Source organism: Rhinatrema bivittatum, chromosome 17, assembly GCF_901001135.1.
Source record: "Rhinatrema bivittatum chromosome 17, aRhiBiv1.1, whole genome shotgun sequence".
Classification (NCBI taxonomy): domain Eukaryota; kingdom Metazoa; phylum Chordata; class Amphibia; order Gymnophiona; family Rhinatrematidae; genus Rhinatrema; species Rhinatrema bivittatum.
The window spans coordinates 54,992,985-56,146,417 of NC_042631.1; the positions used below are offsets into that span (position 1 = coordinate 54,992,985).

Below are 1,153,433 nucleotides of genomic sequence, written 5' to 3' on the forward strand. Positions count from 1 at the left end.
TAGGCTTTGGAGTTTTCCGACCGCTCCTTGCATCGAGCTAAGAAGTGGCCCTTGCCACCACAGTACAAACAAAGACCCAGGCTGCGACGCCTTCGCTTTTCTTCATCCGTCAACGGTGTACGACCAATCTGCATCGGTTTCTCGGCAGAAGGTCCAGCAGAAGTCGTTCCTTGACTCGTTGGTGTTGTCAGGGGTCTAGAGAAGGTGGGCGCTAAAAATATGGGGTGACGTAGCAGACGTCCCTCCTTAGCTCGCTGCTGGAGACGTCAGTCTATTCGTCCAGCCAAGTCAATTACTCCGTTCAGGCTATATGGGATATCACGAGCGGCCAACTCATCCTTGATACTCCCTGCCAAGCCCTCTAAGAAAATTTCGCACAAAGAATCATCGCGCCAGCCCACTTCCATGGCGAGAGTGCGGAACTCAATGGCATAGTCTGCCAGGGACCGGGATCCCTGTCTCAGCTGTAACAGCTCTGACGATGCGGTGGGCAGGTGAGCGGGCTCATCAAATGCTTGTTTGAACTGGGTGACGAACTGCTGTAAGTCGTGCAACAGAGGATCTTGCCGTTCCCACATTGGTGAGGCCCAATTCAAGGCCTTCCCATCAAGCAGGGATAGAATATAGGCCACTTTCATGGAGTCAGATGAAAATTGCCCAGGAAGTAAGGAAAACCTGATGTAGCATTGATTCAGGAATCCTCTGCAGGCTTTAGCGTCACCCGAGTAGCGAGAAGGGGCAGGAAGCTGCGTGGGTGTAGTTATGTTCACCACTGGGACTGGAGGTGGCACCTGCGGAACCTCCGCTGGACTGGCATCTAAACGATTCGCCAGATGTTCCACAGTGGCGGCGAGAACATCCAAGCAATGTTGCTGCTGCTGAAGTCTCTGAGCCATTCCGGGGATGGCCTGCAAGCCAGGCATGTCCGCCGGGTCCATGGCCTAGCAAACTGTTATTGCTGGTGGACTCTTGGGCCGGTCCAATGGAGCTGAGGCTCCACAGAAGAGGAAAGGCCGGGAGGCGGCACAAGACTGGATGACCAAGCGAAGTCTTCACCCTGGAGATCCGAGATCCCCCCAGGAGTAGCCTGTGAGGATCCGGACCGCTGGGACTTATGAGATGGCAGCGAGGAACGAAGCGAGAAGATCTTCACCCTGGAAGTCCTCAGTCCCCCCAGGAGGAGCCCGTGAGGACCAGGACCGCTGGGACATAGGAGGCAGGCAGCGAAGAGAAGTCAAGATCATCCAGAAGTTGAGATGGGCAGCAGACACAGAGAATCAGGAGCAAGCCAGAGTCAGGAGCCAGAGAAACAATCAGAGGAAGCAGGTTCAGGAACAGCAGGAGCGGAATCCAGGAACAGCAGGAGCGGAATCTAGGAACAGCAGGAGCAACTATCTACTCACACGGAGAAACCTCGTTGCAAGGCGATTAGCAGAAGGCAGACGCCGGCTTAAATACCCTGCCGGCGTCTGACGTAATTTTGGCGGCTGTCCAGCACTTCTGGGTGCTGGATCTTTAAATGCTGCTCCTTCGTGCGTGCGCATTGCTTGGCGGGGGCGGGGGCAGGATCGGGCCTCGGCGGCGTCTCCCTTGTGGAGACGCCGCTGCAATGCGGCCTAACAGGCCCAAACCATGGTGGGTCCCGGCACGGTTCTGAGGGCGGCAGATGCGGTAAGGACCCGGTCGCTGGCCTAGTGACCGGGACTGCAACAATCACTAAGTTATTAGATATTCAACTTCACCTATCCTCTGTCTATCACCCACAATCAGATGGGCATACAGAGTGAACAAGACACTACAGCAGTATTTTTTTTGTTTTTGTAGCTACCATTAAACAAACTGGGTGCTTTTTTTACTACCAATGGCAGAATTTGCTTACAATAACTCAACCTCGGGCTTGGTGTAATACGATGTTAGTTTTTGGGTACTTGCCAGGTTCTTATGGCCTGGATTGACCACTGTTGGAAACAGGATGCTGGGCTTGATGAACCCTTGGTCTGACCCAGTATGACATGTTCTTATGTCGCGCTAGGGAGATAACGTTCCTGGATGGAATAAATGATAGCTTTATGGAGCAATTGGTTCAGGAACCAACGAGAGAGGGAGCAATTTTAGATCTAATTCTCAGTGGAGCACAGGACTTGGTGAGAGAGGTAACGGTGGTGGGGCTGCTTGGCAATAGTGATCATAATCTGATCAAATTTGATTTAATGACTGGAAGAGGAACAGTGTGCAAATCCAAGGCTCTCGTGCTAAACTTTCAAAAGGGAAACTTTGATAAAATGAGAAAAATTGTTAGAAAAAAACTGAAAGGAGCAGCTACAAAAATTAAAATTCTAGAAGCACAGTCCAGATGTATTCCACACATTAAGAAAGGTGGAAAGAAGGCAAAATGATTACTGGCATGGTTAAAAGGGGAGGTGAAAGAAGCTATTTTAGCCAAAAGATCTTCATTCAAAAATTGGAAGAAGGATCCAACAGAAGAAAATAGGATAAAGCATAAACATTGGCAAGTTAAATGTAAGACATTGATAAGACAGGCTAAGAGAGAATTTGAAAAGAAGTTGGCTGTAGAGGCAAAAACTAACAATAAAAACTTTTTTAAATATATCCGAAGCAGAAAGCCTGTGAGGGAGTCAGTTGGACCGTTAGATGATCGAGGGGTTAAAGGGGCACTTAGAGAAGATAAGGCCATCGTGGAAAGATTAAATGATTTCTTTGCTTCGGTGTTTACTGAAGAGGATGTTGGGGAGGTACCCGTAATAGAGAAGATTTTCATGGGTAATGATTCAGATGGACTGAATCAAATCACGATGAACCTAGAAGATGTGGTAGGCCTGATTGACAAACTGAAGAGTAGTAAATCACCAGGACCGGATGTTATACACCCCAGAGTTATGAAAGAACTAAAAAATGAAATTTCAGACCTATTAGTAAAAATTTATAACGTATCATTAAAATCATCCATTGTACCTGAAGACTGGAGGATAGCAAATGTAACCCCAATATTTAAAAAGGGCTCCAGGGGCGATCCGGGAAACTACAGACCGGTTAGCCTGACTTCATTGCCAGGAAAAATAGTGGAAAGTGTTCTAAACATCAAAATCACAGAACATATAGAAAGACATGGTTTAATGGAACAAAGTCAGCTTGGCTTTACCCAGGGCAAGACTTGCCTCACAAATCTGCTTCACTTTTTTGAAGGAGTTAATAAACATGTGGATAAAGGTGAACCGGTAGATATAGTATACTTGGATTTTCAGAAGGCGTTTGACAAAGTTCCTCATGAGAGGCTTCTAGCAAAAGTAAAAAGTCATGGGATAGGTGGCGATGTCCTTTCATGGATTGCAAACTGGCTAAAAGACAGGAAACAGAGAGTAGGATTAAATGGACAATTTTCTCAGTGAAAGGGAGTTGACAGCGGAGTGCCTCAGGGATCTGTATTGGGACCCTTACTTTTCAATATATTTATAAATGATCTGGAAAGAAATACGACGAGTGAGATAATCAAATTTGCAGATGACACAAAATTGTTCAGAGTAGTTAAATCACAAGCAGATTGTGATAAATTGCAGGAAGACCTTGTGAGACTGGAAAATTGGGCATCCAAATGGCAGATGAAATTTAATGTGGATAAGTGCAAGGTGATGCATATAGGGAAAAATAACCCATGCTATAATTACACAATGTTGGGTTCCATATTAGGTGCTACAACCCAAGAAAGAGATCTAGGTGTCATAGTGGATAACACATTGAAATTGTCGGTTCAGTGTGCTGCTGCAGTCAAAAAAGCAAACAGAATGTTGGGAATTATTAGAAAGGGAATGGTGAATAAAACGGAAAATGTCATAATGCCTCTGTATCGCTCCATGGTGAGACCGCACCTTGAATACTGTGTACAATTCTGGTCGCCGCATCTCAAAAAAGATATAATTGCGATTGAGAAGGTAAAGAGAAGGGCTACCAAAATGATAAGGGGAATGGAACAACTTCCCTACGAGGAAAGACTAAAGAGGTTAGGACTTTTCAGCTTGGAGAAGAGACGACTGAGGGGGGATATGATAGAGGTGTTTAAAATCATGAGAGGTCTAGAACGGGTAGATGTGAATCGGTTATTTACTCTTTCGGATCGTAGAAAGACCAGGGGGCACTCCATGAAGTTAGCATGGGACACATTTAAAACTAATCGGAGAAAGTTCTTATAGAAGCATAGAAATGACGGCAGAAGAAGACCAATCGGTCCATCCAGTCTGCCCAGCAAGCTTCACACTTCTTTTTTTTCTCATACTTATCTGTTTCTCTTGGCTCTTAGTAAGCTTAGGTTCTATTTCCCTTTCACCCCCACTATTAATGTAGAGAGCAGTGATGGAGCTGCTTCCAAGTGAAATATTAAGTTTGATTAGTTGGGTAAGCGGCAGCCTAGCTCTCTGCCGTTGAAGCAGAGAGCAATGCTGGATATGCATCGAAAGTGAAGTATGCCTTGAAAGTCACATTAACTATCATCAAATATTGAAAAGCCTAATAATTGGTAATTGAATAAGCCTAATAATTGGTAATACCTATAGCCCATAAACCCATCCCTGTTTTGTTTTGTTTTTTTGTTTGTTTTTTTTCTTTTTTTTAATTGGGAGATGGCAGCCCTCCATCCTTCCACTCCGTGAAGGTGGAACACCAACCACTGGCCACTGGCATCCCGCTCCGTGAATGCCTCTGTGGCTACTGCCGCTCCGTGCAGTGTTTTGCTGCCTACTCTTTATACGCATCCTCTAGACCTGATGGATCCACAGTGTTTATCCCACGCCCCTTTGAAGTGCTTCACAGTTTTGGACTTCACCACTTCCTCCGGAAGGGCATTCCAGGCATCCACCACTCTCTCCGTGAAGAAATACTTCCTGACATTGGTTCTTAGTCTTCCCTCCTGGAGCCTCAGCTCGTGACCTCTGGTTCTGATGATTTTTTTCTGATGGAAAAGGTTTGTCGTTGTCTTAGGATCGTTAAAGCCTTTCAAGTATCTGGAAGTCTGAATCATATCACCCCTGCTCCTCCTTTCCTCCAGGGTGTACATATTTAGATTCTTCAATCTTTCCTTGTATGTCATTCGATGAAGACCCTCCACCTTTCTGGTCGCCCTTCTCTGTACCGCTTCCATCTTGTCGCTGTCTCTTTGTAGATACGGTCTCCAGAACTGAACACAGTACTCCACGTGAGGTCTCACCAAGGACCTGTACAAGGGGATAATCACTTCCCTTTTCTTACTCGATATGCCTCTCTCTATGCAGCCCAGCATTCTTCTGGCTTTTGCTATCGCCTTGTCGCATTGTTTCGCACACTTCATATCATTAGACACTATAACCCCAAGGTCTCTCTCCTGCCCCGTGCAGATCAGCCTTCCCCCCCCCCCCCCCCCCCCATCGAATACAGTTCATTCAGATTTCCACTCCCCATATGCATGACTTAGCTCTTCTTGGCATTGAATCTCAGCTGCCATATCTTCAACCACTCTTCCAGTTTCCTTAAATCCCGTCTCATTCTCTCCACTCCTTCCGGCATGTCCACTTTGTTGCAGATCTTAGTGTCGTCCGCAAAAAGACAAACCTTACCTTCTATCCCATCCGCAATGTCGCTCACAAAGATATTGAACAGGACCGGTCCCAACACCGATCCTTGCGGTACACCACTTAAAACCGCTCTCTCTTCAGAGAAATTTCCATTTACCATCACACATAGTCTTCTGTCCGTCAACCAGTTTGCAATCCAGGTCACCAACTCGGCACTCACTCCTAAGCTTCTCATTTTATTCATCAGTCTCCTGTGCGGAACCGTATCAAAAGCTTTGCTGAAATCCAAGTAGATGACATCGAGCGCTCTTCCTCGATCCAATTCCTTGGTTACCCAGTCAAAAAAGTCAATCAGATTTGTCTGACAGGATCTTCCCCTGGTTAATCCATGCTGCCTCTGACCAGCAATTCTCTGGACTGTAGATAGTTCAATATTCTCTCTTTCAACAGTGACTCCATTACTTTTCCCACCACCGAAGTGAGGCTAACCGGTCTGTAGTTACCAGCCTCCTCTCTGTTCCCACTCTTGTGAAGTGGAACCACCACCGCTCTTCTCCAATCACTCGGCACCACTCCCGTTTCTAGGGATCTATTGAACAGGTCACACATCGGACCCGCCAGCACATCTCTGAGCTCCCTCAGTATCCTTGGATGAATCCCATCAGGTCCCATGGCTTTGTCCACTTTCAGCTTCTTTAGCTCTTCCCATACATTTTCTACTATAAAAGGGTTTTCGTCTGTTCCACTTCCTTCCAGTTTCTAGTTGTGTAGAGATGGTCCTTCTCCAGGGTCTTCTTTAGTGAACACAGAACTGAAGTATTCGTTTAATATATCTGCCATTTCTTCGTTTTTCTCCACGCATTGATCATTTCCAATTTTCAATTTCACTATACCACTTTGAACTTTTCTCTTTTCACTGATGTATCTGAAAAATGTTTTGTTACCATTCTTTATCTCCTTGGCAATCCTCTCTTTTTTACTCAACGCACAATTAAACTCTGGAATTTGTTACCAGAGGATGTGGTCAGTGCAGTTAGTATAGCTGTGTTTAAAAAAGGATTGGATAAGTTCTTGGAGGAGAAGTCCATTACCTGCTATTAAGTTCACTTAGAGAATAGCCACTGACATTAGCAATGGTAACATGGAATAGACTTAGTTTTTGGGTACTTGCCAGGTTCTTATGGCCTGGATTGGCCACTGTTGGAAACAGGATGCTGGGCTTGATGGACCCTTGGTCTGACCCAGTGTGGCATTTTCTTATGTTCTTATGAACAACTCCCCTATGAGGAAAGACTAAAGAGGTTAGGACTTTTCAGCTTGGAGAAGAGATGACTGAGGGGGGATATGATAGAGGTGTTTAAAATCATGAGAGGTCTAGAACGGGTAGATGTGAATCGGTTATTTACTCTTTCAGATAGTAGAAAGACTAGGGGGCACTCCATGAAGTTTGCATGGGGCACATTTAAAACTAATCGGAGAAAGTTCTTTTTTACTCAACGCACAATTAAACTCTGGAATTTGTTGCCAGATGATGTGGTTAGTGCAGTTAGTATAGCTGTGTTTAAAAAAGGATTGGATAAGTTCTTGGAGGAAAAGTCCATTAACTGCTATTAAGTTCACCTAGAGAATAGTCACTGCCATTAGCCATGGTAACATGGAATAGATTTAGTTTTTGGGTACTTGCCAGGTTCTTGTGGCCTGGATTGGCCACTGTTGGAAACAGGATGCTGGGCTTGATGGACCCTTGGTCTGACCAAGTATGGCATTTTCTTATGTTCTTAACTCAAGATATTCAGCCAACAGGTTCTCTCCTTTGGATTCATGCAGAAGAAACTCAATAGTCAAAAGTCCCCAAAGCCATTCAATGGGTTTAAGAATTAACGGAACTATATAAACATGTCCAGCATAACCAGGAGTATTCTAACAACTTTCAGAAGAAATTTGTGGATCATTGTCATCCAGAAGCCTCTCAGTTCACTGTGGGAGACAAGGTGTGGGGCTTCACAAGACATATCAAGAATTCTTTTGTGGATTATAAACTGGTTAAAAGACAGGAAACAGAGTAAGATTAAATGGTCAATTATCTCAGTGGAAAAGGGTAAACAGAAGCTTTGCCTCAGGGATTTGTACTTGGACCAGTGCTTTTTAATATATTTATCAATGATCTGGAAATGAATATGATGAGTGAGGTTATCAAATTTATGGATGATACAAAATTATTAAGAGTAGTTAAATCACAAGGGGATTGTGATAAATTACAGGAGGACCTTGCAAGATTGGAAGATTACGCAACCAAATGGCAGATGAAATTTAATGTGGACTAGTGCAAGTTACCATGTATTATAGTTTCTTGTACATTGTCTTGCTATTTCGTGCATGATACCCTGCATTTTATCTCTCTTCAAATCTACATTTAATTTGTTTTCTTATAGCTGTTTATGATACTCCATTATATAGTCCCTGTTATTTATACATACTTATCCCATGTTTTCTTTGTTTCATTGTTTGCTATTGTTCTATGTAAGGGCCACGCCCATCAGTTCTTAGTTGTATGTAAACCGATACGATGTGCAAACGGCTATCGGTATAGAAGAAACTCCAAATAAATTAAAAAAAAAAAAAAGTTGATGCATATAGGAAAAATAACTCAAGCTGTAGTTACACAATGTTAGGTTTCATTTTATGAGTACCCACCCAGGAAAAAGATCTGGGCATCAAGGTGGATAATAGATTGACAACGTCGGCTCAGTGTGCTGTGGGTGGTTTGAAACTATTGCACCAAAGACAAAAAAAACCCAGCAAGAATAAAACACTGTCTATTGGAGATTGTTTTTTTAGTTAAATCATTCAGCCATATACAAAACAGATACAACAGAACAGAAATCTGAAATCTCTATTGAGAAAAAAATAATCCAGCCACACACAAGAACAGATTTAAAACAACAGTGAGAAAAGCAATATATCTTGGGAAAATACAGAAGAAAGTTAAATTACTTTAGACTTTTAAACTTCGCAGAAACAAGACTCAGGTAAAATGCTCAGCCTCTCAGCCAGGCCACCATGTGTTGCCAGTAAATGTAGTTAAGGCTAGTAGAATAACTGAATTTAAGAAAAAGGTTTGGCCAAATTTCTAGAGGACTAGTCCATAAATAATTATTAGTTGGATAGAATTTAGTTCCTCCACCTCTCAATTCTTGGGGAGGGCTGTCTTTCATATTTGAATTTTCTGGGTACTTCCAGGTGACTTGGACTGGTCACTGTTGAACACTGAGTGCTGGACAATGAATTACTAGTCTGATCCAGCATAGCATTTCTTATGTTCTCATTACTTTGATGATATTTGAATAGCATATTTTTTATTTATCAGCCTTTTTGAATAGCTATTAGCCATTACCTCCTTTCCTCATATTCATTGATTCAAAATAAATATTGTTGGTCTCATGCAGAGTTTGCACTGACATATTTTTGTTGTGTTTGAGAATTTAAACATTATCTTAAAACAGTATGAAGATAATAAATACTTTTTCATTCAAATATGTTTTTACAGAATCAAGATATTGAAGTTGTGTCTACAGCTTGTACATAGTGAAGAGTTTGAATTCACAATATATATTCTGATATTAATGAACGCTTTTCCTGTAATAATGGATTTCATACCAGCATTACGTAAAGTATACCATGAAGAGCTACATCTTCTCAACTACATCTTCATTGCTTTATATATACTCGAAGTAATACTAAAGGTACAGTATAGAATCATGAAGGCTGATGCTAATATTTTTTTTCAGGCTGCAAGTAAATCAGTAAAATCAGATACTGTACTGGAAAGACATAGAGCCAGACTGCAGAGAATACCTCACAGCAGCTAAGAAGAAGGGGCATCATTCATAGAGTTCATGAGGAAAAGAGGTTCTGGGATGTGGGGTTATGGGAAGACTTTGAAATGGGGGAGACTTGGAAGTAATCTAGATAAAATTTACCATACTGAGTCAGACCAAAGCTCTATCAATAAATTAAAGGATCTATTGGTAAATTCCAACAGTGGCCAATCCAGGTCACAAGTACTTGGCAGGATCTCAAGGGGAAAGTAGATTCCATGCTGCTTTCCCCAGGGATAAGAAGTAGATTTCTGCAATTCTACCCTAATAATGGTTTATGGACTCTTTCTAAAGGAACTTGTCCAAACCTTTTTTAAAAGCAGCTACACTAACAGCTTTCACCACCTCTGGCAATGAAATCCAGAGATAATCATGCATTGGGTAAAAAATATTTTCTCTTAGTTTTAAATATATCACCTAGCAACATAATTGAATGTCCCTTAGTCTTTGTACTCTTTGAAAGAATAAAACAACTGATTAACATTTATTCGTTCCACTCTACTCATTATTTTATAGAGCTCTAGCATATCTCCCCTTAGCCATCTCTTCTCCAGGCTGAAGTCCTAGTCTCTTTAGCCTTTCCTTATAGATCCTTATAGAGCCTTTTCTAAATCTGCTATATCTGTTTTGAGATGTTATGACCAAACTGCACACAATACTCAAATGAGCTCACACCATGGAGCTATACAGAGGTATTATGATATTCTTGTGTTTTATTCTCCATTCCTTTCCTAATAATTTCTAGCGTTCTATTTGCTTTCTTGGCTGCTGCTGCAAACTGAGCAAGATTGCAACATATTATCAATGATGACACCTAGATAGGTTTCTAAATGGTAACTCCTATTATGGAACCAAAGTAACATAGTAATTGTGGCAGAAAAGGACCAAATTGTCCATTCTGTCTGCCCAGCATGCTTCTTAAGATAATGTCTGCTGTACTGTGCAGGTTATTCCAGGACAAGCAGGATGCTAGTCCTCACATATGGGTGACGTCACTGACGGAGCCCTAGTGTGGGAAAACTTTCTGTCAAAGTTTCTAGAAACTTTTGACTGGCCCTGTGAGGCCACTGAGCATGCCCAGCATGCCATGACATTCTCTGCCACAGGGGTCTCTCTTCAGCCTTTGTTTTTCTGCGCTTCTGTAGGCATCGCAGGTTAGGAGCCTTTGTGAGTTCCCTTACAAATTTGTGTGACTAAAAGTCATATATTTTCTCAGAAATTCTCCCACATGGGATCTCTCTTGGTTTTCCACCGGCTGCTGAGTAAAATCTGTGTCTCCTTTTACTCTCTGAGTAAAACTATTTTTTTCTCTCAGAATTCTCTTTTGTCATCGATGGCTATCGATACAAAATGGCCACGGGATTTAAAAAATGTCCCATTTGTAACCGTACAATGTCGATTACGGACCCACACCTCGAGTGTGTGATGTGTCTGGGTGAAAAACACGAAGTCAATTCCTGACCAAAGTGTGCAGAGATGACGGTGAAAGGGAGGAAGGCCTGCCAGGAGAAGATGGAGCATCTGTTCCATCTGCAACTTCTACCATCTCCCGCGACTTTGACGAAATCATCTCCGGCCGGGGTCTCCAAGCGTGCACTTTTCAAAAAAGCGCCATCTGGAAGGATCGGGGGATCACCCGTCGATGCCGTCGTCGATAGCATCGGTTCAATCAGTCGCTGAACACCGCTCAAAACATCAACATCGACACCGACGTCCATCGGCATCGGAATCACCTCTCTCCCCAGGAGAATCGAGCGCAAAGCGGCCACGGACCCAGGAAACACCCGTTCCTTCAATGCCTGGGCCTGCTCAACAAGAGACGCCGATTGCTCCACCTCCACAGGGCTCTGTGGATGATATGCCAGCGAGGCCTCCGCCACTGCTTACAACTGCTCTGCCCTCACCAGTTGTAACACTGGAATTGTCTGATTTTATCAGACAAACGGTCCTTCAGGCACTCAAGGAACAACAGCTTACTCCAATGCCTTCACCGATGCCGGTGCCTTCAGCACCGATGCCGGTAACCATACTGATGCCGGTGATCACACCGATGATGGCGTCATCACCGATGTCGGTGCCTACACCGAAGTCGGTGTCCGCATCAAAGCTAATCCCTCCGACACCGATCTTTGCACCAATACTGATGGTTCCATCGACACCGATACCGTCAACATTTTTGAAACCTCTGCTGGGGCAACCATCGGTGCCATCACCGATGCCAACCCCTATGCCGTCAATACCGATGCCAACTGGGGACCTGGAACGACCAGAAATGGCACTTTTTAAACTTCTTATGAACTTCTTATGAACAGATTGGAAAAAGTAGAAAAAATGACACCTGGGATGATACCCACTCAGATACATCATCTGAAGATTTTATGTCGGAGCCCTCACCTCCAGATCAAGCTTTCCCATAGAACTAATGAGCATAGAACTAATGAGCATAGAACTAATGAGCTTTCCCATAGAACTAATGAGCAAGAAAAAAGGCATTTCATATCCTCCGTATCTTCCCCAGCTTATATTATATACCTTTTCTCAAATTAACTATTTTATGTTTATTTATGTTTATTTATGTTTTCTCAAATTAACTATGTTCAATGTAAACCGCTAAATGTTCAATGTAAACCGCTAAATGAAGCGATAGTTACGGTTCCTTAGCGATAGTTTTGGTTCCTTGTAAACCGGGGTGATATGTATACTATACAGGAACCCCGGTATATAAATTCTTTAAATAAATAAATAAATAAAATCAAAGGAAAAAGTCTCCTCCAGAGGATTTATCCTTTACCAGCTTCATTCAGGATATGGCAGATACCATACCCTTCAAATTGGTTATGGAAGAGGACACCAGACAACAAACATTGGAGGTACTCCAATTTGTTGGCCCTCCAAAGTAGGTCTTGGCCATACCTATTCATGAGGTCCTCCTAGATCTTCAACATCGACTCTGGGAGCACCCATGTTCTATAACTGCTGTAAATAAACAAATGGACACTACGTATCTAGTACAATCTGTGCCTGGATATCAAAAATCACAGCTCCCTCATCACTCAGTAGTAGTGGAATCTGCTCAAAAGAAGTCAAAGGGAATACGTCCACATTCTTCAACCCCCCCAGGGAAAGATCATAGATTTTTAGACTCCCTGGGTAGGAAAATATATCAAGGAGCAATCTTAAATACCAGAATTTCCTCCTACCAACTTTACATGACTCAGTATCAGAGGAATCTCTGGAAACAGATGCAGGACTTCACTACATCTTTACCACAGCAATACCAGGAAGCAGCCCAGAACATCATCCATAAAGGACTTGAAGCTGGGAAGCATGAGGTCAGAGCTGCTTATGATAGCTTCGAAACAGCTTCCAGGACAGCAGCTTCAGGGATTGCTGCTAGGCGTTGGGCATGGCTTAAGGCCTCTGATCTTAGACCTGAAGTCCAAGATAAACTGGTCGATTTGCCATGTACTGGAGACAACCTATTCAGTTCAAAGGTCCAAGACGCTGTGGCACAACTGAAAGAGCATTCAGAAACCCTGCCACAACTATCCCTAGTTCCACAGGAACCTACTGCACAGCCATCCCGCCATCCTACACGACGTGAACCCAGACGTCCATTCTACCGACAGAGACGCTACTACCCTCCAGCATTGAGGGGCAGGTCTACTAGGCCGCAACAACATTCTCAGTCCAAGCAGACAAGAACTGCTCGGGAAGTGATTATCCCCTTGTACAGGTCCTTGGTGAGGCCTCACCTGGAGTACTGTGTTCAGTTCTGGAGACCATATCTACAAAGAGACAGAGAAAAGATGGAAGTGGTACAGAGAAGGGCGACCAGAAAGGTGGAGGGTCTTCATCGGATGTCATACGAGGAGAGATTGAAAAATCTAAATATGTACACCCTGGAGGAAAGGAGTAGCAGGGGTGATATTATTCAGACCTTCAGATACTTGAAAAACTTTAACGATCCAAAGACAACGACAAACCTTTTCCGTCAGAAAAAAATCAGCAGAACCAGAGGTCATGAGCTGAGGCTCCAGGGAGGAAGACTAAGAACCAATGTCAGGAAGTATTTCTTCACGGAGAGAGTGGTGGATGCCTGGAATGCCCTTCCGGAGGAAGTGGTGAAGTCCAAAACTGAGAAGGACTTCAAAGGGGCGTGGGATAAACATTGTGGATCCATCAGGTCTAGAGGACGTGTATAAAGAGGAGGCAGCAAAACACTGCACGGAGTGGCAGTAACCACAGAGGCATTCACGGAGGGGATGCCAGTGGCCAGTGGTTGGTGTTCCACCTTCACAGAGCGGAAGGATGGAGGGCTGCCATCTCCAAAAACAGGGGTGGGTAACAGTATGTAAAATTAACAGAGAGTAATGCATATCCAGCATAGCTCTCTGCTTCAACGGCAGGGGAGAAGAAAAACTAATAGTTCACGCTTATCCAGCATAGCTCTCTGCTTCAACGGCAGGGGAGAAGAAAAACTGATACTCAACGCATATCCACCATAGCTCTCTGCTTCAACGGCAGGGGAGAAGAAAAACTGATACTCAACGCATATCCACCATAGCTCTCTGCTTCAACGGCAGGGGAGAAGAAAAACAACCAATAAGGACTGAATAGTCCTTATTGGTTGTCTGGGTAAACAAATAAGTATGGATGTAGCTTGCTTGTTGCGGTGGTTACTACCCCTAACTAATCAAGCTTGATATTTCACTTGGATGCAGCTCCATCACTGCTCTCTGCATTAATGGTGGGGGTGAAAGGGAAATAGAACCCAGGGTTGCTAAGAGCCAAGAGAAACAGATAAGTATGAAAGGAAAGAAGTGTGAAGCTTGCTGGGCAGACTGGATGGGCCGATTGGTCTTCTTCTGCCATCATTTCTATGTTTCTATGTTTCTCTGGATCTTCAAGACGCTTACACTCACATTCCAATATTCCCTCCTCATCGCAGGTATCTACGCTTCATGGTAGGTCATTAACATTTCCAGTACAGAGTACTGCCTTTCAGACTTGCCTCTGCTCCCAGAGTATTCACCAAATGTCTGGCAGTAATAGCAGCACACTTATACAAAGAAAGTGTCCTTGTCTTTCCATATCTAGACTACTGGCTCATCAGAAGTCACTTTCAACGAGGAGCGCTGGCTTCTCTCAGTCGAAAAATGATTCTACTTCACTTCATGGGTTTTCTCATCAATTATCAAAAGTCCCATCTCATTCCATCTCATCTTCTTCAATTCATAGGAGCAGAATTGAACACCATCCTTTCAAAGGCCTTTCTACCAGAGGATTGAGCAGCTACACTTTCCCTGTTGGCATACTTGATCTGTTCACAGAAACAAGCAATGGCTCATCAGTTTCTAACTTTACTAGGCCACATGGCTTCCACAGTTCATGTCACTCCCATGGCACGATTCGCTGTGAGGATAACCCAATGGACTTTAAGATCACAATGGATCCAAGCCATTCAACCACTGCATTCTCCAATTCAAGTAACCCACCAGCTACAGCATTCTTTACTCTGGTGGGTGAACAAGGACAACTTGGGCAAGGGTCTACCCTTCCAACAATCAGTCCCTCAAATAACTAACTACAGATGCATCCACCTTGGGCTGGGAGCTCACATAGACAATCTCCAAACCCAGGGTACTTGGACAAAACTCGAAGCAACATTTCAAATCAATTTTCTGGAACTTCGAGCTATACGTGATGCTCTACATGCATTCAAGGACTGCCTTTCACAAAAGACTGTTCTTATCCAAACAGACAACACAGTAGCCATGTGGTACATCAACAAACAGGGAGGTACAGGCTCGTATCTCTTTTGTCAAGAAGCTGCACAGATTTGGGGCTGGGCCCTGAACCACTCCATATCCCTTCGAGCCACTTATCTGGCAGGCATTCACAATGTAGTGGCGGATCGACTCAGTCATCAGTTCCAACCACACGAATGGTCCCTGGATCCAATAGTGACCAGGATTTTTCAGCATTGGGGACAACCAACAGTAGATCTCTTTGCATCACATCTGAATCACAAAGTAGACAAATTCTGTTCTCTACACAAATGAAAGAATCAGCCAGCCAAGGATGCCTTTGCTCGCCCTTGGAACTCAGGCCTTCTCTATGCATATCCTCCGATACCACTCATAACCAAAACTCTAGTGAAGCTTCAACAAGACAGGGGGACCATGATCCTCATAGCCCCGTATTGGCCTCGACAAGTATGGTTTCCCACACTTCTAGCTCTCTCAGTCATGGATCCAATTCGTCTGGGACTAGCTCCCAATCTCATAACTCAGGATCAGGGTCAGTTGCACCATCTCAGCCTTCAATCCCTGTCCCTAATGGCATGGATGTTGAAAGCTTGATCTTTCAACCACTCAATCTTTCAGCTCATGTATCTCAAGTGCTTATAGCTTCACGTAAACCTTCAACATGAAAGAACTATTCTTCGAAATGGAAAAGGTTTACTTTGTGGTGCAGGCAAAAGAGTATTGATCCTTTCACCTGCCCCACAACTTCTCTACTAGAATACTTATATCATCTTTCGGACTCTGGTCTCCAGACTTCATCTGTAAGGGTACATATAAGTGCAATCTCAGCTTACCATAACAAGATAGGAAATGCACCAATATCCATACAACCTCTAGTCAGCAGGTTTATGAGAGTTTTAACTCAACTTAAACCACCAATTCGGCCACCAGTCACAGAATGGGACCTGAATCTGGTCTTAACAAGACTCATGCGTTCTCCTTTTGAACCCATGAATTCCTGTGATGTTAAATTTCTCACATGGAAGACTATCTTCCTCATAGCCATTACATCAGCTAGAAGGGTTAGTGAGTTACAAGCACGTGTCACGTACTCACCCTACACAAAATTCCTACATGACAGAGTGGTTCTCCGTATACATCCAAAATTCCTTCCCAAGGTAGTTATGGAATTCCACTTGAATCAATCCATAGTTCTACCCACATTCTTTCCAAGGCCTCATTCACACCAAGGGGAACGGGCCTTACATACCTTGGACTGCAAATATGCGCTGGCTTTTTACTTAGACCACACTGCAGTCCATAGGACATCCACACAACTCTTTGTATCTTATGATCCAAACAAACCAGGAAAAGCAGTGGGTAAACATACTCTATCCAACTAGTTAGCAGATTGCATACAGTTTTGCTATAAAAAAGCAGGCCTTCCTCTCCAAGGGCGAGTAAAGGCGCATTCAGTAAGAGCAATGTCATCCTCAGTAGCACACTATCGTTCAGTGCCAATTCTTGACATATGTAAAGTAGCATCATGGAGTTCACTTCACACCTTTGCAGCTCATTACTGTTTGGACAAGCAAGGATGACAAGATTCAGCCTACGGACAATCTGTCTTAAAGAACTTGTTTCCAGTTTAATCCCAACTCCTTCTACATCCAACCTGCTGTAATCTTCGGCTGCCTCATTTTCACCAACAATACTTCACTCATGCTTCACTACAAAATGACTCAGCCTCTAGCTTGCTATTCACCCATATGTGAGGACTAGCATTCTGCTTGTCCTGGGATAAAGCAAAATTGCTTACCTTGTAATAGGTGTTATCCCAGGACAGCAGATGTTATCCTCATGAAACCCACCCACCACCCCATGGAGTTAGGTCCGATACATCTTAATATTTTATTTTTTTGCTAAAGCTTATTGCTACATACGAGACTGAAGAGAGACCCCTGTGGCAGAGAATATCATGGCATGCTGAGAATGCTCAGTGGCCTCACAGGGCCAGTCAAAAGTTTCTAGAAACTTTGACAGAAAGTTTTTCCGCAGTAGGGCTCCGTCAGTGACGTCACCCATATGTGAGGACTACATCCTACTGTCCTGGGATAACACCTATTACAAGGTAAGCAATTTTGCTTTACCCCAAGTTTCTTTTTATGATAGTCTGTGCAGTTATCACCAGACCTTATGATAAGGGTATTAATATTTACAATCAAAACCAAGCAACTGTCAAACCTATAAAAAATGACTGATAGCAACATTTTTACTGGATGAGGAGCCTTCTTGAAAATTCAGATAATGCTACTTGACTTACTTTGCTTTTGGACTTGGCTACAGAAGCAGTCCTGTGCTTTTTCCCTTATGTCTGCATATCAATACCCCACACCATAAAAGTCAGGGCCTATGTTGGTTGTCATCTGAATCCAATTCCCCTTCCCCCTACCCACACTGTCAAAGAGGAGAATGATGTAACAGTTGTATCAAAAGTATCAAGCCTTATTGGTTGAGGGTAATAATCTCCATGCTTCTGCTAAGGTTAGTAACTGTCACACCAAGCAGATTATCCCTGTGCACCCTTTAATTTATTTTTGTTTTCTAGCCTTTATTGTTTATTCCATGCCCCTTTGAATTCTTTGACTGTTTCTGTCTTTGTCACCTTCTCCGGAAGGGCTTTCCAGACATCCACCACCCTCTCCATGAAGAAATATTCCCTGATGTTGGTTCTGAGGTGTCCACCCTGTAGTTTCATTTTGTGACTGATAGTTCTACTGTTTCCTTTCAGTGGAAATGGTTTAAAGTTTTTACATCATTAAAACTTTTCAAGTATCTGAAGGTCTATATAATATCTCCCCTGTACTTCTTCTCTTCTAGGTTATACATATTATTTAGGTCCTTCAGCCTCTCCTCATAAGTCATTTGATGGAGACCTAACACATTTTTGGTTGCCCTTCTCTGGACTGCCTCCATCCTGTCTATTCTTTTTGAGATACAATCTCCAGAACTTAACACAGTACTCCAAGTGAGGCCTCAGCATGGATCTATCAAAGGGGATTATCACTTCCTTTTCTTACTGGTTATTCTTCTCTCTATGCAGCCTAGCATTCTCACAAGACAAGCAGGATGGTAGTCCTCACATATTGGTGACGTCAGTGGACGGAGCCCTGTTATGGAAAACTTTTCTGTCAAAGTTTCTATAAAGCTTTTACTTACACTGGCACACTGAGTTCACTGAGCATGCTCAGCCTGCAATTATCCCTGTGACCACAGGTGTCTCCCCTCAGTCTTCTTTTTTCCGCTCTGCAGTAAGCATAGCTGTTAGGAGCTCTGTGAGAAATTCTCACAATTTTTCCTAACGGAAACACTTAAACTTTTACTTCACAAATGCTTTTTCCCTGCACGGGTCTCCCTTCGCGTACATTTAATCGATACTCGGTGAGTACTATGCCCTGTTTTTCGGTCGGTTCTTGTCACCTCACTACGGTTTCCCCAGCCTACCAACTGAATTACGGCCTTCCCTCTCCCTATGTTTTCACAGTTAGTCCCACATAGCCTGCGACTGTCCTCATGTGACCCTCTGCCTGGTTATTAGCATTAGTGGGATAGGGACTTCCACGGTTACTGTTGCTGCCAGGGCCTCTGTCAAATTCATACCTCAGGACCTTCGTGCAGTCGATTCCCCCATCGCTACTGTTGGTACCCACATCCAGGCCGTCCTGCCTTTTTTGATGCCATCAACACCCCTCCCCCCGCGGTCCATCGATGCCATCGAACCCCGCATCGATTCTTTCAGTGCCATCAATGTTTTCATCCAAGGCACTGATTTTTCCATCGATGTCATCGATGCCCGGGTGGATGCCATCGATGCACACCTTGGCGTCATCAGTGCCATCAATGCCTGGGTCATTGCCATCGATGCCCAGGTCAGTTCCATCGATACCCAGGTCGATTCCATCAATGCCATCATCGATTCCATTGATGCCATTGATGCCCAGGTCAGTTCCATTGATGCCATCGTTGATTCCATTAATGCCTGTGTCGGTGCCATCAATGCCGTCAATGCCCGTCTCCAGCCATCGATGCCGTCGACACCCACGTCATTTCCATCGGTGTCCTTGTTGTTCCTATCGATGCAGCCATTGATTCTGTTGATGTCTGTATCCATTTCCCGATGCCTTCTATGTTTATTTGATTCTTTGATGCCACATCGTTTCCATCGATACCTACGCCGATGCCGTCGGTGCCTCCGTCACTGTTATCGTTGCTCTGCCCGGGCCATCCACCTTTTTCATCTATATTTTTGACGATACCCTCGAGGCCGCTTCTATGCCACCATCAATACTGACATAGCACCTACACGTAATGCCCTTGCCTAAACACAGTGCTCCATGCTTTGGGTTCTTAACTAAAGCCCCGTATCAGCCTATGACACTACATAGCGCCAGGAGCAGTGCAGGCATGCTGACAGTCCGTCATCATTCGCCATCCAAGACAGCGAGGGCATCCTCTTCGGTGCTGGGGAAAGACTGGGCCGAGCACCATGGCACTCATTGTCACCGGCACGGTTACCGTCCGCCACCAATGCCATCCAAGACATCGGTACTATCCTTCTCGGTGCTGGAGAATTCCCGGACCAAGCAACATCACCACTGCCACCGCCACTGTTCCACACAGTGCTGGCAGTCCTCGGTGCTCCAGAAAGACCGACCGAGTTCCGAGGAATTCTGCACTGGTGTCACAATACATTGAGCCGCTGCAAAGAGGGCCGGATTCATGAGTCATAATGGCTCCCCTGTACCTGAGGCATTCCCCACCGACACCGATGCGGGGTTCTGACCCTCCACAAATTACTGTGGTAGTGCCAGACATGCTCAGCCTGTCTCCTCTGTACCTGCACTACCATACCAGGTTACAGAGTTGAGTCGGACGTTTACGTCCTTCAGGCTGTCCCTCGATGCCTCCTGAAATCCACGGAGCCATCGATCTTCATCGGCTCATCCTTCTGCGATTCACGATGGATGGTAAGTACTCTAATCCCGCTTCAGCGACAATACCATTGAGACCTGTTCTCTAAATCGGGCCATATGGTTCGAAAGGTTCTAGGTCTTCTTGTCTTCCAAGAACCGTATTAGTGTCACATATCGCTATTGCCAGCTATGTCGGACACAATACCAAGAGAACCTCTCTACCAATCATTTGGGATTGCATCAGGACATCCTCCCGTTTTCAGCAACGGGACTCTGCACTGATTAATACTCTGGCTTCTAGTTCCTAATTAAGGACTGAAATCCCAGATGCATTCTCTGATCTGCTAAACAGAAGATCCAGCAAACACTGCCTCAATTGCAAATCCACCTCAAGGCCTGGCGACAGTTCTCGACATTTTCTTGTACAGCACACAGAAATGCGGGTAAGACTTTTACTGCTCACGTTCCCGTGGGAGATTACATGATATCCAGATTACATCAGCCCCGCCAGTTGGACACCTCCTGGTCTCTCAACTTGCTGGATATCAGAGCGACCATCCCACTTGGTACCAAGGTTCAGGGTACAGTCCCCCGGACGCTACAAAGCGCAGGGGGGGGGGGGGAGTTTTAATCTCACTATTCTTTCTTTCAACAGAAAGTAGTTACTCTCTGCCCATCCTGGACCTCAGAAATATCAACTTTCTTCAGAAGGGACAGGTAAAATGGTGTCTCTCGTCACCATACTTCCATACCGCAGTAAGTAGGTTGCCTCTCTCCTCTAATCTTTCTATGTGCTTCATGGTGAGTCAACAATACTACAATCCCAAGCTCTGCCGTTTGCTCCAGCTTCGGCAACTTAGGTATTTCATGAAATCACTAGCAGTGACTGCTGTTTCTCTATGGAGTAAAACATCATTCACGCTTTTCCTTGCATGGACAGCTGCATAACAGTCAATCCAAGCAAGGAGCTCTATCTATCATGACTCACTATAAATCTACTACCTGGGATTGCTGTTAACTACCATAAATCCCATATAGAACACTTCTGGACACCGCAGTCACAACGCACTTCCTGTCCAACAACCGCGCAGACATTCTGACAAATTCCTATATGTCTCTGTGTGCATACAACATAACCTCAGCCCCTCAATTCTTTCATTGCTGGGCCATGGGATTTTTTCACCATGCACTTTACTCATAGGTCCAGATTTGCTATGAGTAAGATTCAGTAAAATTTCAATTATCAGTGGATCTAAGCTGTTCAACCACTTTCGTCCCTGATCTATATTGCAGATCTAAAGCCAAAACCTAAGCTGGTCCTGCTCATGCTCGCATTTACTCAGGGTTGCAGAGTTCAAACTAACATCTTCTCAACCCAATATGTGTCTGTTCCGCTTCATACAGAGTTCACATCAACTTCCTGGAGCTTCGAGCCATGAGTTATGCCTTTATGCCTTATAATACTGCCTCTGCAACAAACCGTTGTGCAAACAGACAGACAGCATAGTGACAATGTGGTATTTCCAACACACATGCACATACAACCTCTTAGCTGCTCTGCTAGGAAGCTGCGCAGCGCTACCTTTGGCCCTTGCTCACTCCATGCATCTCTGGGCCACTTATCTAACAGACTTACTGAACGCACTAGCAGACCTTCTCCATATAGGTTTCCATCCTCTCGGATGGTCTCGGACTACATGTGTAGCGAGGAAAATCTTCTAGCACTGAGGTCAACAGACCTTGCCCTCTGCGTCTGAATTGAACCATATGGTAGACAGATTCTACTCCCTACACATGTCTCGAATGCATTCCCATGGATGCCTTTGCTGCAACAAAGGCCTCTTATATGTGTCTCTTTCAATGCCTCTCATAGCCAGCACTCTTATTATGCTGCACCGGGATGGGGTTCACTGTTTCTCAGACGCACATCCTGGCCGAGACCAGTATGCTTTCCCATACTTCTCAATCTATCATACCAGTAACCAATTCGCCTTCTCACAGGTCAGTCTCATATCATGGACTCACTGATGTACTCAGGTACTGGTAGCATCACAAAAACCTTCCACACATAAATCTTACCATTCAAAATGGCATGATTTACCACATGGCGCATACAAAAGGGTATTATCCCCTTTTTTTCTACACCACTCTTTTCTCTTACTCCCTCGGATTCTGCTCCCCAGACGTCCTCCACATGGGTACACCTCGGTTCCAATTGGCATACCACTTGGGAGTGGGGATACCCGATTAACGGTAAACCCCTTCTGTCAGCTTACCATTGGTTATCCACTGATTAAACCGCCTCTATTTTTACTGGTTACGGAATGGGGCCTATATTTAGTGCTTACAAGACTCATACGTTCCCCATTTGAGCCTTTCCATTCCTCTCACTTAACAGTCTGGCATGGGAAATTCCCTCGTAGTCATCACTTCTGCCAACAGGGTCAGTGAGTTCTAGGGATGTGAATCGTGTCCTCGATCGTCTTAACGATCGATTTCGGCTGGGAGGGGGAGGGAATCGTATTGTTGCCGTTTGGGGGGGTAAAATATCGTGAAAAATCGTGAAAAATCGAAAAATCGAAAAATCGCAAAACCGGCACATTAAAACCCCCTAAAACCCACCCCCGACCCTTTAAATTAAATCCCCCACCCTCCCGAACCCCCCCCAAATGACTTAAATAACCTGCGGGTCCAGCGGCGGTCCGGAACGGCAGCGGTCCGGAACGGGCTCCTGCTCCTGAATCTTGTTGTCTTCAGCCGGCGCCATTTTCCAAAATGGCGTCGAAAAATGGCGGCGGCCATAGACGAACACGATTGGACGGCAGGAGGTCCTTCTAGACCCCCGCTGGACTTTTGGCAAGTCTCGTGGGGGTCAGGAGGCCCCCCACAAGCTGGCCAAAAGTTCCTGGAGGTCCAGCGGGGGTCAGGGAGCGATTTCCCGCCGCGAATCGTTTTCGTACGGAAAATGGCGCCGGCCATACGCGTATGGCTGGCGCCATTTTCTGTACGGAAAATGGCGCCGGCAGGAGATCGACTGCAGGAGGTCGTTCAGCGAGGGTTCCGGCGCCTCGCTGAACAACCTCCTGCAGTCGATCTCCTGCCGGCGCCATTTTCCGTACGAAAACGATTCGTGGCGGGAAATCGCTCCCTGACCCCCGCTGGACCTCCAGGAACTTTTGGCCAGCTTGTGGGGGGCCTCCTGACCCCCACGAGACTTGCCAAAAGTCCAGCGGGGGGCCGGAAGGACCTCCTGCCGTCCAATCGTGTTCGTCTATGGCCGCCGCCATTTTTCGGCGCCATTTTGGAAAATGGCGCCGGCTGAAGACAACAAGATTCAGGAGCAGGAGCCCGTTCCGGACCGCTGCCGTTCCGGACCGCCGCTGGACCCGCAGGTTATTTAAGTCATTGGGGGGGGGGGGGTTCGGGAGGGTGGGGGATTTAATTTAAAGGGTCGGGGGTGGGTTTTAGGGGGTTTTAGTGTGCCGGCTCACGATTCTAACGATTTATAACGATAAATCGTTAGAATCTCTATTGTATTGTGTTCCATAACGGTTTAAGACGATATTAAAATTATCGGACGATAATTTTAATCGTCCTAAAACGATTCACATCCCTAGTGAGTTCCACACCTTGTTACATACTCACCCGTCCCTGCGTTCCTCCATGACCGAGTGGTCTTACATATTCAACTTCATATCCTTCTTAAAGTAGACGCAGCATCTCACCTTACTCAGAATATACTCTGCCCACTTTTTCCCAACACCTCTCTCTCACCAGGGCGAGAGGGTTTTCCACTCCTTGGACTGTAAAAGTGCACTTGCATTCTATCTAGACCACACTACACTCCATAGGAATTACACCTAACTCTTTCCTTCTGTGGCAAAAGCCAAGCTGCGAGTTCCAGTGGGCAAACAGCCCTTTTCCTCCTAATTGACGGTCTGTATCTCTTTTTCCTATCAACAAGCAGGCATTTCACTACAACACCATGTGTAACCACACTCTGTTAGGGCCATACCAGCCTCTAAAGCTCACCTTCGGCCGGTGCCGCTTGTACATATTTGTAAGGCTGCGACCTGGAGCTCTCTCCATACCTTTGCAGCCCATTATTGCTTAGATAAGACTGGCCGGCATGCTTCCATGTTTGGCCACTCCATCTACTCATCTTCTTTTCAGTTTAACTACCCAAGATCCTTCCACCAACCCGTTAAGGGTTTCAGGATGCCCTCCGTTCCAAATTCCAACCCCGTCATTGCGCCTTTCGCGCGTCTTAGGTGCATTTGGTGCACTCTCGGCATCCTCAGCTCGGTACTCACCCATATGTGAGGACTACCATCCTGCTTGTCCTGTGAGAAAGCAAATGTTGCTTACCTGTAACAGGTGTTCTCACAGGACAGCAGGATGTTAGTTCTCACGAAACCCACCCACCACCCCGCGGAGTTGGGTCTACATACGTTTTATTATTTTAGTTTCGCTTGCGCTTTTGCTATAAGACAAGACTGAGGGGAGACACCTGTGGTCACAGGGATAATTGCAGGCTGAGCATGCTCAGTGCGCTCAGTGTGCCAGTGTCAGTCAAAGCTTTATAGAAACTTTGACAGAAAAGTTTTCCGTAACAGGGCTCCGTCCACTGACATCACCCATGTGTGAGGACTAACACCCTGCTGTCCTGTAAGAACACCTGTTACAGGTAAGCAACATTTACTTTCCTCTGGCTTTAGGTATCACCTTGTCACATTGCTTCACCATCTTCAGATCAATATTGTTTTGCTATAATTTGGATTCATCTTTCCTAAGTGCATTACTTTGCACTTGTCCACATTAAATTTTGTTTGCTATTTGCATGCCCAGTCTCCCACTTTTACAAGGCCATCTATCTGGAATAGCATCCCATCAAATCTTAGAGTGGAGCCTTGCCTGTTAACTTTTAGAAAAAGACTTAAAACCTGGCTCTTTCACCAAGCCTTCGCTGACCCACCAGACAATCACTAGTTGTCCTTCATACTTACCCGTTATGGCAATTATACTCACGAATGGACTCTGACTCTTCCAGGTTAAAGCACCATTAAGCTTTAACCCGTATGCTCTATGGTATCACTTTATATTTATTTCCTGCCTTATCTTCTTTCCAGCTTGTAGCAAGCTTCCAAGTTCTCTTACCCTGTTGATTGTAACTTTGACTCATTCCTACCTATTGTTTACCTTTCGTTTACTTGAATTGTTACCCCAGTTATATTCTTGTTAATTGTAAACCGATCCGATATGGTTATTTACTATGAAGGTCGGTATATAAAACTGTTAAATAAATACATAAATAAATCTTGCTTTTCCATTTCCAGATCATATATATAAAAAAATAGTGGTCCCAAAACAGAACCCTGGGGCACTCCACTATTCACCTTTCTCCACTGAGAAAATGTACCATTTAGCCCTAGTCTCTGTTTTTTATCTTTTAATCAATTGGTAATCCACAACAGGACACTACCCACTATTCCATCACTTTTTAATTACCTAAGAAGTCTCTCATGAGGGGCTTTGTCAAATGCTTTCTGGAAATCCAGATACACTGTATCAACTGGCTAACCTTTATCCACATGTTTATTTACACCCTCAAAAAAAAATTAGCATTTTAACTATTTGTTAACAGAGTTTTCTTCTTTAAGAACATAAGAACATAAGAAATTGCCATGCTGGGTGAGACCAAGGGTCCATCAAGCCTAGCATCCTGTTTCCAACAGAGGCCAAAACCAGGCCACAAGAACCTGGCAATTACCCAAACACTAAGAAGATCCCATGCTACTGATACAATTAATAGCAGTGGCTATTCCCTAAGTAAAATTGATTAATAGCCATTAATGGACTTCTCCTCCAAGAACTTATCCAAACGTTTTTGAACCCAGCTACACTAACTGCACTAACTGTTGCGGTCCCGGTCGCTAGGCTAGCGACCGGGTCCTTACCTTTCCACCGGCTCCTCCGGGACCGCCGTGATCTGCCAGTCCTGAGGCCTACCCGGCCGCATGGCAGCAGCTCTCCCCACGTGGAGACGCCGCCGAAGGCCGAATCGGACTCCTCCCCCTGCCAGGGAACGCGCGCGCGGTAATGCCTCTTAAAGGTCCAGCACCCGGAAGTGCTGAACCACCCCGTTCCTGACGTCAGACGCCTGCTGCCTATTTAAACCGGCGTCTGACTCTCCTGCTTTGCCTTTGCAACGAGGTCACTCTCCTGAGTGCTTAGTTGCTTCAGCTCCGGTTCCTGCTTGTTCCAGCCGTGCCTTGCTTCCAGCTCTGGTTCCTGCTAGTCCCAGCCATGCCTTGCTTCCAGCTTCGGTTCCTGCTTGTTCCAGCCGTGCCTTGCTTCCAGCTCTGGTTCCTGCTAGTTTCAGCTGTGCCTTGACTCCAGTGCAGGTTCCAGGTTTTCCTTGTCTTCAGCCAGCCACGACCTACGGACTTCCTCACGATTCTCCTTGTCTTCAGCCCGCCACGACCTACGGACTTCCTCACGATTCTCCTTGTCTTCAGCCAGCCACGACCTATGGACTTCCTCACGATTCTCCTTGTCTTCAGCCCGCCACGACCTACGGACTTCCTCACGATTCTCCTTGTCTTCAGCCAGCCACGACCAACGGACTTCTTTACCATTCTTCTATCTTCTGCAGCCTCGACCTACGGACACCACTAGATCTCCTAAGTCCCAGCGACCCGGAACCCTACGGGCTCCTCCTGGGGGGGATCTCGGGTTTCCAGGGAGAAGGCTTATTCGACTCGCTGCAGCTTGTGTCCGCCTCCCGGCTCTTTAACAACCAATAGACTTTGCCTCTATTCAGCCGGCCCAAGGGTTCACTGTTCACTCTCTCCATAACAGTTTGCAAAGGCCATGGACCCGGCGGACTCCTCTCCCATGCAAGCCATTCCCGGTATGGCCCAGAGAATCCAGCAACAGCAGCAATGCTTGGAGGTGTTGGCGGCGACTGTAGATCGTCTAGCAAGCCGCTTAGACGCTAATCCTCCAGAGGTGGTACAACCCCGACCTCCACCGGCGCCTCCGAACCCCGTACAGACTCAACTTCCGGCTCCTACACGCTACTCTGGAGATGCCAAATCATGTAGGGCGTTCCTGAACCAATGCTTCATCCGCTTCACCTTGTTACCAGGACAGTTTCCTTCCGATGCTGTTAAGGTGGCGTATATCTTGTCACTACTCGATGGGAGGGCCATGCTTTGGGCTTCACCCATGTGGGAGAATCAGGACGCCATGCTTCACAATTTACAGGATTTCGTGGCACACTTCAAACAAACTTTTGATGAACCAGCCCGTACGACTACTGCTACTACCGAGATTCTTCAGCTAAGGCAGGGATCCCATTCTTTGGCGGATTACGCCATTGAATTCCGCACTCTGGCTATGGAACTCGGGTGGCAGGATGCCTGTTTGCGAGGTATTTTTCTAGAAGGCCTCGCAGGTCGTATTAAGGACGAACTAATGGCCCGAGATATTCCTTCCACGCTGAATGAGGTGATTGACTTGGCGGGGAGGATTGACCGACGTCTGCAACAGTGGGCCAAGGAAGGTCGAGTTCCTCGTTGGCCAGTTTCTCTGGCACCATCCTTCTCCTGGTCTCTGACCACACCTCACAAGACACAATCAGCTTCCAGCAACTCTTCGGAAGAGGCCATGCAACTTGGTCGGGCGCCTTTGACCGAAGAAGAAAAGAATCGACGCCGCACCCACGGCCTTTGCCTGTATTGCGGTACTAAGGGTCATTTCTTGGGTCAATGTCCTGCGAGACCGGGAAATGGTCGAGTCTAGGGAGAGAAGAGGAGATTTCCCTAGGCTGTATTAACGCTGCTCCTCAATGTACGGTTCCGGTAACTTTGGAATATCCCGGTGGCTCCTTCCGGACACTAGCCTTCATTGATTCCGGAGCCGGTGGGAATTTTATCCTGCAAGAACTAGTACACCAATTAGGACTGCCTACCAAGCGCCGGGTGCCCCCGCTTCGGGTTACTTCCATCCGGGGAACCCCACTACCCGGTTACATTTCCGAGACCACTATGCCTCTCACCTTACGAACTGGCACGCTTCATACTGAGACAATCTCCTTTTTGTTACTCGAGAAGTCAGTACATCCTGTGGTCTTAGGACTTCCCTGGTTGCAGCAACATGCTCCTGTGATCCATTGGGATACTCTCCAAATTGCCCAGTAGAGTCCGTATTGTTTCCAGAACTGTTTGGACTCTTTTCCAAAGCCCGAAGTGCTGCTCTCTCACTCAGCTTTAGAACTCCCTTTTGCCTATCAGGAGTTCTCTGACGTGTTCTCTAAGCAAAAAGCGGAACTCCTCCCGTGCCATCGGCCGTTTGACTGTGCCATTGACTTACTCCCAGGATCCACCCCTCCACGGGGCAGAGTTTATCCTCTCTCACTGCCAGAGACCCGCGCTATGTCGGAGTACATTGCTGAAAACCTTGCTAAGGGGTTCATTCGCCCGTCACACTCTCCTGCCGGGGCGGGTTTCTTCTTTGTAGCCAAAAAGGATGGCTCCCTTAGGCCATGCATTGACTATCGGGGGTTAAATTCCATCACTAAGAAGGATCGGTATCCTTTACCCTTGATTCCGGAACTGCTCAATAGATTACAAGGGGCCAAAGTCTTTACAAAACTGGATCTGCGTGGGGCATACAACCTGGTTCGTATTCGTCTGGGAGACGAGTGGAAGACAGCATTCAACACTCGTGACGGACATTACGAATATTTGGTAATGCCCTTTGGCTTATGTAATGCTCCTGCTGTCTTCCAGAATCTGATGAATGAGGTTCTCCGGGAGATGCTTCATTCTTTTGTCATAGTATACCTTGATGACGTCTTGATCTATTCTCAGGATCTCCCTACACATCGCCAACACGTCAAGCGGGTGTTACAAGTCCTTAGAGACAATCAATTATACGCTAAGCTTGAAAAATGTCAGTTTGAATGTGAGACACTTCCGTTCTTGGGATACATTGTTTCATCTTCTGGCTTCCATATGGACCCGGAAAAGGTTGCAGCCATTATCAAGTGGCCTCGTCCGTCTGGCTTGAAGGCCGTACAGTGTTTCCTTGGTTTTGCCAATTTTTATAGGCATTTTATACCTCATTATTCCCGAAGAGTAGCGCCTCTTACCGCACTCACTCGCAAGGGAGCCAACACTCACGATTGGTCTACTGCTGCCTCCGCAGCTTTCGAGGATTTAAAACAAGCATTCTTGACTGCGTCTTGCCTACGTCATCCGGACCCATGCCGACCTTTCATTGTGGAGGTCGATGCTTCGAATCTAGCTGTCGGAGCAGTCCTCAGTCAACATGATACTTCAGGCAAGTTAATGCCGTGTTCTTACTTCTCCAAGAAATTCTCGCCTGCCGAATGTAATTACGGCATCGGTGACAAAGAACTGTTAGCCATCAAACTTGCCTTCGAGGAATGGCGGCAATGGCTAGAAGGAGCTAACCATCCGGTGACCGTGTACACCGACCATAAGAACTTATTGTATCTAGCTCAAGCTCAGCGACTGAACCCTCGACAAGCAAGATGGTCACTTTTTTTTAGTCGCTTCAATTTTATCCTTAAGTACCGACCTGCAGAGAAGAATGTACGGGCAGATGCCTTGTCTTGTACTACCCAGCTGGAAGAAGAAGGTTCTCCACAACCCATCCTGGATCCAGCATGTGTCCAATTAACAACGTCCTCACTTGACCCCTCTATTAAGACGCTAGTTCCGAAGCAGCTCCGAAAGAAAGTGTTGGCTTGGGGACACGATTCCCTGTCCAGAGGACACGCCGGCAGATACAGAACTTTGGATCTCATAAATTGCTTTTATTGGTGGCCTGGTCTTCGACGGGATGTCTCCCTGTACATTAACTCCTGTCCTACCTGTGCCCTGCAAAAATCACTACCTGGTCCTCAGAGGGGTTTAATGCAGCCATTACCCATGCCTACGGAACCCTGGACACATATTGCCATGGACTTTATGGTGGAACTGCCGCCCTCCCAGGGCAAGACTGTGGTATGGGTCACGGTGGACCATTTTTCTAAAATGGCTCACTTCGTGCCCTTACCCAAGCTACCTTCTGCTTCTGAATTAGCTACGCTGTTCACACACCACGTCTTCCGCCTCCATGGCCTACCTCAAGATATCGTGTCTGACAGGGGCCCTCAATTCACGGCAAGATACTGGAGGGCGCTATGCAAGAAATTCAAGGTCCAGCTGAGTTTTTCTACTGCTTTTCACCCGCAAAGTAACGGTCAAACTGAACGCATGAATTGCTCTTTGAAGTTGTTCCTGCGAGCATTCATCAACCACAAACAGGACAATTGGGTGGATCTTCTACCTTGGGCAGAATTTGCTTACAATAATCAAATACATACAGCGACTGGGAAGTCGCCTTTCCAAATTGTGTATGGCAAACAACTCAGGCCACCATTGCCTTTGCCGGTACCCACGTCCTCACCAGCCGCCCAGGTTACAGCTGAACAACTGAATAAACTCTGGACTTCTACTCAAAACCGTCTGCAGAAAGCGGCACGTACTGCTAAACGATACTATGATCAACATCGGAAACCTGCATTTTCCTTTCTCCCTAGCGATCATGTGTGGCTTAGTACAAAAAACATTCATTTGAGACATCCGTCTAAAAAGCTGTCACCCAAGTTTTGCGGTCCCTTCCGTATAGCAGAGAGAGTAGGCCTAGTCTCCTATCGCCTACGGCTTCCTACCACTCTACGTATTCATGATGTCTTCCACGTCTCCCTGTTAAAACCAGTGATTCTGTCCAGGTTTCATCCCAAACCACTCGAAGATTTATTTATTTATTTATTTAACAGTTTTATATACCGAAGTTCTAGCAACAAAGTTACTAATCAATTCGGTTTACATTGTAACAATAAAATTGACAGAATGTAGAATAATGTGGCACCATTCCCACGGCTGAGGATCCCACTTTTCAGGTACGGGAGGTTCTGGACGCTAGATTCGCCAACAGGCATTGGGAGTACTTGCTGGCATGGGAGGGCTGTGGGAACGAAGACAATACATGGGAACCTGCTCGCAATATCTTGGACAAGACTCTCCTGCAGCAGTACCATCTGGACCATCCTGACAGACCAAGTCCTTTGAAAAGGGGGCGTAAAAGGGGGAAACTGTTGCGGTCCCGGTCGCTAGGCTAGCGACCGGGTCCTTACCTCTCCACCGGCTCCTCCAGGACCGCCGCGATCCACCAGTCCTGAGGCCTACCCGGCCGCATGGCAGCAGCTCTCCCCACGTGGAGACGCTGCCGAAGGCCGAATCGGACTCCTCCCCCTGCCTGGGAACGCGCGCGAGGTAATGCCTCTTAAAGGTCCAGCACCCGGAAGTGCTGAACCACCCCGTTCCTGACGTCAGACGCCGGCTGCCTATTTAAACCGGCGTCTGACTTTCCTGCTTTGCCTTTGCAACGAGGTCGCTCTCCTGAGTGCTTAGTTGCTTCAGCTCCGGTTCCTGCTTGTTCCAGCCGTGACTTGCTTCCAGCTCTGGTTCCTGCTAGTCCCAGCCGTGCCTTGCTTCCAGCTTCGGTTCCTGCTTGTTCCAGCCGTGCCTTGCTTCCAGCTCTGGTTCCTGCTAGTTACAGCTGTGCCTTGACTCCAGTGCAGGTTCCAGGTTTTCCTTGTCTTCAGCCAGCCACGACCTACGGACTTCCTCACGATTCTCCTTGTCTTCAGCCAGCCACGACCAACGGACTTCTTCACCATTCTTCTATCTTCTGCAGCCTCGACCTACGGACACCACTAGATCTCCTAAGTCCCAGCGACCCGGATCCCTACGGGCTCCTCCTGGGGGGATCTCGGGTTTCCAGGGTGAAGGCTTATTCGACTCGCTGCAGCTTGTGTCCGCCTCCCGGCTCTTTAACAACCAATAGACTTTGCCTCTATTCAGCCGGCCCAAGGGTTCACTGTTCACTCTCTCCATAACACTAACCACATCCTCTGGCAACAAATTCCAGAGCTTTATTGTGCGTTGAGTGAAAAATAATTTTCTCCGATTAGTCTTAAATGTGCTACTTGCTAACTGCATGGAATGCCCCCTAGTCCTTCTATTATTCGAAAGTGAAAATAACCGAGTCACATCTACTCGTTCAAGACCTCTCATGATCTTAAAGACCTCTATCATATCCCCCCTCAGCCGTCTCTTCTCCAAGCTGAACAGCCCTAATCTCTTCAGCCTATCCTCATAGGGAAGCTGTTCCATCCCCTTTATCATTTTGGTTGCCCTTCTCTGTACCTTCTCCATCGCAACTATATCTTTTTTGAGATGCGGTGACCAGAATTGTACACAGTATTCAAGGTGTGGTCTCACCATGGAGCGATATAGAGGCATTATGACATTTTCCGTTCTATTAACCATTCCCTTCCTAATAATTCCTAACATTCTATTTGCTTTTTTGACTGCTGCAGCACACTGAGCTGACGATTTTAAAGTATTATCCACTATGATGCCTAGATCTTTTTCCTGGGTGGTAGCTCCTAATATGGAACCTAACATCGTGTAACTACAGCAACGGTTATTTTTCCCTATATGCAACACCTTGCACTTGTCCACATTAAATTTCATCTGCCATTTGGATGCCCAATCTTCAAGTCTTGCAAGGTCCTCCTGCAATGTATCACAGTCTGCTTGTGATTTAACTACTCTAAATAATTTTGTATCATCTGCAAATATGATAACCTCACTCGTCGTATTCCTTTCCAGATCATTTATATATATATTGAAAAGCACCGGTCCAAGTACAGATCCCTGAGGCACTCCACTGTTTACCCTTTTCCACTGAGAAAATTGACCATTTAATCCTACTCTCTGTTTCCTGTCTTTTAACCAGCTTGTAATCCATGAAAGGACATCACCTCCTATCCCATGACTTTTTAATTTACGTAGAAGCCTCTCATGAGGGACTTTGTCAAAGCCTTCTGAAAATCCAAATACACTACATCTACCGGTTCACCTTTATCCACATGTTTATTAACCCCTTCAAAAAAATGAAGCAGATTTGTTAGGCAAGACTTCCCTTGGATAAATCCATGTTGACTATGTTCCATTAAATCATGTCTTTCTATATGCTTTACAATTTTGTTCTTGAGAATAGTTTCCACTATTTTTCCCGGCACTGAAGTCAGGCTCACTGGTCTATAGTTACCTGGATCGCCCCTGGAGCCTTTTTTAAATATTGGGGTTACATTGGCCACCCTCCAGTCTTCAGGTACAATGGATGATTTTAATGATAGGTTACAAATTTTAACTAATAGATCAGAAATTTCATTTTTTAGTTCCTTCAGAACCCTTGGATGCATACCATCCGGTCCAGGTGATTTGCTACTCTTTAGTTTGTCAATCTGGCCTACTACATCTTCCAGGTTCACAGTGATTTCGTTCAGTTCGTGTGACTCATCACCCCTGAAAACCATCTCCGGAAGTGGTATCTCCCCAACATCCTCATTTGTAAACACGGAGGCAAAGAATTCATTTAGTATTTCTGCAATGGCCTTATCTTCCCTAAGAGCCCCTTTAACTCCTCTGTCATCTAATGGTCCAACCGACTCCCTCACATGTTTCTTGCTTTGGATATATTTTAAAAAGTTTTTATTATGAGTTTTTGCCTCTATGGCCAATTTCATTTCAAATTCTCTCTTCGCCTGTCTTATCAATGTTTTACACTTAGCTTGACAATGCTTGTGTTTTATCCTATTTTCTTCAGATGGATCCTTCTTCCAGTTTTTGAAGGATGTTTTTTTGGCTAAAATAGCCTCTTTCACCTCACCTTTTAACCATGACGGTAATCGTTTTTTCTTCCTTCCACCTTTCTTAATGCGCGGAATACATATGGACTGCGCCTCTAGGATTGTATTTCATTATAATAAGGATGTTGATGTTTACTATTACTGTGCAAGAAAAGTCCTTAGTTCAAAAGGAATTAAGGCTTGCAAAAGTTTTTTTTTTTCCTTTTTGTTTTGGCAGTCAAGTGTTTAAAATTTGTAATAGTTTTTGGATATAGGTTTGATAATAGTACACTGGCTAGATGTGTTCTGTTCATGACATTCATACTAGTGATGTAAAAAAAGAAAAAAAGAACTCTGTCTCCAAATGCTGAATGAGGGGATACAACCAATAGGGTCTAGACTGGTGTAGCAGAAGTAAAGGAAAGGAAATTAACAGGTAAAAAATAATTTCTCCTTAGATAATCCAAAGCAAGGACAGATAAAAACTGCCATTGTGTAGCTTGCAGCAACAAGCACACACCTCAGCCTCAAATAACTCACAGTATTGAGCCTGCAATAAATCCATTGATCCAGAGTCCAAAAATCTTCTGTCTGAGACTGAAACAACTTCAAAATCACATTCAAAGGCAGTAGTAAATTTACCAGCGGTCTTTATTCCATTTGGCTATTGAAAATGAAGTGGTAGCCTTTTTGAAGCTTCTGTGATTTAGTCCTACCTTGGAGAGCCACTCTTCTTTAACTCTGGATCCCTCTAGCTTATTGCCTGAATGGTCTTCAGCAGATGGGATCAAACTTGAGCTATAGTAGCCCTTCAACAAGTAATTTTTCACCAGAATTTTTTAAATTACTGTATCATACTGTTCAGGCCCTTTAAAAACAGGGAAAGACTGGGGATTTATATGTTCAGACTAGCCCATTCTCCACAGAACAGATGCAAGGTCCTCAGAGAAGACTCCAAAAGAAATAAAGGTTTGTTTCAGAATTAACAGATTTTTATTCACTAGCATTATTACCAGCTCCCTTCATGAGAGATTAGGAGGAATATGCTGGAATTTGTTACAAAGCTCTCAAAGAGGTAGAAATATATTCTCAAGGGAATAAAGAGGTTTTAATAAGGCTATTTCATAAGGAGACAATGACAACCTTGATTTACCATGTTACTAATGCCTTACAGCTCTCAGAAAGCAAGGAAGAAGAGCTTCCTGAATGACACCCAGTTATGAAAGGCATGCTCAAAGCTTCCACTAAATTCCCAGTGCACCAGGAAATAGAATCTATGGTGATGTCAGGATGGCATTTAAGAGTTTAAACAACTTATTGCCCTTGGAACCACAAGACCAGAGCTGGTAGAAGCACAAGGCAGATTAGGCAGTAGGGATGTGCAGCAGGGACAGATTCATCCCATTCGGTATTCGTATTCGTGGGGAGCCAAATCCGTTGCATCTGTTCTCGGGGGACCCAGATCCGTTCATTAGTAATGTATGTTTTCATTTCCCAAAAAAACCCCCATCCCAACCCTTTAAATTTAATTAACTACAACCCCCCACCCTCCTGACCCCCCCAAGACTTACCAAAAGTCCCTGGTGGTCCAGCGGGGGTCCTGGCGTGATCTCCTGCACTAGGGCTGTTGGCTGCCGGTATTCAAATTGGAGCCGATAGCCTTTGCCCTCACTATGTCACAGGGGCTACCGGTGCCATGGGTCGACCCCTGTCACATGGTAGGAGCACAAGATGGCGCCGGCCATCCATTGCTCCTATCATATGACAGGGGCCGACCCAAGGCACCGGTAGCCTCTGTGACATAGTGAGGGCAAAGGCTATCGGTGCCATTTTGAATACCAGCAGCTGACAGCCCGAGTGTAGGAGATCGCTCCAGGATCCCCGCTGGACCACGAAAATAACAAATAGGGACATATACGTTGCGGATTGCCAATATGTCAAAAACGAATGAACACACCTATTAGGCAGCCACCTAGAAAGCCACAAGTGTGTGTGTGTGGTGGGGGGGGGGGGTGGAGGGGGAAACAGCTACAGCATGGCCTTTCCTTCCCACCTATGTGACCTAGACAAGAAAGCACCACACCATGGTTCCACATGGGCAGGAAGGAGAGTCCATGCCATTGGCAGAAGAGGAAGAAGAACAACAGCAGTATAGGTCCTGGACCATGCAGCAGCGAGGAGCAGGAGTAGGAAGAGCAGCAGCATGGCCCAAGACTGGAACAAAAAGCAGCAAACACACAGTGCAGCCCTGCCCACTCCAGAAAGATTAACATCAGTTCCTGTCCCTGCTAATCTGTAGAAAGAGGAACAGATGAGGGCACAGGAGGCAGAGAAATATCAGTCCCTTCAGACCTGAAAAAAAGAGGAAAATCACCCTGGGCTGTGAGGGCTGAATGAGGAGACTGTTGTGCTCTTGGTCCGCTGCTTCTGACAAAGTAGTGGTGTGTTTGTGTGTGTGTGTGTGTGTATGTGTGTGTGTGTGTGTGTATGTATGAGGGCATGTGTGTTTATGTATGATAGAGGAAGGGCATGTTTGGGTATATATGTATGAGAGAGAGCAAATGTGTGTGTATGTATGTATGAGAGAGAGCAAATGTGAATGCATGTATGAGAGAATGAGGGCATATGTGTGTATGTGTGTGAGAGGGGGCCTTTGTGTGTGTATGTATGAGAGAGACGACATGTGAGTGTGTGTGTATGTATATGTAAAAGATAGGGCATGTCTGTGTATGTGTGTATGAGAAAGATGGCATGTATGTGCATGTATGTATGAGAGAGAGGGCATGTGTATGTGAATGTATGAGAGAGAGTAAGCATGTGTGTATATATGAGAGGTAGAAAACAATTTATGAGTAACAACCCCTCTCCTCTCCCCCTGCTAATCCACGACAATCTCACGGCATCTGTAAATCAAAAAATCCCATGTATAAATAGCAGGGAGATTTTTATCCTTATTAATTTTAATTATTGGGTGCTATATGATGTCTGATGTTTTTAAATAGTTTATTGGTATTTGAAAAATGAATGACAAATTACTTGGATGTTGTTCTATTTGTCAGCTGTACTCTTTTTATTAGTATGATTTTACTCATATTTTTTTATTTTATTGTTTGTTTTCTTTTTTGGGAATGGTGATATTTCTGTTTTTCCATTGTTGCATTGCATACTAGAGATGTGCATTCGTTTGCAACAAAATAGGAAATATAGATGATATTTCCTATTTCGTCGCATTTCGGGGGTCTCTGAAATGATAGGAAAACCCATGACATTTCGTGTGGTTTTCTTATCGTTTTTTGGGGGGGAGAAAAGGCACATAAACCCCCCCCCAACCCACCCTAACCCTTCAAATTTCATTGATTGCAAGCCCCCACCCTCCTGACCCCCCAATACATGCCCGACCCTCCCCCCCCCCCAAGACTTACCGAAAGTCCCTGGTTGTCCAGCAGGGTCCCGGTAGCGATCTCCCCCTCTCAGACCATCGGCTGCCACTAATCAAAATGGCGCTGATAGCCCTTTGCCCTTACCATGTGACAAGGGCTATCAGTGCCATTGGCTGGCCCCTGTCACATGGTAGGAGCAATGGATGGCCCACGCCATTTCTTAAGATGGCGTTGGCCATCCATTGCTCCTATCATGTGACAGAGGCCAGCCAATGGCACCTATTGATCATTGCCACATCAACGCAGCATGTCAATGCACCCCCCATGAAGAGACGTCTGTGCATCAGCCAGTGTGCTGAGCCATTGACGTATGTGCAAGCGCATCGACATGCTGACATTCATGTCAGCGCATGGACACACAGCCACGCACGCCGGCACATGGATGCACAACCGTGCATGCCGATGCAGCGATTGTGTCGGCGCATTGGCACATTCCATGGGCACATCGAGAACAGATCCGTTCCCCGACATGCCATGGTATCCAACAGTGCATCAACGTGTCCACGATTCTCAAAATCCCTGACACATCAGTCGGCACATCGATGCCTCCATAGGCACAACGACACATCCGCGGGCGCAAGAAATTTAATACTGTCTTAAAAAAAAAAAGAAGCTCACTCTAAGAGTTGACATCCAGCCTCTATTAAAAAAAAAAAAAAAAAAAAAGAGTTTGGGACCACCCGCCAACTCGTCCCAACACCGACGCATCCACCAGTACACATTAACCCACCAGACCACTAAAGTGTCCGCACTTACATGCCCGCGGGCAGGCCGAACCTTAACGCAGACACGCGTGAACCGTGAGATAGATGCAATACCAGCGCAAGCCCAGCAGGCTCCGAGACTACCACATTTAAAAAAAAAACATTTGGCAGTCATTTGTCAGGGCACAAATCCCCACAAATCCTGGCACCCCTGGGAGTCGACTGCGAGGAGGAATCACCTAGGGAAGCAATGGACTTCCCTGAACATTCGATTTCTACAAGTCCAGACAGCGACGGGTGCTCCCATTCATCCATGGGCACTACCTCCAGATGGTACCTCCAGATGGCATGGCCCTTTTTAAAATAAAGAAATAAATAAACGACGAGAAAAATAAATAAATAAATAAATCAGGCCTTTCCGGAGAATTTACATTTCTGATATTTTTTCTAAACCACCAACCTTAACGACTAGAGATGTGAATCGTGTCCTCGATCGTCTTAACGATCGATTTCGGCTGGGAGGGGGAGGGAATCGTATTGTTGCCGTTTGGGTGTGTAAAGTATCGTGAAAATCGTTAAAATTGTGAGCCGGCACACTAAAACCCCCTAAAACCCACCCCCGACCCTTTAAATTAAATCCCCCACCCTCCCGAACCCCCCCCAAATGTCTTAAATTACCTGGGGGTCCAGCGGCACACTAAAACACGGCACACTAAAACCCCCTAAAACCCACCCCGACCCTTTAAATTAAATCCCCCACCCTCCCGAACCCCTCCCCCAAATGCCTTAAATTATGCGGCGGTCAGTAGCTTAAATTACCTCCGTAGCCTTAAATTACCTCCGTAGCGGCGGTCCGTAGCTAAATCGGGGGAAGGGGAGAGCAGGAAAACCGGCACAATAAATCGTGTAGTCTTCAGCCGGCGCCATTTTGCAAAATGGCCGCCGCAAAATGGCGGCGGCCATAGACCAAAACGATTCGACGCAGGAGGTCATTCCGGACCCCCGCTGGACTTTTGGCAAGTCTTGTGGGGGTCAGGAGGCCCCCCCAAGCTGGCCAAAAGTTCCTGGGGGTCCAGCGGGGGTCCGAGAGTGATTTCCTGCCGCGAATCGTTTTCCATACGGAAAATGGCGCCGGCCATACGCGTATGGCCGGCGCCATTGTCCATATGGAAAATGGCGCCGGCAGGAGATCGACTGCAGGAGGTCGTTCAGCGGGGTCCGGACCCCCGCTGAATGACCTCCTGCAGTCGATCTCCTGCCGGTGCCATTTTCCGTACGGAAAACGATTCGTGGCAGGAAATCGCTCTCGGACCCCCGCTGATTCTAGAAGTGGAGTAAGGGAAGAATATTTCAATGGGAGAAAATGAAGGGACTGCTTGTGGGATTTGGATGTTTAGTTTGTTCTACAATATATGGGGATGAGATAATTATTATGAACAGTTATGAAGGAGGAGTGATGATGCATTTGAACCAACAGGGAGAGGAGATTTTTATACAGGAAACTTGAATATAAAAGTGATTGAAAAAGAAAAAAAAATTATATTCCAGACATATTCGAAGGGTGAGAGTAGTCTATGGGTACAGAGTCAATCAAACTGATTGACAGGTGAGATAAGGATGGCAGCAGCCAATCAGCATTCACTTCTGGCCTAAGCCCTGCCCACTCCCCACCCACTCCCCATAGAAGTGAATGGGGGCGTAACCACACCCCTTTATGCCTTCTCCCACCCTTGACCACACCCACCACATTTTTCAAAATCTAGCACCTTATCCTTCCCATTCCACTACTTTAATACTCCCATTCACATATCCTTGACCATGCCCCCTCCTGCCCCTGGCCACATACCGTTTCCCTGATCCCGCCCCTAACTCTGCCCCAGGCCCCACCCATGCTCCTCCCCCAATGTAAGTGAATGAGGAGCCCTTCCCATGCCCCACCCCCAAACCAACCCCCCTATGATGTCACTGGTGGCCCCATCCACACCCCCTCTCCCAAGCCACACACCCCTATGATGTCATGGGTATGGTATCACCGGAAGTCCACCCCGTCACCACTCCCCAAAAACACACCCCCTAGAACATCATCAGAAAGGGTCCTGTCACTCTTTTAATGATGACAGAATTAATGGACTCTGGCTGTTTTGTATGATCTCACCGGAAGTACAATACAAAATACAAAATCCCCCAAAAACCCACCCCTAGAACGTCAGCAGAAATGTCCCTGACACTTTTTAATGATGACAGAGGCATAAGCATTCTTTTTTTTAGCCGGAAGCATGCTTTTTTTCTAGCCCCGCTGATTTTAAAAGTTACAAGCGTTGAGGTGGCAGGAAGCTGTGTCTCATTCTGTACACAGAGACAGGGAGAATCTCCCCCACTCCCCTTACCTCCTCCCCTCACTGTAGATACGCATGCCTCAACTCTCCTGTCCAGCCCGAGTGAAACCTGAGCAGAGGATAATTAACAGCAGTGGGGGGTGTTGGGTGCTATTAGTTGCAAAGGTAAAACACAAGGATTTAGTTTTCTTTTAAAAAACACGTGAGAACAATCTCCAGGCAGAAGTGTTGTAACTGTTCCTGAAAAAAGCTTTAGCTTTGTGATCCTGAAAAAAAAAGAATGGATGTGTATAAGACCCCTAAACGGCTGGAAATGGAAAGTGAGCAGCAGCCAAAACTAAAGAGGTGCCATAAACAAAGAGACCTTCTGAAAGATGTTGAAGGATAAGTTGATACTCCAGTGCACAAATCGTACTCTTGCAGTAAGAGAAGCAGAGACCAAATGTCAAAGCCAGAATTTGATGAACTCCCGTTGGGACAAAAGCTTTTTGATTTGTAGGATCCAGACTTGGTCAATGAAAATGCTATGGACTCTGAAGATAAAGAGCTGCACCAAGCCGTATTAGATGCCGATGTAGATTATTTGTTGGAAAAGCTTGAGTGTAAGGTAAGAAAAAAATCTCTTTCCTTGTACTTATGCATTTTAGGGGTGGTGTGTTTGGGAGCTATCTATAATAGAGAGTTTGTTTAGAAGAGGTTTTAATTTAATGTTTACATTATGCTTTATAGGAAAATGAAGGATCTTTACAAACAGAAGAATATGGGGACACACCAGATATAAAAATGAACTAAATGTGTTGTTTCTGCCCAAACAACAAAGAACCACCCAGACTCAGAAGGTGATCAAAAAAAAAAAAATCAAACCTGAAGATATGCACGATTTCTGTTGGTGGAGCTGTATAGGATTTCCAAAACCCCCGCCGGTACACGGACTTTTTCAAAAAACATTTAGATCAATCGTAAGGGTGGCTGTGTACAAAGTGTCTGGCCAGCATATGCCACGATGACTGCGATTGGTACCTTATTGAAGAACCAGTCAGGATGACCATAGTTGTGTTTAGTGAACTGCCTCTGACACCCAGGAAAAGTTAAGGACCGCTTGTAACAGGTTGTGCCTAGAACGTGTTTTGAATCTTATTGTATTAGCAGCATATAAAAGAGGCATATTAAACAATGACGATCTAAATCTGGTCATATACATAGCATTAAAATGGCTTAAAATCCTGTTCAAAAACTAAGCAACAAGCTTAGACCTACAAATGAGATTTTAATGATAAAATATATAAATGCCATCATCTATGGGCAAAAGCACCAGTCCTTTTTAAAAAATGTATAGTAAAACAGCCTTTGTTTGCTAATAATGCTTTTCTTGTCTGTATTTTCAGACGTGTGTATTGATAATGAAATACTTTGTGATATTTAATAAAATGTTGCCATGTGTATAATAAAAACAACTAATACATATATATCAGAGTTAACAAAATGTGTCAATCGTGATTTAAGTAACTATGGAAGTTTTTGGGGGACTGCAAAGGGGGGATATCTTATAGTTTTATTAAGTCTCATTGATAACAATGCACAGACTAGAATGTTTGATACAGCAACTATTTCATTAACTAAGGAATGAGCATTGCAATGACCTAAGTGTGGGGGAAGTTGTCTGGACCTAAGATCTGTAAATGGTTTATCTAATCAGGACGAGGCAATGTGTAATCTTTTGGAAGAAAAAAGAGATCTGGATGACAAGCCATTCAAGAGAGAAAGGCCTTTCCCACAAGGGGGGTGGTGGAGCTGCTGTAGACAATACAGTATGTTCATCACATAACAGTTTAGGGCAGACAGTTTTGTGTTATAATTCACAATATTTTTTTAGGATTGCTGTGTGGGTGGGATGAAGGAATACACAGAGGGGTAAACATTAAAGCACTGAAAAGCTCATCAGTCTGCATTTTGTAAATTGCCCCCAAGACCTAAAGAGGCAACCATAACACACTGCCTTTCATGAATAAAAGGATGTGGATATTGTAATGACGTAGGTGTGAGTAGATGTCTGGACTCATGATCTAATCAGGGAGAAACAATGGTCAGGAACCATTAAATCACAGAAGGTTCAACAGACTGTAGTTTTGTGAAATGGCTTCAGATCTAAAGAGATATTGATAATACACACAAAAGGCCTGTAAATGATAATCTAATCAAGAGAACTATAAGGGGTGTTTCTGGGGAGGGGGGGGAGTTGTAGCAGATATCCATCACATGACAGAGAGAGGCCAGGTAGCTTTTATGTTACAATAAACAAGTTTTAAGGATTGTGGTGGTTACACCTTTATGATGGTGATAAAAGGTATAGCCAGTGACCAGAAAAGGTTTAGCAGTTTGTAAGGCCTGAAGAGTTTGAAACAGAAATGGATTCTTCAAACAAAGAAAGGCAGAAGTCTGTGTTAATTAATAAAATGTCAGTTACTAAACGGAGGCAACAAAGAAAACTGAAAGGTGAGTTAATAGTTTTATTGTATCTTTTTTTTAGATATGATTTTAAAAAACAATGGTAAAAAAGTGTTTGTTTTATTAGAACAAGAAAATATTGCAAAAACAGATACAGAGTTGAGCCAGACCAACAACTAGCATGCAGCAAGGCCTCAGAGCAAAAAACAAAACCCAAAGACATTTCTGACAATAATATAAATGAAGGTAAAAAACAGTTTTTCCTTAATGTCTATGCCCCAAATGTCTCTCTTTTTCCTTCAGAACAAACAGCAATGCAGAGAGCTATGTTACAAAGACATAAAAAAACATGTGTGACCCAGTGGGGTTTTTTTTTGTAATTTTTAAAATGTGAAAATGATGCAAATGAACCTATTTCCAAAAGAAAGAGAAAAGAGTCTGAAAAGTTTGAAACAGAAATGGATTCTTCAAACTTATTATTAGAACAAGACCAACAACCGTCTTGCAGCAATGCCTCAGAGCAAAAAACAGAACCCCAAGACATTTCTGACAATAATACAAATGAAGGTAAGAAACAGTTTTTATAACTGTATGGGGTAAACCTTCAATTAGTTCACAGCTGAGTAAAAGAAAATGTATTACCATGTTTTGTTTTGTTTTTTTACATAACAGACCATGAGCAGCATATGCCAAAGAAATCTATCAAAAGACCATACCAAAAGCCAAGAGATAAACAAAAGAGTAAGAATTTATACTGTTAGGGGCGGATTTTAAATGCCCTGTTCGCATAAATCCGGCCGGATTTATGCGCACAGGGCCCTCGCGCGCCGGCGCGCCTATTTTGCATAGGCCGCCAGCACGCGCAGAGCCCTGGGACACACGTAAGTCCCGGGGCTTTGTAAAAGGGGCGGGGAGGGGGCCTGTCAGGGACGTTCCCGAAATGATGCGGTGTTTCGGGGGCATGGTGCGGCGTTTCGGGGGCGGGCCCGCGGGCATGGCGCAGGCCCAGGGGCATGGTCGAGGCCTCCGTACCAGCCCCCTGGTCGGGTGATGGCGCACCAGCAGCCCACTGGCGCGCACAGATTTACATCTGCTTTTAGCAGGCGTAAATCTGCCAACAAAGGTAAGGGGGGGTTAGATAGGGCCGGGGGGGGGGGGGGGGGGTGGGTTAGGTAGGGGAAGGGAGGGGAAGGTGGGGGGAGGGCGAAAGAAAGTTCCCTCCGAGGCCGCTCCGAAATCGGAGCAGCCTCGGAGGGAACAGGCAGCGCGCGCTGGGCTCGGCGCACGCAGGTTGCACAAATGTGCACCCCCTTGTGCGCGCCGACCCCAGATTTTATAAGATACGCGCGGCTATGCGCGTATCTTATAAAATCCAGCGTCCTTTTGTTCGCGCCTGGTATGCGAACAAAAGTACGCGATCGCGCAAATTTTTAAAATCTACCCCTTATAGTTTAACAAAATTCTTCTTAAAATATTGTAAAATCAATAAAAAGTATGACACCCCCATGTTAATTTTTATTATTTTTAATTTTTAGACCGTGAAAAGGTTACAAAAATTTCTATTTCCGAAAGAAAAGAAAACGAGAATCTCAGAGACAGCAGCAGACCTGTGCACAGATAGGAAGTAGAGAAAGAATGTGAAAGCATGGCCTTAGATAATTGTACCAATGACAATGTTTCAGGGGGGATGGTAAATAATTGTATATCAGGGACCTCTGAAAATGCATCTGCAGAAAATGTGAGAAGGTGGAGCCGTGATTTAGAAACATGTAATGGTGTGCTTTATTCAAAGGAATTTTGTTTTATTAATTTAGATAGATTAGATTCATTCATAGATGCACAAAACATTGTGAGACAAGGCATACAGCATGTTCTAAATGAAATAAGCCATAGCATTTCCCCACATGGTTATATACAGGTACATTTACATTCTACAGGTTTTCATAATTTTTGTATTCGGGAAAGTTAAACCTTCAGGATCTGAATGCTGATGATTTCTTAGATCAAGTTAGTAAACTCCTGCAGAGTTATAGAGAGATAGAGTTTAGTGAGACATTCCGCATAGTCATTCTTGTTATAAGGATCGGGGGAGGGGCACGATGGGTTTTAAAGTCTATTCTATACAGCCAAATCATACATAAAAAGAGAATGCATTTAATAGACTTGAATAACACAGGTAACGCCCTATGCTTTGCAGGGAGCCTTGCAGCTCTCTTGTCACCAATAAAGCTCACAGATGCAGAGCTATTAGACCATGCTAAAAAACTGCACGTGGAGCTAGGGTGGTCAGAAAATAAAAAGATCATAAGAACATAAGAAAATGCCATACTGGGTCAGACCAAGGGTCAATCAAGCCCAGCATCCTGTTTCCAACAGTGGCCAATCCAGGCCATAAGAACCTGGCAAGTACCCAAAAACTAAGTCTATTAGTACCCAAAAACCAGATGATGTCTCAACATTTGAACAACATTTAGGTATATACATAAGGGTTGTGCTTTATACAAAATAATGGGGTTGCTTTAAGACAAAGAACAGATCTGAATTCCAGAAAACTGTTTTTATGTTGCTACATGATGACCATTTTTATGGAATCTTAGATGTAAAAAAGCTCTATGGGGAGCAAAACTTCTGTAAATTTTGCCAGAAGCCGTAAAGTCACGACATAATTGCACATTATGGTGCCATCTCTGCTTAACAGCAACATGTATAGACAATGTTGGTGCACAACAGAAATGTCCTAAATGCAGACTGTATTGCCATTCTCAAGAGTGTTTAGAAAGACATATGGTTCTGGCTTTAAAAAAAGAAGTAGAGTGCTTGCTTAAAATACTGTGTGAAAAATGTGAAGTGTATGTGGATAAGAGACATAAATGCCGGGGAAGACAATGTAAGCTGTGTTCTGAACCTTTGACCACTGGCGACAGGAATTTGTGTTTTATGCCCCCTATTGATCATGCACAAATATCTGAAAAATATATATTTTATGATTATGAATGTGTACAGGAAACAGACTTTCATGTTCCAAATTATATATATGCAACAGATTTAAACAACACAAGAAACTGGGAGTTCAAAGGTCTTGAGAGTATTTCTGAGTTTGTTAAGATTTTTTGTGACAAAAAGTTCAAAGAATAGACCTTCATAGCACTTAATTCTAAAGGCTATGTGGTTATTTTGTAGTTAGAGAGCTGTTAAAGAAAAAGATGGATGTGTACTTGTTAGCTCAGGGTGCTAAGCTCTTACAAATCATGATAGAACCCCTGGGTATATGGTTTAAAGACTCTTTAAATTTCCTGCCCATGAAGCTTAGCAAGCTACCACAAGCCCTGGGATTTCAAGGATGTAAGGGCTATTTCACACATTTTTTTAACACTAGGGTTAATCAAAATTATGTGGAGCCTCTGCCCGGTGTTTAGTATTATGGAGATGGGTATATGATGCCTGGAGAAAGAGAGGAATTTTAAAGTGGTATAGGGACCTTTGATTTACAAAAGGAGCTCACCTATAATTGCCAACAGGATGTGAACATTCTGAGACAGGCATGTATCTTATACAGAACTGAAATCATGGCTTTGACAGAGAGAGAGGTGATTATAGAACAGGATGGCGGATCTAAAACTGTGAAAAGATGTATAGATCCCTTCCAATATATAACACTGGCATCTGTGTGCATGACTATGTACAGGTTTATGTTTTTAGAACCCAAGACCATGGCACTCGTCCCTCCAGACAACTATCACAGACACACAAAGTGATATTCAACACCCTCTATCCAGTGGCTGATGTATACAGAGGCTGCAGAGCAAATACAGATCACCCATGCTCTAAAGGGGGGTGAAAAGCAGGTGGGTTGTTGCGACGCATGAGACGCATTGAAAGGAGAGACGTCAGACAGGATTCTTAGGGAGCCATCATCCTCTCATCTGTGCCTGAGGATGTTGTCTTTATTATCTCGAGTTACAGAATTCTACAGCATCTACTATACAGAATATGATTGGTTAATATGTCCTACGTGCTGGTACATGTTATCTGCGTGCTATGAGCATGCCTACGTTACTATGGCTACAATCTCTCATGCTGTGCCAGTTTCAGGGAAAAGCAAGCAAGTATTCTGTATCTAGGGCAATGGTTGTTTTTACTAAGAGCAAGGTCTTCTGTTTAAACGAGAGCTTAAGAAATACAGACACACACAGACTCAGTGTCTGTTCAAATAAGTAAATAAACAAAATACTGAGAATTGTTTATGCAAACAGATTCAGCGAGAAGTGCTGATGTAGGCCTTTCAGTGAGAAGTGCTGATGCAGGCCTTGGTTCCTTCGTGGCTTGCCAACCAAAGAGAAAAGGCCTGCAGCTCTACATCTCACCTTTTACTTTTAAATTTAAAGGAAATCCTTACGTAGTGATTTAGGTAAAAGTATGTAGCAAGGATGGGTAAGCAATGAATACAACAACAGCAGCATATTAAAATAACAATACAAAGTAATACAATGAGAATTGTATTTCTGAGACCTGCCAAGTCAGATGTTATGAAATTGTGCATGTGTTCAGTGATGGTTGCATTAAGGAAGGAGTGTTTTCTAGACATGTTGTGGTGCAGAATGAATGTTTGATTGCAATATGGGTATTTCCCTACCTTGAGCCCTGTGATACTGTCATTATTATATTCCAACAAAAAACAGCATTCTCTTGTACCCTACTACCCAAATGCATTACTGTGTAATTGACTGGTGAATTTATAAAGACCCCTCTGTAAGTCCACGGGTAAGTAGTCCATCCTGATAGGTTAAATAGAACTGCATGCATCAATAGTCCTTCTCTGGAATGGGTTGGCATGTGCATGTAAACCCAGCAATCTGTTTGGTTCAATAGTTGTAATAAAGTCTGTGCATCGGTAATGTACATATTGGATTGCCATAGTCCTTGTTCAGAGATTGCCATGGCAGGAGGGAGAATGCAGAATAAGAAGATGCACATCACAATTGTCAATGAATTGGCATTCAAGCAAGAGAATGCAGCAAGCAAAAAGTTCTCTGGAGTTATTTCAAGTCCCTGCTGTTCCAGGAGCTGTGTGGATTGGGGGTTGTGAAGACTCAGGAAGAAGTTTGGAATCGGATTCTGCAGGCCTTGTTGCCATGCCATCTCTCCACAGCTTAGCAAAACGACTCGGAACCCAGACTGGACCTGATGAAGCTAACACAGCAGCATATCCTCGTCCCCATGTTAACAAGGGGACAGGGCCATGCCAAACAGGGTTAGGTAACATTCTATACAAAACTGATGGTTGTGGATTGCTAATCCTGTTCCCAAAATGATTGTCCACAGCTGTGGCCTGATTGGAATGTGATATATTTAAATGATTTAAGGTAAACAGTACTAGGGGCATTTCCTGCTTTTTGTTTGTGTTTGTCAAGGGCTGTCTTAAGGGTGAGGTTGGCTCGCTCCACGATAGCCTGTCAGTGAGTGGAGTTGTAAGGGATGCCAAATATGTGTTTGATGTTTTGTCAACAATGGAACATCAAAAGTTAGCGAAGGAATGGCTGCTGTAAGCGGGGGCCATTATCAGTTTTTAAAACAGAAGGCAATCCCATGACCGAAAAGGTTTTTATACAGTGATTGATAACATGCTTGGTGACTCCCCCTTTTTGGGGGGTGGCCCATAGAAAATGCGAGAAGGTGTCAATGGTTACATGTAAAAATTTCCAGGGGGCAAAAGGAGGATAGTGAGTAACATCCATTTGCCAGATTTCATTAGCATGTAAGTGGCTCCTAATGTGAGCAATGTAAAGTTGGTGTGTGCAACCTTAGAGGGCTGATTGCAGTATCTAAGCAAGGGAAACACATCTAGAGCAAAACAAACGCAAGGAGAAAATTAGGCAAAAAGTATCAACAGTGCAGTTCCTAATAATGGCTGCAGGATGTCCTCTGTGGCAAAGGCATGGAAAAGGCTTAATGGGATGATTTCTGAAAATTAATGGTGTATTTAGTCAAATTCAAATTAATTAATGAGAATATTTCATCATGACTATAACTCTACTATTACTAATCTTATATAATGTTTTCCCACTTTATTATTAAAAACAATGAAGAAACAACTTAAGTGTATAGACAATTACATAAAAAAAAACATATATTTCACTCACAGCATGCTTCAGGTGTCAGGACATACGCATAGCACAAAAGACAAAAGACAGAAGACAAACAATGAACACATATTTTTGAGCTAAAAAAAAATTAAACCAAAAAGTGGTTGGAAAGTGTTTGAAAAAAAATGTTTGGATAATGTAAAAAAAAATGTTTGGATCGATCCAGTAGAATACAAAAATCAGAATTCTGTTTAAAAATGAAAAAAAATAAGCTGCAAAGTGTTCATCTTCACATCTCTCATGGCGGGAAGGCTGTCAATCTGGAAAATGTTAAAATCTGGCACACAGGAAAAAATTAGAATTAATTCTACCTACAATTTAATAAAATCAATTTGGATTTGCAAGAAAAAAAGCTTGGGAGGGATTGCTTTAGATGTAGCAACCTCTATCAGTAAAAAAAATAAAAGTTCAGAATTCTGAATAAAATTTAGAAAAATAAAAATAAAACTGAAGTTTCCTTAAGACAGGAGGGCCGTAGACCTGAAAGGTAAAAACTAGTATACAACAGAAATATTAAAATAACCTGGAACAATAAATTCAATCAATAATACTCTGAGCTTAAATTCAATGTGCAATACTAAATACTAAATAATCAGAATAATGAGAACTTAAATATGCTCCGTTTAAACAAAAGTAACTCTTTTCTTCCTTTTTTTTTTCTTTCTGTTCACTCAGCACTGAACTGACAGAAGCACTTCTGTAAAAGCAGTGCTCTGCCTGCTACCACACGCTATAAATTGCCCTTTCAGATTTTAGTAGCTCAGATTCTAAATTTTTACACTAGTAAATGTCTTTGTCAGTAACCTCAATTCAGTATTAAAGAAGTTTGAAAATATTAATGTAATAAATGTTCAGCATTGGTACCGTATAACATTAACTTACTTAAACTAAAAATCCTTATACTAACAATGTGCCAGCAAATGATACCATAACTAGATGACGTCAACCAGAAATGATAACACTGGCAAGGATTTGCTGGTCTCTGGTAAACAGATTCTATCTTAACTTACTTTGTCCTAAAGCGAATATTGCAGTAAAAATGCAAATTATGTGCACTGGCAAACACATAATTTTTATTCACTGTAAAAGAAATTAAACTTTCTTGCTAAATTATAGAGATGTGCATCATTTTTTGTGTTCGTGTCGTTCTTCGTTTTCTCACAGGACAAGCAGGATGGTTGTCCTCACAAATGGGTGACATCGAGGATGGAGCCCAACCACGGAAAACTTCTGTCAAAGTTTCAGGAACTTTGACTGGCCCCTACTGGGCATGCCCAGCACGGCACTAACCTTGCAGCCAGCAGGGGTCTCCCTTCAGTCTTCTTTTTTCCGCGCAGCAGTAGCCACGCGGTAGAAGAGCTCTTAACAACGTTCCTGACAGGAATTTTGAATAACTAATTCTGAGAAAAATTTGCCCCTCAGGGGTCTCCCTTCGACGAATTTTTCGGTCCGCGGAACTTTGGTAAGTTTTTTGCCGTCGTTTGGTCGACTTCCGTCGAGTTTGGACCTTGAGGCCCGTTGGCATTCGACAGTCCCGCGGCTAAATTTTTGGCTTTTCGCCATGGCGTCGGGGTTCCATCGGTGTCCGGACTGTACCCGAACTATGTCAATCACAGACCCTCATAGAGTCTGTGTTTTGTGTTTAGGGAGTGAGCATGATGTTCTGACTTGCACCAAATGTGCCCTAATGACACCAAAGGGTCGCAAAGCCAGAATGGAGAAGATGGGGCTCCTCTTCCAAGCTCGTACCCCAACGCCATCGATTGCATCGACGTCATCGGAACCGGCACCGTCGAGGTCTCATCATCATCGACAACCCTTCGGTGACCGTCCACCATCGATGACTTCGCGGCCATCGACTCCCGTTCCTTCCCCTGATGATCGAGGGGATCGGAAAGAAAAACATCGCCTTCGACGTCATAAGTCTCGGCCTGTCGAGGAATCGACGTCATCGACCTCAGCACTGACCGAGCCACCGCCAAAAAAGTCTCAATCAGAAGTGGCACCGTCCACTACTGTTTCGCAGTTGCCTCACCCTCAGGGTGAGGCAACCCTCACCCCCTCAGGGTTTGGGATCCGCGATCCCACCGGTGACGGTGGTCCCTCCGGCTCAGCCTCAGCCTCCCTCTCCCGTCGAGCTGGGTCTTGTTACCCCTGGTCTCCGGGCAGAACTGGACCGGCTGGTCCAGGAGGCCATCGACAAAGCGATGCTACGGTTCCAGACTCCTCCGGCACCGACTCCGGCACCGAGAGTGGAACCGGTCACCGAGCCGATTGCAGCAGCACTGGCACCGCTGCTACACTGGATGGAGGCGCTCATGACAGCCCTTCCACCAGTGATACCTCAGTCACCGACACCGGTAAGACCGCTGTCACCGACAGGTTTATCATCAAGCGGAGAAACACCGTATCGAATTCCCCCTTCGGGAATTGTTCAATCGATGCCAGGTCGTCCCTCGCCACCGATTTCTTCTTCGGGGGCGATACGCACCTCTGCTCCACCGAGGTTTCCGATGCCGACACCGATTCCATCGAGACCGATACCGGTTCCCTCGATGCCTACACCGGCACCGATACCGGCACTGATTCCATCGAGGATTTTCTCGATGCCTCCGGTGATTCCAATCGATATTTCGGAACCTCAACCTGGGCCTTCAGGTGTTCAGCCCCCTTGAGGTCCTGCAGGTCATCATCCAGATCCCTATGATACTTGGGGTGATGATACCTCTACTAACACCGATGATTTGCCTTCACCTCCCTCTCCTGCGGAGAGTAGAAAGCGTTCTCCCCCTGAGGACCTCTCTTTCATAAATTTTGTGAAGGAAAAGTCAGAGTTTGTCCCATTCCAACTTCAATCCGAACAAGATGACAGGCACCAGATGATGGAATTGCTCCAATTTTTGGATGCCCCGAAAGTCATCACTTCTATTCCCATTCACCAGGTTTTTCTAGACCTTCTTAAAAAGAATTGGGAATCTCCCAGATCTGTTTCCCCGGTCAACAAAAAAGCTGACTCTACATATCTTGTACAGTCAGCACCTGGTTTTCAAAAACCTCAGTGAGACCATCATTCTGTAGTCGTAGAATCAGCTCAAAAGAAAGCTAAGAGACTAAAGCCACACTCTTCCATACCTCCTACTAAGGAAAACAAATTCCTGGATAGTATAGGTAGGAAGGTATATCATGGAGCTATGCTGATTTCCAGAATAGCTTCTTATCAACTTTATATGACTCAATATAATAGGGTCATCCTGAAACAGATGCAGGAATACACTGATGCCTTGCCTGAACAGTTCCAGCCACAGCTTCAATCCCTTCTAAATAAAGGGTTTGAAGCTGGGAAGCATGAAATACGAACAGCCTATGACATCTTTGATGCTTCCACTAGAATTTCTGCTACGGCCATCTCTGCCAGACGTTGGGCTTGGCTTAAATCCTCCGACCTTCGTCCAGAAGTTCAGGACAGGCTCTCTGATTTACCCTGCCTAGGGGATAATTTGTTTGGTGAGCAAATTCAACAAATTGTTGCTGAATTGAAGGATCATCATGAGACACTTAAACAGCTCTCATCCATTCCTCCTGACTTGCCTTCTAAACAGCCCTTTAGAAAGGACTCCAAGAAGTCTTTCTTTAGGCCACGAAAGTATTATTCCCCATCAACCAAGCCTAGGCCTACACGGTCTTACCATAAGACTCAGCCTCGCCAGATTTGTAAACAAAAGCCTGCAGCAGCTCCACAACCGGGCCCTGCGGCGGGTTTTTGACTTTCACTTAGAGAGCAGTTGCCAAACCCCTCTTCCAGCTATACCGGTAGGAGGACGGCTGTGCCACTTCCTAGAAAAGTGGCATCAAATCACCACAGATCAATGGGTGATAGCAATTATTGCACAGGGTTACCACCTCAACTTCCTATCCCTTCCTGCCGACTCCCCACCTTTGCAGGCGTGGAGACTCACCGATCACTCTGTTCTTTTAGAGCAGGAAGTTTCTCTTCTCCTACAGTCAAACACTATAGAACCCGTTCCTCCCTTACAACAAGGACTCGGGTTCTATTCTAGGTACTTCCTGATACCAAAAAAGTCAGGGGGACTTCGTCCAATCCTGGACCTACGGGCCCTCAACAAATACCTTTTCAAGGAAAAGTTCAAGATGGTAACCCTGGGCTCGCTGCTCCCTCTGCTGCAAAGAGGGGATTGGCTATGCTCTCTAGACCTGAAAGATGCATATACCCACATTGCAATCACAGAATCTCATCGCAAATACCTACGTTTTCTAGTAGGCCGAAACCACTACCAATACAGAGTACTACCTTTCGGCCTGGCATCCGCACCACGAGTCTTTACCAAATGCCTCGTGGTGGTAGCAGCATTCCTCAGGAAGGAAGGTGTCCACGTCTACCCCTACCTCGACGATTGGTTAATCAGGGCCCCAACCCAGCAAATAGCTCGGTCCTCCCTGACCCTAACAATTCATACTTTGCTCTCTCTAGGATTTCTTGTCAATTACGAGAAATCCTACTTGGTCCCATCTCAGACCTTATCTTTCATTGGGGCAGACTTGGACACCTTACAAACAAAAGCCTTCCTCCCTCATCAACGGGCCAAGACTCTAGTGTCCCTAGCTCGCCAGCTGCGGTCTCAACACACAGCCACGGCTCGCCAATTCCTCATTCTACTAGGACATAAGGCCTCTTCAGTTCAAGTAACTCCCATGGCCCGTCTGGCCATGAGAGTCACACAATGGACTCTAAGATTACAATGGACTCAAGCTCTTCAGCCTCTGTCCTCCATTGTTACAATCACCGACGCACTCCGTCTGTCTCTTGCCTGGTGGACAAATCAATCCAACCTCCTACAGGGCTTGTCCTTTCTTCCACCAGATCCCCAGATAATCCTCACCACCGACGCTTCCAACATCGGGTGGGGAGCCCATCTACACAATCTGCAAACTCAAGGATACTGGTCACTAGAGGAAGCCAAACACCAGATAAATTTCCTGGAGCTGCGAGCAATCCGCTATGCTCTCAGGACCTTTCAAGATTGCCTATCGAACCACGCAATCTTAATTCAAACAGACAACCAGGTGGCCATGTGGTACATAAACAAGCAGGGAGGCACAGGCTCCTTACTTCTGTGTCAGGAAGCTGCGCAGATTTGGGCAGAAGCCTTCTCCCGCTCCATGTACCTCAAAGCCACCTACCTCCCGGGAGTGGACAATGTATTGGCAGACCAGCTGAGCCGTGTCTTCCAACCACACGAGTGGTCACTCAATCCCTTTGTAGCGACCTCTCTATTTCACAAGTGGGGTTATCCCCACATAGACCTCTTTGCGTCCCCTCAGAACCACAAAGTGGACAATTACTGCTCTCTCATTCGGAGCCAGCACTCTCGGCCGAGGGATGCATTCTCCCTCACGTGGACAACCGGTCTGCTTTATGCATTCCCTCCACTTCCTCTTCTGTCGAAGACTCTCGTGAAGCTGCGTCAGGACAGAGGAACTATGATCCTGATAGCGCCGCACTGGCCACACCAAGTGTGGTTTCCCATACTACAGGATCTCTCCATCCGCAGACACATTCCTCTGGGAACGGACCCGCATCTGCTCACTCAAAATGACGGATGCCTCCTCCATCCCAACCTCCGAGCCTTGTCACTGACGGCATGGATGTTGAAAGGTTAGTCCTTCAGCCATTTAACCTTTCGGATTCAGTTTCTCGTGTCCTGATCGCTTCACGAAAGCCTTCCACAAGAAAATCTTACTCATACAAATGGAAACGGTACACATCATGGTGCACTTCTCAGTCCCTTGAACCCCTTTCCTGTCCACTCTCTAAATTCTTGGACTATTTATGGCATCTATCAGAATCAGGTCTAAAGACCTCTTCCATTAGAATGCATGTCAGTGCGGTAGCCGCCTTCCATAAAGGTATCGGGGGTGTCCCTATCTCAGTACAACCCCTGGTAACCCATTTTCTTAAAGGCTTGCTCCATTTGAAGCCACCTTTACGTCCTCCGGCCCCATCTTGGGACCTTAATCTGGTTCTTGGTCGCCTTATGAAACCACCTTTCGAACCTCTGCACTCCTGTGACCTAAAATATCTCACATGGAAAGTGTTATTCCTTTTGGCTATCACTTCAGCTCGCAGGGTTAGTGAATTACAGGCCCTAGTTACCTATCCGCCTTACACTAAACTCCTGCAGGACCGGGCGGTGCTCCGCACTCACCCTAAATTTTTACCTAAGGTAGTTTCGGACTTTCATATCAATCAATCCATCATACTACCTATCTTCTTTCCCAGGCCCCACTCCAACTCAGGGGAACAGACTCTGCATACCCTAGACTGTAAACGAGCTCTAGCTTTTTATCTAGACCGTACAGTTTCTCACAGGAAGAGCACTCAATTATTCATCTCTTTTCATCCTAACAAGTTAGGACAACCTGTGGGTAAGCAGGCTCTTTCCTCCTGGTTGGTGGACTGCATTTCCTTCTGCTATCAGCAAGCTGGCATTCCTTTCCAAGACCGTGTTAAGGCACACTCTGTGAGGGCCATGGCGACTTCAGTAGCACACCTTCGATCGGTGCCGCTTCCTGACATCTGCAAAGCTGCAAGCTGGAGTTCCCTCCATACCTTTGCAGCCCACTATTGTTTGGATAAAGCTGGAAGACAAGATTCCATCTTCGGCCAATCTGTCTTGCGTAACCTTTTTCCAACTTGATGTACCAACACCCTTCCACCTCCCGGTAGGGTGCGGATGTCCTTACCAAATTCCTCCCCAGTTGTTGTGCCTGTTGCATGCCGTTGGGTACATTTGGTGCAAGTCAGGACATCCTTAGCTCGGTACTCACCCATTTGTGAGGACAACCATCCTGCTTGTCCTGTGAGAAAGCAAATGTTGCTTACCTGATGTAACAGGTGTTCTCACAGGACAGCAGGATGTTAGTCCTCACGAAACCCGCCCACCACCCCGCGGTGTTGGGTTTGTTTTTATTTATCTTTTCGGCACTGCCTGTAGCTTTGAAACAAGACTGAAGGGAGACCCCTGCTGGCTGCAGGGTTAGTGCCGTGCTGGGCATGCCCAGTAGGGGCCAGTCAAAGTTCCTGAAACTTTGACAGAAGTTTTCCGTGGTTGGGCTCCATCCTCGATGTCACCCATTTGTGAGGACTAACATCCTGCTGTCCTGTGAGAACACTTGTTACATCAGGTAAGCAACATTTGCTTTTCGGCTGCCATGGAAAATGTCGTTTTTTTTCGGTTCGGGTCTTTTTTTTCACGAAAAATCAATTTTTAGTTAGTGCGCACTAACACCCCGTTAGTGCGCGCTAACTCCCATTAGTGCGTGCTAACTCCCTGTTAGCGCGCACTAACAAAAACCGTTAGATTTTGTTACTTTTTGTTAGTTTTTGTTAGTGCGCACTAATGGGAGTTAGCGTGCACTAACGGGGAGTTAGCGCGCACTGACTCCCGTTAGTGCGCACTAATCGGAAAAATGAATTTTTGCGAAAAAACAGGAAAATCCTGATTTTTTTCGGGCTCCCTGAAACATGCCGAATTGGACAATTTCGTTGCAATTTTCCAATTCGGCAAAAACGAATGCACATCTCTACTAAATTATGGCTATTACTATTAAGATTCTTAATCTCTTTAAATTCTTCAGAAATCAGTTTCTAAACTTAACGGATTAATTCATTGAATGAAGTTCTCTCCTCTGTTTATTTGAGAAACGCTGTGCTGCATTCCGGGGAAGGGAGAACTTTTGAAAAAAAAACAAAAAACTGAACTTAGTGCTGCTTATAACTTTCCTGTATCTGTGATAAAATAAATGTAAATGCAGAATGCTTTATGAAAAAACAATTTACCAACTTAAAGCTAACAGCCAGGAATGAAACAGGAATTCTGGGAAAGGGAAATGGAAAAAAATAATAAAGGACAGATTACACATGCATATAAAATAAGTATCTCAATTATTGATTTGCATCATTAATGCAAGCATTACATTTGCTTCATGCTTTACATAAACTGCCTGTTCTGTTTAAACCAAACGAAACTTAAGTTGTTGTTTTTTTCTTTCAGCTCACTAGAGAAAGCATGTCTCAGCATTCACCCACACTGGCTCAACCCCCCTTCTTCTCTCTCTAGCCACTGGTTTTTTGCTGTTAACTCTTAATTGACTGAGCATTTTCAAGTTCTAAACTTTTAACACTAGTAAGTAGTTTGTCAATATCAAACAATGCCTGAAATTAAATCTAATTGTTCTCACAATGCCATAGTACAAGGCAGAAAGCAAAACAGTAGGAAGAAAGTGGAAAAAAATAAAAAGAAATTATCTCATTTCAGAACTCTGCCAAACATCCACTCTGTTAAAAAACAACTCAGAAATTAAATCTAAACATAGCAAATAAACTAGTATCACTTCTGAATAAACATTCATTAAGTATGCTGGACAATTTGAAAAAGAAAATATTTTACTTCTATAAGAGACAGGCTTCCTTGTGCTATAGCTTATGCAAGGGTTAAATTCTGAGTCCTGACTCTCCCAAGGGGGATGGGAGCGTAGAACTGATATTGCCGCTTGGGAATCTGATCCTGTACTCATATTATGCTTTGTGTGTTATTATAAAATAATGCAAATATTATGTTAGAGATTTTTCTGTCTTTTTATGCTTAATAAACTGCTGCAATTGTTGTAGAACTGAAGCTGAAAAAACTTCCATTCTCATACAGCTTGTAAACACATTCCGCTCCGTCCACACAATTCATTCATGCAGAAATACTTCACAAATTAATATGAAGGCCATTCTTGGGACATTAAACATTATCAAACTAGCTTTAAGATACTGCAAAACACTTGAAATGTAGGGACTAATAAACTGCATTATCAACTTGAAAATCCAAACAATGGCATCTGCAAAAAGGCATATTGATTCGGTATATATGACAATCAATTATCACATGAAAAACTGCATCTGGGTAAGGCATAACAAAACACAGATACAAAGAGAAAATCAGACAAAAAGAGTAAGGATGTTATGTTCATTTTCAGAGCACTGCGATACTCTGAGATTTCAAAGGAATCATTACCTGCTTTTTGCAGAGAGTTCAAATCATTATCTGTGGACTGTACACTTACAGAGAATTCAAAGAAGGCCGGCAGTTAACCTTAATTTACTATAGAAGACACTCGCAGTCTTTATACTTCTCAATAATACTCTTTATGATAGTAAAACAAAGAAAAATTCAGAAGAAGAATTTCAGGAAAGATAGTTTTCCTGGGAGTAACTTTCTGCTCTGTAATACATTCTGCTTCTAGTTTTTTTTTTTTCTTCTGTTACTGAGAGAATTGCATTCCTACGGTTGGGGTAATGTTGCTCACTCAGCATCTCTGTGCATGAAAGAATCAGTTCCTTTGAATGCTTCCCTTCCCGGGGCATTGCATTGTTGTTCAAAATGACCAGGTTGTTTGCAATTGAAACATCCCTTTTGCCTTTTGAAATTGACCTGTGTGCAACGCAGCTGCCAAAGCGTCCATTTGAAATGCCTGAGTAGTAATGTCCATGCAAGCCTTTAACATGTCTGCTAAGGTGTAGTGTATTGTACTGACTATGGATTGCAGAGCTTTCCCACAGTCCACATTTGCACTGTCAAAGGCTAATTTCTTTAGGAGGTCAGCGCTCGCCTCTGGGCTGTCTACCTGATGCTGAATGGCTTCTCACAGCCGTTCTATAAATTGTATGTAAGATTCTGTAGCTGCCTGACGAGTCATTGTAAATGATTTTGTGGCTGTACCAGAATCAGGAACCTTCTTAAAGGCTTTTGTCACACAGCGATTGATCGCTGGAAAGGCAGCAGCAGGCGTCCCCACTGCTTGCTGTTCCAGCGTTGCAAATTGCCCCACCCCGTAAAGTTGATCAGGGATATACGCTCCTCCCGAGGCATTGCCAGCCATGAGGGCTTCCCTTTGATATTCTGAGTCCCAGACCACATACTGAGCAGGGGTAAGGATCATACATGCCAAATCTTTCCAATCTTGGGGAATTAATTTATAGCCATTCGCAATTCCCTCTAACAGCCCACGAGAATAGGTGGAATGAATATCTGTTTCTGTTAAGATAGTGTAAGGTAGTGCTGACCACTGATACTGAATCCCACCCTGGGCATTAGGTACCTCCGTGATGGGAAATGCTTGAAGCCCTTCCAATAATTCCTCCCCTTTGAGATTTTCTTTCACCTGTTCTTGTTGAAACCCCATGCAGACCGCACCACATAAATCATTACTGGGAGCGGTGTTTTGAGATGGAATCTTATCTGGACAAGTCGGTGATGAGGGGGTTGGAGGGGGAGGTGGAGGAAAGTTAGTTTCTTGTATTTCAGGCTCTTGGATTTCAGGCTCTTTGATGACCTGGGATGTTTCCCCAGAGGCAGACTCTGAGGATGCCACCGGAGCCTCAGGTGGGGACGGTGTCTTGTGAGTGTGTGGCCCCAGATATTCTATGGCTTCTGTGCATTTTTGCCAAAGCAAGAGATGTTGTAGTGAGGCACGCAGGGATGTGTGCAAAGCATTCCCTAAGTTAACCCAGTCCTGGATCTCAAAAGAACAAGCTTTTTGATATCACGGACACCTGTTGTTTATTTCTTTCAACAGATTTTTTATTTCTCACAGGACAAGCAGGATGGTAGTCCTCACAAATAGGGTGACATCGAGGATGGAGCCCTGTACGGAAAACTTTTCTGTCAAAGTTTCAACAAGCTTTGACTGACACTGGCACACTGGGTGCACTGAGCATGCCCAGCCTGCAATTATCCCTGTGAGCCACAGGTGTCTCCCTCAGTCTTCTTTTTTCCGCTCTGCAGTCAGCATAGCGGTTGGAGCTCTGTGAGGATTTTTTTAACTAATTACCTCATGGAAACACTTAACTTTTCACTTCAAAAAACACTTTTCCCTGCACAGGTCTCCCTCCGCGTACGTTTTTACGACGCTCGGTGAGTACTAATTCTTATTTTTCGGTCGGTTTCTGTCACTATCTTAAGGCTGTTAACTGACTGAAGCCTTCCCTTCCCCCATTTTTCAGTTAACTTTAAACAGCTTGCGAGTATCTCTGTGACACTCTGCTTGTTTATGCTAGTGGGGTAGGGATTTTTTCCTTAACTTTAGGACCTCTGTAGCTTCAAGTCCTTCGTTCCCTGGTACCCTCACGCAGTCGATACCCTATCGCTACACCGGGACCCTCCTAAACCGCCCTGGGCTTTTATATGTCATCAGCGCCCCTCCCCCCACGGTGCCCTGATGCCTTTATCCATGTTTTTTGCTTTTCAGTGCTACCAGGCTTTTTCCTCCTACGCACTGTTTTTTTTCCTTGGGCTTCCTCGGTGCCGTCCCCTACCCGGATGCATGCCATTGACGCACACGCTGTTAGTCACTGCCATGCATACTCGGGTCGCCGCCACCGCTGCCCGAGACACTTTTTAACGATCCCAGGGTCACTTCATCGATGCCACCCCCCCTTTTGGGGATGCCATCGATGCCCCATCCTCCCCACCGATGTCCAGCCCTTTTCCATCGGTGGGCATCGGTGCCACATCGATTCGTCGGTGGGCATCGATGCCGGATGGTCCCCATCGGTGGACATCGGTGCCGGATGGCTTGTCTGTCGATGGCATTGGTGCCGGATGGCCGTCCGTCGATGGCATCGGTGCCAGGTCCTTTTGCATCGATGGACACCGATGCCCAGGTGTTTCATCCATGGGCATCTATGTTAGAATGCATCCATCGAGGGCAGTCGATGCCAGGCTGCTCCCATCGGTGAAATTCGATGCCCAGGTGGGTCCCATCGGTGGGTATCCATGCCGGCTCGATTCCGTGGATGGGCGTTGATGCCAATGCCAGCCTTATGGCTGGCATCGATGCCCATGCCGATTCCAGGACTGGCGTTGATGCCGGGATGGAATTCATCGACTGGGAGATCCATGCCATCAATTCCATACGTGTCCATATCGATGCCACCGACACACGTGTCTGGGGCACCGATGCCATGTACACTTGGAAATCTGAGTCTGTCCAAATCGATACCGTCAACGTCTGTGGCCCTATAGTTGATGCCCGTGGCCATGCCACAAACGGCATAAATGCCCGCCTCCATGCATCGATGCCCTCGACACCTCCGTTTTCCTTCGGTGTCCTTGACGCCCTATTGATTCGACTTCGACTCAGTCGATGCCGGTATCTTTTTCAATAACGGCAATGTTTTTTGATTATTCGATTCCACATCGTTTCAAAGATACCTATGCCACTGCTGTCAGTGCCCGTCACTGTCATCATTCTCCTGGCCAGTCATCAACGATTTTTCATACCCATTTTGATGATATCCTCGAAGCCCCTTAGGTTGCCTTCAATATCGTCAATACCGACATAGCACCGCCACATAATACCCTCGCCTCCTCACATTGCTCCACGCTTTGGGTTCTTTTTTAAGCCCCGTATTAGCTTAAGACACTCCATTGTGTCAGGAGCAGAGCAGGCGTGCTGACAGTTCGTCATCGATCGCCTTCCAGGACGACGAGGGCTTCCATCTCGGCGCTGGGGAAAGACCGGGCCGAGCACCGTGGCACCCATCATCGCCAACATCGTGATCGTCCGCCGCTGACGCCATCCAGCACATCGGTGCCATCCTTCTCCAGGCTGGACAACGCTCGGGCAGAGCGACATCACCACTGCCATCAGCACTGTTCCTACAGTTTTGGCAGTCCTTGGTGATCCAGAACTTCCGGATCCAGGTCTGACAGCTTCTGCATTGGCGTCACGACACATCGAGCCGCTGTGACGAGGGAAGGGAACATGAGTTCCGTTAGGGCTCCTCTGTTCCTGGCGTGCCCCACCGTCAAGTGGTGTGGGACTATGGCCATCTGTTACACTTAGCAGTCTAAACGCCACTCACGCCTGGCCTGTCTCCTCTGTACCTGTGCCACCATACCGGGTTTCAGAGCGAGATGGACGTTTACGTCCCCGGCCTTACCCTCGAGGACTCCGGAGACCGTCGGAGTCAACAATCTTCACTGGCTCGTCTTGCGGCGATCCACGTCGGATGGTAAGTACCCGCTTCGGCGGCATTCCCATAGAGTTGTGTTCTCCCATTCGGACCGTGGTTCGAAAAGTTCTGGGTCATGTGCCTTTTAGAACTGTATTAGTGTCACATATCGCTATGTTAGCCACAATATCAGGAGAACCCCTCTATCTTCTTGGGATTGCAGCAGGGCTTCTTCTCTTGTCAGTAACAAGTCCCTGTGCCGACCAATGCTCTGACTCTTGGTTCCCTCCCAACCAAGGTCCAGCTGCATTGGCTGATCTGCTAAACATGAGATTCAGCAACCATTGCCCCATGTACAAGTCCACCTTGAGGCCTGGCCACAGGTCTCAGTGTCTCCTTGTACAGCATACAGAAATGCGGGTACCACTTACCGCTCACACACCTGCAGGAGCCTACATGATATCCTCCATTGGGACACCTCCTGGTCTCCCATCTGGTCAGATATCAGAGCGGCCACCCCACCTTGTACCAAAGTCCCGGTACACTCCCCCAGGCGCTACGAAGTGCAGAGGGGAGAAGGGAGGGGGGTTGGGGAGTTTTAATTGCACTATTCTTTCTTTTAACAGAAAATAGTTACTCTCCGCACATCCTGGACCTAAGAAAATCCAACTTTCTTTAGACGTCACAGGTACAATGGTATCTTTGGTTACCATCACTCCATACTGCAGTAAGTACATTATTTTAATGTTTCTATGTGCTTTATGGTGAGTCAACATTACAACCCCAAGCTCTGCCGCCGGCACCAGCTTCGGTAAGTGAACTGTCTCTTGCATCACTGTTGGTGAATGCTGTTTTCTCTGCGGAGTGTAACATCATTCACTTTCCTTGCATAGACTACTGCTAACCACTTTCAGTACATGCAAGGAGCTCTCACTTTTTTCAGGACTCACTATACATTTACTAACTGGGATTACTGTCACTGCCATAAATCCCTTCTGTAACACTTCTGGACACCACAGTCTTAAGACCCTCTTGTCCAGCATGCGCACAGACATTCTGATACATTGTTATATGTCCCTGCGCATATTTTCCATAACCTCAGCCTTTCAACTTTTCATGGTTGGGCTATGGGGTTTCTTCCCACTATGCATTTTTCTCATAATTCAAAACTGCTATGGGTTATATTCAGTGACATTCTATACTCAATGGACCTAAGTGGTTTCATTGCTTTCGTCCCTGATTCTTATCCCAGTTCGAACTAGGACCTAGTCTCCTTCGACTCATGCTCGCAATTCCTTAGGGTTATAAAGTTTCTCCTGAAAGCTGTCAACCCATTATGCATCTATTGCACTCCAGCATAGTTTCTCATAAACTTCCTGGACGTTGCACCCATGAGTTATGCCCTTATGCCTTCCAATACTGCTTTTGCAACAATTCTTTGTGCATACAGACAGACAGCATAGGGACAATGTGCTTTCCAACTCATAAGCACGCATTACCTCTTAGCTGCTCTGCTACACAGCTGCGCAGCTCTACCCTTGGCCCTTGTTCACTTCATGTGTCCTTGGGCCACATATCTAAGAGATTTAATGAACGCTCTATCAGACCTTCTCCACGTAGGTTCTATCCTCTCGAATGGTCTCAATTACATGTGTACAGGGCAAATCTTTTAACGCTGAGTTTAACTAAACTTTCCTCGGCGTCTGCATCATTCCATACGATGCACAGGTTCTGCTCCCTGCACATGTTTCCCTATGCGTTCCCTTAGATGCCTTTTCTTCCATCAAAGGCCTCTTCAATATATCTCTTCTGCTGCCTCTCGTAGCCAGCATTCTTCTAATGTTGAACTGGGATGGGGTTCAGTATTCTTTTCCCCACTCCCTGACTGAGATCAGTATGCTTTCCCATACTTCTCAATCCATCATATCAGTAACCTTTTATTCTCTCACCAGTCAGTCCCAAATCATAGACTTACTGATGTTCTTAGGTTCTGGTAGCGTCACAAAACCTTCTAAACATAAATCTTGCCGTTTAATATGGCAGGCTTTACCTCCTGACGCTAAAAAAAAAAAAAAAAAAAAAAAAAAGAGGTATTACCCCTTTTACTTTTCCACCATTTTTTCTTAATCCCTCGGATTCTGTTCTCCAGACATCCTCCACATAGATACACCTTTCTCTTAGGAGGTGTATCGTTTTGGGAGTTGGGTTCCCGTTTTCGGTAATCCTCTCTGAGTCGGCTTACCATGGATTATCCACTGATCAAGCCGCCTCTATTTCTCTAATCACGGAATGAACATATATATTCTCCTTATAAGTCTCATACATTCTACGTTTGAGCCTTTCCATTCCTCTCTTCCACAGTTTGGCAAGGGAACTTCTTTCCCTCTTAATGTCATTCCTGCCAGCAGGGTCCGTGAGTTATGCACTCTTTCCATACTCACCTGACTCCGTTCCTCTGCCACTGAGTAGTTCTACGCATTCAACTTTCTATCCTTTTCAGGTAGATGTTGTATCTCCTTTCCTCAGGAAATACTCTATTAATTTTTCCTAACCTCTCTCTCTCGCCCTAGGGAGAGACTGGGTTTTCCACATTCCTGGACAGTAATGCTGCGCTTACATTCTATCTACATTGCACTGCATTCCATGTGAATTCCACTTGACTCTTTCCTTCATGCAAGGGTCAAGCTGCTACTTCCAGTGGCCACACAGACCTAATCCTTCTGATTAAGTGGTCTATATTTCCTTTCCTACCAACAAGCAGACATTTCACTACAACACTGTGGGTATCCACATACTGTTGTGTCCGTCTTAGCCTTAACAGCTTCCCTTTGGTTACTGCTGCTTGTACTTTTTTATCAGGTTGCAGCCTGGAGTCCTCTCCATACCTTCGCAGCCTATTATTGCTTACATTTGACTAGCCGGCATGCTCCATGTTTGGCCAGTCCGCCTACTCTTACTTTTTTCAATTCACTACCCAACATCCTTCCACGAACCCATTATGGTGTTGCGGATGCCCTCCGTTCCCATTTCCACCTCAGTCGTTACGCCTTTGCGCATCTGCGGTGTATCTGGTGCATTCCCGGGCATCCTCAGCTCGGTACTCACCCATTTGTGAGGACTACCATCCTGCTTGTCCTGTGAGAAAGCAAATGTTGCTTACCTGATGTAACAGGTGTTCTCACAGGACAGAAGGATGTTAGTCCTCACGAAACCCGCCCGCCACCCCGCGGAGTTGGGTCTGTATACTTTTATTTTAGTTTCGCTTGCGCTTTTTAGCTATAAGACGAGACTGAGGGAGACACCTGTGGCTCACAGGGATAATTGCAGGCTGGGCATGCTCAGTGCACCCAGTGTGCCAGTGTCAGTCAAAGCTTGTTGAAACTTTGACAGAAAAGTTTTCCGTACAGGGCTCCATCCTCGATGTCACCCTATTTGTGAGGACTAACATCCTGCTGTCCTGTGAGAACACCTGTTAAATCAGGTAAGCAACATTTGCTTTATCCCAGGACAAGCAGGATGCTAGTCCTCATATATGGGTGACATCAGTAATGGAGCCCTAGTGCGGGAAAAATTTCTGTCAAAGTTTCTAGAAACTTTTGACTGGCAGCCTGGGGCTACTGAGCATGCCCGGCATGTCATGATATTCCCTGCCACAGGGGTCTCACTTCAGTCTTCGTTTTTCCTCGCTGCCATCGACATCGCAGTCATAGGAGCCCTGTGAGGTTTTCCTCACAACTTTGACAAAAAAGTCACTATTTTCTGAAAAATATTTGCCCCATTTCGGGTCTCACTGTGATTGTCACTGGACGGTGACAGGAAATTTCTTTTCCGATTCACAATTTTCAAGTTTTTCCATTGACGGCTGTCGATACAGATATGGCCTCAGGCTTCAAAAAATGCCCGGCCTGTAACCGTACAATGTCCATAATGGACCCCCATCTGGAATGTGTTTGGTGCCTTGGAGAACAACATGAGATCGCTTCGTGTCAAAAATGCCAAGAGATGACGCCAAAAGGCAGAAAACTCAGGCAAGAAAAAATGGCACAGCTTTTTCAAATTCAATCAATGCCTTCCCCGACGACTTTCACAAAATCATCTCCGGTGGGAGTCACGAAGAAAATACTTATAAAAAAACGACTTCCGGAGGGTTCCGGCGATGCCTCTTCACCAGCACCCTCCACATCATCGACAAGGTCAGTCACTGAGTCGAAACCCAAACATAAGCACCGACGGCATCGTTCCATCCCGCCGCTTCCACCACCGGAAGAGCCACTCGCTAAGCGACAAAAAACGGCTTCGGTTCCGGCAACTTCCGCATCCTTGATTCCGGCATCGGCACCATCGACGTCAACACTGTCATCGACTTCTATTCCTGATTTGACTACCTTGATCAAACAAATTGTCACCGGTGCTTTGAAGGAGCAAATTCCGGCGCAATCGCCGATGCCGACACCCATGTCGATGCCGGCGGAAATGCTGATGCTGGAGGTTTCATCGATACCGGCTTCACAACCGATGCCGACTATTACGTTGATGCCAGCATATATGCCGATGCCAGCGGCATCATCGATGCCATCGATTCCGCTGATGTCAACATCGATGCCGATGACCACATCAATGATGAAGCCTGTCCAGGCACTAACTCCATCGGTACCATCGGTGCCTACACCTCTCTCGATGCTGTCGATGTCATCTCGACCTATATCATCGATACCATCCACCAGTACATCGACGATTCCTATCTCGATGTTTTCTTTTCTGCCATCGACCATGCCATCTACTACACAGTCGATGTCTCTTTATACAAAGGCACCATCCATACCTCCTTTACAAAGGATATCTACTTCCATGCACAAGTCACCGGGAAAATTTAAGCATTCTTTGCCAAAATCTTCCACTGCAGCTACTGAAACTACAAGCTCAGAATCAGCACTGCATAACCTTCTCACCAAGAGATACCAAGAGCTTTTGGCCTCCTTATCTACCATTCCAGGGCAAGAGGAGGAGGAAGAGGATATTTCACCTGACCCATCTGACCCATTACAGGGACCTTCTGGTGTACCTCCACCCCAAAAGCCTACGCCTGCTCCATATCAAACTCCAAGTTCTGATACTTGGTCTGACACTGCATCTGATCCCTCTTCAGAGGATTTTATGTCTGACCCCTCCCCACCTCAGTCCAGAAAGCAGTCACCTTCAGAAGACCTATCAGTTTCATCCTTTAAACAGGAAATGTCGGAGTCTATACCTTTTCTATTACAAGCTGAAAAGGATGAGAGACAACAGACCCTGGAAATACTTCAGTTTGTAGATCCACCTAAGCACAATCTGGCCATTCCTATCCATGAAGTGCTACTACAACTCCAACAGAGAATTTGGGAGCATCCCTGCACAACTCCTGCAGTGAATAAAAGGGTAGACTCTACCTATCTCGTACAACCAGCACCAGGGTATGAAAAAAATCAACTTCCTCACAATTCCCTTGTAGTGGAATCTGCACAAAAGAAATCTCGGAGAACCAGAACCCATGCCTCAATTCCTCCAGGAAAGGACAATAGGTTCTTAGATCAGATGGGTAGAAAGATATATCAAGGAGCTATGCTAAACTAAAAAATGTCAGCATACCAACTTTACATGACTCAACACCAGAGAAATCTCTGGAAGCAGATTGAAGAATTTGTACCATCTCTGCCTACACAACACCAAGAGGCAGCACAAAATATCATTCAGAAGGGTTTGGAAGCAGGGAAGCACGAGGTCAGAGCTGCCTACGATGCCTTTGAAACATCTCGCCCTACCAACGCTGAGCCCCCGCGCCGACCACGTGGGAGCCCCAGCTCACTCGGCGACCCGCCCACCGCCTACCGGAGTCCAATCGCAGTCGCCCAGCAGCAGAAGTTTAAACCCCAGGCACGTCCTCGGCGTCTCGCGCCGAGCGTCTCGCGCCTAAGGAGCGCGACAAAGGGGCCTGCCCCTTTGAGCGCCCCTTAGAGCAGCCCCATCTGGCAGCCCAGTAGGATATATGACAGTTTACAGGCAGCGCCAACCCCTTTGCAACTGTCTTCGTGCTTGCATTACATCAGTCCCGGAACTATCAGCCTATCTACCAGATGACCAGCCCAAACGAAAGCTGGACAACAACATGAATACCGGTAAAGTTGTCAAGCAGGCTGAATGTAAGAAATATTGAAGGAGATTTTTATTTATTTATTTAACACTTTTCTATACCGACCTTCATGGTAGAGACCATATCAGGTCGGTTCACATCGAACAGGGGAACTGAACCAAGAACAGTAACCAAAAACAAAAGGTTGAACATGAAAAAGCAAAGTTACATTTAACAGGGAAATTAAACTTGGAGGCATAGACTGCTGGAAGGAAGGAAAGGCTAGAGATAGCGGAGACATTATTAGTATAAACAGAGCAGTCAGGAGGCTCTTATTCTGGTCTTAGGGGTAAAATGGAAATCCATTGCTCCTAAAGGAAGTTCTGTCGACTATTGTGTGTCATGGGTATCTGAGAAGGCTTGGCGGAAAAGCCAGGTCTTAAGTTTTTTCTTGAATGTTGGTAGGCAGGGCTCCATTCTGAGGACAGCTGGGATGTCGTTCCAGATAGTTGGGCCTGCTGTTGAAAAGGATCGGTCTTTAGTTGAGATGAGGCGTGTAGCTTTTGTAGGTGGGGTCTGTAGGGTTCCTTTATATATTTCTCTAGTCGGTCTGTTGGTGAGGTGGAGATTGAGGGGGAATTCGAGGTCCAGATGCAAGTGATTGTAGATGACTTTGTGGATTAAAGTGAGTGATTTGTGGAGGATTCTGTACTTCACTGGGAGCCAGTGTAGGTTACGTAGGATGGGAGATATGTGTTCTCCCCGGTTGGTGTTAGTCAAGATTCTTGCGGCAGCGTTCTGTATCAACTGTAGCGGCTTGGTGGTAGAGCTGGGGAGTCCCAAGAGGAGTGCACTGCAGTAGTCGATTTTAGCAAATATCAAGGCTTGCAGAACTGTTCTGAAGTCGTGGAAAAAAAGTAGGGGTTTGAGTCTTTTTAGGACTTGAAGCCTGTAGAAACAATCTTTGGTTGTGGTGTTGATCATTTTCTTGAGGTTTAAGCGGTTGTCTAGTGTAGCCGTGTAGCCAATACCGTCCCACTTGGCTAAATTTGTACACCACTTTAGCCCTCCGAACCACTCCCTTCCTCCCTCCCCACACATTATTTAGGATAACAACGTATATTTCAAATCACAAGACTGGCATTGCTAAACTGGATAAGTTTCTTAGCTAGATTGATTTGTTTTCTGCATTATTCTGCATTGTCTTGGTGCCTTATTGGTGTCTTTGCTTTCATACCGGTACTCTTACCGGATTTACAACTGTGTTGGACCTCATTTGCTTTTCTGTATTTGCTCCCATCCCTGTACTCCTCTATCCCTGCTACTAGTCTTACGCTATTGTGCCACAATGCCTCCTTTCATTGGACACTGTGCCATAACATATCAAACAGTAATACACCCTCATAGCCCCCCTTTATCCATGCAAACCACACACCACACAACCCCTCACAAAAACAGAAGACTCATACCTATACGCACCTTCACTCACACTCAAGCTATCAGTCTATCACTCATCTCGATCATCCTTTTTAATGCACAATCTCTCCAAAAGAAAACCCATTTGCTTCAAGACATTCTCACTGATTACAATCCTGAATTATGCGCGATCACCGAAACCTGGTTCAAACAACATGACACTCCCCTTATCAACCAGTTACCCATTGATATATATGATATTTTCTCTATCCCAACGAAGAAGAAGAGAGGAGGCGGCTTACTCCTGGCTGTAAAAAAGGACCTCCGACTTTTGTCCCATAAATGTGACATCCCCCATCAATATGAAATTGGCTTATTCAAATCTAAATTACTCCAACTCTGTCTTATATATACACCCCCTGGGCTACTAGAGAAAGATTCTTCACCCCTTATTGAATTCTTTGCAAACTCACTTTCACCAGACCTACCCACAATCCTCCTAGGAGATTTCAACTTACACGTCGATGCCTCACCTCAAACACCTGCCTGTGAAGCGTTCCTGGCCTCACTTGAAGCTATGGGCTTCCAACAGCTAGTAAACTCCCCCACACACAAGGCTGGCCACACCCTTGACTTGATTTTTATCAACTCCCCCTTCAGCGTGAACAGTCCCCCTCTATGTACAACTGTACCCTGGTCTGATCATTCCTTGATCGAGACCAAGCTTTCACTCCCCCAAAGCCCCTTGTCCACACCCCAGCAGCCCATTTCCTTCAATTTTCGCAAATCCTGTGATGTAGAAACCATCACGTTAGCTTGTTCAGACTTAGACAAACAAATTGATCTATCATCCACAGATAATGCATTCTCCTCCTGGGTTAACTGCACACGCAGCATTGCCAATGAGCACTGCCCCCCTGATAACAAAATCCATCAACCCATACAGAAAATATAAGAAACCCTGGTACACTCCTTTCCTCAGAAATCTCAAAATCCAACTCAGAGCCACGGAAAGATCGTGGCGTAAACACCAATCCCCCGCAACCAAAACCCTCTACTACCAACGCATGCATGATTACAGAAATTCTATCCAACTTTCCAAACGTGAATACTACGCCAATAAAATAAATGGTCTGCAATACAACCCCAAGGCTTTGTTCACCATGGTTGCTAACCTTACTTCTCCCATACACACACAACAATCGACTATATCCTCCACAAATCGTTGCAATGAATTAGCGCAATTTTTTAAAAACAAAGTATCTTCCATCACAGCACAGTTCTCACACAACAACCTCAATATCTTTCTTCCCATTATCAACTCCCCTAGCTCCCTCTCTTCATTTGAGTCCTCATCCTCCCTGGAAGTAGAGAACATACTTAAGAAAATGAAACCCTCCACACATCCCTCCGAAACGATCCCCTCTAAACTCCTACTTTCTATTCACAATGTGATCGCCAAACCCCTCTCGAATATCCTTAACTGCTCCCTAGAACATGGCATTGTCCCGGACTTTCTGAAACAAGCCATAGTAAAACCCCTACTCAAAAAAGCCAACCTTGACCCCACCATCCTCTCTAATTACAGACCAGTGTCCAACCTACCCCTCCTAGCTAAAGTTATTGAAAAGCTAGTGAACTCACGCCTTTCCGATCATCTTGAGCAGAATAACATCCTCCCTCCTACCCAATATGGTTTCAGGAAGCACTTAAGTACTGAAACACTTCTCCTCTCCCTACACGATACCCTTATCAAAGGAACCGACTCAGGGTCATCCTACCTTATTGCGTTACTTGACATATCAGCTGCGTTTGACACTGTTAATCATGATGTCCTACTCAACATACTTAGAAATATTGGGATTACTGGCAAAGCCATTGATTGGATTCAATCATATCTTCAAAATCGTACTTACACTGTCACTATGGACAATAACCAATCTGATCCCATCAGTCTCCCCCAAGGTGTTCCCCAGGGGTCCTCTCTCTCTGCTACTCTTTTTAATATATACATGCTTCCCCTCACTACGCTTCTTACTAATCTACACATTAAACATTTTATTTATGCTGATGATGTACAAATCATCTTCCCTTTCTCAGACACCATCCAAACCGCTCTACACAGCTGGGAATCCTGTCTTTCCTCTATCAACCAACTCCTAAAGGTCATGCATCTAGCTCTTAATTCAAACAAAACTGAGCTTTTAATCATATCCAATAAGCAACCGCTCCCAGACATCCCTCCTGCCTACTCTGCCACCAACTTCCCATCACACACTCGCAACCTAGGAGTCATTATTGATAATCACCTCTCATTCAAACCATTCATCAAATCCATCTTAAAGGATTGCTACTTTAAACTGCAAACAATAAAGAAACTCAGACCCTTACTTCATTTCAATGATTTCCGCACTGTCCTCCAAGCTATTATTTTATCTAAGATTGACTATTGTAATGCGCTCTTACTTGGCATTCCTGCAACACACACTAGACCCCTCCAACTCTTACAGAATGCCGCCGCTCGGATATTGACAAACACAAAGAAAAGAGATCACATCACCCCCACACTTATTCAATTACACTGGCTCCCTATACAGTCACGAATTCTTTATAAAACTCTCTCGATCATACACAAGAGTCTAATTAACTCCAACCTCAACTGGATTAACCCCCCCTTCTTACCCCGTACCTCCAAGAGACCCACCCGTCTTGCACTCCAAGGAACACTCCATGCCCAATCTATCAAACCTTTTATAACTCTCCTCCACCATGAACAGAGCTTTTTCCCTTGCCGGCCCAACCATATGGAACTCACTGCCACATGATATTCGCATTGAGACCTATACCCCAGCCTTCAAAAAGAAACTGAAAACATGGCTCTTCCAGCAAGCTTACTCCATCTCACCCCCCATTACTTAACTGCCCCTTACTAATTGTTTATCTGATATCCTGGTATGAACGCCTTTTTGCCTGATGATTTTGTACTGTGCAATAATCTGTATATAGGTTCTGTTAGAGCTCAATCCCTTAGCATATACCCTTAGCATTTCCTCTTTGATGTTTGTATTTAATGTAAGAGCTCCTTCCAAAAAATTTTTTTTTTTTTTTTTTTTTTTTATATATGTTACCTAGCTACTATATTATCTGTTTTTTGTAAGGGCTCCGCCCAATGGTTTTTTGTTCACTGTAAACCGATGCGATGTGCGAACGGACATCGGTATATAAGAAATGTTAAATAAATAAATAAATAAAATCTTCAAGGACAGCAGCATCAGGCATTAGTGCCAGAAGATGGGCCTGGCTCAAGGCCTCTGATTTAAGACCAGAAGTCCAGGACAAACTGGTTGACCTTCCGTGCCAGGGAGATAATCTGTTGGCACCAAGGTGCAGGATGCTGTTGCTCAGTTACGAGAGCACTCAGAAACCCTGAAGCAACTGTCAACTCTCCCCTCATGATCCTGCAATGCATACAAGTCGCAGACCCCCACATAGGGAGACAAAACGTCCCTTTCTACAGACCAAAACGATATTATCCTCCCACATCTAGACCAAGACCTCCTAGATCTCAACAAAGATCTCAGCAGAGACAGCAGCGGTCTACTAGGCCCCAACCAGCTCCTCAGACAGGACCTGCCTCAGGCTTTTGAGATTCAATTCAGAGAACAGGGCCTATACTCCAATCCCCAAACCACCTTACCAGTTGGCGGAAGGATATCCCAATTCTACAAAAAGTGGACATCAATAACATCCGATCACTGGGTCCTCTCAATAATAAATCAAGGCTATCGCCTCAATTTCACATCACTCCCTCAGGAGTCTCCACCGAATTATTCCCATCTCAATTACAAACAGAATTATCTGCTCTTCTAAAAGCCAAGGCTGTGGAGCATGTGCCACACAGCCAGAAGGGCAGAGGATTCTATTCCCGATATTTCCTCATTCCAAAGAAAACCGGAGGCCTACGTCCCATCCTAGATCTCAGAAATCTCAACAAATTTAAAAAAAAAGAAAAGTTCAGGATGGTTTCTCTAGGCATCATGCTTCCACTTCTGCAAGAGAGAGATTGGCTTTGTTCTCTGGATCTTCAAGATGCTTATACACACATTCCTATATTCCCTCCTCATCGCAAGTATCTGCGTTTCACAGTAGGACACGAGCATTTCCAATACAGAGTGTTGCCATTCAGCCTCGCCTCAGCTCCCAGAGTATTCACCAAGTGCCTAGCAGTGATAGCAGCACACTTACACAAACATGGTGTTCATGTCTTCCCCTATCTGGACGATTGGCTCATCAGAAGTCAATCACAGCAAGGAGCAGTAATTTCTCTACATCACACAATTGCTGTACTTCACAAAATGGGATTCCTAATCAATTATCAAAAATCCCACACTACTCCTTCTCATCTACTCCAATTCATAGGAGCAGAATTGAACATCATTACTGCAAACGCTTTCCTACCCGAAGATCGTGCAGATACACTGTCCCTGTTGGCACACTCAATTTACTCACGACAACAAGCGACAGCACATCAGTTTCTCACCTTACTAGGCCATATGGCCTCCACAGTTCATGTCACTCCCATGGCAAGGCTCGCCATGCGAGTAACCCAATGGACTCTAATATCACAATGGATCCAAGCCATTCAACATTACATTATCCAATTCAAGTAACCCACCAACTACGCTCATCACTACGATGGTGGACAACCAAGGACAACTTACGCAAGGGCCTACCTTCCAAAAACCAGTCCCTCAGATAACTTTAACTACAGATGCATCCACCTTGGGTGGGGAGCTCACATAGACACTCTCCAAACTCAAGGGACTTGGACACAACTCGAAGCAACATTTCAAATCAATTTTCTAGAACTTCGAGCTATACGTTATGCGCTGCATGCGTTCAAGGACTGCCTTTCACACAAAACTGTTCTGATCCAAACGGACAACACAGTAGCCATGTGGTACATCAACAAACAAGGAGGTACGGGTTCATATTTCCTTTGCCAAGAAGCTGCACAGATTTGGGCCTGGGCCTTGAATCACTCAATGTTACTACAAGCCACTTACCTGGCAGGAGTTCCCAATGTACTAGCAGATCGACTCAGTCGTCAGTTCCAACCACACGAGTGGTCCCTGGATCCCTCCGTAGCGACCAGGATATTTCAATGTTGGGGACAACTGACAATAGACCTCTTTGCGTCACATCTGAATCACAAAGTGGACAATTTCTGTTCTCTACACAAACAGAAGAACCAGCCAGCCAAGGACGCTTTTGCTCGCCCTTGGAATTCAGGACTACTATCCGCATATCTTCCAATACCGCTCATAACAAAAACTCTAGTGAAGCTTCAGCAGGACAAGGGAACCATGATACTCATAGCCCCATACTGGCCTCGACAAGTATGGTTCCCCACACTTCTAGATCTCTCAGTCAGCGATCTAATTCATCTGGGAGTAGCTCCCACTCTCATAACTCAAGATCAGGGTCGGTTGCGACATCCCAACCTTCAATCCCTATCCTTGACAGCATGGATGTTGAAAGCTTGATCTTACAACCATTCAGTCTTTCCACCAATGTTTCTCAAGTGCTTATAGCTTCACGTAAACTTTCCACACGACAGAATTATTCCCTCAAATGGAAGATTTACTTTGTAGTGCAAACAGAACCATATTGATCCTTTTACTTGCCCCACTACTTCTCTTTTAGACTACTTATACAGACTCTGGTCTTCAGAATTCATCCATCAGAGTACATTTGAGTGCAATCTCAGCTTACCATAATAAGATGGGAGATGCACCCATATCCACACAACCTCTTGTCAGCAGATTTATGAGAGGTCTAATTTACCTTAAACCACTGATTCGGCCTCCAGTCACCGAATGGGATCTAAATTTGGTTTTAACAGAATTAATGCGTTCGCCTTTCAAACCCATACATTCCTGTGAATTGAAATTTCTCACATGGAAGACTATCTTCCTCATAGCCATTACATCAGCTAGAGGAGTTAGTGAGTTACAAGCACTTGTCACATATGTACCTTATACAAAGTTCCTCCATGACAGAGTGGTACTCCGTACACACCCAAAATTCCTTCCCGAGGTAGTTACGGAATTCCACTTGAATCAATCCATAGTTTTACCCACATTCTTTCCAAGGCCTCATTCTCACCAAGGGGAAAGAGCTTTACACACTTTGGACTGTAAGCGTGCATTGTCCTTTTATTTGGACCACACTTCAGCCCTCAGAAAATCCAATCAACTCTTTGTTTCCTATGATCCAAATAAACCAGGTAAAGCAGTGGGTAAACATACTCTATCCAACTGGCTAGCAGATTGCATACAGTTTTGCTATGAAAAAGCAGGCCTTCCTCTCCAAGGGTGAATAAAGGCACATTCAGTAAGAGCAATGTCAACCTCAGTAGCACACTTTCATTCAGTGCCAATTCTTGATATATATAAAGCAGCAACATGGAGTTCTCTTCATACCTTTGCAGCTCATTACTGTCTGGACAAGCAAGGGCGACAGGATTCAGCCTATGGACAATCTGTCTTAAAGAACTTGTTTCCAGTTTAATCCCAACTCCTTCTACAACCAATCTGCTGTGATCTTCGGCTGACTCATTTCCTCAATAACACATCACTGCTACCTTCATGGACAATGACTCACTCTCTAGCTTGCTAATCACCCATATGTGAGGACTAGCATCCTGCTTGTCCTGGGATAAAGCAAAATTGCTTACCTTGTAATAGGTGTTATCCCAGGACAGCAGGATGTAGTCCTCACAGAACCCACCCGCCACCCTGCGGAGTTGGGTATGTTACCTTTATTATTTTAATTTTGCTAAAGCTTATTGCTACATACGAGACTGAAGTGAGACCCCTGTGGCAGGGAATATCATGGCATGCCGGGCATGCTCAGTAGCCCCAGGCTGCCAGTCAAAAGTTTCTAGAAACTTTGACAGAAGTTTTTCCTGCACTACGGCTCCGTTACTGACATCACCCATATGTGAGGACTACATCCTGCTGTCCTGGGATAACACCTATTACAAGGTAAGCAATTTTGCTATCTCCTAGTCTGACATTAATAGCCTCTCCTTTGTTAATCAAGAAATGATTTCTTACTGTTTGCACTAACTCTTGTGCATGACACGTCTGCTGAGCTGACTGTTGCCCCCTCATACTCATGAATGTGGGAGCAAACTTGCTGAAATATACTTACATCTGCGGGAGCAGGTTTTCTGAAGAGGTGCACTTGAGTACTCCAGCTTGAGTGAGTAGGGGTCTTTCACATCTCGGGGTCACCAGATGTTGCTACACTTAGACTTTAATTTTAATCTGAGTATTGTTTTAGATTGATAACTAGAAATGTGTTTTTAGATAGATAGCCATTATATGATTTATTTTTATTATTGTGAACTGACTGTTATTTTGGAAATGGAATTATGTATGGAAATGTTTGCGTCATCATGATCCTATTGATCTGTATAGACGTTTTTTTCTGTTAACCGTCTTGATTTCTTTTTGAGGAAAGTCGGTATATAAAAATATGTAAATAATAAATAAAATAAATAAATGTTGCGACGCATGAGACGCATTGAAAGGAGAGACGTCAGACAGGATTCTTAGGGAGCCATCATCCTCTCATCTGTGCCTGAGGATGTTGTCTTTATTATCTCGAGTTACAGAATTCTACAGCGTCTATTATACAGCATATGATTGGTTAATACGCCCTACGTGCTGGTACATGTTATCTGCGTGCTATGAGCATGCCTACGTTACTATGGCTACAATCTCTCATGCTGTGCCGGTTTCAGGGAAAAGCAAGCAAGTATTCTGTATCTAGGGCAAAGGTTGTTTGTACTAAGAGCAAGGTCTGTCTGTTTAAACAAGAGCTTAAGAAATACAGACACAAGCTGACTCAGTGTCTGTTCAAATAAGTAAATAAACAAAATACTGAGAATTGTTTATGCAAACAGATTCAGTGAGAAGTGCTGATGTAGGCCTTTCAGTGAGAAGTGCTGATGCAGGCCTTGGTTCCTTCGTGGCTTGCCAACCAAAGAGAAAAGGCCTGCATCTCTACAGTGGGTCCCTATTTTCTTGATGGTTATGCACTTATTGATGGGGTACCAACAGCTTTTGAATTTAAATACTGTTTTTTCCAAGGTTGTCCGAGCTGTTATGATAAAGACCAGAACCCCTTAACGGCTACAACCTTTGGTATTCTCAATTACAAAACACAAATCAAAGCAGATTTCCTGAAAAGAAGAGGGTTTAAGGTCATTAGCTTGTGGGAACATGAATGGAAGAGAATGGTGAAAGAAAATATCAGAGGTTGTGCAGACTTTCTGGTTAAATCTGACCTACCGCAGTTGTTAGTACCCAGAGATGCCCTCTTTGGTGGTAGAACCAATGCTGTTTGTTAGGGATGTGAATCGTTTTTCGACGATTAAAATTATCGTCCGATAATTTTAATATCGTCTTAAAACCGTTATGGAACACAATACAATAGAGATTCTAATGATTTATCGTTATAAATCGTTAGAATCGTGAGCCGGCACACTAAAACCCCCTAAAAACCAACCCCCGACCCTTTAAATTAAATCTCCCACCCTCCCGAACCCCCCCCCAAATGACTTAAATAACCTGGGTGTCCAGCGGTGGTCCGGAACGGCAGCGGTCCGGAATGGGCTCCTGCTATTGAATCTTGTTGTCTTCAGCCGGCGCCATTTTCCAAAATGGCGCCGAAAAATGGCGGCGGCCATAGACCAACACGATTCCACGGCAGGAGGTCCTTCCGGACCCCCGCTGGACTTTTGGCAAGTCTTGTGGGGGTCAGGAGGGCCCCCCCCAAGCTGGCCAAAAGTTCCTGGAGGTCCAGCGGGGGTCAGGGAGCGATTTCCCGCCGCAAATCGTTTTCCGTACGGAAAATGGCGCCGGCAGGAGATCGACTGCCAGGAGGTCGTTCAGCGAGGGTTTCCGGCGCCTCGCTGAATGACCTCCTGCAGTCGATCTCCTGCCGGCGCCATTTTCCGTACGGAAAACGATTCGCGGCGGGAAATCGCTCCCTGACCCCCGCTGGACCTCCAGGAACTTTTGGCCAGCTTGGGGGGGGCCTCCTGACCCCCACAAGACTTGCCAAAAGTCCAGCTGGGGTCCGGAAGGACCTCCTGCCGTGGAATCGTGTTGGTCTATGGCCGCTGCCATTTTTCGGCGCCATTTTGGAAAATGGCGCCGGCTGAAGACAACAAGATTCAATAGCAGGAGCCCGTTCCGGACCGCTGCCGTTCCGGACCGCCGCTGGACACCCAGGTTATTTAAGTCATTTGGGGGGGGGGTTCGGGAGGGTGGGAGATTTAATTTAAAGGGTCGGGGTGGGTTTTAGGGGGTTTAATGTGCCGGCTCACGATTTTACGATTTTTCACGATATTTTACCCCCCCAAACGGCAACAATACGATTCCCTCCCCCTCCCAGCCGAAATCGATCGTTAAGACGATCGAGGACACGATTCACATCTCTACTGTTTGTGTCTACTATAAAGCCAGGCCTGATAAAAAAAATACATTACTATGATTTTACCAGTCTGTACCCCTTTGTCAATAAAACCAAGGAATACCCGGTTGGCCACCCGCAAATAATTTATGACAGCTTTGGTCCCCTCTCAGACTATTTTGGGCTTGTTAAAGCCAAAGGGATAGATTTTCAAAGGGTTCCATGTGTAATAGATGTGTGTAACCCTCGAAAACCTACCCGGGTGCGTGCCGAGCCTATTTTGCATAGGCTTGGTGGCGCGCGCAAGCCCCGGGATGCGTGTATGTCCCGGGGCTTTCAAAAATGGGCGGTTTGAGGGCAGGGCCGAGGGCAGGGTAGCAGTTCAGGGATGGTCCGAGGGCAGTCCTGAGTCCTCCGGCACAGCGGCCATGCCAAATCGGGTGTACATGCCGGCAGCTGGCCAGCGCACGCAAGTTAGCCTGCCAGAGGGGTAACTCAGCAAAATAAGGTAGGGGGGGATTTAAGTAGGGCTGGGGGTGGGTTAGATAGGGGAAGGGAGGGAAAGTGGGGGGGGGGGGGGGGAGCTAAAAACGGTTCCCTCCAAGGGAACCATTTTTTTGGAGGGAACGGGGAAAGCCATCGGGGCTCCTCTTGGGCTCGGTGCATGCAAGGTGCACAAGTGTGCACCCCCTTGTGCGTGCCGACCCTGGATTTTATAACATGCGTGCAAGCAGCGCGCGCATGTTATAAAATCGGGTGTACATTTGTGCGTGCTGCGTAGTGCGCACAAATGTACCCCGAGAGCATAGGATTTAAAATCGGCCCCAAAGTGTATCTACCACGAAAGATCTTTTTCCCTGTATTTCCGGTCCATGTGAGTGGTAAGCTCATGTTCCCGCTGGTCCGCACATGCGCTGACAATAGTCTGCAGGATATGTGCAACCACATGGACGAGGAGAGAGCCCTCCGTAGGGACTTGGTGTCACTGTGGAGATGAATGAGGCTGTTGCAAAAGGGTATATGGTTGCTGAAATATGTGAAATATGGCACTTTGAATATAAATCTGTCAGGTCTGTTTTCTGAATACATAAAAATGCATCTCCGTCAAAAACAGGAGGCCTCTGGTTACCCTCAGTGGTGTGACCGATGTAGAAAAACAAATACTTATACAGATCGTCAGGATCTCTCACAATACTTGTAACAAGTAGGTTTATTCTTTGGCCAAACTTCCCCCACAAAGGGGTAGATATTCAAAGGGTTATGCGCGTATGTCTCGGGGGCTTTCGAAAATGGGCAGATCGGGGGCGGGGCCGGGGACGTGGTATGGGGGCAGGGCGGGGGTCAGGGTGTGGAGGCAGGGCCGGGTGCGGTTTCCACGTCCTTCAGCACAGTGACCGTGCTGGAAGTTTTGCTCGCCGGCAGCTGGCCAGCGCACCTAACTCCATCAAATAAGGTAGGGAGGGATTTAGGTAGGGCCAGGGGGTGGGTTAGATAGGGGAAGGGAGGGGAAGGTGGGAGGGTAAAAGGAAAGTTCCCTCCAAGGCCGCTTCGATTTCGGAGTGCCTCGGAGGGAACAGAGGAAGCCTGTGTGGCTCGGCGCACGCAAGTTACACAATTGCGCACCCCCTTGCACGTGCTGATCCTGGATTTTATAACATTCGTGCGGCAGCGCGTGCCTCCACACCCTGACCCCGCCCTGCCCCATACCACGTCCCCGGCCCCGCCCCCGATCTGCCCATATATAAAATCGTGTGTAGATTTGTTCGCGGCCGGGTTTGCGCGAACAAATTACGCCCCGATGCACGTTTGAAGATCTGCCCCAAAGAGTTTAAGAAAAGCTGGGCAATTTGGTGCGTTGCAGGGTTTATACTAATCTGTTCAGGCCTTAAAAACTATACTCTTTCCTTTTTGTAAAAATCAGATATAAACATGTTTTGTTTTTCTACATTGGTACACCATGAGGGTAACCAGAGGCCTCCTGTTTTTTGATGGAGATGCCTGGGCAGAGTTAGGGGCGGGGTCAGGGGTGTGAGGGGTGTGCCAGGGGCAGGAGGGGGGCTGGATCGAGGACGGGAGGAGGCATGAGGGGGCATGACCATGCCCATCCACTTCTATGGGGAGTGGGTGGGGCATGGGTGGGGCTTAGACTGGACGTGAACAGTGATTGGCTGCTGTCATCCTTATCTCACATGTCAATCAGTTTGATTGACCGAGGACCCATAGACTACTGGTGGGATATGGAAAGGACTGTTATGCTTTAAAGATCTGGAAGGTGTGTGCTGAAGGGATAGGTCATTTTGAAAAAAAAGGGACTTGAATATTTTATGTCCCTGAGACCCTTTTGTTATGGGAATGGCTACGCTCATTGATGAAGAAGAGCGTAAAATACCCGGATGAGCTTAGTGGGAGTTATAATCCAGGGTGCAGCCGCGGCATTTTAGCCATCATTTTTGAACAATTGAAGCAGCCAGTAATGGTGTTATGAACGCAGTGGAGGTGAACCTTTTAAGAAGCGGTGATGGTAAGCTCTGTGCGGAATTGGTATCTTTCTCTTTTGAATGGAATTATGATACCATTAAAGTATCTATGATTGTATGTTTTTGTAAACTTGTCGAGTCATTAATCATGCCTGGATTAAAGAAATAGGAGGTAAAAATTGAATAAAAGCCAGAATTGTGAAAAAATATGTTCTATGTAAGTATAAGATGTTTAAGAACATGTGGGGATTAAGGGGTTATATGTGAACAGTTTTTTTGAATATGCATATTACTCTTTTTTTTTTAATTTAATCTTTATTGAATTTCCAAATTTACAATAACAAAAAAAATTCTTGTCTTGAAGTAATTTAAGTGCACTTTTTAATTGAGCTATTAAAGACATAAGAAAAAAAGGAAATAAATGTATAAACATTTTCAATTCAGGCGAATTTCTCATTCTTGTTCCATTGTATGCACTTCACATTATAGAGGGAATACTGTGGGGGCGTAAGGAAATACAGAGGAGTCAAATCTATAAACAATTTAAACTTAAACAATGGTCATCCAAGAGTATATTCATAATTATTAACCCTCATTAGATGTTACAACTGTTATTGGATATTTAGAGCTCAAGAATTCTCTCAACTGTGGGTATATCGAAGAAATATAAGTAGACCCACGCCAACCAATAACACACAAGGGTATTTCACAATAAAACTAGCACCCATAGCTAAGGACTTCGGGCTTCATCTGAAGAAAAGCTTTCCGCCTCACTTGGGGTAGCCTTGGCCAGGTCAGGGAAAATCCTAACCAAGTCTCCACAGAAAGGTACCCTTAACGTCTTGTAGTATTTACGCATTATTAATTTATATCTTCTTCTGCCAATAAAGTTACTAAAAGAGTCTCTCTTCCAGTAACCTCTACTTCTGATGCTTCCAGGTACTGTCTCAAGTTATCCATATTATCCAAACACATAATTCTAGGTGTACTTTGCCTCTGAGACAGGTGTAATATCTTCTTTATCACAGGAATTTTTCCTGGGGAATTTCCAAAATTTCTCCCAAGATATTTCTTTTATCGTTCCCAGGCATTGTTCATCTTTAATCATCGGAAAATTTAGAATACGAAGGTTCAAATGTCTTATAGAGTTTTCGAGAAACTCCATTTTACGCAATGTAGCTAGCCTTTCTCTAGAGAAAGCAGTTGAGACTTCTTTTAAGTCTTTACCTCCGATTCAGTTCTTGGATAACCATCCTTGTTCCTGTTATATATGCTGGTGATCATGGGCTACAACATCCAATTTGGACGAAGACACCCCAAGTAACTTGTGAGATTGCTCCTGCGCTTTATATCCATTCCAGCATTAGCTCCCAAGGAGTCTAAAGTCCCAATTGCAGATTTTTTAATCCGATAAGCGATCTGACCTCACCCCCTCAGCTCTAGAAGTCGAATCCATCATCCAGCTGCCACCATCTTTACTTCCTCCTTCTCCGGCAGCTCCTTCAGCCTTATAGGGGTTGATGTCATTGCTACCCCGGAGCCAAACTCCCTCGGCTCCCTCCGTCAGGTCCACTCCAAGCCGAGTTTCCTGGTTGGGCCAGCAGCTCCAGGAGTCTCCAGGGAGGAAGCTAGAGCTGCAAGTTTCTCAGGTTAGGCGGGCTTAAGGTTATTTCTCCCAGCGAGAAGGGTTCTCTCCAACCCCCTCCGCCCGCGGGAGGCGCAGCCTGCCCCATTGGTGTCGCATATTCACGGATTAGCTTCTGATCGGAAGGTAAGGAAGGTTCAGAGGGATCTACCTTCACTCTACCTTTTCTTTTATGAGGCATTCTTCCAAAAATCAGCAATATTTAGCAGGAGAAATCAGAAATGATCAGAGCGTCCGTGAACTGCTGCCTCTCGGTCGGGCCATCTTAGGTTACATCCCCTGCATATTATTCTTTTGTATTTTAAAGATGCGAGAAAAACATTGCTGAATATCCCCCTGATGAAGCCGTTTGGGAGATGAAAAATTGAGGCCTCCGTGTTGGTGTATATGAATGTGTGGAGATTTATGAAACATCTTTGAGAAATGTACATTTATGAGAATATCGAATTGGGGAATTTCCATTTATGAAAATATCTTGTGGAATGAGAAATATGTATTGTGTGATAACATCAGGAGTGTGAATTTATGGAACTGCATATATAAAGAAGAATATTGTATGTATCGAAGAAGAATTAGTTCTGGGAACTGGAAACATCTTGAATAATCTTTTGAGAAGTTAAATAATAGGTTCCAGAGTGATGGACTCTTGCAAGAATTGTGTGCGGAATGATTTTAGAAGTGTTTTATGTTTCAGCAAGAAAATGCTCTGCTATTTGAATATTTAGAAAAATTGTGTGTAAGGAAAATTTGAGAAATAAAAGACAAATAATATTAAAGGAATTGTTACAGATCCTCATATATGATTAAAATATTGTATTTGGGGGGATTATTTGGTATAAATAAGTGATCTGTCTTTTGCTGATTATACTATCTATCTCTCTCTCTCTATATATATACATTCCTAAAGGACCGAATCTACAGGTAACCTCAAACCAATCTACACTCTGAATTACTCTCCTTCTAACCTGTTCAATCTGAGCCTACTCATCACCTACAAGCAGTCCCATCAATGGCCACTCAAGCCTCACTGTTTTCATCGAGGCTCTTTGAGGACATTCAGAATATGACCTTCTAAAGCCTAGATGTTACCCTGACAACACATGTTAATCGAACCCAGATGGCCACCACTACCCTGGGCCTGAAAAATCCTTCACTACTCTGGATCCTGGAGCATCGTCATTGTATGCCGCGTCCTGCGAAACCGCAGGTTTTCAACTACACTTCGCCCCATGACCTAATGGAGTTCATCCTTTCATCCTTCTCCTGTCACTCTCCCTTCCAGCATGCACAGAGACTTCGAGTGCGGATTACCCAGATTGGCACATCCGGCAATCTAACTTCTATGAATGCGTCTTTTACATTTTGGGGCTCCACCTAGATCACATGGTCTATCATCCACATTAGGATATACAAAGTACTTTACTCATTCAGAACGGCAGGCCCCTGACCCACCCTTCAGGCATTCAGGCACACCCTCCACTTATTGAGCCTTATGGTTCCCATACATTACTCTGCCATTGGGGGATGGTCAGCTTCCTGCTCTATGATCGGGTGGATCCATCCTTCTCACCCTGCTGACCTACTCAAAATCAACTTCACAATATTTACAAAAAAAAAACCCCCAAAAAACTAACTAAATAAATAAAGATGGATTGAAGTATAATACCCTCGACGGCGAATTTGCGTCAAGCACTGAACATGAAAGATTTTTTCATGTTTGGAGTCTTCCCAATCCCACCTTTTCTGAACCAAGCAGAACATTATACTCCACTGCCGACATTTGCTTAAATTTCTCATACACTGAGGAGAGCTCTACTACCTCCCATAGCCCTCCTTCACCATGGAGTCTACCACTATAGCGCGGTCCTACTTCTACCACTCTACCGTCGACCCGGCGCCCATGGTACACCTTCCCTATTCAGTTCTCAGGGATACCATTGATCCCTCTGGAAACAACCCATGCCTCTTCACCAAAGCGAGGATTTTCTACCCCACCCTCTCTGCTCCTCTTCTTAATTTCTCAATGCATGTTTTTCTGCATGGCTCAGATCCCAACTCAGGGTTTCTCCTGGCTTGAAATTCTTCTATTCTCATACCAGGGCACCCTTTACTCAATTGATTTCCCAAATGAATGGGATGCGCTGCACCTCCACATGATCAGCATGAGCCCACTTGCCTTCCTGCCGGAGCATCTCCCATTTTTCTCAGCATCTTTTTGCATGACCTACTGGAACAAACTCGGGTATACCTCTGTTCATACCCGCTTTCCTCTTAATCTGGGGCCAATCTCTTGCCCCCCGCTCACCTCCATGCTCACGTTCAGAGTCCGGCATCTATGGTCCCATCCCGAAGACCTTACCCCTGTAGTATATACATTAGGAGCTGAAGAAAATTCTTGCTGCCACCCACCAAAGCATTATACATTTATCATCTCATGTTCCTTCCCTGAAAATCGTCTGTTTCTCGGTTGCCATGTCCTCCACCAGGCGAATCAGCAAGCTATGGTTCCTAATATACCTGCCTCCCTTCCTGAGGCCAAACCTTTTGGTTTCCACATCAACCATTCCATCGCCCTCTCTGTTTCTTTCCAAAACCTCAGACCTATCAAAGCGAACTTAGGCTCCATATGCTAGATTGCACCCCAGTACTCACTTTTCAGCAATGTACCAATCTCTTTCCTACAGAACCTCACAGTTCTTAGTCTCTCTTTAATCCAAATGCCACAGCGCTATTTATCTTCAAGTGCACACTCTAGTCTGGAATCTCGAACTACATGCTTTTTCCCATTATTATAAGGGCACACAGGCTTTGTCTGCAGCCCCCAAAGTGCACCGGGTCATTGATGTTGGCTACTTAGCTTCATCATCTCCATAAACCCTAATTTGGCTGTTGCCACACAGCCTAAAATCCTTGCTACATCCATTCGCCCCTCGCTACTAATTGGACGCACAGATGGCGAATGACGCACACAAGACAACCACAACTCTTGGGGAGCATGTGTCTCACCCCACAGTGTCAACAAGAAATAACTGTCCGCAACTTTCTCTGTGTCTTGAGTGCTCTTCCTAGTTTTTTTCCATTATGGTCACATGATATGGGTTATATGCACTCAATACTTCAGCTGGGGATTCCCAAGAGCATGTCTAATTCATGCTGCTTATCTACGGGGAAAAGAGCAGGTTTGCTCACTGTAAACAGTGTTTTCCGAAGACAGCAGATGAATTAGCCATGCTGACCCTCTGCCCTCCCCAACAGTTTTTCTCTATTTAACTTTACAATGTGTCTTGCTTTGTAATGGACTGAAGAGATCTGAGGTAGCGCAGGAACATACAAGTGGGCACACCTCACTGACAAACACCTGTTTAGCTTTGAGAGCTTCGCCATCTAGTGGCATGGAAGATGTTCCCAGACAGTATGGCTAATAGGGATGTGAATCGTGTGATCGATCATCTTAACGATCGATTTTGGCTGGGGGGAGGGGAGGAAAATCTGATCGTCATGGTTTTTTTTGTTAAAAAATCGTCAAATCGTAAATCGGCGGGAAAACTGGCACACCAAAACAACCCTAAAACCCACCCCGATCCTTTAAAACAAATCCCCCACCCTCCCAAACCCCCCCAAAATGTTTTAAATTACCTGGGGTCCAGTGGGGGGGGGGGGGGGGGGGGGGTCCCGGCGTGATCTCCCGCTCTCGGGCCATGGCTGCGTTAATAGAAATGGCACCAGTGGCCCTTGCCCTTACCATATGACAGGGCAAAGGTAGCGCCGGCGCCATTTTGGTTCCTGTCACCCGACATCACGCGTGCAGGAGATCGCTCCCGGACCCCCACTCGACCCCCCAGGGACTTTTGGCCAGCTTGGGGGGGCCTCCTGACCCCCACAAGACTTGCCAAAAGTCCAGCGGGGATCCGGGAGCGACCTCCTGCAATCCTGCCGTATTGGCAATATTCAAAATGGCGCCGGCGCTACCTTTGCCCTAACTATGTCATACCCCCCTGCCCCGATTTACGATTTTTGGATGATAAATTGGTGGAATTGCTATTGTATCGCGGCTCTAACGATTTTTGACAATTTAAAATATATCTGACGATTGTTTTAAATAGTCAAAAACGATTCACATCCCTAATGGCTAATTCATCTGCTATCTATGGAAAACACAGTTTATGGTGAGCAAACTTGCTCACCTGGCTAAGTTACTTATCTGGCCAGCACTGAATATCAGGCTCTAAGTTCGCAAGCATAGAAAAATCCATATTTGTCCCCTGTTGTACTTCAGTTGTATCAACATTAGAGTCAGAAATTCTCTTCTTTGTTAAAAATATATTTATTTAAGGATGGGAACCCCAAAGAGGGAATCAATAACACTCAGATACATATTTTTGAAAAGTCTACAATGAAAACATAGATGAAATTCTTGGAAAATTAAGAAAACAAAGATTTAATTGACACATCTGATTCTCAATAGTTTCCATACACCTGTTTCTTATCTCTAAATAAAGAAATTTCACTGATTTAATTTCCTTTAGACCTTCATCCACCTTTTAATCCTTTCACATATTAGCAAGTTCAGACTCCTGCTTTCCCAGCAAGAGCTGTAATGGATTAATTTAATTTAACCACATCTTTTGAGTACTATTTAGAGATTTATCCAAAAGAATCAAAACTGCCCAAGTAGTGTTACCATTGGGTATAATCAAGTGAGGTCGAGACTTCTGCTCTGGTAGCTCCAAGGACAGACTAGAGTCCACCACTACAGCAATTTCCAAGTGCTCTAACCTTTTGATGGAACCAAATTCTCATGGCTTCCTTCAAGCACTGATGACACCAAACTTCCATTCCCAGTGAAATAACCCAGATCATCATCATAATGTGTCAGGGACACAGTAGCTCTCTTGAGTGCTGCTGGTTCCTACAACCTTTTCTTTCACTGACAGGGCCTAGCTTCCCCACCAGCGGTGTTTTTCAGTCGTGCCCAGTCCCATCGCTCTTCTTGTAACTGGCGGGGGATGTGCAACCCGGGCCAGCTTTTCTGGCTCCATCTTAAATTTAAAAAACCCCTTTCTCTGCTGCACCAAAGAAAAAAAAAGCATGGTGGGCTGAGTTAGATCTGTGGGCCATAATTTGAGAACCCTTTCTCTAAGGCACCAAAAGAGTTTCAGAGCAGCAGAAGCATTACAGTTAAAAACTCCAAACCATAGGTGCAGAACAAAGCAGCAAGAAGAATGGCATTTACACCCAAAGAACAAAAAGAGGAGCAAATTAGTACCAATTGTGGCATATAAATGTCGCAAGGGACTATTAGAGATGCAGCAACTGTAATCAGAATCAGTAAGCATTAGGGATGTGCTTGTCTTTTTAAATGAATCTAGCTATTCATTTCTGAGGATCATAACCACTAAAAAAACAACAAAATCTACTTTATTCATCCACTTTGTCCTTTTTTTTGGTATTTACTTTTGAATAAGTAAACCCCAGTGCAAACAACCTCTTCTCACCATCTATTAAGCCCCTCCCCCCCCATCATCCCTACATAGGATCACACTCTCCAGTCAGCTGTTAAGCCCCCCAATCCATCATACTGTTATGCTTGGTGGCTCTCAGGATGGCTCAGTGAGCTGCTGTGCTGACCCCAACACCACCAGCTCCACTGTGCGGCCTGCTTGCCACCCGATACTGACTGCCACCATGAGCAATAGGGAACACCACAGTACTATGTCTGGCTCCCTCTGGGTGCATTTGCATCTTATCACTGGTTTTTTAAAGGGCCTGTAGTGTGAAAGCAACCACAGTGCCCTTTGATGACATCACTGGCACCCCACTACTTAAGGTTCCTTCTATGGTGTTGCATGCTGCCTTTGTTTCTATGTTCCAGCACTCCTGTCTTGTTCCAGGGTTCCTACATTTTGGCATTCCTGTGTTCCATTGCTCCTGCCTTGTTCTTGTACCCTTGCCTTGCCCTTGTGCAGTATAACCTCAGCCTTGTCAATACTTTTGTCCATCTTGTCTTTCTTTGTCAAAACTGAGATGAAGGCAGCAGTCCAGCAGCAAGAGGGGGGCTTCCCAGTCTTTTGCATCGAGTGTCACATGTATGATTTTTTACCCACCGGTGAGAAGTTGTACATGTGCATGCGATGCAAAGAGCTCCTGGCTCTCAGAGAACGAGTCCTATCTCTGGAAGCTAGAGTGGCAGACCTGGAGGAGCTGAGGCAGACAGAGAGGTATATAGATGAGACCTTTCAGGAACATAGTAGTCAAGTCCAACTTCAGACTGGCAGCCCTGGTGCTGCCTTGGAGGAAGAAGGTCTCGTAATGGGAGAGCACCGACTAGGTGTAGCAGGAAAGGATCCTGTAGCAAGGACCTGCTCTCTAGGTGATGCATTGTCCTTTCACAACTGAGGATATCTCCCCAAGGCCTACCTGCCCAGGAGGGAAGGGTTAGGTCGGCCGTCATAGTTTGGTGATTCGATTATTAGGAATGTAGATAGCTGGGTGGCTGGTGGGCGTGAGGATCGCCTGGTAACATGCCTACCTGGTGCGAAGGTGGCGGACCTCACGCGTCACCTAGATAGGATTTTTAGACAGTGCTGGGGAGGAGCCGGCTGTCGTGGTACACTTGGGCACCAACGACATAGGAAAAATGTGGGAGGGAGGTTCTGGAAGCCAAATTTAGGCTCTTAGGTAGAAGATTAAATCCAGATAACCTCCAAGGTAGCATTTCTCTGAAATACTCCCTGTTCCACGTGCAGGTCACCAGAGGCAGGCAGAGCTCCGGAAGTCTCAATGCGTGGATGAGACGATGGTGCAAGGAAGAGGGATTCAGTTTTGTTTAGGAACTGGGGAACCTTTTGGGGAAGGGGGAGTCTCTTCCGAAGGGATGGGCTCCACCTTAACCAGGGTGGAAATAGACTGCTGGTGCTAACCTTTAAAAAGGAGATAGAGCAGCTTTTAAACTAGAACAAAGGGGAAAGCCAAGTCGCTCAGCAGCGCATGGTTCGGAGAGAGGTATCTTTAAAGGATACTAATGATGCATTAGAATTAGGGCATCCCGACAGTGAGGTTCCAATAATTAGAAAAGTAGTCCAAGTGCCTGTAACTAAAAACTCACCTGAGCTAAAAAATTCTAACTTATCCCTATCAATTAGAAAGCAGAATGAAAATACAAACAAAAAACAAACTTTGAAATGTTTGTATGCTAATGCCAGAAGTCTAAGAAGTAAGATGGGAGAATTAGAATGTATAGCAGTAAATGATGACATAGACTTAATTGGCATCTCAGAGACATGGTGGAAAGAGGATAACCAATGGGACAGTGCTATACCGGGGTACAAATTATATCGCAATGACAGAGAGGAGCAGTCGGGAGGAGGTGTGGCGCTTTAAGTCCGGGATGGCATAGAGTCCAACAGGATAAACATCCTGCATGAGACTAAATACAAAATTGAATCTTTATGGGTAGAAATCCCTTGTGTGTCAGGGAAGACTACAGTGATAGGGGTATACTACCGTCCACCTGGTCAAGATGGTGAGATGGACAGTGAAATGCTAAGAGAAATTAGGGAAGCTAACCAAATTGGTAGTGCAGTATAATGGGAGACCTTCAATTATCCCATATAGACTGGGTAAATGTATCATCGGGTCACGCTAGAGAGATAACGTTCCTGGATGGAATAAATGATAGCTTTATGGAGCAATTGGTTTAGGAACCGACGAGAGAGGGAGCAATTTTAGATCTAATTCTCAGTGGAGCACAGGACTTGGTGAGAGAGGTAACGGTGGTGGGGCCACTTGGCAATAGTGATCATAATATGATCAAATTTGATTTAATGACTGGAAAAGTAACAGTGTGCAAATCCAAGGCTCTCGTGCTAAAACTTTCAAAGGGAAACTTTGATAAAATGAGAAAAATTGTTAGAAAAAAACTGAAAGGAGCAGCTACAAAAGTAAAAAATGTCCAAGAGGCGTGGTCATTGTTAAAGAATACCATTCTAGAAGCACAGTCCAGATGTATTCCACACATTAAGAAAGGTGGAAAGAAGGCAAAACGATTACCGGCATGGTTAAAAGGGGAGGTGAAAGAAGCTATTTTAGCCAAAAGATCTTCATTCAAAAATTGTAAGAAGGATCCAACAGAAGAAAATAGGATAAAGCATAAACATTGGCAAGTTAAATGTAAGACATTGATAAGACAGGCTAAGAGAGAATTTGAAAAGAAGTTGGCTGTAGAGGCAAAAACTCACAGTAAAAACTTTTTAAAATATATCCGAAGCAGAAAGCCTGTGAGGGAGTCAGTTGGGACCGTTAGATGATCGAGGGGTTAAGGGGCACTTAGAGAAGATAAGGCCATCGCGGAAAGATTAAATGATTTCTTTGCTTCGGTGTTTACTGAAGAGGATGTTGGGGGAGGTACCCATAATGAAGAAGGTTTTCATGGTAATGATTCAGATGGACTGAATCAAATCACGGTGAACCTAGAAGATGTGGTAGGCCTGATTTACAAACTGAAGAGTAGTAAATCACCTGGACCGGATGGTATACACCCCAGAGTTCTGAAGGAACTAAAAAATGAAATTTCAGACCTATTAGTAAAAATTTGTAACTTATCATTCAAATCATCCATTGTACCTGAAGACTGGAGGATAGCAAATGTAACCCCAATATTTAAAAAGGGCTCCAGGGGCGATCCAGGAAACTACAGACCGGTTAGCCTGACTTCAGTGCCAGGAAAAATAGTGGAAAGTGTTCTAAACATCAAAATCACAGAACATATAGAAAGACATGGTTTAATGGAACAAAGTCAGCATGGCTTTACCCAGGGCAAGTCTTGCCTCACAAATCTGCTTCACTTTTTTGAAGGAGTTAATAAAAATGTGGATAAAGGTGAACCGGTAGATATAGTATACTTGGATTTTCTGAAGGCGTTTGACAAAGTTCCTCATGAGAGGCTTCTAGGAAAAGTAAAAAGTCATGGGATAGGTGGCGATGTCCTTTCATGGATTGCAAACTGGCTAAAAGACAGGAAACAGAGAGTAGGATTAAATGGGCAATTTTCTCAGTGGAAGGGAGTGGACAGTGGAGTGCCCTCAGGGATCTGTATTGGGACCCTTACTGTTCAATATATTTATAAATGATCTGGAAGAAATACGACGAGTGAGATAATCAAATTTGCAGATGACACAAAATTGTTCAGAGTAGTTAAATCACAAGCAGATTGAGATAAATTGCAGGAAGACCTTGTGAGACTGGAAAATTGGGCATCCAAATGGCAGATGAAATTTAATGTGGATAAGTGCAAGGTGATGCATATAGGGAAAAATAACCCATGCTATAATTACACAATGTTGGGTTCCATATTAGGTGCTACAACCGCAGTGTGCTGCGGCAGTCAAAAAGCAAACAGAATGTTGGGAATTATTAGAAAAGGAATGATGAATAAAACGGAAAATGTCATAATGCCTCTGTATTGCTCCATGGTGAGACCGCACCTTGAATACTGTGTACAATTCTGGTCGCCGCATCTAAAAAAAGATATAATTGCGATGGAGAAGGTACAGAGAAGGGCTACCAAAATGATAAGGGAATGGACAACTCCCCTATGAGGAAAGACTAAAGAGGTTAGGACTTTTCAGCTTGGAGAAGAGACGACTGAGGGGGGATATGATAGAGGTGTTTAAAATCATGAGAGGTCTAGAACGGGTAGATGTGAATCGGTTATTTACTCTTTCGGATAGTAGAAAGACTAGGGGACACTCCATGAAGTTAGCATGGGGCACATTTAAAACTAATCGGAGAAAGTTCTTTTTTACTCAACGCACAATTAAACTCTGGAATTTGTTGCCAGAGAATGTGGTTCGTGCAGTTAGTATAGCTGTGTTTAAAAAAGGATTGGATAAGTTCTTGGAGGAGAAGTCCATTACCTGCTATTAAGTTCACTTAGAGAATAGCCACTGCCATTAGCAATGGTTACATGGAATAGACTTAGTTTTTGGGTACTTGCCAGGTTCTTATGGCCTGGATTGGCCACTGTTGGAAACAGGTTGCTGGGCTTGATGGACCCTTGGTCTGACCCAGTATGGCATTTTCTTATGTTCTTATGTTTGTCTCTCCTTGGCTTGATCTCTCAGTACTGACTCTTGTTTTGGATAATGACTTCCTTGATTGCTGCCTGGACCTGACCTTGTGCCTTGAATCTGACTACAACTTGTCTGCTGCTGGCCCTGAGCTATGGCCAGTCATCAGTATCTCCTGTTTGCCACCAGCCTTGACCTTGCTATGTCATCAGATTCTCCACACTAAATACCTTGCAGTTCTTTCTCCCTTCTTTTCACTAGTTTCATTAGAATTGTTAAAAAGAAATCACTATTTTGGAGCACATAATAGCCTGTAATACTTCTCTAATAGATTTTAATGGAAAATTTAATGGAAAATTGTGTATGGATAATTGCCAGGTTCTTGTGGCCTGGTTTTGGCCTCTGTTGGAAACAGGTTGCTGGGCTTGATGGACCCTTGGTCTGACCCAGCACGGCAATTTCTTATGTTCTTAGTGACACAAATAAATGAAAAACATTTTTTTGTATTGAAACTAATGAACTGAATGTGGGCTCCAATGAACTGAATGAACAAACAGAAATTATTTTTTTTGTTCTGCACATCCCTAACAATATAGGAGCAATGTGGTTGTAGGACTCTGCCTGCTGTTTGCTAAAGATATCAGCATCCTGAGGGTAGGTAATATCATGGAGTGTGAGTATGTGTGAATGGGTTTATGGATGTCCTGTCAGCTTGAGAGATGCGGTCAGATCAGTATGTGACATGTCATGAGTGTTATTATAACTGCAGGGTTTGCAGTTCAGTCTCTGAACATGTAATGGGTAGGGATGTGAATCGTTTTTTGACGATTTAAAATATCGTCCGATATATTTTAAATCGTCAAAAGTCGTTAGAGGCGATATATAATAGGAATTCCCCCGATTTATCATCAAAAATCATAAATCGGGGGAAGGGGGAGGGGAAGGGGGAGGGCGGAAAAACCGGCACACTAAAACAACCCTAAAACCCACCCCGACCCTTTAAAATAAATCCCCCACCCTCCCGAACCCCCCCCAAATGCTTTACATTACCTGGGGTCCAGTGGGGAGATCCCGGTGTGATCTTCCACTCTCGGGCCACGTCTGCGTTTAATGGCGCCGGCGCTATTTAGGTTCCTGTCCCCCGGCGTCAAGAGTGCAGAAGATTGCTCCCAGACCCCCGCTGGACCCCCAGGGACTTTTGGCCAGCTTGGGGGGGCCTCCTGACCCCCACAAGACTTTGCAAAAGTCCAGCGGGGGTCCGGAATGACCTCCTGCAGTCGAATCGTGTTTGCCGTATGGCCGGCGCCATTTTGCACAAATGGTTTTCCCGGCACACTAAAACACGATTTAAACGATATTTACAAACCTAAAACCGCGACGATCCGATTCCCTCCCCCCCCCCCCCCCAGCCAAAATCGATCGTTAAGACGATCGATGACACGATTCACATCTCTAGTAATGGGTACTGAGAAGTTACATCACGGTCCAACTACCTCTTGTGTTTTGCAATTTTTATTTTTATTTATTTATTTATTTTTAATTTTTATATACCGATGTTCTTGTATGAAATACAAATCACTCCGGTTTACATAAAACAGAGAAATGCCCAAAAAGGGGAAGGGCTTTACATAGAACAATAGAACAAAGTACAAATTAAACAAAGTATAATATAGTATAAAATAGTATAAATAGTGTAAATAGTATAAATACAAGGAACGATTGAACTCAAAATCATAGTGCAGTCAAAAAATTATAATAGTGCAACTCCATGAGGTGTCCCATAATTTGGGTTTATTATCGCATCTAGGCAGCATTAAGTGTCTGGGAAGGCTTGGCGGAAAAGCCAGGTTTTTAGCTTTTTTTTGAACTCCTGATGACCTGGTTCTAGTCTTAGATCTGGAGGGAGCGCGTTCCATTGGTGGGGGCCTGCTGAAGATAGTGGTCATTTGCTCATTGATGATTTTATCGGCAGGGCATGCAGTGTGCCTTTGTATGCGCTTCTAATTGGTCTGGCAGATGTGTGAGGTTGGAGTTGTGTGCTTAACATGATAGGAACAAATTTGTGTGTTGCTTTGTGAACGATAGTGAGCACTTTATAGAGGATCCTGTGTTTAATAGGAAGCCAATGAAGGTTGCGAAGGATTGGAGTGATATGTTCTCTTTTGTTAGAGTTTGTGAGGATTCTGGCGGCGGCGTTCTGTACTATCTGTAGGGTTTGATAGTATTTGTGGGGAGACCGAGAAGAAGGGAGTTACAATAATCGAGCTTAGATAATATGATGGATTGGAGTACTAGCTGGAATTCAGTGAAGTAAAGGAGGGGGTTTTAGTTTTCTGAGGACTTGCAGTTTGTAAAAGCAGTCCTTTGTGGTAGTGTTTATAAACTTTTTTAGGTTTAGATTGTTGTCTAGCCAGGCTCCAAGATCTCTGATGTCAGGTGAGAACATGGTATTTGAGTTTATTGATTGAGAGGAGCTTGAAGGGATGGTGAGGGGGTCATAGGAGATAATGAGCATTTCAGTTTTATTGGCATTCAGTACTAAGTTGAGGCTAGAGAGTAAGTCTTTAATTGGCTGAAGGCAATCATTCCAGTAGGTGATAGTTTTTTGAAGGGATTCTGTAATCGGGAGGAGGATTTGTATGTCATCCGCATAGAGGTAGTGGGTGAGCTTGAGGTTTGCGAGTAGGTGGCAGAGAGGGAGGAGGTAGATATTGAAGAGGGTGGGTGAAAGTGAAGATCCTTGAGGGACTCCTTGATCTGTAAGGACTGGATGAGATTCCTTGTTGTTTATCCTGACTTTATAGAATCTGTTGCTCAAGAAGGACTAAAACCAGTTGAGAGCTGAGCCTTTGATGCCTATATTGGCTAGTTGGTCTATGAGTATAGTGTGTTTTACCGTGTCAAAAGCTGCAGACATATCTAGAAGAACAAGCAGGTAGGATTGTTTTTTCTCCAGGTTAACGAGGATGGTGTCCGTGAGTGATAGTAAGAGCGATTTGGTGTTTAGGAATTTACGGAAGCCGTACTGAGCTGGGGACAGAATGTTATGATCTTCCAGATATTCTGACAGTTGCTTGTTGACAATTTTCTCCATCAATTTGGCAATGAGAGGTAAGTTTGCGATTGGTCGAAAGTTCGCTGGGTCCGATGGAGAGGCGTTTGGTTTTTTTAGCAGCGGTTTGAGGATTGCCAATTTTAACTGGTTAGGTACTAGGCTTTGAGCGAGCGATGTGTTAATAATATCAGAAATTGGTTTTGAGATGGTGTTAGGGATGGCGATGAGCAGATTTGTCGGTAATGGGTCTGATGGGTGGGAGGATGGTTTGAGTTTCTTGAGGATATTTTCTATCTCCAGTGAGGTGGTGGGTTCGAATGAGTCGAGACTAGTGTTTTGTTGAGGCAGGGTTATGAGATGGTGTGTTGGGGGGATGCTGTTGGTTGTGAGGGAATAGGTAAGGTTGGTGATTTTTGTCTTGAAATAATTGGCGAGTTCGTTGGCTTTGTTGAGTGCTTGGTTGTCTGGAATAGTGGGAGGAGATGGTTTGGTTAGTGAAGAGACGTAGGAGAAAAGTGCCTTTGAGTCAAAAATGAAGTTGTGGATTTTTTTTGCATAGAAGTCTTTCTTTGTTCTAAGGATGGCGTTCCTGTAAGTATTGAGAAGGGATTTGTAGATAGCGTGTGACGAAGTGGTCGGATTTTTTCTCCAGCTTTGTTCTTTCTTTCTTAGTGTTTGCTTGAGGGATTTAAGTTCAGGGGTAAACCAAGGTTTTCTATTGTCCAATGTGGGTTGTATGGTTTTTGTTGAGGTTGGGCAGATTTGATCCGCAATTTTATTGTTGAGTTTAATCCATGAGGTGGTTGCTGTGGTTACGTCTGTGAGGTCTAGTTGATTAAGTGCCTCGGATATCTTTTCACTGAGTAGGTCTAGTGAACATGTTTTCCTGAAATGGATGGTGGATTTGGTAGAGATTTGAGGTGGTGGATTGTTGATCTTAAGGGTTGTATAGATGACCCTGTGGTCTGACCAGGGAACTGGAGAGCAGGTGGGACTGGAGTAGATGTTACAGCTGTCGTTAATGAAGATGAGGTCCAATGTATGGTCTGCCTTGTGGGTGGGGCTGTTGACAATTTGAGTGAAACCCAAGTGACTGAGTGAAGAGAGAACTGTTACGCAGTTGATGGATTGAGGAGAAGCATCCACATGCAGGTTAAAGTCTCCAAGGATTATTGTGGGTTTGTCGGCGTTAATATGTTTGGCTATGAGCTCAATCAAAGGAGAGGGGTCTGTTTCTAAGGTTCCTGGTGGGGCGTAGATGAAGGCTAATTGAAGTTGTTCAGATTTGAAGAGGGAGAATTCTAGTTTGGTAGAGGTGTTAGTATGTTGCAAAGTTATGCCTAGTCTTTTTTTTGCTGCCAGGAGGAGTCCTCCACCTCTTTTTTTGGGTCTGGGGACTGAGAAGAAGTTGTAAGATTGTGTGGGAAGTTGGTTTGTTAGTACAGTATCAGTATGTTTTAACCATTTTTCTGTGATTGCACAGATGCCAGGGTTGACTTCTATAAGATAATCATTGAGGATGTGCGTTTTTTTTGGAGAGCGACTGAGCATTGAATAGGGTTAGAGTAAACAGAGAGAGACCTAGAATTTGTGTAATTGGCGATATCATTATTGGGATTAGCCTTTGTTGTTGTGCAATGTGATGATATGCAGGTTTAGTGTGCATTCTGAGTTTGTTCCAGATTGTGGGTATGGTGCAAAGGTGCATCTTTGTAGCGCAGTTGATGGGAAATATGTTGCTAGGGAGTAGAGATTAGGGATGTGCATTCATATTGACCGCATATGTAAAACGCTACTCATATTTTTTTTTAACTTAAAAAAAGGATTCGACATATACGATCGGATTTCCCACATATCCAACATAGCTATGTTGGATATGTTGGAAATCGCGATTGTTGAGCCAAAATAAAAATTTAAACCCCATCACCCTCCTTAATCCCCTCCCCAGACTTACCACAACTCCCTGGTGATCGAGCGAGGAGTGAGGACGCCATTTCTGCAATCCTTGGCGAGAAGCATGTGACGTCGCGCCACGTCGAGTGACGCGGCGCCACGTGATTCCCGGCGAGTTCGCGCCGGAAGGCTCGTTCGGCCCAAAAGGAACTTTTGGCCAGCTTGGGGGGGTCAGAAGGTCCCCCCAAGCTGGCCAAAAGTTCTTTTTGGGCCGAACGAGCCTTCCGGCGCGAACTCGCCGGGAATCACGTGGCGCCGCGTCACTCCGACGCGGCGTCACGTGATTCCCGGCGAATTCGCGCCGGAAGGCTCGTTCGGCCCAAAAAGAACTTTTGGCCAGCTTGGGGGGACCTCCTGACCCCCCCAAGCTGGCCAAAAGTTCCTTTTGGGCCGAACGAGCCTTCCGGCGCGAACTCGCCGGGAATCACATGACGTCGGCGCCACGTGATTCCCGGCGAGTTCGCGCCGGAAGGCTCGTTCGGCCCAAAAAGAACTTTTGGCCAGCTTGGGGGGGCCTCCTGACCCCCCCAAGCTGGCCAAAAGTTCTTTTTGGGTCGAACGAGCCTTCCGGCGCGAACTCGCCGGGAATCACGTGACGCCGGCGTCACTCGACGTGCCGCCGACGTCACATGCTTCTCGCCAAGGATTGCAGAAATGACGTCCTCACTCCTCGCTCGATCACCAGGGAGTTGTGGTAAGTCTGGGGGGGGGGGGGGGATTAAGGAGGGTGAGGGGGTTTAAATTTTTTTTTTGCACATATGGACATATACCCAACTCATTTAATTTTTTTTATGTCCATATTGACCGCAAATGGGACCCCCTGTGGACATATGGACATATGGACATAAACTTTTGCTCTGCACATCCCTAGTAGAGATACTGCTGTAAGTGCTGGAGTGGCTGGATGAATGCTGGATGCTGGAGTGGCTGGACGAATGCTGGAGTGGCTGGATGAATGCTGGATGCTGGAGTGGCTGGACGAATGCTGGAGTGGCTGGATGAATGCTGGATGCTGGAGTGGCTGGACGAATGCTGGAGTGACTGGATGAGTGCTGGAGTGGCTGGACAAATGCTGGAGTGGCTGGACGAATGCTGGAGTGGCTGGATGAATGCTGGATGCTGGGGTGGCTGGACAAATTTGTTGTATGTGTTGTGTAATATCACTGGTGGTTGTGTGACTGTGTATTTTGCTTGGCTTCTTTATTGTAAACCTCTGCTAAAATTTACAATAAAAACTATTTTGGAAAAATAAAAAGAATAGTGCAGTGGCAGACTAGGTTGACTGTCTGGGTGAAGTGTATGACAGACTATGCAATACATTGCTCATAGTAGCAGGAGCTCCATCTGGTAATCTGTGGGGCTAATTCCACATAAACCAAGGTAGGCCCGAAAAGACACCATTGACCGCTTTGTGAAATACATATAAATTGATTTCTTCTCCATGCAGGATGCCTGTCTGCATAGTGAGCAAAACGGTGGCATTTATGACACATCCAGTTAGGGGTTCCCCATGAATGGAAGAGATCATAAGTGCAGTGTCCATCAGGACAGTCGGAATACCATACTGATGCACCAAAGACTTGTAAAAGAAACTCTCCAATGCTGTTATCAAGGAAGGCTTTTGTATCCTGAGTGACCCCCGAATAATAGATGTACTGGTATAGAATTTGTGAAGAGGTACATGGTCAACCTAGAGTGGCCTCTCCCACCAGACCTGGAGTTTCCTGGCTTGGCCAGGCAGCACTTTGTAAAGTGTCCAGGTGCTGCACAATATGGGCACAAATTGAGGCAATGGCACCTCTGCTTCTCTTCAGTAGACAACTTGAGGCAGTCTACCAGTATAACCTCCACTGGTGTTGTTCCTGGTTCTGGAGGTGACCTGTATACCATGGATCACTGGAAACTAGGGGTGAGACAAATGTGGTGATGAACTAAACCCCTCTCTGAAGCCCGTTCTTGGAATTGGAGTTCCAGGCATATGGATAAACTGATTAACCCCTCCAGAGTTTTCAGCAAGTACTAGCCAGCCAGCTCATCCTTAATATTTTTTGGGACCCCTTCCTTAGAGATTGCAATTAGACTGTCATTGTTCAATTGGAGTTCAGAGGCCAGCATGCAGAAATGAATTGCATAGTCCCCAATAGACCAGGCTCCTTGTTGGATCTGAAGGAATCTGGATACCATGAAAGCTGTGAGTCTGGCTCATCAAAAATCTAGTGGAATTGATGCAGAAAGCTAGTCAGATTCCCTATGAGTAGATCATCTCTCTCCCAAAGAGTTGAAGGCCAGGATAGAGTGAATCCACCCAACAAGGACAAGATGTGAATAACTTTGACCTAATCAGAAAGAAACAAGGATTCAAATTGCTTCCAGCATTGATTCAAGAAGCCTCTACATTTAGTAGGATCACCATCATACTTTGAAGGCAGAGGAAGATGAAGATGTTGAGTAGTGGGCCATACAGGGGGCACTGGAGCAGGAATCAGAGGAGCAGAATGGGCAGTCATACCCTGAAGATAACCAGACATCATATTTAATTGGTTTTGCTGCTGTTATAATTGCTGCACTAATCCAGCAATGGCAGAGGCCTAGGGCAAGGCTGCAGAGCTCATGCTTTCAGCAAACTGGGTGACATGGGAGTGAGCCCTTTATACTGTGGCGTAGTTGACACAGCATCATAGGTGAAACTTTGAGGCCTATGCCTACAGCTGGCAAATGCCCTGAAGCGGGACAGACTGGAGCTTCACCTATACCAGCCACCTGCTCCACAGGTTGAGCCCTTAGGTTCTGGTGGCTGGCAGGATTTAGGCAGGTCCCTAGGGTGGGAGAGAGAGCAAGACTCCAAGGGCATACCAGGGTCAAGATAAACATCAAGTTGGAGGTACTGGGACAGGCCTTGTGTCAGGACAGGTGGTAAGCAGGTGTAGTTAGGGGCAAGGCAAGAGGTCAGGACCAGGAAGCAGGAAATCATAGTCAGATCCAAAGCAAGAGGTCAGTATCAAAATGTCAGGCCAATGATGATAGATAGAGATGTGAATCGGAACCGGAATCGGTTCCGGTTCCGATTCACATGTGGGTTTTTTTCCATCGGGCCCGATCGCATTTTGTTTATCGGCTGCGCCCCAGCCGATAAACAAAAAACCACCCCGACCCTTTAAAAGTTACCCTTAGCTTCCCCCACCCTCCCGACCCGCCCAAATCTTTTTACAGGTACCTAGTGGTCCAGTGGGGGTCCCGGGAGCGATCTCCTGCGATCTCCCACTCCAGGCCATGCTCCCGGGCCGTCGGCTGCCACTAATCAAAATGGCGCCGATGGCCCTTTGCCCTTACCATGTGACAGGGTATCCGTGCCATTGGCCGGATCCTTTCACATGGTAGGAGCACTGCTTGGCCAGTGCCATCTTGTGCTCCTACCATGTGACAGGGGCTGACCAATGGCACCGGTAGCCCCTGTGACATAGTAAGGGCAAAGGCTATCGGCGCCATTTTGAATACTGGCAGCCGACGGTCCGAGTGCAGGAGGTCGCTCCCTGACTCCTGCTGGACTTTTGGCAAGTCTTGTGGGGTCAGGAGGGTCCCCCAAGCCTTACCAAAAGCTCCTGGTGGTCCAGCGGGGGTCTGGGAGCGATCTCCTGCACTCGGGCCATCGGCTGCCAGTAATCAAAATGGTGCCGATAGCCTTTGCCCTTACTATGTCACAGGGGCTACCGGTGCCATTGGAGCCGGCCATCCAGTGCTCCTACCATGTGACAGGATCCGGACAATGGCACGGATACCCTGTCACATGGTAAGGGCAAAGGGCCATCGGCACCATTTTGATTAGTGGCAGCCGAAGGCCCGGGAGCCGGAGGACGGCCTGGAGCGGGAGATCGCGGGAGATCGCTCCCAGGACCCCCACTGGACCACCAGGTACCTGTAAAAAAGTTTTTTTTGGGGGGGAAGCTAAGGGGTTACCTTTAAAGGGTCAGGGTGGGTTTAGGAGTTATTTTTGTGTGCCGTTTTTCCTGCCCTCCCCCAAAACGATAAGGGAACCCCCACGATCAATATCGTGGGGTTTTCCTATCGTTTTGGGGGAGCCCCCGATTTCTGACGATTTTGAAAATATTGACGATATTTTCAGTCGTCCGAAGGCCGATTCACATCCCTAATGATAGAAGATACACAGGAGACATGGGAATAGTCAGTCTGGACAAGGCAAGACTGGATGAGACAGATAAGGGCAAGGCAAGACTTTATGATACAGGTTGGGCAAAGCAAGACAGAATGATGCAGATTGGTCAAGGCAAGGCTGGAACAAACAGGAGTCAGGAGCACAGGAATAGTCATTAGCATTACGCACTACTTTTTAGGCAGGAGACCCATTGCTGAGGCAGTGAGTGACAGCATGTGAGGCCCTTAAGTATCCGGTGCCAGGTGATGACATCTGAGGGCACCATGGGGCTTTTCCTACCATGTGCCCTTTAAGAATTCAGGTGTGCTGCGCATGCATGCCTAAGGGAGATCCAGGAGAAGACTGAAGCAGAGTTGTGTTTGTGACATTGTGGACCCTTGGTCGCAATGGAGATGACTCCGCCCACGGGGAGGGGCCCCGTGGGGAACCACTGCAATTGGCTGACACAGATAGCAGACACAGTATGGATAGAGTTTTTATTGTACTGCTGTAGATAGATGGTGAAAGCAGGAAGGTAAGGCACTGAGCCATGAAGTGCCAGTATGTTCAATAGGCTCAGAAGTATAGTCTCACTAAGATGTTCATGATAGGCAGGAGCCCACAGTGCGGGTAACGCCAAGGCTGATGGGTGGAGTTGGAGCGTTGGATTGTAGAGGTACTCACAGAATGAAGGCGTCTTCCTGGTGGTAGAATGGTGGGACCGAAGGTCCGTGGTGCAGGATATAAAGGTGGATAGGCTCTCGAGGTGCAAGTACACAATGGTCCAATATCCTGAAAAGTAGAATAAGAGAAAGTCCCCCGAGGAGTGGATATCTTAGTTAGAGAGAAACCCCGAAGGGAAGTTGGAAGCGAGAGACCCCTCAGGAGTGGGTGTCTAGAGCTTCTACTGGACCGAGACCCTTGGAGTGAAAGCGGCGTCTAAGCGTGCAGCTTAGAGCAGTCAGAGAAGTGAAGCGAAGTCTTTGCTAACTCAAGGGGGTAGTGGAGGCGGAGGCTAGATATACCTGGAGGTACTGACGTCATGCGGTGGGGCCGCCCCCGAGGTTCCCACCATGACGTGTATTTGAGTGTAGGAGATGTGCGCACTCACGCCCTAGGAGGCGACGGGAGTGAGCATGGCGGATGGGGATGCCTATGCTGGTTTGGAAATGCCGAGACCCTCGGCACTCAGCACCAGAGGCAGCCATCTTGCCCAGAGAGAAAAGGGGAGAAAAAGAGGTAAGGCAGAGCGGTCGCAGCCCTCTGCGACCGACGGACGCAACAGTACCCCCCTTCAAAGGGTCTCCTCAAGACCTCTTCCAGGTGGTTTGGGCTTGCGTCGGTGTGCCAGGTGGAACTGATGTACCATCTCCTTGTCTGTATTATTAGCCAGTGGTTCCCAGGAGTTTTCCTCTGAGCCATATTCTCCCAATAGATGACCTACTCCCATGTCTTGCCTCTTTTATGTACATCGAGGATGTCGTCTACGGCATATTCAATGTCATCTTCTGTATCCAGGCTGGTAGGCTCTGGATCTTTCCTGGAGAACTCGGAGAGTATCACTGGCTTTAGTAGAGATACATGAAAGGCATTGTGTATCTTCATTGATGGAGGCAGTTTTAGACTGTATGTTGGATTTACTAATTGCCGAAGGATGGCGAAAGGTCCCATAAAGCAAGGAGCAAATCTTGCAAAAGGAAGCTTAAATCGGAGGTACTTGATGCTTAATCAAACCTTGACTCCAGGCTGAAACTGGGGTGCCTTTTGATGATGAGCATCATAGGTTCTCTTTGCCTTTTGTCCTGCTTTAAGGAGGAGCTCCTTCATCTGTCTCCAAAGTTGGTATCATTCTGCTGCGGTAGCCTGGGCAGCAGGAGAGGCTACTGACAATGGTATTGGCAGCAGAGGTAATGGTTGTCTCCTGTAGACAAGCTGGAAAGGGGAAGACCCTGTTGAAGAAGCAAGATGTGAATTGATGGCAAATTCTGCCCAAGGCAGTAATTCAGCCCAGTCATTCTGTCTAGAGTTGACATAAGATCGCAGAAATTGATTCAGCATCTTATTCATCCTCTCAGTCTGACAGTTAGACTGAGGATGGTAGGCAGAGGTTAAGTCCAAGGCGATGTCAAATTTTTGACATAATGCTCTCCAAATCTTTGCAGTAAATTGCACTCCCCTGTCGGATATTATATGTTTAGGCATCCCATGAAAAGTGTGCCATTTTAGAGAAACGGTCGACCGTAACCCATATGGTGTTACTGCCGTTGGATGATGGCAGGTCCACACAAAATCGGTAGTGATATGGGTCCATGGTTCATCCGGTGATGGTAGAGGCTGTAATTGGCCCCAAGGAAGCCCAGGTGGTGGCTTTTGCTTGGCACAGACAGCGCAGGAACCCACGTACGCTTGTACGTCCTTCTTCATGGTTGGCCACCCATAGATCTTTGCAACATTGCTAAGGTATGACTCTGTCCTGGATGGCCTGCCAGACGGGAATCATGTACCCATTTCAACAGTCTTTTTCTTAAACTTCTGGCCACCACCATCTTCCCGGCAGGTACCGTGTGGGTGGCTGTGAGAACCACTCTTTTGGGATCGATGATATGACAGGATTCATCCGGCACATCCTGAGGTGAGAAGGAGCGTGATAGGGCATCAGCCCGGGTGTTCTTCTCTCCCGGACAGTACTTCAGAAGGAAGTCGAATCTGTTGAAAAACAGAGACCATCTTGCTTGACGGTGGTTGAGTCGCTGAGCATGTCGAAAGTACTCTATATTCTTGTGATCGGTGTAGACTACTATTTGGTGTTGTGCGCTTTCTAGCCAGAGATGCCACTCTTCAAAAGTCAGCTTGACCGTGAGAAGCTCCTTGTCTCCTATCCCACAGTTTCTCTCAGCAGGCGAGAATCACCTAGAAAAGAAGGAGCAAGAATGGAGCACATTGGATTCACTGTACTGACTTAGAACTGCCCCCACACCAACATCGGATGTGTCGACCTCCACGATGAAAGGATGGTGTGGGTCAGGGTGGTGGAGACACGACTTCTTTTGAAAATCCTCTTTGAACATCAGGAAGGCTGAGATAGCTTCTGGAGACCAATTGGCAGGGTTGGCTCCCTTCTTGGTCATAGCAGTTAGAGGGACGGTCAATGATGAGCAGTTTTTAATAAAGGATCGGTAGTAATTGGTGAATCCCAAGAAGTGACGCAATGCCTTCAGGCCTGTGGGTTGAGGCCAGCCCGGATACTCTCAAGTTTCTTGGGGTCCATCTGAAAACCATTCTTAGAAACAATGTATCCAAGGAAGGGTACAGCTTCTTTGTGAAATTCGCACATCTCAAGCTTTGCGTAAAGATGGTAGTACTACACATTGATACATTAAGTCCCGTAAGATGTCGATCATCATATTTTGAAAGACTGCAGGTGCGTTACTTAAACCGAAGGGCATGACGAGGTATTCAAAGTGTCCATCACGGGTGTTAAAAGCAGTTTTCCATTCATCTCTTTCTCGAATACGCACCAAGTTGTAAGCTCCTTTTAGGTCCAATTTGGAGAATATTTTGGCACCTTGAAGCCTATCAAACTGTTCAGAAATTAAGGGCAGGGCGTACCTGTCCTTGATGGTAATCTCATTCAGTCCCCTTTAGTCGATGCAGGGGCGTAAGGTATCATCCTTCTTCCCTACAAAAAAGAAGCCTGCACCAGCAGGAGATTTGGAAGGTCTGATAAATCCCTTTTATAGATTTTCTTGTATGTAGGTAGACACAGCTTTGGTCTCAGTTACTGAAAAAGGGTAAACTCTTCCTTTGGGAGGTTCTGAATTTGGCTTCAAATTATGGCACAATTGAACTCTCTGGGCCGGACTTTAAAAGGGTTACACACATAAGGTACGCGCGTAACCCTTTTAAAACCCCCTGCGCACGCCAAGCCTATTTTGCATAGGCTTCTGGTGCGCGCAAAGCCCTGGGACGCCCGTAAGTCCCGGGACTTTCCTGGGGAGACGTGTTGGGGGCGTGTTGCAATCCGTGCATCATCGGGGGGGTGTTAGGGGTGTGATGCGGCCAGCGCGTCATCCGGGGGCTGTGCCGCGGATGTGGTTTCGGCCCGGGGGCATTCCGGGGGCATGGCCACAGCCTCCAGGCCAGCCCCTGGACCGGAACATGGTGCACGGCAGCCGGTCTGGTGCATGCAAAGTTACACCTGCCTCGAGCAGGCATAACTTTTGCGACAGAGGTAGTGGGGGGTTTAGATAGGGCCAGGGGGGTGGGTTAGTTGGGGAAGGGAGGGGGAAGGTGGGGGGAGGCGGAAGGAAAGTTCCCTCCGAGGCCGCTCTGATTTCAGAGCGGCCTCGGAGGGAACGAGCAGCGCGCGCAGGGCTCGGCGCGCGCAAGTTGCACAAATGTACACCCCCTTGCGCACGCCGACCCCAGATTTTATAAGATACACGCGGCTACACGCTTATCTTATAAAATCCAGCATACTTTTGTTTGCGCCTGGTGCGCGAACAAAAGTACGTGCGCACGTAGATTTATAAAATCTACCCCTCTGTGTGGCGGAAGAACATCAGCTGCTTGCTTTGAGAAAACATCCTGGAAGGAGGCGTATTGTGGAGGTAAGCCAGTTAATGATGGGGTAGTGAGCATAGGGATGTGAATCGTTTTTTGATGATTTAAAATATCGTCTGATATATTTTAAATTGTCAAAAATCGTTAGAAGCGATATACAATAGGAATTCCCCCGATTTATCGTCAAAAATCGTAAATCGGGGGAAGGGGGAGGGGAAGGGTGAGGGCGGGAAAACCGGCACACTAAAACAACCCTAAAACCCACCCCGACCCTTTAAAATAAATCCCCCACCCTCCCAAACCTCCCCAAAATGTCTTAAATTACCTGGGGTCCAGTGGGGGGGTCCCGGTGTGATCTTCCACTCTCGGGCCACGGGTGCGTTAATAGAAATGGCGCCTGCGCTACCTTTGCCCTGTGACAGGGCAAAGGTAGCGCCGGCGCCATTTTGGCTCCTGTCCCCCGACGTCACGAGCGCAGGAGATGGCTCCCAGACCCCCGATGGACCCCCAGGGACTTTTGGCCAGCTTGGGGGGGCCTCCTGACCCCCACAAGACTTGCCAAAAGTCCAGCGGGGGTCCGGAAGTGACCTCCTGCACTCGAATCGTATTGCTGTATTGCAAAATGGTGCCGGCCATACGGCCGGCGCCATTTTGCAATACAAAATACAATACAATGCAAATACAAAATACAAAATGGCATACTGCATACTAGGGATGTGAATCGTGTCCTCGATCGTCTTAACGATCGATTTCGGCTGGGAGGGGGAGGGAATCGTATTGTTGCCGTTTGGGGGGGTAAAATATCGTGAAAAATCGTTAAAAATCGTTAAAAATCGAAAAATCGAAAAATCGAAAAACCGGCACATTAAAACCCCCTAAAACCCACCCCCGACCCTTTAAATTAAATCCCCCACCCTCCCGAACCCCCCCCAAATAACTTAAATAACCTGCGGGTCCAGCGGCGGTCCGGAACGGCAGCGGTCCGGAACGGGCTCCTGCTCCTGAATCTTGTCGTCTTCAGCCGGCGCCATTTTCCAAAATGGCGCCGAAAAATGGCGGCGGCCATAGACGAAAAAGATTGGACGGCAGGAGGTCCTTCCGGACCCCAGCTGGACTTTTGGCAAGTCTCGTGGGGGTCAGGAGGCCCCCCACAAGCTGGCCAAAAGTTCCTGGAGGTCCAGCGGGGGTCAGGGAGCGATTTCCCGCCGCGAATCGTTTTCGTACGGAAAATGGCGCCGGCAGGAGATCGCCTGCAGGAGGTCGTTCAGCGAGGCGCCGGAACCCTCGCTGAACGACCTCCTGCAGTCGATCTCCTGCCGGCGCCATTTTCCGTACTAAAACGATTCGCGGCGGGAAATCGCTCCCTGACCCCCGCTGGACCTCCAGGAACTTTTGGCCAGCTTGTGGGGGGGCCTCCTGACCCCCACGAGACTTGCCAAAAGTCCAGCGGGGGTCCAGAAGGACCTCCTGCCGTCCAATCTTTTTCGTCTATGGCCGCCGCCATTTTTCGGCGCCATTTTGGAAAATGGCGCCGGCTGAAGACGACAAGATTCAGGAGCAGGAGCCCGTTCCGGACCGCTGCCGTTCCGGACCGCCGCTGGACCCGCAGGTTATTTAAGTTATTGGGGGGGGGGTTCGGGAGGGTGGGGGATTTAATTTAAAGGGTCGGGGGTGGGTTTTAGGGGGTTTTAGTGTGCCGGCTCACGATTCTAACGATTTATAACGATAAATCGTTAGAATCTGTATTGTATTGTGTTCCATAACGGTTTAAGACGATATTAAAATTATCGGACGATAATTTTAATCGTCCTAAAACGATTCACATCCCTGCTGCATACTGCATTGATTAATTAACCCTCTGCACATCTTGGCTTCACCCGTAAAGCGGATAGGTGTGGATAAAGGTACAGTGGTATTGAGGGTTACCACTGGAAACAGCAATTCCAGATTGAAGGCAGTAGCTAGGCTCTCCAAAGACTTGTTGTTCTGTGATCCGCTGGACTAGGCCAGGGATGGCCTGCAGGAATGCGAGCTGAGCCAAGTCCATGGAGTTAGCAATCTGTTGTGTTTGTGGCATTTTGGACCCTTGGTCGCAATGGAGATGACTCCGCCTATGGGGAGGGGTCCGTGGGGAACCACTGCCATTGTCTGACACAGATAGCAGACAAAGTATGGATAGAGTCTTTATTGTACTGCTGTAGATAGATGGTGAAAGCAGGAAGGTAAGGCACTGATCCACGAAGTGCCAGTACGTTCAACAGACTCAAAAGTATAGTCTCTCCCAGATGTTCACGATAGGCAGGAGCCCGCAGTGTGGGTAACGCCGTGGCTGGTGGATGGGGTTGGAGCGCCAGATCATAGAGGTACTCACAGAATGAAGGTGTCTTCCTGGTGGTAGAATGGTGGGACTGAAGGTTTGTGGTGCAGGATAGGCCATCGAGGAGTGTGTACCCAATGGTCCAATATCCTGAAAAGTAGAATAAGAGAAAGACTCCCGAGGAGCGGTTGTCTTAGTGAGGAATCCCGAAGGGAAGTTGGAAGCGAGAGACCCCCGAGGAGCGGGTGTCTAGAGCTTCTACTGGAGTGAGGCCCTTGGAGTGAAAGCGGCATCTAAGCGTGCAGCTTAGAGCAGTCAGAGTAACGAAGCGAAGTCTTTGCTAACTCAAGGTGGTAGCAGAGGCAGAGGCTAGATATACCCGGAGCTGCTGACGTCATGCGGTGGGGTTGCCCCCAAGGTTCCCGCCATGATGTGTATTTGAGCGTAGGAGATGTGCCCCATGACGTGTATTTGAGCGTAGGAGATGTGCACGCTCACGCCCTAGGAGGCCACGGGAGGGAGCATGGCCCATGCTGGTTTGGAAATGCCGAGACCCTCGGCACTCAGCACTGGAGGCAGCCATCTTGCCCAGAGAGAGAGAAAGGGGAGAAAAAGAGGTAAGGCAGAGCAGTCGTAGCCGTCTGGGACTGAAGGACGCAAAAAGCAGGATGTCATGCGAGTGGCATCAAAGCCGTGAGCAGAGTGTGGCCTTGCTGGGTCATGTGGTCCATTGTGGGAGAGGGCTGCTGATATCTGGGATGAGTGCAGTGGTTCACAGGGATGTCCAGTGAACCACCAGACATAACAAGACCCAAGCCTTGCCTAATTACATCAAAGAGAACTGGAGCATGGCTTCATCTGACCTTCTTTGTCACCAGTGGGAGCTAGATTCTTTCTTGTGAGAGAAAAGACAGTTTCCTAAGACCCTGCATAGATTATTGGGTCTCAATGCCGTTACTAGAAGGAACCACTATCCATTTCCCCTCATTTCGGAGTTATTTGATAGAATCCAGAGCACCTAGATCCTCGGGTGCACCTATGACCTCATCCAGATACATGAGGGGGTTGAGTGAAAGATGGTATTCTATACTCACAATGTGCGCTATGAGTCCTGGTAATGCCCTTTGTTTGTGCAGTGCCCCAGCAGTCTTCTAGCGTATGTTAAACAAAATCTTCCGGGATCTCTTGCAGTCATGTGTACTCATCTATCTGGACAATATCCTTATTTTCTCTCACTCACTTTCCTAGCACTGAGTACATATGAAAACAGTAGGGATGTGAATCGTTTTAGGACGATTAAAATTATCGTCCGATAATTTTAATATCGTCTTAAACCGTTATGGAACACAATACAATAGAGATTCTAACGATTTATCGTTATAAATCGTTAGAATCGTGAGCCGGCACACTAAAACCCCCTAAAACCCACCCCCGACCCTTTAAATTAAATCCCCCACCCTCCCGAACCCCCCCCCCCCAATGACTTAAATAACCTGTGGGTCCAGCAGCGGTCCGGAACGGCAGCGGTCCGGAACGGACTCCTGCTACTGAATCTTGTTGTCTTCAGCCGGCGCCATTTTCCAAAATGGCGCCGAAAAATGGCGGTGGCCATAGACGAACACGATTGGACGGCAGGAGGTCCTTCCGGACCCCCGCTGGACTTTTGGCAAGTCTTGTGGGGGTCAGGAGGCCCCCCCCAAGCTGGCCAAAAGTTCCTGGAGGTCCAGCGGGGGTCAGGGAGCGATTTCCCGCCGCGAATCGTTTTCGTACGGAAAATGGCGCCGGCAGGAGATCGACTGCAGGAGGTCGTTCAGCGAGGGTTCCGGCGCCTCGCTGAACGGCCTCCTGCAGTCGATCTCCTGCCGGCACCATTTTCCGTACGAAAACGATTCGCGGCGGGAAATCGCTCCCTGACCCCCGCTGGACCTCCAGGAACTTTTGGCCAGCTTGGGGGGGGCCTCCTGACCCCCACAAGACTTGCCAAAAGTCCAGCGGGGGTCCGGAAGGACCTCCTGCCGTCCAATCGTGTTCGTCTATGGCCGCCGCCATTTTTCGGCGCCATTTTGGAAAATGGCGCCGGCTGAAGACAACAAGATTCAGTAGCAGGAGCCCGTTCCGGACCGCTGCCGTTCCGGACCGCCGCTGGACCCGCAGGTTATTTAAGTCATTTGGGGGGGGGGGTTCGGGAGGGTGGGGGATTTAATTTAAAGGGTCGGGGGTGGGTTTTAGGGGGTTTTAATGTGCCGGTTTTGCGATTTTACGTTTTTTTTATTTTTCACGATTTTTCACGATTTTTCACGATATTTTACCCCCCCAAACGGCAACAATACGATTCCCTCCCCCTCCCAGCCGAAATTGATCGTTAAGACGATCAAGGACACGATTCACATCCCTAGAAAACAGTACTGCAATGGCTCAGAGTCATTTCAATGCCAAGTTTCAGAAGTGCTTATTTGAGCAATCTCAACTACCCTTTCAAAGATATATTTTCTCCCACTGGGGCCTTCGGATAGACTCAGACAAGATGAACATTATACAAGATTGGCCTAGACCAGTAGGCCTCAAAGCCCTCCAAAGATTCTTAGGATTCACAAATTACTGCTAACAATTTATACATAACTTCTCATCCATAGTGACACCTCTGACACAAGGAATTGGCCAGAAAGTGCTATTCAAGCTTTTGATCAATTTAAGGCCTCATTCCCCAAGGTTTTCTGGCTATAGTATCCAGATCACCAGAAACCCTTCATCGTGCAAATAGATACCTCCTCCACTAGTGTAGGAGCCATTCTGTCCCAACACATTGACAATGGGGTGTTCATTCCAAGCTTCTTCTACTCCGAGAAATTCACACCTTCAGAAAAGAATTACACTATTGGAGACTGAGAGTTACTGGCCATAAAACTCACCCTTGAGAAGTGAAGACATCTCCTGAAGGGAGCTGCCCATCCCATCACTGTTTGTAATGACCATAACAATCTCCAATACTTTCAATAAGGTTGAATCCATGGTAGGCAAGATGGTCGCTATTTTTCAACCGTTTTAACTTCTTGCTCAAATATCAACCTGCTGAGAAAAATCTATGAGCTGACACTCTCTCTCACTAATTTGAGTCATCCGATATACAAGAGTCTCCATGATATATCCTCAGTCCAGTTAAAATACATTAACTACTGTTCCACTACCCCAGGATAAACTGTGGTACCTAAGCATCTCTGGGAGAAGATTTTTCAGTGAGCCCAGGACAGATTCCTGGAAAACTCCAGACTTACTGTCCCTGCATTACTGGTGGCCTGAATGTCCAACAGTATGTCCAACAGAATGTCCAACATGCTGTTGGACATTCAAGATGTCCAACAGTATGTTGAGTCCTGCCCTAACTGTGTTGAGTCCTGCCCTAACTGTGCCACAAACAAACGGCTGAGGGGGGATATGATAGAGGTGTTTAAAATCATGAGAGGTCTAGAATGGGTAGATGTAAATTGGTTATTTATGCTTTCGGATAATAGAAAGACTAGGGGGCACTCCATGAAGTTAGCATGAGGCACATTTAAAACTAATCGGAGAAAGTTCTTTTTCACTCAGTGCACAATTAAACTCTGGAATGTGTTGCCAGAGGATGTGGTTAGTGCAGTTAGTATAGCTGTGTTTAAAAAAGCATTGGATAAGTTCTTGGAGGAGAAGTCCATTACCTGCTATTAATTAAGTTGACTTAGAAAATAGCCACTGCTATTACTAGCAATGGTAACATGGAATAGACTTAGTTTTTGGGTACTTGCCAGATTCTTATGGCCTGGATTGGCCACTGTTGGAAACAGGATGCTGGGCTTGATGGACCCTTGGTCTGACCCAGTATGGCATGTTCTTATGTTCTTAATCTTTTGAGTTTTACAGCCATTGCTAGCTCTCTAGAAGCCATGGTCCCATATAACCATAGATTTCATAACTGACCTTCTGCCCTCCAATGGCTGCACACTAATCTGAATCAAGATGAACCTCTTTTCCAAAAAGACTCAATTCATGCCCCTTCCAGGTTTACCCAAAGCACTGGAACTTGCCTGCCAATTCTTCTTAAATGTGTTTCATCTCCACGGATTACCTGGACATTTATTTATCTATTTGTTTATTTATTTATTTAGGTGTTTTATATACCATTGTTCCAAAAGAAGATCACAATAGTTTACAGCAAAAGCAATGCCCTGCTCAAAGCCAAACCCCCTATGATGTCACATGTATGACATCACTGGATGTCCAACCCATCACCACACCCCCCCAAAAACATGCCTCCTAGAATGTCATCAGAAAGGGCCCTGTCATTTTTTAATGATGACAGAATTAATGGTCTCTGGCTGTTTTTTATGATCTCACTGGAAGTACAAATCAAAACCCACCCACCCTCCAGACATGCGTCCCCTAGAACATCAGCAGAAATGTCCCGGACGCTTTTTAATGATGACAGAGCCAGAAGTATGCTTTTGTTTCTAGCTCCTCTGTTTTGAAAGTTACTAGCTGTGAGGTGGCAGGAAGTTGTGTCTCATTCTATACACAGAGACATGGAGAATCTCCCCCCCCTTTCCCTCCTCCCCTTGCTATAGATATGCATGCCCCAACCACCCCTATCCTGGCAGAGTGAAATCTGAGCAGAGAATAATTAACATTTGGGTGTTGGAAGTTATGGGACTTCAAAAGTGAATAAAACAAGGATTTAGTTTTCTTTTAAAAAACAGGCCTCTATGTTTATAGCCAATACAAAAGAACCATGCACTGGGAGATCTTAAATAAAATGTATTATGAACCAGGCGCTGTAGATAGTTTTGCTGGCTTATATTCTCTTTTTCAGGCTGCTAAAACATGTAAGAACATAAGAACATGCCATACTGGGTCAGACCAAGGGTCCATCAAGCCCAGCATCCTGTTTCCAACAGTGGCCAATCCATGCCATAAGAACCTGGCAAGTACCCAAAAACTAAGTCTATTCCATGTTACCGTTGCTAGTAATAGCAGTGGCTATTTTCTAAGTCAACTTAATTAATAGCAGGTAATGGACTTCTCCTCCAAGAACTTATCCAATCCTTTTTTAAACACAGCTATACTAACTGCACTAACCACAGCCTCTGGCAACAAATTCCAAAGTTTAATTGTGCATTGAGTAAAAAAGAACTTTCTCTGATTAGTTTTAAATGTGCCACATGCTAACTTCATGAAGTACCCCCTAGTCTTTCTATTATCCGAAAGAGAAAATAACCGATTCACATCTACCCATTCTAGACCTCTCATGATTTTAAAGACCTCTATCATATTCCCCCTCAGCCGTCTCTTCTCCAAGCTGAAAAGTCCTAACCTCTTTAGTATTTCCTCATAGGGGAGCTGTTCCATTCCCCTTATCATTTTGGTAGCCCTTCTCTGTACCTTTTCCATCGCAATTATATCTTTTTTGAGATGTGGCGACCAGAATTGGTGCGGTCTCACCATGGAGGGATACCGAGGCATTATGACATTTTCCGTTTTATTCACCATTCCCTTTCCAATAATTCCCAACATTCTGTTTGCTTTTTTGACTGCCGCAGCACATTCAACCGACGATTTCAATGTGTTATCCACTATGACGCCTAGATCTTTCTTGGGTTGTAGCACTTAATATGGAACCTAACATTGTGTAACTATAGCATGGGTTATTTTTCCCTATATGCATCACCTTGCACTTATCCACGTTAAATTTCATCTGCCATTTTGATGCCCAGTTTTCCAGTCTTACAAGGTCTTCCTGCAATTTATCACAATCTGCTTGTGATTTAACTACTCTGAACAATTTTGTATCATCTGCAAATTTGATTATCTCACTCGTCGTATTTCTTTCCAGATCATATTGAAAAGTAAGGGTCCCAATACAGATCCCTGAGGCACTCCACTGCCCACTCCCTTCCCTGAGAAAATTGTCCATTTAATCCTACTCTCTGTTTCCTGTCTTTTAGGACAGGAAACAGAGAGTAATCAGACAGTGACCAAAAAACAAGTGACTGATTGGCTTACAGTTCAAGATGCTTATTCGCTACACAAACCTGCTAGGGTACATTTTAAAGGAAATAAAACCATAGTATCTGATGTGGATGCGCAATGGCAAGCTGATCTGGTTGACCTGACCATCTTGTCTGGTTATAACAGTGGCTACAAATACATTTTGACGGTAATAGATTTTTTGTCAAAATGGGTTGTGAGCCTAAAAATAAAAACAGGTCATGAAGTGGCCAAGGCATTTGAAAATATATTTAAAGGCAGCCGTGTTCCCAATAAAATGCAAACAGACAGGGGTAAAGAGTTTTTAAATAGCTCTGTGAAGAATTTGTTAAAAAACAGAGGCGTTCATCATTTTGTGACCAACAACGATGTTAAGGCAGCGGTTGTGGAGAGATTTAATGGGACTTTAAAATCCAAAATGTGGTGATACTTTATGGCGCACAAGCACTTTTAGATATGAAGATGTGCTTCAGGCTTTTGTGAATAGTTATAACCACAACTTTCACAGAACAATCCAGGCCCGCCCCATGTAATAGCCTCAAACTATCTGCGGTTCTGGAAAGTAATCTATGACAATAACAATTAACATGAACCTGCTAAGCCTTTTTTTTTTTTATAAAGGGGGATATGTTAGAATGTTGAAAACTAAAGGGAAATTTGAAAAAAGTTATGAACAAATATGGACAGATGAGATATTTATAATAACCGGCATCTGAAATAGGGGGCAGAAATCAGTATACAAGATACAAGATTATGGTGAGGAAGCCATTAAAGATTCTTTTTATCCTGAAGAATTACTGAAAGTCACCCCACAATATGATAGAATATACAGCATTGATAAGGTTCTAAAGGTAAAAGGGGGAGGTAAGAACAAGCAGTGTTTTCTGAAATGGCAAGGGTGGCCTGAAAAATTTAACAGTTGGATAAAAGCATCAGCGATTCAAGACGTTTGATTTGAAAAGGCCTTGTACCATAAAAAAGACCAAAAATAAATGAATGAAGGGGGATTTTACATAACACTGCCTAGTAATGCCTCTGTGAGAATATTTCCAGAAAACACCAGCTCTAATTTCACCACACAATTAGCCAGGCCTTTGGACCTACAGGGACTGTGGGGAGTGGGTCTAGTGGAAATACAGTACCCACATGCATGGGATAATATTAAAGAAGAGAGGGAATATGATAGAGGTGTTTAAAATCATGAGAGGTCTAGAACGGGTAGATGTGAATCGGTTATATTACTCTTTCAGATAACAGAAAGACTAAGGGAGCATGTGGCACATTTAAAACTAATCAGAGAAAGATCTTTTTCACTCAACGCACAATTAAACTCTGGAATTTGTTGGTTGGTTAGTGCAGTTAGTATAGCTGTGTTTAAAAAAGGATTGGATAAGTTCTTGGAGGAGAAGTCCATTACCTGCTATTAATTAAGTTGACTTAGAATATAGCCACTGCTATTAGTAGCAACAGTAACATGGAATAGACTTCGTTTTTGGGTACTTGCCAGGTTCTTATGGCCTGGATTGGCCACTGTTGGAAACAGGATCCTGGGCTTGATGGACCCTTGGTCTGACCCAGTATGGCATGTTCTTATGTTCTTATGTTCTTAAGACCATAAGTATGTTATCACCAAGGATGAAGGAAGCATGAAGCATCACTTTGTTGTATGAAGAGGGTATTTTGCAACCATTCAAAACTTTGTGGACCAAATGAACCATGACATGAACAGTTTCCTTAAACCCATCACCAAAGATGTTATGGGCCATGTCACAACAGCCGTTCTGAATAAAATGAACAATAACGCAGAGCAGGAAGGGTCAGAATTAGTGGTTATTAGAAGAGTTGTTAAAAGAAAGAGAACCAATCAACAAGGGACTCCTGAACCTTTTAAAACAAGCCCAAACGTGTCAAGCCTCAAAAGTCTAACTGCAAGGTGAAGAAGAGAAACATCTCCATCAAGAAGCAAGATACATTCTATAACACTATGGCTTTTGTACATCAGGGGATTGAAGAATGCTTGAAATCAGAATTGGATCTGTTTCAACTGGCCCCCACACAAACCAGCAAAGAAAAAAGTATTTATGTGACGATTCTGCCATTATCTGCCTAGTCAGAAACAGCCCCTTTAGATTTTTATATAGCCGGACATGGCAAGGATTACCTGGATTTGAACAACACGTTGCTGTACCTGACCTGTAAAATTGTGAAAGAAGATGGGGCCGATCTTGACGTAGGGGTCAAAATAGCTCTCTTGAATTATCCAATAGCCTCTATTTTTAGTCAGCTGGATATCACTCTCAGGGACAGACTCATTAGTCAGAGCGACAACTGTTACCCTTACAGAGCCCTCATAGAACTGCTTCTCAATTATGGTGAGGGACCTCTCAAAACAAGTTTACAAACAGTCTGTTTTATAAAGACATAGCCGGAAACCACAAAGTGAGAGAATTGGGGCCCTGGTAATACCGGTTTTAGCGAAAGAGAGGTTTTTTTTTACAGCAGTTAGCCATAAAGTAGAGCTTCTAGGACATTTACATAGCAATCTGTTTTTTCAAGAAAAGCTGCTCATAAATGGCTTGGATGTAAAAATTTAACCAACAGGGAACAAAGATACATTCTGCTTAATGAACGGAGATGCTGATAAGAACTACAATCTCCTTATTTTATCTGCAGCCCTCTTTGTAAGGAGAATGAGTGTCCCCAGTAGTGTGCTTGGAGCATGCAGAAGCTCTGCTGAGAGCTAATGCCAAGTACGCTGTGGACCATGTAGGTCTGAAAGTCTTTAGCATACCTGCTGGCACCTGTGTGACTAACCGGGAAAACCTCTTTTTGGGGCAGCTACCCAACTTATCGTATTGGGCTTTGTGGATAATGATACTTTTAGCGGTAATTACTCTAAAAACCCCTTCAATTTTAAACATTACGATATTAACGTTGCTGCACTGTATGTGGATGGTGAGCAAGTCCCTTGGAAACCTCTCCAACCGGATTTCGATAATGGATGTTGTGTCAGGCGACAGGTAAACATTTGAAAGACAGTGCTCTGTTGATTGATTGTCACGAGTTTTACCAAGGTTATACCTTACTGGCCTTTGACCTATCACCCGACCAAGAGTGCATGGACCACTACTCTTTGATTAGAACTAGTAATCTGCGGGCTGAAATCCGTTTTGCCAAAGCTTTGCCACACATGGTGAATATGGTGTCTTTGACAACATGATAGAAATTAACCACAGAAGGAACGTCCTTTTTTATTATCTATGATGATGAACACCGTACAGATCTTCCATATTTTAAAAAAGGATCGATATGTTACAAAATCTTTTGTAGATGCCCTGCCCAGTGACTGGCAGTCTGATGTACAAATAGAAAGGAAACCTGCAAGCTTGGTGGTAAATACCCACCCCCATGACCTTCCTGGAGAACACTGGTTAGCAATTTATGTGACTGAAAATGGCATAGGAGAATTTTTTGATTCCTCTGGGCAACAGCCTGATAGCTTATTCTTCCCTAACAGTATTATGAACTTTTTCAATAAACATTGTGAGGATGTTTTATACAGCAGCAAACAATTGCAACACCCATCATCTACAACTTGCAGTTACCACTGTGTGTTTTTCCTACATCAGTACTGTAAAGGGCAGTCTTTTGAAAATATTTTAAAATTGTATTCTGAAGAACCATTGCAAAATGAAAAAATGGTTTTACAACTTGTAAAAAACAGCAAACAGAGAACATATTGTATGTCTAGATCTTTTCGCTGTCTGTTCCATAACCCCCAGATGTATGTACCATACCAAGAATGTTGTACTAATCCTAAATAAAAGCACCCCTCTTGAGGGTTTTTTGAAAAATGAACCAAATATCCATAGTCTATTTTTAAAGGTATTTTTTATTGAAAAGATATAATTATACATTCAACCATTTATATGTGTCACTTTATGCCTTTCACAGGGAAGGTGGTCTTTGCACTTTACAGTCTTTGTGGACATTTCAGCAGTTGTCACAGAAAGATTTTCCTTGAGTCTTACCCTGTTGGCTGGATTAACCATGACTGTGGAGGGCATGTTTAATTCTGCCAGGGTTTGCATGAACTCTCCCCAGCCTTGGGTATCCTCCGCTGTGAAAAAGCACGGGTCTGTGTAGCTCCACGAATCAGGTCTAATAGGTTAGAGCCACTTACTCTCCCAGGATGCAATGTCCTTATTCTTTGACAGTTTATTGAGCAGTACTTCTGAATTTTTTCTATAGCACATGCTGATGCTATTTAACACTTCCTGTGGGATGGGGTCTGGGGGGGCAATTGTGCTCGAGAAATGCAGAGGTTGCTGTATCATCCTGCAAGGGTAAATACAGATATATTCTTTCTTTTTCCATTTCACCATGTCTGTTAAGCACCAGATAGTGCTGTAGCACTTCTGAATAATGTTTGGCTTTCTCATATTCAGACATACCAGAACTTTGAAGTATACCTTTGATTTCTTCATCGAATTTTTGAGCCGCGGTGGTTCTAATATTTTCCTCAAGAACTGAAGGACTTCTAAAACGGTCAAGTTGTTGACTAGGCACTAAATACATTTTTTCTGTGTACTGCATTAGTGCTTAGCTCAAAAGACCTGAGATGAGTGGTAATACAAAATCTAACAGAGGCCCGATAAACCCCCCGACTGCTTCACCAGCTTCTTTTTCTTTATAAGTGTCACCCTTTTATCACCCAGAATCCTTATGGCTTAATGTTTCCTTTTCAAGATGTTTATCTGCTGTTGTGATAAAGAAATATTACCTGCGATCTCCACTATGGCCCCCAGTAAATCATTAGAAGCGGCATTTAGGATAGCTTTTCTCCACTGCAGAGAAGCTTGAACTAAAAGTATTAAAAGGGCTAGGTTCCACTTTAAGGGGCAGATTTTAAAACCTGCGTGCAGGCACAGATTTGTTCGCACAACCCGGCACGAACAAATCTACGCCCAATTTTATAACATGCGCACGCAAGGGGGTGCACAATTGTGCGACTTGCGTGTGCCGAGCTGTGCAGCCTGCCTCTGTTCCCTTTGAGGCCGCTCTGAAATCGAAGCAGCCTCGGAGAGAACTTTCCTTCCACCACCCCCCCAATACCTTCATCTCCCTTCCCCACCTAACCCACCCCCCAGCCCTACCCAGAACCCCCCCTTACCTTTGTTGAAGAAGTTACGCGCGCCGGCCAACGGCCGACCGGCGATCCCGGGCACAGCGGCAAATGGCCACTGTGCCTGGAGGCTCGGGCCATGCCCCACCCCCCGGACCGCACACGCCCCGCCCCTTTTTGCAAGCCCCGGGACATACGCACATCCCTGGGCTTGCGCGCGCTGCCGAGCCTATGCAAGATAGACTCAACGCAGGGAGGGGCAGATTTTCGGGGGTTACGTACGTATCTTACGCGTGTAACCCTTTGAAAATCTGCCCCTAAGTGAGCAGACATGGTCTCTGGGACACACAAAACAAATATGTGGGGGGAGAATATATATTCACTTCTTTTTATGGGGGGGCTGTGTTTTTTTCACAATATACCATGGTCCAGTCTGGTGGAAAGATGTTTGTCCTCAGTCTGTAACTCTCAGGGGTCGTAGCATTTAAATCCATGATAAGATATCCATTTGGCTTTCTGGTGGCATCCTCAAAAGAAGTGTGACTTACCAGAGTACATGTCTGGCTAAAACAGCGATTTGTAACGTCTCTAGGATTCTTAAAGAATACCATATATTTGGTACTTAAAGCTATAGTTCTGCTTGTTTTGCCTTGACAGAAAACATGTTGTACAATATTTATTTATTTATTTATTTTTTATTTAAAACGTTTTTATATACCGCGAAATGGCCAGGATCTGGCCGTCTATAATACTGGCCGTCTATAATACTCAGATTTCTGTGATGTACATATTGTGTGAAGGCTTTCTTGATTTAATCAATTTTACAAGCAGATGCCATCAAATCATCTACAATAACCATATTTATTTTATTGGTTGGAAACGATTGATCATCATTAAAAGTATCAGGCAAAGAATCCATAAAGGTAATAAAAGGATATTTACACAACATTTCTTTATACAAAGGTTGCCAGCAACTATAACACCATACAATATTGTTAGGCATGTCAGTCAATACATGCCCTGCATGATCTAATAGCTTTTTAACAAAGAAGCTTTTGCCGCTATTTGATGGTCCAGCTAAAATACACAAAAAGGGGTGCCTCCAGCACACATCCACAAAATCAATATCTATAGGGCAGCGTGTTAAACCCCTCTTTTATCACCCTTTTATCTTATACAACCCTTTGTGTTTTCTTAAGAGGCCAGTCTCTATTGACCAGTTCTTTTTGTTTCTTATGATCCCAGATTGTTGTACCTGTATCTTTTTAGGACTCTTGTCCACAGCCTCAGTCTTATAGTCAAAGACGAGATCTTTCAAATTAGCGAAATTGATCTTTATACAATTTTCTACATTTAGCCTAATCTCTTTCACTTTCATACAGGTCTTTCCACTGGACAGTTTGTAGCTGTATGTTTTGGGCCAGCAGATACAAACTCTGATATGCTCATCTGCGGGTATCTCGCTCGTTAGCTGACCTAAATAATCTCCCAAAGGGGGTCACTGTCACCCTCACGACTCACAAATATAACAGAGTCTGTATAGTGGTACAGATAACGTTCTTGCAAACTGTAAAGCAAGTTGTACAGTTCTAAATGAGCATAAGCAGTTGTGAAGCAGGCAATGAAGATGTTTGTATTACCTGACAACACGCTGTGGTCTTTTCAGTGCTTCCATGTCGCACTGGCTGTTTCATCATCAATAAAGTCGCATGATGAAACCTCATATTCAGGTGAAAACAAATACTTATACACATTGGGGTAGATTTTAAAAGAAGCGCGATCAGCCTACTTTTGCTTGCGCATCAGACTCAAGCAAAAGTACGCTGGATTTTAGTAGATACGCGCGGAGCCGCGCGTATCCACTAAAATCCTGGATCGGCGCGCGCAAGGCTATCGATTTTGTATAGCCTGCGCGCGCCGAGCCGCGCTGCCTCCCCCCGTTCCCTCCAAGGCCGCTCCGAAATCGGAGCGGCCTCGGAGGGAACTTTCCTTTGCCCTCCCCTCACCTTACCCTCCCTTCCCCTACCTAACCCACCCACCCGGCCCTGTCTACACCCCCCCCTTACCTTTGTCGGGGGATTTACGCCTCCCGGAGGGAGACGTAAATCCCCGCGCGCCAGCGGGCCTGCTGCGCGCCGGGCCGCGACCTGGGGGCGGGTACAGAGGGCGCGGCCACGCCCCGGGCCGTAGCCACGCCCCGTACCCGCCCCCAAAACGCTGCCGACACGCCCCCGCAACGCCGCGCGCTCCGGCCCCGCCCCCGACACGCCCCCCTCCGAGAACCCCGGGACGTACGCGAGTCCCGGGGCTCTGCGCGCGCCGGGAGGCCTATGTAAAATAGGCTTCCCGGCGCGCAGGGCCCTGCTCGCCTAAATCCGCCCGGTTTTGGGCGGATTTAGGCGAGCAGGGCTCTGAAAATCTACCCCATTGTCAGGATCTCTCCCAATACTTGTAACAGGTAGGTTTGTTCTTTGGCCAAACTTCCCCCACAAAGAGTTTAAAAAAGCTTAGCAATTTGGCGCTTTGCAGGGTTTATACTAACCTGTTCTAGCCTTAAAAGTACACCTTCTTTTTTGTAAAAATCAGATATATACATGTTTTGTTTTTCTACATCATAAGAACATAAGAACATGCCATACTGGGTCAGACCAAGGGTCCATCAAGCCCAGCATCCTGTCTCCAACAGAGGCCAAACCAGCCATAAGAACCTGGCAAGTACCCAAAAACTAAATCTATTCCATGTTACCGTACACCACTGAGGGTAACCAGAGGCCTCCTGGTTTTGTTGGAGATACATTTTTATGTATTCAGAAAACAGATAATCAGATTAACATTTAAAATGTCATATTTCACATGTTTCAGCAACCACATACCCTTTTGCAACAACCACATCCATCTTCACAGCGCACCAAGTCCCTACAAGGGCTCTCTCTTCATCTGAGTGAGTGCACAGCAGATCCTGCTGACTGTTGTCAGCACATGTATGACACAGCAAGAACATGAGCTTACCATCCACATGGACTGGTAATACAGGGAAAAAGATCTTTTGTGGTGGGTACACTTTGGCTTTAACAAACCCAAAATAGTCTGAGAGGGGACAAAACTGTCATAAATGATTTGCACGTGGCAACTGGATATTCCTTAGTTTTATTGATAAATGGGTATAGACTGGTAAAATCATAGTAATGTATTTTTTCACCGGGCCTGGCTTTACAGTACAAGCAAACAGCATTGGTTCTACCACCAAAGAGGGCATCTCTGGGCACTAATGGCTGCGGTAGGTCAGATTTAACCAGAAAGTCTGCACAACCTCTGATATTTTCTTTCACCATTCTCTTCCATTCATGTTCCCACAAGCTTATGACCTTAAACACTCTTCTTTTCAGGAAATCGGCTTTGATTTGTGCTTTGTAATTGAGAAAACCAAATGTTTTAGCCATTAAAGGGTTCTGGTCTTTATCATTATAACAGCTCAGACAACCATGAAAAAACAGAATTAAATTTGCTGTAACGATCCTGCTCATGGAACCCATCCTGCGAGCAGGCTTTCACTTACCCTGGCACCACCGTTGCTGCCGCTTCCTGCGGCCCGGCTGTCGATGTCATTTCTTCGCAGCAGGAGGGGCCGCTGATGTCTTTTCTTCTTTGCAGCTTGTGAGCCGGCGCTGCTGCCTCCGGGTTTGCAGTGCTGAGCTGCCGCCAGGACCTCTCCATCTGTGTGGCAGGAAGCCACCAATGAATTCTTCTTTGGGGCCCAGTGGTCCTCTGGGAGTCCTCTTCATGGCCTGTGCCACTTGGGCTCCGCAGTTGACATCATCTTGCAGCCTAGAGTCCGCTCCTGACGCCTGCCTGCTCCCTCCTCCATCTGTGCGGCAGGGATGCTGCTGTCCATGGTCCTACTTCTTCCCTGGGTCCTCTTCTAGGCGCCAGCATGCACCTCTTCAATCTATTTAAAGGGCCTGTGGCAGAAAAACCCCACGGCCCCACCAGATGTCTTCATTCTTCAACTTCATGCTTCAGCCCTATAAAAGGTCTCAGTTCCTGTTCCTCAGGGCCTTCGGATCCGGGTCCCATGGTCATCCTTGTTCATCCTCGCTGGATGAAAGTCCTCCGTGATCTTCACTTGTCTAGATGGCTCTTCATTCCATGTTCCTAGTCTCCTCATCCTGATGTTCCTGGCCTTGTCTTCATCGGAGCTCCTTTGTCGCCTGTTCCATGTCCTGATGTTATGTGGTTCCATTCCTGAGTCCTGATATTCCAGATGTTCTGTGTTCCTTATGTCTTGGTCCTGATGCCTGTGTCTTCGCCTCTGCAACCAGTTCCCAGTTTCCTGCGTCCACCTTTCCTGGCGTGTCACCATCGTGATCCGTGACCAGCCCATGGGGGGCTGTGTAAGGCGCTTTGTGGTACAAGGCCTTCTTCTCATCTGCAGCGCAAGTCTCCAGAAAACCCTAGTTTATAATGTTGCGAGTTCTGAGTTCTGAATTCCAAGTCTTGGATCCTGAGTCTTGAATCCTGTCCCGGTCCTCGGAGTTCCTTGCCTGCTTTCGTCCATGCCCAAGACTCTTCCAGAATCTGCTCCACTCCAGCATGGTCCGCAACCAGCCACAGGCGGCTGTGTAGGATGCGCCCTGGTGCAGGCCTCTACTGAATCTTTGACATGCTCCAGTCTCAAGTTCCACTACTTCACCTGAAGTCTGCTTCATGCTCAGCGTGGTCTGTGACCAGCCATGGGCAGCTGTGTAGTATATGCTGCAATGGAGTTCTCACCCAGTACTTTTGCCTGAGTCCTGAAACCTTGCCTGAGTAACCTACATTCTTGTCCGGGTCTTCTGAGTAACCTGAATCCTCGTCCGAGTCTTCTGAGTAACCTGCATCCTTGTCTGAGTCCTTCCAAGATCCAAGTCTTCATATGAGTCTTCCGAGTAACCTGATTCCTCGTCTGAGTCTTCCGAGTAACCTGAGTCTTCATCTGAGTCCTTCCAAGTTCCAAGTCTTCATCTTGTTCCTGCCCTCAGCCTCCGTCTGGCCTCATGCATTCATCTTTCCCAAGTGGTGGGTCCGAAAGGGCTTTTGAGTGGCCAGAGGGCTACTCCTGAGACCAGCATTGCATTGCTGGGTCTCCTTGGTGCTTGTAGGTCCAACGGTGGGCTGATCCTGCTAGGTGCCTGTTCAGAGTTCCTTGCTTTAGTTCCAGTCCTGCTTTGTTCCTGCTCCACCCGTGCTTGCATGTTCTCACCTCCTATGGTGTGGCTCAGGGCTCCTCTCTGAGTCATGCCATGGTTCAGAGGCTCACGCTCTCCCATGAGCTAGTGGCCATGCCAGTATCAGGACCTGTAGGTTGCAGTCACAACATTCAAAAGCTGTTTGTACCCCATCAATAAGTGCATAACCATCAAGAAAATAGGGACCCACCCACTTTTCATCCCCTCCCCCCCCTTTAAAGCATGGGTGATCTGTATTTCCTCTGCGGCCTCTGTATACATCAGCCACTGGATAGAAGGTGTTGAACATCTCTTTGGGATCTTGGGTTCTAAAAACATAAACCTGTACATAGCCATGTACACAGATGCCAGTGATATATATTGGAAGGGATCTATACATCTTTTCACTGTTTTAGATCTGCCACCCTGCTCTACAACTGCCTCTCTCTCTGTCATTGCCATGATTTCAGATCTGTATAAGATACATGCCTGCCTCAGAATGTTCACATCCTGCTGGCAATAATAGGCAAACTCATTTTGTAAATCAAAGGTGTTATATTGATTGTTCCTGTACCACTTTAAAAATTCCTCTCTTGCTCCAGGCATAATATTCCCACCTCCATAATGCTCAAAACCAGGCATAGGTCCCACATAATTTTGATTAGCCCGGGTATTAAAAAAAAAGTGAGAAATAGCCCTTACAGCCTTGAAACCCCAGGGCTTGAGGAAGCTTGCTAAGCTTCATGGGCAGGAAATTTAAAGAGTCTTTAAACCGTATACCCAGGGGTTCGATCATGATTTGTAAGAGCTTATCATCCTGAGCTAACAAGCATACATCCATCTTTTCCTTTAGCAGCTAACTACAAAATAGCCATCATAGCTTTTAGAAACATGTGCTATGAAGGTGTATCCTTTGAACTTTTTGTCACAAAAAATTTTAACAAACTCAGAAATACTCTCAAGACTTTTGAACTCCCAGTTTCTTGTGTTGTTTAAATCTGTTGCATATATATAATTGGGAACATGAAAGCCTGTTTCCTGCACACATTCACAATCATAAAATATGTATTTGTCAGATATTTGTGCTTGATCAATAGGAGGCATAAAACACAAATGCTTGTCGCCAGCATTCAAGGGTTCAGAGCACAACTTACATTGTTTGCCCCTGCATTTATGCCTCTTGTCTACATACACCACATTTTTCACACAGTATTTTAAACAAGCACTCAACTTCTTTTTTTAAAGCCAGAACTATATGTCTTTCTAAAAATTCTTTAGAACGGCAATACAGTCTGCATTAGGACATTTCTGATGTGCACCAACATTGTCTATACATGTTGCTGTTAAGCAGAGATAGCGCCATAATGCACAATTATGATCATGACTATACGGCTTCTTGAAAAATTTACAGAGTTTTGCTCACCATAGAACTTTTTTACAACTAAGATTCCATAAAAATGGTCATCGTGTAGCAACATAGAAACCGTTTTATGGAATTCAGGCCTGTCATTTGTCTTAAAGCAACCCCATTCTTTTGTATAAAGCACAACCCTTTTGTTTACACCTAAATGTTGTTCAAATGTTGAGACATCATCTAGCATGATCTTTTTATGCTCTGTCCACCCTAGCTCTGCGTGTAGTTTTTTAGCATGGTCTAACAGCTCTGCATCTGTGAGCTTTATTGGTGACATGAGAGCTGCAAGGCTCCCTGCAAAGCATAGAGCGTTACCTGTGTTATTCAAGTCTATTAAATAGTAGGGATGTGAATCGTTTTTTGATGATTTAAAACAATCGTCAGATATATTTTAAATCGTCAAAAATCGTTAGAGCCGCGATACAATAGCAATTCCCCCGGCGCCATTTTGCCCTCACTATGTTGACATAGTGAGGGCAAAAGTAGCGCCGGCGCCATTTTGAATATTGGCAATACGGCCCGCATGCAGGAGGTCGCTCCCGGACCTCCGCTGGACTTTTGGCAAGTTTTGTGGGGGTCAGGAGGCCCCCCCAAGCTGGCCAAAAGTCCCTATTAAATAGCTTCTCTTTTTATGCACGATTTGGCTGTATAGAATAGACCTTAAAACCCTGCATGCCCCTCCCGCCCTGTTCCATATAATAAGAAAGATAATATGGAATGTCTCACCAATCTGTATCTCTCTATAACTCTGCATGAGTTTACTAACTTGATCTAAGAAATCATCAGCGGTCAGATCCTGAGGGTTTAACTTTCCTGAATACAAAGAATTATGAAAACCTGTAGAATGTAAATGCACCTGAACAGTAGATGAAACTCTATTGCTTATTTTATTTAGAACATGACTTAAGCCTTGCCTCACAATTGGGCCGATACAGTAAACATTGCGGGAGAGCGGGCGAATGCCCGCTCTCCCGGCGCGCGCACAGGCCACTCTCCTGTGCACACGATTCTGTATTCAAATGAGGTCCCGTGGCAAAATGAGGCGCTAGGGACACTAGCGCATCCCTAGCGCCTCTTTTTGGACAGGAGCGGTGGCTGTCAGTGGGTTTGACAGCCGACGCTCAATTTTGCCGGCATTGGTTCTCAAACCCGCTGACAGTCACGGGTTCGGAAACCGGACGCCTGCAAAATTGAGCGTCTGGTTTTCAACCCGCGAGCGGCGGGCCAATTTCAATTTTTTTTTAACTTTTTTTTTTGGGACCTCCGACTTATTATCGCCATGATAGTAAGTCGGAGGGAGCACAGAAAAGCAGTTTTTACTGCTTTTCTGTGCACTTTCCCGGTGCCCGGAGAAATTAACACCTACCTTTGGGTAGGCGCTAATTTCTGAAAGTAAAATGTGCGGCTTGGCTGCACATTTTGCTTTTTGAATCGTGCAGGAATACCTAAAAGGGCCATCAACATGCATTTGCATGTTGCAGGCGCTATTAGGTTCGGGAGGGGGGGGGGTTGGAAGTGCGTTTTCGATGCGCTATTAGCCCTTACTGTACTGTATCGCCCTGATTGAAACATAGAAATGAAACATAGAAATGACGGCAGAAGAAGACCAAACGGCCCATCCAGTCTGCCCAGCAAGCTTCACACATTTTTTCTCTCATACTTATCTGTTTCTCTTAGCTCTTGGTTCTATTTCCCTTCCACCCCCACCATTAATGTAGAGAGCAGTGATGGAGCTACATCCAAGTGAAATATCTAGCTTGATTAGTTAGGGGTAGTAGGGGTAGTAACCACCGCAATAAGCAAGCTACACCCATGCTTGTTTTACCCAGACTATGTTATACAGCCCTTATTGGTTGTTTTTCTTCTCCCCTGCCATTGAAGCAGGGAGCTATGCTGGATATGCGTGAAGTATCAGTTTTTTTTTTCTCCCCTGCCATTGAAGCAGAGAGCTATGCTGGATATGCGTGAAGAATCCTTTTTTCTTCTCTCCTGCCGTTGAAGCAGAGAGCTATGCTGGAAATGCGTGATGTATCAGTCTTCTCCCATGCCGTTGAAGCAGAGAGCCATGCTGGATATGCATCGAAAGTGAAGTATCAGGCACATTTGGTTTGGGGTAGTAACCGCCGTAACAAGCCAGCTACTCCCCGCTTTGTGAGGGCGAATCCTTTTTTCTTCTCCCCTGCCGTTGAAGCTATGCTGGATATGCGTGAAGCATCAGTTTTTCTTTTCCCCTGCTGTTGAAGCAGAGAGCTATGCTGGAAATGCGTGATGTATCAGCCTTTCTCCCATGCCGTTGAAGCAGAGAGCCATGCTGGATATGCATCGAAAGTTGAAGCAGAGAGCCATGCTGGATATGCATCGAAAGTGAAGTATCAGGCACATTTGGTTTGGGGTAGTAACCGCCGTAACAAGCCAGCTACTCCCCGCTTTGTGAGTGCGAACCCTTTTTTCTTCTCCCCTGCCGTTGAAGCAGAGAGCTCTGCTGGATGTGTGAAGTATCAGTTTTTTTTCTTCTCCCCTGCCGTTGAAGCAGAGAACTATGCTGTATATGCATTGAAAGTGAAGTATCAGGCTTATTTGGTTTGGGGTAGTAACCGCCGTAACAAGCCAGCTACTCCCCTCTTTGTGAGTGCAAATCCTTTTTTCCACGTTTCCTCTTGCTGTTGAAGCTTAGAGCGATGTTGGAGTCACAGTAAGCATGTATATGTTTATTGAATAAGGGTATTGTCTCCAGGCAGTAGCCATCATTCTGGCGAGTCACCCACTCTTCATTGGCGGCCTCTTGACTTTATGGATCCACAGTGTTTATCCCACGCCTCTTTGAAGTCCTTCACAGTTCTGGTCTTCACCACATCCTCCGGAAGGGCATTCCAGGCATCCACCACCCTCTCCATGAAGAAATACTTCCTGACATTGGTTCTGAATCTTCCTCCCTGGAGCTTCAAATCGTGACCCCTGGTTCTGCTGATTTTTTTCCTACGGAAAAGGTTTGTCGTTGTCTTTGGATCATTAAAACCTTTCAAGTATCTGAAAGTCTGTATCATATCACCTCTGCTCCTCCTTTTCTCCAGGGTGTACAAATTTAGATTCTTCAATCTCTCCTCGTACGTCATCCGATGAAGATCCTCCACCTTCCTGGTCGCCCTTCTCTGTACCGCTTCCATCTTGTCTTTGTCTTTTTGTAGATACGGTCTCCAGAACTGAACACAGTACTCCAGGTGAGGCCTCACCAAGGACCTGTACAAGGGGATAATCACTTCCCTTTTCTTACTCGATATTCCTCTCTCTATGCAGCCCAGCATTCTTCTGGCTTTTGCTATCGCCTTGTCGCATTGTTTCGCAGACTTCATATCATTAGACACTATCACCCCAAGGTCCCTCTCCTGCTCCGTGCACATCAGCCTTTCCCCCCCCCCCCCCCCCCCCCCCATCAAATACAGTTCATTCGGATTTCCACTCCCCATATGCATGACTTTGCACTTCTTGGCATTGAATCTCAGCTGCCATATCTTCGACCACTCTTCCAGTTTCCTTAAATCCCGTCTCATTCTCTCCACTCCTTCCGGCGTGTCCACTCTGTTGCAGATCTTAGTGTCATCCGCATAGATTGTCTTGCACATCTATGAATGAGGTTATTCTCTCTATATTAATAAAATGAAATTCCTCTGAATAAAGTACGCCATTAAATTTTTCTAAATCACAGCTCCACCTTTTCACAAATTGAACAAAATTAACCGGTTCATTTTTTGAAGATGCATTTTCAGAGGTGCCTGATATTGAATTAGGGGTAGATTTTAAGAGGTACGCATGGGCATACATGTGCGCGCGCTACCTGAAGCACACACATGTATGCCTGATTTTATAACTTGCGCATACAGGCACACGCAAGTTATAAAATCAGGGGTCAGCACGCACAAGGGGGTGCACAGTTGTGCACCTTGTGCGTGCCGAGCCACGCTGCCTTCCCCAATTCCCTCCCAGGCCGCTCTAAAATCCCTTCCACCTAGCATGACCTTCCCACCCCTTCCCATAACCTTTCCCCTCCTAGCCCTACTCTAACCCCCCCTGACCTTTGTCTTACCTTTTGCGCCTGCCTCTGGGCAGGTGCAAGTTGTGCGCAGCGGCAGCCTGCCGGCACATGATCCTCCAACACAGCGGCAAATGGACACTATGTCAGAGGCCTCTGGCCTCGCCCCAGCTCCACCCCTGGACCAACCCGCCCCACCCCTGCTCTGCCCCTGGACCACCCTGCCCTGCTCACACCCTACCCCCGGACCACCCCTTTTTGCAAGCCCCAGGACTTACACATGTCCCAGGGCTTTGCGCGCGCGTCGTCGGGGCTTTTTGAAATAGGCCTGGTATGCGTAACCCCCCTATGCGCGTAAATCCTCTGGATTTACATGCTTAGAGCATTTAAAATCCAGTCCTTAATTACCACCCCCCCCGAAACATCATAATCAGTACAATTATCTAAGGCCATGCTTTCACATTCTTTACTGTGTCACTGTGCACTGGTCCACTGTCTCTGAAGTTCTCACTGTCTTTTCTTTTAGAAATAGACCCTTTTGTAGCATTTTCATGGTCTAAAAATTAAAAATAATAATACAAAATTAACATGGAGGGGGGTCATACTTTTTATTGATTTTACAATATTTGAAGAATAATTTTGCAAAACTTTAACAGCATAAATTCTTACTATTTTGTTTATCTCTTGGTTTTTGGTATGGTCTTTTGTCAGATTTATTTGGCATATGCTGCTCTTGGTGGTGCCAAGAGAGAGCTTGGGGCCTGTGCTGTTTGTTAACATTGAAATTCCAGAGATATATATCTATTATGTGAATCTAAAACATGTGAGACATGAGTGTAATGTATATAATTGATTAAAATTGTCCACCACAAACAACATGGTAGTTATCAGATATAGATTTATTTATTTATTTATTTTATTTGCAATTTTTGTATACCGACATTCGTTCGGGGAACATCATATCGGTTTCCATATAACATAAAAGTAGCCAACTGGGCTTTACAATGAACTGATAGGAGAACTGGGTATCAGGGAAGGTGGGGGGAAGAAAACAAGGGTAAGCTGTACAAATTAACAAGAGATATAGTAGGGATGTATATATACAGGGAGGGCAATATGTACAGGAGACTTATTTATGAAGGCTTTATTCAAGAGTTTCAAAACAACACAGTTCAAGAAGATTAACAAGCGATGAATCCCCAACATGGACCCATGTTTCCCCCAGAGGCTGTGACAGAAGGTACTGAAGGGCAGACAGCTCAAGCTACAGCACAATCAAAAATAAATATATGGTCTTAAAAAATGGAAACAGTTTGGGCACACTAAAGAGATTGGAAACATACTGTCATGCCTGTCAGTCGCAGCCATCTGCGACCGCGAGTACTCACTGCTTGCACCTCGCTCCTGCCCTTCCCGGGTCTGCTCGCTGCGTGGGCCTGTCTACACTGCCCCATTCTTTGGGCCTCCTCGCGGCGGCATGGACACCGCTACTTCCTACTTCGATGTCGGGCCTTCCTAGGCATGTGTGCGCGTAACAGGCCCCGCCTTTGAAGCCGCTTCGGCAGGAACCTCGGGGGCATCCCTGATTGATGATGTCATCGGACTCATGTACTTAAGCTCCTCTTTCACCCCCAACAAACCGACTTGGCAACAAGTTCTGTACGAGTCCTCAACTCTTGCCTTGTGTTCCTGAGATGCCACTACTTGTCTAGCTCCTGGACCCTGTCTGGCACCCGCTCCTCGTGGGTCACTGTGCTCTCCTACAGGGACCTGCTCCCCTGGCCTACACCACTCCTTGGGCTGCCTCCGCACCTCTTGGGTCCTATCCAGACACCAGCTTCTACCACTCAGGTCTCCCTTGGAACTACTGCGGCAACTAAAATTAAAACTAAAACTACTGCGGCCTTTAAAATCTCAGCTTACCCACGACAGCCCCAGCGCCGACCACGAGGCTGCTCCGCCCGAATCCGCGCCTCTTCTTCGCCTCCTTCCTCGCCGGAACCAATCGGAAACTTCAGCCGCACAGCCAATCGGGGGACAGCCCCTTTGGCTTAAAGCGACGAGCGGCAAAAGAAAAAATCCTTTTTCCACTGCAGGGGAGCTTCGGGACCGCTGAGGGCCTGCGCATTCGGCGCCGAGACCTGCCGGGGTAAGGCCTTTAAAATCTCAGCTTACCCACGACAGCCCCAGCGCCGACCACGAGGCTGCTCCGCCCGAATCCGCGCCTCTTCTCCGCCTCCTTCCTCGCCGGAACCAATCGGAAACTTCAGCCACACAGCCAATCGGGGGACAGCCCCTTTGGCTTAAAGCGACGAGCGGCAAAAGAAAAAATCCTTTTTCCACTGCAGGGGAGCTTCGGGACCACTGAGGGCCTGCGCATTCGGTGCCGAGACCTGCCGGGGTAAGGCCTTTAAAATCTCAGCTTACCCACGACAGCCCCAGCGCCGACCACGAGGCTGCTCCGCCCGAATCTGCGCCTCTTCTCCGCCTCCTTCCTCGCCGGAACCAATCGGAAACTTCAGCCGCACAGCCAATCGGGGGACAGCTCCTTTGGCTTAAAGCGACGAGCGGCAAAAGAAAAAATCCTTTTTCCACTGCAGGGGAGCTTCGGGACCACTGAGGGCCTGCGCATTCGGCGCCGAGACCTGCCGGGGTAAGGCCTTTAAAATCTCAGCTTACCCACGACAGCCCCAGCACCGACCACGAGGCTGCTCCGCCCGAATCCGCGCCTCTTCTCCGCCTCCTTCCTCGCCGGAACCAATCGGAAACTTCAGCCGCACAGCCAATCGGGGGACAGCCCCTTTGGCTTAAAGCGACGAACGGCAACTAGGCGTCGTGCGCCGGGCGTCGCGCGCCGAAGGAGCGCGACAAAGGGGCCTGCCCCTTTGTGTGCCCCTTCGTGTGCACCTTCTCAGAGTCTTACCAGCATACTGAATATCTGACAGCACTCAGAGATTAAACAACCTCAGACAACGACCATGCTACACTCTACATACAATCAACCTCAAACTACTACCTCTCAAACAACTCAAAAACTGCAAACAACTACCACTCACAACTAAGCTTCCAAGCATCCACAAACAACAACCACTCTGCTGTTAGGCAACCTCAAAACAACGACCTCTCAGCACTCTACATTCAAGCAACAGCAAAACAACGACCTCTCAGCACTCTACATTCAAGCAACAGCAAAACAACGACCTCTCAGCACTCTACATTCAAGCAACAGCAAAACAACAACCTCTCAGCACTCTACATTCAAGCAACAGCAAAACAACGACCTCTCAGCACTCTACATTCAAGCAACAGCAAAACAACAACCTCTCAGCACTCTACATTCAAGCAACAGCAAAACAACAACCTCTGACAGCAACCCAGACATCTACTCCAACAACCTCAGACATTAAACACCCAAATCTCAACAATCAAACAACTCCATTATTAAACACAGTCAAACAGCCAAACCGCACTTCACCACCCACTCAACAGTAGTTGAACTCTCTTTTGACCAACACTTTTATCATGACATACTCCCACATTCCAGTGCTTAAATACTCAAACTTCACCACCAATATAAGGATGACAAAGAATATCAATTCTTATTACAAAACCCTAATACCAATAATGACGTCACCCATTACGCAAATTATAGGTTTAATGACGTTTTCCATACTACTACTAAACACACAATCACTACTAAAAAAGATTAATCTTTTAGACGACATACTCAACGATGAATCACCGGACATATGCGCTATCACGGAGACCTGGATCAAGAGCACTGATGTCGCAGTAATTAACCAGCTTCCATCAGATGTATATGACTTGTTCTCTATACCGAGACCTAAAAAGAAAGGAGGGGGACTTCTACTGGCAGCTAAAAAGAAATTCAACCTCTCCCTACAAAACACCACCCCACCTCATAAGATAGAAATTGGTCTCTTTAAATCCAAAAGCCTGCACATTTGCTTAATTTATGCACCCCCTGGTATACTAGAAAAGAATCCATCAACACTTACGGAATACATTACAAAACACATTGACATCAATATGCCAGCCATCATACTCGGAGATCTTAATCTCCATTTTGACCGATCCCCCCTCACACCTGCATGTGATGCCACACTTGCGACCCTTAACGCTATCGGATTTAAACAAATTGTATCAGGTACAACACACAAGGCTGGTCATACTCTGGATGTGATATTTACTAACTCTCTCATACAACCTGACCACCCCCAATGCACACCTATACCATGGTCAGACCACTACCGAGTAGACACGCACTGCTCCATTAACTGCAACCCGCAAGCAACACACGCAAAGAAAAGAACCATTGAATACAGAAAAAAATGCCAAATAGACGATATTATCGAAGCCATTACAGAAGATATCCATAAATTAGACCTCTCTGATGCCAATACTGCGTGCACCTCTTGGCATCAACTCACCAGCAGCATTTCTGATCGACTCTGTCCACTACTAACGAAAGAAATCAGCACAGATAAAAAAGATAAAAAACCATGGTACAACACAGACCTTAGAATGATGAAACGAGAACTACGTAAACTGGAAAAGAAATGGCGTAGAAAGCAAGATCAAACACATCTACAGAAATTTAAATCCCTTCTCCAAAAATATCATAAAACAACAGATGAAGCTAAGAAAAATTACTACACAACAAAAATTCATCAGTTTCTGTTCAACCCGCATGCTTTATTCCAATATGTTGCTAACATTATTACCCCACCTTCAAACAGCAATCCAGAAAATGATGATAAAAACAAATGTGAGAAGCTAGCTACCTACTTTTATGAAAAGGTCTCTAATATCATGGCACGCTTTACTGCACATGCTCCACCGGTATCCCTTCTACCCAGAAGCACCATTATCACCTCACCATCACTCATTAATTTTGAAATCACAACCACTTCAGAAATTGAAACCATTCTAAAAAAGATAAAACCTGCATTGCACCCTATAGATTTTATGCCTACTAAAACACTCCTCTCCATCCCCACGAGGATTGCCCCTCCCATCTCCAACATCATCAACAAATCTATATCGACTGGTATTTTTCCTATGCAACTTAAGCATTCAATTATAAAGCCGACTCTCAAAAAACCAGACCTGGATCCATCTGAACCGGCCAATTATCGTCCTGTCTCGAACCTCCCATTCTTGTCAAAAATCATGGAAAAAGTGATAAACAAACAACTCACGGACTATCTAGATGATAACCGATTATTATTTCTGTCACAATACGGTTTTCGTAAGTTCCATAGTACTGAAACGCTGCTGGTATCCCTCTCAGACTCTATTCTAAAAACACTAGATTCTGGTCATTCATACATTCTTGCCCTACTCGATATTTCTTCGGCATTTGACACGGTCAATCATAATATCCTTCTAGCCCTCCTCTCTCAAATCGGCATCACTGGCACTGCACTAAACTGGATCCAATCTTTTCTGACAGTCAGGACATACAGTGTCAAGTTGGGATCCCAAATATCTAAACCAAGAAATCTGCTACAAGGTGTACCACAAGGCTCCTCGCTATCGTCAACACTGTTTAACATTTACTTAGCACCTCTCTGTCGAGTCCTAGCAAAACTAAAACTCCACCACTTCATATATGCCGATGACGTACAGATTCTTATCCCTATTAATGATTCCCTCACTAATGCTCTGAAAACCTGGGAATCAGCCCTGGCTGAAATAAAAAAGCTTCTCACAGAAAACTTCTTAGCTATAAACACTACCAAAACTGAACTCATCATCATCACGCCACACAATAACATCCCCTCCAACACATCCCACCACTCTACTTCAGTTCTTCCCCTACTACAGTAAGTCCGAGGTCTTGGCGTCATTATTGACAACCATTTCACTTTAAAGAAATTCATCTCAGCTACAATAAAAAATGGATTTTTCAAACTTCACACACTAAAAAGAATTAAACCTCTTCTACATCCACAAGATTTCCGGACGGTATTGCAAGCTACCATACTACCAAAAATTGACTACTGTAACGCAATACTCTTGGGTCTCCCTAAAAGCTCAATTCAACCTTTACAGATGTTACAGAATGCAGCAGCTCGATTAATCACCAATACCCATCTCCATGATCACATAACACCTGCTCTCATGTTCTTGCATTGGCTCCCAGTAGCTTCTAGAATTACCTTTAAAGTTCTCTCCCTCATACATAAGTCGATCTATAATCAAGAGATGCAATGGTTCTCGGAGCAGTTTGTGTTCCATACCTCCAAGAGACCCATAAGACACATCCATCAAGCTAAATTGGCAGCCCCCCCAACAAAAAACATCAAACACGTGACCACAAGAGACCGTTCTATCTCCATAGCGGGAATCAACTTATGGAACAAGATGCCCACTGACCTACGTCTGGAGCCCTGCCATAAGAAATTCAAACAAGGACTCAAAACGTGGTTATTTGAACTAGCATTCACACAATGATATCCATTTAACTGAAATGCCATTCTTTTTTCTACCCTCTCTCCCTTGCTCCGTTTCCCACCCTAACCTCATTCCCTCCTCAATCTCCTTCTTCACCTTACCTGCCCACCCTTACCCATCATGATATTAATTAGCTTTAAATAACAGAAATGTCTTCGGTGCAATATAGAAATTGTATCCACTCTCAGAACCGGTATTGTTTTAGATACTATTTAGTTTTTGTGTTGGTTTGTTAAGGTTTAATAGTTACATCAATATTTTAATTGTATGTTATACTTTATTGGATGGTCCACAGTCTGTTCAGCCTGTTTTCCGTCAAAACTGTTATATGGAATTTAGTTTATTTAATACCTATTAATAATGTCAATGTAAAGCCTGTTGCTAAGTTATTGTTAAATGTAAACCACGGTGATGTATTTCTTTACGTACTGCGGTATATAAAAACCCTTAAATAAATAAATAAATAAATAAATAAACGAGTGAGTCTCTCGGCAGGCTTTCCCTGCTCCTTGGGGTTGCGCCTGTGTTCAACAAGACTGTCCGTGCTCTCCCACTACTCGGGCCGTACTCACCACTCTAGAGAATAACTTTGGCATCCCCTGTTCCATGTGGCCTGCTTCGGGGTGTATAACTTAATAGAAACATAGAAATGATGGCAGAAGAAGACCAAACAGCCCATCCAGTCTGCCCAGCAAGCTTCACACTTTTTTTTTTCTCATACTTATCTGTTTTTCTTGGCTCTTAGTAACCTTTTGGTTCTATTTCCCTTCCACCCCCACCATTAATGTAGAGAGTAGCGTTGGAACTGCATGTAAGTGAAATATCTAGCTTAATTAGTTAGGGGTAGTAACCGCCGCAATAAGCAAGCTACACCCATGCTTATTTGTTTACCCAGACTATGTAATTCAGTCCTTGTTGGTTGTTGTCTGTATATAGATCCACTTTTCTTCATTCCCCCTGCCGTTGAAGCAGAGAGCTATGCTGGATATGCATGAAGTATCGGTCTTTCTCCCCTGCCGTTGAAGCAGAGAGCTATGCTGGATATGAGTGAAGTATCAGTCTTTCTCCCCTGCTGTTGAAGCAGAGAGCTATGCTGGATATGCGTGAAGTATCGGTCTTTCTCCCCTGCCGTTGAAGCAGAGAGCTATGCTGGATATGAGTGAAGTATCAGTCTTTCTCCCCTGCTGTTGAAGCAGAGAGCTATGCTGGATATGCATTGAAAGAGAAGTATCAGGCTTATTTGGTTTGGGGTAGTAACCGCCTTAACAAGCAAGCTACTCCCCACTTGTTTGTGAATGCGAATCCTTTTTTCCCCACATTTCCTCTTGCCGTTGAAGCTTAGAGCAATGTTTGAGTCGCATTAACCGTGTGTATGTTTATTGAATAAGGGTATTATCTCCAGGGAGTAGCCTTTATTCCCACGAGACATCCACTCTTCATTCACGTCCTCTGCCAGCTATCCTGCTCCTCGGGCCTGCTTCTCTACTGGTCAGCCGGTTCTTCTCTGATCTCCGGGTGCCTGTCTACATGAGCTGCTGAGACCGGGCTCAAGCTTCCCTGCCTTATGGGTTGGCCTGTGCTCTCCTGTCTACGCCCACTATGCTGCAGCTCCACCCCTCGGGACTGTCTTCCTGGAGAACCTTCTGCACGGCTATTCCTGCGCCTACCACTCCGTGGTCTGCCTGGCACCTCCCTCTCTCTTTAGGGCCTCACTCCAAGTACTGTTACAGTCTGTCACCCTACGGGGGTTACCTCCTAGTCTCTGGGGATCTCCCCACTACTGTGCCCAGGGCTTCCCGCTATTCTTATACTTCGCCTCCTAACAGTGCGGACCTGTGGGGCTCCTCCCCACAGGCTGTATCAACTTGCACCTTGGGCCAAATGGCCACATACCCACAAATCATAACACATACTGAGCAGCAACATGTACTTTTTATAAAGCATTCATGTAACTTGGTAAAGAAGCTCTAACCAATATTCACATCATTGAAGGATTTTAAAACAAAACAAAATTGTGCGCCAAAAGGGGCAGCCAATCAAAAACTGGATAGGAAGTAGCCAATCAGAAATGAGGGTTACAAGATTGTACAGCCATTACTGTGTGGGTAGAGGGAGGGGGTGATAGAGCCAATCAGAGGCAGTGGGAGAGTAGCCAATCAAAAACAAGGGTTGCAAAGCTGTATAGCCAGTACTGCATGTGGGGGTAATAAAGTGAAAATGTTTTTAGATGTAAAAAAAAGGAAAATCATAGAAAGAAGGACCACTTGATTTCCATTTTTTTAAGACCTTGTGTTTATTTTTGTTTCTGTTGTTGCTTGAGCTGTCTGCCCTTCAATCCTTCTTGTCCCAGCCTCCGGGTGACAAATGGGACCATGCCAGGGAACTCACCACTATGTTAATCTTCTTGAACTGTGCTGTTTTGAAGCTCATGAATAAAGCCTGTATCTATGTTTGATAACTTCCTTGTTGTGTTGAACACTTATAATCCATTGCATGCATTATACTCATTTCTTGGATCCCCTTGGATGTGTGTTCTCCCCAACCTGTTTTAACCTAAAACATGTTCCATTTTTACTATTGCAGGAGGCCAGAGTAGAGAACAGGCAGGACCAAATGGCATACAAAGGGTACACAGGTGCATCCTCCAGCTGTCTGACACCTCACATGAAGAGGAGGAGATGGAGGAAGGGGCACCTATGAGGGAAAAGCAAAAGCAGCTATCTGCCAGGAAGAAGGAACCACAAGAAGAGGTGTAGGAAGAGCCAGAGAAGGATCTGGAGAAGGTGGAAGAGTATTGAGTTGGGCCAGTTTCACCACCAGCTGAGCTAGCTGGCAGCCTGATGGAGAGCAGCTCCAGAAGAAGAATCAAGTGTGCAGGCCAGTCCAGCAGAGAGGCTTCTCATTGAGCTGAATTCCTGGATCCTGGAGGACCTGTCTATGATCCAGCCAGAGCTCCATGGTCTCCAAGTAGTCATCTGGGAAGAAGGCCAGGAAAGGTAATACAGGGCCTTTGCAGAGCAATGGAAGCATTGTGGAGGGGACTGCTGTACCACATGCCCCCTCACATACAGCTCTCAGCATCTGTTCCTGTCATCCATCTACCAGCCCCATCACAGCCAGCAATCTAGATGGTTCTTCACTATCTGCCAGACATTTCTGCAGCCACCTTCCTGAGCTGACTGGTCCTGTGCTCTCTGAGGGCAGTATTAGCAGTGAGTGGAATCCACTGAAGAGAGGCTCTCACCTAGGGAAGCCCATGGCCCCTTCACATGGCCCACCCAAGCCTAAAAGAGGTCCAAAAGGACAGTAAATGTCTTTATGTATAGCACTGTTCAATGCAATTGTAAATAAATGCACTTTCACCAACTAAAATATCTTCATATCAGAGTGTTCCTTTCCTCTATAGTCTGTCTTTGACTGTAATGATGTATCTATTCCAATTCTTCCTGACTGAGCTCTTGTGCTTCCTCATCATCTGCATTCTCATCCAGTCCCTCTAGAGGAGGCATGCATCTGATTTTCGCCAAGTTATATAGCATACAGCAGGCTAGGAATATCTCACAGACTTTTTATGGGTTGTAGAGGAGGCATTTCCCCATTCTGTCCAGACAGCAGAAGCATTTTTTAGTAGGCTGAAGGTTCTCTATTACTGCTTTGGTCATCCATTGTGCACTTCACAGCACTCTGTGATGTGGCCACAGGGATCATAAGCCAGATTTTGAATGGATAGCCTCTGTCACATGTAAGGAAGAAGCCAGAGGAGAACAATAGGATAGACTTTTGTTAGGATTTAGTTAGGGTGTGGACTCTGGGCCGAGATGAGAGATGGTCCCGCCCATAGGGAGGAGCCCCGTGAGCCTCACCATCAGGAAGAGAGGTCTCAGTGACGTCAGACACAGTATCAGTCTAGAGTCTTTATTAAAGAGAAAGTAGCATTGGTAGTGGTCTGCAAAGCGGGGTACACCAGAGGAATCCTTGGGAGAACAGGAGGTAAGCTGCGGAGTGGGGTACTCACAGAAAGAGTAGCGAAGGTTCCAGGGAAGCCCCGGGGAACAGGGCAGGCAGAAGTCCCAAGTGGTAGGCCCTCTGAGGAGCAGATAGCCAAGATGAGGAGAGGACCCCCGAGGAGTGGGTACCCTAGATGTCTATGCCTGGAAGCAGGAACTGGAACGCAGGTTCTCTGAGAGCGGTGAATTTAGCAAGAATGGTTCCCTTTGCCAAGTCGTTGGTAGGCAGGGCCAGCTGGCTTAAATGTCCTGGAGGGATGACGTCATCTGGAGGGGACGCCCTGGCTTTAAGATTGGCCCATGCGCGAACACGCCTAAGGACTTCTGATGACAAGATGGCAGTCGGCGACATCTGTGCCACCGCAGGAAGTCTGGGAGTGGTATACAGGCCGTTGGCAACTGACGGAGGCTGCCAATCTACCCCACGGGGTCAGGGAAGCAAAGAAAGAGGTGAGCAAGAGTGGCTGCAGCCATCTGTGACTGACGGATGTAACAGTACCCCTCTTCTTAGGGCCCCTCCCCAGGGGTTTCGGCTTCCTTGGATGTGAAGTATGGAAGTTTTTGATCAATTCCTTGTCAAGAATGTTTACAGCAGGCTCCCAGCTATTTTCTTCGGGGCCAAATCCTTCCCATGAGATCAGATATTCCCAACGCTTCCTTACATCCAAGATGTCCTCAAGCTGATAGGTGATATCTTCTTCTGAAACTAGTGGTTGGGGTTCTGGAGTTTTCTTGGATAATTCTGATAGGATGAGTGGTTTTAACAGTGAAATGTGGAAGGCATTATGAATTTTGAGCGAAGTGGGTAGATGAAGGCTGTAAGTGACCTGGCCCAGCAGGCGGAGCACGGAAAAGGGCCCGATGTATCTGGGAGATAAGCGAGCTGAAGGTAACTTTAAATGAATAAAGCAGGTGCTGAGCCACACCTTGTCTCCAGGGTTCAGCAGAGGAGCTGCCCGATGATGGGTATCATAGAACTTCTTTGATTTCAAGGCAGCTTGTTGCAGAAGCTGTCTGGTATGTTCCCAGAGTTGATGTAGTTCTTGAGCAGAGGCTTGCGCTGCTGGCGAAGGTACAGACAAGGGTATCGGAAGAGGAGGCAGAGGCTGGCATCCATACACTACTTGAAAGGGTGATGATCTGGTAGTCGCAGACTGATGGGAGTTCAAGGCAAACTCGGCCCACGGCAATAAGTCGGATCAGTCATTCTGCCGAGAGTTTACGTAGGCCTGAAGAAACTGCTTCAGGGTGCAATTAGTCCTTTCCATGTGTCCATTGTCCTGAGGGTGATAGGCCGATGTGAGGTCCAGGGTAATGTCAAATTTTTTACAAAGCGACCTCCAAAATTTAGCCGTGAACTGGACACCCCTATCTGAGAGGATGTGTCTCGGGAGTCCATTAAGATGGAAGATGTGGCAAATGAATAGTTTGGCTAGCCTTGGGGCAGAAGGAAGGCCGGGTAGTACCTCAAAATAATCCATTTTCGAAAAGCGGTCCATGGTGACCCAAATGGTGTTATTGCCACTGGAAGGGGGTAGGTCCACAATAAAATCTGTGGAGATGTGTGTCCATGGCTCACTATGTGCTGGAAGTGGTTGTAGGAGGCCCCAGGGACAGCCTGCCGGTGTCTTTTGATGGGCACAAGTGGGACATGATTCCACATTTGCTTGAGTATCCTTCATGGTTGACCATCAGTAGAACCTCTGGAGTGTTGTGAGCATTCTGGCTTATCCAGGATGACCAGCAAGTAAGGAATCATGCACCCAGCAGAAAATCTTCCTACGAAGAGATTGGGGAACCACCTTCTTCCCGAAAGGCACTGTATGTGTGGCAGCGAGGAGTACTTTAGTCGAGTCGATGATGTGCCGGGAAACATCTGGGACATCAACGGTGAACGAGCAAGCGAGGGCATGTGCTCGGACGTTCTTATCAGCAGGTCGATATTGAAGTAAAAAATTAAATCGAGTAAAAAAAAAAGCTTCTGCCCACCCTGGAAAGGCCCGCTGTTTTTATACCTTATGATTGGAGCCTGTGTGTTATTTTCCCCATCCATTCTAAACTGAAAGTGGCCAGCTTCCAGCCCAAGTGAGTCAGGGTCATAAGACCTCGACTCAGCAGTAGACAGACAACACCTAATCTGAAAACATTTAAAACGCAAAATACATTGCAAAACAACTTCTGCAATAAGAAGTTTACTTTTTTTCACCAGTGCCTATGTGCTATTCTGTATGGAATGAAATGGAGTCATTCCTGCTGATACAAAATGGAGTCTACATGATCATCAATTTTTTATTGCTCTTACAGTGGAACAGGCCTGCAAGGCTGGACAGGCAAGATGAGGTCTTGGCTGGACTGGCAGGAAAACCTTGAGTAGGCTGTAAGGCAAGATAAAAGGTAAGAGCAGGTCCAGAGGCCACAAGGCAAGACAAGAGTGGCTAGGTCAAAGAACCCATGGTGACTCCATGAAGAAGCATTGAGATAATGGCAAGACTGAATAAAATAGAGCTGAGGCTTGAGCATGGTATAACCAGTGAGGAAATACTTGGTAAGGCTATAGGCAAGGCCCATTGAGGACTCCTGCTGGTAGTAAGGCATCATTGCAGATAGCATAAGGGTACAGTGAGGTTGCACAGCAGGAAAAACTATAACAGTTTGATGATAAGAATAAATCATATTTAAACAAGTTCATGTTCAGAGCTTAGGTGTTAGATATTCACATGGTTATCCAAAATCACTTCAACTAGATTCAGCTTTGATGTATTTTAATATTATTAGCGAAGCAGAGCAATCCTGTTTCTTTATCTTTTAATTAGTCTAAGCCAATGTAGTTTATTCTCCAGTTGATAAATAAAGTTTTTAATTTGCCATTGCAGTGAGTTTCTTTAATATAGGTTTTCTGGTCCATTATCACAATATAGTCAGTGCTGAACCATTACAGTCCATAGATTGTCCATATGTTATAAGAAAAATGAATAGCTATCTTGGATTAAATTATGAAATAATAAAAATATTGGAATGAAAAGTGTCCAGTTTTCTAATTATAATAGTTTACAAAGATCATGATTAAATAAAATTCAATGTTTGGTTACTTTACAATATTGCATAATATAAGAAAAATATTTAAGCCAATTTAAATTAAATTTTCATTATGTTTGGAGAAACATGTATATTAAATAATCATTCTTATTAATAGATTGATAATAAATTAAAAAATAAATAATATTGGAAAGAGTTTTCAAAATATTTTCAAGTATAACACCATATAATATAATATAAACTTGCATACTGATAAATATTTAAAAATAATTTGCTAATATGTTACTATGTAGAATAATTACACATGTATGCATTTTTCAACTTTGTGCAACCTAGATCATGACAAGAGCACATTTAAAATAAAAGTAGGGCTCAATTCTAACTAAAAGCTGTATTTAAATCAGCATTTTTTTCTTTTTTTCTCTGCTTAGGAAACAATTTAACAGGAATTTAGCCTAGACTACTCTTATCTTTATACAATGTCATCAGGAACAGCTAATAAAACAGCCACATCTTAGTTTCACATATCAAAATCTTTAAAGCAAAAGAATTCAGTGTATCAAAATAAATCTCACTGTGAACATAAAGGGGTAAATTTTTAAACATGCACTACACCTCCGCCACCAGCTCCGCCCTGCCCCGCCCCATGGACCGCCCCTCCCCACCCTTTTTGCAAGGCCTAGCTCTTGTGCGCATAATAGGGTAACACGTGCAGCCAGGCCCCTTCTAAAATTCGTGCAGTGCGTACAAGGCCCGGCCGCACATGTAACCCCCTTATTTTATGACCGCGGGTGATTTAAAATTTGCTTGAAAGCTTTCAAATCAATTATTGTCAAATTATGCTTTGAATGCTGTAACTATATTAGATTGGTATAAAACATGGAGTAGATGTTATGGGAGTCTCTGTTTAGTGGACCCTTGGGCCGACCTGCTGGAGACTGGGAAAGGTTGTCAATGTCTCTAATGAATAGCAGGCCGGGAGGCAGATGTTCAGGCAGGACATAGATGCCCTTTACCCTGGAAGCTGGTACTCCCCCCGGAGGAGCCCGTAGGTGCCCAACCGCTGGGACTTAGGTCGCTTCACCCTTGGAAGCCGAAGCCCCCCCAGGAGGAGCCCGTTGGGGCCCGGCTGCTGGGACTTAGGCGGGTTGTGGATCAGGACAGGTAACTGGAACCAGACTAGGACAGTAGCAATACTGTAACTGGGTTCGGGTTCTGGAACTAGGCAGGAACTGTAGCAGGATTCTGGTACTGGAACCAGGCAGGAACTGTAGCAGAATTCGGGTACTGGAACCAGGCAAGAATTTAGCAGGATTTGGGTACTGGAACCAGGCAGGAACTGTAGCAGGATTCGGGTACTGGAACCAGGCAAGAACTGTGGCAGGCAGGCTGGGACCAAGCAGGTACTATAGCAGGCAAGCAGGAACCAACCAGGTACTGTAGCAGGCAGGCAGGAACCAAGCAGGTACTGTAGCATGCAGGCAGGAACCAGGCAGGTACTGTAGCAGGAACGGAGTGACGAAGCAAGGCGAGTCACTCCGGGGCACAGAGCAACAGGAAACCGGGAGGCTAACCCGTTGCAAGGCAAAGACTGGATGACCACGGCCGGCTTATCAAGGCCACGGCGTCTGACATCAGGAGTTGGGCGGAGTCACCACTGGCGGGAAACGGCCTAGAAAAGCACCCAAGAGGCGCGCGCGTGCGCCTAGGAGCTGGGCATCCATGGGAGACCTCACAGCGGTGCAGCCCCAGCGGGGACGCCGCCAAACAGGCTGCAAACCAGGCCTCTGGAAGCGGGAGCAGGTCCGGGAGCCCGGAGGTAAGGGCCTGGCTGCGCTGCTTGCGGCCAGAACCACAACAGTACCTCCCCTCTTATGCCCCCTCTTAGCCGGTCCAGGTTTACTTGGATGGTCCAGATGGAACTGCCGTAATAAGTCCTTGTCGAGGATGTTACGGGCCGGTTCCCAAGAATTATCCTCGGGTCCGCAATCCTCCCAGGCAAGCAAGTATTCCCTTTGGCATTGATGAAACCGGACATCCAAAACTTCACGCACTTGATACGTGACCTCGTCCGGTACTGAAGGATCCGATGGCTCAGGAGCCCAGGAGTGGTACCTGAATAACACAAGGGGCTTCAGCAATGACACATGGAACATGTCATGTATGCGCATGGTGGAGCGTAAGCGCAGGCGGTAGGAGACTGCTCCCACTCGTTCGGCGACTTGAAAAGGCCCACAGAATTTCGGAGCTAGTCTTCTAGACGGAATACGTAGCTGTAGATTTCTGGTGCTAAGCCAGACACGGTCTCCTGAGAGGAAGATGGGTGCTGGCTGACGATGCTTATCTGCCCACTTCTTGGTGGACAGGTTGGCTTTACAGATCTTTTCCTGGGTAGAGATCCACAAGGAACAAAGCTGACAAGCTGAGAGTTGCACTGCCGGGAATGCACTAGGTTCAGGCGAAGGTAGGGGTGGATGAAGTTGCTTCCCATAAACAACGAGGAACGGCGAACTTCCAGTAGCAGCATGCATGTGATTATTATACGAGAACTCCACCCATGGGAGTAGCTTAGCCCAATTATCTTGTCGTTCGTTCACGAAGGCACAAAGAAAAGTCTTCAAGGTTCGATTGGTTCATTCCGTTTGCCCATTACTTTGAGGATGGAACGCTGACGAAAAACTAAGTTGCACATTGAAGCGTTTGCATAGGGCTTTCCAATAACGAGCTGTAAACAGTGGTCCTCGATCGGAGACTATATCCTGCGGGTAGGGATGTGCAGAGCAAAATTTTATGTTCATATTTTTTATGTCCGAAAGGGGGTCCCACTTGCGGCCAATATGGACATAAAAAAAATCCAATGAGTTGGGTATATGTACATATGTGCAAAAAAAAAAATTAAACCCCCTCACCCTCCTTAATCCCCCCCCCAGACTTACCACAACTCCCTGGTGATCGAGCGAGGAGTGAGGACGTCATTTCTGCAATCCTTGGCGAGAAGCATGTGACGTCGGTGGCACGTCGAGTGACGCGGCGTCACGTGATTCCCGGCTCGTTCGCGCCGGACGGCTCGTTCGGCCCAAAAAGAACTTTTGGCCAGCTTGGGGGGGCCTCCTGACCCCCTCAAGCTGGCCAAAAGTTCTTTTTGGGCCGAACGAGCCGTCCGGCGCGAACTTGCCGGGAATCACGTGACGTCGGCGTCACGTGATTCCCGGCTTGTTCGTGCCGAACGAGCCATCCGGCGCGAACTTGCCGGGAATCACGTGACGTCGCGTCTGAGTGACGCGGCGCCACGTGATTCCCGGCTCGTTCGCGCCGGACGGCTCGTTCGGCCCAAAAAGAACTTTTGGCCAGCTTGAGGGGGTCAGGAGGCCCCCCCAAGCTGGCCAAAAGTTCTTTTTGGGCCGAACGAGCCGTCCGGCGCGAACGAGCCGGGAATCACGTGACGCCGGCGTCACTCGACGTGCCGCCGACGTCACATGCTTCTCGCCAAGGATTGCAGAAATGGCGTCCTCACTCCTCGCTCCATCACCAGGGAGTTGTGGTAAGTCGGGGGGGGGGGGGGATTAAGGAGGGTGAGGGGGTTTATATTTTTATTTTGGCTCAACAATCGCGATTTCCCACATATCGAACATATCTATGTTCGATATGTGGGAAATCCGATCGTTTATGTCGAATCAATTTTTTAAGTAAAAAAAAAATATGAGTTGCGTTTTACTAATGCGGTCAATCCGAATGCACACCCCTACCTGCGGGAGACCGTGAAGTCTAAAGATATGCTGGGTGAACAGGCCGGCCAGGTCAGGTGCAGAAGGTAGCTTAGGTAAAGGCACAAAGTGTGCCATCTTGGAAAATCGGTCCACGGTTACCCAAATGACCGAATTACCTCCTGAGGCAAGAAGGTCCATGTTGAAATCGGTGGAGATGTGTGTCCAAGGCTCCACCGGGATGGGCAATGGTTGCAACAGGTCCCTGGACTTCCCGATGAGCGGCTTTTGAACAGCACAGGTAGGGCATGAGCCCACAAAAGCTTGAACGTCCTGTCTCACCGTTGGCCACCAGTAGAACCGTTTTAACAAGTCTAAAGTCCCTTTCCAGCCAGCATGGTCCCCATGAGCCCAAGCGAGAACTGCTCTCCAGGAGCGACGTGGAATGACGGTCTTCCCTTGGGAGGACACTGAGGTTGCAGCAAGACTTACTTTCTCAGGGTCGAAGATATATTGGGGTATATCAGGAGTCTCTTCGACCTCAGAGGAGTGCGAGAGCACGTCAGCTCGAATGTTCTTCGAGCCGGGTTGGTAGCATAACATAAAGTCAAACCGGTCAAAAAACAGTGACCACCGGGCTTGTCTTGGATTCAAGCATTGGGCTTGCTTCAAAAATGCTAGGTTTTTGTGATCAGTGTAAATCATAACCGGATGGCTGGCTCCTTCGAACCACTGTCTCCATTCCTCCAGGGCAAGTTTCACGGCTAGCAACTCTTTGTCACCAACACAGTAGTTGCTCTCTGCTGGGGAGAATTTCCTTGAGAAATATGAACAGGGCAACAGCTGTCCAGAATCAGAGTACGGCCCCCACGCTCACATTGGAGGCATCAACTTCCTCCACGAAGGGCCGGCTGGGATCCGGATGGCGAAGGCAGGTGTCTAACAGGAAGGCTTCTTTAAGAGCCTCAAAAGCTTGACAGGCAGAAGCAGGCCAATCCACCGCGTTAGCCCCCTTTCGGGTGAGGGCAGTTAACGGTGCCACGATACGAGAATAATTGGGAATAAAGTGACGGTAAAAATTGGAAAAGCCGAGGAAGCGTTGCAACGCTTTAAGACCTCCTGGCCGGGGCCAATTCTTAATAGCTGCCACTTTCTCAGGATCCATTCGAAAGCCAGCTGCAGAGACTATGTAGCCTAGGAATGGCAGGGACGTCTTCTCAAAGCTACATTTTCCCAGCTTCTCGTACAGACCATGCTCCCTAAGTATCTGGAGCACTTGACGGACATGCTGACGGTGTGACAACAGATCCTGGGAGTAGATTAACACATCGTCGAGGTAAACAATTACGCAGGTGTTCAGAAGGTCCCGCAACACCTCATTCATCAGGTGCTGGAACACCGCTGGGGCATTACATAAGATGAAAGGCATCACGAGGTACTCGTAATGCCCGTCTCGGGTATTAAACATGGTTTTCCACTTATCTCAGGGACGGATTCTGACTAAACTGTACGCTCCTCGCAAGTCCAACTTTGTGAAAATCTTTGGTTCTTGAAGCCGATCAAGGAGCTCCGGGATTAACGGGAGCGGGTAGCAGTCTCACTTGGTAATAGAATTTAGGCCTCGATAGTCTATGCACGGCCTCAGTGAGCCGTCTTTCTTGCTGACAAAAAAGAAACCTGCCCCTGCAGGCGACTTGGATGGGCGGATAAAGCCCTTGGCCAGATTCTCCGCAATGTACTCAGACATGGCCCGGGTTTCAGGTATGGATAAGGGATAAACCCTTCCTCGGGAGGGCATAGTACCAGGTAGTAAGTCTATAGCACAGTCATACGGACGATGCTGTGGAAGGATCTCCGCCTTGGTCTTGGAGAACACATCCGTAAAGTCCTCATAAGGTGCAGGAGGACCCACGGCAGAGTGCATCAAGGGAAGTGCGGGAGTCTTAGGCACTTTCATACAATTAGCTAGACAAAAAGGACTCAATTTGACAATCTGTAGTGTATCCCACTGAATCGTGGGCGAGTGTTTCTGTAACCACAACAACCCTAGCACCACAGGGTGGACAGCCTTCTCCAATACTAGGAAGGCTATCTCCTCCGAATGGATCGCCCCGGTGCGGACCGTAATGGGTGCTGTGGACCTCTGGACAGGTCCTGGAAGAAGCTTCCCCTGGATAGAAGTAATTCATAATGGGACCTCCCGTCTATGCGTAGGGATACGCAACTGGGAGACTAAGTCCTGCAGGATGAAATTACCTCCGGCTCCAGAATCCAGGAATGCCATCGTCTCAAAGGAGCCTCCGGGATATTCCAAGGTAACAGGGACAGTACATTGAGGAGCTGTAGCACAGCCTAGGAGGAGCTCCTCCTGACCTCCTAGGCTTTTGGCGTTTTCCACACGCTCCGGGCAGCATGCCAAGAAGTGGCCCTTCTGGCCACAGTACAAACACAACTTCAATGAACGGCGACGTTGCCTTTCTTCGGCAGAAAGCGGGGCTCGTCCCAGCTGCATAGGTTCACAGGTGGGAGCGTCTGGACGAGAAATCTTGGGCAAGGGCACAGGGCTTGGCCCACGAGCCTGACTATAGTGAGAGGAGCATTGCTCCTTGGCCCTTTGTTGTAGGCGGCGGTCAGTGCGAGCAGCCATCTCAATCAAGGCGTTGAGGTCCTCCGGCAGATCTCGAGCAGCAATTTCATCCTTTATGCATCCAGAGAGACCTTCCAGGAAGATGACCTTAAGACTACTATCTTGCCAACCTACTTCTTGGGCTAAAGTCTGAAAGTCCATTGCATAATCTGCCAAGGAGCGAGCCCCCTGACGAAGTTGCAGCAGGTCAGACGTAGCTGTGGCTACTCGGGCGGGCTCAAAGGCCTGGCGAAAGTTCGTGATGAATTGTTGTAAGTCCGTTAGCGAAGAATCATTGTTTTCCCAAAGGGGAGAAGCCCAGATTAAGGCTTTCCCATCAAGCAGGGACAGGATATATGCCACTTTCACCGCATCCGAGGGAAACTGCCGAGGCAACAAGGAGAACCGTATAAAACATCGGTTCAAGAAGCCGTGGCAGGTCCTTAAATCACCAGCGTAATGAGAGGGTGCCGGTAGCTGAGTCACAGAGGAGCTGTGACCCTCGGGGGCCCTGCCAGTGGAAGGCAAGGACTCCAGGCGCAAGGATAGCCGTTCCACCGTGGCTGCCAAGGTATCTATGCAGCTCTGGTGCTGTAGCATCTGCCGGGCCATCCCGGGCAGATCCGAGGGAGCGGGTGCATCCGCCGAGTCCATGGCCTTGCAATCTGTTATAGGAGTCTCTTTAGTGGACCCTTGGGCCGACCTGCTGGAGACTGGGAAAGGTGGTCAATGTCTCTAATGAATAGCAGGCCGGGAGGCAGATGTTCAGGCAGGACGTAGATGCTCTTCACCCTGGAAGCCGAAGCCCCCCCGGGAGGAGCCTGTAGGGGCCCAGCCGCTGGGACTTAGGCAGGTTGTGGATCAGGACAGGTAACTGGAACCAGACTAGGACAGTAGCAATACTGTAACTGGGTTCAGGTTCTGGAACCAGGCAAGAACTGTAGCAGGATTCGGGTACTGGAACCAGGCAGGAACTGTAGCAGAATTCGAGTACTGGAACCAGGCAAGAACTGTAGCAGAATTCGGGTACTGGAACCAGGCAAGTATTGTAGCAGGATTCGGGTACTGGAACCAGGCAGGAACTGTAGCAGGATTCGGGTACTGGAACCAGGCAGGAAATGTAGCAGGCAGGCTGGGACCAAGCAGGTACTATAGCAGGCAAGCAGGAACCAAGCAGGTACTGTAGCAGGCAGGCAGGAACCAGTCAGGTACTGTAGCAGGAACGGAGCGACGAAGCAAGGTGAGTCACTCTGGGGCACAGCGCAACAGGAAACCGGGAGGCTAACCCGTTGCAAGGCAAAGACTGGATGACCACGGCCGGCTTATCAAGGCTGCGGCGTCTGGCAGGAAACGGCCTAGAAAAGCGCCCAAGTGGCGCGTGCGTGCCTAGGAGCCGGGCATCCATGGGAGACCTCACAGCGGCGCAGCCCCAGCGGGGATGCCGCCAAACAGGCCGCAAACCAGGCCTTTGGAAGCAGGAGCAGGTCCGGGAGCCCGGAGGTAAGGGCCTGGCTGCGGTGCTCGCGGCCAGAACCGCAACAGTAGATCTGTCCTTCAGCAATTTGCCTTCATCATAAGCTTTTTACATATTCCTCACATCATATATTATAGAAACATGTATTTATTTATTTATTTATTTGTTTGTTTGTTTGTTTAACTGCTTTTCTATACCGACATTAAGGTACACATCATATTGGTTTACATAATAACAAAAAGGTAGAAAATACAAATAACGGGGTGGGGGGTGGAGAACCAAAAGGGGGCTCAATAACAGCAAGCCTCAAAAATTAAAGAGATAGGAGAGAGGTGAGATAGATGGTAACAAGGTTAACTAAAATACAAATATACAAGTGTTACAAGATTATTTATTTTACAGGGTTGCATGTGATTTTATAAAGATTTATGGCGATTATTGGAATTACCAAGGTGATTACAAGGATAAGGAATAAATGGGATTTACATGGAAAGAAGAATTACAGGATTACGCAGGAAAACTGCTAGCTGCTGGCAGAGGGGACGGGATGACAGGAAGGGGAGATGACGGGATGCCAGGGGTCAAGAATATTAATCCAGGAATGCCTGGTGAAAAAGCCAGGTCTTTAGCAATTTTCTAAATTTAAAAGGGCAGGGTTCCAGACGGAGATTGGGAGGAAGAGCATTCCAATGAGTAGGGCCAGCAATTGAGAAGGTGTGGTCCCTTGTAGCTGAGAGACGGGCTTTTTTGAGTGGGGGGACTAGAAGTGTGCATTTGTGGTTCGTTCTGGTGGGGCGGGAGGATTGTGTGAGTTGAAATGGTTCATTAAGCCAAGAAGAATTGTGATTGTATATAGCTTTGTGTATAATGGTAAGGGTTTTGAACAGGATGTGGGAGGAAATGGGGAGCCAGTGTAGGTCTTTAAGGATGGGGTTTATTTTATATGGTCTGATTTGCGTGCATTACTGATTATCCTTGCTGTGGCATTTTGAAGTATCTGGAGAGGTCTGATGGTGGAGAAGGGAAGGCCAAGGTACAAGGAGTTGCAATAATCTAACATAGAAATGATGGCAGAAGAAATTCAAACGGCCCATCCAGTCTGCCCAGCAAGTTTCGCACTTTTTTTTTCTCATAGTTGTCTGTTTCTCTTGGCTCTTAGTAACCTTTTGGTTCTATTTCCCTTCTACCCCCACCATTAATGTAGAGAGCAGTGTTGGAACTGCATCTAAGTGAAATATCTAGCTTAATTAGTTAGGGGTAGTAACCACCGCAATAAGCAAGCTACAGCCATGCTTATTTGTTTACCCAGACTATGTAATTCAGTCCTTGTTGGTTGTTGTCTGTATATAGATCCACTTTTCTTCATTCCCCTTGCCATTGAAGCAGAGAGCTATGCTGGATATGCGCGAAGTATCAGACTTTCTCCCCTGCCGCCCTTATTCAATAAACATACACACGGTTAATGCGACTCCAACATTGCTCTAAGGTTCAACGGCAAGAGGAAATGTGGAAAAAAGGATTTGCACTCACAAAAAAGCGGGGAGTAGCTTGCTTGTTATGGCGGATACTACCCCAAACCAAATAAGCCTGATACTTCACTTTCAATGCATATCCAGCATAGCTCCCTGCTTCAACGGCAGGGGAGAAAGACTGATACTTCACGCATATCCAGCATAGCTCTCTGCTTCAACGGCAGGGGTTAAAGAGCGATACTTCACGCATATCCAGCATAGCTCTCTGCTTCAACGGCAGGGGAGAAAGTCTGCTACTTCACTTTCAATGCATATCCAGCATAACTCTCTGCTTCAACGGCAGGGGGAATGAAGAAAAGTTGATCTATATACAGACAACAACCAACAAGGACTGAATTACATAGTCTGGGTAAACAATTAATTGATTAATATGTCTTCTGTGCTAGCCTCCTGTTCAATACTTATAAAAATGTTATGTTTTAGATGATGAGAAGCCACTGGTCCCTGTTACACAGCTTGGGTGCAAAACACAGCCATGTTGGTGTTCCTTGTTCATTAAGTGAATTGTATTTTGAAAAACTTTTTTTGTTGCTTGTAATTAAATAAAATTGGTGGAGTCATGTATTGAACAGTGCTTTTATTAATTTAGTGAGCCACACATTCTTCTTTTCTGTATTAATATTTAAAATTTACATGACCATATTAGTCATCACATTATTATTATCTTTGTGGTTTTTACAAGATCCATTATTCCCTTCATATGCTAGGAAAAATGTTAGCTTAGCAAAAATGGTATGCAGGATGTATAAGAAAAGATCAAACTTTCATTTTGTGTGTATATTTTTCTTGTTTCTATTTCCTTTAGAGTTTATTAGTTAATGAGCTTTGTAACTCATAAATTCTCTTGAATGCATTCAGTGCATGGGAATATAAAGCAGCTCATAAAAACAGAGTTAGAATCCTAACATAATTATTAACAGGCAATGAGAGTTCAAACTGAATTATGAATTTATAATATTATATTTTTGATAATGCAGGGAGCAAGTTGTACTTTTCCTTTGGCATTCCAGGAATTCCTGAAATGAGATAAGGTATTTCTTCAGCAGCCATTTTAAAAGCAAGCATTTCAGAGTTATGAATATTAACCACAGCTTTAGCTAATGACTGAAACTATGTGTTGTGGTCCCGACCACTTCCCTTCTGTTATTGCCCAAGCCCGCCTACCTCCGCTTCAGGAATCACCGCATTCCGCCCGCTCCGGACTCCGGGGGCTTCTCTCACTCCATGTGGGGCCGCCATTACGTGCCTGCTTCCCGTCAGTCTCGCACGCGCGCGAGGACGTCCGTCTTGAACGCCCAGCTCCCGGAAGCCTGGCCCCGGCCGCGCCGCTGACGTCACACCCAAGTCCCGATATAACCGGCGCTCAAACTCTCTCTCTTCACCTTGCAACGAGGTTCACAACTCCTTGGTTGTTCTTAGTTGCGTTCCTGGTGATCTTCACGTTGCCTGCTTCTGACTCCGGTTTGCTTCTGACCTCGCTTCAGCCTGCTGCCTGCCTCTGACTCCGGTTTGCTTCTGACTTCCGCTTCAGCCTGCTGCCTGCTTCCGACTCCGGTTTGCCTCTGACTCCGCTTCAGCCTGCTGCCTGCCTCCGACTCCGGTTTGCCTCTGACTCCGCTTCAGCCTACAGCCTGCTTCAGACTCCGGTTCGCTACAGACTCCGCAGCCGCCCGCTGCCCTGCCTTCAGCCGGCCCTCGGCCCTGTGCAGCCGGTCCCCTGCCTTCCGGGTACCTTGGACTTCCTATCCTTTCTGCTTGCTCTGGTCCCGGCCTACGCCTATCTCAGCCTCTGGACTTTCTGTCTCACTTCCAAGTCCCAAGGACCCGGGACCCTACGGGCTCCTCCCGGGGGGTCCCTGGTTCCTGGGTGAACTCCTCCAGCTTGTGGCTCCGCCTCCCGGCCTACCCTCCCTCCCTAGGTAGGTCGGCCCAAGGGTCCACTATCTCTCCAGCAGTGTCCAACTGCAACAGTTTGCAAGGCCATGGACTCGGCGGAGGCCCCAGGCCTGCAGGCCATCCCGGGGATGGCACAATGCCTCCAGCAGCAACAGCACTGTATCGACACGCTTGCTGCTACCATGGAACAGCTGGTCTCCCGCCTGGAGGCTTCTCCTCTGGAACTGCCTCCAGCCCCTCCTCCGGCTCCAGCACCCAGTTCGGCTTCAGAGACTCAGCTACCCACGCTGACCCGGTATGCCGGGGATATCAAGACATGCCGTGGCTTTTTGAATCAGTGCTACGTGCGTTTTGCCCTTCTGCCCGCACAGTTTCCCTCAGACGCAGTTAAAGTAGCATATATATTCTCGCTACTGGATGGTAAGGCTCTTGACTGGGCTTCACCCATGTGGGAGCGTCAGGACTCCTTGTTACAGAATCTGCAGGAATTTGTCCTCAACTTTCGCCTCGCTTTTGATGATCCTGCACGCCAGACCACCGCGGCCTCGGAGCTCTTGCACCTCAGGCAAGGGACACGCTCAGTGGCCGATTACACCATAGACTTTCGCACGCTGGCCATGGAAGTTGGCTGGCGGGATGATTGCCTTAGGGGAATCTTCCTGGAGGGGCTTGCCAGCCGCATCAAAGATGAGTTAGCAGGCCGGGACCTCCCGGAGAACTTAAATGACTTAATTGACATCGCCGGCAGGGTGGATCGCTGCCTTCAGCAGCGGGATAAGGAGACCCGCTCCTACCGTAAAACATCACCGCAGTCGTCCACTGCCACCAGAACCCCGGCACCTAAGGCTCTTCCAACCTCTGCCAACAGTGGAGAACCCATGCAATTGGGTAGATCTCCACTAACTCCCGAAGAAAGGAGGAGGTGCCGCTCGCAGGGCCTCTGTCTCTACTGCGGAGGCAAGGGGCACTTCCTCGCCAATTGCCCAGAACATCCGGGAAACAACCATGCCTAGGTTATACTGAGGAGCTACACCTAGGCTCTACAGGATCAACTCCTCTATGTACCTTGCCAGTGACTCTTAAATACCCCGGTGGGGAACTCCAGATCCGGGCTTTCATCGACTCTAGTGCTGAGGGGAATTTCATTGTGGCCGATCTGCTGAATCAGCTGTCTCTCCCCACGCAATGAAAAGTTCCTCTGCTACGGATTTCCTCTATCTGGGGCACACTGCTCCCTGGTACCATCACATGCTCCATAGCCCCTTTGACTCTCCAGACAGGCTTGTTCCATTTGGAAGAAATCTCCCTGCTAGTCTTGGAGCGAGCTGTGCACCCCCTGGTTCTTGGACTACCGTGGTTACGACAGCATTCACCCGTGATTCAATGGGATAACTTTCAGCTAACCCAATGGAGTCCCTTTTGTTTTGAACATTGTTTACGCCTCCCACGTCCACTGAAAACCTTGCACCTCTGCTCCTCTCTCCTGCTGCCCGAGCCATATCGAGACTTCGCCGACGTCTTCTCCAAAGAAATGGCTGAAATACTTCCTCAACACCGGCCTTTTGATTGCCCGATTGACTTGCTACCGGGCACCACGCCTCCCCGTGTCCGGGTGTATCCTTTGTCTTTGCCAGAGACTGCTGCCATGTCCCAGTATGTGACTGAGAACCTTGCCAAAGGCTTCATTCGTCCCTCTCGTTCACCTGCCGGAGCCGACTTCTTTGTGGCCAAGAAGGACGGCTCCCTCCGTCCATGTATAGACTATCGTGGCTTGAATGCCATCACCAAGCGAGACCGCTATCCGCTTCCCCTGATCCCTGAGCTTTTGGATTGCCTTCAGGGAGCACGCATCTTCACCAAGCTCGACCTCCGAGGGGCCTATAACCTCGTCCGTATTCGCCCCGGGGATGAGTGGAAGACGGCCTTTAATACCAGGGATGGGCATTACGAGTACCTAGTAATGCCCTTTGGACTCTGCAATGCCCCCGCCGTCTTCCAGAATCTCATGAAAGAGGTCCTACGCGACATGCTCCACTCTCATGTGATTGTCTATCTTGATGACGTGCTCATCTTCTCCAGAGATCTGGATACTCACTGTCACCACGTCACACAAGTTCTGCAAGCTCTCCGAGACAATCATCTCTACGCCAAGCTAGAAAAATGAGTTTTCAAAGCTGAGGCCCTGCCCTTCCTGGGGTACATCATCTCCTCCACAGGCTTCCGGATGGACCCCGAAAAAGTTTCCGCCATAACAAGATGGCCTCAACCCAAGGGTCTCAAGGCCCTTAAGAGATTCTTGGGCTTCGCTAACTTTTATAGATATTTTATTCCACAGTACTCGCATCGGGTTGCTCCCCTTACTGCCCTGACCCGCAAGGGAGCCGATGCCAAGAACTGGCCTGACGCTGTGGTCGCAGCCTTCACCGACTTGAAAGAGGCGTTTCTCACGGACACCTGTCTCCGTCACTCCGATCCAGCCAGGCCTTTCATCGTCGAGGTCGACGCCTCCAGCATAGCCGTCGGGGCGGTCCTCAGTCAACACTCCGAGTCCGGACAACTCTTGCCATGCTCTTACTTGTCCAGGAAGTTCTCCCCCGCCGAGACAAATTATTCCATCGGCGACAAAGAGCTGTTGGCAATCAAACTCGCGTTTGAAGAATGGAGACAGTGGCTCGAGGGGGCCAGACACACGACCACCGTATATACGGATCACAAGAACTTAGAGTTTTTGTCCCAGGCTCAACGGTTAAACCCTCGCCAAGCCTGCTGGGCCCTGTTCTTTAGCCACTTTGATTTTGTCTTACAGTACCGGCCGGCGGCTAAGAATCTCCGAGCTGATGCTCTCTCACGGACCTCCTTATCTGAAGAAGACCAAGAACCTCCACAGTACATTCTGGATCCTAGTAGAGTTCGCCTGTCCGCCCTGACGGTCCTCTCCCAAGATAGGACCGTGGTTCCCCGACGAGACCGTTTAAAGACACTATGCTGGGCTCATGACTCCCTCACTGGAGGGCACGCAGGACGCGAGAGAACCTTGGAACTCCTTAACCGCTTTTACTGGTGGCCCAACATGCGACAGGATATTCGCATCTATGTTAGTTCCTGTCCCACCTGTGCCCGTCAAAAGCCCAGTCCTGGACCCCCGTGCGGTCTCCTACAGCCTCTGCCAGTTCACACAGAGCCCTGGACCCATCTCGCTACAGACTTTATGGTGGACTTGCCTCCATCTCGCGGTCTACCGTCATCCGCTTCTCTAAGATGGTGCACCTTGTTCCATTGACTAAGTTACTCTCTGCACCCGAACTAGCTCTCCTCTTCGCCCAGCATATTTTCAGGTTACACGGCCTCCCGCAAGACATAGTTTCCGACTGAGCGCCCCAGTTTGTCGCACGCTACTGGAGGACTCTCTGTAAATGCTTCAAGGTGAAGCTCAGCTTTTCCACGGCTTTCCACCTGCAGAGTAACGGACAGTCCGAAAGGATGAATCGGTCTCTGAAAACCTACCTTCGAGCCTTCACCAATGAAAAGCAAGACAACTGCTCTGAACTACTGCCCTGGGCCGAGTTTGCCTATAACAATCAAGCTCATGCTGCCACCGGACTTTCACCGTTCCAGCTAGTCTACGGGAAACAGCTGAGACCTCCATTTCCCATCGCTACTCCCAGCGCCTCTCCAGCCGCCCAGTTAACAGCTCGTCAGCTACAGACCTTGTGGCAAAAAACCCAGAACAAACTGATCTGCTCAGCCTCTTCCGCCAAACAGGCGGCTGATCGCCACCGACGACCGGCTCCTCCCTATCAGCCAGGAGACCGGGTTTGGCTTAGCACCAAAAACATTCGTCTCCGCCTCCCCTCACTAAGATTTGCGCCCAGGTTCTGTGGGCCATTCCGGATCGCTGAGAGAGTGGGCTCAGTTTCATACCGACTGAGATTGCCGTCCTCTCTTCGAGTCCACAATGTTTTCCACGTATCCCTGCTAAAGCCCGTAGTCCTCTCTCGCTATCACCGAAAACCTCCGGATCCTTCACCTACTACCATCGACGATGATCCAACTTACCAGGTATGCGAGCTCCTGGATGTTCGCTTCTACAACCGGAGGTGGGAGTATCTGCTTGCATGGGAGGGTTGCGGCGATGAGGACAACACCTGGGAGCCCAGCCGCAACATCCTGGACAAATCCTTGTTGCAACAGTTCCACCGTGACCACCCGGAGAAACCCGGTCCTTTCAAGAGGGGTCGTAAAGGGGGGGGGGGGGGGGTACTGTTGCGGTCCCGACCGCTTCACTTCTGTTAGGGCCCAAGCCCGCCTACCTCTGCTTCAGGGATCATCGCATTACGCCCGCTCCGGACCCCGGGGGCTTCTCTCACTCCACGTGGCGGCCGCCATTAAATGCCTGCTTCCCGTCAGTCTCGCGCGCGCGCGAGGACGTCCGTCTTGAACGCCCAGCTCCCGGAAGCCTGGCCCCGCCCGCGCTGCTGACGTCACGCCCAAGTCCCGATATAACCGGCGCTCAAACTCTCTCTCTTCGCCTTGCAACGAGGTTCACAACTCCGTAGTTGTTCTTAGTTGCGTTCCTGGTGATCTTCACGTTGCCTGCTTCTGACTCCGGTTTGCTTCTGACTTCGCTTCAGCCTGCTGCCTGCCTCTGACTCCAGTTTGCTTCTGACTTCCGCTTCAGCCTGCTGCCTGCCTCTGACTCCTGTTTGCCGCTGACTCCGCTTCAGCCTGCTGCCTGCCTCCGACTCCGGTTTGCCTCTGACTCCGCTTCAGCCTACAACCTGCTTCAGACTCCGGTTCGCTACAGACTCTGCAGCCGCCCGCTGCCCTACCTTCAGCTGGCCTTCGGCCCTGTGCAGCCGGTCCCCTGCCTTCCGGGTACCTTGGACTTCCTATCCTTTCTGCTTGCTCTGGTCCCGGCCTACGCCTATCTCAGCCTCTGGACTTTCTGTCTCAGTTCCAAGTCCCGAGGACCCGGGACCCTACGGGCTCCTCCCAGGGGGTCCCTGGTTCCTGGGTGAACTCCTCCAGCTTGTGGCTCCGCCTTCCGGCCTACCCTGCCTCCCTAGGTAGGTTGGCCCAAGGGTCCACTATCTCTCCAGCAGTGTCCAACTGCAACAACTATGAACATACATTTGAACAGCTTTAAAGCCTGGAGATAAAGCAGAGACAGTTTATCTAAACGTCATAGTGATGGCTTCAGCCAGAGATAGATCTAGAGAAAGTCAGACAAAGAAGTAAAATATGAATACTTAAAGAACACAAAAAAAAACAAACAATATCTTAGGAATAATAGAAAAAAACAAAACAAAAACACTTTAAGCATATTGATAGATAAATCTAAAGCAGAGAGCAATTAGGAGGTTAACCAAACATTTCATTATTAAAAATCTACAGTATAGAGAAGGAGAAGAAAACAAGATAGTAAGCCAGAGCTGCATTTACACACAGACCATACTAAGGGGGTTATTTTCTAAAGCTAGCGCATGCAAAACGTCCATTTTTGCGTGTGATAGCTAGATCGGGGAGGAGTAGCCACCGGAAGGGGAGGAGTCGGGGCGGCACCAGGGCGGATGCTGCGAAGACAGCTTGGATGGCGAAAAGGTAAGGAGCCTTTTCGCTTCCAATTTCGAGCCCAATAGCACCACCTTTTACGATGGTGCTATTGGGTGTGAAAGCCGGCAGTGATCACACCGCAGAGGTGCAATCGCTTCCAGCTATTGCAGGCCCCCCCCCCCCTGCTCCGTGCAATTCACTACGCCGCGGTGTCTTTGAAAATCTAGGCCTAAGTATCTTAGACCTGGATTTATTGAAATGCAATAAATAAAAGGGGTGTGTTTTATGATAATAGGCAGTTTATTGCAATTTGTGCTAATACCTATGTTAAGTGTGAGACCATGGTTAGTAGTTTTCCTGAAGAGGCAACCTAGCTGTCAGGGCCTGTGTGTGTGAGAGAGAGAGAGCACCTAGCCATAATGCCCTCATCCTAGGTAGGTATTTATATTATTTATATCTCAATAGGAGGTCCACCATGTAACTTGAGGTGAGGTTTAGGTATTAGGGCCAGATTTTCAAAGGGGTATATGTGCAAGATACGCGCGTACTCCCTGAAAACCTGACTGAAGTACCCCCTGCACGCGCCGAGCCTATGTTGAGTAGGCTCGGCGGCATGCGCAAGCACCGGGACGCGCGTAAGTCCCGGGGCTTTCCTGGGGGGCATGTCGGGGATGTGTCATTTGGGGGCGGGGCTGTGGGCGTGGTTCCAGCCCGGGGCATTTCGGGGGCATGGCCGAGGCCTCCGAAATTGCTCCCGGGTCTGGGAATTGCGCGCCGGTGGCTGGCCCGGCGCGCGCAAGTTACACTTGCTTCAGGCAGGCGTAACTTGTACAACAAGAGGTGGTGGGGTTTACATAGGGCTGGGGGGGGGGGGGACGGTGGTGGGAGGCGGAAGGAAAGTTCCCTCCAAGGCCGCTCTGATTTTGGAGCGGCCTCGGAGGAAATGGAGGCAGGCTGCGCGGCTCAGCGCACACAGGCTGCCAATTTTGGGCAGCCTTGCGCGATCCGACCCCGGATTTTAATGGATACGCGTGGCTATGCGCGTATCTATTAAAACCCTGTGTACTCTTGTTTGCGCCTGGTGCGCGAACAAAAGTACACACGGGCGCAGATTTATAAAATCTACCCCTTAGTGTAGGGGTTAGGAGCCAATTTGACATTCAAAGGGACCTTCGGAGTGAGGAATAGCAGACTAAGTGGACCTAGTGTCCGCGAGGTCAAAGTAATGTGGGCCCAGGCCCACTCGATTAGCAGGTCTCGGTAAAAGGCAGGGGAGGGGGGGGGATAGCGAGCGCGCGGAGTTAATGTAATCGTTAAGGGAAGCAGCGTATTGGGGGGAGGGGTAGCGTCATGCCTGTGAGGGGAGCGTGGCGGACAGGGATTGGTGGGACGTATAGTGGGGGTTTGGAAGGTGGAGAATGATTGGCGAAGGAGATTTGAATCCAAATTTAGGTGGGGTGGATCGACGCGGTGAGGCAGTCGGCGGTTTGCGCGGCGGCGAGGCAAGGCTAAAAACTTGCTTTACTTGCTTGTATTGCTAGTTTTGTAGTCCGGGCTCGGCGGTTTTCCAGTTTTTGGCATGGCCAGGTCGTGGGAGCAGGCGGAGGTCGAGCGCGGTGGAGAGATGACAGCAGCGATAGACTCCGAGGAGGCAGCGTGGGTGCCGGGTGAAGGAGCGGCGGTGGAGTCAGACTGGGAGGCGGGCCCGGAGCGGGTGAGCGGCGTTGTTAGTCTTGGTTGGGGCGGGACCGGCGGCGAAGAGGAAGTGGGTGCTGGGAGAGCGATTCCTGACGTCAGTAGAGGGATTGCCGAGGTGCCGTTCATGTCGGCTTCATTTGATTTGCTTAGGGCTGGCAGGGGGAGGTCCGTGAGAGCTAGCAGGCCGCGGGGAAAAGGGCGGAGTGGCCAGCGGAGAGGGGTAGCATCAGCAGAGGGGGAAGTGGAGCCGATTGCAGTTTCAGGCCGTGGGGGCGTGCGGCGAGGGACAGGGGTTGCTGCCAGGAACGCTCAAGCTGACACGGGAGTCGGCGGGGGAGGGGTGGCGGAGTTGGCAAGCCATGCAGGAGGAGATCGGGGGAGCGAGGACATACAGGAAGGCTTGCAGTTCAGTGTTCCTTTTAGGGGAAGGAGGGGTAGAAGGGTGTCCCTGGAGTGTTTGGAAGGTGCAGGTCTAAGGAGAGCTCGGGGAGTGGGCGTGGCTCGGAGGGGACGTTTGGCAGCTATTGGGGATAGAATGACTTACAGACCTTTGGTTCGGGAGCAGGTGGAAGATTTCTCGGGGGATGTAGGGTTTTTAGGTGCTAGACAAGGATACGAGGTGGGCTCGAGGACTGTGAGGAGCAGGGGGGGACAGGAGAGTTTGGCGGGCATGTCTCGAGGTGTAGCGCAGCGTGGCTATAATAACTTACCTGTGATTTTTCAAGGTTGGGAGGTGGGGAAAGTAGCAGGGGCAGACCTCTGGGGGAATTTCAGGAGTGGAGAAATTGGGAGATGGAGGGGCCTGGGTTGGTGGGGGAGTGGGACTTCTTGTCTGGTACGGGGCCTTCTCCCTCTTCTGCTGCGGTGTCTTCGCAGGTGGATCGGGCAGTGGATGATGGAGCTCTGCCGGGTCCCTCGTGACAGGAGGCATGGCAGAGCGTGGCCCCTGCAGAGGTTCGGCCTGGACAGCGAGAGAGGGTAAATGTGACAGGAGCGGTGGCTGTGGAGTCTGACCCGGCAGGTGAGTATGTAATTTTTCCACGGCTTGATCGGGGAGATGTTCCTCAGCCAAAGGGTGCAGGATTGAGCGGAGAAAGATCGGATGGGAGAGAGGGTTTGGGGCAGGAGTTAGAGGTACAGAAGAGCAAGGATGAAGAAAGGGGGAGTAGTGGAAAAGGGGAGTTATCCAGGTCGGGAAAGTCTAAAAAGAAAAGGAAAAGGGAGAGATCTACTTCGTCGGATTCTTCTTCTTCCTCCTCTTCATCTTCGTCGTCCTCTAGCTCGTCCGAGGCGGGAGCATCGGGAAAAGGTGGAGTAGTGGGGGTGGAACAGTGCATGGAGCCCCGGCATTGGTGGCTCTTACAGAATTGTGGGAAGAGGTTCCGAAGTCAATACGTAAGCGTATTTGGCGTCGGCAATTTATAGATATTTTTCAGCTTTTAGAAGGTAGGCGTGGGAGGCGCAAGGAGAAGAAGAAGCGGGGGAAGAGTGAACGTTTCCCGGGCGCGCAGCAAAAAGTAGCACGCAATATTCATAATTGGATGAGAGCTTTCCTGCGGTTAGCAAGTATAGTCGGGAAAAAGGATCCCACACAGTATGGGTCATTGTTGGCTTATGCAGATGCCATTTTAGCGGCCAGTACAACATATGATGGGTGGTCATGGTTGAATTATGATGAGCGCTTCCGCGACCGGATGGAGGAGAATACATTTATGTCATGGGGTACTCAGGATGTCGGTTTATGGTTAACACAGATGGCTTCCAAGGTGTCGGTAGGAGGGGCGGGGCAGGGCCTGATTTCTGGAGGAGGCTCGGGGCGGTCCTTTCGGAAGGAACCCCCAAGCGGGGGTACAGGGAAAGGCGGCTCGGGGCGTAGCGACGTATGTTGGCGATTTAATCGCTCCAACTGTAACTTCCCTGATTGCAAATTCCGTCATGCCTGTTCCAATTGTAGAGTGGCCCACCCCGTCATACGATGCCTCAAGCATCAAAGCGAGGGTCTCCCCTCGACTCAGGCCACAAAAGGACTGGGTAAACCGGGGGTGTGATCTGGCGATGACACCGGTTAGGATTGCTGCCATGCTGCCCTGGTTAAGAATTTACCAGAATAGGGGGATGGCAGATTTACTAATTCAAGGTTTTATGAGTGGTTTCCGCATCCCTTTTTTTTGGGGGGGGGGAAGTAGGGGGGGAGGTGATAATTGCCCATCGGTGCGGCGTTTAGTGGGAGTGGTACAGGGTAAACTGCAGGAGGAGATCGCCTTGGGTAGGATTGCTGGTCCGTTCAAAACAGCTCCTTTAAAGAATTTGGTATTGTCTCCGTTAGCGGTGATTCCTAAGCGAGAGGTAGGCAAATTTAGATTGATTCATAATTTGTCTTTTCCCGAGGGTAAGTCGGTGAATGATGGGATTCCTAGAGAGCAGGGTACGGTCCGATATGCATCCTTCGATTCGGCAGTTCGTGTAGTGCGGAGCTGTGGTCCGAAAGCTTTGATGGCTAAAGCAGATATTGAGGCGGCTTTTCGTTTGTTACCTGTACATCCAGAAAGTTTTCATTTGTTTGGATTCCGTTTTCAACAAAAGTTCTACTTTGCTAAGTGTATGCCTATGGGTTGCTCTATAGCGTGCGCTTATTTCGAAGCGTTCAGTTCGTTTGTGCATTGGGTGGTGCAGAAGAGAGCAGTGGGGCGGATTTTCAGAGCCCTGCTCACGTAAATCCGCCCAAAACCGGGCGGATTTACGCGAGCAGGGCCCTGCGCGCCGGTAAGCCTATTTTACATAGGCCTACCGGCGCGCGCAGAGCCCCGGGATTCGCGTAAGTCCCGGGGTTTTCGGAGGGAGCGTGTCGGGGGGCGGGCCCGAACCGCGCGGCGTTTTCGGGGCGTGTCGGGAGTGTTCCGGGGGCGGGCCCGGGGGCGTGGCTACGACCCGGGGGCGTGGCCGCGCCCTCCGGACCCGCCCCCAGGTTGCGTCCCGGCGCGCAGGAGGCCCGCTGACGCGCGGGGATTTACGCCTCCCTCTGGGAGGCGTAAATCCCCCGACAAAGGTAAGGGGGGGCTTAGACAGGGCCGGGTGGGTGGGTTAGGTAGGGGAAGGGAGGGGAAGGTGAGGGGAGGGCAAAAGGAAGTTCCCTCCGAGGCCGCTCCGATTTCGGAGCGGCCTCGGAGGGAACGGGGGTAGGCTGCGCGGCTCGGCGCGCGCCGGCTATACAAAATCGATAGCCTTGCGCGCGCCGATCCAGGTTTTTAGCAGATACGCGCGGCTCCGCGCATATCTACTAAAATCCAGCGTACTTTTGTTTGCGCCTGGAGCGCAAACAAAAGTAGGCTATTCGCGCTCCTTTTAAAATCCGCCCCAAAGTCTGCAAACTTGGTGCATTATCTGGATGACTTCCTGTTTGTCGGTGGAGCGGAGTCAGGGGAGTGTGAGAAATTGTTGGGGCTTTTTCAAGAGGTGGCGAGGGAATTTGGTATTCCTCTTTCAGCAGGTAAGACTGAAGGGCCAAGCACGAAACTGATTTTTCTAGGGATTGATTTGGATTCGGTGGCTATGGTATCACGCTTGCCGGAGGACAAAGTGGAGCGATTACGGAATTTGGTTCGTGAGGCATTAACTAGGCATAAGTTGACTCTGCGGGAATTGCAATCTTTAGTGGGCAGTCTTAACTTTGCCTGTCGGGTAATTCCTATGGGTCGGGTATTCTTACGAAGACTGTCATATGCTATGTCCGGAATTAGAAAGGGTCATCATCGTGTTCGAGTATCGAGATTGATGCGAGAGGATTTGCAAATTTGGGATAAATTCTTGGTAGGTTTTAATGGTGTGGCGTTTTGGCAATCCGATCCGTCGTCTAATCATGATTTAGAGCTGTTCACTGACGCAGCGGGTTCACTAGGATTCGGAACTTATTTCCAGGGGTCTTGGTGTGCGGCAAGATGGCCGGAGACATGGGTAGTAGCCGGGGTTACAAAAAACATTACGTTCTTGGAACTGTTTCCAATTGTGGTAGCTGTGCATATTTGGGGTTCGCGGTTATGAGGTAAGAGAGTTGTGTTTTGGTGTGATAACATGGGGGTAGTCAAGGTCATTAATAAGAGGTCTGAGATGTTGCGTGATTTGATCTTGTGTTGTATGTCCTTAAATGTGACAATATGGGCTCGACACGTGCCGGGGGTTTCTAACGGTGTGGCTGACTCTCTTTCTCGTTTCAAGTGGGACGTATTTCGAGAATTGGCTCCGGAGGCGGAGCTCTGTGGAACACCAGTGCCGTCTTCCCTTTGGAGATTTGGTTCCCAGAAGCCTGGAACATGCTGCGAGCTTCATTAGCGCCGTCTACATGGACAGGTTATGTGGGGGGGCCCCGAAGAGTGACGGCATTTCTATCTTCCTTGGGCTGGCGGGGAGGTCCGATTTCTGATGTTGCGTTGGTGCGCTTTATTGAACAAGCTAGAGCGGACGGGTACTCGAGGGCGACGGTGGGTCGGCAATTGGCGGGATTTTCCTTTTTTATGAGGGCTCATGGATGGGGCTTTCCTTCAGGGCGGTTCATAGTGCGCCGGTTATTAACCGGTTGGTATAGAGGGGTGGGGCAAAGGTTGGATCATCGTCTGCCAATTATGCATGATATTTTGATCCAGTTATGGGGAGCTTTGTTGTCAGTTTGTTCATCCGCTTATGAAACGAGGTTATTTCGTCTCGCTTTTGTTTTCGCCTTTTTTGGCGCTTTCAGAATAAGTGAACTAGTGGTCCGAGCAGCAAACAGCAGGGATTACCCGGGCCTTCTAGCAAGGAATGTAATCGTGACTAATAGATCGGTGGTAATTTATATTCCATGATCCAAGACGGATCAGAAGGGACGAGGACTGTCAGTGGTACTGGCTGCTGTTCCGGGGTTGGTAACCTGCCCTGTTAGCAATGCAGCGAGTTACTGTCAATTGCGATCAGGAGGGGCGGCTCAGTTTTTGGTGCACGAGAATCTTCGTCCATTGACTAAGTATCAGTTTGTGATGGTGCTTCGTCGAGTTTTGTTGGGGGTTGGTTTAGATGGGCGTTGTTTCGGGACGCATTCTTTTAGAATTGGGGCAGCTACATCCGCGGCTAGCGCGGGATTGTCAGGGGGAGTGATTCAGAGAATTGGCCGATGGCGGTCGGGCGCGTACCGGAGTTATATCCGCCCTGAGGTTGGGCGTGAATGAATGGTGCCTAATCTCTGTTTCTTTTAGGTGCGGTGCATGATGATATGACGGTGTGGATCATCGGACATTCTTTTACTCATTGGGCACACAAACATGCTTGCGGTTGACCATACGGTCCCCACTTGGATTTACAAAGCAGAGGGGTGCGAGTGCACTGGTTGGGGCGGAGAGGCATGCTGTGGGACGAACTGATTCCGTGTGTGCAGAAGGAGTGTAAACGTCTCAGCACACCTCGTGTTTTGGTGATCCATTTGGGGGGCAACGACTGGGGACGGATGGCTGGTAGGCAATTTATCAGCATAGTCCATAAGGACTTGATGACGGTTTCGATAATATTGCCTACCACCATCTTTTGTTGGTCGGACATAATAGTCAGACCTGCTGAATGGGAAAACATTATGTGGCGTAGAAGCAGGTCCAAAGCGAACCAACAAATTGGATCTTGGTTGGCACGGTTGGGGGGTCGTCACATTCGTCATGACTGGTCCTGGGGTAAGGTAACAGGATTATTTGGCAACGATGGAGTTCATCTTTCCTTTTTAGGCATGGACCTGTTTCTAAATTCCATTCAGGAGGTTCTGGAGGCATTATTTCCGAGATAAACGGGGCCGCATCTTTGGGGGTCACAGGACATCTGATGCCTGTGTCTTTGGCGCTTGGTCCGAACTGGAAGAGTTTAAAGTTATGGTTTGTGTTAAAAGGATTTCAGCAATATGCAAATGATGGTTGACAACTGGGGCTGTTGTCGGGGAGTGGTCCCTTGCTGGAAAGAGGCGGGGACCACTGGGCCAGACCCCTTGCAGGTTGGCGGCGGGGGTCCACCCAGGTTGGCTCCTTGCAGGAGGGCGGCGCGAGCCGGAACTTGGAGTGTGAGGCCAAATCTTTGAGCCGAGTGGCTGGTAAAGGCTATCCTGCCGGAAGGTGGTGGATAGATTGGGGGAGTGGAAATGGCTGAAATCTGAAATCATTATTGTATTGTACATGCATAAGGCTCGGACCATTTATGATTAAAGCTGCGGCCTTTGTTTTACTCAAACTTAATGTCTTTGTAGTCATTTCAATGTACAGGGTGGTTGCGAGTGAGTGAGGTCCTGGCTGCCCATATTATAGCAGACTAAGTGGACCTAGTGTCCGCGAGGTCAAAGTAATGTGGGCCCAGGCCCACTCGATGAGCAGGTCTCGGTAAAAGGCAGGGGGGGGGGATAGCGAGCGCGCAGAGTTAATGTAATCGTTAAGGGAAGCAGCGTATTGGGGGGGAGGGGTAGCGTCGTGCCTGTGAGGGGAGCGTGGCGGACAGGGATTGGTGGGACGTATAGTGGGGGTTTGGAAGGTGGAGAATGATTGGCGAAGGAGATTTGAATCCAAATTTAGGCGGGGTGGATCGACGCGGTGAGGCAGTCGGTGGTTTGCGCGGCGGCGAGGCAAGGCTAAAAACTTGCTTCCCTCCCACCCACCCTTTAAATGTGTTTGCTATGTTTGCGGGAATTGTGGTTGTATGTTTGTCGCAGCGGGGCGCTTGGTCCGAACCGGAAGAGTTTAAAGTTATGGTTTGTGTTAAAAGGATTTCAGCAATATGCAAATGATGGTTGACAACTGGGGCTGTTGTCAGGGAGTGGTCCCTTGCTGGAAAGAGGCGGGGACCACTGGGCCAGACCCCTTGCAGGTTGGCGGCGGGGGTCCACCCAGGTTGGCTCCTTGCAGGAGGGCGGCGGGAGCCGGAACTTGGAGTGTGAGGCCAAATCTTCGAGTCGAGTGGCTGGTAAAGGCTATCCTGCCGGAAGGTGGTGGATAGATTGGGGGAGTGGAAATGGCTGAAATCTGAAATCATTATTGTATTGTCTATGCATAAGGCTCGGACCATTTATGATTAAAGCTGCGGCCTTTGTTTTACCCAAACTTAATGTCTTTGTAGTCATTTCAATGTACAGGGTGGTTGCGAGTGAGTGAGGTCCTGGCTGCCCATATTAACTCACCCAAAGATGAGATTTACTCTGAAGGTAAAGTCTTGCATCACAAATCTGCTTCACTTTTTTGAAGGAGTTAATAAACATGAGGATAAAGGTGAACCGGTAGATATAGTATACTTGGATTTTCAGAAGGCGTTTGACAAAGTTCCTCATGAGAGGCTTCTAGGAAAAGTAAAAAGTCATGGGATAGGTGGCGATGTCCTTTCGTGGATTGCAAACTGGCTAAAAGACAGGAAACAGAGAGTAGGATTAAATGGGCAATTTTCTCAGTGGAAGGGAGTGAACAGTGGAGTGCCTCAGGGATCTGTATTGGGACCCTTACTGTACAATATATTTATAAATGATCTGGAAAGAAATACGACGAGTGAGATAATCAAATTTGCAGATGACACAAAATTGTTCAGAGTAGTTAAATCACAAGCAGATTGTGATAAATTGCAGGAAGACCTTGTGAGACTGGAAAATTGGGCATCCAAATGGCAGATGAAATTTAATGTGGATAAGTGCAAGGTGATGCATATAGGGAAAAATAACCCATGCTATAATTACTAGAGATGTGAATCGTGTCCTCGATCGTCTTAACGATCGATTTCGGCTGGGAGGGGGAGGGAATCGTATTGTTGCCGTTTGGGGGGGTAAAATATCATGAAAAATCGTGAAAAATCGTGAAAAATCGAAAAAACGTAAAATCGCAAAACCGGCACATTAAAACCCCCTAAAACCCACCCCCGACCCTTTAAATTAAATTCCCCACCCCCCAAATGACTTAAATAACCTGCGGGTCCAGTGGCGGTCCGGAACGGCAGCGGTCCGGAACGGGCTCCTGCTACTGAATCTTGTTGTCTTCAGCCGGCGCCATTTTCCAAAATGGCGCCGAAAAATGGCGGCGGCCATAGACGAACACGATTGGACGGCAGGAGGTCCTTCCGGACCCCCGCTGGACTTTTGGCAAGTCTTGTGGGGGTCAGGAGGCCCCCCCCAAGCTGGCCAAAAGTTCCTGGAGGTCCAGCGGGGGTCAGGGAGCGATTTCCCGCCGCGAATCGTTTTTGTACGGAAAATGGCGCCGGCAGGAGATCGACTGCAGGAGGTCGTTCAGCGAGGGTTCCGGCGCCTCGCTGAACGACCTCCTGCAGTCGATCTCCTGCCGGCGCCATTTTCCGTACGAAAACGATTCGCGACGGGAAATCGCTCCCTGACCCCCGCTGGACCTCCAGGAACTTTTGACCAGCTTGGGGGGGGCCTCCTGACCCCCACAAGACTTGCCAAAAGTCCAGCGGGGGTCCGGAAGGACCTCCTGCCGTCCAATCGTGTTCGTCTATGGCCGCCGCCATTTTTCGGCGCCATTTTGGAAAATGGCGCCGGCTGAAGACAACAAGATTCAGTAGCAGGAGCCCGTTCCGGACCGCTGCCGTTCCGGACCGCCGCTGGACCCGCAGGTTATTTAAGTCATTTGGGGGGGGGGTTCGGGAGGGTGGGGGATTTAATTTAAAGGGTCGGGGGTGGGTTTTAGGGGGTTTTAGTGTGCCGGCTCACGATTCTAACGATTTATAACGATAAATCGTTAGAATCTCTATTGTATTATGTTCCATAATGGTTTAAGACGATATTAAAATTATCGGACGATAATTTTAATCGTCCTAAAACGATTCACATCCCTAATAATTACACGATGCTGGGTTCCATATTAGGTGCTACAACCCAAGAAAGAGATCTAGGTGTCATAGTGGATAACACATTGAAATCGTCGGTTCAGTGTGCTGCGGCAGTCAAAAAAGCAAACAGAATGTTGGGAATTATTAGAAAAGGAATGATGAATAAAACGGAAAATGTCATAATGCCTCTGTATCGCTCCATGGTGAGACCGCACCTTGAATACTGTGTACAATTCTGGTCGCCGCATCTCAAAAAAGATATAATTGCGATGGAGAAGGTACAGAGAAGGGCTACCAAAATGATAAGGGGAATGGAACAACTCCCCTATGAGGAAAGACTAAAGAGGTTAGGACTTTTCAGCTTGGAGAAGAGACGACTGAGGGGGGATATGATAGAGGTGTTTAAAATCATGAGAGGTCTAGAACGGGTAGATGTGAATCGGTTATTTACTCTTTCGGATAGTAGAAAGACTAGGGGACACTCCATGAAGTTAGCATGGGGCACATTTAAAACTAATCGGAGAAAGTTCTTTTTTACTCAACGCACAATTAAACTCTGGAATTTGTTGCCAGAGAATGTGGTTCGTGCAGTTAGTATAGCTGTGTTTAAAAAAGGATTGGATAAGTTCTTGGAGGAGAAGTCCATTACCTGCTATTAAGTTCACTTAGAGAATAGCCACTGCCATTAGCAATGGTTACATGGAATAGACTTAGTTTTTGGGTACTTGCCAGGTTCTTATGGCCTGGATTGGCCACTGTTGGAAACAGGATGCTGGGCTTGATGGACCCTTGGTCTGACCCAGTATGACATTTTCTTATGTTCTTATGTTCTTAATGTCCACAAGAGAGCACTATTCTGTTCGTACGTCTCATTTTAAATGTCAAAGTGGCCTCTAAGCTCTACACTAATACCTACACCTCACTTCGAGTTACAAGGTGGGCCTCCTATAGAGATATAAATACCTACCTAGGATGAGGGCATTATGGCTAGGTGCTCTCTCTCTCTCTCTTGAAATAATATTAGCAGATTATTTTGCTTTTAGTCCTGTGCTAGAAGCATATAAAGAAAAGCAATGGATTTTCAATTATGACAAACAGGGCAGAAGCAGCAGCAGCAGCAGCATTTTCTTTCTAAGTATTTTACATGTAATAATGTTTTTGTAAAACACCAAAAAAGGAAATTGAAAGGAAAAACATAGAGGACTAACATAACATAGCAGTTTTGTCTTTCCTTGTTGTTTATAAATATCCACTAATACAGATAAAAGAATAACAGAGAAAGAAGTAAAATCTAAACAGAAGTCTGCTTTCTTTCTTACTAAGCATAGAATTAAAAATACTCCATAGTTTAAACCAGTCAGTATAAAAATAAACATATCGAAGTCTAAAAGGAAGGAACATTTTTATTTGAGTATGTTCACCCAGAGATAGGGGAACAACTTTAAACATTGAAGCAAAATTTGTTTAAAAGCAAGAGGTTGGAGAACAAGCAAGCAGAGCTCCCGAAAATCATCTCTTCATATTTGTTTTTTTCTGGAAAAATATCAATGCCACATACCAAAAGGAAGGTGAAGGTGAGGGATGGAACCTCGACCCCCCGACAGCCAACATTGAGACAGACGATGATTAGAGAATTCTACCCCGCAGTGGGGGCTTCTCCAGGAGAGTCGGCTGCAGTGTCAGAGCAGGAGCAAACCTCTGAACCGCTCGACGAGACATCTGTGAGCCCTGGAGCACCAGAGACTCCCTCCCCCCCAGCCTATGTCAGAGCACTTGGGCCTACAGATCCCTTGGGACTGAAATTGTCCTAGATGGAGGAAGTGATCTAGGGAGGCCCGGCTGCCGGGGCGTTTGGGCAAACTCAAGGCAAGAGAGTTTTATCCGCCTTGAGGAAAATGAACATCGGGACTTTAAGTGGAACGGGCAGTTTGCTGCAGCAGTCCAAGGAAGGGAGAAGTCAAACGGATATCAGCAGATTGGAGAATTTGATACAGAGAACACCGGTAAATATATCAGAAATAACTAGGGATGTGAATCGTTTTTTGACGATTTAAAAAATTTGTCTGATATTTTTTAAATCGTCAAAAATCGTTAGAGTGCGCGATACAATAGAAATTCCCCCAATTTATCGTGAAAAATCATTAATGGGTTAGTGTCCACTAACGGGAGTTATTTGGGGGGAGGGCGGGAAAACCAGCACACCAAAACAACCCCCAAACCCACCCCGACCCTTTAAAACTAAACCCTTACCTTCCCCTACCCTCCCAAAACCCCCCGAAACATTTTACGAGTACCTGGTGGTCCAGTGGAAGCCCCGGGACCGATCTCCTGCTCTCGGGCCATCGGCGCCATTTTGGCTGCCACTAATAAAAATGGCGTCGATGGCCCTATAAAAAATACCCCCCACCGACCCTTTAAAAATGACCCCTTTGCTTCCCCCACCCTCCCAAACCCCCCCAAAACCGTTTTAAAATTACCTGGTGGTCCAGGGGGGGCGCGGGGAGCGATCTCCCGCTCTCGGGCCGTCGGCTGCCACTAATCAAAATGGCGCCGATGGCCCTTTGCCCTTACCATGTGACAGGGTATCCGTGCCATTGGCCGGATCCTGTCACATGGTAGGAGCACTGGATGGCCGGTGCCATCTTCTGCTCCTACCATGTGACAGGGGCTGACCAATGGCACCGGTAGCCCCTGTGACATAGTAAGGGCAAAGGCTATCAGCTCCATTTTGAATACTGGCAGCCGACGGTCCGAGTGCAGGTGGTCGATCCTGGACCCCTGCTGGACCACCAGGGGCTTTTTGGCAAGTCTTGGGGGACCCTCCTGACCCCCACAAGACTTGCCAAAAGTCCAGCGGAGGTCCGGGAGCGACCTCCTGCACTCAAACCGTCGGCTGCCAGTATTCAAAATGGCGCCAATAGCCTTTGCCTGTACTATGTCACAGGGGCTACTGGTGCCATAGGTCAGCCCCTGTCACATGGTAGGAGCACAAGATGGCACCGGACATCCAATGCTCCTACCATGTGACAGGATCCGGCCAATGACACGGATACCCTGTCACATGGTAAGGGCAAAGGGCCATCGGCGCCATTTTGATTAGTGGCAGCTGACGGCCCGGGAGCGGGAGGACGGCCTGAAGCAGGAGATCGCTCCCGGGACCCCCACTGGACCACCAGGTACCTGTAAAAGGTTTTGGGGGGGTCGGGAGGGTGGGGGAAGCTAAGGGGTTAGCTTTAAAGGGTCGGCGTGGGTTTTTTGTTTATCAGCTGGGGCGCAGCTGATAAACAAAACCGCGATCGGGCCCGATGGAAAAAAACCCACATGTGAATCGGAACCGGAATCCGAACCAATTCCGGTTCCGATTCACATCTCTAGAAATAGCTTTGTTAAAAAAGCCTGATATAGTGACTCTAGATGTTTTATGGAATGCAGTGTCAGTGTTTGAAAAAGCTATAATTTCTCTGACTCATGCAATTCAAGGCTTCCAAGAACAATCTAGTGTAGTTAATCCGGTGGTTTTGGCTAAGAACATAAGAACATAAGAAAATGCCATACTGGGTCAGACCAAGGGTCCCTCAAGCCCAGCATCCTGTTTCCAACAGTGGCCAATCCAGGCCATAAGAACCTGGCAAGTACCCAAAAACTAAGTCTATTCCATATTACCATTGCTAATGGCAGTGGCTATTCTCTAAGTGAACTTAATAGCAGGTAATGGACTTCTCCTCCAAGAACTTATCCAATCCTTTTTTAAACACAGCTATACTAACTGCACTAACCACATCCTCTGGCAACAAATTCCAGAGTTTAATTGTGCCTTGAGTAAAAAAGAACTTTCTCCGATTAGTTTTAAATGTGCCCCATGCTAACTTCATGGAGTGCCCCCTAGTCTTTCTACTAGCCATCTCTTCTCCAAGCTGAAAAGTCCTAACCTCTTTAGTCTTTCCTCATAGGGGAGCTGTTCCATTCCCCTTATCATTTTGGTAGCCCTTCTCTGTACCTTCTCCATCACAATTGTATCTTTTTTGAGATGCGGCGACCAGAATTGTACACAGTATTAAAGGTGCGGTCTCACCATGGAGCGATACAGAGGCATTATGACATTTTCCGTTTTATTCACCATTCCCTTTCTAATAATTCCCAACATTCTGTTTGCTTTTTTGACTGCCGCAGCACACTGAACTGATGATTTCAATGTGTTATCCACTATGACACCTAGATCTCTTTCTTGGGTTGTAGCACCGAATATGGAATCCAACATTGTGTAATTATAGCATGGGTTATTTTTCCCTATATGCATCACCTTGCACTTATCCACATTAAATTTCATCTGCCATTTGGATGCCCAATTTTCCAGTCTCACAAGGTCTTCCTGCAATTTATCACAATCTGATTGTGATTTAACTACTCTGAACAATTTTGTGTCATCTCCAAATTTGATTATGGCACTCGTCGTATTTCTTTCCAGATCATTTATAAATATATTGAAAAGTAAGGGTCCCAATACAGATCCCTGAGGCACTCCACTGCCACTCCCTTCCACTGAGAAAATTGTCCATTTAATCCTACTCTCTGTTTCCTGTCTTTTAGCCAGTTTGCAATCCACGAAAAGACATCGCCACCTATCCCATGACTTTTTACTTTTCCTAGAAGCCTCTCATGAGGAACTTTGTCAAACGCCTTCTGACAATCCAAGTATACTACATCTACCGGTTCACCTTTATCCACATTTTTATTAACTCCTTCAAAAAAGTGAAGCAGATTTGTGAGGCAAGACTTGCCCTGGGTAAAGCCATGCTGACTTTGTTCCATTACCATGTCTTTCTATATGTTCTGTGATTTTGATGTTTAGAACACTTTCCACTATTTTTCCTGGCACTGAGGTCAGGCTAACCGGTCTGTAGTTTCCCGGATCGCCTCTGGAGCCCTTTTTAAATATTGGGGTTAGATTTGCTATCCTCCAGTCTTCAGCTACAATTCTAATTCTAATAAGATACAGGAATTAGACTCTCAGGTTGCACAGATGAAGGAAATACAAGCTGGCCTAATTCAGTGGGATTTAAAGACAGATAAATGATTTGAAAATTTGGAAAACAATCTCAGATATAATAATCTGAGAATTATGAATTTCCCAAAGTATAAACTTATATCTCTCAAGGAGCAGTTAAATAAATATCTGCGGGAGGTGTTGTCCTTTTCTTTGGCTAATTTACCTACAATTTTGAAAGCCTATTTCCTACCAGAAACAACCACGAGAGGAGTAAGGAATGAGAACGGAGAAGCCTCTCTGCAGAATCTGAAGTCACCATCCCCACTTGAGGATTTGTCTGGGTTCTTTGAGACCTCTCAGGAAGAACCAATTGAGAGACGAGGAATATTACTGGTGAAATTTTTGATACCAGCTGAAAGGGACAGCGTCCTGAAAAGTTTCTTCAGAAATAGAAATAAACTATACTTGGGAGAAAGAATCTGGATTTATCCGGACATTATAAGACCAACTCAACTACGTAGAAAGACATTTTTGAATCTCTGTCCTAGAGTCCGCTCATTAGGAGCATTAATATTAATAAAATTTTCTTGTAAATGTATTCTAACAATAGATAATACAAGATATGTTTTCATGGAGCCAGAGCAATTAGAAATGCTTTTGAATTCTAAAAGTGAATCTTCCGAGAACCTGTCTAAAAACCCAGGTATTTAATTATTAATCCCACCACTTCCTGTAGCGCTGTGGATGGAAGAGAGCACCAGGGGGCGCTCTCTGTGCAGGATGAGATGTGTGCCCCTGTGGTGAAACGTCCTTACCCTGAGCCTCGACCGGACCTGCACACTTCCTTGAGGCCACCAACGCAATGGTGGTCTCTGAATCGTGTGTACATGTGCGCACACTACTCGACGTGTGCAGCCTACATGGGCGCACGCTACCCGGTGCGTGCACATGTACACCCGATTTTATAACATGCGTTCGCAGGTGCACATGCATGTTATAAAATCCTGGGTCGGTGAGTGCAAGGGGTGCACAATTGTGCACCTTGAGCACGCTGAGCCACGCTGCCTTCCCCCATTCCCTCCCAGGCCGCTCTGAAATTGGAGCGGCCTGAGATGGAACTTCCCTTCTCCCTAGCCTGACCTTCCCACCCCCTCCCCTAACCTTTTCTCCCTAGCCCTACTCTAACCCCCCAGACCTTTATTTAACCTTTTGTGCCTGCCTGTGGGCAGGTGCAAATTGTGCGTGCCACCCGACTGCCGAAGCGCAATCCCCGGCACAGCAGCAAATATGGCCGCTTTGCCGGGAGGCTGACCCGCTCCCGCCCCGCCCATGCCCCGTCCCTTTAGTAAAGCCCCGGGGTTTACACATGTCCAAGGGCTTTATGCTCGTCGCCGGGCCTTTTGAAAATAGGCCCGGAGCGCGTAAGGCCAGTTACACGCATAAATCCTCTGCATTTACGCGCCTAACCTTTTGAAAATCCGGCCCTTATTGTTTACCTCTAGAAGAAACAAAACATTCTTGATTACCAATTAATATAGAATCTAGTATTCCCTAGATGCCTGGGCCATGAATGAAATCTGAGAGAGAAACTAAGTCCTTCAGAGATAAAAGTATTGGGGATGAAGACACTTGTTCCTTTAAGGAGCTTATCTGCAAGGAACTCCATTATCTGCTTATGACTCATTGTTATGTCTCCAGGTGAAAATGTAGAGCTAACAGAATGTCTCTCATTGTTGAGAGGCTGTGCTGGAAATGATTCAGGGACAAAAGCTGTTCTTTTTCTGACAGCTAATGGTTTCAGATGTGGGGACTTCTGGGGTATGGATTGAGGTGCCCTTGCACAGTAATGCATGTAAATTTTTTAATTATTTTTTAATTTAGATTTTTCTATTCCACTTTTCAGGCACTTAAAAGTATACAACAAAGTGGATTATATTCAGGTACTATAGGTATTTCCCAATCCCCACAGGGTTTACAATCTAATTTTGTACCTGAGGCAATGGAGGGTAAATTGACTTATGTATTTATTTATTTAGAACTTTTATATACTGGCATTAGTATGCAAACATCATGCCGGTTTACATCATAACTAACAGACTGAAAATACAATTAACAGGGCAGGGTAAAACAGGGCGCATAAATACAAGTGCAGACAGTGAGGAGGAAGAGAGCAAACATCAACTTTGAACGGTGACAGGAAGGCAAACGAGAGTCTATATACAATTAGGTACTATTTACAGGATATACAATTTAAGTACTACTTACAGGATTAAAGGAGAGGAAGAAGATGGAGTCAGTTATTCTGGGTAGGCCTGTTGGAAGAGCCAAGTCTTTAGTTTGACACAGTAATACATGTAAATATAATGAACATGCTGTAAGTGATACTTTTACCTCATAAGTCTGTACTTTGAATGTCCTTTTTAATGTAAAAACAGTTATAAATGCATAATTTTTAATTGTGTGTGGGGAGGAAGGGGCCAGGGGTACATAGCTGTACAGATTACCTCTGATGCCTACAGACCAGGGCAGCAATGCAAATACTACAGGGCTTCATCCTGGAGGAACAGATGAAGCCCTGGTCTTCCCTGGAGTAGTTAGGCACAGCAGAATTTGTAGTACTCAGTCAATGGGAAAGCACTGGAATGGTGGCGGGGCATGGAGAAGTGCAGGCAAACTACAGTCACAAAAAGGAATGGGGTGAGCCAAGAGGAAGTGCCTGTGCAATTTTGGGGAGGCTTCTGTAGGCTGGTCTTTCTTTCTGAAACAGTTATCTAGTTGTAGAATCTGTGAATCTCCTGGAGTGGGGATGCCAAGAAGGGTAGGGGTACGAATGAGAAAGGGAGAGGCCTGCTGCAGGCTGTGGAAGGGCTGGCAGCAAGCAAAAACTTTTTACATAATGCTGTGGTAGTACTGGAATGGGGGAGCTCACTGTATAAGAATGGTGGAATGTATATGTCTGAGAGAGACAGACAGAGACAGAGAAAGAGAGACAGAGAGAGAGATTGTGCATGTGTGTGTGTGTCTTTGTCCTTGACACAGAAAGACACCCAAATGTACTCTTTCTCTGTGACACACCCATACACTGAGAGCAAGAGTGTGTGTGTGGGTGTCTTCATGTCACAAAAAGAGAGACACTCACCTCCCCCCCGCCCCCTGTCAGACACAAGGTAGGTGTCTGAAAGAGTGTGTGTGTAGTGTCTGTATCTGAGAGACTGTATAAGTCTCTTATACTAGCTGGCAGTGTGATTGTCACATAACTTGGCAACTGGTTCAAGAGCTGATTTGTCGGCAAGAGACTTTAATACCAGACCATGAATCCAAGTTATATATGAGAGATATAACTATGCTTGGAAACAGATAGCAACTGCAGCTCTGTTTGTTCATCCCTTGTCTAGGGTGTGTTCTACTAAGTTATTTAGAAAAAATGTGAAATTTATGTTGCAGATTTTTTGCCTCAGTTTTGAAGTTAGTTAGGTGTCCTTTTTGGAACTGTTAAAACACATCCTGCAGGGAAAGTACACAAGGGAGTCAGACAGTACCACGTGGGCCAGTTTTGAAAAATTTCCCATAGGCTAATATTTTCCTGCAATATGCCCTGGTCTACACTGCCAGTTGGGCCATAAGAACATAACATAAAAACATAAGATATGCCATACTAGGTCAGACCAAGTGTCCATCAAGCCCAGTATCCTGTTCCCAACAGTAGCCACTGGCCAGTCCAAGTCACAAGTACCTGGCAAGTACCCAAATATCAATAAGCAAGGTAGTATTGATTATTAATTACAATCAGAACAGTTTATGGATTTATCTTCTAGGAATGTATTCAAACCTTTTTTTAATCCCAGTTACACTAACTGCTGTAACCACATCCTCTGGCAATGAATTCCAGAGCTTAACTAAGAACATAAGAACATGCCATACTGGGTCAGACCAAGAGTCCATCAAGCCCAGCATCCTGTTTCCAACAGTGGCCAATCCAGGCCATAAGAGCCTGGCAAGTACCCAAAAACTAAGTCTATTTCATATTACCATTGCTAGTAATAGCAGTGGCTATTTTCTAAGTCAACTTAATTAATAGCAGGTAATGGACTTCTCCTCCAAGAACCTATCCAATCCTTTTTTAAACACAGCTATACTAACTGAACTAACCACGTCCTCTGGCAACAAATTCCAGAGTTTAATTGTGCATTGAGTGAAGAAAAACTTTCTCCAATTAGTTTTAAATATGCCACATGCTAACTTCATAGAGTGCCCCCTAGTCTTTCTATTATCTGAAAGAATAAACAACTGATTCACATCTACCCATTCTAGAGCTCTCACGATTTTAAACACCTCTATCATATCCCCCCTCAGCCTTCTCTTCTCCAAGCTGAAAAATCATAACCTCTTTAGTCTTTCCTCATAGGGGAGCTGTTCCATTCCCCTTATCATTTTGGTCGCCCTTCTTTGTACCTTCTCCATCGCAATTATATCTTTTTTGAGACGCGGCAAAAAAGTGAAGCAGATTTGTGAGGCAAGACTTGCCTTGGGTAAAGCCATGCTGACTTTGTTCCATTAAACCATGTCTTTCTGTATGTTCTGTGATTTTGATGGTTAGAACACTTTCCACTATTTTTCCTGGCACTGAAGTCAGGCTAACCGGTCTGTAGTTTCGCGGATCGCCCCTGGAGCCCTTTTTAAATATTGGAGTTACATTAGCTATCCTCCAGTCTTCAGGTACAATGGATGATTTTAATGATAGTTTATACATTTTTACTAATAGGTCTGAAATTTCATTTTTGAGTTCCTTCAGAACCCTGAGGTGAATACCATCCGGTCCAGGTGATTTACTACTCTTCAGTTTATCAATCAGGCCTATCACATCTTCTAGGTTCACCGTGATTTGGTTCAGTCCATCTGAATCATTACCCATGAAAACCTTCTCCGGAATGGGTATCTCCCCAACATACTCTTTAGTAAACACCAAAGCAAAAAAATCATTTAATCTTTTTGTGATGGCCTTATCTTCTCTAAGTGCTCCTTTAACCCCTCAATCATCTAACGGTCGAACTGACTTCATCACAGGTTTTCTGCTTCAGATATATTTTAAAAAGTTTTTACGGTGAGTTTTTGCCTATACAGCCAACTTCTTTTCACATTCTCTCTTAGCCTGTCCAGTAGCATAGCCAGAATTGATTTTTTGGGTGGGCCCAAGGTTAACATGGGTGGGCTGTAGGCATGCAAGACTACTAGTTGTTTTCTTACTGATAAATAATGCCATATACTGCACCCTAGAATGGCTTTCTAAGTAATTTGTAACAGCCATTATGAATCATGTATGAAACTTTAAAATAATTTACTTCAATTATTTCAAGCATTAAAAATTCCTTATTAATCAGAATTTATTTTATATTTATTGCAGTTTATAAATGCACAAGTATAGAAAACAATCAGATCCAATCATTTAATAAAATAAAAATTAATGTATTCTTTCATGAACCATCTTTGCAGAAAACCAAAAATCTTCATAAATACAATAAAATATAATTAATCATCAGAACAGGTGCAGCACAGAGCTAGGACAATTCACATTACAACTAATATGAAAAAAAATGTCAAATTCTGGTGTCACCTCAGCAAAAAATAACCCTCCACTGCTATTTTGTGAAGTAACACAAACTCTTGCAAAGAAAGAGGCATCTAAAACCTTGCCATACAGTCACAGCACTGACTCTCAAGATTCAAATAACAGCAACCTTATGAAAAAGCAGCAATGCAAATACTACACCAGACCCTAGAAAATTAATACATCATTTACTGGAATAACAGAACAAGCTGGACTACTACTGCAGATAAACTATATGCTAGAAATACTGCATTTCTGTCACAAACAGGCAAAACTGAGACCGACCCTTACCTAATATAGAAATAAGAGACTATAAATTAGAAACAGAAACATTCAGATAAAACCAAAATAGAAAGCCTAAGAAACTAAAATGTCTGAACAGTGGAATACTTAAGAAAGAGCAAAATACAAAAATATAATAAATACACATTCCCAAAGATGATATATTTAAATTGCTCGTAATAATAAGGCTAAAGTACCACAGATTATCAACAAAACAAATCACTGAGAATTACGTTTTTTGAATCATTAAGTAGACCTCTTACATAGGCGTAGATGTGAATGCTATTCAGCATAACATTTTACACCAGTAGTATAATCATGGGTCAGAAATGAATTTTATATGCTTAATGAATCCAAAGTGAAAAGAATTCAAAGTTGATGTAGCATGACATTTCTCATTGTATTCATTGTTGTAGAATTTCTTAACGCATCATAGGATTGACAACATTCAATTTCTTAAGATAATGTAGGAATGTGAGGAAACGTATTACTTCCATGTTGGTGAAAATGCCGCGAAAATCATCTCACATACATTCGGCCCCTTGATGAAGGCAGGCGCCAAAACACGGTCAGTGTCGGGCTAGTATACCTCGAGCCTTGTAACATCTTTAACTCTCAGGCATTTCTTCACATGCAAAAAAAGCTAAGTAGCTACATTATCTTAAGAAATTGAATGTTGTCAATACTATGATGCGTTAAGAAATTCTGCAACAATGAATACAATGGGAAATGTCATGCTACATCAACTTTGAATTTTTTTCACTTTGGATTTACTAAGCATATAAAATTCTTTTCTGACCCATGATTAGACTTCTGGTGTAAAACGTTATGCTGAATAGCATTCACATCTACACCTATGTATGAGGTCTACTTAATGATTCAAAAAAACGTAATTCACTGTGATTTGTGGTACTTTAGCCTTCTTATTATTACGATTTTATACTCTACTACCTGTCCATAAATTTTGAGAGAGCGGTTGTGTTGCTTATATTTAAATTGCTAACATCTCAAAATAATTTTTTTTTTTTTACCTTTGTTGTCTGATCTTTGTGTTTTTCTAATCAGTTGGTCCTGGTCTCTTTTTCCCATTTTTCCCTTGTTGCTCATTTCCTAATTCATTTTCAGTGTCTTTCTTCTATTACTATTTTCTTCCCTTCCACACCCACACACACACATACATGCTTTCTCTCACAGACTCCCCCTCACATACTCACGCTCTCACTCTCATATGCTCTCCCCCCACACACACACAAGCTCACATTCTCTGCAGACATACATACAAGCTCTCACTTTCTCACCCCTTCCCAGGCTTATATTCTTATTCACACACAGATGCACATCCAGGCACCTATACTCACCAACACACATAAACCCAGACTCTCATTCTCACCCACAAACCCATGCTCCCAGTCTCACCCACACATACACATATTCAAGCTCCCAGTCTCACCCATACATACACACATTTAAGGTCCCATTCTCACCCACATATACACATATTCAAACACCCATTCTTACCCACATATTTAAGCTTCCATTCTCACCCACACACACAAACCCAGACTCTCATTCTCACCCATATATACACACATTCAAGCTCCCATTCTCACCCACATATTCAAGCTCCCATTCTCACCCTCACACAAACCCAAGCTCCCATTCTCATCCATATATACACACATTCAAGCTCCCATTCTCACCCACACACAAACCCAGGCTCCCATTCTCACTCCCACACACACCCAGGCTCCAATTTTCACCCACACACACACACTCAGGCTCCCATTCTCAGCCACACATACACATTCAAGCGCGTGTACAGCTTCCGCTTCCTCCCCCCAAAGCAAGAAGATCAGTTGGCCTCTCCTGCTGCCACCGGCCTCCTGCTATCTTCGGGCCATACAGCCTACCGATCTTCCTGCTTGGGGGGGGCAAGGGGGAGGAAGTGGAAATTGTGCGCTGTGCTTCCGCTCCCGCTCCCCCGCTCCAAACAGGAAGTTCGGTGGGCCGTACGGCTCGAAGATAGCAGGAGGCTGGTGGCAGCAGGAGAGACCAGCTGATCTTCCTGCTTTGGGGGGAGGAAGCGGAAACTGTGCACGGCGCTTCCGCTCCCCCCCCCAAACAGGAAGATCGGTCGGCCATACGGCCACAGCACTGCTTCCCCATGTGTGCCGTGATGGCGTGCCAGGCATAGGTCCTCCTGTTCGCTGTCATGGGGATGGGATCCCGTGACAGCCTTGCAGTTCCAGTGCCAGTTGGGTGGGCCTGGGTCTAAATTGGGTGGGCAGCTGCCCACCCAGGCCCACCCGTGGCTACGCCACTGAGCCTGTCTTATCAATGTCTTACATTTAACTTGCCAATGCTTATGCATTATCCTATTTTCTTCTGTTGGATCCTTCTTCCAATTTTTGAATGAAGATCTTTTGGCTAAAATAGCTTCTTTTACCTCCCCTTTTAACCATGCCAGTAATTGTTTTGCCTTCTTTCACCTTTTTTAATGTGTGGAATACATCTGGACTGCACTTCTAGGATTGTATTTTTTTAACAATGACCACACCTCTTGCACACTTTTTACCTTTGTAGCTGCTCCTTTCAGTTTTTTTCTTACAATTTTTCTCATTTTATCAAAGTTTCCCTTTTGAAAGTTTAGCACGAGAGCCGTGGATTTTCTTACTGTCCCCCTTCCAGTCATTAATTCAAATTTGATCATATTATGATCACTATTGCCAAGCGAGCCCACCACCGTTATCTCTCTCACCAAATCCTGTCCTCCACTGAGAATTAGATCTAAAATTGCTCCCTATCTTGTCGGTTGCTGGACCAATTGCTCCATAAAAATGTAATTTATTCCATCCAGGAACTTTATATCTCTAGCATGTACCGATAATACATTTACCCAGTCAATATTGCACGCGTTGGACGATTAACCCCGACAGCCTCAGAAGGGAAGTTCATTTGTTTTTAAATATATACGCTTAAAAAACCAAAAAAATTCTTTTGAACATTGAAAACTAATATATTGGATGCTAGCTGATTCGGACCAATGATTAAAAGTGACCCAATTGAAGTGCATGAAATACAAGTTTTAACTTGTGAGCACGATGGGTGGTATTGATGGTCCTTAAATTTACAGTCTAAATACATATAAGCACTGTTTACATACAGCTTTATAAATTGAAAAATCTTTCAGTACCACGTTTCTTATCTAGATTGTGCTAATCGTGAGATTATATAGTAAGAGAATTTTTGGATTTGGTACTTGAAGTCTCCCATTATTACCGCACTACCAATTTGGTTAGCTTCCCTAATTTATCTTAGCATTGCACTATCAGTCTCACCATCTTGACCGGGTGGATGGTAGTATACTCCTATCACTATAGTCTTCCCCGACACACATGGGATTTATATACATAAAGATTCAATTGTGCATTTAGTCTGATGCAGGATGTTTATCCTGTTGAATTCTATGCCATCCCGGACATAAAGCGCCACACCGCCTCCCGGGTGCTCCTCTCTGTCATTGCGATATAGTTTGTATCCCGGTATAACACTATCCCATTGGTTGTCCTCCTTCCACCATGTCTCTGAAATGCCAATTAAGTCTATGTCATCATTCACTGCTATACATTCTAATTCTCCCATCTTACTTCTTAGACTTCTGGCATTAGCATACAAACATTTCAAAGCTTGTTTTTTGTTTGTATTTTCATTCTGCTTTTTAATTGATAGGGATAAGTCTGAATTTTTTAGTTCAGCTGAGTTTTTAGTTACAGGCACTTGGACTACTTTTCGTATAATAGGAACCTCACTGTCGGGATGCCCTAATTCTAATGCATCATTAGTATCCTTTGAAGATATCTCTCTCCGAACCATGCGCTGCTGAGCGACTGTCGGCTTTCCCCTTTGTTCTAGTTTAAAAGCTGCTCTATCTCCTTTTTACAGGTTAGTGCCAGCAGTCTGGTTCCACCCTGGTTAAGGTGGAGCCCATCCCTTCGGAAGAGACTCCCCCTTCCCCAAAAGCACTGAGTGAAAAGAATTGTCTTCGATTTGTTTTAAATTAGTTACTTGCTAACTTCATAGAGTGCCTCCTGGTCCTTCTATTATCTGAGAGAGTAAAAAGTGATTTACATTAACTTGTTCAAGTCCTTTCGAGATTTTGTAGACTTCTATCATATCCCCCCCTCAGTCTTCTCTTCTCCAAATTGAACAGCCCTAACTTCTTTAGCCTTTCCTCATAGAGCAGCTGTTCCATGCCCCTTATCATTTTGGTTGCCCTTCTCTGCACATTCTCTTGTGCAGCTATATCCTTTTTGAGATGCGGTGAGCAGAACTGCACACAGTATTCAAGGTTCAGTCTCACCATGGAGCAATACAGAGGCATTATGACATCTTCAATTTTATTTTCCATTCCCTTCTTCAACAAACACAGTACTGCTGCTTCCTTGCCTGAGAAGTCATTCCCAGGGCCACAACACTTCAATGCTGAGTTCTGCCGTGTGCCAAAAACCGTCAGTTGGACCACAATTCTAGAAACACACTGCTGCTGCCTCCTAGACCTGTGCCATTCCCAGGTCCACAACACTAATGCTGAGTTCTTCTGTGTCCCCAACCCTGCTAGTTGGGCCACACTACAACAAAGACACTTCTGCTGTCTCCCAGGCCTGAGAATTAATTCCAAGGGTTGCAACAAACTAATAATGAGTCCTGCTGTGTCCCCATCACTGCCAGTTCAGCCACACTTTAACAAACATACTGCTGATGCTTGCCAGGACTGAGAAGTCATTCTGAGGGTTGCAGCACACCAATCCTGATTCCTGCTCTGTCCTTAAAGCCTTCAGTTCAGCAAAACTTCAAGAAACACTCTGCTGCTGCTCCTGGCCCAAGAAGCCATTCCCCGGGCCATAACACAGCAATGCTTTCTGTGTCCCCAAAACCTCCAGTTGGGCCACACTTCCAGAAACACACTGCTGCTATCTCCTAGGCCGAAGAATAATTTCCCATGGCCACAACACACCAATGCTGAATCCTGCTGTGTCCCCAATACTACCACTTCAGTCAGGCTTTAACAAGCACACTGCTGCTACTTCCCAGGCCTGAGAAGCCATTCTGATGACTATAACACAGCATTGCTGAGTCCTGATTTGTCTCCAACACCGCCAGTTGGGCCACATTTCCAGAAACACACTGCTGATACCTCCTAGGCCTGATAAGACTTTCCCAGGGTCACAAAACACCAATACTAAGTCCTACTGTGTCCCCCAACCCTGCCAGTTGAGCACATTTTAACAAACACACTGCTTCTGCTTCCCATGCCTAAGAAGCCATTCTAAGAGCTACAGCACAACAGTCCTGAGTCCTACTATGTCTTTGACACTGCCAGTTGAGCCACATTTTAACAAATACACTCCTGATGCTTCCTAGGCCTGAGAAGCCATTCTGAGAGCCAACAACACACCATTGCTGAGTCCTGCTGTGTCCTCAACACTGCAAGTTCAGCAAGACTAAGAAACTCACTGCTGCTGCCTCCTGCCCCAAGGAGCCATTCCCAGGGCCACAAGACAACAATGCTGAGATCTGCTGTATCCCCAACACCACCAGTTAGGCCACACTTTAACAAACAAACTGATGCTGCCTCCTGCCCCAAGGAGCCATTCCCAGGGCCACAACACACCAATGCTAAATCCTGCTGTGTCCCCAATACTGCCAGTTAGGCCAGACTAACAGACATACTGCTTCTGCCTCCCAGGCCTGAGAAGCCATTTCCAGAACTGCAATACATCAGTGCTGAGTCCTGCTCTGTCCCCTCCTCCACCAGTTGGGCCTTACTTCCAGAAAAACACTGCTGCTACCTCCTAGGCCCAAGAAGCCATTCCCAGGGCCACAACACACCAGTGCTGAGTCCTGCTCTGTCCCCTTCACTATCAGTTGAACACATTTTAACAAACACAGTGCTGCTGCCACCCAGGCCCAATAAACCATTCCAAGGGCTGTAGCACACCAATCCTGAGTCCTGAAGTGTCCTCAAACCACCAATTGAGCACATTTTAGCAAACACACCGCTGCTGCTTTCCAGGCATGAGAAGCCACTCGGGTTGCAGCTCACCAATCCTATGTCCTGTTGTGTCCTCAACACTGCCAGTTGAGTCACATTTTAACAAACACACTACTGCTGCTTCTCAGGCCTGAGAAGCCATTCTGAGGGCCAAAAACACACCATTGTTGAGTCCTGCTGTGTCCTCAACACAGCAAGTTCAGCAAGACTTTAAGAAACTCACTGCTGCTGCCTCCTGCAAGGAGCCATTCCCAGGGCCACAAGACAACAATGCTGAGATCTGCTGTATCCCCAACACCATCAGTTAGGCCACACTTTAACAAACAAACTGTTGCGGCCTCCTGCCCAAAGGAGCCATTCCCAGGGCCACAACACATCAATGCTAAATCCTGCTGTGTCCCCAATACTGTCAGTTAGGCCAGACTAACAGACATACTGCTGCTTCCTCCCAGGCCTGAGAAGCCATTTCCAGAACTGCAACACACCAGTGCTGAGGCCTGCTCTGTCCCCAGCACTACCAGAAACACACTGCTGCTGCCTCCTAGGCCCAAGAAGCCTTTCCCAGGGCCACAACACACCAGTGCTGAGTCCTGCTCTGTCCCCTTCACTATCAGTTGAGCACATTTTAACAAACACAGTGCTGCTGCCTCCTAGGCCCAAGAAACCATTCCAAGGGCTGTAGTACACCAATCCTGAGTCCTGAAGTGTCCTCAAACCACCAATTGATCACATTTTAGCAAACACACCACTGCTGCTTTCCAGGCATGAAAAGCCACTCCGAGGGTTGCAGCTCAACAATTCTATGTCCTGTTGTGCCCTCAACACTGCCTGTTGAGTCACATTTTAACAAACACACTACTGCTGCTTCTCAGGCCTGAGAAGTCATTTTGAGGGACACAAACACCAATGCTGAGTCCTGCTGTGTCCCTAACACTGCCAATTGGGCCACACTTCTAAAAACACACCACTGCTATCTCCTAGATCCAAGAAACCTTTCCAGGGGCCACAACACACCAATACTGAGTTAGGCCACACTTTAAAAAACACACTGCTTCTGTTTCTCAGTCCTGAGAAGCCATTCTGAGGGCAGCAGCACACCAATCCTGAGTCATAATGTGTCCCCAACACAACCAATTGGGCCACATGCATTTTGCTTCCTCATACCATGTCTCCAAAAACACCACTCAGGCCTCCTGCTTGCCTTGTCTATTATACCACCACTGGAACCAACATGCACTGACATATTTTGCCTTGCCCTGTTTACCACCACTGGGTCCAAAATGTACTGACAATTTGCTGCCTTGCCCTATATACCTTTGTTGGGGTCTGACCAATCCTACTGCCTGCTGAGAAGTCCCCATCAGTAATACTGGAGTCTGTCATATCCTCCTGACATCCACATCAACAACACTGAGGTCTTTCATATCCTGCTCCCTCCTGACATATCCCCATCAACAACACTGGGGTCTGACTCAGCCTGCTGCCTCTTGACATGAACTCATCAACAACATTATTTTGCTTCCAGACACATCCCCATCAACAACATTGGGATATGACTGAACCTGCTTCCTCCTGACATGACCCCATTAACAACACTAAGGTCTTTCACATCCTTCTGCCTTCTGACATGACTTCATCAACAACACTGGGGTCTCGATCAGCCTGTTGCTTCCTGACATGTTCCCATCATCAACACTGGTGACTGACTCAGCCTACTGCCTCCTGACATTTACCTTCCAATAACATTGGGGTCTTTCACATCCTGCTGCCTCCTGATACATCCCCATCAACAAGAGCCTTCACTCCTCTTTCTACCTCCTGACTCATCGCCATCAACAACACTGGGTCAGAATCAGCTTGCTTCCTTCTGATATGTCCCCATCAACAACAATGGGGCTTCATTTCTTCTTCTGCCTCCTGACATACTCAAAAGCATTAAGCAACACTGGGGTCAGAATCAGCTTACATATCCTCAGCAACAACACTGGGGCTTCACTCCTTCTCCTACCTCCTGATATGTCCCCATCAACAACACTGGGGTCAAACTTGGCTTACTTCCTTCTGACATGTCCCCATCAACAATACTGAGGGCTTCATTCATCCTCCTACCTCCTGAAACATCCCCAACAACAACACTGGGGTCGGACTCAGCTTATCTCCTTCTGACATGTCTCCATCAACAACATTGGGGCTTCACTCCTCCTCTTACCTTTCCATCAACAACACTGGGTCCTAATACTACAGGGGTCTGACACACATTCAGAAGCAGCCTTATACTACCATGCCCCAACACTATCCAGCAACAGCCTTACACTACTGTATCCCAACACCAATGGTGCAGGGGTCTGGCAGGGTATACAGCAACAGCATTACATTGCCATACACAAACACAAGAGTATAATACATCCTTATTCTTCCTACCATGCTATAAGCACCATTGCAGGGTCATGACTCCACTGAGTTCCTGTGCCTGTTTATCCCCAAACTCCACCGGAGCATCATGACTCCACTGTCTGTCTCTCCCCAATCACTATCACAGAGGCATGACTCCACTGAGTCCACTGCCTGCTTTTCCACAATCTCTATCACCATCAAAGCATAACTCAGCTGAGTTTATCTGCCTCAAGCAGGGTCATGACTCCACTGAGTTCCTCTACCTGTCATGTCATTGTTAAAAAAATACCATCCTAGAAGCACAGTCCAGATGTATTCCACACATTAAAAAAGGTGGAAGGAAGGCAAATCTCCTAGGAGATTTCAATTTACACGAGGATACCTCACCACAAACACCTGCCTGTGAAGCTTTCCTGGCTTCGCTTGAAGCTATGGGCTTCCAACAGATAGTAAACTCCCCCACACACAAGGCTGGCCACACCCTTGACTTAATTTTTATAAACTCGCCCATCAGCGTGAACAGTCCTCCCCTATGTACATCAGTACCCTGGTCTGATCACTCCTTGATCGAGGCCAAACTATCACTCCCCCAAAGCTCCTTGTCCACGCCCCGTCAGCCCATTTCCATCAAATTTCGCAAATCCTGTGATATAGAAACCATCTCATTAGCATGCTCAGACTTAGACAAACAGATTGATCTATCATCCCCAGATAATGCATTCTCCTCCTGGGTTAACTGCACACGCAGCATTGCCAATGAGCACTGCCCCCTGATAACAAAAACTATCAACCCCTACAGAAAAAATAGGAAACCCTGGTACACTCCTTTCCTCAGAAATCTCAAAATCCAACTCAGAGCCACGGAAAGGTCATGGTGCAAACTCCAATCCCCCGCAACCAAAACTCTCTACTATCAACGCATGCATGATTATAGAAACTCTATCCAACATTCCAAACGGGAATACTACGCCAATAAAATAAATGGTCTGCAATACAACCCCAAGGCTCTTTTCACTATGGTTGCTAACCTGACTTCTCCCATACACACGCAACAATCAGCTATATCCTCCACAAACCGTTGCAACGAATTAGCGCAATTTTTTAAAAACAAAGTATCATCCATCACAGCACAGTTTTCGCACAACAACCTCAATATCTCTCTTCCCAGCATCAACTCCCCTAGCTCCCTTTCTTCATTTGAGTCATCATCCTCCCTGGAAGTAGAGAACATACTTAAGAAAATGAAACCTTCCACTCACCTCTCTGAAACTATCCCCTCTAAACGTCTACTTTCTATACACAATGTGATCGCTAAACCCCTCTCAAATATTCTTAACTGTTCCCTAGAGCATGGCATTGTCCCGAATTTTCTGAAACAAGCCATAGTGAAACCACTACTCAAAAAATCCAACCTTGACCCCACCACCCTTTCTAACTACAGACCGGTGTCCAACCTACCCCTCCTAGCTAAAGTTCTTGAAAAGCTAGTGAACTCACGCCTACGGGATCACCTTGAACAGAATAACATCTTCCCTCCTACTCAATATGGTTTCAGGAAGCATCTAAGTACTGAAACATTGCTCCTCTCCCTACACGATACCCTTATCAAAGGAACCGACTCAGGATCATCCTACCTTATCGCATTACTTGACATCTCAGCTGCTTTTGACACAGTTAATCACGATGTCCTACTCAACATATTCAGAAATATTGGGATCACTGGCAAGGCCATTGATTGGATTCAATCATATCTCCAAAATCGTACTTTCACTGTCACTATGGACAATAATGAATCCGATCCCATCAGTCTCCCCCAAGGTGTTCCCCAAGGTTCCTCACTCTCATCTACCCTGTTTAATATATACATGCTTCCCCTTACTATGCTTCTCACTAATCTACACATTAAGCATTTTATCTATGCTGATGATGTACAAATCATTTTCCCTTTCTCGGACACCATCCAAACTGCTCTACACAGCTGGGAATCCTGTCTTTCCTCTATCAACCAGCTCCTAAAGGACATGCACCTAGCTCTTAACTCCAACAAAACTGAGCTTTTAATCATATCTAATAAGCAACCGCTCCCAGACATCCCTCCTGCCTACTCTGCTACCAACTTCCCATCACACACTCGCAACCTAGGAGTTATTATTGATAATCACCTCTCTTTCAAACCATTCATCAATTCCATCATAAAGGATTGCTACTTTAAACTGCAAACAATAAAGAAACTCAGACCCTTGCTACATTTCAATGATTTCCGTACAGTCCTTCAAGCTATTATTTTATCGAAGATTGACTATTGTAATGCGCTCTTACTTGGCATTCCTGCAATACACACTAGACCACTCCAACTCCTACAAAATGCCGCCGCCCGAATATTGTCCAACACAAAGAAAAGGGATCACATCACCCCTACACTTATTGAACTACACTGGCTCCCTATACAGTCACGAATTCTTCATAAAACCCTCTCGATCATACACAAGAGTCTATTAAATTCCAACCTCAACTGGCTTAACCCCCCCCCCCTCTTACCCCGTACCTCCATGAGACCTACACGCCCAGCACTCCAAGGAACACTCCATGCCCAATCTATCAAATCTTTTAAGCTCTCCTCCACTATTAACAGAGCCTTTTCTCTTGCCGGCCCCACTATATGGAACTCACTGCCCCATGATATTCGCATTGAGACCTATACCCCCGCCTTCAAAAAGAAACTTAAAACCTGGCTCTTCCAGCAAGCTTACTCCATCACACCCCCTATTACATAAATCCCCCCTATGAATGTTACCCTACCAATGTTACTCTGATATCCTGGTATGAACGCCTTTATGCCTGCCGATTTTGTACTGTGCACTAATCTGTATATAGTTATTGTTATAGTTCAATCCCATAGCATATACCCATAGCATCTAATCATTGATGGGTGTTTTATGTAAGGGCTCCTCCCAAAAATTATTTATATGTTGCCTAGTTCACTATGTTATCTGTTATATGTAAGGGCTCTGCCCAATGGCTTTTTGTTCACTGTAAACCGATGCGATGTGCGAACGGTCATCGGTATAAAAGAAACGTTAAATAAATAAATAAATAAATAAAACGATTACCGGCATGGTTAAAAGGTGAGGTGAAAGAAGCTATTTTAGCCAAAAGAGCTTCGTTCAAAAATTGGAAGAAGGATCCAACAGAAGAAAATAGGATTTATTTATTTATTTAAAGGCTTTTATATACTGATAGCCGTTTGCACATCGTATCGGTTTACAAAGAACATTGTGCTTATAATATGAAGCATAACAGTTACATGGAACAATTTGGTAACATATAGGGATAACTTAAATAAGAGGTATTTAAATCAATCAGATTATAAACTATGTACAACGTATCGGTTTACACAGAACCTTGAACTTATAATATGAAGCATAACAGTTACAAGGAACAGGTTGGTAGCATAAAAAAGCATAAAAAAGAGGTAATTAAGCCTCTTTTTTATGCATAAAAAAGAGATAGCATAAAAAAGAGGTAATTAAACCAATCAGTTTGTAAACTAGGTACAAGTATATAGACTGGTCATGTTGGGGGGCCAGAGATATAATCTAATTAAAAGCTAATTACATGAAAGTAGGGAGGTGGAAGTGTAAGATTAACATGTAAAAAAATAAAAATATACAGGAAGATCAATGGGAGGAGGTGGTAGAGAGATTTGACAGAGATTCGCAGGAGGGAATAAGGAGGGTGGTGTTAGTCGAAGGCTTGCTTGAAGAGCCATGTTTTTAAATTTTTTTTTTAATTTCTGTGTGCATGGCTCTATGCGGAGATCGGGGGGCATTGTGTTCCACATTGAAGGACCTGCAATGGAGAATGCTCGGTCCCTTGTGGAGGTGTTGTGCTCCGCGGCCGTGGCACCCCACGACCGCGTTCCCCTACCTGCCTCTCAGCACCATGAAAGCCCCGGGGGAGGGTTCCGACTCGGGCCCGTGCTGCCCGCTGCAGGGGAAGCTGTTCTGCTTCCCTCAGCGGCGTCTCTACTCCACCGGGGAGATCAAGATGGCCGCCGCCATGAGATCCAAGATGGCCACCGTCAGCTCATTTGCATTTAAAGGGGCCTGGTCCCTTTAACTAGACTCACCTGTTTCCAATGATCCAGAGCAGAGGAAGTATATAGGGAGGCTTCCTCTGCTCATTCCTTGACTTGGCAACGTCTCCTGTGAGCTTTGTCCAGTCTGCTTGCTTCGGTGAGTTCTTCGAGCTTGGCTTCTGCTTTGTCTTCCTGGTTCCTGACTTCGGATTGGCTTACGGTGATTCTCTGGTTCCTGACTTCGGATTGGCTTACGGTGATTCTCTGGTTCCTGACTTTGGATTGGCAAGCGGTGATTCTCTGGTGCACGACTTTGGACTGGTGAGCGACGACCCTCTGGCACTCGACCTAGGACTCCCTCAAGACTCCGTCTCCAAGGGCCCACCTAAGTCCCAGCAGCCCGGGTCCCTACGGGCTCCTCCCGGGGGGACCGCGGGCTTCCAGGGCGAAGCTCCAGTTGGCCTTTGCACCATTGCTCTGACCTCCAAAGGTCCACCTAAGTCCCAGCGGCCGGGTCCCTACAGGCTCCTCCCGGGGGGACCGCAGACCACCAGTGGTGAAGACACAGCGTCTCATCTCGTCTCTTCATCGCCTCTGTATTCGCCTCAGCCTCCAGTGCCAAGGGTCAGCTGGTCCCGGCTCCTGTTCTGCCTCGCCACCCGACAAGAGAGCCTACGGATCCTCCAAAAGGTATACCACCCTCTTGTCAGCCAAGGGTCCACAAGCCTGAGCATAACAGATTGCCAAGTCCATGGACCCGGCGGAGGCTTCCGCCCACCAGGCCATTCCGGGAATGGCCCAGCACCTAAAGGATCAGCAACAGACCCTCGATGCCTTAGTTTCGGCTGTGCAGAGCCTCACCCAATGCCTCGAGGCATTAGGGTCCATGAATCCTACGCTACCCTCTCCGCCTGGGGCTCAAGGAGGCCGCCCTACTCAGCCGCATGCTGTCCCAGACCCCAGGCCCGACCTGGGGCAAGGAGTCCCCACGCAACTCCCGGCACCCTCTCGATATGCCAGAGAAGCAAAGTTGTGCCGGAGATTCCTCAGCCAGTGCCAGATCCGGTTTTCTTTACTGCCTGCGCAGTTTCCCAGCGACCGAGTCAAGACGAATTATATTATGTCTCTACTCGACGGGAAGCCCCTGATCTGGGCCTCTCATCTGTGGGAGAGAAGAGACCCTGTCTTCGAAGACTTGACTCTGTTTCTGTCCACCTTCCGACAGATATTTGATGAGCCGATCCGTAAGCCCACAGCCGTTTTGGAATTACTTCGGTTGCGACAGGGAACTCGGACTGTGGCCGAATACGCAACCGAATTCCGCACCCTAGCCGCAGAGTTAAATTGGAGGGAAGATTGCCTCCATGGGATCTTCTTAGAGGGGCTATCCTCATGCCTGCAGAATGAACTGGCCGCGAAAGAACTGCTGGATGACCTTGATGGTGTAATAGAACTAGCCAACCGTGTGGACCGTCGTATGCGGTTACGCCTTCCTGAGGTAAAGGCAGCGAGGAAGTTCCCGACCCCTCCTAGGAGCGCCTCAACCGTTCCTCAAGCCCCCGCTGAGGAACCCATGGAATTGGGTCGCAGGAGAGTCTCTTCACAGGAGCGGCAACGCTGAAAGAGAGAAGGACTTTGCTTTTACTGCGGCAGGGCAGGCCATCGAATAGCTGCCTGTCCAGCACGTCCGGAAAACTCTCGGGCCTAGGACCTGAAGGAGGTCTCGTCCTGGTTCGTACTGCACCCGCACCTCCTCTGACGTTGCCGGTGGCGTTATCCTCGACAGATGGGGAGTTCCACACGCTAGGTCTAATGGACTCCGGCGCCGGTGGCAATTTTATAATGAAGGGCCTGGTGGAATACCTTAAGATTCCACAAGTGCGCCTCTCTGCCCCCATGGTCATTTCCTAGATTCAAGGGAAGCCACTTCCAGAACGGGTGACACACGCCACGATACCCGTCCAGCTGCAAGATGGGGTCCTGCATCAAGAACAGATGTCGTTCTATGTCCTGGAGTACTCCATCCATCCAATCGTCTTGGGCCTTCCTTGGCTCCAGGAGCATGAACCCCAGTTCAATTGGAAGACTTTGCAGCTGGCTCGTTGGGGACCAAACTGCCACGGCAATTGCCTATGCTCTGTGATTCCAGCATCCTGCTCCATAGTGTCCACCACTCTTCCTGGCCTACCAGTTCCTTATGCCGCATACGCGGACGTTTTCTTGAAGCAACGGGCAGAGATACTTCCACCCCATTGAGCGTTCGATTGTGCCATCCAACTCCTCCCTGGCACGGAACGCCCTCGGGGCCGCACTTACGCCCTCTCTCCCACAGAGACGCAAGCCATGAGTGAATATATCAAGGAGAATTTGGAGAAGGGATTCATTCGGAAGTCTAAATCCCCGGCCGGGGCGGGCTTCTTCTTCGTCGTGAAGAAGGACGGGAGCCTTCGCCCCTGTATCGACTACCGGGGTTTAAATGCCATTACGGTCAAGGATCTTTACCCCTTGCCCCTCATCTCGGAGCTCTTTGACCGGCTACAGGGTGCAAGGATCTTTTCCAAATTAGACCTCCGAGGGGCCTACAACCTCATCCGAATTAAGGAAGGAGATGAGTGGAAGACGGCCTTCAATACCCGAGACGGCCACTACGAGTATTTAGTGATGCCGTTCGGACTCTGCAACGCTCCCGCGGTGTTCCAGAACACCATGAATGAGATATTCCGGGATCTCCTGTACAAGTGCGTAGTGGTGTATCTGGATGACATTTTAGTATTCTCGAATTCTCTGTCTGCACACCGGCAACACGTCATCCAGGTCTTGCAACGTCTCCGGGAACACCAGTTATACGCAAAATTAGAAAAGTGCCTCTTTGAGAAGGAGTCCCTTCCCTTCCTGGGATACATCATCTCCAACGAAGGCTTCTGTATGGACCCTCAGAAGCTGCAAGCCATTCGAGAATGGCCCCAGCCATCTGGGCTGAAGGCACTCCAAAGGTTTTTGGGGTTTGCCAATTATTATCGATCGTTCATTCCTCACTATGGGGCGGATTTTCAGAGCCCTGCTCGCGTAAATCCGCCCAAAACCGGGCGGATTTACGCGAGCAGGGCCCTGTGCGCCGGGAAGCCTATTTTACATAGGCCTCCCGGCGCGCGCAGAGCCCCGGGACTCGCGTAAGTCCCGGGGTTCTCGGAGGGGGGCGTGTCGGGGGGCGGGCCCGGTCGTCGCGGCGTTCCGGGGGCGTGTCGGCAGCGTTTTGGGGGCGGGTACGGGGGCGTGGCTACGGCCCGGGGGCGTGGCCGCGCCCTCCGTACCCGCCCCCAGGTCGCGGCCCGGCGCGCAGCAGGCCCGCTGGCGCGCGGGGATTTACGTCTCCCTCCGGGAGGCGTAAATCCCCCGACAAAGGTAAGGGGGGGGGTGTAGACAGGGCCGGGTGGGTGGGTTAGGTAGGGGAAGGGAGGGTAAGGTGAGGGGAGGGCAAAGGAAAGTTCCCTCCGAGGCCGCTCCGATTTCGGAGCGGCCTTGGAGGGAACGGGGGGAGGCAGCTCGGCTCGGCGCGCGCAGGCTATACAAAATCGATAGCCTTGCGCGCGCCGATCCAGGATTTTAGTGGATACGCGCGGCTCCGCGCGTATCTACTAAAATCCAGCGTACTTTTGCTTGAGTCTGATGCGCAAGCAAAAGTAGGCTGATCGCGCTTCTTTTAAAATCTACCCCTATGCGTCTGTAGTGGCACCGATGACTGCTCTAACCCGAAAAGGCGCGGACCCTAAGAAATGGCCTCCGGAAGCGGAGACCGCCTTTCATCGACTCAAGGAATTGTTCCTGCAACAACCGTGCCTTTGGCACCCAGATCCTCAGCGCCCATTCATCATCGAAGTAGACGCCTCCTTGGAAGGTATAGGCGCCGTCTTGAGCCAAGTGTCGGAGGCTCACAAACTTCGTCCGTGTGCCTTCCTTTCACGCCAGTTCTCCCCAGCAGAGAGGAACAACGCCATAGGCGATAAGGAGTTGTTGGCAATCAAAGTCGCTCTCGAGGAATGGCGCCCTTGGCTGGAGGGGGCACAGCATCAGTTCACTGTCTATACGGATCATAAGAACCTCAAATACCTGCACCGAGCACAACGGCTGAACCCACGGCAAGCACGCTGGGCCCTGTTTTTCACCCGGTTTAATTTTGTGCTCTGCTACAGACCGGCGGAGAAGAACATCAAGGCTGATGCTCTATCCCGGGTATTTGAATCTACTGAAGGCTCAGAGGAACCGCGATACATCATCGAGCCGTCCCGCCTCCTTTTATCTGCTACCACGACTATCCCTCCAGGGAAAACCTTAGTTCCTCCGGGCTTGCGGAAACAAGTATTGGCATGGGCCCACGACTCCCGCTGTTCTGGTCACCCATGGCAATCCCGGACACTTCAGATCCTGCGCCGCTATTACTGGTGGCCAAAGGTAAATAAGGATGTCCGGGCCTATGTAGAGTCCTGCCAGACCTGTGCCCGCCACAAGAGAATCTTCGGGTCCACCCCAGGCTTTCTTCAACCATTACCCGCGCCTTCTGAACCGTGGAGCTACGTGGCGACGGACTTCGTGGTGGACCTGCCACTATCCAGTGGCAACACGGTAATTTGGGTGGTAGTCGATCGTTTTAGCAAGATGGCGCACTTCGTACCCTTGCCAGGATTGCCATCAGCACCCCAGCTGGCCCAGCTGTTCGTCCAGCACATCTTCAGGCTTCACGGCCTACCTAAAGGCATTTTGTCTGATCGAGGGCCTCAATTTACGGCCAACTTCTGGAGGGCTCTCTGCCAGAAGTTCGAGGTCACGCTAGATTATACATCCGGCTACCATCCACAAACTAACGGTCTCGCAGAGAGAACAAACCAGACCTTGAAGCAATTCCTTCGCTTATATGTGAACGAAAAACAGGATGACTGGGCTAGTCTGCTACCGTGGGCCGAATTCGCCCTGAATTCCCACATCTCTGCGGCTATGGGGTCCTCCCCGTTTCAGATTGTTTATGGGAGACAGCCACGACCGCCTATGCCTGTCCCTACTACGGTACCGTCTCCCGCAGCCCAGCTCTCGGCTGAAGAACTGCACCAGCTATGGATATCCACGCAGCGTGCCCTGGTCAAGGCCGGCCAGGCAGCTAAGAAGTACGCTGATCAGCGCAGAAGACCGTACCCGCCTCTCCGCCCGGGCCAAAAGGTTTGGCTAAGCACACAATTTATCCGCTTAAAGCTGCCATCGTCACGACTGGCTCCGCGATTCATCGGGCCATTCCCCATCATCCGGCAGGTGGGTGCAGTCTCTTACCAGCTTCGTCTCCCTCCGTCTCTTAAGATACATAATACCTTCCATGTCTCTCTCTTGAAGCCCCTGGTGTTGTCATGGCCCTCCAGCACGCCTCTTACGCCCCAACCTGTCGCCTCCGAAGATGACCTCACCTATCAGGTCCGGGAGGTACTAGATGTGAGGAAGCATCGAAAGAAGTGGGAGTACCTGTTAGCATGGGAAGGCTTTGGCCCCGAGGAGAACTCCTGGGAGCCCCTGGCTAACATCCTGGATCAGAGTCTATTGGATCAGTTCCACCGAGACCACCCGTCCAAACCCAGGCCTCCAGGGAGACGCCCTAAAGTGGGGGGTACTGTTGTGCTCCGCGGCCGTGGCACCCCACGACCGCGTTCCCCTACCTGCCTCTCAGCACCATGAAAGCCCCGGGGAAGGGCTCCGACTCGGGCCCGTGCTGCCCGCTGCAGGGGAAGCCGTCCTGCTTCCCTCAGCGGCGTCTCTACTCCACCGGGGAGATCAAGATGGCCGCCACCATGAGATCCAAGATGGCCGCCATCAACTCATTTGCATTTAAAGGGGCCTGGTCCCTTTAACTAGACTCACCTGTTTCCAATGATCCAGAGCAGAGGAAGTATATAGGGAGGCTTCCTCTGCTCATTCCTTGACTTGGCAACATCTCCTGTGAGCTTTGTCCAGTCTGCTTGCTTCGGTGAGTTCTTCGAGCTTGGCTTCTGCTTTGTATTCCTGGTTCCTGACTTCGGATTGGCTTACGGTGATTCTCTGGTTCCTGACTTCGGATTGGCTTACGGTGATTCTCTGGTTCCTGACTTTGGATTGGCAAGCGGTGATTCTCTGGTGCACGACTTTGGACTGGTGAGCGACGACCCTCTGGCACTCGACCTAGGACTCCCTCAAGACTCCGTCTCCAAGGGCCCACCTAAGTCCCAGCGGCCCGGGTCCCTACGGGCTCCTCCCGGGGGGACCGCGGGCTTCCAGGGCGAAGCTCCAGTTGGCCTTTGCACCGTTGCTCTGACCTCCATAGGTCCACCTAAGTCCCAGAGGTCGGGTCCCTACGGGCTCCTCCCGGGGGGACCGCAGACCACCAGTGGTGAAGACACAGTGCCTCATCTCATCTCTTCATCGCCTCTGTATTCGCCTCAGCCTCCAGTGCCAAGGGTCAGCTGATCCCGGCTCCTGTTCTGCCTCGCCACCCGACAAGAGAGCCTACGGATCCTCCGAAAGGTACACCACCCTCTTGTCGGCCAAGGGTCCACAAGCCTGAGCATAACAGGAGGAGAGGTGTGTGAGATTGGGAGAAGGTATATATAAGGTTCCTTGGTAAGCTGATCTGGTGGGTCTGTTAGAATTATGAAAGCGGAGAGAGTTGTGTAGCCATTGTATGTTTTCATTGAACAGAGTCTTATGTATGAGGGATGAGAAGGATAATGCATAAGCGTTGGCAAGTTAAATGTAAGACATTGATAAGACAGGCTAAGAGATAATTTGAAAAGAAGTTGGCCGTAGAGGCAAAAGCTCATTGTAAAAACCTTTTAAAATATATCCAAAGCAGAAAGCCTATGAGGGAGTCAGTTGGACCGTTAGATGATCGAGGGGTTAAAGGGGCACTAAGAGAAGATAAGGCCATGAAGGAAAGATTAAACAATTTCTTTGCTTCAGTGTTTATTGAAGAGGATGTTGGGGAGATACCTGTACTGGAGAAGGTTTTCATGGGTAATGATTCAGATGGACTGAACCAAATAACGGTATACCTAGAAGATGTGGTAGGCCTGATTGACAAACTGAAGAGTAGTAAATTGTTGGAGCTTGTGTAGGCCTCGAGCTCAGGACGCTCAAGGCTTTGGCAATTCTGTTGCACTGACGATGGGATGGATCGCAACTGGGAGCTCTCCAGCATGGAACGAGGAGAGTGTGTGCCCTTGCAGTGAGAACGGTCCATGTCTGGGAGTCAGGAGCCTCGAATCCTCCACCGACCTGCATGCCCATGAGACCACCAACGCAATGGTGGTCTCTGAGTGGTCCTCTAACTATTCCAAGCCCTTTCGGACCTGCCACAGAGTGCAGCAGGGGCGGCAGACCAGACAGAGGTCATTGTGGAAGAAGGCCAAAGGCAGTGGAGCTTGGAACGAAGACACTGGAGCTTGGAATGAAGACACTGATGAGAAGCTGAGATGAAGACAGGAAACAGAGAGGGATGATTAAGACCCTCATGCGCCATACACAGCACGTGGGGCTGGTCATGGACAGCACTGTCCCCTTCGCACCCTACACAGCTGGACGGCTGGTTGCAGACCACGAGGAAGAGCGGGACAGGCTCAGGAAGTCTCTTAGCGCAGGATTGCAATAATCCCTTGGATCCTCCGGAGTCAGGACTTGGAAAGACGGAATTTGGAAGCTCGGATTAAAAGCAGGGAATCTCCGGAGGCACGGGTCCTACAGAACCTGGAGCATTAGGACCAGATACATTATGGAAGTTGGGACATCACGGAACATCAGGAGCATCAGGACATCACAGAACATCAGGAACATCATGGAACTTGGGACATCACGGAACATCAGGGAGATCAGGACATCACGGAACATCAGGGCAGAGACCAAGAAGATACAGGAAGTCTATGGCTGAAGATCTGGATGCCTGGTTAGGAGCTGGAGATGAGAAGTCCTTGGGAGGACTAGCCCCTTGCCAAAGCAAGTTGGAACTGACTGAAGAGCCCTTTTATAGGGCTGGAAGAAGGCAACTCCCTGGGAGGAGTTCAGGTGGACCACACCTGGCTGGCCCTTTATATGTAGGGAGAAGCCGCGAACCCACCCATTAGGAAGGAAGGGGCAGGACCCTGGACAGCAGTCATGCTGCCGTTGTGAGGAGAGGAGACAGAGCAGGCCTCAGGGCAGGCCCGTCGAGGGAGCGGCAGCGTCCAAGCCACAAGAAGGGCTCCAGGAGCAGCTTCTCTGCCACAGAAGGACCAAGGATGAGAGCCCCTCTCCCCGGAGGGAGCAAGGGATGTCGGCAGCCTCCGGCCACGTTAGGGAGGCCCGGCGAGGCTCCTGCCGCACCGGCAAGATGGCAGCCACGGAGTCGGGCCGGCAGGGAAGTCCCAGGCTGCTGCGGCCTCTGGCCGCGAAGGTAAGAGCCTGCTCGCGGCCCTGCCATGAGCAGGATCGCAACAGTAAATCACCTGGACTGGATTATATACACCCCAGAGTTCTGAAGGAACTAAAAAATGAAATTTCAGACCTATTAGTAAAAATTTGTAACCTATCATTAAAATCATCCATTGTACCTGAAGACTGGAGAGTGGCTATTGTAACACCAATATTTAAAAAGGGCTCCAGGGGCGATCCGGGAAACTACAGACCAGTTAGCCTGGCTTCAGTGCCAGGAAAAATAGTGGAAAATCACAGAACATATAGAAAGACATGGTTTAATAGAACAAAGTCAGCATGGCTTTACCCAAGGCAAGTCTTGCCTCACAAATCTGCTTCACTTTTTTGAAGGAGATAATAAACATGTAGATAAAGGTGAACCGGTAGATGTAGTATATTTGGATTTTCAGAAGGTGTTTGACAAAGTTTCTTATGAGAGGCTTCTAGGAAAAGTAAAAAGTCATGGGATAGGTAGCGAAGTCCTTTCGTGGATTACAAACTGGCTAAAAGACAGGAAACAGAGAGTAGGATTAAATGGACAATTTTCTCAGTGGAAAGGAGTGGGCAGTGGAGTGCCTCAGGGATCTGTATTGGGACCCTTAGTTTTCAATATATTTATAAATAATCTGGAAAGAAATATGATGAGTGAGGTAATCAAATTTGCAGATGATACAAAATTATTCAGAGTAGTTAAACCACAAGCAGATTGTGATAAATTGCAGGAAGACCTTGTGAGACTGGAAAATTGGGCATCGAAATGGCAGATGAAATTTAATGTGGATAATTGCAAGGTGATGCATATAGGGAAAAATAACCCATGCTATAGTTACACAATGTTAGGTTCCATATTAGGAGCTACCACTCAAGAAAGAGATCTAGGCATCATAGTGGAAAACATATTGAAATTGTATGTTCAGTGTGCTGCGGCAGTCAAAAAAAACAAACAGAATGTTGGGAATTATTAGAAAGGGAATGGTGAATAAAATTGAAAATGTCATAATGCCTCTGTATCGCTCCATTGTGAGACTGCACCTTGAATACTGTGTACAATTCTGGTCTCCGTATCTCAAATAGATATTGTTGCGATGGAGAAAGTACAGAGAAGGGCGACCAAAATGATAAAGGGGATGGAACAGCTCCCCTATGAAGAAAGACTAAAGAGGTTAGGACTTTTCAGCTTGGAGAAGAGACAGCTCAGGAGGCATATGATAGAGGTGTTTAAAATCATGAGATGTCTAGAATGGGTAAATGTGAATCCGTTATTTACTCTTTCAGATAATAGAAGGACTAGGATGCACTCCATGAAGTTAGCATGTGGCACATTTAAAACAAATCGGAGAAAGTTCTTTTTCACTCAATGCACAATTAAACTCTGGAATTTGTTGCCAGAGGATGTGGTTAGTGCAGTTAGTGTAGCTGGGTTTCAAATTAAGTTGACTTAGAAAATAGCCACTGCTATTACTAGCAGCAGTAATATGGGATAGTTTTTGGGAACTTGCCAGGTTCTTAAGGCCTGGATTGGCCACTGTTGGAGTCAGGATGCTGGGCTTGATGGACCCTTGGTCTGACCCAGTATGGCATGTTCTTATGTTCTTATGTTCCAAGCACCACTGCAGGGTCATGACTCCACTGAATTCCACTGCCTGCTTTTCCCCAGTTGCCACAACATAGGCATGACAGCATTTAGTTCCTTTGTGTCCTTTTCCCAAAAACCACCACTGAGGCCTTGTCTAATGTACCCTTCATAAGCCTGTCTTGCTTCAAAATAGCCACTGTGTGCCTTGACATTTCTAGCTGCAGAATGCTATGCTCCAACCATAACCACAGTAACCTGATTCTTCCTGCTTTGTCATGCCCTACTCTACCATACCCACTGAGGCCTAACATATCCTGCAAAAGCCTTTCTTACTCCAGATATAACCACTGTGTCCTCACACTTCAAACTGCAGAATACTATGCACCAACCATAACCACTGTAGCTTGACACTTCCAGCTGCAGAATGCCATGCTCCAACCACCATATCAAAAATGTCTTAGAGAAGCTCAGGATTCTTAATAGTTTCCAATTATCTTTGCAGTTCCTAAGAATGCTACATTTTCTATCTGCATAGGTATTTTATAAATGCTCCATGGACCTGACATATACAACAGCACAGCTTTAGTGATGTTACAGCTACACATCTCACTGTGATGTGATGCTCCTACCATTCCAGTTTTTAAAAATTATTAACCAACACCACTTCATCTGCCACTGCTCCTAGCCATTCTTGTCACATTACAATGCCTGCTTGTTCCACTCTTCTGTGCATGTGTAAGAACTGGCAAATTCCTTTGAGGGCATCTCTGCTTCTATCATTCCAGTTCTTAAGATAAAGCAGCCATTCCAAGCCAGTCTTTGTAGCTTCACCACTGCTCTAGCTGTGCACAAGGTTCTTGCCAAATCCCCTTTCCTAACAATACTTGCCCACTTTTTATCTTGCCCTAGCCATACATTGCTTTGCATACTTACAGAAACATTCCTCTGTCACTGTACCTACTGGCATACTCCAGCCACACTTTGAGCTCTTCTTGCCAATCTGGGGTGCTGCTGTGTACCTCTCCTATGCTTTTGAAATCTTAATACCACTCTTTTTGATTCTTTTTGGTCCCTTTGGTTTGTGGCTCCGGGCTGGAAGGTGGAAGGGTTGGAAGGCTGGAAGGCTGGAAGGTGGACCCTTGGGCCGGCCAGGCGAAGCAGCAGCTCCGAAGGAGGAATGAAGGCCGGTAGGCGGTACACAGCTGGACGGATGAGCTGGATTTCACCCTGGAGGTCCGAGATCCCCCCAGGAGGAGCCCGTAGGGATCCAGACTGCTGGGACCCAGGAGCGTGGCAGTAGAGAGACGTTTGGACGGTCAGGCAGTCAAGGCAGGCAGCAAACACAGAGAGTCAAGGCGAGCCAAGGTCTGGGACTGGGGTAGCAAGCCGAAGAAGCAGGAACAGGAACAGCAGGGGCGGACCAGGAACGAACCAGGGTCAGCAGGATCAGCAGGTTCAGGATCAGGATCAGCAGGATCAGCAGCAGGAACAGCAACTAGCACTCCACTAATGGAGAGACCTCGTTGCAAGGCAGAGAATAGGGGGCAGACGCCGGCTTAAGTATCCTGCCGGCGTCTGACGTCAGCCAGAGGTCGGTCCAGCACTTCCACCCCGGGCTTCGCGCACACGCGTTGCCTAGTGGGGGCGGAGCTGGAATCGAGCCTCGGTGGTGTCTCCCTCGTGGAGACGCCACTGCCATGCGACCAGGCAGGCCCCAGTGTTTGCGGGTCCCGGCGCGGCCTGGGGGGCAGTGAACAAGGTAAGGACCCGGTCGCTAACCTAGAGACCGGGATTGCAACAGTACCCCCTCCTTTACGCCCCCTCTTCAAAGGACCAGGCTTGTCAGGATGCTCCAAATGGAATTGCCGCAGGAGAGATTTGTCCAGAATGTTGCGGGCAGGGTCCCAAGTGTTGTCTTCATCCCCACAACCTTCCCAGGCTAACAAATTCTCCCATCGTCGGTTGACGAAGCGGATGTCCAGCACATCTCGTACTTGAAATGTGGGGTCTCGGCCGTAGGGGTGGAGGCTGCTTTTGGTGGACTACGGTGAAACCTAGAGAAGCGCACTGGTTTCAGGAGGGATACATGAAACACGTTGTGAATGCGCAACGTGGTGGGCAAACGCAAGCGGCAGGAAACCAACCCTACCCTCTCTGCTACTCGGAATGGTCCACAGTACTTGGGTGCTAGCTTCTTAGAAGGTAGTCTCAGGTGGATGTTTTTTGCAGTGAGCCAAACTCGATCTCCAGGTAGGAATGTCGGAGCCGGCCTACGATGACGATCGGTGTACTTCTTCGCGGTATGCGCGGCCCTTGTAAGTCTTTGTTGTATAGATGTCCAGAGCCCCCGCAGTTGTTGGGCGGTCAACTGAGCCGCAGGAGAGGTTACTGGCACCGGTACTGGTAAGGGTGGCTTAGGTTGCTTTCCGTAAACAACCTAGAAGGGAGACTTCCCCGTAGCTGCATGTACTTGATTATTGTAGGCGAACTCAGCCCAAGGTAGTAATTCTGCCCAATTATCTTGTCTATCGTTGGTAAAGGTCATCAGAAATGTCTTTATTTATTTATTTATTTATTTCGGATTTTTATATACCGACATTCTCAATACAAGTATCGAATCAGGTCGGTTTACAAAGAACAAAACTGTCGCAATAAAGGCATTACATTAAACAGCGTTTCTTAACATATGAGTAACATATAACATATCATATAAAAATAAATAAATAATACAAATTAAATATTACATAGACTATAATAATAATAATAACTCGTCAACAGGACGTGGATAAATACAAAGGATGTTTAAGGCATGAGTATATATCTTGAATAATTAGAAGGGTAGTCTAAATTGTGATATGTGGGTACATAGACCTTGTTGCTGTGCAAAGTCCGAGTTATGCATGAGTAAAAGGAGACTGATGAATCAGAGAAGGAGTCTTAAACAGGTGTGTAGTTCAGATCTGACGTGGTTAGACCTTAAGCGAGTATGGCTGATCGAGGATCTGATGTTGGACTATTTTTCTCTTTGACCGGTGTCGGAGTGATCTTGTGATTCTGTGTAGGCTTGCCTGAAAAGCCACGTTTTTAGGTTTTTCTTTAGAGAACGATTCATTCGTTCCGTTTGTCCGTTGCTTTGGGGATGGAATGCGGTAGAGAAGCTGAGTTGCACCTCAAATTTTTTACACAAGGCTTTGCAGTACCGGGCCGTAAATTGCGGGCCCTGGTCGGAGACGATGTCGTGAGGAAGTCCATGGATCTGGAATATGTGTTGCGTGAATAGCAAGGCTAGTTCTGGTGTGGAGGGTAATTTGGCTAGAGGCACGAAGTGAGCCATTTTGGAGAAACGGTCCATGGTGACCCAAACAACCGTCTTGCCTTGGGAAGGTGGCAGATCAACCACAAAGTCCGTGGCTATGTGTGTCCAGGGTTCTGCTGGAATGAGTAGTGGTTGCAACAAGCCCCTGAAAGGGCCCACTAATGGTTTCTGCTTGGCGCAAGTAGGACATGAACTTACATAGAGGGAAACATCTTGTCGGACGCCAGGCCACCAATAGAAGCAGTTTACTAGGTCTAGTGTTCTTTCCCTTCCAGCATGTCCTCCAGACAACGAGTCATGTGCCCAACTTAGAACCTTTCTGCGAAGCCTCCTTGGCACTATTGTCTTGGTTGTTGGGTCCACAGTTGTGGATGCTAAGAGGATGTGTGCGGGATCCACGATGTACTGCAGCCCCTCCTCCTCCTCCGCTTGTGAGGTACGAGACAGGGCGTCAGCTCAAATGTTCTTAGCTGCGGGACGATATTGCAGGGTGAAGTCAAATTGACTGAAGAAGAGGGACCACCTGGCCTGTTGGGGATTCAGCCGTTGTGCGTGAGCCAGAAATTCTAAGTTTTTATGTTCCGTATCTACAGTGATGGGGTAATTGGCTCCCTCAAGCCACTGCCTCCACTCCTCGAAGGCAAATTTTATTGCTAAGAGTTCCTTGTCCCCAATGCTGTAGTTGCATTCCGCCAAGGAGAATTTTCTGGAGAAGTAGGAGCATGGCACCAGTCTGCCGGAAGCTGAGTGTTGGCTGAGAACAGCTCCGACAGTGATGCTGGATGCATCTACTTCCACGACAAAGGAGCGATGTAGGCAGGGGTGATGTAGGCAGGGATCTTCCAGAAATGCCTGCTTTAGCTCCTCAAAGGCTCGACAGGCTGTCTCGGGCCAAGACTTGGTATCTGCTCCCTTATGGGTTAACGCGGTGAGGGGAGCTACCTTCTGTGAGTACTGGGGAATGAAGTGCCTGTAAAAGTTGGCGAACCCGAGGAATCGTGGCAAGGCTTTCAGCCCAGTGGGACGGGGCCAAGTAGTGATTGCTGAAACCTTCTCAGGGTCCATCCGAAAACCAGTCGAGGAGACTATGTAACCTAAGAAGGGTAGTGATTCACATTCGAACTGGCACTTTTCCAGTTTGGCGTATAAATGGTGTCTTTCAAAACCTGTAGTACTCTTCGGACGTGCTGGCGGTGTGTCTCCAGGTCTCGAGAGTAAATCAGGACATCGTCTAAGTATACTATAACAAATGAATGTAGCATTTCTCGAAGGACCACATTCATGAGGTTTTGAAACACGGCGGGAGCATTACACAGTCCGAACGGCATTACCAAGTACTCGCAATGTCCATCGCAAGTGTTGAATGCCATCTTCCACTCGTCCCCTGGACGGATACGGACTAAATTGTATGCTCCTCATAGGTCAAGTTTCGTAAAGACCTTCGCTCCCTGTAGTCTATCCAGCAGCTCAGGTATCAAGGGGAGGGGATACCGATCCCTCTTGGTGATGGCATTCAAACCCCTGTAATCGATGCATGGCCTAAGTGTGCCATCCTTTTTTGCCACGAAGAAGAATCCTGCGCCGGCAGGGGAGCATGATGGGCGAATGAATCCTTTAGCGAGGTTTTCTGCAATATAGTCAGACATTGTGCGAGTTTCAGGCAGCGACAAGGGGTATACCCTACCGCGCAGAGGGGTGGTGCCAGGGAGAAGATCTATTGCACAGTCAAAGGGCCGGTGGTGCAGTAAGATTTCTGCCTTTTGTTTAGAGAAGACTTTGGAATAGTCCAGATACGGCGTTGGGAGAGAGAGCGCAGTGTGGAGCACAGAGACTTTAGGCAAGCGAGGTAACTGGAGACAGTTCTGGAAACAGTAAGAACTCCACTGACCAATCTGAAGAGAGTCCCAACGGATCACGGGAGCGTGTTGCTGAAACCAAGGCAGTCCCAGGACTACTGGATGCACCGCTTTTTCCAAAATCAGAAAGGAAATCTGCTTGGAGTGGAGTATTCCATTTCGTAAGGTCAGGGGTTTCGTGACCTCCGTCATATTGCCCGGTAAGGCTGTCCCTTGAATGGACATTATGTGTAGAGGCGGATCTCGAGGGGCAATGGGTAGACACAGCTGTTGTACCAGGTCCCTCAGTATGAAATTGCCTCCTGCCCCCGAATCCAGGAACGCGAAGGTGTGGAAGAACCCTCCCGGATACTCCAGCGTGATAGGAACCGTACCTTGAGGAGCAGCATTAGCACAGCCTAGGAGGAGCTCTTCCTTCCTCCCTAGACTCTGACGTTTTCCGGATGCTCTGTGCAATTAGCCAAGAAATGGCCTTTGTTGCCGCAATACAGGCAGAGGCCCAGGGTGCGGCGCCTTCGTCTTTCACCCTCGGTTAGGGGTGTTCGTCCAATTTGCATCGGTTCTTCTGCGGACGAATTGCTGGCTGTCGCTCGCTGAGTCATAGGAGTAGACAGAGGTTTAGCGAAAGCTGGTGCCAGGGAAATCGGACGACGTGGTGCACTTCCCTCTTTGATTCGTTGCTGAAGCCGGCGATCTATCCTCCCGGCCAAGTCAATCACCCCGTTCAAGGTATCTGGGATGTCTCGAGCAGTCAGTTCATCTTTAATGCGTCCTGCCAGACCCTCTAGGAAAATGCCACGCAAGCAGTCATCTCGCCATCCCAGTTCCGTGGCCAGAGTACGGAATTCTATGGCGTAATCTGCCAGGGACCGAGGTCCTTGCTTCAACTGTAAGATCTCCGATGTGGCCGTGGATTGGCGAGCAGGTTATCGAAGGCTTGTTTAAATTGAGTGATGAACTACTGTAGGTCCTGCAACAATAGGTCCTGTCACTCCCACATGGGAGAGGCCCAGAGCAAGGCCTTCCCATCTAGTAGGGAGAGGATGTACGCCACTTTTACAGAGTCAGAAGGGAATTGCCCAGGCAGTAACGAGAACCGGATATAACATTGGTTCAAGAACCCTCTGCACGCCTTGGCGTCTCCTGTATAGCGGGTTGGAGCCAGAAGCTGGGTGGGCGTGGAGATAGTGAGTGCCGGTACCGGAGGAGGAGGCTGTGCAGCCTCTGGTGGGTTGGCGTCCAGGCGGTTAGCCAGGCATTCGACAGAGGCTGGCAATACATCTAGGCAGTGTTGTTGGTGCTGGAGTCTCTGGATCATTCCAGGTATGGCCTGCAGGCCAGTCAAGTCCGCCGGGTCCATGGCCTTGCAAACTGTTGTGGCTCCGGGCTGGAAGGTGGACCCTTGGGCTGGCCAGGTGGAGCAGCAGCTCCGAAGGAGGAATGAAATCCGGTAGGCGGTACACAGCTGGACGGACGAGCTGGATTTCACCCTGGAGGTCCGAGATCCCCCCAGGAGGAGCCCGTAGGAATCCGGACCGCTGGGACTTAGGAGCGTGGCAGTAGAGACGTTTGGACGGTCAGGCAGTCGAGGCAGGCAGCAAGCACGGAGAGTCAAGGCGAGCCGAGGTCCGGGACCGGGGTAGCAAGCCGAAGAAGCAGGAACAGGAACAGCAGGGGCGGACCAGGAACGAACCAGGGTCAGCAGGATCAGCAGGATCAGGAGCAAGATCAGCAGGATCAGCAGCAGGAACAGCAACTAGCACTCCACTAATGGAGAGACCTCGTTGCAAGGCAGAGAATAGGGGTCAGACGCTGGCTTAAGTATCCTGCCGGCGTCTGACGTCAGCCAGAGGGTGGTCCAGCACTTCTGGGTGCTGGACCTTTAAAACCCCAGGCTTCGCGCACGCGTTGCCTAGCGGGGGCGGAGCTGGAATCGGGCCTCGGCGGCGTCTCCCTCGTGGAGACACCGCTGCCATGTGACCGGGCAGGCCCTGGTGTTTGCGGGTCCTGGCGTGGCCTGGGGGGCAGCGAACAAGGTAAGGACCCGGTCGCTAACCTAGCGACCGGGACTGCAACACCTTGGGATGTTTCCTGCCATGTTTTCTGCTTCATTCTACCCTCTGAGTACCTTAGGGGGCTGATGCCACTTCCGGTGCCTTTGCCTCCCTAGATGTCATTGGGTGTTCATGTCACTGTTCCTGGCATCCTATTTTTCAACCATGGGATGTTCTTCCTCCTCTTGTTGCTTCTTTACTCCTCTTGTGGTATTTTGGAGAACTCCTACCAATGCTGAAAGGAGCCAGGCTACCCCTTTGCTCCTTTGTAGAACATTAGGCTACTTTATGCCATTTTTTTTTACTCTACTTTATAGCAGTCTAAGTACCTTGCAGATCTTTCTCCCTTCTGATGATTTCTTCTCACAAGTTTCATTAGAATTAATAAGAATAGACTTCAAAACTTCCCTCATAGCTTTTAATGGCAGACAAATAAACTAATGAAATGAATAAACACATTCTTAAACAAATTTTTCTTTTTAGTATTGAAACTAATGGTCCCAAATGAAATGAATGAATGAACTGAAACACATTTTTTTCTAGGGATGTGAATCGTTTTTTAACGATTAAAATTATCGTCCGATAATTTTAATATCGTCTTAAATCGTTATAGAACACAATACAATAGAAATTCTAACGATTTATCGTTAAAAATCGTTAAATCGTGTTAGTGCGCACTAACAGAAAATGATACAAATTGACACTTTCCAGGTCAGTTAGGAATGAATATGTATTCCTATTGGCTGGCTGCCCTCTTATCTATTGATGTTACCAAGGTTCCCACTGAGGTGATGGTTGGGGGGATGGGAAATGGAAACTGTTGGTAGTTGACATAAAAAGTAATGTGATCAGTCAATATGACTAGAACTTGTGCCCTATTCCTGATACCAGGGGTGTTGTGATCTTCCTGCACTCAGTTCCCTATCCCTGATACCAGGGGTGTTGTGATCTTCCTGCACTCAGTGCCCTAACCCTGACACCAGGGGTGTTGTGATCTTCCTGCACACAGTGCCCTAACCCTGATACCAGGGGTGTTGTGATCTTCCTGCATGCAGTGCCCTATCCTGCCTGCATTACTAGTGAGAGGCTGGCTTCACAGACAGGGGGGAGCTGCCTGACCCTCACTCCTGACTTCCCCCATGTCCCAGCTAGTGAATGGTGTGTGGGTGAGGGGGGGGGGGGAGGATGGTGAAGTCTGAGACAGCTCCCTCCCTGCATTACTAGTGAGAGGCTGGCTTCACAGACAGGGGGGAGCTTCCTGACCCTCAGTCCTCCCCTCCCCCATGCCCCAGCCAGTGAATGGTGTGTGGGTGAGGGGGGGGGGGGGGGGGGGAGGATGGTGAGGCTGAAACAGCTCCTTCCCTGCATTACTAGTGAGAGGCTGGCTTCACAGACAGGGGGGAGCTGCCTGACCCTCACTCCTCCGGGGTATTGTGATCTTCCTGCACACAGTGCCCTATCCCTGATACCAGGGGTGTTGTGATCTTCCTGCACACAGTGCCCTATTCCTGATACCGGGGGTGTTGTGATCTTCCTGCACGCAGTGCCCTATTCCTGATACCGGGGGTGTTGTGATCTTCCTGCATGCAGTGCCCTATCCCTGATACCGGGATGTGTGCAAGAAGATCACAACACCCCCGGTATCAGGAATAGGGCACTGTGTGCAAGAAGATCACAACACCCCCGGTATCAGGAATAGGGCACTGCGTGCAGGAAGATCACAACACCCCCGGTATCAGGAATAGGGCACTGTGTGCAGGAAGATCACAACACCCCTGGTATTAGGGATAGGGCACTGTGTGCAGGAAGATCACAACACTCCTGGTATTAATAGGGATAGGGCACTGTGTACATGAAGATCACAACACCCCTGGTGCCAGGGTTAGGGCACTGTGTGCAGGAAGATCACAACACCCCTGGTATCAGGGTTAGGGCACAAGTTCTAGTCACATTGACTGATCACATTACTTTTTTTGTCAAGCTACCAACTGTTTCCATTTCCCATCCCCCATATATTGTCAGTGGGAACCTTGGTAACATGAATAAATAAGACGGCAGCCAATAGGAATACATATTCATTCCTAAACTGACCTTAACTGACCTGAAAAGTGTCAAATTGTATCATTTTCTGTTAGTGCGCACTAACTCCCGTTAGTGTGCACTAATCGGAAAAAACGATTTTTAACGATTTTTTAACTAAAAAATCGTGCCTAACACGATTTTCTTCTCCTGCCAGACGATTTCTATCGTTAAGACGATATGGAACACGATTCACATCCCTATTTTTTTCTTCTGCACATCCCTACAAATTATTCAGTTAGATAAATTGATTAGATTCCCCTGACAAGACCTAACTCTGGTAAAAACCATGCTACCTTGAATCCTGTAATCAATTTGATTCCCGAAACTGCACTATCCTCTGTTGTAGCAGGGTTTTTTTTTAGAAAAGAATTCCAGTGTTTCAGGAATTTTACTGAGAACTAAAACAAAAATCTGCTTATAATTTTTAGTGAAAGTATAATATGATATTTAACTGTGCTTTTTTTTCTCAATAAATTAAATACAATCTGTTTTTTTTCCCTAGGCTTTGGCTATGGGAAAGGCTTATATCTTTCATCACTGGAACCAATTTGATATTTTTATTGTATTAATTGGAATCACAGAGATCACCATGGCTCACTTTTTGGATATGCTTGACACACCTATGCTCCTAATAAGAATTAGCAGAATATTACGTTTTTTTCGTCTTTTAAGAGTCTTGCGTCTTTTCAAGGTAACTATATTCAAATAAAAAAGTGTTTCATTTTGGATCTGTAAAATCAATTAACATAATAATTCTTCATTTTAAAACACAGAATATTCAGAGGCTTGGTTGCTACATTTTATTTATTGCAATCACTAGATAAAAACCTGTTAGAGCTCAGTTTTACAAATTTGTTTGGGTCTTCTACAAAATATAATTTTAGATATTCAGCCTCCATTCTTGAAGAATCCTAAGATCCATGAACCAGGGACACCTAAACACAAATGCCTCAAGGTCTGAGTTTTTACACAAAAGCACATTTTCATGGAAATAAGAATGTAAAGAAGATGTGAAAGGATATAAGAGCTTGATCGGATAATGTCACCAGAAATCTGGCACTAATGGTCTGCTTACGTATAGACCAATTAGACCTCTGATGCATTGAATATATTATTTGGTATTCAGTTTTCTAAAGTAGCATTTTTAATGATATTTAGTTCACCTAAATAATATTTATTTATTTGGTTTTTTTTTAATTTAAACTTTTATTATTACATCAAAATAATCAAGGAATCCAAGAATAAACTTCACAACTTAGCAATAAAATAAATAATAATATACGATTTCTGGATATCTAGCCCACATCTAGGAGGGGAGAAAGAAACATTTTGGACATGCCAATATATCTTTAGCAATCCATTCAGAAAACAGTATATCAATTACTAATCGGAGTTTTATCCCTTAAGAAACGTTCCAAATGTAAAGGATCAGTAAATATAAATTTATTATTTTGAAATACTATCTGACATTTGCATGGGAATTTTAGGAAAAAATTAGCTCCTATATCCAGAGCTGATTACTTATAAGTTAAAAATTGTTTTCTACATGCCTGAGTTACTCGAGACACATCAGGAAAGACCTGAATTTTTTGTCCACAAAAATTCATATCTTTCACTTGAAAGTATTTGGAAAAAAATTGGTCCTTCTCTTGTTTTAAAGAAAATTGTATAAGCAATGTTGCTCTGGATAAGATATTGTCCATTGAGTCTTCTAAAAAAGTAGAGACTCCTGGACTTTCCAACAAATCTATACCCCCATCTTGTGTCGACAATATTTTCCTTCTAGGTAAATAATATATCTTAGAAATTGTTGGGATTTTCTCTATATCAAAGGATAAAATCTCTACTCCATATTTTTTATACAATTCAAAAGCTGACATCAACCTGGAGAAAGGAAAATTTAATAACCTAAGATTATATGAACTTACTTCATTTTCAAGCAATTCAATCCTATTATGCAGTATAGTGTTATCCTTGATGAAGGATATATTTGAAGCCTGCAAATTAGTGACTAATGGATTCAAGTTCATCACTACTTGTTCGATTTTATTTGTTCTACTTTCCAAGTCTACAAACTTCTCTCTGGTTTCTACAGAGAAAGTATGTATCTTAGAAATAGAAGTAGAAAGTTTTTTTTTTTATCAATTCTAACATTCAATTTCCATAAATCTATTAAAGATACATTCATAGGTTCAACCTCTGTATCTACCTCTTAACATAAGATCATATGCCATACTGGGTCAGACCAAGGGTCCATCAAGCCCAGCATCCTGTTTCCAACAATGGCCAATCCAGGCCATAAGAACCTGGCAAGTACCCAAAAACTAAGTCTATTCCATGTTACCGTTGCTAATAATATCACTTAGCCTGCCACCCCATGTAGCTGTGTTATCTACACCAGCTTTCAGGTAGGAAATGGATGGTTTTATCCACCAGGCAGTGCTCGATGCTCTCTGACACCTACAGCCACCGGTACCGGCCACCATTGCTAACCAGGCTGGATACACTCATGAGTGCCCTTCCAATGCAATCCGGGCCACTGATGCCAAAGCAACCCACGTAACCTCTGAAAGCCCTGATTCCCATTCCCGGGTCTTCAGACAATGAAGGCACGGATTCCAGTCCCATTTCACCGATGCCTGAACCGATGCCTGGTCCATCAGGGCTCTCGGGACTGAGAGGCCCACATTTTCCATCGATGCTTCCGGTGCCACCGAAACCTGCATCGATGCCATCACACCATCCATCGAGGCCATCGAAGGATCCATCGGTGTCAATACGTCCTAGAGCACCAACTTTCTTCCCTTCTTCAAGATATCGACTAGAGACCTTTTCTGACACATGGGAAGATGTGGACACCGACACTTCCACAGAGGATATTTTGTCGGAACCATCTCCTCTGGAGAAAAGGAGAAAATCTCCCCCAGAAGATCTCTCCTTTGCCAATTTTGTTAGGGAGATGTCAGAGACAATTCCCTTTGATCTCATTACAGAGGAGGACACAAGGCACAAAACATTGGAAGTTCTCCAAATTGTTGATGCTCCAAAGGAAGTTGTAGCAATCCCAGTACATGAGGTACTAGTAGATCTACAGCATCGTCTCTGGGAGCATCCTTGTGCTGTTCAGCCAGTGAATAAAAGGACAGATGCAACTTATTTTGTCCAAAATATCCCTGGATTCCAAAAATCACAACTACTCCATTAGTCAGAGATAGTTGAATCTGCACAAAAGAAATTCAGAAGACTGCATAAAGATCAGAAATTCCTGGTCATATTAGGTTGCAAAATGTTTCAAGGGTCCATGCTGGTGTCACGAATAGCTGAATACCAACTTTACATGACACAGTATCAGAGGAATCTGTGGAAACAGGTTCAAAAAGTAGTCAACTCTCTTCCTCAACAACAGCAAGATACCCTCAATGCCATATTACATAAAGGCCTTGAGGCTGGTAAGCATAAAGTTCTTGCTGCTTACGACTCCTTTGAAAACATATAGTATTGTTTTATATGTTTATTCAAAACAATTTATGTATTCACCATCTATCTAAACAATTATAAACTCACTAGCATACACACACACCCCATACATACTAATTAAAAACAAACAGAATGCATAGAGCATTGCACAATATTTTTTTACATACAAAATATCTAATACAAAATTTCCTATAAATTAATTTTTATTACATTCAATTATTATTTATTACGAACTCTTGCTTATGTATATTCTTCACGTTATGTCATAGAGTACTTATTTCCTTCATAGTCATAATTTATTCTTCTTCTATGTTACCAAGTCCCAAAGATATCTTTGTTTCATCCTCTTTCATGAGGGCTTCCTCAGGGACCAATCCAAAATTCTATCACTGCGCTATTTCTTCAAATTGTATCCTAGTAACGACGCAATATGACTTTCTCAATTCCAATCCATTACTCTATACCTGCATACATAATCGATTGCTTACGACAACGATCCTCAAATATCACAACTATTCGTTTTCTTCAATTCAATTGAATTCAATATTTGTTACCGGAACTGATGTACTACTCCATGGTTTTTATGAACGACGGAGTAGTACATCAGTTCCGGTAACAAATAATGAATTCAATTGAATGGAAGAATATGAATATTTGTGATATTTGAGGATCGTTGTCGTAAGTAATTGATTATGTATGAAGATACAGAGTAACGGATTAGAGTTGAGAAAGTCATATTGCGGTGGTACTAGGATACAATTTGAAGAAATAGCGTGGTGATAGAATTTTGGATTGGTCCCTGAGGAAGCCCTCATGAAAGAGGATGAAACAAAGATATCTTTGGGACTTGGTACCTTAGAAAAAGAATAAATTATGACTATGAAGGAAATAAGTACTCTATGACATAACATGAAGAATATACATAAGTATACATAAGTAAGAGATTGTAATAAATAATAATTGAATGTAATAAAAATTAATTTATAGGGAATTTTGTATTAGATATTTTGTATGTTAAAAAATATTGTGCAATGCTCTATGCGTTCTATTTGTTTTTAATTAGTATGTATGGGATGTGTGTGTGTGCTAATGAGTTTTTAAATGTTTAGATAGATGGTGAATACATACATTGTTTTGAATAAACATATAAAACAATACTATATGTTTTCTGTGTGTGTGTTGCAGATTTAGATAGAGAAAGTTTTGTAATTATGCCCTCTGTATTGTGATATGACTCCTTTGAGACAGCTTCTCTTATGTCAGCGACAGGAATCAGTGCCAAGAGATGGGCCTGGCTAAAAGCCTCTGACCTGAGACCTGAAATCCAGGACACACTTGCTGATTTACCATGCACTGGTGAAAATCTATTTGGTGACAAGATACAAGACACAGTGGCTCAATTGAAAGACCACAATGAAACCCTGCGCCAATTATCAACAGTGACTACTGAGGTCCCTTCCTTTGCTAGAAGATCATCCAGAAGAGACCCTAAAAAACCATTTTATCGCCCACGCAGATACTACCCACCTATATCTCGCGTGAGGACAGCTAGGCCATCTCAGAGAGGGCATCCTAGACAGCCTAAAACATCCAGATCTCAGCCTCCACCACAAACAGGCCAAGCATCTGGATTTTGAAACCTTTCCAGAGAACAGCAGCCCCTTCACAAATCCAAAACCAGATTAACCAGTAGGAGGTCGAATTCATCACTTCATAACCAATTGGCTCAACATTACCACAGACCAATGGGTTATTTCCATCATAACCCAGGGACACCGTCTAAACTTTCTCACGGTACCCCTGGATTCATCGCCCAATCCACTGTGGATGCAGAAAGATCACACAACTCTTCTAGAGTCAGAACTGTCCACCCTTCTGAGGGCCAGGGCCGTGGAACCTGTTCCCCGAGCACAGCAGGGCATAAGAACATAAGAACATAAGAAATTGCCATGCTGGGTCAGACCAAGGGGCCATCAAGCCCAGCATCCTGTTTCCAACAGAGGCTAAACCAGGCCACAAGAACCTGGCAATTACCCAAACACTAAGAAGATCCCATGCTACTGATGCAATTAATGGCAGTGGCTCTTCCCTACGTAAACTTGATTAATAACCGTTAATGGACTTCTCCTCCAAGAGCTTATCCAAACCTTTTTTGAAACCAGCTACACTAACTGTACTAACCCCATCCTCTGGCATCAAATTCCAGAGCTTTATTGTGCGTTGAGTGAAAAAGAATTTTCTCCGATTAGTCTTAAATGTGCTACTTGCTAACTTCATGAAAGGCCCCCTAGTCCTTCTATTATTCGAAAGTGTAAATAACCGATTCACATCTACTTGTTCAAGACCTCTCATGATCTTAAAGACCTCTATCATATCCCCCCTCAGCCGTCTCTTCTCCAAGCTGAACAGCCCTAACTTCTTCAGCCTTTCCTCATAGGGGAGCTGTTCCATCCCCTTTATCATTTTGGTTGCCCTTCTCTGTACCTTCTCCATCGCAACTATATCTTTTTTGAGATGCGGCGACCAGAATTGTACACAGTATTCCAGGTGTGGTCTCACCATGGAGCGATATAGAGGCATTATGACATTTTCCGTTTTATTAACCATTCTTTTCCTAATAATTCCTAACATTCTGTTTGCTTTTTTGACTGCTGCAGCACATTGAGCTGACAATTTTAAAGTATTATCCACTATGATGCCTAGATCTTTTTCCTGGGTGGTAGCTCCTAATATGGAACTTAACATCATGTAACTACAGCAAAGGTTATTTTTTCCTATATGCAACACCTTGCACTTGTCCACATTAAATTTCATATGCCATTTGGATGCCCAATCTTCCAGTCTTGCAAGGTCCTCCTGTAATGTTGTTATGGATGTTGCTAGGGAGTTAGCAATCTGTTACGAATTGGCTCCTGTAGAAGGAGGAGTTAGCAATCTGTTATGCCTCGATCCCTAAGGAGGAAGGAGTTAGCAATCTGTTATGCTCTACTCCTCAAGAAGGGAGGAGTTAGCAATCTGTTATGAATTGGCTCCTGTGGAAGGAGGAGTTAGCAATCTGATATGCTCAGCTCCTGTAGAGGGAGTAGTTAGTAATCTGTAAAGGTATAGACTGCAGAGTTGCAATCTGTTATGAATCTGTTGCTGAAGACTCCTGATGGGGAAGGAGAAGCAATCTGTTACCTGCGGAGCGCTTGGAGAGGGCACTTGGCTGTAAAGGAATGTAGATAGGTGGATCCTTGGGCTGATGGCAGATGACTGCGCCTCCAGGAGGATATCCTGAGAGGGGCCACTGGCTAGGCTTGGGTATGGAGACAGACACAGATAGTTCTTTTATTAGACAGGTCCATTACCTGCTATTAAGTTCACTTAGAGAATAGCCACTGCCATTAGCAATGGTAACATGGAATAGACTTAGTTTTTGGGTACTTGCCAGGTTCTTATGGCCTGGATTGGCCACTGTTGGAAACAGGATGCTGGGCTTGATGGACCCTTGGTCTGACCCAGTATGGCATTTTCTTATGTTCTTAGGTTATTAGACACTTAAAAATAACTAGAGTGGGACTTAGTGTTATTGTAGAAAAGTGTTGGGAACAATCAATACACATACAATAACCCAGAGCTTTTCACACGATGTGAATATTTAGCGACGCTGCACCACCAAAAATATTTAGGCAATGACCTTCATAATAGGCTTCCTCGTTAGGGCTTTCGCCTATTCAACTCGGCCTTATGCATAATCATAGGTCATGATGTTGAAGATATTTTTTTCAAGAAAGTTTTCTTTTGCAAATTAAAAGTAATAAAGTCAATGACTATTTCAAACTCTGACTGGCATTATTCCATATATGTAATCCATCATTTAAATGGTTAGACTTATCTTGAATTGTTGCCCTTTTTCAGTCCAAAACCATGATAGTGTTCACAGTGCTGACCCGACACGGAGCCGTGTTTCGGACTGCTATCACCATCTCCCAGTCCTTCATCAAGGGTAATAGTTCTGCGTCGAAAAAATTCATTAATCAATTTTACTGGTTAATCTAACAAGTTCAACCATGATTTCAGTGGACATAAAGTTATATCAGAGCTGACCGTATCTCAAAAAGTACTTACACAGTTGTCGAACTATTCAAACATGGCGCTTCAGCGTTTTTTGCCCATTTCCGGGGAAGCCTCCCGGAACCCTCCATATGGTGGAAAAATGACGTAATATGGCTCCTCCTATCTGTCAAGCTTCCTACGTGATTTACCGTATACCACATTATATAAGAGTATACCATTCTATAGAGGCATTAAGCCCTGCTGGGATCACAGTATTTAATCTAAATATCCACTGCTGTTCTTTTTTATTGAGGACTTTGTTAATATCTCCTCCGCGAGGATGACTCAAAATTTTTTCTAGGATTCTCCAGCGCAATGAATCAAAAGAATGTTGAAACTCTTTACAATGCATAACTACGGGAGTGGTCAATTTTTCCGTAGTGATACAGCTCCGATGTTCTATGAGGCGTGTGCGGATCATCCTTTTAGTTCTACCCACATAACAAAGTCTGCACGGACATTCGATGAGATAGACAACGTGGGTGGACCGACAATCAGTATAATGATGTGCTATATGTTTATACCCTTTAGCATTTATCCAGGTTTCCCCGATGATGGCTTGCTTACAAACTGAGCAACCAGTGCATGGCCAGGTGCCATATGGCAACACATCTTCAATTGGTTCCTGCAAAAATGAATGCATTACCATATCTCCAATATTGCGTCCTCTGCTGTACGCAATGATAGGATGCTCTTCAAACAAAGCATTATGGGGGCGAAGAACAGCCCAATGTTGTTTAATTGAACGTGCAATGGATCCAGACCTGTCAGAGAAAGGAATCGTACAAACTAGTGGCGATTGGTTATCACTCTGTTTATCCAATAATAACCAGCATCGTTGGGCATTTGTAGCTCTTTTCCATGCTGTCTTAATATATCGAATAGGATAACCTCGTTGTAAAAGTCTTTTGGCCAAAAGTTCTGCTTGTAACTGAAACTGCCCTATAGTACTGCAGATTCGCTTCAACCGCAGGAACTGGGCAATCGGCAGATTTTTTAACAGGTGGTGAGGGTGAAAGCTGGAAAAATGCAGCAGGGTATTACGTTCACAAGATTTGCGATACAGGGTGGTGGTTAACTTGTCCCTGTTCTTGGAAATATGTATATCTAGAAAATCTATTCGCTCAGAATGAAATGTCATTGTGAACTGCAGGTTACTATCTAGCGTATTGATCCAACTATGGAATTGTACTAACATATCTTGATTGCCGTACCACAAGAAAAACACATCGTCAATATATCGGGTCCAGTACTTGACATTTTGAAATTCCATGGCATCATATAGAAATGACTCCTCGAATTGTGCCACATAGAGATTTGCCAAACTGGGGGCCATAGTGGCCCCCATCGCTGTACCATGTATCTGCTTATACCACGTGTGTTGAAACATAAAAAAATTGTTGCAGAGAGCTATTTCTGTTAACAACATCAAGAACGTGGTAGGAATACGATGTGGCCGAACCCGTTTATTCAAGGTAGTCTCAATGATGTTCAAGGCTGCCCGCTGGGGGATACTTGTGTATAATGCTTGGATATCCATCGTGACTAGTAATGTGTCTTGCACATCGTCCATCTCATCCAACTTCACAAGCATGTGTTTTGTGTCCTTGCAAAAGGATTTAGATTTTGATACAAAGGGCTGTAACACTACATCAACAAATGAAGATAAGGGCTCCAGGAGGGAACCAATGGTGGTCACAATTGGACGTCCAGGTGGGTCCACTATATCTTTATGCACTTTGGGGACCATGTAAATTGTGGGAGCCATAGGATGTTCGACAACTAAATATCTTGCTTCACGCGGGGTAAGACAACCCAGGTTAAGATATTCATTAACTAGTGCCGTAATCTGCGCGTGTAGTTCAATGGTTGGATCTTCCCTCAAAATTTCGTACTTAGTAGAGTCTTGTACATGCTGTATCGGCCTTTTTTATTATAATCGATTGGTCTGCTGTCAAAGACTTCATAGCTTGAAATTCCCCTTTCGTGAGATTGAATTTGGGTGGAATATTGATTTCTTCTATTTGGGCAACATCAAACAAAACTAATTCCATGTATGTTTTAATAAATGGATCAACTGGGCCAGCTGGCATCCAGTTGGAACGTGGATGAACGATAGAACAATCTACTTTGGGGGGATTGAGCGAGAAAAACACCATAAGTTGTAGTTTCCGAAAAAATCTATACAACGCTAATCTAGGTTATTAGAACCACCAGAGGTGGCAGTAGTGAGCTGATTTCCCGGCAGGGCTGAAGTCCCTCAGGAATTGGAACAGCGATCCCAGAGTTGCTGAGCTGTAGAGAAACTTATAGATAGTGAGTAGACAGGGTATGCTGTGTTCATAGCCAGAACTGGATGACAAAACTCACATAAGGTCTTTAAGGAAGCTCAGTAGCTGGAAAGGGTTAGGCCCTCGAGGAGCGAGTACCTGGTTCCAGGGAAAGCTCTGAGAGAGCGATGGTAACTCACAAATGTCTGTATCTGCGATAGCTTCTAGGCAGTAGAGAATCTTCAGAGTGTTCAGGAACATGGGCCCTCGAGGAGCGAGTATCGGTTCCTATCTGCAATCTGAAATAAAGAAAAGAGAGCGAGGCCCCCGAGGAGCGGTACCCCTGGTAAGTCCAAGGAGGCAGAGTAGCTTGGACAGCTGAAGCGAGTCCTTGCTAACTCAATTTGTTAGCGAATACTGAGACCTTTTATATTGGAAGTGGATGACGTCATCTCAGGGGGACGCTCCAGAGGTTCGCGCCCTTGCTGGTATATCAATAGGAGTGCGCGCGCTCGCCCTACGTCATCAGGCAACATGGTGGATCCGCAGCGTTGTGCCGGTCCGGGAATACCGGAGGGAGATGGCAAGAAGATGCCGTGGCAGCTAACCGTCCATCAGACCCGGAGGGAGATCATTTATATATATATCTATTGAAAAGCACCGGTCCAAGTACAGATCCCTGAGGCACTCCACTGTTTACCCTTTTCCACTGAGAAAATTGACCATTTAATCCTACTTTCTGTTTCCTGTCTTTTAACCAGTTTGTAATCCACGAAAGGACATCGCCTCCTATCCCATGACTTTTTAGTTTTCTTAGAAGCCTCTCATGAGGGACTTTGTCAAATGCCTTCTGAAAATCAAATACACTACATCTACTGGTTCACTTTTATCCACATGTTTATTAACCCCTTCAAAAATCCACATGTTTATTAATCCCTTGTTTTTTGTAATTTCTCTCTTCTCTTTACCGCTAATGTTATAATACCCCAGTTCCCTGTAAACTGATGTGATATGATACTTTTTCATGAATGTCGGTATATAAAAGAGTTAAATAAATAAAAAGTTAAGCAGATTTGTTAGGCAAGACTTCTCTTGGGTAAATCCATGTTGACTGTGTTCCATTAAGCCATGTCTTTCTATATGCTTTACAATTTTGATCTTGAGAATAGTTTCCACTATTTTTCCCGGCTCTGAAGTCAGGCTCACTGGTCTATAGTTACCCGGATCGCCCCTGGAGCCTTTTTTAAATATTGGGGTTATTTGGCCATCCTCCAGTCTTCAGGTACAATGGATGATTTTAATGATAGGTTGCAAATGTTAACTAATAGATCAGAAATTTCATTTTTGAGTTCCTTTAGTACCCTAGGATGCATACCATCTGGTCCAGGTGATTTGCTACTCTTTAGTTTGTTGATCTGGCCCACTACATACAAACCCTAAGACCTTTAAAACCATTTTCTTAACCCTTATGACTTCAGAACTGTATTACAGCAACACATATTCTCTACCATCGACTACTGCAACTCCCTACTGATTGGAATACCATCTTCCATCCTCAAACCTCTACAGATTTTGCAAAATTCTGCAGCCAGAATTCTGACAGGAACAAGGAGAAATGATCACATAACGCCCATATTAATTTCACTATACTGGCTTCCAATTAAGGCACGAATTGAACACAAAGCCTTGACCATCATACATAAAATACTAAACAATGACCATCAGGGATTAACTGGCTTAAACATTTCCCCCCAAAATCCTCAAAGAAACCTACGCTCAAACAACTCAGAACGCTTAAATGTCCCCCCCATAAGAGATGCTAACTTGACAACAACCAGAGAAAGAGCTTTTTGCATTGCCTGCCCTAAAATTTCGAACTCCCTCCCAAAAGATCTGAGAACACAACCTAACCTCAAAACTTTCAAAAAAGACCTAAAGACATGGCTGTTCTGCAAAGTCTACAGTGACAGTCAAACTTCTCATCATCCTAACACCCAAAGGAACTTCCAACCAAATCCACAAAATAACTTGACTTCAACCAGCTCCAAATAAACCCACCTCACTCATAAATGATTCTCTTCTGGACTTTAATTGTTTAATCTTTTGTTTAATATGCATCCTGTTATTCCTTTTTTCACAATTGTTAAAAGAAGTACTATCTGAATCTTGTAAACCGTTATGATGGCTTCATTGAATGACGGTATCTAAAACTCAACAAATAAATAAATACATCTTCCAGGTTCACAGTGATTTCGTTCAGTTCGTCTGACTGATCACCCCTGAAAACCATCTCCGGAACTGGTATCTCCCCAACATCCTCATTAGTAAACACGGAAGCAAAGAATTCATTTAGTCTTTCTGCAATGGCCTTATCTTCCCTAAGAGCCCCTTTAACCCCTCTGTCATCTAATGGTCCAACAGACTCCCTCACAGGTTTCTTGCTTCGTATATATTTTAAAAAGTTGTTATTATGAGTTTTTGCCTCTATGGCCAACTTTATTTCAAATTCTCTCTTGCTATATCCTCGTTCCAAAGAAATCAGGCAGCCTCCACCCCATCTTAGACCTCTGCAATCTCAACAAATTTCTACAGAAAGAAAAATTCAGGCACCATGCTTCCCCTTCTGCAAAAAGTAGATTGGCTCTGTTCTCTGGATCTTAAAGATGCGTATGCTCACATTCCAATCTTCCCACATCACCGCAAGTATTTGCGGTTCCTAGTGGGACATCAACACTTTCAGTACTGGGTTCTGCTTTTCGGACTGGCCTCGGCACTCCATGTATTTACAAAATGCCTAGCAGTTGCTGCGGCCTATCTACACAGGAAAAGCATACATGTCTTTCCTTACCTCGACGACTGGCTAATCAAGAGCCAATACAAGCAAGGAGCTCTCATTGATCTCAAGCTCACTACCCATCTGCTACACTCATTGGGATTTCTCATCAACTACCAAAAAACCCACCTAATTCCAACTCACCTCCTAACCTTCATCGGAGCAGACTTGGACACCACAGTAGCAAAGGCCTTCCTGCCCAATGACCACGCAGACACATTCTCCAAGCTAGCTACGTCTCTGCGCTCAAAACACACAGCGTAAGCCCATCAATTCCTAACGTTGCTGGACCACATGGCTTCCACGGTCCTCGTCACTCCTATGGGCAGGCTAGCCATGAGAATTAGGGATGTGAATCGTGTCCTCGATCGTCTTAACGATCGATTTCGGCTGGGAGGGGGAGGGAATCGTATTGTTGCCGTTTGGGGGGGTAAAATATCGTGAAAAATCGTGAAAAATCGTGAAAAATCAAAAAAACGTAAAATCGCAAAACCGGCACATTAAAACCCCCTAAAACCCACCCCCGACCCTTTAAATTAAATCCCCCACCCAAATGACTTAAATAACCTGCGGGTCCAGCGGCGGTCCGGAACGGCAGCGGCTGGGAACGGGCTCCTGCTACTGAATCTTGTTGTCTTCAGCCGGCGCCATTTTCCAAAATGGCGCCGAAAAATGGCGGCGGCCATAGACGAACACGATTGGACGGCAGGAGGTCCTTCCGGACCCCCGCTGGACTTTTGGCAAGTCTTGTGGGGGTCAGGAGGCCCCCCCCCAAGCTGGCCAAAAGTTCCTGGAGGTCCAGCGGGGGTCAGGGAGCGATTTCCCGCCGCGAATCGTTTTCGTACGGAAAATGGCGCCGGCAGGAGATCGACTGCAGGAGGTCGTTTAGCGAGGCGCCGGAACCCTCGCTGAACGACCTCCTGCAGTCGATCTCCTGCCGGCGCCATTTTCCGTACGAAAACGATTCGCGGCGGGAAATCGCTCCCTGACCCCCGCTGGACCTCCAGGAACTTTTGGCCAGCTTGGGGGGGCCTCCTGACCCCCACAAGACTTGCCAAAAGTCCAGCGGGGGTCCGGAAGGACCTCCTGCCGTCCAATCGTGTTCGTCTATGGCCGCCGCCATTTTTCGGCGCCATTTTGGAAAATGGCGCCGGCTGAAGACAACAAGATTCAGTAGCAGGAGCCCGTTCCGGACCGCTGCCGTTCCGGACCGCCGCTGGACCCGCAGGTTATTTAAGTCATTGGGGTGGGGGATTTAATTTAAAGGGTCGGGGGTGGGTTTTAGGGGGTTTTAGTGTGCCGGCTCACGATTCTAACGATTTATAACGATAAATTGTTAGAATCTCTATTGTATTGTGTTCCATAACGGTTTAAGACGATATTAAAATTATCGGACGATAATTTTAATCGTCCTAAAACGATTCACATCCCTAATGAGAATAACTATTTGTACTTTGAAATTTCAATGGCTCCAAGTCAGTCAATCGCTTTCATCTCAGATTCAAATAACCCATCAGTTAAGTTTATCACTTCTCTGGTGGACGAACAAGAACAACTTGCCCCGATAACAGCGCAACCCCTTGTGAGTAGATTTATGAGGGGTCTATTACAACTTAGCCCCCCTTAGGGCCACCAGTCAGTCACTGAATGGGACCTAAATGGAGTACTTAAACGGCTCATGTGCTCACCGTTTGAGCCTATAGACTCCTGTGATGTTAAATTTCTTACATGGAAAGTTCTCTTCCTAGTAGCCATTACTGTTACGGCTATGGCTGCTGTGCAACCGCCTCACCACCAGGGGTCCCTCTAGTGCTGGCTCTCCTGGCAGGCCCAGTCCATCTCCCCTGTCCACTCTATGTTCTGGGCTTTCCCTTATAACCCTGCCTGACAGTTCCCTCGGTGCTTCGGCATCGAGCTCGCCTGGGCTCCCTGCTCTAGCCTTCCTTCCTTGCTTGCTTGCTGTGCGTTTGGTCCCTGGACCTTGCCTTGCCTTGCGCGGCCTTCGGGCCTTATCCCTTGCCTTGCCTTGCGCGGCCTTCGGGCCTCATTCCTTGCCTTGCCTTGCGCGGCCTTTGGGCCTTATTCCTTGCCTTGCCTTGCGCGGCCTTCGGGCCTTCTGCCTTGCCCTGCTTACTGTGTGTGGCCTACGGGCCTTCTGACCTGCCTTGCCCTGCTTACTGTGTGTGGCCTACGGGCCTTCTGACCTGCCTTGCCCTGCTTACTGTGTGTGGCCTACGGGCCTTCTGTGTGTGTGTGGCCTACGGGCCTTCTGACCTGCCTTGCCCTGCTTACTGTGTGTGGCCTACGGGCCTTCTGTGTGTGTGTGGCCTACGGGCCTTCTGACCTGCCTTGCCCTGCTTACTGTGTGTGGCCTACGGGCCTTCTGTGTGTGTGTGGCCTACGGGCCTTCTGACCTGCCTTGCCGTTTACTGTGTGTGGCCTACGGGCCTTCTGTGTGTGTGTGGCCTACGGGCCTTCTGACCTGCCTTGCTCTGCCGCCTGCCCTGACCCTGCCTGAACCCAGACACTGCTATTTGCTGCCTGCCCTGACCCAGCCTGGACCCCGACACTGCTACTAGCCGCCTGCCTTGACTCAGCCTGGACCCAGACACCGTTTCTAGCCATTCCTGTCTCTCTCCACCTGGAGCCACCCTTCTGGGTGGTGTTCACTACCCCTGAACACAGCCTAGCGTAACAGTATGCCGAAGCCACCAATTTCCAGGGGAAGAGATAGGTCTTGGTACTACCGGTGAGCCAATTTTTCTTTTACCTCTACTCACATTATGCCTCAGCCTCCAAGTTTTTATGTCTGTGCCTGTTGCCAGACTTTGAACTATCTCAGTTACAAGAACTGTCTTGCATGTCAACTCTCAGACCAAGAGCACTGGGTTTGCAGCAGTTGTCATAAGAGGAACGTCTCGGTCTATCAGGAATGTTTAAATTGTCTAACTCCAAAACCAGGGTGGTGGAAATGCTCCTGTGTTCCGTGTCTGTTACCACCAGGCAAACCCTGCCCCTGTTGTTCTGCTCTAGGACCAGCTGTTCCATTAGAAAAAACAATCAGCTCTCCTAACTAGTATTCTGCTTCTGGCTCAACTAAAACAGACATTTTAGCTGGCAGTTTGTGGAAAGAAAAACCCAGGACTTACCTGACCAAGAAGGCTTCTGTGATACCAGTGCTAGACCCTCAGGAACAGGTTTCTCTAAAACAGAGAGAGCTGATTAACTCTAGCAGGGCTCTGCTTCCCACAGCTGCTGTTGAGACAATAACGAGCACTTTCCCTAGACGTCCTAGAACTGCCTGTGCCTTCTCTAAACTGCTCCTCCAGAAACAAAATAAGGAGCCTCAGAGTTTGGCTCGAGGTATCAAGCCCACAGCAGTGCAATCTGTGTCTTCCATGTGCACTGCTTCTAACCTTGCTGCTCTGCCATCTGAGCCTGCTGCATCGCCCCAAGAGGGGTCTGAGCCTGCTGCATCAACCCAAGAGGGGTCCGAGCCTGCTGCATCGCCCCAAGAGGGGTCCGAGCCTGCTGCATCGCCCCATGAGGGGTCCGAGCCTACTGCATCACCCCAAGAGGGGTCCAAGCCTGCTGCATCGCCCCGAGAGGGGTCCGAGCCTGCTGCATCACCCCAAGAGGGGTCCAAGCCTGCTGCATCGCCCCAAGAGGGGTCCGAGCCTGCTGCATCACCCCAAGAGGGGTCCGAGCCTGCTGTTTCACCCCGAGGAGGATCCAAGCCTGCTGCATCACCCCAAGAGGGGTTTGAGCCTGCTGCATCACCCCGAGAGGGGTCCGAGCCTGCTGCATCACCCCGAGTAGGGTCCAAGCTTGCTGCATTACACCGAGAGGGGTCCAAGCCTGCTGTTTCGCCCCAAGAGGGGTCCGGGCCTTCTGCACTACCCCGAGAAGAGCCTGAGTCTGCCGAACCGGCTCTGCTGCCATTCCCGGAGGGGTCCGAACCGGCTCTGCTGCCGCCCCCGGAGGGGCTCGAACCGGCCCTGCTGCCGCCCCCGGAGGGGCTCGAACCGGTCCTGCTGTCGTCCCCGGGGGGGTCCGAACCGGTCCTACTAACAAACTTTCTAACTCAGCCTTCTGAGCCTGCTGAACCGGCCCTGCTACCGCCCCCGGAAGGGCTCGAACCGGCCCTGCTGCCGTCCCCGGAGGGGTCCGAATCTGTTCTGCTGCCGTCCCCGGAGGGGTCCGAATCGGGCCTGCCAACAGGCTCTGTTACTCAACCATCTGAGCCTGCTGTACCGGTCCAGCTGCCACCCCCGGAGGGGCCCATACCGGACCTGAAGTCGTCCCCGGAGGGGTCCAAACCGGTTCTGCTGTTGCCGACCCTGGAGGGGTCCGTACCGGTCCTGATGTCGACCCTGGAGGGGTCCTGACCGGCCCTGCTGTCGTCTCAGGAGGGGTTAGCACCTGTCCTGTCACCTCAAGAGGGGTTACGGACTATTTCGCTGCTCCAGTTGGGGTTTGTGTTCCCCTTGTCACCCCAGGAGGGGTTATGGGAATCTGCACCGCTTCTGCTACCCCAGGAGGGGTCTAACCCTGCCACCTTGTCCCAGGAGGGGTTATGGACTATTTTGCTGCCCCAGGTTGGGGTTGTGTCTGCCTTATCACCCCAGGAGGGGTTATGGACTGACTTACTGCCTCGGGAAGGAGTTGAACCTGCCGCATCGCCCCCGGAGGGGTCTCACGTTATTATTGAGTACCTCCTGCAAAGATGGGACCCAGGAGGAGGGGGAGGCCTTGAGGAGGGGGTACTGTTACGGCTATGGCTGCTGTGCAACCGCCTCACCACCAGGGGTCCCTCTAGTGCTGGCTCTCCTGGCAGGCCCAGTCCATCTCCCCTGTCCACTCTATGTTCTGGGCTTTCCCTTATAACCCTGCCTGACAGTTCCCTCGGTGCTTCGGCATCGAGCTCGCCTGGGCTCCCTGCTCTAGCCTTCCTTCCTTGCTTGCTGTGCGTTTGGTCCCTGGACCTTGCCTTGCATTGCGCGGCCTTCGGGCCTCATTCCTTGCCTTGCCTTGCGCGGCCTTTGGGCCTTATTCCTTGCCTTGCCTTGCGTGGCCTTCGGGCCTTCTGCCTTGCCCTGCTTACTGTGTGTGGCCTACGGGCCTTCTGACCTGCCTTGCCCTGCTTACTGTGTGTGGCCTACGGGCCTTCTGACCTGCCTTGCCCTGCTTACTGTGTGTGGCCTACGGGCCTTCTGTGTGTGTGTGGCCTACGGGCCTTCTGACCTGCCTTGCCCTGCTTACTGTGTGTGGCCTACGGGCCTTCTGTGTGTGTGTGGCCTACGGGCCTTCTGACCTGCCTTGCCCTGCTTACTGTGTGTGGCCTACGGGCCTTCTGTGTGTGTGTGGCCTACGGGCCTTCTGACCTGCCTTGCCCTGCTTACTGTGTGTGGCCTACGGGCCTTCTGTGTGTGTGTGGCCTACGGGCCTTCTGACCTGCCTTGCCCTGCTTACTGTGTGTGGCCTACGGGCCTTCTGTGTGTGTGTGGCCTACGGGCCTTCTGACCTGCCTTGCCGTTTACTGTGTGTGGCCTACGGGCCTTCTGTGTGTGTGTGGCCTACGGGCCTTCTGACCTGCCTTGCTCTGCCGCCTGCCCTGACCCTGCCTGAACCCAGACACTGCTATTTGCTGCCTGCCCTGACCCAGCCTGGACCCCGACACTGCTACTAGCCGCCTGCCTTGACTCAGCCTGGACCCAGACACCGTTTCTAGCCATTCCTGTCTCTCTCCACCTGGAGCCACCCTTCTGGGTGGTGTTCACTACCCCTGAACACAGCCTAGCGTAACAGTATGCCGAAGCCACCAATTTCCAGGGGAAGAGATAGGTCTTGGTACTACCGGTGAGCCAATTTTTCTTTTACCTCTACTCACATTATGCCTCAGCCTCCAAGTTTTTATGTCTGTGCCTGTTGCCAGACTTTGAACTATCTCAGTTACAAGAACTGTCTTGCATGTCAACTCTCAGACCAAGAGCACTGGGTTTGCAGCAGTTGTCATAAGAGGAACGTCTCGGTCTATCAGGAATGTTTAAATTGTCTAACTCCAAAACCAGGGTGGTGGAAATGCTCCTGTGTTCCGTGTCTGTTACCACCAGGCAAACCCTGCCCCTGTTGTTCTGCTCTAGGACCAGCTGTTCCATTAGAAAAAACAATCAGCTCTCCTAACTAGTATTCTGCTTCTGGCTCAACTAAAACAGACATTTTAGCTGGCAGTTTGTGGAAAGAAAAACCCAGGACTTACCTGACCAAGAAGGCTTCTGTGATACCAGTGCTAGACCCTCAGGAACAGGTTTCTCTAAAACAGAGAGAGCTGATTAACTCTAGCAGGGCTCTGCTTCCCACAGCTGCTGTTGAGACAATAACGAGCACTTTCCCTAGACGTCCTAGAACTGCCTGTGCCTTCTCTAAACTGCTCCTCCAGAAACAAAATAAGGAGCCTCAGAGTTTGGCTCGAGGTATCAAGCCCACAGCAGTGCAATCTGTGTCTTCCATGTGCACTGCTTCTAACCTTGCTGCTCTGCCATCTGAGCCTGCTGCATCGCCCCAAGAGGGGTCTGAGCCTGCTGCATCAACCCAAGAGGGGTCCGAGCCTGCTGCATCGCCCCAAGAGGGGTCCGAGCCTGCTGCATCGCCCCATGAGGGGTCCGAGCCTACTGCATCACCCCAAGAGGGGTCCAAGCCTGCTGCATCGCCCCGAGAGGGGTCCGAGCCTGCTGCATCACCCCAAGAGGGGTCCAAGCCTGCTGCATCGCCCCAAGAGGGGTCCGAGCCTGCTGCATCACCCCAAGAGGGGTCCGAGCCTGCTGTTTCACCCCGAGGAGGATCCAAGCCTGCTGCATCACCCCAAGAGGGGTTTGAGCCTGCTGCATCACCCCGAGAGGGGTCCGAGCCTGCTGCATCACCCCGAGTAGGGTCCAAGCTTGCTGCATTACACCGAGAGGGGTCCAAGCCTGCTGTTTCGCCCCAAGAGGGGTCCGGGCCTTCTGCACTACCCCGAGAAGAGCCTGAGTCTGCCGAACCGGCTCTGCTGCCATTCCCGGAGGGGTCCGAACCGGCTCTGCTGCCGCCCCCGGAGGGGCTCGAACCGGCCCTGCTGCCGCCCCCGGAGGGGCTCGAACCGGTCCTGCTGTCGTCCCCGGGGGGGTCCGAACCGGTCCTACTAACAAACTTTCTAACTCAGCCTTCTGAGCCTGCTGAACCGGCCCTGCTACCGCCCCCGGAAGGGCTCGAACCGGCCCTGCTGCCGTCCCCGGAGGGGTCCGAATCTGTTCTGCTGCCGTCCCCGGAGGGGTCCGAATCGGGCCTGCCAACAGGCTCTGTTACTCAACCATCTGAGCCTGCTGTACCGGTCCAGCTGCCACCCCCGGAGGGGCCCATACCGGACCTGAAGTCGTCCCCGGAGGGGTCCAAACCGGTTCTGCTGTTGCCGACCCTGGAGGGGTCCGTACCGGTCCTGATGTCGACCCTGGAGGGGTCCTGACCGGCCCTGCTGTCGTCTCAGGAGGGGTTAGCACCTGTCCTGTCACCTCAAGAGGGGTTACGGACTATTTCGCTGCTCCAGTTGGGGTTTGTGTTCCCCTTGTCACCCCAGGAGGGGTTATGGGAATCTGCACCGCTTCTGCTACCCCAGGAGGGGTCTAACCCTGCCACCTTGTCCCAGGAGGGGTTATGGACTATTTTGCTGCCCCAGGTTGGGGTTGTGTCTGCCTTATCACCCCAGGAGGGGTTATGGACTGACTTACTGCCTCGGGAAGGAGTTGAACCTGCCGCATCGCCCCCGGAGGGGTCTCACGTTATTATTGAGTACCTCCTGCAAAGATGGGACCCAGGAGGAGGGGGAGGCCTTGAGGAGGGGGTACTGTTACGGCTATGGCTGCTGTGCAACCGCCTCACCACCAGGGGTCCCTCTAGTGCTGGCTCTCCTGGCAGGCCCAGTCCATCTCCCCTGTCCACTCTATGTTCTGGGCTTTCCCTTATAACCCTGCCTGACAGTTCCCTCGGTGCTTCGGCATCGAGCTCGCCTGGGCTCCCTGCTCTAGCCTTCCTTCCTTGCTTGCTGTGCGTTTGGTCCCTGGACCTTGCCTTGCATTGCGCGGCCTTCGGGCCTCATTCCTTGCCTTGCCTTGCGCGGCCTTTGGGCCTTATTCCTTGCCTTGCCTTGCGTGGCCTTCGGGCCTTCTGCCTTGCCCTGCTTACTGTGTGTGGCCTACGGGCCTTCTGACCTGCCTTGCCCTGCTTACTGTGTGTGGCCTACGGGCCTTCTGACCTGCCTTGCCCTGCTTACTGTGTGTGGCCTACGGGCCTTCTGTGTGTGTGTGGCCTACGGGCCTTCTGACCTGCCTTGCCCTGCTTACTGTGTGTGGCCTACGGGCCTTCTGTGTGTGTGTGGCCTACGGGCCTTCTGACCTGCCTTGCCCTGCTTACTGTGTGTGGCCTACGGGCCTTCTGTGTGTGTGTGGCCTACGGGCCTTCTGACCTGCCTTGCCGCTTACTGTGTGTGGCCTACGGGCCTTCTGTGTGTGTGTGGCCTACGGGCCTTCTGACCTGCCTTGCCGCTTACTGTGTGTGGCCTATGGGCCTTCTGTGTGTGTGTGGCCTACGGGTCTTCTGTGTGTGTGTGGCCTACGGGCCTTCTGACCTGCCTTGCTCTGCCGCCTGCCCTGACCCAGCCTGAACCCAGACACTGCTATTTGCTGCCTGCCCTGACCCAGCCTGGACCCCAACACTGCTACTAGCCGCCTGCCCTGACCCAGCCTTGACCCAGACACTGCTACTTGCCGCCTGCCTTGACCCAGCCTGGACCCAGACACCGTTTCTAGCCATTCCTGTCTCTCTCCACCTGGAGCCACCCTTCTGGGTGGTGTTCACTACCCCTGAACACAGCCTAGCGTAACAATTACATCTGCTAGAAGGGTTAGTGAGTTACAAACACTTGTCACATACTCACCCTATACAAGGTTCCTACATGACTGAGTGGTCCTATGTACTCACCCTAAATTCCTTCCCAAGGTGGTGCAGCACATTACTGCCTAGACAAGGAAGGATGTCAAGACTCTGCCTTTGACCAGTCCATCTTGAAGAACTTATTTCCAGTATAATCCCAACTCCTTCCACATCCATTTGCTGTGATTTTCAGGCTGCCTCATTTTTCTCAACAGTACACCAGTTGTTGTGCCTGCTGCACAAGTTGTACGCTGTTGGTACAAAACAAATATGAGTCAGCCTATAGCTTGCTAATCACCCACATGTGAGGACTACCATCCTGCTTGTCCTGGGAGAAGGCAGAGTTACTTACCTGTAACAGGTGTTCTCCCAGGACAGCAGGATGTCCACCCGCCACCCCATGGAGTTGGGTCTGAAACATTTTATTACTTAATTTTTCACTCGCACCTTTTGCTACAAACGAGACTGAAGAGAGACCCCTGTGGCTTGAGGGATCATGGCATGCTGGGCATGCTCAGTGTGCCAGTCAAAAGTTCTAGAAACTTTGACAGAAAAGTTTTCCATGATAGGGCTCCGTCCAGTAACGTCACCCACTTGTGTGAGGACTACATCCTGCTGTCCTGTGTGAACACTCTGCTTTCCAGTCCAGCTTTCAAATACATTATAATAAATACATATAAAATCTGTAAACAAGATCACAATTGCTTAAAAGTTTAAAAAGTTAAACCAAAAGTCATTCTAAAAGACATAATCCAAAATAAAATTAGTAAAAAGCTTGCTTAAAAAATGTTAATAATGCAGATTTAAACAATTTTAGGCATCCAATTACCCTCTCTTCCAAAGGAAGTGAATTCTAAAAGCTGAGTGCTGTAATGGAGAAAGGATGTTCTCGAGTTGCATGAATAGTGAGAGGAATATCAAGCAGTGTTCTTTGCGAAGAGCTTAGAACTTTTATTGTCTCATATATCCGGAGTATTGTATTTGCCCATTGCAGCATTTTTAAAGTTAAGCAACTTTTACTTAATTCTCCAATGAACAAGCAACCAGTGGAGACTGACAAGAGCGGTTAAGATATGGTCATTTCCACTTGTGCCAGTAATTGATCTCACTGCAGCTTTCTACAACAATTGCAATGGTTTAACTGAAGAATCAGGGAAGTCAATTCGCTGTGAAGTGCAATAATCCAGTGCAGTCAGTAAAAATGCCTCCACTACTGTCTGAAAATTATGAGGGAGTAAAAGTGGCTTCAAATCCCTTAATAAACACAGTTTATAAAAACTGTCGTGAACCACAATTCTAATCTGCAGTATACAATTTAATTTGGAGTTGATAAGCACTACTACTGAGCAGCACACACTCTTTGAGATGTAGATAGGAATCCCTTCAATTTGAGTGATCAAAGGAACCTCTATTTTGTCTGAGGACAAGCAGGATGGTAGTCTTCCCACATGGGTGACATCATTATTTTATTTATTTATTTAAAGTCTCTTTTATACCGATATCCGTTCACACATCGCATCGGTTTACAAAAAACAAAAACTTTTGGGCGGAGCCCTTACATATAACCAAAAAAGTACATTAAACAGGGGAGGGAAAACTAGATATATAAATATAAGTATAAATATAAATATACCAACTATATACACAGATCGGTGAGTTCAAGGTCAAAATCGGCAGGCAAATTCTTAGTCATAGATCGATAAGGCATTCTTAGTCATAGATCGAGGTGTAAGTATTAAAGGGGGGTTCTAAGTAGTGGGGGGTGATATAGAGTAGGCTTGCCGGAAAAGCCAGGTTTTCAGCTTTTTTTTTAATTTGGGTGTGTATGTCTCTAGGCGTATATCATGGGGTAGGGAGTTCCATAAATTGGGGCCGGCGAGAGAAAAAGCTCTGCTAATAGTGGAGGAGAGTTTAAAAGATTTGATGGGTTGGGCACGTAGGGTTCCTTGAAGGGCAGGGCGTGTGGGTCTGTTGGAGGTGCGGGGGAGGAGGGGGGGGGTTGATCCAGTTGAGGTTGGTGTTTAACAGAATTTTATGGATGATGGAGAGTGCTTTATAAAGAATTCGTGAGTGTATTGGGAGCCAATGTAATTCTATGAGTGTGGGGGTAATATGGTCTCTTTTTTTTGTGTTTGACAGTATCCTAGCGGCGGCGTTTTGCAAAAGTTGTAACGGCTTAGTATGTATTGCAGGGAGGCTGAGAAAGAGTGCGTTACAATAGTCTATTTTAGACAATATAATAGACTGGAGAACTGTGCGGAAGTCAGAGAAGTGAAGCAGGGGTCTGAGTTTTTTTATCGTTTGCAGCTTAAAATAGCATTCCTTTAGGATGGATTTAATGAATGGTTTAAAGGTAAGATGATTGTCAATAAGGACACCTAGGTTGCGAGTGTGCGGGGGGAAAGTGGTAGATGAGTATGCAAATGGAATGTCTGGGAGCGGATGCCTGTTGGATATGATTAATAGTTCCGTCTTGTTGGGATTTAGAGCTAGATGCATGTCATTGAGGAGTTGGTTGATGGAGGAGAGACAGGATTCCCAGTTTTGTAGAGCAGTTTGTAGAGAGTCAGAGAAAGGGAAAATGAGTTGCACATCGTCAGCATATATGAAATGCTTGATGTGAAGGTTAGTGAGAAGCGTGGTAAGGGGAAGCATGTATATATTAAAGAGGGTAGAAGAAAGGGATGACCCTTGGGGTACACCTTGTGGGAGACTGATGGGGTCAGATTCATTGTTATCCACTAAAACAGTAAAGAATCGATTTTGGAGGTACGATTGTATCCAGGTGAGGGCATTGCCAGTAATCCCAATACTCCTTAAGATGTTGAGGAGGACATCGTGATTGACTGTATCAAACGCAGCAGAGATGTCAAGCATGGCAATCAGGTAAGAGGATCCTGAGTCGGTTCCTCTGATGAGTGTATCGTGTAGGGAGAGCAGTAGAGTTTCAGTACTTAAATGCTTCCTGAAACCGTGTTGTGTGGATGGGAGAATATTGTTCTGTTCCAGATGATCAGATAGGCGTGAATTAACTAGTTTTTCCAGGACTTTAGCTAGGAGGGGTAGATTGGAGACAGGTCTTTAATTAGATAGGGTGGCGGGGTCAAGATTGGTTTTTTTGAGTAGCGGTTTCACTACTGCTTGTTTGAGAAAATTAGGGACTGTGCCATGCTCTAAGGAGCAGTTAAGAATATTCGAGAAAGGTTTGGCAATCACCTTAGGTATAGATAGTAATAGTTTAGAAGGAATAGTTTCAGAGGGATGTGACGAGGGTTTCATTTTTTTTAGGATGTTCTCAACTTCCAGGGAGGAAGAGGAATCAAAAGTGGAGAGGGAGACTGGAGAGTTGATAGTGGGGAGACAGATTTTGAAGTTATTGTGAGAGAATTGTGCTGTGATGGAGGATACCTTATTTTTAAAAAATTGTGCAAGCTCATTGCACCGATTTTTTGAGGAAATTGTAGGTTGTTGTGTGAGGGAGGGCGAGGTTAGATCAGCAACCATGGAGAAGAGGGCCTTGGGGTTGTGTTGCAGACCATGTATTTTTTTGGCGTAATATTCTCGTTTAGTTTGGAGTATGGACTTTCTATATTCATGCATACGTTGGTAGGATAATGTTTTGGTTGCAGGGGATTGGTGCTTGCGCCAGGACCTTTCTGCAGCTCTGAGATGAGTTTTAAAATCCATGAGGTCAGGCGTGTACCAGGGTTTTCTATTTCTGCGGTTCGGGTTTACAGTTTTCGTTATTAAAGGGCAGTGTTTATTGGCAATGCTAAGGGTGCACTCAACCCAGGTGGAGAAGGCGTTATCTGTGGATGAAAGATCAATATGATTGCCTATATCCGAGCATGTTTGTGTGATGGTGTCTATATTGCAGGATTTGCGAAAATTGAAAGCTATGGGCTGACAGGGCAGGGTAGTAGAACTTTGGGGGAGGGTGAGTCTAGTTTGAATCAGGGAGTGATCAGACCAGGGTACTGCCATGCATGATGGGGGGTTGCTTATGTTGAAGTGGGAGTTGATAAAAATCAAATCAAGGGTGTGGCCAGCTTTATGTGTGGGCGAGTTCACAATTTGGTGGAAACCCATGGCTTCAAGTGAGGACATGAATGCTTCGCAGGCCGGGGATTGAGGGATGGTATCAACGTGTAAGTTAAAGTCTCCTAGGAGAATCGTGGGTACGTCGGGGGATAGCGAGTTAGCAAAGAATTCAATAAGGGGGGATGAGTCTTTCTCTAGGAGACCTGGGGGTGTATAAATGAGACAAAGTTGGAGTGATTTTGATTTGAAGAAGCCAATTTCATACTGATTAGGGATGTCGCATTTCTGGGCCAAGAGTTGAAAGTCCTTTTTTACAGCCAGGAGTATGCCACCTCCTTTCTTCTTTTTCTGAGGGATTGAGAACACATTGTAGTTGTCTAGGGGTAGTTGGTTGATGAGGGGAGTGTCATGCTGTTTGAACCAGGTTTCCGTGACAGAGCATATTTCAGGTTTGGAGTCAGTGAGAATGTCGTGTAAGAGATGAGTTTTCTTTTGGAGTGATTGTGCGTTGAAAAGAATAATGGAGATGAGTGAGAGACTGATGGCTTGTGTGCGTGTGAGTGTGTGTATTGGGATAAGCCTTCTTTTGTTGTGAGTGGTCTTGTGGTGTGTGTTCTGATGTGTGAATGCGAGGGGAAATTTAGGGTGGCGTCCTGGCTGGTATGATAATGAACAATCGTCGATTAAAGGAGGCATTGTAGAGCTGCAGTGTAATGCAGGAAAAAAATTTTTGGGCGTGTGTGAGAAAGCTGCAAATTACAGAAAACCAAAAAAAAATGCAACTTTACAGGCAGAATGATGTATGGATCGGGTTGTACAGGAATTATATAGAGAAAACAGAGAAAATAACATTTAGGGTGCCTGGGGATCAAAGTAGGTTAGGAGCAGCTGACTGGGTTACCAAAACAGTAAGTCTAGCAAGATGCGGGGTTTTCTATTGGGGGGTCTTAGTTGGAGCGCATAGGTGAGGTACCTAACCTATGTAGGTGGAGGTGAGGAAGGGAAGGTTCAAATTACATATTGCAGGCAGGTTACAATGCTGCGTACACTCAAATGCAGGGTATAGACAAAGTATGGTACACTTCAAAAACAGCGTTGGATTGAGGTTACAATCAAAATACAGGGAGCACTCGGTTGTAGAGTACAATCAAATGCAGTGTGGCAGTTCAACCATTATATATCGCTAACCATGTGGCAACATGTTCGTGGTAGGTCAGAAAAGGGTTCTTACCCCGAGTGGGTGGTGCCGCCCGCACGAACCCCAATAGAGGGTGATGAGATGTAGTTTGGGGCCTGGAAAGGCGGAGCGTTGCAAATACAGATGCGAAGACCGTTGAGTTGTAAATACTTTTGCTGACAGATACAGTGCTTACGCAGGGGTTTATCTGTGGGCACTCAAGGGTACAGGTCGGTGCTCCTTCGGGGCTGCAACGAAGGGGCGAGACAAAGGGGCAAGCCCCTTTGACGCACTCCTTCGGCGCGCGACGCTCGGCGTGCGGCGCCTGGACACACTAAAATTTAAAGGTACTACTAGACTACGTGTGATTGGCTGCCTTGCAGCGGTCGGCTGATTGGCTCCATCATCTGATGGAGCCCCAATGCGGAAAACTTATGTCAGAGTTTCTAGAACTTTGACTATGCACACTAAGCATGCCCAGCTTAGTCCATGTGTCCATGCAGGTTCCCTCTTCAGTCTCTTCTTTTCCACGGATCTGTAAGCCTCATGCTCTGATTGAGCTCACTTTGGCTGTTTCTGGCCTAGTGGAAAACTTATTTTTTTCATTTTTTTTTTGTGTGGTTTTCAGTATTTTTTCATTTCTGGGTCCCTCTTGGTGCCTCTCCGTAGTGTTCTAGTCAGGGTTTTTGGAGTTTCTGGTAAATTTCCTTTCGTGGTTGATTACCCCTATGGCAGCGGTGCCCCGGTGTCCACTGACCATTGACAGCTGCTGCCATCATTTAGTGTCTACTGCCCCTTTTCTTTCCATCATGACCAAATTCGGTTTTAGTCGATGTCCCCGGTGCTTAAGGACCATGTCCATTTCAGATAATCATGAGATATGTGTTCTCTGCCTGGGGCAGAGGATGCTGGGTTCATCATCTTTGGTCTAGGCACCAGGGAAAGACCGAGCTGAGCATCAAGGGAAGCCTAAGAAGCATCGGCATGGTGCTGGGTGCAGGGATGCACTGGCTTTTCGTACAATGCCCTGAAGTGATCCTCCGGCGAGGAGGGCCCATCTAGGATTGTCACTTCTGCACCCAAATGACCCAATAGGGATATCAGCTTTGACTCGACAAGATGGATCAGCTCTTCGAGATGAGGAAGTCTGCGCCATCAGCATTGGCATTGGTGGCATCAGCATCGATAGACCTTGGATCCACATCAATGGACAGCAAGCTATTACATAAGTGGGACCGTCGGTTCCATCAGTGCCATTGGCAGATAGGGGCACCGGAGATTGACTGCTGTTGAACTCCTCTGGGTCGAGGATGCTGGGTTCATCATCTTTGGCCTCGGCACCAGGGAAAGACTGGACTGAGCATTGAGGGAAGCCTAAGAAGCATCGGCATGGTGCTGGGTGCGGGAATGCACTGGCTTTTCGTACAATGCCCTAAAGTGATCCTCCGGTGAGGAGGGCCCATCTTCTATCAGTGCCTGGGTTCCGCGATGGTTTCCACCAGTCCTGGTGCCAGTCACTGATCCACTTTGGGGGTTTGAAGAAGATCTAGCCACCCCTCTTTCCTCCCAGTCGGTCTTGGCATCAGCAATGTTTGAGGAGGAGAAGGCATGTTGTATCCAGCTGGTGGTGGATCAGGCACTGCAGGGCATTGGGCTTGTGGCACAGACAGCACTAGAGCCAATGCTGTCTCTCATCCTATCACTGCTGGAGAAGCTCAATGTGTTCATTGGTGCGTTATTAACCCTGCTGGTGCCACTTCATGGGTTGGTGCCTGGTGGGGGTAATCCCTCTATCAATATGGTGGTCATTGTTGGTTCCTTCAAGGAAGAAACTTCACCGAGGCCAGCAGAGATGCCCAGGCCTGTAGTCCCCCATCCAGTTCTACCAGTGCCTGCAACTCTGGATGAAAGTTGAGCACCTAGGTCCCCATCCCTTATAGCATACAGTGAGGATGAGGGTCCCTATGTCCCCTAGGGGATGATCTGATGGAGTCCTCCTCCAAGGGCTCTGATGGTCTCCTGTCAGACCCTTCTCCTCCAGATGAGCAAAGGAAGTCCCTGCCTGAGGACTTCACCTTCGCAGGGTGATGGTGAAGGCTAACCCATTTCAACTTTTAGCAGAGGAGGATAACAGGCACAAAATGCTTGAGATCCTCCAGTTCATGGAGCCTCCTAAGGATCTCATGGTGGTTCTTAAGGAGTTGCTGCTGAGGATATGGGAACAGCCCCTTACAGTGCCTCCCATTTATTTATTTATACACTTTATATACCATTGTTCCATGTATAGATCAGAATGGTTTACAAAGTGACAGTCATATTAATGACTCAACAAACAAACATTGATTGGTTATAGAGGTGGTATTCATAGACAGGCATTAATATCTATCAAGTGAGATTATCTAGTATGTATTAATAATTGATATAATAGTTAAGGCAGTGAGAATGGCAAAAATAAAATGAAATGTGTTGCGTGTCCCGTCTGTGGTAGGCCTGCGACCGGGCCTACTCACCCTTGCAGCTCTGCTCCCAGACCCGGACCATCCTCGCTCATGGCTGTGGGCAGCTGCCTATACCCCCGAGTGCCTGCTGCCTCCTCTGCTGTTCCTGACTTCTCCACGAACTTCCTCAGCTCCCGGCAGTTCTCCCTGTGTGGGCTGCGGGGAGACGCCGTCGTTCGGCCTCCTGCGGGCTTTGGCTTAGGTGCACGCATGTGTGTGTCTCACACCTTTAAAGAGGCCGTGGTGGGAAACAAGCCTGTGGCTCCAGATGATGACATCATCATTGGGCCCTGCTATATAAGATAGGACCTGCCACTAGTTCTTCACCTTGGCAACAGGTCTCTATGTTTGCTCGTGTGCTCGTTGCCCATCATTCCTGGTTCCTGATCTTGACTCCGTTCCTGGTACCTGTTCCTGACCCTTACCTTGGTCCCTTCCTTGTCTTGCTGGACTGACACTTTTGGCTTTGACCCTTGCTATGTTGGACCATGCTCAGGATTGATTCTCTGGCTTTGACCCTTGCTACACTGGACCATGCTCAGGATTGACTCTCTGGATTTGACCCTTGCTATGTTGGACCATGCTCAGGATTGACTCTCTGGCTTTGACCCTTGCTACAATGGACCACTCTCAGGATTGATCCTCTGGCTTTGACCCTTGCTATGTTGGACCTCGCTCTGGACTGACCCTCTGGCTTTGATTCTTGTTCCTTTGGAATCTGTATCTTGTCTTGCTCAGCTGCCTGCCCTGACAACAGCCTGCCTTGACTACGCCTTTGGTACCTCCCTGGACTTGGCCTATCAGGCTTCGGTCTACTATTAACTGGGCACCACCTGTCTCTGCCCTGTTCCTTTTGACGCCCGTGTCTCTGGATTCCTGCCTCATCCAGACCTACGCCAGTCTCTTGATACCTCTGCTGGTCCTCGGCTATCCTTGCATCTCATCTATTGGGAGTCATCACACGGAGGCCCGCCTAAGACCAGCCAGCCCCGGCACCCAAGGGCTCAACCTGCAGGGAACGAGGGTTGGTATTGGCAAAGCTCCAGTTGGCCTCTGTCTCCTAGTTAGCTCTGCCTCCTGACGGTGGGGACCCATGGGTCTTTTCCTACGGGTTGCGTCAACCCCACCTCGGGCCAAGGGTCCACCACCAGTGCAACAGGTTGCCAAGGCCATGGACTCGGTGGAGCCTTCCGCCCTCCAGGCCATTCTGGGCCTGGATCTGAAAATCTAGGAACAGCAGTTTTCCATACAGGGCTCCATCCTGTGATGTCACCCATATGTGAGGACTAACATCCTGCTGTCCTGTGAGAACTAGGGATGTGAATTGGGCTTTGGACGATTGAAAATATCGTCGATATTTTCAAAATCATCAAAAGTCAGGGGCTCCCCCAAAACGATAGAAAAACCCCACGATATTGTTCATGGAGGTTCTCTTATTGTTTTGGGGAAGGGCAGGAAAAACGGCACACAAAAATAACCCCTAAACCCACCCCGACCCTTTAAAACTAATCCCTTAGCTTCCCCCACCCTCCCGACCCCGCAAAAACTTTTTACAGGTACCTGGTGGTCCAGTGGGGGTCCCGGGAGCGATCTCCCGCTCCCGGGCCGTCGGTTGCCACTAATCAAAATGGCACCGATGGCCCTTTGCCCTTACCATGTGACAGGGTATCCGTGCCATTGGCCGGCCCCTGTCACATGGTAGGAGCACTGGATGGCCCACACCATTTTTAAAGATGGCGCCGGCCATCCAGTGCTCCCTCCATGTGACAGGGGCCAGCCAATGGCAAGGATACCCTGTCACATGGTAAGGGCAAAGGCCATCGGCGCCATTTTTATTAGTGGCAGCCGACGGCCCGAGAGTGGGAGATCGCTCCCGGGACCCCTACTGGACCACCAGGTACCTGTAAAATGTTTTTGGGGGGGTCGGGAGGGTGGGGGAAGCTAAAAGATTAGTTTTAAAGGGTCAGGGTGGGTTTTTTGTTTATCAGCTCGGGCGCAGCCAATAAACAAAACTGTGATCGGGCCGGACGAAAAAAACAACACGATGTGAATCCGAACCGGAATCCGAACCGATTCCGGTTCCGATTCACATCTCTAGTGAGAACACCTGTTACAGGTAAGCAACACTTACTTTCTCCATTGTGTACGGCAGTCAACCTTGGCTTCCATTGCTAATTCCACTGTCGGTGTCCTCACCGGCAGCTCAGGCCACTGCAGATGCCTTCCAAGCGCTTTGGACCCAGAAAAATCAACATCTCTGACAGGCTGCGGCACGTGCTAAGAAATCTGCTGACGCCCACCATCGACCGGCTCCAGAGTTCCAGCCAGGCCAAAAGGTCTGGCTAAGCACCCATTACATTCGACTTAAACTTCCTTCACAGAGGTTTGCACCAAGGATTATTGGCCCATTCTCCGTCACCCGGCATATTGGGCCAATTATTTATTTATTTTATTTATTTATTTAGGTTTTTTATATACCGGCATTCGAGACAACAGTCACATCATGCTGGTTCACATAAAACAGGGGTGCGAAATAAACTTAAACTTGAACTATGGTGCGGAAAAGGCAGTTACATGTAACAGGGAGAATAGAACTTGGCGAAAGAAGGAAAAGAAAGGACAAGATTAGTTAAATATGGCTAACGAATGTTGTTAGAGGTAAATAACAATGATGTTGATGGTGATGTCTGTTGATTGTGAGGAGTTAATTATGTACCAATGTCGGTTACCACCGAGCTTAGGAATACATAATTCCTTTCATGTGTCTTTACTCAAACGTTCGTGGCCTTCTCGTAAGGCTCCTGCACTAGGGATGTGAATCGTGTCCTCGATCGTCTTAACGATCGATTTCGGCTGGGAGGGGGAGGGAATCGAATTGTTGCCGTTTGGGGGGGGTAAAATATCGTGAAAAATCGTGAAAAATCAAAAAAACGTAAAATCGCAAAACCGGCACATTAAAACCCCCTAAAACCCACCCCCGACCCTTTAAATTAAATCCCCCACCCCCAAATGACTTAAATAACCTGCGGGTCCAGCGGCGGTCCGGAACGGCAGCGGTCCGGAACGGGCTCCTGCTACTGAATCTTGTTGTCTTCAGCCGGCGCCATTTTCCAAAATGGCGCCGAAAAATGGCGGCGGCCATAGACGAACACGATTGGACGGCAGGAGGTCCTTCCGGACCCCCGCTGGACTTTTGGCAAGTCTTGTGGGGGTCAGGAGGCCCCCCCCCAAGCTGGCCAAAAGTTCCTGGAGGTCCAGCGGGGGTCAGGGAGCGATTTCCCGCCGCGAATCGTTTTCGTACGGAAAATGGCGCCGGCAGGAGATCGACTGCAGGAGGTCGTTCAGCGAGGCGCCGGAACCCTCGCTGAACGACCTCCTGCAGTCGATCTCCTGCCGGCGCCATTTTCCGTACGAAAACGATTCGCGGCGGGAAATCGCTCCCTGACCCCCGCTGGACCTCCAGGAACTTTTAGCCAGCTTGGGGGGGCCTCCTGACCCCCACAAGACTTGCCAAAAGTCCAGCGGGGGTCCGGAAGGACCTCCTGCCGTCCAATCGTGTTCGTCTATGGCCGCCGCCATTTTTCGGCGCCATTTTGGAAAATGGCGCCGGCTGAAGACAACAAGATTCAGTAGCAGGAGCCCATTCCGGACCGCTGCCGTTCCGGACCGCCGCTGGACCCGCAGGTTATTTAAGTCATTGGGGGGGGGGGTTCGGGAGGGTGGGGGATTTAATTTAAAGGGTCGGGGGTGGGTTTTAGGGGGTTTTAGTGTGCCGGCTCACGATTCTAACGATTTATAACGATAAATCGTTAGAATCTCTATTGTATTGTGTTCCATAATGGTTTAAGACGATATTAAAATTATCGGACGATAATTTTAATCGTCCTAAAATGATTCACATCCCTATCCTGCACCTTCCCAGCTTACCATGGAAACCGATACAACGTATCAAGTACAAAAAGTCCATGACTGCTGAAGAAGAGGCCGTCGTTGGAAGTGACTTCACTCCTGGGAAGGTTACGGCCCTGAGGAGAACTCCTGGGAGCCTGCAAGTAACATCCTGGACAAGGAACACCTCCTCAGATTCCATTGTGCCCATCCGGGCAAATCCAAGCCTCCAAGAGGGGGTGTAAAGGGGGGAGGGGGGGGATACTGTTGCATGTCCCGTCTGCAGGAGGCCCGTGACTGGGCCTACTCACCCTTGCAGCTCTGCTCCCAGACCCGGACCATCCTCACTCATGGCTGTGGGCAGCATCCGATGCCCCCGAGCGCCTGCTGCCTCCTCTGCTGTTCCTGGCTCCTCCGCGGACCTCCTCAGCTCCCGGTGACTCTCTCTGCATGGGCCGTGGGGAGACGCCGTCGTCCAGTCTCCTGCGGGCCTCGGCTTAGGTGCACATACACGTGTCTCTCGCAACTTTAAAGGGGCTGTGGTGGGAAACAAGCTCGCGGCCCCAGATGATGACATCATCAGGCCCTGGTATATAAGGCAGGGCCCACCAATAGTTTCTTCCCTTGGCAACAGGTCTCCAAGTTTGCTCGTGTGCTCATTGCCCATCGTTCCTGGTTCCTGATCCTGACTTTGTTCCTGGTTCCTCATCCTGACTCTGTTCCTGGTACCTGTTCCTGACCCGTTCCTTGGTCCTTCCTTGTCTCGCTGGACTGACTCTTTTGACTTTTATCCTTGCTACATTGTACCACGCTCAGGATTGAACCTCTGGCTTTGACCTCTGCTATGTTGTCCACGCTCAGGATTGATTCTCTGGCTTTGACCCTTGCTACATTGGACCTCGCTCTAGACTGACCCTCTGACCCATTTTCTTGTTCTATTGGACTCTGTACCTTGTCTTGCTCAGCTGCCTGCCCTGACAACAGCCTGTCTTGTCTACTCCTTCGATATTTCCCTGAACTTGGCCTATCAGGCTTTGGCCTACTATTACCTGGGTGCCACCTGTCTCTGCCCGGTTCCTTTTGGCACCCAGGTCTCTGGATCCCTGCCTCATCCAGACTTACGCCAGTCCCTTGATACCTCTGCTGGTCCTCGGCTACCCTTGCATCTCATCTACTGAAGTCGTCACATGGAGGCCCGCCTAAGGCTAGTCGGCCCCGGCTCCCAAGGGCTCAACCTTCGGGGAAAGAGGGCTGGTATTGGTGAAGCTCCAGTTGGCTTCCGTCTCCTAGTCAGCTCCGCCTCCCCACAGTTGGGACCCATGGGACTTGCCCTACTGGTTGCGTCAACTCTACCTTGGGCCAAGGGTCTACCACCAGTGCAAGAAAATGATAGTCTTCACATCTTAGAGGGTTGTTTTGAGAATCTTACATTCTCTTGTTTGGTTTATTCATCATAGTTCGAATATTATATTTTGTCCTTTTAAGTTAGATTATAAGTGTTTTTGAATATCCATATTTTTAGGTCACAATTAAATTTCTTTCTGTCTGGTAAAATACGTAGCATTTCAGGCATAGAACATAAGAACATAAGAAAATGCTTACTGGGTCAGACCAAGGGTCCATCAAGCCCAGCATCCTGCTTCCAACAGTGGCCAATCCAGGCCATAAGAACCTGGCAAGTACCCAAAAACTAAGTCTATTCCATGTTACCATTGCTAATAGCAGTGGCTATTCTCTAGGTGAACTTAATAGCAGGTAATGGACTTCTCCTCCAAGAACTTATCCAATCCTTTTTTAAACACAGCTATACTAACTGCACTAACCACATCCTCTGGCAAAAAATTCCAGAGTTTAATTGTGCGTTGAGTAAAAAAGAACTTTCTCCGATTAGTTTTAAATGTGCCCCATGCTAACTTCATGGAGTGCCCCCTAGTCTTTCTACTATCCGAAAGAGTAAATAACCGATTCACATCTACCCGTTCTAGACCTCTCATGATTTTAAACACCTCTATCATATCCCCCCTCAGTCGTCTCTTCTCCAAGCTGAAAAGTCCTAACCTCTTTAGTCTTTCCTCATAAGGGAGTTGTTCCATTCCCCTTATCATTTTGGTAGCCCTTCTCTGTACCTTCTCCATCGCAATTATATCTTTTTTGAGATGCGGCGACCAGAATTGTACACAGTATTCAAGGTGCGGTCTCACCATGGAGCGATACAGAGGCATTATGACATTTTCCGTTTTATTCACCATTCCCTTTCTAATAATTCCCAACATTCTGTTTGCTTTTTTGACTGCCGCAGCACACTGAACCGACGATTTCAATGTGTTATCCACTATGACACCTAGATCTCTTTCTTGGGTTGTAGCATCTAATATGGAACCCAACATTGTGTAATTATAGCATGGGTTATTTTTCCCTATATGCATCACCTTGCACTTATCCATATTAAATTTCATCTGCCATTTGAATGCCCAATTTTCCAGTCTCACAAGGTCTTCCTGCAATTTATCACAATCTGCTTGTGAATTAACTACTCTGAACAATTTTGTGTCATCTGCAAATTTGAGTATCTCACTCGTCATATTTCTTTCCAGATCATTTATAAATATATTGAAAAGTAAGGGTCCCAATACAGATCCCTGAGGCACTCCACTGTCCACTCCCTTCCACTGAGAAAATTGTCCATTTAATCCTACTCTCTGATTCCTGTCTTGTAGCCAGTTTGCAATCCACGAAAGGACATCACCACCTATCCCATGACTTTTTACTTTTCCTAGAAGCCTCTCATGAGGAACTTTGTCAAATGCCTTCTGAAAATCCAAGTATACTATATCTACCGGTTCACCTTTATCCACATGTTTATTAACTCCTTCAAAAAAGTGAAGCAGATTTGTGAGGCAAGACTTGGCCTGGGTAAAGCCATGCTTTGTTCCATTAAACCATGTCTTTCTATATGTTCTGTGATTTTGATGTTTAGAACACTTTCCACTATTTTTCCTGGCACTGAAGTCAGGCTAACCGGTCTGTAGTTTCCCGGATCGCCCCTGGAGCCCTTTTTAAATATTGGGGTTACATTTGCTATCCTCCAGTCTTCAGGCACAATGGATGATTTTAATGATAAGTTACAAATTTTTACTAATAGGTCTGAAATTTCATTTTTTAGTTCCTTCAGAACTCTGGGGTGTATACCATCCGGTCCGGGTGATTTACTACTCTTCAGTTTGTCAATCAGGCCTACCACATCTTCTAGGCTCACCGTGATTTGATTCAGTCCATCTGAATCATTACAGATGAAAACCTTCTCCATTACGGGTACCTCCCCAACATCCTCTTCAGTAAACACCGAAGCAAAGAAATCATTTAATCTTTCCGCGATGGCCTTATCTTCTCTAAGTGCCCCTTTAATCCCTCGATCATCTAACGGTCCAACTGACTCCCTCATAGGCTTTCTGCTTTGGATATGTTTTAAAAAGTTTTTACTGTGAGTTTTTGCCTCTACAGCCAACTTCTTTTCAAATTCTCTCTTAGCCTGTCTTGTCAATGTCTTACATTTAACTTACCAATGTTTATGCTTTATCCTATTTTCTTCTGTTGGATCCTTCTTCCAATTTTTGAATGAAGATCTTTTGGCTAAAATAGCTTCTTTCACCTCCCCTTTTAATCATGCCGGTAATCGTTTTGTCTTCTTTCCACCTTGCTTAATGTGTGGAATACATCTGGACTGTGCTTCATGAATGGTATTTTTTAACAATGACCACGCCTCTTGGACATTTTTTACTTTTGTAGCTGCTCCTTTCAGTTTTTTTCTAACAATTTTTCTCATTTTATCAAAGTTTCCCTTTTGAAAGTTTAGCACGAGAGCCTTGGATTTGCACACTGTTCATCTTCCAGTCATTAAATCAAATTTGATCATATTATGATCACTATTGCCAAGCGGTCCCACCACCGTTACCTCTCTCACCTAGTCCTGTGCTCCACTGAGAATTAGATCTAAAATTGCTCCCTCTCTTGTCGGTGCCTGAACCATTTGCTCCATAAAGCTATCATTTATTCCATCCAGGAACGTTATCTCTCTAGCGTGACCCGATGATATATTTACCCAGTCAATATTGGGGTAATTGAAGTCTCCCATTATTACTGCACTACCAATTTGGTTAGCTTCCCTAATTTCTTAGCATTTCGCTGTCCGTCTCACCATCTTGACCAGGTGGACGGTAGTATACCCCTATCACTATAGTCTTCCCCGACACACAAGGGATTTCTACCCATAAAGATTCAATTTTGTATTTAGTCTCATGCAGGATGTTTATCCTGTTGGACTCTATGCCATCCCGGACATAAAGCGCCACACCTCCTCCCGAGTGCTCCTCTCTGTCATTGCGATATAATTTGTACCCCGGTATAGCACTGTCCCATTGGTTATCCTCTTTCCACCATGTCTCTGAGATGCCAATTAAGTCTATGTCATCATTCACTGCTATACATTCTAATTCTCCCATCTTACTTCTTAGACTTCTGGCATTAGCATACAAACATTTCAAAGTTTGTTTTTTGTTTGTATTTTCATTCTGCTTTTTAATTGATAGGGATAAGTTAGAATTTTTTTGTTCAGGTGAGTTTTTAGTTACAGGCACTTGGACTACTTTTCTAATTATTGGAACCTCACTGTCGGGATGCCCTAATTCTAATGCATCATTAGTATCCTTTAAAGATACCTCTCTCCGAACCATGCGCTGCTGAGCGACTGTCGGCTTTCCCCTTTGTTCTAGTTTAAAAGCTGCTCTATCTCCTTTAAAAAAGCTGCTCTATCTCCATTTTAGAGTTCCAGAGCTTTGGACCTGATATGGAAAATACACTATCTCTTATTATTATTAAGAAGGAAGACCACATTTGGCCCTGAAGGGGAACCAAGATGGTGGCCTGATGCTGGCTGTTGTAGCTGCTCCTATTTTTTCCTCCATCTTTACTTTGACTATGCCACCTAAACAAAAGGAGAAGGTCTGGGTTTCCCCCCCCCAAAATTCCCCTCCCAGTCAGCAGCTGATTCCATTGTACTTGCTGGCTGGACCAGCACTGATCGGGACTGCCAGCTCCATTGCAGGATCAGGTGAGGGAGCACCTGACATGCTGGGAGAGTGTTATGTTTTAACTTGGATTGTGGGCTCTTGGGTCATGGAGAGAGTTGACTCCACCCACAGGGAGGAGCCTTGTGGGAACTCTCCAAGACAGGTGGGATCTCATGTGTGATGGACACAGGAGTCAGAGAATATTTACTCTACAGCAAGAGGAACCCGAGGAGCGGGTTTTGTAACTCAGTCCAGGAGTAAGAAGAACTGGAGTGGATTCTCTGGTAGTGGTCCACAGAGCAAGGTAACCCAGGGAATCCTTGCTTCTTGTGCGTGGTAGCTCTGGTAGTGGTCCACAGTGCAGGATAGGCCAGAGACAGATGATGATAACTGGTACAAGACAGCATGAATTAAGTAGTGGTCCACAGAGCGGGGTAACCCGGTATACCTTGTGTGTTGTACCTCTGGTAGTGGTCCGCAGCATGGGGTAGGCTGGAAAGAGGTGTTGGCAACTGACACAGGATGGCGTGGATCTGGTAGTGGTCTGCAGAGCGGGGTAACCCTGGGATCCACACAGCAGAATAGATGAGGTAATGTAGAGTAGGTCGTGTACTCACTATGCAGTAGAGAATTCGTAGTAGCAGCAGCGGAGATGCGATGCAGGAGGAAATCACTTAGCTGGTGAAGGTGAGACAGGCAGAAGAGGCTCTCTGAGGATTGAATAGCCCTGAGTGCAGCAAGGCTCCCGAGGAGCGGGTACCTGAGTCACTCAGACTGGAACGCAGGAACAGTGATGTGAAGTATCTCAGAGCATAGGAATTAAGCAAGATGGAATCCTTGCTAACTCGTAGGTAGGAAAGTCCAGTGGGTTTAAATACACGTAGGCAGTGACATCATGTGGAGGGGACGCCCCTGAGGTTCCCGTCATGACGTGCACAAGAAGGAGACAGGCGTGCGCGCGCATGCCCTAGGTCACGCCAATTACAAGATGGCGACTGGGATCGCCCTCGCCATCCCGGGAACGCCAGGGAGGTCGGCGTGCAGAGGCAGAGGTGGCCATCTTGGCCAAAATCGGAGCTGCTGGGCAAAATGAGGTGAGCAGCAAAGGTCGCAGCCATCTGCGACTGGGCATAACAGAGAGGGATCTCTCAGCCCCAAGGATCATCAGCTTTCTCCTGCAGAGAAACCAGCTACCCCATCTCCTTCAGAGGTGCACAGCGATGACGTTTTGCTGCTTCCTCCATCAGTGGGGGCTTCAGGTTGAGTGGTTCGGAGCAGTTCTGTTTATTGTTGCCGCTTGGAGAGATTGGTGGGGAGAGCCTTGTGGGCCATTCATCTCCCTTACCGGTTCAAGGTGATCCTGTGCCTGCAGGTTTGCAAGGACTGTCCGGCGCTCCAGCACTGAATTCTCTGGTGAGTCTTCTTGTTTGTTCTGCAAGCCTTCAGAGGTCATTTTGGTCTTGGAAGATCTCTTAAGGATTCCAACAGTAAAATTGACCTTTAACTTCTAAATTTGAGCCCTTAAAGACTGAATGTGATTTCCAACTTTTGGATATCCAGGGAAAGGTGTTTAACGCTGAAAAGAAGATCCAGGATTTACAAGCCCTTAATATGTAGTTGTTAAAGACTTGAGTTCCCTGTTTCGACATATGGAAATTTTGGAAAATCATGCTTGGCATCTCAATCTTTGATTCCTCAATTTTCCTAAAGTTTTTGGAGAGTCACCACTTACTACATTAAATAAATATTTTACGGATATATTGTTGTTTGACTCTGGGAAGACTCCTTCTATTAATAAAGCTGTTTTTTTGTCCTCACATGAACCCTCAGAACCCTCAACAGGTTTCCTTTAATGTTATAGATAATTTATCACAATTTCTTGAAAGCTCTGGAGTTGAAGTGACTAAGCATTTGACTTTACTAGTTTCTTTCATTTATGATCAAAATCTTAACAAAGTAATGAGAAGATTTTTTAAGCAACTTTCTTCTCATTTTCTGGGTCAGACAAACCGTATATTTCCTGATTTTTGCTTGTTCTACCCAGGAACGGTGAAGATGTTTTATTGCCTTACGTTCTCAAGTTACTTCAATGGGTTATTCCTTTGTCTAATGTTATCCAATGTAGATGTATTGTTAAGAATCGTAATAATTGTTTTGAATTTTTTCTTCCAGATCAGCTTAGGTCCTTCTTAGAGTTTGGAAGTATACCACCATTATCTGACGGCTCTTAGTAGGAAGTTATATATAGATCTATTTATTAGAGCGCTGTGTACATGCTAAGTCAATTTCCTTTGGATTATTTCCTATATTCTCCCTTGTATTTGGGTTTCCATCTCTTTTTTCTTAAAGGGTATCTTAGAATATGATATATGTTTTTCCTTTCTTTTTGTATTATTATTGAATTACATATTCTATGTATCTATTTTCCATATGCAATGCATAGGCTTTGTATATAACTAAACACTTAATAAATTAAAAATTAAAATGATAAAAAGAAGGGAGATGGGGGCTACCTCATCTTCAAGGCTGCTGGATTTGATTAGGATTAGCTGCCTTACCTGTCAGTGGTGGACTAAACTCTGAGGTTACAATAGTGCCAGGCCACTCAGAGCCCACAGGATTGCATCCAAGTCACTACGTCTCTCTGAGATTCATTGTCCTGGTGGCAGGTACTTTCCAATCTTGAACATGGGATCTCATTTCAGAGGTTTCCTACTCAAATTGTCCTAACCACGGATGCATCTAACCCGGGGTGGGGAGCTTATGTAAATTGGCTTCGTATCAGGGGCTGAAGTCTGCTCAGCAACGTTCTTGTCTAATCAACTTCCTGGAGCTTTGGGTGATCAGGTATGGTCTATGGGCTTTCAGAAATCAGCTGTCCAACAAAGTTGTCCTGATCCAGACCGACAACCAGGTAGCCATGTGTTATCCCAGGACAAGCAGGATGCTATTCCTCACACATGGGTGACGTCACTGACGGAGCCCTATTGCGAGAAAACTTTCTGTCAAAGTTTCTAGAAACTTTTGACTGGCACTGTGAGGCCACTGAGCATGCCCAGCATGCCATGATATTCTCTGCCACAGGGGTCTCTCTTCAGTCTTTGTTTTTCCGCGCTGCTGTAAGCATCACGGAGATAGAAGCCCTGTGAGTTTTATCACAGATTTACTGACTTAAAAGTCATTGATTTTTCAAAATATTTTTCTCCCATACGGGATCTCTCTCTCATTTCCACCGGATGGTGAGAAATGATAGTCTCTTTTTTACTTTTAAGTAAAAACTCTTTCTCTCAAAATTTTTCCCCTCTTTTCATCGATGGCTGTTGGTGAAAAGATGGCTTCAGGATTTAAAAAATGTCCGATGTGTAATCGGACAATGTCCATAACAGATCTACACCTTGAATGTGTTCTCTGTTTGGGAGACAAACACGATGTCTCATCCTGCCCTCAGTGTGCAGAGATGACTCCCAAAGGAAGAAAACTTAGACAGGAGAAAATGGAACACCTCTTTCACCTTCAGCTTCTTCCTTCTCCTTCAACATCGACGAAAGCATCCCCAGCAGGAGTCTCCAAAAATGTTTTGCTGAAAAAACATCGTCTGGAAGGATCGGGAGATCAAGCATCATCATTGACTTCGACGGCATCGATAAGGTCGGTAGTCGAGCATAGGCCCAAATATAGGCACCGACATCGACACACACCGACGTCAGTGTTAACCCTCTCCCCGGGAAAACCGACCGCTAAACGGCAAAAGCATCAGGAACTCCGCTACCAGCGTCGGGGCCTACATCATTGATCGAACCTACACAGGGATCGGTGGAGGTATTATCAACACCCACACCACCACCGCATACAGCTACTCCATCTACCCCAGCTGTATCGCAGGAATTGCCGATTTTTATAAGACAAGCGGTGATCCAAGCCTTGAAGGAACAGACACCTATTCCGGCGACCGTGCCGATGCCGGCGATTGTGCCGATGCTGGTGACGTCATCGAGGCCGGTGACAACACCGATGCCAGTATCGATGCCAATGTCGGTGACCTCACCAACACCGGTCATCATACCGATGCCGACAACCCTGTCGATGCTGGCACCGATGCCGATGTCCATAATTGCATCGATGCCGGGGCCTAAATCTATAACAACTACGGTGACTTTGTAGCGACCACCGAAGACAACAACCCCATCTTCGGTTCCAACGCCATCACCATCGGTGCCACTCCTTCCTGGGGATCCAGGACACCCAGAGTCAGCACTATATCAGATCTTACTGAAAAAATATCATGATCTGCTCGATTCTCTTCCCTCTAATCCGCAGGAAGAGCATACTGGGGAGTCACCTATTGAGGATCCATTACCAGGACCTTCAGGAATTCCTCCACCGCCTAAGACTTCCACAATTTCTCCGCAAGTCCAAGATCCATATGACACTTGGAGTGAAACACAATCAGATACCTCATCTGAAGAGTTTATGTCGGATCCATCTCCACCAGATCCAAGGAAAAAATCTCCTCCAGAAGATTTCTCATTCACAACTTTTGTCCAGGAAATGGCTGACACCATACCATTCAAATTAGTCACAGAGCAAGACACCAGACAGCAAACCCTGGAGGTACTTCAATTTGTAGACCCTCCAAAGCAAGTGGTAGCTATACCAGTGCATGATGTTCTCCTAGATTTGCAACATCATATTTGGGAACATCCCTGCTCAGTGCCAGCTGTCAACAAACGAATGGACAGTACATATTTAGTGCAGTCTGCTCCTGGATACCAAAAATTACAGCTCCCTCACCAATCAGTAGTGGTGGAGTCTGCACAGAAAAAATCCAAAAGAATTAGACCACATTCCTCAAATCCCCCAGGTAAAGATCATAGGTTTTTAGATTCCCTGGGACAGAAGGTCTACCAAGGGGCCATGTTAAATTCGAGAATCTCTTCATATCAACTTTACATGACCCAATATCAAAGAGATTTGTGGAAACAAATGCAAGAATTCATTCCATCTCTTCCATCACAATATCAAGAAGCAGCCCAAGCCATCATCCACAAAGGGCTGGAGGCAGGCAAACAAGTCTGCACAGCCTATGACGGGTTTGAGACTGCTTCCAGAGTGGCTGCATCTGGGATCAGTGCCAGGCGTTGGGCATGGCTTAAAGCCTCGGACCTCAGGCCTGAAGTTCAGGATAAATTAGTAGATCTGCCATGCTTAGGAGATAACCTTTTTGGATCCAAAGTCCAGGATGCAGTTGCTCAATTAAAAGAACATACTGAAACCCTGAAACAGCTTTCCTCGATTCCACAGGATCCCCTGATGCACTCTGGGCGTAGGCCTCAATGGAAAGAAACTAGAAGACCTTTTTATAGGTCTTCTAGTTCTAGAAGGCCTTGTCCTACATCTAGGACCAGGCCTTCTAGAACACAGCAAAGACCTCAACCCAGACAACCTAGGGCGACTAGGCCTCAACCAACGCCACAGACAGGGCCTGCTGCTGGCTTTTGAGGCCACTTCCAGAGAACACAGCTATCGCTCCAATCCTCAGCCAGATTTTCTGGTAGGAGGCCGAGTATCCTGGTTTTACAACAATTGGATTCCAATAACAACAGACCACTGGGTACTTGCAATAGTATCTTGAGGTTACCAACTCAATTTCCTCTCAATTCCAACAGATTTTCGTCCAAAACCTTTCTTTCTCAGCAAAAATCACATACTCCAATTGCAAGTAGAATTATCCACCCTTCTGAAAGCCAGGGGTGTGGAACCAGTGCCCCAGACTCAGCAGGGAAGAGGATTCTATTCCCGTTATTTCCTCATTCCAAAGAAAACTGGAGGCCTACGTCCCATCCTAGACCTCAGAAATCTCAACACATTTCTGAAAAAAGAAAAGTTCAGGATGGTCTCTCTAGGCACCAAGCTTCCGCTTCTTCAAATAGGAGACTGGCTTTGTTCTCTGGATCTTCAAGACGCTTACACTCACATTCCAATATTCTCTCCTCATCGCAAGTATCTGCGCTTCATGGTGGGTCATCAACATTTCCAATACAGAGTACAACCTTTCGGACTTGCCTCTGCTCCCAGAGTATTCACCAAATGTCTGGCAGTAATAGCAGCTCACTTGCACAAGGAAAGTGTCCATGTCTTTCCCTATTTAGACGACTGGCTCATCAGAAGTCAATCTCTACAAGGAGCTTTCACTTCTCTCAATCGAACAATTACTCTACTTCACTCGATGGGTTTTCTCATCAATTATCAAAAGTCCCATCTCACTCTATCTCACCTGCTTCAATTCATCAGAGCAGAATTGAACACCATCCTCTCAAAGGCCTTTCTACCCGAGGATCGAGCAGAAACACTTTCCCTAATGGCACACTCAATTCACTCAAAGAAACAAGCAACAGCTCATCAGTTTCTAACCTTACTAGGCCACATGGCCTCCACAGTTCATGTCACTCCTATGGCAAGGCTTGCCATGAGAGTAAACCAATGGACATTACAATCACAATCGATCCAAGCCATTCAACCACTGTATTCTCTAATTCAAGTAACCCACCAACTACGTTCATCTCTTCTATGGTGGGCGAACAGGGTCAACTTGCGCAAGGGCCTACCCTTGAAGCAACCAGCCCCACAGATCACTTTAACTACAGATGCATTCATCTTGGGTTGGGGAGCTCACATAAACAATCTCCAAACCCAGGGGACCTGGACAAAACTCGAAGCAACATTTCAAATCAATTTCCTGGAACTTCGAGCTATACGTTATGTGCTGCATGCATTCAAGGACTGCCTTTCACACAAGACTGTTCTGATCCAAACAGACAACACAGTAGCCATGTGGTACATCAACAAACAGGGAGGTTCGGGCTCATATCTCTTTGTCAAGAAGCTGCACAGATTTGGGCTTGGACCCTAACACATTCAATGTTTCTCCCGGCCACTTATCTGGCAGGCATTCACAATGTACTGGCGGATCGACTCAGTCGTCAATTCCAATCACACGAATGGTCCCTGGATCCCTCAATAGCGACCAGGATCATTCAATGTTGGAGACAACCAACAATAGACCTCTTTACATCACACCTGAATCACAATGAGGACAGATTTTGTTCTCTACACAAACAGAAGAGCCAGCCAGCCAAGGACGCCTTTGGTCGCCCTTGGAACTCAGGCCTTCTATACGCGTATCCTCCAATACCCTTCATAACCAAAACTCTAGTGAAGCTACAATAGGACAAAGGGTCTATGATATTTATAGCCCCGTATTGGCCTCGACAAGTATGGTTTCCCACACTTCTAGACCTCTCAATCAGGGATCCAATTCGCCTGGGTGTAGTTCCCAATCTCATAACTCAGGATCAGGGTCGGTTGCGCCATCCCAACCTTCAATCCCTCTCCCTGACAGCATGGATGTTGATAGCTTGATATTACAACCACTTAATCTTTCAAACAATGTATCTCAAGTGCTTATAGCTTCACATAAACCTTCAACACGAAAGAACTATTCTTCGAAATGGAAAAGGTTCAGCTTGGAGAAGAGACGGCTTAAGGGGGATATAATAGAGGTCTTTAAGATCATGAGAGGTCTTGAACGAGTAGATGTGAATCGGTTATTTACACTTTCGGATAATAGAAGGACTAGGGGGCACTCAATGAAGTTAGCAAGTAGCACATTTAAGACTAATCGGAGAAAATCTTTTTTACTCAACGCACAATAAAGCTCTGGAATTTGTTGCCAGAGGATGTGGTTAGTGCAGTTAGTGTAGCTGGGTTCAAAAAAGGTTTGGATAAGTTCTTGGAGAAGTCTATTAACGGCTATTAATCAAATTTACTTAGGGAATAGCCACTGCTATTAATTGCATCAGTGGCATGGGATCTTCTTAGTGTTTGGGTAATTGCCAGGTTCTTGTGGCCTGGTTTGGCCTCTGTTGGAAACAGGATGCTGAGCTTGATGGACCCTTGGTCTGACCCAGCATAGCAATTTCTTATGTTCTTATGTTCTTGTGGTGCAAGCAAAAGAGTATTGATCCTTTTTCTTGCCCCACAACTTCTCTATTAGATTATTTATACCACCTTTCAGACTCTGGTCTTTAGAATTCAACTGTACGGGTACATTTAAGTGCTATTTTGGCTTACCATAACAAGCTGGGAGATGCATCAATATCCACGCAACCTCTCATCAGTAGATTTATGAGAGGTTTAACTCACCTTAAACCACCAACAAGACTCTTGCGTTCTCCTTTTGAACCCATGAATTCCTGTGATTTTAAATTTCTCACATGGAAAACTATCTTCCTAATAGCAATTACATCAGCTAGAAGGGTTAGTGAGTTACAAGTACTTGTCACGTAGTGAGTTACAAGAACTTGTCACGTACTCACCTTACACAAAATTCCTTCATGACAGAGTGGTTCTCCGAACACATCCAAAATTCCTTCCCAAGGTAGTTACGGATTCCACTTGAACCAATCCATAGTTTTACCCACATTCTTTCCAAGACCTCATTCTCATCAAGGAGAATGAGTCTTACACACCTTAGACTGTAAACGTGCGCTGGCTTTTTACTTAGACCGCACTGCAGTCCACAGGCAATCCACTCAACTGTTTGTTTCTTATGATCCAAACAAACCAGGTAAAGCAGTGGGTAAACATACTCTAACTGATTAGCAGATTGCATACAGTTTTGTTATGAAAAAGCAGGCCTTCCTCTCCAAGGGCAAGTAAAGGCGCATTCAGTAAGAGCAATGTCAACCTCAGTAGCACACTATCGTTCAGTGCCAATTCTTGACATATGTAAAGCAGCAACATGGAGTTCACTTCACACCTTTGCAGCTCATTACTGTATGGACAAACAAGGACGACAAGATTCAGCCTATGGACAATCTGTCTTAAAGAACTTGTTTCCAGGTTAATCCCAACTCCTTCTACATCCAACCTGCTGTGATCTTCGGCTGCCTCATTTTCACCAACAATTAGGGGTGTGCATTCGTTTTGAACTTAAATGCAAAACGCAACTTATATTTGTTTTTTAACTTAAAAAAAAGATGAGGCGTATACGAGCGGATTTCCAACTTATTCGACATAGCTATGTTGAATACATCGAACCGCGATGCGCGCGCTTTCTCGCCGCCATTAGCTGCGAGCTCGGAGCCCCGGCTTACCTCAAAATGGCGGCGCCCCTGCGGTAACCATGCCAACCTGTCTGACCCCTCCCTGTGAGTCGCAGTGACTCACAGGTAAGGGTGGGACAGGTCGGCATGGATACCGGAACGCAGCGAATCTGCATTCACGTTTTCAGAGAAGCACTGAATGCAGCGAATCGCGCTGTCATTCAGTGCTTCACTGAGGATTTCCTGACGAGCCAGCACTATAAAAGCAGCAGCAGCACGAGGGCTGACGGACATTGTCAGCGATTCTGTGGGGAGGTGGGCTGGGTGGCAGGCAGGCGCAGGCAAGCAGAAATAGAAGCAGAACCAGATTTGATAGACAACACAGAACAGAGCCAGAACCAGAACCAGATTTGATAGACAACACAGAACGGATTTTGTGTTAGGCAAAAAAAAAACAAAACATTGTCCTTGACTGGGTGGGGCAGTGCCACGGCTGGCAGTACTCTGCCTCATATCTTCGTAAAAGCAAGCTACTTCTGTGTGCACTGCACACAAACAGAGACATTCAGTGCATTGCCAGGCAGGCAGTGAGGCAGTGGGCATTGTAAACAGAGTGAACATTGGCCTTCAGCCAGTCTGTTGAATTTGCTATTTTTAAACAGACTGAGCATTGTTTTTCAGTGGGTTGTGCTGGGTGGGCAGTGCCAGGGCTGGCACTGACAGTGCTCTGCCTCATATCTACGTGACTTGTGTGTGGACTGCACACAAACAGAGACATTCAGTGCATTGCCAGGCAGGCAGTGGGCATTGTAAACAGAGTGAACATTGGCCTTCAGCCAGTCTGTTGAATTTGCTATTTTTAAACAGACTTAACATTGTCCTTGAGTGGTTCTGAGCTGGGTGGGGCAGTGCCACGGCTGGCAGTACTCTGCCTCATATCTACGTGACTTGTGTGTGGACTGCACACAGACAGAGACATTCAGTGCATTGCCAGGCAGGCAGTGGGCATTGTAAACAGAGTGAACATTGGCCTTCAGCCAGTCTGTTGAATTTGCTATTTTTAAACAGACTGAGCATTGTTTTTCAGTGGGTTGTGCTGGGTGGGCAGTGCCAGGGCTGGCACTGGCAGTGCTCTGCCTCATATCTACGTGACTTGTGTGTGGACTGCACACAGACAGAGACATTCAGTGCATTGCCAGGCAGGCAGTGGGCATTGTAAACAGAGTGAACATTGGCCTTCAGCCAGTCTGTTGAATTTGCTATTTTTAAACAGACTTAACATTGTCCTTGAGTGGTTCTGAGCTGGGTGGGGCAGTGCCACGGCTGGCAGTACTCTGCCTCATATCTACGTGACTTGTGTGGACTGCACACAAACAGAGACATTCAGTGCATTGCCAGGCAGGCAGTGGGCATTGTAAACAGAGTGAACATTGGCCTTCAGCCAGTCTGTTGAATTTGCTATTTTTAAACAGACTTAACATTGTCCTTGAGTGGTTCTGAGCTGGGTGGGGCAGTGCCACGGCTGGCAGTACTCTGCCTCATATCTACGTGACTTGTGTGTGGACTGCACACAGACAGAGACATTCAGTGCATTGCCAGGCAGGCAGTGGGCATTGTAAACAGAGTGAACATTGGCCTTCAGCCAGTCTGTGGAATTTGCTATTTTTAAACAGACTTAACATTGTCCTTGAGTGGTTCTGAGCTGGGTGGGGCAGTGCCACGGCTGGCAGTGCTCTGCCTCATATCTACGTGACATGTGTGTAGACTGCACACAGACAGAGACATTCAGTGCATTGCCAGGCAGGCAGTGAGGCAGTGGGCATTGTAAACAGAGTGAACATTGGCCTTCAGCCAGTCTGTTGAATTTGCTATTTTTAAACAGACTTAACATTGTCCTTGAGCGGGTCTGTTAAATTTTGTTATTTTAAACAGACTGAGCATTCTTGAGTGGGTCTGTTCATTTTGTTATTTTAAACAGACTGAGCATTCTTGAGTGGGTCTGTTCATTTTGTTATTTTAAACAGACCGAACATTATTATTGTGGGACAGTGGGCAGTGTTACCACTAGTACTCATTGACATTAAATCCATAATGTCAGGGAAAGAGAGATGCAAGCGACTTAGTGGGAATGGCAGCGGAGGCACCGCAAAAGACACCAGTGCAACACCACCAGTACAGCTAAAAAGGCAACTGTCGCAATCAAACGTCTTTGTAGGGGATGGCAGTTCCATGGCAAAAAAAAGAAATCAGACCATGAAACTTTGCTATCGCCACCACGTGTTTCTGGCCCTGTAGTTTTGGAGGAGAGTGAAGAGGAGGCAGAGTCTAGCCAGACAAAAGTTACACACCCAAGAGCAGCCAGGGGACAGAAGTGTCCTGCAAAACTTCGCAGTGACAAGGTAGCGCTGGCACTGTTAGCTTCTGATTCAGAAGAAGAATCTTCTTGGATGGGATTCTCATCAGAAACGGAAGATGTAATACCTGAGCAATCTTCGGTAGAATTGTCAGTTAGTCCTGTTTTAGCCTCCACCTCCAGAATTCTGCGGCAGGGGAGACATTCCACTGATATCGAGGAGGAGGAAGAGCTGTCAGAAGGGAGACAGAGGGTGACTGTTGCCCCCACTGGCATTGCTTCGCCGGGTGCAGTGGGTGCACCACCCACACCCAGTAGTACCTCAACTCCAGTGCCACCATCCACCCCCAGGGTGGGAAAGAGAGGAGGATCACAAAAGAAATCTGTGATCTGGGCACATTTTAAAGTGACGGAAGACCCGCGTTATGCTCGGTGTAATTACTGTGCCAGGGATATTAGCAAAGGCAAGCAAATGGGACATCTATCAAATTTTGGCATGGAGCATCATATAAAGAGGCAACACCCCACAAGATTACTGCCATCTGGGGATGGTGCCAGTTTCCGTCGGGGGACCCCTTCCCCTTCCAACCAGGGTGCAGTGGTAGGAAAGCAGCAGAGTCAGCCCTTGCCCTCATACCCTTCTAGCAGTCAGGCGGCAGGCCAGCAACCCACTGACACATGGCAGAAGCGACAATGCACCATGGAGGAAATGGGGTGGAGTGCGGTAACGCTATCCCGGGGTAGGAGGCAGGCAGCCTCAAAAGTTATAACCAGGAGCATTGGGGAAATGATTGCCCTTGATGACCAGCCCCTGCAGTTAGTGGAGAATGTGGGTTTCAAACGTTTTTTGAAGGTCGTACTTCCAAATTACAAAGTCCCCTCCAGAACCACATTTAGTAGAAAGGTCATCCCCAGCCTGTACAAGCACTGTCTCAGTCGCTTGCAAGCACTGCTAGGTAAGGCAGACGGAAGAGTGCATTTCACCTGCGATATCTGGACCGCCATGAACGCTGCACACTCTTACCTCTCTCTGACAGCACACTGGTGGGACATGGCAGAGGCAGGGGCAGCCAGCAGCTCTATTACTGAACAAGCATCAGGGTGGAGGTGGGCTTTACTGCACACCCACCTGACGGACCATGCCCATACCGCTGCCAATATTCTAGCATGCATCAGAAAGATGCTGGCGAGCTGGCAAGTACACCAGCAAGACAGTAAAACGCGGGCAGGCTTTTTTGTCACAGACAACGGTGCAAACATGGTTAAGGCAATAAGCGATGGGCGGTTTAAAAACATCCGATGTTTTGCACACACTCTGCATCTGGTAGTGAAGTCAGGTCTGGGCTTGGAGTGCAAGGACAAGGAGACTGAATACCTGCGTAGGTTAATACACAAGTGCAGGAACATAGCAGCACACTTCCACAGAAGTGTCAGGGCGGGGCAGGTTCTCCGAGAAAAGCAGACTGATTTGGATATGCCTCAGAAGCGTCTCATTCAAGACGTTGCCACCCGGTGGAATTCCACCTTTATGATGCTGGAGAGGTTACTGGAGCTGCAGACACCCCTTCATGAACTTTCTGGTACAATAGACATAGGTGTGCAGAATCCCCTAGGGCATCATGATTGGTTAGTCATGAGTCAGCTGGTAAAAATCCTACAGCCCTTCAAGGATGTCACGGAGGAGCTGAGTTCCAGAAGTTCCACCTTGGCTGACATCATCCCTATAGTGAAATTCCTGGATGACCATTTGGAGGGCTTTAAACGGCAAGAGGGAATGACTGCTGAGGTGCTGCAGTGTGTGGACGTTTTGCAGCAGCAGGTGAAAGACAGATTAAGGCCTTTAACAGAGGACAGCACATACATGCTCGCCTCTGTCTGTGATCCCCGTGTGAAAGGTAAACTCGCCCTACAGACCAATTGTCTGTCATATGTGAAGGAGCTGTTGTTAGCAAAGGTCCGTGAACAGGAGCACCATAGGCGGAGACAGATTAGGCTTCAAGCAGAGGTGGAAACAGCAGGCACGTCACAGAGTTGTGCTGCTGCTAGCCCTGGCAGGAGAAGCACTGTGTCAGCGACAGATACTACTATTAGTACCTCCTCCTCCACGTCAGAACGCCCAAGGCATGTCGGCCATAAAGATTCATCAGTTGTGCAACGGGCGAGAGAGAAAGTAACTGGATCGAGTGACTCTCAGCCCTCCCAAGCACAGGAGGAGACAGCAGCACAGCTGTCAGTGACACGGTATCTCTCAGAGCCGATAGAGAACACGCAGACAGATCCTCTGGCATATTGGGCACACAAGTCCTCTGTCTGGCCACACCTAGCCAAAGTGGCTGAAGGATATCTGTCATGTCCACCAACCAGCGTGCCCAGTGAACGTGTCTTTTCAATGACAGGGGATATCATGAGCCCTCACCGCTCAAGGCTGTCACCAGACTTGATGGAAATGCTAGTGTTCTTGAAAGTAAAACTGCCATTGCTTGGCTTTCCAGATTTTCCTTGTGAATGGCAAGATGAATAAAAGCTATTGAAAGCCTTGCAGCAGCTCCAATTGCCTCCTATGCTCAAGATAATGTAAGCACTGCAGCACATGTTCTTGACATGAATCGCTGTGCCTGACCGGCGTCTACTGTGCAGCCCTTGTGTTCCTACAAGTGTTATACCTCCATTGCTGTGTCCGTTCATCCAGGCCTTGTGTTCCCACAGGTGTTTTAACCTAGTTCATGTGCCTGTTCATCCAGGCCTTGTGTTCCTACTTGTGTTTTAACTCCATTGCTGTGCCAGCCTGTTGATCCAGGCCTTGTGTCCCTAGCTGGGATTGACCTCTGTCCTCGAATGATGTACCTGTTATTCCAGGCCTTGTGTTCCCACAAGTGTTTTTTTTTATATTAACCCTTTTTATTAAGACCAAGTATATACATAAACATGTCAATGCGAGAGTAGCTGTCGTGCGGGTGAGAGTAGAACGTATAGTTTCTGCAAGATGGATATCTAGAGCGCCATGCATCCATGAGGCCCAGGCTATTCATAAGGGCCCTCAGGGATTTCCTGGCCTGTTTAGAATCAGTTCTTCACCCAGCTGAGTTGTCCAGGTTGGGCTGAAGAGTAATATTGGAATCTCCCCCTATAATGCATAAGCCTTCCTGCACATTAGTTAAACGTGTGTTTAACGAGGAATAAAACTCCTCTTTATGCGACTTGGGTCCATAAACTGATACAAGGGTGAGCAATTCCCCTCCCACCGAGATGAGCAGCATAAGATAACGCCCCTCCGGGTCTGGCACACACTGTTTAAGTTCAAAATGGAAATCTTTATGTATCAAGATACCCACCCCAGAATATAACTAATAATAATAACTAAGCCGCGACGAGTAGGAGGGCTGCCGCGGTGGGCACGGAAGCCCGGGCCAAAGGCCCGGGTGGAGCTGCCGCGGGTGCGGATCTTGGTGGTAGTAGCAAATATTCAAACGAGAACTTTGAAGGCCGAAGTGGAGAAGGGTTCCATGTGAACAGCAGTTCAACATTGGTCAGTCGGTCCTAAGATAGGCGAGCGCCGTTCGGAAGGGATGGGCGATGGCCTCCGTCGCTAATCTAAATTCGCAAAAAACGGTCTGTAAAACAGATCTAAAATCTTTAAAATTGAAGAATGGCTTTAACTTTCTTAAAGTTAATAGTTTAAAATAACCATCTTTCAATTTTGCGGCAATTTAAACAGACTGAGCATTGTCCTTCAGTGGCTCTGTTCAATTTTCTTATTTTAAACAGACTGAGCATTGTCCTTGAGTGGGTCTTTTCATTTTCTTATTTTAAACAGACTGAGCATTTTCCGTCAGAGTGGGTCCATTCATTTTCTTATTTTAAACAGACTGAGCATTGTCCTTCAGAGTGGGTCCGTTCATTTTCTTTTTTTAAACAGACTAAGCATTCTTCTTAAAGGCCGAAGTGGAGAAGGGTTCCATGTGAACAGCAGTTCAACATGGGTCAGTCGGTCCTATGAGATAGGCGAGCGCCGTTCGGAAGGGACGGGCGATGGCCTCCGTCGTCCTCGGCTGATCGAAAGGGAGTCGGGTTCAGATCCCCGAACCCGGAGTGGCGGAGATTCAGCGCTGGGCTCTTCCCTCTTCACTCGCCGTTACTGAGGGAATCCTGGTTAGTTATTTTCTTTTACTCCGCGGCTTGTGTCCCTAAGTGGGATTGACCTCTGTCCTCAAATGATGTGCCTCTTCATCCAGGCCTTGTGTCCCTAGCTGGGATTGACCTCTGTCCTCGAATGATGTGCCTGTTCATCCAGACCTTGTGTTCCCACACGTATTCTTATTTCTGAGAGATTTTCCAATTCCTTTGTCATCAGCTGAAGTGCATAAGAAGCGTTGATGAATAGTTTTGAAGATGACACATATGGCTTTATACATGATACGGAAGTGGACGGGTAGCCAATGTAACTCTTTCAGAATGGGAGATATGTGGTCTCTCTTTCTTGTGCCTGTTAGTAATCGGGCTGCTGAATTTTGAACCATCTGTAGTGGTTTGGAATAGGATGAGGGCAGACCTAGCAATAGGGAATTGCAGTAGTCTAATTTTGCAAAAATGACTGCTTGGATGATCGTTCTGAAGTCTTGAGCATGGAAAAGAGGTCTTATCCTCTTCCGAACCTGGAGTTTATAGAAGCAGTCTTTGGTTGTTTTGTTGATATGTGCCTTGAAGTTTAGCCGGTTGTCTATTATCACTCCTAAGTCTCTAATTTGTGTGGTAGGTAGGTTGGTGGGAAGAGTAGTGTTGGAGATATTGTTTTCAGGAGAGATGAGTAGGATTTCTGTCTTGGATGAGTTTAAGATGAGGTGTAGGTTGTTTAGTACTTTTTTGATTTTCTGGTGGCATGTTTCCCAGTAGTCAAGAGTTTTAGAGTATGTGTCTTTGATAGGGATGATGATTTGAATATCATCTGCATAAAGGAAGTACTTTAGATTGAGGTCGGTAAGAAGTTGGCAGAGAGGAAGAAGATAGATATTAAATAGGGTCGGAGATAATGAAGAACCTTGAGGGACTCCTATGACAGAGTCAAATCTTGAGGATTCCTTGTTTTGGAGTTTAACTTTGTAACCTCTGTTATTGAGAAACATTTTGAACCAGGATAGGATGGTGCCGCTGATTCCTATGGACGAAAGCTGGTTTAGGAGGATGGCGTGGTTGACCGTGTCGAACGCTGCGGAAAGGTCTAACAAGATCAATAGGAAAGAGTTTCCTTTGTCGAGGCCCATTAAGATATAATCTTATATCTTATAGTTGTGGTTTGGATCATATTCTTTAGGTGAAGACGGTTGTCTATAATTACTCCAAGGTCTCTCACATGAGTGTGGGTGAGAAGGTGTTTGTGATGGATCTGAGATGGGAGGTTTTCTTGGATGGAGGAAATGAAGAGGAGTTCAGTCTTAGAGGCATTGAGGACCAGGTTTAGACTGTTGAGGAGATTAGTGGTGGCTTGTAAGCTGTTGTTCCAAAGTGCGATGGATTTGTTAATAGATTCTGTTATGGGAATAGGAATCTGAACATCGTCTGCATAGATGTAGTGAATGAGGTTAAGACAACTTAACAGTTGGCAAAGGGGAAGGAGGAAACGGCGGGGGAAACGGCGAAGCTGCTGCCAGGGGGGGCTATAACACGCGCCGCCGGAGCGGCGGGCCACCTGCCCCCCCTGGGCCTTCCCAGCCGACACGGAGCCGGTCGCGGCGCACCGCCGCGGAGGAAATGCGCCCTGCGGGGGCCGGGGCCGTCCGGGAGGTGTTCCCCGCCCCCCCCACCCCCCGCGAAAGGGGTGGGGGATCCGCCGAAACCCCGGTCCGACCGAACACGCCGGGTTGAATCCTCCAGGCGGACTGCATGCACCCCACCCCACCCATTTACCTCTTAACGGTTTCCCGCCCTTTTGAACTCACTCTTGAAAGTTATTTTCAACTTTCCCTTACGTACTTATTGATTTTATTTATTTATTTAATTTATTTATTCCTGGACGGGGCCGTCCGGGAGGCGTTCCCTGCCCCCCGCGAAAGGGGTGGGGGATCCGCCGAAACCCCGGTCCGACCGAACACGCCGGGTTGAATCCTCCAGGCGGACTGCACGCACCCCACCCCACCCGTTTACCTCTTAACGGTTTCCCGCCCTTTTGAACTCGCTCTTGAAAGTTATTTTCAACTTTCCCTTACGTACTTATTGATTTTATTTATTTATTTAATTTATTTATTCCTGGACGGGGCCGGGGCCGTCCGGGAGACGTTCCCCGCCCCCCGCGAAAGGGGTGGGCGATCCGCCGAAACCCCGGTCCGACCGAACCCGCCTGGTTGAATCCTCCAGGCGGACTGCACGCACCCCACCCCACCCGTTTACCTCTTAACGGTTTCCCGCCCTTTTGAACTCGCTCTTGAAAGTTACTTTCAACTTTCCCTTACGTACTTATTGATTTTATTTATTTATTTAATTTATTTATTCCTGGACGGGGCTGGGGCCGTCCGGGAGGCGTTCCCTGCCCCCCGCGAAAGGGGTGGGGGATCCGCCGAAACCCCGGTCCGACCGAACCCGCCGGGTTGAATCCTCCAGGCGGACTGCACGCACCCCACCCCACCCGTTTACCTCTTAACGGTTTCCCGCCCTTTTGAACTCGCTCTTGAAAGTTATTTTCAACTTTCCCTTACGTACTTATTGATTTTATTTATTTATTTAATTTAATTTATTTATTCCTGGACGGGGCCGGGGCCGTCCGGGAGGCGTTCCCCGCCCCCCGCGAAAGGGGTGGGGGATCCGCCGAAACCACGGTCCGACCGAACCCGCTGGGTTGAATCCTCCAGGCGGACTGCATACACCCCACCCCACCCGTTTACCTCTTAACGGTTTCCCGCCCTTTTGAACTCGCTCTTGAAAGTTATTTTCAACTTTCCCTTATGTACTTATTGATTTTATTTATTGATTTTATTTATTTATACCGGCATTGCATCCACTGTAGGCTTCCCTGGTCGGTCTTGTGCATTTGAATAAAAGGAGAGGAATTTGTAGGTCGATTATGGTGTGTTGGTGAATGATTTTGTATATCAAGGTGATGGATTTGTAAATGACTCTGAACTGAATTGGTAACCAGTGGAGGTCTTTTAGGACTGGGGAAATGTGGTCTCTTTTCCTAGTGTTTGTTAGTAGACGGGCTGCTGCGTTTTGAACCATTTGGAGTGGTTTTGTGTATGAGGAAGGGAGTCCAAGTAATGTAGAGTTGCAGTAGTCTAATTTAGAGAAAATGAGGGCTTGGAGGATGGTTCTGAAGTCTTTGGCGTGGAAGAGAGGTCTTATCCTTTTTAAAACTTGCAGTTTAGAGAAGCAGTCTTTTGGTGGTTTTATTGATGTGGGCTTTGAAGTTCAGTTTATTGTCGATTAGCACACCTAGATCCCTCACATGAGTAGTTTGTAGGTTGGTTGGGAGACAAGCTGTGAGATTGTTGTCAGGAGTTATGAGTAATACTTAAGTTTTAGAGGAGTTTAGTACCAGATTTAGGCTGTTGAGGAGGCTTTTGATTTCTAGGTGACAGGAATCCCAGTATTCGAGGGTTTTTGAATATGATTCTTTGATGGGGATCAGGATCTGGATGTCATCTGCATAGAGAAAGTGTATTAAATTGAGGTTGGTAAGGAGTCGGCAGAGTGGTAGGAGGTAAATATTAAAGAGTGTAGGGGATAAAGAGGAACCTTGTGGGACTCCGATGGCCGAGTCGTGGCGTGGTGATTCTTTGTTCTGGATTTTTACCTTATAACCTCTGTTGGTTAGAAACAATTTGAACCAGGCGAGCGCCAATCCAGAGATTCCTATTGCTACTAGCTGTTTGATCGGTCTCGAGCCAGTATTTAGCCTTACACGGAGTTTACCACCCGCTTTGGGCTGATTTCCCAAAGAACCCGACTCAGAGAAGACCCGGTCCCGGCGCGGGGGGCCACTACCGGCCTAACACCGTCCGCGGGCTGATCCTCCATCAGAAGGACTTTGGCCCCCGAGCGGTGCCGGGGAGGCGGTCTTCCGTACGCCACATTTCCCGCGCCCGCCGGACGGGCGGGGATTCGGTGCTGGGCTCTTCCCTCTTCACTCACCGTTACTGAGGGAATCCTGGTTAGTTTCTTTTCCTCCACAGCTTGTGTCCCTAGGTGGTCCCTGCGGGTCGGTACGGCAAGAGTGGTATTCAAACAGCAAGCACTGGGCTATCAAAATACAGACCCCTGTGTACTTGGTAGAGGTTTTGCTAGGAGTAAGAATTTGTTGAGGATAATGTGAGTTTCTTAATAAGATCTCATGCTTAGACTGTTGAGGAGATTAGTGATGGCTTGTAAGCTGTTGTTCCAAAGTGCGATGGCTTTGTTAATAGATTCTGTTATGGGAATAAGAATCTGAACATCGTCTGCATAGATGTAGTGAATGAGGTTAAGACTAGTTAACAGTTGGCAAAGGGGAAGGAGGAAACGGCGGGGGAAACGGCGAAGCTGCTGCCAGGGGGGGCTATAACACGCGCCGCCGGAGCAGCGGGCCACCTGTATATACAATATATACAGCTTCTGAGCAGAGAATTTATTGATGGTGCGTGTTAGGTGGAGTTCGGGAAGGCTTGCCTGAAAAGCCATGTCTTGAGTCTTTCCCGAAAGGTTAGGAGGCGAGGTTCATTTCTGAGATCTCCCCGTGTACAACATTTTGAATTAAACAGGCCACTTTATATTGTATGCGATATTGGATGGACATGCACAGCATTCCAGGTCAAACCCTTTTAGAGACGTCAAGCCTCGACAGACAAAGTAAAGAGTAAGAAATTGTTGCACTTGGAGGTGGACCCTTGTCCGGGGGAAACTGCGAAGCTGCTGCCGGGGGGGGGGGGGGGGGGGCTATAACACGCGCCGCCGGAGCGGCGGGCCACCTGCCCCCCCTGGGCCTTCCCAGCCGACACGGAGCCAGTTGCGGCGCACCGCCGCGGAGGAAATGCGCCCTGCGGGGGCCGGGGTCGTCCGGGAGGCGTTCCCCGCCCCTCCCCCACCCCCGGCGAAAGGGGTGGGGGTGGGGGATCCGCCGAAACCCCGGTCCGACCGAACCCGCCGGGTTGAATCCTGCGGGCGGACTGCACGGACCCCACCCATTTACCTCTTTACAATTTCACGCCCTCTTGAACTCGCTCTTCAAAGTTGTTTTCAACTTTCCCTTGCGGTACTTACTTATTTATTTTATTTATTTAAGGTTTTTTTATACCGGCATACATGAAATCGTTCACATGATGTCGGTTTACAGAAAACAGGGGTGCAAAGAAAACAACCTAAAACATAAATACACGTGGTGAAGAGATGCAGTTACAATTAACAGGGGCTAATGAACTGGGAGTGTAAGAAATAAAGAGAGATAGAGGAGGTTAATTATATACATGTGTACAATATAAATATACAAGAGTATAATATAAATATGGAGTCCAGTCCAATATATACAGCTTCTGAGCAGAGAATTTATTGATGGTGCATGTTAGGTGGAGTTCGGGAAGGCTTGCCTGAAAAGCCATGTCTTGAGTCTTTTCCGAAAGGTTAGGAGGCAAGGTTCATTTCTGAGATCTGGGGGGATGGAGTTCCATAACGGTGGGCCTGCTGTGGAAAGGGCTCGATCTCTTAAGGTGCTGTGATTAGTGGTTTTGGTGGGTGGAACAAGGAGGCATCCTCTGTAGGCTTCCCTGGTCGGTCTTGTGCATTTGTATAAACGGAGAGGAATTTGTAGGTCAATTATGGTGTGTTGGTGAATGATTTTTTATATCAAGGTGATGGATTTGTAAATGACTCTGAACTGAATTGGTAACCAGTGGAGGTCTTTTAGGACTGGGGAAATGTGGTCTCTTTTCCTAGTGTTTGTTAGTAGACGGGCTGCTGCGTTTTGAACCATTTGGAGTGGTTTTGTGTATGAGGAAGGGAGTCCAAGTAATGTAGAGTTGCAGTAGTAGAAAATGAGGGCTTGGAGGATGGTTCTGAAGTCTTTGGCGTGGAAGAGTGGTCTTATCCTTTTTAAAACTTGCAGTTTATAGAAGCAGTCTTTGGTGGTTTTATTGATGTGGGCTTTGAAGTTCAGTTAATTGTCGATTAGCACACCTAGATCCCTCACATGAGTAGTTTGTAGGTTGGTTGGGAGACAAGCTGTGAGATTGTTGTCAGGAGTTATGAGTAATTCTTCAGTTTTAGAGGAGTTTAGTACCAGATTTAGGCTGTTGAGGAGGCTTTTGATTTCTAGGTGACAGGAATCCCAGTATTCGAGGGTTTTCGAGTATGATTCTTTGATGGGGATCAGGATCTGGATGTCGTCTGCATAGAGAAAGTGTATTAAATTGAGGTTGGTAAGGAGTCGGCAGAGTGGTAGGAGGTAAATATTAAAGAGTGTAGGGGATAAAGAGGAACCTTGTGGGACTCCGATGGCCGAGTCGTGGCGTGGTGATTCTTTGTTCTGGATTTTTACCTTATAACCTCTGTTGGTTAGAAACGATTTGAACCAGGCGAGCGCCAATCCAGAGATTCCTATTGCTACTAGCTGTTTGATCGGTCTCGTGCCGGTATTTAGCCTTACATGGAGCTTACCACCCGCTTTGGGCTGCATTCCCAAACAACCCGACTCCGAGAAGACCCGGTCCCGGCGCGCCGGGGGCCGCTACCGGCCTAACACCATCCGCGGGCTCAGCCTCGATCAGAAGGACTTGGGCCCCCGAGCGACGCCGGGGAGGCGGTCTTCCGTACGCCACATTTCCTGCGCCCGCCGGACGGGCGGGGATTCGGTGCTGGGCTCTTCCCTCTTCACTCGCCTTTACTGAGGGAATCCTGGTTAGTTTCTTTTCCTCCGCAGCTTGTGTCCCTAGGTGGGATTGACCTTTGTCATCAAATGATGTGCCTGTTCATCCAGGCCTTGTGTTCCTACTGGTGTTTTAACTCCATTGCTGTGCCTGCCTGTTCATCCAGGCCTTGTGTCCCTAGGTGGGATTGACCTCTGTCATCGAATGATGTGCCTGTTCATCCAGACCTTGTGTTCCCACAAGTGGTTTTTTTTTTTATATTAACCATTTTTATTAAGACTGTTTCAGTTCAAAATGGAAATCTTTATGTATCAAGATACCCAACCCAGAATATTTATGGGTCGACGTTGCTAAGCCGCGACGAGTAGGAGGGCCGCCGTGGTGGGCACGGAAGCCTGGGGCGAGGGCCCGGGTGGAGCCGCCGCAGGTGCAGATCTTGGTGGTAGTAGCAAATATTCAAACGAGAACTTTGAAGGCAAAAGTGGAGAAGGGTTCCATGTGAACAGCAGTTCAACATGGGTCAGTCGGTCCTAAGAGATAGGCGAGAGCCATTCGGAAGGGACGGGCGATGGCCTCCGTCGCCCTCGGCCGATCGAAAGGGAGTCGGGTTCAGATCCCCGAACCCGGAGTGGCGGAGATTCGGCGCTGGGCTCTTCCCTCTTCACTCGCCATTACTGAGGGAATCCTGGTTAGTTTCTTTTCCTCCGCGGCTTGTGTCCCTAGGTGGGATTGACCTCTGTGCTCGACTGCTGCGCCTCTTCTTCCAGGCCTTGTGTTCCCACAAGTGTTTTAACTCCGTTGCTGTGCCTGTTCATCCAGGCCTTGTGTTCCCACAGGTGTTTTAACTCAGTTGCTGTGCCCATTCTTCCAGGCCTTGTGTTCCCACAGGTGTTTTAACTCAGTTGCTGTGCCCATTCTTCCAGGCCTTGTGTTCCCACAGGTGTTTTAACTCAGTTGCTGTGCCCGTTCTTCCAGGCCTTGTGTTCCCACAGGTGTTTTAACTGTGGCAGTGCCTGTTCATCTAGACCTTGTGTTCCCACAGGTGTTTTAACTCAGTTACATTCTGGGAATTGGAAAGCTTGCCTGAAGAGCCAGGTTTTTAACTTTTTTTTGAACTCTGGTAGACTGGGTTCGAGGCGTAGGTCTGGTGGGAGAGCATTCCATTGGTGTGGTCCCGCAGTTGAGAGTGCTCTTTTTCTTAGTGTTGATTTAGCTGGAGCTGCGACTAAGGTGCCTTTGTAGGCGCTTCTGATGGGTCTGGAGGATAAGTGTGGACGAAGTTGAGTTTGTAGTGATATAGGTGCGACGTTGTGAATTGCTTTATGAATAATGGTTAAGGTTTTAAATAGGATTCTCTGTTTGATGGGTAGCCAGTGGAGGTTGCTCAAGATGGGGGTGATATGGTCTCTTTTATTAGTGTTAGTTAGGATTATGGCTGCGGCGTTTTGTACCATCTGTAGAGGTTTGATCCTGGTGGAGGGGAGGCCAAGTAGGATTGCGTTGCAGTAATCGAGTTTAGAAAAAATAATGGATTGTAGAACAAGGCGAAAGTCATTGAAGTGCAGGAGTGGTTTTAGCTTTTTTTAGGACTTGTAGTTTATAGAAGCAGTCCTTGGTGGTGGTGTTTATAATTTTTTTTAAGTTAAGTTGGTTGTCAAGCCATGCTCTTAGATTCCTGACGTCTGCAGAGAGATCCATGTTTAAAGATGTGGATTGTGCAAGGCTAGTTGAGTAGGTGTATGGGTTGTGTGAAATAAGTAGCATCTCTGTTTTGCTGGAGTTTAGAATCAGGTTCAGGTTGGAAAGTAGTTGTTTAATTGGTTGAAGACAATTCTCCCAGAAGGCGAAGGTTTTTTGAATTGATTCTGTGATGGGGATGAGGATCTGGATGTCGTCTGCATAGAGGTAATGATGAGTAAGCTTGAGTTGTGATAGCAGATGGCAGAGGGGGAGGAGGTAAATGTTGAACAGGGTGGGAGAGAGGGATGAACCTTGTGGTACGCCTTGGTCTGATAGGATGGGGTCAGATTCCTTGTTGTTAATTCTGACCTTGTAAAACCTGTTTGATAGGAACGACTTGAACCAGCTGAGAGCTGTGCCTTTGATTCCTATGTTTGATAGTTCTTCCAGGCCTTGTGTTCCTCTGGGGATAGGGAAATACCTACAGTACCTGAGTGTAATCAAGTATGAAGTGCTAGAAACTTTTTAAAACAAGAATATAAATCCATTAAAAAAAAATTTACTATCCGCGTATCCGTGTTCATCCAGGCCTTGTGTTCCCACAGGTGTTTTAACTCAGTTGCTGTGCCCATTCTTCCAGGCCTTGTGTTCCCACAGGTGTTTTAACTCAGTGGCGGTGCCTGTTCATCCAGGCCTTGTGTTCCCACAGGTGTTTTAACTCAGTGGCGGTGCCTGTTCATCCAGGCCTTGTGTTCCTCTGGGGATAGGGAAATACCTACAGTACCTGAGTGAAATCAAGTATGAAATGCTAGAAATGTTTTAGAATAAGAATATAAATACATTAAAAAAAAAATTACTATCCGAGTATCCGTGTTCATCCAGGCCTTGTGTTCCCACAGGTGTTTTAACTCAGTTGCTGTGCCCATTCTTCCAGGCCTTGTGTTCCCACAGGTGTTTTAACTCAGTGGCGGTGCCTGTTCATCCAGGCCTTGGGTTCCCACAGGTGTTTTAACTCAGTGGCGGTGCCTGTTCATCCAGGCCTTGTGTTCCTCTGGGGATAGGGAAATACCTACAGTACCTGAGTGTAATCAAGTATGAAGTGCTAGAAACGTTTTAGAATAAAAATATAAATACATTAAAAAAAAAAATTAATATCCGAGTATCCGTGTTCATCCAGGCCTTGTGTTCCCACAGGTGTTTTAACTCAGTTGCTGTGCCCATTCTTCCAGGCCTTGTGTTCCCACAGGTGTTTTAACTCAGTGGCGGTGCCTGTTCATCCAGGCCTTTTGTTCCCACAAGTGTTTTAACCTGGTTGCTGTGCCTGTTCATCCAGGCCTTGTGTCCCTAGCTGGGATTGACCTCTGTGCTCGACTGCTGCGCCTCTTCATCCAGGCCTTGTGTTCCCACACGTATTCTTATTTTTGAGAGATCTTCCAATTCCTTTGTCATCAGCTGAAGTGCGTAAGTACAGTCGGAATTCACTAGACGCCAACGGAATTCACTAGACGCCAACGATATTCACTGGACACCAATGTCAACACCGGGTACACCCAACTCTAGGGGTGGACCCGTTCCAGGGAGTCCTTCCCTGAACAAGCATCAGGGTGGAGGTGGGCTTTACTGCACACCCACCTGGCGGACCATGCCCATACCGCTGCCAATATTCTAGCATGCATCAGAAAGATGCTGCCGAGCTACCAGTGTTTTAACCTAGTTCCTGTGCCTGTTCATCCAGGCCTTGTGTCCCTAGCTGGGATTGACCTCTGTCCTCGAATGATGTGCCTGTTCATCCAGGCCTTGTGTTCCTACTGGTGTTTTAACTCCATTGCTGTGCCTGCCTGTTCATCCAGACCTTGTGTTCCCACACATATTCTTATTTCTGAGAGATCTTCCAATTCCTTTGTCATCAGCTGAAGTGCGTAAGTACAGTCTGAATTCACTAGACGCCAACGGAATTCACTAGACGCCAATGATATTCACTGGACGCCAATGTAAACACCGGGTACACCCAACTCTAGGGGTGGACCCTTTCCAGGGAGTCCTTCCCTGCACAAAGGAAAGGGAACTCTCTCCTGGGCCAATTGATAAGAAAACCCCAATTCTGCAGCCAAAAATAGGCTGGAAATCCTTCCCCCATTGACTTTAATGGGCGACTTATGGACATAGACTCAACTTATGGAATTTTCCATATGTCCATATTGACCGCAAATGGGACCCCCTTTCGACTTATGGACATATGAACTTAAACTTTTGCTCTGCACATCCCTACCAACAATACTTCACTGTTGCTTCACTACAAAATGACTCAGCCTCTAGCTTGCTAATCATGTGTGAGGACTAGCATCCTGCTTGTCCTGGGATAAAGCAAAATTGGTTACCTTGTAATAGGTGTTATCCCAGGACAGCAGGATGTAGTCCTCACGAAACCCACCCGCCACCCCACAGAGTTGGGTCTCATACCTTTTATTATTTTATTTTTTCTAAAGCTTATTGCTACATACGAAACTGAAGAGAGACCTCTGTGGCAGAGAATATCATGGCATGCTGGGCATGCTCAGTGGCCTCACAATGCCAGTCAAAAGTTTCTAGAAACTTTGATAGAAAGTTTTCCCGCAATAGGGCTCCGTCAGTGACTTCACCCATGTGTGAGGACTACATCCTGCTGTCCTGGGATAACACCTATTACAAGTAAGCAATTTTGCTTTATGTCAACAAGTAGGGAAGCACAGGATCGTACCTTCTGTGTCAGGAAGCGGCCCAGATCTGGTGGTGGACTCTGTCCCGTGAGATGGTGCTCAGGGCCATGTACCTGGCCAGACAGAAAATATGGTGGTGAGCAGGCTGATTCAAGCCTTCAGAACCCACGAGTGTTCCCTGGACCAGGGGGTAGTGAATTGTATATTCTGCCTCTGGGAGAACCCAGACATAGATCTGTTTGTGTTCCCCTGCAACAGGAAGGTGCCTCGGTTCTGCTCCCTGTACAGGTCAGATAGTAAACCAGCCTCGGACATCCTTGCCCATCATTGGAGCAAGGGTCTTCTGTACATATATCCTCTAATTCCCTTAGTGGTGAATACTCTCTTGAAGCTTCATGAGGACAAAGGGACTATGATTCTCATAGGCCCTCATTGACTGAGACAGGTCTGGTTTCCACTCCTATGGGATTTGTCCATCTAGAAACCGATCATCCTGGGGACTTCCCCAGATTTCATCACGTAAGACCAAGACAGGCTGTAGCATCCCATCTCCAGGCCTTGTTGCTCACAGCTTGGATGTTGAGAGGTTAATTCTGCAGTCACTTGATCTTTCAGAGGATGTGTCTTGGGTCCCAGCAGCTTCTAGAAAGCCTTCCACTGGAAAGTCCTATGGACTGAAGTGTGAGTAGATGGCCCTAGATCCATTCTTCTGCCCCAAACAAAAACTGCTTGATTACCTTCTACACCTATTGGAAGCTGGCCTAAAACCAACTCCATTAGAGTTCATCTTAGGACAATTGGCACATAACAGAAAAGTGTAGATGGTACACCCATCTCTGTACAGCATATAGTTGTACATTTCATGCGGGTACTGATTCAATTGAAGCCTTCCCTAAGGCCTCCTGCTGTGGCTTGGGACCTCAATGTGGTTTAGCTCAACTGATGAAAGCTCCTTTAGAGCTCCTACACACCTGTGACCTGAAGTAAATGACCTGGAAGGTCATATTTTTTGTGGTGGTCATTTAAGCACACAGAGTCAGCAAGCTCCAGACCTTAGTGACTTATCCAACTTTTACTAACTTTTATCATGACAGAGTGGTCTTGCGTATGCACCCTAAGTTCCTGCATAAGGTGGCCATAGATTTCCATCTTAACCAGTCAATTGCCTTGCTAATATTCTTTCCAAGGCCCCATTTGCACTAATGTGAGTGAGCACTGCATAGTTTGGACTGCAAGCTAGTCATAGCCTTCTATCTGGAGCAGACAAAAGCCCATAGACAGTCCACTCAACTTTTTGTTTCTTTTAATAAGAATATATTGGGCAAACAGGCAATATCCAATTGGCTAGCAGATTGCAATTCCTTTTGTTATGCCCAGGCAGGACTGCATCTTGGGGATAATGTCAAGGCTCATTCTGTCAGAGCCAGGGCAGCATCTGTAGCCCACTTGTGAGCAATCCTGTGGAGGAGATCTGCATGGCTATGACATGGAGTTCTCTCTACACATTTACATCTCATTACTGTCTGGATAAGGATGGCCAAGGCAACAGTAGGTTTGGCCAGTCTGTCCTTCGGAATCTAACTCTCCCACCTAGGGCCCATTGTTAAGGTTCAGGCTGTCTCCCCCTCTGTTATCAACAGCACCGGTGTTATTCTGCTTGCTGACACTTGGTTGGGTATCTGCTGGTTCCCTTTTTTGTTGGGGAGCAGCCTGTAGCTAGGAATTCACCCATGTGTGAGGACTACCATCCTGCTTGTCCTCAGAAAAAGCAAAACTGCTTACCTGTAACAGGTGTTCTCGAAGGACAGCAGGATGTTAGTCCTCACAAAACACACCTGCCACCCCATGGAGATGGGTTTCTCCTATTTTTTATTTTAATTGTAATTCTATGTTACGAGACTGAAGAGGTACCCCACGTGGATGCGTGGTATAGGGCATGCTGGGCATGTTCAATGGGCCTAGTCAAAGTTCTAGGGGCTCATCTGATGTTGTCACCCATGTGTGAGGACTAACATCCTGCTGTCCTCAGAGAACATCTGTTACAGGTATGCAACTCTGCTAAATCCTTGTGCTGAATAACTATAATTTCTGTTTTTGCAAGGTTCAAGGCTAGCTTGTAGTTAAGCTATTTTTGATGTTATTTATACAACTGGAAATTGAGGCTGAAGTAACAAACCAGGATTTGACAAGCCAAATAAAAAGTTGAACATCATCAGCATAGAAAACAATAACCTGAGCATAGGGTAGAAAGAACTTGACAAATTGGTGCTAAGTATTGGTATATACTGTGTTAAAATGCAAATGATATATTAAACTCGCAAATGATTTGCCCCATACAGATACCAGAGGTAGCATTTTCAAGAACTCCAGCCTCAAAGTCAACAGCAGCAACCACAAAGTAGGCAATATAACAGGGTTAGACAGAAACAAAACCCATGCTTTTGATTGTGAGTGTCTTCCAGTGTGTGTGTGTGTGTGTGTGTTGGGGGGTGGGGTGGGGGTGGGGGGTGAGACTACAATTTTTCCTCATCAGTGGTCTCATGTTACAATAGACCATTGGCATTACATGCAGGGAGTATTTATTTATTTAAAATCTTTTCTATACCATCGCTAAGTAATATACCATCGCAACGGTTTACATGTAGGCACATAAATTAATGTAAGTGGGTGCATACTATTGTACATTCTAACAGGTGCCATAAAAGGTTCAGTTACAATAAATCGTTAAAGAAGTAGGTCATGACCAGGTGTACCTGTAAGGTACTGTTCACAGGTAAAAAATCATATATCTAGTGTTTACAATTACGTTTGTGAGGTAGAGTTCATAGGTTATTGAGATGCGCATCCTTAGAATAGTGCTGTGTGCTGGTGTTCTGCCTATTCCTGTATATTTTAATTCTCATTCTCTAATTTCTTTATAAAATGCTTGTTTAAAAAGCCATGTTTTTAAACTTTTCTTAAAGGGTTTGAGATCTCTTTGCAACCTGATCTCTAGGGGCAAGTGTGGGGCCTGCTAAAGTTAAGGCCCTTTCTCTCACTTGAGTTAGTAGGGATGTGCAGAGCAAAAGTTTATGTTCATAAGTCCATAAGTCGAAAGGGGGTCCCATTTGCGGTCAATATGGACATATGGAGAATTCCATAAGTTGAGTCTATGTCCATACGTGCAAATAAAAATTTAAACCCCTCACCCTTCTTAATTCCCCCCCCAAGACTTACCAAAACTCCCTGGTGGTACAGCAGGGAGTCAGGACGCCATTTCTGAACTCCTTTGCGAGGAGCACGTGACGTCGGCGTCACGTCGGAGTGACGCGGTGTCACGTGATTCCCCGCGCGATCGCTCCGGGATCCTCGTTGCACCCAAAAGGAACTTTTGGCCAGCTTGGGGGGGTCAGGAGGCCCCTTGGGGGGTCAGGAGGCCCCCCCAAGCTGGCCAAAAGTTCCTTTTGGGTGCAACGAGGGTCCCGGAGCGATCGCGCGGGGAATCACGTGACACCGTGTCACTCCGACGTGACGCCGACGTCACGTGCTCCTCGCAAAGGAGTTCAGAAATGGCGTCCTGACTCCCTGCTGTACCACCAAGGAGTTTTGGTAAGTCTTGGGGGGGGGGATTAAGGAGGGTGAGGGATTTAAATTTTTATTTAGGATCAACAATCGCGATTTCCAACTTATTCAACATAGCTATGTTGAATAAGTTGGAAATCCGATCGTTTTCGCCTCATCACTTTTTTAAGTTAAAAAAAAAAAAAAGTTGCGTTTTACATTTAAGTTCAAAACGAATGCACACCCCTATGAGTTAGTCTCGCAGTTTTTACTGAGGGAATGGTTAAGAGTGCTTTATTTGCCGATCGAAGGTTTCTGTGTGGGATGTGCACTCGTAATGCTGTATTTAGCCAGTCCGATTTTTCATCATGTATTAGTTTATGTATGGTACAAAGGGCTTTGTATTTAATTCTGTGTTCAATAGGTAGCCAATGTAATTCCTCCTGGGTTTCAGTTATATGGTCCCTCCTCCTTTTTCCTGTTAGTATTCTAGCTGCTGTGTTTTGAAGTATTTGAAGTGGCCTTAATGTATTTGGGAGTCCTAGTAAAAGGGCATTACAGTAGTCTGTGCTGGAGAAAACTAGTGCCTAAAGTACTGTTCTGAAATCAGTTAGTGTTAGTAATGGTTTTAGTTTTCTGAGTATCATGAGTTTTTCATAGCCTTCTTTTACTTTTAGCGATATGTGTTATTTTAGATTGATTTCTGGGTCCATTATTATTCCAAGGTTTCGTACTTTTTCTGCTAGTTCAATTTTCTGGTTGTCTTTGAGGAATATTGGAGTTTGGATGGTTTCCATATTTTTCCGTTCTAAGTGTAGAAATTCTGTTTTTTCAATATTGATCACAAGTTCCATTCGGTTTAGCAGTTGTTTTATAATGTCTAGGTACATGTTAGCTAAGGTTAACGTTTTCTTTAGTGTGTCCTCAATTGGTAAAATTAGTTGAATATCGTCTGCATAGATGTAATGTATGATTCCTAGACCTGCTAGCAAATGAGATAGGGGCAGCATGTATATGTTAAAGAGGGTTGCGGACAGGGCTGATCCCTGCGGTACTCCTGTTTTGAGATTTACTTTTTCAGATAATACGTTGTTTATCTGAACTTGAAAGAACCTATTATTTAGATATGAACTGAACCAGTTTATTGTTTTGCTGTGTAATCCGATTTCTTCTAGTCTTTTTAGTAGTATTTTATGGTTTACTATGTCGAAGGCTGCTGATAAGTCTAGCATTATTAGAATGTAATGTTTACCGCTATCAAAACCTCTTAGAATGTTATCTGTTAGTGAGAGAAGTAGTGTCTCAGTGCTGTAGTGCTTTCAAAATCCATGTTGAGATGGATACAGTATGTTATTGTTATCTAGGTGTTCGGCTAGCTGTTTCTGAATTGTTTTTTCTATTAGTTTAGCTATTAGGGGAAGATTTGAGACTGGGCAGTAGTTGTTCAGGATCGTGGGGTCACTGTTTATTTTCTTTATGATTGGTTTTATAATTGCCCCTTTCACTATATCTGGCATAGTTCCTTCTTCAAGGTATAGGTTTAACTTTCAAGCAATTCTGAGCAGTCCCATATATACATGTATATGGCCACATGGAGATCTACTACAGTATTTTATAACCTGTGCATGTCAGGTATACGCAGATTTCAAAATAAAGCTATTCCTACTCCCCAAACATATGTGTGTATGTTTGGTTATGCTCAAATACCTTCAATACATTGAAAGCATGTACTTTTTGAGGTCCATATTCAGTCACTGTCCATATGGCAAAGATAGCTGGAGAAACTTATCCAGCTAACTTTGGAAGTATATTCAATATTGCATCTGTACTATTGAATATAGCCAGCAATATTAAATTACCAGATAGAATGTAATCGGCTAAACTTAGGACAGGTCTGAGAGCCAGGCAGACTTAGCTGGCTAACAGGGTCATTTATCAAATTGCGGTGAGGGCCTAACACACGTATAACCCCACTCCAGTGTGCTGGTCTAGCACAGGTGAGGCTTTAAAGTTATTTATACTCTTTGGGGCAGGAACCATTACTAGCTCTTGTACCTTCTTTACTTCCCAAGGTGTGGCTTGGATGGACTGGGGGAAGAAAGGAGTCCTCTCAGGTCCCAATGTGACGGGATGGTTTTCTTACACCTTCCCTTGCATTTCCCTTGAAGAGGATGCTGGTCTCTGTTGTGAGTGCAGTGAGTACAGAAATTAATACTCTGGAGCCACTTGGTTAGTGTCCAAAACAAAAAGCTTTACTGTTAAACGCTGATGATGAATGTCACAAAACTCAAACTGCAGCACCCTAGAAACCTCTCTTCAGTTTATCTCCCTCTATCTGTGCAGGACTCACTTATATCAGGACAAGGGAGACTCCCACTCTTCTTGGATTAAGTAAAGTGGAGTTCCCAGATGGGCAGGGTCAAAACCCCTTCCAGGCTGATAAAAATAGCAAAGTCTATGGCACAGAGAGCAAATCCTCTCTTTCTCTCCCCAGGGAGTTGAATACCGGATGGGTGTCCCCAGTGAGGTTATTTTTCTTTATAGTGGTTAGCAGATCTTCAGGATCTCTTTGATCTTAGACAGTCTCTTTAGTACTCTCTCTGGATCCTTGATGTACAAGACCTTCTTTGAAACAAGCAGTTCTCTTGTTTCTAGCAGGAAAGAAAGAGCAGCCAAAAGTCTTCCTCCTGAATCTTCTAACAAAATAATTCTTCCCCAAAAAAGGAACAGAAACTAACAGCAGATTCCCCTCCTCAGAGCAGGTCACCACCACTTCAGGGGTGTATTTTCCCTATCTCTGGGCAAGTCAAACACAGGGTTCTCTAATCTCTACTTGTAAAACAGGCCCAGGTGTCTTGTGAAGCTCCTAATAAAAATCTCAAAAATCCTTAAACTTAGATCCAAAGAGAACTCAATCAGACAGGTTGTGTACTGGAAGAGGAAATCCATACCGACCCTGGTAAGGATCAACAGCCTGAGTTTGCCTGCTATTATTGACTGGGCCTGTAAAATAACAAAAGTTAAAGTCTCCCTAGGTCCTTACTCTCTGAAAAACCTAAAGGACTGCCTCCCAAGCTGTAGCAAGGGCATGGTTATATATCGTTTCAAGTGGGCTGGCCATTCCTGTTACGATGCTGCTCGCTGTACGGATGTGCATTCATTTGCAACACATTGGCAATCCGCAATGTATACATCCCTATTCGTTGTATTCATGGGTTCGCGAAACGGATCGCGATCCCCCACGAATACAAACATATCATTAACTTCATTCTTTTTGCTCGCAGTGATTTTTTAGCGGCCGTTTGAAATAGGAGAAGGCCATGTGGGAGTATCCATAGCAAAAAACCAGCCCTTTCCTGTGAGTCATAAGTGACCTCACAGCCCTGTCATAGAGTGGGTCAGACAGGTTGGCAAGGAGACCAGAATGTAACCTATCAGAGCTAAGCATTTTTCTAATGCGGCCAATCGCTGCTCTCACTCAGTGCTCTGTGACGCTATTCATGTTGATGCAGAGCTATTTATACGTTTAGCACGCGGCATGCCACACACTTTCTTGGCAAGAATGGTCTGGGGAGGTGGCTGAACTCAGAGCTAGTTTGAGTGCCTCAAATATGTATTCAATTGCTAGCTACATTGATAGAAAAAGATATTTATTTGTTCGATTTGGCTGCATTGCCAGCTAGCCCTGTTTTTTTTAACCGCACTTTTTTTAATTGATCTGAGATGGTCTCTCTGTGCCACTAAGAGAAGCTGTTAGCACTAGCAGTGGCATTTTGCTGCTTATTTTACCCCCTGGGGTAGGTTGCAAGCAGAATTCAGGTGTTGTGGGTGGGAGATATATTGAATTTCTAGCTAGTTTTATTTATTTATTTATTTGCTTTTATATACCGACATTCGTTGGCATACATCACATCGGTTCACATGACAACAATTGGAATAGTAAGACAAAAGGTTGTACTATTTTACATTTAACAATAACTGTGGTTGGAACTAAGTGTACAATCTAACGAGAATTTTGAGAGCGAACTTTAATAAGAGGGTGGCAGTAAGCCTTGTGGGGGCGCATGTAGTTTGATAGAATTGTCATTGAAAAAGATATTTCATCGATTTTGCTGCTGTGCCATTAGTGCACATCAAGGCACTGTGCCTGTGGGCAGCCAGTTTTGCAGACTCATGTATATTGGGACAGCAGTTCTCTCTGAAGCTAAATCCCCAGTGGGCCTCTTTTGTAGTTACAACTTGGTTGTGTACACATACATTACATTAGTGCACATCAAGGCACTGCGCCTGTGGGCAGCCAGTTTTGCAGACTCAAGTATATTGGGACAGCGGTTCTCTCTGAAGCCAAATCCCCAGTGGGCCTCTTTTGTAGTTACAACTTTGTTGTGTACACATACATTACATTAGTGCACATCAAGGCACTGCGCCTGTGGGCAGCCAGTTTTGCAGATTCAAGTATATTGGGACAGCGGTTCTCTCTGAAGCCAAATCCCCAGTGGGCCTCTTTTGTAGTTGCAACTTTGTTGTGTACACATACATTACATTAGTACACATCAAGGCACTGCACCTGTGGGCAGCCAATTTTGCAGACTCAATTATATTGGGACAGCGGTTCTCTCTGAAGCCAAATCCCCAGTGGGCCTCTTTTGTTGTTACAACTTTGTTGTGTGCACATACATTACATTAGTGCACATCAAGGCACTGTGCCTGTGGGCAGCCAGTTTTTCAGACTCACGTATATTGGGACAGCGGTGGTCTCTGAAACTAAATCCCCAGTGGGCCACTTTTGTAGTCACAACTTTGTTGTATGCACATACATTACATTAGTGCACATCAAGGCACTGTGCCTGTAGGCAGCCAGTTTTGCAGACTCACGTATATTGGGACAGCAGTGGTCTCTGAAGCCAAATCCCCAGTGGGCCTCTTTTGGAAATAATCCTTTTAATTGAAATCCCTAGTAGGCAGTGACATTAAATCCATAATGTCAGGGAAAGCTAGATGTGGTCGAGTGATTGGGACTGGCAGAGGAGGCACTGGCAGAGGAGGCACTTCAAAAGGCAGTGCCAGTCCTCCATTAAATTTAAAAAGGGACCTGTTCAAATCTAAAATCTCTGGAGGGGCAGGCAGTTCCATCCTGAAAAAAATGAAATTTAAAGATGATTCATTGCCACCACCTGTTTCTGACCCTGTAGTTTTGGAGGTGAGGGAAGGGGAGGCCAAGTCATGCCAGACAAAATGGCGACACCCAAAAGCAGCAGTCCGACAGCAGGCTCGACTTAGTGTTGACAATGTAGCGCAGGCACTATTTGCTTCAGATTCCAATGAAGAATCATCTTGTGTGGGATTCTCATCATCAGAAATGGAAGAAGTAATAGCTGACGAAGGTTTAGGAGGATTTGTTAGTCCTGTCTTAGCCTCCACTTCAGTGCTGCAGGGGAGAGATGAAACTGATGATGCTGCAAGGGAGAGATGCTGCAGGGGGAGATGCTGCAGGGGAGAGATGACACTGATGATGATCAGGAGGAAGAGCAGTCAGCGCAGGCACAGAGTGTGACTGATGCCCCTGGCATTGCTTCTCAGGGTGCACCGACTACTTCAGCTCCAGTGCCAGCATCAACCCCGAAGTCTATAGAGAAGGGATCATGAAAGACATCTGCGATCTGTCAGAGGACCTGCATTTTGCTCAGTGTAATTACTGTGGCAGGGCTAATAGCAGAGGCAAGCAAATGGGACATCTATCTAATTTTGGCATGACACATCATATGAAGAGGCAACACCCAACAACAGTACTGCTATCTGGGGATAGTGGCAGTACCAGTCAGGGGCCCCCTTTTTCCAGGCAGCGTAAAGTGATAGAAAAGGAGCAGAGTCACCCCACGCCCTCAGCCCCTTTTAGCAGTCAGGTGACAGGCCAGCAGCCCCCTGCCATGTGGCAGAAGCGACAACCCACCATGGAGGAATGGGGTAGTGTGCGGTAACGCTGTCCCGGGGTAGGAGGCAGGCAGCCTCAAAAGTTGTAACCAGGTGCATTGGGGAAATGATTGCCATTGATGACCAGCCCTTGCAGATAGTGGAGAATGTGGGTTTCAAGCATTTGCTGAAGGTCGTAGTTCCAAATTACAAAGTCCTCTCCAGAACCACATTTAACAGAAAGGTCATCCCCAGCCTGTACAACAGTGTCGCAGTCGCATCCAAACACTGCTAGCTAAGGCACAGGGGAGTGTACATTTTACCTGTGATATCTGGACCGCCATAAATGCTGCACACTCTTACCTCTCCCTGACAGCACACTGGTGGGACCTGGCTGAGGCAGGGGCAGGCAGCAGCTCTATTAGTGAACAAGTATCAGGGTGGAGGTGGGCTTTACAGCACACCCACCTGATGGACCAGGCCCATACCTCAGCCAATATTCTAGCATGCATCAGACAGATGCTGACAGGCTGGCAACTATACCAGTGAGACAGGAATCCTCAGGCAGGGTTCTTTGTCACAGACAATGGTGCAAACATGGTAAAGGCAATATCCGACGGGTGCTTTCAGAACATCCGATGTTTTGCACAGACTCTGCACCTGGTAGTGAAGTCAGCTCTGGGGTTGGAGTCCAATCACCAAGAGAATGAATACCTTCATACATTAATACACAAGTGCAGGAACATAGCAGTGCACTTCCACAGAAGTGTGAAGGCGGGGTAGTTCTCTGACAAAAGCAGATACCTCACAAGCGTCTCATTTAAGACATTGCCACCCAGTGGAATTCCACCTTTATGATGCTGCAGACGTTAGTGGAGCTGCAGACACCCCTTCATGAACTTTCTGGTTCAATGGAAATAGGTGTACAGAATCCCCTAGGGCATCATGATTGGTTAGTCATGAGTCAGCTGGTAAAAATCCTGCAGCCCTTCAAGGATGCCACGGAGGAGCTGAGTTCCAGAGATGCCACCTTGGCTGACATCATCCCTATAGTTACTTTTCTGGAGAAAAATTTGGAGGGCTGTAAACAGGAAGAGGGAATGACAGTAGAGGTGCTGCATTGTCTGGACATTTTGCAGGAGCAGATGCAAGAGAGATTAGGGCCTTTAACAGAAGAGCACACATACATGTTCATCACAGTCTGTGATCCCCTTGTGAAAGGGAAACTCGCCCTACAGTCCAATTGTCTCTCATTTGTGAAGGACCTGCTGTTAGCAAAAGTCCGTGATCAGAAGCGCCATAGGCAGAGACAGATTAGGCATGAAGAAGAGAAGGAAACAGTGGAGGGAACATCAGAGAGTTGTGCTAGCCAAAGCATGAGCAGCACTCTGTCAGCGACAGCAAGTACCTCCTCCTCCTCCACTTCAGTACACCAAAGGCATGTTGCCCATAAAGATTCATCTTTTGTGCTACGGGCTAGAGAGAAAGCAGCTGCATGAGTGACTCTCAGCCCACCCAAACAAAGGAGACACCAGCACAACTGTCAGTGACACGGTCTCTCTCAGAGCCCATAGAGGACATGCAGACAGGTCCGCTGGTATATTGGGCACACAAGTCCACTGTCTGCCACACCTAGCCAAAGTGGCTCAGTGATATCTGTCATTTCCACCAACCAGTGTGCCCAGTGAACGTGTATTTTCAATGACAGGGGATATCATGAGCCCTCACCACTCAAGGCTGGCACCAGAGTTGATGGAAATGCTAGTGTTTTTGAAAATAAACCTGCCTTTGCTTGGGTTTCCAAATTTTCACTGTGAATGGCAAGATGAATAAAAGCAATTGAAAGCCTTGCAGCAGCTCCAACTGCCTCCTATGCTCCAGATAATATCAGCACTGAAGCAAATGTACCTGACCTGAAATGCTGTGCCAGTCTGTCCATTGTCCAGGCCATATGTCCCTTCAAGGCCCTGACCGTACGTCCCTACTAGGGTTTGAACTCTAACGCTGTGCCTGTCCATCCACATTTGAAATGTAAGAACATAAAAAGCTGACTTCAGATGTTTGGAGCTTGTATATTTCATATGCCTAATAGTTTTCATGACCTTTATAATATGGGCCATTTTCTCTAGATGTTTCTTAGGTACCATTAATGTTTCTACTAATACTATAGAAAATTGTTGGTAGTTGCACTCTAGTTCATCCTCTGTGTTCCCATAGTTTACAGAGGCACTGTGTAAACTGCAAAGACAACATAGGTTGATATTGTAGATTTGGACTTCAGTAGCGGTTTTCTTATATCTGTGAGCTGTTAATGTTCCTTTGTCATCAGCTGAAGTGCATAAGTACAGTTAATAGCTTCTGGGTATTCACAAATAATCTCCATCTCATTTCTTGCTTCACAAATGGCAGTCTCTATTGCTCTAAAAGCATCCTCTGTGGAATTATCTTTCAGAAATGAAAAAAAATGCCATTTTCTTCTGGCAGTGAACTGGTTCAAGAAGAAGTGACATATCAAACCACAACATGCCTGCACAAAGGAAATCCTCTAATGCTATGCCTGTCCATCCAGGCCTTATGTCCCTACAAGGGCTTGACTCCTATCCTCTAATGCTGTGCCTGTCCGTCCGGGCCTTGCATCCCTAAAAGGGCTTGACCTCAAATGTTGTGCCTGTCCGTCTAGGCCTTATGTCCTTAAAAGGGCTTGACCTCGAATGCTGTGCCTGTCCATCCAGGCTTTATGTCACTATGAGGGCTTGACTCCTATCCTTTAATGCTGTGCCTGTCCATCCAGGCCTTATGTCCCTACAAGGGCTTGACTTTTATCCTCTAATGCTGTGCCTGCCCGTCCAGGCCTTACGTCCCTAAAAGGGCTTCACCTCAAAAGCTGTGTCTGTCCGTCCAGGCCTTATGGCACTATGAGGGCTTGACCTCTATCCTTGAATGCTGTTCCTGCCCATCCAGGCCTTATGTCCCTAAAAGGGCTTGACCTCTAATGCTGTGCCTGTCCATCCAGGCCTTATGTTCTTCGAGGGCTTGACCTCTAATGCTGTGCCTGTCCATCCAGGCCTTATGTTCTTCGAGGGCTTGACCTCTAATGCTGTGCCTGTCCATCCAGGCCTTATGTCCCTATGAGGGCTTGACCTCTAATGCTGTGCCTGTCCATCCAGGCTTTACGTCTCTACAAGGGTTTGACCTCGAATGCTGTGCCTGTCCATCCAGGACTTATGTCCCTACAAGGGCTTGACCTCTATCCTTGAATGCTGTGCCTGTCCGTCCAGGCCTTATGTCCCTAAAAGGGCTTGACCTCTATCCTCGAATGCTGTGCCTGTCCATCCAGGCCTTATGTCCCTACGAGGGCTTGACCTCTATCCTCAAATGCTGTGCCTGTCTGTCCATGCCTTATGTCCCTACAAGGGCTTGACCTCGATCCTCGAATGCTGTGCCTGTCCATCCAGGCCTTATGTCCCTAAAAGGGCTTGACCTCTATCCTTGAATGCTGTGCCTGTCCATCCAGGCCTTATGTCCCTAAAAGGGCTTGACCTCTATCCTCGAATGCTGTGCCTATCCATCCAGGCCTTATGTCCCTACGAGGGCTTGACCTCTATCCTCGAATGCTGTGCCTGTCTGTCCATGCCTTATGTCCCTAGAAGGGCGACCTCGATCCTCGAATGCTGTGCCTGTCCGTCCAGGCCTTATGTCCCTAAAAGGGCTTGACCTCTATCCTTGAATGCTGTGCCTGTCCATCCAGGCCTTATGTTCTTCGAGGGCTTGACCTCTAATGCTGTGCCTGTCCATCCAGGCTTTACGTCCCTACAAGGGTTTGACCTCGAATGCTGTGCCTGTCCTTCCAGGCCTTATGTCCCTACAAGGGTTGACCTTGATCCTCGAATGCTGTGCCTGTCCATCCAGGCCTTATGTCCCTACAACGGCTTGACCTCTATCCTTGAATGCTGTGCCTTTCCGTCCAGGCCTTATGTCCCTAAAAGGGCTTGACCTCTATCCTCGAATGCTGTGCCTGTCCGTCCAGGCCCTATGTCCCTACAAGGGCTTGACCTCCTACCTAGAATGCCTTGCCTGTCCATCCAGGCCTTATGTTCCTACGAGGGCTTCACCTCTATCTTCAAATGCTATGCCTGTCCATCCAGGCATTATGTCCCTACAAGGGTTTGACCTTGAATGCTGTGCCTGTCCGTCCAGGCCTTATGTCCTTATGAGGGCTTGACCACTATCCTCAAATGCTGTGCCTGTCCATTTAGGCCTTATGTCCCTATGAGGGCTTGACCTCTATCCTCAAATGCTGTGCCTGTCCCGTCTAGGCCTTATGTCCCTACGAGGGCTTCACCTCTATCCTCGAATGTTGTGCCTGTCCTGCCAGACCTTATGTCCCTACAAGGGTTTGACCTCGAATGCTGTGCCTGTCCATCCAGGCCTTATGCCCCTACAAGGGCTTGATCTCTATCCTCCAATGCTGCCTGTCCATCCAGGCCTTATGTCCCTATGAGGGCTTGACCACTATCCTCGAGTGCTGTGCCTATCCATCTAGGCCTTATTTCCCTACGAAGGCTTGACCTCTATCCTCAAATGCTGTGCCTGTCCATCCAGGCCTTATGTCCCTACAAGGGTTTGACCTATATCCTCGAATGCTGTGCCTGTCCATCCAGACTTTATGTCCCTATGAGGGCTTGACCTCTAATGCTGTGCCTGTCCATCCAGGCCCTATGTCCCTATGAGGGCTTGACCTCTAATGATGTGCCTGCCCGTCCAGGCCTTACGTCCCTAAAAGGGCTTGGCCTTGAATGCTGTGCCTGTCTGTCCAGGCCTTATGACCCTAAAAGGGGTTGACCTCTAATGCTGTGCCAGTCCATCCAGGCCTTATGTCCCTATGAGTGCATGACCTGAAATGCTGTGCCTGCCCATCCAGTCCTTATGTTCCTACAAGCGTTTGACCTTGAATGCTGTGCCTGTCCATCCAGGCCTTATGTCCCTACAAGGGCTTGACTCTATCCTCGAATGCTGTGCCTGTCCGTCCACATTTGGAATGTACGAACATAAAAAGCTGACTTAAGATCTTTGGAGCTTGCGTATATTATATGCTCAATAGTTTTCATGACCTTCATAATATGGGCCATGTTCCCTAATTCTTTCTTAGGTGCCAACATTAATGTTTCTTCTAGTATTATAGAAACCTGGAGGTAGTTGTACTCCATTTTATCCTCTGTGTTCCCAGACGCACTAGGGTACAAAGTCAACATAGGTCGATATTGGAGATTTGGGCGGGAGATGACGTCAGCGCTTCTTTTGGTCCTAACAGCTGAAACCTCTTTGCAAACAGAAACCTCAGTCTCTGGCAATTCAAAATACTAATCCTTCACAGCATGGATCCTTAATTAAATAAAACAAACAATTTTCTTTTAATTTCATGGCAGAGAAGAGAACTTGAAATGAATTGTTTTCCTTCTGCACATCCCTAGCTCGCTGACCCCAACTGTGAGCAGCCTCTCACCTCCCACCAGCCACCGCCGATGCTGCTGTCCTCCCTCATGACCCAGAGTCTGCCGCCACTGCTGTCATTCTTGCAGTGTAATGCCGCTGTTCCCTCCTCTCCGCAGTGGGCAGAGCCGCCACCGACGTTTCCTTCTTTCACGGCATGGAGCCATCATCATGGTGCCTCTCCTTGCGGCCTGATGCTGCCATCGCCGCTGCTCTCCCTGTGGCCTGGGAGCCGCCATTGTCCCTGCCTTGTCCTGCAGCAGGAGTGCCGCCTTCAGCCTTTCTTCACAGCTAAGATGCCGCTGCTGCTTCTTCCTTGCCTTGGCTCTCCATAGGCGCATAGCGGCACCTCTCTTTGGTATTTAAAGGGCCCGTGGTGGGAGAAACCTCCACGGCCCCGATGACATCTTTCGTCATCTCATCTTCAGCCCTATAAAAGAGCTCTTTGCTGGTCCCTCGTCACCTTCACAAGGAGCCTGCTTGCTCCTGGATTCCTGGTTTCCAGCACTTTGATAAATGACCCCCTTACTTAGATAGAGAGGAAGTAAATTGTTTACCATGTCTACACTAGCCAAAAACAAGAACTGATTTACTAAACATAGGAGAAAGGAGTAATTGCCTTTAATTCTGAAGCTAGAAGGTCACAATGTATATACAGCGGCATGGCAAAGCCACGGAATGTATGAGTATATGTGCGCAATTAGCCAGATAAGTCTTCCTGGCTAAGTTTAGAACTGATTTATGGGAAAGTCAATATTCAATGTGCATTTAGCGCTATGTAGCTGGATAAGGGGGACTTATGCGGCTAGGTAGCAGCTGCTAAATATGCACCTATGTTCAGCGGCTGTTGCCTAGGCTAACAAGTCCCTTATATGGCTAAAATATATACACTAAAAAAATGGGCATGCATTGGGTAGATCGGGGTGACGCAAGTTAGATGTGTAACTTATACATCTAACTACAGATATTCAGCTTTAAGTGTATAAGTGTACATCTAAGTTTAGACACCCCCTAAAGCATGTCTAGCCTTAGCTGGGTATACTTAACTGGTGAAGTGTGCACATATACACATGTATTTAATGGCTTCATCATGCCGCTGAATATACATCATAATTATTAGGATAAGTTATATCTGAAGGCTTAGATTCATCATTTTGCTATAATTTTTGCATGAATAGTGCCCACGATAAAAAGAGGGGCAGAATTAGGCTAATTTTTTAAGTATCACAATGTGTGCTATTTTTAATGTTTTACATAGGTATTTACTCCAATGTATGTTAAATTTATCACACTTGTGATATTTCTACTTTACAAGCTGAGAAGTGCCCAGAGAGGTATTTATATGGTTTGGTCTGTGAAAGAGAGAGAAAGAGAGAGGGAGAGAGAAAAACTCTTTATAAGGCTGTCCTATTAGTCAACTATTTATACCAGTATAGGAGGGTCATCTAGTAACTCGAGGTGAGGATTTGGTGGTGGTCTAGGGTTTGGGGGGCAGTAATCTATTTCTCGGAATACGTCTCATGCCCATCGATTTTGTACTTTGACTCGGCTACTTATGTAATGAGCTTTTGTAAATAGTTGTGATTTTGCTGATTTTGCTGTATCTATTTATTGATATCACGGACGCTCGCGGCATAGTCAGCTCTATACCCTATCCCACTTTTAACCACCTTGTTCTCAGTTACATGTAAGGGCCCTGCCCAAAAGTTAACCTGTTTTTTCAATGTTATATGTAAGGGTTCTGCCCATTTGTTCCTTTTTAACTGTAAACCGATGCGATGTGTAAACGGTCATCGGTATAAAAGAAACTTTAAATAAATAAATAAATAAAATAAATAAATATGAACAGCACAGTTCACATCAGTGAAGATTTGATGTGATTTGGAATGAGGGAAGTTACACAAAGATGAGATTTCAACAATGTACTCTCACCCTAGTTTGATGCACTCTCTAGCTTGGTGCTATTAAGCTAGGGCGAGAGTACATGCCAAGCTAGAGGCTCTCTCTCTTTCTATACTCCTTCTCCACTCTCCTCTCTCCTCTTTTCCCTCTCCTCAATACAGGATTCACAATAATATATCACAAATCCTGCTTTGGGTATAGAAACATAGAAACATAGAAATGACGGCAGAAGAAGACCAATCGGTCCATCCAGTCTGCCCAGCAAGCTTCACACTTCTTTTTTCTCATACTTATCTGTTTCTCTTGGCTCTTAGTAACCTTAGGTTCTATTTCCCTTTCACCCCCACTATTAATGTAGAGAGCAGTGATGGAGCTGCTTCCAAGTGAAATATTGTTTGATTAGTTGGGTAAGCGGCAGCATAGCTCTCTGCCGTTGAAGCAGAGAGCAATGCTGGATATGCGTGAAGTATTATTTTCTTTTCCCCTGCCGTTGAAGCAGGGAGCTATGCTGGATATGCATTGAAAGTGAAGTATGCCTTGAAAGTCACATTAACTATCATCAAATATTGAAAAGCCTAATAATTGGTAATACCTATAGCCCATGAACCCATCCCTGTTTTTTGGGGGGTTTTTTTGTTTGTTTTTTTTTCTTTTTTTAGTTGGGAGAAGGCAGCCCTCCATCCTTCCGCTCTGTGAACAGCTGTCCCGAGCTGGAAAAAAACCCAACCCACCCTGACCCTTTAAATCGAAAATGGCCTGCACCATTTTTTAAGATGGCACTGGCCGTTCATTGCTCTACCATGTGACAGGGGTCTGCCAATGGCACCGATAGCCCCTGTCACATGGTAAAGGCAAAGGGCCATTGGCACCATTTTGTTTACTGGCAGCCGACCACCAGGTACTTTAGAAAAGTTTTACAAGCGGCTTAATACCAGGAAAAAAGGTCAGTTATTTCCAGTGTTAAAACATGTATTACTCTATCACATACAACATTAAACACCCCTCATTTTCAAAAAACCCTGCCCAAACTCTCTCCTTTTGCTAAATTTTCAAAATATGTATATGCATTAGAGATGTGAATCGGTACCGGACTCGTTTCCGGTATTTTTTTTCAGCTTTTTTTTTCAGCTGTCCTGAGCTGGAAAAAAAACCAACCCACCCTGACCCTTTAAATCGAAAATGGCCTGCACCATTTTTTAAGATGGCGCCGGCCGTTCATTGCTCTACCATGTGACAGGGGCCTGCCAATGGCACCGATAGCCCCTGTCACATGGTAAAGGCAAAGGGCCATCGGCACCATTTTGTTTACTGGCAGCCAATGGCCCGAGAGCAGGAGATCACTCCCGGGACCCCTGCTGGACCACCAGGTACTTTAGAAAAGTTTTGGGGGGGTCGGGAGGGTGGGGGATTCTAAATAATTTGATTTAAAGGGTCGGGTGGGTTTGGGGGTTGTTTTTCTGTGTGCCCTTTCTTCCCGCCCCCTCCCCCCCCAAAAAAAAAACCGATAAGAAAACCACACGAAAATTTCATGGGGTTTTCCTATTGCTTTCAGGGAAACCCCCCGTCAGGTATCGGGGGACCCCGATACCTGACGGATGAGAAAATATCGTACGATATTTTCATCCATCAGAAAAATGATTCACATCCCTAATATGCATCCCATGATGCAAAAAATAATGCATGCATTATTGTGTTATCACAGGCATTAGGGTTCTAACATCTGCGATAGTGCCATAACGATTTTTGATGAATGACCCAATTAGTTACTTAAATGGACAGTTTTGAATATTGACCTTGGGGCATCTAAACTTAGATATTCGCATATATGCTTAACTCTGAATATTGATAATTAGGCATATGTTATACGTCTAACTCATTCCACCTCTGATCCGCCCGCCCAATGCACATCCACGTTTTTTGTGTGTACAGGGAATTGTTCGGCTAAGTAGTGGCCGCTGACATGGGCGCATATTCAACAGTTGCTACTTAGCTGCATAAGCCCTGCTTATTCAGATAAATAGTGCTAAACACGCCTTGGTATGACTTGGCATGTTCTTCCCCTTTCTGATGATATCTACTGATGTTTCATTTGAATTTGTTAGAATATTCCAATTTTAGAGCCCAAAATAGGATGCATTGCTTCTCCCATTGACTTAATCAAAAAAGGGAATTGATTACATGAATATTAAAAATGTCCACATTACCCACATTTAAAACAACACCATAACTGTAATGAAAGGAACGAAAATGAATTAGAAATATCAAAGACAAATTTCAAAAGATTTAACTTGTTTAACTAAACAGCTATCCAGGCAAAATGAGGACAGAAATGCCCCCCTCCATGTGTAAAAGTGCCAAGTTTCCATTTGAAAATGTGCTTTGAAGGCCATAACTACAAAATACCTGGAAGTTTTTACAAGGAACACCAGGACTTTAAAAACTACCCCTTTTGGAAATTAGTCCATATAATTCAGTGGGTAAGGAAGCATAAACTAATTATGTAATTTCCTATATTCATCTGTAATTCTGGAGATCTACTTTTCTATAAACAGAGAAAACTGTTACATAGAAATAAATTACCTTCTGAAATTTTGGATTTTTGAAAACTGTTTGAGCATCTTGCAGCTGTCACCAGAAGAAAATTACTGTAAAATTAAAAATGTGACATTTTAAGTTGTTATCTTTACTGCACTCTTTTTTATACTATAGAATGTTCTATTCATTTACATTTTAGTGGAGTTTATTTAATTATTACTACTTAATAGGGATGTGAATCATTTTTTTCTGCGGGTCAGGCTACGGGTAGGGCAACCTGTGGAAAACTTTGTTTTCCATATGGTCGGGTTTTTTTCTCGGCAATTTTCACTGAAAAAACCCCAACCCACCCCAACCCTTAAAATTTAGTTAATTACGACCAACCCAAAACTTGCTTAAAGACCCTGGTGGTCCAGCGGGGGTCCCGGGAGTGATCTCCGGCTCTTGGGCTGTCAGCTGCCAGTAAACCAAATGGCGCTGGTGGCCCTTTGCCCTTACCATGTGACAGGTGCTACCGGTGCCATTGGTCGGTCCCTGTCACATGGTAGGAGCAATGGACGGCCGGCGCCATCTTAGAAAATGGCGTGGGCCATCCATTGCTCCTTCCATGTGACAGGGGCCAAACAATGGCACCGATAGCTGTTGTCACATGGTAAGGGTAAAGGGCCACCGGCGCCATTTTGTTTACTGGCAGCTGACAGCCCGAGAGCGGGAGATTGCTCCTGGGTCCCCCGCTGGACCACCATGGACTTTAGGCAAGTTTGGGGGGGTTGTAATTAACTAAATGTTAAGGGTTGGGGTGTTTATTTTTTTTTAAATAAATTTGCCCCTCCCCCCACGCTAACCCAAACAACGGATTTTCCCCGAAGTTCGGGAAAAATCCGTCTTGGGATTCGGGTCCTCTGATCCATGCCAAATTGGACTATTTCTTTGAAATTTTCCAATTTGGCAAAAACGATTGCACATCCCTACTATTTAACTTTATAAAATAGAGAAATTCATGTTGGGATTTATGAAAATTTATGGATGTGTCTTTCAGATTGTGATGCCAAAACTATTATACATACTGAACAAACAAATAGACAAACAGTTAAGCTTTGGCTATGATATTGTAAAAGGATTTGTGATAGGGGAAGAATATGTAAAGAATATAATTGATCAGATTTCTGATCAGAAGATAATTTCTCAGGTAAGAAATACAAAAATTAATACAGGATTAAAACTGCATCACAAGGCTTAGAAACAATCTTTGATGTGATATTGGTAAGTTACTGATCATAATGATTTGTTATTTCTGAGTGGGAAAAATGTCAGATGTTTACCGCTATCTTCTGTCAAAACTCAAATATCTAAGAATATAAATAAATAGGGACTTACATTTGTTTAAAATGAATACGAAATCCAAATCAGAAATTTTCATTTTGGATTATGGGAAACAAATGCAAATGTACATTTTTGGTGGAAGCTCCTACACTATGGAACTCATTTCCAGAAACAATTTGTCATGCTGAAAGAAAAGTCTTACAGACAGGTTTCTTTATGATAGATAGTATTTCCTACAAATAGGTGCTTATGGCTGGAAAAAGCTTATTAAAGCAGACTATAGGAACTGAAACATATTTTGCAAACAGTCAAATGTTTGGTTTCTGCTTGTTTTTATGTTATTACTGTTTTTATGTTGATAATGTTTTATTTATATATGTAAATTTTGTATATGCGATTAATAAATTTTAATAAAGATAAATAAAGATAAAGATAAATAGCCAGTATTCGATTACAGTGATTACTAGGAATGCAGAAATGGAGGAATTTTAAATCCCCAGCGCTTACCAATACCGCGCACGTGCTGAGTGCATTTTCATAGTGGCCTGGCCACGCGCGTATCTGCTGGTACACGTGGAAGTGTCAGGTTCTTTAAAAGGGGCGGGCCAGAGTCTGGGTGGGGTGGGGTGGGGGCAGGGAGGGGCAGGCCAGGACAGAGCCATTAGGCCCTGTCCCAGGGAAGTACGCACCGGCAGCTGGCCAGCGCATGGAACTTACTACTGCTCAGGAGAGCAGGTAAGTTCTATAACAAAAGAATAGGGTAAATAGGTCAGGTTTAGGAATTAGGGAGGAGAGGGGAAAAGGGAGAAAGGTGATTTAGGGGGATAGGGAAATTCCCTCCCAGTCCTCTCCTTTTTTGGGGTAGACTGGGAGGGAACTGGGTAAAGGCCCGATCGCTCAATCATATTTTATAAAATACCCTCCTTTGTGCACGCGACTCGGAACCCACACACACATGTGCATGCCGATATGAATGTGCGTCGGTAGCCGATTTTATAACATCCACGCGTCAATGCTCACATGCTATAAAATCGGCGCTTCCATGTGTGCGTGCCGTGAACCACATGCACATGGATACCGGCACAGCCCTTTAAAAATTTATCTCAGAGTGAATAAATTTATATTGGTTTGTTGATTCATTTTGACCATCACAGTTATTTATCAGGTTCATTTGAAACAAAATAGTTTGTTTTTTTGTTTCATTTGTTTTTTTGTTTTACACTGACGTCAATGAGGGAAGGCCCCATTGACTTCAAAGTAAAAGAAAAAAATAGACTGGGATGCATTGCTGAGGCCCAGACCAGGGCCTAGATCTAGGCCCAACTCCGGGGCCCAGCCAAGGCCAGGTCCTATCACTAAGGCCTAGCCTGAGGCTGGCTCCCATTGCAAGGCCTGATGCTAGGGCCCATCTGAAGCCAGGTCCCATTCTTAAAGCCTGGCTCAAGCCTAGGCCCAGGCCAGGACCCAATAACAAAGCCAAGCCTGAATCTCATCACTGAAGCCTGGCCTAGACTTAAGGACCTAGGACCAGGCCTTCTGTAAGTCTTCTGTCAATGAAAACTAATGCCACTCAGTGGAAGGATGCAACTTAGTGGTTTCACTGAAGTGCCTTCCTCTTGACCGGATGGTGCCATTGTGCATCTTTATATTTAAACAGCCATGCACCAATATGGCACCATCCGGTCAAGAGGAAAGCCCCCCAGTTACATTTCTAAGGCACGTCCTTCCACCCAAGGGTGTTATTTTTTTGTCAACAGAAAAAGAATGCATTATGGAACTTTAATGATGGAAGTTTGGGTACTTAATGTATATATTATATATTCTTGTAGGTTTTAGCCCAGTTGGTGGACAGAGTAATTGGGTGGCATATATCAACAATAGGTGAGGATCAGTAATGGTCATTGTACGGGTGCAGTCGGGGCAACGACGGAACCCCGACATTTCTTACAGGTCAAGCAGGATGGTAATCTTCGCATATGGGTGACATCACAGAATGGAGCCGAATTACGGAACACTTTTGTCAAAGTTTTTAGAACTTTGACTGGCACCTACTGGGCATGCCCAGGATGGCACTAACTCTGCAACCAGCAGGGGTCCCCCTTCAGTCTTCTTTTTTCTGTGCAACAGTAGCCACGCAGCTTAAGGAACTCCACAGAGATTCCTGACAGGAATTTTCCTCACGGAATTACTATACAACTTTCTACCCCACAGGGGTCCCCCAATTTCATTTTTATGACCGCTGTAGTTTTTTACCTGATTCCGGACGATTCCGGTCGAGTTTGGCCTTCACGGCCTACTGGCCGTCGACCACACTGCGGCTCAATTTTTTCACGCCATGGTGTCGGGGTTCCGTCGATGCCCCGACTGCACCTGTACAATGTCCATTACTGACCCTCACCGGGTATGTGTAATGTGTCTGGGTAGCGAGCATGATGTCCTTACTTGCACCAAATGTGCCCTTATGACACCTAAAGGTCGCAAGGCTAGAATGCAGAAAATTGAAATTCTCTTTCGCTCAAAAACCCCGACACCGTCCATAGCATCGAAGTCGCCTGAACCGACATGTCTATGTCACACCATCATCAGTTACCGGCCAATGTCTGACCATCATTGACGACTCTACGGCCATCGACACCCTCTGTTCCCCCTTATGAAAAGGACAGAGGTGAGCATTGAGAAAAGCATCGGCATCGACATCGCAGGTCTCAGACCATCGATGCAGGCAAGGCCTCGACGTCGTCATCTTCTGAACAGCCATCAAAGAAAGCCCGTCCGGAAAAGGCACCATCCCTATCTGGTTCAGGGTCACCGAGGCAACCTTCACCGGGACCGGTGATAGGAGCCGCGATTCCACCACCAACGGTGGTCCCTCCGGCTATGCCTCCACCTCCTCCTCCTCTGGCATCAGGGCTCCATGCTCCAGGTTTCTAGGAGGAACTGGATCAGATGATTCAGGAGGCCATTGGCAAAGCGATGCAAGGCTTCAAGGTTCCATCGATGCCAATACTGGCACCGATGCCTGAACTGGTAGCCGATCCCATTCCAGAAGCGCTAGCACCGTTACTCACAAGAACGGAAGCGCTGATCGCTGATTTTCTTCCGAGGGATCCGATGACTCCAATGGCCTTCTTCTCCGATTCCTCTTTCATTGGCAGGCAAAGGAGAAACACCGTTCCTTCCACCATCAGGAGTGCTTCTGATGCATAGATCATTGGTTTCACAGATTGCATCTTTGTTTCCATCAGTGCTATCATCCCGTCCATTGATGCAACCAGAAACACCATAGATGCCTTCGGTGCCTCGCCCAGGACCTTCAGGTATACCAATTTTTCTCCCTCCAAGGACCCTAGGGGTGCTGGAGATAATCCCTACGATACCTGGACTGACGATTCATCCCAGGATACCTATGACTTGCCATCGCCACCCTCTCCTGCTGAAAGCAGGAAGCGTTCTCCGCCAGAGGACTTGCCATCATTAATTTTGTGAAGAAAATGGCTGAAGTTGTTCCTTTTCAACTTCAGACAGAACAAGATGACAGACATCAGATGATGGAGCTTCTTCAATTTTTAGATGCTCCTAAAGAACTAACATCTATTCCCATCCATGATGTCCTCCTGGATCTTCTCAAAAGGAATTGGGAACATCCTGGTTCTGTGGCACCAGTCAATCAGAAAGCTGACACTACATACCTAGTCCAGTCAACTCCTTGTTTCCAGAAATCCCAATTGGACTTCCATTCAGTGGTTGTTGAGTCAGCCCAAAAGAAAGCCTGAAGAGCCAAGCCTCATTCATCCTATCCTCCTGGAAAGGAACAAAAATTCCTGGATGCTATAGGTCAGCGTACCTTCCAAGGGACAATGCTTATATCCCGCATTGCCTCTTTCCAACTTTATATGACCCAGTACAACAGGTTCCTCTAAACAAATACAAGACTTTGTTGAGTCCCTACCTCAACAGTCTCAAAACCAATTACACGCCCTAGCTCAAAAGGGTTTAGAAGTGGGCAAGCATGAGATAAGATCTGCCTATGATGTTTTTGACACCACTTCCAGGGTCTCAGCAACAGCCATTTCTGCAAGGCGATGGGCCTGGCTAAAGTCGTCCGACCTACAGCCTGAAGTCCAGGATACACTATCTGATTTGCCTTGCACTGGAGATAATCTTTGTGGTGATCAAATACAAAAGACAGTGACGCAACTCAAGGATCACCATGAGACGCTACACAAACTCTCCTTGCTACCTTCTGAATATCATGCTAAGCAAACATTCAGAAAGGAGCACAAGAAATCCTTTTACCACCAAAGGAAATCTTATCCTCCTCCGTCCAAAGGTCGCTCTACTAAGCCTTATCAGAAAGGCCAGTCCAGACAACCTCGCAGGCAAAAGCCGCAAACAACTCCTCAACCAGGTCCAGCATCTGGTTTTTGACTTTTTCCTAGAGAGCAGCATTCAGACTCCACTAAACCATGTACCAGTGGGAGGCTGATTGTGCCACCTCAGCCACATCTGGCACTCAGTCACCACAGAATAGTGGGTGCTCACCATTATAACTCAAGGTTATTATCTCAACTTTCTTGCCGTTCCACCGGACTCCCCACCAACTGACGTGGAGAACATTAGCCCATTCACCGCTCCTGGAAAAGGAGACTTCCCTCCTCCTCCACTCCAGAGCAATAGAACCAGTGCCCTACTCCCAAAAGGGCCTCGGATTCTAATCTCGGTATTTTCTAATCCCAAAAATGTCAGGTGGCGTACGCCTGATACTAGATCATCGTGCCCTAAACAAGTTCCTCCAAAGAGAAAAGTTCAAGATGGTGACCTTGGGTTCCCTCCTCCCCCTTCTACAAAGGGGAGACTGACTCTGCTCTCTAGACCTCCAGGACACTTACACACATATTGCAATAACTCCGTCTCATCAGAAATTTCTGTGATTTCTCGTAGGCCCAAAGCACTACCAATATCGGGTACTACCATTTGGCTTGGCCTCTGCTCCATGAGTCTTCACCAAGTGCCTTGTAGTAGTAGCAGCGTTCCTCAGAACTCAAGGTGTCCACGTCTACCCCTATCTTGACGATTGGTTGATCAGGGCTCCCACACAGCAAGCTATTTTGACATCCCTATGTCTCACCTTGCACACCCTAATGTCTCTGGCATTTCTTATCAATTATCCAAAGGCCAACTTGGTCCCATCGCAAACCCTGTCATTCATAGGAGCAGACTTGGACACCCTCAAGGCAAAGGCATTTCTTCCTCGAGAACGAGCTCTCATCATCTCCTCTCTCGCCCATCAGCTGCAGACTCGTCAGCGCTCCACTGCACGGCACATTCTGGTCTTGCTAGGACACATGGCGTCATCAGTACACGTCACTCCCATGGCTCGTCTCACCATGAGGATCCTACAGTGGACTCTAAGGTCACAGTGGATTCAGTCATCTCAACCACTATCAGTTGTTGTCCACATAACCAACCCACTTCGTCTATCACTAGCTTGGTGGAGGAATCAGGCCAATTCCCTTCAAGGCCTGCCTTTTCAAGCTCCAGACCCTCAAATAACCCTTACAACAGATGCCTCCAACATCGGTTGGGGAGCATATGTTGCCAATTTACAAACTCAAGGGTCTTTGTCTCCACAGGAAGCCAAACACCAGGTCAATTTCCTGGAGCTACGAGCAATCAGATATGCTCTCAGAGTATTTCAGGATTGCCTCTCCAACCAGGTTATCCTGATTCAAACGGACAAACAGGTGGCCATGTGGTACATCAACAAACAAGGAGGAACAGGCTCCTGCCTCCTGTGTCAGGAGGCTGCACAGATATGGGCGGAGGCCCTCTCCCACTCGATGTACCACCTACTTGCCAGGAGTGGACAATGTGTGGGCAGACAAGCTGAGTCGCACCTTTCGGCCATACGAGTGGTCTCTCAACTCCACAGTAGCGGACTCAATATTCCAACGTTGGGTTACCCTCACATAGACCTTTTTGCATCACCTCAAAACCACAAAGTAGAGAACTATTGCTCTCTGACTCATAGCCAACACTCACAGCCAAGAGATGCGTTCTCCCTCTCATGGGCCACCGGTCTCCTCTATGCATTCCCTCCACTTCCACTTCTCTCGAAGACTCTCGTGAAGCTACGTCACGACAGGGGAAGCATGATCCTGATCGCACTGGCCACATCAAGTGTGGTTTCTTCAGGCCACATCAAGTGTGGTTTCTTCAGGCCACATCAAGTGTGGATTCTTCAGGCCACATCAAGTGTGGATTCTTCAGGCCCTCTCCATTCGAAGGCACATTCCCCTGGGGAAGGACCCGCTTCTGATCACGCAGAACAACGGGTGCCTACACCACCCCAATCTTCAGGCATTATCCCTGATGGCCTGGATGTTGAAAGGTTAATCCAAGCAGCCTCTCAACCTTTCAGAACCAGTTTCCCATGTCCTGATTGCTTCATGGAAGTCTTCCACGAGAAAATCTTATCTTTACAAATGAAACAGGTTTAAGTCATGGTGTTCTTCTCAGTCCCTTGATCCCTTTACCTGTTCCACCACAAAGTTTCTAGTCTATGTCTGGCACCTGTCAGAATCAAGTCTAAAAACTTCCTCCGTTAGAATGCATGTCAGTGTGGTGGCTGCCTTCCATAAAGGTGTCGGGGATGTTCCTATTTTGGTACAATCCCTCGTAACACTTTTCTGAAAGGCTTGCTTCACCTCAAGCCTCCACTGCATCCTCCGGCCCCTTCTTGGGACCTCAATCTGGTTTTGGATCAGCTCATGAAACCACCTTTTGAGCCTCTCCAATCCTGTTATCTTCGCTTTCTCACATGGAAAGTGTTATTCCTTTTGGCAATAACATCTGCTTGCAGAGTTAGTGAGTTACAGGCCCTAGTTACCTATCTGCCTTACACTAAACGTCTGCAGCACCGGACGGTACTCCGCACTCACCCTAAGTTCTTCCCTAAGGTAGTATCGGAGTTTCACATCAATCAATCCATCATACTACCCACCTTCTTTCCCAGGCCCCATTCCAATCCAGGGGAGCAGGCTCTGCATACCCTCGACTGCAAACAGGCTCTATCATTCTTCCTAGACTGTACAGCTGCCCACAAGCAAAGTACTCAGTTGTTTGTTTCCCTTGCTTCCATCAGTTTGGGTCAACCTGTGGGTAAGCAGACTCTCTCCTCCTGGCTAGCGGACTGCATTTCTTTTTGCTATCAGCAAGAAGGCATTCCACTTCAGGAGTGTGTAAAAGCACACTCGGTCAGGGCCATGGCAACTTCTGTAGCGCACCTTCGCTCGGTGCCGCTTCCTGATATTTGTAGGGCTGCTACCTGGAGTTCTCTCCATACCTTTACAGCCCATTATTGTTTAGACAAGGCTGGAAGACAAGATTCCATCTTTGGCCAATCTGTCTTGTGCAACCTTTTTGCAACTTGATGTACCAACACCCTTCCACCTACCCGTTAGGGTTCAGGATGCCCTCTACCAAATTCCACCCTAGTTGTTGTGCCTGTTGCACGTCTTTGGGTACATTTGGTGCATATTCAGACATCCTTAGCTCGGTACTCACCCATATGTGAGGACTACCATCCTGCTTGACCTGTGAGAAAGCAAAATGTTGCTTACCTGTAACAGGTGTTCTCACAGATCAGCAGGATGTTAGTTCTCACGAAACCCGCCCGCCACCCCGTGGTGTTGGGTTCGTTACATTTTCTTATTTTTATTTTTCGCACTTACTTTAGCTTTCAAACAAGACTGAAGGAGGACCCCTGTTGGTTGCAGGGTTAATGCCATCCTGGGCATGCCCAGTAGATGCCAGTCAAAGTTCTAGAAACTTTGACAAAAGTGTTCTGTGATTGGGCTCCATCCTGTAATGTCATCCATATGTGAGGACTAACATCCTGCTGACCTGTGAGAACACCTGATACAGGTAAGCAACATTTAGCTATACCTGCTCTGGCATTCACTCAGGCACAAATCTAAAGTCTCTGAGATAATGTATAAATATGTATTTTATTGAAAATAAATGTGTATAGTTTCTTGTTATTGATTAATATAAATGAATATATATTCATATTCTCAGGTTTAGTTTCCCATAGCATGTGATATAGACCAAGCTAGTACCTAACAGCCGGGTTCTTCCCATTACCCACTTACAAAATAAGGTGTCTTGTACCATGACCAGTGATCCAAGGCCCCTCAGATGTCTCTCCAATGCTAAGATCTCCTCCTTCTCTGCATAGTCTGCTCCTCTGGTCTCAAATGTTGGGGCTGACTGCTGCCAAATATCTGGCCTCATCCCTAAAACCACTACAATTACTGCAAAACGCCGCTGCACGAGTACTCACTGGCAAAAGGAAGTTTGATCACATTTCTCCAACCCTAAAAAATCTTCATTGGCTACCTATTCCACAAAGAATCAAATACAAGTCCTTAACCATTCTCCATAATGAAATCTACAAAGACAACAATTCCTCTCTGAACAACATGATCTCAATACACAAATCACCACGTACTTCAAGATCTTCTGACAAACTACTTCTAATCATTCCACCCCTGTCATCTGCGAAACTATCAGCCACTAGAGATAGAGCCTTCTCGATAGCAGGACCGATAATATGGAACTCTATCCCAGGACACCTAAGCTCTATCAGAGACCCCAAAACCTTCAAAAAAGAACTAAAAACATGGTTGTTTAGACAATCATTCACAGACTGATATGACAAATCTTGGTTTATCCCACTTCTTGATTTCTGTAACAAGCCTTTTCTATTTATTTAAGTTATATATTGCCTACTGATAACTTGTTCTACTCTGCCTCTTGCCGAGATGTTATATTTACTATCATCTGTATTTATCCTCAACCTATAACTCGTTCACTGTATGAAGTTTTATAACTCGTTCTCTGTATGAAGTTTTATATCTCGTTCTCTGTATGAAGTTGTTTCACTGTAAACCGGGGTGAAGGCACTCAGCTATACTTCAGTATATAAAAGAATATAAATAAATAAATAAATCCCTAGTCCTTTTATAATGCTTTTCCATGCAATGAACAGCAAGGAATGCATGTTTCTTGATTCATTTGGTTAGGCCTGAACACAAACCTATGTCCCCTTAAATGTCAGGGACCCAATTTGTTCCAGGTTACTTGGGTCAAAAGAGACCAAAATGGTTCATTGCAACAACAATGTTTGCTGATTTCTTCTCCTATATCATGGGGGTGTAACAAGTCATTTCAATATGGGGCCATTTCTAATTGGTCCCATATAATGATATATCTTATTAGATTAATTTTCTGGGGGGATGCTTTCCGGAAGAGCCAAGTTTTGAGATTTTTTCGGAAAGATGGTGTCAAGGGGTCCGTTCTGAGGGGAGCTGGGAGGTTGTTCCATATTTGGGGGCCTGCTATTGAAGCAGTGCGTTCTCTTGTGGAGGCTCGATGAACTTCTTTAATGGAGGGGGTGGTAAGTAAAGCTGTGTTAGTAGAGCGGAGGTTCCTTGTGGGGTTGCAGGGGTGCAGTGGGCCTTGTAGCCATCTGGCCTTGTCATTGTGAATGGCTTTGTGGATGAGCATGAGGAGCTTATATTGAGATCTGAAAGGGATGGGTAGCCACTGGAGTTGTTTAAGTATGGGTATGATGTGATCCATTTTTTTGCTGTTTGTTAGTGATCTTGCGGCTGCATTCTGAAGGAGCTGGAGAGGCTTGAGGGTGGCAGCAGGCAGGCCTGTTAGGAGGGAGTTGCAGTAATCTAACTTGGCGAAAAGGAGGGATTGTAATACTGTCCGGTAAACTGGAGGATGTAGCAGGAGTTGGAGTTTTCTAAGGGTTTGTAGTTTGTAAAAACCTTCCTTTATCAGCATGTTGATATGACATTTAAAGTTTAATTCCTTGTCCAGGGTGATTCCGAGGTCTCTAGCTGTTGAGAGTGTATTGCATTCAGGCGGTGCTGTAAGGTTTGTGGGCGGTGTTGTCAGGTTCGTGAGGGGTGTTGTAGTTTTACCGGAGAGGTGAAGAATTTCCGTTTTGTTCTGGTTAAGCGTGAGTGCCATTTGGGAGAGTATACCTTTTATGTCTGTAAGGTGGGATTCCCATTGGTTTAGTGTACTCTTGATGCTGTCTCTGATGGGAAGCAGAATCTGCACATCATCGGTGAATAGGAAATAAGAAAGGCCTGCTTTATCCAGATAGTTACCTAATGGGAGCATATAGATATCGAAGAGGGTAGGGGATAGGGATGACCCTTGTGGGATTCCCTGTGAGAGGGGTATTAGTTCTGATGTGGTGTTTTCGTGAGTAACTTTGTAGTACCTGTTCGAGAGAAATGATTGAAACCATTACACTATTTGTTTATATGCATGTTAAAATACTTGATCGCACTATTAGAGTTTGAAGCTTACTCATTTGTTTGTTAATTTTTCTGGTAATACATTTCACAGTAATCAACAATACAATAATTATCAAAAATAGAATAGCTTAAGCAATATATCACAGAATGACAGGATGTAAGAGTACATTGAGAAAATTCTGGGCATTGGGACTGTAAGTGAATAAACATTCCCACATTACAATTGGACTGATTCTTTAATGTGGTCTGTGACTGCATGAAGTTTATTGCTTGGGAAATGCATGGTTGCATTGAAACTTGTTTTGGATAACTTCATCTGTCTTATAGCAGCCGCAAAACTTTCTGTGATGATGGAGGTAAACGCTGATAGGAGAAGATGTAAATCTGGAATTTCAGGGAACACCATTACTCGCCATATTGAATAAGAGGTCATAGGGCAGGAATAGTTGTGGTACCCAACAATCTCAAATGATCCATTAAATAATATGTAAAAGACACTGGTCATGACATATTTCAGACATATTAGACTAATGGAGGGGGGACAGGAGAGAGGAGGAGACTACCTGGTTACCTGGCTTCCAGAAGTCAAGGATGCTGCCTGGCTCCAGTGCCTGCCTTGTGGGTGAGGACTTTGACCCAGCCCCGGAGTGATTCCCTTCAGCGGGTGAGGACATTGCCCCGGCTCCGGAGGTGGTGAAGTCTCGCCGCATACGTCATCAGGGAGGGACCGGAAGGATTCAAAGCCAGACCCTCCTGCGGCAGAGACTCAGGGGATAGGAGAGAGGGAGGAGACTACCTGGTTACCTGGCTTCCAGAAGTCAAGGATGCTGCCTGGCTCCAGTGCCTGCCTTGTGGGTGAGGACTTTGACCCAGCCCCGGAGTGGTTCCCTTCAGCGGGTGAGGACGTTGCCCCGGCCCCGGAAGTGGTGAAGTCGCGCCGCATACGTCATCAGGGAGGGACCGGAAGGATTCAAAGCCGGACCCTCCTGCGGCAGAGACTCGGGGGACAGGAGAGAGAGAGGAGACTACCTGGTTACCTGGCTTCCAGAAGTCAAGGACGCTGCCTGGCTCCAGTGCCTGCCTTGTGGGTGAGGACTTTGACCCAGCCCCGGAGTGATTCCCTTCAGTGGGTGAGGACGTTGCCCCGGCCCAGGAGGTGGTGAAGTCGCGCCGCATACGTCATCAGGGAGGGACCGGAAGGATTCAAAGCCGGACCCTCCTGCGGCGTGTGAGAGCCGCCAGCGCGTCACCTAAGCCGCGTGCACCAAAGCCCCTTTGGCGCGCGCGGCTTTGGCTGAAAATTCTGGATTAGAGAAGAGTGGAGTTTGGAACTTTCAACTTTATAATTGCAAGTAAGATTCTTCTACCCAAAGTTTTGTATTCTTACTCTTCTCCTGATTTTCCCCCGTGTTATAAGTCTCCTAAGAAGTCGAAGGAAGGAGAGCTTAAATTCCCCTCTGTTTATTGATTTTTAAGTGTATGCCTCATACAAAGCAGAAGGGAAGGGTGCGGACAGCTTCTCCTGCAGTTGTCATGCCCATCCCTTCTCAACCAACTATTGAGGGTTTTTTCGCCCCAACTCATGTATCAACCCCAGGAATATCTGCTGTGAGGTTGGGTGAGGAGCACACCCAGACTTCCTTAGATACTTTAACATCTTTAAGTCCTGGGGCTCCAGAGACTCCTTCTCCTCCACTTAACACCCATATCCAGTTACAGGACTGGTCAGTACACCCAAAGGTATTGGGTACTAAATCGGTCTCAGAAGCTGTACCTGAGACAATAACTGAGGATGTTAAAGGTAGAGGCATAATAGGAAGGATAAATGGCTCAATTGTCAACTTGGAAGGAGGAGAAGAGCTGACAAATGAATCCAGTAGGATTGTAGAAATTTGTCAGTTAGGAGGAGTGAGGAATTCTCCTAAAGAAAAACTGGTTAATCCCTCTGAAGTTACTCTTGGAAATCTTTGGGAAGCTTCTTTGAAAATTCAAAATATGATTGTGTTATTAACTGAATCTGTAAATAATTCACAGAAGAGAATCCTAGAAATTGAGCCTAAGTTAAAGTTACAAGAAACTAGGATAAATGGAATTGAAGAAAAGATTTCGCATATTCAAGAAATACAAACAAAATTACTTCAAGATGATAATATTGTTTCAAAGAAAATGGAAAATTTAGAAAATCATATTCGATATCATAATTTACGTATATTGAATTTTCCAAAAGTAAAACTCATATCTCCTCGAGAGCAGTTTAGGAAATATTAAATTGAAATACTTCAAATTTCGAAGGAGAGTGTACCTGGTATATCAAAAATCTATTTTGTGTCTAAAGTATTGAAAGAGCAAGGGATAGCAAGGGAGTCTAGTGTGGTAGTTGAAGATAATCTAACTGATTTTCTTGAAACTACAGAGGAAGAACAGATAGAATATAGAGGTACGCTTTTGGTGACCTTTGTAATATCATTGGATAGAGATTTAGTCTTGAATATGTTCTTTCGGAATAGAAATAAACTGTTCTTGGGGCAAAAGATTTGGGTTTTTCCAGATTTAACTAGGATCACTCAAATTCGTAGGTGGAAATTTCTAGAGATGACTCAAGAGGTTAGACAATTGGGAGCCAGGATGTCTCTTAGATATCTATGTAAGTGTCTGGTTCATTTGAATAATGTTAGATATCTTTTCTTTGAACCTTCCCAATTAAGGTTCCTGATAGATAACCAGGGAACTGGGAGGACCAACACTCAACCTACTCAGGAATAATAAAATAAATATGGGTTACCTTCCTTTTTCTTTTTCTTATACTAACTAGTTTAGTTAGTTAAAATGGTTAATTGTTCCATTTTCTTTTCAGAGACTTATATACCTGCCTTAAAAAGATTTAAAAGAAGTAGGGATAGAAAGGATTGCATGTTGATTTTGTATATGTAATACTGGAAACTATTTCTGTGTGATTATCAAAAAAATTGAATAAAGAAATTAAAAAAAAAATAAAAATATTAGACTAATGGATTATCACCGATATTTCTGTTTGAATTACAAATTTGCAGTTTCCTACACAGAATACCTGAAGATTAACATTAGTCACTAAGACATTATGGGCCAGATTTTCAAAGGGGTACGCGCGTAAGATACGTGTGTACCCCCCGAAATGCTGGCCCAAGCTCTCCCTGCGCGCGCCGAGCCTATGTTGCATAGGCTGCCGGCGCGCGAAAAGCCCCGGGACGCGCATAAGTCCTGGGGCTTTCTGGGGAGGGGGTCATGCCGGGGTCATGTTGGGGGCATGTCAGAGGGGCATGTTGCGGCCGGCACATCATTGGGGGCATTCCGGGGGTGTAGCCATGGCCTCTGGACCAGCTCCCGGACCGGACCATGCCACACTGGTGGCCGGCCCAGCGCGCGCAAGTTACACCTGCCTCGGGCAGGCGTAACTTGTGCAACAAAGGTAGGGGGGGTTTAGATAGGGCTGGGGGAGTGGGTTAGGTAGGGGAAGGGAGGGGAAGGTGCGGGGGGGTGGGGTGGAAGGAAAGTTCCCTCCGAGGCCGCTCTTATTTCAGAGCGGCCTCAGAGGGAACGGAGGCAGGCTGCGCGGCTCAGCGCGCAGGCTGCCAATTTTGGGCAGCCTTGCGCGCACCGACCCCGGATTTTAAAGGATATGCGCGGATACGTGCATATCTATTAAAATCCAGCATACTTTTGTTTGTGCCTGGTGCGCGAACAAAAGTACGCGCAGGCGTACTTTTATAAAATCTACCTCTATGTGTGTGTGAATGTAAACAATTCCATGTCAGAAACCACTGCAGGTGATATAGGAATGTTTTGTGTGAATGTGTAAAGTGATGAATTACACAAATAAATATTTTGTGGAACAATAGGATATGTCAGTTAACCTTCTATTGCATATCCACGTATTTTGGTAGGATAACTATATTTTGAGCATCTTTTGGTCCTGTAACTAAAACTGAAATATAATATTTTGTATGAGACCAAACTTGTACATGCCATAAGTTACTATACTTAGAAAGGAGGAAAGATAGATTGTTCAGATAAGGATTCAAAAGGTATAACCATTTTGCATGAAGTAAATCTGTAAAAATGGAGAAATAATATGTGACAAATATTAATTGTGGCAGTATGCATTGGAAAGCATGGGATACTAGGGATGTGCAGAGGGTATGGATTCGTGCAATTTGGTATTCATATTCGTCGGTGGGCAAATACGTTGCATTCGTTTAATGATACTCCCGATGTGTTGATACGTGCATTCGTTTTCCAGTTCCCATTAAAGTCAATGGGGGAAATATTTGCAGCCTGTTTTTGGCTGCAGAATTGGGGTTTTATTATCAATTTTGATGAAACGTCTGGGGAGCAATCATCAGAACAACAAAAGAGCACCAGGGTACTTAGGCTGTGGCAAACTGGCACCAAAGTGGCATGAATAGTGTAAGGTACTCTAAAGGGGCAAAGGGGTACCAGCAATGGCAAGAAGAGTGCTTTAATGGAGATGTAAAGCAGCAGCGAGAGTGTCAAAAACACACCACAGCTTCAAAAGAGAGCACCGAAAACAGATGCATGAACCCTCAAAGGCAGCACGACAGGCAAAGCGGCAAGACAAGTGCATCGACATCGTACAGCACAATGAAGGGGGAACATAGCAAGCAGAAATGATAGTGGCCAGAACACCACAAGGAGTTGAGTGAGTCATCTGGTGTATGGCAGCAAGGCACAGAGGAAGAGGGTAGATACAGGCTGGCTACACCTGGGGAGAGTTCCCTTTCCTTTGTGCAGGAAAAGGCTCCCTAGAATGGGTTCGTCCCTAGAGTGGGGTGTTTCCATTAGCGTCTAGTGAGCTCTCGCTGGTCTTTTAAAATCTGGTGGAGTTAGCAGATATGCAAACAAGAATTTTCAAGGCCGAGGCGGAGGAGGTTTCCATGTAAACAGCGGTTCAACATGGATCAGAGGGTAGATACAGGCTGGCTACTCCTGGGGAGAGTTCCCTTTCCTTTGCACAGGAAACGGCTCCCTAGAATGGGTTTGCCCCTGTAGTGGAGTGTTTCCATTGGTGTCTAGTGAGCTCTTGCTGGTCTTTTAAATTCTGGTGGATGTAGCTGATATACAAACGAGAGTTTGAAAGGCTGAGATGGAGGAGGGTGCATGTGAACAGCGGTTCGACATGGGTCAGATGGTAGATACAGGCTGGCTACACCCAGGGAGAGTTCCCTTTCGTTGAGCAGGAAAGGGCTTCCTTGGAATGGATTGGTCCTTAGAGTGGAGCACAAGCCTTCAAAGTGTGGCAACCTGGAGCAGGGTCTCACTGTGAGCATGGTCTCACTGTGTTTGCCGCAGTCTAAGTACCTTGGAGATCTTTTCTCGTTCTGAACATGGGTCAACAGGTGCTAAGAGATAGGCTGCAACACCGGGGAGAGTTCCCTTTCCTTTGAGCAGGAAAGGGCTCCTGGAATGTCTGGCCTCTAGAGTGTATAATGGTACAAATTGTTAGGATTTAAGCATTTGCAAACAGATCATGACTTCATAAGCAAGACGGAGGAAGTTATCCTCTCTGCCCTGAAACTAAAGAAAACTGTTCGTTTTCATGCTATGAAGGGTTACTAGTGTGAATTGCCAGAGACTGAGGTTTCCCTTTGCAACGAGGGTTCAGCCATTAGGACTGGACATAAGGCCTGGATGAACAGGCACAGCAATCGAGAACAAAGGTCACGCCCACGTAGGGGCATAAGGCCTGGATGAACAGGCAAAGCAATCGAGGTCAAACCATTGTAGGGACATAAGGTCTGGACGAACAGGCACAGCAGTCGAGGTCAAATCCTTTTTGGGATATAAGGCCTGGACAGACAGGCACATCAGTCGAGGACAGAGGTCAAGACTACCTAAGGACATAACGCCTGGACGAACAGGCAAAGCAATCGAAGTCAAACCCTTGTAGAGACATAAGGCCTGGATGAACAGGCACAGCAATCGAGGTCAATGTTATAATTCTGCTAGCGGGTTACTCCTGTAAAGGGAGGAGTTAGCAATCTGTTGGAATTCTGATAACGGGTTGTCATTCTGTTGTAGATATGCTGCTGGATACTCCCTTAAAAGGGAGGAGTAAGCAATCTGTTGCACTCTGTAGGCGGAGTTAGCAATCTGTTGTAGATCTGCTATGCAGATGGGAGGAGTTAGTAGAAAGAATAGCAGTCTGACAGAATCCCCTCCCCAAAGGGGAGGAGTAGCAATCTGTAGTGAGCTGCCTCCTATGTGTCTGCTAATGGCAATATGTTATGATGTAGACTGCAGAGTTGACAATCTGTACCAGTGGAGTATTGGACATGGTGCACAGCTGGACAGAAAGTAAATAGGTGAATCCTTGGGCCAATGGAAGATGACAGTGCCCCCAGGAGGAAGTCCCGAGAGGAACCACCGGCTAGACTGGAGTATGGAGACAGACACAGATAGTTCTTTTATAGATAAGTAGAATAACACCAGAGGTGGCAGTAGTGAGCTAGTATGCCTGGCAGGGCTGAAGTCCCTCAGATACTGGAACTGCGATTCCCAGGTTGCTGAGCTGCATAGAGACTGTAGATAGTGAATAGACAGTGTATGCAGATATACATAGCCAGTACTAGATGGTAACTCACATAAGGTCTTGAGATTGCTCAGTAGCTGGAAAGGGTTAGGCCCTCGAGTAGTGAGTACCTGGTTCCAGGGAAAACTCTGAGAGTGCGGTGGTCACTCACAATAATCTGTATCTGGAATAGCTTCTAGTCAATAGAGAATCTTCAGATTGTTCAGGAACATAGGCCCTTGAGGAGCGAGTGCCGGTTCCTATATACCATCTGAAATAGTAACTCACAAATATCTGTACATGCAATAGCTTCTGGACAAGGAGAATCTTCAGAGTATTCAGGAACATAGGCCCTCGAGGAGCGAGTACCGGTTCCTTCCTATCTGTAGTCTGAAATGGTAACTCACAAATGTCTGTACCTGCAATAGCTTCTGGACAAGGAGAATCTTCAGATTGTTCAGGAACATAGGCCCTCGAGGAGCGAGTACCGGTTCCTATCTGTAGTCTGAAATAATAACTCACAATGTCCGTCTCTTGCGATCGCTTCCAGGCAATGGAGAGTCTTCAGAGAGTTTAGGAACATGGGCCCTTGAGGAGCGAGTACCGGTTCCCTTCTGTAATCTGAAGTAGAGAAAGAGAATGAGAACCCCGAGGAGCGGGTATCCCTGGTAGTTCCGGAGAGGCAATACTGCAAGAGTGAAGCGGGTCTGAAGGAATTCCCGCAAGCAATCCTTTGGCTGCAGAGTAGTCTTTGGACAGCCGAAGCTAGTCCAATCGGAGTCCTTGCTAACTCGATCTGTTAGCAAAAGTAAAGACCTTTTATGTTGGAATTGGATGATGTCAATACAGGGGGACGTCCCTGAGGTTCGAGCCCGTGCTGGTACATACTTCTGAGTGCGCGCGCGCGCACGCCCTATGTCATCAGGAACATGGGGGATCCACAGCGTCGAGCCGGCCCAGGGATGCCAGGGAGAAGAGGCAAGAAGACATCGCGGCATCAAGCTATCCATCAGGCACAGAGGGAGTCGCCACACAGGTAGAGAGGGTGGAGTGAGGGCAAAATGTAGGCACAAATGCAACAGTACCCCCCTTCAAAGGGCGATCTCCTCTTTGGGTACCAGGCTTAAGTTTCAAAGGATGCGCGAGGTGGAACTGATGAATCATCTCTTTATCCAAGATAGAGGTCTAAGGCTCCCAAGATCAATCAGAGCCGATGCCTTCCACACAAAAGGTATTCCAAAGTCTTGCCTCTGTAATGAACATTCAGAATCTCATGGTCATAATCTCTATCCCGATACTGTATAGATGACAGATGGATCTTGAGATGTGGAAGAATCTCGTAGAGTTTAAATATGAAATCAGCAGCAGTGGATGGAGCTGCTGTGGGCTACACTGGGGGATTCAGTGGAAGTGGTGATGTTGAAGAATGTCCAAAATCCACTTCTGTAGAGTGTAAAGATGAAATCAGCAGCAGTGGATGGAGCTGCTGAGGACCACACTGAGGGATTCAGTGGAAGTGGTGATGTTGAAGAATGTCCAAAATCCATTTCTGGAAGAGAGATGGCGGCAGCACCAGTAAACAGACTGGTGACTAGAATATCTACTTCAGAACTGATGGAAGCACCAGCAATCAAACAGGCTGGTGACTTATTTTTCCTTGTTTTTTGTAACTTTCTCACATCCTAAATATTGTTATTATATTTGTTAAGTTTCATTCTATATGTGACGTTGAATTGGGAAATGTTTTACTATGTTACTCTCTGCCTTTACTCACATTGTTAATTGTAAACCGGGTTGATGTGATTCCTATCATGAAACTCGGTATAATAAAAATAATAAATAAATAAATAAATAAATAAATAAATCTTTGTCTTCGGAATCAACAGTGCTGAAGGCCATCAGCACGACTTCCAAGTAAACAATCGTAGCAGATATCTCTAAGATAAAAGTCCGTGAAGACAGTGAAGATGTAGAGCGCCATCTAGTGATGGTAAGCATAGCAACCACTATGTAAAACAACAGTCGTTAGCAGAACTGCTGTGGACGTTGTTAAGATCCTCAAGAGAAGTGGTGGTGTAAAAGAACGTCCAAAGCTCACTTCAAGTTGTGATGCAATAATAGATCTTAAAATTTAATAAATGGACTCCTCAGGTCTTCCACAAGACGTCTGAGAATAAGGTTGCCTCCTGCCCCTGAGTCCTCCAGGGCAGGGGTTCAAACCGTCATTGGTTCAGGGATCATGGAGACTGCACGAGAGAATGGAGGAGATACTGCTGTGCGGCCCAAGAACAGTCCTCATGCAGGACTCAGGCCCGTCCGTTTTTATGGACGGGTAGGGCACAGAGACATCATGGCCTGGCCGATCACAGTACATGCACAGGCCGTGCTTCCTCTGAAGTCTTCTCTCTTTGGAGGTCAAGTGACCATGACCAAGTTTCATCGATTCCTTTTTATCAACAGCAGGAATTTCTGGACCCATCCGCAGTGCAGAAGTGCTGGCCCATTTCAACCCAGGTAACACCCTAGGCCGGAGTTCCTTCACCTTGTCTCGGAGCCGACAGTCAATCCGAGTAGCTAAGGCTATCAATTCTTCCAGCGAGTCAGGTGTCTGATGAGCGGCCAGTTCGTCCTTCACACGGGTATCCAGGCCTCTGCAGAAGAGAGTCTTGAGACATCTGGGGTCCCAGCGAAGTTCCACTGCAAGAGTCTTAAATTCTATGGCAAATTCAGCCAGAGATCTGTTGCCTTGCTTCAAGTCCACCAAAGCAAATCCGGCAACAGATGTATGAGCAGGGTCATCAAAAACGGATTTAAATAAGTCCATAAATCCTTCTATGTCCTGCAAGATAGGGTCTTTTCGTTCCCACAAAGTAGATGCCCACGATAAGGCTCTCCCATCCAAGTATTATAGGATATAGCTGGTCTTAGAAAGGCCCATGGGAAACAATGAGGGTTGTAAAATGAAATGTAAGCTGCACTGGTTAAAAAAGCCTCGAGTCTTTTGGAGTTCTCCAGAGAATCCAATAGGCGCCACCAGTGGAACAGCAGTCTTTAAAGTTACCTCCAGTAACTGTCCTTCTTGTGTAGAAGCTGTGCCTTGTATCTTTTGTGTATGAAGCTGATGAAATGCTGCAGTGAGTTTTTCCAGGGTTTCTTGCAGTTCTGAGATGTGTTGAGCCAAGCCCGGTATAGCCTGAAAAGCAGAGAGGTGTGCTGGGTCCATGGTTACTAACATCCAATACCTTGAGCTGGATTCCCAGGAGTACTGCTTCTTCAGTCTTTAAGCCGAAGTCACTGAGGTTATAGGCTTCCCATACCTTCAGCGAATTCTTTGAAGATTAGGGCGTCCATTCTTTTAAGCCGGATTCACTGGAGTTAGCAATCTGTTATAATTCTACTAGCAGGTAACTCCTGTAAAGGGAGGAGTTAGCAATCTGTTGCGCTCCGTAGGTGGAGTTTGCAATTTGTTGTAAATCTGCTATGCGGATGGGAGGAGCTAGCAGAGAGAATAGCAGTCTGACAGAATCCCCTCCCCAAAGGGGAGGAGTAGCAATCTGTAGTGAGCGGCCTCCTATGGGTCTGCTAAGGAATGGCAACATGTTATGATGTACACTGCAGAGTTGACAATCTGTACCAGCGGAGTACTGGAGATGGTGCACAGCTGGACAGAAAGTAAATAGGTGAATCCTTGGGCTGATGGCAGATGACAGCGCCCCCAGGAGGAAGTCCCGAGAGGGACCACCGGCTAGGCTGGAGTATGGAGACAGACACAGATAGTTCTTTTATTAGATAAGTAGTATAACCACCAGAGGTGGCAGTAGTGAGCTGGTATGCCTGGCAGGGCTGAAGTCCCTCAGATACTGGAACTGCAATTCCCAGGTTGCTGAGCTACAAAGAGACTGTAGATAGTGAATAGCCAGTAGGGATGTGAATCGTTTTTCAACGATTAAAATTATCGTCCGATAATGTTTATATCGTCTTAAATCATTATAGAACACGATACAATAGAAATTCTAACGATTTATCGTTAAAAATCGTTAAATCGTGTTAGTGCGCACTAACTCGAGTTAGTGCGCACTAACTCCCTGTTAGTGCGCACTAACTCGATTTAGTGCGCACTAACTGAAAATGATACAAATAAACACTTTCCAGGTCACTGAAGGTCAGTTAGGAATGAATATGTGTTCCTATTGGCTGGCTGCCCTCTTATCTATTGATGTTACCAAGGTTACCACTGAGGTGATGGTTGGGGGGATGGGAAATGGAACTGGAAACTAACGAACACCAACAGAAAATGAAACAAAGTGTTCACACTTCCCAGGTCAGTAAAGGTCACTTAGGAATGAATATGTATGTATGTATTCCTATTGGCTGGCTGTGCTCTTATCTATTGATGTTACCAATATGGTTGGGGGGATGTGAAATGGAAACAGTTGGAAGCTTGACAAAAAAAGTAATGTAATGATCAGCACTCACGTGACTAGAACTTGTTTGTTTATTATTTTTGTTAGCAGGCACCTGAAATGCTAGTGCATGTTGAATTTGCCAATCACTGTGCATTTTAGAAAGGTGGTCCTGGCTGGAACTGTACACAGTTCAAATATATGTAATTGATTGTTGGTAAGTGTATTTTTTAAGTAGCCACACTGGCACCAGTATGTTTACTTTTCCTCCTACTTAACTCACTAGCTCAGCTTTGTAAGAAGGGCTTCTCTGCTTGTGTGTTGTTTTTGTTTGGTGTGAGGAGAGCAGAAACATCAGATCTTTATTCAATCTACTACAGTCATCTCTTACAGTGCCCTATCCCTATTAATACCAGGAGTGTTGTGATCTTCCTGCACACAGTGCCCTAACCCTGATACCAGTCTGAGACAGCTCCCTCCCTGCATTACTAGTGAGAGGCTGGCTTCACAGACAGGGGGGAGCTGCCTGACCCTCACTCCTGACTTCCCCCATGTCCCAGCTAGTGAATGGTGTGTGGGTGAGGGGGGGGGGGGGAGGATGGTGAAGTCTGAGACAGCTCCCTCCCTGCATTACTAGTGAGAGGCTGGCTTCACAGACAGGGGGGAGCTGCCTGACCCTCACTCCTGACTTCCCCCATGTCCCAGCTAGTGAATGGTGTGTGGGTGAGGGGGGGGGGGGAGGATGGTGAAGTCTGAGACAGCTCCCTCCCTGCATTACTAGTGAGAGGCTGGCTTCACAGACAGGGGGGAGCTGCCTGACCCTCACTCCTGACTTCCCCCATGTCCCAGCTAGTGAATGGTGTGTGGGTGAGGGGGGGGGGGGGAGGATGGTGAAGTCTGAGACAGCTCCCTCCCTGCATTACTAGTGAGAGGCTGGCTTCACAGACAGGGGGGAGCTGCCTGACCCTCACTCCTGACTTCCCCCATGTCCCAGCTAGTGAATGGTGTGTGGGTGAGGGGGGGGGGGGGAGGATGGTGAAGTCTGAGACAGCTCCCTCCCTGCATTACTAGTGAGAGGCTGGCTTCACAGACAGGGGGGAGCTGCCTGACCCTCACTCCTGACTTCCCCCATGTCCCAGCTAGTGAATGGTGTGTGGGTGAGGGGGGGGGGGGGGAGGATGGTGAAGTCTGAGACAGCTCCCTCCCTGCATTACTAGTGAGAGGCTGGCTTCACAGACAGGGAGGGAGCTGCCTGACCCTCACTCCTGACTTCCCCCATGTCCCAGCTAGTGAATGGTGTGTGGGTGAGGGGGGGGGGGGGGAGGATGGTGAAGTCTGAGACAGCTCCCTCCCTGCATTACTAGTGAGAGGCTGGCTTCACAGACGGGGGGAGCTGCCTGACCCTCACTCCTGACTTCCCCCATGTCCCAGCTAGTGAATGGTGTGTGGGTGAGGGGGGGGGGGAGAGGATGGTGAAGTCTGAGACAGCTCCCTCCCTGCATTACTAGTGAGAGGCTGGCTTCACAGACAGGGGGGAGCTGCCTGACCCTCACTCCTGACTTCCCCCATGTCCCAGCTAGTGAATGGTGTGTGGGTGAGGGGGGGGGGGAGGATGGTGAAGTCTGAGACAGCTCCCTCCCTGCATTACTAGTGAGAGGCTGGCTTCACAGACAGGGGGGAGCTGCCTGACCCTCACTCCTGACTTCCCCCATGTCCCAGCTAGTGAATGGTGTGTGGGTGAGGGGGGGGGGGGGAGGATGGTGAAGTCTGAGACAGCTCCCTCCCTGCATTACTAGTGAGAGGCTGGCTTCACAGACAGGGGGGAGCTGCCTGTCCCTCACTCCTGACTTCCCCCATGTCCCAGCTAGTGAATGGTGTGTGGGTGAGGGGGGGGGGGGGTGGATGGTGAAGTCTGAGACAGCTCCCTCCCTGCATTACTAGTGAGAGGCTGGCTTCACAGACAGGGGGGAGCTGCCTGACCCTCACTCCTGACTTCCCCCATGTCCCAGCTAGTGAATGGTGTGTGGGTGAGGGGGGGGGGGGGAGGATGGTGAAGACTGAGACAGCTCCCTCCCTGCATTACTAGTGAGAGGCTGGCTTCACAGACAGGGGGGAGCTGCCTGACCCTCACTCCTCCGGGGTATTGTGATCTTCCTGCACACAGTGCCCTATCCCTGATACCAGGGGTGTTGTGATCTTCCTGCATGCAGTGCCCTATCCCTATTAATACCAGGAGTGTTGTGATCTTCCTGCATGCAGTGCCCTATCCCTGATATCGGGATGTGTGCAAGAAGATCACAACACCCCCGGTATCAGGAATAGGGCACTGTGTGCAGGAAGATCACAACACCCCCAGTATCAGGAATAGGGCACTGTGTGCAGGAAGATCACAACACCCCTGGTATTAGGGATAGGGCACTGTGTGCAGGAAGATCACAACACTCCTGGTATTAATAGGGATAGGGCACTGTGTGCAGGAAGATCACAATACCCCTGGTATCAGGGTTAGGGCACAAGTTCTAGTCACATTGACTGATCACATTACTTGTTTTGTCAAGCTACCAACTGTTTCCATTTCCCATCCCCCATATACTGTCAGTAGGAAACTTGGTAACATGAATAAATAAGAGGGCAGCCAATAGGAATACATATTCATTCCTAAACTGACCTTAACTGACCTGAAAAGTGTCAAATTGTATCATTTTCAGTTAGTGCGCACTAACTCCCAGTTAGTGCGCACTAATCGGAAAAAAACGATTTTTAACGATTTTTTAACTAAAAAATCGTGCCTAAGACGATTTTCTTGCCCTGCCACACGATTTCTATCGTTAAGACGATATGGAAAACGATTCACATCCCTAGTGTATGCAGATATACACAGCCAGTACTAGATGATAACTCACATAAGGTCTTGAGATAGCTCAGTAGCTGGAAAGGGTTAGGCCCTCGAGGAGCGAGTACCTGGTTCCAGGGAAAGCTCTGAGAGCACGGTGGTCACTCACAATAATTTGTATCTGCAATAGCTTCTAGTCAATAGAGAATCTTCAGAGTGTTCAGGAACATAGGCCCTCGAGAAGCGAGTGCCGGTTCCTATATACCATCTGAAATAGTAACTCACAAATGTCTGTACATGCAATAGCTTCTGCACAAGGAGAATCCTCAGAGTATTCAGGAACATAGGCCCTTGAGGAGCGAGTACCGGTTCCTATCTGTAGTCTGAAATAATAACTCACAATGTCCGTCTCTTGCGATCGCTTCCAGGCAATGGAGAGTCTTCAGAGAGTTTAGGAACATGGGCGCTCGAGGAGTGAGTACCGGTTCTCTTCTGTAATATGAAATAGAGGAAGAGAATGAGGCCCTCGAGGAGCGGGTACCCCTGGTAGGTCCGGAGAGGCAATACTGCAAGAGTAAAGTGGGTCCGAAGAATTCCCGCAAGCAATCCTTTGGCTGCAGAGTAGTCTTTGGACAGCTGAAGCTAGTCCAATCGGAGTCCTTGCTAATTCGATCTGTTAGCAAAAGTAAAGACCTTTTATGTTAGAAGCGGATGACGTCAATACAGGGGGACACCCCTGAGGTTCACGCCCTTGCTGGTACATACTTCGGAGCATGCACACGCGCCCTACGTCTTCAGGAACAAGGCGGATCCGCAGCATCGAGCCAGCCCGGGGACGCCGTGGAGAAACGGCAAGGAGACTTCACGGCATCAAGCCGTTCATCAGGCACAGAGGGAGATGCCACACAGGTAGAGAGGGTGGAGCGAGGGCGAAAAGTAGGCACAAAAGTAACAGTCAAGCCCACATAGGGACATAAGGCCTGGATGGACAGGCACAGCAATCGAGGACAGAGATCAAGCCCACGTAGGGACATAAGGCCTGGATGAACAGGCACACCAATCATGGTCAAATCCTTATAGGGACATAAGGTCTGGAGGGACAGGCACAGCAATCGAGGTCAAAGCCTTGTAGGGACATAAGGCCTGGAAGGACAGACACAGCAATTGAGGACAGAGGTCAAGGCCACTTAGATACATAAGGCCTGGACGAACAGGCAAAGCAATCGAGGTCAAACCCTTGTAGGGACATAAGACCTGGACGAACAGGCACAGCAATCGAGGTCAAATCCTTATAGGGACATAAGGTCTGGACAGATAGACACAGCAATCGAGGTCAAATCTTTATAGGGACATAAGGTCTGGAGGGACAGGCACAGCAATCGAGGTCAAATCCTTGTAGGGACATAAGGCCTGGAAGGACAGGCACAGCAATCGAGGACAGAGGTCAAGCCCACGTAGGGTCATATGGCCTGGACAGACAGGCACAACAATCGAGGACAGAGGTCAAGCCCACGTAGGGACATAAGGCCTGGAGGGACAGGCAAAGCAATCGAGGTCAAACATTTGTAGGGACATAAGGACTGGACGAACAGGCACAGCAATCGAGGTCAAATCCTTGTAGGGACATAAGGCCTGGATGATCAGGCACAACGATCGAGGACAGAGATCAAGCCCACGTAGGGACATAAGGCCTGGATGGACAGGCACAACAATCAAGGACAGAGTCAAGCCCATGTAGGGACATAAGGCCTGGATGGACAGGCACAGCAATCGAGGACAGAGATCAAGCCCATGTAGGGACATAAGGCCTGGATGGACAGGCACAAAATCGAGGACAGAGGTCAAGCCCATGTTGGGACATAAGGCCTAGACGGACAGGCACAGCAATCGAGGACAGAGGTCAAGCCCAAGTAGGGACACCACTTCCTCCGGAAGTGGTGAAGACCAGAACTGTGAAGGACTTCAAAGGGGCATGGGATAAACACTTTGGATCCATAAAGTCTAGAGGACATGAATGAAGAACGGGTGGCTCACGGGAATGACAGCTACTACCTGGAGATAATATCCTTATTCAATAAACATACACACGATTAATGCGACTCCAACATTGCTCCAAGCTTCAACGGCAAGAGGAAATGTGGAAAAAGATTTGCATTCACAAAAAGCGGGGAGTAGCTTGCTGGTTACGGCGGTTACTACCCCAAACCAAATAAGCTTGATACTTCACTTTCAATGCATAACTAGCATAATTCTCTGCTACAATGGCAGGGGAGGAAGTCTGATACTACGTGCATATCCAGTATAGCTCTCTGCTTCTACGGCAGGGGAGGAAGTCTGATACTAAGTGCATATCCAGCATAGCTCTCTGCTTCTATGGCAGGAGAGGAAGTCTGATACTACGTGCATATCCAGCATAGCTCTCTGCTTCTACGGCAGGGGAGGAAGTATGATACTTCGTGCAAATCCAGCATAGCTCTCTGCTTCAACGGCAGGGGGAATGAAGAAAAGTGGATCTATGTACAGACAACAACCAACAGGGACTGAGTCGCATAGTCTGGGTAGACAAATGGGCATGGGTGTAGCTTGCTTATTGCGGCGGTTACTACCCCTAACTAATTTAAGCTATATATTACACTTAGATGCAGCTCCAACACTGCTCCTTGCATTAATGGTGGGGGTGGAAGGGAAATAGAACCAAAGGGTTACTAAGAGCCAAGAGTAACAGATAAGTATGAGAAAAAAAAAAAGTGCGAAGCTTGCTGGGCAGACTGGATGGGCCGTTTGGACTTCTTCTGATGTCATTTCTATGTTTCTATAAGGCCTGGATGGACAGGCATAGCATTTGAGGACAGAGGTCAAGCCCTTGTAGGGACATAAGGCCTAGATGGACAGGCACAGCAATCGAGGTCAAACCCTTGTAGGGACATAAGGTCTGGACGGACAGGCAAAGCAGTTGAGGTCAAACCCTTGTAGGATCATAAGGCCTGGACAGACAGGCACAGCAATCGAGGTCAAATCCTTGTAGGGACATAAGGCCTGGACGAACAGGCACAGCAATCGAGGACAGAGGTCAAGCCCAAGCAGGGACATAAGGCCTGGACGGACAGGCAAAGCAATCGAGGTCAAACCCTTGTAGGGACATAAGGCCTGGATGGACAGGCAAAGCAATCGAGGCCAAACCCTTGTAGGGACATAAGGCCTGGATGGACAGGCACAGCAGTTGAGGACAGAGGTCAAGTCCACCTAGGGATATAACGCCTGGAAGAACAGGCAAATTCATCGAGGTCAAACCCTTGTAGGGACATAAGTCCTGGACAAACAGGCACAGCAATCGAGGTCAAGCCCACGTAGCGACATAAGGCCTGGACGGATAGGCACAGCAATCAAGGACAGAGGTCAAGCCCACGTAGGGACATAAGGCCCTGATGAACAGGCAAAGCAATCGAGGTCAAAGCTTTGTAGGGATATAAGGTCTGGACGAACAGACACAGCAATCGAGGTCAAATCCTTGTAGGGACATAAGGCCTGGACGGACAGGCAAAGCAATCGTGGACAGAGGTCAAGCCCATGTAGGGACATAAGACCTGGACCGACAGGGAAAGCAATCGAGGTCAAACCCTTGTAGGGACATAAGGCCTGGACGGATAGGCACAGCAGTTGAGGACAGAGGTCAAGTCCACCTAGGTATATAACGCCTCAAAGAACAGGCAAATTCATTGAGGTCAAACCCTTGTAGGGACATAAGTCCTGGACAAACAGGCCCAGCAATCGAGGTCAAGCCCATGTAGCGACATAAGGCCTGTACGGACAGGCACAGCAATCGAGGACAGAGGTCAAGCCCACATAGGGACATAAGGCCCTGATGAACAGGCAAAGCAATCGAGGTCAAAGCTTTGTAGGGATATAAGGCCTGGATGAACAGGCACAGCAATCGAGGTCAAATCCTTGCAGGGACATAAGGCCTGGACGGACAGGCAAAGCAATCGTGGACAGAGGTCAAGCCCATGCAGGGACATAAGACCTGGACCGACAGGGAAAGCAATCGAGGTCAAACCCTTGTAGGGACATAAGGCCTGGACGAACAGGCACAGCATTCGAGGACAGATGTCAAGCCCCCCTAGGGTCATAAGGCCTTGACGAACAGGCACAGCAGTTGAGGACAGAGGTCAAGCCCACCTAGGAACATAGGCCTAAACGGACAGACACAGCAATTGAGGACAGAGGTCAAGCCCACGAGGGACATAAGGCCTGGACGAACAGGCAAAGCGATGGAGGTCAAACCCTTGTAGGGACATAAGGCCTGGATGAACAGGCACAGCATTCAAGGACAGAAGTCAAGCCCACCTAGGGACATAAGGCCTGGACAGTGGACGAACAGGCACAACTTTAGAGGTCACGCCCTTGTAGGGATGCATGGCCTGGACAGTGGATAGACAGGCACAGCGTTAGAGGTAAGGCCCTTGTAAGGACTTATGGCGTGGACCGTCGACAGTCAGGCACAGCGTTTCAGGTCATGCCCTTGTAGGGACGTACAGCCTGGACAGTGGATGGACAGGCACAGCGTTTCAGGTCAGGTACATGTGCTGCAGTGCTTATATTATCTGGAGCATAGGAGGCAGTTGGAGCTGCTGCCAGGCTTTCAATTGCTTATATTCGTCTTGCCATTCACAGGGAAAATTTGGAAACCTAAGCAAAGGCAGGTTTGCTTTCAAAAACACTAGCATTTCCATCAACTCTGGTGCCAGCCTTGAGTGGTGAGGGCTCATGATATCCCCTGTCATTGAAAATACACTTTCACTGGGCACACTGGTTGGTGGACATGACAGATATCGCTGAGCCACTTTGGCTAGGTGTGGCCAGACAGTGAGAGATATCATGCACTGACAGGTTTGCTGGTGTGTCCTTTTCTTGGCTGGGCTGAGAGTCATTAATGCCAGCTGCTTTCTCTCTAGCCCGTAACACAACAGATGAATCTTTATGGGCAACATGCCTTTGGCATTCTGAAGTGGAGGAGGAGGAGGTACTAGCTGTCACTGACAGAGTGCTGCTCCAGCTTGGGCTACCACAACTCTCTGAAGTGTCTGCTGTTTCCACCTCTGCTTCATGCCTAATCTGTCTCTGCGTATGGCACTCCTGTTCATGGACTTTTGATAACAGCAGGTCCTTCACCAATAAGAGACAAACATACTGTAGGGCACGTTTCCCTTTCACACAGGGATCACAGACTGTGGCGAGCATGTATGTGTTGTGTTCTGTTAAAGGCCTTAATCTCTCTTCCACCTGCTGCTGCAAAATATCAGACAATGCAGCACCTCAATTGTCATTCCCTCTTCCTGTTTAAAGCCCTCCAAATTTTCATCCAGGAAATTAACTATAGGGATGATGTCAGCCAAGGTGGCATTTCTAGAACTGAGCTCCTCCGTGACATCCTTGAAGGGCTGCAGGATTTTTACCAGCTGGCTCATGACTAACCAATCATGATGTCCTATGGAATTCTGCACACCTATGTGCATTGTACCAGAAAGTTCATGAATGGGTGTCTGCAGCTCCACTAACCTCTCGAGCATCATAAAGGTGGAATTCCATCAGGGGGCAATGTCTTGAATGAGATACTTGTGAGGCATCGCCAAATCAGTCTGCTTTTGTTGGAGAACCTGCCCTGCTTTCACACTTCTGTGGAAGTGTGCTGCTATGTTCCTGCACTTTGTGCGTTGAGTGAAAAAGAACTTTCTCCGATTAGTTTTAAATGTGCCACATGCTAACTTCATGGAGTGCCCCCTTGTCTTTCTATTATCCGAAAGAGTAAAAAAACAATTCACATCTACCCGTTCTAGACCTCTCATGGTTTTAAACACCTCTATCATATCCCCCCTCAGCCATCTCTTCTCCAAGCTGAAAAGTCCTGACTTCCAGAGGATGCAATTGTTTAATATAACTCAGCTAGTTACATCCTCAGTTTGGTGCAACGTTTACAGCTTGTGTTTTGAACAACAAGAGTACCACCACCAGCACCACAGGCGGGCACCCCAATCCCGCTATTCATTCTCTTGGTCATTAGAATTCAATCCCAGAACTGACTTCACTACCACATGAAGAGTGTGTACAAAACATCGGATGTTCTTAAAGTGCCCCTCGTTTATTGCCTTAAGGAGGTTTGCACCATTGTGTTGCGATTCCGGGTCGGCCCCGGAATCGCTACTCACTTCTTCGGACTCCTGCGCCGGGCCCGCGCTCCACAGACCTCCGGGGACGTCAGCCACCGCAGGCTCGGCGTTCCCCCGCCTCACCCGGGCCTGTACTAGCTCCTGCCAGGCCTTCTTCGCTGCGTCGCAGCAGCCGGCGATCCTCGGCGGCTGGCCCCGCCCCCTAGACGCACGCGCGCGTCTCTGAGCCAGATTTAAAGGGGCCAGCGCGGGAAAATGCAGGGGAAGCCTCCGAGTGACGTCAGACGCTGCAGGGTATTTTTACCCTGCAGCTCAGCCAAGACATTGCCTTGCAACGAGGTTCCCAGGTATTTCCTGCTTCCAGTTGCTGCGTTCTCTTGTTCTTTGTGCTTCCTGATCCCGGATTGGCTTACGACGTTCCCTGGCTCTCGACTCTGGACTGGCTTATGACGACTCTCTGGCTTCTGACCCCGGACCGGCTTACGTTGACTCTCTGGCTTCTGACCCCGGACCGGCTTACGTTGACTCTTCGGCTCTTGACCTCGGACTGGCTTTCGGTGATCCATTGGTTCCTGACTCTGGACTGGCGAGCGACAACTCTTCGGCACTTGGACTTCAACAGACTCGGCCCTCGCGGGTCCTCCTAAGTCCCAGCGGCCGGGTCCCTATGGGCTCCTCCTGGGGGGACTCCGGCTTCCAGGGTGAATCTCCTAAGTCCCAGCGGCCGAACTCCTACGAGCTCCTCTCGGGGGAGGATCGGCTTCCAGGGCGAAGGTCCTCTCAAAACAGTGCCAGCACCACCATCACCTCCTTCCTCGCCAGAGCTCTTGGTCGCATAGGGCTCCCAGAGTTCCACCCTCGGCCAGCCACCAGTCTGTCTTTGCCACCTCCCGGTCGGGGTCGCTGCTGCAACCACCTACAGCAGCACTTCCTCTGGCTCTGATCAGCCCAAGGGTCCACGACTCCAACAAGGACCCGGCGGACCTAGCCGGTCTAAAGGCCATTCCGGGCATAGCCCAGAAATTGCAGCAACAGCAGTCCTGCCTGGATACCTTGATGTCTGCCATACAACGCCTGGCGGATCGCATAGATGGGACCTCCGCAGCTCACCCCACAGCCTCCACGTCTCAGGTCAACCCGGGTTCCCCTGTCCCGGTACAGATGCCAGCACCCCCTAGGTACTCGGGGAATCCGAAGGCGTGTCGGGGGTTCCTCAATCACTGTTACATTCGTTTTGACCTCCTGCCTGCGCAATTCACCACGGACCGGGCAAAAACGACCTACATTATTTCCCTTCTGGATGGGAAACCTTTGACTTGGGCTTCCTCCCTTTGGGAGTGCCAAGATTCCTGCTTAAATAATCTCGTGCAATTTGTCATAGCATTCCGGAGATCTTTGACGAACCATCCCGGGCCTCCACCGCCGCCTCAGAGCTTCTCCAGCTGAAGCAAGGTAATCGCCCCCTGGAGGAATTTGCGATGGAATTCCAGACCCTGGCCACAGAGCTGGCCTGGGGCGAAGATAGTTTGCATGGGATTTTTCTGGAGGGCCTGTCTCCCAGGCTCCAGGATGAACTTGCGGCCCGGGACCTTCCGGACGATTTACAGGAACTTATCGAGCTGGCTGGACGCGTGGACCGGCGCATCCAGCGCCGTTTCCGTGAGCGAAGGTCCGGCCAGGGAGGGTCCGCTCGTCGAACCACGCCACCTCGGGTTCGAACTTCACCTTCCGCGGCAGCTGCTCCTCCGTCTGAAGAACCCATGCAGTTGGGTCGGGGTCCTCTCTCGGCCGAAGAACGAAGGCGTCGACGCTCACAGGGACTATGTCTCTACTGCGGTGGTAAGGGGCATTTCCTAGCCCGCTGCACAGAGCGTCCGAGAAACGCCAGAACCTAGAGTCTAGTGGGGACTTGACTCTAGGCAGTATCTCTCCGGACTCCCCATGTACTGTTCCAGCTAAACTCTGTCTTCCTGGAGGGGGTTTTGATACCCTGGCACTCCTCGACTCTGGGTCCGGGGGGAATTTTATCCTCCGAGACCTGGCGCAACAGCTACAACTCAAAGTCGTGCCTCAGGAACCACCCTTGCGAGTATCGTCCATCCAGGGGATACCCCTCCCAGGAACCATAGCTACTCGTACGACTCCGCTTCAGCTTCAGGTGGGTCTTCTTCATAAAGAGGAGATCTCTTTCCTCATCCTCGAGTGGTCCATTCACCCACTCATCCTCGGACTGCCCTGGCTAAGAAAACATTCTCTGGTGATCGACTGGTCCTCGCTCCAGATCACATCGTGGGGTCCAGTCTGCGCCCGCCATTGTCTTCCTGCTTGCCCGCTACAGATGCTTCCGCTCCTGGCTACTCCTCTGACAGTTCCACCCCAGTACCAGGCTTTCCAGGATGTCTTTTCTAAAGAGAAGGCAGAGTTACTCCCAGAGCATCGCCCGTTCGATTGCGCAATCGACTTGCTCCCGGACACCACACCCCCTCGTGGGAGAGTATATCCTCTGTCCTTACCGGAGACCAAGGCTATGTCCGCCTACATTAAAGAGAACCTGGACCGAGGGTTCATCAGACCGTCTAACTCTCCGGCTGGAGCCGGCTTCTTCTTTGTGGCCAAAAAGGATGGGCCTCTTCGGCCCTGTATTGATTACCGGGGCCTGAACCAGATTACCAGACGAGACCGCTATCCATTACCTCTGATTCCGGAGCTCCTGGATCGCCTACAAGGAGCTCGCATTTTCACCAAGCTGGACCTTAGAGGGGCATACAACCTCGTACGAATCCGACCGGGCGACGAGTGGAAGACCGCCTTTAATACCAGGGACGGCCATTACGAGTACCTCGTCATGCCCTTCGGTCTCTGCAACGCTCCAGCGGTGTTCCAAAATCTAATGAACGAGGTGCTACGTGACCTCCTGTACACGTCAGTCATTGTTTACCTCGACGATGTCTTGATTTTTTCCCGGGATCTTGAGGAACATCGGCAACATGTGCGACAGGTTTTGCTAAAGCTGAGGGAGAACCGACTATACGCGAAACTGGAAAAATGTCAGTTTGAGGAGGAGTCTTTGCCCTTTCTGGGATACATCATCTCCTCTACCGGCTTCCGCATGGACCCTGAAAAAGTTGCCGCCATCCAGAACTGGCCCCAACCGGTGGGAGTAAAGGCAATCCAGCGGTTTTTAGGCTTTGCCAATTTTTACCGCCACTTTATCCCACATTACTCCTCCTTGGTGGCGCCCTTAACAGCCCTCACGCGCAAGGGTGCAGATGCACGAAGTTGGCCACCAACTGCCGTACCGGCCTTCCAGGATCTCAAAGAAGCCTTCCTCCAGGACACTTGCCTCCGACACCCGAATCCCCTACTTCCATTCATTGTGGAGGTGGATGCCTCCAACGTAGCCGTGGAAGCCGTCCTGTCCCAGGTCTCCAAGGACGGGAAAACCCGGCCATGCTCCTACTTCTCCCGGAAGTTTTCGCCTGCCGAGAGGAATTACGGCATCGGAGATAAGGAGCTACTGGCCATCAAGCTGGCCTTTGAAGCATGGCGTCAGTGGCTGGAGGGGGCCCAACATCCTATTGTGGTTTATACGGACCACAAGAACCTTGAATACTTGTCCCATGCACAGAGGCTCAATCCGCGGCAAGCACGCTGGTCCCTCTTCTTCAGCAGGTTTAATTTCATTCTTCGTTATCGGCCAGCAGCCAAGAATACTAGGGCAGATGCCCTCTCACGTGTCTCTGAGGTTGAGGACAGCCCCGACCCTCCTCAATACATTTTGGATCCGGCTAAAATCCAACTGGCAGCCACCGAAGTAGCACCAGCAGGGAGGGCGGTAGTTCCAGTATGTGATCGAAGACGGGTCCTAGCCTGGGCACACGATTCATTGACGGCAGGACACCCCGGGGTCGCCCGGACTCTCCAATTACTGTCGGAGTTCTATTGGTGGCCACGGGTGAAGGAGGATGTACGCCTCTACGTACAGTCCTGCTCCACATGTGCGCAGCAAAAACCTCTGCCGGGGTGTCCCTGGGGGCTTCTTCAGCCACTCCCTGTACCCGCGGAGCCATGGACCCACATCTCCACGGACTTCATCGTCGAGTTGCCCCCGTCTCAAGGGAAAACGGTGGTATGGGTCACTATTGACCGCTTTTCGAAAATGGCCCATTTTGTGCCCCTTGCCAAGTTACCCACGGCCCCAGAGTTGGCTGAACTTTTCGTCCACCATGTCTTCCGCCTGCACGGCTTACCTCAGCATATTGCCTCGGATCATGGCCCCCAGTTCACGGCAAAATACTGGCGGGCGCTCTGCAGGAAGTTTGGGGTTCAACTAGACCTGACCACGGCGTTCCACCCCCAAGGCAATGGGCAGGTGGAACGCACGAATCGAACCCTGAAAGCGTTTCTCCGAGCCTTTGTTAGGGAGCAGCAGGACAACTGGGTGGCTCTCCTTCCGTGGGCCGAGTTCTGTTACAATCGTCATCGACACTCCGCCACGCTACAGTCTCCCTTCCAGCTGGTTTATGGAAAGGTTCCCAAGCCTCCACTACCGTTGCCTGTGTCTACCTCTTCGCCAGCGGCGCAACTGACGGCCAACCAGATTCACCAGCTTTGGCGCACCACTCAGGAGAAACTCCACCGCACCGCCGCCCGGTTTAAGGCTTATGCGGACAAGTCTCGCCGACCCGCTCCAGTATTCTTGCCCGGATCAAGGGTTTGGCTCAGTACAAAAAATATCCAGCTCCGGATCCCTTCCATGAGGCTAGCCCCTCGCTACATCGGACCCTTCCGGGTAGCCGAGCGTGTTGGCGCGGTCTCCTACCGCTTACGTCTACCATCTACTCTTCGGATACACGACGTCTTCCATGTTTCTCTCCTCAAACCGGTGGTCCTCTCTCGCTTCCACCCTCTACCTCCGGAGCCTTCCGAGGTCGCTTCAGACCCTGGGACCACGTACACGGTGAGAGAGGTCTTGGACGTCCGGTTCCGCCGTCATCGGTGGGAATACCTCCTGTCTTGGGAGGGCTATGGCCCAGAGGAGAATTCCTGGGAGCCCTCTTCCCATATTTTGGATAAAGACCTTCTTCGCCTGTTTCATGCTGCGCACCCAGACAAGCCGCGGCCCCCCGGGAGGGGGCGTAGGAGGGGGGGTACTGTTGCGATTCCGGGTCGGCCCCGGAATCGCTACTCACTTCTTCGGACTCCCGCGCCGGGCCCGCGCTCCCCAGACCTCCGGGGACGTCAGCCACCGCAGGCTCGGCGTTCCCCCACCTCACCCGGGCCTGTACTAGCTCCTGCCAGGCCTTCTTCGCTGTGTCGCAGCAGCCGGCATTCCTCGGCGGCTGGCCCCGCCCCCTAGACGCACGCGCGCATCTCTGAGCCAGATTTAAAGGGGCCAGCGTGGGAAAATGCAGGGGAAGCCTCCGAGTGACGTCAGACGCTGCAGGGTATTTTTACCCTGCAGCTCAGCCAAGACATTGCCTTGCAACGAGGTTCCCAGGTATTTCCTGCTTCTAGTTGCTGCGTTCTCTTGTTCTTTGTGCTTCCTGATCCCGGATTGGCTTACGACGTTCCCTGGCTCTCGACTCTGGACTGGCTTACGACGACTCTTTGGCTTCTGACCCCGGACCGGCTTACGTTGACTCTCTGGCTTCTGACCCCGGACCGGCTTACGTTGACTCTTCGGCTCTTGACCTCGGACTGGCTTTCGGTGATCCATTGGTTCCTGACTCTGGACTGGCGAGCGACAACTCTTCGGCACTTGGACTTCAACAGACTCGGCCCTCGCGGGTCCTCCTAAGTCCCAGCGGCCGGGTCCCTATGGGCTCCTCCTGGGGGGACTCCGGCTTCCAGGGTGAATCTCCTAAGTCCCAGCAGCCGAACTCCTACGAGCTCCTCTCGGGGGAGGATCGGCTTCCAGGGCGAAGGTCCTCTCAAAACAGTGCCAGCACCACCATCACCTCCTTCCTCGCCAGAGCTCTTGGTCGCATAGGGCTCCCAGAGTTCCACCCTCGGCCAGCCACCAGTCTGTCTTTGCCGCCTCCCGGTCGGGGTCGCTGCTGCAACCACCTACAGCAGCTCTTCCTCTGGCTCCGATCGGCCCAAGGGTCCACGACTCCAACACCATTGTCTGTGACAAAGAACCCTGCATGAGGATTTCTATCTCGCTGGTGTAGTTGCCAGCCCTCCAGCATCTGCCTGATGCATGTCAGAATATTGGTTGCGGTATGGTCCTGGTCCGTCAGGTGGGTGTGCAGTAAAGCCCACCTCCACCCTGATACTTGTTCACTAATAGAGCTGCTGCCTGCCCCTGCCTCAGCCAGGTCCCACCAGTGTGCTGTCAGGGAGAGGTAAGGGTGTGCAGCATACATGGTGGTCCAGATATCACAGGTGAAATGCACACTCCCCTCTGCCTTAGCTAGCAGCACTTGGATGTGACTGTGATACTGTTTGTATAGGCTTGGGAGGACATTTCTACTAAATGTGGTTCTGGAGGGGACTTTGAAATTTGGAACGACGACCTTCAGAAAACGCTTGAAATCCACATTCTCCACTAACTGCATGGGCTGGTCATCAAGGGCAATCATTTCCCCAATGCTCCTGGTTACAACTTTTGAGGCTGCCTGCCTCCTACCCCGGAATAGCGTTACCGCCCTCCACCCAATTTCCTCCATGGTGGGTTGTCACTTCTGCCACATGTCAGGGGGTTGCTGGCCTGCCACCTGACTGCTAGAAGGGGATGAGGGCGAGAGCTGACTCTGCTGCTTTTCAACCACTTTACTCTGCTTGGAAGGTGTCCCCTGACTGGTACTGCCATCAGCACCAGATGGCAGTACTCTTGTTGGGTGTTGCCTCTTCATATGATGCGTCATGCCAAAATTAGAAAGATGTCCCATTTGCTTCCCTCTGCTAATAGCCCTGCCACAGTAATTACACCGAGCATCACTTTAAAGTGGCTCCAGTTCACAGATGTCTTTCGTGATCCTCCCTTCTCTATAGCCTTGGGGGTGGATGCTGGCACTGGAACTGAAGTAGTGGATGCACCCTGAGAAGCAATGCCAGGGGCCTCAGTCACCCTCTGTGCCTGCGCTGACTGCTCTTCCTCCTCATCAATTTCTTCTCTCCCCTGCTGCATTGAAGCGGAAGCTAAAACAGGACTAACTGATCCTCCTAAAACTTTGTCAGCTATTACTTCTTCTGTTTCTGATGAGAATCCCCCACAACATGATTGTTCATCTGAATCAGAAGCACACAGTGCCTGCGCTACATTGTCAATGCTTAGTCAAGACTTCTGTCCCACTGCTGCTTTTGGGTGTCGACATTTTGTCTGGCATGACTCAGCCTCCCCTTCCCTCACCTCCAAAACTACAGGGTCAGAAACAGGTGGTAGCGATGCATCATGTTTAGATTTCATTTTTTTTCCAAATGGAACTGGTTGCCCCTCCAAAGATTTTAGATTGCAACAGGTCCCTTTTTAACTCTAATAAGGGACTGGCTCTAATGCCTTTTGAAGTGCCTCCTCTGCCATTCCCAATCACTTGACCACATCTAGCTTTCCCTGACATTATGGATTTAGTGTCACTGCCTAGTGCCTACTGGCTGCCCACTGTCACAGTGCCTAGCTATGCACTAATGTAATGTGTGTCGTGTGCACACACACACAGCTTGATCATGCTGCAATCTTGTCCGGCAGTGGGCTGCAGTGGGTGTGTTCAGGGGTGGGCAGTGGCGGGATGAGACTCACAGCCATCAGTGCTGAATTTCCTCCTTCTGGGGGGAGTGGGGGAAAGAGTGCTCTTCCAGCATCTGACCAGCATCCTTTGCCTACTTCATACCTGCTCCTGCCAGTCAAAGTTAGATTTCCTGCTCCTACCAGTCTCAGTGGGGCAGGCTGTGTGTTCCCACTCCTCTCTCCGATGCTTGCGCCATGATCTTTTCTGGTGGTCTGTGGGTCAGGGTGAGCAGTGGGTGAGATCAGATTTGCAGTTAGAAACATAGAAACGACGGCAGAAAAAGACAAAACGCCCCATCCAGTCTGCCCAGCAAGCCCCACTCTTATTTCCCATACTTATCTGTTTCACCGACCACCAAGTTCAGGGCCCTTTTTGTTAACTATTTGATTTGAATTTCCTGCCAACCTCTGCCGTTGATGCAGAGAGTAATTTTGGAGTTGTATCACAGGTGAATCTTAATGTTTAAAGATAGTAACCACCGCATCAAGCAAGTTACCCCGAGCTTGTTTACCCAGACTGCACAGATCAATGCCTTGTGGATGTTTTCTGAATGTAAATCCCCTTTTCTACTTTCCCCCTGTCGTTGAAGCAGAGAGCATTATCCCAGGACAAGCAGGATGCTGGTCCTCACATATGGGTGACGTCACTAACGGAGCCCTAGTGCGGAAAAACTTTCTGTCAAAGTTTCTAGAAACTTTTGACTGGCCCAGTGAGGTCACTGAGCATGCCCAGCATGCTATGATATTCTCTGCCACAGGTGTCTCTCTTCAGCCTTCGTTTTTCAACGCTGCTGTAGGCATCGCGGTACAGGAGCTGTTGAGATTCTCTCAACAATTAAATTTGACTTATAAGTCATAAGATTGATATTCTCTATCTCAAGATCTCTCTCGGGTTCTTTTTCTTACCGGCCGGTAAGTGACCCAGTCTCAATTTTACTTGTTAGTAAAAATGTTTCTCCTCATAATCTCATCGACGACTGTCGATCTAGTAAAAAAGAAAAAAATGGCGACAGGATTTAAAAATGCCCTGTTTGTGCTAGAAAGATGTTGCTCACCGACCCTCACACTGAATGTATATTATGTCTCGGTGATAAACATGAAGTAAATAACTGTCCTCAATGCACGGAGATGACACCGAAAGGCTGGAAGGCCAGGCTAGAAAAAATGGAACATCTGTTTAGCCTGCAACTGATACCATCCCCCTCACAGTCATCGAAGTCGTCTCCGGCTGGAGTGACTAAGCGCTTAATTCTTAAAACACCTCACCCGGGACCGTTGGGGGATCGTTCGTCTCCTTCATCGTCTTCAACGTCGACAAAATCCATCGATAAATCCAAGTCTAAATATCGACATCGCCATCGAAGCCCTTCGATGTCAGAATCTGCTTCCCAGGAAGGATCGATGGCAAAGCTGCCTAAACATCAAGAAACCATGGAGCCTTCAACGCCTCAGCCTAGTTCGATTCAGGTACCCATTCCAGATCCTCCACAGGGCACTGCGCAGGATCTCATGTCTCAGCCTACGCCACCGCCCGCAACCGCTCTGACTCCATCGGTTGTGCGGCCGGAATTGTCCGATCTAATCCAACAAGCGGTTTCACAGGCTTTGAGGGACCAACTTTCAGTATCGACTTGTATGTCGATGCCGATGCTTACAGCATCGATGCCAGCAAGTCTGCCGATGCCGGTGGTAACACCGATGCCGGGGTCAATCTTGACACCGACGACAGGAGGTGACTCGATGTCGACGCCTAGAATAATTACGGCATCGACTTCGATCTATGCACAGATACCATCCACTTCATCGGTGCCGATGACAATAGTACCGCCATCGACAGTGTCGACGCCGAGAAGACCAGTATCCACACTTGTATCGATGCCGCCTATTATTTCATCGATGCAACGATCGACAGAGGAGACTGAGCCTCAAGATCTAGCTCTCCTTCAACATCTCCTACAAAAATATCACAAAGTCATCGACACAATTCCACAGAAACCCATGGAACAAGTTCCTCCATCACTTTACATCGATGACCCATTACCTGGACCATCAGGTATTCACCAGCAACCCAAGTCAACCCCAAAGACTCCCTACCAGGATCATGATGAGGATTCTTGGGATGATCAAGGGACAGACACCTCTTCTGAGGACTTTATGTCAGACCCCTCACTTCCTGAATCAAGAAAAAGATCCCCACCAGAGGACTTATCTTTTTCCAGTTTTGTCCAAGACATGGCGGACACAATCCCTTTCAAACTTTCATCAGAACAGGATTCTAGACAACACACACTAGAAGTTCTACAATTTGTGGACCCGCCCAAACAAGTACTGGCGATTCCCATTCATGATGTGCTATTAGACCTGCAGCACCATATTTGGGAGCACCCATGTACTGTTTCTGCAGTAAACAAAAGTGTGGATACAACCTATCTAGTGCAATCAGCACCAGGATTTCAAAAGACACAACTACCACACCAGTCTGTGGTAGTAGAATCTGCCCAGAAAAAATCAAAGCATGTCCGTCCACACTCTTCGACCCCTCCAGGGAAAGATCATCGCTTCCTTGACTCCCTTGGCAGGAAAATTTACCAAGGTGCACTCCTATCTTCCAGAATCTCTGCATATCAGCTGTACATGACACAGTATCAGAGAGATCTCTGGAAACAAATGGAAGAATTCACAAATTCTCTACCTGCACAATTTCAAGAAGCAGCACAGGCCATAGTAACCAAAGGCCTGGAAGCAGGGAAGCATGAGGGCTGCTTATGACAATTTTGACACTGCCTCAAGAACAGCAGCAGCAGGAATTACAGCATGCAGGTGGGCATGGTTAAAAGCCTCAGACCTCAGGCCTGAGGTACAAGAAAAGCTTGTAGATTTGCCATGTCTCGGAGACAATTTGTATGGGGAAAAGGTTCAGGATGCTGTTCAACAGCTCAAGGATCACACAGAGACCCTATGACAGTTGTCCCAACTACCACAAGAGACAGCAACACAGTCTTCTAGGCGCCTTCCTCGAAGAGACCCTAGGTGGTCTTATTACAGACCAAGGAGGTACTACACCCAACCTGCTAGAACTAGGCCTTCCATACCTACTCAACGTTCACAATCTAGACAGCCCAGATCAACCCGCACTCAACCTCCTCCACAAACTGGTCCAGCAGCGGATTTTTGAAGATCAAACCAGAGAACAGACCCTCCTCCTGAACCCCAGACCAGACCTACCAGTAGGAGGCAGAGTATTATATTTCTACTCAAATTGAATAAATATAACAGCAGACCAGTGGGTGCTATCCATAGTGTCTCGAGGTTACAAACTAAATTTCCTCTCAATTCCTCCAGAATTTCCACCAACTTCCTGCCCACAACAAAATTCTCAACTAATTCAATTACAAGTAGAATTATCCACCCTTCTGAGAGCCAGGGCCATTCAACCAGTGCCCCGGACACAGCAGGGCAGAGGATTCTACTCCAAATATTTCCTCATTCCAAAGAAAACTGGAGGCCTACGTCCCATCCTAGACCTCAGAAATGTCATCAAATTTCTAAAAAAAAGAGAAGTTCAGGATGGTTTCTCTAGGTACCATGTTACCACTTCTGCACACAGGAGATTGGCTTTGTTCTCTGGATCTTCAAGACGCTTATGCTCACATACCAATATTCCCTCCTCATCGCAAGTACCTGCGCTTCATAGTGGGCCATCAACATTTCCAATACAGAGTATTGCCATTCGGACTTGCCTCTGCTCCCAGGGTATTCACCAAATGTCTGGCAGTAATAGCAGCACACTTATGCAAGGAAAGTATCCATGTTTTCCCATATCTAGACGACTGGCTCATCAGAAGTCAAACTCAACAGGGAACAATAATTTCTCTCAACCGAACAATTGCTCTACTTCACTCCATGGGTTTTCTCATCAATTATCAAAAGTCCCATCTCACACCGTCTCACCTGCTCCATTTCATAGGAGCAGAACTGAACACTGTCCTCGCAAAGGCTTTTCTACCAGAGGATCGAGCAGAAACTTTGTCCTTGTTGGCAACATCGATTCACTCAAAGAAACAAGCAACAGCTCATCAGTTTATAACTTTACTAAGCCACATGGCCTCTACAGTTCATGTCACACCTCTAGCAAGGCTTGCCATGAGAGTAACCCAATGGACTTTAAGATCACAATGGATCCAAGCCATTCAACCACTGCATTCTCCAATTCAAGTAACCCACCAACTACATTCTTCTCTCCTTTGGTGGGCGAACAAGGACAACTTGCGCAAGGGCCTACCCTTCCAACAACCAGTCCAAAGATAACTTTAACTACAGATGCATCCACCTTGGGTTGGGGAGCTCACATAGGCAATCTCCAAACCCAGGGAACTTGGACAAAACTCGAAGCAACTTTCCAAATCAATTTCCTGGAGCTTCAAGCTATACGTTATGCACTGCATGCATTCAAGGACTGCCTTTCACACAAGACTGTTCTCATCCAAACAGACAACACAGTAGCCATGTGGTACATCAACAAGCAGGGAGGTACAGGTTTGTATCTCCTTTGTCAAGAAGCTGCACAGATTTGGGACTGGGCCCTAAACCACTCCATACTTCTCTGGGCCACATATCTAGCAGGCATTCACAATGTAGTGGCGGATCGACTCAGTCATCAGTTCCAACCACACGAATGGTCACTGGATCCCTCGGTAGCAACCAGGATATTTCAAAACTGGGGTAAACCAACAATAGACCTCTTTGCGTCACATCTGAATCACAAAGTGGACAACTTCTGTTCTCTAAACAAACAGAAGAACCAGCCAGCCAAGGGCGCCTTTGCTCGCCCTTGGAACTCAGGCCTACTATACGCGTATCCTCCGATACCGCTCATAACCAAAATTCTAGTGAAGCTACAACAAGACAAAGGGTCCATGGTACTCATAGCCCCATATTGGCCTCGACAAGTATGGTTTCCCACACTTCTAGACTAGGGATGTGAATCATTTTAGGACGATTAAAATTATCGTCCGATAATTTTAATATCGTCTTAAACCGTTATGGAACACAATACAATAGAGATTCTAACGATTTATCGTTATAAATCGTTAGAATCGTGAGCCGGCACACTAAAACCCCCTAAAACCCACCCCCGACCCTTTAAATTAAATCCCCCACCCTCCCGAACCCCCCCAAATGAGTTAAATAACCTGCGGGTCCAGCGGCGGTCCGGAACGGCAGCGGTCTGGAACGGGCTCCTGCTCCTGAATCTTGTTGTCTTCAGCCGGCGCCATTTTCCAAAATGGCGCCGAAAAATGGCGGCGGCCATAGACGAACACGATTGGACGGCAGGAGGTCCTTCCGGACCCCCGCTGGACTTTTGGCAAGTCTCGTGGGGGTCAGGAGGCCCCCCACAAGCTGGCCAAAAGTTCCTGGAGGTCCAGCGGGGGTCAGGGAGCGATTTCCCGCCGCGAATCGTTTTCGTACGGAAAATGGCGCCGGCAGGAGATCGACTGCAGGAGGTCGTTCAGCGAGGGTTCCGGCGCCTCGCTGAACGACCTCCTGCAGTCGATCTCCTGCCGGCGCCATTTTCCGTACGAAAACGATTCGCGGCGGTAAATCGCTCCCTGACCCCCGCTGGACCTCCAGGAACTTTTGGCCAGCTTGTGGGGGGCCTCCTGACCCCCACGAGACTTGCCAAAAGTCCAGCGGGGGTCCGGAAGGACCTCCTGCCGTCTAATCGTGTTCGTCTATGGCCGCCGCCATTTTTCGGCGCCATTTTGGAAAATGGCGCCGGCTGAAGACAACAAGATTCAGGAGCAGGAGCCCGTTCCGGACCGCTGCCGTTCCGGACCGCCGCTCGTCCCGCAGGTTATTTAACTCATTTGGGGGGGGGGTTCGGGAGGGTGGGGGATTTAATTTAAAGGGTCGGGGGTGGGTTTTAGGGGGTTTTAATGTGCCGGGTTTGCGATTTTTAGATTTTTAGATTTTTCACGATTTTTCACGATTTTTCACGATATTTTACCCCCCCAAATGGCAACAATACGATTCCCTCCCCCTCCCAGCCGAAATCGATCGTTAAGACGATCGAGGACACGATTCACATCCCTATTCTAGACCTCTCAGTCAGGGATCCAATTCGCCTGGGAGTAGCTCCCACTCTCATAACTCAGGATCAGGGACGACTGCGCCATCCCAACCTTCAATCCCTATCACTGACAGCATGGATGTTGAAAGCTTGATATTACAACCACTAAATCTTTCAACCCATATATCTCAAGTGCTTATAGCTACACATAAACCTTCAACGCGAAAGAACTACGCTTCCAAATGGAAGAGATTTACTGTGTGGAGCAAGCAAAACATCATCGATCCTTTTGCCTGCCCTACAACTTCTTTACTAGACTATTTGTACCATCTTTCAGAATCTGGTCTCCAGACTTCATCTGTAAGGGTACATTTAAGTGCAATTTCTGCTTATCATAACAAGATAGCAGATGCACCAATTTCTACACAACCTCTTGTCCATAGATTTATGAGAGGCTTAACTCAACTCAAACCACCAATTAGACCTCCAGTCACACAATGGGATCTAAATTTGGTTTTATCAAGACTCATGCGTTCTCCCTTTGAACCCATAGATTCCTGTGATATTAAATTTCTCACATAGTAGACTATCTTCCTCATAGCCATTACATCAGCTAGAAGGGTTAGTGAGTTACAAGCACTTGTTACATACTCACCCTATACAAATTTTCTACATGATAGAGTGGTACTCCGTACACATCCAAAATTCCTCCCCAAGGTAGTTACGGAATTCCACTTGAACCAATCCATTGTTTTACCGACATTCTTTCCAAGGCCTCATTCTCATCAAGGAGAAAAGGCCTTACATACCTTGGATTGCAAGCGTGCTCTATCTTTCTACTTAAGCTACACTGCAGTCCACAGGAAATCCAATCAACTCTTTGTATCTTATGACCCAAACAAGCCAGGCAAAGCAGTGGGTAAACATACTCTATCCAACTGGCTAGCAGATTGCATACAATTTTGTTATGAGAAGGCAGGCCTTCCTCTCCAAGGGCGAGTAAAAGCACATTCAGTAAGAGCTATGTCAACCTCGGTGGCACACTATCACTCAGTGCCAATACTTGACATATGTAAAGCAGCAACATGGAGTTCTCTTCACACCTTTGCAGCTCATTACTGTTTAGATAAACAAGGACGACAAGATTCAATCTATGGGCAATCTGTCTTAAAAAACTTGTTTCCAGTTTAAACCCAACTCCTTCTACATCCGACCTGCTGTGATCTTCCGCTGACTCATTTCAACAATAATGCTTTAGTAGTTATTTACTACAAAATGACTCAGCCTATAGCTTGCTAATCACCCATATGTGAGGACTAGCATCCTGCTTGTCCTGGGATAAAGCAAAATTGCTTACCTTGTAATAGGTGTTATCCCAGGACAGCAGAATGTAGTCCTCACAGAACCCACCCGCCACCCCGCGGAGTTGGGCCTCATAATGTATTATTTTATTTTTTGCTAAAGCTCATTGCTACAATACGAGACTGAAGAGAGACACCTGTGGCAGAGAATATCATAGCAAGCTGGGCATGCTCAGTGGCCTCACTGGGCCAGTCAAAAGTTTCTAGAAACTTTGACAGAAAGTTTTCCCACACTAGGGCTCCGTTAGTGACGTCACCCATATGTGAGGACTGCATCCTAGGGATGTGAATCGTGTCCTCGATCGTCTTAACGATCGATTTCGGCTGGGAGGGGGAGGGAATCGTATTGTTGCCGTTTGGGGGGGTAAAATATCGTGAAAAATCGTGAAAAATCGTGAAAAATCAAAAAAACGTAAAATCGCAAAACCGGCACATTAAAACCCCCTAAAACCCACCCCCGACCCTTTAAATTAAATCCCCCACCCCCAAATGACTTAAATAACCTGCGGGTCCAGCGGTGGTCCGGAACGGCAGCGGTCCGGAACGGGCTCCTGCTACTGAATCTTGTTGTCTTCAGCCGGCGCCATTTTCCAAAATGGCGCCGAAAAATGGCGGCGGCCATAGACGAACACGATTGGACAGCAGGAGGTCCTTCCGGACCCCCGCTGGACTTTTGGCAAGTCTTGTGGGGGTCAGGAGGCCCCCCCCCAAGCTGGCCAAAAGTTCCTGGAGGTCCAGCGGGGGTCAGGGAGCGATTTCCCGCCGCGAATCGTTTTCGTACGGAAAATGGCGCCGGCAGGAGATCGACTGCAGGAGGTCGTTCAGCGAGGCGCCGGAACCCTCGCTGAATGACCTCCTGCAGTCGATCTCCTGCCGGCGCCATTTTCCGTAGGAAAACGATTCGCGGCGGGAAATCGCTCCCTGACCCCCGCTGGACCTCCAGGAACTTTTGGCCAGCTTGGGGGGGGCCTCCTGACCCCCACAAGACTTGCCAAAAGTCCAGCGGGGGTCCGGAAGGACCTCCTGCCGTCCAATCGTGTTCGTCTATGGCCGCCGCCATTTTTCGGCGCCATTTTGGAAAATGGCGCCGGCTGAAGACAACAAGATTCAGTAGCAGGAGCCCGTTCCGGACCGCTGCCGTTCCGGACCGCCGCTGGACCCGCAGGTTATTTAAGTCATTGGGGGGGGGGGGTTCGGGAGGGTGGGGGATTTAATTTAAAGGGTCGGGGGTGGGTTTTAGGGGGTTTTAGTGTGCCGGCTCACGATTCTAACGATTTATAACGATAAATCGTTAGAATCTCTATTGTATTGTGTTCCATAACGGTTTAAGACGATATTAAAATTATCGGACGATAATTTTAATCGTCCTAAAACGATTCACATCCCTACTGCATCCTGCTGTCCTGGGATAACACCTATTACAACAAGGTAAGCTATGCTGTATATGCCTTCAAAGTGAAGTATCAGGCTTAAATGGTTTATGGTAGTAACCACCACAATAAGCAAGCTACCCCCATGATTATTTGTTTATCCAGTCTGTGTAATTCAGCCCTTGTTGGTTGTTGTCAGAATGCAAATCCTCTTTTCCACATTTCCCCTTGCCATTGAAGCAGAGAGCAATGTTGGAGTTGCATTAACCATGTGAAGGCTTATTGAGTAAGGGTAGCAATCACCATGTAGTAGCCACCATTCCAACAAGCCACCCTCATGGCTCTTCTCTTCTCTTCTTAGACGGCTTTGACCTTTGTGCCTCATCTTTCTTCCTTCTCTCTCCTCAAGCCTTGGGAAGTTGGCTGCCATCGCGTATTCATGCCGCTCTCCCCAGCATCCCCGGATCGGCAACGGCGATGGCATTTGCCATTTTTCCTGAGGGCCTCCTAGGGTGTGCGCGTGCATGCCACCCACGTCTTTATCTAAGTCATGGCGGGAACTTCAGGGGCGTCCCCTCCGAGTGACGTCAGCACTTCCTGGTATTTAGCCTGCCCTTCATTTGCTAACCAACAGATCGATACTGTAACGTGCGGTTGAAGATTTCCCGTCTGTAACGTGCTGTGAGCGCACAATTCGGATGCGTAAGGCGATCCAGCGATACAGTCTCCAGTTTCACGCGTCCTTAGCGCTTCTTAAAACAGACGCATAACCCTTTCCTCACCCAGCATGTATATGATATGTAAATGATCGAATTAGCTGTTTAATGAAGGAATTAGCTATTCCCCTCCGATACTGTGACGCGCGCTCAGATTATCTCCTTTGTAACCCGCTATTTTGCTGCGCCCTTAACCTGTTAGTTTACCGCCTACCCTCTACTTGGTGTTAGTGTGGTGTTCGAAAATTAAAACGGGAATAAATTGTAAAAAATGGGGGTAAAACCAAAGGGATAAAGTGTAAAATGCCATGGACGACCTCCATATTAACACTGCAGCGTAAGTTATTTATATATATGTATAAATACCTGTCACTTTCTTGTCACTTTCCGAATCCCCCAGGCGTGCGGTCATCGAGGCGGCGGCGGGAGCCGGCGGACGGATGGGCACCCGTTCATCCAGGCGGCGGCGGCGGTGGGAGCTGGCGGGCGGGTGGGCGCGCATTGGATCCAGGCGGCGGAGGGAGCCGGCGGGTGGGTGGGCGCGCGTTGGATCCAGGCGGCGACGGGAGCCAGTGGGCGGGTGGGCCCCCGTTCATCCAGGCGGCGGCGGCGGCAGGAGCCGGCGGGCGTGTGGGTGCGCGTTGGATCCAGGCAGCGGTGGGAGCCGGCGGGCGGGTGGGCGCGTGTTCGATCCAGGCCGCGGCCGGAGCAGGCGGGTGGGCGTGCATTCATCCAGGCAGAGGGAGCCGGCGGCAAAAGCGGCCTCTGGCTCCCTCTGCCTGGATGAATGCACGGCCCCCACCGGCAGTGAATGAATGCCCGTGCGATTTTGGCGCTCAAGGCGTGACGTCACGACGCTTGACGTCACGGCATGTGACTGCCTTGAGCACCGAAATCGCACGGGCATTCATTCACTGCCGGCGGGGGCCGTGCATTCATCCAGGCAGAGGGAGCCGGTGGCGAAAGCGGGCGAAAGCGGCCTCCGGAGGCCCCTTTTGCCGCCGGCTCCCTCTGCCTGGATGAATGCACGCCCACCCGCCCGCTCCGGCCGCGGCCTGGATCGAACACGCGCCCACCCGCCCGCCGGCTCCCACCACCGCCTGGATCCAACGCGCGCCCACCCGCCTGCCGGCTCCCGCCGCCGCCACCGCCGCCTGGATGAACGGGCGCCCACCCGCCCGCCGGCTCCCGCCGCCGCCTGGATCCAACGCGCGCCCACCCGCCCGCCGGCTCCCACCGCCGCCGCCTGGATGAACGGGCGCCCATCTGCCCGCCGGCTCCCGCCGCCGCCTTGATGACCGCACGCCTGGGGGATTCGGAAAGTGACAGGAAAGTGACAGGTATTTATACATTTATTTATTTATTTATTTATTTATTTATTTAAAATTTTTATACCGGCATTCATGTTGCAAACACATCATGCCGGTTTACATATAACAGGGGTGTACAAAGAACTGTTGAATAACCTATTAGTGTGGAGGGAAGCAGTTACAAATAACAAGGTAATAGAACTGGGAGAAGAGAAGAAAAGGGAGAGGATAACATTAGATATAGGAATTTACATTAGTAATAGCATTTTTACATGTGGAAGTGGTAGATCTGGCTGAATAGAATTAATCGGTGTCCGGGAAGGCTTTTTTAAACAGCCAGGTCTTAAGTCTCTTCCTGAATGTTGGGAGGCTGGGCTCCTGTCTAAGGTCCAGTGGGATGGAGTTCCACAGAAGGGGGCCAGCTGTTGAAAAGGCCCGATCTCTCAAGGTAATGTGTCTGGTAGTCTTGGCTGGGGGTACTTGAAGAGATCCTCTGAGTGCGTCTCTTGTTGATCTGGAGGAGTTATACATTTGGAATGGGATCTGTAAGTCGAGTGGGGAGTGTTGATGAATGGTTTTGTATATTATGGAAAGAGATTTGTAGAGGATTCTAAAGTGAACAGGTAACCAGTGGAGATCTTTTAGGATTGGAGATATATGGTCCCTCCTCCTGGAATTTGTCAGTAATCTTGCCGCAGCGTTTTGTAACATCTGAAGGGGTTTAGTGTAGGATGAAGGTAGGCCCAGCAGGATAGAGTTACAGTAATCGATCTTAGAAAAAATGATAGCTTGTAGAATGGTTCTGAAATCCTGAGTGTGGAAGAGTGGTCTAATTCTTTTCAGAACTTGGAGTTTATGGAAACAGTCCTTGGTGGTTCTGTTGATGGAAGCTTTAAGGTTCATCCGGTTATCAATTAAGACTCCTAGGTCTCTCACCTGAGTAGTAGTTGGGGTAGTTGGGGGATTAGAGATGGAATTGTTATCTGGGGAGATGAGTAGCAGTTCTGTTTTAGAGGAGTTTAAAACTAGGTTTAGGTTAGACAGGAGATGTTTAATTTCAAAGAGACAGTTTTCCCAGTGAACCAATGTTTTTGTGTAAGATTCTTTAATGGGTATCACGATCTGGATGTCATCGGCGTAAAGGAAATGTTTGAGGTTAAGGTTGGAGAGTAGTTGGCAGATTGGTAAAAGATAAATGTTAAAGAGTGTAGGCGAGAGTGAGGAGCCCTGAGGGACTCCTATGGATGCGTCCATTTGTGAAGATTCTTTGTTCTGTATCTTAACCTTGAAGCCTCTGTTGGAGAGAAAAGATTTAAACCATGAGAGTGCGGTGCCTGAGATACCAATAGAAGCCAGAATGGAAGTGAGTATGGAATGATTGACCGTATCAAAGGCGGCTGATAGGTCCAGTAGAATTAGGAGGAAGGATTGACCTTTGTCAAGGCCCATTAATATGAAGTAGGGATGTGAATCGTTTTAGGACGATTAAAATTATCGTCCGATAATTTTAATATCGTCTTAAACCGTTATGGAACACAATACAATAGAGATTCTAACGATTTATCATTATAAATCATTAGAATCGTGAGCCGGCACACTAAAACCCCCTAAAACCCACCCCCGACCCTTTAAATTAAATCCCCCACCCTCCCGAACCCCCCCCAAATGACTTAAATAACCTGCGGGTCCAGCGGCGGTCCGGAACGGCAGCGGTCCGGAACGGGCTCCTGCTCCTGAATCTTGTTGTCTTCAGCCGGCGCCATTTTCCAAAATGGCGCCGAAAAATGGCGGCGGCCATAGACGAACACGATTGGACGGCAGGAGGTCCTTCCGGACCCCCGCTGGACTTTTGGCAAGTCTCGTGGGGGTCAGGAGGCCCCCCACAAGCTGGCCAAAAGTTCCTGGAGGTCCAGCGGGGGTCAGGGAGCGATTTCCCGCCGCGAATCGTTTTCGTACGGAAAATGGCGCCGGCAGGAGATCGACTGCAGGAGGTTGTTCAGCGAGGCGCCGGAACCCTCGCTGAACGACCTCCTGCAGTCGATCTCCTGCCGGCGCCATTTTCCGTACGAAAACGATTCGCGGCGGGAAATCGCTCCCTGACCCCCGCTGGACCTCCAGGAACTTTTGGCCAGCTTGTGGGGGGCCTCCTGACCCCCACGAGACTTGCCAAAAGTCCAGCGGGGGTCCGGAAGGACCTCCTGCTGTCCAATCGTGTTCGTCTATGGCCGCCGCCATTTTTCGGCGCCATTTTGGAAAATGGCGCCGGCTGAAGACAACAAGATTCAGGATCAGGAGCAGGAGCCCGTTCCGGACCGCTGCCGTTCCGGACCGCCGCTGGACCCGCAGGTTATTTAAGTCATTTGGGGGGGGTTCGGGAGGGTGGGGGATTTAATTTAAAGGGTCGGGGGTGGGTTTTAGGGGGTTTTAATGTGCCGGTTTTGCGATTTTTCGATTTTTCGATTTTTCACGATTTTTCACGATTTTTCACGATATTTTACCCCCCCAAACGGCAACAATATGATTCCCTCCCCCTCCCAGCCGAAATTGATCGTTAAGACGATCGAGGACACGATTCACATCCCTAATATGAAGTCAGACATGGAGATGAGGAGGGATTCTGTGTTCAGTGATTTGCGAAATCCGTATTGTGATTGGAATAGGATTTTGTTTTCTTCAATGTATTCGGAGAGTTGAGTATTGACAACTTTTTCTAGAATCTTGGCTATGAATGGGAGATTGGCGATAGGACGGAAGTTGTTGGGGTCTTTAGGGTCCAAATTGGGTTTCTTAAGTAGAGGTTTGATGGAGGCCAATTTGAGGTCGTCAGGATATAGTCCTTGAGAGAGTGAGCAGTTTATGATGTCCGACAATGTTTTAGCGATGGAATCAGGGATGGCCAGGAGCAGTTTGCTGGGGATAGTATCCAGAGGATGGGAGGAAGATTTCATTCTTCTTATAAGAGTTTGTATCTCTAAGATAGAGATGGGTTCAAGAGTTTCAAGACCATTGTTGTTGAGGGATGACTGTTGAAGACATCACTTACTCTGCAATGTTAATATGGAGGTTGTCCATGGTTTTTTACACTTTACTCCCTTTTGGTTTTACCCCCATTTTTTACACTTTATTCCCGTTTTAATTTTCACCCTGCGCCTTGCTTCGGGAGGGGGGGAACCATCCACTTCCTGGTGCCTGTCATTTCAAATGTCATTTCAAATGTCATTTGAAATGACAGGTACCAGCGCACCCAGGATACTGTATAGGCGCTGTATTAGCGCCTATACAGTAAAATGGGTTGCGCGGGCCTAACGCTTGCCTAACGCTTCGCAGACGCAGCATGCATTTGCATGCAATTTGAAGAGAGTGTCGAGCGGTAGGTGAAGAGAACTGTGCGTGCGGGGAACGAGGGTGCGCCTGTCACTGCCTCACTCTTTCTAACGCGGCATAACTGTATCGACCTGAAACTGAGTTAGCAAGTTTTTATTTATTTATTTATTTCACATGTTTTGTATACAGTCATTTGGTTTTGCCATCACAATGGTTTACAGGAAATAATATATGAGGATAAAGTAACATTAGGGTTTTGTTTATTATCGTTGAACAAATTAGGTAACATTGGTGGAAATAATAGTAGGGTTAGTTATTATATATATAAAAAAAAAAGTTCTTGAACGACTATCGTGGGTTTCGTGGTTGTGTTGAGATTTCATGTGTGGACCGGATGGTATCTCTGTTTTCTTGGCGTTGTCTGGTTTGGAGTCTGTTGGTGTTGATGATTAAGTGCTTCTGAGTAGGTTCTGGTAAATAGCCAGGTTTTTAATTCTTGTTTGAAGGTTTTGGATTGGAATTGCTCCGGTCTAAGCTGCTCTGCCTCTTCCTAGCTGCCGCAGGAAGCTCTCTTCACCCTTCGGGGTAATTCTACTAACTTGTGTACCCGCTCCTTGGGAGCCCTTCTACTTTCTTTCAGGTGCCTATCCTGGGATCCTAGGTACTCGGTTCTCGAGGGCCTGTTCTCCCTAACCTGGTGACTGCCACTTTACAACTTCTGCTTGCCAGGACTCTCAAAGATACAGCTTCTGCTTCAGTGAGTACTAACATACCAGTCTATCTCCTCTACAGCTTCAGCGCTCTACATCCGGGTCTTGTTCCTGTTCTCCACGCTGTCTCCACCTACTACAGAGTGAGACAGGTCCTCTTAGCCGATGATCCCTGACTACCTCTGCTGGAGCTATCTACCACTGCTGTCCGCTTCCCGGGCAGTGCCACCCTGCTGTACAGTAAAAACTACCTTCTCTGTGTTGTGTGTAAAGAGTCTAGCCTGGTACTGCAGTTCCTCATGGGGCTTCTCCCCGTGGGAGTGGCCATCACTGCAGTATCCAAGAATCCACTCCAACACTTCACAACCATGACAATGGATCCACAGTGTTTATTCCATGCCGCTTTGAAATCCTTCACAGTATTAGTCTTCACCACTTCCTCCGGAAAGACATTCCAGGCATCCACCACCCTCTCCGTGAAGAAATACTTCCTGACATTGGTTCTAAGTCTTTCTCCCTGGAGTTTCAAATTGTGACCCCTAGTTCTATTGATTTTTTTCCAATGGAAAAGGTTTTTTTTTTTTTTTTACCATGGATCATTAAAACCTTTCAAGTATCTGAAACTGTATTATATCACCCCTGTTCCTCCTCTCCTCAAGGGTGTATATATTTAGGTTCTTCAATCTCTCCTCTTAAGTCATTTTATGTAGACCATCCACCACTTTGGTCACCCTTCTCTGGACTGTCTCCATCCTGTCTCTGTCCCTTTGGAGATACAGTCTCCAGAACTGAAAACAGTACTCCAGGTGAGGCCTCACCAAGGCCCTGTAAAAGGGAATCATCACTTCCTTTCTCTTACTAGATATTCCTCTCTCTATGCAGCCCAGCATTCTTCTGGCTTTTGCTATCGCCTTATCACATTGTTTCGCCGACTTCAGATCGTTAGACACTATCACTCCAAGGTCTCTCTCCTGCTCCGTGCATATCAGCTCCCCACCCCCATCAAATACAGTTCTTTCGGATTTCCACACCCCATATGCATGACTCTGCACTTCTTGGCATTGAATCTCAGCTGCAATATCTTCGAGCACTCTTCCAGCTTCCTTAAATCCCATCTCATTCTCTCTACTCCTTCCGGTGTGTCCACTCTGTTGCAGATCTTGGTATCATCTGCAAAAAGCATACCTTACCTCCTTTCCCATCCGCAATTTCGCTCACAATGTTGTGAAAGTGGACCCTTGTTTCGAGGTAGAGGACTACCGTCAAAGGGCGAGGCCTCTTGGACTGAAGAGACTTGCTAGAAGTCTTCACCCTGGAAGCATGCGACCCCCCCAGGAGGAGCCCGTAGGGGTCCGGCCGCTGGGACTTAGGCGACTCCTCTGAAGACTGTAGAAACATAGAAACATAGAAATGACGGCAGAAGAAGACCAAATGGCCCATTCAGTCTGCCCAGCAAGCTTCACACATTTTTTCTCTCATACTTATCTGTTTCTCTTAGCTCTTGGTTCTATTTCCCTTCCACCCCCAGTTTTAATGTAGAGAGCAGTGATGGAGCTGCATCCAAGTGTAATATCTAGCTTGATTAGTTCGGGGTAGTAGCCGCCGCAATAAGCAAGCTACACCCATGCTTATTTGTTTTACCCAGCCTATGTTATACAGCCCTTATTGGTTGTTTTTCTTCTCCCCTGCCGTTGAAGCAGGGAGCTATGCTGGATACACGTGAAGTATCAGTCTTCTCCCATGCTGTTGAAGCAGAGAGCCATGCTGGATGTGCATCGAAAGTGAAGTATCAGGCACATTTGGTTTGGGGTAGTAACCGCCGTAACAAGCCAGCTACTCCCCGTTTTGTGAGTGCGAACCCTCATTTTCTCCCCTGCCGTTGAAGCAGAGAGCTCTGCTGGATGTGTGAAGTATCGGTTTTTCTTCTCCCCTGCCGTTGAATCAGAGAACTATGCTGTATATGCATTGAAAGTGAAGTATCAGACTTATTTGATTTGGGGTAGTAACCGCCGTAACAAGCCAGCTACTCCCCTCTTTGTGAGTGTGAATCCTTTTTTCCACATTTCCTCTTGCTGTTGAAGCTTAGAGCGATGTTGGAGTCACAGTAAGCATGTGTATGTTTATTTAATAAGGGTATTGACTCCAGGCAGTAGCCCTCATTCTGGCGAGTCACCCACTCTTTATTGGCGGCCTCTTGACTTTATGGATCCACAGTGTTTATCCCACGCCCCTTTGAAGTCCTTCACAGTTCTGGTCTTCACCACATCCTCAGGAAGGGCATTCCAGGCATCCACCACCCTCTCCGTGAAGAAATACTTCCTGACATTGGTTCTGAATCTTCCTCCCTGGAGCTACAAATCGTGACCCCTGGTTCTGGTGATTTTTTTCCTACGGAAAAGGTTTGTCGTTGTCTTTTGATCATTAACACCTTTCACGTATCTGAAAGTCTGTATCATGTCACCTCTGCTCCTCCTTTCCTCCAGGGTGTACATATTTAGATTCTTCAATCTCTCCTCGTACGTCATCCGATGAAGATCCTCCACCTTCCTGGTCGCCCTTCTCTGTACCGCCTCCATCTTGTCTTTGTCTTTTTGAAGATACAGTCTCCAGAACTGAACACAGTACTCCAGGTGAGGCCTCACCAAGGACCTGTACAAGGGAATAATCACTTCCCTTTTCTTACTCGATATTCCTCTCTCTATGCAGCCCAGCATTCTTCTGGCTTTAGCTATCGCCTTGTCGCATTGTTTCGCCGATTTCAGATCATTAGACACCATCACCCCAAGGTCCCTCTCCTGCTCCGTGCACATCAGCCTTTCCCCGCCCATCGAATACAGTTCATTCGGATTTCCACTCCCCATATGCATGACTTTGCACTTCTTGGCATTGAATCTCAGCTGCCATATCTTCGACCAATCTTCCAGTTTCCTTAGATCTCGTCTCATTCTCTCCACTCCTTCCAGCGTGTCCACTCTGTTGCAGATCTTTGTGTCATCCGCAAAAAGACAAACCTTACCTTGTAGAAGGTCTGGATGCAGGCGCCTCCTGTAGGTCGTGGGTTTCAGACGGCTGGCGCCTCCAGCAGGTCGAGACAGTCTGAGGACGGAGATGAGGAAGAGTCCAAACCGGTCCGGGAATCAATATACCAGCGGGGTCCAAGTCCAGTCCAGGGTCAAGGCAGGAGAAGGGTCTAGAGCCGTACTGGGATCAAGCCAGGAGAAGGGTCCAATGCCATACCGGGATCAAGCCAGGAGAAGGGTCCAACGCCGTACCAGCATCAAGCCAGGAGAAGACACGTCCACCAGTCCAGAGGTCAGGAGCCAAGAATCAATCCACGGAGCAGGGAAGAAGAGCAGGACGAAGAACCAAGAACCAGGAGCCAGGAACACACTCAGGTCGGAACCTCAATACCAAGGCAAGGTCTGAGGGGAAGACCTTGCCTTTAAATACAGGAACCTGGAGGAGGTGCTTCAGAAGGGAGCCACGACACTTCCTGTCTTTGCCCCTTTAAATCTTGTCTTCAGCCATGCGTGCGGCCTTAGTGCAGGAGGGGAAAAGGGGCGGAGTCGCCGCAAAAAGCAGAGCCCCTCGGCCAGCCAAGCAGCGACCCAGGCCGCGAGGAGAACATCGTCGGAGGCTCTCTGCACCTGCAGGAGCCTCAGCAGAGACCCGACGCCATGGGTAAGAGCTGGGACCCAGCCGCGGACCGCCGCGGCCGGCGGGCATGACAGTCGGCCCTGGTCGCGGGCTGCCGCGGCCGGCGGTCGTAACACACAAAAATATTGAACATGACCAATACAGACACCGATCCTTGCAACACTCCACTTAACACCGCTCTCTCTTCAGAGTAAGTTCCATTTACCATCACACAATGTCTTCTGTCCGTCAACCAGTTTGCAACTCAGGCCTGGTGCTGCATTTCCTCCTTCTGGGAGGTGGGGTGAGGGAGGGAGCGCTCTTCCAGCATCTGACCAGCCTCCTTTCCCCACCTCATACCTGCTCCTGCCAGTTGCAGTTAGAGTTCCTGCTCCTGCTGGTCTCAGTGGGGCAGTCTGCATGTTTCTGCTCCTCTCCCTGGCATTCGCACCACGATCTTGTCCGGCAGTTCTCTCTTGCCTTATATTATATTGGCAACACATGTACATACATCCTGCTAATAATGGAATGTACTTGTGTTTCTGTATCCAGAATTACCTATTGACTCTTGTAAGCCATGCTGGGCTCCCCACTAGTGAACCTGATCCCCACCCCCACTACCCACATTCTATTTACCCTATGTGGGTAAGAAGCTTCTAAGAAGGCATCAGGTCTGTGTACTGTGGCACACCTCAGGACCAGAGCAAGCCCATTCCCCCTCGTCCTCCATGGGCCTCCTGTAACCAAGGAAACCTATGAAGGGGGAATGCTGCAGGGCCTGCTGAAGCACACACAGCAACTCTGGCCTTATGCTACATATCTCTTCTTCTTTGTACATGTATTGTGATGTATTTGTCAAGTGGTTAAAGTAACAGGCTATAAACCAGGGAACCCAGACTTCAAATGCTGCTGTTGCTCCTTGTGACCTATTTATTTATTTTTATTTAACATTTTTCTATACCGACCTTCATGGTTAAATACCATATCAGGTCGGTTTACATCGAACAGGGGTAAACTAAGGTAAAGGAAAAACAAAGTTACATTAAAAGAGGACCGTGAACTTGGAAGCTTAGGTAGCTGGAAGAAGAAAGATTAAGTTAAGTTAAAGGGAGACATAACAAATTCCAGACTAGAGTTAGTCCACTCTAGAGTTAGTCCACATGTTAGAGTCGGTATCCTAGGGCAAGTCACTTTACTTTCTGTTGTCTCAGGTGCAAAATTAGATTGTAAGCTCTGTGGGTATTTGGAAATGCATATAATACCTGAATGTAATCTATTTTGATATGCCAAAAAGAAGAATATAAAAATCTGAATAAATGTTTATTCTCACAGGTCAAGCAGGATGGTAGTCCTCACATATGGGTGACATCACAGGATGGAGCCCAATCACGGAACACTTTTGTCAAAGTTTCTAGAACTTTGACTGGCACCTACTGGGCATGCCCAGGATGGCACTAACTCTGCAACCAGCAGGGGTCCCCCTTCAATCTTCTTTTTTCCACACAGCAGTAGCCACACGACTTAAGGAGTTCCACAGAGATTCCTAACAGGAATTTTCCTCACGGAATTACTATACAACTTTCTACCCCACAAGGATCTCCTGCTTTCATTTTTACGTCCGCAGTAGTCCGATACGTTTTTTACCCGATTCCGGTCAATTCCCGTCGAGTTTCGCCTTCATGGCCTACTGGCTGTCAACCGCACCGCGGCTCAATTTTTTCACGCGATGGCATCGGGGTTCCGTCGATGCCCGGACTGCACCCGTACAATGTCCATTACTGACCCTCACTGGGTATGTGTAATGTGTCTGGGTAGCGAGCATGATGTCCTTACTTGCACCAAATGTGCCCTTATGACACCTAAAGATCGCAAGGCTAGAATGGAGAAAATGGAACTTCTCTTTCGCTCAAAAACCCTGACGGCGCCCATAGCATCGACATCATCTGAACCGACACTGTCAACGTCGCACCATCATCGGGCACCGGCTGGTGTCCGACCATCATCGATGAGTCCACAGCCATCAACACCGTCTGTTCCCCCTCATCAAAAGGACAGAGATGATCATCAAGAAAAGCATCGGCATCGACATTGCAGGTCTCAGACTGTCAATGCAGGCAAGGCCTCAACGTCATCATCGTCTGAACCGCCATCGAAGAAAGCCCATCCAGAAAAGGCACCATCCCTATCTGGTTCGGGGTCACCGAGGCAACCTTCACCAGGACTGGTGATAGGAGCCGCGATTCCACCTCCAACGGTGGTCCCTCCGGCTATGCTTCTGCCTCCTCCTCCTCCGGCATTGGGGCTCCATGCTCCAGGTTTCCGGGAGGAACTGGATAAGATAATTCAGGAGGCCATCGGCAAAGCGATGCAAGGCTTCAAGGTTCCTTCAACGCCAATACCGGTACCGATGCCTGAACCGGTAGCCAATCCCATTCCAGTAGCTCTAGCACCATTGCTTATGAGAATGGAAGCGCTGATCGCTGCTTTTCCTCCGAGGGATCCAACGACTCTAATAGACCCAGTTCCTTCCTCTCCGATTCCTCTTTCATTGGCAGACGAAGGAGAAACACTGTTCCTTCTGCCATTTTTCTGCAATTTTTCATCCCTCCAAGGACCCTAGGGGTGCTGGAGATGATCCCTACGATACCTGGACTAATTCATCCCAGGATACCAATGACTTGCCCTCGCCACCCTCTCCTGCTGAAAGCAGGAAGCGTTCTCCAAGAGAGGACTTGTCCTTCATTAATTTTGTGAAGGAAATGGCTGAAGTTGTACCTTTTCAACTTCAGACAGAACAAGATGACAGACATCAGATGATGGAGCTTCTTCAATTTTTAGATGCTCCTAAAGAACTAACATCTATTCCCATCCATGATGTCCTCCTGGATCTTCTCAAAAGGAATTGGGAACATCCTGGTTCTGTGGCACCAGTCAGTGGAAAGCTGACACTACATACCTAGTCCAGTCAACTCCTGGTTTCCAGAAGTCCAATTGGACCACCATTCAGTGGTTGTTGAGTCAGCCCAAAAGAAAGTCTGAAGAGCCAAGCCTCATTCATCCTATCCTCCTGGAAAGGAACAAAAATTCCTGGATGCCATAGGTCGTCGTATCTTTTAAGGGGCTATGCTTATATCCCGCATCGCCTCTTATCAACTTTATATGACCCAGTACAACAGGGTCCTCTTTAAACAAAAACAGGACTTTGCTGAGTCCCTACCTCAACCGTCTCAAGACCAATTACACGCCCTAGATCAAAAGGGTTTAGAAGCGGGCAAGCATGAGATAAGATCTGCCTATGATGTTTTTGTCACCGCTTCCAGGGTCTCAGCAACAGCCATTTCTGCAAGGCGATGGGCCTGGCTAAAGTCGTCCGACCTATTTGCCTTGCACTGGAGATAATCTTTTTGGTGATCAAATACAAGACAGTGGCGCAACTCAAGGATCACCATGAGATGCTTCACCAACTCTCCTTGCTACCTTCTGAATATCCTGCTAAGCAAAAATTCAGAAAGGAGCCCAAGAAATCCTTTTACCATCAAAGGAAATCTTATCCTCCTCTGTCCAAAGGTCGCTCTACTAAGCCTTATCAGAAAGGCCAGTCCAGACAACCTCACAGGCAAAAGCCGCAAACAACTCCTCAACAAGGTCCAGCATCTGGTTTTTTACTTTTTCCTAGAGAGCAGCATTCAGACTCCACTAAACCATGTACCAGTGGGAGGCCGATTGTGCCACTTCAGCCACATCTGGCACTCAGTCACCACAGACTAGTGGGTGCTCACCATAATAACTCAAGGTTATCATCTCAACTTTCTTGCCTTCCACCGGACTCCCCACCTCTACTGACGTGGAGAACATCAGCCCATTCACTGCTCCTGGAACAGGAGATTTCCCTACTCCAGTCCTAGAGCGATATAACCATTGCCCTACTCCCAAAAGAGCCTCGGTATTTTCTAATCCCAAAAAAGTCAGGTGGCATACGCTCGATACTAGATCTTCGTGCCTTAAACAAGTTCCTCCAAAGAGAAAAGTTCAAGATGGTGACCTTGGGTTCCCTCCTCCCACTTCTACAAAGGGGAGACTGACTCTGCTCTCTAAACCTCCAGGATGCTTACACACATATTTATTTTATTTATTTATTTATTTAATTTTATATACCGGCAACCGTTTGCACATCGTGCCGGTTTACAAGTAACTTACAACAAAAGATATATAGGCGTAGCCTTTACAGAGAACGGTGTATAACATAAACGCAGTAACAGAATAAATAACTAAATAACTAATAAATAACTAAATAACTAAAGGGAGGGATGGAGGGGGGTAGTCGAGACAAATGGGGGGGCAGGGGGAGGGTGCAAACAGACACAGGGGGATATGATATGAATTGGGATTCGAGGGAGAAATATGTACACTTGTTATATACAAAATTGTATGAATCATTAGAAGGGGAGGGTATTGGGTGTAGGACCTGAACGGGGGATGTTGGAGAGAGATGAGGGTTGGGCTAGCATGTTAGTTGGTGGAGCTGATGAGGAAAGGGGGTAAGCTTGGAGGAAAAGCCAGGTTTTGAGTTTCTTTTTGAAAGTAGGTGTGGAGGTTTCGGTACGTAGGTCAAGAGGCATAGAGTTCCAGAGGGAGGGGCCTGCAAGGGAAAGGGCTCTATTGGTGGTGGAGATGAGTCTAGTGGATTTTATGGAGGGAGGGATAAGGGTTCCACGGAGGGAAGCACGGGTGGGTCTTGTGGAGGTACGAGGGAGGAAGGGTGGGTTTAGCCAGTTGTAGTGTTCGTTAGTAATACTTTTGTGGATGAGGGTGAGGGTCTTGTAAATAATTCGTGAGTGAATGGGAAGCCAGTGGAGATCAATGAGGGTGGGAGTGATGTGGTCTCTCTTATTGACATTGGTGAGGATGCGAGCAGTAGCGTTTTGGAGGAGTTGTAGAGGTTTGCAATAATTCCGTCTCATCTGAGATTTCTACGATTTCTCGTAGACCCAAAGCACTACCAATATCGGGTACTACCATTTGGCCTTGCCTCTGCTCCACGAGTCTTCACCAAGTGCCTCGTAGAAATAGCAGCGTTCCTTAGAACTCGAGGTACCCCTATCTCGATGATTGGTTGATCAGGGCTCCAGCACAGCAAGCTGTTTTGACGTCCCTACGTCTCACCTTGCACACCCTAATCTCTCTGGGATTTCTCATCAATTATCCAAAGTCCAATTTCATCCCATCACAAACCCTGTCATTCATAGGAGCAGACTTGGACACCTTCAAGGCAAAGGCATTTCTTCCACGAGAACGAGCTCTCATCATCTCCTCTCTCACCCATCAGCTGCAATCTCGACAGCGCTCCACTGCACGTCACGTTCTGGTCTTGCTAGGCCACATGGCGTCCTCAGTACATGTCACTCCCATGGCTCGTCTCGCCATGAGGATCCTACAGTGGACTCTAAGGTCACAGTGGATTCAGTCATCTCAATCACTATCAGCTGTTGTCCACATAACCAACCCACTTCGTCTATCACTAGCTTGGTGGAGGAATCAGGCCAATCCCCTTCAAGGCCTGCCTTTTCAAGCTCCAGACCCTCAAATAACCCTTACAACAGATGCCTCCAACATCGATTGGGGAGCACACGTTGCCAATTTACAAACTCAAGGATCTTGGTCTCCACAGGAAGCCAAACACCAGATCAATTTCCTGGAGCTACGAGCAATCAGATATGCTCTCAGAGTATTTCAGGATTGCCTCTCCAATCAGGTCATCCTGATTCAAACGGACAACCAGGTGGCCATGTGGTACATCAACAAACAAGGAGGAACAGGCTCCCACCTCCTGTGTTATGAGGCTGCGCAGATATGGGCGGAGGCCCTCTCCCACTCGATGTACCTCAGGGCCACCTACTTGCCGGGTGTGGACAATGTTTTGGCAGACAAGCTGAGTCGCACCTTTCAACCACACGAGTGGTCTCTCAACCCCAAAGTAGCGGACTCGATATTCCAGCGTTGGGGTTACCCTCACTTAGATCTCTTTGCATCACCTCAAAACCACAAAGTAGAGAACTATTGCTCTCTCACTCTCGGCCAACACTCACAGCCAAGAGATGCGTTCTCCCTCTCATGGGTCACTGGTCTCCACTATGCATTCCTTCCACTTCCACTTCTCTCGAAGACTCTCGTGAAGCTACATCATGACAGGGGAAGCATGATCCTGATCGCACCTCACTGGCTACATCAAGTGTGGTTTCCGATTCTTCAGGAAATCTCCATTCGCAGGCACATTCCCCTGGGGAAGGACCCACTTCTGATCACGCAGAACAATGGGTGCCTACGCCACCCCAATCTTCAGGCATTATCCCTGATGGCCTGGATGTTGAAAGGTTAATCCTGCAGCCTCTCAACCTTTCAGAGCCAGTTTCCCGTGTCCTGATTGCTTCTCGAAAGCCTTCCACGAGAAAATCTTATCTCTACAAATGGAACATGTTTAAGTCATGATGATCATCTTAGTCCCTTGATCCCTTTTCCTGTTTCACTACGAATTTTCTAGACTATCTCTGGCACTTGTCAGAATCAGGTTTAAAAACTTCCTTCATTAGAATGCATGTCAGTGCGGTGGCTGCCTTCCATAAATGTGTTGGGATGTTCCTATTTCAGTACAACCCCTCATAACATGTTTTTTGAAAGGCTTACTTCACCTCAAGCCTCCACTGCGTCCTCCAGCCCCTTCTTGGGACCTCAATCTGGTTTTGGGTCGGCTCATGAAACCACCTTTCGAGCCTCTCCAATCCTGTCATCTTTGCTTTCTCACATGGAAAGTGTTATTCCTTTTGGCAATAACATCTGCTCGCAGAGTTAGTGAGTTACAGGCCCTAGTTACCTATCCGCTAGGGATGTGCAGAGCAAAGGTTTAAGTTCATATGTCCATATGTCCAAAGGGGGTCCCATTTGCGGTCAATATGGACATAAACAGAATTCAATGAGTTGGGTATATGTCCATATGTCGCCCATTAAAGTCAATGGGGGAAGGATTTCCAGCCTATTTTTGGCTGCAGAATTGGGGATTTCTTATCAATTGGCCCAGGAGAGAGTTCCCTTTCCTTTGTGCAGGGAAGGACTCCCTGGAAAGGGTCCACCCCTAGAGTTGGGTGTACCCGGTGTTTACATTGGCGTCCAGTGAATATCGTTGGCGTCTAGTGAATTCCGTTGGCGTCTAGTGAATTCCGACTGTACTTACGCACTTCAGCTGATGACAAAGGAATTGGAGGATCTCTCAGAAATAAGAATACGTGTGGGAACACAAGGTCTGGATGAACAGGCAGGCACAGCAATGGAGTTAAAACACCAGTAGGAACACAAGGCCTGGATGAACAGGCACATCATTCGAGGACAGAGGTCAATCCCAGCTAGGGACCCAAGGCCTGCATGAACAGGCACAGGAACTAGGTTAAAACACTGGTAGCTCACCAGCATCTTTCTGATGCATGCTAGAATATTGGCAGCGGTATGGGCATGGTCCGTCAGGTGGGTGTGCAGGAAAGCCCACCTCCACCCTCATGCTTGTTCAGGGAAGGACTCCCTGGAACGGGTCCACCCCTAGAGTTGTGTGTACCCGGTGTTTACATTGGCGTCCAGTGAATATCGTTGGCGTCTAGTGAATTCCGTTGGCGTCTAGTGAATTCCGACTGTACTTATGCACTTCAGCTGATGACAAAGGAATTGGAGCCTAGGATCTCTCACAAATAAGAATACGTGTGGGAACACAAGGCCTGGATGAACAGGCACATCATTCGAGGACAGAGGTCAATCCCAGCTAGGGACACAAGGCCTGCATGAACAGGCACAGCAACCAGGTTAAAACACTTGTGGGAACACAAGGCCTGGATGAAGAGGCGCAGCAGTCGTGCACAGAGGTCAATCCCAGCTAGGGACACAAGGCCTGGATGAACAGGAACAGCAACCAGGTTAAAACACTTGTGGGAACACAAGGCCTGGATGAAGAGGCGCAGCAGTCGAGCACAGAGGTCAATCCCAGCTAGGGACACAAGGCCTGGATGAACAGGAACAGCAACCAGGTTAAAACACTTGTGGGAACACAAGGCCTGGATGAAGAGGCGCAGCAGTCGAGCACAGAGGTCAATCCCAGCTAGGGACACAAGGCCTGGATGAACAGCAACAGCAACCAGGTTAAAACACTTGTGGGAACACAAGGCCTGGATGAACAGGCACAGCCACTGAGTTAAAACACCTGTGGGAACACAAGGCCTGAAAGAATGGGCACAGCAACTGAGTAAAAACACCTGTGGGAACACAAGGCCTGGATGAACACGGATACTCGGATAGTAATTTTTTTTTTAATGTATTTATATTCTTATTCTAAAACGTTTCTAGCACTTCATACTTGATAACACTCAGGTGCTGTAGGTATTTCCCTATCCCCAGAGGAACACAAGGCCTGGATGAACACGGATACGCGGATAGTAAATTTTTTTTTTAATGGATTTATATTATTTTTTTTAAAAGTTTCTAGCACTTCATACTTGATTACACTCAGGTACTGTAGGTATTTCCCTATCCCCAGAGGAACACAAGGCCTGGAAGAACTATCAAACATAGGAATGAAAGGCACAGCTCTCAGTTGGTTCAAGTCGTTCCTATCAAACAGGTTTTACAAGGTCAGAATTAACAACAAGGAATATGACCCCATCCTATCAGACCAAGGCGTACCACAAGGTTCATCCCTCTCTCCCACCCTGTTCAACATTTACCTCCTCCCCCTCTGCCATCTGCTATCACAACTCAAGCTTACTCATTACCTCTATGCAGACGACATCCAGATCCTCATCCCCATCACAGAATCAATTCAAAAAACCTTTGCCTTCTGGGAGAATTGTCTTCAACCAATTAAACAACTACTTTCCAACCTGAACCTGATTCTAAACTCCAGCAAAACAGAGATGCTACTTATTTCACACAACCCAAACACCTACTCACCTAGCCTTGCACAATCCACATCTTTAAACATGCATCTCTCTGCAGACGTCAGGAATCTAGGAGCATGGCTTGACAACCAACTTACTTTAAAAAAATTTATAAACACCACCACCAAGGACTGCTTCTATAAACTACAAGTCCTAAAAAAGCTAAAACCACTCCTGCACTTCAATGACTTTCACCTCGTTCTACAATCCATTATTTTTTCTAAACTCGATTACTGCAACGCAATCCTACTTGGCCTCCCCTCCACCAGGATCAAACCTGTACAGATGGTACAAAATGCCGCAGCCAGAATCCTAACTAACACTAATAAAAGAGACCATATCACCCCCATCTTGAGCAACCTCCACTGGCTACCCATCAAACAGAGAATCCTATTTAAAACCTTAACCATTATTCATAAAGCAATTCACAGCGTCACACCTATATCACTACAAACTCAACTTCGTCCACACTTATCCTCCAGACCCATCAGAAGCGCCTACAAAGGCACCTTAGTCGCAACTCCAGCTAAATCAACACTAAGAAAAAGAGCACTCTCAACTGCGGGACCACACCAATGGAATGCTCTCCCTCCAGACCTACGCCTCGAACCCAGTCTACCAGAGTTAAAAAAAAAAGTTAAAAACCTGGCTCTTCAGGCAAGCTTTCCAATTTCCAGAATGTAACAGAGTTAAAACACCTGTGGGAACACAAGGCCTGGATGAACAGGCACCGCCACAGAGTTAAAACACCTGTGGGAACACAAGGCCTGGAAGAACGGGCACAGCAACTGAGTTAAATCACCTGTGGGAACACAAGGCCTGGATGAACACGGATACTCGGATAGTACATTTTTTTTTTAATGGATTTACATTTTTTTTTTTTAAAGTTTATAGCACTTCATACTTGATTACACTCAGGTACTGTAGGTATTTCCTTATCCCCAGAGGAACACAAGGCCTGGATGAACAGGCACCGCCACTGAGTTAAAACACCTGTGGGAACACAAGGCCTGGATGAACACGGATACTTGGATAGTAATTTTTTTTTTTTTAATGTATTTATATTCTTATTCGAAAACGTTTCTAGCACTTCATACTTGATTACACTCAGGTACTGTAGGTATTTCCCTATCCCCAGAGGAACACAAGGCCTGGATGAACAGGCACAGCCACTGAGTTAAAACACCTGTGGGAACACAAGGCCTGGATGAACAGGCAGGCACAGCAATGGAGTTAAAACACCAGTAGGAACATGGATGAACACTGATACTCGGATAGTAAAAATTTTTTTTTATGGATTTATATTCTTTTTTTTTAAAGTTTATAGCACTTTATTTATTTATTTATTTATTTTTCATTTTTATATACTGACATTCTTGTATTCAATGCAAATCATACTTGATTACACTCAGGTACTGTATGTATTTCCCTATCCCCAGAGGAACACAAGGCCTGGAGGAACGGGCACAGCAACGAAGTTAAAACACTTGTGGGAACACAAGGCCTGGATGAAGAGGCGCAGCAGTCGAGCACAGAGGTCAATCCCAGCTAGGGACACAAGGCTTGGAGGAACAGAAGAGTCAAGCGGAAGAGAGGATTGCCAAGGAGATAAAAAATGGTGACAAAACATTTTTCAGATACATCAGCGAAAAGAGAAAGGTCCAAAGTGGTATAGTGAAATTGAAAGGTGGTAATGATCAATGTGTAGAGAGAGACGAAGAAATGGCAGAAATATTAAACGAATACTTCAGCTCTGTGTTCACTAAAGAAGACCCTGGAGAAGGACCATCTCTAAACAACAAGAAACTGGAGGGAAGGGGAATAGATGAAAATCCTTTTACAGTAGAAAATGTGTGGGAAGAACTAAAGAACCTGAAAGTGGACAAAGCCATGGGGCCTGATGGGATTCATCCAAGGATATTGAGGGAGCTCAGAGATGTTCTGGCGGGTCCGCTGTGTGACCTGTTCAATAGATCCCTAGAAACTGGAGTGGTGCCGAGTGATTGGAGAAGAGCGGTGGTGGTCCCGCTTCACAAGAGTGGGAACAGGGAAGAGGCAGGCAACTACAGACCGGTTAGCCTCACTTCGGTGGTGGGAAAAGTAATGGAGTCACTGCTGAAAGAGAGAATAGTGAACTATCTACAGTCTGGAGAATTGATGGACCAGAGGCAGCATGGATTCACCAGGGGAAGATCCTGTCAGACAAATTTGATTGACTTTTTTGACTGGGTAACCAAGGAATTGGATCAAGGAAGAGCACTAGATGTCATCTACTTGGATTTCAGCAAAGCTTTTGATACGGTTCCGCACAGGAGACTGGTGAATAAAACGAGAAGCTTGGGAGTGAGTGCCGAGGTGGTGACCTGGATTGCAAATTGGTTGACGGACAGAAAACAATGTGTGATGGTAAATGGAGCCTTCTCTGAAGAGAGAGTGGTTTTAAGTGGTGTGCCGCAAGGATCGGTGTTGGGACCGGTCCTGTTCAATATCTTTGTGAGCGACATTGCGGACGGGATAGAAGGTAAGGTTTGTCTTTTTGCGGATGACACTAAGATCTGCAACAGAGTGGACACGCCGGAAGGAGTGGAGAGAATGAGACGGGATCTAAGGAAACTGGAAGAGTGGTCGAAGATATGGCAGCTGAGATTCAATGCCAAGAAGTGCAAAGTCATGCATATGGGGAGTGGAAATCCGAATGAACTGTACTCGATGGGGGGGGAAAGGCTGATGTGCACGGAGCAGGAGAGGGACCTTGGGGTGATAGTGTCTAATGATGTGAAGACAGCGAAACAATGTGACAAGGCGATAGCAAAAGCCAGAAGAATGCTGGGCTGCATAGAGAGAGGAATATCGAGTAAGAAAAGGGAAGTGATTATTCCCTTGTACAGGTCCTTGGTGAGGCCTCACCTGGAGTACTGTGTTCAGTTCTGGAGACCGTATCTACAAAAAGACAAAGACAAGATGGAAGCGGTACAGAGAAGGGCGACCAGGAAGGTGGAGGATCTTCATAGGATGACGTACGAGGAGAGATTGAAGAATCTAAATATGTACACCCTGGAGGAGAGGAGGAGCAGAGGTGATATGATACAGACTTTCAGATACTTGAAAGGTTTTAATGATCCAAAAACAACGACAAACCTCTTCCGTAGGAAAATAATCAGCAGAACCAGGGGTCATGATTTGAGGCTCCAGGGAGGAAGATTCAGAACCAATGTCAGGAAGTATTTCTTCACGGAGAGGGTGGTGGATGCCTGGAATGCCCTTCCAGAGGAAGTGGTGAAGACCAGAACTGTGAAAGACTTCAAAGGGGCGTGGGATAAACACTGCGGATCCATAAAGTCAAGAGGCCGCCAATGAAGAGTGGGTGACTCGCCAGAATGATGGCTATTGACACAATACCCTTATTAAATAAACATACACATGCTTACTGTGACTCCTACATCGCTCTAAGCTTCAACAGCAAGAGGTAATGGAAAAAAGGATTTGCACTCACAAAGAGGGGAGTAGCTGGCTTGTTACGGCGGTTACTACCCCAAACCAAATATGCCTGATACTTCACTTTCAATGCATATACAGCATAGCTCTCTGCTTCAATGACAGGGGAGAAGAATAACTGATACTTCACACATCCAGCAGAGCTCTCTGCTACAACAGCAAGGGAGAAGAAAAAGGGTTCGCACTCAAAACGCGGGGAGTAGCTGGCTTGTTACGGCGGTTACTACCCCAAACCAAATGTGCCTGATACTTCACTTTCCATGCATATCCAGCATGGTTCTCTGCTGCATCGGCATGGGAGAAAGACTGATACATCACGCATTTCCAGCATAGCTCTCTGCTTCAACGGCAGGGGAAAAAAAAATTAACAAACAAACAAACAACAAACAACGGCAGGGGGAAAAATAAAACAAAAACAAAAAAACTGATGCTTCACGCATATCCTGCATAGCTTCAACAACAGGGGTGAAGAAAAAAAGGATTCGCAATCACAAAGCGAGGAGTAGCTGGCTTGTTACGGCAGTTACTACCCCAAACCAAATGTGCCTGATACTTCACTTTCAATGCATATCCAGCATGGCTCTCTGCTTCTACAGCAGGGGAGAAGTAAAAAAAAAAAAAAAAACCAACAAGAGCTGTACAACATAGTCTAGGTAAAACAAATAAGCATGGGTGTAGCTTGCTTATCGCGGCAGTTACTGCCCCTACTACCCCTAACTAATCAAGCTAGATATTTCACTTGCATGCAGCTCCATCACTGCTCTCTACATTAATGGTGGGGGTGGAAGGGGAATAGAACAAGGAGCTAAGAGTAACAGATAAGAATGAGAGAAAAAATGTGTGAGGCTTGCTGGGCAGACTGGATGGGCCATTCGGTCTTCTTCTGCCGTCATTTCTATGTTTCTATGTTTCTATATTCGAGGACAGAGGTCAATCCCAGCTAGGGACACAAGGCCTGGAGGAACAGGCACATCATTCGAGGACAGAGGTCAATCCCAGCTAGGGACACAAGGCCTGGAGGAACAGGCACATGAACTAGGTTAAAACACTTGTGGGAACACAAGGCCTGGATGAAGAGGCACATCATTCGAGGACAGAGGTCAATCCCACATAGGGACACAAGCCGCGGAGGAAAAGAAACTAACCAGGATTCCCTCAGTAACGGCGAGTGAAGAGGGAAGAGCCCAGCGCCGAATCTCCACCACTCCGGGATCGGGGATCTGAACCCGACTCCCTTTCGATCGGCCGAGGGCGACGGAGGCCATCGCCCGTCCCTTCCGAACGGCTCTCGCCTATCTCTTAGGACCGACTGACCCATGTTGAACTGCTGTTCACATGGAACCCTTCTCCACTTTGGCCTTCACAGTTCTCATTTGAATATTTGCTACTACCACCAAGATCTGCACCCGCGGCGGCTCCACCCGGGCCCTCGCCCCGGGCTTCCGTGCCCACCGCGGCGGCCCTCCTACTCGTCGCGGCTTAGCAACGTCGACCCATAAATATTCTGGGTTGGGTATGTTGATACATAAAGATTTCCATTTAGAACTGAAACAGTCTTAATAAAAATGGTTAATATAAAAAAAAAAAACCACTTGTGGGAACACAAGGTCTGGATGAACAGGCACATCATTCGACGACAGAGGTCAATCCCACCTAGGGACACAAGGCCTGCATGAACAGGCAGGCACAGCAATGGAGTTAAAACACCAGTAGGAACACAAGGCCTGGATGAACAGGCAGGCACAGCAATGGAGTTAAAACACCAGTAGGAGCATGGATGAACACGGATACTCGGATAGTAAATTTTTTTTTTAATGGATCTATATTCTTTTTTTAAAAAGTTTGTAGCACTTCATACTTGATTACACTCAGCCACTCAGGTACTGTATGTATTATTTCCCTATCCCCAGAGGAAAACAAGGCCTGGAGGAACGGGCACAGCAACGGAGTTAAAACACTTGTGGGAACACAAGGTCTGGAGGAACAGGCACATCATTCGAGGACAGAGGTCAATCCCACCTAGGGACACAAGGCCAGGCCTGGATGAACAGGCACAGCAGCAACTGAGTTAAAACACTTGTGGGAACACAAGGTCTGGATGAACAGGCAGGCACAGCAATGGAGTTAAAACACCAGTAGGAACATGGATGAACACGGATACTCGGATAGTAAATTTCTTTTTTAATGGATTTACATTTTTTTTTTTAAAAGTTTATAGCACTTCATACTTGATTACACTCAGGTACTGTAGGTATTTCCCTATCCCCAGAGGAACACAAGGCCTGGAGGAACGGGCACAGCAACGGAGTTAAAACACTTGTGGGAACACAAGGTCTGGATGAACAGGCACATCGTTCGAGTACAGAGGTCAATCCCCACTAGGGACACAAGGCCTGGATGAACAGGCACATCATTCGAGGACAGAGGTCAATCCCACCTAGGGACACAAGGACAGGCCTGGATGAACAGGCACAGCAGCAACTGAGTTAAAACACTTGTGGGAACACAAGGTCTGGATGAACAGGCAGGCACAGCAATGGATTTAAAACACCAGTAGGAACACTAGACCTGGATGAAGAGGCACATCATTCGAGGACAGAGGTCAATCCCAGCTAGGGACACAAGGCCTGGAGGAACAGGCACATGAACTAGGTTAAAACACTTGTGGGAACACAAGGCCTGGATGAACAGGCACATCATTCGACGACAGAGGTCAATCCCACCTAGGGACACAAGCCGCGGAGGAAAAGAAACTAACCAGGATTCCCTCAGTAAAGGCGAGTGAAGAGGGATGAGCCCAGCGCCGAATCCCCGCCCGTCCGGCGGGCGCGGGAAATGTGGCGTACGGAAGACCGCCTCCCCGGCGCCGCTCGGGGGCCCAAGTCCTTCAGATCGAGGCTCAGCCCGCGGACGGTGTTAGGCCGGTAGCGGCCCCCGGCGCGCCGGGACCGGGTCTTCTCGGAATAGGGTTGTTTGGGAATGCAGGCCAAAGCGGGTGTTAAGCTCCATGTAAGGCTAAATACCGGCACGAGACCGATCAAACAGCTAGTAGCAATAGGAATCTCTGGATTGGCGCTCGCCTGGTTCAAATCGTTTCTATCCAACAGAGGTTATAAGGTAAAAATCCAGAACAAAGAATCACCACGCCACGACTCGGCCATCGGAGTCCCACAAGGTTCCTCTTTATCCCCTACACTCTTTAATATTTACCTCCTACCACTCTGCCGACTCCTTACCAACCTCAATTTAATACACTTTCTCTATGCAGACGACATCCAGATCCTGATCCCTATCAAAGAATCATACTCGAAAACACTCGAATACTGGGATTCCTGTCACCTAGAAATCAAAAGCCTCCTCAACAGCCTAAATCTGGTACTAAACTCCTCTAAAACTGAAGTATTACTCATAACTCCTGACAACAATCTCACAGCTTGTCTCCCAACCAACCTACAAACTACTCATGTGAGGGATCTAAGTGTGCTAATCGACAATTAACTGAACTTCAAAGCCCACATCAATAAAACCACCAAAGACTGCTTCTATAAACTGCAAGTTTTAAAAAGGATAAGACCACTCTTCCACGCCAAAGACTTCAGAACCATCCTCCAAGCCCTCATTTTCTAATACTGCAACTCTACATTACTTGGACTCCCTTCCTCATACACAAAACCACTCCAAATGGTTCAAAACGCAGCAGCCCGTCTACTAACAAACACTAGGAAAAGAGACCACATTTCCCCAGTCCTAAAAGACCTCCACTGGTTACCAATTCAGTTCAGAGTCATTTACAAATCCATCACCTTGATATAAAAAATCATTCACCAACACACCATAATCGACCTACAAATTCCTCTCCGTTTATACAAATGCACAAGACCGACCAGGGAAGCCTACAGAGGATGCCTCCTTGTTCCACCCACCAAAACCACTAATCACAGCACCTTAAGAGATCGAGCCCTTTCCACAGCAGGCCCACCGTTATGGAACTCCATCCCCCCAGATCTCAGAAATGAACCTTGCCTCCTAACCTTTCGGAAAAGACTCAAGACATGGCTTTTCAGGCAAGCCTTCCCGAACTCCACCTAACACGCACCATCAATAAATTCTCTGCTGAGAAGCTTTATATATTGGAATCCATATTTATATTGTACTCTTGTATATTTATATTGTACACATGTATATAATTTTTAACCTCCTCTAACTCTCTTTATTTCTTACACTCCCAGTTCATTAGCCCCTGTTAATTGTAACTGCATCTCTTCACCACGTGTATTTATGTTTTAGGTTGTTTTCTTTGCACCCCTGTTTTCTGTAAACCGACATCATGTGAACGATTTCATGAATACCGGTATAAAAAAACCTTAAATAAATAAAATAAATAAGTAAGTACCGCAAGGGAAAGTTGAAAACAACTTTGAAGAGCGAGTTCAAGAGGGCGTGAAATTGTAAAGAGGTAAATGGGTGGGGTCCGTGCAGTCCGCCCGCAGGATTCAACCCGGCGGGTTCGGTCGGACCGGGGTTTCGGCGGATCCCCCACCCCCACCCCTTTCGCGGGGGTGGGGGGGGCGGGGAACGCCTCCCGGAGGGCCCCGGCCCCCGCAGGGCGCATTTCCTCCGCGGCGGTGCGCCGCGACCGGCTACGGGTCGGCTGGGAAGGCCCAGGGGGGGCAGGTGGCCCGCCGCTCCGGCGGCGCGTGTTATAGCCCCCCCCCCAGCAGCAGCTTCGCCGTTTCCCCCGGACAAGGGTCCACCTCCAAGTTCAACAATTTCTTCCTCTTTACTTTGTCTGTCGAGCCTTGACGTCTCTACAAGGGTTTGACCTCGATTGCTCTGCCCAGCGCCTGCTGTTTAACACCGTTCTTGCCGTATTTCATGAATGCCGGTATAAAAAAACCTTAAATAAATAAAATAAATAAGTAAGTACCGCATGGGAAAGTTGAAAACAACTTTGAAGAGCGAGTTCAAGAGGGCGTGAAATTGTAAAGAGGTAAATGGGTGGGGTCCGTGAAGTCCGCCCGCAGGATTCAACCCGGCGGGTTCGGTCAGACCGGGGTTTCGGCGGATCCCCCACCCCTTTCGCGGGGGGTGGGGGGGGGGCGGGGAACGCCTCCTGGAGGGCCCCGGCCCCCGCAGGGCGCATTTCCTCCGCGGCGGTGCGCCGCGACCGGCTACGGGTCGGCTGGGAAGGCCCAGGGGGGGCAGGTGGCCCGCCACTCCGGCGGCGCGTGTTATAGCCCCCCCCCCAGCAGCAGCTTCGCCGTTTCCCCCGGACAAGGGTCCACCTCCAAGTTCAACAATTTCTTCCTCTTTACTTTGTCTGTCGAGGCTTGACGTCTCTACAAGGGTTTGACCTCGATTGCTCTGCCCAGCGCCTGCTGTTTAATACCACTCTTGCCGTATTTCATGAATGCCGGTATAAAAAAACCTTAAATAAATAAAATAAATAAGTACCGCAAGGGAAAGTTGAAAACAACTTTGAAGAGCGAGTTCAAGAGGGCGTGAAATTGTAAAGAGGTAAATGGGTGGGGTCCGTGCAGTCCGCCCGCAGGATTCAACCCGGCGGGTTCGGTCGGACCGGGGTTTCGGCGGATCCCCCTCCCCCACCCCTTTCGCGGGGGTTGGGGGGGGCGGGGAACGCCTCCCGGAGGGCCCCGGCCCCCGCAGGGCGCATTTCCTCCGCGGCGGTGCGCCGCGACCGGCTACGGGTCGGCTGGGAAGGCCCAGGGGGGGCAGGTGGCCCACTGCTCCGGCGGCACGTGTTATAGCCCCCCCCCCAGCAGCAGCTTCGCCGTTTCCCCCGGACAAGCGTCCACCTCCAAGTTCAACAATTTCTTCCTCTTTACTTTGTCTGTCGAGCCTTGACGTCTCTACAAGGGTTTGACCTCGATTGCTCTGCCCAGCGCCTGCTGTTTAATACCGTTCTTGCCGTATTTCATGAATGCCGGTATAAAAAAACCTTAAATAAATAAGTAAGTACCGCAAGGGAAAGTTGAAAACAACTTTGAAGAGCGAGTTCAAGAGGGCGTGAAATTGTAAAGAGGTAAATGGGTGGGGTCCGTGAAGTCCGCCCGCAGGATTCAACCCGGCGGGTTCGGTCAGACCGGGGTTTCGGCGGATCCCCCACCCCTTTCGCGGGGGGTGGGGGGGGCGGGGAACGCCTCCCGGAGGGCCCCGGCCCCCGCAGGGCGCATTTCCTCCGCGGCGGTGCGCCGCGACCAGCTACGGGTCGGCTGGGAAGGCCCAGGGGGGGCAGGTGGCCCGCCGCTCCGGCGGCGCGTGTTATAGCCCCCCCCCCCCAGCAGCAGCTTCGCCGTTTCCCCCGGACAAGGGTCCACCTCCAAGTTCAACAATTTCTTCCTCTTTACTTTGTCTGTCGAGGCTTGACGTCTCTACAAGGGTTTGACCTCGATTGCTCTGCCCAGCGCCTGCTGTTTAATACCGCTCTTGCCGTATTTCATGAATGCCGGTATAAAAAAAACCTTAAATAAATAAAATAAATAAGTAAGTACCGCAAGGGAAAGTTGAAAACAACTTTGAAGAGCGAGTTCAAGAGGGCTCAATGTAGCCAGAAATACAGTCCTGGATGAACAGGTGTTCCGCAGGGTTCAACATTATCAGCCACCCTTTTTAATATTTATGTTTTACCTATATGTCACTTTTTAAATGGGCTTGGTTTCACATTTTATTTGTATGCTGACGATATTCAGTTTTTAGTACCTATTGAAAATTCAGTAGAGGCCACGTTAGAAATTGTTAAAATGTATATTTTATCTTTACAACAGCTACTTCAACAGTTGCGCTTAGTTCTGAATATGGACAAAACTGAAATTGTGCTTCTTGAACGCAAATGTCATGTTAAAAGTATTCCAGATTTGAGGTGAAATGCTAACACTAAAATAAGTCCTGTTTTTTATACCCGTGACTTAGGTATGATTATAGACACTGAATTCTCTTTTAAAAAGCATATTGCCGCCAAATTGAAAGATGGTTATTTTAAACTATTAACTTTAAGAAAGTTAAAGCCACTCTTAATTTTTAAAGATTTTAGATCTGTTTTACAGACCTTGATTTCTGCTAATTTAGATTACTGTAATTCTTTATTACTTGGCTTAGCTGTTTCAAATATTAGACCATTGCAGGTCTTGCAGAATGCAGCAGCACATTTTCTGTCTGGTAAACGGAAATGCGACCAATATTACCACCACATTGATCAAGTTTCATTGGCTTCCAATCCAATATTGCATACAATATAAAGTGGCCTGTTTAATTCAAAATGTTGTACACGGGGAGATCTCAGAAATGAACCTTGCCTCCTAACCTTTAGGAAAAGACTCAAGACGTGGCTTTTCAGGCAAGCCTTCCCGAACTCCACCTAACACGCACCATCAATAAATTCTCTGCTGAGAAGCTTTATATATTGGACTCCATATTTATATTGTACTCTTGTATATTTATATTGTACACATGTATATCATTTTTAACCTCCTCTATCTCTCTTTATTTCTTACACTCCCAGTTCATTAGCCCCTGTTAATTGTAACTGCATCTCTTCACCAAGTGTATTTATGTTTTAGGTTGTTTTCTTTGCACCCCTGTTTTCTGTAAACCAACATCATGTGAACGATTTCATGAATGCCGGTATAAAAAAACTTTAAATAAATTAAATAAATAAGTAAGTACCGCAAGGGAAAGTTGAAAACAACTTTGAAGAGCGAGTTCAAGAGGGCGTGAAATTGTAAAGAGGTAAATGGGTGGGGTCCGTGCAGTCCGCCCGCAGGATTCAACCCGGCGGGTTCGGTCGGACTGGGGTTTCGGCGGATCCCCCACCCATACCCCTTTCGCGAGGGTTGGGGGGGGGGCGGGGAACGCCTCCTGGAGGGCCCCGGCCCACGCAGGGCGCATTTCCTCCGCGGCGGTGCGCCGCGACTGGCTACGGGTCGGCTGGGAAGGCCCATGGGGGGGCAGGTGGCCCGCCGCTCCGGCGGCGCGTGTTATAGCCCCCCCCCCCCGGCAGCAGCTTCGCCGTTTCCCCCGGCATTTCCTCCTTCCCCTTTGCCAACTGTTAACTAGTCTTAACCTCATTCACTACATCTATGCAGACGATGTTCAGATTCTTATTCCCATAACAGAATCTATTAAAAAGCCATCGCACTCTGGAACAGCAGCTTACAAGAAGCCATCACTAATGTCCTCAACAGTCTAAACCTGGTCCTCAATGCCTCTAAGACAGAACTCCTCTTCATTTCCTCCAACCAAGAAAACCTCCCGTCTCAGATCCATCACAAACACCTTCTCACCCACACTCATGTGAGAGACCTTGGAGTAATTATAGACAACCGTCTTCACCTAAAGAATATGATGAAAACCACAACTAAAGAGTGCTTCTACAGACTTCAGGTGTTAAAAAGACTCAAACCTCTCCTATATTTTCATGACTTCAGGACTGTTCTCAAATACCTAATATTTGGCAAAATTGACTACTGCAGCGCTCTCCTCATTGGCCTACCCAACTCAACAACCAAGCCCTTACAGATGTTACAGAATGCCGCAGCGAGAATTTTGACAAGCACCAACCAGAGAGACCATATTACGCCCATCCTCCGTAATTTACACTGGTTACCAGTCAGTCACAGGGCTCTACACAAAGCTCTAACTCTAATTCACAAATCAATTCATAGCCTCCTCCATCTCGACCTCGAATTCCCACTCAAACTCCACACTTCCAACAGACCAATGAGAGAAACCTACAAAGGAGCACTACAAGCCCCACCATCTAAAGCCACATGACTCATCTCTACCAGAGACCGAGCTTTTCCTACAGCAGGTCCAGCCATCTGGAACCACCTTCCTGCAGAACTCAGAATGGAACCGTGCCTACCAACATTTAAAAACAAACTCAAAACTTGGCTCTTCTTACAAGCCTTCCCTGATCCTTCAAACTTTCACTAGATAAGTACAACTACTCTGCTTTGAATATGGAACTTCGCCCCTCCAATATTCTCCTCATTTACTAGTTTGCTACCCTACTTAATATGCACTTCAACTGATGACAAAGGAATTGGAAGATCTCTCAGAAATAATAATACGTGTGGGAACACAAGGTCTGGATGAACAGGCAGGCACAGCAATGGACTTAAACAGCATTAGGAACACAAGGCCTGGAGGAACAGGCACATTATTCGAGGACAGAGGTCAATCCCACCTAGGGACACAAGCCGCGTAGGAAAAGAAACTAACCAGGATTCCCTCAGTAACGGCGAGTGAAGAGGGAAGAGCCCAGCGCCGAATCTCCGGCACTCCGGGTTCTGGGATCTGAACCCGACTCCCTTTCGATCGGCCCAGGGCGACGGAGGCCTTCGCCCGTCCCTTCCGAACGGCTCTCGCCTATGTCTTAGGACCGACTGACCCATGTTGAACTGCTGTTCACATGGAACCCTTCTCCACCTCGGCCTTCAAGAAGAATGCTCAGTCTGTTTAAAATAACAAAATTAACAGACCCACTCTGAAGGACAATGCTCAGTCTGTTTAAAATAACAAAATGGAACAGACCCGCTCAAGAAGAATGCTCAGTCTGTTTAAAATAACAAAAATAACAGACCCACTCAAGGACCATGCTCAGCCTGTTTAAAATAACAACATGGAACAGCTCAGCTAGGGACACAAGGCCTGGAGGAACAGGCAGGCACAGCAATGGAGTTAAAACACCAGTAGGAACACAAGGCCTGGATGAACAGGCACACCCATGGAGTTAAAACACCTGTGGGAACACAAGGCCTGGATGAACGGGCACAGCAACGGAGTTAAAACACTTGTGTGAACACAAGGCCTGGATGAACAGGCACATCATTCGACGACAGAGGTCAATCCCAGCTAGGGACACAAGGCCTGGAGGAACAGGCACAACCATGGAGTTAAAACACCTGTGGGAACACAAGGCATGGATGAACGGGCACAGCAATGGAGGTATAACACTTGTAGGAACACAAGGGCTGCACAGTAGACGCCGGTCAGGCACAGCGATTCATGTCAAGAACATGTGCTGCAGTGCTTACATTATCTTGAGCATAGGAGGCAATTGGAACTGCTGCAAGGCTCCTTTCAATAGCTTTTATTCATCTTGCCATTCACAAGGAAAATCGGGAAAGCCAAGCAATGGCAGGTTAACTTTCAAAAACACTAGCATTTCCATCAAGACTGGTGACAGCCTTGAGCGGTGAGGGCTCATGATATCCCCTGTCATTGAAAAGATACGTTCACTGGGCACACTGGTTGGTGGACATGACAGATATCCTTCAGCCACTTTGGCTAGGTGTGGCCAGACAGTGGACTTGTGTGCCCAATATGCCAGCGGATCTGTCTGCGTGTTCTCTATCGGCTCTGAGAGATACCGTGTCACTGACAGCTCTGCTGCTGTCTCCTCCTGTGCTTGGGAGGGCTGAGAGTCACTCAATCCAGTTACTTTCTCTCTCGCCCGTTGCACAACTGATGTATCTTTATGGCCAACATGCCTTGGGCGTTCTGACGTGGAGGAGGAGGCACTAATAATAGTATCTGTCACTGACACAGTCCTTCTCCTGCCAGGGCTAGCAGCAGCACAACTCTGTGACGTGCCTGCTGTTTCCACCTGTGCTTCAAGCCTAATCTGTCTCCGCCTATGGCGCTCCTGTTCATGGACCTGTGCTAACAACAGCTCCTTCACAAATGACAGACAATTGGTCTGTAGGGCGAGTTTACCTTTCACACGGGGATCACAGACAGAGGCGAGCATGTATGTGCTATCCTCTGTTAAAGGCCTTAATCTGTCTTTCACCTGCTGCTGCAAAACGTCCACACACTGCAGCACCTCAGCAGTCATTCCCTCTTGCCGTTTAATGCCCTCCAAATGGTCATCCAGGAATTTCACTATAGGGATGATGTCAGCCAAGGTGGAACTTCTGGAACTCAGCTCCTCCGTGACATCCTTGAAGGGCTGCAGGATTTTTACCAGCTGACTCATGACTAGCCAATCGTGATGCCCTAGGGGATTCTGCACACCTATGTCTATTGTACCAGAAAGTTCATGAAGGGGTGTCTGCAGCTCCAGTAACCTCTCCAGCATCATAAAGGTGGAATTCCACTGGGTGGCAACGTCTTGAATGAGACGCTTCTGAGGCATATCCAAATCAGTCTGCTTTTCTCGGAGAACCTGCCCCGCCCTGACACTTCTGTGGATGTGTGCTGCTATGTTCCTGCACTTGTGTATTAACCTACGCAGGTATTCAGTCTCCTTGTCCTTGGACTCCAAGCCCAGACCTGACTTCACTACCAGATGCAGAGTGTGTGCAAAACATCGGATGTTCTTAAACCGCCCATCGCTTATTGCCTTAACCATGTTTGCACCGTTGTCTGTGACAAAAAAGCCTGCCCGCGTTTTACTGTCTCGCTGGTGTACTTGCCAGCTCGCCAGCATCTTTCTTATGCATGCTAGAATATTGGCAGCGGTATGGGAATGGTCCGTCAGGTGGGTGTGCAGTAAAGCCCACCTCCACCCTGATGCTTGTTCAGTAATAGAGCTGCTGGCTGCCCCTGCCTCTGCCATGTCCCACCAGTGTGCTGTCAGAGAGAGGTAAGAGTGTGCAGCATTCATGGCGGTCCAGATATCGCAGGTGAAATGCACTATTCCGTCTGCCTTACCTAGCAGTGCTTGCAAGCGACTAAGACAGTGCTTGTACAGGCTGGGGATGACCTTTCTACTAAATGTGGTTCTGGAGGGGACTTTGTAATTTGGAAGTACGACCTTCAAAAAACGTTTGAAACCCACATTCTCCACTAACTGCAGGGGCTGGTCATCAAGGGCAATCATTTCCCCAATGCTCCTGGTTACAACTTTTGCGGCTGCCTGCCTCCTACCCCGGGATAGCGTTACCGCACTCCACCCCATTTCCTCCATGGTGCATTGTCGCTTCTGCCACGTGTCAGTGGGTTGCTGGCCTGCCGCCTGTCTGCTAGAAGGGTATGAGGGCGTGGGCTGACTCTGCTGCTTTCCTACCACTGCACCCTGGTTGGAAGGGGAAGGGGCCCCCCCACGGAAACTGCCACCATCCCCAGATGGCAGTAATCTTGTTGGGTGTTGCCTCTTAATATGATGCTCCATGCCAAAATTTGATAGATATCCCAGTTGCTTGCCTCTGCTAATATCCCTGGCACAGTAATTACACCGAGCATAACGCCGGTCTTCTGTCACTTTAAAATGTGCCCAGATCACAGATTTCTTTTGTGATCCTCCTCTCTTTCCCACCCTGGGGGTGGATGGTGGCACTGGAGTTGAGGTACTACTGGGTGTGGGTGGTGCACCCACTGCACCCGGAGAAGCAATGCCAGCGGGGGCAACAGTCACCCTCTGTCTCCCTTCTGACAGCTCTTCCTCCTCCTCGATATCAGTGGAATGTCTCCCCTGCCGCAGAGTTCTGGAGGTGGAGGCTAAAACAGGAGTAACTGACAATTCTACCGAAGATTCCTCAGGTATTACATCTTCCATTTCTGATGAGAATTCCATCCAAGAAGATTCTTCTTCTGAATCAGAAGCTAACAGTGCCAGCGCTACCTTGTCAACGCGAAGTTTAGCTGGACACTTCTGTCCCCTGGGTGCTCTTGGGTGTGCAACTTTTGTCTGGCTAGACTGTGCCTCATCTTCACTCTCCTCCAAAACTACATGGCCAGAAACACGTGGTGGCGATTGCAAAGTTTCATGGTCTGATTTCTTTTTTTTTGCCATGGAACTGCCATCCCCTACAAAGACGTTTGATTGCGACAGTTGCCTTTTTAGCTGTACTGGTGGTGTTGCACTGGTGTCTTTTGCGGTGCCTCCGCTGCCATTCCCACTAAGTCGCTTGCATCTCTCTTTCCCTGACATTATGGATTTTATGTCAATGAGTACTAGTGGTAACACTGCCCACTGTCCCACAATAATAATGTTCGGTCTGTTTAAAATAACAAAATGAACAGACCCACTCAAGATGAATGCTCAGTCTCTTTAAAATAACAAAATTGAACAGACCCACTCAAGAAGAATGCTCAGTCTGTTTAAAATAAGAAAATGAACGGACCAACTCTGAAGGACAATGCTTTTAAGTCTCTTAAAAAATAGGAAATTGAACAGACTCGCTGAAAGGGAAATGTTCACTCTGTTTATGCCCACTGCCTGCCTGGCAATGCACGGAATTTCTCTGTGTGTGTCACTGTGCGGTGAGTCCACACAGGACGACTAGCTTCCTTTTAAGTAGATATGAGGCAGAGTACTGCCAGTGCCACCCCTGGCACTGCCCACCCAGCACTGAACCACTCAAGGACAATGCTTTTAAGTCTGTTTAAAAATAGCAGATTGAACAGACTCGCTGAAGGCAAATGTTCACTCTGTTTATGCCCACTGCCTCACTGCCTGCCTGGCAATGCACTGAATGTGTCTGTGTGTGTGCACTGCAGTGCACACAGAACTAAAGTAGATATGAGGCAGAGTACTGCCAGTGCCACCCCTGGCACTGCCCAGGATAAAATGAACAGAATCACTCAATAACAATGATCTTTTTTTTTTTTTCCCTAACAAAGAATCTGTTCTGTGTTGTCTATCAAATGTGGTTCTGTTCTGTGTTGTGTCTATCAAATCTGGTTCTGCTTTCTTGTCTGCCTGAGCCTGCCTGAGCCTGCACCCAGCCCGATCCTGACCCACCTCCCAACACAATCGCTGAAAATGTCCGTGATTCCTCGTGCTGCTGCTGCTTTTATAGTGCTGGCTCGTCAGGAAATCCTCAGAGAAGCACTGAATGACAGCGCGATTCGCTGCATTCAGTGCTTCTCTGAAAAAGTGAACGCTGATTCGCTGCGTTCCGGTATCCATGCCGACCCGTGCCACCCTTTCCTGTGAGTCACTGCGACTCACAGGACAGGGTCAGACAGGTCGGCATGGTTACCGCAGGGGCGCCGCCATTTTGAGGTAATCCGGAGCTCCGAGCTCGCAGCTAATGGCGGCGAGAAAGCGCGCGCATGGCGGTTCGCCGTATCCAACATAGCTATGTTGAATATGTTGGAAATCCGCTCATATACGCCCCATCACTTTTTTAAGTTAAAAAAAAATATAAGTAGCGTTTTACATATGCGGTCAATACGAATGCACACCCCTACTATCCGCCTTACATTAAACTTCTGCAGGATCGGGCGGTATTCCGCACTCACCCTAAGTTCTTGCCTAAGGTAGTATCGGAGTTTCACATCAATCAATCCATCACACTGCCCACATACATTCTCAGGCCCCATTCCAATCCAGGGGAGCAGGCTCTGCATACCATCGACAGCAAACGGGCTCAAGCATTCTACCTAGAACGTACAGCTGCCCACAGGCAAAGTACTCAATTGTTTGTTTCCTTTGCTTCCATCAGATTGGGTCAACCTGTGGGTAAGCAGACTCTCTCCTCCTGGCTAGTGGACTGCATTTGTTTTTGCTATCAGCAAGCAGGCATTCCACTTCAGGACCATGTAAAAGCACACTCGGTCAGGGCCATGGCAACTTCTGTAGCGCACCTCCGCTCGGAGCCGCTTCCTGATATTTGTAGGTCTGCTACCTCGAGTTATCTCCATACCTTTATAGCCCATTATTGTTTAGAGAAGGCTGGAAGACAAGATTCCATCTTTGGCCAATCTGTCTTGCGCAATCTTTTTGCAACTTGATGCACCTGCCTGTTAGGGTTCAGGATGCCCTCTACCAAATTCCACCCCAGTTGTTGTGCCTGCTACACAACAACTGGGTACATTTGGTGCATATTCGGACATCCTCAGCTCAGTACTCACCCATATGTGAGGACTACCATTCTGCTTGACCTGTGAGAAAGCAAAATGTTGCTTACCTGTAACAGGTGTTCTCACAGGTCAGCAGGATGTTAGTTCTCACGAAACCCGCCTGCTACCCAACGGTGTTGGGTTTGTTACCTTTTCTTATTTTTATTTTTGGCACTTATTTTAGCTTTCAAACAAGACTGAAGGGGGACTCCTTCTGGTTGCAGGGTTAGTGCCATCCTGGGCAGGCCCAGTAGGTGCCAGTCAAAGTTCTAGAAACTTTGACAAAAGTGTTCCGTAATTGGGCTCCATCCTGTGATGTCACCCATATGTGAGGACTAACATCCTGCTGACCTGTGAGAACACCTGTTACAGGTAAGCAACATTTTGCTATCTATTTTATGATTGTATTGTTTTAAACCACCTAGAAATTTAGAGAGGTGGTATATAGATGTTTTAAATAAATAAATATGTTTCTTAGGAGGCACCAGGTCTGTGTGTTGAGGCACACCACCAGGGATGCCAGCAGGCAACATCCTTGGCTGTGGTTTGGCTGTCCTCCGGTTGCCAGTATAGCTGACAAAGCACGCCCCTGAAGAATTGGAAGTTGCGTATGGTGGAAGCATGCACATTGAGATAAATTTGCACATTAACTACAAACTATGTACAAATATATGCAAACACACACAAACAACATTATTGTTAAAGTTACGTGTATTTTAGATTATACATGTGCATTTGCATACACAATATGAAAAGCATGTGTATGCGCATGCCTATAGGCATGTAAACATTTATTTTAAGTTTATCCACCCTGATTTTCTATAGTTTATGTATAACATCGTCAGTTCATTACTTCCAGCATAAAGTACTATGTGCTTTTAAAGGTATTATGCAGTATAGCTATCATAAAATCAATGTAAATTGCATTATCCATTTGTTTTATAGAAATTGCAGACTGTTATAGAGGCAAACAGACAAGAAGCAATGAAAGAGCTAGGTAAGAAACATATTAACACAAATACTGAATGAATGAATTTTTTGTGGATATGTTGTTCATTGCTAGGATTATCTGGTTTTATCTTTTTTAGTTAATATTATTTTTTGTTTTGTTTATTGAAGTTTCAACAATTTACATTGAAAGAAGTAGAGGAAAAAAGAAAGAAAATTGTTACAGTATAATTACAATCCTTAAACTTAAGGAAAAAAGTAAATATTTTCTATATATTATAGGAACACTGGGGAACCAAATGTTAAGCGGTTACAAAGAAATTGTATTTCCATCATACTTCAAAATGAAAAACTCTGTATTTGTGGACCTAACTACTATTGTCCAACACTCCTAGTTTCTTAGGAGTGAGAGTCCAAGTATTGGCGTAACTGTGCAGGCTCGGTGAAGATATATCTATTATTCTGGTATACCAATATGCATCTACAAGGAAACCTCAAAAAAATTTGGCACCGCATGAGATCACTTCTGCTTTCATCATTAGGAAATGTTTTCTTTTTTCTTGCATTTTCCTGGTAATATCCAGAAATATTCTTATTTGTTGTCCATAAAACAGCTGATTCTGGTTCCGAAAGGACTTTCTTAGAATGTCATCTCTATCAGTAGTTTGGATAAATGAAACTAATAAAGTTGCTCTAGTCTCAATTTTAGTCTCAAAGGATTTCTCCAAAATTTCAGATAAATTATCTGGCTCTTCATCCTCCCTTTTTACTTCCTTCTTTTCAGGCAAATATATCATTTTTGAGAACATGGGAATAGAGGTCTCAGTGTAGCCCAACATATTTATAAGGTAGCTTTTAAAGAAATCTTTAGCCGTCATCCATTTTGATTTGGGAAAGTTCAAAAGTCTCAAGTTGTTTCACCGAGTTTCATTTTCTAAGAAATCCATCCGTTTTATCAAAATATTTTCATATTTAATAAAGTTACACTGAACCTCTTTCACTCCTATAATCTGTTTCTATTTTTTGCACCATCTTTTCTACTAGCTGAATTCTGTTTTCCAAACCCTGTGATTTATCCATATTTTGCTTTTCCACGGTAGTCAAGTCACATATCGCCTTATTCATATTTATAAGCACTTTCCTTATTTCTTCCAAAGTAAGTTTTTCAGCAATCTCCATCGGCCTCCTTACCTCTCCCTTCTAGGAGACCAGCTTCACCATTTTCCATCTGACCTGCTTCCTCTTTTTCTCCCTCGGAACCCACAGACGGGCTCACTGAAGCCGACAGTTGTTCTCCGTCACTTCTCAGGGAGTTAAAAGTCCTTGGAGCTAGCTGCCTCAATGTCAGATTGAGTTGTTCCGGCCCCATTCCTTCTGGGGATCTGAAGAGCGTTGCTGGAATTTTTGGAGCCCCGGGGCTCAACGATGTTTCCTCGGCCAGGGCGTCTGGTGGCCACTCTTCACTACAGATGCCAGCGGCCCCACCTTCCGGGTTCGGGTGCATAAAACCAAATGCCTCCTCGATCCGTGGCTGTCGTGTGGAAATCTTTGGGGTAGAGGTAAGGTTATCGCGTATCTTTGCTTTTCTTTTAGTATGGGGCATGTTATCAAGGAAATATAAATAGCAAAGAAATCTGAAATTTATTCAAGAATGCCACGGAGCCAAGCTGGATTCGTGTCACAGGGTGGCAGCCATCTTGGTTCCCTTTAGTTAATATTTTACATAACCATTGTGATCATTACTTGGAACGATGGTATATAAAATATAAATAAAATAAAATATTAAAGGGTAGATTTTAAAAGGCCCATGCGCGCGTCCACGGCTATTTTATAACATGGGCGCACTGGCGCATGCACGCGCATGTTATATCGTACATTTCCTGCGTGCACATGCATGCCAGATTTTAAAGTCTGCACGCGCATGTGCGAGTGGGTGGCTTCCTACGTATGCAGGGGGGATTTTTTCAATTATGTGCGGTGACACGATCAGGCTTTTTCCCATTTCCCTCCCAGCCTGCTCCTATTAAGGAGTGGAATGGGAGGGAACTTCCCTACCCCCCTAAATAACCTTCTTCCCTTTACCCCGCTTCACCCTGACCCCTAAATCTACCCTAGCTAACCCTTTTTTATGTTTGTTTTTTAACTTATCTGCTCTGATGAGCAGAAGTAAGTTACACGCGCCAGCCAGCTGCCAATGCATGCTTCCCCGGGTCAGTGTCTAATGGCACTGTCCTGGCCCGCCCCTCCCTGCCTAGACCCCTTCCACAGTCCACCCTTTTCTTTCGGCATAGAACTTCTATGTATATTGGGGGTTATGTGCGTGGCTGGCCCCTTTCTAAAATGTGCTTGGTGGGCTGGATTTTCAAAGGATTATGCGCACAAGGCCTATTTTCAAAAGGCCGGCGACACGCATAAAGCCCCGGGACGCGTATAAGTCCCGGGGCTTGCAAAAGGGGCGGGGAGGGGGCATGGCCAGAGGCCTCTGGCACAGGGGCCATTTGCCGCCTGGGAGGGAACGGGGGAAGGCAGTGCGGCTCGGCACGGGCTCGGCGTGTGCAATCATATCTAGCAGAATCTCCCTGCCCCTCTTCTGACTAACCACTATCATGTATCCCACTTAGTTAATTATTACTTGTATAACTTCCATATTACTCGTATGTTATTGTTTTTGTTATTATTGTTATTTCTACTATTCCTATTATAATCATGTGACAAATGTAAAGCCTGTTGCTAAGTTCTGTTCTCTGTAAACCGATGAGATGTTCCCAACGTTCGTCGGTATATAAAAGATATTAAATAAATAAATAAATAAGGTGCACAATTGTGCACTCCCTTGCACGCACCGACTCCCGATTTTATAACATGCGCGCGCCTACACGTGAAACATGTTATAAAATCTGGCATACATGTGTGCACGCCGGGTAGCGCGTGTACATTTACGCCCGAGTGTACATCTGAAAATCTACCACGGTGCACGCAGGGCCCAGTTACGTGCATAACTGTTGGTTTTTGTGTGTGCAGGCCATTAAAAATTCAGGCTTAAATGTTTGTCAAATTTCTTCTAATCTTTGTGCTGTGCATATGTATTTTACACTCAAAAACACTGTTTTTTTAAAAATAAACATATTTTCCTCTATTCAATTTATAGACATACTAGGAGTTTCTGGGCAGTTTGAAATTTATCCTGCTTAGCAGGGCTCTGGTTTGAATTGAACTGTCTTAGATTTTCAATGTAATCTAACTCAAAGTTCTGCAATTCTACAGGCTGATTCAGTAAAAAGTGCGGAAGAGTCAACACTCTATGGTAAGCATCCGCTCTCCTGACGCGCTTCCAGCCACTTCTCCTAGTCGCACGATTTTGTATTCAAATTTGGTGTCGTGCTAATAAGGAGGCATTAGGGGCATTAGCTTGTACCTAGCACTTCCTTATTAGTGGTAGAGGTGGCTGTCAGCCGGTCTGACAAGTGACGCTCAATTTTACCAGCATCCATTTTTTAACCCGCTGACCGGCAGCCAGATGTTTTTAAATTATTTTTTTATTTTATTTTTTTAATTTTTGGTTTCTCTGACTTAATATCCCTATGATATTAAGTTGGTGTACAGAAAAGCAGTTCTTTCTGCTTTTCTGTCCATTTTTCCTGGTGGTTTCAAACTTAATGCCTGGCCTTGGGTAGGCGTTAATTTCTGAGAGTAAAATGTGCAGCTTGGCCGCAAATTTTTCTTTCAGTATTCTGGGCGACTAACGTATAGGCTCATCAACATGCATTTGCATATGATGAACTCTATTAGTTTCAGGGGGTTGGCCGTGTGTTTTCCATGCACTGTTAGTCCTTACAGTATAAGTGGTAATAGACGCTGGTGGTAAACACATGGCCAATCGCGTGCTGCTAGAGTTTTCATTTAGAAAAAAGTAGGAAATGTCAATTACAATTCTTTTTTTATTTAATTATTCATTTATTTCATCTATGAAATTTATATACCGCCAATTTTGGGAAAAAAAAAACAAAAAAAATGAAGAAAATTGAATTCAGTTTCCATTTCATTTTGTTTACAAAATAATCTCCCCCAGGTCAGGCACTACTTGGTGTGCAGACTTTTGATTTGGAGATATTTTGTCATGGGCCAGGTGCCAGGTGTTACATTGGTCTGCCTAGGGCACTAGAGATGAGCTTCATTTTTCCGTGTTGGGTCGGGTTTCGGTTTGGGCGCTTCGTGGGAAATTTCGTTTTCCCGCGGGTCACTTTTTGGCGGTACATATCGGGAAAACGAACCTGAAAAATGAATCGAAAAAAAAAACAAATGGGAAAAATACCACCCCAAACCTTCAATTTTACTTTTTTACAACCCCGATCCCTCCTCAAGACGTATTAAAAGCCCTGGTGGTCCAGCGGGGTCCCGCAAGTGATGTCTCCCTCTCAGGCCATTAGGCCTACCACGAATCAAAATGGCACCTGTGCCCTTTGCCCTTACCATGTGACAGGGGCTACCGGTGCCATTGGTCAGCCCCTGTCACATGGAAGGAGCAATGGATGGCCCGTGCCATTTTCTAAGATGGCGCCGGCCGTCCATTGCTCCTACCATGTGACAGAGGACAACCAATGGCACCGGTAGCCCCTGTCACATGGTAAGGGCAAAGGGCATGGGTGCCATTTTGATTCATGGTAGGCCCAACGGCCCGACTACCCGAGAGGGCGACATTGCTCGCGAGACCCTGCTGGACCACCAGGGCTTTTAGAAAGTCTTGGGGAGGGATTGGGATGGTGGGAGGGTTGTAATAAAGTAAAATTGAAGGGTTGGGGTGGTTTGTTTGTTTTTTTTTAAATAAATGTGCCCCTCCCCCCCCCACACTAACCCAAAAAACGAATTTTCCCCAAAGTTCGTGGAAAATCTGTTTCGGGGTTTGGGTCTCCCGAACCATGACGAATTAGGCAATTTTGTTGAAATTGCCTAATTCGTGATAAAATAATGCACATCTCTATAGGGCACTACAGACCCTTGCACTGGCCCTGGTTGGCCACAGCTTAATTTTCTTTTTCTTAAGCTTGGAGGAAGTAGGCAGAATGGATCACTTCTAGGCTTCACTTCCCCAGGAGTAGGTAGGCAGAGCAGAAACACAGCAGACTGCATACCAGATAGTCAATGAGAATGTGCTGGAGTGGGGAAGGCCCTGAGAAGTGGAGCAAGCTACTGTCAGAAAGGCAGAGGATGAGCAATGTTAGTGAGACTACTATCTGTGGTGGCTGAGAGGCAGCTGGCTATGGAAACGATTAGTCTTCTGGAAAGTGAGGGTGCCAAGAAAGGGTTAGAATGGGAAAGGGAGAGGGCTGATGCATGTTGAGGAAGGTCTGGCAAAAAGCATCAACTTTTACAAAATGATGTATCAGTGCTGGGGTAGGGGGGGGCTGTCACTGAGCACAAGAGAAGCAGCACCACAGCAAATATGTGTGTCTATGTTACTGGCTGGCAGTGTGGTTGTCTCACTGATTCGTTGGCAAAAGACTAACACCAGACCAAGAATCCAGAATATATAAGAGAATACTGAGGGGGGATATGATAGAGGTGTTTAAAATCATGAGAGGTCTAGAACGGGTAGATGTGAATCGGTTATTTGCTCTTTCGGATAGTAGAAAGACTAGGGGGCACTCCATGAAGTTAGCATGGGGCACATTTAAAACTAATCGGAGAAAGTTCTTTTTTACTCAACGCACAATTAAACTCTGGAATTTGTTGCCAGAGAATGTGGTTAGTGCAGTTAGTATAGCTGTGTTTAAAAAAGGATTGGATAAGTTCTTGGAGGAGAAGTCCATTACCTGCTATTAAGTTCACTTAGAGAATAGCCACTGCCATTAGCAATGGTTACATGGAATAGACTTAGTTTTTGGGTACTTGCCAGGTTCTTATGGCCTGGATTGGCCACTGTTGGAAACAGGATGCTGGGCTTGATGGACCCTTGGTCTGACCCAGTATGGCATTTTCTTATGTTCTTATGTTCTTATGTAACAAACCTTGTGGGGGCCCAATCAACTGCATGGATGGAAGGGGGTCTGCAGCTCAGTTATCTCACCCCTGGTCTAGGATGTGCTCTAGTTACTTTGTTATGAAAAATGTGAAATTTTATTTGGAGATTTTTTTGCCTCAGTTCTGCCAGCCTTCAAACTTTTCAACAATTAGCTTAGTGGGAGTTGTTGAAGCATATGTTGCACAGATATCCCATGGGCCAGTTTTGAAAAAAATCCCCTGAGCTGATATTTGCCTGGAATCTGCCCCTGTCTGTATGAGAGAGACAGGGGAGCATGAATGGGAGGCAGTGTTCATGTATGTGAGAGAAGAGATTGGTGTCAAGTGTTTGTGTATACATATGTGTATGTCATATTAGGTGGGTTGTGAGAGAGAGGAGAAGGACTGGAGCATGGTAGGGATACCTCCCTCCTCTCCTCCCCACCCACTGCAATTCAGATCCTCGCTCCATTGATCTTAGATTCTATCCCCCAGGTTCTGGAACCTCCCTCCCATCCTACCTCTCCCCAGATTCTGGAATCCACTTCTCAATGCTTCCTACTCCCTTCTCTTCATCCTCAATCCAAGAACATCTCTCTTTCTCCTCTTCTCCATCCACATATGTATACACAAACACAAATGTTTTGTATGTTTATGTTTATTATTATCCCACCAAACATTATATAATTTATATCTCATGTTAGTTGCATCCATTGAACCTTCTTTTTGTTATGCCTTTGCCCTGTTATTCCCCCCCCCCCCGCCCCCCGTTACTACTGCTCCCCTCCCTCCTTTGTTCGCTGTTTTTCTTTTAGTTCATTGTAAATCGATATGATGTACCCACGAATGTCGGTATAAAAAAGTTTTTAAATAAATAAAATAGATTCCTAATCTTCCCCATCTCTCATCTTCTCCATCCCTAGTCCTTGCTCCTTGTCACTCTCCTCCCCCTTTCTCTTCATCCCATTCCTGATCCTCCTCCCTTCCTCTCCTCATCTCTCCTCATCTCTTAGGTCTTTTCCCTATACTGATAACTGGGGTCACTTTTCTTCACAATTAAAAAAAATTATAATAATTATACTAATATAGAAACATAGAAACATAGAAATGACGGCAGAAAAAGACCAACCATCCCATCCAGTCTGCCCAGCAAGCTTTCACCCCCCCCCCCCCCCCCACACACACACACACGTATCTGTTCCACCAACCACCAACTCTAGGGCCCCTCTTGGCAACTGCCCGATTCAAGTTTCCTGCCATCCCCTGCCATTGATGCAGAGAGTAATGTTGGAGTTGCATCAAAGGTGAGCATAAGGCTTAATGGTTAAGGGTAGTAACCGCCGCATCAAGCAAGTTACCCCGATGCTTGTTTACCCAGATCATTGCCTTGCTAGATGTTGTCTGAATGTAAATCCTGTTTCCACATTTCCCCCTGCCGTTGAAGCAGAGAGCAATGCTATATATGCATTCAAAGTGATGTATCAGGCTTAATTGATTTAGGGTAGTAACCGCTGTAATAAGCAAGCTACCCCTACACTTATTTATTTACCCTGATTGTGAAGTTCAGTCCTTGTTGGTTATCTGAATGCAAATCCTCTTTTCCACATTTCTCCTTGCTGTTGAAGCAGAGAGCAAGAAATTGCATTAACCTTGCGGAGGCTGATTGAGTAAGGGTAGTAATCACCAGGTAGTAGCCTTCACCCCAGTAATCCACCCCATGGCTCTTCTCTTCATTCCCATCCTGTTCCCTTTATGGATCCACAGTGTTTATCCCATGCCCCTTTGAAATCCTTCACAGTTTTAGTCTTCGCCACTTCTTCCGGAAGGGCATTCCAGGCATCCACCACCCTCTCCGTGAAGAATTACTTCCTGATATTGGTTCTGAGTCTTTCTCCATGGAGCTTCAAGTCGTGACCGCTAGTTCTACTGATTATTTTTCCAAAGTAAAAGGTTTGTTGTTCACCATGGATCATTAAAACCTTTCAAGTATCTGAAAGTCTGTATCATATCACCCCTGCTCCTCCTCTCCTCCAGGGAATACACATTTAGGTTCTTCAATCTCTCCTCATAAGTCATTTTTCCCATCGATAGCAGGGCTGAATTAGCCATGCTGTCTGGGAAGCATCGCGACCCGAAGTAGGCGGAGACTCCTCAGCTAGTAACAGAGCTTTGACTCTATGTGGCTGCACAGTGGTGTTCCCACGCGGTTCCCCCTTCTCAGTTTCTTTTTTTCCATGAGCCGATTGCACGCGGGGATTTCTCCTCTTACTTTTTCATTCACAAAATGTTTTCAGCAATGAATTTTCTCACCATTTTTTCTCATCTGTTCATCCCCAGATGGCTTCGAAGCCGTCTGGATTTAAATTTTGTCAATGTGGCAAAATTATGTCCATCACAGACGGACATAAGAACATAAGAAATTGCCATGCTGGGTCAGACCAAGGGTCCATCAAGCCCAGCATCCTGTTTCCAACAAAGGCCAAACCAGGTCACAAGAACCTGGCAATTACCCAAACACTAAGAAGATCCCATGCTACTGATGCAATTAATAGCAGTGGCTATTCCCTAAGTAAACTTGATTAATAGCCGTTAATGGACTTCTTCTCCAAGAACTTATCCAAACCTTTTTTGAATCCAGTTACACTAACTGCACTAACCACATCCTCTGACAACAAATGCCAGAGCTTTATTGTGCATTGAGTGAAAAAGAATTTTCTCTGATTAGACTTAAACGTGCTACTTGCTAACTTCATGGAATGCCCCCTAGTCCTTCTAGTATTCAAAAGTGTAAATAACCGAGTCACATGTACTTGTTCAAGACCTCTCATGATCTTAAAGACCTCTATCATATCCCCCCTCAGCTATCTCTTCTCCAAGCTGAACAGCCCTAACCTCTTCAGCCTTTCCTCATAGGGGAGCTGTTCCATCCCCTTTATCATTTTGGTTGCCCTTCTCTGTACCTTCTCCATCGCAACTCCATCCATCCAAGGGACAGCCACCCACACAGTATAGCTTCTCTTGTTTTGCGCTTTCAGGCAATAAAGCAAGTGTCTTTCTTCAAACTATCAGTCACATGATTATTCATGTGGGAGATATGGCACCGAAAGACATCCTTAGTCAACTTCCCTTTTAAATGTGAAGATTCCAGTCTTTGTCATTTAAAAATATACATTTTCTAAAGGCTTAAAAAAAATGGCAAAACCGTTTCAGATTGGAACTATTCTAGTCTTCATGCTTAAATTATGCTTAAAAAAGCCAAACAAACCCCACCTGGCACCAGTATCTTAAATTTGTGATTTTGCTGAGATGAGCATTTTAAATAGTTTAATTTTTTTTGCTTTAGTATTTGTCTCTACCCACTTTGCTAAATTTTATTTTCCAGAAGAGGGATGCTTAACATTCAGTAATTTAATCTTTCATCCAACTTTTCAAAACTTGCACTACCAGCACAAAAGTTAAGGTATATGTACTATCACATTTCATTTTTTTTTAAACTGGCAGATTCCTTTCTCACATACACATCACATTAGAGATGTGAATCGTGTGATCGATCGTCTTAACGATCGATTTCGGCTGGGAGAGGGAGGGAATCGGATCGTCGCAGTTTGGGTTTTTTAAATATCGTGTAAATCGTGTAAATCGAAAACCGGCACACTAAAACATCCCTAAAACCCACCCCGACCCTTTAAAATAAATCCCTCACCCTCCCGAACCCCCCCAAAATGCCTTAAATTACCTGGGGTCCAGTGGGGGGGGAGGGGAAGGGGGAGGGCGGGAAAACCGGCACACTAAAACAACCCTAAAACCCACCCCGACCCTATAAAACAAATCCCCCACCCTCCCGAACCCCCCCAAAATGCCTTAAATTACCTGGGGTCCAGAGGAAGGGTCCCGGTGTGATCTTTTACTCTCGGACCTCCGTGCGTTGTAGAAATGGCGCCGGCGCTACCTTTGACCTGTCAGGTCAAAGGTAGCGCCGGCGCCATTTTGTTTTTTTGTCCCCCGACGTCAGGAGCGTAGGAGATCACTCCCGGACCCCCGCTGGACCCCCAGGGACTTTTGGCCAGCTTGGGGGGGCCTCCTGACCCCCACAAGACTTGCCAAAAGTCCAGCGGGGGTCCGGGAGCGATCTCTTACCGCGAATCGTTTTTCCGTACGGAAAAACGATTCGACTGCAGGAGGTCGTTCCGGACCCCCAGGGACTTTTGGCCAGCTTGGGGGGGGGGGCCTCCTGACCCCCACAAGACTTGCCAAAAGTCCAGCGGGGGTCCGGAACGACCTCCTGCAGTTGAATTGTTTTTCCGTACAGAAAAACGATTCGCGGTAGGAGATCGTTCCGGACCCCCGCTGAACTTTTGGCAAGTCTTGTGGGGGTCAGGAGGCCCCCCCAAGCTGGCCAAAAGTCCCTGGGGGTCCAGCGGGGGTCCGGGAGCGATCTCCTACGCTCCTGACGTCGGGGGACAAAAAAACAAAATGGCGCCGGCGCTACCTTTGACCTGTCATATGACAGGTCAAAGGTAGCACCGGCGCCATTTCTACAACGCACGGAGGTCCGAGAGTAAAAGATCACACCGGGACCCTTCCTCTGGACCCCAGGTAATTTAAGGCATTTTGGGGGGGTTCGGGAGGGTGGGGGATTTATTTTAAAGGGTCGGGGTGGGTTTTAGGGTTGTTTTAGTGTGCCGGTTTTCCCGCCCTCCCCCTTCCCCTCCCCCTTCCCCCGATTTACAATTTTTTGACGATAAATCGGGGGAATTGTTATTGTATCGCGGCTCTAACGATTTTTGACGATTTAAAATATATCGGACGATATTTTAAATCGTCAAAAAACGATTCACATCCCTACATCACATACACACACAGAAGCACCATTCCTTTCTCACATTCACATCATATACACACACACACAGAAGCACCTTTCCTTTCTCACATTCACACATACACACGAGCACCGTTCCTTTCTCACACACAGAAGCACCCTTCCGATCCAAGGCACCCACTGAACAGCTGGTCTCCGGCGGCGGTTAGCAGCACCGGTGTTCACTTCTTCGGCCACCGCCGGCCTTGATTTTAATTTCTTCGGCCTTCTTGGTCTCCGGCAGGGGCTGAAGAAATTAAAATCGAGGCCGGCGGGGGCCGAAGAAGTGAACACTGGTGCTGCTAACCACCACTGGAGACCAGCTGTTCAGTGGGGGCCTCGATTTTAATTTCTTCGGTCCCTGCCGACCTCGATTTTAATTTCTTAGGTCCCCGGCTTGGTCTCCGTCAGGGGCCGAAGAAATTAAAATCGAGGCCGGCGGGGACCGAAGAAAAGCAGATAGGCGCTGCCCAGCCAGCCCCAGCTTGAGGCTGGCTGGGAGGCGCCCATCTTCTTTTCTTCGGCCGCCGCCGCCGCTGTCGGCCTCGATTTTAATTTAGTCGGCCCCCTGCACATCTTCTAACACAAGAAGGGAGGCTCTCTTCTTCACCCGATGAATCAATCACTTCATCTCACAACATGGAACTGAATCACCTAAATTTACCCACACATGTGGAAGACATCCTAATAGCATCCAGGAAACCTTCCACCAGACGTAACTATACAGGCAAATGGCATAGCTATCTAACCTGGTGAACCCCTAGGAACATCCTTTTTCTGCTACCGTCTCTCAATTACTACAGTATCTATACACCCTGTATGAGGCGGGTTTAGCTACCACTTCAATCAGAATTCACATTAGTGCTAAAGCAGCGTTTCATGACCAGCATAATGATCTACCTATATCAAATCATCCACTAATATTTAGATACATGAAAGGCATGTTACGACTTCACCCGCCAGTAACCAAACCACCGGTATCATGGGATCTCAACATAGTTCTGGAACAGCTCATGCTACCACCCTTTGAACCAATGGACACCAGCCACATAAAATATGTGACATGGAAAACAGTTTTTCTAATGGCCATTACATCAGCACGGAGGGTTAGTGAATTCCAGGCATTAGTTCACTACTCCCCCTATCTAGAGTTTTACCATGACAAAGTGACTCTCTGACCTCACCCTACCTTTCTCCCTAAGGTGGTTTCCCTTTTTCACCTCAATCAAACCATCACTATCCCCATTTTTATGCCAAAACCGCATGCCAATGAAAGAGAGAAACTTCTATATACTCTACTGTAAAAGAGCTCTAGCCTACTACAAACAAAGGACTCAGTCCACTTCCAGGCACTCTCAACTGTTCCTATCCTTTAACCCCAATGATCCAGGCCAACCTGTTTCAAAAAGGACTATAGCCAGTTGGTTATCACAATGCATTCTATTTTGCTACAATAGACATTCTATCAAGCTTGAAAGTAAGCCAAAGGCGCATCAGATATGTGCCACAGCAGCATCAGTTGCCCACTTGAACAATGTTCCACTATTGGATATCTGCAAGGCGGCAACATGGTCCTCCATTCATACCTTCATGTTTCACTATTCCCTTCAACAACAAATGACCTCTGATGCAGCACTAGACACAGCAGTCTTATCAACACTCAAAAAGGTATGATACTGTCTACTACTTCAAGGGTTGCTGTCCAAACCTTCAAAGACATTACACATGGACACAACCGGGGAGCTTGGGACTCCCAGACAGCATGACTAATTCAGCCCTCCTAACAATGGGAAAAAGCAAGTTTGCTTACCGTAAACGGTGTTTCCGTAGATAGCAGGATGAATTAGACATGCATTCCCTCCCTCCTCCCTAGACAGTCAACTACAGGATATAATAACATACATTACATCTCATTTGGCTACAAAGAAACTGAGGAGAAGGGGGAACTGTGCGGGAACATCACTATGCAGCCGCACAGAGTCAAAGCTCTGTTACTAGTGTTGAAAAGTTCCAAATGCAAAGTTAAAATACCGTTTAAAGAACAACTCTGATTCTACTTTTCATTATTATTCTTTAATGTAAATCATATACTGTGTATAAACAAACTGAGAGCGATACATACAGGAAAAAATAAAACAATATACTTACACTATATTGAATAGCACAGCGCTGGCTTTGGAAGAAAAAAAAAACCCCAACCAACCTTCTTTCTGAGCCCTACTAATTATTATATGTTAAACAAGCTAGCAAAGTCAGCAAAGCATCTGGTTTCTGCTTGCATGTTTTCATACCACTAATTTTATTGCTATGTTTGCTTTGTCTCTCCCTTATCTCTCGCTGGCATTCCTTAAAACAGATTGTCTGATTCGTACCCTTCACAAGTCGTCTCCTGCTTCATCCTGTGTCTTTGTTGATTCTTCTTGTTATCTATGAGGTCATACTTGCAAGAGTTGTTTATAACTCTTTCCTGCAGAGTCTGGCATTCAATGTGTCTGGTGTTAGCTGGTCTTTTTTTTTTTTTTTCTTTAGCAGAAATACCATCAGTATATTCAGTAATGGTGGAAAAGCCGGGGATGGAACCCGGGCATAATCAGCAAATCCTCCCTTGAGCCAGAAAAAGGCTGCTGGCTCACGCTGGCATCCAATTCTTCACACAGGGGATTAGCAAAGAGGTGAGGGCCGTTCTTCACAATCTGGGGAAAAATCTTTCCTTGACACCTCCCTTTTTAACTATTCTTACTTTCCTCAGCCCTTCTATCTCCTACATGATTTGTGGTATGCATGATGCGAGCAGTGTCCAGGTTAATATTGCTATAGGCTATCATACTGTTCTTGATAAACTTAGGTCGAAACCATCTCTGTACAGAAAAAATCAAACTAGGTATACATTGTACAAAACAGCCTACACTAACCAGAATGATCAGAAAGGTTAAGATATATTGACAAGTTGTTCTAATCCATCCAATCGGGAATATGGACCATATATTGTCCCACATATTGGACCAAGAATGAATTTTAATATCTTGTGCATACTTATGTAATTGGACAATTTGATTTTCAATGGCCCATGAGTTATCAGTAATATTAAAACAACACATGTCAGGCATAATCTCACAACCAAATCGATGCTGCAATAATAAAAAATCAATAGCACCACGATTGCTAATGATAGCATTGCAGAGGGTAGCTTGTTCTTGGTTCAATAATGCTAAAGCCTTAGAAGTAGTATTAATAGATTTTACCAATGCACAAGCGAGTTTTATGACCTCTATATCAGCATGCATAGCCAAAGCAGGTACACTGATCAAAGTTAATGCTAATGCTAGTGATTCTTGCTTACTAAATAATGAAACATTTCCATCACATGTGGGTTCTAATGAAGATAAGTCACGTGTCTGACGATACCTGGAATCCAATTCTTTGGGTTTCTGGGGCAATACAGGCACAAGCCTACTGAGACAACAAGTGCACTCACTAATATTGGCAGGAATATAATTGAATGTAGTAGCCCCACAGGTAAAGAACCATCCTATGGGTAAAATAATGTGAGCATAGTTAAAACTGACATTAGTATAGTGACTGCAGTTCCAATTTCCCTCAGGGAGTTCCCGGCATTTACCGGCACCTCGTTTAGTACAATTTACGACACGAGCACAAGTGTCATTATGGGGTCTCGCTACATACGGGGTATGAAATTCCAAGGCATCTGCAGGCAAGCGTTTTGTTGTTCGACCCCAAAATGGAAGAGAGGTGTATTGCCAAGTAGTAGTAATAAGTGGCAACTGAGTATCATTTGCAATATCATTCGGGACCTTACACACTGGGATAAGACAAGACCCCAACATTGTATGTAGATCTAAACTATACATCAAACAAAAGGAAGTGACATTTGTAATATTGGCTAAACGCAGCCACAGATTGTGTTGAAAACGTGTAGGAAGTGAATCAGATTCTATATAAAAAATACTGGATGCTGAAGAGTTCAATTCCCCCCATAGTCCCAGACAAAGGATAACAGTCCAAACAAATGTAGCCAAGTTGGGCATGACGTTATGGACTGGGTCTGTAGGAGCGAATATCTGACAAGTGTACCCAGGTGGAATGTTCTGTTAAACGAGCAGCAGTGTGGCTCAGCCCTGTGATAGTGAATGGACCAACGTAGATTGGATCCTTCCAAGTCTTGTGTGTATAATTCTTTCTCAGCACTTGATCACCTACAGAAAAAGAAGCACAAAACGTCTTTTTAGGGGCTTTCAATGATTCAGCCTGTACCAGGTCTGCTGCCATTGCCATTAGGGGTTGCACCTTTTTCCAATACTCCACATGGGTATCAGTTTGTTTTACTTTCATCGGATTCATAATCCGTCCTGTCTGTAATTGGAATGGAGCAATTTCATGAATGGTACCTGGTGTGTTTCGTATAATCATTAAGGCTAATGGTAGTACGTCCAACCAGGTGTATAATTTGTTTGTCTTATTTTTATTCAATGCTGTAAGCAATACTCTTAGTTTTGTTTTCAATATTCCATTGTAGCGTTCTACCAAACCATTTGAGGTTGGCTTATAAACAGACACACGTCGGTGGATAATATTACAGATTTCTTGTAATTCAGTCATAATTTGGTTATTAAAGTGTGTGCCGTTATCGGATACAATTTTGATTGGGCAGCCATGAGTAGGCAAAATTCTATGCAAAAAGGTATCAATGACAACATGAGCTGTCTCTTTTGTACATGGGAAAGCTTCTATCCAATGTGAAAAGCTATCCACCCATACCAATACATACCGTTTTCCTTTAATTGCTTCAAGCATGTCAGTGTAATCAATGTGCCATTCCAAACCTGGTCCCTGGGGAATAGGCAAGCTGCCAGGACTCACAGCTGGGCCTCGATGAGCTATATGAGTAGAACAAACTAGACAGTTATGAATTACCTGTACAGCTAAAGCATATAGATTTTGGTTCCAGTGATTACTTTGTATACCAGCTAATAAAGCAGTGGCAGACAAATGCATGGTTGCATGCCATGCGCAGAAATATCGCAACACTTCTGATGTAGTCAAACATTTTTTTCCATTAGGATGCAGCCATTCTTTACCTTTTTGGTAGCACCCAATTGTTATCCATTTTTGTAATTCCTCCCCACTGGGTTGCTCATGGAATTCATCCAGTGGCATTGGATATGGGGTATGACTCAGTTCTGAACTGAATCGTGTTTGCATGGCCATTAAGTACACGGTAAGGATTTCTGTAGCGGCTTTATCTGCTAATTCATTGCCCTTTGCTTCAAAGCTCATGTTCCCTGTATGTGCTGGTGTCCACACTATAGCAGTTTGAGAACCAACACCTTCTCTTTGTGATAACAAGTTAAGTATTTGTTGCCAATTATGAATGTGTTGTAAGGGTTGCCCTGCAGCAGTTATCATTCCCCTTCTTTTCCATTTTAATAAATGATATTGTAAGGAACTAACTACATAAGAACTGTCAGTGTAAATTGTACAATCTCTATCATTGCCTGTGGATTTGAGGGCTGCTATCACAGCCAAAAGTTCAGCTTCCTGTGCTGTGACACCGCTTTGTGTATGATACTGTAATTTGGAAATTATATTTAAGTCCGGCGTCACTTGTACTGCAGCAAATGCTGCCTTTTGATCCCTTTGAGCCCCGTCTGTAAACCAGATTAGCCCCCCCTCTAGAGGGTCAAATTGTGTCAGTAAAAGTTCCGGGATGTCTTTTCTTTCAATTTGCTGTTGCACATTATTGGGAAAGAAACGGTCTAATAATTTATTCTGAGCTTTTGTAAGAGGTGCTGTTACAATATCTTGGCCATTCAGTACTGCTTGATATTTACCAAATCTATTTCCTGTTAATGCTGCTTGACTAGTCGATAACAGATAATGTATGGAATGAACGCAGTGTAATATTAACGAGCTGTATGGCATGACAGCCCGCCATTTACCAACTGCTGCGACAATGGCTGTTAACAACTTTGGGATCTCAGGTAGGGCCATTTCCACTGGGCTATAAGAGCCAGAGAGAAACGCTACTGCTTGTTTCGGTGTATCTTCCTGATTTACAAAAGCAGCCCATGTATGTCCCATGTCTCGGACCCAAATATGTACTTTCAACCGGGGGTCTACCGTACCTAAAGGTTCAGCTTGTAACAGTGTCTGTAATACTTCTCGTATAATCATTTCATCATTTTCAGTCAAAGTCACCTGCGCATTAGAGCTGGTACCAGCCGGTACCTGTAGGTGCCTCAGTAGAGGTGAAATGCGTGCAGAATATCCCGGTATCCATTGTCTACAGTAGTTAAATGTTCCCAACAAACCTCGTAATTGTTTTAAATTGTGGGGAAACTCTTGTTTCTGCAGTTCTAACAGCAAATCTTTTGTTATATGTTTAGTAGTTGAGGATATTATTTGGCCCAAGAAATCAACTTGAGTCTTGGCTAATACACATTTACGTCGATTACACTTATATCCAGCTTCACCCAATGCTTGTAACAATTTATATGTCCATTCCCAACATTCTGCCTTATTGTCAGCTGAAAGCAATATATCATCAACATATGTGAACAGGGATACCGATTTTGGTAATTTACTCCTAAATTGCTCTAGATCCTTGTTTAACTGTTTTGAAAAAACGGTTGGGCTATCCGTAAACCCTTGGGGCATTCGTTTCCATCGATATGCCTTTGTGCCTAATACAAAAGAAGTTAAATCACGGGAAGCTTCATGCAATGGAATTGCAAAGAATGCATTAGATAAATCAATGACAGAATTAAATTTGTATATCGGCTGAGTTTGTAACAACGTCAAAGGATTAGCACAAACTGGATATTGTGGGATCACAATATCATTCAAAGCACGCAAGTCATGAACAATTCTAACATAATTTTCTCCTTTTGGCACAGGGAACAAAGGAGTATTAAAGGGTGACTGTGATTCCTCAATAATACCATGCTTTAATAGTTGTGCAATGTGTTTTAAAGTAGGTTTCATTAATTTGTCCTTCACGGGATAAGAGCTTACTTTCGGCCCCGGCTCATATGGCATTGTCTTAATACGATAAGCCGGAGCTGACTTTGCCCTACCATAAGGAGCCTCGTCCGTGCTCCATAAATCTAAAGGTAACTGATCCCATTTCCACTCATCCGGGATTTCACTCTCCTTTCTGCTCCCCATTGCCGTTACTAATGAGAGAAGGCTTTTAGGCTCTGGAATTTTAAAGTTAAAGTTAAAGTTAATCCGAATTGGGTCAGTAAATCTCGTCCTAATAAATTTACAGGGCAATGCATTTACCTAATGTAGTTTCAATTATCACTGGGGTTAATTCAGTTAAATGTTTCTCACTAGGCTTTCCATCAAAGCCAATAGTCGTATTGGTTTCTAGGGATTTTTTCACAGCATGTGGCTTTACACAGATAACAGATGAAGTAGCACCCGTATCAATTAAAAATTGCATTGGAATTTGTTGAGGACCTACTAACAATTGAACAAATGGTTCTGAGGTTTGTAAAAACACAGTATCTCCCTGTATAAGCCCTTCATTCCCTACAATTTGTCAGTAATTACCTTGGTCCCACACAGGGAATTGTGAGGGCTGTTGGCCAGATTGCATCTGGTCTGGCGCCGGGGGCGGTGGCGGAGGTGGGAATGTCTGCGGTGGGAATGCCTGCACTGACTGTTGTGCGTTACCCTGTGCTCCTGGAAATCTGCATTCGGCTGCATAATGACCAACGGACTGACAGTTCCAGCACTGCACATGAGCTCTTCTATCTGGAGACGGTCTGCTCAGAGTCCCTCGTGCGAAACCTCTGCCGCCCCCTCTTCCCCTTTTCATCCGTCTGCCACGGGGAATATAAGAGGGGTAACCCCCTTGATACGTTCCGGCAGGCATAAACTGTGGTGGACCTTGCATGATATAACAATCCTGGACATTAGAGCCTTGTGGGCCGTCCTTAACCTGAGTTGCCTGAGCTTTAGAATTTTTCTTTTCTAAATCTGCTATCTGTAATGTCATGAGCTTATTGGACATCTTTATTTGCTCTTTATTAGAAGCTCCAATCATTTTCACGTGTATTGAGGAAAAGTGTAGAAGCGTGGCTCTGACTTCTGGCCACGGCTTAGTTGATAATGCTACCACAGTATTCAAATTATTCTGCATATTGGTTGGTAAAGTAGCATAAAATAAATGCAGAAACACAGGAATATTTGGCTGTATATCAGCATCCTGTCCAGTCTGTGCCTTATACATATCCATACATTTAGTTAAATGTCCCGAGAAATCTTTGGACACATCCCATTTAAATGCCGTAATAGCAGTAAAGTCAATGGTTGTGGGATATAGGATATTTAAAGCATTAGCTAAATCAATTCTGTCTTGCCCTTGAAAGGGAAGACCATCAGCGGTGTGTGTCGTTAATCTGGGTCTAGCACTTACAACCGCTAATTGTTGTAAATTAATCCCACAGGCTGCGCATAATGCTTTAAAATCCCCTATTGCCAATTGTGTTCCAGCTGTGTTTGTATCAAGTAGGGATGTGAATCGTTTTTCAACGATTAAAATTATCGTCCGATAATGTTTATATCGTCTTAAATCGTTATAGAACACGATACAATAGAAATTCTAACGATTTATCGTTAAAAATCGTTAAATCGTGTTAGTGCGCACTAACTCGAGTTAGTGCGCACTAACTCCCCGTTAGTGCGCACTAACTCGATTTAGTGCGCACTAACTGAAAATGATACAAATAAACACTTTCCAGGTCACTGAAGGTCAGTTAGGAATGAATATGTGTTCCTATTGGCTGGCTGCCCTCTTATCTATTGATATTACCAAGGTTACCACTGAGGTGATGGTTGGGGGGATGGGAAATGGAACTGGAAACTAACGAACACCAACAGAAAATGAAACAAAGTGTTCACACTTCCCAGGTCAGTAAAGGTCACTTAGGAATGAATATGTATGTATGTATTCCTATTGGCTGGCTGTGCTCTTATCTATTGATGTTACCAATATGGTTGGGGGGATGTGAAATGGAAACAGTTGGAAGCTTGACAAAAAAAGTAATGTAATGATCAGCACTCACGTGACTAGAACTTGTTTGTTTATTATTTTTGTTAGCAGGCACCTGAAATGCTAGTGCATGTTGAATTTGCCAATCACTGTGCATTTTAGAAAGGTGGTCCTGGCTGGAACTGTACACAGTTCAAATATATGTAATTGATTGTTGGTAAGTGTATTTTTTAAGTAGCCACACTGGCACCAGTATGTTTACTTTTCCTCCTACTTAACTCACTAGCTCAGCTTTGTAAGAAGGGCTTCTCTGCTTGTGTGTTGTTTTTGTTTGGTGTGAGGAGAGCAGAAACATCAGATCTTTATTCAATCTACTACAGTCATCTCTTACAGTGCCCTATCCCTATTAATACCAGGAGTGTTGTGATCTTCCTGCACACAGTGCCCTAACCCTGATACCAGTCTGAGACAGCTCCCTCCCTGCATTACTAGTGAGAGGCTGGCTTCACAGACAGGGGGGAGCTGCCTGACCCTCACTCCTGACTTCCCCCATGTCCCAGCTAGTGAATGGTGTGTGGGTGAGGGGGGGGGGGGGAGGATGGTGAAGTCTGAGACAGCTCCCTCCCTGCATTACTAGTGAGAGGCTGGCTTCACAGACAGGGGGGAGCTGCCTGACCCTCACTCCTGACTTCCCCCATGTCCCAGCTAGTGAATGGGGGGGGGGGGGGGGGGAGGATGGTGAAGTCTGAGACAGCTCCCTCCCTGCATTACTAGTGAGAGGCTGGCTTCACAGACAGGGGGGAGCTGCCTGACCCTCACTCCTGACTTCCCCCATGTCCCAGCTAGTGAATGGTGTGTGGGTGAGGGGGGGGGGGAGGATGGTGAAGTCTGAGACAGCATCCTCCCTGCATTACTAGTGAGAGGCTGGCTTCACAGACAGGGGGGAGCTGCCTGACCCTCACTCCTGACTTCCCCCATGTCCCAGCTAGTGAATGGTGTGTGGGTGAGGGGGGGGGGGGGGGGATGGTGAAGTCTGAGACAGCTCCCTCCCTGCATTATTAGTGAGAGGCTGGCTTCACAGACAGGGGGGAGCTGCCTGACCCTCACTCCTGACTTCCCCCATGTCCCAGCTAGTGAATGGTGTGTGGGTGAGGGGGGGGGGGAGGATGGTGAAGTCTGAGACAGCTCCCTCCCTGCATTACTAGTGAGAGGCTGGCTTCACAGACAGGGGGGAGCTGCCTGACCCTCACTCCTGACTTCCCCCATGTCCCAGCTAGTGAATGGTGTGTGGGTGAGGGGGGGGGAGGATGGTGAAGTCTGAGACAGCTCCCTCCCTGCATTACTAGTGAGAGGCTGGCTTCGCAGACAGGGGGGAGCTGCCTGACCCTCACTCCTGACTTCCCCCATGTCCCAGCTAGTGAATGGTGTGTGGGTGAGGGGGGGGGGGGGGAGGATGGTGAAGTCTGAGACAGCTCCCTCCCTGCATTACTAGTGAGAGGCTGGCTTCACAGACAGGGGGGAGCTGCCTGACCCTCACTCCTGACTTCCCCCATGTCCCAGCTAGTGAATGGTGTGTGGGTGAGGGGGGGGGGAGGATGGTGAAGTCTGAGACAGCTCCCTCCCTGCATTACTAGTGAGAGGCTGGCTTCACAGACAGGGGGGAGCTGCCTGTCCCTCACTCCTGACTTCCCCCATGTCCCAGCTAGTGAATGGTGTGTGGGTGAGGGGGGGGGGGGTGGATGGTGAAGTCTGAGACAGCTCCCTCCCTGCATTACTAGTGAGAGGCTGGCTTCACAGACAGGGGGGAGCTGCCTGACCCTCACTCCTGACTTCCCCCATGTCCCAGCTAGTGAATGGTGTGTGGGTGAGAGGGGGGGGGAGGATGGTGAAGTCTGAGACAGCTCCCTCCCTGCATTACTAGTGAGAGGCTGGCTTCGCAGACAGGGGGGAGCTGCCTGACCCTCACTCCTGACTTCCCCCATGTCCCAGCTAGTGAATGGTGTGTGGGTGAGGGGGGGGGGGGGAGGATGGTGAAGTCTGAGACAGCTCCCTCCCTGCATTACTAGTGAGAGGCTGGCTTCACAGACAGGGGGGAGCTGCCTGACCCTCACTCCTGACTTCCCCCATGTCCCAGCTAGTGAATGGTGTGTGGGTGAGGGGGGGGGGGGGGAGGATGGTGAAGTCTGAGACAGCTCCCTCCCTGCATTACTAGTGAGAGGCTGGCTTCACAGACAGGGGGGAGCTGCCTGTCCCTCACTCCTGACTTCCCCCATGTCCCAGCTAGTGAATGGTGTGTGGGTGAGGGGGGGGGGGGGGTGGATGGTGAAGTCTGAGACAGCTCCCTCCCTGCATTACTAGTGAGAGGCTGGCTTCACAGACAGGGGGGAGCTGCCTGACCCTCACTCCTGACTTCCCCCATGTCCCAGCTAGTGAATGGTGTGTGGGTGAGGGGGGGGGGAGGATGGTGAAGTCTGAGACAGCTCCCTCCCTGCATTACTAGTGAGAGGCTGGCTTCGCAGACAGGGGGGAGCTGCCTGACCCTCACTCCTGACTTCCCCCATGTCCCAGCTAGTGAATGGTGTGTGGGTGAGGGGGGGGGGGGGGGAGGATGGTGAAGTCTGAGACAGCTCCCTCCCTGCATTACTAGTGAGAGGCTGGCTTCACAGACAGGGGGGAGCTGCCTGACCCTCACTCCTGACTTCCCCCATGTCCCAGCTAGTGAATGGTGTGTGGGTGAGGGGGGGGGGGAGGATGGTGAAGTCTGAGACAGCTCCCTCCCTGCATTACTAGTGAGAGGCTGGCTTCACAGACAGGGGGGAGCTGCCTGTCCCTCACTCCTGACTTCCCCCATGTCCCAGCTAGTGAATGGTGTGTGGGTGAGGGGGGGGGGGGTGGATGGTGAAGTCTGAGACAGCTCCCTCCCTGCATTACTAGTGAGAGGCTGGCTTCACAGACAGGGGGGAGCTGCCTGACCCTCACTCCTGACTTCCCCCATGTCCCAGCTAGTGAATGGTGTGTGGGTGAGAGGGGGGGGGGAGGATGGTGAAGTCTGAGACAGCTCCCTCCCTGCATTACTAGTGAGAGGCTGGCTTCGCAGACAGGGGGGAGCTGCCTGACCCTCACTCCTGACTTCCCCCATGTCCCAGCTAGTGAATGGTGTGTGGGTGAGGGGGGGGGGGGAGGATGGTGAAGTCTGAGACAGCTCCCTCCCTGCATTACTAGTGAGAGGCTGGCTTCACAGACAGGGGGGAGCTGCCTGACCCTCACTCCTGACTTCCCCCATGTCCCAGCTAGTGAATGGTGTGTGGGTGAGGGGGGGGGGGGGGAGGATGGTGAAGTCTGAGACAGCTCCCTCCCTGCATTACTAGTGAGAGGCTGGCTTCACAGACAGGGGGGAGCTGCCTGTCCCTCACTCCTGACTTCCCCCATGTCCCAGCTAGTGAATGGTGTGTGGGTGAGGGGGGGGGGGGGTGGATGGTGAAGTCTGAGACAGCTCCCTCCCTGCATTACTAGTGAGAGGCTGGCTTCACAGACAGGGGGGAGCTGCCTGACCCTCACTCCTGACTTCCCCCATGTCCCAGCTAGTGAATGGGGGGGGGGTAAGGGGGGGGGGGGGGAGGATGGTGAAGTCTGAGACAGCTCCCTCCCTGCATTACTAGTGAGAGGCTGGCTTCACAGACAGGGGGGAGCTGCCTGACCCTCACTCCTCCTGGGTATTGTGATCTTCCTGCACACAGTGCCCTATCCCTGATACCAGGGGTGTTGTGATCTTCCTGCATGCAGTGCCCTATCCCTATTAATACCAGGAGTGTTGTGATCTTCCTGCTTGCAGTGCCCTATCCCTATTAATACCAGGAGTGTTGTGATCTTCCTGCATGCAGTGCCCTATCCCTGATATCGGGATGTGTGCAAGAAGATCACAACACCCCCGGTATCAGGAATAGGGCACTGTGTGCAGGAAGATCACAACACCCCCAGTATCAGGAATAGGGCACTGTGTGCAGGAAGATCACAACACCCCTGGTATTAGGGATAGGGCACTGTGTGCAGGAAGATCACAACACTCCTGGTATTAATAGGGATAGGGCACTGTGTGCAGGAAGATCACAATACCCCTGGTATCAGGGTTAGGGCACAAGTTCTAGTCACATTGACTGATCACATTACTTGTTTTGTCAAGCTACCAACTGTTTCCATTTCCCATCCCCCATATACTGTCAGTAGGAAACTTGGTAACATGAATAAATAAGAGGGCAGCCAATAGGAATACATATTCATTCCTAAACTGACCTTAACTGACCTGAAAAGTGTCAAATTGTATCATTTTCAGTTAGTGCGCACTAACTCCCAGTTAGTGCGCACTAACTCCCGTTAGTGCGCACTAACTCGAGTTAGTGCGCACTAATTGGAAAAAACGATTTTTAACGATTTTTTAACTAAAAAATCGTGCCTAAGACGATTTTCTTGCCCTGCCACACGATTTCTATCGTTAAGACGATATGGAAAACGATTCACATCCCTAGTATCAAGCGCTTCTAGCCACAACCGGGCTCCTTTATGTATGCTGGGCAGTTTTTGAACAATTGCACTAACATCAGTAGGAGTATATGGTTTATATGTGGCTACAGGCTGATTTTGAGCATCAGATCGTAGAAAAACCGGGCACTGATGGCTTGCCGCCCTCGTGCCAAAACCGGGCTTTTTATGATAAGCTTTAAAATACTGTTGCCAAACTTTACAACCCTGTATCATGTAGTCATAATCCCGTGTTTTCTCACAATGTAATTCTATCAGTGCACACAACGCTTCAAGTTCACTCTCGGACTGTGGACCTTTCTCAGGGCAGGGGATCTCTTCCACCTCTGCGTCTGTCAATGCTTTCACCACCTTGTCCCACCATGGGACACCAAATTCTTCTTCCTTATTTTCTAGTAGCCTGCTATATATCCATTGCGTCACCACTCCTTCACCCTTACTGTCTGCGACTTCCTTACTCGGTAATTCTACTGAACGAATCACCTTACAATATTCACTATCAGCCGACGCTTCAGATAATTGTACTACCCCTTTAATGGCGAAATCATGTCCCGCAGCTCCCCCACTTTCCAAATGTCTGATCCTTTGTTTCAACTCACCTATACTAGGGTAAATGGCGTTCTCTGCTGCCCCTTCGAGCGCTCCCCGCAAAGGCCCATACCCCGCAGGGACTGGGATCAGGGGCTCAGGTGCAGCTTTTGGTTGTTTGGGTGGATGTTTCTCCACATTTGGCTTTTTAAATACCACACACGTAGTCACATATGGAGGAGGTTCACTTTTAATCTCAGTAATAATTTTATTTCGTGCTTTTATTTCCACATCTGCATGGTAGAGATCTCCAGTGATGGAGAACAAGTTCCATACATGTAAGTGTTTTTTTAGACTGTCTTTCTTTTTTTTATCGTTTAGGAATTTAAGTAATGGAGCTAACTGGCTTACTTCCAATGACCCTTCCCTCGGCCAGGAGAGAAAGGAGTCTTTCAATGAATATTTCAGCCATTTTTCATTAATCTTATTTATCAAATCTTTATTGTGTGGAAATAAATTAATAACATGTTGGACAGCCGTGCATGCATCAGCACTATCAACATATAAGGTATGCAGCGTGCTAGACTGTCCTATTTGGTCTGTTGCCATAACAGAACCCCGTCTACGTTTCCTACGCACTAGTAACTGGATATAGTAACAAATGCAAAATAGACACACAAAATATATACACGCTAATAGCAAACCAGACAATATATACACGAAAAACAACAAATGCTGCAGCGTTAAAACCTTTGGCGCCTCTTTTCTCAAAACTATCACCACAATTCACCCAGGACTCAGGCTCTGCTGAGAACGTGAATCTAAAACAATCACCGTGATTCACACAGGACTCAGCCTCTGAGAACGTGAATCTAACTCTTCAGGTGCACCTTTTAGCAAGATTCACACAGGACTTTTGGCTTTAAACTGATTACTCCCGGGCCACGGCTGATCATTCCGAGCCCTGGGGAATCACCAAAGAACGTGAATCTTCTACTCTTCACTAGAAACAATCAGAGTTGCTCCTGCAAACACATGCGAATGCCCGCATTTCTCCACCAATTTGTTGAAAAGTTCCAAATGCAAAGTTAAAATACCGTTTAAAGAACAACTCTGATTCTACTTTTCATTATTATTCTTTAATGTAAATCATATACTGTGTATAAACAAACTGAGAGCGATACATACAGGAAAAAATAAAACAATATACTTACACTATATTGAATAGCACAGCGCTGGCTTTGGAAGAAAAAAAAACCCACAACCAACCTTCTTTCTGAGCCCTACTGATTATTATATGTTAAACAAGCTAGCAAAGTCAGCAAAGCATCTGGTTTCTGCTTGCATGTTTTCATACCACTAATTTTATTGCTATGTTTGCTTTGTCTCTCCCTTATCGCTCGCTGGCATTCCTTAAAACAGATTGTCTGATTCGTACCCTTCACAAGTCGTCTCCTGCTTCATCCTGTGTCTTTGTTGATTCTTCTTGTTATCTATGAGGTCATACTTGCAAGAGTTGTTTATAACTCTTTCCTGCAGAGTCTGGCATTCAATGTGTCTGGTGTTAGCTGGTCTTTTTTTTTTTTTCTTTAGCAGAAATACCTTCTGTGCCATAACTGAAACATGGCTCAAAACATCAGACATCGCCCTCTTAAACCAACTACCTTCACAAACATACGACCTCTTCTCCATTCCAAGGCAAAAAAAAAGAGGAGGGGGTATTTTCCTTGCAGCAAAAAAAACACTGAGATTTACACATCATACCATCAATTCTTCAACTAAACTTGAAACAGGCCTCTTTAAATCTGAATTTCTTCAAATTCTATTAGTCTACGCACCCCCAAGCTTTCTTGAATCTGATCCCTCTCCTATACTGGAAATATTAGCAGCTCACCTAAACTTAGACCCACCAGCCATTATCCTGGGAGACTTCAATCTTCATGTGGATAAGTCTCCTCTCTCTCCCAACTGCGAAGCCTTTCTCACGGCCATGACAGCCTTGGGATTCAAGCAACAAATTAACAAACCCACGCACAAAGCTGGTCATACGCTGGACCTCTTTTTTGTTAATTCCGGCATTTCACTCACAGAACACCCGGAGTGTATCAAAGTCCCATGGTCAGACCATTCATTAATCTCCACATCATTCTCACTGTTTAAACCGAGCTACAATCTGCTCCCCCCTCAACCATTTCTTTACAGGAAAACATGCCCTTCGGAACACCTAGCCAAGCACCTAGCTCCAGACCTCTCACTCATTGACCTCTCCACTCCTAACTCAGCTGTTCAATCATGGGCTAAAATAACAGAATCAATAGCCAACACATTATGTCCCCTAACAACAAAAAATCCCAAACACAATGCGCCTAAGAATCAACCATGGTTTAATGAGGAATTAAGAAAACTCAAAACCACTTTAAGACAGAAGGAAAAAAAATGGAGAAAAGCCCCCTCACCGGCAGCACTTCAGGATTACAAACGCTCCCTACACCTCTACAAAAACAGCACACTAAAAACCAAAAGAGACTATTACGCCTGCAAGATCCACCACCTCATATTTGATTCAAAAGCTTTGTTCAACTACGTGTCCAGTCTCACAAAAACCATCACTCCAGATATCCCAGATGACCAAGCACAGACTAAAGCAGATGAACTGGCTCTTTACTTCAATAAAAAAAATCGCCGACCTCCTTATGAAGCTGACACCAAACCCAAATGCATCCTACAATACCTCATTTCTCTACCATAACAAAGACTTCGCTTTCAACTCATTCGAACCCATCTCTACCGTGGACATACAAACAATCCTGAAGAAAATGAAACCTTCATCACACCCTTTTGACCAACTACCCACCAAAATACTCTTACTAATCCCGGATACGATTTCCAAAACTCTAGCGGACATCATTAATTGCTCCCTTGAACAGGGAATCTACCCAGATGACCTTAAAACGGCTTCAATAAAACCTCTACTCAAAAAACCAAACCTTAACACAAATGATCCCGGCAATTTCCGCCCCATCTCCAACCTCCCCTTCATATCAAAAATTATGGAAAAAATAGTAAATGCACAATTATCTAATTATCTTGAGGATCACCAAATTTTATCTCCTAACCAATTTGGATTCCGTAGAGCAGCAAGCACAGAAACGCTTCTACTCTCTCTCACAGACTTCCTCCTAGCCGGCATCGACAAAGGACACGCATTCCTTCTAATTTTACTTGACTTTTCGGCGGCATTCGACACGGTCAACCATCACATCCTTATAAACCTACTGGCAAACATCGGAGTTTCAGGCAGTGTTCAGACCTGGTTTAAAACCTTTCTGAAGAACAGAGGATACAAGGTAAAAATCCACAACAAAGAATCTCGCTACCATCCATCTTCGTTAGGGGTTCCACAGGGTTCCTCCCTCTCACCCACCTTATTTAATATATACCTGCTCCCACTCTGCCACCTTCTTACAAAACTAAATTTGAAACACTTCCTTTACGCAGACGACGTTCAGATCGTAATCCCCGTAAAAACAACCATTACAAACACTCTAAAATTCTGGGAGAGCTGTCTAACCGAGATTAAACAACTCCTCAACAGTCTAAACCTCATTCTCAATGCCTCAAAAATGGAATTTCTCATTATAGCCCCAGAAAACAATGACAATACCACAAACCCACCAGCTAACCTGCAAACCTCACACATAAGAGACCTAGGAGCAATTATTGACAACCGACTAAACCTAAAACCATTTATTAACCAAACGACCAAAGATTGTTTTCATAAATTATACACCCTTAAAAGAATCAGACATCTTTTCCACTCCAAAGATTTTAGAACTATTCTTCAAGCAATTATTTTTTCCAAGCTGGATTATTGTAACTCCATATTACTAGGCCTCCCCATCTCTCATACAAAACCTTTACAGATGGTGCAGAATGCAGCTGCAAGAATGTTGACCAACTCTAGGAGATTCGACCACATCACCCCCATCCTGAGAGCCCTCCACTGGCTACCGATTCATTACAGAATTATGTACAAGACCATCACTACTATATTCAAAGCCACGCAACTTCAGGCACCATTAAATCTACAAATTCCGTTTGAAAAACGCACCTCTGTCAGACCTACTAGGGAATTTTACAAAGAAGCTTTACATGTTCCACACGCCAAAACCTTCCAACATAAATCATTGGAAGTCAGAGCATTATCCTCAGCAGGACCACGTCTATGGAATTCCATCCCATCTGAGCTACGCCAAGAACAGTGCCTATTAACTTTCAGAAAAAGGCTAAAAACTTGGCTTTTTAAAAAAGCCTATCAGATCTCTGATTGATCCATATAAACCATACCCTTCAATCAGGCTATCCCATGTTACCAGAATCCCAGTGTAAAGACCATCACTCTGCCTTATTCATCATACTCTTCCTATTTTAGCCTCAATTTTTCCAGCCCATGACCACCTTTAGTCTTGACTTTAATTTTGTACATATTGTAAATATTATCTTGTAATTTTGTTTTTTGTACCTATTGCTATATTTTTCTTCTTGCTTCCTCCTCTCCCAGTTGTATTTTTCCTTGTTTTATTGTAACTGCTATTCCTGCACCAGTTCAGTTCATCTAGTTTATGTTCATTACACTAAATGTTAAATGTAAACCGGGTTGATGCGACTACTAGTCGTGAAAGCCGGTATAGAAAAATATTAAATAAATAGTATATTCAGTAATGGTGGAAAAGCCGGGGATGGAACCCGGGCATAATCAGCACTAGCTGAGAAGACTCTGCCTACTTTGGGTCGCGACGCTTCCCAGACAGCATGGCTAATTCATCCTGATATCTATTGAAACACCATTTACAGTAAGCAAACTTGCTTTTATGAAAACCATCCACCATTTTGGTCACCCTTCTCTGGAACTCCTCCATCTTTTGGAGATACGGTCTCCAGAACTGAACACAGTACTCCAGGTGAGGCCTCACCAAGGCCCTATACAAGGGGATCATCACTTCCTTTCTCTTACTAGATAATCCTCTCTCTATGCAGCCTAGTATTCTTCTAGCTTTAGCTATTGCCTTGTCACATTGTTTCGCCGACTTTAGATCATTAGACACTATCACCCCAAGGTCTCTCTCCTGCTCCATGCACATCAGCCCTTCACCTCCACCTCCACCTCCCCGCGCAGTCGGCATTGACCCATTGGGGTCAGGGAAGGCAGAGGAGACAGAAGAAGACCGCGGCCTCAAGTCAGGTGGGAAGCCCATGCCACCTACCTGCCCCAGAATCCCAATCGAGCCCCGAACAGGCTCTGAACAAAATCAAGCACAGTAAGCCCGCCCGCCCGATGCCGCTGACGTCACAGCACGTCGACAGAGCCCATTTAAAGGGCCCGACGGCGGCAGAGCAGCCATTTCGTGGCCGGTCATCCACCTCCCCGAGCAGTCGGCGTGTACCCATCGGGGTCAGGGGAGGCAGGGGAGACAGAAGAAGACTGCGGCCTCAAGCCAGGTGGGAAGCCCACACCACCTACCTGTCCCGGAACCCTGATCAAGCCCCGAACAGGCTCTGAACAAAATCAAGTGCGGTCAGCCCACCTGCCCGACGCTGCTGATGTCACAGCGCACTGACACAGCCCATTTAAAGGGCCTGACGGCAGCAGGCGTCGCCCACCTAAGGAGCACAACAAAGGGGTCTGCCTCTTTGTGCGCCCCTTTGTGCGAACCATTGTATGAACCATGCCAACCCACTGGCTAGGACCCCCACCACCCAATTCTGAATCTATAGCTCCCTCATCCAGAGCTATTCCCAACTAGATATCAGCCACTCCTCCCCCTAGCTCACTGACCTTCGTTAGTTGGATCCTCTATTCCCATCTCAACTACCTTAAGCATAAGCTCAGACATAAAACAACTTCCCTCTATGCACTCATTGAGAAGCACAATGCAAACCTACCCTATCCCTATTCTATATCATCGCCACCTTCCTCACACAAAGTCATTACAACAACTCCCGAGCCATACTTCTAGATCTCTCATCCCAATCTTGACCTCCCCTCTCACGCAGTTATTAGGGCTCACGATATTCTCTCTAACCCTCTTCAAGCACAGTCACTGACAAAGAAAACTCACATCTTTAATGACTATCTCCTAGACTCAAAGCCAGACATCTGTGCCATCACGGAAACCTGGCTTAAAAGCACAGACATAGTCCTGATAAATCAATTACCGATACACCTATATGACATTTTCTCAATTCTCAGACAAAAAAAAAGAGGAGGCGGACTTCTCTTAGCCATCAAAAAGAGTTCAGACTTATCCCACAACCAGTCAAGACCTCCACCAAACTCGAACTTGGTCTATTCAAGTCGAAGCATCATCAAATTCTACTAGTTTATGCCCCACCAGGACTACTAGACACCGATGCCTGCCCCCTCATAGAAGCCATAGCCAAACACATCAACACGACTCCCCAGCTATGATTCTGGGGAACTTTAACCTCCACGTCGATGCCTCACCACCCTCCGCCAATTGTGAAGCCTTCCTCACCACACTCAGGGCCATGGGCTTTGAACAAATTATCGACAAACCTACCCATAAAGCGGGACATACGCTTGACCTCATCTTCATAAACTCCAGCATATCATACAATACTGCTCAAGACTGCACCCCAGTCCCCTAGTCAGACCACTCACTGATATCCACTACCCTCACAACTCACAGAAGTCTAAATCTCCCTCAGCCCCACTCTACCATCCACTTCAGGAAATCATGTGCATCTGGCTTGCTCAGTGAATACCTATCCAAAGAACTCTCCAACTTGGATATAACCAAGCCCAACTCAGCCCTTCTATCCTGGCACAATATCACAGAGTCAATAGCTAATAAACTATGCCCCACAGCGGTAAAAATAATCAACCCGACGCAAAAAAGGAAACATAGAAACATAGAAATGACGGCAGAAGAAGACCAAACGGCCCATTCAGTCTGCCCAGCAAGCCACGCACTTTATCCATTTTTTTCCCCTTTTTTTTCTCTCCCACCTGCCACTATTGGCTTCCAGTACCCTCCAGCCCTAACTCCCCTCCACCCCACCACCAATCCAGAGAGCAGCGCCGCATCTGCATCCAAGTGAAGGTCCAGCTCAATTAGGGGTAGCAACTGCTGCAACAAGCAGGCCACACCCTTACCCCATACTCTTACCCACCCCTGTTTTTATTTTTTTGTTTGTTTTTTTGTTTTTTTGGAGATAGCAGCCCTCCATCCTTCCGCTCCGTGAAGGTGAAACACCAACTACTGGCCACTGGCATCCCGCTCCGTGAATGCCTCTGTGGCTACTGCCGCTCCGTGCAGTGTTTGAATGCCTCTGTGGCTACTGCCACTCCATGCAGTGTTTTGCTGCCTCCTCTTTATTCACGCCCTCTAAACTTGATGGATCCACAGTATTTATCCCACGCCCCTTTGAAGTTGTTCACAGTTTTAGACTTTACCACTTCCTCCAGAAGGGCATTCCAGGCATCCACCACCCTTTCTGTGAAGAAATACTTCCTGACATTGGCTCTTAGTCTTCCTCCCTGGAGCCTCAGCTCATGACCTCTGGTTCTGCTGATTTTTTTCTGACGGAAAAGGTTTGTCGTTGTCTTTGGATCATTAAAGTTTTTCAAGTATCTGAAAGTCTGAATTATATCACCCCTGCTCCTCCTTTCCTCCAGGGAGTACATATTTAGATTGTTCAATCTCTCCTCGTATGTCATCCGATGAAGAACCTCCACCTTCCTGGTCGCCCTTCTCTGTACCGCCTCCATCTTGTCCTTGTCTCTTTGTAGATACGGTCTCCAGAACTGAACAAAGTACTCCAGGTGAGGCCTCACCAAGGACCTGTACAAGGGGATAATCACTTCCCTTTTCTTACTCGATATTCCTCTCTCTATGCAGCCCAGCATTCTTCTGGCTTTTGCTATCGCCTTGTCGCATTGTTTCGCAGACTTCAGATCGTTAGACACTATCACCCCAAGGTCTCTCTCCTGCTCCGTGCACATCAGCCCTTCTCCCCCCATCGAATACAGTTCATTCGGATTTCCACTCCCCATATGCATGACTCTGCACTTCTTGGCATTGAATCTCAGCTGCCATATCTTCGACCACTCTTCCAGCTTCCTTAAATCCCGTCTCATTCTCTCCACTCCTTCCGGCGTGTCCACTCTGTTGCAGATCTTAGTGTCATCCGCAAAAAGACAAACGTTACCTTCTATCCCGTCCGCAGTGTCGCTCACAAATATATTGAACAGGACCGGTCCCAACACCGATCCTTGTGGTACAACCCTGTTATCCCCGGAACTTAAGCAGATGAAGCAAGACCTCAAACACAAGGAAAGCAAATGGCGTAAGGCCCCCAACACCACGACACTGTCCGACTATAAACGCACCCTCCATCTCTACAAAAGCTCCATCCTACGGACAAAAAGAGACTTCTACGCCAGCAGAATCCATGATCTCTAATTTGATGCCAGGGCCCTGTTCTCCTACGTTTCCCTACTCACAAAATCCTCCGCCCTGGCTATCCCAGACGACCAGGCTCAATCCAAAGCAAAGAAGCTCGCACTCTTCTTTCAGAAAAAAATCTCAAACACACTAGCACTCCTCCCCACCAACACAACTCCCCCCCCCTAAATTCCAACACCCCCACTCACCCTAGAGCCAACCTTGACACCTTAGAACCCACAACCTCCCTGGAGATCGAGTCCCTACTCAAGAGGTTGAAACCATCCAGCCACCCATCAGACCACATTCCAACAGAACTACTGCTACTCATTCCAGACACTATCTCCAGACCTTTGGCCAACATCATAAATTGCTCAATATCTCAAGGAATCTACCCAGACAAGCTAAACACTGCCTCCCTCAAACACCTTCTGAAGGAACCTAACCTGGACACAAGAGAACTCTCCAATTTCCGCCCAATCTCTAATCTCCCTTTTCTTGCTAAACTCACGGAGAAATTGGTAAATACACAACTCTCAGATTACCTGGAGGAACACAAAATCCTCTACCCATCCCAATACGGTTTCCGCAAATCATTCAGCACGGAAACCCTCCTTATCTCCCTTTCAGATCACATCATTATGGGTCTAGACAAAGGACACTCATTCCTACTAGTTCTTCTAGACATCTCTGCTGCGTTTGACACTGTGAACCACGCCATCCTTCTAAATCGCCTCTCAGACATTGGTTTATCAGGATCGGTCCACAGATGGTTCAACTCCTTCCTCAGCAACAGAAGCTTCAAAGTCAAAATTAATAACAAAGAATCTCCCAACATCAAATCATCCTTAGGCGTACCCCAAGGCTCTTCCCTGCCACCTACCCTCTTTAATATTTACCTCCTTCCCCTCTGTCAGTTGCTCACAAACCTAAAATTAATACACTATCTCTATGCAGATCCCCATAACAGAATCCCTCTCAAAAACACTCATTTACTGGGAAAACTGCCTCCAATCCATTAACCACCTTCTCAACAGCTTGAACCTGGTTCTTAACGCTGCCAAGACTGAACTCCTTCTCATCTCCTCCAACCACACGAACCTAGCCTATCAGACACCCCCCAACACCCAGATCATGCAAGTAAGAGACCTTGGAGTAATCCTCGACAACTATCTGAATCTAAAGAAATCCATTAACAACACAACCAAGGACTGTTTTTATAAACTACTAGCGGTACCCGGCCACGTGTTGCAGTGGCAGAGTCAGGATCTTTACCCTCCCTCCCCCTTCCCCATTTACCTCAGTCACTCATCCTCCTCCCCCTTGGTCACTCACCCCCCCTTCCCTCCCCTGTCCCCACTCCAACTCTCTCCCCTCACACTCACCTCCCCCCTCATTCTCCCTCCCCTCACTGTCACCTCCCCCCGCCTACTGCCTACCCTTCAGATCAGAAAACCTTTGTCTTTCTATTTCTGTGGGAACCCCCCACCCCCCCAAAAAAAAACCCCAATCCCAACCCTTTAAATCAAATAATAACCCCCCACCCTCCTGCTCCCTCCCAAGACCTGGGGAATTAAAATTGTTGGTGCTACATGTGGTCTGTCCCTGGGCATCTGTGTGCGTTATGTAGCCAAATAGGGGAGTGCCTAACCAAATTTGCACTTCCAAATTTGTTTTGTGGTCTGGGAAGGGCTATTTTGGTGCGTTCCCGAGATTGTGCAAGTTTAGTGTATGTATTTGTGTGTGAACCTCCCCCTTCCCCCAAAAAACAACCCTATGAGAAAAGTTCTCTTAAACTAAACACCCTACACTCTCCTGCCCCCCCCTCCCCCAGCCCTGCGAAAAACAGTAGCCCCCCCCTGCCCCCCCCAGAGTTGCTGAATGAATGAAACCTGCCTCCCCCTCGTGACCCCTCCCCAAGATGTTTCCAATAAATTCATTACCACCCCCACCCTCCAGACCCCCTGAGACCTGATAAAATGTCAGTCGGTGGAGAGGGCGTTCAGGAGCGGCCCGGGAACGATGTATTGGCGTTGGTCCGTCGGCTGCGAGCACTGAAATGGGTTCCGATGGCCCTTTGCCCTTACTATGTCAGCGGGGTGGAGCAATGGCAGCGGTAGGTCCTCTGACATAGTAAGGGCAAAGGTCCGCCGGCTGCCAGTCCTGAAAATGGCGCCGAGGGGCCCTTGCCCTTACTATGTCACATGGGCTACTGCCGCCATTGGTGTCCCCGAGTGGCATAGTAAGGGAAAGGGCCGTTGGCGCCATGTTGATTGCTGGCCCCCCGCTGGAGCCTCCCGGACTTCTGTCAGGTTTTGTGTGTGTTGGGAGGTTGTGGGAAGTAAATCAATTTGGCATGTGTGTGGGGGGTGTGAGGAGGGTGGTGGGTGTATTTTATCTGTAAAGGAAATAGTTATCTTCTGGCGAAAAAAGTGCGCAAATGTGTTAAAATGGAAGTGAAACGTGGACCTGGACTGGCGAAATGATTAGTGTAGCGTGTGTTAGTGTGAGGTGTAACAGATGGCGCTTAGGTCCAGCAGATATCGCTATTTTATCAAAAAAATATTTTAAACCTATTTTACCTGTCACAGGTGTGACATACCTGTAATGTAAGTACAGAAGAACCTTCCTGTATGCGAAATGAAAGTTGTGTCCAAATTTGAAAACAATCGGTTCAGTGGTTTCTGAGATTAGCAATTTTGTCCAAACTATTTAACATTTTTATTTATATAGACAAGTTCTGAAAAGGCTCAAACCCCTCCATTTCCAGGATTTTAGGACTGACCTCCAAACCATGCTCTTTTCCAACACTCTCTTCCTTGGTCTCCCCATCTCCACCACCAAACCTCTACAGATGCTCCAGAACGCTGCGGCTAGAATCTTGACACAGCAGCCATTTGCCACTGTGTCAGAGGATCGCGTGCCAGGAGGCTGCTGGCACACACAACTTGCTCCTGCCTCCAGGCAGGCGCAAAAGGTTTGATACAAATTTTTGGGGGTGGTTAGAGTAGGGCTATGGGGGAAAAGGTTAGGGGAAGGTTAGGTTAGGGGGGAGGGAACGGGGGAAGCCCGTGGGCAATGGCGTGTGCACCCCCTTGCGCATGCTGACCCCCGATTTTATAACTAGTGTGCCCCTGTGTGCGCAAGTTATAAAATTGAGTGTACTTGTGCATGCGCCGGGTAGTGCGCGCACAGGTCTTAAAATCTACCCCATATTGTAAAACGACTTCATTTTTATAATATAATATAAAGGATGGAAATGTTTGCCAATTGCTTCAGAATTAAAAAAACATTTGCCTTAGACATGATCCCTGTTTTCCAAACTCAGTGGACAAGGGGTGATAGGGGGAGACATCACCAGCATCGTCTAGGGGCACCCAAATCTATATCAGTCTCTGCTGATTGGTTGTTACATATGATGCTGTATTCACAGTTCTTGTATTTATCCTCAGCCGATCAATATCTGGCAATTATTCCAGCTTTAAATTCTTCCAATTTATGATCTCAGTTCATAGCTAACTGCCAGGCTCCAACTTGGCTATACTAGTAACAGAGTCTACTTACTCTGCAGCTGAAACTGTTATAGCTCTGACTTTTAAACATTGTGAAATATACCTTGAACAGAAATAACAAATGCTGGAATACTCTAGTTCTAGTATTTCTTGTGGTTTGGCTAATGTATGTGCTTAAATATCCATATTATTTAAAATGTCCATTTTATCCATAGTATGCTTATTGCTGAGATTTAAAGTATTTACCTTTTAAATATCCATTATTCCATGTATTCTTATATGGTAGGCCAAAATTAAAAATATCCATATGAGAGGTTTATAGTACACATATATGACATTCTTTGGGAGCTTATCCTGATTTCCTATACACTAATGTTATATGATTTCTCCACTCAAGCTCTAATCATATCACCAAAACCTAAAGGTATACCATGCAATCAATCAGTTCATTTAAACCAGATGGTGACACTGTAATACAAATAATAAATCTTTCCACGGCATAAGGTTGTCTCATTGTTGTTTTTGCCTAAAACAACATAAGAACATAAGAAATTGCCATGCTGGGTCAGACCAACGGTCCATCAAGCCCAGCATCCTGTTTCCAACAGAGGCTAAACCAGGCCACAAGAACCTGGCAATTACCCAAACACTAAGAAGATCCATGCTACTGATGCAATTAATAGCAGTGGCTACTCCCTAAGTAACCTTGATTAATAGCCATTAAGGGACTTCTCCTCCAAGAACTTATCCAAACCTTTTTTGAACCCAGCTACACTAACTGCACTAACCACATCCGCTGGCAATAAATTCCAGAGCTTTATTGTGCATTGAGTGAAAAAGAATTTTCTTTGATTAGTCTTAAATGTGCTACTTGCTAACTTCATGGAATTCCCCCTAATCCTTCTATTATTCGAAAGTGTAAATAATCGATTCATATCTACTCATTCAAGACCTCTCATAATCTTAAAGAACTCTATCATATCCCCCCCTCAGCCGTCTCTTCTCCAAGCTGAACAGCCCTAACCTCTTCAGCCTTTCTTCATAGGAGAGCTGTTCCATCCCTTTTATCCTTTTGGTTGCCCTTCTCTGTACCTTCTCCATCACAACTATATCTTTTTTGAGATGCGGCGACCAGAACTGTACACAGTATTCAAGGTGCAGTCTCACCATGGAGCGATATAGAGGCATTATGACATTTTCCGTTTTATTAACCATTCCCTTCCTAATAATTCCCAACATTCTGTTTGCTTTTTTGACTGCTGCAGCACACTGAGCAGACAATTTTAAAGTATTATCCACTATGATGCCTAGATCTTTTTCCTGGGTGGTAGCTCCTACTATGGAACCTAACATTGTGTAACTACAGCAAGGGTTATTTTTCCCTATATGCAACACCTTGCACTTGTCCACATTAAATTTCATCTGCCATTTGGATGCCCAATCTTCCAGTCTTGCAAGGTCCTCCTGTAATGTATCACAATCCGCTTGTGATTTAACTACTCTGAATAATTTTGTATAATCTGCAAATTTGATAACCTCACTCTTCGTATTCCTTTCCAGATCATTTATATATATATATATATATATATTGAAAAGCACCGGTCCAAGTACAGATCCCTGAGGCACTCCACTGTTTACCCTTTTCCACTGAGAAAATTGACCATTTAATCCTGCTCTCTGTTTCCTGTCTTTTAACCAGTTTGTAATCCACGAAAGGACATCGCCTCCTAGCCCATGACTTTTTAGTTTTCTTAGAAGCCTCTCATGAGGGACTTTGTCAAATGCCTTCTGAAAATCCAAATACACTACATCTACCGGTTCACCTTTATCCACATGTTTATTAACCCTACATCTACCAGTTCACCTTTATCCACATGTTTATTAACAAAACAGAGATCCTCCACAGAATGATTATGCTGGATCCAATACTGTACTACACATGACCCCCCCTCCCCTCTCCTGATTCTTACGGCAATGTTCCATAATGTGGATCTTCACTTTTCTCAATGTCCTGCCCACATAAAAAAGGTTGCAAGGGCAAAGTACAATACAAACCACAGAAGAAGTCTCACAAGATGTGTAAGATCTTAGGGGAACTTGTTTACCAGAAATCAGATATGTAAATGCTGTCATATTCAAAGATAATCATAAGAATTTAAGCTATGGCATACTGGGTCAGACCAAAGATCCATCAAGCCCAGTCTCTTGTCTCCAACAGCAGCCAATCCAAGTCACAAGTATCTGGCAAGTTAGATCCCATGCTACTAATGCTGGCAACAAGCAGTGGCTATTTCCTATTGATTAATAGCAGTTTATGGACTTCTCCTCCAGGAACTTATCCAAACCTTTTTTAAACCAAGATATACTAACTGCCTTACGCACATCCTCTGGGAATGAATTCCAGAGCTTAACTGTGCATTGAGGGCCAGATTTTCTAATCTATGTGTGGGCGTAGATTTGTGCGCGCAACCCGGCGCCCAAAAATCTACGCCCGATTTTGCTGCGCGCATGTTATAAAATCCAGGGTTGGCGCGCGCAAGGAGGTGCTCACTTGTGCACCTTGCGCATGCCAAGCCTTAGGGGAGCCCTGATGGCTTTCCCCATTCCCTCCGAGGCCGCTCCGATTTCGGAGCGGCCTCAGAGCAAACTTTCCTTTCACCCCCCGCACCTTCCCCTCCCTTCCCCTATCCCCTTGCCCTACCTAACCCCCCCCCCCTAACTCCCCCCCCTAACTTTATTATTTAAGTTGCGCCCTCTTATGGGCAGGCATGTTGTGCGCACTGGCCAAGTGCTGGCACGCGATTTTCCGGCCTAGCAGGCCTTCGGAAGCCTCTGGCCATTCGCCCGCCCTGGATCACCCCCACCACACCCCTTTTTTCAAGCCCCAGGACATAGCGCATCCCGGGGCTTGCGCGCGTCACCAAGCCTATGGGACAGATTTTAAAAACTACACGCGGGTGTAGATTTGTGCGCGCAACCCGGCAGGCACAAATCTACGCCCGATTTTATAATATGCGTGCGCAGCAGCGTGCATGTTATAAAATCCAGGGTTGGCGCGCACAGGGGGGTGCACAATTGTGCAACTTGCGCATGCTGAGCCGCGCAGCCTTCCTCCGTTCCCTTCGAGGCCGCTCTGAAATCTGAGCGGCCTTGGAGGGAACTTTCCTTCCACCCCCCCACCTTCCCCTCCCTTCCCCTACCTAGCCTGCCTACCAGCCCTACCTAAACCCCCCCTTACCTTTGCCCCATATGTTGCGTCTGCCTCCGGGCTGGTGTAGATTGCGTGCGCCGGCCAATGGCTGGCCCACAATCCCAGGCACAGCAGCAAATGGCTGCTGTGCCTGGAGGCTCAAGCCCTGCCCCCGTCCCACCCCCGGACTTCCCCACCCCCCATCCCACCCCTTTTTCAAAGCCCCAGTAGGTGCGAGCAGGAGCAGGTTTTCGGGGTTACGCGCGTAATATACGCGCATAACCCTTTGAAAATCCGCCCCTGAATGAAAAAGAATTTTCTCTGATTCATTTTGATTGTGATACTTGCTACCTTCATGGACTGTCCCCTAGTCCTTGTATTATCTGAAATAGTAAATAATTAATTCACATTTACCCATTCAAGCACTTTCACGATTTCATTGACCTCTATCATAACCCCTCTCAGCCTTCTCTTCTCCAAACTGAACAACCCTAACCACTTTAGCCTTTCCTCATAAGGGAGTCATTCTATGCTTTTTATTATTTTGGTTGCTCTTCACTGCACTTGTGTGCTGCATCTTTTTTGAGATGCGGCACACAGTATTCAAGGTGCAGTCTAACCATGGAGCAATACAGAGGCATTATGACATCCTCTGTTTTATTTGCCATTCCCTTCCTTATTATTCCTAAGATTCTGTTTCCTTTTTTGACTGGCATAACACACTGAGCTGATGATTTGAATGTATTATCCACTATGACACCTAGATCCTTTTCCTGGGAAATCCTCCTAATATGGAACCTAACATTGTGTAACTATAGCATGGGTTATTTTTCCCTATATGCAACACCTTGCATTTGCCCACATTAAATTTCACATGCCTTTTGGATGCCCAGTCTTCCAGTCTCGCAAGGTCCTCCTACAATTTATCACAATCCACTTGTTACTTAACTACTCTGAATAATTTTGTATCATCTGCAATTTTGATCACCTCACTCTTTGAACCCCTTTCCAGATCATTTATAAATATATTAAAAAGCACTAGTCCAAGAACAGATCCCTGAGGCACTCCACTGTTTACCTTTTTCCACTGTGAAAACAGACCACTTAATCCTACTCTCTGTTCTCACAGGACAAAGCAGAATGGTAGTCCTCACATATGGTTGACATCACAGGATGGAGCCCAATCACAGAACACTTTTGTCAAAGTTTCTAGAACTTTGAATGGCACCTACTGGACATGCCCAGGATGGCAATAACCCTGCAACCAGCAGGGGTCCCCCTTCAGACTTCTTTTTTCCGCGCGGCAGTAGCCACGCGGGTTAGGGAGCTCCACAGAGATTCCTGACAGGAATTTTCCTCATGGAATTACTACTTAATTTACTACCCCAGAGGGGTCCCCCTATTTATTTTTATGTCTGCAGTGGTTCAGTGTTTTTTACCCGATTCCAGTCGATTCCCGTCGAGTTCGGCCCTCATGGCCTACTAGCTGTCGACCGCACCGCGGCTAATTTTTTCAGAGGCCATGGCGTCGGGGTTCCCTCGATGCCTGGACTGCACTCACACAATGTCTATTACTGACCCTCACCAGGTATGTGTAATGTGTCTGGGTAGTGAGCATGGTGTCCTTACCTGCACCAAATGTGCCCTTATGACACTTAAAGCTCACAAGCTAGAATGGAGAAAATGGAACTTCTCTTTGGGTCGAAAACCCCGACACCGTCTATAGCATCGATGTCGTCCGAGCCGACACTGTCTACGTCGTCCCAGCATCAAGCACCGGCTGGTGTCCGACCAGCATCAATGACTCCACGGCCATCGACATCCTCTGTTCCCCCTCAGAAAAAGGACCGAGGAGAGCGTCGAGATCTCAGACTGTCGACGCAGGCAAGGCCTCGACGTCGTCATCGTCTGAGCCGCCGTCGAAGAAAGCCCATCCAGAAAAGGCACCATCCCTATCTGGTTCAGGGTCACCGAGGCAACCTTTACCGGGACCGGTGATAGGAGCTGCCATTCCACCTCCAATGGTTGTCCCTCCGGCTACACCTCCGTCTCCTCCTACTCCGGCATCGGGGCTCCATGTTCCAGGTTTCCGGGAGGAACTGGATCAGATGATGATTCAGGAGGCCATCGGCAGAGCAATGCAAGGCTTCAAGACTCCTTCAATGCCGGTGACGGTACCGATGCCTGAACCGGTAACTGATCCCATTCCTGCAGCGCTGGCACCGCTACTCACGAGAATGGAAGCGCTGATTACTGCTTTTCCTCTCCTGGATCCGATGACACCGATGGACCCAGTGCCTTCCTCTCAGATTCCTCTTTCATCGACAGAAGAAGGAGAAACACCATTCCTCCCTCCATTGGGAGTCCTTCTGATGCCTAGACCATTGGTTTCACGAATTGCGTCTTTGTTTCCATCGGTGCCACCAATCCGTCCATCGATGCCCTCGATACCACCATCGGTGCCACCGGTGACCCCCTCGATGCTTTCGGTGCCTCGTCCGGTACCTTCAGGGATACCAAGTTTCCATCCTTCTAAGGATACTGGGGGTGCTAGAGATGACCCCTACAATACATGGACCGATGATTCATCCCAGGATACCGATGACTTACCATCACCACCCTCTCCTGCTGAAAGCAGGAAGCATTCCCCACCAGAGGACTTGTCCTTCATTAATTTTGTGATGGAAATGTCTGAAGTGGTTCCCTTTCAACTTCAGACAGAACAAGATAATAGTTATCAGATGATGGAGCTTCTTCAATTTTTAGATGCTCCTAAAGACATCACATCTATCCCCCATCCATGATGTCCTCCTGGATCTTCTGAAAAGAAATTGGGAATATCCTGGTTCCGTGGCACCAGTAAATCAAAAGGCGAATACCACATACCTAGTCCAGTCAACTCCAGGTTTCCAGAAATCCCAATTGGATCACCATTCAGTGGTTGTTGAGTCAGCCTAAAAGAAAGCCCAAAGATCCAAGCCTCATTCTTCCTTCCCTCCAGGAAAGGAACACAAATTCATAGGTCGGCGTACCTTCCAAGGGACAATGCTTATATCCCGCATTGCCTCTTACCAACTTTATATGACCCAGTACAACAGGGTCCTCTTTAAACAAATACAGGACTTTGCTGAGTCCCTGCCTCAACAGTCTCAAGAACAGTTACATGCCCTCACTCAAAAGGGTTTAGAAGCGGGCAAACATGAACTAAGATCTACCTATGACATTTCTGACACCACTTCCAGGGTATCAGCAACAGCCATTTCTGCAAGGAGGTGGGCCTGGCTAAAGTCGTCGGACCTATGGCCTGAGGTACAGGATAGACTATCGGACTTGCCTTGCACTGGAGATAATCTTTTTGGTAAGAAAATACAAAAGGCAGTGGCACAGCTCAAGGATCACCATGAGACTCTTCGCCAACTCTCCTTGTTGCCTTCTGATTATCCCGCTAAGCAAACATTCAGGAAGGAGCCCAAGAAGTCCTTTTACCACCAAAGGAAATCTTATCCTCCTCTGTCCAAAGGTCGCTCTACTAAGCCTTACCAGAAAGGCCAATCCAGACAACCTCGCAGGCAAAAGCCACAAACAACTCCTCAACCAGGTCCAGCATCTGGTTTTTGTCTCTTTTCTAGAGAGCAGCATTCAGCCTCCACTAATGCATGTACTAGTGGGAGGTCGATTGTGCCACTTCAGTGACATTTGGCACACAGTCACCACAGACCAGAGGGTTCTTGCCATAATCACTCAAGGTTATCATCTCAACTTTCTTGCCATTCCACCGGACTCCCCACCTCGACTGACATGGGGAACATCCGACCACTCACTACTCCTGGAACAGGAGGTTTCCCTCCTCCTCCAGTTCAGAACAATAGAACCAGTGCCTTACTCCCAACAGGGCCTTGGATTCTATTCTTGGTACTTTCTAATCACAAAAACGTTAGGTGGCGTTCGCCCGATACTAGATCTTTGGGCCTTAAACAAGTACCTACAAAGAGAAAAATTCAAGATGGTAACCTTGGGTTCCCTCCTTCCCCTTCTGACAAGGGGAGGCTGGCTCTGTTCTCTAGACCTCCAGGATGCTTACACACATATCACAATAACTCCGTCTCATCGCAAATTTCTGCGATTCGTCGTAGGACCAAAGCACTACCAATACCGAGTGCTACCATTCGGCCTGGCGTCTGCACCATGAGTCTTCACCAAGTGCCTCGTAGTAGTAGCAGCATTCCTCAGAACTCAAGGTGTCCACGTCTATCCCTACCTCGATGATTGGTTGATCAGGGCTCCGACCCAGCAAGCTGCTCTGATGTCCCTACCTCTCACCCTGCATACTCTGATCTCCCTAGGGTTTCTCATTAATTATCCAAAGTCGAGCTTGGTCCCATCACAAACCCTGTCATTCATACGAACAGACTTGGACACCTTCAAAGCAAAAGCATTTCTTCCTCGAGAACGAGCTCTCACCATCTCCTCTCTCGCCCATCAGCTGCAGTCCCGACAACGTTCAACTGCACGACACTTTCTAGTCCTGCTAGGACACATGGCGTCCTCAGTACATGTCACTCCCATGGCTCATCTCGCCATGAGAGTCATGCAGTGGACTCTAAGGTCACAGTGGATTCAGTCATCTCAACCACTGTCAGCTGTTGTCCACATCACCAACCCACTTCGCCTATCTCTAGCTTGGTGGAAAAAATCAGGCCAATCTCCTCCAAGGTATTCATTTACAAGCTCCAGATCCTCAAATAACCCTTAAAACAGGTGCCTCCAACCTCAGCTGGGGAACACATGTCTCCAATCTACATACTCAAGGGTCCTGGTCTCCAGAGGAAGCCAAACACAAAATCAATTTCCTGGAGCTACGAGCAATCAGATATGCTCTCAGAGTGTTTCAGAATCACCTTTCCAACCAGGTCATCATGATTCAAATGGACAACCAGGTGGCCATTTGGTACATCAACAAACAAGGAGGAACTGGCTCCCACATCCTGTGTCAGGAAGCTGCACAGATATGGGTGGAGGCCCTCTCCCACTCGATATACCTCAAGGCCACCTACTTGCCAGGAGTGGACAATGTGTTGGCAGACAAACTGAGACGCACCTTTCAGCTGCACTAGTGGTCCCTCAACCCCACAGTGGCAGACTCAGTATTCCAATGTTGGGGCTATCCCCACATAAACCTCTTTGTGTCACCTCAAAACCTCAAAGTAGAGAATGTTTGCTCTCTTACTCGCAGGGATCACTCACTACCAAGAGATGCGTTCTCCCTCTCTTGGGTAGCCGGTCTCCTATATGCAATCCTTCCACTTCTATTTCTCTCAAAGACTCGTGAAGTTACATCAGGACAAGGGAAGCATGGTCCTAATAGCACCTCACTGGCCGCGCCAAGTGTGGTTTCTGATTCTTCAGAACCTCTCCACTCGCAGGCACATTCCCCTGGGGAAGGACCCACTTCTGATCACTCAGAACGAAGGGTGCCTACACCACCCCAATCTTCAGGCCTTGTCCCTGACTGCCTGGATGTTGAAAGGTTAATTCTTTAGCCTTTCAAACTTTCGGAGCCAGTTTCCCGTGTCCTTATTGCTCTACGGAAGCCTTCTACGAGAAAATCGTATCTTTACAAATGGAACAGGTTTAAATCATGGTGTTCTTCCCTGAACCTTGATCCTTTTACCTGATCCACCATGAAGTTTCTAGACTATCTCTGGCACTTGTCAGAATCAGGTCTAAAAACTTCTTCCATCAGAATGCATGTCAGTGCGGTAGCGGCCTTCCATAAAGGTGTCGGGGATGTTCCTATTTCAGTACAACCCCTTGTCACACGTTTTCTGAAGGGCTTGCTTCACCTCAAGCCTCCACTGTGCCCCCCTGCCCCTTCTTGGGACCCCAATCTGGTTTTGGGTCGGCTCATGAAATCACCATTTGAGCTTCTCCAATCCTGTGATCTTCGCTATCTCACATGGAAAGTGATTTTTCTTTTGGCGATCATATCCGCTCACAGAGTTAGTGAGTTACAGGCCCTAGTTACCTATCCGCCTTACACTAAACTTCTGCACGACCGGGCAGTACTTCGCACTCACCCTAAGTTCTTGCCTAAGGTAGTATCGGAGTTTCACATTAATCAATCCATTATACTACCTACTTTCTTTCCCAGGCCCCATTCCAATCCAGGAGAACAGGCTCTGCATACCCTTGACTGCAAACGGGCTCTAGCATTCTACCTAGACCGTACAGCTGCTCACAGGCAAAGCACTCAGCTGTTTGTTTCTTTCCATTCCACCAGAATGGGTCAACCTGTGGGTAAGCAGACTCTCTCCTCCTGGTTGGCGGACTGCATATGCTTTTGCTATCAGCAAGCAGGCATTCCACTTCAAGACCGAGTTAAAGTGCACTCTGTCAGGGCCATGGCAACTTCAGTAGCGCACCTACGCTCGGTGCCGCTTCCTGATATTTGTAGGGCTGCTACCTGGAGTTCTCTCCATACCTTTACAGCCCATTATTGTTTAGACAAGGCTGGAAGACAAGTTTCCATCTTCGGCCAGTCTGTCTTGCGCAACCTTTTTGCAACTTGATGTACCAACACCCTTCCGCCTGCCCGTTAGGGTTCAGGATGCCCTCTACCAAATTCCACCCCTGTTGTTGTGCCTGTTGCATGTCTTTGGGTACATTTGGTGCATTCCTCAGGCATCCTCAGCTCGGTACTCACCCTTATGTGAGGACTACCTTCCTGCTTGTCCTGTGAGAAAGCAAGAGTTGCTTACCTGTAACAGGTGTTCTCACAGGACAGCAGGATGTTAGTCCTCCCGAAACCCACCCGCCACCCCGCCGTGTTGGGTTTGTTACATTTTTTCTTATTTAATTTTTTGGCACTTACTATAGCTTTTAAACAAGACTGAAGTGAGACCCCTGCTGGTTGCAGTGTTAGTGCCATCCTGGGCATGCCCAGTAGGTACCAGTCAAAGTTCTAGAAACTTTGTCAAAATTGTTCCATGATTGGGCTCCATCCTGTGATGTCACCCATATGTGAGGGTGACATCTCCTCCAGTTTTAGACTGCTGAGCAGTGATTACAATTGCTGTCCAGCAGAATTAAGATTCCAATCAAAAGGGAAGATGGAGGATTTGAAGAAATCAAAATATCCCAAATATTATGAGATTGTTTAAAGGAAAAAATAGGGAATTGATCTAAACCTGCAAAACCTTGCATTAAATGCCAATATCTTTTGATGATATCCATTATTCCACCAACCTGATTAAAGTATGGTAGCACACACACTAATGAAGAAGCATCCATAGATCCACTCATGGTAAACAATAGATCATAATTGACATATAGCCCCTCAAAATAAATTTCTGGTACATGTCTTACAAATGCTTTTTGTAATCCATTATCAAAAGCAAATCCTCCACAATCGAAATAATTTCCTTACAGGTTTATTCTCATGAATAAACCTGGGGAGGTAACTGTTAAAATGCAAAGATTGTTACATCAGTAGGTTTCCTAAATAATGTAGTAGAAAAAGAAACATCTTTTTAAGAAATGCACATATTGGGGCGGATTTTAAGAGCCCTGCTCACCTAAATCCACCCAAATCCGGGCGGATTTAGGCGAGCAGGGCCCTGTGCGCCGGTGAGCCTATTTTACATAGGCTCACCGGCGCGCGCAGACCTCTGGACTCGCGTAAGTCCCGGGGTTCTCCAAGGGGGGCGTGTCGGGGGGGGCGGGCCCGAACCGCGCGGCGTTTTCGGGGCGTGTCGGGAGCGTTCCGGGGGCGGGCCCGGGGCGTGGCTATGGCCCGGGGCGGTCCGGGGGCGTGGCCGCGCCCTCCGTACCCGCCCCCAGGTCGCGTCCCGGCGCACAACCGGCCCGCTGGCACGCGGGGATTTACGCCTCCCTCTGGGAGGCGTAAATCCCCCGACAAAGGTAAGGGGGGGGGTTTAGACAGGGCCGGGCGGGTGGGTTAGGTAGGGGAAGGGAGGGGAAGGTGAGGGGAGGGGCGTTAGAGGATTCCCTCCAAGGCCGCTCCGATTTCGGAGCGGCCTTGGAGGAAACGGGGGTAGGCTGCGCGGCTCGGCGCGCGCCGGCTATATGTAATCGATAGCCTTGCGCGCGCCGATCCAGGATTTTAGCGGATACGCGCGACTACGCGCGTATCTACTAAAATCCTGCGTACTTTTGCTTGCGCCTGATGCGCCAGCAAAAGTACACGAACGCGCCGTGTTTGAAAATCTACCCCATTGTGAAAGGACATTTCTACAGTACTTACATTATGGTAAATCGCAGATGAGGATCACAACCATTCAAATATTTAAAAGAAAACAAAACCTTCAACCTCCTCCCAAGAATCCTGCCATACAAAAATAAATTATCATCAATATAATATAGCCATGTAACCACTTTAGAATAGTTCAAAGAGTTATACATCCATTGTTCTTCAAACTGAGAAACATATAGACAAGCGATATTGGGGGCCATCATGGCCCCAATCTCTGTCCTGTGAACTTGTTGAAAAAACTCTTTAAAGGAAAAATAATTCCTTGTCAGGGCCACTTTGGCTAAAGATACCAAAATCAAAGTAGAAACCCACTGATCTAATCTCTCATTCAATGGGGATTTTGTCTACAGGATTCTTGCTGTGTCAGAGCCCCTGTTACTCCACTGCAAGATCTCCACAGCCCTGACAACCACATAGGGGAGCTGTTCCAACCCTTTTAACAGTTTGGTTGCCTTTCCCTGTACCTTTTCTGGTTCTGCTATATCTTTTCTGAGATGCGGTGATCAGAATTGTGCAGTTGCACCATGGAACTATACAGAACTATTAAAATATTCTCCATATTTTTTTCTGATTCTTTCCTAGTAATGCCTAACATTCTGGTTTGGTTTTGTTTTTTTTACCATCACCACACACTGAGCTGAGGATTTAAGCATAATGTCTATGATGATGTCTTAATTCTTTTCCTGGGTGGTGACTCCTAATATGGAACCTAACATCACATAAGTACTGTTTGTATTATTGTTTCCCATGTGCATCACTTTGCACCTGTCCACATTAAATTTTATCTGCCATTCAATACCCATTCTCCAAGTTTTTCAAGATCTTCTTGCAATTTCTCATAATCTGCTTCTGATTTAATAACTTTGAATAATGTTATATCATCTCCAAATTTGATCATCTCACTCATTGTTCCTTTTCTAGATCATTTATAAATATGTTAAAAAGCACTGGGCCCAGCAAAGATTGCTGGGGCACTTCACTATTTACCTTCCTTCACTGAGAAAACTGACCACATAGTCCTACTCGCTGTTTTCTATCTTTTAACCAATTCACAACCAACAATAGGACATTACCTCCTATCGCATAACTTTTTCATTTCTGGAGAAGTCTTTCAGAGGGACTTTGTCAAACAATCCGATCTCTGGAGGCTAGAGTGGCAGACCTGGAGGAGCTGAGGCAGACAGAGAGGTATATAGATGAGACCTTAAGGGACATAGTAGTCAAGTCCCAACTTCAGACTGGCAGCCCTGGTGCTGCCTTGGAGGAAGAAGGTCTCATAATGGGAGAGCACCAACCAGGTGTAGCAGGAAAGGATCCTGTAGCAAGGACCTGCTCTCTAGGTGATGCATTGTCCTTTCGCACTGAGGATATCTCCCCAAGGCCTACTGCCCAGGAGGGAAGGGTTAGGTCGGCCGTCATAGTTGGTGATTCGATTATTAGGAATGTAGATAGCTGGGTGGCTGGTGGGCGTGAGGATCGCCTGGTAACATGCCTACCTGGTGCGAAGGTGGCGGACCTCACGCGTCACCTAGATAGGATTTTAGACAGTGCTGGGGAGGAGCCGGCTGTCGTGGTACACGTGGGCACCAACGACATAGGAAAATGTGGGAGGGAGGTTCTGGAAGCCAAATTTAGGCTCTTAGGTAGAAAGATTAAATCCAGAACCTCCAGGGTAGCATTCTCTGAAATGCTCCCTGTTCCACGCGCAGGTCACCAGAGGCAGGCAGAGCTCCGGAGTCTCAATGCGTGGATGAGACGATGGTGCAAGGAAGAGGGATTCAGTTTTGTTAGGAACTGGGGAACCTTTTGGGGAAGGGGGAGTCTCTTCCGAAGGGATGGGCTCCACCTTAACCAGGGTGGAACCAGACTGCTGGCGCTAACCTTTAAAAAGGAGATAGAGCAGCTTTTAAACTAGAACAAAGGGGAAAGCCGACAGTCGCTCAGCAGCGCATGGTTCAGAGAGAGGTATCCTTAAAGGATACTAATGATGCATTAGAATTAGGGCATCCCAACAGTGAGGTTCCAATAATTAGAAAAGTAGTCCAAGTGCCTGTAACTAAAAACTCACCTGACCTAAAAAATTCAAAGTTATCCCTTTCAATTAAAAAGCAGAATAAAAATACAAACAAAAAACAAACTTTGAAATGTTTGTATGCTAATGCCAGAAGTCTAAGAAGTAAGATGGGAGAATTAGAATGTATAGCAGTAAATGATGACATAGACTTAATTGGCATCTCAGAGACATGGTGGAAAGAGGATAACCAATGGGACAGTGCTATACCGGGGTACAAATTATATCGCAATGACAGAGAGGAGCAGTCGGGAGGAGGTGTGGTGCTTTATGTCCGGGATGGCATAGAGTCCAACAGGATAAACATCCTGCATGAGACTAAATACAAAATTGAATCTTTATGGGTAGAAATCCCTTGTGTGTCAGGGAAGACTACAGTGATAGGGGTATACTACCGTCCACCTGGTCAAGATGGTGAGATGGACAGTGAAATGCTAAGAGAAATTAGGGAAGCTAACCAAATTGGTAGTGCAGTAATAATGGGAGACTTCAATTACCACATAGTACAAGAAGTGCAGATAAATTGTCAATCCTGACAGAGGACTCAAAGCAGGTTTCAAAGGTGAAGTGAGTTTTTTATTAATTCATTAGGCAACTCCACTGGTTTATATCGCAAGTAGCTTTACGGCGTCCCCCGACACGGTCCCGTGTTTCGCCTAGGTCTGCATCGGGAGGGCACGCCAGCAGGAATTCACATACGAAATACTGAAACAAATCAATCAAAAGTCAGGATGCTATATAGGACTTATAGCCGAACAGGGGTACAAACAAATTAAAACACAATCTTACCTGACAGCTGATATGCTTAGATTTGGCAGGGAGCGCACTTACCCTAAACGCTGACAGGTATTGATATAATTCAGAACTCTGGTTCAGAACTTTGGCTCATTCAGCCAGTCCCAGAATCCTCGCTGACTGATTCACACTGACACTGTTGAAATACAGTGACCTTCTGACTATCTTAGACTCAAGAATGTGGAAGATCTGGGAAACTTGTAGGCTCTGCAAAGCCTATAATTAAAGGCCAGGTGGGCTTCAATGGCAATATTTAACTCATAATACAAGAAAGCTTGGTTCTCATGAAACCAAAATACAAGCTTGTGGCTCACAGATGCCTATTCTACTGACAGGAGCCAGGTGAATTCCCTGAGGTTACAGCTTTAATTAAAGTCCTGGCACCAGCAACAGAATTCAGTCCTACTGTCTATTCAGAACACAGACCTACTACCTGTTTACACAACACAGAAGATCAAAGGAAGATCAGAAGAAACCAACAGCGAGAGCTTCAGGCACTATTCTGTTGAACCCTCACTGGACAAGATCATCTACAGGACAGAAGGAGTATCTGGAAAGTGATGGCAAATGAGCTACACCTGAAAAACCTGTCAGGGCAGTTCAGGGATAGGTTGTCATGTGAACAGCATGATGTGTCTCTGTAAATGAGTCTTTGGGCAGTCACGTGATTCTAGAAACTTCGGCAATACTGTATGTTTAACTATAAAAGAAGGTTCACTTCCTGTATTAGATGAGATGCTGGTGATTTTGAAAGACAAAGGGCACCCAGTATGCAGCATCTCCCAGGAACACTTATAATGACAAATAAAATTTACTTTATACCTTTTACTGAGTCTAAGTGTTCTTGTTGCCCTGGCCCTGAGTACAGAAATTATGTACAGTATTTAAAGAATGGCAGTGGCACCAAAACTACAGGTGAACCAATGACGTGGATCAACTGACCCCGTTCATTGGTTCCCATTCCTGTAGCGCGCCCTAGGAGCATTGTGTGCAACCAACCTTAGCTGTGAGAGCTCTAAGTGAACAGGAACCATTCTATCTCCCGATTAAGTCCCTTGGGGGTAACTGAGTCTAAAATGAAAATCCAACGCTGTTCAATGCGGCCAAGCTGTTCAGCGTAGCAGCCACCGCGAGCAGGTCGTGGAAACAACTCAATGACACTGTACATGAGGTCTGAAAGGTTATGGGATTTTTTTACCCAATGGTCTACCAAAGGTTCATTCTCTCTTGAGTGCCGGATGTTGGAGCAGTGCTCTATAATACGTGTTTTAACCATCCTTGTGGTTTTCCCAACGTATACTAGTGGGCACGGACAGGTGATCACATAAATGACTCCTGATGTGGTACAGTCTGAATATGAACGAAGTTGAAAAACTCTTTTGGAAACCGGATGGATAAAGGAAGTGATAGATGTTGTATGGGAGCACACTGTGCAGTGGCCGCAGGGATGGTGTCCCAGCGCATTTGGTGGATCCCGTTGCTGTAAAAGATCTGCGTGGACAAGTTTGTCTCGCAAATTTTTACCCCTCCGGTATGTAAAACGAAGGGGGCCCGGGAACACCATCTCCATGGACAGTGCACGCCAGTGTCTGCGGATCATAGTGGTAATTTGTCGACTAAGGGTAGAAAAAGGCAGGATACAGTTGGTAACTGTGGTATCAGAGCGGGATGATGGGAGAAACAGCAGATCACGATCGGTGAATAATGCACGTTTCATGGCTTGTCTTACCACCCGCCTAGGATAACCACGAGACAAAAACCGGGCTGTCATTATTTCAGCTTGATAAATGAATTCTCTCCGAGTGGAACACAACCTGCGTAGTCTAAAAAATTGACCCGTGGGGATGTTTCCTCTTAAGGTACTCGGATGACAGCTTTGAAAAGCTAACAGAGTATTTCTGTCTGTGTCTTTGCGATGAATGGTGGTCAGAAATTGGGCATTGTGTACTGAGACAGTAATATCTAAAAGAGCAATCTGAGATTGATGCCAATAGAAGTTGAACTGTAAATTAGAATCACAGGTGTTGAGCCAGTCGATAAACATAAATAATTGTATCTCTGTACCCCGCCACACCAAAAAAACATCATCGATGTATCTTAACCAGATCGCAATGTGTTGAAACCACTCTGAGGGATATACAAAGGAGTCTTCAAACTCCGCCACAAAAAGACAGGCCAAATGGGAACCAATGGGAACCAATGAACGGGGTCAGTTGATCCACGTCATTGGTTCACCTGTAGTTTTGGCGCCACTGCCATTCTTTAAATACCTGTCAGCGTTTAGGGTAAGTGCGCTCCCTGCCAAATCTAAGCATATCAGCTGTCAGGTAAGATTGTGTTTTAATTTGTTTGTACCCCTGTTCGACTATAAGTCCTATATAGCATCCTGACTTTTGATTGATTTGTTTCAGTATTTCGTATGTGAATTCCTGCTGGCGTGCCTCCCGATGCAGCCCTAGGCGAAACACGGGACCGTGTCGGGGGACGCCGTAAAGCTACTTGCGATATAAACCAGTGGAGTTGCCTAATGAATTAATAAAAAACTCATTTCACCTTTGAAACCTGCTTTGAGTCCTCTGTCAGGATTGACAATTTATCTGCACTTCTTGTACTATGTGATATTGCTTCAAAGTGCAGTCTGCTCTGGCATGTACTTTTGGTCCTAGACTTCAATTACCCCACTATAGACTGGGAAAATGTATCATCGGGTCACGCTAGAGAGATAACGTTCCTGGATGGAATAAATGATAGCTTTATGGAGCAATTGGTTCAGGAATTGACGAGAGAGGGAGCAATTTTAGATCTAATTCTCAGTGGAGCACAGGACTTGGTGAGAGAGGTAACGGTGGTGGGGCCGCTTGGCAATAGTGATCATAATATGATCAAATTTGATTTAATGACTGGAAAAGGAACAGTGTGCAAATCCAAGGCTCTCGTGTTAAACTTTCAAAAGGGAAACTTTGATAAAATGAGAAAAATTGTTAGAAAAAAACTGAAAGGAGCAGCTACAAAGGTAAAAAATGTCCAAGAGGCGTGGTCATTGTTAAAAAATACCATTCTAGAAGCACAGTCCAGATGTATTCCACACATTAAGAAAGGTGGAAAGAAGGCAAAATGATTACCGGCATGGTTAAAAGGGGAGGTGAAAGAAGCTATTTTAGCCAAAAGATCTTCATTCAAAAATTGGAAGAAGGATCCAACAGAAGAAAATAGGATAAAGCATAAACATTGGCAAGTTAAATGTAAGACATTAATAAGACAGGCTAAGAGAGAATTTGAAAAGAAGTTGGCTGTAGAGGCAAAAACTCACAGTAAAAACTTTTTAAAATATATCCGAAGCAGAAAGCCTGTGAGGGAGTCAGTTGGACCGTTAGATGATCGAGGGGTTAAAGGGGCACTTAGAGAAGATAAGGCCATCGCGGAAAGATTAAATGATTTCTTTGCTTCGGTGTTTACTGAAGAGGATGTTGGGGAGGTACCCGTAATGGAGAAGGTTTTCATGGGTAATGATTCAGATGGACTGAATCAAATCACGGTGAACCTAGAAGATGTGGTAGGCCTGATTGACAAACTGAAGAGTAGTAAATCACCTGGACCGGATGGTATACACCCCAGAGTTCTGAAGGAACTAAAAAATGAAATTTCAGACCTATTAGTAAAAATTTGTAACTTATCATTAAAATCATCCATTGTACCTGAAGATTGGAGGATAGCAAATGTAACCCCAATATTTAAAAAGGGCTCCAGGGGTGATCCGGGAAACTACAGACCGGTTAGCCTGACTTCAGTGCCAGGAAAAATAGTGGAAAGTGTTCTAAACATCAAAATAACAGAACATATAGAAAGACATGGTTTAATGGAACAAAGTCAGCATGGCTTTACCCAGGGCAAGTCTTGCCTCACAAATCTGCTTCACTTTTTTGAAGGAGTTAATAAACATGTGGATAAAGGTGAACCGGTAGATATAGTATACTTGGATTTTCAGAAGGTGTTTGACAAAGTTCCTCATGAGAGGCTTCTAGGAAAAGTAAAAAGTCATGGGATAGGTGGCAATGTCCTTTCGTGGATTGCAAACTGGCTAAAAGACAGGAAACAGAGAGTAGGATTAAATGGGCAATTTTCTCAGTGGAAGGGAGTGGACAGTGGAGTGCCTCAGGGATCTGTATTGGGACCCTTACTGTTCAATATATTTATAAATGATCTGGAAAGAAATACGACGAGTGAGATAATCAAATTTGCAGATGACACAAAATTGTTCAGAGTAGTTAAATCACAAGCAGATTGTGATAAATTGCAGGAAGACCTTGTGAGACTGGAAAATTGGGCATCCAAATGGCAGATGAAATTTAATGTGGATAAGTGCAAGGTGATGCATATAGGGAAAAACAACCCATGCTATAATTACACAATGTTGGGTTCCATATTAGGTGCTACAACCCAAGAAAGAGATCTAGGTGTCATAGTGGACAACACATTGAAATCGTCGGTGCAGTGTGCTGCGGCAGTCAAAAAAGCAAACAGAATGTTGGGAATTATTAGAAAAGGAATGATGAATAAAATGGAAAATGTCATAATGCCTCTGTATCGCTTCATGGTGAGACCGCACCTTGAAAACTGTGTACAATTCTGGTCGCCGCATCTCAAAAAAGATATAATTGCGATGGAGAAGGTACAGAGAAGGGCTACCAAAATGATAAAGGGAATGGAACAACTCCCCTATGAGGAAAGACTAAAGAGGTTAGGACTTTTCAGCTTGGAGAAGAGACGACTGAGGGGGGATATGATAGAGGTGTTTAAAATCATGAGAGGTCTAGAACGGGTAGATGTGAATCGGTTATTTACTCTTTCGGATAGTAGAAACACTAGGGAGCACGCCATGAAGTTAGCACGGGGCACATTTAAAACTAATCGGAGAAAGTTCTTTTTTACTCAACGCACAATTAAACTCTGGAATTTGTTGCCAGAGAATGTGGTTCGTGCAGTTAGTATAGCTGTGTTTAAAAAAGGATTGGATAAGTTCTTGGAGGAGAAGTCCATTACCTGCTATTAAGTTCACTTAGAGAATAGCCACTGCCATTAGCAATGGTTACATGGAATAGACTTAGTTTTTGGGTACTTGCCAGGTTCTTGTGGCCTGGATTGGCCACTGTTGGAAACAGGATGCTGGGCTTGATGGACCCTTGGTCTGACCCAGTATGGCATTTTCTTATGTTCTTATGTTCTTATAATCTTTCTGGAAATCCAGGTACACTATAATCCACCATTTCATCATTATTTGTTTATTAACCCCTTCAAAACTGTAGCAGATTGGTGAGGAAAGACATCCCTTGAGTAAATTCATGTTGGCTGTACCCCATTAAACCATGTCTAGCTGTATGTTCTGAAATTTTCTCCTAGTACTAACATCACCCTCACCACTCTATAGTCTCCTGTATCACTCCCTTGGAGCCCATAAAAATTGGCGGCACATTTTCCCTCAATCTTTAGTTACAGTAGACAATTTTAATGATAGGTTGCTGTATGGCAATGTGTATATGATAAGACCACTCCAAATCTTACAGAAGTCTGCAGCCAGAGTCCTAACTGGAAAAAACAGAAGGGACCACATCACTCAAACTCTTGCCGAATTACACTGGCTGCCAATCGAACAAAGAGTACAATTTAAAACACTTTGCAAAATCCACAAGTTAATTAATGAAGAAAATACTGATTGGTTAAACACTGCATTAAGACTACATGTTCCCCAAAGAAATGTCAGATCAGCAAATAAAGCCTTACTAACAATACCCTCTGTAAAGACAGCTAAACTGACACAAGTAAGGGAGAGAGCACAGGCTTTAGCCAGCCCTATATTATGGAACTCAATGCCACCTGAAATAAGACTAATGAGGGATCAAAAACTCTTCAAAAAAAGCTTAAAAACATGGCTTTTCAAAAGGCCTTTCAAAGTGAGAATGGGAAATAGGTAATACTAAGAAACAAGAAAAGGACTTATACGCACAAGCAAAAGTCACCTGAGAACATATGTGTGTTTTTATTTTTTATTTTTATTTTATCACACTTAGAAACATAGAAACATAGAAATGACGGCAGAAGAAGACCAATCGGCCCATCCAGTCTGCCCAGCAAGCCTCACACTTCTTTTTTTCTCATACTTATCTGTTTCTCTTGGCTCCTAGTAACCTTTGGTTCTATTTCCCTTTCACCCCCACCATTAATGCAGAGAGCAGTGATGGAGCTGCATCCAAGTGAAATATCAAGCTTGATTAGTTAGGGGTAGTAACCGCCACAATAAGCAAGCTACACACATATTTATTTACCCAGACTATGTTATTCAGCCCTTATTGGTTGTTTTTCTTCTCCCCTGCCGTTGTAGCAGAGAGCTATGCTGGATAAGCGTGAACTATTAGTTTTACTTGTCCGCCTGTTCTGACATCACTCATGGCCTTCTCTAAGCTAGATCACTAGGCACTGCCTATCTTGACCAGAGGACCTTCAGCTCCTGTTCTGTTCCAGTGGTCTCTGGTACTCTCAGTTCCGTCTAGCTTATCAGTTTTCCACTAGCCACACACCTTTGCTATTGGTGGGCACACCTCTCTGCTACCTCTCCGGGAGATCCTCTGAGGCTCACCTAAGCCCAGGCAGTCCGGGAATCCAAGGGCTCAAACCACGGAGCCCCCGGACTGTTATTGGTGAAGCTCCTGCTAGCCTCTATCTCTTCGTGTGCTCCACCTCCTGATGGCAGGCGCCCTCTGGGAACCCTCAGAGGGCCAAACCAATTCTGCTCCAGGCCAAGGGTCCACCTCCAGTGCAACATGCATAACTTCTTAAATCTAACTAGAAATATATAACTATGAAAGTTTTCAGTTAAAAATGACATAAAATTATCAAATATATACATAAATCAAACAACATAATAAGAATTAGAAATATGTCACAAGGCATTTAAACTAGAAGCCAGGAGTGGCAGAAAGAAATTAGAATGTCACCCCCCAAATACAAATACAAACACAATGGAAAAGGGTGAAGTGGATAACAAAACTCAACTAAATAAGTCACAAAAGGAGTCCAAGAAAAGCAGTAACCTGAACGAGAAAAGCTGGAAAGCTATGAGCATAAATGCTCATAGTTTGGGCAATAAAATCCCAGATCTGCAAGCCCTAATGGTGGAGGCGGACTTGGACAATGTTGCTGTCATGGAGACGTGGTTCACAGAATCTCATGATTGGGATACGGTAATACCGGGCTATAACTTATTAAGGAAGGACAGAGAGGACAGGAAAGGGGGAGGAGTGGCTCTTTATGTCAGAAACAATATCCAAGCATCTGAGCTGCAAGGAAGATGGGGCAAAGAGGAAGCACTAAGGGCTGACCTAAAAAAAGATGATGGGGCTTCCGTTTCTAATGGCGTGGTTTACAGACCTCCAAATCAAATGGAAGAGCTTGACAAAGATCTAGTTGAAGACATCCAAAAGATGGGAAAGAAGGGAGAAGTAGTGACTGTTGGAGAATTTAATCTGCCAGATATAGACTGGAGAATCCCTTCTGCAGAATCTAACAGTAGTAGAGAGATAGTGGATGCCCTGCAAGGGGCTCTGTTCAAACAAATGGTAATGGAACCCACAAGGGAGGGAGCTATACTCAACTTAGTTCTCACTAATAGAGACAATGTCTCTAATGTCTGGGTGGGTGGCCACCTCAGCACCAGTGATCATGATACAGTATGGTTTCATATCACAAAAAGGATACGGAAAAGAAGCACAAAAACCCAAGTTTTGCAGTTCAAAAACACGGACTTTGATGAAATGAGGAAGTACCTGGAGGAAGAACTAGAAGTCTGGGAGAACAAGACAGATGTGGAACAACAGTGGACCAAACTAAAAGGAGCAATTACCAAGGCAACTAATCTATATGTTAGAAAATTAAAGAAAAGCAAGAGAAAAATTAAACCTATCTGGTTCTCAAAGGAGGTGACTGACAAAATGAAAGCTAAAAGAACAGCATTCAAGAAATATAAAGAATCCCAAACAGAGGAACACAAGGAAGAATATCTGGTGGAACTGAGGGAGACCAAGAAAGCAATCAAGAAAGCAAAAATACAAGCGGAATAAAGAATTGCCAAAGAGGTAAAGCGAGGTGACAAAACATTTTTCAGATACATCAGTGAAAGGAGAAAAGTCCAAAGTGGTATACTGAAATTGAATGGTGAAAATTATCAATGGGTGGAGACAGATGAAGAAATGGCAGAAATATTAAACGGATACTTCAGTGTGGTATTCACTAAAGTAGACCCCGGAGAAGGACCGACACTAATTAGCAAGAAACTGGAGGGAAGCAGAATGGATGAAACTCCGTTTACGGAAGAAAATGTATGGGAAGAGCTAGGAAAACTGAAGGTGGACAAAGCCATGGGGCCTGATGAGGTTCATCCCTGTTGTGTTCCGTGTCCGTGGCCGTCTGCTGGTGCGCCCCCCCTACCTGACTGCGACGGCAACCCGCTGCGGCAAGCATCAGGAGGAGAGCCATGGTCCGGTGCCGTTTGATCCCGCGCATCAGCGCGAGCCCCCAGGGTGACCGCCGAGTCAGGAGCCGTCCCTGCTCCTCCCTTGCGGCAGCTAACAGCTCTCCTCCGTGACCCGAGATCTAAGATGGCCACCGCCATCTTAGGCGCGAGGCCGCGCCGCCTCACCAGAATTAAAGGGACCTCGTCCCTTTAATTGTATACAGCTGATTCCAATCCACTGGGCCAGAGGAAGTATAAAAGGAGACTTCCTCTGACCATTTCTTGACTTGGCAACGTCTTCCTACGCTGTCTAAGTCTGCTTGCTTTGGTGAGTCTTCTAGTGTCTTGTTCCTGGTTCCTGTCTCATCTTGGTGTTCCTGGTTCCTGACTTTGGATTTGCAAGCGGTGATTCTCTAGTGTGCGACTTTGGATTGGCAAGCGGTGATTCTCTGGTGTGTGACTTCGGACTGGCAAGTGGTGATCCCTCGATGTGTGATCTCGGATTGGTAAGTGACGACCTTCTGGCACTTAACCTTGGACTTCTTCTTGACCATCGTCTCCAAGGGCCCACCTCAGTCCCAGTGGCCCAGGTCCCTATGGGCTCCTCCCGGGGGGACCGCGGGCTTCCACGGGTGAAGCTTCAGTCAGCCCTTGCATCAAACACTCGACTCCTCGACCTCTCAAAGGTCCACCTAAGACCCAGCGGTCCAGGTCCCTACGGGCTCCTCCTGGGGGAAACGCGGGCTTCCAGTGACGAAGACACAGTTCCTTTCCTCGACGTCACGACTCTTCTTCTGCCTCCACAGTTGCCTCAGTCTCCAGTGCCGAGGGCCAGCTGGTCATGTCTTCTGTTCCTGCCTCGCCACCCAACGGGAGAACGGATCTTCCTCCTAAGATATACCATCCTCCCATCGGCCCAAGGGTTCACAAGCCTGAGCATAACAGATTGCCAAGTCCATGGACCCAGCAGAGGCATCCGCCCGCCAGGCCATTCCGGGAATGGCCCAGCACCTGATGGACCAGGAAAGGACCCTGGATGCCCTTGTTTCTGCAGTGGAGGGCATGAGCCAATGCTTCAAGGCATTGGCGGCCCATGAACCCCACGCTGCCGTCTCCGCCTGTGGCTTCCGGGGGCCATTCCGTAATCCACCTGCCTACACTGCCTCGTTTCTCTAAGGAACCTCGGGCCTGCAGGGGTTTCATTAACTAGTGCAATATGTACTTCTGCCTGCAGTCGGCCCTCTTTCCCGATGACACTATCAAGACCACCTTTATTCTTGCTTTCCCCGAAGGGAAAACCCTAGAGTGGGCTTCCCCCGAGGGAAAGGGATGACCCCATGCTCAGTAACTTAAGAGACTTCTGGGAACTATTCCAGATGAACTTCGGCGATCCTACCCAGGAAGTTTCTGCCGGACCAAAGCTGCTTCAATTACGCCAAGGTTCAAGAACAGTGGCTGAATACGCCATAGATTTCCGGACCCTGTCTTTGGAGCTCGGCTGGGGCCCCGATTGTCTGCGTACCATCTTTCTTCAGGGGCTTAGTTCCAGAATCAAGGACAAGCTCGCAGGCCGGGAAATACCTAGATCCTTGAACGCCCTGATCGACCTGGCAGGGCGAATCGATAGGCGCCACCAAGAACGCTGCTAAGAGGCCCAAACTACAACAAAGACTCCTACACCTTCAAGACATCCTCGCCATTCGCCTCCTCCCAAGGGTGAGTTGGGAAGCCCCCGAACACCAGTTGACGAGCCCATTGATTTGGGTCGTGGGAGACTTTCCACCCAAGAGCGCCGGCGACGAATGAAGGAGGGGCTTTGCTTCTACTGTGGCATGGTGGGCCATCGGATAGCCGCATGCCCGGTGCGACCGGGAAACTCCTGGGCCTAGGACCTGAAGGAGTTCTCTTCCTGGGCCTAACCTCACCTGCACCTCCACTTATACTACCGGTGGCGCTAACGTCGGCAGCGGGTGAATTCCATACATTAGCCCTGGTAGACTCTGACGCCAGCGGCAATTCTGTTATGCAGAGCCTGGTGGAGCACTTAAAGATCCCACTGGTCCATGTTCCAGCTCCTTTGGTCCTCTCTTCGATCAAGGGTAAACCCCTCCCGGGTCATGTGACACACATCACAGAACCCATCCAGTTGAGGGTTGGACTTCTCTATCGCGAACAGATGGCCTTCTATGTCCTGGAGCATTCGATACACCCTGTCGTCTTGGGCCTCCCCTGGCTCCAGGAACACGGTCCTCAGTTTGACTGGAAGATCTTGCAGTTATCCCACTGGGGGTCGAATTGTCACGGCAATTGCCTCCAATCTGTTATTCCAGTCTCATGTTGCCTCCACCAGTCTTCCAGGCCTGCCAGCCTCCTATGCCTCGTACGCGGATGTTTTCTCAAAACAAAAGGCCGAAATACTTCCGCCTCATCGATCGTTCGATTGCGCCATTAACCTCCTCCCTTGCATAAGAACATAAGAAAATGCCATACTGGGTCAGACCAAGGGTCCATCAAGCCCAGCATCCTGTTTCCAACAGTGGCCAATCCAGGCCATAAGAACCTGGCAAGTACCCAAAAACTAAGTCTATTCCATGTAACCATTGCTAATGGCAGTGGCTATTCTCTAAGTGAACTTAATAGCAGGTAATGGACTTCTCCTCCAAGAACTTATCCAATCCTTTTTTAAACACAGCTATACTAACTGCACTAACCACATTCTCTGGCAACAAATTCCAGAGTTTAATTGTGCGTTGAGTAAAAAAGAACTTTCTCCGATTAGTTTTAAATGTGCCCCATGCTAACTTCATGGAGTGCCCCCTAGTCTTTCTACTATCCGAAAGAGTAAATAACCGATTCACATCTACCCGTTCTAGACCTCTCATGATTTTATTTATTTATTTATTTATTTATTTAACATTTTTATATACCGGGCTTCATGCAGGATTGCATATCAGCTCGGTTTACATTGTAACTGAAAAAAGACATGCATAAAGAACGCAATTTACATAGAACAGGGACTAAAAAACTTGGAACGAATACATGGGTAAAATTAACTTAACATAGTATAAAAAATGTGAAAACATAGTATAAAAAAGAAAATAAAAAGTGAAAACTGGAAATTATCTTGATTGTGAAGTGTTATGTTTCAGGTTTGATTGAGAGTCTATGGATGGAATGTTTGCTAGTGCGTGGAAGATGAGGTGCTTTATTAACATGATTCGAATGCTTGAAAACACCTCTATCATATCCCCCCTCAGTCGTCTCTTCTCCAAGCTGAAAAGTCCTAACCTCTTTAGTCTTTTAAACACCTCTATCATATCCCCCCTCAGTCGTCTCTTCTCCAAGCTGAAAAGTCCTAACCTCTTTAGTCTTTCCTCATAGGGGAGTTGTTCGATTCCCCTTATCATTTTGGTAGCCCTTCTCTGTACCTTCTCCATCGCAATTATATCTTTTTTGAGATGCGGCAACCAGAATTGTACACAGTATTCAAGGTGCGGTCTCACCATGGAGCGATACAGAGGCATTATGACATTTTCCATTTTATTCATCATTCCTTTTCTAATAATTCCCAACATTCTGTTTGCTTTTTTGACTGCCGCAGCACACTGAACCGACGATTTCAATGTATTATCCACTATGACACCTAGATCTCTTTCTTGGGTTGTAGCACCTAATATGGAACCCAACATTGTGTAATTATAGCATGGGTTATTTTTCCCTATATGCATCACCTTGCACTTATCCACATTAAATTTCATCTGCCATTTGGATGCCCAATTTTCCAGTCTCACAAGGTCTTCCTGCAATTTATCACAATCTGCTTGTGATTTAACTACTCTGAACAATTTTGTGTCATCTGCAAATTTGATTATCTCACTCGTCGTATTTCTTTCCAGATCATTTATAAATATATTGAACAGTAAGGGTCCCAATACAGATCCCTGAGGCACTCCACTGTCCACTCCCTTCCACTGAGAAAATTGCCCATTTAATCCTACTCTCTGTTTCCTGTCTTTTAGCCAGTTTGCAATCCATGAAAGGACATTGCCACCTATCCCATGACTTTTTACTTTTCCTAGAAGCCTCTCATGAGGCATGGAGCCTCCTCGGGGACATACCTATGCCCTCTCGCCTGCAGAGGCGCAGGCCATGACAGAGTACATCAGAGAGAACTTGTAGAGGGGCTTCATTCGAAAGCCAACATCCCCAGCAGGGGCTGGGTTTTTCTTCATCGGGAAGAAGGACGGAAGTCTTCACCCTTGCATTGACTACCGGGGCCTGAATGCTATAACAGTCAAGGACCGTTACCCCTTGCCCCTCATCTCCGAGCTCTTCGATCAGCTACAAGGTGCGAGGATCTTCTCCAAGTTGGATCTCCGAGGGGCCTACAACCTGATCCGCATCAAAGAGGGTGATGAATGGAAGACGACCTTCAATACCCAAGACGGCCACTATGAGTATTTAGTGATGCCGTTCGGGCTCTGTAATGCTCCAGTGGTGTCCCAGAACACCATGAATGAGATTCTCCGCGATCTCTTGTATAAGTGCGTGGTCGTGTACTTGGACGACATTTTGATATTCTCAGACACTCTGACCGCTCACCGTCAACACGTCATCCAAGTTATGCAACGCCTCAGAGAACATAAATTGTATGCGAAGCTTGAAAAGTGCTTTTTGAGCAGGAGTCCCTTCCCTTCATGGGGTACATAGTCTCCAGTGAGGGATTCCATATGGACCCCCAGAAGCTGAATGCCATTTGGGAATGGCTGCAGCCATCAGGACTAAAGGCACTCCAAAGGTTTTTGGGTTTTGCAAACTACTATCGACCTTTTATTCCTGACTATGCGTCCATTGTTGCCCTGATGACAGCCTTTACCCGGAAAGGCGCGGACCCCAAGAATTGGCCTCCGGGAGCGGAGGTCACCTTTCATCGCCTCAAGGAGGCATTCCTGCAAAACCATGCCTTCGGCATCAGGATACGCAGCGGCCGTTTGTCATTGAGGTGGACGCATCCTCAGAAGGCGTAGGGGCCGTTCTGAGCCAGATTTCCGAAAGTCATAAGTTGCGTCCGTGTGCCTTCCTCTCCCGCCAATTCTCTCCAGCAGAGAGGAACTACGCCATAGGCGACAAGGAGCTCCTAGCTATTAAGGTAGCCTTGGAAGAGTGGCGCCCTTGGCTAGAGGGGGCACAACACTAGTTTACAGTCTACACCAGGGGTGGGCAATTCCGGTCCTCGAGGGCTGCAAACCAGTCGGGTTTTCAGGATATCCTTAATGAATATGCATGAGAGAGACCTGCATACACACTGCCTCAGTTGTATGCAAATCTATTTCATGCATATTCATTAGGGGTATCCTGAAAACCCGACTGGTTTGCAGCCCTCGAGGACTGGACTTGCCCACCCCTGGTCTACACAGACCATAAAAACCTAGAGTACCTGCATCGGGCACAACGACTCAACCCATGGCAGGCACATTGGGCCCTATTCTTCACCCGATTTAATTTTATTCTCCGTTACAGACCTGCCAAGAAGAATATCAAGGTCAACGCCCTATCATGTGCATTCGAGTCTATGGAGAATTCTGATGAACCACAGTTCATCATCGAGCCATCATGCATCCTTCTGTCCGCCACCATGACCATCCCTCCCGGGAAAACTCTGGTTCTGCCGCACTTGCGGAAACAAGTCCTGGCATGGGCTCACAATTCCCGCTGTTCCGGTCATCCAGGACAATCCCGGACCTTACAGACCCTGCGCCGATACTACTGGTGGCCCAAGGTCAACAAAGATGTCCGGGCTTATGTAGAGTCCTGCCAGTCATGTGCCCACCACAGGAGGATCCCCGGTTCGACCCCAGGTTTGCTTCAGCCCTTACCAGCGCCTTCGGAACCATGGACTTATGTGGCAACCGCCTTTGTGGTCGATCTGCCACTATCCAGTGGCAACACGGTCATGTGGGTGGTCGTCGACCAGTTTAGTAAAATGGCATACTTTGTGCCACTCCCAGGATTGCCGTCTGCACCACAGCTGGCCCAGTTGTTTGTCCTGCAAATCTTCAGGCTACATGGCCTACCAAGAAGTATCCTTTCGGATCGAGGGCCTCAATTTACTGCCAGGTTTTGGAGGGCCCTCTGCCAGAAGTTCGACGTTACCTTAGACTATATGTCTGCTTACCACCCAGAAACCAATGGTCTTGCGGAGAGAACGAACCTTAAAGCAGTTCCTCCGTATTTACGTCAATGAGAAACAGGATGACTGGGCTGGCCTGCTACCCTGGGCAGAATTTGCACTTAATTTTCATCTCTCCATGGCTACCGGATCCTCATCATTTCAGATAGTGTATGGGAAGCAGCCACGCCCGCCGCTGCCAGTTCCCATTTCAGTCACGTCCCCGGTAGCCCAACTCTCTGCAGACAAGTTACACCACCTGTGGATCGCCACACAGCGCGCGCTGATCAAAGCCAGTCAGGCAGCAAAAAGGTATGCCGATCAGCGAAGAACACAATACCCGCCTCTCAGGCCGGGCCAAAAGGTATGACTGAGCACACAGTTCATCCACCTGAAGCTGCCATCAGCGCGACTGGCCCCGCGATTTATTGGGCTGTTGCCCATCATTCGACAGATTGGTGCCGTTTCGTCTTCCGCCTTCCCTCAAGATACACAACACGTTCCATGTTTCTCTCTTGAAGCATCTGGTGTTATCGTGGCCTTCCAGCACACCTCTGACTCCCCAACCTATCGCCTCTGAAGATGACCTCACCTATTAAGTCCAAGAGATCTTGGACGTGAGAAAACATAGGAAGAAATGGGAGTACCTGTTAGTGTGGGAGGGTTTCGGCCCTGAAGAAAACACCTGGGAGCCGTTGGCCAACATCTTAGACCGGGGCTTGCTTGAGCAATTCCTCAGAGACCATCCGTCTAAACCCAGGCCTCCAGGGAGGCGCCCTAAAGAGGGGGGTACTGTTGTGTTTTGCGCCCATGGCCGTCTGCAGGCGCGCCCCCTACCTGACCGCGATAGCGACCCGCCACGGCAAGCATCAGGAGGAGAGCCATGGTCCGGTGCCGTTTGATCATGTGCATTGGTGCGGGACCCCGGGGTGACCGCTGGGTCAGGAGCCATCCCTGCTCCTCCACGGCCCGAGATCCAAGATGACCGCCGCCATCTTAGGAGCGAGGCCGTGCCTCCTCACTAGAATTAAAGGGACCTTGTCCCTTTAATTGTCTCCAGCTGATTCCAATCCAATGGGCCAGAGGAAGTATAAAAGGAGACTTCCTCTGACCATTCTTTGACTTGGCAACGTCTTTCTACGCTGTCTACGTCTGCGTGCTTCGGTGAGTCTTCTAGTGCCTTGTATCCTTGTTCCAGGTTCCTGTCTTGTCTTGGTGTTCCTGGTTCCTGACTTCGGACTGGCAAGCGGTGATTCTCTGGTGTGCGACTTCGGATTGGCAAGCGGTGATTCTCTGGTGTGTGACTTCGGACTGACAAGTGGTGATCCTTCGGTGTGTGACCTCGGACTGGTAAGCAACGACCCTCTGGCACTTAACTTTAGACTTTTTCCTGACCATCATCTCCAAGGGCCCACCTAAGTCCTAGTGGCCCAGGTCCCTACGGGCTCCTCCCGGGAGGACCACAGGCTTCCAGGGGTGAAGCTCCAGTCAGCCCTTGCATTGAACGCTTGATTTCTCGACCTCTCAAAGGTCCACCTAAGTCCCAGCGGTGTTGTGAGTTCTGGCTGTGAGCACTCGCAGCCAGTCCTCCCTACCTCCTCTTCTCGGGCGGTTCGGGATCCCCCTCATGGCGGTCTGCAGCATGCAGGCAGCAGCGTGAAGGCAGGAAGACGTCAGGGAGCAGCGTCGAAAAAGCCGCGGCTGACTCCGCCTCTTAAAGGGGCCGTGACGCGGAAGCGAGACCGGCCCCGGAAGATGATGTCATCGGTGAGGGAGATTTAAACTCCCTCAGTAAGGAGCAGGATGCCTTCGCAACAGGTTCCTGTAGTTGGCTGTGTTCTGTGATTACTTGTGCCTCCTGGTTCGACTTTGGATTGCTTTGGACTTCATTGTTTGCTGCCTGCCCTGACCCTTGCCTGGACTCTGGACTTCATTGTTTGCTGCCTGCCCTGACCCTTGCCTGGAATCTGGACATTGTTTGCCTGCCGCCTGCCTAGACCCGTGGTTGGTACTGGGACTGCATACCAGCCTCCTCACTGAGGACTCCGTGTCAAGGCTTTGCTGAACTTCCACCTGCCGGAGACGAGTTCGCCTGAGCACTGCAGGTGGGTGTCATCTCTCGCTCCGGTTCAAGGGTCCACTTGCATAACAGATTGCGAAGGCCATGGACCCGGTGCATCTATCTGGTCTTCTGGCTATCCCAGGTCTTGCCCAACAGATGATGCAGCAACACCAGCAGCAACAGCAACAGCAGCAGAGCCTGGAGGCGTTAACCGCCACTGTGGAACGACTGGTCCGTCGGCTGGATTCTGCTCAGGGAACCGAGGCAGCCGCTGCTGCACCTGCTCTTCCGAATACTTCTGCCTCGGTTTCTCACTTGCCCGCACCCCCTCGGTTTTCTGGAGAGGCTAAATTATGTAGAGGGTTCCTGAACCAATCCTTCATCAGATTTTCTCTTCAAGGGCAGCAATTCCCCAATGACCAGGTGAAGACCTCCTTCATAATCTCGCTGTTAGACGGGAAAGCCATGGCATGGGCTTCTCCCCTCTGGGAAGAGGGGATCCCATTTTGAGTGACTTGTCTCGATTTGTGCAGACGTTCCGCCAGGTGTTTGACGAGCCGGGACGGATAGCTACGGCCTCTTCGGAGCTCCTAAATCTACGACAAGGTACCCGCACCCTGGCAGACTTTACAATTGAGTTTCGCACCCTCGCTTCAGAACTGGGATGGCGGCCGGACAGTCTTCGGGGCATTTTTCTGGAGGGTTTGTCCTCCCGCATCAAAGACGAACTCGCTGGCCGGGAGCTTCCGGAGGACCTGGACACGCTTATCGACTTGGCAGGATGTATTGATCGACGTCTGCAACAACGCGCCAAGGAAGCGAGACCATCTCGTCATCTGGTGCCTGGCTCCAAGCTTCTCCCGTTCTTTAGCTACTCCCACCACTACGGAAGCTCCAGCAGAATCCAAAGAGGAACCTATGCAGTTGGGAAGAAGTCGGTTGACTGCAGAAGAGAAACAACGCCGGAGAAGGATGGGACTGTGTTTGTATGGTGGCAACAGAGGACATCTTTTGGCTCAGTGCCCGGAGCGTCCGGGAAACTACAGATTCTAGGAGTCTCCGAGGAGCAGACCTTAGGAAGTAACCTCGCTCCTCATTTCATAGTTCCGGTGACATTGCAATGTGAGCAGGGGCCCTTCACTACTCAGGCCCTGGTTGACTCCGGTGCTGGGGGGAACTTTATCCTGGCCGAACTTGTCCACCAGCTACAGCTCCTGATACGTCCTCCTCAGACTCCATTGTTCATTTCATCTATCCAGGGTGAGAACTTTCCGGGGCAAGTCACTTCTTGTACAGCTCCCATAATACTCCAAACCGGGATCCTCCACCAAGAAGAGATAACTTTCTTTATCTTAGAGAAAGCGGTCCACCCAGTAGTACTGGGTTTGCCCTGGTTACAAAGACATTCTCCTATTATTGATTGGAGGACACTCCAGATTGCGGCTTGAGGTCCAGATTGCCTGGAGACCTGTATCCAACAGAGACCCCAACCGGCGATTCCGGTAACCACCACCAGCTTTTCTGTGCCACCCCAATAATCTGAGTTCACGGACGTCTTCTCTAAAGAAAAAGCGGAGATTCTTCCTTGCCACCGAAGGTTCGACTGTGCCATCAATCTACGTCCCAATACCAGTCCACCCAGGGGGCGGGTTTACCCTCTTTCTGGGCCTGAGTCGCAGGCCATGGCAGAATACATTAAGGAAAACCTTGAACGAGGGTTTATTCGGCCTTCCACGTCCCCTGCAGGGGCAGGATTCTTATTCGTACCCAAAAAGGACGGGTCTTTGAGACCTTGCATTGACTACAGAGGACTTAACGCTATCACTCGCAAGGATAGATATCCTCTTCCTCTGATACCCGAATTACTCGACCAGTTGCACGGGGCCAGAATCTTCTCTAAACTTGATTTACGTGGTGCATATAATTTAGTCAGAATTAAGCCTGGAGACGAGTGGAAGACCGCATTCAACACCCGTAATGGCCACTACGAATATCTGGTTATACCATTCGGCCTGTGCAACGCACCTGCAGTCTTCCAGAATTTAATGAATGAAGTGTTCCGGAACATGTTGTATAAGCAGCTGATTATTTATCTAGATGATATTCTTATCTACTCGAAGGACCTGGCTACCCATCGCAGGGATGTTGGACAAGTTCTACAACGTCTAAGAGAGAATCGCCTATTTGTGAAACTGGAAAAGTGTCTCTTCGAGAGGCAGTCTATACCTTTTTTAGGGTTTATTGTATCTACCACTGGTTTTCAAATGGACCCAGGGAAAGTGGCTTGTATTCGAGACTGGCCACGACCAGTGGAGCTTCGAGCGATACAGAGATTTCTTGGCTTCTCTAATTTTTACCGGAACTTTATTCCACACTACTCTCACATCGTGGCACCGATTACCGATCTAACCAAGAAGGGAGCTGACACCAAGAAGTGGCCAGATGAGGCCATATAGTCATTTGAAAGTCTTAAGACTGCCTTTTTACAAGAACCTTGCCTCCACCACCTGGATCCTGTCCGACTATTCCTAGTAGAGGTAGACGCCTCTGAAGTTGCGGTCGGAGCAGTCCTCAGTCAACATTCGGATCAAGGCGTCTTATTTCCTTGTTCTTACTTCTCCCGAAAATTTTCTCCTGCTGAAAAGAATTATGGAATCGGTGACAAGGAATTATTGGCCATCCAAATGGCCTTCGAGGAATGGAGACAATGGTTGGAAGGGGCACAACACACCATTACTGTATACACTGACCATAAGAACTTAGAATATCTCAACAAAGCCCAGCGTCTCAACCCTCGTCAAGCCCACTGGTCATTATTCTTTTAGCGGTTTGACTTTATGCTATGATATCATCCGGCGGTCAAGAATAGCCGCGCGGACGCACTGTCCAGATCTTATGAAACAGAGGACACTCAAGAGACTCTTAACTATATTATAGATCCTGCCAAGCTGATGCTCGCTTCTACCGAGACCGTACCCCCCCGGGAAGACTGTGGTACCACTCCGACTTCGCTCCAAAGTGCTTTCCTGGGCGCATGACTCTCTCTCTGCAGGCCATCCTGGGAGAGTACGTACCTTGGAGCTGCTATCGAGCTACTATTGGTGGCCGCAGATAAAGGGAGATGTACGGGCCTACGAGACTTCATGCCCAAAATGTGCTCAGCAAAAACCGTTACCTGGTCGACCCTGGGGCCTCCTCCAGCCCCTTCCGCCTCCTCAAGAACCCTGGACCCACATATCCACGGACTTTGTTGTAGACCTCCCTCTGTCTGATGGTAATCAAGTAATATGGGTTGTAGTCAATCGGTTCTCGAAGATGGTTCATTTCGTGCCTTTGCCTAAGTTGCCATCTGCGCCTGAATTGGCTGAACTATTCTCTCTACATATTTTTCGTCTACATGGACTCCCTCTTCATATAACCTCGGATACAGGCCCTCAATTCACGGCCAAATACTGGAATGCGCTTTGCAAGAAATTCGGCATAGAATTGGATTTTACCACGGCGTTTCATCCGCAAGGGAACGGTCAGGCGGAACGCATCAATAGAGGACTAAAGATGTTTTTACGTCTCTTTGTGAACCATCGCCAAGATGATTGGGCTTCCCTACTACCCTGGGCCGAGTTTTCACACAACTCCCATATACACTCGGCCACAGGACAATCTCCGTTTCAGATCGTCTTTGGTAAACAACCTCGGCCTCCACTACCTCTACCTCTTATGGTGGCTTCCCCAGCAGCCCAATTGTTGGCACAGAGACTCCATGAACTTTGGGAGGTTACCAATGCTCGCCTTCACCAAGCAGCCAAGTCCGCGAAACGGATGGCCGACAAGCATCGTCGTCCCGCTCCACAATTCAATGCGAGAGACCGGGTTTGGCTCTCCACCCGTCATTTACGCCTATGGATCCCCTCCATGAGACTCGTTCCCAGGTACATCGGACCATTTTTCATCAGTAAACGGCTGGGTCCCGTAACTTATCGTCTGCGTCTTCCTACCAGTCTTCAGATCCACAATTCCTTTCACGTTTCCTTGCTTAAACCTCTATTTTCTTCTTCGTTCCATGATACTCCACGTCAATCTCCTATCATCGAGTCTGATGATAGGAGATCGAGTCTGATGATAGGAGATCGAGTCTGATGATAGGATCAAATATTCCCATCATAGATGATGGGAATATTTGATCGCCTGGGAGGGGTTTGGTCCAGAGGAAAACTCCTGGGAACCTGCGGCAAATATATTGGATAAATCGTTACTTCACCACTTTCATCTTCTACATCCCGACAAACCAGGCCCGGCCAGGAGGGGGCGTAAGAGGGGGGGTAATGTTGTGAGTTCTGGCCGCGAGCACTCGCAGCCAGTCCTCCCTACCTCCTCTTCTCGGGCCGTTCGGGATCCCCCTCGTGGCGGTCTGCAGCATGCAGGCAGCAGCGAGAAGGCAGGAAGACGTCAGGGAGCAGCGTCGAAAAAGCCGCGGCTGACTCCGCCTCTTAAAGGGGCTGTGACGCGGAAGCGAGGCTGGCCCCGGAAGATGATGTCATCGGTGAGGGAGATTTAAACTCCCTCAGTAAGGAGCAGGACGCCTTCGCAACAGGTTCCTGTAGTTGGCTGTGTTCTGTGATTACCTGTGCCTCCTGGTTCGACTTTGGATTGCTTTGGACTTTGTTGTTTGCTGCCTGCCCCGACCCCTGCTTGGATTTTGGACTTCATTTGGATTGCTGCCTGCTGACCTTGCCTGATTTCTGGACTTCATTGTTTGCTGCCTTCCCTGACCCTTGCCTGGACTCTGGACTTCGTTGTTTGCTGCCTGCCCTGACCCTTGCCTGGACTCTGGACTTCATTGTTTGCTGCCTGCCCTGACCCTTGCCTGGAATCTGGACATTGTTTGCCTGCTGCCTGCCTAGACCCGTGGTTGGTACTGGGACTGCATACCAGCCTCCTCACCGAGGACTCCATGTCAAGGCTTTGCCGAACTTCCACCTGCCGGAGACGAGTTCGCCTGAGCACTGCAGGTGGGTGTCATCTCTCACTCCGGTTCAAGGGTCCACTTGCATAACAAGCGGTCCGGGTCCCTACGGGCTCCTCCTGGGGGGACCACGGGCTTCCAGTGGTAAAGACACAGTTCCTTTCTTCGACATCACGACTCTTCTTCTGCCTCCACAGTTGCCTCAGTCTCCAGTGCCGAGGGCCAGCTGGTCACTTCTTCTGTTCCTGCCTCGCCACCCGACGGGAGAACCTACGGATCTTCCTCCTAAGGTATACCATCCTTCCATCGGCCACGGGTTCACAAGCCTGAGCATAACAATCCCAGGACACTGAGGGAGCTCAGAGATGTGCTGGCGGCTCCGCTGTAAGACCTGTTAAATAGCTCCCTGGAAACGAGAGTGGTGCCGTGTGATTGGAGAAGAGTGACGGTGGTCCTGCTTCACAAGAGCAGGAGCAGACAGGAGGCTGGAAACTACAGGCCGGTTAGCCTCACCTCAGTGGTGGGAAAGGTATTGGAGTCGATGTTGAAAGAAAGAATTGTGTACTATCTACAAGCAACAGAATTGATGGACCATAAGCAGCATGGTTTCACAAGGGAAGGTCCTGTCAAACAAATCTGATCGACTTTTTTGATTGGGTGACTAAGGAATTAGATCGAGGAAGAGCACTCGATGTCATCTACTTGGAGTTTAGCAAAGCTTTTGATACTGTCCCACATAAGAGGCTGGTGAATAAAATGAGAAGCTTAGGAGTGAGTGCCAAGGTGGTGTCCTGGATTGCAAACTGGTTGATGGACAGAAGACAATGTGTGAAGGTAAATGGAACTTACTCTGAAGAGAGAGTGGTGTTAAGCGGAGTGCCACAAGGATCAGAGTCAGGAGCAGTCCTGTCAATATCTTTGTGAGTGACATTGCAGACGGAATAGAAGGTAAGATTTGTCTTTTTGTGGAAGACACTAAGATCTGCCACAGAGTGGACACGCTGGAAGGAGTGGAGAGAATGAGATGGGATTTAAGGAAGCTGGAAGAGTGCTCGAAGATATGGCAGCTGAGATTCAATGCCAAGAAGTGCAGAGTCATGCATATGGGGAGTGGAAATCCAAAAGAACTGTATTCAATGGGGGATGAAGGGCTGGTGTGCACGGAACAGGAGAGAGACCTTGGGGTCATAGTGCCTAACGATCTGAAGTCGGCGAAACAATGTGACAAGGCAATAGCTAAAGCCAGAAGAATGCTGGGCTGCATAGAGAGAGGTAAGAAAAGGGAAGTGATTATCCCCTTGAACAGATCCTTGGTGGTGCCTCACCTGGAGTACTGTGCTCAGTTCTGGACACCGTATCTCTGAAGGGACAGAGACAGGATGGAGGCGGTCCAGAGAAGGGCGACCAAAAAGGTGGAGGGTCTTCATTGAATGACTTATGAGGAGAGATTGAAGAATCTAAATATGTACACCCTGGAGGAAAGGCGGAGCAGAGGTGATATGATACAGACTTTCAGATACTTGAAAGGTTTCAATGATCTAAAGACAATGACAAACCTTTTCCATTGGAATAAAATCAGCAGAACCAGGGGTCACGATGTGAAACTCCAGGGAGGAAGATTCAGAACCAATGTCAGGAAGTATTTCTTCACGGAGAGGGTGGTGGATGCCTGGAATGCCCTTCCGGAGGAAGTGGTGAAGACCAAAACTGTGAAGGACTTCAAAGGGCCGTGGGATAAATACTGTGGTTCCATAAAGTCTAGAGGATGTGAATGAAGAGAAGAGGCATGGGGGTAGCTTGCGGGAATGACAACGACTTCCTGGAGATTAATATCCTTATTCAATAAACATGCTCACTGTCAATGCGACTTTAGCATTGCTCTATGCTTCAAAGGCAAGAGGAAATGTGGTCAAAAGGATTTGCATTCACAAAAAACTGGGGAGTAGCTTGCTTGTTGCGGCGGTTACTACCCCAAACCAAATAAGTCTGATACTTCACTTTAAAGCATATTCAGCATAGCTCTCTGCTTCAACGGTAGGGGGGAAGACTGATACTTCATATTCAGCATAGCTTTCTGCTTCAACTGCAGGGGGGAAAGAGGAAAGAGGATTTATATTCAGGCAACAACCATCAAGGACTGAATTACATATGGGCTGATACAGTACAGTGCGCTCCGGTAGAATGCACTATTAGCCCGGGTTTGGCCACGCGTTTTCAATGTGCTAGCTTTACCCCTTATACAGTAAGAGGTAATAGCGCGTCGAAAACGCGCGGCCAACCCCCCTGAAACTAATAGCACGCACAACATGCAAATGCATGTTGATGGCCCTATTAGTTATTCCCGCGTGATCCAGAAAGCAAAATGTGCAGTGAAGCCGCACATTTTACTTTCAAAAATTAATGCCTGCCCAAAAGCTGGCAGTAATTTCTGCCGGCGCCAGGGAAGTGTACAGAAAAGCAGAAAAAACTGCTTTTCTGTACACCCTCCGACTTAATATCATAGCGATATTAAGTCTGATGCTCCAAAAATAAAAAAATATTAAAAATTAAAAAAACAAATTTAAAATCGGCCCGCGGCTTGTGGGTCAGAAGACGGATGCTCAATTATGCCGGCGTCTGTTTTCCGAACCCGTGGCTGTCAGCGGGTTTGAGAACCGACGCCGGCAAAATTGAGCGTCGGATGTCAAACCCGCTGACAGCCGCTGCTCCTGTCAAAAAGGAGGCACTAGGGACGTGCTAGTGTCCCTATCGCCTCTTTTTACCACGGACCCTAATTTGCATAGGCCACCCTCCTGAATCGCGCGCCCAGGAGAGTGGCCTGTAGATGTGCCAGGAGAGTGGGCGCTCGCTGGCTCTCCCGTGCTTTTTTCTGTATCGGCCTGATAGTCTGGGTAAACAAATAATTATGGGTGTAGCTTGCTTGCTACGGCGGTTACTACCCTGAATCAATTAAGCCTGATACTTCACTTGGAATACATATCCAGCGCAACTCACTGCTTCAACGGCAGGGGGGAATAAAGAAAAGAGGAACTATATTCAGACAACAACCAACAAGGACTGAATGGCACAGGCTGGGTAAATAAATAAGCATGGGAGTAGCTTGCTTATTGCAGTGTTACGGTCCCGGGCCATGCCCTAGTCCCTTCACCTACCTCGAGGCCGGCCTGGGCCGCTGAAACGCCTCCCCGGCTGGCAAGGCCCATCCCGGCTTCTGCCGCGGCGCTCCCTCCTCGAGGGAGATTCCGTCGATCCTCCGCACCTGGCCCCGCCCCCTAGGCACGCGCACAGGGGCTCAGGATTTAAAGGGGCCAGTGCAGGAAGATAGTGAACAGCCCATAGTTGACGTCAGATGCTGCAGGGATATTTAAACCCTGCAGCTAGGCCTATGCCTTGCCTTGCAATGAGGTTCACTTGTCCTGAGTTACTAGTTGCGGATTCTGACTTTGGCTTGTCCCTGGCTTCTGACTTCGGCTTTCGTCCAGGAGGCCTCGCCTAAGTCCAAGCGGCTTGGGTCCTCACGGGCTCCTCCTGGGGTCTCCTGCCCTGTGCCACCTCCCAGCTTCAACATCTATTGTGGGTCTTCACACGGTGTGTCATCATCTGTCCCAGCCAGCTCGAGGGTCCACGAATCCAACATGCAGCAGTTACTACCCCTAACCAATTAAGCTAGATACTTCACTTAGATGCAGCTCCAGCACTGCTCTCTACATCAATGGCTGGGGTGGAAGGTAACTAGAACCAAAAAGTTACTAATATGGGCCAAGAGTAATAGATAAGTATGAGAAAAAAAAAGTGTGAAAGCTTGCTAGGCAGACTGGATGGGCCGTTTGGTCTTCTTCTGCCGTCATTTCTATATTTCTATGTTTCTATGAGGTATTGAAGTCAATCTTAGACGAGGTAGAATATAGATGTGCAAACAATATATTCAATTGTTTAAATGTGATGAGTTATAAACATAATGACTTATAATGTGGCTCATATTCCAGAGTAATTACCCAAATGACAGGATATAAGCATCCTGAGCAAGACTACAGCTCCAGAAACTCAAACTCTCAGGGTCATTCATCAAAATGCATTATGGTGTTAATGCATGCGATAAGAACAATAATGCGTGGCACGAATGCACATTTATTGGAGGGGTGGGATCAGGCAGGAATTTGGGTGGGATTTAGTAAAATGAGGGGCAATATCACACTGGGCGATAGCATAATGCATGCTATTGCACGGTTGTAAATGTCTGAAATAACTACACCTTTTTTCTAGGCTGTGCGAAATAACCATAACAGAATTCACAAAAAAATTTTAGAATTGCATTTTGGCCATTTCTGAGAGAAAAAGTAAAAAAGTGAGTGAAACAGAGAGAGAGAGAGAGAGAGAGCACCTTTAGGGAGGGTCTCACAGTGTGCAACTATTTATATCACTATAGGAGAGCCACCTACTCGGTCGAGGTGAGGTGTTGGTGGTGGTTTAGGGTTAAGTGGCCAGTTTCACATGTAGAGTGAGACGTACGAACAGCACAGTACACCTTGGTGAAGATTTGACACTCTATAACAAGGTACCATCAAGCTAGGGTGAGATAACATTACAACATTTCATCTTTGTGAGACCCTCCCCAGAGGCTTAGGCTCTCTTTCTCTCTCCCTCTCTCTCTCTCTTTCTCTCATGCAAGATGTAAAAAATAGGGATTATCACTGGGTGCAATAGGTTTATCACTCCACGTGATACTACTGATGCAAAGTGCAGTAATACTAAACACGCCCCTTTTTCTTAACACGGGCATTATCAATGCGTTAATATATAATGCATTTTGATGAATCTAGGGGTCTGTGAGGTCATGCAGATGCATTGCATTACTGTGGAAACCCCATGAGGGCACTGGACTATGGTCATGACCTTTTTAAAGAGAAGAAATAAGGAAATAAACTGAATAATCGGAGAAAGTTCTTTTTTACTCAACGCACAATTAAACTCTGGAATTTGTTACCAGAGGATGTGGTCAGTGCAGTTAGTATAGCTGTGTTTAAAAAAGGATTGGATAAGTTCTTGGAGGAGAAGTCCATTACCTGCTATTAAGTTCACTTAGGGGTAGATTTTCAAAAACGGCGCGTTGGCGTACTTTTGTTGGCGCTCCAGGCGCCAACAAAAGTACGGAGGATTTTAGTAGATACGCGCGTATCCGCTAAAATCCTGGATCGGCGCGCGCAAGGCTACCGATTTCATGTAGCCGGCGCGCGCCGAGCCGCGCAGCCTACCTCCATTCCCTTCAAGGCCGCTCCGAAATCGGAGCGGCCTCGGAGGGAATTCGCTAACGCTCTCCCCTCACCTTCCCCTCCCTTCCTCTACCTAACCCACCCCCCCGGCCCTGTCTAACCCCCCCCTACCTTTGTTGGGGGATTTACACCTCCCAGAGGGAGAAGTAAATCCCCGCGCGCCAGGGGGCTGCTGGCGTGCCTAGATGCAACCCGGGGGCGGTTCCGGAGGGCGTGGCCACGCCCCCAGACCACCCCGGGCCGAAACCACGCCCCCGGGCCCGCCCCCGAAACACCCCCCCTCGGAAAATCCCGGGACTTACGCGAGTCCCGGGGCTCTGCGCGCGCCGGTAGGCCTATTGAACATAGGCGCACTGGCGCGCAGGGCCCTGCTCGCGTAAATCCAGGCGGATTTACGTGAGCAGGGCTCTTAAAATCCGCCCCTTAGAGAATAGCCACTGACATTAGCAATGGTAACATAGAATAGACTTAGTTTTTGGGTACTTGCCAGGTTCTTATGGCCTGGATTGGCCACTGTTGGAAACAGGATGCTGGGCTTGATGGACCCTTGGTCTGACCCAGTATGGCATTTTCTTATGTTCTTATGTTCTTAAGGCAATGAGAATAGGTATGGCATATGTCAAAACATAATCCGTTTACAAAATGTCCTCATCTCTGGAATCATAATTATAATCAGCAATTTACACTTTATCTTAATGTGCTCAAAAATCTTAGACCTCTCCTACACACCCATGATTTCCGTACAGTTATCCAAGCCACCATCACATCCAAATTGGACTACTGCAATGCTTTACTCATTGGACTCCCCTACTCTACCATTAAACCTCTACAAATGCTACAACATGCCGCAGCGAGAATCATTGCAAACTCCCGCAAATATGATCACATCACCCCCATCCTCAGAGACTTACACTGGCTCCCCATAACATCACGCATTATCTACAAAACACTCACCATAATTCACAAAGCAATCCACATGCACAACTCCAACTGGTTAGACCTCCCTTTTACAACTCCTAAGTCCAGTCAACACACAGAACGGCAAAATCTGGCACCCTACTTGTGCCCTCCTTGAAGACTGCCCATCTCTCCTCCACACGCGACCGTGCTCTCTCGATTGCAGGTCCCACCCACTGGAACACGCTACTGCCTGACATACGCCTAGAACCCTGTATGAACAACTTCAAAAAGAAATTGAAAACATGGTTGTTCATCCAAGCGTACCCAGAATAAAAAGTCATCAAGCCGTGCCAATGTAGACCACAATACGTCTACTCCCTTTTTCTCATATTGAGGAACTATGTTTTGTTAAACTCCATCTCCTCACAGCGAGGAACCTTGTTTGTTTACCCTGTCTTTTCTTAGCTGCCTATCGTTACCCCTCTCCCAGTTTTGACTTCCCTGTTAAAATGTAATTTTCCAAACTTAACCTGTTTACTGTAAACCGACATGATGTCCACAACGAATGCCGGTATATAAAAATGTTTAAATAAATAAATAAATAAATCTTAGTGAACGAACAGTTGTAGTCCAGCAGATAAATCAGAATTTGATCAGTTGATTTTCTGTCCTTGAAACATGTCTAGGATCTCTGTCACTGTGGGGACCAAGTCTGGTCCAGATAATATAATGATAAACATCCCCCCCCTACAAAAACTATATAGTTTTTTGACATATTAATTAAAGGGTCAATTCTGGGTAATGGAACTTTGCTGAGAATATGAAGATTGTTAGAAATAGCTATTTCTTTACTTTTGGTAGTTTTAGCAAATGTATCTCTAGTGACATTGGGAGAAACCAGGTAAGCTGGGATCTGTCCTTTCTTTACATTACCAATGCTGTTATCCAGTTTTCTAACCAAATAATTGGTGACTTGCCTGAATGGGTTGAAAAAATGCACATTCCTCACTCAGGACTGCTTTGATGATAGTTACATCATCTTGGGTCTGCTCAATAGCTTGGGAATGTTACAACCATCAGTCGCAGATGGCTGCGACCACTATTGCTCACCTCCTTATTTGCTTCCCTGTCTCCTTGCGGTAGATAGGCAGCCTTCACTAGCTACCGATGACCTGCCTACCGCTCCAAGGCCTCCCAGGTGGGCACGGATGCCGCCGACCACCATCTTGCCATCGGGTCCCTCTAGGTGCGCGCGCACACGGGCCAGTCTTATCCACATCAAGGCGGGAACCTCGGGGGTGTCCCCTCTAGATGATGTCATTCCCCTTGGATATTTAAACCTGCTGGCCCAGCCTAAAGATGATTTGGCAAAGAGTCCCATCCTTGTTAATTCCGCCTCACTTCCTAAGGATCCTGCATTCCAGCTCCTGTTCCAAAGTGGACGTCTCAGGTACCCTCTCCTCGGGGGCCTCCCTCTCATCCTGGCTATCCGCTTCTTGGAGGACCTGACGCTTGGAACACTGCCTGCCTCGTTCCCCAGGGCCTACCTGGAACCAACATTGCTCTTTCGTGATTACTCCACTCTGCGGATCACTTTCTGCTCTACCAAGTGCCTCCCTGGTGTACCCCATGCTGCGGACCATTACCATCTCTATGGAGGACTCCTTCAGAGGTACCCGCTTTATGGAACCCTACCACTATATTGAGGACCTCACAGGTGCACCCCGCCTTGCAGACCGCTACCAGCTTCACCAAGGAACTTACTGGTGTACCCCGCTCTGTGGGCCACTACCACCTTCACCAAGGGCCTTGATGGTGCAAGTTGCTCTGCGGACCACTGTCATCTCTACAGAGGACTCCACCAGCATACCCCGCTCTGCGGGTCTTTATCATCTCTACCAAGGACAGTGTTAGTGTACCCTGCTCCGTGGGCCACTACCATCTCCACCAAGACCTCTTCGGTGTTCCCTGCTTTGCAGGCCATTACCATCTCTACAGGAGACCTGTTCAGTGTACACAATCTACAGACTTCTACCAACACTACAGAGTATTCCTTCCAGGAACTTCCTATTCCATCAACCCAGTGTCTCTGGGTCTGTGTGACCTTCTGTCTGGCACCCCCCACTCCACGGGTAGTGCTTCTATCTCTTTAATAAAAACTTCTGTGTTTATCCAAGCTGAGACCTAGCCTCCCGACAGTGAGGCTCATGGGGCTCCTCCCCGTGGGCGGTTCCACCTCTCACTTCATCCCAGGATTCACAAACCAACTCATATCAACAGAATCCTAACAGGGAATATAAATAAATTAAGGTAATGGTATTAGGTTTTTACCATGAACAGTCAATTGATCTTATTATAGTTGTATCTATTCTGAGATACTCTTCATATCATCCTGCAACTCTTTAACAGTATTTTGCAAAATTTTAACAGAAACAGCATTTGCAATAGACGTGGATGCACCAAAAAAGGGAATCTAAAGCAATACAGATAATTATCCTGCAATGAGGCTAATTAGTCTTTTCCATCTGTCTTGGTCTTTTTTGATGGGCTGGATTATAATTTTGTTCAGATGACTCAAGATTTATTTTATTTTTATTCAAAAACATTTGTAATCCGCACTATCAACAATTCTAGGTGGCTTTACAGATCACATCCATAAAACATTCAGAAATAAAAAATAAAAGCAACACATCACAGCATAAAAATAAACAAACCATTTAAAAATCCAGTCTGATCTGGATAACCTAAGTCTTTAATTTGAATCTCCGCCACTGTAAATATGAAAGTTTTTCATCTCCTCCCCACCCTGTAGTTCCTCTCACTTCAAATCCCCTCTTTTCGCATTATTTAATATATTATTTTACTCTCGTCTCTGATTTTATTTTATTTTAATTTTATTTCTTTCTATTTTATTTTCTCCCCTTTTTCCCATGACCCTTTTCTTACTTCTCTTCTAACTTAAACAGCTCCCTGTGAATAACTCTCCCCAATATTACATTATAATACTACGCCTAAACCTCTACTACTAAGCATCAAATAGACCGATTTGTAAATTGTTCTATTATAATCTGTTCTACTCTGCCTTTGCCGAGAGGTTATTTATTTAATACTTATATGTATGTGCATTATAAACACGTTTTATGTATGAATTTGTTTCAATGTAAACCAGAGTGAAGGCACTCTGCTATACTTCGGTATAAAAAAGAATCTAAATAAAAAAAAAAAAAGAATCTAAATAAAATACATTGTTGTTAATATTGATATTAATTTAAAGCTGCTGCAGTCCTAGTATACTCGAATCAGGACATTCCTCATAAGCCTTAACAAATAGGCTTTTAACCTCTTTCTAAATCGTAACAGAAAATGTTCTATATGCAACGCATAAGGAAGTTTATTCCACCAAGTTGGGCCCACCACACAAAATGAACGTTGCCTTGTTGTTACACTAAGACCTGGATTTTAAAAGGCCCTTGCACATAAAAAATGGGGTTTACGCACGGGGTTGGGCCTTGCGCGTGCAACGCACATTTTAAAACAGGCTCGGCCAAGTGCATAAACACCGGTACATGCACAAGTGCGTGAGGAGGGGGGTGAGGTCTGGGCATGGAGGGGTGGGGCAGGGGCAGGGGACCAGCCAGGACAGCACCATTCTACACTGTCCCAGGGAAGAGCACACCGGCAGCTAGAGGAGCAGTAAGTAATAAAACAAACAAAAAAAAAAAATAAGTAGCTGGAAGGGTTTAGGGATGGGGAGGAGAGGGGAAGAAAGAGGAAGTTAGGTAGGGAGGTAGGCACTGGGAGGGAACTGGGGGAGGCCCGATTGCATTGCCATTCATATTAATCTAAAATCCGCCCCCCCAGTGCACATCGCCTGCACATGCACATGCCCCTTGAGCCAGCATGCACATGGTATAAAATCGGTGTGTCCATGTGTGCATGCCAGAAACCACATGCACATGGATGGCCGCATGCTCTTTTTAAAAATTGACCCCTTTAATTTATACAGTTTAACAGTTGGAATACATAACAAATATGATCAAATTTGAATTAATGACTAGAAGACAAACAGTATGCAAATCCACGGCTCTCGTGCTAAACTTTCAAAAGGGAAACTTTGATAAAATGAGAAAAATTGTTAGAAAAAAATTGAAATAAGCAGCTACAAAAGTAAAAAGTGTGCAAGAGGCGTGGTCATTGTTAAAAATACCATTCTAGAAGCACAGTCCAGATGTATTCCACACATTAAGAAAGGTGGAAAGAAGGCAAAACGATTACCGGCATGGTTAAAAGGGGAGGTGAAAGAAGCTATTTTAGCCAAAAGATCTTCATTCAAAAACTGGAAGAAGGATCCAACAGAAGAAAATAGGATAATGCATAAACGCTGGCAAGTTAAATGTAAGAGATTGATAAGACAGGCTAAGAGGGAACTTGAAAAGAAGTTGGCCGTAGAGGCAAAAACTTACAGTAAAAACTTTTTAAAATATATCCGAAGCAGAAAGCCTGTGAGGGAGTCAGTTGGACCGTTAGATGATCGAGGGGTTAAAGGGAAGATAAGGCCATCACAGAAAGATTAAATGAATTCTTTACTTAAGTGTTTACTGAAGAGGATGTTGGGGAGGTACTCGTACTGGAGAAGGTTTTCATGGGTAATGATTCAGATGGACTGAATCAAATCATGGTGAACCTAGAAGATGTGGTAGACCTGATTGACAAACTGAAGAGTAGTAAATCACCTGGACCAGATGGTATACACCCCAGAGTTCTGAAGGAACTAACAAATGAAATTTCATACCTATTAGTAAATATTTGTAACCTGTCATTAAAATCATCCATTGTACCTGAAGACTGGAGGATAGCAAATGTAACCCCAATATTTAAAAAGGGCTCCAGGGGTGATCCGGGAAACTACAGACCAGTTAGCCTGACTTCAGTGCCAGGAAAAATAGTGGAAAGTGTTTTAAACATCAAAATCACAGAACATATAGAAAGACATGGTTTAATGGAACAAAGTCAGCATGGCTTTACCTAAGGCAAGTCCTGCCTCACAAATCTGCTTCATTTTTTGAAGGAGTTAATAAACATATGGATAAAGGTGAACCGGTAGATGTAGTATATTTGGATTTTCAGAAGGCGGTTGACAAAGTTCCTCATGAGAAGCTTCTAGGAAAAGTAAAAAGTCATGGGATTGGTGGCGATGTCCTTTCGTGGATTGCAAACTGGCTAAAAGACAGGAAACAGAAAGTAGGATTACATTGATAATTTTCTCAGTGGAAGGGAGTGGGCAGTGGAGTGCCTCAGGGATCTGTATTGGGACCCTTACTTTTCAATATATTTATAAATCATCTGGAAAGAAAGACGATGAGTGAGGTAATCAAATTTGCAGATGATACAAAATTGTTCAGAGTAGTTAAATCACAAGCAGATTGTGATAAATTGCAGGAAGACCTTGTGAGACTGGAAAATTGGGCATCCAAATGGCAGATGAAATTTAATGTGGATAAGTGCAAGGTGATGCATATAGGGAAAAATAACCCATGCTATAGTTACACAATGTTAGGTTCCATATTTGGTGCTACAACCCAAGAAAGAGACCTAGGTGTCATAGTGGATAACACATTGAAATCGTCGGTTCAGTGTGCTGCGGCAGTCAAAAAAGCAAACAGAATGTTGGGAATTATTAGAAAGGGAATGGTGAATAAAACAGAAAATGTTATAATGCCTCTGTATTGCTCTATGGTGAGACCGCAACTTGAATACTGTGTACAATTCTGGTCGCCGCATCTCAAAAAAGATATAATTGCAATGGAGAAGGTACAGAGAAGGGCTACCAAAATGATAAGGGGAATGGAACAGCTCCCCTATGAGGAAAGACTAAAGAGGTTAGGACTTTTCAGCTTGGAAAAGAGACGGCTGAGGGTGGACATGATAGAAGTGTTTAAAATCATGAGAGTTCTAGAATGGGTAAATGTGAATCGGTTGTTTACTCTTTTGGATAATAGAAAGACTAGGGGGCACTCCATGAAGTTTGCATGTGGCACATTTAAAACTAATAGGAGAAAGTTCTTTTTTACTCAAAGCACAATTAAACTCTGGAATTTGTTGCCAGAGGATGTGGTTAGTGCAGTTAGTATAGCTGTGTTTAAAAAAGGATTGGATAAGTTCTTGGAGGAGAAGTCCATTACCTGCTATTAATTAAGTTGACTTAGAAAATAGCCACTGTTATTACTAGCAGCGGTAACATGGAATAGACTTCGTTTTTGGAAACTTGCCAGATTCTTATGGCCTGGATTGGCCACTGTTGGAAACAGGATGCTGGACTTAATAGACCCTTGGTCTGACCCACTATGGCATGTTCTTAACCAGATCATAAAGACCGCCTATGCACATAATTTGTCAGAGAAGAAGAAAATCATTTAGGTGCCATGCTATGCCAAATTTTAAAAACTAACAATAAGACTTTAAACATAACCCTAAACTTAACTGGCAGCCAATGCAAATCCCACAGCACTCATTATGTGCGTCTGCTGTTGCACTCCTGCTCGAGGACTAGCCGCGAGCAGGCACTTACCTTTGCAGCAGGATGCCACCGACACTCCCCCATGCGGCTGGTGCTGCCCCCAGACTATCCCACATGGCTCAGAGGCTGCACCACGGCAGAGTGCTGCTTGAGCTCTCCTCGCAGCCCGGAGGCTGCTGATGTTGCCTTACCCCCTCCGAGGGAGGGGTGTCCATCCTCGGCTTCACTTGCAGCAGGGTGCCGCTCTCAGCTGTCTCTTCCACGGCAGATCACCACTATCAACATCAGGGCCTGCCCTGCAGCCCGTTCTTCCTGCTTCTCCCTTTTCAGAGGCAGGGACACCGCTGTCCAGGGTCCTGCGCACTTCTTCCTGCTCCTTCCTTAGGCGCAAGGCCATGCCTTCTTTCTATATTTAAAGGGCCCACGGCCGGATATGCCCCGAGCCCCACCTGAACTCTTTCCAGGGCGTGTCCTTATCTTCAGATCTACTTAAGGTCTCAGTTGTCATTCCAACTTCGCCTTCGCAAGGAGCTAGTTCTTCTCCAGGACTCCTCGTCTTTGCTCCTGCTTGGCTTCTTCATGTTCTTCGTGGGATCCCTCATCATTGTATGCCCCTGCTCTCTGTTGATGTTCCATGATCCAGTCCTGATGTTCATGATCTGTCCTGATGTTCCATGGCCTAGTCTTGATGTCCGTCTTATCCAGATGTCCTCAGCTCCACTCTGACCCGTCCCTGCGTGATCCGTGTCCAGTCCGGCTGGGTGGAGTAGGGCACGCAGCAGGCCCAGTGGTCTGCAACCAACCCCGCTTGGGTGTGTAGGGTACTGGTGGGTCCTCTTCATCCATCGGGGCCGAGGATCTTCTATGTCCCTTCCTGCCACCTCCAGGATCCGGAGTCATCAATGTCCTGCTTCACTCATCCCGGCTGCCCTTCGTTGGGTGTCCTGGGAGTCCGTCCTGAATGTCCTGGATCTTCGCCTTGGAGGCCTGACTTTTAAACATTCCTCTGATGTTTTGGACTCTGGCTTCACCTAGCCTCAAGCGGATTGTGCTCAGTGGATAGCCTGAGGGCCTTCCTGGCGACTGAAGACTCCTTTCCGGCTGAGTGAGTTAGCGTGCTATCCGGATTCCACTCCATCCTGAGTTTTATTGATGATTTTAGCTTGCCTTGCCTTGCCAGAGTCGTTGTCTTCATCTGATCCAAAGTTCTGATCTTCGTCTGATCCAGACTCCTTGTCTTCGTCTGATCCAGAGTCATTGTCTTCATCTGTAACTTCATCAGAGTCTTCATCTGTAACTTCATCAGAGTCTTCATCTTCAAGTCCAGTGTCTTTGTCCACCCTTGCTTCCTGTCCAGCCTGCCACCTCTGCCGTTATCCAGCAGCAGGTCCAAAAGGGCTTGGAGTGGTCGGAGGACTACTCAGAGACCAACCTTGCATGGTCGGCCTCACCGAGGCTGTGCAGGTCGGCGGGGGCTTGGGCATCCAGTCTCCACCCAGTGGAGGATTTGTCTCACTTGCCCTCAGAGCTTCTTGGAGCTCTTCTCCTAGTTTGCTGAGGTTCAAGGCCACACTTCCCCACGGAATTGGGAGCTCCCCCTAGCGCTCCCTCCTACGGTTCCAGAACATCTGCATCAAGACACCTGTGCTGTAGAATTCTGCACAACCTGCAAGGCATGAAAAACAGACTCAGGCAAGCCCATATATAAAACATTATAATAATCCACTGCAGAAGTCACCAAAGCATGATCACAATCTTCAAATCTTATGTTGACAAAAAAAACTTGCACTTGACAGAGCATTTTCAGTACCTTTACTACATTTCTTGTTTGTGGAAGCAAGGACACTGAAGAATCTAATATTATACCAAGATTCCAAACCTTACTCCCAATCTGGAGCTTATTTCCTTCAAATAACAAGACATCTGAAACATCTTCAATAGATGTTCATGGCAAATATAGAATTTCAAACTTTGCTATGATCTGAATCAATCTATTTTCTGTCAACCGTTCTTTAATTGCTGTTAAGCAAAATGTTAATTTGTCTAGTGTTTCAGAGACTGATGAAGTTACAGGTATTAAAAATTGAAAGACATCTGCGTAGGCCCAAAACTTAACCCCTAACTTTACTAATAATTTACAAAGTAGTAATACATTGATATTAGGGATGTGAATCGTTTTTCAACGATTAAAATTATCGTCCGATAATGTTTATATCGTCTTAAATCGTTATAGAACACGATACAATAGAAATTCTAACGATTTATCGTTAAAAATCGTTAAATCGTGTTAGTGCGCACTAACTCGAGTTAGTGCGCACTAACTGAAAATGATACAAATAAACACTTTCCAGGTCACTGAAGGTCAGTTAGGAATGAATATGTGTTCCTATTGGCTGGCTGCCCTCTTATCTATTGATGTTACCAAGGTTACCACTGAGGTGATGGTTGGGGGGATGGGAAATGGAACTGGAAACTAACGAACACCAACAGAAAATGAAACAAAGTGTTCACACTTCCCAGGTCAGTAAAGGTCACTTAGGAATGAATATGTATGTATGTATTCCTATTGGCTGGCTGTGCTCTTATCTATTGATGTTACCAAGGCTAACACTGAGGTAATGGTTGGAGGGATGTGAAATGGAAACAGTTGGAAGCTTGACAAAAAAAGTAATGTAATGATCAGCACTCACGTGACTAGAACTTGTTTGTTTATTATTTTTGTTAGCAGGCACCTGAAATGCTAGTGCATGTTGAATTTGCCAATCACTGTGCATTTTAGAAAGGTGGTCCTGGCTGGAACTGTACACAGTTCAAATATATGTAATTGATTGTTGGTAAGTGTATTTTTTAAGTAGCCACACTGGCACAAGTATGTTTACTTTTCCTCCTACTTAACTCACTAGCTCAGCTTTGTAAGAAGGGCTTCTCTGCTTGTGTGTTGTTTTTGTTTGGTGTGAGGAGAGCAGAAACATCAGATCTTTATTCAATCTACTACAGTCATCTCTTACAGTGCCCTATCCCTATTAATACCAGGAGTGTTGTGATCTTCCTGCACACAGTGCCCTAACCCTGATACCAGTCTGAGACAGCTCCCTCCCTGCATTACTAGTGAGAGGCTGGCTTCACAGACAGGGGGGAGCTGCCTGACCCTCACTCCTGACTTCCCCCATGTCCCAGCTAGTGAATGGTGTGTGGGTGAGGGGGGGGGGGAGGATGGTGAAGTCTGAGACAGCTCCCTCCCTGCATTACTAGTGAGAGGCTGGCTTCACAGACAGGGGGGAGCTGCCTGACCCTCACTCCTGACTTCCCCCATGTCCCAGCTAGTGAATGGTGTGTGGGTGAGGGGGGGGGGGGAGGATGGTGAAGTCTGAGACAGCTCCCTCCCTGCATTACTAGTGAGAGGCTGGCTTCACAGACAGGGGGGAGCTGCCTGACCCTCACTCCTGACTTCCCCCATGTCCCAGCTAGTGAATGGTGTGTGGGTGAGGGGGGGGGGGGAGGATGGTGAAGTCTGAGACAGCTCCCTCCCTGCATTACTAGTGAGAGGCTGGCTTCACAGACAGGGGGGAGCTGCCTGACCCTCACTCCTGACTTCCTCCATGTCCCAGCTAGTGAATGGTGTGTGGGTGAGGGGGGGGGGAGGATGGTGAAGTCTGAGACAGCTCCCTCCCTGCATTACTAGTGAGAGGCTGGCTTCACAGACAGGGGGGAGCTGCCTGACCCTCACTCCTGACTTCCCCCATGTCCCAGCTAGTGAATGGTGTGTGGGTGAGGGGGGGGGGGGAGGATGGTGAAGTCTGAGACAGCTCCCTCCCTGCATTACTAGTGAGAGGCTGGCTTCACAGACAGGGGGGAGCTGCCTGACCCTCACTCCTGACTTCTCCCCATGTCCCAGCTAGTGAATGGTGTGTGGGTGAGGGGGGGGGGAGGAGGATGGTGAAGTCTGAGACAGCTCCCTCCCTGCATTACTAGTGAGAGGCTGGCTTCACAGACAGGGGGGAGCTGCCTGACCCTCACTCCTGACTTCCCCCATGTCCCAGCTAGTGAATGGTGTGTGGGTGAGGGGGGGGGGGGGGAGGATGGTGAAGTCTGAGACAGCTCCCTCCCTGCATTACTAGTGAGAGGCTGGCTTCACAGACAGGGGGGAGCTGCCTGACCCTCACTCCTGACTTCCCCCATGTCCCAGCTAGTGAATGGTGTGTGGGTGAGGGGGGGGGGGGGAGGAGGATGGTGAAGTCTGAGACAGCTCCCTCCCTGCATTACTAGTGAGAGGCTGGCTTCACAGACAGGGGGGAGCTGCCTGACCCTCACTCAAGCAGAGAAGCCCTTCTTACAAAGCTGAGCTAGTGAGTTAAGTAGGAGGAAAAGTAAACATACTTGTGCCAGTGTGGCTACTTAAAAAATACACTTACCAACAATCAATTACATATATTTGAACTGTGTACAGTTCCAGCCAGGACCACCTTTCTAAAATGCACAGTGATTGGCAAATTCAACATGCACTAGCATTTCAGGTGCCTGCTAACAAAAATAATAAACAAAGAAGTTCTAGTCACGTGAGTGCTGATCATCACATGTCAAGCTTCCAACTGTTTCCATTTCACATCCCCCCAACCATTACCTCAGTGGTAACCTTGGTAACATCAATAGATAAGAGCACAGCCAGCCAATAGGAATACATATTCATTCCTAAGTGACCTTTACTGACCTGGGAAGTGTGAACACTTTGTTTCATTTTCTGTTGGTGTTCATGAGTTTCCAGTTCCATTTCCCATCCCCCCAACCATCACCTCAGTGGAAACCTTGGTAACATCAATAGATAAGAGGGCTGCCAGCCAATAGGAACACATATTCATTCCTAACTGACCTCCAGTGACCTGGAAAGTGTCTATTTGTAACGGGGAGTTAGTGCGCACTAACTCGAGTTAGTGCGCACTAATCAGAAAAAACGATTTTTAACGATTTTTCAATGAAATAATCGTGCCAAACACGATTTTCTTCTCCTGCCACACGATTTCTATCGTTAAGACGATATGGAAAACGATTCACATCCCTAATTGATATGAAATAGGGCCACCGATAACTCAGAACCCTACGGAACATCTGTTATAAGGAAAACATTTTCAAGCTTTGCAAATGCACCATCAGTCTTTGCAATCAAAAAGAGAAGAATGATTCATCAGTAACATTGCTGAAGACAAGCCATTTTAATAGCATGATCAATATAGCATGATCTACCAAATCAAAAGCTGATGCTAAATCAATCATTACTAAAAAAGCTCCTATTCCTAAGTCAAACTTCCCTCAAATCTCTTCAAAGAGGAACAAGAGAAGAGTCTCCGTCTTATGCCCTACCCTGAAACCAAACTGATGATCATCTAGAAGTGAATGATCTTCCAAATGTTGTAAAAACCACTTCAGAACAACTTTTTCCAAAACATTTGCCAAAAAAGGAAGATTTGATATGGGATGATAATTTCCCAAGTATAAGACATCAGTGTTTACACCTTTCAGAACTGAATGCACTGTAGACAATTTAACGTTCATGGTTGCATACTTCATGTGGTCTCTGGTAGCAGAAAGATGAATAACAGTGATGTTAAAATACTTATGGGATCATGAATGCCTCCGATTTAAGACTAAGAATTTGCCTGCTGTTTTTTGTACTTTGAACTCTCCTATCTGTGTATATAGTTGGTTTACTCATATTGAGTTATATTTATAGCTAGTTTTCACCCCCCTGTTTAATGTACTCTATTGGTTATATGTAAGGGCCCCGCCCAAAAGTTAATCTTGTTCCGCTGTTATATGTAAGGGCTCTGCCCAAATGTTTTTGTTTTTTGTAAACCGATGCGATGTGTCAACGGATGTCGGTATAAAAGAGACCTTAAATAAATAAATAAATATCCTGGGAGTCAAGTGACATGAAATCTTTCTGGATGACTATCTGACACTGAGTGAGTAAATAGCAATCCAGGGGTGTCCTGCATCACAGATCCAGAGTAATGACCAGATTCTATTAACTTGACAGCTTCAGTTCCTGTCAACAACAGTGCCCTTTAGGGTGGATTTTCAAAGGCCCGCGTGCATAAAAAGCAGGGTTTATGGGCATGATCGGGCCTTGCATGTGCTGCCTGCATTTTAAAATGGGCCCGGCCACGCGCGAAACCCCAATATGCGCACAAGTGCTGGGTCCTGAAAAGGAGGCATGCTGGGGGCATGGTCTGGGTGGGGAGGGGCGGGGTAGGATGGAGGCCGGCCGGGACAGCAGACAGCTGGCTGGTGTGTGGAAAATACTTCTACTCCGGAGGAGCAATAAAAAGAAAAATTAGAAAATTTCGGCTAGATAGGTAGGGGTTAGGGGTCAGGATGGAGAGGGGAAAGGGAAGGAAAGTTAGGTAGGGGGTAGATACTGGGAGGGAACTGGAGGAGACCCGATTAAGGAGTGGACTGGGAGGGAACTGGAGGAGACCTGGTTGCGTCACCATGTGTATTTACAGAAAATTTGGTCCCCTTTCACGTGCCGCCCACACATGCACATGCAGATTTTAAAACCCAGCACGCATGTGCGCAGCCATGTTATAAAATCATTGCATCCATGTGCATGCACTGGGAACCATGCCCACATCGACCCCTATGTGTTCAATTCCTCATCTGAAACAGAATAGAAAAATACTCCTCTGTTTCATTATCATTATCATTATCATTATGCACTATTATATTATTATATATTATGAAATTGGTGATAGTCTACTATTATGCACTATGGAACTCATTACCAACAAATTTAAGAACACAACCAAACACTAACAGACTCCCACCCAATACAACACCAAGAAAACAGAGATACCATCGTGTCCACCCGTGGAGTCTCATCACAACCACAAAATCCACTCTATGCCACTCAAGAACCTTCTCAATATGTAATAACTAACTCACTTCCTGATGCTACTATTTTTACCTAACTTGTTCACCTATTATACTCACTGTAGAAACCCTGATGTAACTTTGTCTACCTATTGTGATTACTGTAAACTGTTGTGATGATGAAACCTAATGACGGTATACAAAACATGTTAAATAAAAATAAAATAAATAAATAAATAAAATTATCAGTATCATTAATGGCAGAATTATGATCCACAAACTTAGGAGGATAGCAAGATCTGAGTTGATTTATATGGACATCTTCACCTTTGGGATTTTTCTTAGTTAATCAGATACATAACAGGTGAAGCTTTATCTACAGTTACAAAAGGACCTTTCCAAATAGGCAAAAATGTGTTTTCTTTTCTTTTCTTTTTATTGAAATTATAGTAGACTATCACCAATTTCATATTCTTTAGAGATAGCCTATAAATCATAGTAGGGCTGTCTACCTCTGAGACTTATTTCTAGATTCTTTGAGGGCAAGCAGATGGCAGTCCTCATACAAGAATGATGTCATCTGATGGAGCCCAACACATAACTTTGATCTCAAAGATTCTAGAGCACTGAGCATGTTCTACTGAGTCCCTCTACTGAGCCCCTCTACTGAGCCCCTCAGTCTCCTTTTTCTGAAGAGTCTGTATGATATGATTCTTTGTTCTCTCCCTCACAGCTACTGCATGAAAGTTCTGGAGCTGCAGACGCTGTTTATCTAACAGGGCCCTGCAAGTTTCTGTTTTTTTCTTATGTACCTTTCAATAGCTTGTGTTTATTTAGATCCCCCCCATTTCAAGGTTCTTCTCTGCTGGTTGTATGGCATTCTTAAAACAGATCTGATTGTCATCATTTCAAACAGTGACACATCTACAATATGGTGGAATGGCTTTTATTGCCATTAATACTAGGGACAGTTTAATGTCCCAGTCCTTACCTGATGCAGACCCATATTTCTTTAAAAACATAAGAAATTGCCATGCTGGGTCAGACCAAGGGTCCATCAAGCCCAGCATCCTGTTTCCAACAGAGGTCAAACCAGGCCACAAGAACCTGGCAATTACCCAAACACTAAGCAGATCCTAGGGGTGTGCATCCGTTTTCGACGTATTGGCGATCCGCAACGTATTTTGTCCTATCCGTTAAATACATGGGGAGGCGAAACACATCGCGACTCCCCACGTATTTAACGTATTATCTTTTTAATTCGGTGCGCCCAGCGGCACGCGCTTTTCTTCGCCCCTATTAGCTACTAGCTACCTATGATTTGCACAAAATGGCAGCGCCCCTGCCCTACATTCCGGTATCCATGCCGACCTGTCTGACCCTTTCCTGTGAGTCACAGTGACTCACAGGAAAGGGTCGGACAGGTCGGCATGGATACCGGAATGCAGCGTATCCGTGCTGACATTTTGTGACATGCACTGAATGCAGCCAATCGCGCTGTCATTCAGTGCTCTCTGTCGATTTTACTGATGAGCAAGCACTATATAAAGATGAGCACGAGGAAAAACAAGCATTTTATTTCCAGCGATGCTGTGGGGAGGTGGGCTTGGTGGAAGAGGGAGGAGGCTGAACTAAGAGAGATAGGCTAGTTAAGCTAGTTAAGGAAAGAAAAAGCTAATTATTCTTTGTTTTGCTGCAGTGCCAGGGTCAGCTAGTCCTGTTTCTTTATTTTGGTCATCTCTGACTGAGAAGAGAAGCTTTGCTAGGTCAGCTAGCACTGACCACCATTTAGGGTGTTGGGCTGGCTTGGAGAGATATATTATTTTCAATTTCATCCATTTTTCTGGAGTGACAAAAATTCCAGCTTTTTTAATCTGATTTTTTAAAATTCCAATTACTTAGACTCTCAGTGCACTGGGCTTCACTGGGCAGTTTAACAGACTGGGTCTGTGCAGTCAAGTGCCCAGGGAGTCTGCCTCTTTTGTGCTTACAAGCAAGCAGCTTCTGTGTGCACGCCACACACATTAGTGCACAGCCAGGCACCGTGACAGTGGGCAGTGGGTAGTTTTAACAGACTGATCCTAACTATTGGGTGGGTCTGCGCAGTCAAGTGCCCAGGGAGCCTGCCTCTTTTGTGCTTACAAGCAAGCAGCTTCTGTGTGCACGCCACACACATTAGTGCACAGCCAGGCACCGTGACAGTGGGCAGTAGGTATTTTTAACATAGAAACAGAAATGACGGCAGAAGAAGACCAAACGGCCCATCCAGTCTGCCCAGCAAGCTTCACACATTTTTTTCTCATACTTATCTGTTTCTCTTAGCTCTTTGGTTCTATTTCCCTTCCACCCCCACCATTAATGTAGAGAGCAGTGATGGAGCTGCATCCAAGTGAAATATCAAGCTTGATTAGTTAGGGGTAGTAGGGCAGTAACCGCCGCAATAAGCAAGCTACACCCATGCTTATTTGTTTTACCCAGACTATGTTATTCAGCCCTTATTGGTTGTTTTTCTTCTCCCCTGCCGTTGAAGCAGGGAGCTATGCTGGATATGAGTGAAGTATCCGTTTTTCTTCTCCCCTGCCGTTGAAGCAGAGAGCTATGCTGGATATGCGTAAAGTATCTGTTTTTCTTCTCCCCTGCCGTTGAAGCATAGAGCTATGCTGGATATGCGTGAGGTATCCATTTTTCTTCTCCCCTGCCGTTGAAGCAGAGAGCTATGCTGGATATGCGTGAAGTATCAGTTTTTCTTCTCCCCTGCCGTTGAAGCAGAGAGCTATGCTGGATATGCATTGAAAGTGAAGTATCAGGCTTATTTGGTTTGGGGTAGTAACCGCCGTAACAAGCCAGCTACTCCCCGCTTTGTGAGTGCAAATCCTTTTTTCCACATTTCCTCTTGCTGTTGAAGCTTAGAGCGATGTTGGAGTCACAGTAACCATGTGTATGTTTAATGAATAAGGGTATTATCTCCAGGCAGTAGCTGTCATTCCGGCGAGCCACCCACTCTTCATTGACGGCCTCTTGACTTTATGGATCCACAGTGTTTATCCCACGCCCCTTTGAAGTACTTCACAGTTCTGGTCTTCACCACTTCCTCCGGAAGGGCATTCCAGGCATCCACCACCCTATCCGTGAAGAAATATTTCCTGACATTGGTTCTGAATCTTCCTCCTTGGAGCTTCAAATCGTGACCCCTGGTTCTGCTGATTTTTTTTCTACGGAAAAGGTTTGTCGTTGTCTTTGGATCATTAAAACCTTTCAAGTATCTGAAAGTCTGTATCATATCACCTCTGCTCCTCCTTTCCTCCAGGGTGTACATATTTAGATTCTTCAATCTCTCCTCATAAGTCATTTGATGAAGACCTTCCACCTTTTTGGTTGCCCTTCTCTGGACCGCCTCCATCTTGTCTCTGTCTCTTCGGAGATACGGTCTCCAGAACTGAACACAATACTCCAGGTGAGGTCTCACCAAGGACCTGTACAAGGGGATAATCACTTCCCTTTTCTTACTCGATATTCCTCTCTCTATGCAGCCCAGCATTCTTCTGGCTTTAGCTATCGCCTTGTCACATTGTTTCGCCGACTTCAGATCATTAGACACCATCACCCCAAGGTCTCTCTCCTGCTCCGTGCACATCAGCCTTTCTCCCCCCATCGAATACAGTTCATTCGGATTTCCACTCCCCATATGCATGACTCTGCACTTCTTGGCATTGAATCTCAGCTGCCATATCTTCGACCACTCTTCCAGCTTCCTTAAATCCCGTCTCATTCTCTCCACTCCTTCCGGCGTGTCCACTCTGTTGCAGATCTTAGTGTCATCCGCAAAAAGACATACCTTACCTTCTACCCCTTCCGCAATGTCGCTCACAAAGATATTGAAAAGGACCGGTCCCAACACCGATCCCTGCGGTACACCGCTTAAAACCGCTTTCGCTTCAGAGAGAGTTCCATTTACCATCACACATTGTCTTCTGTCCGTCAACCAGTTTGCAATCCAGGCCACCACCTCGGCACTCACTCCTAAGGTTCTCATTTTATTCACCAGTCTCCTGTGCGGGACAGTGTCAAAAGCTTTGCTGAAATCCAAGTAGATGACATTGAGTGCTCTTCCTCGATCCAATTCCTTGGTTACCCAGTCAAAAAAGTCAATCAGATTTGTTTGACAGGATCTTCCAATGGTGAATTCATGCTGCCTCTGGTCCAGCAATTCTCCCGACTGTGGATAGTTCACTATTCTCTCTTTCAACAGTGACTCCATTACTTTTCCTACCACCAAAGTGAGGCTAACCGGTCTGTAGTTACCAGCCTCTTCTCTGTTCCCACTCTTGTGTAGCGGGACCACCACTGCTCTCCTCCAATCACTCGGCACCACTCCCGTTTCTAGGGATCTATTGAACAGGTCACACAGCGGACCAGCCAGCACATCTCTGAGCTCCCTCAGTATCCTGGGATGAACTTCATCAGGCCCCATGGCTTTGTCCACTTTCAGTTTCACCAGCTCTTCCCATACATTTTCTACTCTAAATGGAGTTACATCTACTCCATTCCCCTCCAGTTTCTTGTTAACTAGTGACGGTCCTTCTCCAGGGTCCTCTTTAGTGAACACAGAACTGAAGTATTCATTTAATATTTCTGCCATTTCTTCGTCTCTCTCCACACATTGATCCTTTCCACCTTTCAATTTCAATATACCACTTTGAACTTTTCTCTTTTCACTGATGTATCTGAAAAATGTTTTGTTACCAATCTTTACCTCTTTGGCAATCCTCTCTTCCGCTTGACGTTTTGCCATCTTGATTAATTTCTTTGTCTCCCTCAGTTCTACCAGATATTCTTCTTTGTGCTCCTCCTTTTCCGATCTTTTATATTTCTTGAATGCTGTTCTTTTAGCCTTTATTTTGTCAGCCACCTCCTTTGAGAACTAGATAGGTTTCATTTTTATTTTGCTTTTCTTTACTTTTCTAACATATAGATTAGTTGCCTTGGTAATTGCTCCTTTTAGATTGGTCCACTGTTGATACACATCTCTTTCTTTTTCCCAGCCTTTTAGTTCTTCCTCCAGGTACTTCCTCATTTCATCAAAGTCTGTGTTTTTGAACAGCAAAACTTGGGTTTTTGTGCTTCTTTTCCGTGTCCTTTTTGTGACATTAAACCATACCGTTTGATGATCACTGGTGCTGAGGTGGGCACCCACCTGGACGTCTGAGACATTATCTCCATTAGTGAGCACTAAGTCGAGTATAGCTCCTTCTCTCGTGGGTTCCATTACCATTTGTTTGAACAAAGCTACTTGCAGAGCATCTACTATTTCTCTACTATTATTAGATTCTGCAGATGGGATTCTCCAGTCTACATCTGGCATGTTAAAGTCTCCAACTATCACCACTTCTCCTTTCTTTGCTATCCTGTGGATGTCTTCAATCAGATCTCTGTCCAGCTCTTCCTTTTGGTTTGGAGGCCTGTAAACCACTCCAATAAAAATGGATGCCCCATCTTTTTTAAGTCGGCCCATAGTGCTTCTTCTTTGCCCCATCTTCCTTGCAGCTCAGATGCTTGGATATTGTTTCTGACATAAAGAGCCACTCCTACCCCTTTCCTATCCTCTCTGTCTTTCCTTAACAAGTTATAGCCTAGTATTGCCGTATCCCAGTCATGGGATTCCGTAAACCATGTTTCCGTGACAGCAACAATGTCCAAGTCCGCCTCCACCATTAGGGCTTGCAGCTCTGGGATTTTATTACCCAGACTATGAGCATTTGTGCTCATAGCTTTCCAGCTTTCTTCGTTCAAGTTACTGCTGTTCCAGGACTCCTTTTGTGACCTATTTAGTTGAGTTTTGTTATCCAATTTTCTCTTTGCATTTGTCCAAGGGAAGAGATTAATGCTTTAACAGACTGATCCTAACTATTGGGTAGGTCTGTGCAGTCAAGTGCCCAGGGAGTCTGCCTCTTTTGTGCTTACAAGCAAGCAGCTTCTGTGTGCACGCCACACACATTAGTGCACAGCCAGGCACCGTGACAGTGGGCAGTGGGTAGTTTTAACAGACTGATCCTAACTATTGGGTGGGTCTGTGCAGTCAAGTGCCCAGGGAGTCTGCCTCTTTTGTGCTTACAAGCAAGCAGCTTCTGTGTGCACGCCACACACATTAGTGCATTGCCAGGCACCGTGACAGTGACATTAAATCCATAATGTCAGGCACCGTGACAGTGACAGTGACATTAAATCCATAATGTCAGGGAAAGAGAGATGTAGTCGAGTGATTGGGACTGGCAGAGGAGGCACCTCAAAAGACACTAATGCAACACCACCAGTAGAGCTAAAAAGGCAACTGTCACACTCTAAACTGTTTGTAGGGAATGGCAGTTCCATGCCAAAAAAAAAATGAAATCTGACCATGATACATTGCCATCACCACCACTTGTTTCTGGCCCTGTAGTTTTGGAGGTGAGGGAAGGGGAGGCAGAGTCATGCCAGACAAAATGTAGACACCTAAAAGCAGCAGGGGAACAGAAGTCTCGACTAACACTTAGCGTTGACAAGGTAGCGCAGTCACTGTTTGCTTCTGATTCAGATGAAGAATCTTCTTGTGTGTGAGATTCTCATCAGAAACGGAAGAAGTAATAGCTGACGAATTTTCGGTAGAATCAGTTAGTCCTGTCTTAGCCTCCACAAATGTGCAGCAGGGGAGAGATGAAAGTGATAACGAGGAGGAGGAAGAGCAGTCAGCACAGGCACAGAGGGTGACTGAGGCCCCCTCTGGCATTGCTTCTCAGGGTGCACCCACTACCTCAGCTCCAGTGCCAGCATCCACCCCCAAGGTGTTAGAGAGGGGAGGATCATGAAAGACATCTCTGATCTGGAAACACTTTAAAGTGACGGAAGACCCACGTTATGCTCGGTGTAATTACTGTGCCAGGGATATTAGCAGAGGCAAGCAAATGGGACATCTATCTAATTTTGGCATGAACCATCAAATGAAGAGGCAACACCCAACAAGATTACTGCCATCTGGGGATGGTGGCAGTACCAGTGGGGGGACCCCTTCCAACCAGTGTGCTGTGGTAGGAAATCAGCAGAGTCAGCCCACGCTCATATCCCCTTCTAGCAGTCAAGTGGCAGGCCAGCAACCCCCTGACATGTGGCAGAAGCAACAATGCACCTTGGAGGAAATGAGGTGGAGTGCGGTAAAGCTATCCCGGGGTAGGAGGCAGGCAGCCTCAAAAGTTGTAACCAGGACCATTGGGGAAATGATTGCCCTTGATGACCAGCCCTTTCAGTTAGTGGACAATGTGGGTTTCAAGCATTTTTTGAAGGTCGTATTTCCAAATTACAAAATCCCCTGCAGAACCACATTTAGTAGAAAGGTCATCCCCAGCATGTATAAGCAGTGTCGCAGTCGCATGCAAGCACTGCTAGCTATGGCAGAGGGAAGAGTGCATTTCATCTGCGATATCTGGACTGCCATGAATGCTGCACACTCTTACCTCTCTCTGACAGCACACTGGTGGGCCATGGCTGAGGCAGGGGCAGCCAGCGGCTCTATTACTGAAGAAGTATCAGGGTGGAGGTAAGCTTTACTCCACACCCACCTGACGGACCAGGCCCATACCGTAGCCAATATTTTAGCATGCATCAGACAGATGCTGGAGGGCTGGCAACTACACCAGCGAGACAGGAAAATGCAGGCAGGGTTCTTTGTCACAGACAATGGTGCAAACATGGATAAGGCAATAACCGAGGGGCACTTTAAGAACATCCGATGTTTTGCACACACTCTGCACCTGGTAGTGAAGTCAGCTCTGGGCTTGGAGTCCAATGACAAAGAGAATGAATACCTGCATAGGTTAATACAGAAGTGCAGGAACATAGCAGCACACTTCCACAGAAGTGTCAAGGCGGGGCTGGTTCTCCGACAAAAGCAGACTGATTTGGATATGCCTCACAAGCGTCTCATTCAAGACATTGCCACCCGGTGGAATTCTACCTTTATGATGCTGGAGAGGTTACTGGAGCTGCAGACACCCCTTCATGAACTTTCTGGTACAATGGACATAGGTGTGCAGAATCCCCTAGGGCATCATGATTAGTTAGTCATGAGTCAGCTGGTAAAAATCCTGCAGCACTTCAAGGATGTCACGAAGGAGCTGAGTTCCAGATGTGCCACCTTGGCTGACATCATCCCTATAGTTAATTTCCTGGATGAACATTTGGAGGCCTTTAAACAGGAAGAGAGAATGACAGCTGAGGTGCTGCAGTGTCTGGACGTTTTGCAGCAGCAGGTGAAAGAGAGAGTAAGGACTTTAACAGAGAACCGCACATACATGCTCGCCTCAGTCTGTGATCCCCGAGTGAAAGATAAACTTGCCCTACAGTCCAATTGTCTGTCATTTGTGAAGGAGCTGCTGTTAGCAAAAGTCCGTGAACAGGAGCGCGATAGGTGGAGACAGATTAGGCTTGAAGCAGAGGTGGAAACAGCAGGCACGTCAGAGAGTTGTGCTGCTAGCCCAAGCAGAAGCAGCACTGTGTCAGCAACAGATAGTACCTCCTCCTCCACGTCAAAACACCCAAGGCATGTTGCCCATAAACATTCATCAATTGTGCAACGGGCGAGAGAGAAAGCAGCTGGCATGAGTGACTCTGAGCCCGCCCAAGCAAAGGAGACACGAGCACAGCTGTCAGTGACACGGTATCTCTCAGAGCCGATAGAGAAAATGCAGACAGATCCGCTGGCATATTGGGCACACAAGTCCACTGTCTGGCCACACCTAGCCAAAGTGGCTCAGCTATATCTGTCATTTCCACCAATCAGTGTGCCCAGTGAACGTGTCTTTTCAATGACAGGGGATATCATGAGCCCTCACCGCTCAAGGCTGGCACCAGAGTTGATGGAAATGCTATTGTTTTTGAAAGTAAACCTGCCTTTGCTTGGGTTTCCAAATTTTCCCTGTGATTGGCAAGATAAATAAAAGCAATTCAAAGCCATGCAGCAGCTCCAATTGCCTCCTATGCTCCAGATAATATAAGCACTGCAGCACAAGTACCTGACATGAAACGCTGTGCCTGACCATCAACTGTCCAGGCCTTATGTTCCTACAAGTGTTTGACCTCGACTGCTTTGCCTGTCAGTCCAGTCCTTATGTCCCTAGGTGGGATTGACTTCTGTCCTCGACTGCTTTGCCTGTCAGTCCAGGCCTTGTGTTCCTACAAGTGTTTGACCTCGTCTGCTTTCCCTGTTAGTCCAGGCCTTGTGTTCCTACAAGTGTTTGACCTCAACTGCTTTCCCTGTCAGTCCAGTCCTTATGTCCCTATGTGGGACTGACTTCTGTCCTCGACTGCTTTGCCTGTCAGTCCAGGCCTTGTGTTCCTACAAGAGTTTGACCTAGATTGCTGTGCCTGTCAGTCCAGGCCGTATGTCCATAGGCAGGATTGACTTCTGTCCTCGACTGCTTTGCCTGTCAGTCCAGGCCTTGTGTTCCTACAAGTGTTTGACCTTGACTGCTTTGCCTGTCAGTCCAGGCCTTGTGTTCCTACAAGTGTTTGACCTCGATTGCTGTGCCTGTCAGTCCAGTCCTTATGTCCCCAGGTGGGATTGACTTCTGTCCTCGACTGCTTTGCCTGTCAGTCCAGGCCTTGTGTTCCTACAACTGTTTGACCTCGATTGCTGTGCCTGTCAGTCCAGGCCTTGTGTTCCTACAAGTGTTTGACCTCGACTGCTTTGCCTGTCAGTCCAGCCCTTATGTCCCTAGGTGGGATTGACTTCTGTCCTCGACTGATTTGCCTGTAAGTCCAAGTCCTGTGTTCTACAGGTGTTTGACCACTAGGGATGTGAATCGTGTCCTCGATCGTCTTAACGATCGATTTCGGCTGGGAGGGGGAGGGAATCGTATTGTTGCCGTTTGGGGGGGTAAAATATCGTGAAAAATTGTTAAAAATCGTTAAAAATCGAAAAATCGAAAAACCGGCACATTAAAACCCCCTAAAACCCACCCCCGACCCTTTAAATTAAATCCCCCACCCTCCCGAACCCCCCCCCAAATAACTTAAATAACCTGCGGGTCCAGCGGCGGTCCGGAACGGCAGCGGTCCGGAACGGGCTCCTGCTCCTGAATCTTGTCGTCTTCAGCCGGCGCCATTTTCCAAAATGGCGCCGAAAAATGGCGGCGGCCATAGACGAAAAAGATTGGACGGCAGGAGGTCCTTCCGGACCCCCGCTGGACTTTTGGCAAGTCTCGTGGGGGTCAGGAGGCCCCCCACAAGCTGGCCAAAAGTTCCTGGAGGTCCAGCGGGGGTCAGGGAGCGATTTCCCGCCGCGAATCGTTTTCGTACGGAAAATGGCGCCGGCAGGAGATCGACTGCAGGAGGTCGTTCAGCGAGGGTTCCGGCGCCTCGCTGAACGACCTCCTGCAGTCGATCTCCTGCCGGCGCCATTTTCCGTACGAAAACGATTCGCGGCGGGAAATCGCTCCCTGACCCCCGCTGGACATCCAGGAACTTTTGGCCAGCTTGTGGGGGGCCTCCTGACCCCCACGAGACTTGCCAAAAGTCCAGCGGGGGTCCGGAAGGACCTCCTGCCGTCCAATCTTTTTCGTCTATGGCCGCCGCCATTTTTCGGCGCCATTTTGGAAAATGGCGCCGGCTGAAGACGACAAGATTCAGGAGCAGGAGCCCGTTCCGGACCGCTGCCGTTCCGGACCGCCGCTGGACCCGCAGGTTATTTAAGTTATTGGGGGGGGGGGTTCGGGAGGGTGGGGGATTTAATTTAAAGGGTCGGGGGTGGGTTTTAGGGGGTTTTAGTGTGCCGGCTCACGATTCTAACGATTTATAACGATAAATCGTTAGAATCTGTATTGTATTGTGTTCCATAACGGTTTAAGACGATATTAAAATTATCGGACGATAATTTTAATCGTCCTAAAACGATTCACATCCCTATTGACCACGACTGCTTTGCCTGTCAGTCCAGGCCTTGTGTTCCTACAAGTGTTTGACCTCGACTGCTTTGCCTGTCAGTCCAGTCCTTATGTCCCTAGGTGGGATAGACTTCTGTCCTCGACTGCTTTGCCTGTCAGTCCAGGCCTTGTGTTCCTACAAGTGTTTGACCTCAATTGCTGTGCCTGTCAGTGCAGGCCTTGTGTTCCTACAAGTATTTGACATCGACTGCTTTGCCTGTCAGTCCAGTCCTTATGTCCCTAGGTGGGATAGACTTCTGTCCTCGACTGCTTTGCCTGTCAGTCCAGTCCTTATGTCCCTAGGTAGGATTGACTTCTGTCCTCGACTGCTTTGCCTGTCAATCCAGGCCTTGTGTTCCTACAAGTGTTTGACCTCGATTGCTGTGCCTGTCAGTCCAGTCCCTATGTCCCCAGGTGGGATTGACTTCTGTCCTCGACTGCTTTGCCTGTCAGTCCAGGCCTTGTGTTCCTAAAAGTGTTTGACCTCGACTGCTTTGCCTGTCAGTCCAGGCCTTGTGTTCCTACAAGTGTTTGACCTCGATTGCTGTGCCTGTCAGTCCAGTCCCTATGTCCCCAGGTGGGATTGACTTCTGTCCTCGACTGCTTTGCCTGTCAGTCCAGGCCTTGTGTTCCTAAAAGTGTTTGACCTCGACTGCTTTGCCTGTCAGTCCAGGCCTTGTGTTCCTACAAGTTTTTGACCTCGACTGCTTTGCCTGTCAGTCCAGCCCTTATGTCCCTAGGTGGGATTGACTTCTGTCCTCGACTGATTTGCCTGTCAGTCCAAGCCCTGTGTTCTACAAGTGATTGACCTCGACTGCTTTGCCTGTTAGTCCAGGCCTTGTGTTCCTACAAGTGTTTGACGTAGATTGCTGTGCCTGTCAGTCCAGGCCGTATGTCCCTAGGCAGGATTGACTTATGTCCTCGACTGCTTTGCCTGTCAGTCCAGGCCTTGTGTTCCTATAAGTGTTTGACCTTGACTGCTTTGCCTGTCAGTCCAGGCCTTGTGTTCCTACAAGTGTTTGACCTCGATTGCTGTGCCTGTCAGTCCAGTCCTTATGTCCCCAAGTGGGATTGACTTCTGTCCTCGACTGCTTTGCCTGTCAGTCCAGGCCTTGTGTTCCTACAAGGGTTTGACCTCGACTGCTTTGCCTGTCAGTCCAGCCCTTATGTCCTTAGGTGGGATTGACTTCTGTCCTCGACTGATTTGCCTGTCAGTCAAAGCCCTGTGTTCTACAAGTGTTTGACCTCGATTGCTTTGCCTGTCAGTCCAGGCCTTGTGTTCCTACAAGTGTTTGACCTCGACTGCTTTCCCTGTCAGTCCAGTCCTTATGTCCCTAGGTGGGATAGACTTCTGTCCTCGACTGCTTTGCCTGTCAGTCCAGGCCTTATGTTCCTACAAGTGTTTGACCTCGATTGCTGTGCCTGTCAGTCCAGGCCTTGTGTTCCTCCAAGTATTTGACATCGACTGCTTTGCCTGTCAGTCCAGTCCTTATGTCCCTAGGTGGGATTGACCTCTGTCCTCAACTGCTTTGCCTGTCAATCCAGGCCTTGTGTTCCTACAAGTGTTTGACCTCGATTGCTGTGCCTGTCAGTCCAGTCCTTATGTCCCTAGGTGGGATTGACTTCTGTCCTTGACTGCTTTGCCTCTCAGTCCAGGCCTTGTGTTCCTAAAAGTGTTTTACCTCGATTGCTGTGCTTGTCAGTCCAGTCCCTATGTCCCTAGGTGGGACTGACTTCTGTCCTCGACTGCTTTGCAAGTCAGTCCAGGCCTTGTGTTACTACAAGTGTTTGAACTCGACTGCTGTGCCTGTCAGTCCAGGCCTTGTGTTCCTACAAGTGTTTGACCTCGATTGCTGTGCCTGTCAGTCCAGGCCATGTGTTCTTAAAAGTGTTTGAGCTCGACTGCTTTGCCTGTCAGTCCAGGCCTTGTGTTCCTACAAGTGTTTGACCTCGACTGCTTTGCCTGTCAGTCCAGGCCTTGTGTTCCTACAAGTTTTTGACCTCGACTGCTTTGCCTGTCAGTCCAGTCCTTATGTCCCTAGGTGGGATTGACTTCTGTCCTCGACTGCTTTGCCTGTCAGTCCAGGCCTTGTGTTCCTACAAGTGTTTGACCTCGATTGCTGTGCCTGTCAGTCCAGGCCATGTGTTCTTAAAAGTGTTTGAGCTCGACTGCTTTGCCTGTCAGTCCAGGCCTTGTGTTCCTACAAGTGTTTGACCTCGACTGCTTTGCCTGTCAGTCCAGGCCTTGTGTTCCTACAAGTTTTTGACCTCGACTGCTTTGCCTGTCAGTCCAGTCCTTATGTCCCTAGGTGGGTTTGACTTCTGTCCTCGACTGCTTTGCCTGTCAGTCCAGGCCTTATGTTCCTAAAAGTGTTTGACCTCGACTGCTTTGCCTGTCAGTCCAGGCCTTGTGTTCCTACAAGTGTTTGACCTTGATTGCTGTGCCTGTCAGTCCAGGCCTTGTGTTCTACCAGAGTTTGACCTCGACTGCTTTGCCTGTCAGTCCAGTCCTTATGTCCCTAGGTGGGATTGACTTCTGTCCTCGACTGCTTTGCCTGTCAGTCCATGCCTTGTGTTCCTACAAGTGTTTGACCTCGACTGCTTTGCCTGTCAGTCCAGGCCTTGTGTTCCTAAAAGTGTTTTACCTCGATTGCTGTGCTTGTCAGTCCAGTCCCTATGTCCCTAGGTGGGATTGACTTCTGTCCTCGACTGCTTTGCAAGTCAGTCCAGGCCTTGTGTTACTACAAGTGTTTGAACTCGACTGCTGTGCCTGTCAGTCCAGGCCTTGTGTTCCTACAAGTGTTTGACCTCGATTGCTGTGCCTGTCAGTCCAGGCCATGTGTTCTTAAAAGTGTTTGAGCTCGACTGCTTTGCCTGTCAGTCCAGGCCTTGTGTTCCTACAAGTGTTTGACCTCGACTGCTTTGCCTGTCAGTCCAGGCCTTGTGTTCCTACAAGTTTTTGACCTCGACTGCTTTGCCTGTCAGTCCAGTCCTTATGTCCCTAGGTGGGATTGACTTCTGTCCTCGACTGCTTTGCCTGTCAGTCCAGGCCTTATGTTCCTAAAAGTGTTTGACCTCGACTGCTTTGCCTGTCAGTCCAGGCCTTGTGTTCCTACAAGTGTTTGACCTTGATTGCTGTGCCTGTCAGTCCAGGCCTTGTGTTCTACCAGAGTTTGACCTCGACTGATTTGCCTGTCAGTCCAGGCCTTGTGTTCCTACAAGTGTTTGACATCGACTGCTTTGCCTGTCAGTCCAGTCCTTATGTACCTAGGTGGGATTGACTTCTGTCCTCGACTGCTTTGCCTGTCAGTCCAGGCCTTGTGTCCCTAGAATTGTTTGACCTCGACTGCTTTGCCTGTCAGTCTAATCCTTATATCCCTAGGTGGGATTGACTTCTGTCCTCGACTGCTTTGCCTGTCAGTCCAGGCCTTGTGTTCCTACAAGTGTTTGACCTCGACTGCTTTGCCTGTCAGTCCAGTCCTTATGTCCCTAGGTGGGATTGACTTCTGTCCTCGACTTCTTTGCCTGTTAGTCCAGGCCTTGTATTCCTACAAGCGTTTGAACTCGACTGCCTTGCCAGTCAGTCCAGGCCTTGTGTTCCTACAAGTGTTTGAGCTCGATTGCTGTGCCTGTCAGTCCAGTCCTTATGTCCCTAGGTGGGATTGACTTCTGTCCTCGACTGCTTTGCCTATCAGTCCAGGCCTTATGTCAATAGGTAGGATTGACTTCTGTCCTCGACTGCTTTGCCTGTCAGTCCAGGCCTTGTGTTCCTACAAGTGTTTGACCTCGACTGCTTTGCGTGTCAGTCCAGTCCTTATGTCCCTAGGTGGGATTGACTTCAGTCCTCGACTGCTTTGCCAGTCAGTCCAGGCCTTGTGTTACTACAAGTGTTTGAACTCGACTGCTGTGCCTGTCTGTCCAGGCCTTGTGTTCCTACAAGTGTTTGACCTCGATTGCTGTGCCTGTCAGTCCAGGCCATGTGTTCCTACAAGTGTTTGACCTCGATTGCTGTGCCTGTCAGTCCAGGCCTTATGTCCCTAGGTGGGATTGACTTCTGTCCTCGACTGCTTTGCCAGTCAGTCCGGGCCTTGTGTTACTACAAGTGTTTGTACTCGACTGCTGTGCCTGTCAGTCCAGGCCTTGTGTTCCTACAACTGTTTGACCTCGATTGCTGTGCCTGTCAGTCAAGGCCATGTGTTCCTACAAGTGTTTGACCTCGACTGCTTTGCCTGTCAGTCCAGGCCGTGTGTTCCTACAAGTGTTTGACCTCGACTGCTTTGCCTGTCAGTCCAGTCCTTATATCTCTAGGTGGGATTGACTTCTGTCCTCGACTGCTTTGCCTGTCAGTCCAGGCCTTGTGTTCTACAAGAATTTGACCTCGACTGATTTGCCTGTCAGTCCAGGCCTTGTGTTCCTACAAGTGTTTGACTTCAATTGCTGTGCCTGTCAGTCCAGGCCTTGTGTTCCTTCAAGTGTTTTTCCTCGACTGCTTTGTCAGTCCAGGCCTTGTGTTCCTACAAGTGTTTGACCTCAATTGCTGTGCCTGTCAGTCCAGGCCTTGTGTTCCTACAAGTGTTTGACATTGATTGTTGTGCCTGTCAGTTCAGGCCTTGTGTTCCTACAAGTGTTTGACCTCGACTGCTTTGCCTGTCAGTCCAGTCCTTATGTCCCTAGGTGGGATTGACTTCTGTCCTCGACTGCTTTGCATGTCAGTCCAGGCCTTGTGTTCCTACAAGTGTTTGTCCTCGACTGCTTTGTCAGTCCAGGCCTTGTGTTCCTACAAGTGTTTAACCTCAATTGCTGTGCCTGTCAGTCCAGGCCTTGTGTTCCTACAAGTGTTTGACATTGTTTGCTGTGCCTGTCAGTCCAGGCCTTATGTCCCTAGGTGGGATTGACTTCTGTCCTCGACTGCTTTGCCTGTCAGTCCAAGCCTTGTGTTCCTACAAGTGTTTGACCTTGACTGCTTTGCCTGTCAATCCAGGCCTTGTGTTCCTACAAGTGTTTGACCTCGATAGCTGTGCCTGTCAGTCCAGGCCTTGTGTTCCTACAAGTGTTTGACCTCGACTGCTTTGCCTGTCAGTCCAATCCTTATGTCCCTAGGTGGGATTGACTTCTGTCCTCGACTGCTTTGCCTGTCAGTCCAGGCCTTGTGTTCCTACAAGTGTTTGACCTCCACTGCTTTGCCTGGCATTCCAGGCCTTGTGTTCCTACAAGTGTTTGACCTCAATTGCTGTGCCTGTCAGTCCAGGCCTTGTGTTCCTACAAGTGTTTGACCTTGATTGCTGTGCCTTTCAGTCCAGGCCTTATGTCCCTAGGTAGGATTGACTTCTGTCCTCGACTGCTTTGCCTGTCAGTCCAGGCCTTGTGTTCCTACAAGTGTTTGACCTCGACTGCTTTGCCTGTCAGTCCAGTCCTTATGTCCCTAGGTGGGATTGACTTCTGTCCTCGATTGCTGTGCCTGTCAGTCCAGGCCATGTGTTCCTACAAGTGTTTGACCTCGACTGCTTTGCCTGTCAGTCCAGGCCGTGTGTTCCTACAAGTGTTTGACCTCGACTGCTTTGCCTGTCAGTCCAGTCCTTATATCTCTAGGTGGGATTGACTTCTGTCCTCGACTGCTTTGCCTGTCAGTCCAGGCCTTGTGTTCTACAAGAATTTGACCTCGACTGATTTGCCTGTCAGTCCAGGCCTTGTGTTCCTACAAGTGTTTGACTTCAATTGCTGTGCCTGTCAGTCCAGGCCTTGTGTTCCTTCAAGTGTTTTTCCTCGACTGCTTTGTCAGTCCAGGCCTTGTGTTCCTACAAGTGTTTGACCTCAATTGCTGTGCCTGTCAGTCCAGGCCTTGTGTTCCTACAAGTGTTTGACATTGATTGTTGTGCCTGTCAGTTCAGGCCTTGTGTTCCTACAAGTGTTTGACCTCGACTGCTTTGCCTGTCAGTCCAGTCCTTATGTCCCTAGGTGGGATTGACTTCTGTCCTCGACTGCTTTGCATGTCAGTCCAGGCCTTGTGTTCCTACAAGTGTTTGTCCTCGACTGCTTTGTCAGTCCAGGCCTTGTGTTCCTACAAGTGTTTAACCTCAATTGCTGTGCCTGTCAGTCCAGGCCTTGTGTTCCTACAAGTGTTTGACATTGTTTGCTGTGCCTGTCAGTCCAGGCCTTATGTCCCTAGGTGGGATTGACTTCTGTCCTCGACTGCTTTGCCTGTCAGTCCAAGCCTTGTGTTCCTACAAGTGTTTGACCTTGACTGCTTTGCCTGTCAATCCAGGCCTTGTGTTCCTACAAGTGTTTGACCTCGATAGCTGTGCCTGTCAGTCCAGGCCTTGTGTTCCTACAAGTGTTTGACCTCGACTGCTTTGCCTGTCAGTCCAATCCTTATGTCCCTAGGTGGGATTGACTTCTGTCCTCGACTGCTTTGCCTGTCAGTCCAGGCCTTGTGTTCCTACAAGTGTTTGACCTCCACTGCTTTGCCTGGCATTCCAGGCCTTGTGTTCCTACAAGTGTTTGACCTCAATTGCTGTGCCTGTCAGTCCAGGCCTTGTGTTCCTACAAGTGTTTGACCTTGATTGCTGTGCCTTTCAGTCCAGGCCTTATGTCCCTAGGTGGGATTGACTTCTGTCCTCGACTGCTTTGCCTGTCAGTCCAGGCCTTGTGTTCCTACAAGTGTTTGACCTCGACTGCTTTGCCTGTCAGTCCAGTCCTTATGTCCCTAGGTGGGATTGACTTCTGTCTTCGACTGCTTTGCCTGTCAGTCAAGGCCTTGTGTTCCTACAAGTGTTTGACCTCAATTGCTGTGCCTGTCAGTCCAGGCCTTGTGTTCCTACAAGTGTTTGACCTCGACTGCTTTGCTTGTCAGTCCAGTCCTTATATCTCTAGGTGGGATTGACTTCTGTCCTCGACTGCTTTGCCGGTCAGTCCAGGCCTTGTTTTCCACAAGAGTTTGACCTCGACTGATTTGCCGGTCAGTCCAGTCCTTATGTCCCTAGGTGGGATTGACTTCTGTCCTCGACTTCTTTGCCTCTTAGTCCAAGCCTTGTGTTCCTACAAGTGTTTGACCTTGACTGCTTTGCGTGTCAGTCCAAGCCTTGTGTTCCTACAAGTGTTTGACCTTGACTGCTTTGCCTGTCAGTCCAGGCCTTGTGTTCCTACAAGTGTTTGACCTCGACTGCTTTGCCTGCCAGTCCAGTCCTTATGTCCCTAGGTGGGATAGACTTCTGTCCTCGACTGATTTTCCTGTCAGTCCAGGCCTTGTGTTCCTACAAGTGTTTGACCTCCACTGCTTTGCCTGTCAGTCCAGGACTTGTGTTCCTATGTGTTTGTCCTCGACTGCTTTGTCTATCAGTCCAGGCCTTGTGTTCCTACAAGTGTTTGACCTTGATTGCTGTGCCTGTCAGTCCAGGCCTTATGTTCCTAGGTGGGATTGACTTCTGTCCTCGACTGCTTTGCCTGTCAGTCCAGGCCTTGTGTTCCTACAAGTGTTTGACCTCGACTGCTTTGCCTGTCAGTCCAGGCCTTGTGTTCCTACAAGTGTTTGACCTCGACTGCTTTGCCTGTCAGTCCATTCCTTATGTCCCTAGGTGGGATTGACTTCTGTGCTCGACCTCTTTGCCTCTTAGTCCAGGCCTTGTATTCCTACAAGTGTTTGACCTCGACTGCTTTGCCTGTCAGTCCAGGCCTTGTGTTCCTAAAAGTGTTTGACCTTGATTGCTGTGCCTGTCAGTCCAGGCCTTATGTCCCTAGGTGGGATTGACTTCTGTCCTCGACTGCTTTGCCTGTCAGTCCAAGCCTTGTGTTCCTACAAGTGTTTGACCTTGACTGCTTTGCCTGTCAGTCCAGGCCTTGTGTTCCTACAAGTGTTTGACCTCGACTGCTTTGCCTGTCAGTCCAGGACTTGTGTTCCTATAAGTGTTTGTCCTCGACTGCTTTGTCTGTCATTCCAGGCCTTGTGTTCCTACAAGTGTTTGACCTCAATTGCTGTGCCTGTCAGTCCAGGCCTTGTGTTCCTACAAGTGTTTGACCTCAATTGCTGTGCCTGTCAGTCCAGTCCTTATGTCCCTAGGTGGGATAGACTTCTGTCCTCGACTGATTTGCCTGTCAGTCCAGGCCTTGTGTTCCTACAAGTGTTTGACCTCCACTGCTTTGCCTGTCAGTCCAGGACTTGTGTTCCTATAAGTGTTTGTCCTCGACTGCTTTGTCTGTCATTCCAGGCCTTGTGTTCCTACAAGTGTTTGACCTCAATTGCTGTGCCTGTCAGTCCAGGCCTTGTGTTCCTACAAGTGTTTGACCTTGGTTGCTGTGCCTGTCAGTCCAGGCCTTATGTCCCTAGGTGGCATTGACTTCTGTCCTCGACTGCCTTGCCTGTCAGTCCAGGCCTTGTGTTCCTACAAGTGTTTGACCTCGACTGCTTTGCCTGTCAGTCCAGCCTTGTGTTCCTACAAGTGTTTGACCTCAACTGCTTTGTCTGTCAGTCCAGGCCTTGTGTTACTACAAGTTTTTGACCTCGATTGCTATGCCTGTCAGTCCAGGCCTTATGTCCCTAGGTGGGATTGACTTCTATCCTCAACTGCTTTGCCTGTCAGTCTAGGCCTTGTGTTCCTACAAGTGTTTGACCTTGACTGCTTTGCTTGTCAGTCCAGTCCTTATGTCCCTAGGTGGGATTGACTTCTGTCCTCGACTGCTTTGCCTGTCAGTCCAGGCCTTGTGTTCCTACAAGTGTTTGACCTCCACTGCTTTGCCTGTCAGTCCAGGACTTGTGTTCCTATAAGTGTTTGTCCTCGACTGCTTTGTCTGTCATTCCAGGCCTTGTGTTCCTACAAGTGTTTGACCTCAATTGCTGTGCCTGTCAGTCCAGGCCTTGTGTTCCTACAAGTGTTTGACCTTGGTTGCTGTGCCTGTCAGTCCAGGCCTTATGTCCCTAGGTGGCATTGACTTCTGTCCTCGACTGCCTTGCCTGTCAGTCCAGGCCTTGTGTTCCTACAAGTGTTTGACCTCGACTGCTTTGCCTGTCAGTCCAGCCTTGTGTTCCTACAAGTGTTTGACCTCAACTGCTTTGTCTGTCAGTCCAGGCCTTGTGTTCCTACAAGTTTTTGACCTCGATTGCTATGCCTGTCAGTCCAGGCCTTATGTCCCTAGGTGGGATTGACTTCTGTTCTCAACTGCTTTGCCTGTCAGTCTAGGCCTTGTGTTCCTACAAGTGTTTGACCTTGACTGCTTTGCCTGTCAGTCCAGTCCTTATGTCCCTAGGTGGGATTGACTTCTGTCCTCGACTGCTTTGCCTGTCAGTCCAGGCCTTGTGTTCCTACAAGTGTTTGACCTCGACTGCTTTGCCTGTCAATCCAGGCCTTGTGTTCCTTCAAGTGTTTGACCTCGATTGCTGTGCCTGTCAGTCCAGGCCTTGTGTTCCTACAAGTGTTTGACCTCGACTGCTTTGCCTGTCAGTCCAGTCCTTATATCTCTAGGTGGGATTGACTTCTGTCCTCGACTGCTTTGCCTGTCAGTCCAGGCCTTGTGTTCCTACAAGTGTTTGACCTCGACTGCTTTGCCTGTCAATACAGTCCGACTGTTCCTAAGTGGGATTGACTTCTGTCCTCAACTACTGTGCCTGTCCATCCTGGCCTTATGTTCCTACAAGTTTTTGACCTCGATTGCTTTGACTGTTCATCCAGGCCTTATGTCCCTAGGTGGGATTGACCTCTGTCCTCGACTGCTTTGCCTGTGAGTCCAGGCCTTATGTTCCTACAAGTGTTTGACCTCGATTGCTTTGTCTATCTGTCCAAGCCTTATGTCACTAGATGGGATTGATCTCTGTCCTCGACCGCTGTGCCTGCCTGTCCAGGCCTTACATCCCTACAAGGGCTGTGTCTGTCCATCCACTGTCAAGGCCTTACGTCCCTACAAGGGCCTGACCTCTAATGCTGTGTGTGTCCTTGCAGGCCTTACTTCCCTACCAGGGCTCGACCCCTAACGCTGTGCCTGTCTGACCAGCTTGGAGCTAGGATATAGTTTTCATGACTTTCATAATACTGGCCATTTTCCCAAGATGTTTCTTAGTTGCTACATTAATGTTTCTAGTGCTATAGAAAACTGGTGGTAGTTGTACTCTAGTTTATCCTCTGTGTTCCCATTGTTTACAGAGGCACTATATGGTACAAAGTCAACATAGGTTGATATTGTAGATTTGGACTTGAGTAGCAGTTTTCTTATTTCTGAGAGCTCTTCAAGTTCCTTTGTCATCAGCTGAAGTGCATAAGTACAGTCAGTAGCTTCTGGGTATTCACTAGATGCCAAAGGAAACACCCAACTCTAGGGGTGAACCCGTTCTAGGGAGTCCTTTCCTGCACAAAGGAAAGGGAACTCTCTCCTGGGCCAGCCTGTCTTTCCCCTATCAAACCCACAGGGACCAGACTACCTCCACTCTGCCAGCTTGTCTTGCCCCAATCAGCTTTCTGCCACTCTGCCTTGATGACTCACTCAGCTCCTTGTGGTGTTCTTACAAAAATGAGAGATTGTTGAAATTGCCAAATTATTCACATTCTGTCAATATGTTGCCTTTCAGATCACTGTAGCAGAGGAAAGCTGTAGCAGAAGAAAGCTGATAATAGTTTTCTGTGTCCTCTTCACTTGTCTAGAAGATTGTGGGTGTATCATATGTGAAGTTTACTTTCATGTCCATCAGTGCTCTGAATATAGGCATGGAACTTCCCAATTGTGGGATCTTGTTGCAGTGGTTGTATGTCTGTAGCTTTGGGGTTTGCATGTTTTGATTTCTCCTCATCATGGGATGATATCTCCTTCTCCAATTCCAGGGCTGCAAACTTGTTCTTCAGCTCAAGGAAAATCAGAGCCATGATGTAGGTTAGAGTAGCCATAATAATCTGGGTTTAGCTGTCATCTCATAGTCTTACGTTATTCTCTGCTTGAGTTCTCCATTTTAAATGTCATGATAAGCATTTCATTGATATAGTCTTTATTCTCCTGGATGCCTTGTGCAGAAAGATCTTAAGATCAGCAGGAGAGAGGTGACATGATGAGGTGAGCCTGAGAGGATGTGGAATTCTCAAATCCTGGGGTTATCCTCCTGCAATCACCTTTAATCCAAAGTTTTGAGAGTCCCATCAAATGAACCACAGCTATTTCTGAAAGAGCATATGTTGATTGAGAAATATATGCAGAAATCTCAGGGAGTAATGTCAGTGAAGGTGGGGAAGAAAGAAAAAGAGAAACCCTAAGTAGCTGACAGCAAAATGATGGCCACTAAAGAAACACCAGTGACTTGCTCTTCAAATGAGTCATTACTGATAGAAATAACCACAGTGGTAATAACAGTGATACAAGAACAGCTATCTACAATTTTGGAGCAAATAACAGATTTAAAAAAGTCACTGATGGAGTGTTGTTAGGGTTGCCAACTGTATGGATATTCTCTGGACAGTATGGATATTAGAGGGACTGTCCAGAAGCAAAGAGGAGAGCTAAAATGTCTGGAAAATGTTGGGATTTTAGCCCTCCAGGTCTAGTTATAGTCCCCTCTGGAATATCCTCTACCACACTCTCCAGCCCAGCACCACAGTGTATCAACTAAATATTTCCCCAGCCTTGCTATTCAGATATATGACTATAGTATTATTATTATGTACTGAAAAGAAAAGCTTATTTCTGTTGTGAAGGTGGACCCTTGGCCTGAGGTGGTGTAGGCGCTACCCGTAGGGAAACCCTCATGGGTCCCCACTGTTGGGAGGTGGGACTGAAAGGGAAGTGGAGGCTGACTGGAGCTTCGCCAATACCAGCCCTTGTTCCCCGCAGGTTGAGCCCTTGGGTACCGGGGCCAGCTGGTTTTAGTCGGGCCTCCATGTGGTTGATCCTGGAGAGAGTGTGCACGGCAGGGCACCAGGAAGCAGTGGAGATACAGAGTCCAAAGGAGCAAGGTTAGAGACAAGTTCTGGTTCCAGAAGCCCGGACAGACAGAAGCAGGCAAGCAGTTAGGAACAAGTTAAGTGCGGGCATGCAAGCAGGCAGGTGCCTAAGAAAGGCCAAGCCCAAAGCAGTCAGCTTGAGACAAGGTCAGGTTCAAACTGAAGTCAGGGCAGTTGGCTGGACAAGGTCAGGTTCAAGCTGAATTCAGGGCAGGCGGCTGGAGATAAGGTCATTTTTTTTTTTATTACCATACTGGGTCAGACCAAGGGTCCATCAAGCCCAGCATCCTGTTTCCAACAGTGGCCAATCCAGGCCATAAGAATCTGGCAAGTACCTAAAAACTAAGTCTATTCCATGTTACCGTTGCTAGTAATAGCGGTGGTTATTATCTAAGTCAACTTAATTAATAGCAGGTAATGGACTTCTCCTCCAAGAACTTATCCAATCCTTTTTTAAACACAGCTATACTAACTGCACTAACCACATCTTCTGGCAACAAATTCCAGAGTTTAATTGTGCGTTGAGTGAAAAAGAACTTTCTCCGATTAGTTTTAAATGTGCCACATGCTAACTTCATGGAGTGCCCCTAGTCTTTCTATTATCCGAAAGAGTAAAAAACTGATTCACATCTACCCGTTCTAGACCTCTCATGATTTTAAACACCTCCATCATATCCCCCCTCAGCCGTCTCTTCTCCAAGCTGAAAAGTCCTAACCTCTTCAGCCTTTCCTCATAGGGGAGCTGTTCCATTCCCTTTATCATTTTGGTCGCCCTTCTCTGTACCTTCTCCATCGCAATTATATCTTTTTTGAGATGCGGTGACCAGAATTGTACACAGTATTCAAGGAGCAGTCTCACCATGGAGCGATACAGAGGCATTATGACATTTTCCTTTTTATTCACCATTCCCTTTCTAATAATTCCCAAGCTGAAGTCAGGGCAGGCAGCTGGAGACAGGGTCATGTTCAAGCTGAAGTCAGGGCAGGCAGCTGGAGACAAGATCAGGTTCAAGCTGAGGTCAGGGCAGGTGGCTGGAGACAGAGACAGGTTCAAGCTGAAGTCAGGGCAGGTGGCTGGAGGCAAGGTCAGGTCCAAGCGAGCATCAAAAGCCAAGAAATCCATCCAGAGCGTGGTCAGGAACAAGTGAGGGTCAAAGCCAAGGAATCCATCCAAAGGGTAGTCAGGAAACAAAAAGCTGAAACTGGAATACAAGGACTGGAACAGAAACACAGAGACTGGAACAAGGCCAGATTCAAGAACAAGAAAATGAATGAGCAGCAACTAAGCACACGACAGAAAGCGTGGAGACTTGTTGCCAAGACAAAGACCGAATGGCGAAGCCTGCCTTAAATAGTAAGTCCAAGAGACGTCATCATCCGTGGCTGCGGGAAGGTTTCCCGCTGCAGCCCCTTTAAAGTCAGTGAAGGTTCACGCATGTGTGCCTAAGGCAGACAGGCTGGAACTAGGTGATGGCAGCGTCTCTCCTCGATGCACGTGGGGAGACCCGACTGGGACTGGAAGAAGCCACAGAGCTGCCGGAGGAGCCTGGGAGCATATCAGGAGTACGAGTGCATAGGCAACTGCCTACCGCTGCCAAGGAGGAATGGCCAGGTCCAGAACCCGGGCATTGGGGTGAATGGGGCCGGCCACAGGCCTGCCATGGCCGGGAAACACAACAGTACCCCCCCTTTACACCCCCCCTCTTGGAGGTCTGAGTTTGCCCGGATGGGCTTGGTGGAACTGTCAAAGCAGCTCTTTATCCATGATGTTACAGACTGGTTCCCAGGAATTTTCTTATTTATTTATTTATTTATTTATTTATTTAAAATCTTTTCTATACCATCGCTAAGTTATATACCATCGCAACGGTTTACATGTAGGCACATATTTAATGTAAGTAAAAGTGTACTATAGTACATTCTAACAGGTGACGTCAAAGGTTCGGTTACAATATATCATTAGACAAAATAATTTTTAGAGAACTGGGTGATGACCGTACCCCTTCCAAGAGAGGAGGAACTCCCAACGGTGGCCTCTCCTCCGGATATCCAAGACTTCTTGTACTCGGTAGATTGTGTCAGTCTCCAAGATGACTTGAGAGGGTACTGGAGTCTTACGGGATGGCCAAGAGAGCACTAGAGGTTTGAGTAGGAAGACGTAGAAAAAATTGTGTATTCCCAGCATGATTGGCAGACAGAGCCAATGCGTCGAGCAACCAGGAAAGGCTCGATATACCTGGGAGCAAACTGCTGGGAGGGGAGCTTCAAACAAATATGGCGGGTGCTCAGCCATACTTTGTCACCAGGTTAGAATTCAGGAGCAGGTTTGCGAAGAGCGTCCAAGAATTTCTTGGCATGTGTGGCCACTTGGCACAATCGTTGGTTAGTGGGCATCCATAAGGTCTGTGTCAGAAAGCTCTGTTGTTAAAGCTGGTATTTTAGCAATCTGTAGTTATTTAGAATAGTTGTGGGTGGATCCTTGGACCAGTGGCAGGTGACCACGCCCTCAGGGGAAATCCCGAGAGCGTCAGGCTTAGTGTAGGAGATAGACACACACTAGTTCTTTTATTAGACAGTATAGTAAACCACCAGGGGTGGCAGTAGTGAGCTGGAAGCACCCGGCTGGGCTGTAGTCCCTCAGGTATTGGAACAGCGATCCCAGGGTGGCTGAGCTGTAGAGAAACTAAGGCAGTGAGTAGACATTATATGCAGAGTTCTGGAACAAGTCCTTGATGGTAACACTCACACAATAGTCTCTTAAGGCAGCCCTGGAGATGGAATGCATTAGGCCCTCAAGGAGCGAGTACCTAGACCCAGGAAAACCTCTGAGAGATAGATGGAAACTCAAAATGTAGTAAGCAGCGATGACTTCTTAACAGAAGTGGTATTCAGGAGCAAGTCCGGGACGTGGGCCCTCGAGGAGCGAGTACCGGTTCCGGACTGCGACCCGCAAAGAAAAAGAGAAAGCAAGGCCCCCGAGGAGTGGGTACCTCTAGTGAAGTCCAAGGAGGCAGAGTAGCTAGGGTTGTGGAGAGCGAATCCCATCCGCAGCGAACAGGAGGAAGCTAGATAACCAATCCCTTGCTAACTCGTCTTGTTAGCGAAAACTGAGACCTTAAATATCTGGAGCTGGTGACGTCATCTCAGGGGGATGCCCCTGAGGTTCGCGCCAACGCTGGTACATCAGTCAGGCCGCGCGCGTGCGCGTACCCTTAGGCATCTGGTCAACATGGCGGCTTGCAGTGTCTAGCCGGTCTGGGACCACTGGAGGAGGACAGCCTGAAGACGCCACAGCAAATAGCCTTCCATCAATCCCGAAGGGAGTCGCCAACGAGGTAAGGTGGGCGGAGCAGAGATGTCGGACAGCGACGGACACAACAGCCTGAAGGGCGTCCGCAGGTGCCTGGGCTGCTGTAGAAAGCACCGAAAGAGAGATCGGCAAAGGAGGCCTTGGCTGTCTACCTTACACCAGAGAAAAAGGGGAGACTCCCGTGGTTGCAGTGATGTGAGAATTATGAAAAATTTCAGCCCACGGGAGTAGTTGGGCCCAGTTGATGGGGATGGTAGGCAGTGGTCAGGCTGATGGAGATCCCAAATTTTTGCATATGGAGCGCCAGTAGAGGGCATCAAACTGAGGACACTGTCGGAGGCAATATCTTCAGGTAATCCATGGAGACAGAAAATGTGGAGAAAGATTAGATGTGCAAGGCGGGAAGTGGCACAAAATGAGCCATCTTGGAGAACCTCTCCATGATCACCCAGATGACAGTGTTCCCCGTCAACATTGGAAGGTCCACCACAAAATTGGTGTTCAAGTGAGTCCAGGGTTCTTCAGGGGCAGGCAGAGGCTGCAGCAGGCCGCAGGTTTGGCCCACAGGAGGTTTCTATTGGGCACACGTAGGACAGGAGTCTACATAAGCACACATATCAGAGGACATGGAGGGCCACCAATAGTAGCGCTGTAGGAGGGACAAAGTCCGGGCATATCCAGGATGGCCAGCTACTCTAGAATTGTGTGCCCATTATAGCACTTCTTCACGAAGCCTACGGGGCACCACTGTTTTCCCCGTAGGCATGGTCACGGTGGCAGACAAGAAAATGCAGGCAGGATCGATGATTTGCCGAGGCTCTTCTTGGGAGTCCTCGGGTTCAAATACATGAGAGATTCTTTTTGGCGGGCCATATCAGAGGTCAAAGTCAAATCGGATAAAGAATAATGCCCATGGGGCCTTGCAAGCATTTAAATGTTGGGCTTTCTAGAGATGCTCTAGGTTCTTGAGGTCTGTGAAAATTGTAAACTGATGTTGGGTGCTCTCCAGCCAGGGGCACCATTCCTCGAGAGCAAGTTTAATTGCAAGCAGTTCTCGATCCCTGATGCTATAATTTAGCTCCATGGGGAAGAACTTATGGGAATAGAAGGAACAAGGGTACAGAACCCCTTTTGGGGAATGCTGATTCAATATTGCTCCCAGCTCCAATGGCAGAAGCGTCAACTTCAACAATGAAGGGTCAGTTCAGGTCTGGGTGACGCAAGCAGAGTCCTAACAAGAAGGCATCTTTCAGAGCTTGAAAGGCTACAATCGCCTCTGGGGTCCAATTCCTCATATCATTACCCTTACGAGTAAGGGCCTTGAGGGGTGCGGCAACCAGAGAATAATTGGCTATGAAATGGCGGTAGTAGTTGGTAAAACCAAGGAATCGCTGGAGTGTTCAGAGGCCCATAGGTTGGGACCAGTCTTGGATGCTTCGTAGCTTACTGGGGTTCATGGAGAAGCCATGTCGGGAAATGATATATCCTAGGGAAGGTAAGCTCTGCTTCTCAAACAAGCACTTATCTAGCTTGGCAAATAAGTGATTCTACTGCAGGCGCTACAGCACCACCTCCTTCTCTTTGGCCTATCAGCCTTAGCTGTGCGCGCGTCTCTCCAGGATTTATAGGGGCCGCGGCAGGATCAGATGCTCAGAGCTTGCCTTGGCAATAGGTCTCCATGCTTCTCTGCTGTGTGCTTCGTTGATGATCCAGTTCCTGTTCCAGTTCCATTTCCTGCTCCAGTACCACTTCTAGTTCCAGTTCATGTTCCAGTAACTGCTCCAGTTCCAGGTCTTAATCCAGTATCTGTTCCAGCTCCATTTCCTGTTCCTGCCCTACCTTCGAACAGACTTCCTTGGCTTGATCCGGACTTGAACCTGACCTCGCCTATAGCTGCCTGCATCTGACCTCTTGCCTGGACCTGACCTTGCCTATAGTCGCCTCTCCTCCAACCACTCAGCCTGAACCTGATCTCGTCTCTAGCTGCCTGCCTTCGACCCGCTACCTGGACTCGACCTTAGCTCTCAACTTGCTAGGACTCTCCGACTCTGCTGCCTTCCAGCAGTCTGCCCTCTGGACACCTCTATCGGGATCAACCACGTGAATGCCAACCTAAGTCCAGCCGGCCTCGGTATCGAAGAGCTCAACCTGCAGGGAACGAGGGCTTGTATTGGCAAAGCTCCAGTAGGCCTCCACTTCCCATTTGGCCTTGTCTCCTGACTGTGGGGACCTATGGGGGTTTCCCCACAGGTGCAACAACACCACCTCCGGCCAGGGATCCACCTCCGCAACATTTCCTCCATGGCAGAAATAAAGTAACGCAGCAGAGAATCTGGGCACGCACATCTCTTTTACATGCCTTAAAATGCCCATGACCCACCCAGACCACTCCCATTCCCTGCTCCTTTTTGAAAATTTTTGAGATGTGTGTGCAGCAGGAAATACATGCACATCTGGGCAGCTTTTAAAATTCGGATGGCATGCGTGAGCCTGACTTGTGCGCACATCCCCTAATTAATGCACATGCTGGGCTTTTAAAATTCACCTTTTAAATAAATTGCCCTCATAGGGGTAGATTTTATAAATTTGCGCGAGCGCATACTTTTGTTCGCGCACCAGGCGCGACCAAAAGTACGCTGGATTTTATAAGATACGCGCGTAGCTGCACGTATCTTATAAAATCCGGGGTCGGCGTGCGCAAGGGGGTGCACGTTTGTGCAACTTGCGCGCGTCGAGCCCGGCGCGCGCTGCCTGTTCCCTCCACCCCCCCGCACCTTCCTCTCCCTTCCCCTACCTAACCCACCCCCCCCCGGCCCTATCTAACCCCCCCCCTACCTTTGTTGCCAGATTTACGCCTGCCGAAAGCAGGTGTAAATCTACGCGCACCAGCAGCCTGCTGGCGCGCCATCACCCAACCTGGGGTCTGGTCTGGAGGCCTCGACCATGCCCCCGGGCCGGTGCCACGCCCCCGGTCCTGCCCCGAACCGCCCCCTGACCCCGGGCACGCCCCGGACACGCCCCTCCCCCGCCCCTTTTATGAAACCCCGGGACTTACGCGCGTCCCGGGGCTCTACGTGCGCCGGCGGCCTATGCAAAATAGGCATGCCAGCGCGCGAGTGTCCTGCGCGCGTAAATCCGGCCGGATTTACGCGCGCAGGGCTTTTAAAATCAGGCCCTCAATGTACAAGAAGAAATGTTTTTAAGTGAAGGGGATGTTATAGAGCAAGAGCTCATGACATATGGCTCAAAAGGCAGTAAACTCAGGAATAACAGAAAATACTTCTTCACAGAAAGATAGTGAATATATAGAACAGTTCTGGGGAGAAGGAAATGGCAAAAGCAGTAACAGAATTTTAAAAATGCATCATAAAAACATGGTTGATCTTTAGCTGCAAAGAAGTTAAGGGAAAGCCTGAGATCAACGAGGGTGTATTGTAATATGTAATAAATTGGGAAAGGAGTTGGGCTTTATAGTCTTTATTTGCCATCATATTCTATGTTTCTTGGTTAAATACCTAACTGGTGGGTTTTCATTTTGAACTTCTAGGTTTATTGGAGCGTGATTATCCAGAGGTGGTAATGTCTGTGAAAACCAGCCAGGCAATCCGGACTGTGCTGAATAATGCCATAGAAACTTTGAATATTTTAACAACAGGAGGAGTTATTGATCTCAAGGAAGGCGCCAAATTAGAAAAGGTAACTTAAAAAACATTTGATCAATATTCAGATATTTTGTTCAGCTAAGTTTGGGACTTAGAGAGGGACCCTTCAATCCAAGGAGACACAAGGAGAATCACTGGAAGATAAAATGGCATCTAGTTCTCCCAGCCAATGAAGGTTCAACTCCTCCCCTGTTTTTATATCAACCCAAGGAAATCTGTGCATATAAGAGCTGTGCACTGCAGTGGTTCTCTGAAGAATCCTGCAATCTGATGAGACACAGGAAGAGTTGCTGGAAGATCATATAGTATGCAGTTTTAGTTCTCCTGGCTGAGGAAGGGAGATTCAATCCTCCCCCCACTTTGATGTCATTTTGGGGAGACTGGTGCCTATGAAATCTGCACCCTGTGGCATGCAGTTGCCAGTATGCAGCTGAAGCCATATGCCAAAGGGATAACCCCTTGGAAAAATTTTGAAGTATGTTAAGAGAACAAGAAATTTGACTAGTGTCTTCTGTGAACTGTGAGCCCCCTAACCTCCAGGAGTTACTTTGGAGAAGGGTTCTGTTTCCTAGATACCTCAGTCACTTCCTATGGGTAAGAAGAGGAAGGGGAGTCATCTGGGTTGTTTTATTTGAGCCTGTTTTGCTCACTTTTTTAACTCAGTTGATCTTGGATAGTTTTGTGACTCCCCTGCCACAAGTGAAAGATTTGAGAAGGAATGGGTTTGGTGTATTACTATGTGTGTAACATAGTAATGTATTAATGACAACAGATAAAGTCCATCCAGTTTGCCCAGCAAGCTGCTTATGGTTGTAAATGCCACTGTGCAGGATACTCCCATGCCTTGTGATAAGGATAGTAACTACCACTTTATTTATTTATTTATTTATTTATTAATTAACTTTTTATTTACCGACATTCGTGGAACACATCATGCCGGTTTACAAAGAACTCAGGCGGGAAATACAATAAAACAATATAACAATAACAATATAACAATATAACATTAATAACAGAAACAAAATTCAGAATACAAAATGAACCAAAGGAGCGATAACGAAAAAGGGGGGAGGAAGGGGGAGGGAGAGGTGGGGGAGGATAGGCAGGGGGGCAGGGCATGGGGGGGGAGGGAGGGTAGGGGTAGGGGGGTGTGGGAAAAGGGGGGTGGGGAGCGGGAGGGGGAAAGGCATAGCTAGATGAAGTATAAAACAAATATAAAATAGAAAAGAGGGAGACTATGTACAGTTGATGTATGTACAGGTACTATTAACTTAAGTAGTCCTACGGAAGTGTTGGAAAATCGGCCGTATCAATTGGGCGACGGTATTCACTAGGATATAGTTTATTTAATGGGAAACTGGAGGTGTAAATGGAGAGAGGAGTACTAGGGGAGAAGGTGGCGGCTGGGAGGTCCAGGGATCTAGGGATGGCTAGGTGGGGGAGAGGGGATGGGGATGGGTCTTTATGCAGGTTGCAACCATGCCTTCTATTAAGGGTAGCAACTGACACTTCATGCAGGTTACCTCTTGACTTCTGTTAAGGGTAGTAACTACTGTTCCATGCAGGTTACCCCCATGCACTCTCTTTTTCATTTCCAACCTCTATCCTGTAGGGATCCACAGTGTTTATCCCATGCCCTTTTGAATTCATTTACTTTTTTTTTCACCCTCACCACCTCTTCTGGGGCCCTCCCAGAAGAGGTGGTGAGGGCATCCACCATACTCTCCATGAAGAAATATTTCCTGATGTTGGTTTTGCGTCATCCCCCTGGAGTTTCATTTCTTGACCCCTAGTTCTACAGCAAAGGTTTGAAAAAGTTTGAAGAGCTTGCATCTGAAGGTCTATATCATATCTCCCCTACACCTCCTCTCCAGGGTATATATATTTAGGTCCTTCAACTTCTCCTCATAAGTCTTCTGATACAGACCCCACACCATTTTGGTCACCCTTCTGGACTGCCTCCATCTTTTCTCCATCCATTTTGAGATATGATCTCCAGAATTGAGCTCAGAATTGCAGGTGAGGCCTCATCAAGGACATGTACAAGAGCATTATCAACTCCTTTTTCTTACTGGTCATTCCTTTATGCAGACTAGCATCTTTCTGGCTTTAACTATCACCTTGTCACATTGCTTCGCTGCCATCAGCTCACCAGACACTATTACCCCAAGGTCTCTTTTGGTCTGTGCATTAGTCTTTCATCTCCTCATTGTATACAGTTCTTTTGGATTACTACAGTTCAGATGCATACGTTTTGCCATACTCAGTGAGACCAAAGGTCCATCAAGCCCAGTAATTTGTTTCCAACAGTGGCCAATTCAGATCACAAGTTTCTGGCAGGATCCCAAAAGCTTGATAGATTCCATGCTACTTATCCTAGGTATTAAGCAGTGAATTTCCCCAAGTTCATCTGATGTTTAAAATTCTTCATTTAATAATAATGGACTCTTAAGAACAATACTGAAATTTTTCCATTTGTTAAGTATAATTTAAAAAAATATAATAAGAACAAATAGTGACATCTGTTATATTTTTGGCTTTTGAAACCCTCATCCCTCCCACTTACATTCCCTCCCCAATAATGTTAAGGCATATCTCTTGTATCACTCCATCCTTACATACTTTGGAATTTACATACCCATGGTCTGTAGAATATATATCTGTTATCCATACTGGGGAATGCCTCTCCTCCCTCACAAGATGAAAACATGAATATAATTATCTCCTTATCTATCAAAAATGTGTCCTGATCTCCCTTCCTAGTACCTCATCCCTCTTCATCCCATTAGTATCCTTCTATATACAGTAATATAACAAAAACAAAAAGTTTAACTTACATACAAACATAGAAATGACAGCAGAAAAAGACCAATCGACCCATCCAATCTGCACAGCAAGCTCCCATACTTATTTTCCCATCCAGTCTGCCCAGCAAGTTCCCACACTTATTTTCCCATACTTATCTGTTTCATCAACCACCAAGTTCAGGGCCCTTGTTGGTAACTTTTTGATTCAAATTTCCTGCCATCCCCTGTCATTGATGCAGATAGTAATGTTGGAGTTGCATCAAAGGTGAGCATAAGGCTTAATGGTTAAGGGTAGTAACCGCCACATCAAGCAAGGTACCCCGATGCTTGGTTACCAAGACTGTACAGATCAATGCCTTGTTGGATGTCATCTGAATGTAAATCCTGTTTTCAACATTTCCCCCTACCGTCAAAGCAAAGAGCAGTGCTGTATATGCATTCAAAGTGATGTATCAGGCTTAATGGTTTAGGGTAGTAACCACCTTAATAAGCAAGCTGCCCCCACGCTTATTTGTTTACCCAGATTTATTTATTAATTTATTTAAGAGTTTTTATATACCGTCATTAAGTTATTCACCATCATAACGGTTTACAATAGGGCACCAGTAAAAAATATGGGTTGTACTTTACATAGGTGGTGCCAGTAGTATTCGGTAACAATAAGGCGTTTATTAGGGGGATTAAGTGTTTCATAGCAAAATGTCCTGAAGGTTGCCTACAGTTAAAAAAATGTTGAAATAATTCAGTAAGGGTTTATAAAATTAGGCATTCGGTGCTTTATGCCGCATAACTTTTACTTCATTGCCCGCATCAGTTTTCTTTCTTGAAGGCTTGTATGTAAAGCCAGGTTTTGAGCTGTGTTTTGAAAAGTTTATGATTGCTCTGGAGTCTAAGGTCAAGGGGCATGGAGTTACATAAAATGGGACCGGCTAGAGCCAGAGCTTGCTCTCTTACTTGGGTCAGTCTTGCGGTTTTCACAGAAGGAATGGGAAGGAATGCTCTGTTTGCTGACCTTAGATTTCTGTGTGGGACATGTACTCTAAGTGCTGTGTTCAGCCATTCTGCTTTATCGTCGTGGATAAGTTTGTGTATTAGGCACAGTGCTTTGAACTGTATTCTTTGTTCTATGGGAAGCCAATTAGGGTGGCGAGCATATCTGTTATGTGATCTCTTTTGTTTTTTCCAGTGAGAATTCTTGCAGCAGCATTTTGTAAAATCTGTAGAGGTCTTATTGTAGTATTAGGTAGGCCTAGTAGCAAGGCATTACAATAGTCTGTGCTGGCGAAAATCAGCAATTGAAGCACAGTATGGAAATGTGGTAATGATAGTAATGGTTTGAGTTTTCTTATTATCATGAGTTTAGCATATCCTTCCTTAACCTTTATTGATATGTGTTGTTTGAGGCTTAGTTCATTGTCAATTATTACTCCGAGATTGCGAACTTTCTTTGCTAAGTCAATTTGTTGGTTGTTATTGAGAAATATTGGGGTTTGTGTAATGTTCATGCTTTTCCTTTCTAAGTGTATGAATTCGGTTTTATCAATGTTGATTATTAGCTCCATTTGGTTTAGAAGTTGTTTTATTATTTCAAGATACATCATGGCTAGGCCTATTGTTTTTCAATAGTTTCATCGATTGGTAAGATTAACTGGATGTCGTCAGCGTAGATGTAGTGTATGATTCCAAGTCCAGCGAGGAGATGGCATAGTGGCAGAAGATATATGTTAAACAGCGTAGCAGATAGTGCTGACCCTTGTGGGACTCCAGTTTTCAAGGTAATTTTGTCCGTTAGCGTGTTTTTAATTTGAACTTGAAATGTTCTGTTATTTAGATATGATTTAAACCATTTGATTGTTTTGTCTTGCATACCTATTTCTTCGAGCCTTTTGATTAGTATTATGTGTCAAAAGCTGCAGATAAATCTAATAAAATCAGAATATATTGTTTACCGTTGTCGAACCCTCTTAGTATATTATCCGTTAGTGCGAGTAGGAGGGTTTCAGTACTATAGTGCTTACGGAAACCGTACTGGGATGGGTAAAGGATATTGTTGTTATCTAAGTGCTCAGACAACTGCGTTTGTACTGTTTTTTCGATTAATTTGGCCATTAGAGGTAAGTTTGACACTGGTCTGTAGTTTGCTAGTACATGGGGGTCCATGTTTTTCTTTTTGATTGTTGGTTTGATGATTGCTCCTTTCAGTGTGTCTGGCATGTGTCCTTCTTCTAGGGAGTAGTTTATAATTTTTGTGAAAGTAGGCGCGGTGATTTCAGTAAGCTTTTAGATTTCTGCTATGGGTAGTGAGTCTATTTGGTGTGGGGCAGGATTTAGTTTCTTGATCATGTTCTCAACCTGATAGTCTGTTATTTCGACAAAATCGGACCATGGTGTCACGTCTCTTTTACACATTTTAATCTCTTTTTTGGGTGTCTTAAGAATTTTGTTTCTCAGGGTCTCAATTTTGTCATTGAAGAATCTCGCTATTTCATTGCATCTGTTTTCGGGTATATTCTCTGGTGAGTTTGCGTTGTCTTTAGTAAGATTATCAACTATTCTGAATAGGGTTCTGGGGTTATTCATGTGTTTCTCTAACTTTGTGCTAAAGTAAGTTTTTTTGGCTTCGAGGATTGTTTTTTTGTAAAAGGCTAGTTGTTTTCGATATTGTGTCAGATGGTCGACTGATTTGCGATTTTGCCAGATTTTCTCTATTTTCCTAAGTTTTTGTTTGAGTTCCTTAATTTGTTTCGTGTACCATGGGTTTTTTTGTTTTGGTTCTTTTGCGATTATGGTTTTTTGCGGGTTTATGTTATCCACTAACTTTCTAGTCAGGTTGATCCAGGCTGTTGTTGCTGTAGTACAGTCTGGGTGATTAAAATAATTAAGTTCATCTTGTAGTTTGTCTTTTAGTGTTTCCCTGTTAAAAAGGGGGGCGATAAGTGATTATCATTGGTTTCTTTTTTGGTTTTTCTATTATTTTTGTAGCTGCTAATGTGGTTTTAATGAGAAAGTGATCTGACCATGGTATTTGTGTGTAACTAGTGCTTTTTTCTACGAGGTGATTAGTGTTTATGAATGTGAGGTCAAGTGAGTGTCCGGCCCTATGTGTGGGTTTGTCTGTGATTAGCTGAAAACCAAGTGCATTCATTGCATCTAATAGTGTCTGGCAGGTATTGGATGGGGGTGTTTTATCCATGTGTAAATTGAAATCTCCTAGTACTATGGTGGGTTTTGCCGTGTCTAAATGAACTGTGAGAAATTCAATTAACGGTGAGATGTTTAAGTCTAGTAAACCGGGTGGACAATATAAGAGGCAGATTTGGAGGCTATGGGTTTCAAAGATGGCAATTTCATGGTTATTCGGTGGCGAGAAGGATTTTAATTTACAGTTGAAATGTTTTTCGATTATCAACAGTAATCCGCCCCCTCTTTTGTTTATTCTGGGGATTGAGAAAATATCATAATTTCTGTATGCTAGTTGATTTTTTATGACTGTATCGGATATTTTTAGCCAGGATTCAGTTATAGCTATGAAATTTGGTTTAGTGTCAAATAAAAGGTCTGTGATTACAGGGAACTTTTTGAAATTGATTGTGCATTGACTAATAAAAAAGTTAGCATGAAAAATTTGCTTGCATTAACGTAGTTGTTCGTTTTGATATGAATGAGGTTGTTTGGGTTAGCCAATTTTGTTTCCTTATAGTTGTTTGAATTGTATGTTGTGTGACGGAGTGTACGGCTATACTTACCATGATTGCAGCAGGTCTGGATTGGTTTTCTTTCGGGTCTGTCCTGGTCCATGTTTGGCTCTGTGAGAGGAGAATTTATGTGAGCTGGTCTGTCTTTTTCTGGTGCGAATGAAGGGGCGAACACAGGGGCATACCCCTTTGTCGCACCCCTTTGGAGCGCTCCGCCGGCGTGCTGCGCCTCCGGCTGGGTCGGCGCTCTTTTATGCCCCCCGGCGCGCTCCTGTGACGTCACAGGCGTCGACCGTGGGGGCGGAGCGCCGTTCCTACCGTCGGTGACTGAAGGAGAGAGGGAGAAAAGAAAGAAAAGAAAAAGGTTAGAGCGAGCAGTGCAGCAGGGGAGAGGTAAGCGGGGACAGGTAGGCGGAGAGAGAGGGTCCGGGGGAGGTTGCAGGCAGGGAGCGGCAGGTAGAGCAGGCAGGATGCGGCGGACATGAAGCAGAAGGGCCTCCGGTGGTCTTCGAGGCAGTGGTGGGGGCACAAACTTCCAGCCGGGTCGGCACTCTTTTATGCCCCCCGGCGCGCTCCTGTGACGTCACAGGCGTCGACCGTGGGGGCGGAGCGCCGTTCCTACCATCGGCTTGTCGGCGACTGAAGGAGAGAGGGAGACAAGAAAGAAAAGAAAAAGGTTAGAGCGAGCAGTGCAGCAGGGGAGAGGTAAGCGGGGACAGGTAGGCGGAGAGAGAGGGTCTGGAGAGGTTGCGGGTAGGGAGCGGCAGGTAGAGCAGGCAGGATGCGGCGGACGTGAAGCAGAAGGGCCTCCGGTGGTCTTCGAGGCAGCAGTGGGGGCACGAACTTCCGGCCGGGTCGGCGCTCTTTTATGCCCCCCGGCGCGCTCCTGTGACATCACAGGCGTTGACCGTGGGGGCGGAGCACCGTTCCTACCGTCGGCTCATCAGCAACTGAAGGAGAGAGGGAGACAAGAAAGAAAAGAAAAAGGTTAGAGCGAGCAGTGCAGCAGGGGAGAGGTAAGCGGGGACAGGTAGGCGGAGAGAGAGGGTCCGGGGCAGGTTGCAGGCAGGGAGCGGCAAGTAGAGCAGGCAGGATGCGGCGGACGTGAAGCAGAAGGGCCTCCGGTGGTCTTCGAGGCAGCGGTGGGGGCCTTGTTGGTTGTCTGAATGCAAATCCTCTTTTCCACATTTCCCCCTGCCATAGAAACAGAGCGCAACGCTGTATGTGCATTCAAAGTGATGTATCAGGCTTAATTGGTTTAGGGTAGTAACTGCCGTAATAAGCAAGCTACCCACATGCTTATTTGTTTACCCAGACTGTGAAGTTCAGTCCTTGTTGGTTGTTATCTGAATGCAAATCCTCTTTTCCACATTTCCCCTTGCTGTTAAAGCAGAGAGCAATGATGGAATTGCATTAACCGTGCAAAGGTTTATTGAGTAAGGGTAGTAATCACCAGGTAGTAGCCTCCACTCCAGTACTCCACCCCCATGGCTCTTCTCTTCATTCCCATACTCTAGCCTTTATGGATCCACAGTGTTTATCCCATGCCCCTTTAAAATCATTCACAGTTTTAGTCTTCACCACTTCCTCCGGAAGGGCATTCCAGACATCCACCATCCTCTCCATGAAGAAATACTTCCTGACACTGGTTCTGAGTCTTCCTCCCTGGAGCTTCAAATCTTGACCCCTTGTTCTACTGATTTTTTTCCAACGTAAAAGGTTTTTTGTTGACCATGGATCATTAAAACCTTTCAAGTATCTGATAGTCTGTATCATATCACCCCTGCTCCTCCTCTCCTCCAGTTTGTACAAATTTAGGATATTCAATCTCTCTTCATAAGACATTTTATGAAGACCATCCATCTTTTTGGTTACCCTTCTCTGGACTGCCTCCATCCTGTCTCTGTCCCTTTGGAGTTACGGTCTCCAGAACTGAACACAGTACTCCGGGTGAGGCCTCACCAAGGCCCTGTACAAGGGGATCATCACTTCCTTTTTCTTACTAAATATTCCTCTCTCATTGCAGCCCAGCATTCTTCTGGCTTTAGCTATCGCCTTGTCACATTGTTTCGCAGACTTCAGATCATTAGACACTATCACCCCAAGGACTCTCTCCTGCTCCGTGCACATTAGCCCTTCACCCCCCATTGAATACAGTTCTTTCGGATTTCCACACCCCATATGCATGACTGCACTTCTTGGCATTGAATCTCAGCTGCCATATCTTTGACCACTCTTCCAGCTTCCTTAAATCCCATCTCATTCGCTCCACTCCTCCCGGCGTATCCATTCTGTTGTAGATCTTAGTATCATCCTCAAAAAGACAAACCTTACCTTCTATCACGTCCGCAATGTCACTCACAAAGATATTGAACAAGACCGGTCCCAACACCGATCCATGCGGCACTCCGTTTACCACCGCTCTCTCTTCAGTGTAAGTTCCATTTACCATCACCCATTGTCTTCTGTCCGCCAACCAGTTTGCAATCCAGGCCACCACCTTGGCACTCACTCCTATGCTTCTCATTTTATTCACAAGCCTCCTGTGCGGGACTGTATCAAAAGTTTTGTTGAAATCCAAGTAGATGACATCGAGCATTCTTCCTCGATCTATTTCCCTAGTCACCCAATCAAAAAAATCAGATTTGTTGGGTCCGTCGGTCTCAGATGGCTTCGACCTCTGTGCCTCACCTTTCTTCCTTCTCTCTCCTCAAGCCTTGGGAAGATGGCTGCTGCCGCGTCTACATGCCGGTCTCTCCGGCGACCCCGGAACGGCAATGGCAACAGTGTTCGCCATGATTTTCCTGAGGGCCTCCTAGGGTGTGTGCGCACACACCACCCACGTCTTTATCCATGTCATGGCGGGAACCTTGGGGTGTCCCTTCTGAGTGACATCATCACATCCTGGTATTTAGCCTGCCCTTCGTTTACTAACAAACTGAGTAAGCAAGGATTGGACTGCCTCCAGTCTAAGCTGCTCTGCCACTTCCTAGCTGCCACAGGAAGCTCTCTCTCTGCCCTTCAGGGTAATTCATCGCTAACCTGGGTACCCGCTCCTTGGGGGCCCTTATGCTCTCTTTCAGGTACCTCTCTGGGATATCGGGTACTCACTCATTGAGGGCCTGCTCTCCCTACTCTCCCTACTACTGAACTACTTCTGCCTGCCAGGATCTTCATCAATACAGCTATCTACTTCAGTGAGTACTAACCCTATCAGTCTGTCTCATCTTCAGCTTCAGCTTCCTCGGCTACCCTGCATTGCCCATCATCTACTCTAGTGTGGGACTGGTCTCCTCTGCTGAGGACCCCTGGACTACTTCTACTAGGTTACCTCATTGCTGTCCACTCCCTGGACAGTACCATCAAGCTGTATAATAAATACAAATTATCTGTGTCTGCGTCTATAGAGTCTAGCCTAGTACTACAGTTCCTCATGGGTCTCCTCCCCGTGGGAGTGGCCATCACCGCATACCCAAGAATCCACTCCAACACTTCAAAACCATAACAAGATTTGTCTGACAGAACCCTCCCCAGGTTAATCCATGCTGCCTCTGGTCCAGCAATTCTGACTGTAAATTGTTCACTATTATTTCTTTCAGCAGCAACTCCATTAATTTTCCTACCACTGAGGTGAGGCTAACCGGCCTGTAGTTTCCAACCTCCTCTCTGCTCCCACTCTTGTGAAGCAGGACCACCACCGCTCTTCTCCAATCACTCGACACCACTCTCGTTTCTAGGGATCTATTGAAAAGGTCACACAGCGGACCCTCCAGCAGATCTCTGAGTTCCCTCAGTATCCTGGGATGAACCTCATCAGGTCCCATGGCTTTGTCCACTTTTTGTTTTCCTAACTCTTCCCATACATTCTCTTCTGAAATGGAGTTACATCTACTTCATTCCATTCCAGTTTCTTGTTAACTAGCGACGGTCCTTCTCCGGGGTCTCTTTAGTGAACACCGAACTGAAGTATTCATTTAATAAGAACATAAGAACATAAGAAATTGCCATGCTGGGTCAGACCAAGGGTCCATCAAGACCAGCATCCTGTTTTCAACAAAGGCCAAACCAGGCCATAAGAACCTGGCAATTATCCAAACACTAAGAAGATCCCATGCTACTGATGCAATTAATAGCAGTGGCTATTCCCTAAGTAAACTTGATTAATAGCCGTTAATGGACTTCTCCTCCAAGAACTTATCCAAACCTTTTTTGAACCCAGCTACACTAACTGCACTAACCACATCCTCTGGCAACAAATTCCAGAGCTTTATTGTGCGTTGAGTGAAAAAGAATTTTCTCCGATTTGTCTTAAATGTGCTACTTGCTAACTTCATGGAATACCCCCTAGTCCTTCTATTATTCGAAAGTGTAAATAACTGAGTCACATCTACTCATTCAAGACCTCTCATGATCTTAAAGACCTCTATCATATCCCCCCTCAGCCGTCTCTTCTCCAAGCTAAACAGCCCTAACCTCTTCAGCCTTTCCTCATAGGGGAGCTGTTCCATCCCCTTTATCATTTTGGTTGCCCTTCTCTGTACCTTCTCCATCGCAACTATATCTTTTTTTAGATGTGGCAACCAGAATTGTACACAGTATTCAAGGTGTGGTCTCACCATGGAGCGATATAGAGACATTATGACATTTTCCGTTCTATTAACCATTACCTTCCTAATAATTCCTAACATTGTGTTTGCTTTTTTGTCTGCTGCAGCACACTGAACCGACAATTTTAAAGTATTATCCACTATGACGCCTAGATCTCTTTCCTGGGTGGTAGCTCCTAATATAGAGCCTAACATCATGTAACTACAGCAAGGTTTATTTTTCCCTATATGCAACACCTTGCACTTGTCCACATTAAATTTCATTTGCCATTTGGATGCCCAATCTTCCAGTCTTGCCATTTCTTCATCTGTTTCCACACATTGATCCTTTTCACCTTTCAGTTTCACTATACCACTTTGGACTTTTCTCCTTTCTCTGATGTATCTGAAAAATGTTTTCTCACCTCGCTTTACCTCTTTGGCACTCATTTCTTCCACTTGACCTTTTCCCGTCTTGATTACTTTCTTTGTCTCTCACAATTCCACCAGATATTCTTCCTTGTGCTCCTCCCTTTGGGATCCTTTATATTTCTTGAACGCTGTTCTTTTAGCTTTAATTTTGTCAGCCACCTCCTTCCTTTGAGAACCAGATGGGTTTCATTTTTCTCTTGCTTTTCTTTACTTTTCTAACATATAGATTAGTTGCCTTGGTAATTGCTCCTTTTAGTTTGGTCCATTGTTATTCCACATCTCTCTTGTTCTCCCAGCCTTTTAGTTCTTCCTCCAGGTACTTCCCCATTTCATCAAAGTCCGTGTTTTTGAACTGCAAAACTCAGGTCTTTGTTCTTCTTATTCGTATCCTGTTTGTGATATGAAACCATACCGTTTGATGATCACTGCTGCTGAGGTGTGCACCCACCTGGACATTAGAGACGTTATCTCCATTAGTGAGAACTAAATTGAGTATAGTTCCCTCCCTCGTGGGTTCCATTACCATTTGTTAGAACAAAGCCCCTTGCAGGGCATCCACTATCTCTCTACTATTATTAGATTCTGCAGAAGGGATTCTCCAGTCTACATCTGGCAGATTAAAATCTCCAACAATCACCACTTCTCCCTTCTTTCCCATCTTTTGGATGTCTTCAACCAGATCTCTATCAAGCTCTTTCATTTGAGTTGGAGGCCTGTAAACCACTCTAATAAAAATGGATGCCCCATCATCTTTTTTTAGGTCTGCCCATAGTGCTTCTTCTTTGCCCCATCTTCCTTGCAGCTCAGATGCTTGGATATTGTTTCTACTTGCAATGAGTGCTTCAGATGATTGACTAAATAACTCAATTGAGTAACTCAATATTTTAAATATGTAAAAAAAGTTTTTCAAAACTATTTTTTTTTTAGCTAGAGAGGAAAGTTCCATACTTTGTTCTTTTTATCCCCCACAATGGGTAATTTGTAATTTGTAATCATAAACTAACCTCCACCAGCCAAATATTTATGTGAACATTTTTCATGTGATTTGTGAATTAAAAAATTAAAAAACAGTATGCCTTGTCAACGCAATAGATCTTAAGTCCGCTTCAACTGAAGCTAAGTTGTAATAATGCACTGTACAAACATATTCACTGTGCTTCTCTTATAAAAGCTGACACCGACTTATCTGTATAGCCGTTCATATTTTGGATCCCTCTATAAAGGACAATAGTTCAGTGCGTTGGATTTTGGATATTGTTTCTGACATAAAGAGCCACTCCTCCCCTTTCCTGTCCTCTCTGTCCTTCCTTAATAAGTTATAGCCCGGTATTGCCGTATCCCAATCATGAGATTCCGTAAACCACGTCTCCGTGACAGCAACAACGTCCAAGTCCGCCTCTACCATTAGGGCTTGCAAATCTGGGATTTTATTGCCCAAACTATTAGCATTTGTGTTCATAGCTTTTCTTGTTCAGGTTACTGCTTTTCTTGAACTCCTTTTGTGACTTATTCAATTTAGTTTTGTTATCCACTTCACCCTTTTCCATTGCATTTATATTTGGGGGGTGACATTCTAATTTCTTTCTGCCACCCCTGGCTTTTAGTTTAAGAGCCTCATTTTCCAAGCACTTTACCGCGTGCGATAAATTCACAAATCGCGTTAACAGCTGTTAACGCGATTTGCGAATTAGTCATTTGGTATTCAGGGGGCGGAGTTGGGGCGGAGCATATGTAAAGCGGGAACCTGTGTATCGTGTGCGGCGAAACAGCCGCAGTGTTAGCGTGGCTAATAACTACAACTCCAATTTTTTGAAAGCAAATGACAATATCATAAAAGTCGCTCATAAATTTTAATCTGCAGCCTCTCGCCACGCAATGGGCCGCAAGCTGAAATCAGCTTTAGGAGCGATGTAAGATTCAATCATTTATTGTCATTATGCTAGATATTATTTCCAATTTTTATATACCCGAAAAGTATTTTAATAAACAATTTATTTAAACTACCAAAAAAGGTTTTTCAAAAAAAATTCATGAAAGACAGTAAAATTCCCACATTTAAATTACCCAAAAAGTTGAAAAAAGAGAATTAGCCCAAATGATGAGATATGTGAAATTAGCCAAAGAAAGCTTATAAAGCACAATTCAAAACTTTCCCGACATGATTCATGTTTCGACTGATTTCACAATCTTCCTCAGGGGATTTATCATATAATTTTCTTTAAAGGCCAATATTCTTCAACCCTTAAAAACAAAATACAATAAAATCAAGTCTACAAACTCTCAAAAATGGGGAGGTACATACATAGATTTTGACATAAATGCATAGTGAAAAACTTAGCAATAACGAAAAAAGAAGAAGAAATAAAGCTCACCCGGACGACAAGACCGTTTCTTTCAACACATTCAAAATATGGCGCCGTCGCGTCTGGAATAACGATCCCTCCTCCTACCATTTAAATTTTAACCAAACAGCATACGTCACCGGAAATCCAACCGGAAATCTATTCTTACAAAACTACTACTCCCATAATGCAGAGGGCTAAAAAACAGACCAATCAATTTCTTTGTTTAAGCCCTTAGGGGCTTAAACAAAGATTTCCGGTTGGCTAGTCCTCACATATGGGTGACATCGGTAATGGAGCCCTATCATGGAAAACTTTCTGTCAAAGTTTCTAAAAAGCTTTGACTGACACTGGCACAGTGAGTGCACTGAGCATGCTCAGCATGCTATGATCCCTGTGTCCACAGGGGTCTCCCTTCAGTCTTCTTTTTTCTGCTCTGCTGTAAGCATAGTGATTAGGAGCTCTGTGAGAAATTCTAACACTTTTTTCCTCATGGAAAGATTTACATTTTTACTTCACAAACACTTTTCCCTGCACGGGTCTCCCTCCGCGTTGGTTTAATCGACGTTCGGTGAGTACTATGCCATATTTTTTCGGTCGGTTCCTGTCACCTTTCTGGCTGCCAACCGACTGCGGCCTTCGCTCTCCCTATTTTTTCAGTTAGTCACACACAGCCTGCAAGTGTCCCTCTGTGACACTCTGCTTGGCTATTAGCGCTAGTGGGACAGGGACTTCCATGGTTACCGGTGCTGCCACTGCCCCGTTCAGGTCCTTTATTTTCCTCAGTACCTTCGTGCAGTAGATACCCCATCACTACCATCGGTACCCCCCTTCAGACCACCCTGCATTTTTATATGCCACAGGTACCCCTCCCCCTGCGGTACTCTGATGCCATCCTCCCTACATAGTTTCTATCAGTGCCATCTATGTTTTATCCATGGCACTGATTTATTTCCTTAACTTTTATCGGTGCTATCATTGCCCAGATGGATGCCATCGATGGACACCTTGTCTCGTCGCTGACATCCATACTCTGGTCAATGCCACCGCTACCCTGGGCACTTCCATCGCTGTTGGGGTCATTTCCATCGATGCCATCCTTTTATTATGGATGCCATCGATGCCCATGACTTTTTCATCTATTCCATCGATAGGCATCGATGGCCATCAATGTCAGGCTGTTTTCCATCGATGCCAGGCTGTTTCCATCAATGCCAGGCTGTTTTCCATCGATGGAAATTGATGTCCAGGCTATTTCCATCGATGGGTATCCATGCCATCGATGGGCATCCATGCCAATGCCATTTTCATGCATGGCATCGATGCCCATACCTTTTCCATGCATGGCATTGATGCCAATGCCAATTTCTATGCATGGCATTGATGCCAATGCCAATTCCATGCATGGCATCGATCCCAATGCCAATTCCATCGATGAAATCCATGTCAACATTGATTCCATCGGTGCCCATGTCCGTGGCATAACTGCCATGGACGTCATTGTTGCCCGAGTCGATCCAATCGATACCGTCGATGCCCGTGGCCATACCGCAGATATTGTCAGCATCTGCAATCCCATTCCGAGTACCTGGTACGTGCCTAGCCATGATAGTCATATTCTGTTGCGCCCGTCGCTTCTCGACGCCCTCACTCCGCCCTCTTTACCTCTGTGGCGACTCCCTCCGTCCTGATGGACGGTTAGCTGCCGTGGCGTCTTCTTTCCGTCTCTCTCTGGCGTCCCCGGACCGGCATGACACTGCGGATCCGCCATGTTGCCTGATGATGTAGGGCACGCGTGCGCGTGTGCTCCGATTGATGTACCAGCAAGGGCGCGAACCTCGGGGGCGTCCCCCTGAGATGATGTCATCCGCTTCCAATATAAAAGATCTCAGTATTCGCTAACGAATCAAGTTAGCAAGGGGATTGCTTCGGCTTTTCTCCCAAGCTACTCTGCTTCCTCGGACTTACCAGGGGTACCCATTCCTCGGGGGGCCTCGCTCTCTTTTCTTTATTTCAGATTGCAGATAGGAATCGGTACTCGCTCCTCGAGGGCCCATGTTCCTGAACACTCTGAAGATTCTCTACTGCCTGGAAGCTATCGCAGATACAGACATTTGTGAGTTACCATCGCTCTCTCAGAGTTTTCCCTGGAACCAGGTACTTGCCCCTTGAGGGCCTAACCCTTTCCAGCTACTGAGCTTCCTTAAGACCTTATGTGAGTTTTGTCATCCAGTTCTGGCTATGAACACAGCATACCCTGTCTACTCACTATCTATAGTTTCTCTACAGCTCAGCTACCCTGGGATCACTGTTCCAGTTCCTGAGGGACTTCAGCCCTGCCGGGCATATCAGCTCACTACTGCCACCTCTGGTGGTCCTACTAACCTGTCTAATAAAAGAACTATCTGTGTCTGTCTCCATACCCAAGCCTAGCCGGTGGTCCCTCTCAGGATATCCTCCTGGGGGCACAGTCATCTGCCATTGGCCCAAGGATCCACCTATCTACATTCCTCTACAGCTGAGTGCCCTCTCCAAGCACTCTGCTGGTAACAGATTGCTACTCCTTCCCCATCAGGAGTCTTCAGCAACAGATTGCTAACTTCACAGTCTATACCTTAATAGATTGTTAACTATTCACTCTACAGGAGCTGAGCATAACAGATTGCTAACTCCTCCTTCCACAGGAGCCAGTTCATAACAGATTGCTAACTCCTCCCTCTACAGGAGCCAATTCGTAACAGATTGCTAACTCCTCCTTCCTCAGGAGCCGATGCATAACAGATTGCTAACTCCTCCTTCCGCAGGAGCCGATGCATAACACATTCCATTGCAAACACAAGAGTACCAACTCCCGCAACAACCTAAACACTTGTAAACATCAAGCAGCCAGCAGGTTAATTACCTGCACCACCCCTACATTGTCATACCACAAAAGAACTCTTTTATTCCTGAGTCTATGTCCCCTAATGACAAGCGCAACCACTATGGGAAACCACACTAAAAGATTGATGTTTTTTGTAAGACCCTTCTTTTTCCCAGCCTCTGGCCATCGCTCCGCCCACCAATCACTTTGAAAGTATACACCGAAGCCAAAAGTCCTCGCTGCGTCCGAATACAACTCCAACTCCCCATTTGATTCTTCCCCTTCCTGCATGGAACAGACCCCATTAAAGGACTCTAATAAGCCCTCCCAGACACCCAGTTCTTCCTTCACCCTCCACTTCACCCTAATAAAATGAAGTCCTGCTCGCCCGCTAATAGTCATCGCAGACCGCCTATGTATAAACGCTGCCATTGGGATCACCCGGCATGCAAAAGTAAGCGAAACAATCAAGGACTACATCTGTTTGCCTTTCGCACTAACTTCAATAATCCGTTCAGCTTGACAACTTTATCCGAAGGCACACGCGACAACGTTCCTATTGGATCCAACTCAATACCCAGAAAAATAATCTTAATAGACGGCTCTGCCTTTTAGTCCCTTTTAGGGACCCCTAAACAATGAGTTACTGCCTAAAAAAACCAGCTAACTGATCCCGCCATAAGCAAGACTAACTAGGTCGCATCCAACTAATACAAACATCATTACAACCCGTATACCTCATAGTAGCTGGCTGTATGAAAGTGCTGAAAACTTCCCAAAGCACATGAAATCGCACGACCCATGGTCAAGCAACTATCAACATAGTAACCTCCTTCAAATACAAAATCTAACAAAGTAACAAACAAAAATGTGGATTCTATATCAGCCTTGCTAGCCAAGCCCCTTTTCCAACACCTCTCACTAAATCAACCGCCGCATCGAAGGAAGCATACCGTACTGTCCACACTTTTCTAGGAATGACATCCTTTACCGACGATCCCACCGTATACGATAGGTTCAAGATCAATCCGAACTTCCCTGGAGCCTTCTTCAGTATAACTGCCAATGGAGACAAAGGCATGCTTTCAGATGGCAGCTCACGAATGGCCCAACCACCCTACCCAACTGTATCTCGGATCTCGACTTATCTCATGCCACGTCCGCCATTTTATAAGCTCCTAGCATTGCACGTTGCCCTCCCAAACCTGGACCTTCATGAGGGATACGAAAACCTAAAATAAAACCATCGCTCAAAAAATCTGCTGTTTCAACATCCGGATAAAACCGTAACCAATTTTGTGGTGCAGAAAGAGCAACCAGTGAATTCACCTTGTGCTACAAAACTTCAAGATTTTACGCCCTTAGGATTGGCGGCCCTGTGCCCTTGAGGACACGTAGTGGCCGAGTGTGCCCTCCACATCCAATGCGCACATGTCAAAATTTGCACTCTGTGAAGAAACAGGTATGATGATTGAATCGCTAACAGACATCTAACCCACCAAGCACTACTTTGTTCCCCGGCTTCCTAACACTCCCTTGCCCTCAAAAGGAACCACCTGCGCCACTACCCCCAGCAATACCTACCAGATTACCACTATCACTCCCCCTGCCCCTGAGCTTTTAGGTGTATTGTCACCTTTGGTGGTCATCTGAGTTAACCACAGATGACCACCATTCGACATGAATCGATTGCATCCGTCTTGTCGTGAACTTTCTCATCATAGTTGAGCCAGGCACAACCTTCATAATCCTTGAATGCTTCCATTATACTGTCTGTGTAAGACAGCAATGCACCATGCTGAGTCGAGTCGAAATGCCCTACTACACTGGCCAATCTCAGGAAACCCAACAACATTTTTTAGCTACCCTTGGCCCTGTTCTCACTTCTTTTCCCTTTTTTTTTTTTTTACTTTTCTTCTTATCCTTCCTACCCCCTCTTCACCCCTCCATTAACCAGATGCTTAGGCACCTCCTCCCATAACTCAGTTAATGATGCCAAAGCCGGATGTCCCCTATCATGCCTAGGACCTACCTCAAATACTACCTGCCTGATTGGTCCTGACCCCCTAGACTGGAGGAAGAGGAAGAGGAACTAGAAGATGAACTGAATCTAGCCCTCTTTTTCCACCACCCCGATGCATGCAATCCATGTTCAGATTCACCTCCTTTCTTACCTGCCCCAAAGTCACTGTGCTGCTTTCCTGCATCTCCTCCAGATGCATCCCAACTTCTTACTGAGAACATGCCCCTCCTGTCCTTGCAGGAACTCTTTATCCCTCCATGCCTCCTGCCTCGGAGTTCCTGGAAACGCCATGTCTGCTGCATCTGAAATAGAAGATGCCCCTACCCCTATACCCCCCCCCCCTCAAACTCCTGTCCTGCAACCATACTCGCTTTTCTCAAACCTGCTGGATGCTGAAACAAAGCAGCCTGAGCCCTGCTCCCATCCATGGACCATGGGTAGGAGCAGGACCATGGACCATGGACGAATGTTGCACTCAGCCTGGGGAAAAAATTCTGGCCCCCTCAACTGACCCAGAATCCAGCAGCCAAACCCCCTGGTACCCATACCACCCTGAACTGCCCCTGCCACCCCCATCACCAGTTGGGTGCTCACATGCTGCTCTAGGATATCCGCTATAAGCTCCACCTGGGAAAATCCACTCAGTCCCTCTGTCCCATAATTTGGCAGTTCCTTGGCATAACCTGCCATGCTAGCTCCGCCCCTTATTCCCACCCTAGCCTTCACTGCAGGCATCTCCGAGGCCCACCTTCTAACTGAACGCTTACCCCTCCCTCGTGCACTGCCCTCCCTCCCTTGTAATAAACCTGTTGTTATGGGCAAGGGGGCAGGGTGGCTGCATGCTCCTTAGGAAACCTGACCTGCTGCAATAATCCACGCACCTCCCTCCTCCTTCTCAAGGAGCCTTGCCTTTTTCACCCTGCTGGGCTGCAAAACTGCCTGCCCCTTACTGAATCCTTCTCACTATGGGGCAGGGTAGGCCAAGCCGGTCATGCCTGTTCTAAACAGCTCCAAAGGAAAACAGGCGGTGCAAAAAACGCGTGGGGTCACGCAAAATATGGGCGGAAGTCAGCGCGGGACTTATCATTTAGGGCTCGGGTTTCTGCCTCCACTGAGACAAAAGAACATTCTTCTTGCCCCTCCTGTACATAAACATCTTTAAGGGAGGGAGGGCGGGAGAACAAGCTGCTGCCATTTGCCTCACTGCTCCTTGCTGACTGAGGCAAGCAAATAAAACCCGCACAATTGCTACTGTTTTGAGGTAACCAATGACGAGGCAGCAATTCAGACTTGTTGCCGTCGCCATGGGTTACCTCCACCTCACCCCCCATCCCCTCTCCCTAACGGCTCTTTGCCTTGCCCCATGTTATCTACAGCAGCGCAGGACAAGCCCACTCTGCCTCTCCTTATGGAGGTAATGTATTAGGTTTTCTTTTGTTATAACGACTGTAATGCTTAATCACTGTTTTCCTTCTTTCTGAAAAATACTTGATTGTGTAACCGGATACTCCCCAGGCAACTGGTCTGAAAGAGAGAATCTTTATTGCTAGCAAGACGCAGCTGACTCGTGTCAGTAAGACTGCATGCCCCGCCCAGCAGGGAGCTGCCTTAAATACATTTCACAGTTCTTTGTTTCTACACATGCGCATTGCACATTAGTAAGCAAGTATCACACATTAGAATTGAGGCTTATGTTAGGCTGGGTTCTGCCCCTATTGCCAGCGTGGCACTTCCTGATTCTTTCTTCCATTCTTGCTTTGTTTCACGTAGGCACTGATACATCATTCACAGGAAGTGAGAGTCCTGCCGGTAATGGTAGTCCTGTGAAAGGCATGATTTGCGGCTTCATTTACTCCTTCAATCCCCACTTTGATACTTTATCATCCAGTACGGGATGGGAAGTATCACTAACACCTAGGAGTCAGGAGATGAGAAGACAAAGTTAATGTAGGAACTTGAACAGGCCCTAGACCTCAGGCAGCCAGGAGTTTCTTCACCGGTTTGAGACGAGGGGCTCCTAAGGAGATCCCCTCCCCTTTGTAGTCGGACTTAAACTGCGGGAGGGGTGGCCTGCATGGCTTACTTGAGGGAAAAGAAAGAGAGATTTAGTCTGCTTCGACATCTGTATCTACATCGATAAATGTGTCAACAAGCGGGACTGGAGAGTACATACGTATGGACATAATTTGAGCGATAGCGCGGCCATCCGCAATGGATGCCATCATGTTACGGAACCCTTGCAGGAGGAGAGGTAGCAAGCATGGGAGGACAAGATAAACAACCACAATGGTGGCAAGGATTGCGGCCATAGTCTTTAGGCCCCCAACTTGGGTGAACCAATCTTCCAGATTCTTTGTCCAATCCCAGCCGCTCCTCCAGGTCTGGACCGGAATGTGGGCCCTCTTTACCATGCGATTAGTGATGTCCTGGATGAATTTACTCTGGTCATCTATTAACAAACAACAGTTAGAAAGGTTGAATTTACTACAAACACCTCCTTCCTGGCTGAGGAGGTAATCCAGAGCCAACCGGTTCTGATATACAGCGGTGAGGATCCTGGTGTTCTGTTTAGCTAAAAGGTTCAAAGCGAAAGCAGAATCATTAGTGATCATTTCTAACACAGCCTGTAAGCGTATAATTCTGTTAAGCATGTATATGGGAGTACAATAACCATAGGACCCATCTTCGGCCCAGGTGGCTGGGCTGTAATACTGTACAATGCGCTGCGGGGCCATTCATCCTCTTTCCAATCACCAATTTTTACAGAGTGGCCGTCCCCAATGGCTAGATTGCGCTTAGCATGGCCTTGTTCCACATATATGGGAATGCCTAATTTCTCACTGAAATAGGCAACAGGAAGAAGCTGGGGCGAATGGTGCCCAGGAGACAAGTGCCAGACCAGGCGTACGGGAGGCGCTCATAAGCTCGACGACCGCATATGTAATAATACCCGTCAGGGGCCACCCACCGCAGAGAAAGGTTACCCCCATCTTCCCATGTGGTGTTCAGACGTATCTCCCTCCATACTGGGGTAGGCAAAGGCTGGTTATCAGACTGCCACCAGCTAGAGGAGTTAGCCGTGAAAGTAAGGAGACCGGTGCATGCAGAATCCCCTACCGGAATCGTGAAGAGGTTGCTCGGAGCCCTACTAACACAGACAGAAACGATGATATTAGTCTGCAAGGCCCACTCGTAGGGTTTTGTTGTTCGGGTGTAAGTAATGTTATTACCATTTAAGTGGTCTCACATGGCCTGGGTGATTTCTTTTGCTTCCCAAGGCCATTGCTCCCCCATATTGGTACCCCCACACACGTAACAATTGGAGACATTAAGGGTCAAGGCAATGTTCTTGGCAAGGTTGATGAACATATTTTTAGCCTCCTGAGATACGGGCCATGCAACAGCAATCTGTTCGGCTTTTGCTAGTTCGTCATAGAATTCCTGGTACCCCAGTACCGAGGCTTTGTGGCTAATGGGGGACTTCGGAGACAGGGTTTGACGGATGGTGATATACGTAATGGGATCGATGCCAGACCCATCAATTCCTAATCCCCAAGTCTGCTCCCATGTTGTCCCTGAACCTCGGAGTGGCCACTCTATTGAGACCTGGTTTCCACGTCCCTGGCAGGATTCACCCAAACCCTTGCACCCAGAATATCCACCTCCTGTACAGGCACACACTCTTTGCCACCCAGAAGCTCAGGTATCACCGGCACAAGGGAGCCATTCTACAAGACCACAATACCATTGAACGGTGCATCGGGGACACAAATACTTATGATTAGCTACATACTCATCCCGCCAGGCTTGGGAGCCACATTTAGTGGACCAGGGGTGTAGATCCATTACTCTACAGGCATCGAACACCAAGAGGGAAATGGTCTGGGGCCTGCCTACGAGAAGACTGGTGGAATTGACATAATGGAGTTGGCCTTCTACGTCTGGGAGGGTTTTTTTTAGGATGGGTGGTAACCCTACGTAAACGGTAATGTAATAATATCTCGGGGTGGTGGGGGAGTGGCAAACAACTGTACCCGACTAGTTACACCGATCCAAACCCTGGAGACCCTGGGTAGTCTGTATCAAACATTTGGCACAGGGGGTACATTTTTCAGGAGGTTGAGTCTGGTAGATGAGTGTCCTTGTAGAGTTCAGGATGTTCCCTACTCTATGCTTGACCTCCTTGATATACTCAGAGCAGTTAGTGCTTAGGGGTGGTGTCGGTGTAGCTATGGGGCAACTGAGCTGGAAACAACAAGACAGTAGGAGTAATATGGAAGGGAGGCCAATCCTCAGTCCCTTCTTCTCTCTCTGCGCAGGGTGAGTTTCAGAGCATCTCGGTGGAGGACCTCCCATTCTGCAACTGCTGCTGGTTTCACACGAGTCCAGTGGATCCAGGTTGGGTTACCTGCAATTTTAATGGCAATGGGGAAGGAAAGCAAAACGGTAGAGGGTCCCCTCCACTTGGGTTTCAAGCAATCAGTTCCATCCCACTCTTTTACCCAGTCTTCATCCCCTTCCCTAAACTTGTGCACGTGGGCTTTGAGGATGAGGGGACTAACATTCTCTGTGTACTGCTGGATTTGTTGTGCTGCATGATGCAACCCCTGGAGTTGCCTTGCTAACGTATTTTCCCCTTGGATCTGTAGAGAGGAAGGGAAGGAGGGAAGGGGCAGTGGCCTGGCATACATCATTTCGTAAGGGGTGAGGCCCGAGACTCGTGGGGAACACCTAAGATTTAGTAGAGCAATGGCAGAAGATCTGGCCACTAGGCTTTAGCTTCCTGGCATAACTTGGCCAGCTGTGACTTCAGAGTTCGGTTTGCTCTTTCCACGGCCCCGCTACTCTGGGGGCGCCATGCGCAGTGGAGCTTCCAGTCGAGGCCCAGTCTTGTGCTCAACAGCAGGACAACTTTGCTGGTGAAGGCTGGGCCATTATCTGAATTGATATGTCTATGGAGACCATAACGGGGTATGATATACTGTATGAAACAACTCAGATTGACCGCACATACTATCAAGACAGAATCCAAATTAGAATTGGGTCTAGTCAAATCTAAACACCTACAAATTCTGTTAGTCTACGCTCCCCCTGGAGTTCTAGAAACGGACCCATCACCCCTCGTAGAATCCATAGTGAAACATATTAACGCAGACCTCCCAACAATAATTATGGGGGATTTCAACCTCCACACAAATGCAATACCTCGCTCTACCAATTGTGAAGCTCTCCTCACCACCCTCGGCGCGATGGGATTCACACAGACCATCAACAGCCCCACACATAAAGCTGGTCACACCCTGGATCAAATATTCATCAATTCTAATCTCACTTGCACAATAGAACCTTCCTGTACCCCAATCCCTTGGTCAGATCATTTCCTAATAGAATCTTCCTTTTCCACACACAAACAGACACACACCTCTCCATACACCTCTACCATTCAATACAGGAAAGCATGTCCTTCTGACATACTCGGCGATCAGCTATCCAAAGAACTCTCCAACCTAGACCTAGCTAATCCTGACTCAGCCCTATCATCTTGGCAAAAGGTTACAGAAACAGTCGCAAACAAATGGTGTCCAATAATCTCCAAATCAATCAACCCAACAAAAAAGGGAAACCAACCTTGGTTCTGCTCGGAACTGAAACAAATGAAACAGGACTTACGCCAGAAAGAAAATAGATGGCGCAAAACACCAAACAAAACAACCCTCTCATCATACAAGGGACGCTTAAATCACTACAGGACCACCATTCTACAGAAAAAGAAGGAATACTATGCAAACAAAATACACCATTTTCAATATGATGCCCAGGCCCTTTTTGCTTACGTTTCACAAATCACTAAATCTACCTCACCACCTATTCCAGATGAACAAGCTCTCTCAAAAGCTATTGAACTCGCTTCTTACTTCCAACAGAAGATCTTAAATACCCTCGCCCTCCTTCCTACAAATACAACTCCCATCAAGTCAGGTGAGAATTCCAATTCTCTAAATAGACCCAAATTTGACTGTTTCGAATCAATCTCCACCAAAGAGATTGAATCCCTTCTAAAAAAACTGAAACTGCTAGCCATCCAGAAGACAATATTCCATCGAGACTCCTGCTTCTAATCCCAAACTTGATCTCAGGACCTCTGACCAGCATAATAAACAGCCTCCTATCCCAAGGAAGCTACCCAGACATCCTAAAAACCACTTCACTCAAGCCCCTCCTCAAGAAACACAATTTGGACTCAAATGTACCAGCAAATTTCAGACCCATCTCCAACCTCCCTTTCGTCGCTAAACTAACGGAGAAACTGGTAAACACACAGCTTTCTGACTACCTGGAAGACCACAAGATCTTACACCCTTCGCAATATGGTTTCCGTAAATCACGCAACACTGAAACCCTCCTCATCTCACTAACAGACCATATTATTATGGGGTTAGATAAAGGACACTCCTTCTTACTAGTCTTGTTAGATATTTCGGCGGCTTTCGACACCGTCAATCACACCATCCTGTTGGATCGCCTAGCAGATATCGGCATCTCTGGAACTGCGTACAACTGGTTCAAGTCCTTCCTCAGCAATAGGACTTACAAAGTCAAAATCAATAATAAAGAGTCACCCCTAACAAAATCTAATCTTGGTGTACCACAAGGATCTTCTCTATCCCCAACCCTCTTCAACATATACCTCCTCCCCCTCTGCCAAATGTTAACAGATCTCAACCTAATTCATTATCTGTACGCAGACGACGTACAGATTCTAATCCCCATAACAGAATCAATCTCAAAAGCGCTCACCCATTGGAATAACTGCCTACTTTCCATCACCAATCTACTCAACAGTTTAAACTTGGTCCTTAACGCTTCTAAGACAGAGCTTCTCCTCATCTCCTCAAATGACAACAATATCCACCAACCAACACCACTCAACTCTCAAATCACATGTAATCAGGTTAGAGATCTTGGGGTGATTCTAGACAACCGACTAAATCTAAGGAAAATGGTCAATACAACAACGAAAGATTGCTTTTACAGATTACAGGTCCTAAAACGACTTAAACCTCTCTTATTCTTCCACGACTTCAGGACAGTCCTCCAAGCGCTACTGTTCGCCAAAATAGACTACTGCAGCGCCCTTCTACTAGGACTTCCTAAATCCTCTACTAAACCTCTGCAGATGATTCAAAATGCGGCAGCAAGATTGTTAACCAGTACCAGCCGCTACGATCACATATCACCAATTCTCAGGAATCTACACTGGTTACCAGTAAATTACAGAATTCTATACAAATCAATTACCTTAATCCATAAAACCATCCATCATCAACTTCAACTTGACCTGGAAATACCTTTCAAACTCTACTCTTCTATCAGACCAACTAGAGACATTTACAAAGGCACTCTTAATGTTCCCCCCACTAAAGCCACACGCCTTGCTATGACCAAAGACAGAGCCTTTTCAATAGCAGGCCCATCGATCTGGAACAGTATCCCATCAAACCTCAGACTGGAGCCATGCCTTTTATCTTTCAGAAAAAGACTTAAAACCTGGCTCTTTCAACAAGCCTTCCCTGAACCACCAGACAATCACTAGTTGGCCTTCATTCCTACCCAGTCTGGCACTCCGTTTCTCAAAGAAAATAAATGGACTCTGAGACATTCAGGTTAAAGCACCGTCCTTAAGTTTTTAACTTGTACACTCTATGGTAAAATCTCTTTTACCGGCCTATCTTCTTTCCAGCTTGTTGCAAGCTTCCAAGTTCTCTCCCCCTTTTGATTGTAACTTTGACTTATTCCTACTTATTGTTATCTTTCGTTTACTTGAATTTGTTACTCTAGTTTTTCCCTTTGTTAAACTGTAAACCGATCCGATATGGTAATTTACTATGAAGGTCGGTATAAAAAAACTGTCCTACACGATGCAACTGTCCTACACGATGCAACTTCCTTGGCAGCCTCCGTGCGTGTGGGGACCACTTCGATCCATCCTGTATAGGTGCAGACAGCTACCAACAGGACTCGGAATCCCCTAGCCGGAGGCATATGAGTGAAGTCTATCTGGCAGACCTGAAATGGGCTGGTTCCCCGGAGGATGTTCCCCGGAGCTGGGCCAGGTCCTTTTCTTGGGTTATTGTGGGCACAGGTAAGGCAACGGGCTGAAGCTTGCTTGTTCCAGGCATGAAGTTTATTGATAAAGTAAGTTTTGGCCAGTAACTGGGCCAAGGCGTCTCGTCCAAGGTGCATCTGTTCATGCGCATTCCTAACCACTTCCCAGGCTAGGGCTTCTGGCACAACAACTCGTGCGTCTTGTAGCACCCACCATCCATCCTTCTGTTCTAGCTTTTCTTGTTGGGCCCAGTCTATTTCGGGCTGGGAGTAGGGTAGATCCGTTGTCTTCGTGGGAAAGTGTAAAAGGAGTAAGTGTTGTGGTCCCGAAGGGAGTTCCTTAAGACTGGCGGATTTGGCCGCGTTGTCAGCACGCTGGTAACCCCTTGCAATGGGGTCCGTAATTCCCGTGTGTGCGCGGCAGTGCATGACGGCCACTTTCCTTGGTTCCCACACGGCTTCCAACAATTGGCAAATCTCAGTTGCGTTCGCCAGACTCTTCCCTTCAGCCATGAGGAAGCCTCGTTCCTTATATAAGGCTCCATGGATTTGCAGGGTGAGGAAGGCATATTTGTAATCCGTATAGATATTGACTATTTTGTCCTTGGCCCATTTCAGTGCTCTCGTGAGGGCGATGAGTTTGGCCTTCTGAGCAGATGTTCCGGCTGGCAGTGGAGCAGCCTCGATGGTCTCATCTTCTGAAACCACTGCATAGCCTGCCTTGTGAACTCCATTAGTCACCTGACTGCTTTGGTCCGTGAATAAAGTCATCCCGTGGGGCCATGGCTGGTCCCTCAGGTCAGGTCTACTGGAGTGGACGGTAGTCATTATTTCCTCACAGTCGTGTAGGACCGGGTTAGGGACAGGTAGTAGGGTGGCTGGGTTCAGAACAGCTGTGTCTTGGATCCTCACTTCGGGGTTTATTTATTTATTTATTTGTTTAAAAACTTTTCTATACCGTCGCTAAGTTATATACCATCACAACGGTTTACAAATAGGCACATAGAGTAAGGTAAGTAAATGTAGGATATCGTACATTCTAACAGGTGCCAATAAAGTTCGGTTACAATTTCATAAATAAAATCATTATTTGAGTAATGTTGGTCAAGTCCAGGTATATTATTGAGATGCTATCGCTTTGAAATATTACTTCTTAAATGTAGGATTGAGTAAATTCATTCTCATCTGCATTACCCTGTACTTTCATTCTCTACCCTCCACACTCTTTAGTGAAGGCTTTTTTAAAGAGCCATGTTTTTAGATTTTTCTTAAAAGTTTTGAGATTATGCTGTAATCTGAGTTCGGGGGGCATCGTGTTCCATAGTATGGGCCCAGCCAATGATAAAGCCCTTTCTCTCACTTGGGTTAATTTTGCTGACTTTACTGAAGGGATTGTTAGTAGTGCTTTGTTCTCGCACAGTAAAGCTTGGTATTTGACGAGATGGGAATTGGTCGTCCATTTAGGGCCATGAGTCTCGGTGTTGTTACAAGGAGCGTTTGGCCAAATGTTAGCTTGTTGGCTTCTTGAATCAGCAAACAGGCAGCAGCGATGCTGCAAAGGCATCCAGGCCAGCCTCTGGCGACATTGTCCATTGTCTTGGATAGGTAGGCCACCGGTCTAAGCCATGTGCCAAACAGCTGAGTAAGCACTCCCAGTGCCATTCCCTTCTTCTCGTCCACGAACAAGTGGAAGTGTTTTCCCACATCTGGCAGCCCCAGTGCTGGCGGCTCGGTCAAAGAGTGCTTTAAATCTTGCAGTGCCTTGAGTTCAGCTTTTTCCCAGTGCAGTTGTTGGCCCTCCGTCTCCGGCCCTTTCAGTTTGGCGTAAAGATCTTGGGTCATAGTGGCATAGTTGGCAATCCAGATCCAGCAATAGCCTGCAGCTCCCAGGAGGGCATGTAATTCTCTCTTATTGCTCAGGATTGGCTGTTGACAGATTGCCTGGGTGCGGCCAATTCCCAACCTCCTGGTACCTTCACGAATACGGAAACCCAGATATTCGACCTCAGTTTCACATATCTGTGCCTTCTTCATGCTTGCCTGGTACCCTTGAGCCACCAGTATTTTCAGTAAGTAAAAGGTATCAGTTGTACACTCCTGGTAAGTCTCTCTGGCGATCAAGAGATCATCCACGTATTGAACGACTGGACCATACTGGACCTGGTACTGCTTCAGGTCTCGGGCCAAAAAGAGTGGGCAAATTCTTGAATTCTTGCGGCAGCCGGGTCCAGATCAGCTGTTGTTTAGTTCCATCGTATACATCTTCCCACATACAGATGAAGAGTAACTGACTCTGCCTGGCGAGTGGGATGGTGAAGAAGGCATCTTTCAGATCAATAACGCTATACCTATTGGTCTTACCCAGGATTTGAGCCATGAGGGAGTACGGGTTGGCTACCATTGCGACCAGATCCGTGACCTGGGCATTGACCTTCCGAAGGTCTTGGACTGGTCTATACTCAACAGTGCCGGGTTTCTTGACTGGAAGCAGGGGAGTGTTCCAAGGAGACCTGACAGGCATCAAGACCCCTAAACTCATCAGCTTCTGTATGTGGGTTTGCATGCTGTGGCGGGCAGCATAGGGAATGGGATATTGGGACTGACTTACGATCTGGGCGTTTGGTTTCAGCTCAACTCAAACAGGGCGAGCATTGACAGCCAATCCTCCAGGATTTAGTTTGTCCCATACCTCGGGTATTGCTTCCATAATCGTCCGTCGCTGAATACTAAAAGGATCATCTCTGGTGTACTTGCCACAACGGTCTGAAGGGCCCACCATCAACGGGGCATGCAGCCTCCATTCCTCTGTAAGGGACATATGAGCGACACTGGCTGGTCCCCGATGGAGGCTTCTACCTCACCCGTAGGTTTGAACTTAAGAGTGGCCTGCAGCTTACACAGGAGGTCTCGCCCAATTAACGGGATTTGGCAGTCTGAAACATGTATGAACTGATGGGACACCATAGTGCCTCCAATACGGATTGTTCATTCTTTGAGCAACGGGGCAGTCAGGAGTTTCCCTGAAGCTCCCACTATGGAAATTGTTTCTTTGGTTGGTGGTCCAATGTAGGTCGTCATGACAGATCTCTGCACCCCGGAATCCAAGAGTCCAGTGATCCGATTTGTCCCCACCCGAATTTCCACCAGGGGGTCAGTGGGGATATTCCCCCCTCCCCTCCGGTCTCCTCATGCTTTGTGCTCTTGAGTGGCATGCACAGCCATCTGCCACTCTTGTTGTTCAGTTCTGCCCCTGTTGCCATTATATCTTCCTCTGGAATTGGATCGGCCTCCTCAGTCCCAGGCCGGTTCCTGTTCTTCATATTTCTGCTGCCATTCAGGGCAATCTTTCTTCCAGTGTCCTTCTTGTTTGTAATATGCACACTGGTTCCTTCCTAAGGGGGGCCTCCTCGCCATTCCCCTCCCGGGGCCCCCTCCCCTTGGGGTTCCATTATCCTGTCGGCCTTTCCGGCTACATTCTAGAGCTGGGCCAACAGGGTCACATTCTTCTTCATACTTCTACTTGCCTCTCTCTTCTCTTCCTGATCCCTGTTCCCATACACTCTATCAGCCATTGCCTTCAGCTGGCTCAGGCTCATTCCCTAAAAGCCGTCGACTTTCTGCAACTTCTTCCGGATATCAGGGGTGGACTGGCTGACGAAACTCATTACTATCATCTGTCGGTTACCAGGGTCCTCGGGGTCGAACGGACTATATTTTCTATACGCATCCATGAGACGTTCCAAGAAATCGCCAGGTGTTTCATCCCTTGTCTGGTTTACATCATGGATCTTATTCATGTTGGTGATTTTTCTCTTCCCTTTCTTGAGGGCCGCCAGATATGCCTGTTGATAGGCCGCAATCTGATTTCGACCTTCAGCGGTTTGATAATCCCACAAGGGGTCAGTAGCGGGAGCCAGTTGCTGGGCATGTAGGGCGGGTTCCGTACCCACAGGGCGGCCACTCTAGTGGCATCTTCCATGTTTTGCTGAACCTGGCGTCGTTCTTCCGTAGTTAGTAAGTATGAACTTAACTGGCAGATGTCCGCCGAGTAGGGGTTGTGGCTGGTGATTAATCCTGCCACCATTTCAATCATCTGTTCCGGTTTCTGCTCGTATGAGGGACCGTGGATTTTCTAGTTGATGAGATCACTTGTTGTGAAGGGGAGATAGGTATACACCGTCACCGGTAACAGTTCCTGATTTGCCCGAGGGACAAGGGTGGTGGTCTGACGAATCGGGGATGTCCCGATGGCCCCCAGTTGACTGTCAGGGCTCTGGTTCTGAGTATAGGGTCTGGTAGTGATCTTCCTTTTTGCTTTATTAGTCTGTGTCTTTGAGGCCGACCCGGCGCTGGCCGAGTCCCATGATTCGTCTCTGGAATCCTGGTCTGGTGGGGGCGCTTGATCTGCCTGGGCTGCCTGAGCCAAATCCAAAAAGGGATACAAGGGGGTGTAAGGAGGGGGCAATGACTCCTCCTCTTGGGCCAAAGGGAGAATAGGGGGTGGCGACTCTTCTGGCTTTTCTTCCTTCTCTGTTTCTGTTTTTACTACTGATTTCATTTTTGCTACTGCTAACGTGACCGGCATGTCACGGTGGGTGTGTAGTTTCCGGGGTCCTTTCTTCTTAATTCTCGCTAACATGACAAGGGCCGCCTTTTCCATGCCCTTCTTTGCCGAGTCCGGGGGATTCCTAATGACATCAACCTAGCCGTCGACGTATGGCAGGTCATCCGGATTTCCTGGGTTCCCCTCAACTATGACAATATTCTGGACTCGTGCTACATAGGAGAAATCAAAAGACCCTTCTTCTGGCCAATCAACTAACTGGCCTAATCCTGGCCACATAATCTGGCATCTCTGTATCATTCCTCCCTTAGTGCACTTCTCTTGATCAAAGACCTCTGTAAAGTGTTTAGTCATAAGGTCTAATGGTGTGGACCCTCCCCTGCCCATCACAAAAGATATTGTAGTATAGTAGACAGACAAAGGAGGGTAAAAGGAAGGGGTCCACTCCTCCAGATACAATAGGATCAACACTGCACCAGCTGAGGCACGGTCACCCAACTCAGAACCACAGTGCCAGTCACTCTCTTTCACACATCACAAGAAACCCGTCCACCCAGTTGCCCTCCCTGTTTCAGGCTGCCCTCTGGACCTCTTGTCTGGGTGATACCTGGCGGGGGTTGATCAGGCCCCCCTTTGGGTCTTTAACGACCCGGGCTGGCTATCCTGAGTATACTCGCCTGTCTTCAGGATTCCAGAATTTTGAGCCCCAGGAAAATTGTCTCCTCCAGACCACAGATGCCACCGAAAACGGGCAGGGGTCCGGCACCCTCCTCGGAGTCCCATACACTGAACTGAATCAGTGGTGCACACTTACCAGGGGTCTGAGGAGTCCGCTCGTCCCTCCCCAGCCGTGTTGGATGAGAGGGGGAAATATCCCCATCCCTGTTGCCTCCTGGCTGGCTCGCCAGAATGTAACCGGATACTGTGAAAGGAAACTCCAGGCAACTGGTCTGAAAGAGAGAATCTTTATTGCTAGCAAGACGCAGCTGACTCGTGTCAGGAAGACTGCGTGCCTCGCCCAGCAGGGCGCTGCCTTAAATACATTTCACAGTTCTTTGTTTCTACACATGCGCATTACACATTAGTAAGCAAGCATCACACATTAGAATCGAGGCTTATGTTAGGCTGGGTGCTGCCCCTATTGTCAGCGTGGCACTTCCTGATTTTTTCTTCCGTTCTTGCTTTGTTTCATATAGGCACTGATACGTCATTCACAGGAAGTGAGAGTCCTGCTGGTAATGGTAGTCCTGTGAAAGGCATGATGATTTGCGGCTTCATTTACTTCTTCAATTGTATTATTAAAAACTTATGAATAAAAAATTAAAATTTGCAGATGCCCATTGCAGGCCTAGCCCCCTAGTCCATCCTGGTGAGAAAGTGTGGCTTAGCACAAGCTACATCTGACTGAAGCTCCCTTCCATGCACCTAGCTCCCCGCTACATTGGACCCTTTGTAGTGTTGCACCGTCTGGGCCCAATCTCCTATCAGCTCCAATTGCCTTTGACTCTCCAAATTCATAACTCATTTCACATGTCTTTCCTCAAACCCTTGGTGTTGTCCAGGCCATCTAGCAAACCACCAGAACCTCAACCCCTCTCTTCCGACGAGGACCTTACTTATCAGGTTCATGATGTCCTGGATGTCAGGAAACGGGGCCGATGCTGGGAGGATTTCAACCCCGAGGAAAATAACTGGGAGCCTATCACCAATATCTTGGACAAGGACCTACTCACTCAGTTCCATGTGGCTCACCCTTCCAAACCGAAACCCCTGGGGAGGCACCATAAAAGGGGGGTGTACTGTTATATACGCCAGCTGCAGATGGCCACGGCCGGCCCCCCTTACCTCTTCCCCTGGCATCGGTAGCCCAGCAGGGAGATGGCCCTGCCGCTCGCCTCAAGCTTCGGGCTCTCCCGTGGTCGCTGCCACTAAAGAAGTTGCCTCCCACGGCAGTCCCCAACTCCTTCTTCGCAGCTCGACACCACTGGCTGACACCACAAGCAGCCCTTCCTGGTAGGGCCCTCCCTAAGTGCGCGGCCGTGCCCCATGCCCACTTTTAAAGGGACAGCACCAATTAGAGCAGGCCAGCCTCTGGGATGACGTCAGGAGCCTGGGAATATATATTGGAGCCTCCTATTCATGTTCCTCAACTTGGCAATGAGTTTGCTTCACCTTGGTGAGGTCTTATGTGCTTCGTGGTTCCTGTTCCTGCCTTCTGAGTCCTGTTCCTGCCTTTTGAGTCCTGCTCAAGCTCCTGTTTCCATCCTCCAGTTCCTTTGGACGGATCTTCTGGCTTCCAACCTCAGACTGGCTTTGGTGACTCTTCTTGCTTCTGACCTTGGACTGGCTATCAGCGACCCTCTGGCTTCTGACTCTGGACTGGATATCAGTGACTCTCTGGCTTCCGACCTTGGGCTGATTATCGTCATTGCTTCCAGTTGCGATTCCACCGCCTTCACAGGGTTCCACCTAATACCAGCCAGCCCCAAGCACCCAAGGGCTCAACCCGCAGGGAATGGGGTTAGTATTGGTGAAGCTCCAACTGGCCCCTGTATCAGTTCAGCCTTGCCTCCCAATGGTAGGGAGCTGTGGGGGTTTACCCTCACAGGTAGCGCCAACTCCTCCTCGGGCAAGGGGTCCACATTCTTCTCCATGAATACAACACTAGGAAGGACTGGGAGTCCCAAATTAGAGTAATTGGAACTGAGAGTTGAGGGACTGGAGAAGTAGCACCCAAGTTCATGACCTCTACTGAACTTGGGCCCTGGAGTTTCCCAGATGGATCGGACAGTTCTCTAGATGGTGGCCTGGTGCTCCGCAATATAGACATAAGCCAGTTTGTCTTTGCGGGAGGTGCTCTTCCAGTGCAGGTTACCCAAGACCCAACTGCATGGGTTTATTTATTTATATTTTATTTATTAGCTTTTATATATCAACATTCATGGGTACATCATGCCGGTTTACAATATAACTGAAGGAGGAAAATACAAAAAATCAGGGTGGGGGAGGGAAGCAGATAGGAAGAGAGAACGGGCGAGAGAAGAGAGGGAAAAACAGGAAGAGGAGAAAAGGAACAGTACCTGATGGAAAACAACAGAAGAACATAATATGTAACATTGCAGATTATACACTCAAAAAGGGACTGTGTATAACCTTATACACTATGGATAACCTTATACACTATATATAAATTATACACTCCAAAAGGTATTATATACAATAATATACATTATCTTTAACTAGTACATACAGTAGACACTATATATGACATTAAAAATGATACATTCAGGGTTCCTCCGCCTTGACCACTCTGGTGTCACTGGATGATGTGACTGCTGTCTCGAATGCCGGTATATACAAATTTGAAATAAAATAATAAATGTAGTGTTAGTAACGGGTGGTGAGCGAGAGCGACCCCACGAGGGCCTCTTGGGCATCCGACTCTCCCGATGGCGCTCTTGAAGATGGTGATCTATTCAGCCCGTCAAGTCTATAAGGTCCTCCAAGGAGGAGGGAAGCTCCCGAGCAGCCAACTTATCTTTTAACTGCGTGGAGAGACCATCAAGGTAAATGGCTCGAAGGCAATCCTCTTGCCAATCGAACTCAGTAGCCAAACTCCGAAACTCTATTGTATAATTGAAAACACTTTGTTGTCCCTGATGAAGGTGAAGTAAACTGGTGCTTGCTACAGCAAAGGTCCATTTGAAGACAGCCACAAATTGAACCAGCTGCTTCAACAGGGAGTGTCAGGGTTCCCACAGGGGGCAAGCCCAGGCCAGGGCTTTCCCTTCAAGGCGAGACAAGATAAATGTGACTTTTGTTAAGTCATCCTGGAAGACAGAGGGTTGCAGAGCAAATTGCATATAGCACTGGTTTATAAACACTCTGCAGAGCTTGGAATCACCATTGAAATGTGGAGGCGCTGGAAGATCCAACAAGGCTCGTGGCGATGATGGAAGTGGCTGTGGAGGAGGAGGAGCAGGATCATTAAAGAAGGCATCAACCCAAGTGTGAAGACGGTCCATGGAGGAGGCCAATGCCTCAAGGAATTACTGCTGTTCTTGCATCTTGGAAGCCAGGCCTGGAATGGCCTGACGGGCACGTGGCTCCACCGAATCCATGGCCTTTGCAAACTGTTGCGCTGGAGGTGGATTCTTGGACAGGTGGGGTTGATGCAACCCATAGGCAAGGGCCTACGGGTCCCCACCATTAGCAGGTGGAGTGGGCTGAAGCTAGAGGCAACTGGAGCTTCACCTATACCAGCCCACATTCCCTCGAGTTGAGCCTTTGGGTGCTGGGGCCGGCAGGACTTAGACGGGCCTCAAGATTGAGAGTCAAAGGCAGGTAGTTAAGCCCAGAGGCAGCAGCCAGCAGATGGCATAGTTCTGTCCTGGACTGGTCACAGCACAGGAACTCAAGCACCAAGGGACGAGGAATAACTGAAGGTGCCTGAGCAAAGAAAGGTCAGAGCGTTAGGAGTCCACGTCCAGAGGACAGAGACAGAGGCATCACTATCGAGCTTCAAAAGGAGTTTGCGGCAACTGGAGGGTGGACACAAGAAAGTCTATAGGGTAGTCATCCATAGCAATAGTCAGGGCATAGAGAAGGCAAGTGTGGTCAGACATGGCAATGGTCAATGCACGGAGAAGGAAGGCATGGTCAGGCGTAGCAATGGTCAAGGCACGGAGAAGGCAGGCAAGGTGGGACGTAGCAGAGGTCAGGCTTGGAGAAGTCAAGCGAGGTCAGACGTAGCAGAGGTCAGGCTTGGAGAAGGCAGGCGAGGTCGGACGTAGCGGAGGTCAGCACCAGGAGGTTAAGCAGGATTCATATGAGATGAATGAGGAAACAGGAACTTGGAAACAGGAAACACGGAGGCAACGAGTACTCAGAACCAAAACAGGGAACCGAGGAGACCTGTTGCAAAGGCAACACTATGGTGCGAGGCCTGAACATTTATACGCTGAAGGATCTGACACCAGCATCTGGATCCGCGACCAGGTTCCCTCCGCAGGCCCTTTAAAAGGTTCACTGATGCGAGTGCGCCTAGGGAGGGGCGTGGCGCCACTATCGGTGTCTCTCCGCGAACTCCGCGGAGAGGCCCGACAGATGGAAGTATCCTGGCTGGAAGTCCTGGGAAGTGGAGCAGGGCCAGAGGTGCTGGCGGGAGCCCGAGTTCTGAGCCGGCAGCCCACTGCCGCAAGTGACGGAGAGCTGGAGCCTGGAAGTTGCTTAGAAAGGTGAGAGGACCGCAAGACGGGGCTGCCGCAGGCGGCGAGTGTAACAAGACAATGGTGAGACGGATTCTTGGCAATTCTAGTAACAGGCAAGCCCCACTGGGAGAACTGTATGGGTAGTCTAGTTGAACAGTGAAGTGTGCTGCTGAAGCCAGGGTAATTCCAAAACAATCAGGTGGATGGCCTTGTCTAAGATGTGGAATGAAATGGTCTCCACATGCAAAGTCCTGATACGTAACTAGATGGGAGCAGTAGTGTGCGTGACTTCGCCAGGCAGAGGTTCCCCATGGATAGACGAGAGCAGCAAGGGAACCAGAGAGCGAATGGTGGGGATATGCAGGTGCTTGGTGAGCTGCTTCAAAATGAAACATAAAAACATAGAAACATAGAAATGACGGCAGAAGAAGACCAATCGGCCCATCCAGTCTACCCAGCAAGCTTCACACTTCTTTCCTTTCATACTTATCTGTTTCTCTTGGCTCTTAGCAACCCTTGGTTCTATTTCCCTTTCATCCCCACCCTTAATGCAGAGAGCAGTGATGGAGCTGCATCCAAGTGAAATAGCAAGCTTGATTAGTTAGGGGTAGTAACAGCCACAACAAGCAAGCTACACCCATACTTATTGTTTACCCAGACTATGTTATTCAGCCCTTATTGGTTGTTTTTCTTCTCCCCTGCCGTTGAAGCAGAGAGCTATGCTGGATATGCGTGAAGTATTAGTTTTTCTTCTCCCCTGCCGTTGAAGCAGAGAGCTATGCTGGATATGCGTGAAGTATCAGTTTTTCTTCTCCCCTGCCGTTGAAGCAGAGAGCTATGCTGGATATGTATGAAGTATCAGTTTTTCTTCTCCCTTGCCGTTGAAGCAGAGAGCTATGCTGGATAAGCGTGAACTATTAGTTTTACTTCTCCCTTGCCGTTGAAGCAGAGAGCTATGCTGGATATGCGTGAAGTATTAGTTTTGCTTCTCCCCTGCCGTTGAAGCAGAGAGCTATGCTGGATATGCGTGAAGTATTAGTTTTTCTTCTCCCCTGCCGTTGAAGCAGAGAGCTATGCTGGATATGCATTGAAAGTGAAGTATGCATTGAAAGCCACATTAACTATCAACAAATATTGAATAAGCCTAATAATTGGTAAATCCTATAGCCTATGAACTCTCTGTTAATTTTACATACTCTTACCCCCTCCCTGTTTTGTTTTGTTTTTGTTTGTTTTTTTTAAATTTGGAGATGGCAGCCCTCCATCCTTCCACTCCGTGAAGGTGGAACACCAACCACTGGCATCCCGCTCCGTGAATGCCTCTGTGGCTACTGCCGCTCCGTGCAGTGTTTTGCTGCCTCCTCATTATACACGTCCTCTAGACCTGATGGATCCACAGCGTTTATCCCATGCCCCTTTGAAGTCCTTCACAGTTTTGGACTTCACCACTTCCTCTGGAAGGGCATTCCAGGTATCCACCACTCTCTCCGTGAAGAAATACTTCCTGACATTGGTTCTTAGTCTTCCTCCCTGGAGCCTCAGCTCGTGACCTCTGGTTCTGCTGATTTTTTTCTGACGGAAAAGGTTTGTCGTTGTCTTTGGATCGTTAAAGTTTTTCAAGTATCTGAAAGTCTGAATCATATCACCCCTGCTCCTCCTTTCCTCCAGGGTGTACATATTTAGATTCTTCAATCTCTCCTCGTATGACATCCAATGAAGACCTTCCACCTTTCTGGTCGCCCTTCTCTGTACCGCTTCCATCTTGTCTCTGTCTCTTTGTAGATACGGTCTCCAGAACTGAACACAGTACTCCACGTGAGGCCTCACCAAGGATCTGTACAAGGGGATAATCACTTCCCTTTTCTTACTCGATATTCCTCTCTCTATGCAGCCCAGCATTCTTCTGGCTTTTGCTATCGCCTTGTCGCATTGTTTCACAGACTTCATATCATTAGACACTATAACCCCTAGGTCTCTCTCCTGCTCCGTGCACATCAGCCTTCCCCCCCCCCCCCCCCCCCCCCCCCCCCCCATCGAATACTGTTCATTCGGATTTCCACTCCCCATATGCATGACTTTGCACTTCTTGGCATTGAATCTCAGCTGCCATATCTTCGACCACTCTTCCACTTTCCTTAAATCCCGTCTCATTCTCTCTACTCCTTCCGGCGTGTCCACTCTGTTGCAGATCTTAGTGTCGTCCGCAAAAAGACAAATCTTACCTTCTATCCCGTCCGCAATGTCACTCACAAAGATATTGAACAGGACCGGTCCCAACACTGATCCTTGTGGTACACCACTTAAAACCGCTCTCTCTTCAGAGAAAGTTCCATTTACCATCACACATTGTCTTCTGTCCGTCAACCAGTTTGCAATCCAGGTCACCAACTCGGCACTCACTCCTAACCTTCACGTTTTATTCACCAGTCTCCTGTGCGGAACCATATCAAAAGCTTTGCTGAAATCTAAGTAGATGACATCGAGCGCTCTTCTTTGATCCAATTCCTTGGTTACCCAGTCAAAAAAGTCAATCAGATTTGTCTGACAGGATCTTCCCCTGGTGAATCCATGCTGCCTCTGTTCCAGCAATTCTCCGGACTGTAGATAGTTCACTATTCTCTCTTTCAACAGTGACTCCATTACTTTTCCCACCACCGAAGTGAGGCTAACCAGTCTGTAGTTACCAGCCTCCTCTCTGTTCCCACTCTTGTGAAGCGGGACCACCACCGCTCTTCTCCAATCACTTGGCACCACTCCCGTTTCTAGGGATCTATTGAACAGGTCACACAGCGGACTCGCCAGCACATCTCTGAGCTCCTTCAGTATCCTTGGATGAATCCCATCAGGTCCCATGGCTTTGTCCACTTTCAGATTCTTTAGCTCTTCCCATACATTTTCTACTGTAAAAGGGTTTTCGTCTATTCCACTTCCTTCCAGTTTCTTGTTGTGTAGAGATGGGCCTTCTCCAGGGTCCTCTTTAGTGAACACAGAACTGAAGTATTCGTTTAATATTTCTGCCATTTCTTCGTCTCTCTCCACGCATTGATCATTTCCACCTTTCAATTTCACTATACCACTTTGAACTTTTCTCTTTTCACTGATGTAACTGAAAAATGTTTTGTTACGATTCTTTATCTCCTTGGCAATCCTCTCTTCCGCTTGACTTTTTGCCGACTTGATTAGTTTCTTCATTTCCCTCAGTTGACTCAAATATTGTTCTTTGTTCTCATCCCTTTGGGATCTTTTATATTTCTTGAATGCTGTTCTTTTAGCCTTAATTTTGTCAACCACCTCCTTCCCCGGAGTCCATCAGGGATAATGTGTGGAACTCCTGGTTGTTCATCCGGATAGAAAGGGGAACGGTCAGTGGAGGAGACAGTGAGGTCAGGCCTAGGAGAAGTCCTCCAGCAAATCCTAGGCCCGACAGTTTCCCAGACAGACTGGATGCAAGGCAATGGCATGCCCTGGCTGACCACAGTACAAGCAAATGCCAGACTGCTGTTGATGATGACTTTCCTTGGGAGAGAGTCTACTCCTACCCATTTGCATGGGTTCTTCCTCTGTAGGATTAGGCGGAGTGGTCGGTCTAGGAGAGGATGAACGTCGAGCTCGGGGCAGTCCTGAAGTCGGTTACCGGGAAGCTCTGGATTCAAGAGAGTGTTCTTGTAAATGATGGTCGATGCACCCAGTGAGGTCAGTAAGAGAGTCCAAGGAGGTGGGCAATTCACGGGCAGCCAACTCATCCTTTATGCGAGGACTCAAGCCCTCCAGGATGATAGAGCGCAGACAGTCGGAGTTCCAATGCAACTCTGACGCAAGAGTTCGAAATTCAGTGACATAATCCGTTAAAGGGCGAGAGTCCTGCTGAAGATGAAGAAGAGTTGACCGGGAGTTGGCACGTCAGCCGAGTTCTTCAAAGACGGACCGAAACAGGGCCAGGAACCCTGGAAGAGCCTGAAGGACTGGATCTGCTCGCTCTCAGAGAGGTGATGCCCAGGCCAGGGCTTTGCCCTCCAAAAGAGCCAGATGAGACAAGAAGTGAAAAGATCTAGTTCCTTTTGCCTTCTGGGATACAATGAAGGGGAGAAATGTACAGATTTAGGATGTTCAATGCTTTTGTTGAAAGTATGTTTAATTGTAAAAAAGATGTATTTTGGATTTTGGATTAATCCGATCGCACCTATGCTGATATGGAGAACGCACATGACAGATTTATGGTCCAGACTGTTGGACAATGTAACAAAAATCTTCTCAGAAAAAGAAAATTATTTTCAGGGATATTGGACTTTCTTTTTCAGAACTCTCCCTGATAATATATGATCATTGTTTTCCTCTGAGTAATATTTTTCTTGCACCAATTTTTGAGATACTCTGTGATTTTCCTCTAGGTCACTGGAACACACTTTTTTTTTTATAACTGATCCAATCTGGGACTGATGAATATGTAATTTCATAGTAATCTCATAGCAAATATCATTTGTGACAGTTTTGATCCTGATGTTCTTGCCTGTTAGGGGAGGCATGGGGGAAGGGGTGAAAAAGTTGAAAATGTTGGAGTGCTTTTCTTTTCAATTGTGTCATGTGTCATTTTTAATGAAAATGCCAGAATAAAGATATATTTTAAAAAATCAATTGTTGATCACACATTGTAAGGTTGGGAAAATATTTATGCTTGAAATACTTATTGATGGTAACTTTTAAACAGGTGTGAGGGCGCACATATGTGCGCATTTGCTGTCTCGCACCCATGGATGCGGCTATTTTATAACATACCTGTGTATATACTTGCATGGTATAAAATAAGCTGAATAAGCATACATGCACCCAATTTTAAGTAGGAGTGCACCTATGCACGCAAAGCCTGCTTCGACCGTGTAAGTGGGGGATTTTAGTAGAAACGCACATCAATGCGATTACCAGTTTTCCCAGATTATTCTCAATTCGCCCAAGTAAGGCAATAGGACTTCCTAACCCTCCTGGTTAAATAGCCTCCCTTTTAAAATGTTAACCCTGACCTTTAAAACCCAACTCATCTCTTTACTTTTTTCTGATTTCTGACTTACAATGATTTACACATCATCCGGGGTGTGATAATCCGAAAGAGCTGTATGTGATAGGGGAGGGAGGGCTGTTGTGCACAGAGCAAGAAAGCAACCTTGGGGTGATAGTGTCTAGTGATCTGAAGACAGCAAAGCAATGTGACAAGGCGATAACTAAATCCAGAAGAATCCTTGGCTGCACAGAGAAGAATAACATATAAGAAAAAGGAAGTGATAATCCTCTTGTACAGGTCCTTGGTGAGGCCTCATCTGGAGTATTGTATTCAGTTCTGGAGACCGTATCTCAAAAGGGACTGTTGTGTTCCGCAGCCACGGACAGCCGCGGTCACGGCCCCCTACCTGAACTCTTATGGTGGGCTGCCATGGCAGTGTCGGGGGAAGCTGCAGGAGTCTGGTGCCCGTCATTCCTGAGCGCCGGTGCGGACCTTCGGGGTGGCCGCTGGGCTGGGAGCTGTCCCTGCTCCTCCCTTACGGCGTTGGGCAGCCTTCCTCCGCGGCCGGGAATCCAAGATGGCCACCGCCATCTTAGGAGTGAGGCCGCGCCTCCTTGCTGAATTTAAAGGGACCTCGTCCCTTTAATTGCCTGCACCTGTTTCCAATGCACCAGACCAGGGGAAGTATTTAAGGAGACTTCCTCTGCTCATTCCTTGACTTGGCAATAACCTTGCTCAAGTCTGTTTGCTTCGGTGAGTCTTCTTGTGCTTTGGATCCTTGCTTCCTGGTTCCTGTTTCGTCTCAGTGATTCCTGGTTCCTGACTTCGGATTGGCAAGCGGTGATTCTTGGTGTGTGACTTCGGACTGGCTAGCGGCGATCCCTCGGTGTGTGACCTCTGACTGGTAAGTGACGACCCTCTGGCACTCGACCTTGGACATCTTCTGGACCATCGTCTCCAAGGGCCCACCTAAGTCCCAGTGGTCTGGGTCCCTAAGGGCTCCTCCTGGGGGGACCGCGGGCTTCCAGTGGCGAAGCTCCAGTTAGCCCTTGCACTGACCTCACAACTCTTCGACCTCTCAAAGGTCCACCTAAGTCCCAGTGGCCCGGGTCCCTATGGGCTCCTCCTGGGGGGACCGCAGGCTTCCAGTGGCGAAGAACCAGTTGGCTTCCCCGACACCTCAACTCTTCGCCTGCTCCACAGTCGCCTCAGTCTTCAGTGCCAAGGGTCAGCCGGTCACATCTTCTGTTCCGCCTCGCCTCCCGACAGGGGAACCTAAGGATCCACCTCCTAAGGTATACCATCCTCCCGTCGGTCCAAGGGTTCACAAGCCTGATCATAACAGGGACAGAGGCAGGATGGAGGTGGTTCAGAGAAGGGCGACAAAACTGGTGGTGGTGTGTGTGTGTGTGTGTGTGTGTGTGTGGGGGGGGGTCTTCATCAAATGACTTATCAAGGGAGGTTGAAGGACCTGGAGGAGAGGAGGTGCAAGGGAGATATGATATAGACCTTCAGATACCTGAAAGGTTTTAATGATGCACAATCGACAAACCTTTTCCATTGGAAAGAAATCAGTAGAACTAGGGGGGTCACAAAATGAAATTCCATGGAGGATGACTCAGAAGCAATATCAGGAAATACTTCTTCATGGAGAGTGTGGTGGATGCTTGGAATGCCCTTCCAGAGGACATGGTGAAGACAAAAATGGTGAAAAGTTTTAAAGGGGCATGGGATAAACACTGTAGATTCCTAAATCCTAGAGGATGAAAATGAAGAAAAGAGTGCATGGGAGTAAGTTGCTGGTGTGGCAGTAACTATCCTTAGCCAACAAGTCTTCATACTGTTGATACAACTCATTATTTCTCTCAGCTTTAATGGCAGGGGGAAAAAGAGGAAAAGGAGAATGAATTTCAGATAGCAACCAACAAGGACATACATTTTACGGTCTGGGAAAACAAATAAGCATGGAGGTAGCTTGCTGATGTGACTGTTACTACCCTTAACCAATAAGCCTTATACTTGTGATGTAACTCCAGTATTGCTCTCTGCTTCAACAGTAAGAGATAAAGGGACATTGGACTCAGACACAAACCAACAAGGGCACTGACTTTAACAGTTTGTGAAAATAAGTATGGGGGGTAACTGTTATGCCCTCCTCCTCCAGAGGGGAGGAGTTAGCGATCCTTTATCACGCACCCTGCCAGGAGGCGGAGTTAGCAATCTGTTCTGCTTTTCTTCTGAAAGGGGGAGGAGTTAGCAATCTGTTATGATCTGCTCCTCCAGAGGGGAGGAGTTAGCTATCTGTAGATCTGTTAGTGAACTGCTGTCAGATACTCCTGTAAGGAAGGAGGTAGCAATCTCTAACAGATCAACTCTCCAGGGAAGAGGAGTTGGCAATCTGTTCAATGATACTCTTCTGAGGAGAGGAGCTAACAATAGGTGTATTGTTGGCTCCCCCCATCGAATACAGTTCATCGAATGAACTGTATTCGATGGGGGGAGAAAGGCTGATATGCACGGAGCAGGAGAGAGACCTTGGGGTGATGGTGTCTAATGATCTGAAGTCGGCGAAACAATGTGACAAGGTGATAGCTAAAGCCAGAAGAATGCTGGGTTGCATAGAGAGAGGAATATCGAGTAAGAAAAGGGAAGTGATTATCATAGAAACATAGAAACATAGAAACATAGAAATGACGGCAGAAGAAGACCAAATGGCCCATCCAGTCTGCCCAGCAAGCTTCACACACTTTTTTCTCTCATACTTATCTGTTTCTCTTAGCTCTTGGTTCTATTTCCTTTCCACCCCCACCATTAATGTAGAAAGCAGTGATGGAGCTGCATCCAAGTGAATATCTAGCTGATAAGTTAGGGGTAGTAGGGGTAGTAACCGCCGCAATAAGCAAGCTACACCCATGCTTATTTGTTCTACTCAGACTATGTTATACAGCCCTTCTTGGTTGTTTATCTTCTCCCCTGCCGTTGAAGCAGGGAGCTATGCTGGATATGCTTGAGGTATCAGTTTATTCTTCTCCCATGCTGTTGAAGCAGAGAGCCATGCTGGATATGCATCGAAAGTGAAGTATCAGGCACATTTGGTTTGGGGTAGTAACCGCCGTAACAAGCCAGCTACTCCCCGCTTTGTGAGTGTGAACCCTTTTTTCTTCTCCCCTGCCGTTGAAGCAGGGAGCTATGCTGGATATGCGTGAAGTATCAGTTTTTTCTTCTCCCCTGCCGTTGAAGCAGAGAACTATGCTGTATATGCATAGAAATAGAAGTAACAGGCTTATTTGGTTTGGGGTAGTAACCGCCGTAACAAGCCAGCTACTCCCCCCTTTGTGAGTGCAGATCCTTTATTCCACATTTCCTCTTGCTGTTGAAGCTAGAACGATGTTGGAGTCACAGTAAGCATGTGTATGTTTATTGAATAAGGGTATTGTCTCCAGGCAGTAGCCATCATTCTGGTGAGTCACCCACTCTTCATTGGTGGCCTCTTGACTTTATGGATCCACAGTGTTTATCCCACGCCCCTTTGAAGTCCTTCACAGTTCTGGTCTTCACCACATCCACTGGAAGGGCATTCCAGGCATCCACCACCCTCTCCGTGAAGAAATACTTCCTAACATTGGTTCTGAATCTTCCTCCCTGGAGCTTCAAATCGTGACCCCTGGTTCTGCTGATTTTTTTCCTACGGAAAAGGTTTGTCGTTGTCTTTGGATCATTAAAACCTTTCAAGTATCTGAAAGTCTGTATCATATTGCCTCTGCTCCTCCTTTCCTCCAGGGTGTACATATTTAGATTCTTCAATCTCTCCTCGTACGTCATCCGATGAAGATCCTTGTACAGGTCCTTGGTGAGACCTCACCTGGAGTATTGTGTTCAGTTCTGGAGACCGTATCTCCAAAGAGACAGAGACAAGATGGAGGCGGTCCAGAGAAGGGTGACCAAAAAGGTGGAAGGTCTTCATCAAATGACTTATGAGGAGAGACTGAAGAATCTAAATATGTACACCCTGGAGGAAAGGAGGAGCAGAGGTGATATGATACAGACTTTGAAAGGTTTTAATGATCCAAAGACAACGACAAACCTTTTCCGTAGGAAAAAAATCAGCAGAACCAGGGGTCACGATTTGAAGCTCCAGGGAGGAAGACTCAGAACCAATGTCAGGAAGTATTTCTTCACGGAGAGGGTGGTAGATGCCTGGAATGCCCTTCCGGAGGAAGTAGTGAAGACCAGAACTGTGATGGACTTCAAAGGGGCGTGGTATAAACACTGTGGATCCATAAAGTCAAGAGGCCGTCAATGAAGAGTGGGTGGCTCGCCAGAATGACGGCTACTGCCTGGAGATAATACCCTTATTCAATAAACATACACATGGTTACTGTGACTCCAACATCGCTCTAAGCTTCAACAGCAAGAGGAAATGTGGAAAAAAGGATTTGCACTCACAAAGCGGGGAGTAGCTGGCTTGTTACGGCGGTTACTACTCCAAACCAAATAAGCCTGATACTTCACTTTCAATACATATCCAGCATAGCTCTCTGCTTCAACGGCAGGGGAGAAGAAAAAATAATATGGATGTGAATTGTTTTTGAATGATTAAAATTATCGTCAGATAATTTTAAAATCGTCCAAAATCTTAGAGTGCAGATACAATACAAATGCCCCCGATTTATCGTCAGGGGCATTTGTATTGTATCGTTAAATAGGGCGCGAGAAAACCGGCACACCAAAAAAACCCTAAAACCCACCCCGAACCTTTAAAAGAAATCCCCCACCCTCCCGAACCCCCCCAAAATGTTTTAAATTACCTGGGGTCCAGTGGGGGGTCCCGACGTGATCTCCCTCTCTCTCTAGCCACGACTGCGTTGAGAAATGGCGACGGTGGCACTTTGCCCTTATCATGTGACAGGGCAAAGGTAGCGCCGGCGCCATTTTGTTTCCTGGCTCCCGACGTCACGCCTGCTGGAGATCACTCCCGGACCCCAGCTGGACCCCCAGGGACTTTTGGCCAGCTTAGGGGGGGCCTCCTGACCCCCACAAGACTTGCCAAAAGTCCAGCGGGGGTCCGGGAGCAACCTCCTGCATGTGGGCCGTATTGCTAATCTTCAAAATGGCGCCGGCGCTACCTTTGCCCTCACTATGTCATACGGGCGACGGTCGCGGGGGTCAGGAGGCCCCCCCCCAAGCTGGCCAAAAGTCCCTGAGGGTCCAGCGGGGGCCCGTGGGCGATCTCCAGCAGGCGTGATGTCGGGAGCCATGAAAGAAAATGGCGCCGGCGCTACCTTTGCCCTGTCACATGATAAGGGCAAAGGGCCACCGGCGCCATTTCTCAACGCAGTCGTGGCTAGAGAGAGAGGGAGATCGCATCGGGACTTCCCCACTGGACCCCAGGTAATTTAAAACATTTTGGGGGGGTTCGGGAGGGTGGGGGATTTCTTTTAAAGGTTCGGGGTGGGTTTTAGGGTTTTTTTGGTGTGCCCTTTTCCCGCCCTCCCCCGATTTACGATTTTTAACGATTTTTTAAAAAAAAACAACACGACGATAAGATTTCCCTCCCCCCCCAGCCAAAATCGATCGTTAAGACGATCGATCACACGATTCACACCTCTAAAAATTAATACTTCACGCATATACAGCATAGCTCTCTACTTCAAGGGCAGGGGAGAAGAAAAAATGATACTTCACGCATATCCAGCATAGCTCTCTGCTTCAACGGCAGGGGAGAAGAAAAAGTGATACTTCACGCATAACCAGCATAGCTCTCTGCTTCAACGGCAGGGGAGAAGAAAAACTGATACTTCACGCATATCCAGCATAACTCTCTGCTTCAAACGGCAGGGGAGAAGAAAAACTGATACTTCACGCATATCCAGCATAGCTCTCTGCTTCAACGGCAGGGGAGAAGAAAAACAACCATTAAGGGCTGAATAACATAGTCTGGGTAAAACAAATAAGCATGGGTGTAGCTTGCTTATTGCGGCGGTTACTACCCCTACTACCCCTAACTAATCAAGCTTGATATTTCACTTGGATGCAGCTCCATCACTGCTCTCTACATTAATGGTGGGGGTGGAAGGAAAATAGAACCAAAGAGCTAAGAGAAACAGATAAGTATGAGAAAAAAAATGTGTGAAGCTTGCTGGGCAGACTGGATGGGCCTTTTGGTCTTCTTCTGCCGTCATTTCTATGTTTCTATGTTTCTATGTATTGTACTTCGCTACTGAGATAGCAATCTATCATGCCTCCGCTACCGAATAGCAATCTGTTATATATAGGCTGCTGGCAAGTCCCATAGAAAGAGAAGTTAGCTATCTATATAATACTTCCGTAAGTGGTGGTAGTGGTCAGTAGTGGTTGGCTCCCACAGAGTGATAGTAGTGAAAGGAATGACCACTTGGAGGAAATGGTGAATCTCTGGGCTGATGGCAGATGACAGCTCCCCCAGGAGGAGATCCTGAGAGGAACCACCGGCTAGGCTAGAATATGAAATAAACACAAATAGTCCTTTATTAGATTGGAAGCAGGACCACCAGTGGCGGCAGTAGTGAGTCGATGTGTTCAGCAAGGCTGAAGTCCTTCTGATACTGGAATATAATCTCTGGGTTGCTGAGCTATAGAGAGAGAGAGACTAGAAGTAGTGAGTAGACAGGGTGTACTGGATACAAGATAGTACACTCACAATCTTCATTCAAAAATTGGAAGAAGGATCCAACAGAAGAAAATAGGATAAAGCATAAACATTGGCAAGTTAAATGTAAGACATTGATAAGACAGGCTAAGAGAGAATTTGAAAAGAAGTTGGCTGTAGAGGCAAAAATTCACAGTAAAAACTTTTTAAAATATATCCGAAGCAGAAAGCCTGTGAGGGAGTCAGTTGGACCGGTAGATGATCGAGGGGTTAAAGGGGCACTTAGAGAAGATAAGGCCATCGTGGAAAGATTAAATGATTTCTTTGCTTCGGTGTTTACTGAAGAGGATGTTGGGGTGGTACCCGTAATGGAGAAGGTTTTCCTGGGTAATGATTCAGATGGACTGAGTCAAATCACGGTGAACCTAGAAGATGTGGTAGGCCTGATTGACAAACTGAAGAGTAGTAAATCACCCAGACTGGATGGTATACACCCCAGAGTTCTGAAGGAACTAAAAAATGAAATTTCAGAACTATTAGTAAAAATTTGTAACTTATCATTAAAATCATCCATTGTACCTGAAGACTGGAGGATAGCAAATGTAACCCCAATATTTAAAAAGGGCTCCAGTGGCGATCCGGGAAACTACAGATTGGTTAGCCTGACTTCAGTGCCAGGAAAAATAGTGGAAAGTGTTCTAAACATCAAAATCAAAGAACATATAGAAAGACATGGTTTAATGGAACAAAGTCAGCATGGCTTTACCCAGGGCAAGTCTTGCCTCACAAATCTGCTTCACTTTTTTGAAGGAGTTAATAAACATGTGGATAAAGGTGAACCGGTAGATATAGTATACTTGGATTTTCAGAAGGCATTTGACAAATTTCCTCATGAGAGGCTTCTAGGAAAAGTAAAAAGTCATGGGATAGGTGGCGATGTCCTTTCATGGATTGCAAACTGGCTAAAAGACAGGAAACAGAGAGTAGGATTAAATGGGACAATTTTCTCAGTGGAAGGGAGTGGACAGTGGAGTGCCTCAGGGATCTGTATTGGGACCCTTAATTTTCAATATATTTATAAATGATCTGGAAAGAAATACGAGGAGTGAGATAATCAAATTTGCAGATGACACAAAATTGTTCAGAGTAGTTAAATCACAAGCAGATTGTGATAAATTGCAGGAAGACCTTGTGAGACTGTAAAATTGGGCATCCAAATGGCAGATGAAATTTAATGTGGATAAGTGCAAGGTGATGCATATAGGGAAAAATAACCCATGCTATAATTACACAATGTTGGGTTCCATATTAGGAGCTACAACCCAAGAAAGAGATCTAGGTGTCATAGTGGATAACACATTGAAATCATCATTTCAGTGTGCTTCGGCAGTCAAAAAAGCAAACAGAATGTTGGGAATTATTAGAAACGGAATGGTGAATAAAATGGAAAATGTCATAATGCCTCTGTATCGCTCCATGGTGAGACCGCACCTTGAATACTGTGTACAATTCTGGTCGCCGCATCTCAAAAAAGATATAATTGCGATGGAGAAGGTACAGAGAAGGGCTACCAAAATGATAAGGGGAATGGAACAACTCCCCTATGAGGAAAGACTAAGGAGGTTAGGACTTTTCAGCTTGGAGAAGAGACGACTGAGGGGGGATATGATAGAGGTGTTTAAAATCATGAGAGGTCTAGAACGGGTAGATGTGAATCGGTTATTTACTCTTTCGGATAGTAGAAAGACTAGGGGGCATTCCATGAAGTTAGCAAGGGGCACATTTAAAACTAATCGGAGAAAGTTCTTTTTTACTCAAGGCACAATTAAACTCTGGAATTTGTTGCCAGAGGATGTGGTTAATGCAGTTAGTATAGCTGTGTTTAAAAAAGGATTGGATAAGTTCTTGGAGGAGAAGTCCATTACCTGCTATTAAGTTCACCTAGAGAATAGCCACTGCCATTAGCAATGGTAACATGGAATAGACTTAGTTTTTGGGTACTTGCCAGGTTCTTGTGGCCTGGATTGGCCACTGTTGGAAGCAGGATGCTGGGCTTGATGGACCTTTGGTCTGACCCAGTATGGCATTTTCTTATGTTCTTATGTTCTTATGTTCTTAATAGTAGATGTCTGCAATGGTCTCTATGCCACAGAGAGTCTTCAGTACATTCAGGATCAGGAGCCATAGGCGAGCACTGATTCCTATAAACAGTCTGTAATAAGAACTCACAATAGTTGTATATGAAATGGCTTCTAGAATAGAAGAGAGTCTATAAAGGATTCTAGGAACATGGGCCCTCGTGGATCGAGTACCGGTTCCTATCTGCAATATTGCCAATGTAACTCTTGATCTCCGTACCTGCAATAACGTCTTGGATGGAAGGGAGTCTTCTGAGGTATAGGAATGTAGGCCCTCGAGGAGCGAGTACTGACTCCTATGTACAATAGAACTCACTGTGTTCACGTCTGCGATCGCTTCCAGGCAATGAGGAGTCTTCTGCGTATTCAAGGACGTAGGCCCTCGAGGAGCGAGTACCGGATCTCGTCTTGGCAATCTGAAATCAAGAAGAGAGAGTGGAGCCCCCATGGATCAGGTACTCCTGGTAAGTTTGAAAAGGCCAAGAGGTGGAGAAGGATTCCCCTCACTGACTTGGATCATTGTTGCAAGTATCAGGGACTGTCGAAGCAAGTCCTGTTGGAGTTCCTTGCTAACTCGTTAGAGGTTAGCAAACAAAGACCTTTTAAAGTGAAAATGGATGATGTCACTAAGGGGGACGACCCCAAGGTTCACACCCTTGTTGGTACAAAGTCTGGAGCGCGTGTGTACGCACGCCTTACGTCATCAGGAACATGGCGGATCCGTAGCGTCAAGCCATCCCAGAGACATCGGGACCAAGAGGCAGGGAGAAGCCACGGCTGCAACTGTCCATCAGAGCCAAAGGGAGTTGCTTCCAAGGTAGAGAGGGTGGAGCGAGGGGCGAGAAGAGGCAAGAATGCAACAGTAACTTGCAAGCTAGTTGCCACCCCTGATGATACCTTTATGGGGGAGACATGTATGGCACAGCTGGTGCTAACATAAACTTTCTTCCCACATAGTGTTTTGGGCAGGGGCAGCGGTGCAGACCCTTAGCTGTTCCTGACTATTCAAATCCATATGAGTATGTACAATATGATCACGCATGTTTAGTCCTTGGGAAGTGGCTATTAAAGGAGTCTCATTGAAAATTTCATGTAAAGCCATGTGTATTTAGAAAGTCAGTTAGGAACTGCTAAGCGTCTGCACCACCGGTGTCATCAATGTGATTTGTGCCATTTGACTATTGAAGGGGCCGATTGGATTGAGCCAGTAACCGGCTATTGAGTGCGACGCAGATTTCCAACAGATTGCACATCAAAAAATGTTGTTATGTATTGATGTGCCCCTGCCCAAAACTCTATGTGGGACGCAAAGCCGTGCTGTTAGAGTACGTCTATTAGAACATAGATCTCAACTTCAGACTCAGAAAATGTCAGCTCTGATAGTGCAGCATTGCATTGAGAAGGAGCATGTATTTGACGTATTACAGTGGACTGTAATTGATCAAGTGCAATGGACGATCAGAGGAGATGACCATCCAGCATATTTAAATTACCGGAAACAAATTTGGATTTACTAATTAAATAACTGTGATGCCTCATGTGATATAATTCATAACTTTGGTTCAGAACTTTGGCTCATTCAGCCATTCCCAGAATCCTCAGAGGGCTGATTCACACTGACAACTGCTGAAATATAGTGACTTTCTGACTATCACAGATTCAAAGGATGTAGAAGAGTTGGGAAACTTGTGGCTCTGCAAAGCCTATAATTAAAGGCCAGGTGGGCATCAGTGACAATATTTGCACTACAATACAGGGAAGCTTGGTTCGCATGAAGCCAAGATGCAAGCTTTTGTCTTACAGATGCCTATCTCAACGACAGGAGCCAGGTGAAAAGAAGATTATTTTAAGGTTACAGTTTTAATTAAAGTCCTGGCGCCAGCAAACGGAATTCAGGCCTATTTCCTATTCAGAACACAGACTTGCTACCTGTTTACACAACACAGCGGATCAAGAGAAGATCAGAAGAAACAAAGGGCATCAAAGCCATGTTGATAAAGGAACTTTTATGGTGGGAGGATGGAGAGGTTTAGCTGGTGAAGAATTCTCAGGGTGGGGGAGTGATCCTCACAAGCATTTTCTATACATGATAGATTGTCATGACAACAGCATAATGTGTCTTTGTAAATGAGTCTTTGGGCAGTCACGCCATTCTGGAAACTTCGGCGGTGCTGTATGTTTGACTATAAAAGTAAGGGCATGTCCTATATTCAGGGAGATGCTGGTTATTTTGAAAGACAAAAGGCACGTAGTATACAGTATCTCCCAGGAACACTTTGTAAAAGCCAAATAAAATTGACTTTATACCATATACTGGGGCGGATTTTCAGAGCCCTGCTCGCGTAAATCCGCCCAAAACCGGACGGATTTACACGAGCAGAGCCCTGCGCGCCGGTAAGCCTATTTTACATAGGCCTACCGGCGCGCGCAGAGCCCCGGGACTCGCGTAAGTCCCGGGGTTTTCGGAGGGGGCGTGTCGTGGGGCGGGCCCGAACCGCGCGGCGTTTTCGGGGCGTGTCGGGAGCGTTCCGGGGCGGGCCCGGGGGCGTGGCTACGGCCCGGGGGCATGGCCACACCCTCCGGACCCGCCCCCAGGTTGCGTCCCGGCGCGCAGGAGGCCCGCTGATGCGCGGGGATTTATGCCTCCCTCCGGGAGGCGTAAATCCCCCGACAAAGGTAAGGGGGGGGCTTAGACAGGGCCGGGCGGGTGGGTTAGGTAGGGGAAGGGAGGGGAAGGTGAGGGGAGGGCAAAAGGAAGTTCCCTCCGAGGCCGCTCCGATTTCGGAGCGGCCTTGGAGGGAACGGGGGTAGGCTGCGCGGCTCGGCGCGCGCCGGCTATACAAAATCCATAGCCTTGCGCGCGCCGATCCAGGTTTTTAGCAGATACGCGCGGCTCCGCGCGTATCTACTAAAATCCAGCGTACTTTTGTTTGCGCCTGGAGCGCAAACAAAAGTAGGCTATTCGCGCTCCTTTTAAAATCCGCCCCACTGATTCTAAGTGTTCTTGTGTGCCTGGCCCTGAGTACAGAAATTATGTACACATGGCCTTAATGAAGATTTGGATTGGTCCTCTTTAATGAATGAGTAGTGCTTCCATTCCATTGGTTTATTTTGAAATATGATGTTAAGTACAAATACTGTTCATTAGAGGTTGTTGCCTCCCACCCACACCAAACAAGTAGGTATGTTGGCTGAGAGACATTTATCATCATTTCCCCTGATGAAGAAATTCTGTTTTTCGAAACATGGCTGTGTTGAGAGGTGTTTCAAGTCACATAGAACATCAGAAGGTGCTTTAAGCTATACAGAATATATTTCAAGCTAAGTATTAAACCAATACAGGAATTGTGAAGTTATATATGTTATGGTTCAATTTGAACAAAAGACTTTGTGATTTGTTTGGTGACATAAGCTGAATGGGGAGTGTGGGTTTATAATCTGTTGGAATGGTCTTGGACTTTCACAAGCATTTTTGGCAAATTTTATAAAGAAAAAAATCACATAAAACGAAAATAGTATTTATTGGTGGGGTTTCTGGTTTATTACATGGTGAAAGGTGGTCAGCTGATGATTATGATTGAGCAAGACCAGATGTTAAACCGTCAGCTGGTCGGGTTGTTAAATGGTCAAAATATGAAACTACCATTTCTCTACTTCACAAATTTTGATTGGTTTATAAGAATATTTTTGAACAGAAGTATTACACCCCTGTTTTTGAGTTTGTAGTGGGGTTAGAGTTGATAATTTTTTGTGATATTGGAGTTAACCCCTAAAGTGGAGAATTATATTGCAGGATGAATCCCAGTAAAACTAGCTCCCTGGATGCAGTATACAGCCCAAACTGGAGTCCTGTTACATTTGCTAATGTTTGGATCAGAAATGGCATAGCATTCAAGGTGCAAAACCTTAAGGCATTTATTTTTGGTGATTCTCCAGGAAGAGGACGGGAGGGCAGAGGGTGGCTGTGAGAACACACTTTTAAAAATGTATTTGGGATACTGTGCTATAGCTGAGATTAAAATCATAAAGAATATAACAAGACAGGAATTGTAAAACAAAATCTTGGTTTGTTCTCAGAACAGAACAGAAAGCAATGCATGTTTTGTTTTTGTTTTTTTTACTGTATTTATGTATGTATTGCTTTTAAAATATTTATAGTCATCATCTTTTTACCATCCAGGCCTTTTTACCATCCATCTTTTTACCATCCATCTTTTTACCATCCAGGCCGGTAAGAGCAGCATATAAAGACACCCTCGTGGTCCCCCCTTTAAAAACTTCATTAAGTAAGAGAGCCATCTCAGCCTCTGGACCAATACATTGGAATTCTCTTCCACCGGACCTCAGGCTGGAACAGTGCCCGGTCACATTTAAGAAAAGACTCAAAACATAGCTGTTCAAGCAGACCTTTGCTTAAATCATACGCCAGATGAATTAAATCAGCTCTATCACCAGTAACGCATTGACTCTTGCCTGCCTTCTCTCGATTTAGTCATATGCTATATGTACTACTTTAGCCGCAAATCCCAATGTCCTTGCCAATACCATTATCTTAACACCATTCTCTACCAGCCATGTATCATAGTTTGATCTATACCCTGGTTTGTTTTAACAGTTTCTTGATCCTAGTTCTGTAATCCTTTGTTTTATGTAATTGAACTATTTGAGGCACTGTTATTGTTATTATGTAAACCGTTTTGATTTGTAACTTTTTACAAGAAATTCAGTATATAAAACTGTTAAATAAATAAATACATAAATCTTTTGTTTTAGACAGCTTACATCATGATATTAATAATCAGCATAAAACAGTTTATGACTGTTTCTGAAGTTTGTGTCTATTTTCTTGGTATTTAGATTATTCAATTAAAAATCAAGCGGCTAACAACTTTTCCAGCAACTATTCTGCCACCTACGGCTGAAGAACTCCTGCGTAATATCCCCTGGCTTGAAAATGCCAAAGACCAAATTCATTTAATCAAGGTAATTTTTTCCATTTTGTGTATATTTTCATGATACAGCTACTTCATGGTGAACATAAGAATACAGAGGTCAATTTTCAAAGGTTTTTGGTACCTAATTTTGCCTTCTTGAAAACAGGTTAGGGCTGAGTCTAAAAAATTCCTAAAAAGTACAGAGCAAGGTCAGAGGAAGAAAGATAGGCATTCAGCACAGATTTCCAATTTAAGCATCTACATTTTGCAAGGTAAATTTGCAGCCATGACATTTAGGAAGTCCATATTGAGTTACTGGAGAGTGGTAAGATTGTGGGGTAGATTTTAAGAGGCGCGCGAACAGCCTACTTTTGCTTGCGCATCAGACTCAAGCAAAAGTACGCTGGATTTTAGTAGATACGCGCGGAGCCGCGCGTATCCACTAAAATCCTGGATCGGCGTGCGCAAGGCTATCGATTTTGTATAGCCTGCGCGCGCCGAGCCGCGCTGCCTCCCCCCGTTCCCTCCAAGGCCGCTCCGAAATCGGAGCGGCCTCGGAGGGAACTTTCCTTTGCCCTCCCCTCACCTTACCCTCCCTTCCCCCTACCTAACCCACCCGCCCGGCCCTGTCTACACCCCCCCCTTACCTTTGTCGGGGGATTTACGCCTCCCGGAGGGAGACGTAAATCCCCGCGCGCCAGCGGGCCTGCTGCGCGCCGGGCCGCGACCTGGGGGCGGGTACGGAGGGCGCGGCCACGCCCCCGGGCCGTAGCCACGCCCCGTACCCGCCCCCCAAACGCTGCCGACACGCCCCCGGAACGCCGCGACGACCGGGCCCGCCCCCCCGACACGCCCCCCTCCGAGAACCCCGGGACTTACGCGAGTCCCGGGGCTCTGCGCGCGCCGGGAGGCCTATGTAAAATAGGCTTCCCGGCGCGCAGGGCCCTGCTCGCCTAAATCCGCCCGGTTTTGGGCGGATTTAGGCGAGCAGGGCTCTGAAAATCTACCCCTATATGTGTAAAAAAATATGTGTAAAATCAAATAAAGTGAACCTAAATACAGGAGTCCCACAAGGATCTGCCCTGTCAGCTACACTTTTTAACATCTATCTCCTACCAATCTGTCACACACTGGATCGCCTGGGACTGACCCATTTCCTTTACGCTGATGACATTCAAATACTGGTTCTAATTCAGAATACGCTTGAAAATCACCCACACAACCAAAGAAGGTTATCACAAACTATTGACACTTAGACGTCTCAAACCTTTCCTCACACAAAATGGGGTAGATCTTTAAAAATTACGTGATCGCATACTTTTGTTCGCGCACCAGGCTCGAACAAAAGTACGCTAGATTTTATAAGATACGAGCGTAGCCGCGCATATCTTATAAAATCCGGGGTCGGCACGCGCAAAGGGGTGCACATTTGTGCAACCTGCGTGCGCCGAGCCCAGAGCGCGCTGCCTGTTCCCTCCGGCGGCCTATGCAAAATAGGTGCGCCGGCGCGCGAGGGCCCTGCGCGCGTAAATCCGGAAGGATTTACGCGCGCAGGGCTTTTAAAATCCTCCCCAATGATTTTAGAACAGTCCTGCAATTTCTATTATTTGCAACCCTAGACTACTGCAATGCTCTACTCCTTGGCCTCCCTTTTACTACCATCCGTCCACTCCAAATACTCCAGATTGCAGCCGCCAGAATTCTTACAGGAACTAAGAAACAAGAACATATCACACCAACTCTCATCTCCTTACACTGGCTCCCAATAAAATACAGAATAGACTACAACGTTTTATCAATCCTCCACAAAATAATCGCAGGGCAGCAAAACTACTGGCTAACCAAACACATTGAATTACATGCTCCAAAAAGGAACCTTCAATCAATGAATAAAGTCCTCCTCAAAATTCCCCACGCAAAAACCACACTTCTATCATCAACCTGAGAGAGAGCTATATCCATCGCCAGCCCATCTCTATGGAACTCTTTACCCTACAATCTAAGAATTCAATGCGACACCAAAACCTTGAAAAAAGAGTTAAAAACCTGGTTATTTACCAGAGCCTTCTCAGACGCACTTAATCATCATCACCAACAGACTCCCAACCAGACAACACCAAGAAAACAGTGATACCACCTGGTCCACCCATGAAATCTCAACACAAACACGAAACCTTCAATAACCTTTCAAGAACTTTTTACCTATATATATTAACTAACCCTAATATTACTTCCACCAATGTTACCTAACTTTTTCAACCCTGATATTCTCTGTTAAAACCCTAATTTTACTTTGTTACCATATATTTCTTTCCTGTAAATCGTTGTGATGGCAATACCGAATGATGATATACAAAACATGTTAAATAAATAAATAGAAAAAATATCCCCTATAATTTTAGCCAAATTTACAGCTGACCTTATCCAAATATGCATTCTGCTGACTATATCATCATCATCGTTTATTTATGAAATGCCTTTCCAGCTAGGGAATTCAAAGCACATTACATGTTACATGGTGTAGTATAATGATTGTAGAGTAAGACATTCAGTGTGGTTGACAGTATGTCAAATAAATACATAGTAGATGTAATATAAAATACTTGTTACATATAAATAAACAAATTACATATAATTTGTTACATAAAAATAAACAAAATTGTTACATAGAAATAAACAAATAACATTGATGAGTAAGGTGTATCACATTAAAAGTACAATATGTATATAGAGTAGAATACAGTCTTTTTTTTTTCTTTTTTTTTTCTTTATTAACTTTTATTTGTAGAAGTTGTATCCTTAATTAGTATACATCTAATGGAGTGGAGTCTGTGTCCTTAGTTGGGAATAGACACTGCTTCACCGAGCCATGTTTTCACTCATTTCCTGAAGCCTGCGAGATTTGGTGCACATTAGAAGTGTAGTGGTATGGAATTCCACTGTAAAGCCTGTAAAGGTTTACTTCCTGGAGTTAGTGAAGGCCATGATTTTTGGGGATGGCACCTCTCTGATGTTGTAGTTGATTATCATCTAGGATCCAATGATCACCGGATGGTGTGGTTCACTATTGAGCACAAGAGATAAAGATTCATTCAAAGATAAGGATCCTAGACTTCAGGAAAACAAATTTTGTTAAAATAGGAGACTACCTGATGGAGTTGTTAGCTTGTTGGGAAAATCTAGGGGAAATAGAAAAGCTGTGGACAAAATTAAAAGGAGATATTATAAGGGAAACTAATCTTTTTGTTAGGAAAGTAAATAAAGAAAAGAGAAAAATGTTATGGGTGTTGCGATCCCTCCTGTTGCTGCGCCACAGGAGGCATCTTACCTTTTCCTCTGGAGGCTGCTCCGAAGCCAGGGCCCTGCCTGCGTACTATCCAGGATTTGCTCCAGGGCCTGGGAGGCCTCGATGTTCTTGGGGCCTGCCTGTGGCTTGCTTGGCTCTGCTTGGACTTCCTGGTTCGGGCCACGCCCTCTCCCTAGGAGCCGGCCCGCGGCACTCCTCCTCAGTTATAGGGCCAGTGAGGGGCGGTCCAGGTGAACTCCTCCCAGGGAGTTGCCTGCATACAGAGGTATAAAAGGACCTTCACTTTAGTTCCTGTTTGCCTTTGGATTGGGTTCCACAGTTGCCTGTGGTTTCTGACCGATCCTGGTCCTCCGTGGTCTCGCTTGCCTTGACGGCTCCCTGCCCTGGGTCTCTGCCTGTTTCCTTGATGTTGGTTCCAGATGTTCCTAGATGTTTGTTCTTGATCCAGTTCCTGATGTTTCTACTTGTTTCAGACTGCCAGGTGTGCAGTATCCCGCTTCAGACTGCCAAGAGTGCAGTAACCCGCTTCTTCCCTGCGCTTGTCCCGTTCTCAGCGTGGTCCGCGACCAGCCTTCTTGGGCTGTGTAGGGCGCACAGTGGGACAGGGTGGTCTGTGACCAGCCCACTGGGTCTGCCCGTGAAGATGGGCTGAGTAGGGTGCCCTGAGAGACAGTGCCAACGTCTTCCTTCCCAGCTCTCGTCTGTGATGTCTTCGCTTCAGCCCTCACCTGTGATATCCTCGATTCAGCCCTCGTCTGTGATGTCTTCTGTGTTCCAAGGACTCTGTCTGCCCTCGTCCTCGGTTCGGCCTGCCGTCCAATGCCGTTACCCAGCGGCAGGTCCGAAAGGGCTTGGAACAGTCGGATGACCGTTCATCAATCAACATTGCATTGTTGGTTGCTGTGGGCGTGCAGGTCCGGTTGAGGGTCAGACCTTGTTCTCTATTCCTTGCTTCAGCTATGGCTCGCCTAGCTCTCCATGCTTGCACCGGCTCACCTCCCACGGTGTGACTTGGGACTCCTCCCTGAGACTCGCTGTGGCCCAAGGGCTCACTACACCTGCTCTAGAGGTGACCGTGCTCCTCATGCTCGCAACAGAATCCGAAGGCCTCCAAGCCCTCGGTTCGTCAGCAGCGTGGACGACGAGCTCGTAACAATGGGTGTGGAATTTGTGCCGAAGTGGAGTTGGTGCAACCTGAGGGAAGAGCCCTGTGGGTCCCCACCATTGACAGTAGTTGACAGAAGCAGTGGCCCAACTGGAGCTTCACTAGTACTAACTCAGGTTGAGACCTTGGGTGCCTGGGCCGGCTGAACGTGGGCATTGGCCTTTGTGGAGGTGAAGATCCGAGGAGTCCAAAGAGGTGCAGGTCAGGGATGGTGTCCAGGCAGTGGTCAGTGCCAGGTGGAGTTCAAGCACTGTCAGTATCCAGGCAGTGGTCAGTGGCAGGTGGAGTTAAAATAGTGCCGGTGGAGTTTAAGCAGAGTCAGAGTCCAAGCCAAAGTCAAAACAGAGAAACAGACCAGGGAAGGTGAAGGCAGAGAGAGGCAGGGAGTCAAGGAGCTGTACAAGGAGGATAAGAGAAGACAAGAGAACTGATTACAAACAGGATCAGAGGGCTTACTATAAAGAAGATGAGATATTAACACAGTAAAAGAAACCAGGAATGCAGGAACAGGGATGCAGGAACCAGGAACCATGCTGAGGCAAACCACTACTCCAAGGAGGCAACCAATTGCCATCAGTGTGTGGCAGCACTGCCCTTTTGTAGGCAGGGGGCCCCTAACATAATCCAGAGGTGCCACAGACCCTTTAAATTAGGGCAGTTCCATAGACTAGGAGACTGCCTCTGCAGACAGCAGTGGCGGTTCCAGCAGTGGCGTCAGCCTAGCTCAGGCAACGCAAATGACTGTCTTCGTGAGGGACACACAGCCATGGCATCGGGAGGCAACTAGAATGTGCCTGGGCTGGAGGTAAGTGAGGTGGTCCACAGGCCCGAACCATGTACCACCAAGCACAACAGTAACCCCCTCCCTCCTAAACACTTCCAAGGTTTTAGGTTTCTTGGGGTGTATGGCATGGAACTCCTTCAGAAGATTTATGTCCAGTATATTTGAAGAAGGTTCCCAAGTATTTTCCTTGGGACCATAGCCCTTCCACGAGATGAGGTACTCATCTTTGACCCTGTTGTCTGGAGTTCAGGATTTTCTTTACCTTGTATATGATATTATCTTCAGAGGTCAACTTTGGAGGTTCTTGAGGCTTTCTTTAGGGCCAGGAGAGAACTAGGGGTTTTAATAAGGATGAGTGGAATACATTGTGGATCATCAGAGTTGGAGGTAGGCATAGTTTGTAAGTCACTGGACTAAGCTGAAGTGTGACTGTAAAGAGTCCAATATAGCGAGGAGCAAGTTGCAAGGAAGGCATCTTGAACCGACTGTGTTGTGTGTTTAGTCACACCTTCTCACCTGGCTTGAACTGGGGCATGCATCTTCAATGGAGATTAGAGGATTTCTTGGCTCTTTAAGCCACCTTTCAGAGCATCACTTTGGTCCAGGTCCAGAGAGCCTTGAGTTCTTGGGTAGTCAGCTGGGCAGTAGATGAGGGTATGGCAGTGGAAGAGGCAGAGGAGGCAAGGGTTGTCTCCCATAGATGATCTGGAAGAGCAATGAGCCTGTGGTAGTGCAGGCATGAGAATTGTGGGAGAACTCTGCCCACAACAATAGAGGCACCCAATTGTCCTGATGAACATTAGCAAAGGACCTAAGGAAGTTCTTCAGAGTACAATTAGTATGTTCAAATTGACAATCTCCTTGGGGGTGATAGGCAATTGTGAAGCCCAGAGAAAAGCCAAATTTCTTGCAGAGTGATCGCTGGTAGTTGGCCATGAATTGGGTCCCTGGGTCTGAAACGATGTATTTAGGTAGGCCATGCAATTGGAAGACATGATGTGTGAAGAGATGAGCCAGTTCTGGAGCCGAAGGAAGCCCAGGAAGTGGAATAAAGTGGGCTATCTTAGAGAAGTAGTCAATTATAATCAAAATAGGTGTGAAGCCATTAGAGTTGGGGAGGTCCACTACAAAATCAGTAGACAAATGGGACAAGGGTTCCCTCGGGACTGGCAATGGCTGTAACAACCCCAGGTTCATCCCAACAAGGGTTTTTGCTGAGTACAGGTGGAACAGGAATCCAAATATTTATTTATTTATTTATTTAAAATTTTTATATACCGACATTCATCCAGGATATCATATCGGTTCACATTGTAACATAAACTGGCGCCAGGCATGGCGCTTTACATTGAACGATTAAAACATGCGAACAAGGTATTAAAAGGGGGTGGGAGATAACATGGGAAAGTTTGCATTAATTATATTATAGCAACGTTTGCAATTATATACATATGTACAATGGAAAATAAAGACTAAGAAGTGCAGGCAGGCTAGTGAGGGAGAAAGGGGAGGAGGTGAGAGGAGAGCTGAGATGGAGGGAGGAGCGGGGGAAAGAAGTAGGAGGGGGAAAGAGGGGAGGGGAGAGAGGGAGAGAGGGACAGTGAAGGGGAAAGTAGAGGGGGGAGTGGAAGGTGGATATAATGGATAGGAAGAGTGAAAAATTAGGTGTATGCTTTAGCAAAGAGCCAGGTCTTAAGCTTCCGCTTGAAAGATATGCCCAGATATGCCCATATGCCCAGATATCTCATTGCATCTGTGGCCACCAATAGTATTGCTGAAGCAGTGCAAGAGTTTGGGACCCTCCAGAGTGGGAATCATGAGACTATCTCAATACTTCTCTGAACTTGCAAGGGAATGACCATCTTCTCCGGGAGGACAGTCAGGGCAGTAGCTAGAAGGATCTGGGCCAGATCACTGATGTGTCCAGGAGTTTCTGGGGTGTCTTCTGCCTGGAAGGAGTGGGAAAGTCCATCCACTCAGATGTTTTTGACTGGCAGGAGGTATCTTACTTCGAAGTCAAAACATGCAAAATAGGGACCTGTGGGCCTGTCGGGCATTCAGTCATTGCACATGATGTAGGTATTCAAAGTTTCTGTGATCTGTATAGATGGTAATGTGATGCGCTTTAGAATGGTGAGCATCATAGGACTTCTTTGCTCGATCACCCGCTTTGATTAGCATATCTTTAGTCAGAGTCCATAATTGATGGTTATTCCAGGACAAGCAGGATGCTAGTCCTCACATATGGGTGACATCAGTAATGGAGCCCTATATACGGAAAAACTTCTATCAAAGTTTCTATGAAACTTTTGACTGGCACCAGTGTGCCCACTGAGCATGCCCAGCATGCCATGATATTCCCTGCCACAGGGGTCTCCCTTCAGTCTTCTTTTATCCGCGGAGCCGTTAGCCTCGCGGTTAATCTGGAGTCCTGTGGTGAATTTCACCACACATAAAACTTTGAAAAAAGTTCGGAAAAAACTTTCCACCGCAAGGGTCTCCCTTCCGTTCCATCGCGGTAAGTTTTTTTCCCCGTAATTTTTGCGGTTCCATACCGTTTTTTCTGGCCCTTGCCGTCGACGGCTGTCCGGCAGAAATGGCCTCGGGTTTTAAAAAATGCCCGAATTGTGCGAGGAATATGTCCATTACGGACCCGCACTTAGAATGTGTTCTTTGCCTGGGCGAAAAACACGACGTAAAATTGTGTCCCTTATGTGCTGAAATGACATCGAAGGGATGTTGACTCCAGATGGAAAAAATGGAGCACCTCTTCAAGATTCAACTGCTCCCAACAACTTCGACATCAGCCCAGTCATCGCTGTCCGGATTGATACGGCAAGTTGTGCTAAAACGACGACTTCCAGGTGAGGCCGGAGACGCTTCTACTCCCTCCCCCTCGCCATCATCGAAGGCATCCACCTCCGGCAGCGAAAAACATAAGGAGAAGCATCAGCATCGGCATCGACGCCAGCACGCCATCGAGCCGGTGCCCGCTGAGCCTTCGAAGGATGTGGCCTCCTCCGCTAAGAAAGCTCGGACGAGCGCAGAGGCTCCGAGGCCTACGGTACCAGGGTGATCCCCACCGATATCGGTGCCGGGCACCATACCTCCTTAGGGCTCTGAGGAGGTATCGGTATCGCCATCGCCGCCTCCCCCCATAGCTGCTCTGATACCACCAGCTATGCGGGCGGAATTTGACGAGTACATCCGTCAAGCGGTTCGACAAGCTCTCATCGATACCGTTCCATGTCAGCCATCGACACCGATGTCGCCATCGACACCAGCTCCGATGCCTTGCCACCCATCACCATCGATGCCGATACTACCATCGATTCCGCCGGAACGGCCATCGATTCCACAACCGATGCCCGCGATGCCGCGCCCGATGCCTTCACCGATTCCACCGGTGACTCCATCGGTGCCATCTTCAGACTTCACGGTTCTTCAACCACTGATGACCAAACTGGACACTCTACTCGATGCTTTATCGAAGAAGCCCAGAGACATCCCAGAAGAACCTGTTCCAGGTCCATCAGGAGTTCCCAGGCCTCATCAGCCTCATTCTCCCTTGTTTCCACCGATGCCCAGGGAGCCACCGCTGGTGCCAGTTACACCTCAACCACTAAGGTCACCAAGGAAAACAAGCACAGACACAGACTCGGAGTACTCCTCAGAAGAGGACATATTGCCTGAACCATCTCCTCCTGAGGACCGTAGGAAGTCTCCGCCGGAAGATTTATCCTTCTCTAATTTCGTGAAGGACATGGCAGACACCATCCCTTTCCAGTTGCATGCAGAGGTGGATGCCAGACAAAAGACACTGGAGGTCCTACAATTTGTAGACCCTCCCAAGGAGATTTTGGCAGTTCCGGTACATGAGGTATTACAGGAACTCATGTACCGAATATGGGAACACCCAGGTTCACTGGTAGTGGTCAATAAGAGGTCAGATGCCACCTACTTAGTCCAACCAATACCTGGATTTCAAAAAACCCAGCTACCACACCAGTCAGTGGTCATAGAGTCGGCCCAGAAAAAGGCTAAAAGATTAAAATCTCATGCCTCTACACCACCTGGGAAAGACAACAGGTTCATGGACAATTTGGGCCGAAAAGTTTTCCAAGGTTCCATGTTGGTATCTCGGATTGCATCTTACCAACTCTTTATGAACCAGTACCAAAGAAACTTTTGGAAACAAGTTCAGGACCTAGTAGTCACACTCCCTGACCAATATCAGGAACCATTCCATCAACTGGTGCATAAAGGCCTAGAGGCAGGCAAACATGAAGTCAGAGCTACCTACGACAGTTTTGAAACTGCAGCACGTCTCTCTGCTTCAGGAATAACAGCACGTAGATGGGCCTGGCTTAAGGCATCCGATCTCCGGCCAGAAGTGCAGGAAAGACTGGCTGACCTTCCCTGCTTGGGGGACAACCTGTTTGGCGACAAGGTTAAAGAAGCAGTGGTGACTATAAAAAATCATACTGAGACACTTAAGCAACTTTCCTTACTGCCTCAGGAATTTCAGCCCCCGGTCAGAAGACCTCCAAGAAGGGATATAAGGCGGCCTTATTACCACCAATGCCGCTACTATCCCCCATCAAACTGGGCAAGACCATCTCGCCCAGTTCAGCGCCCACAAGCTAGGCAAAGGCCTACAAGGCCCTAACCGCCTCCTCAAACTGCCTCAACATCAGGTTTTTGAAAGAAATCAGAGAGCAGCAGCCAACCCACCAACCCTCTCCCGCACCTACCGGTAGGAGGTCGTGTAACCAATTTCCATCACACCTGGACCTCCATAACCACAGACCAATGGGTTCTTTCCATAACAGCCCATGGTTACCTACTAGATTTTCTCATTGTACCAAAAGAAAATCCACCACTCTCATCTTGGACAGTGAATCAACATTCCAAAATTCTACAAGCAGAATTATCCACCCTTCTGAGAGCCAGGGCCATAGAACCAGTCCCCGGCCCTCAGCAGGGCAGAGGATTCTATTCCCACTATTTCCTCATTCCAAAGAAAACAGGAGGCCTTCGTCCCATCCTAGACCTCAGAAATCTCAACAAATTTCTCAAAAAAGAAAAATTCTGGATGGTGTCATTAGGCACCGTGCTACCTCTCCTTCAAAGAGGAGATTGGCAGTGCTCTCTGGATCTTCAAGACGCATACGCTCACATTCCCATCTTTCCTCCTCATCGCCAGTATTTGCGATTCCAGGTCAAAGGTCAACATTTTCAATACCGAGTACTACCATTCGGCCTAGCCTCAGCACCTCGAGTGTTCCCAAAGTGTTTGGCAGTAGCAGTGGCACATCTTCACAAACAAAAGGTGCATGTATTCCCTTATCTGGACGATTGGCTCATCAGGAGTCAGACACAAGAAGGAGCTCTCAATTCCCTCAAGCTCACAGTCAATTTGCTTCACTCTTTGGGATTTCTCAACAACTACCAAAAATCCCATCTCACACCATCTCACCTTCTACAATTCATAGGTGCAGATTTAAACACCATCATAGCAAAAGCATTTCTTCCAAGAGACCGTGCTCAAACACTTGTTCTACTAGCACACTCTCTCCGAAATCAATCTCAAGTTACAGCTTATCAGTGCCTCACCCTACTCGGACACATGGCCTCCACAGTTCACGTCACTCCCATGGCCAGATTGACCATGCGACTAATGCAATGGACACTCAAATCTCAGTGGATTCAAGCCATTCAACCATTATCCACTCCCATTCAGATAACGCAGGAACTGCGTTCCTCTCTCCTCTGGTGGACATCAATGAACAATTTGCTCAAAGGTCTACCATTCCAGCAACCAGTTCCACAAGTGACATTAACTACAGATGCATCCACCTTGGGTTGGGGAGCACACATTGGTCATCTCAAGACCCAAGGGACATGGACAAAAGCCGAAGCCTCTTTTCAAATAAACGTCCTAGAGCTTCGAGCTATACGTTATGCGCTACATGCGTTCAAGGACTGCCTCTCACACAAGACTGTGCTGATTCAAACGGACAACACAGTAGCCATGTGGTACGTCAACAAACAAGGGGGAACGGGTTCCTACCTCCTTTGCCAAGAAGCAGCTCAGATTTGGGACTGGGCCCTAGCCCACTCCATTCTTCTTCGAGCCACTTACCTGGCAGGCATCCGTAACGTAATAGCCGATCGCCTCAGTCATCAGTTCCAACCACACGAGTGGTCCTTGGATCCAACGATAGCAACCAAGATCTTCCAATGCTGGGGTCAACCAACAATGGACCTCTTTGCATCTCACCTGAACTACAAAGTGAACAATTACTGCTCCCTGGTACAACAGGAGAGCAACCTACCAACGGACGCCTTTGCTCGCCATTGGAACTCAGGCCTCTTATATGCGTATCCACCGATACCACTCATAACCAAAACTCTAGTGAAGCTTCAACAAGACAAGGGGACCATGATACTCATAGCCCCATACTGGCCTCGGCAGGTATGGTTTCCCACACTGCTAGACCTCTCAGTCAGGGATTTATTTATTTATTTATAGTTTTTATATACCGGGAGTTCCTGTATACAATACATATCACTCCGGTTCACAGTTAACAGAAGAGAACTACTTGCCGGGGGGCAGTTTACATAGAACAGTTTACATGGAACAGTTTACATTGAACAAGACTTGAAACAAGAAAAAAACACTTGATCTAAATAAATAGGTAAAACCAAAAACTAAGCTCAACTTTAAGTAAATAAATAAGGCAATTAATAGACTAGATTAAATAAAGGCAGATAAACCATACATTAAAACCAAAGGACAGGGTTTTTTAAATCTTCTAGTTCTTAGCTCTCAGGGATCCAATTCGCCTGGGAGTAGCTCCCCAATCTCATAACTCAGGATCAGGGTCGGTTGCGCCATCCCAACCTTCAATCCCTATCCCTGACAGCATGGATGTTGAAAGCTTGATCTTACAACCACTCAACCTTCCAACCACTATATCTCGTGCTGATAGCTTCACGTAAACCTTCCACTAGAAAGAATTATTCCTACAAATGGAAACGGTTTACTTGGTGGTGCACTCAGAAATCTTTAGATCCCTTCACTTGCCCCACTACCTCACTACTAGATTACCTATACCATCTTTCAGACTCTGGTCTTAGGACTTCATCTGTAAGAGTACATTTGAGTGCAATCTCAGCTTACCATAACAAGCTGGAAGACGCACCTATCTCTACACAGCCTCTCGTCAGTAAATTTATGAAAGGTTTAACTCACCTTAAATATCTTACATGGAAAACTGTATTCCTCATAGCCATTACATCAGCTAGAAGAGTCAGTGAACTACAAGCTCTTGTCACATACGAACCTTTTACAAAGTTCCTACATGACAGGGTGGTCCTCCGTACTCATCCAAAATTCCTTCCAAAAGTAGTCACGGAATTCCATATGAACCAATCTATAGTTTTACCAACATTTTTTCCAAGGCCACACTCTCACCAAGGAGAAAGAGCCTTACATACTTTGGACTGTAAATGTGCGCTGTCCTACTTAAACCGCACCACAGTCCACAGGAAATCTAATCAACTATTTGTATCTTATGATCCAAACAAGCCTGGTAAAGCAGTGGGTAAACATACTTTGTCAAACTGGCTAGCAGACTGCATACAGTTTTGTTATGAGAACGCAGGCCTTACTCTCCAAGGGCGAGTAAAAGCACATTCAGTCAGAGCGATGTCAACCTCAGTAGCACACCTTCGCTCTGTACCTATTCTAGACATTTGTAAAGCAGCAACATGGAGTTATCTTCACACCTTTGCAGCTCACTATTGTTTGGACAAAGAAGGAAGACAAGATTCAACCTATGGACAATCTGTCTTAAAGAATTTGTTTCCAGTGTAATCCCAACTCCTTCTACAACCAACCTGCTGTGATCTTCAGCTGATTCATTTCAACAACAATACTTCACTGTTGCCTCAATCCCAAATGACTCAGCCTCTAGCTTGCTAATCACCCATATGTGAGGACTAGCATCCTGCTTGTCCTGGGATAAAGCAAAATTGCTTACCTTGTAATAGGTGTTATCCCAGGACAGCAGGATGTAGTCCTCACGAAACCCACCTGCCACCCCGCGGAGTTGGGTACGTTACGTTTTATTATTTTATTTTTGGCTAACGCTAATTGCTACAAAACAGACTGAAGGGAGACCCCTGTGGCAGAGAATATCATGGCATGCTGGGCATGCTCAGTGGGCACACTGGTGCCAGTCAAAAGTTTCATAGAAACTTTGATAGAAGTTTTTCCGTATATAGGGCTCCATTACTGATGTCACTCATATGTGAGGACTACATCCTGCTGTCCTGGGATAACACCTATTACAAGGTAAGCAATTTTGCTATATCATCAGCAGTGGATTGAGCTGCTGGTAGGGATGTGCAGAGGATACGGATTCGTCCAATTCGGTATTTGTATTCGTCGGCGGGCAAATACGTTGCATTCGTTCAATGGAGCCCCCGATATGTTGATACGTGCATTTGTTTTCTGGTTCCCATTAAAGTCAATGGGGGAAGTATTTGCAGGCTATTTTTGGCTGCAGAATTGGGGTTTTATTATCAATTTTGATGATACTTCTGGGGAGCAATCATCAGAACAACAAAACAGCTCCAAGGTACTTAGACTGTGGAAAAGTGGCACCAAAGTGGCATGAATAGCCTAAGGTACTTTAAAGGGGCAAAGGGGTACCAGGAGTGGCAAGAGTGCTTTAACAGAGGTGGAAAGCAGCAGCGAGAGTGAACTTGGCCTGCGCGATCGGCGCTGAAGCCCGTCGGGGTAAGGCCTCTTGTTCCGCTCACCCCGATCGGGCTCCCTCGCCGATCGCCGGCCCTTCTATCCAGCAGCCCTCCAGCAGCTCACCTTCCTGCAAGGCCGCGAACATCCGCTCTCTTCGGCCTCGACCTGGGCCACGAGCCCTTGCTTTCCTGCAGGCCCCGACCCGAGCGAACATCCGGACCCGGAGACCTCGTGCCCTGCAGGCCTCGACCCGAGCCGCGAGCCCACGCCCCAGAACCGCCAGCACAAAACAAGAAACGCCCACGAAAACGTCGCGGCGGTGACGTCAGAGGCGCGACCGACCGGCGGGGTATTTAAACTGCCGCTCTCCTCTATTACTCCTTTTTGATTCCTTCGGGTCCAGCGGTGAAACTTGGCCTGCGCGATCGGCGCTGAAGCCCGTCGGGGTAAGGCCTCTTGTTCCGCTCACCCCGATCGGGCTCCCCTCGCCGATCGCCGGACCTTCTATCCAGCAGCCCTCCAGCAGCTCACCTTCCGGCAAAGGCCGCGAACATCCGCTCTCTTCGGCCTCGACCTGGGGCCACGAGCCCTTGCTTCCTGCAGGCCCCGACCCGAGCGAACATCGGACCCGGAGACCTCGTGCCCTGCAGGCCTCGAACCCGAGACCGCGAGCCCACGCCCCAGAACCGCCAGCACAAAACAAGAAACGCCCACGAAAACGTCGCGGCGGGTGACGTCAGAGGCGCGACCGACCGGCGGGGTGGTATTTAAACTGCCGCTCTCCTCTACTTACTCCTTTTTGATTCCTTCGGGGTCCAGCGGTGAACTTGGCCTGCGCGATCGGCGCTGAAGCCCGTCGGGGTAAGGCCTCTTGTTCCGCTCACCCCGATCGGGCTCCCTCGCCGATCGCCGGCCCTTCTATCCAGCAGCCCTCCAGCAGCTCACCTTCCTGCAAGGCCGCGAACATCCGCTCTCTTCGGCCTCGACCTGGGCCACGAGCCCTTGCTTCCTGCAGGCCCCGACCCGAGCGAACATCCGGACCCGGAGACCTCGTGCCCTGCAGGCCTCGACCCGAGCCGCGAGCCCACGCCCCAGAACCGCCAGCACAAAACAAGAAACGCCCACGAAAACGTCGCGGCGGTGACGTCAGAGGCGCGACCGACCGGCGGGGTATTTAAACCGCCACCCTCCCTTGCGTCGCGCGCCGGGCGTCGCGCGCACGAAGGAGCGCGACAAAGGGGCCTGCCCCTTTGTTTCGCCCCTTCGTGCGCGCCGAGCAGTACCCCACCAGCACCGTACTAGTGCTCACCCTATGCCCACCCTGCACTCTACCTGCTAGCGCTCATCCTGCAACAACTTCCAGCGCTCACCAAACAACTTTCCAGCGCTCAAACAACAATCCAGCGCTCACCAAACAACAATCCAGCGCTCACCAAACAACTTTCCAGCGCTCAAACAACAATCCAGCGCTCACCAAACAACAATCCAGCGCTCACCAAACAACTTTCCAGCGCTCAAACAACAATCCAGCGCTCACCAAACAACAATCCAGCGCTCACCAAACAACTTTCCAGCGCTCAAACAACAATCCAGCGCTCACCAAACAACAATCCAGCGCTCACTAAACAATCCAGCGCTCACCAAACAACAATCCAGCGCTCACCAAACAACAATCCAGCGCTCACCAAACAATCCAGCGCTCACTAAACAATCCAGCGCTCACCAAACAACAATCCAGCGCTCACTAAACAATCCAGCGCTCACCAAACAACCATCCAGCGCTCACCAAACAACAATCCAGTGCTCACTAAACAATCCAGCGCTCACCAAACAACCATCCAGCGCTCACCAAACAACAATCCAGCGCCCACCAAACAACAATCCAGCGCTCACCAAACAACAATCCAGCGCTCACTAAACAATCCAGCGCTCACCAAACAACCATCCAGCGCTTACCTTGCAAACAACCATCCTGCGCTCATCCTGCAACAACTTCCAGCGCTCACCAAACAACAATCCAGCGCTCACCAAACAACAATCCAGCGCTCACCAAACAATCCAGCGCTCACTAAACAATCCAGCGCTCACCAAACAACCATCCAGCGCTCACCAAACAACTTTCCAGCGCTCAAACAACAATCCAGCGCTCACCAAACAACAATCCAGCGCTCACCAAACAACTTTCCAGCGCTCAAACAACAATCCAGCGCTCACCAAACAACAATCCAGCGCTCACCAAACAACTTTCCAGCGCTCAAACAACAATCCAGCGCTCACCAAACAACAATCCAGCGCTCACCAAACAACTTTCCAGCGCTCAAACAACAATCCAGCGCTCACCAAACAACAATCCAGCGCTCACCAAACAACAATCCAGCGCTCACTAAACAATCCAGCGCTCAACAAACAACAATCCAGCGCTCACCAAACAACAATCCAGCGCTCACTAAACAATCCAGCGCTCACCAAACAACCATCCAGCGCTCACCAAACAACAATCCAGCGCTCACTAAACAATCCAGCGCTCACCAAACAACAATCCAGCGCTCACCAAACAACAATCCAGCGCTCACTAAACAATCCAGCGCTCACCAAACAACCATCCAGCGCTTACCTTGCAAACAACCATCCTGCGCTCATCCTGCAACAACTTCCAGCGCTCACCAAACAACAATCCAGCGCTCACCAAACAACAATCCAGCGCTCACCAAACAACAATCCAGCGCTCACTAAACAATCCAGCGCTCACCAAACAACCATTCCAGCGCTTACCTTGCAAACAACCATCCTGCGCTCATCCTTGCAACAACTTCCAGCGCTCACAAACAACAATCCAGCGCTCACCAAACAACAATCCAGCGCTCACCAAACAATCCAGCGCTCACTAAACAATCCAGCGCTCACCAAACAACCATCCAGCGCTTACCTTGCAAACAACCATCCTGCGCTCATCCTGCAACAACTTCCAGCGCTCACCAAACAACAATCCAGCGCTCACCAAACAACTTTCCAGCGCTCACCAAACAATCCAGCGCTCACCAAACAACCATCCAGCGCTCACCTTGCAACAATCCAGCGCTCACCAAACAACAATCCAGCGCTCACCAAACAACTTTCCAGCGCTCACCAAACAACCATCCAGCGCTCACCTTGCAACAACTTCCAGCGCTCACCAAACAACAATCCAGCGCTCACCAAACAACAATCCAGCGCTCAAACAACAATCCAGCGCTCACCAAACAACAATCCAGCGCTCACCAAACAACTTTCCAGCGCTCACCAAACAATCCAGCGCTCACCAAACAACCATCCAGCGCTCACCTTGCAAACAACCATCCAGCGCTCATCCTGCAAACAACCATCCAGCGCTCACCAAACAACCATCCAGCGCTCACCCTACAAACAACCATTCTGCACTCATCCTATAAACAACCATCCTGCGCTCTTCCTGAACTCTTCCAGCAAGCAGCTAACCAGCGTTCATCCAGAGCCCTAACCTCCCAATTAATTTATCCTCTCATCCTAGCCTCCCCCCCATTGGCCTTCCATTTTAACCTCAGCGACATCTTACCTCAGCGACAGCCAGTTAACCATCCATTATGTCTCCAGCTCTTCCAATACCAACGTTGCAACACCGCCTCCTACCTAAAGACCATCCACCAGACAAGCCATTCACAACAACTTAAAATCACTCACCCCTATTCTGATTGCACCAATCACCCAGCTTTTAGGCCTCACCCTCTTCTCACTCTCACTCTTCAATGCACAATCCCTAACAAAAAAAATCCCTTATTTTCAACGATTATCTCACCGACGCCAAGCCTGATATTTGTGCTGTAACCGAAACATGGCTTAAGCCCACAGATACAGCTTTAATAAACCAACTCCCTACGCTGACCTACGACTTCTTCTCACTCCCGAGACTGAAAAAAAGAGGAGGTGGAATCCTTCTAGCTACTAAAAAAAGTCTTAATTTCACCCAACACCCATTCACTTCTAACACAAAACTGGAAGTCGGTTTCTTCACATCACAACATCTTCAAATCCTCCTTGTCTACGCCCCCCCAGGGCTCCTAGAAGCAGACATCTCCCCAATCCTCGAAATCACCACCACACTCATCGACCTGGATTCTCCAACATCATCTTAGGAGATTTCAATCTGCACATAGACAATCCTTCACCATCTAATAGCTGCGTAACCCTCCTCACAGCCCTTTTCAGCAATGGGATTCCAACAATTAGTCAACGAACCCACTCACAAAGCGGGTCACACACTGGACTTGATCTTCAGCAACAAAGGCATTACGACTACATCAAATTTGAAGATCCAAAAAGTACCATGGTCGGACCACATGCTTATCTCTACCTCTTTCACTTTGAAAGAAACCACCACTCCTAATATCCCCTTCACCCTCATTCCAATACAGGAGGCGATGCTCCCCAGATGATCTCAACAACTTGCTAGAGTCACAGCTCCCCTCTATTAGATCTCACCGACCCGAACACTGCCATTCGCTCCTGGAATAATATAACAGAAAATATAGCAAACAAGCTCTGCCCTTCAACTATAAAAAAATCCTCACACCAATGCCTCCAACAGACAACCTTGGTTCACCAATGAACTCAGAAAACTAAAACAAAGTTTAAGAAAGAAAGAAGCGACTTGGCGTAAACTCCTTGTGACTTCACCATTTCATCATACAAATCCACGCTATACCAATACAAAGCCCTCACTTCAAAATCAAAAAAAGATTACTTTGCATCTAAGATTCACAACTTGGTCTTTGATTTCTAAAGCCCTCTTCGCTTATGTATCCAGCCTCACTCAAACTATACCACGAGAAATCCCCAGCGACTTGACACAATCCAAAGCTGAAGAACTCGCCCAGTTTTTCCAAAATAAAATCAACAATCTTTTAACTCAACTGCCTTCCAATACAGCTGATGCCCTCCCGACATATAATCACCCGACTTACATAAACTCCAGCCTAAACACTTTTGAGCCCATCTCTTCCACTGAGATACAAACCATCCTGAGAAGCATGAAACCTTCGTCTCATCCTGCTGACCACATCCCCACCAAACTACTCCTATCTATTCCTGACTCAATAGCCACATCATTAACAAACATCATCAACTGCTCTCTAGCCCAAGGATCCTTCCCAGATGATCTCAAAATGGCCCTCAATCTCACCACTCCTAAAGAAAACCCAACCTTGACCCGAAGGACCCCCAACAACTTCCGACCCATTGCTAACCTCCCATTCATCGCCAAGATCATGGAAAAACTAGTCAACTCTCAACTGTCAAACTACATCGAAGACAATAATCTCTTCTTTGCCCCACAACACGGATTCCAAAAAAACCGAGGCACAGAATCTCTCCTTATCTCTTTGACAGACCATCTCCTACTGGGCCTCGACAAAGGAAACTCATTCCTTTTGATCTTGCTAGACCTATCCGCAGCGTTCGACACGGTCAACCACGCTATCCTCCTAAACCAGTTGTCATCCATAGGAATCAGAGGCACCGTCCTTTCCTGGTTTAAAACCTTTCTCAACAATAGAGGTTACAAAGTCAAACTCCAAAACAAGGAATCCTCAAGATTTGACTCTACCATAGGAGTCCCACAAGGTTCTTCATTATCTCCGACTCTATTCAATATTTACCTTCTTCCTCTATGCCAACTTCTCACCGACCTCAATCTAAGTTTTTTCTATACGCAGACGATATCCAAATCATCATCCCCATCAAAGACACATACTCTAATACTCTTGACTACTGGGAATCATGCCACCAAAAAATCAAACAACTACTCAACAGTCTACACCTCATCTTAAATTCCTCCAAGACTGAGATCCTTCTTATCTCACCTGAAAACAACACCAACAACAGTACTCTTCCCACCAATCTCCCTACCACACAAACTAGAGACCTAGGAGTGTTAATAGATAACCGGCTAAACTTCAAAGCACACATCAACAAAACAACCAAAGACTGTTTCTATAACTCCAGGTCCTGAAAAGGATAGACCTCTTTTCCACGCTCAAGACTTCAGAACGATCATCCAAGCAGTCATATTTTCGAAACTGGACTACTGCAACTCCCTATTGCTAGGTCTACCTTCATCATACTCCAAACCACTACAGATGGTTCAAATTCAGCTGCCCGTATTCTGACAGGCGCAAGGAAAAGAGACCACATTTCACCCATCCTGAAGAGCTTCATTGGTTACCCCGTATACTTCCGCATCATGTATAAAGCCTTAACTATCACCTATAAAACTATACATCAACTCACCACTCTCGATCTCCAATTCCCTCTCCAAGTACATAATTCCACTAGACCTACCAGAGATGCATATAGAGGTTCCCTCCTGGTTCCCCCAGCGAAAACGACCAACACATTACCGTAAGAGATCGTGCCACCTCCACAGCTGGCCCTCTACTGTGGAATTCCATTCCTACAGACCTCAGACAGGAGCCTTGCCTCCCAAATTTTAGAAAAAACTTAAGACTTGGTTATTCAAGCAAGCCTTTCCGGACACAACTCAATGACACAATCCAATAACTCCTAAATCACCTTGCCGTTTGTTTATAACATTTATCTATTTTGTATACTACATTTAAATTGTATATTGTTTAACCATTTTCTATCCTCTTTTCTATTTTTCCTACTCCAAGTTTGGCCACCTTGTTAAATGTAACTGTACCTTCTGTCACCACAGTTCTAGTTCTTTGTTCTTAAGTTCTATGTATTTTATTGCACCCCCATTCTATGTAAACCAGCAAGATATGTTTTCATGATTGCCGGTATATAAAAACTCTAAATAAATAAATAAATAAATAAAAACACACCACAGCTTCAAAAGAGAGCACCAATAACAGATGCATGAACCTTCGAAGGCAGCACGACAGGCAAAGTGGCAAGACAATTGGCATCAACATCCTACAGCACAATGAAGGGGGAACATAGCAAGCAGAAAGACTAGCACCAACACACTGAGCAACTATGATAGTGGAAGGAACACCACAAGGAGTTGAGTGAGTCATCTGGTGTATGGCAGCAAGGCACAGAGGCAGAGGTTAGATACAGGTGGCTACACCCGGGGAAAGTTCCCTTTCCTTTGTGCAGGAAAGGGCTCCCTAGAATGGGTTGGCATCTAGAGTGGGGTGTTTCCATTGGCGTCTAGTGAGCTCTCGCTGGTCTTTTAAAATCTGGTGGAGTTAGCAGATATACAAACGAGAATTTTCAAGGCCGCGGAGGAAGAGGTTACCATATAAACAGCGGTTCAACATGGGTCACAGGGTAGATACAGGCTGGCTACACCTGGGGAGAGATCCCTTTCCTTTCAGCCAGGAAGGGCTCCCCGGAATGGGTTGGCCCCTAGAGTGAAGCACGAGCCTTCAAAGTGTGGCGACCTGGAGCAGGATCTCACTGTGAGCATGGTCTCACTGTGTTTGCCACAGTCTAAGTATCTTTGAGATCTTTTCTCATTCTGAACATGGGTCAACAGATGCTAAGAGATAGGCTGCAACAATGGGGAGAGTTCCCTTTCTTTGAGCAGGAAAGGGCTCCCTGGAATGGGTTGGCCCCTAGAATGTATAATGGTACAAATTGTTAGGATTTAAGCATTTGCAAACAGATCATGACTTCATAAGCAAGACGGAGGAAGTTCTGTTCTCTGCCCTGAAACTAAAGAAAACCGTTTGTTTTATTTAAGGATCCATGCTGTGAAGGATTACTAGTGTGAATTGCCAGAGACTAAGGTTTCCCTTTGCCACAAGGGTTCAACCATTAGGACTGGACATAAGGCCTGGACAGACAGGCACAGCATTCGAGGACAGAGGTCAAGCCCACGTAGGGACATAAGGCCTGGACAGACAGGCACAGCAATCAAGGACAGAGGTCAATCCCACCTAGGGACATAAGGCCTTGATGAACAGGCACAGCAGTCGAAGACAGAGGTCAAGCCTACCTAGGGACATAAGGCCTGGACGGACAGGCAAAGCAATCAAGGTCAAACCCTTGTAGGGACATAAGGCCTGGATGGACAGGCACAGCAGTCGAGGACAGAAGTCAATCCCACCTAGGGACATAAGGCCTGGACAGACAAGTACAGCAATTGAGGACAGAAGTCAATCCCACCTAGGGACATAAGGCCTGGACAAACAGGCACAGCAGTCGAGGTCAAAACCTTGTAGGAACATAAGGCCTGGATGGACAGGCACAGCAGTCGAGGACAGAAGTCAATCCCCACCTAGGGACATAAGGCCTTGAGGGACAGGCACAGCAGTCGAGAACAGAGATCAATCCCACCTAGGGACCTAATGCCTGGATGGATAGGCACAGCAATGTTTTTTTAATTTACTTATATTCCACTTTTCACACTTTTCCAGCACTTCAAAGTGGATACCATTTAGGTGCTGTAGGTATTTCCCTATCCCCAGAGGGCTTACAATATAAGTCAAACCATTGTAGGGAGATAAGGCCTGGACAGACAGGCACAACAATCAAGGTGCAACTCTTGTAGGGACATAAGGCCTATACGGACAGGCACAGCAATCGAGGACAGAGATCAATCCCACCTAGGGATATAAGGCCTGGACGGACAGGCACAGCAATTGAGGACAGAACACAGCCCTTCGCGTACACATCCCCATCAGAAATCTAAGATCAGCCAACAAAGCTCTTCTGACTATTCCATCAGTCAAGACAGCAAGACTAACGCAGGTAAGAGAAAGGGCTTTATCCTTTCTCTTACCTGCAGGTAAGAGAAAGGATAAAGCCCTTTCTCGTACCTGCAGGACCCATATTATGGAACTCCATGCCATTGGAATTAAGACTACAAAGAGAAAACAAAACTTTCAGAAAAAATCTTAAAACTTGGCTATTCAAACAAGCCTTTCAAAAAGAGAAGGGAGAATAGAATCCAGGGAAATGCAAGGTTTAAACCAGGTAAGTGCAAGGGACAAAACACCCACGCAAACAGAAATCACTAAGGGTGTATGTTTTTGTTTTAATAGAATTCATCAGTAAAGGATAAGTTACTTATAGAATGAGTCCTTGACTCAAAACTGCTTATAGAATCGACCGGGACATGATAGTGTTCACACACATTTAACAACTAACATTGATTAAAACTATGTTACCGAACATTATGGCACCTGTGTAAACTGATAGAGGTTAATAGCATTACTTTTGTGCCTTACTGTAAACCGTTGTGACGGTACCCACCTTAACGATGGTATAGAAAAGTTTTAAATAAATAAATAAATAAATAAATAAGTAAATAAAGTCAATCCCACATAGGGACATAAGACCTGGAAGGACAGGTACAGCAATCGAGGACAGAGGTCAATCCCACCTAGGGACATGAGGCCTAGACGAACAGGAACAGCAGTCAAGGTCAAAACCTTATAGGAACATAAGGCCTGGAAGGACAGGCATAGCAGTCGAGGACAGAAGTCAATCCCAGCTAGGGACATGAGGCCTGGACAAACAGGCACAGCAGTCGAGGTCAAACCCTTGTAGGAACATAAGGCCTGGAAGGACAGGCACAACAATTTTTATTTATTTATTTATTTATTTATATTCTGCTTTTCATGCTTTCCAGCACTTCAAAGTGGATAACATTCAGGTACTATAGGTATTTCCCTATCCCCAGAGGGCTTACAATCTTAGTCAAACCCTTGTATGGAAATAAGGCCTGGCTGGACAGGCACAGCAATTTTTATGTATTTATTTATTTTTATTCTGCTTTTCACGCTTTCCAGCACTTCAAAGTGGATTACTTTCAGGTACTGTAGTTATTTCCCTATCCCTAGAGGGCTTACAATCTAAGTCAAACCCTTGTAGGGACATAAGGCCTGGATGGACAGGCACAGCAATCGAGGTCAAACCGTTCTAGGGACATAAGGCCTGGATGGACAGGCATAGCAATCGAGGACAGAGGTCAAGCCCACATAGGGACATAATGCCTGGACGAACAGGAACAGCAATCGAGGTCGAAACCTTGTAGGTACATAAGGCCCAGAAGGACAGGCACAGCAAAATATTTATTTATTTATTTATTTATTTATTTATATTCTGCTTTTCAAGCACTTCAAAGTGGATTACATTCAGTTATTGTAGGAATTTTCCTATCCCCAGAGTGCTTACAATCTAAGTTAAACCCTTGTAGGAACATAAGACCTGGACGGACAGGCACAGCAGTTGAGGTCAAACCCTTGTAGGGACATAAGGCCTGGACGGACAGGTGCAGTATTTGAGGACAGAGGTCAATCCCACCTAGGGATATAAAGCCTGGATGGAAAGGCACTGCAATCAAGGACAGAGGTCAAGCCCACCTAGTGACATAAGGCCTCGATGAACAGGCACAGCAGTCAAAATCAAACCCTTGTAGGGACATAAGGCCTGGACAGATAGGCAAATCAATCAAGGTCAAATCCTTGAAGGGACATAAGGCTTGGATGGACAGGCACAGCAATCAAGGACAGAGGTCAAGCCCACTTAGGTACATAAGGCCTGGATAAACAGGCACATCAGTCGAGGACAGAGGTCAAACCCACTTAGAGACATAAGGCCTGGACGGACAGGCACAGCAATCGAGGACAGAGGTCAATCCCACCTAGGGACATAAGGCCTGGACGGACAGGCACAGCAATATATTTTTTATTATTTATTTATATTTCGCCTTTCACGCTTTTCCAGCACTTCAAAGTGGATTACATTCAAGTACTGTAGGTATTTCCATATTCCCAGAGGGCTTACAATCTAAGTCAAACCCTTGTAGGGACATAAGGCCTGGACGGACAGGCACAGCATTCGAGGACAGAGTTCAATCCCACCCAGGGACATAAGGCCTGGATGGACAGGCACAGCAATCAAGGGCAGAGATCAAGCCCACGTAGGGACATAAGGCCTGGACGAACAGGCACATCAGTCGAGGTCAAACCTTGTAGGGATATAAGGCCTTGACGGACGGTACATCATTCAAGGACAGAGGTCAATCCCACCTAGGGACACAAGGCCTGGACGGACAGGCACAGCAATTGAGGGCAGAGGTCAAGCCCACGTAGGTACATAAGGCCTGGAAAGACAGGGATAGTGAAATTTTATTTATTTATTTATTTATATTCTGCTTTTCATGCTTTTCCAGCACTTCAAAGTGGATTACATTCAGGTACTGTAGGTATTCCCATACCTTAGAAACATAGAAATGACGGCAGAAGAAGACCAAACGGCCCATCCAGTCTGCCCAGCAAGCAATGAACTTTTCTTTTGTCTTTTTACTTCTTATACTTGGCTCTTAGTACCTTTCAGTCCCATTTCCCTTCCACCCACCATTAATGTAGAGAGCAGTGCTGGAACTGCATCCAATTGAATACGTAGCTCAGTTAGGGGTAGTAACCGCCTCAATAAGCAAGCTACACCCATGCTTCTGTTACCTCGACTATGTAATTTAGTCCTTATTGGTTGTTGTCTATATATATAGATACTCTTTTATACATTGCCCCTGCCGTTGAAGCAGAGAGCTATGCTGGCTATGCGCTGAAAGTGAAGCAACAGACCTTCTCCCCTGCCGTTGAAGCAGAGTATGCGTTGAAAGTGAAGTATCAGACTTTCTCCCCTGTCATTGAAGCAGAGAGCTATGCTGGATATGCATTGAAAGTGAAGTATCAGACTTTCTCCCCTGCCGTTGAAGCTAAGAGAGCTATGCTGGCTAAGCTTGAAAGTGAAGTAACAGATTTTCTCCCCTGGCCTTTGAAGCAGAAAGATGTGCTGGCTATTGCATTGAAAGTAAAGTAACCAGACTTTTCTCCCCTGCCGTTGAAGCAGAGAGCTATGCGTTGAAAGTGAAGTATCAGACTTTCTCCCCTGCTGTTGAAGCAGAGAGCTATGTTGGATATGTGTTGATAGTGAAGTATCAGTATCAGACTATCTCCCCTGCCATTGAAGCAGAAATCTATGCTGGCTATGCGTTGAAAGTGAAGTATCAGTATCAGACTTTCTCCCCTGCCGTTGAAGCAGAGAGCTATGCTGGCTATGCGTTGAAAGTGAAGTAACAGACTTTCTCCCCTGCCGTTGAAGCAGAAAGCTGTGCTGGCTATGCCTTGAAAGTGAAGTAACTAGGGATGTGAATCGTTTTTTGATGATTTAAAATATCGTCCGATATATTTTAAATCGTCAAAAATCATTAGGGCCACGATACAATACCAATTCCCCTGATTTATCGTCAAAAAATCATAAATCGGGGGAAGGGGGAGGGCAGGAAAACCGGCACACTAAAACCCCCTAAAACCCACCCCCGACCCTTTAAATTAAATCCCCCACCCTCCCGACCCCCCCCCCCAAATGCTTTAAATTACCTGGAGATCCAGCGGTGGTCCGGAACGGCGGCGGTCCGGAACGGCCCCCTCAATTGAATAGTGTTGTCTTCAGCCGGCGCCATTTTGCAAAATGGCCGCCGCAAAATGGCGGCGGCCATAGACCAAAATGATTCAACTGCAGGAGGTCCTTCCGGACCCCCGCTGGACTTTTGGCAAGTCTTGTGTGGGTCAGGAGGCCCCCCCAAGCTGGCCAAAAGTTCCTGGGGGTCCAGCGGAGTTCCGGGAGCGATTTCCTGCCATGAATCGTTTTCCGTACGGAAAATGGCGCCGGCAGGAGATCGACTGCAGGAGGTCGTTCAGCGGGGGTTCCGGACCGCCGCTGAATGACCTCCTGCAGTCGATCTCCTGCCGGCGCCATTTTCCGTACGGAAAACGATTCGCGGCAGGAAAAGGGGAGCGGCAGGAAAAGGGGAGCGATTCCTGCCGCGAATCGTTTTCCGTACGGAAAATGGCGCTGGCAGGAGATCGACTGCAGGAGGTCATTCAGCGGGGGTTCCGGACCGCCGCTGAACGACCTCCTGCAGTCGATCTCCTGCCGGCGCCATTTTTCCGTACAGAAAACGATTCGCGGCAGGAAATCGCTCCCGGAACCCCGCTGGACCCCAGGAACTTTTGGCCAGCTTGGGGGGGGCCTCCTGACCCCCACAAGACTTGCCAAAAGTCCAGCGGGGGTCCGGAAGGACCTCCTGCAGTTGAATCGTTTTGGTCTATGGCCGCCGCCATTTTGCGGCGGCCATTTTGCAAAATGGCGCCGGCTGAAGACAACACTATTCAATTGAGGGGGCCGTTCCGGACCGCAGCCGTTCTGGACCACCGCTGGATCTCCAGGTAATTTAAAGCATTTGGGGGGGGGTTCAGGAGGGTGGGGGATTTAATTTAAAGGGTCGGGGGTGGGTTTTAGGGGGTTTTAGTGTGCCGGCTCACGATTTTAACGATTTCAACGATAGTTTACACACCCAAACGGCAACAATACGATTCCCTCCCCCTCCCAGCCGATATCGATCGTTAAGACGATCGAGGACACGATTCACATCTCTAGAAGTAACAGACTTTCTCCCCTGCTGTTTAAGCAGAGAACTATGTTGGATATGTCTCTGCATATGGTGCTCCTGTTTCCTTGACCTTTGATAACAGCAGGTCCTTTACCAATAAGAGACAATTGTACTGTAGGGCGAGTTTCCCTTTCACATGGGGATCACAGAATGTGGCGAGCATGTATGTGTTCTGTTCTGTTAAAGGCCTTAATCTTTAAGAACATAAGAACATAAGAAAATGCCATACTGGGTCAGACCAAGGGTCCATCAAGCCCAGCATCCTGTTTCCAACGACACTTTTGTACAGAAGGTCCCGCAGAATGTTTTTCATCATGTTCTGAAACACAGCATGAGCGTTGCACAGGCCGAAGGGCATTACCAAATATTCGAAATGGCCATCTCAAGTGTTGAAAGCTGTTTTCCACTCGTCACCGTCGCGGATACGAACCAAGTTATAGGCTCCCTTTAGGTCAAGTTTTGAGAATATCTTGGCTCCTTGAAGTCGATCAAACAGCTCTGAGATCAGAGGTAAGGGGTATCGTTCTTTGATCGTGATCTCATTCAGACCTCGATAGTCAATACAAGGACGCAGAGTGTCGTCCATTTTCCCCACGAAGAAGAAGCCTGCGCCTGGAGGAGACTTAGATGGTCTAATGAAACATGGCCTTGTTCTCTACCACTGACAATGGGTAGACACGTCCCTTAGGAGGTTCAGCATTAGGTTTCAGTCTTATTGAGCAGTCATAAGATCTATGTTGCGAAAGGATGTCAGCAGCTTCTTTGGAGAAAACATGAAATGATGCATACTGTCATATGACAGGTCAAAGGTAGCGCCGGCGCCATTTCTACAACGCACCGCAGGCCCGAGAGTAAAAGATCACACCGGGACCCCCGCTCTGGACCCCAGGTAATTTAAGGCATTTTGGGGGGGTTCGGGAGGGTGGGGGATTTATTTTAAAAGGTCGGGGTGGGTTTTAGGGATGTTTTAGTGTGCCGGTTTTCCCGCCCTCCCCCGATTTACGATTTACACGATATTTACAAAACAAAACCGCGACGATCTGATTCCCTCCCCCCCCAGCCGAAATCGATCGTTAAGACGATCGATCACACGATTCACATCTCTAATTACCAGATATTCCTAGTGGCCATCTTGTGTTCTGAATGCCATCCTCTATTAATCACTGGAGTGAATGTGATTGTGGAAGCTCCTTAAAGGGCCAGTTTGGTGAAGATCCTTGCTCCTTTGAGATTGTCAAACAACTCTGTGATTAGTGGCAATGGGTAACGGTCCATCTTGGTAATGGTGTTTAAGCATGGATAATCGATGCAAAGTCAGAATGACCCATCCTTCTTAGCGACAAAAAGCACTCCAGCCAATGAAGTGGAAGGCTGGATAAAACCTCAGTTGAGATTTTCTTGTATGTATTCATACATCGCTTTGGTCTCTGGGAGAGACAGGATATACCCTGCCTTGCAATGGCTTCATGTTTAGTTGCAAATCATTGATGCAGTCAAAATCTCTATGGGGTGGTAACATCTCAGCTCTTTTCTTCAAGAAAACATCAACCTGGTAGGGTTGTAGCTAAAGGTAGACGGAGATGAGGATCTACTCACTGCAGACTTGACAATGGGGTCCTCATCTTGATTATTGAAAAGTGGACCAGTCAATCTGGGGTGAGTGTAGGTGGAGCCAGGGTAGCTCCAGGACCATGGGGTACAAGGCTCAATCTATAAAGTGGAAGGCAATGCATTCCACATGGAGGGCTCCAGTCTGCTTGGTTAAAGGTGTTGTGGTGAGAATAATTCTACCAGGCAGAGGGTCCCCGTAGATTGAAAAAATGATTAAGGGTTTCTTCCAGGATACCGTGAGCAACTGGAGATAATCCACCAAGGTCTTAATCAGAAATGTCCCCCTGCTCCAGAGTCCAGTGTAGAAAAGTTTCAGTCTTCGAAGTAAATTGTTACTGGTAGGGTCAGTTGGCGAGCCGGAATGGTGAGGCCTAGGATCAAATACCTGCCATATCCTAGGCTTGAACATTTCCCAGGCAGATTGGACATTAGGCAATATTGTGCCCTGTGACAGTACAGTAGAGGCACAGCCCAAGTTGTTGCTGCCGAAGCCTTTCTTTGGGAGCAAGGCACCCCTGTCCCAGTTACACGAGTTCCTCAGAATGGAAATTGGGCAGAAGTGCCGATGTATGTGGGGACAGTGGATGCTGAAAGAGGAGAGCCAGTGTGATGAGCCTTTGAAGTAGGTGGAGCACCCTGGCCCATTGCTAAAGATAACAATCTATTTTGCCAACCAGGTGAATGAGACCATCCAAGTGTTGCATGTGCCAGCCGCAGCAGGCCCGTGGCCAGGCCCTCTTACCCTCGGTTGCCTGCTTCTGCGCCTGGTACTGCTGCTCTTGTGGCCGGTGGGCGCTGGCTTTGAACTTGGGCCACGCCTCATGCTGCCAGCTCCACAGCGGATGTCCCTGCTCTGCGGGGAGATTCCGCTGTTTCATAGAAATAGAAACATAGAAATGACGGCAGAAGAAGACCAAACGGCCCATCCAGTCTGCCCAGCAAAAGCTTCACACATTTTTTTCTCATACTTATCTGTTTCTCTTAGATCTTTGGTTCTATTTCCCTTCTACCCCCACCATTAATGTAGAGAGCAGTGATGGAGCTGCATCCAAGTGAAATATCAAGCTTGATTAGTTAGGGGTAGTAACCGCCGCAATAAGCAAGCTACACCCATGCTTATTTGTTTTACCCAGACTATGTTATTCAGCTCTTAATGGTTGTTTTTCTTCTCCCCTGCCGTTGGAGCAGGGAGCTATGCTGGATATTAGGGGTGTGCATTCGTATTGAACATAAATGTAAAACGCTACTTTTTTTTTTTTTTTAACTTAAAAAAGTGATAAGACATAAACGATCGGATTTCCAACTTGGGGGGTGCCTCCTGACACCCCCAAGCTGGCCAAAAGTTCTTTTTGGGCCGAACGAGGGTGCCGGAGGGAACTCGCGGGGAATCACGTGACGCCGCATCACTGCGATGTGGCGCCGACGTCACGTGATTCCCCGCGGGGTCGCTTCCGGGATCCTCGTTCGGCCCAAAAGGAACTTTTGGCCAGCTTGGGGGTGTCAGGAGGCCCCCCCAAGCTGGCCAAAAGTTCCTTTTGGGCCGAACGAGGATCCCGGAAGCGACCCCGCGGGGAATCACGTGACGTCGGCGCCACGTCGCAGTGACGCGGCGTCACGTGTTTCCCCGCGAGTTCCCTCCGGCACCCTCGTTCGGCCCAAAAGGAACTTTTGGCCAGCTTGGGGGTGTCAGGAGGCCCCCCCAAGCTGGCCAAAAGTTCCTTTTGGGCCGAACGAGCATTCCGGCGCGAACCCACGGGGAATCACGTGACGCTGCGTCACTCCAACGTGACGCCGATGTCACGTGCTCCTTGCAAAGTTGGTCAGAAATGGCGTCCTGACCCCGCTGGACCACCAGGGAGTTGTGGTAAGTCTTGGGGGGGGGGGGATTAAGGAGGGTGAGGGGTTTAAATTTTTATTTGCACATATGGACATATACTCAACTCATTGAATTCTGTTTATGTCCATATTGACCGCAAATGGGACCCCCTTTGGACATATGGACATATGAACTTAAACTTTTGCTCTGCACATCCCTACTGGATATGCGTGACGTATCAGTTTTTCTTCTCCCTGCCGTTGAAGCAGAGAGCTATGCTGGATATGCGTGAAGTATCAGTTTTTCTTCTCCCTTGCCGTTGAAGCAGAGAGCTGTGCTGGATATGCGTGAAGTATCAGTTTTTCTTCTCCCTTGCCGTTGAAGCAGAGAGCTGTGCTGGATATGCGTGAAGTATCAGTTTTTCTTCTCCCCTGCCGTTGAAGCAGAGAGCTGTGCTGGATATGCGTGAAGTATCAGTTTTTCTTCTCCCCTGCCGTTGAAGCAGAGAGCTATGCTGGATATGCGTGAAGTATCAGTTTTTCTTCTCCCCTGCCGTTGAAGCAGAGAGCTATGCTGGATATGCAAGAAGTATCAGTTTTTCTTCTCCCCTGCCATTGAAGCAGAGAGCTATGCTGGATATGCATTGAAAGTGAAGTATCAGGCTTATTTGGTTTGGGGTAGTAACCGCCGTAACAAGCCAGCTACTCCCCGCTTTGTGAGTGCAAATCCTTTTTTCCACATTTCCTCTTGCTGTTGAAGCTTAGAGCGATGTTGGAGTCACAGTAACCATGTGTATATTTATTGAATAAGGGTATTATCTCCAGGCAGTAGCCATCATTCTGGCGAGCCACCCACTCTTCATTGACGGCCTCTTGACTTTATGGATCCACAGTGTTTATCCCACACCCCTTTGAAGTCCTTCACAGTTCTAGTCTTCACCACTTCCTCTGGAAGGGCATTCCAGGCATCCACCACCCTCTCCGTGAAGAAATACTTTTTGACATTGGTTCTGAATCTTCCTCCCTGGAGCTTCAAATCGTGACCCCTGGTTCTGATGATTTTTTTTCTACGGAAAAGGTTTGTCGTTGTCTTTGGATCATTAAAACCTTTCAAGTATCTGGAAGTCTGTATCATATCACCTCTGCTCCTCCTTTCCTCCAGGATGTACATATTTAGATTCTTCAATCTCTCCTCATAAGTCATTTGATGAAGACCTTCCACCTTTTTGGTCGCCCTTCTCTGGACCGCCTCCATCTTGTCTCTGTCTCTTTGGAGATACGGTCTCCAGAACTGAACACTATACTCCAGGTGAGGCCTCAATACTCCAGGTTTCATGGCATGCCCCTCCCTAGGCACGTGCACATTAGCTGTACTTTTAATGGGGCTGCGGCGGGAAACTCACCCTTGGCCCTGGGTGATGATGTCACTGAGTCCTGGTATATAAGGCCGGGCCCAGCCAGTGCTTCTTTGCCTTGGTAACAGGTCTCCATGCTGGTGGTGTCCTTAGTTGCTTATTCCTGTGTCTCCTCCGTGTTCCTGGTTACTGATTCGTCTGTGTTCCTATTCCTGATACTGGTACCCGTTCCTGCTCCTGTGCTTTGTGCGTACCTTGCTTGTTCCTACTGACTGACTTCCTGGCTTCGACCACTGCTTCACCTGACCACGCTACTGCTTGTCTCCTGGAATTTGACCATTTCTCTGCCTGACCACACTACTACTTGTCTCCTGGTATTGACCATTGCTTCACTTGACCATGCTACTGCTTATCTCCCCGTATTGACCACTGCTTTTCCTGACCACGCTACTGCTTGTCTACTGGTAATGACCACTGCTTTGCCTGACCACACTACTGCTTGTCTCCTGGCTTTGATCTCTGCTTCACCTGACTACGATTCCGCCTGTCTCCTGGTTTGACCTTTGCCTTGCCTGACAATTCTACTACTGACTTCTGGTATTGACCCATGCTTGCCTTGCCACTCTTCCTTGCCTGCCACCTGCCCTGACTTCAGCCTATTCGGCAATGCTCCTCTTGTCTTCATTCTGGACTTTGCCTTTCAGGCTTCGGCCTGTTCTTACTCAGGCACCCACTGTCTGCCTCCTGTTCTCATTGGCGCCTGGGTCTCTGGGACTCAGCCTCATCCAGATCGGACTACTTACTCCTACTACCACTGCTGGCCCCTGGCTGACCTCCTCGTCATCCCTGAGAAGACCTCGGACAGAGGCCCACCTAAGTCTAGCCAGCCCCGGTACCCAAGGGCTCAATCTATGGGGAATGAGAGCTGGTATTGGCGAAGCTCAAGCCAGCCTCCGTCAGTCAGCCAGCTTATCCTGCCAACGGTGGGGACTCATAGGGCTTGCCCTGTGGGTAGCATCAACCCCACCTCGGGCTAATGGTCCACCTCCTGCGCAACACCAAGGAATCTTAGAGCTTGAGAGTGACTAGCTCATCCTCTGTTCTTGCAGACAGCCCCCCAAGGAAGATGGCACATAAGCAGTCTTACCTCCAATTGAACTCAGAGGCCAGGATCCAGAATTCAATGGTGTAGTTTATTAGGGACATGGTCCCCTGGTACAGGTGGAGGAGATCAGCACCAGATGTGGTCAGATGACTAAGCTCATCAAAGAGTCTTCAAGGCAGCAATAATGCATGGGAGATCCTGGAGGATAGGATGTTTAAGATCATGAGAGGTCTAGAATGGGTAGATGTGAATTGGTTTTTTACTCTTTCGGATAATAGAAAGACTAGGGGGCACTCTATGAAGTTAGCATATGGCACATTTAAAACTAATCAGAGAAAGTTCTTCTTCACTCAATACACAATTAAACTCTGGAATTTGTTGCCAGAAGATGTGGTTAGTGCAGTTAGTATAGCTGTGTTTAAAAAAGGACTGGATAAGTTCTTGGAGGAGAAGTCCATTACCTGCTATTAATTAAGTTGACTTAGATAATAACCACCGCTTTTACTAGCAACGGTAACATGGAATAGACTTAGTTTTTGGGTACTTGCCAGGTTCTTATGGCCGAGATTTTCCAATGTTGGAAACAGGATGCTGGGCTTGATGGACCCAGGATGCTGGGCTTGATGGACCCAGTCTGACCCAGTATGGCATGTTCTTATGTTCTTAGTGTGTCCCCACACTCTGGCTTCAAAGTTACCATCCCTGGAAATATTTCTTTACACGGAGTAGATAAATACAGGGAATCTTGGGGTCACGAGATGGCTGCCTAGATATAAGATGTAGGCTAAATTAGCTCCTCCAGCCTAGCACCTTTAATCACCTAAAATCCTCTCTTTTGGCATTTGAAAGCCTTTCTGCTAAGAGGATGTTTAACCACTAAGTACATTCCAGTACTATGTAAATAGTTATCCTTTTTGTTTTTTGTTCTCATTCCTAAAAACCTTTCAAGCCTCTTATCTTCTCCCAGTTCCTCCTCCCCTGTTTTATTGTAACTTTTTTGCTTCTTGTCACCTGTTAAATGTTCTAGGTTATCACCCCCTTGTTTCCTGTAAACCGGCATGATGTGATCCTACCATGAATGCCGGTATAAAAAAGCTTTAAATAAATAAAATAAAAAAATAAGAAGTCCATCCCTGCTTTCTGGGTTGGGCAATGTAATAAATCCAGCACCAGCCTGGGCCAACACATCCCAATAGGCGAACTAGGCAGTGGCCTAGCGTGCCAGCCATTAGGGGGACAGCAAAGAGCCGCAAGTGGAGCCCATCCTACTCATGGCCATGAGGAGTAGACACTCACTGGGCCACAAGCAGTGCCCATCCTACTGGTACCGAGGGTGTGTGAGTGCAAGGTATGGTTCCCAGACCCCCCGCTGGACCACCAGGGAGTTTTGGTAAGTCTTGGAGGGGTCAGGGGGGTTGGAGTAAATTTAATTTAACCTGTATAATTAGGAATATCTTCTAATATCATCTTATTCATTGTTTCTTACATGTTTTCTTATATTTATTTGTTATTTAAAAGTTTCTTCGCTATATGTAATGCCACCATGCAAGTATATTTAAAAGTTATTTAAAAGTTTCTTGTTATATGTAATGCTACCTTGCAAGTTTAATTTGTTCTCTGTAAACCGATTTGATTTGCATACAATGTAAGAAGATCGGTATATAAAAACCAAAAATAAATAAATAAATAAATAAATAAAAATGGCGCCGATAGCCTTGCCCTTACTATGTCACAGGGGCTACCGGTGCCATTGGTCAGCCCCTGTCACATGGTAGGAGCACAAGATGGCACCGATGGCCATGTGACAGGGGCTGACCAATGGCACCGGTAGCCCCTGTGACATAGTAAGTCAAAGGCTATCGGCACCATTTTGATACTGGTACTGAGGGTGTGTGAGTGCAGGGTATGGTTCCCGGACCCCCCGCTGGATCACCAGGGAGTTTTGGTAAGTCTTGGGGGGGTCAGGAGGGTGGGGGGGTTGTTTAAATTGGCGGCCAAACAATTTGGTGAAAATTCGTTGTATTCGTGGGGAATCGCGATATGTTTCGCTTTCCCCACAAATACAACGAATAGTGCAACATACGTTGCGGATCACCAATACGGCAAAAACGAATGCACACCCCTACCCACTGGACCCTCCTTTCTGCTGTCAAGTTTGGAGTAACTGAGGGTATGACAACACCCCCTGTCCCACACAAGATCCCCCTCCTTTTGGCTGAAAGATTTATGAAAAGTTTGGGAGCTGTGATCCCCTTTCCCTCTCACCCACCCCTTTAATGTTACACAAAAAGCTTCTGTCACATTCTTCCCTTGTAATCAAGGGGGGCTATAATTAAACCAATACTGAAGAAAAAAAACAGCGAACCAAACATCTTGAGTAACTATAGACCTGTTTCAAACCTACCCATGCTCGCTAAATTAATAGAAAAAACGATACAAAAACAACTAGCCGAACATCTAGACAACAACAGCATACTTTACCCCTCACAACACAACACAACATTACCTATCTCTCTAACAGACAATGTATTACGTGCATTTGACAGTGGGAAACACTACATCATGATATTATTAGACCTATCAGCAGCATTCGACACAGTAAATCATAACCTACTACTAAATAGGCTTGAAGAAATAGGACTTCAAAACAAAACAATTGAATGGTTCAGGTCCTACCTAAACAATAGATTCTTTCAGGTATAGATAAAAAACACTATTTCAGACAAAATCCAGCTAAAAACCGGAGTCCCCCAGGGATCAGCACTTTCGGCGACTCTATTTAACATTTACATGCTGCCCCTATGCCACCTCTTAGCTGGCCTAGGTATCATACATTACATATATGCAGACAACATTCAGCTATTTTTACCAGTAGACGAAACAATTGAAAAAACGTTGAACCTAGCAATGATATACCTAGGCATAATTAAACAATTGCTGTGCCAAATGGAACTAGTAATTAATATTGAAAAAACAGAATTCATACACCTTGAACGGAAAACAACTGAATTAATCCAGAATCCCATCAAACTCAGAAACAATCAGATAGTGGAACAAACCGAAAAAACTCGAAACCTGGGAGTAATAATTGACAATGAAATCAACCTCAAACAACACATATCATTGAAAGTCAGAGAAGGATACGCGAAACTAATGGTCCTTAGAAGGCTAAAACCACTACTAACCCAAGTGCACTTTCGACCTGTTCTTCAAGCACTTATTTTCGCTAGCACAGACTATTGTAACACACTCTTCCTTGGATTACCACAATCAACACTAAGACCACTCCAAGTATTATAGAACTCTGCAGCCAGAATCCTAACTGGAAAAAGCAAAAGGGACCACATCACTCAAACTCTTGCCGAATTACACTGGCTGCCAATCGAACAAAGAGTACAATTTAAAACACTTTGCACAATCTACAAGATAATTAATGAAGAAAATACTGATTGGTTAAACACTGCATTAAGACTACATGTTCCCCAAAGAAATCTCAGATCAGCAAATAAAGCCTTACTAACCATACCCTCAGTAAAGACAGCTAAACTGACACAAGTAAGGGAGAGAGCACTGTCATTAGCCGGCCCTATATTATGGAACTCAATGCCACCCGAAATAAGACTAACGAAGGAGCAAAAACTCTTCAAAAAAAGCTTAAAAACATGGCTTTTCAAAAAGGTCTTTCAAAGTGAGAATGGGAAATAGGTAATACTAAGAAACAAGAAAAGGACTTATACGCACAAGCAAAAGTCACCTGAGAACATATGTGAGTTTTATTTTTATTTTATCACACTTAAGTAGTAAGTTAAAGAATTACAGTATACCGCATCTACGGTTAGCCCATAAAGGGAATTTTATTACACTTTACATATAGCTTATAATATTGACTCATGTATCCGAACAACTGCGGCACCCTCTGGTTAAAATTAAATCCATTCTGAACTTATTTATGTGCCTATTTGTAAACCGTTGTGATGGTATATCACTAAATGACGGTATATAAAAGTTTTTAAATAAAAAATAAAATAAATAAAATATCTCCTCCTCCATTCCTTTCCTACCAAGCATTCCAGAACCCCCAAAACCCCCACACCCTAGCTAGAGGTAGTAGAGGTTTCTCTTCCTGCTACCTTTCAGAATTGCTCTTATCACAATGCTGGAAGCATATGCTACTAGTGTTGAAATCACAGCAACATAAAATACTGGAAGGACACCAACTGTCCTCCCAGCAAAATCAGAGCAACACAATTTAATGACTTCCCAAATACATAACAGGTAAACCTCTATCACTTCATGATTTGGGCTTAGAGATTTTGGGATATTTTTTGGGAGGGTGGAGGTCAGTGAGAAGTGAGAAGCAGAGGAGGAACCAAAGCTTTTATTTTATTTTTTTTTATTTCTCAAATTATCAAAAAATAGCAAGCTAATAATTACTTGATACAGAGGTATGGCGTATCTTATCAATTACATATTGTCACAATATAAAGAAATAATAATCCTATATACCATATATTCTAAGTCCTCTATAATTGAGGGAACAACAATAAGAAATTAAACAAGGCATATCAATAATACAAAAACTTTTAGGAAATATCAGACGATCTAACTATTGGGCCGATACATTACAGTGCGCTCCGACGGAGCGCACTGTTAACCCTCTATTGGACGCGTTTTTTCGATGTGCTAGCATTACCCCTTATTCAGTAAGGGGCCGAAAACGCATGTCCAACCCCCCAAACCTAATAGCGCCCGCAACATGCAAATACATGTTGATGGCCCTATTAGGTATTCCCGCGCGATTCAGAAAACAAAATATGCAGGCAAGCCGCACATTTTGCTTTCAGAAATTAGCGCCTACCCTAAGGTAGGCGCTAATTTCTTCAGGCACCGGGAAAGTGCACAGAAAAGCAGTAAAAACTGCTTTTCAGTGCACCCTCCGACTTAATATCATGGCGATATTAAGTCGGAAGTCCCAAAAGTTACCAAAAGTAAAAAAAAAAAAAAAAAAAAAATTGAAGCCGGCCCGAGGCTTGTGGGTCGAAAACTGGATGCTCAATTTTGCTGGCATCCAGTTTCCGAACCAGTGGCTGTCAGCGGGCTCGAGAACCGATGCCGGCAAAATTGAGCGTCGGCTGTCAAACCCACTGACAGCCGCCGCTCCGTTCCAAAAGGAGGCGCTAGGTACGCGCTAGTGTCCCTAGCGCCTCCTTTTGCCTGTTTTTACCGCCGGGCCTAATTTGCATAGTGAATCACGCGTGCATGAGAGTGGCCTGTGCGCGCGCCAGGAGAGCGGGTTTTTGCCCGCTCTCCCGCGGACTTTACTGTATCGGCCCGTAGGTTTGCCTATTTTTTTTTACTCCTAGAGCTTAGTATCTTACTGAGGGATTGTTTCTCCCAGAGCTGGGTTACTTTATTCAGTAATACATTTTTTCAAATGTAAAGGTTGAAAAAAGCAATATTTAATTCTTTGATGCTCAATGCAACATTTGCATGGGAACCTTAATTTATATGAAGCACTCATTTGTAAAACTTCTGATCTTAAGCTAAGAAACTCTTTCCTCCTTTTTTTGGTTTCCTTGGTAATATCTGGAAACATTCTTACCTCCATTTGGCAAAATGTCTCCTTTATATTCCTAAAGAATAACTTCTGGACCCACTCGTTATCAGTGGTCAATAAAAAAGAAGTTACCAATGTAGATAGTTGAGTCATATCTAAGGTAGTGGATTCTAATATGTCTGTTACATTTAATGGGGTTATAGACTGATATGGTTGTTCTTTATCTGATGTAATTTTCCATGAAGAAATATAATACACTTGGGTTAAGGGAGAGCTTGCTGTGGAATTTTAAGAAAGTCTAATGCAAACCTATTCCACATTTCTTTAGCAGAAAAATTTGGTACCTTAGGAAAATTTACCAGCCTTAAGGGCAGATTTTCAAAGGCTACACGCGTAACCCAAGAAAATCTGCCCCGTGCGTGCCAAGCCTATTTTGCATAGGCTCGGTGGCGCTCACAAGCCCCGGGACGCGCGTATGTCCCGAGGCTTCGGAAAAGGGGCAGGAAGGGGGTGGGTCTGAGGGCGTAGCGGTGGTCCGGGGAGGATCCGGGAGTGGTCCTGAGGTCTCCTTCATTGCGGCCGTGCTGGAGGTTCGCGCACCTGCAGCTGGCCGGCATGTGCAAGATTTGCCTGCCTCAGGCAGGCATAAGAAATAAAATAAGGTGGGGGGGATTTAAGTAGGGTTGGGGGGTGGGTTAGATAGGGGAAGGGAGGGGAAGGTGGGGGGATCGAAAAAAAAGTTCCCTCCAAGGCCACTCCGATTTTGGAGCGGCCTCAGAGAGAACGGGGAAAGCCATTGGGGCTCCCCTAGGGCTCGGCGCGTGCAAGGTGCACAAGTGTGCACCCCATTGCGTGCACCGACCCCGGATTTTATAACACGTGTGCGGCCCTGCGTGCATGTTATAAAATTGGGCATCGATTTGTGCGCGCCTGGTTGAGCGCACAAATCTATGCCCGCGCATAAGTTTTAATTGATTTTACATGTTTTCCATTTTTCTAGTAAGATACTGATTTTCTTTCATAACTGATTCATTTAAATTTCTTAACTTTTTTAATTCCACAGAATTGTTCTCAATAGCCTGATCTCTCAATTTATCCTCAGTATTATCTTATTAACTTTCAGTTCCATGTTTTCTATATTTTTAACTATAGGTGCTATTTGCAATGATTCATTTTTATTTAAGACAACTAACATTTCCCAAATAATTTCCAAAGAAAAGATAGGAGGTCTCACAATTGGTATTAATTCAATATTTTCCCCATTTGTACCAAGTCAACAGTAATCCCTCATTAACCTTCCCCCCTGTACCACTAGAATTTCTAGTTTGCTCAGCATTTAGGTCCAAGTGTCTTCCCAGTCCACCTTCCATCTTGCCACTTTTCCCAAGAGGAGATGAGGTGTCCTCAGTTGGATCAGTTCTTAAATTTGCTGGATTTTCAGGGGGGGCTCTATAATCCGGGATAACGATATCTCTAATTCACGAAGGTTAGCAGTACCTTCCTGCAAACCTTCAAGTGACATGTCACCCAGTTTTTGGGCTCCCCTTCTGATGTGGGCATCCACTGGACCCAACACCAGACTAGCTAAGTTAGATTCAGTAGCAAACCTCTCCCTCGCCCTACGTTTACGGGCTGAGTGAGGCATACTATTTCTTAACCATAAAGTCCAAGTAGAAAAAAACAAAAATACTTAGCTGAGTTATTACTCTTATTTCTTGTTCCCCCAAATGGAGACTGAGAGGTTATACCAGAAATCCATGCCAGTCCATGCGAGTCCATGCGAAGCCAGGCAAAGCCAGGCAAGCACGCGCCCCTTAGGCGTGCGTGGTTTTGGCGGCGTGCCAGCGTCTGCTGTGTGCCGCTAGCAGCCCGTTCTTATAGGACGACTTCCGGGGTCCTGGCTCAGCATCGGAAGTCAAACACAGCTGGTAGGCAAAGATGATAATTCTGTCGGGGCATCGACTACCATCTTACCCCTGGGTTTTCAGCCAGATAATGGTAAAAGTAATCCTTCCCCTCTCAGTCCCGAAAAGGAAGTACAAGTCGCCTGTTCTTATAGGTCCACTTCCGGGATCCCGGCTCAGCGTCGGAAGTCAAACACAGCTGGTAGACAAAGATGATAATTCCATCAGGGCACCGACTACGTCTTACCCCCTGGGTTTCCAGCAGCCCATTCTTATAGGACCACTTCCGGGGTCCCGGCTCAGCATCGGAAGTCAAGCACAGCTGGTAGGCAAAGATGATAATTCTGTCGGGGCACCAACTACTGTCTAACCCCCGGGTTTCCAGCTAGATAATGGTAAAAGTAATCCTTCCCCTCTTAGTCCCCGAAAGCTTTTATTTTATAAATCTGGGAAGGGGAGAGGGCCTTAGAAGGCAGGATTCAGAGGGGGATGAGGCAGAAACCTTTTATGTAACACTGGAGGAAAGAATATGAGGGGAATGGAATCTCATCACCCAATATATTTTTTATCTTTTTGCTTGAAAGGAGAGATTACCCAGCAGAGAGCTGTTGGATCCTTTAAGTTAACTTTTAAGTCTTTGAGAATTGCTGAGGGAGTAGAAGGGACTATAAAGCTAAGCAGAATATGTGGATGGGTAGACTGGATGGGCCACATAGTCTTTACCTGGCTTCTGTTCTGTGTTTCTATTTAATAAAGCAGTGAGCAGTTAATTGACTAAGTTTAAGCCTTTGATTTCTCTGACCAGACCCAGCTGGTTAAGCTTATCCAGCTAGTGCTGAATATCACTGCTAGCCAGATAGATTAAAGCCCCACCCCTGGAACACTTCCATGATGCCTTCTTTTTATCTATTTGAATTTTACTGCTCAGCAGGGCAGAAAATTTTAAAACTTGGGATTTGGGGCCCAAATGGTAGAATACTAACCACATCAGGAGCGTCAGCTTCAAACACTGAATATTCTTTGACCTGAACTATAGATAACAAAAAGGCAGACCTCAAGCTATCTCCCCATCATGGGAAAGCTGGTGACAGTGCTCATTGATCAGTTTGTGATACCTAGGTTGAGTGGGGAAAGTGTTTTGATGACATCCTTTGGTAAGGATTAGAGGATTCTCTGTCTGAACTTTAAATCTGAACTCCTTTTTCTGTGCTTTTGATTGCTTTTGACACTCAGCACCATAGCACCAGACAGCAGTGGGAACCACTATTCAGGAAGCTAAGGAAGCTACAAGAGGGGAGATGCAGAGTTTATTAATGGAGGTTGGATTTGTTGGTAGGAAAGATATATATGACTGTCAGATTGGGCTCTTAGTTCTCGTTCACTCAACAAGTTGTATTGCAAAATAGAGATGTAGAAGCTAGCCCTGTGGGGCCACAGTTGGATAGGCAAAAGCAATGAATGAATGTAAAATCCCAGACTATTACATCAGAAATTGTCATCCAGAAAGAATGGGACAGATTTGAAATGAAAGGATTCAGATGCCAGAGAGACTGAGATTTGTAATTACAGGATTTCACTGTCAAAGCTAGGTGGATAATATGTAGACCATTACTGTGATGATGTTTAAGGACAATGTAGTCCTGAGTGGCTAATCATAAATTATGGAGAACTATACCAGAAGAAATAACCTTTGTCTCATCAATTTCCCAAGACAATTCAATATATCTCCTATAGGACATCTAGTAACATAGTAACATGGTAGACAAAGACCAAGTGGTCAATCAAGTCTGCCCAGCAAGAATGGCCACTTGAAGAGTCACACTGAAGCTGGTTGCCTGAGATCTGTTTTTATTTTTCCTTTTTTTCTCCTTATGCTCCTGCAGATATATTGCACTATTCCTGTATCTGCAAATTAGCCTTCAGGTCATCAACTGAAAATCTCTCGCTTCATGCAGCATGGTGGAGCATGTGAGCCAGAGGGTTCAGCTTCTGGCTCTAGGGCTCAGTTGAGGTCTCCATTTAAAATTCCCACACTCACACTTCAGCCAGTGACAGACAGTGCCTCAATTGACCTTTGGAGTGGTTCCCTTTCCTGGTCTTGGATCAACATCAAAGGAACTGTGGGTCTTAATCGTTCAATGAAGTTGTTAGAAAAAAATTGTATGAGGTCTGTTAGCCATGCAGAATAGTCCACCAGCCATGTAGAAAGCCTGGATCTGATCGGAGAGGATTTTACAGGAAACCACTAAGAACAAACAAGAAGGGAGCTTCATCAGAAGAGGCAAGTGGAATAAATGTTTCTCTTCTTTCCCCCTTGAGTGCTGTTTTACCTGTACCCACTCTGGTTAAGCCTGAAGCCATCACTTTGGAGGCTATATGGTCTGTGGTAGACTCTCTTCATCAGCTTATTTCTTTATCATAATCAGATACAGAAGCAAGAAGATAACGTAGACTCAAGCTCAGGAACAAGCAGAGTTTCTGAGGAAGTCTCCAAACTTACAAAACCCGAGTCCTGTTTAATTAATAATAAGATGGTTACTGATAGAAAATTGGAAAATTTAGAGAATCATGTGAGGAATTTGAATTTGAGAATGATTAAATGTTCCCAAATTGCTCACAGCTTCCCCTATGGAATTGTTCAAAAGATACATAATGGAAATTCTTAAAGTACCAACAAACGGTATTCCCCCTTTAAAAAATGTATTACCTGTTATGACTGGGCAGTGGGCAAGCAAGAGGTGGACCCTTGGGCCGACCTGCAAGTACACACAGAGCAGGTCGGGAGGCGGAGTCAGAGCTTGGCAGGAACACCCGGAGCCTGGGATCCCCTCGGGAGGGGCCCGTAGGGACCCAGGCCCTGGGGACTAGCACAGTTCAAGATAGTCCAGAGGGTTCGGAGAGTTCAGAAAAGGCTGCCAGCGAAGAGCCAGAGGGCTGGGTAGCCGGCGGGTCACTGAAGGAGGCGGGGTCTGAGCCAGCCGTAGGTAGGAGGTAAGGCCGCGGGCCTACCCGAGAGCAAGAGAGAAGAGCCCAGCGCAGGAGTCCGAGGCAGACCGGGACCAAAGCCGACAGCTGGTTAGTGAGAAGTCCGAGAGGCAAGCCGGGATCAAGGCAAGTAGCAGGCTAGCAAGAAGTCCGTAAGGCTAACCGGGATCAAGGCAGGCAGCAGGCTGGCGAGAAGTCCGTGAGGCAAACCGGGGTCAAGGCGGGCAGCGGGCTGGCGAGAAGTCCGTGAGGCAAACCGGGGTCAAGGCGGGCAGCGGGCTGGCGAGAAGTCCGTGAGGCAAACCGGGGTCAAGGCAGGCAGCGGGCTGGCGAGAAGTCCGTGAAGCAAACCGGGGTCAAGGCAGGAGACGAGAGCAGCAAGTAAGAACAGGAACAGGAAGCAACTAGTCAGCAGGAAACCTCGTTGCAAGGCATCTAGTGAGGGACTGGACGCCGGTTAAATCTGGAGCAGAGCGTGACATCAGTAGGCGCGGCAGAGCTGGGCTTCCGGGTGCTGTGCGCTTAAAAGGACTCTTCTCGCACATGTGCGGGGCCGAACAAGAATAGGCCTGTAATGGCGTCTTCCTCGTGGGGGCTCCTCGGGCGGCGGCCCTATCGAGCCTGGATTCAAGCGGTTTCCTGAGAGAGCTGAAGCGACGGTAAGCGGGCCTGAGCCCGAACATGAGAGGGGCGGTCGGGACCGCAACAGTACCCCCTCCTTTAAGGCCCCTCTTCATAGGGCCTGGCCTATCAGGGTGGTCCAGGTGAAACTGTCGAAGAAGGGACTTGTCTAGGATGTTGCGAGCGGGTTCCCAAGTATTATCTTCATCGCCGCAACCTTCCCAGGCCAGAAGGTATTCCCATCTCCGATTGCAAAAGCGCACATCAATCACATCGCGTACCTGGAACGTGGGATCCTCTGCCTTGGGCATAGCGGGAGTATCTGGGAGTCGACGGTGGAAGCGTGAGAGGATCAAAGGTTTTAGCAGAGAGACGTGAAAGACATTGTGGATCCGCAGGGAGGACGGTAACCATAATCGGTAGGAGACGAGGCCCACCCTCTCGGCTACCCGGAAGGGTCCACGGAACTTGGGTGCGAATCTTTTAGAAGGCCTCGTCCCTGGGCTGGTACACTGGGGCGGGTCGTCGATGACGGTTGGCCGCCTGACTGGCCAAGGCGGCAGAGGTGCCCAGCTTGGTCTGGGTGGCTTGCCAAAGAGACTGTAGTTGCTGAGCGGTGAGTTGCGTGGCTGGAGATGCACTGGGCGTGGTGATGGGTAGTGGAGGCTTGAGCTGTTTCCCATACACCAGCTGGAAAGGCGAGACTCCGGTGGCAGCATGGCACTGGTTATTGTATGCGAACTCGGCCCAGGGTAGGAGCTCGGTCCAGTTGTCCTGCCTCTCGTTAATGAAAGCGCGCAGAAAGGTTTTTAGGGTGCGGTTCATCCTTTCAGATTGTCCATTGCTCTGTGGATGAAAGGCGGTGGAGAAGCTGAGTTTGACTTTAAAGCATTTGCAGAGAGCTCTCCAATAGTGAGCGGTGAATTGGGGGCCCCGGTCAGAAACAATGTCCAGAGGGAGCCCATGGATCCAGAAGATGTGTTGTGCAAAGAGAAGGGCCAGTTCGGGTGCAGAAGGCAACTTGGGTAAGGGCACAAAGTGGGCCATCTTGGAGAAGCGATCCACGGTTACCCAGATTACGGTCTTCCCATGCAATGGCGGCAGATCCACTATGAAGTCCGTAGCGAGATGGGTCCATGGCTCTGTGGGAGTCAGAAGAGGTTGCAGAAGGCCATACAGAAGGCCCGGGCTGGGCTTCTGTTGAGCGCAGGTAGGGCAAGAGTTCACGTAAGTGCGGACGTCCCGCCGCACGTTGGGCCACCAGTAGTACCGGTTAAGGAGTTCCAGAGTACGCTCTTGACCGGCATGACCCCCCATGAAAGAGTCGTGGGCCCAACGCAAAACTGTCAGTCGTTGGCGTCGGGGGACCATGGTTTTGTCTTGCGTGAGGACGGACATGGCAGTGTGTCAGACCTTGTCGGGATCCAGGATGTACTGTGGAGGCTCTGGATCCTCCTCGGACAGGGAGGACAGGGACAGGGCGTCAGCCCGGACGTTCTTGGCCGCGGGACGGTAGTGGAGCGTGAAGTCGAAGCAGCTAAAAAACAGGGACCACCGAGCCTGACGGGGGTTCAAGCGTTGGGCTTGGGACAGGAACTCCAAGTTCTTATGGTCGGTGTATACTGTGACCGGGTGGTTAGCCCCCTCGAGCCATTGTCTCCATTCCTCGAAGGCGAGCTTGATGGCCAGCAGCTCCTTATCCCCGATGGAGTAGTTGGCCTCAGCTGGCGAGAACTTCTTGGAGTAATAGGAGCAGGGCAAGAGTTGACCTGAAGAGGTATGCTGGCTGAGGATGGCCCCGACGGCTACGCTGGAGGTATCGACCTCCACTATGAAGGGACGTGTAGGGTCCGGGTGGCGAAGACAGGTGTCCGTCAGGAATGCCTCTTTCAGATCGGCGAATGCTTCGATGGCAGTGTCGGGCCAAGTCTTCACATTGGCTCCCTTACGGGTCAGGGCAGTAAGGGGGGTGACCCGGTGGGAGTAGCGAGGAATGAAATGTCTGTAAAAGTTAGCAAATCCCAAGAACCTTTGCAGTGCCTTGAGGCCATTCGGGCGGGGCCAGTTCATGATGGCAGAGACTTTCCCAGGGTCCATGCAGAAGCCTGTGGATGAGATGATGTACCCCAGGAAGGGTAAGGACTCTACCTCGAAGATGCACTTCTCGAGCTTGGCGTAAAGATCGTTGTCCCTGAGGGCTTGTAGCACTTGTCTGACGTGTCGACGATGGGTTTCCAGATCCTTGGAGAAGATCAAGACGTCATCCAAGTTTACGATGACGTGTGAGTGTAACATCTCATGCAGGACCTCGTTCATGAGGTTTTGGAAGACTGCCGAGGCGTTGCAAAGTCCGAAGGGCATCACCAGGTACTCGTAGTGCCCATCCCTGGTGTTGAAGGCAGTCTTCCATTCGTCCCCAGGGCGTATGCGAACAAAGTTGTAGGCCCCTCGAAGATCTAGCTCAGTGAAGAGTTTGGCCCCCTGGAGCCTATCCAAGAGCTCGGGGATCAATGGAAGTGGGTAGCGGTCTCTCTTGGTAATGGCATTTAGGCCCCAGTAGTCGATACAAGGGCGGAGCGAACCGTCCTTTTTTCCTACAAAAAAGAAGCCGGCCCCAGCTGGGGAGCGCGAAGGGCGAATGAAGCCTTTGGCGAGGTTCTCAGCAATGTACTGGGACATGGCAGTTGTCTCTGGCAAGGACAACGGGTATACCCGGCCTCGAGGAGGTGTGATACCGGGAAGCAGGTCAATAGGACAATCGAACGGTCTGTGTTGCGGTAGGATTTCAGCCATCTCTTTAGAGAATACATCTGCAAAGGCTTGGTACGGCTCTGGAAGCAGAAGGGACGAGCAGAGCTGGATCGGTGACGGGGGACACGGTATCTGCAGACAATTTGTGAAGCAAAAGGGGCTCCACTGGGTCAACTGGAGTGTGTCCCATTGGATTACCGGAGAGTGGCGGCGCAGCCATGGTAGGCCCAGGATCAGAGGGTGGACAGCCCGTTCCAAAACCAGCAGCGAGATTTCTTCCATATGAAGCAGGCCGGTCTGGAGGATAAGCAGATCCGTACAATAGGAGATGGGCCCAGGGAGCAAGGTACCTCGGATAGACGAAACGCGCAGTGGAGGGTCCTGGCGCCGTGTGGGTAAGGATAGTTGGTTTACCAAGTCCGCTATAATAAGGTTACCCTCGGCCCCAGAATCAATGAAGGCGCGAGTCTGGAGTTCCCCTCCGGGGTATCTGAGTTTCACCGGTATGGTGCATTGAGGAGCTGAGCCCGTATAGCCTAGGAGTAGCTCCTCAGGGTGACCTAGGCATGGGCGTTTCCCGGACGCTCCGGGCATCGGGCAAGGAAGTGGCCCTTTCCTCCGGAGTAGAGACAAAGGCCTTGAGTCCGGCATCTCTGCTTCTCCTCTGCAGACAACGGAGACCTGCCCAGTTGCATTGGCTCCCCGGGTGTGACGGAAGCGGGTGGTACCTTGGGGCCCATAGGCCGAGCGTGTCCTTGGGAAGCCGGAGGAGACCTTCAGGAAGAGCGTGACTCCTTGTCTTGTTGCTGGAGCCGGCAGTCTACCCTTCCAGCGATGTCGATTAAATCATTGAGATCATCCGGGAGATCCCGACCAGCCAGTTCATCCTTGATATGGCTAGCCAGACCTTCTAGGAATATCCCCCGAAGGCAGTCATCCCGCCAACCGACCTCCATGGCAAGGGTGCGGAAGTCTATGGTATAGTCCGCCACTGAACGCACCCCTTGCCTGAGGTGCAACAGTTCAGAAGCAGCTGTGGTTTGACGAGCAGGATCATCAAAAGCTTGGCGAAAGTTAAGCACAAATTCCTGGAGGTTGTGCAGGAGGGGGTCCTGCCACTCCCACATGGGAGAGGCCCAGTCCAATGCACTACCATCCAGTAAGGAAAAGATGTAGGCCACCTTGACGGAGTCCGAGGGGAACTGTGCCGGCAGCAGGGTGAACCGGACGTAGCATTGGTTCAGGAAGCCTCGGCATGCTTTGGTGTCCCCAGCATAGTGAGTCGGGACAGGCAACTGGGTCACAGGCGTGGAGCTGGAGACGGAGCAGGAGGCGGTGCTGGACGTGGATCTGGCGGGGGTGTCTCTAGGCGAGAGACCAGCTGCTCCACAGTGGCTGCTAGGGCGTTAATGCAATGCTGCTGCTGTTGGAGGTGCTGCGCCATCCCTGGAATGGCCTGTAGCGTGGGGGCCTCCGCCGGGTCCATGGCCTTGCAAACTGTTATGACCGGGCAGTGGGCAAGCAAGAGGTGGACCCTTGGGCCGACCTGCAGGTACACAAAGAGCAGGTCGGGAGGCGGAGTCAGAGCTTGGCAGGAACACCCGGAGCCTGGGATCCCCCCGGGAGGGGCCCGTAGGAACCCAGGCCCTGGGGACTAGCACAGTTCAAGATAGTCCAGAGGGTTCGGAGAGTTCAGAAAAGGCTGCCAGCGAAGAGCCAGAGGGCTGGGTAGCCGGCGGGTCACTGAAGGAGGCGGGGTCTGAGCCGGCCGTAGATAGGAGGTAAGGCCGCGAGCCTACCCAGGAGCAGGAGAGAAGAGCCCAGCGCAGGAGTCCGAGGCAGACCGGGACCAAGGCCGACAGCTGGTTAGCGAGAAGTCCGAGAGGCAAGCCGGGATCAAGGCAAGTAGCAGGCTAGCAAGAAGGAGGAGATTAAAAAGGTTTCTTCACTGGTCCCCTTTGTGTTCAAAGAAGACATTCTATTATGTGCCTTTATTTCTATAACAAGGATATTTTATTTTTGGGAGGAAAGATTTGTATGTTTCCTATTTGAAAAAACTCAAGATCTTCATAAAAATTTCTGGAAATGCATCGGGTGTTGTCCCTTGGTGCTTTTTTGTTGCTTATTATCCTAAATGCTTGCTCAAATTTCAAGATAAGGTATATACTTTTTTTTAACCTTTCCAGTTATATTTTTTATTCTAAGAATATATTTAGTGAATGTGATGCAGAGACCTATTGTGGCTATGGGAGTGGATTTGTTAGTGTAAGGCAGGTTTATGGCTAAATTGCTAATTTTCATTTTGCACTGATGTATTGTTGCGGTCCCGGTCACGGGTTCGCGACCGCATCCTTACCTTATCCTTCCCCGGGCACTTCTCGGCAGGGTCCGGCGTTCATCAGGCCTACACATGCCTCTCCACGGCGGCGTCTCCACGAGGGAGACACCGCTGAGCCCTGATCTTTGGCTCTGCCCCTCCTAGGCGCGCACGGAGGGAGCTTTTAAAGGGCCTTTGGTGCCAAACCGCGGCTCGCCCTTGAAGATGACAGACGCCGGTGGGGATTTAATCCTGGCGCCTGACTAGACGAATTGCCTTGCAACGAGGTTCTCCTACCGAGGGTATCTAGTTGCCGTTCCTGCTCCAGTTCCAGTTGTCTCTTGCTCCAGCTCCCACTCCTTGCTCCAGCTCCCACTGCTGCTTCAGTTCGCTGTTCTAGGTACCAGTCCTGCCTCTCCTTCGGATTGTCTTCTTGGTTCTTGACTCCGGATTGTCTCTCCACACTTCTTGTGGCCGCCCGCCTAACACTTGGACCGTCTTGAAGCTGCTATCCTTCTTCCCGAGAGAACCCTCCTAAGTCCCAGCGGCCTGGGTCCTCATGGGCTCCTCCCGGGGGGGATCTCGGCCTTCCAGGGTGAAGATCCTGCCTGATCGCTTGTCTCCGTGCCGCCTCCCGGTCTTCCCTTCTCCGCAGAGTTCTCCTAACCATCCTTCTACTCTCCGTAAGGCTGGCCAAAGGGTCCACCACTCCGTCCGCAATATGTATTGAATCCATACCCTCAATGGTTATTTCTTACTTGGATCCCTTGTGATTGGCTTGGAGATGGATGCCATAATTATTCCTTTTGTTTTTCCTTTCATTTTTAGTTGTCAGTGTTGGCTGATATCTTCTATTTCTTATTGCAAGTGTATGCTTGTTGAATATATTGAAATCTATAAATAAAAAGTTAAAATAAAAGTATGCCCAGCAAGTTGTTTAGCATAGTAATTACTGCTCCATGCAGGTTACTCCTATGCCTCCTATGCTACCACTACATGCATGTTTTTCTCATGCCTTGTGTTAAGATAGTAAATGTCTACAAAAATTTAACACCTAAATTTAACACAGGTTTCCTTATTTCTTAATTTCTACTCTTCAGCCACTAGGAATCCCCTGAGGTCCACATTCAAAACCAATTAGATGGATACCTCATAAATTATTCATCTAAATAGCAAGTTTTGAATTTTCCCCTTGTTTCACTATGTCAATTCTAGGCAGAGCGACTGGGCTGAACTACTGCCTTGGGCAGAATTTGCTATCAACTCACATCCTGCTACTTCTACAGGGTTTTCTCCTTTCCAACTCGTCTATGGGTGACAACCACTTCTTCCTCTCCCAATTCCTTTATCAGTGGCTTCTCCTGCCACACAGGCTACTGCAGCAGAGTTATCTCAACTTTGGAAGCAAACGAAGGAGCTACTCCTCAGAGCAGGACAAAAAGCAAAAAAGATCTATGATGCTCACCATCGAGAGACACCACAGTTTCAGCCTGCAGACAAAGTCTGGTTGAGTACCAAGTTTCTCCGTCTTAAACTACCTTCTGCATGTTTTGCCTAGAATTGACATAGGATCACAGAAATTGTTTCAGCGTTCTGTTCATTCTTTCAGTCTGTCCATTAGACTGAGGGTGGTAAGTGGAGGTTAAGTCCAAGGCAATGTCAAATTTTTGACATAAAGCTCTCCAAAATTTAGCAGTGAATTGTACTCCTCTGTCAGATAGGATATGATTAGGCATCCCATGAAGTTTTTGGGTACTTGCCAGGTTCTTATGGCCTGGATTGGCCACTGTTGGAAACAGGATGCTGGGCTTGATGGACCCTTGGTCTGACCCAGTATGGCATGTTCTTATGTTCTTATGTGTTTAATAAAGAGTTTTGCTAACTCCACAGCAGAGGGTAATCCTGGTAACGCTACAAAATGTGCCATTTTGGAGAAGCGGTCAACTGTGACACAAATGGTGTTGTTTCTGTTGGATGGTGGCAAGTCTACCACAAAATTGGTTGCTATAAGTAGGACCCTTTACTATCCTTCAGCAATTGGGAAATCTGAAGTACAGTTTGAAACTACCTCCATCAATGAAAATACACAACGCCTTCCATGTCTCTCTGTTAAAACCCTTGATGCTTTCTGAGTTCTCCAAAAAGACTCCAGAACCAACTAAACTGGACACCGAGGACGATATCGAATATGGATGACATCTTGGATGTCCGTAAGCGAGGCAAGACATGGGAGTACCTCATGTCCTGAGAAGGTTATGGACCAGAAGAAAACTCATGGGAGCCTCTGGCCAACATCATGGATAAGGACATGGTATGTCAATTCCATCTTGCACACCCTCAAAAACCCAGACCACCAGGAAGAAGTCCTGGATGGGGCCCGTTGAAGGGGGGTACTGTTGCGTCCATCGGTCGCAGATGGCTGCGACTGCTCTGCCTCACCTCTTTTATGCCCTTCTCCTTCTCCATGGGTAAGATGGCCGTCTCCAGTGCTGAGTGCCAAAACCCTCGGCGTCTCCAACTCAGCATGGGCGTCCCCATCCGCCATGCTCCTTCCCATGGCCTCCTAGGGCGTGCGCATGCTGCCTTCGCTTATCTACATGTCATGGCGGGAACCTCGGGGGTGTCCCCATCGCATGACATCAATACCTCCGGGTATTTAAGCCTCTGCTCCACTCCTAACGAACGAGTTAGCAAGGACTTCAGTTTAGCTACTCTGACCACTTCTAAGCTGCACGATTAGATTCCTCTCTACCCTCCAGGGTATCTCGCTCCTGAAGAAGCTCTTGGCACCCACTCCTCGGGGGCCTCTCACTTCCAACTACCCTTCAGGGTTTCTACTGCTCCTTGGGGGTCTCCTCTTTCAGGATTATCTGCGCTCCCATATACTCGCTCCTCGAGGGCCTACCAGCTCAGAGTATCCTGCACCTCGGACCTCGGGTCCCACTTTCATCATCTACCGGGAGGATTCCTGCACTACTCTTCAGTGAGTACCTCTATAATCCAGCTCTCCATTTCCACCCAGCAGGTTTGGCTTATCCCGCTCTGCGGAACACTACCAACCTTGTACATCTGGGTGAGACTTCTATATCTGAGACTGTCTGAGTATATTGGCACCTTGCTGGACTTCAGTGCCATTTCTTCCTGCACACTTACCATCTATCTACAGCAGTACAATAAAGCTTTTCATCTCCAGTGTCTGCTCTCTGAGTCTAGCCTATCGCTGTGGTTCCCCACGGGGCCCCTCCCCATGGGAGGAGTCATCACCACTGCAACTAAGGGTCCACACTATGCCACAAACCCAACACCTGGCCTGACCCAACGAATCCCAGAACAGCAGAAGATCATAGAGACTTTGGCCATCGCCATCAATCAACTGAATAATCAGCTGGACTCCGTTCCAATGCCTGCTAAGCCTAATCCAGCTATGCATGCGCCACCCTTCCAACCTCCAGTACCCTTGCCAGCACCTCCTCATTTTGCAGGTGTCCCCTTGTTATGTAGGGGCTTCTTGAACCAGTGCAACATGCACTTTTCCTTACAACCTGCATACTTTCCTGATGTAGTTTCCAAAACTACATATATCTTACCCCTTCTGGACGGAAAAGCATTGGCCTGGATGTCGCCTCTTTGGGAACATTCGGATCCAATCCTTAATGACCTACCTGGCTTCCTCACCCTCTTCCACACTGTGTTTGATGACCCAGGTCAAAAGGCCATCTCCGGATCCACGCTCTTACATCTGTAACAAGGTTCCAGATCACCTACTGATTATGTCATCCAATTTAGGACCATCTCATCTGAATTGCACTGGGACCTGGGCTGCCTGCGTGCCATATTCCTTAAGGGCCTGAGTCCACGTATCAAGGATGAATTGGCGGCCCAAGAACTCCCTGAGGTCTTGGGCTCCCTTATAGACCTCACTGGTCGCATAGACCATCGTCTGTGTGAACGTTCCCAAGAGGTCAGAGGAACCAAGAGAATGGTTTCGAGTGCCCCACGCATTCGCCCAACGTCATCTGCCCAGGTCATTACTTCACCAAGCACCGAGGATGAGGATCTGATGCAAATGGGTCGTAGTCACCTATCCTCAAAGGAGAGACATCGTCACTAGAAGGCCAGTCTTTGCCAATCGGGTCATGCGGTACCCTCCTGTCCACTCCGTCGAAGAAACTCCCATGCCTAGGATCTGCCAGAGGACTCCTCCTAGGCCTGACCGCACCTTCCCCTCCGTTAACACTGCCAATCACCATTAATTTGCTCACCCAGGAGTTCCACACCCTGGCATTAGTAGACTCCGGAGCCGGTGGAATTTTTATCCTCCGGCAACTCGTAGAACATTTGCGTATTCCCACTGTCCGAATGCCAACGCCATTGTTACTCTCTTCTAACCATGGCGAACCATTGCCTGGTGAAGTTGCCTTCTCCACGATCCCTATTCAACTTCTCACAGGATCCCTGCATACAGAGACAATTTCTTTCCTGATTTTGGACAAGGCTATACATCCTGTAGTCCTAGGATTGCCATGGCTGAAAATACACACTCCACAGTTTGATTGGAGTACTCTCCTACTGTCTCATTGGGGTGACTACTGCCATAAAAAATGTTTGGAAACCGTGTCTCCGATGCCTTGCCTAACTAAACAGCCATCCATCCCTGGACTTCCGCCACAGTATTCCTCCTTCCAGGATGTGTTCTCAAAGAAAGTTGCAGATGCCTTACCTCAGCATCGCTCCTTTGATTGCATACTAATCTGTTGTCCAATACTGAGCCTCCCCAAGAAAGAGTCTATCCACTTTCTCTGACTGAGACCAAAGCCATGTCTGAATATATACAGGAAAATTTGGCTAAAGGCTTCATCCGGCCTTCCAAATCTCCCGCTGGAGCAGGGTTCTTTTTTATAGGGAAAAAGGATGGCTTCTTCTGGCCGTGCCTAGATTACCATGGCTTAAATGAAATTACACAGAAGGATCACTACCCCTTGCCATTAATCTCCAAACTGTTTGACAGGCTCCAGGGGGCCAAGATATTTACCAAATTGGACCTCAGAGGAGCTTACAATTTGATAAGGATACGCCAGGGCGATGAATAGAAAACCACATTTAACACCCGCGATGGCCAGTTTGAATATCTGGTCATGCTTTTTGGTCTCTGCAATGCTCCAGCGGTGTTCCAGAATATGATGAATGAAATCTTCAGAGACATGCTCTACAGTTGTGTCGTGGTCTATTTAGACAACATTCTGGTATTCTCACAAGACCTCCAGAGCCATCGCCGGGACGTCACCAATGTCCTGCAATGCCTAAGGGATAACCAGATTTATGCCAAGCTGGAAAAATGCTCTTTTCACAAGGAGTCTGTCCCCTTCTTGGGCTATGTGGTCTCTAGCCAGGGGTTTAAGATGGATCCACAGAAGCCTAAGAGCATCCAGGACTGGCCACAACCAATGGACCTTAAGGCACTCCGAAGATTCCTAGGCTTTACTAATTACTACAGGTTGTTCATCAACCACTATTCGACACTCACCACTCCACTCACAGCTATGACACGTAAGGGAGCCAATCCAGTCCAGTGGTCACCTGAAGCCATGTCCACCTTTCAGGAGCTTAAGGAGGCATTCCTGCAGGAGCCATGCCTACGTCATCCTGACCCCCGACGACCCTTCATCATCGAAGTAGACGCTTCTGACATAGGAGTTGGTGCAGTACTCAGCCAGCATTCTATTAATCATACCTTGCACCTGGGCTCGTTCTTCTCCCGATGCTTCTCTCCAGCTGAGCATAATTACGGAATCAGGGACAAAGAATTGCTAGCGATCAAATTAGCTTTTGAAGAATGGTGCCCCTGGCTTGATGGAGCACAACACCAAATAACTGTGTACACTAATCACAAGAACCTCAAGTGCCTACACCACAGGCAAGCCTGCTGGTCTCTTTTTTTTTACATGATTTAATTTCGTTCTCCTATACCGATCAGCTAATAAGAACATCCGAGCAGATGCCCTCTCTCGTTAAATGGGGCACATTTAAAGCTAATTGGAGAAAGTTCTTTTTTACTCAATGCACAATTAAACTCTGGAATTTGTTGCCAGAGGATGTGGTTAGTGCAGTTAGTATAGCTGTGTTTAAGAAAGGATTGGATAAGTTCATTACCTGCTATTATTTATTTATATATACTGACATTTGATCTCAATTGAGATATCACACTGGTTTACATTCAGGTACTGTAGGTATTTCTCTATCCCCAGAGGGCTTACAATCTAAGTTGTTGTTTTTTGGTACCTGAGACAATGGAGGGTAAAGTGACTTGCCCAAGATCACAAGAAGTGACAGCTGGACTTGAACCCTGGTCTCCTGGTTCGTAGTCCACTGCTCTATCCACTAAGCTATTCCTCCTCCCCCATTAAGTTCACTTAGAGAATAGCCACTGCCATTAGTAATGGTAACATGGAATAGACTTAGTTTTTGGGTAATTGCCAGGTTCTTATGGCCTGGATTGGCCACTGTTGGAAACAGGATGCTGGGCTTGATGGACCCTTGGTATGACCCAGTATGGCATTTTCTTATGTTCTTATGTTCTTATGCTTGTTTACCACTGATGATGTCCCAGATGTTCCCAGCACATCATTGACCCGACCAAGGTATTCATCACCGCCACACACACGGTGCCATCCGGGAAGATGGTGGTTCCCCGACCTCTTTGTAGGAAGATCCTCCCCTGGGCGCATAATTCCCTACTTGCTGGTTATCCCGGACAAGCTGGAACTCTTGCGACACTCCAGAGGTTCAATTGATGGCCAACCATGAAGCAGGATGCAGAAAAATATGTGGAATCATGTCCCACTTGCGCCCATCAAAAACCGCCAGTGGATAGACCCTGGGGTCTCTTACAACCTCTTCCTACACCTAGTGAGCCATGGACACACATATCCATAGACTTTATTGTAGACCTGCCCCCTTCCAGTGTCAATAACACCATATGAGTCACAATGGATTGCTTGTCAAAGACGGCTCACTTCGTGGCACTACCAGGTCTTCCTTCAGCTCCGGAACTAGCCAAAATTTTCATTTGTCACATCTTCCTTCTTCATGGACTCTTGAGGCACATCCTCTCAGATAGCGGCAACCAATTCACAGCCAAGTTCTGGAGATCGCTTTGTAATAAATTTGACATCTCACTGGACCTCACATTGGCCTATCACCCACAGGCCAATGGGCAGACAGAAAGGGCAAACTGCACCATGAAGCAGTTTCTTCAGGTGTACGTGAATTCACGGCAGAATGACTGGTCCAACTTATTGCCATGGGCTGAGTTCGCCTTGAACTCCCATCAGTCTGCCTCTACGGGGTCATCCCCCTTCCAGGTAGTGTACAGATGTCAGCCTCTGCCTCCTCATCCGATACCTCTGTCTGTACCTTCTCTGGCAGCACAAGTTTCGGCACAAGAAGTGCATCAATTGTGGGAGCAAACAACTTCTGCAACAAGCTGCCCTCAAATCAAAGAAGTTCTACAATGCCCATCATCCTCAGTTGAACCCTGGAGACAAGGTGTGGCTTAGCACCTGCTTTATTCGCTTAAAGTTGCCTTCAGGCCGCTTTTCTCCCAGATACATCGGGCTCTTTCCTGTACTCCGCCAGCTGGGCCCGGTCACTTCTGGTCCTCTCTGGATTAAGTGAGAACCTGAGGAACCATAAAAACAGCGTAGTCTGTGTAGCAGCAGCACACAGTCAATGAGAATGTGCTAGAATGGTGGTGGGGGCGAGGGTGGCATGGAGAGGAGGAGGCAAGCTACAGTCACAGAAAGGGAGTGGGTGAACCAGAAGTAAGTGCCTATGCAGTGTTGCTAAGGGTTCTGTCTGAGGTGGCTAGGCTGATCTCTAAGAGAGACAGCTGGCTGTAGAGCCAGTGAGTCTAGTCTCCTGGACATCGGGGGTGCCAATAAGTGGTGGGTATTGGTTAGGGAGGGTGCTGCTGCTGGCTGGAGAAAAATTGTCAGCAAGCAAAAACTTTACAAACTAATGTAAAAGTGCTGGAGCAGGAGTACTCACTGTAAGCACATGAGCAGTATCATGATGGCAGAATGTATGTGTCTGAGAGAGACGACATGTGTGTCTTTGTGTCAGAGTGAAAGACACCCACACTTTCTGACACACAATGTGTGTGTGTGTGTCTTTATCTCAGACACACACGCACACACTCTCACTCTCAGACAAACACACCCACACACTAAGAGCAAGAGAGTGCGTATGTGGCTTTGTGCCAGAGAGAAAGACACCACACATGCTATCTCTCTGACACAGTGGGGTAGATTTTAAAACCCCTGCGTGCGTAAATCCTCCCGGATTTAAGTGAGCAGGGCACTCGCGTGCCTGCGCGCCTATTTTGCATAGGCCACTAGCGTGCACAAAGCCCCGGGACGCGCTTAAGTCCCGGGGCTTCGTAAAAGGGGTGGGAGGGGGCGTGTCTGGGGCGTGTCCGGAGCAGGGGCGGTCCGGGGCGGGTCTTGGGGCATGGCTACGGTTCGGGGGTGGGCCAGGAGGGCGGTCCCAAGTCCCCCGGCACTGCAGCCTGTGCTGGGGGATGCCGGGGTGGTGCGCGCAAGTTACGCCTGCTTCAAGCAGGCGTAACTTGCCCAACAAAGGTAAGGGGGGGGGATTTAGGTAGGGCTGGGGGGTGGGGTAGATAGGGGAAGGGAGGGGAAGGTGGGGGGACGCGGAAGGAAAGTTCCCTCCGAGGCCGCTCCGATTTCGGAGCGGCCTCGGAGGGAACGGAGGCAGGCTGTGCGGCTCGGCGTGCGCAGGCTGCCGATTTTGCGCAGCCTTGCACGCGCTGACCCCAGATTTTATAAGATACGCGCCGGTGGCGTGAACAAAAGTACGCGCGCGCATATGTTTTTAAAATCTACCTCAGTGTGTTTATGTATGTATCTTTGTGTCTGACAGAGAAAATGTGTGTGTGCCAGGATCTGGCTGGCAGTATGGTTATCTCATTACTTTGTAACTGGTTCAAGAGCTAACTGGTTGACAAGAGACTTTAACATCAGATCAGGAATCCAGGATATAAGTATATCTATCTATCTATAGCTATTTAGATAGACAGAGTGCAATAGAAAAACTGGCACAGGAGACTGAGAGAGAAAGAGAGAAGGATTCTTTGGAATTACCTGCAGCTGAGAGAACCCAGGGGTAGGCATTTTTGTTTCCTGCCCCAACGGTGTACAGCGGCTGCTATTCTGTGACGTGGAGGGCAGGACCCCGTAAGTGGTCCTACAAGAGCAGGCCCTTCAAATTCTCTCTTTGAGACTGAGAGAGAAAGAGAGAATGATTCTTTGGAATTACCTGCAGCTGAGAGAACCCGGGGGTAGGCGCTTTTGTTTCCTGCCCGATGGTGTACAGCGGCTGCCATTCTGTGATGTGGAGAGTAGGACCCCAGAAGTGGTCCTATAAGTGCGGACCCTTAGCGGCACGCAGCTGATGCCGGCGCACCGCCAAGCCGCGTGCACTAAGGGACACACGGGGTTTGCTGGGCTTCGCATGGATTCGCATGGATTCGCATGGATTCGTATGAAACATTTCTACAGTCAGATTGCTCGTCCCATACTTCATTATACCTAACTTTTATCAACACCTTTCTCTTTAGGTACTTTCTTCAACTATCTTAAATATTTGACATGTTTTCTCTCTTGAAATATTAAGATCTCTCTACTCTCAGATCTCCATTAGTGGAACATAAAATTGCAACCTAGCCGACCTACCCTTTATACCTGGAACAGAGATTCCTTTTGTTTTGGATGATTTTCTTAAATAAAAATGCCACACACTAAAAGGAAGGCAAGGCTGAGACCTTCCTCTAGTGTTGCTGATATTGCCCCAGGGCAAAAAACCATAATGAAATGGCTAGATATGCCCCATGATACCCCTGTGGAATTGACCGCATTAGGAATGGGTTTGGAGCAGAGCCCAGTTCTTCAGGTCAAAGAAACATCTCTAGAAACATAGAAACATAGAAACATAGAAATGACGGCAGAAGAAGACCGAATGGCCCATCCAGTCTGCCCAGCAAGCCTCACACATTTTTTCTCTCATTCTTATCTGTTACTCTTAGCTCCTTGTTCTATTCCCCTTCCACCCCCACCATTAATGTAGAGAGCAGTGATGGAGCTGCATGCAAGTGAAATATCTAGCTTGATTAGTTAGGGGTAGTAGGGGCAGTAACTGCCGCGATAAGCAAGCTACACCCATGCTTATTTGTTTTACCTAGACTATGTTGTACAGCTCTTGTTGGGTTTTTTTTTTTTTTTTTACTTCTCCCCTGCTGTAGAAGCAGAGAGCCATGCTGGATATGCATTGAAAGTGAAGTATCAGGCACATTTGGTTTGGGGTAGTAACCGCCGTAACAAGCCAGCTACTCCTCGCTTTGTGATTGCGAATCCTTTTTTTCTTCACCCCTGTTGTTGAAGCTATGCAGGATATGCGTGAAGCATCAGTTTTTTTGTTTTTGTTTTATTTTTCCCCCTGCCGTTGTTTGTTGTTTGTTTGTTTGTTAATTTTTTTTCCCCTGCCGTTGAAGCAGAGAGCTATGCTGGAAATGCGTGATGTATCAGTCTTTCTCCCATGCCGATGCAGCAGAGAACCATGCTGGATATGCATGGAAAGTGAAGTATCAGGCACATTTGGTTTGGGGTAGTAACCGCCGTAACAAGCCAGCTACTCCCCGCGTTTTGAGTGCGAACCCTTTTTCTTCTCCCTTGCTGTTGTAGCAGAGAGCTCTGCTGGATGTGTGAAGTATCAGTTATTCTTCTCCCCTGTCATTGAAGCAGAGAGCTATGCTGTATATGCATTGAAAGTGAAGTATCAGGCATATTTGGTTTGGGGTAGTAACCGCCGTAACAAGCCAGCTACTCCCCTCTTTGTGAGTGCAAATCCTTTTTTCCATTACCTCTTGCTGTTGAAGCTTAGAGCGATGTAGGAGTCACAGTAAGCATGTGTATGTTTATTTAATAAGGGTATTGTGTCAATAGCCATCATTCTGGCGAGTCACCCACTCTTCATTGGCGGCCTCTTGACTTTATGGATCCGCAGTGTTTATCCCACGCCCCTTTGAAGACTTTCACAGTTCTGGTCTTCACCACTTCCTCCGGAAGGGCATTCCAGGCATCCACCTCCTCTCTAAGTCCAGGGACGCTGATAGCTCCACCACCACCTGGGAAAGAAGGGTGTAACCCTTTAGAGTTTCCAGTGAATGAACAAGGAACTTTGAATAAGTCAGAAATAAGAGAGGTAGATAACACACATCTGGAGGGTCAGGATATAAATGAGTTATCTGGACTGGATGAGTTGGGAAGTTTGATTTATAACACTAAACAAGAAAGTACTCCTAAAGTGGATAATCCCCCTAAAGGGGAGGAAAAAAGCAGGATATTGCAGTTGTTTTAAAATCTACAGCAATGGTGAAACCTGTAAATGTAACATTAGAAACATTGTGGAATTATATAGCTAAAATTGATGCTTCTATTATTAATCTAACTGATAGGGGTGTGCATCCGTTTTCGACGTATTGGCGATCCGCAACGTATTTTGTCCTATCCGTTAAATATGTGGGGATGCGAAACACATCGCGACTCCCCACGTATTTAATGTATTTTCTGTTTAATTCGGTGCGCCCAGCCGGCGCGCACTTTTCTTCGCCCCCATTAGCTACTTACTATCTACGATTTGCACAAAATGGCAGCGCCCCTGCGGTAACCATGCCAACCTGTCTGACCCTTTCCTGTGAGTCACAGTGACTCACAGGAAAGGGTCGGACAGGTCGGCATGGATACCGGAATGCAGCGTATCCGCGCTGACATTTTCTGAGCTGCATTGAATACAGCCAATAGCGCTGTCATTCAGTGCTCTCTATCGATTTTACTCATGAGCCAGCACTATATAAACATCAGCACGAGGAGCCACGCACTTATTTCCAGCGATGCTGTGGGGCGGTGGGCTGGGTGGAAGAGAGAGGAGGCTGAACTAAGAGAGATAGGCTACTAGTAAAGGAAAGAAAATTATTCTTTGTTTTGCTGCAGTGCCAGGGTCAGCTACAACTAGTCCTGTTTCTTTCAAGCTGTTTATTTTGGTCATCTCTGACTGAGAAGAGAAGCTGTGCTAGGTCAGCTAGCACTGACCACCATTTAGGGTGTTGGGCTGGCTTGGAGAGATATATTATTTTCAATTTCATCCATTTTTCTGGAGTGACAAAAATTCCTGCTTTTTTTAAATTCCAATTACTTAGTCTCTCAGGGCACTGGGCTTCACTGGGCAGTTTAACAGGCTGGGTCTGTGCAGTCAAGTGCCCAGGGAGTCTGCCTCTTTGGTGCTTACAAGCAAGCAGCTTCTGTGTGCACGCCACACCATTAGTGCACAGCCAGGCACCGTGATAGTGGGCAGTGGGTAGTTTAAACAGACTGATCCTAAGTATTTGGTTGGGTCTGCGCAGTCAAGTGCCCAGGGAGTCTGCCTCTTTTGTGCTTACAAGCAAGCAGCTTCTGTGTGCACGCCACACACATTAGTGCACAGCCAGGCACCGTGACAGTGGGCAGTGGGTCATTTAAACAGACTGATCCAAAGTATTTGGTTGGGTCTGTGCAGTCAAGTGCCCAGGGAGTCTGCCTCTTTTGTGCTTACAAGCAAGCAGCTTCTGTGTGCACGCCACACACATTAGTGCACAGCCAGGCACCGTGAAGTGGGCAGTGGGTCATTTAAACAGACTGATCCAAAGTATTTGGTTGGGTCTGTGCAGTCAAGTGCCCAGGGAGTCTGCCTCTTTTGTGCTTACAAGCAAGTAGCTTCTGTGTGCACGCCACACACATTAGTGCACAGCCAGGCACCGTGACAGTGGGCAGTGTTACTACTCAGTCACATTAAATCCATAATGTCAGGGAAAGAGAGATGTAATCGAGTGATTGGGACTGGCAGAGGAGGCTCCTCAAAAGACACTAGTGCAACACCACCAGTAGAGCTAAAAAGGCAACTGTCGCACTCTAAACGCTTTGTAGGGGATGGCAGTTCCATACCAAAAAAAATGAAATCTGACCATGATACATCGCCATCGCCACCACTTGTTTCTGGCCCTGTAGTTTTGGAGGTGAGGGAAGGGGAGGCAGAGTCATGCCAGACAAAATGTAGACACCCAAAAGCAGCAGGGGGACAGAAGTCTCCACTAACACTTAGCGTTGATAAAGTAGAGCAGTCACTGTTTGCTACTGATTCAGATGAAGAATCTTCTTGTGTGGGATTCTCATCAGAAACGGAAGAAGTAATAGCTGATGAATCTTTGGTAGAATCAGTTAGTCCTGTCTTAGCCTCCACAAATGTGCAGCAGAGGAGAGATGACAGTGATAACGAGGAGGAGGAAGAGCAGTCAGTACAGGCACAGAGGGTGACTGATGCTCCCTCTGGCATTGCTTCTCAGGGTGCACCCACTACCTCAACTCCAGTGCCAGCATCCACCCCCAAGGTGTTAGAGAGGGGAGGATCATGAAAGACATCTCCGATCTGGAAACATTTTAAAGTGGCGGAAGACCCGCGTTATGCTCGGTGTAATTACTGTGCCAGGGATATTAGCAGAGGCAAGCAAATGGGACATCTATCTAAGTTTGCCATGAAACATCATATGAAGAGGCAACACCCAACAAGATTACTGCCATCTGGGGATGGTGGCAGTTCCAGTCGGGGGACCCCTTCCAACCAGTGTGCAGTGGTAGGAAAGCAGCAGAGTCAGCCCATGCCCTCATCCCATTCTAGCAGTCAGGCGGCAGGCCAGCAACCCCCTGACATGTGGCGGAAGCGGCAATCCACCATGGAGGAAATTGGGTGGAGTGAGGTAATGCTATCCCGGGGTAGGAGGCAGGCAGCCTCAAAAGTTGTAATCAGGACCATTGGGGAAATGATTGCCCTTGATGACCAGCCCTTGCAGCTCGTGCAGAATGTGGGTTTCAAGCGTTTTTTAAAGGTTGTACTTCCAAATTACAAAATCCTGTGCAGAACCACATTTAGTAGAAAGGTCATCCCCAGCCTGTACAAGCTTTGTCGCAGTTGCATGCAAGCACTGCTAGCTAAGGCAGACGGAAGAGTGCATTTCACCTGTGATATCTGGACCACCATGAATGCTGCACACTCTTACCTCTCTCTGACTGCACACTGGTGGGACATGGCTGAGGCAGGGGCAGTCAGCAGCTCTATTACTGAAGAAGTATCAGGGTGGAGGTGGGCTTTACTGCACACCCACCTGATGGACCAGGCCCATACCGCAGCCAATATTTTAGCATGCATCAGACAGATGCTGGAGGGCTGGCAACTACACCAGCAACACAGGAACATGCAGGCAGGGTTCTTTGTCACAGACAATGGTGCAAACATGGTTAAGGCAATAACCGATGGGCGGTTTAAGAACATCCGATGTTTTGCACACACTCTGCACCTGGTAGTGAAGTCAGCTCTGGGCTTGGAGTCCAATGACAAAGAGAATGAATACCTGCATAGGTTAATACAGAAGTGCAGGAATATAGCAGCACACTTCCACAGAAGTGTCAAGGCGGGGCAGGTTCTCCGACAAAAGCAGACTGATTTGGATATGCCTCACAAGCGTCTCATTCAAGACATTGCCACCCGGTGGAATTCCACCTTTATGATGCTGGAGAGGTTACTGGAGATGCAGACACCCCTTCATGAACTTTCTGGTGCAGAATCCCCTAGGGCATCATGATTGGTTAGTCATGAGTCAGCTGGTAAAAATCCTGCAGCCTTTCAAGGATGTCACCTTGGCTGACATCATCACTATAGTTAATTTCCTGCATGAACATTTGGAGGCCTTTAAACAGGAAGAGGGAATGACTGCTGAGGTGCTGCAGTGTCTGGACGTTTTGCAGCAGCAGGTGAAAGACAGATTAAGGCCTTTAACAGACGACCGCACATACATGCTCGCCTCTGTCTGTGATCCCCATGTGAAAGGTAAACTCGCCCTACAGTCCAATAGTCTGTCATTTGTGAAGGAGCTGCTGTTAGCAAAGGTCCGGGAACAGGAGCGCCATAGGCCGAGACAGATTAAGTTTGAAGCATAGGTGGAAACAGCAGGCACGTCAGAGAGTTGTGCTGCTAGCCCAGGCAGCAGTAGCCCTGTGCCAGCGACAGATTGTACCTCCTCCTCCACGTCAGAATGCCCAAGGCATGTTGCCCATAAAGATTCATCAGTTGTGCAACGGGCGAGAGAGAAAGCAGCTGGATTGAGTGACTCTGAGCCCGCCCAAGCACAGGAGACAGCAGCACAGCTGTCAGTGACACGGTATCTCTCAGAGCCGATAGAGAAAATGCAGACAGGTCCACTGGCATATTGGGCACACAAGTCCACTGTCTGGCCACACCTAGCCAAAGTGGCTCAGCGATATCTGTCATGTCCACCAACCAGTGTGCCCAGTGAACGTGTCTTTTCAATGACAGGGGATATCATGAGCCCTCACCGCTCAAGGCTGGCACAAGAGTTGATGGAAATGCTAGTGTTTTTGAAAGTAAACCTGCCTTTGTTGGGTTTCAAAATTTTCCCTGTGAATGGTAAGATGAATAAAAGCAATTCAAAGCCTTGCAGCAGCTCCAATTGCCTCCTATGCTCCAGATAATATAAGCACTGCAGCACATGTACCTGACATGAAACACTGTGCCTGACCGTCAACTGTCCAGGCCTTGCGTTCCTTCAAGTGTTTCACCTCGATTGCTGTGCCTGTTCATCCAGGCCTTGTGTTCCTTCAAGTGTTTGACCTCGATTGCTGTGCCTGTTCATCCAGGCCTTGTGTTCCTTCAAGTGTTTGACCTCGATTGCTGTGCCTGTTCATCCAGGCCTTGTGTCCGTAGGTGGGATTGACCTCTGTCCTCGACTGCTTTGCCTGTCAGTCCGGGCCTTGTGTTCCTTCAAGTGTTTGACCTCAATTGCTGTGCCTGTTCATCCAGGCCTTGTGTCCCTAGGTGGGATTGACCTTTGTCCTCGACTGCTTTGCCTGTCAGTCCGGGCCTTGTGTTCCTACAAGTGTTTGACCTCGATTGCTGTGCCTGTTCATCCAGGTCTTGTGTTCCTTCAAGTATTGACCTCGATTGCTGTGCCTGTTCATCCAGGCCTGTGTCCCTAGGTGGGATTGACCTCTGTCCTCGACTGCTTTGCCTGTTCATCCGGGCCTTGTGTTCCTTCAAGTGTTTGACCTCAATTGCTGTGCCTGTTCATCCAGGCTTGTGTCCCAAGGTGGGATTGACCTCTGTCCTCGACTGCTTTGCCTGTCAGTCCGGGCCTTGTGTTCCTACAAGTTTTTGACCTTGATTGTTGGGCCTGTTCATCCAGGACTTGTGTTCCTTCAAGTGTTTGACCTCGATTGCTGTGCCTGTTCATCCAGGCCTTGTGTCCCTAAGTGGGATTGACCTCTGTCCTCGACTGCTTTGCCTGTCAGTCCGGGCCTTGTGTTCCTTCAAGTGTTTGACCTCGATTGCTGTGCCTGTTCATCCAGGACTTGTGTCCCTAGGTGGGATTGACCTCAGTCCTTGACTGCTTTGCCTATCAGTCCGGGCCTTGTGTTCCTACAAGTGTATGACCTCGATTGCTGTGCCTGTTCATCCAGGCCTTATGTTCCTTTAAGTGTTTGACCTCGATTGCTGTGCCTGTTCATCCAGGCCTTGTGTTCCTTCAAGTGTTTGACCTCGATTGCTGTGCCTGTTCATCCAGGCCTTGTGTCCCTAGGTGGGATTGACCTCTGTCTTCGACTGCTTTGCCTGTCAGTCCAGGCCTTGTGTTCCTTCAAGTGTTTGACCTCGATTGCTGTGCCTGTTCATCCAGGCCTTGTGTTCCTTCAAGTGTTTGACCTCGATTGCTGTGCCTGTTCATCCGGGCCTTATGTCCCTACCATGGCTCGACCTCTATTGCTGTGCCTGTCTGTCAAGCTTGGAGCTAGGATATAGTTTTCATGACCTTCATAATACTGGCCATTTTCCCAAGCTGTTTCTTTGTTGCTACATTAATGTTTCTAGTGCTATAGAAAACTGGTGGTAGTTGTACTCTAGTTCATCCTCTGTGTTCCCATTGTTTACAGAGGCACTGTACAGTATTGATATTGTAGATTTGGACTTGAGTAGCTGTATTCTTATTTCTGAGAGCTCTTCAAGTTCCTTTGTCATCAGATGAAGTGCGTAAGTACAGTTGGTATTCACTAGATGCCAACGGTATTCACTAGACGCCAACGGAAACACCCCACTCTAGGGGTGAACCCGTTCTAGGGAGTCCTTTCCTGCACAAAGGAAAGGGAACTCTCTCCTGGGCCAGCATGTCTTTCCCCTATCAAAATCACAGGGACCAGACTACCTCCACTCTGCCTGCCTGTCTTGCCCCTATCAGCTTTCTGCCACTCTGCTTTGCTGCCATACACCAGATGACTTATTTAACTCCTTGTGGTGTTCTTGCCACTCTCATGGTTCCTCAGTGTGTTGGTGCTAGTCTATCTGCTTGCTATGTTCCCCCTTCATTGTGCTGTTGGATGTCAATGCCACTTGTCTTGCCGCTTTGCCTGTCATGCTGCCTTCGATGGTTCATGCATCTGCTATCGGTGCTCTCTTTTGAAGCTGTGGTGTGTTTTTGACATTCTCACTGCTTCTTTGTGCCTCTGTTAAAGCACTCTTGCCACTTCTGGTACCCCTTTGCACCTTTACAGTTCCTTAGGCTATTCATGCCACTTTGGTGCCACTTTGCCACAGTCTAAGTACCTTGGAGCTCTTTTGTTGTTGTGATGATTGCTCCCCAGAAGTTTCATGAAAATTGATAATAAAACCCCAATTCTGCAGCCAAAAATAGGCTGGAAATCCTTCCCCCATTGACTTTAATGGGAACCGGAAGACGAATTCACATATCGACGTATCTGATTTTCCATACGTCCGAATGCAACGGAAATGCCCCCCCGACGAATACGTATCACGAATGCAATGAAATTTTTTTGGCTGCACATCCCTACTAACTGATGCTGTTAAGGAAATTAATAACTCTTTAAAGCAAAATATGGAAACAACTGAGAAACAACAAAAAGAAATAGAAGGAATAGAAAAACATTTGATGCAAGTTGAGAAAATACAGAATCATCAAATTAAGATTGAAGATGATTTTCAGAAAAAATTTGAAAATCTAGAAAACTCAATTAGAACTTTGAACTTAAGAGTTATTAATTTTCCTATTATAAATCAAATAAGTCCAATGGAATTATTTAAGAATTATATTACACAAGTCCTAAATATTCCTGAAAAATGCTTACCTGTTATTATAAGAGCTTTTTATGTAGGTAATCAAAAAGGTGGATAAGAGCAATTTCAATCAGCTCAACAAGGAGAGGGAGTAGAATATAAGAGTGCAGAGGAAGATAATTCCTTAAATATTTCTGATCTGTTACAAAAGTCCCATGAGGACCTCTAAGTTAAAAATAGAGGTATATTTTTGATTCAATTAGCATTTTCAACAGATAAAGACAATGTAATGAAATTCTTTTTCCATAAGAGACAGAAAATGTTTTATGGTCAAAGAATTTGGATTTTCCATGATTTAATAAAATCTACGCAGCTCTGCAGGAAAAAATTCCTGCAAATGAGAAAAGAAATAATAGATGGGGTGGGGGGGGGGGAGGGGTTCTTTTTGAAGTTCCCCTGCAATAGATGTGTTATAAAACTGGAGGGGAAAATTTTTCAGTATGTAGATCCAGAGCATCTTAAAAGTTTCCTTGCTAATGAACCGGCAATTGAATAGAGAAAGGGCAGTAACGTTGCATTATTATCTTATTCTAAAATTTTGTTTCTGATTATTAAGCTCATGATTAAGAGGTTTCACTAAAATTTTCTTTGTTTATAGAAGTTAACTGATGTATTAGTTTACCTCTAAACGTTATATCAATTTGGATGCTTGTTAATCAGTTTTCTTTGGTATTACAAAAAACAAGAAGTATTCTTGTAGTAAGTTTTGAAAAAGAAAAACTGGCACAAATACTTTTAACTGGGAGGAATCTAATATATGTATACACACACACACACACAAAATCCCCAAATAATATCTTCCTCAGTAAATATATAATTAGCATTGAACTATTGTTCCAAAGGTTAAAAAATAGATTTTATTGACCTCATTAGACTTCATTAAACTGTCTGTTGCCCTCTCTTCTATATGGGAAGCACTCTAATTTTCTTAATATTTTATAAGAAACACATTACAAAACACTCACACACAATCCTAAAAACAGTATCACAACATATCCAAATAGCTCTTTTTTGTTTAAAAAAACCATACATAAATATTTCTCAGCCTAAATATATATTATATAATACAATATACTAGGCACAGCTGTTTCTCAGACTCAATATGTATCATATAATTCAAATATGTTTTGGTCCATTTGATCCATAAAATGTTATCAAGATACATATCAGTTCTTTTCCCATAAACTCATGTTCTGGATTAATGTTCTGTATTCTTCATTTCACTGCATATCGTGGAAATCAATCCCAAGGTTCAAGAATAGGTTCCAAGAATTCCAAAGGTAATCGATGAAGAAATAACCCCTACAAAAGCATATGCTTTGCCCTGTTACGGGCTTTCTCAGGAGGAGCTTGTACTGTTGCAGTGATCTTCACAAATAATAATCCCAGCAAAGTTTCACCTGAGCCAGCACCCTGATGACATGTTTCTTAAATGAACAGTCTTGTCAAAGGTTCACCCATGCTGGATTTAATTTCTTATAGCATCTCATCACGAGTCTTATTCAAGTGGCTAATAATTAGTAGGGATGTGAATCGTTTTCCATATCGTCTTAACGATAGAAATCATGTGGCAGGGCAAGAAAATCGTCTTAGGCACGATTTTTTAGTTAAAAAATCGTTAAAAATCGTTTTTTCCGATTAGTGCGCACTAACTCGAGTTAGTGCGCACTAACTGGGAGTTAGTGCGCACTAACTGAAAATGATACAATTTGACACTTTTCAGGTCAGTTAAGGTCAGTTTAGGAATGAATATGTATTCCTATTGGCTGCCCTCTTATTTATTCATGTTACCAAGTTTCCTACTGACAGTATATGGGGGATGGGAAATGGAAACAGTTGGTAGCTTGACAAAACAAGTAATGTGATCAGTCAATGTGACTAGAACTTGTGCCCTAACCCTGATACCAGGGGTATTGTGATCTTCCTGCACACAGTGCCCTATCCCTATTAATACCAGGAGTGTTGTGATCTTCCTGCACACAGTGCCCTATCCCTAATACCAGGGGTGTTGTGATCTTCCTGCACACAGTGCCCTATTCCTGATACTGGGGGTGTTGTGATCTTCCTGCACACAGTGCCCTATTCCTGATACCGGGGGTGTTGTGATCTTCTTGCACACATCCCGATATCAGGGATAGGGCACTGCATGCAGGAAGATCACAACACTCCTGGTATTAATAGGGATAGGGCACTGCATGCAGGAAGATCACAACACTCCTGGTATTAATAGGGATAGGGCACTGCATGCAGGAAGATCACAACACTCCTGGTATTAATAGGGATAGGGCACTGCATGCAGGAAGATCACAACACCCCTGGTATCAGGGATAGGGCACTGTGTGCAGGAAGATCACAACACTCCTGGTATTAATAGGGATAGGGCACTGCATGCAGGAAGATCACAACACTCCTGGTATTAATAGGGATAGGGCACTGCATGCAGGAAGATCACAACACCCCTGGTATCAGGGATAGGGCACTGTGTGCAGGAAGATCACAATACCCCGGAGGAGTGAGGGTCAGGCAGCTCCCCCCTGTCTGTGAAGCCAGCCTCTCACTAGTAATGCAGGGAGGGAGCTGTCTCAGACTTCACCATCCTCCCCCCCCCCCCCCTTACCCACACACCATTCACGAGCTGGGACATGGGGGAAGTCAGGAGTGAGGGTCAGGCAGCTCCCCCCTGTCTGTGAAGCCAGCCTCTCACTAGTAATGCAGGGAGGGAGCTGTCTCAGACTTCACCATCCACCCCCCCCCCCTCACCCACACACCATTCACTAGCTGGGACATGGGGGAAGTCAGGAGTGAGGGTCAGGCAGCTCCCCCCTGTCTGTGAAGCCAGCCTCTCACTAGTAATGCAGGGAGGGAGCTGTCTCAGACTTCACCATCCTCCCCCCCCCCCCTCACCCACACACCATTCACTAGCTGGGACATGGGGGAAGTCAGGAGTGAGGGTCAGGCAGCTCCCCCCTGTCTGCGAAGCCAGCCTCTCACTAGTAATGCAGGGAGGGAGCTGTCTCAGACTTCACCATCCTCCCCCCCCCCCTCACCCACACACCATTCACTAGCTGGGACATGGGGGAAGTCAGGAGTGAGGGTCAGGCAGCTCCCCCCTGTCTGTGAAGCCAGCCTCTCACTAGTAATGCAGGGAGGGAGCTGTCTCAGACTTCACCATCCTCCCCCCCCCCTCACCCACACACCATTCACTAGCTGGGACATGGGGGAAGTCAGGAGTGAGGGTCAGGCAGCTCCCCCCTGTCTGTGAAGCCAGCCTCTCACTAGTAATGCAGGGAGGGAGCTGTCTCAGACTTCACCATCCTCCCCCCCCCCCCTCACCCACACACCATTCACTAGCTGGGACATGGGGGAAGTCAGGAGTGAGGGTCAGGCAGCTCCCCCCTGTCTGTGAAGCCAGCCTCTCACTAGTAATGCAGGGAGGGAGCTGTCTCAGACTTCACCATCCTCCCCCCCCCCCTCACCCACACACCATTCACTAGCTGGGACATGGGGGAAGTCAGGAGTGAGGGTCAGGCAGCTCCCCCCTGTCTGTGAAGCCAGCCTCTCACTAGTACTGCAAGGAGGGAGCTGTCTCAGACTTCACCATCCTCCCCCCCCCCCTCACCCACACACCATTCACTAGCTGGGACATGGGGGAAGTCAGGAGTGAGGGTCAGGCAGCTCCCCCCTGTCTGTGAAGCCAGCCTCTCACTAGTAATGCAGGGAGGGAGCTGTCTCAGACTTCACCATCCCCCCCCCCCCCTCACCCACACACCATTCACTAGCTGGGACATGGGGGAAGTCAGGAGTGAGGGTCAGGCAGCTCCCCCCTGTCTGTGAAGCCAGCCTCTCACTAGTAATGCAGGGAGGGAGCTGTCTCAGACTTCACCATCCTCCCCCCCCCCCCCTCACCCACACACCATTCACTAGCTGGGACATGGGGGAAGTCAGGAGTGAGGGTCAGGCAGCTCCCCCCTGTCTGTGAAGCCAGCCTCTCACTAGTAATGCAGGGAGGGAGCTGTCTCAGACTGGTATCAGGGTTAGGGCACTGTGTGCAGGAAGATCACAACACTCCTGGTATTAATAGGGATAGGGCACTGTAAGAGATGACTGTAGTAGATTGAATAAAGATCTGATGTTTCTGCTCTCCTCACACCAAACAAAAACAACACACAAGCAGAGAAGCCCTTCTTACAAAGCTGAGCTAGTGAGTTAAGTAGGAGGAAAAGTAAACATACTGGTGCCAGTGTGGCTACTTAAAAAATACACTTACCAACAATCAATTACATATATTTGAACTGTGTACAGTTCCAGCCAGGACCACCTTTCTAAAATGCACAGTGATTGGCAAATTCAACATGCACTAGCATTTCAGGTGCCTGCTAACAAAAATAATAAACAAACAAGTTCTAGTCACGTGAGTGCTGATCATTACAATACTTTTTTTGTCAAGCTTCCAACTGTTTCCATTTCACATCCCCCCAACCATATTGGTAACATCAATAGATAAGAGCACAGCCAGCCAATAGGAATACATACATACATATTCATTCCTAAGTGACCTTTACTGACCTGGGAAGTGTGAACACTTTGTTTCATTTTCTGTTGGTGTTCGTTAGTTTCCAGTTCCATTTCCCATCCCCCCAACCATCACCTCAGTGGTAACCTTGGTAACATCAATAGATAAGAGGGCAGCCAGCCAATAGGAACACATATTCATTCCTAACTGACCTTCAGTGACCTGGAAAGTGTTTATTTGTATCATTTTCAGTTAGTGCGCACTAACTCGAGTTAGTGCGCACTAACGGGAGTTAGTGCGCACTAACTCGAGTTAGTGCGCACTAACACGATTTAACGATTTTTAACGATAAATCGTTAGAATTTCTATTGTATCGTGTTCTATAACGATTTAAGACGATATAAACATTATCGGACGATAATTTTAATCGTTGAAAAACGATTCACATCCCTAATAATTAGAGCGAGCCATGCCACTTGTCCATTAGAGATCTGCAGAGGCATTTTTGCACCGTTAAGGAGCAGGTCTCTAACAGATGAGTAGTATGGCTCACTCTAATTATTAGCTGCTTGAATAAGTCTTGTTGATCTGACTCCTTGAAACACTTTGTTATAGAGATAGATGTCACTGCTGGGGAGGAAGGGGCTGTCCTCATTCAACATGATGATGCAGGGCGTGGAGTCATGCTTTTCTTCCTCTGTAGTTCCTTCTCCTGAAGAAGAAAATCAACCAGTAGATGCTCCTTCACGTCACTCCATAACCAATGAATTATTGAAACAGTCACTGGAACTCATGTTGAACCTCCCAGGCACCCAGATGGGGAAAAGATCCCATCAATGGGCACCTCATAAGCAGAAGACAAGAACCCTAAGAAGGGAGCTTAAGAGGGGGATTTTGTTATGTTTTCTAGTTTGTGGAATGTCCTCGCAAGCCGGCATACTTGCTCCCAAATGCCCACAGCAACAACCGCAGCTAGGCCACTGCAGACAACAGGCTTCACATGCGTGGCATGGGACACCATTATCCTTATTCCTTAGGTGCACATACACATGCTGGTCTGAAGCCTTAAAGGGTCCACAGCAGGAAAAGGTCATGGTACCCACTGATGACATCAGCAACACCAGCCTTATATATATAGGGATCCTCTGGCTCTCCCACCTCACCTCAGCAACAGGTTCTTGCCTTGCTCCATGTTTGCCTTGTCTCATCCAACCTTCTCCAGCTTCACCCTGTCTCTGTTGCCTTGTCTTAACTGTCTGTCTTGCCCTTGTCCTCAGAGTCTTGCCTTGTCTTGTCTTTTCTACCTTGTCCAGTCTATCCCTCTGTGACTTGTCTCTCTTGGTCTGATTCTCTGGTTCTAATCTTCGCTATGGACTTTCACTACTCCTCTGCATGCCATCTGGAGTGACCTTGCTTCATACTCTGACTATGCCCGGTCTGCTGCCAGCCTAGAACCTTGGCAAGTCTCTGGACTGTCTTAGATCCTTTGAATCACCTAAGTCCTGCTGGCCACCAGAACCCAAGGGCTCAACCTGTGGGGAAGGCTACTGGTACAGGTGAAACTCTAGCCCCCAAGGCAATATCAACTGCACTGCAGCACAAATGGTTCACACTTACTCCATTCCTTATATCTAACTTCCTGTCTTCTCTTCCTGCTATCTTCTTCTATCCCCCCTTCACTGATGCCCGCAGGTCCCTCTTGTGATTTTTTCTGTTAATCTTAGCTTCATACTCCTTTTCCTGCAACTTCTTACTACTATCATCTTTATCCACCTCTCCACTTCCATACCAACACTTAATTATGCTTTCTCTTCTCATTTTCCCATTACCAATACAACTTATTTTGTTCTTCATCCCTGTGCTTCTTCACCTGAACTCACTTTTCATAAGAACATAATAATTGCCATACTGGGTCAGACTAATGTCCATCAAGCACAACATCCTGTCTCTGACAGTGACCGGTCCAGATCTACTTCCAGTAACTCACTCCTAGGGGTATCATTTTCTTTAGTCTACCTGGCTAATAAAATATAATGGGCTGTTCGTCTAGAAACTTGAACAAACCTCTTTTAAACCCTGCTATGCTAGTCACCTTTATCATGTCTTCTGGCAACAGATTCAATAGCTTGATAGTGCACTGAGTGAAAAAGTACTTTCTATGAATAATTTTGAATCTGCTGGTTGTTAGTTTCATGGCATGCCTTCTTGCTTTAGGGTAAATAACTATCCTTCATTTATTTGCTCCACTCCACTCATGATTTTATAAATTTTATCATGTCCCCTCTCAGCCATGCTGGTGCAGGCAGGAATGGGTGAACCCTATGGGCAAGTGGGTAGGTGGAATAGGCAGATGAAGTCTAACACTGGCTTGGAGATATAAGTGACTGAACTGGGGAAACAAGACTGACAAAGAACTGAACAGACAAACCAGGACAGCACTAACACTGAATATGAAACACATAAGCCTGAAGGCAGCAAAACAAGGCAAAAGGCCCGAAGACCACACACACACAGCAAGGCAGGGCAGAAGGCCCGAAGGCCATAGACAAACAGCAATGCAAGGCAGAAGGCCCTAAGGCTACACACAGCAGGCTGAAGGCCCGTAGGCCACACACACACGGCAAGGGAAGGCAGAAGGCCCGAAGGCCACACACACACAGTAATGCAAGGCAGAAGGCCCGAAGGCCACACACACACAGTAGGCAGGAGCCCGTAGACCACAGACAGCAGAGAAGGCCCGTAGGCCACACACAGAAGGCAGAAGGCCCGTAGGCCACACACAGCAGACAGAGAGCCCGTAGGCCACAAACAGCAGGCAGAGGGCCCGTAGGCCACACACAGCAGGCAGAGGGCCCGTAGGCCACACACAGAAGGTAGAAGAGGCTAGAGCAGGGAGCCCAGATGAGCTCGATGCCGAAGCATCGATGGAAATGCTAAGCAGGGTTATAAAGGGAAGTCTGGAATATAGAGAAGACAAGGAGAACCAGCCAGGAGAGCATGCTCGTGGGGGACCTCTGGTGGTGAGGCAGCTGCATAGCAGCCATGATCGTAACACTACCCCCCCTTCAAGGCCTCCTCCTCCTCCTGGATCCCAACCCTGCAGGGAACACTGCGTAATGGCAAATCCAAGGTCCTTCTGAAATGGTGTGACAAATATAACCTCTTCATGGGATGGCAGAGCAATGCTAAGTCCATTCAGGGGCGGGTGGGCAGGTTGAAACCCCCCCCCCCCCCAGGGTGAAAAGACAATCTCAGACCACTCCTGGAGCCATACGGCAGGCTCAGACTCCTCCGGGGATGGTGCAACCAGTCCAGACCCTTCCTGTGCAGCTGTGCAGGCTCAAATCCCTCCCAAGGCAGCACGGCAGGCTCAAACCTCTCTTGGGGTGGGAGGGCAGGGTCAAGCTTCTCCTGGAGCAGTAAAACAGTCTCAAGCCCCTCCTGGGGCACAGCGGTAAGTCCAAACCCCTCCTGGGGCGGCACGGCAGGTTCCAATCCCTCCTGGGGTGGCATGGCAGGCTCAAGCCCCTCCAGGGACACAGCGATAAGTCCAAACCCCTCCTGGGGCAGCACAGCAGGCTCCAACATCTCCTGGGGCAGCACGGCAGGCTCCAACCCCTCCTGAGGTGGCATGGCAGGCTCAAGCACCTCCTGGGGCACAGCGGTAAGTCCAAGCCCCTCCGGGGGTGGCAGGGCAGGCTCAAGCCCCTTCTGGGGTGGCAGGGCAGGCTCAAGCCCCTCCTGAGGCACAGCGGTAAGTCCAAACCTCTCCCAGGGTGGCACGGCAGGCTCCAACCCCTCCTGGAGCACAGCGGTAAGTCCAAGCCCCTCCTGGGACACAGCGGTAAGTTCAAGCCCCTCCGGAGGCGGCAGGGCAGGCTCAAGCCCCTCCGGGGGTGGCAAGGCAGGTTCCAGCCCCTTCTGGGGCGGCAAGGCAGGCTCCAGCCCCTCCTGGGATACTGCGACAGTCTGAGATGGCAGAGTAATGAAGTCAGTTGTGGATTGTTGACCAGTTATGGGAATCATTATGCTGGAGTGAGAGGAGGATAAAGACTGGGCTGTAGAGGACATGGTAAATGAAGACAGATTCTTAAACTCCAGATCATGGTTTCCTGGTTCTATAGTGTGGACTTGCAGGTTAGTGAAGACACAGGCAGTTTTAGAACATCTTGGGAAGGTGCTTGTTAGTAGTGACTGATGAGCAGCTGTGGGAAGCAGAGTTCTATTACGTTTAATTAGTTCCCTCTGCTTCTGAGATTCTAGCATGGAAGTCAAAGAAGCCTTTTTTATCAGGTGAGTTTTAGGTTTTTCTGAAATATGTCTTGCTTTTTGGTTATAAGTTTTATGAAATGATGTGTTGGAAATCTCTGTTTGCAAACTGCCAATGGTGAAAACATTCTTAGTTGGGCCAGAAGCAGGACATAGTGTAAAAGATCTGGCTGAGGTATCTAGAGAAACATAGAAACATAGAAATGACGGCAGAAGAAGACCAAACGGCCCATCCAGTCTGCCCAGCAAGCTACGCACTTTATCCATTTTTTGTTTTTTTTTCCCCCCTTTTTCTCTCTCCCACCTGTTACTATTGGCTTCCAGTACCCTCCAGCCCTAATTCCCCTCCACCCCACCACCATTTTAGAGAGCAGCGCCGTATCTGCATCCAAGTGACATCCAGTTCAATTAGGGGTAGCAACTGTTGTAACAAGCAGGCCACACCCTTGCCCCATACTCTTACCCACCCCTGTTTTTATTTTTATGTTTGTTTTTTTTTTATTTTTTATTTTTATTTATTTATTTTTTTTTTTAGATAGCAGCCCTCCATCCTTCCGCTCCTTGAAGGTGGAACACTAACTACTGGACACTGGCATCCCGCTCCGTGAATGCCTCTGTGGCTACTGCCACTCCGTGCAGTGTTTGAATGCCTCTGTGACTAACAGATGGCCCATTAGTTGTGCAGCGGGGGCAGGGTTTGCCTGGAGGCAAAAGGCACAGAATGCAAGAGCAGGTCCACCATCCTGGTCTAGGAGCAGAACAATTTAAGCATTCCTGGTAGACTGAAGCATTCCTTTTCAGACAGCTGCTGCAAGCCCAGTGTTCTTGGTCAGAAAGCTGACAAGCTAAACAGTTCTGGTAAGTTGGATAATTTAGGGTTTGACAGTAGGTGCAGGTAAAAAACCGTGGAGACTCACCGTCTGCATACAGAGTCCTTTTTCTCTCTCTCCAAATGTGGATGGCTTCAGCATACTGTTACGAATGGGCTCAGGTCAGGAGTTGTGAACACCACTAACAGGGGTGTCTCAGGGTGGAGAGAGGCAGGGCTGGTGCAGGCAGGAATGGGTGAACCCTATGGGCAAGTGGGAAGGTGAAATAGGCAGATGAAGTCTAACACTGGCTTGGAGATATAAGTGACTGAACTGGGGAAACAAGACTGACAAAGAACTGAACAGACAAACCAGGACAGCACTAACACTGAACATGAAACACATAAGCCCGAAGGCAGCAGAACAAGGCAAAAGGCCCGAAGGCCACACACACACAGCAAGGCAGGGCAGAAGGCCCGAAGGCCACACACACACAGTAATGCAAGGCAGAAGGCCCGAAGGCCACACACACACAGTAGGCAGGAGCCCGTAGACCACAGACAGCAGAGAAGGCCCGTAGGCCACACACAGAAGGCAGAAGGCCCGTAGGCCACACACAGCAGAGAGCCCGTAGGCCACAAACAGAAGGCAGAGGGCCCGTAGGCCACACACAGCAGGCAGAGGGCCCGTAGGCCACACACAGCGGACAGAAGGCCCGTAGGCCACACACAGAAGGTAGAAGAGGCTAGAGCAGGGAGCCCAGACGAGCTCGATGCCGAAGCATCGATGGAAATGCTAAGCAGGGTTATAAAGGGAAGTCTGGAATATAGAGAAGACAAGGAGAACCAGCCAGGAGAGCATGCTCGTGGGGGACCTCTGGTGGTGAGGCGGCTGCATAGCAGCCATGATCGTAACAAGCCCTAGACTGTGTAACCACTCATCATTAGGGATGTGCAATCATTTTTCCTGAATTAGGCAATTTCAACAAAATTGCCTAATTTGGAATAGTTTGGGAGAACCAAAAAACGATCGAGTTTTTTCCAAAATTTTGGAAAAAAATTCATTTTCTTGTTAGCACACACTAACGTGGCAGAGTTAGCGTGCACTAACGGGGAGTTAGCATGCACTAACTCCAGTTAGTGCGCCCTAACCCAAAAATCGGGGCTCCTGAAAAAAAAAACCCTGAACCGCGGGAAAAATGAAATTCCCTTGGGGGGGGGGGGCCCCCGAAACAAAGCCCGACATGATATACCAACCCGAAGCACATCTCTACTCATCATAGGAGAGATATTCCATCCTGTTTATCAGTTTTCTCATTCCTCTGCACCTTTTATAATTCTTGAGATGGGGCAACCAAAATTGCACACAATACTCAAAGTGCAGTCACACCATGGTTTGATACAGAACCAAAATGATATTTTCCATTTTTTTATGATCATTCCTAACATTCTATTTGCTTTATAAATCACCACCATGCACTGATTTGAGGATTGCAATGTATTGTCCACAAGGATTCCATCATTTTTTTTCTGGGTATTGACTCCCAATATAGAACTCAACATTGTGTACCTGTAGTTTGGATTTTATTTTCCTTATGTACATCACTTTGCAATTTCCACATTAAATTCCATCCTCTCATCCATTTCATTTTTTAACCATTCTTTTCCATCAATAAGCAGGTTGAATTAGCCATTGTCCTTGGGTAGCATCATCCAGTGGCATTGAACAGATCTGTCTCTCCAAGCTTTAGAGCTTTGACTCTACTGAGCATGTGCAGGAATTCCCACTTGGACGTTGCCTCATGAATTTCTTCAGTCTTTTTTGTCTGAGCCTCAGCATGGATGGTTTCCTTTTCTCTTCCTAAAGAATTTTTTCCTCTCATTCTCCAACATTTTTTCTTGTTTAATTCTCTGCAGCATCTAAAACAAGAGCACTTGTCAGTGCTTTTTCCCATAAAAAATAGAACTTCTCCTGAAGAGAAGGCTCCTGCTGGAGAATTCTGGAACTTCATGTAAGGAAAGAAGAAACTCACTGCCAGCAGATTTAAATCCTGTGCCTGTGGGCAAATTATGTCTCTGACTAATGGACATGAGATGTGTTACTGTTGTCTCAGACCCAGCTATAACTTTTGCACCTTTGTGGTTGAATATCTCTATGGGCCCAGAAGTATCATGCACTCAAAATAGAGGAGCTCCTTCAGTCTCTTCAGAGCTAGAGTTAATTCTCCTCCCAGAGTACAGTATAAGCCTAAAAAAGATAATCCATCATTGGTCTGTGTGTTAAAACAAATGATGGCTACTTCTATTATAGCAGCATCAATTAGGAAGCACTGTCATATTTTGTCATTACATGAAACCTTTCGTGATCTGCCATTGATTGTAACTACAAGAGGGAAGAATATACGGGATCAGCTAGTACATGCTCAATCACCGGTGGAAGTACAGAATAATGAAGAGGGGACATTTTAATTGTGGACAGTGCTCTCATTTGTGCCAAGTGTATTGAAGGGGAGCAATGGGTTGAGCCGGTCACTAATTATAGAGTGTCGCAAAAGTCATGGACTGATTGCAATTTATCATTTGTAGTCTATGTATTGATTTGCCTATGTCCTAAAATCTATGTGGGCTGGACTACCCATACAATTTGGACGAGATTGAATGAGCATAAATCACGATTAAAGAATATTCAGCATACTGTGCCGATTGTACAAGATTGTGTACAACATCAACATGGTTTCATGCAGATGAAATGGACCATTATTGAACAGGTGCAAACATCAGTGTGGGGGGGGGGAGGATAGAATACAAAGATTAAACTATCGAGAGGCATTTTGGATCTTTACTTTGAAAGTGCAGTCCCCTGGGGGTTTAAATGAGGAATTGGATTGGACAGCTCTAGTCTGATGTTGTGACGTTGAGATGTAATTGGTGATTGGATGGTTTTGAATCATCATAATGACTATAAAGGCATCAGAGATGGAAGAATGGTTGTTAAGCATTTGGCAATTCAATCCGGAATATTGTTGTTGACACACAATGAAACAGATGCGCTGAATAGAGCTGTTAAAGAAGACAATGGTCGCAGGATCTTGACAACCCCTGAGGAAAGACCAAACTGGTCTGAAACGCGTTTTGGTAACATTGGTGATTCACGTCATTAATGGCTAGATGAAACAACGCTTAAGTTGATTTCAGTGCTTTACCGTTCATCTCAAATATATTATGAGTGAATGTTCTCTTGAAGACAAGAAGGTAAATGGGAGATTTTTTTTCAATAAGTTCAATGTGGACACAGTTGTTTGATGTTTTGATAATTTTTTGCATGCATAAAATACAGATACAAAGAGGTTGGTGGTGGATCATTGATGATTAAAAGTTGAATTTCCATTACCTGAGGATTGGTATTGGAAACATTTATTTATTTATTTATTTAGAAACTTTTATATACCGGTATTAGTGGGGACATCATACCGGTTCACATATTAACAAAAGATTTAGAAGTACATTTCAACAGGGGAGGCGAACTGGGCAGGGGGTTAACCTAGAGCAGTAGGGAAAATAGATTAAACAACAAGAAATCAACAAGAGGTCATAACAAGAAGACAACAATGTACATTGTGATTAGATTCCTTAATATAAGGAAAAGGGCGGTCACCTAGGGGGTATGAGCAATAGAGGGAAGGGAGGGTCTATTCTGTGTAGGCTTGGTTGAACAGGAATGTTTTTAGTTTCTTTTTGAATTTGAAAGAAAGTATGAAACATTCCACTCCATCCAACATAAGAAAGTATGAAACATTCCACTCCATCCAAACTTTTTTTTTCTTTTTAGAAATTGCATACATAAAGATAGCATGATAACCATTTTTATTATCAGTGAAGTTTAATATATATAAAAAAATGTTCTTAATTAATGAAGTGATATTATTGTGTATCAACGTAGTACAGTATGGATCCCTCAATAGGATTTATGCGGTATTTTTTGGTTTATTACTTGATGTATTCTAGGCACTCAACACACAGACAGGCCACATATTTGGGTCATGCAACTTCTCTACCCTCAGCACCTCTAGAACCATAGGATACCTGGTGGGGTAACAGCTGAAAAAACTATAAGCAACTTTTCCAACTCAATTCTATGCAGGAAAGCCACAAGGGGCTGACAAAGGGAAGTCCCTATTGCTTCTTCTGCAATCACAAGGGCTTTTTAACCAACTATGCTGATGGAGCAAGGTTTCCACTTACAGACCCCAGATCCCATCTGCTCCATAATCCAATTACAATCCAAATGACTTCCAATACTAGAACAAGACCCCATTCTTGATCCTGAGGAGGACATTCTACTTTCTTTTCCAGCTCAAGTACAATCATTATACCAGATGGCAGATATGGTGCATAAGTTTTTTTATTCCAACCTTAAGGAACCTTCAGTCTCTCTATAGTCTTTCTCAACTAATTTCTTGACAGATCTTCAGACAGGCAGCCATGGCTCAACTTTACTTTCACCAGTTTCCGCACACCCCTACCCACACCCATCCTCTTCATCAATAGTGGCTCATTCTGCTCACTCAGAGGGATTGCATTCCAACTATTGTCCTCTAGATTGCCTCCATTTTTTCCTCATTCTTCGGCCTCTGGATTCCCCTGGCACAGTGTTCCATCCCATCTAGATTGGATATTGATTCCATGAGAATCCCTTCTGATTCCTTACCTAAGCCATCTGAGGACCTTATATTCTTGAAAATTGTGGAAAAACTAGAATCAGCATTAAATATCTCCATCTACAAGGACAAGGATCCCTGAGTGGGAGTGTTTGACCTGCTATACATTTTCGAGATCCCTTCAGAGCCGGTGGCAGTACTGACTAATAACGTCCTTAATTTGCTGCAAATGAAGATATGGAAAACTCCATTTTCTGGCACAACATCAGCATGGAAGTTGGACCTCAAATTTTGTATGCAGCAGTTGCCAGGCTATGTCCAGTTACCACATCAATTAGTAATGGTGAAATTAGCCATGAAAAAAGCAAATAAGAGGTTATACCTCCAGGCAAGGATCATAGGCTCCTTGATGACTTTGGGAAGAAAGATTTTCAGGGCGCCATGTTAGCATCCCAAATCACCCATCATTAATTCTATATCGTAAAATACCTACATCATTGTGTGCAAAATGTGAGACCTTTTATTCTACCAGATGCAGATGATGTATCTACTATGCAACCTTTGCTGACTCTGGAGAAAGCCAACAACTTTTGCATTGTTTCAACACCATCTCCAGGATATCTGCAGCTTCTATTGGTGTTTGATGCATGACATGGCTCCAAGTAAGTTGCATCCATGAGGATATGCATAACAAGTTGGCATATCTTCCTTGTCTAGACACAATGTATTCATCAAAAGGTCAGAGTGATGGTATCTCAGATACAGGAACAAAACATGGTGGTCCAAGCATTATGGATGGCCCCTGAACAACCATCAACTGCAAAGCAGTTGTTCTATACATACTGCAGACCCTACTTTGATCAATACCCATTTCACTCATACTATCAATACTGTCTGCCACTGCTGCAGCCCCAATGATAACAGTCAGAAAAGGCCTCAAGACCATGCCAACAATATCACCATCAGCCCAAGATGACTCAATCAGCCCAGGAAAAAGCAAAGCCTAGATTTGTAATCATTCCAACATGCTAACTTCCATCCCAGTGGGGTCAGAATGCAATCGTTCCAGGAGGAGTAGGGTCAGATAACAATGAACCTATGGGTTCTCAAAATAGTGCATTCTGGATACCAGTTGGATTTCTTCCATTCACCACCTCATCCATCTGCTGGATCCTTCACAGCTACCACAATTATGCCCTTCTTCATTAGCATGCAATAGAACTTGTTTCACTGAACCAATTGTGTCAGGACTTTTCTTCTTAATCCTTCCTCATTCCCCAAAATTCAGGTGGATTGAGGCCCATTTTGGACATGAGACCTTTGAATCAGTGGCACTTCAGTGGTAAAAGTTCAATATGAATTCACGTGGCACTTTTCTCCCTTTTATCCAGAAAACCAACTGGATGTGTTCTCTGGATCTCAAGGACACTTATGTGCACATTAGGGATGTGAATCATTTTTTGACGATTTAAAATATCGTCCGATATATTTTAAATCGTCAAAAAATCGTAAGGGCCACGATACAATACCAATTCCCCCGATTTATCGTTAAAAAATCGTAAATCGGGGGAAGGGGGAGGGCAGGAAAACCGGCACACTAAAACCCCCTAAAACCCACCCCCGACCCTTTAAATTAAATCCCCCACCCTCCCGAACCCCCCCCCCCCCCAATGCTTTAAATTACCTGGGGATCCGGCGGTGGTCCAGAACGGCTGCGGTCCGGAACGGCCCCCTCAATAGAATCGTGCCCCCGCTGAACGACCTCCTGCAGTCGATCTCCTGCCGGCGCCATTTTCCGTACGAAAACGATTCGCGGCAAGAAATCGCTCCCGGAACCCCGCTGGACTCCCAGGAAACTTTTGGCCAGCTTGGGGGGGGCCTCCTGACCTCCACAAGACTTGCCAAAAGTCCAGCGGGGGTCCGAAACGACCTCCTCTGTCGAATTGTTTTTGTCTATGGCCGCCGCCATTTTGCGGCGGCCATTTTGAAAAATGGCGCCGGCTGAAGACAACACGATTCTATTGAGGGGGCCGTTCCGGACCGCCGCCGTTCTGGACCACCGCCGGATCCCCAGGTAATTTAAAGCATTTGGGGGGGGGGGTTTCGGGAGGGTGGGGGATTTAATTTAAAGGGTCGGGGTGGGTTTTAGGGGGGTTTAGTGTGCCGGCTCACGATTTTAACGATTTTTCACGATAGTTTACACACCCAAATGGCAACAATACGATTCCCTCCCCCTCCCAGCCAAAATTGATCGTTAAGACGATCGAGGACACGATTCACATCTCTAGTGCACATTAGGATTCACTCCTCCCATTGGAAATATCTGTTCTTCCATGTGGACTTTGACCACTATCAATATGGAGTCCTTCCATTTGGCCTCATTGCAGCCTCAAGAGTGTTTGTGAAATGCCTCACAATAGTGGTAGCTCACCTGCATCTTCAAGGCATTCAAGTCTTCCCATACCTCAGTGATTGGCTGGTTGCAGCACTTATTCAAGATTAAGTGTTACAGTTGATAAATAAGGTTTTATTTATTTATTTAATTTATTTATTTAACCATTTTTATAGACCGACATTCATTGGGAACATCACATCGGTTTACATAGAACACAATGCAGCAAACAGGCTTTACAGATGATAAGATGATAAAATTTATGTAAACCTTAGAGTTTCTAATCAATTTTGAAAAATCTCAGCTAATGCCTATACAACAAATTCAGTTTAATGAAGCATGGATAGATTCATTATGACACAGGGCCTTCCTACTCAAACATTGAGTGGCCACTATGAGGTCCATAATGAAAAACCTTTTATCCACCCCAAGAATCTCTGCGTGACAAGTTCTCTGGGCTCTGGGGCACATGGCAGCTGCAATCCATATGGTGCCCTTCATATGCCTACACATTCTATACCTGCAGTGAGGCCTATGTCACCAATAGGATCAATTCATGGAATCATTATCCTATCCAATTCACAAAACTCATGCAAGATTTCTGCCAGACTGAATCTGTCTTCTGGCTACTAAGACCACTCATGGTGCCACAGTATGCTTTCCCAACATTACTACTGATTAGCAAGACAGTACAGAAACTAATACAAGACTGCAGATGCTTAATCCTCATAGCACTTGCATGACTTCAACAAGACTGGTATGCCTATCTAGTACAACTAGCCTGCAGATTCCCAATTCCTCTGGGGCAGATCCAGTGCTCCTATCACAAAAAAATACATCATATGAACCACCGATTGCTCAATCTATCAGCCTGGATGTTGAACGTGTTATCTTAATATGTTTGTTTCTACTTTCTGCCCACAAACTTTCTATGAGATGCAACTACTCTTTTAAATAAATAAGATACTCAACCTTGTACCAGCAGAACATAGATCCTTTCTCCTGTGCCACTAATGATTTGTTGTCCTATCTTTTTCACTCTCTGATTCAGTACTAGTTACAATTTCACTGTGTGTTCATCTTAGTGCTATTGCAGCCTACCACTACCCCATGGATAGTAACCCCATCTCGCAATATCTTCTGGTCATCAAATTTTTGAGGGGCTTGTTCCATGCAAAGTCTTTGCTCCAAAGGCAGTCGGACTTAAACATTATTCTCACACAGCTGACAAAATCACCTTTTGCACCCTTGTACTCTGTTTCCCTGCATACTTAACATGGAAAGTCTTCTTAATTGCAGTCTGCAAATTACAGGCTTTAGTTCTCTATTCACCATATCTGCAATATTTGCATAATAAAGTGGTCCTCTGCATCCATATAAAATTTATTTATTTATTTATTTAAGCGTTTGTTTTTGGTTTTTTTTTATACGAGGTATAACTAGCAGCCTTTACTCCTGTTTACAGTTACAACAACTTCATACATTTAACAGTAAGACTGAAACCAGAAAACTACTTATTACAAGCAACATCAACGTTTATAACAGGGTATATCTGAGATCAAACTATGTATATTTATTTTATTTATTTACTTAGAGCTTTTTTATACTGACTTTCTTGATACAAATCAAATCAACTTGGTTTACAGGGAACAAAGATCTTAACAATAACAATAACAGTAACAATTAGCATGAGACCGTTAATAGAAGAAGTATAAAGTTACAATAAAACAAGGGAATACAACTGGGAATTGGAAATGAAGAGGGGGATAAAACAGTAATAATTACTAAATACCGATAAGTGTGTGGGGGGCTTGAGTGGCCTACCTCTAAGCTATGACATGTTTATGTGAACTTAATGCTTGTCTAGGTTTTACAAATTAAATGCTAGATTAGATTTTGTAACTGCTGGTCTAGGTACAGGGGAAAGCTTGACCGAACAACCATGTCTTGAGTTGTTTTTTTTTAAGTTAGGAGGTATGGCGTTCCAGATGGAGGGGCCCGCTGTTGAGAATGCCCGATCTCTGATGGTTGATCGGTGCACAACCTTGTTTGGGGGGGCGTGTAGAGATCCCTTGTAAGCTTCCCTTATAGGTCTGGCCATAGAGTGTAGTTTAAGCGGATATAGCAGGTCAAGGGGGGTCTGATGGTAGATGCTTTTGTGAATAATAGTGAGCGATTTGTGAAGTATTCTAAAGTTAACTGGGAGCCAGTGCAGATCCTTTAGTATAGGTGTAATGTGTTCTCTCTGATTAGTGTTTGTCAGGATTCTCGCCGCCGCATTTTGAAGCATCTGGAGGGGTTTTATCGTAGATGCTGGGAGACCTTGTAGAATAGAATTGCAATAGTCAACCTTGGAGAACAGGACAGCTTGGAGAACAGATCTGAAATCATGATGGTATAGTAGAGGCTTGAGTTTTTGAGCACCTGTAATTTATAGAAGCACTCCTTGGTAGTGTGGCTTATGAACTTCTTTAAGTGCAAGTGACTATCGATTATGACTCCGAGGTCTCTTACATGGGAGATTTGGATGCTAGCAAGTGACTGTTGTTGGTGATGATGACCGTCTTCTGGGGTGATAAGCAGGAGTTCTGTCTTGGCAGTGTTAAGTACCAAATTAAGGCCTGAAAGGTGAAGGTTGATCATTTGCAGGTGAGTGTCCCATTGCTTGACTGCTGTTGCCAACGAGTCAGTTACGGGGATCAAAATTTGTACGTCGTCTGCGTATATATAGAATTTTAGTTTTAGGGTTGTGAGCAGTTGGCAAAGAGGGAGGAGACAGATATTGAACAAGGTGGGAGATAGAGAGGAGCCCTGGGGAACTCCAAGTGGAGAATTGTTGTGTGGTGATTCCTTGTTATTGATTTTAACCTTATAGCCTCTATTGCTGAGGAATGAGTCAAACCATCTGAGAGCGGATCCTGTGATTCCTATATCTTATAGCCGATTTAATAAGGTGGAGTGATTTACTGTGTCAAACGCTGCGGAGATATCAAGGAGCGCAAGCAGGAAGGAGTGTCCTTTGTCAAGGCCCATGCATGTGTGGTCTAAGAGTGAGATGAGGAGGGATTCAGTACTATGTGATTTACAGAATCCATATTGTGACGGGTGGAGAATTTTATGTTCTTCCAAATAGTTTGATAATTGATTATTTACCACTTTCTCCATGATCTTGGCTACAAATGGCAGGTTGGAAATAGGGCGGTAATTGTTAGGGTCGTCAGGGTCCAGGTTCAGTTTCTTGAGTATGGGTTTGAGAGTAGCCAATTTGAGAGCGTCTGGGTAGACTCCTTGTGAGAGTGAGCAGTTGATGATATCTGCTAGATATTTAGAGATGGAGTCCGGTACTAGCAGTAGTGATTTGGATGGAATTTGGTCTAGAGGGTGAGTGGAGGGTTTCATTCTTTTTAGAATAGTTTCAATCTCAATGGTATAAGTAGGCTCAAAAGATTCCAACGCCGCATCCGAGTTAGGGAGGTAGGAAGAAGCAGAAGGTGGTATGTTAGGGCTGGAAGGTAATCTAGTTAGAGTGTTGGAGATTTTATTCTGGAAAAAGAGGGCCAGATCATTGGCTTTCAATTGGGTTAGGTCATCAGGAATGGATGAGGTGGCGGTTTTAGTGAGTTCTGAAACGTAAGAGAAGAGAGCCTTCACGTCAAATATCAGATCATGGATTCGGAGGGCATAAAAATCTCTTTTTGTTCGTAGTGTCGCAGTTCTGTAATGGTGGAGAGCGGCTTTATATATGGCTAGAGAGTTGGAGTTGGGGGTCTTTCGCCATTTCTTTTCTTTCTGTCTCAGGTCTTGTTTTAATGAGTGGAGCTCCTTTGAGAACCACGGTTGTTTGTTTTTATTTATTTATTTAAACGATTTATATACCGGAGGTTCCTGTATAATATACATATCACCCCGGTTTACAAAGAACAGAGACTATCGCTTCATTTAGCGGGTTACATTGAACAGATTAATCAGAGTAACAAATTAGTATATATTGCTAAACAGTTAATAAATAACAAGCAAGTTAATAAATAAATAAGATGGTTATATGTTTGTCAACATGATTGTATGTATATATGATTATATAATAAAGATAATAACATGATTATATGATTAAATACTATTCAATATTTTTCTGAGCAGGGTTGATATTCTTTGTCGAACGGGGGCATAAGTTGTTAGCTATGGCTTCTGTGATGTTTTGCCAAGAGAATATGGCTGCGTTAGGGTTTGATAGATCCAGGTTGGGAAGTTCTTTGACCAGTGAATTGCTGAGGATTTCTGAGGAGCAGGATTTCCTGTAGTGCAGTGTGGTGAGCGGAGGGGGTGTAGGAGATCTTCCTATCGTCCTGAGAGTAGAGGAGATAATAAAATGATCTGACCATGGAACTGGGAGACATATGGGGGGTGAATGCTGTATGAGGCTGGTGTTTGTAAAGATGAGATCAAATGTATGACCTGCTTTTTGTGTGGGCTGGTTGATGAGTTGTTTGAAGCCCATGTCCATAAGGGAGGATAAGAAAGCTTCGCAGTTGGATGAAAGAGGGTTGGTATCGATGTGTAAATTGAAGTCTCCTAGGATAATAGCTGGGGAATCCAGGGTCAGGTATTTAGCTATGATTTCCACTAGAGGTGAGGCATCCGAGTCTAGCAAACCGGGGGGGGGGGGGGGGGGGGGGGCGTATGTGAGGAGGATTTGGAGTGATTTGGATTTGAACAGGCCTACCTCTAGTTTAGGTATTGTATTGATAGGTAGTAGTGTAAGATTAAGATCTTTTTTTGGCCGCTAAGAGAAGTCCTCCCCCTCTTTTCCTTTGTTTAGGAATTGAGAAGATGTCATATAGGTGATTGGGTAGCTGATTTATTAAGACTGTATCTGTCGGCTTGAGCCAGGTCTCTGTGATCGCACAAATGTCAGGTTTGGAGTCAAGCAGGTAGTCGTGTAGGATGTGGGTTTTCTTGGTAATCGATTGAGCATTGAATAGTGTTAGGGTGAATAAGGCAAGCCCAAGGAATTGGGTAAAAGGGGAGATCATAACCGGAATGAGGTTTCTATAGGGTTTGTTTTGGTACTGCATTGGTGATTTCATCTTAGTGGAGGAACTTTGATGCAAGATAGGTATTGATTACCTTTGCGTCATGAGAAGAGGACTTGAATGCTTATGTAGTCAAGTATTGCCCCGGGTGGGTGTCGGGAGGCCTTGACGTATCTGCGGTGGCTGGGAGGTAGGTTGTCTCAGTCGGATTAGGCTATCTACTTTGGAATGCTGGAGGAGGTATAGACTGGTAAATACTGTTGGGAGTTAGGACTAGCACTGGGATATACGAAGTATCAGATTGAGAGCAGAATTGAGTGCTGGAACGAGTTGTATGAAGGAAGGGAGAGAGCTGGATCTGTTTGAATGCTGGATGAGTGCTGGGGTCCGCTTGAATTTAGGTGGTGGGTATGAAAGCTAGGAAGGGAGATAAAAGCTGGACTGGGCTGCAGCTGGGGTGCGTTGGTTGTCTGCCAGTCTGGGAGGCTGGAAGGAAGTAGTAGGTATAAAGAAGTCTGGAGCGAGTGCCGACGTGAGAGATTGTGATAGCGGCCTGGAAAGAGTTGAGGTAGCACTACGGTGCTGCATGAAGGGGCGCACAAAGGGGCCTGCCCCTTTGTCGCGCTCCTTTGGGGCATGAAGCTCGGTGCGCTACGCGTAGCTGCCGCGTGGGATTTAAAGGGCCTCCGGGGCTGTCCCCTGATTGGCTGCCCAGTGGGCTCTGTTGATTGGCTGCCGGCCCGGAAGAGGGCCGAGTTCGAGGCGTTGGTCTCCGGAGGAAGGGGAGTGGTGCCTCGCAGTCGGCGCTATGAGCGGCTGGGGGTAAGTGGAATAAATGAGGCCTTACCCCGGCAGGTCTTGGCGCCGGCTGCACAGGTCTAGCACGCTCTCACTCTGATCCCGGCGAATGAAGAGACGAAGAGGCTGAGTCTAGCTGCCGCATGGGATTTAAAGGGCCTCCGGGGCTGTCCCCCGATTGGCTGCCCCGCGGACTCTGTTGATTGGCTGCCGGCCCAGACCGTATATTCCAGCTCAATACGTTCTGTGTCATAGTCTTAGGCGTGACCTTGCATATCCGAAAAGGTTATGCATGAGGTGTGTTATGTGATGTTAACCAATACCATCTTTGAATGTTTGGCTGAATAATCCATGTTTTGAGCTCTTTTTTAAATAATTTAATGTTGCTTTGTGAGCAGAAGTGTTCTGGTAGAGAGATCCATAATATCGGACCGGCGATGGATATTGCTCTGTTCCTTGTGGTGGATAGCTTGGCTAATGGGAGCGATGGTATTTCTAGCTGTAAGTTACTTGCTGTTCTAGTCGTATGTTGTGATCTGTGTATATGTATGACATTGTCCAGGGCCGTGTTATCTGCTTTGTATATTGCGTTCCCTGTACGTACCAGGATCAGTCCAGGACACCTGGGTTGTGACTCCGCACCAGTAGATGGAGACAGACTAAAACTTGTGGGCGGAGCCATATATGCTCCCATGCCAGTCACAGCCCCTCAGTCTTACTCTGTCTCCAGTAGATGGTGCAGGTCCAGTCACAGCCCTGCCTGACCTGATTCTGGTGGTTAGTCAGGTTTGGTTTTTTGGGCTAGTTTTGTTCGGCCTAATAGTTTGTATACTAAATTGGGTTTTGTATTTAATTCTTAGTTGGGTGCCCTGCCTCCCAGGGGGGTTGAGAGGTCCTGAGGGGACTACCCTCCCCCGGTTGAGGCCGCTGCCAGGGTCGAGGACCCGGCTGAGCTAGTGGCAGCGTCAGGGGTGACACCGGGGAGCCCGGTTCACTCACCCCTGCAGGAAAAGGGCTCCAGAACCAAGGACAGCTGCAAGCTGTGTAAAAAAAAAAAAAAAAAAAAGGGGGGTTTTTTGTTTTTGTTGTGCCGGCTCTCCGTTTTCCTCGCGTCTCCACTCCGTTTCGGGGGGGGGGGGGGGGGGGGGGGGGGCGCCGGTAGCAGTAGGGAGGTCGCCGACTTTGAAATTTTTTTGTTTCGCTGCGTTTCCCGCCCGTTTTTCGCCGCGATCGCCGGCCTGCCATGAGGGTCGGCCTGCGGCTCGGCTCGCGCATGCTTATCGCGGCAAGGTCTCTGCAGCTCCTGTCTCACGGGTGGAGAAGGAGTGCCCGGATCGCCTCGGGGGGTCCGGTCCTGAACCGCGCGATCGCCGCCGCGCAGGGAGGGGGCTCGGCTGATAGGCCCCAAGGTTTTTTGTTTTCTTTCCTGCTCTGTACGAGTGCGGCGGCCATTTTAATTCCCAGCCGCGAAGTTGCTCGGTTCCCAGCAGGGGATTCAGCTCTGCCTCCCGCGCTTTTTTCCGTAGCGGGGTCCGGCGGGGGGGGGGGGTCCCCACGGAGGGGCCTCGTTCCCCAGTGGCTACCGCGGAGGCTTCTTCAGATTCGGGTTCTTGTCATCTGATTTTGTGGCGCAGGATTCTTTTCTTTTTTCAATTTTGAGCATAGTAAGCGCAGCCGGAGGGGCGTCGCGGGGGAGGGCCACCCGCAGGTCTGCTCCAAAGAAGAAGAACACTATGGATGTTGTGGAGGGCTCTCGGGAGCCCTCACGGTGGACGCATCCGCCGCGTGGCGTACCTCAGGAGTCGGAGAATGAATCTCCATCTACAGTTCACTCAGAGTCTCCAGAGGAGCCCCTGAAGGGGGCCGAGGAGGCGGCTGCGGACGGTCCCGTCCAGCCCAGCGCGGGCAAAGAAACACTAGCCGTGGAAGGGGAGGACCCCAAAGTGGTGCGGCTATTTCGCAGGGAGGCAATGTCCCCACTAATTCCAGCAATTCTTCAGGAACTGGCAATAGAGGCTCCGCCTGTGGTGGCCCGTCCAGAGGCAAACATGGATCCGGTGCTCTTAGGTCTCTCGGGGCCGGCAGTAGCATTTCCTTTTCACTTTTCATCGACAGATATCCTGTTCGGTGAATGGGATACGCCGGAGTTACGCTTGCAGGGTCAGTAAGGCCATGGACAAGTCTTACCAGCTACCCGAGGATGCGCTGGAACTCCTTAGACTGCCGAAGGTGGATTCCGCAGTCTCTGCGGTGACAGAGAGGTCGACCATTCCGGTTACAGGAACCACGGCTCTCCGGGATATACAGGATAGGAAGCTGGAAGTGCAACTCAAGAAGAGTTTGGAGGTGTCTGTCCTGGGGTGCGGACTGCTATCTGTACCAGCTTCGCTATACGCACGAGTCTGCGCTGGGCCCACGTTCTTCAGTCGAACCCAGGTCTGTCGGCGGCAGAGGCATCACAGGCAGATAGGTGGAGGCAGCAATGGCGTATGGGGCAGATGCTCTCCACGGGTTGCGGCGTACATCCGCTAAGTCCGGGGTGGAGGCTGTATCGGTGCGTCGCCTGCTATGGCTACGCAACTGAGCTGCAGATGGTTCGTCCAAAGCGGCTGCCCGAGGACAAATTTCAGGGCGCGCTCCTCCTTTTCGGCCAGATCCCGTTTCCGAGGGCCCAGGAATTCGCGTGCTCAAAGGTCTACCGGTCCGTCTGATAGGTCGCCTTCCTCCCGAATCCCTCAATGGCAGCAGTCTTTTCGGAGTACACACTTAGGTAGACAGGGAGGAGCCCAATTCTTCACTGTGATACGCGGCCAGCCCATCCCTCACCTCAGCCCCAGCACGTCGTTTCCAAGGTAGGGGCGCGGTTACCCTTGTTTGTCGAGGAATGGGCCAGAATAACTTCGGGCCAGGGGGTCCTCAATGTGATAACGCACGTCTACGCATTAGAGTTGTTCGTTCCCCAGTACTAAAATTCCTGGTCTCGCCGTGCAAGGCTCCCGAACAGAAGGCACCAGTGCTAGACACCATCCGGCGCTTGGAAAATTTGGGGAGCCATTTTTTTCCCCGTTCCGATCAGTCAGCACGGCGAGGGGCGTTACTCCTTTTATTTCATTGTTCCAAAGAAAGACGGCTCTTCTAGACCAATCCTGAATCTAAAAGGGGTGAACGGAGGCCGGCGTGTGCCTCCCTTCAATATGGAGTTTATTTGGTCGGTGATCGCCTCGGTGCGTACAGGAGAGTTCCTGGCCTCACTAGATCTCACGGAGGCGTACCCTCACGTAGGCATTCAACTGTCGTTTCAGCGATCCCTAAGGTTCTGCGTCCTAGGACGGCTTTATCAATTCAGGGCTCTCCCGCTTGGGGCTGGCAACAGCGCCTCGACTGTTCACGATGGTGATGGTCGTGGTTGCGGCGCAGCTACGCCGGGAGGGTGCTGGTTCATTCTTCCCTGGACGGTTGGTTGATTCGGGCGAGGTCCGAGGATCAGTGTCGGCTGGCGGTGGCCAGGGACCTACAACTCTTGCAGTCTCTAGGCTGGGTAGTCATTTTCAACAAGAGTCAAGTGGTGCCCACGCAGACCTTGGAATACCTTCGACGACACGGTGCTGCGTGTTCCTATCACAGGACCGAAGGTGCGGACTGCAGTCTCAATTGCGGCGCTTGCTGTCGCTACGCCTACCACGAGTCGGCAATTACCTGATGGTCCTGGGTCCTATGGCCTCCACTCTCGCGTTGGTTCCCTGGGCATTCGCTGATCTACGGTCATTGCAGTCGTCCTTACTATCCCGCTGGAAGCCGGTTTCGGGGGAATTCTACCGTCCACTTCCACTCGTAGGCCGGGCGAGATCCAGCCTGTCCTGGTGGCTCGATTCCAGTCTTCTGACCTCTGGAGTGTCACTCTTCGTGCCCACCTGGACAGTGGTGACCACGGATGCCAGTCTCTCCAGATGGGGAGCAGTCTGTCTAGCACAGTCAGTTCAAGGCCTATGGTCAGCGTTTCCAGCCCGAGGGGCTATCAACCGACAGGAGACCAGAGCGGTCCGTCTGGCGCTGCAATCTGTCCTACCTCTGCTGAGGGGACGGGCAGTCCGTGTTTTGTCGGACAACGCAACCACAGTGGCCTATATCACTCGCCAAGGAGGGACGAGAAGCCCACATCCATCGCCTAGGCGGGACGAGAAGCCCACAGGTAGCAGAGGAGGCGAGGCTCTTGGTGGTTTGGTCGGAAATAAATCTCGACAACGTCGCAGTCTCTCACACCGCCGGGGTCGGCGACGTCCAGGCGGATTTTCTCAGCCGGCATCGTCGGGACCCCGGGGAATGGGAGCTGGCGGACGAAGCGTTTCGCCTTATCGGCAAGACGTGGGGTATCCCCACATGGACTGGATGGCCACAGGCCGCACTGCGAAGGCTCCGTGATTTTTCAATTGGTTTTGAGCAAGGGGAGCAGAAGCAGTCGACGCATTGGTGGCCGACGGATATCTTGCTGTACGTCTTTCCTCCGTGGCCGATGTTCGGCAAGATTCTGCGCCGCATAGTATTGCACCCGTTCAACATGATCATGGTGGCTCCGGAATGGCCTCGCCGTCCGTGGTTCGCGGGCCTCTTTCAGTTTGTCGAGGGCGGCTACCATGCGTCCCATGCGTCTCCAGGGGGTCGCGGGGGCCCCTCCGTCAGGGCCCCGTCTGGTTGCAGGATGCGGATCCCTCCTGTCTCGCGGCATGGCGTTTTGAGTGGACTCGGCTCCAGAGGAAAGGTTTCTCTGACGCGGTGGTGGCTATGCCGCGGCGGTCCAGGAAGCAGTCTACGTCCTTGGCGTACGTCCAGGTCTGGGTAGTCATTGAGGAATGGTGCGTGCAGCGGAGTGTGGCTCCCACTGCCGTTTCGGTGTCTGGTCTTCTGGTTTTCTCCAGGCTGGTCTGGCCAAAGGCTTGGCATACAGTTCCTGCGGGTCCAAGTGGCGGCGCTTGGTTGCTGGCGGGGCCTGATGTCTCCCGTTTTTCTCCGGGGGGGGCTAAGCTTTCCGTTCTCCGTTGCGTTTCCCCTGCCCGTCCTGGAACCTTATTGGGTTCTTCCCACCCTGTGCACGGCACCGTTTGACCCTTGAAGCGTACAACTCAAGGATTTCGCATTAAAGACTGTTTTCCTTGGTGGCGATTGCCTCGGCGCGGCCCTTCTCAGAGTTGCAGGCTATTTCCTGTAGAGATCCGCCTCGGGGGTATCCTTGCGGGCGATCCCTTCCTCTCTACCTAAGGTTTTCATCGGCATCAGTCAGTTGAGCTGTCCGCTTTGCGGCCGGGAGCTCCTCTGTTCCTCAAGCGAGGGACTTAAAGAGGCTTGATGTGCGAAGTTCCCTTCTATGCTACCTGGAGGTCACGAATTCCTTTCCGATAGCGGATCTTTTGTTTGTTTTCCTTTTCGGGTCCAAAGAACGGGACCGCAGCATCCCACACGACGATTGCCTGTTGGCTAGAAGAAACCATTGGTTCGGCATACCTCGTGTGGGGAAAACCGATTCCTGGGGGCCTCAGGGCTCACTCGACACGGTCTCCAGCGACGTCTTGGGTGGCGTCTTCGCAGCTGTCGCCTCCAGTGATTTGCAGGGCGGCTACCTGGAGGTTGTTACATACCTTCATTAGTCATTACCGGTTGGAGGTTCAGGCTACTGATTCCGGGGGTTTTGGAAAGTAGGTGCTCCGAGCGGGACTCTCTGCTTCCCACCCTCGGTAGTTTAGCTCTGGTACATCCCAGGTGTCCTGGACTGATCCTGGTACGTACAGGGAAAGGAAAATTAGTTTCTTACCTGATAATTTTCGTTCCTGTAGTACCAAGGATCAGTCCAGGATCCCGCCCGCAGTGCTACGCTGCAGTAACGAAGAGTCCGCTCATTGTTGTGTTTCAGTACGCTGACCCCTTGTTTAGTCGCTCTCCCGGTTGGGGCGTCTGGTTCCTGTAGGGGTGTTGGAATTTTTTTCCGTTTAAATAGCAAGTTTGTATGGTTAGCTATGGTTACCTTATGGAATTTTCTACTTTGACATTACGTATGACTGAGGGGCTGTGACTGGCACAGGAGCATATATGGCTCCGCCCACAAGTTTTAGTCTGTCTCCATCTACTGGTGCGGAGTCACAACCCAGGTGTCCTGGACTGATCCTTGGTACTACAGGAACGAAAATTATCAGGTAAGAAACTAATTTTCCTTTATGTAAGATTGTTAGTATTTTGAACTCAATTCTTTTTTCTACCGGTAGCCAGTGTAGACTGCTAAGTACGGGAGTGATGTGGTCTGATTTCTTTTTGCCAGATATGACTCTAGCTGCGGCATTCTGTAGTAGTTGAAGTAGTTTTAGTGCCACTTTAGGTAGGCCTATCAAGAGTGAATTGCAGTAGTCAAGGCTGGTGAAGATAAGAGATTGTAAGACGGTTCTGAAATCTTTTTGGTGAAGCATCGGTTTTAGATGTTTAAGTATTTGGAGTTTATGGAAACCCTCTTTTGTTTTTGTTGTGATGTGCTTTTTGTAGTTTAGTTCATTGTCAATCCAAATACTGAGGTCTTTTACGTTGTCTTTAAGTTGTATGCAGATGTTGTCTATTTGTAAGGGTGGGGTGGTTTTTGATCCTGAGTTTTTTCTTTCTGTTAGAATGCATTCAGTTGTGCTCATATTTAGACATAATTTTAGGTGGTTTAGCATATTTTTAATGGAGTCAAGGTGAGAGGCAGCTAGTGTCAATGCATCTTCGATGGTGGATGTAATTGGAATGAGAAGTTGTATGTCGTCAGCATACATATAGTAAGTTTCGCCTAGGCTTGCTAGGAGTTGGCATAGAGGGAGTAGATAAATATTAAAGAGTGTGGCTGAGAGAGCGGACCCTTGTGGCACTCCTGTTTCAAGGGGGATGGCTTCTGATGTGTTGTTGTTGAAGGAGACTTTGCAAAATCTGTCTTTTAGGAAAGAAGTGAACCAGTCAAGATTTTTGCCTGAGAGCCCTATGTTTGCTAGTCTTGATATTAGTCTTTTGTGGTCAACTGTGTCAAATGCTGCGGAAAGGTTGAGGAGGATTAGTAAGTGGCCTATTTTGTTGTCAAAGCCTCTTATTATATTGTTAGATAGGTTGAGCAGTAGAGTTTCCGTGCTGAGGTTTTTCCTAAAGCCATGTTGGGTGGGATGTAGAATTTTGTAGTTCTTGAGGTGTTCATTGAGTTGTTTCAGGACCGCTTTTTCTGTCATTTTTGCAAGTAGCGGTAGGTTTGATATTGGACGGTAGTTGTTCAAGTCGTCTGGGTTCAAGTTCTTCCTCTTTAGTATTGGTTTGATTGTTGCGATTTTTAACTTGACTGGTAGTTCACCTTCTTCAAGAGATTTATTGATGATTGCTGCTACTGTTGGGCTATGGAATGAGCGATTTCCTTTAGCTCTCGAGTGGGGATGGTGTCTATGCCATGTCGAGCTGGGTTTATTTTTCTCAGCATTTTTTCTGTTTCCATGGAGGGGATAGGTTCAAAATTAGACCATGTTGTTATATTTGATGTGGATATTTGATTTTGATTTTCTTCGATCGAGGGGTTGTAGAAAGCATCAGTTATTTTGGTTATTTTGTTCTTGAAGAACATAGCTAAGTCTTTGCTTAGATTTTTGGTTTCGGTTGTGTTGGAGTTAATGTTTTCAGAAATGAAGTTGTTTACTATGTTCTAAAGGGATTTGGAGTTGTTGGAGGAGTTTTTGATCTTTTGACTGTAGTAGTCATGTTTAGTATTCTGAATCATTTTTTTATAAGCAGCTAGTTGCGTTCGATACCTCTGCAGTGGCACGGAACACTTGTCTTTTTGCCATTCTTTTTCACATTTCCTAAGGTTGGATTTCATGTGTCTTAGTTGAGAGTTGAACCATGGGTTCCGTTGTTCTCTGTGATTCTTTATCTGTTTAAATTTCTCAGGGTTTATATTATTTGCGGTGTCTTCTGTAATTTGGAACCAGGATTTGATAGCATTATTAATGTTTGAGAGGTCTAGATTTGCTAGTTTTCCAAGTTCTTGTTGGAGAAGGTTGGTTTGAAAAGGTGGTCGATATTTGAAGGCTCGTTGTGATTCATTTGTTTTTGTCATGTTGTTGATGTTTGCTTGTGTCTTGCATTGTAAGAGGTAGTGATCGGACCAGGGGACTGGTCTGTATTTAATGGATGTGTCTGAGAAATGGTTATTAGTGAAAATCAGGTCCAGTGTATGTCCACTTGGGTTTGTTCACTTGTAGATTGCAATTTAGACTTGATAGCATATGTAGGGGTGTGCATTCGTTTTGAACTTAAATGGAAAACGCAACTTATTTTTTTTTTTTAACTTAAAAAAAAGATGAGGCGTAAACGATCGGATTTCCAACTTATTCAACATAGCTATGTTGAATACGTTGGAAATCGCGATTGTTGATCTAAATAAAAATTTAAACCCCTCACCCTCCTTAATCCCCCCCCCAAGACTTACCAAAGCTGGCCAAAAGTTCCGTAAGGGTCCGGGAGCGGACGCGTGGGGAATCACGTGACGTCCGCGTCACGTCAGAGTGACGCGGCGTCACGTGATTCCCCTCGGGTTCGCTCCCGGACCCCTCGTTGGGCTCAAAAGGAACTTTTGGCCAGCTTGGGGGGGCCTCCTGGCCTCCTGACCCCCCCAAGCTGGCCAAAAGTGCCTTTTGGGCCCAATGAGGGTTCCGGGAGCGAACCCGAGGGGAATCACGTGGCGCCGACGTCACGTGATTCCCCTCGGGTTCGCTCCCAGAACCCTCGTTGGGCCCAAAAGGCACTTTTGGCCAGCTTGGGGGGGGTCAGGAGGCCCCCCAAGCTGGCCAAAAGTTCCTTTTGAGCCCAACGAGGGGTCCGGGAGCGAACCCGAGGGGAATCACGTGACGCCGCGTCACGTGCTCCTTGCAAAGGAGTTCAGGAATGGCGTTCTGACCCCGCTGGACCACCAGGGAGTTTTGGTAAGTCTTGGGGGGGGGGGGGATTAAGGCGGGTGAGGGGTTTAAATTTTTATTTGCACATATGGACATAGACTCAACTTATGGAATTCTCCATATGTCCATATTGACCGCAAATGGGACCCCCTTTCGACTTATGGACTTATGAACTTAAACTTTTGGTCTGCACATCCCTAATATCTAGTAGGGTTTGGCAATTTTGTGATCTGGGACTGGTATCAGTGTGAAGATTGAAATCACCAAGGATGATAGTAGGTTTTTTCATACTGATGTCTGTTATTAGGAATTCCAGGAGCGGAGTTTGAAGGTAGCGCCTCCTCTCCCGTCCCAGCACCTACCTCGCCTCTCTGCCAGGGCTCACGCGGTCCTCGGGGACAGGAGCCCGCTCACCACCAGGTGAGCCGTGCAGACGCGAGCAGCGGGGGGAAGAAATTTTAAATTTTGAAGAAGAAGAGACTCACCACCAGGTGACTGAGACTGAGAAACAAAAAAATAAAAAAGACCCGAACCTCGACTCTGCATGCTGCACGCCGTGAGTACAAGCCGCGCCCCTGAAAGGCACTAGGCCAATCGGAAGCCGGCTGGAGCCCCTTTAAAATTCAACGAGGCTCCCGACGGCAGCCCTTTTCGCCTCCTCTCCTGTCCCAGCACCTACCTCGCCTCTCTGCCGGGGCTCACACGGTCCTCGGGGACAGGAGCCCGCTCACCACCAGGTGAGTCGTGCAGACGCGAGCAGCAGCGGGAAGAAATTTTAAATTTTGAAGAAGAGACTCACCACCAGGTGACTGAGACTGAGAAACAAAAAAATAAAAAAGACCCGAACCTTGACTCTGCACGCTGCACGCCGTGAGTACAAGCCGCGCCCCCGAAAGGCACTAGGCCAATCAGAAGCCGGCTGGAGCCCCTTTAAATTCAACGAGGCTCCTGATGGCGTCTCGCACCGGGCGTCGCACACCCGAAGGAGCGCGACCTAAGGGGCCTGCCCCTTAGTGCGCCCCTTGGTGAGCCCCAGGTCCGGGGTTCACTCCCAGAGGCAGTCAGACGCGCCCCAGCCCTACCTTCATAGTTCAAACTACCTTCATCCCACAGCTCTCATCCGACCAGTCTCCAGCACTCATTTAAACTTCATCCAGCATTCATCCAACCAGTCTCCAGCATTCATCCAACCAGCCTCCAGCACTCATCCATCCAGTCTCCAGCACTTATCTAACCTTCATTCAGTACTCATCCTACCAGCCACCAGTACTCATCTAACCTTCATCCAGCACTCATCCTACCAGCCACCAGTACTCATCTACCTACCAGCCACCAGCACTCATCTAACCTTCATCCAGCCATCCAGCACTTATCTGACCAGCCCACCAGTACTCACCTTACCAGCCTACAGCACTCATCAACCTTCATCAACATTCACCTCCTCCCTCATCCAAGAAATTAAGAATTATCTTGTGAAAAACCAGCTCACCAGTTACATTAGGCCATAATGCCTCCTTGGTCTCCCAATACCAATTCTTCACCATAGGACCATCTTCACAGGAAAACTCTCCATGATTTCCCAATCCACACACCTACAAAGCCCTCATTCCCATCATGATTTCCCCTATTACACAAATGCTAGGTCTAGCTCTATTCTCCCTGATTCTTTTTCAACGCCCCAATCTCTCTCCAAGAAAACGCTAATACTCAATGACCTTTTGCTGGATGCAAATCCGGACATCTGCCGCATAACAGAAACATGGCTCAAACCTTCGGACACTGCACTAATAAACCAACTACCAACACAAACCTACGACTTTTTCTCCATTCCCTGACAGAAAAAAAGGGGGCGGGGGTATTCTCCTAGCAGCCAAAAAAGATCTAAGACTCGCTCAATACCCAGTTACTTCACCTACCATAATTGAAACAGGCCTTTTAAATCATAACATCTTCAAATCCTTTTTGTCTATGCCCCCCCCCCCCCCCCCCAGGCCTTCTAGACTCGACGCCTCCCCCTTCTGGAATTAACAGCGTCTCACCTAAATTTGGAGGTCCCCAGCTATAATCCTTGGAGATTACATGTAGACGGACCCCTGTCTCTCAACCAACTGTGAAACATTCTTAACTGCCATGTCAGCCATGGATTCAAGCAGATAATCAACAAACCTACCCACCGAGCGGGACACACCTTGGATCTCATCTTTGTGAATCAAGGCATCTCACACCCAGCTCCACCTGTCTGCCAAACCAGTCCCCTGGTCAGACCATGTATTAATCTCTAACCACATCTCATTAGCACAAACGAGCAACAAACACTTCCCTCAACCACAATTTACTCTATTAGGAAATCTTGCTCCTCCGATGACCTCCACAAACACCTAGTCTTAGAACTCCCTCTCATACAGGTCTATCCAGTAAAGTGCGGCCGCGTTTACCCCGCTCCTAACCCGCGTTCTACTCACTTCCCGGCCGCGTTAGCCATTCCTATGATCCACAACCCCCCCTTTAACCTACTCCTACCGCGTCCTAAAATCCCCGGGCAACCCCTTCCGCACGCGGCATGTATATTGCATGCAAACGAGCAAATTAGCTATTCCCTACCATCCAGTAATGCGCGCCCCGACTATCGCTATTGTACCCTGCCGTTTTGTCCCGCGTTTAACCTGCTAACTTACCGCCTACCCTTACCCCTGCGTTAGAGGCAGGGGTAAGGGTAGGTGGCAAGCTTTCCCCCAGCCCCCGCTCTCCTGCCCTGGCCGCGTCCATGGGGGCCGGTCCCCGGGGCAGCCCCAGTCCCTCTCCCTCCTCCCGAAGCCAGAAAAAAAAAAGTTGCAAGAGAGAGAGGGGAGAGGACGGGCAACCCTACCTTCGGGATTGCCAGTCCTCCCTCCCCTCCTCCCGAGGCAGGCGCGAAAAGCAGCCTTGCTCCGGGAGGAGGGGGGAGGGGACTGGCAGTATAAAGCGACTTACTTTTGCAGCCCCCCATCCGGACATCAGCGAACGCGACCGCGGCTCCCCTCTCCTGCCTCCAGCTGCTCAGGAAGATGGACGTCACGTCTTGAGCAGCCATCAGCAGAAATGGATCGTGGCTCCCCTCCCCTGCCTCCCGGCGAAGATGGACGCCTGCACGGGGGAAAGCGGCCCCTGTGCGTTGCAATTGGCCGCTAAAGACGTGACGTCACATGCCGTGACGCCAAACGTCGTGACGTCACGTCTTGAGCGGCCAATTGCACGCACAGGGGCCGCTTTCCCCCGTGCAGGCATCCATCTTCGCCGGGAGGCAGGGGAGCCGCAATCAGTTTCTGCTGATGGCCGTCTCCTCCGGAGGGCTGCAAAAAAAAAGTAAGTAGCTTGGTCGCTTCACCTGCCAATCCTCTCTCCCCTCCTCCCGGAGCCAGGCTGCTTTCGCGCCTTGCCTCGGGAGGAGGGGAGAGGGACTGGCCATCCCGAGCTTAGGATTGCCCGTCCTCTCTCCCTCTCTCTCTTGCAACTTTTTTTTTTTTCCGATTTTTCGCTTTTTTTCGCTTTTGTTGCTTCGGGAGGAGGGGAGAGAGGGCTGACAATCCTGAGCATCGGAGAACTGTCCACTTCCTGGTACCTGTCATTTCAAATGTCATTTGAAATGACATTTGAAATGACAGATACCAGCGCTATAGCGCTCTATACAGTAAAACGGGTTGTGCGGGCCTAACGCTTTACGGACGCTTCTAAGACGCAGCTTGCATTAGCAAGCTATTTACATACAGGATCGAGCGGTAGGTGAGCTGCACTGTGCGTGCGGCAACCGCGGGTGCGCCGGGCACCAACGCAGCTCTTCCTACCGCTCGGTACTGGATTGACCTGATAGACGTCTCCACTCCTAATCTAGCCCTCCACTCCTGGTCCAATATAACAGAAACGGCAGCTAACAAACTCTGTCCACTGACAACAAAAAACTCAAACACAACGCGTCCCAAAAGACAACCATGGTTTAATGAAGAACTTCAAAAACTCAACTTTCCCTGCGACAGAAAGAAAGCAATTGGCGTAAAGCACCATCTGCGACCTCCCTCTCTGCTTTCAAACTCGCCCTCCACCTATACAAGAGCTCTACATTAAAAACAAAAAGGGACTTCTACGCTCATAAGATCCATCACCTTATTTTCGATTCAAAAGCCCTTTTTGCTTATGTATCCAATTTAACACAAACCAATGCACCTGACATTCCACTTAATCAAGCGCAAGAAAAAGCAGATGAGTTGGCACTCTTCTTCAGCAATAAAATCTCTAACCTTCTAACACAACTAAAATCTAATACCTTTTCGCCATCCAGCACATATCTCTACCCCAACAGACAATTCTCTCCAAACCTTCAAACCCATCACAACTTCAGAGATCCAAACAGTACTGAAGAAAATGAAACCCTCATAACATCCATTTGACCATATCCTGACCAAACTACTTCGGCTAATCCCAGACACCATCTCCAAAGCTCTGGCAGACATTATCAATTGTTCTTTATCCCAAGGAATCTATCCAGATGACCTTAAAATGGCCTCCATCAAACCACTCTTAAAAAAACCAAACTTAGATCCTAAAGATCCTAGCAACTTTCTTCCAATTTCCAACCTCCCTTTCATTGCCAAGGTCATGGAAAAATTAGTTAACACTAAATTATCGGACTACCTTGAAAGACCACAAACTTCTGTTCCTACTCAATATGGCTTCTGAAAACCATTACGTACCGAATCACTTCGCATATCTCTGACAGATTCCCTCATCATGGCCTCGACAAAGGTCATGCCTACCTACTGATCCCTCCTGAACCTCTCGTCCGGATTTGATACTGTTAACCACTCCATCCTCCTAAATCAGTTAGCGAACATCGGCATAACAGGTACGGCACTGGCCTGGTTCAAAACATTCCTTGGGAACAGCGGCTACAAGGTCAAAATACATAACAAAGAATCTCAGCGTTTTCCCTCCTCTCTAGGAGTTCTGCAGGGCTCCTCCCTCTCACCTACGCTCTTTAACATTTACCTTCTCCCTCTCTGCCACTGAATCTGAACCTAAAATACTTTTTATACGCAGACGATGAACCTAAAATACTTTTTTATACGCAGACGATGTCCAGATCGTCATCCCCCTCAAAGAATCCATCACAAAAATTCTAGAATTCTTGGAAAAGTGCCTTCTAGAAATCAACTGCCCTCCTCTCCAGCCTAAACTTAATCCTAAATTCTTCAAAAAGCGAACTCCTTTTCATATCCCCGGAAAACATTAACATCACTTCAAATCCACCAGCCAACTTACAATTAGCACAAGTAAGAGACCTGGGAGCTATCACTGATAATCGGCTAAACCTGAAATCATTTATTAACCAAACTACCAAGGACTGCTTTCATAAACTTCATGTCTTAAAAAGAATAAAACCACTTTTCCACTCTCATGACTACAGAACTGTCCTACAAGCAATAATCTCTCTAAGTTAGATTATTGCAACTCTTATTATTAGGTCTCCTCTCATAAGAACATAAGAAAATGCCATACTGGGTCAGACCAAGGGTCCATCAAGCCCAGCATCCTGTTTACAACAGTGGCCAATCCAGGCCATAAGAACCTGGCAATTACCCAAAAACTAAGTCTATTCCATGTAACCATTGCTAATGGCAGTGGCTATTCTCTAAGTGAACTTAATAGCAGGTAATGGACTTCTCCTCCAAGAACTTATCCAATCCTTTTTTAAACACAGCTATACTAACTGCCACGAACCACATTCTCTGGCAACAAATTCCAGAGTTTAATTGTGCGTTGAGGTAAAAAAGAACTTTCTCCGATTAGTTTTAAATGTGCCCCATGCTAACTTCATGGAGTGTCCCCTAGTCTTTCTACTATCCGAAAGAGTAAATAACCGATTCACATCTACCCGTTCTAGACCTCTCATGATTTTAAACACCTCTATCATATCCCCCCCTCAGTCGTTCTCTTCTCCAAGCTGAAAAGTCCTAACCTCTTTAGTCTTTCCTCATAGGGGAGTTGTTCCATTCCCCTTATCATTTTGGTAGCCCTTCTCTGTACATTCTCCATCACAATTATATCTTTTTTGAGATGCGGCGACCAGAATTGTACACAGTATTCAAGGTGCGGTCTCACCATGGAGCAATACAGAGGCATTATGACATTTTCCGTTTTATTCATCATTCCTTTTCTAATAATTCCCAACATTCTGTTTGCTTTTTTGACTGCCGCAGCACACTGAACCGACGATTTCAATGTGTTTTCCACTATGACACCTAGATCTCTTTCTTGGGTTGCAGCACCTAATATGGAACCCAACATCGTGTAATTATAGCATGGGTTATTTTTCCCTATATGCATCACCTTGCACTTATCCACATTAAATTTCATCTGCCATTTGGATGCCCAATTTTCCAGTCTCACAAGGTCTTCCTGCAATTTATCACAATCTGCTTGTGATTTAACTACTCTGAACAATTTTGTGTTCATCTGCAAATTTGATTATCTCACTCGTCGTATTTCTTTCCAGATCATTTATAAATATATTGAACAGTAAGGGTCCCAATACAGATCCCTGAGGCACTCCACTGTCCACTCCCTTCCACTGAAGAAATTGCCCATTTAATCCTACTCTCTGTTTCCTGTCTTTTAGCCAGTTTGCAATCCACGAAAGGACATCGCCACCTATCCCATGACTTTTTACTTTTCCTAGAAGCCTCTCATGAGGAACTTTGTCAAACGCCTTCTGAAAATCCAAGTATACTATATCTACCGGTTCACCTTTATCCACATGTTTATTAACTCCTTCAAAAAAGTGAAGCAGATTTGTGAGGCAAGACTTGCCCTGGGTAAAGCCATTCTGACTTTGTTCCATTAAACCATGTCTTTCTATATGTTCTGTGATTTTGATGTTTAGAACACTTTCCACTATTTTTCCTGGCACTGAAGTCAGGCTAACCGGTCTGTAGTTTCCTGGATCGCCCCTGGAGCCCTTTTTAAATATTGGGGTTACATTTGCTATCCTCCAGTCTTCAGGTACAATGGATAATTTTAATGATAAGTTACACATTTTTACTAATAGGTCTGAAATTTCATTTTTTAGTTCCTTCAGAACTCTGGGGTGTATACCATCCGGTCCAGGTGATTTACTACTCTTCAGTTTGTCAATCAGGCCTACCACATCTTCTAGGTTCACCATGATTTGATTCAGTCCATCTGAATCATTACCCATGAAAACCTTCTCTATTACGGGTACCTCCCCAACATCCTCTTCAGTAAACACCGAAGCAAAGAAATCATTTAATCTTTCCGCGATGGCCTTATCTTCTCTAAGTGCCCCTTTAACCCCTCGATCATCTAACGGTCCAACTGGACTCCCTCACAGGCTTTCTGCTTCGGATATATTTTAAAAAGTTTTTACTGTGAGTTTTTGCCTCCACAGCCAACTTCTTTTCCAAATTCTCTCTTAGCCTGTCTATCAATGTCCTTACATTTAACTTGCCAATGTTTATGCTTTATCCTATTTTCTTCTGTTGGATCCTTCTTCCAATTTTTGAATGAAGATCTTTTGGCTAACTAATAGCTTCTTTCACCTCCCCTTTTAACCATGCCGGTAATCGTTTTTGCCTTAACCAGATTGGAACCAGACTGCTGGCGCTACCTTTAAAAAGGAGATAGAAGCAGCTTTTAAACTAGAACAAAGGGGAAAGCCGACAGTCGCTCAGCAGCGCATGGTTCGGAGAGATGTATCTTTAAAGGATACTAATGATGCATAGTAGAATTAGGGCATCCCGACAGTGAGGTTCCATTAATTAGAAAAGTAGTCCAAGTGCCTGTAACTAAAAACTCACCTGAGCTAAAAATTCTAACTTATCCCTATCAATTAAAAAGCAGAATAAAAATACAAACAAAAAAACAAACTTTGAAATGTTTGTATGCTAATGCCAGAAGTCTAAGAAGTAAGATTGGAGAATTAGAAATGTATAGCAGTAAATGATGACATAGACTTAATTGGCATCTCAGAGACATGGTGTGGAAAGAGGATAACCAATGGGACAGTGCTATACCGGGGGTACAAATTATAATCGCAATGACAGAGAGGAGCAGTCGGGGAGGAGGGTGTAGCGCTTTATGTCCGGGATGGCATAGAGTCCAACAGGATAAACATCCTGCATGAGACTAAATACAAAATTGAATCTTTATGGGTAGAAATCCCTTGTGTATCAGGGAAGACTACAGTGATAAGGGTATACTACCGTCCACCTGGTCAAGATGGTGAGATGGACAGTGAAATGCTAAGAGAAATTAGGGAAGCTAACCAAATTGGTAGTGCAGTAATAATGGGAGACTTCAATTACCCCAATATTGACTGGGTAAATGTATCATCGGGTCACGCTAGAGAGATAAACGTTCCTGGATGGAATAAATGATAGCTTTATGGAGCAATTGGTTCAGGAACCGACGAGAGAGGGAGCAATTTTAGATCTAATTCTCAGTGGAGCACAGGACTTGGTGAGAGAGGTAACGGTGGTGGGGCTGCTTGGCAATAGTGATCACTAAACCTCTTCAGATGGTTCAAAACACGGCAGCCAGAATATTGACAAACACAAGGAGAAGAGATCACATATCTCCAATCCTCAAAGACCTACATTGGTTACCAATTCACTACAGAATTATATATAAGTCCATTACCACTATCTACAAAGCTATCCATCAATACTCACCGCTCAACCTACAAATCCCATTCAGAAAACACATCTCCTCCAGACCCATCAGAGAGTCCTATAGAGAATCTCTACAGGTACCACACTCTAAAACCTCTCATCATATAACCTTCAGAGACAGGGCATTCTCCACAGCAGGACCACCTCTTGGAACTCCATTCCACCGGATCTACGACAGGAACCCTGCCTTCCAACATTCAGAAAAAGACTCAAAACATGGTTATTTAAGAAAGCCTTTCCAGACCCCAACTGAACCTTAACTAACCATTAATAGAGCCTTAACTCACCATTAACAGACTCTCAGACTTTACCTTAACACAGTAAACAACAACAGTGCAAAACTCCATAACGTAACAAATACCAAAAAAATGTAAATTTTGTTCGTTCTGTTAAACTTCCTATCGCCTTTTCTGCTCCCAGTTGTGTATTTCCCTGTTTTATTGTAACTGCAACATTTTTAGTTCAACACCTTTTAATGTTTTTTATTGTGTCTTCTTTTGACACCCCTTTGTTAATTGTAAACCGGCATGATGTGATACCTATTGCGAATGCCGGTATAGAAAAACCACAAATAAAATAAATAAATAAATAAATATCGTTATCAAGAAGTTTGGGCGGGCAGTATACTAGGCATATTTGTAGGTTTTGTGAGTCAAAGAGAGCTATTTCATATTGTTTGGGAGATTGTGGTGGAATTACTTTCATTGAGAAATGTTTTTTTATAATAAGGAGTAGCCCTCCTCCTCTTCGGGACATGCGAGGGATTGAAAATGTGTCATATGCATTGTTTTCTATTTGGTTCATTAAGACTTGATCGGTATTTTTGAACCATGTTTCTGTTATGGCGATGAAATCAGGGTTTTTTTCTTGTAGTATGTCCGATATTAGCATGTATTTTTGGTAAGGGATTGAGCATTTATGAGCAGGAAGGTTGGACATAGTATGTTTTTAATATTTTTCATTAGTGGTATGTTTATTAGGTATCTGTGTTTAGTCTGATGAGGCGTGTTAGTCCATGTCACCATCTTTGGTATTTCTGAAGATAGTCGTTGATGGTATAAGGTAGATGGTGTGCTGGGGGTGTTTGGTGAGCTCAGGGAAGAGTGCTGGAGGATGTTAAATGCTTAATGAGATCCGTATGCATGCTGGAGTCTACTAGATGATATCCGGATGGGTGCTGAATGAGTGCCGGATGAGTGCAGAAGTATGCTTGATGAGATCCAGATGAGTGGTGGATGAGTGCTGACGTATGCTTGATGAGATCCAGATGAGTGCTGGATGAGTGCTGGAGTATGCTTGATGAGGTCCAGATGAGTGGTGAATGAGTGCTGGAGTATACTTGATGAGATCCCGATGAGTGGTGGATGAGTGCTGAAATATGCTTGATGGGATCCAGATGAGTGGTGGATGAGTGCTGGAGTATACTTGATGAGATCCAGATGAGTGGTGGATGAGTGCTGGGGTATGCTTGATGAGAGCCAGATGAGTGGTGAATGAGTGCTGAGGTATGCTTGATGGGATCCAGATGAGTGGTGGAATGAGTGCTGGGGTATGCTTGATGAGATCCAGATGAGTGGTGGTTCAGTGCTGGAATATGCTTGATGAGGTCCAGATGAGTCGTGAATGAGTGCTGGGGTATGCTTGATGGGATCTGGATGCTTGCTGGAGGGTGTTTGGTGATATCTGGATGGGTGCTGGAGGAGGCTGGTGGAAGTTGGATGAATGTTTGGGGAGGTTGGAAGAATGGAGAGGAAGATTTTGTGAATGCTGTAGTTTGATCATTTGAGGCGGTGTTGGACAGGCCATTTGAGGAAGATAGAGGCCCGGTCCTGGGTCCTGGGGCACACTAAGGGGCAGGCCCCTTAGGTTGTGCTCCTTCGGATGCGCGAAGCCCGGCGAGCGACGCCGCTGGGAGGTGCAGATATTTAAATCCCTTCTCGCTGTCCTCTGATAGGCCTGGTACCTCTCAGGGGGTGTGGTAGACTCACTGCATGAGTCTTGTAGCTTTCCTTTCCTTCTCTCTATCCTCTTCTTTTTGTTTTTTGTATTGGGCTCCGGTTTGCCTCCTCTGCACGGCTCTCCGTTTTTTGGAGAGCGGGCTTATTCCAAAGGTAGTTTTTGGGGTTCCACATCAATCAATCCATCATTTTGCCCACTTTCTACCCAAAAACATCATGTGCATGAGGGGAAAAGAACACTCCATACGATGGACTGCAAGAGGACTTTAGCATACTACAAACAACATACTCAGCCTCATTACAAGTCGTCACCGCTTTGGGGCATAGCAGTAACCAACTGCTGAACTGGTTAACTCAATCTGTCCTCCACTGCTACCCAATCACAGGCTGTACCCTGAAAGATCTTATGAGAGCCCATCAGGTGTGAGCTACCACTTCCTCTACTGCATACCTGCAATCAGTTTCCATTGAGAATATATGCAAAACTGCCACATGGTCTTCCATCCACACCTTTACAGCCTACTACTGTCTAGACAAACAATCCAAAAGGGACAATAACTTTAGGAGGACAGATCTGTATAACCTTACTTCTAAGTAGTTCATTTTCCTTGCTATAGTCTGGGATGGAAAAAAAAAAAAAAAGCACTACAGCATGCTTATCGAGTGGAAAAAAGCAAGTTTACTTACCATGAATGTTGTAATCTGTAAATAGGCAGGATGACTTAGGCATGGACTTCCTGCCCTCCTCCCTAGACACTCGACTACTCAACAGTCCTAGCTCTGGTATAGATTGAAGAGGTTCATGAGGCAACCCCTGAGTTGCAATTTCCATACATGCTCAATAGAATCAAAGCTCTACAAACTTGGAGAGACAGGTCCGTTGGGTACCACTGGATGATGTCCACTGGATGATGTCACCCAAGGACAATGGCTAATTCATACCTCTATCTACAGAAAAAAAACATTTACAGAAAGAAAATTTGCTTTTGTCCTACTTAAACTCTTTACACACTCAAATTTACTGACAGACAACCAGTCACTTATGTGCTGCATTTGGGTCATACTTATGGAGAAACGTTTCTGATGTTGAAACTGTATAACAAATCCAGACTAAACTGAGACAAACATGCATCCACACAATATACTCAACTACACACAGGCATCCACTCAGAGTCAGAACATGCAACAGAAGATCTAGGAAGTGTAGAACAAAGGATAACAGGGCACAGACAAGATATTATACTCAGAAGTTATTCCAGACAACAAAGGCCTGTTAAATCACAAGCAGATTGTGATAAATTGCAGGAAGACTTTGTGAGACTGGAAAATTGGGCATCAAAATGGCAGATGAAATTTAATGTGGATAAGTGCAAGGTGATGCATATAGGGAAAAATAACCCATGCTATACTAACACAATGTTAGGTTCCATATTAGGTGCTACAACCCAAGAAAGAGATCTAGGCATCATAGTGGATAGATAACACATTGAAATTGTCGGTTCAGTGTGCTGCGGCAGTCAAAAAAAGCAAACAGAATGTTGGGAATTATTAGAAAGTGAATGGAGAATAAAACGGAAAATGTCATAATGCCTCTGTAACGCTCCATGGTGAGACCGCACCTTGAATACTGTGTACAATTCTGGTCGCCGCATCTCAAAAAAGATATAATTGCGATGGAGAAGGTACAGAGAAGGGCTACCAAAATGATAAAGGGATTGGAACAGCTCCCCTATGAGGAAAGACTAAATATGTTAGGACTTTACAGCTTGGAGAAGAGACAGCTGAGGGGGGCTATGATAGAGGTGTTTAAAATCATGAGAGATCTAGAACGGGTAGATGTGAATCGGTTATTTACTCTTTAGGATAATAGAAAGACTAGGGGGCACTCCATGAAGTTAGCGGGTGGCACATTTAAAACTAATCGGAGAAAGTTCTTTTTACTCAACGCACAATTAAACTCTGGAATTTGTTGCCAGGAGATGTGGTTAGTGCAGTTAGTATAGCTGTGTTTAAAAAGGATTGGATACGTTCTTGGAGGAGAAGTCCATTACCTGCTATTAATTAAGTTGACTTAGAAAATAGCCACTGCTATTACTAGCAATGGAAACATGGAATAGACTTAGTTTTTGGGTAGTTGCCAGATTCTTATGGCCTGGATTGGCCACTGTTGGAAACAGGATGCTGGGCTTGATGGACCCTTAGTCTGACCCAGTATGTATGTTCTTATGTTCTTAACCCCACTCCACCCCACTGCTTGATGTAGCTATTGGTTTGTTCCCTTCTCTCAACACTGAACCCAAAGACATGTGCTAAGCTGTCTTTTATAGGTTTATCAAACAAACAAAACAAAAAGGACCAGCACTATAATACATTTGCAGAGCGCATATGTACAAAAATATATCATAATCTGTCTCCAAACAGGTGTCAGCAAGCTGGGAAGCCAGTGAAAGACCACCTAAAAGGTGATTGCCCAGTCCACTCAATCATTCACTCCAGGAAAAAGTGTAGAACAAAGAAAAGTCCACCTCAGAACAAAGTATCTTTTTATATTTTTCAAATCTGCAATTAAAATGTGCTTGTGAATTAATTGTGATATATAAAATACTGTTAGCAAGTCCATCTCCAACTCAGTAATTACATACACATGGAACAAACCCCGAAATCAGCTGATGTATCGGACTTCGCTGCATCAGGGGGAAAAAAGACTTATCTTAAAGTTTCCATGGTGTGTCTGTGAAGCACTTCCTGTAGATCCTCCGATCTTCAGATTGAGTGGACTGGGCAATCACCTTTTAGGTGGTCTTTCACTGGCTTCCCGGCTTGCTGACATTTTTACACCTACGTAAGTCAGCGCTGTAGACAATTGTCCTTGTTATACTTGCTTATATGTCCTATTTATTATGTACGTTGAAATTGTACATTGCTTAGTCCACTGTACATAGGTGATTTATAAATCTTAATAAAACATAAAAACACCCTACTTAAGGGTAATAAAAAAGTCTTTATATTTAAAAACAGCACTAGCATTAGCTAAAAAGGTTTATCTTAATTATTTTATCTACGTACAATCATTTTTCAACAGGGCTTTCATTCTAACCTCTTAACAGCTGGAATAAGCATAACTAAATTGTTGAAATCAAATCAAAGAAAGATCTTTATAGCATTGTATCATTATTAGTGAACTGATTTTGTCCTGAATTCTTTGTTTTAGAGCAAAGCAAAAGTCTTGGTTTTTGACTATGGGGACATCCTATGTGCGGAGGGTGAGATGCCACGGGGAATTCATTTAATGGTGTCTGGGCTTGTGAAGGTAACTTCAAATAAAACTTTGTCTTCAGATATGGAACTGTCTATAGTATTTGTTTACCAGTATACAGATTAATTTCTTTTGTTCTTTTTTAATTTTAATTTTTTTTTTTGATTAAGTTCTTTTTTTTTTGATTAATTTTAATTTTTTTTTTTGATTAAGTTCTTTTGTTCAATAATTTGTTGATTATTTAATGTTACGCTACACGTTCTCTGTTCAATACTTTGTCTATTGTTTAATGTAACGCCTTACCGGCGACAGTTTTGTTATATGGAAACCGACCTGATTTGATATGTATATCGAGAATGTCGGTATATAAAAACCCTAAATAAATAAATAAATAAATAATTTGTTTGTTCCATTTTTAAGATTAATTGGAAATCAAACATGGTTATATTTTCTTAAAGAAAATGCATGAACTGTATTTATAGCCCAATTTTATGCCTCCCTGAAAAGCTTGCAGAGCCTAGGTACTTTGTTCTCTTTGGCTCACAAGCCAGTCTTAAAGATAAACTTCCTGTGAAATAACCCTTTGAAAATTTTATTCCCAACATGACCCACAAGGTTTATAGGTGCAAATTCCTCATCGGGATGTACATCCAGAGAGGGTAAAAATAAACTCCCTGGGCCAGATCTTAAAAAAATTCGCGCGGGTGTAGATTTGTTCGCACAACCCGGTGCGAACAAATCTGCGCCTGATTTTATAACATGTGTGCGCAGCTGCGTGCATGTGCGCAGCTGCGTGCATGAGATCTGCTTCGCTTCCTTCAAAAAGAAAATTAAAACCTGGCTCTTTAGCCAAGCTTTTCCAGAACTTTGATTATTTTTTACCTCTAGCTATCAAGATTTTCTCACCATCGCAATCCCTTCTGCAGATCACATTTATCTTAGACAATTACGCCTTATTTTATGATTTGGTTTCTCAAAGAGACTATACAATTTTCTCAATGTTATTTTTCGAACCTGTTTTCATGTTTTCCAAGTTCTATAACCTTGTTATATGTACCGCCTCTTGGCGTAATTTTTATGTTTCAATGTAAACCGATGTGATCTGTATTTTAATACAGGAACACCGGTATATAAAAATCTAAAAATAAAATAAATAAATAAATAAATAGGAAGAGAAACATTCTTCCTACTTGAAATAAATGAAATTAATTGTGATGGTTGGAAAAATAGGAATGAATTACCTTGGTGCTTGATTAAGCACTTGCAGGGAAATTTTAGTAGGAATAAACAACCCAGCTGCAAAACTTGAGGTTTCAAAATAAGAAATTGTTGCCTACGCTTCTGGGTTGCCCTCGAGAGATCAGGAAAAATCTGAACCTTGTGGCCAATGAAAGTTTCTGTTCTATGGGAAAAATACTTTTTAAGGACCCACTCCCTATCAGATTCTAACAAAAATACTACATTTAAAGTCGCAGAAACCGCTGTAGCTTGATCTGATTGTTCAAGGACTGCAGATATGTCCAATACTGATGTTCCCTGGGGTTAAAGTTTGAAAATCATCCGTGCCAGTCTGTATTCTCTTCTTCGATGGTATATAATAAGCTTTTGATAAAATAGGTAATGTTTCTTCTGGGATTTTTAAAATCTCCATCATATATCTCCTCCAGCTCTCTTTGGGGTACTATATGGCAACTTGGGGAAATTTATACATCGAAGGTTTCTTACTCTAGTTTGGTTATCTAGATTTTCATATTTTTGTTGTAGAATTTGATTCTCTTTCAGCATTTCATGTTGTAAGTTTTTTACACTTACAACATTAGCCTCCAAGACTTGTAGTTTTTGTTGATTCCCATCTTGTTCCTTTTCTATTTTGGTCACTCGAACTTCCAATTTTTCCACTTTTTTATCAATTTGTAGAATTTGTAGAGAAATGTTTCTATTAGTTTCTTTAATAACTTCCCAAATTGTTTCCAACGAAAAAAACTGGGGCCTTACCAGCTCAGAAATGTGTCCAAAAGTCTCAAGTCCTCCAGAAGCTTGCTCCAGTGTCTCTACTCCCTGTGGCTGCAGTTCAGCTTCAGGTGTAGCTTCTCCTCCGTCCTGTTCTAGGTGGTGCAACGCTGAAACAGTTCCCCCCGTCAACACGGGCTCTGGAGAAGAAACTTGCACGGCACTCAGTTCCAGTGCCTCCGGTTCCTCCCACAGTTGACCAGCAGGTTTCAGTGCGGGATTTAGTGGAGGCTGTCTATCCTCCGGTGATGATGACATCAAATGCTCAGGGCCGTCTCCGGACTCTTCTTTCCTCCGTTCCATGACCAGCGAGCTTACAGCCGGAGTTTCTGCTCCCCGATGCAGGTGAGCATCCATAGGACCAAAGACCGCTTGAGGCGGGGGGGGGTCTCCAGAGCAAGGCGCTCCCTCGCCCTCTTCTTGCGGCCTGAGTGAGGCATGTAAAAAGGTAAAGTTAAGGAGAGACGCTCTCGTGCGTCTTACCATTCAGCCATCTTGGACCTCATGGTCGCACTCGGGGTGCTTCTTTAATCCACGAACCATATTGCTGGAAATGTCACAGGAACACATAGTTATAAGATTTCGCCTGAGTTCTCAGGTTATTGTGGAATTATATCAAGGACTCATAAGGGTTCTGGATCCCATCACAGAAAGGTCTTGCACTATACCATTCCTCACCAAACTATTGTACACCATGCATTTTATAGCATCGGGCTCCTTCCAAACAATAGCTGGGGTCATCAGGGGAATGTCACAAACATAGAAACATAGAAATGATGGCAGAAGAAGACCAATAGACCCATCCAGTCTGCCCAGCAAGTTTTCACACTTATTTTCTCATACTTATCTCTTACTCCAACCGCTGAGTTCAGGGCCCTTATTGGTAGCTTTTTGATTCTAATTTCCTTCCACCCCCACCACTGATGCAGAGAGCAGTATTGGAGCTGTATCAAAGTGAAGCATAAGGCTTAATGTTTGAGGGTAATAACCGTCATATCGAGCAAGTTACCCCGATGTTTGTATACTCATACTGCTCAGATCAATGTCTTGTTAGATGTTGACTGGATGTAACTCCTATTAATTAATTCCCCCTGCTGTTGAAGCAGTGAGCTGCACTGGATATGCATTCAAAGTGAAGTATCAGGCTTAATTTGTTAGGGGTAGTAACTGCTGCAATAAGCAAGCTACTCCCATGCTTATTTGTTTACCCAGACTGTGCAATTCCCCCCTGCTGTTGAAGCAGAGATAATGTTGAAGCAGAGATTTACACTGGATATGCATTGAAAGTGAAGTATCAGGCTTAATTGGTTTGGGGTAGTAACCGCCGCAACAAGCAAGCTACTCCCACGCTTGTTTACCCAGACTGAGCTATCTTGTTGGTTGCTGCCTGAATGAAATCCTCTTTTCCACATTTCCTCTTGCCATTGAAGCATAGAGCAATGTTGGAGTCTCATTAACCATGTGAATGTTTATTGAATAAGGGTATTAATCACCAGGTAGTAGCCGTCATTCCCGCGAGCCAACCCCCATACTTCTTCTATTCATTCCCATCCTCCAGGCTTTATGGATCCTCAGTGTTTATTCCTACAAGCCAATCCTATACCTCTTCTCTTCATTCCCATCCTCCAGGCTTTATGGATCCACAGTGTTTATCCCATGCTCCTTTGAAATCCTTCACAGTTTTGGTCTTCACCACTTCCTCTGGAAGGGTGTTCCAGGCATTCACCACCCTCTCCGTGAAAAAATACTTCCTGACATTGGTTCTGAGTCTTCCTCCCTGGAGTTTTAAATCATGACCCCTGGTTCTGCTGACTTTTTTCCAACGGAAAAGGTTTGTCATTGACTTTGGATCATTAAAACCTTTCAAGTATCTGAACATCTGTATCATATCACCCCTGCTCCTCCTTTCCTCCAGGGTATACATATTTAGATTTTTCAGTCCCTCCTTATAAGTCGTTCAATGAAGAACATCCACCTTTTTGGTCGCCCTTCTCTGGACCGCCTCCATCCTGTCTTTGTCCCTTCAGAGATAAGGTCTCCAGAACTGAGCATAGTACTCCAGGTGAGGCCTCACCAAGGACCTGTACAAGGGGATAATTACTTCCCTATTCTTATTCAAAATTCCTCTCTCTATGCAGCCCAGCATTCTTCTGGCTTTAGCTATCGCCTTCTCACACTGTTTCACCGACGTCAGATTGTTAGACACTATCACCCCCAGGTCTCTCTACTGCTCTGTGCACATCAGCCCTTCACCCCCCATCGAATACAATTCTTTTGGATTTCCACATCCCATATGCATGACTCTGCACTTCTTGGCATTGAATCTCAGCTGCCATAACTTCGACCAGTCTTCGAGCTTCCTTAAATCCCGTCTCATTCTCTCCACTCCTTCTGGCATGTCCACTCTGTTGCAGATCTAAGTATCATCCGCAAATAGACAAACCTTACCTTCTATCCCATCCGTGATGTCGCTCACAAAGATATTGAACAGGACTGGTTCCAACACCGGCATTCTGCTCATCACCGCTCTTTCTTTAGAGTAAGTTCCATTTACCATAACACATTGTCTTCTGTCCTTCAACCAGTTTGCTATCCAGGCCACCATCTTGGTACTCACACCCAAGCTTCTCATTTTATTCACAAGCCTCCTGTGCGAGACCGTATCAAAAGCTTTGCTAAAATCTCATGATGGGAGAGCACCAACCAGGTGCAGCAGGAAAGGATCCTGTAGCAAGGACCTGCTCTCCAGGTGATGCATTGTCCTTTTGCACTGAGGATATCTCCCCAAGGCCTACTGCCCAGGAGGGAAGGGTTAGGTCGGCCGTCATAGTTGGTGATTCGATTATTAGGAATGTAGATAGCTGGGTGGCTGGTGGGCGTGAGGATCGCCTGGTAACATGCCTACCTGATGCGAAGGTGGCGGACTTCACGCGTCACCTAGATAGGATTTTAGACAGTGCTGGGGAGATGCCGGCTGTCATGGTACATGTGGGCACCAACGACATAGGAAAATATGGGAGGGAGGTTCTGGAAGCCAAATTTAGGCTCTTAGGTAGAAAGCCTAAATCCAGAACCACCAGGGTAGCATTCTCTGAAATGCTCCCTGTTCCACGTGCAGGTCACCAGAGGCAGGCAGAGCTCCGGAGTCTCAATGCATGGATGAGACGATGGTGCAAGGAAGAGGGATTCAGTTTTGTTTGGAACTGGGGAACCTTTTGGGGAAGGGGGAGTCTCTTCCGAAGGGATGGGCTCCACCTTAACCAGGGTGGAACCAGACTGCTGGCACTAACCTTTAAAAAGGAGATAGAGCAGCTTTTAAACTAGAACAAAGGGGAAAGCCAACAGTCACTCAGCAGCGCATGGTTCGGAGAGAGGTATCTTTAAAGGATACTAATGATGCATTAGAATTAGGGCATCCCGACAGTGAGGTTCCAAGTAGTCCAAGTACCTGTAACTAAAAACTCACCTGAGCTAAAAAATTCCAACTTATCCCTATCAATTAAAAAGCAGAATGAAAATACAAACAAAAAACAAACTTTGAAATGTTTGTATGCTAATGCCAGAAGTCTAAGAAGTAAGATGGGAGAATTAGAATGTATAGCAGTGAATGATGACATAGACTTAATTGGCATGTCAGAGACATGGTGGAAAGAGGATAACCAATGGGACAGTGCTATACCGGGGTACAAATTATATCGCAATGGCTGAGAGGAGCACTCGGGAGGAGGTGTGGCGCTTTATGTCTGGGATGGCATAGAGTCCAACAGGATAAACATTCTGCATGAGACTAAATACAAAATTGAATCTTTATGGGTAGAAATCCCTTGTGTGTCGGGGAAAACTATAGTGATAGGGGTATACTACCGTCCACCTGGTCAAGATGGTGAGACGGACAGTGAAATGCTAAGAGAAATTAGGGAAGCTAACCAAATTGGTAGTGCGGTAATAATGGGAGACTTCAATTACCCTAATATTGACTGGGTAAATGTATCATCGGGTCACGCTAGAGAGATAACGTTCCTGGATGGAATAATGGAATTATGGAGCAATTGGTTCAGGAACCGACGAGAGAGGGGGCAATTTTAGATCTAATTCTCAGTGGAGCACAGGACTTGGTGAGTGAGGTAACGGTGGTGGGGCCGCTTGGCAATAGTGATCATATGATCAAATTTGATTTAATGACTGGAAGAGGAACAGTGTGCAAATCCAAGGCTCTTGTGCTAAACTTTCAAAAGGGAAACTTTGATAAAATGAGAAAAATTGTTAGAAAAAAACTGAAAGGAGCAGCTACAAAAGTAAAAAATGTCCAAGAGGCATGGTGGTCATTGTTAAAAAATACCATTCTAGAAGCACAGTCCAGATGTATTCCACACATTAAGAAAGGTGGAAAGAAGGCAAAATGATTACCGGCATGGTTAAAAGGGGAGGTGAAAGAAGCTATTTTAGCCAAAAGATTTTCATTCAAAAATTGGAAGAAGGATCCAACAGAAGAAAATAGGATAAAGCATAAACATTGGCAAGTTAAATGTAAGACATTGATAAAACAGGCTAAGAGAGAATTTGAAAAGAAGTTGGCTGTAGAGGCAAAAACTCACAGTAAAAACTTTTTAAAATATATCCAAAGCAGAAAGCCTGTGAGGGAGTCAGTTGGACTGTTAGATGATCGAGGGGTTAAAGGGGCACTTAGAGAAGATAAGGCCATCGCGGAAAGATTAAATGATTTCTTTGCTTCGGTGTTTACTGAAGAGGATGTTGGGGAGGTACCCGTAATGGAGAAGGTTTTTATGGGTAATGATTCAGATGGACTGAATCAAATCACGGTGAATCTAGAAGATGTGGTAGGCCTGATTGACAAACTGAAGAGTAGTAAATCACCCGGACCGGATGGTATACACCCCAGAGTTCTGAAGGAACTAAAAAATGAAATTTCAGACCTATTAGTAAAAATTTGTAACTTATCATTAAAATCATCCATTGTACCTGAAGACTGGAGGATAGCAAATGTAACCCCAATATTTAAAAAGGGCTCCAGGGGAGATCCGGGAAACTACAGACCAGTTAGCCTGACTTCAGTGCCAGGAAAAATAGTGGAAAGTGTTCTAAACATCAAAATCACAGAACATATAGAAAGACATGGTTTAATGGAACAAAGTCAGCATGGCTTTACCCAGGGCAAGTCCTTGCCTCACAAATCTGCTTCACTTTTTTGAAGGAGTTAATAAACATGTGGATAAAGGTGAACCAGTAGATATAGTATACTTGGATTTTCAGAAGGCGTTTGACAAAGTTCCTCATGAGAGGCTTCTAGGAAAAGTAAAAAGTCATGGGATAGGTGGCGATGTCTTTTCGTGGATTGCAAACTGGATAAAAGACAGGAAACAGAGAGTAGGATTAAATGGACAATTTTCTCAGTGGAAGGGAGTGGACAGTGGAGTGCCTCAGGGATCTGTATTGGGACCCTTACTTTTCAATATATTTATAAATGATCTGGAAAGAAATACGACGAGTGAGATAATCAAATTTGCAGATGCCACAAAATTGTTCAGAGTAGTTAAATCACAAGCAGCTTGTGATAAATTGCAGGAAGACCTTGTGAGACTGGAAAATTGGGCATCCAAATGGCAGATGAAATTTAATGTGGATAAGTGCAAGGTGATGCATATAGGGAAAAATAACCCATGCTATAATTACACAATGTTGGGTTCCATATTAGGTGCTACAACCCAAGAAAGAGATGTAGGTGTAATAGTGGATAACACATTGAAATCGTCGGTTCAGTGTGCTACGGCAGTCAAAAAAGCAAACAGAATGTTGGGAAGTATTAGAAAGGGAATGGTGAATAAAACGGAAAATGTCATAATGCCTCTGTATCGCTCCATGGAGAGACCACACCTTGAAACTGTTTGACTAATTATTGTTAATGTACTATCGTTCTATGTAAACCGAGTTGATTTGATCTGTATCAAGAAAATCTGTATATAAAAACCCTAAATAAACAAATAAATAAATTCTGGTCGCCACATCTCAAAAAAGATATAATTGCGATGGAGAAGGTACAGAGAAGGGCTACCAAAATGATAAGGGGAATCGAACAACTCCCCTATGAGGAAAGACTAAAGAGGTTAGGACTTTCCAGCTTGGAGAAGAGACTACTGAGGGGGGATATGATAGAGGTGTTTAAAATCATGAGAGGTCTAGAATGGGTAGATGTGAATTGGTTATTTACTCTTTCGAATAGTAGAAAGACTAGGGGGCACTCCATGAAGTTAGCATGGGGCACATTTAAAACTAATCGGAGAAAGTTCTTTTTCACTCAACACACAATTAAACTCTGAAATTTGTTGCCAGAGGATGTGGTTAATGCAGTTAGTATAGCTGTGTTTAAAAAAGGATTGGATAAGTTCTTGGAGGAGAAGTCCATTACCTGCTATTAAGTTCACTTAGAGAATAGCCACTGCCATTAGCAATGGTAACATGGAATGGACTTAGTTTTTGGGTACTTGCCAGGTTCTTTTGGCCTGGATTGGCCACTATTAGAAACAGGATCCTGGGCTTGATGAACCCTTGGTCTGACCCAGTATGGCATTTTCTTATGTTCTTATGACATTGAGCGCACTTCCTCGAACCAATTCCTTAGTCACCCAATCAAAAAAGTCGATCAGATTTGTCTGACAGAACTTTCCCTTGGTGAAACCATGCTGCCTCTGGTCCATCAATTCTGCTGCTTGTAGATAGTTCACTATTCTTTCCTTCAGCGACTCCAATACTTTTCCCACCACCGAGGTGCGGCTAAATGGCCTGTAGTTTCCAGCCTCCTCTCTGCTCCCACTCTTGTAAAGTGGAACCACCGTCGCTCTTCTCCAATCATTTGGCACCAGGGAATTATTGAACAGGTCACACAGCAGAGCCGCCAGCACATCTCTGAATTCCCTCAGTATCCTGGGATGAATCTCATCAGACCCATGGCTTTGCCCACCTTCACTTTTCCTAGCTCTTCCCATATATTCTCTTCCGTAAACGGAGTTTCATCCATTCCGCTCCCCTCCACTTTCTTGTTAACTAGCATTGGTCCTTCTCCGGGGTCTTTTTTAGTGAATACTGAACTGAAGTATTCGTTTAATAATTCTGCTATTTCTTCATCTGACTCCACCCATTGATACTTTTCACCTTTCAATTTCAATATACCACTTTGGACTTTTCTCCTTTAACTGATGTATCTAAAAAATGTTTTTGACACCTCGCTTTACCTCTTTGGCAATCCTTTCTTCCGCTTGAATTTTCACTTACTTGATTGCTTTCTTCATCTCCCTTTATATTTCTTGAATGCTGTTCTTTTAGCTTTTATTTTGTCTGCCACCTTCTTTGAGAACCAGGTAGGTTTCATTTTTCTCTTGCTTTTCTTTACTTTTCTAACATATAGATTAGTTGCCTTGGTAATTGCTCCTTTTAGTTTGGTCTAGGGATGTGAATCTTGTCCTCGATCGTCTTAACGATCGATTTCGGCTGGGAGGGGGAGGGAATCGTATTGTTGCCGTTTGGGGGGGTAAAATATCGTGAAAAATCGTTAAAAATCGTTAAGGCTCCTGCTCCTGAATCTTGTCGTCTTCAGCCGGCGCCATTTTCCAAAATGGCGCCGAAAAATGGCGGCGGCCATAGACGAAAAAGATTGGACGGCAGGAGGTCCTTCCGGACCCCCGCTGGACTTTTGGCAAGTCTCGTGGGGGTCAGGAGGCCCCCCACAAGCTGGCCAAAAGTTCCTGGAGGTCCAGCGGGGGTCAGGGAGCGATTTCCCGCCGCGAATCGTTTTCGTACGGAAAATGGCGCCGGCAGGAGATCGACTGCAGGAGGTCGTTCAGCGAGGCGCCGGAACCCTCACTGAACGACCTCCTGCAGTCGATCTCCTGCCGGCGCCATTTTCCGTACGAAAACGATTCGCGGCGGGAAATCGCTCCCTGACCCCCGCTGGACCTCCAGGAACTTTTGGCCAGCTTGTGGGGGGCCTCCTGACCCCCACGAGACTTGCCAAAAGTCCAGCGGGGGTCCGGAAGGACCTCCTGCCGTCCAATCTTTTTCGTCTTTGGCCGCCGCCATTTTTCGGCGCCATTTGGAAAATGGCGCCGGCTGAAGACGACAAGATTCAGGAGCAGGAGCCCGTTCCGGACCGCTGCCGTTCCGGACCGCCGCTGGACCCGCAGGTTATTTAAGTTATTGGGGGGGGGGTTCGGGAGGGGGGGGGATTTAATTTAAAGGGTCGGGGGTGGGTTTTAGGGGGTTTTAGTGTGCCGGCTCACGATTCTAACGATTTATAACGATAAATCGTTAGAATCTGTATTGTATTGTGTTCCATAACGGTTTAAGACGATATTAAAATTATCGGACGATAATTTTAATCGTCCTAAAACGATTCACATCCCTAGTTTGGTCCACTGTTGTTCCACATCTCTCTTGTTCTCCCAGCCTTCTAGTTTTTCCTCTAGGTACTTCCCCATTTCATCAAAGTCAGTGTTTTTGAACTGCAAAACTCGGGTCTTCGTGCTACTTCTCCGTATCCTATTTGTGATATGAAACCATACCGTATGATGATGACTGGTGCTGAGGTGGGCACCTACCTGGACATTAGAGACAATATCTCCATTAGTGAGCAATAAATCGAGTATATCTCCCTTCCTCATGGGTTCCATTACCATTTCTTTGAACAGAACCCCTTGCAGGGCATCCACTATCTCTCTACTATTGTTTGATTCTGCAGAAGGGATTCTCCAGTCTACATCCGGCAGATTAAAATCTCCAACAATCACCTCTTCTCCCTTTTTTCCCATCTTTTGAATGTCTTCAACCAGATCTTTGTCAAGCTCTTCCATTTGATTTGGAGGCTTGTAAACCACTCCAATAAAAATGGAAGCCCCATCGTCTTTTTTTAGGTCGCCCATAGTGCTTCTTCTTTGCCCCATCTTCCTTGCAGCTCAGATGCTTGGATATTGTTTCTGACATAAAGAGCCAATCCCTCCCCCTTTCCTGTCCTCTCTATCCTTCCTTAATAAGTTTATTTTATTTATTTATTTATTTATTTATATATCGAGTTTTATAAACCATTGTCAAGTTTCGCTATCACAATGGTTTACATGTTTCGATTAATAAAGAAATACAGGTTTCGGTTGCAATATAGATAAGTTAGCGAGTAAGTTATAGTCCGGTATTGCCGTATCCCAATCATGAGATTCCGTGAACCATGTCTCCTTGACAGCAACAATGTCCAAGTCCACCTCCACCATTAGGGCTTGCAGATCTGGGATTTTATTGCCCAAACTACGAGCATTTGTGCTCAATCCTTCAACAATGCCACCTTTCTCATGTAACTGCCCTATACCCCCCCATCGTATTTACCACTCTAATTTATGTTACAGTTTTGGCTGCAGTGCAACCGCCTCACCACCAGGGGTCCCTCTAGTGCTGGCTTTCCTGACAGGCCCAGTCCATCTCCTCTGTCCACTCTATGTTCTGGGTGTGCCCTTATAACCCTGCCTGACAGTTGCCTCGGTGCTTCGGCATCGAGCTCACCTGGGCTCCCTGCTCTAGCCTTGCGCGGCCTTCGGGCCTTTCCTTGCCTTGCCTTGCGCGGCCTTCGGGCCTTCTGACCTGCCTTGCTCTGCTTACGGTGTGTGGCCTACGGGCCTTCTGTGTATGTGTGGCCTACGGGCCTTCTGACCTGCCTTGCTCTGCCTTTCGGTGTGTGGCCTTCGGGCCTTCTGTGTATGTGTGGCCTACGGGCCTTCTGACCTGCCTTGCTCTGCCTTTCGGTGTGTGGCCTTCTGTGTGTGTGTGTGGCCTACGGGCCTTCTGACCTGCCTTACGGTGTGTGGCCTACGGGCCTTCTGTGTGTGTGTGGCCTACGGGCCTTCTGACCTGCCTTGCCCCAACTACGGTGTGTGGCCTACGGGCCTTCTGTGTGTGTGTGTGGCCTACGGGCCTTCTGACCTGCCTTGCCCCGACTACGGTGTGTGGCCTACGGGCCTTCTGTGTGTGTGTGTGGCCTACGGGTCTTCTGACCTGCCTTGCCCTGCTTACTGTGCCCTGACCCAGCCTGAACCTAGACACTGCTTTCTGCCGCCTGCCCTGACCCAGCCTGAACCTAGACACTGCTTTCTGCCGCCTGCCCTGACCCAGCCTGAACCTAGACACTGCTATCTGCCGCCTGCCCTGACCCAGCTTGAACCTAGACACTGCTTTCTGCCGCCTGCCCTGACCCAGCCTGAACCTAGACACTGCTATCTGCCGCCTGCCCTGACCCAGCCTGAACCTAGACACTGCTTTCTGCCGCCTGCCCTGACCCAGCCTGGACCCAGACTCTGTTTCAGCCATTCCTGTCTCTCTCAACCTGGAGCCACCCTTCTGGGTGGTGTTCACGACTCCTGACCGGAGCCCAGTCATAACAATTTATCCCCCCTCGTGCCCTACCCACCCTCACGCCTCCAAAGAAGGCTTACTCCTATTCTTATTTCCCCCCTTACTTAATTCCTCAGCCTCTCTCTAATTTCACTACTCCTTTTCAATGCCCAATCCCTCCAAAAGAAAACACATCTTCTCCATGACCTCCTAATGGACTCCAACCCAGAAATCTGTGCCGTAACTGAAACTTGGCTTAAACCCCATAACACTCCACTTATTAATCAGCTCCCCACCGATATATATGATTTTTTCTCGATACCCCGCAAAAAGAAAAGAGGAGGCGGCTTACTGCTTGCTGCAAAAAAGGAACTTAAGCTCATTTCCCAAAAATGCAATCTTCCCAACCAGTACGAAATTGGCTTTTTTAAATCAAAAGTTCTCCAAATCTGTCTCATCTACACCCCCCCTGGTCTACTAGAGAAAGACTCCTCCCCTCTTATTGAATTCTTTGCCGACACTCTCTCTCTTGAAATACCCACATTTCTCCTTGGTGATTTTAACCTTCACGTTGATTCCTCCCCACAATCCCCAACATGCGAAGCTTTCATCTCTTCCCTCGAAGCAATGGGCTTTACACAAATCATACACTCCCCCATCCACAAAGCCAGCCATACCCTTGATCTCATTTTTACTAAATCCCCCATTAAAACCATCAACTCTCCTTCATGTCTTGTGGTACCTTGGTCTGATCACTCCATTATACAAACCACCCTCACATTACCACAACCTACCCCTGCCCCTCCTACCCAGCCACTATCCTTCAAATACCGTAAAACTTGCACCTTAGACACCCTCACTCAAGCATGCTCAGACATCTCTAACCAACTTGACCTCTCATCACCTGACAACGCCTTTTCCTCCTGGGATGACCTCACCCTTAACATTGCTAACAAACTCTGCCCTGTTGCCACAAAAACCATTAAGCCGGCCCACCCAAATAAAAAACCCTGGTTTACACCTGAACTCAAGAACCTCAAAACCTGCCTTAGAACCGCAGAAAGGCGCTGGCGCAAACACCCCTCCCCAGCAACCAAAACTGCTTACTATCAACTCATGCACGACTACAGAAAAACCATCCTTCTTACCAAACGAGATTATTATGCCAGAAAGATACATGGTTTCCAATACAATCCCAAGGCCCTCTTTTCCATGATTACCGACCTCACCAACTCCTCCCCTATGCAACCTCAAACACCCACGTCAAAGAATTGCTGCAACGAACTAGCACACTTCTTTAAAAATAGTCTCCTCCCTCACCGCACAATTCTCTCTTAACACCAAAAACGTGACTCTTCCCACCTTCAGTTTCTCTTCTACCCTGTCAACTTTTGACTCATCCTCCTCCCTGGAAATAGAAAACATTTTAAGAAAAATGAGGCATTCCTCCCACCCCTCCGAAACCATACTGTCCAAACTACTTCTGTCTATTCCCAAAGCAATTGCCAAGCCTCTTTCTATCATTTACAACTGCTCCTTGGAACAAGGTATGGTCCCCAATATACTCAAACAAGCGGTGGTTAAACCCATCCTCAAAAAACCTAACCTTGATTCCTCCACCCTGTCAAATTTCAGACCTATCTCCAATCTCCCACTCTTAGCGAAAATCCTTGAGAAACTAGTCAACTCTCGCCTTTCTGACTACCTCGAACAATACAACATTCTTCCCTCAACACAATATGGTTTCCGGAAGCATCTGAGTACTGAAACCTTACTTCTTTCCCTTACTGACACCATAATCAAAGGAATTGATACTGGTAGCTCATACCTGCTCGCTATGTTGGACATCTCTGCAGCCTTTGACACTGTCGACCACACCATCCTTATCAACATCCTCAGCAGTATTGGTATTTCTGGAATTAAATCTTACCTACAAAATCGTCACTTTACTGTCCTCGCTGACAACGAATCCGAACCCATTAGTCTTCATCAGGGCGTTCCTCAGGGCTCCTCACTCTCCTCCACCCTGTTCAACATTTACATGCTTCCCCTCACCACCCTCCTCACCAACCTCGGTTTCAAACACTTCATCTATGCAGATGACGTGCAAATTCTTTTCCCCTTTTCTCACTCCATCCAAACCGCTCTCCAAAACTGGGAATCATGCCTTACCGCCATCAACCAACTTCTCACAGACTTGCACCTTGCCCTCAACCCTCAAAAAAACTGAACTCCTCATCTCCACCAAACGTCCATCTCCCTCTATCCCCCCCTCTTACTCATCTTCCACCTTCCCCTCACATACCCGCAACCTGGGTGCTCTTATTGACAACCAGCTCACCCTCAAACCCTTTATTAAATCCATCTTAAGCGACTGCTATTTCAAGCTACAAACAATTAAAAAACTCAAACCCCTTCTGCACTTCTCCGATTTTCGCACAGTACTTCAGTTGATTATTTTCTCCAAAATCGACTACTATAATGCTCTCCTCCTTGGCCTCCCCTCCACATACATCAAACCCTTGCAACTCCTACAGAACGCTACAGCATGTATTCTATCAAACTCTAAAAAAAGAGATCACATTACCCCTACTCTTATTGAACTACATTGGCTTCCAATTCAATCACGAATCCTTTTCAAAGCACTATCTCTCATCCATAAAAGCATTATAAATGAAAACCTCCACTGGATCAGCCCTCCTTTCCTCCCTCACACCTCCACAAGACCCACTCGCCTCGCCCTCCAAGGAACACTCCGCACTCCCTCAATCAAATCCACCAGACTTATCTCCACAATGAACAGAGCTTTCTCCCTAGCTGGCCCTGCCCTCTGGAACTCCCTCCCTCCAGATTTACACACCGAGACATCCACACCTAAATTTAAAAAAAAGCAAAAAACATGGCTGTTCCTACAGGCCTACCCGTCCAACTCTCCCCACACTGAGACGAATATCTGAATCTTGTGTAATTTAGTCATTGAATTTTCTCATTACTTCTCATTACATCTTCTGTCTCTCTCCTCATGATCTCACTCCCTCCTATTTTTGTACCCACTCGTCTTTACTTCTTTTCCATCTTACTGAACAACCTTGTACTATTTGCCATCACATTAATGCCTTTGATGAATTCCTGAAACTCTTACTACTGATTTTGTTTCTATTATTTGCTGTTAACTCTCGATCTAATCCTTCCTTAACCTTATGTATATAACATGCTTTCTCTTATCTTAATCTTCATTTTCTCCCTATGCCTTTGCTCCAGTAGCCTTGCTTCTCCCTACCTGATCTATCAATTTTTCTATTACTTGCTTCAAACAGTTCCTTGTTCATATAGTCATAGTTTACTGTTCCTTGTTACTATATAGTTTTGAATTTACTGTTCCATGTAAAGGCTTTGCCTAAAAGTTCCAAGTTATTTGTAAACCGATACGATGTGCAAACGGATGTTGGTATATTAAAAAAAAAAAAGAAATTCATAAATAAATAAATAGCTTTCCAGCTTTTCTCGTTCAGGTTATTTCTTTTCTTGGACTCCTTTTGTGACTTATTTAGTTGAGTTTTGTTATCCACTTCACCCTTTTCCATTACATTTGCATTTGTATTTGGGGGATGACATTCTAATTTCTTTCTGCCACCCCCGGCTTCTAGTTTAAATGCCTTATGACATAGGATTTGAATTTCTCTCTTAGGATCCTTCTTCCTGCCACAGAGAGATGTAAGCCATCTTTGACATATAGGGGCGTATTTTAAATGCCCTGTGCGCGTAAATCCGGCGCGCCTATTTTGTATAAGCTTCTGGTGCGCGCAGAGACCCTGGACGCGAGTAAGCCCCGGGGCTTTGTAAAAGGGGCGTGTCGGGGTGTGCCCGGAGCGACGCGGAATTTTGGGGGCGTGTCGTGCGTGATGCAGCGTTTCGGGGGCGGCGACGTGGGCGTGGTTTCGGCCCGGGGGTGTTCCGGGGGTGTGGCCACGGCCTCCGGATCAGCCCCCGGGACCGGAACATGGAGCGGGGCTGCCGGCTGGCGCGCGCAAAGTTAGGAGGGGGTTTAGATAGGGCCGGGGAGGTGGGTTAGGTAGGGGAAGGGAAGGGAAGGTGCGGGGGGGGGGTGGAAGGAAAGTTCCCTCCGAGGCCGCTCTGATTTTGGAGCGGCCTCGGAGGGAACGGAGGCAGGCTGCTGATTTTGGGCAGCCTTGCGCGCGCCGACCCCGGATTTTAATGGATATGCGCGGCTACACACGTATCTATTAAAATCCCACGTACTCTTGTTCGCGCCTGGTGCGCGAACAAAAATACCTGTTCGCGCACATTTATAAAATCCGGCCCATAGCTTTTTTTTGTTCCATAAATGGCCCCAGCCCCCAATAAATCCAAAACTTTGTTCATTACAACAGGAATTGAGCCATACATTTAAGTTATCAATATGGCTTCGTCTCTCCTTCCCCTTTCCCTGAAGAGGTAAAACCTCTGATAAGGGGATAGTTATCACCACGTGACTAATCTGTTTCGCTAGAGACTGGAAATCTCTTTGTACCACTTGGATGCTGTTACTAGTAAGGTTGTTGGTTCCCAGATGGATGGTAATATCAACTTTAGAGTCTTTGCTTTCTTCTTGGATTATTTTGACTATCTGAAAGGCATTTCTGATGGCCGATGATCCTGGGAGGCATTTAACTGTAGTTTTTCCCTCTAGAAGAGTTCTCAAATTAGTGCCTCTGATGACAGAGTCACCCAGCACAATGAACTTTCTTCTTTGGTTATTGATTGTATTTTGGAATTTCTGTATGCATGGGTGTCTGTGGGTCACAGGTGTTATCATACCTGAGCCCACTATAAACCTCTTTTTCCTTGAGTTTTGTTTTTTTTGCGGTAATGAGGAATTAATTTTGGAATACTGTGAAGTGGGTGAAACTTTCTTTATTGCAGCTAATTCTGCTTTAAATTTAGCTAGCTCCTTTTTGAAGGAAGAGAGTTCTAAACAAATGGATCAAGCCCTAAGTTTCCTTATGATTTCCCTCAAAATAAAGGCTCCACAATAGTTACACTAGATAGACCTCATTTTGGTAGATAACCACATTTTCAAATTATTTAATTACCAATTATGTATTCAGGCAGCCTATCTCGGAAAGAGAACCCCAGGGGTGGGTGGATAGAGTGGAAAAGTGGGAGGGAGTTACACAGTTAACACTTGGCCAGGGCTGTTCACTGGACACTGTATCTGTTATTGATTTTTTTTACAGACCCTCCCCCAGATAGGCTAGCTAAGTTTAGCTTTTTCCTTAGCTCTCCCCAAGCTGTAGTTTTGCTGTCTCCTTGAAGATCAAAGTAGATTAAATACTTGATTGACCCCTACAATGCACTGTGACTCACCTGCCCAGAACTGAAGAGCCTCCTCCTCCTTTTTTTCTGCTTAAACAAACCCACAACAGTTTAATACAGCAATATCAATACATAGGACAATATAGCACTACACCAGAGAAAAATATACACAAGAAGCCCTCTGAAATAAGGATAAAATCAAAATTTTTTCTCCTTAGCTTTCCCCAAGAAGCTGTAGTTGTGCTGTCTTCTTGAAGATCAAAGCAGACTGAATACTTGATTGACCCCTGCAATGTACTATGACTCACCTGCCCATAGCTGAAGAGCCTTCTTCCCCCCCCCCTTTTTTTTTTTTTGATTAAACAAACCCACAACAATTTAATACAGCAATATCAATATCTAGGACAATATAGATTATATAAGTCTAGCATTACACCAAACACAGAAAAATATATACAAGAAGCCCTCTGAAAATAGGATAAAATAAACTTTTTTGTTACAATTCGGCCTTTGGCAGGAGTAACAGGCTGCCTCTTCACCTTTTTCTCCCCTTCTCTCGTGGTCCAGAGGCAACCGACTAGTTTCCCTTGTGGCAGGAGCCGCGCTACTCTGTTCCCTGTGTCCCATTGTCCGCCAACATTTCTAGCATGGCTGGAGCCGCGCTGCTGTTGGTAATGTGGTCTGGAGACCACCATCAGCCATCCCTTGTGGCAGGAGCCGTGCTACTGCTCCTCAAGCAGCCTGGAGGCCATCGACATGCTTCTCCCATGGCAGGAGCCGCGTTTCCTCTCCTCAAGTGGTCTGGAGACCGCCATCGCCATTTCCGTGCGGCAGGAGCCGTGCCTCTACCTCCCTTGCGGCATGGAGCCGCCTACAGTGTTCCCATGTGGCGCAGAGGCCACCAACCTACCTCGGGCCCTCCGTGAGTAGAGGGCCTGCATCTCTGGACTTGCCTGGCAGCTGGAGCTGCCTGTGATCCTCCTACAGCGGAAGGGAGTCATCCCCGATGCCGGGCCTGCCCTGAGGCCTGTTTCTTCTCTGCAGCCATCCGTGTTGTAGCAGGGACACTGTCCAGGGTCCTGCACTACTTCCTGTGTCCTCCTAAGGGGTGAAGCCATGCCTTTCTTCCCTTCTTAAAAGCCAGTGCAGATGTGGTTCCTTCCTGACTCCTTCAAGGGTGTTTCTTGCTTCAGCCTTCAAAAGGCTTCCACTGTCATTCCCTCCTCGCCTTCACAAGGAGCAACTTCCTTTCTAGAGCTGGTCTCCTGAGGATCTCCATTTCCAGTTCCTGCCTTGCATCCTTGTTCTTGGGATCCCATTCCTTGTTCCTGACTCCTTTGTCTCTTGTCTCCTGTCTCCTTTGTCTCTTGTCTTCGTGATGTCTTCAGTATCCTGATATCTCCGTTCCAGCCTTATCGTGATGTCTCCACTCCAGTCTTGATGTCTTCCGTATCCTGATGTTCTGCTCAGCCCAGAGGTTCCGTCTTCCCATCCCTCATGGTCCACTACCAGTCCGGCTGGGCTGGTAGGACGAGTAGTGGCCCAGTGGTCCACAACCACCCTGGCTGGGGTGTGTATGGCACTGGTGGGATTCCTCCATCTCCGGAGCTGAGGGCTCCCATATTCCTGTCTGCCTCTCCTTGGTCTGGATTCTTCTGGATGTCTGCTTCATCTGTCCCAGCTGCTCCTCATCGAGTGTCCGGGGAATCTGTTCCGGATGTCCTTGATCCTTGCCTTGGAGACTCATCTTCCTCCTTTGATGCTCTAGACTCCGGCTACGCTTAGCCCCGGTGGGCAGTGCTCTGGTGGATAGCGTGAGGGCCGGTCTGGCCAACGCAGCCTCCTTCCCGGCTATGGGGTAGATTTTCAAAAAACGCGAATAGGCGTACTTTTGCTGGCGCATCAGGCGCCAGCAAAAGTATGCTGGATTTAGTAGATACGCGCGGAGCCGCGCGTATCCACTAAATCCTGGATCGGCGCGCGCAAGGCTATGAATTCTGTATAGCCGGCGCGCGCCGAGCCGCGCGCTGCCTACCCCCATTCCCTCCAAGGCCGCTCCCGAAATCGGAGCGGCCTTGGAGGGAATCCTCTAACGCCCTCCCCTCATCTTCCCCTCCTTCCTCTATCTAACCCCACCCGCCCGGCCATGTCTACAACACCCCCCCCCCCTTTACCTTTCTCCGGGGATTTACGCCTCCCGGAGGGAGAAGTAAATCCCCGCGCACCAGCGGGCCTCCTGCGCGCCGGGCCGCGACCTGGGGGTGGGTACGGAGGGCGCAGCCACACCCCCGGACCGCCCCGGGCCATAGCCACGCCCCATACCTGCCCCCAAAACGCTGCCGACACGCCCCCGAAACGCCGCGACGACCGGGCCCGCCCCTGACACGCCCCCCTCCGAAAACCCCGGGACTTACTCGAGTCCCGGGGCTCTGCGCGCGCCGGTAGGCCTATGTAAAATAGGCTCACCGGCGCGCAGGGCCCTGCTCGCCTAAATCCGCCCGGTTTTGAGCGGATTTAGGCGAGCAGGGCTCTGAAAATCCGCCCCTATGGGTGTTAGTACTCTATCTGGAGTCTCCTTCATCTTGGATCGAAGATCTTCCTCGTCCATCAGTACCGTCTCGGATCTTCACTCTCAACTGATCTTCTTCATGTTCAGGGTTCCAGAGTTTCCCTCCTATGGTCCTTCTTTAAGTCCAACTTCGGGATACCTTCTTGATACTTCGATTGCCAGCTTCCAGAGGCTCAGTTCAGGATGGGGGCACCTGGAGTTTTGGATGGTTACCTTCATTTGTCTGTCCTGATGTCCTTCTCTTCAGTACCTATTGCCATCTTGAACTGTAATGTAATTGAGTCGATGCCAGCCTTGCTGCTTCGCCTCCAACATGGTCCGTGACCATCCCGGCTGGGGTGTGTAGAGCGCGTGGTGTCGCAGCACTCCTTTCAAGTTTACCTCAATGCCTGTCTTCAGTCTTTATCTGAAGCCTTGCCCTATGTCTTGTCCTCATCTGCCATGTCCTCTGTCTGACCTGCTGCTTCCTGATGCTCTCTAGCGGCAGTCCGAAAGGGCTTGGAATGGTCTGAGGACCATTCAGAGAACACCATTGCGTGATGGTCTCAAGAAAGCGGGCAGGTTCGGTCGAGGTTCAGGGTAAGGACGTTTCAACTCAAGGGCACATATTTCATCCCGTGCTGGAGAGCGCCCTCTGGTGCTCTCGTCCATCGTAGCGCAACTTATTGCAAAGGCCATGTGCCCGGTAGGATATCCTTGTCCCGGGTCTTGATTATGGACTTTGTTTCTAGCCTCAAGAAATGTTTTTTTGGGGGAATTCCTGTTTTTATTTCTTCGGAACTTCGTGTGACCTGCAGGAGGTGCCTGCACCATCTTGGTTCTTGATGCCTTCGCTTGATGTTCCAACCTCCTGAAGGTTGAGAAGGGACCCATTGAAGGGAGGAGCCACAGGCTGCCTCTTCACCATTTTCTCCCCTTCTCTCATGTCCTGGAGGCAGCAGACTAGTTTCCCTCGCGGCAGGAGCTGAGCTATTCGTTTCCTGTGGCCCGGAGACCGCCGATGTTTCCAGTGCAGCTGGAGCCACGCTGCTGTTGGTAATGCGGTCTGGAGACCACTGACAGCCCTCCCGTGCAGCAGGAGCTGCGCTACTGCTCCTCAAGCAGCCTGGAGGCTGCCGACATGTTTCTCCAGCAGCAGGAGCTGTTTTCCGCTTCTCAAGTGGTCCGGAGACTGCCATCGCCATTCCCGCACAGCAGGAGCCATGCCTCTACCTCCCTTGCGGCATGGACATAAGAACATAAGAACATAAGAAAATGCCATACTGGGTCAGACCAAGGGTCCATCAAGCCCAGCATCCTGTTTCCAACAGTGGCCAATCCAGGCCATAAGAACCTGGCAAGTACCCAAAAACTAAGTCTATTCCATGTAACCATTGCTAATGGCAGTGGCTATTCTCTAAGTGAACTTAATAGCAGGTAATGGACTTCTCCTCCAAGAACTTATCCAATCCTTTTTTAAACACAGCTATACTAGCTGCACTAACCACATCCTCTGGCAACAAATTCCAGAGTTTAATTGTGCGTTGAGTAAAAAAGAACTTTCTCCGATTAGTTTTAAATGTGCCCCATGCTAACTTCATGGCGTGCCCCCTAGTCTTTCTGCTATCCGAAAGAGTAAATAACCGATTCACATCTACCCATTCTAGACCTCTCATGATTTATAAACACCTCTATCATATCCCCCCTCAGTCGTCTCTTCTCCAAGCTGAAAAGTCCTAACCTCTTTAGTCTTTCCTCATAGGGGAGTTGTTCCATTCCCCTTATCATTTTGGTAGCCCTTCTCTGTACCTTCTCCATCGCAATTATATCTTTTTTGAGATGCGGCGACCAGAATTGTACACAGTATTCAAGGTGCGGTCTCACCATGGAGCGATACAGAGGCATTATGACATTTTCCGTTTTATTCATCATTCCTTTTCTAATAATTCCCAACATTCTGTTTGCTTTTTTGACTGCCGCAGCACACTGCACCGATGATTTCAATGTGTTATCCACTATGACACCTAGATCTCTTTCTTGGGTTGTAGCACCTAATATGGAACCCAACATTGTGTAATTATAGCATGGGTTATTTTTCCCTATATGCATCACCTTGCACTTGCACTAGGAGTCACCTAGAGTGTTCCCATGTGGCCCGGAGGCCACCAACCTACCTCAGGCCCTCCGTGGGGAGAGGGCCTGCATCCCTGGACTCGCCTGACAGCTGGTGCTGCCTGTGATCCTCCTTCAGTGGCAGGGAGTCGTCCCTGATGCTGGGGCCTGCCCTAAGGCCTGTTTATTCTCTGCAGCGATCCGTGTTGTAGCAGGGCCACTGTCCAGGGTCCTGCACTGCTTCCTGCATCCTCTTAAGGGGCAAAGCCGTGCCTTTCTGCCCTTCTTAAAGGGCCAGTGCATGTGTGGTTCCTTCCTGACTCTTCCCAGTGTGTTTCCTGCTTCAGCCTACAAAAGGCTTCCAGTTATTCCCTCCTTGCCTTCGCAAGGAGCAACGTCCTTTCTGGAGTTTGTCTCCTGAGGATCTCCGTTTCCAGCTCTTGCCTGGCATCTTTGTATTGGGATCCCATTCCTTGTTCCTGACTCCTTTGATATACTACATTCCTGGTCTCTTGTCTTCGTGATGTCCTCAGTATCCTGCTGTCTCTGTTCCAGCCTTATCCTGATGTCTCTGTTCCATCCTTATCCTGATGGCTCAAGTCTTCAGACCTTTGACCGGAAGTCCAAGATAGGATGTCTGACCTCCCCTGCATAGGAGACAATCTCTTTGGCGAGCAGATTCAAAAGTCAGTGGCTGAACTAAAGGCCCATCATGAGACTCTCAGACAGCTCTCTCTGATACCTTTGGATTATCCTTCCAAACAGCCTTTCCGGAAGGACTCTAAAAAGTCTTTCTACAGACCAAAGAAGTCCTACCCATCAGCAGCCAGATGCTGTTCTGCGAGACCATTCCTCAAATCACAGTCTCGTCAGACCCGAAAACAAAAGCCACAGACAGCCCCCAGCCAGGCCCTGCTTCTGGCTTTTGACTCTTGTGTAAAGAGCAGCAGCCAGATTCCATTAGCACACATACCAGTGGGAGGGCGGTTGTGCCATTTGAACAATGTATGGCAATCAATCACATCGGACCTCTGGATCCTAGCAATAATTGCTCAAGGTTATCATCTCAATTTTCTCTCCATCCCACCGGATTCCCCACCTCTAATGACGTGAAAAATATCTGACCATTCATTGCTCCTGGAACAGGAGGTCTCCCTCCTACTCCAGTCCAGAGCAATAGAACCAGTACCATTCCCTCAGCAAGGCCTTAGGTTCTATTCCCGGTACTTTCTAATACCCAAATGATCGGAAGGCGTTCGTCCAATTCTGGATCTATGAGCCCTCAACAAGTACCTCCAGAGAGAAAAGTTCAAGATGGTAACCTTGGGCTCCCTTCTTCCTCTTCCACAAAGAGGAGGCTGGCTCTGCTCTCTCGACCTCCAGGACACATACACTCATATTGCGATAACTCCATCTCATCGCAAATACCTGAGGTTTCTCATAGGCCCCAAGCACTATCAATATCGCGTGCTTCCATTCAGCCTAGCTTCTGCACCACGAGTCTTTACAAAATGCCTCGTCATGGTTGCCACTTTCCTCAGGACTCAAGGTGTTCACATCTACCCCTATCTGGACGATTGGTTAATCAGGGCTCCAACTCAGCAAGCCACTTTGTCATCCCTGCATCTCACCTTAAACACTCTAATTTCACTCGGATTTCTCATCAACTATGACAAATCCTGCTTAGTCCCATCTCAAACCTTATTGTTCATTGGGGCAGACTTGGACACCTTACAAGCAAAGGCTTTCCTGCCTCGACAACGAGCCCTCACTCTCATGTCTCTGGCGCATCAGCTGCAGTCTCAATGCTTGATGACTGCTCATTGTTTTCTCATCTCCTAGGACACATGGCGTCCTCAATTCAGGTCACTGCAGTGGCCCACTTGGCCATGAGGGTCATGCAGTGGACTCTAAGGTCACAATGGACTCAATCCATTCAGCCCCTGTCATCACCGACTCACTCCATCTGTCTCTCGCCTGGTGGACAAATCACATCAATCTTCTACAGAGCTTGCCTTTTCAGGTGCCAAACCCTCAAATAACTTTAATCACCGATGCTTCCAACTTCGGGTGGGGAGCCTATGTGGCCGATCTCTAGACACAAGGTTCTTGGTCTCCAGAAGAAGCGAAACACCAGATAAATTTCCTGGAACTGCGAGCAATTCGATACGCTCTCAGAGTATTTCAGGATCGCCTCTCCAATTAAGTCATCCTGATCCAGACGGACAACCAGGTGGCCATGTGGTACATCAAGAAACAGGGAGGTACAGGATCCTACGTTCTGTGTCAGGAAGCTGCACAGATTTGGGCGGAGGCCCTCTCCCACTCGATGTACCTCAGGGCCACCTACTTGCCGTGTTGGCAGACAAGTTGAGTCGCACCTTCCAACTGCACGAGTGGTCTCTAAACCTCTCAGTAGCGAACTCCATCTTCCAAAAATGGGGTTATCCTCAAATAGACCTCTTTGCGTCACCCCAGAATCACAAATTAGGCAATTTCTGCTCTCTCACTCACAGCCAACATTATCCACCAAGAGACGTGTTCTCACTCTCATGGGCAATCAGTCTCCTATAGGCATTCCCTCCACTTCCACTTCTCTCAAAGACTCTCATGAAGTTATGTCAGGACAAGGGAACCATGATCCTGATAGTACCCCATTGGCCCCACCAGGTGTGGTTTCCAATACTTCAGGATCTCTCCATTCGCAGGCACATTCCTCTGGGAACAGACCCAGTTCTAATCACTCAAAACGACGGGTGCCTTCGCCACCCCAATCTTCAAGCCCTGTCCCTGATGACATGGATGTTGAAAGGTTAATCCTTCAGCCGCTTAACCTTTCTGATCCAGTCTCCCGTGTCTTGATTGCTTCATGGAAGGCTTCCACGAGAAAATCGTATTCTTACAAATGGAACAGGTTCACGTCATGGTGCTCTTAGTCCCTTGATTCCTTTACCTGTCCAATCCCGCAGTTTCTAGACTACCTCTGGCACTTGTCAGAGTCAGGTCTTAAAACGTCCTCCATCAGAATGCATGTCAGTGCGGTGGCCGCCTTCCATAAAGGTGTTGGGAATGTTCACATATCAGTACAACCCCTTGTCACACGATTTCTGAAAGGCTTGCTTCACCTCAAGCCTCCACTGCATCCTCCGGCCCCTTCTTGGGACCTCAACCTGGTTTTGGGTCAGCTCATGAAACCACCATTTGAGCCTCTCCAATCCTGTGAACTTCGCTTTCTCACATGGAAAGTGATTTTCCTTTTGGCAATCACTTTGGCTCGCAGAGTTAGTGAACTACAGGCCCTAGTTACCTATCCCCCTTACACTAAATTTCTGCAGCACCGGGCGGTACTTCGCACTCACCCTAAGTTTTTGCCTAAGGTAGTATCAGAGTTTCATCTCAATCAATCCATTATACAATCTACCTTTTTTCCCAGGCCCCATTCCAATCCAGGAGAGCAGGCTCTGCATACCCTTACTGCAAACGGGCTCTAGCATTCTTACCTAGACCATACAACTGCCCACAGAAAGAGCACTCAATTATTTATCTTTCCATCCTTAAAAATTGGGGCAGTCAGTAGGTAAGCAGACTCTCTCCTCCTGGCTAGCGGATTGCATATCTTTTTGCTATCAGCAAGCGGGCATTCCACTTCAAGACCGTGTTAAAGCACACTCTGTGAGGGCCATGGCAACTACAGTAGCGCACCATCGCTCAGTGCCGCTTCCTGACATTCCATAACTTTACAGCCCATTATTGCTTAGACAAAGCTGGAAGACAGGATTCCATCTTTGGCCAGTCTGTCTTGCACAACCTATTTACAACATGACGTACCAACATCTTTCCGCCTGCCAGGTAGGGTTCAGGATGCCCTTGCCCAAATTTCATCCCAGGCCTAGTGCCTTGCACGCCTGCATACTTTTGGTGCATGCTCAGACATACCCAGCTCGGTACTCACCCATATGTGAGGACTACCATCCTGCTTCTCCTGTGAGAAAGCAAATGTTGCTTACCTGTAACAGGTGTTCTCACAGGACAGCAGGATGTTAGTCCTCACAAAACCCGCCCACCACCCCTCGGTGTTGGGTTCGTAACATTTTCTTATTTTATTTTTTGGCACTACCTATAGCTTTTTAACAAGACTGAAGGGGGAACCCTGCTGGCTGCAGGGTTAGTGCCATGCTGGGCATGCCCAGTAGGGGCCAGTCAAAGTTCTGGAAACTTTGACAAAAGTGTTTCGTGATTGGGCTCCATCATATGATGTCACCCATATGTGAAGACTAATATCCTGCTGTCCTGTGAGAACACCTGTAACAGGTAAGTGACATTTGCTTTTTTTTTTTGTTTTGACAGTGCTGCTTATCCAGATAACTTTTATCCAGTTAAGTAGCACATTATCTGGCCACAAAAGGCCGGATTATTTAAGAACATAAGAACTTGCCATACTGGGTCAGACCAAGGGTCCATCAAGCCCAGCATTCTTTTTCCAACAGTGGCCAATCCAGGCCATAAGAACCTGGCAAGTACCCAAAAACTAAGTCTATTCCATGTTACCATTGCTAGTATTAGCAGTGGCTATTTTCTAAGTCAACTTAATTAATAGCAGGTAATGAACTTCTCCTCCAAGAACTTATCCAATCCTTTTTTGAACACAGCTATACTAACTGAACTAACCATGTCCTCTGGCAACAAATTCCAGAGTTTAATTGTGCGTTGAGTGAAGAAGAACTTTCTCTGATTAGTTTTAAATGTGCCACATGCTAACTTCACGGAGTGCCCCCTAGTTTGAAAGACTAAATAACTGATTCACATCTACCCGTTCTAGACCTCTCATGATTTTAAACACCTCTATCATATCTCCCCTCAGCCGTCTCTTCTCCAAGCTGAAAAGTCCTAACCTCTTTAGTCTTTCCTCATAGGGGAGCTGTTCCATTCCCCATATCATTTTGGTCGCCCTTCTCTGTACCTTCTCCATCGCAATTATATCTTTTTTGAGATGCGGTGACCAGAATTGTACACAGTATTCAAGGTGGGGTCTGACCATTGAGTGATAAAGAGGCATTATGACATTTTCCGTTTTATTCACCATTCCCTTCCTAATAATTTCCAACATTCTGTTTGCTTTTTTGACTGCCGCAGCACACTGAAATGACGATTTCAATGTGTTATCCACACTATCCTTACCATAATTTACTGCTATCCTTACCATAATTTATCCTCATCAACAAGCCATTTATGTACATGTTATATACTATAGTCTAATGTTCCATGTATTCCTGTTAGTTCTGTTATAACTTGTTATATTTATTACCATGTTATAATGTAAAATATATCTATTTATTACCATGTTATAATGTAAAATAGGGCTGTTACCACCCTATTCCTTTAGTTATCTGGAAACCGATGTGATATCTCGATCGAATGTCGGTATATAAAATAAATAAATAAATAAATAAATATGACTGCTAGATCTCTTTCTTGGGTGATAGCACTTAGTATGGAACCTAACCTTAAGAACATAAGAACATAAGAAATTGCCATGCTGGGTCAGACCAAGGGTCCATCAAGCCCAGCATCCTGTTTCCAACAGAGGCCAAAACCAGGCCACAAGAACCTGGCAATTACCCAAACACTAAGAAGATCCCATGTTACTGATGCAATTAATAGCAGTGGCTATTCCCAATGGGGCGGATTTTAAGAGCCCTGCTCGCCTAAATCCGCCCAAATCCGGGCGGATTTAGGCGAGCAGGGCCCTGCGCGCCGGTGAGCCTATTTTACATAGGCCTACCGGCGCGCGCAGAGCCCTGGGACTCACGTAAGTCCCGGGGTCTTCTGAGGGGGGCGTGTCGGGGGCATGTCGGGGGGCGGGCCCGAACCGCACGGCGTTTTCGGGGCGTGTCGGGAGCGTTCCGGGGGCGTGGCCGCGTCCTCCGGACCCGCCCCCAGGTCGCGTCCCGGCGCGCTAGCGGCCCGCTGGCACGCGGGGATTTACGTCTCCCTCCAGGAGGCGTAAATCCCCCGTCAAAGGTAAGAGGGGAGTTTAGACAGGGCCGGGCGGGTGGGTTAGGTAGGGGAAGGGAGGGGAAGGTGAGGGGAGGGCAAAAGTAAGTTCCCTCCGAGGCCGCTCCGATTTCGGAGCGGCCTCAGAGGGAACGGGGGTAGGCTGTGCGGCTCGGCGTGCGCCGGCTATACGAAATTGATAGCCTTGCGCGCGCCGATCCAGGATTTTAGCGGATACGCGCGGCTACGCGCGTATCTACTAAAATCCCGCGTACTTTTGCTTGCGCCTGATGCGCCAGCAAAAGTACGCCAAATCGCGTGGTTTGAAAATCTACCCCTAAGTAAACTTGATTACCATTTCCTGTCGTGTAGCCAGATGGACTCAGAACAAGTGGGTATAGTGTGCTCATGCTAGCAGTTGGAGACGGATCTGACGTCAGCACGGGTACATATACCCCCACAGGAAGTGAAGCTCTTCAGTAATTTCCGTCTCCAAAGCAGTTTGGAGAGCCTGCACGCTCGCTGAGCGTGTTTCCAATCTACTTTCTATTTTCTACTTTCTACTTACTAAATTTCTACAGGAACATCGAGCCCCGCACTCCTGCGGTGATACCATTCGGTCCCTCCCCCAGTTGAGTTTCCCGGGGTGATTTCCGCGATCCCTCGGAGGTCTTGGCCTCGGTCCGGTGGCCGTATCGCGGCAGGGACCCAGACCCCGAGCGAGGCTTGGGCGGGCTAAGAGGCGCCTCGGTCCCGGCGTGGACTTGGGAGGCAGCAGGTGCATTCCTCAAGCGCGGCAGTGAAGGTATTTCCCCTCTCCCCCCGCAGCCGGAGACCGCCCGGGTTTCAGCCGGGAAGCGCCGAGGATCAGGTAAGGCATATATCTCTTACTTTTGGTCTCCGAGGTACGAGGATCGGCGGCGTTGCCTGTATCTGGCACGCCACGGAGGTCGCCATTTTGTCGGCCTTGTTAAGGTATTGAGCGCCCATGATAGGTGCCTGTATCGTATTGAGCGCATATTTGGAGCGTATGTTGTCTACCATTTAGCGTATATTATATTGTATAGAGCGTATATTGCTGACTGCATATTATTCAGCGCATATTGTATTAAGCGTATGTTGCTGTCGTGTATTATTGAGCGCATATTGTATTAAGCGCATATTGTATTAAGCGCATGTTGCTGCCGCATATTATTGAGCGCATATTGTATTGAGCGCATATTGTATTAAGCGCATATTGTATTAAGCGTATGTAGCTGCCGCATATCACTGAGCACATATTGTATTGAGCACATATTGTATTGAGCGCATATTGTATTAAGCGTATGTAGCTGCCACATATCACTGAGCGCATCTTGTATTGAGCGCATCTTGTATTGAGCACCTATTGTATTGAGCGCATATTGCTGCCGCATATTCTTGAGCGCATATTCTTCAGCGATGGAACATTCAGACGCCCCGGCGTCTCTGGCGGCGGCGCCTCCTGATTCCGGCGTGAAAGCCCTCGGCCTCTGCTCTGCATGCCAGCGAGGAGCCAGACTCCCTTTGTGCCCAATGTGAGGAGGCAGTGGGAGCCTCGGGCCAGGACCAGTCTCAACCGAGGTTTGTTGACAGTTCCCCAGGGGCCACCCCAGATCTCGCGGGTAGTCTCGAACAACCTGGGATACCGGGGGATCTGGTTCCCCGTAGACTTGAGACCACCTCCATTTCCTAGGTAGATCTCTTTAAGGGGATCCATGCCTTTGTACAGATTCAATCAGCTTCCCGTCCAGGTCCTGCTGTTGCTGCTGCTCCTGTGGCTGCTCCAGCTGATCCTGCCCCTGGACCTTCGCGCCCTTCTCGTGGGCAAGCACACCCACCTTCGGGCAGTCCGGTTCAGGTGGACCCTGATGTCTCAGAGACCGAATCAGAACCCTCCAAGGAGAGGGAACTTCCCTCGGGGATTGAGCCATATCGAACCATGAGGCGGTTCTTCCCCAAGGAAGATCTCTCCGACCTAGTATTTCAGTGCCTGGCGGAGTTGGATATTTCAGGCCCCAGCACTACGGTGCCATCTACACAGAACCCTCTGCTGGAAGGTCTTCGTCCTACAGCCCGCCATTTTCCCTTCTTGCAAGCAGCACAGAAACTAATAGATCTGGAATGGCTGCACCTGCGGCCTCATTCAAAGGGGGTCGGGGCCTGATAGGCATGTACCCCCTGGATTCGGCAATCAAGGAGATGCTGGCATGCCCTCAGGTGGATGCCTTGGTTAGCGTGGTGGTCAAGCACACTACCATTCCAGTTGAGAGGGGGGACGGCCCTCAAGAAACCTCACGACCGGCGACTGGACGCCATCCTGAAACAGACATTTGAGGTAGCAGCTCTGTCTTTGCGAATCGCAACCTGCTGCACAGTGGTGACGCGTTCCTGTTTATCACAGGTCAGGAACAATGCTCCGGCAGCAGACATGGAGTCCGCTCTCTCGTTCCTCACGGATGCTGCATCCGACCTAGTCCGTACAACAGCCAAGGGGATCTCATCTTCTGTGGCTGCCAGGAGGCAGCTCTGGATACGGAATTGGTCAGCCGATGCTCCTTCGAAGACACGCCTCACCAGAATGCCCTTTAGGTGTTCTTTCCTGTTCGGCAGCGACATAGATAAACTAGCCAGCACATGGGGTGCCTCTCCAATTCCTCGACTGCCGGAAGACAGGTTCAGAAGGAACCAGCGCGCCTTTCCGAGGCCATCCAGAGGCAGAAGCTTCCAACGCTTCATTCCCTATAGGGGTCGCTACCAGGCACCTCGTCCTCAGGTCAGGAATCAGTCCTTTCGGCCCAAACAGCAGAAGAGGGGAGCCGGCTCGGGTTCAGGGCCCGGCTGCGCCTCCCAATGAGGATCAGCTGATCCATCCGGGGGACGGAGCCATAAAGGGCAGGTTAACCCTCTTCTACCCCAGATGGGTCGAGATTACGTCGGACTAGTGGGTCCTCGCCATCATCCGAGAGGGGTATTATCTGGACTTTCATCATCTCCCTCCAGACAGGTTTGTGGAATCTTCCTGTCCCATACACAAGAAGGCAGCCTTGGAAGCTACCCTGGCGAGGCTCCTGTCCTTGAAAGCCATCATCCCAGTACCTGCATGGGAAATGAATTCTGGACACTATTCCATTTATTTCATGGTACCCAAGAAAGAGGGCACTTTCCGGCCCGTATTGGACCTCAAGTCAGTCAATCGATACTTAAGGGTCCCGAGGTTTCACATGGAAACTCTGCGCTCAGTCAAGACCGCAGTCCAGCCAGACTTGTCAGAAGCCAGACTTGTCAGAAGCCTACCTGCATATCCCGATCCATCCGGATCATCAGCGCTACCTACGCTTCAAGGTTCTGGGACGCCACTTCCAATTCCGGGCTCTGCCCTTCGGGTTAGCCACGTCGCCGCGGATCTTCACCAAGGTGGTTGTAGTGGTAGCAGCGGCGCTCAGACGGGAAGGGATCCTTGTCCATCCCTACCTGGACGATTGGCTGATCAGGGCAAAATCACGGGAGGAGAGCCATCGGGCAACCAACAGAGTGATCGCCCTTCTGGAAAGCCTGGGATGGATAGTCAACCTCAAAAAGAGTTGCCTACAGCCTTCCTAATCACTGGAATACCTGGGAGTACAGTTCGACACCCAGGCAGACACAGTCAGTCTCACTACCAAGAGAAGGTTAAAACTTCAGACACGTCTCCGGTCCTTGATGGGAGCCAGCCGGCCCATAGCTTGGGATTATCTATATATTTATTTATTTATTTATTATTTAATACATTTATATACCGTTTCACCAAATACTAGAAATGACCGAAGCGGTTTACAATATTTTCAAAAGAAATTTAAATTAGTAAATTTTTATAGAAAAATAAAGTAAAATAAAAACAAATATAAAATTAAAAAAACTTACTTAACTAAAATAAAAACCAAAATTACATTAAAACATCATGATCAATCCAACAAATCAAATTTAAAAAAAAAAAGGATATAATTAACATTAGTTTATAAAAAACTTAAATAAAAAACACAACAGTTTGCAAACTTATTTGAATATTTGAATGACAGTTAAGCGACTAACCTATCTAAACAGTATCTAGAATACTGAAGGCTTCTTTGAAAAGATGAGTTTTTAAGGCTTTTTTAAATTCTTTTTTATTATAAATCTGCAGGTTCTCGGCCTCATGGCCTCCACCCTGGAAGTGGTGTCCTGGGCAAGGGCCCATATGAGACCTCTACAATGCTCCCTGCTCTCTCGCTGGAGCCCCCGCTTCAGGAATTATTCCACGCACCTACCTCTGCCGGCCAGAGTGAGGACCCAGTTACGGTGGTGGTTGCAGTCCAACCACACGAGCAGGGGGTCGAAGATGTCCTCCCCCACGTGGACTCTGCTCACCACAGATGCCAGCCTGAGCGGCTGGGGAGCACACTGCGAAGAACTCACCGCACAAGGGCGGTGGAACAGAGAAGAGTCAGGGTGGAACATCAACCATCTAGAGGCGCGAGCAGTCCGGTTAGCCTGCCTACAGTTTGCTCACAGACTGAGGAACAGAGCAGTCAGAGTGATGTCCGACAACGCCACCACAGTGGCACACATCAACCGCCAGGGCGGAACCAGAAGCCGACAGGTATCTCTAGAGATAGCCTCGTTGATGACTTGGGCAGAGGCAAATCTTCAGGAATCTCCGCCGTCCACATTGCCGGGAAGGACATCACCACGGCAGACTTCCTCAGCAGAGAAAGCCTAAATCCGGGGGAATGGCAGCTGTCACCCACAGCCTTCCAGATGATTGTGGATCATTGGGGGATTCCGGACATGGACTTACTAGCGGATAAGTCCAATGCTCAAGTACCCAGATACTTCAGCCGCAAACGAGATCCGTTCTCACACGGGATCGACACCCTGGTTCAGCCATGGCCTCCAGGAACTCTGCTATATGCTTTTCCTCCATGGCCTCTGCTGGGCGCCATCATCCACAAGATTCAGAAGCACCGGGGCCTAGTGGCACCAGACTGGCCAAGAAGACCCTGGTACGTGGACATGAGAAGACTACTGGCAGGGGAGCCCCTTCCCCTGCCTCCGTTCAGGGACCTGCTACGTCAAGGTCCCATCATTCACGAGGATCCAGCTCAATTCTCTCTTACGGTCTGGCCATTGAGAGGGCTAGACTGAAGAAAAGAGGTTACTCAGAGCTGGTGATAGATACACTCCTCCGAGCTTGCAAGTTTTCCACATCCCTCACCTATGTAAGGATCTGGAGAGTGTTTGAAGCCTGGTGCGACACTCATTTATTTATTTATTTATTTATTTATTTCACATTTTTCTATACCGAGCTTCATGGTTGAATACCATATCAGATCGGTTTACATCGAACGAGGGATAGAAACTTGTAACCAAAAAACAGAACAATAAGTTATAATCAGAAAGAGAGCAAGAAAGTTACATTGAACAAGGACTATAAACTTGGAGGCTTTACAGCTTGGAAGTAAATAGAGTAAAAAAAGGCCCGAGCAGGGCCGTAACTTAAAACACAAAAGTCATAATGAGCTCAGTTCGAGCAAGATAGTTTAATTGCGGAGGTATTGGATAAGAGGCATCTCACGGAGAGGCATGGTTCCATGGCTCGTGAGTAGGATGGTAGATTATTGTGTGTCTGAAGGATCCGAGAAGGCTAGTCGGAACAGCCAAGTCTTAAGTTTTTTTTTTAAAGTTGGTAGGCATGGTTCCAACCTGAGTTCTGTGGGAAGGCTATACTCATGGCACCAATCCACATGCGACTACTATCCCTATTGTTCTGGATTTCCTACAGGATGGGCTTCAGAAGGGTCTCTCCCTAAGCTCCATCAAGGTTCAGGTGGCTGCGCTGTCTTGCTATGGTCCCAGGAGGGATGGCAAGACCATTGCCACGCACCCAGATGTTTCTCGCTTCCTGAAAGGAGTCAAGCACATTCGTCCACCACTGCAGTGGCCAGTGCCTTTGTGGAACCTCAACATAGTTTTGGATTTCCTCACGGGATCCACCTTCAGACCCCTTCGTGGCCTGTCTCTCCGTTCTCTAACTTTGAAGATGGTGTTTTTGCTGGCCGTATGTTCGGCACGCCGTATCTCGGAGCTACAGGTGCTGTTCTGCCGGGATCCCTTCCTTAGGATCACTCCAGAGGCTATCCATCTTCGCACGGTTCCATCCTTCTTGCCAAAGGTAGTCTCACAATTTCACCTCAACCAGACCATATCCTTGCCGACTACGGCAGGTCTGAAGAAATCAGAAGAAGGGCATTTGCTACGCCATCTCGACATCGGCAGACTGCTGCCCAGATATCTGGTAATGACAGAAACAAGGAGAAGCGGCCTCTTGGCCCACCATCGCCCACTGGATTAAAGAAGTCATCAGAGCGGCCTACGTAGAGGCCGGGAAGTCACCGCCTCTACAAATCAAGGCCTACATTCTACCAGAGCCCAAGCAGCATCTTGGGCAGAATCTAGGATGCTGTCGCCTGCAGAAATATGTAAAGCGGCGACGTGGTCCTCCCTCCATACCTTCTCCAGATTTTACCGTCTGGATGTCCAGGCCAGGGAGGACACAGCATTTGCGAGGGCGGTCTTACACGGTCCTCAGGCAGCCTCCCGCCCAGTCCGGGAGTAAAGCTTTTGTACATCCCACTTGTTCTGAGTCCATTTGGCTACACGACAGGAAATGGTGAGATTACTTACCTGATAATCTCATTTTCCTTAGTGTAGACAGATGGACTCAGCATCCCGCCCAGCTGCCTGTATACATTGGTTTCACCGATTCAAGGTAAGCCTTATCACTTCTTACATGAGTGCGTCCACTCTACCAGGTGTCGACGCCTTCCGGTTGGGAATGCTGGAGGTCTCCAGCTACTGTCAATCGGTCAGAGGAATCCTGTTTTCACTATTTCATTGATCGTCAGTACACATATATCCATAACAGCTTTTGCAAGGAAGATTACTGAAGAGCTTCACTTCCTGTGGGGGTATATGTACCCGTGCTGACGTCAGATCCGTCTCCAACTGCTAGCACGAGCACACTATACCCACTTGTTCTGAGTCCATCTGTCTACATTAAGGAAAACGAGATTATCAGGTAAGTAATCTCACCATTAATGGACTTCTCCTCCAAGAACTTATCCAAACCTTTTTTGAACCCAGCTACACTAACTGCACTAACCACATCCTCTGGCAACAAATTCCAGAGCTTTATTGTGCGTTGAGTGAAAAAGAATTTTCTTCGATTAGTCTTAAATGTGCTAATTGCTAACTTCATGGAATGCCCCCTAGTCCGTCTATTATTCGAAAGTGAAAATAACCGAGTCACATCTACTTGTTCAAGACCTCTCATGATCTTAAAGACCTCTATCATATCCCCCCTCAGCCGTCTCTTCTCCAAGCTGAACAGCCCTAATCACTTCAGCCTTTCCTCATAGGGAAGCTGTTCCATCCCCTTTATCATTTTGTTGCCCTTCTCTGTACCTTCTCCATCGCAGCTATATCTTTTTTTGAGATGCGGCGACCAGAATTGTACACAGTATTCAAGGTGTGGTCTCACCATGGAGCGATATAGAGGCATTATGACATTTTCCGTTCTATTAACCATTCCCTTCCTAATAATTCCTGACATTCTATTTGCTTTTTTGACTGCTGCAGCACACTGAGCTGACGATTTTAAAGTATTATCCACTATTATGCCTAGATCTTTTTCCTGGGTGGTAGCTCCTAATATGGAACCTAACATCATGTAACTACAGCAACGGTTATTTTTCCCTATATGCAACACCTTGCACTTGTCCACATTAAATTTCATCTGCTATTTGGATGCCCAATCTTCAAGTCTTGCAAGGTCCTCCTGCAATGTATCACAGTCTGCTTGTGATTTAACTACTCTGAATAATTTTGTATCATCTGCAAATTTGATAACCTCACTCGTCGTATTCCTTTCCAGATCATTTATATATATATTGAAAAGCACCAGTCCAAGTACAGATCCCTGAGGCATTCCACTGTTTACCCTTTTCCACTGAGAAAATTGACCATTTAATCCTACTCTCTGTTTCCTGTCTTTTAACCAGCTTGTAATCCATGAAAGGACATCACCTCTTATCCCATGACTTTTTAGCTTTCGTAGAAGCCTCTCATGAGGCCTTCTGAAAATCCAAATACACTACATCTACCGGTTCCCCTTTATCCACATGTTTATTAACCCCTTCAAAAAAATGAAGCAGATTTGTTAGGCAAGACTTCCCTTGAGTAAATCCATGTTGACTATGTGTTGACTGTGTAACTACAGCATGGGTTATTTTTCCCTATATGCATCACCTTGCACTTATCCACATTAAATTTCATCTGCCATTTTGATGCCCAATTTTCCAGTCTCACAAGGTCTTCCTACAATTTATCACAATCTGCTTGAGATTTAATTACTCTGAACAATTTTATAAATATATTGAAAAGTAAGGGTCCCAATACAAATCCCTGAGGCACTCCATTGCCCACTCCCTTCCACTGAGAAAATTGTCCAATTAATCCTACTCTCTGTTTCCTGTCTTTTAGCCAGTTTGTAATCCACGAAAGGACATTGCCACCTATACATGTCTTTTTACTTTTCCTAGAAGCCTCTCATGAGGAACTTTATCAAACGCCTTCTGAAAATCAAAGTACACTACATCTACTGGTTCACCTTGATCCATATGTTTATTAACTCCTTCAAAAAGTGAAGTAGATTTGTGAGGCAAGACTTGCCTTGGGTAAAGCCATGCTGACTGTTCCATTAAACCATGTCTTTCTATATGTTCTGTGATTTTGATGCTTAGAACACTTTGCACTATTTTTCCTGGCACTGAAGTCAGGTTAACCGGTCTGTAGTTTTCCGGATTGCCCCTGGAGCCCTTTTTAAATATTGGGGTTACATTAGCTATCCTCCAGTCTTCAGGTACAATGGATGATTTTAATGATAGGTTACAAATTTTTACTAATAGGTCTGAAATGTCTTTTTTTAGTTCCTTCAGAACCCTGGGGTGTATACTATCCTGTCCAGGTGATTTACTACTTTTCAGTTTATCAATCAGGCCTACCACATCTTCTAGGTTCACCGTGATTTGGTTCAGTCATTCTGAATCATTACCCATGAAAACCTTCTCCGGAACTAGTATCTCCCCAACATACTCTTTAGTAAACACCGAAGCAAAGAAATCATGTAATCTTTCTGCGATGGCCTTATCTTCTCTTAGTGCCCCTTTAACCCCTCGATCATCTAACGGTCCAACTAACTCCCTCACAGGCTTTCTGCTTCAGATATATTTTAAAAAGTTATTACTGTGAGTTTTTGCCTCTACAGCCAACTTCTTTTTCAAATTCTCTCTTAGCATGTCTTATCAATGTCTTACATTTAACTTGCCAATGTTTATGCTTTATCCTATTTTCTTCTGTTGGATCCTTCTTCCAATTTTTGAATGAAGATCTTTTGGCTAAAATACCTTCTTTCACCTCCCCTTTTAACCATGCCGGTAATTGTTTTGCCTTCTTTCCATCTTTAATGTGTGGAATACATCTGGACTGTGCTTCAACACGCTCTAATAAAAAGATGTGGCTGGATTCGGGAAGCAAATGAAATTTTGATTGATTGAAAGCGTGTTGAAAGTTCAAGGAGAACCCCCTGAAGCAGAGTGGTTATTGAAACATGGCCATGTCGGGGTTGTGATCAATATGGACACTTGAGATAAGTTATGAAGGTTTTCTGTGTTACGAGCGCGCGCGGGCACGGTCGTCGTAAGCGGGTGGTGGTGAGCCCTTGGGCCATGGCAGGACTCAAGGAGGAGCCCCAAGCCCCACCGTGGGAGGTGAGCTGAGCAGGCATGGTGAGCCAGGCAGGCAGGAACAGAAGCAGGGAGTCCGACCCTCAGCCGGACCTGCATGCCCATGGTAGCCAACACGGGGAAGTTGACTAATGAACGGTCCTCCGACTGTTCCCGGCCCTTTCGGACCTGCAGCAGGGAACGGAAATGGGCAGCAGGCCGGACAGAGGCGAGGGCAGACAGAGTCCTTAAACAGAAGACATCAGACGGGGCAGAAGCAGGCTGAAGCAAGACGGAGACATCAGGACAAGGGCTGAAGCGAGACACAGGAAAGGTCCAGGCGAGCAGGAACTCCGATGCTGGGATACTCACATCCGAAGCCCCTTCGGCTGGCAGAAGCTCAAGAGCCCGTGGGACGAATCCCTCCTGTTGGCCACTCCAGGGCCCAACAGGACAGAAGGCTCAGGAACCAGACGAGGACGTAGGTCAAGGCAGAGACAGGAAGACATCCGGGCAAGGGCTGAAGCAGATACTGTAGACAAGGCTAGACGGAAACATTGCACTGTCCATCAGGGCGCCCTACTCAGCCCACCCGTGGGACTGAGTCGCGGACCACCCTGTCCCAGACGCGCCCTACACAGCCCAGGAAGGCTGGTCGCGGACCACGCTGAGAAGGAGGGTGCGGGGAAGACCCAGGCGAACAGGAACTCCGATGCTGGGATACTCACATCCGAAGTCCTTACGGCTGGCAGGAACAGGAGCATACATCTAGGCAGGGACACAGGACAGGAACCCATCAAGGCATAGGCGAAACCGGGGGACCTGGATCGGCAAGGTTACAGACGACTGTAGAGCCCGATCCGGAGGCCTCTTGCAAGTGAACAGAAAGTCCTTAAATACTGGAGGTAGAAGGCAACTCCCTGGGAGGAGCTTGCCAGGACCGCCCACCGCTGGTCCTATAACTAGGGTAGAGAGCTGCGGGCCAGCCCCTAGGGAAACGGGCGTGGCTGAAACCCAGGAAGTCCAAACGCAGAGGCACGCAAGCCACAGGCACAGCTAGGCCTCTCAGGCCCTGGAGCAAGTCCCGGATGGAACGTAGGCGAGGCCCTGGCTTTAGAGCGGCCTCTGGAGGAAGGTAAGAGACCTCCTGTAGCGCAGCAGCAGGGGGGATCGCAACATTCTGCTCTCTCAACATTGTTTTGAATTAAGGTTTTGTGCCGATATCCCGAAATGGGACTTTCATGGTGATGGGACTTATTTTTAAAGTAATGACAAAAAAGAAAAAAAATGAACATTAAAGCAGAATTAAATTAATAAAATTAAAAGTGGACCAAAGGGACACACAGCTAGTTGATTTTTTCAAGTTGTATCCATGAAGGTCCAACAAACTTAACAGTGAATTCTATTGCAAGTATTAAAAATTACACTGGGGAGTATTGTGGTGTTTTTTTGGATATTGGTGTACTTTCCTCAGATTTCTAAGGCAGTGGAGCTTTGTTTTGTTATATTTGAATGTAGCCAGTTAGATATTTAAGTTATCTAGGTAGATGTAGCTGGATATCTTTAGTCTAGTATATTCAGCAGAATGTTCATCCCACTGAATACACAGGACAAGTTATCTGGCTAACTTGTCCACTAAATGGCCTTCTGAATATTGGCCTTGTATGAATATAAGATCATATGAATTATCATGCTAAGTCACATCGAGCCCAGCATCCTATCTCTGACAGTCGTCACTCCAGGCTGCCAGTATCTGGCAGATGCCATGAAGCAGATCCATTTCTTATTACTCATTCCTCATAGCCTTCTTTGGTCTAACTGGCTAATGATGTTTTATGGAATTTTACTCCAGGAACATGTCCAAATCTCCTTTAAACTCTGCTATGCTGGTCGTCTTGATCACGCCCGCTGCCAAGAAATTCCACAATTTGACTGTGCACTATGTGAAAAATATTTTCTATGATTTGTTTTATGTGTAAACATTTTATTGATATTTGCAATAGTAAATTACTTCAACACCCCCCAGTTCAAATTACTTCAACACCCCCCAGTTCAAGTAACCAAACTAACAGTTCATACAACACATAGCCCTATTCCCTCTAGCAAAATCCCACCCCCTGGGTCCCTGTATGAAGTCCTGAAGAGACAAAGGAGAAATGTCCACCATGGTCAATGAAGACACCATGGGTGCTACCAGGTGTCCCAACCTTGGAATGCGGACATTCAGTAATTTAGTAGTCGACTGTGAGCCCAATGCGGAAGAGTCTGAATATAGGGCTCCCAAACATTCAAGAAATGACTCCTCTGGCAAGGCAAACTGCAAGATGAGAGTTATTCCATGTGCATAAGTGAGTGGAAAAGGTTTCTCGTAGTCCAAAAGGATGGCGGCAGGAAATACCGGTCCCTTCCCGCCTGGGCCTTTACCTCCATCGATTCCGGATCCTCCACAGACTTCCGCACAGGATCCTCCGTCACAGCCTCTGCCACCGCTTACAGCTGCTCTTATTCCACCAGTTGTACAGCCGGAATTGTCTGATCTCATCAGGCAAGCAGTCATCCAGGCTCTAAAAGAACAAACACTTCTGGTGATCCCGCCGATGCCGATGCCACCAGCATCGATGCCGGTAGTCATACCGATGCCGGTGGGCCCACCGATGCCAGTACCCTTGTTGGTGCCGAGGACACTGATGGACTCGATCACTACGACGCCGAGACTCGTTACGTCATCGACGTCCATCTTCGCCCAGATTCCATCGGGCTCTTCGATGCCGTTCTCGATTCCATCGACATCAAAGTCTTCCACAACACTTCCACCGATGACGGCATCGATGACAACCACTGTATCATCAAGGCAACCATCATCTGAGCCTCCTGAAGTACAAGATCTCTCATTTTATTGACGTCTTTTGCAAAGATATCAAAATGTCATTGATAACCTACCATCAACAAAGCCTCAAGAGACCTCACCTCTGTTTTCCTCCGATGATCCACAGCTAGACCCTTCAGGCCTTCACTTCCCTCCCAGGTCATCGCCAAAATCTCCCTATAGAGAGGACCCAGATGACACTTGGGATGACCAGCAGTCTGCAACATCTTCTGAGGGATTCATGTCTGAACCTTCTCTTCCAGATCAGAGAAAAAAATCCCCTCCAGAGGACTTATCATTCTCAACCTTCGTTCCAGACATGGCTGATTCCATTCCCTTCAAACTAACAGCAGAAGAAGATACCAGACAACAAACTCTTGAAGTTCTGCAGTTTGTAGACCCACCTAAACAAGTGCTGGCTGTCCCAATCCATGAGGTTCTCTTGGATCTTCAATGCCACATCTGGGAGCATCCATCTTCTGTCCCTGCAGTGAACAAACATGTGGACACAACCTATATAGTGCAGACAGCTCCAGGATATCAAAAACAACAGTTACCACACCAGTCTGTTGTAGTAGAGTCTGCACAGAAAAAGTCGAGACGTGTGCGACCACACTCCAACTCCACCTGGTAAAGAACATAGGTTCCTTGACTCACTGGGCAGAAAAGTGTATCAGAGTGCCATCTTAAACACAGAAATCTCTGCTTACCAATTGTACATCACACAGTATCAGAGGAACCTATGGAAGCAGATGGAGGAATTTATTACCTCTTTGCCTCCACAATTCCAGGAACCAGCATAGGCCATAGTCAACAGAGGCCTAGAAGCCGGGAAACATGAGGTGAGGGCAGTATACGACAACTTTGAGATGGCTTCCAGAGCAGTAGCAGCTGGAATCACTGCCCGCAGATGGGCATGGCTCAAGGCATCAGACCTCAGGTCTGAGGTTCAAGAAAAACTTGTGGACCTACCATGTGTCGGTGACAATTTGTTTGGAGAAAAGATCCAAGAAGCAGTACAGCAGCTTAAGGACCATACAGAGACTTTACGTCAACTGTCTCAAATCCCACAAGAACCCTCTACACAATCTTCTCGTCGCCTTCCCCGAAGAGAACCCAAACGCTCTTACTATAGGCCTCAGAGATACTACCACCAAACTTCTAGGGGTAGGTCAACCAGGCCACAACAACGATCCCAGGCCAGACAGCCTAGGCCTACACATCCGCAACCTCCTGCACAGACAGGCCCAGCGGTGGGCTTTTGAAATACAGGCCAGAGAACAAGTCCATCCCCTAAATCCTCGACCAGACCTGCCAGTGGGGGGAAGAGTATCCTATTTTCACACACATTGGCTGCACATAACATCAGACCAATGGGTATTCTCCATAGTCTCTCGAGGTTACAAACTAAATTTCCTCTCAATTCCTCCAGAATCTCCACCACATTTCTTCCCACAACAAAAATCTCAACTACTTCAACTACAAGTAGAATTATCCATCCTTCTGAGAGCCAGGGCTGTACAACCAGTGCCCCGGACTCACCAGGGCAGAGGATTCTATTCTCGGTATTTCCTCATCCCAAAGAAAACCGGAGGCCTACGTCCCAACCTAGACCTCAGAAATCTCAACAAATATCTGAAAAAAGAAAAATTCAGGAAGGTTCTCTAGGCACTATGCTTCCACTACTTCAAACAGGAGATTGGCTTTGTTCTCTGGATCTTCAAGACGCTTACGCTCACATTCCAATCTTCCCTCCTCATCGCAAGTACCTGCGCTTCATGGTGGGCCATCAACATTTCCAATACAGAGTTCTACCATTCGGACTGGCATCTGCTCCCAGAGTCTTTACCAAATGTCTGGCAGTAATAGCAGGATACTTGCACAAAGTAGGTGTCCATGTTTTCCCATATCTGGACGACTGGCTCATCAAGAGTCCATCTCAGCAGGGAGCTCTCGCTTCTCTGACTCGAACAATTGCCCTATTTCACTCCATGGGATTTCTCATCAATTATCAAAAATCCCATCTCACTCCAACTCACCTGCTTCAATTCATAGGAGCAGAATTGAACACCAATCTAGCAAAGGCCATTCTACCTGTAGATCGAGCACAGACACTCAGTCTACTAGCAAGATCCATTTACTTACAGAACCAAACGACAGCTCATCAGTTTCTAACTTTACAAGGCCACATGGCCTCCACAGTTCATGTCACTCCTATGGCACGGCTCGCCATGAGAGTTACCCAATGGACTTTATGATCACAATGGATCCAAGCCATTCAACCACTACATTATCCAATTCAAGTGACCCACCAACTAAGATCATCTCTACTTTGGTGGACAAACATGGACAACTTGCACAAAGGCCTACCTTTTCAGCAACCAGTCCCACAAATAACTTTAACTACAGATGCATCCACCTTGGGTTGGGGAGCTCACATAGACAATCTCCAAATACAAGGCACTTGGACAAACCTCAAAGCAACATTTCAAATAAATTTCCTAGAGCTCTGAGCTATACGTTATGCGCTGCATGCATTCAAGGACTGCCTTTCACACAAGACTGTTCTGATCCGAACGGACAACACAGTAGCTATGTGGTACATCAACAAACAAGGAGTTACGGGCGAGTATCTCCTTTGTCAAGAGGCTGCACAGATTTGGGCCTGGGCACTAACATACTCAATGTTCCTCCGGGCCACTTATCTAGCAGGCATTCACAGTCTAGTGGTGGATCGCCTCAGTCGTCAGTTCCAGCCACACGAATGTTCCCTGGATCCCTCAGTAGCGACCAGGATCTTTCAGTGTTGGGGCCAACCGACAATAGACCTCTTTGTGTCACATCTGAATCACAAAGTAAACAAATTCTGCTCTCTACACAACCGACAGAATCAATCAGCCAAGGACGCCTTTGCTCGCCCTTGGAACTCAGGCCTACTATATGCGTATCCTCTGATACCGCTCATAACCAAAACTCTAGTGAAGCTACAACAGGACAAGGGGTCCATGATACTCATAGCCCCGTATTGGCCTCAACAAGTATGGTTTCCCACACTTCTAGACCTCTCAGTCAGGGATCCCATTCGTCTGGGAGTGGCTCCCACTCTCATAACTCAGGATCAGGGTCGGCTGCGCCATCCCAACCTTCAGTCCCTATCCCTGACAGCATGGATGTTGAAAGGTTGATCCTGCAACCTCTCAATCTTTCAAAAAGTATATCTCAAGTGCTTATAGCTTCACGTAAACCTTCCACACGAAAGAACTATTCTTCAAAATGGAAATGGTTTACTTTGTGGTGCAGGCAAAAGGATATCGATCCTTTCACCTGCCCCACTACTTCTCTACTAGACTACTTATACCATCTGTCTCCAGACTTCTTCTGTAAGAGTACATCTAAGTGCAATCTCATCTTACCATAACAAGATGGCAGATGCACCTATTTCCACACAACCTCTCGTAAGTAGATTTATGAGAGGTTTAACTCATCTTAAACCATCAATTCGGCCACCAGTCATACAATGGGACCTGAATCTGGTTTTAACAAGACTAATGCGTTCTCCTTTTGAACCCATAGATTCTTGTGACCTGAAATATCTCACATGGAAGACTATCTTCCTCATAGCCATTACATCAGCTAGAAGGGTTAGTGAACTACAAGCACTTGTCACATACGCACCCTATACAAAGTTCCTACATTGATCCACAATCTTGGTGTAGGAGACATCTCCATGGATGTCTCCCTCATAATCTGTTCCCTGTTTCCCCCCCTGTCAGCCTTTCCCCCCCCCCTGTCAGCCTACCCTTCTTCCTACCCCCTCCCCCTCCTGCAATATCCTTATTTCCCCTATACCCTTATACCCCTTTTTTCCTTTTCCATAAATTTGTACATAGTACTTTCTGTATTATTTTCTATCACCAGTAACCAGTTTAATCTGCACCCTTGTTTATACATATTCTCATGTTTAATTTCCTATATATTTTCATGTAATAACTGTTCCTTGAAAAGGCCATGCCTAAATGATAGATATGCTATCATAGTTTTAAGTTAGTTGTAAATCGATACGATGTTCAAACGGCTGTCGGTATATAAAATCTCCAAATAAATAAATAAATAAATACATGACAGAGTGGTCCTCTGTACATATCCAAAATTCCTTCCCAAAGTGGTCACAGAATTCCACTTGAACCTATCCATAGTTTTACCCACATTATTTCCAAGGCCCCATTCTCATCCAGGAGAAACAGCCGTACATTCCTTGGACTGTAAACGTGCACTAGCATTCTATATCAACCGCACTGCAGTCCACAGAAAATCCACACAACTGTTTGTATCTTATGATCCAAACAAACCAGGGAAACCGGTGGGTAAACATACTATATCCAATTGGCTAGCAGATTGCATACAGTTTGCTATGAAAAAGCAGGCCTTCCTCTCCAAGGGCGGCTAAAGGCCCATTCAGTACGAGCAATGTCAACCTCAGTAGCACACTATCGTTCAGTGCCAATTCTTGACATATGTAAAGCAGCAACATGGAGTTCTCTTCACACCTTTGCAGCTCATTACTGTTTGGACAAACAAGGATGACAAGATTCAGCCTATGGACAATCTGTCTTGAAGAACTTTTTTCCAGCATAATCCCAACTCCTTCTACATCCAACCTGCTGTAATCCACGGCTGACTCATTTCAACCACAATACTTCACTGTTGCCTCAATACAAAATGACTCAGCCTCTAGCTTGCTAATCACCATATGTGAGGTCTAGCATCCTGCTTGTCCTGGGATAAATCAAAATTGCTTACCTTGAGAATTATCTACCCGAGACGATCCAAGATGGCGCTGACCTGAAAGGACGCTGAACAGAGCTCTCGTGATTAAGTCTGCTTATTTGTTTCCTTATTGCCTCCCACACGCTGGAAATATGCCACATACGAAGAGGAAAGGCAGGGTAAGGGATACTTCCTCGGGGACCCCTAACCTACCGAGTTCGCAGACTTTAATTCCCGACCTGTTCTCACAGGCAGCTAGAACTCCAGAGAGTCCTGCGCTTGCGATGACGAGTGAGCAGCCGTTACCGCCAGCAGGCGAAACAACACTAAGTCCTGGAGCTCCACTGAACCCCTCCCCCCCAGCAAGGACACAAGCTGAAAGTGCAGAGCTTCTTCGACAACGGATGCCGTCAGTTGGGGTGAGCTTACCTGAGGCGCGCTTTACAGGGGAGATCGTGGTCCCTGCTGTAGAGGGTGGTGTAATGGCGTCCACCCCGCTGGGAGGAGGGGAACCCCCCGAAAGCCCCAGAGTTGGAGGAGGAGGGGGATCTATCCTGGAGATACCAACGGAAATATCTAGAGGTACAGATGATCTGAATATTGTTTTGCAACCGGTACCTTTTCCTGTTTTAAAACCACTAGAAAGACCTCAAAATATTACGTTAGAATCCTTGTGGTTTGCAATTTCAACGCTTCAAAACTCTTTAATGACAATATCGGAAGGATTTAAGATAACCCAGGAATCGATTTCTAATGTGAAAAAGGTTATGGCTGGTCAAACAGAGAGAATAACTTACATTGAAGGGAAAATAAAGAAAGCGGAAGAAGTTCAAAATTCCATAATTAAAGGAAAAGCAGCCACGAATAGTAGAATGGAAGCATTAGAGAATGAACTGAGAAATGTAAATATCAGAATAATAAACTTTCCGAAATGCAAATTGATCTCCTCTAAGGAGCAATTTAAAAGTTATTTAAAAGATATACTGAAAATGTCAAATGAAGATCTGCCGATTATTAGCAAAGCATACTTTGTCTCTGCACTTAAAGAAAATACAGAAAACCAGATGGAAATGGAAGGAGACAGATTAAATATTACGGAGTTTTTGGAGACTTCACAACAACATCAAGTGGAAGGAAGAGGTACTTTGCTGGTTAAGTTCATGTCATTAATGGACAGAGATATAATAATGAAAAGATTTCTACAACACAGGTCGGTTCTATATTTAAATCAAAAAATCTGGATGTATCCAGATGTTTCGAAAGAAACCCAGAGGAAAAGGAAGAAATTCCTGACTTTGTTGCCACAGGCTAGAATGCATGGAGCTCAGACAATACTGAGATTCCCATGCAAATGTGTTATGAGAGTGGAAGGGAACAGATATGTCTTTTATGATCCCGACCAGTAGGGGAACTTCATACAAACACATCAATGGACCCTAGATACAGGATAAGATAGAATCAGTATAGGAATATAATGCTGCCAAACTTTCAGTAATTTGGTAAAATAGTTTGGTTAATATTGCTCTAAATTAAAATGGATCTCCTCTTACTAGTATATAAGTGAAATACAGGAAATATATGTTCCTATTGTTTAGTTAATGGGTTTGATGAATATTTGTTTTATTTGATTGTGGAAATGGTAAAGAAAAATTGTTTTTCTGACTACATGTTTAATATCACTGTATTACTTGACATTTATTGTAATGTTTGAATTACTGAAAATGCAAAATTAAAAATTAAAAAAAAACCAAAAAAAACAAAAACAAAAATTGCTTACCTTGTAATAGGTGTTATCTCAGGACAGCAGGATGTAGTCCTCACAGAACCCACCCACCACCCCGCGGAGTTGGGTCTCATTCCGTTTACTATTTTATTTTTGCTAAACCTTTTTGCTACATACGAGACCGAAGAGAGACACCTGTGGCAGAGAATATCATGGCATGCTCAGTGGCCTCACAGGGCCAGTCAAAAGTTTCTAGAAACTTTGACAGAAAGATTTCCCGCACTGGGCTCCGTCGGTGACGTCACCCATATGTGAGGACTACATCCTGCTGTCTTGGGATAACACCTATTACAAGGTAAGCAATTTTGCTGTATGGAAGTAGTGACAACAAACTCCCCCTCTCCCATCCACTTATCAGCAAGCATGGTATAAATGTCCACCCGCCCAACCTGACATAATCGCTTGTAATAAAAAGATAAAGAAGGGGTGGAAGTTTTAACCAGTTGAAGAATCTGCTCTAATTTCTGAAATGTGTTCTGGTGCCGAAGTGCAGCAGGTATGGCATTCAAATAATGAGTAATTTGTAAATATGGGAATACTGAGGAAACCCCCCCCCCCCCCAAGCTATAGTAGTTCTGTAATTCAGAAAAGGAAATCAGATGGCCCTCCCTGTTAAGCAAGTGCCCAAGGCAAGTAATACCTGCGTCTATCCATCGCCGAAATACAGCAGTCTGGGATCCTGGAAGAAAATCAGCATTGCCGAAGATTGGTAACAGATATGCACACACTCGAGGTGTCTGCAATCGTTTAGTTAATTGGACCCAAGCCTGTCGGATAGGGCGGATAGTGACAGATGTAAAAAAAGTGGACAGTCTAAGGCACAATCGGCAACCGATGGGGTGTGTGAAGATGTACCTAAAATCCAGTCTCTAATCACTCGCATGTTGCAGGCCATATTATACATGCTAAGATTTGGGACCCCCAGCCCCCCCCCCCCCCCCACCCCTGCTCCCCAGCTCTCCTGTAACCAAGAGAGAGGCAGCCGGGCCCTTCTTCCCTTCCAAAGAAAACGCCGCAAGGAACAATCCAATGTTGCCACGTCCTGGCGCCGAAGATAAAGAGGTAGGTTCTGAAGAAGGTATAGCCATTTTGGAAGGATAACCATTTTCTATAGGTGGACCTGGCCACATAAGGACAGGGGCAGGGGTTGCCACCGGTGCAACAATTCTTGTGTGGTTTTAATGAGGGGGAGAACTTTCATATGATTTGTTATAAATCTGCCATGGTTGATAGTTTCATGGAATGTCCCCTTGTTTTTGTATTATTTGAAAGGGTAAATAACCGTTCTTTATTTAACCATTCTACCCCATGTGTGAATTTATAAATTTCTATCATGTCTGCTCTCAGCTGTTTTTTTCCCAAGCTTAAGAGACCTAACCTGGTAGCCTCTCATCATAAGAGAACTTTTCTAGTTCCGCTGTAGCTTTTTTTGAGATGGGATGACCAGAACTGCACACCATACTCGAGGTGTGGTCACACCATGGGTTAATACAGAGGCAATATGATATTTGCCCTTTTATTTATTTATTTATTTATTTGTTGAGTTTTATATACCGTCATTCGGTAAAACCATCATAACGGTTTACAAAATGTAAATAGTAACTCTCTTAACAATTGTGGAAAAAGTATAACAATGTGCATATTAAACAGAGGTTAAACATTTCAAGTCCAGAAAGTATCATTATGTGGGAGGAGGAAGGATTGTTCTGGTTGGAGAAAAGTTATTTTGAGTTTTTTGGATGAAAGTTCGATTGGGAGTTAGGATGTTCAGAAGTATGAAGGTCAGTGTAGAATTTGTGAAACAGCAATGCTTTTAGGTCTTTTTTGAACGTTTTGAGGTTGGGTTGGGTTCTCAGATCTTTAGGTAGGGAGTTCAAAAATTTAGGGGAGGCAATGGAAAAGGCACTTTTTCTTGTTGTTGTTAGATGCGCATCTCTGATGGGGTGGATGTTTAAGCATCCTGAGTTGTTTGAACATAGTTTTCTTTGAGGATTCTGGGGGGTTATGTTTAAGCCATTTAGTCCTTGCTGATCATTGTTTAGAATTTTATGAATGATGGTCATTGTTTGTGTTCGAATCATGCTTTAATTGGGAGCCAATGAAGTGAGATCAATATGGGCGTTATGTGTTCATTTCTTTTTGTTCCTGTCAGAACTCTGGCTGCTGAGTTCTGCAGAATCTAGAGCGGTTTGAGGTTTGAATAAGGTATTCCAATTAGTAAGGAGTTGCAATAGTTGAAGGTGGAGAAAATGAGTAGTTGTAAGACCATTCTGAATTCATAAGGGTTAAGAAACTGTTTTAAGTGTCTTAGGGTTAGAAGTCTGTGATATCCTTCTTTAGTTTTATTTGATATGTGGTTCTTAAATGAAAGTTCTTTATCAATGATAATTCCAAGGTTCCTAGTGTGGGTGGTGGGGAGTATAGAGTTCACTTGTTTGTCAAGTAAAGGCAGGGGTGGCGGAGTTGGATTGGGTTTTTTATCCATGAGTATTATTTCAGTTTTGTCTATGTTGATTATGAACTTCAGAGAATTTAGGAGATGTTTAATTGAGATAAGTAGAGTCGAGATTTTCTTGTAGGTGTCTTCGATCAAATTTTGGATGGGATTTAGAAGTTGAATGTCGTCGGCGTAGAGGAAGTGGGTGATTCCATTATCTTTTAGTAATTGGCAGATGGGAAGAAGGTATATGTTAAATAGGGTGGTGGATAACACTGATCCCTGGGGAACTCCAGTGTTGAGGTTGATCTTTTTGGATGGGTTGTTATTGATTAAAACTTGCTAGGTTTTGTCAGATAAATAGGAAGAGAACCATTGTAGGGTGGTGTCAGTTAAGCCGATTTGAGTCAGTCGTTCTAACAGTATATTGTGGTTTACTGTGTCGAAAGCAGCTGAGAGGTCAAGGAGGATGAGTAGGCATTTTTCACCTTTGTCGAAGCCTCTTAGTATTATGTCATTTAGTGAGAGAAGGAGAGATTCTGTGTTTAGGTTTTTTCTGAATCCATATTGAGTTGGAGGTAGGATGTTGTTTGTTTCAAGATAGTCATCAAATTGGGGGGTAGATTTTTTAAAAAAGCGCGTTCGCGTACTTTTGTTTGCGCACCAAGCGCAAACAAAAGTACGCTGGATTTTATAAGATACGCGCGTATCTTGTAAAATCCTGGATCGGCGCGCACAAGGCTGCTGATTTTGGGCAGCCGGCGCGCGCCGAGCCGCGCAGCCTGTCTCCTTTCGCCTGTCTACAACTCTCTTTCTCCTCTCTTTCGCCTGTCTCTTTCTCCTCTCTTTCACCTGTCTACAACTCTCCTTTCTCCTCTCTACAACTCTCTTTCACCCTCCCCTCACCTTCCCTTTCCTTCCTCTACCTAACCCACCCCCCCGGCCCTATCTAAACCCCCCCTTACCTTTGTCCGTAGATTTACGCCTGCGAGAAGCAGACGTAAATCTACGCGCGCCAGCGGAGTGCTGGCGCGCCGTGCTCCAACCCGGGGGCTGGTCCGAAGGCCTGGACCACGCCCCCGGGCCGGCGCCACGCCCCCGGTTTCACCCCGAAATGCCGCGCCCCGCCCCCGAAATGCCGCGTCATCGGGTCCCGTCCCCCCGACACGCCCCCGACACGCCCCCTTCCGAAAACCCCGGGACCTACGCGCGTCCCGGGGTTCTGCACGCGCCGGCGGCCTATGGAAAATAGGCGCGCCGGCGCGCAAGGCCCTGCTCGCATAAATCCGCAGGGCTTTGAAAATCCACCCGTGGGTGTGTACAACTTTTTCAATGGTTTTGGCTATGAACAATAGGTTTGAGATGGGGCAATAGTTTATTCAGGATCTAAGTTGTTCTTTTTTAGAATAGGTTTGATAACTGCAGATTTAAGGCATTTGGGGTAATTACCTTCAGTCAGGGATAAATTGATGATTTTGGTGATAGTTTTAGATATGGTGGGTTCAATTGTTTTGAGGGTTGTTATAAAGATGTTGTCTATTGGATGGCTGGCGGGGTTCATTTTATTTATAATAGATTGAATTTTGAGAGTGGAGGCGGTATCAAAATTTGACCATGATGAGGTTATCTTAGTGTTCAGTTTGATGTTTTGGTTGTTGTTGGTTATGTTGGTTTGGATTAGATGAGATATTTTGTTGTTGAAGAAGTCAGCAAAGTAATCGCTTCCATGTTTGCTACATGTAGAATCTTGGGTGGTTTTAGTAAGTTTCTGAACTATTGAGAATAACATTCTGGGAATATGATGAAATTTGGAGATTTTGTTGGAGAAGAATTCCTTCTTTGTATTGTTGATGATATTTTTATATTGTGCTAAGTGGCTCCGATAAATATTTAGTGTGGTTGTATTTTTGTTTTTTCTCCATTCTCTTTCTTTTTTCCTGAGTATACATTTGGCAGTTCTGATGTTATCATTATACCACTGGTTGTTATGTTGGATTGTTGTTTTGTCTTTGTAATAATGGGATTGATGCTGTCTGCTACTGGTTTCGTGATATTTAGCCATGATGTTGTTGCATCCTCGTAGTTAGATAGATTTATGTTGATTAATTCGGCTTGAAGAGTTTTTTGTAGAAATTCAGTGTTGAACGGAGACGGTAAGATATTTTGTTTGGAATGATTTGAGGTGCTTTATGGTTGAAGTTGATAGATAAGTTGGCTTGGATTAGGTGGTGGTCAGACCAAGGTATCTCTATGGTTTGAGTAGTATTTGATTGCCAGACGTCAGTGTTGATAAAGATGAGGTCGATGGTGTGACCTGCTTTATGAGTTGGAGATTGGATTATTTGCTTTAGGTTTAGTGTTGATAGTGCATTGATGATAGTTTGGCAGGTATTTGAGTGGTTGGGTAAGTTGAAGAGTATGTTAAAGTCACCAAGGATGATGATGGGTTTGTTGAGAGATATGTTTTTCATGATATATTCAATTAGTGGGGAGCAGTTTATTTCGAGAGCTCCTGGAGGACAGTAAACAAGGCAGATCTGTAGTTTTGGCGAATCAAATAAAGCAATTTCGAATGGTGGAGATATGTTTGAAGGACGAAGGGTCAATTGAAGGTTGTTTTTTTTAGATAAGCATTAAACTACCTCCTTTATTATTTTTTCTGGGAATTGAGAGGTGTTGTATTCCTGGTTGGACAGTTGGTTAATTAGTACGGAATCTGTGTTTTTGAGCCAGGTTTCCGTTATTGCAATGAAATCTGGTTTGGAGTCAATGAGTAGGTCATTGAACAGAGGAATTTTTTTTATTATTGAACGGGCATTGACAAGTATGAATGAGTGTAGCATATAGTTTGAGAATTGGATATGTGTGTTGTTTTTGTTGTTTATTGGTTGTTTCAGTTTGTAGAGAAGTTTAGAGGCTGGGTGCTTTTTTTGTGCTGAAAGGTTATTAGAGCGCATGGGTTGTTTGTTTGGAGGTGGGATTTTGTTAGTCATATTCTTATCTTCTGTTTGAGCTTCCTTTAGTTTGTTAGGAGATTATGAGTGATATTTGTGAGTAGAGTTGGTAGAGGACAGTAATTGGTTGTATATCATGAGGGTTGTTTTCTTCAGCATTGGGAGAGGTAGGGAGAGAGAAAAAAAAAATTAGGAAGGAGGAAACAAACTGGAGGGTGTGCTGAATGGGCTGCGCGAAGGGGCCTGATCCTTTGGACGCGCTTCTTCGGCGCACGGTGCCTGGGGTGAGTGAGTATTTGAAATACACTCACCCGGCGCCTCCTCTGACGTCAGGGGGCTGTGCAAGCCTCGGATCCGCTGGTGCAGCTTTGTGACAGGCTCCTCCGAGGCCTAGACTAGGGCCCTGCTTCGCCGGATGCAGGCACGATCGGGGGGGGGGGGGGGGGGGTGTCACTTTCTTGGCCCTCATCATCATTGGTGGGGGCAGTTGGCCGGTTGGGTTGCCCTCGGGGTAGGCCCCTACGGAGTCAGACGTCAGTGGATGGAGAGAGGCTCCCGGCAGCGCTGCAGAAGTCCCTGAGAGCTCGTAAGTGCAGGACTGTGTTTAACGGTCTCCTGGTGATAGGGGGGGGGGAGTGAGTATTTGAAATACATTTCAAATTCTTCCAATTATTCAACTTTCATTCTTGAATGCTGTCGCACTCTGAGTTCAGGATTTCAATGTATTTTCCACAAGGACTTCAACATCCTTTTCCTGGGTGGCGATTCCGAGGGCAGAACCCAGCATGTGTAGCTATGATTCCTTTTCCCTATGTGCAGCATTTTGCATTTGTCATCTTTCATTCAGATCCTCAGTCTCCTAGCCTCACAAAGTCCCACAGAGAGTTACTCACAATCCGCTGCTGTTCTAGCGATTTTTGAATGATTTTGTGTTATCGGCAAATTTGATCACCTCACTTACTGCTCCCTTTTCCACACCATTTCTGAACATGTTAGCACAGGAAACAGCACAGATTCCTGTGGTACTTCACTAATGATCTTTCTCAATTTGAATTACTGACCATTTAATCCTACCCTCTGATTCCTGTCTTAACCAGTTACCAATCCACAATAGGACACTGCCTCCTATCCCATGGCTTTTTAATTTTCTAAGAAGTCTCTCATGACTTTGTCAAATGCTTTCAGGAAATTCATATACACTATATCATCTGGCTCACCTTTATTCACATGTTTGTTCACAGCTTCAAAAAATCTAAAAGACAGATGGCAAGACTTCCCTTTGCTAAAACCATGTTGACGCTTCTCCATTAAGCCATGTCTAGCTAACTGGTAAGATTTTGTTTTCAAGAATAGCTTCTACCATTTTAGTTAAACTTACTACCAAGGCTGAGTTTTTGAACTGCCTTTACTTCCCGCTGAAGTAAATGGAAGTTAAAACTTTACTTCACCTCAAAGGATGAAGTAAAATATCAGCATGAAAGGAAAATTTAAAAAATATGCCCACATTGCTGCACTGGAAATCATTACCTTGCCTTTGCATGGAAAATGCTCTACAATTAGCTCAATTTTTACCTCCTGTTTACTGCATATTTATTCTGTGCTAAAAGCCTTACTATGTGTGAAGTAATTTTAGCTCCCAAAAAAACAGTGTGCTGAATCTGAAGTAAAACAGTGCGCTAAGCCTACAACACTTTATTACATTGACCCAAAAATGATGAATGAATTCCTTCTGTGTTACTGATGCTTTTGATCTGTAAGAGGACATTACTTTTTTTTGGTTGATCTGCTTGCAATAAAATGCTCTGCATGTCTTAGCTGCAGAGAAACACTAATTCAAACACAGTGTTTAAAGAGAAGGAGAGAGCAGCTACAGTTACATTGAACTGTAAGGGATCATCGAGAAAACAATACTGCAGCAGAAGAGGTGCAGGAGTTACACAGAGCTGTAAGGGATCAGAGAGGGAGCTACACTGCATTGGGAGATGTGCTAGAGTTATACAGAGCTGTAAGGGATGAGAGAGAGTTACACTGCAGCAGGATAGGTGCTAGAATTACAAAGAGCTGTAAGGGATCAGAGAGAGAGCTACACTGCAGTGGGAGAGGTACTAGAGTTACACAGAGCTGTAAGGGATCAGAGAGAGAGTTACACTGCAGCAGGAGAGGTGCTGGGGTTACACACAAGCAGTAAGGGATGAATAAGAGAGCTACAACGCAGTGGAAGAGGAGCTACACAGAACTGTAAGGGATAAGCGAGAGACCTACACTGCAGCGGGAGAGGTGCTAGAGTTACACAGAGCTGTAAGGGATCAGAGAGAAAGTTACACTGCAAGCGGGAGAAGTGCTGGGGTTACACACAAGCATTAAGGGATGAACAAGAGAGCTACAATGCAGTGGGAGAGGAGCTACACAGAACTGTAAGGGATAAGCGAGAGACATACACTGCAGCGGGAGAAGTGCTGGGGTTATACACAAGCAGTAAGGGATGAACAAGAGAGCTACAACAGAGTGGGAGTGGAGCTACACAGAGCTGTAAGGGATAAGCAAGAGACCTACACTGCAGCGGGAGAGGTGCTAGAGTTACACAGAGCTGTAAGGTATCAGAGAGAAAGCTACACTGCAGCGGGAGAAGTGCTGGGGTTACACAGAAGCAGTAAGGGATGAGCAAGAGAGCTACACTGCAGTGGGAGAGGTGTTAGAGTTACACAGAGCTGTAATGGATCAAAGAGAAAGCTACACTGCAGCGGGAAAAATGCAGTAGGAGAGGAGTTATACAGAGCTGTAAGGGATAAGTGAGAGACCTACACTGCAGCCAGAGAAGTGCCAGAGTTACTCACAGCTGTAAGAGATAAGCGAGAGAGCTACAGCGTAGCAGAAGAGGTTGTGTGGTTAAAGCAGGAGAAATGTGCTGAGGTTCCACAGTAAGGAATTCGTGAGGGCTGTACATTGAACAGGACTCCTAGTATGCCTTGTGTCCCAGTGTGTGTTGCTAGTTCCTGTGTTTGTTCCTGTTTGTTGTTTCTGTTCCTGCCTTGCCTTGTCTGTGCCCTTGTCTGCCTCTTGCCTTGTCTTGCTTTTCATAGTCTGTAATTTGCCTTGTTTCTCTCAGTTTGATTTCCTGGACTCTCACCCTGGCTTGGACTCTGACTTTCCTTGTCAACACCTGGAACCTTCTGCTTTGGAATTGACCCTGCTTTGCTGCCTGCTCCAACCTCTGGCCTGGTTACTATCTCTGCTGTCTGTTGCCTGCCCCAACTTCTGGATCATTATCCATACCTGTTGTTTGCCGCCTGCCCCAACTCTAGACTAGCCTTAGATTCTCACTGAGAACTACCCTAGGCTGCCAGAACCCAAGGGCTCAACCTAATGGGAAGGCAGCTGGTATAGGTGAAGCTCCAGCTGGTCCCATCACAGGGCTTCTCCAGCCAGTCCCACACAGGGCCCAGCTATTGGTATAGGCCTAGTAGACTTGCTCACTAGGCAGCACCAATCACACTGCAGCACCAAGGGTCCACTATTCCTGCAGGCATTACAAGTTGAAGCAAAAAGGTAGGGGCTAAGGCAAAAATGGTGCAGTAGAGGAAAGGAGAGATGAGACAATTGTAGTGAGGATACAAGTGGCCATTCATAATAACATAGTTTCTCACAGGACAAGCAGGATGGTAGTCCTCACATATGGGTGACATCACAGGATGGAGCCCTGTTCGGAAAACATTTCTGTCAAGGTTTCTATAAAGCTTTGACTGACACTGGCACACTGAGTGCACTGAGCATGCTCAGCCTGCAATTATCCCTGTGACCACAGGTGTCTCCCTCAGTCTTCTTTTTTCTGCTCTGCAGTAAGCATAGCGATTAGGAGCTCTGTGAGAAATTCTAACACTTTTTCCACATGGAAACACTTAAACTTTTACTTCACAAACACTTTTTCCCTGCACAGGTCTCCCTTCGCGTACATTTATTCGATGCTCGGTGAGTATTATGCCCTATTTTTTGGTCTGTTCCTGTCACCTCCATGGCCTGCCAACTGACTGCGGCCTTCCCTCTCCTTATTTTCATAGTTAGCCACACTTAGCCTGCGAGTATCCCTCTGTGACACTCTGCCTGGTTATTAGCGCTAGTGGGACAGGGACTTCCATGGATTCCGTTGCCGCCAGGGCCTCTGTTGAATCCAGGTCCTTTGATTTCCTTGGTACCCTTGCGCAGTCGATGCCCCCATCGCTTCCATCGGTACCCCCTTCCGGACCATCCTGCATTCTTAGCTGCCATCGGTACCCCTTCCCCGTGGCACATTGATGCCATCATTCCCTGCATCGATTCTATCAGTGCCATCCATGTTTTTCATCCATGGCACTGATTTTTCCCTGGGTTTCATCGATGCCATCATTGCTCGGATGGATGCCATCGATGCATACCCTTGTGTCGTCAGTGCCATCGTTATCCGGGTTGATGCCATCATCGCCCAGGGCACTTCCATCAATGCCAGGGTCATTTCCATCGATGCCATCATCGATTCCATCGGTGCCATTGATACCCAGGTTGAGTCCATCAGTGCCATTGTTGAATCCATCGATGCCCAGGTCGATTCCATTGGTGGCGTCGATGCCTGGATCGATTCCATCGATGGCACCGATGCCCAGGTCGATTCCACCGATGCTCAGGTCAATTCCATCGATGGCAAATGTCGATTCTATCGATGGCATCAATGCCAATGTCGATGCCATTGGTGCCCATGTAAGTGCCATCAATGCCCATACTGGTACCATCGATGCCATCAATGCCATTGGTGCCCAAGTCAATCCCATCGATGCTGTCGATGCCCGTGGCCATGCCGTCGATGCCCGTGGCCATGTCACCGATGTCATCAGCACCTGCCTCCATACATTGAGGCTGTCGATGCCCACGTTGTTTCCATCGATGTCTTCAATGTTCCTATCGATGCGGTCATTGACTCCATTGATGCCGGCATCATTTTTTTCTGATGCCAATGATGTTTTTTGATTTCTTGATGCCACATCATTTCTATAGATACCTACGCCGATGCTATCAGTGCTTTTGTCACTGTTATCCTTGCTCTGCCTGGGTCATCGACGTTTTTCATATATATATATTTTTGACTATGCCTCGAGGCCACTTCAGCCGCCATCGACACCATCAATACCGACATAGCACTTCCATGTAATGCCCTCGCCTAAACACAGTACTCCATGTTTTGGGTTATAAGAACATAAGAAATTGCCATGCTGGGTCAGACCAAGGGTCCATCAAGCCCAGCATCCTGTTTCCAACAGAGGCCAAACCAGGCCACAAGAACCTGGCAATTATCCAAACACTAAGAAGATCCCATGCTAATGATGCAATTAATAGCAGTGGCTATTCCCTAAGTAAACTTGATTAATAGCCGTTAATGGACTTCTCCTCTAAGAACTTATCCAAACCTTTTTTGAACCCAGCTACACTAACTACACTAACCACATCACACTAAAGCCCCGTATTAGCCTACGACACTACATAGTGCCAGGAGCAGTGCAGGCATGCTGACAGTCTGTCAACATTCGCCATCCAAGACAGCAAAGGCATCCACCTCAGCGCTGGGGCGCTCATTGTCACCGGCACGGTGACTGTCCACCACCGACGCCATCCAGCACTTCAGTGCTATCCTTCTCAGTGCTGGAGAATGCCCGGGCAGAGCAACATAACCACTGCCATCGCCACTGTTCCACACAGTGCTGGCAGTCCTTGATGCTCCAGAAACACCGGAACGAGTTCCGAACAATTCTGGACTGGCGTCATGACACATCAAGCTGCTGCAATGAGGGCCGGGTTCACGAGTCATAATGGCTCCCCTGTACCTGAGGCATGCCCCACCGACATCGGTGTGGGATTGTGGCCCTTCACAAATTACTGTGGTAGTGCCAGCCACTCTCAGCCTGTCTCCTCTATTCCTGCGCTACCATACCAGGTTTCAGAGTTGAGACGGACATTACGTTCAACAGGCTACCCCTCGATGACTCCTGAAATCCATGGAGCCATCAATCATCACCAGCTCGTCCTTCAGCGATCCACGTTGGATGGTAGGTAGTCTAATCCTGCTTCAGCGGCATTCCCATTGAGATCTGTTCTCTAATTCGGGCCACATGGTTCGAAAGGTTCTAGGTCGCCTGTCTTCCAAGAACCGTATTAGTGTCACATATCGCTGTTGCCACCTATGTCAGACACCATACCAAGAGAACCTCTCTACCATTTATTTGGGATTGCATCAAGACATCCTCTTGTTGTCAGCAACGGGACCCTGTACTGATTAATACTCTGGTTTCTGGTTCCTAATTCAGGACCGAAGTTCCAGATGGATTCACTGATCTGCTAAAAGCGAGATCCAGCAAATACTGCCTCAAGTGCAAGTCCACCTCGAAACCTGGCGACAGGTCTCGACGTTTTCTTGTACAGCACACAGAAATGCGGGTAAGACTTTACTGTTCACGCTCCCTTCGGAGGTTACATGATATCCAGGTTACATCAGCCCCACCAGTTGGACACCTCTGGGTCTCTCAACTTGCCGGACGTCAGAGTGGCCACCCCACTCCCACTCTGTACCAAGATTCACGGTACACTCCCCCGGATGCTACAAAGCGCAGGAGGGAAGGGGGGGTATTGGGGAGTTTTAATTTCACTTTTCTTTCTTTCAACAGAAAGTAGTTACTCTCCGCCCATCCTGGACCTCAGAAATACCAACTTTCTTCAGAAGGCACAGGTAAAATGGTATCTCTCATCACCATGCTTCCATATTGCAGTAAGTAGATTGCCTCTAATCTTTCTATGTGCTTCATGGTGAGTCAACAATATTACAATCTCAAGCTCTGCCAGTTGCACCAGCTTCAGCAACTGGGGTATTTCATTAAATCACTATCAGTGACTGCTGTTTCTCTATGGAATACAACATCATTCACGCTTTTCCTTGCATGGACAGCTGCATAACCATAGTCAATCCAAGCAATCTACTACCTGGGATTGTTGTCACTGCCATAAATCCCTTATAGAACACTTCTGGATACCACAGTCACAACGACCTTCCTGTCCAGCAACTGCACAGACATTCTAACAAATTCCTATATGTCCCTGTGTGCATATTCCATAACTTCAGCCCCTCAATTCCTTCATTGTCGGGCCATGGGGTTTATTCACTATGCACTTTCCTCATAGATCCAAAATTGCTCTGGGTTACGTTCAGTGAAATGTTATTATCAGTGCATCTAAGCTGTTCAACCGCTTTCATCCCTCATCCATATTGCAGATTTAGAACCAAAACCTAGTCTGCTCCTGCTAATGCTTGCATTTACTCAGGGTTGTAAAGTTTGACCTAACATCTTCCCAACCCAATATGCGTCTATTCCGCTCCAGGCACAGTTTCACATGAACTTCCTGGAGCTTGTAGCCATGAGTTATACCCTTATGCCTTTCAATACTGCTTCTGCAACAAATCTTTGTGCATACAGACAGACAGCATAGGTACAATGTGCTTTTCCAACACACAAGCATGCATAACCTCTTAGCTGCTCTGCTAGGAAGCTTCGCAGCTCTACCCTTGGCCCTTGCTCGCTCCATGCATCCTCGGGCCACTTATCTGACAGACTTACTGAATGCACTAACAGAACTTCTCCATATAGGTTTCCATCCTCTTGAATGGTCTCAGACTACATGTGTAGCGAGAGAAATCTTCTAGCACAGACGTCAACCTAACTTGCCCTCTGCATCCACATCGAACCATACAGTGGACGGATTCTCCTCCCTACACATGTTTCCAGTGCATTCCCATAGGCGCCTTTGTTCCATCAAGGCCCTCTTATATCTATCTCTTCTGCTGCCTCTCATAGCCAGCACTCTTCTAATGCTGAAACAGGATGGGGTTCACTGTTCCTCAGACCCACGTCTTGGCCGAGACCAGTATGCTTCCCATACTTCTCGGTCTATCACACCAGTAACCAATTCGCTTCTCTCAAGTCTCTCAGTCTCATATCTCTCTCAGTCTCTCAGTCTCTCTCAGTCTCTCAGTCTCATATCTCTCTCATACTCTCTCAGTCTCATATCATAGACTCACTAATGTTCTCATGTACTGGTAGTGTCACAAAAACCCTTCCACACCCAAATCCTACCATTCAAAATGGCATGATTTACCACATAACGCTTACAAAAGAGTTTTACCCTTTTTCTTTTTTCTACACCACTCTTTTTTCTTACTCCCTCGGATTCTGCTCCCCAGACATCCTTCACATGGGTACACCTCGGTTCCAATTTGTGTACCACTTGGGAGTGGGGATACCCGTTTAACGGTCATCCCCTTCTGAGTCAGCTTACCAATGATTATCCACTGATCAAGCCGCCTCTGTTTTCACTAGTCACAGAATGGGACATGTAATTCGTGCTTACAAGACTCATAGATCTTCATTCAAAAATTGGAAGAAGGATCCAACAGAAGAAAATAGGATAAAGCATAAACATTGGCAAGTTAAATGTAAGACATTGATAAGACAGGCTAAGAGAGAATTTGAAAAGAAGTTGGCTGTAGAGGCAAAAACTCACAGTAAAAACTTTTTAAAATATATCCAAAGCAGAAAGCCTGTGAGGGAGTCAGTTGGACCGTTAGATGATCGAGGGGTTAAAGGGGCACTTAGAAAAGATAAGGCCATTGCGGAAATATTAAATGATTTCTTTGCTTCGGTGTTTACTGAAGAGGATGTTGGGGAGGTACCCGTAATGGAGAAGGTTTTCATGGGTAATGATTCAGATGGACTGAATCAAATCACGGTGAACCTAGAAGATGTGGTAGGCCTGATTGACAAACTGAAGAGTAGTAAATCATCTGGACCAGATGGTATACACCCCAGAGTTCTGAAGGAACTAAAAAATGAAATTTCAGACCTATTAGTAAAAATTTGTAACTTATCATTAAAATCATCCATTGTGCCTGAAGACTGGAGGATAGCAAATGTAACCCCAATACTTAAAAAGGGCTCCAGGGGAGATTCGGGAAACTACAGACCGGTTAGCCTGACTTCAGTGCCAGGAAAAATAGTGGAAAGTGTTCTAAACATCAAAATCACAGAACATATAGAAAGACATGGTTTAATGGAACAAAGTCAGCATGACTTTACCCAGGGCAAGTCTTGCCTCACAAATCTGCTTCACTTTTTTGAAGGAGTTAATAAACATGTGGATAAAGGTGAACCGGTAGATATAGTATACTTGGATTTTCAGAAAGCATTTGACAAAGTTCCTCATGAGAGGCTTCTAGGAAAAGTAAACAGTCATGGGATAGGTGGCGATGTCCTTTCGTGGATTGCAAACTGGCTAAAAGACAGGAAACAGAGAGGAGGATTAAATGGGCAATTTTCTCAGTGGAAGGGAGTGGACAGTGGAGTGCCTCAGGGATCTGTATTGGGACCCTTACTTTTCAATATATTTATTAATGATCTGGAAAGAATTACGACGAATGAGATAATCAAATTTGCAGATGACACAAAATTGTTCAGAGTAGTTAAATCACAAGCAGATTGTGATAAATTGCAGGAAGACCTTGTGAGACTGGAAAATTGGGCATCCAAATGGCAGATGAAATTTAATGTGGATAAGTGCAAGGTGATGCATATAGGGAAAAATAACCCATGCTATAATTACACAATGTTGGGTTCCATATTAGGTGCTACAACCCAAGAAAGAGATCTAGGTGTCATAGTGGATAACACATTGAAATCATCGGTTCAGTGTGCTGCGGCAGTCAAAAAAGCAAACAGAATGTTGGGAATTATTAGAAAGGGAATGGTGAATAAAACGGAAAATGTCATAATGCCTCTGTATCGCTCCATGGTGAGACCGCACCTTGAATACTGTGTACAATTCTGGTCGCCGCATCTCAAAAAAGATATAATTGAGATGGAGAAGGTACAGAGAAGGGCTACCAAAATGATAAGGGGAATGGAACAACTCCCCTATGAGGAAAGACTAAAAAGGTTAGGACTTTTCAGCTTGGAGAAGAGACGACTCAGGGGGGATATGATAGAGGTGTTGAAAATCATGAGAGGTCTAGAACGGGTAGATGTGAATCGGTTATTTACTCTTTCGGATAGTAGAAAGACTAGGGGGCACTCCATGAAGTTAGCATGGGGCACATTTAAAACTAATCGTAGAAAGTTATTTTATACTCAACGCACAATTAAACTCTGGAATTTGTTGCCAGAGGATGTGGTTAGTGCAGCTAGTATAGCTGTGTTTAAAAAAGGATTGGATAAGTTCTTGGAGGAGAAGTCCATTACCTGCTATTAAGTTCACTTAGAGAATAGCCACTGCCATTAGCAATGGTAACATGGAATAGACTTAGTTTTTGGGTACTTGCCAGGTTCTTATGACCTGGATTGGCCACTGTTGGAAACAGAATGCTGGGCTTGATGGACCCTTGGTCTGACCCAGTATGGCATTTTCTTATGTTCTTATACGTTCTCCATTCGAGCCTTTCCATTCCTCTCACTTAACAGTCTGCCATGGGCAACTCTTTCCCTCATAGACACTTCTACCAACTTGGTCAGTGAGTTACACACCTTGTTACATACTCACCTGACCCTGTGATCCACCGTGACCGAGTGGTTTTACGTTTTCAACTTCATATCCTTCTTAAGGTAGACGTTGCATCTCACCTTACTCAGAATATACTCTGCCCACTTTCCCAACGCCTCTCTCTCACCAAAGCGAGAGGGTTTTTCCACTCCTTGGACTGTAATAGTGCACTTGCATTCTATCTAGACCGCACTACACTCCATAAGAATTCCACCAAACTCTTTCCTTCTGTGGCAAGAGCCAAGCTGCGAGTTCCAGTGGGCAAACAGACCTATTCCTCCTAATTGACGGTCTGTATCTCTTTTTCCTACCAACAAGCAGGCATTTCACTACAACACTGTGTGTAACCACACTCTGTTCCGTCCATCCCAGCCTCCATAGCTTATCTTCGGCCGCTGCTTGTACATATTTATCAGGCTGCAACCTGGAGCTCTCTCCATACTTTCGCAGCCATTATTGCTTAGATATGACTAGCCAGCATGCTCCATGTTTGGCCAGTCCGTCTACTCCTATTCTTTTCGGTTTAACTACCCAGGATGCCCTCCTGGTAGTTAACTACCCAGGATGCCCTCCGTACCAAATTCCACCCCCATCATTGTGCCTTTTGCGTGTCTTGGGTGCATTTGGTGCACTCTCGGGCATCCTCAGGTCGGTACTCACCCATATGTGAGGACTAACATCCTGCTTGTCCTGTGAGAAAGCAAATATTGCTTACCTGTAACAGGTGTTCTCACAGGACAGCAGGATGTTAGTCCTCAAGAAACCCACCCGCCACCCCGCGGAGTTGGGTTTGTATACGTTTTTACTTTTATTTTAGTTTCGCTCGCACTTTTTGCTATAAGACGAGACTGAAGGAGACACCTGTGGTCACAGGGATAATTACAGGCTGAGCATGCTCAGTGCACTCAGTGTGCCAGTGTCAGTCAAAGCTTTATAGAAACTTTGACAGAAAAGTTTTCTGTACAGGGCTCCATCCTGTGATGTCACCTATATGTGAGGGCTAACATCCTGCTGTCCTGTGAGAACACCTGTTACAGATAAGTAACATTTGCTAAATATCAGTAGAAAAAGACGAAAGTGGTCCATTCAGTCTGACCAACAATCTTTCTTTTTATTTTATTCTTAAAGTAATTGTTGATCTGTGCAAATTACTGAAGTCAACATGGGTTACCCTTTTCTTCATCTCCATTATTAAGCTACTAGGAATGCTCTGTTTCATCTCATACCCTTTTGAGTTCCTTACTGTCCTTGTCCACACTACCTCTTCTGGGAGGTAATTCTATTCCGTCACCATTTCCATGAAGAAATACATTGGTTCTTGCTCAAACCTTTGGAACTTCATATTATGGCCTTTTGTTCTACAGTTTTTGTGCCTGAAGAGGTTGGTGGTAATTGGTTGAGGCTATTAGAAAATGTGGTTGTATAAAACATATAGAAGTCTTAAAGACAGTGGTTGGAAGAAAGGACTAGTTCTAAATAGAGATGTGCTTCGTTTTTTTCTACCGGGTCATTTTTCGGTTCGAATACTTCGTGGTATAATTCGGGTGGTCTCGTTTCGTTTTCGGGTCGTTTGTCCGAAAACGAAACAAGAAACCCGAAACCGGGCCGAAAAATGAATCGGTAAACGAAGCTAAAAAAACCCCCCACCCAAGCATTTAAAAACATTTTGAATCATTTTCGTACGTATAGGCAACCCCCCCCCCCCATCCCGATCCCTCCCCAAGACTTACGAAGATCCCTGGTGGTCCAGCGGGGTCCCGGGTTCCATTTCTCCTCCGTGCCCGGTGCAAGCCGTGCACCTCAAAATGGTGCCGAATAGCCCGAACTACCATGTCACAGGGGCTTTCGGCGCTATTGGTCAGCCCCTGTCACATGGCCATCGGCGCCATCTTGTGCTCCTATCATGTGACAGGAGCTGACCAATGGCTCCGAAAGCCTCTGTGACATAGTATGGGCAAAGGCTATCGGCGCCATTTTGGTTACTGGCAGCCGAAAACGAAATCGCTCTTGGACCCTTGCTGGACCCCCAGGGATTATTGGCAAGCCTTGGGGGGGGGGGTCAGGAGGGGGCTCCTGACCCCCCCAAGGCTTGCCAATAATCCCTGGGGGTCCAGCAAGGGTCCGAGAGCGATTTCGTTTTCGGCTGCCAGTAACCAAAATGGCGCCGATAGCCTTTGCCCATACTATGTCACAGAGGCACCGTGGCATGCATCATCACTGACACGGTGACCGTCCGACACCGACGCCATCCAGCACATTGGTGCTATCCTTCTTGATGCTAAACAATGCTCGGACTGAGCAACATCACCACTGCCATCAACACTGTTCCGCACAGTGGGGCGGATTTTCAGAGCCCTGCTCGCGTAAATCCGCCCAAAACCGGGCGGATTTACGCGAGCAGGGCCTTGCGCGCTGGTAAGCCTATTTTACATAGGCCTACCGGCGCGCGCAGAGCCCCTGGACTCGCGTAAGTCCCGGGGTTTTCGGAGGGGGCGTGTCGGGGGGGGCGTGTCGGGGGGCGGGCCTGAACCGCGCAACATTTTCGGGGCGTGTCGGGAGCGTTCCAGGGGCGGGCCCGGGGGCGTGGCTACGGCCGGGGGCGGCCCGGGGGCATGGCCGCGCCCTCCGGACCCGCCCCCAGGTAGCGTCCCGGCGCGCAGGAGGCCCGCTGACGCGCGGGGATTTACGCCTCCCTCTGGGAGGCGTAAATCCCCCGACAAAGGTAAGGGGGGGGCTTAGACAGGGCCGGGTGGGTGGGTTAGGTAGGGGAAGGGAGGGGAAGGTGAGGGGAGGGCAAAAGGAAGTTCCCTCCGAGGCCGCTCCGATTTCGGAGCGGCCTTGGAGGGAACGGGGGTAGGCTGCGCGGCTCGGCGCGCGCCGACTATACAAAATCCATAGCCTTGCGCGCGCCGATCCAGGTTTTTAGCAGATACGCGCGGCTCCGCGCGTATCTACTAAAATCCAGCGTACTTTTGTTTGCGCCTGGAGCGCAAACAAAAGTAGGCTATTCGCGCTCCTTTTAAAATCCGCCCCTCTATTAGCAGTCCTTGGTGCTCCAGAAACACCGGAACGAGTTCCAAAGAATTCTGCACTGGCATCACAAGACATCGAGCCGCTGCGACGAGGGCCGGGTTCACGAGCTGTTAACTGGCTCCCCTGTTCTCGAGGCGTGCCCCACCGACATTGGTGCGGTAATGTGGCCCTCCAGAAAAAACTATCATGGTAGCACCAGCCACGCTCAGCCTGACTCCTCTATACCTGTGCCACCATACCAGGCATCAGAGCTGAGACGGGCATCTACTCCCTTGATGACTCCTGAAATCCACGGAGCTAGCAATCTTCACCAGCTCGTCCTTAGGCGATCCACGTCGGATGGTAAGTACCTGCTTCTGCGGCATTCCCATTGAGATGTGTTCTCTAATTCGATCCACATGGTTCGAAAAGTTCTAAGTCATGTACCTTCCAAGAATCGTATTAGTATCACATATTGCTATGCCAGCTATGTCAGCCACAATACCTAGAGAACCTCTCTATCATTTCTTTGGGATTGCATCAGGACATTCTCCCTTTTTCAGCAACGAGGCTCTGTACTGATTAATACTCTGGCTTCTGGTTCCTGATTCAGAACCAAAGTTCCAGGTGCATTCACTGATCTGCTAAGTACGAGATTCAGCAAATACTGCCTCAAGTACAAGTCCACCTGGAAGCCTGACGATAGGTCTCAATGTCTTCTTGTACAGCACACAGAAATGCAGGTAAGACTTTACCACTCACGCTCCCGTGGGAGTACATGATATCCAGATTACATCAACCCCTCCAGTTGGACACCTCCAGGTCTCCCAACTGGCCGGATATCAGAGCAGCCACCCCACTTTGTACTAAAGTTCCCGGTACAATCCCCCAGACGCTACAAAGCACAGAGGGGGGGAGGGGGGTTTGGGGATTTTTAATTACACTATTCTTTCTTATAACAGAAAGTAGTTACTCTCCACCCATCCTGGACCTCAGAAATACCAACTTTCTTCAGAAGGCACAGGTAACATGGTATCTCTCGTCACCATGCTTCCATATCGCAGTAAGTACATTTCCTCTAATCTTTCTATGTGCTTCTTGGTGAGTCAACAATATTACAATCCCAAGCTCTGCCGGTTGCACCAGCTTCGGTAACTGGGGTATTTCATTGACTCACTATCGGTGACTGTTGTTTCTCTGCGGAGTGCAACATCATTCATGCTTTTCCTTGCATGGACAGCTGCATAACCACAGTCAGTCCACGCAAGGAGCTCTAACTTCTTCATGACTCACTTTACATTTACTAAATGGGATTACTGTCACTGCCATAAATCCCTTATACAACACTTCTGGAATCTACAGTCATAATGACCTTCCTGTCCAGCATACACGCAGACATTCTAATAAATTCTTACATGTCCCTGCATGTATTTTCCATAACTTCAGCCCCTCAATTCTTCATTGTCGGGCCATAGGGTTTTTTCACTATGCACTTTCCTCATAGATCCAAAACTGCTCTGAGTTAGATACAGTGAAATTCCATTATCAGTGGGTCTAAGCTGTTCAACCGCTTTCTTTCCTCATCCATATTGCAGATCTAGAACCAAAAGCTAGTCTGAATCTGCTCATGCTCGCATTTACTCAGGGTTGTAAAGTTTGACCTATACGCTTCTCAACCCAACATGCATGTACTCCACTCCAGGCACAGTTTCACATGAACTTCCTGGAGCTTGTAGCCATGAGTTATACCCTTATGCCTCCCAATACGGCCTCTGCAACAAATCTTTGTGCATACAGACAGACAGCATAGGGACAATGTGCTTTCCAACACATAAGCACGCACAACCTCTTAGCTGCTCTGCAAGGAAGCTGCGCAGCTCTAACCTTGGCCCTTGCTCGCTCCATGTATCCTCGGGCCACTTATCTAAGAGATTTACTGAATGCACTAGCAGACCTTCTCCATGTAGGTTTCCATCTTCTCGAATGGTCCCGTGTTCAACTTCATATCCTTCTTAAGGTAGACATTGCATCTCACCTTACTCAGAATATACTCTGCCCATTTTTCCCAACACATCTCTCTCACCAAAGTGAGAGGGCTTTTCCACTTCTTGGACAGTAATAGTGCACTTTCATTCTATCTAGATCGCACTACACTCCATAGGAATTCCACCTAACTCTTTCCTTCTGTGGCAAGAGTCAAGCTGCGAGTTCCAGTGGGCAAACAAACCTATTCCTCCTAATTGATGGTCTGTATCTCTTTTCCTACCGACAAGCAGGCATTTCACTACAACACTGTGTGTAACCACACTCTGTTGCATCCGTCCCAGCCTTAATAGTTTCCCCTCGGTCGCTGCTGCTTGTACATATTTATCAGGCTGCAACCTGGAGTGCTCTCCATACTTTCGCAGCCCATTATTGCTTAGATACGACTAGCCGGCATGCTCCATGTTTGGCCAGTCCATCTACTCTTATTCTTTTTGGTTTAACTACCCAACATCCTTCCACCAACCCGTTAAGAGTTTCAGGATGCCCTCCGTTCCAAATTCCACCCCTGTCATTGCGCCTTTCGCGAGTCTTGGGTGCATTTGCTGCACTCTCGGGCATCCTCAGCTCAGTACTCACCCATATGTGAGGACTACCATCCTGCTTGTCCTGTTAGAAAGCAAGTGTTGCTTACCTGTAACAGGTGTTCTCACAGGACAGCAGGATGTTAGTCCTCACGAAACCCACCCGCCACCCCGTGGAGTTGAGTCTGTATACGTTTTTACTTTTATTTTAGTTTCGCTTGCACTTTTCGTTATAAGACGAGACTGAGGGAGACACCTGTGGCTCACAGGGATAATTGCAGGCTGAGCATGTTCAATGCACTCAGTATGCCAGGGTCAGTCAAAGCTTTGTAGAAACTTTGACAGAAATGTTTTCCTTACAGGGCTCCATCCTGTGATGTCACCCATATGTGAGGACTAACATCCTGCTGTCCTGTGAGAACACCTGTTACAGGTAAGCAACACTTGCTTTATCACACCTGTTTACATTGGTTTTATCACACCGGTTTACATATTTTACATTGGTTTTATCACACCGGTTTACAGCTTAAACAGTGGAATCTATAAGAATATATTTCATATTTACATTGAGACATTGTAACATGATTGGTTTTGTAACATGGATAACATTGTAACATTGTGACATTATATCATGATTATTTTTGTAACATGGAAGACTGAGACATGAGTGAATATGTGACACAGGTAACTCTGTGATAAGAGTACTTTTGCAGCAAGGGTAAGTTTGGAACAAGGGTAACTTTGTGACAAGGAGATAACTTTAACTTGAGTGTAGATGTTGCCAGATGGCTTGATTTGCATTGGATTAACCATTATAGGTTCTGTTGTAGGGTGGGGGGAGTGAGGTGTGTGTTGATTGTGGGGGGGGGGGGGGCTCAGCTTGGTGTGATAGGTGGTGTCTGATGTGTCGCTGTGGGATATGCTTTTTTGAAGAGCCAGGTTTTAAGGTTCTTTTTGAATGAATGGGTTGTGGAGTCAAGCCTGAGTTGAGATAGTAAACTGTTCCAGATTGTTGGGCCTGCAATTGTTAAGGATCGTTCTCTAGTTGAGGTTAGGTGGGCCATTTTTAGTGAAGGAGTTGAAATGAGTCCAGTGTTGGTGGAGCGGAGTCTTCTCTGCGTGGATTGGAAGTGTAGGGCGGGGCTAATCCAGTCAAAATTTTCAGTGTATAATGCTTTGTTGGTGAGTGTTAGGACTTTGTATTGAATCCTGTATGGGATGGGCAGCCAGTGTAGGTTTTATTTTTTTTGTAATTTATATTTTATTGAGATTTCAATCATATCATTGTACAACATCCATAAAATCCAAGATACAATGTAACAATCAACAACATTATGTGCTTCCAGGTATTATAACACTGGGACATCACCCATCTAAATTGCAATTACTCAACTAAGAGATTGGATGCCCCACACACATATAGAACTTCAGATTTAGAGCATTCCATACTTCATACGCCCCCCCCCCCCCCCCCTCCTTGGGCATACCGGTTAATATAGACAAAGGACTTTAAGTAAAGCACGTCATATGGGAACATTTGGAAAAGGCTCCACCACAGGACTTGAGTACATGGAAGAAAGGCGTGCACAATGGAGTAGACTAAGAATGACCACTTCCCCCATTCCCCACAGGAGGATCCAACCAGGCTTGTAGCGGCCTCCATTGCACCTGCTGCTTCTGCCTACGAATGATGGGTGTGTGCAATGAGTAGAGTTTGGACAGACGGGATTTAAAATCAATGAAAGTAGGTACCGTACTCAAGCGCCAACCCTTAGCAATCTCGCACCTTGCTGCGATAATTATTAGTGTTATGAGTCGGCCTTGCTCACGGGAGACCTCTATTGGCAGATTTAGTAATGCCTGTTCTGGCGTTAGTGTAATATCATGCCCCGTGACCTGATGAATGATAGTATTGATTAGCTGCCAGTAAATCTGTATATTAGGGCAGGACCACCACATATGGTAATAGGACCCCACATGACCACAGCCTCTCCAACAGTTAGGATCCTTAGACTTAGAGTTCGGCGATCGCAGCGAGGACGTCCACGAGGCAGGCCTGCGCAATCGGCGCCACAGACCCGCCGGGGTAAGGCCCTTTAAATTTACAGCCTCACCCACGAAGGGTCTGCCGCCGATCGTGCAGCATCCGGTCCCGTTTCGCCGTCCTTCCAGCCACTGTGCACGCCCACTGCCGACACGCCAGCGACGCCCAACCAACCCGGAGAGGCCCTGAGGCCCTTTAAATTCTCTACTTGCCGGCGCTTCCCTCCTTCTGTTCGGCGATCGCAGCGAGGACGTCCACGAGGCAGGCCTGCGCAATCGGCGCCACAGACCCGCCGGGGTAAGGCCCTTTAAATTTACAGCCTCACCCACGAAGGGTCTGCCGCCGATCGTGCAGCATCCGGTCCCGTTTCGCCGTCCTTCCAGCTGCTGTGCACGCCCACTGCCGACACGCCAGCGACGCCCAACCAACCCGGAGAGGCCCTGAGGCCCTTTAAATTCTCTACTTGCCGGCGCTTCCCTTTTTCTGTTCGGCGATCGCAGCGAGGACGTCCACGAGGCAGGCCTGCGCAATCGGCGCCACAGACCCGCCGGGGTAAGGCCCTTTAAATTTACAGCCTCACCCACGAAGCGTCTGCCGCCGATCGTGCAGCATCCGGTCCCGTTTCGCCGTCCTTCCAGCCGCTGTGCACGCCCACTGCCGACACGCCAGCGACGCCCAACCAACCCGGAGAGGCCCTGAGGCCCTTTAAATTCTCTACTTGCCGGCGCTTCCCTCCTTCTGTTCGGCGATCGCAGCGAGGACGTCCACGAGGCAGGCCTGCGCAATCGGCGCCACAGACCCGCCGGGGTAAGGCCCTTTAAATTTACAGCCTCACCCACGAAGGGTCTGCCGCCGATCGTGCAGCATCCGGTCCCGTTTCGCCGTCCTTCCAGCCGCTGTGCACGCCCACTGCCGACACGCCAGCGACGCCCAACCAACCCGGAGAGGCCCTGAGGCCCTTTAAATTCTCTACTTGCCGGCGCTTCCCTCCTTCTGTTCGGCGATTGCAGCGAGGACGTCCACGAGGCAGGCCTGCGCAATCGGTGCCACAGACCCGCCGGGGTAAGGCCCTTTAAATTTACAGCCTCACCCACGAAGGGTCTGCCGCCGATCGTGCAGCATCCGGTCCCGTTTCGCCGTCCTTCCAGCCGCTGTGCACGCCCACTGCCGACACGCCAGTGACGCCCAACCAACCTGGAGAGGCCCTGAGGCACTTTAAATTCTCCGATCATCGGCGCCGCGCGCCGCGCGCCGAAGGAGCGCGTCAAAGGGGCCTGCCCCTTTGAGCGCCCCTTCGAGCGGCCCTGCAAGGCGGCACTGCTTTACTCCAATAACCGCCCTCCGCAGATCAGCTCCCTCAGCACCTTACTAAAGTGCGAGACCTATACCTTGGATAGCCCCCACGACGAAGTAGTCCAGCTGTAGACAAAGAATATAGTGACACATTGTAGGAAGCTTCTTTCCAGCATCTACTCCTTTTTTCCTGGTGCCCGAGAGTTCCTACATCATATGCTAGCTGCCACTCGCACAGAGAATAATCGTCTGGTGTCCTTCCACCCTGTGCTTCTCCGTTTGTGCATACCCTATCCCTACCGTCTAGACTACTTGAATTGACAACTGCCATGTACTTGTCAACTGCAATGTTCTTGATAACCACTGTATTTGTTATTTGCTCGGCATAGGATAACTACCTCTACTGTATTTGATAATTACTGTGCACCTCTCTATCATTACATTCTATCAATTGCTGTGACCCATAGTTCTCCTCTTCCACTCCCTCTTACACTGGAATTTGTTCCATCAAATATTTCCAGTCCCCTCTCTTTCCCCCTTCCACACATTCACCATTTTCTCGCTTCTGCTTCAGTACATTCTATAACCTGAAATATAAGTACCTCCTCCTATGTCTCTTATCATCAGCACCCAATTCCATTCATACACTACATCCTAACATCCATTCAGCATGCATCAATACCAAATCACCATTCTCAAATACAACAAATACAGGCCCAACTCTCCCCTATACCCACGGCATCACTCACATCTAAGAACCATCCTCCCTTCCATGATCTCCCCCCCTCTCACCCAAATCATTGGTCTCACTGCTCTCTCTCTTGTTCTCCTCAATGCCCAGTCACTAAACAAAAAAACCCCTCTACTCAACGACCTACTAATAGACCAAAATCCGGATATCTGTGCCATAACAGAGTCCTGGCTAAAGGAATCTGATACGGTTCTCCTTAATCAGCTTCCATCTGATACATACGACATTTTTTCTATCCCCAGGGCAAAAAAGAAAGGAGGTGGTTTACTTTTAGCCATTAAGAAAAAATTCAATATGATACTCCTCCCCATCCTCCCCCCACCTAAAATTGAAATAGGACTTTTCAAGTCCCCATCTCTACAAATTTGTCTCGTCTATGCCCCCCCAGGAATTCTACATAGCAACCCTTCAACTCTTATAGAATACATCGCTAAGAACATCTCTATCGACACCCCAGCAATCATATTAGGCGATTTCAACTTACATGTTGATAGCTCCCCCCGGTCCCCATCATGTGACGCTATACTCGACTCACTAAACGCTCTAGGATTCAAACAATCCATTGAATTCCCTACTCACAAGGCAGGCCATACCCTCGATCTCCTCTTCACTAATGCCCTCATTCAAACTGACCCTCCTTCCCACACACCCATCCCCTGGTCAGATCATCACCTCATCAATGCATCTCTCTCCATCAAGATACCCACATGCCACGATAACATAAATAAAACTATCCATTACAGAAAAAATTGTACCAGAGATGACCTTATCTCAGCAGTTTCAAACAATCTTGATCATTTAGACCTCTCCGACGCACACACAGCACTGGCCTCATGGCATAACATTACAAATATTATAGCCAATTCCACGTGCCCCTTACAAGCCAAACTCATCTCCTCACAAAACAACAACAAAAAGAAACCCTGGTACTCCCACGAACTAAAACACCTTAAACAACAACTTCGAAAATCCGAAAAGATTTGGCGCCATTACCCATCTCATAAACATTTGGCACAATTCAAATCCTCCCTACACCTGTACAAAGAAAAACTCAATAATACTAAACGAGATTTCTTCGCTAACAAAATACACCAATTCCAATACAATCCTAAAATGCTATACGAGTACGTTAATTCTCTTACCAAGTCAGCAGCTTCTGACGTCCCAGATGACGTAGCCAAATCTAAATGTGAAGAACTTGCCACATTTTTCCAAACTAAAATAGACAAGTTGATATCCAAGTTCACCAATGCATCATCCACTCCCATCCAACAATCCGAACCTGACTGCAACCAAGTCAAGATTAGAAATAACACTAATATTCTATCTTCTCTAGAATGCACCTCTACACAGAAATAGAAATTCTCATTAAAAAAGCCAAACCCTCCACCCATCCAACTGACACAATACCCACCAAACATCTTCTCGCAATACCTAACCTGATTGCTAAACCCTTAACAAATATCATCAACCTGTCCATTAACTCAGGAAAGGTACCTGTCCCCCTTAAACAGGCAATCGTCAAACCTATTCTAAAAAAATCTAAACTAGACCCCTCTGATCTAGCCAATTACCGCCCCATCTCCAATCTGCCTTTCATTTCCAAACTCCTTGAAAAAACTGTTAACAAACAACTCACTGAATATCTCGATGAAAACCACATCCTTGCACCTTCTCAGTACGGTTTTCGGAAATCCCACAGCACCGAGACTCTTTTACTCTCTCTGTCAGATCATATACTCAAAGGCTTCGAGAAAGGACAATCTTATATTCTTGCCTTTCTTGATATCTCCTCTGTATTTGATACCATCAGCCACTCCATTCTCCTACAGCGATTATCTGAAATTGGCATCACAGGTGTTGCCCTTAATTGGTTCAACTCCTATCTCAGTAATAGAGAGTTCAAAATTCAGCTAGGAAACCATGTCTCCAAGGCCATACCCCTCAAGCAAGGTGTCCCACAAGGTTCATCCCTCTCCTCAACCCTTTTCAACATCTACCTCTTACCCCTCTGTTACCTCCTTTCTAGCCTCAACCTCCCTCACTATATATACACGCTGACGATGTTCAGTTGCTCATCCCCATTACCGACTCTCTTTCAAAAACCATGGATATCTGGAAAGATACCCTCCAATCCATAAACAATCTCCTATCTTCCATCCACCTAGCCCTTAACACCACTAAAACCGAAATTATGCTTATCTCACCTCAAAACCAACTGAACCCCTCCCCGCTTTCACACATCCCATTTGCTCAACAAGTCCGAGATCTGGGTATTATTCTCGATGGTCACTTCTCACTGAAGAAATTCATCAGTAATATAATAAAGGATGGATTCTTTAAACTTCACACCCTTAAGAAACTTAAACCTCTACTTCATCCCCCTGACTTCCGTACGGTTCTACAAACTATTATCTTTGCCAAAACCGACTATTGTAATTCCCTTCTCCTCGGACTCCCCAACAATGCCATCCACCCCCTTCAAATACTACAAAATACAACAGCACGGATTTTGACCAACACACACAGACACGATCACATCACACCGGTACTAAAAGATCTACATTGGCTTCCCATAGCCTCCCGTATACAATATAAGGCTCTCTCACTCTTTCATAAGGCCTTGTACAACCCCGAAATGAATTGGTTCAATGACTCCCTCCTATTTCACCAAGCCAATAAACCCACTAGACACATTCATCTCGCCACCATGCCCACCACTTCACCTAAACTCTACAAATTAACCTCCACGAGAGCCCGTGCATTATCAATCGCAGGGCCTATTCTCTGGAACACAATGCCAGTTGAACTTCGCCAAGAAGAATGCCCAAAAACTTTCAAGCGCAAGCTTAAGACCTGGCTCTTCACCAAAGCATACACTTAAATTCTCATTTCTCTCATCTATGCCCTCCCATCTCTGTCCCCTCCTGACCCGGATTTTCACTAAATGAGGGTGAGTCCCCTCTCGAACTGGCTTCTCCCTAAGCATACACCATTCCTCCTCTCACTCCCTTCTGTGTTACCCTACTCCCTTCCAACCCCTTCTTCTCCCCCCCTCTCCTCACCCCTTCCCTTCTCAATTGTTATTTCATGTTATTCCCTATAATTGTACATTTTGTATATACCTGCAATCTTTGCCTACATTAATTTATTAATCTAATTTCATTCTTCTGTCACTTTTCCTCCCCTTTTTTCTCTTTTTACCCTCTTGTAATCATGTTATTTTAATTTTAGTTTAATGCTTTATTTCCCCTACCTTTCCTTACTCTCTAGTTATTATGTTTCAATATGTTCTAATTGTATTATGTTAAACTTGTTCGATGTAAAGCGCCGCCACAGGCACTAGTTTCATGTTACGCTGTGAACCGATGTGATATCATTGATGAATGTCGGTGTATAAAACCGTTAATTAAATAAATAAATAAATAAAAATAATGGTGGAGGCGTAAAGGAGTCAGGTACCACCTCAAGAGCACCTTGTAGCTGTTCTCGCTTAGAGCAGCAAAAGGAGAACTCTTTTTAGTACCAAGGAAAACCGAGTCCCAAGCTTCCTCCGATAAGGGTGCGCCCAGGTCCGTCTCCCATGCCCTCATAAAGGCGGACTTTTCTTTGGGGTCTCTGTTCAAATAACTATAGACTTGCGAAATTGCCCCTTTCAGATTGTCGGCCTGATCGCACCAGTTTTCTATTTGAGTCTTTCCCTTTGCGAGATCTAAATCTATCCTTTCCCTCTGCACAAAGTGGCGGATTTGTAGATACAGAAAAATGTCAGACTCTGGGAGGTGATATTTGTCCTGAAGAGCGTTAAAGTCAGTCACCTTCCTGCCATCCCACAGTTGTTCCATATACCTAAGCCCCTTCACAGTCCACTGTTGGAGGATCTGAGATTGACTCCCTGCCGGGAACCGTGTGTTACTAGACACCTCGGAACTATAAAAATAGTTTCGAGCACCCACCAAGGTCTCTTTCCACTTGTCCCAAAACCACAATGTGTTGCTAGTGGCCGTTGCCATGGATAAGGACTGACACCAAGTAGCTTTGGGCTGCCATACCAGCGACCGTAACGGCGTTTTGCCCAACCATGCTTGTTCTATGTCTGCCCATTGTTTGGATTCCTTTTTCCTGTGCCAGTCAAAAAGGGCCCTTAGCTGAGCTGCCACCAGGTACCAGGTCAAATTGGGGACCCCCAACCCACCTCTCAATTTGGGTCGGTACATAACCGCTTGTGCTATTCGTGGTGGCCGCCGCCTCCAAATGTAGGAGAATATCCGCCTTTGCCACTGCTTAAGCAGAGCAGCGGGAATGTGGATGGGCAAAGCTTGAAATAAGTAGCCCAAACGGGGCAGGACGTTCATTTTGATAGCAGAGATTCTACCAAACCAGGAGAGATAGAGCCCTTCCCACCTGTCTAGATCTTTGAAAATTCTTTGTATGAGCGGGGGATAATTCAGCCGAAAGAGATCACTAATATTACTGCTAATGAGGACCCCAAGGTACTTCAGTTTCTTGGAGGCCCATTTAAAGGGAAGTGACGACTTCAATTGCGGGATCTCGCACTCCGGAACATTTACATTTAAAATTTCCGATTTCTCCGCATTAAGCGTGAAACCAGACACCTTCCCAAAGTCCAGTAAGGTAGTAAGGACCTCCGAGAGAGAGTCAGCGGGCTGTGTTAATGTAAAAAGGACGTCGACAGCGAACATAGACATCTTGTATTCCCGCCCCCCAACTGGTACCCCTCGAATACTTCCACTCTGTCGAACCCGGATTGCCAAGGGTTCTAAATATAGCGCGAATAATAGGGGGGATAGGGGACACCCCTGCCTCATTCCCCTTTGAATCCGGAAAGGATCAGTGTAGGTCCCATTAACCTTAACCCTAGCCTGAGGATCTGTGTATAGCTGTTTTATCCAGGTCAAGAAGTAAGGGCCGATATTCATGTCTTCCATGGTCCGGAACAAAAACCTCCAATGGACCATGTCGAATGCTTTTTCCGCATCCACTGAGAGCAAAACAGTCGGTAGGCCCACGAGATTAGCTCTCTCCACCAAACCGATAATTTTCCTAATATTGTCAGCAGCCATTCTGCCTGGTATGAAACCGGCCTGATCCGAGTGTATCAAACGGGCTATAATTCTATTTAGACGGATTGCTAGTATTTTGGCCAGGATTTTCAAATCTACATTTATGAGGGAAATAGGCCTATATGAGCCACATTTCTTTACATCTCGGCCCGGCTTACCCAAAATGGTGATGCCAGCTACATTTGCCCCTGGACCCAGCGAGTGACCCTCTCTCAGGGAATTAAACAGGTCCCGTAATGGGGGAGCCACGACTGATAACAATTTCTTGTAGAACTGCGGCGTGAAGCCATCTAAACCAGGGGCCTCATTTGCTTTTAAGTCTTTAATAGCAGATTGTATCTCAAAGAGAGAGATCTCACCATCCAAAAAGTCCCTGTCCTCTCTAGTGAGAGTGGGTAGCGAGATCTCCTCCAAGTACCTGTCAATTTGGGTTTCTGAGATCCCCGGCCTCTCCGCATACAGCTCGCCATAAAATTGTTGGAAGCGCTGTCTAATATCCGGAGGGGAGGTGAGCATGTGACCCTCGGGGCCCTCTATCCCTAAATTTTGATTTTGTAGCATACGCTGTTTCAGGTATCTGGCCAAGAGACGCCCAGATCTGTCACCCCATTCAAATTTCTCCTGGGAGAGGAGAGTAGCCCGAGCAACCAACTCCGCATCAGCCATGCTCCTAAGTCTATCCCTAGCCCTCTGCAATTTGGCATACACCGCTTTAGAAAGCGTTCTTTTGTGGGTCTCTGATAAGGCAGCTATTTCGTTAATCACTTGTTGTTTCTCCTGTTGACTAAGCTTCTTGCAGTAGGAGCCCCGTGAAATCAAGTGCCCCCTCACGACTGCCTTTAAGCAGTCCCATATTACCGCCGGTTGCCCAGCATTAAGATGCAAATATTCCTTAATCCTTTCCTGCAATGTAGCACAGAATGCTTCGTCAAGGATCAGGGAATCATTCATTTTCCACAGGCGGTGGCCCCTATCACCCCGAGACAGATCCACTGAAAGCACCACCGGAGCGTGGTCCGACCACTCTATGTTCCCTATGTCAGACAGAGTGACCATATCAGCCAGCATCTTGTCTACCAGGAAATAGTCTATCCTAGTATAGGACTGGTGGGCAGTAGAATAGAATGTGTAATTGCGGCTGGGGGGGTTTCTATGGCGCCATATGTCCATAAGGTGCCACGTCTTCATGAGGAAACGTAGGCCCCGCCGGGCTGGTCCCGTCCCACTACTACTACCACCCGAATTGTCTAACCGAGGTTCCAAAGTCACATTGAAATCCCCCACCAAGATCAGTTTTCCGTCCCCTTCGTCGTGCAGTAGTTGATTAACCCTAGCAAAATAACTGCGTTGGTCAATATTCGGGGCATATATATTTACTAAGGTGTATACTTCCCCCTTCAAGTCAAATTTAACCGAAAGGTATCCCCCACTGTCTTCTTCGATATGTTTATGTATGTTTAAATCCATGCCCCGTTTGAATAGAGTACACACTCCGGCATATTTACAGTTCTTGCGTGCCGCAGAGAAAAACCTGTGCACCAAGTCTGGCCAAGCAAGTACATGTTCATATTTGCGCGTTAAGTGTGTCTCTTGCAGGCATATAATGTCTGCTGATTGAAATCCCTTATCTTGCCGTAGTAGCTGGCGCTTCCGGGGGATATTAATGCCCTTTACATTCAAAGAGAAAATTTGGACAGCCATCCCTTCATATTAGGATATAGAAAGGATCCTAGAGCCAGAAAGATGTCCCGTGGTGGACAGGCGCCCAATCTCCCCTAGCCAGGCTGTCCCCCTTTGCTCCCACTGAACTGGCCACAGATAATTGTGTAAATACATGCTCCCTGAATGGCCCTGTCCCACATCGCCGACTAGTCCCATGTCACCTAAAGCCCCGTCTATCCCCGTTCCCAAGACAACTCCCTTTCTCTCTGCATATTTGCCCGGTATTCCCCCTCCCGCCTTCCCCCCCCCCCCCCCCCCCCCGTGTTCAATTGCCATATCGCTATGGCCTGCCTGCATCTCAGGCGTGGTCGGTGTGCTACTAGGTTCAGTGAACAGCCCCCGTAGACCCCAGAAACTACTCACAAACACCCCCCCCACCCCAACACTCATCCCAAACATTTAACTGACACTTGCAAACCAACATCGAAATATGCTGTAAAAATTCAAACTCAGTTTTAAGCAAGCGAAGGTCAATATCCGAGGCCATGTCAGTTGCCTCCGTCATAGGGTATTAACCAGACCGCAGACCGGACTCTCGGTCGAAAGAGCATCAATCGTGGTGCCTGAGCCTCAGCCCTGGTCTTCTATCGAAGGCTGCAGGGGCGTATCAGATTGCCGCCGGAGCCGGCGACCGCCTTTCTCCACCCGCTGCCATCGGGGATATTCTCGCTGCTCCTTCTGCGCCACTGGGGCGGTGTGCTGCACTGTGAATCCCGCAGCCCGCAATATGGCCGCCGCCTCCTCCGGCGATGTAGCTTTGGAGGTGGTGCCCTTGATAGTTATAGACATCCCTGTCGGGTAAAGCCATCTATATCGAAGGTCTTCTTGTCGAAGCAATGATGTAATCGACCTGTATTCCTGCCGGCGCCTGAGGGTTCCCGGAGAGAGGTCGGTGAACACAGCAATCGAGTGTGTTTCCCAGTCCCAAGCCTTCTTTTGCCGGGCTACTTGTAAGATCTGCTCCTTCACCGGGTACCTCAGGTAACAGGCTATGATGTCTCTCGGAAGGTTCCCTTGTCTCGGCCCTAGAGTCTGATGCGCCCTTTCGAGTTCGATCTCAGGATCAGTCGCGGACTGCGGGCCGTCGGTCATTTTGGAGAGAAGGACCCGGCTGATTGATTTTACCACTGCGTGGCAGTCTTGGTAGGCCTCAGTTTCGGGAACTCCGCGGAATCGCAGGTTGCACCTACGATTCCTATTTTCCAAGTCCTCCAATTTGAGGCATAGTTCTTAAGCAGTGGAGGTATGTTTGGCGCTTTGTGTCTGGAGATTTCGGATTTTGTCTTCCTGTGCCTCTATCCGCAAGTCACAGTCGTCCACTCTGTGTCCTATTTCGGCCATCTCCTCTCGAAATTCCGCAAATTTCTCCAACATCTCCTTCTTATTGGCCTTCATATCCGCCCTTAAATCTGTAAACCATTGGCAAAATTCGCTTCGCGTGGGGACGGAATCCGATTGCACAGGAATATCAGGCATCCCACTCATCTCCTCTTCATCCGCTGCGTTCTGCAAGGCCGCGTCTTCACCCGCAGCCATGCCCTCCTTAAAGTAGGAGAAACGGCTAAGATCAGTGCCTTTTTTCCGAGTCGACATATGTGGGTTCGTTTACTGCGTGCTCTCCAATCTTTATCGCCGCAGGGGATGAGTGCCGGGGTGGGATGTGCTCAGATTGTTGCTCAGAAAGCCCGGGAGCTCTTTAGTTAGGCTGCCATGTCTCCCGGTGACATCACCCGACTCCCCAGTGTAGGTTTTTGAGGTTTGGTGAGATGTGTTCAGTTCTTTTGATGTTTGAGATTGATTTTGCTGCTGCATTTTGGAGTAGTTGTATTGGGCTTAGAGTATTGGCTGGGAGGCCCAGGAGTAGGGCGTTGCAATAGTCGAGTTTGGAAAATAGTAGGGTTTGAAGTACTGTTCTGTAGTCATGATTGTAGAGTAGTAGTTTGATTTTTTTGAGAATCTGGAGCTTGAATAATCCCTCTTTTATTATTCTGTTGATGTAATTCTTCATGCTGAATTTGTTGTCGATGATAATGCCGAGATCTGTCACTGTGGAGGTTGTTTTACTCATTGTGGTAGGTGATGAGTCATTGTGTTTGAGAATTGAGATGTTCTTGTTGTTGATGTGCAGTATTTCTGTTTTATTGTGATTGATGTTAAGGGACATTTGTGATAGAAGGTGAGTTATTTTTTGGAGGTGGTTGACCCATGTTTTTAGTGTGTTTGTGATGTTTTCTTTTATGGGGAGTAGAATCTGAACATCGTCAGCATATAAGAAGAATGTTAGTTTTAGTCCTGATAGGAGCGTACATAGGGGAGGATGTAGATGTTAAACAGGGTTGAGGAGAGGGATGAACCTTGAGGTACTCCATGAGTGAGGGGAATTTGGATTCCATAGTGTTGATTCTGACTTTGTATGATCTGTTTGTCAGGTATGATTTAAACCATTTAAGTGTAGTATTACCAAAGCCTATGTCACTTAGTCTGTTTAGTAAGGTTCCATGGTCGACAGTGTCAAAGGCGGCAGAGATGTCTAGTAGGATGAGGATGTATGATTGTCCATGGTCGAGTCCTCTGAGGATGTGGTCTGTGAGGGACAAAAGGAGTGTTTCGGTGTTGAAGTATTTTCTGAAACCATGTTGGAACCATCGCGGAAAGATTAAATGATTTCTTTGCTTCGGTGTTTACTGAAGAGGATGTTGGGGAGGTACCCATAATGGAGAAGGTTTTCATGGGTAATGATTCAGATGGACTGAATCAAATCACGGTGAACCTAGAAGATGTGGTAGGCCTGATTGACAAACTGAAGAGTAGTAAATCACCTGGACCGGATGGTATACACCCCAGAGTTCTGAAGGAACTAAAAAATGAAATTTCAGACCTATTAGTAAAAATTTGTAACTTATCATTAAAATCATCCATTGTACCTGAAGACTGGAGGATAGCAAATGTAACCCCAATATTTAAAAAGGGCTCCAGGGGCGATCCGGGAAACTACAGACCGGTTAGCCTGACTTCAGTGCCAGGAAAAATAGTGGAAAGTGTTCTAAACATCAAAATCACAGAACATATAGAAAGACATGGTTTTATGGAACAAAGTCAGCATGGTTTTACCCAGGGCAAATCTTGCCTCACAAATCTGCTTCACTTTTTTGAAGGAGTTAATAAACATGTGGATAAAGGTGAAGCGGTAGATATAGTATACTTGGATTTTCAGAAGGCGTTTGAGAAAGTTCCTCACGAGAGGCTTCTAGGAAAAGTAAAAAGTCATGGGATAGGTGGCGATGTCCTTTCGTGGATTGCAAACTGGCTAAAAGACAGGAAACAGAGAGTAGGATTAAATGGGCAATTTTCTCAGTGGAAGGGAGTGGACAGTGGAGTGCCTCAGGGATCTGTATTAGAACCCTTACTGTTCAATATATTTATAAATGATCTGGAAAGAAATACGACGAGTGAGATAATCAAATTTGCAGATGACACAAAATTGTTCAGAGTAGTTAAATCACAAGCAGATTGTGATAAATTGCAGGAAGACCTTGTGAGACTGGAAAATTGGGCATCCAAATGGCAGATGAAATTTAATGTGGATAAGTGCAAGGTGATGCATATAGGGAAAAATAACCCATGCTATAATTACACAATGTTGGGTTCCATATTAGGTGCTACAACCCAAGAAAGAGATCTAGGTGTCATAGTGGATAACACATTGAAATCGTCGGTGCAGTGTGCTGCGGCAGTCAAAAAAGCAAACAGAATGTTGGGAATTATTAGAAAAGGAATGATGAATAAAACGGAAAATGTCATAATGCCTCTGTATCGCTCCATGGTGAGACCGCACCTTGAATACTGTGTACAATTCTGGTCGCCGCCTCTCAAAAAAGATATAATTGCGATGGAGAAGGTACAGAGAAGGACTACCAAAATGATAAGGGGAATGGAACAACTCCCCTATGAGGAAAGACTAAAGAGGTTAGGACTTTTCAGCTTGGAGAAGAGACGACTGAGGGGGGATATGATAGAGGTGTTTAAAATCATGAGAGGTCTAGAACGGGTAGATGTGAATCGGTTATTTACTCTTTCGGATAGTAGAAAGACTAGGGGGCACTCCATGAAGTTAGCATGGGGCACATTTAAAACTAATCGGAGAAAGTTCTTTTTTACTCAATGCACAATTAAACTCTGGAATTTGTTGCCAGAGAATGTGGTTCGTGCAGTTAGTATAGCTGTGTTTAAAAAAGGATTGGATAAGTTCTTGGAGGAGAAGTCCATTACCTGCTATTAAGTTCACTTAGAGAATAGCCACTGCCATTAGCAATGGTTACATGGAATAGACTTAGTTTTTGGGTACTTGCCTGGTTCTTATGGCCTGGATTGGCCACTGTTGGAAACAGGATGCTGGGCTTGATGGACCCTTGGTCTGACCCAGTATGGCATTTTCTTATGTTCTTATGATCTTATGGAATGGTGATAGGAGTTTATGGTTTTCCAGGTGTTCGGAGAGTTGGTAGTTGGCAATTGTTTCTATGATTTTGGCAATGAATAAAAAATTGGATATGGGTCAATAATTTGATGGATCGGCTTTGTTGAGTTGTGGTTTTTTGAGGATTGATCTGATACTGGTGCATTTGAGAGCATCTGGGAAGGTGCCTTGTTCCAGTGAGATATTCACTATGTCTGCTATGGGTCTGGCTATGGTGTTTGTGATTTGCTTTAGAAGTTTTATGGGAATGGGGTCAATGGGGTGTGTGGCTGGGTTGAGTTTCTGTATTATTGATTCTACTTCGGTTGAGGTGACTGTTTCAAATTGGGTCCAGGATGTTGTAGTAACTGTTTCGAATTGAGTCAAGGATGATGTGGTAGTGTGTGCTGAGTTGGGTGCAGGCTGGTTGGTGTGTGGGTTGGCAGCGATTATTTTAGCAATTTTATCATTGAAGTAGTCGGCGAGCTCGTCACATGTTCTGGAGGAGTTTTCTTGATAGGGTGTGTTGGGGATGGGTTGTATCAGGTCGGTGACGTAGGCAAATAAGGTTCTGGGGTTGAATTGGTAGTCATGGATATTTTTGGCATAGTAGTCTTTTTTGGCCTTTTCGATGTCTGTGCTGTAGATATATAAGATGATTCTGTATCTATCTCTTAGTTGAGGGGATGGGCTTTTTGGCCATCTTTTTTCTGATTGTCTTAGGAGGTGTTTGGTGTTTTTTAGCTCTGGTGTGTACCAGGGTGATTTGTGTTTATTGGCGGTCTTGATTACTTTTTTGAGGGTTGGGCATTTGGCTTTTGCCACCTCTGAGTTGATGGTTAACCAGGAGTTTGTGGCGGTATTTGCATCCTTCATGTCTAGGTCTTTTAGTTTGTTTGGCAGGATTTCTGTGAGTTCGTTGCTTGGGCATAATTTGATGAATTATATGATTTTGTTGGTTCGGTTTGTTTCTGTAGGTGGGTGATTCAGTTGTAGACTGGTGTGGATAAGTTTGTGGTCTGACCATGGGATGGTGGAGGTTGCAGTAGGGTGTGTCTAGTCTATGTGATTATTGATGAAAATTAGGTCTAGAGTGTGTCCGGAGTTGTGGGTGAGTGTGTTTATTATTTGTTTGAAGCTGATGGCTCTCATGGTTTCAAGGAGTATTTACCAGGTTGGTGAGAGTGGAGCCTTGTCCATGTGTAGATTGAAGTCCTCTAGTATGATGGCAGGTATGTCCATGTTTATATTGGAGATGATAGTTTCAATTAAGGCGGATAAATTGCGTTGTAGTGTTCCGGGGGGGGGGGGGGAGAGGCGTATAGGAGAATGATTTGCAATGTTTTTGATTTGAAGAGGTTGATTTCAAGGTGGGATGGTGAGTTAATGGGGTGGAGTGTGATGTTGTGTTTCTTTAGGGCCATGAGTAGGATGCTGCCATCTTTCTTTTTTAGTCTTGGTATGGAGTATATGTTGTAGGTTTTTTGGGTAGTTGATTGATGAGGGCGGTGTCTGTGTTTTTGAGCCATAATTCTGTTATGCAGAGTATGTCGGGATGGGAGTCGTTTAGGAGGTCATGTATTATTGGTATCTTTTTGGTGATGGATTACGCATTGAGTAGTATTAGAGAAATTATGGAGAGGATTGTGATTAGATTGAGTGTGTGGGGATTGTGATGAGTTTTTGTGTTCTGGAAGTGTGTGTTGCTTTTGTGTTGCGGTTAGGGTCATGTTGGTTTGGTGTTGGAGGTGTGTATTTTGGATGCATGTTGGGGAGGAGGTATGAGGGGAGGTATGGGATGGGTAGGATGGGTGGGTAGAATGTGAGCATGTGTGGTGTGTGTTTGGAGCATGTGTGGTGTGTGTTTGGAGGTGTTGGTTGTGTCTGGGTGGATTGAAAAAGGGGTATGGTGAGATTGAGAGGATCAGGGGGGTTAATGGGGGAAAGGTGAGGGGGAAGGGATAGATGTGGGAAGGGATGTGGTTTGAGGTCTTTGTGCTGCGACACTAAGGGGCACAAAAAGGGGCAAGCTCCTTTATCGCGCTCTTTAGATGCGCGACACCAGCGTCTGGTGCAGGCCCTTTAAAGGGCACAGTGAGGTAGAGTGCATCGGCATCAGTGAGCAGGTCTTACCGCCATTCATGAGCGTCGGTGTTGGGCGGGGGATGCAACGGACGGGTATGCATCTTTGTCTTTTTTCCCTTTTAATGCAGCCATCAATTCCGCAATTTTTTATGCTAACGAGTCGCTGGATCCTGCCACGCCTCCTGACACACCAGCTGCCCGATTTAAGAGCTTCCACGCGGTCTGGGATAGAGCGATCGCTGAGCTGGGCCCGGAGCCGAGCTAAAGCACGTCTGCCCCGCTAACACATCACGTGATCCCTCCTCATCGAGCCCTTTAAAGGGCCTGCGCCGGACACCGTCTCCCTCCATTTCGGCCTCTCCTGCTAGCCCGCACAATCGGTGCAAACCCGCCGGGGTTAGAGCTCTCCCCACACGCCTCGGATTGCCTCACTCCAGCCTCAGACCACCTGGGGATGCAACGGACGGGGATGCAACGGATGAGGATGCAACAGACGGGGATGTCCATTGCATCCCCGTCCGTTGCATCCCCAGGTGGTCTGAGGCTGGAGTGAGGCAATCCGAGGCGTGTGGGGAGAGCTCTAACCCCGGCAACGGACGAGGATGCAACGGACGGGGATGTCCATTGCATCCCCGTCCGTTGCATCCCCAGGTGGTCTGAGGCTGGAGTGAGGCAATCCGAGGCGTGTGGGGAGAGCTCTAACCCCGGCGGGTTTGCACCGATTGCGCGGGCTAGCAGGAGAGGCCGAAATGGAGGGAGACGGCGTCCGGTGCAGGTCCTTTAAAGGGCTAGATGAGGAGGGATCACGTGATGTGTTAGCGGGGCAGACGTGCTTTAGCTCGGCTCCGGACCCGGCTCAGCGATCGCGCTATCCCAGACCGCGTGGAAGCTCTTAAATCGGGCAGCTGGTGTGTTAGGAGGTGTGGCAGGATCCAGCGACTCGTTAGCATAAAAAATCGTGGAATTGATGGCTGCATTAAAAGGGAAAAAAGACAAAGAAAAGACCAAGGTGGCTGAAGACAAAATGGCGGTCGTGCCGATGGGTGAGTCCCCCTCTCCCCCCATTACCTCTTACTATAGAGGACATAAAATCGGCGATTCGGGAGGCCCTAGATGAACGTTGGGCTGGGCTGTCTGAGCAGCTGGGGGAGGTGAGAGACACCCTGGCAGCTTTGCCACCAAGATTAGCTGCAGCTGAGACACGCATTTCAGCGCTGGAGGATGCAGGCACGGAAAGCATGGCCAAGATGGCGGCGCAGGCAGCCACGATTCAGGCCCTGTCAGAGAAGGTAGAAGATTTGGAGCCGGGATAATTTGCGCTTTATGGGGTTTCCTGAAAGCTTGGAGGATGGCTCTCTGTGTAATATACTTGAGACCTGGCTTCCGGAGGTGTTAGCTCTGCCACACCTCAAGGGAAGGCTGGTGGTGGAGCGGGCGCATCGGCTGGGTGCTAAACAGCAGAACATGGACCGACCACTGCTGGTTATAGCAAAAATCCTCAATTCAGCTCATAAGTCGGAGCTGTGGAGGGCATCGCATCAGAAAAAGGAGCTGAAGTACCAGTCTCATACTTTTCGTGTGTTCCAGGATGTCTCAGCAACAGTATCAGCGAGCAGACGCCGCTTCTCACAGATATGCTCAACGCTTCACAACAAGGGCCTTAAATTTGCACTACTATTCCCAGCACGTTTGCGAATCTGGCATGAAGTGCGTGTGCATTATTTTGTCACGGTGGAGAAGGCTATGGCCTTTGTGGATACCCTGGCTACTTGATAACTGTTTGTATATCAAGAGGGAAGCAGTGATGGCTCCTGCAGCCTTTGTTTCTATTACAGGCAAGTGGGAGTCCAGCGCCTTTGACACTTACAGTTTTACCTTTGGCGTTAGCTGAATGCGGACAGTGACTTATAATTAAGAGGCTTGTTGCCTAGTTCTGATGTTCATCGGGTTTTTTTTGTGTATCCTGTTGAAGCATCTCTGGGACTATAGACATTACAGTTCCTTTTGCTGATTTTGAGCACCGCTCGGTGCTATTTCTGGGTTTGGTTTTTTTTGGGTTTTTTTTCTCTTCATCTGGGGGTTCCAGTGTCAGTTGCGGATGATTTCTGGGCCTAGATGACTACACCCCTGAAGATTACACATGGGACTGCCGTTAGTCGCACAGAGTGGAACTGATGCACTACTGGCGGATGGTGAAAAATGCCTTTCCCAGAGGAATACATCTCTATGCACTTCTATTTCACATGCTTCCGTAGAGTTTTTTTTGGTCTGGACTTAGTGGTGTGGGGAAATCACATGTTTAAGCTGCCCTCTGGTTTACTGATGTTTTTCTTCTCTTCTTTTTTCACTATGAGTGGTCCAGTGGTTTGGGGAAAACAAGAACATAACCCTAGATATAGCGCAGAGGTGTGGCCCGGGCACATCTGAAAGCGTGATCCTTACCTCCATTTAGGGGGTCTGGTGGGTGAAGATAACATAGGAAAATGGAGGGAAACACTTATGGGTGGGCTAAGAGGGGATGGAGGGAGGAGGGGGGGAGGCGGTACTAAGGTAGGAGTGGGGGGTGACGGGGGAGAGGGGGGTGGGAAGGGGATGCTGTAGAAGTGAGTATGAATGGCTGTGTGTTTGGATGGGAATATGGAATGTGTGACTATCTTTAAAATGGGAGTGTACGGGCGATGGAGGGTGGGGGCCTTAGCTGGGAGGGTCCTTGCCCTTATAAAGTGGGATACTAGGTTTAATGGAACAAAGTCAGCATGGCTTTACCCAGGGCAAGTCTTGCCTCACAAATCTGCTTCACTTTTTTGAAGGAGTTAATAAACATGTGGATAAAGGTGAACCGGTAGATATAGTATACAGGTGGGCTCGGGTCGCTACTTCGGGCCCACCCATGACGGCAGCGCGCGAGCGAAAGCGGCAGCGACCACGCAGGGAGGGCTAGGCAGGGATAGGGAGGCGGGGCGACCAAGGCGATGGTTAGGGTGCGCCGGCGGCTCCCTATGATGACGTCAACGGCCCCATAAAGGGGCCGCAGCGGGCAGAGAGCATTCCTTTTGGATCGCCAGCATAGAACAAGCAACAAGCAAGCATAGAACAAGCAACAAGTAAGCAACGCCGACGAAGAACCCCCGCAGTTGGTTGGTTGTGTGCCTCCTTCCCAATTTTGCATTCTACCGTAAGATTAAAAAAAAAAAAAAAAAAAGGATATTAAATTAAATTTGTTAATTTTGTTGTACCTTTCCGTATCGCCGCTCCGTTCGTCAATTTTGCTGAGGCTTGCAGGGTGATCGGCGACTCGGTCCACAGCCTGCATGCTTGTGAAGTGCTTGATCTGCTTCGTGATCCTGGCAGAGTGGGGGAACCCACTTGTGCACTGGTGCCCCACGTTCCTGATCGTGCCGCGGCTACTGCACACAGGGCCCCGCGTTCCCGGGGTCGCACTGCTGTGAATGGGCAGCGCCGCTGGCGCGCCACTGGGGTTTCTTGCCCGCGGGATATGGCCGTGCCACTGGGTTTTTTCTCCGACACGCCGCTGTCTCTGTTGAGGTTAGGAGCTCGGAGAGCCGACCAAGCAGGCAGTGAGGGCGGGCGGTGGCACACACCCTTTTAATTGGTTTCCAGTCGCCCGCCCTTGCGATTCGCGTCCAGCCAGCGGGGGCAACGTGCCTTCGGGGTGTGGGGGAGTTTGGCGGGGGAGACGTGCCTTCAGGGTGTGGGGGAGTTTGGCAGGGGATACGTGCCTTCAGTGTGTGGGGGGGGTTGGGGATCGGTCCTTCGGGGCCTTCGGCGGGGGGACCAGGTGTTCGCCTTCGTAAGGGGGGGGAGCGGGGCTGCAGTTCGCGACTTCTTCGCGTCCCCCCCATTCCGGTCAGCGATATGCACGTGGCTGGGGCAACGAGGTGTTCTTCGGGCCGAGGGAACCACCTGGTCACGTGGCCGGGGGAACCACCTGGTCACGTGGCTGGAGTTGGAAGGCTCTGCCGGCCTGTGCGGGGAGAGTGGCCTTCGGGGTGGGGACGGGGAACAGGGGGTGACGCCATGCTGCCCCGTTCCTCTTGATGGCCCTGGAGGTGATTGCCGAATTGCTTGCCGCCCCACGTCCTACGCTGCTTGCGGGGCCTGGAGCGGACCGCTCCCGTTCCCCGGGCGATATGTTAAAAGAAAAGGAGAGAAGCCTTGCCGCCATATGTTAAAAGAAAAAGGGGAGAAGCCTTGGTGGGGATGGCTTGGAGGGCCCTTTACACAGCGTTAATAGTGTTCCTTTTTTTTTTTCTGGTTTTTTCCTCATTGAAAGAAACAAGTGGCAGGCTGGAAACACTTGTTCATGCAATTCACTGGTCAGAGCTGCAGGTTATGAACCAGGAGACCATGGTTCAAGACCAGCCAGGGGGCATATTTAAAAAAAAACAAACAAATTTAAATTAAAAAATATTGAAAACAAATTATTTTATTATTTATTGATAGATAGAAATTATGTGCCAGGGAGAGATTACCCTATATAAAAAAAAAACAAAAAACACAATTTTATTAACACATGCATTATAAATTCAACATTTATTCAAATAACCTTCCAATTTTCTCCCCTCAGGTATTTTACAATTTTCCTTCAGACAGGTTGATTGTGCAGTGCACCTGCAGATTCGCTTACAGGTAGACACAGGCTCGACTATTGTTTAAAAAAAAAAAAAAAAAGGCTTATCTATACATTCTCTGGTTTGTCATCCCCTGTTTTCATTATTCTACCATTTTCATAATTTAGCTGGATTCCCATTCTTTCCTAATGGCACCTAGAAGATCCGGCAGGAACATCTCGGCTAGCCGCCGTAGAGGAGGAGCTGCGAAAATGACTTCTGTTGGCCGGGACCCATTACCCACACCGACAGATTTGCAAACCAAATTGCGAAGCCCGATTTGCACAAGAAGCTCGGGAAGAAGCAGAGCCATAACAAGAAGTAGAGGTCGCAGTCGTACCGTTAGAGGAATTCTTCGTCCTGCATCAGAAAAGCCCACGGATGACAATTCCCCGCTTTCAGATACCGTATCCACCTCTATCATGTCTGACGCAGGCCTACCAATTCCTTCACAAGAAGTATCACCGGTCACCATCCCTCTGCCATATAAGAGAATCCACGATGACAGTTTCCAAGATATCAACACGCCCATGGATGATTCCGGGAACATATTACCCAATTACAGATGGGATAATTATCCTCCTCACAACAGAAACATAAGTTCTTCCATCAACCAGAAGAGGGGCATGACACGCGGAATATCAACACTTTACGACAGAGAGATGCCTTTTCCCATTCACCATGAGGGAGATACATCATGGGATCGGCCTCCAAATAACAACAGAGACAGCAATCCCATGTATTACCCTGAGAATGATGCTGCGGGTCGAGGCAGCAATTCCATGTATTACCCTGAGAATGATTCCATGTATTACCCTGAGAATGATGCTGCGGGACTATACGCGCAAACAGATTGGAACTTAACAGACAAATTGGCCAAGACTACTATTCCGCAATACGAGCGTCCTTGGTGGTACGGACAATCCACAGATAAGACCACTCACTTTGATCACGTCAACCTATTGACAAGGCACCCTTCGCCCATTCCTGACGATCGCATCAAGGAATCCCATTACAACCATTCCTTAATGGCAAAGGGCTTACACCTACCCTTCCACGGCAATACCGTTCCCGCACACCGCGACCAAGTTGACGGAGAGAGGCCTTCCACCAGTTTTCAAGAAAAACACCGACCACACCCGAGTTATAATGGTGAGTGCGAGTTAAATAAGCAGCAGCTACAGGATGATGAGGGCGGGTTGCATGGACGGCAGCGTGATGCTGATGAGTGCGGGTTACGCGGTCTAGAGCAAGACTTGCCGCAAGGAGCGGTCTCACACAAGAAATCAAAACGCAGGTCCAAGCGCAAGCGCAGGCATAGTTCCACTTCTAGCAGCTCCACCTCTTCCTCCTCTTCCACATCCGGCTCCTCTACTGACAGCAATATACCTCCACGCACAAGCAACACGGACACAAATTCCAGAGGTCCACTAGCGTTAACCACTTTGAACTTTGGGAAAGCGTGCCCAAAAAATTAAGAAAGAAAATTAAGCAGCGCAAATACATTGACATATTTGCCATACTGCATGGGAGGCGCAAGCCCGGAGAACGGAAGAAGAGAAGAGCCGGATCAGCAACCTTATCTAAGGAGGTCAAAATACCGAAGACTATCATCAACTGGATCATGTCTTTCATGCACATGATCAGCGTGGTAGGACATACAGATCCCACTCAATACGGTCCCATGTTGAGCTATGCAGTAAATATTATGCGTGCCTATCAACAGCATGACAGCTGGTCCTGGCTCAATTACGATGAGCAATTCAGAGATAAGATGGAGGAGAATAAATTCATGACTTGGGGCACCCAGGACGTGAGTTTATGGATCAATAATATGACCAGAAAATCCATGGATCATGCATCTAGGAACAGGCTTGCAAGACGACCATCCCTGGGACGATACCGCCAAAGAACACAGGGACAGGATAATACATGCTGGAGATTCAATAAGACAGACCTTTCCCGACTGTAAGTTCAAGCATATCTGCACGGGATGTGCCGCGCCTCACCCTTTCACCAAATGCCCCAAGAAGCAAGCGGCAGGGAGTAAGCCAAATGCAAACACCAGTGCCCCTTTTTGACAAAGCTACCTCGCCAATATGTTTGCAGGCAATGCTTCCTTGGTTGGATATATACCCAAACCAGGAAAAGGCACAAAAAAATCACACAGGGTTTCCGACATGGTTTCCGGATTCCCTTCCTAGGTAACATCGAACAATTGCACACCAAGAATGCACGATCAACAACCACACACAAGCAGATCGTCCAATCCAAGTTACAGGAGGAGATCTCTCATGGTAGAATAGCAGGTCCATTCCGGGACCAACCATTTCCACACATGTTTCTATCCCCATTGGTGGTTATCCCAAAAAAGGAGCAAGGAAAATATCGATTGATACAGAATCTTTCTTTCCCACCAGGTCGTTCTGTCAACGATCATTTGCCGCAGGCCGAATGTTCTGTCCAATACGCATCATTTGATTCCGCAATTGCCTTGGTGCGCACTTGTGGTTACGGTGCCCTTATGGCAAAAGCGGACATCGAATCGGCTTTCCGATTACTCCCGGTACACCCAGACAGTTTTCCTCTGCTGGGTTTCACATTTAACCACCTTTATTACTTTGACAAATGTATGCCCATGGGGTGTTCGGTATCATGTGCTTATTTCGAACTATTTAGCTCATTCCTCCACTGGGTTATTGAGCAAAGAATGGCCTCACATAATATTATTCATTACCTTGATGACTTTTTATTTGTTGGACCAGCCCATACCAATTCCTGCTACAATCTCCTATCCGAGTTCAGAAACGTTTCCCGGAAGTTTGGTGTCCCCCTTTCTCCCACAAAAACAGAGGGTCCTACAACCATTATCTCCTTCTTGGGAATTGAAATAGATTCTACCCGGATGATTGCAAAACTACCAGCTGACAAAATCAACACGCTACGAATCAATATACAACAAGTTTCCACTGCAAAAAAGATTACACTACGTGCCGCCCAATCTATTCTCGGTTCCCTTAACTTTGCGTGCCGAGTCATTCCCATGGGGAGGGCGTTCATGAGGAGACTTGCAGCGGCTACCAGGGGACTTCGTAGACCACATCATTTCCTACGAGTGACGGCTGATATCCGCGCTGACTTCCATATATGGGCCTCCTTCCTTAACGACTTCAACGGCATATCCATGCTGCAGGACTCCCCATTATCCAACGTGGATTTAAACATTTACACGGATGCATCCGGTGGCTGGGGTTTTGGAGCAATTTGCCAAAATGCATGGTGCGCCGAAAAATGGCCAGATGACTGGATAGCACAAGCCCTGACCAGGAACATCACATTTTTAGAACTCTTTCCCATTTGGGTGACCCTGGTTCTCTGGAGCTCGAGGTTAAAAAACAAGCACATAATATTTTGGTGCGACAACATGGCCGTGGTGCACGTATTAAATTCACAATCAGCAAAATGCCCTAGGGTGGTTAATTTATTTCGGGAAATAGTGTTAGAAGCCTTGCATAACAACATCACGCTACGCGCTAGGCATGTGCCGGGTATACGTAATGGCGCTGCGGATTCACTTTCCCGCGCTAAATGGCCTTTGTTTCATGCGCAGGTTCCAACAGCGGATGCACAAGGAACACCACTGCCACCACGATTATGGAGCATTGGCCAAGAACAATACGCGACTTAATACGTTCTCCCCTCGCTACATCCACTTGGAAATCGTATTGCAGAAGCTACCAAGTAGTCGCCAAGTTTCTACATGACAGAGGCTGGAAGCAAGGCCCAATAAACGAGGACCTATTGGCCAGTTACATCGCATCGGAAAAATCGCGTGGTGCATCAAGACTCACCGTTAAAAAATGTCTGGCCGGACTGGCCTTTTTCATAAAAGCTCGTGGATGGGGCGACCCCATCAAATCATTCCTTCTCAAAAAAATGATGGTAGGATGGTCACGAAAAGAGAGCACTACCACTGACAGAAGGCATCCCATCACGCACACCATGCTCACAAAGTTATGGACACAGTTGCCAGCTATCTGCTCTTCGCCTTTCGAAAGCAGGCTATTCCGTCTAGCATTCACCCTGGCCTTCTTTGGTGCCTTCAGAGTGAGCGAACTGGTGGCCGCTAACAAGGACGACTGCGGAACCACCGGTTTACTTTTCAAAAACGTCATCTACACCCCTTCAAAAATCACGCTGACTATTCACAAATCAAAGACGGATCAAGCAGGACGGGGCACGACCACCTCGCTTACCAAAGTTCCTGCTTGCTGTACATGTCCAATACGTAACATGAGAAAGTATCTGGAAATCCGTCCCAGCGGCAGAGCTCACCTGTTAATACATGAAAATGGCACGCCTCTCATCAGGTTCCAATTCTCCGCAATCCTAAGAGCTACCATACATCAGATTAAAATGGATCCTAAACTGTTCACCACCCACTCGTTCCGTATTGGGGCCGCCACAAGCACGGCATTAGCGGGGCTGAAAACCGAAGCAATCAAAAAAATTGGCCGTTGGCGTTCCAATGCCGTGAACTCCTATGTTCACTTGGACAGAGCTAACACAGTTCACAACAATCTTTAATTCTTTCATTTTATTTTTCAGACGACCGTTACCGTACTGCATGGATTGTGGGGCACTCTTACGTCCGATGGGCGGCAAAAAGAGCTAGTGAACGAACTTACGGACCTCACTTGGGTCTCGCACCAAAAGGTTGGCGTATCGAATGGATGGGCAAGTCCGGAATGCTATGGGAACAATTATTGCCCTCCTTACGACAACTACAAAAACTCAGAGCACCGCCTACAATCTTAATAATTCACTTAGGAGGCAATGACTTGCTGGCTAGTACAGGTCGACGCTTCATTCAGCGTGTAAAAAGAGACCTTACCTCCATCTTACAATTATTCCCGGCTACAATGGTATGTTGGTCAGATATCATTCACAGACCAAAATGGAAAGTTTCAAAGCTGTGGGGACGGGGGAGGAAGAAAATTAACAGGCAAATTGGGGTCTGGTTGCAAAACTTGGGAGGATTACAGATATGCCATCAGTGGGCTGACATGTCCCCAGGTCTCTTCAGACCTGACTCGATCCATCTATCCGATATAGGGTATGACATCTTCAATACAACGTTGCAAGATGCCATTGAGACTTTAGCCTCATAAAAATGGCCGCAGCTTTGGAGTAGTGGGGGACACGAGGCAAGGGTACTTCCCTACCTCGTGTTTTGGCGGGTACCCGGGCTGGTACAGGTGGATTGCATGTGGTGCTGGTGTCATCACGCCACGGCGGGGTAGCCGTGAGGGCCGGGAGGTGTATGAGGCGAGGGGCCCCCTTGCTCGGGAACATGGCGGGGGGCCCTGCATCGTCTGGCTGCCTTGCTTGGTACACGCGGCGGGCAGCAGTAGAACCCCCTCCCCCTGCCGGCGCGGGTATTTTGAAAGTTATTATGTTATGTTTAAATAAAAGCTGCGGCCAATTTTATAACCAACAACTGAGTCTGTCTACTCAATTAAAAGTATTATAACAAAAGGGGTAACTGGGTAAACACTTAATTAGCTACTCTCAACTCACTGAGGAGGAGTGACAAAAGAGCAAGTAGCAGCTGCTAACGTCATTGGATTTTCAGAAGGCGTTTGACAAAGTTCCTCATGAGAGGCTTCTATGAAAAGTAAAAAGTCATGGGATAGGTGGCGATGTCCTTTCGTGGATTGCAAACTGGCTAAAAGACAGGAAACAGAGAGTAGGATTAAATGGACAATTTTCTCAGTGGAAGGGAGTGGACAGTGGAGTGCCTCAGGGATCTGTATTGGGACCCTTACTTTTCAATATATTTATAAATGATCTGGAAAGAAATACGACGAGTGAGATAATCAAATTTGCAGATGACACAAAATTGTTCAGAGTAGTTAAATCACAAGCAGATTGTGATAAATTGCAGGAAGACCTTGTGAGATTGGAAAATTGGGCATCCAAATGGCAGATGAAATTTAATGTGGATAAGTGCAAGGTGATGCATATAGGGAAAAATAACCCATGCTATAATTACACAATGTTGGGTTCCATATTAGGTGCTACAACCCAAGAAAGAGATCTAGGTGTCATAGTGGATAACACATTGAAATCGTCGGTTCAGTGTGCTGCGGCAGTCAGAAAAGCAAACAGAATGTTGAGAATTATTAGAAAGGGAATGGTGAATAAAACGGAAAATGACATAATGCCTCTGTATCGCTCCATGGTGAGACCGCACCTTGAATACTGTGTACAATTCTGGTCTCCGCATCTCAAAAAAGATATAATTGCGATGGAGAAGGTACAGAGAAGGGCTACCAAAATGATAAAGGGAATGGAACAGCTCCCCTATGAGGAAAGACTAAAGAGGTTAGGACTTTTCAGCTTGGAGAAGAGACGACTGAGGGGGGATATGATAGAGGTGTTTAAAATCATGAGAGATCTAGAACGGGTAGATGTGAATCGGTTATTTACTCTTTCGGATAGTAGAAAGACTAGGGGGCACTCCATGAAGTTAGCATGGGGCACATTTAAAACTAATCGGAGAAAGTTCTTTTTTACTCAACGCACAATTAAACTCTGGAATTTGTTACCAGAGGATGTGGTTAGTGCAGTTAGTATAGCTGTGTTTAAAAAAGGATTGGATAAGTTCTTGGAGGAGAAGTCCATTACCTGCTATTAAGTTCACCTAGAGAATAGCCACTGCCATTAGCAATGGTAACATGGAAAAGACTTCGTTTTTGGGTACTTGCCAGGTTCTTGTGGCCTGGATTGGCCACTGTTGGAAGCAGGATGCTGGGCTTGATGGACCCTTGGTCTGACCCAGTATGGCATTTTCTTATGTTCTTATGTTCTAATCCTCTGTCTTTCAGACTTGATTTACCCGTGGTGTCATACTATTGGGGCACCTGTTTACACGGGAGGGGACACTCTTTTCTTATTCTGATTTCATGTCCCAATATGGGTTTGGGGTGACTGTGACGGGGTCACTATGCTAGACTAAGATAGGAAGAATAAAGCTAGGAACCAAAGATTCAAGGGAAAGGGGGGGAAGGAAAATACAGCAACACCAGGCTAGAGATGTCCCTTGATTCCTTCCCCCGGATGTTACAAGGACAGAGGAACCACAGGTGTGGGGGATTAAGGGTGGGACCTCCCCAGAGCCAATCAGCTGGCAGAGGAGGAGGAGTTTGCACAGGATAAAAAGGACTCCCTAGTAGAGCAGTCTCAGTCTCCTGCGGGGGACCGAGGAGGAAGGATCGGATTTCCTGGCGGCTCTGGGAGACTTCGAGGCTGGACATTCCCCCACCGTGTGAAGGACTGCAGCAACTATCACAAGGAAGGTGAGCGCGGGGACTTCTGTTGTTTGGACGTACAACAAGGATACTTTGCCTGGAGGACTGCCGGTGAGTGGCTGTACCTCTGGGGAAGGGTTGAGGTCCCAGAGGTACGGAGGGAGGTGGCAGTTAGGCCCAGTGGGGCCGGACTTTTGAACTATGGACTTTGAGAGGGACTTCGGAAGCCAGTGGTTGGAAAGTGAGTTGCTGGCTCAGTGGGGAAGGCATCTGCCTTCTATCCAGGTGGTGAGGGTTCAAATCCCACCTGGGGACTTGTAAGATAAATACGGCTATTTTGAGTTTCCAAGGGACCAGGGAAGCTCATGCAGGGATTGGATCCTGGGAACAGACACAAGCGGCAGTATACAGACTGGTGAAAGCGTCACAGTGACGCACACCTTCCCATTTATGCAAATTAGACATTACATAAGAGCCCTTTCAGCGGATGCAAAGTTGCCCTCGTCCTATCTTACTTTGGATACTGTTTTTCACTTTGATCGGCGTGTTGCACCCTCATTGTCTATGTATTACAAGTGTCTACGCCGGCAGTCAGAACTTGATCAGAGTCTGATTCTGGAATCACGCTGGAATAGGAAAGGGGAATTCATGGTGACTCAATCGATATTAAGAGGATGCTTTAGACGTATAGCCAGGGTCACGAAGAATCAATATTACCGGGAGTTACAGTTTAAATTTCTATGCCGGGCCTATGTGTCCCCTGTGCTGGCCTGTCATTATGCTATAGCCACTACGGCGGCCTGCATTAAATGTGGCCATAGTAGGGGAACACTTTCTCATACATTTTGGGCCTGCGCACCAGTCCAATGCTTTTGGCATCGTTTGGCAACTTATCTAGCAGACTTGTTGGATGTTGCCTTTCCAATTACCCCAATGTGGTTGCTTTTTGGCTGTATTTCCCAGATTCGGATTCGGGATCCTGGCTCACGTCTGTTTCTTCATAAGGCCTGTTTAGTGGGGAAAGATTGTTCTGTCGGTGTGGCGATCAGTCGAGCCCCCTTCCTTTTGGTCATGGCGAAACAGCCTACATTACATGATGACCATGGAGAGTCTGGAGGCTCGAAGGACTCCCCAACGTTGCAAAAGATTTTTGGCAGTATGGCAATCGTACCTGCAGTCGTTGACCCCTCGAGCTCGCAGTCTTGTTGTCAATGATTAACTTGTCTTTTCTCTTTATTTCTCTGTAATGGATGTGGCTTGATTCGAGGGTTTTTATTTTTGTGGTGCTAAAGCATTACTCACTTCTATAGAAAAGGGGGGGAGGGGGGTTAGTTTGGTTGGGGGGTGCTGAATGGGAACTTTTTTTATTGGTGGTACTGTTCTGAGGTGAGATCAGAGCTCCTCTTACCTCAGAGTATTGTTATATGTATTATTATTGTAAAATCCAATAAAAATTGTTTAAACATAAAGGGCTCGATGAGGTAGGATGTGTCGGTGGGTGGGTCTTACCGCCATTCGTGAGTGTCGGCGTTGGGCCGTCCGTTGCGTCCCCGTCCGTTGCATCCCTGGGTGGTCTGAGGCCGGAGCGAGGCGATCCGAGGCGTGTGGGGAGAGCCCTAACCCCGGTGGGTTCGTGCCGATCACACGGGCTAGCAAGGGAGGCCGAAATGGAGGGAGTCGGTGTTCAGCGCAGGTCCTTTAAAGGGCTCTATTTCAGGTGAGGAGCCATGTTTCTTGGCGAGGAGCCATGCTTCTGACAGTGTCACAATCCCAGTAGCAGTAACTTGGTCTTCCAGGGGATTTCCAGGTCAGGAAGCTTGTCACAGGTTACCCTGTAGGTAGTTAGAATTTCTGATGAAATCTTCATGGAGTCCCCTATAGGCACTCAGATTAAGAGGCTTGGGAAGGCTAAATCTCCCCAAAGAATGGTGAGCCAGTTGGATCTAACTAAAAATGATCAAACATTCCTGATTTGGGACCAGTGTTCCTAGCTGCTTATTAGATCCTGAATCTTGTGGCTCATATTGTGATATTGGCCTTCTGAGGCAAAGGAAGCTGATGTGCTATTAAGTATATATGTGCGTGAGGGGGGCCCATGAAGACTCTTCATGAGGCAAGAGAAATCCCAAGTTTCTTGGAATATCTGCTTATAACTAAATGGCTTACAACAAATTGGCCCGGGCCTCTTGCCTGGCTGGTACAGCTTTGCTGAACAACAGAAATTCAAAATGGCACCAGCCAAGCAAGAAGCTGACATTTGATTAGACAGAGCAGGAGTGACTGAGGATCCCTCCTGTCCCATGAAGACCCCAAGGATGGACTAAGAGGCTGAAGGATGAGGGTTTCCAAAGGAACTGGGAAGGATGGAAAGAGGGCTTGGGGTATATTTATTTGTTTATGTGTTGGGAGGGGATGAGTGGGAAACTTTGGGACAAAGTACAGGTGTATTTTTAACCCAAAGATTTTGCACTAATTTCCAAAAGTGAAAATATGCATGTATTGTTATATTTAATCTCATGGAAGTCCATATTCAAAACAATATCCAAAATAGTAAATAACACATTTTTAAACAAAAAGCGTACCGCTAGTTGTGACCCAGCAGATTTTTTACAATTTTCGTATGGCCCTAACTCCATGCTGCCCAACATCTTTTCCAAAATGGTACTGGCTGGCCTTTGCCCTATGACTAGGGGGCTCTCTGGGCTGCTACAAGACTACCAGGGAGATTTTCTTTAGGTAAGGGTCCTGAAGGATGAGGGGGCCTAGGGGTAGGGGGTGGAGGCCACTAGACTGCCAGGGTGGGTCCATGACTGGGGGAACTGCTACTGGGATGGAAGTGGTAGCGTGTTTGGATATGGGGGGTATTTGATTGGGGGTTGTAGACTTTGATGAAAAGGGAAGATGATTGGATAAGGAGTGGGGCATCACAACGCTAATATTGTTTCTAATTTTTTTTTCACCATTGGGCCACCTCTACAGATGGAAGAGGGGTCGGTGAACATCTACTGAGACCCCCAGGCATTTTTTGAAAAATGAGAGAGGGTTTCTGGGTAACATGACCCTTTAAGAAGTATTAACATCCTTATGCTTCCATGGAAAGTTAACTACAACTCATGAGTTTTTAGCTGTCTTTCTGGGAAATAACACGGCTTCGGCCAGCTGCTTTATTTTATTTACATAGAATTAGTTATGCATTAGCTGTTTTGTATGCTTTTGAAAATTTTGAACATGCAAATGCATTCAAAACTGCTAATTTCAACAGGCTTTTCGCACGAGCCTACACATGAACCCCCCTGCTTGTTACTCCTTCTCTCCACACCCCTCCCCTGCCCCTCTCCTCGCCCCTCAAACCCAGAACTTTTATTGTAAATTTACTTGTGTATAATTTTTATTGCTTATATCTAACCATGTTATTACGCTTATATATTTGTACAGTATTTTCCATTTTTTCTCCCCCCTTCTTCCCACCACCCAGTTCCCTTATCAGTTTCATTACAAAGCCCTGGTGGCCAGTTTTATGTTACATGGAAACTGATGTGATGTTTGCTTAACGAATGTCGGTATACAAAACTTTTTAAATAGGTAGCATTTTTTTGTCCTAAATATCGAGCAATATTGCTGCAGTATGAAATTATCACGCAATAAATAGCATTTATGTGTGATAAATGCTGCTCTTCATGCATTAATTCCTTAGCGCAGTTTAGTAAATTAGGTCCTAAATTAGCTGCCAATACCAGGTACTATCTGGCTAACTTAGCAGGATAACTTTAGGACTGCATGAAAGCATTCTGATATTAAGTCAATTACTGGATACATGTAGCACTGCATTATTATAAGTTTGCCAGATAAGTATATCTGGTAGGGGTGTGCATTTGTTCCATACGAATTGGTAATCCGAAACGTATAGGGCCATATTTGTTGTATTCGTGGGGAAGCGAAACGTATCGTGATTCCCCCGAATACAATGAATCTTTGCTGACTTATTTGGCCGCCTAAAGGAGCAAATTTAAACACCCCCCCCCCCACCCCAAGACTTACCAAAACTCCCTGGTGGTCCAGCTGGGGGTCCAGGAGCCATCTCCTGCACTCAACCCTCGGCTGCTGGTATTCAAAATGGCACCGATAGCCTTTGACCTACTATGTCACAGGGGCTACCGGTGCCATTGGTCAGCCCCTGTCACATGGTAGGAGCACAAGATGGCGCTGACCATCCATTGCTCCTACCATGTGACAGAGCTGACCAATGGCACCGGTAGCCCCTGTGACATAGTAGATCAAAAGCTATCGGCGCCATTTTGAATACCGGTAGCTGAGGCTTGAGTGCAGGAGATGGTTCCCGGACCCCCCGCTGGACCACCAGGGAGTTTTGGTAAGTCTTGGTGGGGTCAGGAGGGTGGGGGGGTTGTAGTTTAATTTTAGTTGGGAAACGAATAAGAATTGATGTATAAACGGGGGGGGGAGGGCCCCCTTGCCGAATGCAACATGGCGTCCCTCTGCACATCCCTAAAATCTGGCTAACATATCCATGCCCCGTTTGGTTGAATATTGACCATCTAACCATCATTCAATAAAACATCAACAAAAATAACATAATAGAATCATAAAATCTAAATCAGAGAAATACAATACAGGAATGTACAAAATCAGAGAAAAGCAATGCCAAATAACCAAGTTTTGCAAGATATTTGAAAAGAGAGATAGTCATCCATAAACTATAAATCACTAGGCCATGTGTTCCAAAGAGAATTAGCTAAGTGAGAGAAACTTACCAAAAATAGCTTTACAAATTGCCATAATTTGATATCATGGATGAATTGCTACATTGTTTTGACCTCTTTAAAATGATTTCCTTTTATTTCTACAGCTTTATGGCTCCAGTCCTGGGTTTGGACATAGCAAAGATTATTATGATGAAGACGTCAGGCTGGGTGGAGGAAAAATCCCCTTCACTGACTACAGAGGAAGTGGGGCAATTCTGGGAGATGTAAACTGCCTTACAAAGCAGCCCATGGAAGTCACTATCATATGTGAAACATTAGTGAAGGTAAGGAATATCATTATTAGAATTCATGTTTCCTATGTGAAGCAAAACCTGACAGGCTTATTTTCAGAACTGTTTTGTTAAGACACAATACAGAGAAAATACAGAAAATAAAATGTAAAGAATAATAATTTCTATCTTGCCTCTCCCAGCTTCCTCTCCTAGGCAGATTGGCCTATTGGGGAATCGGGCTTCCCCCGGTGGGCTGGGCATTCCCATTGCATGTTTTTTTTTCCAGTTTCCCAGCCAAAGAAGGGGGTTGTTGCAGCCCCAAGAAAAACCTACAGGGCCACGGTGGAGCCCATCCTGCCATGGCCTAAAGTAAGGACTGCGGGGCCTTGGCAGAGCCATCCTGCCATGGCGGGAAGAGAGGCCTGCAAGGCTGCATGGCTTTCCTCATCCTAACCTTGCAGGAGCAACACAGTAGCAGTAGCCTTTATCCAGCAGGGAGGAACAGCACTGCTATCCAACATATTGTATTTCAGTTTACGTAAAGCTTTCTTAGGACCAACATGCTATACAATAGTCCCTATACCATGTGGTTGCAGGTGTATTTTTTGCAGAGTTTTCTGGTTGGTACTACAGCAGTGTCTGTAAATAATAAATGTTATAAGTGATATTTTTATCTTAGAACATGTAGAATCTGTGACTATAAATGTGTATTTTTAAATAATTTGGATGTGTGAGGCCTGGAGTATATGCAAGGCTGTAAGGTTTGCCTATAACACCTAATACCCTTACACCAGCACTGACTTCACTGGCTCTACAAGAAAAAGCAGGATTCCATTTGGAACTGTGTTTGGGTTAGGAGCTTTCTCCAGTCTTGAAGTACTGAATATAATCAAAGTTCAAACATCGCAGGATGGTATGATGGTCCGTAATTTTCAACACTAAATAAGGTGTGGTATTCTCTGCCTTTTCACAATTTAAAATATAAAGACTTATTTGCAATGTTTCTTTGCTTTACCATTACTTCATTTGCAGCATTGTTGGACTTTTTTTTTTTGCGTGTGATTATATATCTCCCAGTCTTGGCTAAAACTTAATATTCTTTTTATATGGCCAGGGAACAGTATAGGTCACTTCTGGTTCCTCCTCCGCTGGAGTTGGTTGACAGAGCAGAGCCTGGAGAACCATAAAAGTAGAAGACTGTATAGCCTGCAAACAATGGGAATGCACTAGAGTGGTGGGAGGGTTGCAGAGAAGTGAAGGCTAGCTACAGACATGTGAAGGAAGAAGGTAAGCCAGGAAGAAATGCCTATGCAGTATGGGGGAAGCTTCTGTCTGAAGTGACTGTAGTATTCTCTGAGAGAATCAGCTGGTTGTGAAACCAGAGTCTCAGTGTGGGATTGGAAAGGGAGGAGGCTGCTGCAAAATGGGGAAGGGCTGGCAGCAAGCAAGAACTTTAAACCATGATGCAACAATGCTGGACTGGGGGCATTCACTATGTGAGCACACAAGCAACAGTAGTACAACAGTAGCATGTCAGACAGTGCTTGATCGTCTGTATCAGAAAGAATGAGAGACAGACACACACCCATACACACTTCAACTGTGAGAGAATCGGGTATGTGTGGGTGGGTATCTCCCTCTCTGACACAGACCCATACACACACAAGTTCTCAGTTTGTGGGTGTATCTTTGTGTCTAAGAAAAGAGTATGTGTCTTTGTGGGTGTCAATGTGCACATCCCAATAAAGTTTCTACTATCTAAAAATCTGTTTGTGATTGAGCGTGTGCATGTCTGACACTGGCTGGCAGTGTCATTACTTGCAACTGGTTTAAGAGCCAGACTGGGTATCCAGGATATAACTCTAAAAGAAATATAAGCAGATGTGTAGGGGGCTCAACCAGTTAGCATGGATGGAATGAGTGCTGAAACTCTGCTCACCTCTACTCTAGAATGTGGTGAAGTTTATTTTGGAGATATTTTGGCTCAATTCTGCTGGGTTCCAGGGTTGATGTGCTTTTGGGAGCTGTTGACACATGTGCTGCATGGGCTGGTTTTGAAAAAAATCCCTTGGGCCAATATTTTCCTGCAATCTGCCCCTACTTCCACTCCTTATATAGCCACATCACTGCCATAATTATACAAGAGCAACCGCCTTTCTTAATAGGGTTGTGTATTCATCTCTGCCAATATTTCATCAGTAACACAAAATTCTTTCTCGCAGGATGGTAGTCCTCACACATGGCTGACATCATCAGGATGGAGCCCAATCATGGAACACTTTTGTCAAAGTTTCTAGAACTTTGACTGGCACCTACTGGGCATGCCCAGCATGGCACTAACCCTGCAACCAGCAAGGGTCCCCCTTCAGTCACTTTTTTTCCACGTAGCAGTAGCCACGTGGGTTAAGGAGCTCTCTAGAGATTCCTGACAGGAATTTTCCTCACTGAACTTTTTCAAAAATTTCGAACAAATTCTACCCCATAGGGGTCCCCCTATCAATTCTGAGGCCCGCAGTCGTAAGGTAAGGCTTTACCCTCATTTGCGGTCGATTCACATTGAGTTTTCCCTTCGGGGCCTACCGGCCATCGACCGCACCACAGCTAAATTTTTGTCAACCATAGTCTCGGGTTTTCGTCGGTGCCCTGATTGTCCTCGGACAATTCCCATCACAGACATGCATAGGGTTTGTGTATTGTGTTTGGGGTCGCACCATGACGTCTTAATCTGCACCAAATGACGCCGAAGTGCCGTAAGACCCGATCTGAGAAAATGGAGTTTCTCTTTCAGGCGAAGCCGCCGACTCCATCGAGTACTTTAACATCGTCCGAGCCGGTGCCATTGACTTCTCAACAGTGAGACACCGGTGCGGCCCCTCCGGCACCAACTACTCAGATGTCGACCTTGTCCTCTTCAGCCCTGGAAAAGGACCGAGGAGATCATCGTGAGAAGTGTCGACACCAGCATCGAAACGCCCAGTCCATCGATCCAGGCAAGACCTCAGCATCGATAGAGCCACCCAAGAAGAAATCCTGTCCAGAGCAGGCCCCATCCTCCTCTGCGACAGCATCACTGAGGCATTCCCTACCTTCATTGGTGCCAGGAGCCGCGATTCCACTTTCACCGGTGGACCCTCCGGCTACGCCTGTGCTGTTCCTACTCTGGGACTGGGGTTACATGCCCCAGATTTCCATGAGGAATTGCATAGGATGATCCAAGAGGCCATCATAAAAGCACTGGAGGGCTTCTAGCCTCCATCAGCACCACCACCGAAGCCAGTCCCGGTCGCCAACCCGATCCCCACTGCACTCGCACTGCTACTCAGCAGGCTGGATGCATTGCTTGGTGCACTTCCACCAACGGAACAGAGGATACCGGTGTTTCCAACACTTCCACCCCAATTCCATTGCCATTGGAAGAAGAGGACGCACCGAGGCCGGAACCCATACCCGGGCCATCTGGACTTTTACCACACTTGCCAGTCGATGTCACTGGTTCCATCGGTGCCTACTCTACCATCGATGCCGCCCCGTCTGCGATCGGTGCCGCCATTGGTGCCTCTTCCGGTACCATTGATGTCTAGGCTTGATCCTTCAGGACTGACACCGTTCCTTCCTTCTGATGATCCTATGGGAGCTGGTGATCATCCTTATGATCCTTGGACCGATGACTCTTCCCAGGATTCAGATCTGCCTTCAGAGCCCTCTCCCCCTGAGGAAAGACGATGCTCTCCTCCAGAGGACCTGTCCTTTAATTTCATAAAGGAAATGTCTGAAACAATTCCATTTCAGCTTCAGACAGAAAAGGACTCAAGGTACAAGATGCTGGAAATACTCCAGTTTCTTGATGCACCTAAGAAAATCATGTCTATTCCTACTCATGAAATCCTAATTGATCTACTAAAGAGAAATTGGGAGCATCCAGGTTCAGTACCATCTGTCAACCGAAAGACAGATGCCACCTACTTTATATAGACAGCTCCTGGGTTTCAAAGACCACAGCTGGATCACCACTCTTCTTCCTACCAGTTATACATGACCCAGTATAACAGAGACCTTTTTAAGAAGATCCAGGATTTCTCTGAATCTTTACCCAAACAATTCCAGGATCAACTCAATGCTCTGACTCAGAAAGGCCTAGATGCTGGCAAGCATGAGGTCTGCACTGCCTATGACATTTTTGACACTGTGTTTAGAGTGTCTGCAGTGGGGATTAGTGCAAGAAGGTGGGCCTGGATGAAGTCCTCTGACCTACGACCAGAGGTACAGGACCGGTTAGCTGACCTACCCTTGCGCTCGAATCTCTTTGGGACAAAATCCAGGAAACAGTAGCACAGCTAAAGGACCACCATGAAATGCTGCGCCAGCATTCCTCAGTACCTTTTGACTTCCCGTCCACTTCTAAGAGGACATTCTGAAGGGACTTTTTCAAGCCACAGAGATATTATCCTCCTACTTGAGGTCGTCCTTCCAGGCCTTACCAGAAGGGTCAGCCCAGACAACCCCAGCCTCAGAAGACCCAGCCAACCCCTCAGTTGGGCCCAGCAGCTGGGTTTTGACTCCTCGCTGGAAAGCATAAGCCAACCTCCTCTACCGTCCATACCAGTCGGCAGTTGACTGTGCTACTTCACCAATACATGGCACAAGATCACTTCAGACCAGTGGGTACTAGCTTTAGTGTCTCAAGGTTACCACAACTTCCTGACTCTGCCGGCGGACTCCCCACCTCGGCTGACGTGGGGGTCATCCGACCATTCCTCTCAACTGGAGGAAGAGGTTTCCATCCTTCTCAAATCCCAAGCAATAGAACCAGTGCCCCTCTCCCCAACAGGGGAAGGGGTTCTATTCTCGGTATTTTCTCATCCCAAAAAAGGCAGGGGGCATTCGTCCCACCCTGGACCTACATGCCTTGAACAGGTAACTGCAAAAACATTCAGAATGGTAACCCTGGGTTCCCTACTTCCTCTGCTACAAAGAGAAGATTGGCTTTGCGCTCTAGATCTTCAGGACGCATATGCACACATTGCCATCACTCCGTCTCACCGAAAATTCCTTCGGTTCCTAGTCGGCCCCAGGCACTTCCAGTACCGGGTGCTGCCTTTCGGCCTAGTGTCCGCACCTTGAGTCTTCAAGTGCCTCACAGTGGTCGCAGCCTACATAAGGGATCAAGGAGTCCATGTCTACTCTTATCTCGACGTTTGGTTGATAAGGGCTCCAACCCAAAACAATGCACTAGAATCCTTACGTCTAACTCTCAATACACTTCTGTCTCTCGGGTTTGTAGTCAACTATGCCAAGTCCAAACTAGTTCCATCTCAAACCTTATCCTTCATATGGGCAGATTTGAACACCATACAGGCAAAGGCTTTCCTCCCTCAGGATCGAGCTTACACTCATGTCCCTGGTACAATACTTCGAGGCTCAAGTTTATTCGACTGCTTGTTTCCTCATCCTACTGGATCATATGGCATCCTTGGTGCATGTCACTTCCATGGCCCGCCTGGCCATGAGAGTGCACAGTGGACCTTGTGATCCCAGTGGACTCAAGCTTATCATCCAATGTCTAGCATTGTTCACATTACCAAACAGCTCTGCCTGTCGTTGGCCTAGTGGATGCTACACTCATTCAAGGTCTTCCTTCTCAGATTACCTTGACGATGGATGCCTCCAACTTGGGATGGGGGTGCTCATGTCGGCAACCTGCAGATTCAGGGAACCTGGTCTCCAGAAGAAGCCAAACATCAGATTTCCTGGAGCTTTGAGCAATCAGATATGCCCTCAGTTTTTCAGGATTGCCTCTCAAACAAAGCTATCCTAAGTCAGACCGACAACCAGGTGGCAATATGCTACATCAACAAGCAAGGGGGAACGGGCTCCTACCTTCTGTGTCAGGAAGCTGCACAGATATGGGCGTGGGCTCTTTGCCACTCGATGTACCTCAGAGCAACCTACCTGGTGGGCGTGGACAATATTCTGGTGGACAAGTTGAGTCAGACCTTTCATCCGCATGAATGGTCCCACAGTAGCAGAAACCATATTCCAACATTGGGGGTATCAACAGATAGACCTCTTTGCATCCATCCACAACCTCAAAGTAGAGAACTTCTGCTCCCTCATTCGCAGCCGCCATTCACAGCCGAGGGACACTTTTGCCCTCTCGTGGTCCAGCGGTCTCCTCTACTCATACCCTCCTCTTCCACTCATATCCAAGATTCTCGTGAAGTTACGAAGGGACAAGGGCTTAATGATTCTCATAGCCCCTTATTGGCCATGCCAAGTCTGGTTCCCAATCCTTCAGGACCTATCGGTTCGGTGCATCCCTCTGGGGGAGGATCCGCTTTTGATAACTCAAAGATGGATGCCTTCCCCACCCCAACCTCAAGGCCCTTTCCCTGACAGCCTGGCTGTTGAAAGGTTAATACTAGAGATGTGCATTCGTTTATCACGAATTAGGCAATTTTGTTGTAATTGCCTAATTCATCCTGGTTCGGGTGACCTGAACCCTGAAACGGATTTTCCCCGAACTACAAGGAAAATTTGTTTGGGTTAGGGGGAGGGGCACTTAAGCTAAATTGTAAGGGTTGGGGTTTTTTTTAATTACAAACCCCCCCCCCCCCACCCTCTGGACCCCTCCAAACTTGCCTAAAATCCATGGTGGTCCAGTGGGGGTCCCGGGAGTGATCTCCTGTGCTCGGGCCATCGGCTGCCAGGAAACAAAATGGCGCCATGGCCCTTTGTCCTTACTATGTAACAGGGGCTACCGGTGCCATTGGTCGGCCCCTGTCACATGGAAGGAGCAATGGATGACCGGCGCCATCTTGTTTTCCATGGGTCGCCCAAGCTGACATGCAAAAACTAAACACATCTCTAGTTAATACTACAATTGCTTAACCTTTCGGAGTTGGTGCCTTGAATCCTGGTAGCTTCACGAAAGCCTTCCATGAGATGCTCTTATCATTCTAAGTGGAAAAGATTCAAGGCCTGGTGCACGTTCATGTCCATTGACCCTTTCACTTGTTCCACTGTCAAATTTCTGTCCTATCTCTGGCATCTGTCAGTCAGGCCTGAAAACTTCTTCTACATAGAAGTGACAGCAGAAGAATACCAAATGGCCCATCCAGTCTTCCCAGCAAGCTTTCATACCTATTTGTTTTCATACTTATCTGTTACTCTGACCGCTGAGGTCAGAGTAACAGATAAGTATGAAAACAAATAACTCTTATTGGTAACTTTTTGGTTCCAATTCCCTTCCACCCCCACCATCGATGCAGACAGCAGTGCTGGAGCTGGATCTAAGTGGCGTATCTAGCTAATCGGTTTGGGGTAGTAACCGCCGTAATAAGCAAGCTACTCCCACGTTGGTTTACCCTGCCTGTGCAATTCAGTCCTTGTTGGTTGTCTGAATATAAATCCTCTTTACTTAATTCCCCCCTGTCGTTGAAGCAGTGAGCTGCGCTGGATATGTATTCCAAGTGAAGTATCAGGCTTAATTGATTCAGGGTAGTAAGCGCCGTAACAAGCAAGCTACACCCATGCTTATTTGTTTCCCAGACTATGTAATTCCTTGTTGGTTGATGTTGAATATAAATAATCTTTTCTTCATTCTCCCTGCTGTTGAAGCAGAGAGCTATGCTGGATGTGCATTGAAAGTGAAGTATCAGGATTATTTGGTTTGGGGTAGTAACTGCCGTAACAAGCAAGCTACACCCCTGCTTTTTTGTGGATGCATTTCCTCTTGCCGTTGAAGTATAGAGCAATGTTGGAGTCACATTAACCGTGTGTATGTTTATTGAATAAGGATTTTAATCTCCAGGTAGTAGCCGTCATTCCCGCAAGCAAGCCACCCCATGCATCTTCTCTTCATTAGTGCATGTCAGTGCCGTAGCCGCTTTCCACAACTGCGTGGGAGATGTCTCTATTTTGACACAGCCCTTAGTTTCATGCTTCATGAGAGGTTTGCTCCACCTGAAACCTCCGTTGCACCCCCCAACCCCTGCTTGGGACCTTAACGTTGTCTTAGGACAGCTCATGAAACCTCTGTTTGAGCCTCTCCACTCCTGTGATCTCTATCTCACCTGGAAAGTGATTTTCTTCTCGCTATAACATCTGCTCACAGGGTTAGTGAGTTACAGGCGCTAGTCACCTATCTGCCTTACACTAAAATTCTTCATGACAGGGTGGTCCTTCGAACACACCCTAAGTTTTTACCGAAGGTAGTGTCAGATTTTCATCTTAATCAATCCATCTTACCTACTTTCTTTCCAAGGCCTCATTCAAACCCAGGAGAAAAGGTTCAACATTACCTGGACTGCAAACGTGCCCTTGCCTTTTATCTAGAGCACATGTCAGCCCTCAGGAAATCCACTCAATTATTTGTTTCTTTCAATACCATCAAATTGGGGAAATCCAGTGGGAAAACAGACCTTTTCCTTCTGGTTGGCAGACTGCATCTCCTTTTGCTACCAGCAAGCAGGCATTCCGCTACCAGACCATGTGAAAGCACATTCTGTTAGGGCTGTGGCAACCTCTGTGGCACACCTTCGTTCAGTGCCACTTGTTTGTCAAGCTGCGACCTAGAGCTCTCTCCATACCTTTGCAGCCCATTATTGCTTGGATAAGGCTGGCAGACAAGATTCCATTTTTGGCCAGTCTGTTCTGCGCAACCTATTCTCAACTTAACTACCCAACATCCTACCAGCGACCCGTTCTGGGTTTTCAGGATGCCCTCCTACCCAAATCCACCCCTGTTGTGCCTGTTGCACATCTTTGGGTGCATTTGGTGCATTGCTCGGGCATCCTCAGCTCACTATTCACCCATGTGTGAGAACTACCATCCTGCTTGTCCTGTGAGAAAGCAGAGTTGCTTACTTGTAACAGGTGTTCTCACAGGACAGCAGGATGTTAGTCCTCACAAAACCAACCCGCCACCCCGTGGAACTGGGTTTGCTTGTGATTTGTTTTATTTTTCGCACGTACTTTTACTATACACAAGACTGAAGGAGGACCCCTGCTGGTTGCAGGGTTAGTGCCATGCTGGGCATGCCCAATAGGTGCCAGTCAAAGTTCTAGAAACTTTGACAAAAGTGTTCTGTGATTGGGCTCCATCCTGATGATGTCACCCATGTGTGAGGACTAACATCCTGCTGTCCTGTGAGAACACCTGTTACAGATAAGCAACTCTGCTTTCTATAAAATACACCTGTTAAAAAAAATTAAAACCCTTCCTGGGGGATCGAGAGAGAGGAGAGTGAGCACCCAAACTCGTATACCTGCTGAGCCAACCCAAAGAGCCGCCGAGAAGGAGGAACAGCTGAGGCGAGTTGGCTGTCATCGGAGCAGGCCCGCGGGACGCTTGAAAACCCGCAGTCGACGCCGGCGCACGCGGCTTTGATCGGCTTAGATCGCCTTTGATAGACATAGCCTTAAATTTTTCTTTCTTGAAAATTGACTTTGAATATATGGGTAGGAAACGTAAGGCTAAAGTCTACACCTCCTCTCCAGCTCCAAATAACATCGGACCGATGGATGCCCACAAAGATAATGCCAAAGATGGACTGTGAAAGTGCCACTCTAGAAGTGTCTCTGAGTCCGGGCAGGGGCCTGACTACACCTCCACAACCTCCAGGAGCTCTTCTGGTTGAAAGGTCTCTCGAGGACAGTCCCTTAAGTATGAGTAAGGGAGATGGAGATGGTTCTCTCCCTGAAAATTCTTTTGATGGAATATCTCTTAGAACTGGAGAAGGACCTACACCATGAGTGCCTAGTAAAAGTCTGTTGGGCTTGAGAGAGCCACCAGACATTACGCTAAGAGACTTGTGGAAAATGTTAGTTAGGTTAGACTCTAGTGTCTTGCAAGTAAATGAATTGCTTACTTCTCTGGTTAATGTTAACAAGAGTTCGATAGAAGAACATGGAAAAAGATTGGTTGAGGTAGAAACAGCTGTAAAATCTATAATTGGAAATATGCAAAATGTACAAAATGCTGAAAGAATGCATATAGTGGACAGTTTAGCACTGCATTCAGAGATAGAAAATGTGGAAAATATGTTACGTATTAAGAATCTACATTTGGTTAATTTTCCAATTACAAGGCTTCTGTCCCCATATGAAATGTTTAGGAAGTTTTTGATAGATTTTCTATCATGATGCTGAGAATTCCAATAATATCTAAGATTTTTTATTTTCCCCTACAATCTGGAACATCACAAGATGGAGAAATGGAGATGAGTCCAGGGATTTCCTCCTTTTTGGAGGAATCACTTGACATTATTAAAAACTACTTTATTTGTCTCTCTCTCGAGAGGGAGAAAGATCAAGTATTTGAGAAGTTTTTCAGGAATAAAGATCGCTCCTTTTGTGGGCAAAGAGTATATTTGTTTCCTGATGTCTCGAGGCCTATACAGGCTCGTTGTAGACAATTCCTTGCCCTGAAAAGTAAAATCCTAGAAATTGGGGCAACTTTTTTTTTAAAGTTTCCTGCTAAGTGTTATATAAATTTTCAGGGTAACAAATTTATATTCTCAGACCCCTTACATTTGGAGACATTTCTTGCAGATAAATCTGAGCCTAATAGAGCTACATAACATCTTAATGTCAGGCCAAAAGAAATATTGCGTTTGTTCTCTCCTTTTTGACTTTGTGTGGATATAATGATTATATTGTGATCCCCCAGTTATTTTGTCTTGTTCAACATATTTTGGATTATGGTTATTTTATTTGAATAATATTGGTGTTGTATAACAAGATTTCTTTTATTTACTTTGGAATTATGTTGGAATATATAAAAATTTTCAATAAAGTATAAATTGGAAAAAAAAAACCCTTCCTATATCCAAAAGACTTAATTTCTGTATTACAAGCCTTAATACTGACTGGTTTAGATTATTGCAATTCACTCTACTTAGGCCTCTCTTCAACTAGTCCAGAAGACTGCAGACCGTCTCCTCACTAATACAAAGCACAAAGAACATAATACTCCATTTCTACAACAACTTCACTGGTTACCAATACGTCAACGTATTCATTACAAGATACTATCCACCATTCATAATTTAATACATAGCACATCAACTGTATGGTTATGTTTCTCCTTTCATCTATACCAACCTCCACGCCCTCTACGATCAATTGACAAAAATTATCTGCAGGTTCCAAATATCAAAACAGCAAGTTAGATCTAACCAGAAAATGAACCTTCTCTGTAGCAGGCCCCATTTTATGGAATTCATTAACAACCTCAATTTAACTCCTTACAAACACAAGAGAATTCAAAAAGGCTGTTTAAATGTATCTATGCTCATTAGTGTTTACTGATCATCAGGCATGAGGGCTTTTTACATCTTGTTGTTTGCTTTCTTTGGGGCCGATGTAATAAGGTGCACTGAAGCTGCCCAGGTTTGTGCATGCCTGTATGTGTGTTCGTACGTGCGTTTCCCCCCCAAAGTCCTATATGGGGATAGTCTTCATAAAATGACTTATGCGGAGAGATTGAATAACCTAAATATGTACACCCTGGAGGAGAGAAGGAGCAGGGGTGATATGATACAGACTTTCAGATACTTGAAAGGTTTTAATGATCCATGGTCAACAACAAACCTTTTCTGTTGGAAAAAAAATCAGAACAAGGACACGATTTGAAGCTCCAGGGAGGAAGACTCAGAACCAATGTCAGGAAGTATTTCTTCACAGAGAGGGTGGTAGATGCCTGGAATGCCCTTCCGGAGGAAGTGGTGAAGACTAAAACTGTGAAGGATTTCAAAGGTGCATGGGATAAACACTGTGGATCCATAAAGGCTAGCGGATGGGAATGAAGAGAAGAACCATAGGGGTGGAGTACTGGAATGGAGGCTACTACCTGACTATTACTACCCTTACTCAATAATCCTTCGCAACTCCATCATTGCTCTCTGCTTCAACGGCAAGGGGAAATGTGGAAAACAGGATTTGCATTCAGATAACAACCAACAAAGACTGAACTTCACAAACTGGGAAAACAAATAAGAGTAGGGGTAGCTTATTACGGCAGTTACTACCCTAAACCAATTAAGCCTGATACATCACTTTGAATGACACACTGCTCTTTGCTTCAATGGTAGGAGGAAATGTGGAAAACAGGTTTTACATTCAGACAACATCCAACAAGGCATTGATCTGTGCAGTCTGGGTAACCAAGCATCAGGGTAAATTGCTTGATGTGGCGGTTACTACCCTTAACCATTAAGCCTTATGCTCACCTTTGATGCAACTCCAACATTACTCTCTGCATCAATGACAGGGGATGGCAGAAAATTTGAATCAAATAGTTACCAACAAGGGCCCTGAACTTGCTAGTAGATGAAACAGATAAGTGTGGGAGCTTGCTGGGCAGACTGGATGGGCCGATTGGTCTTTTTCTGCCGTCATTTCTATGTGTCTATATGTTTTGTGCGTAGGAAAACACATACAAATACGCTTACAGACCCACGTTTTTTCCTATGCAAATGAGGTGATTAGTTAATCATAGATAATGCAGGGAGCTGCACTAATGCTAGTACGGGTTTTTTACTGCCATGGTCAGGGAACGAGTTAAGTGTCAGCACTGAGTTGGGGGTGGGGGAGGGGGGGGGAAGGCCTATGTCGGCACCCGAGCATCCTGAAAACCACCTAGCTAAGCCCCTATCTCAGTGGGTGAGTGACTAGCTTAGCTAGGCGCCTTTCTGGGCACCCAATCGTATAGATTCGTGACCAACTAAGTGCCTAGCTCAGCGCCTGAGCAACATTTGCTAGGCGCCTTTCTCTATGCCAAAGCGTCCATATTCGCCCCCAGCTGGGTGCCTGTGTTGGCACCCAAGCATCCAGATTAGTGCACAACTGAGCACCTATTTCACTGCTATGCCAGTGTGAACTAGCATCAATGAAAATATTTGCCATGTTTTCTGTAGCACAGTTATTAGAAATATAAAAAATACTTTCCAGGGTCATACTTTAAATTAATAGGGAGACCCGTTTGCTTGCTCGCTTTTATGAGCGAATTATCAGTGCAGGTTTTTTGAGCGCAGATGCGGCCGCTTATTACATAGGGCCTACCATGCGTAGGTATGCACATTTTTCCATTTTGCAAGGATTTCTGCGTGTAAATCATTTGCATTATTTTATTTACATTCCACAGAAGCAGCAGCTTTCAGCCACATGCATTGATCAAAACCTGTGCTCATAACTAGCAGGTGTTTTGCCCCTTTACACTTTATGTATGTTATACATGTAAACCGCTTAGACCTACAAAAAAATTGGTATAGGCATTATAGAAAAGCTTTAAAATAGATAAATAAAAAAAAATAAATCTCTAATGAATGACAAATCCAATGAATGAGGCTATTTTTTGGTTCATACCAAAGGGAACAAACTGAAAATAGTCTTCTGTGAAAATACCCCCAAATCTTGGATATTTAATTTGTAGCATAAAAAAAAAAAAGCCTATGGCAGCCCTACCTAATACAAAACCTGGTCTGAGCCAGGTCCAGTACTGGGACTTAACCCTGAACCAAGGCTTGGCATCAGGACCTAACCCCAAGCCGAGGTCTGGAGATGCCTAGCACATCCACCCAGGTCCCAGCACTTTAAAAAATGGTGCAATATGCCAAAAGGATAATATTGAAATAGCATCACTTTGGCACCTTCCAATGGTATGGCTGGTGCCATTCTGATGTATGATCATACATTTTTAAGGCTGCCATTTGTACGATTTGAAAATGGCACTGACTGTACCAGTGGAAGGCACGAAAGTAATGTTACTTTGAAGCCATTCTCTAGATGAAACCATTTTGAAAGTGCTGGGACCTGGGCAGGAGTGAATGAGCATTGCTACTACCCTTTTGAAACCAGGATCCAGGAAGGGGGTAAGTGGGGGTTATGTTGTAATCTCCCTGGCCCCAGCATTAAAAGGGGAGGTGGGACTCACTTCAGCCTGCATCAGCAGTAGGCCAGGTTCACAACAGGCCTTGGTACCAGTCCTGGATTCTGGCACTTTTTTGGCTTAGGAATGCTTAGTCAGGACTGCTGGAACCCATTATTTTATTGGTTAGGTTTTGTTTTTTGTTTTTTTTTAGGGGATTTTTCATGTTTTAAAATTTTGCAATACCCCACACGCTATACCTTGGGGGTCTTGATGCCTCCATGCTGTTTGTGATTCCTTACACTCTCCACCCTAAGGATTTTTTATCTCTGTGCTTTTTACCATATCACACATTCTGCCTTGTTTCTATATCCTTTCCAAATACTACAGTACCTGTATCTTGGAGGCTTTGTCACTGTGTCTCTGTCTCACTATCTATACCTCAGTATTGTCTTCTAATTTGAAGCTATTTTGTACTTCAGAGATAGATTACAATGAACACCTGACTGAGCCTTGTCTGTTTCTTCTCTGTCTCAAGGTTTGTTTATGCGAAAAGAGTCAGCATGCATAGACAATGTGTATGAGAGATATTGGGTGTAATATTAGTCTGCCTACATACATAATTGGCAACAGGATAAATAGGTAAATTGGTTGTTCCTTAGGTGTTATTCATCAGATAAATTTAACAAAATGAGGACTATCCAATGTAACCATTGTGGAGCATTTATTCTCAGGAAATCACCTGGAAACTCAGGGCTTGCCCTAATTGCTCAGAACTGTCTTCCTTGAAAAAAGAGCTGGCTGAAGATACAGCTGAATTGGAAGCAATAAAGAAAGTTTCACCCACTTTATATAATTCAGGAGTTAATCCCACATTATCACAAAAACCAAAAGTCAAAAGGGGTTTACAGTGGGCTCAGGCAGGATAAGACCTGTGACCCACAGACACCCAATCTTGACAGCTGTGAAGCCCACAAGATTACCCCCTCACTCACATGGAGCATTAAGGAACTCAAAATACAGAATTACAGTGGGCTCTGGTAGAATCAGATGTGTGATGTGGAGACACACACTGTATCAAGTTACAAAAGTGCAAAAAGCCTTCTCTGTATTAGTTATTGAAGAAGATCTTGCAAAAGAGATTGACATGATATCCGATAAGAAAGAAGAAACCCAATGCATACAGAAATATCACCCCCGAAATACAAATACAAATGCAAAGGAAAAGGGTGAAGTGGATAAGAAAATTCAAGTAAATAAGACACTAAAGGAGTCCAAGAAAAGCTGTAACCAGAATGAGAAGTTGGAAAGCTATGAGCACAAATGCTCATAGTTTAGTCCAGAGCTTTCCAAACTGTGTGTCGGGACACGTTAGTGTGTCACCTGCAGTGTGCAGGTGTGTCACGCAAGCCTGGTCAACTCTGATGCGAGTTTGGGCTTTTTTTTTCCTAGAGATTCTTTTTTTTTTTCAGTTTATGGGTTGCTTATTATTGGGTGATTTTTGCTGTCAATCGCGTTTTTTTGGGGGGCTTGGTGGGTGGAACGAGCCCAGCCATCCTTGCATTGGCTGCTGCTGCCGATGAGGCCTGGCCATGAGGAGTACTGACTGCAAGCAGCAGTGTCTGGTGATCATGGAAGGGAGTGAAGCACTTAACTGGCAACAATCAAAAAGACGAGGTACATGAGTGTGGGGGCCAGACATGTGCTGGGGGGAGAGAGATGAGTGAGTGGGGGGCAAACGTGCTGGGGGGACAGACATGTGCTTGAGGGGGAGAGAGATGAGTGTGTGGGGGCCAGACATGTGCTGGGGGGAGGAGAGAGATGAGTGTGTGGGGGACAGACAATTTGTTTTATTATTGTTTCTCATAAATTACAACAATAACATGAATTTTGGAATATATATTTTTAATATAAATGTAAGGTTTTCATGCAATAGGTTGTGTCGTGAAACATTTTATTTATGTATATATTTAAGGAAACATACATAAATTGTCGAAATATGTTTCGTCCGTTTAACCTTTAACCTCTGGTTTACTAGTAGACTGAATTACCGTGTCGTGAAATTATGTTTGTCTAAAAAGTGTGTCACCAACATGAAAAGTTTGGAAAGCTCTGGTTTAGTCAATAAAATCCCAGATCTGCAAGCCCTAATGATAGAGGTGGACTTGGACATTGTTGCTGTCATGGAAACATGGTTCACGGAATCTCATGATTGGGAAACGGCAATACCAGGCTATAACTTATTAAGGAAAGGCAGAGAGGACAGGAAAGGGGGAGGAGTGGCTCTTTATGTCAGAAACAATATCCACTTATGCTCTTCTCCGCTTAGGATGAGAATTATAAATCTATCTCACAACAAACGTACTCTCTCCTATAAGTGAAATACTTGTAAACTAATTTACTTGTGCAAAAAAATTATTAATAATTTAAACATGAAAAATTATTGGAGAAAAAGAGGTAAGTTTCATATTCAGGGTGCTCACCTCCACGGCGTAGCGACCTTCTTGTAGTCTAATCATCAACTAACCTCCGTCCTCCTTTATGTGTTTATTTAATAATTCAAAAAACAATTTTTTTTGTTGATTTTCAATGTATAAATTTTCTTAAAAATCAAATGTATTCTCCACCTTACATAATCGGATCATTAAATTTGCTTGTCAAACAGTTTTTAAATACTGCTGTTTAATGTCCCATTTCCTTTGTCCTGTGTTCGGGGGAAATTATTTGAATTAGTTTTAAACTTCTTCTCATTGCAAATGCTCTATAAATAGTCTATAAATAGAAACGCCAATCTCTAAATTTATGGACGCTCGACTCTTATACTTTAAATTGCCACTACCATCAATGAAACAAAGTTATAACTTATCTCCCGACACAGCTGCGTTTCGAAAATTTATTCTTCCTTCATCAGGGGAGCATGTCCTTTCATATTCAATCTGGCATTCAGCAAATCGCGGCTTTCCCATTCAATTTTTGAAAACGCTGCATAGCTCTCTACGTCCTTCCTCTCGGTCTCACAAGCTCCGAGTCAACGGCGTTATTTAATCAGCGTTTGGTCTCTGCTTTAAAAGCTGATCAGCAGATCCAAAAACAACCAATGGGATGGATTACGTCTTGCGTGCTACGTCGTTACTTCAAATCTTCGTCTATTGGTGGATATAAATCAAAGACGCTGTCAAATTCAAATCAGACTCGCCCTCTCTACTTCCTCATTCAAACCCTGCGGTGTCACTGTGTTCAATCTGAATATCCACTGTTGTTCAATGTAATTCAATCTCTCTTTATCATATCGGACCATATCGGAGGCAATGATAAAGAGAGATTGAATTACATTGAACAACAGTGGATATTCAGATTGAACACAGTGACACCGCAGGGTTTGAATGAGGAAGTAGAGAGGGCGAGTCTGATTTGAATTTGACAGCGTCTTTGATTTATATCCACCAATAGACGAAGATTTGAAGTAACGACGTAGCACGCAAGACGTAATCCATCCCATTGGTTGTTTTTGGATCTGCTGATCAGCTTTTAAAGCAGAGACCAAACGCTGATTAAATAACGCCGTTGACTCGGAGCTTGTGAGACCGAGAGGAAGGACGTAGAGAGCTATGCAGCGTTTTCAAAAATTGAATGGGAAAGCCGCGATTTGCTGAATGCCAGATTGAATATGAAAGGACATGCTCCCCTGATGAAGGAAGAATAAATTTTCGAAACGCAGCTGTGTCGGGAGATAAGTTATAACTTTGTTTCATTGATGGTAGTGGCAATTTAAAGTATAAGAGTCGAGCGTCCATAAATTTAGAGATTGGCGTTTCTATTTATAGACTATTTATAGAGCATTTGCAATGAGAAGAAGTTTAAAACTAATTCAAATAATTTCCCCCGAACACAGGACAAAGGAAATGGGACATTAAACAGCAGTATTTAAAAACTGTTTGACAAGCAAATTTAATGATCCGATTATGTAAGGTGGAGAATACATTTGATTTTTAAGAAAATTTATACATTGAAAATCAACAAAAAAAATTGTTTTTTGAATTATTAAATAAACACATAAAGGAGGACGGAGGTTAGTTGATTAGACTACAAGAAGGTCGCTACGCCGCGGAGGTGAGCACCCTGAATATGAAACTTACCTCTTTTTCTCCAATAATTTTTCATGTTTAAATTATTAATAATTTTTTTGCACAAGTAAATTAGTTTACAAGTATTTCACTTATAGGAGAGAGTACATTTGTTGTGAGAAACAATATCCAAGCATCTCAGCTGCAAGGAAGATGGGGCAAAGAAGCACTATGGGCTGACCTAAAAAAAAGATGATGGGGCTTCCGTTTCTATTGGAGTGATTTACAGGCCTCCAAATCAAATAGATGAGCTTGACAAAAGTCTAGTTGAAGACATACAAAAGATGGGAAAGAAGGGAGAAGTGGTGATTGTTGGAGATTTTAATATGCCGGATATAGACTGGAGAATCCCTTCTGCAGAATCTAACAGTAGTAGAGAGATAGTGGATGCCCTGCAAGGGGCTCTGTTCAAACAAATGGTAATGGAACCCATGAGGGAGGGAGCTATACTCGACTTAGTTCTCACTAATGGCGATAACATCTCTAATGTCCAGGTAGGTGCTCACCTCAGCACCAGTGATCATCATACAGTATGGTTTCATATCACAAATAGGATACGAAGAAGTAGCATGAAGACTCGAGTTTTGCAGTTCAAAAACATGGACTTTGATGAAATGGGGAAGTACCTGGAGGAAGAACTAGAAGGCTGGGAGAATGAGAGAGATGTGGAACAGTGGACCAAACTAAAAGGAGCAATTACCAAGGCAACTAATCTATATGTTAGAAAAGTAAAGAAAAGCAAGAGAAAAATGAGACCTATCTGGTTCTCAAAGGAGGTGGCTGACAAAATAAAAGCTAAAAGAACAGTGTTCAAGAAATATAAAGAATCCCAAAGAGAAGAACACAATGAAGAATATCTAGTGTAACAGAGGGAGACAAAGAAAGCAATCAAAGTGAAAATTCAAGCGGAAGAAAGGATTGCCAAAGAGGTAAAGCAAGGTGACAAAACATTTTTCAGATACATCAGTGAAAGGAGAAAAGTCCAAAGTGGAATACTGAAACTGAAAGGTGAAAAGGATCAATGGGTGGAGACAGATGAAGAAATGGCAGAAATATTTAACGAATACTTCAGTTCTGTGTTCACTAAAGAGGACCCTGGAGAAGGACTGTCGCTAGTTAACAAGAAAATAGAGGGGAACAGAGTAGATGTAACTCCATTTACAGTAGAGAATGTATGAGAAGAGCTAGGAAAACTGAAAGTGGACAAAGTCACGGGACCTGATGAGGTTCATCCCAGGATACTGAGGGAGCTCAGATGTGCTGGTGGGTCCACTGTGTGACCTGTTCAATAGATCCCTAGAAACGGGAGCGGTGGTGATCCCGCTTCACAAGAGTGGAAATAGAGAGGAGGCTGGAAACTACAGACCGGTTAGCCTCACCTCGGTGGTGGGAAAAGTAATGGAGTCGCTGTTAAAAGAAGGAATAGTGAACTATCTACAGTCGGAAGAATTGCTGGACCAGAGGCAGCATGGATTCACCAGGGGAAGATCCTGTCAGACAAATCTGAGACTTTTTTTGACTGGGTAACCAAGGAATTGGATCGAGGAAGATCACTCGATGTCATCTACTTGGACTTCAGCAAAGCTTTTGATACGGTCCCGCACAGGAGACTGGTGAATAAAATAAGAAGCTTAGGAGTGAGTGCCAAGGTGGTGGCCTGGATTGCAAACTGGTTGACGGACAGAAGACTATTTATTTTTAATTTTTATATACCGAAACTCCTGTATGAGATACAAATCAATCCGGTTTACATAGAACGGATAATCGGCCGGGGTTTACAAACTGCCCACAGCTTTACAAGAAACAGTTAGGAATGAAACAGTTAAAGTGAGTCTACAAAGACTTTACAATAAAACTACTTTTGTAGTTTTACAGAAACATGTAGTTTTACAAAACCTTTACAGTCTACAAAAACTTTCCATTTACCTTCACACAATGTGTGAAGGTAAATGGAACTTACTCTGAAGAGAGAGTGGTGTTGAGCGGAGTGCCGGAGGAGTCGGTGTTGGGACCGGTCCTATTCAATATCTTTGTGAGCGACATTGCAGATGGGATAGAAGGTAAGGTTTGTCTTTTTGCGAATGACACTAAGATCTGCAACAGAGTGGACACACTGGAAGGAGTGGAGAGAATGAGACAGGATTTAAGGAAGCTGCAAGAGTGGTCGAAGATATGGCATCTGAGATTCAATGCCAAGAAGTGCAGAGTCATGTACATGGGGTGTGGAAATCCGAATGAACTATATTCGATGGGGGGGGGGAGAAGGGCTGATGTGCACGGGGCAGGAGAGAGACCTTGGGGTGATGGTGTCAAATGATCTGAAGTCAGCAAAACAATGTGACAAGGCGATAGCTAAAGCCAGAAGAATGCTGGGCTGCATAGAGAGAGGAATATCGAGTAAAAAAAGGGAAGTGATTATCCCCTTGTTCAGGTCCTTGGTGAGGCCTCACCTGGAGTACTGTGTTCAGTTCTGGAGACTGTATCTTCAAAGACAGACAAGATGGAGGTGGTCCAGAGAAGGGCGACCAAAAAGGTGGAGGGTCTTCATTGAATGACTTATGAGGAGAGATTGAAGAATCTAAATATGTACACCCTGGACGAAAGAGGAGCAGAGGTGATATGATACAGACTTTCAGATACTTGAAAGGTTTTAATGATCCAAAGACAACGACAAACCTTTTCCGTTTGAAAAAATCAGCAGAAGCAGGGGTCACGATTTGAAGCTCCAGGGAGGAAAACTCAGAACCAATGTCAGGAAGTATTTCTTCATGGAGAGGGTGGTGGATGCCTGGAATGCCCTTCCGGAGGACGTGGTGAAGACCAGAACTGTGAAGGACTTCAAAGGGGAGTGGGATAAACAATTTGGATCCATAAAGTCTAGAGGATGTGACTGAAGAGTGGGTGGCTCACTGGAATGACGGCTACTATCTGGAGATAATACCCTTATTCAATAAACATACACACGGTAAATGTGACTCCAACATTGCTCTAAGCTTCAATGGAAAGAGGAAATGTGGAAAAAAGGATTTGCATTCACAAAAAAGTGGGGAGTAGTTTGCTGGTTACTACCCCAAACCTAGTAAGCCTGATACTTTACTTTCAATGAATAACCAGCATAGCTCTCTCCTTCAAGGCAGGGGAGAAAGTCTGATACTTCATGCATATCCAGCGTAGCTCTCCGCTTCAACAGGGGGAATGAAGAAAAGTGGATCAATATACAGACAACAACCAACAAGGACTGAATTACATAGTCTGGGTAAACAAAAAAGCATGGGTGCAGCTCCAACACTGCTTCCTACTTTAATGGAGGGGGTAGAAGGGACATGGAACCAAAAGGTTACTAAGAGCCAAGAGTAACAGATAAGTATGAGAAAATAAAAAAGTGCGAAGCTTGCTGGGTAGACTGGATGGGCCGTTTGGTCTTCTTCTGCCATCATTTCTATATTACATAGGTGTAGCCATCCAGTAGACAGCTAAACAGTGTCACCCTTCTTGCTGCATTGTTTTGCATTTACCATTTGTGATTTTAAATGCCAATGCTGCTCCGCTAGGTACCTTTGTATGGCTCCACCTCTGCTCTGGCTGTCTTTAATGGTTCTTTCTAAATTTCATTATTGAACTTGTCAAGTATTGGGCTTGCTGTAGCAATCAGATGCTTTGCAAACTTGCTGCACCACTCATTGATCCTTGGGATCTTCATGACCCTCCTGGTACTGCTTTGCCCCTATTATAGTACCCTGGGCTTTTGATGCCAGGAAAAATAGTGGAAAGTGTTCTAAACATCAAAATCACAGAACATATAGTAAGACACGGTTTAATGGAACAAAGTCAGCATGGCTTTACCCAAGGCAAGTCTTGCCTCACAAATCTGCTTCACTTTTTTGAAGGAGCTAATAAACATGTGGAGAAAAGTGAACCAGTAGATATAATATACTTGGATTTTCAGAAGGCGTTTGACAAAGTTCCTCATGAGAGGCTTCTAGGAAAAGTAAAAAGTCATGGGATAGGTGGCGATGTCCTTTCGTGGATTACAAACTGGCTAAAAGACAGGAAACAGGGAGTAGGATTAAATGGACAATTTTCTCAGTGGAAGGGAATGGGCAGTGGAGTGCCTCAGGGATCTGTATTGGGACCCTTACTTTTCAATATATTTATAAATGATCTGGAAAGAAATACGACGAGCGAGGTAATCAAATTTGCAGATACAAAATTGTTCAGAGTATTTAAATCACAAGCAGATTGTGATAAATTGCAGGAAGACCTTGTGAGACTGGAAAATTGGGCATCAAAATGGCAGATGAAATTTAATGTGGATAAGTGCAAGTTGATGCATATAGGGAAAAATAACCCATGCTATAGTTACACAATGTTAGGTTCCATATTAGGTGCTTCAACCAAAGAAAGAGATCTAGGCGTCATAGTGGATAACACATTGAAATCGTTGGTTCAGTGTGCTGAGGCAGTCAAAAAAGCAAACAGAATGTTGGGAATTATTAGAAATGGAATGGTGAATAAAACGGAAAATGTCATGCCTCTGTATCGCTCCATGATGAGACCGCACCTTGAATACTGTGTACAATTCAGGTCGCTGAATCTCAAAAAAGATATAATTGCGATGAAGAAAGTACAGAGAAGGGCTACCAAAATGATAAGGGGAATGGAACAGCTCCCCTTTGAGGAAATACTAAAGAGGTTAGGACATTTCAGCTTGGAGAAGAGACGGCTGAGGGGGGATTTGATAGAGGTGTTTAAAGTCATAAGAGGTCTATAATGGGTAGATGTGAATTGGTTATTTACTCTTTCGGATAATGGAAAGACTAGGGGGCACTCAATGAAGTTAGCATGTGGCACATTTAAAACTAATCGGAGAAAGTTCTTTTTCACTCAACATACAATTAAACTCTGGAATTTGTTGCCAGAGGATGTGGTTAGTGAAGATAGTATAACTGTGTTTAAAAAAGGATTGGATAAGTTCTTGGAGGAGAAATCCATTACCTGCTATTAGTTGAGTTGACTTAGAAAATAGCCACTGCTATTACTAGCTACGGTAACATGGAATAGACTTAGTTTTTGGGTACTTGCCAGGTTCTTATGGCCTGGATTGGCCACTGTTGGAAACAGGATGCTGGACTTGATGGACCCTTGGTCTGACCCAATATGGCATGTTCTTATGTTCTCTTTTTTTTTATTTTTTAATTCTTTATTTATGACTTTTTAAAAAATGTACAAACCAAAATATTAGTTCATAACAGAAAAGCAAATATCATACTTAATTCAGATTTCAAGGAAACAGTTAAGTCAGATCAAATTACAAAATATGACATCTTTAAATTATACATCAATGATTCTAGTTCAAAGGCTGAAAAAGAATAAAGGGAGTTACTTATTTCCTATTTTAAAGGATAAACTAAAGATAAGTGGCACAAGACAAACCTACTTTAACCTAAGGCCTCTGGTGGTGATGTAGGTTGTTTTTTTAATTCTATGAACCCTGCTAATTGCTCTGGGGTAAAGAAGATATTGCATTCATCCTTTTTTTTTTTTTTTTTTTTTTACTAAACATTTGCAAGGAAATCGTAATAGAAACGAAGAGCCTAATGCAATAACTTCTTGACGTAAATTCAAAACTCTTCCATCTCTGCTGAGTTGCTAGGGCTAGGTCCGGAAATATTTTAATATTATAATCATGAAATTTTATGGGATATTTCCTGAAATAGACTTTCATAATTTTATTCAATTCGAAATTTGTTACAAGAGAAATCAATAATGTTCCCTTATCTATAACAAGCAATTCAGAATTTTCCAAAAAATTAGTCAAGTCACCTTGAAATAGAACATTAGATTCTCTATTACTAACATTTGGTAAGAAAAAAAACAAGTATTAGCTATTGGCATGGCAATCTCAGAAAAACCCAAAATCGCAGAGAAATTTTTTTAGCGTGGTAAAAGGGGTTTCTCCTACAATACGAGGAAAATTTAAAAAACGTAAATTCAAACTTTTAGCGTTATTTTCAAGAGTCTCCATTCGTCTATCCCGCCTGGTCCAATATTTAGCTACCAAGGCTTTAAATTCTTGATTCTTTTCCTCTTTTTTTTCTCCAAAGACTGCACCCTGCTATTTGTCTCAGTTTTCTTTCCACGGCGGATATATCTTGATGATGTTTAGAATTTGGTTGGCTCAAATTTTCATAAGCAATTTTCATTTCAGCTCTAAAACCCACAACCAGGTCCCAGAAGCCATCTAAAGTCACCACAGTGGGATGGGGGGATCACTGCCAGGGCCGCCCGCTGCACGATTCTCCCCTAAACCTGGCTCACCGCCTGGGATAGGGTCAATAGGGCTCCCTCCGACTCAATGTACTGACCTCTGGACTCCACTCGCTCCTTGCTCCTCTCCCTCTGCGAGGTTTGCCACAAGGTTTACAGGCGGAGGCGTTGACAATCGTGGTGTCCCCTGGACAGCGTTCTCCTTGGACTCAGGGTTGACCCCGGAAGCACAAACATTTCCTGGGTCCGCTTCCGAGTCCTCTCCGTCTCTCCTCTGCGCTGGTGCCTTCCTAAGATCGGGACTCAGCGACACCTCATCCTGGGGCATGAGAGGCTCTCCCTCTCTGCTCTGCCCAACGGGGTCCTCGGCTCCTGGTCTTATGTTCTTAATTTGTCCCTCATGTACTTTGAGTTTTTCATGCCATCCTTCTTCCTATAGTCCTCACTGGGGCCTTGATGACACTTTTCTCTGCAGTTGCTTCTGATGCCTTGGGCATGTCACTTCACCCTCCATTGCCTCGGGTACAAAAAACTTAGATTGTGAGCCCTCTGGGGACAGGGAAATACCTAAAAATCCTGCATGTAATCTGCTTTGAAATTCCTGAATAGAGGAATGTAAATCAATCAAGCTCTCTTGGTACCTTTAAGTGGTTCCATCTCTGTTCTAACTGTCTTCGGTGTTCAAGTACCTTCCCTTATAGTGCTTGCCAACTCTTGGTCTTGCCATGGCAATCACTTTATGTAGACATTACCCAGTTAGCTTTAATGGTTTCATGCCTTCGTGGACTTTTTATTCAAATGGCTCTTACTGACTAATGGTCGCATTCAATATTTAGGTTTTGATGGAATATTCCTAGGGCTTCTGAATTTAGGTGTTTATAAATTCTAAATGTAGGTGTTTATTTTTCAACGAATTATGGTTTCTTTGGGAGTACCAAAAATTGGTACCCTTGGGATCCTGCCAGGTACTTGTGACCTGGATTGACCACAGTTGGAAAACCCACTGTTGCTGAGCATGATGGACCTTTTTCTGACCCAGTATGGCAAGTTTTCTATTCTTATGTGTTTGTTAGTTCTGTGTGTTCCTGTGCATTACTATTCTTCTTGTTGCTTTCACCTGTTACCCAGCCTGAACCTTGACCTTGCCTTGTCTGTTGCCTATTCTGACTTCTTAACTGTGATTAAATACTAATTTTGTATGAACTCTGCTTGCCTTGACCTTGCCTGTCTGACTATACCTCTGCCTCCTGATTCTGTTCTGGTGGCTTGGTCCTGACTATCAGCTGTTTTGTGTCCACATCTAGTCCATGATAAAGGAAATGGAACCTCTCCTCTATTAGGAAAGGCTACAAAGGTTAGGTGTTATGGTCCTGGGCCGTGCCCCGGTCCCTCTGCCTACCTTGGGGCTGGCCCAGGCCGCAGGAACTCCCGCCGCAGCTCTCCCTTCACGAGGGAGATGCTGCCGATCAGAGGTGCTGGGCCCCGCCCCCTAGGCGCGCGCGCCTGCGGGGGCTTGAACCTTAATGGGGTCAGCACGGGAAAGCAGGAGGACGGCCTTCAGATGATGTCAGACGCTGCAGGGTATTTAAACCCAAAAAGCACAAAGGAAGGCGATCTATGAAAGCCGTTAGGAAATACAAAAGAGATAGATGCCTGTAGTCGTTTTCAATTCCTTTATTGAAGTAGAGACGTAAAAAATGATAGCCCGACTCTGGCCGAGTTTCGCCGCTTATGACGGCTACCTCAGGGGCTTGTATGTACAATCATGGACTCTTGATTTGGTTCAAGTCATGAACGTATTTGTTAATTGTATTTGCATCTGTATTATCCACAACAATGTTCAATCTTGCAGTCCACTTTCAAATATGGGTCTCCACTTGTGATGCCAAACATGTGAAGACCCGTATTTGAAAGTGGACTGCAAGATTGAACATTGTTGCGGATAATACAGATGCAAATACGTTCATGACTTGAACCAAATCAAGAGTCCATGATTGTACATACAAGCCCCTGAGGTAGCCGTCATAAGCGGCGAAACTCGGCCAGAGTCGGGCTATCATTTTTTATGTCTCCACTTCAATAAAGGAATTGAGAGAGACTACAGGTATTTAAACCCTGCAGCTCGGCCTAATCCTCCCCTTGCAATGAGGTTAGCTCTCTAGAGTGTCTAGTTGCTGCTTTGACCTGCGTCTCCTAACCCCAGCTTCTGATTGCTGGCTTCTGACCCCCGGCTCCATCCACGATTCCTGCTTCTGGTTCTTCACTTGCCTGGAGGTTTCACCTAAGTCCCAGCGGCTAGGGCCCTCACTGGCTCCTCCCGGGGGTCCACTGGCTTCCAAGGGTGAAGTCTCTTCTTGCGTCCTGGGCTCGGCCGTTGCCTAGGATTGGCTACTCCTCTGGTCCTTGGTCGCAGAGGATCACACCTAGGTCCAAGAGGCCTGGGTTCCTATGGGCTCCTCCTGGGGGGACTTCGGGCTTCCAGTGGTGAAGCCTTCTCCGGAACACCTCTTCAGCATTGCCTCTCGGCTGCGACGTACACTGTGGGCCCCCACAGCACAACACCATCAGTCTCAGCCGGCCCAAGGGTCCACATCCATAACATTAGGGCTGTTCAGCTTGGAGTAGAGACGGCTGAGGGGGGATATGATAGAGGTCTTTAAAATCATGAGAAGTCTAGAATGGGTAAATGTTAAACTGTTATTTACTCTTTTGGATAATAGAAGGACTAGGGGGCACGCCATGAAGTTAGCAAGTAGCATATTTAAAACTAATTGGAGAAAATTCTTTTTCACTGAACGCACAATTAAAGCTTTGGAATTTGTTGCCAGAGGATGTAGTTAGTACAGTTAGTCTAGCGGGGTTTAAAAAAGGTTTGAATAAGTTCTTGGAGAAGACCATTAACTGCTATTAATCAAGATGTCTTAGAGAATAGCCACTGCTATTACTGGCATCAGTAGCATGGGATCTTCTTAGTGTTTGCCAGGTACTTGTACCATGGATTGGCCACTTTTGGAAACAGGATGTTGGGCTTGATGGACCCTTGGTCTGACCCAGTATGGCAATTTCTTATGACATTATGTTCTTATGCTCAGGCCATGGACATCGCTGACGTTCCCCTGCTAGACTTTGGGGTTTTCTCGCACACAGTTCACCAGCAGCAGAAGAACAAAGACCTCATTCTTGGTGTCCTGCAGGACCTCTCTGCTATTGAACAAGCTGCGGTCATAGCAGCTTTGCCACCCCCAAGCCATTCCATGACTTCTGCCTCTTCATAGACAACTGCTATATTACATCTGCCTCTACCACCTGGTATGAGTGCAAAACTAAGACTTGCATGGATTTCAATAATCAATGCTTGATCCATTTTGAGATTCATCAAGCCAGCTTCTGTTATAATTAGTGAGGTTGTGGTGGACCCTTGGACACTGTGGCAGCTGACCACGCCCATTAGGGGGGGGGGGGGGAAGTCCTGTGAGGGGCCACAGGTCAGGCTCAGCTTAGGACACACAAACACAGAGATTGATCTTTTATTAGACAATGTGATGAAGCCACCAGAGGTGGCAGTAGTGAGCAGCAGAAATAGCCCGGCTGGGCTAGTATCCCTCAGGTGCTGGAACAGCGACTCCTCCGGTAGCAGTGCTGTAGTGGAAGGAACTGAGAATTATGAGTACAGTGGAATATGCACAAAGCCCCAGTATGGAGAACCCCAGGATAGGGAGATCTGAGAGGCTTGAAGGCAGGGAGAGCTGAGAGGCTTGAAGGTAATGTACTCACACAGCGGTTCCACATAGGAGATGGCACTAGGGCTGGAACAGAGGCAGGTCCTCGAGGAGCGAGTACCTGGTTCCAGGGAACAGCTCTGAGGTGAAGATGGTAGTACTCACAGGTGTTGAAGATAGCAAATCCTTCCAGGCAGAAGAGAAGGTAGGAGCAGGCAACGAGTCAGGGAACATGGGCCCTTGAGCGAGTACCAGTTTCTTGATAGCGACCTGAAAAGCAAGTGAGGCCCCCGAGGAGCAGGTACCCCTGCTCCTCGGGGTCCAATGGAAAGTTGGAGAGGCAGAGTAGCTGGGTACGGAGAGCAAATCCATCTGTAAGATTCCCCCCTTGCTAACTCAAAGGCTAGCAAACATTGTAGACTTTAAATATCTGGGCAGCGTGACGTCACCACAGGGGGACACCCCTGGGATTCGCGCCAAGTAGGAAATAAGAGTGAGGGCCATGCAGAGCATGGCAGGAGGCAGCACTCAAGCCGGTCCGGGGACACCGGAAAGGGCAGCAGGCAGATGCCGTGGCAGCCAGGCGTCCATCCATAGTGAGAGGAGGTGCAAAGAAAGAAAGGTAGGTGGAGTGAAGCCGTCGGGAAGGGACGGTTGCAACAGCTTCACATCAGAATGTGCTAAAGTTGCTTTTATAATCTCCCTACTCTCAGACCAGGTCCAGGCATATGCCGCCCCAATATGGGAAAGAAACTACCCCAGTCTTGCTAATCTGCAAGCATATCTGACTGAGTTGAGTAAGATATTCTATGAGCCCACCTGATCCTGTTCCTCAGCCTCAGAGCTACTCTGTCTGAGATAAGTCTATGATAGTGGGACCGTATGTGGTAAAATTCCACACCTTGGCCTTGGAGCATTAATAGAATGATGCAGATGGCCATGTTCTGACAAGGTCTGTCGGAATGAATCAGACTCTTTTTTTTTTTTTTTTTGCATTGAGATTCACATGTATGATTTTTTTTTTTTTTTTAATTTATAAGATTTTTATTAACTGGCAAACTGGAACATCCAAAGTAGTGCACCATCTCGGGATATACAGCCAAAAACACATATAGAAACTGCATACAAAATTCCCAACATAGCACACAGTACAAAAACAAACAAGCCAGGATACATTTTTATACTTAAAGCCCTTTAACTTCCCCCCCATTCCCCCCCCCCCCCTCTGAACTTCTCATTTAGTCCACATGTATTGACCTCCTGTGTATAGCTGCAGAGATGGGGAGCCCCATGACGCAAGAACCAGACTGGGGCAATATCTCCAAACAGGTAGAGGCTATGGGCCAAGGCCCCCACCCTCGCGGGGTGAGGATCTCGCCGCCACACTCTCCTTAAGATAAAGTATCAGAAAGTTTCCATTGTTCATATAAAGACCATATTTTCTTAAAGTGGGACAGGGTTTTGTGTTTATATGCGGTTATTTCCCCCAAAGTATGGGTCGCTATCATGTTTGTGTATATCCTGAATACAAGGCATCTGTGGGTCTTTCCATAATCGGGCAAGAGCCCCTCGTGCTACAGTCACTGTATATTTAATAAAAACGTTTTGGTGTCTGGAATAATCTGGATTGTCTTTATTGAGTAAGGCCTGGGCAGGTGTGAGAGAGATTGGTCTTCCCAAGACTTCTGTTAACCAAGCTGATATGGAGGCCCAATAAGATTGTAATTTAGGACACTCCCACCACAGATGGAAAAAGGTACCAACACCCTGGCAAAGTTTCCAGCACTGTTGAGAATGGGTTGGTTGAATGCGGTGCAATCTCGCCGGTGTCCAGTACCACCGAAATAGCATCTTGTACCCATTTTCTATATGAGCAGCGGAGATTAGACCCTTCCCCAGCGAATGAGAGAGGCGTTTCCATTCGTCCAACGACCATGAGATGCCCAAATCCCTCTCCCACGCTGTGATATGTAATGCAGGAGTAGAGGGGGCACCCACTATTAGGTTATAAAGTTGTGATATATGCCGACGAACCTTGGAAGCCTGCAGACACAACGCTTCAAAAGAAGACGTACTCATGTGGCTAATTCCTATCTTGAGAGTATGTGTCATAAAATGACATGTTTGTAAGTAAAAGTAGTGGTCTCGTGAATCCAAGTGATAACGTTCTTGTAGGATAGGAAATGAAACAAGGCCCCCCGGTTCCCACAAGTGTGCCACCTTGGTTATGCCCAGTGATTGCCAACGGGAAGCCCTCCATGAGTGCCTAGCATGTGAAAAAGCTTGGTGGTGGAACAAATGTGTACTAGAAAAGACAACACGGTTATTCACCAACATGTTCCGCCACCTGTTCCACACGTCCAACGTCGCTTGTACAGTCTCGGGGAGGGTAGGCCTCGGGCTCCAGGTTGTTCTGTGTTGCCACAATAGAGCGGATAAAGGGAGACCACCCACTAACTCCTGTTCTAACTGCACCCAGGGCTTTACTAACTGAGAATTGTGCCAGTCCACTGCCGCCTTCAAATGTGCCGCTCCGTGGTATCCCAATAAGTATGGCATCCCCATTCCTCCTTGAGATTTAGGGAAGTATAAAAGTGTCCTTTTAATCCTAGGCTGTTTAGCCTTCCATAAAAATTTAAACAACCTGCCTTGCCACTTATTAATCAATTTGGTAGGCACCACAATGGGTAAGGTCTGGAAAAGATATAGAAGTCTGGGTAGAATGTTCATCTTTATGATGGCTAGGCGCCCCAACCATGAAATGTGGTAACGATCCCATTCCTCCAGCTCTTTATAAATTTTTATTAACAGGGGGGGATAATTAAGCCGGAAGAGATCTGCATGACTACCAATGTAGATTCCCAAGTATTTCAATTTCCCATTGGCCCATTTAAATGGATGCGACTTTTTAAGCTGGTCCACTAGCGAGACAGGGATAGTTATATTTAGCAATTCAGATTTGTCCCAGTTTACTTTAAAACCAGACACGTCACTGAAAGACTTCATCTCTGCCGTAAGTGCCGCAAGAGAAGCTTTGGGGTTAGTAATGATGAACAAAATGTCGTCCGCAAAAAGGGACATTTTAGAATAAAAGGACCCTGCTCCCAACCCATGGATCTTGGTATTAGCTCTAATATGGTATGTAAAGGGTTCCAAAAATAGGGCAAATAGTAGAGGAGATAGAGGACACCCCTGGCGAGTGCCCCGTCCCACGTTAAAGGGGGAAGAATAACCCTCATTGATTTTCAAGCATGCTTGAGGCGCCTCGTATAATTTCGTGACCCAACGAATAAATCTCTCGCCGAACTGGAAAGCTTTCATCATTTGAAACAGAAAGGGCCAGTGGACCAGGTCAAAAGCTTTTTCAGCATCGATTGCCAAAAGAGCCAAAGGGATACGCTCCTCATGAGCCAGCCCTATGAGATCAATGATTTTCCTAACATTGTCCGATGCCATTCTGCCTGGTATAAACCCCGATTGATCCGAATGTATAATTTGAGGGAGATAATTGTTTAGCCTATTTTCCAAGATTTTCGCTAATATTGTCATATCTAAATTTATGAGTGAAATAGGTCGGTAAGAACCACAATTAGTAGGGTCCCTTCTGGGTTTCACCAGTATAGTCACCCCAGCTAAGTTAGCGGCAGTGGAAAGGGATAAATCACCCTGTAGGGCATTAAAGAGTTTTACTAATAAGGGGGTTATCAAGCCAATAAACTTTTTATAAAAGGCAGCCGTAAACCCGTCTAGCCCCGGGGATTTCCCCATTTTCAAATGTTTTATAGCCCAGGTAACTTCAGCCGGGGAAATATTACGATCTAAAGATTCCTGGATAGACTGAAATGGCCGGAAGCGAGGTTTGAGCTAAGTAAGAATCTATCTTTTCCAATTCGATTTGTCCTTCGGCTGTATATAAAGCAGAGTAAAACCTTATAAATCTCTTCCTGATTTCTGTATTAGATGTGACCATATTACCACTCTCATCCTTTATTTTGATGATATTATTCTGCATTTGTTGAGTCTTAAGCTTTCTAGCTAATTGTTTTCCTGCTTTATTTCCCCCTTCATAATACAATTGTCTAGTGAGCGTTAGCTTATGTGCTATCTGGGCGGTTTCCAGTTTTTCCAACTGTGCCCTCAGTCTGTCCATCTCCTCCAGTATTGTGGGAGCTCCAGACCTTTGATGTTGCAAACCTAAACTATGTAAAAGTTGTAAAATATCTGTTTTGACTTTATTGCGTTCTTTTTTTAAATATGCCCCTCTGGCTATGAATTTGCCTCGGAGTACTGCCTTTAAGCAGTCCCACAGCGTCATAGGAGAAATTTCAGCCGTGTCATTGTGCTCTAGGTACTCCTGTATCACCATGTGTAGCTGTTGCACAAAAGAATCATCATCCATCAAGCTCTCATTTAACTTCCAGTATTGGAGGCCTTTATCATAGGAACTGAGCGCTACCCAACAAAGTATAGGACCATGATCGGACCAGGTAATGGGCCCCAATGTCGGATTTTCTACTAAATTAACACAGCTTTTAGAGATTAGAAAAACATCAATCCTGGAATATGTCTGGTGTACTTTGGAATAAAACGTGTAACCTTTGCCCTTAGGATTCCAGCATTTCCAAACATCTATCAGGTGCCACTGGGATACAAAGGACTTAAAAAGTTTACGATCATTACCAGAAGAAGTAGCGCTACCCCTTGAGTTGTTCAGATGGGGATTGAGGGTAAGATTAAAGTCGCCCCCTACCACTAAGTGCCCCTCACTGTATTGCTCTAGCAAGTGGCTGATGTGATGGAGAAATAGTCCCTGACCAGAGTTAGGAGCATATATATTAACTAAAGTAAACTTTTCCCCTCCAATATTAATAATAAGAATTAAATATCTGCCCTTGGGGTCTTTGTAGCAGGCCACCTCCTCATTCATTACATCTTTGGAGATTAGGATTCCAACCCCTAGATATTTATGGGTGAGGGGTCTGGCTGCCCAATATTGTGCAGGGTATGCCTGATGTTTCAAGAGAGATTCGTAGCATTTTTTTAAATGCGTCTCCTGAAGGAAAATAATAGAGGCATTATAGTGTAGCAAGTCAGAATAAAGACAGTGCCTTTTATATGGGGAGTTCAGGCCCTTGACATTAAGGGACAATAGTGTCAACAAAACCATGACAGACCCTGAATACTGTCTAATACCACCGCTCCCTCTATGGGGAGAACAGCCCCTGGACTACCGCAGGTCATTACAGTACCCTCATTCCCAATAGTAACTATTGATACCCCCTCATTATGGTTAGAGTGGTGGATCACCTTAGATATTCTGAGAAGTTCCCCCGTTCCCAAACCCCCTCCCTCCTCTCGCTCTACCCCTATCCCCTCCATTTGGTATGCAACCAGCATCCAAATTAGCATCTGAAGGGAGGAAGAAATCATCCCCGTGAGACTGCATTTCCAAGCCAACCAACTATTAAAGTTAAACAACAATGTTTACAAGAAATTTCCCCTTTTAAATGTCAAACCCTTATATCATATATAGAAAAAACCATCCAATGATACCGTGTACTCATATCACCAGTAGTACCCCCAAAGCGCTTACAGAGTCCAGTCTCTCAGGTCTTTGCCTGCTGGGGAGCAGAAGGGTCTGCATTGCGTCTCAGGCTTTTATCCCCTTTCTGCACCCATTGCCATTTTGGATATTCCTCACGTCGAGCAGTTGCATGTGGCACCGTTTTGAACTGTTCAAAGCCAGAGAAGCCTGCATTGTGGAGGAGGGCCGCCGCTTCCGATAAAGATTTGGTACGGTGAGTCTCACCCTTCAAGGAGAAGCTCAAGCCGAAGGGGTACAGCCAATGATATCTGATATTTTCATCCCTCAGCAGTTTGGTAACAGGTTGCATTTCCTGGCGTCTCTTAACAGTGATGGGAGATAAATCAGCAAACACCATTATGGCTTCCCCCTGCCATTGCCACTTGGCCTGCTTCCTCGCTATACTCAGTAGCTGTTCTTTTTTATGGAAGTCATGAAAACAGGCGAGGAGGTCTTTGGGCTTGTTACCGACTCGGGGTCCCATGACCCTATGGGCGCGGTCGATTTTTATATCACTGTCCATATCACCAGTGGGCCGTGTTGAGTCAGACTCTAGCAGCATAGTACAAATTTGTTGGACCACCGATGTACAGTTTTGGTTCTCTGGGGACTCTGGCATGCCGCGAAACCGTAAGTTGTTCCTTCGCGAGCGGTTTTCAAGTTCCTCCAGTTTTTCATTTATCCGCTCCACGTCCGCCTGAGTGTGCGACTGATTTTCCCGAAATTTTTTAACATGGTCCTCGGTGGCGTCCACTCGGGTTTCCAGCTCAAAAATGCGGCGGCCATGTTCAGCCAGCTCACCCTTGAGCTCTTTGATCGACTCCATGATGTCCCTCGTGTTCGAGGTAAGTTCCCGTTTTTATTTTGGAGAACCAGCTTTTCATTTCTACTTTTGTCGGCAGTACCCCGTCATCGACTCCTGCCGAAGCCTCCTGATTTGCCGTCCCGGTATCAGCCAACTCCTGCTCCGCCATCTCGTCTCCCTGTGTAGGCCCGTGCTCCACCTCCAGTTTTTGGTATGAATATTTGTGAAAATCAATTTGTTTTCGCCTCGTAGTCATCCGGGCGGGATGGAGCAGCAATATTAAGCACTTTAGAGAGAGGCAGCAAGTCGGATGGTATGATATCGCAGGGATTCTTAACTAGGTTGGAGGAGCTCACGAGTTAAGCAGCCATCCCCGAGGGTGACGTCACTTCCTCCCTCCACATGTATGATTTTTTACCCGCCAGTGAGAAATTGTATGTGTGCACTCGGTGCAAAGAGCTCCTGGCTCTCAGGGAAAGAGTCCAATCTCTGGAGGCTAGAGTGGCAGACTTGGAGGAGCTGAGGCAGACAGATAGTTACATTGATATGACCTTCAGGGACATAGTAGCAAAGTCCTAAATCCAGTCTGGCAGCCCCAGTCCTGCCTTGGATCAGAAAGGTCTCCCAGTTGGAGACCATTACTCTGGTGTAGCAGGAAGTGATCTTATAGCAAGGACCTGCTCTCCAGGTGATGTATTGTAGAGATGTGAACCGGAATCGGTTCGGATTCTGGTTCCGATTCACATGTGGGTTTTTTCCATTGGGCTCGATCGCGGTTTTGTTTATCGGCTGCGCCCCAGTCGATAAACAAAAAACCCACCCCAACCCTTTAAAACCACCCTCCCGACCCCCCCCCCCCCAAAAAAAACTATTTACAGGTACCTGGGGGTCCCGGGAGTGATCTCCTGCTCTGGGCCGTCCTCCGCTCCCAGGCCGTCGGCTGCCACTAATCAAAATGGCGCCGATGGCCCTTTGCCCTTACCATGTGACAGGGTATCCATGCCATTGGCCGGATCCTGTCACATGGTAGGAACACTGGATGGCCAGCGCCATTTTGTGCTCCTACCATTGACAGGGGCTGACCAATGGCATCGGTAGCCCCTGTGACATAGTAAGGGCAAAGGCTATCGGCGCCATTTTGAATATTGGCAGCTGACGGTCCGAGTGCAGGAGGTCACTCCCGGACTCCCGCTGGACTTTTGGAAAGTCTTGTGGGGGTCAGGAGGGTCCCCCAAGACTTGCCAAAAGACCCTGGTGGTCCAGCGGGGCTCCCCGCACCCCCACTGGACCACCAGGTAATTTTAAAACGGTTTTGGGGGGGTTCGGGAGGGTGGGGGAAGCAAAGGTAATTTTTAAAGGGTTGGTGGGGGTTTTTTTATCGGGCCATCAGCACCATTTTTATTAGTGGCAGCCAAAATGACACAGTGGGACCGAGAGCAGGAGATCGGTCCCGGGGCTTCCACTGGACCACCAGGTACTAGTAAAAGGTTTTGGGGGGGGGGGGGTGTTGGGAGGGTGGGGGAAGGTAAGGGTTTAGTTTTAAATGGTCTGGGTGGGTTTAGGGGTTGTTTTGGTGTGCCGGTTTTCCCGCCCTCCCCCCAAATAACTCCAGTTAGTGGACACTAACCCATTAACGATTTTTCACGATAAATCGGGGGAATTTCTATTGTATCGCGCACTCTAACGATTTAAAAAATATCGGACGATTTTTTTTTTTAAATCGTCAAACGATTCACATCCCTAATGTATTGTCCTCTCGCACTGAGGACAAGTCTCCCAGGGCTACTGCCCAGGAGGGAAGGGTTAGGCCAGCCATCATAGTTGGTGATTCAATTAATAGAAATGCAGATAACAGGGTGGCTGGTGGATGTGAGGACTGCCTGGTAACTTGCCTGCCTGGTGCGAAAGTGGAAGACCTCACGTGTCACCTAGATAGAATTATAGTCAGTGCTGGGGAGGAGCCAGCTGTCATCATACATGTGGACACCAACGACATAGGAAAATGTGGGAGTGAGATTCTGGAAGCCAAATTTAGGATTTTAGGTAGAAAGCTGAAATCCAGAACCTCCAGGGTGGCATCCTCTGAAATGCTTCCTGTTCCACATGCAGGTCCCCAGAGGCAGGCAGAGCTCCAGAGTTTCAATGCATGGATGAGATGATGGTGCAGGGAAGAGAGATTCAGTTTTTAAGGAACTGTGGAAACTTTTGGGTAAGGGGGAGACTTTTCCAAAAGGAGGGGCTCCACCTTAACTAGAGAGGAACCAAGCTGCTGATACTAACTTTTAAAAAGGAGAGAGAGCAGCTTTTAAACTAGAACAAGGGAGAAAGCCAACAGTCACTCAGCAGTATATGGTTCGGAGGAATGTATTTTTGAAGGATTCCAATGAAACAGGAGAAATAGGGAATCCCAACAGAGAGGTTCCAATAAAAGGAAACTTAGTCCATATGCCTATATGTAAAAAATCACCTGAGCTACAGATTTCCAAATTATCCCTATCAATTGAAAAATAGGTTGTTAATACAAACAAAAAACACACTTTGAAATGTCTGTATTCCAATGCCAGAAGTCTAAGAAATAAGATTGGAGAGATAGAGTGTATAGTAGGGATGTGAATCATTTTTTAACGATTTAAATTATCGTCCGATAATTTTAAAATCGTCATTAATCGGTAAGGGACTCGATACAATAGGAATTCCCTCGATTTATCGTGAAAAATCATTAAATCGAGTATGGGAATTATTTGGGGGGAGGGCGGGAAAACCGGCACATCAAAACAACCCCTAAACCCACCCCGACCCTTTAAAACCAATTCCTTACCCTCCCCCACCCTCCCGAACCCCCCCAAAATGTTAAATTACCTGGTGGTCCAGTGTGGGGGGTCCCAGCGCGATCTCCCGCTCTCGGGCCATCGGCGCCATTTTGGCTACCACTGATAAAAATGGCGCCGATGGCCCGATTAAAAAAAGAAAAACCCACCCCGACCCTTTACAAATTACCCCCCCCAAAAAAAAAAAACCTTTTACATGTACCTGGTGATCTAGCGGGGGGGTCCGGGAGCCATCCCTTCAATCATACCCTCGGTGCCAGTACTGCCTTTGCCCTCACTATGTCACAGGGAGCGACCCTCCCTGTGACATAGTGAGGGCAAAGGCGATCGGCGCCATTTTGAAACCAGTCCAGCAGTACTGGCACAGAGGGTATGATTGAAGGGATGGCTCCCGGACCCCCCGCTAGACCACCAGGTACATGTAAAAGGTTTTTTTTGGGGGGGGGGTCGGGAGGGTGGGAGAAGCAAAGGGGTAATTTGTAAAGGGTCGGGGTAGGTTTTTTTTGGGGGGGTTCAGGAGGGTGGGAGAGCAAAGGGGTCATTTGTAAAGGGTCGGGGTGGATTTTTTTATCTGCTCAGGCCTCACTAAAAAATTAATGATGTGAATTGGAATCGGAACCAATTCCAATTCACATCTCTAACGATCCAATTTTTTTTTTTTGTCCCTCCATCCGAACCTGATCGTTAAAACGATCGGGCACATGATTCACATCTCTAGTGTATAGCAGTAAATGATGAGATTGACATAATTGGCATCACAGAGACTTGATGGAAGGAGGATAACCAATGAGACAGGGTTATATCAGGGTACAAATTATATCGCAATGATAGGGAAGATAAACTTGGTGGGAGTGTGGCACTTTATGTCCGGGAGGGTATAGAGTCCAACAAGATAAAGATCATATAAGAGACTAAATGCTCAGTAGAATCTATATGGGTAGAAATCCCATGTGTTTTGGGCAACTCTATAGTGACAGGAGTATACTACCATCCACCTGGACAAAATGATCAGACAGATGATGAAATGCTAAGAGAAATCAGGTAGACTAACTAATTCGGCAGTGCAGTAATAATGGGAGATATCAATTACCAGAAAACAACAAAGTGGAACCCAACAAAATCTTATTAATAATAGCCTAAGAAGGTGTCAGCAAGCCTGACGTTGTGTGCCTTCCAATAAGACACCAACCGGTCTTCTCAATCATTCACCTTCTTCAAATTTTAATGCTTTGAAAATACATTTTTTATATAACTTTTTTCTTTTTCTTAAAATAGTCCTCCATCCATAAAGATTATGAAAAACCAGACTCTTGAAGATATTTCTTTTTAAATTATATCGCCCAAAACGGCCAGTGTTTCGCTGATTAGCTTCTTCAGGGGCATATAGAGAACATGTAAACAAGAGTCTTTAACCTATAACAACAATATTACTTTCTAGAATACTCCTATCATAAAGAAGATGACAAAGTACTTATCTTGAATCAAGCGGGCTACCCATTTAAACAGGACGTGGCGTCTCAACCATATCATCAGGAACAAAGCGGAGGGGTTGAAGCCGAGGCTCGTGTCTCTTTAAATCTTCAACTGCTCTATGACATCACTGAAATATGCAAAACATCCATGACGTGTCTTCCTACAATAATCTGTCAACCATAAGAAGTAATTGTAATGAAAAATCATGACTATCCTAGAAAAACATGCAGATCCAACTCAGTATTTAATCCCATCGGTGCAACTGTATTTAATCTATAAATCCAGCGCTATTCAGACTGCAGCAATAGACTTTCTCGATCTCCACCACGCCAATGTAATGAAATATGATCGATGGCACAAAATTGCAAATCATCGAAAGAGTGTCCAAATTCAGTGCAGTGAGTCACTAAAGGTTCATCTTCTCTGGCATTCTTTATATTGGACTGATGTTCTATCATTCTTGTTTTTAATAACCGTTTTGTTTTGCCAATATAAAGAAATGAACAAGGGCATTGGATTAAATATACAACCATAGAGGAGTTATATGTAGTGTTGTATTTCAAATTAATCCTATAACCAGAGTTCACAGTCAAAAAATATTGAATTGAGATTGACGAAACACATACTGAACAATTCTGACATGGATAATGTGATCCAATAGGACCTTCATGTAATGTCGAATTTATAGAACTGTCTTTGCAAATTGTAAAGCCATATAACACAGTTTTAACGCGGGAAACAACTACATTTTTTTCATTTGCGTTAAGCTGTGCGATACGGCTATATCACACTTTGCGTTCTTTTCACAAATAGCGTTTTCAGTATTTTAAGCTGTTTGCAGAGAGAGAGAGAGAGTGAGAGAGAAAGAGAAAGCCTAGCTATAAGGTCCTTATAATAGTTAGGTATTTATACCTCTATATGAGGCCCACCTAGTAACTCTGTAATAAAAAAAGAATGTGGTAGAGATCACAAAAATGCGCAATGACAGCCCTCTTAGGGGCTGCCATTGTTTTAAAGGGCCAAGCAGCTGAAAATCCATCCTCAAAAAATGTCAACCCCCCGGTTCTAATGAGACACCCACCCACATGCACACGTTCTCTAGAGGTGATACCAACCCCAAAAGTGAAAGCATATAGAATAAAACTTGTCAGTGATATCCTGCCCCTTCTCAAATCCCTCCCTTTTCAGAAATCCTACCCACCCCAAACAAAGACATCCTTCTGGTAGCAGAGGACCCTTCCCAACTGTGCCCCAACTCCTCTCCCTGGGACCGTCTGCCAAACAAATGAGGCCTTAGTGGTCTAAGTTGGCTCCCCCAGACTCTCTCATCTGATAGAAACATCATTGGTGGCTCAGCAGTGATCCAGAGCACCCATAGCTCTGGGCTGGTTGATGCTATTTTCCAAAATGACACCAACTATCCTTTGCCCCTAGCATGTGCCCCTATCAAAAGATGTGCTAGGAGCAATGGCCTGGAGCTTAGCATGTTTCAGGCTGCTGCCAAGCCACCAATGAGGCTTTTACCTGATAGAGGGTTTGGGGGTCACTCTAGACCACCAGAGTCTTATTGTTTTGGAAGGGGGGTTCTGCAGAAACAGGGATTGGGTTGGTTCAATGGGTTCATACTACCAGGGTGTATTTTTTTTCGCGGGGGGGGGGGGGGGGGGGGGTTTGAAAAGGGTAGGGTTTTGAGAAGGGGGGATATGCATTCGCTGTACTAGTTTTATTCTTTTTTCAGTTTTGGGGTCAGTGCTGCCTCCAGAGGCAGTGGAGTTCTCACTAGATCCCAGATGAGTGTATCAGTGTTGGGGAGGTGTTAGTTTGGGGCCACTTGGCCCTTTCAGACTCATCTCAGGGCTATCGGGATGCGTATTAGCATTCTGATGGCTCAGGGAAAAATAGCTACACGTCTCTGAAATGCAATAAAATAATGGGGCTGATTACTTTATTTTTATGACTGTATTGTAAGCTGCCTAGGTCATGGGATAGCATGGCCTATACATTTTTTAAAATTACACTACAGTTTTCTAAGTCAGCTGCATTCTTTTATTTGCATTAAACTGACTACTAATTAGCTGCTTTGCATGCCTTAGTTAATTTTAGGCATGCAAAGCAGGTAATTTCCTTAGCGGGTGGAATATTTTTTTTAAATGCATGATATAAAAAAATAAACAGCATTTTACATGCCAAAAATGATATTTATTACACATAGGGCTAGTGCTTTCATTAGTCAAGCTAGGCAGTCGCTTAGAGCACCAAAAAAGTTTGAGGTGGCAAAATCCCACCAGCATGAGGTCTGAGGGGTAGATCAAATACTGTCAAAGAAGGGAGTGCTATGCTATAACTGCCATCAGTAGGTAAGTTGGGGTTGGGGGTTGTCATGATTTTCAGGAGGTCTAACCTTGAATTCCTTTATTAGTTATGCAGACAGTTAAAAGGTTTGAGACTTTGCTATTTATCTGGGCAATATAGCTTAAGACAGGATATGTAACATACAGACTGATACAGTACAATGGGCTCTGGTGGAGCGCACTGTTAACCGGCATTTGGATGCGTGTTTTCGACGCGCTATTACCCCTTACTGAATAAGGGGTAAAGCTAGCACATCGAAAACGCGCGTCCAACCCCCCCAAAACTAATAGCGTCCGCAACATGCAAATGCATGTTGATGGCCCTATTAGTCATTCCCGCGCGATTCACTAAGTAAAATGTGCAGCCAAGCCCCACATTTTACTTTAAGAAATTAGCGTCTACCCAAAGGTAGGCCCTGGGGAAGTGCACAGAAAAGCAGTAAAAATTGCTTTTTTGTGCATCCTCCGACTTAATATCATGGCGATATTAAGTCGGAGGCCCCCAAAGTTAAAAAAAGTAAAAAATTAAAAAAAATAAAAATTTTAAATCGGCCCGTGGCTTGCGGGTTGAAAACCGGACGCTCAATTTTGCCGGCGTCCGGTTTCTGAACCCATGGCTGTCAGTGGGCTTGAGAACCGACGCCAGAAAAATTGAGCGTCGGCTGTCAAACCCGCTGACAGCCGCTGCTCCTGTCCAAAAAGAGGCGCTAAGGACGCGCTAGTGTCCCTAGTGCCTCTTTTTACCACCGGCCCTAATTTAAATATTTTAGTTTACTGAATCGCGCACACAGGACACTGGCCTGTGCACGCACCAGGAGAGCGGGCGCTCTCCCGCGAATTTTACTGTATCATCCTGCAAGTAAGTTAAAGAGCAAGCTAACATACTCCAATAATCTAGAGGGATTCTCTGGTTAGAATCCTACCTTTATTAATGCCTTGTGGCTAAGAAGGCCCCAGATAAACACTTAGAAAAAGAAACTTTATCATTTACAAACATAAGGCAAATAAACCAAAGATGATGCTTAGCTAGAGCATGCGAGGATAAATAAATATATATTCTTTGGTATCCAGGGTATTACCATATATAGCAATGCTCAGAGTTGTTTACTTCTTAAAGTTGACCATTAGATCATGTAGGCAATTTTGCATAGGTAATATTACAGGAAGTTAATGAATATTCAAATAAGAGATTTAATTATTGCCAGCTGATTTGTGAATGCTTATTATCATGTTCCCTGTACGTACCAGGATCATTCCAGACGGTGGGTTATGTCCCCCGTCCAGCAGATGGAGTCAGAACAAAAACTCTCAGGGGAGGTCCCATATAACCACGCCTCCCCTGACTCAATTCTCAGTATAGTTCTGACTCCAGCAGATGTGAGCAGGGGACACTGAGGTCCCCAGCATTTGGCCTTAGGGTCTTCAGCTTTTGGTTTATTTCTTTATGAGGGATCAAGTACTGTTTAAGTGATTATTACTTGATTAGAAAGTTAGCCTTTTATGGGTTATAACTAGGGAACTGCCTCTTTTTCCCTAGTTAAGGGTGACTTGCTGACAGGCTGTTTGCCGTTGTCTTCCTTTCTCATTTCCTGCCTCCTCCCGTTCTTTTTTTTTCACAGGGCTGGAGGTAAGTGTAGTTCTTGTGTTTTTTGGTTATTCTAGATCACCAGAGGATCCTCCGTTTCAGAGCGCTTGGGTCCAAGGGAGTACATCGGTGGGGCCGATCCCTCCCCTCCTGCCTGCGTTGTGTACCCGCCCCGCCCCTGTGGTGTGAGGAACCTCTCGACCCGCGGCCCCGCGAAGTCACATTCCCCGGGGCCGCTTGCCGTTGGGAAGTCACATACCCCGACAGGCCCTTCGGGTCGGTGGGTGGGGAACCGGGCCGGACCAGCAGCTTCTTCGTTCCAGCTGCCTGTGGTGATTCGCGCGCTCGAGCTGCCCCTCCCTCCAGCGATGCAGTGGCAGTCGGGCTGTGAAGATGGCGGCGGTCAGAGGGATTCCCTGCCCCGAGAAGGGCGGCGCTTCAGTGGTTCTTCGGGAGGGGAAGACAGCCCACCTCCGGGGGAGACCGAGCGGCTTCAGGACCGCGGGGGCAGAAAGCAGCAGGCCCCGTTTCCGCAGAGCGCGGGAACGGCGGCCATTTTGTTTAAGGATTCGATCGCCGGCCTCTCAGATGACTATGCAGAGGCCCAAATTTCGGCGACCCTACCGTTTCCTGGGGCCGGAGCCCAGCCTGTTGGACAGCTTGGGGGACATTCGGATGTTCCTTTCGCGGGGGTCCCTGCTTTCTCCCCTGAGTTTATAGTCCTGATGCACAGGGTTTTGTACATAGCAGGGACACTCTACTGGGAGGAGGGGATCCGCCTCCAGCTAAGTGGCCGTGCCTGAGCCCATCCCTGGGGGGGTCTTTTTCACCAGGGTAGCGCCCCTACTTTGGGGGGAGTCCCGGGAACTTCTCGGAGGTCACCTTCTACTGGGACAGCGCCGCAGCCAGTGGGGGGTGGAGATCCCCTCTTGGACCCGCTCGCCGAGGACCCCTCCCTGACAGCTCAGGTCGAGGGTGATGATCCTAGAGTGTTCTGCATTTTTCAGGCGGGGGAATTAGATGACCTCATACCACACATTCCTCAGGAGATGGATATTGATCCTCCCCCAGATCCAGTGGCCCCAGACCCAAGCGTCAAGAAGGGTGATCCGCTTCTGGCGGGCCTTCGTCCTCTGGCTAAGGCTTTTCCCACACATCATAATATCCTTCAGCTGATCGCCAGAGAGTGGGATACCCCGGAGGCCAATCTTAGGGTTGGTAGGGCTATGGATAAATTGTATCCTCTCCCGGCGGATTTTTTTAGAGCTGCTCAGAGTCCCCGCAGTGGACTCGGCGGTCTCAGCAGTGTCGAAGCATACGACCATTCCCATCACTGGCAGGACGGCATTGAAAGATATTCAGGATCGGAAGTTGGAGGTGTACCTGAAGAGGGTATTTGAGGTCTCAGCGCTAGGCATGCGGGCTGCGATCTGCCGTTCGCTGGCTCAACGTGCAGGACTTCGGTGGGTACAACAGCGGCTCACGTCTCAGACCCTGCCGGACGCAAAGGCCCAGCAGGCAGACAGGTTGGAGGCCGTGGTCGCCTACGGGGCAGATGCCTTGTACGATCTTATCAGAGTACAAGCATGAACCATGGTGGCTGCGGTGTCGGCGCATCGTCTTCTTTGGCTAAGGAACTGGGCGGCTGATGCTTCATCCAAAACCCGCCTGGGATCTCTCCCTTTCAAGGGCAAGTACCTGTTTGGAGAAGACCTGGATCAGATCATTAAGTCACTCAACTAGAATGCGGTTCATAAGCTGCCTGAGGATCGACCCCCGCTCCTATAGAGCTTTCAATATCAACAGAAATAGGTATCGTAATCAGCGTAAGACATGCTCCACGAGACAGCAGCCGCCTCGGGCTCCTTCCTCTCGTTCGCTTACTTGGAATCGGTCCTTTCGGGGCTGTCGGCCTGAAAAGGACGGACACGGGACGGGCACCGCTCCGAAGCCATCCCAATGATGCCAGAGGGACCCACGAGTCGACTCCCCGGCTGGGGGGTCGACTTGCGCTTTTCTACGAAGCATGGGTCCAAATAACCTCAGACCAATGGGTCCTAAGTATTCTAAGACAAGGTTAGGCGTTGGATTTTGTGCGCACGCCTCCAGACAGGTTTCTGTTCTCCCCCTGCGGGTCCCTTCTCAAGCACCGGGCCGTCCGGCAGACACTAGATCGTCTTCTTGCTTTGGGTGCGATGGTGGCGGCCTCCGAATTGGGCCAGGGCCACTATTCCATCTATTTTGTAGTGCCCAAAAAGGAAGGGACCTTCCGTCCCATTCTGGATCTCAAGACCATCAACAACTCCCTCAGGGTACCGCGGTTCCGCATGGAGACGCTCCGTTCGGTGCTGGCTGCGGTGCACCCGGGGAAGGTTTTAGCCTCCTTGGATCTTACGGAGGCATACCTACATATTCCGATCAATCGAGCCCATCAGCAATTCCTTCGATTCAAGATCTTGGGGCAGCATTTTCAGTTCCGGGCCCTACCCTTCGGGCTGGCCATGGCCCCACGGGTTTTCTCGAAGATTATGGTGGTAGTGGCAGCGGCACTCAGAAGGGAAGGAATCCTGGTGCATCCCTACCTGGAAGATTGGCTCATCTGGGCAAAGTCGCAAATGCAGGGGATTCAGGCGGTCGACAGGGTGATTCGACTCCTTCATTCCCTGGGGTGGATCGTCAACTTCACGAAGAGCAAGCTACATCCATCCCAGATGTTGGACTTCCTGGGAGCGCACTTCGACACGCGTGCAGCCATGGGGTTCCTCACCCCGGAGAGGGCGCAGGCTCTACGCGAGCAGATCCTCAGATTCCTGGCTCTCGAGGCTCCGACGGCGTGGGACTATCTTCAGGTCCTGGGAACCATGGCCTCCACCATCGACCTGGTGCCGTCCCCTGTAGAGAGCATTGCTTTCCCGGTGGAAGCCGGTGTCTCGGAATTACCAGGCGGTCCTTCCACTTCCAATCTCCGTGAGGAAAAGTCTCGGTTGGTGGTTGGATCCTCATCAATTGGTGCAAGGGGTGTCCCTGGAGCCCCCGGACTGGATGGTGGTGACCACGGACGCCAGTCTATCGGTCTGGGGAGCGGTCTGTCAGGACAGCTCAATTCAGGGACGATGGTCGGTGGAGCAATCGACCTGGCCCATAAATCGACTGGAGGACAGGGCTGTTTGGCTCGCCCTGCAGGGATTCCTACACTTGGTACGCCGTCGAGCAGTGCGTGTACTATCGGACAATGCCACCACGGTTGCATACATCAACCGTCAGGGGGGCACGAAGAGTCTACTAGTATCGTTGGAAATCGACAGATTGATGGAATGGGCGGAGCTTCATCTCCTGCGTCTGGCTGCCTCCTACATAGCGGGCGTCAACAACGTACAAGCTGACTTCTTAAGTCGACAGCACCTGGATCTAGGAGAGTGGGAACTCTCGGAAGAGGTGATGGATCTGATAGTCAAGCACCGGGGAACTCCCCGCTTAGATCTCATGGCAACGGCCAGGAATGCAAAGGCCGCTCGCTTCTTCAGTCGAAGAAGGGAACATGGAGCGGAAGGAGTCAACGTGCTGGTACTGCCATGGCCACGTCAGGTTCTTCTGTATGTCTTTCCGCCGTGGCCGCTGGAGAGAAAGGTTATTCGAAGAATAGAAGCCCATCAGGGTCCGGTAATACTTGTGGCGCCGGAGTGGCCTCGACGGCCGTGGTTCGCGGACCTCCTCCACCTGGCGGTGGGCGACCCGCTCCGACTCGGGCACCTACCGCGGCTCCTGCGTCAGGGACCAATATTTTTTCCAGCGGCAGATCGCTTCTGTCTTGCGGCTTGGCTTTTGAAAGGCGCAAACTGAGGCATTGCGGTTACCCCGAGCCCGTTATTTCCACACTATTAAGGGCGCGTAAGAAGTCCACGTTGGTCATGTACGTTAGGGTGTGGAAGATTTTCTAGGAGTGGTGCGGCTCGCATGACATTCAGGCACAGCAAGCTTCGGTGGGACAGATACTTTCTTTCCTACAGGCGGGACTGGATCTGGGTCTTGCTTATAATTCTCTCCGGGTTCAGGTGGCGGCTCTTGGAGCTTTTCGTCAGGGGGTGGAGGACAGCCTTCTGTCTTCCCATCCCGATATCCTGCATTTCCTTAAAGGGGTGAAGCATATAAAACCTCCAATCCGACCACCATGCCCGTCATGGAACTTGAACCTGGTGCTTCAGGCCCTCTGCAGTCCACCTTTTGAGCCCTTGCAGTCCGCTTCCATCAAGGATGTCACCCTCGAGACCAGGCCTGGGCAAGGGGCGGCCCGCGGGCTGAATCCGGCCCGCCTACGGTCTGTGACCGGCCCGCCCACTGCTGAGAGCAGACGGGGAATGAGGCACGCTGCCTTCCCTTGCAGAGGGAAGGCAGCAGTTCATTCTCCGCTCCCTCGCTCCCCGATTGGCCGGCCAATCGGGGAGCGAGGGAGCGGAGAATGAACTGGGTTTTTTTTTTACAGCGTCCGGTGGAGGGGAGGGAGTGACTCGAGCGAAGGCACGCTGCCCGATTGGCCGGTGCTGCCGGCCAATCGGACAGCGTGCCTTCGCTCGGGTTTCTTTCCTACATACCGTATTTTTCGCTCCATAAGACGCACTTTTTTCCCCCCAAAAGTGGGGGGGAAATGTATGTGCGTCTTATGGAGCGAATATTAAAAAAAAAAAAAAATCTAACAAACCCCTCCCACCCTCCTGACCCCCCCCCCCCCAGACCTGCCGACTTAATTTACTACAACCCCCCCACCCTCCTGACCCCCCCAAGACCTGCCAAACGTCCCTGGTGGTCCAGCGGGGGTCCGGGAACGATCTCCTGGGCATGGGCCGTTGGCTGCCAGTAAACAAAATGGCGCCGACGGCCCTTTGCCCTCACTATGTCACTGGGACCGACCGCTGCTATTGGTCAGTCTCAGTGACATAGTGAGGGCAAAGGGCCGTCGGCGCCATTTTGTTTACTGGCAGCCGACGGCCGAAGCACAGGAGATCGTTCCCGGACCGCTCCTGGACCCCAGCTGGACTACCAGGGACGTTTGGCAGGTCTTGGGGGGGTCAGGAGGGTGGGGGTTGTTAATTTAAAGGGTTGGGATGGGTTTTTTTTGGGGGGGAGGGGTTCCCAGAGAAAGAAAAGTTTTCTGATCTGGGGAGTGGACCGAAATGGTCCTCCCCAGACCCGAAAACAAAATGGGGAGAAAAAAAAAAACTATGCAATCCCCTAATTTGCTCCATAAGACGCCCAGACGCAGAGCCGGTTTAGCACAAATTTATTTTTTTTTATTTCCCCCCTCTGAATCCTAGGTGCGTCTTATAGTCAGGTGCGTCTTATGGAGCGAAAAATACGGTATGTCACAGTTCCGCCTTTCGTGGTCTTTTTTCAGGGGTCCCCAACCACCGGTTCGCAGACCGGGACCGGGCCGTGGGAGTTTTTTGCCAGTCCACGGCGCGCGTTCCCGGTCTCTCCCGCTGCCGTTGCCACTGGGCTGTCAGCACATTCAAGCCCAGTGGTAACAGCAGCGGTGTTAGAAGCTGTGGCACCCGCGGCTGGCCTTTTCTTCCTCCCGTGACCCGGAACAGGAAGTGATACACGGAGCGGTGCGCGGAAAGGAGAAAGAGCCGTGCCGCGTCGGCTGCAGCGTCGGTCCCCGAGCAATTGAAGCAGCCGGTAATCGAGAAAGGAGTCAGCAGCATGAGCCTCCCGCGGCCGATGGGATTCTTCTTTCTTGGCCTGCGGGGGCTGCTGCAGCTCCCATTTGTGCTCGGGGGGGGGGGGAGAGGAAGTGAGTAACAGAGAGTGAGAAGCAGCCAGCCAGCCTGTGTGTGATTGACTGGTCAGAGAGCTGATGTGTGTATGTATGTGAGAGACAATGAAAGTGATTGCTCAGGGAGATGACTGATGTGTATATGAGAGTGTGAGACATTAGTCAGGGAGGTGACTGATGTGTGTGTGTGTGAGAGAGAAAAAGCATGGAAGTGAGAAGTCTGGGTATGTGGGAAAGCATGAGCGAAGGAAGCCTGGAGTTGTGGGAGTGAGAAACCTGGGTGAGTGTGCATGCATGAGAGAGAGAGACTGCTTGGTAAGGTGACTGTGTGTGTGAGAGAAAAAGACTGGTGTGTGTGAATGTGAGAGAATGTGATTCAGGGAATGAGAAGCCTGTGCACGTGGAGAGTGAGCATGGAAATGAGAGAGACTGGTGTGTGTGTAACAGAGAGAAAGTGATTATGGGAATGAGAAGCCTGTGCATGTGAAGAGAGTGAGCATGAGAGTGAGAAACCTGGGTGTGTGTGAGACACAGCATGGGAGGGAGAAGCCTGTATATCTGAAAGAGAACTGGCGAGTGGGAAGCCTGTGTGTGTGTGTGAGAGAGAGAAAGAAAGTGATTATGGGAATGAGAAGCCTGTGCATGTGGAGAGAACAAGCATGGGAGTGAGAGACTGGTGAGTGAGTGTGTGTGTGTGAGAGAGAGAGACAGAGAAAGTGATTATGAGAGTGAGAAGACCATATATGTAAGTAGAACACGGGAGTGGGAAGCCTGTATGTGTGTGTGTATGGCATGAGAGAAACTGTTCAGGAAGGTGACTGGTGTGTGTGTGCCAAAGACTGTTTGGGAGATGATTGGTGTGTGAGAGACAGAAACTGGTCATGGGGGCATGACTGGTATGGTGTGTGTGTGAGAGACATGGGCACTAAGGAAGAGGACCATAAGTATAGAGCTTAGCTTCTACTGCTGCTTCTGGTGTGTGCCACGGCCTGCAGGGAAGGGGAGTAGGAGAGCTGCTGGAGGGGGTAAGTAAAGGTGGCTTTAAGTTTATTTTTCTTGACTGCCATTTTAATTGTGTGATGTCTGCTTTTTTGAAATATTTTATTGGTGTTTGGAGAATGTTTAATAGTTTTTATGAGTTTTTAATTGTTGGATGTTATTCTGTTCATAGCTGTTTTGAAACATTTATTCTGCTTATTAGTATAGTTTTACAATTATTTCTGTGTGGGGATCTATAGTGCTTGCTAGTTCTGTTTTCCTAATAAGAGGTGTATTGGTTTTTAGGACCTGATTTAATATTTGTAGTGTTGCCTTTTCATAGATAGGGTTGCTCCTGTTTGAGTGTATTCCATAATACAGGTGTAACTGTGTGCGGATTAGTTTATGTGCATTACTACAGATCCTGGGAGTATGTTAGGTCGGTTCTGTGTCTGTTACCGAGATGAGATATTTTGCTAGCATGTAAGCATTTGTATCGGTCTTATTTGTTGTGTTTTCTCAGAGGACATGCATTGGTGGTAAACTGCTGTCTTTTCATAAGTAGGGCTATTGAGAACTGAGTTAATTATATTAGTCCGGCCCTCTAAAACCATCCCAATTTCTCATGCGGCCCCATGGGAAAATTAATTGCCCACCCCTGCTCAAGACAGTTTTCCTAGTGGCTATCAGCTCAGCACGTCGGATCTCGAAGTTGCAGGCTCTCTCCTGTCGGGAACCATATCTTCGCTTTACTCCTGGCGGAGCTTCCTTGCATACGGTGCCATCCTTCTTGCCTAAGGTGGTCTCGGGGGTTCATATTAATCAGTCGGTGGAACTCCCATCCTTCCCCTCTTTGGAGCCGGGTGATCTGCACAAGCTAGATGTACGGCGGTCTCTGATACACTATCTGGAGGTGACTAATGAGTTTCGGCTCTCCGATCATTTATTTGTCCTCTGGTCGGGACCCCGTAGAGGGTACATGGCCTCGAAACAATCCATTGCTCGCTGGTTGAAGGGAGCAATCATAGCGGCATATCTGGGAACAGGTAAGACTCCGCCGTTGGTACTCAAGGCGCATTTTCTTCGCGCCCAGGCAACTTCCTGGGCGGAGAGCTCCTCCGTTCCCGCCCAGGAAATCTGTAGGGTGGCCACATGGAAGTCGCTTCACACTTTCACCAGGCATTATCGCCTAGACGTCCGAGCGCCGTCGGACGGTCAGTTGGGGGACAGGGTCATTCGGGCAGGGCTGTCTGGGGCCCACCCGTGATGGGAAAGCTTTGGTACATCCCACCGTCTGGAATGATCCTGGTACATACAGGGAAATGAAAATTATTCCTTACCTGCTAATTTTCGTTCCTGTAGTACCATGGATCATTCCAGACACCCTCCCTCGTTTTTGGGGGTATTTGTGTGTGGGACATCCCTGCTTACCTGTCTCTAACATTCTTCTTTCTCTGTACTGCTGGTACTGCGGGTCTGTCTTCCGCACAGTACTGTTTGCAAGTTTCACAGTTTATAGTTAATTCCAAATCTAGTTGCTGAGCCTTTGGCCGGCGTTTGTTCTGTTTTTGGTTACTTGATCCCTCTGTTCTTCTAATCTCTTCTCGTTCGGCTTTGATAGTCTGTTTACTGAGAATTGAGTCAGGGGAGACATGGTTATATGGGACCTCCCCTGAGAGTTTTGTTCTGACTCCATCTGCTGGACGGGGGACATAACCCACCGTCTGGAATGATCCATGGTACTACAGGAACGAAAATTAGCAGGTAAGGAATAATTTTCATATCTGTACAGCATATGTAAGAATTCAAACTATAACACTGGCTCAGAACAACTTCCTGATTATGGGAAGTGTGGGGGCACTCGATGCACCCATGCGGCAGCCACCCCTGCCGCACCGGTGCCTTGCCTCCGCCCGAAGGGGAATGGAGGCCAACCCTGTCTCCTCCGCATGCTGGTAGGAATGGCAACAGCATCGTGCTGCCAGTGCTGTGGGGTGCTGTGGCATGGTGGCACCTCCTGTGATGTTACTCCCACCAGATTGGCCCAGCATCGGGAGCAGTGATGACATCAGGATGTGCCCCGATGCCGGGTCACCCAACTGATTGGGTGGGAGCACACACCACAGTTTTGGGGGAAGGATAACTGGCGGGCAATTTAAAACCCCCTGGTTCCCCTCGGCTCAGCCTCTTCCTTCTTGGCCCCCAAGCAGAACGGTTTCTTCCTGTTTCAGAGCTCCATGCCTGGTCTTCCGGGTGAGTTCTCAGAGCTTCTGTTATACATTTTTTTTTCTTTTTAGTGCAATGTTTTCCAATTCCTGCTTTAAAGGAAGTTCAAGCTTTTTTTTCTTTCTGTGGGGAGGTTTGCAGTGGCACCTTGGGCTGTACAGCCCATTAGGCTCTAAATATTAGAGCTGTCCACCATTTTCCACCTCGCTCCTGCTGGTTCCTGTCGTACTCCCAAAAAGAAATTAATAATATATTCATAATTTGTTGCGATTCGGCCGAAACCCGTCTGGATTGCGATTATCGTAAGGAGATGCTGTCAAACTTTGTACAAATATCCTTAAGGTCCAACTCCTCGGCTGTAGCTTGTCAGGCCCCAGCACAGTGCGCTACAGGGGTTTTAGGTACCCAGGCCCTGAGGTGCCCATTAGTTTGGAACCCTCTGGCCCCAATCCCAATGGTTCTCGTGCCCTTTGGTGTTTCTGACTGCAGGGGAGCTAAAACCTGACGGGGAGGAGGTAGGGCACCTGGACCACCTCGAGGAGCAAATGTTATTAATAAGGGAACTGTGAAGTGTGGGGGAATGTCCCAGAAGACCCCTATTGGAAAGCATAATTTGTCTAATACAGGGGCAAAGGAGGAAAAGTGTTGGAAGGCAGCAGCAGCAGCATCGGTGCCCTCAGCACCAATATGACACATCTCATCCCTAAGGAAATCAAGGATCGGTCAGTCATCCAGACGCAAGTCATCCTGCCTATCCTTACCAATGCAGCACCTGATGCAGGGGCACAAAGTCCAGCTGGTTGCACAGAAACATGCCTCGGCATCTCCTTGCAAGCCCAGGATTAGGAACTCATGTAGCCAAAGGGATGAGATAGGGTACAGATCCCCATCGGATGAGATGCAGTATAGATCCCCATCCTGGCCAGCCTCCCGCTCACCATCTGAGTGTTTCCACACCAGTCCCGGCCTATGGCACAGGCCGTGCCGGTGGCCCTACTACGATGGTCACCCCTATGGGGATCCAGACGGTGTAACGCATTACTGGGGTTACCGGCCTTACAATGTCGACCCATGGCCCAGGTGGGATAGATGGCCTCGTTATTCCCCAACTGCATTTCGATCACCATCCCCACACCAAGGTTTTTCACCATATCCTGACTTGGTGAGGAATCCGGTGAGCGTAGTCACTTCCCTCCTCAATTCAGAGGTAACCACTGTTGCAGAGAGCAGCCTGCAGTGCCTTTGGACAGCTCACAGTGAGACAGAGATAGAGACACTCGCAGTCTGAGACATCACTCATCTTCTGTTCACTTTAGCCTTTCCTCATAGGGGAGCTGTTCCATCACCTTTATCATTTTGGTCACCCTTCTCTGTACCTTCTCCATCGTAACTATGTCTTTTTTGAGATGCGGCGACCAGAATTGTACACAGTATTCAAGGCGTGGTCTCATCAAGGAGCGATACAGAGGCATTATGACATTTTCCGTTTTATTCACCATTCCCTTTCTAATAATTCCCAACATTCTGTTTGCTTTTTTGACTGCCACAGCACACTGAACTGATGATTTCAATGTGTTGTCCACTATGACACCTAGATCTTTCTTGGGTGGTAGTTCCTAATATGTAACCTAACATTGTGTAACTATAGCATGGGTTATTTTTCCCTATATGTATCACCTTGCACTTATCCACATTAAATTTCATCTGCCATTTGGATGCCCAATTTTCCAGTCTCACAAGGTCTTCCTGCAATTTATCACAATCTGCTTGTGATTTAACTACACTGATTAATTTTGTATCTGCAAATTTGATTATCTCACTCATCGTATTTCTTTCCAGATCATTTATAAATAAATTTAAAAGTACGGGTCCCAATACAGATCCCTGAGGCACTCCACTGCTCACTCCCTTCCACTGAGAAAATTGTCCATTTAATTCTACTCTCTGTTTCCTGACTTTTAGCCAGTTTGTAATCTACAAAAGGATATCACCACCTATCCCATGACTTTTTATTTTTCCTAGAAGCCTCTCATGAGGAACTTTGTCAAACGCCTTCTGAAAATCCAGATACACTACATCTACCAGTTCACCTTTATTTACATTTTTATTAATGCCTTCAAAGAAGTGAAGCAGATGTGTGAGGCAAGACTTGCCTTGGGTAAAGCCATGCTGACTTTGTTTCATTAAACCATGTCTTTCTATATATTCTGTGATTTTGATATTTAGAACACTTTCCACTATTTTTCTTGGCACTGGGTAACTGGTCTATAGTTTCCCAAGATCGCCCTGGGAGCCCTTGTTAAATATTGGGGTTATATTAGCCACCCTCCAGTCTTCTGGTAAAATGGATGATTTTAATGATAGCTTACAACTTTTTACTAATAGGTCTGAAATTTCATTTTTTAGTTCCTTCAGAACTCTGGGGTGCATACCATCTGGTCCAGGTGATTTACTACTCTTCAGTTTGTCAATCAGGCCTACCACATCTTCTAGGTTCACCATGATTTGGTTCAGTCCATCTGAATCATTACCAATGAAAACCTTCTCCGGTACGGGTATCACCCCAACATCCTCTTCAGTAAATACTGAAGCAAAGAAATTGTTTAATCTTTCTGCAATGGCCTTTTCTTCTCTAAGTGCCCCTTTAACACCTCGATCATCTAATGGTCCAACTGACTCCTTCACAGGCTTTCTGCTTTGGATATATTTTAAAAAGTTTTTACTGTGAGTGTTTGCCTCTATGGCCAACTTCTTTTCAAATTCTCTCTTAGCCTGTCTTATCAATGTCTTATATTTAACTTGCCAACGCTTATGCATTATCCTATCTTCTTCTGTTGGATCCTTCTTCCAATTTTTGAATGAAAATCTTTGGCTAAAATAGCTTCTTTCACCTCACCTTTTAACCATGCCGGTAATCATTTTGCTTTCCTTCCACCTTTCTTAATGTATGGAATACATCTGCACTGTGCTTCTAGGATGGTATTTTTTAACAATGACCAAGTCTCTTGCACACGTTTTACCTTTGTAGCTGCTCCTTTCAGTTTTTTTCTAATTATTTTTCTCATTTTATCAAAGTTTCCCTTTTGAAAGTTTAGCTTGACAGCCGTGGATTTGCTTACTGTCCCCCTTCCAGTCATTAATTCAAATTTGATCATATTATGATCACTATTGCCAAGCGGCCCTACCACCGTTACCTCTCTCACCAAATCCTGTGCTCCACTGAGAATTAGATCTAAACTTTCTCCCTCTCTAGTCGGTTCCTGAAGCAATTGCTCTATAAAACTGTCATTTATTCCATCCAGGAACTTTATCTTTCTGGCATGTCCCGATGATACATTTACCCAGTCAATATTGGGGTAATTGAAATCTGTCAGTAACAAGGGCAACCGAATAAGATTTAAATTATAACCTAAGTGACTGTGTCATCAAGCCAGACGTTGTGATTTTAACCCAAAACCCAACCGGTCCTCTAATCATTCACCATCACTAAAAAACTTAATTTTATTAGCTGAAAAAATTTATTTTTTTTTTGAATTTTTGAACATTTTTTTTCGTGAAGTTAAAAAGTCAGAAGGACTTTCAAAAACAGTCTTTGATAGACACTCAACTCCATTGACAATGTGAAGAAGAATTGATAAGCAATCTCTCAATGCAAGGTATAAACACAGCCCTACACGGCCGGTGTTTCACAAAGCAAGCTTCCTCAGGGGTATCTGAACAATATCAACATCGGAGTATTTGCCAGTTTAAGATGGACACGAAGTCTCAGGAGGTGAAGAAGGCCTGGAGTCAAGAGCAGCAATGTCATCAGGACAATTGGCCAGGAGGGAGCGCATGCCGCTGTGTCAGGGAAAGGATGGCCGGCAGGTAATTGAAAACCACCCGGCTCCTCTCGGCTCAGCCTCTTCCTCTTCAGCCCCTGAGCGGATTGGTTTCCCCACCTATTCCTCCCTTTGAGTAGATAGGCAAAAACCCGCTATCTAACAATTAACTCTATCTGTTATTCTGTCGCGGCGGTGGCGACAGAGTCCAGGAAAGCATTTGTAAATGCAGAGGCATTAGAAGGAAGCTGGGTGGTACCAATATATACATGAGAGGCCTAAGGGCACTCACTTGTTTGCCGTGAATGATCAATGTCAGGCCCAGGCTCAGGGCCTTGACGGATCAATGGCTGGATACGTGGGGAGGGGCTCTGGCAGGGCTTGCTTTGTGGTAATACTAAGTGAGGGAGGTAAATGTGCTTGGTGGTCACGATGCCTGTTCCAGGGGCTCACTGAGTGTGAGACCCCATGTCTCTGTTGGGCAGAAACCAGAGTTATTGGCACCTGCCCAGCGTCAATTTTGTAAACATTATTGACTGGACTCGACGCCTAAATTAGACTCTCCTGTTAGGGACTGTAATAAATGGCTGCGGCGTTTGCATCCAAATTATGTGTCACGTTTTTCTTGTGTGTAATTGGTGGAATCCAGCTTGGCTGTGGTGGGGGCAGAATAGAGTCCAGGGATGTCTGGGCTGCTTGGTTTTATCTGAAAGCATGCATCTGAGCAGAAAAAGGAAGTAGAATTGCAACCTCTTTTTGGTGCTTGTTTTTAAAAGTATTTTTGTATAAATTCAGATTAATACAGAGCTAAGAGTTTCGGCCTAATAAGAAATTTCATAATGACCAGTTTTGATATAAAATCTCTAGATGTATATGACCGAAGGTTCGCTCAGTGTGCCAAATACTCTTGCACTGGTCCTGATTGCATATTATCAGAAAGCATACATCTGAGCAGAAACAGGAAGTAAAATTGCAACCTCTTTTTGGTGCTTGTTTTTGAAAGTATTTTTATAAATTCAGAGTAATATAAAGCTAAGAGTTTTGGTCTAATAAGAAATTTCATAATGACCAGTTTTGATATGAAATTTCTACAGGTTATATGACCAAAGGTTCGCTCAGTATGCCAAATACACTGGTCCTGATCGCATATTATCATGCTTAGTAAATCTAGCCTTAAGTCTGTACTTGAGGCAATGGAGAATGAAGTGACTTGCTCAAACTTAAAGGAGTAGTGGGATTTTAATGTTGGTTTCCCTAGCTCCTAGCCTATTGTTCTAACCTAGCTCCTAGCCTATTGTTCTAACCACTAGGCTACTCCTCCACAAGGGTAGCCTTTAGAGTAACAGCTTGAGATCTTAAAGACCAAAACTTTTGTTGACAGATTTGAATTTCTCTTATTATGTCTGGAAATATTCTAATCAATTGGCCGAAGAATCTCTTATGACGAGGAAAAAAGTTTAACAAAAAAAATATAGATATGTCTTTGGAGGATGTTTCTGCTGATCTCTTGTCAGATTCCTTGGATAACATTGCATTGTGACATTGTTACTCAAATTCTTTTTGACCTATTGTGCTTTATATTTAATTTGACAGATTTTGTATACCTTTCTAATTTCCTTATTTTTGCATGACTTTCACTGTTTGAATGATGTCTCTGTCCTAAGTCGTATTTCAAAAGCTGTATCTACTCTAATTCTTTTAGCTGAGTTTTGCAGCTGTATTCATTCCTTATTTTGCAACATGTTGTTTTTTTGTAGACTTGTTTTATCTCAATCAACGATCTATTTGAAGCCTTTGATGCTTTCATGGAATTTCCATCTCTAGAGTATAAACTGTGGTTGTCAATTGCAATCCGTATTGCTGTCAATACTTTGAAAGACAACATAGCTTACCAGGTAAGTCTTTTGTCTAGTGAGATCATAGTACAAAATTATGAAAATTGCTAAACTAAGACAAGGGTACATCTATCTCAGTATCGTATTTAAGAAACTGAACATCTGAGCAACAGAATGAGGCTCTTATGCACAAGAACCTTTCTTACTTCTCAACTAGAAAGATCTAATTAGATTTTCTCCAGAAATGACAATATACTGGACTGTATCTGCTCAAACCTGCAATCAATGCTTTGGCAACAGACACACAAAGCAGTGAAATTACTATAATACTTAATCATAAAAATGTATTTCAGAATTATTTTAACAAACCCGGTAGGCTTTTTGAGAAGAGGCTTGAGATCAGCAAGTTTGAGGGGGTCTGGGACTTTGCCATGGGAGAGGGAGCAGTTGATTATGTTGGACAGGGTTTCGCGATGATGGAGGGAATGGAAAGGAGTGCTTTAGTGGGGATAGTGTCACAGGTGTGTGTAGCAGGTTTGATTTTTTTTAAATGGATTTGATTTCCTTGGCGGAGGTTAAATCGAGAAACTCGAATTTGAGGTTGGGATTTTTGGGGAGCGGATTGGCTGGAGAGGGGATGGAAGGGAAGGCTAGGAGGAGGTTTGATATTTTATTTTTTAAATAGAGGGTGAGTTCTTCGCATTTTCTATTGTCTTGTTCATCTGTGGCAGGGGGGTAGATTTAGTGAGTTCTGCCACATACGAGAATAAAGCATTTGCGTTGAATTGGTAATTATGGATTTTTGCAGAGAAATAGTTGCGCTTAGTTTGGAGGGTAGAGAGTCTGTAGGCGGGTAGTGTAGATTTGTAAATGGCTGCTTGCTTAGGAGTAGGGTTTTTGCGCCAGGTTCTTTCTTTACTTCTAAGGTAGTTTTTTAGCTTTTTTAAATCAGTGGTGTACCAGGGTTTTTTTGCTGACTGAGAGTGGTGTATTTCTTTATTGACGATAGGGCACATTTCATTGGCTATGGTAGTGGTGAGCTTGTTCCAGGAGGAAAGGGCAGCATCGGGGTTGGTGAGGTCTAGGTTGTTGGTAAAATTGTCGAAAGCAGAGATGAGGTCTTCAGTGGCGCATGGTTTGCAAAAGGAGATTTTGTTAATATGTGTAGGGGTGGCAGAGGAGGGCAATTTTATGTAGAGGAGTACATTGATAAGAGAGTGGTCTGACCATGGGGCAGGGATATTGTCAGGTGAGTGGGGAGAGTATATACAGGACTTGACAAATATAAGGTCAAGGGTATGACCTGCTTTATGTGTGGGGGAGGTGATGAGTTGTCTGAAACCAAGGGCAAGTAGGGAGTTAAAGAAGATCTCACAGGACTTCCGGTGATGACGTCACCAGCGAGGAAGCCGGGCGATTGAGCTCCGCGGCTTCACCTCCGTTTTTCCCCCTCTAGCCCCCGAAAAACGCGGCGATTTTGTTCCGGTTAGCTGGGGGAGGACGCCGGGGGTTCCCTGCGGCCCGCGGTTTTGTTCCTGCCGGTGTCTGTGAAATGCCGGAGGCGGAGGTGCCCGCGGCAGGCTGCCTTCTCATCCTGTCAAAATGGCGGCCGCCACGAGACCCCGCTCACAGATCTTGTTCCCCCTGCAGCCCCAATCCTGTGCCCCGGGTGGCTGTGCTGTGAAGAGGCACAGTTTGTGAGGCTTACCCGCTGAAAATCGCCGGTGTCAGGGAGCTGCGGGCCCGACAAGAAGTGAAGACACAGCGGCAGCATGGCCAAGATGGCACCCGGCAGAGTGAGTTACCTAATGAATTGAATCCTGCATGCCGCACAGTGTTTGCTGCAAATCTACGTCTGGTTTTTTTCTCCTCTCCTGCACCCTGATCTAATGTGAAGGGGAGGATCACGTGACATCTTGAGGGGCTGTGATCCCCCGTCGCGGAGCTCGGGCCCTCGCTCCCTGACCCATCCCCCTGCATCTGCGAACTCGTTGGCCCTTGGGAGACAAGCGCCTGCCTAGCCGAACCTCCTCTCCGTCGTCTACGCCTCAGATGGCGACTCGAGCCGGGAAAAAAGAGAAAGAAAAAGACAAGGATAAGGAGCGGGCCCGCGCGCCCGAGCCTAACCCGGAAGTGGGAGTGGAGTCGACTGAGAGCGGTATGCCCGCCAACAGCACCGCGGCCGAGCTAACAGCGGCAGTCCTCGCGGCGATAACGCCGGAGCTGAAGAAAATCTCCGAACAGCTACAAGAAATAACTACTGGCATGGGGGCATTTGACCGCCGGTTCGCTGAAATGGAAACGCGGGTGTCTGCAAATCAAGATGGCCTCCACGCGGCGCAGGCGGATGTGGCACACTTAAAAGCTGCACTGGAAAAGCAGGCCCTACGGATAGAGGACCTGGAAAATCGGTCCAGGCGTGCTAATATACGGTTAGTGGGGCTGCCGGAGAGTTTGCAGGAGGCTCAGCTGCCTAGTTTTTTGGAAGAGTGGCTGCCGCAGGCCTTGAAACTTACTGGATTGCCGGGCCCTCTCCGCGTGGAGCGAGCGCATCGCCTGGGCCCTAAAAGAGAAGGCCAGACGAAACCCAGAGTAATCATAGCCAAAATTCTTAACTTTTCACATAAGGCGGAGATCATCAGAGCCTTTCAGAGGGGGACTAAGCCTAGTTATGAAAATCAACCGGTTCTAATCTTTCAGGATTTCTCTTATGTGGTGTCCCAACAACGCAAGCTTTTGGCGCCATTTTGTACACAGCTTTACCAGCGGGGTATCCGTGCCGTGCTGGTTTATCCGGCGAAGATGAGAGTGCAAACTGCAGAAGGAGTCCGTTGGTTTACTGAGGTGGAGGCAGCACGGCGCTATTTGCAGGCATTGCCCTCGCAGGGTGTCCCCACCACCTGACTCTGCTGGGTGTAGTATTAACTTTGAATTTGGAGGGGTCGATTCTCCGGCGAGGGACTCAGTTTTGTTGGACTCCCTTCGCCTCTCCCCTGAAGGCTCGGGGGGTGTTTCAGTCACTCATATGGAATGGACTATACCGTGTGTACTGTCATGGTGTTTTGGCTTACTCTATGCCTTGCTGCTCGGGCCATAGAACCCGGTGGCAGGGGACAAACTAGCAGTGATCGCGGAAGCACTCTCGTTGTGTGAATTCCCACTGGGTGTTTCATTTGTGGTTTGGCTGGTTGCCTATATTACGGTTCAACATGTATTCTACTGTTAAGCTTTGTTTACTGTGGGATGGGGGGGGGGGGGGGGGGAAGGGGGACCGAGCTTAGTTCACTGTGATCTCCACTCACTGTCCTCGGATGGTGAGTTCCAGGGGGTTCGGTCAGAGGGGTTGGGGGGGGAGGGTTTGGGAAGGGGAGGGGATGGGGGATTGGGGGAGGGGGGATGGCTGGGGACCAGAGACCTGTTTTGGGTTCACGGGGGACCCTGTATTTTTCTCCAGGCACTTCAGTTTCTTGTCTCAGGGGGAAGGGGCTCAGCTGGGAGGTCCCTATCTCCATGCATTTGGCAATGTACTCTGTTTCATGCATTTCATTAACTTCGACCCTCCATGAGCAGTAACACCTTTTGCTATTATTCCTGGAATGTAGGGGGTATCAACTCCCCTATGAAACGCACCAAGATTTTGCAGGCTTTGCAGCGGAGAGGGGCCGCGGTAGCCTTCCTGCAGGAAACCCACTTATTGGACGCAGAGCATGCTAAGCTGCGGCAGCGCTGGGTGGGCTCAGTGCACTATGCCTCCGCTAGTTCCAAATCGGCGGGAGTGGCCATTTTAATTCGGAAGTCCTTTCCTTTTAAGGTCCTCAAGGAACTTAAAGATCCAAAGGGCAGATACATTATTCTGGTGGGAGAGTTTAACCATGCTTCCATAATACTATGTAACCTTTATGCCCCTAATGTGTATCGGGCTTCTTTTTACCAGGAGCTCTGTGCTCTCTTACTGCCACACATTGAGGATTTGATTATTGTGGGCGGGGATTTTAACGCTATCAGAGACCCCACTCTTGACAAGTCCTCAGCGACCCACATTCCTAGCCCTCCTAGTCAGGGGATTTCCCTGTTTGAGAAAACATTGCATCTGACGGATGTGTGGCGCACATTACATCCTCAAGAAAGGGAATTTACTCACATTTCTAGGGCCCATGCCACGCACTCCAGACTGGATTATTTTTTGGTAAGCACACATGGTTTCTCTACGGTGGGAGGGGCAGGGATAGAGGACATTGTGATCTCTGATCATGCGCAGATCTGGATTGAATTCACTAATCCCTTGGCAAAGCATGCTACCAAAGTATGGAGGTACCCCTTCTTTTTAGCGGATGATGTCGCTTTTCAAAACTATTTGAAGGATTGTTGGGATGCTTTTGCCATATCTAATGCGCAGCATAGAAATGACCCTGTTCTCTTTTGGCAAACTGCCAAGGCTGTCCTCCGAGGGGACATAATATCGTATGTCTCCCATAGGAAAAAAGTTATAGATAAACGAATCCTTACTTTGAGTGCCCAATTACATAAAGCTAGGAGGACTTTGCTGCAGGGTAATACCACGGTTAATAGGGAATACTTTCTCTCGTTGCAAACGACTATTAATTCACTCATTCATCAACGGACAAAAAAAAGCCTGTTGTTTTATCAATATAAATTGTTTCAGTTTGGGCAGAAGTCGGGGAAGCTGATGTCCAGATTGGTACAGTCAGCTAGAGGGACGAGATCATCCCGGCCATAAAAAACCACCGGCAGCAGATAGTGACGGAGGAAGGGGCCATTAGGTCGGTTTTTCAGACATACTACTCTGGATTATACCGGTCCGAGGGATGGGATGTGTCCCAATGGGAGGCATTTTGTGACAGGATCCAGTTGCCTTGCCTAACGGTGGCGCAAAGTCTGTGTTTAAATGAACCCATATCCGAGGATGAGGTTCGTCGGGTTATACAGCAGATGAGCAAATTGAAAGCACCAGGACCCGATGGGTTCAGCTCAGAATTTTATAAAGCTATGGCAGATTCTGTTGCCCCTATCCTTCCCCAGGTTTTTCATTCCTTAATCGACAGGGGAGCCTTCCCATCAGGGGGGAATCTGGCGCATGTCACCCTTATCCCGAAACCGGGTAAAGACCCTCTGTTACCAGAGTCTTATAGACCTATCTCCCTATTAAATGTGGATCATAAAATTTTGGCCAAAATATCGGCAGACCGCCTGGGGCATTTTTTGCCCTCTTTGATACAGCCGGGGCAAGTAGGCTTTGTTAAACAGAGATATGCCCTACGGAATGTTCGACAGGTGGTTACGGCCATGGCACTTTGTCAGAGAATAAATGATCCCTATTTGGTGGCGAGCTTAGACGCTGAAAAGGCGTTCGATAGGGTGGAATGGGGATATCTGTTTCAGCTTTTGCGACAGGTGGGGATTGGGGGATTTTTTTTACAAGCGATCCAGCTCTTGTATAGGCTCCCGCAGGCCTGTCTATGGGTTAATGGGGGTTTGACGGACCTGTTTATGGTGGAGCGTGGCACACGCCAGGGCTGCCCGTTGTCCCCCCTCCTCTTTGTTTTAAGCTTGGAACCCTTTTTACTAGCCATCCAGTCCACTGCTTCCATACGGGGCATTCTTTTCCAGGAGGGGCAGACTCGTGAAATATTCAAGTATGCAGCATTTGCTGACGATATTTTGCTTTTTCTTACTTCCCCGTCTCGGTCCCTGTCTACCTTACTAGATTTGTTCCAACAATACGCTACCTTTTCGGAGATGCGTATTAATTGGAATAAGTCGGAGGCCTTGGCTTTCCCCGCCTCCCTTCGGGAGCGATGGGACGGTGTATTTCCTCTGCAGTGGGCTGGAGACTCTCTCACGTACTTGGGGATCATTCTCACCGCAGATATCCATCAAATGTATCGTAGTAATGTGTCCCGCTTACTAAAAGCCACTCAAGACAAATTAACGGCATGGCATGATTTGCCGCTCTCTCTGGGGGGAAGGATCAACTTGTTCAAAATGGTGGTCTTACCCAAATGGCTATATGTTATGCAAAACTTTCCCCTGCTCCTGCTGGCCAGGGATCTGGCTCGGGTGGACAAATTATTGCGCCGGTTTATTTGGCATGGGAAAAAGGCCAGATTGCCATTGCACCAGTTACAACACCCTTGGCGTTGGGGGGGTATGGGTCTCCCCAATTTGTTGCAATATGGGATGGCAGCTAACTCTCGTTTGATTAGGGGTTGGCTATTGGGGAAGTCCCCTTTTTTAAATAGCACTGCTGAGGCCACGTTTACAAGACCGATCGCTTTGAGTTACATTCTTATGACTCCTTATCCCAGGCTTCCACCAACGTTGGTGACTCACCCGTTGGTACAGCCGGTGCGGAAAACGTGGAGGCTTATCACTAACCTTTTAGGGCTTCCAAATTATTGCACGTGCTTTACCCCCATTAGGGGGAATTTGGACTTTACCCCAGGGTCTACCACTTCTTACTTTAGGATTTGGGAGCAGAAAGGGGTAATATACTTGGGACACGCTTTAGATGACACTGGGCAGCTGCTATCTTTTACCAGAATGTGTGAACTGTATGGGCTGCCTAAGCAGCATTTTTTTGGATATGTGCAATTGGGACATTATCTGCGCAGCCTGGGTCCTCCAGCTCAACATATGACAGTGTTTAAAGCTTTGAATGGTTTTTTTCAATTTGATCATACTAAAGAGCCCTCTATGTCCAGTTACTACAGGCAGCTGATCAGGCACTCACAGAAGGAGGCTGGTGTCATTCCTGTTGATCGTTGGAACCGCGAGGGTATATTTTTGATGACCTCCCATATTTACTTGCATAGTTTACGAAATGTCCTTCAAATTACTGGGAACATGTACTTTCGGGAGATGCATCTTAAATTTTTAAGCTGGGCGTATTTGGCACCACAATTGGCTTATAAGGCGGGTGTTATTAGCACAGCTCAGTGTCCGCGCTGTCGGGTGGGGCTGGGGACCTTGGCGCATGTTTTCTGGGGATGTCCCTCAATGGTGAACTATTGGTGGCGCATTGCTTTGTATTTGGGAGGGCTGGTTGGGGTTCAGTTACCAATGTCTCCTTACCTCTGGTTACTGCATTGCGTAACTCGCTTCCTGGTGGCGGAGTCTGGCCCCCGGATATTGCTTCAAAAGGTGGGTCTAGTGGGGAAGAAGATCATTCTACTACACTGGTGTGACCCGGACCCGCCGACATTTTGGCTGTGGAGGATTCACTTTCATAGACTGATGCAGTTGGAGGCGATTCATGCTCGGACTTCACCCAAGCGACGGAAACTTTTCTTGCACACATGGGAACCATATTTGCAATCTTTGCCTCATAGGGCTCGCAGCTTGGCCCTGAATGATTAACTGTGCTTTAGTGGAATTGTCTGGACGGTATCTGCATGGGTTTCTGGTCTTCGGTGGGGGGTTTGGGGGAAGGGGGCGGTGTTTGAGTAGGGCGGGGGGAGGGGGTGGGAGAACAGTAGGGATTGGTTGGGTTATCCCTGAAAAGAGTGTTCCAGTTTCATGGCAACTTAATGTGCATATCTGGTGTACCTGTATTGGTTTATTCTTTCCTGTTGCATTGTGATTTGTGTGTACAATCTCTCAATAAAAATATATTCAACATAAAAAGAAGATCTCACAGGACGAGGTGGTGGGATTGGCGTCCCCATGGAGGTTGAAGTCTCCTAGTATTACAGCAGGGGTGTCAATATTGAGATTGTGGGGATGGGTCGTGTTCCGGCAGGCTGGGGGGGCGTATATGAGGCAGATTTGTAATTTTTGGATTTAAGAAGGCTGATTTCAAATTTGTGGGGCGCATTGATGTTTAGTAGTTTGAGTTTGAGGTGTTTTTTAGTGGCTAGGAGGAGGCCACCACCTCTTTTTTTAGGTCTTGGGATGGAAAAAATGTCGTAGGCATGCGTGGGCAGCTGGTTTATGAAAACATGGTCTGTGCTTTTAAGCCAAGACTCTGTGATGGCGCAGATATCAGGGCTGGAATCAATAAGTATAGTCTCACCCAGTTGTTCACGATAGGCGGGAGCCCGCATTGCAGGTAACGCCGCGGGCTGGTGGGTGGAGCTGGAGCACTGGATCGTAGAGGTACTCACAGGAATGAAGGCATCTTCCTGATGGTAGAATGGTGGGACCGAAGGTCCGTGGTGCAGGATATAATGGCTGGTAGGCCCTCAAGGAGCGAATACCCAATAGTCCGATATCCTGAAATGTAGAGAGAGAGAAAGACCCCCCAAGGAGCGGTTGTCTTAGTTAGTGAGGACCCTGAAGGGTAGTTGGAAGCAAGAGACCCCTGAGAAGCGGGTGCCTAGAGCTTCTACAGGAGCGAGGCCCTTGGAGTGAAAGCGGCGTCTAAGCATGCAGCTTAGAGCAGTCAGAGTAGTTAAACCGAAGTCCTTGCTAATTCAAGGTGGTAGAGGAAGCGGAGGCTTGTTATACTCTGGGGTACTGATGTCATGTGGTGGGGCCGCCCCCGAGGTTCCCGCCATGACGTGTATAAGAGCATAAAAAATGTGTGCGCTTGTGCCCTAGGAGGCCATAGGAGTGAGCATGGTGGACCACCATGAGGCAGCTAACTCCTCCCCCTCTGGAACACGTCAGACAAGCAACAGGATCTCTGCATTTAAATCTCTCCCTCTCACACAGGTACCTTCTCTTTTTGACTGCTTCCACTGCTCTCCTAGCCTGCATGTCCGGCACAGACCCACCGGGGTTCAGGACCTGGATTGAGCTCCCCTGCGTTCAGCCCTCCGATCGGGTCCGCTCCTCCCCTCCACCACAAGGCAGCTAACTCCTCCCCCTCTGGAACACGTCAGACAAGCAACAGGATCTCTGCATTTAAATCTCTCCCTTTCACACAGGCGTCGCACGCCTAAGGTGCACGACCAAGGAGCTTGCCCCTTGTTGTGCCCCTTAGTGTCGCCCATTAGTGTTCCCGCTACTTCATTTCATCTTTCTTCCCCCCCCTATCTTCACTTTGTAGCAGCCCCCTTGAACATGCTCACCATCCCCCGCATATATCGCCCCTCCCACAGACACCCCATACCCTTTTCCCTCCGCCCCCTTGCTCAGCGCAAATCACTGCTACCGATTATGATTTCACCATTTACACAGTTTCTGGGCCTCACCACACTAGCTATATCTCTTTTCAATGCCCAATCTCTCCTAAAAAAAGGGGATGGGTTGTCTGTGGGAGGGGCGATATATGCGGGTATGGTGAGCATGTTCAAGTAGCAGGAATGGTGAGCATGTTCAAGTAGCGGGAACACTAATGGGCGACACTAAGGGGCGCAACAAGGGGCAAGCTCCTTGGTCGCGCACCTTAGGCGTGCGACGCCTGTGTGAAAGGGAGAGATTTAAATGCAGAGATCCTGTTGCTTGTCTGACGTGTTCCAGAGGGGGAGGAGTTAGCTGCCTCATGGTGGTCCACCATGCTCACTCCTGTGGCCTCCTAGGGCACAAGCGCACACATTTCTTATGCTCTTATACACGTCATGGCGGGAACCTCGGGGGTGGCCCCACCACATGACATCAGTACCTCCGGGAATAACAAGCCTCCGCTTCCTCTACCACCTTGAGTTAGCAAGGACTTCGGCTTAAATACTCTGACTGCTGCATGCTTAGACGCCGCTTTCACTCCAAGGGCCTCACTCCTGTAGAAGCTCTAGACACCCGCTTCTCGGGGGTCTCTTGCTTCCAACTACCCTTCAGGGTCCTCACTAACTAAGACCAGTGGCGTAGCTACGGGTGGGCCTGGGTGGGCAGTGGCCCACCCACTTTCCATTCAGGCCCACCCAAATTTCTTTGCAAGACACTGCAGCCAATAAAAGCAGGCAGCATCAGCAGGCACCCAAGGGAGAAAAAAATAAAATCAGCTGGTGTGCTGCGGCTCCCGGTGTCCCACAGCCCCAGTAATACTTCCCTTTATATTCTTCCTGCCCCCGCAGGCCAATGGGAAACCTCCTATCTTCTTCCTGCCCCTGTGGGCCAATGGGAAACCTCCTCCCTTCTTCCTGCCCCCGCGGGCCAATCGGAAGCCTTCTTCCTGCCAGTGGAAGGAGGAAGCCTCTGATTGGCTGGTGGGGCAGGAAGAAGGGGGTCATCAGGGTGGGAGGAGTGGCAGTGTTCAAGCCACGGGCTGGAAATGCAGGGCAGGGAGGTGACTGGGGTGTGTGAGACAGAGACTGGGCAGGGAGGGTGACTGGGGTGTGTGAGAGACAGAGACTGGGCAGGGAGGGTGACTGGGGTGTGTGAGAGACAGAGACTGGGCAGGGAGGGTGACTGGGGTGTGTGAGAGACAGAGACTGGGCAGGGAGGGTGACTGGGGTGTGTGTGAGACAGAGACTGGGCAGGGAGGGTGACTGGGGTGTGTGTGGGGTGTGACTGGGGTGTGTGTGAGACAGAGACTGGGCAGGGAGGGTGACTGGGGTGTGTGAGAGACAGAGACTGGGCAGGGAGGGTGACTGGGGTGTGTGAGAGACAGAGACTGGGCAGGGAGGGTGACTGGGGTGTGTGAGAGACAGAGACTGGGCAGGGAGGGTGACTGGGGTGTGTGAGAGACAGAGACTGGGTAGGGAGGGTGACTCGGGTGTGTGAGAGACAGAGACTGGGCAGGGAGGGTGACTGGGGTGTGTGAGAGACAGAGACTGGGCAGGGAGGGTGACTGGGGTGTGTGAGAGACAGAAACTGGGCAGGGAGGGTGACTGGGGTGTGTGAGAGACTGGGCAGGGAGGGTGACTGGGGTGTGTGTGAGACAGAGACTGGGCAGGGAGGTGACTGGGGTGTGTGTGAGACAGAGACTGGGCACGGAGGGTGACTGGGGTGTGTGTGGGGTGTGTGAGAGACAGAGACTGGGCAGGGAGGGTGACTGGGGCGTGTGAGAGACAGAGACTGCAAAGGGAGGGTGACTGGGGCGTGTGAGAGACAGAGCCTGGGCAGGGAGGGTGACTGGGGTGTGTGTGAGACAGAGACTGGGCAGGGAGGTGACTGGGGTGTGTGTGGGGTGTTTGTGAGACAGAGACTGGGCAGGGAGGGTGACTGGGGTGTGTGTGGGGTGTGACTGGGGTGTGTGTGAGACAGAGACTGGGCAGGGAGGGTGACTGGGGTGTGTGTGAGACAGAGACTGGGCAGGGAGGGTGACTGGGGTGTGTGAGAGACAGAGACTGGGCAGGGAGGGTGACTGGGGTGTGTGTGAGACAGAGACTGGGCAGGGAGGGTGACTGGGGTGTGTGTGGGGTGTGTGAGAGACAGAGACTGGGCAGGGAGGTGACTGGGGTGTGTGTGAGACAGAGACTGGGCAGGGAGGGTGACTGGGGTGTGTGAGAGACAGAGACTGGGCAGGGAGGGTGACTGGGGTGTGTGAGAGACAGAGACTGGGCAGGGAGGGTGACTGGGGTGTGTGTGAGACAGAGACTGGGCAGGGAGGGTGACTGGGGTGTGTGTGAGACAGAGACTGGGCAGGGAGGGTGACTGGGGTGTGTGAGAGACAGAGCCAGGGCAGGGAGGGTGACTGGGGTGTGTGAGAGACAGAGCCAGGGCAAGGAGGTGACTGGGGTGTGTGTGAGACAGAGACTGGGCAGGGAGGTGACTGGGGTGTGTGTGAGACAGAGACTGGGCACGGAGGGTGACTGGGGTGTGTGTGGGGTGTGTGAGAGACAGAGACTGGGCAGGGAGGGTGACTGGGGCGTGTGAGAGACAGAGACTGGGCAGGGAGGGTGACTGGGGCGTGTGAGAGACAGAGCCTGGGCAGGGAGGGTGACTGGGGTGTGTGTGAGACAGAGACTGGGCAGGGAGGGTGACTGGGGTGTGTGTGGGGTGTTTGTGAGACAGAGCCTGGGCAGGGAGGTGACTGGGGTGTGTGTGGGGTGTTTGTGAGACAGAGACTGGGCAGGGAGGGTGACTGGGGTGTGTGTGGGGTGTGTGTGAGACAGAGACTGGGCAGGGAGGTGACTGGGATGTGTGTGAGACAGAGACTGGGCAGGGAGATGACTGGGGTGTGTGTGTGAGAGACAGAGCTGCTGCTCCTGGTATGTGCTTTCAAGGGAAAGGAGTAGGAGAGTTGCTGGAGATGGTAAGTAAAAGTGGCATTTTAAGTTTATTTTTCTTGATTGACTGCCATTTTAATTATTGAGTATTATGTGATGTGTCTGCTGTTTTGAAATATTTTATTGATATTTGGACAATGTTTAATAATTTTTATGAGTTTTGTTGGATGTTGTTCTGTTCATCAGCTGTTTTGAAACATTTATTAATATAGTTTTACAGTTATTTCTGTGTGGGGCTCCATAGCAGCTTGGCTTGTTCTGTTTTCCTAATAGGAGGTGTATTAGGGTTTCGGACCTGATTTAATATTTGTAGTGTTGCCTTTTCATAGATAGGGTTGTTATATGTTCCATAATGCAGGTGTAACTTTGTGCGGCTTAGTTTGTGTGCATTATTGCAGATCCTGGGACTGTTAGGTGCTATATTTCTCTTTCCATTTCTCCAGGTTTGCACTGCATGCAGAGTGGCTTTTTTTGGTTTTCCATTCCAGTTTCTATCTCCATATTTATAATGTGTGGTCTTTCTGTACTTTGGTGAAGGTCGGTTCTGTGTGTGTGCCTGAGGTGAGGTATTTTACTAGCATGGAGGCAATTGTATCAATCTTATTTGTGGATGCAGAGTGCATGTTTACATGATGATAGCTTAGTAAATGACAGGGCTGGAGAGCCTTTTTCTCCTGTCTACCCAGTTATCCTCTCCACACTGCTAAGGATACATCCCAGCTGTCAGCCAAAGGGTGTGACCACCTTCAAGACATCTCTTTATCCAGAACAGTCTTTTTTTTCTGTTCTTCCTTTGTAAAGAAATGGGGATGGATGTCAGGAGCCCCTGGACTCGATTCAGCAAATGTCAGCATCAGAGGAAGACTAAAACTAAATAGTTGAGCCATAGGAAAGGAAAAGAAATCTTCAAAGAGATTTATCTGTTTTATTGATACAGATTAATAAGGCATTTGCTCAATTATGGTAAATATTTTGGTACAAATTCAATGATGAAGGAACCCTCTTTCCTATTTTCTTAAACTTATCAAACGCAGTAATTCATGACCATCATAATAGGCATCATTGTGTGGTAAAGTATACCTTTGTCACTCTGCCTTATGCTTAATCATAGGTCAGTCCATATTTTTAAGTGTTTTTGTTGCTTAATTCACCCCAGTGATATACTCCAAATTTCTAGCAATAATCTTGTGTTACATCAATTCAAGGTTACTTTTGTTGAAAATTATGAACCAAACTTATCTGGATAATACAATGTTATTACTTCTTCTTAACCACCATCGACTTTGAGCTTGATGCCCTCAAATTGTCAGCAATATGAGAATTCACTATATTGCTGTTCTATGCCCGACATTGCACAATGTTTCGGACTAGCATCGAGTCCTTCTTCAAGGGCGTAATATATTCCACAGCATGGCGTATCTTGGCGTGGCATCAAGCTCAAAGTCGATGGTGGTTAAGAAGAAGTAATAACATCGTATTATCCAGATAAGTTTGGTTCATAATTTTCAACATAAGTAACCTCGAATTGATGTAACAAGATTATTGCTAGAAATTTGGAGTATATCACTGGGGTGAATTAAGCAACAAAAACACTTAAAAATATGTACTGACCTATGATTAAGCATAAGGCAGAGTGACAAAGGTATACTTTACCACACAATGATGCCTATTATGATGGTCATGAATTACTGCGTTTGATAAGTTTAAGGAAAGAGGGTTCCTTCATCATTGAATTTGTAATTAGTTTGAACCTAGTTCCATCTTAAAAGTACATTGCCTTTCTGAGCTTTTTTCAAGTAGAAATATTTTGGTACAACATTCCAGAGGGTTTTAAAACATCTCACAGAATACTGTGATGTATGATGAGATATCTGTCTTTATAGTAGACTAGTATATGGTTCTTTGTAAGTTATGAGATACTGCCACTTGAGATCTCTTTAAGTATAATTGAAATGCTTCCATAACTATATATTAGGTTTAGCATTGGTAGCTGCTTGAAGTAATTGAGTTTAAAATATTAAAAGTATAACAGCTGTAGCAGATTATTTAGAAATCTATTGTCAGGTGTGTGTGTGTGAAAGTATTTATCAATAAGAATATGAATTCCATGGCTCAGACTTTTAGTGCCCACCCATGTTAACCTTGGGCCCAGCCAAAAATTCATTTCTGGCTACGCCACTGACTAAGACAACCGCTCCTTGGGGGTCTTTCTCTCTCTCTACATTTCAGGATATCAGACTATTGGGTACTCGCTCCTCGAGGGCCTACCAGCCATTATATCCTGCACCACGGACCTTCGGTCCCACCATTCTACCATCAGGAAGATGCCTTCATTCCTGTGAGTACCTCTACGATCCAGTGCTCCAGCTCCACCCACCAGCCATGGCGTTACCTGCAATGCGGACTCCCGCCTATCATGAACATCTGGGTGAGACTATACATCTGAGCCTGTTGAACGTACTGGCACTTCGTGGGTCAGTGCCTTACCTTCCTGCTTTTACCATCTATCTACAGCAGTATAATAAAGCCTCTATCCATACTGTGTCTGCTATCTGAGTTCAGCCTATTGAAGTGGTTCCCCATGGGGCCCCTCCCCATAGGCGGAGTCATCTCAATTGTGAGCAAGGGTCCACAATGCCACAAACACAACACCCATCTTAGAGAATCGATCGATGATGACCCAGATTACTGTGTGACTTTGGCTGGAGGTAGGTCAGTGATGAAGTAGGTAGAAATGCTCGACCAGAGTTCTGTTGGCAATGGGAGAGGTTGGAGGAGTCCCCATGGATGGCAAGTCTGAGGCTTCTGCTGTGCACATATGGGACAGGAGTCCATATAGTTGCGGGAGTCCTTGACCATGTTCGGCCACCAATAGAATCTCCTTAGCATTTCAAGAGTCCGAGCCTGGCCGGGATGGCCGGCCAAGTTCGAGTCATGGGCCTAGTGAAGGACGCATTCGCAGAGGTGGCGTGGGATCACAGTCTTCCCTGTTGGCACAATGTGAGTGACTTTGAGGGTTACACAGGCAGGGTCAATGATATGCCTGGGGATGCCATGCGTATCCTCTGGTTCCAGAGAGCAGGAGAGAGCATCAGCTCATATGTTCTTGGCTGCAGGACGATAACAAAGTTTGAAATGGAAGCTTTCAAAGAACAACACCCAGTGGGCCTGTCTGGGATTCGACTATTGGGCTTCCTTCAAGAGCTCAAGATTTTTTGATCCGTAAAGATCGTAAATTTATGCTGTGCTCCTTCCAATCAAGGACACCATTCTTGGAGTACTAACTTTACTGCTAGGAGACCTACAGGTTGAGGCCAGTCTCAGATCCCTTGGAGCTTTTCAGGGTCCATGGTAAACCCCCAATTGGAAATAATATATCCCAGAAAAGGAAGACGAGTCTTTTCGAAGATACACTTCTCTAGTTTTTCATAGAGATGGTTATCCCGGAGACGTTGAAGGATTGTCTAAACATGAGAACGATGGAATTTTAGATCCTTGCAAAAGATCAGTATATCGTCTAAATATGCAAAGACAAACGAGTATAGTAGGTCCCGGAAGATCTTGTTCATCAAGCGTTGAAAGACCGCAGGGGCATTACAAAGTCCGAAAGGCATCACTACGTACTCATAGTGGCCTTCCCTGGTATTGAAAGCGGTTTTCCAAATGTCCTCTGGTTGGATCCTGTCCAGATTGTATGCCCCACGGAGATCTAACTTTGTAAAGATTTGGGCTCCTTGGAGGCGATCAAAGAGTTTGCTGATGAGTGGTAGAGGATAGTGATCCTTGCGGGTCACCACGTTTAGCCCACGGTAGTCGATGCAAGGCCGGACTGCCATTCTTCTTCTTCACAAAGAAGAAACTGATCCTGCCAGAGAGTCATAGGGTTTTATGAATCCCTTGTCCAGAATATCGGACATTGCCTTACACTCAGGTAGCGAGAGAGGGTAGGTTCTGCCTTTGGGAGGCATGGTACCTGGTAGGATCTCAATGGGGCAATTAATCCTCTGGAGCAGAGGTAGGATGTCGGCATTCTGTTTAGAGAATACATCTTGAACATAAGAAAATGCCATACTGGGTCAGACCAAGGGTCCATCAAGCCCAGCATCCTGTTTCCAACAGTGGCCAATCCAAGCCATAAGAACCTGGCAAGTACCCAAAAACTAAGTCTATTCCATATTACCATTGCTAATGTCAGTGGCTATTCTCTAAGGGGCGGATTTTAAAAGCCCTGCACGCGTAAATCCTTCTGGGTTTACATGCGCAGGGCCCTCGCGCGCCAGCGCACCTATTTTGCATAGGCCGCCGGCACGCGCAGAGCCCCGGGACGCGCGTAAGTCCCGGGGCTTTCTAAAAGGGGCGGGGAGGGGGCGTGTCAGGGGCGTTCCGAAACGACACGGCGTTTCGGAGGCATGCCGCAGCATTTCAGGGGTGGGCCTGGGGGCGTGGTGCCGGCCCGGGGGCATGGTCGAGGCCTCCGGACCAGCCCCCGGGTCAGGTGATGGTGCGCCAGCAGCCTGCTGGCGCGCGCAGATTTAAGTCTGCTTTTAGCAGGCGTAAATCTGCCAACAAAGGTAAGGGGGGGGTGGTTAGATAGGGCCGGGGGGGGTGGGGAAGGGAGGGGAAGGTGGGGGGAGGGTGAAGGAAAGTTCCCTCCGAGGCTGATCCGAAATCGGAGCGGCCTCGGAGGGAACAGGCAGCGCGCGCTGGGCTCAGCGCACGCAGGTTGCACAAATGTGCACCCCCTTGTGCGCGCCGACCCCGGATTTTATAAGATACCGCGGCTACGCGTGTATCTTATAAAATCCAGCATACTTTTGTTCACGCCTGGTGTGCGAACAAAAGTACGCGATCGCGCAATTTTTTAAAATCTACCCCTAAGTGAACTTAATAGTAGCTAATGGACTTCTCCTCCAAGAACTTATCCAATCCTTTTTTAAACACAGCTATACTAACTGCACTGACCACATCCTCTGATAACAAATTCCAGAGTTTAATTGTGCGTTGAGTAAAAAAGAACTTTCTCCGATTAGTTTTAAATGTGCCCCATGCTAACTTCATGGAGTGCCCCCTAGTCTTTCTACTATCCAAAAGAGTAAATAACGATTCACATCTACCCTTTCTAGACCTCTCATGATTTTAAACACCTCTATCATATCCCCCCACAGTCATCTCTTCTCCAAGCTGAAAAGTCCTAACCTCTTTAGTCTTTCCTCATAGGGAAGTTGTTCCACTCCCCTTATCATTTTGGTAGCCCTTCTCTGTACCTTATCCATCGCAATTATATCTTTTTTGAGATGCGGCGACCAGAATTGTACACAGTATTCAAGGTGTGGTCTCACTATGGAGCGATACAGAGGCATTATGACATTTTCCGTTTTATTCACCATTCCCTTTCTAATAATTCCCAGCATTCTGTTTGCTTTTTTGACTGCCGCAGCACACTGAACTGACGATTTCAATGTGTTATCCACTATGACACCTAGATCTCTTTCTTGGGTTGTAGCACCTAATATGGAACCCAACATTGTGTAATTATAGCATGGGTTATTTTTCCCTATATGCATCACCTTGCACTTATCCACATTAAATTTCATCTGCCATTTGGATGCCCAATTTTCCAGTCTCACAAGGTCTTCCTGCAATTTATCACAATCTGCTTGTGATTTAACTACACTGAACAATTTTGTGTCATCTGCAAATTTGATTATCTCACTCGTCGTATTTCTTTCCAGATCATTTATAAATATATTGAAAAGTAAGTATCCCAATACAGATCCCTGAGGCACTCCACTGTCCACTCCCTTCCACTGAGAAAATTGTCCATTTAATCCTACTCTCTGTTTCCTGTCTTTTAGCCAGTTTGCAATCCATGAAAGGACATCGCTACCTATCCCATGATTTTTACTTTTCCTAGAAGCCTCTCATGAGGAACCTTGTCAAATGACTTCTGAAAATCTAAGTATACTATGTCTACCGATTCACCTTTATCCACATGTTTCGTCCTCACCTTTCACCCCATTGCAAATCTCCCTATCATTACGAAGATCCTCCAAAGAATAGTCAACAAACAGCTCTCAGAATTCCTTGAAATCAACAACATCCTCTCCCCAGCACAACTTGGTTTCCGAAAATCCTGAAACACAGAATTTCTGCTATTATCACTGTCAGACAACATCCTTATGAACCCTGAAAAAAAACAGCCCTGTCTGCTCATCCTTCTGGACTTAACCGCCGCATTCGACACAGTTAACCACGACTGTCTCATTGACAGATTAACCGACATCGGCATCAAAACACAGCCTTAAACTGGTTTAAATCCTTCCTCCAGAACAGATATTACAGAGTCAAGATCAACAGCAAAGAATCTTTTCCTTCAGTTCCACCCTCAGAGTCCCTCAAGGCTCGTCATCATCACCAACATTATTTAACATCTATCTACTCCCGCTTTGTAAACTCCTCTCCGAGCTCAAATTAACACATTACGTATATGCAGACGACGTCCAAATCCTCCTACCGATAATAGATTCTTTGGACAGTACTTTACGTCGTTGGAACACCTATCTATGCTGCATTAATAACCTCCTTTCAAATCTTAACCTGATTCTCAACACAAACAAGACCGAATTCCTCTTAATCACACAGGATGGTAACTTTTCTCTAAACAACCTACCCCCTACAACGCTCCCATCCATCTCTCCCAAAGTCAGAAACCTAGGGGTAGTCATGGACACTTAATTGAGCTTCACAGGCTTCATTAACAACACAACAAAGGAGTGCTACTTCAAGTATTAAAAAGACTAAGACCCCTCCTTCATTTTCAAGATTTCAGGTCTGTCTTACAAGCGATCATTTTTTCAAAGATCGATTACTGCAATGCTCTTCTTCAAGGCCTTCCAGACAACTCCATTAAACCTCTCCAGTTGCTTCAGAATGCAACTGCAAGGATACTCACAAAGTCTAACAAAAGGGACCACATAACACCGATCCTTAAGAAGCTCCATTGGCTCCCAGTCAAATTCAGAATCCTCTACAAGCTTTTAGTAATCACCCACAAAGCCATTCTTAACATCTCTCCGCTGGACCTATCGACCCCCCTGCAACTTCATACTTCAACCCGTCCTCTGAGATTAGCGCAAAGAGGGACTCTTAGAACACCTACTTTCAAAACCTCCTTTAGTAAAAGAGCCTTTTCCACCGCAGGCCCCAAACAGTGGAACCTGCTCCCACCGGACCTTAGGCTGGAACAATGCCCAATTACATTCAAGAAGAGACTTAAGACACTACTATTCAGACAAGCCTTCCCATAACACTCGTCCTTGCCTCATCCTCCACTGACCTTCTCTTCCTAAGCTCAGATGCCTAAGCACTTTTTCTTCCGCTGCCTAAGCTAATTAATATATGTATATTAGTTTCATTAATTCTATGGTAACCCTCCGCTACCCTCCCCCCCCACCCCCCACCTTCCAACCCCCCTTCCAATCCCTCATTCCTACCCCCTCCCTCGGAATACCTTGTTACCACAAAAAGCCAACTCTTATCAGTTCTTACCAGTTTTGACACATTACTCCCCATGCTTAAGCTGTATCCAAGTTTTTCTCTCCCCCTGTTCTATGTAAGACAACTTTGTCACTGTTTTATGGTTGCAATGTAAACCAGAATGATAATTAACTCTGTTATTTGAACTTCAGTATAGAAAAGTTATAAATAAATAAATAAATAAATAAATGTTTGTTAACTCCTTCAAAAAAGTGAAGCAGATTTGTGAGGCAAGACTTGCCCTGGGTAAAGCCATCATGACTTTGTTCCATTAAAACATGTCTTTCTATATGTTCTATGATATTGATGTTTAGAACACTTTCCACTATTTTTCCTGGCACTGAAGTCAGGCTAACCGATCTGTAGTTTCCCGGATCACCCCTGGAGCCCTTTTTAAATATTGGGGTTACATTTGCTATCCTCCAGTCTTCAGGTACAATGGATGATTTTAATGATAAGTTACAAATTTTTACTAATAGGTCTGAAATTTCATTTTTTAGTTCCTTCAGAACTCTGGGGTGTATACCATCCGGTCTGGGTGATTTACTACTCTTCAGTTTGTCAATCAGGCCTACCACATCTTCTAGGTTCACCGTGATTTGATTCAGTCCATCTGAATCTTTACCCATGAAAACCTTTTCCATTACGGGTACCTCCCCAACATCCTCTTCAGTAAACACCGAAGCAAAGAAATCATTTAATCTTTCCGCAATGGCCTTATCTTCTCTAAGTGCCCCTTTAACCCCTCGATCATCTAACGGTCCAACTGACTCCCTCACAGGCTTTCTGCTTCGGATATATTTAAAAATGTTTTTACTGTGAGTTTTTGCCTCTACAGCCAACATCTTTTCAAATTCTCTTAGCCTGTCTTATCAATGTTTTACATTTAACTTGCCAATGTTTATGCTTTATCCTATTTTCTTCTGCTGGATCCTTCTTCCAATTTTTGAATGAAGATCTTTTGGCTAAAATAGCTAAAATAGCTTCTTTCACCTCCCCTTTTAACCATGGAAGTCTGTATATGGAGCAGGAAACGCAGTTAGGGTTGAGGAGTTCAACACGGTGCCTGTTGGAGACACTTGACATAGGCAGCGATGTTGACACTGGGATCCCCACTGGATTAGCTGTAGGAATTGCCAATCAAATTGCTGTCCAAACACCTGTAGCCATGGGAGTGCGAGGATTACTGGGTGCATGGAACGCTTCAGGATGTATAATGAGATATCTTCTTCATGGAGGGTTCCCAAGGAGAGGTGGAAGGCTATGGTGCGATGAGTGATGCATCCAGGAAGGTGCTCTCCCTGGATGGATGCAATCCTGAGAGGAATGTCCAAAGGTTGGAGCAGAATTTGGAGGAGTGTGATGATATGCCCTTTTAGGGGTGTTGTGGAGCGCTAGGAGAGCGATCCCACTTCCTGAGAGATGTGTGTCCTTGGGCCACGGCTCGACCCCAGAGGAACTCTGAAGAGGTGCCGCAGGTGGCGTGGCATGCCCGAGCATGGGCTGTACCGGAGCAAGACTGGAGTGGTGACTGGAAGACAGGCCCTCCTCCGGACCTGCACACTTTGGAAGACCCAACAACGCAATGTTGGTCTTGTGAACAGTCCTCCGACCGTTCCCAGCCCTTTCGGACCTGCCGCAGGGTACGGCACGAAGCGGCAGGCCAGATGGAGGCCAGGGCAGCGAAGACTGGAACATGGATTCAGACGAGACTCAGGAACGACGTAGACTCAGGCATAGACGTGGACTCAGGAACGAGGTGCAGGAGGCATAGACGTGGACTCAGGAATGAGGTGCAGGATGCATAGACGTGGACTTAGGCACAGACGTGGACTCAGGACAAGGTACTGGATGCACAGAGGTGGACTCAGGAACGAGGGCTGAAGGAAGACATGGGCACTGTCCCTCAGGGCGCCCTACTCAGACCACCCGCGGGACTGAGTCGTGGACCACCCTGTCCCATATGCGCCCTACTCAGCCCTGGAAGGCTGGTCGCGGACCACGCTGAGAGCGGGAGAGCACAGGGAAGAAGCAGGTTGCTGCACTCCTGGCAGCTCAAGGCAAGATACCCTGCACTCCTGGCAGCTCAAGGCAAGGTTAAAGCATCAGGATCAGGAACAAGGATTAAGACAGACCTCAGGGCTGGAACAAGGACATCTGGAACAGCAGGTAACATCAGGACTGGAACACGGATACTGGAACAGGAGACACACCTCAGGGCAGGAACGTGGACATCTGGAACAGCAGGTAACATCAGGACTGGAACACAGGTACTGGATCAAGAGACAGACCTTGGGACTGGAATAGCAGGCAGACATCAGGACTGGAATAGCAGGCAGACATCAGGACTGGACGAGGAGCTCCGACAGGTAACAAGAAACACAGGACCTTGCAGAAGTGCTGGAACACGGACAGCTTCCTGGAGCGAAGGTTCTCAGGAGTGACCAACTCCTTGCGAAGGCAAAGACAGATTGAACGCTGAGCCCTTTAGTAGAGCTGAGGTGGACAACGCCCAGGGAGGGGTCAGCAGGGGGCCACACCTGGCTGGCCCTTGAAGAGGAGCAGAGAGGCGCGCTCCCGCGCCCTAGGAAGCTTGAGAGAAGAGCTGGAAGCTGGTGGCGTCCTCAGCCACGTGGAGGGCCCAAGGAAGCAGTGGAGCGGCCCTGGGCTGGAGCTGGATGAAGGCAGGTCAGTGGAGCAGCTCCCAGCTGCAAGGACTGAGCAGGAAGGAGCCGAGAGAGGTAAGGCTGGCTGCAGGGGAAGCAGGGGGCTGTAGCAGGCTGCAGGCACTGCTCCACGCTGCAAGGCTGAAGAGAGAAGTGCTGGCTGCAGGGAGCTGGAGAGGCTGCAGGCACTGGCAGGGATGGTTCCCTGCCGGGTGAGGACCCGGGCTGAAGCAGGCACTGGGAGGGACAGCCTCCCTGCTGGCAGAAGGTCCCGGGATCGCAGCAGCACGTCGGGGAAGGCAGAACAGGAGCAGAGGAGCCGGCCGCATGGCAACAGCTGCGGGGACGGCCCCAGCTGATTCAGGGAAAGAGAAGCAGCAGCGTCAGCAGCCCGACTGGCTGCGAGAAGGTAAGAGCCTGCCCGCGCTCCTCGCGGGCAGGATCACAACAAGGGGATAGTGAATTACCTATTGTACCTTATTGTAAACCGATGTGATATCTCTTTTTGAAATGAACATCGGTATATAAAAATCGTAAATAAATAAATATCATCCAAGATGAAATTGCCATTCGCCCCGGTGTCTACAAGGGCAGTGGTGGCAAAGGCTCGTGACTCTCGGGAGAGAGACACAGGTAGTAGTAATTGGGGGCCAGCAACAGTGGTTCTCAAGCTCAGGATCCCTGCCGGGCTCAGGCTCTGCAGTTTCCCGGACGAACTGGACAGGCTTGTAAGAGATGTCTGGAGCCGCCGCAGTACAGGCAAAGGCCTTCCCTCTTTCTTCGAAGGCGCTCTTCAGGAGACAAGCGCCCGTGGTTGATTTGCATCGGCTCCTCTGTCGATGGAGGAGGCACCGGTAAGGCTTTCAACTGAGGACTGGTGGCATGAACTGGGCGTACAGTAGAAGGCCGAGAAGCTTTTACCTCCTGATGTTGCTGACGTAGGCGGTGATCGATCTTGCCATCCAAGGTGATGATTTCATCTAGAGATGTGGGAATCTCGCGAGCGGCCAGCTCATCCATGAGGACAGGAGATAATCCATCCAGATAGTTTGCCCATAGGCATTCCTCTTGCCATCCCATTTTGGTGGCTAATGTCATGAATTCTACCATGAATTCGGTGAGTGAATACGAGCCTTGACGGAGATGAAGGAGCTGGTGACCCGCAACCGCCTGTTGACCGGGGTCCTGGAAGGTTTGCTTGAGCACATAGATGAAGTGGGAGAGATGATAGAGGATGTCATCCGAACGTTCCCAAAGGGGGAAATCCATGCCAGGGCCTTCCCCTCAAGGTGTGAGAGGATGAAAATGATCTTGGTATTCTCACTTGGAAATAGTTCAGGCTGTAATGTAAACTGCATAAAACATTGGTTGAGGAAACCTCGACAGAGGCGTGGCGCTCCACTGAAGCGGGGTGGAGCAGGAAGGGTCAGAGATGCCCGTGAGGACACTGGTTGGACCCAGCCCCTCTAGTTGGCCTTAAGAGACTCTTCAAGTTGAGACCATAGTCTCTCCACAGATGAAGTCAATGCTTCTAGGCTTCACTGTTGTTCTCAGATGTGAGCTGCTAGGCCAGGGATGGCCTGCAAGGCAGGAGACTATGCTGAGTCCATGGCCTTGGCAACCTGTTGTGCTGGGAGTGGACCCTTGGCCTGGTGCAGGATTGGTAAGGCCCTCCGGTCAGACCCAGAAGGCAGAGTATAGGAGGAGACAGAGGCTAGCTGGAGCTTCACCAATAGCAACCCTGGGTTCCCTCAGGTTGAGCCCTTGGTTACCCGGGCTACCTGGTCTTAGGTGGGCCTTGCAGGGTCTCCTAGAGAGAAAATTCAAATGCGTGCCCACCACGAACAAGGGTGCGTGGTCAGTGCTCAGACAAGGAAGTCCAGAGGTCGCAGGAGGCCAGAATAGAGTGTCCAAGTGTAAAGCGAGAATTAAGGCTAGAATATTGGTATGGATGGTCAGCCAGGCAGGGTCGGTAGCAAAGGTTAGTCTGGACATAGTCAGGTCAAGCAAGAGGTCAGGTTCCAGGTAGCAGATAAGAGTAGTTGGAGTTCCAGGCAAAGGTCAGGGCAGGCAGCAATCAAAGAGTAGTCAGAGTTCCAGGCAGAGGTCAGGTCAGGCAGCAATCAAGGAGTAGTCAAGAACAAGCAAACGTAAGTACCGTGAGATCAGTCCGAAGGGTACTACCAGGGATGGAGAGACGAAGGAGCAGGAGACACTGGAACGGAGACACAGGAGACACTGGGACTAGAGACACAGGAGACGCTGCAACAGAGAGACTGGAACAGGAGACACAGGATATGCAGGGAGTTATTAAACAAGTCCATCCCCACTTCTGATAGTTGAATCCCATCCCCACTGAACAATCCTGCTTCTACCTCCCAAGACCATGAGTGTCTGACCCAAAATCCCCCTTCCCATCCCATCCACTTCCCCATCTCTCTATTTAATTTCTTGACCCCCACATTCCAAATCACCTCATCCTTATTCCTTAACCGGACTATAATGTCCGACCACCCAACCCGCACCTGTGGCCTTCTAATCATAACCTGAGCTAGATCCTTCTTTATACATGTGAGTAGGGCTCGGCACGTTTTGGAGCCGATATCATTGCCCCCTAGATGGATGAGAAAAATGTTTGGTATTCCCCACATTTCAATTCACTCCTGTATAAACGGCAAAAGATCATCCCAGTGAATGCCACACTGACTGAACCATGCCAGCTGCCATCCCATGCGCTTGGCTCTTCTCTGTGCTCTGTGAATAAACAAATGGCCCACGATCCAGGCACATCAGGTCCCACACTTTCTCCCCAAGAGCTATGAAACAGAAAACGCACTATTTAGTGCATGTACTCTTTTCCCCCCACCTCTCCCCCCTTTTCTCCCCTTTCTTTGTCGCCCTACTGACCCCCACCCCCGCCCTGATGTATGCCCGGAAAGCATTGGACTTCCATCGCCCTATGCTTTGAATCCCCGCTGCTGGTAAACCTGCTTCGGCTGCTGACGTTGCCGCCCTGATCCGGAATGAATGCACTCTATATTGCCTCACATCTCTGCTATCCTTGCTAACAGCCATGCTTAACACCTGGGCGAATTGATATCTTGTCAGTGCCAATCCATCTTTGTGTACGAGGAAGGAACCCTCCACTTCCAGACATCTCCACAAATATTGTGCTGCAGTCTGCACCAGACATACTACTGCACTCTCAGCTGGTAACAGTTTGATGAATGTGCCCTTCCCTTTTTGATCTGTCTTGGACTTTGGGAGAAACAATGTCACCGATGTCACCAAAACCCACACACATTGGACTGTGATTCCCCTTTATTTTGTGCTCCTCCACAATTTTGCCACCAACTCACTAATCCGCATGGTACAGAAGAACACCCACGAGAACGCTACTCAAAATAAAGTCACTGCATACCATGACCAACAGACTTGACCGAGCTGAGCCAACACCCTAACCAAGTCCTCATATCAAATTGGTAACCTTGTGTCCTTGTGTTCTGCTAAGCCCCTTTGCCAGCCCCCAAGTACCCGTCTCAACTGAAAACTACTCGACGGGTTTCCCCAACCCTTTAATTTTTGGAAAAATGATCGATCTCGCGCACCTCCTCACTGGCCCCAGTCATCCCCTTGTGCCCCACAGTGGTGCTAAGGCCTTGCCCTGCATCCTCCAGTCTCTGGGGCATATCCAGCTCTCTCCCTGATGCATTTAAGGACAAATCAAGCGGGAGCCCTATCAGTACGCAGGCGTCTCCCTGCACTGTCTCTCCTCCCTCGCTGGGCCCCACCTCCGGACCACTTTCACCCGAGCTGGCTCCCTGCCGAAACTTTGAAAGCTCTATGGGGGGGGGGGGTGTTAGACTTGTCCGCGCTGATGCCGGCATGGTGAAACGTGCCACCACTGCGCCTCGGTATCTGCGTTTTTTTTAATTACAACCACAGTTGGCCTCGACCTACCGCCCCTCTCGCTGCTTCTCCGCATCCTCTTGCTATTTTTATTTATTTTTTTTTAAACTCCCTGAAAAAATTGTCTGACAATAACTTGCGTGCTCCTTCCCTCAGAGCTGCCCGCTAGCTCTGGTGGCTGTCTGCCCCTACATCATGATGCCCTAGCCAGTGGGAGGGCTGTATTCAAACAACAGTAACTGCCGGGTCCCTTCCCCCCCCCCCCCCTTTTGGGTTCTCCTACACTTATTTCCAGCCCTGCCTTCTCTATCCCCTCCTCTCCCTCCCCCTATGCTTCCCTCTGCTGCATTTCGCGCACTTTCCCCATGTTATACGTGCGGCACAGGATGAACCTACGCCGCTTGTATTTCCTTTCCAAATTCTTGCTAATTTATCAGCTTGCTACTTTATCAGCTCTCCTACTCCTACTCCACCCAGAGGCATGATTCCTCACCTCAGAACTGCAAATAACATAACAACCTCACAGGAAATCTTATAGGGAAGGGAGAATGGGGTGCTAGAACCCATCGTTCTCTGCTTACAGCTCTTCTGCTCCCACCGAGCTGCTCAAGGAACCAATAAACTGACGGTAGGGCCTGGGTTTCTATATTTAGTATGTTTGTTGTAAAGATTACATCATGTGTCATATGATGCTTGGTACCTTCCCAAGCTACTGATTATTAGAACAGTAATACTTGTGTTCTTGCATTATTTTATATGTTTTCATTTTTCATACTCATTGTTATACAACTGGGGAAAACAAGGGTTGAAGAGAAAATGCATACAAGGAAATGTGGTAAATGAGGCAGACATTTTTTACTTCTTGACTTTTGCTTATGCAGTACTTGCTTGTTTCATTTTGCATGTTATATTTTTTTAATATGTGACTGGAATCAAGTATTTCAGTTGTAACACATTTTGAACATAAATGGTGGTGATGCATGATATAAAATCAAAGATATTATTTAACATTGTAACTTTGCAAATCTTCAAAGGGATAATGAGGTTCATACATAGAGAAATTAAGCAATTAATGTTTGAGACAGGTACAGTTTCTTTCATGTAAATGTAATTCATCTCAACCAAAATGAATCAAACTCACTGGGTGATGCATCAAGCCACATTAATGATCTAACATACTTTAGATCACATATATTGTTGCACTGTGGATGGAAGGGAACACCAGGGGGCGCTCCCCAGCGTGGGACAAGATATGTGTGCCCTTGCGGTGAAACATCCTTATCCTGAGCCTCGACCAGACCTGCACGCTTCCTTGAGACCACCAACGCAATGGTGGTCTCTGAATGGTCCTCCAACCATTCCAAGCCCTTTCGGACTGCCGCTAGGAAGCGGCGGGAAGCAGCAGGCCAGACAGAGGACAAGGTAGATGAAGACATCAGGCATGGCAAGGCAGACGGAGACATCAGGCCTGGCAAGGCAGACAAAGATATCGGACGTGGTAATGCAGATGAAGACATCGGACGTGGCAGGGCAGACGAAGACTCAAGGCATGGCAAGGTATGGACAGGCAAGGCATGGCAAGACAAGGCATGACAAGTCAAGAGTAAAACCAATGGTTAAAAGTCCAGAACCTCCAGGCAAATAATGTCCATACTGGTGCCCTGCACAGTCCAGCCGGACTGGTCGCAGACCACACCGAAGTACAGGACCTGTCCAGGGAAAGAAGACATCAGGCAAGAACATCAAGACAAGCCAGACTTCAGGATTTTGGACATCAAGGCAGACAGACGAGGGAAGAGGTGACTCCTCAGCGCCGTCTGATGGAAGGGCCCACCAGCGCCTTACACACCCCAGCCGGGGTGGTTGCGGACTACTGGGCCACTACATGCCCTACCAGCTCAGCCGGGCTGGTCACGGACCACGAGAGACAGGTCAGGCAGAGCTGAAGACATCTGGAACAGAAGGACATCTAGACATCAGTAAAAGGCGGACAACTGGACATCAGGAATAACAAGAAATGCAGAGACCAGAACATGTTACACAGACAAAGACACGGGATCCCACACGGAACAGCATGCCTAGGAGGAGAAGCAGACGAGGAGTCCTAAGGAAGTCTTACTCCTTGCAAAGGCGAGGAAGGAATGATGGTGGAAGCCTCTTGTAGGCTGAAGCAGGAAACACCCAGGGAGGAGCTTGCAGGTGGGACCAGATGGACCACTCCCTCCTGGCCCTTTAACTCCGGAGGAGAGACACGGGCCCACCCCCTAGGAAGAAGCAGGAAGCAGTACAGGACCCTGGACAGCAGCCCTGCTACACAGGAAGACACCGAACTGAAGCAGGAGCTGAAGGTAGGCCTCAGGGCAGGCCCCGATGTCCCAGGCGGCATCCTGCCACTGATGAAGGACCAGAGGCAGCTCCAGGATGCAGGCAAGACTGGGGATGCAGGCCCTCTTCCCCCAGATGCCCAGGTAAGGTTGGTGGCCTCCAGGCCATGTAGGAATGTTGCTGGTGGCCTCCTGGCCGAAGGAAGAGAGAGGCGCGGCTCCAGCCACGTATGAGAGTCTTCGGCGGCCTCCAGGCCCCTTAAGGCACAGTAGCGTGGTGCATGCCGCAAGGGAGATTCCTGGAGCGGTTCCTGCCACGCCGGCACAATGATGGGCTCCTGCTGCTGCAGGGAGCCTCGGCATGGCTCCCTGCCGCCAGGGAAGGCAGCAGCGATGTCAGCGGCCTCCGGGCCACTAGGGATGCAGGCGCGTGGCTCCTGCCGCAAGTGAGATACATCGGCGGCCTCCGGTCCGCAGAGACAATACCGGAGTGGCTTCTGCCTTGCCAGTAGAAGGACAACTGAGGTCGGCCGGTTGGCCTGAAGAGAAGGTGAGAGCCTGCTCGCTGCCCTGCCGGGAACAGGATCATAACATATATCATCATAACAGAGCACTATTGCGGTGATATCGAGCGATATACACAATATTTTGCATCTCCCTGCCCAAATGCCCTCCCCTATAACAATGACCTTCTTTGCATGCAATTTGCATGAATGAATAATGCAAATACATTCAAAGAAGTTCATTACTAGTCAATTTGATGTAAATATTTTATCGTGCTGACCAAAAAAGTGGCCAGCCATGAAAAAATAGCATCTGTTTGAAATGCATTAGATGTGAGGCAGGAGGCCTGGGACCCTAACACAGGTCCTGAGGCTCCTCCCTCACATTTCAAGTGGCAGAAAAAATATAGTCAAGTACAAACAGTGAGGTAGAGCAATGGTCAGTGCTTACCATATCTCAATCTGTGGCCACCAGTTGAGGTGGCCCCTGCTCCCTCAAAATGTTAATAAAAAACAAAAGAACTGCACAGTGACAGTCCCAGCCAGCCCTTCCCCCTCTACAAAGCTAAAACAGAAAATGTGGCCCTGGCCCTCTGCTGCTATACCACCACCTCTGACTCCCCTAAGGGACAGAGATGTCCCGCTGATGCCATACCCCTCCCCCCCCCAACCAACCAAGTTACAGAGATGCCGCCACCCCTTATCCACTTCCTACATCCTTCCTGAACCTTTAAAAGGATCCAGGGAAGGGGCCGAGTGCACCGTCAGACCCGGCCCGGTTTGTGCCGTTTTACAAAATAGTGCTGGCTGCAGTCTTTGGCACCCCCTAATGGTTGATGCCTTAGGAGCCCACCTACTTCACCTAAAAGTCGCGCCAGCCTTGCCAGGATCACATTTTCTGTTTTAACTTTGTGGATGAGGAAATGGGACTGTGGCCATCACTAGACAGTTTTTTTATTTTTTAATTAACATTGGGGGAGTTGGGGATGCCTTAATTGGTGGTCTGAGTTGACTTTGGGGTCAACACAGACCCCTGCTCTACCTTCCTGCTTGCACATGACTATATGACTTTTTTTTTAATGGCGGTCCCATGAGGTTGGGACCACCATCATGTTAAAGGGCCACTTTCTGTGTTCTTTTGTCCCATGGTATTTGGCCATGAGACAAAATAATGCACCATACAGCCGCCATACTTTTTTTGGGGAGGGGCTGTTGCAGTGACACCCCCTCCATGATAGTGGGACTCCCCCACAAAAAAAATTACAGCTTAGTGCATCCCTGGATGCCTGCATAGCTTCTTACATTATTCATCTTTCCTCAGCAAAAGTTCATGTATCTGAAATAATAATGTTTGACTGATTTCTTGAAAATGATGGCCATTTGTGTAAAATAATAATTTACATTATATTACAGAGCTGGACACACAACAAGATTTGTTCTTGGTTTTCTAAAGCTTATATTGAGGATATAAACATCAACAAAAAATTAGATATTGATGGAAATATGGAAGATCTTGTTCTTATATATGGGAGTGTAGAAGATTGCCAACTGCAGCAGGTTTACTATGCACCCTGCATTATACCAAAAACAACTCATCAGGTAAGGGCACTTTTTCCCCTCAGTATGGAATACAACACCACTTTGGGCTTATTTGTTTCCTTGGAAGTTATGTCAGTATATGATGGGTAAAATGGGCAATATTCAAGTATCCTGCATTGATGCAAAATCCACACAAGGAGCTGAACTTTCAAATCTATTCATGGTACTGGATTTGTGCACATAAGTGAATGCACAGATATTCATCCTTGTGTTGCTGCACAGTTTATAAAATACAGTATAGCTCTTCTTTGAAACTATGTATGTATGTTTCATTATGCACAAATATTTGCAATGCATTTCAAGCACTTTACCTATTTTAGAAACAAACACACATATTCTACATATGAAAAAAATGTAAAATGTATACTTTAGCCAGGTAAGTAGCACTTTTTGATACTTTTCAGCTAACTTGTTTATCATTTTTTTTAGACTTATCCAGCTAATTTAATTAGATATTCTAGCATATCTATAGATACATATTATCGGTGTGGACTCTTGAGCCAGGACTGAGTTGGAACAACCACCAAGGGATGGCCCCCAGTGGTCCTTATCGCTGGGAGGCGGTACTGGAGGAGGAGACCCAGCTGGGAATTCGCCTATAACAGCCCTCGTTCCCCTCAGGTTGAGCCCTTGGGTGCCAGGGCCAGCAGGACTTAAGTGCGGATCTCCTGGCAAGTGGATTCCAGGGAGAAGAAGAGGCGGCATCAGGGAGTCCAGGTCGAGGTTGGCGGAGATCAGGAGTCACCGTGGACAGTCCAGAAGTCGGGATAGGCAGCACGATGAAACAGGCCATAGATCAGGGCAGGCAGCAAACAAGCAGAGACGAGAAGGCAGGCCAAAGGTCAGGACGAGCAGCAGACAAGCAGAATCAGGATACTAAACCGAAGTCAGAACCAGGAAGACAATCCGAGGAGCAGGGCGCTGGGAACAGGAACAAGCAGGACCACAGGATCAGGAGCAGGCAGGAAACTGGGATCAGGAACAAGCAGGAACTCAGGATCAGGAACACTGGAGCGCAGCAACAACACACTCACAAGAGCAGGACCTGTTGCCAAGGTGAAGAGCAGGGAACTGAGCCAGCCTTAAATAGTCCAGTGTGATGATGTCATCTTCGGGAGCTGGGTCAAAGTTTCCCGCTGTGGCCCCTTTAAGTAGCAGCAAGTCCCTCGTGTGCACGCCCAGAGGGACGCATGCTGAGAGGAAGTCGGCAGCGTCTGAAGCCATGTGGAGAGGATGTCGCTGCACAATTCAGGGCAAGGCAGCCCCACGCCATTGGAGGGGGAGCCCGGAGTTGGGCCTGGAGTTGAGCTCGGAGTCGGTGCCTGCCAAGACAGGTAAGGGGGACCAGCTGCGGCAACCCGTGGCCGGGATTCCCAATGGTACCGTCCCTCTTACGCCCCCTCTCTGAAGGACCAGGCTTGCCAGAGTGTGCTTGATGAAACTGTTGAAGGGATTTCTCCAGTATATTCGAGGCAGGTTCCCAGGTGTTCCCAGGAGTTCTCCTCTGGTCCAAATCCTTCCCAGAAGCGTTTGTGGTTGCAACTCACATCTAGTATATCCTTGACCTGGTAGACCTGGTCTTCATCTGAGGGTATGTACGGGGGTTCTGGTGGCTTGCGGCGGAACAGGGAGAGCACCAATGGTTTCAACAAGGAAGTATGAAATGCATTGAGTATCTTCAAAGTAGATGGTAGGCACAGACGGTAGGAGACCAGACCCAGACGTTCACTTACAGTAAAGGGACCAATGTACTTTGATGCCAACCTCATGGAGGGCACTCAAAGGCAGATATGACAAGTGCTCACCCACACTCTATCACCAGGCTTAAAGAGGGGAGCTGGGCAGCAGTGCTGGTCAGCCCCTCTTTTGTCTGCCTCTGCAGCTCATTGGAGATTGGCTTGGGTGGTGTTCCAGAGTGAGTGGAGTTGCTGGACTGTAAGCTGGGCTGCAGGAGAGGGCACCTTAAGTGGTAGAGGTGTGCATCAGTTTTCCACGTATTTGTAATCCGCAACTTATTTTTTGCAATCTGAAAAATACATGGGGAGGCGAAACACATCGCGACTCCCCACGTATTCAACAGATATCCATTTTATTCGGCCTCCTAAATAAACATTTAAACCCCCCACCCTCCTGACCCCCCCAAGACTTACCAAAACTCCCTGGTGGTCCAGCGGGGAGTCAGAAAGCCATCCCTGCACTCGTTTGCGGTTTCCTCACGGCGCCGATAGCCTGTGTCACAGGGGCTGCCGGTGCCATTGGTCAGCCCCTGTCACATGGTCACCGGCGCCATCTTGTGCTCCTACCACGTGACAGGTAGGTCATGTGGCAGGAGGTCGCTCCGGGACCCTCGTTGGACCCAACTGGAACTTTTGGCCAGCTTGGGGGGCCTCCTGACCCCCACAAGACTTGCCAAAAGTCCATTGGGGGTCCGGGAGCGACCTCCTTTCACGCCGTCTGTCCGATCCCAATACTCAAAATGGCGGCGATCGGCGCCATTTTGAGTATTGGGATCGGACAGACGGCGTGAAAGGAGGTCGCTCCCGGACCCCCAATGGACTTTTGGCAAGTCTTGTGGGGGTCAGGAGGCCCCCCAAGCTGGCCAAAAGTTCCGGTTGGGTCCAACGAGGGTCCCGGAGCAACCTCCTGCCACATGACCTACCTGTCACGTGGTAGGAGCACAAGATGGCGCCGGTGACCATGTGACAGGGGCTGACCAATGGCACCGGCAGCCCCTGTGACACAGGCTATCGGCGCCGTGAGGAAACCGCAAACGAGTGCAGGGATGGCTTCCTGACTCCCCGCTGGACCACCAGGGAGTTTTGGTAAGTCTTGGGGGGGGGGGGGGTCAGGAGGGTGGGGGGTTGTAGTTAATTTAGTAGTAACGTATTTACAGATCGACAACTTATTGAATTCTCCATACTTCCGCATGAAACAGAATTGACCCCCCACGAATACCTATCGCGTACGCAACGAAAACATTTTGCCTGCACATCTCTAATAAGTGGTATGGGTAGCGGTGGCACCAGTTGTCTTCCAAAGAGTAGTTGGAATGGAGAGGCTCCCATCACTGGATGGGTATGCAAGTTATGGGAACATTCTGCCCAGGGTAACAGGGCGGCCCAATCATCTTTTCTGTTCCCGATGAAGGAACGAAGGAAAGTCTTTAGAGCCCGGTTAGTCCATTCTGCCTGGCCGTACCCCTGAGGGTGAAAAGCAGATGTGAAGTCCAGTTGTATCTCGAACGTCTTGCATAGGGAGCGCCAATACTTTGCCTGAAACTGGGACCCACGGTCGGAAGCTATATGTCGTGGAAGACTGTGGAGGCAAAAGATGTGTTGGGTGAATAGCTGAGCAAGTTCGGGTGCCGAGGGTAACTTCATAAGGGCGACGAAGTGCGCCATCTTTGAAAATCTATTGATGACCACCCAGATAACTTGGTTCCCAATGGATGGGGGTAGGTCCACCATGAAGTCCATGGAGTTGTGTGTCCATGGCTCTTTGAGTACCAGCAGCAGTTGCAAGAGACCCCAGGGGTGATCTGGCAATGGCTTCTGCTGGGCACAGGTCGGGCAGGAGCTGACGTATGCCTGGATGTCACATTCCATCCGTGGCCACCAGTAGAAGCGGGATAAAAGCTCCAGAGTGTGGGACCTGCCGGGATGGCCAGCGGTGAGTGAGTCATGGGCCCAGGACAAGACCTTCCGATGAAGGTGGAGAGGGACGACTGTCTTTCCCAGGGGCACTGTATTGGTGGCAGTGAGGAGGACTTGCTGGGTCTAAGCTGTACTGGGGGCAATGGGTCTGTCTTCCGGCTCATGGAGCCTGGAGAGGGCAATAGCTCTGGCATTCTTTGAGGCTGGTTGGTACTGCAGGTGAAGTTGAAATGGCTGAAGAACAGTGACGAGCAGGCCTGGCGGGGGTTTAAACATTGAGTTTGGCTGAGATACTGCAGCTTCTTGTGATCGGTATACACTGTGATGGGGTTCTGTGTGCCCTCTAGCCATTGCCGCCACTCCTCGAATGCCATCTTAATTGCCAAGAGTTCTTTCTCCCCGATGCTGTATTTTTTTTTCAGCTGATGTAAACTTGTGGGAAAAGTAGGAACATGGCAGTAGAGCCCCATTGCTGGAGTGCTGGCTGAGAATGGCCCCTACTGCGATGTCCGAGGCATCTACCTCCATCACAAATAGGCATGAGGAGGCAGGGTGGTGGAGGCAGGGCTCACGAAGAAAGGCTTGTTTCAGCACTTCAAAGGCTTGGAGCGCTTCTGGAGGTCAGTGTTTGGTATCGGATCCTTTCTTTGTGAGGGTGGTAAGAGGTGCTACCATGTGCAACTACTGTGGAACGAAGTGTCAGTAGAAATTGGCAAAGCTGAGAAAGCGCTAGAGAGCACGGACCCCCCCAGGGCGCGTCCAGTCCCGGATGCTAGCGACCTTCTCAGGGTCCATATGGAAGCTTGTCGTGGAGACGATAAATCCCAGAAAGGGAAAGGACTCCCATTCAAAGAGGCATTTTTCAAGTTTGGCAAAGAGATGATGTTCTTGTAAGCACTGTAGAACGTGGCATACCTCCAAGGGATGAGTGGGTAGGTCCTTAGAATAGATCAGTATGTCGTCCAATAGACAATAACATTAGTGTGGAGCATGTCCCAGAAAACCTCATTCATGAGGTTCTGGAAGACTGCCGGTACATTACATAGGCCAAATGGCATTACTAGATATTTGTAGTGGCCATCACGCGTATTAAAGGCGGTCTTCTATTCGTCCCCAAGCTTGATGCGAACAAGATTGTAGGCCCCACGGAAGACCAAATTTGTGAAAATCTTTGCTCCCTGGAGGTGGTCCAGCAGCTCTGGGATGAGCGGGAGTGGTTACCTGTCACTGCAGGTAATGGCGTTGAGACCTCGATAATCAGTTCATGGTCTTAAGGTGCCGTCCTCCTTCGCAACGAAAAACAACCCAGCACCTGCCAGAGAGGTTGAGGGACAGATTCTCATGAATGTATTGCGATGTATTGCGACATCACCTGGGTCTTGGGAAGAGACAGCAGGTATACCCGACCCCAAGGAGGTGTAGTATTGGGTAGGAGGTTGATGGTACAGTTGAATGGTTGGTGCTCCAGGAGCATTTCTGCCTTCTCCTTTGAAAATACATCTGCAGAGCCGGTGAGGTTGTGGCTAGCAAGAGTTGGGGCCGAGGCATGTCTTGGAGACAAGAGGAAAAGCAATTGGGCCCCCAGGAGGCAATCTGCAGGGTCTCCCAGTTGTTGTGGAGGATGTGCCTCTGGAGCCATGGGAGTCCCAGCACCACTGGATGAATGGCCTTCTCAAGCACAAAGAAGGTCATCTCTTTTCCCAGGATAAGCAGGATGGTAGTCCTCACATATGGGTGGCATCATCAGATGGAGCCCTGTCATGGAACACTTTTGTCAAAGTTTCTAGAAATTTGACTGGCACACTGAGCATGCCCAGTATGCCACTAACCCTGCAGCCACAGGGGTCCCCCTTCAGTCTCTTTTTTTCCACGCAGCAGTTGCCTCGTGGTTTAAGAGCTCTGTGAGAAATTTCTCACAACTTTCCTCGTGGAACTATTTGAGGTTTATCTTCTCAAAAAATCCCTCACCAGGGTCTCTCATCGTGCTCCGTTTCCTCCGACGCTTAGTAAGTGTTTTTTCCGGTACTTGAGGTCGGTTCCCGGCGGCTTACCGCTTTGGTGCCCGACAGTCACCGAGCGCACGCCCGCCAGATTTTAACATGGTGACAGGGTTTAGGAAATGCCCCGAGTGTCCGAGGACCATGTCCATAACGGACCGCATAATGTTTGCGTTTTGTGCTTAGGCCCCTCACATGACATCCGTTGATGCCCCAGTTGTGTGCAAATGACCCCCAAATGTTGGCAAGTTAAATGTAAGACATTGATAAGACAGGCTAAGAGAGAATTTGAAAAGAAGTTGGCCGTAGAGGCAAAAACTCACAGTAAAAGCTTTTTTTAATATATCAGAAGCAGAAAGTCTGTGAGGGAGTCAGTTGGACCGTTAGATGATCAAGGGGTTAAAGGGGCACTTAGAGAAGACAAGGCCATCGCAGAAATAGTAAAATGATTTCTTTGCTTCGGTGTTTACTGAAGAGGATATTGGGGAGGTACCCGTACTGGAGAAGGTTTTCATGGGTACTGATTCAGATGGACTGAACCAAATCACGGTGAACCTAGAAGATGTGGTAGACCTGATTGACAAACTTAAGAGTAGTAAATCACCTGGATCGGCTGGTATACACCCCAGAGTTCTGAAGGAACTAAAAAATGAAATTTCAGACCTATTAATAAAAATTTGTAACCTATCATTAAAATCATCCATTGTACCTGAAGACTGGAGGATAGCTAATGTAACCCCCATATTTAAAAAGAGCTCCAGGGGCGATCCGGGAAACTACAGACCAGTTAGCCTGACTTCAGTGCCAGGAAAAATAGTGGAAATTGTTCTAAACATCAAAATCACAGAACATATAGAAAGACATGGTTTAATGGAACAAAGTCAGCATGGCTTTACCCAAGGCAAATAAGAAAGTCTTTCAATTTCCCCTCTTTCAAGCGCTCTGACTCTTAATTTCTGTGGTGCTCTTTCTGGGGTGAAAAAAACAAAAAAACCCAAAAAAACAAACCTGCTAGTTTTCTTTCACTATTCCTTCTAATCATTGCTCTGTGCTCCATTAATATCTGGGCTCTCTGTGCAGTAGAACTGCTCTGTTTATACCTTTCTCTAGGTCTGTTATTATATAATAATTGTAATTGGTTCCTTGCAAACTCTTAGAAATGCAGGTATACTGGATCTTAAAAACTATTATTGTATAGCTGTTCTTTAATAATCTGGTTAATATTGGCACAGAAGTGCTGAGGGATCCTTTAATAGCTAATAACTGGAAGGTTCCTAAGGTGTCCAGTTAAAACCAGATTGGGTGTGGCAAACTCAGAGAAGCTAACTAGTGAACTGGCTTGAGCATTGCAGACTGCTTGTGGCAGCCCCAGAGAGGATTCTTCTGTTCCTGTGCAGATAAGGCTGGCTTAAATTTGAATTACTATATAGTAGAGAATCTGTGCTTAATAGATCTCTGTGTTTCTAATGCTCCTCTACTAGTGCTTTGATTCTTAGCCTCTGAACTCTGTGTAATAAGAAAGTCTCTCAATTTCCCCTCTTTCAAGCGCTATGACTCTTAATTTCTGTGGTGCTCTTTCTGGGGTGAAAAAAAACCCAAAAAAACAAACCTGTTGGTTTTCTTTCACTATTCCTTCTAAATCATTGCTCTGTGCTCCATTAATATCTGGGCTCTCTGTGCAGTAGAACTGCTCTGTTTATAGCTTTCTCTAGGTCTGTTATCTACCTTATAAATGGGCTCTGACCGACGGCCCGCAAATGTGCAGTAGAGAGCAACTCTACCGCGCAAGCGCAGGCGAGAGAGCACGTCGATCAGAGCAGAGCGGCGCCGGGAGGAAATGAAGCCATGTGAGGGCTGCAGCGAGGCACATGCGCATGAGAGAGAGACACCCGCGGCTCTGATGGACGGAGAGAGAGCACGTCGGTCGGAGCGGAGCGGCGCCGGGAGGAAATGGAGCCATGTGAGGGCTGTGGCGAGGCGCGCACGAGAGAGAGAGAGACCCCACGGCTCTGACAGACGTGCATGCAAGATGAGTGCAAAGGGACAGAGGGTGGAGGGGGGAAGAGGATAGTAAAAGAAAGGGGAGGGCCAGAAGAGGAGAAGTGGGAGAATAAGGAAGAGAAGGGTGTTGAGTAAGTGAGGGAAAGGGGAGTGTAATGAAGAATGAGGAGAGAGGGGGGCTGCAGGGGCAGACCAGCGGGGAATAGAATGGGAAGGGGCTACAGGGGAGGACCGGTGGAAGAAAGGAGGAACATTGGGAGGATGAGAGATGAGGAGGAGCAGTGGGAAAGTGAGAGGGGGTTGGGTTGGGGTTCGGGAGATGGGACAGCAGAAGAGGAGAGGGGAGCTGGAGGAGGGAGCATTGAGTGCAAGGGGAGGGCAAAGGGAGAAAGAGTACACATCCGGACACCTCCACACTCAACAGTTAGCTGGCATTTGGAACAAACATCTCGCCCGTTTAATGGGCTTAACAGCTTGTTATATAATAATTGTAATTGGTTCCTTGCAAACTTAGTTTTTAAGATCCAGTATGCCTGCATTTCTATTATTGTATAGCTGTTCTTTAATAATCTGGTTAATATTGGCACAAAAGTGCTGAGGGATCATTTAATATCTAAAGGACTATTAAAGTTCCAGATAGTGTCCTGCTCTACCCAGCTTGTCCCAGGTTAAACTGTTTGATTCCCTCCTACCCTACCCCTCTACCCACCCCTGGAGTTAGATTTCTAATATAGACTGACTAAATTAGGATTAGCAACAAGATAAATTAGTAAATTGTTAACGGCTAAGGAAATACCAATCCAAAAATTTACGAATATGAGAACTATCCAATGCAACTGTTGTGGAGCCTTTATTCTGAGGGAAAGCATCTGGAGACTTGGAGCTTGCCTGATCTGTGCACAGCTCTCTTCTTTGAAAAAGGAGCTGACTGAGGTTACAGCTCAATTAGCTTCAATTACAAGAATTACACCCACATTGCATTACTCAGAAAATAATTCCCCAATACCAAAGAATAACCAAGAGTCAAGAAAAAGAAATACAGTAGACTCAGGTAGGATAACACATGTGTCCCACAGTCACCCATTCTTGACAGATGGGAAACCAACAAGTATACCCCCCCACTCAAACAGGTCATTTAGTAAATCATTAAAAACCAGGATTACGGTGGGCTCTGGTAGAATTAGACCTGTAACAAGGAGACACACACAGTATCAAATGCAACAAGAACAAAAAGCCTTCCCTATATTAATAACTGAAGAAGTTCTAGAGAAAAACATGGAAGTGTTACCAGAAAAGAGAAAAAACCAATGCATGCAGAATTTCAAGATCCATAACCAAAAGAAAAATCTAATTGAGATGGATAACTCTGGCATCAGTGGCACAACTGCAAAAGGAAAGAGTGAAGTGAATAACAAATCTCAACTAAAGTCTCATAAGGAGTACAGGAAAAGCAATAACCTTAAAGAGAGTACCTGGAAAGCTATGACCACAAATGCTCATAGTTTGGGAAATAAAATCCCAGATCTGCAGGCCCTAATGACGGAGGCAGAATTGGACATTGTTGCTATCACAGAGACATGGTTCACAGAATCTCATGATTGGGATACAGCAATACCAGGCTATAACTTGTTAAGGAAGGACAGAGTGGATAGAAAAGGGGGAAGTGTGGCTCTTTATATCAGAAATAATATCCAAGCATCTGAGCTGCAAGGAAGTTGGGGCAAGGAAGAAGCACTACGGGTCGACCTAAAAAAAGATGATGGAGCGTCCATTTATATTGGAGTGGTTTACAGGCCTCCAAACCAAAAGGAAGAGCTGGACAGAGATCTGGTTGAAGACATCCATAAGATAGGTAAGAAGGGGGAAGTGGTGATCGTTGGTGACTTTAATATGCCAGATGTAGACTGGAAAATCCCATCTGCAGAATCTAAAAATAGTAGAGCAATAGTGGATGCCATGCAAGTAACTTTGTTCAAACAAATGGTATTGGAACCCACGAGAGAAGGAACTATACTCGACCTAGTGCTCACTAATGGAGATAATGTCTCTGTCAAGGTGGGTGCCCACCTCAGCACCAGTGATCATCAAACGGTATGGTTTAATATCACTAAAAGAATATGGAAAAGAAGCACAAAGACCAGAGTTTTACAGTTCAAAAACACGGACTTTGAGGAAATGGGGAAGTACCTAGAGGAAGAACTAAATGGATGGGAGAATGAGAGAGATGTGGATCAGCAGTGGACCAATCTAAAAGGAGCAATCACCAAGGCAACTGCTCTATATGTTAGAAATGTAAAGAAAAGCAAAAGAAAAATGAAACCTATCTGGTTCTCAAAGGAGGTGGCTGACAAAATTAAAGCTAAAAGAACAGCGTTCAAGAAATATAAAAGATCCCAAAGGGAGGAGCACAAAGAAGAATATTTGATTCAACTGAGGGAGACGAAGAAATTAATTAAGTTGGCAAAAAGTCAAGCAGAAGAGAGGATTGCCAAGGAGATAAAAATGGTGACAAAACATTTTTCAGATACATCAGTGAAAAGAGAAAAGTCCAAAGTGGTATAGTGAAATTGAAAGGTGGAAATGATCAATGTGTGGAGAGAGACAAAGAAATGGCGGAAATATTAAACGAATAATTCAGCTCAGTGTTCACTAAAGAAGACCCTGGAGAAGGACCATCTCTACACAACAAGAAACTGGAGGGAAGTGGAATAGATGAAAATCCTTTTACAGTAGAAAATGTATGGGAAGAGCTAAAGAATCTGAAAGTGGACAAAGCCATGGGGCCTGATGGGATTCATCCAAGGATACTGAGGGAGCTCAGAGATGTGCTGGCGGGACCGCTGTGCGACCTGTTCAATAGATCCCTAGAAACGGGAGTGGTGCCGAGTGATTGGAGAAGAGCGGTGGTGGTCCTGCTTCACAAGAGTGGGAACAGAGAGGAGGCTGGTAACTACAGACCGGTTAGCCTCACTTCGGTGGTGGGAAAAGTAATGGAGTCACTGTTGAAAGAGAGAATAGTGAACTATCTACAGTCCGGAGAATTGATGGACCAGAGGCAGCATGGATTCACCAGAGGAAGGTCCTGTCAGACAAATCTGATTGACTTTTTTGACTGGGTAACCAAGGAATTGGATCGAGGAAGAGCGCTCGATGTCATCTACTTGGATTTTAGCAAAGCTTTTGATACTGTTCCGCACAGGAGACTGGTGAATAAAACAAGAAGCTTAGGAGTGAGTGCCGAGGTGGTGACCTGGATTGAAAACTGGTTGACGGACAGAAGACAATGTGTGATGGTAAATGGAACTTTCTCCGAAGAGAGAGCGGTTTTAAGTGGTGTACCACAAGGATCGGTGTTGGGACCGCTCCTGTTCAATATTTTTGTGAGCGACATTGCGGACGGGATAGAAGGTAAGGTTTGTCTTTTTGCGGACGACACTAAGATCTGCAACAGAGTGGACACGCCGGAAGGAGTGGAGAGAATGAGACGGAATTTAAGGAAGATGGAAGAGTGGTCGAAGATATGGCAACTGAGATTCAATGCCAAGAAGTGCAAAGTCATGCATATGGGGAGTGGAAATCCGAATGAACTGTATTCGATGGGGGGGGGGGGGGGGGGGGGGAGAAAGGCTGATGTGCACGGAGCAGGAGAGAGACCTTGGGGTGATAGTGTCTAATGATATGAAGTCTGCAAACCAATGCGACAAGGCGATAGCAAAAGCCAGAAGAATGCTGGGATGCATAGAGAGAGGAATATCGAGTAAGAAAAGCGAAGTGATTATCCCCTTGTACAGGTCCTTGGTGAGGCCTCACCTGGAGTACTGTGTTCAGTTCTGGAGACCATATCTACAAAGAGACAAGGACAAGATGGAAGTGGTACAGAGAAGGGCGACCAGGAAGGTGGAGGGTCTTCATCGGAGGACATACGAGGAGAGATTGAAGAATCTAAATATGTACTCCCTGGAGGAAAGGAGGAGCAGGGGTGATATGATTCAGACTTTCAGATACTTGAAAAACTTTAATGATCCAAAGACAACAACAAACCTTTTCCGTCAGAAAAAAATCAGCAGAACCAGAGGTCACGAGCTGAGGCTCCAGGGAGGAAGACTAAGAACCAATGTCAGGAAGTACTTCTTCACGGAAAGGGTGGTGGATGCCTAGAATGCCCTTCCGGAGGAACTGGCGAAGTCTAAAACTGTGAACGACTTCAAAGGGGCATGGGATAAACACTGTGGATCCATCAAGTCTAGAGGGCGTGAATAAAGTGGAGGCAGCAAAACACTGCACGGAGCTGCAGTAGCCACAGAGGCATTCAAATACTTCACGGAGCGGGATGCCAGTGGCCAGTAGTTAGTGTTCCACCTTCACGGAGCGGAAGGATGAAGGGCTGCTATCTCCAAAAAAAAATAAAAAAACAAACACAAAATAAAAACAGGGGTGGGTAAGAGTATGGGGCAAGGGTGTGGCCTGCTTGTTACAGCGGTTGCTACCCCTAATTGATCTGGATGTCATTTGGATGCAGATACGGCGCTGCTCTCTAAATTGGTGGTGGGGTGGAGGGGAATTAGGGCTGGAGGGTACTGGAAGCCAATAGTAAAAGGTGGGAGAGAGAAAAAGGGAAAAAAATGGATAAAGTGCGTAGCTTGCTGGGCAGACTGGATGGGCCGTTTGGTCTTCTTCTGCAGTCATTTCTATGTTTCTATGTTTCTATGTTTCTATGTAAATCTTGCCTCACAAATCTGCTTCACGTTTTTGAGGGAGTTAATAGACATGTGGATAAAGATGACCCGGTAGATGTAGTGTTCTTGGATTTTCAGAAGGCATTTGATAAAGTTCCTCATGAGAGGCTTCTAGGAAAAATAAAAAGTCATGGGATAGGTGGCGATGTCCTTTCGTGGATTACAAACTGGCTAAAAGACAGGAACATAGAGTAGGATTAAATGGACAATTTTCTCAGTGGAAGGGAGTGGGCAGTGGAGTGCCTCAGGGATCTGTATTGGGACCCTTACTTTTCAATATATTTATAAATTATCTGGAAAGAAATACGACAAGTGAGGTAATCAAATTTGCGGATGATACAAAACTGTTCAGAGTAGTTAAATCAAGAGCAGATTGTGATAAATTGCAGGAAGACCTTGTGAGGCTGGAAAATTGGGCATCCAAATGGCAGATGAAATTTAATGTGGATAAGTGCAAGGTGATGCATATAGGGAAAAATAACCCATGCTATAGTTGCACAATGTTAGGTTCCATATTAGGTGCTACTACCCAAGAAAGAGATCTAGGCGTCATAGTGGTTAACACATTGAAATTGTCGGTTCAGTGTGCTGCAGCAGTCAAAAAAGCAAACAGAATGTTGGGAATTATTAGAAAAGGAATGGTGAATAAAACGGAAAATGTCATAATGCCTCTGTAACGCTCCATGGTGAGACCGCACCTTGAATACTGTGTACAATTCTGGTCGCCGCATCTCAAAAAAGATATAATTGCGATGGAGAAGGTACAGAGAAGGGCTACCAAAATGATAAAGGGATTGGAACAGCTCCCCTATGAGGAAACACTAAATATGTTAGGACTTTACAGCTTGGAGAAGAGACAGCTGAGGGGGGCTATGATAGAGGTGTTTAAAATCATGAGAGGTCTAGAACGGGTAGATGTGAATCGGTTTTTTACTCTTTCAGATAATAGAAAGACTATGGGGTACTCCATGAAGTTAGCATGTGGCACATTTAAAACTAATCGGAGAAAGTTCTTTTTCACTCAACGCACAATTAAACTCTGGAATTTGTTGCCAGAAGATGTGGTTAGTGCAGTTAGTATACTGTGTTTAAGAAAGGATTCGATAAGTTCTTGGAGGAGAAGTCCATTACCTGCTATTAATTAAGTTGACTTAGATAATAACCACCGCTATTACTAGCAACTGTAACATGGAATAGACTTAGTTTTTGGGGTACTTGCCAGGTTCTTATGACCTGGATTGGCCACTGTTGGAAACAGGATGCTGGGCTTGATGGACCCTTGGTCTGACCCAGTATGGCATGTTCTTATGTTCTTAAAGGCCTTCGTGCTCACCTGGACAAAATAGCGCAGTTGTTTGCTTTAAAACATACTGCTCCACCGATCCCAGTTCAAGCACCACCGACCATGGAGGGTCCATCGACCTCGGAGGCGATTTGCCAGGAGCACCATGGACAGAGTGCCGTGTGTCATCAACTCAATCGAGGAACATAAGAATATAAGAAAATGCCATACTGGGTCAGACCAAGGGTCCATCAAACCCAGCATCCTGTTTCCAACAGTGGCCAATCCAGGCCATAAGAACCTGGCAAGTACCCAAAAACTAAGTCTATTCCATGTAACCATTGCTAATGGCAGTGGCTATTCTCTAAGTGAACTTAATAGCAGGTAATGGACTTCTCCTCCAAGAACTTATCCAATCCTTTTTTAAACACAGCTATACTAACTGCACTAACCACATCCTCTGGCAACAAATTCCAGAGTTTAATTGTGCGTTGAGTAAAAAAGAACTTTCTCCGATTAGTTTTAAATGTGCCACATGCTAACTTCATGGAGTGCCCCCTAGTCTTTCTACTATCCGAAAGAGTAAATAACCGATTCACATCTATCCGTTCTAGACCTCTCATGATTTTAAACACCTCTATCATATCCCTCCTCAGTCGTCTCTTCTCCAAGCTGAAAAGTCCTAACCTCTTTAGTCTTTCCTCATAGGGGAGTTGTTCCATTCCCCTTATCATTTTGGTAGCCCTTCTCTGTACCTTCTCCATCGCAATTATATCTTTTTTGAGATGCGGCGACCAGAATTGTACACAATATTCAAGGTGCGGTCTCACCATGGAGCGATACAGAGGTATTATGACATTTTCCGTTTTATTCACCATTCCCTTTCTAATAATTCCCAACATTCTGTTTGCTTTTTTGACTGCCGCAGCACACTGTACCGACGATTTCAATGTGTTATCCACTATGACACCTAGATCTCTTTCTTGGGTTGTAGCACCTAATATGGAACCCAACATTGTGTAATTATAGCATGGGTTATTTTTCCCTATATGCATCACCTTGCACTTATCCACATTAAATTTCATCTGCCATTTGGATGCCCAATTTTCCAGTCTCACAAGGTCTTCCTGCAATTTATCACAATCTGCTTGTGATTTAACTACTCTGAACAATTTTGTGTCATCTGCAAATTTGATTATCTCACTCGTCGTATTTCTTTCCAGATCATTTATATATATATATTGAACAGTAAGGTTCCCAATACAGATCCCTGAGGCACTCCACTGTCCACTCCCTTCCACTGAGAAAATTGCCCATTTAATCCTACTCTCTGTTTCCTGTCTTTTAGCCAGTTTGCAATCCACGAAAGGACATCGCCACCTATCCCATGACTTTTTACTTTTCCTAGAAGCCTCTCATGAGGAACTTTGTCAAACGCCTTCTGAAAATGCAAGTATAATATATCTACCGGTTCACCTTTATCCACATGTTTATTAACTCCTTCAAAAAAGTGAAGCAGATTTGTGAGGCAAGACTTGCCCTGGGTAACGCCATGCTGACTTTGTTCCATTAAACCATGTCTTTCTATATGTTCTGTGATTTTGATGTTTAGAACACTTTCCACTATTTTTCTTGGCACTGAAGTCAGGCTAACCGGTCTGTAGTTTCCCGGATCGCCCCTGGAGCCCTTTTTAAATATTGGGGTTACATTTGCTATCCTCCAGTCTTCAGGTACAATGGATGATTTTAATGATAAGTTACAAATTTTTACTAATAGGTCAGAAATTTCATTTTTTAGTTCCTTCAGAACTCTGGGGTGTATACCATCCGGTCCAGGTGATTTACTACTCTTCAGTTTGTCAATCAGGCCTACCACATCTTCTAGGTTCACCTTGATTTGATTCAGTCCATCTGAATCATTACCCATGAAAACCTTCTCCATTAAGGGTAATGGTGGTGGGGCCGCTTGGCAATAGTGATCATAATATGATCAAATTTGATTTAATGACTGGAAAAGGAACAGTGTGCAAATCCAAGGCTCTCGTGCTAAACTTTCAAAAGGAAAACTTTGATAAAATGAGAAAAATTGTTAGAAAAAAAACTGAAAGGAGCAGCTACAAAAGTAAAAAATGTCCAAGAAGCGTGGTCATTGTTAAAAAATACCATTCTAGAAGCACAGTCCAGATGTATTCCACACATTAAGAAAGGTGGAAAGAAGGCAAAACGATTACCGGCATGGTTAAAAGGGGAGGTGAAAGAAGCTATTTTAGCCAAAAGATCTTCATTCAAAAATTGGAAGAAGGATCCAACAGAAGAAAATAGGATAAAGCATAAACATTGGCAAGTTAAATGTAAGACACTGATAAGACAGGCTAAGAGAGAATTTGAAAAGAAGTTGGCTGTAGAGGCAAAAACTCACAGTAAAAACTTTTTTAAATATATCCGAAGCAGAAAGCCTGTGAGGGAGTCAGTTGGACCGTTAGATGATCGAGGGGTTAAAGGGGCACTTAGAGAAGATAAGGCCATCGCGGAAAAATTAAATGATTTCTTTGCTTCGGTGTTTACTGAAGAGGATGTTGGGGAGGTACCCGTAATGGAGAAGGTTTTCATGGGTAATGATTCAGATGGACTGAATCAAATCACGGTGAACCTAGAAGATGTGGTAGGCCTGATTGACAAACTGAAGAGTAGTAAATCACCTGGACCGGATGGTATACACCCCAGAGTTCTGAAGGAACTAATAAATGAAATTTCAGACCTATTAGTAAAAATTTGTAACTTATCATTAAAATCATCCATTGTACCTGAAGACTGGAGGATAGCAAATGTAACCCCAATATTTAAAAAGGGCTCCAGGGGCGATCCGGGAAACTACAGACCGGTTAGCCTGACTTCAGTGCCAGGAAAAATAGTGGAAAGTGTTCTAAACATCAAAATCACAGAACATATAGAAAGACATGGTTTAATGGAACAAAGTCAGCATGGCGTTACCCAGGGCAAGTCTTCCCTGACACATCTGCTTCACTTTTTTGAAGGAGTTAATAAACATGTGGATAAAGGTGAACTGGTAGATATAGTATACTTGGATTTTCAGAAGGCGTTTGACAAAGTTCCTCATGAGAGGCTTCTAGGAAAAGTAAAAAGTCATGGGATAGGTGGCAATGTCCTTTCGTGGATTGCAAACTGGCTAAAAGACAGGAAACAGAGAGTAGGATTAAATGGGCAATTTTCTCAGTGGAAGGGAGTGGACAGTGGAGTGCCTCAGGGATCTGTATTGGGACCCTTACTGTTCAATATATTTATAAATGATCTGGAAAGAAATACGACGAGTGAGATAATCAAATTTGCAGATGACACAAAATTGTTCAGAGTAGTTAAATCACAAGCAGATTGTGATAAATTGCAGGAAGACCTTGTGAGACTGGAAAATTGGGCATCCAAATGGCAGATGAAATTTAATGTGGATAAGTGCAAGGTGATGTATATAGGGAAAAATAACCCATGCTATAATTACACGATGTTGGGTTCCATATTAGGTGCTACAACCTAAGAAAGAGATCTAGGTGTCATAGTGGATAACACATTGAAATCGTCGGTTCAGTGTGCTGTGGCAGTCAAAAAAGCAAACAGAATGTTGGGAATTATTAGAAAAGGAATGATGAATAAAACGGAAATGTCATAATGCCTCTGTATCGCTCCATGGTGAGACCGCACCTTGAATACTGTGTACAATTCTGGTAGCCGCATCTCAAAAAAGATATAATTGCGATGGAGAAGGTACAGAGAAGGGCTACCAAAATGATAAGGGGAATGGAACAACTCCCCTATGAGGAAAGACTAAAGAGGTTAGGACTTTTCAGCTTGGAGAAGAGACGACTGAGGGGGGATATGATAGAGGTGTTTAAAATCATGAGAGGTCTAGAACGGGTAGATGTGAATCGGTTATTTACTCTTTCGGATAGTAGAAAGACTAGGGGACACTCCATGAAGTTAGCATGGGGCACATTTAAAACTAATCGGAGAAAATTCTTTTTTACTCAACGCACAATTAAACTCTGGAATTTGTTGCCAGAGAATGTGGTTCGTGCAGTTAGTATAGCTGTGTTTAAAAAAGGACTGGATAAGTTCTTGGAGGAGAAGTCCATTACCTGCTATTAAGTTCACTTAGAGAATAGCCACTGCCATTAGCAATGGTTACATGGAATAGACTTAGTTTTTGGGTGCTTGCCAGGTTCTTATGGCCTGGATTGGCCACTGTTGGAAACAGGATGCTGGGCTTGATGGACCCTTGGTCTGACCCAGTATGGCATTTTCTTATGTTCTTATGTTCTTATCCATAACAGAGCTACTACCCAGGAAAAAGATCTAGGCATCATAGTGAATAATACATTGAAATTGTCAGCTTAGAGTGCTGCAGCAGTCAAAAAAGCAAATAGAATGTTAGGAATTATCAGGAAGAGAATGAATACAATGGAAAATGTCACAATGCATCTGTATCACTCCATGGTGAGACCACACTTTGCATACTGTGCACAATTCTGGGTGCCGAATCTCAAAAAAGATATAGTTGCAATGGAGAAGGTACAGAGAAGGGTGACCAAAATGATAAAGGGGATGGAACAGCTCTCCTATGAGGAAAAGCTAAAGAGGTTAGAGTTGTTCAGCTTGGAGAAGAGATGGCTGAAAGGGGATATGATAGAGGTCTTTAAAATCATGAGGTGTAGAATGGGTAAATGTGAATCCGTTATTTACTCTTTCAGATAATAGAAGGACTAGGGGTCATTCCATGAAGTTAGCAAGTAGCACATTTAAAACTAATCGGAGAAATTTCTTTTTCACTCAATGCACAATTAAGCTCTGTTGCCAGAGGATGTGGTTAGTGCAGTTAGTGTAGCTGGGTTTAAAAAAGGTTTGGATAAGTTCTTGGAGGAGAAGTCCATTAAATGCTATTAATCAATTTTACTTAGGGAATAGCCACTGCTATTAATTGCAACAGTAGCATGGGATCTTCTTAGTGTTTGGGTAATTGCCAGGTTCTTGTGGCCTGGTTTTGGCCTCTGTTGGAAACAGGATGCTGGGCTTGATGGACCCTTGGTCTGACCCAGCATGGCAATTTCTTATGTTCTTATGTTCTTAAGGTTAGGTTCCATACTAAGTGCTATCACCCAAGAAAGAGATCTAGCAGTCATAGTGGATAACACATTGAAATCGTCGTTTCAGTGTGCTGCGGCAGTCAAAATATCAAACAGAATGTTGGAAATTATTAGGAAGGGAATGGTGAATAAAACGGAAAATGTCATAATGCCTCTTTATCACTCGGCCGTGGGCCAAGTTCAACTTGAACTCTCATCAATCTGGGGCCACAGGTTCGTCTGCCTTCCAAGAGGTGTACAGACGTCAGCCTTTGCCTCCTCTTCCAATTCCTCTGTCTGTATCCTTACCAGCTGCACAAGCCTCCGCTCAAGAACTGCATCAACTCTGGAAGCATACTAAGCAATTGCTGCAACAAGCAGCTCTAAAATCTAAGAAGTTCTATGATGTTCATCATCAGGCAGCTCCTCAATTGAACCCTGGTGACAAGGTATGGCTCAGCACCTGCTTTATTCGTCTAAAGTTGCCTTCAGCCTGCTTTGCTCTCAGATACTTCGGGACTTTTCCTGTACTTCGCCAGCTAGAGCCGGTCACCTACAGCCTTCGTCTACCCACTTCACTCAAAATCCATAACGTTTTTCACATCTCGCTGTTAAAATCACTCATCTTATCAGAATTCTCCAAGAAATCTCCTGAACCTCAATCTCTAACTTCAGAGGACAATATCACCTATCAGGTTGAGGACATCTTAGATGTAAGGAAGCGTAGGAAGTGTTGGGAATATCTGATCTCGTGGGAAGGATTTGGCCCTGAAGAGAACAGCTGGAAGCCTGCTACTAATATCCTTGACAAGGAGTTGATTAGACAGTTCCATGCTTCACATCCTGGAAAACCAAAACTCCCTGGGAGGGGCCCTGAGAAGAGGGGTATTGTTACGCCCTTCGGTTGCAGATGGCTGCGACCACTACTGCTGCTCACCTCCTTTTTTTGTTTCTCTGACTCCATGGGGTAGATTGGAAGCCTCCACTAGCCGCCGCCAACCTGCCTACCGTTCCCAGGCCTCCCAGGTTGGCACAGACACCGCCAACCGCCATCTTGCCATTGGATCCCTCTAAGCGCGCTTGCGCGCACTCGGGCCAGTCATGGCGGGAACCTCGGGGGCGTCCCCTCAAGATGACGTCAATCCTCTCAGATATTTAAACCAGCTAGTTCTGCCTAGACAATTTGGAAAAAAGTCACGTCCTTGCTAACTCCGCCTCTAACATGAGGACCCTGTGTTCCAGTTCCTGTTCCAACGTGGACATCTCAGGTACCTATTCCTCGGGGGCCTCTCGCTCATCCCGGCTATCCACTTCTCGGAGGGCCTGTCACCTGGAACTCTGCCTGGAGCTCTGCTCTCTCGTGAGTATTCCACTCTGCGGATCACTTTCTACACTACCAAGTACCTCTCTGATGTACCCAGTGCTGCGGGCCATTACCATCTCTGCAGAGGACTCCTTCAGAGGTACCCGTTCTATGGAACCCTACTACTCTATCGAGGACCTCTCAGGCACACCCCACCTTGCGGACCACTATCAGCTTTACCGAGAACCCTCACCTGTGTATCCCACTCCGCGGGCCATTGCCACCTCTACCAAGGACCTCGACTGTGCACTTTGCTCTGTGGACCGCTGTCATCTCTACAGAGGACCCCACCAGCATACCCTGCTCTGCGGGTTATTATCATCTCTACCGAGGACACTATTGGTGTACCCTGCCCCGCGGGCCACTACCATCTCTACCAATACCTCTTTGGTGAACCCTGCCTCATGGGCCATTACCATCTCTGCAGGAGACCTCTTCAGTGTACCTGCTCCACAGACCTGTACCAATGCTATGGAGGTATTCCCTCTGGGCACTTCCTATTCCATTGACCCTGTGTCTCTGGGTCTGTGTGACCGCCTCTCAGGTACCCCCCGTTCCACGGGTAGCGCTTCTATCTCTTTAATAAAGACTCCATATTGCTTCCGTGTCTATCCTCAGCTGAGACCTAGCTTCACGACAGTGAGGCTCACGGGGCTCCTCCCCATGGGTGGTACCACCTCTCACTTCAGCCCAGTGTTCGCTTACCAACTGATTTTTACAGAATCCTAACATGGAGCTAATGGCCCGAATGGTGCCAAGCGCCGTGTGGCAGGAGAGACTGCCTAGGCCCTCGTTATCACAGCACAAGCAGTCACCTCGGAACATCAGGCAGTCCGAGGTCGAGACCGCAGCCACCGCCGTCAGACCTGCCCGCGTGGCGCATCCTCTGCTTGCAGCCACTGCCGGGGCACAGAGCTGAGCAACAGCAACAGGGGAATGCAGCAGCGAAGCTCCTTGGCAGGAGGTCATCGGCAAGGTACAGGAGAAGGGAAGATGGGGAAAAGAAGCAGCAGCGCCCACAGCCACCACTCACCCAGCGTTTTGCCAATGCGGGCAGAAAAGAGGATTCATGGCCTCCATCGCAGCCATTTAAAGGGCTGCTGATGTCATCAGCTGGCACCGCTGGTGCTCATACGTACGCGCTGCCGGAAGGGGTGGGAAGGCTCCGAGTTGCATCCGCGCTCTCGCGTGGGAAGGAGGAGGGGGAGAGCCCCGTGCTGCATCGTCGAGCTCTCGCTCGCTTCTGTGACACCACCCCCATGGGTGTCCCGGTGCTTCAGTTAAGGGTGGGCTCTGGCCATGAAGGCACAGGCCCACCTATTTATAATGGACTGAGCATTAATTATCATAATTTTAGCATCTACAAAAGTAGAACTTGAAACAGCAGAGGAAGGAGAGATTTGAACTACACAAGGTGGTCTATGTGACAATTTATGTTTGGTATTCGAGAGATCACCATATCTACTGTTACCCAAAATGACAGGAATTGAGTCATGAAGAACATCCAGAGCATAACCTGGAAAAGATTTAGAGTCCTGAGACCCACTTGCACTCATCGTGCATGAAGGAGCGCACAAAGGAACTCCTTTGTCGTGCGACGCCCCAGCACACAGCACCTCCGACATCCCGCTCCGGCTCTTCATTCCCTTGTTCTGATGACGTAACTGGGGGGCATGGTTTACAGCCCGACATGATGGCAACGGGGCTGTAGTGGGTGGGAACATCAGGGCTCATTAGTCTGGAGTGAGGAGGCAAGGCTGAGATGGTGGTAGCAGCAGAACTACCTTTAGTGTCCCGCGCTGGCTCTCACCCCCCCCCCCCCCCCGTTCCGGTGATGTCATTGGGGGAGCATGGCTAACAGTCCAATATGATGGCAACGAAGCTGTAGCGGGTGGGAACATCAGGGCGCTGTCTAGCACTCCTCTCTCAAAGGGGACAAAGAGTGTTGAAAGGCCCATTAGCACGGGGAGGGGGAGGCAAGGCTGAGATGGTGGTAGCAGCAGAACTCAGTCTGGCATCCCGTCCCAGGTCTTCACCCTCCCCATTCCGGTGATGTCATCGGGGGGCATGGCTTAAAACTAGATATGATGGCAATGGGGCTGTAGTGGGTGGGAACATCAGGGTGCTGTCCAACACTCCTCTCTCGAAGGGGCCAAAGAGTGGCGAAAGGCCCATTAGTCCAGGGAAAGGAGGCAAAGCTGAGATGGTGGTAGCAGCAGAACTCCGTCTGGTGTCCCGTCCCGGCTCTTCACCCCCCCATTCCGGTGACATCATTGGGGGGGCATAACTTACAACCCAACATGATGGCAACAGGGCTGTAGTGGGCGGGAACATCAGAGCGCCGTCCACAACTCCTCTCTCTCAGGGGCCAAAGAGTGGTGAAAGGCCCGTTAGCCTGGGGAGAAGAGGCAAGGCTGAGATGGTGGTAGCAGCAGAACCCCCTTTGGCGTCCCGCATCGGCTCTTCACCCCCCCCATTCCAGTGACGTCATCGGGGGCGTGTCTAAAGAACCCGTCATGATGGCAATGGGGCTGTAGCTGGCGGGAACATCAGGGCACCATCTAGCACTTCTCTCTCGAAAGGGCCAACGAGTGGTGAAAGGCCTGTTAGTTCGAGGAGAGGAGGCAAGGCTGAGATGGCGGTAGCAGCAGAACTTCCTCCAGCATCCCACGCCAGTTCTTCACCCCACCCCCTTCTGGTGACATCATCGGAGGGGCATGGCTTACAACTTATGATAGCAGAGGGGCTACAGCAGGCAGGATCATCAGGGCACCATCCAGCACTCCTCTCTCAAATGGCCAAAGAATGGTGAAAAGCCCGATAGCCCAGGGAGAGGAGGCAAGGCTGAGATGGTGGTAGCAGCAGAACTCCCTCTGGCGTCCTGTGCCAGCTCTTCACCCCCTCCGTTCTAGTGATGTCACTGGGGGGGGGGGGGGGCATGGCTTACAGCCAGATATAATAGCAATGGGGCTGTAGCAGGCAGGAACATCAGAGCACTGTCCAGCACTCCTCTCACGAAGGAGCCAAAGTGTGGTGAAAGGCCCATGAATCCGGGGAGAGGAGGCATGGCTGAGATGGTGGTAGCAGCAGAACTCCCTCCGGTGTCCCGTGCCGGCTCTTCACCCCACAGTTCCAGTGACATCATCGGGGGGCTTGGCTTCAGCCTGACATGATGGCAATGGGGCTGTAGCAGGCAGTAACATCAGGGTGTCGTCCAGCACTCCTCTCTCGAAGGGGCCAAAGAGTGGTGAAAGGCCCATTAGTACGGGGAAAGGAGGCAAGGTTGTGATGATGGTAGCAGCAGAACTCCCTCCGGCATCCCGCAATGGCTCTTCACCCCACCCGTTTTTAAAAGATGCCCCCCTACTGTTAAACCATGAAAAGTTTTCTCTACTCTCAATCATGTAGCCAGTGACTCAGTCACAAGAATAAATAGTTGAGGAGATAGACAACAACACTGTCTGACTCCACACTCCAGCCTAAATGGCGGGAGATAACTCTTCATTTATTTATGTATTTATTTATTTAAGGTTTTTCTATACCGGCATTCATGATAAGATCATATCATGCCGGTTTACATATAACAGGGGGTGCAAAAACTGTTCTTTTAACAAGTGCGAAGGAAGCAAAAGTTACAATAAAACAAGGTTGTAGAACTGGGGAAGGAAGGAGATAAGGATAGCAGCGTAAAAGATTTACAGAGGTAACTTATTTACAATGTGCAGTGATGTCTCTTTATGGATATTTACATTGGGCAGTGAGGTACATGCTGGAGTTGCTATACATCTCCCGCAGCCACTGCATCATTTTTCCTTCAAACCCCAAGCCCAAAACATGAAATCCCATGTCATGAAGTCATAAGATATCTCCCCATCTAAGTAGAGAATCATAGCATCAGAGTGTGATTGATTACTTAGAGCTGCTGTCAAGCGCCATACATTTTTGACCCTGTGATGCCCCTTTACAAACCTCGTTTGATCCCCATTTATCAAATTTGGTAATACCATGTTGATCCCACCAGCCAGAACTCCAACCATAATATTCATATCAACATTTATGAGCGAAATGACTCTTTATGACCATTTACTTCTAGTTGATCCTTCCCTTTTTTTGGCAGCACTACAATTACAGACTGATTCATATCTGACAAGATAGTCCCCTGGGTTATAATATCATTATAAAAACCAGCAAGAGAAGGTAACATTGGGACATACTAAATTTTATAAAAAAAACTCAGTGCCCAGCCCATCAATTCCCTCCGCCTTTCCCAATTTGAGGATTTGGATCACCCGAAAGATCTCCCTATCACTTATAGGCTTGTTTAACCCAGTCACTGTAACTTGCATTATTTTGGGCCAATTTAGATTCTGGAAGAGCTCTTCTCTGATTCCTTCATTCACCTTTCTTTGGCTATAAAGATCTTGATAAAACTCTAGAAATCTATCAGTGATATCCTCCAAAGAATACTTGTGAACACCCCTTTTAATCTTTATTCCTGTAATTTCTGATCTCGGGCCTTTTATCCAAATTAAATTAGCCAAGTGTTTGCTAGGCTTGTTACCATACATCTAAAGCTTATATTGAAAGAAGTGAAGTGATTTTGCTGCTCTTTGAAATAACAAGTAATTTAAAGCTCCCCACACACAGCTGACCTCTCTCTTAGTCAGTTCTGACATGTCAGCAACATGCCAAGCTTGTACTTTCTTCAAAGCCTTTGTCAGTTTTAAGATATCCACATTTGTAACTTTGTTCACTTCGCAACATATGCTATTATGTGGCCCCGCATCATGGACTTCCCTGCTTCCGAAAAAGTTGACACAAAAACCTCCTGATTTGAATAAGTGACCATGTACTTATCCCATTTGTATTTTAAATATGCATGAAAAGCCTCATCATAATATAAGCCCAGACTCATCTGCCAAGAAAAAAGTGAATGTTTATGCTCCCTCAACTCCAACCCGATGGACACCAGTGCGTAATCTGAAAGAGAGATCATGCCTATGGAAGAATGTTGGACCCTCCGAAATCAGAAAATAGTCCAAGCATGAGTAAGTTTTATAAGGGTTTGAAAAAAAAGTGAAATCAAGCTCTCCAGGATGAAGGGTTCTTCCTACGTCCTATAGTCCAAGCTCCCTACATACAAAATTCATGCCCAGGCCCTCAGCACCAGGCCTCAGAGATTTTGCAGGTCTACAATCCTCCCCACAATTAGTAACAACATTGAAACTGCCTCCCACATATTCTGGGAAGGGCAACAGTTTAGCTACAATCTCTTTGAAAAATGGCTGAGGAGAGGTATTGGGGGTGTATAAATTATACAGAGCCAATTTCTGTTGGCAAAATGTGCCAAGCACAATCACATAACTTCCCTCCTCAGCCTGCAACTGATGTTTTACCTGAAAGGGCAGATACCTATGAACCAGAATAGCCACTCCTCATTGCCAACTAGAAAATGAAAAGTAAAAGCACTGATCCACCCATTCCTTTTTTAACTTAGCGTGTTCTACATCATTTAAGTGGATCTCTTACTAAAACACAATCTGAGATTTTAAACACTTTAACATAGAAAGCAGTTTCTTTTGCTTCAATGGCAAGTGGATTCTATCAACATTTAAGGTAGTAATATTAACTTTCACCCTGTTTAAATCGTCTATAGTATCGACAAAGTTGGCAGACCATCTCAAACTAAAACTAAAACATCGTCATCAACATCGTCAACCGTCATCATCTGCATCGACATCCCAGGAGGAATCGTTGGCAAAGCGGCCACGGGACCAGGAAATACCGGTCCCTTCCACGCCTGGGCCTTTACCTCCATTAATTCCGGATCCTCCACAGACTTCCACACAGGATCCTCCATCACAGCCTCCGCCACCACTTACAACTGCTCTGATTCCACCAGTTGTACAGCCGGAATTGTCTGATCTCATCAGGCAAGCGGTCATCCAGGCTCTAAAAGAACAAACACTTCCGGTGATCCCGCCGATACCGATGCCACCAGCATCGATGCCGGTAGTCATACCGATGCCGGTGGCCTTGTTGGCACCGAGGACACCAATGGACTCAATCACTACGACGCCAAGACTCGTTACGTCATTGACGTCCATTTTCGCCCAGATTCCATGTGGCTCTTCGATGCCGTTTTCGATTCCATCGACGTCGAAGTCTTCAACAACACTTCCACAGACGATGACATCGATGACAACCACTGCATCATCGAGGCAACCATCATCTGAGCCTCCTGAAGTACAAGATCTCGCATTTTAGCAACGTCTTTTGCAAAGATATCAAAATGTCATCGATAACCTACCATCAACAAAGCCTCAAGAGACCTCACCTCTGTTTTCCTCCGATGAGCCACAGCCAGGCCCTTCAGGTCTTCACTTCCCTCCCAGATCATCGCCAAAATCTCCCTATAGAGATGACCCAGATGACTCTTGGGATGACCAGCAGTCTGTAACATCTTCTGAGGGATTCATGTCTGAACCTTCTCCTCCAGATCAGAGAAAAAAATCACCTCCAGAGGACTTATCATTCTCAACATTCGTTCAAGACATGGCTGATTCCATTCCCTTCAAACTAACAGCAGAAGAAGATACCAGACAACAAACTCTTAGTTCTGCAGTTTGTAGACCCACCTAAACAAGTGCTGGCTGTCCCAATCCATGAGGTTCTCTTGGATCTTCAACGCCGCATCTGGGAGCATCCATCTTCTGTCCCTGAAGTGAACAAGCATGTGGACACAACCTATATAGTGCGGACAGCTCCAGGATATCAAAAACAACAGTTTACCACATCAGTCTGTTGTAGTAGAGTCTGCACAGAAAAAGTCGAGACGTGTGCAACCACACTCTTCAACTCCACCTGGTAAAGACCATAAGTTCCTTGACTCATTGGGCAGAAAAGTGTATCAGAGTGCCATCTTAAACACAAAAATCTCTGCTTACCAATTATACAACACACAGTATCAGAGGAACCTATGGAAGCAGATGGAGGAATTTATTACCTCTTTGCCTCCACAATTCCAGGAACCAGCACAGGCCATAGTCAACAAAGGCCTAGAAGCTGGGAAACATGAGGGGAGGGCAGTATACGACAACTTTGAGACGGCTTCCAGAGCAGCAGCAGCTGGAATCACCACCCGCAGATGGGCATGGCTCAAAGCATCAGACCTCAGGCCTGAGGTTCAAGAAAACTTGTGGACCTACCATGTGTCGGTGACAATTTGTTTAGAGAAAAGGTCCAAGAAGCAGTACAGCAGCTTAAGGACCATACAGAGACTTTACGTCAAGTGTCTCAAATCCCACAAGAACCCTCTACACAATCTTCTCATCGCCTTCCCCGAATAGAACCCAGACGCTCTTACTATAGGCCTCGGAGATATTACCCCAAACTTCTAGGGGTAGGTCTACCAGGCCACAGCAACGATCCCAGGCCAGACAGCCTAGGCCTACCCATCCGCAACCTCCTGCACAGACAGGCCCAGCTGTGGGCTTTTGAAATACAGGCCAGAGAACAAGTCCATCCCCTAAATCCTCGACTAGACCTGCCAGTGGGGGGAAGAGTATTCTATTTTCACACCCATTGGCTGCACATAACATCAGACCAATGGGTACTCTCCATAGTCTCTCGAGGTTACAAACTAAATTTCCTCTCAATTCCTCCAGAATCTCCACCACATTTCTTCCCACAACAAAATTCTCAACTACTTCAATTACAAGTAGAATTATCCATCCTTCTGAGAGCCAGGGCTGTACAACCAGTGCCCCGGACTCAGCAGGGCAGAGGATTCTATTCCGGGTATTTCCTCATCCCAAAGAAAACCGGAGGCCTACGTCCCATCCTAGACCTCAGAAATCTCAACAAATATCTGAAAAAAGAAAAATTCAGGATGGTTTCTCTAGGCACCATGCTTCCACTACTTCAAACAGGAGATTGGCTTTGTTCTCTGGATCTTCAAGAAACTTACACTCACATTCCAATATTCCCTCCACATCGCAAGTACCTGAGCTTCATGGTGGGCCATCAACATTTCCAATAGAGAGTTCGACCATTTGGACTGGCATCTGCTCCCAGAGTCTTTACCAAATATCTGGCAGTAATAGCAGGACACTTGCACAAAGAAGGTGTCCATGTTTTCTCATATCTGGACGACTGGCTCATCAAGAGTCCATCTCAGCAGGGAGCTCTCGCTTCTCTGACTCGAACAATTGCCCTACTTCACTCCATGGGATTTCTCATCAATTATCAAAAATCCCACCTCACTCCAACTCACCTGCTTCAATTCATAGGAGCAGAATTGAACACCAATCTAGCAAAGGCCATTCTACCTGTAGATCGAGCGCAGACACTTACTCTACTAGCAAGATCCATCTACTTACAGAACCAAATGACAGCTCATCAGTTTCTAACTTTACTAGGCCACATGGCCTCCACAGTTCATGTCACTCCTATGGCACGGCTCGCCATGAGAGTTACCCAATGGACTTTATGATCACAATGGATCCAAGCCATTCAACCACTACATTATCCAATAGAGATGTGAATCGTGTCCTCGATCGTCTTAACGATCGATTTCGGCTGGGAGGGGGAGGGAATCGTATTGTTGCCGTTTGGGTGTGTAAACTATCTTGAAAAATCGTTAAAATCGTGAGCCGGCACACTAAACCCCCCTAAAACCCACCCCGACCCTTTAAATTAAATCCCCCACCCTCCCGAACCCCCCCCAAATGCTTTAAATTACCTGGGGATCCGGCGGTGGTCCAGAACGGCGGCGGTCCAGAACGGCCCCCTCAATAGAATCGTGTTGTCTTCAGCCGGCGCCATTTTTCAAAATGGCCGCCGCAAAATGGCGGCGGCCATAGACAAAAACGATTCGACGGAGGAGGTCGTTCCGGACCCCCGCTGGACTTTTGGCAAGTCTTGTGGGGGTCAGGAGGCCCCCCAAGCTGGCCAAAAGTTTCCTGGGAGTCCAGCGGGGTTCCGGGAGCGATTTCTCGCCGCGAATCGTTTTCGTACGGAAAATGGCGCCAGCAGGAGATCGAGTGCAGGAGGTCGTTCAGCGGTGGTCCGGAACCCCCGCTGAACGACCTCCTGCAGTCGATCTCCTGCCGGCGCCATTTTCCGTACGAAAACGATTCGCGGCGAGAAATCGCTCCCGGAACTCCGCTGGACTCCCAGGAAACTTTTGGCCAGCTTGGGGGGGCCTCCTGACCCCCACAAGACTTGCCAAAAGTCCAGCGGGGGTCCGGAACGACCTCCTCCGTCGAATCGTTTTTGTCTATGGCCGCCGCCATTTTGCGGCGGCCATTTTGAAAAATGGCGCCGGCTGAAGACAACACGATTCTATTGAGGGGGCCGTTCCGGACCGCCGCCGTTCTGGACCACCGCCGGATCCCCAGGTAATTTAAAGCATTGGGGGGGGGGGTTCGGGAGGGTGGGGGATTTAATTTAAAGGGTCGGGGGTGGGTTTTAGGGGGTTTTAGTGTGCCGGTTTTCCTGCCCTCCCCCTTCCCCCGATTTACGATTTTTTAACGATAAATCGGGGGAATTGGTATTGTATCGTGGCCCTAACGATCTTTTGACGATTTAAAATATATCGGACGATATTTTAAATCGTCAAAAAACGATTCACATCCCTATTATCCAATTCCAGTGACCCACCAACTAAGATCATCTCTACTTTGGTGGAAAAACATGGACAATTTGCGCAAAGGCCTACCTTTTCAGCAACCAGTTCCACAAATAACTTTAACTACAGATGCATCCACCATGGGTTGGGGATCTCACATAGACAATCTCCAAACACAAGGCACTTGGACAAACCTCTAAGCAACATTTCAAATAAATTTCCTAGAGCTTCGAGCTATACGTTATGTGCTGCATGTGTTCAAGGACTGCCTTTCACACAAGACTATTCTGATCCAAACGGACAACACAGTAGCTATGTGGTACATCAACAAACAAGGAGGTACGGGCTCGTATCTCCTTTGTCAAGAGGCTGCACAGATTTGGGCCTGGGCACTAACACACTCAATGTTCCTCCGGGCCACTTATCTAGCAGGCATTCACAAGCTAGTGGCGGATCGCCTCAGTCGTCAATTCCAGCCACACGAATGGTCCCTGGATCCCTCCGTAGCGACCAGGATGTTTCAGCGTTGGGGCCTACCGACAATAGACCACTTTGCATCACATATGAATCACAAAGTAGGCAAATTCTGCTCTCTACACAACCGACAGAATCAGCCAGCCAAGGACGCCTTTGCTCGCCCTTGGAACTCAGGCCTACTATACGCGTATCCTCCAATACCACTCATAACCAAAACTCTAGTGAAGCTACAACAGGACAAGGGGTCCATGATACTCATAGCCCCGTATTGGCCTTGACAAGTATGGTTTCCCACACTTCTAGACCTCTCAGTCAGGGATCCCATTCGTCTGGGAGTGGCTCCCACTCTCATAACTCAGGATCAAGGTCGGCTGCTCCATCCCAACCTTCAGTCCCTATCCCTGACAGCATGGATGTTGAAAGCTTGATCCTGCAACCTCTCAATCTTTCAAAAAATATATCTCAAGTGCTTATAGCTTCACGTAAACCTTCCACACGAAAGAACTATTCTTCAAAATGGAAACGGTTTACTTTGTGGTGCAGCCAAAAGGATATCGATCCCTTCACCTGCCCCACTACTTCTCTACTAGACTACTTATACCATCTGTCAGAATCTGGTCTCCAGACTTCTTCTGTAAGAGTACATCTAAGTGCAATCTCAGCTTACCATAACAAGATGGGAGATGCACCTATTTCCACACAACCTCTCGTAAGTAGATTTATGAGAGGTTTAACTCATCTTAAACCACCAATTCGGCCACCAGTCATACAATGGGATCTGAATCTGGTTTTAACAAGACTAAAGCGTTCTCCTTTAAACCCATAGATTCTTGTGACCTGAAATATCTCACATGGAAGACTATCTTCCTCATAGCCATTACATCAGCTAGAAGGGTTAGTGAGCTACAAGCACTTGTCACGTACACACCCTATACAAAGTTCCTACATGACAGAGTGGTCCTCCGTACACATCCAAAATTCCTTCCCAAAGTGGTCACAGAATTCCACTTGAACCAATCCATAGTTTTACCCACATTCTTTCCAAGGCCCCATTCTCATCCAGGAGAAACAGCCTTACATTCCTTGGACTGTAAACGTGCACTAGCATTCTATATCAACCGCACTGCAGTCCACAGAAAATCCACACAACTGTTTGTATCTTATGATCCAAACAAACCAGGGAAACTGGTGGGTAAACATACTATATCCAATTAGCTAGCAGATTGCATACAGTTTTGCTATGAAAAAAGAGGCCTTCCTTTCCAAGGGCGGGTAAAGGCCATTCAGTATGAACAATGTCAAACTCAGTAGCACACTATCATTCAGTGCCAATTCTTGACATATGTAAAGCAGCAACATGGAGGTCTCTTCACACCTTTGCAGCTCATTACTGTTTGGACAAACAAGGACGACAAGATTCAGCCTATGGATAATCTGTCTTGAAGAACTTGTTTCCAGCATTTATTTATTTATTTATTTATTTATTTATTTAGCATTTTTTATATACCGAGGTAGAGCAGAGTAGCCTTCACTCCGGTTTACAGATTATAACAACATGTTACATAAAACTATTGAAGACATTGAAGAAAAACAAAATTTAACAATCTGAGAACTGTCATGTCAAACATATGAACAAGGCAAGATATCCCAAAGGATAAGCACATTGAGTATAAACCAGATAAGATGTACCAAAGGACAGGTACATTAAATAGACTGAGTTCAAGTATAATGATAAAATAGTCTTAGATATCTGTAGGAAACAGGATGATTAGACAGAGGGGGGGAATAAATGACAAAATATGGGAAGCTGTGGGATTAAGTTTTGAGATTGTTGTGCAGGCTGTAGGTATGAGATTGGCAGAGTAACCAGGCTTTTAGTTCTTTCTTAAATGATTTTGGGTTTTCTTGGGAGGTGAGGAACTGAGGTAAGGAGTTCCATAGTTTTGGGCCGATGATAGAAATGGCTCTGTTTCTGGTGGATGAGAGTTTAGCATAAGGGAGTGATGGAATCACTAGCTGTAGCTTACTAGTTGATCTTGTTGTGCGTGGAGAGTACTGGATATGAATGATGTCATCAAGTGCGGTGTAGTCTGCTTTGTATATTGCTTTCTGTAAAGTTGAGAGGATCTTAAATTTGATTCTTTGTTCAATTGAGAGCCATTGTAATTGCTTGAGTACGGGTGTAATATGATCAAATTTTCTTTTACCTGTCAGAACTCTGGCAGCAGCATAATCCCAACTCCTACATCCAACCTGCTGTAATCCACGGCTGACTCATTTCAACAACAATACTTCACTGTTGCCTCAATACAAAATGACTCAGCCTCTAGCTTGCTAATCACCCATATGTGAGGACTAGCATCCTGCTTGTCCTGGGATAAAGCAAAATTGCTTACCTTGTAATAGGTGTTATCCCAGGACAGCAGGATGTAGTCCTCACAGAACCCACCCACCACCCCGGGGAGTTGGGTCTCATTCCGTTTATTATTTTATTTTTGCTAAACCTTTTTGCTACATACGAGATTGAAGAGAGACACCTGAGGCAGAGAATATCATGGCATGCTGGGCATGCTCAGTGGCCTCACAGGGCCAGTCAAAAGTTTCTAGGAACTTTGACAGAAAGATTTCCGGTGCTGGGCTCCGTTGGCGACGTCACCCATATGTGAGGACTACATCCTGCTGTCCTGGGATAACACCTATTACAAGGTAAGCAATTTTGCTTTTCCAAGAAACCACTACCCCTTCTCTCCCTTCTTCCTTGCAAGGGGTATATCCTTGAGCATCTCTCTTCTAAATTCATATAACAAAGAGCAAAATACCTGCCCTATATTTATGTAAGATATCAAAAAAGTGCTTAACAGCCCAAATCTATACATTTGCAGTATAAAAGACATAAAAGTGCACATTTAGTAAGATTTACCCAGCACAAAGTACGTATTCCTAATATCATTCCCCACACCCTCACTTCAGGAAATTGACCAACAGACAATTATGTGTTTCTATGTTCTAGTCTAACATAAATTATTATTGATTATTTTCTTGCTGGATTGTTGATCCTGACATATCATAGAAGACTTCCCTAAGAAAAGAAAATACACTATAATCATGGCAAAACCATCAAAAAAATTGTGAGCCAACAAATCTTTTGCTAGCACTGATCCTCCAGTTTAGTGAGGGAAAATAAGAGGAAAAAAGAAAAACATAGAGAAAAAGCAGTCAGGAATGCTCTATTCAATCCTGTCAGACCTCTGACCTATGCTTTGTTGAGCTGCAAAGAGTCTTGTCTTATCCTAGTCCTGTAGAACAAATTCCTACCAAACTTCATCAGAAGAAACTGAAAACTTGTATAACACTTTGAAATGCTGGCTGTAAAATTTGAGCCCTTTGCCAACTTTTTAGAAAGTTGATGCCAGAAGATAGCACATCATCCATGAAGACAGCTCCCAATTCCATCACCACTCTGCTATTAGACCATACTCCATCAGTCTTCTGAGAGAGACGCAGACTAGCCTAAGCCACTAGGAAGCAGCAAGAGGCAATTTGCAAATTCATTGACATGGCCTTAATGGCCTGCTTATGGATAGCTTCAATTCTCTTATCCTGAGCATCCTTTAGAGCTGCCCCTTCTTCCACTGGAATGGTGGTTCGCTTTGTCACAGAACACACCAGGCATCTACCTTCAGGAAAAACAACTTTTCCCTTGCCATCAGATCCATGGGGTACAGACCCACCAAAGCACATCCCTCTTTAGTTTCTGGAGCATTCCATTCAAGATCAATCAACTCTTTAATTGCATCCAGGAGGGGAAAGAAACATGATGTTTTGCATAGGGTAACAAAAAAAAGGATCATTGTTTTGTGCACTTGTAGAGTCAGCCCCATTCACACCAAGTGTCTTCAGAGCCTGAGATACAAGACTCTGCAACTCATCTCTATGAAAGAAATGGAGTAGAGTTCTTGAGGCTTTACATCTGGGGTAATTTTCCCCTCTTCCAGAGGAGAGAAACCCAAATTATCTTCAGAGTCATTCTTATCCATATCTTACTGAACATCCTCAGGGACCACTGCACTGTGGCATTGCATGTGGTGACAGTGTCACCCTGTCCAGGCTTTCCAGTTGTCTGAGAAAGGTCTGTAGTCCCTGGAAGAATTCCACCTAAGAAAAGGAGGCTAGGTCCATACCAGGCCCCACAGACCCCAAGATGACGTCCTCTGACTGAACATTCCCTGAAGACATCACTGTCTGTTGCGTTCGTGCCTATTCTCGCCCTCGCTCCACCCTCTCTACCTTTGTGGCGACTCCCTTTGGCTCAGACGGACAGATGCAGCCACGGCTTCTCCCCGCCTCTTGGTCCCGGTATCCCCGGGCTGGCTTGACACCACAGATCCGCCATGTTCCTGAGGACGTAAGGGAGCTCGTGCTCGCACTCCAGACTTTGTATCAGCAAGGGCGCGAACCTCAGGGGCATCCCCCCCGTAGTGACATCATCTGTTTTCAATTTAAAAGGTCTTTGTTTGCTAACCTCAAACGAGTTAGCAAGGAACTCCAACGGAACTTGCTTCGGCAGTCCACACTACTTGCAACAACGATCCGAGTCAGCAAGGGGAAACCTTTCTCCACTGCTCGGCCTTTTCATACTTACCAGGAGTACCCACTCCTCGGGGGCTCCGCTCTCTCTATTCTTGTTTTCAGATTGTTGGACGGGATCCGATACTCGCTCCTCGAGGGTCTACATTCCCGAAGACTCCTATTGCCTGGAGGCGATCACAGACGTGAACACAGTGAGTCCTATTACAGACAGGAACCGGTACTCGCTCCACGAGGGCCCTTGTTCCTAATCACTAAGGCTCCCTTCAGTCTAAGATGTTATCGCAGGTACGGAGATCGTGAGTTACCATTGCAGATTGCAGATAGGAACCGGTACTCACTCTACGAGGGCCTATGTTCCTAATTCCTTTCTCAGAAGATATCACATACCAATATTTTATGGATTATTATTACAGCTTAACAGACAGGAACCGATACTCGCTCCATGAGGGCCTACGTTCCTAAATCTCTTCTAGCCTCTCTTCTATTCCAGAAGCCATCCCATACACAGTTATTGTGAGTTCTATTTCAGATTGCCTATAGGAACCAGTACTTGCCTGCAGCTCCTGTTCCTGAATACTGAAGACTCTCTATTGCATAAAGAAGACACTACAGAGATCTACATTTGTGAGTGAATCATCTATCACAGGTTATGTCCAGCATACCCTGTCTACTCACTACCTACAGTCTCTCCTTACAGCTCAGCAGCTCAGAGATCATATTTCCAGTATCAGAGGGACTTCAGCCCTGCCGGGCATATCAACTCACTACTGCCACCTCTGGTGGTTCTACTTCCAGTCTAATAAAGAACTATCTGTGTTTGTCTCAATACTCCAGCCTAGTCGGTGGTCCCACTCAAGATCTCCACTTGAGGGCACTGTAATCTGCCATCAGCCCAGGGATTCACTATTTCTACTAAGTGTTACTTCTTACACTAATAGAGCAGTATTATCATCTGCCACTTTGTGGGAGCCAACCCACATCAGACCATTACTCCTCTCTCTGCGGCAGCTGATTCATATCACATAGCTATCTCCCTGTGGGGATCATACAGGTTGCTGGCTCATCTTTCTACAGGAACAAAGCATAACAGTTGCTACTCCATTCCTCTGGAGAGGCAGAGCACTAACAGATCACTACTCCTTAGCAAGATCTGTAACACAGTGCTACTGCGCCCCCTGGCGGGGTGTTCACTAACAGATTGCTAATTCCTCCTTCAACGGGAATATCCAGCAGCCAGATTCATTCTGAAACATTCCAAGCATCCTGTAATCCTAGGACTTCCTTGGCTCCAGATACACGCACCCAGTTCGACTGGCAATCCCTGCAACTAACTCAGTGGGGCTCAGTGGGGCCCTCAATGCCAAGACCGCAGTCTACGAAAGGTGTCTCCAGCGGTGACCGTTCTGAACTATACAACCCTTTCCGGGTTACCTGCTCTGTATTCAGAGTTCAAAGATGTGTTCTCCAAACAAAATGCTGAGATCCTGCCTCCACTCCGAGAATTCAATTGCTCCATAGAACTCCTACCGGGAACCATGCCTCCCAAGGGCAGAACCTACCCTCTCTCGCTTCCTGAAACCCAAGCAATGTCAGAGTACATTACAGAGAATTTGAATAAAGGATTCATAAGACCCTCCAAGAACCCGACAGGAGCTGGATTCTTCATTGTGAAGAAGAAGGATGGCAGTTTACGTCCTTGTATAGACTACCGAGGGTTAATTGCAGTAACTCGCAAGGACCGTTATCCACTGCCATTCATTAGCAAACTGTTTGATCGCCTGCAACGGGCACAGATCTTTCCAAAACTAGATCTCCGAGGGGCATATAACCTTGTATGAATCCAACCAGAGGACATCTGGAAGACCGCCTTCAATATGAGTGACGGCCACTACGAGTATATAGTAATGCCCTTTGGACTTTGCAACGCCCCTGTGTTCTTTCAGTGTTTAATGAATGAGATCTTCCAGGACCTTTTATACTCATTTGTCATGGTATATCTGGACGATATACTAATTTTTTCCAAAGACCTGAAGTCCCATCGTTCACATGTTCAAACGGACCTCCAATGCCTTAGAGACAATCGCCTCTATGCAAAATTAGAGAAGTGTATTTTCGAACAACCCAGCCTTCCATTCTTGGGCTTCATCATTTCCAATTGTGGCTTCACCATGGACCCTGAGAAACTCCAAGGTATTCGAGATTGGCCCCAACCAGTAGGCCTCCGTGCCTTTCAAAGATTATAGAAGCTTCATCGCTAACTATCCCACACTAGCTGCTCCACTCACTGCCATGACTAGGAAAGGAAGTATCCTTTGAGTTTGGTGCCCCAAGGCCCAATTTGCCTTCCATTGCTTGAAAGAGGCCTTCTGCACCGGTCCACATCTACATCATCCAGTTCCTAATCGTCCCTTCATCGTCGAAGTTGACGCATCCGCCACTGGAGCAGGGGCAGTCCTGAGTCAATATTCCCCCAAAGGGACCTTAGTACCATCCTCCTTCTACTCACAAAAGTTCTCTTCCATAGAGCAAAACTATACTATTGGAGATCGTGAGCTCTTAGCAGTGAAACTAGCCCATCAAGAATGTGGTCCCTGGCTAGCAGGGGCACAGCATAAGTTTACGATATTTAAGGACCACAAGAATCTCAAACACTTAAAGGAAGCCCAGCTACTGAATACTAGGCAGGCCCGCTAGGTGCTGTTCTTTGAACGCTTCAACTTCGAACTCCACTACCACCCAGCAGCAAAGAAGCTCCGTGCTGATGCGCTCTTTCACTCCCTCAAGTCAGAAGATATGCCCAAAATTCTTAGGCACATCATCGACCCAGCTTGCATATCAATTACAGTTACCAACACAGTACCAGCCGGGAAGATGGTATCCCGCATCGTCTCCATGAGCACATGCTCCATTGGGCTCACGACTCTAAGTTGGCTGGCCACCCTGGTCGGGTCCGGACCCTCGAGATGCTTAGAAGACAGTATTGGTGGTCTAGTATGGTAAAAGACTCTCATGACTATGTGGACTCCTGTCCTGTTTGCGTGCAGCAAAAATCCCTGACTAGCCACCCATGGGGGCTCCTCCAACCTCTTCCGGTGCCCACTGAACCCTGGCCAAGCATCTCTACCGACTTCATCGTCAATCTACCCCCATCTAAATGCAACACAGTAATCTGGGTTATCATCAATCGCTTTTCAAAAATGGCCCATTTTGTTCCACTACATAGTCTCCCCTCGGCTCCTGAACTAGCTAAATTCTTTCTAACCAATGTATTCCACTTGCATGGATTACCAAGAGAGATCGTCTCTGATCGTGGGCCTCAATTTGCTGCTAAATATTGGAGATCTCTTTGTAACAAATTTGATACTACTTTGAATCTGGCATCGGCCAATCATCTTCAAGCAAATGGCCAAGCCGAGAGGACAAATCGCTCCTTGAAGACATTCCTATGATCTTATGTCAATGACCAACAAGATAACTGGGCTGACCTCCTGCCATGGGCAGAATTATCCCACAATACGCATGTCACCTCTGCCACTGACGTCTCACCATTCTCAGTAATCTTTGGCTACCAGCCACAACTGCCTCTACCGTTGCCTCTCTCCGTACCCTCGCCTGTGGCACAGTCTACGGCACAGACAATACACCAACTCTGGAATCAAGTCAAGGAAAGACTAAGTCAGGCAGCCAAGCGGGTCAAACCTTTCACTGACGTTCATCATTGGGCCGCACTTCTGTTCTGGCCTGGCCAGAAAGTCTGGCTGAGCACTAAACATATTAAACTACGTCTTCCATCTCAATGACTGGCTCCCAGATTCATTGGACCATTCCCTGTCCTCTGATGCATAGGAGCAGTTATCTATCAGCTGCAGCTTCCCGCCTCCATGGGGATCCACAACACATTTCACGTATCTCTGCTGAAACCACTAGTCCTGTCCTGGCCTTCCTGAAGGCCTCCTTCTCCCATACTGCATACGGCTGAACCCGAACACCCACTCCAAGTAAAGGAGGTCTTGGACGTTCAACGTTGATGTTGCCATTGGGAATACCTCCTGTCTTGGGAGGGTTTCGGCAGGGAGGAGAACTCCTGGGAACCCTCTCTAACAAGACCTTGCTCCAGACCTTCCACCGGGAACACCCAGAGAAACCTAAGCTGCTAAGGGGGAGGCCTAGAAGGGAGGGTACTGTTGTACATCCCGACCACATAGGTGCCACGACCAGGCCTGCTCACCTGGCTTTGTCCTCTACCAGCGTGGGTCTGGTGGCTGTTGCTAACCCTCGGCATCCCCATGCCGTACCGCGGCCTTCCTCATCCCTGCAGACCTCACAGCGGAGCTCCCATCGGGGTTCCAAGTCGTCGCTCGACTCGGTCCCACCCCTAGGCGTGCGCAGCCATCATCGCACTTCGTAAAGGGCCCAGCTTGGGAAACCTCCGAAGGGCACGTTCTGATGACATCACCAGCCTCCCATACATAAGGCAGGGCTCAATCCACTGATCCCTGCCTTGGTAGCTGGGTCGACACTCCGGTGTAGTAAGTTTGCCTGCTCTAGTGTCTCCTGTTCCAGCATCTCCTGTTCCAGTGTCCCTGTTCCAGCATTTTCTGCTCCAGCGTCTCCTATTCCAGTGTCTCTCTGTTCCCTGGTAGAACCCTTCGGACTGATCTCATGGTACTGACCTTTGCTTGTTCTTGACCATGTTTGACCACTGCCTGGAACTGACCTCTGCCTGTCCGCTGACCACGTCTGAACGCTGCCTGGAACCGACCTCTGCCTGTCCTTTGACCACATCTGATCACTGCCTGGAATTTGACCTTTGCCTGACCTGACTACACCTGGACTGACCACTGGTGCTTCAGCTGAACATTCTGGACTGATACTCTGGCCTTGTTCCTTGCTATACACTCGGACACTCTCTTCTGGCCTTCTGTGACCTCCGGACCATCCTGTTTGGACATTGACCGCGCACCCTTAATTGTGGTGGGCACTCCCCTATGCTACCTCTCTAGGAGACCCTGCGAGGCCCACCTAAAACCAGGCGGCCCTGGTACCCAAGGGCTCAACCTGAGGAAACCCCGGGTTGCTATTGGCGAAGCTCTTGCTAGCCTCTGTTTCCTTCTGTGCTCCACCTCTTGGTAGCAGGTGCTCTCTGGGTCCGACCAGAGGGCCGTACCAATCCTACACCAGGCCAAGGGTCCACCTCCAGTGCAACACATAAGAACCTGGCAAGTACCCAAAAACTAAGCCTGTTCCATGTTACTGTTGCAAGTAATAGCAGTGGCTATTTTCTAAGTCAACTTAATTAACAGCAGGTAATGGACTTCTCCTCCAAGAATGTATCCAATCCTTTTTTAAACACAGCTAGACTAACTGTATTAACCACATCTTCTGGCAACAAATTTCAAAGTTTAATTGTGCGTTGAGTGAAAAAAACTTTCTCCGATTAGTTTTAAATGTGCCCCATGCTAACTTCATGGAGTGCCCCTAGTCTTTCTACTATCCAAAAGAGAAAATAACCGATTCACATCTACCTGTTCTAGACCTCTCATAATTTTAAACATCTCTATAATATCCTTCCCCAGCCTTCTCTTCTCCAATCTGAAAAGTCCTAACCTCTTTAGTCTTTCCTCATAGGGGAGCTGTTCCATTCCCCTTATCATTTTGGTAGCCCTTCTCTGTACCTTCTCCATTGCAATTATATCTTTTTTGAGATGCGGCGACCAGGATTGTACACAGTATTCAAGGTGCGGTCTCACCATGGAGCGATACAGAGGCATTATGACATTTTCTGTTTTATTCACTTCCCTTTCTAATAATTCCCAGCATTGTGTTTGCTTTTTTGACTGCCGCAGCACACTGAACAGATGATTTCAATGTGTTATCCACTATGACACCTAGATCTCTTTCTTGGGTTGTAGCACCTAATATGGAACCTAACATTGTGTAACTATAGCATGGGTTGCTTTTCCCTATATGCATCACCTTGCACTTATCCACATTAAATTTCATCTGCCATTTCGATACCCAATTTTCCAGTCTTACAAGGACTTCCTGCAATTTATCACAATCTGCTTGCGATTTAACTACTCTGAACAATTTTGTATCATCTGCAAATTTGATTATTTCACTCATCGTATTTCTTTCCAGATCATCACCACCTATCCCATGACTTTTTACTTTTCCTAGAAGCCTCTCATGAGGAACTTTGTCAAACGCCTTCTGAAAATCCAAGTATACTATATCTACCGGTTCACCTTTATCCACATGTTTATTAACTCCTTCAAAAAAGTGAAGCAGATTTGTGAGGCAAGACTTGCCTTGGGTAAAGCCATGCTGACTTTGTTCCATTAAACCATGTCTTTCTATATGTTCTGTGATTTTGATGTTTAGAACACTTTCCACTATTTTTCCTGGCACTGAAGTCAGGCTAACCGGTCTGTAGTTTCCCTGATCGCCCCTGGAGCCTTTTTTAAATATTGGGGTTATAATAGCTATCCTCCGGTCTTCAGGTACAATGGATGATTTTAATGATAGGTTACAAATTTTTACTAATAGGTCTGAAATTTCATTTTTTAGTTCTTTCAGAACTCTGGGGTGTATACCATCCAGTCCAGGTGATTTACTACTCTTCAGTTTGTCAATCAGGTCTACCACATCTTCTAGGTTCACCGTGATTTGATTCAGTCCATCTGAATCATTGCCCATGAAAACCTTCTCCAGTACGGGTACCTCCCCAACATCCTCTTCAGTAAACACCGAAGCAAAGAAATCATTTAATCTTTCCGCAATGGCCTTATCTTCTCTAAGTGCCCCTTTAACCCCTCGATCATCTAACGGTCCAACTGACTCCCTCACAGGCTTTCTGCTTCGGATATATTTTTAAAAGTTTTTACTGTGAGTTTTTGCCTCTACGGCCAACTTCTTTTCAAATTCTCTCTTAGCCTGTCTTATCAATGTCTTACATTTAACTTGCCAAGATTTGTGTATTATCCTATTTTCTTCTGTTGGATCCTTCTTCCAATTTTTGAATGAAGATCTTTTGGCTAAAATAGCTTCTTTCACCTCCCCTTTTAACCATGCCGGTAATCATTTTGCCTTCTTTCATTGTTCCGCATAGTCCGACTGCTTTGATTGACCCTCTAAGCTGCCCTTTATATCCTCTACTGTAGTTTGGATTTTAATTAAGCAGTCATCTAAGGCTTACATAAAACTCTTAGATATTTATTGTAGCACTTCCTCCAATACATTTGCCAGCATTTTTTCTGTGCCTTCAGACCCCACCATTGTAGCCTCTGAATGCTTCTTTTCTGGGCCAGGACGAGTTACCTTTGTGTTCATAACCCTCGAAAAGCACTTTGTTTTATAACAGGAAAAGCTTTTACTTGTTCCATCGTATATTCAGTACTTGCACAAAGAAAATGTTCGGCAAGTATATTGTAATATTTAGAGTTTTTTGAGGAATGCTCCAGAGCCTAAACCCCTGGTGTCTTATCAGGCTTGTGTCATAACCAGAAATCCAAGTGTACTTTTTAAAGATTGGGGCCATTGTTTGGTGAGCGGGGAAGAAGGGGTTGAGACAGGTTGTGGGGGCCATGGGCATTGGGTTGGGAAGCCCACGTCTTTGTACTTTTTTTTTTTTAAGTGTGCTACTTAAAGGTATCTGAGTAAGTAAGGCTGGACAACTTTAGGTCTACACCACAAGAGATAAGATGGACCAATGCACAGGAGTCACACCAGTAGGAAAATAAAAAAAACAAATGTGTGCTGCAATGACATTTATTGTGAATTGTTAGTGGGGACAATAAGTCATACAAATAATTAAGTGGATATAATTCAACATACAGCTTTTGAATTTTAGAATAGTTTTAACTGAGAGAAGTTTTATATGGATCTAATTAAATGTACAAACAGTCACCTAGATATATGTTAACAAATTCAGTCCCCCGACATGGGACAGTGTTTCATAGCGCTCCATCGAGAGGGACAAAGGCTGACTTTAAAAATGTAGAATGCAATCTGTAAATAGAATATAAATAAAAGTAAGGGATTAAAGCAACTATGTAATACAGAACTACAAAGAGGACATATGGCAAGAAGCATATATATGAGATAACACATGTACAATACAGAGGATTGCATTCTTCTATTATTACCGCATCTTAGATAATGAAGGTAGTATTTGCAAAAGGTAATTCAGAAGTAGATTCATGCCCTGAATCTTGACACAATTCTTAATCTGAAATATCTCTGAATCATAAGATATTGATCATCCGGTAGTGGAAAAGAATTTGATGCCTTTTGTCCACAGCATCTTAGCCTCCAATAAGGAAGTGGAGGAGGCAGATAATACTGACATGGCAGAGCTGATGACAGCAAAGGGGAAAAACAACTCCAAGCCTGAACAGCCAGCCCCTTCCCCTAACAATGCCGTATAGAAATGACATGAGGCCTCCTCCAGGGACTTCCTTTCACATCTCCTTGCCTAGGACTTTGTACCATTGCCCCTCATTTGGAGTCTTGGGTTGTTTTTGCCACTGTGCATGACTGCTTTTCCTTTTGGTTTTCATGACACTCTTTCTGCTGCTTTATCTCTGCCATGGGTTTTTTTTTCTGCTTATTTTGGTGTTACATTACCCCTTCATTGTACCTTCTGCTATTCATGCCATACATGGTGCCACTTTTCGCCTTTCATACTACCTTACTGTTGTTGGTGGCATTTGTTCCACTTTTGGAGCCATGGGGTGTTCTGTCCACTCTCACTGCTTTTTGCTCCACTCATACTGCTGGTATCATTTTGCCTTATTGCGGGTCTTTGAACTAGTCATGCCACTTTTAGTGCCAAGTTGACAAAGTTTTGCTGGGTTGGAGTGCCTTCATCCTTCTTATGATGTCTACCCACAAGTTTTATTACAAATGAATTAAAAAATAAGTTTGGGAGACCAAAGTAGGCTGCAATGCTTCATTTTTTACTTTTTTCCTGCAGATAAGCAGGCTGAATTAACCATGCTGTCTGGGCACCCCCTGGTGGCCTGATGCAGGAATTTCTCCAAGTACGTGTAGAGCTTTGCTCCTGCATGCCTGCGTGTGCCTTCCAATGTGACTGCCCTCTCTGCTTCAGTTCTCCCTTTTCCCATGGAATCTTCTCCTCTGACTATTTTTTCTCTTCTCTCATCTTTACTTCACTTTGGTTATCCCCAGACAGCACTTTTCAGTGCTAACATGGGCCCCAGAACACTGGGATTCAAGTTCTGTCGATGTGGCAAGATTATGTCCTGAGTTGGTCCCTTTTCAGCTTCAGACGGAGCAGGATGATAGGCACCAAATGATGGAGCTCCTCCAATTCCTGGATGCCCCTAAAGTAATCACTTCTATTCCCATTCATCAAGTTCTTCTTGACCTCCTCAAAAAGAACTGGGAAAATCCTGGATCCATTGCCCCAGTCCATAGGAAGGCTGACACTACCTATTTAGTACAGTCAGCCCTCGGCTTTCAAAAATCTCAGCTCGACCACCACTCAGTTGTGGTAGAATCGGCTCAAAAGAAAGCAAAAAGGACGAAGCCTCACTCATCTACCCCTCCTGTTAAGGAACACAAGTTCCTAGACAATATTGGTCAACGAGTGTTCCAAGGGGCCATGCTCATCTCCAGAATTGCTGCTTACCAGCTGTATATGACCCAATACAATAGGGTCATTTTCAAGCAAATACAGGACTTCTCTGAAACCCTGCCTGACCAATTCCAAGAACAGCTTCAAATCCTTGTCAACAAGGGGTTTGAGGCAGGAAAGCATGAGATAAGAACAGCTTACGATATCTTCGACACCTCTACTAGAGTGTCTGCAGCTGCCATCTCGGCAAGACTGTATCTTTTACTTATGCCTACATTATGTCTTATGCCTACATTATTACTTATGCCTACATAAGTAAAAGACTGTATCTTTTACTTATGCCTACATTAGGCAATGTATCTTTATCTTTTACTTATGTTATTATCCCCATATATACTTATCCAAGTTATATTGACCTGTTCATTGTAAGACAGTTACTTGTCAATGTTATTGTTAAAATGTAAACCGAATTGATCAGTAATTCTGTTATTGGAAAGTCTGTATATAAAAATGCTAAATAAATAAATAAATAAATAAGACGATGGGCCTGGCTCACATCTTCTGACTTTCGCCCAGAAGTACAAGACATGCTAACTGACCTACCATGCGTAGGAGACAATCTGTTCGGTGAACAGATCCAGCAAATAGTGGCTGACTTAAAGGACCATCATGAGACCCTTAAACAGCTCTCCTCGATACCTTCTGACTTCCCCTCAAGACAGCATTTTAGGAAGGACTCTAAGAAGTCATTCTTCCATCCAAGGAAGTACTATCCTCCACCAGCAAGGTCCCGAACTATGAGACCTTTTCAAAAACCTCAGCCTCGCCAGGCCCGAAAGCAAAAGCCTCAAGCAGCTCCCCAGCCTGGGCCTGCTTCAGGTTTTTGACTTTCACTTGGACAGCAGCAGCCTGATTCCTCTGCCAAGCATACCAGTGGGAGGTCGATTGTGCCACTTTCATGGCATGTGGCAATCAATCACCACTGACCAATGGGTGCTAGCAATCATTGCTCAGGGTTACCACCTAAACTTTCTTGCTCTTCCACCGGACTCACCACCTCTGCAAACGTGGAGAGTATCCGACCATTCTGTCCTTCTGGAGCAGGAGGTTTCCCTTCTTCTCCAGTTAAGAGCAATAGAACCCATCCCACTCTCGCAGCAAGGCCTAGGGTTCTATTCCCGGTACTTTTTGATCCCCAAAAAATCCGGGGGAGTTCATCCAATTCTGGACCTACATGCTCTCAACAAGTACCTACAGCGAGAAAAGTTCAAGATGGTAACCTTGGGCTTGCTTCTACCTCTTCTGCAAAGAGGAGACTGGCTCTGCTCTCTGGACCTTCAGGACGCATACACACACATTGCGATAACTCCAGCTCATTGCAAGTACCTCAGGTTTTTAGTAGGCCCAAAGCACTATCAATACCGCGTGCTTCCGTTTGGCCTAGCATCGGCACCACGAGTTTTTACCAAATGTCTCGTGGTTGTCGCAGCTTTTCTCAGGAAAGAAGGTGTTCACGTCTACCCCTATCTGGACGACTGGTTAATCAGGGCTCCAACCCAGCAAGCCGCTCGGTCTTCCCTCGATTTGACCCTACATACTCTAATTTCTCTAGGATTTCTCGACAATTACAAAAAAGCCTATTTAGTCCTATCTCAAACCTTGTCATTCATTGGGGCAGACGTGGACACCTTGCAGGCAAAAGCCTTTCTACCTCAACAACGAGCGCTAATCCTCGTGTCTCTCGCTCACCAGTTGCAGTCTCAGCATTCAGCAACAGCTCGCCAATTCCTCATCCTTTTACGACACATGGTGTCCTCAGTCCATGTCACACCAATGGCCCGCCTGGCCATGAGGCTCATGCATTGGACTCTGAGGTCACAATGTATTCAGGCTGTTCAGCCTCTGTCGACCATTGTCCACATCACCGACGCACTCCGTCTGTCTCTCGCCTGGTGGAAAGATCACAACAATCTCCTCCAGGGACTGCCGTTTCAAGTGCCAGATCCTCAACTCATTCTCACCACCGATGCTTCCAACCTCGGGTGGGGAGCCCACGTGGACAATCTACAGACACAAGGGCCTTGGTCTCCAGAGGAAGCCAAACATCAAATAAACTTCCTAGAACTTCGAGCAATGCGATATGCTCTCAGGGCTTTTCAGGAACGCCTATCAAATCACGTCATCCTGATTCAGACGGACAACCAGGTGGCCATGTGGTACATCAACAAGCAGGGAGGCTTCCTCCTGTGTCAGGAAGCTGCACAGATTTGGGCGGAAGCGCTCTCCCACTCGATGTACCTCAGGGCCACCTACTTGCTGGGAGTGGACAATGTCTTGGCAGACAAACTGAGTCACGTCTTCCAGCCACACAAATGGTCTCTCAACCCCTCGGTAGCGACCTCAATCTTTCACCAATGGAGATACCCCCAGACAGACCTCTTTGCGTCCCCTCAGAACCACAAAGTGGACAATTACTGCTCCCTCATTCGGAGCTAGCGCTCTCAGCCCAGAGATGCATTCTCCCTCTCGTGGGCAACCGGTCTGCTCTATGCATTCCCTCCACTTCCTCTTCTTTTGAAGACTCTTGTGAAGCGACGTCAGGACAAAGGAACCATGATCCTGATAGCACCTCACTGGCCACGCCAAGTGTGGTTTCCCATACTCCAGGATTTCTCCATCCGCAGGCACATTCCCTTGGGAACGGACCCGCATCTGATCACTCAAAATGACGGATGCCTACGCCATCCCAATCTTCAGGCCTTGTCCCTGACGGCATGGATGTTGAAAGGTTAATCCTTCAACCACTTAACCTTTCAGATTCGGTTTCTCATGTCCTGATTGCTTCCCGAAAGCCTTCCACAAGAAAATCTTATTCCTATAAATGGAAAAGGTACACATCATGGTGCACTTCGCAGTCCCTTGATCCCTTTGCCTGTCCAATCCCAAGGTTTTTGGACTATCTCTGGCATTTGTCAGAGTCAGGTCTAAAAACCTCTTCCATCAGAATGCATGTCAGTGTGGTAGCCGCCTTCCATAAATGTGTTGGGGATGCACTATATCAGTACAACCCGTTGTAACACGATTTTTAAAGGGCTTGCTCCATATCAAGCCACCTTTACGTCCTCTGGCCCCTTCTTCGGACCTTAACCTGGTTCTTGGTTGGCTCATGAAACCACCATTCAAGCCTCTTCACTCCTGTGACCTAAAATATCTCACATGGAAAGTGATTTTCCTTTTAGCTATCACTTCAGCTCGCAGGGTTAGTGAGTTACAGGCCCTAGTTACCTATCCGCCTTACACTAAACTCCTGCAGGACCGGGCGGTACTCCGCACTCACCCTAAGTTTTTACCCAAGGTAGTTTCAGAGTTTCATATTAATCAATCCATCATACTACCTACCTTTTTTCCCAGACCCCATTCCAATCCAGGGGAACAGGCTCTGCATACCCTTGACTGTAAACGAGCTCTACTTTCTATCTAGACCGTACACTTCCCCACAGGAAGAGCACTCAATTATTCGTCTCTTTCCATCCCAACAAATTAGGGCAACCTGTGGGTAAGCAGACTCTCTCCTCTTGGAAGACTGCATATCTCTTTGCTACCAGCAAGCAGGCATTCCTTTTCAAGACCGTGTTAAAGCACACTCTGTGAGGGCCATGGCAACTTCAGTAGCACACCTAAGATTGGTGCCGCTTCCTGACATTTGCAGGGCTGCCACCTGGAGCTCTCTCCATACCTTCGCACCCCACTATTGCTTGGACAAAGCCAGAAGACAAGATTCCATCTCCGGCCAATCTGTCCTGCGTAACTTATTTCCAACGTGACGTACCAACACCCTTCCGCCTGCCCGGTGGGGTTCAGGATGCCCTCTTCCAAATTCCACCCCAGTTGTTGTGCCTGTTGCACGCCGTTGGGTACATTTGGTGCATGTTCGGACATCCTCAGCTTGGTACTCACCCATATGTGAGGACTACCATCCTGCTTGTCCTGTGAGAAAGCAAATATTGCTTACCTGTAACAGGTGTTCTCACAGGACAGCAGGATGTTAGTCCTCACGAAACCCGCCTGCCGCCCTGCGGTGTTGGGTTTATAACGTTTTGTTGTTTTATTTTTTCGGCCCTGCCTGTAGCTATCAAATAAAACTGAAGGGGGACCCCTGCTGGCTGCAGGGTTGGTGCCATGCTGGGCATGCCCAGTAGGGACCAGTCAAAGTTCTGGAAACTTTGATAGAAGTTTTCCGTGATTGGGCTCCATCTTGTGATGTCACCCATATGTGAGGACTAACATCCTGCTGTCCTTTGAGAACACCTGTTACAGGTAAGCAACATTTGCTTTACTTGTGCCTGGGGCCGGAGCACGACCAGGTGTCCTGTGTGGATTGTGGTTGGATGTCTCCTTATGCCCAGTGATAGAGGGCCGTGAAAATAGCCTGGCTCCAGGAGGAGGAGCAGTTGGACTACTATGCCTCTTCACAATGGTCAGCTCACTCATCTCCAGTGTGAGGGCCTAAACATCATGAGGAGATAAGGCATTCCTCCTCCCTTCAGCCCTCCTCCATGGCTAGAAAAGAAGCAGGAGGTAAGACCAGGAAGGACCACCCAACCTTGAGGGAAAGGGCTCAGTCCTCTTCAGCGTTGATTGTGTGGAAGGATCTGGCTATGACCCTGACCATGAAGCATGCACATAAGCATTGTCCATCACCCAATACAAACTCCCAATTGACGCACTCAGAGTGGCCAACTCCACCAACACAACCAGTGTCAAATGCATGCATCAGAGAACATCAGATTGATGCAACCGGCGCCTGCTCCATCAACGACGCAGAAACCATCAATGCATGCATCGTCTAGACTGATGCATATAGTGCAAAGTATTGTGGAGAAGCATGGTGGGAAAGCTAAATGCAAAACCCACCATGTTGAACCATTAACACCAATGCACAAGCATCATCCTTCAGCCAAGCGAAGTCCTCCCCACTCAAGGGGTCCTGTTTCTTCACTTTCTGACTTGGAACTTTCAGGTGAGTCAGAAGATGAGGCTCCACCACACTAGGGCCACTCTTCTGCTACCATGAGCAGGGGAAAACAGAAGATCAAATGGTTCTGGACTGCAAGATGGTGATCAGGACAAACCACATCATCATTCTCCACCGCCCAAAAGATGCCGAACATCTGCACCAAAGCATTAAAAGGGGTGGCAACCCATACCATCTCCCAGATAACAGGACTCCTGCAGACTTTTTTTGATTCTGTGGTGTCTGCACAGCTTTTTCATTCTTCCTCAAGACCATCACCAGAGGGTTTGTTGCACTGCCCTCTTCCTCACCACCGGAAAGCCCCCAAGGAGAGGATCGAATGGTGGAGTGGAGCCAGGCAGGCTTCAGACCCTGACCAGGACTTGGATTACTTACTCCTCCACCTCTCCATGCTCCTCCACAGGGATCCCCTCAGACCCCTTGGAGGGCCAACCCGAGCCAACTTCTTCACTGAAGGACTTTTCCTATTCTATGTTTATTGAGAAGGTAGGCTCCCTTTGGAATTTGGAGACTACATGTCTGACAGACCCCAGGGTGAAGTGCAGGACTGTTAAAGATCTTTGATGTCCCAGATGAACCGACGGCCCCTATCTTCTCATTTAGTTCTGGATAAGATCATGGACAAGGCAGGGAATCCCCTTTTTCAGCTTCTTCCACTTAACGTAAATCCAAACTAAATTCCGGATGCAGAAATCCACTCATTATGTTCCTGCACAACTGCCCCATGCATCAGTGGTAGTCAATTTGGCTATGAAGAAAGCCAGGAAGACCAGGCTTTACTCCAATACACCCCCAGGCAAGGATAGCCGCTATTAGATGATTTTTGGCAAAAAGGGGTTTTCAAGGATCCATGCTAAACCGCTAAGATTCAACAAAAACAATTTTATATAATTCAATATTTCTATAAATGCCTGCAGTGACTTAAAGGGATAGATGAACATGCTGTGGGGGATACCCAACAGCGGCAGGTTTTTTCTGATCTCATGGAGGAATTACGACACCTTCTCCGGATGATCTTTGAAGGGTTTGAAGTCTCTGCCATATGTCGGTTTGTCCTCCATTGCAACTTGACGGATGGCTTGGTTGCGGGCCAGTGCCATAAGAAAAGATGTGACTGAGAAGCTGGTGGACCTCCTGTTGCAAAAGGGGATAATCTGTTCAGAGACAAATTGTGTGAGACAATCTCACAGTTTAAAGGAGCAAACTGTTGTGGTATCCTTGCTAATGTCCCTGGTAGACCAGCCAGGTGCGAAACGTTACTATTCCTCTTACCACAAACTCTTTTGTCCCAGACACTCCTACAAATCACTTCCACCTTACAGACCTCTGCCCTACCAACAACAGCCATGGCCACAGCTCCAAATCCCAGTGAGATGCCATCTCCATTTCTTCACCCAGGCGTTGTCTCAGATCACATCTGACCATTGAGTTCTCAATAACATCCGCAATGGCTACCTTCTCCATTTTCAAACAGCTCTGCCCACACCACACCTTGTTTCCCCATCCAGGGGAGAGAAGAATGCCCCCCCCCCTCCTACTTCAGTAAGTCCACATCTTAATTCATCAACTGGCAATTCAACGAATCCCTCCCCACCACCATCTTCAGGGATTCTATTCCCAATATTTCCTCATTCCCAAGAAGACCGGAGGATCATGGATGATTTTGGATCTCAGGGCTCTCATCTTGCTGCTACCTCTGTTTTCAAGTGGGCACTCATCATTACCAGTACAAAGTTCTGCCTTTTGGCCTCTCATCAGCACTTCTCATCACAGTAGCTGTGGCCCATCTTCGGAAGCAGGGAATAAAGGTGTTTCCTTACCTGGACGATTAGCTTCTTTTAGCTCCGAACCCAGAGCTGCTTCGCATCCCCCAGCTTCAAGTTCTGAATTGCCTAGGATTCATCATAAACTATGAAAAATCTCACCTCTAGCCCACTCAAACACTCCAATTTATAGGGGCAATTATCAACACACACCTTTGCAAAGCTTTCCTTCCGCAGGATAGGATTTGCACCTTTCAAGTCTTAGCCTCTGCATTAAAATGTCTCTCATGACCGGCAGCCCACCAGATCCTCATACTATTAGGCCACATGGTGGCAGCCAAGTTTGTTGTCCCCCATACGCATCTTCACTTGCATTGCGTACAATGGGGCCTCAAGTCACAGTGGTCCCAGAGATCAAACCCTCTGTCACCAGTAACGGTTTCAGATGTAGATTGGTGGGTCACTCCGGGAGTCCTGTAGTTGGGTGCCCCCTTCCAGATACCAAATCACCAACTGGTCCTCACTATGGATGCTTCCACCATGGGATGGGGTGCACATGTGTTCCACCTCAAGACACAAGGGCTTTGGACACCTGCTGAGCGGAAACTCTAGATCAACCTGCTGGAACTACGAGCCATACGATATGCCATTTGAGCCTTCCTACATGTTCTACAACACAAATCAGTCATGGTTTACACAGGCTCTCCATAAAGTTGTCAAGGAGCACATTTAAAACAAATAGGAGAAAATTATTTTTCATTCAATTCATAATTAAGCTCTGGAATTTATTGCCAGAGGATGTGGTTAAGGCAGTTAGCTTAGCTGGGTTCAAAAAATGTTTGGACAAGTTGCTGAAGGAGAAGTCCATAAACAGCTATTAGTCAAGCTGAAAGAGGCAATAGCTACTGCTATTACTGGCATTAGTTGCATGGGATCTATTTAATGTTTGGGTACTTGCCAGGTATTTGTATCCTGAATTACCACTGTTGGAAACAGGATGCTGGGCTTGATGGACTCTTGGTCTGATCCAATAAGGCAACTTCTTATGATCAAGGAAAAGCAAGACTAACATCAAATGATTTTTGACCAGCCTTGGCATATATGCCCCAAGGTTCTGTTCTGGGACCACTGCTTTTTGATATATGCATAAATGTCCTGAAAATATGCATAAATGTCCTGAAAATATGAACAAGTGAGGTGATCAGATTTATTGATGACACAAAATTATTCAAAGGTGTTAAATCGTAAGAGGATTATGAGAAATTGCAAGAAGACACTGCAAAACTGGGAGACTGGGCATGCATGCAAAGGGAAATTGAATTTTAATGTGGACAAGTGCAAAGTGATGCACTTATGGAAGAGTAATACAAATTATGGCTATACGGTGCAGGGCTCCATGCTAGGAGTCACCACTCAAGAAAAGGATCTAGGTTTCTGGTTGAAAATACTTTGAAATCTTCTGCTCAGTATGCAGCAGCAACCAAGAAAGCAAATAGAATGCTAGGGATTATTAGGAAAGGAAAGGAGAACAAAACAGAATATTATAATGCCTTTGTATCATTTCATGGTGCTACCTCATGTTGAGTATTGTGTGTACTTCTGGTCATCACATCTCAAAAAAGATATAGTAGAATTAGAAAAGGTACAGAGAAGGGTGGTAGAACAGCTCCCCTAAGAGGAAAGACTAAAGAAGTTAGGACTGTTCAGCTTGGAAAAGAGATGACTGAGGGGGGAATATGATAGAGGTGTTTAAAATCACGAGAGGTCTAGAACGGGTCAATGTGAATCAGTTATTTACTCTTTCGGATAATAGAAGGACTAGGGGGCACTCTATGAAGTTAGCATGAAGCACATTTAAAACTAATTGGAGAAAGTTCTTTTACACTCAACGCACAATTAAATTCTGGAATTTGTTGCCGGGGATGTGGTTAGTGCAGTTAGTTTAGCTGGGTTTAAAAAAGGTTTGGAGGAGAAGTCCATTACCTGCTATTAATCAAGTTGACTTAGAAAACAGCCACTGCTATTACTAGCATCTGTAGCATGGGATAGACTTAGGTTTTGGGTACTTGCCAGGTATTTATAGCCTGGATTGGCCACTGTTGGAAACAGGATGCTGGGCTTGATGGACCTTTGGTCTGACCCAGGATGGCATGTTTTTATGTTTATGTTTTATTGATGCTGGGGAGAGGATTCTGTCAGCCTTGATTACAGAGGGCATCAGCAGCTTACCATCCCACCTATATGAACACTTTATAATGTTGGGGCCAAGGTCAATATTTGTCCTGTTGGTGATCTTAGCAGGAGGTATGAAAGAAGTATATGGCCAATAGGCCATTACATTTGTTTTTTATTGGGAGGTTTAATCTTCCTGCTTAAGCAATGGTCAGTACATCATTATTTTGTTAGTTAATTCAAGTCGCAGGTCATTCAATCTCAGCCGAAAAGTCAAGAAGAGACTGTCCTCTGCTTATAGCTCAAAATTGAATGTTTGACACTACACTCAATCTTTGTTTAAAAGCCATATGATGGCCAACAAGGACAGCAATAATCATCACAACTAGGCTATTTGATTATAACTCCTGGACTGTCCCATTATTACAGACAGTAAAACCACACTGCCTTTTACACTGTAGAGTGTATAGAGTCTTATGGTAGCTGAGTCCTTTCAATAAGGTGCATGCCAAAAATGAAACACCTGAGTCAATGCAGATGTAACAGTTTAGGCCTTAGCAAGCATTCTCTAAATAACTTGTGTTCAAGAGCATACCAATCTTTTTACATTACACATGCTAAAGCTTCGTTTGCATATGACATTCCTTTATTTACATGGCTCCTGCTGCAGAGTTTATAAAATACTAGCATAAATCTGCCTTTATTAGGATTTATTGCATAGCATGTATTTTTCTATTTACCAAAGGTCTTAGCATGCATGCCTATCTTTGTAACCCCTGGGTGGGATGGAGCCTTTCACTTGGCACCCAGGGCACATAGGAAGCAAATGTAGAGATAGACCCTTTCTGCACAACTGCATCTATTCACTCCTTCTCCCCACTGGATAGCTTTCACCTAAGGCCATGACTTCCAATTTGTTGGGACAAACAGTAGCTCTTCTATGCAGTTCCTTTTTACAATTATGCCATTTCCATCCCTTACTTCACAGCATAAACAAACAATTATACAGTCTCAACATCCAATAAACACACTGCAGAAGAATTTGTGGTTTCCAACTTCTTTACTGACATTTCTCGTATTCGATTGATTAGCAGCAATAAATAATAGCAGATAGAATAAACTTGTGACTCCTCTACTTCTATGTGAAAGTTTTATACTCCTTGAATCCAATTTGTTATATTCCTCAGATTATGCAGAGGAAGTTAGTTTTGCCTTTCTTTACTCCCCCAATTTACTTCTATTTTGACTCTTTCCACTGGAGGTGGTTAGAATATACACATAGTCTAATATTGAATCAGACCTCAGTCCTATATGTAATACTCTTCCAGAAAACCTCTTTAAATACTTTTAATCCTTGTGCCGCACCTGAAGGGTACTTCACGCTCCCTTGTATTTTCCTGAATTCTTTCCACTCCTTAGGCAGTGCGTGGTGGGCACTTCTCACACACCCTTAAGTAACTTTCCCCAATAGCAATAAACATTTTGTTACCTTTGTGTTGTATATTCTTTGTTTCTACTATCAGTGCACAAAGGGCTATAAATTCCATCTAAAGCAAAGGATTTCAGTAAAGTGCACTGATAGTAGAAACAAAGAATATACAACACAAAGGTAACAAAATGTTTATTGCTATTGGGGAAAGTTACTTAAGGGTGTGTGAGAAGTGCCCACCACGCACTGCCTAAGGAGTGGAAAGAATTCAGGAAAATACAAGGGAGCGTGAAGTACCCTTCAGGTGCGGCACAAGGATTAAAAGTATTTAAAGAGGTTTTCTGGAAGAGTATTACATATAGGACTGAGGTCTGATTCAATATTAGACTATGTGTATATTCTAACCACCTCCAGTGGAAAGAGTCAAAATAGACGGACGGACGGACGGACAGAAGACAATGTGTGATGGTAAATGAAACCTTCTCTGAAGAGAGAGCGGTTTTAAGTGGTATACCGCAAGGATCGGTGTTGGGACCGGTCCTGTTCAATATCTTTGTGAGCGACATTGCGGACGGTATAGAAGGTAAAGTTTGTCTTTTTGCGGATGACACTAAGATCTGCAACAGAGTGGACACGCCGGAAGGAGTGGAGAGAATGAGACGGGATCTAAGGAAACTGGAAGAGTGGTCGAAGATATGGCAGCTGAGATTCAATGCCAAGAAGTGCAAAGTCATGCATATGGGGAGTGGAAATCCGAATGAACTGTATTCGATGGGGGGGGGGAAAGGTTGATGTGCACGGAGCAGGAGAGGGACCTTGGGGTGATAGTGTCTAATGATATAAAGTCTGCGAAACAATGCGACAAGGCGATAGCAAAAGCCAGAAGAATGCTGGGCTGCATAGAGAGAGGAATATCGAGTAAGAAAAGGGAAGTGATTATTCCCTTGTACAGGTCCTTGGTGAGGCCTCAACTGGAGTACTGTGTACAGTTCTGGAGACCGTATCTACTAGAGATGTGAATCGTGTCCTCGATCGTCTTAACGATCGATTTCGGCTGGGAGGGGGAGGGAATCGTATTGTTGCCGTTTGGGGGGGTAAAATATCGTGAAAAATCGTGAAAAAATCGAAAAAAACGTAAAATCGCAAAACCGGCACATTAAAACCCCCTAAAACCCACCCCCGACCCTTTAAATTAAATCCCCCCCCAAATGACTTAAATAACCTTCGGGTCCAGTGGCGGTCCGGAACGGCAGCGGTCCGGAACGGGCTCCTGCTACTGAATCTTGTTGTCTTCAGCCGGCGCCATTTTCCAAAATGGCGCCGAAAAATGGCGGCGGCCATAGACGAACACGATTGGACGGCAGGAGGTCCTTCCGGACCCCCGCTGGACTTTTGGCAAGTCTTGTGGGGGTCAGGAGGCCCCCCCCCAAGCTGGCCAAAAGTTCCTGGAGGTCCAGCGGGGGTCAGGGAGCGATTTCCCGCCGCGAATCGTTTTCGTACGGAAAATGGCGCCGGCAGGAGATCGACTGCAGGAGGTCATTCAGCGAGGGTTCCGGCGCCTCGCTGAACGACCTCCTGCAGTCGATCTCCTGCCGGCGCCATTTTCCGTACGAAAACGATTCGCGGCGGGAAATCGCTCCCTGACCCCCGCTGGACCTCCAGGAACTTTTGGCCAGCTTGGGGGGGGCCTCCTGACCCCCACAAGACTTGCCAAAAGTCCAGCGGGGGTCCGGAAGGACCTCCTGCCGTCCAATCGTGTTCGTCTATGGCCGCCGCCATTTTTCGGCGCCATTTTGGAAAATGGCGCCGGCTGAAGACAACAAGATTCAGTAGCAGGAGCCCGTTCCGGACCGCCGCTGGACCCGCAGGTTATTTAAGTCATTTGAGGGGGGGTTCGGGAGGGTGGGGGATTTAATTTAAAGGGTCGGGGGTGGGTTTTAGGGGGTTTTAGTGTGCCGGCTCACGATTCTAACGATTTATAATGATAAATCGTTAGAATCTCTATTGTATTGTGTTCCATAACGGTTTAAGACGATATTAAAATTATCGGACGATAATTTTAATCGTCCTAAAACGATTCACATCCCTAGTATCTACAAAAAGACAAAGACAAGATGGAAGCGGTACAAAGAAGGGCGACCAGGAAGGTGGAGGATCTTCATCGGATGACGTACGAGGAGAGATTGAAGAATCTAAATATGTACACCCTGGAGGAAAGGAGGAGCAGAGGTGATATGATACAGACTTTCAGATACTTGAAAGGTTTTAATGATCCAAAGGCTACGACAAACCTTTACCATAAGAAAAAAATCAGCAGAACCAGGGGTCACGATTTGAAGCTCCAGGGAGGAAGATTCAGAACCAATGTCAGGAAGTATTTCTTCACGGAGAGGGTGGTGGATGCCTGGAATGCCCTTCCGGAGGAAGTGGTGAAGACTAGAACTGTGAAGGACTTCAAAGGGGCGTGGGATAATCATTGTGGATCCATAAAGTCAAGAGGCCGCCAATGAAGAGTGGGTGACTCACCATAATGATGGCTACTGCCTGGAGACAATACCCTTATTCAATAAACATACACATGCTTACTGTGACTCCAACATCGCTCTAAGTTTCAACAGCAAGAGGAAATGTGGAAAAAAGGATTTGCACTCACAAAGAGGGGAGTAGCTGGCTTGTTACGGCGGTTACTACCCCAAACCAAATGTGCCTGATACTTCACTTTCGATGCATATCCAGCATGGCTCTCTGCTTCAACAGCATGGGAGAAAAACTGATACTTCACGCATATCCAGCATAGCTCTCTGCTTCAACGGCAGGAGAGAAGAAAAACTGATACTTCATGCATATCCAGCATAGCTCTCTGCTTCAACGGCAGGGGAGAAAAAAAACTGATACTTCACGCATATCCAGCATAGCTCCCTGCTTCAACGGCAGGGGAGAAGAAAAACAACCAATAAGGGCTGTATAACATAGTCTGGGTAAAAAAAATAAGCATGGGTGTAGCTTGCTTATTGAGGCGGTTACTACCCCTACTACCCCTAACTAATCAAGCTGGATGCAGCTCCATCACTGCTCTCTACATTAATGGTGGGGGTGGAAGGGAAATAGAACCAAGAGCTAAGAGAAACAGATAAGTATGAGAGAAAAAATGTGTGAAGCTTGCTGGGCAGACTGGATGGGCCGTTTGGTCTTCTTCTGCCGTCATTTCTATGTTTCTATGTTTCTATGATAGCAGGTGATGTGGGATGATAAACAGCTGGGACACACCATCTGCATACTCCTACATGGGGATCAAAACCCATACCTTTCTCAATTGTTTCTGCACAGAACTTCCCCAGATTAAAGGAACACTCCTTTACTAAGGGGAAACCGAAGGTCCCTTATATAATTATTGCATAAGATGGTAACAACTCATTTTATGTTTTTGTTATGTCTTGTTTTAGTCACTTAAGCCCGGATTTTAAAAGCTGTGAGTGCGTAAAATTCGGGGGTTATGTGCGTGGTTGAGCCCTGCATGCGCCGTGTGCATTTTCCAAAGGGCCCAGCCACATGTGTAACTCCTGATATGCGTCGAAGTGCCGGGTTTCAAGAAAGGGACAGGCCAGGACAGCGCCATTAGACACTGTCCCGGGTAAGCGCGTGCCAGTACCTGGCCGGCGCATGGAAAATACTTCTGCTCCGGATGTGAAGTGTTACAATGAGACGTGGAACCAAGACTGGTGACCGCTTACCTTGGCTAGTAGAGACACTTGGAACAGGAATCTCGAGGACTGGCGTCGGGTTCGGTGACCACTGGTAGTCCAGGTACAGCCGGTAGCAACGACAGGAACCAAGGTGACTTGTCCAGAGGCAGGAAGCAGGCAGAGTAATCCAATAACAGTCCAGGTCAGGGCAGGCAGTGAACAACAGGAACCAAGGCAACTTATCCAGAGGCAGGCAGCAGACAGAGTAATCCAGTAATAGTCCAGGTCAGGGCAGGCAGCGAACAACAGGAACCAAGGCAACTTATCCAGAGGCAGGCAGCAGGCAGAAGAATCCAATAACAGTCCAGGTCTAGCAGGCAGCAAGCAGCAGGAAAACAGCAGAAAAACTCCCCAACACTACTCGTGGCCGAAGCAGCGCGGAAGAGAAAAAGCTCCCTATAAATAGGCAAGCTTTCCCGCGCTGCCCAGCACTTCCGCGGCGTCTGATGTCAAAAGGGGCGTGGCCAAGCCCCGATACGCGTGGAGCCGCGCCGTGAGGGAAGCCAATGTCAGGGGAAAATATCGACACCATCGGGAGTGTTCCTGCAGGTAACAGTACCCCCCCCCCCCCCCCCCCGGCAAGGCCCTCTTCTCCTCTCTCTTGGTCGGGGCTTGAGAGGAAAGCGTTGATGGAATTTTTTAAGCAAACGAGGTGCCTGTATATTATGAGCAGGTTCCCAAGTGTTCTCCTCAGGTCCAAAGTTCTTCCAAGAAATTAAATATTGTAGTTGTCCCCTACATCTTCTGGAATCCAGGATGTCCTCCACTTCGAATTGGTTATCATTCTGTATTATGTACGTATTAGGCCTCCTCCTTCTGGACGGCCAAGACAAAATTGCAGGTTTGAGTAAAGACACGTGGAAGGTGTTGTGAATCCACAAAGAGAGGGTAAACGCAGTCTATAAGTGACTGCATTAATCTGCTTCTCAATAGGGAAAGGTCCAATAAAGCGAGGTGCAAATTTTAATGACAGCATGCGTAATCGAAGATTGTGGGTGCTCAACCACACGAGATCTCCTGCCTGGAGTCGAGGAGCAGGACATCTCATCTTATCCGCTTGGATCTTCATTCTAGCGGCATTCTTTAATAGTAAGGCATGTGTCTTTTCCCATAACTTGGTCATAGAGGCGATGCTAGTGTTGACAGCCGGACAAATTGAAGAGGTAGCGATAGGTAACGGGAGTCGTGGGTGTCTACCAAAGACTACAAAAAAGGGAGACCTCCCCGTAACTTGGGTCAAATGATTATTATGACATATTTCTGCCCAGACCAACAAGGGAGCCCAATTATCTTGTCGTTGATTGACATAAGATCGAAGGAAAGCCTTCAGGGATTGATTCGTCCGTTCTGTGAGTCCATTGGTTTGGGAATGATAGGCTGAGGAGAATTCAAGTTTGATTTTTAGAAGTTTGCACAGTTTTTTCCAAAATCGAGCTGTAAATTGCACCCCTCTATCTGAAACAATATTGAGAGGCAAGCCATGAAGACGAAAAATGTGTTGACGAAATAAGTGAGCTAATTCTGATGCAGAAGGTAATCCCGGCAGCGGAATAAAATGAGCCATTCTGGAAAAACGGTCCACCACCACCCATATGACAGTGTTATTGTCAGAAGTCGGAAGATCAGTGATAAAATCGGTGGCAATGTGAGTCCACGGTTTTGTGGGGACCGGTAACGGTTGTAAGAGACCAAAGGGTTTCCGTCAAGGAGTCTTCTGAGCTGCACATACCAAGCATGAATCTACATAGGCCTTAATATCTTTCTTCCACCAGGGCCACCAATAATGTCTAGATACCAGATCCTTGGTACGTGAAATTCCCGCATGCCCTGCTAATTGAGCGTCATGTGCCAATGAAAAACTTTTAATCTTAACCGTTTGGGAACCACTGTTTTACCAATGGGAACCGTAAAGGTAGCAGCCAGCTGTATCTGTGCAGGATCTATTATGTAACGAGGAGGGTCAGGTATATCATCACGATCAAAGCTTCTCGAGAGGGCGTCTGCCTGCAGATTCTTCTGTGCAGGTCGGAAATGCAAAACAAAATTAAACCTGCTAAAAAAAAAGTGCCCAGCGAGCTTGTCGGGGATTTAAGCGTTGAGCCTTCGCCAGGTATTCCAAATTTTTATGATCCATGTAGACAGTCACAGTATACCGGGAGCCTTCTAAGAGATGATGCCATTCCTCAAAGGCCAACTTTATCGCTAAAAGTTCCCGATCCCCGATGGTATAATTTCTCTTTGCTGATGAGAATTTTCTTGAAAAGAAAGCGCACGTCACCACTTTCCCATCGTCTGCCGTTTGTAGCAGAAGCGCACCCACTCCTACAGCAGAGGCATCAACTTCTAGAATAAAGGGTTTGGTGGAATCGAGGCGCTTGAGGCAAGTGTCCTTGGTGAATTCCTTTTTTAATTGAAGAAAGGCATGGACGGCCTCCTCCGGCTATTTCTGGATGGGAGCTCCCCTTCTGTGAGGGCAGTAAGAGGAGCCACTAAAGAAGAAAAATTCGGAATGAATTGTCTATAATAATTGGAAAATCCCAGAAATCTTTGTAAGGCTTTCAATCCTATGGGTTGAGGCCAGTTCAAAATGGCTTTGAGTTTACCCGGGTCCATGGATAAACCTTTGTTGGAGATGATATATCCCAGGAATGGTAACTGATCTTTATGAAACACATATTTTTCTAATTTGGCATAAAGTTTATTTTCTCTGAGACATTGCAGAACCTGTTGCACATGCTCCTGATGCTGTTTCATGTTGTTAGAAAAAATTAGTATATCATCCAAATAGACAATGACATGGGAGTAGAGGATATAGCGAAAGATGTCATTGATCATGGCTTGAAATACGGCAGGAGCATTACAAAGACCAAACGGCATTACCCTGTATTCGTAATGTCCATCGTGTGTGTTAAAAGCCGTTTTCCATTCATCTCCTTCTCGAATTTGAATCAAGTTGTAGGCCCCTCTTAAATCCAATTTAGTAAAGACTTGAGCTCCTTTAATCTGATCAAATAGTTCCGAAATAAGGGGAATAGGATACCTGTTTTTCTTGGTAATGTTGTTTAATCCTCGATAGTCAATACAGGCTCTTAAGGACCCATCCTTCTTTTTAACAAAAAAGAATCCCACTCCAGCTGGTAAAGTGGAAGGTCTGATGAATCCTCGTGCTAGGTTCTCCTCGATATATTGTTTCAAGGCTGCTGATTCGGTTTCTGATAGGGTATAAATCCTGCCCCTAGGAGGAACTTTTCCTGGGAGAATATCAATTACACAATCGTAATCTCGATGAGGTGGTAAAGATTCTGCTTGTTGACTAAAAACGTCTGCGAACTCTTCATAAAGGGCGGGAATACCGGAAGAGAGCTGCGTATATTGGATTCTACAATTCTGAACTTGTTTTAGACAGTTTTGGAAACAGTATGGACTCCAACTAATTAATTGTAGAGAGGCCCAATCCAGTCGAAATTGATGTTCTCTTAACCAGGGTAGACCCAAGATTATTTGGTTGACCGAGGATGGAAGTACATATAGTTGAATGCTCTCTTGATGGAGAACTCCTGAATTCATTAAAATGGGTTTGGTATGGTGAGATATTCGAATTCCCACGGGCTGTCCAGATACAGAGGTAACTGAAAGGGAAATGGGTAACAGTTCCACAGGAATATGACGGCTTTTAACCAGACTTTCTTCAATGAAATTGCCGGCCGCCCCTGAATCTATGAAAGCCTGAAGTTGAATAGGTTTGTCCTTAATGATGATGGTCACAGGAATCAGTAGTTTAGGAGAGGGAATGGTGGGACCCAGGGACCCGACCTAGGTCCAAGATTTTCCCGATTTGTTGGGACATTTGTTAACGAAATGGCCTGATCCTGCACAATATATGCAGAGATTTCTCAGTCTTTGCCGTTGACGTTCCTCAGGAGTTAATCGAAATCTGTCAATTTGCATGGGTTCCTCAACATTCACGGGTACCTCGGTCGGTCATGGGGCGACAACAGGTTGATGAAAGGTGGGGGCTAAACGAAATGTCCTTCGAGTGGCAGTACGTTCACGTGCTCTTTCTTGAAATCGTAAATCCAATCAAATGGCTAGCCGGATAAGTTCTTCTAAAGATTCCGGGGGATCCCTGCCAGCCAATTCATCCTTTATGTTCTCGGCCAGCCCCTGTCGAAATATGGCGGTGAGACTATCCTCACCCCAAGCGAGTTCCGCGGCCAACGTTCGGAATTGAATGGCGTATTCACCTACTGAGCGAGAACCTTGTTTGATTTGTAATAAATCATTAGCTGCCAAAGTAGAACGACCTGGTTCGTCAAAGATGAGCCGGAATTCTTTCGGGAACCGGTCCAAATTGTTAAGAATGGGGTTAAGGTGAAGCCCAGGCCAGGGCTGAACCCTCCAGCAGTGACAAAATGAATTTTAGTCTTGTCTGATGGGAACGAAAATGACTGCAGTGAGAAGTGCATTCGACATTGATTAATGAAGCCCTGACACTGCGCTGAAGTTCTGTTAAATCATGGCGGAGGAGGTAAACGGATAGGGTTAGATGAAGCAGTGGTATTCGTCACTGGTGTTGCAGGTGCATGGGCTAGCGCATCCATACAGGTGACTAAGCGGTCTAGTACCCCTGTTACTTGGTTGAGGACCCCTTGTTGTTGCTGAAGCCGGGAGGCCAAACCTGGGATGGCCTGAAGTGCGGTCAGATTGACTGGTTCCATGGCTTCGGCCAACTGTTACAATGAGACGTGGAACCAAGACTGGTGACCGCTTACCTTGGCTAGTAGAGACACTTGGAACAGGAATCTCGAGGACTGGCGCCGGGTTCTGTGACCACCGGTAGTCCAGGTAGAGCCGGTAGCAATGACAGGAACCAAGGTGACTTGTCCAGAGGCAGGAAGCAGACAGAGTAATCCAGTAACAGTCCAGGTCAGGGCAGGCAGCGAACAACAGGAACCAAGGCAACTTATCCAGAGGCAGGCAGCAGGCAGAAGAATCCAATAACAGTCCGGGTCTAGCAGGCAGCAAGCAGCAGGAAAACAGCAGAAAAACTCCCCAACACTACTCGTGGCCGAAGCAGCGCGGAAGAGAAGAAACTCCCTATAAATAGGCAAGCTTTCCCGCGCTGCCCAGTACTTCCGCCGGTGTCTGAAGTCAAAAGGGGGCGTGGCCAAGCCCCGATTCGCGCGGAGCCGCACCGCGAGGGAAGCCAACGTCAGGGGAAAATGCTGATGCCATCGGGAGTGTTCCTGCAGGTAACATGAAGTAAGTACAAAAACAAAAAAATGGGGATAGCTAGGTTATTTATTTATTTTATTATTTTTGCTATACCGGCTTTCATGACAGGAATCACATCAAACCGGTTTACATTTAACAAAGTGTGCAAGGTAAAAGAGAACGCAAACAACTGTAACTAGAGCATGATTAGGAGAGTGACAGTTACAATAAAACAGGGAAGCAAATAACTGGGAGCTGGAAGAGAGAAGAGGGGAAGTTAACAGACAGCAAATTATTTACAGTGTAGCAAAATCGATTCCAATATAATGAAATTTGTATAGTATATGACATTGATAACAAGGTGATGGTGAAGACGGAGAAGTGAATGGTTTCTTATTTAAATCCATTTTTGATAATGTGTTTGAGATGTCGGGTGTAGGTCTCAGCAAGGACTGGAAAAGCTTTAGGTTAGAGGTTAAAGGTTAGATTTAGGTTTTGGGGTGGAGAGCGGAAAAGGGAGGAAGGTTAGGTAGGAGGGTAGGGAAGATTCCTCCCAGTCCGCTCCTTAATTGGAGCAGACTGGGAGGGAACTGGGAAGAAGCCCGATCACGTCGCCGTGTGTAATTAAAAAAATCCCACCCTGTACGCAGAGGAGGCCCCTCGCCCATACATGCATGCATGGACATTAAAATCTGGCGTGCATGTATGAACGGGAAATGTATTTACTAGCATTTGTGTGCCAGGACCCGTGTGCACATGGAAGCGTGCGCCTTTTAAAATCAACCCCTTATTCAGGATTTATTATGAATTCTTTCATTAGCTGCCATGAATACGTAGATATGTGTGGGATACAAACTTATTAATATAAATACATAAGCAAACCTCAATATACTTTTCTTCAGCAGAGTTTTAGTTCCTGGAAGAAGGAATAATGGAGTTTGCAGTAATTTAATTTTTATTTATTTATTTATTGAAGCAATTTATATTCCAATAATCCACAATTAATGGTGGATTACAATAATATGTGCATAATCATGAATCTACAGATGTTCAAAGATACAGCACACAGAACATACATTAAAATGACCCAGGATTTATATCTCAGGTACTAAAAACTACCATAAACATAAGACACCTACCCAACAGGCTCACCCTGCAGCCATATGGAAGAAATAGGTTTTGAGACTTTCCTGAATTTTCTTTTCCTTGATTTCTTCAGCCAAGTCATTCCACAGAGTGGGACCTGCAATTTGAAACATCTGATTTCACGACTCATATAGTCTCACCTTTCTTACTGAATGAATTTCTAAGAAGTGTTGACACTTTGGCTGATAAGTTTGAATAGCCAACCCAATACAGGATAGGGTCAGCTTTGTTTGGGCTCTAAATACCAAGTTTGAAATTTGATGTGCCATGCGACCGGGAGCGAGGGTAAGTCTGTGAGGACAGGAGGAATATGGACTTCTGGAGATGAGTTAGGTAGAGCCAAAAAAAGATCATTGCAAGAATGATACTGCAGGCACTTGGTGTTCTCAAGAAGTGACAGATGCTTCTTGAAATCACAAGCTCCTTAAGTGTTCTGCAGGGGGGCTATTAAAACTAGAAACAATAAAAATACTTTTGGCCTTGCTCCTCAGCTTGACTTTAATGTAAGGATTCCTCTAAGAAACAAAGGCAATTCAGGTGGAATGAGTTGTTATTTAACTTCATATTAATGTGTTAATTTTCTTTCAGATACAAGCTATTGCAAATATAACAAAAATTCTTATTGTGCCAACTGCTGCCAAGAAAGATACCAAGCCTTCTGCAAATCAGAAACTGCTAGCGATGGATAACGCCCCAAGCTTGCAAAATGCTGCAGTTCATAATAAAGGTCAGGCACTTAATACGAAAAAAATATAATTTGTTCAATTAAATACAAATTAATTGAACTACAATAAAATATATGGCATGCAGCATCTGACTACAGTTGTAGGAATATAGATGCTACCACATGTGCTAAATTCAGTGAGGTAGCAAAACTAAATTTCAAGGTATCAATCTCAATTTTGAGATTTTTCATTTTCAAAAATTCATAAACTAGCCTTTAAAAATTAAAGTTGGAAGTAATTGACTTTAAAAAATTACAATATAATTAGAATTATTGGCTGTTCAGCTAAGACAGTTGTATATTTTCAGTACTATATAATGAACTAATGCTAATTTTAGTATACATCACATTGATTTACCGAAAGAAATGCAATTCATTAAAAGGTGAATTTTAAAAGCTGGATACATGCCAAAAATGGGAGATAGGTGCACATGTAGAACATGCGTGTATCTACCAGATTTTAATAGCCACCCACATGCACGTACAAGTCCTTCTGCACAAATATCTCACATTGGGATATAAAAGGGTGGAATGTGGGCATGGCATGGGTGCAGCATGGGAGCTGTGGGGCGGAGTCAAGAGATGTGTCTACACACCTGGGCATGCACTCAAATTTATTTATGCAAAAATGTACTTCTGCTATGGAGGAGGTGTAAGTCTTAATACAACGATTTTCAGGCATTTATGAAGTGTTTGAAGGTCAACTAGGGGGAGTGCAGGTTAAAGAACTGGGGGGTTTGAGGACCTAGCTGTAGGCTGGGCAAACTATGAATGAACTGGCGAAACTGGTCATGGCTTGGACACAGCTGTTATAAAATTCCCTCACTTGTGTGGCTCAAAGCCAAGCCAACATTGCATGGCTGTGCATGCACAACTGTAAATTAGGCGCAAACATACATGCACCAGGACTATTTTATAACATACACACATACTGTATGTGTATGCAGGATAAAAAATTGTCATGTGTCTGACTGTGCATCACCACACATGCTTATACGTATGCCTATATACCCGTTTGAAAGTTACCATCTCAATCAAATAAAGAGGCTACATTGTGCTAATATAATTGGATTTAATCCATGTCAGTTAATTAGATATTGTTTCCTACTAGGAATACCTGGTCGTTCCAGTATGAGAATAGCACTGTCTGACAGCCTGACGGTACTACGAGTCAATGACTCTTGTAAGTTATAAACAGATGACTAACAATTAATTGTTGCAGGCACATCCAATAAACATGACTGCTTTTGGAGAACAAAATGGCTGTTTCAATCATCATAGAAGTCACAACAGAAGTCAATGTCCAAAAGATTTAAACACATAACTTAGGCCTAGATTCACAGAAGGTGTCCCATTATAGTGTGTGTGTGTGGGGGGGAATGTCACTGTGTTTCCTGACATGTTCTTTTGTGACATGGCCAAACACCACGACACAAAAGGCCACGGCGAGTGGTCCTTTAATGCAATGGCGGCCCCAACCTCACAGGACTGCCATCATCTTATAGGGCTGCAAAAAACCCCTCCATGGCCAAACAGGGAGATTGAGTGGGGATCATTGCTGACCCCCTTTTCAACTTGAGGCCACTGGTTGAGGCAGCCCCAATTCTCCAAAAAGAAAAATAAAGTGTACAGGAAGCGCAGAGAACTGGTGGCGGAAGCAGCGGCAGCCCCTCTCTCACAGCTCCCTGATATCCATATAAAAGTCACTCTCCCCTCGACCCTTGGATAGCTCATCCATAGCTCCCCTCCCCCATGACCCCCCAATAAGCATACCCATAGCCCCTTTCCCGTGACTTCCTGATATCCACAAACAGGCCACTTTCCCTGACCCCCACAGACAGGCATACCCATAGACCTCTCCCTAACCCCTCAATATGCATAACCCTCCCTCATCCCGACCCCCCAATAGACTTTCCCATATTCCCCTTCCTCTCTGACCCCCAATATCCATAAACAGGCCCCCCTCCTCCCTGACCCCCCCACCATAGGCATAACCATAACTGTGCACCCTTTCCCACCCTGGGATTGTGGAGAAGGTAAGGGGTCTCTGCAGGGGGGCTGGGGACAGTGGGAGAGGTGAAGTTATTTGGGGGGGTCAGGGGGAGGGGGCCTATTAATGGATATTGGTGGTCAGGGGAGGGGGGCTTGTTTATGCATATCAGGGAGGGGGAGGGGGGATGTTTATCAATATTGGGAGATCGGGGGGGCTTGTATATGGATATCAGGGGCCGGGGGAGGGGGGCTGACACTGCCGCAAACTTGCTGTACACTTTACTTTTCTTTCTGGGGAGTCAGGACTGCCTCAACCGGCAGCCCTGGGTTAAAACTGGGGTTAGCAATGACCCTCAATCAACCTCCCCGTTCAGTCACATTTTATTTTTTTTGTTTCCCTGCCATGTTAAATGTATGGTGGGAGCCTCAGGACCCACGTTAGGGTCCCGGGCCTCCTGCTGTATAACTAATGCATGCCAGGGAGGTGGTGTTATTTTATCGCAGCTGACCATCTTCTCAGTGAGCTGCATTAAAATATGTGCATAAAATTGCCTAGTAATGACCTTATTTGCATGCATTTGCTGTTGTGGAGCGCTAGGAGAGGGTCCCACTTACCAAGAGGTGTGTGTTCTTGGGCTATGGCTCGACCCCAGAGGAACTCCAGAGAGGTGCCGCGATAGGCGAGGCATGCCCGAGCAGGGGCTGGATAGGAGCGAGGCTGGACTGAAGACTGGAGATACTGATCCTCATCCGGACCTGCAGGCTTCGGAAGACCAACAACGCAATGATGGTCTTATGAACAGTCCTCTGACCGTTCCAAGCCCTTTCAGACCTGCCACAGGGTACGGCAAGAAGCGGCAGGCTGGATGGAGGCCAGGGCAGTGGAGACCGGAACATGGAGATACAGACGAGACTCAGGGTCGAGGTAGTTGGATACACAGACGTAGACTCAGGCACAGGCGTAGACTCAGGAATGAGGTTCTGGGATGCACAGACGAAGACTCAGGCATAGACGAAGACTCAGGAATGAGGTACTAGGCTTTCAGAAGACTCAGGAACAAGGTACAAGGCTTGCATCATGAAGCGCCCTACTCAGCCCGCCCGTGGGGATGGTCGCGGACCACGACATGGCTTGCAGCAAGGTACCAAGCGTGCAGACAACTCAGGAACAAGGTACTTGGCTTTCAGAAGATTCAGGAACAAACTACAAGGCTTGCATCATGAAGCGCCCTACTCAGCCCACCCGTGGGGCTGGTCACAGACCACGACATGGCTTGCCGCGAGGTACCAAGCATACAGAAGACTCAGGAACAAGGAACCAGGGATTCAGAAGAGCAAGACAGACTCACGGACTTCAGGATCAGGAGAAGCAACATCAGACTGGATCACAGATATCAGGAACAAACATCTGGCCTGGAACATAGGTACTGGATCAGGAAACAGACCTTAGGGCTGGCACACGGACATCTGGAACAGCAGGTGAACATCAGGACTGGAACGTAGACAAGAAGACAAGACGAGGAGCTCCAACGAGGAACATGAAACACAGGACCTTGAAGTGCTGGAACAAGGACGACTCCTGAAGCGAAGGACAGTGGATCCCAGGAGTGACCAATTCCTTGCGAAGGCAAAACTGGAATGGACACTGAGCCCTTTTGTAGGGCTGAAGAGGACAACGCCCAGGGAGGGGTCAGCAGTGGGCCACACCTGGCTGGCCCTTGAAGAACAGGCGAGAGGCGCACGCCCGCGCCTTAGGAAGCTGGAGAGAAGAGAAGCAGGGTCGTCGGTGGTGTTCCCAGCCACATGGAAGGCCCTAGGAGAAGCAGGCAGGCAGCTGGAGCAGCACTGCCATGGGGCTGAAGGTAAGGAGAGATGGCAGGCTGCAGGAGTGGCTCCCAGCTGTGAAGACAACAGGTAGGAAACAGAAGAAGGACTGCAGGCACCAGCAGGGACGGCCTCCCTGCCGGCTGAAGACCCTGGCATCGGATGCAGCAAGTCGGAGGAAGGCAAACGCGGCAGCAGAGGAGCCGGCCGCATGGAGAGCTCCGGGCAGCCCGACCCTGCCACGCAGGACCGGAGGCAGCCGGGGAGGAGCCCGTCGACGGCGGCAGGCCCGCCGCGAAGAGAAAGACGCCAGCGGCACGACCGGCCGTGTGGAGGTAAGGTCCTGCCCGCGCTCCTCGCGGGCAGGACCGCAACATTTGCATTATTCATGCATACAAATTGCATGCAAACAAGGCCATTGTAATAGGGGAGTCTGTCTGGGTGGGGGCATTCTAAATATTACATATATCGAGCAATATCGCACGGTGTATGGGATATAATGCGCATTAGAGCCTATTATCATACATCGAGGCCCAAATGCAAATTGAAAAATGACCCTGTAAGAGGTGGGCATTTAAATCAGCCCTTTTTAAAAGTCTCTTGGGTTAAGTTCCTAAATTTAGGGGTCAAAGCAACACTGGTGGGGGAAGCAAGTTGGGAGGAGTTAATTTAGTGACTTAGCAGTTGGGTCACTTTGAGTGTGTGTGTGGGTGGTTATCAGCTGAAGGGTCAGGATGGACTAGGTCTACAATAGATTTCCCTATTCTTGGTTCTTATACCAGCTGCTTCATGAAGCAGCTATTTATTCCATCCAAGAATTGTACTTGTCTAGCATGTCCTGATGTGACATTCACCCAGGCAGAACTAGAGTAATTCAAATCATCCATTATTACTGGCCTACTAATTTTGCTAATCTCCCTAATTTCTATTAGCATTTCATTGTATTTTGTTCATTCTGGCTAGGTGCATAGTAATACATCCCGACTGCTATTTTAGTTCCCTTTTCACCTGGATTTTCCAACCATAAAGATTCAACATTGCATTTTGTTTTCTGCAGAATTTTATCATGTTTGACTCAATGCCCTCTTTAATATTTAGTGCCACCCCTCCACCAATTTGATCCATCCTGTCATTTCAATATAATTTGTACCATTGGTTATCCTCCTTCCACGGTTTTTGAGATGCCAGTTATGTCTACCCTTTCATCCAGTGCTGTGCACTCTAACTCTCCCATCTTATTTTTTAGACTTCTAGCATTTGTGTATAGGCATTTCAAAGTACACAGATTTATTTTGTTGTATTAATAATCTGTTTATCAATTGACAGGCGTAATTTGAAATATTTCTTCTCTGTCTGCTCTTTACTTAAAAGCATCTGGTCCATTTTACATTTATTGCCTTCTCTCTACTGGGATATCATAGTTTCTCTGTTCTCTTTTTATCCTTCAAAGTTACATCATTGCAAACCACACACTTCTGGGCAACTGTTGGCTTTCCCCCATCATCTATTTTTAAAGCTGCGCTATATCATTTTTAAAGGTTGGTGCCAGCAGCCTGGTTCCACTCTGGTTATGGTGGAGCTCTTTCAGAAAAGGTCCCCCCTTCCCCAAAATGATGCCTAGTTCCTAAAACCATCTTCTCTGCACCATTGTCTCATCCACGCATTGAGCTCTGGCTGCCTCTGGGGTCCTGCACGTGGGATTTGGGAACACTTCTGAGAATGCTACCCTGGAGGTTTGGAATTTCATCTTTCTACCTAAAATCCTAAATTTGCCTTCCAGATCCTCTCTTCTGCACTTTCCTTTTTCATTGGTACTCACTGTTTGAGTGCTGGAAGTTAGTGCAGTTTTTGTATAGGAGGTTTACTATATTTTAATTACGTTTATTCAAAGCATTCTGAGGGTTGACATACCTTATAATGGTCCTAATACTATATGGCTGCAGGTTTCTTTTTTGCTGAGTTTTCTGTTTGTTATGACAGCAATGCCTTTAATAAGCAGCATGTATATATGTATTTATTTATTTACTTGTTTACTCTCTTATTTATTTACAGAGATTATTGCCTGCCTTATTACCAGACAAGCTGTACAAGGTGGTAAATATTATAAATGATATTTTTACCTTAGAAGACTGTACTTTTAATGTTCTTTTCATGTAAAATCTGTTCTATACATGCATAATTTTTTATTGTTTGTGGGAAGGGAGGGCCAAGAGTGCATGCAAAATTGTAATCCCAAATGACACTTAATACCTTTACACCAGCAATGGCTACACTGGCTGCACAAGAGAAAGCAGGATTCCATCTGAAGCTATGCTACTTTGGGTTAGTGGCTTTTCTCAGTCTCAGCCAGGTTTAATTTTTCTTTTTACAATCCCGGGAAACAATATGGGTCATTTTTGGTGCCCCCCCCCCCCCTGGAATAGAGCAGATCCTGGGGGAACCATGAAAGCAAAGAACAATGGGGATACATTAGCATGGTGGGAGGTTTTCAGAGAAGTGGAGGCAAGCTGCACACACAGGAAGGAAGGGGGTAAAACAGGAGGAAGGTGCTGTGCAGTGTTGGTGAGCTTTCTGTCTGAGATGATAGTACTAAGCTCTGAGAGGAGCAATTGGCTGTGGAAACAGCAAGTCTCCTGGAAAGTGGGATTGGGAAAGGGAGGGGGCTGCTGCAGAATGGGGAAGGGCTGGCAGCAAGCAAAAGCTTTAAACCATGATGCAGGAGTGCTGGACAATGGGCAATCACTGTGTGAGCATATAAGCAGCAGCAAAACTGTAGCCTGTCACAGAGTACATGTGTGTGTCTGTGTCAGGGAGATAGACACTAGGGATGTGCATCCGTTTTCCACGTATTTGTAATCCGCAACTTATTTTGTCCTATCTGTTAAATACGTGGGGAGGCGAAACGCATCGCGACTCCCCACGTATTTAACTGATTTCTGTTTTATTCTGCCTCCTAAATAAAAATTTAAACCCCCCACCCTCCTGACCCCCCCAAGACTTACCAAAACTCCCTGGTGGTCCAGCGGCGAGTCCAGAAGCCATCCCTGCATTCTCACACCCACGTTTGCCGGTTTCATCATGACGCCGACAGCCTGTGTCACAGGGGCTACTGGTGCCATTGGTCAGCCCCTGTCACATGGTCACCAGCGCCATCTTGTGCTCCTACCATGTGACAGGGGCTGACCAATGGTACCGGTAGCCCCTGTGACATAGTATGGGCAAAGGCTATCGGCGCCATTTTGAGTCCTGGCATCGGACGGCAGGTCGCTCCGGGACCCCCGTTGGACCCACAGGGACTTTTGGCCAGCTTGGGGGGGCCTCCTGACCCCCACAAGACTTGCCAAAAGTCCAGCGGGGGTCCGGGAGCAACCTCCTGCACGCCGGCCGTCCGATGCCAATACTCAAAATGGTGCCGATCGCCTTTGCCCTCACTATGTCACAGGGGCTACCGGTGCCATTGGTCAGCCCCTGTCACATGGTAGGAGCACAAGATGGTGCCGGTGACCATGTGACAGGGGCTGACCAATGGCACCGGTAGCCCCTGTGACAAAGGCTATCTATCGGCGCCATGATGAAAAACCAGCACCGAGGGTGTGAGTGAGTTCCCGGACCCCCCGCTGGACCACCAGGGAGTTTTGGTAAGTCTTGGGGGGGGGGGGTCAGGAGGGTGGGGGGTTGTAGTTAATTTTAATGGACAGGAATTTAACTCGCCGTAGTAACGTATTGACAGATCGACAACTTATGGAATTCTCCATACTTCCGCATGAAACGGAATTGACCCCCCACGAATACGTATCACGAATGCAACAAAAACGTTTTGGCTGCACATCCCTAATAGACACCCATACACACACTTTGATATGTCTGAGTGATAGTGAGTGAGAGGGGTCTTTCTCTCTGACACAGACACACACATGTTCTTTCAGTGTGTGGGTGTGTCTTTCTATCAGAGAGAGAGAGAGAGAGAGAGAGTGTCTGTGAAAAAATGTCTGAGAAAGAGAGTGTGAGTCTTTGTATGTCAGTGTGTATGTACCAATATCGTTTCTGCAATCTAAAAATCTGTTTCTGTGACTGAGTGTGGAGCTTAAGACTCCAATTAGTATTAAATACATAATTTCCTAGCGTGTAGCCAGATGGACTCAGGACCAATGGGTATTGTGCTCTTCTGCTAGCAGATGGGAGATGGAGTCAGATTTCAAAGCTGACTTCACTCTACATATACCCGTGCAGGAAGCTTAGCTCTTCAGTATTTCTCCATCTCCCAGCAGATTCGGACACTATCCCACACACTAGAATAGTGTAACAATTACAACAAAGAAGAAAGAAAATTTACCTTTAAAGAAGATCGAGCCCCGCGTCTCCTGTGGTGAAACCTAAGGGTCCCTCCCCCAGTTAAGATTTCCTGAGGTGATTGTTGATTAGGGATGTGAATCGTTTTTTGACGATTTAAAATATCGTCCGATATATTTTAAATCGTCAAAAATCGTTAGAGCCGCGATACAATAACAATTCCCCCGATTTATCGTCAAAAAATCGTAAATCGAGGGAAGGGGGAGGGGAAGGGGGAGGGCGGGAAAACCGGCACACTAAAACAATCCTAAAACCCACCCCGACCCTTTAAAATAAATCCCCCACCCTCCCGAACCCCCCCAAAATGCCTTAAATTACCTGGGGTCCAGAGGAAGGGTCCCGGTGTGATCTTTTACTCTCGGACCTCCTGTGCATTGTAGAAATGGCGCCGGCGCTACCTTTGCCCTGTCATATGACAGGGCAAAGGTAGCGCCGGCGCCATTTTGTTTTTTTGTCCCCCGACGGCATTTTGCAAAATGGCGCCGGCCGTACGGCAACACGATTCGACTGCAGGAGGTCGTTCCGGACCCCCGCTGGACTTTTGGCAAGTCTTGTGGGGGTCAGGAGGCCCCCCCAAGCTGGCCAAAAGTCCCTGGGGGTCCAGCGGGGGTCCGGGAGCGATCTCCTGCCGTGAATCGTTTTTCCGTACGGAAAAACGATTTGCGTACAGGAAGTCATTCCCGGACCCCCGCTGGACTTTTGGCAAGTCTTGTGGGGGTCAGGAGGCCCCCTCAAGCTGGCCAAAAGTCCCTGGGGGTCCGGGAGCGATCTCCTATGCTCCTGCCGTCGGGGGACAAAAAAACAAAATGGCGCCGGCGCTACCTTTGCCCTGTCATATGACAGGTCAAATGTAGCGCCGGCGCCATTTCTACAACGCACAGGAGGTCCGAGAGTAAAAGATCACACCGGGACCCTTCCTCTGGACCCCAGGTAATTTAAGGCATTTTGGGGGGGTTCGGGAGGGTGGGGGATTTATTTTAAAGGGTCGGGGTGGGTTTTAGGGTTGTTTTAGTGTGCCGGTTTTCCCGCCCTCCCCCTTCCCCTACCCCCCACTGGACCCCAGGTAATTTAAGGCATTTTGGGGGGTTCGGGAGGGTGGGGGATTTATTTTAAAGGGTCGGGGTGGGTTTTAGGGATGTTTTAGTGTGCCGGTTTTCGATTTACACGATTTACACGATATTTAAAAAACCCAAACTGCGACGATCCGATTCCCTCCCCCTCCCAGCCGAAATCGATCGTTAAGACGATCGATCACACGATTCACATCTCTATTGTTGATATCCCTCAGAGGTGAGCCTTGGTCTGGTAGCCGGTTTCCGGCGTGGACTTAACCCCCAGGGTGGCTGAAAGGTTAGCGGGTGCAGAATCGAGCGTGGCGGTGAAGGTATTTCCCTCTCCCCCCGCAGCTGGAGACCACCTGGCACGTGACCGGTAAGCGCCGAGATCAGGTAAGGTAGAAACCTTTAAATTTAAGTATCCGGTCTCCAGAGCTCGAATAGCCATACCGAGCGTTTCTTCCGGCAAGGTTTAAAGGGACACCGATTGGGTTGAGCAGCTCTAGTTGGGCTAGGCCCCGATCTGGTGCAAGGGTCCACACACGTGGAGACCCTTGGGGGGAGCGCCATCTTGCAAGCGTGGTCGGCGGCGCCATATTCTCTCCTCGACCGGCGGTATGCACGAGGCAGGCCGGTCAGCTGACGCGCCTAACTTGCGTGCATCCATATAGACACACACAGAACTGTGCGCATAGCGGCTCGCACAACTGAGACGTGCGCACAACTTTCACAGCCCGTACGCATAAACTGAGCACATCCGGCGTGCACAACTAAGCACATCCGTGCACATAGCTACACACACAGCCTCGTTTGAGGTTCACCATGCGCACAAACAATGGCACCGCCGTCCAAGAAGGCCAAGGGACACTCCCTTTGCACAGCCTGCCACATAAGAGCCACACAACCTGAATTGGAGTCCTTCCTATGCTAACAGTGCGAAGAAGCCCAAGGGGAACCAAAGCCTAGTCCCTTACAGCCAGGAGAGGTGTCCGGAACCATTGACGATTGTACCCCGGATCTATGTATCTCCAACTCGGGCCCCCCACATGAAGGCACCGCTGGGGTCCCTACTCTAACTCCTCCTGGGATCAACATGGATCCAGGGACTTTCTCTTGGGTGGAATTTTTTAAAGGGCTGCAAACCTTCATTCAGGTGCAACCAGCCCCTGCTGCGCATCAGGCTCAACCCCTGCCGGAAGCACAGATCCTCCCGGCTCCACTCAGGTTCCTTGAGACATGCCTCGCCTAACCACGAATTTCCCTAATAGGGATCCAGACACCTCAGATGAAGAGAGTGACTCCCTGGAAGAAGGAGAAATCCCTCCAGGGATGGAGCCATATAGGTTTGTGATCAGCTCCAATGGTGGCTACAGGAAGACCACCTATGCAGAGGCGTGAACCTGTCCCCACCAAACTGGATCTTGCTCACTATGGATGCGAGCCTGCGAGAGTGGGGAGCACACTGTCAGGAAATGACGGCTCAGGGACAATGGGATGAAAAAGAGGTGGAATGGAATATAAACCGCCTAGAAGCTCGAGCAGTCAGACTAGCGTGCCTGCGATTCAGTGACAGATTCCGGGGCGAGTCAATCAGAGTAATGTCGGACAATGCGACAACAGTTGCCTACATCAATCGCCAGGGAGGAACTAAGAGCCAGCAGGTGTCTCTGGTGTTACGGCTATGGCTGCTGTGCAACCGCCTCACCACCAGGGGTCCCTCAAGTGCAGGCTCTCCTGGCTGGACCAATCCATCTGCTCTATGTCTGGGATGTTCCTTTATAGCCCTGCCTACCCTAGACTCCAGTGCTTCGGCATCGAGCTCGTTTGGGCTCCCTGCTCTAGCCTTCCTTACCTTGCTGTGTGTGGCCTTCGGGCCTTCTGCCTTGCTTTGTCTTGCTGTGGGTGTGTGGCCTTCGGGCCTTCTGCCTTGCCTTGCCTTGCTGTGGGTGTGTGGCCTTCGGGCCTTCTGCCTTGCCTTGCCTTGCTGTGGGTGTGTGGCCTTCGGGCTTTCTGCCTTGCCGTGTGTGTGTGGCCTTCGGGCTCTCTGTCTTGCTATAAGGTTCTTGTGACCCTGTCCATGTCTCTATCTCTCTCCACCTGGAGTCACTCCTGAAGGTGGTAGACCCCCTCATGGCATTGGCGGAAATAAACCTGCAAAGGATCTCGGCCTCCCAAATCATGGGAAACGACAATGTCTCAGTGGACTACCTCAGCAGAGAGAGCCTAGACCCGGGGGAATGGACGATGTAAATCGCTGGGGCCTCCCAGCCATGGATCTACTGGCAACCTGTCTCAATGCCAAAGTTCCCAGGTTCTTCAGCCGCAGACGAGAACCACAATCCCAGGGAATCGATGCTCTTATCCAGAACTGGCCAGAGGAAGACCTCCTATACGCCTTCCCACCCTGACCACTACAGGGCAGGGTCATCCGCAAGATAGAGCATCACAGGGGGCTAGTTCTACTAGTCGCCCCAGACTGGCCAAGATGACCATGGTACGCAGACATGCAAAGACTACTTGTGGGGAACACTCTGTACCTACCTCCACACAGGGACCTTCTCCAGCAGGGCCCGATCCTCCATGAAGATCCGTCTCGATTCTCTCTTATGGTATGGCCCTTGAGAGGACTAGCCTGAAAAAGCACGGGTACTCAAAAGCCGTGATTGACACCCTGCTCCGAGTCCGCAAGTTCTCCACATCCCTATTGTACATACGGATCTGGAGAGTATTCGAAGCCTGATGTGAAGACCGTGGGATCCCCTCGCGGACAGCTAAAATTCCCATGATCCTGAAATTCTTGCAGGACGGGATGAAGAAGGGGTTGTCACTCAACTCCCTCAAAGTCCAGGTTGCCGCACTGGCCTGCTTCAGAGCCAAAGTGGATGGTATCAGATTATCAACTCACACAGATGTGTCCCGCTTCCTGAAAGGGGTTAAACAGCTCCGACCACCCCTAAAGTGGCCGGTGCCTCTATGGAATCTCAATCTATTACTAGACTTCCTAGCAGGGTCCTCCTTCAGACCAACACGCGGTCTGTCACTATGCCTCTTAACCTTAAAGATGGCATTCTTGGTGGCAATATGTTCAGCTCGTTGCATATCTGAACTTCAAGCACTATCCTGTCTGGAACCATTCCTTAGGTTCACGCCTGGAACCATACAACTGCGCACTGTCCCCTCCTTCTTAGCGAAAGTGGTTTCCAAGTTTCACATGAACTAAACCATCTCGCTACCATCTCCAGATGAGCATAAGGACTCGGAAGACTCACGCCTTCTTCGCCATCTGAATGTCGGCAGACACTTGGTCCAATACCTGGAAAGATCTGAACCTGTGCACAAAATGGATCATCTGTTCGTCCTTCACAGCGGGAAGAAACAAGGGGAAGCAGCATCGTGGGCGACCATAGCCTGCTGGATCAAAGAAGTAATCAAGGCAGTCTACATAGAGGCAGGAAAACCCTTACATCTACAGGTTAAGGCCCATTCTAAGAGGGCCCAGGCAGTCTCCTGGGCAGAAACCAAGTTACTGTCACCCACCAAGATCTGTCGGGCGGCGACGTGGTCTTCCATACACACCTTTTCCAGGTTCTACCGCCTGGATGTTCAGGCCAGGGAGGACACAGCCTTTGCAAGGGAAGTACTAAGTGGGCCACGGGTAACCTCCCACCCTGTTTGGGAGTAGCTTTTGTACATCCCATTGGTCCTGAGTCCATCTAGCTACACGCTAGGAAATGGAGAAATTACTTACATGATAATTTTGTTTTCCTTAGTGTAGACAGATGGACTCAGCATCCCGCCCATGGCTGCCCTAGAAAATGAGAACCTTGGATAACAAACTTCAAGACTAAGCTAATATGGGTAAGCCATGGCCTACCCCTAGTTCAAGACACCCACAGTTTGTCTGGTGTCGGTGTTGATTGATTGAGTGCACTGGCGGTCTCCAGTTAAAAAAAAAAATTCAGTTAAACCAGTTCGAGTTCAAACAAGTTTAATCGAGTTATTTAAGCAAACATATATCCACAATGGCGTTTCAAGGAGAATACTGAAGAGCTAAGCTTCCTGCACGGGTATATGTAGGGTGACGTCAGCTTTGAAATCTGACTCCATCTCCCATCTGCTAGCAGAAGAACATTGGTCCTGAGTCCACCTGTCTACACTAAGGAAAACATAATTATCAGGTAAGTAATTTCTCCATTTACTTACCAGCCATTACTCCGTAACCTGTTTCATGGAGGACTGGAAATTTGATAATGCTTTTTTTTTCTTTCAGCAGATAGACAAATACTATAAGAATAACATGATCCACTGCTCCAATGAGCTCATCACAGCAACAGCAGCACTGCAGGACTTGGGTGAAGAAGATACCCAATGCTCACATTACTAATTGCTGTAATATAATAAAACACCCACTATGTTGTTAAATAGACTAATTTCCTATGTGGTAGATGTAATATTTTATCTGATAATCATTAAATTAAAAAGTTACAACAAATAGTATAATATAAACATAGGACTGATTTTCAAAAGGATTTACACACATAAAACCCAGTTTTACATGTATAAATGGGCTTTTGGAAATATTCTGGGGGAATGGAGTTGTATGTGTTAAAATACACCTACAACTCAGCTGCACAAAATGACACATTCTGGGAGGTGGAGTTGGGGCTGGGAAATCATTTACATGTTATACTTTCAGTTTTCAGAACTATAGGGATAAATATACACATACACACGTCTGCCCTAATTTTTACAGCCCCAATTTTCAAAGCAGAGTTATGTATATCTAAGTCTGCTTTGAAAATTCAGGCTAAAGTTGAGAGTACATTTATAAAATTATCCTCATACAGAATAGGTCAACAGCTGAATGTGAATAATTGTGCCGAAATGGGTGAAAATGTGATTGATTAGTTGTTATTCTCCCAGGACAAGCAGGATGGTAGTCCTCACATGTGGTGACATCATCAAGATGGAGCCCATCATGGAACACTTTTGTTAAAGTTTCTAGAACTTTGACTGACACACTCAGCATGCCCAGCATGTTAGCTTCGTGGACCCTTGAGCCGGCTGGGAAGGATAGTGATGCTCTGTGAGAAGGCCCACAGTGGACATCGAAGCCGGGAGGCGGCACCGGAGAGAGGACTCTAAGAATCTTCACTACTGAAAGCCTGAGGTTCCCCCGGGAGGAGCCTGTGAGGACCCAGGCCTCTTGGACTTAGGTGCATTCCTCTGCGATCGAGGATCCGAAGAGGCATCCCGGAGAGAAGAAGCCGAGGCCAAGAGGTCAAATGGAACTTCAGCCCGTGAAGACCCGAGCCGCTGGGACTTAGGCGAGACTTCCTGAAGGGTGCGGCACGGGTACCTGTGGATGCTGCGAAGTCGGAAGCCAAAGACAGAAGCCAAAGGATGGAGCTGAATCAGAAGTCTGTGGACGAGCCAAGGTCAGAAGCCAGGAATCAGAAGCCGAAGTCAAAGCCGAAGGACGGAGCTGAATCAGAAGTTGGTGGACGAGCCAAGGTCAGAAGCCAGGAATCAGAAATCAAGTCAGAAGCCGGGGATCAGGAGTCAGGAACAGCAACTAGAACCTCCGTAGAGTGAACACATTGCAAGGCAGGGAAGAGATCCAGATGCAGGGTATATATATACCCTGTAAGCGTCTGACGTGATCCTGGGGCAGGGCTGAGTTTTCCACACTGGCCCCTTTAAGAGCTGAGCCCTTGCGCGCATGCGCCTATGGGGGCGGGGTCAACCGTGGAGCATCAACGGCATCTCCCTCGAGGAGGGAGCACCGCGGTCAGCATCGTGCAGGCCCGAGGGATCATCGCAGCGGCCCGGGCCGTCCCGAAGGTAAGTGGAGGGATCGGGGCATGGCCCGGGACCATAACATTACCCCTCCTCCTATGCCCCCTTCCTGGGGGCTTGGGCTTCGCAGGATGGTCCAAATGGAACTGGCGAAGCATGTTCTTGTCCAGGATGTGTGAGGACAGCTCCCATGAGTTCTCATCGGGGCCATAACCCTCCCAGGAGAGAAGGTACTCCCATCTGCGATGGTGGAACCGTATGTCCAGTACGTCCTTCACCTGATAGATGACATCCTGTTCAGCAGAAGTGTTGGCGGCTGCAGGCGGTTTATCGTGGAATTTAGATAGAACTACAGGCTTGAGGAGAGACACATGGAAGACATTGTGAATCCTCAGAGTGGATGGTAGTCGTAGCCGGTAGTCAGAAGTTGGTGGACGAGCCAAGGTCAGAAGCCAGAAATCAGAAGCCAAAGTCAAAGCCGAAGGATGGAGCTGAATCAGAAGTCGGTGGACGAGCCAAGGTCAGAAGCCAGGAATCAGAAGCCGAAGCCAAAGTCAAAGCCGAAGGACGGAGCTGAATCAGAAGTCGGTGGATGAGCCAAGGTCAGAAGCCAGGAATCAGAAGTTAAGTCATCACAGTGGCCCGGGCCGTCCCCGAGGTAAGTAGAGGGACCGGGGCACGACCCGGGACCGTAACAGTACCCCTCCTCCTATGCCCCCTTCCCAGGGGTGTGGGCTTCACAGGATGGTCCAAATGGAACTGGCCACAGCAAACGGACCGATTATACCTGGAGGCCAGGCGCATGGAAGGAATCCGCAATTGGATGTTTCTGGTGCTCAACCACACTTTATCCCATGGGAGAAAAACAGGCACCGGACGCCGTAGCCTGTCGGCATACTTCTTTGCCTTAGCCGCCACCAAGCGGAGTTTCTCTTGGGTGGAACCCAAAGGTCACGTAACTGTTGTGCTGTAAGTTGCGCTGCAGGAGATGGTACCATCAGAGGCAGGGGCAAGGGAGGTCTAAGGGTCTTCCCGTAGACCTCCTGGAAGGGAGACAAGTTGGTGGCAGAATGTCTGTGGCGGTTGTTAGAGAACTCTGCCCAGGGCAAAAGTGTTACCCAGTCATCCTGGAGATCCCCCACAAAGGCACGGAGGAAGGCCTTTAACGTTTGATTAGTGCGCTGGGCTTGGCCGTTGCTTGGGGGTGAAAGGCCGTCGTAAGGTCTAGTTGAACCCCAAATTTCCTGCAGAGGGTTCTCCAATATTTTGCCGTGAACTGGGGGCCTCAGTCCGAGGCAACGTGCAAAGGAAGCCCATACAGGCGGAAGATATGTTGAGCGAAGAGACTTGCAAGTTCTGGTGCTGTAGGTAACTTAGAGAGGGGCACAAAATGGGCCATCTTCGAGAATCTATTGACCGTGACCCAGATCACGGTCTTCCCATCTGAGGTAGGTAGATCCACAATGAAGTCTGTGGACAGATGGGTCCAGGGTTCGGTGGGAATGGGCAGCAGCTGGACAAGGCCCCGGGGGTGGCCAGGCAAAGACTTCTGTCGGGTACAGGTAGGGCAGGAACTAACATAGAGACGGACATTCCTCTTGACCTGAGGCCACCAGTAGAAATCGGTCAATAATTCCAAGGTCCGGGTTACTCCCAGATGGCCTGTGGTCAGTGAGTCGTGGGCCCACGATAAGACCTTCCTACGGTGGCGAGTGGGTACCACCATCTTGCCTGCGGGAGCCAGTTCGGAAGCCACAAGAAGGACTATGGCCGGGTCAAGGATGTATTGAGATGGATTAAGGTTATCCTCCGTCTCCACCATGCGAGAGAAGGCATCCACCCGGATGTTCTTGGAAGCTGGCCTGTAGTGGAGGAGAAAGTTGAAGCAGCTGAAAAAGAGGGACCACCGAGCTTTTCAAGGGTTGAGGCGCTGGGCACGACACAAGCATTCTAGATTCTTGTGGTCCATATAAACGATCACGGGATGTTGGGTTCCCTCCAACCATTGGCACCATTCTTCGAAGGCTAGTTTGATGTCCAGAAGTTCCTTGTCTCCTATGCCGTAATTCTTTTCTGCAGGCGAGAATTTCCAGGAAAAGTAAGAACACGGCAAGGACTTGCCGTTGCTGGATACTTGGCTCAGGACGGCCCCGATCGCCTCATCGGAGGCATCCACTTCCACACCGAATTGACGCTGGGGATCCGGGTGATGGAGACATGTGTCTTGAAGGAAGGCAGACTTCAGTTCCTGGAAGGCTTGTAGCGCTGCCGCGGACCAGTTCCTAGCGTCGGCCCCCTTTTTGGTGAGGACCGTTAGCGGGGCCACCATTTGGGAGTAGTGGGGTATGAACTGGCAGTAAAAATTGGCGAAGCCAAGGAAACACTGAAGCGCCTTAACCTCCACTGGTTTGGGCCAATCTTTGATGGCTGTTACTTTCTCAGGGTCCATTTGGAAACTCGTGGAGGATACAATATACCCGAGAAAGGGTAGAGACTCTTGCTCAAACTGACACTTCTCCATCTTGGCGAAGAGTCGGTTATCCTGGAGCTTCTGTAGTACACTCCAAACATCTCTGTGGTGTGTTGCCAAGTCCTTCGAGTATATAAGCACGTCGTCCAGATATACTATGACCGAGGTGTGTAGCATATCCCTCAGCACCTCATTCATTAAGTTCTGAAAAACCGCAGGGGCGTTTCAGAGACCAAAGGGCATGACCAGGTATTCGTAATGCCTGTCCCTTGTGTTGAACGCGGTCTTCCACTTGTCGCCTGGTCGTATTCGTACCAGGTTGTATGCCCCACGGAGATCCAACTTGGTGAAAAACTTGGCTCCTTGTAGTCGATCCAGTAGATCTGGAATCAGTGGTAGTGGGTATCTGTCGCATTGCATAATATTATTCAGACCACGATAGTCTATGGAGGGCTGGAGAGACCCGTCCTTCTTCGCAACAAAGAAAAATCCGGCTCCGGCTGGGGAGGTGGATGGCCGAATGAAGCCTCTGTCCAAATTCTCCCGGATATACGAAGACATGGCCCGGGTCTCCTGGAGCAACAAGGGATAAACCCGCCCTCTAGGCGGTGTGGTGCCCGGGATCAGGTTGATGGCACAATCAAAGGGCCGATGTTCCGTGAGGAGCTCGGCTTTTTCTTTTGAGAAGACATCCTTATAATCCTGATACTGCAGAGGCAGCGCCAAGGGTGTGGTCAGGAATGGTACCGATGGTCAAGGAATAGGTGCCAGGCAGGTGTCGAAACAAGGCAGACTCCAGGACGCAATCTGGAGGGTATCCCAGCGGATAACTGGGGAGTGCTTCTGAAGCCAGGGTAAGCCCAAGATAACTGGGTGCATGGACCTCTCCAAGACGAGGAATGAGATCTCTTCTATGTGCAGAAGACCCGTGCGTAAGGTTAGGGGCTTGGTACAGGTAGAAATGGTCCCCGGGAGGGGGGTCCCATGAATGGAAGACACTCGGATGGGAGGCTCTTGGGGTTGAACCCCAATTTGTAGTTGTTGGACTAGATCCCAGAGGATGAAATTTCCCCCAGCTCCGGAGTCAATCAGGGCCAGTGTGTCGAAGTCTCCTCCAGGAAGGACTATGGTAACCGGACCGGTGATTGGGAAGGCAGAAGTGGTATTAACTAGGGTCAGCTCCCCGATGATCCCTAGGTTCTGGCGTTTCCTGGCCGCTCACCACACTGGGCTAGGAAGTGCCCCTTGCCACCGCAATATAGGCACAGACCTTGAGTACGGCATCTTCTTCTCTCTTCCTGTGAGATTGGGCCCCGGCCCAACTGCATAGGTTCTACTTCTTGATTCCCTGGAGAGGCACAAGAGGAGGGTACCGGTCGGGAAAATGTAGTTCCAGAGTTACTGGGTTTACAACCAGACCTCCCCTCCCGGAACCAGCGTTGGATACAGCGGTCCACCCAACCAGCCAAATCGATGAGGCTGTTCAGGTCATCTGGGAGGTCCCTTGCTGCCAGCTCATCTTGGAGTTTTGGGGAGGGACCCTCCAGGAATTTGCCATGGAGACTGTCATTCCTCCAATTCAGCTCGGCTGCTAGAGTCTGGAATTCCACCACATACTCGGCCAGGGACCGGTTGCCCTGGCGTAGTTGAAGTAACTCAAAAGCGGCAGTGGGCCTGCGAGAGGGCTCATCGAAGATATGTCTGAAGGCTGCAACAAACTGTTCCAGATTCACCAGACGGGGGTCCTGACGCTCCCACGGTGGGGAGGCCCACGCCAGAGGTTTCCTGTCCAACAACGAAATGGTATAGCTGGTTTTAATCCGATCCGTAGAAAACTGGGCTGGCAGTAGTTTGAATCTGATGTAACACTGATTGAGGAATCCACGGCAGAGCTTCACTTCCCCAGAGTACCGTGAGGGTGCTGGCAGTTGTGTGGGCGTGGTCGGTCCGATATCGGCCGAGGCTACTAGTACTGGAGGCATGAATGCAGCGGCTCCATCTATCCGATCGGCTAGTCTCTGCATGGTTGTCATCAGGGAGTCAATGCAGATTTGCTGTTGTTGCAACCACTGTGCAATACTGGGAATGGCTTTCAAGCCCGTGGCATCTGCCGGGACCATGGCCTTGCAAACTGTTAGCTTTGTGGAACCTTGAGCCGGCTGGGACAGATGGTGATGATCTGTGGGAAGGCCCATGGTGGACATCGAAGCCAGGAGGCAGCACCGGAGAGAAGACCCAAAGAATCTTCACCACTGGAAGCCCGAGGTCCCCCTGGGAGGAGCCCGTGAGTACCCGGGCCTCTTGGACTTAGGTGCATTCCTCTGCGACCGAGGATCCAAAGAGGCATCCCAGAGAGAAGAAGCCGAGGCCAGGAGGTCAACTGGAACTTCACCCCTGGAAGCTCGCGGTCCCCTCGGGAGGAGCCCATGAAGACCCGAGCCACTGGGACTTAGGCGATTCCTCCTGGAGGGTGTGGAACGGGTACCTGTGGATGCTGCGAAGTTGGAAGCTGAAGACAGAAGCCGAAGGACAGAGCTGAATCAGAAGTCGGTGGAGGAGCCAAGGTCAGAAGCCAGGAATCAGAAGCTGAAGTCAAAGCCGAAGGACGGAGCTGAATCAGAAGTCGGTGGACGAGCCAAGGTCAGAAGCCAGGAATCAGAAGTCAAGTCAGAAGCCGGGGAACAGGAGTCAGGAACAGCATCTAGAATCTCTGTAGAGTAAACCTCGTTGCAAGGCAGGGAAGAGATCCAGATGCAGGGTTTATGTACCCTGTGAGCATCTGACGTGATCCCGGGGCAGGGCTGAGTTTCCCGCGCTGGCCCCTTTAAGAGCTGAGCTATGGGGCGGGGCTAGCCGCGGAGCATCGACGGCGTCTCCCTCAAGGAGGGAGCACCGCGGTCAGCGTTGTGCAGGCCCGAGGGATCATTGCAGCGGCCCGGGCTGTCCCCAAAGTAAGTGGAGGGACCGGGGTACAGCCTGGGACCGTAACACAGCATGCCACCAACCCTGCATCCAGCAGGGGTTCCCTTCAGTCTCTTGTTTTCCACGCAGCAGTAGCCTCGTGGATTTCTGGAGCTCTGTGAGAATTCCTCACAACATTTTCCTCACAGAAATTTATTTCAAAAACTTTAAAATTTTCCCCCATCCCAGGGTCGCCCATCGTTCACCGACTTTGTTGATGCTGGTAAGTTTACCTCTTCCTTCACAGTCAGTTCCCGGCGGTGTTTTTTCCATCGGTGCCCGACAGCCACCGACTGCGCGCCGCCTTTATTTTTTCTAAAAAGATGGTGACCGGGTTCCATAAGAGCCCCGAGTGCCCGAGGATCATGTCCATTATGGACCCTCACGAAGTAGTCCTGTGCTTGGGCCCCGCTCACTAGCTGTGTCCAAATGATGCTGAAAGGCCGCAGGGCCCGTTTGGAAAAGATGGAACATCTCTTTAAGCAAGTGTCTCCATCTACTCCAGCCAAAGCGACACTGAGTCAAAAACCTTCCTCTTCAATGACTCCGTCACCACCGAAGTCGCAGCACCATCGAAGCACTGGTGACCGTCCTTCACCAGCCTCTTCACGTTCGAAGGCATCGACATTTTCTTCCTCGGTGCCGGAGAAGAATCGGACCGAGCATCGGGACAAACACCATCACCGCCATCGATGGGATACTTCTTCTGATGTTGCTACCGGCAAGCCATCGACATCGGCATCAATGGACCACCGGCCAAAAAGCCCTGGGGAGAAGGGGCCCCATCCCCCTCTGGACCCGGGACACTGAGGCATTCCCCATCGGCACCGGTGCTGGGAGCCGAGAAACCACTAATACATGTAGACCCTCCGGCAACGCCCTCCAAGCCACCAGCCCCGGTGGCTGTGCTACCAATGCCAGCCTTCTGGGAGGAATTGGACCGGATAGTCCAAGAGGCAGTACTCCAGGCACTTCGGGGATTCCAGTCTCCACTGGCACCGGCTCCCATGCCGGCACCCGACCCGATGCCTACCATGCTGGCTCCACTTCTCGAGCGCCTGGATACCTTATAGAAACATAGAAATGAAGGCAGAAGAAGACCAAACGGCCCATCCAGTCTGCCCAGCAAGCTTTCACACTTTTTTTTTCTCCCACATACTTATCTGTTTCTCTTGGCTCTTAGTAACCTTTTTTTATTCTATTTGCCTTCCACCCCCACCATTACTGTAGAGAGCAGTGTTGGAACTGCATCTAAGTGAAATAGCTTAATTTAGTTAGGGGTATTAACCACCGCAATAAGCAAGCTACACCCATGCTTATCTGTTTAAGAACATAAGAAATTGCCATGCTGGGTCAGACCAAGGGTCCATCAAGCCCAGCATCCTGTTTCCAACAGAGGCCAAACCAGGCCACAAGAACCTGGCAATTACCCAAACACCTAGAAGATCCCATGCTACTGATGCAATTAATAGCAGTGACTATTCCCTAAGTAAACTTGATTAATAGCAGTTAATGGACTTCTCTTCCAAGAACTTATCCAAACCTTTTTTGAACCCAGCTACACTAACTGCACTAACCACATCCTCTGGCAACAAATTCCAGAGATTTATTGTGCGTTGAGTGAAAAAGAATTTTCTCCGATTAGTCTTAAATGTGCTACTTGCTAACTTCATGGAATGCCCCCTAGTCCTTCTATTATTCGAAAGTGTAAATAACCGAGTCACATCTACTCGTTCAAGACCTCTCATGATCTTAAAGACCTCTATGATATCCCCCCTCAGCCGTCTCTTCTCCAAGCTGAACAGCCCTAACCTCTTCAGCCTTTCCTCATAGGGGAGCTGTTCCATCCCCTTTATCATTTTGGTTGCCCTTCTCTGTACCTTCTCCATTGCAACTATATCTTTTTTGAGATACGGCGACCAGAATTGTACACAGTATTCAAGGTGTGGTCTCACCATGGAGCGATATAGAGGCATTATGACATTTTCCGTTTTATTAACCATTCCCTTCCTAATAATTCCTAACATTTTATTTGCTTTTTTGACTGCTGCAGCACACTGAGCTGACGATTTCAATGTATTATCTACTATGACGCCTAGATCTCTTTCTTGGGTGGTAGCTCCTAATATGGAACCTAACATCGTGTAACTACAGCTAGGGTTATTTTTCCCTATATGCAACACCTTGCACTTGTCCACATTAAATTTCATCTGCCATTTGGATGCCCAATCTTCCAGTCTTGCAAGGTCCTCCTGTAATGTATCACAGTCTGCTTGTGATTTAACTACTCTGAATAATTTTGTATCATCTGCAAATTTGATAACGTCACTCATCGTATTCCTTTCCAGATCATTGATATATATATTGAAAAGCACCGGTCCAAGTACAGATCCCTGAGGCACTCCACTGTTTACCCTTTTCCACTGAGAAAATTGACCATTTAGTCCTACTCTCTGTTTCCTGTCTTTTAACCAGTTTGTAATCCACGAAAGGACATCGCCTCCTATCCCATGACTTTTTAGTTTTCGTAGAAGCCTCTCATGAGGGACTTTGTCAAACGCCTTCTGAAAATCCAAATACACTACATCTACCGGTTCACCTTTATCCACATGTTTATTAACCCCTTCAAAAAAATGAAGCAGGTTTGTTAGGCAAGACTTCCCTTGGGTAAATCCATGTTGACTGTGTCCCATTAAATCATGTCTTTCTATATGCTCTACAATTTTGATCTTGAGGATAGTTTCCACTATTTTTCCCGGCACTGAAGTTAGGCTCACTGGTCTATAGTTACCCGGATCACCCCTGGAGCCTTTTTTAAATATTGGGGTTACATTGGCCACCCTCCAGTCTTCAGGTACAATGGATGATTTTAATGATAGGTTACAAATTTTAACTAATAGGTCAGAAATTTCATTTTTGAGTTCCTTTAGTACCCTGGGATGCATACCATCCGGTCCAGGTGACTTGCTACTCTTTAGTTTGTCAATCTGGCCTACTACATCTTCCAGGTTGACAGTGATTTCGTTCAGTTCGTCTGACTCATCACCCCTGAAAACAAACTCCGGAACTGGTATCTCCCCAACATCCTCACTAGTAAACACGGAAGCAAAGAATTCATTTAGTCTTTCTGCAATGGCCTTATCTTCCCTAAGAGCCCCTTTAACCCCTCGGTCATCTAATGGTCCAACCGACTCCCTCACAGGTTTCTTGCTTTGGATATATTTAAAAAAGTTTTTATTATGAGTTTTTGCCTCTATGGCCAACTTCATTTCAAATTCTCTCTTCGCTTGTTTTATCAATGTTTTACACTTAACTTGACAATGCTTATGTTTTATCCTATTTTCTTCAGATGGATCTTTCTTCCAATTTTTGAAGGATGATTTTTTGGCTAAAATAGCCTCTTTCACCTCATCTTTTAACCATGACGGTAATCGTTTTGCCTTCCTTCCACCTTTCTTAATGCGTGGAATACATATGGACTGCGCCTCTAGGATTGTATTTTTAAACAATGTCCAAGCCTGTTGAACACTTTTAACCTTTGCAGCTGCACCTTTCAGTTTTTTTCTGACTATTTTCCTCATTTTATCAAAGTTTCCCTTTTGAAAGTTTAGTGTTAGAGCTGCAGATTTACTTATTGTCCCCCTACCAGTTATTAGTTTAAATTTGATCATGTTATGATCACTGTTGCCAAGTGGCCCCACCACCGTTACCTCTCTCACCAAATCCTGTGTTCCACTAAGAATTAAATCTAAAATAGCTCCCTCTCTTGTTGGTTCCTGAACCAATTGCTCCATGAAACAATCATTTATTACATCCAGGAACTTTATATCTCTAGCAAGTCCTGATGTTACATTTACCCAGTCAATATTGGGGTAATTGAAATCTCCCATTATTATTGCACTGCCAAATTGGTTTGCTTCCCTGATTTCTCTTAGCATTTCATCATCTGTCTGACCATTTTGTCCAGGTGGACGGTAGTATACTCCTATCACTATACTCTTACCCAACACACATGTTTATTCAGACTGTGTAATTCAGTCCTTGTTGATTGTTGCCTGAATATAGATCCACCTTTCTTCATTCTCCCCTGTCGTTGAAGCAGAGAGCCATGCTGGCTATGTATTGAAAGTGAAATATCAGACTTGCTCCCCTGCCATTGAAGCAGAGAACTATGCTGGATATGCGTGAAGTGTCAAACTTCCTCCCCTGCCATTGAAGCAGAGAGCTATGCTGACTTTGCATTGAAGTGAAATATCAGACTTGCTCCCCTGCCGTTGAAGCAGAGGGCTATGCTGGATATGCGTGAATTGTCAAAATTTTCTCCCCTGCCGTTGAAGCAGAGGGCTATGCTGGATATGCGTGAATTGTCAAATTTCCTCCCCTGCCATTGAAGCAGCGGGCTATACTGGATATGTGTGAAGTGTTAAACTTCCTCCCCTGCCGTTGAAGCAGAGAGTTATGGTGGATTTGCATTGAAAGTGAAGTATCATGTATTTCTTGGTTTGGGGTAGTAACCGCTGTAACAAGCAAGCTACTCCCCTGCTTTTATGTGGTTGCAAATTCTTTTTTCCACATTTCCTCTTGCCGTTGAAGCATAGAGCAATGTTGGAGTTGCATTATTGAATAAGGATATTCATCTCCAGGTAGTAGCCATCATTCCCTCAAGCCACCCCCATGCCTCTTCTCTTCATTCACATCCTCTAGACTTAATGGATCCACAGTATTTATCCCACGCCCCTTTGAAATCCTTCACAGTTTTGGTCTTCACCACTTTCTCTGGAAGGGCATTCCAGGCATCCACCACCCTCTCCATGAAGAAATATTTCCTGACATTGGTTCTGAGTCTTCCTCCCTGGAGTTTTAAATCGTGACCCCTGGTTCTGCTGATTTTTTTGCAATGGAAAAGGTTTATCGTTGTCTTTGGATCATTAAAACCTTTCAAGTATCTGAAAGTCTGTATCATATCACCCCTACTCATCCTTTCCTCCAGAGTGTACATATTTAGATTCTTCAATCTCTCCTCATAAGTCATTTGATGAAGACCCTCCACCTTTTTGGTCGCCCTTCTCTGGACCGCCTCCATCCTGTCTCTGTCCCTTCGGAGATATGGTCTCCAGAACTGAACAGAGTACTCCAGGTGAGGCCTCACCAAGGACCTGTACAAGGGGATTATCACTTCCCTTTTCTTACTCGATATTCCTCTCTCTATACAGTCCAGCATTCTTATGGCTTTAGCTATCGCCTTGTCACATTGTTTCGCCGACTTCAGATCATTAGACACTATCATCCCAAGGTCTCTCTCCTGCCCTGTGCACATCAGCCCTTCTCCCCCCATCGAATACAGTTCTTCCGGATTTCCACACTCCATATGCATGACTCTGCACTTCTTGGCATTGAATCTCAGCTGCCATATCTTTGACCACTCTTTCAGTTTCCTTAAATCCCATCTCATTCTCTCCACTCCTTCCGGCATGTCCACTCTGTTGCAGATCTTAGTGTCATCCGCAAAAAGACAAACCTTACCTTCTATCCCGTCCGCAATGTCGCTCACAAAGATATTGAACAGGACCAGTCCCAACACCGACCCTTGCGGCACTCCGCTCAACACCGCTCTCTCTTCAGAGTAAGTTCCATTTACCATCACACATTGTCTTCTGTCCGTCAACCAGTTTGCAATCCAGGTCACCACCTTGGCACTCACTCCTAAGTTTCTTATTTTATTCACCAGTCTCCTGTGCGGAACCGTATCAAAAGCTTTGCTGAAGTCCAAGTAGATGACATCGCGCGCTCTTCCTTGATCCAATTCCTTGGTTACCCAGTCAAAAAATTCTATCAGATTTGTCTGACAGGATCTTCCCCTGGTGAATCCATGCTGCCTCTGGTCCAGCAATTCTTCCGACTGTAGATAGCTCACTAATCCTTCTTTTAACAGCGACTCCATTACTTTTCCCACCACCGAGGTGAGGCTAACTGGTCTGTAATTAACCAGCCTTTTCTCTGTTTCCACTCTTGTGAAGCGAGATCACCACCGCTCTTCTCCAGTCACTCGGCACCACTCACTCAGTATCCTGGGATGAGCCTCATCAGGCCCCATGGCTTTGTCCACTTTCAGTTTCCTCAGCTCTCCCCATACATTCTCTACTGTAAATGGAGTTACATCTACTCCATTCCCCTCTAGTTTGTTAACTAGCAATGGTCCTTCTCCAGGGTCTTCTTTAGTAAACACAGAACTGAAGTATTTGTTTAATATTTCTGCCATTTCTTCGTCTCTCTCCACACATTGATCCTTTTCGCCTTTCAATTTCACTATACCACTTTGAACTTTTCTCCTTTCACCTTAATAGGTGCATTGCCATCGGTGCCACCAAGCCTGCCGGATGAGGAACACAATTTACCGATGCCGGAGCCAGTTCCAGGACCATAGGGTCTACTGCCATCCCGATGTCCATCGAAAGCACCGATTCCATTAATGCCATCACTGTCCTCAGTGCCTCCATCCTTCCCATCAGTGCCACCTCCATATCCAGCTGGATTTGGACCCATACCTCGATCTGAATGCCCTCAAGGTACTGGGGATGCAACATATGATCCCTGGGGTGATGATTCTTCCGACACTCAAGACTCTGATGAACTCCTGTCAGAGCCTTCACCCCCAGAAGAACACTCCCCTCCTGAAGACCTCACATTTGCCAACTTCATCAACGAGATGTCTGAAACCATCCCTTTCAATTTACAAATGGAGGAGGATGCCAGGTATAAGATGCTTGAGGTATTACAATTTGTCGATGCTCCTAAGAAAGTGATGGCAGTTCCAGTTCATGAGGTGCTCCTTGATTTGCTACAACGTACCTGGGAGCACCCTGGCACAGTTCCACCAGTAAACAGAAAAACTGATGCCACCTACCTGGTCTAGTCAGCTCCGGGATTTCATAAAAGCCAACTGCCCCATCAATCTGTGGTCATTGAGTCTGCTCAGAGGAAAGCCAAAGGAACTCGGCCTCATTCTTCTGCCCCTCTAGGTAAAGAACAAAAAGCCTTAGACGTCTTTGGACGGAGGGTCTTCCATGGCTCTATGCTGATGGCACATATAGTAGCTTATCAGCTATACATGACTCAGTACTCAAGGATTCTTTGGAAGAAAGTCCAAGAGTTTTCGAGACCCTACCAGAATATCCCCTATGAGGAAAGACTAAAGAGGTTGGGACTTTTCAGCTTGGAGAAGAGACGACTGAGGGGGGATATGATAGAGGTGTTTAAAATCATGGGAGGTCTAGAACGGGTAGATGTGAATCAGTTATTTACTCTTTCGGATAGTAGAAAGACTAGGGGGCACTCCGTGAAGTTAGCATGGGGCACATTTAAAACTAATCGAAGAAAGTTCTTTTTTGCTCAACGCACAATTGAACTCTGGAATTTGTTGCCAGAGAATGTGGTTAGTGCAGTTAGTATAGCTTTGTTTAAAGGGGGATTGGATGGGTTCTTGGAGGAGAAGTCCATTACCTGCTATTGAGTTCACTTAGAGAATAGCCACTGCCATTAGCAATGGTAACATGGAATAGACTTAGTTTTTGGGTACTTGCCAGGTTCTTATGGCCTGGATTGGCCACTGTTGGAAACAGGATGCTGGGCTTGATGGCCCCTTGGTCTGACCCAGTATGGCATTTTCTTATGTTCTTATGGCCTAACACAATCCTTCAAAAAGGACTTGATGCTGGAAAGCACGAAGTGAGAGCAGCATATGATATCTTTGAAACTGCTGCAAGAGTATCAGCAGCAGGCATAAGCGCCAGATGCTGGGCATGGCTCAAGTCTTCTGACCTATACCAGGGTGTCCAAGGAAGACTAGCAGATCTTCCATGTACAGGGGATACTTTATTTGGTGACAAAAGTCAGGAAACAGTTGCACAATTGAAAGATCATTATGGCACCTTGCATCAGCTGTCTCTCTCCCCTCGGACTTCCCATCTACTACTAAGAGGTCTTTTAGATGGGATCCTAGGAGGTTTTCCTATAAGCCACATAGATATTATCCACCTCCATCCCGTACTCGGCAACCAAGACCTCCCCAAATAAGCCATCCTCAACAACCCAGGGCCCCAAAAGCCCAACCAGCTCCGCAGACTGGTCCAGCATTGGAGTTTTGAATCCTTTCTAGAGAGCAGTAATCAACCCCCACCTGCCACACCCATTCCTGTGGGAGGCCGCTTGTGCCATTTTGCCAACATATGGCATACAATTACTACATACCAATGGGTCTTGTCTGTGGTCAAACAAGGTTATCATCTAAACTTCCTCACGCTACCACCGAACACTTCACCATGTCCAGCGTGGGGTCTAGTAGACCACTCTCCACTTCTCGAGGCAGAAGTGGAACTGGTACCTCGACTGCAGTGGGGTCAAGGGTTCTACTCTCAGTATTTTCTAATTCCAAAATAGTCAGGTGGCATTCATCCTATATTGGACTTACGTGCCCTAAACAAACATCTTTGGAAAGAAAAGTTCAGAATGGTAATCCTGGGCACCATGATCCCTCTCCCTCAATGGGGAGATTGGCTCTGCTCTCTAGATCTTCAGGAGGCTTATGCACACGTTGCCATATACCCTCCTCATCAAAAATATCTCAAATTTATAGTCGACCACAATCATTTTCAATACCGAGTGCTTCTATTCGGTCTGGCATCAGCACCACGTGTATTTACCAAATGCCTGGCAGTAGTTGCAGCTCACTTGTGACAAAACAACATCCACGTCTATCTGTATCTAGACAATTGGCTCCTAAGAGGTCCATCCCAAAAGGTAGTGCTTCACTCCCTCCATTTTACCATCAGCCTGCTACAGTCCTTGGGATTTCTAATAAACTATCCCAAGTCACATCTGACTCCATCACGTACCCTCTTGTTCATCGGGGCAGATCTAAACACAGTCAACGCCAAAGCCTTTCTCCCAAAGGACTGGCACGCACGCTATCAACCTTAGCCAAGGCAGTGCAGACTCGCCGAACCACTACAGCTCATCATCTATTAACCTTACTAGGTCATATAGCTCCACGGTTCATGTAACTCCAATGGCCATGAGAGTAACACAATGGACTTTAAAGTCCCAGTTGTCCCAATCAACTCAACACACGTCCCATGGTGTCCATGTCACCAACCAGCTTCATCTCTCCTTGGCTTGGTGGATACAGGAGTCCAATCTACAAAGAGGACTACCCTTCCAACCTCCACAACTTCAAATTACTTTGACAACAGATGCATCCAACCTGGGTTGGGGGCCTATGACAACAACCTCCAAACCCAGGGAACCTGGACAAGTGCGGAAGCAAAGCACCAGATAAACTTTCTGGAGATCCAATATGCCCTCTTCGCATTTTGGCATTGCCTCTCCAACAAGGTAATCCTAATTCAAACAGGCAACCAGGTAGCAATGTAGTACCTCAACAAGCAAGGGGGCACAGGCTCTTACCTGCTATGCCAGGAGGCAGCACATATATGAGCCTGGGCTCTCTCCCATTCCATGCTACTGAAAGCGACCTATCTGGCAGGAGTGGACAATGTGATGGTGGGCATTTCATCCTCATGAATGGTCCCTAGATCCCACTGTAGTAACCAAAATGTTTCACCAGTGGGGCCACCCATACATAGACCTGTTTGAGTCAATTCACAACTGCAAAGTGAGCAATTTCTACTCTCTACACCACAGCTACAACACACCTCCATGAGATGCCTTCACCTACTCGTGGTCAATGGGTCTTCTCTATGCCTATCCTCTTCCACTCATCAGCAAGACAGGGGCACAATGATTCTCATAGCCCCTCACTGGCCTCGTCAAGCTTGGTTTCCCATCCTACGTGACATCTCAATCCAGCAACCAATTCGCCTGGGCACATATCCAACTCTGATAACGCAGAACAACAGGCTGTTGCTTCATCTGAACCTTCACTCCCTGTCTCTGACAGCTTGAATGTTGAAAGATTAATACTGCAATCATTTGACCTCTCTGACAGTGTGTCCCAGGTCCTCATAGCTTCATGAAAGCCTTCTACTAGGAGATTGTATCGTTCCAAATGGAAATGATTCTCCTCGTGGTGCACCACAAAAGAAATAGATCCTTTTTCCTGCCCCACAACAAGGTTCCAGGACTATCTCTGGCACCTCTCGGAATCTGGCCTACAAACTTCCTCCATCCGAGTACATATCAGCGCTATAGCCACTTACAGCAAAGGTGTAGGAGATGCCCCAATCTCTGCACAACCTCTTGTAGCTCGCTTTATGAGAGGCTTGCTACAATTGAAGCCTCTACTGCATCCTCCAGTTCCAGCATGGGACCTTAACGTTGTCCTAGCATGGCTCATGAAACATCCGTTCGAGCCCCTGCACTCCTGCAAGCTTCGATATCTCACTTGGAACGTGATCTTTTGAGTTGCCATAACATCAGCTCGCAGAGTCAGTGAGCTACTTGAGCTGGTAACATACCTTCCATATACCAAATCTCTTCATGATCGTGTGGTACTCCATGCTCACCCTAAATTCCTACCAAAGGTAGTCTCTGATTTCCACTTAAATCAGACCATAATACTTCCAACCTTTTTTCCAAGGCCTCACTCACAACCAGGTGAGCGGGCTCTGCATTCTTTGGACTGTAAACGTGCGCTTACCTTCACTTTAGACCACACTGCAGCCCATAGGAAGTCCACCCAATTGTTTGTCTCCTTCGATAAAAACAAATTAGAAGTTCCGGTGGGCAAGCAGACCCTATCCACCTGGCTGGCGGACTGCATTGTTTTCTGCTACCTGCAGGCAGCCCTTCCACTACAGGAACGCGTAAAAGCGCATTCAGTAAGGGCTATGGCAATGTTGGTGGCACACCTCCATTCTGTACCTCTTACTGACATCTGCAAAGCTGCCACATGGAGCTCCCTCCACACATTTGCAGCTCATTATTTTCTTGACAAGTTTCGAAGTAATATTCCATCTTTGGCCAGTCTGTCCTACGTAATTTGTTTCCAGTTTAATAACCCAACTTCCTACCTATGACCCACTGTGAAATTCAGGCTGCCCTCCTACCCAAAACCACCCCAGTTGTTGTGCCTGTTGCACGTCGTTGGGTGTTTTTGGCTCATTCTATCAGGGCAGCCTGTAGCTTGCTAATCACCCACATGTGAGGACTACCATCCTTCTTGTCCTAGGAGAAAGCAGAGTTGCTTACCTGTAACAGGTGTTCTCCTAGGACAGCAGGATGTTAGTCCTCATGAAACCCACACACCACCCCGCGGAGTTGGGTTCGCTTACATTTTATTATTTTATTGTTTGCTTGTAATTTTGCTACAAATGAGACTGAAGGGGGACCCTTGGTAGTTGCAGGGTTAGTGGCATGCTTTTTGACAAAAGTGTTCTGTGATGGGCTCCATCCTGATGTTGTCACCCACATGTGAGGACTAACATCCTGCTCTCCTGGGAGAACACCTGTTACAGGTAAGCAACTCTGTTTTGCCCCATAGTTGCCAGTTTTTATTATCCTAAGATATCCATATTCAACTTCTTAGCGGCTAGATAAGTTAGCTAGATACACCTATTTGGCTAACTTAACTGGGATATTTAGTAGCATGGTCATGTTGCTGAATATACCCAGGTATCTTAAAAGTTAGCCAGATAGTTTCACCAGCTAACTCCTAATATTGAAGTTAGCCAGTTAACCTAACTCTGCTCTTCTCAGGAACACCTACTATCCATCCCAAGAATGCCTTCGACATATCTGACTATATTCTAGTCGAATAAAGAGTTATCCAGCTAAAATTTACCTGGATAAGTCACTGGATATTGTGGGTAAACCATTTAGATGGATAACCTTTTAGTTACCCATCTAAATGGCTTTTTGACTATCTACCCTCATGTGTTGAACTTACAAGTTTCAAACTACATCTATTTGTTGAACTGTGATAAACAATACAATTATTTAAACCCTGAGTTTTCTGCACCAACAGGGTTGTAACTAGGTGCAAAAGTAAGTTAAGAGTACATGCCAATTTCCTAATAAGCAGAGAATCAGCAGCAACAGCCAGCTGATATCAACTGTAAAGGAAAACTGGGTTGTATGTAAAAGGCAGGAAAATTGTGTTATGCTCAGACTTGTGGACCCTTGGCCGACGAGAGGATGGTATACCTTTCGGAGGGTCCATAGGCTCTCTCGTCGGGTGGCGAGGCAGAACAGGAGGCAGGACCAGCTGACCCTTGGCACTGGAGACTGAGGCGAACACGGAGACGATGAAGAGACAAGATAAGGCACTGTGTCTTCACCACTGGTGGTCTGCGGTACCCCCAGGAGAAGCCCATAGGGACCCGACTGCTGGGACTTAGGTGGACCTAGGGAGGTCAGGACAACGGTGCAAAGGTCAACTGGAGCTTCACCCTGGAAGCCCGCGGTCCCCCCAGGAGGAGCCCGTAGGGACCCGGGCCGCGGGGACTTAGGTGGGCCCTTGGAGATGGAGTCTTGAAGGAGTCCTAGGTCGAGTGCCAGAGGGTCGTCGCTCACCAGTCCAAAGTCGTGCACCAGAGAATCACCGCTTGCCAATCCGAAGTCAGGAACCAGGAACACCAAGATGGAACAGGATCCAAAGCTCAAGGACTCACCAAAGCAAGCAAACTGGACAGCGCTGGAGGACGCGCGGGCACGATGGCCCGAGTCGGAGCCCTCCCCCGGGGCTCCCGCGGCAAGGGAATGCCGCGAATCAGGTAGGGGGCCGCAGTCATGGGGCGCCACGGCTGCGGAGCACAACAAATTGTCTTTATAGTTTGTATGCATACCTGTCCTCTGTTCTTTCTTCATTAAAAGGAAAGGGGGTTCAGTGACAATTTTAGTGGGGCTTAAACAATTTTTTCCTCTAAAACTCTCATTATGTCTTACAGCCACATTTATTCTAGATTCCATTTTTGCAGCAAAGCATAAAGAATATGGTTGGCAAGAGGAACAGAAAGTGCAGGATCTTAGAAACGTTTTTTTCTTTTGATTGGTGGTGTCATCAACTCATGTCCTGCCTCTCTTTCATTTTCTTTTTCTTTTAATGAAAAAGATAATAAAACCCTAAATCAGAAATCTGAATTCCAGCACTGACTGTGGATAAAATAAACAACAATGTGTGAACTTTTTTAAAAGAGGCTCACAAATCAATTCAAATATATTTGCAAGCCATTTTTAAACTGATAAGCCAGATGTGTTGCACTCAGGGGTGGACCCTTGTCCTGTGTCAGTGGAGATCCACCTCCTGGGAGGGACCAAGAGGCAACTACCCCCAGGGGGCAGAGCATGGACGGAAACAGAGGCTAGGAAGAGCTTCACCACTGGAAGCCCGAGGTCCCCATGGGAGGAGCCCGTGTGAACTCAGGCTGCTTGGACTTAGGTGGGCCTCGCAGGGTCTCCTGGGAGAGTGGAAGTCCGGCGTGCCCACAGACAGGGGGGGGAGCGCGGTCAGGTTCGAGATTGGAGGTCAGGTAGAACAAGGAGGACCAGAATAGCGTACGTGATAACAAGGCTAGGAACAGAGCCAGAATCTAGAGGTGAGGTCAAACAGGCAGAGGTCAAAGTCCAGGAGTCAGTCTGAAGAATGATCAACAAAGCAGAGATCAAGTACCATAGGTCAGACGAAGTCACTGGCAGGCTGAGGTCAAGAGGCAGGCAGATGAGTCAAGTAGCAGGTGGACGTCAGGCAGCAGGCAGGCGAGTCAAGGAACAGACTGGAATCAGGAAACAGGCAGGCAGGCAGACGGGTAAAGTAGCAAGCCGAGGTCAGTGCCAGAAAGTCAGTCTGGAGGTACTACCTGGGAGACGAACAGACGAACAGGAACAGAAGAACGCTGGAACTAGGAAGCAGGAACAAGGCAGGAACAGAACTGGAACAGAAGGATCCTGGAAAGAGACTTGGAACAAGACAGGAGCAAATACAAGCGCGGAGGCAATCTAGTATAGGCCGACCCGATTGCCAAGGCAAGGAAGTGCAGGCAAGGACTTCCTTAGAACAGAGAATCAATCAGGGCGCTCCACGGAGCTAAGACCTGCCCTTGGCCCTACAAGGGGCCGGGCGGTCCGTGCGCGCGTGTAGGGGCGTGGCCAACAGCGCCAAAGACGCCGAGCTCTGGCGTGAGGCCTGGTGCGCAGTGGAAGGCCCGGAGACTGCGGCCGCGGGACGCCGGGGCCTGGAAGTCCTAGCAGCTGCTGCTAGGGAGGCTGACCCGGGACCTGCCAAGGGACCATGAAGGTGAGCAGGCCCGTGCGCGGGTCGGGCGCAGACGGGGCGCGTAACAAAATGCTGGCAAAATCTGAGATGGATCTGTTGAAATTTTACTGGCATATCCACTTAAAAACTTCTTAAGGGTTTGCATATTTTAAAAAATATTTTCTTGCAATACATTAAAATATTTCAAAATAATGTTTTCTGCAGACTTCACGTAAATTTCAGATTTTATTAGACAAAAACCAAGTTTAAATATTCCTGGTTTGAGTTTGACTCATATCACTATTAGCACTGGGCTCAATAAATTCCCATGGAAACAGCTTCAACCTATCTATAGTTATATAGAAAGCAATTTTTGAAGGCCCTGTGAGTGTTACAGGCCCATGGCTTCATTGTACCTGCAGGCCTGCAACCTCATTTTTAAAGGAAAACCCCTCGACCGGGTTTCCCTTTGACAACAGTGCCAGTGGCACTTAGTATCTACATTCATTTGTATCTGCTTTGAAGCAACAAACATACATGCTGAAAGTAAGTGCAGACCTTCAAAATGTAAATGGTGGGTAAATTAAATATAATTACCTGCCCAGCAATTAGTGGACTTAGGGAAGCCCAGGAGAGAAGGTCTGATGTTGCACTGGGGCTAGGGAGGCCTGCAGGAAGTGCCCTGAGTGTTTTTTGTAGGCCTGGGAGGAGCAGCATGTTTCTTGCTGCCAGTGGCTCCAGGCCAGGATAAAACTGAAAGTGGTTCTGAGCTGTGGTGCAGGAAAGGCTGCTCAGAATCCTGCCCCCCCCCCCCCGAGTTAAAAAAATGCAGTGAGGAGCCAAGATAGAGCAGGGAGGTCAGTCATGGAAGGGAAATCCAAAGCGAGTAGCTGAGTGTGATATCAGCACTGTTCCAGGGATTTCCCAATGTGGCAATGAGCCATGATTAAAAAGAAAGAAGCAGCTGGCTGCAAGGCAGCAAAGGGGGCTGCGAGAGCTAGGGAGCTCCCAGTGATTGAAGATAGGCAATGCTGGGGCACCAGCAGTCCAAGAAGAGGCCCAAAGTGCGCAGCATATTTTTAAAAATAAATCAAATCTGTGAATGCAGAGGTATTGCTGAGGATGCTGTCAATGTGAAACTGAGCAGAGACACAGCATCAGGATTGTACTGAAAACCTCGATGTGTTACTAGTGTAACCGTCTGTTTTTCTGTCAGTAAGGAGGTCCAGACAACTGATCCGCAAAGATAGACTTTTATTGCCAGCAAGATGCAGCTAAGACAACGGCTTAGTACAACTGCATGCCACGCCCCCTTCGGAGCAAACCTTTATACACTTTACAGTTCTTATCTTTCACACATGCGTTCTGGTTTTGCTGAACAAACATTTTACAAACTGCTGAGCAAGCAATAGCTAGCGTGGTCTCTAGTAGGTGTAGCTTATGATCAGACTATTGTTTCGTCATTTAATTGACGGGTTAGACATTCGCGATAGCGTTCGTATTAATACAATACAAAATATAAATCCAAAATGGAGTTACGTTCACTAAACGTTAGTGCGTAAGTACGTCATTACGTATTAGGTTCCGTTTGCGTTGCAAATGTTAGTAAATCAAAAATGGCTGTGCGTTTCACTGCAGCATGATGAGACGAGAGGCGTCACAGCTGTGCATTGTTCAGGGGTTCATGGAATCGAACTCCTTCATTCCCCCCTTTGATACTTCAACGGCGATGGATAGTGGAAGTATCACTCGCAGGTGTTAAGTAACTGAAAAGAGAAGCAAAAATCAATACTAATAACTGTTAAGGTGGACCCTAAAATGTTACTAGGTCGTTGGTTTCTTCACGGGTTTGAGACGGATGGGCCCTAATGGCGTCAACCCCCTTTGTAGCCCGGCTTTCCCTAGCAACAAAAGTGGTCCTATCGGTGGATTAGGTGGTTTTAGAGTTTAGTATCAAAATAATCATTATCAGAATCAAAAGAGATATCATCAGAGTCAGATGCATCAGAATCAGGGAAAGTAGAAATCGACACATACTTATTGATCATCATAATATGTGCTGCAGCCCTGCGATCAGCAATGGTTTCAATCATAGATCGTAGATTTCTGAAAATAAGAGGTAAACAAAGAGGGAACAGAATGCAAGTTAGAATAAAAAATAAAAGAGGAATGAAGATGTCCTTCAATCCGGGGATTGAAGTAAGCCAATTTGGTAGTGAGGAAGTCCAATCAAGGATACCGGTCCATGTTTGTACGGGGACATGAGCTAATCGTATCATGCGATCAGTAATCTCTTCGATAACTTTGCTCTTATCATCGATCTGTAAACAACAATTGGAGAGATTAAATTTGCCACAGACACCACCTTCTTGTGCAAGGAGGTAGTCCAAGGCTAAACGGTTTTGGTAGACAGCTGTTATTATTTTGGTGTTTTGTTTGGCCAAGATATTGAGTGCCATAGCGGAGTCATTGGTCAGGAGTTCTAGTACTGCTTGTAAGCGAATGATGCGATTTAACATGTATATTGGAGTTCTATATCCATAGGATCCATCTTCAGCCCATGTGGCAGGGCCGTAGTATTGTACAATTCGCTCAGGGGGCCACTCCTGATCTTTCCAATCACCAATGGAAACTTTAGGACTTCTGCGACGTTTGTTTGGTTTCATAGGGCTATAGACAGGTACACCCAATGTTTCACCCGCTGTGATTGGTAAGAGAAAGAAACTTGGTCGTATGGTGGCTAGGAAACAGGTGCCATACCAGTTTAGCGGGAGTAATTCATATGCCCGGCGGCCACAAACGAAATAATAGCCGTCTGGTGCAGCGAAGAGGGTGGTTGGCACTCCAGCATCAGTCCACGTTTTGTTGAGGACTGCTTCAGTCCACATGGTGGTGGGCATTGTCAAATTCTCAGTTTGCCACCAGGTTTGTTTTGTTAGGTTAGCAGTAAGCACCCCAGTACATGGGGAATTACCAACAGAGGTAGTATATACTCGGGAATGTTGTCGAGATATGCAATGTCTGCCAATGACATCTGTTTGGAGAGCCCATTCATATGGGTGAGGTTTTCGTTTGTAAGTTATTGTCGTGTTCAATTGATTGAGATCGGTTTGGAAGACCTCTTTAGCTTCCCATGGCCATTGTTCCCCAGTGTGCGTTCCTCCGCAGACAAAACAATTTTTAATTTCAAGAGAGAGAGCTATATTCTCAGCCAGATTGACAAACATATTCTTTGCTTGCTTGGAGAATGCATGTTTTTTCAATTCTTCTGATGCGTGGGATATTTCATCGAAGAAGGACTGATAGCCCACTACAGTAGTCTGATGAATAATTGGTCGAGGTTTGTCTCGACGTTGGGTAATTGTTATATAAGTCATGGGGTCTTTTCCTGTTCCATCGATTCCAAAGCCCCAAGTATCTTGCCAAGGATATCCTTCACCCCGTATGGGCCACTGTATGGACATGGTATTACCAGCTACTGCAGTTAACCGGCCAATTCCATGGCAACCATGATATCCTCCTCCTGTATAGTCACATACCAGAGCCCATCCTGATAAAACTAAGTCTCCTTGACATGGTAGCCATTGAGATGGATTGGCCACCCGATTGTAAGGGCAAAGGTACTTATGGTTGTGAGCATAGGCCTGTTTCCAGGCTTTGGATCCGCAGTGGAGGGCGTTCGGGTGCTTTCCAATGGCTTCACAGGCGTTGAAGATAATGGTGGTAGTAGATTCTCCTCCAACAAGGACTTTGGTTGAGTTGATGTAGTACAGGATGCCTTTCCCTTCTGGAACGATGGTTGAGGTATAGCTCTTTGGTAATCCGGCGGTCAAGGTGATGTTATAGTACTTGGGAGTTGTAGGTGTATGACAAATGACCTTGTCATTTTGTAGGCACCGGTGAAAAGATTGGTACCCTTGAGTAGTATTTAATGAGCACGCAGGCTGAGTTGCACATGAGTCAGGTGGCTGAGATTGGTGTATAATGGTAGAGACAATCTGGAATCCATCTGGAGTAGTGGTATGGATTAACTTGACACATTCAGTGCAGTTTTTGCTTAGAGGTAGAACAAGAGATGTAGCTGTAGAACAGGAAAGTAGTAGAATAACTAGTAATAGTCTGGTTGTCATAGCCGAAAGTTGAGGGTGAACACGGTGGACTTGAGTTGTAAGTAGTTCAGTAGATTAATTCTGAAAGGAAGAAAAAAATGTATATGTTAGTACTCTTTAGCAAAGTACTATAACCATCTAATCTGGACTATCTTGTTGCCTGTTTTGAGTGAATCTTAACTTGTGGTCTCCAATCCTGGAGACCTGCCAATTGGAGGCAGCAGGTTTTAGGCGAGTCCAGTGAATCCAAGAAGGACATCCAGAGACCTTTACAGCAGTAGGAGTGGTGAGTAATACTGTGTATGGACCCTTCCAACGTGGTTTAAGGAAATCGGATTCATCCCAGTCCTTCACCCATACAGAATTTCCAACTTGGAATGGATGAATTGGGGTCAACAAGACTAGCGGTTCAACGTCACATGTATAGTCCTGAATTGCAATGACTGTGTTATATAGTCCTTTGAGCTGATTACTTAGTGACAACTCTCCTTGTATCTGCAATGATTCAGGAAAAGAAGGGAGAGGTGGAGGTCTTGCATACATCATCTCATACGGTGTTAGCCCTGATCGTTTTGGACTGCATCTGAGATGTAGCAAGGCTAAGGGTAGGATGTCTGGCCATTTGGTCTTCGTTTCTTGACATAGTTTAGCTATCTGATTCTTCAGTGTTCTGTTAGCCCGTTCAACAGATCCACTGCTCTGCGGTCGCCATGCGCAGTGCAGATGCCATGTGATACCGAGGATTTTACTTAGTCTTTGGATAACATCGCTAGTGAATGCTGGTCCATTGTCTGAATTGATTTGTCTTGGCAATCCGTAGCGTGGTAAGATTTGGTGAAGGAGCAAGGATGCAACTTCTTTGGAGGTTTCAGTTCGTGTTGGTGCGGCTTCGATCCATCCTGTATAGGTGCAAACAGCCACCAGCATTGCTTTGTAACCTTTGGACGGAGTCATGTGAGTAAAGTCAATTTGGCAAACTTGGAAAGGTGTAGTTCCTCTTAAAATATGTCCAGGTGATGGACCAGGTCCACTTCTGGGATTATTTTTAGCACATGTGACACATTGGCTGATTGCGTGTTTTGTTAGTTGGATTATTTTATTGATGTAATATGTCTTTCCCAGTAACTTTACCAGTGCATCTCGTCCGAGATGGGTTTTGTTATGTGCTTCCTTGACAATAGTCCAAGCTAATGTTTCTGGAATCCATATTCTGTTATCTTGCAGAATCCACCAGCCATTGTGATGGTGGATCTGTTCAGCCTGTGCCCAGTCATTCTCCTCTGTTGAATAGGTGGGAGTTTCTGTTGGGAATTGTAGAAGTGGACATGTCGTAGTTGGAATTGATAATAAATGTGCACGGGCTGCTTCTTTTGCTGTTTTATCTGCCCATTGGTTTCCTTTTGCAACGGGATCTGACTTTCCGGTATGGGCTTTACAATGCATGACAGCTACCTTTTGTGGTGCCCACACAGCATTTAGTAATTGATGTATTTCAGATGCATTGGCCAATTGCTTTCCTTCGGCTGTTAGGAACCCTCGCTCCTTATATAGGGCTCCATGTACCTGGATTGTGAGGAAAGCATATTTGGAATCTGTATAAATATTCACAGTCTGTCCTTCTGCCAATTGTAAAGCTCGGGTGAGAGCGATTAGTTCAGCTTTTTGGGCTGATGTCCCAGGTGGTAAGGGCTCAGCTTCAATAATATCGTCTTCAGAAACTATAGCATATCCAGCAACTCGAATCCCATCAATAACCTGGCTGCTTCCATCAGTAAATAATGTCCATGCTCCCTGCCATGGTTGATCTCTCAAGTCTGGTCTGCTGGAATGTATTGTAGTCATGACCTCTTCACAGTCATGTGCGACGGGTTCAGGTGCCGGCATAAGAGTGGCCGGGTTCAAGTTTTTGCTGTCCTGTATTTGGATTTCAGGAGTTTCACATAGCAGAGCTTGATATTTTACAAGACGTGAATTAGTCATCCATTTTGGTCCATGAGTTTCTAGCAGTCCTTGAATGGTGTGGGGGGTCGTTACATTCAAGATTTGTCCAAAAGTTAATTTGACTGCTTCTGGAATTAGTAAGCATGCAGCCGCAATGCTTCTTAGACAACCTGGCCATCCTTTTGCAACATTGTCCATTCCTTTCGAGAGATATGCAACAGGTCGCTCCCATGAGCCTAGAGTTTGAGTCAATACCCCTATGGCCATGCCTTTTTTCTCGTCGACGAATAGATGGAATGGTTTCATTACATCTGGCAATCCTAGTGCAGGTGGTTCAATCAAGGCATCTTTCAGTTGTTGTAAGCTTGTCAGCTCATGGGTTTCCCACTGAAAAGGCTGAGATTCTGCCTCCTTTCCCCGCAGCTTGTCGTACAGGGACTGGGCGATAACAGCGTAGTTAGCAATCCACAGCCTACAGTATCCTGCAGCTCCAAGGAACGCTCGGAGCTCTTTCTTGCAAGTGGGTACAGGTTGACCTCGTATTGAACTGGTACGGGATATTCCAAGGCAGCGGGTACCTTCCCGGATTTGGAATCCCAGGTATTCTACTTCCAATTCACAAATTTGTACCTTCTTTTTACTTGCACGGTATCCTTTTGAGTACAACGTCTTTAACAAGTGGAGTGTGGCTATAGCACATTCGTGATACGTTTCACGAAACAACAGAAGGTCATCCACATACTGTATGACTGGCCCATACGTTACTTGGTACATCTTTAAGTCTTTTGCCAGTTGCTCCCCGAACATCGTGGGTGAGTGCTTAAATCCTTGCGGTAAGCGAGTCCATGTGTACTGCTGCTTGATTCCAGTTTGTGCATTTTCCCATGTGAAGGCAAAGATCTTCTGGCATTCTTCTGCTACTGGAACGGAGAAGAAAGCATCTTTGAGGTCAATGACACTGTACCACTTGGAGGTAGGGGAAACTTGAGCCAAGATTGAGTATGGATTTGGTACAAGGGCTACTAGATCTGCTACTTGATTGTTCACTTTCCGTAAATCTTGTACAGGTCGGTAGTCAGAAGAACCGGGTTTCTTTACGGGCAGTAGAGGGGTGTTCCAAGCAGATCGGATTCGCCTGAGAATTCCCAAATCATACAGTCTTTGCAGATGTATTTCAATTCCTTCTCTGGCCATGTATGGAATGGGGTATTGAGGTTGATTGATCACCTGTGCATTCTGCTTCATTTCTATCCATATGGGGGTAGCGTCGATAGCTATTCCTCCCGGGTTCTGTTCGGACCATACTTGGGGCACACTATCCATCAGTTGTCTGCGCTGTTCATTAAGAGGGGTATCCCTTTCGTATCGATGCAGAGTGATTTGTTCAAGAACGGGGAGATGTAGTCTCCATTCTTCTTGTAGTGGACATATCAGGGAAACTGGACTATCGGCAAAGGATGCCTTTATTTCACCGGTAGGTTCGAATTGCAAGGTAGCCCTTAATTTACATAGGAGGTCTCTTCCTATGAGGGGTACTGGGCACCCTGGCACGTAGAGGAATTGATGGGACACTAACTGTCCTCCTATTGTAACTTGCCGTTTCTGAAGGAAAGGAGCAGTTAATGGTTTTCCGGAAGCCCCAACTATAGAGATGTTTCTTGAAGTAGGCGTGGTGATGGCTGTGGTCATCACAGATCGTTGAGCCCCCGTATCCAACAGTCCTTTGAACGTTTCAGCCCCCACTTTTATCTCCACAAGGGGGTCTAGAGGAAAAGTTCCCCTTTCTAGTCATGCTTCACTATCCTCGCCGGAAGTTTCGCCTACAGTCATCTGCCATTCCGTTTCTTTAGATTTGGGCGGTGCGTATTCTCCCGGTTTTGCTTGCCGGCGCACCGGACACTCAGACTTCCAATGCCCTTCTTGTTTACAATATGCGCATTGGTTGGTTCCCAATGGCATTTTTCCACCTCTAACCAATCCTCCTCTATTCGCTCGTCCTCTTGGCAGCCCTCTTGAGGGTGGGTTGCCCCTTCCTCGGAATCCGGGATACCCGTTATACTGCCTAGACGGGTTCCCGAAATTAGTTTCTTCCAACGCTGCGGCTAACAGACTAACACGTTCTCTTAACTTTCTAGTTTCTTTCTTTTCTGTGCCGTCTCCATCCGGTTCTCGGTTTACATACACTTTATCAGCCATTGCCTTTAATTGGCTGATATTCATGCCCTCGAACCCTTCCTGCTTTTGCAACTTCCGGCGGATGTCTGGGCAGGACTGACTAACGAAGCTCATCAGTATAATAGATTGATACTTGGGATCCTCAGGATCGAATGGGCTGTATTGACGATATGCGTCCATTAATCGCTCCAAAAAGTTTCCGGGGGATTCATCTCTCTGCTGCACCACGTCTTTGATTTTTCCCATATTTACAACCTTCTGTTTTCCTTTCTTCAAAGCTTCAAGAAATGCGGTCTGATAGGCGGTTATGCGCTCCCGCCCTGCCGCAGTCTGGAAATCCCAGTTGGGATCCGCGGTCGGGGCTAAGCCTCTTACTGTGTCTTCGGGACGTCCGTCTGATCCGGCTCCTAATCGAGCTGCCTCCTCCATGTTTAATTGTATTTGCCGGCGTTCTTCAGTGGTGAAAAGAATAGAGGCTAGGTGCCGGATGTCAGCCCAGTTAGGATTGTGGGCAGCGAAAATGCCCCGTAAAAAGTCTACCATCTGTTCTGGCTTTTCAGCATATGATGGCCCCAGCTGTTTCCAATTAAAAAGATCGCTGGATGTGAAAGGTATATAAGTAAATAATCTTATTGTTTGTGTAGTACGATGCTCGTTTTCTTCAGTTGGGACTACGGGAACAACAGTTGATGTTTCCCTGATTGGTAATTGCAAACTAGCTGCGGCTTGGGTCTTACTGCGAGTTCCGTCTGACACGGATGCCTCGCCGCTGCCTTCTTCCTTTGCGGTCGCCGTTCCGGGTCGTTCTTCATGAGCTGGTGCCATCCTTGGATCAGCTTGCGCATTGGAGGGGACTGGGGGGCTTGGTGGCGTGGGATATGTGGGGGGGTAACTAGGGGCATATGGCGGCGGCAAAATATTTTCAGCGTCGGGCAATGCTGGAGGCGGCAGGGGTTTAATTTTTTTTTCTGGAGTCCGTGGATTCCCTTGTACTACAAATATGGCCGCCTCAGCTGACGCATGCTCTGTAGAGTCCAATATGGCCGCTTTGCCCTTTCTCTTCCGGTTTGGGGATTTCCGGTCTCCCATCTTACATGCTTGAGCCACCATTACGAGGGCGGCTCCCTCTACTAGTTTCTTCGCCCAGGATGGAGGATTTTCAATAACCGCGATCCATGCGGTTATATATGGTATATCCTCAGGGCAACCCGGATTCCCTTCTCGTATAACTATTTTCTGAACCCGTGTGGCCGTTTGGAAATTAAAGGTTCCTGTAGGAGGCCAATTTACACAGAAACCGGGCCACTTATGGGTGCATCGTTGAATCATTCCGGGTTTTGTACATTTATGGTCATCGAACACTTCACTATAGTGTTCCGTCATGACTTTTAATGGAGTCGACCCGCTCCCTCCCATTAGGATAGAATTCACAGACAAAGGAGGGAAGGGAAGACGGATAGGTAAGGGGTCCGTATCCGTCAGACACAAAGGGTCACAATTGCCCCGACTAGAACGCGGTCGCCCGGTCTAGAACTGCGAGGCCATTCACTCTCTTTCACACAACAAGAAACCTATTCCCACTGTCGTATACGCTACTTATTATTTCCAGACAGATTATTAGTTCCAGACAGATTATTATTTCCAGACAGATTATTCGCGTGGTCTTCGGAGCATAATTCCTACTAACACACTGCGTGGGGTGTGATCAAGGCCCCCTCGGTCAGCCAGAAAAGACCGGGCTATTTCCTGAGCTAGCTAGTCTTTACTTATTTCCAGATTCCCATAATACTCGCCTGCAGGGGTCTTCCGATCGTCATGAAAGCCTTCTTCCCGGATCATCAATCCAGAGGTTCCGGCAGAATTTCTGTGGAACGATCCCCTCAGAAACCTGATCGCTGAACTCAGCGGTGGCCACTCACCAGGTATGTCTGGGGGACTGCTCCGCCTCCAAACTACCGGACCTTCTGGAGAGCTAAAATAGCGTCTCCGGTACCTCCTGGCTGAGCTCGCCAATGTAACCGTCTGTTTTTCTGTCAGTAAGGAGGTCCAGACAACTGATCCGCAAAGATAGACTTTTATTGCCAGCAAGATGCAGCTAAGACAACGGCTTAGTACAACTGCATGCCACGCCCCCTTCGGAGCAAACCTTTATACACTTTACAGTTCTTATCTTTCACACATGCGTTCTGGTTTTGCTGAACAAACATTTTACAAACTGCTGAGCAAGCAATAGCTAGCGTGGTCTCTAGTAGGTGTAGCTTATGATCAGACTATTGTTTCGTCATTTAATTGACGGGTTAGACATTCGCGATAGCGTTCGTATTAATACAATACAAAATATAAATCCAAAATGGAGTTACGTTCACTAAACGTTAGTGCGTAAGTACGTCATTACGTATTAGGTTCCGTTTGCGTTGCAAATGTTAGTAAATCAAAAATGGCTGTGCGTTTCACTGCAGCATGATGAGACGAGAGGCGTCACAGCTGTGCATTGTTCAGGGGTTCATGGAATCGAACTCCTTCACTAGTGCAGGACCAGGGATCCTCGCTTATATCGACAATAACATCAGCAAGAGGCTACCCCTAAAATTTCTGAAGCAAATTAAAGTTATAAAAGTTAAAAAAACTAAACTAATGAATTAAAACATTTAAAAAGGTGGCATTTTTGGTGGGTAGCTTAAAGAGAGGCTTTCACCTTAAGCACAGCCCCAAGGAAGCACCCCGGTGAACCTGGCAGCAATAAGTTTAATAAACTTTGCAAATTAATAAAAATGCATATTTTGACAGTGCTGTGACCTGATATTTAGAATTTGGGGTCAAAAGTGAATTTTAATAGTTATCCCACCTGTTTTCCTCAGGGGGTTCCTGTGATTAAAAATTGATTTAAAAAAAACATCAGAAACTGGAGATTGGTGGTAGTGGTCACCAGGTGGGATCATAAAAACATGGTTTTGAACTTGGTTTGAGAAAAAAATATTTAATATGCAAGTTAGCTTCAAAAGTGCTTAAATTAACTAATTTGTTCATGAAAAAATCACAAGACCTTTGTACATTTATTTGGAAGCTAACCTGAAAAAATGATGTGGTTTGAAACTGTGACTGGAGGGTTTGTTTTTTTTTTTGTGTGTTTCATTTAACCAATTTTCCCTATCCTTTTTAATGGGTAATGTTAAAAGTGGTTAAAAATAAGGTCCATCCAGATCTCAGAGAGGGAAAAAAAACTTTCTTAAGCCATCCTGTATACAATGCCATGCCAATGCTATAGCAATGCTAGACCATCTCAGAATTTGTGCAAAACATTTAAGTGATCTGGTCTGTGTAACAATACTAAATTGAACCAAAGCTTTAAAAACAATTTGCCTTAAGAGAATGTTTTGAGCTTATTAAAAATTCTTTTTAAGGATATTTTCCTTAGCCAATGTGTCTTTAAGTGGTTCCCTGGAGAATAAGAAGCTTTCCTGAAGTAGATAAATACTATTTCCTAAAAATGACACATAGGAATAAATATCTCTACTGAGGATTTTCAGAGAGCACGATATAAAACTGAGAGCAGAGCTGAGCAGGGGAGAGACCAGGTCACAGGTTCTTATCACAGAATCCTAGATTAAGTGGAAGAGCATCCAAACAACTTAGGAAACACTAGTTTTGTGTATGACAGTGTGTGAAAGTGGTATTCATTGTAATTCTAATCCTATCTGTGGTACGGAATTACCGTAGTTAAAATTAAGGATAATTTTCTATAGCTGACCCAGTACTTGTCAAGGTTGATAGTTGGATGTGAGAAAAGTGGATGATTGATGGTCTGATTCTGAGTTGATTTAATTGACATACATACTACCTCAGAAGAAAAATATTTCATAAAGTCCCATAGACTTCAAATTGTTGACACTCCACCTGTAGATAAAGGTGTTGCTGTGTTTATCACAGGACCTGTAGATAAGGGTACTTCTGTTTTATTTCCTTAGAGGAAAAATCTTTGGAATAATTTGGAATACAGAAAGCCAATAATTTGTCTCTGTCTTTCCTGGCAAATAAGTGTGAAATGTGAGAGAGAGTCATCATTAAATAATTTTCTTAGCTATAAGTTCTCACAAAGTCTGCATAATTAGACAGGGCTGAAATAATTATCTTTTGATTTCTGTTAGCAAGAGCTCCAGTCTCAATTAGATGACAACATTACCAATATTGTAGACTGTGGAAGATTGGTGGTGTGAAGAAGCCAGTCTTTATTATTAATTTACCCCTAGATTCATCAAAAAGTCTTAACGCCCGGGCTAAGGAAAAGGGTGAGTTTAGGGATATTTTGGAGTTATCACACAGTAAACCCTATGAGAGAGAGAGAGAGACTATCTACAAGGCCCTTGTAGTAGTTAGCTATTTATATCTCTATAGGAGGCCCATCTAGTAACTCGAGATAAGGTTTAGGTAGTAGTGTAGGGGTTAGGGGCCACTTTTACATGCAGAGTGAGGAAACTCACACAACGGTGAGATTTGTACAATGTTCTATTAAACTAGCTTGATGGACTCTACCTAGGTAACATCAAGCTAGGTTGAGAGAACATTGTACAAATCTCATCGTTGTGTGAGTTTCCTCACTCTGAAGGACATCAAATCTTCACAAGAGTGCTGTTCTGTTCGTACATATCACACTGCCTGTAAAAGTGGCCCCTAACCCCTACACTACTACCTAAACCTCACCTCGAGTTACTAGGTGGGCCTCCTCTAGTAGCATAAATAGCTGCTTACTAGAGGGTAGACTTTAAAAGGTGTGCACATGCATCCATATGCACATGCTACCTGGCTCATGCAGCTGAATTCACAGATTTTACAACATGCATGCGCATGTTATAAATTACATGGGCCACGTGCATATAAGCACCGGATTTTATAATCCGTGTGCTTATGTGCGGATGGCGCGTGCAAGGGGGAGCGGACTCGGAGGGAACTTTCCTACCTCCTATGCTAACCTCCCTTCTCCTTCCCCTTTCCTCCTCACCCTCTAAATCCCTCCTTTTTTTATCTTTTATTCTTCAAGTTACTTTAGGGCCCGACCTGAAGTAACTTGCACATGCTGGCAGCCGGCCGGTGTGTGAGGCTCCGGGAGAGTGATGAATGGCGCAGTCCTGGCCCGCCCACCCTGCTCCACCCCCTGGACCACCCATTTGTCAGGGCCTGGCACTTATGCTCATATCGCCACTTATGCTCGTGGCCGGGCTCTTTTTAAAATGTGTGCATGGCCGATTTAAAATCCAGCTGTATGGTGCTACCCCCAGAGGTGCTCTCTCTCTCTCTCTCTTCCTCTCTCCCCTCATTTCAGGCCCTTCCCCAGCCAAAAATTCCCAAAATGGAATTTCCAAATTGTATTATGGGCATAACACATGATATTGCACAGCTTAACACAATTGAAAATGGCGTAGTTATTTTCAGCGTTAAAACTGTGCATTATGGCTTCATGAAGCCAGCCCACTTTTTCAGAAATCACGCCCCCAACGTCTCCCCAATCCCTCCCCTTTTAAAAATTTGTATCACAACATGCGTTATGGTACTTATCACATGTGTTAAGGCATTTTACAGATGCAAAAACGCCTTAACGTGTGCGTTAATGCCATAACGCATTTAGAAGAATGATGTGGTTTGTTTGAGTTAGTATAGTAGGTGAACCACTGTATCCTGAAACTTTGTGATGAAGAGTGGTAGTCCAGGTTCAGTCTGCATCATTAAACACTGTATGCTACTCTTCAATACCAAGCCACCAAAGCTTCATGTCATTTCTGGGTCAGCACTCTATCCAGCGTTCACAAGCTGCACTCTCAAAACGTATTAGCCAGAAATAAAGATAAGTGCACCAACGAACTATGACGCAGTTTTGGTAAATTGCACTAGTGCAACATGCATGGACAAATGAGATCATAGGCATTGAAGAGTTAAACCAGGTTAAAGAGAAAAACTGTTCATACTTACCTGAAGGAAATCCTGGAGGATTTCAGAACATCCTGAATTCTGAATTGATAAAAAATTTGACACAATCAGATTTCTTGAATTAAAGTTAAGAATTTAACATTTGCTCTCATTAAGAAGTAACTAACTGAGAAAAATACTTATCTGACAGTTTCTTGGTGAGAAGTAATCCTTATACAGGAACCAGTTTCTATTCAAATACTATGCTAAAGATTTAGGGTGAGAGTCAAATATAAAAGATTGCTTTGTGCATCAGAAGTAAATTGTTTCTCATTGAAAATATTGACCCTTGAAATGTTTACTCTGTTCAATAATTACACTTGTTTCTAGAAGTGAAGAACCTGGTAACATCCATTTGTCAGCAAAATAAAATTCTTAAATTTGATTATGAACTGTCTCTGAGATCATATTTCTATTTAGATTTCCCAGTGAAAATACTCTGTGCAAACTATTGCCATAATAGCGGAAACCCCAATTGTGAAAGACTTCAAAGGGGCGTGGGATAAATACTGTGGATCCATAAAGTCAAGAGGCCGCCAATGAAGAGTGGGTGACTCGCCAGAATGATGGCTACTGCCTGGACACAATACCCTTATTCAATAAACATACACATGCTTACTGTGACTCCAACATCGCTCTAAGCTTCAACAGCAAGAGGAAATGGAAAAAAGGATTTGCACTCACAAAGAGGGGAGTAGCTGGCTTGTTACGGCGGTTACTACCCCAAACCAAATATGCCTGATACTTCACTTTCCATGCATATCCAGCATGGCTCTCTGCTTCAATGACAGGGGAGAAGAATAACTGATACTTTACACATCCAGCAGAGCTCTCTGCTTCAACGGCAAGGGAGAAGAAAAAAGGTTCGCACTCACAAAGCGGGGAGTAGCTGGCTTGTTACGGCGGTTACTACCCCAAACCAAATGTGCCTGATACTTCACTTTCCATGCATATCCAGCATGGCTCTCTGCTTCAACGGCATGGGAGAATGACTGATACATCACGCATTTCCAGCATAGCTCTCTGCTTCAACAGCAGGGGGAAAAAAAAAATGATGCTTCACGCATATCCTGCATAGCTTCAACGACAGGGGTGAAGAAAAAAAGGATTCGCAATCACAAAGCGAGGAGTAGCTGGCTTGTTACGGCGGTTACTACCCCAAACCAAATGTGCCTGATACTTCACTTCACTTTCAATGCATATCCAGCATGGCTCTCTGCTTCAATGACAGGGGAGAAAAAAACTGATACTTCACGCATATCCAGCATAGCTCCCTGCTTCAACGGCAGGGGAGAAGAAAAAACAACCAACAAGGGCTGTACAACATAGTCTAGGTAAAACAAATAAGCATGGGTGTAGCTTGCTTATTGCGGTGGTTACTACCCCTACTACCCCTAACTAATCAAGCTAGATATTTCACTTGGATGCAGCTCCATCACTGCTCTACATTAATGGTGGGGGTGGAAGGGGAATAGAACAAAGAGCTAAGAGAAACAGATAAGTATGAGAGAAAAAATGTGTGAAGCTTGCTGGGCAGACTGGATGGGCCATTCGGTCTTCTTCTGCCGTCATTTCTATGTTTCTATGTTTACCATCTGGCCACCCATGTAACAGTGCCTGGAATAGTTTTATGCCCAAGGGTGCTTACAAAAATAAAAGTCTCATGCATGTGGACCCTTGCTTCCATCACCAGCTGTCATCAGGGGACCAGCAAATGCCTCCAATTTCCAATTTCTCCACATCTCATCTCATGCATGATGCAGTGATTTCTCCAGCAATCAGAGCAGAATTTAGCCATACCCAGTCTGCTTCCAATGTTGCACATTAGCAAGATACAAAGTATGATGGAACCAAGGGTCTACACATGGAGAAGCAGCCAACTAAGGCCTAGATTTTCTAAGCTACCGCGGCTTCCTGACTCGCGCAGTACAGGGGCGGGGGGGGGGGGGCGAAGCGGGGGGTGGGCCTGCAAAAGCCGGCGGCGATCGCACCTCTGTGGTGTGATCACTGCCGGCTTTCGCACCCAATAGCACCATCATAAAATGTGGTGCTATTGGACACGAAATTGGCAGCGAAAAGGGTTCTTACCTTTTCGCTGTCAGCCATGTCTTCGCGGCATCTGCCCCGGTGCCGTGCCGACTCCTCCTGTTCCGGTCTTAACGCCGCCCCTTTTTAATGATCACACGCGAAAAAGGAGTTTTTGCATGCAAAAAGTTCCTTTTCATTTGTGATCGCTTTAAAAAATGACCCCCTAAGGATATAGAAGAAGCAGGTTATAAGTTATTTTCAAGAACACGATCAAAGTTTGAAAGTTGTGTAACTTTGAGATAGAGGCATTAGGGAGCTGAAGTCTATAATAATATTAAGATTCCACTTAGACTGAAACAGACAGAAATAAAGGTATTTTTGGCCTGCAAGGGGACAGAGCATGCTACAAGGAAGAAAATGAAAGGGAGACAGGAAGTGTTATCATTAAGTAACTCTATCCTTGAAGGTGATATATTCTTCCAGGACACACAAAAGAATTTATGTCTCTCGAGGCTATCGTCCTTTGCCACAGGTCTCCTCCAATTGTATTACCCCAGGAGTGAGTCCTTTCTAGGGGGGCAAAGCAGGTGCTTGTGGCCCAGGCAGTGGGGTGACTCCCTTTCTTGTGTGAAACTGTGCTGTGGTGCTAGTGCTGGCTGGGATAAAGACTGCAGGGCACAGGGCTGGATGTTCAAAGATAACAACTACTACTGATGTCTTTAAAAAGTAATTGATGTCCAGGTGAGATAAATGAATATACAGAGGAGTGTCCTTTTCCCCACTGTGTTTATGCTGATAACACAGGCTCCTGGGGCAAAAGCTTTGTGGACCCCCTACTCTAAATGGGGCGAGAGCTTTGTGGTCCCCTACTCTGAATGTCTCCTAAACTGCAGGAACTCCCTTTAAAACTTGTCACAGTCCTATCTGAATCCAGTCATCTTCACACCATTACCCAGCCTGTGTCAGTGTTCCAAAAGGGGGAAGATCCTGTCTTGTCTGCTGCTCTTTTCTTTCTTTAATTGCTTTGTTGAACCTTTCTGCAGGAAAAGCCTTGCTTATGGGAGCCAGGCACCCTGTACAAGCTCCAGACTGAGAGGAGGAGTGACAAAGAAAACTCTCTCCACCAAAATAGCACAATTCACTGAAGTCCAAATATCTTCGAGGGGTGGGGGGCACTGTCCTTGCAGCTCCTTTCTGACTCTCGAAGAGTGCTATCAGGGCTTCGAGACCTGGTCTCTGATCAAGGCTGTAATCTCTACTCAGAGCACCAGGTTGCAACCCAGGCAAAGCAGTCAAAGTCCTTATACAATCTCTTGCTTTACCAATATTGACAGGGAGTGCGCAGGAAGGTGTGTCCCAAAAGTATACTGAGTGAGGCTATAGACCTCACCAAAAAAAGAACCTACTCAAACTATGGCCCTTCACTGCCCAAACTCTGAACTCAAAATGCCTCATAGAACCTAGCCCTAGTCCCTAGTTATAAGTAGAGGAGGAGCTACAATATCGTTGTTATCTATAGGGACTAGGTGACATCTAATGAACAACCCATAGGAGTGCCACAATTAGAGATAGAAGTTTTGTGGGTAATGTAGTTCTAAGGGCTCAGGAGTCATGGAGACAAATGTGGTCAATTTGGACATGGTGAATGGAAATGAAAAGGCCCTGGGAAATATGTAAACTTGCAGTTAACAAGCAGATAGCCAAATAGCTGCAAGCTGGAGTTCACTAGGGAGAGAAATGGCCAGATAAGATAGGAGCAGACAATGAAATTAAAGCTACAGCTAGCACTCTTGGTAGACATGGTTCTATAAGGAGCCCGGGGAGCCTCCAGCTCGAGGTTGGGGCTAATGACTGTGATGTGAAGTATAATTTTCAGAAGTTCAGCAAGTATAATGGTCAGCCTGAGGCTGTGTTAATAAAGTTGCCAGAGGATGATATGAACAATAATAAAGTTCATTGGTTTAGTTCAGATTGTGTAGTCAAGTACAATATCTATAGGATGAAACCAAATGTCGGGGCTATAGTGGAAGGCTGCTCTACTCTGAACCAGAGTCAGCCCACTGGAAGGCTGATGCCTTTCTAGTGAGGCCACGAAATGACAAACTGAGGGAGTTTCAGCCCGGAACATGGCAGACACCCTTGAAGATCTGAATTAATCCTTGGGAGGCTCAAAAAGGGTTACTAGAAAAGGTTGAGAGCTGCATAGTTGAGTTCGGCTCTATTGCTGCAGGGAAAGCCTGGATTCTGAATGGAGAATATTAATGAAATAATTTAGCATGACTAAACTTCATAAAACAACTACTATGAGTGCTAGACTGCTGAGCCAGGGGTTGTTTGAATTGTAAAGGAAACTTGTGTCTATAAATAAACCCTGATGTTGAACATGAAGCACAACGTGTTTGTGTCTGGAAGGGGTCCTAATCTGACAACTAGTTAAACCTAAATACCAGCACATAACTATCTAGGACATAACAGGGGGTCAGAAATTCTATTTCTTTATTTTTGAAAATGTCATACCCTACCTTTTATAGAAATCAAATTGATTTACATGAAAATAAATTAACAAATCAATAACCAGCCATCCTGCTAACCAACCCATAATCAACCCCAGCCCACCCAAATCCAACCAAAATTCAATTATTTATTTATAAAAAGCTTGAACTTAGGTTTCTAACAAGTAATAGGCCTTTCAGTGCATCAAAATAGTGAAGCTCAATTCTCCTGTAGCCTCAACTTTGATGAACCAGCATTTCAACCTGACTGGCAATAGTGATTTACCGGGTACAGAATAGTAGCCAAGCTGCATGCAGAGGCAAGGTTCCGCCAATAATCTCCATTTGAGGGCCAACTGGTGGAAGATTTCATTAGGCTTGTGTCAGTCGGTCACACTTGTGACTTTCTATGGCCCTGAACAGTGGAAGGTGCACTGTGCAAAGACAAAATGCTCTATCTGCAAAGCTCTGTCTCATACACATGTATAGGTTCTTCTCTTAATTTGTTAATACATTAAAAATATATTTATATTTTCTACTTTTGTTTGGTTTTGAAAATTTACATCAGTTATAAACCACAAAAAATGAGCAATGCTGATTTTTTCGCTAATATGCTGTTTACAAAGCCCTGCCCCTTGGGCTCCCACATACTGGTACTGGCACAGGCACACAGGCAGACACAGACACACACATTACACACACATTTACACACACATACACACATACATTATCATGATTAGCCGGCCATGGGATGCCTCTGTGACAGGTCGCACTCACTGCAAGCTGCCCTATATGGCAAGGATGCTGTCATCAGTCACTCCCAAATGCTGTTACTCCAGCACGGCAACAATGCAGCCTGTGACTCCCCTGTGGGACTCTCTTAGGCACATGCAAGCCTGTCCTGCATCCTCTTAAAAGCTCCATGGCAGGAAGTAACCCGCAGTGCCACAAGATGATGTCAGGCCTCCTGCCTAGTTATGGCACCACCAGACTACCAGCAAATGCCTCAGTAATATATTCCCCTGCTCTGTTGTGCAAGTTGCTTTTCCTCATCATGTCTGCTCCAGTTCCTGAGCTTACCTTGCCTGTTCCAGTTCCTTTCCTCACATAGCCTGCCCCAAGACCTTGCCTTGCCTCTTCCTGCTTTGATCCCTTTCCTTCTTTCCAGATCCCTTCCTTGGACTAACCTGTGTCTGACCTTTGCCTGAACATCAAATCTGCTTGATCTCTGCCTGCCCTGACCTTTGCCTGAAAATAGACACTGCCTGAATGCCACCTCCTTACCCTTTGGCCTGCTATTAGCTTCTACTCATCTGCTTTTTGTGTCCTCACTAAGTCCTGCTGGCCCCAGAACCTAAGGGTTCAACTTGCAGGAAAAGGGTTTGGTACAGGTGAAGCCAGACCTAGTCCCAGAGTGCATCTGCCAGCTGTTGGCGTGGGCCTAGGAGTTTCGCCTGCTAGTCTGTGTCAACCACGCCACAGTCTAAGGGTTCATGCTCTGTGACAGATTGCTGAGGTCATGAACTCAGTGCTCTCCTCTGCAGACCAGGCCATAAGTAGTTTGACTCTCAGGGTCCAATAGCAGCAGGAACAATCTCAGTAGTTTGCTGGATGACTTCAAGAAATGACTGCCTGGATGGATGCCCTATAGGGCCACCTCCCAGTGCTGATGCCTCCAGCACCACCTATGCCAGTTCCCGCCCACATTGTGGGACCCTTGTCACACTTGGCACATCTGTCTCAATATGATAGTGATCCTAAATCCTTCAGGGTTTTCTTAAATAGTGACTCATGCACTTGGAGCTGCAAGCTACCAGTTTTCTGTTGGATTGTATTAAGATCACCTTCATCCTGCTCTAGCCTGGGCCTCACCTCTATAGGAGTGAAATGATCCCCTCATGGGGAACCCTTGCAGAATTCCTCTCCCAGTTCAGGCATATCTTTGATGAACCTGGTCATGCATCATCTGCAGCTTCAGAACTCCTACAGCTCAAGCAAGAGGTCATGTTCATTGGGGATTATACCATCTGATTTCAGACCTAGCATCCAAATTGCACTGGAATGGTGAAAGCCTCACAGTGATCTTTTGGCAAGGCTTAGCAGAACATGTCAAAGATGATGTAGGATGAGATAATCCTCCTGGACTGGAAGAGCCTATCACTTTGGCTATCAAAACTGATGTTGTCTTCCAGAAGTATGCAAAAGAAAAGGATCCCAGGTTCCAGTGACCTTTGGTCATTCCATCTAAGGACCCATCCCAAACTGCAACTCCCAAAGAACCCATGAATTTTGATAGATCCTAGTTAAATAATGAGAAGCAGGGAAGATGAAGCCTTAAGATATGCCTCTACTGTGGTGACCAGGGGCACTATGCTACCCACTTCCACGAAAAGGTGGGAAACTACTAAGCAACCCTAGGCAACTTTAGGCCATGTCCCAGCCTTTCCCAAACTACTAGTCTCTGTACCACACGGACGCCTTCCTGGACTCTTGGTCTGGTATAACTTCATAGAGGAAGCTCTGGTAAAACAGTACAACCTACCAGTAGTCACACTCAAATAATCCATAAGGATGTCATCCGTATATGGAGATCCTTTTCTTGGCAATCTAGCCGCCATTACCGCATGACTAATTATAGAAATTGGAGCCCTGCACAAGGAATGCTTCATGCTCTTTGTACTGCCTAAGGCAATGAATCCAATTTTTCTTGGTCTCCTGTGGTTAAGGCTGCATAACCAGTGAAGACAGAAGCAGCTGCAACACGGGAGCTGTGAGCGTCCCAGTCCCATCAATGCTGAAGCCCCAACAGGGGCAGGAACATAAGAACATAAGAAATTGCCATGCTGGGTCAGACCAAGGGTCCATCAAGCCCAGCATCCTGTTTCCAACAGAGGCCAAAACCAGGCCACAAGAACCTGGCAATTACCCAAACACTAAGAAGATCCCTTGCTACTGATACAATTAATAGCAATGGCTATTCCCTAAGTAAAATTGATTAATAGCCGTTAATGGACTTCTCCTCCAAGAACTTATCCAAACCTTTTTTGAACCCAGTTACACTAACTCCACATCCGCTGGCAACAAATTCCAGAGCTTTATTGTGCATTGAGTGAAAAATAATTTTCTCCGATTAGTCTTAAATGTGTTACTTGCTAACTTCATCGAATGCCCCCTATTCCTTCTATTATTCGAAAGTGTAAATAACCGAGTCACATCTACTTGTTCAAGACCTCTCATGATCTTAAAGACCTCTATCATATCCCCATCATCCATCTCTTCTCCAAGCTGAAGAGCCCTAATCTCTTCAGCCTTTCCTCATAGGGAAGCTGTTCCATCCCCTTTATCATTTTCGTTGCCTTTCTCTGTACCTTCTCCATCGCAACTATATCTTTTTTGAGATGCGGCGACCAGAATTGTACACAGTATTCAAGGTGCGGTCTCACCATGGAGCGATACAGAGGCATTATGACATTTTCCATTCTATTAACCATTCCCTTCCTAATAATTCTTAACATTCTATTTGCTTTTTTGACTGCTGCAGCACACTGAGCCGACGATTTTAAAGTATTATCCACTATGATGCCTAGATCTTTTTCCTGAGTGGTAGTTCCTAATATGGAACCTAACATCGTGTAACTACAGCAAGGGTTATTTTTCCCTATATGCAACACCTTGCACTTGTCCACATTAAATTTCATCTGCCATTTGGATGCCCAATCTTCCAGTCTTGCAAGGTCCTCCAGTAATGTATCACAGTCTGCTTGTGATTTAACTACTCTGAATAATTTTGTATCATCCGCAAATTTGATAACCTCACTCGTCGTATTCCTTTCCAGATCATTTATATATATATTGAAAAGCACCGGTCCAAGTACAGATCCCTGAGGCACTCCACTGTTTACCCTTTTCTACTGAGAAAATTGACCATTTAATCCTACTCTCTGTTTCCTGTCTTTTAACCAGTTTGTAATCCACGAAAGGACATCGCCTCCTATCCCATGACTTTTTAGTTTTCATAGAAGCCTCTCATGAGGGACTTTGTCAAATGCCTTCTGAAAATCCAAATACACTACATCTACTGGTTCACCTTTATCCACATGTTTATTAACCCCTTCAAAAAAATGAAGCAGATTTGTTAGGCAAGACTTCCCTTGGGTAAATCCATGTTGACTGTGTCCCATTAAATCATGTCTTTCTAAATGCTCTACGATTTTGATCTTGAGAATAGTTTCCACTATTTTTCCCGGCACTGAAGTCAGGCTCATTGGTCTATAGTTACCCGGATCGTCTCTGGAGCCTTTTTTAAATATTGGGATTACACTGGCCACCCTCCAGTCTTCAGGTACAATGGATGATTTTAATGATAGGTTACAAATTTTAACTAATAGATCAGAAATTTCATTTTTGAGTTCCTTCAGAATCCTAGGATGCATACCATCTGGTCCAGGTGATTTGCTACTCTTTAGTTTGTCAATCTGGCCTACTACATCTTCCAGGTTCACAGTGATTTTGTTCAGTTCGTCTGACTCATCACCTCTGAAAACCATCTCCGGAATTGGTATCTCCCCAACATCCTCATTAGTAAACACGGAGGCAAAGAATTCATTTAGTCTTTCTGCAATGGCCTTATCTTCCCTAAGAGCCCCTTTAACCCCTCTGTCATCTAATGGTCCAACCGTCTCCCTCACAGGTTTCTTGCTTTGGATATATTTTAAAAAGTTTTTATTATGAATTTTTGCCTCTATGGCCAACTTCATTTCACACTCTCTCTTCGCCTGTCTTATCAATGTTTTACACTTACCTTGACAATGCTTATGTTTTATCCAGAACCTCCAGAGAGGATTGCATGAGGGATCGCCCCCCCCCCCCCCCCCCCCCCGATGCAGGTGTGAGTGAGTGGAAGCCGGCGCTGAACGGCTATCTCCACTCCCCAGCTTGCCCCTTTGTGCGACCACTACCACCACTGAGGGCAGAAGGAGCCGTCTGCAATGCTGGAGATGCTTGAGCTGCCAGGCAAGTGCCCTTGGTGCATGCATGAAGGAGCACGAGAAAGGAACTTGGCCCTTTCTGCACCCCTTCGTGTGTGCCTGAGATGATGCCTGAATAATTTTAACCACAAATTCTAGTTACAGCTATAACCTAGCATGTCACAATATGAAGGAGATTCGCCCAACAGAATCAGTCACTGGTCAAGGAAATCACAGCAATTAACTGAGAATGCAGAAAAAAAGGAAAGAAAAGAAAGAAACCTGATCTACCCTAAGTTAAATACCAATTCTCTTGAAATCCTCTATAACCTAATGACCACCCTACTATTAATAAATGTTCAATCATTCAAAAAAATGAACTGCTAGAGAACCTAAACCCCACTATATTCTGCATCACTGAAACTTGGCTGAAAGAATGTGATAATTTCCTCTTAAACCAAATTGATCATCCTAACTTTGAGATATTTCACTTCCTCAGACCCAAACAAAAATGTGGAGGCCTCTTAATAATCTGCAATAAAGATCTTAAACTTAAACCATAAAAAATTGAGATAAGCTCACCCTATGAAGTAGCAATACTTAAATCTCCAATATTAAATATTGGTTTGATGTATAGCCCTCTGGAACACTCCAAAAAGACTGTTCACCTTTAACTGAAATCTTCACTAAAGCATTCCCAGAGCCTGAATCAACCCTAATCATAGGCAATTTTAACATTCATGTAGACAACACATCAAAATCTACCTCATGTGAAATCTTCCTCGGTACAATGGAGGCCATGGGGTTGACACAATTCATAACTAGTCCCACCAACAAAGCTGGATACATCCTTGACCTTATATTTGCCAATTGTGATAATTGCAAAATCAATCATTCCCACAAAATATTACCATGATCTGATCACCAGCTAATAAAGGCAGAAATATCTCTCCTCACCAAACAACAAACAAAACACTCACATTAACACATCTTTTAAGTACTGAAAAAAGATAGAACCTGAAACACTTGAAGAAACCATTAAAAATAAAATATCTGAGTTTGAACATGAAAATGTTTCATCATCTTTTGACTCCAGGAACAGAATCATCAATGACATAGCTAATCGAGATGTGATTTGGCCGAACCTTTTGGCAGTCAACATCAGTATCCGCGCTTCTTCACATACGTCAGGGCTCCCGGTCCCTCGTGGACCACATCATTGAATTCTGAACCCTGGCCTCTGAACTGCACTGGGGTCCAGACTTTCTCTGATCCATCTTCCTCGCGGGTCTGAGCTCCTGGATCAAAGATGAACTTGCGGCCAGCGAATTACCCACCTTGCTGGACTCCCTCATCGATCTTGCTGGGTGCATCGAGCGACGGCTCCAGAAGCGTTCCCACGAAGTGCGGTCTTCAAAGAAACCAGCCACGGCCTCCCGACGCATCCAGCACTCGCCCTCACCCAAGTTGGATCAGGCCCAACAACCTCGACCGGAGAAGAACTCATGCAATTAGGCCGGGGTAAGTTTACCTCTGAAGAACGTCTCTGACGCCGGCAGTCCAACCTCTGTCTATACTGTGGCAGGTCGGGTCATGTCCTGGCAGCCTGTCCAGGGCATCTGGTAAACTCCCGAGCCTAAGTTCAGTAGGAAGACTGCTCCAAGGCCTGACTTCACCTTCTCCTCTACTAACTCTTCTGGTGACAATCACCGTGGACACTCAGGAGTTCCATACCCTAGGGGTGTGCATCCGTTTTCGATGTATTGGCGATCTGCAATGTATTTTGTCCTATCTGTTAAATACGTGGGGAGGCGAAACGCATCACGACTCCGCACGTATTTAACTTATTATCCGTTTAATTCGGTGCGCCCAGCGGCGCACGCTTTTCTTTGCCCCCATTAGCTACTAGCTACCTATGATTTTCACAAAATGGCAGCGCCCATTCCCTACATTCCGGTATCCATGCCAACCTGTCTGACCCTTTCCTGTGAGTCACAGTGACTCACAGGAAAGGTTCGGACAGGTCGGCATGGATACCGAAATGCAGCATATCCACGCTGGCATTTTGTAACATGCACTGAATGCAGCCAATCGCGCTGTCATTCAGTGCTCTCTGTCAATTTTACTGATGAAATCATCCAAAGCCACTTAGAGCGATGACTGAATATGATGAGGCGGGGGTCAGTTAACTACACATCATCACCCATAAATACCCCTTACCAAAATACACCCTACTTAACAACGCTGCTATTGTGTGACCATCATAATAGGCATCATTGTGTGGTGATGTATACCAAAATCACTCTGCCTTATATTTAATCATTGGTCAGTCCATAATTCCTATATTTTTTTAAACTGCTTGTGTTAAAGTGCTCTTTGTGCGTTAAAACTAAAGCATATATCTTCTTTCTTTCAAAAAATACACATATGTACTTCATCTTCTTCTTCTCTCATGGCTGCAATCGTTGGGGAGGGCCTGCACGATCGGCGCCGAGCCCCACCGGGGGGAAGGTCAGTCACTCACTTTCCCCACCCAGTCAGCCTCAGCGCCGACAGCACGACCTTAGGCCAAAAAGAAAAAGATAAAAAAAACAAAAAACAAACAGCTGAAATAAAAACAAAAAGGAAAACATCCGCGCCGAGACCATACCGGCTAAACCCCGCCCACCAGCCAGCGCCGCCAATCTCAGCTCCCTGCTGGGATTTAAATCTGTACTCTCCACGGCGCCTTCTCTTCATCTTCTTCTTCTCTCACAGCTGCAATCGTTGGGGAGGGCCTGCGCGATCGGCGCCGAGCCCCACCAGGGGAAGGTCAGTCACTCACGCTCCCCACCCGGTCAGCCTCAGCACCGACAGTGCGACCTTAGGCCAAAAAGAAAAAGATAAAAAAAACAAAAAACAAACAGCTGAAATAAAAACAAAAAGGAAAACATCCGCGCCGAGACCATACCGGCTAAACCCCGCCCACCAGCCAGCGCTGCCAATCTCAGCTCCCTGCTGGGATTTAAATCTGTACTCTCCGCGGTGCCGTGCGCCGAGCGGCGCGCACCAAAGGAGCATGACAAAGGGGCAGGCCCCTTTGTTCGCCCCTTCGTGCAGCCCCGAGGAAGCCCTGAGCAGAGCCTACTACCTACAGACAAATACAACAGTTTTCGTTTTTTGCCTCCTCTGCTGACAAATTCCTAATCCCCACCTCGGATCCACATACCTCGCTGCACACGGAGACCTCATAGTCGGCGCCACCCCAAGAGAGAACCCTAGCCCGTCGACTAGCCCATGGTCAATATTGCCTCTTGCTTTCAAACAACCAGGTAAGAGCCATTAAAAAAAAAATAATAATCTGGACTCTCCTGTACTCCTATTGTACAGCCCCAATTTATGCTACACAGAAGTCTTATTGCTGAGCCACCTATCTAACTGCCTGATAGCTTGCTTCTACACCCCTACCTAACTAGCCCTTCCTTCATTTCTTTCAATAAACATGAGACTAAATCCTATTCCAATCATATATAAAAGCAGAAGATACTCACCAAATAAACAAGTTTTGATCCACAATCACGACAAAAAAGGCTCTTACCAATCATGCTCTCTCCTCTAAACCAACTCCTTGGTCTTACCTTATTCTCAGTAACCCTATTGAACGCTCAATCCCTAACGAAAAAAACCCACCTACTACATGACTATCTCGATGAAGTACAACCAGATATCTGTGCAATCACCGAATCTTGGCTAAAACCAGAAGATACAGTTCTGCTAAACCAACTTCCTCTCCAAACTTTTAATATCTTTTCCATCCCTAGACCAAGAAAACGAGGAGGCGGTCTGCTACTAGCATCTAAAAAAATTCTTGGATTATCCCTTCTCACAACTAACTCTTCCCCCTCTCTTGAATTTGCTGTCTTCAAATCCCCTCACCTGCAATTAGGCCTCATCTACGCTCCTCCAGGCCGTCTGGATTCAGATCCTTCTCCTTTAATAGAATGTATTGCCAGATATATCAACACGGACACGCCAGCCATACTGCTTGGAGATTTCAATCTTCACGTGGATGCTAATCCCCGCTCCTCAAACTGTGATATTTTCATCAACACTCTCAACCTCATGGGCTTTCATCAGCTAATAAATGAACCCACCCACAAAGCAGGTCACACCCTAGACCTAATCTTTATCAATCAAGGTCTCACTCTTTCTGCTCCTGCAGTCTGCTTGCCAATCCCTTGGTCTGATCACAAGTTAATTAACACCTCTTTAGCCATCCACCTGCCAAACCCTATAACCTCACAGAAAACATTGGTCCTTTTCAGAAAATTATGCAACCAGGAAACCCTCATCACACATCTATCTGAGGAACTTAAACACATAAATACAACAGATGCTGATTCAGCCATTGCATCCTGGTCCAATATAACCAATAAAGTTGCAGATCTGACATGCCCTCTAGTCTCTAAAACCATCAACGCAAATAAAGAAAAGAAAAAGCCATGGTACACCCCAAAACTTAAATATTTAAAGCGGGAACTCAGAAACAAAGAACTCTTCTGGCGAAAAAACCCTATTACTGCTAATATCTCAGCCTTCAAAACCAGCATGCACCAATACAGGATCGCCATCCTCCAGACAAAAAGAGACTTTTACTCTCAAAAAATCCACCACTTCATTTATGACCCAAAAGCCCTTTTCTCCCTGGTCTCATCTCTCACCAAACCACCCACAACCGACATTCCAGATGAAAAAGTTGCAAACAAAGCCGAGGAACTTGCCATCTTCTTCAAGGAGAAAATATTCAACCTCCTTAAATCTCTTCGGGATCATAAAAATCCTTCCTCCCAACATCTTCTCCCAGCTTCAACTCCATCACATGCCTCAAGTCTGGAAGCCTTCGAACTAGCATCCTCCCTAGAGATTGAAAACATACTGAAGAAACTTAAACCTGCTTCCCACCCTCTTGATTCAATTCCTGCTAATCTTCTCATAGCAAGTGCCAAAGCTATTGCTAAGCCAATCGCTCAAATTATCAATGCTTCCCTAATTCAGGGCTTTGTGCCAACTCCTCTCAAACTTGCCATCTTGAAACCTCTTCTAAAAAAGCCTAATCTCTCTCCAGATAATCTAGCTAACTTTCAGCCAATAGCAAATCTATCTTTTATTGCCAAAATCCTTGAAAGAACAGTAAATCATCAACTCTGCGAATACTTAGACGACAACAACATTCTCGCCACAACACAATTTGGATTCCGTAAATCCAGAAGCACTGAATCCCTTCTAATTTCTCTAACTGACAACATTCTCTTTAACCTTGAGAAAAAACAACCGTGCCTTCTTATCCTCCTCAATCTTTCAGCGGCATTTGACACTGTTAACCATAAGATCCTCCTGGACCGTCTAGCAGAGATTGGAATTAAAAACACTAGGGATGTGAATCGTTTTAGGACGATTAAAATTATCGTCCGATAATTTTAATATCGTCTTAAACCGTTATGGAACACAATACAATACAGATTCTAACGATTTATCGTTATAAATCGTTAGAATCGTGAGCCGGCACACTAAAACCCCCTAAAACCCACCCCGACCCTTTAAATTAAATCCCCCACCCCCCCAACCCCCCCCCCCAATAACTTAAATAACCTGCGGGTCCAGCGGCGGTCCGGAACGGCAGCGGTCCGGAACGGGCTCCTGCTCCTGAATCTTGTCGTCTTCAGCCGGCGCCATTTTCCAAAATGGCGCCGAAAAATGGCGGCGGCCATAGACGAAAAAGATTGGACGGCAGGAGGTCCTTCCGGACCCCCGCTGGACTTTTGGCAAGTCTCGTGGGGGTCAGGAGGCCCCCCACAAGCTGGCCAAAAGTTCCTGGAGGTCCAGCGGGGGTCAGGGAGCGATTTCCCGCCGCGAATCGTTTTCGTACGGAAAATGGCGCCGGCAGGAGATCGACTGCAGGAGGTCGTTCAGCGAGGGTTCCGGCGCCTCGCTGAATGACCTCCTGCAGTCGATCTCCTGCCGGCGTCATTTTCCGTACGAAAACGATTCGCGGCGGGAAATCGCTCCCTGACCCCCGCTGGACCTCCAGGAACTTTTGGCCAGCTTGTGGGGGGCCTCCTGACCCCCACGAGACTTGCCAAAAGTCCAGCGGGGGTCCGGAAGGACCTCCTGCCGTCCAATCTTTTTCGTCTATGGCCGCCGCCATTTTTCGGCGCCATTTTGGAAAATGGCGCCGGCTGAAGACGACAAGATTCAGGAGCAGGAGCCCGTTCCGGACCGCTGCCGTTCCGGACCGCCGCTGGACCCGCAGGTTATTTAAGTTATTTGGGGGGTGGGGGATTTAATTTAAAGGGTCGGGGGTGGGTTTTAGGGGGTTTTAATGTGCCGGTTTTTCGATTTTTCGATTTTTCGATTTTTAACGATTTTTAACGATTTTTCACGATATTTTACCCCCCCAAACGGCAACAATACGATTCCCTCCCCCTCCCAGCCGAAATCGATCGTTAAGACGATCGAGGACACGATTCACATCCCTAAAAAACACCGCTTTCAATTGGTTTAAATCCTTTCTTCAAGACAGGTTTTATAAAGTTAAGATCAACAACAACGAGTCCCAATCTATCAATTCAAATCTTGGCGTTCCTCAAGGATCCTCCTTATCTCCGACCTTATTCAACATTTACCTACTCCCTCTCTGTAATCTACTATCCAAGCTGAATCTAACCCACTACCTATATGCAGACGATGTCCAAATCCTCATTCCAATTACCAAATTTCTGCAAGAAACCCTTCATTTCTGGAATACATGCTTCATTTCCATATCCAATCTTCTTGCTGATCTCTGTCTAATTCTCAATGCCAAGAAAACTGAATTCCTCCTCATCACCCAAGACGTCAACTACCAGCTCTCTAACACCCATCCAATGGCACCTCCTTCTCTATCCCCCCAGGTCAGAAACCTAGGAGTCATCATGTATAACCAACTGAATTTTAAAAGCTTCATCAGTAACACCGTGAAAGAATGCTTCTTCAAACTCCAAGTTTTAAAAAGACTTAGACCCTTACTTCACCCCCATGATTTCAGATCAGTTTTGCAAGCAATCATATTCTCTAAAATTGATTACTGCAATTCTCTCTTACTTGGTCTCCCAGCTATCTCCCTAAAACCTCTACAAATGCTACAAAATGCCTCTGCTAGGATTCTAACCAAAGCTAAAAAAAGGGACCACATCACTCCAATTTTAAAGAATCTCCATTGGCTCCCTATAAAATATAGAATTATATATAAAACGCTCTCAATCATCCACAAATCTATCTACAAAACTCCACCCCTTGACCTCAGGATTCCATTTCAGCTTCACTCATCCTCCCGTCCATTGAGATCTGCTCAAAAAGGCTCTCTAAAAACCCCTCCAATCAAAATTTCTTCAAACAAAAGAGCCTTCTCCACAGCGGGCCCTAACCAATGGAACTCTCTCCCTTCAGACCTTAGGCTCGAACAATGCCCAATAACATTCAAAAAAAGACTCAAGACATGGCTCTTCACCCAAGCCTACGCCTGAGTTGGACTTTATTTACTCTCCTCCTGGACAATCTCTTTTATATTCTCCCACTGTTTAACAGTCATAAAAACATTTAGAATCTCCTCCTACCAACAACTGACCACTTGTTATATATTTGAGCCTAATCTCTAGATTCTTAAATTTCTGCTATTTAAAATTTTTTGTATTTCATAATGTGTTAGTTAATTTAATTTACCCAAGTTCCTCCTTTCCTTGTTTTGCTGTAAGACTCTCATGTTAAGTCATTTCAATGTTATATGTAAACCGAAGTGATTAGTAACATTGTTACTAGAACCCCGGTATATAAAAAATGTTAAATAAATAAATAAATAAATAAATATGTAATAGCGTCCACTTATCTTGATGTTGTCAATCATCCATGACGATATTTCTTACTGTTTTTTTCTCCACCAACCAAAATCTTCATGCCCAACTGTTAACAGCAATGTGAAAACTCAACAAATTGCTTCTCCGTGCCCGACACTGTACAATGTTTCGGACTCTCTCTTGTCCTTCCTCAAGGGCGAAATCTGCGTCACTATATAAACATCAACACGAGGAGCCACGCACTTATTTCCAGCAATGCTGTGGGGAGGTGGCTGGGTGTAAGAGAAGGCTGCACAGAGAGATAGGCTAGTTAAGCTAGTTAAGGAAAGAAAAAGCTAATTATTCTTTGTTTTGCTGCAGTGCCAGGGCCAGCTAGTCCTGTTTCTTTCAAGCTGTTTATTTTGGTGATCTCTGACTGAGAAGAGAAGCTGTGCTAGGTAAGCTAGCACTGACCACCATTTAGGGTGTTGGGCTGGCTTGGAGAGATATATTATTTTCAATTTCATCCATTTTTCTGGAGTGACAAAAATTCCAGCTTTTTTAAACTGATTTTTTAAATTCAAATTATTTAGTCTCTCTGTGCACTGGGCTTCACTGGGCAGTTTAACAGACTGAACCTAACTATTGGGTGGGTCTGTGCAGTCAAGTGCCCAGGGAGTCTGCCTCTTTCGTGCTTACAAGCAAGCAGCTTCTGTGTGCACGCCTCACATTAGTGCACAGCCAGGCACCGTGACAGTGGGCAGTGGGTAGTTTTAACAGACTGAACCTAACTATTGGGTGGGTCTGTGCAGTCAAGTGCTCAGGGAGTCTGCCTCTTTCGTGCTTACAAGCAAGCAGCTTCTGTGTGCACGCCACACAGATTAGTGCACAGCCAGGCACCATGACAGTGGGCAGTGGGTAGTTTTAACAGACTGAACCTAACTATTGGGTGGGTCTGTGCAGTCAAGTGCCCAGGGAGACTGCCTCTTTTGCGCTTACAAGCAAGCAGCTTCTTTGAGCATTCCACACACATTAGTGCACAGCCAGGCACCGTGACAGAGGGCAGTGGGTAGTTTTAACAGACTGAACCTAACTATTGGGTGGGTCTGTGCAGTCAAGTGCCCAGGGAGTCTGCCTCTTTTGTGCTTATAAGCAAGCAGCTTCTGTGGGCATGCCACACACATTAGTGCACAGCCAGGCACTGTGACAGTGGGCAGTGGGTAGTTTTAACAGACTGAACCTAACTATTGGGTGGGTCTGTGCAGTCAAGTGCCCGGGGAGTCCGCCTGTTTCATGCTTACAAGCAAGCAGCTTCTGTGTACTCGCCACACACATTAGTGCACAGCCAGGCACCATGACAGTGGGCAGTGGGTAGTTTTAACAGACTGAACCTAACTATTGGGTGGGTCTGTGCAATCAAGTGCCCAGGGAGTCTGCCTCTTTTGTGCTTACAAGCAAGCAGCGTCTCTGTGTACATGCCACACACATTAGTGCACAGCCAGGCACCGTGACAGTGGGCAGTGTTACTACTCAGTGACATTAAATCCATAAAGTCAGGGAAAGAGAGATTTAGTCGAATGATTGGGACTGGCAGAAGAGGCACCTCCAAAGACACTAGTGCAACACCACCAGTACAGCTAAAAAGGCAACTGTAGCAATCTAAACTCTTTGTAAGGGATGGCAGTTCCATGCCAAAAAAAAAATGAAATTTGACCATGATGCATCGTCATCGCCACCACTTGTTTCTGGCCCTGTAGTTTTGGAGGTGAGGGAAGGTGAGGCAGAGTCATGCCAGACAAAATGTAGACACCCAAAAGCAGCAGGGGTCAGACGTCTCGACTAACACTTAGCGTTGACAAGGTAGCGCAGTCACTGTTTGCTTCTGATTCAGATGAAGAATCTTCTTGTGTGGGATTCTCATCAGAAACAGAAGAAGTAATAGCTGATGAATCTTTGGTAGAATCAGTTAATCCTGTCTTAGCCTCCACAAATGTGCAGCAGGGGAGAGATGAAAGTGATAATGAGGAGGAGGAAGAGCAGTCAGCACAGACACAGATGGTGACTGAGGCCCCCTCTGGCATTGCTTCTCAGGGTGCACCCACTACCTCAGCTCCAGTGCCAGCATCCACCCCAAAGGTGTTAGAGAGGGGAGGATCATGAAAGACATTTGCGATTTGGAGACACTTTAAAGTGACGGAAGACCCGCGTTATGCTCGGTGTAATTACTGTGCCAGGGATATTAGCAGAGGCAAGCAAATGGGACATCTATCTAATTTTGGCATGAACCATCATATGAAGAGGCAACACCCAACAAGATTACTGCCATCTGGGGATGGTGGCAGTACCAGTTGGGGGACCCCTTCCAACCAGTGTGCAGTGGTAGGAAAGCAGCAGAGTCAGCCCACACCCTCATCCCCTTCCAGCAGTCAGGTGGCAGGCCAGCAACCCCCTGACATGTGGCAGAAGCAATAATCCACGATAGAGGAAATGGGGTGGAGTGCGGCTATCCCGGGGTAGGAGGCAGGCAGCCTCAAAAGTTGTAACCAGGACCATTGGGGAAATGATTGCCCTTGATGACCAGCCCTTGCAGTTAGTGGAGAATGTGGGTTTGAAGCGTTTTTTGAAGGTCATACTTCCAAATTACAAAATCCCCTGCAGAACCACATTTAGTAGAAAGGTGATCCCCAGCCTGTACAAGCAGTGTCGCAGTCGCATGCAAGCACTGCTAGCTAAGGCAGAGGGAAGAGTACATTTCACCTGTGATATCTGGACCGCCATGAATGCTGCACACTCTTACCTCTCTCTGACAGCACACTGATGGGACATGGCTGAGGCAGGGAAAGCCAGCAGCTCTATTACTGAAGAAGTATCAGGGTGGAGGTGGGCTTTACTGCACACCCACCTGACGGACCAGGCCCATACCGCAGCAAATATTCTAGCATGCATCAGACAGATGCTGGAGGGCTGGCAACTACACCAGTGAGACAGGAAAACGCAGGCAGGGTTCTTTGTCACAGACAATGGTGCAAACATGGTTAAGGCAATAACTGATGGGGGGCGCTCTTGAGCAGCGACCAAGATGGCTGCCTAATTTTTGTGCTCCGCTTATTATCGCATTTTTATCTTGGGACCTTTCAGCTATACTGATACCACTCGTGTGAGCTCGATTATTTTCCGACTTGTGAAGATGTCCTCCACTAAATCGGGCAAGATTGAAGCAGCTTTTGCTGCGGGGACTGGTTCTAAACGGCAGAAACAAGATCCACCCTCGCCAGACAAAATCGCATCGCAAAAATCAATGGCGTCGGCGGATTTAGTGCTATTGGAATTGAAACAGCTTAAGGAAATGCTACAGCTCAATATAGATGCAACTACAGCTATAAGGGGCGAACTTCAATCAGTTACCCAACAAATGTCTACCTTTCAGGTACGTTTGGAAGATGTGGAAGCGCAGGCCTCCTCGTTATTATTGACATCGGCGGCCATTCCCCGCATGACGTCTGATATAGAGCAGCTACAGCGGGATATGGAAGACATGTCGAATCGTAACCGCCGTAACAATGTCCGCTTATTAGGCCTACCCGAAGGAGCTGAAGGCTCTGACGCAGTTGCTTTTATCACACAATTCATTCCCTCGCTCCTAAAAATTCAATTCGACCAACCTTTTGAAGTGGAAAGGGCTCACAGGATTCCTACTAGACCGCTGAGGGGCAGTCAACGGCCACGTCTGCTTATTTTCAAGGTGCTCCGATATCAACAGGCCCTTACTGTCCTGATGACAGCCAAAAACCGAGCCCCTTCTCAATATCAAAGTAATAACATCATATTGACACCGGACTTTGCGAAAGTTACTGTGCTAAAACGGAAACAATTTTTGGCATTATGTCCGCAACTGCGATCTATTGGGGCCCAGTATGGTCTTTTGTACCCGGCGCAGATGCGTGTTACTCACCAAAATCACACGCAAATTTTCCATCAAGCGAAGGCTCTGGAAGATTTTCTGAGGTCCCGAACGGAAGCTGAAATGATTACTTGAACTGCCTATTGTAGTTCCTTTGGAGCATTGACTACCTAATTTCTCATGGGGTTTTTTTTTTTTTTCTCGTATTCCCATCTTACAATCAGGGTCTACTTTTCCCCTTTCTATGGGTGGTATCCCATGGTCCAGGTTCTATTTATGCCATGGTCCCAAGACTGATGCTTGCTTAGATTCTCTTTATCATGCGATATAGAAACATAGAAACATAGAAACATAGAAACATAGAAATGACGGCAGAAGAAGACCAAACGGCCCATCCAGTCTGCCCAGCAAGCTTCACACATTTTTTCTCTCATACTTATCTGTTTCTCTTAGCTCTTGGTTCTATTTCCCTTCCTCCCCCACCATTAATGTAGAGAGCAGTGATGGAGCTGCATCCAAGTGAAATATCTAGCTTGATTAGTTAGGGGTAGTAACCGCCGCACTAAGCAAGCTACACCCATGCTCATTTGTTTTTTCCCAGACTATGTTATACAGCCCTTATTGGTTGTTTTTCTTCTCCCCTGCCGTTGAAGCAGAGAGCTATGCTGGATATGCATCGAAAGTGAAGTATCAGGCACATTTGGTTTGGGGTAGTAACCGCCGTAACAAGCCAGCTACTCCCCGCTTTGTGAGTGCGAATCCTTTTTTCTTCTCCCCTGCCGTTGAAGCTATGCTGGATATGCGTGAAGTATCAGTTTTTCTTTTCCCCTGCCGTTGAAGCAGAGAGCTATGCTGGATATGCATTGAAAGTGAAGTATCAGGCACATTTGGTTTGGGGTAGTAACCGCCGTAACAAGCCAGCTACTCCCCGCTTTGTGAGTGCGAACCCTTTTTTTTCTTCTCCCCTGCCGTTGAAGCGGAGAGCTCTGCTGGATGTGTGAAGTATCAGTTTTTCTTCTCCCCTGCCGTTGAAGCAGAGAGCTATGCTGGATATGCATCGAAAGTGAAGTATCAGGCACATTTGGTTTGGGGTAGTAACCGCCGTAACAAGCCAGCTACTCCCCGCTTTGTGAGTGCGAATCCTTTTTTCTTCTCCCCTGCCGTTGAAGCTATGCTGGATATGCGTGAAGTATCAGTTTTTCTTTTCCCCTGCCGTTGAAGCAGAGAGCTATGCTGGATATGCATTGAAAGTGAAGTATCAGGCTTATTTGGTTTGGGGTAGTAACCGCCGTAACAAGGCAGCTACTCCCGTCTTTGTGAGTGCAAATCCTTTTTTCCACATTTCCTCTTGCTGTTGAAGCTTAGAGCGATGTTGGAGTCACAGTAACCATGTGTATGTTTATTGAATAAAGGTATTGTCTCCAGGCAGTAGCCATCATTCTGGCAAGTCACCCACTCTTCATTGGCGGCCTCTTGACTTTATGGATCCACAGTGTTTATCCCACGCCCCTTTGAAGTCCTTCACAGTTCTGGTCTTCACCACTTCCTCCGGAAGGGCATTCCAGGCATCCACCACCCTCTCCGTGAAGAAATACTTCCTGACATTGGTTCTGAATCTTCCTCCCTGGAGCTTCAAATCGTGACCCCTGGTTCTGCTGATTTTTTTCTTATGGTAAAGGTTTGTCGTTGCCTTTGGATCATTAAAACCTTTCAAGTATCTGAAAGTCTGTATCATATCACCTCTGCTCCTCCTTTCCTCCAGGGTGTACATATTTAGATTCTTCAATCTCTCCTCGTACGTCATCCGATGAAGATCTTCCACCTTCCTGGTCGCCCTTCTCTGTACCGCTTCCATCTTGTCTTTGTCTTTTTGTAGATATGGTCTCCAGAACTGAACACAGTACTCCAGGTGAGGCCTCACCAAGGACCTGTACAAGGGAATAATCACTTCCCTTTTCTTACTCGATATTCCTCTCTCTATGCAGCCCAGCATTCTTCTGGCTTTTGCTATCGCCTTGTCGCATTGTTTCGCAGACTTCATATCATTAGACACTATCACCCCAAGGTCCCTCTCCTGCTCCGTGCACATCAGCCTTTCCCCCCCCATCGAATACAGTTCATTCGGATTTCCACTCCCCATATGCATGACTTTGCACTTCTTGGCATTGAATCTCAGCTGCCATATCTTTGACCACTCTTCCAGTTTCCTTAGATCCCGTCTCATTCTCTCCACTCCTTCCGGCGTGTCCACTCTGTTGCAGATCTTAGTGTCATCTGCAAAAAGACAAACCTTACCTTCTATCCCGTCCGCAATGTCGCTCACAAAGATATTGAACAGGACCGGTCCCAACACCGATCCTTGCGGTACACCACTTAAAACCGCTCTCTCTTCAGAGAAGGTTCCATTTACCATCACACGTTGTCTTCTGTCCGTCAACCAATTTGCAATCCAGGTCACCACCTCGGCACTCACTCCCAAGCTTCTCGTTTTATTCACCAGTCTCCTGTGCGGAACCGTATCAAAAGCTTTGCTGAAATCCAAGTATATGATATCGAGTGCTCTTCCTTGATCCAATTCCTTGGTTACCCAGTCAAAAAAGTCAATCAGATTTGTTTGACAGGATCTTCCCCTGGTGAATCCATGTTGCCTCTGGTCCATCAATTCTCCGGACTGTAGATAGTTCACTATTCTCTCTTTCAGCAGTGACTCCATTACTTTTCCCACCACCGAAGTGAGGCTAACCGGTCTGTAGTTGCCAGCCTCCTCCCTGTTCCCACTCTTGTGAAGCGGGACCACCACCGCTCTTCTCCAATCACTCGGCACCACTCCCGTTTCTAGGGATCTATTGAACAGGTCATCACAGGTTAGGATAGCCTCTGGCGTGACAAGAGGCTCATCTTTTGCAATACAGCCTTATGGCCTTTTTGTTGTTTTTCTTATCAATATGTTGTACACGTTTTTTCCTGTTACTTTTTCTCCATTTTTTTCCTTTGTTGAGTGACACCACTATTATGATGATACTTCTACTTCTGATGGATGGAGGGACAACAGCCTGCTATAATATCGTTTGTTTGCTATTTAGCCCATTACAATATCTGCATTTTTGCAAATGGCGTCAGCGATTACTCATATCACCACCGTCTCCTTGAATGTCAACGGCTTCACACACCCCATAAAGAGGAAAACGATCTTGACATATCTGCAATCAGTGCGAACTGATATTGCTTTTCTCCAAGAAACGCACCTTTCTCCCTCAGAGTCCCTTAAACTACGGCAACAATGGGTTGGTACTGTTCTTTACAGTCCAGCAGTTGCTAAAAAGAGAGGCGTTGCTATACTGCTCCACAAACGCTTGGAGGCTGAGGTAATCCACCAGACTGTTGATATTGATGGCAGATGGATACTGGCTCAAATTCGGATTGCTGGTCATATCTACACATTATTAAATTTGTATGCTCCTAATGCTGATGATCATCTCTTTTTCCAATCAGTTTTTGCTAATATTTTGAATGTGAAGGATTCACCGGTTATTGTTGGAGGTGATTTTAATCAGCCCTTGGACCCTTTTTTGGATAAAACTACTTCTCTCCGGACGTCCATCTCCAAATCATGCAAGACTTTGCGTTATCTACAAGAATTTCATGGTCTGGTAGACCCGTGGCGACTGCTCCATCCCACCACTAAGGATTACACATTCTACTCAGCTCCACATTCATCCTATTCTCGCATAGACTATTTTCTTATTTCAAAGTCTTTGGTTTCATCTATTGAATCAGCTTCTATTTTTCCTATATTGGTATCGGATCATGCTGCAGTGGAACTGTCTATCCGTTTGCTTTCCCCTATTCGGTTGGACAGAACATGGCGTTTTAATTCAGCTTTATTATCTGAACCTTCTTTTTGTGAAGCTCTTCGCCCTAAAATCATGGAATTTTTCAAATTCAATGAGTCCCCGGAAATCCTTCCATCTACTCTCTGGAATGCCTTCAAGGCCACGCTTCGTGGAGATATTATCAGTTACTCTATCAAACTTAAGAAAGTTCAGAAGGCTGCCCTTTTGACCTTGCATCGCGAGGTTGAGGAACTGGAACAGCGGCATATTGCTCATCCTACTACAGCTTCTCTTACTTCCTTGTTAAAGGCCAGATACCAATATAATCAGCTCTTAAGTACGCAGGTTCAACTCGGCCTCAATCACACTAAAGCGTTATACTATGCTGAGAATAACAAATGTGGACATATGTTGGCTACATACCTCAAAAAACGTCAGGACAAAAAACGTATTACCTCGATCCAGTCTACACAAAACAAGTTGTTGACGTCTGACTCTGACATCCTTGCTGCTTTTCGTTCTTTTTACGAATCACTCTACCAATCTGAGCTAGATGACAGCTCACCACAGTCCAGTGTTCAACAATTCTTTAGTTCATTGACTCATCCCTCCCTCACGGACGATCAAGCTGCAGTTCTGGATGCACCTCTCACGCAATCGGAGATTGCCTTGGCGATTTCCTCTTTGGCACGTGGAAAAGCGCCCGGACCAGATGGTTATAACTCTGACTTTTATCATGCATTTACGAATGATCTGGTTCCCCATTTACATACATACTATAAGTCTTTTCTCACCCACTCTACGAGGACATCTAGTTTTACTGAAGCGTGTATTGTTGTATTGCCCAAACCTGGGAGGGATCCTAATCTTATTTCTAACTATCGTCCAATCTCCCTTCTTAACACTGACTACAAAATCTTCACGAAAATCCTGGCTACCCGTTTATCTCAGGTCTTATGTTCACTCATAAACCCTGATCAAACGGGATTTATTAAGGGACGACTTATTGCTAACAATACTCGACTATTTCTGCATGCTCTTCATCATTCTTCTTCTCAATCTCTTCCTACGGTGGCGGTCTCTCTTGACGCTGAAAAGGCCTTCGACCGGGTCGAATGGTCTTATCTTTTTGACACTCTTAAATGGTTTGGTATTGGACCTACCTTTTTATCTTGGGTGCAGTTTCTCTATACCTCTCCCTCTGCTTTTCTCTATGTTAACAATCAACTATCCTCTTCTTTTCAGCTTCATAGGGGAACTCGTCAGGGTTGCCCTATCTCTCCTCTGCTTTTTTAACCTGGCTCTAGAACCCCTATTACTGGCCATCCGTCAATCTCCTGATATAAAGGGCATCACCATTGGCAGTGAAATATTTAAACTTTCCGCTTATGCGGATGATGTCCTTCTTTTTCTTACTGAACCAGATACTTCTCTTCCCTCTCTTTTCCGGCTTATTCAATCCTATTCTTTAATCTCTGGATATAAGATTAATTGGCATAAGACTGAGTTACTCCCTTTAAATCTTATGGGCTCTGTGGCGGATATGTCTGGTTATCCCATTAAGAAAGTGTCCAATGGTCTTAAATACCTGGGTATTCGTTTTTATGGAGATATTGTTACTACCATTGGCTATTGTGAATCCCATATCTTGCAGATGATCCGGGAAGCTACTTACAAATGGTCGCCCCTTTACCTTTCTTGGTGGGGCCGACTGGATACCATCAAAATGGTTTTGGCTCCTAGGATCACATATATACCGGCAATGATTCCAGTTTTGTTCTCCAGGGATTTCTATCAACATGTAGACAGCCTGTTGGCTAGATTTCTTTGGCGGAACAAAGCTCCACGCATAGCATTGCCTAAACTGAAAAGCTTTACTCAGCATGGAGGGGTTAATTTCTCAGATTTTTACCTATATCATTTGGCCTTTATTCTCCAGCAAGGATATCATTATCTTACATTTGAGAACCATTCCTCTGAACCACCTAGATGGTTACATATTGAACGGTGGTTGCTCTCGCCTGCACCGCTGGATTTCTTTCCGGGGGCACCACTCAGGTCCCGGGATGCTGCACATCCTATTATAGCCACTTTGCATAAAGCATATAACGAACTTGATACTCAACGGTCAGGGGCGACGCCTTCCTGGAGTGCTTCCCGTTTTGCTCCTATATGGAACAACCCTAAGATTAAAATTGGTGGGAAACCTATCAATTGGCCTGTCTGGAAGTGTCATGGGATATGGTTCGTTTCCTCACTGTTCTGTGATGGTTCCTTTGCCCCTTTGAGAGCCTTCAGGTTCGTTATGGGCTTCCACAAACTCAGTTTTATGCCTGGTTACAGTTGCGTAGTATTCTTTCTACTGTTTCCATAGACTCTATTTATACTCCTGTGAATCCATATGCTTTTTCCTTTTATCAACAATATGGTGGCCTTGGTCATTTAGCATCCAAAATTTATAAGTTGCTTAAACAGTCAAGGCACGCTGCTAAGGCTATAGGACTTCAATCATTATGGACACAGGAACTTCATTTGCACCCTGATCAGGTTAATTGGACCTATATATGGAAAACGTCGGCTCGCATATCGCTCTCTTCCAGTATCACACAGACATCTTATTTTGTTCTTCACCGGGTTGCATGGACCCCCTGGAAGCTATATCGGGCCGGCCTATTATCATCCGCGAACTGCTGGTCTTGTCAAATGCCTAATAGTACGCTATCACATGCATTATATTTTTGCCCCTTTGTTTTTAAATTTTGGGATAAAGTATGGAAGGTAATCTCCCTTATCCTGGACATCTCCCAACCTCATACATATTCTATTATTATTCTAAAGGGGGCAGACCCGTCTCTTACACTTACCCTCCCCAGATGTAAATTGTTAGATTTTTTACTTTCAGTTGCGTTACAGAATGTCCGTGAACAGGAGCGCCATAGGTGGAAACAGATTAGGCTTGAAGCAGAGGTGGAAACAGCAGGCACGTCAGAGAGTTGTGCTGCTAGCCCAAGCAGGAGCAGCACTGTGTCAGCGACAGATAGTACCTCCTCCTCCACGTCAGAACGCCCAAGGCATGTTGCCCATAAAGGTTCATCAATTGTGCAATGGGCGAGAGAGAAAGCAGCTGGCATGAGTGACTCTGAGCCCGCCCAAGCAAAGGAGACACCAGCACAGCTGTCAGTGACATGGTATCTCTCAGAGTCAATAGAGAACATGCAGACAGATCCGCTGGCATATTGGGCACACAAGTCCACTGTCTGGCCACACCTAGCCAAAGTGGCTCAGTGATATCTGTCATGTCCACCAACCAGTGTGCCTAGTGAACGTGTCTTTTCAATGACAGGGGATATCATGAGCCCTCACCGCTCAAGGCTGGCACCAGAGTTGATGGAAATGCTATTGTTTTTGAAAGTAAACCTGCCTTTGCTTGGGTTTCCAAATTTTCCCTGTGAATGTCAAGATGAATAAAAGCAATTCAAAGCCTTGCAGCAGCTCCAACTGCCTCCTATGCTCCAGATTATATAAGCACTGCAGCACATGTTTCTGACCTCAAACGCTGTGCCTGACCATCCACTGCCCAGTCCGTACGTCCCTACAAGGGCCTGACCTCAAACGCTGAGCCTGACCGTCAACTGTCCAGGCCTTATGTTCCTACAAGTGTTTGACCTCGATTGCTCTGCCTGTCCGTCCAGGCCTTATGTTCCTACAAGTGTTTGACCTCGATTGCTCTGTCTGTCCATCCAGGCCTTATGTTCCTAAAAGTGTTTGACCTTGATTGCTCTGCCTGTCCGTCCAGGCCTTATGTTCCTACAAGTGTTTGACCTCGATTGCTGTGCCTGTCAGTCCAGGCCTTATGTCCCTAGGTGGGATTGACTTCTGTCCTTGACTGCTGTGCCTGTCAGTCCAGGCCTTATGTTCCTACAAGTTTTTTACCTTGATTGCTCTGCCTGTCCATCCTGCCTTATGTTCCTAAAAGTGTTTGACCTCGTTCAGCGGGGGTTCCTAAAAGTGTTTGACCTCGTTCAGCGGGGGTTCCGGACCGCCGTTCAGCGGCGGTCCGGAACCCCCGCTGAACGACCTCCTGCAGTCGATCTCCTGCCGGCGCCATTTTCCGTACGGAAAACGATTTGCGGCAATAAATTGCTTCCTGAACCCCGCTGGACTCCCAGAAACTTTTGGCCAGCTTGGGGGGGCCTCCTGACCCCCACAAGACTTGCCAAAAGTCCAGCGGGGGTCCGGAACGACCTCCTGCGTCGAATTGTTTTTGTCTATGGCCGCCGCCATTTTGCGGCGGCCATTTTGAAAAATGGCGCCGGCTAAAGACAACAGGATTCAATTGAGGGGGCCGTTCCGGACCGCCGCCATTCTGGACCACCGCTGGATCCCCAGGTAATTTAAAGCATTGGGGGGGGGGGTTCGGGAGGGTGGGGGATTTAATTTAAAGGGTCGGGGGTGGGTTTTAGGGGGTTTTAGTGTGTCGGCTCACGATTTTAACGATTTTCACGATAGTTTACACACCCAAATGGTACAATACGATTCCCTCCCCCTCCCAGCCGAAATCGATCGTTAAGACTATCGAGGACACGATTCACATCTCTACTCATTTGTATATCAGCTACATCCAGCGAGAGCTCACTGGACGCCAATGGAAACACCCCATTCTAGGGGCAAACCGATTCTGGGGAACCCTTTCCTGCTCATCGGAAAGGGAACTCTCCCCAGGGCTCTTGTTTGAATATTTGCTACTACCACCAAAATCGGCACCCGCAGATGCTCTACTCCACCCAGGCGTAGTTCATCATGTTTCAGGTCCTAGCAGTCGTGTTAGACTACTTGGTCCCTGTTTCAAGATGGGTTGGGTGCACAGTATGCACAGTTGACAGTCCCACCACATGCTGAGCCTCGTCTTGTCTTGCCTCCTTGTCTTTCCCTTATCAAACCACAGAGAACTATCATTAAAATCATCCATTGTATCTGAAGACTGGAGGATAGCAAATGTAACCCCAATATTTAAAAAGGGCTCCAGGGGCGATCCGGGAAACTACAGACCGATTTGCCTGACTTCAGTCCCAGGAAAAATAGTGGAAAGTGTTCTAAACATCAAAATCACAGAACATATAGAAAGACATGGTTTAATGGAACAAAGTCAGCATGACTTTACCCAGGGCAAGTCTTGCCTCACAAATCTGCCTCACTTTTTTGAAGGAATTAATAAACATGTGGATAAAGGTGAACCGGTAGATGTAGTATACTTGAATTTTCAGAAGGCGTTTGACAAAGTTCCTCATGAGAGGCTTCTAGGAAAAGTAAAAAGTCATGGGATAGGTGGCGATGTCCTTTCATGGATTGCAAACTGGCTAAAAGACAGGAAACAGAGAGTAGGATTAAATGGACAATTTTCTCAGTGGAAGGGAGTGGACAGTAGAGTGCCTCAAGGATCTGTATTGGGACCCTTACTTTTCAATATATTTATAAATGATCTGGAAAGAAATACGACGAGTGAGATAATCAAATTTGCAGATGACACAAAATTGTTCAGAGTAGTTAAATCACAAGCAGATTGTGATAAATTGCAGGAAGACCTTGTGAGACTGGAAAATTGGGCATCCAAATGACAGATGAAATTTAATGTGCATAAGTGCAAGGTGATGCATATAGGGAAAAATAACCCATGCTATAATTACACAATGTTGAGTTCCATATTAGGTGCTATAACCCAAGAAAGAGATCTAGGCGTCATAGTGGATAACACATTGAAATCGTCGGTTCAGTGTGCTGCGGCAGTCAAAAAAGCAAACAGAATGTTGGGAATTATTAGAAAGGGAATGGTGAATAAAACGGAAAATGTCATAATGCCTCTGTATCGCTCCATGGTGAGACCGCACCTTGAATACTGTGTACAATTCTGGTCGCCGCATCTCAAGAAAGATATAATTGTGATGGAGAAGGTACAGAGAAGGGCTACCAAAATGATAAGGGGAATGGAACAGCTCCCCTATGAGGAAAGATTAAAGAGGTTAGGACTTTTCAGCTTGGAGAAGAGATGGCTGAGGGGGAATATGATAGAGATGTTTAAAATTATGAGAGGTCTAGAACGGGTAGATGTGAATCGGTTATTTACTCTTTCGGATAATAGAAAGACTAGGGGGCACGCCATGAAGTTAGCATGGGGCACATTTAAAACTAATCGGAGAAAGTTCTTTTTTACTCAACGCACAATTAAACTCTGGAAATTGTTGCCAGAGGATGTGGTTAGTGCAGTTAGTATAGCTGTGTTTAAAAAAGGATTGGATAAGTTCTTGGAGGAGAAGTCCATTACCTGCTATTAAGTTCACTTAGGGGTAGATTTTCAAACTGCGCGATTTGGTGTACTTTTGCTGGCGCATCAGGCGCAAACAAAAGTACGCGGGATTTTAGTAGATACGCGCGTAGCCGCGCGTATCCGCTAAAATCCTGGATCGGCGCGCGCAAGGCTAACAATTCCATATAGCCGGCGCGCGCCGAGCCGCGCAGCCTACCCCCGTTCCCTCCGAGGCCGCTCCGAAATCGGAGCGGCCTCGGAGGGAACTTTCTTTTGCCCTCCCCTCACCTTCCCCTCCCTTCCCCTACCTAACCCACCCGCCCAGCCCTCTCTAAACCCCCCCCCCTTACCTTTGTCGGGGGATTTACGCCTCCCGGAGGGAGACGTAAATCCCCGCGCGCCAGTGGGCCGCTAGCGCGCCGGGACGCGAACTGGGGGCGGGTCCTGAGGGCGCGGCCATGCCCCCGGGCCCGCCCCCAGAACGCTCCCGACACGCCCCGAAAACGCCGCACGGTTCGGGCCCGCCCCCCCGACATGCCCCTGACACGCCCCCCTCAGTCCCGGGGCTCTGCGCGCACCGCTAGGCCTATGTAAAATAGGCTCACCTGTGCGCAGGGCCCTGCTCGCCTAAATCCGCCCGGATTTGGGCGGATTTAGGCGAGCAGAGCTCTTAAAATCCGCCCCTTTTTGGCGAACTGGAAGAGGAGTGATATGCTTTCCGATTCCCATTAAAGTCAATGGGGGAAGGATTTCTAGCCTATTTTTGGCTGCAGAATTTGGGTTTTGTTACCAATTTTGATTAAACTTCTGGGGAGCAATCATCACAACAACAAAAGAGCTCCAAGGTACTTAGATTGTGGCAAAGTGGCACCAAAGTGGCATGAATAGCCTAAGGCACTGTAAAGGTGCAAAGGGGTACCAGAAGTGGCAAGAGTGCAGCAAGAGTGTCAAAAACACACCACAGCTTCAATAGAGAGCACCGATAACAGATGCATGAACCCTCGAAGGCAGCATGACATGCAAAGCGGTAAAACAAGTGGCATTGACATCCTACAGCACAATGAAGGGGGAACATAGCAAGCAGAAAGACTAGCACCAACACACTGAGGAACCATGATAGTGGCAATAACACCACAAGGAGATGAGTGAGTCATCTGGTGATTGGCAGCAAGGCAGAGTGGCAGAAAGTTGATAGGGGCAAGACAGGCTGGCAGAGCCGAGGTAGTTAGTTAAGAACATGAGAACATAAGAAAATACCATACTGGGTCAGACCAAGGGTCCATCAAGCCCAGCATCCTGTTTCCAACAGTGGCCAATCCAGGCCATAAGAACCAGACAAGTACCCAAAAACTAAGTCTATTCCATGTTACCATTGCTAATGGCAGTGGCTATTCTCTAAGGGGCCTGCTTCAGCACTCTTTCCTCAAAGGCACGTCAACCCCAGACTGGATTTTACCATCACTCCTTGCCAACTTCCCTTGACCTCGGACTGAACTCGACCACCATTTCCTGCTGCCTGCCCTCAACCTTGGACTGGACCAGACCTCCCTTGTTCCACCTGCCTCATCTGGCCGCTCTTCGGGGCCAGCCATGCACAGGCCTACCTAAGACCAGCCGGCCCCAGCACCCAAAGGCTCTACCTGCGGGGAACTGGTACTGGGGCTGGTACTGGTGAAGTTTCTGTTGGGGTCTGCTTTCCAGCCAGCCTTGCCTCCTGACAGTGGGGACCTGTGGGGCTCAAAGCCTATAGGTGGCTCCAACACCACCTCGGGCCAAGGGTCTACAATTCCTAACATTGGGGACGGGAGAGTCTTTTCCGAAGGGATGGGCTCCACCTTAACCAGGGTGGAACGAAGCTGCTGGCGCTAACCTTTAAAAAAGAGATAGAGCAGCTTTTAAATTAGAACAAAGGGGAAAGCTGACAGTCGCTCAGCAGCACATGCATGGTTCAGAGGGAGGTATCTTCAAGGGATACTAATGATGCATTAGAATTAGGGCATTCCAAAAGTAAGGTTCCATTAATAAGAAAAATAATCCAAGTGCCTGTTTTTAAAAACTCACCTGAGCTAAAAGATTTCAATTTATCCCTATCAATTAGAAAGCAGAATGAAAATACAAATAAAAATACACTTTGAAATGTTTGTATGCTAATGCCAGAAGTCTAAGAAGTAAGATGGGAGAATTAGAATGTATAGTAGTGAATGATGACATAGACTTAATTGGCATCTCAGAGACATGGTGGAAGGAGGACAACCAATGGGATAGTGCTATACCAGGGTACAAATTATATCACAATGACAGAGAGGAGCATCTGGGAGGCGGTGTGGCGCTTAATGTCCAGGAGGGCATACAGTCCAACTGGATAAAGATCCTACATGAGACTAAATGCACAATCAAATCTTTATGGGTAGAAATCCCTTGTGTGTTGGAGAAAAAAAATATTGTGATAGGAGTATACTACCGTTCTCCTGCTAGTTCTCCTGCTAGTTCTCCCTCAGTTGGTTCAAATCATTCCTATCAAACAGGTTTTACAAGGTCAGAATTAATAACAAGGAATCTGACCCCATCCTATCAGACCAAGGCGTACCTCAAGGTTCATCCCTCTCTCCCACCCTGTTCAACGTTTACCTCCTCCCCCTCTGCCATCTGCTATCACAACTCAAACTTACTCATTACCTCTATGCAGACGACATCCAGATCCTCATCCCCATCACAGAATCCATTCAAAAAACCTTCGCCTACTGGGAGAATTGTCTTCAACCAATTAAACAACTACTCTCCAGCCTGAACCTGATTCTAAACTCCAGCAAAACAGAGTTGCTACTGATTTCACACAACCCGAACACCCACCCACCTAGCCAGGCACAAACCACATCTTTAAACATGGAGCTCTCTGCTGACGTCAGGAATCTAGGAGCATGGCTTGACAACCAACTTAACCTAAAAAAATTCATAAACACAACCACTAGGGATTGCTTCTTTAAACTACAGGTCATAAAGAAACTAAAGCCACTCCTTCACTTCAATGACTTTCGCTTCGTTCTTCAATCCATTATTTTTTCGAAACTTGATTACTGCAACTCAGTCTTACTTGGCCTCCCCTCCAACAGCATCAAACCCCTACAGTTGGTACAAAATGCCGCAGCCAGAATCCTAACTAACACCAATAGAAGAGACCATATTACCCCCATCTTGAGCAACCTCCACTGGCTACCCATCAAACAGAGAATCCTATATAAAACCTTAACCATCATTCACAAAGCAATTCATAACGTCGCACCTATATCTCTACAAACTCAACTTCGCCCACACTTATCTTCCAGACCCATCAGAAGCGCCTACAAAGGAACATTAGTCGCAGCGCCTGCCAAATCAACACTAAGAAAAAGAGCGCTCTCCACTGCGGGACCACACCAATGGAATGCACTCCCACCAGACCTACGACTCGAACCCAATCTACCAGAGTTCAAAAAAAGGTTAAAAACTTGGCTCTTCAGGCAAGCGTTCCAATTCCCAGAGTGTAACTAGGCACCTACTCCTGACCTTCAGACCCAACCATTGCAGGATGTCACTAACTCCTTGACACTTAATTTCATTCCCGTACTTGCTTATTCGGATGTCTATTTAACAGTCTTTATTCACCTTTATATAACCGCTTACTGTAGACCATATACGCTACTAAAGTTGCTTGAAAAAAGGTGAACACACACATACTTTTCAATACACAAATAAGGTTATTTGTTATTTGTTATTTGGTTAAATATTATTATTACTTTCTATGTTCCTTGTAATAATGTTCAATGGCTGATTGTTATTGTTTCAATGTTCTATGTAAAAAAAACCCCGGTCTAACCTCCCAGACCAGGGCAACCTTCTCGTTACATGTAAACCGGATTGATTTGTATTGCATACAGGAATTCCGGTATATAAAAATTAAAAAAATAAATAAAATAAATAAATAGTGAAATGCTAAGAGAAATTAGGGAAGCTAACCAGATTGGTAGTGCAGTAATAATGGGAGATTTCAATTACCCCAGTATTGGCTGTGTAAATGCAACATCAGCACTTGCTAGCGAGATAAAGATCCTGGATGGAATAAATGACAGCTTTTATGGAGCAATTGGTTCTGGAACAAACGAGAGAGGGAGTAATTTTAGATGTAATTCTTAGTGTAGCACAGGATTTGGTGAGAGAGGTAATGGTAGTGGGGCCGCTTGGCAATAGTGATCATAATGAGCCAGATTTTAAAAACTATGTGCAGGCGTAGATTTGTGCGCGCAACCCGGCGCGCACAAATCTACGCCCAATTTTATAACATGCGCAGCCGTGCGCATGTTATAAAATCCGGGGTTGGGGCGCCCAAGGTGCACAAGCCTAGGGGAGCCCCGATGGCTTTCCCTGTTCCCTCCGCCCCCCCCCCCCCTCCAACCTTCCCCTCCCTTCCCCTACCTAACCCGCCCCTCGGCCGTACCTAAACACCCCCCCCCCCCATACCTTTGTTATCAAAGTTGTGCCTGCCTCCGGGCAGGCATAGGTTGCACACGCCGGCATGACTGTGTGCCGGAGGTCTCGGTCCTGCCCCCGCCCTGCCCCATCCCGCCCCTTTTTTCAAGCCCCGAGACATACGTGTGTCCTGGGGCTTGTGCGCGTTGCCAAGCCTATGCAAAATAGGCTTGGCGCACGTAGGAGCAGATTCTTGGGGTTATGCGCATAATTTACACACGTAACCCTTTGAAAATGCACCCCAATATGATCAAATTTGAATTAATTACAGCAAGAGGGACAGTAAGCAAATTTAGGCTCTAACGCTAAACTTTCAAAAGGGAAACTGATAAAATGAGAAAAATAGTAAGAAAAAACTGAAAGGAACAGCTACAAAGGTAAAAAGTGTGCAAGAGCCATGTACATTATTAAACAATGCCATCCTAGAAGCACAGTCCAGATGTATTCCACACATTACGAAAGTTGGAAAGATGGCAAAACGATTACCGGCATGGTTAAAAGGGGAGGAAAAAAAGGCTATTTTAGCCAAAAGATCTTCATTCAAAAATTGGAAGAAGAATGTGATAGGTGGTGATGTCCTTTCGTGGATTACAAACTGGTTAAAAGACAGGAAACAGAGTAGGATTAAATGGACAATTTTCTCAGTGCCTCAAGGATCTGTATTAGGACCCGTGCTTTTTAATATATTTATACATGATCTGGAAAGGAATACTTAGTGAGGTAATCAAATTTGCAGAAGATACAAAATTATTCAGAGTAGTTAAGTCACAAGCAGATTGTGATAAATTGCAGGAAGACCTTGTGAGAATGTAAAATTGGGCATCCAAATGGCAGACGAAATTTAATGTGGATAAGTACAAGGTGATGCATACAGGCAAAAATAACCTATGCTGTGGTTACACGATGCTAGGCTCCGTATTTGGAGCTATCACTCATGAAAGAGATCTAGGCATCATAGTGGATAGTTTGAAATTGTCACTCAGTGTGCTGCGGCAATCAAAAAAGCAAACAGAATGTTAGGAATTATTAGGAAGGGAATGGTGAATAAAACGGAAAATGTCATAATGCCTCTGTATCGCTCCATAGTGAGACCGCACCTTGAATACTGTGTACAATTCTGGTCGCCGCATCTCAAGAAAGATATAATTGCGATGGAGAAGGTACAGAGAAGGGCTACCAAAATGATAAAGGGGATGGAACTGCTCCCCTATGAGGAAAGACTAAAGAGGTTAGGGCTGTTCAGCTTGGCTCTGGGGGGATATGATAGAGGTCTTTAAAATCATGAGAGATCTAGAATGGGTAACTGTGAATCAGTTATTTAGTCTTTCAGATAATAGAAGAACTATGGGTCACTCCATGAAGTTAGCATGTAGCACATTTAAAACTAATCGGAGAAAATTCTTTTTCACTCAATGCATAATTAAAGTCAGGAATTTGTTGCCAGGGGATGTGGTTAGTGCAGTTAGTGTAGCTGGGTTTTAAAAATGTTTGTATAAGTTCTTGGAGAAGTCCATTACCTGCTATTAGTCAAGTTGACTTAGAAAATAGCCACTGCTATTACTAGCATCAGTAGTGTAGGATATACTTAGTTTTGGGTAATTGCCAGTACTTGTAGCCTGGAATGGCCACTGTTGGAAACAGGATGCTGGGCTAGATGGACCCTTGGTCTGACCCACTTTGGCAATTTCTTATGCTCTTATGTTCTTATCTAAAGCTTATTTATTTATTTTTTATTTATTTATTTTTTTATATACCGACATTCATCGCAATTGAGATATCACACCGGTTTACATTCAGGTACTGTAGGTATTTCTCTATCCCCAGAGGGCTTACAATCTAAGCTTTTGTACCTGAGGCAATGTAGGGTAAAGTGACTTGCCCAAGGTCACAAGGAGCGATAGCAGGACTTGAACCTTGGTCTCCTGGTCCATAGTCCAGTGCTCTAACCACTAGGCTAATGTTTGCAATAGTGGGCCCAAAGCTGTGGAACTCTCTTCCAGAGGTTTTATGACAGATAACTGAAAAAAAGTTAACATGGCTGTTTAGAAATGCTTACGATTTAACGTAAACAGCTTTATGATATTAATTGCATTAACATCACAGGAATAAACACAGGTAGTTGGATCGATGTAAAACAGGACTTTATTGAATCTTGCCCGACTCTGCCGAGTTTCGCTCAAAGAGCTGCCTCAGGGGCTTAAGAGCCACTTGAATTGGCTAAGATCACCTCAAAGCTATCACATTGCAAGGTCGGAAAAGTGTTTCACAGCAGGCATTTGGATTGCTGAGCGGCAAGTGGAAATGCAATATCATTACTTTTAAAGCCTTGCTTTTAAAAGTTCTTGATTTGAAAACTGATCCAAATGCCTGCTGTGAAACACTTTTCCGACCTTGCTATGTGATAGCTTTGAGGTGATCTTAGCCAATTCAAGTGGCTCTTAAGCCCCTGAGGCAGCTCTTTGAGCGAATCTCGGCCAGAGTCGGGCAAGATTCAATAAAGTCCTGTTTTACATCGATCCAACTACCTGTGTTTATTGCTGTCAGCCACCTTGGATCGATTACCAGTTTGTTTTCTTGTACCTTAACATCACAGGAGACAACGATAGTTGAACAATCACTATATAATAAATGACATAATGATATTTCTAGCAGGGTTAGAATTTATTTTTATTATATTGACCTAGAATGAATTAATATGAATGAAATTAGATAGGAACTACTGTGATAGCCAGGATGATGTTCATTTATGAACTAAAATATGTATTTGCTATGATGTATAATTTGATGAGTGCAATAACACAAAGCGGAAGATGATCTTGTATTGCCAGAAGTAAAAATGGTGAAATGAGACCAGTTGTCTAAGATGAACTAAAACATGTATTTGCTATTAGCTGTACCCAGCCACGCGTTACAGTGGCAGAGTCAGGTTCTTTTCCCCCCCTCCCCTTCCCCTTTGCTTATATACCTCAGTCACACATCGTCTTCCTCCTTGGTCACTCACCCCCCCTTTCCTCCCCTGTCCCCACTCCAGCTCTCTCCCCTCACACTCACCCCTCCCCCTTCGGTCACTAACCCCCCTTCACTCCCCTGTCCCCACTCCAACTCTCACCCCTCACACTCACCTCTCCCCTCTGTGTCTCTCCACTGACACTCACTGCCCCTTCATTCACCCTCCCCTCACTGTCACCTCTCCCTGCCTACTCCCTACCCTTTTGTCAGTGACACCGCACCCTCTCTCAATCTCCTTCCCTGATTCTGATCTCCTCCGGCTCGCAATGCCCTCCCAGCTGCCCCCCCCCCCCCCCCCCCCCGTCCCTCTCCCTCTTGTGCGGTTCTGCGTGGCCCGCTCCCGAAGGCGCGAGGTCAGTGAGGATCCCTCCCTGTCGTGCACGTGAACCGTACCAGATCGCCGCCACAGCTCCTCCCAGGTGTCAAATTTCGGTCGGCCGACACCACCACGCCCGATATTGCCGCCGGTCCGCCGCTGCTACTTCTCCCAGCGCCATGTTGGTCCCGCTGTGCGCGACGTGCACCGCTGCTGCCCCTCACAGCACCATGTTGGTCCCACTGTGCCCGACGTGCGCTCCCGCCCGCGCATGCGCAGGACAGCAGCTTCATTTCCCAAGGTAGATAGCGTGTGTTGCATGTCTGTCCAACAGATGTCACTGTTTTCCCCACACACATGTAAAAACATGTTTTTTTCTGTAACCGTGTGACATCTATGTAATCTAGATAGAGAAGAACCTTGCCGAAAGTGAAAGCAAGGTTGTGTCCAAATTTGAAAGCAATTGGTGCAGTAGCTGAGCCTGGTTAAGTTGAAAAAACAGAACAGAGCAGTAAAGGTTACAGTTTGTGTTTGTTTTTTTTTAACCCCAAATGAACAGCACCAGCAAAGAATAGTTTAAATATGCAAGCACGCCTTCCTGGCCCCCCCCCCCCCAACCCGGCGAAATAGAGCAACCCACACTACAGCCCCCCTCTCGGGAGATGTGGAGAATCAGTGGCCCCCCCCCTGTGAAAAACGCGCGGCGGAAAATAAGAAAGGTCCCCCACCGTCTCCTCCCCGGCTACCTGTGTAAACTGCCAGCCGGGGGGCGAGGGTGTGTGCTAGGGTTTGTTCCGCCGGCTGCCATGTCGCAAAACTTCATCGGTGAAAGTGGTGCGTCATGATTCCTGACCTAGTAAGGGCAAATGTCCGCTGAGGATATGGCGCTGACGGGCTGTTGCCCTTACTATGTCACATGGTGTACCGACATCATTGTTGTCTCCGTATAGCATAGTAAGGGCAAGGTCCGCCGGCGCCATTTTTGTTGCTGGCATCCGACGGCCCTACTGAATGCGATGTTTCCCGGACCGTTCCTGTGGTGCCGGCGGAGAAGCACGGACTTGTTTCAGGTGTAGTGTGTGATCGGAGTGCAGTGCGTGGGTGGGTGGAAGAGGGTACTTTAATTTAAATTCGGAGGGTGTGTGAAATGCGTGGCTTCCCAATGTAGCAGCCAGGAATCCGTGTTTTGGTGTGTTTTGGGAGGGTGGGTGAAGTAAGTGACATTGGCAGGCGTGTGGGTGGGGGTGTGTGGTGTGATGAGTGTGGATTTCTGTGTGTTATGAGGGAGTGTGAATGAAAGACAATAGCCCTGTGTGGGGGTGGGGTGTGGTGTGTGAGTATGTGTGAAAGGTGTAAGAGGTTGCGCTTGCACTGACGGCCACCAGATGTCGCTGTTTTGTGTAAGCAATTTTTAAACGTGTATTACCTGTCACAGGTGTGACCTATATGTAATCTAAGTGTATAAGATCCTTCCCTTATGGGAAGTGAATGTTATGTGCAAATTTGAATGCATTCGGTTAAGCGGTTGGTGAGATTAGCGACGACATACAAACTATTTAACAATTTTATTTTTATAGATGAAGTATAATTTGATGAGTGAACATTAATTCATAGCATATGATTGTTAATCATAAATATGAGCCCTAATAATGTAAACCGTTATGGCATAAAAAATATGCCTAAATAAATAAATAAATATTGACTGTAAAATGCCTTGACCATTGTTATGTCTGACCAGGCCTGCCTTCTCCGTGCCTTTGTTTCTAACCCAATCAGTCACTCTAGGTTCCATACCAAGGGTGCTCAATATATTTATAAATCTTCTCTGCAGAAACATGTCAAAAGCCTTGCTGAAATCCAAGTTCGCTATGTCTAACGCCCTCCCATGATCCAACTCTCTGATTACTCAATCATAGAAATTAATCAGATTTGTCTGACAAGTGATTACAGAGACACCACTCCAGTCATCATCCGTGTCCAGAGGATAGGGACAGAGGCATCACTGTCAAGCTTGAATGGAAGCTGACGGCACTTGGAAGGTGTAGCAAGCAACATGGAACTCTGGACTCAAGAAAGTCTGAGGCAAAGTCGTTCTTAGCAATGGTCAAGGCATGGAGAAGGCAGGTGTGTCAGACGTAGCAATGATCAAGAGTAGTGGTAAATGGAGTTTTCTCTGTGGAGGGAGGTTGTTACTAATAGTGTGCTTCAGGGATCGGTCCTTGGATTGGTTCTTTTAAACATTTTTGTGATCGGCATAATGGAAGGAATAATGAAAAAGGTTTGTCTTTTTGCCAATAGTACCAAAATATGTAACAGGGTGGACAGCCAGGAAAGTGTGGAAAACATGAGGAAGGATCTAGTGAAGCTCGAGAAATGGTCTGAGGTCTGGCAGCTAAGATTTGATGCTAAACAATAGAGAGTAATGCATTTCAGATACAAAAGGCCAAGGGAAAAGGTACAGTATTGGAGGTGAAATTCTTTTAAGCACAAAAGAAGAATGGGATCTTGGGGTGATTGTATCTGATGATCTTAAGGTGGCCAAACAGGGGGATAAAGTGATGGCAAAAGCCAAAAAGATGCTTGGTGTATAGGCAGGCCTGGATATGTCAATGGGCACATTGGACCTGTGTCTAGAACAGCAAAATTCGGGGGGCAGCATACTGGCTAAAGATTTGATGCTGTCCCGCTGTGCTAAATATCACTCAGCAGAGAAGCAGCCTCTGCTTCCTAATTCAAAACTTCTTCTCTCAGAAGGGAGAGAGTGAGCCTGGAAAAGACAGAGTAGAGATTAGGAGGGGCTAACTGGGGGTCATTTTGGGGTGAGGGAAGAGGCTGGAGGAATGAGAGGCAATCAGTTGGGGGTTATGTGTATGTCTGTGAGAAAGAGGGGAATGAGAGAAGTGGCAGTGTTTGTGTGTGACAGAGAAGGAATTGGTGCTGGGTGGTTGTGTTGTGTGTGTATTCCAGATTGGGGGAAGTTAGAGAGGAGATGCAAGAAGGAACAAGAACATATGAATTGCCATGATGGGTCAGAACAAGGTCTATCAAGTCCAACATCCCGTCTCTAACAGTGGCTAATCCAGGTAGCAAGTTCCTGGTAGATACTATTAAGTAGATTTAATTCCTGTTACTCACTCCCTGGGATAGCAATAATGACTAATAATGTGTTACTGGTTTTTCTCCAGGAACTTTTCCAAACCTCTTTGCTAGTTGCCTTGATTATGTCCTCTGGCAACAGATTCCACAGCATGATAGTAGAGATGTGAATCGTGTCATCGATCGTCTTAACGATCGATTTTGGCTGGGGGGGGAGGGAATCGGATCGTCACGGTTTTGTTTTTTTAAATATCGTGTAAATCGTAAATCGGGGGAGGGCGGGAAAACCGGCACACTAAAACAACCCTAAAACCCACCCCGATCCTTTAAAATAAATCCCCCACCCTCCCGAACCCCCCCAAATGTCTTAAATTACCTGGGGTCCAGTGGGGGGGTCCCGGTGTGATCTTCCACTCTCGGGCCACGGGTGCGTTGATAGAAATGGCGCCGGCGCTACCTTTGCCCTGTCATATGACAGGGCAAAGGTAGCGCCGGCGCCATTTTGGTTCCTGTCCCCCGACGTCACGAGTGTAGGAGATCGCTCCCGGACCCCCACTGGACCCCCAGGGACTTTTGGCCAGCTTGGGGGGGCCTCCTGACCCCCACAAGACTTGCCAAAAGTCCAGCGGGGATCCGGGAACGACCTCCTGCACTCGAATCATGTTGCCGTATTGCAAAATGGCGCCGGCCATATGGCCGGCCATACGGCAATATGGCCATACGGCCGGCGCCATTTTGCAACACGATTCGAGTGCAGGAGGTCGTTCCCGGACCCCCGCTGGACTTTTGGCAAGTCTTGTGGGGGTCAGGAGGCCCCCCCAAGCTGGCCAAAAGACCCTGGGGGTCCAGCGGGGGTCCGGGAGCGATCTCCTACGCTCGTGACGTCGGGGGACAGGAACCAAAATGGCGCCAGCGCCATTTCTATCAACGTACCCGTGGCCCGAGAGTGGAAGATCACACCAGAACCCCCCCACTGGACCCCAGGTAATTTAAGACATTTTGGGGGGGTTCGGGAGGGTGGGGGATTTATTTTAAAGGGTCGGGGTGGGTTTTAGGGTTGTTTTAGCATGCCGGTTTTCCCGCCCTCCCCCTTCCCCTCCCCCTTCCCCGATTTACGATTTTTGACGATAAATTGGGGGAATTCCCATTATATATCGCCTCTAACGATTTTTGATGATTTAAAATATATCGGACGATATTTTAAATCGTCAAAAAACGATTGACATCCCTACATGATAGTGCTTTGAGTGAAAAAGTACTTTCTATGATTTAATTTGAATTTGCTGGTTATTAGTTTCTCCTTCCCCCACACTGCAATTCAGAACCTCTCTTCCTTAATCTTAGATTCTATTCCACAGATCCAGAACCTTCCTTTCTTCCTACAGCTCCCTTTTCCCCAGATTCTGGAAGCCTCTCTCCCTCCCATCCATCCCTTCCTATTCCCTCCTCATTTTCTTCAATCCAAGAACTTCCCTCCTTCTCTCTTCTTGTCTCTCATCTCCAATTCTTGATTTTACCCCCTTCTTTCTTGATTATCTTCTTCACCAATCCTCACTCCTCATTCCTGATCCTCCTCCCTTCCTCTCCCCATCCCAAGTCCTCTCACCTTTTTTCTTCCTATTCATGAGATCTCCTCCTTGTACTGATTCTTGAGATCCCTTTTCCTCACCCAATAAAAAAAATTATACTGAAACAAGCAAGGATAGAAAAAGAAAAGTACTTTATTTTTAAAATATAAATACAAGATGGAAAATTTGCCAATGTGCTTCAGAAGTTTATAATTGTTGCCGAATAATCTACCTCTGAACTTTTGCAAGAAGTTCAGGGGTAGATTATTTGCTAAGATCTAAACCACAGGGGATGTGCTTTAGATCTTAGCCACTCTATTTTTCAACCTTATTTGGGGGGGGGGGGGGGGGGGGGAGATAATGGTGCAACAAATCAGTAGTGTCTCTGCATGGAAAGATCCTAAATCTGTCACTGTGTTTAGGGAGAGGAATGAACAGCACAAAAGTGGAGATGATATTACCCTTGTATAGTTCCCTGCTGAGACCTTGTTTGGAATACTGTGTACAATTCTGGAGACTGCACCTTCAAAAGGATATAAACAGGGTGGAGTTGGTCCATAGGATGGCTACTAAACTGGTCAGTGGTTATCGTTCTAAAGTGTATGGGGTAGACAAAGATCTAAACATGTACACCCAGGAGGAAAGGTGAAATAGGGGAGATATGACAGAGACATTCAAATATCTCAAAGGTTTCCATGCATAGGAAAGGAAAGGAGGTTCTAGTATATGGGGGTCATGCAATGAGGTTGAAAGGGGGTAGCAAAAAAGTAATCTTAGACATATTTCTTTATAGAGAGGGTGTTTGATGCATGAAATGGTTTCCAAGTGGAAGTAGTAGAGACAAAAACAGAATCTGAATTCAAGAAGGGGGATATGATAGAGGTCTTTAAGATCACGAGAGGTCCTGAACAAGTAGATGTGACTCGGTTATTTACACTTTCGAATAATAGAAGGATTAGGGGGCATTCCATGAAGTTAGCAAGTAGCACATTTAAGACTAATCAGAGAAAATTCTTTTTCACTCAATGTACAATAAAGCTCTGGAATTTGTTGCCAGAGGATGTGGTTAGTGCAGTTAGTGTAGCTGGGTTCAAAAAAGGTTTGGATAAGTTCTTGGAGAAGTCCATTAATGGCTATTAATCAAGTTTACTTAGGGAATAGCCACTGCTATTAATTGCATCAGTAGCATGGGATCTTCTTAGTGTTTGGATAATTGCCAGGTTCTTGTGGCCTGGTTTGGCCTCTGTTGGAAACAGGATGCTGGGCTTGATGGACCCTTGGTCTGACCCAGCATGGCAATATCTTATGTTCTTATGTTGTTAAGGAAGCATGGGATAAATACAAGGGATCTCAAAGGAAGTGATAGCCATTATAACGCTAATTAAATGGGTGAATGGGCAGACTAGCTGGGCCATATGGTTTTTTTCTGCCATCATGTTTCTATGTTTCTATATTTACAAAGGGTTCCAGGGCAATATGGGAAACTATAGACTGGTAAGCCTGATTTAGTTCCAGAAAAATCATGGATGCTACTCTAAAGTACAAAATCACAGAACATATAGATAGACATGGTTTAATAGGACATAGCCAGCATGAATTTACCCACAGGAAGTCTTACCTCACACATCTTCTACATTTTTTTGAAGGGGTTAATAAACTTGGATAATTGTGAGCCAGTAGATTTAGTGTATTTTGATTTTCAGAAAGCATTTGTCAAACATGAGAGACTCCTAAGAAAATTAATGTTATGACCAGGAGGGATCATGAACCCACGGGGAAGTTGGTACGACCTTAGGAGATGGTTCATCAGGTTCCCCTGTCAGATGGCGAGGCAGAACAGAAGTTGGAACTGGCTGGATCTTCACCGCAGGCAACTTGGATGGACCTTTGAGAGGTCGAAGAGGCATGGAGTCGGTGCAAGGGCCAACTGGATCTTCGCCACTGGAAGCCTGCGGCCCCCCCGGGAGGAGCCCGTAAGGACCCGAGCTGCTGGGACTTAGGTGGACATTTGAGAGGTCGAAGAAGCGTGGAGTCGGTGCAAGGGCCAACTGGATCTTCGCCACTGGAAGCCCGCGGCCCCCCCAGGAGGAGCCCGTAGGGACCCGAGCCGCTGGGACTTAGGTGGGCCCTTGAAGGAGGATGGTCCGAGAGAAGTCCGAGGTTGAATACCAGAGGATCGCCACTTGCCAGTCCGAAGTCACACACTGAGGGTTTACCGAGAATAAGCAGGAATCAGGAACCAGGAACTGAAGCACCAGGAGACTCACCGGAGCAAGCAGACTTGTAGCAAACAAGTTGCCAAGTCAAGGAGTGAGCGGAGGAAGCCTCCTTTTATACTTCCCCTGATGTAGTCCATTAGAAACAGGTGCAAGCAATTTGGGAGACGAGGCCCCTTTAAATCAGCCAAGGGGACGCGGCCTCGTGCCTAAGGGCAGGGCCGCCATCTTGGATCCCGGAAGCCCTGCAGAATGGCCCGATGCCGTGAGGGGAGGCCTGGGGCATCTCCCCCACCGGCCATCACCGCGCGGAGGTGTGGCGAGGTGCAGGGAAAACGGCCTGAGTTCCCCGGTGCTGCCGCGGCAGCCCAACACCATGGCTCAGGTGCAGCCGCGGCACACAGCAGTACCCCCCTCTTTAGGGCACCTCCCAGGAGGCCTGGGTTTGGACGGATGGTCCCAATGGAACTGAGCAAGAAGGTTCCGATCTAGGATGTTGGCTAGTGGTTCCCATGTATTTTCTTTGGGACCGAACCCCTCCCAGGCTAATAGGTACTCCCATTTCTTCCTATGTTTCCGAACGTCCAGCACTTCTCGGACCTGATAGGTAAGGTCTTCGTCAGCGGCGATGGGTTGGGGAGCTGGAGGTGTGCTGGAAGGCCAAGACAGCACCAAGGGCTTCAGAAGAAAGGCATGGAAGGTGTTATGGATCTTAAGTGACGGTGGCAGCCAAAGCTGTTAGGACACTGCACCAACCCAACAGAGGATGGGGAATGGTCCAATGAACCGTGGGACCAGTCATGCGGAGGGTAATTTCAGCCGAATAAATTGTGTACTCAGCCATACCTTCTGACCGGGTCTCAGAGGCGGGCACGGTCTCTGTCGGCGGTCCGCATACTTTTTCGTCATCTGACTGGCCTTGAGCAGTGCATGCCATGTGGAGGTCCAGAGACGATGTAGTTCGTCTGCCGAGAGTTGGACCACCGGAGACGTGACGGAAATGGGGACAGGCATCGGCGGATGTGGTTGCTTCCCATAAACTACCTGGAAGGGAGAGGATCCGGTGGCCACGGAGGGATGCGAGTTGAGGGTGAACTTAGCCCACGGAAGTAGACTCGCCCAGTCATCCTGTTTCTCATTCACATAGATGCGAAGGAACTGCTTGAGGGTTTAATTTGTCCTCTCTGCTAGACTATTGGTTTGGGGATGGTATAATCCAAGGTGACGTCGAATTTCTGGCAGAGGGCCCTCCAGAATCTTGTGGTGAATTGGGGTCCTTGGTCTGAGAGGATACTTCTGGGTGGTCCATGCAGCCTGAAAATGTGCTGGACGAACAGCTGGGCCAACTGTGGTGCAGAAGGCAACCCTCGGAGTGGTATGAAGTGTGCCATTTTGCTGAATCGATCAATGACTACCCAAATGACAGTGTTGCCACTGGACAAAGGTAGATCGACCACGAAGTGCGTCGAGATATGGGTCCAGGGTTCGGTGGGCACTGGTAGGGGTTGGAGTAAGCCCAGGGATGAACCTGGAATTCTCTTATGATGGGCACACGAATGGCAGGACTCCACATAGGATTGAATGTCCTTATTGACCTTGGGCCACCAATAGTAGCAGCGAAGGGCCTGCAAGGTCCAATGTTGTCCTGGATGGCCTGAGCAATGGGAGTCATGGGCCCACACCAAAACTTGTTTCCGTAGATGTGGAGGTACAAAAGTCTTCCCGGGAGGGATGGTCGTGGTGGTGGATAGCAGGACTCATGATGGCTCAATGATGAATTGAGGGGAGCGGTGGTAAACATTATCACTGTTCAATATTATTCTGCCTTTTTAACTATTTATCTGTTTAATGTTTAGTTTTTAACTATTTATCGGTTTAATGTTTAGTTATTTTATTTTATTTTATTTTATATTTTATTTTATTTTATTTTATTTCATCGTTTATGTTTATTGTAATTAACTGTTTTAATGTATTTAAGCCATAATTAAGCCATGTTTATCTGTTTAATGTAAAAAGCCCTGGCCAATAAGCCCCGGGCGAGTTGCCGTTTCTTGTAAACCGGATTGATTTGTATCTCATACAGGAATTTCGGTATAGAAAAATTAAAAATAAATAAATAAATAAATAAATAGTCTCGAAGACATGGGACATCAAGAACCTTAAGGTTCTTGATGGCCGGCCTATAATGCAGGGCGAAATTGAATCAGGTGAAGAACAATGTCCATCATGCCTGTCGGGGGTTGAGATGCTGTGCCCGATGCAGATACTCAAGATTCTTGTGGTCCGTGTAGACCGTGAACGGATGTTGAGCTCCCTCCAACCAAGGGCGCCATTCCTCCAAGGCCATTTTGATGGCAAAAAGCTCTTTATCGCCAATAGCGTAGTTTCGTTCAGCCAGGGAGAACTGGCGAGAGAGGAAGGCGCATGGATGTAGCTTGTGCTGGTCTGAATTCTGGCTAAGAATGGCCCCTACTCCTTCAGAGGAAGCATCCACCTCAATGGTAAATGGCCGTTGAGGGTCAGGATGATGAAGACACAACTGGCGAAGGAACGCCTCCTTAAGACGGAGGAAGGCAGCTACGGCTCCGAGAGGCCAATTCTTGGGGTCAGCGCCTTTTCAAGTTAAGGCCGTCAGGGGTGTGACAATGGACGCGTAATGGGTGATAAATAAGTGATAGTGATTGGCGAAACCCAAAAACCATTGAAGTGGTTTCAGCCCGGATGGTTGGGGCCTTTACCAAATGGCCTTTAGTTTCTGGGGGTCCATGCGGAATCCTTCACTGGAGACGATATACCCCAAGAATGGGAGAGACTCTCACTCGAAGAGGCATTTCTTGAGCTTGGCATAGAGTTGGTTTTCTCTTAGTTGTTGTTGTACCTGGATGATGTATTGATGGTGAGCGGCAAGGGAATCGGAGAAGATTAAGATGTTGTTGAGGTACACGACCACACAGCGGTATAGCAGGTCTCAGAAAATTTCATTCATGGTGTTTTGAAACACCGCTGGGGCATTACAGAGTCCGAAAGGCATTACCAGGTACTCGTAATGGCTGTCTCCCTAGAGGTCCAATTTGGTAAAGATTTTCACGCCTTGGAGGCAGTCAAAGAGCTCAGAGATTAGGGGCAAAGGATATTGTCCTTACGGTTATGGCGTTCAAACCTCGGTAGTCGATGCAGGGGCAAAGGGTTCCATCTTTTTTCCCAACGAAGAAGAAACCAGCCCCCACCGGGGATGTCGACTTGTGGATGAAGCCCCTCTCCAGATTCTTTTTTTTTTTTTTTTTAATTCTTTATTTATGAACTTTGAATTACAAAGTAAAAAGATACATGCATATAATTCTCAAAACATTCTTGAGAATTTTTTTATGGAAAACAGGTGTCAATAATAGAATCAAATTACACATTATAAATCATAACTCAATCACCTGGTTCCCTATTCCCAAACTAAATGGGGAGCTCAATCAAGCAAGAGGAAAGATTTATATTTATTTATTTATTTATTTATTTATTTATTTATTTATTTAACAGTTTTATATACCGAAATTCTTGTAAGAGGTTACAAATCAATTCGGTTTACATTGTAACAGTAACAGTGCCTCAGAGAGTGCAATTACATTGAAACAGGGATTACAACTAGGATAAAAAAAACTGAAGAAAAAACCATGGGAATAAATCAAAATATATTACAGGCTAGTAGTGCTATGATTCGGTTTGAGACCGGGGTGTTGGCCAAAGATCCTGGGATTGAAACTTAAGATGTACAAATAGTGTTCGTCTATATCTAGAGAAGGCTGGCGAAAGTCAAAGGAATACTGGAGAGCGAACTGATTTAAATTCAACAGGACATCTGATTTAAGCAAAGGCCTGATTGAACAACCATATTTTGAGTCTTTTCTTGAATGTGACCGGGCAATGTTCGAGCCGGAGGTCTGGCGGAAGAGAGTTCCGCTGTGATGGTCCAGATGATGAGAGGGCTCTCTTTCTTAAAGTGGTTTTTAAGGGGGGGACCTGGAGGGTGTCTTTATATGCTGCTCTTACTGGCCTAGATGGTAAGCGCGGTTGAAGAGGGAACTTGAGCTTTAGCGGGGTGATGTTGTAGAGAGCTTTGTGGGTGATGGTTAGAGCTTTGTACAAGATTCTGAATTTGATTGGGAGCCAGTGAAGGTTCATCAGGATGGGAGTAATGTGGTCCCTTTGTTTTTGGTCCTGGTTAGAATTCTGGCTGTGGCATTTTGCAGCATCTGTAATGGTTTGATAGTATTTGCAGGAAGGCCGATCAGAAGAGAATTGCAATAATCTATTTTTGAGAAGATGATTGCCTGAAGCACTGTACGGAAGTCATTGAAGTGGAGGAGAGGTCTCAATCGTTTTAATACTTGAAGTTTGAAAAAGCAGTCCTTAGTCGTGTTGTTGATGAAACTTTTGAAGTTCAGTTGTTTATCCATGATGACTCCTAAGTTTCTGACTTGGGAGGAGAAGGTAGGAAGGGTTGCGGGGAGAGGGTTGGGCAGTGTGAAATTTCCGTCGTGAGATATGAGTAGGAGTTCCGTCTTGTTGTTGTTCAGGATCAAGTTGAGGCTTGATAGGAGGCTGTTTATAGACTTGAGGCAGGTATCCCAGAAATCAAGGGTTTTGTTTAATGATTCAGTGATTGGTAGGAGAATTTATATATTTATATATTTATATTTATATATTTATATATTTATATAAAGAAAAAACCTAACATAAATACAGAAGACACAGAAACCAATTTCAAATCCAATTATTCTTGGTTAGGAATATCTCCCACTTCTCTATGGGGTAGATTTTCAAACAAGGCGCATTGGCGTACTTTTGTTGGCGCTCCAGGTGCAAACAAAAGTACACAGGATTTTAGTAGATATGCGCGGAGCCGCGCGTATCCGCTAAAATCCTGGATCGGCGCGCGCAAGGCTATCAATTACGTATAGCCGGCGCGCGCTGAGCCGCGCAGCCTACCCCGCCCCCAAAACGCTGCCGACACGCCCCCTAAACGCCGCAACGACCGGGCCCGCCCCCGACACGTCCCCGACACGCCCCCCTCGGAGAACCCCGGGACTTACGCGAGTCCCGGGGTCTGCGCGCGCCAGTGAGCCTATGTAAAATAGGCTCACTGGCGCGCAGGGCTCTTAAAATCCGCCCCTATGGGTCTTATGTTCCTCTAGGAACTTTTCTAAGTGTTCAGGTTCATCTATATAAATAAAAATGTTAAATAGTTTGTACGTCGTCGCTAATCTCGCCAACCGCTTAACCGAATGCATTCAAATTTTCACACAACATTCACTTCCCATACGGGAAGGATCTTATACACTTACATTACATATAGGTCACACCTGTGACAGGTAATACAAGTTTAAAAATTGCTTACACAAAACAGCGACATCTGGTGGCTGTCAGCGCAAGCGCAACCTCTTACACCTTTCACACACACTCACACACCACACCACACCCCCACACAGGGCTATTGTCTTTCATTCACACTCCCTCATAACACACAGAAATCCACACTCATCACACCACACACCCCCACCCACACGCCTGCCAATGTCACTTACTTCACCCACCCTCCCAAAACACACCAAAACACAAATTCCTGGCTGCTACATTGGGAAGCCACGCATTTCACACACCCTCCAAATTTAAATTAAAGTACCCTCTTCCACCCACCCACGCACTGCACTCCGATCACACACTACACCTGAAACAAGTCCGTGCTTCTCCGCCGGCACCACAGGAACGGTCCGGGACACATCACATTCAGTATGGCCGTCGGATGCCAGCAACAAAAATGGCGCCAGTGGACCTTGCCCTTACTATGCTATACGGAGACCACAATGACGTCAGTACACCATGTGACATAGTAAGGGCAAGAGCCTGTCGCCGCCATATCCTCAGCGGACATTTGCCCTTACTAGGTCATGAATCCTGATGCATCCCTTTCACCGGTGAAGTTTTGCAACATGGCAGCCGGCGGAACAAACCCTAGCACACACCCTCGCCACCGGCTGGCAGTTTACACAGGTAGCCGGGGAGGAGCACGGTAGGGGACCGTTCTTATTTTCCGCCGCGCATTTTTCACGGGGGGGGGGGGGGGCATTCATTTTCCACGTCTCCGAAGAGGGGGGCTGTAGCGTGGGTTACTCTATTTCACCGGGTTGGGGGGGGGGGGGCAGAAAGGTGTGCTTGCATATTTAAACTATTCTTTGCTGGTGCTGTTCATTTGGGGGTAAAAACAAAACAAAACACACAAACTGTAACCTTTACTGCTCTGTTCTGTTTTTTCAACTTTACCAGGCTCTGCCACAGCTGAACCGATTGCTTTCAAATTTGGACACAAGCTTCACCTCACATACGGCAAGGTTCTTCTACACTTACATTACATATATGTCACACCGGGGGCTGGTAAAAAAGTTTTAATATTTGGTTCCACAAAATAGCGACATCTGCTGGACGTAAGCGGAAGCTCTTACACCTTGCACAAACGCTCACACTCCACACACACGTGACCAATGTTTGCGATTCACACACCCTCCAACCAGACACAAATCCACCCTCCTCACACACCCCCGCACACATGCCAATTGTACTTACTTCACACACCCTCCCAAAACACACAAAAACCCACAAAATTCCAGCATGCTACACCGGGAGGCCACTAACATGCCACATGTTTGCAATTCCCACACCCTACGAGATCACACAAAAACACCCTCCTCACACCCCCCACGCACATGACTTTTCTACTTACTGCCCACACCCTCCGAACGCACGCAAAATGGCAGAATACTTCGGGCTGCTCCAGTGGCAACAGTGCTTCGTGACACATCGCATACACTACGGCCGTTGGCTGCCAGCAATCAAAATGGCGCCGACGGCTCTGTCCCTTACTAGGACACTCGGGAACGCCAATGGCGGCAGTAGCCCATGTGACATAGTAAGGACGAGAGCCCGTCGACGCTATTTTCTGGACTGGCAACCGGCGCACCTTCGCCCTTACTATCTGAGCGAGACGACCGCTCCCATTGCTCCACCCTACTGACAGAGTAAGTTCTAACAGCCGTCGGAGACAGTTTCAGTGCTGGCTGCCGAGGGCCAGGTGCCAATACTTCCATGCCGGAACGAACGCACACTCCACCGACTACCATTTTTAACAGGTATCGGTGGGCCTGCGGGGGGGGGGGGGGCGTGGGGATGTTATTGCGTCCATGTTCGGTGGGGAGGGCAGGGGGCGGTTATCCCCATTCTCTTTTCCACTTAACCTGGCTCTGCCACTGCAATGCGTGGCCGGGTACAGCTAGTAATATATATATATTTTACTCCCTTTACCCTCATAATACATTTACATGGGAACCTAATGATAACCTGGATTTCAAAGGTTCTGGCTAGATTCACCAGAGCTATAAACCTCTTTCTCCTTAATTGGGTTTCTTTTGATACATCGGGGTAAAACCAGATTTTTTGCCCTAAATAGAGAGAGGACCTATATGTCATAAAAAGCTTCAAAATTTTGTCTCTATCCGAAGATAGAGTAAATTTCACCATAAGGGTTCCTCTACCCTCTATTTGGGCACTATACGATGTTTCTAATAATTCAGTAACATTTAAAGTCCCTTGACTTTCCTGGTTAGTTTTTAATCCTTGATTGTCTACACCTAAAAAGAAAGCATTAGCAATTACAGGATGTTTATCCAAAGGCAATAGCAATATTTCAGAAAAATAATTTTTCAACTGTTCCCTAGGTGAGATTAGTTTGCATCTAGGAAAGTTTACTGCTCTTAAATTCAGATACCGAGCTGAATTCTCTAGGTTTTCCACCTTCCTAGAAAGCAACTCTTCTCCCTTTATTATACTGCTCTGCACATTTTTAATCACATTTATATTTTGTTCTACTTTCTTCAGTGTTACCCCATTACTAGATACTAAAGGGTTTATATTTAACAAAGCTAATTGCATTTCTTTAATACTGTTATTTAGATTTATGATGTTTTTTTGTAGCAACATCATAGTATGCCACAAAGTCTCCATAGATATTTGTTTTGGGCTCTCAGGAATAGCATTAGGAGTAGAAGAGAGAGTTATTGTTCCTAACAGTTCCTTAGTTGCATTGTCACCCATAGAAGACAATGGTTCCAATTCCCCAGGAATCACAGATCTCTTTGGGGATCCACCCAACATCGCTCCATCTTTCTGCTCCTCTAGATGGTAAATGGGTTCCTTCCCACCCATTTCTTCGGGTATTAACCTCTCTGCACCGAAGACCTCCTCAAACGGGCTCAATTCAGATAACGCAGTCCGTTCTTTGAGTGAGCCTGGTTCTCTGGTGCATGGAATTCATTTAGGAGGAGTTGGAGTATTGGGAGCTCCGGGACTAAGGCTGACATCACCTAGCAGTATAGGTGCTTGCTCTTCACCTGAAACTGCAGCAAGACTCTCCGGAGACAATTTTTCTGTGAGTGGGTAATATCCTGTTAGTCTACTTTGTATGGGAGAGGGTTTAGCAGGGGTTGAGGCATCCTGCCTAACCTTCCCTTTGCGTTTTGTGTGTGGCATTATGAATATTCAAAAGCTAAAAGACAATACAGGATTACTCACACTTCTGTAGAACAGCAAAAGCCGATTGAAATGGAGAGTCTGCAAGTTCAATTCAGCAGCAAGGAGATTGAGGCGCCTTACCGCCTTCGCTGGCCTTCGCCGGACCAAGCCGCACACCCCTTACGGAGTGCGCGGCTTAGGCAGCGCGCCGGCGGCAGCGGTGCGCCGCCAGCTGCTTATTATATAGCGGCTGGCGCTTCCACTTACGTCACTGGGGTCGCCTCCCTGTGGGTTCCGCAATCTGGAGCCTGTAGTTCTTCCTGGGGTAAAGATTTCAAAACAGCGCTTCTTCCAGGTGCGGCGGGATTGGGACTCCTCCCTCTCTCCAACAGCTCCCAAAGTTCTTTCTCGCCAGCTGCTTATTATATAGTGGCTGGCGCTTCCGCTTACGTCACCGGGGTCGCCTCCCTGTGGGTTCCGCAATCCGGAGCCTGTAGTTCTTCCTGGGGTAAAGATTTCAAAACAGCGCTTCTTCCAGGTGCCGTGGGATTGGGACTCCTCTCCTCTCTCCAACAGCTCCCCCCCTCTCCAGATTTTCCTTGATGTAATGAGACATAGCTTGAGTCTCCAAGGGTGAAAGGGCATAGGTGAGCCCCCGAGGAGGTTCTGTGCCGGGAAGAAGGTTAATGGCACAGTCGAATGGTCGATGAGGCGGGACCGTCTCGGCCTTCTGCTTGGAAAAGACGTCAGAGTAAATGCCATAGGAGGCCGGAAAGCCTTGGAGACTGACAAGAGCAGTTGAGCATTGCACTGCAACTACCGGTTGGAGGCAATTGTGGTGACAAGTCGTCCCCCATTGGGTTAACTGTAAGGTTCTCCAGTTGAATTGGGGACAATGTTCTTGGAGCCAGGGGAGCCCCAGGACGACGGGGTGTATGGAGTGTTCCAAAATGTGGAAGGAAATCTGCTCGAGGTGAAGAAGCCCAACCCGCAGTTGGATGGGTTCCATGAGGTGTGCCACTCACCCCGGGAAGGGCTTGCCTTGGATAGACGAGATGACCAATGGGGCCTGGGCGCGAACCTGTAGAATTTGCAAGTGCTCCACTAGACTCTTCATAATAAAGTTGCCCCTGGCTCATGTGTCTACCAGGGCTAAGGTATGGAACTCGCCGTCCGCGGAGGTCAGTGCAACTGGTAGGGTTAGTGGAGGTGCAGGTGATGTTAGGCCCAGGAAGAGACCTCCTTCAGGTCCTAGGCCCGGGAGTTTTCCAGCCGCACTGGGCATGCGGCTACTCGGTGGCCTGCCACGCCGCAGTAGAAGCAGAGTCCTTCCCTAATTCACCTTCGACGCTCCTGCGTGGAGAGTCTCCCTCAGCCCAATTGCATGGGTTCCTCGGACGGTGCTCGGGAGCCTCCTGATTCGCCTTTGGGAGAAGGCGAGCATCAAGGACACCTAGAGGGAGTCGAGGTTTTCATGGTCATCTGGGCCTCTTGACGGTGCTCTTGATGGCGTCTATCAATACGCCCTGCTAGATTGATGAGGGCATTCAGGGACCTGGGTAGCTCCCGGCCTGTGAGCTCGTCTTTGATTCTAGGACTGAGTCCCTGTAGAAAGATGGTTCGTAGGCAGGCTGGGCCCCAACTGAGCTCTGAAGAGAGGGTCCGGAACTCGATGGCAAACTCGGCCAGCGTTCTCGAACCCTGACACAGTTGGAGAAGCTTGGGTGTGGCGGAAACCTCCTGAGTGGGATCACCGAAACTCATTCGGAAAAGCTCCCAGAATTCTCTCAAATTACTCAGAATGGGGTCATCCCGTTCCCACAGGGGAGAAACCCATTCCAGGGCTTTCCCTTCGAGGAGAGAGAGAATGAAGGTGGTCTTGGTTGCATCGTCGGGAAAAAGGGTCGGCTGTAGACGGAAGTGCATATTGCACTGGTTAATGAAACCCCTACAGGACCGGGGTTCCCCAGAAAAGTGTGGTGGTGTAGGCAGGTGAATCACTGAGCGGGCCCCAGGAGCCATGGACGTAGATGGCAAAGTGGAGTTCATGGGCCCTAATGCCTCGAAGCGTTGGTTCAGGCTCTCCACTGTGGAGACAAGGGCATCAAGGGTTTTCTGCTGGTCGGGGATGGCCTGGCGGGCAGATGCCTCTGCCGGGTTCATGGACTTGGCAATTTGTTATGACCAGGAGGGATCGAGAACACTTGGACTGACGGGGAAGTTGGTACGACCTTAGGAGATGGCTCCTCAGGTTTCCCCGTTGGATGGCGAGGCGGAACAGAAGTTGGAACTGGCTGGATCATCGCTGCAGGCAACTTGGATGGACCTTCGAGAGGTCAAAGAGGCGTGAAGTTGGTGCAAGGGCCAACTGGATCTTCGCCACTGGAAGACCGCGGCCTCCCCGGGAGGAGCCCATAGGGACCCGAGCCGCTGGGACTTAGGTGGGCCCTTGAAGGAGGATGGTCCGAGAGAAGTCCGAGGTCGAATACCAGAGGATCACCACTTGCCAGTCCGAAGTCACACACCGAGGAACCACTGCTTGCCAGTCCGAAGTCAAACACCAAGGGATCACCGAGAAGAAGCAGGAATCAGGAACAGGAACCGAAGTACCAGGAGACTCACTGGAGTGAGCAGACTTGTAGCAAACAAGTTGCCAAATCAAGGAGTGAGCAGAGGAAGTCTCCTTTTATACTTTCCCTGATCTAGGCCATTAGAAACAGGTGTAGGCAATTTGGGAGATGAGGACCCTTTAAATCAGCCAATGGGGCGCAGCCATGCCCCTAAGGGCAGGGCAGCTATCTTGGATCCCAGAAGCCCTGCAGAACGGCCCGACGCCGCGAGGGGAGGCCTGGGGCATCTCCCCCGCCAACCATCCCTGCGGGGAGGTGCGGTGAGGTGCGGGGACAAACAGCCTGAGTTCCCCAGTGCTGCCGCGGCGGCCCGATGCCACGGCTCAGGTAGGGGGTTGCAGCCACGGGCAGCCACGGCACGCAGCAATTAAAAAATCATGGAATAGGAGGCAGTGTCCTTTTGTGAATTGCAAACTGGTTAAAAATAGGAAACAGCGAGTAGGATTAAATGGTTAGTTTTCTCAGTGGAGAAAGGTAAACAGTGGAGTGCTTCAGGGATCTATACTGGAAAGGGGCACAATGAGTGAGTTGATCAAATTTACAGATAACACAAGATTATTCAGAGTTGTTAAATCTTAAGCAGAATTTGAGAAATTGCAGGAAGACCTTGTGAGACTGGAAGACTGAGCATTCAAAAGGCAGATGAACTTTAATGTGGACAAGTGCAAGGTGATGCATATAGGGAAAAATAACTCATGTTGTAGTTACACGATGTTAGGTATATTAGGAATTACCACCTAGGAAAAAGATCTAGGCGTCATAGCAGACAATACATTGAAATTATTGGCCCAGTATGCTTTAGTGTTCAAAAAGTGAACAGGAATTATTAAAACAGGAATAGTGAATAAAACAAGGAATGCTATAATATCTCTTTATTACTCCATTGTGAGACTACACTTGAGTACTGTGTGCAATTCTGGTAGCCACATCTCAAAACAGTTACAGAGAAGGGTGGACTAGAAAAGGTACAGAAAGGGGTGACCAAAATGATAAAGGAGATGGAATGGCTCCCCTATGAGGAAAGTCTAAAGAGGTTAGGGCTGTTCACCTTAGAAAAAAGATGGCTGAATGAGAATATGACAGAGGTCTATAAAATCATGAGAGGACTAGGGCATGGGATAGACTTAGCTTTTGGGTACTTGCCAGGTTCTTATGGCCTGGATTGGCCACTGTTGGAAACAGGATGCTGGGCTTGATGGACCCTTGGTCTGACCCAGTATGGCATGTTCTTATGTAAATGTGAATTGGTTAGTTACACTTTTGGATAATAAAAGGACTAAGGGGCACTCCATGAAGTTAGCAAGTAAATTAACTATTCTGAATAATTTTGTATTATCTGCAAATATGATTACCTCATTCGTCGTATTCCTTTCCAGATCATTTATAAATATATTGAAAAGCATGGGTCCCAAGACAGATCCCTGAGGCACTCCACTGTAGGGATGTGCAGACCAAAAGTTTATGTTCATAAGTCCATAAGTCAAAAGGGGGGGGGGGGGGGGGGGGGGGGGGGGTAATTTTCGGTCAATATGGACATATGTAGAATTCCATAAGTTGAGTCTATGTCCATAAGTCGCCCATTAAAGTCAATGGGGGAAGGATTTCCAGCCTATTTTTGGCTGCAGAATTGGGGTTTTCTTATCAATTGGCCCAGGAGAGAGTTCCCTTTCCTTTGTGCAGGGAAGGACTCCCTGGAACGGGTCCACCCCTAGAGTTGGGTGTACCCGGTGTTTACATTGGCGTCCAGTGAATATCGTTGGCGTCTAGTGAATTCCGTTGGCGTCTAGTGAATTCCGACTGCACTTACGCACTTCAGCTGATGATAAAGGAATTGGAAGATCTCTCAGAAATAAGAATACGTGTGGGAACACAAGGTCTGGATGAACAGGCAGGCACAGCAATGGAGTTAAAACACTTGTGGGAACACAAGGCCTGGATGAACAGGCACATCATTCGAGGACAGAGGTCAATCCCAGCTAGGGACACAAGGCCTGGATGAACAGGCACAGGAACTAGGTTAAAACACTGGTAGCTCGCCAGCATCTTTCTGATGCATGCTAGAATATTGGCAGCGGTATGGGTATGGTCCGTCAGGTGGGTGTGCAGTAAAGCCCACCTCCACCCTGATGCTTGTTCAGTAATAGAGCTGCTGGCTGCCCCTGCCTCAGCCATGTCCCACCAGTGTGCTGTCAGAGAGAGGTAAGAGTGTGCAGCATTCATGGCGGTCCAGATATCGCAGGTGAAATGCACTCTTCCGTCTGCCTTACCTAGCAGTGCTTGCAAGCGACTGAGACAGTGCTTGTACAGGCTGGGGATGACCTTTCTACTAAATGTGGTTCTGGAGGGGACTTTGTAATTTGGAAGTACGACCTTCAAAAAACGTTTGAAACCCACATTCTCCACTAACTGCAGGGGCAGGTCATCAAGGGCTATCATTTCCCCAATGCTCCTGGTTACAACTTTTGAGGCTGCCTGCCTCCTACCCCGGGATAGCGTTACCGCACTCCACCCCATTTCCTCCATGGTGCATTGTCGCTTCTGCCACATGTCAGTGGGTTGCTGGCCTGCCGCCTGACTGCTAGAAGGGTATGAGGGCGTGGGCTGACTCTGCTGCTTTCCTACCACTGCACCCTTGTTGGAAGGGGAAGGGGTCCCTCGACTGAAACTGCCACCATCCCCAGATGGCAGTAATCTTGTTGGGTGTTGCCTGTTAATATGATCTGTCATGCCAAAATTTGATAGATGTCCCATTTGCTTGCCTCTGCTAATATCCCTGGCACAGTAATTACACCGAGCATAACGCGGGTCTTCTGTCACTGTAAAATGTGCCCAGATCGCAGATTTCTTTTGTGATCCTCCTCTCTTTCCCACCCTGGGGGTGGATGGTGGCACTGGAGTTGAGGTACTAGGGGTAGTGGGTGTGGGTGGTACACCCACTGCACCCAGAGAAGCAATGCCAGCGGGGGCAACAGTCACCCTCTGTCTCCCTTCTGATAGCTCTTCCTCCTCCTCGATATCACTGGAATGTCTCCCCTGCTGCAGAATTCTGGAGGTGGAGGCTAAAACAGGACTAACTGATAATTCTACCGAAGATTCGTCAGATATTACATCTTCTGTTTCTGATGAGAATCCCACCCAAGAAGATTCTTCTTCTGAATCAGAAGCTAACAGTGCCAGCACTACCTTGTCACCGGGAAGTTTTACTGGAGACTTCTGTCCCCTGGCTGCTCTTGGGTGTGTAAATTTTGTCTGGCTAGACTCTGCCTCATCTTCACTCTCCTCCAAAACTACAGGGCCAGAAACACGTGGTGGCGATTGCAAAGTTTCATGGTCCGATTTCTTTTTTTTTGCCATGGAACTGCCATCCCCTAGAAAGACTTTTGATTGCGACAGTTGCCTTTTTAGCTGTACTGGTGATGTTGCACTGGTGTCTTTTGCGGTGCCTCTGCTGCCAGTCCCAATAAGTCGCTTGCATCTCTCTTTCCCAGACATTATGGATTTAATGTCACTGAGTACTAGTGGTAACACTGCCCACTGTCCCACAATAATAATGTTCAGTCTGTTTAAAATTCCCAAATGAACAGACCCACTGAAGGACAATGCTCAGTCTGTTTAAAATACCAAAATGAACCTACCCACTGAAGGACAATGCTCAGTCTGTTTAAAATACCAAAATGAACAGACCCGCTCAATAACAATGTTCAGTCTGTTTAAAATACCAAAATGAACAGACCACTGAAGGACAATGCTCAGTCTGTTTAAAATACCAAAATGAACAGACCCGCTCAATAACAATGTTCAGTCTGTTTAAAATACCAAAATGAACAGACCCACTCAAGAACAATGCTCAGTCTGTTTAAAATACCAAAATGAACAGACCCACTCAATAACAATGTTCAGACTGTTTAAAATACCAAAATGAACAGACCCACTGAAGGACAATGCTCAGTCTGTTTAAAATACCAAAATGAACAGACCCACTCAAGAACAATGCTCAGTCTGTTTAAAATACCAAAATGAACAGACCCACTCAAGGACAATGTTGTTAAGTCTGTTTAAAAATACCAAATTGAACAGACTCACTGAAGGACAATGTTCAGTCTGTTTACAATGCCCACTGCCTCACTGCCTGCCTGGCAGTGAGTGCACTCAATGTGTGTGTGTGTGCAGTACACACAGAACTAGCTTGCTTTTCAGCAGATATGAGGCAGAGTACTCCCAGCCCTGGCACTTCCCAGCAGACCCACTGAAGGACAATGTTGTTAAGTCTGTTTAAAAATACCAAATTGAACAGACTCACTGAAGGGCAATGTTCAGTCTGTTTACAATGCCCACTGCCTCACTGCCTGCCTGGCAGTGCACTCAATGTGTGTGTGTGCAGTACACACAGAACTAGCTTGCTTTTCAGCAGATAAGAGGCAGAGTACTCCCGGCCCTGGCACTTCCCAGCAGACCCACTCAAGGACAATGTTGTTAAGTCTGTTTAAAAATACCAAATTGAACAGACTCACTGAAGGACAATGTTCAGTCTGTTTACAATGCCCACTGCCTCACTGCCTGCCTGACAGTGCACTCAATGTGTGTGTGTGCAGTACATACAGAACTAGCTTGCTTTTAGGTAGATATGAGGCAGAGTACTGCGGCCCAGGCACTTCCCAGCAGACCCACTCAAGGACAATGTTGTTAAGTCTGTTTAAAAATACCAAATTGAACAGACTCACTGAAGGGCAATGTTCAGTCTGTTTACAATGCCCACTGCCTCACTGCCTGCCTGGCAGTGAGTGCACTCAATGTGTGTGTGTGTGTGCAGTACACACAGAACTAGCTTGCTTTTAAGCAGATATGAGGCAGAGTACTCCCAGCCCTGGCACTTCCCAGCAGACCCACTCAAGGACAATGTTGTTAAGTCTGTTTAAAAATACCAAATTGAACAGACTCACTGAAGGACAATGTTCAGTCTGTTTACAATGCCCACTGTCTCACTGCCTGCCTGGCAGTGCACTCAGTGTGTGTGTGTGCAGTACACACAGAACTAGCTTGCTTTTCAGCAGATAAGAGGCAGAGTACTGCGGCCCAGGCACTTCCCAGCAGACCCACTCAAGGACAATGGTGTTAAGTCTGTTTAAAAATACCAAATTGAACAGACTCACTGAAGGCCAATCTTCACTCTGTTTACAATGCCCACTGCCTCACTGCCTGCCTGGCAGTGCACTCAATGTGCGTGTGTGCAGTACACACAGAACTAGCTTGCTTTTAAGCAGATAAGAGGCAGAGTACTCCCAGCCCTGGCACTTCCCAGCATAAAATGAACAGACTCACTCAATAACAATGTTAAGTTTTTGTTTTTTTAGCCTAACACAGAATCTGTTCTGTGTTGTCTATTATCTGGTTCTGGTTCTGCTTTACTGCCTGCCTGCCTGCCTCAGCATGCCTCTGCCCACCTCCCCACAGAATCGCTGGAAATGTCCGTGAGCCCTCGTGCTGCTGCTGCTTATATAGTGGTGGCTCATCAGTAAATCCTCAGAGAAGCACTGAATGACAGCGCGATTCGCTGCATTCAGTGCTTCTCTGAAAACGTGAACGCAGATTCGCTGCGTTCCGGTATCCATGCCGACCTGTCCGGCCCTTTCCTGTGAGTCACTGCGACTCACAGGAAAGGGTCAGACAGGTTGGCATGGTTATCGCAGGGGCGCTGCCATTTTGAGGTTATCCGGGGCTCCGAGCTCGCAGGTAATGGCGGCGATAAAAGCGCGCGCCTCGCGGTTCGACGTATTCATCATAGCTATGTTGAATACGTTGGAATCCGATCGTTTTTGCCTCATCACTTTTTTAAGTTAAAAAAAAAATTACGTTGCGTTTTACATATGCGTTGAAAACGAATGCACACCCCTACTCCACTGCCCACTCCCTTCCACTGAGAAAATTGTCCATTTAATCCTACTCTCTGTTTCCTGTCTTTTAGCCAGTTTGCAATCCATGAAAGGACGTCGACACCTATCCCATGACTTTTTACTTTTCCTAGAAGCCTGTCATGAGGAGCTTTGCAAATACCTTCTGAAAATCCAAATACACTACATGTACCGGTTCACCTTTATCTACATGTATATTAACCCCTTCAAAAAAGTGAAGCAGATTTATGAGGTAAGACTTGCCTTAGGTAAAGCCATGCTAATTTTGTTCCATTAAACCATGTCTTTCTATATGTTCTGTGATTTTGATCTTTAGAACAGTTTCCACTATTTTTCCTGGTACTGAAGTCAAGCTAACTGATCTGTGGTTTCCTGGATCGCCCCTGGAGCCCTTTTTAAATATTGGGGTTATATTAGCCAACCTCCAGTCTTCAGGTACAATGGTTGATTTTATTGATAAGTTACACATTTTTCTAATAGGTCTGAAATTTAATTTTTGAGTTCCTTCAGAACCCTGGGGTGTATACCATCCGGTCCGGTCTTCAGTTTGTCAATCAGGCCTACCACATCTTCTAGGCTAACTGTGATTTGGTTCAGTCCATTTGTATTATTACCCATGAAAACCTTCTCTGGAATGAACATCCTCTTCAGTAAACACCAAAGCAAAGAAATAGTTTAATCTTTCCGCAATGGCCTTATCTTCTCTAAATGCCCCTTTAACCCCTTGATCATCTAACGGTGTAACTGACTCCCTCACAGGCTATCTGCTTCGGAAATATTTGAAAAAGTTTTTAGTGTGAGTTTTTGCCTCTACTGCCAGCTTCTTTTCAAATTCTCTCTTAGCCTGTCTTATCAATGTCTTACATTTAACTTGCCAACGCTTATGCTTTATCCTATTTTCTTCTGTTGAATTCTTCTTCCAATTTCTGAATGAATGAATGAATGAATGAAGATCTTTTGGTTAAATAGCCTCTTTCACCTCACCTTTTAACCATGCCGATAATCATTTTGCTTTCTTTCCACCTTTTGTAATGTGTGGAATACATCTAGACTGTGCTTCTATGATGGTATTTTTTAACAATGTCCATGACTCTTGCACACTTTTTACCTTTGTAGCTGCTCCTTTCAGTTTCTTTTCTAACTATTTTTCTCATTTTATCAAAGTTTCCTTTTGAATGTTTAGCACAAGATCTGTGGATTACCTTACTGTCCCCCTTCCAGTCATTAATTCAAATTTAATCATATTATGATTACTATTGCCAAGAGCCCCCACCACCGTTACCTCTCTCACCAAATCCTGTGCTTCACTGAGAATTAGATCTAAAATTGCTCCCTTCTCATCAGTTCCTGAACCAATTGCTCCATAAATCTATCATTTATTCCATCCAGGAATTTTGTCGCTCTAGCATGTTCTGATGATACATTTACCCAGTCAATATTGAGGTAATTGAAATCTCCCACTGTTACTGTACTACGAATTCGGTAGCTTCCCTAATTACTCTTAGCATTTCACTGTCTGTCACACCATCTTGGCCAGGTGGACGGTTGAATACTCCTATCACTATAGTCTTCCCCAACACACAAGGGATTCTACCCATAAAGATTCGATTGTGCATTTAGTCTCATGCAGGATGTTTATCCTGTTGGAATCTATGCCATCCTGGACATAAAGTGCCACACCGCCTCCCGGATGCTCCTCTCTGTCATTGCGATATAATTTGTACCTCGGTATAGCACTGTCCCATTGGTTATCCTCCTTCCACCATGTCTCTGAGATGCTAATTAAGTCTATGTCATCATAGACTTAATTTGCTATACATTCTAATTCTCCCATCTTACTTCTTAGACTTTTGGAATTTATATACAAACATTTCAAAGTTTGTTTTTTGTTTGTATTTTCATTCTGCTTTTTTATTGATAGGGATACATTAGAATATTTCAGCTCAGGTGAGTTTTTAGCTACAGGCACTTGGGCTACTTTTCTAATTATTGGAACCTCACTGTCGGGATGCCCTAATTCTAATGCATTATTAGTATCCTTTGAAGATACATCTCTCCGAACCATGCGCTGCAGAGCGACTGTTGGCTTTCCCCTTTGTTCTAGTTTAAAAGCTGCTCTATCTCCTTTTTAAAGGTTAGTGCCAGCAGTCTGGTTCCACGCTGGTTAAGTGGAGCCCATCCCTTTGGAAGAAACTCCCCCTTCCCCAAAAGGTTCCCCAGTTCCTTAAAAACTGAATCCCTCTTCCTTGCACCATCGTCTCATCCACGCATTGAGACTCCATAGCTCTACCTGCCTCTGGTGACCTGCGCGTGGAACAGGGAGGTTCTGGATTTAAGCCTAAAAGCCTAAATTTGGCTTCCAGAATCTCCCTCCCACAATTTCCTATGTCGTTGGTGCCCACATGTACCACGACAGCCGGCTCCTCCCCAGCACTGTTTAATATCCTATCTATTTGACACTTGAGGTCTGCCACGTTTGCACCAGGTATAGGCATGTTCCCAGGCAATCTTCACGCCCACCAGCCATCTAATTATATCTCTGCCTTTACTTTTGCTTGAAAGGCTTCTACCAGTTGTTTGGCAAGGGTCTTCTTCTCAAACTCTACTAGCTACCTCCCAACAAGTTTTGCTCCATAGCTGAAACTTATGTGATTGAGGATATTCTCTTTTCCCATATCCTACCAGCAACCCTAGATTTTTTCTCTTTTTTAGTTTTTCATACTGTCCTCAACTTCCACTATCTCCCGCTGTCATTGCCCCTTACTTCATTGTCTGAGGTCTAGTCCTCCTCCTTGATTATAGCAAAACCCTGAAAAGTTACCCCAGCCTAGCTACTTAGAACAAGGGGAATTTTATCCTTTTAGTAAACTCATATATTTCCTTATACCCACTAAGTAGTTCTACTTTCCCCTTGGAACGTGCTAAAAGACTAAACCCTGTTGGGGACCTATCTCACCAAGATGGTGACAATGAGGAAACGTTTCCTCCCTCATTGCCATACTGCCCCTGCTATGGGTCTTATTATCATAACCATAACAGAGCAACCTGGAGAAACCTCCTATTCTCCTTTAACTTCATCACTTTTATCAAAGGGGTCTTCATTCTTTTTTTATCATAAAGGAAAAACTCCTCCTCATGCTTATTCTCCACACTAACAGGTTCATTTTTAAACATTGTATACATAAAAATTATCACTTGCATGCATAAAATAGCATATGTATTACCGGAAGCCCACTGAGTATTTTTACCCCAAGGGATCTGGTTGGCCTCATGCAATATTAGAGGGGCATGCCTTTTGAGTGGAACTTCCAATCCATGCAGGAGAGATGGGCCACTACCCCCTGAATGCATCTAGATCTCCCTCTTACTCCTATCAGGATTACTCACCATTCCCTGATAGTGGTGGGGAATCAGGAGAGCGCAGCCAATACAGCACTGACCACAACAAGCACAGGCAGGGGTATAGTGAGCACGGGGGGGGGGGGGGGGGAGGCCTACAGCACTTCCACCAAGTCCGCATCCATCCAGCTGCGAGGAGACATGATAGTCAATGCTGCTGTTCATCATCTGAGTGCTCAGCCAGATCCCGTGGCAGCAATGCGGATGGCAGAGCTCAAACACCGAAGCCACCATCAGGTACCCATGATACAGTGCCACAGCCAACCAAGGAGCTCAGTAAGGGGCTGATTTTAAAAGTCAGAGGATTTACGCGCATGGGGGGGTTACGTGCGCTGGGCTAAATTTATAAAGGCCCGGCGACGCATGTAAAGCCCCGGGATGCATCTAAGTCCCGGGGCTTTACAAAAGGGGCGGGCCAGGTGTGGGCTGGGGGCAGGCTGGGGGCAGGGCCAGAGGCCTCCAGCACAGCGGCCATTTGCCGCTGTGTCAGAGGATCGCGTGCCAGCAGACTGCCGGCGCGTGCAACCTGTGCCTGCCTCCAGGCAGGCGCAAAAGATGAAACAACAATTTTGGGGGGATTTAGGTTAGGGTTAGGGGTGGAAAGGATAGGGGAAGGGGTGGGAAAGACAGGCTAGGGTGTTATAAAATTGGGTGCACATGTGGGTGCGCCGGGTAGCGCACGCGCACATGTACACCCGCGTGTACTTTTGAAAATCTAACCCTAAGTCTATTTTATTGAGCGCAGATAGGGCTTTGTGGGGAGAGTGAAGAGGAAGGGACAGAATAAAGTGGGCGAAGTGCAGGTGGTGGACGTCTTCCCCAAGTACCGGATCTCCCAGCACACTCTCCTAGTCTCCTCTACTTTGGCATCTTTACATTCCTTCTCAGTGGTGAGTAAGGCAGACTGGGATGAGGTCGTGCACTCATCAGAACTGCCCGAAGGGGAGCATGAACTGTGGAAATCGGTGCACAAAAATCTTAGGCATCGCATCGGATACAGGCACTATATTGACCTGTTCTTATTGCTGGAGGGGCATAGGAAGCAAGGGCAGACCAAGTGGGAACGAAAGAAGGAGTTGGATGCAGCCAAGCCTGCATAGAGAGAAATTGTGAACTGGATGCGGGCATTTGCCCAAATGGCTTCTGTGGTCATGCATGTGGAACCCTCCACTCTGCAGCTTTTGTTCATGTATCTTGATACCATTTTGGGTGCCTACCAGGAGCACAGCGGGTTCGCATGGCTGAACTACAATGAAGCCCTTTGGGAAAGAATGGACAGCAAGACCACCAGGTCTTCAGAAAGATAGGACGTCAGCGTTTAGCTCACAAAAATGACCACGCGCACCCCCAACGCCAAACCAGGAGCACAGTCCTTACGCAGTGAATAGGCACGGAGTGGACAAGTCAAGTGCCCACAAATCCCCAATGATGTCTGCTGGAGATTTAACCAGGGAGCTTGCTTCAATGCTGATTGCAGGTACAAGCATGTCTACAATCGATGCACAGCACCGCAACAGGGGAACAAATGCCCATGCAAGGATAAATAAAGGGCGGGCTCTGGCTATCTGATGAAAAGATAGGAAATAGAGAGTAGGACTAAAAGGTCAATTTTCTAAATTGTGAAAGATCATTAGTGGAGTACCATAAAGTCGGGATCTATGCTGTTTAACATATTCATAAATAAATAAGGTGATTAAATTTGCAGATAGCACAAAATTATTCAAAGTTGTTAATACAGCAGTGCATTACGAGGAAATGGAAAAGGACCTTGGAAGACTAGAAAGCTTGGGTTCTGAATGGCAGATGAAATTTGATGTGCAGATTTTTGTGCAGATGAAATGAAATTTAATGTGGATAAGTGCAAGGTGATGCATATAGGGAAAAATAACCCATGCGTTGGGTTCCATATTAGGTGCTACAACCCAAGAAAGAGATCTAGGTGTCATAGTGGATAACACATTGAAATCGTCGGTACAGTGTGCTGCGGCAGTCAAAAAAGCAAACAGAATGTTGGGAATTATTAGAAAAGGAATGGTGAATAAAACAGAAAATGTCATAATGCCTCTGTATCGCTCCATGGTGAGACCGCGCCTTGAATACTGTGTGCAATTCTGGTCGCTGCATCTCAAAAAAGATATAATTGCGATGGAGAAGGTACAGAGAAGGGCTACCAAAATGATAAGGGGAATGGAACAACTCCCCTATGAGGAAAGACTAAAGAGGTTAGGACTTTTCAGCTTGGAGAAGAGACGACTGAGGGGGGATATGATAGAGGTGTTTAAAATCATGAGAGGTCTAGAACGGGTAGATGTGAATCAGTTATTTACTCTTTTGGATAGTAGAAAGACTAGGGGGAACTCCATGAAGTTAGCATGGGGCACATTTAAAACTAATCGGAGAAAGTTATTTTTTACTCAACGCACAATTAAACTCTGGAATTTGTTGCCAGAGAATGTGGTTAGTGCAGTTAGTATAGCTGTGTTTAAAAAAGGATTGGATAAGTTCTTGGAGGAGACGTCCATTACCTGCTATTAAGTTCACTTAGAGAATAGCCACTGCCATTAGCAATGGTTACATGGAATAGACTTAGTTTTTGGGTACTTGCCAGGTTCTTATGGCTTGGATTAGCCACTGTTGGAAACAGGATGCTGGGCTTGATGGACCCTTGGTCTGACCCAGTATGGCATTTTCTTATGTTCTTATGATGTGGAAAAAATGTGAAGTAATGCATATAGGAAAATTTAAATGCAAATATAGGTACATAATACTGGGTTTTGTATTGGGAGTCACCATCTTGGAGTCTTTAAGAGGTATGCCTGAGAAATATTTTCTGTTTAGTTTATTCATTTCGCATGCTGCTATAATTAATTTTGTTTATTGCAAATGAAAAAAAAAAGGGACAGGGATGATATTGAGCAGGCGGCCACATCAAGGCGGTGAAATTTTGCCTGCTGCGATTGCACCTGGTTTGCACACTATCGTCCCCATAGTGCCAAAGGAAAAGGTGTAGGTATTTCTGGTGCTGCTGCTGGCGATAATGTCTGAGATATTATTACCCACAGTGCTACAGGCCCCCAAATTTCCTAAACCCTGCTTAAACCTGCCCAAACTCTTCCTCTTTCTCTCATTTGAATTTTCAATTCACAATGCGGTAGTTATCGCCTTAACACACGTGATAACGTCCCATCGCGATCTGAAGAATGACCCTATAAGATAGCTGAATAATAGCATTGCATGTGCTGGCAGCTGGCTGGCGCGCAGAGATTACTTCTGCTCCAGAGGAGCTGTAAATACGAAAATAAAAAAGATTCCTGTCACCCAAAACTGGAGACTGTGCAAGACTCGGTGGCATTGGGGCCTCTGGCTCTCCGGGGCTTAACGAGATGTTTAAATCCAGCAGCGTTTGTGCTTGCTCTGCACTCGCGCCCACGCCTGGAAGCACACCCGGAGTTGTTGCACCACTTCGTGTAAAAAAGGTCCCAATGGAAAACTGAGGTGGGACAGGAGTAGTTGGAGTCGGGGATTCCCCTCTAACTCTTCCCTTCCTCTTTGTATGAAGCATTTAGGAAAATTGTATTGGGATTCTTGCTTACACCAAAAACCAACTGCTATCTTGAAATCTCATTTGGCAGCCGCTGCATTTCAGAGACTCCTCCACCGCTACTCCGTCCTAGTCCGGACTAAGCTGGACCAAGCCGCGCACGTGCGGCTTTGGCGGCGTGCCGGCGGCTAAGGCGCGCCGCAGTAGCGCTGATTATATGGGCGCAGGCCCCTCCCAGTGACGTCAAGGGGACCAGGAAACGAGGAGAGTCAGCTGTAGTCTCTGGCACCAGGTAGGGTCTCCGATCCCCAAACAGCTGCGGGCCATCATATTTTATAACATGTTTTTATTGTTCATTGCCTAGAGCCTAGGCACAGGCAGCATATAAGAGACCAAATAAATAAATAAATAAATAAATAAATAGAATAACAGTTTATTGCCTTCTCCTCCAGGTACTTGTCCAAATCTTTTTTAAACCAAACTTTGCTAACTGCCTTAACCACAACTCATATCTTCTGGCAATGAATTCCAGAGCTTAATGTTGCATTGAGTAAAAAAGCATTTTCTCTGATTTGCTTTAAATGTGCTACTTACTAACTTCATGAAGTTTCCCCTACATTTTTTTTATTATTTGAAAAAGTAAATAACCGATTCACATTCAAGTGCTTTATTCTACTCATGATTTTATAGAGACCTCTAACAAAACTCCCTCAGCTGTCTCATCTCCAAAGGAAACAGCCCTAACATCTTTAGCCTTTCCTCACAGGATAGCTTTTCTATCCCCTTTATCATTTTGATCTCCCTACCCTGTACCTTTTCCAGTTAGCTATTTTTTTTTTTAGATGTGGCTTCCAGTACTTTAGGTGTGGTCTCGCCATGGAATGATATAGAGGTATTATGACATTTGCTGTTTTATTTTCATTACTTTCCTAACAATTTCTAACATTCTGTTTGCTTTTTTTTTTATCACCATCACACATTGAGCTGAGCATTTCAAAATATTGTCCATGATGATGTTCAGATCCTTTCCCTGGGTAATAACTCCTAATATGGAACCTAACATCATGTAAGTACAGCATGGGAAACATTTTCCCATGTACATCACTTTGTAGTCATCCACTTTACATTTTATCTACCATTTGGAAGCCCAATGTCCCAGTCTTGCAAAGTCTTCCTGCAATTTTGCACCATCTGCTTGTGATTTCACTACTCAGAATAATTTTGTGTCATCTGTAAATTCATCTCCTCTTTTCCATCCCATTTATAAATTACATTAAAAAGTCCCAGTCCCAGTACAGATCCCTGAGGCATTCCAATGTTTACCTTTCTCCTACTCGCTATCATTTAACCAGTTTGCAGTCCACAATAGGACATTGCCTCCTATTCCATGACTTTTATTTTTCTTAGGAATCTTTCATGGAAACATATTCTGAAAATCCAAAAACATCAAGCCATTTGCGGCTGTGTCGGAGGATCATGTGCCAGCAGGTGCAAGAAGTAAATCGGAGTGGCCTGGGAGGGAAGGGGGGAAGGCTGCGGGCATCGGCGCACACAAGATGCACTTCTGTGCACCACCTTGCGTGCGCCAACCCTCAATTTTATAACAAGTGCGCACCTGTGCGTGCAAGTTATAAAACTGGGCATCCATGTGTGCCCTGCGCGTAGGTATTAAAATCTACCCCTATATTTTCTAAAGGGTTCACAGATGTGTCCATATGTGCATGCATAAGCAAATTTGTGCATGTAAAAAAGGGGCAGTCTAGGTGCATTCCTGGGCGGAACCAATATTTACAAGTATAAGTTGCTATTTCAGAGCCTGCCAAATCAAATTTTGAATATTTATATCTACTAATTATCTGGCATAAGTGAGAATAAACATATTTATTGACAAACAGTGACTTGGTGAGGGGTGTGGGTAAACTGGGGAGAGTTTAGGTTGAAGAATCAGGAAGGTATCAATGACATAGAGATGGACTGGGCAAACTGGTGACTGAATTGGTAAAACTGGTCATTTCCTTCATGCACATGTTTTAAAATACATGTGTGAAATCTCCACATGTAAATATTTAAAATTAGGAGCACAAATACACGCACATAGCAGATACGCACCACTTATCCAGATAATTTTTGACTTATCCAGATAAGTCTTAAAAAGCACTACATATCCAGCTGATGGCCAAATTTTAAAACCCCCCTCATATAAAATACAGGGGTTAATGCCGCGGCTGGGCCTTGTGCGTGCCGTGCGTATTTTAGAAGAGGCCCAGCAGTGCGCACAAGAGCCAGGCCTCTTCCAAGGGGGAAGCCGGGGGGCATGTTTGGGGTGGGGAGGGGAGGCTGGGACAGTGGCATTTATTGTTGTCCCGGAGTTTCGCACGCTGGCTGGCTGCCAGCGTGCGAAACTTACTTCAGGTTGGGCTCCGAAGTAAGTCTGAGGAAAAAAGGCAGAAAAGGGAAAAAGGGAGGAACTAGGGGTTGGAGAGGGGAGGAGAGGGGAAGGGAGGTTAGAATAGGGGTAGGAAAGTTCCCTCCCAGTCCGCTTCTTAATTGGAGCGGACTGGGAGGGAACTGGGGAAGGACTCATCGCCGCATGAATTTTGCTAAACTGTCCCCCCCTTCTTTAGCGTGCCGCATGCACATGAGCACAAAATCCGGGGTGCATGTGCGCGTGGGCCACCGATTTTATAACATGCGTGCGCACTGGCGCACGCATGTTATAAAATCAGTGCATCCATGTGCGTGTGCCGGGATGCGCATGCACATGGATGTGCGTGACCAGGCCCTTTGTAAAATGCATGCAGCGCGTACAAGGCCTGGCCACACTCATAACCCCCCCCCCCTCTCCACAAACTTATATGCACGAGCCTTTTTAAATTTACTTGATACAAAACAAATATTTATTAAATATAACTAAAACCAAAAATATGGTATAAACAATACAATTAGTCCTACCAATCAAAATCATAAACAGATGATCCGATCAGGGAAAGCATTCTAATCATAAACCAACCTAAATAGATACATTTTTAATAACATTTTGAATATTTATTTTGCACAGGTTGACAGACGTAAACATATAGAAACATAGAAACATAGAAATGACGGCAGAAGAAGACCAAATGGCCCATCCAGTCTGCCCAGCAAGCTTCACACATTTTTTCTCTCATACTTATCTGTTTCTCTTAGCTCTTGGTTCTATTTCCCTTCCACCCCCACCATTAATGTAGAGAGCAGTGATGGAGCTGCATCCAAGTGAAATATCAAGCTTGATCCTGCAGGAAAAAGCACTGCTTATCCCTAAGCGCTAGCAACATGGAAAAACTACTGTTTGAAACCCTGCCAGGTACTTATGACCTGGATTGGCCACTGCAGGAAACAGGTTGCTGGGCTTGATGGGCCTTCAGTTTGACCAGGTATGGCAAGTCTTATGTTCTGCATTCTTTTGTACTGATAATATTATCAATGACATCAGATCCAGAGCACATTTATTAACTACACTCTTCTAAACAGCACAAGCAGAATAATAAAGACAGGCTATCTGGGAAGTTCTCTGATATCTTTTTTCTTGCAGTATATCCCACTACCTTCTGTTGCTTATCACCAGTTTCCAATCCAGTTTACTACCCAGTCCTATGCTAATTTGTTCATAATGCTCCTGTAGGGTACCATGGTAATGTCCTGATCAATTCTTTTGTCACCAGATTTGGTGGACACTACTTACCTCTGGTAAAAATAGCCTGTCTCATATCCCATTATATGCTGTATTCAAAGTAGTTTATTATCATTTAATTTAATAGTAATTGCATTAATTTCCCCACCAATGAGCTTGATCTGGTTACTATCCCTGTCGCTATTCTCATGTGACCATGTATATCTGCTCATCTCTTGTCCTCTGGAACCAGTTCTATTTCCAAAGAATGATTCAGCTGAAACAGGAGACCTTATTCTTTTATTAATATACTTAATTATCCTTTTTGACTGATTATGGTACTTTCATCTTTATTTCTTTCATTGTTAATTTTAGCTTGTCTGATTACTCTCTTTTTCCTTGTTATATATTATTTCATTTTGTCTTTCTCTGACCCCTTCATTTTCATATTTCCAAAAAATTACACATCCTGATGCATTTCAGTAGGAAGATAATTCTGACTACTCAGCACAGTCACAATGCAGAGAGATTTACTCTGTGCTAGGCAACTAACAACTTACAAATTTAAAATAGACTCATATAACTAAAATACTCACTTTTATAGAAACATAGAAAACCATTCACAATGCTGTTCATATGATTAGACCATGAGCTTACTATTACAGAGTGTTTTGAATAAATGGTGCTAAATATTGCACAGGTTCGTGCAATGGTGAAAATAGGTCATGCTAATAAAAAAAAAAGCTGCAAACATTATCACCTTATTCAATAAGAATTAGCTATTCAGGTAAAGCATATCTTAAGGAGGCAACTCATTAAAAGGGGGCTACAATCTGAGGAGTCTACGCATTAAAATATGATACATTTTGCAGTTATTTTGTGACAAATGCATTTATCTCTATATATACATACAGGGGCTGATTTTCAAAGCCCTATGCGCGTAAATCCAGAGGATTTACGTAAGCCGGGCCCTCGCCTATGTAAGAAAATTCAACCCACACTGTTTAAAATATGTTGCAATTTTTTTAAAATATGAAGTTTAAATTATAAATAACAAAGTAAACAGATTAAATCATAGAGCATCTTATTTTATTTTAAATGGGTAAGAAAACCGTTTTTTCATTAAGGCCTGAATTCACTAAAGCCACAAGGCTTAGTGAATCCCGGTGCTAATGGGGGGCGGTCCTGTGCTAGCCAGCAGCGATCGCATCGCGTCGCACCGAATAACCATAAAAGGTGTAGTTATTTGGCACGAAATAGGCAGCGAAAAGGCTCCTTACCTTTTCGCTGTCTACGCCGTCTTCGCGGAGTCGGCCCCGGTGATGCCCCGACTCCTTCTATTCCGGGGCCGACTCCGCCCCGATGTAGCTAACGCAGGCCTGCGCTAAGCTTTCCAGCTATCGCTACCAGCGCAAGCGTGCGATAGCCTTAGAAAATAAGGCCCTAAGTTATTTATTTGGGGGTACATAGTCAAAGATAGTCTAAGTAAGTTAGCTGGATAAGAATTATCCAGCTAACTTACAAAGAATATTCAGCGGCACAGCTATGTTGCTGAATATCTCCAAATAAATCACTAGTTAGCTAAATAAGTCTTATCCAGCTAACTTTACACCTGCTATTGAACAGGCCTAACTTATCCTGTTAACTGGATAAGTCCAAATATCGGCACTTCTTCGGCTATGTTATAGAAACATAGAAATATAGAATTGACGGCAGAAGACCAAATGGCCCATCCAGTCTGCCCAGCAAGCTTTCACACTTATTTTTCTCATACTTATCTGTTAATCTGACTGCTGAGGTCAGGGCCCTTATTGGTAACTTTTTGGTTCTAATTTCCTTCCACCCCCACCATTGATGTAGAGAGCAGTGCTGGAGCTGCATCAAAGTGAAGTATCAAGCCTAATTGGTTAGGGGTAGTAACTGCCACAGTAAGCAAGCTACTCCCATGCTTATTTGTTTGCCCAGCCTGTGCAATTTAATCCTTGTTGGTTGTTATCTGAATATAAATTTATATTAATTTATAATATTAATTAATTTATATTAATTTAAATGCCGGTATAGAAAAACACAAATAAATAAATAAATAAATATTAATTTATATTATAAAACTATGTATTACTTCCTTTTCTCTTTTGGAAATACAAATATTATTAAATGAATATTTGTTAACTACTGTAAACAAATTTGAAATGTTCTCATGAAAAATTGGTTTATAAAAATTATTAAATAAATAAATAAAATAAATTCCTTTTTTCTTCATTGCCCCCTTGCCGTTGAAGCATTGAACTGCACTGTATATGTATTCAAAGTGAAATAACAGGCTGGATTGGTTCAGGGTAGTATCTGGATAAGTAACTCTTCCTTGAAATGCCTATATCCCACCCACCAGTTATCCAGCTAACCACTTAGCTGGATACATACTTATCCAGCTAAGTGCAGCTGCTGAACTGGACTGGATATTCAGCCACCTCCACTTAGCTGTCAAAGTACTTACTTAGGCTAAGTAATACTTAATATTAGCCTCTTGGGAATTTTAACTAAAATGAAAAAAAGAAAAGTTAAAGTATTGAAAAATTAAATATATGAGTAAAAATTGTAAATCTATGATAACATAAAATAAAAAAGTAAGATTTGCTAAGGTAACAAACTCTTATTTTTCCAATTAAAAAAAAGCTACTTAGAGGTCTTAAGAAATGTTCTTTCTTGATAAAATTTGAGTCAAAAGTCTTATTTTAGCTGTGGTTGGCAACTTCACTCTATAGGATAATTTTGATTATGAATGGAAATTAAAATATATCAAACTAAACCTATAACTGGATTAAAAATTAGTCTAAATCTGAAATATTTTTGTGCTATCATGCTTTACTGAGTAAGATGATATGTTTAACGCATGATACCCTGGTAATTGGGATGAACATTTTTCAAAGCTGGATAAATTGTCTGAAAATTGCCCTCAGTTAATCCAGCTAAACTTTGCACAGAATTCCATAGCATGCACAGTTTTAGCTGGTTTGAAATGGGCGGGCAATCCTAGAACATATTTATGGTGGAGTTAGAAAACATCATGCTTAGATAGGATTTTCAAATCTTCCTGTGCAGTTTTTAGGTAAAAATATCTGACCACAGAAAAACGAGATGCAAAATTTAGGGGGGTCGTTCTACTCATTTGCAGCTTTCAAAGGAAGAGTATGTGCCAGTGCATGCACATTATTTATTTATTTATTTAGATTTCCTATGCTCCACCTAGAATTGGAGAGAGGTGGGATATAGGTTTTTAAAATAAAAATAAGACTAATAAGAACAGAAACATTTCCCTTTGAAAATTATGTACAACATTCATGGGCACAAAGTAGCAGGGGACTTGTCACCTAGGTGGTGGTCTTTGAAAATGTCACCTTAATTCTTTAGCATCTCATAATGAATATGCCTCATTACAGGGCAAACTCTATCAATAAGCACACTAGGCCTGTGGCTAGGGTGGAAAACATTGAGAGGCAGCAAGCCTGTTGTTGAATCTCATCCAGCTAAGCTCTCTGTGCTCTGTTCAGACATTCATCTCCCAGGCAGCCTACATAGAATTGGAGGGGAGGATGAAAAGCAGAAAAGGACAGAGTGAGCAAAGAAAAACTACACTGCAATCTACTATCCAGACACTTCTACTGTCCAGGCTGCAGCAAACAGCAGAGAGCAATGAAAAGGCACTCTTTAGGGATGTGCAGAGCAAAATTTTATGTTCATATTTTTTATGTCCGAAAGGGGGTCCCACTTGCGGCCAATATGGACATAAAAAAAATCCAATGAGTTGGGTATATGTACATATGTGCAAAAAAAAAAATTAAACCCCCTCACCCTCCTTAATCCCCCCCCCAGACTTACCACAACTCCCTGGTGATCGAGCGAGGAGTGAGGACGTCATTTCTGCAATCCTTGGCGAGAAGCATGTGACGTCGGTGGCACGTCGAGTGACGCGGCGTCACGTGATTCCCGGCTTGTTCGCGCCGGACGGCTCGTTCGGCCCAAAAAGAACTTTTGGCCAGCTTGGGGGGGTCAGGAGGCCCCCCCAAGCTGGCCAAAAGTTCTTTTTGGGCCGAACGAGCCGTCCGGCGCGAACGAGCCGGGAATCACGTGGCGCCGCGTCACTCAGACGCGACGTCACGTGATTCCCGGCAAGTTCGCGCCGGACGGCTCGTTCGGCCCAAAAAGAACTTTTGGCCAGCTTGGGGGGGCTGACCCCCTCAAGCTGGCCAAAAGTTCTTTTTGGGCCGAATGAGCCGTCCGGCGCGAACTTGCCGGGAATCACGTGACGTCGGCGTCACGTGATTCCCGGCTTGTTCGCGCCGAACGAGCGACGTCACGTGGCGCCGCGTCACTCAGAACGAGCCGTCCGGCGCGAACGAGCCGGGAATCACGTGGCGCCGCGTCACTCAGACGCGACGTCACGTGATTCCCGGCAAGTTCGCGCCGGACGGCTCGTTCGGCCCAAAAAGAACTTTTGGCCAGCTTGGGGGGGCTGACCCCCTCAAGCTGGCCAAAAGTTCTTTTTGGGCCGAACGAGCCGTCCGGCGCGAACTTGCCGGGAATCACGTGACGTCGCGTCTGAGTGACGCGGCGCCACGTGATTCCCGGCTCGTTCGCACCGGACGGCTCGTTCGGCCCAAAAAGAACTTTTGGCCAGCTTGGGGGGGTCAGGAGGCCCCCCCAAGCTGGCCAAAAGTTCTTTTTGGGCCGAACGAGCCGTCCGGCGCGAACGAGCCGGGAATCACGTGACGCCGGCGTCACTCGACGTGCCGCCGACGTCACATGCTTCTCGCCAAGGATTGCAGAAATGGCGTCCTCACTCCTCGCTCCATCACCAGGGAGTTGTGGTAAGTCGGGGGGGGGGATTAAGGAGGGTGAGGGGGTTTATATTTTTATTTTGGCTCAACAATCGCGATTTCCCACATATCGAACATATCTATGTTCGATATGTGGGAAATCCGATCGTTTATGTCGAATCAATTTTTTAAGTAAAAAAAAAATATGAGTTGCGTTTTACTAATGCGGTCAATCCGAATGCACACCCCTAGCACTCTTATCCCTAATCCAAACCCTCTCCTGTCATTCACAGAGATTAGGAGAGGGACTGAGCCTGCAGCACACCAAGCAAAGAAAAGCTTTTCTGCTCCCTAGTTCAAACTTGGGCTGGTGCAAGATTAGAGAGGGAGTGGAGATGCAAGGGAAAGCAGAGTAGAGACTTCTTCCTCATCCTTCTTCACTGTAGTTCAAGTTCTCCCTCTATTGATCGTGGATTCTATGCCCCAGATCTTGGAACCTTTCTTCCTTCCCACATTTTCCTTCTCCTTAGATCCTGGAACTTTGCCCTCAAACCCTGATTAATAAGCTATAGCTACTTCAGAATACCTTGGAAAAGGTATTAAGTGAGAAGAAAACAAGCAACCATATTATTCCTATCAAAAAGGAAATGCTCTGATTCCTAATCACAAAGAGAGTTACTTTCCAAATTCTTACGCTGCTTTTCAAACATTTAAACTTGATAGGCTAGCCTATTTGAGCACTATTAACAGTTTCAATGTCTTAGGTCATCCCAGTAGGCTCCTCTTCATGTTCTAGTTCTTTCCTCAGCCAAATTCCTCTCTTCTAATTGTAGAGTATTATAGGTTTCTAAAATTCCAGCCATGTGGAATATGATTCTATTAGCTACTAGATTGGAGGTAAAACATTTTATCTTTCAAAAATATAATGAAAACCTGGTTATTTGGTCAGATCCTTTAGAAAAACAGGACATTGTTTATCAGGTTCATAATTTAGGAATCATATCACTTCACCTCCATATCAATTCATTAGTCAGGAATTCTTACTACAAGCTCAGGATGATACGCTAAATTTGTCCTTATCTGGCCAAACAATGATCTCAAAACAGTTGTACATGATTTAGGCAGTAGAAGAGGACCAGAAGGCTCAGCAGTAGAAGAGGACCGGAAGGCTCATCTGCATACTGATCCCAGCATCCCCTGGGAGAGGAGACCAGAGGTCACCGCAAGTGATCCAGGATTGAATTCCACAGCCCCAGCTTCCAGAGGCCCTGCACACTTTGCTCATCTGCATACTCCTCCCAGCATCCCCCGGGAGAGGAGTCCAGAGGTAACCACAAGTGATCCAGGGATTGAATTCCACAGCTCCAGCTTCCAGAGGCTTCACACCCTTTGCAGTAGAAGAGGACTGGATAGCTCATCTACATACTGCTCCAAGCACCCCCTGGGAAAGGAGTCCAGAGGTCACCGCAAGAAACTGTGAGGGAGTCTGTTGGACCGCTGGATGACCGAGGGGTTAAAGAGGCTCTTAGGGAAGATAAGGTTATTGCAGAAAGACTAAATTAATTATTTGCTTCCGTGTTTACTAATGAGGATGTTGGGGAGATAAAAGTTCCAGAAATGCTTTTCAAGGGTAATGAGTCAGACGAACTGAACCAAATCACTGTGAACCTGGAAGATGTAATATGCCAGATTGACAAATTAAAGAGTAGCAAATCACCTGGACCGGATGGTATGCATCCTAGTCTTCTGAAGGAACTAAAAAATGAAATTTCTGATCTATTACTTAAAATTTGTAACATCATTAAAATCATCCATTGTATCTGAAGACTGGAGGGTGGCCAATACAGCCCCAATATTTAAAAAGGGCACCAGGGGCGATCCGGAAAACTATAGACCAGTAAACCTGACTTCAGTGCCGGGAAAAATAGTGGAAACTATTCTAAAGATCAAAATCGTAGAGCATATAGAAAGACATGGTTTAATAGAACACAGTCAACATGGATTTACCCAAGGGAAGCTTTGCCAAACAAATCTGCTTCTTTTTTTTGAAGGGGTTAATAAACATATGGATAAAGGTGAACCAGTAGATGTAGTATATTTAGATTTTTAGAAGGCACTTGACAAAGTCCCTCAAGAGAGGCTCTTAAGAAAACGAAAAAGTCATGGGTGGCAATTTCCTTTCATGGATTACAAACTGGCTAAAAGACTGGAAACAGAGAGTAGGATTAAATGGACAATTTTCTCAGTGGAAGGGAGTGGGTAGTGGAGTGCCTCAGGGATCTGTATTGGGACCCTTACTTTTCAATATATTTATAAATGATCTGGAAAGAAATACGACGAGTGAGGTAATCAAATGTGCAGATAATATAAAATTGTTCAGAGTAGTTAAATCACAAGCAGATTGTGATTAATTGCAGGAAGACCTTGTGAGACTGGAAAATTGGGCATCGAAATGGCAGATGAAATTTAATGTGGATAAGTGCAAGGTGATGCACATAGGGAAAAATAACCCATGCTATAGTTACACAATGTTAGGTTCCATATTAGGTGCTACTACTCAAGAAAGAGATCTAGGCATCATAGTGGATAACACATTGAAATTGTCGGTTCAGTATGCTGCGGCAGTCAAGAAAGCAAACAGAATGTTGGGAATTATTAGAAAGGAAATGGTGAATAAAACAGAAAATGTCATAATGCCTCTGTATCACTCCATGGCGAGACCACACCTTGAATACTGTGTACAATTCTGGTCGCACTGAGAGGAGAGGATTACCTTGCTGGTGGCTGAAAGGAATCAGTAAGTTTTTGCTTGGGACATTGCCTTTTTCAAAAGTATTGGGGCAAAGTTAACTATTTGGGAATATTATTTATTGTGTTTGTGTGTTTGTGCTTTTAATAGTCTGTAAAGCAGCGAATAAACAAGTTAGACTTTGTATTTTTAGTCAGTAAGTAAGGCAGCTAGTAAGCAGTAGTTAGTGTGTTTATTTATTTTTTTTTAATTTATAACTTTTATTGGCCACATGGCAACAGCCTGTACAAATTCCGCTAGCAAAGTAAATGTAAAATGTACATAAACAGGTACAATGAATTTTTGTCAACAACATCAACAAGGACATGTCGCCTTAAGAGGTTTTATAACCCTGAATTCCCCCCCCCCCCCCCAATGAGGTGTACAACTATTGTCCTGAAAATATTGTTGAGGTATAGCAAAGCACAATCACAAACAGAAAAAAAATATATATATATGAAGGTAGGCATAAAACCAAGGCTCGGAAATGGGCCCCCAGAGCACAGGGCTTGCTGACTCCTCAAACTACCTTCACTGGTTCAGGACCAGTATCTAATTGGGTTATTTCATTCTACCCTCCTCCCATATTAATTTGCAACCAGCGATCATATGGTCCCCATATCTTGGAAAAGTTATGTACCGACTTATTTTTATAGGCAGTGATCCACCCAAGGCTATGCATGGTCCTGACTGCTGCCTGTACCAACAATAGTGTAGGTACCTGCACATCTTTCCAATATTGTGCAATGAGGCATCTTGTCGCAGTTACCACGTACTTAATAAAATAATTATGAAACTTATAAGTGTCTTTAAGTTCCTCATTCAACAATGCTTGAGACGGAGTTAATTGAACTGTGATTCGTAGTATAGTTGTGAGCCAATCAGAAATCAAATTCCACAGAGAGTGAACCTTGGGACAAGTCCACCATAAATGAAAAAATGTTCCTTTTGCCCCACAATTCTTCCAGCACAGTCCTGAAGAACTCGGCCTCATGTGTTGCAGCTGGGCTGGGGTGACATACCATCGGAAGTACAATTTATATCCATTTTCGATATGCTTAGCAGAAATGAAACCTGTTCGCAAGCCTTGAAACACCCGCAGCCAGTCCTCCCTGGTCCAGTCGCATTGTAAGTCCAGTTGCCAGGCTCGAATGTGGGATGCAGAGAGGGAAAAACCACCACACAACAAGCCATATATGTTAGAAATATGTTTATCCACCTTGCTGGCATGTCTACACATGCTTTCAAATGTGGACATCCCTTTTATCAAATCATGCTCTACCTGATTGCTATTACAAAAATGTCTAACTTGCAAGTATTTAAACAAATCTGCAAATGGCAGCTTATGCCGTTCACGCAGTGTCTGAAATGGAAGCATCCCTCCAGGTGTCCACACATGAGCAAATTGCGTAATACCACTTGAAATCCAGTGGGAAAAGACCAAAGGGTGCCCTGCAGGTCTGAATGTCTTATGATAAAATAAATGAGTGCTTTGGAAAAAGTTTTGTGTGCCCACTAAGGGGCGGATTTTCAGAGCCCTGCTCGCCTAAATCCGCCCAAAACCGGGCGGATTTAGGTGAGCAAGGCCCTGCGCGCCGGTGAGCCTATTTTACATAGGCCTACCGGCGCGCACAGAGCCCCGGGACTCGCGTAAGTCCCGGGGTTCTCCGAGGGTGGCGTGTCGGGGGGCGGGCCCGGTCGTCGCGGCGTTTCGGGGGCGTGTCGGCAGCGTTTGGGGGGCAGGTACGGGGGCGTGGCTATGGCCCGGGGCGTGGCCGCACCCTCCGTACCCGCCCCCAGGTCGTGGCCCGGCGCGCAAGAGGCCCGCTGGCGCGCGGGGATTTACGCCTCCCTCTGGGAGGCGTAAATCCCCCAACAAAGGTAAGGTGGGGGCTTAGACAGGGCCGGGTGGGTGGGTTAGGTAGGGGAAGGGAGGGGAAGGTGAGGGGAGGGCAAAAGGAAGTTCCCTCCGAGGCCGCTCCAATTTCGGAGCGGCCTCGGAGGGAACGGGGGTAGGCTGCGCGGCTCGGCGCGCACCGGCTATACAAAATCGATAGCCTTGCGCGCGCCGATCCAGGTTTTTAGCGGATACGCGTGGCTCCGCGCGTATCTACTAAAATCCAGCCTATTCGCGGAGTATGAAAATCCGCCCCTAAGTGTTTTTTCCATTTTTCCCAGATCGACAGAGTTACCTCTATCGTATCAGGTAGCTGCCCGCTCTGGGGCCAGGTAGCCCGCCTCTGCCACAAAAGCGCATTGATAGGCATAACTCCTATGATCGCTTACTCCAGCTGTACCCAGGGCTTGCCAGGGGTATCCCTATGCCATTCGACAGCTGCAGCACCCTGATAGCGAGCTAGGTTAGGCATCCCCAATCCGCCCTGCAAGCGGGGCAGATATAAAGTCTGCCTTGCAATTCGAGCTCGTTTGCCTTTCCACAGATATTTATTCAATCGGTTCTGCCATTTATCCAAAAGCTGTACTGGGACCAGTATGGGCAATGTTTGCATTAGGTACAGAAGCCGAGGCATAATATTCATCTTAACCACCGCCATTCTCCCTAACCATGAAATGTGGTACCGGTCCCATTCTTCAAGGTCTTTGTAGATTTTAGCCAATAAAGGCATGTAATTTAGTTGGAACAAGCTATCATTCACCCCAAATATACCCCCAGGTATTTCAATTTTTGCTTAGCCCACTTAAAAGGATAACCTTGTTTTATCTGAACTTCCATTCCGAAGGGTAAGGATACATTAAGCAATTCGGATTTATCCCAGTTAATGGTGAACCCCGAAGCAGAGCTGAATTCAGTAATTTCTTTGGTGACTTCTCGCAGCGATTGTATAGGGTCAGTAATGGTAAACAGAATATCGTCTGCGAATAAGGAGAGCTTGGATGAAAAGCCACCCACCTGTATCCCAGATATTAACTGGTTGCTCCTAATTTTTTGAGCAAATGGTTCCAAATAGAGTGCAAACAGTAAGGGGGATAGTGGACACCCCTGCCTAGTCCCTCTCTGTACAGCAAAAGGTGATGAATACCCCCCATTAATTTTTAGACAAGCTGTGGGTGCTTCATAAAGTTTACTGATCCATTTGATAAATCTATCCCCTAAATGGAAGTGCCGCAAGGTCTGAAATAAAAAGGGCCAATGCACATAGTCAAGGCTTTCTCCGCATCAATAGCCAGGAGTGTCATAGGAATTTGCTGGGATCTCGCCCACCACATAGCGTCAACGGCCTTCCTGACGTTATCAGACGCCATTCATCCCGGAATGAAGCCCGACTGGTCTGAATGGATCAAGTCAGGGAGAAAAGTGTTGAGCCTATGGGCCAAGATTTTTGCGAGTAATTTCATGTCCAAATTGATTAAAGAAATGGGGCGATATGACCCGCACAAAGTAGGGTCTCGCCCCGGCTTGGCCAAAAGTGTCACCCCCGCCAGATTCGCCACCCTGGAGAGAGAGCCCTGATCTTGCAATGAGTTAAATAATTTTACCAGAGGAGGAATTATCGTGGTGGCAAATTTCTTGTAAAAAACGGCCGTAAAGCCATCCAAGCCAGGTGATTTGCCCGACTTCAAAGCCCGAATGGCCCACAATACCTCCGCCGCCGTGATATCCCGAGTTAAAAATTTTTGAGCATCTTGAGGTATCTGGGGAAACTGTATGTTTGCCAGGTAGTGGTCGATCACTGCGGGGGGAATATTAGTGTTAGTAGCATATAGAGCTGAATAAAATCGCAAAAACCTTTGTCTAATTGCAGTATTAGAAGTAATGATTGTCCCCTGTTCGTCTTTCAACTTGACTATATTGAGCAGGGATTGTTGGGCCTTTAACTTACGTGCCAGATACCTTCCAGCTCTATTCCCTCCTTCATAGAATGCCTGTTTTGCACGTTCCAGGCATAACGCTACCTGAGCCGATTCAATTTCCACCAATTGCATTCTTAATTTATCCATTTGGGCCAAAAGGTGATTATTCCCTGAAGTGGAATGTAAAAGTTCTAACCTTTGTATCTGCCCAATAATTTCAATCTTATCCCTCTGTTTCTGTTTTTTCACATGAGCACCCCTGGCAATGAGTCTACCTCTAACGACTGCTTTGAGACAGTCCCACAGCGTGGTCGGGGCAATGTCCGGGGTATCATTAAGGTGTAGGTATTCCTGAATATTTGAGTCTAGAAGGTCACAAAATTCGTCATCAGCCAGCAGGCTGTCGTTAAGCTTCCAATATCTGATGCCTTTGTCCATAGCAGAAAAAACTATCTGTAGCGATACTGGACTATGATCTGACCAGGTAGCTGTCCCTATAGTTGGGTCACTAACATAATTAGAACAGCTTTTTGTAACCAGCAGATAATCTATTCTAGAATATGTCTTGTGAACTTTAGAAAAGAAAGTATAGCCCCTGCTAGTGGGGTGCCATACCCTCCAAGAGTCAATTAAACTGTACCGACGGAGGAAGCAGTGAAAGCTCTGCCGGTCTTTCTTCTTAGTTTGTATGTTCCCTTGGGAGTTATCCAATCTGGGATTGGAGCTCAGATTAAAATCACCCCCGATGATCAAATGTCCCTCTGCACATTGATCGATAAGCTTAGATAGGCGGTCTAGGTAAGATCCTTGAGCACTATTGGGAGCATATACGCTTAGTAAGGAGTATTTTTCCCCTCCAATAGCAATGATTAACATAAGATATCTACCCTCTGGATCAGAGTAGCAGGCCAGTTCTTCATACATTAGATCTCTATGAATTAGTATTCCAACCCCAAGGTACTTGTGGGACAATGGCCTGGCCGCCCAGTATTGCCTGGGTTAGTTCATATTTTGGAGTAAGCGTTCGTATCTCTTTTTTAAATGTGTTTCTTGAACCATCCCAATCATGACCTTATAATAGGTCAAGTCAGAGAAATGAGACTGCCTTTTAAGTGGCGAGTTCAGCCCCTTAACATTAAGGGACCAAATCGTTATATTCGCCATACCATCTGAATATGAAGTCCATGAGAATATACCCCTGAGCCCTGCTGTGCATTGGCTTGACCGGCCGTCTGAGAAATAATGTTTGCTGTACCCTCATACATAAAACAAACATAATGGCCTTGTCCCACCTCGCTCCCCCCCCCCCCTTTCCCAACCCCTCCGCAGCATATCTCTCTCTCGAGGACATTACTGCTTGTATAATGGAGGAAACAGTCATTCTAACAGTTGCCTTCAACCCGACATCTTACAAAATTAAATATAATCATCAAACATAGCCATGAGGCTCCCCTTTGTAAATCCCAAGAAGAGCCTCCGTGCGCAAGCCAGATAAATATGACATAGCCGTGAGGCTCCCCTTTGTAAATCTCAAGAAGAGCCTCCGTGCGCAAGCCAGATAAATATGTTTTCATTAACATATATAAACGTGTAAACCTAATAAGTACACACGGAGTCACCGCTCCATGCAGTTAACATGTGAATCTGGTGTATAGAACACCCGAAGTACACAACCCCTTAAACTTGTGTCCTTTTCAGCGCTCCCACGTGTAGAAAATAAAATGAACTCGTACAGGAATCCCCTGCCTGCAAATACTCAGCCGTGGGGGTCTTTATCCGGGTGGCATCGCAGCCTTCGGTCTCCCCTGATTACCCGTTGCCACCTTGGCGGTTCATCCTTGCGTGCATTAGGTGGTGGGGGCGCAGGTAATTCTGCACAGTCATGATAGCCCGCCTCTTTTAAAACTTGGGAGGCCTCTACGGGTGTCCTCACCCTATGCGTCTCCCCTTTAACTGTGAAGCTGAGTCCGAACGGAAACAGCCATCGATATCGGATGTTTTCTTTACGGAGAAGACCAGTAATAGGCTGAAAGTCCCTTCGTTTCTTGATTGTAGTCGGTGCGAGATCGATAAAGATCATGATCTCGTGCCCGTCCCATTTCCACATGGACTGCCGTCTCGCTATGCTGGCGATTTTTTCTTTGAGTCCAAAATCCAGGTAACAGGCTATGATATCTCTAGGTACATTAGTGCCCCTAGGGCCCAGCACTCGATGTGCCCGTACTAGTTTAATCTCTGCTTCTGAAACTGCGGCCTTATCCACCTCGCCCGCAGTAAGCAGCATGGCGCTGATCTGTACCACCACTGCTGCACTGTCAGCGTAGTCAGGAAGCTCCGGTATGCCGCGAAAGCGGAGATTTTGCCGTCGTGACCGATTTTCAAGGTCTTCTACTTTGTCCTGGAGGCGTTCCATCTCACAGTGGAATGTGTTCAGCTGCCCCCGTGCATTTCTCAGCCCATCGCTGTTGGCTTCAGCTCGTGTCTCCACCTCGAATAGGCACCGACCATGTTCTGCAATATCACCTCGAAGCTCCTCGATCGATGTCTTAATATCCGCTGTATTGGCAGCTAATTCTTTTTTCAGGTCCTCGAACCATCCCCGCATTTCGGACTTGGTGGGTAATTCGATTAGTCCTTGCGGCGATTCCGCCCTACCGTCCGCCGGATTTGCAGCAGCCTCGGGCGCGTCAGCCATGTTGTTTTCCAGGGGCTCTCCTTCCTGCACAAGTTTATGATACGAGTACTTCTTTAAATCAAATGCTTTTCGTCTGGTCGTCATCTGCTACTCTTCCTATTGCATAAAATTGTATTTGACGCCTCGAGTGTCCAGCTAGGGGGTTTGATGATATCAGATGCTGTCGGTCATCGGAGGAGACTCGGGTTTAGGCTGCCATCTGTCTCGATGACGTCACTTCCTCCAGTGTGTTTATTTTTAAAAGTCTGTAAGGCAACTAGTAAGCAGAACTGAGTGTATTTAAAAAAAAAAAAAAAAAAGTAGCCAGAAGCTAGAAATAAGTTAGGAGCAGTATATACCTAAGTAAAAATGTGGAAAAGTTCAGTTCATTTACTCACCTTGGAAAGGTGTTGAGGTAGTGTGATTTGGTTTGATTAGGTACCAACATTTGATAATCAAGAGAGCAGTGAGTCACTCTGGCTGACTAACTGAAGTTAGACTGTTTGGATTCCCCAACCCTCCCACCCCTCACCCACCCACCCCTAGCTCATCCATTAATTTGTAGGCAGGTGCCACTTTCACAAAAAAAAATCAAACCCCAACAAAAACTATATTGAGAGTTTGATCAGTCCCTTGTAGGTCACTACCAGACATATAGTGAATTCACTAATACGTTTAAAGGACATTAATTAGACACATTCCTACTCCCATAGCAACCTAAAACTTAACTAGGAACTGAACAAAATTGAGATGAAGGCAGCAGCCCAGCAGCAAGTGGGGGGCTTCCCAGTCTTTTGCATCGAGTGTCACATGTATGATTTTTTACCCGCCAGTGAGAAGTTGTACATGTGCATGTGATGCAAAGAGCTCCTGGCTCTCAGAGAACAAATTCGATTTCTGGAGGCTAGAGTGGCAGACCTGGAGGAGCTGAGGCAGACAGAGAGGTATATAGATGAGACCTTCAGGGACATAGTGTTAGAAACGCTGGCCGCGGCGCTCCATGCCCAGGTTTCTTGGCTGCCGGCTGTGGCGGGCCGCGACCGGGGTTGGGCTGGCGGCCACGGCGATGAATACTCACTGGGAACATTGGGGGCTCCTGCAGCGGCAGGCAGCCCTCTGTTTTTACTTCTTCGCAGCTTCTGCCGCTGCCTAATGGACCGCATGGGTTCAGCGGTCTGGCTCCTCCCCCTCAGCCTCCTAGGAGCCGCACACGTGGCTGAAGAAAGAATTTAAAGGAGCCATGACAGGAAATTGTCATGGCTCCCCCGGGGGCTCCTCCTTCTAGTTCCGGTATATAAGGCAAGGTCTGATACTCAGACCTTGCCTTGGTATTGAGGCTCTATGCTTGGTTCCTGTGTCGGTGTTCCAGATCCGCTTTTTGCCCCGCTTCTGCTCTTCTCCTCGTTGGACTGACTCTTTGGCTCCTGACCCTCGGACCGGTGGTGGTGATCTTCTGATATTGACTTGGACTGGCTCTGGACCCTTCTCCTTCGTTACTCCTGGATTGGCTTCGGACCATTCTCCTGTCTGCTCCTGGACTCTGTCTCAACTCTCTCTCTGTCTCAACTCTGTCTCTGGACTTCAACCCTTGGACTGGATTGGGACTATCTTTCAACGTGTACTCCCGGACTGATCACGACCTGCTGGAGGTGCCAGCCGTCTGGAACCCATGACCTGCAGGAGGCGCCTGCATCCAGACCATCTTCATTCTTCAGGGAGTCTCCTAAGTCCCAGCGGCCGTGTCCCTACAAGCTCCTCCTGGGGGGATCACGAGCTTCCAGGGTGAAGCCTTCATCTCAACATCTTCAACAGGCCTTGCCATCCGACGGTAGAGACCGAAGAGGGTTAACTTCCTTCTCGGCAGCGCTGACTCTACCTCGGAACAGGGGTCCACTCTCCGATTCATAACAGAAAAGCAAGGCCATTGACCCGGCAGAGGCCTCAGCTCGCCAGGCCATTCCTGGATTAGCCCAGAAGGTCATGGAGCAGCAACGTATACTAGAATCCATGGTGGCTTCCTTGCAACGACTTAATGCCCGTCTGGATTCTATAGCTGCAGCTCAGGCCGTCCCGCCACCATTGCCTTCGGTGGTGCAGAGTAATACCTGGTCCGTGATTCCATTACCGACTCCTCGACGCTACGCCGGAGACCCTCACTTGTGTCAAGGATTTCTTGACCAGTGCAGTATGCACTTTCATCTTCAAGCCTCCCTCTTTCCAGATGATCTTACCAAAACAACATATATCCTTTCGCTGTTGGAGGGTAAGGTACTGGCCTGGGCTTCCCCTTTCTGGCGATGGTCAGATCCAGTCCTACAAAATCTGCCTAAATTCTTGGAATTGTTTCAAGCGGTGTTTGACGATCCAGGGAAACAAGTGGTTGCTGGTTCCAAGCTTTTACAACTCTGGCAAGGAGGGCGACCACTGGCGGATTATACCATTGAATTCAGGCCTCTGGCATCCGAACTCCATTGGGAGGAGAACTGTCTACGGTCCATATTCTTAAAGGGTCTGTCACCCAGAATAAAAGATGAAATGGCAGCCCGAGAGTTACCTCAATCCTTGGACTCCATCGTGGATTTGGTAACCCGAATCAATCGACAACTACAGGAAAGAGGGATCAAGCACGAGAAGGCACATAGCGGGTGCCACTTCTTCTCGTTCGGTTCCTGCCTCCCAAACGGCACCTAATTCCGAAGGAACTACGGAGGAACCTATGCAGTTGGGATGGGGCCCCCTTTCTCCAGAAGAACTGCAAAGACACCGCAAGGCAGGCCTCTATCTCTATTGTGGAGGAGCGGGTCATCTCATTGCCCGTTGTCCAACACGTCCGGGAAACTCCAAAGCCTGGGCTCCATGGGGGAGTAACCCTAGGCATCACCTCTCCGGCTCCCCCACTAACTGCATGTCACCCTGAGTTTCGAAGATCATCGGTTCTCCACTCTGGCTTTAGTAGATTCTGGAGCTGGTGGAAATTTTATTCTACATTCATGTGATCCCCTGCCGGGGTGGATAACTCATCATACAGTTCCGATGGAATGTCACATTTCACCGAACCACACCGAAAGCATTTCCTTCTATATCATCCAAAGAGCAATCCATCCTATAGTTGTTGGCATTCCATGGTTACATCAACACAACCCACAATTCGACTGGACATCTCTTAAACTAATCCACTGGGGATCAACATGCCAAGAGACCTGCATTCACGGATCAAGTTCCTCCTGTAGCTTCATCTGTTCTTGTCGGTTTGAGGGTCTGCCGTCACAGTACAAGCAGTTTTCGGATGTTTTTTCCAAAAAGGGTGCGGACATTTTGCCTCCACATTGAGAATTCGATTGTAGCATCAATTTCATTCCTGGCGCAACCCCGCCACGGGGTAGGTTCTATCCGTTGTCTGCCTTGGAGACCCGTGCTATGTCAAAATATATTCAAGACAACTTACAGAAAGGATTCATTAGGCACTCTAAATCTCCAGCCGAGGCTGGCTTTTTCTTTGTTGGGAAAAAAGATGGGACCTTGCGTCCATGTATAGACTACCGTGGGCTAAATGCCATTACCATCAAGGACCGGTACCCATTGCCGCTTATAGTTGAACTCTTCGACCGTCTATAGGGGGCCAAGGTGTTTTCAAAGTTGGATCTCCGAGGAGCCTATAATTTAGTCAGGATTCGTGAGGGGGATGAGTGGAAGACGGCTTTTAACACCAGAGATGGACATTATGAATATCTTGTTATGCCTTTTGGATTGACCAATGCTCCTGCCGTCTTTCAGCACTTTATTAATGAAATATTTAGAGACCTGCTCTATGTCTGCGTGGTAGTCTACCTAGACGATATTCTGATTTTTTCCTGCGATTTACAGACACATCGTCAACATGTTGTTCAAGTACTACAACGTCTGAGAGAAAACGGACTCTTTGCTAAACTGGAAAAATGTATTTTTGAAAGAGAAGCTTTACCTTTTTTGGGGTATATCATTTCTAAGCAAGGATTTCAAATGGACCCCGCTAAATTAAAATGCATTCAAGAACTCCAGCGATTCCTTGGATTTGCAAACAACTATCGTAGTTTTATACAGAACTTTTCCCAGCTGGCTGTGCCTCTTACGGCACTCACTCGTAAGGGGGCAAACATCAAGGCCTGGCCCTTAGAGGCTGTAGAAGCCTTTCAGGCTCTCAAAGAATCCTTTCTTCAATAACCTTGCCTTCGATATCCGGATCCCAAACGTCCATTTACAGTGGAGGTCGATGCCTCCGCTGAAGGAGTAGGAACTGTCCTGAGCCAAAACAATGCATCAGGAAAATTTCATCCATGCTCCTATTTCTCTAGAAAATTTTCTCCAGTGGAACACAATTATTCTATTGGCGACAAAGAACTTCTTGCTATCAAGCTCGCGTTCAAAGAGTGGCGACAGTGGTTGGAGGGGGCACAACACCGTATCACTGTCTTCACAGACCACAAAAACTTGGTGTATCTCCAACAAGCTCAATGCCTGAACCCTCGTCAGGCTCGCTGGGCGCTTTTCTTCTCACTTTTCGATTTCGAGCTTCGATATCGACCCGCTACAAAGAATATCAAGGCTGATGCACTGTCTCGATCTTTCTCCGATGTGGACATTGAGGAGCCAATTCAAAATATTATTGACCCAGCTCGCATTATCCTCTCCGCTACGTTCACAGTCCCACTGGGCAAGACTGTGGTACCTAAGAGACATCGTACTAAAGTATTACAATGGGGACACGATTCTCAGTTAGCCGGACATCTGGGCAGAGCTCGGACTCAAATGCACTTGCAACAATATTATTGGTGGCCCGACATGCACAAAGATATTCGTGCATATGTGGATTCTTGCCCAACTTGTGCACAACACAAGAGTCCTTCCGGAAAGACTTGGGGACTTTTACAGCTGCTACCTATTCCCCAGAAACCCTAGACACATATTTCCACAGATTTTATTGTGGATCTTCCGCCATCTGATGGCAATACAATAATTTGGGTGGTTGTGGATCGATTCTCCAAAATGGTCAACTTTATCCCACTTCCCTCCCTCCCATCAGCTCCTCGCCTGGCCCAACTGTTTATGCTCCATATTTTCCATCTCCATGGCCTCCCACAGCATATCGTATCTGATCGAGGCCCTCAGGTCACGGCCTGTTACTGGCTCAATCTTTGCAAAAAATTTAACATTTCCCTGGACTACACCACTGCATTTCATCCACAGGCTAACGGACAGGCGGAGCGCACTAATCGTACGTTAAAGCAATTTCTTCGGATGTACGTCAACTCCCTCCAGGACGATTGGGCAGCGCTTGTCTCATGGGCTGAGTTCTCTCATAACTCGCATGTCTGCTCTGCAACAGGGATGTCTCCGTTCCAGATTATATTTGGATGACACCCCAGGCCACCTCCACCATTGGCAATACCGGTACTATCACCTGCAGCTCAGCTTACCGCAGTACAGTTACGGCGGCTCTGGATTCACTCCCAGTGCATGCTCCGGAAAGCTGCCCATACCGCCAAGACGTTCGCTGACAAGCATCAACGAGCAGCTCCACAGTTTCATCCAGGAGAGAAAGTATGGCTTAGTACACGCCATATCCGGTTGTGAGTTCCTTCCATGCGGTTGGCCCCACGTTATATTGGACCTTTTCCTGTACTACGTCAGCTTGGTCCTGTAACTTACCAACTCCATTTCCTGACCACCTTGAGGATTCATAACTCCTTCCATGTGTCCCTTCTGAAACCGTTGGTCCTCACTTGGCCTTCACAGAAAACTCCCAAAGTACCACAGCATAGAGCTGAGGATGAGACCATATACCAGGTACAAGAGGTTCTGGACATCCGGAAAAGAGGCAAAACATGGGAGTATCTTCTATCGTGGGAAAGATTCGGTCCTGAGGAGAATTCTTGGGAGCCTGCTAAGAATATACTGGATAAGTCTCTTCTCACGAACTTTCATGTTGCACACCCTAGAAAACCCAAGCCTTCTCAGGGGAGGCCTAAAGGAGGGGGTACTGTTAGAAACACCGGCCGCAGCACCGGTCATAGCTGCTAGCCATGGCGGGCCACGACCGGGGTCGAGCCGGCAGCCAAGGCGATGAATACTCACTGGGAACATCGGGGGCTCCTGCGGCAGCAGGCAGCCCTCTGTTTTAACTTCTTCACGGCTTCTGCTGCTGCCTAATGGACCGCATGGGTTCGGTGGTCTGGCTCCTCCCCCTCAGCCTCCTAGGAGCCACGCACGCGGCTGAAGAAAGAATTTAAAGCAACCATGACAGGAAATTGTCATGGCTCCCCCGGGGACTCCACCTTCTAGTTCCGGTGTATAAGGCAAGGTCTGATACTCAGACCTTGCCTTGGTACTGAGGCTCTGTGCTTGGTTCCTGTGTCGGTGTTCCGGATCCGCTCTTTGCCCCCGCTTCTGCTCTTCTCCTCATTGGACTGATTCTTTGGCTCCTGACTCTCGGACCGGTGGTGGTGATCTTCTGGTATTGACTTGGACTGGCTCTGGACCCTTCTCCTTCGTTACTCCTGGATTGGCTTTGGACCATTCTCCCATCTGCTCCTGGACCGGCTCTCGACCTCTCTCTGGACTTCAACCCTTGGACTGGATTGGGACTATCTTTCAATGTGTACTTCCGGACTGATCACAACCTGCTGGAGGTGCCAGCCATCTGGAACTCACGACCTGCAGGAGGCGCCTGCATCCAGACCATCTTCATTCTTCAGGGAGTCCCCTAAGTCCCAGCGACCATGTCCCTATGGGCTCCTCCTGGGGGGATCACGAGCCTTCATCTCAACATCTTCAACAGGCTTTGCGATCAGACAGTAGAGACCGAAGAGGGTTAACTTCCTTCTCGGCAGTGCTGACTCTACCTCGGAACAGGGGTCCACTCTCCGATTCAAACACATAGTAGCCAAGTCCCAAATTCAGACTGGCAGCCCTGGTGCTGCCTTGGAGGAAAAAGGCCTCATGATTGGAGGGCATCAACCGTGTGCAGCAGGAAAGTATCCTGTAGCAAGGACCTGCTCTCCAGGTCCTTGCTACAGGATACTTGACCTTTCGCACCGAGGATATCTCCCTTGACCTTTCACACCGAGGATATCTCCCCAAAGCCTACTGCCCAGGAGGGAAGGGTTAGGTCAGCCATCATAGTTGGTGATTCGATTATTAGGAATGTAGATAGCTGGGTTGTTGGAGGGCATGAGGATCACCTGGTAACACGCCTACCTGGTTCGAACGTGGCGGGCCTCACGCATCACCTAGATAGGATTTTAGACAGTGCTGGGGAGGAGCCGGCTGTTGTGGCACATGTGGGCACCAACGACATAGGAAAATGTGGGAGGGAGGTTCTGGAAGCCAAATTTAGGCTCTTAGGTAGAAAGCTTAAATCCAGAACCTCCAGGGTAGCATTCTCTGAAATGCTCCCTGTTCCACACGCAGATCACCAGAGGCAGGCAGAGTTGCGGAGTCTCAATACGTGGATGAGATGATGGTGCAAGGAAGTGGGATTCAGTTTTGTTAGGAACTGGGGAACCTTTTGGGGAAGGGGAGTCTCTTCCGAAGAGATGGGCTCCACCTTAACCAGGGTGGAACCAGACTGCTGGCGCTAACCTTTAAAAAGGAGATAGAGCAGCTTTTAAACTAGAACAAAGGGGAAAGCCGACAGTCGCTCAGCAGCGCATGGTTCGGAGAGAGGTATCTTTAAAGGATACTAATGATGCATTAGAATTAGGGCATCCCGACAGTGAGGTTCCAATAATAAGAAAAGTAGTCCTAGTGCCTGTAACTAAAAACTCACCTGAGCTAAAAAATTCTAACTTATCCCTATCAATTAAAAAGCAGAATGAAAATACAAACAAAAAAACAACTTTGAAATGTTTGTATGCTAATGCCAGAAGTCTAAGAAGTAAGATGGGAGAATTAGAATGTATAGCGGTGAATGATGACATAGACTTAATTGGCATCTCAGAGACATGGTGGAAGGAGGACAACCAATGGGATAGTGCTATACCGGGGTACAAATTATATCGCAATGACAGAGAGGAGCACCCGGGAGGCAGTGTGACACTTTATCTCCGGGATGGCATAGAGTCCAACAGGATAAATATGCTGCATGAGACTAAATGCAAAATTGAATCTTTATGGGTAGAAATCCTTTGTGTGTCGGGGAAGACTATAGTGATAGGAGTATACTCCCATCCACCTGGTCAAGTTGGTGAGATGGACAGTGAAATGCTAAGAGAAATTAGGGAAAGCTAACCAAATTGGTAGTGCGGTATAATGGCAGACTTTAATTACCTCAATATTGACTGAGTAAATGTATCATCGGGACACGCTAGAGAGATAACATTCCTGGATGGAATAAATGATAGCTTTATGGAGCAATTGGTTCAGGAACTGATGAGAGAGGGAGCAATTTTAGATCTAATTCTCAGTGGAGCACAGAATTTGGTGAGAGAGGTAATGGTGGTGGGGCCACTTGGAAATAGTGATTATAATATGATCAAATTTGAATTAATGACTGGAAGAGGATCAGTATGCAAATCTATGGCTCTCGTGCTAAACTTTCAAAAGGGAAACTTTGATAAAATGAGAAAAATTGTTAGAAAAAAACTGAAAGGAGCAGCTACAAAAGTAAAAAGTGTGCAAGAGGCATGGTCATTGTTAAAAAATACCATTCTAGAAGCACAGTCCAGATGTATTCCACACAATAAGAAAGGTGCAAAGAAGGCAAAATGATTACCGGCATGGTTAAAAGGGGAGGTGAAAGAAGCTATTTTAACCAAAAGATCTTCATTCAAAAATTGGAAGAAGGATCCAACAGAAGAAAATAGGATAATGAATAAATGTTGGCAAGTTAAATGTAAGACATTGATAAGACAGGCTAAGAGAGAATTTGAAAAGAAGTTGGCCGTAGAGGCAAAATCTCACAGTAAAAACTTTTTAAAATATATGTGAGGGAGTCAGTTGGACCGTTAGATGATCGAGGGGTTAATGGGGCACTTAGTGAAGATAAGGCCATCATGGAAAGATTAAATGATTTCTTTGCTTCAGTGTTTACTAGGGATGTGAATCGTTTTTTGACGATTTAAAAATATCGTCCGATATATTTTAAATCGTCAAAAATCGTTAGGGCCATGATACAATACCAATTCCCCCGATTTATCGTCAAAAAATCGTAAATCGGGGGAAGGGGGAGGGCAGGAAAACCGGCACACTAAAACACCCTAAAACCCACCCCCGACCCTTTAAATTAAATCCCCCACCCTCCCGAACCCCCCCCCCCCAATGCCTTAAATTACCTGGGGGTCCAGCGGCACACTAAAACACGGCACACTAAAACCCCCTAAAACCCACCCCGACCCTTTAAATTAAATCCCCCACCCCCAATGCCTTAAATTACCTGGGGGTCCGTAGCCTTAAATTACCTCCGTAGCGGCGGTCCGTAGCTAAATCGGGGGAAGGGGGAGAGCAGGAAAAGCGGCACACTAAATAGTGTAGTCTTCAGCCGGCGCCATTTTGCAAAATGGCCGCCGCAAAATGGAGGCGGCCATAGACCAAAACGATTCGACGCAGGAGGTCGTTCCGGACCCCCGCTGGACTTTTGGCAAGTCTTGTGGGGGTCAGGAGGCCCCCCCAAGCTGGCCAAAAGTTCCTGGGGGTCCACCGGGGGTCCGTGAGCGATTTCCTGCCGCAAATCGTTTTCCGTACGGAAAATGGCGCCGGCAGGAGATCGACTGCAGGAGGTCGTTCAGCCGGGGTCCGGAACCCTCGCTGAACGACCTCCTGCAGTCGATCTCCTGCCGGCGCCATTTTCCAGTACGGAAAACGATTCGCGACAGGAAATCGCTCACGGACCCCCGCTGGACCCCCAGGAACTTTTGGCCAGCTTGGGGGGGCCTCCTGACCCCCACAAGACTTGCCAAAAGTCCAGCGGGGGTCCGGAACGACCTCCTGCGTCGAATCAGTTTTGGTCTATGGCTGCCGCCATTTTGCGGCGGCCATTTTGCAAAATGGCGCCGGCTGAAGACTACACTATTTAGTGTGCCGCTTTTCCTGCTCTCCCCCTTCCCCCGATTTAGCTACGGACCGCCGCTACGGAGGTAATTTAAGGCTACGGACCCCCAGGTAATTTAAGGCATCGGGAGGGTGGGGGATTTAATTTAAAGGGTTGGGGTGGGTTTTAGTGTGCCGTGTTTTAGTGTGCCGCTGGACCCCCAGGTAATTTAAGGCATTTGGGGGGGGGGGGTTCGGGAGGATGGGGGATTTAATTTAAAGGGTCGGGGGTGGGTTTTAGGGGGTTTTAGTGTGCCGGCTCACGATTTTAACGATTTTCACGATACTTTACACACCCAAACGGCAACAATACGATTCCCTCCCCCTCCCAGCCGAAATCGATCGTTAAGACGATCGAGGACACGATTCACATCTCTAGTGTTTACTGAAGAGGATGTTGGGGAGTTACCCATACTGGAGAAGGATGGTATATGCTAGGGATGTGAATCGTGTGATCAATCGTCTTAACGATCAATTTTGGCTGGGGGGGGGGAGGAAAATCTGATCGTCATGGTTTTTTTGTTTTTTTTTTTAAATCGTTAAAAATCGTAAATCGGGGGAGGGCAGGAAAACCGGCACACCAAAACAACCCTAAAAACCCACCCAGACACTTTAAAACAAATCCCCCACCCTCCCGAACCGCCCCCAAAATGTTTTAAATTACCTGGGGTCCAGTGGGGGGGTCCCGGTGTGGGAGGGGGGAGGGCGGCGCCATTTTGAATATTGGCAATATGGCCCGCGTGCAGGAGGTCGTTCCCGAACCCCCGCTGGACTTTTGGCAAGTCTTGTGGGGGGGTCAGGAGGCCCCCAAAAGCTGGCCAAAAGTCCCTGGGGGTCCAGCGGGGGTCCGGGAGCGATCTCCTGCACTTGTGATGTCGGGTGACAGGAACCAAAATGGTGCCGGCGCAACCTTTGCCCTGTCATATGGTAAGGGCAAAGGGCTACCGGCGCCATTTCTATTAACGCAGCCGTGGCCCGAGAGCGGGAGATAGCGCCGGGCCCCCCCCTCCCCACTGGACCCCAGGTAATTTAAAACATTTTGGGGGGGTTCAGGAGGGTGGGGGATTTGTTTGAAATGGTCGGGGTGGATTTTAGGGTTGTTTTGGGGTGCCAGTTTTCCCACCCTCCCCCCCTCCCGTGCTGGGACCCCCCCACTGGACCCCAGGTAATTTAAAACATTTGGGGGGGGGGGTTCGGGAGGGTGGGGGATTTGTTTGAAAGGGTTGGGGTGGGTTTTAGGGTTGTTTTGGTGTGCCGGTTTTCCCGCCCTCCCCCCTCCCCCGATTTACGATTTTTTGACGATAAATCGGGGGAATTGCTATTGTATCGCGGCTCTAACGATTTTTGACGATTTAAAATATATCTGACAATTGTTTTAAATCGTCAAAAAACGATTCACATCCCTAGTATATACCCCAGAGTTCTGAAGGAACTAAAAAATGAAATTTCAGACTATTAGTAAAAATTTGTAACCTATCATTAAAATCATCCATTGTACCTGAAGACTGGAGGAAAGCTAATGTAACCCCAATATTTAAAAAGGGTTCCAGAGGTGATACGGGGAACTACAGACCAGTTAGCCTGACTTCAGTGCCAGGTAAAATAGTGGAAAGTGTTCTAAACAATAAAACATCAAAATCACAGTACATATAGAAAGACATGGATTAATGGAACAAAGTCAGCATGGCTTTACCCAGGGCAAGTCTTGCCTCACAAATCTGCTTGACTTTTTTGAAGGAGTTAATAAACATGTGGGTAAAGGTGAACCTGTAGATGTAGTATACTTGGATTTTCAGAAGGCGTTTGACAAAGTCCCTCATGAGAGGCTTCTAAGAAAAGTAAAAAGTCATGGGATAGGTGGCGATGTCCTTTCGTGGATTGCAAACTGGCTAAAAGACAGGAAACAGAGAGTAGGATTAAATGGACAATTTTCTCAGTGGAAGGGAGTGGACAGTGGAGTGCCTCAGGGATCTGTATTGGGACCCTTACTTTTCAATATATTTATAAATGATCTGGAAAGAAATACGACGAGTGAGATAATCAAATTTGCAGATGATGCAAATTTGTTCAGAGTAGTTAAATCACAAACAGATTGTGATACATTGCAGGAAGACCTTGTGAGACTGAAAAATTGGGCATCAAAATGGCAGATGAAATTTAATGTGGATAAGTGCAAGGTGATGCATATAGGGAAAAATAACCCATGCTATAGTTACACAATGTTAGGTTCCATATTAGGTGCTACAACCCAAGAAAGAGATCTAAGCATCATAGTGGATAACAAATTGAAATCGTTGGTTCAGTGTGATGCAGCAATCAAAAAAGCAAACAGAATGTTGGGAATTATTAGAAAGAGAATGGTGAATAAATCGGAAAATGTCATAATGCCTCTGTATCGCTCCATGGTGAGACCGCACCCTGAATATCGTGTACAATTCTGGTCGCCACATCTCAAAAAAGATATAATTGCGATGGAGAAGGTACAGAGAAGGGCTACCAAAATGATAAGTGGAATGGAACAGCTCTCCTATGAGGAAAGACTAAAGAGGTTAGGACTTTTCAGCTTGGAGAAGAGATGGCTGAGGGGGGATATGATAGAGGTGTTTAAAATCATGAGAGGTCTAGATCAGATAGATGTGAATCGGTTATTTACTCTTTCGGATAATAGAAAGACTAGGGGGCACTCCATGAAGTTAGCATGGGGCACATTTAAAACTAATCAAAGAAAGTTCTTTTTCACTCAATGCACAATTAAATTCTGGAATTTGTTGCCAGAGGATGTGGTTAGTGCAGTTAGTATAGTTGTGTTTAAAAAAGGATTGGATAAGTTCTTGGAGGAGAAGTCCATTACCTGCTATTAATTAAGTTGACTTAGAAAGTAGCCACTGCTATTATTAGCAACAGTAATGGATAGACTTAGTTTTTGGGTATTTGCCAGGTTCTTTTGGCCTGGATTGGCCACTGTTAGAAACTGGATGCTGGGCTTGATGGACCCTTGGTCTGACCCAGTATGGCATGTTCTTATGTTCTTATGTAAAGAGGCCTACTGGTTATTTGGCTTAAAAGAGCACTGCTGTCCAAATATATGTGATTCTGGAAAACTGGCCACAGACGCATTGGGGGTAATTTTCAAAAGGAGTTACATGCGTAAATGTAGCTACTATTGTAGCAATTTTCAAAAGCCATTTACTCAAGTAAAGTGCACTTATGTGAGTAAATCCTATAGACAAGTCAATGGCATATATTGTAGCAATTTTCAAAAACCCACTTACTCAAGTAAAGTGAATTTACTCCAGTAAACCTGGTTTTTACTCGAGTAAATGCTTTTTAAAATCAGGCCCATTGTGTAGTGCCTTGGGGGTACATTTTAAAAAACAGCGCGCGTGCATACTTTTGTTCGCGCATCAGGCGCAAACAAAAGTACACTGGATTTTATAAGATACGTGCTTAGCTGCGCGTATCTTATAAAATCCGGGCTTGGCGGGCACAAGGGGGTGCACATTTGTGCAACTTGCACGCGCTGAGCCCTACGCGCGCTGCCTGTTGCCCCCACCCTTGCACCTTCCCCTCCCTTCCCCTACCTAACCCACCCCTCCGACCCTATCTAAACCCCCCCTCACCCTTGTTGTAAAAGTTACGCCTGCCAGAGGCAGGCGTAACTCGCATGCGCCAGTGGGCTGCTGGCGCAACATCTCCCGACCGGGGAGCTGTTCCGAAGGCCTCGGTCGCACCCCCGGCATGCCCCCGGGCTGGCACCACGCTCCCCGACACGCCCCCCAGAACGCCCCAAACATCATGCCACCCACCCGACACGTCCCCGACACGCCCCCTAGCGAAGCCCCGGGACTTTCGCGCGTCCTGGAGCTTGTGTGTGCCGCCGAGCCTATGCAAAATAGGCTCAGCACATGCAGGGGTGTTTTAAAAGGGTTTCACGCATACCTTATGCACGTAACCCTTTTAAAATCTACCCGATGATGTACACTGCAACTGAGACCGCTGTATGCACACTCACCAAACATTTAACTACAAAAGTTTAAAAACCTGGCTCTTTAAACAAGATTATCACAAACAGAATGGAGAATAGAAAACAGAAAGAAGTAGGGAGCGGGCAGTAGAACATCCACGCACAGCACCTAACCCAATATGTGCGTATTTTTTAGGGATGTGAATCGTTTTTGAACGATTAAAATTATCGTCAGATAATTTTAAAATCGTCCTAAATCGTTAGAGTGCACGATACAATACAAATGCCCCCGATTTATCGTCAGGGGCATTTGTATTGTATCGTTAAATAGGGCACGGGAATTATTTGGGGGAGGGCGGGAAAACCGGCACACCAACACAACCCCTAAACCCACCCCGACCCTTTAAAACCAATTCCTTACCCTTCCCCACCCTCCTGAACCCCCCCAAAATGTTAAATTACCTGGTGGTCCAGGGGGGGGGGGGGGGGGTGTCCCGGCGCGATCTCCCGCTCTCGATCCATCAGCGCCATTTTGGCTGCCACTAATTAAAATGGCGCCGATGGCCCGATAAAATAACCCCCCCCCCCCTGACCCTTTAAATCGACCCTCCTGACCCATTTTTTTTAGGGAGGCCCGCGCCGCTAAAAAAAACAAACCCACCCGACCCTTTAAATCGACCCCCACCCTCCCAACCCCCCCAAAACCTTTTAAAATTTACCTTGTGGTCCAGGGGAGCCTCGGGGGGCCTCGTGGAGAGATCCAGGGGGGCCTCGGGGACAGATTTCCCGTTCCCAGGCATCACCTGTTCTAAAAAAAAAAATGGCGCCGATGCCCCTTTGCTCTTACCATGTGACAGGGTATCCGTGCCTTTGGCCGGCCCCTGTCATATGGTAGGAGCACTGGATGGCTGGCGCCATCTTTATATATATGTATAATAGGGGCTAATGAGTAAAGATGGCCGGCGCCATCTTTAAAGATGGTGCCGGCCATCCAGTGCTCCTACCATGTGACAGGGGCTGGCCAATGGCACGAATACCCTGTCAGATGGGAAGGGCAAAGGGGCATCGGCGCCATTTTTTTTTTTTAGAACAGGTGATGCCTGGGAACGGGAAATCTGTCCTCGAGGCCCCCCTGGATCTCTCCTCTCCCCGAGGCCCCCCTGGATCTATCCCCGAGGCCCCCCGAGGCCCCCCTGGACCACCAGGTAAATTTTAAAAGGTTTGGGGGGGGTTGGGAGGGTGGGGTAGATTTAAAGGGTCGGGTGGGTTTTTTTTTTTAGCGATGTGAAATTGGTGATGTGAATTAGATTCGGAAACAATTCCAATTCACATATCTTAACGATCAGATTCCCCCCCCCCCCCAGCCGAATCTGATTGTTAAGATGATCTGGCACATGATTCACATCTCTAGTATTTTTATTTTATCTCACTACTAAAAGTAAGATTCAGTTTTAAAATTATACTTGTTATTAAATATGATGCAGATATAAAAGGGCAAGATTTATCACATTCACCAAATAGTATTTATCACACAATTATGTAACTGAACCTTTATGGCACCTGTTTAGATTATATGGTTCTCTACACTTATCAACATTAATTTATGTGCCTTACTGTAAACCATTGTGATGGTACTTAACTTAACGACGGTATAGAAAAGTTTAAAAAAAAATTAGATAAATAAATAAAAGAGTACTGACAATTTAGGGGCCGGAGAAGTTGTGCCCAAGTTCAGGACCCCTACTGAACTTAGGCCGGGAAGTTTCCTGGACGGACCAGGCAGGTCTGTAGATGATGGACAGGTGCTCCGCAATACAAACACAGACCGGTCTGTCTCCACCGGAGGCGCTCTTCCGGTGTTAGCCGCCCATGGCCCAACTGCATGGGCTCTTCCGTCCTGGCCACAATGGAGACCCTACTCTGAGCAGGGCTGGTGGTCGGTGGCGAATGGGATCGAATCCCAGAGGGCTTCTTGGGCATCCGACTCTCCTGGTGATGCTCATGGAGACGATGGTCGATTCGGCCTGTCAAGTCTATAAGGTCATCGATAGAGGAAGGGAGCTCCCTTGCAGCCAGCTCATCTTTCAGCTGCGAGGAGAGTCCATCCAGGAAGATAGCTCATAGGCAGTGTTGCTGCCAAGCGAGCTCAGAGGCCAACGTCTGAAACTCAATGGTATAGTTGAAGAGACTTCTTTGGTCTTGACAAAGATGTAACAAGTTGGTGCTTGCCACAGCAAACTGCCCAGGATCATCAAAGGTCCATTGAAACACAACCACAAACTGAGATAACTCCCTTAGGAGTGAGTCAAATTGTTCCCATAAGTGCGAAGCCCAGGCCAGTGCCTTCCCTTCAAGATGAGACCGGATGAAGGTGACTTTGGTCATTTCATCCTGGAAGACGGAGGGCTGTAGAGTAAATTGCATATAGCATTGGTTGAAGCGTGAGGGTGCTGGTAGGGCCAGCAGGGCTCGAGGAATCGATGATGATGGCTGTGGATGAGGAGGAGCTGGTGTAGAAACTGGATTGCTGGTGAGGGCATCAAGACGGGCATGAAGACGATCAATGGAGGAGGCCAATGCCTCAAGAAACTGCTGCTGTTTGTATATCTTGGATGCCAAGCCTGGAATGGCCTGGAGGACACGCAGCTCCACCGAGTCCATGGCCTTTGCAACCTGTTGCATCAGAGGTGGACCCTTGGGCAAAGGTGGGGTTGACGCAACCCGTAGGTAGGAACCTATGGGTCCCCACCATCGACAGGCGAAGTGGGCTGATAGACAGAGGCCGCTGGATCTTCACCTATACAAGCCCTCGTTCCCCGCAGGTTGAGCCTTTGAGTGCCGTGGCTGGTAAGAATTAGGTGGGCCTCTGTGTATAGTCAAGGTAAGAGTTGGTTCAGCCCAGAGACAGCAGGTGAAAGATGGCACAGTCTTACTCTGGACAGGGTAGTGACCTTGAAACTCGAGCGCCAATGGAAAGGAAGCAGACGAGGGGGTACTCGAGCAAGAGCAGGCCAAAGCCTAAGTAAACTATTTCCAGGGAGTAAACAGAAGAAGCATCGAAGAGCAGGCTTGAGTCAGGGCTGGCGGCAATCCGAAGACAGTGGCAAGCAAGGCTGAGGTCTGATCACGGAGATAGTCAATAGCGTAATCAGGCGAAGCAGAGGTCTGGGTTTGGAGAGAGTCAATGGCGTGGTCAGGCGAAGCAGAAACCTGAGCTTGGAGAGAGTCAATGGCAAAGTCAGGCAAAGCAAAATTAAAGTCCGTGTAATCAATCCGAGGTATGAAACGAGGTAGGAACAAGGAGACAATAACCAGAAACATCGGGGAATAGGAACGCAGAGATGAGACAAATCTCTAGGAGGCAACAAGTACTCGATCAGCAAGAAGACCTGTTGCAAAAGCAACGCTAGGGAGCGTAGCCTGAGCTTAAATACTGTAGCTGAGTTGACTTCATCATCCGGGGCCGCAGCTAGGTTCCCACCGCGGTTCCTATTTAAATATCAATGGTGCGCATGCGTACGCCTAGGGAGGGGCATGGCATGATTAGCAAAGTCTCTCCGCGGGCCACACGGAGAGGCCCGACGAGAAGTGGTAGCTGGACCAGGATCGCGAGGGACTGTGGCAGGGTCGGAGGCACCGGGGGAGGCCCAAGGATGGAGCTGACAGCCCACCGTCACCAGCGAGGAGGAACCAGGAGCTGGAGTCACTATAGAAAGATGAGGGGGCCGCGCCTCGGGTCTGCCATGGCCGGCGCGCGTAACAGGAACGAACAAGGGTCAAGCCAGAGAATCAGTCCGTGGGACGGGAACAAGAAGACAGGAACTGGGGCAAAGAGGCAGGGATGGAAGCAGGGTCATGGAGCCAGGAACAAAAGCAGGAATGCAGAGCCACGAATTGAATCAGGAATGCAGAAGCAGAATCAGGAACGTAGAGCAACTTGCCACTCCTAAGAGTTCGACCTGTTGCTGAGGCAAGGATTGGGCAGCAGGGTCTGCCTTAAATAGCATTTAGGGCCGAGGTCAACATCTAGGGCTGTGGTAAGTTTTCCTGCCACAGGTGCAAGCCTCATGGAGGTACCCAGAGTCATATATTGCGAGTGCTCAGACACACTTTGTTTCCAGGTTTGAGCTGGGTGGCCCTGTGGATCATAGTCTTGGTTTGAGACCACAGTTCCTGAAGCTCACGTGCTGTTAACTGAGTGCTGGAGATGGGACAGACAAAGATACAGGAAGTGGGGGAAGTGGTTGTCTCCCTTACACAATGAGGAAGGGCAACAATCCATTGGCAGCATTGAAGTGCGAGTTGTGTGAGAACTCCACCCATGAAAGGAGGATGATCCAGTTGTCCTGTTGCTAATTTACAAATGCCCGCAGGAAGGTCTTTAATGTGCGATTAGTTCATTCTGCTTGGCCATTGGCCTGTGGGTAGTAGGCCGTGGTAAAATCTAGTTTGATATTAAACTTGCGACAAAGGGATTGTTAGTAATTAGCAGTGAATTGGACCCCTCGGTTGGAGACAATGTGACGGGAAAGCCCATGGAGGAGGAAAATATGAGAGGGAGAACAGCTTTGCCAACTCTGGAGTGGATGGAAGCACCAGAATGGCAATGAAATGAGCCATCTTGGAAAAGTGGTCAGTGATGATCCAAATTACTCAGCTACCACTAGAAGAGGAGAGATCTGCCACAAAATTGGTAAACATGTGGGTCCAGGGTTCCTTGGGGGCCAGCAGCAGCTGTAACAGACCCCAAGGGAATCTCACCAAAGGCTTTTGTCAAGCACAGGTGGGACACGCGTCCACATAGGCCTTCACATCCTTGTCCATCAACGGCCACCAATAGTACTGCTTGAGTAGAGAAAGAGTCCAAGCACGACCATGGTGACCCACAACTTTGACGTCATTATTATTATTATTATTTTTGGTTTTTATATACCGATCTTCCTACATTAGATGCAAATCAAAACCGGTTTACATAGAACAAGAAGAAACTTGCTAAAAAGGCATTACATAAAACAATGAACAATTATGCAACATTAAATAACATTGTCAAGAGAGTCAACTAATTATACAAAATTGAATTAAATGGTAATCAAAGTGAACATTTGATGTCCTTGTGTTGAACTTAGATAGGTTGAGAGTAACTGAAGGATTCTTCCAGGGAACCTGAAAAAAAGAAGGAGACTAAAAACAAAGCAAACCAAAAAAGTGAGAAATAAGCAGAGAGGTGTAGCTAAAGAAGGAGGTAATGCTATGAGCTAACAAGAAGGTTCTGGAAAAGCAAGCTTGAATAACCACGTTTTAAGTTTCTTCTTAAAATAAAACAAAATTCTTCTTAAAATAAAAGACTCTCTGCAGGAGGGGCGGTTTTTATACTCTAACCGTCCCTCCTTGATGACGTCAGACTCCGGGCTGTCTCAGGAAGTTCCGTCGGGGCTGGGCTTTTCTTCAAGCCCCCAGTCTCGCAGGTGAGTACCTCGGCCGCTTCCTTCTCTCTCCTTTCCTCCTCCTCCTTTAATTGTGCATTGAGTAAAAAAGAACTTTCTCCGATTATTTTTAAATGTGTCACATGCTAACTTCATGGAGTGCCCCCTAGTCTTTCTATTATCTGAAAGAGTAATAACCAATTCACATCTACCCATTCTAGACCTCATGATTTTAAACACCTCTATTATATCCCCCCTCAGCCGTCTCTTATCCAAACTGAAAAGTCCAAACCTCTTTAGTCTTTCCTCATAGGAGAGCTGTTCTATTCCCCTTATCATTTTGGTTGCCCTTCTCTGTACCTTCTTCATCGCAATAATAACTTTTTTGAGATGCGGCGACAGAATTGTACACAGTATTCAAGGTGCGGTCTCACCATGGAGCGATACAGAGGCATTATGACATTTTCCGTTTTATTCACCATTCCCTTTCTAATAATTCCCAACATTCTGTTTGCTTTTTTGACTGCCACAGCACACTAAACGACGATTTCAATTTGTTATCCACTATAACGCCTAGATCTCTTTCTTGGGTGGAAGCACCTAATATGGAACCTAACATTGTGTAACTATAGCATGGGTTATTTATCCCTATATGCATCAACTTGCACTTATCCACATTAAATTTCAACTGCCATTTCGATGCCCAATTTTCCAGTGTCACAAGGTCTTCCTGGAATTTATCACAATCTGCTTGTGATTTAACTACTCTGAACAATTTTGTATCATCTGCAAATTTGATTACCTCACTCATCATATTTTTTTCCAGATCATTTATAAATATATTGAAAAGTACGGGTCCCAATACAGATCCCTGAGACACTCCACTGCCCACTCACTTCCACTGAGAAAATTGCCATTTAATCCTACTCTCTGTTTCCTGTCTTTTAGCCAGTTTGTAATCCACAAAAGGAACTTACCACCTATACCATGACTTTTTACTTTTCCTAGAAGCCTCTCATGAGGAACTTTATAAAACGCCTTCTGAAAATCCAAGTATACTACATCTACCGGTTCACCTTTATCTACATGTTTATTAACTCCTTCAAAAAAGTGAAGCAGATTTGTGAGGCAAGACTTGCCTTGGGTAAAGCCATGCTGACTTTCTTCCATTAAACCATGTCTTTTTATATGTTCTGTGATTTTGATGTTTAGAACACTTTCCACTATTTTCCCTGGCACTGAAGTCAAACTAACCGGTCTGTTGTTTCCCGGATCGCCCCTGGAGCCCTTTCTAAATATTGGGGTTACATTAGCTATCCTCCAATCTTCAGGTACAATGGATGATTTTAAAGATAGATTACAAATTATTACTAATAGGTATGAAATAAAGCCAGAAGAATGCTGGGCTGCATAGAGAGTAGAATATCAAGTAAGAAAAGGGAAGTGATGATCCCCTTGTACAGGTCCTTGGTTACGCCTCACCTAGAGTACTGTGCTCAGTTCTGGAGACCCTATCTCCGAAGAGTCAGAGACAGGATGGAGGCGGTGCAGAGAAGGGTGACCAAAAAGGTGGATGGTCTTCATCGAATGACTTATGAGGAGAGATTGAAGAATCTAAATATGTATACCCTGGAGGAAAGGAGGAGCAGAGGTGATATGATACAGATTTTCAGATTCTTGAAAGGTTTTAATGATCCAAAGATAACGACAAACTTTTTCCGTTGGAAAAAAATCAGCAGAACCAGGGGGCACGATTTAAAACTCCAGGGAGGAAGACTCAGAACCAATGTCAGGAAGTATTTCTTCACAGAGAGGGTGGTGGATGACTGGAATGACCTTCCGGAGGAATTGGTGAAGACCAAAACTGTAAAGGACTTCAAAGGGGTGTGGGATAAACACTGTGGATCCATAACGTCTAGAGGATGTGAAATGAAGAGTGGGTGGCTCACGGGAACGATGGCTACTACCTGGTGATAATACCCTTATTCAATAAACATACACATGGTTAATGCGACTCCAACATTGTTCTAAGCTTCAGCGGCAATGAGGAAATGTGGAAAAAAGGATTTGCATTCACAGAAAAGTAGGGAGTAGCTTGCTTGATACGGCGGCTACTACCCCAAACCAAATAAGCCTGATACTTCACTTTAAGAACATAAGAACATAAGAAATTGCCAAGCTGGATCAGACCAAGGGTCCATCAAGCCCAGCATTCTGTTTCCAACAGAGGCCAAACCAGGCCACAAGAACCTGGCAATTACCCAAACACTAAGAAGATCCCATGCTACTGATGCAATTAATAGCAGTGGCTATTCCCTAAGTAAACTTGATTAATAGCCGTTAATGGACTTCTCCTCCAAGAACTTATCCAAACCTTTTTTGAACCCAGCTACACTAACTGCACTAACAACATCATCTGGCAACAAATTCCAGAGCTTTATTGTGCATTGAGTGAAAAAGAATTTTCTCTGATTAGTCTTAACTGTGCTACTTGCTAACTTCATGGAATGCCCCCTAGTCTTTCTATTATTCGAAAGTGTAAATAACCGAGCCACATCTACTCGTTCAAGATCTCTCATGATCTTAAAGACCTCTATCATATCCCCCCTCAGCCGTCTTTTCTCCAAACTGAACAGCCCTAACCTCTTCAGCCTTTCCTCATAGGGGAGCTATTTCATCCCCTTTATCATTTTGGTTGCCCTTCTCTGTACCTTCTCCATCACAACTATATCTTTTTTGAGATGTGGCAACCAGAATTGTACACAGTATTCAAGGTGTGGTCTCACCATGGAGTGATATAGAGGAATTATGACATTTTCCGTTTTATTAACCATTCCCTTCCTGATAATTCCTAACATTCTGTTTGCTTTTTTGACTGCTGCCGCACACTGAGCCGATGGTTTTAAAGTATTATCCACTATGATGCCTAGATCTTTTTCCTGGGTGGTAGCTCCTAATATGGAACCTAACATTGTGTAAGTACAGCAAGGGTTATTTTTCCCTATATGCACTTGCACTTGTCCACATTAAATTTCATCTGCCATTTGGATGCCCAATCTTCCAGTCTTGCAAGGTCCTCCTGTAATTTATCACAGTCTGCTTGTGATTTAACTATTCTGAATAATTTTGTATCATCTGCAAATTTGATAACCTCACTCGTCGTATTCCTTTCCAGATCATTTATATATATATATATATATATATATATATATATATTGAAAAGCACCGGTCCAAGTACAGATCCCTGAGGCACTCCACTGTTTACCCTTTACCACTGAGAAAATTGACCATTTAATCCTACTCTCTGTTTCCTGTCTTTTAACCAGTTTGTAATCCACGAAAGGACATCGCCTCCTGTCCCATGACTTTTTAGTTTTCTTAGAAGCCTCTCATGAGGGACTTTGTCAAACGCCTTCTGAAAATCCAAATACACTACATCTACTGGTTTACCTTTATCCACATGTTTATTAACCCCTTCAAAAAAATGAAGCAGATTTGTTAGGCAAGACTTCCCTTGGGTAAATCCATGTTGAGTGTGTTCCATTAAACCATGTCTTTTATATGCTCTACGATTTTGATCTTGAGAATAGTTTCCACTATTTTTCCTGGCACTGAAGTCAGGCTCACTGGTCTATAGTTACCCGGATCGCCCCTGGAGCCTTTTTTAAATATTGGGGTTACATTGGCCACCCTCCAATCTTCAGGTACAGTGGATGATTTTAATGGTAGGTTACAAATTTTAACTAATAGATCAGAAATTTCATTTTTGAGTTCCTTCATTACCCTAGGATGCATACCATCCATTCCAGGTGATTTGCTACATTTTAGTTTGTCAATCTGGCCTACTACATCTTCCAGATTCACAGTGATTTCGTTCAGTTCCTCTGACTCATGACCCCTGAAAACCATCTCCGGAACTGGTATCTCCCCAACTTCCTCATTAGTAAACATGGAAGCAAATAATTAATTTAGTCTTTCTGCATTGGCCTTATCTTCCCTAAGAGCCTCTTTAACTCCTCAGTCATCCAGCGGTCCAACTGACTCCCTCACAGGTTTCTTGCTTCTGATATATTTAAAAAAGTTTTATTATGAGTTTTTGCCTATATGGCCAATTTCTTTTCAAATTCTCTCTTTGCCTGTCTTATCAATGTTTTACACTTAACTTGACAATGCTTATGTTTTATCCCTAACCCTACCCTAACTCTAACCCTAGCCCTAACCTTAACCGTAACCCTAGCCCTAACCTTAACCCTAACACTAATCCCCTTCCCCAAAAGGTTACCCATTCCTTACAAAACTGAATCCCTCTTCCTTGCACCATCTCTCATCCACACATTGAGACTCTGGAGTTCTGCCTGCCTTTGGTGACCTGCACATGGAACAGGGAGCATTTCAGAGAATGCTACCCTGGAGATTTGGATTTAAGCTTTCTACCTAAGAGCCTAAATTTGGCTTCCAGAACCTCCCTCCCACATTTTCCTATGTCGTTGGTGCCCACATGTAATATGAGAGCCGGCTCCTCCCCAGGACTGTCTGAAATCCTATCTAGGTGACGTGTGAGGTCTGCCACCTTCGCACCAGGTAGGCATGTTACCAGGCGATCCTCAAGCCTACCAGCCACCCAGTTGTCTACATTCCTAATAATTGAATCACCAACTATGATAGCCAACCTAACCCTGCCCCGACTGTGATGGAGGAGGCTTCAATCTCCAAGATGAAGGGGCACATAGGATCGGGGTGATGGAGGCAGGGTTCATGGAGAAAGGCTTGCTTTAGTTTGGTAAAGGCATCTAGTGCTTCTGCAGACCACCTTCTCTAGTACTGGCTTCTTTCCTAGTGAGTGCCGTAAGTAGGATGACCAACTGAGAGTAATGGGGAATGAAATGTCTATATAAGTTAGCAAGACACAGAAATCATTGTAAAGATTGAAGCCCGGAGGGCTGGGGCCAGTCCTGGATGCAGGCCACCTTCTCTGGATCCATCCTAAAGCCTGTACTGGAGATTAGGAATGTGCAGTCATTTTCAATGCATGGGCAATCCGCAATGCATAAGTCCCTATTCATTGTATTCGTGGGTTCGTGAAACGCATCGCGATCCCCCATGAATCAAACATATCATATTAGTTTCATTCTTTTGGCTCATAGTGGGGTAGATTTTCAAATTGCGCAAATTGGCCTACTTTTGCTGGCGCATCAGGCGCAAGCAAAAGTAAGCTGGATTTTAGTAGATACGCGCGGAGCCGCGCGTATCTGCTAAAAACCTGGATCGGCGCACGCAAGGCTATTGATTTTGTATAGCCGGCGCGCGCCGAGCCGCGCAGCCTACCCCCGTTCCCTCCGAGGCCGCTCCGAAATCAGAGCGGCCTCGGAGGGAACTTCCTTTTGCTCTCCCCTCACCTTCCCCTCCCTTCCCCTACCTAACCCACTCACCCGGCCCTGTCTAAGCCCCCCCCTTACCTTTGTTGGGGGATTTACGCCTCCCGGAGGCGTAAATCCCCGCGCGCCAGCGGGCCTCTTGCGCGCCGGGACGCGACCTGGGGGCGGGTATGGAGGGTGCGGCCACGCCCCCGGACCGCCCCGGGGCATAGCCACGCCCCCGTATCCCGCCCCCAAAACGCTGCCGACACGCCCCCTAAACGCTGCGACGACCGGGCCCGCCCCCGACACGCCCCGACACGCCCCCCTCGGAGAACCCCGGGACTTACGCGAGTCCCGGGGCTCTGCGCGCGCCGGTAGGCCTATGTAAAATAGGCTCACCAGCGCGCAGGGCCCTGCTCGCCTAAATCCGCCCGGATTTGGGCGGATTTAGGCGAGCAGGGCTCTGAAAATCCGCCCCAGTGATTTCTTAGCGGCCGTTTAAAATAGGAGAAGGCCATGTGGGAGTATCCATAGCAAATACCAGCCCTTTCCTATGAGTCATAAGTGACCTCACAGCCCTGTCATAGAGTGGGTCAGACAGTTTGGCAAGGAGATGAGAATGTAACCTATCAGAGCTAAGCATTTTTCTAATGCAGCCAATTGCCGCTCTCACTCAGTGCTCTGTGACGCTATTCCTGATGACACTGCACTATTTATACCTTAAGCACGTTGCGTGTCACACTCTTTATTTGCGGGGGTGGTCAAGGGAGGTGGTCTAGGGATAGTGGCTTTACTCAGAGCTAGTCTAAGTGTTTGAAATCTGTATTCAATTGCTAGCTACTTTGATAGAATTTTCCATTGAAAAAGATATTTATTTCTTCGATTTTACTTCAGTGCCGCCAGCTAGTCATGCTTTTTTTGACTGCACTTTATTTTTTATTGATCTCAGACGGTCTCTCTGTCTGTCCCACTGAGACAAGCTGCTAGCAGTGGCATTTTGCTGATTATTTTTATATTTTACCTCCTGGGGTAGGTTGCAAGCAGGATTTGGGTGTTGTGGTTGGGAGATATATTCAATTTCTAGCTAGTTTGATAGAATTTTCCATTGAAAAAGATATTTCTTCGTTTTTGCTGCTGTGCCAAGCCATGCTTTTTATTTAACTGCAATTTTTTTTTATTGAACTCAGACTGTCTCTTTGTTCTCATTTAAGCCAAAAAGGCAGTGCACTCACTGGGCATCAGTGGGCACTGGGCAGTTTTGCAGACTCACATATATTGGGACATCAGTGCTCTCTGAAGCCAAATCTCCAGTAGGTCTCTTTTGTAGTTACAACTTTGGGGCCTGCACATAACATACAGCGGTCTGTGGGCAGTTTTGCAGACTCACATATATTGGGACAGCAGTGCTTTCTGAAGCCAAATCCCCAGTAGGCCTCTTTTGGAACTAATTCTTGCTATGTTCACCATTCATTGTGCTGTTGTTACGCTCTCCTCCTCCAGAGGGGAGGAGTTAGCAGTCTGTTTTGCTTTCTTCCTGAAAGGGGGAGGAGTTAGCAATCTGTCATGATCGGCTCCTCCAGAGGGGAGGAGTTAGCTATCTGTAGTGCTAACCCCACCAGGAGGGCGGAGTTAGTAATCTGTTAGCGAACTGCTGTTAGATGCTCCTGTAAGGGAAGGAGGTAGCAATCTGTTATGGATCAACTCCCCAGGGAAGAGGAGTTGGCAATCTGTTCAATGATACTCTTCTGAGGAGAGGAGCTGACAATAGGTATAATGTACTTCGCTACTGAGATAGCAATCTATCTATTATATATAGGCTACTGGCAAGTCCCATAGAAAGAGAAGTTAGCTATCTATATAATACTTCTGTAAGCAGTGGTCAGTAGTGGTTGGCTCCCACAGAGTGACAGTAGTGTAAGGAATGACCACTTGGAGGAAATGGTGAATCCCTGGGCCGATGGCAGATGGCAGCGCCCCCAGGAGGAGATCCTGAGAGGAACCACCTGCTAGGCTGGAATATGAAATAAACACAAATAGTTCTTTATTAGGCTGAAAGCTGAACCACCAATGGTGGCAGTAGTGAGTCAATGTGTCCGGCAGGGCTGAAGTCCTTCTGATACTGGAATATAATCTCTGGGAGGCTGAGCTGTAGAGAGATACTAGAAGTAGTGAGTAGACAGGATATACTGGATACAAGATGGTACACTCACAATAGTAGATGTCTACAATGGTCTCTATGCCACAGAGAGTCTTCAGTACATTCAGGAACAGGAGCCGTAGGCGAGCACTGGTTCCTATAAACAGTCTGTAATAAGAACTCACAATAGCTGTATATGAAATGGCTTCTAGAGTAGAAGAGAGTCTGTAAAGGATTCTAGGAACATGGGCCCTCGTGGAGAGAGTACCGGTTCCTATCTACAATCTTGCCAATATAACTCTCGATCTCCGTACCTGCGATAACGTCTTGGACGGAAGGGAGTCTTCTGAGCTATAGGAATGTAAGCCCTCGTGGAGCGAGTACCGATTCCTATCTACAATAGAACTCACTGTGTTCACGTCTGCGATCACTTCCAGGCAATGAGGAGTCTTCTGAGTATTCAGGGATGTAGGCCCTCGAGGAGCAAGTACTGGATCCCGTCTTGGCAATCTGAAATCAAGAAGAGAGAGCGGAGCCCCCATGGAGCGGGTACTCCTGGTAAGTTTGAAAAGACTGAGCAGTGGAGAAGGATTCCCCTCGCTGACTCGGATCGTTGTTGCAAGTATCGTGGACTGCTGAAGCAAGTCCTGTTGTAGTTCCTTGCTAACTCATTAGAGGTTAACAAACAAAGTAAAAATGGATGACGTCACTATGGGGGGGACGCCCCCGAGGTTCGCGCCCTTGCTGGTACAAAGTCTGGAGTGCGCGCGCGCGCACTTACATCATTAGGAACATGGCAGATCCGTAGCGTCAAGCCAGCCCGGGGACACCGGAACCAAGAGGCAGGGAGAAGCCGCTGCTGCATCTGTCCATCAGAGCCGAAGGGAGTCGCTCCCAAGGTAGAGAGGGTGGAGCGAGGGCAAGAAGAGGCATGAACGCAACAGCTGTAGGATGTTGATGCCACTTGTATTGCCACTTTGCCTGTCGTGCTGCCTTCGAGGGTTCATGTAACTGTTATTGGTGCTCTCTTTTGAAGCTGTGGTATGTTTTTGACACTCTCGCTGCTGCTTTGCACCTTCTTTTAAAGCACTCTTGCCACTCCTGGCACCCCTTTGCCCCTTTACAGTGCCACAGTCTAAGTACCTTGGAGCTCTTTTCTCATTTTGATGATTGCTCCCCAGAAGTTTCATCAGAATTGATAAGAAAACCCCAATTCTGCAGCCAACAATAGGCTGAAAATACTTCCCCCATTGACTTTAATGGGAAATCGGAAAACGAATAAAACTAATCAACAAATTGGTTTTCCCCCCTATGAAACTAATGCAATGTATTTGGGTCCCAGCAAAACGAAAACCGAATCGAAATGAATTTTTTCCTTCTGCACATCCCTACTGGAAATAATGTATCCCAGGAAGGGAAGAGACTCTTCTTCAAATATGCATTTCTCCAGTTTCTCATAGAGTTTATGATCACGCAGGCATTGGAGGACTTGTCGAACATCACGATGATGAGATTGGAGGTCCTTTGAGAAGACAAGAACGTCATTGAGATAGACCACTACACTAGTAGTGTAGTGGTCCCGAAAGATTTCGTTCATCATATGTTAGAATTTTGCGGGGGTGTTACATAATCCAAACGGCATCACCAAATACTCATAGCAGCTGTCCTGGGTATTAAAAGTGGTTTCATTCGTCTCCAGGTTTAATCTGAACCAGGTTGTATGCCCCTCGGAGGTCTAACAGTAAAAATTTGGGCCCCCTGCAGACGGTCCAACAGCTCCGAGATGAGGGGCAAGGGATACAGGTCTTTCTTTGATATGGCATTATGGTAATCAATTCAGGGCCGAAGAGTGCCGTCTTTCTTAACCACAAAGAAGAAGCCGGCCCTTGCAGGCGATGATGAAGGTCAAATGAATCCCCTTTCCAAGTTCTCCCGAATATATTTGGCCATGGCCTCTGTTTTGGGAAGTAATAAGGGGTACACCCTTCCCTGAGGAGGAGTGGTTCTGGGAACTAAATTGATGCACAGTTGAACGGACTATATTCTGGCAGGATTTCCTTGTTCTCCTTGGAGAAGACATCAGCGTAGCTGACATACTGTGGAGACAAATCCAGGGAAGCTGCAGAAAGAAGCGTTGAGGGAGAACACCTAATAGGAAGAAGGTACTCCTGCTGGCAACGGGAACCCCATTTGGCCAGTTGGAGTGTCTCCCAGGGGGAATGCTGCTGTAGCCATGATAACCCGAGGACAATTGGATGGATGGCCCTTTCAATTATATGAAACATTATCTCTTTAAAATGTGGCATGCTGGTCCAGAGATGCACAGGGAGGGTGGTCCTGGTGACTCATCCTGGGAGAAGGTCCCCCGAGATCAAGGAGATCAGCATTGAAGTGTTCCATAGTACCGTGGGCAGGTTTAAATGGTCAATCAGGCTCTTCATAATAAAGTTTCCTCCAACACCTGAGTCTAGAAGGGCCAAGGTGAAGAACTTTTGCTGATTTGTGAGAAGTGCCACTGGAAGCACGAGTTGGGGAGCAGGATTCGTGATGCCTAGAACCACCTCCTTACCTGGTTCTAGGCCCGGAAGTTTCCCAGCTTCTCAGGAAACTGGGCCAGGAAGTGCCCCTTTCCTGCACAGTACAAGCACAGGCCCATGATCCAGTGGTGCTGCCTTTCTTCAAGCATCAGAGGGCTTCACCCCAGCTGCATCGTTTCCACCAGCCATGTTATTTTGGATGCCGGAGGTGGTGTCACCAATGGTCTTGAAAAAGAAGGTGCCAAAGAGACAGGTCTGCGGGATACCCGCAACTCCCAGGTGCATTGCTGGAGATGGTGATCTATCCTGCCAGCTAGGTCAATGAGAGCATCTGGGGTTCCAGGAGGTCCCAGGCCACCAGCTCGTCCTTGATGCATGTTATGGTCCCGGGCCATTCCCCGGTCCCTTTACCTACCTTGGGGCCTGCCCGGGCTGCTGGAACCTCTCTCTGGCTGGCAAGGCCCAGCCTAGCCTCTGGCGCGGCGATCCCTCCTCGAGAGAGACACCATTGATCCTCCGTGCCTGGCCCCGCCCCCTAGACGCGCGCGCAGGGGCTCAAGATTTAAAGGGCCCAGCTTGAGAAGACGGAGGACAGCCGAGAGATGACGTCAAATGCTGCAGGGATATTTAAACCCTGCATCCAGCTCTATGCCTTGACTTGAAATGAGGTTCACTCGTCCCGAGTTGCTAGTTGCGGTTTCTGACTTCAGCTTGTTCCTGGCTTCTGACTTCGGCTTGTCCCTGGCTTCTGACTCACCAAGTCAGTGGCTCTCGTCCACTGACTTCTGACTCCGGCTTTCTTCCACTGGTTCCTGACTCCGGCTTTCATTCAGGAGGCCTTGCCTAAGTCCAAGCGGCTCGGGTCCTCACGAGCTCCTCTCGGGCGGACCGCGGGCTTCCAGTGGTGAAGTTCCAGTTGGCCTCCTGGCTTCAGCTCTACTCTTCTCGATCCTCTGGAACTCCTCTTCAGACATCGGCCCACAGGAGACCACACGTAAGTCCAAGTGGCTCGGGACCTCACGGGCTCCTCCTTGGGGGACACCGGGCTTCCAGTGGTGAAGTTCCAGTTGGCCTCCTGGCTTCAGCTCTACTCTTCTCGATCCTCTGGAACTCCTCTTCAGACACTGGCTCACAGGAGACCGCATGTAAGCCCAAGCGGCTCGGATCCTCAAGGGGACCTCCTGGGGGGACCTCGGGCTTCCAGTGGTGAATATCCCTCCGGTCTCCTGCCCTGTGCCACCTCCCATCTTTGACCTCCACTGAGGGTCTTCCCATGGTGAGTCTTCATCTGTCCCAGCCGGCTCAAGGGTCCACGAATCCAACAGTTTGCAAGGCCATGGACCCGGCAGATATGGCGTGCTTAAAGGCCATCCCCGGAATTGCCCAATATTTGCAGCAACAACAAGTCTGCCTTGATGCTCTGATGGTGACTGTAGATAGACTGGCCAATCATATTGATGGAACACCTGCACTCGTACCTCCTGCGCCAGTTGCCGCTGCCGATCCTGGACCGGCAACGCCCACACAGCTGCTGGCACTCTCACAGTACTCGGGGGAAGTGAAGTACTGCCGCAGATTCCGTAATCATTGTTTCATCCGATTCAATCTGCTGCCTTCCCAGTTTTCTATGGATCAGATCAAGACCAGTTATATTATTTCTTTGTTGGACAGGAAGCCCCTAGCCTGGGCCTCTCTGCTATGGGAGCATAAAGATCCCCTTCTTGGGAACCTGGAACAGTTTGTCTCGGCCTTTCAAAATATCTTCGACGAGCCTTCTCACAGACCCACTGCTGCCTCTGAGCTACTCCAGCTACGCCAAGGCAATCAGTCCCTTGCCAAGTATGCGGTGGAATTCCGTACCCTGGCAGCCAAGTTAGACTGGAGGGACGACAACCTCCATGGCATATTCTTTGAAGGGATCTCTTCAAGACTCCAAGATGAACTAGTGGCGAGGGACCTCCCGGATGACCTGAATAGCCTGATTGATCTGGCTGGACGAGTGGACCGCCGAATCCAACGCCATTTTTGGGAAGGGAGGCCCGGTCGTAAACCCAGTAACTCAGGGTCTACATTTCCCTGACTGGTACCCTCCTTCTCTGCTTCTCCCGGAGACCAAGGTGTAGAGCCTAGGCAGTTGGGTCGAAGTCCAATCTCACAGGAAGAGAGAAGACGGCGCTGCACTCAAGGTCTGTGCCTATATTGCGGAGGCAAGGGGCACTTCCTAGCCCGATGTGGTGAGCGGCTGAGAAACGCCAGAACCTAGGGACCATTGAGGAGCTGACCCTAGGTAATACAAGTTCCGCCTCCTCATGCACCGTAACGGTAACCCTCGCCTACCCCGGGGGTACCTTTCAAACGCTGGCTTTGATCAACTCCGGAGCGGGAGGGAATTTCATCCTCGCAGACCTCGTCCAACAGTTGCAGATTGGGGTCCAATCTCAAATTCCTCCGATCCAGGTATCTTTGATTCACGGTACACTCCTCCTGGGGAGTATTTCTACCTGCACCAAACCCTTGATTCTTCGCACTGGTCTCCTACACATGGAAGAAATCTCGTTTATTATACTGGAGAGGTCTATTCACCCTATCATCTTGGGCTTGCCCTGGCTGCAGAAACATTCCCCAGTTATACACTGGGATACTCTTCAGATTGCATCCTGGGGTCCACCTTGTTTTGACTTCTGCCTGACAGGTATCCCTCGTCCCAGTGTGCCTCTCCTGACCACGCCCATGGCACTCCCTCCACAGTACCAAGATTACGAAGACGTCTTTTCTAAGGAGAAAGCTGAACTCCTTCCGGAACACCGGCCCTTTGACTGTGCCATAAACCTGATCCCGGGCACTACGCCTCCTAGGGGATGGGTCTACCCCTTATCACTCCTGGAAACTCGGGCCATGTCGGCATATATTCAGGAGAATTTGGACAGAGGTTTCATTTGGCCCTCTAATTCCCCCGCTGGGGTCGGGTTCTTCTTTGTGGCCAAGAAGGATGGGTCACTCAAACCTTGCATCGACTACCACGGCCTCAACGCCATCACACGATGGGACAGGTACCCTTTGCCTCTGATTCCTAAATTACTAGACCGGCTTCAAGGGGCTAAGGTCTTTTACAAGCTGGGCCTCCGAGGTGCGTATAATTTGGTATGCATACGACCCAGCGATGAATGGAAGACTGTATTCAATACTAAAGACGGGCACTACGAATATTTGGTCATGCCCTTTGGCTTATGCAATGCCCCTGCTGTCTTTCAGAACCTTATGAATGAGGTCTTGAGGGACATGTACACTTCTGTCATAGTATACCTCGAAGATGTATTAGTGTATTCGAAAGACTTGTCTACGCACCGTGTACAAGTGCAGCAAGAGCTGCAGAAACTTTGGGACAATTGTCTCTTTGCCAAGTTAGAGAAATGCCAGTTCGAGCAGAAGTCCTTGTCCTTCCTCAGATATATAGTCTCTTCCATGGGCTTCCACATGGATCCTGATAAGATGGTGGCCATTCGAGATTGACCACAGCCAATAGGGGTCAAGGCCCTATAATGCTTCCTGGGCTTCGCTAATTTCTATCGCCATTTTATACTAGGGATGTGCAGCCAGAAAGCATTCATTGCATTTGGGATACATATTCGTCGGGGGTCATTTCCATTACATTCGTATGTATGGCGTCCCGATACGTCGATATGTGCGTGAATTCGTTTTCCGGTTCCCATTAAACTCAATGGGGGAAGGATTTCCAGCCTATTTTTGGCTGCAGAATTGGGGTTTTATTATCAATTTTGATGAAACTTCTAGGGAGCAATCATCAGAACAACAAAAGAGCTCCAAGGTACTTAGACTGTGGCAAAGTGGCATGAATAGCCTAAGGCACTGTAAAGCTGCAAAGGGGTACCAGAAGTGGCAAGAGTGCTTTAACAGAGGCACAAAGCAGCAGCGAGAGTGTCAAAAGCACACCACAGCTTCAAAAGAGAGCACCGATAACAAATACATGAACCCTCGAAGGCAGCACGACAGGCAAAGCGGCAAGACAAATGGCATTGGCATCCTACAGCAAATAAAGGGGGAACATAGCAAGCAGAAAGACTAGCACCAACACACTGAGGAACCATGATAGTGGCAAGAACACCACAAGGAGCTGAGTGAGTCATCTGGTGACTGGCAGCAAGGCAGAGTGGCAGAAAGTTGATAGGGGCAAGACAGGCTGGCAGAGCCGAGGTAGTCAGGTCGCTCTGGTTTGATAAGGGAAAGACAAGGAGGAAAGACAAGGAGGCAAGACAAGACAAGGCTCAGCATGTGGCGGGACTGTCAACCGGGCATACTGTGCACCCGACCCGTCTTGAAACAGGGATCAGGGAGTCTAACACGAGTGCTAGGACCTGAAACATGATGAACTATGCCTGGGTGGAGTGGAGCATCTGTGGGTGCCGATTTTGGTGGTAGTAGCAAATATTCAAACAAGAGCCCCAGGGAGAGTTCCCTTTCCTATGAGCAGAAAAGGGCTCCCTAGAATGGGTTCGCCCCTAGAGTGGGGTGTTTCCATTGGTATCCAGTGAGCTTTTGCTGGTCTTTTAAAAACCAGCTGAGACAGAGGAGGGTGAATGTGAAAAGCGGTTCAACATGGGTCAGAGGGTAGAAACAGACAGGCTACACCCGGGAAGAGTTCCCTTTCCTTTGCGCAGGAAAGGGCTCCCTAGAATGGGTTCGCCCCTAAACAGAAGTTCAACATGGGTCAGAGGGTAGATACAGGCAGGCTACACTCGGGACCCCGACGGACTTTAGTGTGAGAATATCCTTGACAAAAGACAGGTAGGCCGGAAAGCAGTCAGAGTACTGCTTGGCATAGAAAGAGGCTGATTTCAAAATGGAACAGCGGTTCAACATGGGTCAGAGGGTAGAAACAGGCAGGCTACACCCGGGGAGAGTTCCCTTTCCTTTGTACAGGAAAGGGCTCCTTAGAATGTGTTCACCCCTAAATAGTGGTTCAACATGGGTCAGAGGGTAGAAACAGGCAGGTTACACCCGGGCAGAGTTCCCTTTCCTTTGCGCAGGAAAGGGCTCCCTAGAATGGGTTCGCCCCTAAACAGCGGTTCAACATGGGTCAGAGGGTAGAAATAGGCAGGCTACACCCACACTACCCACTGTCACGGTGCCTTGCTATGCACTAATGTAAGGTGTGTGGTGTGCACACAGATGCTGCTTGCTTGTAAGCACAAAAGAGGCAAACTGGGCACTTGACTGCACAGACCGCCCCAATGTCAGTCTGTTAAACTACCCACTGCCCACTGTCACGGTGCCTTGCTATGCACTAATGTAAGGTGTGTGGTGTGCACACAGACGCTGCTTGCTTGTAAGCACAAAAGAGGCAGACTGGGCACTTGACTGCACAGACCGACCCAATAATAAGGTTCAGTCTGTAAAACTACCCACTACCCACTAAACTAAACTAAAGTGCCCACTTCGTCATCACGTATCATCCAGACCAATCAGAACCAGCTACTTAGGCACCCTATATGCACCTCCAGCCAAATCATTGCTCAAGAAACGTGTATTCTCGATTGCCAGTCCCATTCAATGGAATGCCCTCCCCACGGACTTTCGTCTAGAAACTTGTAGTCGAACGTTCAAAAAGAAGCTAAAAACTTGGCTTTTCTCAAAAGCCTTCACTTAAAGGTCTCTCTCCTGAGCCTTGATCCAGGGTTAGATTCACTCATTTCATATTCCAATACATTAGATGTTTGATGCTGTAACTATATAATGTTATAATTTATTCTTATGATCCTACATTGTTAGATGTTGTGTTATGCTCCACACATGCTTACTAAGTCTGATGTAAATCCACGTTTTTTGGTTATACATTAATATCTTTAATTGACTATTACTTGTAATTAGTTGTAAGACAAATTATTTGCTTTATCTATAATTTTATACGAAGCTCGCCTTGTTATTTGTACCTACATGTTCGATGTAATTTCCAACTTTAGTTCTCTGTAAACCGACATGATATGTACTAGTACATGAACATCGGTATATAAAAGCCTTTAAATAAAATAATAAATAAATACCCACTGTCACGGTGCCTTGCTATGCACTAATGTAAGATGTGTGGTGTGCACACAGATGCTGCTTGCTTGTAAGCACAAAAGAGGCAGACTGGGCACTTGACCTCATAGACCGGCCCAATAATAGGGATGTGAATCGTATTTCTGACGATTGAAAATATCGTACAATATTTTCAAAGTTGTCAGAAATCGGGGGCTCCCCGAAACCGATAGGAAAACCCCACAAAATTGTTCGTGGGGTTCTCTTATCGTTTTGGGGGAGGGCGGGAAGAACGGCACACAAAAACAACCCCTAAACCCACCCCGATCCTTTAAAAAGGCTCCCTTAGCTTCCCTCACCCCCCCCCAAAAACATTTTAAAATTACCTGGTGGTCCAGTGGGGATCCCGGGAGCAATCTCCCGCTCTCGGGCCGTCGGTTGCCACTAATAAAAATGGCGCTGATGGCCCTTTGCCCTTACCAGGTGTCAGGGTATCCATGCCATTCGCTGGCCCCTGTCACATGGTAGGAGTAATGGATGGCTGGCGCCATCTTTAAAATCCACAGAGAGTGACTGTGACTCACAGGAAAGGGTCAGACAGGTTGGCATGGATACCGGAATGTAGGGTATGGGTGCTGCCATTTTGTGAAATCATAGCTAGCTAATGGGGGCGAAGAAATGTGCGTGCCGCAGGGCGCACCGAATTAGACAGATAATAAGATATATACGTGGGGAGTCGCGATGCGTTTCGCCTCCCCACGTATATAACTAAAAGTGTAATATACATTGCGGATCGCCAATACGGTGAAAACGAATGCACACCCCTAGTTTATACCCCATTACTCCCGGATGCTGGCACTGCTTTCTGCCCTTACCAGGAAGGGTGCCGATGCTAAGAACTGGACCCCGACGGCAATAAGTGCCTTCCAGGGGCTGAAGAAAGCCTTTCTTCGTAATGTCTGTCTCCACCATCCAGATCTGCAGCGTCAGTTTATCATAGAGGTAGACGCATCTGATCTTGCGGTAGGGGCTGTCCTGAGCCAGTTATCAACGAAGGGCAAACTCCTACCATGTTCCTATTTTTTGTGAAAATTCTCTCCAGTGGAGAGAAATTACAGTATTGGTGATAAGGAGCTCCTAGCCATCAAGCTCACGCTGGAGGAATGGCAGCAGTGGATGGAGGGGGCCCAATACCCCGTGATCGTCTATACGGACCACCAGAACCTGGAATCCTTGTGCCGAGCACAACACCTCAATTCTCGACAAGCCCGATGGTCGCTTTTCTTTAGCCGGTTCAATTTCCTCCTCCGGTACAGGCCAGCCTCCAAGAATATTCGAACGGACGCCCTCTCTCGCATGGCAGAGACGGAGGATAACCCTAATCCGCCTCGTTACATCCTCGATCCAGCCAAGGTCCTTCTTGCAGCTTCAGAGGTGGTTCCTATGGGTAAGACGGTCATACCGGCTCACTTGCGCAAGAAGGAGTTGTCATGGGCTCATGACTCGTTGACCGCAGGGCAAATGGGGGCGGGGGGGTCGCTCGGACCTTGGATCTGCTGACCGAGTATTACTGGTGGCCTCAGGTCAGGAGAGATGTTTGTCTCTACGTCAGCTCCTGCCCGACCTGCGCTCGACAAAAGATGCTGATTGGTTGAAGGAACAAAAGATGCTGATTGGTTGAAGGAACTCCTTCAACCATTACTTATCCCCACCGAGCCATGGACCCATTTGTCGACTGACTTCATCGTGGACTTACCACCTTTGGAAGAGAAAATAGTGATATGGGTCATGGTCAATAGGTTTTCGAAGATGGCGCACTTTGTCCCTCTCACTAAGTTACCAACGGCACCTGAGCTCGCTAGTCTTTTTGCCCAGCACATCTTTCGCCTACACTGACTTCCTCTCCATATAGCCTCCGACAGGGGCTCGCAGTTCACAGCTAAATATTGGAGAGCACTCTGCAAGAAATTTGGGGTTCAACTGGACTTTATGACCACCTTTCACTCCCAAGGCAACAGCCAAGTAGAGCGCACAAACTGGACCTTGAAAACCTTCCTCCGAGCTTTCATGGGAGACCTACAAGATGATTGGGTGGCCTTACTCCGATGGGCAGAATTCTCCTACAACCACTATAGGCATTCGACCACTGGTAGGCCTCCCTTCCAGGTAGTCTATGGGAGACGTCTCCAACCCCCGTTGCCTTTGCCATTGGCAGTCCCATCTCCAGCTGTGCAACTCACAGCCCAACAGCTACACAGTCTCTGGGGCTCTACTCGGGAGAAACCTCAACACACAGCAATCACGGCGAAGAGGTACGCGGACCATCTGCGACGTCCAGCTCCAGCATTCATCCCCGGGGACAAGGTATGGCTAAGTACCAAATACCTTCGCCTGTGGGTTCCCTCTATGCGCTTGGCTCTGAGGTACATTGGCCCATTCCTGGTACAGAAGGGTGGGTGCTGTCTCCTACCGGCTCCGCCTTTCCTCTGTGCTCAGGGTTCATAATGTTTTTCACATCTAGTTCCTCAAGTCATTGGTCTTTTCCGTCTTCCACAATATGATCCCTGAACCTGCCACTCCCGCGGCCCAGGAAGACATGGTCTACCAAGTGAAGGATGTATTGGACGTACAGCTCCACCATTGTAGATGGCAGTACCTCCTTTCTTGGGAGAGCTATGGTCCTGAGGAGAATACGTGGGAACCGGCCTCTAACATCTTGGACAAGACCCTTCTCCACAAGTTCCACTTGGATCATCCTGGAAAGCCCAAACCCCTGGGAAGGGGGCATGGGGGGGTACTGTTACGGTCCCGGGCCGTGCCCCAGTCCTTTCACCTACCTCGGGGCTGGCCCAGGCCGCTGGAACCTCTCTCTGGCTGGCAAGACCTGGTCTAGCCTCTGCCACGGTGTTCCCTCCTCAAGGGAGACACCGTCGATCCTCCGTGCCTGGCCCCACCCCCTAGATGCGCACGCGCGCAGGGGCTCAAGATTTAAAGGGCCCAGCGTGGGAAGATGGAGGACAGCCCAGAGATGACATCAGACACTGCATGTATATTTAAACCCTGCATCCAGCTCTATGCCTTGCCTTGCAACGAGGTTCACTCGTCCCGAGTTGCTAGTTGCGGATTCTGACTTCGGCTTGTCCCTGGCTTCTGACTTCGGCTCTCATCCACTGGCTTCGGACTCCGGCTTTCGTCCACTGGTTCCTGACTCTGACTTTCCTCCAGAAGGCCTCACCTAAGTCCAAGCGGCTCGGATCCTCACAAGCTCTTCTTGTGGGGACCGTGGGCTTCCAGTGGTAAAGTTCCAGTTGGCCTCCTGGCTTCAGCTCTACTCTTCTCGATCCTCTGGAACTCCTCTTCAGACATCGGCCCACAGGAGACCACACGTAAGTCCAAGTGGCTCGTGTCCTCACGGGCTCCTCCTGGGGAGACCTCAGGCTTCCAGTGGTGAAGATCCCTCCGGTCTCCTGCCCTGTGCCACCTCCCGGCTTCGACCTCCACTGTGGGTCATCCCACGGTGAGTCTTCAACTGTCCCAGCCAGCTCAAGGGTCCAATAATCCAACAATGCGTGAGGACAGACCCTCCAGAAAAAAACTTCTCAGGCTGTCTTCTCACCAATTCAGTTCAGTGGCCATGGTGCGAAATTCTATACCGTAATCCGACAATGGCCATACTCCTTGGTCAAGTTGAAGGATATTGGAGCCAGTGGTGGCCATCGACCAGGCTCATCAAAAGTCTGCTTGATCACCTGTACAACGCATTGTAGGTCCTGGAGGAGCAGTTCCCTTTGCTCCCATAGAGGGGATGCTCAGGCCAATACCTTGCCGTCGAGGAGGGCGAGGATAAAGGTGGTCTTTATGGCATCCGAGGAGAACTATGTGGACTGTAGTGTGAAGTGCATGAAACACTGGTTTAGAAATCCTCAGCACTGCTTGGGGTCACCAGCATACCGAGGGAGAGCTGGTAATCGGATGGAAGATACTGCAGGTGTCGCTGAAGCTGGAGGCTTATCAGTGGCTGTGGAGGCATCGAGGTGGGCGTTCAAGTGTTGTAAAGAGGCAGCCAGCATCTCCAAAAACTGCTGTGGCTGCTGAATCTTCAAAGCTAGGCCTGGAATACCCTGGAGGCCCAAAAGATCCTCCGAGTTCATGGCCTCAGAAAACTGTTGTGCGGAGTGGACCCTTGGGCTGAGGTGACGTTGGTTCCACCTGCATAAGAAAGTTCCCCTGAAGATCCTCATCATCAGCAGGCAGTACAGGTGATGTGGAGACCTAATAGGACCTTCACCAATACCAGCCCTCATTCCCCGCAGGTTGAGCCCTTGGGTCCCGTGGCCAGCTGTCCTTAGGCGCAGGTTTTCAATTGATGAATCCAAGGGTGACAGCAGAAAGGGGAATCCAGAGGGCAGGCTGAAGATCAGGGCATGTGGCGAACAGACAAATCCAGAAGGAGGCCAGAGGTCAGGGCAGGTGGCAAAGAGAGCAGAGTCCAGGAGGCAGGCAGAAGGTCTGGGGCAGGCAGCAGACAATCCAAAGTCAGAGGAACAAACCAGAGTCAAGCCAGAGAATTAGTCCAAGGGACGGGAACATGAAGACAGGAACCAGGGCACAGAGCCAGGAACGGAAGCAGGAACGTGGAGCCAGGAATGGAATCAGGAATGCAGAGCAACTCGCCACTCCAAAGAACTCAACCTGTTGATGAGGCAAGGATTGGGCAGCAGAGGATGCCTTAAATAACATTTAGGGCCAAGGTCAACATCTTGGACCGCGGGAAGTTTTCCCCTCGCAGCCCCTTTAAATCTGGCTGAGAGCCGCACATGTATGCCTTGTAGCAGCAGAGGCCAGCAGCGCAGCATCAGCAGGGTCGGCTCCCTCTTGCACTGGAGGTAAGCTGCGTGGAGGCCCAGCCCGGCTCAGGGGGTGAGTCTGGCTGGCCATGAGGCTCCGCAGCTGGCCACTGCAACAATAAGATTTTCTGCTACGTGAATTCTGTAATCAGTTTGCCCACAGAGCGAATATGTATTGCTCATGATAGGCACACCTTGCCAGCCATCTTCTTCTCCAAATTAACTTCTGCATCAAGAGCACATTGTGCATGTAATAGGATGTGCCCCACTTTTTCATCATAAAAATTCTCATAACACATCAAAGTTCTTCTTACCTTTTCTTTGTATCCCTTTACTTTTCTTCCCATTGGCTGGGATTCTTTTCTCCTGCTACATTCTTCCACATTTCCAGTTTTTTCAAGATAATAAAAAACCCCACTCTCACAATGGTTTGGTTACTGAATCCTAGGTACCAAGGACCATCAACTCCAAGTAGAAGAAAAATAATCTTTAAATTCAAAAAGAGGAAAAATCAATCAAGAAGCAGGAAGGGTGGAATTAAAACTTCCTTGCCTCAAATAGAGGAGATAATGCAAAAAGACAGTTACTTTAAAAATATAACTCCTCTGCATCAGGTCACTGTTAGCCTTATCCTCTGATTGAGAGATAGCACACTGCAGGTCTTCCTTACTCCAGATCCAGATTTGAACACAGGGATGCCCCAATACACTGCAATAAGAGGGATCAGCTTTCACAGAAGGAATCTCAAAAATTGGTTTGAAAGAGTGCAAAGCAAGGATAAATTCTGGATAGATAAGTCAATGGGAGGCTGACCCTTAAAATGGGAAAACTTCCTTATTCATTTCCCATATCTCAGGAAAAAATTAGCAAGGAAAGACAGAGGGCTCCTATCAGCTTGAACTGTAGCTAAAAATCCACAAGGATAGGTGGTGCTTTGGGATGATAAACAGCTAGATTACCATCTGCAGTTCCCACATGGGGGAGCAAAACCCAAACTTCTTTCACCAATTGGCACACTCATTTTAATTAGGGAAACCAAAGATTCTCTACAAAAGCATACAAAATGATGAATGTTTACCAATTCCAATCCCATCATAATATCTCCCCTCAGCCATCTCTTCTCCAATCATGAAGAACCCTAACCTCTTTAGCCTTACCTCATAGTGAAAACGATCCATACTCTCTATCATTTTGAATGCCCTTCTCTGAACATTTTCTAATTTTGCTCTGAACAGAAATTTCAAATTGCTTTTTAAGAGTAGAAAAGCTTTGTTCTTTCCTGATGTGGCACCCTAATGGGTTGACCACTATGTGTCACCTTTAGATAACAACCAGCTAGAGGGAATTCCATGTTGTAGATCCTCCTCTAGAGGCAGCTGAGTGGGTGGATTCTGGTTATAACTAGAGGCTAGGGCTAGATGTTGGGAAACCCGGCAGCAGGCAGCCGCAGCCGGGTCCCCCTTCCCTTACTGGCAGATGCCGGTGTGCCCTGCTGCCTTCTTCATCCTGGGCCAGGCCGCTCCAGGGCCTTGTCGCGGCGTACTCCCCGTGAAGAAGATGCCGCTGAAATCTTCTGGGGCTCTGCCCCTTATGTGCGCACATGCAGTTAGACCAGGGATTTAAAGGGGCCGCGGCGGGAAACCTCAGCCGGCCCCAAACCTGACGTCATCGGAAGAGGCCTATTTAAGGCCACCTCAGACTCCTCTGCTTTGCCTTGGCAACAGGTCAGCTCTTCTGAGTAGTTAGTTGCTTGATCCTGTATTCCTGCTTGTTCCTGACTCCGTTCCAGTGTTCCTGCTTGTTCCTGTCTCTATTCCAGTGTTCCTGCCTGTTCCAGCTCCATTCCTGTTCCTGTGATTCCACTCCTGCTCCTGCTCCTGCCTTCAGTTATCTCTTCGGTTCTGACTTCGGCCTGGTATCTGGATTCTCCAGTCTTCTGCCTGTCCTGACCTTTGGCGTGTTCTCTAGCTTCTGCTTGTCTTCTGCCTGCCCTGACCTCTGGCCTGGTTCTTTGTGTTGCACCTCTGCTACCCACCTCGACTCCTGGACCGTCACCGCCTCTTCAGACTTCTGCCAGCCCTGACTCGGATCTCACTCTGGACTTCCTCCACCAGGAAACCTTTGCCTAAGTTCTGCCGGCCCCAGCACCCAAGGGATTAACCTGCAGGGAACGAGGGCTGGTATAGGTGAAGTTCCTGTCAGGTCTCCTGGTCCAGTTCCGCCTCTCAGCTACGAGTGCCACTGTAGGCCTTCCTTCAGTGGATCCTACAACTCTTGAGCTGGCTCAAGGATCCACGATTCAAACACTAGATTCATTGTGGCTTTTGAGTTAAGATTTTGAGGAGATAGGAGCTCTTTTTGAGTGGTTCTTTTTTGGTGAAGTCTTCAGATTTGCTCAGTATATTTTTCAGGATACTCACTCCTGTGTACTCCCTACCAGGTGAGGTACTCCTTTAGCTCTAGAGAGAGAGTTTATTAGAATTTTTGACTACTTTTAGGATTATTTTGCTGGATTGCAGCCTGGTGCTCTTGGTGAAGGTTATCCCCCGGATCCAGAGGCCAGGTCACTGAAGACTTGCTAGTATCCTTTAGGTGTGTGCATTCGTTTTTGACGTATTGGCAATCCGCAATGTATATGTCCCTATTCATTGTATTCGTGGGGAAGTGAAACGTATCGCGACTCCCCATGAATATAAAGTATCATCCATTTCATACGTTTGGCAGCACGTGCCTTTCTTTGCCGCCATTTGCATTTGGAGGACGCCATTTGGGTGTATCCAGAGCCAAAACCCAGTCCTTTCCTGTGAGACATCAGTGACCTCACAGCCCTGTCAGAGTGGGTCGGACAGGTTGGCACGGATACCGGAATGCAACGTATCAGCGATAACATTTTGTGAAATGCACTGAATGCAGCCAATCGCGCTGTCATTCAGTGCTCGGTGACAATTTTCCAGATGACTAAGCACTATATATACTTAAGCATGCGACGTGCCATGTACTTTCCTTGCAGGGGTGGTGTGGGGAGGAGGTCTCTGCGGAAGGTGGCTGCACTCAGAGCTAGTCTGAGTTCTGAAATCTGTATTGAATTGCTAGCTAGGCTAGTTACTTAAGAGAAAAAGATAATTATTCTTTATTTGGCTGCAGTGCTGTGCCAGCTAGCCCTGTTTGTTTTTTAAGCAGTTTATTTAGGTGATCTGAGATATCTCTCTGTGCAAGGGAGAGAAGCTGCTAACAGTGCCATTTTGTTTAATTCACCCTCTGGGCTAGGCTGCAAGCAAGCACCATTTGGGTGTTGTGGCTTGGGGAGATATATTCACTTTTGCTAGAATCTCCATTGGAAAATATATTTCATCGATTTTCCTGCTGTGCCAACAATTACAGCTTTTTTAAACTGAATTTGTCTAATTGAATTCACTCAGTCTCTCTGTGCACTGGGCATCAGTTCCAGTGAGCTGGCAGTTTAGCAGACTCACGTTTATTATTGGAACAGTCTGTGCAGTGAAATCCCCAGTCTGCCACTTTTGTGCTTACAAGCAAGCTCTGTGTGTGCACACAACACACATTACATTAGTGCATAGCAAGGCACTGTGACAGTGGGCACTGGGTAGTTTAGCAGACTCAAGTTTATTATTGGGACAGTCTGTGCAGTGAAATCCCTAGTCTGCCTCTTTTGTGCTTACAAACAAGCTCTGTGGGTGCACACCAAATACATTACATTAGTGCATAGCAATGCATTGTGACAGTGGGCACTGGGTAGTTTAGCAGACTCAAGTTTATTATTGGGATAGTCTGTGCAGTGAAATCCCCAGTCTGCCTCTTTTGTGCTTACAAGCAAGCTGTGTGTGTGCACACACCACACACATTACATTAGTGAATATCAAGGAACTGTAACAATGGGCAGCCAGTAGGCACTAGGCAGTGACATTAAATCCATAATGTCAGGAAAGCTAGATGTGGTCGAGTGATTGGGAATGGCAGAGGAGGCACTTCAAAAGGCACTAGAGCCAGTCCCCCATTAAAGTTAGAAAGGGACCTGTTGCAATCTAAACTCTTTGGAGGGGCAGGCAGTTCCATCCGGAAAAAAACGAAATCTAAATATGATACATCGCTACGACCTGTTTCTGACCCTGTAGTTTTGGAGGTGAGGGAAGGGGAGGCTGAGTCATGCCAGACAAAATGTCGACACCCAAAAGTCTCGACTAAGCATTGACAATGTAGTGCAGGCACTGTTTGCTTCTGATTCAGATGAACAATCATCTTATGTGGGATTCTCATCAGAAACGGAAGAAGTAATAGTTGAAGAAGTTATAGGAGGATCAGTTAGTCCTGTCTTAGCCTCCACTTCAGTGCAGCAGGGCAGAGATGAAACTGATAAGGAGGAATAGCAGTCAGCACAGGCACAGAGGGTGACTGAGGCCCCTGGCATTGCTTCTCAGGATGCACCCATTACTTCAGCTCCAGTGCCAGCATCCACCCCCAAGGCTATAGAGAAGGGAGGAGCACATAAGACATCTGCGATCTGGAGCCACTTTAAAGTGACGGAGGACCGCGTTTTGCTCGGTGTAATTACTGTGGCAGGGCTATTAGCAGAGGCAAGCAAATGGGACATCTATCTAATTTTCTCATGACGCATCATATGAAGAGGCAACACCCAACAAGAGTACTGCCATCTGGGGATGGTGGCAGTACCAGTCAGGGGACCCCTTCAAAGCAGCGTAAAGTGGTTGAAAAGCAGCATAGTCAGCCCACGCCCTCATCCCTTCCAGCAGTCAGGTGGCAGGCCAGCAACTCCCTGACATGTGGCAGAAGCAACAACCCACCATGGAGGAAATGGTGTGGAGTGCGGTAACCCTATCCCGAGGTAGGAGACAGGCAGCCTCAAAAGTTCTAACCAGGAGCATTGGGGAAATGATTGCCCTTGATGACCAGCCCTTGCAGTTAGTGGAGAATGTGGGTTTCAAGTGTTTTCTGAAGGTCATAGTTCCAAATTAAAAAGTCCCCTCCAGAACCACATTTACCAGAAATGTCCTCCCCAGCCTGTACAGGCAGAGTCACAGTGGCATGCAAGCCCTGCTAGCAAAGGAGGAGGGGAGTGTGCATTTCACCTGTGATAACTGGACCGCCATGAATGCTGCACACTCTTACCTCTCCCTGACAGCACACTGGTGGGACCTGGCTGAGGCAGGGGCAGGCAGCAGCTCTATTAGTGAACAAGTATCAGAGTGGAGGTGGGCTTTACTGCACACCCACCTGATGAACCAGGCTCATACCGCAGCCAATATTCTAACATGCATCAGACAGATGCTGGAGGGCTGGAAACTACACCAGTGAGACAGGAATCCTCAGGCAAGGTTCTTTGTAACAGACAATGGTGCAAACAATGGAGAAAAACAGTTGATAGATTTATTTATATTTATTTATTTATTTTTAATTTTTATAGACCGAAGTTCTTGTAGGAACTACAAATCAATCCGGTTTACATACAACTTTTAAATGCCCAAAAAGAGTAGTGGGCTTTACATAGAACAGTTGAACAAAGATAAGGACGCACCAAGCAAGCAGTTGTTGTTTTTAACCTACAAATGCATATTAATGTTAGATTTGAACTGCTTAACAGTTTCCTAACCAACATGTAGGCTGAAATTAAACATATAGCTTTCACCCCCTCTATGCCTCCCGGTTCCATGGTCAGACCATTTCATGATCACCTCCACCATCAAGTCATTGACAGGATTTTCTGCTCCACGTCAGGTGACCACCTTGCACTACCGGAAACCATGTCCTTCAGAAGACCTCAGCAACTCTCTAATCAAAGAACTTCCTAATCTGGATCTATCTAACCCCACTGTCTAAAAAAACTATAGATCCTTCTCGAAAAAATAAACAACCATGGTTCTCTAAGGAGCTCCATACCCTGAAGCAAAAACTAAGACGGAAAGAAAAAGAATGGAGGAAGAACCCCAACCCCCATTCTCTAACCATATATAAAGCCGCCCTCCACCATTATAGAACGACAACGCTTCGAACAAAAAGAGATTTCTATGCCCACCTTATCCACGATATGATATTCGACGCGAAGGCTCTTTTCTTGTACGTATCGGAACTCACCAAAACTGCTCCCCCTACTATTCCAGACGATACAGCCCAATCAAAAGCCAATGATCTGGCCTTATTCTTTCAGAACAAAATCTCAAACACCCTAGCTAAATTACCTACCAACCCAAACTCACTGCCTCCGGATACCCTCCACCGACCAAACACAGACATAAGCTTGGAATCCTTTGATCCTACCCACACTATAGAGGTGGAAAATCTGATAAAAAGAATTAAACCTTCGACCCACCCTCTGGACCAAATCCCCTCCAAATTCCTGATTCTCATACCAGAATACATCTCCAAATATCTAGCTGATATTATCAACTGTTCCCTCTCACAAGGAATATTCCCAGACACTCTCAAATCAGCCACACTTAAACCCATTCTCAAAAAACCGAACCTGGATCCAGATGACCTCAACAACTACCACCCCATTTCAAATCTCTCGTTTATAGCCAAGATCATGGAGAAAATTGTAAATAAGCAGCTTTCAGACTACCTGGAGGACCATAATATTCTACACCCGTCACAATACGGTTTCCGAAAAGAACACAATACGGAAACCCTCCTCATCTCACTCCTTGATCAAATTTACATCGGTTTTGACAAAGGACAATCATTCCTTCTAGCCCTTCTTGACATCTCCGCAGCTTTCGATACTGTAAATCACAATACCCTACTAAACCGGTTATCAGATATAGGTATTGCAGGATCAGCTCTCAGATGGTTCGACTCCTTCCTTAGCAACAGAGGCTATAAGGTTAAAATCAAATTGTCACTTGTTAAATGGTTGGTTATAGTTCTGCTTAGTTTGATGTAAACCGAGTTGATTTGATCTGTATCAAGAAAGTCGGTATATAAAAGCCTTAAATAAATAAATAAAATAAAATAATCTGTGATCCCCGTGTGAAAGGGAAACTCGCCTTACAGTACGATTTTCTTTTATTGGTGAAGGACCTGCTGTTATCAAAAGTCCGTGAACAGGAGCATCATACGCAAAGACAGATTAGATGTGAAGCAGAGGAGGAAACAGCGGGCACTTCAGAGAGTTGTGGTAGCCCAAGCTGGAGCAGCACCCTGTCACTGACAGCAAGTACCTCCTAATTTTTGTACCCTATACAGGTTATGCCCTCTGCCAGCAAGTACCTCCTCCTACTCCACTTCAGAACGCCAAAAGCATGTTGCCCATAAAGATTCATCTGTTGTGCTACAGGCTAGGGAAAGCAGCTGGCATGAGTTACTCTCAGCCCACCCAAGCAAAGGTCACACCAGCACAGCTGTCAGTGACATGATATGTCTCAGAGCCGACAGAGAACATGCAGACAGATCCGCTGGCATATTGGGCACACAAGTCCACTGTCTGGCCACACCTAGCCAAAGTGGCTCAGCAATATCTGTCAATTCCACCAATCAGTGTGCCCAGTGAACATGGCTTTTCAATGACAGGGAATATCATGAGCCCTCACCGCTCAAGGCTGGCACCAGAGTTGATGGAAATGCAAGTGTTTTTGAAATTAAACCTGCCTTTGCTTGGGTTTTCAAATTTTCCCTGTGAATGGCAAGATGAATAAAAGCAATTGAAAGCCTTGCAGCAGCTGCAACTGCCTCCTATGCTCCAGATAATATAAGCATTGCAGCACATAGACCTGACCTGAAACGCTGTGCCTGTCCGTCCACTGTCCAGGCCATACGTCCCTACAAGGACGTGGTTGGTGCAGTTAGTATAGCTGTGTTTAAAAAAGGACTGGATAAGTTCTTGGAGGAGAAGTCCATTTCCTGCTACTAATTAAGTTGACTTAGATAATAATCACTGCTATTACTAGCAACGGTATCATGGAATAGACTTAGTTTATGGGTACTTGCCAGGTTCTTATGGCCTGGATTGTCCACTGTTGGAAACAGGATGCTGGGCTTGATGGACCCTTGGTCTGACCGAGTATGGCATGTTCTTATGTTCTTATGGTGTATGGCAGCAAGGCACAGAGGCAGAGGGTAGATACAGGCTGGCATCACCTGGGGAGAGTTCCCTTTCCTTTGTGCAGGAAAGGGCTCCCTAGAATGAGTTCTCCCCTAGAGTGGGGCGTTTCTGTTGGCGTCTAGTGAGCTTTCGCTGGTCTTTTAAAATCTGGTTGAGTTAGCAGTTATACAAATGAGAATTTTCAAGGCAGAGGCGGAGGAGGTTTCCATGTAAACAGCAGTTCAACATGGGTCAGAGAGTAGATACAGGCTGGCTACATCTGGGGAGAGTTCCCTTTCCTTTGCACAGGAAAGGTCTCCCTAGAATGGGCTCGCCTCTATAGTGGAGTGTTTCCATTGGCATCTAGTGAGCTCTCACTGGTCTTTTAAAATCTGGTGGACATAGCTCATATAAAGAAACGAGAGTTTTCAAGGCCGAGATGGAGGAGGGTGCATGTGAACAGCGGTTCAACATGGGTCAGAGGGTAAATACAGGCTGCCTAGACCTGGGGAGAGTTCCCTTTCCTTTGAGCCGGGAAGGGCTTCCTTGGAATGGGTTGGCCCCTAGAGTAGAGCACGAGCCTTCAAAGCATGGCGACCTGAAGCAGGGTGCCATGTAAACAGCAGTTCAACATGGGTTAACAGGTACTAAGAGATAGGCTGCAACACCGGTGAGAGTTCCCTTTATTTGAGCAGGAAATGGCTCCGCGGAATGGGTTGGCCCCTAGAGTGGAGCACGAGCCTTCAAAGCGTGGCGACCTGGAGCAGTGTCTCACTGTGAGCATGGTCTCACAGTGTTTGCCACAGTCTAAGTACCTTGGAGATCTTTTCTCATTCTGAACGTGGGTCAACAGGTGCTAAGAGATAGGCTGCAACACCTGGGAGAGTTCCCTTTCCTTTGAGCAGGAAAGAGCTCCCTGGAATGGGTTGGCCCCTAGAGGTATAATGGTACAAATTGATAGGATTTAAGCATTTGCAAACAGATCATGACTTCATAAGGAAGACGCAGGAAGTTCTCGTCTCTGCCCTGAAACTAAAGAAAACTGTTTGTTTTATTTAAGGATCCATGCTGTGAAGGATTACTAGTTTGAATTGCCAGAGACTGAGGTTTCCATTTGCAACGAGGGTTCAGCCATTAGGACTGGACATGCCTGGATGAACAGGCACAGCATTCGAGGACAGAGGTCAATCCCACCTAGGGACATAAGACCTGGACGGACAGGCACAGCAGTCGAGGACAGAGGTGAAGCCCACCTAGGGACATAAGGCCTGGATGAACAGGCAAAGCAATTGAGGTCAAACCCTTGTAGGGACATAAGACCTGGATGACCAGGCACAGCATTAGAGGTCAAACTCTCATAGACACATAAGGCCTGGACAGACAGGCACAGCATTAGAGGATTTCATTTGTTAAGGTATGTTGTGGTTTAATCTGTCACTTCTTCTTCAACTGGTTCACAGCCAGAAGAAAATGGCATCTTTATCATTTCTGTAAGATAATTCAACAGAGGATCTTTTTAGAGCAATAGAGACTGCTTTTTATGAAGCAAGAACTGAGCTGGAGATTATTTGTGAATACACAGATGCTATTAACTGTACTTATGCACTTCAGCTGATGACAAAGGAACATGAATAGCTCTCTGAAATAAGAAAACCTCTACTCAAGTCCAAATTTACAATATCAACCTATGTTGACTTTGTGGTTTACACAGTGCCTCTGTAAACTATGGGAAGACAGAGGATGAACTAGAGTGCAACTACCACCAGCTTTCTATAGTACTAGAAACATTACTGTTGGCACCTAAGAAAGATTTCAGGAACATGGCCCATATTATGAAAGTCAGGAGAACTACTGAGCATATGAACTATGCAAGCTCCAAACATCTGAAGTCAGCTTTTTATGTTCTTACATTCCAAATATTGCAAAACAGGAAAAGAATATTCTGGAAAGAAGTGATATACAAATACATGAAGCTGAAATTAGAAATACCAGAACTAAACTCGGACAGGCACAGCTTTTCAGATCAGGCCATTGTAGGAACGTACAGCCTGGACAGTGGATGGTCAGGCACAGCGTTTGAGGTCAGGCCCTTGTAGGGACGTACAGCCTGGACAGTGGACAGACAGGCACAGCATTTTATTCATCTTGCCATTCACAGGGAAAATTTGGAAACCCAAACAAAGGCAGGTTTATTTTCAAAAACACTAGAATTTCCATCAACTCTGGTGCCAGCCTTGAGCAGTGAGGGCTCATGATATCCCCTGTCATTGAAAATACACGTTCACTGGGCACACTGGTTGGTGGACATGACAGATATCATTGAGCCACTTTGGCTAGGTATGGCCAGACAGTGGACTTGTGTGCCCAATATGCCAGCGGATCTGCCTGCATGTCTTCTGTGGGCTTTGAGAGATACCGTGTCACTGACAGTTGTGCTAGTGTCTCCTTTGCTTGGGTGGGCTGAGAGTCACTCATGCCAGCTGTCTTCTCTCTAGCCCATAGCACAAAAGATGAATCTTTATGGACACCATGCCTTTGGTATACTGAAGTGGAGGAGGAGGAAGTACTATCTGTTGCTGACAGAGTGCTGCTCATGCTTGGGCTACCACAACTCTCTGAAGTACCCGCTGCTGTTTCCTTCTCTGCTTCATGCCTAATCTGTCTCTGCCTATGGCGCTCCTGATCACGACTTTTGCTAACAGCAGGTCCTTCACAAATGAGAGACAATTGGACTGAAGGGTGAGTTTCCCTTTCACACGGGGATCACAGACTGTGGCACGCATGTATGTCTGCTCTTCTGTTAAAGGCCTTAACCTCTCTTACACCTGCTGCTGCAAAACATCTAGACAATGCAGCAACTCAGCTGTCATTCCCTCTTCCTGTTTAAAGCCCTCCAAATTTTCATCCAGGAAACTAACTATAGGGATGAAGTCAGCCAAGGTAGCATGTCTGGAACTCAGCTCATCCGTGACATCCTTGAAGGGCTGCAGGACTTTTACCAGCTAACTCATGACTAACCAATCATGATGCCCTAGGGGATTCTGCACATCTATGTCCATTGAACCAGAAAGTTCATGAAAGGGTGTCTGCAGCTCCACTAACCTCTGCAGCATCATATAAGTGAAATTCCACCGGGTGGCAAAGTCTTGAATGAGATACTTGTGAGGCATGTCCAAATCAGTCTGCTTTTGTCGGAGAACCTGCGCCACTTTCACACTTCTGTGGAAGTGCCCTGCTATGTCCCTGCACTTGTGAATTAAGTCTTGCAGATATTCATTCTCTTGGTGCTTGAACTCCAATCCCAGAGCTGACTTCACTACCAGGTGCAGAGTGTGTGCAAAACATCGGATGTTCTGAAAGCGCCCGTCCGTTATTGCCTTTACCATGTTTATTTTATTTTTATTTATTTATTTAAAAAATCTTCTATTCCATCGTTAAGTTAGAAAACCATCACAACGGTTCATAGAAAGGCACGATATATCAGTGGTCCCCGACCCTGTCCTGGGGGCCCACCAGCCAGTCGGGTTTTCAGGACATCTGCAAGGAATATGCATGAGAGAAAATTTGCATACACTGCCTCCATAACATGCAAGTTTTCTCTCATGCATAATCATTGCGGATATCCTGAAAAACCGACTGGCTGGTGGGCCCCCAGGACAGGGTTGGGGACCACTGGTATAGATTTCAAATTAAACATGTGCCATCATAGTACAGTAACATATTTTAGTACGATAAGCTATATGTTTAATTTCAGCCTACATGTTGGTTAGGAAACTGTTAAGCAGTTCAAATCTAACATTAATATGCATTTGTAGGTTAAAAACAACAACTGCTTGCTTGGTGCGTCCTTATCTATCAACTGTTTTTCTCCATTGTTTGCACCATTGTCTGTTACAAAGAACCTTGCCTGAGGATTCCTGTCTCACTGGTGTAGTTTCCAGCCCTCCAGCATCTGTCTGATGCATGTTAGAATATTGGCTGCGGTATGGGCCTGGTTCATCAGGTGGGTGTGCAGTAAAGCCCACCTCCACTCTGATACTTGTTCACTAATAGAGCTGCTGCCTGCCCCTGCCTCAGCCAGGACACACCAGTGTGCTGTCAAGGAGAGGTAAGAGTGTGCAGCATTCATGGTGGTCCAGATATTGCAGGTGAAATGCACACTCCCCTCTGCCTTAACTAGCAGCGCTTGGATGCGACTGCGACACTGCTTGTACAGGCTGGGGATGACCTTTCTGCTAAATGTGGTTCTGGAGGGGACTTTGTAATTTGGATCTACAACCTTCAGAAAATGCTTAAAACCCACATTCTCCACTATCTGCAAGGGCTGGACATCAAGGGCAATCATTTCCCCAATGTTCCTGCTTACAACGTTTGAGGCTGCCTGCCTCCTACCCTGGCATAGCGTACCGCACTCCACCCCATTTCCTCCATGGTGGGTTGTTGCTTCTGCCACATGTCAGGGGGGTCATTGCCTGCCACCTGACCTCTAGAAGGGGCTGAGGGTGTGGGGTGACTATGCTCTTTTTCAACCACTTTACGCTGCCTGGAAAAACGGATCCCCTGACTGGTACTGCCACCATCCCCAGATGGCAGTACTGTTGTTGGGTGTTGACTCTTCATATGATGCGTCATGCCAAAATTAGATAGATGTCCCATTTGCTTGCCTCTGCTAATAGCCCTGCCACAGTAATTACACCGAGCAAAACGCGGGTCATCCGTTACTTTAAAGTGGCTCCAGATTGCAGATGTCTTTCGTGATCCTCCCTTCTCTAAAGCCTTTGGAGGTGGATGCTGGCACTGGAGCTGAAGTAGTGGATGCACCCTGAGAAGCAATGCCAGGGGCCTCAGTCACCCTCTGTGCCTGCGCTGACTGCTTTTCCTCCTCATCAGTTTCATCTCTCCCCTTCTGCACTGAAGTGGAGGCTAAGACAGGACTAACTGATCCTCTTAAAGCTTCAACAGCTATTACTTCTTCAGTTTCTGATGAGAATCCCACACAAGATGATTCTTCATCTGAATCAGAAGAAAACAGTGACTGCGCTACATTGTCAACGCTAAGTGTTAGTCGAGACTTCTGTCCCACTGCTGCTTTTGGGTGTCGACATTTTGTCTGGCATGACTCAGCCTCACCTTCCCTCACCTCCAAAACTACAGGGTTAGAAACAGGTGGTGGCGATGCATCATCTTTAGATTTCATTTTTTTCTGGATGGAACTGCCTGCCCCTCCAGAGATTTTAGATTGGAACAGGTCCCTTTTTAACTTTAATGGGGGACTGGAACCTAACTGTTGAGGTGTGTCATCTCCCAGTCCCAATCAATCGACCACGTCTAGCTTTCCCTGACATTATGATTTAATGTCACTGCTGTTGTGGGAGTCTCAGTTTAGTGGACCCTTGGGCCGACCTGCTGGAGACTGGAAATAGATGGTCAATGTCTCTAATGAATAGCAGGCCGGGAGGCAGATGTCCAGGCGGGACATAGATGCTCTTCACCCTGGAAGCTGGTACTCCCCCGGGAGGAGCCCATAGGAGCCCAACTACTGGGACTTAGGTGGATTCACCCTTGGAAGCTGAAGCCCCCCCGGGAGGAGCCTGTAGGGGCCCGGCCGCTGGGACTTAGGTGGGTCATGGATCAGGACAGGTAACTGGAACCAGACAGGATCTGTAGCAAGGCTCAGGTACTGGAACCAGGCAGGAACTGTATTAGGACTCGGGTAGTGGAACCAGGCAGGATCTGTAGCAAGGCACAGGTACTGGAACCAGGCAGGAACCGTAGCAAGACTCGGGTACTGGAACCAGGCAAGAACTGAAGCAAGACTTGGGTACTGGAACCAGGCAAGAACTGAAGCAGGTAAACAGGAACCTAGCAGGTATGGTAGCAGGCAGGCAGGACCCAAGCAGATACTGTAGTAGGAACAGAGCGACTACGCCAAGTGAGTCACTCCGGGGCACAGCACAACAGGAAACCGGGAAGCTAACCCGTTGCAAGGCAAGGACTGGATGGCCGCGGCCGGCTTATCAAGGCCGTGGTGTCTGACGTCAGGAACCGGGCAGAGTCACCACTGGCGGGAAACGGGCTAAAAAGGCGCCCAAGTGGCGTGCGCGCATCTAGGAGCAGGGCGTCCTCAGGCACTTTCGCGGCGGCGCAACCCCAGCGGGGACGCCACCAAACAGGCCGCAAGCCAGGGCCTCCGGAGGTGGGAGCAGGTCCGGGAGAAAGGAGGTAATGGCCTGGTTCTGGTGCTTACTGCCAGGACCGCAACAGTACCTCCCCTCTTACGCCCCCTCTTTGCCGGTCCAGGTTTACTTGGGTGATCCAGATGGAACTGCCGTAATAAGTCCTTGTCAAGGATATTGCGGGCTTGTTCCCAAGAGTTATCCTCGGGTCCACAACCCTCCCAGGCAAGCAAGTATTCCCATTGGCGTTGGTGGAACCGGACATCCAAAACTTCACGTACTTGGTATGTAACCTTGTCCGGTACTGAAGAACGTAAGAACATAAGAAAATGCCATACTGGGTCAGACCAAGGGTCCATCAAGCCCAGCATCCTGTTTCCAACAGTGGCCAATCCAGGCCATAAGAACCTGGCAAGTACCCAAAAACTAAGTCTATTCCATTTAACCATTGCTAATGGCAGTGGCTATTCTCTAAGTGAACTTAATAGCAGGTAATGGACTTCTCCTCCAAGAACTTATCCAATCCTTTTTTAAACACAGCTATATTAACTGCACTAACCACATCCTCCGGCAACAAATTCCAGAGTCTAATTGTGTGTTGAGTAAAAAAGAACTTTCTCCGATTAGTTTTAAATGTGCCCCATGCTAACTTCATGGAGTGCCCCCTAGTCTTTCTACTATCCGAAAAAGTAAATAACCGATTCACATCTACCCGTTGTAGACCTCTCATGATTTTAAACACCTCTATCATATCCCCCCTCAGTCGTCTCTTCTCCAAGCTGAAAAGTCCTAACCTCTTTAGTCTTTCCTCATAGGGGAGTTGTTCCATTCCCCTTATCATTTTGGTAGCCCTTCTCTGTACCTTCTCCATCGCAATTATATCTTTTTTGAGATGCGGCGACCAGAATTGTACACAGTATTCAAGGTGCGGTCTCACCATGGAGCGATACAGAGGCATTATGACATTTTCCGTTTTATTCACCATTCCTTTTCTAATAATTCCCAACATTCTGTTTGCTTTTTTGACTGCCGCAGCACATTGTACCGACGATTTCAATGTGTTATCCACCATGACACCTAGATCTCTTTCTTGGGTTGTAGCACCTAATATGGAACCCAACATTGTGTAATTATAGCATGGGTTATTTTTCCCTATATGCATCACCTTGCACTTATCCACATTAAATTTCATCTGCCATTTGGATGCCCAATTTTCCAGTCTCACAAGGTCTTCCTGCAATTTATCACAATCTGCTTGTGATTTAACTACTCTAAACATTTTTGTGTCATCTGCAAATTTGATTATCTCACTCGTCGTATTTCTTTCCAGATCATTTATAAATATATTGAAAAGTAAGGGTCCCAATACAGATCCCTGAGGCACTCCACTGTCCACTCCCTTCCACTGAGAAAATTGCCCATTTAATCCTACTCTCTGTTTCCTGTCTTTTAGCCAGTTTGCAATCCACGAAAGGACATCGCCACCTATCCCATGACTTTTTACTTTTCCTAGAAGCCTCTCATGAGGAACTTTGTTAAACGCCTTCTGAAAATCCAAGTATACTATATCTACAGGTTCACCTTTATCCACATGTTTATTAACTCCTTCAAAAAAGTGAAGCAGATTTGTGAGGCAAGACTTGCCCTGGGTAAAGCCATGCTGACTTTGTTCCATTAAACCATGTCTTTCTATATGTTCTGTGATTTTGATGTTTAGAACACTTTCCACTATTTTTCCTGGCACTGAAGTCAGGCTAACCGGTCTGTAGTTTCCCAGATCGCCCCTGGAGTCCTTTTTAAATATTGGGGTTACATTTGCTATCCTCCAGTCTTCAGGTACAATGGATGATTTTAATGATAAGTTACAAATTTTTACTAATAGGGCTAAAATTTCATTTTTTAGTTCCTTCAGAACTCTGGGGTGTATAACATCCGGTCCAGGTGATTTACTACTCTTCAGTTTGTCAATCAGGCCTACCACATCTTCTAGGTTCACCGTGATTTGATTCAGTCCATCTGAATCATTACCCATGAAAACCTTCTCCATTACGGGTACCTCCCCAACATCCTCTTCAGTAAACACTGAAGCAAAGAAATCATTTAATATTTCCGCGATGGCCTTATCTTCTCTAAGTGCCCCTTTAACCCCTCAATCATCTAACGGTCCAACTGACTCCCTCACAGGCTTTCTGCTTCGGATATATTTTAAAAAGTTTTTACTGTGAGTTTTTGCCTCTACAGCCAACTTCTTTTCAAATTCTCTCTTAGCCTGTCTTATCAATGTCTTACATTTATCTTGCCAATGTTTATGCTTTACCCTATTTTCTTCTGTTGGATCCTTCTTCCAATTTTTGAATGAAGATCTTTTGGCTAAAATAGCTTCTTTCACCTCCCCTTTCAACCATGCTGGTAATCGTTTTGCCTTCTTTCCACCTTTCTTAATGTGTGGAATACATTTGGACTGTGCTTCTAGAATGGTATTTTTTAACAATGACCACGCCGTCTTGGACATTTTTTACTTTTGTAGCTGCTCCTTTCAGTTTTTTTCTAACAATTTTTCTCATTTTATCAAAGTTTCCCTTTTGAAAGTTTAGCACGAGAGCCTTGGATTTGCACACTGTTCCTTTTCCAGTCATTAAATCAAATGTGATCATATTATGATCACTATTTCCAAGTGGCCCCACCACCGTTACCTCTCTCACCAAGTCCTGTGCTCCACTGAGAATTAGATCTAAAATTGCTCCCTCTCTCATCAGTTCCTGAACCAATTGCTCCATAAAGCTATCATTTATTCCATCCAGGAACGTTATCTCTCTAGCGTGACCCGATGATACATTTACCCAGTCTATATTGGGGTAATTGAAGTCTCCCATTATTACTGCACTACCAATTTGGTTAGCTTCCCTAATTTCTCTTAGCATTTCACTGTCCATCTCACCATCTTGACCAGGTGGACGGTAGTATACCCCTATCACTATAGACTTCCCCGACACACAAGGGATTTCTACCCATAAAGATTCAATTTTGTATTTAGTCTCATGCAGGATGTTTATCCTGTTGGACTCTATGCCATTCCGGACATAAAGTGCCACACCTCCTCCCAAGTGCTCCTCTCTGTCATTGCGATATAATTTGTACCCCGGTATAGCACTGTCCCATTGGTTATCCTCTTTCCACCATGTCTCTGAGATGCCAATTAAGTCTATGTCATCATTTACTGCTATACATTCTAATTCTCTCTTCTTACTTCTTAGACTTCTGGCATTAGCATACAAACATTTCAAAGTTTGTTTTTTGTTTGTATTTTCATTCTGCTTTTTAATTGATAGGGATAAGTTAGAATTTTTTTAGCTCAGGTGAGTTTTTAGTTACAGGCACTTGGACTACTTTTCTAATTATTGGAACCTCACTGTTGGGATGCCCTAATTCTAATGCATCATTAGTATCCTTTAAAGATACCTCTCTCTGAACCATGCGCTGCTGAGCGACTGTCGGCTTTCCCCTTTGTTCTAGTTTAAAAGCTGCTCTATCTCCTTTTTAAAGGTTAGCGCCAGCAGTCTGGTTCCACCCTGGTTTAGGTGGAGCCCATCACTTCGGAAGAGACTCCCCCTTCCCTAAAGGTTCCCCAGTTCCTAACAAAACTGAATCCCTCTTCCTTGCACCATCGTCTCATCCACACATTGAGACTTCGGAGCTCTGCCTGCCTCTGGTGACCTGCACGTGGAACAGGGAGCATTTCAGAGAATGCTACCCTGGAGGTTCTGGATTTAATCTTTCTACCTAAGAGCCTAAATTTGGCTTCCAGAACCTCCCTCCCACATTTTCCTATGTCGTTGGTGCCCACGAGGGTTCAGGAGCCCGGGAGTGGTATCTAGACAACACAAGAGGCTTCAGCAATGACATATGGAATACATCATGTATGCGCATGGAGGAGGGTAGGCGTAGACGGTATGAGACTGCTCCCACTCGTTAGGCAACTTGAAAGGGCCCACAGAATTTCGGAACTAGTCTTTGAGATGGAATATGTAGCTGTAGAATTCTGGTGCTAAGCCAGACATGATCTCCTGGAAGGAAGATAGGTGCTGGCTGATGATGCCTATCCGACCACTCCTAGATGGACAGAGCGGCTTTATGGATCTTTTCCTGGGTAGAGATCCACAAGGACCGAAGCTGGTGGACTGAAAGTTGCACTGCCGGGAGTGCACTAGGTTCAGGTGAAGGTAGGGGTGGTTGAAGTTGCTTCCCATAAACAACGAGGAACAGCGAACTTCCAGTAACAGCATGCATGTGATTATTAAACGAGAACTCCGCCCATGGGAGTAGATTGGACCAATTATTTTGTCGTTCGTTCACAAAGACATGGAGAAAAGTCTTCAGGGTTCAATTGGTTCGTTCCGTTTGCCCATTACTCTGAGGATGGAATGCAGACAAAAGACTAAGTTGCACATTTAAGTGTTTGCATAGGGCTTTCCAATAGCGAGCTGTAAACTGCGGTCCTTGATCGGAGATTATATCCTGCGGAAAAACCTTGAAGTCTAAAGATATGCTGAGCGAACAGGCTAGCCAGGTCAGGGACCAAAGGTAGTTTTGGCAAGGGAACAAAGTGCGCCATCTTGGAAAATCGGTCCACGGTTACCCAGATTATCGAGTTACCCTTGGAGGCAGGAAGATCCACTACGAAATCAGTGGAGATGTGTGTCCAAGGCTCCACCGGGATGGGCAATGGTTGCAACAAGCCCCTGGGCTTCCCGATGAGCGGCTTTTGAACAGCACAAGTAGGGCATGAGCCCACGAAAGGTTGGACGTCCTGTATCACCGTTGGCCACCAGTAGAAATGGTTTAACAAGTCTAAAGTCCCTTTCCAACCAGCATGACCCCCAGTGAGGGAGTCATGGGCCCAAGCGAGAACTGCTCTCCGGGAGCAACGTGGAACCACGGTCTTCCTTTGGGAGGGCACCAAGGTTGTAGCAAGACTTACTTTCACGGAGTCCAAGATATACTGAGGTGTATCAGGAGTCTCTTCGACCTCAGAAGAGCGCGAAAGCGCATCAGCTCGAACGTTCTTAGAACCGGGTCGGTAGCGTAAGGTAAAGTCAAACCGATCAAAAAACAGCGACCACCGGGCTTGTCTTGGATTCAGGCGTTGGGCTTGCTTCAAGAATGCTAGGCTTTTGTGATCTGTGTAAATCGTAACCAGATGGTTGGCTCCCTCCAACCACTGTCTCCATTCCTCCAGGGCAAGTTTCACGGCTAGCAACTCTTTGTCACCAACACAGTAGTTGCTCTCTGCTGGGGAGAATTTCCTTGAGAAATAAGAACAGGGGAACAGCTGTCCAGAATCAGAGTACTGGCTCAGTACGGCCCCTACGGCCACATTGGAGGCATCAACCTCTACCACGAAGGGCCAGCTGGGATCCGGATGACGAAGGCAGGTGTCTAATAAGAAGGCTTCTTTGAGGGCCTCAAAAGCTTGGCAGGCAGATGTTGGCCAATCCACCGTGTTAGCCCCTTTTCAGGTGAGGGCAGTTAATGGAGCCACAATACAAGAGTAATTGGGAATAAAGTGATGGTAGAAATTGGAGAAGCGGAGGAAGCGTTGCAACACTTTAAGACCCCTTGGCCAGGGCCAATTCTTAATAGCTGCCACTTTCTCAGGATCCATTTGAAAGCCTGATACAGAGACTATGTAGCCTAGGAACGGCAGGGAGGTCTTCTCAAAGCTGCACTTTTCCAGTTTCGCGTACAGGCCATGCTCCCTAAGTATCTGGAGCACTTGACGGACATGCTGACGGTGTGACGGCAGGTCCTGGGAGTAGACTAACACGTTGTCGAGATAAACAATTAAGCAGGAGTTCAGATGAAATATATTTTCCAATGGAGATTCTAGCAAAATTGAATATATCTACCCAAGCCACAACACCCAAATAGTGCTTGCTTGCAGCCTAGCCCAGAGGCTGAATGAAACAAAATGGCACTGCTAGCAGCTTCCCTCCCTGGCACAGAGAGACTGTCTCAGATCACCTAAATAAACTGCTTAAAAAACAAACAGGGCTAGCTGGCACAGGCACTGTAGCCAAATAAAGAATAAATAGCTTTTTTTCCCTACTAACTAGCCTAGCTAGCAATTCAATAGAGATTTCTGAACTCAGACTAGCTCTGAGTTCAGCCTGCTTCCAATGAGACCACCTCCCCACACCACCCCTGCAAAGAAAGTGACAGCGCGATTGGCTGCATTCAGTGCATTTCACAAAATGTTATCGCTGATACGCTGCATTCCGGTATCCTTGCCAACCTGTCTGACCCTTTCCTGTGAGTCACTGAAGACTCACAGGAAAGGGCTGGTTTTTGGCTCTGGATAGTGGATACACCGAAATTGTGTCCACCGGTTGTAAATGGTGGCTAAGAAAAGTGCGCGCACACCGTGCGCCGTGCAATGGATGAAACGGATGATAAGTTATATTCGGGGGAGTCATTATACGTTTTGCTTCCCCACGAATATAACGAATAGGGACATATACGTTGCGGATTGCCAATACATCGAAAATGAATGCACACCTATAACAGCTATATTAACTGAACTAACCATATCCTCTGGCAACAAATTCCAGAGTTTAATTGTGCGTTGAGTGAAGAAGAACTTTCTCCGATTAGTTTTAAATGTGCCACATGCTAACTTCATGGAGAGCCCCCTAGGCTTTCTATTATCTGAAAGACTAATTAACCGATTCACATCTACCCATTCTAGACCTCTCATGATTTTAAATACCTCTATCATATACCCCCTCAACCTTCTCTTCTCCAAGCTGAAAAGTCCTAACCTCTTTAGTCTTTCCTCATAGGGGAGCTGTTCCATTCCCCTTATCATTTTGGTCGCCCTTCTCTGTACCTTCTCCATCGCAATTGTATCATTTTTGAGATGCGGCGACAGTATTCAAGGTGTGGTTTCACCATGGAGCGATACAGAGGCATTATGACATTTTCCGTTTTATTCACCATTCCCTTCCTAATAATTCCCAACATTCTGTTTGCTTTTTTGACTGCCGCAGCACACTGAACGAACAATTTCAATGTGTTATCCACTATGATGCCTAGATTTCTTTCTTGGGTGGTAGCACCTTAAATGGAACCTAACATTGTGTAAGTATAGAATGGGTTATTTTTCCCTATATGCAACACTTTGCACTTATCCACATTAAATTTCATCTGCCATTTGGATGCCCAATTTTCCAGTTTCACAAGGTCTTCCTGCAATTTATCACAATCTGCTTGTGATTTAACTACGCTGAACAATTTTGTATTATCTGCAAATTTGATTACATCTCTTGTATTTCTTTCCAGATCATTTATAAATATATTGAAAAGTAAGGGTCCCAATACAGATCCCTGAGGCACTCCCCTGCCCACTCTCTTCCACTGAGAAAATTGTCCATTTAATCCTACTCTCTGTTTCCTGTCTTTTAGCCAGTTTGTAATCCACGAAAGGACATCGCCACCTATCCCATGACTTTTTACTTTTCCTAGAAGCCTCTCATGAGGAACTTTATGAAACACTTTCTGAAAATCCAAGTACACTACATCTACTGGTTCACCTTTATCCACATGTTTATTAACTCCTTCAAAACGTGAAGCAGATTTGTGATGCAAGACTTGCCTTGGGTAAAGCCATGCTGACTTTGTTACATTAAACCATGTCTTTCCATATGTTCTGTGATTTTGATGCTTAGAACACTTTCGACTATTTCACCTGGCACTGAAGTCAGGCTAACCAGTCTGTAGTTTCCCGGATTGCCCCTGGAGCCTTTTTTAAATATTGGGGTTACATTAGCTATCCTCCAGTCTTCAGGTACAATGGATGATTTTAATGATAGGTTATAAATTTTTACTAAGAGGACTGAAATTTCATTTTTTAGTTCCTTCAGAACCCTGGGGTGTATACCATCTGGTCCAGGTAATTTACTACTCTTCAGTTTATCAATAAGGCCATTCTTCCTCACCAGCACCATTCCTCATCATCACCACTCCTCCATCACCAAAGACAAACAGACAAACTTAGTAAACTTTCAAAACTTTCACCCACAGATAAACACAACAGACTACGGTAGAAAGAAATAGATGACAACAGAGGACAAGACACCACACTCAGAAATTGCTAGTTTAAACTCCTTCTCCAATCACTATCCAACAATTAATCTCCTCTCCTCTCTCTCCCATGCCTGACAGACCCTCAAAGAGGCAGCTTCAGGAAGCCTGTATATAAATAAACAAAGAAAACAACATGTGATGCATAAATGGATGTGTGATACATAACATGATGTGATGCAGCAATTCTAAAATGTTCCTAATTATGCCCCTTTTTTAACGCAGGCACTAACATGCCATATGTCTGCTTTATTTATTGCAATTTGATGAATCTAGGCCTAAATTTAATACTGAAAGGGCTACCAAGGAGCCTATGGTACAGCACTTGTGTGCATAAGTGAACACCCCCAGATTAATGCTAATTTTTTCCACTGTAAAATGTAAGGGCAAAATGGAAAACGTGTAATTTTGATGTTTATAAAATTGCATATCATGATTACATGCTCCTTAGGCATTTATATGCTATTTTTATATGTGAAAACCTTTGAACATTTGTGGTAAAGTCTGCATGTAAAAGTATGCATAGTTATAAAATTACCTCCCTATACACTGTATCTGAAAATCTGAATGGGCACATATTCCTATACATCTCTAGAACCGGATAAAAAAAGAGTAAACTTCACAGAATGGCAAGAACTATGAAATTAGAATTGGAGACTGTCTCTTACCTTATAATATTACTGAAAAATATCACTACAGCATCCAGGTTACACATATTCATGACATTTTATGATTCTTTGTCAGTTTTGTTTAACTCATTCTTTTTTAGGATATAGTGTGATGCACGTCTCAAAGGGGCTGCACCATCATTATCTCTAAGCACCTGACAATAATTTTCTTGCCGTGATCACTAAAGAAACAAATATATCTAATTCCTTTGTGTTATGCACTTTGCTGTCACCCAGCAAACACTGGTCTGCAAATCTGATTGCTGGAAGAAACATGAGGACGTGAAGCAGCAGGTCTTTTGTCTATCGCAGATTTGCTACAGTCTAAGCTGTGCTCAAGCTGTTAATCTTCGGAGGAGGAAAGGGACTGTGGAAGAGCTGCTGAAGTTCTGCTGAGATGGTGAGGACATGAAAAATCAGTGTAACAATAGCCTCCATGACAATGTTACACTTTAGCTTTGCTAAACGCTATTTAATGGATTAGCTTTTCTCATTTTTCCCCTAGAAATCTAAAGCATCACTATTGTATACCTTTGCTGTCTTGCTGCTCTTTCTGGTCATGGAATCTTGGTGTGCTGCTCAGAAGGTAAATTCTGCAAAATGTACTTTCATCATCGCAGGTGCAAAATATTTAAAAGAGTAATCCTCATTTCTTTCTAATCCCCAGAACAAGATAATGGCAAGGAATTGGGGTCCACAATCAATGTTATACCTCAAAGGAAGATGTAAGTTTAAAGACAACCTTTATCATTTGCAAAATGTAATAGAATGCAGCAAAGCAATAATTGTCTGCAAAATTAAGAAATTATTTAAAATATGGCATTTGTTGTATAAAAATGTTAGTAACTTAACTTCTGCAATAGAAATTGGATAGCAAGCTCCATGAAACCTCCCCAAATGCTGAACAACAATAAGAGACAGGCATATTCCATGAGAACTGAGTAGTTCTGATTACTGTATTTAAACAAAATACATTTTTCATTTTTAAATGGCAATCAGACTTTATGTAATGTTTATAATATGTTTGGTTTAGTTATTGATCTGTATTTTTGCTGGGAAACTAATTGGAGCGAAGAATACTTTTTAATTACTGACAGAGCTGTACATTTACATTTAAATCTTTGACTAATTTAATTCTTTGACTAATAAAGTTCCAGCACACCCCATGCTCCCCCTAACTCCCCCCCCCCCCCCCCCCCCCCCCCCGCCTTTTAGCCTCTTCAGCCTCCCCCCCCCCCGCCTTCTTTACCATATCAATCCCTCCCTTACCTCTACCTCCCCTTTCGCATATATTCTCCCCCCCTTTCCCTCTCCCCTCACCCCTCCCCCCAACGTTGTAAATAAGTTCACATATGTAATATGTAATTTTAAACCCATATCTTTCCAATTAAGTTATCCATGCTTGCTTTCTCTTTTCTCTCATACTTCGCTTTTTACCTTGTTCTTTTTATCCAATTATTATCCAATTTCTCCCAGTTAAACCCCCTTGTTCAATGTAATTTCCTTTCTCAGTTAATTGTGAACCGACATGATGTGTCCTACGAATGCCGGTATATAAAAATGTTAAATAATAATAATAAATAAATGAGCTTGAGAAAATAATATATATGCATGACTAAAATTCATGTTTTCTATATTTAATTTTGGACACTGAAAATAAGGATACTATTTTAAATACTGCATTATCAAAACAAGTTTTAGAAAATATGTATTGAATAAAGCGCCATATATTTCTGAAAGATGCGCTAATACCATAATACAAAAGCTTAATTTAATCTATCTTACTACAGTACAAAACTCAAAATATATGGAAATGAAAAAAATCAACTTTGCAATCACTGTAAACTCCACATCTGGTGTGGGGGTAAATGTAAGTCAGCAAACAGGAAACATACTTTGAGTATAACATCACATAAAAAGCATGAAAAGACAGTCACATAACCATCTAATAACACAAAAACAGATGCTAGATATGCAAGAAAGCAGCTGAGCTAGCAGTGATGTGACTAAAATGCAAGGTTTTAGTATTTGTTGATGTAGATCTTCAGAGAGATAGCTGTGTTAGTCTGGTGTAGCGAAACTAACAAGGTTCCACCCGTCTTTTGTAATTTGTATTTCTTGGTATGTATCTCATCTACATAGAAACATAGACACATAGAAACATAGATATGATGGCAGAAAAAGACCAATCTGCCCATCCAGTCTGCCCAGCAAGCTCCCATATTTATTTTCCCAAACTTATCTGTTTCACCAACCACCAAGTTCAGGGCCCTTGTTGGTAACTGATTCAAATTTCCTGCCATCCCCTGTCATTGATGCAGAGAGTAATGTTGGAGTTGCATCAAAGGTGAGCATAAGGCTTAATGGTTAAGGGTAGTAACCACCGCATCAAGCAAGTTACCCCGATGCTTGTTTAGCCAGACTGCACAGATTATTGCCTTGTTGGATGTTGTCTGAATGTAAATTTTGCCTTCTACATTTCCCCCTGCTGTTGAAGCAGAGAGCAATGCTATACGAGCCCTATCTACAGCAGGTCCACCTCAATGGAACGCCCTCCTACCGGATCTCCGACAAGACCCCTGTCCAATATCTTTCAAAAAAACCCTCAAAACATGGCTTTTTAGAGCAGCTTTTCCTGACTGAAGACACCAGTTCATACTTTCTCGTTTTCCTGATCAACTCACTCTAACAGACCTTCTTAGTCATGCCCACCCTTTCTACCATGCCTACCGAATGTCTTTTTGGGTTTTTTTCTCACTATTCCGTACCTAGTATCTAATATCAATCGAACCCTGAACTATGAGAGTAATATCCCATTGTACCTCACAGATTAGTTCAAGACCACATCCTGCCTTCCATCGGCTTCTCCCTTGTTCTTTCATCGTCTCCCTTTTATTCAATGTTACCCTCATGTATAATGTCATCTGTTCAAAGTTCATGCTTCGTTATTTGTTCTATATAACGCCTCTCTTGCGATGTTATGTTTTCATTGTAAACCAGTGTGATTTGTATTCTATACAAGAATGTCGGTATATAAAAGTTAAAAATAAATAAATAAATATATATATATATATATATATATATATATATGCATTCAAAGTGATGTATCAGGTTTAATTGGTTTAGGGTAGTAACCACTGTAATAAGCAAGCTACCCCCATGCTTATTTGCTTACCCCAATCGTAAAGTTCAGTCCTTGTTGGTTGTTGTCTGAATGCAAATCCTCTTTTCCACATTTTCCCCCTGCCGTTGAAGCAGAGAGCAATGCTGTATATGCATTCAATGTGATGTATCAGGCTTAATTGGTTTAGGCGGGTAGTAATCACCGTAATAAGCAAGCTACCCACACGCTTATTTGCTTATCCACATTGTGAAGTTCAATCCTTGTTGGTTGTTGTCTGAATGCAAATCCTCTTTTCCACATGTCCCCTTGCCCTTGAAGCAGAGAGCAATGTTGGAGTTGCATTAACTGTGCGAAGGCTTATTGAGTAAGGGTAGTAATTGCCAGGTTGTAGCCTCCATTCCAGTAAGCCACCCCCATGGCTCTTCTCTTCATTCCCATCCTCTAGCCTTTATGGATCCACAGTGTTTATCCCATGCCCCTTTGAAATCCTTCACAGTTTTAGTCTTCACCACTTCCTCCGGAAGGGCATTCCAGGCATCTGAATCTGAAATGTTTTTGTGAATACTTTATTCTGTGTGCCACCTAGAGCAGTATATTTAGGCAGCAAATAAATATTTTAAATAATATTTTAAAAACTTGCAACTGATTCAATAAAAATAAATGCACAAATGTGCAACCACAATAATAACATCATGAAACAATTCTCGGTAAAACAATAAACAAACCTGCAACAAATTTAGTATAAAACAAAAGGGAACATGAAGCAGATCAATGACAGGATATGCTTTCAAAAAAGTGCTCAGGGAAAAGCTGTTTTTTCCCACTTGGGAGTTTCTTTTTATTTGTTTTTCAATTTGTTTAATGTTTAAACATTTCCTTTCCTAAACTTAACATTAAATTAAAAAAACAACCTAACGAGAACAAATAAAAAGAAACTTCCCACCAACCTGACAACCTGCCACTCCCACTAATGCCAAAAATAGCAAAATTCTCCCCTCAGACTTACCCATAAGCCCCCTTACAGGTCTCCTGAGCCCTTCCTGGGATTTGCAATGTTAAAAGAGTAGCGATAATTCCTAGTCCCTTTTGCCCCACTTGGTTTCAGTTCAAAAATGGTGCCAGCTGACCCTGAGTCTAGAATATCCATGTGTTATACAACAAAATGGTGCTGCTTTTAGGGCTGAACAAACATCTGTTGGAGCAGGAGCATCTGGAGATCATTCCTGACCCTTTCTATACTGCAAAGCCCAGGAGGCCTTATGGGGAAAGGCCAGATCAAGGGATTATGTTTGAAGGTTTGGCAGTTTTCAGGGGTTATTTTGCCGATTTTCTAAAATGAAAGTCAATAGAAAAAAATGAATTTATTTATTTATAAATATCTATTTATTTATTTATTTAGAAATTCTTATATACCGTACCCTCCATAGCTCAGGGAGGTTTACAATGCAACTTACATAATGAATAGAATTAAATAAGTAAAATATGATATAAAACAGATGTAAAAATAAAATTAAAACAGCTAAAATTAAATAAAATAAAGGGCAAAAATTAAAAAAGGAGGAGAAAGAGAGGAAAGAAAACAATGAGACATAGACATAAAGAAAGAGGAAGTTCTTGTAGAGGTGAAACAGGAAAGATTAAAAGAATCACTAGCTTGGGAAAGCAGATTTGAAAAGTTGAGAATATATGTAAGAAGAGTGTTCCAAATAATAGGGTCAGCAATAGAGAAGAACCTTTCACATGTAATGACTAGCCTGGTGGATATAGGAGATGGTACTTGCAGTAGCATTTCTTTCTGGGATCTTAAGGTTTGAGAGGCGGTGTATAAATGTAAAGTTGAGGAAAGCCAACAATTTTTGTTGTGAATTAGGTTATGAATGACAGTAAGCAGTTTGTATCGTATGTGCCAGCTGATGGGTAGCCAATGGAGATTATGCAACACGGGAGTAATATGATCAGAAAACTTGCACTGGAAAGTAAGTGAATGGCAGAATTTTGTACAAGTTGCAAGGGATGTATGGAAGAAATGGGAAGGCCAGTCTAAAGAGCTTAATACAATGGACTATAAGACAGTGCAGAATGCTTCATGTTCCAGTAAGGGTTTGATGTGTTTTAGCAAACAAATCTTGTAGAAGGAGGTTTTGACAGTTGATTGGATGTTTTGGGTCAAAATGTACTCCCAAATTCCAGGCTTTGTTCATTATATTAATGTTAATATTATCAACAGTAATGTGTGTAGGAATATTGGTAAAGGAGGAGTTGCCCAAGATCATGATTTCTGTTTTAGATAAGTTTAAGCTCAGTTTATGATGGAACAACCAGGTTTTGATATAGAATAGATACAGAGGGCTGGATTTTAAAAGCCCTGCGCGCGTAAATCCTGCCGGATTTACGCGTGCAGGGCACTCGCGCACCGGCGCGCCTATTTTGCATAGGCCACCGGCGCGCGCAAAGCCCCGGGACGTGCGTAAGTCCCGGGGCTTCGTAAAAGGGGCAGGAGGGGGCATGTCCGGGGTGTGTCCGGGATCAGGGGGCGGTCCGGGGCGGGTCTGAGGGTGTGGTGACGGATCGGGGGGGGCCGGGAGGGCGGTCCCAAGTCCCCTGGCACTGCGGCCTGTGCCGGGGGAGGCCAAGGCGGCACACGCAAGTTACGCCTGCATCAAGCAGGCATAACTTGCCCAACAAAGGTAGGGGGCGGATTTAGGTAGGGCTGGGGGGTGGGGTAGATAGGGGAAGGGAGGGGAAGGTGGGGGGACGTGGAAGGAAAGTTCCCTCCGAGGCCACTCGATTTCGGAGCGGCCTCGAAGGGAACAGAGGCAGGCTGCGCGGCTCGGCGCATGCAGGCTGCCGATTTTGCGCAGCCTTGCGCGTGCCGACCCTGGATTTTATAAGATACGGGTGAACAAATGTACGCACGCGCGTATGTTTTTAAGATCTACCTCTGCGTGAGGAACTGTGCAGTCGATCCCCAATCATGACATATGGGGAAGAAAAACTGTATGTCATCTGCAAAAATGCGATAAGAAATGCCCAAGGAGAATAAGAGTTGACATATCAGTGAAAGATAGATATTGAACAGTGCAGCAGAGAGAGAGCTGATCCTTGGAGAACATTGGTGTTTAAAGGGAACCAGGAAGAGGTGCTGTAATGGAGAAGGTTTTCAGGGGTAATGATTCAGATGGACTGAATCAAATCACAGTGAACCTAGAAGATGTGGTAGGCCTGATTGACAAACTGAAGAGTAGTAAATCACTTGGACCGGATGGTATACACCCCAGATTTCAGAAGGAACTAAAAAATGAAATTTCAGACCTATTAGTAAAAATTTGTAACCTATCATTAAAATCATCCATTGTACCTGAAGACTGGAGGATAGCAAATGTAACCCCAATATTTAAAAAGGGCTCCAGGGGCGATCCGGGAAACTACAGACCGGTTAGCCTGACTTCAGTTCCAGGAAAAATAGTGGAAAGTGTTCTAAACATCAAAATCATAGAACATATAGAAAGACATGGTTTAATGGAACAAAGTCAGCATGGCTTTACCCAGGGCAAGTCTTGCCTCACAAATCTGCTTCACTTTTTTGAAGGAGTTAATAAACAATTGGATAAAAGTGAACTGGTAGATGTAGTATACTTGGAGGCGTTTGACAAAGTTCCTCATGAGAGGCTTCTAGGAAAAGTAAAAAGTCATGGGATGGGTGGCGATGTCCTTTTGTGGATTGCAAACTGGCTAAAAGACAGGAAAAATGAGTAGGATTAAATGGACAATTTTCTCAGTGGAAGGGAATGGGCGGTGGAGTGCCTCAGGGATCTGTACTGGGACCCTTACTTTTCAATATATTTATAAATGATCTGGAAAGAAATACGACGAGTGAGATAATCAAATTTGCAGATGACACAAAATTGTTCAGAGTAGTTAAATCACAAGCAGATTGTGATAAATTGCAGGAAGACCTTGTGAGCCTGGAAAATTGGGCATCCAAATGGCAGATGAAATTTTACTCAACGCACAATTAAACTCTGGAATTTGTTGCCAGAGAATGTGGTTCGTGCAGTTAGTATAGCTGTGTTTAAAAAAAGATTGGATAAGTTCTTGGAGGAGAAGTCCATTACCTGCTATTAAGTTCACTTAGAGAATAGCCACTGCCATTAGCAATGGTTACATGGAATAGACTTCGTTTTTGGGTACTTGCCAGGTTCTTATGGCCTGGATTGGCCACTGTTGGAAACAGGATGCTGGGCTTGATGGACCCTTGGTCTGACCCAGTATGGCATTTTCTTATGTTCTTATGTTCTTATGTTCTAATGTGGATAAGTACAAGGTGATGCATATAGGGAAAAATAACCCATGCTATAATTACACAATGTTGGGTTCCATATTAGGTGCTACAACCCGAGAAAGAGATCTAGGCGTCATAGTGGATAACACATTGAAATCGTCGATTCAGTGTGCTGCGGCAGTCAAAAAAGCAAACAGAATGTTGGGAATTATTAGAAAGGGAATGGTGAATAAAACGGAAAATGTCATAATGCCTCTGTATTGCTCCATGGTGAGACCGCACCTTGAATACTGTGTACAATTCTGGTCGCCACATCTCAAAAAAGATATAATTGCGATGGAGAAGGTACAGAGAAGGGCTACTAAAATGATAAGGGGAATGGAACAGCTTCCCTATGAGGAAAGACTAAAGAGGTTAGGACTTTTCAGCTTGGAGAAGAGACGGCTGAGGGGGGATATGATAGAGATGTTTAAAATTATGAGAGGTCTAGAACGGGTAGATGTGAATCGGTTATTTACTCTTTCGGATAGTAGAAAGACTAGGGGGCACTCCATGAAGTTAGCATGGGGCACATTTAAAACTAATCGGAGAAAATTCTTTTTTACTCAACGCACAGTTAAACTCTGGAATTTGTTGCCAGTGGATGTGGTTAGTGCAGTTAGTACTAGAGCTAAAAAATTCTAACTTATCCCTATCAATTAAAAAGCAGAATAAAAATACAATCAAAAAACAAACTTTGAAATGTTTGTATGCTAATGCCAGAAGTCTAAGAAGTAAGATGGGAGAATTAGAATGTATAGCAGTAAATGATGACATAGACTTAATTGGCATCTCAGAGACATGGTGGAAAGAGGATAACCAATGGGACAGTGCTATACCGGGGTACAAATTATATCGCAATGACAGAGAGGAGCAGTCGGGAGGAGGTGTGGCGCTTTATGTCCGGGATGGCATAGAGTCCAACAGGATAAACATCCTGCATGAGACTAAATACAAAATTGAATCTTTATGGGTAGAAATCCTTGTGTATCAGGGAAGACTACAGTGATAGGGGTATACTACCGTCCACCTGGTCAAGATGGTGAGATGGACAGTGAAATGCTAAGAGAAATTAGGGAAGCCAACCAAATTGGTAGTGCAGTAATAATGGGAGACTTCAATTACCCCAATATAGACTGGGTAAATGTATCATCGGGTCACGCTAGAGAGATAACGTTCCTGGATGGAATAAATGATAGCTTTATGGAGCAAATGGTTCAGGAACCGACGAGAGAGGGAGCAATTTTAGATCTAATTCTCAGTGGAGCACAGGACTTGGTGAGAGAGGTAACGGTGGTGGGGCCGCTTGGCAATAGTGATCATAATATGATCAGATTTGATTTAATGACTGGAAAAGGAACAGTGTGCAAATCCAAAGCTCTCGTGCTAAACTTTCAAAAGGGAAACTTTGATAAAATGAGAAAAATTGTTAGAAAAAAACTGAAAGGAGCAGCTACAAAAGTAAAAAATGTCCAAGAGGCGTGGTCATTGTTAAAAAATACCATTCTAGAAGCACAGTCCAGATGTATTCCACACATTAAGAAAGGTGGAAAGAAGGCAAAACGATTACCGGCATGGTTAAAAGGGGAGGTGAAAGAAGCTATTTTAGCCAAAAGATCTTCATTCAAAAATTGGAAGAAGGATCCAACAGAAGAAAATAGGATAAAGCATAAACATTGGCAAGTTAAATGTAAGACATTGATAAGACAGGCTAAGAGAGAATTTGAAAAGAAGTTGGCTGTAGAGGCAAAAACTCACAGTAAAAACTTTTTTAAATATATCCGAAGCAGAAAGCCTGTGAGGGAGTCAGTTGGACCTTTAGATGATCGAGGGGTTAAAGGGGCACTTAGAGAAGATAAGGCCATCGCGGAAAGATTAAATGATTTCTTTGCTTCGGTGTTTACTGAAGAGGATGTTGGGGAGGTACCCGTAATGGAGAAGGTTTTCATGGGTAATGATTCAGATGGACTGAATCAAATCACGGTGAACCTAGAAGATGTGGTAGGCCTGATTGACAAACTGAAGAGTAGTAAATCACCTGGACCGGATGGTATACACCCCAGAGTTCTGAAGGAACTAAAAATGAAATTTCAGACCTATTAGTAAAAATTTGTAACTTATCATTAAAATCATCCATTGTACCTGAAGACTGGAGGATAGCAAATGTAACCCCAATATTTAAAAAGGGCTCCAGGGGCGATCCGGGAAACTACAGACCGGTTAGCCTGACTTCAGTGCCAGGAAAAATAGTGGAAAGTGTTCTAAACATCAAAATCACAGAACATATAGAAAGACATGGTTTAATGGAACAAAGTCAGCATGGCTTTACCCAGGGCAAGTCTTGCCTCACAAATCTGCTTCACTTTTTTGAAGGAGTTAATAAACATGTGGATAAAGGTGAACCGGTAGATATAGTATACTTGGATTTTCAGAAGGCGTTTGACAAAGTTCCTCATGAGAGGCTTCTAGGAAAAGTAAAAAGTCATGGGATAGGTGGCGATGTCCTTTCGTGGATTGCAAACTGGCTAAAAGACAGGAAACAGAGAGTAGGATTAAATGGGCAATTTTCTCAGTGGAAGGGAGTGGACAGTGGAGTGCCTCAGGGATCTGTATTGGGACCCTTACTGTTCAATATATTTATAAATGATCTGGAAAGAAATACGACGAGTGAGATAATCAAATTTGCAGATGACACAAAATTGTGCAGAGTAGTTAAATCACAAGCAGATTGTGATAAATTGCAGGAAGACCTTGTGAGACTGGAAATTGGGCATCCAAATGGCAGATGAAATTTAATGTGGAAAAGTGCAAGGTGATGCATATAGGGAAAAATAACCCATGCTATAATTACACGATGTTGGGTTCCATATTAGGTGCTACAACCCAAGAAAGAGATCTAGGTGTCATAGTGGATAACACATTGAAATCGTCGGTTCAGTGTGCTGCGGCAGTCAAAAAAGCAAACAGAATGTTGGGAATTATTAGAAAAGGAATGATGAATAAAACGGAAAATGTCATAATGCCTCTGTATCGCTCCATGGTGAGACCGCACCTTGAATACTGTGTACAATTCTGGTCGCCGCATCTCAAAAAAGATATAATTGCGATGGAGAAGGTACAGAGAAGGGCTACCAAAATGATAAGGGGAATGGAACAACTCCCTATGAGGAAAGACTAAAGAGATTAGGACTTTTCAGCTTGGAGAAGAGACGACTGAGGGGGGATATGATAGAGGTGTTTAAAATCATGAGAGGTCTAGAACGGGTAGATGTGAATCGGTTATTTACTCTTTCAGATAGTAGAAGGACTAGGGGACACTCCATGAAGTTAGCATGGGGCACATTTAAAACTAATCGGAGAAAGTTCTTTTTTACTCAACGCACAATTAAACTCTGGAATTTGTTGCCAGAGAATGTGGTTCGTGCAGGTAGTATAGCTGTGTTTAAAAAAGGATTGGATAAGTTCTTGGAGGAGAAGTCCATTACCTGCTATTAGGTTCACTTAGAGAATAGCCACTGCCATTAGCAATGGTTACATGGAATAGACTTAGTTTTTGGGTACTTGCCAGGTTCTTATGGCCTGGATTGGCCACTGTTGGAAACAGGATGCTGGGCTTGATGGACCCTTGGTCTGACCCAGTATGGCATTTTCTTATGTTCTTATGTTCTTATAGCTGTGTTTAAAAAAGGATTGGATAAGTTCTTGGAGGAGAAGTCCATTACCTGCTATTAAGTTCACTTAGGGGTAGATTTTCAAACTATGCGAATAGGCCTACTTTTGCTGGCGCATCAGGCGCAAGCAAAAGTACGCTGGATTTTAGTAGATACGTGCGGAGCCGCGCGTATCCACTAAAATCCTGGATCGGCGCGCGCAAGGCTATCAATTCTGTATAGCCGGCGCGCGCCGAGCCGCGCAGCCTACCCCCATTCCCTCCAAGGCCGCTCCGAAATCGGAGCGGCCTCGGAGGGAACTTCCTTTTGCCCTCCCCTCACCTTCCCCTCCCTTCCCCTACCTAACCCACCCGCCCGGCCCTGTCTAAGCCCCCACCTTACCTTTGTCGGGGGATTTACGCCTCCCTCTGGGAGGCGTAAATCCCCGCGCGTCAGCGGGCCTGCTGCGTGCCGGGACGCGACCTGGGGGCGGGTCCGGAGGGCACGGCCACGCCCCCGGACCGCCCCGGGCCGTAGCCACACCCCCGTACCCGCCCCCAAAATGCTGCCGACACGCCCCAAAAATGCCGCGACGACCGAGACCGCCTCCGACACGCCCCCGACACGCCCCCGACACGCCCCCCTCGGAGAACCCCGGGACTTACGCGAGTCCCGGGGCTCTGCGCGCGCCGGTAGGCCTATGTAAAATAGGCGCACCGGCGCGCAGGGCCCTGCTCGCGTAAATCCGGGCGGATTTACGCGAGCAGGGCTCTTAAAATCCGCCCCTTAGAGAATAGCCACTGCCATTAACAATGTTAGCATGAGTACTGGCATCCAACAGCCGGAGTGCAGGAGGTCACTTCTGGACCCCCACTGGACTTTTGGCAAGTCTTGTGGGGGTCAGGAGGGTCCCCCAAGACTTGCCAAAAGTCCCTGGGGGTCCAGCGGGGGTCCGGGAGCGATCTCCTTCACTTGGGCCATCGGCTGCCAGTAAACAAAATGGCGCCGATCGCCTTTGCCCTCACTATGTCACAGGGGCCGACCATCGGTCCCTGTGACATAGTGAGGGCAAAGGCGATCGGCGCCATTTTGAAACCAGTCCAGCACGGAGGGTATGAGTGCAGGGGATGGATCCCGGACCCCCCACTAGACCACCAGGTACATGTAAAAGGTTTTGGGGGTGGGGGAAGCAAAGGGGTCATTTGTAAAGGGTCGGGGTGGGTTTTTTGTATCAGGCCATCGGCGCCATTTTTATTAATGGCAGCCGACGGCCCGAGAGTGGGAGATTGCTCCCGGGACTCCCAGTATATCACCAGGTATTTCTAAAAGGTTTTGGGGGGGTTCGGGAGGGTGGGGGAAGGTAAGGGATTAGTTTTAAAGGGTCGGGTGGATTTAGGAGGCGTTTTGGTGTGCCGGTTTTCCCGCCCTCCCCCCAAATAACTCCCATTAGTGGACACTTAACCCCATTAACGATTTTTCACAATAAATCGGGGGAATTTCTATTGTTTCGCGCACTCTAACGATTTTTGACGATTTAAAAAATATCTGACGATTTTTTTAAATCGTCAAAAAATGATTCACATCCCTAAAAAATAATGGCTTGTTTCAATGAACTGGGAAAGGATCCAGAAGTGAGTGTTCCAACACGTTTATCATGTCATCTAATTTCCTATTTTGTTTCATTTTTTAATATGAAATAAAAGAAAAATGAACACACTTTTGTTCTCTATTTTATTTTGTCTACAAAATACATCCCCCTGCCTAAACATGTCACAATTTTGGATTATGACCAGTGCAGCAGGAGTGTTTGCAGATCATTATGGACACTTTTTTTATACAGGGAGTCAAGAGGGCAAGCCAAGTTTTAAAACTTTGGTGCTACATTTATTCAATGAGAGGTATTTTATTTATTTTTAAGTCACCTATACCAAAGCCCTAGGCAGCACACAAATTTACATTCATATCCTTGCCTTTTGATTGGCTATTTCTCTATCCCCTTTGTTTGGTGGGGTTGGGTCATGTGATCTTTTGGCACCTTTTTGAACCCTTTAAATTTTCTGGTGTCCTTGAGTGCTGATTTGTCTACACATTTCTTGATGTTTCTTTTCTGATAAATACAGGTATGGTTTCTCAACTTTACAGTAGTTTTTGCACAGAAATTTTGTCTTTAATTCTCTGCAGTTTCCTGCTATTTTGTGACTTTGTGTTTTCTTATTTCTAGTGTTCTGTCCCTCCCAAGGCAGCATATCTATCGAAACATGCACATGTCGGGGGACTAACTTGTGTCACACTTCTTATATAAAACTATTTTTACTTTGATGGATGTCTCAAATAAATCCCTTCTACATCTTCTCCACAAGGGATTCTATCCTTTTCAACAAAGTTTGATTTTATAATTAAGGATCACCTTTAAATAGATTTGCTGCACCTTCAATTTTATCTTTTTAGTTATACAGATCAATATTTACAGTCACTATTACTTGACTCTCCACTCTTCTCATCTTCTCTTCTTCTTCTACTGATGCTCCTATTTCATCATCTTGGGCTGATTTGACTACATGCTGCCACACTAGTTGAATATTGTAGAATACACATATCCCAAGAGGTTTGTGGATCTGGAAGGAGCCATGATTACAAGGAATCAAGAATTCCTTGGACGCTGGAACTAGATCCTGAACAATTGTTCCATGAAATTAATAAGCCTCATTATTAAGATTACCAAAAAAGTCTTTCTGGAACTTCAATCTCAGGCTTCAGCCCAGCTCGACATCCTTAAAACATAATTGTCAGTGGATTCTTTCACTTCCCATTTGAGAGGTTGGTTCTACATAGTCTAGATGCTTTAGAATCCTCACCATACCACAAATTTAACAATCTCTTGTAGGAACAATCTCTTTGTTATGACCGTCGGTCGCAGACGGCTGCGACCACGTCTACTTACATCTTGTGTTGCTCTGCTCCCTTCTCCAGGCCAGCTCGCGGTGGGGGCTAGCCTCTACCGCCACTTATCTCAAAGTTCCTCATGGCGGCCGCCACCCACACCAACTCCGGGCCTTCCTAGGTGCACGCGCATGCCACAGAGCTCTCTTTTGAAGATGCTACGTCAGGAACCTCAGGGACATCCCTGACTAATCACATTGCTTGGTCAGGGTTCTTAAGCACAGCCTTCGCCCCTTGCTAGCTGACTTGGCAATGAGTTCCATCGCTATTCTACTTGCTCCTGTCTCCTCGGACCTGTGGTGACTATCTCAAACCCTGGCTCAGGTACCCGCTACTCATGTCCGGTCTGTCCAGGAAACTCCCAGGCCTAGGTTCTGCTGGAGGACTACTCCTTGGCCTGACTTCACCATCTCCTCCATTGACTGTTCCCGTCTCCATTAAAATGGATAACCAGGAGTTCCACACTCTGGCGTTGGTGGACTCCGGGATTGGTGGAACTTTATATTAAAACAACTAACTGAACACCTACGGATCCCCACCATCCACTCCCCTCTACCTTTACTTCTCTCTTCCATCCATGGAGAACGTCTTCCTGGTGAGGTTACCCACATTCGGCCCCTATTCAGCTTCTACAGGGACCCTGCATGTAGAAACCATTTCTTTCCATATTCTGGACAAAGCCATTTATCCTGTGGTTCTGGGACTACCGTGGCTACAGCAAAAACTCCACAGTTCGACTGGGCTATCCTACAGTTCTCTCATTGGGGCTCCTCCTGCCATGGGAACTGCCTAGAGCCCGTCTCGCCTTTGCCTTGTATGACTACCTCGCTCTCTCTTCCTGGCCTTCCACCGCAATACACTTCATTTGCCGATGTGTTTTCGAAGAAGGCCGCAGATACTCTACCCCCGCACCGATCCTACGACTGCGCAGTTAACTTGCTGCCCAACACAGAGCCTCCTCGGGGTAGGATCTATCCCCTATCACAAACTGAGACCCAAGCCATGTCAGAGTACATCCGTGAGAACCTGGCCAAAGGCTTCATTCGGCCATCTATGTTTCCTGCAGGACCGGGATTTTTCTTTGTAGGGAAAAAAGATGGCTCCCTTCATCCCTGCATCGATTACCAACTACCCACTCGTTCTGATCTCGGAGCTTTTCGAAGAGGTTAGGGCTGTTCAGCTTGGAGAAGGGACGGCTGAGGGGGGATATGATAGAAGTCTTTAAGATCATGAGAGATCTTGAACGAGTGGAAGTGAATTGGTTATTTACACTTTTGGATAATAGAAGGACTAGGGGGCATTCCATGAAGTTAGCAAGTAGCACATTTAAGACTAATCGGAGAAAATTCTTTTTCACTCAACACACAATTAAGCTCTGGAATTTGTTGCCAGAGGATGTGGTTAGTGCAGTTAGTGTAGCTAGGTTCAAAAAAGGTTTGGCTACGTTCTTGGAGAAGAAGTCCATTAACTGCTATTAATCAAGTTTACTTAGGGAATAGCCTCTGCTATTAATATCATCAGTAGCATGGGATCTTCTTGGTGATTGGGTTCTTGTGGCCTGGTTTGGCCTCTGTTGGAAACAGGATGCTGGGCTTGATAAACCCTTGGTCTGACCCAGCATGGCAATTTCTTATGTTCTTATATTCTTATGTAGGCTTCAAGGAGTGAAAATCTTCTCCAAATTGGACCTCCATGGAGCCTACAATTTGGTCCATATCTGCAAAGGTGACGAATGGAAGATCGCCTTTAACACACATGACAGTCACTTTGAATACCTTGTGATGCCATTCGGCCTTTGCAACGTACCCACAGTTTTTCAGAATCTAATGAATGAGGTTTTCAGAGACATGCTTTACCAGTGCATAGTCGTGTACCTCGACAACATCCTAGTCTTCTCACAAGACCTACAAAGCCATCGCCGGGATGTCTCTCGTTTTCTCCAGCGTCTGCAGGACAACCAACATTTTGCCAAACTCGAGAAGTGCTCCTTCAAGCAGGAGTCTGTTCCCTTCCTTGGCTATGTGGTGTCCAGCTAAAGGTTCCGAATGGCCCTCAGAAATTGAAGTGCATCCGTGATTGGCCTCAACTATGGGTCTCAAGGCCCTTCAGAGACTTCTTGGCTTCACCAATTACTATCGATCTTTTATTCACCATTATTCTACCCTGACCACACCATTCATGGCCATGACTCGCAAAGGGGCCAATCCCTCTCGGTGGTCACCCGAAGCCATGACCGCTTTCCAGGATCTTAAGACCACTTTTCTCAAGGAACCATGTCTCCGCCATCCGGAACCCTCACGTCCATTTGTCGTCAAGGTTGACGCCTCCGACGTTGGAGTAGGAGCTGTTCTGAGCCAATACTAAACTATCCATACTCTACATCCTTGTTCATTTTTCTTCTGGCGCGTATCTCTGGCGGAACGTAATTATGCCATTGGGGATAAAGAATTGCTGGCCATCAAGCTGGCCTTTGAGGAATAGCGCCTCTGGCTTGAGGGACCCCAACATCAGATCACAGTATACACGGATCACAAAAACCTTGAATATTTACATCATGCACAATGCTTAAACCATCACCAGGCCTGTCGGGCCCTCTTTTTTACCTGATTCAATTTTCTGCTGCATTACCACCCAGCCAATAAAAATGGCTGTGCCAATGTGCTCTCCAGACCCTTCATCGCAGAGGACATAACTGATACCCCATGGCACATTATAGACCCTGCCAAGGTCATCCTGTCTGCCACCTTTCCAGTCCCACCTGAGAGATGGTGGTCCCTTGCCAACTACAACGGAGGGTTCTTTGATGGGCTCATGACTCTTTGACCTCAGGACATCCAGGCCAGTCTAGAACTCTCTCCACACTCCAGCGGTATTATTGGTGGCCTACCATAAGAAAAGACCAAAGGCTTACGTAGAGTCCTGTCCCACTTGTGCCCATCATAAGCCTCGAGCAGGAAGACCGTGGGGATTCTTGCAACCACTTCCCATTCTGAGCGAGCCATGGACCCACATCACGACGGACTTTATAGTGGATCTGCCCGTCTCCAATGGTAACAACACCATCTGGGTCACTGCCGACTTTTTTAAAAAAATGGCCCAATTCATGGCTCTACCCTGTCTTCCATCGGCACCACAGCTTGCCAAGCTGTTCATCCGGCATGTGTTCCAGCTCCATGGTCTCCCCAAGCATATCCTCTTGGACCGTGGAGTTCAATTCACTGCACGCTTTTGGAAGTCTCTCTGCAAAAAATTCAACATCTCGTTAGATTTCACCTCGGCTTACCATTCCCAAGCAAATGGGCAAACTGAGAGGACTAATAGAACCTTAAAGCAATTCTTGCGGGCCTATGTGAGCCTACAGCAGGATGATTGGGATGACCTTCTTCCATGGGCAGAGTTCACACTAAACTCTCATCAGTCCGCTTCCACAGGCTCATCTCCCTTTCAGGTGGTCTATGGACATCAGCCTTTGCCACTGCTGCCGCTCCCTCTGTCCGTGTCCTCTCCAGCAGCAGAGTCAACCACCCAAGAGCTGCATCAATTATGGTACAATACCCAGCAGCTGTTCAAGCAGGCTACCCAGAAATTGAAGAGGCTTTACTCTCCACCAGCGCAGGATTGGCTGATGCCGTGAACCCCCAGCATCCCCGTCTCTCACCATGGCCTCCCTCGTCCTTGCAGGCCTCACAGTGGAGCTCCCGTTGGGGCTCCGCGTCTTCGGCCGACTCAGCCCCGCCCCTAAGCACGCGCATGGCCATCATCAGCGTATATAAAGGGCCCAGCATGGGAAACCTCTGGGAGACATGCCCCGATGATGTCACATGGGCCCTGTATATAAGGCAGGGCTCAAACCTCTGATCCCTGCCTTGCCAATTGGGTCGACATTATGGTGTGATAGTTTGCCTCTTCCAGTGTGTCTTGTTCCAGCGTCTCCTGTTCCTGCATCTCCTGTTCCAGTGTCGCCTGTTCCAGCGTCTCCTTGTTCCCTGGTAGTACCCTCCAGACTGATCTCTCGGTACTGACCATTGCTTGTTCTTCACCACGGATGTCCAGGGCCTGGAACCTACCTGTGCCTGTTTACTGACCACGTCTGACCGCTGCCTGGAACCGATTTCTGCCTGTTTACTGACCACATCTGATCGCTGCCTGGAACCAACCTCTGCCTGTCTTTTGACCATGTCTGATCGCTGCCTGGAACTTATAGAAACATTGAAACATAGAATTGACGGCAGAAGAAGACCAAACAGCCCATCCAGTCTGCCCAGCAAGCTTTGCACCTTTTTTAATGTCAAATAATTTTTTATTGACACTGCCACAGCCTCGGACCAAAGTACAGTGAACATCCAAGCTTCTGCTCATTTATAGGCATACACCATCTCCCACCCTCCCACAAAACCCGATTTGCACCGGTAATTACCCATAGAAATACATAATAGACCAAAACAATGGGTATACAAAAACTGAGCCAGAGACGCTATTGTCCTTTTACTGCCCCCTCTATAAAGTAGATCCGGCCGAACCCCACCTCCTCTCGCCAAACTTCCTTTTTCTAAGCACAGATCCCTCCCTCCTATCCCTATCCCCCCCCTCCATAGTAGTCCTCCCCCCTCCCCCCTGTCCCTTATCCCAAGGCCACTTCCATATGCTTCTTCCAGTTACTCTCACCAAACATACACGTACAGATTGGTCCGTGAGCACAAACTACAGTCAATCGTTAAGTACCAAGCTTCTGGAACGATGCGGTAGAGCTTGAAGGTATGCATCCCAAATCTGCAGAAACCGACGACGCCGTTGCGGGCAGGCTTTCGAGTCCAAGTTGTCCATTTGCATCATGCGGTGAAGATGGATCCACCAAGTCCAAATAGATGGGGCCTCTACTTCCCGCCAATTAAGCAATATAACTTTCTTCCCCACCGCTGCTACTTTCTTCAAAAACAAACAGGGCCCAAAACCCCGAACAAGCAGACGTGGAATGCAGTCAAACAAGAGCATATAAGGAGAGAGTGGGAGATTTATTTACAGGAGCTGGTGCAGATAGCCCACAATCCTGCCCCAAAACTTTTGAATATGAGGACAAGTCCAAAATACATGGGACATAGTCCCGAGTGCAGAGGTGCACCGCGGACATGTCGCCGTTGTGGAAATTTTTGCCTGAAAAGCAATTTGGGGAGTGACATATGCTCTGCGCAGAAATTTGAGCTGCATTTCCTGATAATACATATTACCAGTCACTTTTGTCAAATTTTTCATGCAGGCGGTAAAAGCAGCTATTGGTATTATGAAATCACCATCCCGCTCCCAGCGAGCTACAGAAACATGAAAAGTATCGGTAACCAACCCTTGGAGCAATTTCTGATAAAACATTGACAGAGAAACCTCTCGTATATTATCAAGGTGAAGGAATCTATTAATGGCTTGTATGTGGCCAGGCGATTGATTGGAGGAGGGCAGGGAGTATATGTAGTGCCGGACTTGTAAATAACTGAATAAGTGACTACTGGATAGCCCATACAAACCCCGAAACACCTCAAACGTGAATATCTCACCCGTGGAATCCAACACATGTCCCACTTGGACTATTCCTTTTAATTTCCACTCTCGAAACCCATGGGAGTTGGACCCAGGGGAAAAATCCGGGTTTCCCATTAATGGTAGCAGACATGCACATTGGGTAGGGATATGCAATTGCATGATCAGGAATCGCCAGGCCTTCCTAATCGGGCTTATCAATGGGTGTTGTGACAACGCACTTGGAAGAGCCTGATTGGAGCACATTAGCACAAATTTAAGGTCTAAAGGGGCTACTAATGTGTCCTCCACAATATAACTCACAAATTTAGATTCTCCCAGCAACCAATCCCTTACAAGTCTCAAATTAGCCGCTACATTATAGCGTAAAAGATCCAGAACCCCCATACCCCCCGATCTCCATCTTAATTTAAGCCACTGCAATGGGATTTGGGCCTTCTTCCCCTTCCAGAGAAAGACACGCATGAGAGTGTCCAATGTCTGTAAATTGCGGCGCTTAAGCACGCATGGGAAATTTTGCAACACATACAACCACTGAGGTAAAAGAATCAATTTAAACAGATTGATTCGCCCCCCCCAAGGATAAAGGAAGTTCCCGCCAGTGCATCAATTTGTCTCGTGTTCGCGGAGGCAAACCTGATATATTGAGGGAGTAGATAGTGGCTAAATCAATGGACAAATAGATCCCAAGATATTTAATCGAAGTTCCAGCCCACCGCAAAGGAAAGAGACCAGTCCATGTCTCCTGGAGCACCAGCGGAAACGCCAGTGCCTCAGACTTGTCCCAATTTATTCGCAGGCCTGAGAAGGACCCAAAGTCTCGAAAAAGATCCAAGAGCAGCAGCAGCGAGTGTTGTGGAGCCGTAAGGAATACTAAAACATCGTCTGCAAAGGCGGCATATTTGAAAATCTCCC

At 46.7% G+C, this 1,153,433-nt stretch overlaps 1 protein-coding gene across 2 annotated transcripts; it reads left to right on the plus strand.

Annotated features, from left to right (window-relative positions):
- Positions 1 to 385,027: 385,027 nt before the first annotated feature.
- Positions 385,028 to 946,491, plus strand: LOC115079357 (sodium/hydrogen exchanger 11-like). 2 transcript variants are annotated; one of them, XM_029582861.1, is made up of 11 exons: positions 385,028 to 385,075; positions 507,236 to 507,384; positions 562,595 to 562,720; positions 675,759 to 675,857; positions 779,213 to 779,392; positions 836,497 to 836,634; positions 866,997 to 867,182; positions 932,736 to 932,874; positions 933,983 to 934,054; positions 938,740 to 938,781; positions 946,363 to 946,491. In XM_029582861.1, coding segments are annotated over exons 1-10 (1,104 nt in total). In that variant the 5' UTR covers positions 385,028 to 385,062; the 3' UTR covers positions 938,742 to 938,781; positions 946,363 to 946,491. The 2 variants fall into 2 exon arrangements, with proteins under 2 accessions (XP_029438721.1, XP_029438722.1); XM_029582862.1 differs by having other exon boundaries at positions 938,740 to 938,778; positions 946,363 to 946,476.
- The last annotated feature ends 206,942 nt before the right edge of the window (positions 946,492 to 1,153,433 follow it).

What these genes read in the sequence shown, in the direction of transcription:
- LOC115079357 (XM_029582861.1), top strand. An exon ending in ACCAAATTCATTTAATCAAG is followed by an intron (nt 562,721 to 675,758) that starts GTAATTTTTTCC and finishes TCTTTGTTTTAG; the next exon opens with AGCAAAGCAAAAGTCTTGGT. An exon ending in TACCAAAAACAACTCATCAG is followed by an intron (nt 867,183 to 932,735) that starts GTAAGGGCACTT and finishes ATTTTCTTTCAG; the next exon opens with ATACAAGCTATTGCAAATAT.